The sequence below is a fragment of the Pan paniscus genome, chromosome 1, assembly GCF_029289425.2.
Source record: "Pan paniscus chromosome 1, NHGRI_mPanPan1-v2.0_pri, whole genome shotgun sequence".
Classification (NCBI taxonomy): Eukaryota; Metazoa; Chordata; class Mammalia; order Primates; family Hominidae; genus Pan; species Pan paniscus.
This window is the reverse complement of record NC_073249.2, coordinates 150225406-151124747: the sequence shown is the minus strand read 5'-3', so window position 1 is coordinate 151124747 and position 899342 is coordinate 150225406. Positions and strand designations below refer to the sequence as shown.

The 899342-nt window shown below is 38.4% G+C and overlaps 5 protein-coding genes and 3 non-coding genes across 17 annotated transcripts; 7 read left to right on the top strand and 1 right to left on the bottom strand.

Annotated features, from left to right (window-relative positions):
• Nucleotides 1–17804: 17804 nt before the first annotated feature.
• On the top strand, nt 17805–26768 carry RABGGTB (Rab geranylgeranyltransferase subunit beta). Of its 2 annotated transcripts, XM_008956027.4 has the most exons (9): nt 17806–17902; nt 19120–19227; nt 20784–20981; nt 21572–21677; nt 22908–22960; nt 23091–23201; nt 23835–23960; nt 25767–25916; nt 26192–26768. In XM_008956027.4, exons 1-9 carry the CDS (start codon nt 17900–17902, stop codon nt 26330–26332), a joined length of 996 nt encoding a protein of 331 aa, XP_008954275.1. In that variant the 5' UTR covers nt 17806–17899; the 3' UTR covers nt 26333–26768. The 2 variants fall into 2 exon arrangements, with proteins under 2 accessions (XP_008954278.1, XP_008954275.1); XM_008956030.4 differs by lacking the exon at nt 20784–20981 and having other exon boundaries at nt 17805–17902; nt 26192–26516.
• On the top strand, nt 18696–18774 carry LOC112438455 (small nucleolar RNA SNORD45). Its single transcript, XR_003026871.1, has one exon. It is a non-coding gene; the product is annotated as a small nucleolar RNA SNORD45 (small nucleolar RNA).
• On the top strand, nt 19515–19598 carry LOC112438453 (small nucleolar RNA SNORD45). Its single transcript, XR_003026869.1, has one exon. It is a non-coding gene; the product is annotated as a small nucleolar RNA SNORD45 (small nucleolar RNA).
• LOC112438454 (small nucleolar RNA SNORD45) lies at nt 21102–21173 on the top strand. The gene has a single exon (XR_003026870.1). It is a non-coding gene; the product is annotated as a small nucleolar RNA SNORD45 (small nucleolar RNA).
• A 1552-nt stretch (nt 26769–28320) lies between the features above and the next one.
• MSH4 (mutS homolog 4) lies at nt 28321–149910 on the top strand. Of its 4 annotated transcripts, none has more exons than XM_003830571.5 (20): nt 28321–28895; nt 34985–35167; nt 41543–41703; nt 45246–45356; nt 49482–49597; nt 50833–51006; nt 56870–57042; nt 82674–82741; nt 101970–102044; nt 111396–111460; nt 112585–112754; nt 113426–113562; nt 114485–114588; nt 115682–115806; nt 118054–118254; nt 121643–121761; nt 123085–123213; nt 130289–130463; nt 132000–132088; nt 145118–149910. In XM_003830571.5, the coding sequence occupies exons 1-20, from the start codon at nt 28652–28654 to the stop codon at nt 145307–145309; spliced, it is 2811 nt and encodes a 936-aa protein (XP_003830619.2). In that variant the 5' UTR covers nt 28321–28651; the 3' UTR covers nt 145310–149910. The 4 variants fall into 4 exon arrangements, with proteins under 4 accessions (XP_003830619.2, XP_054973114.1, XP_054973120.1 ...); XM_055117139.2 differs by having other exon boundaries at nt 114482–114588; XM_055117145.2 differs by lacking the exon at nt 132000–132088.
• Nucleotides 149911–150586: 676 nt separating this feature from the next.
• ASB17 (ankyrin repeat and SOCS box containing 17) lies at nt 150587–180913 on the bottom strand. Of its 3 annotated transcripts, XM_008956026.4 has the most exons (5): nt 180866–180913; nt 172112–172184; nt 164293–164710; nt 154489–154768; nt 151297–151579 (listed from the first exon to the last, which is right to left on the bottom strand). In XM_008956026.4, the coding sequence occupies exons 3-5, from the start codon at nt 164691–164693 to the stop codon at nt 151373–151375; spliced, it is 888 nt and encodes a 295-aa protein (XP_008954274.1). In that variant the 5' UTR covers nt 164694–164710; nt 172112–172184; nt 180866–180913; the 3' UTR covers nt 151297–151372. The 3 variants fall into 3 exon arrangements, with proteins under 3 accessions (XP_034823725.1, XP_054973109.1, XP_008954274.1); XM_055117134.1 differs by lacking the exons at nt 172112–172184; nt 180866–180913 and having other exon boundaries at nt 151296–151579; nt 164293–164382; nt 164527–164806; XM_034967834.3 differs by lacking the exons at nt 172112–172184; nt 180866–180913 and having other exon boundaries at nt 150587–151579; nt 164293–164843.
• Nucleotides 180914–252216: 71303 nt separating this feature from the next.
• On the top strand, nt 252217–298409 carry LOC129398687 (uncharacterized). Of its 2 annotated transcripts, XM_063607247.1 has the most exons (4): nt 252217–252350; nt 272510–272624; nt 273861–273974; nt 298158–298409. In XM_063607247.1, exons 2-4 carry the CDS (start codon nt 272543–272545, stop codon nt 298283–298285), a joined length of 324 nt encoding a protein of 107 aa, XP_063463317.1. In that variant the 5' UTR covers nt 252217–252350; nt 272510–272542; the 3' UTR covers nt 298286–298409. The 2 variants fall into 2 exon arrangements, with proteins under 2 accessions (XP_063463317.1, XP_063463316.1); XM_063607246.1 differs by lacking the exon at nt 252217–252350 and having other exon boundaries at nt 271090–272624; nt 298158–298403.
• An 8427-nt stretch (nt 298410–306836) lies between these two features.
• On the top strand, nt 306837–865524 carry ST6GALNAC3 (ST6 N-acetylgalactosaminide alpha-2,6-sialyltransferase 3). Of its 3 annotated transcripts, XM_003807792.5 has the most exons (5): nt 306837–307013; nt 544752–544946; nt 642967–643376; nt 858372–858479; nt 859541–865524. In XM_003807792.5, the coding sequence occupies exons 1-5, from the start codon at nt 306996–306998 to the stop codon at nt 859725–859727; spliced, it is 918 nt and encodes a 305-aa protein (XP_003807840.2). In that variant the 5' UTR covers nt 306837–306995; the 3' UTR covers nt 859728–865524. The 3 variants fall into 3 exon arrangements, with proteins under 3 accessions (XP_003807840.2, XP_034823750.1, XP_008958181.2); XM_034967859.3 differs by lacking the exon at nt 858372–858479 and having other exon boundaries at nt 865049–865524; XM_008959933.5 differs by lacking the exons at nt 858372–858479; nt 859541–865524 and adding an exon at nt 807752–808144.
• The last annotated feature ends 33818 nt before the right edge of the window (nt 865525–899342 follow it).

The window sequence follows — 899342 nt, the reverse complement described above, 5'->3', positions numbered from 1 at the left end:
AATTAGCTAGGTGTGGAGATGTACACCTGTGGTCCCAGTTACACAGGGGGCTGAGTCAGGAAGATCCCTTGGGCCTAGGAGGCTGAGGCTGCAATGATCCATGTTCAAACCACTACACTCCAGCCTGGGTGACAGAGCAAGACCCTGTTGCAAAAAAAAAGAAAGAAAATTTCAGTTTACAAAAGCGGAGTACACTAAATTGGAGTCAATAGCTTATGAAGAATTTTAAAGGGCTTCCTCATATACCATAAAAATAGAACACTACATCAACAATATTCCAATAAATAAATAACCATGATTAAATTTCTCTCATCAGTTCATTCAGTCCTGTGTAATTATGCTGCTGGAAATTGGGTTGGTGGACTGCTTTCATGAATCAGTCTGTTTCCAGAAGAGAGTCCTAGAAATGCAGACTCAGTTCACTGCTATGGCTTGAAAGTTGTCTAAGCTATGTCTGCTCAGAAGCCTGTACCCATGACTCTATTTTTTGAAGAATTTATCAGTAGTCCAAAGCACCTGGTTCTTTCCATGAGGCTCTAAGACTGCCCTTTCTTGAAAACACAAATTTGGCTTCTAGTTTATAGCAGAGCCCTTGAGCAGGCATCAGAGTAGCACAGAAACTCTGTGTACATGGCCAAAGCTAAATGGTGTTTGATAAGGTTTGGCTTTGTGTCCCCGCCCAAATCTCATCTTGAATTGTAATCCTGGGGGTGATTTCCCCCATGATAGTCTCATGATAGTGAGTTCTCACAAGATCTGACAGTTTTATAAGGGGCTCTTCCCCCTTCGCTTTCTCCTCTTTCCTGCCACCATGTGAAGAAGGTCTTGTTTCCCCTTCACCTTCCAGCATCATTGAAAGTCTCCTGAGGCCTCCCCAGCCATGGAACTGTGAGTCAATTAAGCCTCTTTCCTTTATAAATTACCCAGTCTCAGGTATTTCTTTATAGCTGTGTGAAAATGGACTAATACAGTGTTAATTTATTCAATATCAGAAAGAATACAATTCTTTGTTATAGCATAGCTGCTACATTTCTTTGAAGGGGGATCATTTTTATTTGAATAAATGTAATAGAATATTCAGTGAAAAGTAATCCTTTCTTAAAGGATTGGGTGGTAGACAGAATTTAAGAAAGGATTACTTTTCACTGAATACTTTTCTGTTAGGCAGCTGCTTTTTGAAATTCTATGCATTCACAGATATATATTTTTTCCTTTGTTTCCCACATAAATAGCATACTATATGGTTTGTTGCTTTCTTTTTATGTCTGTTTTCACTTGGTATACTTTTAAGACCTTTCCATATGTGTAGAGCTTCTTCATTCTCTTTAATAGCTGTATAATGAATATACCATAGTTTATTTAACCTTTTGATGGTCAATTAACTTTGTTTGTTTGTTTGTTTGATTTTTGAGATGCAGTCTTGCTCTGTCACCCAGGCTGAAGTGCAGTGGTGTGATCTCGGATCTCAGCTCACTGCAACCTCTGCCTCCTGAGTTCACGCTATTCTCCTGTCTCAGCCTCTTGAGTAGCCGGGATTATAAGCATGTACCACCATGCCCAGCTAATTTTTGTATTTTTTTAGTAGATACGGGGTTTCGCCATGTTGGTCAGACTGGTCTCAAACTCCTGACCTCAGGTGATCTGCCTGCCTCAGCCTCCCAAAGTGCTGGGATTACAGGCATGAGCCACTGGGCCCGACCAATTAAAATTTTTTAAATCTTTTGCTATTACAAAGACTGCTCCTGTGGTTATTCTTGCACATAAGTCACTTCACAACCAAGGGGTATATTCGTAGGATAAATACCTAGGAATAGAATTTTCAAATGTAGTTCAAGAATTGGGCTGGGGGCGGTGGCTCACATTTGTAATTCCAGCACTTTGGGAGGCTGAGGCGGGAGGATGGAGGATTACTTGGGCGCAGGAGTTTAAGACCAGCCTGGGCAACACAGGGAGACCCTGCTTCTTAAAAAAAAAAAAAAAATAGCTGGGCATGTTGAGGCACACCTTTGGTCCCAGCTACTCTGGAGACTGAGCTGAGAGGATGATCTCTTGAGCCCAGGAGGATGAGTCTGCAGTGAGTCCTGATCCCACTACTGCATTCCAGCCTGGAGAACAGAGTGAGACCCTGTCTCAAAAATAATAATAATAATAATTAAAAATGAATTGTTAGAATATATGCTTCCTACATATATTTCTATTTTGCTTACCACTGTACCCCCAGAACTTAGAATAATATTGGCGTATTCTAGGCATTCAATACATACTAGTTGAATGAATTTATACAGCAGGAAGTTAGGTTTGTTTTTCATTCCTTCGGCAGTTATTAACAATCTGAATAATGTTACTTTTTGGGTTTGATGCTTATATGATTCTTATTTCAAGCATTGCCTTTCCCAGGATATCAGATCAATCCCTGTCTCCCTCTGTTGTTCCCTCTACCACAACTGTCTCCCATCTGATTTACAGGCACCTTTTCCATAGCATACTAAGCTTGCCTTTGTCAGAGAATTTGTCACAGATTATTTACCAACTGTCTTTCCCACTAGGCTCCTTCAGGGCAGATGCATTTCTTAGAGGGCCAGCTACATAGCACATGCTTAATACTTACTGCTTATGTTTATGTAATGTAAATTCAGACGATTATCACTCTCTGGCTCTTGTCAGAGCAAATGCAAATGTTCTCCAGAGAAAAACACCTTCCAATTAGGCCCTAATATGAGCTGACAACCAAAAATCTTCAAAATAAATAAAGAACCAATCAGCATGAAAAAAAGTCAACTGAAAATTAAAAGTAACACATTTGGGACCTTGATATGGTTTGGATCTTTGTCCCTACCCAAATCTCATGTTCAACTGTAATCCCAGTGTTGGAGGTGGGGCCTGGTGGGAGGTGATTGGATCATGGGAATGGTTTCTAATGGTTTAACACCATCCCCCTGAACACTGTCCTTGTGATAATGAGTGAGTTTTCGCATGACATCTGGTTGTTTAAAATTGTGTGGTGCTTCCACCCCGCACCTTTTCCTCCTGCTCTGGCCATGTAAGACTTGCCTGCTTCCCCTTCACCTTCTGCCGTGATTGTAAGTTTTCTGAGGCCTCTCCAGCTGTGCTTCCTATATAGCTTGCCGAACCATGAGCCAATTAAACCTATTTTCTTTATCAGTTATCCAGTCTAAGGTATTTCTTTATATCAATGAGACAACAGACTAACACAGACCTCAAGACTCCAGATATTAGAATGATCAGATAAACAGAACAGTTGGCCATACTCTGTTTCCGTGGGTTCAGCATCTGTGGATTCAACCAACCTCAGATGAGAAATACTCAGGGGAAAAAAAAATTCCACAAAGTTCCAAAAAGCAAAACTTGAATTTGCCACATGCAAGTAGTACCTTGAATCCACACAAATAGAGTGATATGTAGGCATCTTATTAGATATTATAAGTAATCTAGAAATGATTTAAAGTATATGGGAGGATGTGCATAGGTTATACGCAAATACTATGCTGTTTTATACAAAGGACTTGAGCATCCTTGGAGTTTGGTATCTGCAGGGGTTCCTGGAACGAGTACCCCTGCAGATACCAAGAGAAAACTGTATACAGTAACTCAACGTGAAAGATGTAAAGAAATTCGAAAAATCACACAATGGAAAACAATAGGAATCTATAAAAACAAAAAGGTAGATCTGAAAAATAATCAAATGGAATCTGAAATAGTATTTCTCAAGTTTTAACATGCATAGGAATCCTTGGGGAGCTTACCAAAATGCAGAATGCGATTTGGTAGGTCTAGGATGTGACTCAGACTCTGCCTTTATAATAGCTCTCAGAGTGATTTTGATGCTGCTAGCCCATGGACTTTAAGTAGGAAAAGAATACTAGCTTATAGATAGGAATAAATTATCCAGGATGCATCACAGAAAGACAAAAAGGTGAAAAATACAAGAGGTTAAGAAATGAGAAGGATGCAACAACAAAGTGTAACATGTCAGTCAGGTTCAGTGGCTCACTCCTGTAATCCCGTCACTTTGGGAGGCTGAGGCAGGCAGATGACTTGAGGTCAGGAGTTCGAGACCAGCCTGGCCAAAATGGTGAAACCCTGTCTCTACTGAAAATACCAAAAAATTAGCCAGGCGTGGTGGTGCACGCCTGTAATCGCGGCTATTCAGGAGGCTGAGGCAGGAGAATCACTTGAACACATGAGGTGGAGGTTGCAGTGAGCCGAGATCGCACCACTGCACTCCAGCCTGGGCGACAGAGAGACACCATCTCAAAAAAAAAAAAAAAAAAAAAAAAAGGAAGTCTAACATGTCAACTAAAGTCCCAGAAAGGGAGAATGTTAAAAGAGAGAAGGCCCACTCTACATTTGCAGGACCTGGAGCAAACTCGCAAGTGCACACCCACATACCATATAAGATACATTTAACAGTTAAAAGTTAATACCCAAGCTAATCCACAGTTAAATAAAATATGCTCTGGGAGGGGCATGGTGGCTCACATCTGTAATCCCAACACTTTGGGAGGCCAAGGTGGGTGGATTGCTTGAGGATAGGAATTCGAAAACAGCCCGGGCAACATACTGAGACCCCCTGTCTCTACAAAACAAACACACACGCAAATTAGCCAGGCATGGTGGCACATACCTGTAGTCCTAGCTACTTGGGAGGCTGAGGTGGGAGGATCACTTGAGCCTGTGAGGTAGAGGCTGCAGTGAGCTGTGATTGCATCACTGCACTCCAGCTTGGGCAACAGAGTAAGACCCTGTTTAAAAAAAAAAAAAAAAAAGGGCTGGGTGCAGTGGCTCATGCCTGTAATCGCAGCAGGTTGGGAGGCCAAGGTGGGCATATCACAAGGTCAGGAGTTCGAGACCAACCTGGCCAATATGGTGAAACCCTGTCTCTACTAAAAATACAAAAATTAGCCAGGTGTGGTGGCAGGCACCTGTAGTCCCAGCTACTCAGGAGGCTGAGGCAGGAGAATCACTTGAACCTGGGAGGGGGAAGTTGCAGTGAGCCGAGATAGTGCCATTGCACTCCAGCCTGGGCAACAAGAGCAAGACTCTGTCTCAAAAAAAAAAAAAAAAAAGAAGAAGAAAAAAAATATTCTGGCAAGGCACAGTGACTCAGGCCTGTAATTCCAGCACTTTGGGAGGCCAAGAAGAGAGGATTGCTTGCATCTAGGAGTTCAAGATCAGCCTGGGCAACATAGTAAAACCCCATGTCTACAAAAAATAAAAAATTAGCTGGGCATGCTGGCATGCACCTGTATTCTCAGCTACTTAGGGGGCTGAGGTGGGAGGATCACTTGAGCCCAAAAGGTCCAGGCTGCATTGAGTGGTGATTGTGCCATTGTACTCAGCCTGGGGACAGAGTGAGACCCTGTCTCAAAAGTCTATCTATCTGTCTATCTATCTATCTCTATATTCTGTCCTCAGTTTTCATAATTATACCTTGATGACAACCCAGAATGCCAGGTTCAAATTTAGCCAGCTTGAACTTCTTAGAGTCATGTGCTAGAAAATTACAGATTAGGAAAAGATATCTCTTGGCCTGTTCCTTTCCTTATACCACTTCAGGGTCTTGCATCACAGTGCATTTTGTACCTATGCGTGTGGACATCCTAACCTAGACATCCAAGCTCCCTTCATACCCTGCTTACATCAATGCCTGGGCAACTCCTTGGGACATGTGGTGCACATACCAGCAAATGATCTGCCCTTTAAGGGAAGGACCCAGGGAAGATACCCAAGTCGAATTTGGAAGGGGTGTATGGGGCCATTTGGGTAGAAAAAGGCAGGGAGGGTGACCTGAAATATCATCTAATGGTGGCGAGGCTGATTCTGGGTGGGCATGTCCACTTGATTCCAGGGACTCCTTGCTGCATGTAAAGGTATGTGGCTATAGGAGGACCAGAGCAGGACCTGCCCTCTAAACATGGGCCACCAATCCACCTTACCTGTGTCTAGGAATGGTATTGTAACAGATCATGCTAGAAAATTTTTAGGAGTGATACATTCTCAAATACAGGAAGTTCATCAAATACCAGGTAAAAGAAGTAAAAGTAAATCCACAATTAGAGGCATCTTCATGAAACTGCACAAAACAGAAGACCAAGAAAAGATCTTAAAAGCAGCAAAAGAGAATTACCCACAAAGTAACTATTAGATTGACAAATTGACAGATATCTTCTCTTTTTCCTTTTTATGTGTGTCTTAAAAAATATATATATATATATATATATATATTTAACAGTCCTGTGTGTGGAGGGTTGACTTTCAGTAGATCACAGCGAGGGAGCTGCTCTGCTCCAGAAGCAGTTCCTCCAAGAATGGTTTAGCACCAGGGACCACACAAATGAGCATTGCCTTATGGGCAAGTGGGCTGTGATATGGTTGGCTTTCTGTCCCCACCCAAATCTCATCTTGAATTATAATATCCAGGTGTTCAGGGAGAGACCTGGTAGGAACTGATTGGATTAAAGAGGTGGTTTTCCTCATGTTGTTCTGATAGTGAGTTGTCACGATATCTGATGATTTTATAAGTGTTTGACATTTCCTCCTACACAACACTCTTCTCTTTCCTGCTGCCTCGTGAAGAAGATGCCTACCTCCCCTTCATCTTCTGCCATGATTGGAAGTTTCCTGAGGCCTCCTAGGCATGCAGAACTGTGAGTCAATTGAACTTATTTCCTTTATAAATTGCCCAGTCTCAGGTACTTTTTTTGTTTTTGTTTTAGTTTTGAGACAGAGTCTCACTGTGTCACCCAGGCTGGAGTGCAGTGGTGTGAGCTCAGATCACTGCAACCTCGACTTCCTGGTTTCAAGCGATTCGCCTGCCTCAGCCTCCCTGGTAGCTGGGATTACAGGCACCCGCCACCATGCCTGGCTAATTTTTGTATTTTTAGTAGAGACAAGGTTTCACCATGTTGGCCAGGCTGGTCTTGAACTCCTAACCTCAAGTGATCTGCCCTCCTTCCCAAAGTGGTGGGATTACAGGTTTGAGCCACCGTACCCAGTCTAGAATCTTTAACCCACAAAGTTCTTTGAAGAGTCATCTGTGTGAAATAAAGCCATTTTCAGATAAACAAACTAACAGTTTTCTACCAACAGAAAATCTAGTGAAGTAAAATCATTAAGGAAGAGAAGATCACTCCAGAAGGACAGTGTGCTATGCAAAAGGAAAGTGTGCTGTGCAAAAGGAAATAGTTAAATGAATTGTAACTATTGGGTAAAAAATTTGCCTATATTAGGCTGGGCGCAGTGGCTCATGCCTGTAATCCCAGCACCTTGGGAGGCCAACGCGGGCGGATCACAAGGTCAGGAGATCGAGACCATCCTGGCTAACACAGTGAAACCCCGTCTCTACTAAAAATACAAAAAATCATCTGGGCGTGGTGGTGGGCTCCTGTAGTCCCAGCTACTCTGGAGGCTGAGACAGGAGAATGGCATGAACCCAGGAGGTGGAGCTTGCAGTGAGCCGAGATCGCACCACTGCAATCCAGCCTGGGTGACAGAGCAAGACTCTGTCTCAAAACAAACAAACAAATAAAAATTGCCTATATTAGATGATGATAAGATAGTATTTATGAAGTTAACAAAAAAACATAACTAAAATACGAGAACAAGTCCAAGGAGGTTGAAACATTTGAAATGTCCTAAGGTTCTTGTACTGTTGGGAGAGAGGGTTAGGATATTAACTATACACATTTTTAATTATGCAAAGTAAATTTCAAAATAGCCACTAAATTATTGGAATTCGTAACTTCTAAACCAGAAGAAAAGAAAAAATAGAATAAGAAAAAATTAAGACACTTTTTTTTAAAGGCAAGAAAGGCCAAAACAATACAAAACCATAGGAAAAGTGGAACAGATAGGAAGAAAAAATTTGGATGATAGAAACAAGCCCAAAATAAACAAATAATTACATGTAAATGAACTGAGGTTACTGGTTAATGATAGACCAAAAAGTCAGCCATATTTCATTTACAAGACACACTAAAACATAAGAGCACAGAAAGGTTAAAGATAAAAAGTTGAAAAAAAACTCTTAGAGGTAACTATTAACTAAAATAAATCTGTGGAAATTAACATTTAACAAAGACTTTTCAAGATAAAATGCCTTATTAGGGCTAGATATGGTCATCATTTAATGATAAAAGGGTACGCCTTGGACAATAGCTGTCTGTTGCCTATAATCCCAGCACTTTGGGAGGCTGAGGTTGGAGGATCTCTTGAACCCAGGAGTTCAAGAGCAGCCTGGGCAATAAGCGAGACCTTGTGCTTATAAATAATTTAAAAATTAGCTGGGGGTGGTGGTGCACTCCTGTGGTCACAGCTACTTGGAGGCTGAGGTGGGAGAATCTCTTGAGCCCAGGCAGTTGAGCCTGCAGCTAGCGGAGATCCAGCCTGTGTGACAGAGCAAGACCCCATTAAAAAAAAAAAGAAATTGGCCAGGCATGGTGTTGCATCATGCTGTAGTCCCAGCTACTAAGGAGGCTGACATGGGAGAATCACTTGAGCCAGGAGTTCCAGGTTACAATGAGCTATCATCCGGCCACTGCTCGCTAGCCTGAGTGACAGAGCAAACCCTGTTTCCTTTCCCTTTTTTTTAATTCCCTACAAATGAACAATAACAAAACAAAAGGCTCAACTCAACAGAACTAGATAATTTTAAATTTACATGCAGGCCAGTGTGGTAATGGCCTGTAATCCCAACACTTTAGGAGGCCGAGGCAGGAGAATTGCTTGAGTCCAGGTGTTGGAGACCACCCTGGCCAACATAGCAAGACCCCATCTCTAAAAAAGAAAAAAGTAAAAACAAACAAACAAAAAAAAACTTAAACACATTTAATAAAGTATCCCAAACTATAAATGGGAAAAATGAACAGAATTACAGGAAGAAATGAAGAAATCCATCATCATAGTACATTTAATACTGTTTCTCCCTCTTAATTATTGATAGCCAACACATGTCAGTATGTCAGGAATACTTCTCCAAATCCTTACTTAAAGCAATCAATTTTAAGAGCATAAGGTGCCAATATTTTCTAATGAGTGTTCAAAAATGCTGGTGCAGTATGAAAGACAATGCACAAACCAAAACAGCTGTAGTACACACAGCATATCCTAATTCTGTGGAAAGCTAGTAAAAGGCACACAGGCATTTCTTTTTTGAAAGTAACTTCCAGCCGTTCCAAGACAGCCGAATAGGAATAGCTCTGGTCTGCATCTCCCAGTGTGATCCATGCAGAAGACGGGTGATTTCTGCATTTCCAACTGAGGTACATGGTTCATCTGACTGGGACTGCTTGGACAGTGGGTGCAGCCCATGGAGGGTGAGCTGAAGCAAGGTGGGTGGGGCATCGCCTCACCAAGGAAGCGCAAGGGGTTGGGGGATTTCCCTTTCCCAGCAAAGGGAAGCTGTGACAGACTGCACCTGGAAAAATGGGACACTCCCACCCAAATACCACGCTTTTCCAATGGTCTTAGCAAACAGCACATCAGGAGATTATATCCCGTGCCTGGCTTGGCAGGTCCCATGCCCATGGAGCCTTGCTCACTGCTAGTGCAGCAGCCTGAGATGAACCTGAGAGACAGCAGCCTGGCAGGGGAAAGGGCATCTGCCATTGCTGAGGCTTGAGTACGTAAACAAAGCGGCCTAAAAAGCTCGAACTGGACGGAGCCCACCGCAGCTCAGCAAGGCCTGCTGCCTTTGTAGACTCCACCTCTGAGGGCAGGGCAGAGCTGAACAAAAGGCAGCAGAAACTTCTGCAGACTTAAACATCCCTGTCTGACAGCTCTGAAGAGAGCAGTGGTTCTCACAGCACAGAGTTTGAGCTCTGAGAATGGACAGACTGCCTCCTCAAGCAGGTCCCTGACCCCCATGTAGCCTAACTGGGAGAGACCTCCCAGTAGGGGCTGACTGACACCTCATATAGGTGGGTATCCCTCTGGGATGAAGCTTCCACAGGAAGGATCAGGCAGTAATATTTGCTGTTCTGCAATATTTGCGGTTCTGCAGCCTCCGCTGGTGATACCCAGGAAAACAGAGTCTGGAGTGGACCTCCAGCAAACTCCAACAGACCTGCAGCTGAGGGACCTGACTGTTAGAAGGAAAACTAACAAACAGAAAGGAATAGCATCAACATCAACAAAAAGGACATACACACCAAAACCCCATCTGTAGGTCACCAACATCAAAGACCAAAGGTAGATAAAACCACAAAGATGGGGAGAAACCAGAGCAGAAAATCTGAAAATTCTAAAAATCAGAGCGTCTCTTTTCTGAAGGATCACAGCTCCTTGCCAGCAACAGAACAAAGTTGGATGGAGAATGACTTTCACAAGCTGACAGAAGTAGGCTTCAGAAGGTTGGGAATAACAAACTTCTCTGAACTAAAAGAGGATGTTTGAACCCATCAGAAGGAAGCTAAAAACCTTGAAAAAAGATTAGACGAATGACTAACTAAAATAAACAGTGTAGAGAAGACCTTAAATGACCTGATGGAGCTGAAAACCATGGCACGAGAACTATGTGAGGCATGCACAAACTTACATAGCCGATTCGATCAAGTGGAAGAAAGCGTATTAGTGATTGAAAATCAAATTAATGAAATAAAGCGAGAAAAGAAGTTTAGAGAAAAAAGAGTAAAAAGAAACAAACAAAGCCTCCAAGAAATATGGGACTATGTGAAAAGACCAAATCTACGTTTGATTAGTATACCTGAAAATCACGGGGAGAATGGAACCAAGTTGGAAAACACTCTTCAGGATATTATCCAGGAGAACTTCCCCAACCTAGCAAGGCAGGCCAACATTCAAATTCAGGAAATATAGAGAACACCAGAAGGATACTCCTCAAGAAGAGCAACTCCAAAACACATAATTGTCAGATTCACCAAGGTTGAAATGAAGGAAAAAATGTTAAGGGCAACCAGAGAGAAAGGTCAGGTTACCCACAAAGGGAAGCCCATCAGACTAACAGTGGATCTCCCAGCAGAAACTCTACAAGCCAGAAGAGAGTGGGGGCCAATATTCAACATTCTTAAAGAAAAGAATTTTCAACCCAGAATTTCATATCCAGCCAAACTAAGCTTCATAAGTGAAGGAGAAATAAAATCCTTTACAGACAAGCAAATGCTGAGAGATTCTGTCACCACAAGGCCTGCCTTACAAGAGCTCCTGAAGAAAGCACTAAACATGGAAAGGAACAACCAGTACCAACCACTGCAAAAACATGCCAAATTGTAAAGACCATCAATGCTAGGAAGAAACGGCATTAACTAACAGGCAAAATAAACAGCTAACATCATAATGACAGGATCAAATTCACACATAACAATATTAGCCTTAAACGTAAATAGGCTAAATGCCCCAATTAAAAGACACAGACTGATAAATTGGATAAAGAGTCAAAACCCATCAGTGTGCTGTATTCAGGAGACCCATCTCACACATAGGCTCAAAATAAAGCGATGGAGGAAGATCTACCAAGCAAATGGAAAGCAAAAAAAAGCATGCGTTACAATCCTAGTCACTGATAAAACAGACTTTAAACCAACAGACATCAAGAGAGACAAAGAAGGCCATTCAATGGTAAAGGGATCTATTCAATAAGAAGGGCTAACTATCCTAAATATATATGCACCCAACACAGGAGCACCCAGATTCATAAAGCAAGTCTTTAAAGAACTACAAAGAGACTTAGACTCCCACACAATAATAATGGGAGACTTTAACACCCCATTGTAAACATTTAGACAGATCAACGAGACAGAAGGTTAACAAGGATATCCAGGACTTGAACTCAGCTCTGCACCAAGCAGACCTAATAGACATCTACAGAACTCTCCACCCCAAATCAACAGAATATACATTCTTCGCTGGTACCACATCACACTTATTCCAAAACTGACCACATAGTTGGAAGTAAAGCACTTGTCAGCAAATGTGAATGAACAGAAATCACAACAAACTGCCTCTCAGACCATAGTGCAATCAAATTAGAACTCAGGATTAAGAAACTCACTCAAAACCACACAACTACGTGGAAACTGAACATCCTGCTCCTGAATGACTACTAGGAAAATAACGAAATGAAGGCAGAAATAAAGATGTTCTTTGAAACCAATGAGAACAAAGACACAATGTACCAAATTCTCTGGGAAACATTTAAAGCAGTGTGTAGAGGGAAATTTATAGCACTAAATGCCCACAGGAGGAAGCAGGAAAGATCTAAAATCGACACCCTAATGTCACAATTAAAAGAACTAGAGAAGCAAGAGCAAACACAGTCAAAAGCTAGCATAAGGCAAGAAATAACTAAGATCACAGCAGAACTGAAGGAGATAGAGACCCAAAACACCCTCCAAAAAAAATCGATGAATCCAGGAGCTGGTTTTTTGAAAACATCAACAAAATTGATAGACCACTAGCAAGACTAATAAAGAAGAAAAGAGAGAAGAATCAAATAGATGCAATTAAGAAAGATGAAGTGGATATCACCACCGATCCCACAAAAATACAAACTACCATCAGAGAATACTATAAACACCTCTACGCAAATAAATTAGAAAATCTAGAAGAAATGGATAAATTCCTGGACATATACAGCCTTCCAAGACTAAACCAGGAAGAAGTTGAATATCTGAATAGACCAATAACAGGCTCTGAAATTAAGGCAATAATTAACAGTCTACCAACCAAAAAAAGTCCAGGACCAGATGGATTCACAGCCGAATTCTACCAGAGGTACAAAGAGGAGCTGGTGCCATTCCTTCTGAAACTATTCCAAACAATAGAAAAAGAAGGAATCCTCAACTGATTTTATGAGGGCAGCATCATCCTGATACCAAAGCCTGGCAGACACACAACAAAAAGAGAATTTTAGACCAATTTCCTTGATGAACATGGATGAAAAATCCTCAATAAAATACTGGCAAACTGAATCGAGCAACACATCAAAAAGGTTATCCACCACGATCTAATAGGCTTTATCCCTGGGATGCAAGTCTTGAATCAATAAATGTAATCCATCACATAAACAGAACCAAGGACATAAACTCATGATTATCTCAATAGATGCAGAAAAGGCCTTCGGCAAAATTCAACAGCCCTTCATGCTAAAAACTCTCAATAAACTAGGTATTGATGGAATGTATCTCAAAATAATAAGAGCTATCTATGACAAACCCACAGCCAATATCATACTGAATGGGAAAAAACTGGAAGCATTCCCTTTGAGAACTGGCACAAGACAGGGATGCCATCACTCACCACTCCTATTTAACATAGTGATTGCCAGGGCAATCAGGCAGGAGAAGGAAATAAAGGGTATTCAATTAGGAAAAGAGGAAGTCAAATTGTCCCTGTTTGCAGATGACATGATTGTATATTTAGAAAACCCCATTGTCTCAGCCCAAAATCTCCTTAAGCTGATAAGCAACTTCAGCAAAGTCTCAGGATACAAAATCAATGTGCAAAAATCACAAGCATTCCTAAACACCAATAACAGACAAACAGAGAGCCAACTTATGAGTGAACTCCCATTCACAATTGCTTCAAAGAGAATAAAATACCTAGGAATCCAACTTACAAGGGATGTAAAGGACCTCTTCAAGGAGAACCACAAACCACTGCTCAATGAAATAAAAGAGGATACAAACAAATGGAAGAACATTCCATGCTCATGGGTAGGAAGAATCAATATCATGAAAATGGCCATACTGCCCAAGGTAATTTATAGACTCAATGCCATCCCCATCAAGCTACCAATGACTTTCTTCACAGAATTGGAAAAAACTACTTTAAAGTTCATACGGAACCAAAAAAGAGCCCACATTGCCAAGTCAATCCTGAGCCAAAAGAACAAAGCTGCAGGCATCATGCTACCCGACTTCAAACTAAACTACAAGGCTACAGTAACCAAAACAGCATGGTACTGGTACCAAAACAGAAATATAGACCAATGGAACAGAACAGAGCCTTCAGAAATAATGCCGTATATCTACAACTATCTGATCTTTGACAAACCTGACAAAAACAAGCAATGGGGAAAGGATTCCCTATTTAATAAATGGTGCTAGGAAAACTGGCTAGATATATGTAGAAAGCTGAAAGTGGATCCCTTCCTTATACCTTATACAAAAATGAATTCAAGATGGATTAAAGACTTAAATGTTAGACCTAAAACCATAAAAACCCTAGAAGAAAACCTAGGCAATACCATTCAGGACATAGGCATGGGCAAGGACTTCATGTCTAAAACACCAAAAGCAATGGCAACAAAAGCCAAAATTGACAAATGGGATCTAATGAAACTCAAGAGCTTCTGCACAGCAAAAGAAACTACCATCACAGTGAACAGGCAACCTACAGAATGGGACAAAATTTTTGCAATCTACTCATCTGACAAAGGGCTAATATCCAGAATCTACAATGAACTCAAACAAATTTACAAGAAAAAAACAACCCCATCAAAAAGTGGGCAAAGGATATGAACAGACACTTCTCAAAAGAAGACATTTATGCAGCCAAAAAACACATGAAAAAATGCTCATCATCACTGGCCATCAGAGAAATGCAAATCAAAACCATAACGAGATACCATCTCACACCAGTTAGAATGGCAATCATTAAAAAGTCAGGAAACAACAGGTGCTGGAGAGGATGTGGAGAAATAGGAACACTTTTACTGTTGGTGGGACTGTAAACTAGTTCAACCATTGTGGAAGTCAGTGTGGCAATTCCTCAGGGATCTAGAACTAGAAATACCATTTGACCCAGCCATCCTATTACTGGGTATATACACAAAGGATTATAAATCATGCTGCTATAAAGACACATGCACACGTATGTTTATTGCGGCACTATTCACAATAGCAAAGACTTGGAACCAACCCAAATGTCCAACGATGATAGACTGGATTAAGAAAATGTGGCACATATACACCATGGAATACTACGCAGCCATAAAAAAGGATGAGTTCATGTCCTTTGTAGGGACATGGATGAAGCTGGAAACCATCATTCTGAGCAAACTATCGCAAGGACAAAAAACCAAACACCCCATGTTCTCACTCATAGGTGGGAATTGAACAATGAGAACACAGGGACACACGAAGGGGAACATCACACACCGGGGACGGTTGTGGGGTCGGGGGAAGGGGGATGGATAGCATTAGGTGATATACCTAATGCTAAATGACGAGTTAATGGGTGCAGCACACCAACATGGCACATGTATACATATGTAACAAACCTGCACGTTGTGCACATGTACCATAAAACTTAAATAATAATAATAAAAATCAAAATAAAATAGAAGTTGAAGAAAAGGAAGAAAAACAAAGTCAGGAAACAACAGAAGCTGGATAAGATGTGGAGAAATAGGAACACTTTTACATTGTTGGTGGGAGTGTAAAGTAGTTCAACCACTGTGGAAGACAGTGTTGTGATTCCTCAAGGATCTAGAACTAGAAATAGCATTTGACCCAGTGATCCCATTACGGGGTATATACCCAAAGATTATAAAGACACATGCACACGTATGTTTACTGGGCACTATTCACAATAGCAAAGACTTGGATCCAACTCAAATGTCATCCACGATAGAGTGGATTAAGAAAATGTGGCACATAGACACCATGGAATACTATGCAACCATAAAAAAGGATGAGTTCATGTCCTTTGTGGGGTCATGGATGAAGCTGGAAACCATGAATCTGAGCAAAGTATCACAAGGATAGAAAACCAAACACCGCATATTCTCACTCATAGGTGGGAATTGAAGAATGAGAATACCTGGACACAGGGCAGGGAACATCACACACAGGGGCCTGTCATGGTGTGGGGGGAGGGGGGAAGGACAGCATTAGGAGAAATACCTAATTTAAATGATGAGTTAATGGGTGCAGCAATCCAACCTGGCACATGTATATCCATGTAACAAACCTGCACGTTGTATACATGTACCCTAGAACTTACAGTATAATTTTTTTAAAAAAAGTAACTTCCAATATTTTTACTATTAGCACTCTCCGAAGAAGTGTTTGTGGTGGCGGTGGTGGTGGTGGGGAAGGTGGCCTGTGTGTGTGGCGAGGAGAGGGGCCGGGTACAGGGCTGGACCTTAAGATAGATAAGGCAAACAGGAAGGAAATGTGAACATTTCATTAATATTCATTTAAAAAATATTCATTGAACACTTACTACGTGTAAGCAGGCACTCTACTAATTAACAGCCATTTCAGATTTTCAGAGTGCAAATGGCCTCAAGAACAAATGATTTATTTTTTTGAGACATGGTCTCGTTCTGTCTCACACCCTGCAGTGCAGTGGCATTATCACCGCTCACTGTAGCCTCCACCCCCTGCCCCACAGCTCAAGTAATTCTCTCACCTCAGCTTCCCCAGTAGCTGAAACCACAGGCTTGGGCAACCACGTCTGGCTCATATTTTTATTATTTGTAGAGACGGGGGTCTTGCAACATTGCCCAGGCTGGTCTGGATCTCCTGGAACCGCCTTTGCAAAATTATAACTGAGGAAATTATGGCAGTGAAAGAAATCAGACCTAACGGATTCCATCTTGCTTCTAACTTTTGTTATTGAGACTAGTCTCGCTCTGTCGCCCAGGGTGGAGTGCAGTGGCGTGATCTCTGCTCACTGCAAGCTCCGCCTCCCGGGTTTAAGCCATTCTCCTGCCTCAACTTCAGGAGTAGATGGGACTACAGGCGCCCACCCCCAGGCCCGGCTAATTTTTTGTATTTGTAGTGGAGACGGGGTTTTAGCCAGGATGGTCTCCATTCCCTGACCTCGTGATCCGCCCGCCTTGGCCTCCCAAAGTGCTGGGATTACAGGCGTGAGCCACCGGCCGCTTCTAACTTTTAAGCTGTCCTTCTTCATTCCTGAGCCTAGGCTGAACCAATTTAGGGAGGAATTCAGTTTATGGTTTGACTCTGAAACGAAATTGATAATATCCCTTTCCCAAAAAGACCGCTTTCTTGCCTGGGGACCAGTCTGCCTTTGCAGAACCAACAGATTAGCTACGAGATTAGAAATTACAGTTTAGAGGTCATGCAGCCTCTGGCTCCAAGTGTCTGAACCTCCCCAAATTGCTCCTGGGGATAACATCACTATTGTAAAACCTAAGATAAGTTCTTGAGATATTTTGCAGACCCTGCTCTCCATGGATCAGTTGAAACCACCCAGATTGGTAATTTGGCTCAACCAGTTCTGCCATCCTACCCAGGAACAGAAAACAGCAAGAAAAACTCACGTCTACCCACTATGAGTCCATCTCCAACCTGACCCATCAGCACTCCCTACTTCCCAAGCCCCTAATCGCCAAATTATCTTTAAAAACTCTGAATACTGCTTGGGGAGACTCTTCTAGTAAGAATAAAACTCCGGTCTCCCGCACAGCCGACTCTGCATGAATTACTCTTTCTCCATTGCAAGTCCCCTGTCTTGATAAATGGGCTATGGGTCAGCAGCAGGCAAAGTGAACCCCAATATTGGGTGGTTACACTCCTAGTATCAAGCAATCCTGCTGTCCGGCTTCCCAAAGTGCTGGGATTACAGGCGTAAGCCACCGCGTCCAGCTAGAACAAATGATTTCTTAAAAGCAACTCAGATATTTAAATATTATTTAAAACTGTTTCTAGACAAATCGGAGTGACTATGGGACAAGCATATGGTCGCAGGACTTTGGACGCAGGCAGTGAGGACACCTACGAGCTATCAGTGGGGTCCTACGGCAGCCGTGGAACTGCTCTGCCTTGCAGGCGAAAGTGTGGTCAGCTATATCGGAGCGCGATGGGGGCCTGAGAGGCGCATCTGCGCAGGCGCCCGGCTCCTAAGTCTACCCAGGAACTGAGCCTGCTCTCTCTTTTCCCTGTTAGACATGGTAAGTGTGACTTTAGCGCTGCTGTCCGGATGGGTTGGTGGCAGACAGGGTAGAGTAGGGTTAAGCACACTGGTCACCTTAGGATTGGTTTCCTGGTGCTGGAGAATGGTTAGGACACAGGCCTTGGAAGGTTTTTTGAGTGTGAAATATTACTCAGCGTTTTCTGCAGACCTCGCGGGCAATGCCGCTTCTAATTTTATCTAGGCCTTCTTCTGTAGGGAGGGCCTGTTAAGAGTTGAGCAGCCCGATTTCTGAACCCCTCTAAAAAGCTGTGGCTGATTGGTGGCTTTTTTTTTCTTGGAGAGGGGGTGTCAAAGATTTCTTTAAAATCGTTAGTGATGTGGTCTCGCTTTAAGATTTTTAATGGGATCAGAGGAAAATTCGGTACTTAATCACTTCCGGTAATCTTCGTGACCTGTTATAGTGACTGCAGTGTACTCTCAATGAGGAAGATAAAGATACGAAAAGAACTAGAGCCGCATCACATGGGGACTTCTGCAAATACAGAGACTCGGATTAAAGGTGGAGAAGATGGAGCTAATGGAACTGCTTATTTAATACATTTGAACAACTTTTGGGGTACTTAGGTGCTTTGAAACCTCCACTTGATTAAGCAAGAATTCGCTTGCAAGTTAAGGGTTAGATTTTTTTATTTTTTAAAAATATGGTTTCTGCCACATGTAAACCGTGAGTTGTCCTAAAATGATAAGCTTTGATATTCTATGGTGTTTATTTTTTACTTATCTTTTTGAATGAAAAGTGAACAACAAGAAATGCTGGTGGTAATTTTTTGGGTCAATGATGAGTTGGCATGTATTCTGAATCTAAAGTTGATTATTACTACTTTAGCTCTAGAATTACTCTGAGACCTGAAAATTACCTGAATCGTGACTAAGACGAAGCCTGAATGATTTAAGTTCTTTTTTGTTGGATACAATTTGTTGTTGTTGTTGTTGTTTTGGTTTTGTTTTTGAGTCGGTCTCCGGTCGCCCAGGATGGAGTGCAGTGACACAACTCAGTTCACTGCAGCCTTAATTTCCCTGGCTCAAGCGGTCTTCTACCTCAGCCTCCCTAGTTAGTTACAATTTTTAAATGGAACGTTTTCCTATTACAAGATGAAATCAAGTGAAAATTGAGATGTATGTTGAATCTAGGCTGTGGGGCAGAAGAACGTTGTAGAGGTAAACATTGATGAGATTACCACTTTATTTTGAAAGGGCACTCCACAGAAGGATGTTATTATCAAGTCAGATGCACCGGACACTTTGTTATTGGAGAAACATGCAGATTATATCGCATCCTATGGCTCAAAGAAAGATGATTATGTATGTATAATTTTTTTATGTTGGAAAGTTTATTTTAAAGAAGTGTGACAGTCATAAGCAGTGAGACAGTATATTTTATGTCTTAAAATGGCATCCAACTCCATGCAGAGAACTGAGGATGTGCTGTGCCTTTGAACTTCAGTTAAGTGTGCTTTGGACGTCTGAGGCTGTGGGCTTATTAGAATCGCAGTTTTTACCTATACTGAGAGGGCTTGCCAGACAAAGTAGATGAGGGTTTGAGGTACAAAACGGGTTTCTCTTTTTGTAGTTAGGGGTAATACTTTCAAGGTCAATGATGTGTTGGCATGTATTATCTGAATCTATTGCTGATGTGTAATAACACTTTAGCTCTAGAATTACTCTGAGACCTTGAAAAAGTTTTACCTTAAATTTTTAAATTTCGAGGAAAACTCTGGGACAATCTTAGCAAAAAGTAGTAAACAACTTAGTTAAGAGTAAATGTTTTTCCCTGTAGTATCCAAACTCAGTTGTCTTAGTCTACCGATTTGTGGGATATATGGTATGTATTAATTTTTTACTTAAGTGTTAGGTTCCCATAACCTTGAAAATACTCTAGTAGCAATCGTGGAGTTAAGGCCATATGGATGGGGCTGGACTCGTTTCTGCCTTTATCTGCTATCTATCTTTATGCCCTGAATTTGGGTTAGTAGCAAACTAAGATGCACCACCTGTTAAAAAACTTCTTTTTTTCCTTTTGAGAGCTATAACCTCACTTTGTTGCCCAGACTGGAGGACAGTGGTGCGATCTGGGCTCACTGCAGCCTCCATCTCCTGGGTTTAAGTGAGCCACCTGAATAGCTGGGATTACAGGCACATTCAACCATGCCCAGCTAGTTTTTGTATATTTCGTAGAGACTGAGTTTTGCTATGTTGGCCAGAGTGGTCTCAAACTCCTGACCTCAAGTGATCTGCCTGCCCCAGCTTTCCGAAGTGCTGGGATTACAGGCAGGAGCCACCACCCAGCCACAAAACTTCTTAAAATATAATGCATTGTTGAGTGTGGGAAAAATTTGTTTCTGGAATCCTAATACTAATTTTCATGTATCATTGATTAGCCACTGTTTTATCTGGGCTTAAACATCTTTGGCATGTTTAGGGCATTTTGATTTTTCATGTAGTTATATAATTTACTAATAGATAATAGGTTTTGTACAGAGTCCACATTAAAATAGATGTCTGATAAATATGGTATAGGTACTTGGAAAGAAATACTCTCCCTGAACTTCACTGATGAAAAAGGTAGATGTTTTTCTGTCTCTGGCTCATGGGAGAAACTAAAGCACTGTTTGTATTGTCAGCCATAGATTAACTAATCCTGTGCTTCTCAGATAATTGTTTTTTTCTGATAATAGTTGTGTCTGAAGATGGCTTCTAACATTGAGCAGCACAGATTTTAAACTCACTACTGATCAGTGCTGTTAAGGTCAGGAGAGGTAAAAATAGCAGCATGGCTAATGAGTTACCTTTGTGTTTAATCTCTTTATAACTTGTTACCAGTTCAAATGACAGATTTAAGAAATTGTGTATTATTTTAGGAATACTGTATGTCTGAGTATTTGAGAATGAGTGGCATCTATTGGGGTCTGACAGTAATGGATCTCATGGGACAACTTCATCGCATGAATAGAGAAGAGATTCTGGCATTTATTAAGTCTTGCCAACATGAATGTGGTGGAATAAGTGCTAGTATCGGACATGATCCTCATCTTTTATACACTCTTAGTGCTGTCCAGGTAAATACTAATCAAAATTGCAACGATCTTGATAGTATGTTCTCTTACTTCAGAGTTGGAAATTGAAACTGTGTCAGGATTTGGTCAAAAAGTTTTGTTACAAGTGAAGCTGTCCTACAAGGTCAATGATGTAATGGCATGTATTAGCTGAATCTAAAGTTGATGTGAGTTCTAAAATTACACTGAGACCTTGGAGGGTGAAATTTTTATCTTCAGTATGTGTAAATACTGTAAAATAGCTAAATGGAGCTATTTGATTTTGATATTAGTGAACATCTACCTGGTGGTTTAAAGTCTTTCTGGTACTGGGTGCTGAGATGGGAAGATCAGGACTTTGTGTGTATGTGAGTTAGTACACTTGAGTATCTTGGAATGCCAAGTTAAAATTTATATGTAGAAAATTATACTTTAAAGATTTGAGTTTTCTTGATACTATCTAATTTTATTCAATAACAGGAGAGTCTGCATATTTGAGAAAAGGTTATACACAGAGACAAAAGGATGTGCCTGACAACTTAAAAAGAGTTGAGCATAAGATCATTAGAATAAACCTGAAAGGGACATTTACCTAATACTTGTCTTTATTGCAGATTCTTACGCTGTATGACAGTATTAATGTTATTGACGTAAATAAAGTTGTGGAATATGTTAAAGGTCTACAGAAAGAAGATGGTTCTTTTGCTGGAGATATTTGGGGTAATGTCAGATTTAGTCCATTCTACCCAAAATACCAATATTAAAATGTAGTGGTTTTGCTAGTAACCAGTTTATAAGTTTTTCATCTTTTCAGGTCCCACTAAGCAGCTGGTCTAACTGGAGTTAATGGTCTGCTGGAACTTCCAGCATGCACTGTGGTAGTTATATCAGCATATACAGGAGCACTGGAACAGAGGGGGCCAGTCTAAAAGATAAGGTAGGTGGAATTTTTTTCCCCAATATTTGGTGGCTTTGTAAAGTTTTTTAAAAACTACTTGCTGGAAAGGGAAAAATATTAAAAAAAAAAACTTTACAAACTTGCTGAATATTTGAGTGGAGGGAGGGAATAGAATTTTATTTGATAAACGTAGATAATCTCTGCTTTAGGGATGAACACAGTGCAGGCCAGAGAGACCAGCTGCTTCATGGGATGTGAAAAATCTACTTTTATAAAGTAGGGTAAGTTTATTTCATTGTTAGAAATTGACTAATACTTTGGGTTCTATTAGTTTTCTTCTCTTTGGTTTTCTTCTCTTTCTGGGCTTTCTTTAAGCAGCTTAAGATAATTTGCTGTTACTTTTTTGTGGCAGGGTCTTGGCTCTGTCCAGGTTGGAGTGCAGTATTTTGGGAGACAGTTGCTGGGGCTGGAGAGCTCTGTTGCCCAGGCTGGAGTGCAGTGGTGCAATCTTGGCTCACTGCAACCTCCACCTCCCAAGTTCAAGCAATTCTCCTGCCTCAGCTTACAGAGTAGCTGAGATATGCACCACAACACCTGGCTGGTTTTTGTATTTTTAGTAGAGATGGGGTCCCCTGGCCTCATGTGATCCTCCTGCCTTGGCCACCAAAAGTGCTGGGATTTCAGGCCTGAGCCACAATGCCCAGCCAGCCCCACCTAATTTTTTTTTAAAAGTTTTTTGTAGAGATGGGGTCCCATTATGTTGCCTCGGCTAGTCTCAAACTCCTAGGCTCAAGTGATTCTCCCACCTCAGCCTCCCAAAATGTTGGAATTATAGGCAAGAGCTACTGTGCCTGGTCAATTTGCTATTATTTTTGACAAAAGAATTTTCTTGGGAAGTAAAGGCACTTCAGATTTAGCTTTCCTCCTGACTACCCTAAAGTAAAAGTTAAGCTTGAACTCAATTTAAAGTGGTAGTTGTGCAGTGTTTGTTTTTAGATGACTCATGTATGATTTGGTAACACCTGCCTTGATTTGATCTGTTTTTATTGTAGGAGAAATTGACACAAGATTCTCTTTTTGTGCGGTGGCAACTTTGGCTTTGTTGGTAAGCTTTGAATATTTGATTGAAATGATTAAAGTTCATGAATACTCTGGAATTTTTTTTTTTTTTTTTGAGTCTGATCTGCTGAATACTCTGGAATTTAACAGGCATTTTTTTTTTTTCCTGTTTGTAGGGGAAGCTTGATGCTATTAATGTGGAAAAGGCAATCGAATTTGTTTTATCCTGTATGAACTTTGACGGTGGATTTGGTTGCAGACCAGGTTCTGAATCTCATGCTGGGCAGGTAATTTATGAATACAGATGAAAATGTATTGTCATTTTGGAAGCCAGTGTAGTAAAATAAGAAAATTGGTTATTTCAGTGTTTGTCAAATACACATAAAGTTAATTCGACTGTAATAGGGCATCTTACATAAGAATTGCTTAATTGCTATCATTACTTTGCTTTATATACTATATACCTTTCTCTGTCGGTGGATTCGTCTGACCTAAGCAAACATAAGTGGGTTTATAAGTGGGTTTATAAGCACCAAAACACTTTTGTTTTCCATTAATTTTTCACTAACCATACAGATAAAAAAAAAAACACATTTTTCTTTCTTTCCTAAGATAAATTATGAACCTCTTTTCTTGTGCCAGAGAACACTGAATATGTGAATGGATGGCTGTGAAATACTAGCCATGAAGAAATTTTGACAATAATATTTCAGTGCAGACTAGTAATAGTATGCTTGTAATACTAGTAATAGTATGCTTGGATTTTTTCAGATATGTGGTATTAATACATGTTTGGAATTTTAAGTGTCAGATCAAGAAGAAAAACTTAAGATATAAAGTGGTGTTTTAATAATTTGAGTTTTATCACTTTTAATGTCAAGAAATTATTATACACATATACTTTATGTCTGTAATTTTAGATCTATTGTTGCACAGGATTTCTGGCTATTACAAGTCAGTTGCATCAAGTAAATTCTGATTTACTTGGCTGGTGGCTTTGTGAACGACAGTTACCCTCAGGCGGGCTCAATGGAAGGCCGGAGAAGGTATTGTTTGATAAGCCATATTCTGCTAGCTTTAGAACCTTGAGTGAATGCTGCTGCTTTGTCTTGCCTGTTTCTATATTGTAAATTGGCCATGAGCTTATTTATTACCTTTCCCTGTTGTGAATTTTCAGTAATACATCCTACTAAAAGACTCCCCTTGACAAAGTAGACCCCCATGAGTTGAAATACTCATTGATCCTAATGTCCATTTCCAGACAGTCTTGTACAGGAATCTCCATGTTTAAGGACAGTTGATTTTGGCAAATTGGATTTTTTAAAAATTAGACTACAGAATTTTTGTTTGCAATCTTCTTATTTAAGGAATACCCAGATAATTTGGTTTGGAGAGAAGATTATTAAATTTTCCTCCACATGATAGGTCTCTCTTATCAGGTCTGTAAGGGACAAATAGTGAATACTCATTTGCAACTATGTAATTGTCCTGTAGAGCAAGTGCAGCCATAAGTGGTAAGAAATGAATGAGTATGGCTGTGTTCCAATTACAATTATTATGGATGGATATACTCGTATTTCCTATGTCAGAACTTTTTTTGTTTTTTTTTGAGATGGAATCTTGCTCTGTTGCCCAGGCTGGAGTGCAGTGACTCTTGATTCACTGCAACCTCCGCCTCCCAGGTTCAGGCAGTTCAGCCTCAGCCTCCCAAGTAGCTGGGACTACAGGCGCACGGCTAATTTTTGTATTTTTATTAGAGACGGGGTTTCACCATATTGGCCAGGCTGGTCTCAAACTCCTGACCTCGTGATCTGCCTGCATCAACCTCCCAAAGTGCTGGGATTGTAGGCGTGAGCCACCGTGCCTGACCCAGGACTATATTTAAATGATTTATAAATGTAAAAACTATTCCTACACTATAGATTTGACTCAAGGATTGTAGCTTGCTGTGCCCCTGCCCTCTGAATGGGACGTGGTGGTACAGTAGCTGGGATTACAGTCATACACCACCACGCCCGTCCAATTTTGTATTTTTAGTAGAGATGGGGTATCACCATGTTCGTCAGGCTGATCTCGAACTCCTGACCTCAGGTGATCTACCCGCCTCAACCTCCCAAAGTGCTGGGATTACAGGCGTGAGCCACTGTGCTCGGCCTGTATTTTTATTTTTAAACCTTAGTATTTCTGAATAACAACAGGTAGAGAAACACCCGCAGTAGCTGTCTACAATAGAGTGAAATAAAAAGCCTGAGGAACTGTCAACAGAAAAATGGGTGGCCGTGGGGAGCGGGAGCACGGGGGCCTGCACTTGCACACAATCTAGGGCAGCTTCTAATGAGTCTATGAGTTACTCAGGGATCTCATTAAAATGAGATCAGCCTTGAGTGGGGTTTTCTTCTTTATAGACTTCTGTCACCATATTTTGAAGAGCAAGGGTTTAGTTGATTTTAAGCAGGTGTGTACCCCCCTGGACAGTGCTTGTAGAAAAACAGAACTATACCCATGGATTTCATGATTATACTGCTAGCTTCTTGGTTAAGGGGCTGAGTTAGGCATTCATTGCAGATAGAAACAAGGCAGATGCATGCTTATCAGTGAGTACTGAGATATTTAGCATGGTTACCTATGAATTGAAGTTTGGTCTCTTCTTACCCATTAATTGATTATCTTTCATTCTAAGCAAGTATTTCATACCGTGCATATCAGTATATCCCTGGATTTCGTCCTTCCACATGGTTTGACACTTTGAACATCAGATTACCTAAGAGTGAGACTTAACCCACTTTTTAAATTGTTCTCAAAATTAGGGAAATAAAAGAGAATGAAATTGTGGCAACTTTTTTCCCTCCTAGTTACCAGATGTATGCTACTCATGGTGGGTCCTGGCTTCCCTAAAAATAATTGGAAGACTTCATTGGATTGATAGAGAGAAACTGCGTAATTTCATTTTAGCATGTCAAGATGAAGAAACGGGGGGATTTGCAGACAGGCCAGGAGATATGGCAAGTAATATTTCTGACATATTTCTATAAATTATTTCAGTGTTGCATTACTTCATGGTTCCATGGATTTCCAGGGTGGCATTCCGAGTGTTGCTTTGAAAGCAGTTTTTTTTTCTATTTATTGTAGAGTGTATGAAGGATATAGAACAATCTTACAGAAATTTCTTGTCGCTTGTTGCTAACAAAATTAGTATATGGTAAAGGTCAGGTATTCATAATTTGAAGTTAAAGAAGTTTTCATTTTGTAATCTGCATATAAATTCTTTTTTAAATAGGTGGATCCTTTTCATACCTTATTTGGAATTGCTGGATTGTCACTTTTGGGAGAAGAACAGATTAAACCTGTTAATCCTGTCTTTTGCATGCCTGAAGAAGTGCTTCAGAGAGTGAATGTTCAGCCTGAGCTAGTGAGCTAGATTCATTGAATTGAAAGTTGCATAGTATAGTTTTGCCATTTTAACATTTCTGTATTTGAAGTGCTTATCGAATCTAAAAGTGACTACTGTTAATATTTTGTATATTGTGTTAAATTAATTTTAATAAATTATATAATTATACATATTGTAAAATAAAGACCGGTATTTTATTTTCTGCTTTTTATTCTGAAGTCCTGTTATTCTGACTACAGTTCTTTGTGTATACTTCTGTGTCTGTTATGTTCAATAACTGAGCTAACATAAAATAACTCTAGGTTTCTACTTGATTTTTCCCCCATGTATACCTTTCATCTGTTCTATAGCAAGTTGATGTAAAATGGTTTGTCAACAAGAATGTTAACTGATGAAAGTGGATAGAACCCATACATGAATTAAATGATGCACAAAATAAATGGCTGTTGAAATTTGGAAATGATTGATAGGTTTGAATATGGTTATTCTGAATTGGTCACAGACTTAGGTTAAATGGCAATCTACCGTCTTAAAATGGGGTTGTGATTCGGACTATACTTTTTTTTTTTAGCATTTTATATATCAGAATTACCCAAAGAAGGAGTTGTCTTCAAATAAGGAAACATTAACGGGTAAGTTGATGGTCACCACAGTATTTTTTTGCACCTGTCTTTTTCTTTAAAAGCTAAAACGGGTACAATCACTCTTTTTTATTTTTTTGTGACGGAATCTCTGTTGCCCAGGCTGGAGCGCAGCAGCATGATCTCAGCTTAACTGCAACCTCCGTCTGCCGGGTTTAAGCAATTCAGCCGCAGCCTCTCGAGTAGCTGGGACTACAGCCGCACACCACCGTGCCCGGCTAATTTTTTTGTTACTTTAGTACAGACAGGGTTTCACCATGCTGAGGAGCTGGAGACCAGCCTGACCTTGTGATCCACCCACCTCGGCCTCCCAAAGTGCTGGGATTACAGGCGTGAGCCACCACGCCTGGCCTAAAATGAGTACAATCACTCTAGGGGTTTACAGTTTTGGTGAAAGTGAGGTATTCTCTATTTTTAAATTTTATTTTTTAGAGACAGGGTCTTCCTTTCTTCCCCAGGCTGGGGCGTAGTAGTGCAATCACAACTCACTGTAACCTTAAACTCCTGGGCTCAAGCAGTCCTTCCACCTCAGCCTCCTGAGTACCAGGGTCTACAGGTACCTGCCACCATGCCCACTATGCCCAGCTGATTTCTTAATTTTGGGGACAGGCACTGTCTTCCCCAGGCTGGTCTCCGGAGGTGAAGTAATCCTCTGGCCTCAGTCTCCCAAAGTACTGGGATTACAGGCAGGAGCCATCGTGCCCGATCTGAAAATAAGGTTTTTTGATGGAAATTGAGATTTTTCTCAAGTGTGTTTGGAATGCCCTGTGCAATAATCATTCCAAGAACAGAGATGTTCTTAAGGACTGTTGTCACTGCATGTGGGTAAACCGCTGTGCATAACTGGTTTATTGAGATACTCAACAGTGGCAGGATTTCAGTAGTGGTGTAAATTAATGTCTTCTAATAGCTTCTGTATGGCAGTATCCAGATAATTTCGTCATGTTTAATCCATGGATCTCTGGTAAGTTGGTACTGTTGGCCTTATTTAAGGAATTTTCTAAAGGTCACCATTGCAAAGCTGGAGTTTGAACTTCTAGTGTGCCATTAACTGATTTATATGTTAGAAACCACAGTACTAGAAATTGGTAGATGGGGAATTGTTAACTGAGAGATGTTACCCAGTCAGTCTTTCCCTGTTTCCTACTCTACTATGCACACAGCCATGTGCATACTATCTTTTGATAATATAACTGTATCTTTCCTATATTTGGTCACAAGATCAACCTTAGGTGGGTTATGCTGTGTGAGCATTACACGTTCTCATTGTGTCAAAGGCACTGGGTGTACTGTGTTGGGTGGTTTCTACATTTAAAGATAAGCTAGTGTGCTTGGACGTGTGGGAAATGCATGTAACATTTGCAATAAGGGAGGTTGGGTGCTGTGAGAATAATGGGGCTAACAAATCGGGTGGTAATTGATGGGCCTTGCAGAGTTCTGGTCAGTCTGATACCTGCAGGCTGAGGATGTTCCAGTGAGGTTCATGTGGAAAGTGATGGGTTTGGGAATGGCTGGAAGCAGGGTCATAGACCTGAAGTACGTGAATCCATGTGGAAAGCTGAGCCTGCCTGCGCCTGCGCAGTGCAGCTTAGTGCGTCGGCGCGCAGTTCTCCCGCCCATTTCAGCGGCGCAGCTTCTGTAGTTGGGCTACTGGAGGGGTCGCTCAGAAACCTCATACTTCTCGGGTCAGGGAAGGTTTGGGAGGATGCTGAGGCCTGAGATCTCATCAACCTCGCCTTCTGCCCCGGCGGTTTCCCCGTCGTCGGGAGAAACCCGCTCACCTCAGGGTCCCCGCTACAATTTCGGACTCCAGGAGACTCCACAGAGCCGCCCTTCGGTCCAGGTGGTCTCTGCATCCACCCCTCCCGGAACGTCAGGAGCTGCGGGCGACCGGAGCAGCAGCAGCAGCAGCCTTCCCTGCCCCGCGCCAAACTCCCGGCCAGCTCAAGGCAAGGAGTGATTGGGTGGAGGAGTCTCCTTGAGGCTAGAGGCCGGCAGTTCATGGAGGCTCGGGGGCACGTGGGTGGTGGTTACCACAGTGAAGTTCAGTTGTGATTTGGTTGGGGCGTGAGATCTGAGTGCCCTGGGAATTTGGTGAGTCTGGGTGATTAGAAGCCTTGACTTTTCAAATTGGTTCTATTGCAAGACCTTGACTGTGGAGGGCTCAGTTCTGAGAAAGGCTGAAGTATCCCATATAACGTCCCTCACAGTGTCTGACAAATGACAGTTTGTGCGTGAGTTTGCTGATAGAAGTTGTGAGCTGATCTTTGGCTGCTGAATTTAATTCTCCAAATCCTGCTAAGGTGGGATAAAATAGATTAAACTGAACATTTCATCTAATTCAGGAAAATAATATGTTTAGTATTAAAAGATGTGGGCTGGGCGGTGGCTGACGCCTGTAATCCCAGCACTTTGGGAAACCAGGGTGGGCGGATCACTTGAGGCCGGGAGTTCCACACCAGCCTGGCCAACATGGTGAACCTCCCACCCCCATCCCCTATCTGTACTAAAAGTACAAAAATTATCTGGGTGTGGTGGCACGTGACTGTGGTCCCAGCTACTCAGGAGGTTGAGGTGGGAGGATGGCGAGTCCGGGAGGTCGAGGCTGCCGTGAGCTGAGATTGGGCCACTGCATTTCAGCCTGGGTGACACAGTGAGACCCTGACTCAAAACAAACAAAAACGATGCATATCTTTCAAATCATTTATTATTTTGTTAGTCTCTATTCATGACAAAGCATCACCATTTTTCACACACGATTGCAACACAATGGTAAAGTAACAAATACCAAATCCAATGGTCATTTTTCAGTTCATCTCATGTGACCTTTCTGCTGTATTTAATGTTCTTAATTTCTTTATTTTTAGAAACAGAGTCTCGCTATGCTGCCCAGGCTGGTCTCAAACTCCTGGTCTCAAGTGCTCCTGCCTCAGTCTGCCCAAGCATTGGGATTACAGGCATGAGCCACTGCTGCCTGGCCTATGTTTTATGTTCTTGACTGGTCTTCTCTTAAACTCTTTTAATTTGGCTTCCTTGATTCCACTTGCCCCTGTTTTTCTGCTACCTCCCAGAGAATTGCTGTGCTCACCTTTGTTCCCAAATTATGGGCATGTCATTAAAGCTTTTTTTCCTAGGCCACTTCTACCTAGATGTGACTATCTCCACAGCTCAGATCTCATCTACACTCCAGACTTATTTCAGACTGTCTTCTGAAGTTTTTATTGATGGACTAATGGATACCTCAGACTCACTATATGATTAATTAAATTCCTCTCTGCACTTTTTTTTATTTTTTTTGAGACAGAGTCTTGCTCTGTTGCCCAGGCTGGAGTGCAGTGGCATGATCATGACTCACTGCAGCCTCAAATTCCTGGGCTCAAGCGATCCTCCCACCTCAGCCTCCCGAGTAGCTGGGACCAAGGCATGTGCCCCTACATACAGATGGCTAATTTTTAAAATTTTTTTGTAGAGACAGTGTCTTCCTACGTTGCCCAGCCTGGTCTCGAACTTCTAGGCTCAAGTGATCCTCCTACCTCAGCCTCCCAAAATGCTGGGATTACAGGTGTGAGCCACTGCACCTAGCCCTCAAACTCTTAAGTGTTCTTCCATCCTTGTAGCTTACTTACTGTACCACCAGAGTTATGTGGAAAATGATCTTATCATGTCCCTTGCCACTTAAATCAGTAGACCTGTATCTGCAGGTAAAAGATCAAACTCTCTAGAGGATAGCCAAAGCAATTGGGATAGGTTTCTAATCATTACAGATTTATCCCCCATCATTTAATATTTACCCTGCTTTCGAACAAAACTGAGCTACTTGCAATTCCTCTAAAGCAACACGAATGTTCACATTGTCAGTCTAATCCCTCTCTTCATCAGATGCTTGGTCACCCACTTATTTATCAGTAATGATAACATTCACTAATTTATATGCACCTACTTTGTTCTGGCTTCTTACTAGGCAGACGGTATCTTTGATCCTCACAATAATTCTGCAGAGTAGATTTTTTTTTTGTTCCTGTTTTACAGATAGAACCAAGGCCCAAATAGGTGAACAAAGGTCCAAATTATGTTAGCAGCTGGGGATAATAATCTGCGCTCTCAAGGAACTTAAGGTTCAGTAGAGAAGACAGACTTAAAAATCAACAAATACACATTTAAGAGATAACTGTATTTGAGGTATTTATAATTTTTGAGGTATTTATAATTAAAGTATGGGGACAAAAGTGGGAAAAGACATTTCACAGAGTAAGTGCACCTTGAACTGGTCTTCAAGAATAAGTAGGAAGAAGAATGCCAGCCAAAGGGAAAGAGCTGGAGCGCATTCTTGAGAAAAACACGTGCAAAGGCACAGAAGAATCATGTAAAACTGCTAATAATTTTGCTTGGCTAGAGCAGGAGAGTGATCTAGGTAGATAAACTTGGATGTAGATATAGTTGTGAGAATTAGATCTGGGAGACAAATTTTGCCCAGAGACCCCCCCATGTTCAACACCAGGTCTCTGGTTTTGGTGACTGGATAGATGGTAGTAGTATTTTCTGATTCTGGGAATTTTGTAGGCAAAGCAAATTTTAGAGGGAAGATGATGAGCTCTGTTATGGACATGCTGAGTGTGAAAAGCCTGTGGGATATCCATATATTTATATTAAGATAATTGAATATAGGAAACTAGAGCTAAGAAGAGAGAAACTTGAGGGAAATATGGATTTGAAAGTTACCAGTATGTTGGGACCACAGCAGAGAATATGAAGATTATATAGCAAAATAGAGGTCAAGGAAGTAGGAGGAGAATTAAGACAAGTGAATGAGTTTCAAGAAAGGGTATATAGTCTAAAAGTAGTCTGAGAATAAGAAACAGCCCTCTCCATCTCCAGTTTCTGCATCTCCAGTTTCTGGCAACCACTCTCTTCCTTAGCTCCCTAAAGCCTAGGAATGCTAATGGAGCACATTTTATGCTGGTTCTACACACTTCTTTATGATAACACCCCTACACCCTGTCCACACCTTTGTAAATATTCTCTTTATCAAATTATCCCAATTTGAGTATATCATTGATTCCTGCTGGAACCCATATAATGAAGTTATATTTTACCCTATGGTGAGTATGGGGAGACACATAGGAATTGTAAGAAAGAGAGATACTGATCAGATTTGCTTTTCAGAAAGATTATTGGTGATGATTCGAAGAATAGATTAGAGAGGTGTAATACTGGAAGCAAGGAGAAGAAGAAGTAGGAAACTTGCACAAGGACCAAAGAAGATACAGGCTTAAAATGGGCTGGGAGGAGGAGAGAGGGATTTAAATTTTAGTGATGTTAAAAAAAAAGAATTCTAGCACTCAGTCACTGAGTGTTAGGGTTGATGAAGGAAGAATTGAGAATGTCTCCTAAGCTTATGACTTGAGTGACAAGGGACAAGCTGGTACAATTAACCATACTGGTAATAAAGAATTAATTTTGAGGGAAAGATAGAGTTCACTTTTGGACATTTAGAATGCTGTGAAGATGCCTAAAGGTTTATGCCCAAGAGATAGATATAGTGACCTGGAGCTACATTGTCTGATAGAATATTCTGTGATAATAGAAACGTTTCATACTTATGCTGTCCGATGTGGTAACTAGTAGCCGTATGTGGCTTTTGAGCATTTGAAAATGTTGCTAGTGTGACTGAGGAACAGAATTTAAATTGTATTTAATTTTGATTTAGTTAAATACATATGCTGTTTTATTGAACAATGCAGGTATAGAGCTGAGAACGGTTTTTGCACTTTTGAAGGATTAAAGAATCAAAAGAATATTTTGTGATATTAAAATTATATGAAATTTAGAATTCAATATGTAGAAATAAAGCCATTTTTAATCGAAACATAGCCATTCTCATTTATTTATGTATTATCTATGACTGCTTTTCTATGATAGTGTCAGAGCTGAGTAATTGTGACAGTGATTATATGGCCCACAAAAGCCTAAAATATTTGCCATCTGGTCCTTTATTTAAAAGTTTATGGGCTGGGCATGGTGGCTTATGCCTATAATCCCAGCACTTTGGGAGGCCGAGGTGGGCAGATCACCTGAGGCCAGGAGTTCATGACCAGTCTGGCCAACATGACAAAACCCTGTCTCTATTAAAAATACAAAAAAAAAAATAGCCAGCTGTGGTGGGCGTGCCTATAATGCCAGCTGCTTGGGAGGCTGAGGCAGGAGGATTGCTCGAACCTGGGAGGCAGAGGCTGCAGTGAGCTGAGATTGTGCCATTGCACTCTAGCCTGGGCAACAAGAGTGAAACTCCATCTCAAAAAAAAAAAAAGTTTATGCTGAGGCATGGTGGCTCATGCTTGTAATCTCAGTGCTTTGGGAGGCTGAAGTGGGAGGATTGCTTGAGGCCAGGAGTTCAAGGCTGCATTTAGCCAAGATCACACCACTGAATTCCAGCCTAAGCTACAGAACAAGAGTCTCACATACAGACAAAAAGGAAAAATTAAAAGTTTAGCAACCCCTGGTTTTCAGTTTAAGGAGTAGTTACAGCTATATACGAAGGCTTGAGAGTTGTCAGAAAATAGATGTTAATAGAAACAAAGAGGAGAGATGAGATGCCTGGAGACGCATAATGTTGATTTGTGAGGGAAAGCTTAAAAGTATGAAGCCCTGGAGGCCAACAGTTAAGAGGCAGAGGAAAAAGGAGACGGCAAAGGAAACTAAAAGTGGTTTAAAGGGAATTCAAGATAGAGAGTTGTGGAAATCAAAGAGAATAGGTGAACAGAGCCCAAACATTTTTAATTTTTTTTAGAACTTCTATGTGCCAAGAGGCTATGCTAGGTTGTTTAAGTACATTATTTAAAAATTTTATGACAATCCTGTAAAATAGGTAATAGCTTACATCAGTAGATAAGTACCTAAATAAGGAACTGAAGCCAATTGAGTCTAAAATGCCATTTGCATAGGGGAAAGAAATTCAATGAAGAAATTAACAGAAGAAGGTTAAAAGAGGTCTAATAATTATTATACAAATGAAACATATGTCTTAGTCTGTATTCTGTTGCTTTTAAAAGAATACTTGAAACTGGGTGATTATCAAGAAAGAAAACATATTTCTTGGAAGTCTGGAGGCTGGGAAGTCCAAGGTCAAAGGAGGCACATTTAGTGAGGGTCTTTGTGCTGGTGGAGTCTCTGTAGAGTCCTGTAGTGGTACAGGGCATCACATGGAGAGGGAGCTGAGCATGGTAGCTCAGGTCTCTCATCCTCTTCTTAGAAAACCACCAGTCCTACTCTCGTGATAACCCATTAACCTATTAAATCATGAATGGATTAATTCATTCATGAAGGCAGAGCCCTCACGCCCCATCACCTCTTAAAGGCCCCACCTCTGTCCTGCCACACTTCACTGGGGATTAAATTTCAATGTAAGTTTCGGAGGGGACAGATATTCATACCTTAGCAACACATCTGGTATATTTGAAGATTAAAGGGTAATTTATGATTTTAGCCAGAGTAGTTGCAGTGAACTTGTAGAGGCAAAAGCTATATTAGCATATTTTTGTATATTTATCAATAATGTCATTAATTTTGTTATAATCTGTTTATTTTCAAAAATCATTTTCACATGAAGTTTTATAGAAAGTGAACATAGTGGTTTGGTGCGGTGACTCAGGCCTCTAATCCCAGCACTTTGGGAGGCCGAGGCAGGCAGATCATGAGGTCAGGAATTCGAGACCAGCCCAGCCAACATGGTGAAACCCCATCTCTACTAAAAATACAAAAATTCACTGGGTGTGGTGGTGGGTGCCTGTAATCCCAGCTACTCTGGAGGCTGAGGCAGGAGGATCATTTGAACTTGGGAGGTGGACGTTGCAGTGAGCCGAGATCATGCCACTACGCTCCAGCCTGGGCGACAAGAGCAAGACTCTGTCTCAAAAAACAAAAAAAAAAGAAAAAGAAAAAAAGAAAAAAAGGAAAGTGAACATGGTATAAATTATAATGAGTAATACATCATTGCATAATTCAAATCTTTAAGAATTGACTGTTAATTTTTCAAATTTAGGTTCATACTTTGGAAACAAAAGAGCTTATGCAGAAAACACAGTTGCATCAAATTTTACTTTTGGTGCAAGCTCATCTTCTGCACGAGATACTAATTATCCTCAAACACTTAAAACTCCATTGTCTACTGGAAATCCTCAGAGATCAGGTTATAAGAGCTGGACACCACAAGTGGGATATTCAGGTAAAATAAGTGGAAGATTAACCTAGATGATCTTTTGAAACTTAAAAGTTTTATAAATTATAAATTAGGGTTATTAAGTTCATTTGAATGTATCTATAACTGATATGAATGAAAAATAAATACATTAGTTTACCTCTATCCATAATTTGAGTCTAGATTAATAAGGCAACATAGTTTCTGAAATTGTTTGTTAATAAATGTAAGTCTACATTATTTTAACCATTCTGACAAAAACCACACAAGAAAGAGAAACCTCTCCCTTTTATACATGATGTCATTTAAATCTAAAAGTTGACCCTGATATTACTAGTGAGTGGTTTTTTTATACTTAAATTTTAATTTTTATCTAAATCTATGAGATTTTCTTGAAGAGTAGATAGATAAAATAGGTTTTCATGTATAACAGTTTTCTAAGGTATATACAACAGAATTTCTTGGTTACAGGGTATGTTATGTAAATGCATATATTTATAAGATAATGACAAATTATTTTTTAAAGTAGTTCCACCAAAGTATAAATGGTAGTTAAGTTTATATTAGATCTACAGAAGTCAGTTTTAGCTCTGTAGTAGAATATGACCTTCCTATTTTTTTTTTTTTTTTAATTTTTTGAGACAGAATCTCACTGTGTCGCCCAGGCTGGAATGCAGTGGTGTGATCTCGGCTCACTGCAATGTCTGCTTCCTGGGTTCAAGTGATTCTTCTGCCTCAGCCTCCTGAGTAGCTGGGACTACAGGTGCTTGCTACCATGCCCGGCTAATTTTTGTATTTTTAGTAGAGATGGGGTTTCACCATACTGGCCAGGCTGGTCTCGAACTCCTGACCTCATGATCCACCCACCTTGGCCTCCCAAAGTGCTGGGATTACAGGCATGAGCCACTGTGCCTGGCTGACCTTTTTATTTACTTTTATTTTTATTTTTATTTGTTTGAGATGGAGCCTTGCTCTGTCGCCCAGGCTGGAATGCAGTGGCGCAACCTGGCTCACTGCAACCTCTGCCTCCCAGATTCAAGCAATTTTCCTGCCTCAGCCTCCCGAGTAGCTGAGATTACAGGCATGCACCACCACGCCTGGCTAATTTTGTATTTTTAGTAGAGACAGGGTTTTATCATATTGGCCAGGCTGGTCTTGAACTCCTAACCTCGTGATCCGCCCACCTTGGCCTCCTAAAGTGCTGGGATTACAGGTGTGAGCCACCGCGCCCAGCCCTGACCTGTTTATTTTTAAGTAGAAAATAAATACCAAGTTCCAGTGGAAATTCAATAGACATATAAAAGACATCTCTAAGGTTCTAAAAATACATTTATGCTGTTATCGCTCTGTTGTAAATAACATAATAATGAGCATCCTAATACGTAAAGCTTTTTTCTGAGTCTCTTATTATTTCCTTAAAACACACCCTTAGAAGTCAAATTACTGAAACATAGGGAAATTACCTTTTTTATTTTTTTAATTACCATTTTTTGGTTTTTTTTTTTTGTTTTTGAGACGAAGCCTCGTTCTATTGCCCAGGCTGGAGTGCAGTGGCACCATCTCAGCTCACTGCAACATCCACTTCCTGGGTTCAAGTGATTCTCCTGCCTCGGCCTCCCGAGTAGCTGGGATTACAGGCGTGCATCACCATGCTCGGCCAATTTTTGTTTTTTTAGTAGAGATGGGGTTTTGCCATGTTGGCCAGGCTGGTCTCGAACTCCTAGCCACAAGTGATCCTCCCACCTCAGCCTCCCAAAGTGCTAGGATTACAGTTGTGAGCCACTGCGCCTGGCCAAAATTACCATTTTTTAAGAATCTCAGATATATTACCAAATTTCTTTTGAGAACTGGACTAATTTTTAATTCCATCAATAGTGTATAAGGAAAGCCAGTCATACTCTATCCTCATCATTACTAACTTCTAAAATTTATTATGATTATTGGCTAATTTAATCATCATCATCATAATCATAAGATTATTATTAAATTAGCCAATAATCATTATCATAATAAATTTTATTGGTTATTATGGTATGCTCTTATTAACAATGTGTAAGAGTCCACTTCAACATTTGATATTGTTAGACTCAATATTTTCCAACCTAACAGTTGTAAAATACTACCTGAGTTTTTTATTTTCTGAGTTTTCATTTTCCTGATTACTAGTGAGATTATCTTTTTCTGTACTTTTGGGCTATAGATCTTTAATAATGGTCTGTGAAATTAATGTTCATGTCTTTTACTCATTTTTCTTTAGGCTTATTTTTCTGGATTTGTAGCAATACTTTATATATTCTGAATAATAAATATTTTGATGACTTTTCTGTTTGTTTGTTTGTTTGTTTGTTTGTTTTGAGAAGGAGTCTCGCTCTGTAGCCCAGGCTAGAGTGCAGTGGCGCGATCCCGGCTCACTGCAAGCTCCACCTCCCGGGTTCACGCCATTCTCCTGCCTCAGCCTCTCGAGTAGCTGGGACCACAGGCACCCGCCACCACGCCTGGCTAATTTTTTGTATTTTTAGTAGACATGGGGTTTCACCGTGTTAGCCAGGATGGTCTCGATTTCCTGGCCTTGTGATCCGCCCACCTCGGCCTCCCAAAGTGCTGGGATTACAGGCATGAGCCACCGCGCCCGGCCTTTTCTGTTAGTTTCTATGTTTCCAGTGCTTTTTTAACTCTGATGGGTCATTATGTCTAGCTGTGTGCCAATATCACACCATCTTTAGCTTTATAATAAGTCTTGATATTTTGTAGGACAGCCTTACCACCTGCACCCTCCACAAGCCACCTTACTCTTCTTTAGAGGAGTCTTGATTCTTCTTGGCCCTTTGCTCTTCCGTGTAAATTTTGGGCCAATTTTTCAAGCTCCACCAAAAAACATATTGAGGTTTTGATTGAAATTATAGTTGTACTGAACCAATAGATCCTTTAGGGAGAATTGAAATAAGAGGCTAACTGATATCTACAGATTGCATTATTTTGTCCTCTTGATTAAGAATTTCCTCTACAATGGATGTCCTTTGGTGGACATTCACATGGATTGCAAATATTTTAAATTTTATGTCCAATCTTAAAGGTCCATTCGTAGCCTCAAATGTTCTTGTCACCAGTCTTTCAATCATGTTTCTTCCAAGTCCCAGCCATCTAGGTAAACCATTAGCAACTGCTTATAAATGAATCTAAATCTGTATTTCTGGCCATCTCTCATTCTAGACATGGTAAACAACCAAATGTACTGCTGAAAATTCTGCCCAGATGAGAGATCAAAATGAACAGGCCGGACTTGGTGGCTCATGCCTATAATCCCAACACTGGGAAGCTAAGACGGGAGGACTGCTTGAAGGGAGTCCAGTGTGGGCAACAAAAGGAGACCTCGTCTCTACAAAAAAAATTAAAATTAGCCAGGCATGGTGGCATGACTGTGGTCCCAGCTACTCAGAAGGCTAAGGTGGGAAGATCACTTGACCTCGGGAGTTTGAGGCCACAGTGTGCCATGATTGCATGCCATTGCACTCCAGCCTGGGTGACAGACCCAGACCCTGTTTCAAAAAAAAAAAAAAAACAAAAAAACCTCAAAAAAGTTGTAAGAAAATAGTAATGAATATAGAATATCTCAAGGAAGGAGGAGTTTCTTAGCAGAAAAGCAATGAAAGAAATTATACAGAGAAAGATTGTCTATGCAGAAATAGAAATTTTTGAGATAGCAAAAGTATCAAGATTGGTAGCAACTGTAAATTACTGTCATTGATTTATACAATCCTCATAAAAAGATACTGAAAAACATTAAGACCTAGTAAACATTGTATAAAATGATGTAAACATTTCTAAAAAGGAAACAATATAGATAACAATGGATATATTAAATTATGTTCAATTTCAGTAGTACTTTTAAAAATACAGATTTAAGTGGCAGTCCATTGAATTAGCCAATAGTCATAGTCATAATAAATTCTAGAAGTTAGTAATGACGAGGATACAGTAAGATTGGCTTTCCTCGTACACTATTGATGGAATTAAAAATTAGTCCAGTTCTCAAAAGAAATTTGGCAATATATCTGAGATCCTTAAAAAAATGGTTTGTTTCAGTAATTTGAGTTCTAAGGGTACATTTTAAGGAAATAATAAGAAAACCAAAAAAAAGCTTTATGCTTCAGGATACTCATTATTATATTATTTACAACGGAGACATAACAGCATAAATGTACTTCTAAAACCTTCTAGGAAATGTCTTCTATGTGTACTGAATTTCCACTGGAACTTGGTATTTATTTTCTAATTAAAAATAGGAAGGTCATATTCTATTACAGAGCTTAAACTGACTTCTGTAGATTTAATATAAACTTAACCACCAATTATAACATTACGTTCATGGGGAAAAGGTTTCTGAGACCTGAACACGTAGATTTTTAAGTGAATCCTTAAGTTTACTGCTGACTCAGATAGCATAAATATTCTTTTTGTGGGCATTTTAATAGAAGAATGGAAGAAGAAATGAATCCAGGTCAGGGAGGGAAAAGAGGGAGGAAAAGGAGTTAATTAAAAGGTTGACAAGGGAACAAAAGACTAGTTTGCTTCTTTGAAAATAAAATTTTAGAAATTTTTAGTCTGGAAAAAAAAACAAAGAAAAAAATTTTTAGTCTGACTTTTTTCATATGCCCTATATTTGAGTAATTTTATATACTTTATAAAACACTTCTATATGATTGCATTAATTCTTATAATAATCTTGTGGAAAAGTTGGTATTTCTAGTTTATGGATGAAGAAATGGTAGCTTTAAAAGTTTAAAAAATTTACCTGAGCATTCATAGTTTGTAAGGCACAGATCTCAAAATCAGTAATGTATGTAATGGTTCATAGCACCAGCTGTGGAGCTAGACTGCCTGGGTGCAAATGCTGTCTCTACCAGTTACATTCATGCCTCAGTCTCCTTATAACTAAGTGGAGAAAAATAATGGTGTCTATTTGATAGGATTGTTGTAACAATTATGTGAGTTAAACTAATTAAAGAACTTAGAACATTCTTGACACTTAGTAAGCACTTAATAAATGTTGGATATTTTATTATAATTTTAATTTCCACATTACACAGATATCTCATAATTGGAATTCATAGTTATATAATGCTTAATCTTTTTTTTTTTTTTTGAGAAGTTCTTGCTCTGTCACCCAGGCTGGAGTGCAGTGGCGTGAACACAGCTCACTGCAAACTCAACCTTCTGGGCTCAAGCAAGCCTCCCATCTCAGCCTCCTCAGTAGCTGGGACCGTGGAGGTACACGCCACCACACCCAACTATTTTTCAGTTTCTTTTGTAGAGCTGACATCTTGTTATGTTGTCCAGGCTGGTCTCAAACTCCTGGGCTCAAGTAATCCTCCCACCTTGGCCTTCCCAAGTGCCAGGATTGCAGGTGGGCCGCCATGCCCAGCCCCAAATAGCTGTTATTTTATTTTTTTATTTTTTTGAGACGGAGTCTCACTCTGTCACCCAGGCTGGAGTGCAGTGGCACAATCTCGGCTCACTGCAACCTCCACCTCCCAGTTTCAAGCAATTCTCTTGCCTCAGCCCCCCCAGTAGCTGAGATTACAGGCGCAAGCCACCACACCTGGCTAATTTTTGTATTTTTAGTAGAGATGGGGTTTTGCCATGTTGGACAGACTGGTCTCAAACTCCTGACCTCAGGTGATCCACCCACCTCGGCCTCCCAAAGTACTGGGATTACAAGGTTGAGCCACCACGCTCAACCTCCAAATAGCTTTTAAATGATGGAATAAGGTAAATAATCTGTTTTCTGACCCCAAGTCCTTTTATGACTCCATTCCAATAAAATAGAAAATAAAACAATTTAAAATTTGTTATCTCTAATTGTGAAGTCAAGTTTTGGCAAAATACTCTGAGAATTAACATTTTTATTTGGTCTAGTAATGAAAAGTTATTTTTTGATGAGAAAAACATGGTTATTTCCTTGTCTGTTAATACAGTAGCCATGTCCTAGACTAGATATGCTTTAAGATCTTATGTGAAAGAATTAGAAATGATTATTATCAGGCTGGGTGTGGTGGCTCATGCCTGTATTCCCAGCACTTTGGGAAGCTGAGGTGGGTGGATTACCTGAGGTCAGAAGTTCGAGACCAGCCTGACTAACATGGCGAAACCCTGTCTCTACTAAAAATACAAAAATTAGCCGGGTATAGTGGCGCATGCCTGTAATCCCAGCCACTTGGGAGGCTGAGGCAGGAGAATCGCTTGAATCCAGGAGGCGTAGGTTGTGGTGAGCTGAGATCACGCCATTGCACTCCAGCCTAGGCAACAAGAGCAAAACTCCATCTCAAAACAAAAAAAAAATTAAAAAAAAAAGAAATGATTATTATCAATGTTTATATCTTTTCTTTATTTAAAAATTTACAGCTTCATCCTCATCTGCGATTTCTGCATACTCCCCATCAGTTATTGTAGCTGTTGTAGAAGGGAGAGGACTTGCCAGAGGTGAAATAGGAATGGCAAGTATTGATTTAAAAAACCCCCAAATTATACTATCCCAGTTTGCAGACAACACAACATATGCAAAGGTAAGTATTAATAATTCTAGAAAATGGTTGCTCTGTTAGGCAGTATCTAGAGTTTAAAGTCAGTGCCTTCCCAATTTGTTTACTTTTTGGTAGAATAAAGGTTATTCATTATTATGTCAATGTAAATACTCTGAATTAAAATAAAATTGTCTTATATCTGATTTTTATTTTTTAAATATATTTTGTCCAAAAAGAATGTGTTTTACTGTTATTTAAATAAGCTATTGTTAGTTTCTAAAATTAACATCTTCAAATTAATAATTTCTGGATTTATTCCAAAGGTAATATATGTGATAATGTGGTACTGATCATAATCCTTAAAGACACAATCCCAAATGCCATAATCCCGATGTTCAAATCTTGAAAGATCAAAATCCTTAATGTTGAAATCCTGAAAGCTTAATTCTAGGGAAGGGATTAATGCGTTTTTGGTTGTACACAAGATAGTTGCATCATGTTAGATGCATCATATTAGGCTGAACTAGTACCTTATTATTTTATTTGGAAATTAGGTATGGTTTAAGGAGATGCATGGGGTGCCAAATTGGCAAGGGATAGACTTGTGGATTTAAGTATAGGTGACAACTTGACTGTATTAAAAAAATACCTAGTAAAGCATTATTTGGGCTGTGTCTGTAAGGTTGCTTCCAGAGGAGATTAGTGTGTGAGTCTAAGTGGACTAGGTGGTGAAAATCTGCCCTTAGTGTTGGTGGGCACCTTGCAGTTGACCAGGGCCCAGAGAGAGCAAATACAGAAGTTGAATTTGTCTCTCTCTAAGAGCTGGGACAGACTCTTCTGCTGCTGCCTTGGACATCAGGAATTTGACTCCACAGAAGTTCATTATCACAACATTGACTGTGTGTAAGCATTGTGCGTATACATAAAAATGTTGAAATTTTTTTGATAAATGAGGACATGTCCTTTTTGTACATCATTTATTTGTGAAAGATAAAATTTATTTCTTGAAATCTCAGCTCTTCAGGCAACTGTGTATGTGGTGACCCATAGAAGTTTTTGATCTATCTCATCAAAAGACTTAGGTTGTCCCTGGTGGTATTTCAGATGACCATATTTATGAAGCTTGGTGCAGACAATTACCAACATAGTGATATGCATTTATACATTTTGCTTTTTGACTAATTTCTAATTTTTGATTAATTTTTTTGTGAATACAATTTGTCTGCTCATAACTGTTATTATACCTGTGTGACTGTCATTAGTACACTTAAGTGTTCATGCTTGCAAAAATGTTATTATTGCCTATTTTATTGTGTGAAGTGGCCTATGAAGTGTACTGTTCTGTTTTTATATGTTTCTCAAATAAATCCCCTTTTAAAAATGCAAATCAATGTCTTAAAATTGTTTTTGAAGTTATTTCTTCCAGAACTGTGTTTTTGGGATTTTGGTCTTTTGGTATTGGGGTTCTGGGGATTTTTAGACTTTAAGGATTTTGCTCTTTTGGGATTTTGACATTCAGGATTATGGCATTTGAGATTGTGTCTTTCAGGATTATGGCCCAAACCCATGATAACGCTAACTCCAGAGGGTTATTTCTACTGAACTGTATTTGAATTTTATTTTTTCAGAGGTAAAGAAAACTAGTATCTTAGATCAGTCAGAATTTAGCCACTTAATTTCTTGCCTTCACTTCTTATTTTGCCTTCATTTTATATCACTCATCATTCATTTGGGCCACTCGCCTATTGTCATGGGAATTTGCATGATCTATCAGGTAGAGATAGTTTACTCCTAATTTCTATGTTATTTAACTCAATTATTATTTTATTTTATTTTTAAAAGGTCTTGCTCTTTTGCCTAGGCTGAAGTGCAGTAGCATGATCATGACTCACTGCAGCCTCCCACCTCAGCCTCTTGAGTAGCAGGGACCACAGGCATGCACCACCACATAGAGCTGATTTTTAAATTTTTTTTGTATAGATGGGCTCTTGCTCTGTTACCCAAGCTAGTCTCAAATTCCTTAGACTCGAGTGATCCTGCCCCCTCAGAAGTTGAATTGCCTCTTGGGTTCCCAAAGTGCTAGAATTATAGGCATGAGCCATCGAGCCTAGTTAATTATTATTTTGAAGATGTGATCTAGTGTTTTATTTCTAGTGTTTCATTATTTTTTAATTCTCTTCCTTTAGTCCCTCTTTATGGTCCTCCAGTATGTAGACTTCCCTTTCCTAATAATTAATTTTTTATTATACCTAACAACCTTAATGATACTAGTATTGCATACTAACTTCATCTGTAGGTATTTTATACGTTTTTACAATTTCAAAAGAGTAGGAAAAAAGTTTTTTAAAAAAAGGAATGTTAGAGAAATTGAGAATTTCTGTGTTTAGAATAGTTCTAAGAAATACACCTTATTTTATGAAAAGCTAAGGCATAAGGCAGATGTTTCTCATCTGTGTTTATGTACTTTTCAACAGTTAATCTGTACCAGTGTGGCCATACTGATTGTATTGCCATAGTTACCCTTTTTTTTTTTTTTTTTTTTGGAGACAATGTCTCACTTTGTTGCCCAGGTTGGAGTGCAGTGGCACAATCTTGACTCACTGCGACCTCTGCCTTCCGGGTTCAAGCAATTCTCCTGCCTCAGCCTGCCTCAGCCTCCCAAGTAGCTGGGATTACATGTGCACACCACCAAGCCTGGCTAATTTTTGTATTTTTAGTAGAGACAGGGTTTCACCATGTTGGCCAAGCTGGTTGTGAACTCCTGACCTCAAGTGATGCAGTCACCTTGGCCTCCCAAAGTGCTGAGATTACAGGCGTGAGCCACCTCGCCTGGCCCATAGTTACCCTTATTGGATATATTTATATTTTTCACAGAGTATTTGGATAAAATACTAAGTATAAGAATTTATTTAAAAACAATTTTATTTTGGGAATATATATTTGATAAGTTCAAATTAATTTTTGAACTTAAGGCTGTTAGAAACTATTGTGAGTAAAATATAGCCTATTTTATGACAGCATTTTATGTTAGTAGTTATATAGGAGATATATGTTCAATATACTACCATTAGAAATATATATACATATATATTTTGTTGTTATTGGTGGTGGTGGTGGTGTTTGTTTGTCTGTTTGTTTTTGAGACAGATTTTCCCTCTGCCACCTAGACTGGCGTGCAAAGGTGCCTGGTGTGATCTCAGCTCACTGCAACCTTTGCCCCCTGGGCTCAAACTATTCTCATGCCTCAGCCTCCTGAGTAGCTGGGATTACAGGCATGCACCACCATGCTCGGGTAATTTTTGTATTTTTTTTTTTTTTTTAGTAGAGACAGGGTTTCACCATGTTGGCCAGGTGGGTCTTGAACTCCTGGCCTCAAGTGATCTGCCCACCTCAGCCTCCCAAAGTGCTGGGATTACAGGTGTGAACCCACCCGGCTAGAAACATATTTTAATTGAAATATATCATTAGGACAGTTATAATTTTGTGTATCTATGAATTAATTTTAAATACTTATCTCAGAAAAATATGAAACTTTTTTATTTCCTAAGCTTTATTTAAGAAATTGTTTATTCAAATGATTTCAGGTGATCACTAAACTTAAAATTTTATCACCTTTGGAAATAATAATGTCAAATACTGCTTGTGCTGTGGGGAATTCCACCAAGTTGTTCACTCTGATCACAGAAAATTTCAAGGTAAGTGGTGTTTACTGTTTGTAACATTCAAGATCTAATCACTTATTTATTTATTTGTTATTTATTATTTATTTTTTTGAGACAGAGTTTCACTCTGTCACCCAGGCTGGAGTGAAAGGGCGTGATCTCGGCTTACTGCAACCTCCAGCTCCCGAGTTCGAGTGATTCTCCTGCCTCAGCCTCCCAAGTAGCTGGGACTACAGGCGTGTGTTACCACACCCAGCTAATTTTTGTATTTTTAGTAGAGATGGGGTTTCACCATATTGGCCAGGCTAGTTTCAAACTCCTGACCTCAAGTGATCTGTCTGCCTTGGCCTCCCAAAGTGCTGGGATTACAGGCATGAGTGAGTCACTGTGCCCGGCCCTAATCACTTTATTTAAAATTTACTTAATAATATCATTATAAAGAACAATAATTTTAGTAACTTTATATTTAGTGTCCTAAAGTAGTCACTAAATACAAATCCTAATCTAAGGGACTGTTAATACAGATAATAAAAATGATAGGGAATTTACTTATTTGATTTGGCACCCTGATCTACTTCAAACAAAAGAAAAAATGTTTTAGGTAATAAGAAAGTTTCTCAGAGTATACAAGGGGCAGACCCATAGAGAAAGCATAGGTTTCCCTTACATGTATTTTCCTGGAAACTACTTATTGTGCTGTCAGACTGGTTGAAATTGAAGTTCTTAGGGGATTGCACCTATCAGCAAGTACCTTTTTCTATAGGGAATTTAATTTGTATTACAGAATTGTTTCAGCTTCCCCTGATAACATGTACTGCCTTCCAGTTAGCCTGCTACTCTAGTGTCTATCTGTAGGACTGTAGTGGGTAAGCACTGTGGAACCTTACCCAACAAGAATGGGGGCTGTGGCTCCAAACCAAGTAGACAGCATTGCAGTTGGAATAATTCCTTAGGAATGCAAATTATTTTCAGAATATACTATATTTTGTTATGTTTTTAGACTTATCTTTTACTTTAACACATTTGGAACCAAGCTGGGGTTTGGAGTCCAATGAGTTCCTTTCCTGTTCCTAATATATTCAGCATCTGCAGTCATATAAGATTTGTCATGGTGCTCTTGGATTTCCTGTATAGATGAGCTGCCTTTGACTCATTGCCAGAGATAGTCCCTATTCTAAATCTATTGTCTCTATTAGACGAATCACTTTATCTGTTCTTTTTCATTTATAACTTTATACTTCTTTTCATTATGCCTATTTATCCATACCTTTCCAACTTTCATGTTTTGTTGTTGTTGTTGTTGTTGTTGTTGTGATTAGGCCTTATAATTCTTTTGGTTATAAATAAGAGAAATCTAATGTAAACTACCTTATGCAAAAAAGGAAATGTATTGGCTTATGTAACTGGGAAGTCAATGGTTGAATAGATCCTGTTCCTACTGTCAAAGGTAAACAAAGCCAAACACTAGCTAAATATTTTAATCAGTAATATGCTGTTGCAACAGAGAAAAGAGTCCAGTGTGGACTGAATTGAACTTCGGTTTATACTGGGCATTTTAATGGGAGAATAAGGGAATAAGGAGGAGTAAGCACAAGCTCAGTAGAGTCAGGGAAGTGAAAAATTATTATAACAAAAAGTAAGACCAGGTGCGGTGGCTCATGCCTGTAATCCCAGCACTTTCAGAGGCCGAGGAGGGTGGATCACAAGGTCAGGAGATCGAGACCATCCTGGCTAACATGGTGAAACCCCATCTCTACTAAAAATACAAAAAAATTAGCCAGGCCTGGTGGCACGCGCCTGTAGTCCCAGCTACTCAAGAAGCTGAGGCAGGAGAATCGCTTGAACCTGGGAGGCGGAGGTTGCAGCGAGCCGAGATTGTGCCATTGCACTCCAGCCTGGGCAACAGAGCAAGACTCCATCTCAAAAGAACAACAACAAAAAATCTGGGTTTGCTAACTGGCACTTACCAAAGTTAGGCTCCTATTCTCCCACAGAGGATAGGAGACAGGGACCCTATTTTTAGGTGTTAAGTGGAATAAACAGTAAATTTTTTTTGGCAGCCTGAGTTTTCTTAGGCTGGCACTTTATGAGAGGCTAAGGTCATCCTAGGGATGTGGCTTTAAGCAGTTAGAAACAATGTTAGTGTTTCGTTCAAGTCTTTATAGGCCGGATGGAAGCTTAGTTGAGAAGAAGGCTCATAGTAGCCCAGGTAGAGTTTGGTCAAAGAGAGCATCTTTATCACTACTCTCATTCCCCATATCATCCTTTTTCTACTGCAGATAGTTTACTTCTGTGAGATTTAAGAAGATGATTGCTAATGGCTCAAGGCTGATGTCATCTCAGCTTAGCTAACCCAGAGGGAAAATAATTTCTTTATTCCAGTGTCCATGTGTGAATTCCAGGGAAGGATGCTGACTGATCCCGCTTTGTTCAGTTTCTCACACGTTAGAGTAATCACTATTTCTGGGGGTAGATACACTATAATTGACTAATCCTTTTGCTGTGGGACACAGAATACTATGATAGCTAGGCCTTCCAGAATCACATGGAATGGGGGATAAGTCCTCCAAAGGCAAAAACAACATAATTTCAGTACATTTGAATAGTAAGGCAGTATAGCGTAGTGCTTAAGAATAGAGAAGTCAGATTGTCCCGGTTTCAAATCTTGACTCTATGTGACCTAGTGCAAGACACTTAACTTCTTGGAGCTTCAGTTTTTTTCATCAGTAAATTAGGGACAATAGGAGATACCAACCTCCTAGAAAATTGATATTTTACATAGGGTAATCAGAGATGGCCTCATTGATAAGGTTACATTTGGGCAAAGTTCTGAATGGAGTGAGGGAGCAAGCCATGGAGGTATTTGAGGTAAAAGTATTCTAAGCAGAGGGAATATTCGATATTATTATTATCATTATTACTATTATGACTACACTTACCATAAGAAGACCTTCATTAGCCAGGTGTAGTGACATGTGCCTGTAGTCCCAGGTACTTGGGAGGCCAGGGTGGGAGGATCACTTGAGCCCAGTAGTTCAAATCTAGCTTGGGCAACATAGTGAGACCCCTCTCTTAAGAAAAAAAAAAGACCTGCATTAAATCAAAAGCAATATGAAGTATAAGGAAAATGGACTTCAAAGAAATCTAAATTTGAGTCTCAGCTTTGGCACAGATCAACTGTATAATATCAGAAAAGTTACTTGACTTTTCAGAATTTTATTTATATGAAAACTGGAGTTAATAAGATATGTCCCTACTTGGTCATGATATTTTTTCATTCTTAACAGCGCTTACATAGTCCATTGATATAATATTACCTTTTCTTAACCATTAGTTTTATTCAAAGGAGGTAAACCTTTTACTTAACAACTTGATGCTTTTTAAAAGTTCCATTATCAACCGGGTGCTGATGTCTCACACTGGTAATTCCAGCACTTTGGGAGGCCAATGCGGGAGAATCACTTGAGCCCAGGAGTTTGACACCAGCCTGGGCAGCATAGTGAGAACTTATCTCTGCTTAAAAAAAAAAAAAAAATTAGCCAAATGTAATGGTGTGTGCCTGTAGTCCCAGCTACTCAGGAGGATGAAGCAAACAGATTGCTTGTACCCTGGAGTTCAAATTTGTAGTGAGCTATGATCATGCCGCTGTATTCCAGCCTGGGCAACAGAGTGAGACCCTGTCTCAAAAAGATTATAATTTTCTCTTTGTTCTAAATAAATTCAATTCACTTTATATAAACAGTATATCATAGATAGGTAGAATTGGTGTTTTCATCTTTTCACCTGGGGCATATAAGAATCTACCCTTTCTCAATTATGATAGACTATGGAAAGATGAATATAAAACTGTGAAAGGTTATTTCTATACAAAAGATTACTAAAAGGCATAGACTGTCATGTTTATTTTTTATTATTGTATCTAACATATTCCATTAAATCTCATAAGAGTAAGGTCTAATAAGAGGTACAAACTGTACTATAATTCACTTAGCAAGGATAATCATTCTTTTTATAGAAATAACTAAGAAAAGTTCTTATTTAAATGTTGAAATTTTTATACAATATTTAAGCCACTTACCTAGCATGTGTTTAAGAAAGCAGTTTTGGGCAAGCGCATGGCACTTCAAACTTTATTTTGAAATTAAAACTTCTTTTCAGAATGTTAATTTCACTACTATCCAAAGGAAATACTTCAATGAAACAAAAGGATTAGAGTACATTGAACAGTTATGCATAGCAGAATTCAGCACTGTCCTAATGGAGGTTCAGTCCAAGTAAGTTATATATTTATTTATTTTTTTACTAGCCCACAGCTACCAATATCATATCAAGTAAGTTATAACTTAAGGAAAGTAAATAAATCTCCAGTGTGAGTTCCACAAGGGCAGGGACTTTTGTCTGTTTTGTTCTCTGCTGCATTCCTACCACCTGGAAAATTACCTGGTTCATAATACATAGTAATTATTGAAATAGTGAAATAGTTGACCAAAATTTATACACAAGGCATATATTGCTAACTTAATTTATATAGAATTTCTCCAAATTAGTCATAAGCTATTGACCTAATGGTTGCTACTCACTTTACTTTGGAGTGAAAAGCTCAAGTAGCTACAGTAAACTGGAAATGTGAGGGCATAGAAGTAAAACACAGGTAAAGCTGTGTTCCTGTTTCTTTCTGTCTTTACTCCCAAAAGATTCAGCATGAGACAGAGAATGGTATTTTTGGAACACATATTTCCTAGAACATACGAAATAGATACTTTCTTTGAGTCAGGTTGGATTACCTGTTTACTCAGTTAATAACAATCATTATTCTCACTGAGATCATAACATACTTCTCTGTACATTGAGATCTGATTCTACCGTTAAAGTACCGGATTTTTCCAGGCTGGGCACAGTGACTCATGCCTGAAATCCCAGCACTTCGGGAGGCCAAGGAGTTTGAGACCAGCCTCAGCAACATGGCAAAACCCCATCTCTACCAAAAATACAAAAATTACCTGGTTATGGTGGTGCATGACTGTCATCCTAGCTACTTGGGAGGCTGAGGCAGGAGTATTGCTTGAGCCTGGGAGGTGGAGGTTGCAGTGAGCCGAGATCACACCACTGTACCCCAGCCTGGTTGACAGAGCTAGACCCTGTCTCAAAATAAATAAATAAATAAAGTATCAGACTTTCCTAACATTATTTGAATACTTAGAATGGTACATCAAAAATTGATGCAAATTACCTTTGATTGAATGTTATCTCCTAACACAGATTTATCGGAATTTAAAGTCCCTTAAGTGTCAGACTTGAACTTGAAATTAATACTTGAAATTATTTATTTTCATTCATTTTTATGATTTAGAGGTTATTTACCTAGTTTTCAAAAATATGAAATACCTGGTGTACCTTTTCCTTTTGAGTTTAAGCAATGCTATGCAAATATTTATAATTTTTCTTAAGGGGAAATAGATAATTTTTTATATTAAAGACTTATAGTGATGTATTATTGGTCATCTTTTAGGTATTACTGCCTTGCAGCTGTTGCAGCTTTGTTAAAATATGTTGAATTTATTCAAAATTCAGTTTATGCACCAAAATCACTGAAGATTTGTTTCCAGGGTAGTGAACAGACAGCCATGATAGATTCATCATCAGCCCAAAACCTTGAATTGTTAATTAATAATCAAGACTGTAGGTAAGATCATCCATTTTATTCTTATAAAATATATCGGTATATATATTTTTTTCTATTAATGGTAACTTTAAAGTTCTTTTTTTTTTTTTTTAATTTTGAGATGGAGTTTTGCTCTTGTTGCCCAGGCTGGAGTGCAGTGGTGCGATCTCAGCTCACTGCAACCTCTGCCTCCCAGGTTCAAGCAATTCTTCTGTCTCAGCCTCCCAAGTAGCTGGCACTACAGGCATGTGCCACCATGCCTAGCTAATTTTTCTATTTTTAGTAGAGACAGGGTTTCACCATATTGGCCAGGCTGGTCTCAAATTCTGGATCTCAAATTATCCACCTGCCTCAGCCTCCCAAAGTGCTGGGATTACAGCTGTGAGCTACTGCTCTCAGCCTAAACTTCTTTGAATTATTTGATGGAGAATTTTATTTAAGAGGTAGGGTCTTGCTATTTTGTCCAGGCTGGTCTCAAACTCCTGGGCTCAAATGATTGTCCTGCCTCAGCCTCCCAAGTAGCTGAAACTATGGGCACAAACTGCCATGCCCAGCTAATGGTGGAGAAATATTAAGTAAGCATGTTTTAAATCATTGTACTGTTTTTGCTGAACTGGTCAGATGTTTCACCAAAATCAAGTTTTAAAAAGATATTTGTACTGAATAACAAAAAACAACCCAGTTCAGAGCTGGGTAAAGGAACTTAATAGACATTTTCACAAAGAAGGTAAACAAATGGCCAGTAAGTACCTGAAAAGATGCTCAACTTTACTAGTCACTAGGGAACTACAAATCAAAACCACAGTTAGATACCACTTCACATCCATTAGGTTATAGGTTAAAATTACTCTGTCTTTGACTTTCTATGATATCCTATGTTATCATGGCATAGAAAGTCAATGACCAAGCCTGGTAGTTATTACAAAGTATTTTATATTCAGTTTTACCTTGTCATGTTTCACACTTTATCATTGTCAAACATTGTTTGACTTCCTGCCATATATTAGGGATACAGATACTTAAATGATAGAATATCTGATCTCCAGGAGTTAGTATTATAGTTGAAAGGAACAATTGAAAAGTCTTTTCACAGACTTAAATGAAAGAAACCTCAGGTTAAAAGATGAATATTCTACGTACTGAACTATCTGAATAGCTCCAATGCTTCCATAGGCTTGCTGCCTGTTCAGTGCAGTATTACATCCATTGATTTCTATAACAAATGGGAGGTTTATGTGTGCCCCTTACCTCCTTTTAGAAATAAGTTCTCAAAAAAAAAAATGTACATGTGATAGGAGACGCACCCCCCCCCCACAGCCAGTTGATATGAGTAGTTCCCTACAAATTTGTTTAAATGGGTATGACAGAAATCTGGTAGAATGATGACTAAATCTTAAAAGTCATTCTTGTTTCCTCTCCTTTCACACCTCAGATTTGATCCATCAGAAAATCCTCTTGATCTAGCCTTCAGTGTATATACCAGTTCTGGATCACTTGTCACCATTTCTAAGGCTACTACCCTAACCCAAACCTCTATCATCTTTAGCATAGACTACTATAATAGCCTCCTAGCTTTTCTTTCTGCCCTCTTCTTACCTTCCTATAGTTTATTCTCAACATATTAATAGTAGTCATACTGTGATATCCTTTTAATCCAGAAATCAGATCTTGTAACTCTTCTGCTGAAAACCTTCGAGTGGCTCTCCTTACATTTACAATAGAATCCAGACTCTTTGGCCTATAAGGACTTCTGTGTCCTGGCCTCTATCAACTTCTTCATTCATCTCTCTCTATTCTTACCCCCACTTGCAAAGCTCCACTAACCTTGATCTACTTTTTGTTCTGGAGCCAGACTTCCTGGGCTTAAATTGCTGCTATGCTACTTGCTTGGAAATCTTGGACAAGTTACCTAATTTCCTTGTTCTTAAGTTACTTCTGTTGTAAAATGATGTGGCCAATAATAGTGCCTATCTCATAACATGGTTATTAGAATTAAACAAGTTAATACATTTAAAATGCTTAGAACAATTCTGGGTACATACTAAGTATCATTTTATGTTAGCTGTCCTCATTATTGTTGTCATGATTCCCATCCCATCGTCATCTTTGCATTGCTGCCTTCTTTTTTAATCATTCAGTTCTCAACTCTACTGTCAAATTCATGGGGAAGTCTTTCTTAACCTAACTAAAGCAACCACCCTGGTCCTTCTCTGTATATTCCGTTTTTTTTTTTTTTTTTTTTTGAGATGGAGTCTCACTCTGTTGCCCAGGCTGGAGTGCAGTGGTGCAATCTCGGCTCACTGCAAGCTCTGCCTCCAGGGTTCACGCCATTCTCCTGCCTCAGCCTCCCAAGTAGCTGGGACTACAGGCGCCCACCATCATGCCCAGCTAATTTTTTTTTTTGTATTTTTAGTAGGGACGGGGTCTCACTGTGTTAGCCAGGATGGTCTTGATCTCCTGACCTCATGATCCACCCGCCTCGGCCTCCTAAAGTGCTGGGATTACAGGTGTAAGCCACCGTGCCCGGCCTGTTTTTGGTTTTTTTAGCTGTTTCTGTACCTAAAATTATTTTCTTGATATGATTATGAGTTTATTGTTTTTATTGTTTATTTCCCCTTGCTCTTTGTCTTGTCTTCAGTCACGGCCAGTAAACTGACAAAAGTTATTGGCAATGGCTGAGTGCGGTGGCTCATGCCTGTAATCCCAGCACCCTGGGCAGGCCAACGTGGGTGGATCACTTGAGGCCAGGAGTTTGAGACCAGCCTGGTCGCCATGGTGAAACCCTGTCTTTACCAAAAATACAAAATTTAGCCAGCATAGTGGCACACCTGTAATCCCAGCTACTCAGGAGGCTGAGGCATGAGAATCACTTGAGCCCTGGAGGCAGAGGTAGCAGTGAGCCTAGATAGTGCTGCTGTACTCCAGCCTGTGCAACAGAGCAAGACTCTGTCTAAATAAATAAATAAATAAATAAATAAATAAATTAAAAGTTATTGGCAATCGCCATTAGGCTGTAAGGTCTGTGAAGACAGGAATCATGTCCGTCTTGTATGCCCAGTGTTTAGCATAGAGTTTTGAATACCATAAGGGCTCAAAAAGTATTTGTTAAATATTAAAATGAATCAGACTTTTTACATGTATTATATGAAGTTGTCTAATAAATAGTCCAACTAAATGCATTTTTTTGTTTCTTTGTTTTTGTTTGTTTTAGACAGAGTCTCACTTTGTAGCCCAGGCTGGAGTGCAGTGGCGCAGTCTCGGCTCACTGCAACCTCCGCCTCCCGGGTTCAAGTGATTCTTATGGCTCAGCCTCCTGAGAAGCTGGGATTACAGGTGCCTGCCACTATACCTGGCTAATTTTTGTATTTTTTTTTTTCAGTAGAGATGGGGTTTCACCATGTTGGCCAGGCTGGTCTTGAACTCCTAACCTCAAGTGATCCACATGCCTCTGCCTCCCAAAGTGCTGGGAATACAGGCATGCACCACCATGCCTGACCAGCATTCTTTAGAGTAGCTCATTTCTTTATAAATCACCTAGGAATTATGAAATTGTCTTGTACTTGTCATCAGAACAAGATCATTATAGTAAATATTTATTTTAACAATATAAAAGCCCCTCCACCCTTAAGGATATATTATTAATATCTTGCTATTATGGATGGAATAAATAGACTAGAAAACTTTATATTAGTGTGAATATTGTAACTGATCTATAAAAGAAGTCATAAAGTGCAAGGAGATTCTATTCATCCTTGTTAAAGTGTAGTTCATTGACCAATAGCATATATGGGAGCTTGTTCAAAATATATCCTCATAAAATGAGTTAGGGAGGATTCCCTCTTTTTCTGTTGATTGGAATAGTTTCAGAAGGAATGGTACCAGCTCCTCCTTGTACCTCTGGTAGAATTTGGCTGTGAATCCATCTGGTCCTGGACATTTTTTGGTTGGTAAGCTATTAATTATTGCCTCAATTTCAGAGCCTGTTATTGGTCTATTCAGAGATTCAACTTCTTCCTGGTTTAGTCTTGGGAGGGTGTATGCGTCCAGGAATTTATCCATTTCTTCTAGATTTTCTAGTTTATTTGCATAGAGGTGTTTATAGTATTCTCTGATGGTAGTTTGTATTTCTGTGGGATCGGTGGTGATATCCCCTTTATCATTTTTTATTGCATCTATTTGATTCTTCTCTCTTTTCTTCTTTATTAGTCTTGCTAGTGGTCTATCAATTTTGTTGATCTTTTCAAAAAACCAGCTCCTGAATTCACAACAAAGATCAAAAGAGACAAAGAAGGCCATTACATAATGGTAAAGGGATCAATTCAACAAGAAGTGCTAACTATCCTAAATATATATGCACCCAATACAGGAGCACCCAGATTCATAAAGCAAGTCCTTAGAGACCTACAAAGAGACTTATACTCCCACAGAATAATAATGGGAGACTTTAACACCCCACTGTCAACATTAGACAGATCAACGAGACAGAAAGTTAACAAGGATATCCAGGAACTGAACTCAGCTCTGCACCAAGCGGATGTAATAGACATCTACAGAACTCTCCACCCCAAATCAACAGAACATACATTCTTTTCAGCACCACACCACACCTATTCCAAAATTGACCACATAGTTGGAAGTAAAGCACTCTTCATCAAATGTAAAAGAACAGAAATTATAACCAACTGTCTCTCAGACCACAGTGCAATCAAACTGGAACTCAGGATTAAGAAACTTACTCAAAACTGCTCAACTACATAGAAACTGAACAACCTGCTCCTGAATGACTACTGGGTACATAACGAAATGAAGGCAGAAATAAAGATGTTCTTTGAAACCAACGAGAACAAAGACACAACATACCAGAATCTCTGGGACACATTCAAAGCAGTGTGTAGAGGGAAATTTATAGCACTAAATGCCCACAAGAGAAAGCAGGAAAGATCTAAAATTGACACCCTAACATCACAATTAAAAGAACTAGAGAAGCAAGAGCAAACATATTCAAAAGCTAGCGGACTGCAAAAAATAACTAAGATCAGAGGAGAACTGAAGGAAATAGAGACACAAAAATCCCTTCAAAAAATCAAAATATATCTAAAAACTTTTTTTGAGACAAGATCTCACTCTGTCTCCACACTGGAATACAGTGGTGCAAGTATGGTTCACTGCAGCCTTGACCTCCTGGGCTCAAGCAATCCTCCCATCTCAGCCTCCTGAGTAACTGGGACTAAAGGCCTGTGCCACCCTGTCCAGTTAATTTTTAGTTTTTTGTAGACACGGGGTCTCACTATGTTGTCCATGCTGGTCTTGAACTCCCGAGTTCAAGTATTCCTCCTGCCTTGGCCTCCCAGAGTGTCGTTGAGATTATAGGTGTGAGCAACGGTGCCTGGCCCAAAATGTAGAACCTCATGCTTTTTCTTAGACCTACTGAATTAGAAATTCATGTAATTGTATGCACAGTAAAGTTTAAGAATCATTGCTGGCCAGGCGTGGTGGCTCACGCCTGTAATCCCAGCACTTTGGGAGGCCAAGGCAGGCGGATCACAAGGTCAGGAGATGGAGACCATCCTGGCTAACAAGGTGAAACCCTGTCTCTACTAAAAATACAAAAAATTAGCTGGGCGTGGTGGCGGGCGCCTGTAGTCCCAGCTACTCGGGAAGCTGAGGCAGGAGAATGGCGTGAACCCTGGAGGCGGAGCTTACAGTGAGCTGAGATCGCGCCACTGTACTCCATACTGGGAGAGAGAGCGAGACTCCGTTTCAAAAAAGAAGAAAAAAAAAAGAATCATTGCTGTAGATTATAGGATTATTTAATTACAAAGTGAAATGAAATTTTCTTGCGTTTTTCTTTGTATTCTTACTGACATTTCTTGTGTTTTGAAAGGAATAATCACACTCTCTTTGGTGTTCTAAATTATACTAAGACTCCTGGAGGGAGTAGACGACTTCGTTCTAATATATTAGAGCCTCTAGTTGATATTGAAACCATTAACATGAGATTAGATTGTGTTCAAGAACTACTTCAAGATGAGGAACTATTTTTTGGACTTCAATCAGGTAAATCAATATTATTTAATGTTATAAATACGAATTATTGAAAAATACAATTGGCTTAGTTATTTTTCCATGTTTCTGAAAGACAAGTAGTGAAGGTGTTAATTCTTGTATTCTTTTATGAAAAATATTTTCCTGAAATTTTCTACTGAGTCCTGTGGTAAATAATTTCAGGGGTACATTATGTAATGTATTTTGATTTCCTGTATGCTTTTCTTTTCCATTTTTTTCTGTTTTTTGTTGTTGTTGTTTTTGTTGTTGTTGTTCATAGATGCTTTACATTCTTTTTCTCCATGGTAATCCTCAAAGATGGGAAGATTTGTCCAGACTACGTAATTATCAATGGATAGGATGTATTAGTTTCCTAGGCTGTTCTAAAAACTAGTACCTACTCCATGGTTTAAAACAACAGAAAGTTTTTGTCTTATAGTTCTGGAAGCTACAAACTCAAAATAAGGTGTCAGAAAAGCCATGCTCCCTCTGAAACCTATAGGGGAGAATCCTTTGCCCCTTTCTAGCTTTTGGTGGTCGCTGTCAGTCCATGATGGGCCTTGGCTCACAGGTTTGTCATTGCAATCTCTGCTTCTATTGTCATATGGTTTTCTCCCTGTGTGTCTTCACATTGTCGTCTTATAAAGACACTAGTCGTATTGTATTAAGACCTACCTTAATAACCTCACATTAGCTTGATTACATTTGCAAAGATGCAATTTCCAAATAAGGTCACACTAACAGATACCCAGAGTTAAGACTTCACAGTATCATTTGGGGGTCACAATTCAACCCATAACTTGGGATAAGAAAATTGCCCTTGCCTCAGGGTCTGTTTCTGGAGAACTCAACCTAACACAGTCACCAACAGGCATATTGCTAATTTTTTTTTCTTTACTTTAAGTTCTGGAATACATGTGCTGAAATGTGCTGAACATGCAGGTTTGTCACATAGGTATACGTGTGCCATGGTAGTTTGCTGCACCTATCAACCCATCATCTAGGTTTTAAGCCTTGCATGCATTGGGAATTTGTCCTAATGCTCTCCCTCCCCTTTCCCTCCACCCACTGACAGGCCCCAGTGTGTGATGTTCCCCTCCCTGTGCCCATGTGTTCTCATTGTTCAACTCCCACTTATGAGTGAAAACATGCAGTGTTTGGTTTTCTGTTCCTGCATTAGTTTGCTGAGGATGATGGTTCCCAGCTTCATCCATGTCCCTGCAGAGGTCATGAACTCATTCTTTTTAATGGCTGCATAGTATTCCATGGTGTATATGTGCCACATTTTCTTTATCCAATCTATCATTGATGGGCATTTGGGTTGGTTCCAAGCCTTTGCTATTGTAAGTAGTGCTGCAGTAAACATACACGTGCATGTGTCTTTATAGTAGAAAGATTTATAATTTTTTTGGTATATACTCAGTAATGGGATTGCTGGGTCGAATGATATTTCTGGTTCTAGATCCTTGAGGAATCGCCACACTGTCTTCCACAATGGTTGAACTAATTTAGACTCCCACCAACAGCGTAAAGTGTTCCTATTTCTCCACATCCTCTCCAGCATCTGTTGTTTCCTTACTTTTTAATGATCGACATTCTAACTGGTTTGAGCTGGTATCTCATTGTGGTTTTGATTTGCATTTCTCTAATGACCAGTGATGATGAGCTTTTTTTCATATGTTTGATGGCCGCACAAATGTCTTCTTTTGAGAAGTGTCTGTTCATATCCTCTGCCCACTTTTTGATGGGGTTGTTTTTTTCTTGTAAATTTCTTTAAGTTCCTTGTGGATTCTGGATTTTAGAGCTTTGTCAGATGGGTAGATTGTAAAAATTTTCTCCCATTCTGTAGGTTGCCTGTTCACTCTGATGATAGTTTCTTTTGCTGAGCAGAAGCGCTTTAGTTTAATTAGATCCCACTTGTCAATTTTGGCTTTTGTTGCCATTGCTTTTGGTGTTGTAGTCATGAAGTCTTTGCCTATGCCTGTGTCCTGAATGGTATTGCCTAGGTTTTCTTCTAGGGTTTGTATGGTTTTAGGTCTTACATTTAAGTCTTTAATCCATCTTGAGTTAATTTTTGTATAAGGTGTAAGGAAGGGATCCAGTTTCAGCTTTCTTCTTATGTCTAGCCAGTTTTCCTAGCACTATTTATTAAACAGGGAATCCTTTCCCCATTGCTTGCTTTTGTTAGGTTTGTCGAACATATGTGGTGTTATTTCTGAGGTCTCTGTTCTGTTCCATTGGTCTATATATCTGTTTTGGTACCAGTACCATACTGTTTTAGTTACTGTAGCCTTGTAGTAGTTTGAAGTCAGGTAGCATAATACCTTCAGCTTTGTTTTTTTTTTTTTGCTTAGGATTGTTTTGGCTATATGATCTCTTCTTTCATTCCATATGAAATTTAAAGTATTTTTTTTTCTAGTTCTGTGAAGAAAGTCAATGGTAGCTAAATGGGAATAACATTGAATCTATAAATTACTTTGGGCAGTATGGCCATTTTCACAATATTGATTCTTCCTATCTATGAGCATGGAATGTTTTTCCATTTGTTTGTGTCCTCTCTTATTTCCTTGAGTTCTTTTTGTAGTTCTCATTGAAGAGGTCCTTCACTTCCCTTGTAAGTTGTATTCCTAGGTGTTTTATTTTCTTCATAGCGGTTGTGAATGGGAGTTCACTCATGATTTGGCTCTCTGCTTGTCTATTATTGGTGTATAGGAATGCTTGTGATTTTTGCACATTAATTTTGTGTCCTGAGATTTTGCTGAAGTTGTTTATCAGCTTAAGGAGTTTTTGAGCTGAGACGATGGGGTTTTCTAAATATATAATCATGTCATCTGCAAACAGAGACAATTTGACTTTCTCTCTTCCTATCTGAATACCCTTTATTTCTTTCTCTTGCCTGATTGCCCTGGCCAGAACTTCCAATACTATGTTGAATAGGAGTGGTGAGAAAGGACATCCTTGTCTTGTGCCGGTTTTCAAAGGGAATGCTTCCAGTTTTTGCCCATTCAATATGATATTGGCTGTGGGTTTGTCATAAATAGCTCTTACTATTTTGAGATAGGTTCCATCAATACCTAGTTTATTGACAGTTTTTTAGTATGAAGGGTGTTGAATTTTATCGAAGGCCTTTTCTGCATGTATTGAGATAATCATGTGGTTTTTGTCATTGGTTCTGTTTATGTGACAGATTACATTTAGTGATTTGCATATGTTGAACTAGCTTTCCATCCCAGGGATAAAGCCAACTTGATTGTGGTGGATAAGCTTTTTGATGTGCTGCTGGATTCGGTTTGCCAGTATTTTATTGAGGATTTTCGCATCAATGTTCATCAAGGATATTGGCCTGAAATTTTCTTTTTTTGTTGTGTCTCTGCCAGGTTTTGGAATCAGGATGATACTGCCCTCATAAAATGAGTTAGGGAGGAGTCCCTCTTATTCTATTGTTTGGAACAGTTTCAAAAGGAATGGTACCAGCTCCTCCTTGTACCTCTGGTAGAATTCGGCTGTGAATCCGTCTGGTCCTGAGCTTTTTTTGGTTGGTGGGCTATTAATTACTCCCTCAATTTCAGAACTTGTTATTGGTCTAGTCACAGATTCAACTTCTTCCTGGTTTAGTCTTGGGAGGGTGTATGTGTCCAGGAATTTATCCATTTCTTCTAGATTTTCTAGTTTATTTGTGTAGAGGTGTTTATAGTATTCTCTGATGTTAGTTTGTATTTCTGTGGGATCGGTGGTGATATCACCTTTATCATTTTTTATTGTGTCTATTTGATTCTTTTCCCTTTTCTTCTTTATTAGTCTGCATAGTGGTCTATTTTGTTAATCTTTTCAAAAAACCAGCTTCTGGGTTCATGGAGTTTTCGAAGGGTTTTTCATGTCTCTGTCTCCTTCAGTTCTGCTCTGATCTTAGTTATTTCTTGTCTTCTGCTAGCTTTTGAATTTGTTTGCTGTTGCTTCTCTAATTCTTTTAATTGTGATGTTAGGGTGTCGATCTGAGATCTTTTCCACTCTCTGATGTGGGCATTTAGTGCTATAAATTTCCCTCTTAACCCTGGTTTAGCTCTGTCCCAGAGATTCTGGTACATTGTCTCTTTGTTTTCATTGGTTTCAAAGTACTTCTTTGTTTCTGACTTAATTTTGTTATTTACCCAGTAGTCATTCAGGAGGAGGTTGTTTACTTTCCATGCAGTTGTGCAGTTTTGAGTGAGTTTCTTAATCCTGAGTTCTAATTTGATTGCACTATGGTCTGAGAGACTGTTATGATTTCCATTCTGTTCCATTTGCTGAAGAGTGTTTTACTTCCAATTATGTGGTCGATTTTAGAATAAGTGCTATGTGGTGCTGAGAAGAATGTATAATCTGTTGATTTGGGGTAGAGAGTTCTATAGATGTCTATTAGGTCCACTTGGTTCAGAGCTGGGTTCAAGTCCTGAATATCCTTGTTAATTTTCTGTCTCATTATTGTCAGATTCGCCAAGGTTGAAACGAAAGAAAAAAATGTTAAGGGCAGCCAGAGAGAAAGGTCAGGTTATTTACAAAGGGAAGCCCATGAGACTAACAGCGGATCTCTGTGCAGAAACCCTACAAGCAAGAAGATAGTGGGGGCCAATATTCAATATTCTTCAAGAAAAGAATTTTTAACCCAGAATTTCATCCAGCCAAACTTAATTTCATAAGTGAAGGAGAAATAAAATCCTTTACAGACAAGCAAATGCTGAGGGATTTTGTCACCATCAGGCCTGCCTTGCAAGAACTCCTGAAGGAAGCATTAAATATGGAAAGGAAAAACCAGTACCAGGCACTGTAAAAATACACCATAATATAAACACCAACAACACAGTGAAGAAACTGCATCAACTAATGTGCAGAATAACCAGCTAGCATCATGATGATAGGATCAAATTCACACATAACAATATTAACCTTAAATGTAAATGGGCTAAATGCCCCAATTAAAAGACACAGACTGACAAATTGGATAATGAGTCAAGACCCATCAGTGTGCTGTATTCAGGAGACCCATCTCACATGCAAAGACACACATAGGCTCAAAATAAAGGGATGGAGGAATATTTACCAAGAAAATGGAAAGCAAAAAAAAAAAAAAAAAAAAAGTAAAGTAAAAAGCAGAGATTGCAATCCTAGTCTCTGATAAAATGGACTTTAAACCAACAAAGATCAAAAGAGACAAAGAAGGGCATTATATAATGGTAAAGGGATCAATACAACAAGAAGAGCTAACTATCCTAAATATACATGCACCCAATACAGGAGCACCCAGATTCATAAAAGAAGTTCTTAGAGACCTACAAGGAGACAGACTCCCACACAATAATAATAGGAGACTTTAACACCCACTGTCCATATTGTTAAATTTAATGGGCACATTAGTTCCCTTATTTGAATAAGAAAATTTCCCTGGGCAAAGTACATCAACAGATGCTTCTCAAAAGAAAGACATACAAGTGACCAATAAATATATGAAAAAATGCTCAATGTCACTAATCCTCAGAAAAGTACAAATCAAAACCACAATGAGATGCCATCTCACACCAGTTGGAATAGCTATTATTAAGAAGTCAAAAAATAACAGATGTTGGCAAGTCTGCAGAGAGAAGGAAATGCTCATACATTGTTCTTAGGATTGTAAATTAGTTCAGCCTCTGTGGAAAGCAGTTTGGAGGTTTCTCAGAGAACTAAAAATAGAATTACCATTCAACCCAGCAATCCCATTACTGGATATATACCCAAACATAAATAAATTGTTCTCCCAAAAAGACACCTGCACTCACATGTTTATTGCAACATTATTCACGGCAGCAAAGACATGGAATGAACCCAGGTGCCCATCAACAGTGGACTGGGTGAAGAAAAAATTTGGTACATATACACCTTGGAATACTATGCTGTTATAAAAAGAATGAAATCATGTTCTTTTTGGCAGCATGGATGTAGCTGGAGGCCATTATTCTAAGTGAATGAATGCAGAAACAGAAAACCAAATATTGCATGTTCTTACTTATATATGGGAGCTAAACATTGGGTACACATGGGGATATAAAGATGGGAACAATAGCTATTGGGGACTCCAAAAGGGGAGAGGAATGGGGCAAGGGTTCAAAACTATTGGGTAACATGTTTACTATCTGAGTGCTGGATTCAATCAAAGCCCAAACTTCAGCATCAAACAATGTATCTATGCAACAAACCTGCACATGTACCCTGTAAATCCAAAATAATTTTTTTTAAAAAGGAAAAGAGGGGAGGTTCCAAGATGGCCAAATAGGAACAGCTCCAGTCTGCAGCTCCCAGCATGAGCGACACAGAAGACGGGTGATTTCTGCATTTCCAACTGAGGTGCCGGGTTCATCTCTCTGGGGCTTGTCAGACAGTGGGTACAGCCCATGGAGCAGGGCGGGGCATTGCCTCACCTGGGAAGCACATGGGTTCAGGGAATTCCCTTTCCCAGCAAAGGGAAGCCATGACAGACGGTACCTGGAAAATTGGGACACTCCCACCCTAATACTGTGCTCTTCCAAAGGCCTTAGCAAACAGCACACCAGGAGATTATATCCCGCACGTGGCTTGGAGGGTCCCACGTCCATGGAGCCTCGCTCACTGCTAGCACAGCAGTCTGAGACCAAACTGCAAGGTGGCAGCGAGGCTGGGGGAGGGGCATCTGGCTTTGCTGAGGCTTGAGTAGGTAAACAAAGTGGCCAGGAAGCTCAAACTGGGTGGAGCCCACCGCAGCTCAAGGAGGCCTGCCTTGCCTCTGTAGACTCCACCTCTAGGGGCAGGGCATAGCGGAACAAAAGGCAGCAGAAACTTCTGCAGACTTAAACATCCCTGTCTGACAGCTTTGAAGAGAGTGGTGTTCTCCCAGCACGGAGTTTGAGATCTGAGAATGGACAGACTGCCTCCCCAAGTGGGGCCATGACCCCCAAGTAGCCTAACTGGGAGGCACCTCCCAGTAGGGGCCGACTGACACCTCATACAGCCGGATGCCCCTCTGAGACAAAGCTTCCAGAGGAAGAATCAGGCAGCAACATCTGCCGTTCTGCAATATTTGCTTTTCCGCAGCCTCTGCTGGTGATACCCAGGCAAACAGGGTCTGGATTGGACCTCCAGCAAACACCAACAGAACTGCAGCTGAGGGTCCTGACTGATAGAAGGAAAACTAACAAACAGAAAGGACATCCACGCCAAAACCCCATCTGTACACCACCATCATCAAAGACCAAAGGTAGACAAAGCCACAAAGATGGGGAGAAACCAGAGCAGAAAAGCTGAAAATTCTAAAAATCAGAGCGCCTTTTCTCCTCCACAGGAACGCAGCTCCTCGCCAGCAACGGAACAAAGCTGGAAGGAGAATGACATTGACGAGTTGAGAGAATAAGGCTTCAGACGATTGGTAATAGCAGACTTCTCCAAGCTAAAGGAGGATGGTGGAACCCATAACAAAGAAGCTAAAAACCTTGAAAAAAGATGAGACATATGGCTAACTAGAACAAACATTGTAGAGAAGTCTTTAAGTGACCTGATGGAGCTGAAAACCGTGGCACGAGAACTTCGTGACGCGTGCATAAGCTTCAGTAGCTGATTTGATCAAGTGGAAGAAAGGCTATCAGTGATTGAAGATCAAATGAATGAAATGAAGCAAAAAGACAAGTTTAGAGAAAAATGGGTAAAAAAAACTGAACAAAGCCTACAAGAAATGTGGCACTATGTGAAAAAACCAAATCTACATCTCATTGGTGTACCTGTAAGTGACGGGGAGAATGGAACCAAGTTGGAAAACACTCTTCAGGATATTATCTAGGAGAACTTCCCCAGCCTAGCAAGGCAGGCCAACAATTCAAATTCAGGAAATACAGAGAACGCCACAAAGATACTCCTCAAGAAGAGCAATTCCAAGACACATAATTGTCAGATTTACCAAAGTTGAAATGAAGGAAAAAATGTTAAGGGCAACCAGAGAGAAAGGTCAGGTTACCCACAAAGGGAAGCCCATCAGACTAACAGCGGATCTCCCAGCAGAAACTACAAGCCAGAAGAGAGTGGGGGCCAATATTCAACATTCTTAAAGAAAAGAATTTTCAACCCAGAATTTCATATCCAGCCAAACTAAGCTTCATAAGTGAAGGAGAAATAAAATCCTTTAAGACAAACAAATGCTGAGAGATTCTGTCACCACCAGGCCTGCCTTACAAGAGCTCCTGAAGAAAGCACTAAACATGGAAAGGAACAACCAGTACCAGCCACTGCAAAATCATGCCAAATTGTAAAGACCATCAATGCTAGGAAGAAACTTCACCAACTGAAGAGCAAAATCACCAGCTAACATCATAATGACAGGATCAAATTCACACATAACCATATTAACTTTAAATGTAAATGGGCTAAATGCCCCAATTAAAAGACACAGACTGGCAAGTTGGATAAAGAGTCAAGACCCATCAATGTGCTGTATTCAGGAGACCCATGTCACTTGCAGAGACACACATAGGCTCACAATAAAGGGATGGAGGAAGGTGTACCAAGCAAATGGAAAACAAAAAAAGCAGGGGTTGCAATCCTAGTCTCTGATAAAACAGATTTTAAACCAACAAAGATCAAAAGAGACAAAGAAGGCCATTACATAATGGTAAAGGGGTCAATTCAACAAGGAGAGCTAACTCTCCTAAATATATATGCACCCAAAACAGGAGCACCCAGATTCATAAAGCAAGTGCTTAGAGACCTACAAAGAGACTTAGACTCCCACACAATAATAATCAGAGACTTTAACACCCCACTGTCAACATTAGACAGATCGAGACACAAACTTAACAAGGATATCCAGGAATTAACTCAGCTCTGCACCAAGTGGACCTAATAGATATCTACAGAACTCTCCACCCCAAAGCAGCAGAATATACATTTTCTCAGCACCACATCACACTTATTCCAAAATTGGCCACATAGTTGGAAGTAAAGCACTCCTCAGCAAATGTAAAAGAACAGAAATTATAACAAACTGTCTCTCAGACCACAGTGCAATCAAACTAGAACTGAGGATTAAGAAACACACTCAAAACCGTGAAACTACATGGAAACTGAACAACCTGCTCCTGAATGACTACTGGGTACATAACGAAATGAAGGCAGAAATAAAGATGTTCTTTGAAACCAATGAGAACAAAGAGAAAACATACCAGAATCTCTGGCACACATTTAAAGCAGTGTGTAGAGGGAAGTTTATAGCACTAAATGCCCACAAGAGAAAGCAGGAAAGATCTAAAATTGACACCCTAACATCACAATTAAAAGAACTAGAGAAGCAGGAGCAAACCCATTCAAAAGCTAGCAGAAGATAAGAAATAACTAAGATCAGAGCAGAACTGAAGGACATAGAGACACAAAAAACCCTTCAAAAAATCAATGAATCAAGGAGCTGGTTTTTTGAAAAGATCAACAAAATTGATGGACCACTAGCAAGATTAATAAAGAAGAAAAGAGAGAAGAATCAAATAGATGCAATAAAAAATGATAAAGTGGATATTACCACCAATTCCACAGGAATGCAAACTACCATCAGAGAATACTATAAACACCTCTATGCAAATAAACTAGAAAATCTAGAAGAAATGGATAAATTCCTGGACACATACACCCTCCCAAGACTAAACCAGGAAGAAGTTGAATCTCTGAATAGACCAATAACAGGCTCTGAAATTAAGGCAATAAATAATAGCCTACCAACCAAAAAAGTCCAGGACCATATGGATTCACAGCCGAATTCTACCAGAGTTGCAAGGAGGAGCTGGTACCATTCCTTCTGAAATTATTCCGATCAATAGAAAAAGAGGGAATCCTCCCTAACTCATTTTATGAGGCCGGCAACATCCTGATACCAAAGCCTGGCAGAGACACAATAAAAAAAGAGAATTTTAGACCAATATCCCTGATGAACATCGATGCAAAAATCCTCAATAAAATACTGGCAAACTGAATCCAGCAGCACATCAAAAAGCTTATCCACCATGATCAAGTCGGCTTTCTCCCTGGGATGCAAGGGTGGTTCAACATACTTTGAAGCAATATATGTAATCCATCACATAAACAGAACCAAAGGCAAAAACTCATGATTATCTCAATAGATGCAGAAAAGGCCTTCAGCAAAATTCCACAGCCCTTCATGCTAAAAACTCTCAATAAACTAGATATTGATGGAACGTATCTCAAAATAATAAGAGCTATTTATGACACACCCACAGCCAATATCATACTGAATGGGCAAAAACTGGAAGCATTCCCTTGAAACCTGGCACAAGACAGGGATGCCCTCTCTCACCACTCCTATTCAACATAGTGTTGGCAGTTCTGGTCAGGGCAAGCAGGCAAAAGAAAGAAATAAAGGGTATTCAATTAGGAAAAGAGGAAGTCAAATTGTCCCTGTTTGCAGATGTCATGATTGTTTACTTAGAAAACCCCATCGTCTCAGCCCAAAATCTCCTTAAGCTGATAAGCAACTTCAGCAAAGTCTCTGGATACCAAATCAATGTGCAAAAATCAAGCATTCCTAAACACCAATAACAGACATACAGAGAGCCAACTCATGAGTGAACTCCCATTCACAATTGCTTCAAAGAGAATAAAATACCTAGGAATCCAACTTACAAGGGATGTGAAGGATGTCTTCCAGTAGAACTACAAACCACTGCTCAACGAAATAAAAGAGGACACAAACAAATGGAAGAACATTCCATGCTCATGGATAGGAAGAATCAATATTGTGAAAATTGCCATACTGCCCAAGGTATTTTATATATTCAGTGCCATCCCCTTCAAGCTACCAATGACTTTCTTCACAGAATTGGAAAAAACTACTTTAAAGTTCATATGGAACCAAAAAAGAGCTCGCATTAACCAGACAATCCTAAACCAAAAGAACAAAGATGGAGGCATCACACTACATGACTTCAAACTACACTACAAGCCTACAGTAACCAAAACAGCATGGCACTGGTACCAAAACAGATATATAGACCAATGGAACAGAATAGAGCCCTCAGAAATAATACCATACATCTACAACCATCTAATCTTTGACAAACCTGACAAAAACAAGAAATGAGGAAAGGATTCCCTATTTAATAAATGGTGCTGGGAAAACTGGCTAGCCATATGTAGAAAGCTGAAAGTGGATCCCTTCCTTACACCTTATACAAAAATTAATTCAACATGGATTAAAGACTCAAATGTTAGACCTAAAACCTTAAGAACCCTAGAAGAAAACCTAAGCAATACCATTCAGGACATAGGCATGGGCAAGGACTTCATGACTAAAACACCAAAAGCAATGGCAACAAAAGCCAAAATTGACAAATAGGATCTAATTAAACTAAAGAGATTCTGCTCAGCAAAAGAAACTATCATCAGAGTGAACAGGCAACCTACAGAATGGGAGAAAATTTTACAATCTACCCATCTGACAAAGCGCTAATATCCAGAATCTACAAAGAACTTAAACAAATGTACAAGAAAAAATCAAACAACCCCATCAAAAAGTGGGCAAAGGATATGAACAGACACTTTGCAAAAGAAGACATTTATGCATCCAACAGACACATGAAAAAATACTCCTTATCACTGGCCGTCAGAGAAATGCAAATCAAAACCACAATGAGATACCATCTCACATCAGTTAGAATGGCAATCATTAAAAAGTCAGGAAATAACAGGTGCTGGAGAGGATGTGGAGAAATAAGAATGCTTTTACACTGTTGGTGGGACTGTAAACTAGTTCAACCATTGTGGAAGACAGTGTGTTCCTCAAGGATCTAGAACTAGAAATACCATTCAACCCAGCCATCCCTTTACTGGGCATATACCCAAAGGACTGTAAATCATGCTGCTATAAAGACACATGCACACATATGTTTATTGTGGCACTATTCACAATAGCAAAGACTTGGAACCAACCCAGATGTCCAACAATGATAGACTGGATTAAGAAGATGTAGCACATATACACCATGGACTACTATGCAGCCATAAAAAAGGATGAGTTCATGTCCTTTGTAGGTACATGGATGAAGCTAGAAACCATCATTCAGAGCAAACTATTGCAAGGACAGAAAACCAAACACCGCATATTCTCACTCATAGGTGGGAAGTGAACAATGAGAACACTTGGACACAGGATAGGGAACCACACACCGGGGTCTGTCGTGGGGTCAGGGGATGGGGGAGGGATAGCATTAGGAGATATTTGTAAATGAGGAGTTAACGGGTGCAGCACACCAACATGGCACATGTATACATATGTAACAAACCTGCACGTTGTGCACATGTACCCTAGAACTTAAAGTATAATAATAATAACAAATGAAATGAAAAATAAAAAGGAAAAGAAAGTTGCCTTTGCAACCTGGCTGTTTGTCCACTGGCATGGTGGTGCAGTTTTATTCTTAAATCTGTAGTTGGAAGGATAGTTTATAAGTACTACTCTTTGTCCAGTATTTGGTTGCTTTCAGCTTGGTCTGTCTTCCATACCTCCACTTGCCTGACTACCCTAGCTTGTGTTCTGGTAGTCTAAATGAAAGTGGTGCATTCAAATCTAGAAGGCATTTACTACCTGAGTAGGTTTTCTTCAGTCCAATTCCAAATACCTTTAATTAGCATAATTCCTTCAAAATTCTGGTATTATATTGACTGTGACTCTGCCTGTCCAATGTTGTCCAGTATATTCGTTTTTAAATATGTATATTCCTGTGTATTTAGTATTGGGAAAGGCAGAAAGAGGCCATTTTTAACTATCCTTTTCTTGTTAATAGCAACATCTTGTTGGTCTACCTATACCTGCCATTTAGTGTAATACTTAAGTGCCAAGAATATGAAAAGTCATTTAATCATGTTACATTGGTCAAGCTCCAACCATTGATATCTTTTTAAACTTTCTGCTACCAAATATGCATTTATACTTATCTACTTTTCACTCCCTTTGTTTAAGCCAGAAGTGGTATTCTCTAGCTAATTCCTCCATCTGTTCCCTGGATCCCATCCTTGCACTTATCTCCTGTATCTTCATTACTTTTCTCTCCATGGCCTTCTTCTAAGAGGATTTAAACTTCCTCATGTCTCTCCTATCTTTGTAAAAACTCCCCCTGGACTTCATCTTTTCTAGCTACCACTATATCACTTCTCTATTCACAGCCAAACCTGTTGAAAAACAAATTTCCTATGCTCACTATCTTCTCTTCATCACTATGTCTCAATGTGCTGCAATCTTATTTCTGTGCCCAGTACTGTGCTGAGACTGCTCTTGTCAAGGTCACTGGAGCAGATCTTGTTGGTTCTCTGTACAGATTGTCTTGGATCCCTTTTACCTTTCAGTGTTCACCTTTTGCTGGTCTGTGTGCCTAATGGCCCACATCTGGACTCTTTTTCTATGCCTACCTTCAGGCTGTTAGAGCGCTTTGTTCTTAAACACAGAGTACCCAAAATGCCTGGTAGCCCTTAAATGAGTGTATGGTGTGAAGGTATGAAAGCCTAGCTCTTTCACATTGATTTGGCAAAAACCTGAATATAACTTAAACTCCAGAATTTCTTTGCACGATTAGTTGAAGTTACCTTCCACACAACTTTGCCTGAAATCACACTGTTGGTTGGCTTGGTTTCCCTTCTCTGTCCTTTTCTCACTGCTCTACTGGTTTCTTCTGGAAGCAGATTCTTTTTGTCTTTTTCTTTCTTTCTTTTCTTTTTTTTTTTTTTTGAGACAAGGTCTCATTCTGTTGCCTAGGCTGGAGTGTGGTGGTGCGATTTCGGCTCACTGCAACCTCTACCTCCTGGGTTCAAGCAATCCTCGCACCTCAGCCTCCCAAGTAGCTGATACTATAGGCCTCTGCCACCATACTTAGCTAATTTTTATGTTTTTGGTAGACACGGGGTTTCACTATGTTGCCCAGGCTTGGAAGCACATTCTTAATAAATTACTGGCACATGAGTCCTTGCCTCAGTGTCTGTTTCTGGAGAACCCAACCTAACACAGTCAACAACAGGCATATTGTTAAATGTAGTGGACACGTTAGTTCTCTTATTTGAATAAGAGAAATGTCCACAATTTATTTGATACTTCTGAATATCTGTCATTATTGAATTACTGCCTTTCTTTGCTTCTGTGATTACACAATCTCCTGATTTTCTTCCTATGTCTTTGTGGTTTCCTTCTGAGTCTTTTAAATATACTTCTCTTCCTTTTTTTATTTCCTAAATGCTATGGCTCTTCAAAGATATGTTCTGGGTTGTCCTTTTATCCTGAATTTCCTTATTGTATGACTTACCCAGTTTCATGGTTTTATGATTATTATTCACATATTCATGACTTCCAAATTTACATCTCATGCCTAAATATCTCTCCAGACCTTTGGACTCAAATATCTTATCGCCTTCTGAGCATTTGCTGTGATCTACATGTTGTGCTTCTCCAAAATTCATATGTTGAAGTCCTCACCTTCAAGGTGATAGTATTAGGACGTGGGGCCTTTAGGGGGTGGTTACACAAGGGCAGCCAGAGACCTCATGAATGGGATCAGTGCCCTTATAAGAGAAGCTCAAGGGAGACTCCTTGCCCCTTCTACCATGTGAAGATACAGCCAGAAGGTACCATCTATGAGTCAGAAAGTGGGCTCTTACCGGACACTGAATCTGCCCAGCAGAAAATAAATTTCTCTTGTTTATAAGCCTCTCAGCTTGTGGTAATTTTTTATAGCAGCTTGAATGGAATAAGAGCATTTGTTAGGTTTTCCTCAATCACCTGAAACTTAATGTACCCAAATTGTGCCTTTTTTTTTTTTTTTTTTTGAGACGGAGTCTTGCTGTCACCTACCCTGGAGTGCAATGGTGCAATCTCAGCTCACTACAACCTCTGCCTCCCAGGTTCAAGTGATTCTCTTGCCTCAGCCTCCCGAGTAGCTGAGAATATAGGCACCCACCACCACACCCGACTAATTTTTGTATTTTTAGTAGAGATGGGATTTTCTCCATGTTGGCCAGGCTGGTCTCAAACTCCTGACCTCAGGTGATCCACCAGCCTCGGCCTCCCAATGTGCTGGGATTACAGGCATGAACCACTGTGCCCGGCCGCCATCTTCTTTTCTAAATCAGTTCTTCCTGGTTTCAGTGAATAGCTCCACATCCACCCTCTATGTAAGCTAGATACATGAAAGTCATTCTTAACTCTTACCTTCCTTCCAATCAGTCATCAAATCTGCCATGTCTCCTTGCTGTATACCTCTTGGATGTATCTGCTTCTTCTATCCCCATGGCTGCCACTCCAGCCCAGGATACCTTAATTCTCTCATCTCATTTCTTATAAGAGCCTCCTATTTGGTCACCCTTCTCCAACCTTGCTGTTTCTAGCCTCTTCTCTACATTGTTGCCTGAGTGATCTTTTGAAAACATAAATCTGAGACTATCACTCTGTATTCATTTCTTAATGTTGATATAAAACATCACCACAAATTTAGGAGCTTAAAACAACACGAATGTATTATCTCACAGTTCTGGAGGTCTGAAATCAGTTTCACTGGGCTAAAATCAGTGTGTCAGCAGGTCTACATTTTTCCAAAGGCTCTGGAGGGGGAGTCCATTTCCTTGCTCTTTCTACTTTCTAGAGGCCGCCTACATTTCTTGGCTCTTAGCCCTTCCTCTATCTTTAAAGCCAGAAGTAGATCATTTTCCCTTCCTCTGACTTCTGCTTTTGTACTTACATCTTCTCTCTCTGACACTGATCCTCCTGCCACCCTCTTGTAAGGACTCTTAAGATTACACTGGGGCCAAGAGACAATCCAGGATAATCTCTCCATCTCAAGACCCTTAATTTAATCCCAACTAGAAACTTCCTTTTATCAGTTAACATATTCACAAATTCCAGGAATTAGGAAGCAGATCTCTTTGGGGGGCTGGGGGAGGGTGGTGGTTACTATACTCATCTGCATAAAATCCTTCAATCTTTTCTCTTTAGATTCTCTTCTCACAACTTTTAGATTAAAATGCAAACTCTTCTATATAGCTGTTTTCCTGTAATCTCCCACAGCATCTCTTGCTACTCTTCACTCTCCATTTTCTCTTCTAGTCTAAATGAACTTCTTTAAGTTACTTAAACATATCTGCTGTCATTTTCTGGCTTTGGAACGCTGTAATTTTTGCCTAGAATACCTCTTCCTCCTTCCCTGCAACCCCTTCTCCCAGGCTTCTCTAGCTAACTGCAGTTCATCTTTTACCATTCCAGTTTAGATGTGACTTTTGCTACAGGCCTTTCTGATTCCGCAAGTCAGTGTTAGGCATCTTTAATACATGTTTCCTGTAGTATCTTGTTATGATGACACTTATTTTTCTTTTTGTAAATGCATGTTTTGTTTGATAATTCTCATATAAGGCTAGGACATAACAGTTTAACATATTTGTTAAACTATTGATTTGTTGTTGACTCTGTTGAAATTGTATTCTGTTATTCCCAAGACAATACTGTTTGTATGATAAAATTTTGATGATAAACTTGGATTTTTTTAAACTTTAATTTTGATATATTTTAAGTTTTTAAATTCCTTATGACTGAAAATTTCAAACTGATATCTATAAATAAACATTTCTCTGTTTTCTATATCTTTTTCTTTTCTTTTTTTTGAGACAGAGTTTCACTCTGTCACCCAGGCTGGAGTGCAGTGGCACAATCTTGGCTCACTGCAACCTCTGCCTCCTGGGTTCAAGCAATTCTCCAGCCTCAGCCTCCCAAGTAGCTGGGATTACAGGCGCCCACCACCATGCCTGGCTAATTTTTGTATTTTTAATAGAGATGGCGTTTCACCATGTTGGCCAGGCTGGTCTCAAACTCCTGACCTCAAGTGATCCACCTGCCTTGACCTCCCAAAGTGTTGGGATTACAGGTGTGAGCCATGTTTTCTATGTCTTAATGGTTTGTAATTTATCTTAACACAAAATTAAATAGAGGAGCAGGGCATAGAGCAGAGTGGGAGGGTAATTTTTACAGTTTATTAAAATATAAGAATCTCATGTCTGAAACACCAAAAGCAATGGCAACAAAAGCCAAAATTGACAAATGGGATCTAATTAAACTAAAGAGCTTCTGCACAGCAAAGGAAACTACCATCAGAGTGAACAGGCAACCTACAAAATGGGAGAAAATTTTCGCAACCTACTCATCTGACAAAGGGCTAATATCCAGAATCTACAATGAACTCAAACAAATTTACAAGAAAAAAACAAACAACCCCATCGAAAAGTGGGCGAAGGACATGAACAGACACTTCTCAAAAGAAGACATTTATGCAGCCAAAAAACACATGAAAAAATGCTCACCATCACTGGCCATCAGAGAAATGCAAATCAAAACCACAATGAGATACCATCTCACACCAGGTAGAATGGCAATCATTAAAAAGTCAGGAAACAACAGGTGCTGGAGAGGATGTGGAGAAATAGGAACACTTTTACACTGTTGGTGGGACTGTAAACTAGTTCAACCCTTGCGGAAGTCAGTGTGGCGATTCCTCAGGGATCTAGAACTAGAAATACCATTTGACCCAGCCATCCCATTACTGGGTATATACCCAAAGGACTATAAATCATGCTGCTATAAAGACACATGTACACGTATGTTTATTGTGGCACTATTCACAATAGCAAAGACTTGGAACCAACCCAAATGTCCAACAATGATAGACTGGATTAAGAAAATGTGGCACATATACACCATGGAATACTATGCAGCCATAAAAAATGATGAGTTCATGTCCTTTGTAGGGACATGGATGAAATTGGAAATCATCATTCTCAGTAAACTATCACAAGAACAAAAAACCAAACACTGCATATTCTCACTCATAGGTGGGAATTGAACAATGAGAACACATGGACACAGGAAGGGGAACATCACACTCTGGGGATTGTTGTGGGGTGGGGGGAGGGGGGAGGAATAGCTTTAGGAGATATACCTAATGCTAAATGATGAGTTAATGGGTGCAGCACACCAGCATGGCACATGTATACATATGTAACTAACCTGCACAATGTGCACATGTACCCTAAAACTTAAAGTATAATAATAATAAAATAAAAAATAAAATAAAATATAAGAATCTAAACCTTTTAAGAAAAACCCATTACCTCCTTTATTATAGGCATTCTATAGGTGTTAGGGATAAAAAGATGAGGAACATTAAGCTATATCTGTCCTCAAGGACCTCACATCCATGTTCGGGCAACAGAACTCTAATTAAATAATTTTGATGCAATGTGATACATGCAATAACAATTGAGTAGTTCATGGGAACACAGAGAAGGGAGTTGGGATAAAGACAGAATCCAGATGGGATTTGCAGGAATAATATTTCAGCGTTGTCTTAAAAGAAGGAGTAGGATTTTAGCAACAGGAGAATCCTAGCAGTGATATTCGAGATGAAGGGAACATGCCTGTGCAAGGTATGTTGATGTCCATAGCAGTAATGCAGATGTTTTTTGGATATAGTGGTTAGGATAAGGATCTGGTATGCACGCCATTGGCTGTGATCTTGACCAGTCATTTCCTTCCCTCCCTCCCTCCCTCCCTCCCTCCCGCTTTCTCTTCTTTTTTTTTTGTTCTCTCTCTCTTTCTTTCACAGGGTCTCACTCTGTCACCCAGACTATAGTGCAGTGGCACTATCATATCTTACTATAACAAACCTTTGGGTTCAAGTGATCCTTTTGCTGCAGCCTCTTGAGAAGCTATGTCTACAGGCCTGCACCACCATGCCTGGCTAATTTTTACATTTTTTGTAGAGCCAGGGTCTTGCTCTGTTGCCCAGGCTGAACTTGAACTCCTGACTTCAAGCAATCTTCTCATCTCAACCTCCCAAAGTGCTGGGATTGCAGGCACAAGTCACTGTGCCTGGCTGTACTTAGGTTGATATAAAAGAGCTTGCTGTATTTAAGGATTGGCCAGTAGTTATTTATGACTTAAAGCCTTGGGGAATGGCAGGGAATGAGGATTGAGACTAGACTATGAAGGGCCTTTTTATAATGCTAAGGAGTTTAATTTTTTTCCTTCAGGCAATGTGGAGCTGACCATTCTGAACCTAGAGAGTACTGATCAAATCCTATTTTAGAAACATTCTGGTTGTAGTGATAGATTTGGGGAAAGGAAGAAGGAGGAGTCTGGAAAGAGAAAGAGCAATATAAATGAGGGCTAAAGGGAGTCTGACTAATAGAATCACATGTTAAATGTCATAATAGTATTGTGCCATATTGCACATAATGAAGAATATAACCACGATATATTCAGCCTATTCTAATTTTTTAAACTATTGGCGAAAAGAGCCAAACTCTAAAATATTTGAAGAGATTTATTTTGAGCCAAATATGAGTGACCATGGCCCATGAACACAGCCCTCAGGAGGTCCTGAGAACATGTGCCCAAGATAGTCAGAGTACAGCTTGGTTTTGTATATTTTAGGGAGGCATGAGACATCAATCAAATATATTTAAGAAGTACAATGGTTTGGTTCAGAAAGGCAGGACAACTCAAAGCAGGCGGTGAGACTTCCAGACTGTAGGTAAATTTAAACATTTTCTAGTTGACAATTGGTTGAGTTTATCTGAAGACCTGGGAATGTTCAGGTTAACATAAAGGATTATGGGGACCAAGTTTTATTGTGTAGAGGAATCTCTCAGATAGCAGACTTTGGAGAGATAGCAGGTTGTAAAATGTTTCTCAATGGACCTGAAAGGATGCCTGGCTCTTAGTTGATTATCTTCTGGATCTGGAAAGAAAGGAAGGAAAACTGTGGGCGGCAAGCCACCCAGGCCCCAAGGAAAGAGACCGAGGACAGGAGCTGTTCCAGTATAGTAAAATATAAAACAAGAATAGTTATACCAGATATAGGTCTTAGATGTGATTATATATGAATATCATTAATCATTAGTTTGTAGCAATTACTCTTTATTCCAATATTATAATAATCCTCACTCTATAATCATAACCTAGGAAAAACCAGGCCATACAGAGATAGGAGCTGAGGAGACACAGTGAGAAGTGACCAGAAGACAAGAGTGCGAGCCTTCTGTTATGCCCGGACAGGGCCACCAGAGGGCTCCTTGGTCTAGTGGTAATGCCAGCGTCTGGGAAGATGCCCGTTGCCAGGCGGACCGTGGTCTAGCGGTAGCATAAGTGTCAAGGGAAAACACCAGCTACTTAGCAGACCGGGAAAGGGAGTCTCCCTTTCCCTGGGGGAGTTTAGAGAAGACTCTACTCCTCCACCTCTTGTGGAGGGCCTGACATTAGTCAGGCTCGTCCACAGTTATCCGGAGGCCTAACCGTCTCACTGTGATGCTGTGCTTCAGTGGTCACACTCCTAGTCTGCCTTCATGTTCCATCCTGTACACCTGGCTCTGCCTTCTAGATAGCAGTAATAAATTAGTGAAAGTACTAAAAGTCTCTGATATGCAGAAATAATGGCATAAGCTGTCCTTCTCTTTGTCTCCTCTCTCTCTCTGCCTCGGCTGCCAGGCAGGGAAGGGCCCCCTGTCTGGTGGACACGTGACCCACGTGACCTTACCTATCATTGGAGATGACTCACACTCTTTACCCTGCCCCTTTTGCTTTGTATCCAATAAATAACAGCGCAGCCAGACATTCGGGGCCACTACCGGTCTCGGTGCATTGGTCATAGTGGTCCCCCGGCCCAGCTGCCTTTTCTTTTATCTCTTTGTCTTGTGTCTTTATTTCTACACTCTCTCGTCGCTGCACACGGGGAGAAACTCACCCACCCTGTGGGGCTGGACCCTACAGAAAACAAAGGGGTAAGGGGATTCTCTATAGAATGTGAATTATTCCCACAAGAGACTTTGCAGGGCAATTTCAAGGCATGGCAAGGACATATATTTTGGGGTTAAATATTGTATTCCTTGTTTCATAATGTTATGCCAGAGTCAGATTGAAAAGCAAATCACAATATACAGGGTCAAATAAAACCCATCTCATGAGAATCTATGGTTTGTAGGGCATAACTCCCTAGACCCCTTAGGTAGGAATTTGGGCCAGATAGAAAATCAGAGCTTAGGCCTCAAAACAGTTTTAACATAATGAATTACCATAGAAACAGAAAATTAGAAAGGGGACAGTTCTAGAGGTAGGCAAACTGAAAACTATCAAAAGACACCTGACAGTTTGAACAGGTAGCAGGTAAAATAAACATTTTCTTATTTTGTGGGTTTCTTTTTTTTTTGAGATGGAGTTTCACCCTTGCTGCCCAGGCTGGAATGCAATGGTGTGATCTCGGCTCACTGTAACCTCCGCCTCCCGGGTTCAAGCGATTCTCCTGCCTCAGCCTCCCGAGTAGCTGGGATTATAGGCATGCACCACTGTGCCCGGCTAATTTTGTAGTTTTAGTAGAGATGGGGTTTCTCCATGTTGGTCTGGCTGGTCTCGAACTCCTGACCTCAGGTGATCCACCTGCCTCGGCCTCCCAAAGTGCTGGGATTATAGGCGTAAGCCACCACGCCTGACTCTTATTTTGTGTTTTAAGGGATAACAGCATGACACCACTTTGAGAGTGTTAATAAGTCTACACAAAAACTTTTAATGTTATATATTACTATGATAATAACCATGAGTCATTAAGAAATAGTTATCATTGTTTACTGTATTTCAAGTATGGGGAAATAAGTACATTTTAAAACAATTTCTATGTTAAATGGTTAAAGTTTATTACTTATTTATATTTATTTTTATTAATTTTTTTGAGACAGAGTCTGACTTTGTTGCCCAGGCTGAAAAGCAGTGGCACAATCTTGGCTCACTGCAACTTCTATCTCCCTGGCTCAAGCCATCCTCCCACCTCAGCCTCCTGAGTAGCTGGGACTACAGGTGGGCACCATCCCACATGGCTGATTTTTGTATTTTTTGTAGAGACAGGGTCTCACTGTGTTGCCAAGGCTGGTCTCAAACTCCTAAGCTCAAGTGATCTCCTGCCTTGGCCTCCCAAAGTGCTGGGATTATAGGTGTAAGCCACCACACCTGGGCTGAAATGGTTAAAAGTTTTTAAAAAAAATACCTGGGGATATTTAAAAGGGATAGTTTACAATTTTCTATAAATTTATTTTTGTAGAACACTGTAAGCTGGAAAATAAATTGAGAAGAATAAAATAAGTTTTTGAGTGGTGGTACATGCAAGACACTTTACACATTGCCATAGTCTATTTGTGTTGCGGTAATAAAATACCTGAGACTAGGTAATTTATAAAGAACAGTGATTTATTTCTTACAGTTCTGAAGGCTGGGATCTGCAAGGTTAAGGGACCTGTATCTGGTGAGGGCCTTCTTGATGCATCATCCCACGCCAAAAGGCAGAAGGACAAGAGAGCACACATACAAGAGAGAGAGGAAGGGGAGCAAACTCATCCTTTTATCCAGAATTTACTTCCAGAACAAGTAACCCACTTCTGTGATAATGGCATTAATCCATTCATGAGGGCAGAGCCCTCTTCACCTAATCACCCTTTAAAGGTCCCACCTCTCAACAAGGTTGCATTGAGATTAAGTTTCTAATGCATGAACTTTGGGGACACATTCAAACCATAGCATTCTGCTCCTGGCTCCCTCAAATTCATGTCCTTCTCACATGCAAAATACATTCATTTCATCCCAATAGGCCTAAAGTCTTAACTCGTTTCAACACTTACTCAAAAGTCCAGAATCTCATCTGAATCAGATATGTGAGACTCAAGGCATGATTCCTCCTGAGGCAAATTCCCCACCAGCTATGAGCCTGTGAAATTAAAAAAGTTATCTACATCCAAAATGTTGGGACAGGCATAGGATGAACATTCCCATTACAAAAGGGAGAAATAGGCAATAAGAAAAGAGTAACAGGCCCAAGGAAATCAGTTCAAACCTCACAAGGAAAACAACAGTAAGTCTTAAGAAGAATAATCTTCTTTGACTCCATATCCCACATCAGGGGCACAGTGGGGAAGAAGTAGGGCTCTCAAGGCCTCAGGCAGCGTCAGGGCTTAGTCCACTCAGCAGCTCTCATGGTTTGCAGTCTCATGCCCATGGCTTTCTCAGATTGGAGTTACATGCTTGTGCCCCCTATAGTTCTGTGGTCTCAGGGTGGGGAGGTAGGGGGTGATTACCCACTCCCATGGCTTTACTAGGCATTGCCCTAGTGGGGACTCTGTGAATGATGGCCTCTATCCTATGGCTCCACCAGGCATAGTGGGGGCTCTCTGTGGTAGGTTCTCTGTGGTGGCTCTGCCGCATGATAAGTCTCTGCCTGGGCCCCAGGCTGTCCTCAACATCCTTTGAAATTTAGGCAGAAGCCACCATGGCTTCATACCTGTTGCATTCTGTGTGCCTGCAGAATTAGCACCATGTGGACACTGCCAAGATACACAGCTTATACCTTCTGGAGCAGTGGGTTGAGCTGCAGCTGGGCTCACTTGAGCTACAGTTGTGGTGGCTGAGAGGCGCTATGCCAGAATTAAGGGAGCAGAGTTCCAAGGTGCTGCAGGGCAGCAAATGCTGAGGTCTCACAAGCACCTTGCTGGAAACCTTGCCCTCAAGGTCCTAGCTTCCCTAGATCTCTGAAATGTTTTTGGGGTCATTCTCATTGTTTTCATGAATAGAACCTGGCTTCTTTCTATACTAACATTTTTAGCAATCACTTGACCACACCCTTAGTATTCTCCCCCAAACATACATTTTATGTGGCCAGGCTAAGAGTTTTCATAATTTGTTTATTCTGCTTCTTTTTAAATTATAAATGTCATCTTTAAAGTATTTCTCCCTTCTCTCATTTTACTGTAAGTGACTGAAAGAAGCTATGCAACATCTTGAATGCTTTACTGCCTAGGTAGCTCTTCTGCCAGATATCCTAGTTCATTCCTCTTAAGTTCTGCCTTCCACAGTATCCTAGGACATGGATACAGTTCTGCCAAGTTCTTTTCAACTGTAACAAGGATGGCCTTTACTCCAGTTTCCAAGATTTTGTTTTTCAGTTCCACCTGAGTCCTCATCAGAATGGCCTTTACTTTCCATATTTCTACCAATGTTCTGATCATGACCACTTAAGTAGTCTTTACAACATTCCAGACTTTCCTTACATTTCTTTCCTTTTTCTGAGCCTTCACTAGAATTGCCCTTAATGTTCTTCTGTTCATGGCAATCTGGGCTTTTTCTAACCTGCTCCTCCAAATTCTTCCAACCTCTACCCATTCCCATTACCCAATTCCTAACCTGCTTCCACATTTTCAGGTATTTGTTATAGCAACAACCCCAGTCTTGGTACCAATTTTCTATCTTAGTTTGTTTTGTGCTGCTATAACAGAATATCTGAGACTGAGTAATTTATAAAGGACAGAGATTTATTTCTTACAGTTCTGGAGGTGGGGAAGATCAAAGTCAAGTGGCTCACATCTGGTGAGGGCCTTCCTGCTGCATCATAACATGGTGGAAGGGCAAGAGAGCATGCATGCATATGAGAGGAAGGGAGCTGAACTCATCCTTTTATCAAGAACCCACTCTCATGATAATAGCACTAATTCACTCACAGAGGCAGAGCCCTCATGACCTAACCATCTCTTAAAGATCCTACCTCTCAAGACAGTTGCATTGGGGATCAAATTTCCAACACATGAACGTTGGGGATCATATTCAAACCGTAGCACAAGTATTACCTCACTTAATTCTCACAACACACCTGGGAGGTAGATGTTATCAGCATTTAAAAGATGAGAGCAGCTATTGTTTAGAGAAGTTAGGTAACTCTTGGGAAGTTATGTGGTTAGTGGTTGAACTATACTTTTAAACTAAGGATCTTTTAAGTATCATGAAGAAAAGTAGAGATCAAAAAGATGAGAAGAAAATTATGATAGACAATATCAAAACCAGAGAAGTAGAGTTTCAAGAATGAGGGTAAGTCTTGTTGCTATAATAGAATACCTGAGGCTGGGTAATTTACAAAGAAACGAGTTTATTTGGGTCACAATTCCAGTGACTGGAAAGTCCAAGAGTATGGCATTGGCATCTACTCAGCCTCTGGTCAGGGCTTTCATGATGCATCATAACATGGAGGATGGTCAAGGAGGAAATAGACATATGCTAAGAGCAAAATGAGGGGCATCCTCACTTTCTAACAACCTGTTCTTGTGTGGAAACTAGTCCCTTTCTGTGTAAACTAATCCAGTTTTATTAAGGGGTTAACTCACTCATCACGGTAGGAATGGCACTAAGCTGCCCATGAGAGTGGAGCCTCTGTGACCCAAATGTTTTCCACTAGACTCCACCTATTAAATGTTTTATCTCCCAACATCGCCACACTAGGAATTAAGGTTTCAACATGAGTTTTGGTGGGGACAGGCAAATCATAGCAGAAGGGATGGTTAGCAGCATTAAATTTTGAGGTGAGATTGAGTAATCAAAATTAACAAAAGAGCATTAGAATTTAGTTATATTCATTTTACATGTAAGATAGTTAAAGAAGACAAAAAGTAATATTTGTGGGTAGAACTGTTCTATTTTATTCTTTGAGGATAATATTTTACATAGTCAATATTTTCAACTGTACCATAAAGTTTAAATACTCACATTTGTTTGTTTGTTTCAGTTATATCAAGATTTCTTGATACAGAGCAGCTTCTTTCTGTTTTAGTCCAAATTCCAAAGCAAGACACGGTATGTTTTTGTATACATTTTGTATTATATTATTATACATTATTTGATGGAACTTGTCTTAATGTAATGTAACAATTGGAAAATATCAAAATGTTTTGGGAAAGTCCTTCATTATTGATATCTGGAGTATTTTATGCCACTGTAGAGGAAACTTTTTTCCTAATGTATTATCCTGTATGTTATAGTGAAATTTAAAATTTCAGCCCGGCATGGTGGCTCATGCCTATAATCCCAACACTTTGGGAGGTCAAGGAAGTTCAAGACAAGCCTGGGCAAGAAAGTGAGACCCCATCTCTACAAAAGATCAAAAAATTAGCTGGGCATGGTGTTGCACGCTTGTAGTCCCAGCTCCTGGGGAGGCTGAGGTGGGAGGATAACTTAAGCCTTGGGAGGTCAAGGCTGCAGTGAGCTGTGTTCGCATCACTGCACTCTAGCCTGGGTAACATAGTGAGGCCTTGTCACAAAAAAAATTGCTTTTTAGATAGTTGAGGAATTGGCCTATTTTCACTGATCAAATATTAAGGAGTTATATATAATTTTCAAAAGACTTAGACTATAATAATATTTGCCTAATAACTAACTAACTAAAACATATTAGAGCTAAAGATTCTTCTTAAAAGAGATCATTATGTGAAGTTTGATTAGTCTTCAAATATTATTATTATTATTTTTGAGATGGAGTCTCACTCTGTCACCAAGGCTGGAGTGCAGTGGCGCGATTTTGGCTCACTGCAACCTCTGTCTCTCAGGTTCAAGCGATTCTCTTGCCTCAGCCTCCCAAGTAGCTGGGATTACAGGCACGCACTACCATGCCTGGCTAATTTTTGTATTTTTAGTAGAGATGGGGTTTCACCATGTTGGCCAGGCTGATCTCGAACTCCTGACCTCAAGTGATCTGCCCACCTCGGCCTCCCAAAGTACTGGGATTGCAGGTGTGAACCACCATGCTTGGCCAAGTCTTTAAATATTCTTAACCTTTAAGAATGAAACAACACCTTTTCTGGATATTTTTCCAATTTAAATAGTGCTTATGGGTATATTCTGCAAAGAAAGTAATAATAGCTTTCATTCTTCCGTTTAAGATGAACTGAAGAATATTTACTATAATGAAATACAGGTATATTTTTGCCCATATGCATAAAAAGAAAAGTCTTGCACATCAATAAAATTTAATTTACAATTTGATGACATTTGTAAATCCATTGAAAGCTAATCTATATTTGGGAAGCCTTTTTGTATTATAAAGAAAATACTCTTAAGGTTCATTTATAATAAAATCATCACTAGATTGAAAAGCTTTAGCTGTTGGGCAGGCACAGAACTGAGTTTCCTTAAATAATTGAAGCTGCTTATACTTCAGTATATACAAATGGGAAGTAACCTAAAACAACTGATGTTTGGAATTAAATTAGCAGCCCTCATAAAATAAGTTTGGAAGTATCCCTTCCTCTTTAATTTTCTGGTAGAGTTTACATAGAACTGGTATTATTTCTTCCTTACATATTTGGTAGAATTTACAAATGAAGCCATTAAAGCCTGGAATTTTTTTGGTAGGAAGGTTTTTAACTATAAATTCCACTTATTAAATAGGCATAGTGCTCTTCAGGTTATCTGTTTCTTCTTGAACAAGCTTTGGTACCTTGTGTCTTTTAAATAATTTTTCATTTCACCCAACTTTTCAATGTATCAGCATAAACTATCTCATAATATCCTCCTTATATCTGTAAAATTGGCAGTGATACACTCTCTCATTCCTGATACTGATAACTTTAATATGTTCTCTGTTTTTCTTAATCAGCCTGGCTAGATGTTATCAATTTTATTGGTGTTCTCAAGGAACCAACTTTCTATTTCATTGGTTTCTCTTTTTTGCTCCTGTTCTCTATTTCACTGATTTCTGGTTTTATCATTCTTCTGCTTACTCTGTGCCTACTCTTCTTTTTTGAGGTTGTAAAGGAGGAAGCTGAGGTCATTGATTTGAGAACTTTTTTCCTTCTAATATAAGCATTTTAGTACTATAAATTTCTCTCTGAGTAATGCTTTAGCTGTATTCCACAATTTTAGATATGTTGTGATTTCTTTTTCTTTCAGAAACGTCAAAACACTTTCTAATTTCTTTTTAAACATTCTTTGATGTATGGGTTTTTAGAGGTATGTTATTTTATTTCCAGTATTTGGGGACTTTCCAAATATCTTTTTGTTATTGGTTTCTAATTTAATTCCCAATGATCAGAGACCATGTATTATATAATATAGATCCTTTTAGCTTTGTTGACTTTTTTTTATGGCCCAAAATAGAGTTAATCTTGGTAAATGTTCCATGTGAACTTGAAAACAATGTGTATTTTGCTGTTGTTGGTTGGAGCGTTCCATAAATGTCACTTTGTTCAAGTTGTGTGGTAGTGTTCTTCAAATCTCCTATATCCTTATGGTGTTTTACGTTTTTTTGTTTTGTTTTTCTATTTGTTCTATCAGTTATTAATAAAAGAGTGTCAAAATCTCCAAATGTAATTGTGGATTTGTCTATTTTTCCTTGCAGTTTTATCAGTTTTTATCTAATGTATTTGGAATCTTTGTTATTAGATTCATAAACATTTAAGATTGCTATATCCTCTATAAATTGAGCCTGTTGTCATTATGAAATGATGCTTTTTATCCCTAGTAGTATTTTTTGCTATGAAATCTACTGCATCTAATATTAATATAGCCACTCCAGCTTTCTTTTGGTTAGTGTTGCCATGGCATATCTTTACTATCCTTTTGCTTTTAACTTATTTTTGTCTTTATATTTAAAGAAGGTTTTTTGTAGGTGACATATAGTTAAGTCTTAACTTTTGCATACAATCAGAGAATACCTTTTAATTGAGGTATTTATTACATTTACACTTAATAAGATTATTGATATGTTTTTATTTAAATCTGCCATCTTTTTTTTTTCATTTTTCTCATCTGTTTGCTCCCTTTTTTCTTTTTTTCTGCCTTCTTTTGTATTTTTTTATGATTCCATCTCATTTCTTTTGTTGGCTTATTAGATATAACTCATTGCCTTCATTAGCTTAATTATTGACTTAGGGTTTATAGAATACATCTTTAGCTGAATTCAGTCCATTTTTGTTTATTTTTTATTTTATTTTTTGGGACAGAGTCTTGCTCTGTCACCCAGGCTGGAGTGCAGTGGCGCCATCTCGGCTCACTGCCACCTCTGTCTCCCAGCTTCAAGTGATTCTTGTGCCTCAGCCTCCCTAGTAGCTGGGACTACAGGCATGCCACCATGCCATGCTAACTTTGGTATTTTTAGTACAGATGGGGTTTTGCCATGTTGGCCAGGCTGGTCTCAAACTCCTAACCTCAAGCGATCCACCTGCCTAGGCCTTCCAAAATGTTGAGATTATAGGTGTGAACCATCGGACACAGCCTCAGACCACTTCAAATAATATTATAATACTTTATATATGATATAAGAGCCTTGCACTAGTATACCATCATTTCCCTCTTCCCTACCATTATGCTATTATTGTAACACATTTAACTTCTACATATATTTCACAATTCATTTTTAAAAACAAGACAGCTTTATTGAGATGTAATTACATAGATTACAATTCACACATTCAAAGCCTACAATTTAATTGTCTTTAATGCATTCACAGAGTTGTACAACCATCACCACAGTCAATTTTAGAACATTTTAATCATTCCCAGAAGCAATCCTGCAACCACTAGCAATAACTTCCCATTCCTTCTAACCCCCTTTCCCCAGCCTTAGACAACCAGTAATCTATTGTCTGTCTCTACAGATTTACCTATCCTGGACATTTTATATAAATGGAACATTTTAGTATGTACGGGTAGTCTTTTGTGACTGGATTTTTAACTTAGCATAACGTTTTCAAGTTTCATGTTGTAGCATTTATCAATACTTTATTCTTTTTATTGACAAATAATATTCCATTGTATGGATATAACACATTTGGTTTATCAGTTTATCAGTTGATGGCTATTTAGGTTGTTTTCACTTTTGACTATTATGAATAATGGTATGAATATTTGTGTGCAGGTTTTTCTAGGGACATACATTTTTCATTTGTCTTGATATATACCTAGGAATGCAATTGCTGGGTCATGTGATAACTCTATGTTTAATAATTTGAGGAACTGCTGGATTGTTTTGCGAAGTGACTTTATCATTTTAGGTATCCACCAGCAGTGTTTGAGGGTTCTGATTTCTCCACATCCTTGTCAAGACTTGTTATTATCTTAATTTTTGATTCTGGTGAGCCTGTCGGGTGTCTCATGGTTTTGGTATACATTTCCATGATGACTGACAATGTCGAGCATCTTTTTATATGCTTATTGGCCATTTGTTTCTTCCTTGGAGAAATATTTATTAATATTATTTGCCCATTTTAAATTGGGTTGTTTGTATTTTTATTACTGAGTTGTGAGAGTTCTTTATATATTTTGGATACCAATCCCTTATTGGATATATGATTTGCAGATATTTTCTCCCATTCTGTGGGTTGTCTTTTCACTTTCTTGATTATATGCATGTTAATCCCCGATCAGAAAAATGAATACTTAACTCTCTTTTCTTCCTTATCTCCCATAAACATGGATACTTACATCCCTGCTTTTCATCACCCAGTATGATTATAACAGTTTTAGTTAGATCAAAATTATTATGAAAATTATTACGTTATACAGAGCTGAGCCTGCGTGACTTTTTGTAGGCTTTTCCCCAGAAATTAGTAACTATTTTTCTTTGTTTGTTTGTTTGTCTTTGTTTTTGTTTTTTTTGAGACAGAGTTTCACTCTGTCACCCAGGCTGGAATGCAGTGGTGTAATCTCGGCTCACTGCAACCTCCACCTCCCAGGTTCAAGTGATTCTCCTACTTGAGCCTCCCAAGTAGCTGGGATTACAGGCACCCGCCACCATGCCCAGCTAATTTTTGTATTTTTAGTAGAAATGGGGTTTCACCATGTTGGTCAGGATGGCCTCAAACTCCTGACCTCAAATGATCTGCCTGCCTCAGCCTCCCAAAGTGCTGGGGTTACAGGCGTGAACCACCACACCCGGCCTGATTTTTTTTATTGTTAGATTCAGGTTACATAACATTGGCAGAAATACCACAGAAGTGATGATGCGTTCTTCTCATTGCATCTTCTTATATGGCACACAATTTTGATTTGTCTCATTATGATGATAAGTTTGTATACTTGGTTGAGATGGTGTAAAATTGCTGCACAATTATGATTTCCCCCATTTAATTAATAAGTGTTTTGTGGGGAGGTAGCTTGAAACCATGTAAATATTTTGCTCTTCTTTCAATTTATCCAACTTTCAATTTATGTATGTATGTATTTAATCCATATGGACTGATGATTTTATATTCAATTGGTTATAGTCTATTACTGTCAATATTTATTTTGATTCTCACTTTGTCTCAGATTTGACCTGTGCAAGCCTCTTCTAATTTGCTTCTATGCTCTTTGGAAATGCATCCACAATTCTTTGAGAACTTTATCATTTTCTGCCTCAAGAAAATGAGCCAGGCTTATCTTGTACTTTCCTTGGTAGCCTTTGAATCAACTATCTCTCCCAGGAGTCCTGGTTCATTTTAGTAAGGAATGGTATTAGAAATCAAGATTTGAGCACCAGGTGTACTTATTGCTATTGGGGTATCACCATTCTAAAACCCTCTCATGGCTAGGGAATAAGTGTATATATATATATATATATGCATAAATATATAGATATTGACCTCTATATTTATTTCTGTATTTATCTATACAATAGAAAATCATATGTTCATACCAATACTTCCAATTTCAATTTACAGTCACAGGGTTCATACTAGTTTTCTCTCTTTCCATATTAGTAACTCTCTTCTCTGTCAATGAAAAACCTGATGAAAAATCCTATTATCCAATGAGAAGTCCTCATTATTCTTAATATATTAATATATTTGATATATTCAGGAGGAATACCAATCTCCTACTACTGCTACTCCCTCCCCCATGCAGATACCATCTTCACTCTGCCTATGCTGTAGTACTCCCTGCTGAACTGTCTTCCTATGCAGAAATCCTTCTCACCTCTCTCAGGCTCAAGCTGCCCTTCTACACAGAGGAGGCTTTCTTCAGCCTACTTGGGATCCAAAACCTGTGTCAGGGTTTCCCTCTTCCCTTGCATGAATAACCTCCTGTTGTTCATATTCAGGCTCATATACCCTTGCTAGGTAGACCTTCAGTTTAAATGCCTTCCTTGTCCTCCTGTGCTATACCACCCCTCCGTCCTCTCCCTGCTCTGGCTTTGCCACCCCCACACCAACGATGCTCTCTTCTTCCTATTTGGGCCCTAACAACTGATACTACGTCACACTGTTCATATTAAAATAAAATGATTTTTCAATATATATGGAGGGTTCTTCACTTTATTTTTGAATATGTTGCTAGCCTAACCTTTTTTTCTTTGCATTTGTGTAACAGTGTTGTTGGAATCAGTAAATGTTTTAGGATTTTCAGAGACTTAAACATGAATAATCAATATAAATAAAAACAAAGTACCACAGTTAATGCTTATGATATTTTGCCAGATGTCACTGCTTTGGATGATATTTTTGAATGAAAAATATCTTAAATACTTAACAGTTTTTACTTATGAATAGCATATTTTACATAGAAAAATGCAATGCAGTTTAATAGAACAGGAAATGGCCACTTTATATAGATAATTAGTATTTGTATTAGTTTTTTTTTCTTTCTTTCTTTTCTGAGACAGAGTCTCACTCTGTTATCTAAGCTGGAGTGCAGTGGTGTGATCATAGTTTACTTTAGCCTTGACCTCCCTGGCTTATGCAATCTTCCTACCTCAGCCGCCTGAGTAGCCAAGACCACAGGCATGCGCTACCACACCCAACTAATTTTTAAGTTTTTTGTAGAGATGGGGAATTGCCTTTTTGCCCAGGCTTGTCTTGAACTCCTGGGCTCAAGCAATCCTCCCATCTTGGCCTCCTGAAGTGCTGAGTTTATGGGTGTGAGTCACTGTGGCTGGCCTGTATTAGTTTTCTAAGGCTGTGTAACAAAACACTATGAACTGCACATCCTAAAATAATAGAAATTTATTGTCTTACAGATTTAGAGGCTAATAATCTGAAATCAAGGTGTTTTAGGGCCATGCTCTCTCTGCGAAACCTGTAGGGGAATCCTTTCTTGCCTCTTCCTAGCTTTTGGTGATTTGTTTACAATTATTGCCATTTCTTGGCTTGAATCTTCATAATGCCAATCTGTTTCCTCGTCAAATGGTGGTGTCCCTGTGTTTCCACGTGTTCACAACGCCAATCTGTGTTTCCTCTTCAAATGGTGGTGTCCCTGTGTTTCCATGTGTTCACATGGCTGTCTTTGTATGACATCAATATTATTGGAGTAGGGGCCTACCCCACTCCAGTATTACATCATTGTAACAATTACTAACCTCTGGAATGACCCTATTTCCAAATAAGATCACATTTTGAGGTACTGAGGGTTAGAACTTCAACAGAATTTTTTTGGAGGGAAGACAATTCAACCTTTAACAGTGTATAAGTGAAGGCTATGTTTCTATTTTACTATAGGAAAGAATTAATCATCAGATTATACCTGACAGCAATCTCTTTATTGTCAGTTTATGTAACATATAGTATTATGCAATCACACAGTTTCATACAGTGTCACTAGTTATAGGAATTAGTAATAGACATCTTTTTGCACTAGACAATTTCTGGTTAAATTAGGAAAAAAATATCACTTTGACCAACTAGTTTTCTGAGAAATATCTGTGAATAGCTTGCCTGCTTCTATACTCAGTTTGACTATCAGATTTTAGAAAAGTCTTCTGGTCTAGGTTTAAGGTAATTCAGTAAGCTAAGAATCTGGAACCTTTTTTTCTGTTCAGAAAAAAAAAATTATAACTAGCGCCATAAGGTTTTAAAGGGTCAGTATTACTTCCCATCCTTTTTTCTTTCTTTCTTTCTTTTTTTATGTATATTTTAGGTTCTGGGTTACATGTGCAGAACGTGTAGTTTTGTTACATAGGTATACACGTGCCGTGGTGGTTTGCTGCACCTATCAACCCATCACCTACATTAGGTATTTTTCCTAATGTTATTGCTCCCCTAGCCCTCCACCCCACACAGGCCCCGGTGTGTGATGTTCCCCTCCCTGTGTCCATGTGTTCTCGTTGTTCAACTCCCACTTATGAGTGAGAACATGCGGTGTTTGGTTTTCTAATCTTGTGATACTTTGCTGAGAATAATGGTTTCCAGCTTCATCCATGTCCCTGCAAAGCACATGAGCTCATCCTTTTTTATGGCTGCACAGTATTCCATGGTGTATATGTGCCACATTTTCTTAATCCAGTCTATCACTGATGGACATTTGAGTTGGTTCCAAGTCTTTGCTATTGTGAATAGTGCTGCAATAAACATACATGTACATGTGTCTTTATCGTAGAATGATTTATAATCTTTTGGGTATATGCCCAGTAATGGGATTGCTGGGTCAAATGGTATTTCCAGTTCTAGATCCTTGAGGAATCACCACACTGTCTTCCACAATGGTTGATGAACTAATTTACACTCCCACCAACAGTGTAAAAGGGATCCTATTTGTCCACATCCTCTCCAGCATCTGTTGTTTCCTGACTTTTTAATGATCGCCATTCTAACTGGCATGTGATGGTATCTAGCTGTGGTTTTGATTTGCATTTCTCTAATGACCAGTGATGATAAGCATTTTTTCATATGTCTGTTGGCTGCATAAATGTCTTCTTTTGAGAATTGTCTGTTCATATCCTTTGCCCATTTTTTGATGGGGTTGTTTGCTTTTTTCTTGTAAATTTCTTTAAGTTATTTCTAGATTCCGGATGTTAGCCCTTTGTCGGATGGATAGATTGCAAAAATTTTCTCCCGTTCTGCAGGTTGCCTATTCACTCTGATGATAGTTTCTTTTGCTGTGCAGAAGCTCTTTAGTTTAATTAGGTCCCGCTTGTCAATTTTGGCTTTTGTTGCCATTGCTTTTGGTGTTTTAGACATGAAGTCTTTGCCCATGCCTATGTCCTGAATGGTATTGCCCAGGTTTTCTTCTAGGGTTTTTATGGTTTTAGGTCTAACATTTAAGTCTTTGATCCATCTTGAGTTTATTTTTGTATAAGGTGTAATGAAGGGGTCTAGTTTCAGTTTTCTGCATATGGCTAACCAGTTTTCCAAACACCATTTATTAAATAGGGAATCTTTTCCCCATTGCTTGTATGTCTCAGGTTTGTTAAAGATCAGATGGTCGTACATGTGTGGTGTTATTTCTGAGGCCTCCGTTCTGTTCTGTTGGTCTATATATCTGTTTTGGTACCAGTACCGTGCTGTTTTGGTTACTGTAGCCTTGTAGTACAGCTTGAAGTCAGGTACCGTGATGCTTTGTTTAATCTTGGCTATGTTGGCCCTTTTTTGGTTCCATATGAACTTTAAAATAATTTTTCCAATTCTGTGAAGAAAGTCAGTGGTAGCTTGATGGGGATAGCCTTGAATCTATAAATTATTTTGGGCAGTATGGCTTTTTTCATGATATTGATTCTTCTTATCCATGAGCATGGAATATTTTTCCATTTGTTTGTGTCCTGTCTTATTTCTTTGAGCAGTGGTTTGTAGTTCTCCTTGAAGAGGTCCTTCACATCCCTTGTAAGTTGGATTCCTAGGCATTTTATTCTCTTAGTAGTAATAGTGAATGGGAGTTCACTCATGATTTGGCTCTCTGTTTATCTCTTATTGGTGTATAGGCATGCTTGTGATTTTGCACATTGATTTTGTGTCCAGAGAATTTGCTGAAGTTGCTTATCAGCTTAAGAAGATTTTGAGCTGAGACAATGGGGTTTTCTAAATATACAATCATGTCATCTGCAAACAGAGACAATTTGACTTCCTCTCTTCCTATTTGAATACCCTTTATTTCTTTCTCTTGCCTGATTGCCCTGGCCAGAACTTCCAATACTATGTGGAATAGGAGTGGTGAGAAAGGGCATCCTTGTCTTGTGCCAGTTTTCAAAGGGAATGCTTCCAGTTTTTGCCCATTCAGTATGATATTGGCTGTAGATTTGTCATTAATAGCTCTTATTATGTTGAGATACATTCCACTGATACCCACTTTATTGAGAGTTTTTAGCATGAAATGCTGTTGAATTTTCTGAAGGCCTTTTCTGCATCTATTCAGATAATCATGTGGTTTTGGTCATTGGTTCTGTTTTTGTGATGGATTATGTTTATTGATTTTGTGTATGTTGAACCAGACTTGCATCCCAGGGATGAAGCCGACTTGATTGTGGTGGATAAGCTTTTTGATGTGTTGCTGGATTCGGTTTGCCAGTATTTTATTGTGGATTCTCGCATTGATGTTCATCAGGGATGTTAGCCTAAAATTCTCTTTTTTTCTTGTGTCTCTGCCAGAATTTGGTATCAGGATGATGCTGGCCTCATAAAATGAGTTAAAGAGAATTCCCTCTTTTTCTATTGATCAGAATATATCAGAAGGAATGGTCCCAGCTCCTCTTTGTACCTCTGGTAGAATTCGGCTATGAATCCATCTGGTCCTGGACTTTTTTGGTTGCTAGGCTATTAATTATTGCCTCAATTTCAGAACCTGTTATTGGTCTATTCAGAGATTTACCTTCTTCCTGGTTTAGTCTTAGAAGGGTGTATGTGTCCAGGAATTTATCCATTTCTTCTAGATTTTCTAGTTTATTTGCATAGAGGTGTTTATAGTATTCTCTATGGTAGTTTGAATTTCTGTGGGATCGATGGAGATATCCACTTTATCATTTTTTATTGCATCTATTTGATTCTTCTCTCTTTTATTCTTTATTAGTCTTGCTATTGGGCTATCTCTTTTGTTGATCTTTTAAAAAACCAGCTCCTGGATTCATTGATTTTTTGAAGGGTTTTTTGTGTCTCTATTTCCTTTAGTTCTGCTGTGATTTTAGTTATTTCTTGTCTTCTGCTACTTTTGAATTTGTTTGCTCTTGACTGTCTAATTCTTTTAATTGTGATGTTAGGGTGTCAATTTTAGATCTTCCCTGCTTTCTCTTGTGGGCATTTAGTGATATAAATTTCCCTTTACACACTGCTTTAAATGTGTCCCAGAGATTCTGGTACGTTGTGTCTTTGTTCTCACTGGTTTCGAAGAACATCTTTATTTCTCCCTTCATTTTGTTATTTACTTAGTAGTCATTCAGGAGCAGGTTGTTCAGTTTCCATGTAGTTGTGTGGTTTTGAGTGAGTCTCTTAAGCCTGACTTCTAATTTATTGCACTGTGGTCTGAGAGGCAGTTTGTTGTGATTTCTATTCTTATACATTTGCTGAGGAGTGTTTTACTTCCAATTATGTGGTTGATTTTAGAATTAGTGTGATATGGTGCTGAGAAGAATGTATATTCTGTTTATTTGGGGTGGAGAGTTCTGTAGATTTCTATTAGGTCCACTTGGTTCAGAGTTGAGTTGAAGTCCTAGATATCCTTGTTAATTTTCTGTCTCATTGATCTGTCTAATATGACAGTGGTGTGTTAAAGTCTCCCATTATTATTGTGCAGGAGTCTAAGTCTCTTTGTAGATCTCTAAGAACTTGCTTTATGAATCTGGGTGCTCCTGTATTGGGTGTGTATATATTTAGGACAGTTAGCTCTTCTTGTTGAATTGATCCCTTTACTAATATGTAATGGCCTTCTTTGTCTTTTTTGATCTTTGTTGGTTTCAAGTCTGCTTTATCAGAGACTAGGATTGCAAACCCTGCTTTTTTTTGCTTTCCATTTGCTTAGTAGATCTTCCTCCATCCCTTTATTTTGAGCCTCGTATGTCTTTGCATGTGTGATGGGTCTCCTGAATACAGCACGCTGATGGGTCTTCACTGTTTATCCGACTTGTCAGTATGTGTCTTTTAATTGGAGCATTTAGCCCATTTACATTTAAGGTTAATATTGTTATATCTGAATTTGATCCTGTCATTATGATGCTAGCTGGTCATTTCTCCCATTAATTTATGCAGTTTTTCCATAGCATTGATGGTCTTTACAATTTGGCATGTGTTTGCAGTGGTTAGGACTGGTTATTCCTATCCATGTTTAGTGCTTCCTGCAGGAGCTCTTGTAAGGCAGGCCTGGTGGTGACAAAAATCTCTCAGCATTTGCTTCTCGCTAAAGGATTTTATTTCTCCTTCACTTATGAATCTTAGTTTGGCTGGATATGAAATTCTGGGTTGAAAATTCTTTTCTTTAAGAATGTTGAATATTGGCCCCCACTGTCTTCTGGCTTGTAGGGTTTCTGCCGAGAGATCCGCTGTTAGTCTGATGGGCTTCCCTTTGTGGGAAATCTGACCTTTCTCTGGCTGCCCTTAACATTTTTTCCTTCATTTCAACCTTGGTGAATCGCCAATTATGTGTCTTGGGGTTGCTCTTCTTGAGGAGTATCTTTGTGGTGTTCTCTGTATTTCTTGAATTTGAATGTTGGCCTGTCTTGCTAGGTTGGGGAAGTTCTCCTGGATAATATCCTGAAGAGTGTTTTCTAACTTGGGGCCATTCTCCCAGTCACTTTCAGGTACACCAATCAAATGTAGATTTGGTCTTTTCACCTAGTCCCATATTTCTTGGAGGCTTTGTTTGTTTCTTTTCACTCTTTTTTCTCTAATCTTGTCTTCTCTCTTTATTTCATTAATCTGATCTTCAGTCACTGATATCCTTTCTTCACTTGATCGAATCAGCTATTGAAACTTGTGTATGCTTCAGGAAGTTCTCATACTGTGCTTTTCAACTCCATCAGGACATTTAAGCTCTTCTCTACATGGTTATTCTAGTTAGCCATTCATCTAACCTTTTTTCAAGGTTTTTAGCTTCCTTTTGATGGGTTAGAACCTGCTCCTTTAGCTTGGAGAAGTTTGTTATTACCGACCTTCTGAAGTCTACTTCTGTCAAGTCGTCAAACTCATTCTGCATCCAGTTTTGTTCCCTTGCTGGTGAGGAGTTGTGTTCCTTTGGAGGAGAAGACGTGTTCTGGTTTTTGGAATTTTCAGCCTTTCTGCTCTGGCTTCTCCCCATCTTCATGGTTTTATCTACCTTTGTCCTTTGATGTTGGTAACCTACGGATGGGGTTTTGTGTGGATATCCTTTTTGTTGATTTTGATGCCACTCCTTTCTGTTTGTTAGTTTTCTTTCTAAGAGACAGGCCACTCAGCTGCAGATCTGTTGGAGTTTGCTGGAAGTCCACTCCAGACCCTGTTTGCCTGGATATCACCAGCAGAGGCTGAAGAACAGCAAATATTGCTGCCTGATCCTTCCTCTGGAAGCTTCGTCCCAGAGGGGCAACCGCCTGTATGCAGTGTCTGTTGGCCCCTACTGGGAGGTAGGCTACACAGGGATCAGGGACCCACTTGAGGAGGCAGTCTCTCTGTTATTGGAGCTCGAACACCATGCTGGGAGAACCACTGCTCTCTTCAGAGCTGTTATGCAGGGACGTTTAAGTCTGGAGAAGCTGCCTGCTGCCTTTTTTTCAGATATGCCCTGCCCCCAGAGGTGGAATCTAGAGAGGCAGTAGGCCTTGCTGAGCTGCAGTGGGCTCCATCTAGCTCGAGCTTCCCTGCCACTTTGTTTACACTGTGTGTATAGAACCGCCTACTCAAGCCTCAGCAATGGCGGACGCCCCTCCCCCTGCCAAGCTCCCATGTCCCAGGTTGATCTCAGACTGCTGAGCTACCAGGGAGGAGGTCTCTGTGGGTGTGGAACCTGCTGAGCCAGGCACGGAAGGGGATCTCCTGGTCTGCCAGTTGTGAAGACCGTGGGAAAAGTGCAGTATTTGGGCAAGAGTGCTCCTCCAGGTACAGTCACTCACAACTTCCCTTGGCTAGGAAAGAGAAATCCCCCCACCCCTTGTGATTCCCGGGTGAGGTGATGCCCTGCCCTGTTTCGGCTCACCCTCCATGGGCTGTACCCACTGTCCAAGCAGTCCCAGTGAGATGAATCAGGTACCTCAGTTGGAAATGCAGTAATCACCCATCTTCTGCGTCAATCTCGCTGGAAGCTGTAGACTGGAGCTCTTCCTATTTGGCCGTCTTGGAAGCGTGGTCCACTTCCCATCCTTTAAACTAAGGAAAACTTTAGTTTTGGGAGAATCAGTCAGAATTGTAAATCTTTTTCTCACCATTGTGTTTCTGTCCTTTGTGGAGGCGTTTTGTTAAGACTGTACAGATCAGATTTAGTAACCTTTAGGGAAACTTAAGCAATATATTTAACTTTATGCATGATTCATGACTTTCATTATTTCTTATAATGTTTCTCAGTTATCATTTTTTTAACCATCTGAAAATTTGTTTTGAAAGGCTCTTTTCTCATTTAATATAAGCACAAATCTCTTAATTGAATACAGTATTTACTAAGTTCAGACTTGTGCTGGTTAAACTGAAAGATTTGCTAAAACTTGTGAATGAACTAAATGCTTTCAGAAAATTTTCAGTAAGAAATTGTTTGCCTAAGATGAGTTCTTATTCTTTCTTTTTAAGAATATTGATTCCTAGAAAATGCATGTTTCTGATCATAAGTGTTCACTAAAAATAAAGCTTAAATTTCTTATCTTAACACAATTTTCTTTCTATACAGTATCTATAACCATAGCACTTAATGTATTGCATTAAGAATATTTGTGTTTTCCGCTACAAATGCTTAAAATACTTTCCCCAACATTTGAAAAATTTATATTAAAGATATTTTTCTAATTTTTATCATGAGTTTTTTGCATCATTTTGAATAACTTTTTTTCAAATGATTTCAGACTGCCATATAGAGTATCTGAAGTATATGATTCCTTCTTTGATTTATTCTATGATTCATTTTAGTAAGTATTATGATAAGTGCTAAAATATAATAAGAATTACAGCTCTGATCCAAAAGAATTTATACTCCAATGTTATATTTGGGTAAAAATAAAATAAGCAATTACAGCATAGTATTATCTAGAACTGCAAGGGATCTGAGATTCTACCCTAGTTGCAAACTAACTAGTTAGCCTGCCATAGTTTCATAGATGCTGACAGAAGGCACAAGATGCTTGGGTCAAAGAGAAATATAAACATGCTATTATCGCTTCATTAAAAAAATATAAAATGGCTTTTTTTGCTTGTTTTTACTTCCCCCTCTACTTTTCTTCTGTTTCTCTGTAAAGCAATATTTTTTGGAAGGATTATCTGTAACTGATGTATCTAATTATGCTTCTTTTCTCTCCAAACCCATTCCAAACAAATCTTCGCCTCACCACTCCACTGGGAGGCTTATCTGTAATTTGTGTATCTAATTATGCTCCTTTTCTCAAAGCCACCAATGATTTCCATATTGCTATATCCAGTGGTTAATGGCAGTGCTCATCATGCTTGACCTAGCAGCAAAATTTGACTCAGATGAACACACTCGTTTCCCATTTTCTTCTTTTGCCTTCTGTAAGAGTATTCTTTTCTTTCTACCTTCCTATTTATTATTATTTTTAGCCTTTTCTTAAAGTAATGAGAAATAATATACAACACAGAAAACTGTACAAAATAAAAATGTAATGTTACATTGATTTATCACAAAGTGAACATTCATGTAACAACCACTCACGTAAAGAAATAGTTATCACCAATACCTCAAAAATTCCCCTTCTTCTCCTTCCCATCCATTATTTTCTACCTGTCTCCAAAAAGAAACCACTTTTAGTAATCATTTCCTTTTCTTTGTAATTTAGTTTGACTTGATCTATTAAAAACTTTATATATAAAGGGATTATTCAATGCATATTTTTTGTGCCTGACTTCTTCAAGTCAACATTTTATTTGTGAGATTTAACCATGTTGTTTCATTCAGCTTTAGCTCATTTATTTTCACTGCTATATGATATTCCACTGTATATTAATATGCTATTATTTATCCATTTCATTATTGCTGAACTTTTGAGTTGCTGACAGTTTTTGCAATCAGAAATAATACTGCTAAACAATCTTGTACCCATCTCTTAATGTAATTGTACATATGTTTTTATTTGGTATATAGTTAGGAGTGGAATTTCTGGGTCATGTGGTATGCATATATTCAACTTTGGTAGATAATGCCAAAATGTTTTTCAAAATGATTTATCCATTTATCCTCCCATCAGCATATGAGAACTCCAGTTTTTCTTCCCCAAACCTGATATTACTGGTTTTAAAATTTTAGCCATAGCATTTTAATAAATGTGGTTTTAATTTGTGTTTTCCTATTAATGAGGTTGAACATCCTTTCATATGTATATTGACCATTTGAATATCTTCTTTTGTGAAAGTCTTGCTTGAGATTCTTACTCATTTTTCTATTTGGTTTATCTGCTTTTGTGATTTGTATAGCTTCTTTTCACATATTAGATATAAGCCCTTTTTTGGTTATGTGTGTTACAAACATTTCTTCCCGTTTTGTAGTTTAATTTGCACTGAGAATTGTGGGATAGATGCTGTTGGTATGCTACCCACATTGCCTTGGTATTCACTTTTGTGCAGGAAGACTTCTTGCTTGAAGCAGCTGAGACTCTGCTTTCTGAAGAATTTCTCTGGCCATAAGAGAGGCTGGAGGGTATTAGGGAATTGATGCCCTGGCAACAGCTCTTAACCAACACTGTATAGGAGTTGATGAATAAATACCCCATTTTCCTTACCTCTGGAGATAGCTTCTGAAACTTACTCTATTCCATCTCTCAGATATCTCCATCTGAGAGATGGAGACAAATTGGTTACTTGATCATTAATGTCTCCTGTACAGGTATCCTTTCCTTCTCTGTCTTACTTCCCCACTCCCTTGCTTGTTTTTGCTGGAATTGCTTTTTAAAATAAATTATTTGCTCTCAAATTCTAGTTTCTCAGAGTTGGCTTTTGGAGAACCTATCTTGAGTTAGTAATATCTTTTGATAAATAGAAATTCATAATTTAAATGGATCTAGTTTATCAGTTTTTTTTCCCTTCATAGTTAGTGTTTGCTATGTCCTGTGTAAGAAGTCTTTACCTACTCTACTATCTTGATTGTACCCATGGAATTTTAATTTTAATTTGTGAAGATGATTGAATGATAACATGGAGACACTAATGCTATTGTTTATTACTTATAGTTCCCAAGAGGAGAGGGCATGTCAGGCAGGACCACCTGGGGAAGTACTAGGGTTGGTCGAGAGGCAGAAGGAGCAAGGAGAAACATGGGCAAAAATGCCAGGAAGTTGCTAGGTAGGGAAGTCACCTGTTGGGCAGGAAGTAAAACACAGATGTTGAAGTTTGTGATTGGAGGGTTCGTAATATGATTTTCACATGCCCTCAAAAGCCAGACTGCAAGGGAGACGTAAACAACTTTAGCTATTAGTTTCACCATGTGATTAATGGATGCCAAATCATCAATTACAAAATCTATAAAAGTTAATTAAAACACACAAGGCCATGAAGATATTCTTCTTTATTAATTCCAGATATTTTATTGTTTTACCTTTTATACTTAGATCTACAATCCATCTGGAATTAATTTTTGTGTGTAGGTTGAGGGAAGGGCCATGTTTCTTTTCTTCCCATATGGATTCATAATTCTACTGGTACTATTTATGGAAAAGACTCTCCTTTCCCCACTGTTCTGCAGTCAACCTTTGTCATAAATCGAGTGCCCATATATATGTTTAGGTCTATTTCTAGACTCTTTATTCTGTTCCATTGGACTCTGTTTTTATGTCAATACCATCATTTCTTAATTACTGTAATTTTATTAGAAGTTGACATTCATTCATTAGTTAGTCTTTCCATCTTCTTCTTCTTCAGTGGTGTGTTAGCTATTTTTGGAATTATCCCCCCGCCCTTTTTTGAGACAGGGTTTCACTTTGTCACCCAGGCTGGAGTGCAGTGGTGTGATCACTGCTTACTGCAGGCTCAACCTCCTGGGCTCAAGTGATCCTCCCACCTCAGCCTCTATGTAGCTGGACCACAGACATGTGCCACCACACCCAGCTAATTTCTTAACTTTTTTTTTGTAGAGGCAGGGTTTTGCCATGTTGCCCAGGCTGGTCTCAAACTCTTGAGCTCAAGTGATCCTCCTACCTCAGACTCCCAAAATGCTGGGATTACCGACATAAGCCATTGCACCTAGCATGAATTATTCTCCTTTAGTGATAGTGATGATAGTTGTTTTCTGTTTAGTGAATTTTATTTATTTTTAATCTTCCAGTTAGTTTCAGAGATCCATTGTAAGAGAACATGACATAACCCATTTGGGGCTAACAACATTTATTATGGCATTTTTTCTAAATTGATGCATATGGTCACAGAACAGTCCAGGTATTGTGCAGTGGGGCTATAGACCACGGTACCTCAAAAAGAAACATCTGGCTAGGCATGGTGGCTCATGCCTGTAATCCCAGAGCTTTGGGAGGCCGAGATGGCTGGATCATCTGAGGTCAGGAGTTCGAGACCAGCCTAGCCAACATGGTGAAACCCCATCTCTATTAAAAAAAAAAAGAAACATCTTCATATCAAGTACATTATGTCATAATTGTAGTCCTAAAACTCTACTTCATCTGTCAGTATTGGTAAATTAGTCCAGGCACAGGATCATTCCTCATTCCTCCAGGTTTGGTAACACTGCCCAATTCTAGAGTGCAATTTAATTTATATAAAATGTATTAATAAAATTTGGAATGTTGATATTGCTTTATTTTGGCAAACTATAATTCCTAGTGGAATTATGAAAAGTTTTACTTGAACAAACAGGAACCAATGAGGGAAATCAATGTTGTTCTATAACTATCTGGGAGGTTTGGATTCAGCCTTTTAAAATATCATCTATCTACAAATACTCTTTGTGCCTTTTTCAGTTAATCTTAGTCTCTTGGTGCTGCTCAGGATTGGACTGCATCTCCTTTTGCTATTCAGTTTAAATTGAACCCAAGAGATTGAAATAGAAATGAAAATTGGATACAATGAGATGAACTCTTCTCATTTCCAGACTTTTGGGAAACCGGTGTGCTAGGTTAATTATGGTGGGTCAATAATTTTGTATCATTCTTTAGGCTTGCATTGTGGCTAGGCTGATATATAAAAATATATGGGATATGGAAAGAGTAAGAATGTTCAAGAGGAAAACCCATTGTTCTATTAAATATTTATGGTGTCCATCCAAATTTGGGTTTTTATCTTAACAGGTCAATGCTGCTGAATCAAAGATAACAAATTTAATATACTTAAAACATACCTTGGAACTTGTGGATCCTTTAAAGGTAATTTATGTGTGTGTATCATACAAAACATGTCCAGCATTACTTTTTAACTTTTTGTTCGGAAAAAATTTCAAACTCAGGGAAAATTGCAAGAATAACATGGCGAATTTCCCATATTTTTTTCTTTGTACATACTTTACATACACATACACATTGTTAGCCTTATTATGCTTACTGAACCATTTAAGAATAAATTGCAGCACCTAAGTACTAAAGTACTACGTACTTAGAAGACTAAAGTCTCCCAACAAAAAGATGTTCTCTTATATAATCATAATATTATTATCAAATTCAGAATAATTAATACTGATGCAATACTATTTTATAATATGTATCCCATACTCAAATTTTTAAAATTGTTCTAATAATGTTCTTTATAGCATTTTTTTCCTGATATAGGGTCCAATCCAGGATCATATCTTATATTTAATGTCATGTTTTTAAAAACTCCTTTGAAGTGGAGAAGTTTCTCAGCCTTTGTTCATGATACTGACATTTTGAAGCATAAGGGTCAACTTTTTAAGTAGAATTTCCTCAATTTATGTGATTGCTTTCTCCTGATTAAATTCATCTATGCATATTTGGCATTAATACTCTATGATGTATCCTTTTTAGTACATCACATCAAGAGGCACATAATGCCATTTCCTCATTCTTGGTGATATTAACTGATCAATTTCTTCACCATAAATTCAAATTTTCTTTTGTAATTAATAAGTTATTAATCTATGGAGAGTTATTCTGAGAATGTGTAAATAACCCGATCCTCATCAAACTTCCACCCATTGATTATAGAATTAATTGATGGCTCTTACCTGAAGTAATTATTACTCTGATGGTTACAAGATGGTTATTTTCTCATTAACTTTTAAATACTACACTGTGTAAAACTTGTTTTTATTGAAGTGATAAAGGGAACTGCTTTTGAAAAAGAAATAATGAAAAATATGGAATAACTTTGTTATAGAGATTATTCTAATAAATATTAACATGGTTTGGCTGTGTCTCCACCCAAATCTCACCTTAAATTGTAAGAATCCCCACATTTCAAGGGCGGGGACTGGTGGAGATAATTGAATCATGGGGGTGGTTTCTCCCATACTGTTCTTTTGGTAGTGAATAAGTCTCACAAGGTCTGATGGTTTTATAAAGCAGAGTTCCCCTGCACAGATTCTTCTTGCCTACTGGCATGTAAGATGTAACTTTGCTCCTGATTTACCTTCTGCCATGATTGTGAGGCCTCCCCAGCCATGTGGAACTGTGAGTCAATTAAACCTTTTTCCTTTATAAATTTCCCAGTCTTGGGTATGTCTTTATTAGCAGCTGAGAACAGACTGATACAGTAAATTTTACCAGTAGAGTGGGGTGCTGCTGTAAAGGTACCTGAAAATATGGAAGTAACTTTGGAACTGGGTAACAGGCAGAGGCTGGAACAGTTTGGAGGGCTCAGAAGACAGGAAGTTGTAGGAAAGTCTGAAACTTCCTAGAGACTTGCTGAATGGCTTTGACCAAAATGCTGATAGTTATAGGGACAGTAAGGTCCAGGCTGAGGTGGTCTCAGATGGAGATGAGGGATTTTTGGGAACTGGAATAAAGGTCACTCTTGCTATGCAAAGAGACTGGCAGCATTTTCCCCTGCCCTGGAGATCTATGGAACTTTGAACTTGAGAGAGAGGGTATCCAGGGGGAAGAAATTCCTAAGCAGTGAAGCATTCAAGAGGAAGCAGAGTATAAAAGTTTGGAAAATTTGCAGCCTGAGGATACAATAGAAAAGAAAATCCCATTTTCTGGGGAGAAATTCAAACCAGCTGAAGAAATTCGCATAAGTAACAAGGAGGCAAAAGTTAATAATCACCAAGACAATGGGGAAAATGTCTCCAGGTCATGTCCGAGACCTTTATGGCAGCCCCTTCCATTACAGGCCCAGAGACCTAGGAGGAAAAAATGGTTTTCTGGCCCCGCTTGCTCTGTGCAGCCTAGGGACTTGGTGCTCTGCGTCGCAGTTGCTCCAGCTATGGCTAAAAGTGGCCAACACACAGCTCGGGCCATGGCTTCAGAGGGTGCAAGCCTCAAGCCTTGGCAGCCTCCATGTGGTGTTGAGCCTGCAGGTGCACAGAAGTCAAGAATAGTTTGGGAGCCTCCACCTAGATTTCAGAGGATGTACGGAAATGCCTGGATGTCCAGGCAGAAGTTTTCTTCAGGGACGGGACCCTCATGGAGAGCCTCTGTTAGGACAGTGCAGAAGGAAAATGGGCAAAAGCCCCCACACAGAGTCCCCACTTGGGCATTGCCTAGTGGATCTGTGAGAAGAGGGCCACTGTCCTTCAGACTCCAGAATGGTAGATCCACCGACAGATTGCACCATGCACCTGGAAAAGCCACAGTCACTCAACACCAGCCTTAAAAGCAGCTGCAGGGTTCAGGGGGCTGTACCCTGCAAAGGCACAAGGGTGGAGCTGCTCAAGGCTATGGGAGTTCACTTCTTGCATCAGTGTGACCTGTATGTGAGACATGGAGTTGAAGGAGATCATTTTGGAGCTTTAAGGTTTGACTGTCCCACTGGATTTTGGACTTGCATGGGGCCTGTAGCCCCTCCATTTTGGCCATTTTCTCCCATTTGGAATGGGTGTGTTTATCCAATGCCTGTACCCCAATTGTATCTAGGAAGTAACTAACTTGCTTTCCAGTTTTATAGGCTCATAGAGAGAAGGGACTTGCCTTGTCTCAGATGAGATTTGGACTGTGGACTTTTGAGTTAATGCTGAAATGAGTTAAGACTTTGGGAGACTCTTTGGAAGGAATGATTGGTTTTGAAATGTGAAGACATGAGATTTGGCAGGGGCTAGGGGCAGAATTATATGGTTTGGCTGTGTCCCTACCCAAAACTCACCTTGAGTTGTAATAATCCCCACATGTCAAAGGCAGGGCCAGGTGGAGGTAATTGAATCATAGGGCAGTTTCCCCCATGTTCTCCTGGTAGTGAATAAGTCTCACAAGATCTGATGGTTGTTTAAAGGGGAGTTCCTCTGCACATGTTCTTCTTGCCTGCTGCCATGTAAAACATGACTTTGCTCCTTATTCACCTTCTGCCATGATTGTGAGGCCTCCCCAGCCATGTGGAATTGTGAGTCAATTAAACCTTTTTCCTTTATAAATTACCCAGTCTTGGGTATGTCTTTCTTAGCAGCATGAGAAAGGACTAATACAAATATGTATAGTTAAAGTAATGTGGCAAAAGACTTCAAAAATGTTTTCACCTTTCTTGTAATGAAATAAATGGAATAAATCACCAGAAAAATATTGAGAGATTTCATGAAACACAAATTTTAAACTTTGGTATGTCAAAAGCAAAGTAAAAGGCAAAGGTAGGAAAAATTTATAACAAATGACAGTTTATTAGTCTGTTTTCATACTGCTATAAAGAACTACCAAAGACTGGGAAATTCATAAAGGAAACAGATTTAATTGACTCACAGTTCAGCATGGCTGGGTAGGCCTCAGGAAATGTACAATCATGGCAGAAGGAGAAGGGGAAACAAGGCACCTTTGTTACAAGGCAGCAGGAAAGAGAAGGAATGCAGGAGGAACTACCACACACTTACAAAACGATCAGATCTGTTGAGAACTCACTCACCATCATGAGAACAGCATGAGGGAAACTGCCCACATTATTCAATTACCTCCATCTGGTCTCTCCCTGGAAAAGTGAGGATTATGGGAATTCTAGGGATTATAATTTATGATGAGATTTGGGTGGGGAGACAAACCCTAACTGTATCAGACAGACAAAATACTAATTTCTGTCATCATAAAACTCATGTAATTTCATAGGAAAATATTGAAATGCCAATGGAAATATGGAAAATGACCCAAAGAAGGAAATCAAGGTGATTAATAAATGGTACCAAAAATGTTAACCTCATCATTAATCAAAGCAATACCAATTAAAACCATAGTTCTTATCTGTCAAAGAAGCAGACATTTTCATTTATCTTAAAGGATGTAACTCATTTCTAATTAGAGATCTATGAGACAGACAACTTATTAAACAGCTGGTAAAAATACAGATTTCACATACTTTACAGGGAATTGTGCTGGAAATGTTTGCAACATATATCTTTTGATCCTGTAACACTACTTCTACAGATTTGTCTGAAAGAACTTTTCAGAAACGTTGGCCAATATTTATGTCCAACAATGGTCATTACAGTATTATTTATTTATATCAGTGAGAAATTATAAGTAGAGTAGAACTGCAGTAATTACAGGAAGAGACTATTTGCTTTCCATAGACTGGAATATTATGAATTATTAAACATTTTTGCCTTGAAAAGTTTTTTATATGTATGATATAGTATCAGTTGAGCATCCCTAACCCAAAAGTTAAAAATTTTAGATGCTCCAGATTCAGAAACTTTTTAAATACCAATGTGATGTCACAAGTGGAAAATTTTACATCTTGACCTTATGTAATGGGTTGCAGTCAAAATGCAGGTAGTCAACACAGTTTATTCAGCATCCTAAAGGGAAAAAAGACCCTCCCAGCTATCTTCATCTGTAATATATCTTTCCTGTGCACTCCCAGATTCTTCTATGCAAACATTCCCACAAAGGGTAACACAATGACACAGCTACAGGTCAGATGTGCCAATGGCAAGTTTCCATGATGCTCCACATAGGGCCAAGACTGATGTGCATTACTGTTTTTTTGCTTATTGCCTGCTTTGTCTAGTGGTTAAGATAACAAAAACAAAAAAGAAAAAAAATAAAATGTCAGAAAGGCCTGCAGTAACAGTGATAAGAAAAAGAGGAATCACTTACGTTTATATGTAACACAGAAAGTCAAGCTATTGGAGAAACTGGATAATGGTGTAAGTGTCAAAGGTCTTAAAGAAGCGTGTGCTGTTAGAATGACTGCCAGATATGACCTAAAGAAACAAACGGATAAACTGTTGCAGTTCTATGCTGAAAGTGATGAACAGAAGCTAATGAAAAATAGAAAAACACTGCATAACATTTTTAAAAAAAGAAAGAAAGAATGGATCCATCTGCCTTGCAGTGAACACATGCCACTTAATGGTATACTGATCATGAAACAAGTGAAGATGTTATCACAATGAAATGAAAATTGAAGGGAACTGTCAATATTCAACAGGCTGGTTGCAGAAATTTAAGAAGAAAATAACATTAAATTTTTAAAGATTTATAGTGATTGAGCATCTGCTGATCATGAAGCATTGGAGAAATTCATTGATGAGTTTGCCAAGGTCATTGCTGATGAAAATCTGATGCCAGAACAAATCGATAATACTGATTAAACATCATTGTTTTGGCATTATTGCCTCAGAAAGACACTGACTACAGCTGATGAAGCAGCCCCTGTGGGAATTAAGGATGCCAAGGACAGAAAACAACTATGCTGGGCTGTGCTAGTGCAGCAGACACACGTAAGTGTAAACGTGCTGTGATAGGTAAAACCTTGGGTCTTTGCTGTTTTCAAGGAGTGAATTTCTTACCAGTTTATTATTATGCGAACAAAGAGGCCTGAATCACCAGGGACATTTTTTTTCCAATTGGTCTCACAAACATTTTACACCAGCAGCTCATGCTCACTGCAGGGAATCTGGATTGGATGATGATTGAAATATTTTGTTATGCCTTGACAACTCTTCTGTTAATCCTCCAGCTGCAATTTTCATCAAAAATAATGTTTATGCCATATATTTTCACCTAAATGTGACTTCATTAATTCAGCCATGTGACTGTGACAAGAGTATCCTTAGATCAATGAAGAGTAAATACAAAAACAGTTTTTAAAAATTTTTTAATTTTTATTTTAGTTTTGGGGGTACATGTGCATGTTTGTTATGTGGGTAAACTTGTGTCTTGGAGGTTTGTTGTACAGATTATTTCACCACCGAGGTACTAAGCCTAGTACCCAATAGTTATTTTTTCTCCTCCTCTTCCTCCTCCCAACCTCCACCCTCAAGCAAACGCCAGTATCTGTTGTTCCTATCTTTGTGTCCATGAGTTCTCATCGTTTAACTCCCACTTTTAAGTGAAAACATGGGGTATTTGATTTTCCGTTCCTGTGTTAATTTGCTAAGGATAATGGCCTCCAGCTCCATCCATGTCCCTGCAAAAGACATGATCTTGTTTTTATATATATATATATATAACTGCATAGTATTCCATGATGTATATAAACCACATTTTCTTTATCCAATCTGTCACTCACGGGTATTTGGTTGATTCCATGTCTTTGCTATATTGTGAACAGTGCTGCAGTGAACATTCATGTGCATTTGTCTTTATGGTAAAATGATTTATATTCCTCTGCATATATACCCAGTAATGGGATTGTTGGGTCGAATGGTATCTCTGTTTTCAGCTCTTTGAGGAATTGCCACACTGCTTTCCACAATGGTTGAGCTAATTTACATTCATACACCAACAGTGTATAAATGTTCTTCTTTCTCTACAAGCTCACCAGCGTCCGTTTTTTGACTTTTTAATAATAGCCATTCTGACTGGTGTGAGATGGTATCTCATTGTGGCTTTGATTCACATTTCTCTAATGATCAGTGATATTGAGCTGTTTTTTCATATGTTTGTTGTCCACATGTATGTCTTTAGAAAAGTGTCTGTTTTGCTTACTTTTTAATGAAGTTGTTTTATTCTTGTAAATTTAAAAACACTTTCTTGAACAGCGTGCTAGCAGCAGTGAACAGAAGCATAGATGTGGAAGTTTTTTTAGAGTTGCAGTCTTGCTCTGTGCCCAGGCTGGAGTACAGTGGCACAATCATGGCACACCGCACCCTTGAACTTCTAGGCTCAAGTAATCCTCCCACCTTTCCTGAGTAGCTGGGAGTACAGGCGTATGTCACTATGCCCAGCTAATTTTTTAAAATTTTATAGGCAGGGGTCTTGCTATGTTGCGCAGGCTGGTCTTGAACTCCTGGGCTCAAGCAATCCACCTGCCTCATCCTCCTGAGTCACTGGGATTACAGGTGTGAGTCACCACACCTGACAATGGAAGGTTTTTGAAAGGAGTTTAGTATGAAGAATGCCATATATGCTGTTGCCAGTGCTTGGAACATAGTTACTAAAGACGTGGTTGTGCATGCCTGGCACAACTTCTGGCCTGTGATGCTGTTCAAGGATGATGATAAAACAAGGTGGTGACTTTGTAGGATTCCATATGTCAAGTGAGAAAAAATTATGTCTGACCTCCTAAAATATGCAAAATGTATACTTTCAGAGTCTGTCAGTAAGCTGGAAGAACTGGGTGTTAAAGTTTGTATTTATTTATTTATTATTTGAGATGGGGTCTCACTCTGTCACCCAGGCTGGAGTGCAGTGGTGCAATCTCAGCTCACTGCAACGTTTGCCTCCCAGGCTCAAGCCATCCTCCCACCTCAGCCTCCTGATTAGCTGGGACCACAGGCACGCACCACCATGCCCAGCTAATTGTTTGTATTTTTGATAGAGACGGGGTTTCGCCATGTTGGCCACACTGGTATCGAACTCCTGAGCTCAAGCAATTTGTCCGCCTTAGCCCCTCGAAGTGGTGGGATTACAGGTGTGAGCCATGGCGCCAGGCCAATTGATATTTTTAACATCAATAATGAGGCCCCAGCTGTTCATTAATCAACGGATGATGAAATAGACAAAATGGTTCTGATTCAAGGTGATCATGACAGTAATGACGATGAAGATGATGTTGTAACACTGCAGAAAAAACGCCTACAGATATGGTAAAAATGTGTGATGGGCTTATTGAAGATCTACAGTTTTTGTTAAGCAAAATAAAATTCCTATTTTTACTGTATAAGAATGGAGCAGCACACATTCATAACAGAACAAGAAATCATGTCAATTGTAAAATCAAAGAGAAATTTCTATTACAAAAACCATTATTAATGAAGCAGATGACTCTAGAGGAAACATTTCTAAAAGCGGGCCAGCAAAATGCCTCTGTATCCTTAGAATACCCACTTCCTGGTCCCTTAACTGTTTCTGATGTTTCATCTCACTTAGAAAAATAAAATACAGCTTACAGTAACCTCTTAATCAAAATATAGCATTTTAGGTGGATACTGGAAATTATTAGTTGTTGCTGTCATTTAAGAGCTGATGCAGGTACTCTGGGGGTGCTACCGTGCTGTTAGCCTGAACACATTTTTTCACTATATTAATGGTATGTCATTTTTTTTTTTTACTGTTAAGTACTTATGGGTAAATAAGTGTTAAAAAATGATTGCTTATTGGTAGCATATAAATTCAGAGTTGGGAATGATAGTGATGCCAAACAATCACAAATTGTCCACCTAAGTGCCTGAAATAGTGACACCTTTGCTTTCTGGTGGTTCCATGTACATAGACTTCTATGTGCAAAATTATTTAAAGTGTTGTATAAAATTACCTCAGGCTATGTGTATAAGGTGTACATGAAACATAAATGAATTTCATGTTTAGACTCAGGTTTAATCTCCAGGATATCTCATTATGTACATATGCAAATATTCCAAAATCTGAAAAAAATCCAGAATCTGGAACTTCTGATCCCAAGCATTTTGGGTAAGAAATACTCAACCTGGATTAAGTCGGGGTTGGGGAAGGAGCATACAATGATATAAAATTATTTATTTTAGATACTGACAGGAAATATACTATAATATTTAGAATGTTTATCTTTGGACAATAGTAGATTTAATTTTTTTCTTTCAGTTTTGGTGAATTTTTTAGTTTTTATCTGTCTGTGCATATTATTTTCTGTTCATAAGCAAAAAAAGTTATCACCGTTGCTTCATATCAAACTAAAAAAAGGAGATACTGGCCAGGCTAAATATGCTTTCTCTTCTTCTTTTCTGTTTATTTAGTTAGTGACCCCCTCATAGTTTTCATTAAGCAAAATAAAATTCCTACTTTTACTATATAAGAATTGAGAAATTGCTCTATTTATGAATATACAAAGCACTTTTTTGGTCTAATGTATATCTAACCCAAATTTTGGAATTATATGTAGAGTACTCTAAATGTACAACAGTAGTTGTTTAAGTACCTATATATGTAAGTTGTCGGGTGTTAACAATTAGTAGAGAGGCAAGAAAAATAAAATTTATAATAAGCAGTGGATGGCACTAATTAGCCATGTACTCTTTATTTGGAAAAAGGGAAAGATACAGTCTATCCTCAGCTAAATAGCTAAAAATATATTTTATGAGTATATAAATGAGGAAATGAAGAAAGCACTTGGTAAACTATAAAGTATTAAACAACTGTAAAATGATATGTTTGAATGATCTTGTAATTGATTATCCTTAACTTTTTTATTTTATTCTTTAATAGATTGCTATGAAGAACTGTAACACACCTTTATTAAGAGCTTACTATGGTTCCTTGGAAGACAAGAGGTCTTTGTCACTCAACCGTTAATAAAAAATAAGATTATTCTCTTCTTCCTGATCATAACTGATTTTAAAGACTCTAATTGTATTCTATGGAACAACTACTTGAGTTTTGGTTAACAGAATCTTTAACCTATTCATCAAAATTCTAATTGTACTAGGGTAACAACACATTGATTATTTGTGTTAAAGGACAATTAGAATAGCATGAAAACTTGAAATCCAAGCACAATTTTAATATTTCTTTTTAAAGCCATTCTCCATGGAAAGACTTGCAAATAATAAAAATATATTTCTTTATTTTGTTAAATCATGAAGGGTCTAATGTAACAAAAAATAGTAGATATAAATATTGAATACAATCTAAATGCTGTTTAATTTTAACAGTATTGAATTATTAGCAGTAGTTGTGGACTGAAGAACTACTGGTTCAATCCAGACCTTGGTTCTGAACTGAAAAGATTTGTGATACTTAAGAACTATTATTCTATTAATTGAATATTTATCCCGTGTGAGGCCACACATTGAAGTTAATAATAAAACTGGCTTAATTACAAATAAAATATAGAATGGAATGAAGGAAAAGTTGAGGAAAATATGTGTTACCAGATTTCTGGTTTGCATAATCACTGAACTTTACCACTGGTAATTGTGAGGTTCCTGTTACGCTGTCTACATATGTGTTTAGTGTCTCTTGCCTCTACCGAAGGCAGGGATCATATGTTATTCTTCTCTGAATCTCTTCACCTAGCACAGTGCTTGATACATGGTGTACATTGATGTTTATTGAGTGAATGAGCATGAAGCCAGAATTTTTATAACAGTTCTTTAGAGATGTATTTTGTACCCACAGGCACATCAGTATATGTAATTTGTGAGCTCTATTAGTAGATGTAGAATTGTTTTTGGGGTCCTGATGCTGTTTTAGACTAGTCCTGACTGATGAAACAGTTTAAATATGAAATAGTCACAGCTCTAACTTAAGTAAATTTAAATATTTGTTGCTTAATTAGTTATTTCAAAATAACTTTCAACAAAAATTTGCTATCATCAATTGTGATTCAAATTATAAATTAAAATAACTCTTTGACTTATTGCCTATAATGTTTTTCTTTTGGCCTTAATATTAGGTTTGGAATCATACTTGAAAAGATTAAAACAGTAATTAATGATGATGCAAGATACATGAAAGGATGCCTAAACATGAGGACTCAGAAGTGCTATGCAGTGAGGTCTAACATAAATGAATTTCTTGACATAGCAAGAAGAACATACACAGAGATTGTAGATGACATAGCAGGTAATTTATTTATTAGATAATGTTTTTTGTAGGGATGAAACAGCCTTTTCAGGACATGCTGTCCTTTTTTGCTGCTGATGACTAGCCATACATATTTTAAATTTATTTTTCGTTACCAAAACATAAGGTTAGCATGTAGTGCCATTTAAGGAAACAGCATATGTGGCAGCCTTCATACTAAACTCCTTTTGAAAACCTTCCATTGCCAAGTGCAATAGCTCATGCCTATAATCCCAGCACTTTGGGAGGCCAAGGAAGGCTGATAGCTTGAGTCCAGGAGTTTGAGGCTAGCCTTGGCAACATAGCTAGTCTTTTGTAGAGACAAGACATTGTCTCTACAAAAACTGAGAAAATTTGCCAGGCATGGTGATGTATGCCTGTAGTCCCAGCTACTCCGGAGGCTGAGGTAGGAGGATCACTTGGATCACTTGAGCCCAGGAGGTCGAGACTGCAGTAAGTTATGATTGTGCCACTGTGCTCAGCCTGGGCGACAGAGTGAGATCTGTCTCGAAAAAAAAAAAATTATTAGAGTTTGAAAGAGCAACAAGACCTCCTATTTATGTATAAAATAAGAATTTAAAAACCATGTGACTCTTTAAAACAGAGTGATTTTTCTCATTAAAATTTATTCATTTTGTTTTGTTTTTGTTTTTCTTGTTTCTGGTCACCAGGAATGATATCACAACTTGGAGAAAAATATAGTCTTCCTTTAAGGACAAGTTTTAGCTCTGCTCGAGGATTTTTCATCCAGATGACTACAGATTGTATAGCCCTACCTACTGATCAACTTCCTTCAGAATTTATTAAGGTTCATTTTAGAGTGGTTAGGAAATTAGTGTTTCTGATTTTATAGAATTACGTCTACATATTTTTGGGACTTCTTGAGTTTTGCAAGCCAAATTTCTGAATGTTCTATATCTTCTCCTATTCCTACCCACCCACCTAACTAATGTACTAATCTAAGAGTGATTTAGACGCTTTTGCAGAAATACCAAACTCAGTGTTTTCCACAGTTCTGGGAGCTTGGTGTAAGAAAAAAAGGAAAATGAAGAAAGAACATCCAAAAGCTGTTTATGATAAAAGAAATTAGGAAAATACCACACCATTTGCCTGTTAAAGGTTTAAAAAGTCCTGAAGTAAATAAATCTACTTAACTTTTAAAAATCTAATATTTCCAAACCTTTGTACCACAGGAATAATTTTTCCTATATAGCTCCTTTACAATATACCAGTTTGGGAAAGTCTAACCCACTCTAATCTTTGTTCTATCTGCTTAGGGGGTACTTTTTGATAAGAACAAACCATTTAGCTTTCAGGCTTTTAGAGCTTGAGTAAGATTAGAGATTGACTTGAGGTTCAGATATAGGACAAGGGTTGCAACAGGGGTCAGAGATGGAGTGAGGATCACTGATGTCCATCATGCATGTTACTTGGTAATAAGATGTAGTGTTTTTAACATTTTAAGACCTATCAGAGTAGTCATCCCAGATGAACTAGGTCAAAATACCCTGCTTTTTAAAAATGAATGTATGGGTTAAAAAAATTTGGCTTTATCCTTTGAAGTGATCCACCTCTTACGTTTCACAAATATTATTTAGAACTTTCTTTGTGATACCATATCTCAAAGAGTAAAATGATTAACCTAAATACCCATATTTCTGTTGTTTAAAATCTTACATTTCATAGTAGTGTGCATTTATCTTGACATTTGTTTTTTAATCTCCCAGCAGATTTCTAAAGTGAAAAATTCTTACAGCTTTACATCAGCAGATTTAATTAAAATGAATGAAAGATGCCAAGAATCTTTGAGAGAAATCTATCACATGACTTATATGTAAGAGCATTTGAAGTATTTGAATATTGAATTAAATTGGTTTAATTTGAGAAACTGTTACAATTGTATTAGTTTAATTTTTATCTAATTACAGACAATTGTAGAATTATGCATGTTAGCAAAGGAAGTCTGTCTTTGTGATTAGAATCACTGAGCCTCACAGAAGCTTCGGGGAAGATCTAATTGCAAACAAATACTGTTATAATTGATATTTCTGTAATGTGCATTCTACCATGATGTAGAACTTGGCACATCAGGGGCTTACCTGGGCTTCATTCAGTTTATTATTTTCCTATGGTCTGTAAGTCCTCAGCTTCTTATACCTTGATATTAATAATTCAATAGCAATATCACAATAGTGTCAGTTCTTTTGCTGGTCATGAAATAGTAGCAATACAGCTAGAAAGAAGAAGTAGAAGATTTAGAACACTTATTAGGCTGAAGTAATAAAGAGAAAGGTTGGGCTTTCAAGACAATTTCAAGGCATGTACCACAAACATTTTAATATATAGTAAGTTTTGGGTACATATTTATCTTTGCAAGAGAAAAACTTTTTGCACTATATCACAGTATAACTCTGCCTTATAAAAACTTAAATAATTATATTATTCAGATATTGTGTCTGTGTGCATGTGTGTGAGTGAGAGAACAAGAACGAGAGAGAAAGAAAAAATGGATGGAGAGAAAATGCATATAGTTTTTGTGTTGAACTTAACATTTGCAAATTCACAAAGTGATTAGCAAATGGGATCTTTCCAAGTATAATGAGGGCTTGATTTGACCTATATCAAATATTCTTAATAATAAAAACTTATTTTATTAATATCATATAAAAGCAGTTATTTCAAAAATGTTATGTTAATACACCAGAAGATAGATTCTTTGCCACTAAGTAGCTGTGATCTTGAGCAAAAACTTCAATTTCCTCATCTCTAAAATGAGACAGATGAACAATAGGCTTTATCTATAGTGTATAACTCAGATGTGAATATTATTTTACTTCAGGCAATGAATTTAATATTATTTTACGATTACAATGTATGTCCCTTTTGAAAAAACATTATTACATGTCTTACCAAACATGTGTTTTCAGGATAGTGTGCAAACTGCTTAGTGAGATTTATGAACATATTCATTGCTTATATAAACTATCTGACACTGTGTCAATGCTGGATATGCTACTGTCATTTGCTCATGCCTGCACTCTTTCTGACTATGGTAAGTTGCTTTCTTTGGAATAAACATATTGCATAGTTAAATTTGTATTTGATTCAAACAATTTGATATAATAGTTATGACATTTAAAATTTTTAACTTGAAATAGAGTCTCTTGCCTCTGGTCCTAGACTAAGACACAAAATAAAGAAAGTGAGATTACCCTTAAAATTTTTTTTGAAGTAAAAATTATTCTCTCAGAAATTGGCAAACCAAAAAGAAAAAATTGCAAGAAACTAAAGATTCCCCAAATAAGAAAGTCTGCAAGAGCTGTCTCCTTGGTAAAAATGACAGTGATCTAAATTTATAAAGTTCAAATCTGAATACTTATTAGAAGCAGCGTGATAAACGTTAATAGAGAGAAATGCATCTCCAGAGTGAGCATTTTAATCCACTAGCTCTTTAGATGTGAACATACCAAAATTAGGAATTATGTAATTTATTTTTATATCCCAAGTCTATAAAAAGGCCATGAATATAAATGTTAAGTAATTTTCTCATGTTAAATGAATACTTCGAGTTAGTGCTTTGACATTTCTTATCTAACTTACCAGTAATAACCATACTCCAGTATGCAAATTTACTGGACTAGTATGTGATAATTATGGTTGAATAATTGTAGACTTCATTACATTAAAAACATTGAAATTCCTAATGTAAATCAGCAGTAAAATTTCTAAAATGTTATGTTAATTTACTTTTATGGGATGTATCTTAAGATTTTTTCATATTTCTTATGGAAATATTAACTTTTTCTATTGGTATTTTATAGGCCAAAACTTTTCAAACTTTTATATCTCCTTTGCGTCAAAACTCTACTTTAGGGGTCAGATATTCCAATGGTAGTTTTGTTTTTAAACTATTAAGAGATTTAGTCTTGCTTCATTTTAGTTTGAGAAGGATCATTCTGAAACTCCATATCTATAAATAATGAATTTTTGAAAATACTTAAAATTTTTTTTCTAACCTCACTTTTATGATGAATGTTTTCAAGTTTTTGCATTTTAGATAAAGGTATGGAACATTTTGGTTTTCACATATGCTTTCACCCTCTTCCTCCTCCCCCCACTTCAGGTGGTATCCATAGAGACCTGATCCTTATTCGTTTCTATAAATTAACAAGTTATTTGTGTTGATCTTCTCTATTCTCATTCTCTGAAATTTCCTTTTATATAAAATTTCTCCATGGGCTTAGAAAGAATTATTTTTATATTTGATTTTATTCTATAATCATACCTCAACTTATGAGCTAGGTGTTTGAAACCAGCCTGGGCAACATAGCTAGACCTCATTTCTAAAAATAAAAAATAAAAAAAAAATTGGTGAGAAGTGGTGGCAGGTGCCTGTACTCCCAGCTTCTTGAAAGGCTGAGGCAGGCAGGAGGATGGCTTGAGCCCAGGAGTTTGAGGCTGCAATAAGCTATGATTTTGCCACCGTATTCCAGCCTGGGTGATAGACCAAGACCCTGTCTCTAATAAATACATAAATAAATGCTAAGCGTACCAAATTTGAAATAATATTAAAGTAGGGAAGTAGTGTTTAAGGTAGAGTAAGTAAATGTGCAATTCTGTATTACCAGTAACCAACTATGATTTTTAAAGTACAATCAATGAGTACTTGGTTCTTTTTTATTTTTATGTTTATTTTTTTTTGAGACAGAGACTCACTTTGTCAGCCAGGCTGGAGTGCAGTGGTACAATCTCAGCTCACTGCAGTCTTCACCTCCCAGGCTCAAGAGATCCTCCTATCTCAACCCCACAAGTAGCTGGGACTACAGGCATGAGCCATTACACCTGGCTAATTTTTTTTTTTTTTTTTTTTTTTTGTAGAGATAGGGTTTGGCCATGTTGCCTAGGCTGGTCTTGAACTCCTGAGCTCAAGCAATCTGCCCTCCTCCGCCTCCCAAATGCTGGGATTACCAGCATGAGCCATCATGCCTGGTCTACTTGGTTCTTTTTAATCTACACAAAGCTGAAAATTTTATAAACTATTTTGGAGCTCAGGACAGTGGTAAAAAACTAAATTCTAGAGTTCTCTAGAAGTGAATAAAAGTTGTGATAGTGATTAGAGTGTGTCCATTATAATTTAGAAGAATTTGGGTGGGGATTTGGGATAATATAATACCTTAATGTTCTTATTCCAAATTGACCAGTGTGAAAATCACTAAGATATAGACAATACATACACACTACAAAATCTTTAGACACAAATATATTAATCTTTAAAAACCATTCTGTTTTTTTTCTTAAGTTCGACCAGAATTTACTGATACTTTAGCAATCAAACAGGGATGGCATCCTATTCTTGAAAAAATATCTGCGGAAAAACCTATTGCCAACAATACCTATATTACAGAAGGGAGTAATTTTTTGATCATAACTGGACCAAACATGAGTGGGAAATCCACATATTTAAAACAGATTGCTCTTTGTCAGATTATGGCCCAGATTGGTAAGTTATGGCTTTATTTATAATGACCAGTTTTACACTCTTTTCAGAATGCTTTGTGCCTAATTTTTTTAGGGCCATGTGCCTAATTAACCCAAGAACAATTTGGAGCAGATTCTGTTACCTAAAAGTATAACAGTGTGTCTGTTGTGTAAACTATAACTCTACTATTTGATATTTATTAAGCTCCATCCAATTTCAATTGCATTGCACTAAAATTTTTTTGGGATACTACAGAATTGGGAACATTCTTACTATAACTATTAAGGTTGCATCAAATATTACTAAATTGAATCATGCAATTATTTCTGGTTCAAACACAAAGTTTGTTGTGAGAAAAAGTGAAATGAGTAGGTTAAGCTGTTGCCTTTAATAATCCATGTGAGTTTTTTCCAAAATTATTAAATATAATATTGAGCAGAGAAACATTTCCCTTAACTTGAGGGGTACCAATAACTTGGCCATAGCAGTTGATATATTATACATACACATGTGCATACATGCATCTAAATGGCTGTCACTGACCCAACATTGTTACCTATTTCTTAATATGGAGGCCCAGCTTAACTCCTAATTCTGAAAACTGGGTTTCCTTGAGAACTATATGAATCAGAGATGAGATACTTGGCCAAAATGAAGTGGTTCTTAAGCAGGGGTGGTTTTGATCCCTTACCTCCCGACTCCCAGAATTTGGCAATATCTGGAAACATTTTTGGTTGTCACAGCTGAGGGGAGTGTAGAGTCCAGGAATGCTGTTAAACATCCTACAATGCACAGGACAGCTCTCCCTCTCCACGCTCCCCTGCTTTCCTCACCCCACCATACACACACACACATAAGAAAGATTTATTGAGCCCAAGATACTAGTAGTGTCATGGGTGAGAAACCTTGGTCTAATGTAATGAATTGTAAGGAGAACAAAGCAATAATAATATTGGTGATACAGTATAAATTCACCCTTAGTACTGGGACAGTCAGAGACGAATGAGTTAATGAAGAGTAAATATTTTATTGATTTTGTAGGTTTATTGGAATTAAAAGGACATTTTAGCTAATTTCCTTCGCCTTATAAGAATACTGTCTGGTTCATGTAAGACATAATACTTCGATTTGAATTAGCTATGAGGAGCTAATATATATGTATATATGTATATGTGTGTGTGTGTGTGTGTGTGTGTGTGTGTGTATGTGTGTGTGTATATATATATATATATATATATATATATATATATATATACCAGCCAGGAGGCTTCTGTAATAATCTAGATAAGAAAGGTTGAGAAACTTTTTGATGGAGGTTAAGAGAGCAGAGAAAATACAAACATATACCACATAATAATATATGCTATATGTATATATATAGGGTATATATATACCTTCTATATATAATATAAATATATATATTATATACATTATATATATAAAATATATATATAATACCGTATATATACTACCTAGTATATATATACTCACACTGGGTGTGTGTGTGTGTGTGTGTGTGTGTGTGTATATATATATATATATATAAAGGTATGTAACATTTTGGTTTTCATATATACTTTCACCCTTTTCCTCCACCTCCCACCTCAGGTGGTATCCTGAGTGTGTGTGTATATATATATATATATATATATATATATATATATATATATACACACATACACACACACACACAAACACTGGGTACATATATATATACGTATAACCTTCACATTTATTTCACATTTATATAATGAAGGTAATATATATGTATATGTAAAGTATTATATGTATTATATGTATATGTATTATATATTACATATGTATTATATACAATATATATACCTGATATATTTAAGGTATTATATATAATACCTTATATATTATATATATAATACCTTATAAGTTTGTTTATGTTTTTGTTTTTGTTTTTAGCCAGAAAGTTCTGATTCAAATTCTGGCTCTATCACTTCATTATTTATTTTCAGCAAACATTTATCATGAGATTATGTGTCAGAAGCCACTCTAGGTTCATAATTCATCCTTTTAGGAAAACAAGCAAAAAAATAGAGTAGAATGGAGGAGATACATCTTTCTAGTTTTGTGATCCTGAGCCTCCACTTTTTCATTTGTAAAATGAGAAAAATAATTCCCAATTTATTGGGTTATTTTGAAAATTAGGAAGAGTTGATATAAAATACCTAGTATGTCGAATGGTATAGGTGCAGTTATTATAATTACTACTGTTATGATTATTACTTTTATTTTCATTAATATTAGTCTGACTTTTGGTTTCTTTTCTTGCTACTCCTTATTCCTCAGAGTTAAGCCCTATTCTTTATCCTTTTTTTGTTTTTAATCTTGGAGTAATCTGGCTTTGGTTTTTTTGCTGCTATTATTTCACCATTTTACCTATACAGAATTCTGTATATGTGGTACGTTTCCCTTTCAACTATTTGTATATTTTATCTTCTTAAAATGTTAGAATGCATTTTAGATTTTATTCTATATTGAGACTGGTGCATTAATCAGATTGATTTGTTTTCAAAAAATGAATATTTTAGATGAGTTAGCACAAGAACTTCTTGGGCAGAAACAGTCTTGTGGGTGAAAATTCACCTTTTTTTTCTTTTTATTAAATGTTTTGCTTTTATTTTGCTTCTGAATGTTTCTCCATGTTTGTAATCACAGATATTTCTTTATATCTTTTTATAATGATTTTATTAACTTCAGCTTTATAGGCATTTTCTTCAGATTTTCATATTTCTTTTTTTAAATTTATTTTATTTTTGACATAATAATTGCACGCATTTAAGAGACACATAGTGATGTTTGAATACATACCATGTATAATGATTAGATCAGTGTAATTGGCATATTATATTCATAAGCTTTATAAGCATTCCCTTCACATTTTAATATTTTGAATGTTCTTTATCATTCAAGTAAGTTATTTAAAATTTTTATTGTGTTTATAACTGTCTGTTTGTTATGTACTTGAACATTTACTGCCTTATTTGAACTTCTGGATAACTTTGTACGGTAGGGCAACTTTTTTTGTTTTTTTTTTTTTTGAGACGGAGTCTCATTCTGTCGCCCAGGCTGGAATGCAGTGGCGCGATCTCGGCTCACTGCAGGCTCCGCCTCCCGGGTTCACGCCATTCTCCTGCCTCAGCCTCCCGAGTAGCTGGGACCACAGTTTCCCCCCAACACGCCCGGCTAGGACTGGGAAAGTTTAAGTGCTGTCTAAGCTTTTATAATAAGGGATAGAACTGGGGTCATGTCTTCTAATGCCATATCTAGTGTTCTTTCTACCATATAATCCTTGTAAATAATCTGAGAAGTACAAAATGTTATTAGTAATTATATTTTATAAACACATTTCAATTTATCTTCACCTTATATTTTACAGGATCATATGTTCCAGCAGAATATTCTTCCTTTAGAATTGCTAAACAGATTTTTACAAGAATTAGTACTGATGATGATATCGAAACAAATTCATCAACATTTATGAAAGAAATGAAAGAGGTACCCAAACAAAACTTTTCTTATGTTAAAAACATTAAATTATCTCACTAATGGCCAGTTGTCACATAAAATATTTTTATACTAAAATATGCAGATGTTGCTTATACCCTTTTCTAAGAGCCAGAGGGCAGTCAAAGACAGCCTCCTAATTTCTGTTTTATGTGGAAATGGAAGACAATGTTTAATTGAAAATATAATTTTAAGAGAAAGAGCTAGCATTATTAAGTAATAAAAGTGTGCCTAAATGTTTTTATAGGAAATACGTAAAAGACTTCAGAAAACGATAACTGGTTCAGTACCATTTTGCATAGTATTTATGGTTCTTCATAGGCTTGATTTTAAAACAAAAGATTACTGTGTTAGAAGGGTTTCAAAAATCATCCTCTTCTTTGTCCTCATAGAATTTTCACTCCCTGTACCAAAGTATCACCTATTTCTGATTGAGCAAACGTCAAGTAGGCTTTAGAACTGAAGGAATTAAGTGTAACTCTTGGGATATCTGTATTATGAATTTAGGATCACTGTTTAGTTGGAAAATTTTCTTCAAGTAGATAGGTGGTGACTAATCATTTGTCCCATGATTTATATAATTATTTATTGTGTATTGAATATCTATAATAGATCGTAGCAATATATTAGGCACTTAAGGCATATTTTTAAATGGTCCTAGCACTCAAAAAGCTTAGTCTCATAGAAAGGTAAAATGTCCATCAAAGTTACTATTGTGTCATAATATAATAAAGGTAAAATTCTATTTTTGAGAAAGAGGTTAATAATCTTCAGTGGAAAAGAGCACTTCTGTCAATTTAAGTCTTAGTCTCCATTAGTCATGGATTTAAATTTATTTGTTAAACCAAGAATCAAGACTTAGGTATTTTTTCTTAAATTTTTCTTTACTTCATCTTTACAGGGTATATAGTAATACTTAAATAAATTTGAGAGATGGTTTTGGATATTTTATAGCAGTAATTGATTAGTCATTTGTGGAGAAGAAAATGACCATCTTTGTGCTTAGTTTAAACATTTAATTTATTGCATTTTTTCACTGTATCTAAAGCATCAATATTTTAGATAATGGTTATTTACTCTGTTGTCTCATATACATATGCATATGTCTATTTATGTACACATCAGCTATTCTACTGGAATTATTAGTCATGAGATTTTTAGAAAAGAAAACAATATTATTTTCTGCTCAGCAGGATGTCTCTAAGAATACATTTCAGATGAACTTATAAAGAGACTGGGTTTCTCCTCATTTTTTCCTGTGATATTGACAGCTGTTTGGTTACAATGAATAAATATTAAAATTATATATTTCAGATAGCATATATTCTACATAATGCTAATGACAAATCGCTCATATTAATTGATGAACTTGGCAGAGGTACTAATACGGAAGAAGGTATTGGCATTTGTTATGCTGTTTGTGAATATCTACTGAGCTTAAAGGTATTCTTTTATTTTAAGTGTATTGATTTTGAGTCCTTCTTTATGTATCCTTTTATTATTATTGAATTTTATGGACACCCACAAATAGCTTTTAAAACAATTTAGATAGTAAACACATATCATCGCATTTATATTTTTGTTCCTTCATTTCCAGTGAAAGTGGGAATCATTAGTTTGATAGCCATGATATAGATAAGGAAAAGATGAAATCAAGAAATTCAAATAATGCAAAATTAGTCAGTTGGCTTTAATTTCATCAAATTCAGTAGCAAAATATGAAGGTCTTTCAGTAATTGCCTCCATGTGCAATGATGTTGACTATGATGTTACAACAGGAGGAAAGCACTAGGCAACTCAGGTAACTTTACAGAAAATCTGTTTTACCTAACTAAGTAAATTTTATTCCTTTAAAGAAAGTAGTTTTTCACAAATCAACTATGTAAAACATTGATTTTTGCTCTATTAAATTAATTTATAAAATATCTTTTTAAATGATCACTCACAATATATACAGATATGAACAAAACTGAGATAAAAATACTTTTTCTTATTTAAGATACCTTAAAATGTCCCTAAGATGAAGTGATTTACCTTAAATGAAAGTCCATAATGATTTATTTATTTTTATTATATTTATTTATTTTTTGAGACAGGGTCTTACTCTGTTGCCCATGCTGGAGTGCAGTGGCGCAATCTTGGCTCACTGCAACTTCCACCTTTCAGGCTCCAGCAATCCTCCTGCCGCAGCCTCCTGAGCAGCTGGGACTGCAGGCATGCACCATCATGCTTAGCTAATTTTTGTATTTTTAGCTGTGACGGGGTTTCACCATGTTACCCAGGCTGGTCTTGAACTCCTGGGATCAAGTGATCCACTCACTTCAGCCTCCCAAAGTGCTGTGATTGCAGGCTGAGCCGTCATGCCCAGCTCGTAATGATTTATTATATAGAATGAGAAAAATCTATTTTATGCTTAAAGGTATGTGATAAATCAAAAGTAATGGTAATAAATAATATTAGTCTTTGTAATTTTGAATGTGTCAGTTTCAATTTCTCATATAAATAAAGTGCATATATTACTTAAGATTAAAAGTTAATTAGTGCCTCTGATGGTTAATTTTACATGTCAGTTTGACCGGGCCACAGAGTGCCCAGACATTTGGTCAAACATTGTTCTGGATATGTCTGTGAGGGTGTTTCTGGATGAGATTAGAATTGGTAAACTGAGTAAAGCAGATTGCCCTCCCTAATGTGGGTGGGTCCCACTCAATAAATGCAAGCCTGAATAGAACAAAAAGCCTTCCAATGAGTAAGAGGAAACTCCTCCTTCCTGGCTGCCTTCAATATGGAAGATCTGTTCTTTACTACCTTCAGACTCAAACTGAAACATTGGCTTTTTCTGGGTCTGGAACCTGCCAGCTTTGGACTGGAGTTGTACCATTGGCTCTCCTGGACCTATAGCTAGCCCATTTTAGACCTTGGTACTTGTTAGCCTTCATAAATCACATGAGCCAGTTTCTTATGATGAATCTCTTCACACGCACACACACACACACACTCTCTCTCTCTCTCTCTTTCTCTCACTCCTGCCCCGCCCCCTCTCTATTGGTCCTCTTTCTCTGGAGAACCCTAATACAAATCTTGGTTCTGGTATGATCTGACAATAGTGGTAAGTAAAATATCACTATCGTATACTCTTAATCAACTGCTTGTAAGCAGCAGAGATCCAGGTGATTTTATATATGATACTTCCAAACATTTTTGGCAAACTAATGAATATAATGAAATTGGCTGGTTGCTCCTAGTGTCACTAGACAAAGTTGGGAAAGCAAAGGATGAACTCAAGGATTCAAATTGCCAGCTCAGGCCCCCACCCAAGGGACTTCCAGGCACTGCCCATCACATACTTGGTGAGGGCCTGCCTGTCACTACCAGGAAGAACCAGGCATCACATGTGTCCCTAGATCACAGCAGGGGGGCTGTAAGAAGGGTAGGGTTTCTTAACCTGGGATCCATGGATCCCCGGGCTGCATGAATCTGAAAACTTGAGTTCAGAAGCCTCAACTTAGATGGGAAAAAAGCCTCTTTATGGTCACTAACTTCTACTCGAAATTGAGCCTTTTCTTCCAGGTGAATGCAGGCAAACAAGCACACCAGGGTTAGCAGGAACTGTGCTTTCCCTAGCTAGAAACCACAAGTGTTTTCCAATTCTGCGACAGTGGCTGTAGACACCAGGAAATGTGCATCACTTCCTCACTGCTTCCAAAAGCAGGACTTAATTAGCCTTGCTGCTATTTAATGCATTATTTAATGTGTTAACTTAGAAGCATGTGTGTTACTTTTTAACTAAAAAATTTTAAATAACAAAAAAACACCAAATTGCCAGCTCATTGCTGCATAAATGACTTGAAAGCACCTAAATGTGCCCTGAAGGAAATCCTTATCTCCTATAGTCACAGGGTTGAGATTGCTGAAAATCAAACCCAGAATCTCATCCTATGCCAGAATTACAACACAAGTTGAACTCCCAGCTTTATAGGGTATCTCCTGTTAAAGTGAGGGCATTAGTTGGGAAGGAATGGGAGACTACCAGTTGGAATAGGAATGTGTAGGGAGACACTGATGAACCTGGGGACATTTAGGCCCTAAATTCTGATGAGTTGTCTTTGCCAGTAGAAGAGACCACTTAACTGCATCTGAGGGGATTAACCTAGCATTACCTGAGGAAACTGTAATGGCATCCCAGCCAATGCTGAGTCTCCTCAAGTCGCACTTCCACCACATTTCTTTGCTTCTAGACCTATAACTAGATCTCTAAAGGTGAGGTACAAAATGTGACTATAAGGAGATACATTGCACTCTGAAAGAACTACTTGAATTTTCTACTTTATACAGACAGAAATCCATGGAACATGCATGGGAATGTATTCTAAGGGTGTGGGATAAGGGTGGAAGGAACATAAAGTTGGATTAGGCTGAAGTTTTTGATATGGGCTTACTAAGCCAGGTGTGCATTTAATGTTGCAACTCAAAGAGTTAGAAAGCGATCTAACAGTTTGATTGACTGGCTGAAAAACAGACCAAAAGTTGGCCCACCATGAATGAGTTGCCTTGGTTTAATGCAGAGGAAGGGATTCAAAGCTTAGGGAGGTTGGAATGTTAGAGTGGGTTTGTCATTTAAGATCACTTACCCATCCTGGAAGAGTCCAAATGACATACCTTTTACCATGACTATGAGAAATAAATTTGTGAGAGGAGCCCTGGCAGCCTTGAAGAGCTCTGTTGTCACTCTTCTATGTAGGACAGACATTACGGCCCACTGTAAGGCCTTTACTGCAGGCACTGAATTGGAAAACCCAAATGCAATAGGAATAATTGGATCCCAGGGTGGTAGGGGCCAAGTTGTGGCACTCAGCCACCAAGGACAAGGTGGAAAAGTTACTGTAATGGGAAGCAGAGTTAAAGCAGCAATCAGAATAATCTGACCTACACAGACCAATGGCTTTGGATAGGAGGGCTACTAAATTCTGACTTGATCTGAATAAGCATAAAAGTTCTAGGTTGAGGTTTTATGCATGAGATCAGCAACAGGAGCCTGCAGTCACCAAGACTGACCTGGCTATAGCCATTACTGCATGCCCAGTCTGTCGGCAGCAGAGACCAACATTGAGTCCCCTTTATGGTACCATTCCCTGGTAGCAGATTACATTGTACCACCTCCATTATATTCATATTGGAACAGACACTTATTCTGGACATCAGTTTGCCTTCTGTATGTGTAATGCTTCTGCCAAAACTAACATCCATGGACTTAAAGAATATCTTATCTGCCATTATGGTATCCCACACAGCATTTCTTCTGATCAAGGAACTTACTTCACAGCAAATGCAGTGCTGCAAAGGGCCTCTGCTCATGGAATTCACTGTTTTGACTGTGTTTACCAACCATCTTGAAGTAGTTGGCTTGATAGACTGGTGGACTAGTCTTTTAAGGACTCAATTACAACACCAGCTAAGTGGCAATACCTTTCAGGACTAGGGAAAGATTTTCCAGAAGGCTGTATATGCTTTGAATCAGCTTCCAATATATGATGCTGTTTCTCCCATTGCCAGGATTCATGGGTCCAGGAATCAAGAAGTGGAAATGGAAGTGGCATCACTCACCATTACCCCTAGTAACTCAAGGGCAAAATATCTGCTTCCAGTTTCTGTAACCTTGCTCTGCTGACATAGAGGTCTTAATTCCAAAAGGAGTATGCTTCCACCAAGAGACATAGCAATAACTTTTTGACCTGGAAGTTGAGACTCCTGCCCAGCCACTTTGGCTGTCTTATGCCTCTGAATCAACAGGCAAAGAAGGGAGGTATTGTGTTGGCTGAAGTGATTGATCCTGATTAGCAAAGGGAAATTGGACTACTACTCCACAATGCAATAAAGAAAGAATATGTCTGGAATACAGAAGATTCCTTAGGGTATCTCCGTTCTGTCATGCTCTGTGTTAAAGGGCTGTGGAAAACTACAACCCAATCCAGGCAGGACTATGAATGGCCAAGACCTTTCAGGAATGAAGATTTGGTTCACCCCACTAGTTAAAGAGCTCTGACTAGCTAGGGCTTGCTGAAGCCACAGGAAATACAGAATAGGTAGTAAAAGGAAAAGGTAGTTGTAATTACCAACTACAACTCTCTTACCAGTTACAGAAATAAGGACTGTCTGTAATTGTCATGATTATTTCCACCTCATTTGGTATGATTTTTTTGGTGTGTATATATATACATATATTAAACAAATATTTTATTTCTTCTTATTCTCTTATAATGTAACATAAGATGTGTTGACTTCACATCATATTATTTAAGTATTGCCAATTTCACATTATAGTATTTAAGTTATGAGATATCAAGAAGAATGAACATCACTCAGTGACGTTACCTCCTTTTCTGGAAAAGGGGTTAGTGCTTTCTCAGTTGTGCTGAAGACAGTTGTATCATATTAGACGGAAGTATGACCTAATTATTGTCTTCATTTGTAGATTAAGTGTGGTATAAGGAGATGCCTATGGATGCCAAGTTTACAAGGGGTGGATTTGTGTTGAATAGTTTTATGTGTCAACTTGGCAAGGTCATGGGGTGCCCAGACATTTGGTCAAACATTCTGGGTTTATCTGTAAGGGCATTTCTGGGTGAGATTAGTAGACTGAATGAAGCATATTGCCTTCCCTAGGGTGGATGGGTCCCATCCAATAAATTGAAAGCCTGAATAGAAGAAAAAGGCCGATCCTTCTAAGAATAAGAGAGAACTTACTGCCTTCAATCTGAAATACTGAAATACTAAATTGCCTTCAGACTCAAACTGAAACATTGGCTCTTTCTAAGTCTACAGCTTGCAGACATTTGGACTGGAGTTATTCCATCAACTCTCTTGGGTCTCCAGCTTGCTGACTGCAGATTTTTGATCTTGCCAGCCTCCGTAATTGCATGGGCCAATTCCATATAATAAATCTCTTTACACACATACAACACACACACACACACACACACACACACACACACACACACACACACATCCTATTGGTCTCTTTCTCTGGAGAACCCCATCTAATACAGTATCTGTTTTCTTTTTTTTAATTTTTTTTTGAGATGGAGTTTTACTCTTGTTGCCCAGGCTGGAGTGCAGTGGCATGATCTCAGCTCACTGCAACTTCCACCTCACAGGTTCAAGCATACAGTATCTGTTTCCAAAGTATTCTACAATAGTTTAAAATAGTGTTTTTAGTATTACTTTACAATATTATTTTCTAGTATAAATAATTTAATAAAAATGTAATATTGCTACTTATTTTAAATTTAATTATTATTTTCTAACACAGTATCCTTAGTGCCTAGCACAATTCTTGCAATAGATAGGGTCTGAATAATTATTTGCTAAATTGAATTAACCTGAAATAGAGTTTACAAAGTTCCTCTAATAGATTGGTTTGGCATATAACTTTTAAGGACATTATTGTTATTGAATATAGTCTCTACCTTTTAAATAGCTTACTGTGTTCTAAATATTTCCTGTAGCTTTATAAATTTGGTTTTGTTTTATACTCCTTTTGATTTGTTGAGTAGGTATTTAAGAATTTTCATTTTTCTGTCATATACAAAATTATTCCTTCCCTTGCTTTTCACTTTCCATAGTTGATAGCCATTTTGCCAATCAATTATTTTTACTATCTTAATATTTAAATTTCCACTGAACACCTACCTAATTTGTCACTCATAGTGTCTTAAAACATAACTGGTTATTCAGATCTCTATCTGCCTTACTAAATTCTGGGCTGGAAATCTTGTGCTGGCTGTAAGTCACTTGAACCACTTTCATCAAAATCACCTAAAGTACTTACAGAAAATGCCATTTCCTGGGGCCCCACATTAGAACTATTGGTTGACAATTTTTCAGGGGATATGTACCAAGAATTTGCATGTTTAACAGGCTCTCTAAGGGATTACTAATGTTTGAGAGCCATTATCTTAATAAGTGTTCTCAATCTTTCTTTTTCCTCTACCAGTACCTAACCCAAACACAATGAAGTCTAAAAACTAAAAACTTTTCGAATTTGACATACCTAAGACAATCTCTTGATTCCACTGCCAAAACCTAGTTACAACTAGGGAGGCTACTTTTATAGTTAAGTTTTTTAAAAATTGAGGAAAATATTATTTTTTTTGCATGTGAGTTACCTTCCTAATAAATGATTACCTCAATTCATAGCTTTGTTTCTGGTAAACTTCATCTTTTCAATATCTTCAGATATATTTTTTAGGATTTTATTTTCAGTTTTGTTCTCTTTCCCATAATGTGGCATACACGTCTGTGCACAAACATAATAAACATATCTTCTTCATTTAATATAAAATCTCAAAACATTTTAAAATGGATTGATAATGTTAGCCTCCAAATTATTAGTTTTATTCCTACATCTCTGCCAAGCTACTTAGAAAATTAAACTAAAATTTTATGTTCACATAGTTAAAATAGAATTTTCTAGTTAATTTTTAAAGTACTAATATTCATTGTCTGTTATATATTCCAGGCATTTACACTGTTTGCTACACATTTCCTGGAACTATGCCATATTGATGCCCTGTATCCTAATGTAGAAAACATGCATTTTGAAGTTCAACATGTAAAGAATACCTCAAGAAATAAAGAAGCAATTTTGTATACCTACAAACTTTCTAAGGGACTCACAGAAGAGAAAAATTACGGTACTGCATATAGAAATTATACCTATACATTCAAATACTATATATTCTCCTAAGACAAACTTTCATCTCTTCTTTACTTGGCTGTTAATCTAAGGAAATTTTCTCATTCTTTTGAGTGCTTATATTCTCTTAGATTGTATTTTCTATGTCAAGCTCATTGTATCTATATCTAGATATAGATATATAAATCTTTTTAAATTTTTATAAGCCAGTAACTATGTAAAAATACAGTGACAACTGAAAACCCTAGAAGTATTAGTTTCCTTAGAAAATGTAATTTATCTTATATTTGCAAGTTATATAATGAATTGAAAATTATATATTTTCTACACAATCTTTCAGTAGCAGGGTCCTTCCTCTGTTTTTCTTCAGGTTCTGGGTACTTGAAAATTAAATCTAAAATCTTAAATCTTAAAAGAGAATGTATTACCAAACCATATGATTTTTTTTTTTTTTGAGACAAAGTCTCACTCTGTCGCCCAGGCTGCAATGCAGTGGCACTATCTCTGCTCACTGCAACCTCCACCTCCCGAGCTCAAGTGATTCTTCTGCCTCAGCCTCCCGAGTAGCTGGGACTACAGGCGTGCACCACCATGCCCAGCTAGATATTCTTCAACTTGATTAGATACTTTCTATTTAAATCATTAAGTCTCACAGATTCAGAGAATTTTCAATTGGTCTGTACATATAAGTTTCAAAAATTATTTTAGCTATGGATATGACCCTTGAGGGAAAAAAACCATCTTTGTTTTGCTATTCGAAATGGGAAATCAACTGGATTACTTATTTATATCAGATGTTTAAAATTTATGAGCCTCAATTTCATGATCTATGACATGGGAATAATTTTTTATATATGTAGAGTTGCAAAGATTCAATGAATTATCAAATGTGAGCTGTGTGGCACACTGCTTAGCAATTACTAATGTCTCAATAAATTTTGATGTTGCTTCTATTTCTAAAGCAATAAATACAGTAAGCTATTGGTGTACAGTAGAAAGCCATATGGCATTTATACAATAAAATTAAGCTCTAAAAACATGAGAATTATAATTGATACTTTGAATTTGCATATAGATTACTCACCAACTGTTATATCTTCTGAGAAATTCCTGTCTCATTGATTTAGGTGGGTGAATGTTTAGCTGTAGTGTTATCCCTGTGACTAGCTATTATCTTCCCCTGCAAAACTCATATGCCTTTTGACCTTCTGTTAACCAACTATATTTGCAAATGGAATTTCAATATTATTATTTTCTAACTATCTCTTTTGTTCCTGATATCTCAGAGCTATATTGAGAGGTAACTGATATTCTAATTTGCCCTATGTGTCTTGGATAAGTAATTAAATCTAATAATTGGCGAGTTGTCATCCAGAATTTTAGAAAGCTTAATTCTGAGAATTATTGAGTAGTTCAGAAGTGCCTCTAGAAGGGAAGTTTAAATCTGTGACTAAAAGATTAATACTAGTTAAAACAAGCATAAAAATGCCAGCAGTAACAATATTGAAGCCAAATTTAAAACAAATACTTCTAGGATTAAAAGCTGCAGAGGTGTCATCACTTCCACCATCAATTGTCTTGGATGCCAAGGAAATAACAACTCAAATTACGAGACAAATTTTGGTAAGAAACTTTGTTCTTATTTGTTCTTCAAATTAAAAAAAATACTTTTAGTGTAGATTTTTATTATGACCTTTGATCTAAATATATAATAATTAATATAATAATTAAAATATTTAAAATTAAAACCTAATTTCTAAACAAAGAAAATTAATTTTACTTCTTAAAACTCTTTTGGTTTGGTCTATTATAATCCTCGCAGCAAATCAGCTAACAAGCTAGGAGATAAAAATTAAACAGTTTAGTTTCTAAAATAATTATTGCTATACTAACTTTATGATGAGGAAATAAATCTATTTTAAGTGGACATTAAAAATGAAAATCACTATGCACAATATTTGTATAATTATATATTTTTTATAGTTTTCAAAGCTTTTCTACTCATCATATGTAAGCCTCATAACTCTTCATGAAGTAATTAGGTCTTTATAGTAAAAGATTAAAAAAGGATTACTTCTACTCTTAATTTTACAGGTTCACAGAGGTTAAGTGATTTGTTAGGAAGCAGTAGGTTCAACACTAAACTCACATCTGTTGACTCAAAATTTGGAAAATTTTGGTTGCTTTATATAAATGTTTTTGGTTTTGGGGTTTTGTTTGTTTGTTTGTTTGAGATGGAGTTTTGCTCTTGTCATCCAGGCTGGAGTGCAATGGCATGATCTCAGCTCACTGCAACCTCCGCCTCCTGGGTTTAAGCGATTCTCCTGTCTCAGTCTCCTGAGTAGCTGGGATTACAAGCGCCCACCACCACACCCGGCTAATTTTTTTTGTATTTTTCGTAGAGGTGGGGATTTCGCCATGTTGGCCAGGTTGATCTCGAACTCCTGACCTCAGGTGATCCACCAACCTCGGGCTCCCAAAGTGCTGGGATTACAGGTGTGAGCAACCGCTCCCAGCTGCTTTACAGTGTTTTAAAAATGCAATGTGTTCAGTAAACTGACCTAGGTGCAGTGTGATATTTTCTTCAATAACAATTTTCTGTGTCCATCACTCTTTCTTAACCTGTCTTCCATTTTTAATTCCTCTCTCCTTTAAGTTCCTCTACTGTCTCTGTGACTTCACTTGCCTAATTATCTATTTGAATCTCTTAGTCAGAAATTTTAACTGTTCTGTACTCTGAAGAAGCTCTTATTACCTAACTCTTTAGAGTTCATCTTACCACATTTCAATTATGGACCACCTCTCTACTAGCCTTCTAGTAGGCTTTGATTCTCCTAATGAAGTTTGAAAAATATTCGAAACAAGCTATTTTTATCCACTGCAAATTCATATATTCTGATTTTAGTTGAATATTTTACTGGATAATTGTGATTTTTTTCTTTTTTTAATTGATAATAGTTGTACATATTTTGGGGGTACATGTGATATTTTGATACTTGCATGCAATGTGTAATGATCAAATCAGGGTAGTTGGGATAGCCATCACCCCAAACATTTATCTTTACTTCATGTTGAAAACATTGCAATTCTTATCTTCTAGCTATTTTGAACTATACGACACATATTAACTATAGTCACCCTACTGAACTATCGTACACTAGACTATTTCTTCAATCTAACTGTATTTTTGTACGCATTAACCAACCTGTATTCATCTCCTTCCTCCTCCAAACCATTCCTAACCTCTAGTAACCATCAATGAGCTCTTCACCTCCATGAGATCAACTCTTTTAGCTCAGGCATATGAGTGAGAACATGTGGTATTTGTCTTTCTGTGCCTGGTTTATTTCATTTAGCATAGTGATTCTTTATCCATGTTGCTACAAATGCAAGGATTTCATTTCTTTCTTTTTTGGCTGAATAATATTCCATTGTGTATATTTACCACATTTTCTTTATCCATTCATCTGTTAATGGACACTTAGGTTGATCCATATCTTGGCTATTGTGAATAGTGCTGCAATAAACGTGGGAATATAGACATCTCTTTGATATACTTATTTTCTTTCTTTTGGATAGATGCCCAGCAGTAGGACTGCTGGATCATATGATAGTGCTATTTTTAGTCTTTTGAGAACCCTCCATACTATTTTTCATAGTGGCAATACTAATTTACATTCCCATCAACAGTGTATGCGCATTCCCCTTTCTCTATCCTCACCAGCATTTGTTAATTGTCTGTCCTTTGGATAAAAGCTATTTTAATTGGTGAGATGATATCTCATTGTGGTTTTGATATATATTTCCTTAATGACTGGTGATGTTGAACATTTTTTCATATACCTGTTGGCTATATGTTTGTTTGTTTTGTTTTTTAATCTTTTATTTCACTTATGTTGTTCCCTCTGCTAAGAATTTAATTCCTCTTCCTCCATCTACCTCATCCATATAATTTTTATTTAACATTTTTACCTAGCTCAGATGTGAACTTCCCCAAGAAACTTCCCTGAATTTTTTTCCAGTGGAGCAATGTACTCATTTCTTGTTCTTAAGGGCCCCTTTTCACAACAACTATGATGTAGTTGCAATAATATACCCACATTGCCTATTTTTTGTTTATTTTTATTTTACTTTATTTTAGATTGAGGGGGTACATGTGCTTGCTTGTTACATAGGTATATTGCATACTGCTGTGAGTTGGGCTCCTAGTGTACCCAATAGCCAGATAGTGAACATTGTAACCAATAGGTAATTTTTAACCCTTGCCACCTCCTACCTTTCCCCCTTTTGTCCCCAGTGACAGTTATTTCCATCTTTATGTCCATGTGTACCCATTGTTTAGCTCTCACTTATAAGTGAGAACATGCAGTATTTGGTTTTCTGTTTCTGAGTTAGTTCATTTAGGATAATGGCCTCCAACTCCATCTATGTTGTGTAAAGGACATGATTTCATTCTTGTTTATGGCTATATAGTATTCCATGGTTTTCTTTATGCAGTCAACTATTGGTGGGTGTTTAGGTTGGTTCTATGACTTTGCTATTGTGAATAGTGCTGTGATGAACTAGGTACAGGTGTTATATATGTGTATGTGTGTATATATATATATATATATATATATATATATATATATATATATAGTTCTTTTAGTTCTTTGAGAAATCTCCATAAGGTTGAACTAATTTACATTCCCACCACCTGTTGGCTATTTGTATGTCTTCTTTTGAGAAACATCTATTCAGATGTTTTGCCAATGTTTTAATTGGGTTTATTTGGTGGGATTTTTTTGCTATTGAGTTGAGTTACTTAGAAGTTTTGGTTATTATTTCTTTGTTATTATTTTGCTTAATTTGGTTGTCAGAAGGAGAGCTTGAAAATATTTCCTCCCCTTCTGTAGGCTGTCTCTTCACTTTGTTAATTTTTTTTGCTATGCAGAAGCTTTTTAACATAATGTAATTATATAAGTCTATTTTTGCTTTTATTGCCTGCACATTTGAGGTTTTACCCAAAAAGTCTTTGCCCACATTAATATCCTAAAGCATTTCCCAATGTTTTCTTCAAGTAATTTCATAGTTTCAGGTCTTACATTTAAGTCTTTAATTCATTTTGATTAGATTTTTATATATGGTAAGAAATATGAGTCTGGCTTCATTCTTCTGTATATAGTTATCTATTTTTCCCAGCACTATTTATTGAAGAGACTGTCTTCTTGGTATCTTGTTGAAAATGAGTTGGCTGTAAATGCTTGGACTTATTTCTGGGTTCTCTATTCTGTTCAATTTTTTGATGTGTCTGTGTTTATGCCAGGACTCTCTTGTTTTGGTTACTATGGCTTTGTAGTATATTTTAAAGTCAGATAGCATGATGTTTCCAGGTCTGTTCTTTTTGTTCAGGGTTGCTTTGACTATTTGAAGTATTTTGTGGTTCCATATAAATATTAGGATTTTTTTCCACTTCTGTGAAGAATGTCTGTGTTATTTTGATAGGGATTGTATTGAATCTATAGATTACTTTGAATAGTATTGACATTTTAGCAGTATTTATTCTTCCAATCCATGAACACATTTATAGAAATATTTATTCTTCCAGTCCATAAATGGGATTTCTTCTTGTATTTTTTTCAGTTTGTTCACTATTGACTTATACAAATGGCACTGATTTTTATATTTTTGGTGGAGTCTTTAGGGTTTTCTAAGTATAATATGTCATCTGCAAAAAGGATATTTTGACTTCTTCCTTTCCAGTTTGGATGCCCTTTGTTTCTTTCTCTTGCTTAATTGCTCTGGCTAGGACATCCAGTACTATGTTGAATAAAAGTGGTGAAAGTGGGTGTCCTTGTTTTGTTCCAGAAGTTAGAGGAAAGACTTTCCATTTTTACTCCCATAGTATTATTTAGTTGTGGGTTTGTAATGTATGTCCCTTATTGTTTTGAGGTGTGTTCCTTCTACACCCAGTTTGTTGAGAGGTTTTGTCATAAAGGAATGTTGAATTTTGTCAAATACTTTTTCGGCATCTATTGAAAAGATCACATGGTTTTTGTCCTTGATTCTGTTAATATGACATATCATATTTATTGATTTGCATATGTTATATCATTCTGGCATCCCTGGGATGAATTCCATGTAATCATGGTGAATGATCTTTTCAGTGTGTTGTTGTATTTGGTTTGCTAGTATTTGGTTGAGTTCTTAATTTATGTTTAACAGGAATATTGGCCTGTAGTTTTCTTTATTTGTTGTTTCATAGTCTGGTTTTGATATCAGGGTAATACTAGCCTCATAGAATGAGTTTGGAAGTGTTCCCTCCTCTGTAATTAATTGAAATAATTTGATTAGACTTGCTATTCATTCTTCTTTAAAAATATCTGGTATAATGCAGCAGTGAAGTCCTCTGGTACTGGCTTTTCTTCTTTTTCTTTTTCTTTCTTTTTTTTTTTTTTGACAGGATCTTGTTCTGTTGCCTGGACTGGAGTGTGGTGGCGCAATCCCAGCCCACTGCTTACTTGACCTCCTAGCTCAAGCAATCCTCTTACCTCAGCCTCCCAAATAGCTGAGACCACAGGTACACACCACCACATCTGGCTAATTTTTATTTATTTACTTTTTTGCAGAGATGGGGGTCTCCCTATACTGTGGGGTTTTCTTTGATGGGAGATTTTTTATTATTACTTCAATCTCATTATTCATTATAGGTCTATTCTTGTTTTCTATTTCTTCATGCTTCAATCTTGGTAAGTTGTATGTCTCCAGAAATTTCTTTCTTTCTTTTAAGTTTTCCAATTTGTTGGCATATAGTTGTTTACAATAGTCTCTAATGATCCTTTGTATTTCTGTGGTATCAATTGTTATGTCTCCTTTTTCATTTCTGATTTTATTTGGTTCTTCTCTCTTTTTAGTTGGTCTAGCTAAAGATTTGTTTGTCTTTTGTATTTATTTTGGTTTCAACTTCATTTATTTCTGCTTTGATCTCTATTATTTCTTTTCTTCTACCAATTTTAGGTTTGGCTTGTTGTTTTTGCTTTCCTAGCTTTGAGAAGTACCACGTTAGGTTGTTGTTGTTGTTTTTTTTAAAATGTTTCTACTTTTTTGTTGTAGGTGTTTATTGCTGTAAATGTTTCTCTTAGCAATATGTTGCTGTATGTCATAGATTTTAGTATGTCGTGTATTTTTTTCAAGAATTTTTAAATTTTTCTTTTTAATATCGTTATTGACCCATTGATTGTTCAGGGGCATGTTGTTTATTTTCCATGTATTTATATATATAGTTTCCAAAAGTTCATTCTGTTATTGATTTCTAGTTTTATTCCATTGTGGAATAAAATATATTTCATAGGATTTTGACATTTTTGAATTTATTGACACTTGTTTTGTGGCCTAATGTATTGTTTATCCTGGAGAATGTTTCATGTGATGATGAGAAGAATTTGTATTCTGCAGCAGTTGGATGAAATGTTCTGCAAATGTCAGTGAGGTCCAGGCAGTTTAGAGTGTAGTTTAACTTCAGTGTTTAATTGTTGATTTTCTGTTTGGATGATCTGGCCATTACTGAGAATGGAATGTTGAAGACCCCTACTAGTATTGTATTGCAGTCTATATTTCTCTTTATATCTATGAATTTTTGCTTTACATATTTGGATGGTCCACTGTTGGGTGAATATATATTTATAATTGTTATGTCCTCTTGCTGAATTGACCCCTTTATTATTATAGAATAACATTCTTTGTCTCTTTTTACAGTCTTTGACTTGAAGTCTATCTTATCTGATATAAACATAGCTACTCCTGCTCTTTTTTGGTTTTTATTTATCTGGAATATCTTCTTCCATCCCTTTACTTTTAGTCTAGTATGACTTTGTAGGTGAAGTGAGTTTCTAGTTAGCATCATACAGTTAGATCTTATTTTATTATTTTTATTTTTTTTGAGGCAGACTTTTGCTCTGTCACCCAGGCTGGAGTACAGTGGCTTGATCTCAGTTCACTGCAACCTCCACCTCCCAGGTTCAAGCGATTCTTCTGCCTCAGCCTTCCAAGTAGCTGGGATTACAGGCACCCGCCTGTACACCCAGCTAATTTTTGTATTTCTAATAGAGACAGGGTTTCATCATGTTGTCCATGCTGGTCTTGAACTCCTGTTTTTTTAAGTCTTGTTTTTTTAATCCATTTAGACACTCTTATGTCTTTTAATTGGAGAATTTAGGACATTTACATTCCATACTGTTACTGATAAAGACTTACTGCTACCATTTTGTTACTTGTTATCTGGTTGTTTTGTAAGTGCTCTCTTTCTTCCTTTTTGATTAAGTAATTTTTTCTGGTAGTATGTTTTAATTCATTGCTTTATATTTTTAATATATATAATATATATACAATATAATATATATTATATATACAATATTATATATATTATATATTATATATACAATATTATATATATTATATAATGTATATACAATATTATATATAATATATTATATATACAATATTATATATTATATATACAATATTATATATATTATATATAATATATTATATAAATTTAAATATATATATTTTAATTTATGATTATCATGAGGCTTATAAAATATTTTATAGCTATAACACTTTATTTTAAACAGATAACTACTTAGTTTTGACCATAGAGAGAAGAAAGTAACAAACAATGAAAAAACTGAAACACTCCGTACTTTAACTTCATTCCCCTGACATTTTGATTTTTTCTTGTCTCAATTTACACCTTCTTATATTGTCTATTTCTTTAAAGGTGTCTGTAGTTACTATTTTCATAAACGTGTCTTTTTTTTTTTCTTTTTTTTTTGAGATTGAGTCTGACTCTCTTGCCCAGGCTGCAGTGCAGTGGTGCAATCTCGGCTCACTGCAAGCTCCGCCTCCCGGGTTCGCACCATTCTCCTGCCTCAGCCTCCTGAGTAGCTGGGACTACAGGCGCCCACCACCACGCCCAGCTAATAAATGTGTCTTATAGTCTTTATGTTAGAGATATGAGTAGATTACACATCACATTTATAGTATTAGAGTATTCTGAATTTATATACTTACATTTAAACTTCAAGTTTGTTTCTTTCTTTGTCTTTTGCATGTTAGCATTCTTTCTTTCAGATTTAAGAGCTCCCTTTAACATTTCTTATAATATGGGTCTAGTAATGATGCATTTCCTCAGCTTTTGTTTGTCTGGAAAAGACTTTTTCTCTCCTTCATGTTTGAAGGAAAGTTTTGCTAGGTATAGTATTCTCAGTTTGCAGTTTTTTTCCCTTCAGCACTTTGAATCTGTTATTCCACTCCCTCCTGATCTATATGGTTTTTGTTGAGAAGTCTGTTGCCAGATGAATTGGAGCTGCTTTATATGTTATTTGCTTCTTTTCTCTTGCTGCTTTTAGGATTCTCTTTGTCCTTGACCTTTGAGAGTTTGATTATTATATCATTTGGCTTGTCTTATTTGGGATGAATATATTTGGTGTTCTGTGACCTCTTGTACCTAGATATTAACATATTTCTCTAGGTTTAGTAGGTTTTCCATTTTATTCCTTTAAATAGGCATTCTACTCTTTGCTCTTTCTCAATTCTCTCTTGAACACCAGTGAATCTTAGATTTGCTCTTCCACGGTGTATCTCTCTCTCTCTCTCTCTCTCTCTCTCTCTCTCTCTATATATATATATATATATATATCTTTCAGGCTCTCTTTATTCCTTTCATTCTGTTTTTTTCCCCTCTGACTATATCTTGGCTTACTGCAACCTCCGCTTCTTGGATTCAAGTATTTCTTGTGCCTCAGCTACCCAAGTAGCTGGAATTACAGGCATGTGCCACTGTGCCTGTCTAATTTTTTTAGTGAGATGGGGTTTCACCATGTTGGCCAGGCTGGTCTCTAACTCCTAGGCTGAAGTGATCTGCCTGCCTCAGTCTCCCAGAGTGCTGGTATTATAGGCATGAGCCACCGTGCCTGGCTAATCTCACTGATTCTTTCTTCTGCTTGATCTATTTCTTTTTTGGAGAGCCTCTGTAGTTTTTTTTAAGTTCAACAAATGTATTTCTCAGTTCCAGGGTTTCAAATCTGTTTGCCATTTGATTTTTTAAAACTTTCATCTGTTTTTTTTTTTTTTTTTTTTTTGAGACAGAGTCTGGCTCTGTCACCCAGGCTGGAGTGCAGTGGTGTGATCTCAGCTCACTGCAACCTCTGCCTCCTGGGTTCAAGCAATTCTGCTGCCTCAGCCTCCTGTGTAGCTGGGATTACAGGTGTGCACCATCATGCCTGGCTAATTTTTGTATTTTTAGTAGAAATGGAGTTTCACTGTGTTGGCCATGCTGGTCTCAAACTCCTGACCTCAAATGATCTGCCCACCTTGGCCTTCCAAAGTATTGGGATTACAGGCGTGAGCCAATGTGCCCGGCCAAACTTTAATCTCTTTATTAAATTTCTCTGATAAATTTATCAGTTGCTTTTTCTGTGCTGTTTTGGAGTTCATGAATTTTCTTAAAACTGCTATTTTGAATTCTTGATCTTAGAGCTCACGTATCACCATCTCACCACGATGTTGATCACCAGCTCCTTGCCTTTGTTCATTTGGGGAGGTCGTAGTTTCCTGTTCGCTCTTGTTCCTTGTGGATATATATCTTATGTTTTTGCAATGAAGGATCAGTTTATCTTCAGTGTCTCGCTTGTTGGACTTTCTAGGTTGTATGTTTGCTTAGAAGTTCTTTGCAATTGTCTGTGATTCCCCTTAATCCTAGATTGCTGCCTCATTTTCAGCACTAGATGGCACCTTAAGCCCAGAATTTCCTCAGCTCTGGCAAATGTTTGCAGTACTGCACATCTCAGATGGTAGGGTTCTTAGAGGGGATACCTCAGCTGTGTGGAAAGGCTGGCTAGGAGTTTATACCCAGATGACCTGTGGCATCTGCTTCCTCTAGCATGGTGCTGCTGTACAACCACACTGATTTGGTGTCTCCTTCGACTGAAATGAAGAGTAGTTTTACAGGCTGGAGTTTCTAATTCCACTCCCCTCTTTGTCTCTAGCTGCCCTCAGGCGGTTTTCTCCCTCCAGGCACTAGTGGTGCTTCCTGTGGGTTTAGGCAGGAATGATTTTTCTGCAAGGGAACCCAGGATGGTGGGGAAGCTGGCTATCACTTTTTCCAGAGTAGAACAAATGAGATTGGGAGGAATTTTCTGTGCATGATGCCTGGCAGATTGGGGCACGGACATTGCAGATAGAGAACTTTCTTTCTTTTTATAGTCTGCTCAGAGTTTTTCACTTCTCTGTCTCCCAACTATCATTTCAGCCTCAGATTTGGCTTCTAAAATGTTGCTGGTGTTAATCTGTGCTCCGGATATTTGCTTTTGGTTCTCTGTGGGGAGAGCAAAGGCAGACTGCTTCTACTCTGCCATTTTGTTGATATCCAGAATTGTATTTTTTTTTTTTAAGTATATACTTTAAGTTCTGGGATACACGTGCAGAACGTGCAGGTTTATTACATAGGTTTACATGTGCCATGGTGGTTTGCTGCACCCATCAACCCGTCATCTAGGTTTTAAGTCCCGCATGCATTAGATATTTGTCCTAATGCTATCCCTCCCTTTGCCTCCCACCCCCTCCCCCCGCTGACAGGCCATGGTATGTGATGAGAATTGTATTTTTTTCTTTTTATTTATTATTTAGCTTCTTTTACAATAACTCTTTTGAAACAGTTTCACTCTTCCTGTACTCTCAATCACTTCACTTTCTACAGATAATCTGCCTCCTACTTTTTAACAAATTTGAGGTCATCTTGATGAGTTCTTGAACCTCCCCTCCTTCAAAATTTTGTTTTGAATATTTCTGTTTTTCTTCCATCTCTCTTCCATCTTATCTCAGAGGAAGAGACTGACTTTCAGACAGAAGGTTAACTATTCTACCATTTAAAAAAACTCCACTAAGTTATTATTACTTCTCAGTTCCCTTTATTCTCTTTTGCATCTTTAATATTTTCGTCACAGGCTTTTCCTTTTTCTAAGAGTATGCTTAGATTTCTCCCCTAAAATTCTGCCTGTTTACTCTACTTTTCAAACTATTATTTCATTTTCTTTTTACTGCAAACTTATCAGAAGTAACCTATGCTTGCTTCTTTCATTTCTCATGTTTAAACTGAGTCTTATTGTCATCACTCTCCCCAAAGTTTTCTCTTAAATACCAACTAATTATAAAATCCTTTGTCCTTCTTTTCACTTCTGATCTTCCATGATCTCTCTATGGCACTTGACACTACCCTTGTTTTCTCTTTTCTTAATTCTGCCCTCTCTTGGCTATGTGGAATTATTCTCTCCTGGATATTTTCATTCTCCTACCTGTTTGATTATTTCTTCTGTCCCTTCTTCACTAGTACTTTTTCTTTTCTTTTTTTTTCTTTTTTTTGAAACAAGGTCTCACTATGTTGCCCAGCCTGGTTTTTAACAAATTCCTGGGCTCAAGCATTCCACCCGCCTCTTCCTCCCAAAGTGCTGGGATTACAGGCATGAACCACCGCACCCAGCCATCATCATTATTTTTTCTTATTCCACTTACTAAATATAAAAGTTTCTAAGATTTTTGCCCTTGTTTCTTTTCTTTCTAAAATCTGCACTTGGTGATCTCATCTTTTCTCACAGCGTCCATCATCATTTCTGTTCAACTCTGAATCTATATATTTTTCTCCATATTTCTCCTACATATCTTAATCTATGTTTAAAAGCCAAAGTTAAATTTATCATCTTCTAAAAAAAATCTCTTATCTCTTCACCTTTAAGTCTCCCAGTGACTCACCAAAGTCATATATGGATCATTCCTCTTAATCACCTGTCATTAGGACTATGCAGTAAGTTCTCTCTCTCTGTCAATCTATTTATATACACTTCTACCAGATTGTCTCCTAATGCATAGTTTTTATTATGTAGTTTGCCTACTCAGAAACTTTTAATGATTTATTACAAAGTAAAGTTGAACTCCTTTGTCTAGTGTAAAAAGTCCTCTGTAATTCTCAAAATATATTTTAGAATTACCTGCATTAGAATTGCCTGAGATACAGGGTACCATACTAGATTGTCAAGGATCTCCTGTGGCTCAGGGATTTGCTTTCTTAACCAGTCTTTACGTGATTGTAAAGCTTATTGGCTTCTGCTTCATGATTTTCCTTTGTTTTCTACACCACCCTTACATAATATCACTCGGTTTCACGTAATCTACATTTCTGCAATTTCAATCTTGTAAATTAAATTACTTGTCATTACTACATTGAATTACTTGCCATTTCATCATATTGACCTGATTGTGTACCATGCTTTCAAATGTACCTGCTCTAACTGTTTCCTCTGTGGAATACCCCCTCTTCTAGGCTCTTTTATCTATCAGGATTAATTTCAATACTCCATCCTATTCAAGCTTTTCTTGGCCTGAGCTGGAAGTGATTTTCCCTTCCTCTGAGTATTTTATGGCTGTTTTATGGGACTTTTCTTAATTATTATAATCAGTTGCTTACAACAAGCCTTTTGTTTTTTTAACCATTAAGACTGTAAGCTCCTTGAGTTCTGTTATCATGTGAGGTTTACATTTTTGTATCCCCCATAGATATATAAACGTAAGCTTAGAGGCCTGGAACATAGATGATAGTAGATATTCAATAACTTTTTAAAAATAATAGACTAATTGGTATTTGATCTGTGTACCAAATAGATAGATGGGTGAATATATGGTAATCTTATTCTACCTCATAAAATCTTACTCATTTTTCCTATAGTGAAAAGTAAAAAAAAATCTGGAGTTGCTTGCTATTATGAGTTGAAGGGATTATATTTCAGGGAAACTCACTAAGACTTTCCATAAAAAGTTAAGATTAAAAATGCTGATTTCTCTATCTAGTTCAGGCAAAGAGGTGAAATAAGAATTTTCTAGGTATATTTGCAGTCCTGAAGTTCTATTCAAGACCAAGCATCTAAAGGACTTCTACATTCCTGTTATACATATTATTTCTTGGGTATCCCAAAGTTTAGTTTATTAAAAATTAAGGCATGATTTTAAATAGCTATTCATATTATTTATTTTTAAAATGTAATTTACCCCTCAGGCAGTATTTTCTCTTAGGCTCCAGCAGTTTCTATATATGTACTCTCTTTAGGGGCAAGCAATTTTCTGATGACCCATTCTGTGTACCAGTTTATCTGTTGGGGAATTAAAGTAGGAGAGAGCAGAGTAGTACTCTTTGGCATCATTTAAAAGTATATTACCACATAGCAATGAACAATGCTGTTTTCCCATACCTTTTTAATGGGAAAGTGTTTGTAGAGTCTATCTCTGGTGGATTTTCTATTACTTTTCGGTATTATGTTGAGAAATCTGACCTATTTAGCATAATTTTTTTCATTGAAAAGTGATTTCAAGAACATAAGATCTGTGATAAAGTAGCAAATACTCAGAATAAATTATGTTCTTTCAAATACAATATTTCTTTTATTTCTTCTTGTATATTCTTTCCTTGTTGGAGGAAACTGATTTATTCAAAGGAATTAGTTAACCCTTGAGTTCCATATGTCTATGGAAGGAGATAGAATATTGCCAACATGTGGTTTAAATAAAAATTATAGTATTTGTGTGTATATATATATATATATATATATTTTTTTTTTTCAATGACAGCAAAACCAAAGGAGTACCCCTGAGATGGAAAGACAGAGAGCTGTGTACCATCTAGCCACTAGGCTTGTTCAAACTGCTCGAAACTCTCAATTGGATCCAGACAGTTTACGAATATATTTAAGTAACCTCAAGAAGAAGTACAAAGAAGATTTTCCCAGGACTGAACAAGTTCCAGAAAAGACTGAAGAATAATCACAATTCTAATGTAATAATATATCTTAATTCAAGGAACCTAGAATTTATTTTTCTCCTTAGAGATAAGGAAAATAACATTTGCCAAATTTCATATTTTAATTGAAAATTACATTATATTAACATCACAATTGTCATCTATATATTCTATATGAAAAATATTTATTATAACTTAACAAATGAGAACTACTTGAAGGAATGGTTTTTATGTTAGGAGAAAATGCAATACACCACTTTTTTCTCACAAAAATTCACATTATTAAGACCTAAGTTCATTTATACTTACAAGTTATGGTTTAAAATATTATTGTAAATACCCTAGTTTAATAAACACCTTTCTTTTTAGGTCTGGAAACTTTTTTGAGCTTTTCTTTTACATTCTATTCTGAAGTAATAATGCCCTATAACTCAACAATTTATTAATCAGTACCCCCACTTCCAACACTGGAGGGTTCTGAAGTTCATCAGAGTAATTTTGGAATCACGCTGCTAAGTGAGTAATCTCAGCATAAAGGCCTAACATAGACAAGTTATTCTTTTCTTGGGCAACTAAGTGTCTGGAATTCAAGCTATACATTTGAAACATTTATTTAGTAAGCTACAGTATTCATAATAATTTGACCCCCCAATATTATTCACAGACCACTTAGGGCCATATTTTATTCTATAACATTTAATATTAATGTTTGTTGACTTTATTAAACACTCAGCATTCTAAGTAAATATTAGTAGCCAAGTATATTGAAAAAGTTATAATTTAAATGACACACATTATTTTGGAAAAGTAAATATAAATTATTTTTTGTTTTACATTCAATTCAAAATATATTAAATGTCTTGTTAGATTACTTATATTCCTTATTGTCATGTTTTAGAAAAAATATCACAATATTTATATTTGACTATTAGCTATGTTTTAATTCACAGCCTCTGAAATGAATTCTATTTTGTGTGGTCATTTCTTTTTCTTTATATTTTTTCTTTTTGAGACAGAGTCTCGCTCTTGTTCCCCAGACTGGAGTGCAATGGCGTGATATCGACTCCCTGCAACCTCTACTTCCCAGCTTCAAGCGATTCTACTGCCTTAGCCTCCTGAGTCGCTGGGACTACAAGCGCCCACCACCACGCCTGGCTAATTTTTGTATTTTTGGTAGAGACGGGGTTTCATAATGTTGGCCAGGCTAGTCTCGAACTCCTGACCTCAGGTGATCCACCTGCCTCGGCCTCCCAAAGTGCTGGGATTACAGATGTGAGCCACTGTGCCTGGCCTTATGTGGTCATTTCTAAAGGCAGTTAGGTAATTTAGGCTTGTGGCAAATTTCAAGAAGACACTGAGGAGGAAAAGGGCATGGCAGATTGTTTGGGGTGGCAGGAAAAAGAGAGAGGAAGGCAATAAAAGGTAGAAAGGGAGTAGGCAGTGGGGAAAAAAACAGGCAAGCAGAGACGAGTGCAACATATCAAATATGCTGAATATCATTTCCTCAAATACATTAACTTCTTTTTAGATGTAACCTCAATGTTAGATTCCACCCGACTTTTAAGAAATTTTTCATCAATTAAAGCTTTTGATGCAAAAACCGCAGCCAAATGATTAATGTCTTTTATTTTAGAATTGAGATACTGATATAAAAACAGGTTTATATCTTCTTAAAATTAAATTACTTTTTCTTATACCATTTTGTGTGTAGCAGAAACATACAAAAAACCAAATCAAATAAAGATATAATTATTATGTCATGGTACTACAGAATGAAGGTGAATACTAGGGAGATAATCCATTTCTTAATTTTAAGATCTATTTGCTCTACTCTTTTGTTCCTCTTTGCCTTTGCCTTTTTCTAATATTATAGATCATTATCTCATAATCCAGTCTTTCAAGGTAAATGCCCATAATGTGTTAGCAAACTCCTTTAATTTCCACCACAAAGCCATTATTTTAGCCTGTTCCACCTTTCTCCTCACAGAATAAAATCCTACATAAGATAGTCTTTTTCAAGTTTAGGGGTAAAATATGGGGGGGTGGGGATGGAGAAGAAACACAGCTTATTCTCATGCCTAGGAAGTAATGCATTTATTTTTACATTTACATTCAATAAAATTAATTTTTTTGGTGTACAGTCCTATGAATTTTAGTACATTTATGGATTCACATAACCACCAGCAAAATCAGGATAGAGAACCCTCCCATCATTCCAGAAGACTTCCTTAGTGCTGTTCCTTTGTAGTCAAATCTTTCCCTGACCCTTAACTTTAACCCAGCAATCACAGGCCTGTTTTCTTTCCCTATAGTTTTATTTTTTCCCAGAATGTCCAACAAATGGAATCCATATAGCATGTAACCTTTTGAGACTGGCTTCTTTTGCATAATGCTTTTGAAATTTATACATGTTGCTGTGCCTTTTTATTGCTGACAAGTATTTCATTGTTTATATGTGCCAGAGTTTGTTGTCCTTTCATTCATTGAGGGACATTTGGGTTTTTAGTTCTTAACGATTATGAATAAAGCTACCATAAACCTTCCTATACAGGGTTTTTTGGGAGCATAAGTTTTCATTTATCTAGATTAAATAGGAGTAAAATAGCTGTGTCATATGTTAAGTGTATGTTTTATTTCATAAGAAGCTGCCAGACTTTTCCAGAGTGACTATATCACATTTCATTCTCATCAGCTATGTGTGAGTTCCAGTTGCTCCTCATGTTCACTAGTACTTAGTATTGTCAGCTTTCTTTTCTTTTTTCAGTTGAGCCATTTTAATAGGTGTGCAGTGAGTAATGCTTTTTAAACAAATTTTAAAGCTATTCTGATAATTTTTTTAACCAGAAGTGATGTTTTATTTCTTTTTTCTATTTTTAACTGCTTTTAGCCTCTCTGATAGCACATTTTAAAATCTGTTCCTTCAAGCAAAAGTTTTAGAGTAAGTATTACTTTTAGAAAGCTATAAAACAAATCTAATTCAGTAAATATTTTCTATGGACCAGGCAACATATTAGGTGTTAGAGGTACAAGAGATAGGGCATTTGACTTGAGAACCTTGGGTGTAATAAAGAGAAAAAAGCACATATATTAGGATTGGAGCATCATGTGATAAGTGCCATAATAGAGGAATGTTTAAGGCAATGGAACCAAGCGTATGTAACCTTTGTCGGTCAAAGGGAATTTAGAGGATAAAATATATTGGGTTTTAAGGAAGGAAAAGGCATTTTAGATAGATCAGCATATGTGTAAGTAAAGATATGTGAAACAGTAAGCAGCTTAGTTTAACTAGAGGATACAGTGCATATGAGAGAGTGAAGCTAGGTGCTTTCTATCAGTTTCTCCTATAAACCACTGTAGAGTTTTAAGGCATGTTTGCCCTTGGGGGATTGGCAAGGGATGGTGGTAGTAGTAATGGTGGTATAACATAATTAGATTTGCATCTTAATAAGATCATCTGGGTGTTAGCATGAATGATTTTGAAATGGGCAGTTGAAACCAGAGTCAAGGAGACCAAATAGTTTAAGAGACTATTTTAGTAGAGTTGATGAGGGTTAAAGGTAGAAATGATGGGAACAGGACAGATGCGTGTGGGAGGAGAGAAGAGTTGAGTGGGCAGAGTGGCTGATGAGGGAGAGAAGACATTGATTTGAAAGATATCATGTCTTTTGAGGGAATATAGTTGGAGCTGGAGGTCATTATCCTCAGCAAATTCATGCAGGAACAGAAAACCAAACACCGCATGTTCTCACTTACAGTGGGAGCTAAATGATGAGAACACATGGACACATGGAGGGGAACAACACACACCAGGGCCTGGCAGAGGGTGGAGATGGAACAGGGAGAGCATCAGGAAGAACAGCTAATGGATGCTGGTCTTAATACCTAGGTGATGGGATGACCTGTGCAGCAAACCACCATGGCACACATTTACCTGTGTAACAAACCTGCACATCTTGGACATGTACCCCTGAACTTAAAAAAAAAAGACAAAAAATGTTTTAAATGTGAAAACAACAAAAAAGATATGTTCGAGTGCTAACCCTCAGTACCTCAGAATGTGATGTTGTTTGGAAATAAGATTACTGCAAATGAAATCAGATAAGATATGACAGCTGTCTTTATAAGACCACATAAAGACAGAGGGGAACACCATATGAAGACAAAGGATTGAAGTAGTGCAGCTACAAGCCAAGGAAGGGAAACCACCAGAAGCTAGAATAAGGTAAGGAAGAATTCTTGTAAAAGCTTCAAAGAGAGGAGGGCCCTGGTGACACCTTGATTTTGGACTCATAGGATTCACAACTGTGAGATGAGAAAGTACGCAGTGTGTGGCACTTTGTTATGGCAACTCTAGGAAACTAATACAGAAGGGAAGAGTTCAGTAAGATTCTGGGTGGTGATGGATTTATCATGTTGAGAAATATGGAAGTAATCAGAATTCCAGTAGGAAGAAGTTCCTGAAACTTAGATGCTGCTTATTTCCCACCCTTTAGAATAAGTATGAGCCACAGTCAATAAAAGTGAAGACTAGACCAAATTTGTTAATCTTTCTTAGAGTTGAAGACATATGAAGAGAATGATGGAAGAAAAGGATGAAAATTAGAGAATAAATGTCAAAAGATTTGCGGAGGTATTTGGCCAGACAAATCACTTCATCTGGATCACCAATCTAGCGTTTCTTTATGTGCTACACTAAAGGTAGCTTTTAGGCTTTCTTTATATTAACTTATTTTTAACCAAAATATATAACTATTTACATGTTTCTAGTAAAGGAAATATTCATATGAATAGCCTGTCTATAATATATACTTCTATATTTATGAGCTTAAAATATGCTGAGTTATAATTAAACATTTCAATAAAGTGTATAAGTAAGCATTTCTATAATTCAATCCTATAATGTATTTTTACTTCACCTAAATGAAAGTAGAGGGAAAGAAAAAGCAAGTAATCTGGTTGTATTGCTCCATGTCTTTGCTACTTTACTATTTACATTCTGTTCTTTAGACACTGTAATAATAATATTCACACAGTTTATGTTAGTACAGAACCAGAGTGAACACTCTTTCTATAAATTGTCACACTTTGATAGTACTCAGACTGTGAGTGGACAGTGGAAACTGCTACTGTCTGCCATAATTTACTAAGACAGGCCCTAAAATATATAGTGATAAGGTGGGAACAGGTGCTCATTGTCAAAAACTGTGAAGAGTCTGACATTTTTACCCTAATTGCAAGCAAGCAGTTTAGCCTGCCATAGCTTCATGCTTACTGTCAGAAGACAAGAGACTCCTGGGTTAGAAACAAAGGACTTTATTACTAATGGCATTAGCAAGTAGCATAAGATTCATGCTTGTGTCGATTCCACTTAGATCCACCCTCCAAGATATGGAGTGGTCCAAGTAGATGTGGTCACAGTAGATTTGTGTCACAGCTGAGGAGCTCTGAGCTTGGGAAATTCCAATCTTTTATAATGAGTTTCAAGCAAACTTGCTCAACCTTTGCCTGAGAAAGACATTGCTTTTTTATACTAGACAATAAACAAACCTGCTCTCTGCTCCAAAGGAAGACACTATCTCTATCTCCCAAACTGCTCGCTATACAAACATTCTTGAAAAGCTAGCCCATAATAAATGGAAATTAGTGCCTCTGCTCCTGATAGGAAAAACACGAGAGAGATCCATAGAGAACTGTCTTCCAAGTCTCATGTTTGCATATAGTTATAGAGAAAAAAGTCTAGTACTTAGAAAATAGCCAAAAAATTGTCTGAGAAAACTCTACTTTTTAAGATAAGTTTCGTTGTGATGAAAGAACATGCAGATTGAACTGATATTTTCATTTTGATGTAATTTGGATGAAAATAGTTCATTTCACTTTGTGTAAAATGCATATAATTTATTCCATTGTATAGAAGGTAATGGGCAGAGTCATGTATTGATTAAAGTGATCCAATTAAGATGTTGTGTGAAAATATATTTTCTAAATGAATGTTTAATGCAATAAAAACTTACATGAAGTGAATTTTTATTAACTTCTAAGCCATACATTGGTAAGCATTGTTAAGGAACTTAGGACATTGACGTATGTTAGATTTCTAAATTCAGATAGTTTTGTAGACGAGCAGGAATTAGAAGTGAAAATATTCCATCTGGGAGCATATTGTTGGTTAATAGTTGATTCCTGATGGTTAGTCTGCAAAGATGTAATAGTTCACATGGATCTTTGTATCTTGTTGAAGGAATATAATCAAACCAATTTGAAATAATTGGATGTCTTCCTAAACTCAGCTGTGTCTGAAGAAAAGCAAAATATTTTACTTTTGTAATGTTTTGTAATTTGGATTAGTCCAAATTATTAAAACTTATTTTTAATTTAAATTTAGAAAATAGACCATAAATTTATAAAACCCTTATAACTTTTTTCCAAAGCATTTTTACTTGAGGCAAGTATTTTATTCCCATTTTTTCCCACAGGGATAAACTTAAAATAATCTATATGTCTAAGGACACAAGGCAACAGTTTTTTTATTATTATTATAGTTTAAGTTTTAGGGTACATGTGCACAATGTGCAGGTTAGTTACATATGTATACATGTGCCATGCTGGTGTGCTGCACCCATTAACTCGTCATTTAGCATTAGGGATATCTCCTAAAGCTATCCCTCCCCCCTCCCCCTACCCCACAACAGTACCCAGAGTGTGATGTTCCCCTTCCTGTGTCCATGTGTTCTCATTGTTCAGTTCCCACCTATGAGTGACAATATGTGGTGTTTGGTTTTTTGTTCTTGTGATAGTTTACTGAGAATGATGATTTCCAATTTCATCCATGTCCCTACAAAGGACATGAACTCATCATTTTTTATGGCTGCATAGTATTCCATGGTGTATATGTGCCACATTTTCTTAATCCAGTCTATCATTGTTGGACATTTGGGTTGGTTCCAAGTCTTTGCTATTGTGAATAGTGCTGCAATAAACATACGTGTGCATGTGTCTTTATAGCAGCATGATTTATAGTCCTTTGGGTATATACCCAGTAATGGGATGGCTGGGTCAAATGGTATTTCTAGTTCTAGATCCTAACAAGTTTTTAATTTTAGTTGGATTGTACTTTTATTTTATCAACTTCTTCCTGAAGAGTAGTAACGGTCAACTTAGCCATATAGAATTATCTGGGAGACTGTAAAAAATACCAGTGCTCAGGCCCTACTCCACAAATTCTGATTCAACTGGTCTGGGGTTGGACACAGACAACCTAAGTCCTAAAAGTTTCCCAGGTGATATCAACCATTGTAGAGTAAAGCTTCATACACAAGAAGGCCTGACACAGGCCTGTCCAAATGAAAAGATGTCTTTTAAAGGTCTAGAAAGGCATCTTTTAAAATATTTAATCTTACGGATCAAATGTTAATAGATTGACTTAGGAGGAAAAAACATTGCTGTATTACAGAAATATTCTCCACTAAAACATATACTCCACAGGCTACATGATACTATTGTTTATCTATTACATGTATAATGCATTCATTATTCAATTATTTAACTATTAAAGAGTATATGCTTAGCATTGTGATAGGTGCTTGGGATAATTTGCTAGGGTAGGTAAAATAGACACATCCTCTGTGCTTACAAGACTCACGGTGTAGAGGTAGAAATAGCTAAACATATATTTACAATAAAATATATGTGCTGCGATAGGGAAAACTACTGGGAAGTGTGGAAATGCAGAACAGAGGTATTTAAAGTGTTCTTTAAGCAGTTTTAATGCTATTCTTTATCTTCCTGCTCAATGCTATTTTACTTTATTAAACTGCAATTGATTGGAACCCAGCTATAAATTTTTGCCACTTAGGCAGATGATTTTGGTCAACTAACTCACTCTGTCCTAGTGCTTTTCTTTTCTTTTTTTTTTTGGAGACGGAGTCCCGCTCTTTCGCCCAGGCCGGAGTGCAGTGGTGCGATCTCTGCTCACTGCAAGCTCCGCCTCCTGGGTTCATGCCATTCTCCTGCCTCAGCCTCCCGAGTAGCTGGGACTACAGGCGCCCGCCACCATGCCCAGCTAAATTTTTGTATTTTTAGTAGAGACGGGGTTTCACTTTGTTAGCCAGGATGGTCTCGATCTCCTGACCTCGTGATCCGCCCGCCTCGGCCTCCCAAAGTGTTGGGATTACAGGCGTGAGCCACTGCGCCCGGCCTGTCCTAGTGCTTTTCTACTAGTGTTGTATCTCAGGAATAGCATTCATGGAACTGGTTGAGAATTGATATGTTCTGTAACAATTATGCAGAATTAATACTGGACCAAGGACAAGCAAGTTTCTGAAAATGCAAAAAAAATTTTTTGTTTTAAAAATGGGTTGCCAAAATAATTTGATAAATTTGCTTTGCTTACAGTTGGCTCAGACATTCATATTCACTGCTGAGGCATTGAAGAAAAAAAACCAGTAGAGTTATATCTCTTATGAGTTTATTTCTGAAGTCACACCCTTAAAGATTAGGGGAACTACTGGATTCCTTGTTAATTTGATTGGTTTAAATTTATAGGGGTAGCTTTCTCTCTATTAAATGGACTTCTTTCTTGCTACTAATGGGCATGATTCAATTTGATGATGACACTTGCAGTTCATTTTGACAGGGTACACTATATGCTGTTAATTGTTTTCTCTAAATTTGATTTATTCCAGAAACTTTATAAAGAAGGTCTCCACATTTCTGAGGGATAGATATTTTCACTTGAACAAATATTTTAAGCCTTTATTTATATTTTTATAATGCTTGACGTTGCTTTGAGAACTTGAATGGAAAAAATCTGTTTTTTGACATATGATTGTATTTGTGGGGAGAAATGTAACCCTTATTTTGAAATATTCTGTTGGAAAGGAAGTCTGTTAAATTTTTTGATTTTGTTTTTAAAGGACAGAGACATCTTAAACAGTTTTAAAAATATAATTAGGATATAATATATATCTACTTAATACTAAAATGAACTATACATATAACTTAAAATTCTTTCATATTTCTAAAAACATAAGAAGTAAAGGACTGTTTGAGATTTTCCCTATTATTTTTATTAATAGGCATATACTCAATGATCTGTCACTGGACATATTCTATAAATTAAAAATTAACTGTATTCTTTGCTTTACAGTTGAATCTTAAGATTCACTAATATTTGAGCCCATTTTTTTTAAAGTAGTTTTCTTACCTTTATTTCCTTGACTGAAATGACAGAAAGCACTCTGGAACATAGTACCAAACATGTTTTGGCATCTTCATGGATGTCAGCCAATTCACGATCAACCATTACTCTTACTCTCGAAGGGTAGAGTACTATTGTTAAGACAATGTTGATAGGGTTTTTTTCTCTTTCTAAGATTCCATATTGCAGTAGTATTTTGAAGATATTAGACTGTCTTGTCTGAGCTACATAAAAGAGAGGTGTGATGCCACTTAATGGGCTTGGACAGTATACTGGTGTGAAAGTTCTGTGAATTAAACAAAACAAAAACTCATTGGATATAGAATTAAGAAATGTGACAAACACTTTATCTTGCTAGTAATGGGAAAATAATAGTTTAAATGTTAAATGTCTTAAATGTAACTTTATCTTTATATGTTTCTTTTTTTTTTTTTTTTTTTTTGAGATGGAGTTTCCCTCTTGTTGCTCAGGCTGGAGTGCAATGGCACGATCTCTGCTCACTGCAACCTCTGCCTCCTGGGTTCAAGTGATTCTCCTGCCTCAGCCTCCCGAGTAGCTGGGATTACAGGCATGTGCCACCACACCTGGCTAATTTTGTATTTTTAGTAGAGAAGGGGTTTCTCCATGTTGGTCAGTCTAGTCTCAAACTCCCAACCTCAGGTGATCTACCTGCCTCAGCCTCCTAGAGTGCTGGGATTACAGGCGTGAGCCACTGCACCCAGCCTATATATTTCTTAAAAGGAGTTTTCCACTCTATGAATCTAGACTAAACTGAAGGTTAAAAGAAAACTCCTACCAAACACTTAAACCCCATTTACGTTGTAAAAATAAACAAAACCAATTTATAATATATGTAAATTGTTTACTTTTAGTCATAGCAATTCTAGTTGAGAAATCTATACTGCTTAGGACAGTATTACAAAACTGATGTAGCTCTGGAAAAAATAAAATGGAAAAGGAGGACAGAACTTTTTGATTTAACTTTATTAATAGAAAGAATTATGTGATCATTTGCATATCTTTTTGTTTTTGTTCTTCTTGATCATGTACCAGACATGAACTTGAATTGAGTTTGGAAATTAGGAAAGGAATAAATACAACTATCTTAATTCTATGTTTTTCACTTTAATAAAATTAGAGTTGGTTGGGCTTAGGAAATGTAAATTATAGTGAGAACCATATCAGGTCCTTCAAGGGCAGAATTTTTCTTCTTGAGTAAAATTTTGAAATCTAGGGAAATCTTGTTTTCCCTAGAGTGTCACATGATGGCTAGACTTAAAAATTTCTCTTCCCTTATGACAGAAATGAAAACTTTATTTTTTTAAATGGTATATACTTCTTGCAGTTGTTTCATTTAATAGACTTTTATGCTGTTATTTTGGTCAGAGTAAATATTGTTGTGGTGTCCTTGACCACAGGAGATTTTCTATTAGCAAGCCATAATTTTGCCAGGTAATATGGTTTTTAGGCTAATGAAAGAGAAATTTTATTAATGATTTTTGTCTGTGGAATTCTCTTGACTGTCCTAATAAAATACTGCAGGACAGCACACAAAGTATAAATACTGGTTTTAGGCAACTACTCAGAGCAAGGAAAGTCTTATGCAAAAAGGGGAACTTTAAGACTGCATATATAGTACTTAGGTAAAATGGGAGGCAGCATGGTATAAACAATAGAGACAAGTGTTCTAGGTTCTAAGTTTTAGATCTTTGAATTGGCTGTGTGATTTTGAGCAAGTTGGCCTCTTTACATCTGTTTCCACAAGCATTTATGTACTCATCTGCTTATTCCTTCATTACCTAATTTATTTAACACTTGCTTGCCTAGAGTGTACTGAGAAGTAGATACACAGAGATAAAAGATATAGTTCTTGACTATTATAATCTAGTAAGGAAAACACAAGAAATTGCATAAATACAATACAAGGTGATAATCACAATGATAGAAGCATGCTCAGGGTACTATAGAAGCACTGAGGAGGGGTACTTAACTCTATCTGAAATAGTCATTTCCTATAGGTTATCCAGAAACTACGATTTGAAAGATTAGTAGATGTTTTCCAATAAAAAGATTCGAAAGAATGTTTTAGGCACAAGCATAAACCAGCATTGGAGGATTGCTATAGCAGAACTAGCTATAGAAGATAAATGTTTTATAATAGATGAGCTTTTTTCAAACTATTTTTGAAGAATCTGACAAAACTAAGAAAAAAGAGTTTTTCTGGTTGATGTCCCAGAGCCCTTACCCCCTACTGGATCTTTGTTCAGGTCTCCAAAAAGTATAGTTGGAAAGTCACTGGACCAACTAGTTTATCTGCAAAGCTTCACCAAACTCTGACATGCCAGGATTTTGTAATTTAAAAAATAGTGAATTGTAGTGCAAAGTAGCATTTTAGAAATCAAGATGTAGTTTTTTGTCATAACTCTGTCACTGGCACTATACATACATATATGTATATATATACACACACATACACATATAGAAAGAGAAAGGATATATATGTATGTATATACATATGAATATGGATATGTATTATTTCCTGTATCTCTCATGGAATCATCTCCAGACCAATAATGTCCTGGGCATATTATCTTTTTTACAAATACTTCCAACGCATGGAGAACTTCTAAACTACATTTCTTTCTACATTACCTATCATTGGTATGCAGTTTCCCAAACCACCACTGCATCCAGGTCTTTCACATTTCTTTACTTTGTATATGTTCTTCTCCCCTGCCTTTTTTTTTCAATTCTGCAATAAGTCTAACTCATCTTTATGAGACCTTATCTAATAAACTGTTTTGTGAAGTCTTCTTTGATTACCCTGATATATCTCATACTCCTCAGGGCACTTTGTACCTACCTACATTAAATTTGTATCTTTTGGAAAACTTATTTAACACCTCTAAACTTTCATTTTCTCTTCTTCAAAATAAATAGATAAGCAAAACAATCTACCAAAGTGGAAGCCTCTAAAAGATAGTAATTTCATCTTAGTTCACTACTGCATATTTAAGTGCCTAGAACAATGTTTGGCCCATATTACGCACTCAAATATTTGTTAATTGAACTTTTTTTACTGAAAATTTTGACTATATATATGTCATAGTAAAAAATTCCCTGAGTTTATCCTGTAGCTTTCAGGCCTAACAAGATTTTTGTTGATGTGTAATCACTTAAACTTTTCAAAGGCAGTTTAACGTATTCATCTTGCTTGTTCTTAAGAAAATATTTGACTTAAGAACCTTATAAGTATGGGAATTCTGGAGACTCAGGGGGCAAAATATACCATAAGTGGTCATTATTAAGATTTAGAGATATTAGTTGATTCTAAGATATTAAGATTGACATTACCTTTAGAAGATAATGAATACTGAAAAATGTTGAAAACATGACTAAAACCCAAATAGGTTTAAAATGAGATTTAAAAGTCTAATCTGTACCCAAATGACATATGATTAATCCTCATGTTTAAAGAGTATGTTACTGTAAACCAGAATTTGCTTAATCTGTACTGACAGTTAATTATAGCAGTACTTATATGGATGAAGTGCAGCAAGCAAAGCAAGAATTAGTTTTTAAATGTGAGGTTAATGAACTGAACTCTTGGTATCTGAAAACCTGTCATAATGCTTATGAAATGGGGCATAATATTTCCATACAGACATGCAGAGAATGATTCAGTTTTTTAGCTATAATTATTTCTAATTTTTTTCCCTTCTCATTCTCCTTCAATTTCTAGCTGAAAAATTTGATAGATGCTTCTCCAGAATAATTTTACATGTGTGATATTTCACACAGTTGACTTTCTTAAAACTATGTTTTCCTTTTACTCAGTTGGGCTAGTCTCTCCAAGTTACCCATTCATCTCTTTGGCTATTTCTCCTCAACTGTCTTTCACTGGCTCCTCTTCCTCTGCCCTCAACATCTAAGTAAGTATGCATGGCCTTTAGACCAATTTTATTTGGCTATTCCCAGGCAATTTCATTTATGACCATAACTTCAATTCCTGTCCATTTATTTATTTCAACAAATACTGAATGCATACTATATGCCAGGAACTGTTTTAGGTGCTTGGGATATATCAGGAAACAAAATAAAGATCCCTACTATCTTGCTTATATTATAGTGAACGATTAACAACAATGTAGGATGAACACAGTAAACAAGCAAATTTTATGTTAGCAGGTGAGTGCTTGGAAAAAAGAATAAGCAGAGCACAATAAGAAGTATGGATATGCTGTGGGCTGGTACGGTCAGGGCATTTTTAAATATTAAATAAGATGATGGAAGAGTACATTATTGAAAGATGACATTTGAACAAAGACCAGAAGGAGGTGCGGAAGTTAACCATTTGGATATTTCAGGGCCCTATGGCGGGAGACTGTGCCTGGAGTGATGAAGGAAGAATAACGGAACCAGCGCGGCTGAAAAGAGGACAGAGGTAATGGGATGCCACATTATTTAGAGCCTTATGGATCACTGTAAGAACTTCACCTTTTACTCTAAACCAAAAGGACAAGCCATTGGAGGTTTTGAGTAGAAGAGTAGTGTGATCTGCCCTTTGTTGAGAATTTGTTATAGAAGGAAGGAAATCACTTAGCTTGGAACATAGTAGTGGAGACAGCCAGATGCTGTACATTATTTGCAGGTAGAACCAACAGATCCCAATATAGATGTGAGATGTAAGAGAAACATTAAGGATGGCACTGTTTATCTAGCCACGTATTGCACATCTCTACCTCGATATCCATTAGGAAGTGCAAACTCATATGTCTAAAACGGATTTTATAGGTTTTTTAAAATATTTTATCTCGATAAGCTTGTGGTATGACCATTTTGGTGGGCTGAATAATGGCCCCTCAGTATGGCAAATAGGATTTTGCAGATATGATTAAGATCTTGAGGTGGGAAATTAACTAGGTGTGCCCAGTGTAATTGCAAGAGTCCTTATAAGTGCAGAGAATGTTGGAAGCAGAGTCAATGAATAAGATATGATGATATTACAGTGCTAGCTTTGAAGATGAAGAGGCTATCAGCCAAGGAATGTAGATGGCCTCTGAAAGCTGGCAAAGGCAAGAAAACAGATTCTTCCCTAGAGCCTCCATAAGGCACTGGACCTACTAACAATTTGATTTAGCTCTATAAGGCTCATTTTGGACTTTTGAACTCCAGAACTATAAGAACTAAACTATAAATTTGTGTTGTTTTAAGCCACTAAGTTTGTGGTAATTTGTTGCAGCAGCAACAGGAAACTAATACAACTTTCAACCACTCTCAAAATTTAGAAATCTGAAGATTAACTCTTTCTTCTCTTAGATCCTCCAATTCTGATCACTTACCGTGTCTTGTAATTCTGTCTAAAAATCTCTCTCCTTTCTCCCACTGCTACTGTTTTAGTTTAAGTTCTCATAATTTGCCTGGACAGTTGTAGTATCAAAGGGTGACCAGAGGTTGGGAGGGATGTTGGTAGAGGAGAATTAGTTCTCCCCTCAAAACTATTATAAATACACATGTAAACTAAGTACATATACTGTGCATGCTATGCAAATTCAGCCTCAGGGACCTTCTCTAACCACCCCCCTTTAAAAAAATTAGATCACTTTCCCCCCAACTCTTCCCACATAGAACATTGTACTTGGAGTGCTTGAGTAGTCTACTAACTGGTTTCCCTGCCCTAGCTGCAGCCTGTTTTCCCAAAATCCAATCTTCAAATGGGGCTGATAAATCTTTTTAATTGTACAAGTTGATTGACCTTCACTGGCCAGGCATTACCCATGGTGTAAATTTCATGTTCCTCACTCTGGCCTACAAAGTCCTTCATTCTTTCAATTCCAGTCTTCATTTCTCTTACTGCATGATTCCTATCTCACTCTCTAGCTATTACTAAACTGCTTGTAGTCATTGGATACAACAATGTTGTTTGTATCTCCCTTAGTTTCAGTAATCCTCCTTCTATCTAGATTACATGTCTTCAAGGGAAAGAAAGAAGAAACTCTTTGTTATCTTTTAAAAATCAGTTTAAGACATCACCTATTCTATTGAGCCTTCTCAGATACCTACTCCTCCCTAATGGTGTTAACAATTTCCTTCTCTGCTCTCTCTACCTGTGCATGCTTCTATTTTTGTACCTAGAGTGTGGCTATAATTGCTGTTTAAATTTATGCCTCACTTACTAGTATATGAGCTCTCTAAAATCAGGAAATGTGTCTACTTTGTTTTTGTATCCCCAATAAATAACATAGTGTCTGGCACTTAAAAAATGCTTAATATTTATTATTGTTATTTGAATGGAATGACATCTCTCTTTAGCCACCTATAATCTGTCACACTGTGGCATTTAGATGTTTTTTGCAGATTTGTGGTGAAAATGAACAAACTTAAGTTTCTTCCCCTCGTTAATTCTATCTCCTCTCCTTCAGGGAGATATAATAGGGAAATTATCAAATTAGAGTCTAAACAAGGGAGGATGACCAAAGAATGATGTTGTCGAAGTAAAGAACAACAGATAATAGGAAATTTGGGGTATTCATTATGAGGACGTAATAGATGTGTTCAAATACTTGAGAAGTTTTCTTGTAGAAAAGAGAGTTAGCAGACTGATCTTTATAGCTACTTGGGCAGGGTTGGAGAAATGCAAGACTTCAGTGCAGTACAGGAAAGAAGAATCAAATAAAGCTGCTTCAAAATTCACTTACTCATTCAACAAAATCTTGATTGAGCAGTTGCTATGTATCTGACATAGTTCTACACACTCTATCCGTGAGGATAGATAGTGAGCAAACCAATGAAAAAGGAACAACAGTAAATAAACAGGTCAGTGATCAGCAGGTGCAGAGAATTAAAGTAAAATACTGTAATGACTGAGTGGCTTCTTTAGATTGTGTGAGTAGGAAAGGCCTCTTTGAGAAGATGATATTTATACTGTGACCTAGCTGATGAGGAGGAAGGTCCAATTGAATAAATTTTCAGGCAGAGGGAACAGTATTATGAGGCCTTATGGCAGGAATGAACTTGAAGATGTTCAAGAAACAGAAAGGTCTTTGTGGCTGGAATATAGTGTTCAAAAGGGAGAGTAATACAAGATGGGGTTTGGGAGAAATACAGAGGGACCTTTCATGTAGGGTTTTTATTTTTTTATTTTTATTTTTTTTTTATTTTTATTTTTTTTGAGACGGAGTCTCGCTCTGTCGCCCAGGTTGGAGTGCAGTGGCGCGACCTCAGCTCATTGCAAGCTCTGCCTTCCGGGTTCACGCCATTCTCCTGCCTCAGCCTCCCGAGTAGCTGGGACTACAGGCGCCCGCCACTGCGCCCAGCTAATTTTTTTTTTTTTGTATTTTTAGTAGAGACAGGGTTTCACCGTGGTCTCGATCTCCTGACCTCGTGATCCGCCCGCCTCAGCCTCCCAAAGTGCTGGGATTACAGGCGTGAGCCATCGTGCCCAGCTTCATGTAGGGTTTTTAAAAAAGGGGTATTGTTTGAATGTTATACCCCTTGTATAAAATCACTGTAGTGGAAAAACTGGAGGATTTTAACTATGGTTGATATAAGCCATTTTGTATTTTTAAAAGGTCACTCAGGCTTCTGAGTCAATAACAGATTATAGGAGTTGAGAGGGAAGAGTGGAAGCTGAATGACTCTTTAAGAGTCTATTGCAGTTTTCTATGCAAGAGGTGATGGTGAGTTCACCTAGATTTGAAACGAAAGAGATGAAAGGAGATGAAAAGGAAAAGAAATGATTGGGATATGTTTTGGAGATAACAGGACTTACTGATGTGTTGAAGCAAAGGAAAGAATCAAGAATAAATCCTAGATTTCTGCCTTTAGCCACATGGTAGAGAAACAGGTGCTGTTAATCGGGGGTTGGGGGGAATTCTGGGGAAGGAGAAGGTTGGCAGAGAGGGGGGGTGAGTTAGATCAGTATTCTGCTTTGTTTCTATTCAGTTTGAGATGCCATGTGGCAATGTCAATTAACTAAATATAGAAGGGAGTTCAGAGCTCAGAGGCAAAGTCAACACTGGGGATAAAGATTTTGAGAGTCATTGGCATATACATCATATTTAAAGTCATATGACTATATATTTATATATTATATATATTCAAATATTTAGCTATATATAACCAGTTGTATTTATTTAGTTATATAACTATTATATGACTAGTTATATTTATATATTTATATAACTAGTTATATTTATATTTAGTTATATATATAAAACATATATAACTATATATAACATGTATATATATAACTACATATAAATATAAATATATGTAAATATAAATATATATATATATAACACTAGGAAAAACAAGGACCCCAAGGCAAAGGAACGGTTTACCTAGGAAATAGTTAACTCACTACTTCTAGAATTGTTTAAGAAGAGACCAGTGAGCATCGACCAGTTGCTGTCCAGGGTAAAGGTCTGCTAATGAATTCTTAGGCTCCATACAAATATAAAATTCTATGATTCTGAGAGGTCTAAATGATGTTGCGATCAGTAGAACTGACCTGTAATGAGTTTTACCTTGTGGATGCATCTACGTTGAAATTTATTAATTTTAAACCTGTCTTAAGACAGTTGTTAATGGCACCCTATCATGTTCCACTGTGTTTCTCTTTGTTTCATTTTCTGTCCAGCTTTCTCCTCTCTGCTTCCATTTTTAATTTTTAAAAATTTATTCTCTCTCCCTCTGTTTGCCTCAATTTTTCTTTCCCGTGGACCTTCCAGGGCTGTAGACAGGCACTATTTAGCCCAGCTAGTCACAGTCAGCTTTAGAAGATTTGCTGATCTCTGCTGTAGTTACAAATATAATGGTTACTTAAAACACAAAATACCATTGGGTAGTTTTGTTTATTGTTGTTTCCAAACTACAGCTATCAGTTCATGTACTTTAGTAATCATTAAGTAATGAAATCCAGTGGTTCTCCAATACCATAGGATGCACAATCAAGAAAAAACTCTGCTTTAGGCAGAACCTAAATTGGTTTAGTCTTTAACTGATCTTGTCCATTTTGTTTTTCATTGCATACATGCATTTATATTGCACCTAGTACAGACTTGCATACATAGTAATGTGATTAATAAATATTTTGCTGAATGAATGAACACATGAATGTTTTATTCAGACGAATATCTAAAACGAAAGAATAAATTAAAGTTAGTGCAAACTAGGTAACTTTAAATTCTATATTATGGACTCTACAAAGAGGATACATTGGAGATTTGATTTTCATAAGATCCTCAGTAGTATGCATTAGGTAGATTGACATGTGAACACTATAAAAATTTGGTTCTATTATCGATAGCATCAGGTACTTGACCTTCATTGTGCTCAAATTTGGAGAATTTGGAGTCTAATTTATAAATGTTTAACACACAAATAGGGAACTATTGTGTTTAATAAGTATTACTATGTGAAGATGTGTGCATGTTCCCAATTGTACTTTGAAAGTCAGCTTATAAACATATATAAATATAAAACCATAGGATTCTCAGAAATAGGAGATCATAGTATTACACAACATAGTGTCTTTGTTTAGTTAGAGAAACATGTTGTTTAGCACTAACATGTAAGCTGTGTAGAGCAGAATCACTAATGATTTACTGGTACATAATAATTTACATATAAATAAAAATGGAATACATAATAAAAGAGTGAAGGAGTGAACACGTGGTCAAGCAATTAGGTGAGAATTCCTTACTTCACATATAGCCACTATACATGTGAATTTTAGAAAAAAGAAGCACTCTACTCTCCTAAAGATAAATTTTCTTGTTCTATAGTGAAAACATATGAAATTATTACCTCCATATCAGTGCCAGGTTACAACTTCTGTCTTGAACATAGTCTTTTGTCTTCTTGAGAAGCAATTCCACAAAGTCAGGATTACCTTTTCTGGCAAAAACCCAGTACAGAATTGTATTCACACATATTTCAGTGAAGTCGAGGTTAAAACTTACTTCAAAACGGTATCCTGATTTTTCCACAAATGCAATGTAATCTGTGAGTAGTGCGTCAAAACCATCCAAGTCCACATACCTCAGAATTTTTGCCAGTGATCTGTAAATCCTTGGTTCGTAACAGTGATATCCCCACTGACCCAAAAACTGTAGGGAGGGTCTTTTAACAATTTTGTCAAGGAGGTTGCAGAATATATTGCTTCTTGGACAAGAAGTCTTACGACATAATTTAGTAGATTTACTCATTGTTACTTATAGCAGCACTGTAGAAATAAAATCAGAGGTAAGCATACTGTAATCCTCCAGTTACATATTTTGACAATGTGGCAGGCTTTACTCCACAAACAGAAGTGCCCTTTAAACTGTAACCAGAAAAAATAAATATTACCATAAAGTACTGGATGACATCACAATAGGTGGAGATTCCTCCACAATAGGTAGAGGTCACCAGCATAGGTCAGAGGGGATATTGTATGTAACTGGTGACATTTGAAAGAGACATATTGGACAGAAATGACATACGTGAAAGCTAAGATACAATATATTTAATTTTCTAAGAATTCAGTTCAAGGTAGTCTGCCTGGTTTCTCAAGTTCTGCATGTTTCTTCAGTAGACTAAATAATGGTAATAAACACATTGATTATCCTTTGTAGGCTATTATGTAAGCAGACAATGATTGCTAGAGTGAATAAATTCAAGTGTTGTTCTCATGTTCTGCATGAATACTGTATGCTCTCACTTAATCCTCATTGATTATTTCCCCTATCTTGTAGTTGAGGAAATTGAGGCTTACACAGATAATTTTTTTGTTGTTTTTTGTTTTTTGAGACAGGGTCTTACCGTGTCACCCAGGCTGGAGTACAGTGGTACGATCATGACTCACTGCGGCCTTGACCTCCTGGGCTCAAGCTTTCTCTCACCTCAACTTCCCAAACAACTGGGACTACAGGCATGCACCGCCATGCCTGGCTAATTTTTGTATTTTTTATAGAAACAGAGTTATGCCATGTTGGCCAGGCTGGTCTTGAACTCCCGAGCTCAAGTGATCTCCCTGCCTCAGCCTCCCAAAGTGCTAGGATTACAGGCTTGAGGCACTGTGCCTGACTGAGGCTTACATAGGTTAAGTAACCTGCTAATATATTCATTCCCAAAGAGAAAGAATGTCATACAATATTAACCAAAATTTAAAGACTTTGTTTTAGATTTTTGTTGTTGAGACAGTGTCTCACTCTTTTGCCTTGGCTGGAGTGCAGTGGTGCGATCTTGGCTTACTACAACCTCCACCTCCCAGGTTCAAGCAATTCTCCTGCCTCAGCCTCCTGAGTAGCTGGGATTACAGGTGCACACCACCACGCCCGGATAATTTTTGTATTTTAGTAGAGACAGGGTTTCACCATGTTGGCCAGGCTGGCCTCGAACTCCTGACCTCATGATCCGCCTGCCTTGGCCTCCCAAAGTGTTGAGATTTCAGGCGTGAGCCACTACGTCTGACCTTTTTTTAGAATTTTAAATTTTACAGAAACTATTCCTCTATAAACCAGGCAGAATGTATACAATTTGAGCATTAAAGGTACTTCAAGCTTGATATGGTGTCCTTGCCCCACTACAATAAAGGGGAAAGATGTTATGGTTGTTTTTATCATTATTCTGTAGTTAATGTTTCAGCCACCTCTTTATACCATTCGCAGAGTGATCAGTCTTAACAACCTTGGGTGTATGTATTAGCATTTTAAAAGGTAATTAAATATATTCTTTTTCCTTTGGCATATTTTTATTTAAATCATGTGAATGATGTCTCTTTAGTAAGAAAAAATTATTACTTTAGATTTACTATAATATACATCTACTAATATTGCATTTTATTTTGTAAACTCTAAACTGTCTTTTCCCAGCTGGACAACCTGATTAAACTAACTACATATTGTCATCTTTCTGAAAACCAAGTTTTGTCATTTTCTTTCACTTTTTCTGTTTTACTTTTTTTGCCTCAAAAAATATTTTTTAAATTAAACTATTTTACTGATTTCTTAATACAATACATAAAACTTATAAAAAATTGAAACATTATAGAGCCAGCAACAATTCCTCCCTGAGATAATCATCTTAGCAGTTTTATGTATAGCCTTTCAAATGTTTTTGCTTATGTGTGTATAAAATTTTCTTTTTTTAAAAGAATACAGATACCTAATCTGAAAAAAATTTGTCATTCTTATACAAATAGGATACATTACACATATCTTGCTCTATCAGTTACTTTTTATTTCTATAACAACGTAGTATTATTACCTTTGTATGACCGTATATGGTCATACGTGCTAACTCTATGTCCTACTTGTTACATATCCAGTACTGTTTTAAGTGCTTTATATATTAACTCCTTTATTTCTTACTTCACAGATAAGGAAGCTGAGATGTAGAGCTGAAGTGTCTTGCCCAAGATCATTTGTCTAGTAAGTGATAAAGCTGGAATTTGAACCCAAAGAGAATAGGGCTAGAGGCTTTCTCTCTACTCTCCCCTGGTTCTCCAAAGTGAGCTACCTTTCCATTTCTATGGCTAGTTTATGAAATACAGTCATGAAACAAGAGCTCTACAATTATATGTCAAAAAGCAGAAGATAGATAGTAGGTTAATCCTGCTTTTGGAAAAAAGTGTTCAGAATATACGTTAAAGTAATACTAACGTAAATCTGTGGATATGAAAAACTGAGTGATTTTTTCTCATTTTTCTTTGTACTTTCTTGATAATTTGAATATCAGTGTGTATTTTTTGATTATGAGAAACAAGTCATGCTCACTTTGAAAATAATAACTACAACATAGTAAGTCAAAGCTGTTGCTGCATTAGTTCTTTAAAATTTTTAAAACATTGGCCGGGCACAGTGGCTCACGCCTGTAATCCTAGCATTTTGGGAGGCCAAGATGGGCCATGCTTTAATAAATGTCCTGACTTAAAGAAAGAAAAATGTTACATACATGTTTCTTACATTATATGCTAATAATTGAGAAATAATAAGTTTCAACTAAATATCTTACCTGTTCTTTTCAGTACTTAAGATTGCATAACCTAAACATAGATTGAATGTTGGCCTTTATGTGTTGTAAGTAGGCCAAAAGCTATATAGGTCCCAAATGCTGCCTGAAATTTCTACTCACTTATTCTTTTAGATTAGGGCATTTCAGACCTAGGTGTTATAGTTGAAATCATTATTACTAACTAATGCTTGAAGTAATTTGTTTTTATTGTATTCCTAAGCCTATGACCTGGCTCAACCCAGCTACAAGTTGTTAATAAGAGGGAAGCATATCAGGAAAATCTGAGTGCAATGGTTTAGGAATTGGGAAAGTATAAAAGGTGTAGCACAACAGCACTAGACAACTGAGGTAGTCACCTACCTAAGGAGAGATGCCAAGGACAAAGTTGGCCAGCTAAGCACTTTCTCCAGAAATGGGATTTATAGGTAAGTCATACATGAGTGAAATGTTTGCATAGTCTCAGCAAACTACAAAACAAATGTCAGTAGATAAGAATGACTTTGATGGATTCAGTAGTACAGTTGTTACATAATTATATAAAATTAAGCTTGTAAAAGTTCTATTCTATCTACTCTATAAAGTTTATACAGATTGAGCATCCCTAATCTGAAAATCCAAAATCCAAAATGCTCCAAGATTTGAAACTTTTGTGGCTCTGATATGACATCAAAAGTGGAAAATTCCACACCTGACATGTTTGCTTTCTGATGATTCAATGTACACAAACTTCGTTTCATGCATAAAATTATTTTAATATTGTATAAATTTATCTTTAGGCTATATATATAAAATGTATATGGAACATAAATGAATTTCATGTTTAAACTTGGATCTCATTCCCAAGATATCTCATTGTGTATATGTATGCAAAAATTCCAAAATTTGAAACAAATTCGAAATCTGAAACACTCTGGTCCCAAGCATTTTGGATCGGGATACTCAGCCTGTATTAGCCCTTTTACCAGGCTTTGCCATTCTCACTACCATTCATTTCTAGTATTGATTCGTGTATTTAAAAGAAAATACAAAGCAAAAATATATTTGAGAGAAGAGGAATTTCATGATTTTTGAAGTATGGGTAGGATCAGTGTGTATTTCCAAAGGCAGAGTGTCCATGTCCATGCCCATGTACATATTATACGATGCCTTGAATATATTTTAATACCTCAGTGTCAGCTTTACAAAATATCTTAAGATACATGGCAAATTGGATTTTTACTGTTCTATTCATGAATTGAGATAACCCTCAGGAAATACTTAGACTCATAATTTTGGTTCCCTTAGAACTTTGGCTTGCACAGAGCTACAATTGGTAGACTTGTCTCCACCTCACAATATATACTCAAATTTATAACACAATCTTTAAACTTAATTTTAACTCAGTTTTTGAGTTAGGCTATTTTAAGACATAGCCTTGTCCAACTTTTATGTGAGTTTTCCTTGGGACCATGTCTACCCCTCAGGCTAGTCAGTTGTGGCTAAAAAAGTCAGAAACCACAAAATATCTAGTATTACAGTTAAATTTTAAAAATAAACACACAGGTGACTCATAATGAGCATATTGGAAATACGATTACTTGCAGAAAATCCTAAGAACATATGTGAAATTTTAACCCTTTAAAAACAAAATCAAAGGTCTAATCTTTTTAATTTATACTTAAAAGTCTCACCATGCTAGATGTCCTAGGATTATGAATACCTAAAAGCTATTAACAGATTCTTTTATTGTTTGTCACTCTTCTATTGAGCTATGCAAGGTTCTTTGAGATAAACACATTTAAGGTAGAAAATATCATCAGAAGTACATTAAAATCCAGATTTCACTTTATGTGTGGAAATCATGTGGTATTTTACCCAAGTAAGAATGTAAAGTTCTTACCTTCTCTCTTCCTCAGGAGAATATCACCTCTGCCACGTAGGTGTCATTTTTCCCCTTATCTTGTATTGTGATCAAAGAAACACATAACATAAAATCTCCCCTCTTAACAAACTTTTAAGTGTAAGCAAATATCTAGAACTTTTTCATCTTTGCATAACAAAAACTGTATGCTTATTGATTAGAAACTCCCCATTCCTCCGTCCCCACAGTCCCTGGCAATCATCATTTTACTTTCTGCTTTGTTAAGTTTGACTGCTTTAGCTACCTCCCATAAGTGGAATCATGCAGCATTTCTTCTTCTCTGACTGGCTTATGTCACTTAGCATAATGTCCTCAAGGTTCTTTTATGTTGTGGCATATGGCAGGATTTACTTCTTTTATAAGGCTGAATAATATTCTGTTGTATGTATGTGGCACATTTTCTTTATCCATTCATCTGTAGGTGGATATTTAGGTTGTTTCCACCTCTTGACTATCGTAGATAATGCTGCCACAAACATGGGAGTGGAAATATCTCGTTGAGATCCTCTTTTCAATTCTTTTATATAAATACCCAGAAGTGGAACTGCTGGATCATATGGTACTACTCTTTTTAATTTTTTGAATCAATCATTTTAAATCAATCAATGATTTTAAGTGTTAAAATTACCCCTCTATTTGAATAATCATTTTACCATCCTGTTCTATTTTAATATATGAATCTTCAGTTTGAGTATTGCATCATATAGATAGAGATTTAGAATCTATTCAGTCAAAGGAAGCTTGTGATATAAATTTTAATTCTTTCATCAATCATCGCGCCCAGCCCTCCTTACTGTTTTCTGTGATGGCTGCACAATTTTACATTTCTACCAACAGTGCACAAAGGCTCCAGTTTCTTTACATCCTCAGCAACGTTTGTTGTTTCCTGTTTGTTTTTTGTGTTTTGTTTTGTTTTTTATATAATGGCCCATCATAACAGGTATGAGGTGATAGCTCATTGTGGTTTTGAGCCTCTTAACTGATTTCTGGATATCTAACAAAGATGAAGCATATAACATAGTAATCAGTATTTTAGGGAATTCAAGCATAAAACTATTAGAATCTAGCACTCAACCAGTGGTCAATTGACAGCTGACATTTGAGAGACAGAAAGATCTAAGGGACAAAATAATTATACATTTCTATAGCTTATCCTAACATTTCTGCACTCTTAGATTATCATGAATTAGTTTCCAGATATTTTGTTAAGCCACTGTCATGTGGCTCCTTTTAATAATGGACACTACCTGTATAGTCAATTTTTAAATGAGATATAATGTACATTCTATAAAATTCACTCTTTTAAAGTATAATGAGCAAAGTTTCAACCAGAGTTTTATAAAAATCTCCAATTTTTTTTTTCTTTTGCGATACAGTCTCGCTCTGTCACCCAGGCTGGAGTGCAGTGGCATGATCTTGGTTCACTGCAACCTTCGCCTCCCGGGTTCAAGAGATTCTCCTGTCTCAGCCTCCTGAGTAGCTGAGACTACAGGCGTGTGCCACCACGCCCAGTGAATTTTTGCACCATGTTGGCCAGATTGGTTTTCAACTCCTGACTTCAGGCGATCCACCCACCTCGGCCCCCTAAAATTCTGGGATTACAAGCATGAGCCATCATGCCCAGCCAAAAATCTCCAGACTTTTAAATTAACGTGTCTTCTATTATTTGATTCCCTTCCATCTCCTAGAAAAAAAGGGTTTGATATTTATTAATAATTCAATGAAGGCATTTCTGTAATCAGCTTAGACAACATTACCCAAGTACATATTTTGCAATAAAACTGAGTAACTTGAAAATATTGGCAGTTGTCAAGAATTACTTTGGCACTCAGAACATTTTTTATAGCCTCTATGCTCCTGTGTCAGTAACACAATTGATTTTAAGTGTTAAAATTATCCCTCTGCTTGAATAATCATTTTACCATCCTGTTCTATTTTAATGTATGAATCTTCAGTTTGAGCATTGCATCATATAGATAGAGATTTAGAATCTATTCAGTCAAAGGAAGCTTGTGATATGAATTTTAATTCTTTCATCCATCATCATTCTGCTTTAGGTTTTAAACTTTGTAAATTGGCTTTTACAATCAGTTTACATATATATGTGTGTGTGTATAGATGTACAGTCATGCATCGCTTAACAATGGGGACAGATTCTAAGAAATGCATTGTTAGGTTGTTTCATTGTTGTATGAATATCATACAGTGTACTTACAAAAACCTCAATGGTTTAGCCTACTATACACCTAAGCTATATGGTATAGCTTATTGCTCCAAGGCTACAAACCTGTACAGCATGCTAAATAGCGTGGGCAATTATAACACAATGGTAAATGTTTTTGTATCTAAACATAGAAAAGACACAGTAAAAACAGTATAAAAGGGCGAGGTGCAGTGGCTCATGCCTGTAATCCCAGCACTTTGGGAGGCTGAGGCGGGTGGATCATGAGGCCAGAAGATCGAGACCATCCTGACTAACATGGTGAAACCCCCTCTCTACTAAAACTACAAAAAGTTAGCCGGGTGTGGTGGTGGGCGCCTGTAGTCCTAGCTACTGGGGAGGCTGAGGCAGGAGAATGATGTGAACCCTGGAGGCAGAGCTTGCAGTGAGCCAACATTGCTCCACTGCACTCCAGCCTGGGCAACAGAGCGAGACTCCATCTCAAAAAAAACAAAAACAAAAAAAGTATAAACGATTTTTTTAAATGGTATACCTGTTAAGGCACTTACCATGAATGGAGCTTGCAGGACAGAAATTTGCTTTGGGTGGGACAATCAGTCAGTTGCGAGTGAATATGAAGACCTAGGACATAATTGTTCAATATTGCAGACTTTATAAACACTGTACAAATTAACTATACTAAATTTATTTAAAATTTTCTTTTCTTCAGTAATAAATTCATCTTAATATAACTTTAAAAAATAAAAGAAAATTTTGTGGATACATAGTAGGTGTATATATTTATGGGGTACCTAATATGTTTTGATACAGGCATGCAATGTGAAATAAGCACGTCATAGAGAATGATGCACAATGTGAAATAAGCACATCATGGAGTATTCATTCCCTCAAGCATTAATCTTTTGAGTTACAAACAATCCAATTACATTTTTAAGTTATTTAAAAATATACAATTATTATTGACTATAGTCACTTTATTCTACTATCAAATAGTAGGTCTTATTCATTCTTTCTATGGTTTTGCACCCATTAACCATACCCACCTCCCCACCAACCACCCCACTGCCATTCCCAGCTTCTGGTAACCATCCTTCCACTCTCTGTGTCCATGAGTTCAGTTGATTTGATTTTTTAGTTCTCACAAATAAGTGTGAACATGTGATGTTTGTCTTTCTTTGCCTGGCTTATTTCACATAACATGATGATCTCCAGTTCCATACGTGTTGCAAATAACTGGATCTCATTCTTTTTATGGCTGCATAGTACTCCATTGTGTATATGTGCAACATTTTCTTTATCCATTCACCTATTAATGGACACACCTGTTTCCAAATCTTAGCTATTGTAAACAGTGGTGCAATAAACCTGGGATTGCAGATATCTCTTTAGTATACTGATTTCCTTTCTTTTTTTTGTTATTAATATACTCTAAGTTCTAGGGTGCACGTGCACAATGTGCAGGTTTATTACATATGTATACACGTGCCATGTTGGTGTGCTGCACCCATTAACTCGTCATTTATGTTAGGTATATCTCCTAATGCTATCCCTCCCCCAGCCTCCCACCAAAGGACAGGCCCCAGTATGTGATGTTCCCCTTCCTTTGTCCAAGTGTTCTCATTGTTCATTTCCCACCTATGAGTGAGAACATGCAGTGTTTGGTTTTCTGTCCTTGCAATAGTTTGCTGAGAATGATGGTTTCCAGCTTCATCCATGTCCCTACAAAGGACATGAACTTATCCTTTTTTATGGCTGCATTATATTCCATGGTGTATATGTGCCACATTTTCTTAATCCAGTCTATCATTGATGGACATTTGGGTGGGTTCCAAGTCTTTGCTATTGTGAATAGTGCCGCAATAAACATACATGTGCATGTGTCTTTATAGCAGCATGTTTTATAATCCTTTGGGTATATACCCAGTAATGAGATGGCAGGGTCAAAAGGTGTTTAAAGTTCTAGATCCTTGAGGAATCGCCACACTATCTTCCACAATGGTCGAACTAGTTTACAGTCCCACCAACAGTGTAAAAGTGTTCCTATTTCTCCACATCTTCTCCAGCACCTGTTGTTTCCTGACTTTTTAATGATTGCCATTCTAACAGGTGTAAGATGGTATCTCATTGTGGTTTTGATTTGCATTTCTCTGATGGCCAGTGATGATGAGCATTTTTTCATGTGTCTGTTGGCTGTATAAATGTCTTCTTTTGAGAAGTGTCTGTTCATATCCTTTGCCCACTTTTTGCTGGGGTTGTTTGTTATTTTCTTGTAAATTTGTTTGAGTTCTTTGTAGATTCTGGATATTAGCCCTTTGTCAGATGAGTAGATTGCAAAAATTTTCTCCCATTCTGTAGATTGCCTGTTCACTGTGATGGTAGTTTCTTTTGCTGTGCAGAAGGTCTTTAGTTTAATTAGATCCCATTTGTCTATTTTGGCTTTTGTTGCCATTGCTTATGGTGTTTTAGACATGAAGTTCTTGCCCATGCATATGTCCTGAATGGCATTGCCTAGGTTTTCTTCTAGGGTTTTTATGGTTTTAGATCTAACATTTAAGTCTATAATACATCTTGAATTAATTTTTGTATAAGGTGTAAGGAAGGGATCCAGTTTCAGCTTTCTACATATGGCTAGCCAGTTTTCCCAGCACCGTTTATTAAATAGGGAATCCTTTCCCTATTTCTTGTTTTTGTCAGGTTTGTCAAAGATCAGATGGTTGTAGATGTGTGGTGTTATTTCTGAGGCCTCTATTCTGTTCCATTTGTCTATATCTCTGTTTTGCTACCAGTACCATGCTGTTTTGGTTACTATAGCCTTGTAGTATAGTTTGAAGTCAGGTAGCGTGATGCCTCCAGCTTTGTTCTTTTGGCTTAGGATTGACTTGGAAATGCAGGCCCTTTTTTGGTTCCATATGAACTTTAAAGTAGTCTTTTCCAATTCTGTGAAGAAAGTCATTGGTAGCTTGAAGGGGATGGCATTGAATCTATAAATTACCTTGGGCAGTGTGGCCATTTTCACAATACTGATTCTTCCTATCCATGAGCATAGAAGGTTCTTCCATTGTGTTTTCTTTTATTTCATTGAGCAGTGGTTTGTAGTTCTCCTTGAAGAGGTCCTTCACATCCTTTGTAAGTTGGATTCCTAGGTATTTTATTCTCTTTGAAGCAATTGTGAATGGGAGTTCACTCATGATTTGGCTCTCTGTTTGTCTGTTATTGGTGTATAAGAATGCTTGTGATTTTTGCACATTGATTTTGTATCCTGAGACCTTGCTGAAGTTGCTTATCAGCTTAAGGAAATTTTGGGCTGAGACAATGGGGTTTTCTAAATATACAGTCATGTCGTCTGCAAACAGGAACAATTTGACTTCCTCTTTTCCAAATTGTCTGATGCTAGGGCCAAAGGGCAGGCCACAGGCTGCAACTGCCTCCAGCAGTGAAGCCACTGTGCACTTTCACGTGCCCAGATAGAGTTTCCTGCCTATGGCTGTTACTGCTGTGGACTGCTGCATGTGGACTAAAGCATGTGTGGAACACAAGCTGCCACTACTGGAGATACAGTGCAAGTCAAGCATGGGCTGATGCTGTTAGGGCTGAAGTACGAGTGAAGCAGTTTCTCACTTTCCTGTGTACAGCTGATGCCACTGAAAGCAACCCTGGCCTCCTTAGTTTCAAGGCTGTAGTGCATCCCTGAGTACTCTGCCAGGGGCCTGGGGAATCACCCCACCCCTGCCCACCACAATCAGCGTCTGTACACACCATCGAGAGGCCTGAAGACAAGCCTGCCTTGCATAGCTTCACACCGTACCCCTCAGTGTTAGAGCACACAGTCCTGGGGCCTGGGAAATTATACAGCCTGGGCCACCACTGTTGGTACCTGAGTACTTCTCTAGAGGTGTTGAGGTTGGACCCACCCACCCTGCTGCTACCATCACAGCTGGAACTTATCTTCATGTGTCATTTGCGGGCCTGGAAACTTCCTGCCCAGCTCATTGCAGTCACCATTAAGACCAGTGTGCACCACTTGGGATGCAGAGGGTTTTCCTGCCACTGCTGCCACCATTGCTTGTTCCATGCCTGCTACCCAGAGACCTGAGAACCTATCCATTTGTTTGGCCCACTCCTGCCACCACTGGCATCTGAGCAAGAATCAGCCTGGCTGGACCTGCTATTACTGGTGCCAGCATACACCACACTGGGGCACCAAAGGCAGACATGCTCAACCCACTGCTGCCATCACTGGGACCTGAAGACTGGCCTACCTGGTATTCCCATTCCCAGCAAAACTTCATCACAGCCTCTACTAATAACCACACTCTAAGCCATCAAGGAAATCAGACTCAACTAATACTGTTTACAGTCAAAGAATCATACCAAGACTACAGTACTGCAGGCACCCAGAATTATAGCCAAAGTGCCCTACCCAGCACTACAGATACATCATCAGGAAAAGGTCCTCCCCTACAAAAGCAAATTCAAAAAATTGGAAGAAGCAACCATTAGACCAGTTGCACAGATATCAATATAAGGACACAGAAAACGTTAAAAAGCAAGTAAATGTGACACCTCCAAAGGAACGCAAGAATTCTCCAGCAACAAATTCCAGTCAAAAATAAATTTACAAACTCTCAGAAAAATTCAAAATATTTATTTTTAAGGAAGCTCAGTGGAATACAAGAGAATTCTGAAAAACAATAAGAAAAACAATTCAAGATATGAATAAGAAATTTATCAAAGAGATAGATATCATAAAAAAGAGCCAAACAGAAATTCTGTAAATAAAGGACTCATGAATGAAATACAAAATACATTTGAAAGCATCCACAATAGACTAGATCAAGCAAAAGAAAAATCTCAAACTTGAAGACAGGTGTTTTGAAATAACTCAGTCAAATAAAAATAAAGAAAAAAAAAAGAATGGCCAAAGACTTCCTGACATATGGAAGTCTGTAAAGTGGCCAGTTAGTCAAAATTTTGGAGTCCCAGAAGGCAAAGAGAAAAACAAAAGGGATAGAAAACCTATTTAAGCCAGGTGTGGTGGCTCACACCTGTAATCCCAGCACTTTGGGGGGCAAAGGTGGGTGGACTGCTTGAGCCCAGGAGTTTGAGACCAACCTGGGCAACATGGAAAAACCCTATCTCTAAAAAAAAAAGTTAGCTGGGCTTGGTGGCACACCTGTAGTCCCAGCTACTCAGAAGGCCAAGATGGGAGGATTGCTTGAGCCTAGGAGGTGTAGGTTGCAGTGAGTCAAGATCACATCACTGTACTGCAGCCTGGGTGACAGAGTGAGACCCTGTCTCAAAGAAAAAATAAATAAAAAAGAAAAAGAAAATGTATTTAATTAAGTAATAGATGAAAACTTCCCAAATGTAGCAAGGGATTTAGACATGCAGATACAGGTTGCTCTGAGATTCTCCACTGCACATTATAGCCAAAATGTCTAAAGTCAAAACAAAGAGAGAATGCTAAAACAGCAAGAGAAAAGCGTCTAGTCACCTATGAAGGAACCCCCATCAGACTAACAGTAGATTTCTCAGCAGAAATCTTACAGACCAGGAGAAAATAGAATCATATATTCAAAATACTGAAAAAAACTTCTGCCAGTCACAGATACTATACTCTGGCAAAGTCAGCCTTCATAAATGAAGGAGAAATAAAGTCTTCTCTAGACAAGCAAAAGCAGAGGGAATTCATCACCACTACACAAGAACTACAAGAAATGCCTAAGGAATCCTACACCTGGAAGTGAAAGCATAATATCTATCATCATGGAAGCACATGAAAATATAAAACCTACTCATAGAGCAAACACACAAACAGGGAAGAGAAAAGACTCAAATGTTGCCACTATATAAAACCACCAAACCACAACAATAAATAGTGAGAGAGAGAATATACAAAACAATCAGAAATCAATTAATAACATGGCAGAAATAAGCCACCACATATCAATAATAACCTTGAATGTAAACAGATTAAACTTTCCATTTAGAAAATATAGGCTGGCTGAGTGGATAATAAAACATGACCTGACTGTATGCTGCCTACAAGGAAATCATTTCACCTGTAAAAATACATAAAGACTGAAAGTAAAGGGATGGAAAAGATTTTCCATGCAAATGGAAACCAAAGCAAGCACAAGTAGCTATACTTATATCAGATAAAACAGACTATCAAAACAGTAAAAAGAGACAAAATGGGTCATTATATAATGATAAAGGGATTAATTCTACAAGAGGATATAATAATTATAAACATATATGCACCCAACACTGGGGCACCCAGACATATAAAGCAAATCTTATTAGATTTAAAGGGAGAGATAGACTTCAATAAAATAAAATTGGAGACTTCAACACCTGACTCTCAGCATTAGACAGATCATCTAGGCAGACAATTAACAAAGAAACATTAGATTTAAATTGCACATTAGACTAAATGGCCTGACAGACTTTTACAGAACATTTCATCCAGCAGCTACAGAACATACATTCTCCTCATCAGTACATCAAACATTCTCCAAGATAGAGCATATATTAGCACACAAAACGAGTCTCAACAAATTTTAAATGACTAAAATCATATTAACTATCTTCTTAGACCACATTGGAATAAAACTAGAAATCAATAACAAGACAAACAATGATGAAAGAAATCATAGAGAATGCAAACAAATGGAAAGACATCCCATGCTCATGGGTCAAAAGAACTAATATTAAAAGGACCATACTACTCAAAGCAATCTAAAAATTCAATGCAATCCCTATCAAAACACCAATTTCATTTTTCACATAATTAAAAAAACACTCCTAAAATTTGTATGAAACAACAACAAAAAAGCCCAGATAGCCAAAGCAATCCTGAACCAAAAGAACAAAGCTGGAGGCATCACACTACCTGCCTTCAAAATATATTACAAGGGTATGGTAACCAAAACAGCATGGCATTGGTATAAAAACAGACACATAGACGAATGGAACAGAATAGATAATCTAGAAATATATCCATATATTTATAGCCAGCTGATTTATCTTCCTTCCTTCCTTCCTTCGTTCCTTCCTTTTTCCACAGGGTCTCACTCTGTCACCTAGGCTGGAGTGCAGTGGTGTGATCTTGGCTCACTGCAACCTCCACCTCCTGGGTTCAAGTGATTCTCCCAGCTTAGCCTCCCAAGTAGCTGGAATTACAGGTGTGAGCCACCATGCCTGGCTAATGTTTTAGTATTTTTAGTAGAGATGGGGTTTTGCCATGTTACCCAGGCTGGTCTTGAACTTCTGGCCTCAAGTGATCCACCTGTCTTGGCCTCCCAATCAACTGATTTTAAATTAAAGCTATAAGAACATACATCAGGAAAAGGACTCCTTCTTCAATAAATGATGCTGGGGAAATTGGATATCCATATGCAGAAAAATGAAACCAGACTCCTATCTTTTGCTGTATACAAAAATAAACTCAAGATAGATGAAAGACTTAAATATAAGACCTGAAACTACAAAACTACTAGAAGAAAACATAGCGTAATCACTTCAGGACATTAGTATAGGCAAAGATCTCATGGCTAAAAGATCAAAAGTGCAGACAAAAAAACAAACAAACAAAAACCAAAACAAGAAAAACTGATAGAACTATATTAAGATATTAAGCTAAAAATCTTCTGCACAGCAAAGACAGTAAACAGAGTGAAGGGACAACCTGTTGATTGGGAGAAAATATTTTTAAACCATTCATTTGACAAGGAAGTTAATATCTGAATATACAAGAAACTCAAAACAACAATTAAAAAACGAATTCAATTAAAAAGTGGGAAAAGGATGCAAATGGACATTTCCCAAAAGAAGATATAAAAATGGCCAACAGCTGTATGTGGAAATTTTTAACATCACTAACCATCAGGGAAATGCAAATCAAAACCACAGTAAGATAGCATGTTATCCTAGTTGTAGAATGGCTACTATTAAAAAGATAAAACATTATTATGTTATAGATGCTGGCAAAGATGGAGAGAAAAGGGAACTCTCACATACTGCTGGTGGTATGTAAATTAGGACAGCCACTATGAAAAACATTATGGAAATTTATTTTAAAAGTCTAAAAATAAAACCCCCATTGATCAGCAATCTCACTATTGGATATTTATCCAAAGGAAAAGAAATCAGTATGTCAAAGTGATACCTGCACTCCCATGTTTATTGCAGCACTATTCACAATAGCAAAGATGTAATCAGACTAAGTGTCCATCAATGGATGAATGGTTAAAGAAAATGTGATATATATACATACTTGAATACTATTTGGCCATAAGAAATAATGAAATTATATCATTTGCAGCAATTTGTATGGAACTCAAGGTCATTAGGTCAAGTGAAATTAGCCAAGCACAAAAAGACAAATGTCACATGTTATCAATCATATATAGAAGCTAAAAAAGTTCAGCTATGGAGGCAGAGAATAGAATGATAGATACCAGAGGTGGGAAGGATGTGTGGGTGGAGTGGAGAGGGGATGAAGAGAGGTTAGTCAATCAGTACCAACGCAGTTAATAGAAGTTATAAATTCTAATGTTCGATTGCAGAGTAGGGTGACTATAGTTAGCAACAATGTATCAATAGTTAGAAAAGAGGATTTGAAATGTTCTCAGCACACAGACATGATAAATACTGAAGGTGATGGATACCCCAAATACCCTTACTTGATCATTTCACATTCCATGCATGTAACAGATACTCACATGTACCCCATATACATGTAAAATATTATTTATCAATTTAAAAAATCTTTTGATTCCCTTTTGAGAAGGGAAGGAGAAGGCCAGAGAGTGACCTTCCTAGCTTTTATGGCCTGTTTCAGGGAGAAGGGAATGGGGAAGGTGAGAGTAAGTAGTCTTCCTGCTTCTGCTGTTTTCTCAAATGCCTAAGTGCTATATTTCGGGAACACTATCAGTGCTAGAAAAATTTATGGTAAAAAGGTATTACTGGCCTAACCAGGAATGTTTTGTGGATCTTTAGCTGGATCAACCCAATATATGTTTTTCTTAATGTAAAAAGTAAAGTAGAGGTTCCTTTTCAAAGACTTTCCTCCCCATTTAATTAGGAATAAATAGTAACTTCTCTTAGAAGCAAAATTTATTCAAAGACCTGTGCTAACCTTCTTAAATATCTGCTAGCCATGATAAAGAAATCAATGTACTTTATGTTCTTAACTCCCACAATTTAGCCTAAATATTTGCCCTGGCATGCTTATACTGGTCCAAGCAAACATTAGGTCATATAGCCTGTTCCTCTTTCTTATCTGGAGGTGTTTTTACCTTTTTCAGCATTCCACAAGTTACTTCCTCCTTCCTTTGTTCTCCTCTGCCTTTGCCTCTTTTAAAAAGTTCCAAGTTGCTAGCCAATCGGGACAAATACAGAATATAAGGTCTTTTTCCAGCCAATGGAAACCGGACACAGCAGTAGGGTGGATGCGTCAGCTTATAAATGACCCTGTCTCCTTTGTTCGATGTACTCTCGTGGCAAAACTGCTGGCGAGTATACCCTTTCTGCAGGAAGTAAAAATGGCCTTGCTGAGTAAATTAAATTTATGTTCAAGTGCTATTTCTTTACAGCACCAGGGAACAAGCATTTCAAACACTTAATCTCCTCAAATTCCTTTTACCAGAGAGCTCCTTCTTTTAAAACTTTTTTTATGAGATAGCCTTACTTGCTTTCACAGATTTATACTTCTAGACTTTAAAAAACTGTTTTCTTGTCCTCATCAGATAATCATTAACTACAAATTTTCATTGTTGCCAACTAAAACAATTACTGAATTGTCTCTACATTTTTATCACATTAATTCATATATACACTGATATTATATCAAATTATATCACTTATTAGGTAGCTTTATAAGCTTTTTATTTTTTCAGAGAAAAGTTGGTATTATATAAGGGTAACATTAGTAGGCTGTTATGTATCCATGAACCATTATTCCCAATGTTAAATAATACTAAAATTATTTTCCTTTAGATGAAAAGGATGACTTCAGTGACTTTTATAATTCAGTGTGAAGCTAGCTTGAAGCTATCTTTAAATGCAACTCAATGTGATGTGCCTGCCTGAGGCAACTGACATTTCAGATTGTGATTCTTTTCACCCCCAAAGCAAGAAGGTCTGCTCTTTTCTGTAGTTAGAGCTATTTTAATGAAGTTAATTTAAGAGGTCAGAATCCAACTTGTGACTTCTCAGATTCTTTCATTTGCATTACAAATCATTTAAGGGAAAAAGGAGCAACTGACTCAAATATATTGGAGAAGGACTAGAGTAAAACATTATTAATGTGAACTGTTATTTTTGAAAATCTGATCATCTAGACAGAGGTAATGAAAGCCATCGACGAAATGCTTTACAATGGAAATCAGTAAGAGTTCATTGGGGAGATTAAACTATTCACTAGAACAGAATTTTTAATCACTCTCAGTATCTGAGAATACCAGTTACATAATGCCCAAATCACTTTATGAACAATGCCTTCCTGTTTTTCAGGCCAGGAGGAAAAAGAAGTGAGTCTTTATCATTTGGTTTTGTGCATCATTCTGTGGGTTAGCATAACTACGTGAATAGATGCTGGAAACCAAATACAGTAAGTCTTCATTTCATGTCCTTGATAAGGCTCTTGGAAACCTATGCAACTTTAGAAGAAACTACTTATAACAAAACCAATTTTACCATAGACTGATATATATATATATATACATATATATATGTGTATATATATATATGTGTGTATATATATATATATATATATATATATATAAAGACGTTTCTAAGACACATTTCTGATCACAAAAACATAAAATTTTTTTATGTTTTGATCTCCTGGGCTCAAGTGATCCTCCAAACTCAGCCTCCTAAGTAACCAAGATTACAGTTGTGCACCACCATGCCCAGCTAATTTTTAATTTTTTCTTTTTTGTAGAGATGGGGTCTCTCTCTGTTTTCCAGGCTAATCTCAAACTCCTGGCCTCCCAAAGTGCTGGGATTACAGGCATGGGCCAGCATATCGAGCCACTAAACTTTTAAATAAAGACACAAAACACTTTTAATATTAAGCATTGAAATACATGTGAACTATTCATACATTTAGGATTAATAAACACAAGCAAGATAATTATTTACCCAGTTTTTGGTGAATCAGTAAGTGATGGCAGTCATGGTTGTTAAATCAAGAAACATCTCCTACTATCATGCAGTTCAAAAACTAACTGACAAACAGGGTGGGTGCTCTGTGCACTTTCATAGCTCATCATTTATTGTCATATGTCGGTATGATTACCACCTACTTTATGAATTTTTATTTGACAATAATTTGTATTCATTTTTCAACTTGCTTATTAGAGTTCAGGGTCTTGGGTGGCCAGAGCCTATCCTGGCAGCTCAGGGCACAAGGTGGGAGCCAGTCCTGACAGGATGTCTTTCCATCACAGGGCGCACTTACCCCTACACTCATTCAGACTGACATCATTTAAATGCACCAATTCCACACACACGCACAGCTTTGGGATGTGGGAGGAAATTAGAGTGCCCAGAGAATACCCATGCAAACATGGGGAGAATGTGCAAACTTCACACAGACAGTGGCCCCAGCTTGGAATTGATTTTTTTTCTCATCAGTGTTATAACAAAATGATGTTGAATGAACCATTATTTAAAGGTCTGCCATACCAATATTTATTGACTATCTAGGCAGTGTCTTGCAGAGGATATAAAGTAAAATCAATGTGTGGTATACTTTCTTAAAGCTAATTTTAGATTAAAAATAAAATATTTTGTCAAATGAAAAGATTATTTTGTTGTGGAATATCACTGAATTTTGTCAGTTGTCATTTCAGTGCTTAAATGGGTATTGATCATGTATGTGAATTTCTAACAATTTTCTTGTAAACAAATGGAGGAACAAAAGCTTACTCTCTCTTGCCAAACAGCAAGTAAGCAAACAAAACCACAAGCCAATAACTAACAGACATGCATATCTGCAGCTCCTGTCAGCTCCCTGATAAGATGAAAAGGAGTGAGAGATTTTTAGTGGTAGAGGTTTTTTTGTTTTGTTTTGTTTTGTTTTTATCTACTTAAGTTTGGGTAAGTCTATAATACTATGGGTATGTATTCATGGACAAATGATCATTCTCTTGATATGAAAAGGACTGAATATCAGCTGTGGAGGGAAATAGAAAGACAACAATGGACCCAAGCCATGCAAGTTTTAAGTTTGTAAATACTGTACATCTCTTTTCTTGTTCCAGAATTTCATTACATTTGTATTTCTCTGGGAGGTGGCATACAATTTTATAATCAAGAGGGACAAGATAGAATCTTTTGTGCCTCCTGCTGTGGTTGCTCAATTGTGGTTTTAATTGTTGCACAAGCAGGAAAATAGATGGCTTTAATTCTAAAAGATTAAGAAGACTTGGGCAATATATGTATGCAGAAGATAGAGGCTGGTGCTCTTACTTAGGAAAACTAGTCAACCTTCACACACTCAGTAAGCAAGTTAATGAACTCCATTGGTAAAAGATAAACGAAAAGTGACATTTCTTTCCTTCTTTACTATATGGTTAGTTATTTTTATTTTCCTATATAATAGGCATGATTTATATAAATAGCATTTGTCTCTAATAGTGAAATGAGCATTGTATATAGAATGAGATGAACTGGGTTTAAACATAACACTATGGTTAATTAAACATAACACTATGGTTAATTAAACATATAATTGTATCCAAAATTACACATTTAAACTCCCTGGGTCTTTAGTTTTCTGTTTTGGAAAGTGAATATATTATAGCACATAATTTCTAAATTCGCCAGCTCATCTCTAAATTATCTAATATCTAATCCGGATTCAACTTTCCCCAAGTGTCCTAAGATGTGTCTTTAGAGTTTTTGTAAAAATATAAAACCAATAGAAATTCACAAGTTGCATTTAATTTTTTGTCTTTTTGGATTTTGAAACAGTTTTCAAACTCCTCTCATAATATTGACTCCATGATGATTATGGAATATCCTACATTCTGAATTTGTCTAATTGTTTCCTCATACTGAGCTTTAACTTCTTTCTTTATCTGTTATACTTTCTTCTTTCTTTTTTTATTTTGTTTTTTGAGACGGAGTCTCACTCTGTCGCCCAGGCTGCTATCACCCAGGCTGGAGTGCAGTGGCAGCAATTATGGCTCACTACAACCTCCGCCCCTCGGGTTCAAGTGATCCTCCTGTTCCCGGACCAAACTGAGGGTTGGGCTGCTATTTCTTGCGGCCCAATAACAAGATGCAGATGAACTGGGGAGGAAGAGAGTTTTTATTTCTGTAACCAGCTACAGGGAGAAGGCCTGGAAATTATCACCAGACCAACTCAAAATTACAAAGTTTTCCAGAGCTTATATACCTTATAAGCTATATGTCTACATGTAAGTGTGCATTAAATCTAAAGACATAAGTGATTAACTTCTTTTAATCTATCTATAACTAAGGTCTGGGTCCTGAAGACCTTCTTCTGGAGCCTCAGTAAGTTTAGTTTATCTAAATGGGTCTAGGTGCTGGGGTGATTACCTTTATCTTGTCTCTTGCTAAATCATAAAGGTTTGGGACATTCCTTTAGACCCCAATAAACTTGTTTGTGGAGGCCTGGCGAGTTTCTTCAGACCCCCAATAAAACTTCTTTAATCCTAAAAGGGTTCTGTCAGGAATTCCTTTGTTATCTTGTCATGCTTCAAGGCCCAGGAAAAGCCTAAGCAAAACTCTTGGCGGGCTCTTTGTTACATTCCAGTTTGTAAAAGGGCACTGGCTCAATCACCTTTTAATGTTTAACTTAGCTACTCAGTCAGTGCTGGGACAGTTGCAATGGAGGCCTGAATTAATGAGAACTGGCTTGCCACACTCCGTCCTCAGCCTCCCAGGTAGCTGGGACTACAGGCATGCATCACCACTCGTGGCTGCTGTTTGTATTTTTAGTAGAGATGGGGTTTCACAATGTTGGCCAGGCTGGTCTTGAACTCCTGACCTGAAGTGATCTGCCCGCCTCGGCGTCCCAAAGTGCTGGGATTACAGGCTGAGACACCATGCCTGGCATTATCTGTTATATTTTTTTGTAATCTAACTTCATTAAATTCAGTGTAGCATTTTTTTACAAGATTACTTCATAGGTTATATTGAAGTATATTTTGCATCATACCAGAAGTTACATGACATCATACTGTCCCAGCATTAGTGAAGCAAAGTTTGATCCTTCTTTAAGGTAGTGACTACCAGATCACTCCTTTTTTTTCCCTCCAACTCATATATTTTATACTTCCTTGACTTTCAACGTCATTTCAGGACATTTTATTACTGTACTCTTGGATTTCCTAAACATACATTCATCCTATCAGTAGCTGCCGGCTAAGTCTTCTAATCATTTTCATTATCTCCTTGGAGCAGGTATTCCCAGTTGCCTATTAGTATCTAAAATCCTTACCCTCTTGTGGTAGTCCCACAACACCTTATATTTTGTGGTCTCTTACCAAGCCCCTTTCTACTCCAACTAAATTAATTTGCTTTTTGTCTTCTCCACATGGTCTTTTCATTCTCACCTCTGCCTTCAATATCTGACTGCTTCCTCTGTAATCCCCCCTGCGACTGCCCCGGCTTGTTTATCACCTCCTTTATGATTTATCCCAAACCACTAAAATCATTCTCAATATTCAGTTTTTCCTAGTTGTCAAATATTCAGTTTATGGCATATACTTTTATAATTTTCAATAATGTTTCTTTCAACTGGAAGTAATAAGTTTTCAATATAAGGATTATATTGATTCAAAGTTATAGTAATTGAAAAAGTTGAAATAAGTTTAAAACATGTGATAAAATTGTTTAAAGAATAAGTTTTTTGTTTTTATCTCCATAGCCACCATCTCTTATGTAAGAATATGAGTCAGCATAATGATGATGAATGAAAGTACTGTTCTTTATAAAGTCAAGGAAGCCACCTTGTGAGACTAGGCTATCATTCAGCAGTGTTGTGAATTTTCCTTTCTAATTTCAGGTTAGGTGTGATTTTTATGTGGCCTGTATTTCTGGATTTGGGCAGTTTGTTCCAGATGGAACTTTTATGACTATGGTTTGCTAGGAAATACTGCTGGGCTTGCAGATCATTCATTCACTGATAAACTGAATTGACTTTCCCATGTACTTAAGTCAGTTTTTCAGTGTGATGTGAGAGAAAACTGGATTTGGAGTCAGGACAGGGGTTTAAGTACTGTCTCTGCTACTTACCTTATGTGTGACCTTGAGCAAATTCTTTAACCTATTGGAATTTTACCTTACTGCAAAACAAAAAACAGTATCTTACCATGACTACTTCATTATGTTGTTGCAAAACACAAATTAGGTATTGTGAAAAATCCCTTGTGATTTATCAAGTGCCATCAAAATACACATGGTGATTATTTATGTTTTTCAACTTAATAAGGTGATTAATAGCTTCTTTTTGGGAAAAATTTCTATTTCAAAATAATAAAATATTTGTTTTTGTAAAGTGGGAAAGATAGATTTAATTGGGATTTTTAAAAAGCAATATGGTTGAAAATAAAGAGAAAGAAGGTAATTCATTTTTATCTGAATTCCCTTTTGCCATATATTTCACTCATTTTCTCTGCTATCTTTATTCCTTCTACATTATAACATTGTGTGTTTTTGTTTGTTTTTTGTTTTGTTTTGGTTTTGAAAGTTATGCAGTAACATCTTGCTAATTTTTTAAAAATACTGATCTACCTCCTAGTTTTAGGGCTAGCTTTACCCAGTTGAACAAACTTCTCTACCCTTTACATCCTTTTTTTCTGACATTTTTGCTGTAAATCATGTTCAATCAGTTAATTACGTGATCAATATTTATGGCATACGTATTACTAAAAAGTCATTCTGTTATTAATGTAAAAATTTTAAAATGCATAATACCTTTCCTGGATTCCATTTATTTGGATAATCAACTGTACTAATCACCTACTATATTCGTGGTATATTCTCAAGAAGACTTCATGTGAGTCTGAGAGACAAATATAGAAAGATCTTAACAATAAAGTTATTGGTATGGAAATGAGAAATAAAGAAGAGTTTATAGAGAACAGATCATTTATAAGTTGTTCCAAGTGGAGAACCTATTCATTGTAAAGTGTGGTAACTTTCAGTTATACCAGGTGCTGATTTTTATTTAGAGAATATTTAGGAATCATATTGTGAGGCTATTTGGGAAGGGGATTCATGATCTATTGTTGTGTAACAAATTACCCTAAATATGTAGTGGAAGTCACACTCTCTCTCTCGCCACATTTTATTGATTAGGAGTCACTAAGTTCAGCCTACATACAAAGAAAAGAGAATTAAATAATTCATTAGTACATTTTATACTTTCCATGCAACTGCAGGTAATATTGTCACTAAACTTTCTGCCTCAACATAATGAGGAGCCCCTCTTCTCCAGTTTCCAATAATGTTTTTTCTTATTTTTCTTTAAGTCCTCACCAGTAGCCTCCTCAAAGTTCATTAGGATTCTGCTTACACTCTCCTCAAAGTCCTTCAGCTTCCTCTCAGTTCTTGGTTCTGAAACTTCTCCCACACTTTAGGTTTTTATTACAGCATAGTACCATTTTCTGTGCTAAAATCTTCATTGGTTATCTATTGCTGTATAACAAATTGCCCAAAATGTAGTAGGTTAAAACAATAACAAACATTTGTTATCTTCACAATTTCTGTGGGTTAGGAATCCAAGAGTGGCTTAGCTAGGCATTTCTGCCTTAGTGTTCCTCTTGAGGTTGCAGTGAAGATGTTGGCCAGACTTAAACTCATGTGAAGGTCTGATGGAGGTGGGAGAATCTGTTTTCAAGGTTTCTGCCGAGTATTGGTGGGAGGCTTCAGTTTCTTCCAACGTGGCTGCTTGAATGTCCTCAGGACATGATAGCTGACCTCCTCCAAAGCAGCCAATCCAAGAAAGCAAGGTGGAAGTGACAATGTCTTTTATGACCTAGTATTAGAAGTTACAAACCATCACTTCTGCCATATTCTATTCATTAGGAGAAAGTAATTAAGTCCAATGCACAAAGGGAGGGGAATTTGGCTTCTCTTTTTGAAATAAGAAGTGCCAGAGAATTTGCAGACACATTTTAAAACCACATAATCTAGATCCTGCTCTTGTCCAGTAACCCCTCCAAAAAGATCTCCAAGAGAATGTGCGCACGCACACACACACACACACACACACACACACACACACGAGGAAGCAAGACAAAGCTGGAATTTGACCCCAACCTCCAACAGCATATAACTCCAGGTCTACAGAGAATTATTTTACTGAAGCTAGATTGGTCTGAACCAACATAAAAGCAGGCCAGAAGGATCTTATGTGTTCTTCTTCTCCAAAGCTAACCATGCCAGGAGGGGAAAAGTGGAAGGAGCACCTGTGGGAGAAGACAAGAGAGCAGACATGCAGAGCACATTTTCTTTAATGCCTAGAGTTGCTTGCCTCAGGTTTCTCCAAATAGGGTAGTAGCTCCAGGGCTTCTTTTGTGGAAAGAAGGAAAAGGGGAAACATAGATGATGGAATTTTCTTAGGGCAGCTGTAGTGTTCTTATCACTCCAGGCCTATGAATGAAAAGAGAAGAGGAATGGCCCTACATATGCATTCTGTGATGTTTGATTAACAAAGAGACTCTACTCAGTAACACAGTGGTCAGTATCATGTCCTGAAAACTTACCAGATCATAGCAGCAGATGTCTTCTATTTCAAAGCACAATAACCTGGGAGCTAGGATTCGAATTACCTCAGTTTTTCATTTTTATCCTGTTAATCTAGTTGGCTTAACCGTAATAATAATGGTCAATTTATGGTGTGATTGTGGCTCTTGTGAGGAAAAGATCAGCAGCGCATTGAATAAGTCCCATTGATTCCATTTGTGGGAGTCCTTCAGAAATCTTTCCTACTACAGCAATTGAGATCTAATATAAGGGCAGTCCAGGCCTTGAGTCCCTTTATGTATGTCCCTTGATGTTGCCTCTAGAAGTTTCTGAAATAGATTAAGCCTGGAGACCAAGTTTATCCCATGATTACCATTCGCACTGTGCTCACTTCATTCTTCAAGGAAGCCTTTTATTCATTCCTGCCACCTAAATGATGTTCAACTGCATTGGCCAATAAAACAGGGTAATTAAAATGAATGTGATTCTAAAGCAAAGCCCAAAACACAGTTACACATCATAAAAATGCTCCAAATTTTTTGTCACCATATTCAATTTTAGAAATCTCTTCTCATAATCAATTACTATTCCCACATTCCAGAGTGATTCTCGAACTCTGAGTGATGGTTCTCCTAAGACTTCCAGCTCTTTCTAGGGTGACAGAGGGAGGCAGGTGGAAAATCATTGCCTTTCCTACACTCTCTTCCACCATCAGGAAATTGGTAAAATTGGATAAAAGACTAAGTGTCAAACTGTCTCTCCTTCTCTAACCCTCGTTTTTACTTCTTTTCTTTTCTAGCTCGTTCTAAACAGGTAAAGGGAGGGTTGTTATCAAATAGATTCTGCTGGAAGACCACAATGTAGCAAAGCATGTGATGGAAAATCTAGCACTGATAGACTCATTAACTCTGAAAGGTGAAGGAAATACCTTGTTCTTAGCAATGAAGTGTTACCACAGTACTTGACACAATCCTGTTGGATTAATACAAATGATTTATGTGACCCATCTAGATTCCTGTGCATGTCACTGAAGGTCTTCTTTAATACAAGCCCTATCTGCTACTGTGTTCCTCCCCTGACCTGTCCATTGCTTGGGTCATGAGAAGCCACTGTCTTTTCCCCACACATCCTGTCGTTTCTATGCTCTGGTTTGTTTTTATATGCTTTCCTGCTCCCTAGGATTGCTCTTCCTTCCCCTTCTTTTTCCCCATCGTCACGACCATGCTGTTCTTCACTCCATCCTTAACTTCCAGATTGAGCAGACCACTTCTTCCTTGCATCCTCATTAAACTCTGGACTCCACATTGAACAGTAACGCTAGATTGTGATCTCGTTGAGAGCAGAGAGTACCTCTGAGTCTCACTGACCTTTCTGTGTCTAGTACCAAGCACAGTGCCTGGCAAAAATAAGTGTACAATACATAGTGATCTGAATTGAGGTTCTGAAGGGAATTTACTGTATTCAATTTGTTCATCACTCTGTAAGGATCCCTAAATCTACTATTCTATTTTTACTTGGTGGATGCATTTTGGGAACAAATCATTGAAAACAACTTACATTATGTTTTCTCTGCATTCTCTGATTGCATGCCTTTTGTAAGAATATTTTATAGACAGTACTTCTCCTGTCACTCTTATGATGTGGGTTAACATCACTGTATTGAATGAATAGCTTATTTATTGAGCTGCTGGTTTTCTCATAGACTCTTTTTCTTTTAGAAAAATACAGCTTTGACGGATAAAGGACCTAGAATATCTATATAAAAGAAAAAAGAAAAGATATACTTGCCGTCTAAATTCCTGACACTGTAATAAGCCAACTTTGATAACATTGATTTCATAACTAACCCAAGATAGATCTTGAAATCACTCAATCTATAGTTTCTTTAAAGCAAATAATTCAGCCAACAAAGGCACGTGAAATGAATGATAAGCAAGGATCATCAATACTATGATATTTATTCCACGTCTTAAGTCCAAGAGAATAACGCTGGGATACTTTTATTCTATAAGGAAGGCAAAACAATTTATGTATTGTGACTATTATGAGAAAGGCAAATTGCATTGCAGTTTGTGCTACTATGTGCTAGGTGGTGTACTTGGTAAATATTTTATTACTTCATTTAGACCTTACTACACTATTGTATGAATCAGGCTTCTCCAGGGAAAAGGGACCAATAAGATGTATCTATCTACATATCTTATTATACATACATACATATATACACACATACATATACACATATATGAAGAGATTTACTAAAAGGAACTGATCCATATGATTATGGAGGCTGGCAAGTCTCAAGTCTGCAGGTGGTCAGTAGGCCTTAGACTCAAGACAACCAATGGTGTAGTTCCAGTCTAAAGGCTGGCAAACTTGAGACCCAGGAATAACCAATGTTTCAGTTCAAGACCAAAGCAGGGAAAAAGCCAATGTGCATGTCAAAGGCAGTCAGGCAAGAGAAATTCTATCTTACTTGGGGAATGGTCATCCTTTTTGTTCTATTCAGGCCTTCAACTGATTGAATGTGGTCCACCCACATTAGGGTGGGCAATCTCGTTTACTCAGTCTACCAATTTTAATTTTATCCAAATACATCCTCCAAGAAACACCCAGAATAATGTTTGACCAAATATCTGGGCACCCAAGGCCCAGTCAAGTTACCACATAAAATCAACCATCGTCACACCTTAGTATAAGTTCCACGACTATCCCTGCTTTTTAAATGAGAAACAGTGAGAGGTGCTGTAACTTCCTTGTCACATACAACTGGTAAATGGTAGAAACTTGTTGCGGGAAGTCAGGGACCCCAAATGGAGGGACCGGCTGAAGCCATGGTGGAAGAACATAAATTGTGAAGATTTCATGGACATTTATTAGATCTCCAAATTAATACTTTTATAATTTCTTACGCCTGTCTTTACTGTAATCTCTGAACATAAATTGTGAAGATTTCATGGACACTTATCACTTCCCCAGTCAATATGCTTGTGATTTCCTATGCCTGTCTTTACTTTAATCTCTTAATCCCACCATTTTCGTAAGCTGAGGAGGATGTATGTCGCCTCAGGACCCTGTGATGATTGCGTTAACTGCACAAATTGTTTGTAGAGCATGTGTGTTTGAACAATATGAAATCTGGGCACCTTGAAAAAAGAACAGGATAACAGCAACGTTCAGGGAAGAAGAGAGATAACCTTAAACTCTTACCGCCAGTGAGCTGGGTGGAACAGAGCCATATTTCTCTTCTTTCAAAAGCAAATGGGAGAAATATTGCTGAATTCTTTTTCTCAGCAAGGAACATCCCTGAGAAAGAGAATGCGTCCCTGAGGATAGGCCTCTAAAATGGCCCCCTTGGGTGTGGCCATCTTCTATGGTCAAAACTGTAGGGATGAAATAAGCCCCAGTCTCCCATATCGCTCCCAGGCTTATTAGGATGAGAAAATTCCCACCTAATAAATTTTGGTCAGACTGGTTGTCTGCTCTCAAACCCTGTCTCCTGATAAGATGTTATCAATGACAATGCGTGCCAAAACTTCATTAGCAATTTTAATTTCGCCCCAGTCCTGTGGTCCTGTGATCTCGCCCTACCCTCCATTTGCCTTGTGATATTCTATTACCTTGTGAAGCATGTGATCTCTGTGACCCACACCCTATTCGTACACTCCCTCCCCTTTGAAAATCACTAATAAAAACTTGCTGGTTTTGTGGCTTGTGGGGTGTCACGGGACCTACAGACATGTGATGTATCCCCCGGACACCCAGCTTTAAAATTTCTCTCTTTTGTACTCTGTCCCTTTATTTCTCAAACCGGCCGACGCTTAGGGAAAATACAAAAGAACCTACGTGAAATTGGGGGCAGGTTCCCCTGATAGAAACTCTGTTCCAACCCAGGTCTGACTGACCAAAGCACAGTGTTTAAAAAGAGCATTTAGACAGAACTGGGGTTTTTGTGAGAATTACATTTTTTAAAAAATGAACCACGAAAGAATGTATCATTGTGACTGGCACACAAGCTCATTATAGCTAATATTATTATTAGCATTAAAAGCATTATTATTAATTTGTTAATATTATATAAACCTTTGTATCCTTAGAATAGTTGATAGTGAGAATGCCAAAATGGACCATAAATGAAAATATATGTGACCAATATTTTGTTTGATCATTATTAATCTCTATTCTTTTTCTTGCTTTTGTGATATAAAGATAAAAAATTGTGAGTCACTGACAATTAATTCCTCCAACATATCTTCTTGTAAAGATAATATTACCTTTGGCAGAGATATATCTCATTCCTGCTGATGTCATTAGAAAATGACAAGGTCAACCAAAATGAGAAATTGACAGCATTCTTCTCTTTCCAGTTTTTAATAAGTATTGTCAAAAGAAATAATAATCAGATTGGAACTTGTTTGTCCTTGAAGTGCCTTTTTCTAAAGGCCTCCTAGGAAATCTGTTGTAAGATTAAAAGCAGTTGGGAAAAAGTAAAAATCACTATGTACACTTCCTTACTCTATTCTATGTGATAGAAATAAAATACTTATTCACTGTCAGTGACCTGGGCACTAGGATATTTGCATTCTTTTTTCCTAGAGTGTAAAAGAATGTTGGTAAAGGGAGCTCTGATACATTAATAAGCCATATGTTCTAATGTGTAAATAAAATACAGACTTTTAGGGAATAAATGGTGTTTTCAGACCTTCAGCCTCCTTTTTAGAGCAAGACTTCAGGCAAAATTGTAAAATTAGTTTTATATATATATATTTATATATATTTATATATTTTTTATATAAATATATATATATATATTTCTTCTTCTTCTTCTTCTGCTATTGAGTCTCCTATATTCCATCACCCTCAGGGACCAAAATCTTCATGTTCTTTCATCTTCACATTTTGTGTTCTCAGCAAAGGATGTGGTATCACCTTTGAGATACCATGACTTATAAGAATTATTGTACTCCTTCCACAAATCCCCTTTATAATTTAACAAGCTTTGTAATTTAAAAAGTCTTAATTTTAGGCATCAATGGGATTGAGGAGGCATTTGCTAAAATTAGAGAAAACTTCCTGGAGTTGCTGAAATCACAACGTATAGAAAACAGGCTCTTTCTCTGCCTTTCCTAGACATTAAGGCCAGCCTGCTTGTTTCTCATTTTCTATCTAACACAGGCTCTCCATTTTAGCCACATGGATCACAGTACTAATCACCCTTACCTGATTTATATTAGTGGTTTCTTTATCTAGAAACCACTAGTACTGAAGAAGCTAGTAGTACAGAAGAAACTAGTGGTTTATTCTGTATCAATGCTATTGTCTTCACTCAAAATGCCTTCCACTCCTCTCTAGGGCAATCCATGACCCTTACCTCATCTGAGCCCAATTTAATCCAAATTCTCCTCTCTCTAACACAAACAGTTTAATCAAGAAATGAACCATACTCCAAAGAAACAACTATAACAGAGTATAATGTAACATATACAACAGTAGCCATTTGTGCATGGGCTGGTGATAGATTCTTGTCCCAACCCCTAAAGAGCTTATCTTCTTATAAGGGATACAGAAAAAATAATATAGTGAGGAGGATTCAATAGGAGCAAATGGCCCAGGGTATAATAGGAACATAGAGGAGGGATACCCATGTGTGAGGGTGCATTGTTGTTGGTTGGGTAGCCCTTAGAAACTGCATTGTCTTGTTTCTCTAACTTTGCTAAGTAGCCAATGCATCATAGTTATAAAAGATAATATTTTATTCTAATAGGACCAATTAAAATATATGTCATAAACAATCTTTCCTGCAAAGGCAGTAGTGGTCAGATCCATGAGCTCCATTAGATCTTGTTATCTCTTACTCTCAGCATCTCACGCTTAATAACAAAGAGGCTGCTGGTTCATATGCATCCCAGCTTCCCTCTCCCTGGTGTGCAAAGGTGCTCACTGAAGTGAAGTCCTCACAGCCATACCAACAAGCAGTGTTTGACATGTGGTTGCCTGCAGAAGCAGCCAGATGAAGGGTATTTAAATTTCTAAGGCACTAGGAGATTATAGAGAGCAATGATTAAGAATTGGCTTGCTTACTGGGCGCAGTGGCTCACGCCTATAATCCCAGCCTGACCAACATGGAGAAACCCCATTTCTACTAAAAATACAAAATTAGCCAGGTGCGGTGGTGCATGCCTGTAATCCCAGCCACTCAGGAGGCTGAGGCAGGAGAATCACTTGAACCGGGAGGCAGAGGTTGTGGTGAGCTGAGATTGCGTCGTTGCACTCCAGCCTAGGCAATAAGAGTAAGACTCCATCTTAAAAAAAAAAAAAAAAAAAAAAGAAGTGGCCTGCTTAGTTTTGAGTTTATCACTTACCAACAGTTTGACATGGGAAAGAGGATTAAACTCTTCATGGCTTGATTTTCTTATCTATAAAATGGATAGTACTACCTGATAGGATTGATATGAGAAGGAAATGAGATAAAGTTCTTCACATTGCACCTAACTTAGCATATTAGTTTCCTAAGCCTGCCGTAAAAAATCAGCATAACTAGGTGGTTTAAAACAACAGAAATTTGCCGGGCATGGTGACTCATGCCTATAATCCCAGCACTTTGGGAGGCCGAGGTGGGTGGATCACTTGAGGTCAGGAATTCTAGAACAGCCTGGCCAACATGGTGAAACCCTGTCTCTACTAAAAGTACAAAAATTAGCCGGGCGTGGTGGCGCATGCATGTAATCCCAGGTACTTGGGAGACTGAGGAGAGAGGATCGCTTGAACCCAGGAAGCAGAGGTTACAGTGAGCTCAGATTACACCACTGCACTCCAGCCTGGCTGACAGAGTAAGAATCCATCTCAAATAAATAATAATAATTTTAAAAACCCAGAAATTCATTGTCTCACAGTTCTAGAGGCTAGAATTCAGAAATCAGGCTGTCAGCAGGGCCATGCTTCCTCTGAAGGCTCTAGTGAAGAGTCTTTCCTTGCCTCTGTCAGCATCTGGTGGTTGCTGGCATTCCTACATTTGTGGACACATCTCTCCAACTTCTGTCTCTGTCATTATGTGGCTCTCCTTGTGTGTCTGTCAGTGGCTTCACATGGTCTTCTTTTAAAAACACCAGTCATTGGATTTAGGGCCCACTTTAATCCAGTATGGTCTCATCTTAAGTTAATTAATTACAACTGCAAAGACCCTATTTCCAAAAGAAGTCACATTCACAGGTTCCAAGTGAACATGAATTTTGAGGGACACTATTCAGCTCAGTACATCTAATAGTCATGCAATAACTGTTAGTTAAAACACATTCACTTGTTTCACCACATTAAAAAAAAAACCCACAAAGCACAAGTTCACCCACTCACACAGGGGATTTTGGGAAGATAGTGACTTCAACATGGCCTTACTTTTCTTCATCCCCCACTCCACCTTATCCATTTCTGATTCTAGGAGCAGGTGGGGCTTCCAGAAGAAGGCTCTAAGGGTGGGAATGAGGTTGTTGGAGGGAGCAGATACAGGAACAACTTTTTTCTGGGTCACTCCCAGGGGAGAGTTGATATCAGAATACCTGGTTTCCCTGAATCTCAAGGAGCTTTGGAGTAGCTTAACAGGCAGGCTGAGTCCTTTCTTACCCAGAGAATGAGCAAATGGGAAGAAATTGGGTACAGAGATGATGGAAGGGGCCCGACAGCCTCATTGCTACTATAGTGCTTCTTCCCCAAAAAACAGAGACCAGGTGTGCCTTCTTCCATTTGCCTTTGGCCATTCAAGGTGCCCTAGAAGCTGCATCCGAACCCCAATAAGCAGACAAAGGAAAATAACAAAGCACCTCATGGGCCCAGGTAGAGACTAAAGAAAGGAGCATGCCTCTTGAAATAGACTCTTATTGAAATGCAGCTGCTTAGAGAAGACAAAGGATAACCTGGATAAAAAAACAAAAAGCACACTTAAGGATATACAAGGAAAGCACAAAACAGATTGTCTGGAATTGAAAACATAATTTACAAATGAAACATCAGTAGATAAAGAAAGAAGAACATAGTTCCTGTCTAGAGCTATGTACCGATCTGAGACATCAGATTTCTCAAGACACAGAGCAAATATTTACATTCAAAAAATGAAATCATGATGGAAAAGAGAACAGACTTAGAGTAAATATCTATGGAGCCTAAAATGGAAAAAATAGAAATTCCAATTAAAGAAAAAGCAACAGATGGATGAGAGAGCTGAAAAAAGGCCTGACTACTGTTTGAAAGTGCATACCACATTTTAGGAAAGACTGAAAGGAAAAGACTTAACTAGGCATATCCTGGTAAAATTCCTGAATTCCAGGATAAAGAGAAAACCTCACAAAATTCCAGGCAGAAAGAAAAAGTGGTTATGAAGGCAAAACAATCAGACTGTCTTTGAATTTCAGCAATACTTGAAGTGGTAGAATAACATCCACAGATGACTTAGAAAAAAGGACTAAAACCTATTATCCAATACAGAGGCAATATATAATTCATGGGTCATGCAAAAGGAAAAATGTTTTGGGCTCTGCTCTACCTAAGGAAAATATGTGAGAAAGGACACCAAGCAAAGAAGTTGGAAGAGAGACTTAAATATAAGGGAAGATGAAGAAGAGAGGAAACTATGTTTAGAAATAAGAAAGGAAGCTTAACTGAAGATATAAAAGAAGCCGTAGATACAATGATACAATATAGAGAATACTATGTGCAACTTTTTAACAATAAATTTGAATACCTAGAGGAAATAGATGTTTTCCTAGTAAAATGCAAATCAAAGTTGGCATAAGAAGAAATAGAGAACTTGATAGGTCAATTCATGTAGCAGACATTGAAAGTATAAAAAAGATCACTATTTAAGAAGGACAGCAGAATCAGAAAGTTTCTCAGCTGAATGTTATCTAACTTTTAAAAGAACAGTTAATTCTAGTGTTTTGTAAAACTATTTCATATATAGAAAAAGATGAGAAGTAGCCAGATTCATTTTATAAACCCAATTCATTTTATGAGTTCAGCATTAATATGTAAGGTTGACAAATAGTGAAAAAAAAAGGAAATTATAGCCAACTCCAATTATGAATATAGAGGTTGCCAATATGAGGGTCAGGAAGAGAAGGATAAGGAACTTTGAGAGTATGAAATCCTGAAAATAATAGTAGTTTCTTTGTGCTCTTCATCAATCAGAACTAGATTTGCTAGCGATATATGACAGAATAGCCAAAATTACAGTGGCTTAAATGTGACAATTTTAACTTTCCATTTCATAAAAAAAAAGTCAAGAGCCAGGTTGTCCATGGCTAATACACTGACTCTTCAAAGTTATCAGGAACCCAGGCATTGTCTAGCTCTTTTATCATCACTAGACTTCATTCTCCTAGTCCAAGGTGGCTGCTGGGGCTCCAACACTCACACCCATCTGCAGCAGCAGTATAGAGAAAGGGATACAGGAAAAAGTTACAAAAGGCACATACCAATTATATTTTAATGTGGGTTACCTGAAATTGCCAGTCAGCACTGCTGTTTATAGCTTACTGGTAAGAATTTTGTCTATTTGCTACATCTAGTTACAAAGAATTCTGGGAGTATGTGTTCGTTTGCTATTTTTAATCACCCTGGCCATATGCACCATTACAAATCAGAGATTCTGTGACATAGGAAGTGGGAGAGATCAGATATTGAAATCCAGAACTAGCTACCTCTGTTCCATGTTTCCTGGGACAAAAGCAACTCCCTGTCTGTAGGAGAGAAGTACCTTAAAGTAGGCAGTGTTGAAGAATGGCTTCCCTTCCATGTTGTTCCTTTAAGATGCCAATGCTCATAAAAAGGAGGTTGCCTCCCAACTCACTTCCTAAATAGCATAGTCCAGAGGGCAATCCATCTCCACATAGATGCCAAAAAGGCATTTCAAACTGACATTTATAAAATAGAGCACTTACCTCTATTGGCACCCCTGCCCAAACCTATTTCTTCTCCAGTATCAGCTCTCATACAATACCATCACCTGGCCAAGTGCTCAAACCAAAAACCTTGAAGTCATTTTTTATTCCACTCTTGTCTTCTCTACTCCCCTACCCCCTTACCTTCATTGCATTAGTTCTACCTCCAAAATCTAACCCAAGCCTACCCACTGCTCTCCATCACCACGAATTCCAACCGTCATCCAAGCAACCATCAACTCTTGTCTTGTTGCCGAAATATCCTACCTGGTCTCATTTCCAACCTCAGCAACTACTGATCTGTTCTCCACATTGGAGACTGAATGATATTTTTACAATCCTTTTTTATTTGATATTTAAAAATTAAAATGTTAATTTTATTTCATCAGATGAAACAACACAATCCAGATGTACATAAAGACAAATCTAGTCATCTTCCCTGTTACCCACACCCCTCTGAGGTCACTTATTAACCCCCTGGCTTGTCTTTTTCCTCATCAATCTCTTTTTACACATGAACTTATACACACAAACAGATACATGGATTTTACTTATGTTTTCTGAAAAACAGTGCTCATTGTTCATCTTATTAGCTTGTATTTTTATTTTTTATGTACATTGTATCATGTCTTGAGGAGGGGGGTCTCTTATTTTCAACAGGGAGAGTTAAGCCTCTTTTAACTTGTATTTGCCCAGTTGGTATAGTCTGAGCTAAGTAAGTGGCTGAACTAGGAATTAGAAACCACTGGGCTAGCAGTCTGCCACATCATCTCTTAAGCAAGCTATAGGTAAATAGGAAAATGTCAACCACATTCAAATAACTTTTCTGAACCCGAGGGACATCCTTTAGAAATGCCACTGTATTTAAGCAGCTAACTTGTGTGCATGCTCATGGTTGTCTAAGTGCCCACCCTAAAGGTTGTGCCAACTTACATTCCCATCAGTATTTTGTGTTGCCCTTTTCCTGCCATCCCTGTTAAGTTTGGGTGAAAGTGATCTATCCCTTTTAATAAATTACTCTTGTTTAAAAAGATAAGGAGCTGAGGACTGCCTACCTCATTAGCGGAGTGCAGAGGAAACAGTTGAAGAAATATTTTTAGACTGTCAGACTTCATCTTAGCAGTTTAATAAAACAACAACTGAAAAATCTACCTGCTGACATGACTTTCGTTCACAGTTGAGGTCGGGAAGCCATAACTGGTTTGAATAGATTTCTGTTTTATTTGAACAACTTGGTTATTCCATATTGGAGTTCACTGGTAGGTCATATGCTGATAAACCATTTTACAAACTTTAAAAATGATTGCTGATCTAGATTAGAAAAGAAGTAGATTTGGAAATGCTATGAAAACCATCAGTGAGAAATACTCTGTGTCAGCTTTCAGATAAGCATGACTGTCCATGAGCTCCCTGGTCATTTAGGGAAGCTGAGCTATTGCCTATGAAGGTTTCTGTGCAGGGTCTATGGCGAAGTGAGCTGAAAGCTCTATATGGTTGAATGAACTGAAGAGCAGAATGCCCATTGGCTACATGTCCCAGGATCATTTGCAATGTCTGGGTTTCCACTTGGCCACACAGAAAATGGGTTGCTTATAAATTATTGTTTTAGTGTCAGCAAATAAAGTTATCATGAGTCATACTTTCTTTCCTTTTATACTGGATAGAATTTCACTTTTTAAAAGATCTTTGCATAGTGTATTTCTTAGTTTTTTTTTTTTTTCAGTGAATGCTGGAAGCTTAGAATTGAAACAGACTCCCTCTATTTAGCCTTTTTTTTTTTAACGTTTCCAATTTCTTGCTGTATTTCATGAGAGTCCTAATATCCTCATCTAGTCACACTACAGTGGTTTTCATTTATAGGATAAAATTGCACCCACAGCATCAAATTAAACTTTTTAAATTAAATCAGTGGTTAAAAAATTAACCCTGTGAACAATAAATATGTATATTTTCTATATATATATAATATAACTAACATGTATTTTAAAAATTATAGTTTGCAATGCCTCTCTATGCATATTTTAATCAACCCTTATGCCAATTCTGTGAAGTTGGTGTTATTGTCCTCCCTATTTTGCAAATAAGATTGGGTTACAGGAAGAATAAGTGACTTGCCCAAGTCACACACCAATAACTGGTGGAAGTAGAACTCATACCCATTTTTTCAGATTCCAAGTCCTATAGCTTGTCTCCTCCTTAGAAGTAGCGGTATTGATTCATTCACTGTTTATTTACTCAAAGGTTTAACAAACTTAACAAAAACAGTGTTGGCACTGAGTTGGCTCTTAAAACACAGGAAATAATAGGACACAGTCCCTGCTTTGATGAGCTTGTAGTCAAATGGGGGAAGGCAGTCAAGTAAACAGGAAGTGACAACACAGGATGGTCCATGCTTTGTTAGGGAAACTACAGGGAATAATGGGAGCCGTAGAGAGGCACCTAACACAGTGGGGCAGAGGGAATGATGGGGTGGTCAGCAAAAGCTTTCTGGAAGAGGTGATGTCTAAGATGAGACCATAGATAAGAATTTGTGGTGCAAAATGGAGAAGAATATCTGGGCTGATTGAGCAGCATGTGCAAAAGCCCTGAGGCAGGACAAATCATGCTTTGGAAGGGAAGTGCTTAATAGGTCAGCATGACTCAAATGCCGAGTGAGGATGAGAGTCATAAGACAGTTAAGGGAAAGCTGAGCAAGCTGGGCCTTGAGACGATCTTAAGGAAAAGCCCTTGCAGATCTGCAAGCTGGAGAGTAATGTGTTGGCTATACTAACTTGTATTAGTCTGCTCAGGCTACCATGACAAAATACCATAGGCTGAGTGGCTTAAACAACAGAAGTTTATTTTCTCACAGTTCTGGAGTTTAGAAGTCTAAGATCAAAGTGCCATCAGGGTTGGGATCTGGTGTTGCAGCTCTTCCTAGCATGTATATTGCCACTGTCTCACTATCCTCACATGATCTTTTCTTTGTGTGTGTGCACAGAGAGATCTCTGAGAGCTCTTCCTTTTCTTATAAGGACCCCCGTCCTATCTGTTTATGGATCCAGCCTTATGTTCTCATTTAATCTTAATTACCTTCATGAAGGCCCTATTCTAAATACAGTCACATTGAGGGTTAGGACTTCAACAAATAAATTGTAGGGATCAAAATCCAGTGTATAGCACTACTTGAAGAAGGCTACTCTGGCATGAATTTGCAATGAATGGGAGAGGAAGTGAGACTAGAGTAAGGGAGGGCAGATAGGAGATGATAGTAATAAAAGAGGTGATGGATGACAGTGGCCTGTACTGATGCCCGGTAACTACATCTCATCACCCAAGTATCTGTGGCAATTTCATTTGGTGAACAAAAGGCAAACCTGCCTGAGCACTGTCTAGGGCTAGCAATGCGAAGAAAGGACTCCAGGCTCCTAAACTACCCCAACAACAACCACAGAGCCCCCAGTAATGCAAATTTTGCTCAGTTGGCTGCCAGGTAATTTGCCAAATCTTTGAATTGGTTTATAGTTTACCTTCTCCAGATACACAGAAACTTCTTCCTTGATGATATTTTTTCCCTGCTTAGTCAAAAGCATGCAACTGACATGCAGTAGACATCATAGCCATTCTGACTGGTATATGTGATAGAGTTGTAGTTATCTGAGAATTAGACAGATACTGATTCATGTCATGTTTCATGTATTAGATTCTCATCTAATCAAAACATTGCAAAAACATCATCTCCTAAATATGAAATTACTCAGTGAATAAATCATAACAGGAAGCTTTCAGGCAAGCCATATTTAGGAAATGAAATTTAAGTAGGAGAAATTACAAAAGGGAATGGGCAAACAATTGCAGTTCTGAAAATAATCATTTACACTCTCCTAGTACTTGGTGTTGGAGAAGCAATGTGGCTAATAGAAGAGAAATGCAAATTGAGAGGGTCTACTCAATTAAGCAGGATATCATCCCCTGCGATTTACAGAAAATAAAATCTAACCTCCTTAGCATGGCATACAAAGCCTTTCAGGGTCTTTCCTCACCAGGCTGTTCTGCCTTGTATTCTTTCCTCACATGTTTCCCCTTCCTGGAATATCCTTTCCTTGTTTGCCTATTGGTCAAATTCATGTTTACTTTACAAGTTTTTGCTTAAGCATGACTTCCTCTCTGACAGCTTTTCCATCTTCTGTGCTTTACCACCCACTACATTAAGTTCTCTTTCCCTGCATTTCTATTGTACCCTGTTACGCTTCCATTGCAGTACATTATGAATGCACATACAGTTAATCCTTATTATTCACAGATTCCATATTTGTGAATTTTCCTACTTGCTAAAATTTATTTGTAACCCCTAAATTGATACTTGCATCACTTTCCTAGTCATTTGTAGACACATGCATGCATAATGGCAAAAATTTTATGTCATCTGACACACATTCCCAGCTGAGATCAAATTAAGGGACACTCTGTTTTCTTCCTTTAGCTCTCATACTATGAACATATATCTCTTTTGTGGTCTGTTTGGCGCCATATTGTCACATTTTTGTGCTTTTCATTGGTGATTTCCCCATCTAGAATGGCCCCCAAGGATAGTGCTGAAGTGCTGGCTAGTGCGCCTAACCGCAAAAAGTCTCTGATGTGTCTTAAAAAGAACATGTGTGTTAGGTAAGCTTCACTTAGGCACGAAGTCTAATGCTGTTGGCTAGCATTGTATTCAATGTCAGTGAATCAAAAATATGTATTAAATAAGGTATCTTTAAACAGAATGCCACATAAAACAAGGTTACATACTGATCAGTGGACAAAACAAATTTTGTGACCAGAGGTTCACAGGAACTTAACCCCATGTTTCCCCTTGGAGCAGTGGTTCAATATTTGATAATTTAGCATTTGGAATGACTTTATAGAATATGATTCTCATGAATAATGAGAATAAACTATATTCATATATTTGTGTACATATAAAATTCCTTGAGAAATGAAACTATCACCTTTGTGTACCTAACACTAGCATTATGGTTAATATAAGCACATTGTTGGTGCTTGATATTCTTGACAATAATACCAAGGGATATTTCAAACACTGATTTCATTGGCCATTACAGGTTCTTCCTTGTGCCAGTACACCAAGAATACCTGCTTAAAGGCCAGGTAATTACAAGTCCCTTTTAAATATTAGCTTGGGCATAAGCTCCTAAGAAATTGTTAATGGTCTTAAACATTTATTGATTTAAAGGGATTGTGGCATTACTGAGTTGGGAGTTATGTAACTCTAGGAAAAGTCAAGACATTATCTAGTATACACAGACAGAAAGAGGCTACTTAAAACAGATTTGCTAAAGCAGTGGGTTTCAATGTTAGGGCCTAGGAATTTGTATTTTTAACAAGGACCCTAGTGATTCATATGTAAGATGTTAACAAAACACCATGAGAAACAGTGCTATCAGGTGTTTCTTACCTAGTTGTCTTCTTTGGGGATACCCAAAGCGATCTTTTTTTTTTTTTGAGATGGAGTCTCACTCTGTCGCCCAGGCTGGAGTGCAGTGGCTCGATCTCAGCTCACTGCAAGCTCCACCTCCCGGGTTCACACCATTTTCCTGTCTCAGCCTCCCGAGTAGCTGGGACTACAGGCACCCGCCACCGCACCTGGCTAATTTTTTGTATTTTTAATAGAGACGGGGTTTCACGGTGTTAGCCAGGATGGTCTCAATCTCCTGACCTCGTGATCCGCCTGCCTCGGCCTCCTAAAGTGCTGGGATTACAGGCGTGAGCCACTGTGTCTGGCCAGGGATCTTTAACTCTGGTAATTTTTCAGAGAACCAAAGCATTTTTGTGATTCCATAAATTTTAAATATTTTACCATCTCTGTGCATTTACAAATAACTCTACTGGGTCTATTTCATCTCTTTTTCACTAAGGAGCAAGTGGTAATCAGTTTGACTAAGAGTTCAGATTAATTCTACGATGTCTTTTAGTGTATTTCACTGCTCTTGGCCCATGCAGTCCACTCTGAGCTGGGATATTAGCTTCAAATTTGGGTGCTCTCTTAAGGCTAAGTTTTAGGGTAGCATCAGGATAGGCTAGGTTACACTGTGGTAACAAGCAACCCCCAAACTCTCTGTGTTTGAAAGATGAAAGTTTATTTTTTTCTAATACTACATGCTTAACTTGTGATGGCAGGGACAATGCTCATTAATGCTCATTCAGGCACCCAGGATGATGGAAGCATTATCATTTTACAACATTTCTATTTCAACACGAGGGTTCAGGGTTTGCTGTGACAGTGGAAATAAGCATGGAGGATAATGAGCTGGATCTTAAATGCACCTGCTCAGTAGTGGCACATAATTTCTGTTCTCATTCCATTGGCCAAAGCAAGCCACTGGCTATGCCTAATTCCAAGAGAACAGAGAATTATAATCCACAGTATTCCCAAAAGGAGAGAAGAGAAATATTGGGGAATATTTGTAATTCCTACCATAATCTAATAACTAAATACTAGATTCACCTTTTCCCCCACATCCAGAATACACTCCTTACCCTTGCTCCCTGCAAGAGAGAGAACTCCAAATCCCCATGAAACACTATGAACTAAAAAGAGGTACCTCTCCCTCTCTCCCTACCTTTCCTATAGACTAGGACAGGATAATGTCAATAAATGTTCACATTCTGTGAGAGGAAGAATGGTAGACACATAACAGTAACTGGTCTGGAGCAATTCTGAAAACTCACTAGGCATGTGTTGATTTCCTACATTGGAGGTAGAGAATATTCCCTGATTTAACTCCATTCAGATCTCTAGGAGAGTCTCCCAGTCCATTAATCCCCACAGCCCTTGGCTTGGTCCTCTAGGAGGTACTTTCTTCTCTATTATCATCCTTGGCCATGAAGTGTGCTTTGGGTGATGCTGCCATCTCAATATGGGTCTTCGGGCTTTGCTGTGTCAGGAGAAGTGAAGAATCATACTCTGAATTTTAAATGCTTCTGCAATAAAGTGTATTATGTCATTTTTTTGGCCAAAAACAGATGAAAACTAACTGAAATGCGTAGCGTCAGGTAATCCTCCCATGTGCTCAGGAGAGAAGAACTCAAATACATTGGTGAGCCTTGGTATTGTTTACCACACTTAGTTTCTGTTTATGCACTTACTTGCTTAAAGAGCAGAGTTCCAGCAGACAGACTAGGGCTCAGGGCTGGCTTGGCTATTTACTTTCCCTGAGAACTTAAATAAATTACTAACCTGTTAAATAAACCTCAGTTTCCTTATCTATAAAATAGAGATTATTAAGAGTACCTTCCTCCATGGGTGGCTCCAAGGATAAATGCATGTCAAGTATATAGCAAAGTGTGTGGCAAAGTAAATTCTCTCAAATGTTAGCTGTGGTGTTTACTACCCTCCTGATCATAACATTTTGTGCTGGAAAATTCTGGAAACTACATTCTTCTCACAGAATAGGTGTTTCTCTGCTGTGGGGTCTATAATCCACCACCTGCTCCCACTGGATTATTGTTGAGTGTGATGGAATACTGAAGAGGGATTTTCGTTGTTGTTGTTTGTTTGTTTGTTTGTTTTTCTAAGACAGAGTCTCACTTTGTAGCCCAGGCTGAAGTGCAGTGGTGTGATCCGGACTTATTGCAACCTCCACCTCCTTGGTTCAAGCAATCCTCCTGCCCCAGCCTCCTGAGAAGCTGGGATTACAGGTGCCCACCACTACACCTGGCTAATTTTTGTATTTTTAGTAGAGATGTGGTTTCACCATGTTGTTCAGGCTGGTCTCGAGCTCCTAACCTCAACTGATCTGCCAGCCTCAACCTCCCAAACTGCTGGGATTACAGGCATGATGAAGAGGGATTTTATGAGTCTTTTGTTTGGCAGGGCTTCTTTCTGCGAGCCCCCATTTTTGTAGCACCATGACACTTGCTGCACAGCATCGTTAATCATCTTCTGGCACAGTAGTTAGGGAAATTTTATTTATTCACTTCATGCCCAGCATGGGGAGGGCCAACGACTCCCTTTAAGACCATGCATTTCATTGCTTGAGTCATTGAACACAATAGGACAATATACAAAGATTTCTGAGAAAACTGAATTTCAGCAAATTCAGGATAAATTATAGGAAATCAATGAATGATAATACTGTGAGGTTAAAAAGTACTCTCTTAAAAACATGTCCTTTGAGCCTTCTGGGTACTACTAATGACATCTTTTTTTTACTATCTTGAAGCAAGATTTCATAATAAAGAATGTTGTCTAATTCCTCTGCACCAATGGAAAAACACCTAGCTGACTCCCACAAAACATTTGGGAAACCCATGATGTATAGGGCATTATAATTATCACTTGGAATATGAAAATGTGGGAGATTGCTTCTTGTCCTCAAGGAATTTCCAATCCAGTGGGAAGAATATAGATGGGTGAGCTGAAAATTCCATACAATGTGTTAAATACTCCAACCAAAGATTAAAAAACATGAAATGGATTCTCAAACAAAAAAACAACTTAGGTCTACCTAACTTAGGTTTACCTGCAGTGTTAAGATTTAGTTTAGTTGCCATGGCATGTGGGCTGAATTGATCATCAAAATGCAGTTGGTAATTTTGTACTGCGACGTATCTATACAGCTAAATCATGTTCACTTTATTATCTTGGGATAATAAACCAAACAGAGTTTTGGATCCTATGAGATCTTCCTTGGCCTTATTACATTTTATAACAGCAGGATAGCCTGTTACATTCATTTTGTTTGTTTATTTTTCTCCTGGCCTTGTTTGTAAAGAACTGTATATAAAATAAAATACTCCGTTGATTTACACATTGGCATCTGGCACTCCATAATCAAAGACTATTCATAACCTCACCTTTCTAGTGTCTCTTCCTCAGGAAACTCAGAGATAGATTGATGAATATTATCTATCAATTTGCCTTTCTTTTCATTGGAAATATAGAAATATATATTATTTTGGCATGCTGAATTTGACCTTTTCCACACCAGTGTTTTATCTGCCTGGGACAAAGGGCGTAAAAGTCAGTAAAAAGCAGGTCAGAGGGGAAGACTACCGATGAGAAAGAAAGCTTGATTCAGAAGGGCAGTAGTGGCATTCACAGTGTTTTTGAAGTACTTAAGATATTGTACTTTCTCAAGAGAAACTGTCTTCAGCAAGTAAAGAAGAATGTCAGGAAATTGTATGGCTCTTGGAAATAGCTCTCCATCAAAGAGTGATGAGAGAGCTTTCTGAAAGCATGAACCTTATGGAGTGGGGAGCCTAGGTAATACCTAGACTGTCATCTCACAGACTTTCTGAGAGTTTGGTCATTATCTCAAAATTGATAAAAGATCGTTAAATAAGGAATTAAACACAAATGTGGGCTACAGTCCAGCTGTCAAAAAGTAAGACAAATCTGACACCAGTATCTAGGTAGACAAATGCGTAAACTAGCCCGGCTAGCCTAGGCAGAGCAGCCACATAGGGCTGTGCGGGTTGTCAGGTGCACAGCAGCACCGCACTGAAGGGAATGTTATCCACATCACAGACCTGTGCATTTATTATTTTGGGGCAGATGGCAGTAAAGTGTCTTGCTCTAATAAATCCATATGCTAGAACAATGTCCTCACAGGTGTCTCATGGAGGGGACTCCTTTTCTAATTTGCACCGAGCAGTGTGTGGAGTAGCAGCACCCTGGCTCCTGCTCAAAAATAATGAGTTCAGACATTCCTCAGCATTTTTTAGTGTTTGAGTCCATTCTGGCAGGATCGGGTCACCAAAACTCATTCGTTCATTTGGCAAACAACTAATTGAACATCTGCCGCATGCCAGCTACTGTTGTGGGCACTTGGACACAAGGGAGAAGAAAACAGAGAAAACTTCCTGTCCTTAGAAATCTTTCCCTCCAAAGTGAACTTTGAACTGAGGAGTAGGAGTAACAGAGGACATGGAAAGAGTGGTGCAGAGGACCATGATCAGGCTTTTAGGACAAAAAGATCCTGCGTTTATTCCCAGCTCCAGAATGGTATGGCCTCGGTCAATTTGACTCTTAGACTATTTCTCTACAGAAAGGTTAATAATACTTTCCTCATTGGGCTTGTTGGAAAAGTTAAAGATAAGATTCCCGAAAAACTCTTTTTGTGTGGAGCTTATGATGCAGAAAGTATACAATTGATGGTAGTAATAGTTATTGTTGTAATTATTATCTAAGTGAGGATACTATCATGGACAATCCAATTCTGAAACTACTCCTGGACAGCAACATCTGCTAACTGAGGCTGCCCTGAAATGGAGGGAGGGTGTTAGAACTGGAAGTTTTATTTTATTCTGTGTAAAACTTGGTCTCTAAACCTCACTGAAGAAATCTAGGATAGCAAAAACAGGACAGACCTCATGACCTATGTGAGAAAAAAAGACTTAAAGAAATTTAAGACCCTAATAATCTCTATGGGAAATGAGTGTTGAAATGAGATTCATCTGAGATGGCAAGGCCATACTTAGTTATGTTTCTATGTGTTTCCAGAGGGCATGAGTTTGATAGGAAAGAGAGATTCAATCAGGAGGCTGTCGCAGGTCAGCTCCAGGAGGCCAACTCTGAGACAGGGATTTGCATGCAGGAGGATTGTTGAATGTGCTCCTAGGTTTAACAACTGTAGGAAGCAAGGAAAGCAGGATTGGGCAGAAGGGGAAATTAAACTGTGATGTATTGAAAGAGGCCTCACCTGAACTTATAGGAGCTCTGAAGCTGGTGGCTCTTCAGACTTAGCTAGAATTGGAAAGAGGGGGCCAGACTTTTACTCTCATTTGCCATCATTGAACTGTTAGTGCATGTAGTGTGTCCTTGAGGAGAGTGACCTTGAATGAAATGACTCTCTTCAGAGGAAGGCAAATCCCACTGAGGGACTCAGCTGAGAGCTGCCAGCTGCCAACACACCCAGCAGCAGGGAAACAAGTGCTGCAATCCTGGAGGGAAAGAGCTGAGCAGAGCATCTACACAGAGGTGAAGTCCACCTCCTGGGCAAACCCATCCATAAAGAATCCTGCAGACAGATGAGTTGGCGGCGCTTCCTAATCTTATCCTCATTGTGGCATATCAAAAATAATAATATGTGTATGGTGCATTGGGGTAAAAAAATTAGGCTGCTTGTGGTCAGAAGGGACAGGCTCAGGGACTTCAGCTGCCTGCCACATGGCAACCAGACAGCCCTGAGGACTGAGGGGATCAAGGTTTCAGCAAACTCATTTAAATAACTTGAGCCTATGCACACTGCTTGGGAGGTGGTGAATTAAGGTCTTAAGGACAGGTTTTAGTGGGTGCAAAGATTATAGGAATCTTTTGGGAAAGGCATGTGGTCACTAGTGTATAAGAAGTAGACATAATTCCTCCTGCCACATTTGTGTAAGGTTCACTCTTTGAGTACTTTAATTGTTACAAAATCAAAGGCTAGGCTCCAACTAATGATGTCTTCACTTTGAATCTCCTCACCCCCAACAAAGGGTTTGAGACCCATGAAACCTCCCTGGGTCCAGAGACATGGATTTAGTTTCTCTGGGGCTGCCAATTACTTTGGAACCCAGAATTCAGTTCATTATTATGTAGCCTAATTGAGGTGCCCCTAAAATACGTTATTGATTCTTTCCTCTTTTTTTTTTCCATCTGTGCTGCTCATTACAAAATGATGAAAGGTGGAGAGCTCTGCTATGTGCTATGGCTCATGGTCTCTGTCTGACTGCTGTTGTCCATCACATATATGCAAGCCAATGCCCTGTTGACAATTCTGTTATTAAGCAACATGTCACACATTACAGCCTAGGATTGAAAATGTGTTTTGTTTGGCCCTTGTATTAGGCCAATATTATGTTGCTATAAAGAAATACCTGAGGCTGGGTAATTTATAAAGAAAATAGGCTTAACTGGCTTGTAGTTCTTCAGGCTGTATGAGCACAGCACCAACATCTGCTTGGCTTCTAGTGAGGGCCTCAGGAAGCTTACAATCATGGCAGATAGTGAAGTGGGATCAAGCATGTCACATGGCAAGACTGGAAGCAAGAGAGAGGAGAGGTTCTACATACTTTTAAACAATCAGATCTTGCATGAACTCATCACCACGGGGATGGCACTAGCCATTTATGAAGGATCCACCCCCATGATCCAAACATCTCCTACCAGGCCCCACCTCCAACACTGGAGATTACATTTCAACATGAGATTTGGAGGAAACAAATATCCTAAGCATATCAGCCCTCATAGTGTTAGTTCATAACAGTATATATTTTTTAAATGTTAGTTTCCAGCTTAAAAAGAAATTGAGAGATTTATGAAACACTCAAAGGATCTGGAAAGGCTAGGCTCTGATTTGTTCCCATGTGACAAAAATTGATTCAAGCCAACTTATGGCTATACCTTTTTTTTTTTTTTTTTTTTTTTTTGAGAGGGAGTCTTGCTCTGTCACCCAAGCTGGAATGCAGCGGCACGACCTCAGCTCACCACAATCTCCACCTCCCGGGTGCAAGCAATTCTCCTGCCTCAGCCTCCCAAGTAGCTGGGATTACAGGTGCGTGCCATCACACCTGGCTAATTTTTGTATTTTTAAGAGAAACGAGGTTTCACCGTGTTGGCCAGGCTGGTCTCGAACTCCTGACCTAAGGCGATCCACCTGCCTTGGCCTCCCAAAGTGCTGGGATTACAGGTATGAGCCACCATGCCCTGCCAGTTATACCTTCTTGAGATGGGATTTGGACTCTCTGGTTTGTCTCAGTCTCCACCATGTCCTAATCTCTCCCTACCCAATTGCTTCAGTCATTTCTGTTATTTGCTGAACCCTATAAGAGTTTGATGTTTGATTTGTGTAAGTTTTTGGGGGGGTGCCTCGTGAGACTTCTAATAGGCATGAAGGAAAATGGTCAACATTAGTCTTGAGGACAAAATAGGTATTGTAATCGATTAGTATGACTTTGATTCATCAGGCTTGAAGTGCGGCCAAGGTCATGGGAGCCTATAGGTGGTATCCACCAGGAAAGAAGACAGCCAAGCAGCAGCTGCTGATGAGGAATGGCTGTGGAAATAGTGAGGTAGGGGAACCTTCCGGTGAAACTCAGCAGTAAAGACCCATAGTCAGAAATAGGTTAATAACAGGCAGCTACTGAAAAATACGGGTCAGAGAGTTCAGAGGATGAGTCAAAAAACGGGTTCCAGGAACCTAGAATAAGAGGAGGGAGTGAAACTGGAAAGATACCCGCTTGCCTATGGGGGCCAAGGGTTCCCCGACTTTGGTCTTTCCTCCTTTGTGTATCAGACTCTGCCTGTGATTTCTAAGGGTACATGGACTCAGCCTCTTGCACCTTGAGGGACTCATACAGCTGATAAACAGAAAAACACTTGACTGAAAACAAATATATTTGTTTCAGGTAGTATTCTGTTCCACTCCAGTCCAAAATACTAATATACTGACTGTTAATGACCAAAGTAATGTATTATTATTATTTTATTTATTTATTTATTTATTTCTGAGACGGAGTCTCGCTCTTTCACCCAGGCCGGAGTGCAGTGGCGCTATCTCGGCTCACTGCAAGCTCCGCCTCCCAGGTTCACGCCATTCTCCTGCCTCAGCCTCCCGAGTAGCTGGGACCACAGGCGCCCGCCACGACGCCCGGCTAAGTTTTTGTAATTTTAGTAGATACGGGGTTTCACTGTGTTAGCCAGGATGGTCTCCATCTCCTGACCTCGTGATCCGCCCTCCTCGGCCTCCCAAAGTGCTGGGATTACAGGCGTGAGCCACCGCGCCTGGCATATTATTTATGTAAACAGTATAGGCACAAGAACAATTAAAATTTAAAATCAGGTAATACATGTTATTGGGTAACCACTGTAGACCAGCTCCAGGTAAGATAATGGATCAAATCAGCCCTCTCCCAATAGATATTACATAGTATTTTTGGACTCCCCAGGAAACTTGCTGCTCTTTTTCTCCTTCTGTACAGCTCCATACCTTTCACAAGTGGGAGGAGTTTTAAGTCATGTATTAGGTACATGACTCACATGTCTTGTCTTTTGCATGAGATTTTTGAATACTCCTTGTATAACCATGGTTACACTGATCAAGCTCAGTCCCCTTCTCCGTCTCTTCTTCCCTTCCCTCTTGATCTCTCTCACTTGCCCGTCCTGCTATCTCCTTCTGCCAGCATCCACCTTATCTGCCCCTCTTACTTTTCTTGCATTTCTCTTCTTGTTGTTTTCCTGTTTCTCTGATTGACTGATAACTAGTTTCTGTTTGCTTGCTGGACTTTAGAGTTCCTTCACATCCTGTGTGTGTCTCTCTCTGTTTTTGTTTCTTTGACGAGAAAAGCAGACCCTTAAGTCTCCAAGGAATTGGAGCTATAGAGGTTAGAACTCTCACTTCGGCCTGAGGACAGCTTACCCTTTCATTCACCTTTTGTAGGGGATAGGGATCTCCCTCTTTCCTACGGTTTTGGTGGCCTTTGGCTGGAAGTTTGGAGAATTAGGCTACAGCTATCAAATTAGTTATGTTTTGAGCTGTTTTGGCTCATCATTCTTATGGGTGCACCAGCCCCAATGCCCTGTCAACAGGTGAAGAAGCCATGGAGTTAGTAAGAGACCAGGGTGTAGGTGTCTGAGAATTATTCCAACCAGCTGGGCCAATGAGACACACAGTTTGTATAAGAATAAACAAAAGAGACAAAAATAGCTTGAGAAAGACTAGGCAGAACTGTGAAGTTACTATAGCAAGAATCTATATAGAAAGAGAAAGGAATTTTACTTTGAAGATTTTGTGGCCATCTGAGCAGAAGCTGCTCACGTATTCCTTCCATTTGTGAACTAGAAGTGACCTTAATGACAGTTGATAGGAACAGCTCCTTATTCACAGGAATTAAATAAAGGGAAGCTGTAAGTGTTCCAAGTGCAAGCGTGTGGCTCAAATAAGCCCAGGTCTTAGCTGCCTGTGTGTTGAATGAGGTTGTATTAATATTAATTCCCAAATCTCAGTGGTTCCACACCATGCTGGATGCTTCCTCCTGCTCCTCTTCCCCTTGGACCTCAGACTCCAGATTCTTCAGCCTTTGGACTCTGGGACTTGCACCAATGGCTTGCTGGGGGCTCTTGGGCCTTTGGCCATGGACTGAAGGCTGCACTATCAACTTCCCTAGTTTTGAGTCTTTCTGACTTTCACTGAGCCACTACTGGCTTCTCTTCCCCAGCTTGCAGACAGCCTATCGTGGGACTTGACCTTGTGATTGTGTGAGCCAATTCTCCCTAATAAACTCCCTTCCATATATACATATATTTTATTAGTTTTGCCCCTCTGGAGAACCCTGACTAATACAATGAGAATCTCCCTGCCTGGGCAGAACATTGGGCAGGCTTTTTGGATGAGTGGAGCCACTGCTTACTTCCATGGTCAAGCAGGCCTGGTCACTACACTTCTCCAAAATGGGCAGAGGTGAGTATCATTGTGCCTGGACAGGGTAACTGGGGAGGTCTCTGAGGCTGGGTATGGAGACTAGCTGTCTAGTCACTCAAGCTAGATTAACTTCTTGTTATGCTTCTGAAGGTCACCAGTTCAGCTTTGCAGATAGGCTATGAAGTTGATTGATATCTCTGATTGGGCACCCCAGCTGGTAGGAACACAGAGGTATTACCAAGATCTGCATGCTAGTCACTATGACCTCTACTTCCTTTCTTTGTTCCTACTTAACCCTAGGTGGTCTAGCCATTATTGCTACCCACAGTGTATCCCATAAGGTGAGACCAGAATGAATTTCCTGGAATACATCTCAGAATGCTAGGAAAGCTGGATGACTGCCTCTAGTCCTCTTTTCTCCCTGTATAAACTGTGGGCCCAAGCCATCTTCTCAGTCTGGTGTTGTGCAGGAGGAGGGAAAGGGGTGTCATGCTCAATTTGAGGCCATTCTTTTTAAACTTTGATTTCAGTTTTCATGCAGTTATGTGAAACGTGGAATCTCAGGCTTGTATTCAAGTATTGGGGTTTTCAAAAAAGTATTCTGATCTGTCGGTAGTTGCTAGTTAAACATTGGGTGGGGAAGCAATGGAGCCTAAGACCTCCTATTCTGTTTCTTGCTGGTGTCACTAAGGAGACTTTAAATGACTTGCACTGACTATACCCTCTTCTCAGGATGTACATGAGAAAAGAATGTAATTATTTTCAAAGAATGACAAGAAAATTATATTTCTTATTTCCAATCTTTATTATTTCTTTTCCTACCATCAGCTTAGAAGTCCTTCCTTCATAAGAACAAAACAAACCAAAAAAAGAGCTTAACTTCAATCATGACATTTTTTGCAGCTGCAGCTCCTGTTCCACTTCCTTTCTTGTACTGCTGAACATCCAGATAGAGGCATTGACATGCATGGTTTCCAACTGATCACTTCCTACTCCCTTAAGGACCTCCTGTCAGGCAGGTATGGTGGTAATGAATTCCCTTAGCATTTGTTTTCCTTAAAAGGATTTTATTTCTCCTTCACTTATGAAGTTTAATTTGGCTGGATATGAAATTCTTGGTTGGAATTTATTTTCTTTAAAGATGCTGAATATAGGCCAGGCGTGGTGGCTCATGCCTGTAATCCCAGCACTTTAGGAGGCCGAGGCAGGCAGATCACGAGGTCAGGAGATGGAGACCATCCTAGCTAACACGGTGAAACCCCATCTCTACTAAAAATACAAAAAATTAGCCGGGCATGGTGGCAGGCACCTGTAGTCCCCAGCTACTCAGGAGGCTGAGGCAGGAGAATGGCATGAACACAGGAGGCAGAGCTTGCGGTGAGCCGAGATTGCGCAACTGCACTCCAGCCTGGGAGACAGAGTGAGACTCCGTCAAAAAAAAAAAGATGCTGAATATAGGCTTCCAATCTCTTCTGGCTTGTGGAATTTACTCTGAATAGTCAGCTGTCAGTCTGATGGAGCAGGTGACCTGCTCCTTCTCTTTAGCTGCCCTTAACATTTTTTTCTTTCATTTCCACCTTGGAGAATCTGATGACTTTGTGTCTTGTGGATGGCCATCTTGTTTAGTATTTCACAGGGATTCTCTGAGTTTCTTGGATTTGAATGTCAATCTCTCTAGTGAGGTTGCGGAAATTTTCATGGATAATACCTTCAAATATGCTTTCCAAGTTGCTTGTTCACTCTTCCTCTCTTTCAAGGGTACCAATTTGTAGATTTGTTCTCTTTAAATAATCCCATATTTCTCAGAGGTTTTGTTCATTCATTATTCCTTTTTCTTTATTTTTGTCTGACTGAGTTGATGTGAAAACTGATCTTTGAGCTCTCAGATTCTTTCTTCAGCTTGGTTTATTCTGCCATTAATACTTCTGATTGTATTATGAAAATCTTATAGTGAGTTTTTCAGCTCTATCAGATCAGTTTGGTACTTTCTTTAAAATGGCTCTTTCATCTTTTAGCTCTTGTAATGTTTTACTGGATTCCTTAGATTTCTTGGATTGGTTTTCACCTTTCTCCTGAATCTCATGATCTTCATTGCCATTCTGTATGGAATTCTATGTCTGTCATTTCAGCCATTTCAACCTGGTTAAGAACCATTCCTGGGGAGCTAGCATGGTTATTTGGAAGTAAGAAGACACTGTGGCTTTTAGAGTCACCAGAGCTCTTTATATTCTCTGATGCTCTTAAGGGTTTGACTGTGGTGTAAGTTGGATTCAGTTGATTGGCTTTATTTCTGGACAATTTCGGGGGGCCAAGACTCAGCTCAGGACTCCAGTGCTGCATGCGCTAACTTTGGGAAGTTGGGACCAGGCCCATGGCTTTGTTCTCTGGCCACTTGAGGTTAAGCACCTGCTCTGCTTGAGGGGCTGAGGTATTCCTGGTCCACTGCCAACAACAGTCCAATGGGCAGGGGTGGGGGGTGCTGGCAAAAGCACTTGATTGGGATGGCAAGGTCTGCTCATGTGCATGCACTGCTAAGGCAACTGGGGGAGGTTACAGATAGGTGCATGCCAGGGGTTGCGGGGGGCACTGTCTGCAGGAGCTCCCTGATGGTTTGTGGAGTCTACCAGTGAAGAAGCTATGGTAGTGGCTGCTGTGAAGTGTCCTGGTTGGGCATTTGACACTGTGTTGCAAGCAGGTATGGCCAGGCAGGGACCCAGGGAAATGCTGGCAGACAGGGGGATGCTCAGATCAGACTGATCCTATCCCAAGGGCAAGATAACTCTTTTCTGTCCAAGTCCAACAGTCAAAGAAGGCCAGAGCTATCTAGAGGAGTGTGGAAACCTTGGGGATAAGTGTCCCTGGCTGTGTTCCACTGTAGCCATTCCCATGCAAAACCCTCTGGACTTCACACGAGTTGCAGTTATGTCCCTGATAAATCTCCAAGCAGCGCTTCTTGACATCTCAAATGTCCATGGGTGTTGTGGAGTCTCCTGAAGCTAAGATTCTGGAGGTCCATGGCAAGACTGGGCCACTCCATACCTATTTAACTCACCTTTTCCTCTGGAGCCACTTGGGGCTAGAAGCAAGTATTGGTGCTAGGCCAAACTTCCTTCCTTTCTTTCTTTCTTTCTTTCTTTCTTTTTTTTTTTTTTTGAGAAAGAAAACAGTTTTATTTTTAAAATAAATATTAAACCAGAGTGGGATGTATATCACAAGCAATCCACTAAGAGCTTGCAAAGACAGAAAGGAATCTCCTTTTATAAAGCTAAATAGGTACAACCCATTACATTCATGTTTTCAAAATAAAATTGCTAACATTCTAGTATCTTTTTGAGTGGAAGTAGATTTTGCAATTTGAAATCAAGTGTGGGCTGACAAATTTCCACATTCCCCCAAGGGAGAATACTGTGCCCTCTGAGGTCCATACCTAGATGTGAAATTGGTGGGTTGAAGCATGAGCTCACTTTCAACTTTGTTAGAAATAGCAGTGACTCTCCAAGTGACCCTGCTGACTTACAGAACCACTCACAGTGCAGTCACGGTCCAGTTGCTCAATATCTGTTATGTGAGCGAGTGTTATTAGTCATTGGGTATTCTTTTCTAGTATTGTCTGTTAGTATTGTTTGCTTAGTTTCCATTTGAGTTGTTTATCTTTTTCTTTATCAATTTGTTCGAGACTTTTAATGTTATGATATTATGGGAACTACAGTTTTGTAGATATATGTGAGCAAAACATTTGTCTAATTTATCTTTTCATTTTTATGATATGTAATGAACTGAAAGTGCAAATTTTAATACCTTGAGTTTATTAATATTTTTCCTCATGGTTTTTGATTTTTGTGTTTTGTGTGAGAATCACAAAAACCTGTGGTCAATATATTCTAATTTTTAAAAGCTTGGGTTTTTACATTTAGGTTTTTAATCACCTGGGATTTATTTTGTTTGTAGTGTGAAGTAGGAGTATATTTTTATTTTTTCCACATTGAAAAAATTGATTATTTTAGTATGTTTTTTTTCACTTCACCAAGTCGTGATGGAATTAGCATGATTTTTTGAATACTTTATCCTTTACCCAATAACCTTTGATGCTGCATATGTCTTATATTAGGATTCTAGGTATGCATGGGTCAGTTTCTGGGATCCCCATTGTTCCATTGGTCTTTTGTCTATCTCTGGCAAATCTCACACTGTCTTAATTACTACAGATAGAAAATAATACTTATGTTAAATAGGACAAATAGGAAAATAATACTGATGTTAAGTAGGACAAATCCCTCAATCCTTATGATATGTAGTGAACTGAAAGTGCAAATTGTAATACCTTGGGTTTATTAATAGTTTTCCTTCTTTACAATTTTTATATTTGTTATTGGTCTTTTGTTCTCCCATATACATTTAAAAATCATATAGATAGATAGACAGATATATAGATAGATAGATACAGATATAGATATAATTTTTGAGATGGAGTCTTGCTCTGTCACCCAGGCTGGAATGCAGTGGCGCGATCTCTGCTCACTGCAAACTCTGCCTCCTGGGTTCACGCCGTTCTCCTGCCTCAGCCTCCCGAGTAGATGGGACTACAGGCACCTGCCACCATGCCCGGCTGATTTTTTGTATTTTTAGTAGAGACGGGGTTTCACCGTGTTAGCCAGGATGGTCTTGATCTCCTGACCTCCCACCTCAGCCTCCCAAAGTGCTGGGATTACAGGCTTGAGCCTCCGTGCCTGGCCAAAAATCATAGTATTAAATCCATGAAAACTTTTGGAATCTCAGTTGAAATTACATTGGATTAATGAATGAATTTTAGAAAAATTGACATTTTTATGATATTGCGTCTTTTTATTCATAAACATTGTGTATCTTTCCATTTGTTTGAGATATCTATAGTATCTTTTAATATTTACAAATTTTTCTCCATAATGGTCTTCTGCATCTTTGGTTTGAATTTATTTCTGGGTATCTTTTATATAGATATATTTGTTTCTATTATAACTGATATCTTTTAAAAATACATTTTTCTGTTGATGTTTAGAAATGCAGTTAAGTTTTATATATTCATCTTCCATTCACCAAATTTTCAGGGGAAATTATTATAAATTATTAATGATTTATCAACTGTAAGTAATTTATTAATTTTAAGTAATTTCTCTGTAGACCACATCATCTGATAATAAAGTATCTGATTTTAAAATTTTACTGTCCTTTTATTTCTCTTTGTCTTGCTGTATTGGTTTGAACATCCATTGCAATGTTGAATAGAAATATGATAGAGGGTGTTTTTTTTCTAGTTTCTGATTTTAAAAGAAAGACTTCTAATGTATAATGTATATCAGTGAGTATAAAGTTTGCCGTAGATTTTGGTATACATTCTTTATTGTTTTAAGAAATCTTTCTTCTATTCCTAGTTTGCTAAGTTTTTAAAAATGTAACTAACGAATGTTGAATTCTATCAAATGTTTTCTTCTGCATCCATTGAGATGGTCATTTTTAAGAATCATTTTAATTGGTAAAATCATATGAATAGACTTTTTCTATTGTTAAGCCATTCTTGAACTCAGGGAATAAATCTTAATTGATTACAATAGCCTATTTATTTATCTTTTTATACACACGGGTGCATTATTAAATAAGATTTACTTATACAGTAGGTCCCCAAATAATGTTGTTTCATTCAATGTCATTTCTTTATAACACTGATGAGAAGACAAAAAAGTTCTCTGGCTGGAGCCACTCTCTATGTGGAGTTTGCATGTTCTCCCCATGCCTGCACAGATATTCTCCCACACCCCAAAGCTGTGCACAGATTTTGTAGGTGCCCTAAATGAATTGGCGTGTCTGAATGGTTCTAGTCTGAGTGAATATGGAGGTGTGTGTGAGGGCACCTTGTGATGGAAGATTGTCTTGTCCAGGACTGGTTCCCAGAAGAAGATTCAGCCACCCATGACCCTGAACTGGAATAAGCAGGTTGGAAAATAAATGAATACACAAATATAATTTATTGTCAAATAAAAATTCATAAATGAGACCGAAATCATAAAGATAAATGACAATAAGCAATGTGGTTTAAAAACACTCAGCAAGCCTGCCCTATTTGCCATAGTTAGTTTTTAAACTGCATGGTAATAGGAGGTGCTCCTTACAATTTTTGCTTTGCAAACTTTTATCCTTGACTTAACCCATCACCATGACAGCTGCTAATACTCACTGATTCGCCAAATTTGGGTAAATAATGATCTTACTTGTTTTTATTACTCTTTCTTAATTGTACATGTAGCTCTCTTTTATTTCATTGTTTAATATTAGAAGTGTTTTGGGTCTTTATTTAGAAGTCTGGTAAGTTTTTGTTACCAGAAACGTGCCATGGGAACTTAACTCTTGTTTATAGCAATTAGCCTAAGATAATAATGAATGAAATAAGATAATAATGAAAACAATTATTGAAACAATTTATAATCGTTTTCATTATAAAACAAAAAACCAGTCCTGGACAAGACAACCTTCCATCACAAGGTGCCCTCACACACACCTCCACATTCACTCAGACTGGAACCATGATTTAAAGTCGCAGTTTCAAAGAACCTATTGACAACATTTAGTGAGGATTTGCTGTGTTATATATAGGGTTGTCTCGATCTATCTCTCTGTCTTTCTTTTTCTTTTTTCCATATTCCAAATTGAGATTGGCAGTGAAGGCATTTTGTCTTCCACTCTCAGAGCTCTCACCAGATGAATCTCAGATCATTATCTCCAGCCCGACATTTCTCCTGAGCTCTGGTCCACACATTTTTACCTGAGTACTTCATTTTCACATGCTCAAAAAATTGTCTTCCACCAATGGCTGCTCTTTTCTTTGACTTTTTTTAACCTAAAAATTGGCTTTGAGCTCTCTTCTTTGCTATATTTCATATCTAATTAATTTCCATGGTCTGTTAGTTCTGCTGTGTGACATATCTTTACTTTCTCTCTCTTCATTTCCATCCTTACTATCATAATCCAAGTCCTCATTACTATTTCCCTAGATTATTACAAGAACTATCTAACTAGTCTTTCTCGCTGCAGATTTGATTCTTAACCCCATTCTCCCATTCTAATCTGCAGATTCTGCCAGGTAATCTTTAAAAAGAGTCTCTTTCATTATGTCAGTCTTAAGAGCATGCTGTGGCTCTTAGTTGTTTATGTGATACTTAAGTGCTTCCTGGTTGACATGTCTCTCCAATCATAGTTTCCATCAGTTTCCTTCAGAACCTATCTTCCAGCCACACAAGTGATTGTTCCTCAATATGTCTTAGCATTTTCAACATGTAAACTTCTCCTACATTGCCCTTACAATGTCTCTGACTCAAAATCTTAAGCTATCATAGCTCATAGCTAGTGTTTACTGAGCACGTATAATATTCTGGGTAGTGAGCCAACTGCCTAACGTACATCCTTTTCAGTGATCACCATGCTCCTGTGATGGTAAAGATTGCTGCATTGACTGAGTGCTTACATGGTCCAGGCACTGTTCTAAGTACTATTTCACTAAATTCTCACAACAACTCCATAGACAGGTGCTGTTATTATCCTTAGTTTTCAAAGGAGGAAATGAGATACAGAGAGGTGAAGTAACTTTCACAGGACTATACAACCAGGAAGTTGCGGATCCAGGATTTGAATGCAAGTAGTCAGGTTCTAGAACCTCCATGCTTTACCATTATGTAGGAGGAAACTGATGCTTGGAGAAGTAGAAAAACTAGTCCATCTGTGCAGGACTTCAGGGGCATTGGTTAATGACCCTATCTCTGATTCTCTTATTTCCTTTTCTAGACATTTACTTCTCCAGATCCTCCCATGTTTACTGTAAAGTCTAATTACCATACTAAATCCTTTAATCCCCTAATACATGGCTCTGCTTTCCTAACTGAACCCTGACACACTCACAGTACTTTCCAGCTCACACATAACTTTCATAGACATGATCTCATTTATTCCAAAGCTTTCCTGGGATTCAAATTATTATTATTATTATTATTATTTATTTATTTATTTATTTATGAGTCTCCCTGAGCAAACCCTAAGCCTCTCAAGAGTGAAGACGGTAAAAGAAGAGAGAAATGCTCTTCCTGTAGTGCCCTCAAGTCTTAAGTGAGAAAATAGATACAAAATATAGGAGTCGCAGTTCATGCATTTGCCAAAGGAAAGTAATTCTGAACTTCCAGATGCTTTTGCATGAAGGTGGAGGTTTGCAAGTCTGGAGGACAGCTCCTGGAGATGAAAATAAATTCTACCACTTTACCGGAGAGTTTTATTTCCTCCATATGTTTGTACATTTTTCTTTCCTTATGTTTGTGATTCATCTCTGGCTCAAGAGATGTGTGGTGCCGGGGGATCGATGGCCGGGAGGGCTGCAGAAATGGTGTAGACAGTTACTGCAGTGATGTGATACAATTCTTGGCATTTGCACAAATATGGAGTGTTCAGACAGTCACAACGTGGTGGAAGTAGCTCTGAGAACCCTGACTTTTACTGGGAAATCACCTGATTTTAGGTGAGGCCAGGAGATCACAGAAAAGAAGATTGATAGCAAACTTTTATAACAACTTTGGGATAGCCTTAGTTATGAATAAACACTTTCACTACCAATCACAACATTGTTAGCTTTGATCAGGCCTTTGATGAGGCTTTGTGGTACTTACTGTTCTCTGTCTTCTGCCTTCATGCTCCCTGGAATTTTACTGTCTCCCTCATAGGCTAGTTGAGATGTGGATGAAATAATCTATGTAGAGCATTTGGCACATCCCCAGCTCCTCCCATGTTTGCTCGGCTCAGATACCTACTAAAGTGCCTGCTGCATAACAGACAATTTGCCGATTAATTGGAAAACCAGAATAATACCCAGGATGCCTGACTTCTATTCTGGTACCCCTTTTACATTAACTTTTTTTAAAATCAGTTATGTTACATATGCTTACTCATATATTGTCTTCATATCCCATGTGGCAAAGCAGATACATGTGTTGTAACACCTTATTGGTTAGAGACTGCCTTCCTGGTTCTACTCATTACATTCCAATCATGGCATATCCTCTAAACTTTCTTTTCCCTTCATAAATCCTCTTTCTTTTTTTCCCCCTCACAGTTTTCCTTAACAGGTTAACTATTAATTGTGTCTGCTTGATGTGGACACCAGGTGGCGCTGGACATCAGATTTGGAGAGGCAGTTGTCTAGGGAACCGGGCTCTGTGCCAGCGCAGGAGGCAGGCTGGCTCTCCTACTCCAGGGATGCTCATCCAGGAAGGAAAGGTTGTATGTTGGACACACTAACCTTGAAGAATTCTCCTGTCTCTCTCGTTATTTAGAAAGGAAGGAAATTGTTAATTTTTAAAAATAAGTCAAACTCGAATTTTACAAGAAAGTCCACCTCTAAACAAAGCCCTACCACACCCAGCTACGAAGTAATCCAAAATTGATAGTTTCTTAATGCTCACTGAGAACTGACTTTTCCATTTTCGTGGCAACAGAAAAAGGAAGCAGAACATAAGCTCTAATAAGAAAGGTAGTTACTCAGACAGGGGTAAAGAGACTCCAGGGGGAACTGAATTGAAGCCTGGAATGAGAAATATTACCATACTTCATAAATGCTAAGATGTCATTGATTTTAAGTCTCCCTGCTGCTTTATTTGCAGTAAGGAAGAAAATAGTCCTGCCAAATAAATTGAATTGTTGACTGTAAGGCCTAATCTGATTTCAGAGATATTTAAATGGGAATAAAACTTTCTGTCTTTGTATTAAATATGGTAACTCTGAGGAGAGTATTCAGTCAGTTGCCTTCTAGTTGTCTTAGCCTCCCCCTCAACCTGTCTCTACCCTGGAGCACCTAAGAGATGGCTTGAAAACAACCACGTTTACAGGACTTCCAGGAGAATGGTTCTTGTTCTTACTGAGAATAAATACAGACTGCTTCCTTCCACTTCTCCTTAGAGAGTTAAATGAACCCCTGTAGTCAAAGATGACTCACTGCAGCCACTAGAACAGAGGTTGGCCAACTATGGTCCTTGGGCCAAATCTGCTGCAACACCTGTTTTTATACACTCCAGAAGTTTAGAATGGTTTTCACAGGTGAACATTTGCAATTAATTTGATAATAGGGACCACTAACTATGACTCCAATTAAGAGAAATGTTATGCCGTCTAAAAGTGTTTAATTCTTGCCATTAGTAGACTTGTATTATAAGAAATTATACTCATTATTATTATTACATTTTCAATTTTGCCAATAATACATTTATGGAAATTTATTTTACCTCTTGTTACATATGTAGTTACATAATGTCATCAACTTTGCCACTTGGGCTGAAAAGCCTAAAATGTTTACTGTCTAGCCCTTTACAGAGAAAGTTTACAGACCCCTACTCTAGACCAAAATGGAAATTATGGGTTAGTCTGTTTCAATCATCAATAAGAGTGCCAAGATACCTGAACAGAAGTCGGGCTGAATAAATCAGCTTGCTGCAAATGGCCAGACCCAATCAATAGACGTGTAATAGGAATGTGGCTACTAAGTAATGAGATTTTTAAAAACACTAGATTTCCACATATAAAATTAAAATTATAAAATTAGTGCTATTCTACCCAAAGTAGACACCTAGAGAAATTCTATGGTTATTTTAAAACTCTCAGAATGGTCTTTAAAACTAGTTTATGAACCATGCAATGAAAATCTATTATCCATTTCTATTAGCATTTCTTGAGTATGTGCTAGGTAAAGTGAAAGATATGGATGGGGTAAAAGATGAATTACATATCATAGCTTGAATTTTATAATCATGTTTTGTTTTGACCTCAAATAATGTTTACCTGATTTCAATCACTAGATTTAACTTTAAATGACTTTGAAAAAACTTATAAAATATGCCCTCAATGTTTGAAGATGCAATTCCAACTAAAGATATTGGGCCAGACATAGTGGCTCATTCCTGTAATTTCAGCACTTTGGAAGGCTGAGGCAGGAGGATTGCTTTAGCTCAGGAGTTCAAGGTTGCAGTAAGCTATGATCACACCACTGCACTCCAGCCTGGGTGATGGAATGAGATCCTGTCTTTAAACAATAAAAATAAAATATATTGATATGCTGCAATCACAAGAGAGAATTGTAATAGAATTTTAAAAGTGTCCAGAGCAGTGGCACAATTGCACAGCCTCCCAATGTGATTGGGAAGAAATACTCTCTGGAAACTCTCTAGCATGCACAAGACTTAATGTTTTTGATAAAAAGTTCATTCTGATATTTTATGATCACACTTCATATATTCACATACCACACCAGGCTACGACTTGGCAAGGAAACAATTCCTTGTTTTAGTTGGAGGAAGGGCTATATATAAGGGAGTGGGAAAGTTGAAGCAAAACTTTAACTTCTCATAGGGGAATTCCTAGGTGCTCTCCACTTGAAAAATCATACTGCCTCAGAATTAATGGTCATGATAATTTTGAATCCCCTCTTCTTGAATCTTGGATTTACAGCTGATTTCCTTACTGAAATCTGTGTCTGATACTGCTTTCCAAGGATGCTGGACAAGTTAATTCTGTCTAATTCAGACTGAATTTCTGAAAACAGGGAGAGAGATTGAGAATGGAGAGAGGGAGTGAAGAACAGAGACACATACACAGAGAGAGCAAGAGACACAGAGACAGAGGAATTGAGAGATATCAAGAGAAATAAAACAATGTAAGACAGTCAGTGTGGTCTGCATCTGCTTAAGAGTTAGGAATTGGATTTAAAGTTGAACAAAGAAAAATGGGAGGGCCACTCAACCCTCCTATTTGTCTTATTTATGTAACAATGTAATCCTTGATATCTCTATTAATGTAACTTGACCTGACACACTCACTAGACTGATTTTATTTCTCTCAGTAATTTTCTGTTATTGGTTACTTTCAAAACTATGTCTCTGATTGGAACAAAAAGAATTGTACATCAGGGACCTCTGTAAATTCACTTTTATTTATTATCAGTTAGGATCTTATAGTCAGTGAATTTGGCTTATCGTGGCTTTAGCACAGATGGTAATGTACTTACTGGTCTCTGAAATTTCTGTTTTGGGGGCATGGAGGCAGGGATCTCTAGAAGATTTCCCCCAGAGCCACATCTATAAGAAATATTGCTATAGTTATATCAAAATGTACAACTTCCTTTAAGCAACTTTTAAATTACATTTTATTATTTATGTCCTTAAGGCTGTTTGTGCCAATCTTTCCTTTTCTTAAAAAAATCAGTTCATATTAAGTACATTCTTTTACTGTGAAGCTTATGTTAACAGATGAAAAAAGGTTTGGGGAAAGGAGAAGAGTTAGGATGTGGCATCTTTGAACTAAAGAGCGTTCCAGAAGGAGAGATGCAGTGCCAGCCAGTCTTCTAATGTTTTGGGGAACCATGATGAGATGGATTATTTTCAAGGCTGTCAAGTCTCAAGGCTTCCTTGGATTTTCAGTATGGTAGCGTAATCAAGATGGGGATATAACCTTGCTGAACCCTTGCTGTCTCTTCCACCAAAATGGCAAAAGATCACCTTCAGCTTGCTTATAAAAGACCCATGTTGAAATAACATTTGTAGTAAAGTCATGAACTCTTCTATACATTGGTCTTTCTTTTGTCTGAAGTGCATTCATGTGAATGTACAAAATCTCACCGGAAGCAGAATTCATGTCATATAGCCCCCTAAAAGAATTTTCTCCTGGGAGAGAATGCTGAGTGTTTTGTTTTGTTGTGTTTTTGACTTGTATTAAAAATATTCTGTGCATAGAGCTGTCTGGAACTGATTATTCACTGAAGACTGCTCTTTGTATGTTTTTAATGTTCATCCAGAAGATTCAGCTCTGGCTCAACAGATAAAGGATTTCATATATTTGTGCATTCAAAATATTTTAATTATTACAAAATGAACAGCGTTGAAATGTCTTTTTAAAATTCAGATGCCTGTCTGTTGTTTTTAAAGTCTTCGATACTTTGCTTTTTAACTTCTGCATAGGGTCTGCATGATGTGCCCTGTATCCACATGGTGCATATGATAGCAGCCCCTGTGAATGGATAGCAGTGAGCATAAATATAACTGGGATTACCCCTTGAAGCATTCCTCTGTAATAATGTAAAGAAATATGATTCTAATGGATCTGACACTTCTTAGATAAGGTATTTATACTTAAATCTGCACACACAAGCTTCAGGTGACACCTGCAAATGTTAACAGCTGTAAGAGAGATAGGGCTGGAAATAGAGTGGTGGTCATGATTGCCAACTTAGAATGTAAGATTACAATTTATTCTTTTGTAAACTTTCCATAACCTAGCCTATTTAAACCTTTTCCCTAGTATCACTGGGTACAAGAAAGAGCTTCATAGTGCTTTGGGTTTCTTCCTCACTCATATTCTATGGACTACAGAACAGCTTTCAATTCAATACCCAAAAACTATTGTTTGTGTGTGTGTATGTGTGTGTGTGTTATCTATCGACTACATAGAATCTGCAGACACTGTTCTAACTACTTTTGATGTATTAATTTTTAATCCCAACAACCCAATGAGGTGTATTATATATTTTTTTTCCAAAGGCATAGCTACTAAACACCTAGCTCTATACTAGCTAGTAATCATACTAATAGGTAATCATACTACCTATTGATTTATTTCCTCCAGGTTTCCTATTTTACCTTTAAACAAAAGTAATCTGGCAAGGAATCTTTGGTTTCACTAAGGGCTAGGAGGGGAGACAGGGCAGTGGTTATCCTGGCATCTCTGAAGTGTCATCCTCTTCCCAGTCTTATTAGTCATGCATACTGGCATGGTGGAGAGTTCCTGGAAGACTTTCACAGAGTCATGGGCCATAGCTAACATGCTTCGAGTCAAGCATAGCATTTTCTTGGTTTCTCAAGCATTTTTTGTCACACTGCCTATTATAGGGATAACACTAGATGAGGGAGATTATATTGTCTTATGAAATATGTTTTATAATATGTTTGTAATATGTTTTATTATTATTTGGATTAAAAAACAGTGGAAGTGCAAAGTGTTAGAATTTTTGGTGACATATTAACTATACATTTTATTGGGCTAGGATTAGAAGGCTGAAAGTAGTCTTAATGTAGGCCTCATCTCCATTCATGTTTATAAGGCAAAGTAATCTTATTCTTTGAGGTTCATTCGCAGATTTGAAAATCATATAGATTGGTCTAGAAATCAATTTGCAGTGTTATTGTTTGAATATGGCATATATTGGGTTTTTCAAAGGAAATATGAAATCTTCTTAAACTCATATCAACACCCTCAGTCTGCCAGATGAGACAAACTTGGTGAAAATCAAACAACTGCTAATTTAGCAAATTGGAAAGGTAAGAGTGGAGATGGAAAATCTATACTCAGAAGAACCTTTTCTCGGCAGATTTATATTTAAATAAGCCAATCAAATCGGTTGCCTTAAAGGCCACAGTCATAAGCATAATTAACCTCTCTGTGGTTGTTGGAAATTGAAAATGTTTAGTGTTCTGAAGAAATAACTGTCTTTTTCTTTTATAAGATAGTGAATTAAATTATATTTAAAGGAAAATTCTGAAAGTAAGCCTTTTGGTGATTACAAAAACCCTGTGGTTATTAATTCAGCCGAATACTTTTGAAGTCACTCTCCCTTTACATTTTGGACTTTTAGTTTTAATTCTTCCCTCCAAAATTTGCTTCTTCTCCTCTTGCCATTACCTTTGGGAAGGCAAATATTTGTCTCTTTCCAATATTAATGAGATCTTGCTTTCTCAATAACAAAGTAACTGCTGATGGATAAAACAATGAAAATATGCAATTTTTTTCCCTCAAGGTATTTAATTCACTTGCCTTTTCATCTTTGAGATTGTCAGTTCTGATAAAATTTTAGTGTAAATCAGCAAAACATTTGGCTTATTAAAAAGGGCCAAACTACAGAGAATGCTGGTCTACAGAACTTCAGAGAATCCCTGAGAGAATTCTAAGGTAGTGTTTTTGGTTACATTTTATAGGGTGAATGCTCTTGGAAATAGCTGTCAGGATGTTGATCTTTGGAGCTTTAATACCTTAATTTTCTTGTCATCTTATTTCCAACTTTCTTCTGCATTATTTTACCTGGACAAAATTCACCCTTCAGTCAAGACACATTTAGGATAATAGTTGTCAGGGAATCAACTTGTTTCCAGGAGATTTTTAAAGCATTTTGATTTCTTCAACTATTCTAAATTGACGTAAAATGGAGAGTTTTTCTCTCTAGCATGCAATTTATTAAAATACTATAAATTTGTCATTAAAAATGAGGAAGCCTTACCCTCTGTGGTTTTTCTTTTCTTTAATGATATCTGACCATTGCTGAAAAGCCCATTGTATTGTATGTATTTGTTCATTTCACTATCATTCTAATAGATTGTGAGCTACTCAAGGACAAGTGTTGTGTCTTAATCACCTTTGTATTCCCAGAGCTAGTGCAGGGCTTGGCACCCAGTGGATACTAAACACATGGAAACAAATGACTGCAGGTTAAGACAAGGTCCTGGGTCATGCTTCTAATTCCCATCAAGACTGAACCAAAGGCATCCAAAGGTGTAGTTGTAGCATATCTTATATTTTAAGAGTCTTTGAAGAAGTATGGTCAGCAAAATTGTATGCAACATGTAGCATATTTACACAGTACATTTCCCAAAGTACTTACATTATCACATCTATTCTAATAATTAAGTGATATGGTATTGATCCTGGTTGGATATTGCACATAGTAGACACTCAACAAATACCTGCTGAATGAGTGAAGGACTAAAACATTTAGCAAATAAGGGGTTTAAAACACAAATCAACTGTCACTGACTTAAGCAAGTTAACATAAGAATTTGAACTAAACTCTTAAGTTTCCTGAATTGGTAAATATATCATGTTGTCTCTTATTTCATCTCTGGCTTTACATAATAAAGTGAACACTTCCAGATACTTGTGTTTTAAAGCTTAGAACAGCTTAATTTGGGGGAAGGCCAATATGACGTAGTGTAAAATGAGAAGTATACAATATTTTTAAAAAATGAACTTTCACATCCTTCACTTGGTGATGTGGTTTGGATGTCTGTCCCCTCCACATCTCATGTTGAAGAGTCATCCTCAGTGTTGGAGGTGAGGCCTGGTGTGAGGTGTTTTTGTCATGGGGGTGGATCCCTCATGAGGCACCCTTCCTGCAGTAATGAACTCTCACTGTTAGGTCATGTGAGAGCTAGTGGTTTGAAAGAGACTGGCAGCTCTTTTGCTACCTCTCTTCCCATGTGGTATGCTGGCTCCCTCCTCACCTTCTGCCATGACTGTAAGCTTCCTAAGGTCCTCACCAGAAGCTGAGCAGATATTGGCACCATGTTTCGCATACAGCCCTCAGAACCAGGAGCCAAAATAAACCTCTTTTCCTTACAAATTACTCAGCCTCACATATTATTTTATAGCAATGCAAAATGGACTAACACACGTGGTTTCCAGGATATGACATTCTGTTGGTTTTTCTCCTACCTGAGTAGCTGAGCCTTCTCAGCCTCTTAAATACCATCTATATGCTGATGACTCCTACATTCATATCTCCAGCACAGTCCTCCCTCCGAGACTACAGACTTGAACAATAAATTGCATACTTGACACCTCTACTTCAATGACTCACAGACCTCTTAAATTCACTGCATTCAAAACAGAGCTCCTGACTACCCTCCCACAACTTGTGCCACCTACAGCCTTCCCTATTTCAAAGGATCTTCATTGTTTCAGTTACTCAGCCCAAACACTTGGAGACATCCTTGACTCCTCTCTGTATCTCAAACTTGGAGAGTCTATATAATTTACTTTGAAAACAAGGTACTTTCAGAATGAAAGGAACTGCTATAACCAATTATGACCAGACAGCAACTTAAACTGGGATTGTTCAGGGCAAAACAGATTCATGTCACCCTACTCCTAACCACATCCAAGCCATCAAGAAATGTTAGCTGAACCTTTAGAAATGATCCAAAATCCACCAACTTTTCACCACTGCCAACTATTATAATCTTGCCTCATGTCACTGTTATTGTCTCTCCTGGATTCTCCAATAACTTCCTATCTGGCCTTCCTATTTCCACCATTCTCTCATCCTGTCCAAACTCCATCCCAGGTTGGTCCTGTGTGCCTACACCTCTGTGGTAGGGCTTTTTCAATGTTTCTTCTTCCTCTCTTCTTTGCAACTATTTTAGAGTCTTTTGTGTAGGTATAACAATACCATGAACTGAGTAATTTATAAAGAAAAGAATTTTATTTCCTATAGTTCTGAAGGTGAGGGGCCTATATTTGGTGAGGGCCTCCTTCCTATGTCATCCCATAGCAGAAGGCAAATGGGCAAAAGAACATGTACATAAGAGAGAAGGAAGGGGACAAACTCATCCTTTATAAGGAACCCACTCCTGAAATAACTGAAATAACTGATCTACTCCTGCCATAATGGCAATATTCCATTCATAAGGACAGAGGCTTCATGACATAATCACTTCTTAAAAGTTTCACTTCTTGCTGGGCGCGGTGGCTCATGCCTGTAATCCCAGCACTTTGGGAGGCTGAGGCGGGTGGATCACGAGGTCAGGAGATCGAGACCATCCTGGCTAACACAGTGAAACCCCATCTCCACTAAAAATACAAAAAATTAGCTGGGTGTTGTGGCGGGCGCCTGTAGTCCCAGCTACTCAGGAGGCTGAGGCAGGAGAATGGCATGAACCCGGGAGGCGGAGCTTGCAGTGAGCTGAGATCGTGCCACTGCACTCCAGCCTGGGAGACAGCGAGACTCTCTCTCAAAAATAAAATAAAATAAAATTAAAAAATAAAAAATAAAACAAAAAAAAAGTTCCACTTCTCAATACTGTTGTATTGGGGATTATGTTTCCAACACATGAGCTTTGACACACACATTCAAACCATAGCATTTCACTTCTGGTCCTTCCCCTGATTTATGTTCTTCTTAGATGCAAAATGCATTAAGTCCATCCCAATAGTCCCTAAAGTCTTAACTTGTTCTAGCATCAATTCAAAAGTCCAAAGTACAGAGTCTCATAGGAATCAGGTATGGGTGAGACTCAAAGAACAATCCATCCTGAGGCAAATTATTCTCCATCTGTGAGCCTGTGAAATTAAACAATTATATACTTCCAAAATACAATGGTGGGAAAGGCATAGGCTAGACATTCCCTTTCCAAAAGGGAGTAACAGAAAAGAAGAAATGAGAAACATGTCCCAAGTAATTCCAAAAGCCAACAGGGCTAACAACACTACATTTTAAGACTTCAGAATAATCTTTGACTCCCTGGGCCAACTTCTGGACACACTGGGGTGGGGGTTAGGCATCCACGGCCTCAGGCAGCCCTGCTCCCACAACTTTGCTGGGCTCAGCCCACTCAGAACTCTCACAGGTTGGAGTCTTATGCCTGCAGCTCTTCTAGGCTGGCTTTACACACTGGTAGCTCTACAGTTCTGGGGTCTCAGGAGTGGCTCCATTCGGCCTAGTGGGGACTCTTGGCAGTGGCCCTCCTCCCATAGCTTCACTAGGCATTGCTTTAGTGGGGACTGTCTGTGGTGATTCCACCCCTGTAACGAGCTTTTGTTATAAGCCTTCAGGCTGTCCACTACATCCTTTGAAATCCAGAGGAAGCCATGCACCAACAATTCTTGCATTCTGCATATCTGTAGAATTAGCACATGGATGTCACCAAGGCTCACTGCTTGTGCCCTCCAGAGTGGAGGATTGAGATGCACTTGGGCCTGCTTGAGCCATGTTGGAGAGGCAGAGAGAATGTGGAGAGCAGAGACTGAGGGATCCCTGGGCAGTGAGCCCTAAGATACAGAGGGTACCTGATATGGTTTGGCTGTGTCCTCATCCAAATCTCATCTTGAATTCCCAGGTGTGTGGGAGGGACCCAGTGGGGGATGATTGAATCATGGGGTCAGGTCTTTCCTGTGCTGTTCTCAAGATCATGAATAAATCTCACAAGATCTGATGATTATATAAGGGGGAGTTTCCCTGCACAAGCTCTCTTTGCCTACTGCCATCCATTTAAGACGTGACTTGCTCCTCCTTGCCTTCCATCATGATGGTGAGGCTTCCCCAGCCACATGGGAACTGTAAGTCCAATTAAACCTCTTTCCTTTGTAAATTGCCCAGTCTTGGGTATGTCTTTTTCAGCAGCATGAAAACAGACTAATATAGTACCCTAGGCCTCTCTTTTGACCTATTTTGTTCTCTTAGGGCCTAGGCCTTTGCACTCTGAGCCATGGGCACTGGTAATTTTCAAACTGCCTTCCAGGTTATTCTTCCATTGTTCTGATGAATAGCCCCAGGCTTCATTCTCCCCATAATAATCTCTTTATCAAATCGTTGCTTGGCTGCATCTTTGATTTCCTCTTCTGAAAATGTCCTTAATTTCTTACCACACAGCCAGGCTGAGAAGCCTTCAAATCCCTAATCCTGTTTCTCTTTTAATTATAAATTTTGTCTTTAAATCATTTCTCTCTTCTATTTTACTGTATGCAGTTAAAAGAAGCCACACAACTCCTTTAATATTTTGCTTAGAAATTTCTTCCACTGGGTAACCTAGTTTATTGCTCTTAAAGTCCCTCTTCCATAAAGGCCTAGGACATGGGCACAATTCTGCTAAGTTCTTTGCAACTGTGTAATAAGGATGGCCTTTGCTCCAGTTTGTATTACCTTTTTCCTCAGTTCCATCTGAGACCTCATCAGAATGATCTTTGCTGTCTATAGTCTATATTTTTATCAACATTCTGTCAAGACCACTTAAGTAATATCTCAGAAGATGCAGGGTCTTGCTTCAACTCTTGTCTTCTGAGCCCTCACCAGAAGTTCCCTTAACACTTCATTCACACTTCATTCACAGCAATCTAGACATTCTCTAGCCTGCTCCTCCAAATTCTTCTAGCCTTGGCCTATTACCCAATTTCAGAGCCACTTCCACATTTGCAGGTATCTGCTATAACAACAGCCTCACTCTCAGTACCAATTTTCTATCTTAAAATATTCTCACATCTGCCAGGCATGGTGGGCCACACTTGTAATCCTAGTACTTCGGGAGACTGAGGTAAGAAGACCATTTGAGGCTGAGATTTCAAGACCAGCCAGGGCAACATTGTGAGACCCTATCTCTACAAAAAAATTTAAAAATGTTCTCACCTCTGGCAAGGAACTTCTTGATGCATTATTCCGTGGCAGACAGTGGAAGGGAAAGAGAGCACACATTGGGGCAGAGAGGAGAAACTCACCCTTTATTAGGTACACCAGTACTGCAACAATTAACCCACTCCTACAATAATGGCATTAATTCACTCATGAGGGAGAGGCCTTGTGACCTAATCATCTCTTAAAGTCCCCACCTTTCAACACTATTGCATTGAGAGTTAAGTTTCTAAAACGTGAACTCTTTGGGGGACACACTTAAACCATAGCAGCGGCCAAGCTGTCTTGTGTTTGTGGTGCATCTTGGGTGGAAGAAAATCCCTGCCCCTCCCCCAGTGGTAGGAGACCTCAGTGGTGTAGTTCTTCTATGTCTTCCCCACAGGTGAAGGGTTTTGTTTTTTTGGGTTTTTTTAACCATTTTTTTAGGGGTGGGGACAATGAATCTTTACATGTGCCTTGTTTAGGGGGTGGTGACAATAGGATTCACTGCTCTCCCCAGTGGTTTAAGACTTTTGCTCCATATGGGAGAAGGGACCTGGGAAGGAATTATACCCTCAGAGGGGGCTAATCCCACTCTGCACATCTGCACTACCAGGCTGGGTCCTCTCCAGGTTCCCATCTGTCCCTACTCTTCCTGTGGTGGTTTGGGGCCAAGAGCCTGCTGGAGTGCAAACTCCTCCGTGTCTAGGGCTCCCAGGGCTCTTTCCTGTCACAGTAGCCCACGCTTGGCCTTTAGCAGTGTATTAACATTTTATTTGATTTCGTCTTGCCTGGGTGCACAGTGGCTGGTGCCTCCTTTGCCTGCACTCTGCTATAGGTGTACCAGTCTGTGCATCCCACTCTTCTTGATGGGGCTTCTTTCTTCTTGGGATTTGGGTAACTTTGTAGTCTTGCCACTTCAGCTATCTCTGTTAGGGTGAAAAAAATGCTTTTTCCATCTTTTTCACACTCAGGCAGAAGCAGAACTTGGCTCTTATTTTAATGATGTACCTTTGACCCAAATTTTCTGAAACCTCTTTTTGAGAATTCTCTTCTACATTGAATATCCCTGGTTTGTAGCACATTTTTACTCTTTAAAAGTGAATTTGCTCTTTTAGGATAGCTTGAAGTAATTTTGAAATAAGTTTAATCAATAAATGTGTAAACCTGCTGAATACTGTCGCTTTTAATAACCATAGACTTACACAAGATGAGGCTATATAGTAGTAATGAGAAAGGACTATAAGAAAGTGTGACTTAGCCCATCCAGGTTTATTTCATCTTGGAATTGCTTTGATCTGATATTGAGACAGCTGCACTGGTCATTTTGAGGAACCATAGAGGCAGGAAAAAAAGGAAAGAAAAGGTGCTGGGTAAGCACTTTAGAGGGGGAAGCTCCACCCACCATCATCTACATCAACACTGCCAAACAGTCACTAAATAATTATAACAATCTGACTTTAAGTAATTGGGCACATGCCTAGCTCCCTCTCTAGAGGATGGTGTGATAGGAAAAATCAACTAAAATTTGAGGGTCATCTCTGTTACTTAAAGCTATGCAAATTCCAGCACGTCATTCAACCATCCTGAGTTTAATTTTCCCATCTAAGAAAAAAGATAAGCATAGCGCTATCCTGGGAGGGTGGCTGTGAGGCTCTATCAAAATAATGTATAGGAAGTGCTTTGTAAAGACCTAATCCAATGTTAGTTGTTAGTGATGAAGTTTTATTACTTTGTTTGTGAGAGATCTATCACTATCATAATTATTAACAATGATAAGTATTTATTATCTATTATATTACATTAAACTATGAGATTATTAAAATTATTTTAATGACTGCTTAATAAGTAGAAAAAATTTACATTTTTGAAAAAGATAGTATAAGCTTACTCTTCATTAGATAGATCTGGGTCGCTAAAAAAATTCCTCTTTAAAAAATATTTTCCTTTACTCCTATATTATTTGTTAATATATTCCCTCTGGCATATCAGCCTTAAGACCGACTTTTTATGTGGTTTTATGTTTTTCCTGCATTGGGATATCTTTTATGATCAATGTGTACATTACTTTACTACAAGTGATTTTAGAGAATGTGGTAGTTTTATTATATATATTTTATTACATATATTTTTATTATATATAATATATTCTTATAAAATTTATTTAGTTTTACTTAGCTCTTATTATATCTTGTTGGAATATATGTTTTATACTGATATAAGTTGTTGCATATATATTTATTCAGATTGATTTTAATTATCTTAAGCACTTTCCATATATAAATTAATTTAGTCCTCACGACAGCCCTCTGAGGTTGGTAGTAGTATTATTTCTACTTTACAGTTGAGGAAACTGAGGTATAGAGAGGTTAAATAATTTGCCCAGGTCCTATGGCTACAGAGTGGAGAAGCTGGGTTTCACAGCTTGCTCTAAACAATGTGCCTGTAACTAGTGTGTAAACTGCCCAGGGGCTTCCCTATAGACATGGACAAAATACCTTGCCTTACAGAGGAAGATGTGATGGATTACCCAGAATTTCTCTTGGGCTTCCAGTTATAGGCAGGTACCCTTTTTTCCTCTCCTGTTTTCAAAATAGAAGTTAACAACTGCCCTTATTCTATATGGATGCCTTCTACTTTTGTATCCATCACAGGCCTGTTAGTGGATGTTCAATAGAGGCTCAATACGTGAATAAAAAGAGACTTCCAGGTGAGGCCTTCCTAACCAAGCCAGGAGTAAAGTCAGATTTTGGCAATAAATTACTATCATTTTTCTCTTTGTCCCAATCACCAGGGCCCAGGTCCTTCCTGCTCCAGAATGGGTCTCTGTTCGAGCCAGAGATGAAGATGTGATGGGGTCAGAATGAGGTTCTCTCTTTTGATGTTAAATGAATGGGAAAATAGTGAGTTGGCTCCACTGACAAACTTAGAGGCAAATTTCAAGTCTTGACATTTTTATTATTGAGGGGTATTTCAGACTGACAGATAATAAGAGAAGGTAGGTTATGCTGACAAACAGTAACGAGATACCCATTTTTTTTTGTCGAGTTTCTAAGTCAGCTTGGAAAACTATTGGCTTATCTCCTTTCAAGGCAGCTTGGACATCTGTCACAGATAGAAGAAACATGCTGTGTAATGATGCTGAATGATGCTTCTCCCTTTGGAATGTACTGTCTCATCTTGGAAAATGTCACCAGCTCTTATGCATATGGCTTCTAATCCCCCTTTTGGCTACATTTTGCAAGTTGTAACTTCAGCTGATGGTGCCGAAACTTTGGTTATCTCATCTTTAACAAATTTGTTAGCAAACAGAATGATCCTGAATGACTGCCATGATCTTGGACAATGGCATTGACTTAAAAAAAATTTTCTGCAGCCCCTAATTATTAAATTATAATTTTAAAAAGTCCCAAGAAGGCATTTTTTTCTGTTTTTATTAATGAACTTTAAACTTGAAATAGGCAAGCAGCTACATTCTATGGAATTTGGCCAGTTATGTTTTATTAATGGAGGCTTGGATGACAAGCAAATGTTCCTTGACTTCTTTCCAATTATGGCTTTTTTGTAGTAGAAAGCTATCATTCAGGATCTTCCCCAAGGCTGCATCATGGTTCACCTGGGATCCTGTACTTTCAAATTGCTGTACGTGAGATTTCACAGACATGTTTACAGTGATGATTCACTTGATATTTAATAACATGGTCTGGTATCCAGTCACATGTTTACAGTGTCTTGAACAAATATTTGGATCAAGGAATGTCCAAAAAGCAATTCTCTAAAATCTGTATTGTGAAGACCTAACAGAACAAAATATCTATAAAGTGGAACTTTTTTTCATGATGAAGCCATGAGTAGGATATAAGTAAACATCTCCCTTTTTCTTGGTAAAAGAGGATGCTGGTAATGTGCAAGCTAAGAGATTCATTGAGTTTTAAACTAACTGTCCCTAGCATTAGAAAAAGAACAGCAGGAGAAGCAAACAACTTATATAAAATGCCTTGTTCATTTGAGGGTGAGTATTAGATTTGAAAGAATCATCATCCTTCTCCAAAAGGAGAGAGTTATAAAGGCCTAAGAGCATTCCAGCAGACATGGAGGAACTCCTCATTGTGACTGGAAGCCCCTTGGAAATCCTGTTAGATTCGTTGATTTCTGTTGCAAGCATCTGTGTGTACCCAAGCAATGCCCAAGTGTGCCTGGAGTGGGGGCCTTCTAAAGGAAATCTCTACTCATCAGATGATTCCCTTTGGGGTGCTTCCAGGCCATCTCAGTCCCCTAAGGAGATGCTCTTGTGTCCAGCTCTTCCTCAGCATCTCAGAGGCTTTAAAGTATTTGGATGAACCAAGTAGATCCACATGGCAAATATCTGCTGAAGTACACATCTATACTAATAGGATAACATGAATTATGAATTGCCATTTTAAACCATGCCTGTGATAGAAGAAAATGACTGCAGTTTCAGCATCAAAGTGACAACATGCATTAACCCCCTAGAGTCACTTCCTGACCCCTCCAGATGCACCAAGGTCAGTGAAGGTTCCCATGGTCAGGAGGATAAAGAATCAACACCACCACCTGTCATGGTCACTTCAGTAGCTGGTCAACTTTAGCACATTAATTAATGTGTTCTTTCATGCAGCGGTAGGGTTGAATGAAGATCCGGCCTCTCTTTTCTAAGACAAGAACTAGAGAATATATCTTCCCACTCAGTTATTCACAAGTAAAGAGGGCATTGGTGGAGAGCAATAGTGAATCCAGATAAACTGGTACAAATAAAACAAAGAAGCTGGGACTGTTTACAGATCAGCAGTAGGAAGGCTCATCAATCAAAAGTTGTTTTGCTGTGTGGCGCTGAAGAGAATTATAGTTATACAGCTAAGACTGTAAAAGAAGTTCTAATACTGCCCTAACCTGGTGTAAGACAACAGAATCTTTGTAGTGGACACCTTGATTGTCACCCCAATTTCACTCTCCCCATTGTACTCCAGCCATAAGGTTTGAGAGCTGACCCCCAGTCAGAGTAAGCCTATCCTCTTTTCCAAAACTAGAAGTTCAGGGCAATGAGACTCAAGGAAAGATTTGCTAGAGGCTTCTGGGAAAGAATATTATTACTCTTGAGAGTTTCTGGAAGTGACTTTCTCTCCTCACGGATGTGAACAAAACAGCTGTGGTACTGATTGCTACCAGCAGCACTCCTATGTTCATGAGGAGAACCAGCCTTAGGAGCAAGTGACCTATGTGGAAAGACGGTAGATACATGGAAAAAGAACCTGAGTTCTTAATGACATTGCTGCGCACCTGAGTAAACCAATGCTGAGGCACACTGTATTTCTGGACTTTTTAGTACATGGACCAATGCCTATCCTTGTTTTCAGTTTGAGTTTGATTAATGAATCTTGCTGCTAAAAGCATCCTTACATACACATTATTGTGGCAGACCTTTATGCAGGCACCAAGAGAAATTGTGGATCTCCCTGGTTAGGTCAACAATCAAGGGATGGCCACTCTGCCAAATTTCAATTGTAGTGTGTGAGATTTCAGAGAGGGCAGTAGTACACATGGATGAATCACCTAGTGTTTAAACATGATCTACTGTTCACTCATAAGAAATGTTTCATTGTAACTAATTTCTGTTGTGGTAGGATAGGTAGTCCAGAAACCAAACCCTACTAGATGGAATTGATGATGAAGAGAGTAGCAGAAGAAGTCTAATGAGATATTACTAGTTTTAAAATATCCTAACAGGCTTACTTTCAAACAGGACTTAGAGATAAAGATCAAGATTGTGACTAGCTTGGGGAGGTTTGTATGCAGTACAAGAAAATCTATACAAATTGGGGAAAAGGGCACCACTGAAATCTCTCCATTATGAAATACCACTGAGACATTAGACTTAGCTCACCTCTGTTCTGAGGCAAATAGTACCAAAATGTCATCTAATATTTAGCGATGACATGAATTTCTGTGGTATTTCAGGCTATTTATTGCAAAATTTTATATATTTATATTTTTTCCAAACACTGGGGAGTTTCAGTAAAGGCTTCATTCTCCGCCTTCCTCCCTCTCTCTTCCCACCCTCATTTCCTTTTTCTCTCACTCTGATTCTATGTCCTTCTCTTGTTAATCTTTCGAATCCTTGGTTCTTATTCCAGCAACAGCGTGGAGGTGGGCAATGTGCATTGACATACTTCATCTTCATTTCTTTTTATGTTCATGGGAATTTTCCTAGCACATGGATCTGATGCTTTCTATAAGTCTATTATAAAATGTTGATGGGATTTTGTGGGTCTTCCTGATACTAGACAGATCTTCTGAATTTAGTTATTCTTTTTTGGTTTGTTTACAAGATAAAAACCATCTGAGTGTCTGGGGCCCAAGGCCTAAAAACCTCAACATCAGGGAACTGTAGTAGTCACCGCTCACCATGTCCTTTTCTTCTTCTTGTCCTTGTTCTTATTTTTTCTTTTTTTCCAGCAAAAATTGGTTACTTTGCTTCTGTCGCCTATTGAAAGAACTGACTCTTGATAGCAGGAATGAACCAAAGCATCTTTTGATTGTTTTAAGACAAAAAACCTTGAATGATTACAGCTAAGACTACAACAAAGTGAAAAGATTTTGCAAAGCCCAGATAAGATAACATTGAAATCAATATCACTAAACATTTTCAGTAATTCCCTCTATCACAAAGCTTTCTGTGAACCTCTCCACTGAAATAAATCCTTTTATCTTTAGTACCTCTCTCACCTTACCTGTACCTCTCTTCTAAGACTGACTTCATTCTGGTTGACTGTATAGGCTTTGGGCTGTGTTTTATTCATCTCCATATTCTGGTACCTAGTATAGAGCTAAGAGGTACATAGCACATGTTAAGTTAGCACACGACTACAAAGTTTTAGGCCTTTAGCACATGTTAAGTTAGCACACGACTACAAAGTTTTAGGCATTTAGGCCTCACTTACACAATAAATATTTATTGAGTATCTACTCGGTACCAAGCACTGTTCTGGGCACTGGGATATACTGTGATAAGTAGGACTGTCAAAGTCTCTGCCCTCATGGAGCTTTCACTCTAGTGGGAGAGACTGATAATACACAAATAATATGGAATATAATGTCAGGCAGCGAAATGGCAATGGAGAAATAAGGATAAGAGGATAAAGAGGATGGGCGGGATGAAGGTAGAGCACTATTTTGTGAGAACTCAGAGATGACAAAGGGGTAAATGAAGCCATGAAAATATCTGAGGAAGGAGCACTCTAGGCAGAGGGAATAACATGAGTGGAAGAGCAAGAAGGCCAGTGTGACCAACAGGAATGCTCAGAGAGGAGGTTGAGACCAGCAGAACGGGATCATATGGGATCTTGTAGGTCATGCAATAGTATATTTTTAGTATGGTGGGAAACCAATGGAGGGTTTGGACAAGCAATGCACATGATAAGGAAGTTCATTTTAAAAAGGTTGTCCTGATTGCAATATTCAGAATGCATTATAGTGGGATACAAGTGGATGCAACAAAACAGATTTGGGGAAAGTAACTTCAGTCTAAGTAGATTAGAGTATAAGTGATTAGGGTGGTTAGCAGTGGTTAGATTCCCAATACAGTTTGGAGTTCAAATTATCAGGGCTTATTTTGACCTATTAAAATTCTCCTAGAAGGTATGCACTTTACAGAAGTTACACTGAAGTGAAGGCTGATACTTGACTGGTCAGGCTGTAATCTAACACTGTGGTTCTCAAATTTCTTGGTTCCAAGACTATACTCAAATATTATTGAAGATCCCAGAGAGTTTTTGTTTATGTGGATTAGATCTACTGATAAATATATATTTTTAACATATTGGTTGATTCATTTAAAACCAACAATAATAAACTTAATAAACCAATTATATGTTAACAGAAATAACGTAATTTTGTGAAAACTATTTTTTAAAACAAAAACATTAGTGAACATAATGGTATTGCTTTACAGTTTTGCTAACTTCTTTAATATCAGAAGACAGCTGGATTCTCATTTCTGCTTCTGCATTCAGTCTATTGTGATATAGCATATCATGTAACTTCTGAAAAACTTCACTGTACACAGGTAAGATAATTTTAAACAAGTTTAGACTAAAGCTGCCTCCTTATATATTTTAAGTTCAGCCTAAAGGTTTCTCTGTACGTCGTGGACTATCACCTAAATGGAATTGTAAACAGACTGTGGCCTACTGTTGTGCCAATCACTGAGTTTTGGCCAATCAAATGTGGCCAACTGTCCAAATGAGGCAAATGCTGAGTTGTAACCAACTCAGCTGTTTCTGCACCTCATGTCCGTTTTCTGTAGGTCACTTTCCTTTTTCCATCCATTCATCTTCCTCCATGTGGCTATGCTGGAGTCTCCGAGCCTACTCTAGGTTGGGACACTGCCTGATTCACGAATTGTTCTTTCTCAATTAAACTCTTTTAAATTTAACTTGGCTAAATTTTTTTTAAAACAAGAATGAGGGTAAAAAAGATCAATAACATATTAGTATTACTATTTTTAGATGCTGACCTCACAGACTCCCTGAAAGGATCTCCATGACCTCTATGGTTCCTTAGACTGCACTTTGAGAACTATTGACGTACAGGGAAAAATGCTCTTGGTGGTAAGATTACAACTCTATATAAAAGAGATAAAAGCATCAGTCCCATGAATTAGCATGATAAAACCATTATAAAATGTCCTTATCACTTGTAATCACCAATGCTCTATAGAAAACCCGACCACAATTTAAAGATTGTTTTACATTAGGGGTCCATAACTTTTTAATTCCGAAAACACTAAGGGGTAAGCATGAAACAGCAAAGATTCTGACATAGGAGAACAAAGCAAGGAAAAAAAAAAAAAAGAAACAGGCCGGGCAAGGTGGCTCTTGCCTGTAATCCCAGCACTTTGGGAGGTCAGGAGTTCGAGACCAGCCTGGCCAACATGATGAAACCCTGTCTCTACTAAAAATACAAAAATTAGCCAGGCATGATGGTGCATGTAATCCCAGCTACTCAGGAGGCTGAGGCAGGAGAATTGCTTGAACCTTGGAAGAGGAGGTTGCGGTGAGCCGAGATAGTACCACTGCACTCCAGCCTGGGTGACAGTCCAAGACTCTGTCTCAAAAAAAAAATTAATAAAAGAAACAGAAACAGACTTATAGACCAATGATAAAGAGGTGACAAAAGAGAAAGAGAAAGAATTTCTGTTGCGGGAGTGGGAGACTAATGATAAAAATTGCCTTTGTATGGCTCAGTGGTTCTCATGTTCATTAGCCATTCTGATCTAACAAGTCAGCTTTGCTCAGGCAGCCTGGTTCTGAACTGTGTGCCCTAAGGCCTTCCCCACAGAGGGGGGCCCAAGGAGGAGACACCATACATCTGAAGCCATATGTTGGTCTAACATTACTCCATAGGTTGCAAAAATAATCTCCACCTAAGCTTTTCCATCTCCAATGCCAACACTTCATTTCTCCAAGTGAAATTCTGGCTTTAATACTATATGTGTCATAAAATCCACCGCAGGTGAGTGTGACTGAATATAAAATAACCCAGTGCCCCATTTGCCTGGATCAGAAATCCAGGGAGTATACTCAGACAACCCCAGGAGTGAGGGAAAAGGGAGAAACTTTATCCTCTCCAAACTAAGCATCAAGCAAAACTCAGCTTGTCTTTCCAGAAAACACAATGGTTTGGTACATGACATTCAACAGCAAAACTCTACTAACACTCAACTTTTGCCAAAAGGAGCCACAGGAATCCACAACATCCTTACGTGGCCTTAAATATCAAAGTAATGTGTAAGATATCAGAATACGTCTTAATGAGCCAGGCACAAGTTTCCAAAGAAGTTCTGCTGAGTTTTACTCAGTCTTATAGAACACAAGCCCAGCTGCTGCTAAAAGTAAGGCAGCTTGAAATTTCTGTGCTGGGTGAAAGGTGGCCATAATGTCAGTGGTCTGCTTATTCCCCTTGTGGGAATGGGACTTGGTACTCTGCTATGCATCTGACACCATTGAGAAAGGTTATTTGAGCCCAGTGGGGCTGGTAGCAAAAGTCTAAATGTCTACCGGTTTACAGCTAGAACATATGTACCCCCATTGGATTGTCATAGTGTTGTGCACAATGTACCTGTTTTTTTAATCTCCAAAACTTCCTCTTTTTCTTTCTCTTTTTAAAAATGCAAATGAGAATGGCACTGGCATCTCAGGGTTTTAAAGAGCAGAGAGTGCCTATTGTGCAGTGATGTGTGACTGAATCCAGCAAGGAGGTTAGAGACACATTGTCAAGAGCTAGCTGCAAATCCATGGGCTTAAGAAGGCCATGACTTATTTACAACTTCTTATTTGCCACTGGTGTCATTTGAGTTTTTAAGGGTTTTAATAAAGAGTAATATACATATATTGTTCTCTTTTGGAAAACAATCATGTCTGAAATGTTCCTGAGATTCTTGTAACAGTTATCACTTTGTTTTTGCAGTTCCAGTTAAGCACAGAATACAATCTGGACTGTGTCAGTTTGTAAAGATCTTATGTCTACTTGGTCACCAGGTAAAATTCCTTTCTGTGTTGTGAAAAGAGGCAGACTGAAGTCATTAGTCACTGCCAATATTGTATCAGTTCTTGCTGATTTACTCTCATAGCACTGGAGACATTAATAAAATGGGCTGCCAAGGCCCCTTACAGGCAAACTTGTAAAGTAGGAAGCAATTCTCTTTGGTTGATTCCTTCTCAAAGGCAGTGGGTGTTGTAGCATCAGTGAAAAGAATTAAGATCATTGGCTTTGCAATCAGAGATATCTATGATTAGATTCCGTTTCTTCAGAATTGGTTCAACAAATATTTAGTAAGTGCCTACTAAGTTCTGGCCTCTTTTCCAGGCATTGAGATGCAATAGTGGGAAGAAAACAAACATGGGTGCCTGTCTGCTAGTTGGGGAGGCGCCACTAGCATCCCGGTGACAGGCTTGAGGCTCAGCCTTATGCTGATCAGTTTTTTACCTTTCAGCTGCAAACCTTCCTTTCTGTACAGTACTACATGGGACTAGGCTAGGACTCTTTCTCTTTTGCCCACTGGCTTCCTGTAAGGGTCTATGTATCAGTCTGTCTGCATGCTGCTGATAAAGATATACCCAAGACGGGGCAATTTACAAAAGAAAGAGGTTTATTGGACTTACTGTTCCACATGGCTGAGGAGGCCTAAAGGTCATGGCAGAAGGCAAGGAGGAGCAAGTCACATCTTACGTGGATGGCAGCAGGCAGAGAGCTTGTGCAGGGAAACTCCTGTTTCTAAAACCATCAGATCTTGTGAGACCCATTCACTATCACAAGAACAGCATGGAAAAGACCCAGCCCCGTGATTCAATCATCTCCCACAACAGGTGGGAATTATGGGAACTACAAGATGAAATTTGGGTGGGGACACAGAGCCAAACCACATCAGTCTGCAAATAGGGATGCTAGAGAGAGACTAGCATCTAGTGGGAGAAGGGGCTTTCTTCTTGTTTTTTTGTTGTTCCTCTCAGCATCATCCCAACAGTGACCTTGGCCTGACAGCAGCAGTTGGTTCCAGTCTCCAGCCTTTTTTGAAAACCTGAGAGCCAGCCTGTTGGTATGTTCTCAGAAGTAATGGCAACAGCTGGGTCATGCTCCTCTTCAGAGGTCTGAGCCCCAGCTCTTTCTCTGAGCTTCTGGGCTGTGATTATTCCAACCTCTTCCCTGAACAGCAGCTGCTCCTGCTGTTGTACATCAGAGTTACCCCGGCAAGCCCTGTTGTCTATTCAGCCCTCCACCATCTGGAAAACCAAGTCCCTATAGTAGATTTTATGTTAAAATGCTTCATGCGGTTTTTGTTTTCTTGACAGGATCCTGATATACTCATACCATACAAGCTTATCTTAAGATATTTGAGATTTGTAACAAGTATGCTGGGGAATAGTCAACTGGTTATGAAGCACATCATCTTGATACATTCACCATTTTCAATAACGAAAAAAGAGCAAGAGAGTACATGTATGTAGTTACGTATTTCGTATAATTTCAAAGAGAGGAAGGTAAAAATGTCCGTGCTTACTTTCAACAGATCAACATGACCTTTTTGTGAAAATGAAACATATCAGAGGTAGCTTTTCTTACACATTTGTTTAGACCTATAAAAGAAATAATTTCGTGACCTACCAAACCATAACTGGATAATATAAACCCATATTCTTCCAGTTTTGTTTATTGGGAACAAAGCTTCTGCTCACGGTCATTCTTCAACCTCTTTTCTGCAAATTCATTTTATTTCTATCATCTCCTTATATGATACAGATTAATTTAACCTGAATATGTGTGGATTCTATTGTAAATAATGCATTTAACAACAATCAATAATGCACTTATATCCACTTTTAAGCCCTGCCCTTACTACTTCTTGATGTTAATTTCTAAGTATAGAATACACTTTTCCCGAAATGCAATCTAGCATGTAATGTGCTGGATTATGGAGAGCCAACTTTATTTAAATAGGATCAGTGACTCCCTCTCAGATATTGATATGCAATTCCAATTCTGTCAGATTCATAATTATACACTTAATAATCTTCTACTATGAAATGAAAGTAGCAATCTGTATATCTGGCTAGCTATCTGCCTATTTAAATATAAAGCCTGTCTGTCTATCTATTTACCATGCCCTTTTAAAGTTGCTTTAATATGTTCTAATAGATGGAAGTCTAGTAAGAAGATATAGGTCTTTGTTCACAGACAATCGGAAAAAGCCTAAAATGTTTAAGTTCAGTTTCACTTAATTTTAAAGATGCACAAACAAGGTGCCTCTAAGTGAAAGACTAGAATGAGTTTAATTAAGAATTAAATATCCGCTGATGAGTCTTTGTACAGATTTTACAAGTTGCTATAGTTCCCAAGAACTAAAAAGTGAATCACTATAATGACTCAGTAACATACCCTTTTATAAGTCAGATTTTCCAATTTCTTGTTAGTTTTTGATTGAAGAGGACTTCTTTAAATTGTCAGATGAAAGATCATGAAAAAATAATCATTGATGATAGATCACTGTGTGATTTTTGGCATCTAACTCAGGAGATAAAAAACTGGTAACTTAGAACTCTTCATTTCCATCAGATGATTACTCAGCACTTATATGCATTAAAAGATGGTAATAACGATTGAACTGATGTTGAATCCTGTTTCGTTTCAGCATTAAATAATATTCATCCAAGATTACCTTAACTGAGAAAGAAATATATTGCATTCAGAAGTGGATTTCCAATAGCATTTTACTTTTTCTGTACAACAATTACATTTCAAAATTTGAAACATACTTATATTTATTTAATCAACCATGTACAACTAATAATTGTAACAATAACAGTACAGAAAAATAATTTAATACTTACAGCTTCATGTTTACAAAACAAAAAACTTTTTTCTTGTAATTTTCAGTTTCAAAATATATTTATAGCAGAGAAATATGGTAGGGCTATCAATAAAATATTTACAAGCATAACATCATATTACATTAGGGCAAAATTATGTGAAGGAGGTGAAATGAAAAAACTTCACAAAGAGGCAAAATATTGGGTAAAATGTCCAGTCATCAAAGAGCATGGTCATTGATACTGTTTGCCTCTGTGTCTCCACCCAAATCTCATCTCGAATTGTAATCTCCACATGTCAAGGGAGCTAGTGGTGATTGGATCATGGGGGCAGATTTCCCCCCTTATGGATCTTGAGATAGTGAGTGAGTTCGCACAAGATCTGGTTGTTTGATAAATGTCTGACACTTCCACCTTCTCTCTCTCTCTCTCCTGCCCCCTTTAAAGAAGGTGCTTGCTTCTCCTTTGCCTCCCACCATGACTGTAAGTTTCCTGAGGCCTCCCCAGCAATGCAGAACTGTGAGTCAATTAAACATCTTTTATTTATAAAGTACCCAGTCACAGGTAGTATCTTTATAGCAGTGTGAAAACGGACCAATATAGTCATGTATCTTTTAAATAGATGATGATGTGTATAAAAACACTATGGCATTTAGATTTCATTGCATTTATTTAAAATTGTAATGAAACACTTGATATTGCCGGACACGGTGGCTCACGCCTGTAATCCCAGCATTTTGGGAGGCCGAGGCGGGCAGATCACGAGGTCAGGAGTTCGAGACCAACCTGATCAACATGATGAAACCCCGTCTCTACTAAAAATACAAAAATTAGCCAGGTGTGTTGGCATGTGCCTGTGATTCCAGCTACTCAGGAGGCTGAGGCAGGAGAATCACTTGAACCTGGGAGGCAGAGGTTACAGTGAGCCGAGATCGTGCCACTGCACTTCAGCCTCGGTGACAGAGCAAGACTCTGTCTCAAAAAAAAAAAAAAGAAAGAAAGAATTGATATTTATAAGTATTTGTAATATGCTGAAATTATGTCTTTGCAACTACTTAAACTAATAGTGAAGTGTTTTAGGTAACAGCCTAAGGATATGTACAGGAGTATCTAGTCTTCCATACTTATTTTAGGGGACAGAAGTAAGAAAATTTGAAGACCTCTGGCATACAGAGACCAGCAAATAGCCAGTTTAGAATACGTAATTCAGGGTTTCTTAATGGTGAATGCCGTCTCTGCATCAGTGAAGAGATTCCGCGTTCAGCATCAGAGGATATTTTACAAGATTCTCTAGTGTTCTTGGACACAGGACACCATTTCTTAAAGATTGATCACTGCATAATAATAACAATTATAAAACTGCATTCAGCAGCCGGGTACAGTGGCTTATGTCCATAATCCCAGCACTTTGGGTGGCCATGGTGGGAGAATCACTTGAGACCAGAAGTTTGAGACTAGCCTGGGCCACAAAGCAAGATCCTATCTCTCTCAAAAGAAGAAAGAAAACCATTGCATTTAGTATCGTTCTTAAACATACATTGAGGAAAAGGTTTTAGAACTAAAATATTGGGATTCCGTTTTTAATATCAGACACTATTTTTTTCCTATGCACTGTAGTATCACATGGATTATCCTCTTAGTATACTATTTTAGTGTAAATCATTTGTATGTCTCTTACAGTTTGCTTAGCACATAGAAGACAACTAATAAATGTTGATTTTAATTAAAATTAAATAAGATAGAGGCCATTCGGTCCTTTATGGGTTTTGTTTTTTTTTTTTTTTTGAGACACGGTCTCGCTCTAATACCAAGCCTGAAGTACAGTAGTACAATCATGGCTCACTGCAGCCTCGACCTCCTAGGTTCAAGAGATCCTCCCACCTTGGCCTCCCAAAGTGCTGGGATTTCAGGTGTGAGTCACCATGCCCAGCTTAGTCCTTTATGTTTCAAAAAAGTACAGCTTCAACTTCAATAAACAAATTTAACTTTAGATAAGTAGAGAGAACTGGTGCTTCATTCCATAACTACCACAGCTTAGATAACATCTCCAACCCAGCCATGTTTCACTGGCCAATGGGGAAACACTGGTTACCTGTCACTTTTAATTATATGCTAGGACTGAAAGGTCACAGACACTTATTTTTGAATAGGACTTTTCAAGTCTGCAGAGGTTATTAGTTGCTGAACCCTATAACTTACAAACTCCTGACTCTGTAGGTTCCTGCCTGAATCTGTTGCCTCTAGACATAACTACAGATTGTAAAAACCATGATTATTCTGGGCAGATATAAAGCTCTTTGCATTGCACACAACAGCAGTGGAAAAAACAAAATTAATCTTGCAGATGTTATTGAAATGTAAATGTCAAATATTCTCAATTGGGTATGAGCATTCACAAACTTGTCTTCAGGCACCAGGGGTGCTCAGAGCACTTGAAAAGGAAAATCTCAACTTTGAAGACAAAAGCAAAGATGCAAGCGGTTTCCTCATGTTCTCTGTTTGCAAATGTGCTTAGCATGGGCTCTGTCAAATCCTTGTTCACAAAACCCAATTTGAGTCATTCTATTTAAATAAGCTGTTAGTGTCCTCTCTCTTACTTTCTACAAAAAAGCGACTATATCGACTATATCGTTGAAACTGCTGTTATGCAAGATTTTCTCCATTTCCTGCCTCCAGCCTCGCAAGCTTTTGCCCTAAAATTGATTCCAAAAGGCAGCCAGGAAACATACCCATGGAAAGGGTGTTCTGTGCCAATCCAGCCTTCCTGAAAAGCAAGCAGTCTCTTTGCTTCTGCAATTTCACATGATCATACCATAAATAGTCTGCGATCCATGCTAGTATGCTTTTCATTTACATTTTACAAGGTTGGCAAGGCTACTTTCAAAATAATTTCACTAACCAGGTGACATGTCAAGGTGTCTCTTAGTTGTATATCTAAAGTTAATTCTATATTTTCTTAAAACAGCCAAGAAGGGATTCTGAAGATAGAAGAGGAGGCATCAACACCGTGAACATCATGGCTGAGTTATTTTGTGAGAAGGATAAGCCTAAAGTAAAAACCTTGGATTTGCCTCTGTCCTTGAACATGCTATCTGGAAAGAGTTTTCTTAAAAGTATTGTTGCGAACACATCCATTTTCCCAGTATAGTTGAATGCAGGGTTTAATAAATGGAATGAATCTAGTTTTAGTTCCTGTACTGCTTGTGCTTTCAATAACCTCTATATTTGAATAACACATTTCAGTAGATATGTTTGTTAGCGTTGAACTTGTAAGTTGACGAAGAAAGGGTAGTACTACCAACCCTGAGAGGATAAAGAGAATTCTATGTGTTTTACAAACATATATTTATCATTTTGAATTTATATATAGTCAAGGATGCAACTCCTCCCTCAATTTATATAAGCTCTTGTTGGTTTCTACAGGCATCCCTCCCTGTAAATATTTTATTAGCGGAGTCAGAGCATTCACATACATTCTCAGTAAGAATGGATTTTAAAGTCAGAAGTTCAGAACCATTAGCAAGTCTTCTTGCAATGCTGCAAAGTAATGGAAATCCTTAGACTCAGCCAGTTTGGTCTTGTTTAGTGAGGGGATGCACTGAGTAACCCCATCTTCAGGTACCAGTAAGATAACAGTAAGATGTATTCCTGAGGGTCCCCATCGAAGTTGCACCCCGCCCCATCAGGAGAATCAATCATGACCACAGCCCCTTGACACTCACGATCTTGGCTACATCGAGGCTCCAGCAGCAAACAGTTTAAAAGCTGCTCATCTGCCATGATGAGTTTTGAGGTGCTTGGAACTTCTCAGAAAAGAGATATATTATGGGCATTGATCATTGCATCAGTGAAGAGCACGTGGCTGCAGAGGTCAGAACAGTTAATAGTCTGCTTTGTTAAGAGGGGAAGGGATAATAAATTAGAGAGCATTTAATATTGGCACCACTGAAGACAGTATGGGAATTGATAGGTCTGAGTGAGGGAAAATCTTGTGCCACTACTAACAAACCTCCTAAACCCTTAAGCTCCCTTCAGAGATTATTGCTTTCCTCTTAGGTCTTGCCTGAACCCTGGCTGCACCCCCAGTACAAGTCCATCCCTCAGACCTGTTGAGTGGAGCTATTATTCTTCCATAATGTGCACAGTACAGGTGGAAAGTTGGGGTGAGTGTTTATTAGTGTTCTCAGGTGCTCACTGTCACTTCACACAGGCCTGCATTTACCCTGTGTAAAACTCATACCTTTGGGAGGTTGATCCCACTAAGCTATACCATGGTATACTTGGTACACTGTTGCTTATGGAGCCCTAATGTCATTCTATTTCATGGAAGTCTCTAGCTTTCACTATCACTCTCCGTTCCAACTACTGCCATAATTGTAGGATATTTCAGGATCCTGGAGGATAGGGTGAGATTAGAAACCTCACGGTTTCCCTGGACTTTCTTAATTTATTGAATTTCAATCACCTAGGATGAGACCTATGGGTTCTCCTTTACCTCTTCCTCTCTATATTAAGCCCTACCTAATTCTTGATTCTAGAATCCATCCCTACCACCATGCCCTACTTCAGAATCTTGTGTCTCTCCACTTCCTGATATCCTCATCTAATCTCTTTTCTGCGTAACCACCAATGTGATATATTTTATTTAAACATAGCCATGTCAGCTGGGCATGGTGGCTCATGCCTGTAATCCCAGCACTTTGGGAAGCCAAAGTGGACAGATCACTTGAGGTCAGAAGTTCTGGACCAGCCTGGCCAACACGGTGAAACCCCGTATCTACTAAAAAATTACAAAAATTAGCTGGGCTTGGTTGTGCATGCCTGTAGTCCTAGCTACTGAGGACTGAGGCTGAGGGAGGAGAATTGCTTAAACCCAGGAGGCAGAGGCTGCAGTGAGCTGTGACTGTGCCACTACACTCCAGCCTGAATAAATATAGCCATGTCAATTCTTTATTTAAATACTTTACTTGCATTTTCTATCAATTTTGTACCAGGTGGTATTCAGGATACTTACCATGACATAGCTCCATGAGTTAACCCCATCAGCCACTTCCCGCTTATCTTTCCAGTTCATCTTTCCATGCTCACCACTCTCTGTCTTAGACTTTGTGGACAGCAAGATTGAATGGCTTGTAGCTCCCTGTACATACCATTCTATGCCTTGCTTCCATGCTTTTACTCACACTCTTCCCTGTACCTGGACTGCCCTTCCATTCTTCCCATTCTACCTTAATGTACCCCTTAGGACCTACTATGTGATAGTCAGTGGGAAGGCTTCTCACACCCCATGAGTTCAGTAATCTTCCTTCAAGCTCCCAAATTAATCTGGGCACCTTTCCAGCAGTGTACTCATTACTTTCTATCCACTCATTCATTGGAATCGTCTGCTTATGTTTATCTTTCCTTATCTAGACTTCAATTATAAGTTCCTTGAAGTCTTAGAAGGTATTTTATTCAAATTCCTATTTCAATACTTGGCACAAAGTGGTTATAAGTGAAAAATAATGATAAAAACAGACAAAATAATGAGATCCCCCTATGCACAAGGCATTTAATAGGCATTTACATATCATATATCATTTAATCCTCACCACAGCTAGAAAAGCTGTTTACTGTTATGCCCATTTACATCAAGGCAACTCAGATTCAGAGAGATGGAACACTTTGTCCAAGGTCACCTGGCCAGTGAATGTCAGAATTAGGATTTGAATCCCATTTACTTGACTTCAGATCACACATTCTGTTTACCACAACCACATGTGAAGGTCATCCTGAAAGGATGCTCTGCTTTCTGAATCATAATGAGTTGGAGAGGAATGAAAGTTGCTGATAAAGTTAGCACATTAAGTGTCTAGCTGGTCACCACACTCCAGGGCAATTGCAGTATTTCATCATTGCCTGCGTTTCTACATCCTTCACCCATGACAGTCCTGTGGTCATGGACATTCGAAGATATTTAATAGATAGACTTACTGGAAAATGTAACTGACTTATAGAGCAAAGAATGGCATAAAGAACACGCCATTCAGATTTTGGTTACATGAGTAAATTGAAGACATTACAGAAAAGGAGCACCCATAGACACTGTTTTACTTAGAGTTTTTTTTCCCAGTGCTTCATGGATTTACTTATGTGCAGAATTCTTAAATATGAAATTAAAGTTATCGACATAATTAACAAGTTTAGCATAGTTACAAACTTTATTTTGAAGAGAATATAAATATATGGAGTCAGAGATATTCCAGAAAATAGAGAAAATATAGGTGTTATATCTTAAGAACCACCACAGTGTAGTTACAGTAAGTATGCATAGATGAAAGCTATGCATATTTCAAAACAAAATTTCTGTGACTTAAATTAGCATCTGTCATTATGACAGCTGCAAACCATCCCCAAAGAGTCTCATCTTTATGTGGGGTTCAAGCCAGCCCATTAGTCAACATTAGATCAAAATCCCTCTCCATGATGCTGGTAAATGGATGTCATCTAATAGAAATGCAACAAATATTTATTGAAAACCTGTTGTAAGACCTGAGCTAGGCTTTGTGGAGGATATGAAGATAGCACATCTCTCCCTTAAGACTCTTACAAAACAGTCACAGATTAAAAGTTAAATCAGAATACAAGCTGTTACATTGAAAGTGGTCACACAGACAGTGGCTATTACCAGCTCCCCTTACCTTGGTTGATATTTCCTCATGGCACTGTTTCCTGAAGTTGTAATATATAAATATATTTGTAGATGTGTGTATACATACATTATCTGTTACTTAGTGATGGGGATGCATTCTGAGAAATATATCATTACCAATGTTGTCATTGTGGAAACATCGTAGAGTGGACTCACACAAATCTAGATGGCACCTAGGCTACACACCTAGGCTATATGGCATAGCCTATTGCTCTGCTCCTAGTGTACAAACCTGTACAGCATGTTACTGAGCTTAATGCCATAGGCAACTGTAACACAATGGTAAGTACTTATGTACCTAAACATATCTAAAAATAGAAAAATTAAAATACAGTATTATAATGTTATGTGACCACTGTCATATATGTGGTCCTTCATTAACCAAAATGTTATGTGTCGCATAACTGCACCTCTATCTATCTATCTATCTATCTATCTATCTATCTATCTATCTACCTATCATCTATCTACAAATCTGTATGTATCTATTGATCTCTAACTCTGTATCTACATCTATCTATATCTATATATAATTTTCGTTGTTGCCCTAGTCTTCCCCACTAGAATTTTAAGTTTAGTAAGGGCAGGGACTTTGTGTGTCTTGATCACCATTGTATTCATAGCAACTACAATTCCTGGCACATAGTAGATGTCCAGTAAATATTTGTTGAATGAATGAGTGAATTTGGAGAAGAGAGAAATTACTATAAACAGAACTAATTACAGAGCAGGGGGCATTTCATTTAGTTCTTGATAAATGAAGATTATCTGGATAAAGGCAGGGAGCTATTTCAGGATGGACATTTAACAAGAGCAAAGGTGAGCTGCAGATAGACCTTCTTAGCTGGAAAGTATGTTTTCTGTTGTACATTATTTAGCCATAGGATTGGTTGGACCAAGTAAGGAGTGTTCTCTAGAGTGTAGGCACTAGACCTGTCTGAGAGACTAAGTTACTCAGGTCAAAACAATTTCTGTTTCCCCAAGTTTGTGGCAGTCTGTCTGTGCTTGTAACTGTGGTTTCTTACCACTACCTAGGACTGCATGTTCATTGCCTTGCCTGTAGCAAAGGCCTGTAACAAGGCCTGTTTTGAGCAGGCTGTCAGCACTGATGGGCTAAAATGTCAGCTAACCTGAAAATGACACCTCTTCACCAGTGTGTTTTGCAGAAAAATTCTTCAGAGAAAGGGCACTGGCTCTTTCAGTGTGTTTTAATTTTTATAATTTCCCCCCATATGCTAGAAGTTTTATCTATCTTGATTTTGCTCTCAAAGCACCCACAAAGATTGATAATCAGCAACTGAAACCTCAAAACCCCATACATATCTTATCAATCCTCTAGATATGTCTGCATGAAGACTCAGATGTGTGCCGGGCTGGGTGACTTTGTCAGAGGTCATCCTCAGCAGGGATTAAGTTTGTATATCTCCACTTGAAATTCTAACTGGGTGATCCAAGTATTCTTATCTCAACTTGGAACACATGTAGAAGCTATAACATTATTAATTTGCTGAACTTTTAAACATTTCTCTTTGCTCTTGGAGTTTCATCAAATCTGCTTTGTGGCTCAAATTTTTGCTTCAAGTTTTAAAAATGAGCAGCAGGAAGCCTTTACATTTTACTTATAAAGATAACATTAAGATGGCCAACATATATTAGGGCTTTGGTTAATTTTTAAAATTAACCAAAATGTTGATTGTTTGAATGGACCCTGTTATTTGAATGGAATCTTCTAGGGATCCCCAGTATATGAAACAGATCAGAAGAGAATTGCTGTGGTTAGAGAAGGAGGCTCAGAGCACCCTGGGCTAGGTTTCTGCTTGTTTTCCTCCTACCCCACCCCCATAGCAGGCAACATTCTTGAACTCCACCGAACACAACTTTAGAACCAGGGAATTAAGATGACACAAAAGCCAGCACGGTGACTCATGCCTGTAATCCCAGCACTTTGGGAGGCCGAGGCAGGCAGATCACTTGAGGTCAGAAGTTGTAGACCAGCCTGGCCAACATGCGAAACCCCTGTCTTCTAAAAATACAAAAATTAGCCAGGCATGGTGGCGTGTGCCAGTAATCCCAGCTTCTCTGGAGGCTGAGGCAGGAGAATCACTTGAACCCAGGAGGCGGAGGTTGTAGTGAGTGGAGATCGCACCACTGCACTACAGCCTGGGTGACAGAGTGAAACTTTGTCTTAAAAAAAAAAAAACGACCCAAAAGAACTTTCAATTGTGTCACCATGAAGACCATAAAAATGGTCATTCATCCAGGGTTCGCTCTGTAGTGTCATTACCTCAACTGCACTCTTAACTCCTGACAAATTATGCTACCAATAGTACGTTTATTCTTCTGAAAAATTCTGACTCCATATGTGCTGGGAATTTAAGGTAGAAAAGTATAGCCTGTATCATATTCTAGATAAACATAAAGTATCCTGTCAACAATATAAATGATTCTTGTGAGAAATGGAAACTTTCACTTGAAATATTATTTGTTTTGCCTAAACTCTTAACATTTCAGTCATTTAGTGTAAATCCATAGTCAGTACACAGAACAGGTGACAGATCTGAGTTTGGAAATGTTAACATAGCACTTTGAATGCCACCAGGAGCTCAATGATTTATAACCTTTGTTAATCTTCAGGAGCCTCCCCCACAAACCCTGTTGGTTAATAATGCTATTGCTACTCCTGCCCAGATGGTGCAATGTGGCTATGGAACTTGTTATAGGGAGATATAGTAGGTGCTCAATACATATTCAACTTATCACAGGCATGGGATAGGTCAGAAATTAGGTTTGGCTCTCACCCTTTGATCCTCTTTAAGAGACATGCTCTTTTCATGCCACCTACAAATAAAAAGTAGCCAGTGTTGCCTGCCTGCTGTTAATTGGATTTATAATCATAAACTGTCATGTAAAAACATTTATTTAAAATAATTGTATAAGAATATACCAAGATATCATATAATTAATTAAATTTAGCAAAGAGTAACCTCTATGTTGTGAGGGGGGCCATAGGTTAAAAGGGTATACAAGGTTACCCACTAGATGAGAGAAGAAGATATTAGAACATATTTAACTTTTATAGCATCTTACAATTTTTCTATTTTTGTATCTTTCGTAATATACATGTTATTGTAGCATCACAAGTACATATTAATAACTTATGAGCCCATACATTTATGTTTGAAAGATTTTACTAATAGTCTATGAGAACCACTTCATGTGGCTCTCACTACACAAAAATGAGTTCCCCATTTTATTGCTCAGTAGTATAGATGAATACAGAGCCAAAGAGAGTGTCAGAGGGATAGAATGAAGACTGGCACCCAAGAGGCCTGTGTTTAAATCCTGGCTTGACCAGTTGCCACCCTGGTCATCTAGGACAAGTTTGCATCTCCGAATATCAATTTCCTCATCCATGAAAAAGGGATAAAAATGTCATTATTTTACATTGGGTAATTTATTTACAGTGTATACTAGAGTATTTGACACAATAAATAGTATCTATTATCATTTGTGAAATTCACTATTCAATTTGTCCTCCAATTTGTCACATTTTCAGTTGTCAGTAAAACACGGTTACGTTAAAAACATAAATAATGTCTAGTCCCTTGGGATGCAAAGAGGTCCAGATTTTCTCGTTCTTTTCAACTCCTTAGCTGTGAAGGCTACATCCTGCACTTATTAATCTGCGTATTGAGGGGGGAGGACCCTTGATTCTTGTCTTTGATAAGCTCTGCTCAGCCATGGCCGGATTAATGCATGTCCACATCCACATTACAGGATTCAGTAAGAAAAGAAAGTCAGCTCACACTATGTGGTTAAAGATAATGGAAATGTGCTTATTAGAAGTCTTCCAGAGAGAAAATTTCTTAATTACTTGCTTTTGATCAAAATGAGGGTAAACAGAAGCAATTCTGAAGCAAGACTCGTTATTGTGTTTTTCTGAACATAGTACGCAAGTCTGACAATTAGGAAGCAGTTTTCTGCAGTTCTTTCACATTTGTTTGAGTCTCACAGAGTTTGCAACCAAACTAATAAAGAAGGGAGCCATCTCACGTAGTTTTTAGAAGAAAGTGATATATAATTATGGAGTTTACCAAGAACAAATCTCATCAGAGCAGCTTAATTTTTTTAAAAAAATGAGTTACTTGTCCAGTTGGTCAATAGACTGCGATAGACACAATGTGTGTGATTTCAGAAAAGCATTTGCAGGATATATCACGACAATTTTATAGTCAACATGAGAAATGTGATCCTGACCTTGCCAGGATTGGGTAGGTAAGATTGTAACCCAGTCCATATAGGACATGGAGTGATTAGGTTAGTAACGCTTTGAATGATTGTTTGAGGGGGATGGTTAATGATGTAATTTTTTGTGTGTGCAACAGGGAAATCCTAGTGATCCTATGGTTTTAGTGTTTAAAATATTCCTCAAATAACTGCAGGTTTCAGAAAAACCTGGTTGCTTTAGAAAGAATGTAGCCATGGTAGAAAATGCAGTCAATCTACACAAAAATACCTCTAGACCTCCAGTTCCAAAATGGCTGCATAAAAGCAAACTAGCTTTACTCCCTGCAACAGAAAATTAAAAAGCAAATATACGGTGCTGAGATTATCACCAGCAGTATCCCAGAATGCATATATGAGAGGAGACAGTTCCTGGGACCATAGAGAAGTGAAACAACTTCCAGCACACAATAAGAGAATCAAACTTCCATATCTGAGACATTGCTCTCCACGATCTGTCTGGCACAGATTGTGAAAAATTTTCCCCAACTCACAGTTTCTACACTGGAAAGTGAGATTGAGGTTAACAACCAGCTTCCCTACCATCTTGGGTTTTCTGGAAAGAGACCTGTCCCTGCCTCAACCCACGGGAAACATCAGGAGTTCTTGAAAGGAGCAATATCCCCAAGGACAAAGGGGAAAGGCCAATATCCCCAGGAAATATCCCTGAGGACAAAGGCGGCAGAGGCCAAAGACAAAGGGGGAAGATAGGACTACCATCCCCAGCCCTGGAAACTCTGCTCTGTAACTCAGCCAAAGGAGAAGCCAAATCAGAGTGGCTGTTCAGCAGCACCACACCGTAGATGGCTTGTTTCCATACATCCCTTGGGCATGAACCCTAGCCAGCCTTCCCACACTACTGGGATATCCCCCCTGAGACACCCACCATTTGAGATGAGTGGCACTCTGATTGTTTACTACAATCAAGACAAACCTGGGCTTAAGGCAACATCTAGGGCTTAAGGCAACATCTAGTGCCAAGAAGGCAGTAACCTAGGGGAAAAGAAAGAAAGCCAACAGATAAATTACAAAGAATCTCTAAGCAAACATATCCAATAAAAACCTAAACAAGCCAGACAGAGGACTGAAATAAAGAACAAATTATTCAATAGAAAGACATATTTATGTACGTCCATAAGAAACAACAGCAAATGGGAAACTATGACCTCCTCATATGGAGAAAGCAAGGAACCAGTGACTGACCCCAATGAGACTGTGATATGTTAACTCTCTGACCAAGAATTCAAAATAGCAGTTTTAAGGAAACTCAGTGATCTCCAAGATAATGCAGAAAAGCAATTCAGAAATTTATCAGAGAGATTTAACATAGATTAAAATAATAAAAAAGATCTAAAATAAACAAACAGTGGTGCATCCAAACAATGGTGCTAAAACATGCTAAAAGGAAATGAACTATCAAGCCATGAAAAGGTAAGGAGGAAGTTTAAAATGCATATTACTAAGTGGAAGAAGTCATTTTGAAAAGGTTACATACTATATGATTCCAACTGTATGACATTCTGGAAAAGGCAAAATTGTAGAGACAGTAAAAAGATCAGTGGTTTCCAGGGATTAGGTAGGAGGGAGGGATGAGTAGGTGGGGGCACAGAGGATTTTTAGGACAGTGACGTTACTCTATGTGATGCTATAATGGTGGATACTTGTCATCGTACATTTATCCAAACTTTCAGAATGTACAACACCAAGAGTGAAGCCTCCTGTAAGCTACGGACTTTGGTTGATAAGGATGTGTCAATGTAGGTTCATTAACTGTAACAAATGTACCACTCTCGTAGAGGATGTTGGTAATGGGTGAGGCTATGCATATGGGGATAGGAAGTAGATGGGAACTTTCCATACCTTCTGTTCAATTTTGCCGTAAACCTAAAACTGCCCTAAAATTAAACTGTATTAAAAATCAAAATAAACAAAACAAGAGCTCCAAAGCTACATCATCACACAATCACTTTGTTTGTAAGTATAGCAGTGGGTCAGATTCTTCCATAGTAATCAATTGATTAAAAATGTTTACAATGGTCAAAGCATGAGCAAAGACTATTACCATGTTTCTAATTAGTAATGAAAGTCTTGAAGAGTGGTGGGTTGGTAAGTGTTTAACAACTAGCTCTTTAGGAAAAAAAAAACAATGTATGCATATAGATACCGTAGAAATAAATAACCTCAAGTACATAGATAATAAGATAAATAATAATAAAATAAATAGGAAATTATGAGTTTTTTTAAGAAAATTTCTAATTTTTAGAAAAAAATTAGAGTTTTTTTGCCTTTTTCAAAAATACTTTTAAGCTTTTAAAATGTTTTATTTTGAAATAATTTTAGATTTACAGAGAGTTACAAGATGGTACAGAGTGTTTTCATATAACCCTCACCACCCAACTTCCTCTAACGTTAACTTATTACATAACCATGGTTATTTGTTAAAACTAGGAAATGAACATGGGTATAATATTGTTAAGTAATGTAAATACTGCATTTAGATTTCACCATTGTTTCCATTACTATCTTTTTTCTATATTCCAGAATCCCATTCAGGATGCCATGTTGTGTTTACTTATCATGCCTCCTTAGTTTCCTTTGATCTATCAAAGTTTCTCAGGCTTTTCTTTTTTCATGACCTTAGTTTTTAGTATAACTTATTAATTTTATGTGTATTTCTGAGTTGTTGGCTTTATAGGTTTATAATTTATTAAAGCAGTTACCCAAAGAGTGTGGTTTCATGGATCGATGTCATATGGATAGAAGTTACTAGGGATAAGCCCACAAGAATCTGTCATTGGTCTTTTCTCCTCAACAGTTTTACTAATGACTTAGAAAAATCTATTGCTGTCATGAAAGTCATATTAGCAAGTGATACAGATGGGGAAGTGTAACAAATATGTTGGATAATACTTCAGAACTATGGGGACCACAACATGATAGGCAAATCTAACAGTGTAAAGTATTACAAGGATGAATGTATTACCCAACAACTGTGTGCCAAAAAGAACCCTCTATTGCTGAGCCTAGAAAGATGTGATTTAAATGAAGTGCATGCTAAAAACATGCTTAGGGTTTTAAGATTTTTCATGTTCCTTTTGGGGACAGAATGGCTACCCGAGGGACTGGTAAGAGGTAACTTGAATGTCTGGGTTCCATTCAGGTGCATGATCTCTCCTCCATATGAGGGAGATAAAAATATTTTCAGGGACATACTAGTCCAAAGTTAGGTAGCTAGTCTAAAATGGTATGTGATAAGAATGACCTAATTTTGAAGGGAGTGTCCAGAATCATAAATAGCTGTTGCCTAGGGAGGTGTGAAGAAGGACCTGGAAAGGTGAGTCCAGGTAGAACTCTCTGCCAATGATCAAGTAGCCACAGAGGCTTTGTATTAGGTTTCTGTAACCAAGGGCAAGGGTGTTCCTTGAGGTTAGAAGGTACCCTCTAGGTTAGGTAATGGGTAATTGCAAGTAGAATATGCACCCATGATGTCATTTTCCTGCCAAAAACCTATTTAGCTTGCTCTGCTTCCATAGAAATACAATGCCTATCCTAAAATACCTGATAGTTGTGTCTGTATTGATCAACTAAATTCAGAGTATTATGGTGAATAATTCTGGATACCAAAACCGCGGCCATTTTAAAGGGAGATAGGGTGAGTGATTAGAGACTGAAAACAATGCCATATGATAAGCATGTGAAAAATCGAAGAATGCTTAGCTTAGCAAAGAGAAGATATAGGGGAAGTAAGATGGCCATTTCTGAGTATATGAAAAGCTGTGTCATGTGGAAGCACAATTAGACTCGGATAAATGAGTAGAAACTACAGAAAAATAAATTTTAGCTCAAAATACAGAAGAGCTTTTAATTATTAGGGCTGTCCAAAAATGGATGAGGCTATCTCAGGCAGAAGTGTTCCAGTAGGAGAGAATAAACATTGGGTAGACATGCCATCTGGATGATTGATTTAGTTCTGCGATATCATGACATGTATTTCTAAATGTGACATAGTGCCTATCTAGCTGGCCGCTAGCGGAATAATATTAGTAAAACATAGAAGTTATGTTGGATCATTTTGGGCTCACATCAGCCCTTTAATCTTTTGCACTACTGAGCAGCCCTCACTGAATGTAACTTGCCCTCATGCTGCTGAAAACAGCCAGCCATATAGCACAATGCAGTATCCCATGTCTGTTCCGTCCAGGTTCATCTTAGCTTAGTTTGACCAGGTATTTTGACTTGGATGTGCTTGTGCAGTTTTTCCCAATATTTGTGGTTTTTAAAAACTCAGTACTTAACCTTTCTCACACTCTCGTCCATCAAACCAACTCCCCTCTTTCTTTCAAGGTTAAGTCTTATATTTACTATATCCATTTTTAAAGGCATTTAACCTTTTAAAAACCATGCTGGTATTTTTCTATTATCAGTGTTTTTGTTAACAGCCTTCTTACCAAGTTACATGTAGTTTCGGTAGTCTGTTTTTGTGTCTATTTTGCCCATTAGCCCAGGAAGTTTTAGTTTGTGATTTGGAAGAATAAATGATGACAGAACAGGATTGCCTGTATTGAATGAAGTGCTCGACTTAGAGCAATGGTTCCCAATTCTGATGACACATCATAATCACCAAGGGAACCTAAAAAACTTCAAACCTGTAGGGTCCACTTCAGGACATCCCAGGGGTGGGACCTGTAACATTGTGTTTTTAGCAAGTTCATTTGCAGCCAGCCTGTGAAGCTGTGATTTGGAATCACTAGACAGATGACCTCTAGCGTCACAATTTTAAGATGCTACCCACCTCCCCTGTCATCTATTACAATGAAACACACACTATCCTTGGAACAGTGAAGCAGCAAAACATGCATCTCAATGTCTACATGGACAGCTGCCCCCACTGCACTGAATTTTATATATCAAGCACAGTATGTTAAAACCACGGACATTATGCAAGATAAACATCTCCAGTAAAATAGCCTCCAAGTCACAAATGTCTTCATATCACTAAAATTTTAGCTCTCAAGAACATTGTGTTTATTGAGCAAATTTAAAAGGTGAGCCTGTCTTTCAGCTAGAATGCCAGAAATTTAAACAGATTAAGAATATTCTGAAGTCAGGATGCAAATCGGCAATAGGACTCTAATTTGTGACTATTTTCATCCCAACCAACACGAGACATTTTGATATCATTGGAAATCTTTACTTGCAAGAGCTGTTATTAGATTAGGAAGGGTGGGGTGGTCAGGATGGAGGTATGTTTACTCTGCAGCTGGTCATTAGCCTGGAACTTGCTCAAGTCGATTTTATGGCCATTAATTTCGATGCCCCCATTAGAAAATTTACTTCGAAGGCCATTTGCATGACATCTGCTCTCCTTTCAATCTTGTCTTCTCCCCTCAGTAAATGTAATTTCCACAGTGACTGCTTAACTGACAATTTTAAGCAGGCAAATCTTGAACTTTCCACATTAAATAGGAATCTAACTTTTTAGAAAGTTATCTATAGCGATGAAATGTTTTCTTAGTCTTGTGCTGAAGTATAAATAGGCAGCTGAGCTATGGGCCTACTGCTGTCGAATCTTGATAAGAGAAATGCCAAGAGGTTTGAAGAAGAAGAATAAGAAAAACCTGATATAAAGCTGTGCTTCAATACTTTCAGCAAATTATAGGATATTAATAACCCATCCCAGGTTGTCATGTGTGCAGGAGGCTTATTGCAGCAGAACAGAGATTATGCCCTCCCTGGCGTACCTTGGATGTTTGGCAAAACAAACTTAAAACAGGAAGCGTAACTCACAAATCAAAGATAAAAAATATTCCTCTTAACATTTCCTAGAACTTACTAGGTCTGTTCAGCAACTGCTTTCTCCTGCTAATGAGTTAAGATCTCATTAGAATGGTGAGTGATTCTGTAAGCCAGAAACCCTGCATTTTGCAGGCACTGGTCTCAAAATTGTCACCACTTGCCTTGACTTCTTGGCCTTCTATAGGTCTTTACAATAAAGAGTGAAACCAGAATCACATTTCTTCAGTCCCTTTGTACAATAATTTGACTACAAAATCATACTTCATTGGATAAATTTCTGTAGGTAAGCAGAAGATATTTGAAATATTAATAACACGGGAAAGGTAAAGGAGTGAAAGCAAGTCCTTTGTGGAAACTAGAATCCTTGCTACCCTCCATCCTAAGCAAGAGCATGAGATAAAAGTGAGAATATTTACTGAGCCCTAAATTCTCTTAAATGAGCAAGAGTGAATTGAAACTTTCAGTGGTCTCCAGGCTACTTGAATGAGAGGCCCTAATCCAGAACAAGAAGAGTTACCAAAAATATAAGCAAGAAATAAGAGGAGAGAAAGAATTAAGAAGGGAAAAGAGAGGAATAAAAGTAGACGAGGATGGAAAGAGAACAGAATACTTCATACCTCATATACTATGTTTGATACATTGTATACAGCAACATCTTAGAAATATCATTTGAAAATAACTGTTGATTTTCCCAGGAAATTAAATATTAAAATATCTTGTTGTTCATTTTGCAACTCTATTGTGAGTTCCCTCTATTGTGATTAATCTTCTTCCAGTACTACCATACACCTAGCACGTAGTAGACATTCAATAAACTGGAGGAGGGGGAGGAAGCAGGATAATGTTTGCTTTTTTATTTTTAAACTCATTTCATTTTTTGAATAAGTATTATATTCACATTGTTATGAACTGAATTTTGTTGTCCCCCCTCCCTCCAAAATACATATTTTGAATCCCTAATCCTCAATATGACTCTATTTGGAGATAGGGCTTCTGAGAAGGTAATTAAGGTTAAATGCGGTCATAAGAGTGGGGCCCTAATACAAAGAACCAGTGTCCTTATAAGAAGAGGAGACATGGGGAGTGCATGCATGCAGAGGAAAGATCATGTGAGGACACAGTGGGAAGGAGGCCATCTACAAGTCAGGAAGAGAGGCCTCACGAACCTAAGCCTGCTGTCACCTTTGTTTTGGACTTTCAGCCTCCAGAACTGTAAGAAGATAAATTTCTGTTAAGCCACTCAGTCTGTGGTATTTGGTTATGGCAGCCCAAGCTGACTAAACAACATGGCCCTAAGATTAAAAGGTAACAGTGAAAAGTCTTTCTCCTTGCCTCTTTCTCAAATGATTATATCCTTCCCTACCTTTTAAACAGTAGGCAGCATATTAATGAATGACTTTCTGGTGGACCATGACTAATGTGTCTATCAGTAATACAATGGAATCTAATAGGCTGTAGTAGAATGATGTCCTTATGACCAGGAGACATGCAGGGTTTTGAACTATTACCCTTTTTTATTCTCACACTGTGGTAACTTTCTATTTTTGAATTTTTAAAAATAGTTTTTAAGATTTTTTTCTCCATCAGTTATCAGCTATTACTGGGGCTATGAATGTGCTTCACACTAGCATCTGCCCCACTTATTGCTGATTACCAACTTTGTTAAAATTGTTTCTTTTTAAAAAATCTTTATTTTATTTTATTTTAAGTTCCAGGATACATGTTCAGGATGTGCAGGTTTGTTACATAGGTAAGCATGTGCCATGGCAGTTTGCTGCACCTACCAACCCATCACCTGGATATTAAGCCTCAAATTCGTTAGCTTTTTATCCTGATGCTCTCCCTCCCCCTTGCCCTGGGCCCCACAAAAGACCCTAGTGTGTGTTGTTCTCCTCTTTGTGTCCATTGTTCTCATTGTTCAGCTTCCACTTATAAGTGAGAGCATGTGGTGTTTGGTTTGCTGTTCTGCGTTAGTTTGCTGAGGATAATGGCTTCCAGCTCCATCCATGTCTTTGCAAAGGACATGATCTCATTCCTTTTTATGGCTGCATAGTATTCCATGGTATATATGTATCACTTTTCTTTATCCAGCCTATCACTGATGGGCATTTGGGTTGATTCCTAAAATTGCTTCTAAAGTAGAAGTCAGTAAGATCTAAGTGACAGCCAAGCTTTTCTGTATGAGGTAAGCACATGGGCTTGGATTTCTCTTTTACTGTTTCAGAAGTCATTTTTTTTATTGTTTTTTAGTTTCTGGCTATGTTCCGGTAGTTGAGATTGCCAGAGATGTGATTTGCAGTTAGCATTTTGTATTCATAACTGACTGTTCCTTCTCTATAATTTCACAGTCTAAAATGTCCTGGCTTTGCCAGAAGGTGGCATCAGTTTGCCTAGTATCTGACAGTTATGGACCTTGCATTGTTTGCCTTTGAGAGTTTCAAAAATGTCCACCTATTCTCAACCCATCAGTTTCATATATCTGCCCAGATGATTTGATATCCAAACAGAAAACTATTTGTAGCAATATACTTCAAATTAAACAAGAAGCCCCCTTACTTATATGTGAGCTTTTCCATTACACATGGATGTGATGCTCTCTGGAAAGGTGTACGGTGGGCAGTGCTCAGGCTGAGGACTAAACTGTGAGAGCCCTATGAGAGTGGTTACATGAACCACTGCTTGCTGAGCATCATCATATCATAGATTAAAACTAGGCAAATGAAGACCATTCTCCATTATTCTCTCCCGGTCCAGAAAAGGAGCAGCAGCTTTCTTGCTCCTTAGTCTAAACCATACAATAAAATATAACCATTTCCCCATATTTTTAGTCCATTTGGGAGAATCAGCCAGGCCTGGATGTACCTTTAGTTCTTTTACATGAGTCTGGAGTCTGACAGATGTGAGTTCAAATCTTGATTCCAGCACTTACTGGCCACATGACTGTATCGAAGTTTCTTAATGTCTCTACACCTTGCTTTTTTATATGTAAAATAGGAATATTCTTAGTATCTATCTCATAGGGCTGTTGTTAGGATTAAATGAGGTGATATATGTGAAGAATTTCTTGGAACCTTTTGGCATGAAGATCAATTTAGGATATATTAACTATTTATGGGCTACTTTAAAAATTGAGATTTGAAATATATTTAAGTCCCTTAGAAAGAATGTATATCCATACAAATTAAATTACCTACATTATTTAATAGAAGAATGTCAGTGAGAAAATGGCATGCTCATTATCCCCAGCAATTTTGCTATGAGGGCACAACTCTAATCTTTCATTGTGGAACTAGCTTGTGAGTCAAAAGGGATCCACAGATCATGGGATGCTCAATGTTGGAACACAACACTAATAGCTGATGGATAATTTGACTGATTAGAATGACCTATCACTTATCATCATCAATAAATCACAGCATGTGAAACCATACTGCATACCTTGAATATTATTGCTTCAACTCTCATTCTCCTCTCATAGCACAAAGCATTTTGCTTAACAACAGCCACATTCTTATTAAAGTGAGCCCACAGGAAATGTTTGAAAATGGTACCCTAAGACCAGAATCACATGAAGGTTTGTTAAAATGCAGATTTTTGAGGCTGGGCTGGCTCTGAGAGTAGGAATTATTAAGACTGCAAATGATGACAAATTTACAGAATTATTGCCCTGAAATGTACAGAGGTAGGCTTTTTAGCCTCTTTCTTGAGTTTTCTGGTTTTTTTCTTGTGCATATTCTCCAACAAGAAAGCAGTTAATCTAAAACAGTGATTTCAAACCCCAGCTCCCACCTGCTTTGTGATTGCACATTGGGAGTCTGATTTCAAAGGTGTGCAGTGAAGTTTGGATCATTCTAATATTTCTCCAGAAATCATGATTCTGACAATCCTGATTTTATCAAAGCTCTGTAAGTGCTAAATAGTTTTTCTGAATAGAAGACAAATATCTTTCCCTTGTTAATCCTTTTATTAAAAGATACATAACAGTATGTTTTATCCTACTCTAGCCTTACATGAAAACCTAACCCCAAGCCTGTATATGATATAGTATTTGACATTTTGAATAAATAATGGAACATCTGGAATCTTCAAAATCAACTTAGAAATTTCAGTTTTGCACAAATCTCTTAATACTCTAGGATCTGGATAAACAAATTACATTGCCTATGCTGAGTTAAATCAGATTAATGAAACATTATAAGTATCTCAGTGTAATACTCCAGATTTGATGTAATCTATGACCACCCCACCTCTCAGACATATAGCTTTAGAGAGGCACAGTCCCCTTTGCCTGAGAGAAGCCATCTTTTTCCCACACTGTCATCCTCTGTGGCTATCACAACTGGCTCACTTATTTTTTAAGTTAAATTATTTGTCTTCCATGTAGTTGGAGGAAGTCAATTATCTTAAAAACTTCAGTGGCTTCTTGTTGGTTTTCTTCAAATGTGACACCCACATGAGGACAAAGAAAGCTTCTCCAAAGGTCCTGATGAAGGTGGAGCAGTTTTAAAATTACCCAGGGCTCAGTACTCAACTTCTCAGTGGGAAGCAGATGTCCGTCCTATGAGAGGAAACTCCAATATTCAACAAGTGTTATGAGTCCAAAGTCCCGGGACTCAAAGAATACACTTAGCACTTTGCCTGAAGTCATGTATGGGAAACCGATCACTTACTTTAGTACATGCAACATTATAGGATAAAGGTCATACTAGCAGGTGATGAATATCATGCCTTAGGAACTCCAAGCAGACAACGATTTTCTGTACTTTGCTTTAGAGGTGAGAGCAGCATTGGAGGCTCAGGGAAAGTGACATACAGAAGACAACAGCTGCATTTTGGTTGGAGGTGATTTGAAGTTGTTTGTTATTTCATATGGCAGGGATGAGGAAAAATGGGTGGAGGGGAGGAAGGTCTACTTGTTTATTTTCCATCTCCTGTGGAGTATTTGACATCTGGAAGTTCCAGTTAGCATTTTTAAAGTTGTGTTTCAGATCACCCTTATGATTTTCAATTGGCATTAATCTGAGATGCCCCAGATGATCTTTTACACTTTCGTTAAACATTGTGATGATGCCTTTATAACTTCTTCAAATAGCTGAACCACTGGCCAAATTTTGAAAAGCAGATCATCAATCCAGAAAGTGTGACACTGTGTTCACACACAACCAAGGATTGCAAATGATGCAATTTTAGCACCATATTCTTCATCTAAGACAACTTACCAGAATCCTTTGCATAAATTAATAGTTAAGGTTCTTTTTATAATTCTCTAGTGATCCAATAGTGCACCTTCTCTAGTGACTGACTATGCGCAGACATCAGTATCTACATAGAGTCTAATCAAGTTGTCCAGTTGATATGCTGAGATCCCTGGAAAAAACCAGGAATCTTCAGAAAAGCATTAGTTACCTCTAGAAGTGCTATTTCTTCCACTTTCTTTCTCATGTTACCAAATAGTTTCGCATTAGCTCTAAAGGAGGTAATCTACTTACTCTATCAGGTCCCTTATCTGTATTATCTGTGGCAAAATAATTCTGCTGACTTTGCTCTGAATAATTACCAAGAGCTCACTTAACACGGCCATAATTCTTTCCCCATCTGACTGAGGAATGTTCTTAAACTCCCTCAATCATTCCAGCCCACATTCTTTCAGTATAGCAACAGCGTGTCTGTAACTTTTGTTTCCTTTAATTCAGGATCATCAGAGTGGGTATAAAACAATGACCACCTTTCATAGAATGAACTATACTTACAGTGTTTAATATATATTATCTCATTTGATCCTTAGGACAAAAAGTTATATACATATATGTGCATCTATAAATGTATGTATTTATCGCTTTTTATAGGTAGTATTGAAACCACAGTTCAAGGGCAGTAGCCCAAGATTACTCCACTAGTGAGCAATAAACTTGGGATTTTAAACACAGTCTTTGGTTTCAAAAGTCAATTTTGTTAAGGCTCATAAAATAATTCTTTGGCTTAGCAAAGCCCCTTGCTTATTTATATATACCACTTTAAACATATTAAGTATATTAGTTAGAAACATTTTGAATACTAGTGACAAAAAAAACTAACTCAAGCTAGTTTAGTAAAAAATGGAAACTTATCAGTTCAGTTGTCTGCAGGAGAAAGCAGAGGTGTGGCTGAGCACAGGCCCATGGAGCTAGGGACTCTTGTTCTCTCAGGCCTCTCTTTCTCTCCCTCTTTTTCTTTTCTTTTCTTTTGCACACCACCTCCCCATTCCCCGCTTTTTTTTCCAGACAAGCTTCTTTACATAATGAGAAGCAAAACCTTCAGCAACATCTCTAGCTGGTTTGGGTTAGATGCCCATCTCTGGACTCATCAATTGTGGCCAAAACAACGGGGCCCTATCGTGTAAAGCCCCCTTTAGAACCTCCGCATGTCTAGAATCAGGGAGAGACGAGATTCCCCATAAGGTTAACATTCCCATAAGGAGGGAATTATTCAACTTATGTTTTCATATGGATAGAAATGCATTTACCACACTCCTAATGTAAATCAGAATTTCTGATTTTCTGATGCTCTAACCACATTTCCTAATGCTACATTGCACCCAGCACAATGTCTGGCACCCAGAGATGTTCAACTGCTATTCTTGAAAGTATAAATACATTTCACCCATTTTTACTTTCATTCTACTGCTTCATTAAAAATATTTTGTATTTTCTTACATTCCATCTGGAAGTCTATAACTTAGTACCTGTGTAATAAGGGATTTGGCACTATCACCTCTCTAAAATAACATGTTAAAATGGTAAGCATTCTATGGTTTTCTTGGGGAGACTTTTTTTTTTCTTTTTTTTTTCCTTTGAGACGGAGTCTTGCTCGGTCGCCCAGGCTGGAGTGCAGTGGTACAATCTCGGCTCACTGCAACCTCCACTTCCCTGGTTCAAGCAATTCCCCTGCCTCAGCCTCCCGAGTAGCTGGATTACAGGCGCACGTCACCACACCCGGCTAATTTTTTTGTATTTTTAGTAGAGAAGGGCCCTCACCGTGTTGGCCACACATGAACTCCTGACCTCAGGCAATCCACCAGCCTCGGCCTCCCAAAGTGCTGGGATTACAGGCGTGAGCCTCCGCGCCCGGCCAGGGAGACATATTTATCTGTAAAAAGCAAATGTATCTTGTCATTGGATGCTCATCCACAACAGTCACAAACCCCATTCTAACACCAGCTTTGTGGTTTACTAAGTGATATCAATTTCCCAGCGTGGTAGATAACAATGTGTGTATGTAACTTGAATAAAAGCCAGGGCAAAGAGTTGAAACCAGCCTCATTGTCTGGGTATTACTGGAAGTTCTTGTTATCACGGCAGAGGAAATCAAGGATGCGGACACTCCAAAGGTGAGGTTAGAGCAGAAGTTTAATAAGCGAAAGGAAGAAAGCTCTCGGGAGCAGAGAGGGGTCCCAGAAAGATGGGTTGCCATTTTACAATGAAATGCAAGGGTTTTTATAGACAAGCTGGTGGGGAGGGTGTTTCATTTACATAAGGCTCAAATTTCTGACAGTTCCCACCTCACTTTTTCTAGTGCTCAAGCGGGCTCCTTAGTCTGAGTTACTCCATGTTGCCTATCTCTTCCCACTGCGCATGTGTGAAAAAGGCCAGGAGGCGGGACCCTCTACAGTGGACGCTCCTGGTCCAGGGTAACTCTTCTTATCAGTGCTGCTGCAGGCACTCCCTGCTGTGCAAGCCTCCTTGTCTGAGTATTTCCAAGAAGGGAGAGGACTGTGCTTACTGGGGCCCACTGTATGTCTGTATGTCACACAGGAGGCCCCTTTCTGTGTTAGAAGCTGCTTTTTTGTTAGAAGGGAATTCTACTTAGGACCCTTGCCCTATCTGCCTAGTTGATTTCTTTCTCTCTCCTCTCACAAAGTGTCACAGAAAGAACTCCAATCCATCAAGCAAAAGTAATTAACAGCAATTCAAATCTTTATTGGACTCTTAGAAAATAAACAAGGAGATCTAATTTGTAGCTCCCACATAGATTTTTGTCTCCACTCCTGTTGTTTTTAATTAATTCAATAATATTTACTAAATGTCTCCTATGTGTCAGACGTGCTTCCAGTGCCCATAGAGCCTGCATGTCTCCACTCCCCGAGTTCCCCTCTCCACTCCTTGGATTCAACTCACAACTTCAAACTGAGTTTTGAAGTCAGTCAGGAGTGGGGGAGGGCGGTTTTTTTTTTTTTTTTTTTTTTTTGAGACGGAGTTTTGCTCTTGACGCCCAGGCTTGAGTGCAATCACGCGATCTTGGCTCACTGCAACCTCCTCCTCCCGGGTTCAAGAAATTCTCCTGCCTCAGCCTCCCAAGTAGCCAGGATTACAGGCGCCTACCACTACTCCTGGGTTCACTTTTTTTTTTTTTTTTTTTGTAATTTTAGTAAGACGAGGTTTCGCCATGCTGGCCAGGCTGATCTTGAACTCCTGACCTTAGGTGATCCACCCGCCTCTGCCTCCCAAAGTGCTGGGAGTACAGGCGTGAGCCACTGCGCCTGGCCGGGAGGGTGGCTCTTGACGTACAGGGCCTCCTCTCCCCTCCAAGGTCTTCTTTAATTCTGCACATTATTTTAATTATTTCTAACAAGTACCTTGATCTTCATTTGTGAAATCTAGTGACCCAAAGGCAGCTCCCAACCTCCCTGGGAGTTGATAGGGGTGGGGTTGGGAAGAGAGGGGAGAGAGGAAGAGCTGCTCTTCCCAAGAAGGGTTTTTGTTTTGTTTTGTGTTTATTTGTTTTGGCTTTTGGTTTTTAGTAGATGGGGAATGTACACGTGGGAGGTGAGGGAGAGAGCAGACTGCAAACCCTGAAACTGATCCATGTATTATCTGTTCTTTTAACTGAGTAACATGCTTTTCAAAAGTGTTTTTCCATGTTTCAGAGACAGAAAAGGGGAGAAAAAGAAGAAGAAAAGGCAGAGGAAAAGGTAAAAGAAAAGAAGAGAATGAATTGAAGCTGAGGAAGTGGAAGAGCGAGAAGCGCTTCCAGATACCAGGTAACCTCTTTCTTTGACTCCTGATTTGCCACTCATCTCCCTAAATGCCTTAATGACCTGTCACACAGGTGACTCACATGAAGGCCACATGGTGTATGTTTCTCTTACCACTGTCTGCTATTGAAGACATAGGATTTAGTTTTGGGAAGATGTGTGCTGGAGAAATAAAAAGCAGACACAGTGGTTGAATGCAAAATGAATCATAGGAATTATCCAGTAAAATGGCTTAAAATCATATTCCAGGCTCTGAAGTCATGGAAAGTCTCTCTTAATGCATTGGAACCTAATCTAGTAATTTCACCTGGGTTCCCCATCCAGGCGTCTCTTTTCTAATTTGTTCAGAAGTAAACAAGGTAACAGCTTTTAAACAGCCAATTGCCATGGACATTGATAAAATCTACAGGTTTCATTACTTGATGTCCAAAGACATTTCGTCCTATTTACATCAAAAACACTTTGGAATTCTTAAAGACAGCAAGCCTTTATTTGAAAGAAATACACGTTGAAGTTCTTTAAGGATGAAAGCAGAACTGTCTTGGAGCTGATGCTAAAGCAGAGTGAGAAGACCATGTGTATTTTCAAATAAATTTTGAAAAACTCCTGAGACTTGGGAAAGGGTGTAATAGAACAGTGCCTATAACTGAGCCTTGCAGAAGCTTATCACAGCATAGAAGAAATTGATGGAAAACTCACATGGGCATCAGAAGTTTCCTTTTATTGGAAACTTTTGCAGTTTTGGAGACTCCTTATAAAGACCTGAGTTGTTAGCAGGCATCTAAATCTGGCACTAGAAACAATTGAGATGATTTTACAGTGTATCTGCCCAGATCCTCACTACTAGATTTTCTGGGTGTTTTCTTATTTTTGACACTTGCCTCAATCAAATTGAGGCAGTCTTTTAAATTTCTGTCTAAAATTAACTGGTATTTTCAGGTATATTGGCATCATTTTAAAATCCATTTATTTTTAAGAACATTTGAATGTGAAAAGAGATGTATATGCAAACTGTTGGATCAGGCAAGTTTCCTTCAGGCTGTCTGGATGTGTCTATCTATAGCATTTGGCACATACCTAGCTGTCACTCAAAAAAGATAGCTGATGTTCAAAGTTAATCTGAAGTACCTACTTGAAGTCTGCTTTATTTATTTTTTTAATTTGGCCAGTTCATTCTTGGGGAATGGAAAGGAAGGAAAATAGCCAGGCACAGTGGCTCATGCCTGTAATCCCAGCACTTTGAGAGGCCGAGATGGTCGGATCACTTGAGGTCAGGAGTTCAAGACCAGCCTGCAACATGGTGAAACCCCGTCTCTACTAAAAATACAAAAATTAGCCAGGTGTAGTGGCACACGCCTGTAATCCCAGCTACTGGGGAGACTGAGGCAGGAGAATCACTTGAATCTGGGAGGCAGAGGTTGCAGTGAGCCAAGATTGTACCATTGCACTCCAGCCTGGGTGACAGAGTGAGACTTTGTCTTTTATTTGTCTCAAATAAAAGAAAAAAAAGGGGGGGGGATGAAAGGAAGTATTTCCAGTTATTTGACTTAATTCCATATACTTTAAAATTTACATTGAACATTAGAGAGTTCTTCAAGTGAATGTCGAATATTAGTCTGTCATTTTACATTAGAAGCAATGGGCTTAAGTCCTCAAACCACATTATAGCTAGACAACACAAAATGTTCATCCTTAGTGTTAATTAACTCGAATACTCAGGTCAAAGGTCTTTATTTTGGCCTATGAATAACCAAATACTGATAATCCACTTTGGTAATTGAGATTGCACATCTACAGGTTTTGGGGGATTGAAGTAGGGTTGTTTTTTGGGGGTTGGATCTGGAGTTTGTAAAAATCTGTTATGGGGCTAAAACAACTGGAATTCACCTCTTTGTCTCTGAAATCTTAGAGATAAAGCCTATATCCTTAGTATATACCCTGGGGTTTGAAGAGAATTGATGCTGATGGACTCTTGGTTGCCTACCTGTATCCTTTCTTCTTTGTTTCTACCAGAACCTTGATTTTGTTTAGATATCTCCTCCTGTCCCACATAGTAATGCATCACAGGGGAAGCTGACCCCAATCCCACCTCTAGGTGTGGGCCTGATTGGCAGAAACATGACAATCTCATCCCCTTGCTCATGTTTAGTTCAGTGATAGTCATGGGGCACAGCTCTGGCCAGTGAAACTAGAGGCAAAGTTTGCTGGGTGGGGGCAGAAGAGGAGTTCCAAGGACCATTTCTGAGAGAGGATTATAAAGATATATTTCCCTTATTCCTCTGAATGTTGTTGTATTTGCATGTGATGCCTGGAACTGCTGCAGCTATGTTGCTACCAGCCTGAGGTTAATGCTGATATAAGGAAGGGAGAGCAGAGTAAAAAAGAATCTGGCTCTTCAATGACCATGATAAGCCACTGAATCAACTAACTACTTCTAGACTTCTTTCTTTGTGAGATAATAAATTTCCCTATTGTTAACACCATTGGGTTTCTTTTATTGCCAGACAAATGGACCATAACTGATAAAGCTGTCCTTGGGGATTTGGAGCCTTGGTCGATTCAGTTGCTGAAATAGCTTTCCTAGTGCCACAACTTACAATAATGTGGGCTTTAACTATTCTATCAAAAATGAAAGCTGTATGAGACAGCTCAGCTGAAGATATGCCATTTTAGAGCAAGAATCAAAGCTAGTCTGTGTGATTTGGGGTGATCCAACAAACTTCAGTGTCACTTATTAAATTGGGCTGAAAGTGCCTCTATTTCCCAGAAGTACTTTCAGGATAAATTCAATTATATAGTTTTAAAGTACTTTTAGAAGAAAGACATATGAATTTGAATAATGATAGCCTTTTCTGACGTGTCTTTATATCCATATAAGAACAAAGGCTTCTAGCATTTCCTCTCTCCTGAGTCTATGGAGTAATCAAGCATGTATGCTATTGTAATTTCAGTGGTAGCAAAGAAAAAAAAATAATTCATAGAGAAAATCACTATAGAGATGTACTTCTCAGATCCATTCCCATTATACTCGGACAAAATAGCCGCCCATAAGTGACACAGAAGTATACAGAATCTCAGAACTAGACTTTTGACACACCAGTGGAGTGCAGATTCTGTAACATCATGCAGAAATGAACAGAATGGTTTTGAGGCAAGTTTAAAGACAAAATTAATATACAGTTATTTTAAGAGGAGAAACATACTATGTTTGTGGGTAGACTGATTCAAGTTGAAACATGCTAAATTTTCATTAGCAAGACAATGAATGAATACAATTGAATATTATGTAGCAGTGAAAATTAACAGACAGGATGTACCTACATTTACATCAATGAACTGCACATGTATAACAATAAACAGAAAAAGTAAGACATAGAAGAATATATACAATATGTTCATATTAGTATAAAAAATAATACCATGTAAAGTGAGACTATTCTTTAGGGATATTACATTTATAGTAAGTATAAAGAAACTCATGATGGTGATAATCACTGCATTTAGAATACTTGCTACCTCTGAGCATTAGGAAAGGGAATGTGATCAGAGGGAAAAGCAAATGGGTATTTTACACTTTAAATTATATTGAAATATTTTATTCTTTAAATTGAATAGCAAATGCATGAATCTTCACTCTATTATTTTTATAGTTTTATTGTTTGTGTGAAATTTTATAAGATGTTTACAATAAAACAAAATAAGACTCTCAGTTTTATCCCTGATGGGAGACACACTGGTACTGAAAATTTTCTCAGCTGTGTGAGAATGACAGTCTCACTTTTGACGTAGAAGATTCTAGGTTCACTACTCACTGTGGTGTTTTTCTAACCATATAAAGAGGGAAGCTCCTTGATACTTATGTAAGAGAGCCAGACAAACATGTGAGTCTAAATAGAGTCTCTGGTTAGTTTATTATAATTGTTTTTCTTTTAATCCATGTCGAATATACTACACTGTACTCTAGCAGGCAGGGTTATACTGCTCAGATACTCTTCCCTTTGCAAGGTAATTGTCGTGGCTTTTTTTATGCGTCAATGTGACTGGCTCAGAAGATGCCCAGATATCTGATTAAAAATTGTTTGTAAGTGTGTCTATGAGAGTGATTCTAGAAGAGGTTAGGATTTGCATCGGTAGACTGAGTAAAGTAGATGGTTCTCCCCGTGTGAGAGGGCATTATCCGACCTGCTGAGGACTCAAATAGAACAAAAAGGTAGAGGAAGTTTCACTTTACTCTCAGCATCTGGCTGCCTAGGCTAAGACATCTGTCTTCTTCCTTCCTTACACTGGGACTTATACCATCAGAGTTCCTGGTTCTCAGGCCTTTGGATTCAAACCAGAGTTTACACCACTGGCTTTCCTGGGTCTCTACTTCGCAGCTTCTCCAATTATGTGATTCAATTTATATATATACATATGTGTGTGTGTATATATATATTTATTTGTAATTAATTAATATTTATTTTAATTATTTTCATTAATATAATTTATATATTTATTTTAACTAATTTTTATATTTTATATATATATAATCTTCTGTTACTTTGACCCATTGTCCCATTGTCATCTTGCAATAACTCTTCACCACACATCTCTCCTTCATGGCATTTAAGGCAGTTGTATTTATATTTATTTGTGTAATCAATTGATCAATGTCTGTTTTCCAGACAGACTGCAAACTCCAAAAAGGCAGACTATCCTGTTTTACTCACCATTATATTCCCAGAGCTTTAAAAAGTGTTCAGTGTATACTGGCTGAATTAATTGAATAAAATAAAATAGGATCCACATCGTTTTTTTTCTTCACCGTAGCCTACTGACATAAAGACTTTCTTAAATTTTTCCCAGTGACATACAAAAATGGGTTACTGTCTTCCTTCTCACCATATCTTTCTGTTTCATTTTTCTTGATTATTCTTAACACTACCTGTCTGTTTTATTTTCGGTTTCTCAAACCCGACTTGGGATAGGTGATACCAGGAAACATGAGGAAAGCAATGAGAAGAGTGAGGCAGTAGAGAAGACAAGCCAGGGAAGGAGACTGGAGCAAGATTCTGATCTGAGGGAAGAGGCACCACATGTCCACACCCTCAGAAGACTGACTGGTCTTCATTCTGTGGTATAACTAGAAGCGGGGAATTGATTGGGGAGCTGGAAATTATGCATCTTGGAGGAAGGGCCAGTCAAATTAGTTGGCCACGAACTCACTGCTTATGTAGATTCTGGGGACATAGTGTGGCATAGTGGTTGAGATGCAGGCTGCAGAGTTAGCCAGATGTGGTTCAGACTGAGGTAGGTTTGAGATCTCCTTCTGCCAGTGCACCTATTGGGGAGCTTTGGGCTGTAATCAACAGAAAACCTAACCCAGATGAGCTTAAACAATAAGAAATTTATTGACATAGCTGGAAATTCAAGTTTGGGTAACTTTCAGGGTCAGCTTGATCCAGTGGCTCTTATTCTTTTTTCTTCTTCTTCTTCTTATTTTTTGCCATACTTTCCTCCCTCAAAAAGTACATGTACTTTTCTCTGTCTGCTTTGTCCCCAGGCTGGTTCCTCCCTTGGTGATTCTGCATGCATGCCACCTTCCCAACATCAGCCTTTTTCCTCTTCTAGGAGATCCCAGATTTTTTTTTCTTACTGTAAAGACAATATAGGTTCATTTTAAGAATTTGGAAAATAAAGAGAATAATACATAAAAATTAAAATTATCACTAATACTTCTATTTTGAAAAATCTCTAATGAGCATATATATATATTTTACATATACTTGTGAATATCTTTAAGATACATCTGTGTGTATGCATGTGTGTATATATCTCATCATGTATGTTAAAACAGTTTGGCTTTCATTTATATTCTGTTTGCCAGATTTATTCTGTTTGCCAGATTTAATCTTCTCTTATTAGACATTTTGTTGGGTTTTAATAAACATGACATTACTTTTCCAAAGAGAAATTAATTTGAACTTTATATAGTTGTTTAAATCTAAATGACCAAGTTAAGCCTTTTATGCAAAGGTATTAAACCTAATTGCCTTGCAGCAGGGTTTCTGTTTAGTTGATAGTACTTGTTTTTACTTAGAACACTTAGCTGATCTGAAATTGAGTATTAGTCTTCTGGTTTTGCCTTGTGTTGTTTGATGTTGGATTTGAGAATAGTTTGCCTGGGGCCTTCTTAAACCTACATTGAAATAATTTCCTCGTCTGGTGATTTTTATGTCAGAAAAGTTCCGTGAACTTGTATCATATTTACTCCCTGGTGCAAGGTTACTGTGCTCTCTAGGGGAGCGCCTGTACACATACATTTATGAACATAAGGATGGTAAATTGATTGTGGAAAATTCCCTTTATACATGTAGAGGAAATGCTTTTTAACAATATATACATTCTGAGTCTAACACTGCCAAGAATATAAAACCCCAAATCCCTAACCTGTGTAATGTGTAATTATCTGTGAAACTAGATTTGTGTGTATGTGTTTGTGTGTGTGTGTTTTTATGGGTGTGTGTGTGTCAAGACACAGAGCTTGGTCCCCATCACCTGTGGGTAATTAGCTGGGATTGCGGAGTGCATCTGGCTATCCTTGTAGACATCAGTCTCTGTTATGCAGAACCAATAATGGTTTCTCATCCTGGAAGCAACCTCCTGCTAATCTTAGTGAAATAGCAGTAGCACTCACAGCAGCTCTGCTTTCATTAAAAATTAATGGTGATGTGGGCACTGGGAATTAATTATGAGCTGTGAAATCTATGTCTGATATGTTTAAGAAAAAAGAAAACTATGACTGCTCAAAATAGACTATTTTCAATGCATTTTGGCTGTTCCCTTTCTACCACAAAAAAGGTTTAATTGATTTCAAAACTCCTTTTTTTGCTCTTTTTATTAAAAAATACACAGTTCGAAGTGCTTCTTTTGCTCTTCAATGATTAAAAAAAAAACAAATTGTTCTTCCTTCCAAATAATTCTTTCTAATAAAACTGGTAATACATTCATAATTTTGCTGGCAATTTGGGTACTAGAATGTTTATATCTTATTGAAAGCTTAGAACAATAGTAATGAAATCAGAAGAGATTTATTATTTGCTGCTGTTACTTGTTTAGTATTTGTTTCTGTTAATTATTTGAATTACATGAAATATGTTTTGCATTAAATCTTTCAGTATGAAGGAACAGATGCTTGGGAAGATAGAAAAGAATCCTTTTGCCTTGGGAATGTTTTCTCCTGTTTTTTTATGATTTGGAATTTGGTGCTTTTCCAAGGTATTCTAGATGCTTAATGAGGTCTGGTAAGGATGATATGACAGGCTTATAGGAAGTGCTAATTTTTACAAATGAGTTCTTTCAGGATTTGCCCTCAGGATTTTACTACCCTACGTTTTGAAAGAAAAAGCTCAAAGTAAGGTACTTATGTCCTGAAATATCTGTGGGGCATGCTCTTTCCTTCCTTCTTCCCTCCCTCCCCCCTCCCCCGCCTTTTCTTCCTTCTCATTCATTTATTCATTCAATGATTTCTTCATCCCCCATTTTTGATTACCTTAGGTGTTCACTGCACTTGGTTCTCTCTGAGATGTGAAGATAAAACAAAGCCCTAATGAGCCTTTATTTAATCCTTACAGCAACCCTATGGGTTAAGGTTAAACTATCATTTCCATTTAAGAAATCAAGGCTTAGGAAGTTAAATCCTTGGTTGCTCAAGGTCGCTGAGTTAGTAAACGATAGGTCAGGGTCTTTTTTTTCTGTCTTTGCCTCCCTTGGAGCGAACTCTCTCCCTATTCTCCCTATGTGTCAGAGATGGCTCTGAACCCAGATCTGTGGGTTTCCAGAATGTAAGCTCATTACCCTACACCATTCTGCATTAACACATGAGATAGAAAAATGTGAGAACGATGAAGCATGATTTAAATAGACTCAACTAAAATGTAGATGAATCCGTGGATGATAAAATCTTCAGGAAGTTAATTTAAGAATGATACCATTTATTGTGCACTATTATGTCCAAGAAGTATTTACATTAGTTATCACTATTTTTTTTATTGTATGTGTGGTTTTTTAAAAAAAATTTTTAAATTATACTTTAAGTTCCAGGATACATGTGCAGAACGTGCAGGTTTATTACATAGGTATACACGTGCCATGGTGGTTGGCTGCACCCATCAACCCATCATCTACATTAGGTATTTCTCCTAATTCTATCCCTCCCCGCAAGCCCCCCACCCACCGACAGACCCTGGTGTGTGATGTTCCTCTCCCTGTGTCCATGTGTTCTCATTGTTCAACTCCCACTTATAAGTGAGAATATGCGGTGTTTGGTTTTCTGTTTCTGTGTTAGTTTGCTGAGAATGATGGTTTCCAGCTTCATCCATGTCCCTCCAAAGGACATGAACTCATCCTTTTTAATGGCTGCATAGTATTCCATGGTGTATATGTGCCACATTTTCTTAATCCAGTCTATCATTGATGGGCATTTGGGTTGGTTCCAAGTCTTAGCTATTGTGAGCAGTGCTGCAATAAACATATGTGTGCATGTGTCTTTATAGCAGCATGATTTATAATCCTTTGGTTATATATCCAGTAATGGGATTGCTGGGTCAAATGGTATTTCTGGTTCTAGATTCTTGAGGAATTGTCATACTTCTACAATGGTTGAACTAATTTACACTCCCACCAACAGTGTAAAAGTGCTTCTATTTCTCCACATCCTCTCCAGCACCTGTTGTTTCCTGACTTTTCAATGATTGCCGTTCTAACTGGCGTGAGATGGTATCTCATTGTGGTTTTGATTTGCATTTCTCTAATGACCAGTGATGATGAGTTTTTTTTCATATGTTTGTTGCCTGCATAAATGTCTTCTTTTGAGAAGTTTCTGTTCATGTCCTTTGCCCACATTTTGATGGGGTTGTTGGGTTTTTTTTTTTCTTGTAAACTTGTTTAAATTATTTGTAGATTCTGGATATTATCCCTTTGTCAGATGGATAGATTGCAAAAATTTTCTCCCATTCTGTAGGTTGCCTGTTCACTCTGATGATAGTTTCTTTTGCTGTGCAGGAGCTCTTTAGTTTAATTAGATCCCATTTGTGAATTTTGGCTTTTGTTGCCATTGCTTTTGGTGTTTTAGTCCTGAAGTCTTTGTGCATGTCCTGAATGGTATTGCTTAGGTTTTATTTAGGGTTCTTAGGTTTTAGGTCTTATGTTTAAGTCTTTAATCCATCTTGAGTTAATTTTTGTATAAGGTATAAGGAAGGGGTCCGGCTTCAGTTTTCTGCATATGGCTAGCCAGTTTTCCCAATACTATTTATTAAATAGGGAATCCTGTACCCATTGCTTGTTTTTGTCAGGTTTGTCAAAGATCAGATGGTTGTAGATGTGTGGTGTTATTTCTGAGGCCTCTATTCTGTTCCATCGGTCTATATAGCTGTTTTGGTTACTATAGCCTTGTAGTATGGTTTGAAGTCAGGTAGCATAATGCCTCCAGCTTTGTTCTTTTTGGTTAGGATTGTCTTGGCTGTACAGGCTCTTTTTTGGTACCATATGAAGTTTAAAGTAGTTTTTTCTAATTCTTTGAAGGAAGTCAGTGCCCAAAGTAACTTACTGATTCAATGCTATCCCTATCAAGCTACCATTGTTATCACTAACTCTTACTGAAATCCTATAAGGTTGTCCCATCTACAGATGGAAAACTGTGGCTTAGTTTAGAAAGATTATCTTGCTGAAGACCATAGATCTAGTAAAAGTTTGGAGATTTAAAGCCAGGTGTGTTTGATTTAGGTTCTTTTCATGACACCACATGATCTTTGGAGGATGATGTCATAGAGAGCCACTTGCTATGACAGAGAGGAATCAACTAGAAGTTTACATATTCTCTTATTGGGTGCTTAGCATATGCCAGGCTTTGTGCCAAACACCTAAGCTACAGCAATTGTGGACCAACAAATCTTTCCCTCAAAAACCTACTGTCTAGTCCTTCTGACACTGAAATCAAAGCTGCTTTTAGCCCACTGCCTATGAGAACATTTCTGACATATCTATTTATTTTGACTAAAAATGGTGCATAATCAGGCCATATTTCTGAAAATGTTAATTAGGAAAGCAATTTTCTGTTTTCATTAAGGACAAGTGTCTTGGGTGAGGAGAGGGAAGAATAAAAGTTAATATTTGGTGAAACACTGGGCCACACTAACCATCACATTAACCACGGGAAGAAAGTCAGCTTTGGGGTTTTAAGTGTTTAGAGGTCTCTTATTAAAAAAAAAAAAGTTTATTTGAAGTTGCTATGGTTACATTTTATTCATAAAGTTAAAACAACTGAAAAAGTGGCCTAGAGAAATAATAATAAAGTCATGAGCCAACATTTGCCAAGTGCTCGCTGCATGCTCGGCACCATAACCCATGCCTACATGTGTCATTTAATGTAATCCTCACGACAACCCCAGCAGATAGCCTTATAATTCTCATTTTACAGAGCAGAGTAAGGCACAGACAAGTACAGTTAACATGCCCAAGGTCCAACAGAAGAATGGGAATTTGAACCTAGGTAGTTTATGATCCAGGTTGATTAAATTCATTTAACAATTGCTCATTTGTCCCTTTATTTTGCTCATCTAAACACAGTATAGCACTCATTTCACTTAATTCAACAGAGAGTTTTGCTTCAAGCCTTCTAAAGTGTCATAATTACTCATTGTTATCACAAAACATGTATTTAGCACCAACCACATGCCAGGCCTCATACTAGCTGACCAATATACACAGTGTTTGGCAAAAGCTAAGGTAATGTTTATCTTTTAGGTTTGTGTTTTATGTAAGTCCCTACAATGTTATATCTTCTCATAATCTTTCTGCAGAAAATTACAAGCTGGCTGCAGAATAGCAATGAGTTATTCTTTTCTATTCTTTTGTGTAAGACATAATTCAGGTTATGGAAAGGTCTGATTTCATAAACCTATGATTAGGTGAGGTAACATACAAACATGTAGATTCATTCAGGGTCTAGTTTTTACAGCTTTCTGAAGTCCATATGAGAACTCCAGTGTGTCTTCCTTTAAAAAATATATACCTTGTTTTTGGAAGATGATCTAGGGGATAAGGTAAGATTGAGGTCACAGGAAACAAGGGTCCATGAAAATTCAGTGCAAGGCATTAGTTATTGTGGTTGTTAGCAGTCAGAGAGTGGTTAAGTGATGACTGTTGCAGCATCCTTCCTCTGGCAGCAGCAGGAGCTGGGTGATGCTGAGCTGCCTGTTTCCAGGCCACTCACTGTGGCTTTGATGTGCTGTGTCTGCACCTCATTCCCTAGTTCTGTTCTCCAGCATTTCATTGTCAGCCACGGCCAGGGTATCCCGCTGCCTCTCACTTCCATCACACAGCCCGCCCCAGGCAGACTGTTTTTAAAAACATAAGCCAGTCTTGCTTCTCTGCAGATGGAATGTTTTACGTGAGAAATAATCCAGCTGAGTGTTTGCTCCACAGTTTGAATAAGAATGAACTGGCCAGTGGCTTAGTAGGGATTCAGGTCAGGAATGTGTTCTGCTGTCAGAAGGGGAAGTTAATGGTGGAAATTTGTAAACTGCTGTTGTTGGGTTGACATAATATGTATGGTCTAGTAGGATTAGAAGTTGATTCTAGAGTTAGACACAGGTTGAAGTCCTGGTGTTGCTTTTCAGTAGCCACCCCTTGTGAGCCTCAGTTTTCCTTCCAAGAAACTGAGGAGAAACTTGATGCAAGAAGTGAAGAGAGAATGCAGGTACAGTGTTTAACATATTGCCCGACAAATGCTCAGTTAATGCTGTCTGTTTTTTTTTTTTTTTTTTTTTTTTGGTCATTTTGGTCTTTATTTTATGGTAAAGGGAAAGCAACCCACTGTTTTTAAATCTTCCGCAAAAGCATGGTTACCAACGGCCTAGAAAATGACAAATAGTGTTAACTCCTTCATATCAATACCCTTTCCACTAATATTGTTTCAAGTGGAGCCAGTATGATTATGCTTTGATTTGCTAGCATGATTAAGCATATAACAGTGTAAGAGTCAACTAACTGATGACTTTATCAGGGAAGCCTCCATTCTTATTTTAAATTTCCTATCTTCTTTTTTTATTTTTTTGAGACAATATCTCACTCTGTCACCCAGACTGGAGTGTAGTGGCTATCGTAGCTCACTGCAGCTTCAGCCTCCTGGGCTCAAGCATCCTCCCATCTCAGCCTCCCAAGTACCTGGTACTCAGGCATGCACCACCATGCCTGGCTAATTTTTAAAAAATTTCTTGTAGAGACAGGGTCTCACTATGTTTCCCAGGCTGGTCTCAAACTCCAGGGCTCAAGCAATCCTCTTGCCTCGACCTCCCAAAGTGCTGGGATGATAGGCATGAGCCACTGCACTTGGACTGTCTTTGTAATTTTATCAGATTTACTTTAAATGCTTTGTCATTTTAGTGTCAGAAACATGTGCATTCATGCTTATTTTACTCTCTTGGTGTAATTTTCTTATATACAGCCCCTCTTTAGCCCTAACAGTACTTTCTGATTAAGTTTTCTTTTGTCTGGAATTAATATTGAAGCGTCAGTTTTCTTTTCTGTGCAATGGAATAAACTAGTGATACACATAACATGGATGAATCTCAAAAAACATTAAGCAGAGTGAAGGAAGCCAGACACAAAGATTACATGCAGTCTAAAAGCATTTTTTAAAAGACTCTTGAAAAAATAAATCTAATTTATAGTGACAGAAAGCAGATCAGTGGTTACTTGGGGCCAAGGGTGGGGTGGGGAAATTGACTGGGGAAGGAATAAAGGAAACCTTTCGTGGTGACAGAAATGTTCTGTATCTTGATTGTGGTGGTAGTTACAAGAGTGCGATCAAACAGTGTTCTTAAAATGGCTATACTTTATTGTATATAAAGCATGTTGCAGTAAAGTTAAATAACAAAATTCTGATCGGATGGTTTCTGTCTTTTTTACAACATGGGTTTATTTAGCCTTAATTATTAACAACAGTTGCATACTCAAAGATTTCTAGATTGATAGCTATTTTCCCTCAACATTTAAAATACATTATTCTATTATCTACCTATTGTTGCTGAGAAGACAGTCAGTTCCATTGTTACCGTGTCTTATTTTCTTCTCCCCGGAGCTTTGTTTACTTCTTGTTTTGGATGTTGTGCATTTTCAGTAAGATGTGTCTTGTTGTGTATTTGTATTTTTATTTATTTTGCTTAAATTTTGCTATGATTTATTACTAAATATAATGACTTCTTTCTTTAATTGTGGAAAGCTTTCAGCCACTCTCTTTGGATATTGGTTCTCCAACCTCTCCATTCCTTCCTTTAGGAATTCCTATTAGATGTATGAATTAGACTCTTATTTTAACCTTTTAGTATCTTAATATCCCTTAGCTATTTCATGTTTTTAATATCTCTTTTATTTGTGCTGCACTTGTGCTAAAATAATTTCCCTAGGTCTATCTTACATTTCGTTAATTCTTTGTCACCTGTGTTGGGATTTCTATTTCAATGAGTATATTTTTTGTCACTATGATTTCAATTTCATACTTCTCAAGCATGCCTATGTGTTTTTTAATATTTTCTACCTTTAGCTCTTTGGACATGTTAATCATGTTTATGTCTAAATCTCTTTCATTTTCTTCCATTATTCCAGGTCATGGTGTGCCAGTTCTGCTCTCTGCTGTATTTGTGTCCTGTTTCCTTATGTCGTTTGTAATTTTTGATCACAAGCACATTTTCAACAAGGTTTGTTTACCATGGGACCCCCATGAGGCCTGAACTACAGAAGTGGTTTGGGGTTTGCCTCTGCCAGGTCCCTGGAGGTTTCATTGGCCCTAGATTAATTTTTATGTTAAACTTCTGTGGTAAATTGTGTTTCTGGAGAAGACCACGACAATAGACCCTCTCCCAATAGCTCTTTTGTAATGTGATCTTGCCACTCCTCCATCAAGAGGTGGAGTTTATGATCCCTTCCCCTGATTCTGAGCTGCCTGTGACTGACTTTGATTGACAGAATGTGGCAGAAATGACACTGCATCACTTCCAAGACTGGCCTTATGAGACTCCCAACTTTTGCTTTCACTACTTGGAGAGCTCCCTTTTGGAGGCCAGTCATCGTGTTAGAAGCATAACTAACTAGAGACCACTATGTGGTGGAGAAGCTCATGCTGTCTACATATAGAGGGAAATGGCATATCAATGAATTAAACATGAAAGTGAAGATTTCTTGGCCCTCTCCATCTTACTCAGCTCATTGGAGCCACCAGCTGAAAGCAAGGGAGTGAATGAGCCCAGTCCCGAGTGGAGCAGAAGGAGCCCAACCAGCGAAGCCCAGCCTGAATTCCTGACTAACAGGTGATGAGCAAGTAGTTTGAATCCACCACCTAGCCTTGAGATTCCGATTCTTGCAGTCGATCCTTTTCCACTCATTGTGTAGGCAGTTGGGAACATGTCTTCTCATTCCATTACTCTAGTGGGGGAAACTTTTCAAGTGTTTCACTGGGGCCCTTTCCAGTCAGATTAGTTTACTGCAATGACTAGAAATGCATCTTCACTCATGATGGCCCAGGTTAATTCTTGACCCCTCTGGCACAACTGTCTCTCATCATCATAAAGAAGCATAACATATATAACTATTCCCTCTCTTATGCCACCCCTCTCCTCACAAACATGTAGTGGTTTCCAATTTTCTATGAAATAAAACTCTTGTTTTTCAGTTCCAGATATTTTTATCTAATGAAAGGCCCAAATTTCTTATTTATGTATCTATTTATTTATTTATAAGAGATGGGATCTCACTATGTTGCCCATCTGGTCTTGAACTCTTGGCCTCCAGTGATCCTCCCACCTTGGCCTCCTAAAATGTTGGAATTATAGGTGTGAGCCATCGCATCCAACAAAATCCCCACTTTTCTTATCTCACTGGTCTACATATCTGTTTCTCAGTCAACCTGAACTATCTCTTCTTCCTCTATGTACCCCACTCCATATCCTGTCTCCATAATTTTACTCTCATTATTCTCTTTGCATGAGATACCCAAAACTCTGGTGTTCACATGTAGATAGATCTAACCTATCTTTCAAACTCCACTAAATCACCTCCTCCACTATAAAGCCTTTTTTGGTAACCCAAGCTGTAATGTCTCCCTCCTTTGAAGCCCAGTAATATTTTTTACCTGTCAATGTCTTATGATTTCTACCTTCTCAGATTTTTAAAGCATAGTAGTTTAGAATAGAAGTTGACAAATTACAGTCCAAATTACTGACCAAATCCAGCCCACTATCTGTTTAGGAGAAATAAAGTTTTATTGGAACACAGTCACGCTCATTCATTAAGATACTGTCTATGGTTACTTTTGCACTACAATGGCAGAGTTGATTCTTTGTAAGGGAGACCAGCAAAGCTTAAAATATTTGTTGTCTGGCCTTTTACAGAAAAAAGATTGCTGATCCTTGATTTAGAGCATGAAAATTGGATTTTGTATTACACCTTTATATATATATATATATATATATATATTTTTTTTTTTTTTTTTTTTACTGTAAGTTCTGGGATACATGTGCAGAATGTGCGGGTTTGTTACATAGGTATACATGTGCCATGGTGGTTTGCTGCATCTATCAACCCGTCATCCAGGTTTTAAGTTCTGCATGTATGTATTTGTCCTGATGCTCTCCCTCCCCTTGCTTCCCACCCTGCGACAGGCCCCAGTGTGTGATGTTCCCTTCCCTGTGTCCATGTGTTCTCGTTGTTCAACTCCCACTTATGAGTAAGAACATGCAGTGTTTGGTTTTCTGTTCCTGTGTTAGTTTGCTGAGAATGATGGCTTCCAGCTTCATCCGTGTCCCTGCAAAGGACATGAACTCATTGTTTTTTATGGCTGCATAGTATTCCACGGTGTATATGTGCCACATTTTCTTTATCCAGTCTAATATTGATGGGCATTTGGGTTGGTTCCAAGTCTTTGCTATTGTAAATAGTGCTGCAATTAACATATGTGTGCATGTGTCTTTATAGTAGAATGATTTATAATCCTTTGGGTATATACCCAGTAATGTTACCCCTTGATATGTACCAGCTGTATGATTCACAGCTTGCTGTGAAGGCCAAGTGACAGAATATGAATGCACTCTTTTGGAATCTATAAAGTATAAATGTAGAGTGTTACTATTGCTATTACTTTTGCCTAACTCAAAGTGTGTTATGGTTTGCCTCTAACTGAGTAAACAGTTCTTAAAAGGAAATGGAAAGAAAGTAGAAACAGGATGGTGTCAGTGAGATACCACCTTATTCCTGCAAGAATAACCATTATCAAAAAATAAAAATAATAATAGATGTTGGCAGGGATGTGATGAAAAGGAAATGCTTTTAGACTGCTGTGGGAACGTAAACTAGTACAACCACGGTGGAAAACAGTGTGGGGATTCCTTAAAGAACTACAAGTAAAACTACCATTTGATCCAGCAATCCCACTACTGGGTATCTACCCAGAGGAAAATAAGTTATTATACAAAAAAGATACTTGCATACGAATGTCTATAGCAGCACAATTTGCAATTGCAAAAATATGGAACCAGCCCAAATGCCCATCAATCAATGAGTGGATAAAGAAATTGTTTTATATATATATAAATATATATATATATGCACACACACGCACAAATACACACACCCACATATATATATACACACACACACACACCATAGAATACTACTCAGCCATAAAAAAAAAAATGGCATTCACAGCAACTTGGAATGGAACTGGAGACCATTATTCAAAGTGAAGTAACTCAAGGATGGAAAACCAAACATTATATGTTCTCACTCACAAGTGGGAGTTAAGCCATGAGGATGCAAAGGCATACAAATGATACAATGGGCTTTGGGGACTCGGAGAAAAGGGTGGGAGGGGGTAAGGATAAAAGACTACACACTGAGCACAGTATACACTGCTTGGGTGTTGGGTGCACCAAAATCTCAGAAATCACCACTAAGGAACTCATTCATGTGACCAAACACCACCTGTTCCCCAAAAAACCTATATAAATAAAAAAGAAAAAGAAACAGGGTGGTGCTATGTTGGGTATTATTGCATTCTTTCTATAACAGTGTATAGATATGTGTGCACAAGCAACGTGATCTAGATAGAAGCTTCAGTAAGCAGAGACCTATATTAAACTTAGAGAAACAGAAAAATTTTCCCTTGTAAGCTCTGATGTGGAACAATGTGGCCACAGTATAGACACAGGTTAGTGTGTACCAGCACATCTTTGGTACACATCTTTGCTGTGTAAAATGTCCACCTGAAGATGAGATTTCAAAAGTGAAGAAGTTGACATTGTCCTTTCTATCTTGAAATAATCTCTCAGCTTTTGTGTTTTTGTAGAGGCAGATTTTTGAACATGGAATGTCAAAGATGATTTCTCAGTGTGGATAAAATAAATGAGAGGCCATTGTTAAAAACAAAAAATGAGGCCAACTCCACACTGACAGCTCAGAGATGGTGGTTAAGAAAGCCCTGTTTCTAACCAAATCCCACAGCCAGTAGTAGTTTAAAAGAAGTAATGTATGTCCCATCAGGAAATTTTGCTTCTACATCTCTTCTGGGATGTTATTAAATTTTCTTCTAGGAAGGAGACCAGTAAGCTACAAATTGTTTTCTCTACTGTTTGTGCAGTGAAAGCAGCGGGTGGGAGGGGAGTGTTTAAGGAGTCTGGCATTCTGTGGGGCATCAGGGCCTCTTTAATTAGAGGAAAGCTGTCAGGGAAGATGGACAGTGTTCCCTTTGTTAGGGCAACACAGTGTCATTCAAAATCATATTTGTTTTTAAACTCGGTGTATTTGCACACAACCACAATGAGATACACAGTTTAGATGATGCATGAGAATTTTGATAGGAAATGTTTTCTTTCAAAAATAAAACAAATAGTGACAGGCTTTTGAAAACCAAGAGTTGCAATGAGAGTGCTGTAAAAAGTTCACTCTAACTTTGAAATTTGCTGGTAAATGGGTTATATCAGCTTGAGGGGAACTATAACACACATGGATACTTTGAATATGAAAATGGAATAAAAACTGTTCTGTCAGTAGAAGTAAATTTTACAACACTGAACCCTTTGTTGCTTTTTTTCTTTCTTAGGCATCTTCAACTCTAAGTAAATTCATACAACAATAAAATGATATAAATTGTTAAAACTTTTCAATTTCTAGGACTTTCGTTGACTTGGGTAAGATTAAGAGGAGAGGTTAGTGTCTGCATATCTTAGTGATGATATTCACATCATCCAGGAAATTTTATTTTCTAGAACAAATTGACTATTATGGCTAATCAATAGTGTACTGATACCTTAATGAAGCGTTTCCTTTAAGAGAAGTGACCTAGGGTGGAACCTGTTGTTGACATTTGTCCCAGGTCACTGGTATATAAAATGCCCTGTGTTGTGCTTACTTTTTTATGTTGTTTTATTATAAGCAATCCTGGATTGTCCAATAGGCAAGCTACACATTCCAAAAGTATCAATAAAATAGGAGCATGAAAAAAGAAACAACTAGGGTTGCTCAAGAAATTGATATATAAACATCAAAGTAATTTTCATGAAAGACAAAAATGAGACTCTATTGGACTTTGTTATAGCTGCTAGTCAGGCACCACATAATGATGTTTTGATCAATGATAGGCCACATATACAACAGTGGCTCCGTAAGATTATAATGGAGCTGCACTGTATAGGTGTATCATTTTTCCTTTATACCATATTTTTACTGTAGTTTTCTATGTTTAAATACCCAAATACTTACAATTGTATTACAACTGCTTACAGTATTCGATAGAGTAACATTCTGTAGGGGTTTGTGGCTAGGAGCAGTAAGCTGTATCATGAGCCTAGATGTGTAGTGGGCTATACCATCTATGTTTGTGCAAGTACACTTTATGATGTTTGCACAATCATGAAATTACCTAATGATGAATTTCTCAGAACATATCCCTGTCGGTAATGACTATATGAATTTTAGCAAGGTTTCTATGCTAAATCATACATTGGGGGAGGGAACACCACAAAATTTTCAATGCTTAGGCCTTTAAAAGTCATAATCAGGCCTGATTACATGTCACATCATAATTTTGTTGTATCATAGTAGGCTTTTTAGAGAAAATCAAAGAAAGAAAAGACACAGCCCCACAGACTCCACAAGGAGCCTACACAAGCATAAGAAATATACCCAGGAAACAATTAGAAACCTAATCAGTTTATAATTTAGTTATAATTGTGTTTGTTTGATGTTTTATTTGGTTTGACTATGTTGTTAACTCTCATGTTGACAGAGTACTTTATTAAATTGTCAAATACCCATTTGTTTGAAATATGGGTAATTTGCAGTTACTGATTACATGCTGTGAGACATGACCCACCACACTGCAGGTAGATGATCAGAGAGTATCTCTCCATAGTTGAAGTTTGCCCAGCTATAGCCCAATAGACTAATGACTGTGGAAGTGAGCTGCATGGAACTCAACTAACTGGAGCCTTCAAATAATTGGATTTTTTCCTCTTGTACTATTTTTTCTGTTTAAAAAAGAAGCAATGCCATGACAATAACCCAGATAAATTTTTTTAAAGTGGATTCCTAATTGTGGTTCTGGAGCAGTACATATTAAGCCCAATTTCCTGGCCCGCTTCCATCTACAGTTCTGCTTAGTGAAAACTATTATTGCTAAGGATGATGCTGGAAAACCCCAACTTTTAAAGAAGTATTACTTTTGTTTGCAATATTGAAATAAAGTAGACAAACAGATTCAGAAACATTTTTTAACCGTAAGAATTGAGGCAGAAATTTTCTATGTAACTCTAGTTCATTTTACTGAAACCACAGTTTTATTTATTTAGCTCTACTTCTATCATTGAGGTAATTAAGTTATAATTGTGCCTGGCCTGACATCTTTCTTAGAATATCCAAGGATGGCAGCATTTCGAAGTAGGCCTACCAAAGACATTCATCCACAAAGCCATGTACGTGCCCAAAAAGTGTTTTCCCGGGGGAAATCTCTATTCCCTCTTTGGAAAATTTCATTGAGTTGAAATAACCTTGAGGCCAAATTGCTGGTCTAAGGAAAAATTATAAAGTGTGTGGAGAGAGCCCAACATCTGGTGAGGACCTACTATTTGCCTATTGTTTTATCTACATTACTTCATTTAATTCTGTAAACCAAAAAGTATCCGAGACACATCTCAATCAATTTAAAAGTTTATTTTGCCAAGGCTAAGGACATGCCCATGACACAGCCTCGGGAGGTCCTGATGACATGTGCCCAGGGCGGTTGGGCTACAGCTTGATTTTACACATTTTAGGGAGACATAAGAAATCAATCAGTACATATAAGATGTAAATTGATTCAGTCCAGAAAGGTGGGACAACTCGAAAGACGGCGGTGGGCTCCAGGTCATAGATTGATTCGAAGATTTTCCAAATGCCAACTGATTAAAAGAGTTCATCTAAAGATCTGGAATCCATAGAAAGGAGTGTCTGGGTTAAGATAAGCGGTTGTGGAGACCTAGGTTTTTTTTTTTGTTGTTGTTTGTTTGTTTGTTTGAGATAGAGTCTCGCTCTGTCGCCCAGGCTGGAGTGCAGTGGCGCGATCTCGGCTCACTGCAAGCTCCGCCTCCCGGGTTCACGCCATTCTCCTGCCTCAGCCTCCCGAGTAGCTGGGACTACAGGTGCCCACCACCACGCTCCGCTAATTCTTTGTATTTTTAGTAGAGACGTGTTTCACCATGTTAGCCGGGATGGTCTTGATCTCCTGATCTTGTGATCCGCCCATCTCGGCCTCCCAAAGTGCTGGGATTACAGGCGTAAGCCACCACGCCTGGTGGACCTAGGTTCTTATTATATAGATAAAGCTTCCTGGTAGCAGGCTTCAGAGAGAATAGATTGTGTAAGTGTTTCTTATCAGACTTAAAAAGATGCCAGACTCAAGTAATTCTCTCCTGGATGGAGGAAAAGACCTGGAAAGGGAAAGGAGTTCTCTACAGAATGTAGACTTTCCCCATAACAGACAGCTTTGCAGGGCATTTCAAAACATGTCAAAGAGGCTGGGCACGGTGGCTCACGCCTGTAGTTCCAGCACTTTGGGAGGCTGAGGCGGGCAGATCAACTGAGGTCAGGAGTTCTAGACTGAGCAACATGGTGAAACCCTATCTCTACTAAAAATACAAAATTTAGCTGGGTGTGGTGGTGCATGCCTGTAGTCCCAGCTACTCAGGAGGCCGAGGCAGAAGAATCGCTTGAACCTGGGAGGTGGAGGTTGTAGTGAGCCTAGTTTGAGCCACTGCAATGCAGCCTGGGTGACAGAGCGAGACTCCATCTCAAGAACAAACAAACAAAATATGTCAAAGAAATATATTTTAGGATAAAATACTTGGACTTCTTTCAAGGCCTGCTATCTGTCATGTGATGCTATATTAAAGTCAGGCTGGAATTTACTGTCATTGCTACAAGACGTCTTAAGATCTCTGTTTTGGTGTTAATGCTGGTCAGCTATGCCTGGATCCCAAAGGGAGGAGGGTATAATGAGGCATGTCCAGCTCCCTCTTCCCATCATGGCCTGCACTAGTTTTTCAGGTTAATTAAGAAAGCCTTTGGCTAAGAGGAGGGGTGTATTCAATTGGTCGGTCGGGGGGGGGGCTTAGAATTTTATTTTAGGCTTACATTCCTCACAAAACTTCTAGGTATATTTGCATTCTTATTATCTTCATTTTTCCAGATAAGAAAGCTGCAGCTGTATTTTTCCAAAAATATTTAACCTGTGTCGAATCATGAATAAATAATCAGGCAAATCAAATTTGAGGAACATTCTGCAAAACAACTTTTCAAAACAACTGTTAAAAACAACTCTTCAACACTGTCAATGTCTTGAAAGACAAAATAGGAGAACTATTCTAGATTAAAAGAGATGAAAGACAAATGATAAATCAAAAGCAATACGTGATCCCTGTTGTCTTCCTGACTGAAATCAACAATCAGGAACATTGTTGGTACAAAAGGGAATTTTAAAACATGGTCTTAAATGTGATAATGATGTGTAGTTGTGTAAGAGAGTATTCTTGATATTATAAGCGACATGCTAAAGTCTTTAAAAGTGAAGTGTCTTAATGTCTGCAACTTACTATCAAATGTTGCAGGGGTGTGTGTGTATGCACACACATGGAGAGAGAGAGAAAGAGAGACAGAGGGGAAAAGCAAATGTGGCAAAATGTTAACAAATGTTGAATTAGCTAGGCACAGTGGTTTGAGCCTGTAGTCCCACCTACTCAGGAGGCTGAGGCGGGAGAATTTCCTGAGCCCAGGAGTTCAAGGCTACATGAACTATAATTGTGTCACTAAACTTCAGCCTGGGCAACATAGACAGACTATCTCTTAAAAAAATAAAAAAGGTAAAACAAATTGATGAATCTCTGTAACGTGTATATAGGGTGTTCTTTGTATTGTTCGATTTTTCTTCAGGCTTGAAATTTCTCCAAATAAAAAGTTGGGGAAATCCGAAAGGATGCTGAGTTGCAGAGAGGTAAAATAATGATAGCAAAGTTGAGATTCAAACCGAGGTGTTTCTGCTTTAGCTTTGGTTCCAACTCCCTGCACATAAGTTACCGCTCATCTGGCTGGGAAAATGAGAGGTCACTCTTGAAAAATTGGCTCACAATACAAAGAAGTATATCCCACCTCACAAATGAGTCAGAGGTACAGTAAAGACTGTAGGAGTTTGGAAGAGGAGTCGATGCTGCCATGCCCTAAGGCCAGGAACTGCATCTCTTTCTTCAGGGCTCTATGTCCAGGTTCTTGCAAACAGTAGGCACTCAAATAAATTTATTGAATAAGTACTTCTTGTTAGTATTGGCCATCCTATGGATTGTGACTTTTGAATTAGACACTTAAAGATGAGTTGGATTTTGATTACTGAAAAGAAGGGAAGACTATCCAGGTAAATAAATGGCATGCGAAAAACAATGCAGGGCAGGGAAGAAAAGTGGGGAGTGAGGGGTGGGGGAAAAGCTGGATAAACTGATAAAATTATTTAATAGCTTATCCTTAGGTCTCATCACTTGCACAGACTGGATGATGGTTTTAGAGATATATTATTTTGTGTTCTTTTTCTTCTTCTTCAACATATTGTTCTTACTGCTTCCCCTGCCCCACACCCATTTTGGATTAGGAGAAGGAATATTGCTTATTGCAAGGGTCAGCCTGGGTTTTAGCCTTAAAACGTCCCAAAGAAAAATATCTGGGCACATTCACTCTGAGGTGCAGAGCTAGAAGAAAGCTTTTCAGGATGCCAAGAGTATTTCATTTGACAGCACGTATTCGCTTTCATTCAAGATGAACCCTTAGCTAAATCTCGTTATTTTGCTATTTCTCATCCATGAAGAAGCCACTTGAGGTGCCCAAAGAACCCTAGCATGCCAACTGTTAGCATGGCTGGTGCGTGAGATCGCCAGCACTATGTACTCTGCAGAAATGTCATCTCAAATGCATCATTTTGCTAAGTAAGTGCCCCTGCTCAGTGCCAACACTAGTTTGTCTTCTGAATAGGCATGCTTCCTAGAAATTACCCTTTAGCTGACCCCACAGCACAACACACGTTACATGTTTAGTGATGTCACTCCCATTCCCTGGTTGCAGACAAGAGATGCCAGAGAAGAGGAGGAAGTTTAGCATTGAGGGAAATAGAAAGTCTCTCATCAGAGGCTCAATGCCAGACACACACATTTCAGGGCTCAGCACACTGAACATGCAGACATACATGGAATCCACGGTGAGAGTATGGAGAATCCAAGTGGAATGTGGGACCAGAAAGAGGCGGGAAGATCAGAGTTATGTGTAATAAAAGAGCTTTAATAAGTTGCAAGAAAAATTTCGGGTTTCACGTAAAGGAGGATTTTGAAAAGATTAGAACTATTGGAGCTGGGGAATTCCTATAGAATGTTGTGAAATTCCTTCTTTAACTACTATGGATTCCTTTCTGAGATGGATTGAGTTTGTACTGTCTTGTTTGAAACACATGGTTAATTCAGAAGTCTACTTAAGACACTATTAACATTTATGCAGTAGCCAGATATGTGTGACTGCTTCATATAATTAAAGAATAGAGTAGTTTTGCCAAAAAAAAAAGGTACCACTATATTAACTTTCTTTGGTTTTCCCTAGACTTAACAGGTGGATTTTTGGGTTTGCTGAAGAAGAAAAAGAAGGAGAAGGAGAAGGAGAAGAAGAAGAGAAGTGTGATTAACAAGAAAAAAACTTATTTGGGGTCTATGAACACCTTGAATATTTAACAGAATATCAGCTACTCATCTGTAACCATTCACTACATAGCTAAACTTTTAGTAATAATGTAGGTATTCTCTGGCCAAGAGAAAGATAGGATGTGTGTGTGTGTGTGTGTGTGTGTGTGTGTGTGTGTGTGTGTGTGTATGTGTATGTGTGTGTTTAACAGAAGAAAATGGAAAGAAAATAAAGGATATTTTGGAGTCAGTGAGTAAATATTTACTTTTAGAGTATAGCATGTTTTAATGGAATATGATGTGTAGGACTGGAGGAGAAATAACAAATATATTTACTTATAATTACTTATTATTTTTACAAACTCTACTTACTAAAAATTATTTGAGATGGCTCATATTTATCCAACAAACACTGCTGAACACCTCATATATCCTTTGCCTAAATTTGTTGAGAGTAGGTACAGAGCACCACATGAGTCAGAATTCATAATGGCATGTACAAGGAATGTGATCACTAGTAGGAGAAATTCTCTATGGACTTCCTAAGTTTCTGTATGTCTTGTGATAAGAGGTAGAGAATGCCTTTGTTATAGATTATCTTTTCAAGGATATTTGCATTATTGACTAGCCTTGGGGGAGAAAAAGGGAGAGACATAAAGACGGAAAGAATATTTCCCTCAAGAGCAATAGGCCAGCATGCTTACTGCCTATTATAAAGTATTTGAGTTCCCTAAGCTCAGGATTTTTTCCTTTTAAACAAAACCCACAGTGGCTTGGTTTCCTTCAAGTTACCATGTGGGAACTGGGGCTTGGGGAATGGGTGCAATTGCTGTAATAAGTAGTCCCATAACTGTAAGTAATAAATAGTTCTACATCTCTGGCCCAGGGGTCTTGTAGCTTCATCCAACAGCCGTAAAAATGTGTAAGTAATTTCTTAGTTTGTATGCGGGGTAAACTTCCAGACCCTTAACAAATTTTGTTATTTGCTTTGAGTATTTGCATTTTATTCCGACAAATACTTGAGCCAAACTTGTACTTTCTCAAGGAAAAATATACCCTATCATATTTAATTTTCTTGTTAAATTTAAACTCAAAAACCTCCCCAGGGGAAAATGAGTAAAGGATGTTGTAAAAGAAAGAAGAGTCAAAATGGAATGATGAGAGTACCAAAAATAGGCTGGGTTTAGTGGCTCATGCCTGTAATCTGAGCACTTTGGGAGACCACGGTGGAAGAGTCGCTTGAGGCCAGGAGTTCAAGACCAGCATAAGCAACATAGCAAGACCCCATCTCTATTAAAAAAAAAAAAAAAAGTAAACAAATAGACAAACAAAAAATACCAAAAATAATGAAAAACCAAAAAACCAGGTCAAGAAAAGAGTAGGGCATAGGCATTAAACTTTTAAAAATGTCTTTAGACAAATGTTGTTTAAAAATATTTTAAATTCATCCAATGGTTATGCTAATAGACATACTTTTGCTGAAAATATGGACAAGGGCTAGTTTATAGGGAGAGAGGTGGTTGACTATTCTTCACTAATTTTTAAATGGCAAAGTTTTATTACAGTTAAAGAATGGAAACAGACAGCTGTGGATAATTCATTTAAAATGTAAGCTGATGAAAGAAGGAGACAGACATTTTTCTAGTGTTCAAATTACGCGGTGCTTGTCCTAAATACTGCTGAATTCACCACTTGGAAGGGAAGACTAATCTTATTTGGAACGTGCCATTATTTAGTATGTAATTTCTTAATATCTCTTAATTACAAAGGTGTCAGTGAAAACCACAAACTCGGTTATTTAAATCTTTGATGCTTTTGAAAATACAGCTATCTTCATCTATTAGACAAAACAGATTTATTTATAAGATTCTATTAATTACATTTTAATAAAAATGAAGATGAAATAAAGTGGAACAAACTGAAAAAGAAATCATAGTGTTAGTGAATAATTTTTAACTACACTAAATATCAAATAAACACAATGCACCATGGCTGGTTAAAAAGTACTACATACAGTGATTTTTTAAAAATCATGATATAAAGAAGGTAGCTTCCACTTAGAAGAAAAGCATCACTGATTTCTCAATCAACTGAGAACACCCATAGGGATAATCACAGGCCACTCTTGTCATTAAACATGAACTCAAAATCCATCCAAATCAAGTAATCAGTCTGATGATTAAAAAGTAGAAAATGCCTTATAGAGAAATATAAAATGATCTGAGAATATCATATGTGATGAAGGAAGTAATAACACATCCAAAGTTTCTTACCCAAAACCTTTGAGCAGCATTCAGAATGGTAGGACAATCTGATTTTCAATTTCATACATTTATGGTTGCTAGCATCTTTCATCTGGAATTCTTAGTTATCTCTTCAGAGTTGAATGAATCAAATCAGATTAATCAGCATTAACTGAGCATGTAAGGTACTATATTTCCTTGCTAGGGGCACAAAAAGGTGAAGGCTGAAAAGAAAAAGAAGAAACCAGTAAGCTTCCAATCTATTAGGGAAGTAAGGCTAAAAATAATAATTAAAAAAGTAGATAACAGGTCAAGTGAACACTGGAAAAAACTTCCACCAGATAGGATGTGACTCATTGCCAAAAGAATTTTGCAAACAGTAATTGTTGGAATTCAAAGAGGAGAAACTACACTAGACTAGGGTGGTCTGAAAGGGCATCAAGAGCCAAATGGGATTTGATCTGGGATTGAAGGATGGTGAAATCTAGCTGAGTAAAGAATGCGAAGATCAAGACAGAGGTTGGCAAACTACTGCTTGTGGGCCAAATTGGGTCTGCAGATTGTTTTTCTATATCTGCAGAACCAAAAGTGGATTGTACATTTTTAAATAGTTAAAAAAACAAAGAATAATATTTCATAGCACTGAGAAGTACATGAAATATAAATTTTAGTGTCCATAAAAAAGTTTTATTGGAACACAGACACTGCCCATTGTTTATTTCTATGGCTGCTTTCATACTACAATGGCAGTGTTGAATAGTTGTGACAGAGACCAAATGGCTTGCAAAGCCTAATATTTACTTGGCTCTTTGCTGACAAAGCTTGCCAACTGTTGGTGTAAGAGAATAACGTGCAATGATTAAGGAGACAATGTTGGCAGGCCTATAAATGTATCAAGAGGCCACTGAAAGTTTTGACTATAGGAGGAAGCCCATTCACAAACTGTTTCTGCTTCCTATACACATCACCTGGGCTTGCAAATGTTTGTTAAACCAACAAATGAGCCAGGATTTTCAGATTCCTAAATCACTTGTTGCTTTATATCTGTTGCTCTTGAAAAGAATGAATGGCTTTTCCACAGGGGACATTCCCCTTTACGTTTGTCTGTTCCACCTTCACACAGGTGTGCTGGGAGCAGCTTGATACATATTGACATTGTTGGGCACAATAACAATACCTTGTGTTTCAGGGGTTGTGTGAGAATGTATTCAGGTGACTTCTTTTTGGACCTTTTTTCTTTGCATTGGATGATGTTTTTCTTCTACCTTTTCTACAATAGTTCAGAAATAGATACAAACAGGAGGGTTTGGGGAGATTCCTGGAAGGGGATGGTATTGACACGAAGAATTAGCAAAAATCATAGCTCTCTCCAGAGGGTTTGTGAGGGCTAGACCATTAGAGAAAAAAAATGGTTCAGGCAAAATAAACTGCAGCAGAACCCCAACTGTTAGGCCCTCTCCCCTGGGTGTTCCCATCAATCCTGCATGGATGCATTTCAAATACCAACTTTCCATTCTAATCTTTTAGGGCAGCATGTAACCAGGCCTCACTGAGAGGAGAAATCCAAGAAGAGTGTAGAGAAACACACATGAGAGGAACCTCACAATAAAAAGGAAACAAACTCTGGGAAACATGGTTAAGAAATATCAGACTCAATTAATAATGGAGGCTTCAACAGCCTTGGAGAGATCCAATACAAACTAAATTCAAACTATATGCCAGTGCTTCTAGCCATATTTACTTTTTGTTTTGTTTTGTTTTGAGAAGAAGTCTAGCTCTGTCACTCAGGCTGGAGTGCAGGGGCACAATGTTGGCTTACTGCAATCTCTGCCTCCCAGGTTCAAGCAATTCTCTTGCCTCAGCCTCCCAAGTAGCTGAGACTACAGGTGTGCGCCACCACACCCGGCTAATTTTTATATTTTTAGTAGAGACGGGGCTTCACCATGTTGGCCAGGCTGGTCTTGAACTCCTGACCTCAGGTGATATGCCTGCCTGGGCCTCCCAAAGTTCTGGGATTATAGACGTGAGACACAGTGCCCAGTCCATATTTACTTTTAATTGATTATGTGTTTTTTTTAAAAAAAAAACTTAGAGGAAAACTCTTTAAGAAAAACAAATCAGGCTAAAAACTACATTCTTCTAGGTAATGAAAAGTAGGTAAACAACATTAGTTTTGGATTTTTTAAAAATTAAAAACAGCTTTTTTTTATTGGTTCATTTGAAAGAAAATGGAAACTTCCAATAGGGAAAGGTAGAGCTGAGATGAAGTTAAGGGAGAACGTTACTGAATGGGAAAACATATAATATTTTAAAAATGCAATTTTAAATCATGCGTAACTTGTCTTGGAGTTCATCCCAGATAAGTATCAGTATAGTCAGGGATGATGACGAATTCTGGATTAGAACTGTGCAAAGGTTTGAAATAGCAGTAAGCTCAAGTCTTGGGAATGCAAACTGGATGACATTTTGGAATGTCCTACTATCGAAAAGGAGAGAAATGAAGCTTAACCCCATATGTCAGTGTATTCTCATAAACAGCTACCTAAAAGGGCATAGCCAAGATGCAGTTAAACGTAGCTACAGACACACGTGTGGACCTGGACACCTAGACGCCTGCTTTAGGATATGAAAAATTTCCTAGGTCACAATTATAACAGTGCAATGATTTCTAGAAAAAGAAGATCATTTCCTATCCTGGCTCAGAATGTTAAAAAAAATGACTTTCCCATAACATTTTCTAATGGATCTTCCAGTCACAGTCTCCTATGGAGGCATAATTTATGTAGTGGATGACAAAGAGTTTTATGATATCTGGAATTCATTTAAAATCTTTAGATTGGAAAAATTGAGATCCAATTAAAATCTTAATAAATGACTCTGTGTTGCATATAAATATATTAAATTAATATGTGTGCAGGCTGAAATTGGAAAAGTTATGAGAGTCAGCATGTTAATTCTATTTCTATCAGGGAACTAACTGTATGTTATAACTCTGAGAATTATTGGGTAATGGGGCTGTTTACAATGAGGCAAAACTGAATTTAAATAGCAAATTTTCACCCATGACTTGTCATAACTCATGAAGTCTCCACCTTAAGGCATGGTGAAATCTCACTAGTGAAAGTCCTCTGAGGAGAGGGAAGGTGGACCAGTTGGAGCCAAGAAGAGCGCTAGGGAGGCTGATGTAGTGAAAGGGCCAGGTCCAAGGATCTCTCCATGAAAGGAAGCAAAGGCTGGCAGGCTGCTCTGTGGCACCCCCACATAGTAGGTGAGATGCAGCAGTGAGAATCTTTGATTGGAAGTCATTCTCATGCACAGAAGGTGGTAACAGCTTGGTTGGTGAGAGTGAGGAGAAGTGCTGGGTCTTTGTTAAGGTATGACCCAAGGGCTGAGGGTTGAAAAATACAGGGTGAGTGTATGTATCCGGTACACTCAGATTGATAGAGTGTACCTATCCTCTGCATACTCACATATTTACCCTAGCTTTTGTATCCTAGTCTGTATCCCAGGGAGGATTCATACTTACCCTAAGTTTTCCTATGGCTACACTAAGACAACAGATGAAATGTGAAGAGTGACAAATGACAGAGATTGGGCTTCTAACATACTGGACAGCTGAATGTACCAGTTAAGATGGCAAACCCACAAGTCCCTAGATTCAAACCCCTGTTCCCCTAGTTACCAGCTGGGGATGATAACATCCATGTGGATGTTGTGAGGATCAAATGAGATACTTTATTTAATTGCAGGATGCTTCCATTTTGTTATTATTATTTTTGGAAATAGAAACTCTTGGCTTTAAGTCACATAATGTTAGAGCTGGAAAATTATGCTACACCTATGGATTTGACTAAGCTGTTCCTGTAGTTTGGCCAGTTTTAAAACAAAAAAATCCTGGCAACACACTCCTATCCTCCCAGCCCCAAGAAATCTGGCTATCTCCATTCCCTGGTAGGTTCAAAACCTGGTTTTATTTCCATCCAAAAGCTTCCCCCCCACCCCCAGACATCGAGTGGTCCATCTAAAACAGTGATTGTTAATACTGTTTTGTAAATCTTCCAGTCCAGATTTATTCTAGAACTTGAGTTTGTTTTTAGATTGTTATAAATGTGCCTTTATTTCTAGCTGTTCGACATAACTTTTGGATGTTAATAAAAAAATAACACCTTGGGAAGTATGGACATGGGTGGATAGAAATGTAATTGAGAAAGCCATACCCAAGTAGATTGAGGGAATTAGTAAAGGCCTCATCACAGCACACCCAAGTCATAACATGTTAAAAGTTTGCTCCGTTGGTGTTCATCCTCCTGAGACACCCAAGGCTGATGGCAATTATCCTATTCATCTTCTCCCACAAATCTATCTTTAGCGGAAGATTTTCTTCTTTACATAAAGAGCTATCATATAAAAAGTGCCCATAGTGCCAGAAATTGAGGTAAATGCAATTTGCAAACATTATTATCTCATTTAATTCTCTTGAGGATAGATACTATTAGATAAGGTAAGGATTAAAGAGAGGTTAAGAAACTTGATCAAGGACACCCAGCAGGGAAGTACTTAGCAGGGCTGTTCACTAGGGCCTGCTGTTTCTCTTTCCAGATGTACAGACTTTCTAGAGAGAACGATGTGCTCTGCCCACCCTCGCCCCTTTGCTGTGCTGTTCTGCCAGGGACATGCAGGAGACGGAGGCCTTCCTCTTATCTCAACCGCAAGAGGCCTTCCTTTTTTACTAATATTCCTCAGCACAGACCCTTTACGGGTGTCGGGCTGGGAGACGGTCAGGTGTTTCTCTTTCTCCTTCCTGAGATCTTTGCTTCCAATTTGGCTAAGGCCCTTTCCATGTTATAGTATCATGTATCTCTTATTCTTGTCTTTCTCACTTAACTGTGAGCCCACCTTGATGTTAGATATTCTGAAAGTCATTCTCCTATCCCTGAAAGGTCTTCAATAAAGATTTTTCCTCCACTTAGTGGAAGGTGAATAAAGTTTATTCTTCCATTTAGTAGTGGCTCAATAAAAAAGTTTGTGGAATCAATCAAGGGATGAGTGAATGAATGAAATACTGAATTTTCCTGGCCTATGAAGGACCATGAGCTAAAGCAGCGGTTTAAAGTATATAGTCCCGAACAAGGAATTCTTACTAAAAACACACCGGATCTGTAAGGCAGAGGAGGGAGGGGCGGGAAGAAGAAGTCGAAGAGCAGGGTGTGGTATTCCAGGGAGACTGAAGACAGGAGCTTCCCATGGGACAGGCAGTTCATCCACAGGCTCAGCTTCTGCAACCTCCTTCCTGTGGTTACTCCTGCTCTCTAAGAATTCTGCATGTTCTCATCAAGAAAATACCAAATTCCTTGAAAGCCTGGATTCTGCCTTGTGGTTTGTGAGCCAATCTCATGACACCACCAGCCCACAGTGCTTTTCCTGATTCCATGGAGGCAAACTAGACGGAGCTTCTAGCAAGTGAAACTTCTTTTGGGTAAATATTTGGGAGCCGCTTTTAAAATTGTTCTGACAGACCAAGTGGTAAAAATCTGTGTGTGTACACGGAATGCTCTCTCCCTTCTGCAATGCGTTTACTCTCCTTGTAGAAATAACTGCTTCTCTTAGCCGGCTCTTGCTTGGAGCAGGGAAGAGCAAAGTCCTATCATGTACACATACACAGTTTATAAACATATACTGTACAATCAACATGTACATATATAATACAATATACACATGTGTGCATCCTGTATCTGTATACTGTATATCATGCATATACAATTTCATAAACAAGCTTGTACCAGGAAAAGGCAATAATCTATATATTATCCACACATATATGTATATGTAAAATATGTACACACATACAAAATATACCATACAGAGTGTAAGGTTCATGACGTCTTTCTTTCGTTGATATTTGTGCTCACTTATTAGTGGTAAATTATTAATTTTAGATAAGCCCATCACAGAGTGAAGGCTCAATCCTTGAACAGCCCAGGGAGAACTTCGTTGCTACTTTTGAAAAGCCCTTTGATGTGCCCAAAGTCTCCAGAAGGGCGATGCCAAACCCACTCAACTTTGACAAAGTGTGAAACGTCTGTAAAAAGGAGTTCTCTGATGTGTGAGAGGAGACGGAACCGAGAAGAAAAGGCCGTACTCTGCCCCCCGCGGGACCCAGGTCCCCGCCTGCTGCAGAGCGCACTCTGCGCACGTCGAGCCGTGAAAAGTTCACAGAAGAAAACAAGAGAAAGAAGTAGCAGGCACTGAGGAGCCGCCGGCGCCGGCGCCCGGGACGGCACGTGACCCGGGGGCGGGGCCGCGCGGGCCGCGGGCCAGTGGATGGGGACGGGGGCGGGGCCGCGGCTCGGGGGGCGGGGTCTGTGGCGGCGCAGCTTACACCGCGGTCCCCTTATTTGGATCTGCGGGAATGTGGGCTGGAGAGGTCCTGCCGTGGTACCAGCCTCCAGCCTGCCCCCAGGACTGCCCCTGACCCAGGCGCGCCCGCTGCTCGGTGGCAGGAGGGCCGGCGGAGCGCCATGGCCTGCATCCTGAAGGTAACGACTTGGATCTGTGGCTCGGACGCGTGGTTGGCCAGCCCCTTGCTGCTCAGAGGCACGGAGTCAGCCGCGGTCCCACCGCATCCTCATCTCAGTTGTCTTTTCCTGGCATTGATTTTCTTTTTGTTCCTTTGGCAAATGCATATGGAGGGAGATTCTGAAACATGCAGCTGGCACAGCTTCTTTTCCCACCATTCCTGCCTCCTGCTCGCGCCTGCATTGAAGGAGCTGCAGACTGTTGGCTCCAGGGGAGAGCAGGGCTGTGTGCCGAATAATGGGGATGGTAGGGAGAGGAGGGGTGTTCCCGCGGGTCCCGCGGCTCTGTGGAGCCTGAGGCCTTTCAGGGGCCACGGGGAGGGGTGGAGTGGCTAGGCGTGAGTTGCTGGTGGTGAGGGGCATAGCGCTTTAAATGGAGGGAAGAGTGAGCGGAGGTGGGCTCTACTGTGCATTTGATCATGTGAAGACAGAAACTTCTGAGTTTACAGGTAGTCCCTTAGGAATGAGTTTTCTATGAGATCTGCTAGCTCTGTTTGCCCTTAGCTCTACTTTGGAAAAGTTCACACGAGGATGTATATGTTAGTAGAGAACCTCTCACTCTCTTTATGCTCATAAATTTGAATAGACAAAATGATTTTATGCTCTGCCAGAGTGCACTCAGCCATCCCTTCTTTGTTGAGTTTTCTTTCTCCAAGACCGGATTCTTAGCCTCACCTGAGCGTCTTTCTGGGTTCACAGACTTGTGGCCTCAGGTGGGAGAACTTGGTGTGAGGGCCTCACTTAAAAAGAACTTTCCATCTCACTGGTAGAGGTCTCCCCTGCCCTCGTTTTTTTTTGCACTACCTTTCTACAAGAACATAACCTGGATGCATGAATCAAAAACATGCGCAGCATGAAAGTTTCCTGGGCCTTGACTGGAGAATGCAGAGACCTAGTTGTCCAAGCCTGGGGGAACTGTGTGACGAAGGAAAATACCAGGAAACAATTCGTTGTTGTTGTGTTATTGTGAAGTAGCATTTATTTCTCTATAAGATGATATGAAGTCATCTACTGTGTTCTGGTTACCTGAATCGTCTTCTAACGTGCCTGGTGTCAATGATGAAAATAAGAGACTAACCTCGTAGAAGTTGTTTCCCCTTCTTTGCGTAAAGGAGATCAGAAGTTTCCTGTGAGCTTTCTGAACTTCCTCTTTTTGTTTCAGAACATTTTCCAGGACATGAGGAAATAATACATCAGTATTACAATATGGGGTATTTGACCTGGAGGCTCTTAGCACAAGGACTGAAATATGAATATGAGTCATCTTTACTATTCATTGTGTTATTTGCTGAAAGGGACATTGAGGAGCATGATATTTATTGCTGGCCATCTTTTTCTGTTTTGGTTTCTCCCCTGCCTTGTCCTATACATGTGGTAAACATCTTTAATGCACATCCCAAACTACACATGAATCTGGTCCAATCTTTCTCTTCTAGCACTTCACACTGCTCTCAGACATTTGGGACATATCTGTCCACCTTATCTTCCCTCCACTGAAACTAATGTGGGCTTTAGACTCAGAAAGATATGCTGGCTCTGCCCACTGCTACCTCTGTGATGTTGGACAAGTTACTTAAATGTCTCTGGGCCTTAGTTTCTTCAATATAAGATCAAACTAGTGGCACCTGCTTCACAAGGTTGCTGTGGGAATGAAATAAGATAGGGTATGAAAAATACTTTGTGGCACAGGCATTTAATATGTGCCATTTTTTCCTCTAACATATAATAATAAGTGCAGTTTGGTTGATCCTTACTATATCCTCAGTCTGTTTCTTATAACTATTATTTTTTATAAAATACAAAATGTTTTTTATTCTTTAATCTTTACATAAAACCCTGAAAGATAAGTATCATTGTTTTAAACCCCATTTTACAGATGAGAAAGTTGAGGCTCCCTAGTTTAAGAGATTTGCCCAAGGCCACACAGGGTTAATGACAGAGTGATCCTGGATCTAGACCCAGATATGTCAACCTTCCATATACTTTACTGCTGTTCCACTACTTTCCCAGGTGATGACTTTTAAGATGGCCTAATACCATTCAGTTCCGACCACCTTTGAGCGCCTTTGAGCAATCCCCTTCTCTGGTCATGGTCTAGACAGTCTGGGCGGGGTCTTTTTTCTTTGTTGTCTTTGAAAAGCTACAAATGGAGCAGTGCAGAATACAGGTTTCAGTCCAGAGACCTGAGTTCAGTGCAAGCTTGGCTTCTTGCATATGATTTTAGACAGCCGCTGCAACCTGGAGCCTCAGTTTTCCCATGTTGAAGTGTTCATAGAATCATAACCATTGCGTTACAGGGTTTTTATGAGGATAAAACTATGGACTTTTTTTTTTTAATGAAACATTTTCTGCCATTTGCTGACCCTGGACTTGGTGTTGGCATATGCAGAAAAGGAAAGATTTTCCTCTGCCCTCTTAGTTTCTGTGCCTGGTCCTGATAGCTAAACTGACAAAAGGCATATTAACAGAGGAAAAACATACACATTTTACTTGATGTTAATGTTTTTATGTGTACCACAGAGGGCTTCCTATATAAGAAATAAAGACCCGAAGAAGGGGAGAGGCCTGAGAGTTTATAAAGCATTTTAATAGAGAAGGATAAATTGTGGAAATGTGACAAGACAAAGGAAAAAGGGGGTTTGGGCTGGGGCAGTCGATTGTGAGAAAGTGGGAAATGTATGGGGAAAACTAATGGAAAATAGGTGAGTGTTTTTAGTAGAGATTTATTTTGGTGTTGACTCTCCATCTTTGATCATAAGAATGTTCTCCTCTTCCTGGCACAGGGAAGGGACATTTCTCATGGGAAATTTTATGCCTTGCTTTTAGGTAGAAATGGGGAGGTCAGAAAGCCCTTCCTGTATCTGCTTTTTCTCAATTGCCTTTAGCTCAAAATAATCAATATGCCAAAGTGATATATTTTGGGGTAGCCTGTTCTGATTCCTTTTACATCACAAGATGCATAAACCATTGACCCCATTCTCAAATGGCTTATGGTTTAGTAAGGATGATAGAAAAGTAAATGAGTGCTTAGGTTACAATGTGAAGAATAAAACTACATAGGTCCGTGGAGGGCATAATAGAAGCATGGAAGGAGAGAGCAATTACCCCTGTCATTGGGTAGTTCAGACAGGCTTCCCACTGATGATATTGGAGTTGTGTTTTGAAGACTAAATAGGATTTACTATGACGGAGCTCGTGTTTTAGAAAGATAAGTTTTGAGGCAGTGCCAACTTTGTTCTGTGGGCTAAGACTTTAATCTTCTCAACAAATTTTGCAGTAGATTTTGCTATCCATTTTTACAAATGAGAAAACTGAGATAGAGAGATATTGATTAAAGTATCATTATTGCCTACACAATAGTGACCCTCACTAAGAAGAGACTCCCATGCTGTGGCAGCTAATTTTGGTCTTTTAGGGGATATGGAACTATCCCCTCAAGGTGCTGTGCATGCTGAGGGCCCATTCTGACAATGCATAGGGCTAATTCTCATAACAGAACGATGATCACCTCATAATCATTTAATTTAGGAATTCAGACTTCACATTGCCTGGACTTTAAAGCCAGAAATATGTGAGTTTTAATTATGGCTCTACTCCTTATTAATTATAGAGCCATAGCAAGTTTCTTGATTTCACTACCTCAGTTTCCAAAATGGGAATCATCATGCATTCCTCAGTGGGTTATTCTAAAGGTTAAATGAGATAATCTGTATATTAGTTATATTGCAGGGGGAAAAAAGAAACTCTGAATCTTAGCAGGTTCATTTCTTGCCACGCTCCTGGTTAGGCAGCTCTCCTGTGTAGCTCTACCATTGAATAAAGAATCAACTCAAGGACCAGTCTCTTTATTATTATTTTTTTTTTTGAGACAGAGTCTCACTCTGTTGCCCAGGCTGGAGTGCAGTGGCGTGATCTTGGTTCGCTGCAACCTCTGCCTCCTGGATTCAAGCAATTCTTGTGCCTCAGCCTCCCAAATAGCTGGGACTACAGGTATGCACCCCTATGCCTGGCTAATTTTTTGTATTTTTAGTAGAGACGGGGTTTCACCATGTTGGCCAGGCTGGTATTGAACTCCTGGCCTCAAGTGATCTGTGTGCCTTGGCCTCCCAAAGTGCTGGGATTACAGGCATGAGCCATCGTGCCTGGCCTAGGACCAGTCTCTTTTCATTAAGCAGCTCTGATGTCTTCTTGGTCCCCAGAGCCCTTGTCAGATTCTCTGTTTTCAGCAGCTCCAGGAGACAGATTACAGGGAAGATCTCGTGGGGTTGTTTAAAAAGTCTCTCAAATTTGATAGACAGGAAAACTCTTTGCTTTAATTTGTATTTATTTGATCATTAGTGAAGTTAAGCTTTTAAATTTGTATTAGTCATTTGTCTTTCTTCTTTTATAAATTATAGATACTTTAAAATTTTATGCAAGAAAACCTATCCATATTTTCTTTTATGATTTCTACCTTTGGTCAGCAGGTACATTTTCAGCACAGTGTCTTGTACACTTTCATTTTTAAAAAATATAGGTGAATTGTATTAACTTTTATATTGGAAGTGGACATTGAGTGGACATGTAGACACAAGATCCTTGAGAATCATTTCTGCCTTCGAGAAGATTATGGTTTTGCCAGGTTGATGAGGCTTATGAACATGAAGCAGTTAGCTGATACGATAGATGCATGACTAAGCCACAATTACCTTCTCTCCAGTGACCTGTCCTCATATATTTATCTTGATTGATAGGTAATTAGATGAATGATGATACCAAGTTAGGAACTTGGCGTCTTCTCATTTCCTCTTCCTCCCCCTGCCCCAGATCTAATCCTTCTCCACAGTGCATCAGTTCTGTCTCAGGACAACCTCTCAACTCTGCCCCTTACTTTCCATCCTTACTCCCCCTGCCTTGTTCAACTCCCACTTTAGAGTCACATCTGTGGTCAGGCCATCCCCTGCCTCAGCAGGCTTCCTCTGTGCTCCTGTGGTCTTAGTTCTTGTCCCTGTAGTAGCAGGTATTACCATGTACTGTCAATAAACTGCTTTCATGCCCAGCTCTTCTTTGACTATCAAATGTTAGGGAGCCGCGGCCTTCCAGTGTTTACTGAGCATCTGTAATTGAGTTCTGTTCTTACCCTAAGTGAGATTATAGACTCAGTGAGAAGGCAAATAATTAAACTAGTAATTAAAAGTATGCGAGTAGTTTGAAAATTACACTTCATGGTATGGGAGTATATGGGTGGGGTGTTGACGGTTACTTAACTGAATGTAAAAGGCAGAAAAGGCTTTGTTTTATTCAACTTGGTATTTCTAAGAACTAGCTTGGCTCTCGGTAGGTGATCCTTAAGTGTTTGCCGAATGTATGAGTGGTGTTATTAATTTTTTTTTATGTCAGTTATAGACACAGGTCCAACCTGTCTTCTGAAAACAGCTGAGCATTTCAAGGATGTGGCATGGATTTTTTACTCTAATGTACAGCAGGCAGATTAGAGCTTGTCGATTAGTTTGCTCCTTAAATTTTTTCTTAGTATGTTTCTTGTAGGTAGGTCTGTTACCATTCCTCATATAAAATTTGGGGCCAATTTAAGATCTGGGGTTGGGGGGATGGGGAGATGAGAGAACTGGACTAGAAGGAGGGAAAAAGGGAAGTGTAGGCATGGTTTAACTTTTGTCATGATCATTTTGGTTCCCCAGATTCACAGAAACAGATAAACCAAAAAAAAAAAAAAAAACAATCAAAAACCAAACACCCACAACCAAACAATTGTGTGGTTCTCAAACGATGAGGTCTCCAAGCATTTGAAAACAGTATGGCTTCACTGAGACTGGAAAGCCACAGGGACTTCACAGGTACACAGATGATAAATCTGAAACCGTAGGATAACCCTGGCAAGTAGACAAGTCACTTCATTTAATAAATCTGCTATGACATTTCTTATTGCTGCCCAGGAAATGCTGAATTCTCAGCAGCTGCCTGGCCTAATTTCCAGTCTTACAGTGACTGAGCAGATGCTTTTGCTACGTATATCAGCACACTGGGGAACGAGTGGCTTGGGTAAAAGTAGTGCTCTTTGGATGGACTGATAACAACAGCAACAATAGGTGCCATTTATTGAACAGCCAGAGTGCTCAGGCTGGCTTCTGTGCTAAGTAAACTTTTATTACAAATGAAGACACTGAAGTTCAGAAAACCTAAGTAAATTGTCCGATGTCCTATGGTCAGTAAGTGATGGAGGTGGGGTTCGCCCTGACTTCGTGTGGTTATAAAGCAGGGGTGTTCAAACTTTTGGCTTCCTTGGGCCACATTGGAAGAAGAATTGCCTGGGCCACACATAAAATACACTAACACGAATGACAGCTGGTGAGCTAAAAAAAAAAAAAAAAAAAGCAAATCGCAAAAGAAATCTCATAATGTTTTAAGAATGTTTACAAATTTGTGTTGGGCCGCATTCGAAGCTGTCCTGGGCTGCGGGTTGGACAAGCTATAGAGCTTGTCTTTTACCTTCAGTGCCAATTTAGTAAATATTTATAGGGATTCTGAATTTATTTCACCATCTTCTACCCCAGGCAATATCCAGTCTAGACAACTTCCTAATCTGGTGGCCTGATGGGGACCACTTTTAGCTGTGTCGTTTTTATTTGTTCCTTTAAGTTTCCTTTGTGACAGAAGAACTAGAGGAACTAGAGGGGCTGCAAAGACTGAGGAGATAAGAAGGCTTTAATTCTGTTTAATTCTGAATAGATCTTTGACCCTGGGCAAGTTATGTGAACCTGTGTGTCCTTTTTGGGGGTGGGAGTGAGGGAGAGTTGGATTTACGCTGAACGCAAGCTTCAGGGCCCTTCCAAGGTTCTGGGAAGAGACACTAGCATTTTGGTATTTATAATTTTATATTCATTTTATCAAGGAATCCCACAAATCGTATACATTTCAGGCTCCCCAACATAGATCTGTCCCTTGGGTGGTGTTGGAGAACAAAAGAGATAATGCTTGTGAATGCACTTTGCAAAGCAGAGTGCACTGCATAGGCATGAAGTGGAAATGGCAAAAAACGTTATTAGTATTATTAGTACTGATAATAGCTGGAATCGAGGAAACCTTTGTTGAAGGACTAGTGGGAGAAAGAAGGGGTTTAGGTCTGAGGAAAACAGAGGAAGCCTATTAAGCTTTCTAGTAAACGACTGAGCGAAGTTATGAAAGCTTCTTCTCCCCAGGAGAAAAATTTCTGTTGGTGAGAATTTAACACACACTTATGCCTGAGGGCTGGGAGTTGAATGAGGTTCTTTTCTGTTTCCTGGCTTTAGGGAACAGTGGAGGAAGGCATTTTTCTAATTGGAGGGAGTAGATTTACAAGTGCTACCTGGATCCCATTACCAAAAGCTGCAGTTAGCTCCTGGTTATTAAAAGGCTCATTATTCAGTTTATGGATTATCCAGACCCCATTCGCCTCCAGCCATTCTGATGTACACTTTTTATGCCTTTTACTGCCAATTAGCGCCTTCACCTGAGCAGAGAAAAAAGGGGGTGCTAAACCCCAAATTTGTTAATTTCTCTCCTTGTTAGCAGCTCTGTAAAGGTTTGTCAGCAGGAGAGTGGGCCTAGGAAAAGGTTCAAATGAGGTGAAGGGATTATCTGCGCTTTCTCTATTGCTGTTTCTCTCAATTCAAAAATTGAGACTAGGCTCTGGTTCTGATTGTAAACTGATTTAAAGTCACTAAGTCAGAGACCTTGGCCTGGGATATTAAGAGACTTTAATAAACAGCAGCCCTAGGGTAGGTGACATTCTTTGAGAAGCCCCTTACCCCACACTCCATATCTCCAGGCCTGTCTTTCATTTCCTGTGTGATGTGGAGGGGTGGGGGCCAACAACATCTGGTACTTGAGAGAGTGAGGGAGAATTAACTCCTAAACAGATTTGTCGGAGGCCAGAAAAAGAGGATACTTGGGTCGTTTTCGTGTTTTTTGGTTTTTTTTTTAAAAGGTGTGTGTCTCTGTGCACACATAGTAAATATAAATATACATGCACATTCCTTCAATCTTATCTTAATATTTACTCAGATTTGAAAACTATCGCACGTAAAATCCTTTTCTGGAAGGGACTTCTCTCTGATTTCAAAGGCTATTTGGTTTCTTAGTGAATTTATTGGCTGTGCGTTTACTAGACACGAAGTAAAAACTTCTTTGGTCAGCTATGAAAACGATTTGCGTCTTGCTCTGAGAAGATCATGATCACAAGGGAATTGGAAGTAAAATGTGTATGTTCTGGGTTGGAAATGAGTCCTGATCTGGGATTAAAACCTGGTTGCAATACTCATCTTAGATTTTGAGAACTAGAATGAGCAAATGACTGTCGTGAGTTGATCCTTCTCCTTGGGACTAGTGGGATATGCACTTGCGGTGAGCAGGGCTGTGATTCCTGGTGCTGTTTGCTGCGTGGCTGGCCATGACAATGGGCTGGACTCGAAAGAAAGAGAAGTGAAAGTCTCTCTTTGTGAAGCGTTTGCCTTATCAGAGAAAGTGGTACCAGAGAAGAGACACGAGAACTGCTCTCTAGGGTGTGGGCAGTAAGAAGACTGTGGGGTGCAGAGGTCAGAGCTAGACCGACTCTGAGTCCCATTCTGGCTTTGTGATTAATATGAATAAAACAATAATACCCTTATTTCATGGTCTGTAGCAGTGCTGTCCAGCAGAAATATAATGTAGGCTTTTTATGCAATTGTACATTTCCTAAGAGCCATTATTTTAAAAAAGCAAAAAAGAAACATGTAGAATTTAATAATGTGTTTTATTTAACTTGGTATATCCAAAATACTTTCATTTCAAAATGTACTCAATATAAAAATTAATGAGATATTTATATCTTTTTTTTTACAAACAGTTCTTAAAACTCGGTGTACGTTTTACACTTATAGCATCTCTCAGTTTGAATTCTAAATTTTTCATCAGAAATATTTGATTTGTATTTTGATTTTACTAATTTAAAGTAAAAAAGTAGGTTCACTCGTCTAAGTTGAATTGTGCTTAGACCTTTTCCAATAGCTGAATGGAACATTATTTTTTAAAGGTAAATTAATTAAAATGAAATGAAATTTTAAAAATGTGGTTTGTTGGTTATGCCAGCCATGTTTCAATGCTCAAAAGCCACATGTGGCTAGTGGCTACTGTATTGGACAGCATGCTCCTTCAGGTATTCATCTTCACTATCAGAAGAGACCACTAGACTCAGAGACAATGAGAGTAGCGTAAGGGGCTGCAGAAAGGATTGGCCGCCGGGTCAGGTTCAGATGGGGAGGACACACCTGTTGGCTGGGCTCCTGGCAGCCAAAGGCTGGCGACTGATGAGCAAGTAATGAGTGCCTGACTCAGGGACACATGTGAGCCTTTGATGAGCCCTTGAAATTGTATCTGAAAATGCAGTCCTGGGTTTCACCATATCCTGAGCCTAATTTTACCCCAGATGTTGTGCAGCTGTGAGTTTTCCCAAGGGAGTGCTGCTTTGTGGTATGTGTGAGTTGGCTCTTTGGTCTCAGTGTGGTAGTGTGAACTCCTGGAGGCTTCGAGGGCAGACACAGACTTGATGCACTTTTATTTGAGTTGTTTCATTGCTCCAGGAGGGTATTACACATATGGGAGCAATTTAAATGTCCAGAACAGACCACATGTCTTCTTTTAAGTCCAGAGAGCAAGGTGATTGCAGTTTCTTTGTTCGGTTTGCTTATTTTTTACTGCTTATTTCTGTGTGCATAAATTCAGCGACATGCTAATAGACATATGGCCAATGGTGCTTAGAGAAAATCTGTTTGTAAACCTGAATCTCTGTTTTGCCTACACATTTGCATTGTATTCCTGCCCTGCTCCAACTCGTTGTCCTAGACCATCCAGTGTTAGCATTTTTTTCATGAGATGAACATTTCGTTATAATAATGACAGTAGCTGTCATTTTCTGAGGGCTTTCTGCATGTCAGGCAGCCTACTAGGTAGTTTATAGATATTTATTGTCTCACAACAACCTTCAGCATGGGCAGGATTGGTTTCATTTGACAGATGACAAAACTCTGGCTTGACAACTTTACCAGCATGAGAGTGCTAGACTAGGGTCAGCAAACTACCTCCTCTAGAACAAGCCCGGCTTGCTGCCTATTTATATGCAGCTCCTGAGTAAGAATGGCTTTTGTGTTTTTAAATGGTTGAAAAAGAAATCAAAAGAAGAATAAGAGTTGACAGGTGAAAATGATATGAAATTCAAATGTTTTGCCCATAAATAAAGTTTTATTGAAACACAGCCATGCTTATTCACCATATCTGCTTTCATGGCACAAAGGCAGATTTGAGAAGTTGAGATGGGTATTGTATGGCCTATAAGGCCCAAAATATTTACTACCCATCTCTTTACAGGTAAAGTTTGCCAACCCTTGTGCTAGGCTGTTGAGTTCTTTCAGTGGACTTTAAGAACCACAGTGAAGAGCAGTGTGGTTCTTTCATGTCTGGCCAGCACCAGGCCTCATGCCTCACACTCTGAATGGTGGGGATATTTACTGAGCATAGAGCTAAATACGGTATGTGGAAGAGGAGACTGAAGCTTAGAGAGGCCAAGTGACTGCCCAAAGTCTCATAGTGGGGCTGGAATTCAGACCCAAAGTCTGAACTCCTAACAGTTATGTTGACCTCAGTGCTGGAAAACTTGAATTACATCAGGACCACTGGAAGGGACGGTTGTACTAGAGTTTGCTAGGCCTTACCACTGTTTCTGATTCTTCCAGTCTGGGGTGTGACTCAAGAATTTGTATCTCTAACAAGCCACCAGGTGATACTAGCACTGCACATCTGGGAACCGCACTTTGATTAACCCTACCATATGACATCCAGCTCAATGAACAGTTGTTGAGTTATGGAAATTGCAGAGCATGGATTCAAACCCATGCATTCCCCAAAAGAAATTGACTAGAAATTTAAATCAATTTAGCAATTTAAGTGCAGTGTACTCCAGTCAACTTTCTTGGCATTGTAATAATTTGATTTCTGCCTTCATTGTTTTCATTAAACTCAAGATTTCTTCTGATGCTATGAGGCTCAGGCCACTATGCACATTGAAAAACTTTTGCCTTTGCACGAGCTAGGGGCTGGGACTAAAATTAACCCCTCACTGGTGGCACCACTTGTGTCTGGAAAAATCAGTTTGTGATTATTTCTAAACCAAGGAATTTTGTTCCTGCTGATTGCATATCAAATCCTTTCTCACACTTTGGACCCCCCACTTCTTTGCTGGCTAACAGGGAGAATTAGGGGTGCAGGAAACAGCTTTCACAGTTAGATTATGCTGGCTTTGGTTACAAAAGTTAATGCATTAGTGCTAGAGTTCACAATCTTAATTACTGGGTTAGTCTCATATTTAAAAAGTCATTATTTAAGGATTAGGAATGGGGAAATCGAAGACTGGTGAAAGATGATAGTTTTTTTTCGTGTTGATGATTCATAGCCTTGTTTTAGACTTTTATAAGTAATAAAAAGCACTGGATACTGCTGATTTAGTCTCTTCCTATAGGCTCATATTTGTGTAAAGAAGGAAATTACTCTGTAAGTTTTCCCTTTTGCTTTTTCCTGGCTCTCTATTTCTGTGCCTTTATCTATAGTGAAGCCTATTTTTCTGATGTTCCTTCTTCATCTCCAGCCTTCATGCCCCTTCCAATACAGGTGTTGCAGGGATCGTTAGCTAGAATGTCTAAGGAACCATACTATCAGCCCAAGAGAAGGGAAGCTTGGTGAACTCTTAAAACCAAGTAGATGAAACCCTCTTGCAGAGTCCCAGGATATAAGCCATTCCATTAGGAATCCTTCTCTGGGAAATATGAATCATTGCTATGCCTGATATAAAATCACTGGCATGGTGTTCATGACAGCTCACCATGTCATCCCTCACACCTTTGCCATGGCCTGGAGGCTGACTTCACTACTACTTGTGTTTGTTCTTTTATTGCTGACCTTGTCAACCAGGTCATTCTTTCTCTCTTCCTATTTCTAAGAGAAAATTCATTCCCCAGAACCAGCAAGTACCTGAACCATTGCCACTTTATGTGTGCTGCCTTATTTATTTTTCGTCTCATTCTTTGGCTGGGAGTAAAAGAACCTTTCTCTCCTACCCTGGTTTATGTTGCCTGATTATCTGTTTGTCGGCTGGTTTGATGTTTATTTAATTCTGCCATGCTGCTTAACCTTAGAAGCCTGGTTTTGTGGCTTGATTTGAGCCAAGATTTCTGCATGCGACTTCTAACTTGTGGGTAAATTAAGGTTTGTTTTTCTCTCACCCATCTTTGACCCATGATATTAAAACCTTATTTGAAGAAAGGACATCCAACCCATATACCACTCTAGATTTCTGTGTTAGAACTATTGAAATCCGCTATACATTATTTCAGATTTATGTAGGTTAAAGGGATCTGGGTTTGACCTTTTCCCCACTTATCTTCAGCAAATAGAGACATGTGAAGAGGAAGTTTATTTATCAAGCACTTATAGAGAATCTAAGTACTGTGGGTAAGAGGAGGGGTAGAGAGAATGGAGATAAAAGATTCACTGAAGATCTAATTTTTTTTCTAGGGCAATTTAGGGTGTGTATGAATAGTAATAATAATTGTAACAATAGCTTACATTTACTGAGTGCTTACCTGTACTGTGTTGGGGCTTTATATTTGTGGATTATCTCATTTTATCCCCACAGGCTCATGAGGTACGTCCACCTAGGTGAGGAAATGAAGGCTCGGAGAGGCTAAGTCACCTCTCAAAGGTCATACTACTAGTAAAAGAGGGGTTATACTTTGAATCCAGGTGTTTGGCTGAAGTAAAATACATTTCCTAGAATATATTACTCAGATCATACATAGATAAACCTATTTGTAACTTGCCCATGATAATAATAACTTTAATGATACAATAACATCAGCAAACATTTTCTGGACACTTACTATATGATAGACACTGTATTTAATCCATACACATGATTTATTTTAATGTTTAACAATCCTATTAGAAATCTATTTTATCTGAGGAAACTGAGGCTCGGAGAGAACTTAAGTTCTTTGTCTGAGGTCATGTGGCCAGTGAGTGGAACACCTGTGGGATCATATTATTTGTATAATTGTTATTGTTATTAGCTAACAGTTACTATGTGCAGTAAGGACTAGGCATTGTTCTCAGCACTTTACCTTTATTAATTCACTTAATCCTCATTTTACAGGTAAGGAAACTGAGGCACCTAGTGGTTAAAGTTACAAAACTATTCTGTGGCAGTGGTAAGATTTGAATCCAGGCAGTTTGACCCTGGCATCTATAACAGATGCGCCTATGACCACAGACTTTGTTTCCTTTGCCACTTTGGTGGTCTGTCTCCTAGAGCAGAGAATCACTAGTGCTATTACAAACCATTCCAGTAACAAATTAACCTACTTAAAAGGAGCTTGTGGAAATGAAAATATAACTTGAATTTTGACTTGAAATAAACTGAACTTTAAAAATCCTTTGAGGCTTTTTAAAAAATGTATTTGAAGAATTTCCAATCAGATCAACTTAGGAAGGCCCGCTTAGGTCAAATCAGACATGGAGGAATTAATTTCCTTGTGGAGCTGGTGTTGAGCCTAAGTCCATTGTGCTGCCTGGGTGGGGAATGCCAGGCAGCTTTCCTTCTTTGCTTTCGTTGTTCTCTCCTCAATCACTCATCTCTCTAGATAAGGCCACAGAACAGCCAGAGTGATCTTTTAAAAAGTAAATAAGATCATGGCAGCCTATTCGTTTGTTGATCTGTCAGTCAAAACACTAAAAGGATCACAAAAAAAACTAAAGAGATCACAACTTTTTTGCTTATCGCTGTTTATCTATCATCTAGCACAATGCAGTCAACAAAAGAATGATGAAATGAATTAATTTTAGGCAAAAAAATTAGCATGTGCAAAGATCCGGTGGCATGAAGGAACAGGACATTTTGGGAAACAGTGAAAAGTTGTGGATGGCTGGCATTGAGCTGGCTTTGGGAGCTGGATGAGATAATACAGTTGGGTCAGATCATAAGGATCATGTAGATTCTGTCAAGGAGTGTAGATTTTATCCTCTAGAAATGGGGAAACACTAAAGGATTTTGTTTTTTTTGAGATGGAGTCTCGCTCTGTCACCCAGGCTGGAGTGCAGTGGCACGATCTCAGTTCACTGCAAGCTCTGCCTCCCGGGTTCACACCATTCTCCTGCCTCAGCTTCCCAAGTAGCTGGGACTACAGGCATCTGCCACTATGCCCGGCTAATTTTTTTTTTTTTTTTTTGTATTTTTAGTAGAGTCGGGGTTTCACTGCATTAGCCAGGATGATCTCGATCTCCTGACCTCGTGATCTGCCCGCCTCGGCCTCCCAAAGTGCTGGGATTACAGGCATAAGCCACCGCACCCGGCCACACTGAAGGATTTTAAAACAGAGTCCTAGGGTTGGCTCTGGCCATTGTATTTTGTATTTGGAAATTATTTGTCTCAATGATGATTTTGCTACAATGATTGCACACGGGTAATTTCAAACAGAACTTTGAAAGTTAAACTATGCTAAAGATATAAGTGTGCTTGTTTATGACAGAGCTTGGAGTTGTATGTATCAAATGGGTCAAGTCAATGACAACATAACTAAACATTTTATGCAAATAAGTTATTAGTTGTACAGGTTGTTAAATTTTCCATTTGATGAAGGGAATCAAGTTTGAGCATTATCTCTTGGGTCATTTAGACGATACATTGTGGATTTATGGCTCCTTTTGGCAGAGTCAACTCTTGACATTCAGTTGACAGTATTGCCTTTAAGGAGGATGCTAGGTGGTCCTTCCCTCAGAGTCACTATGTAGCAGCTGTCTGTGAGTCCTGCCTTGGAAAGACAATATTATTCTTTCAGCAGCTATTATTTATTGAGCACCTACAATGTGGCAGATGAACTAATCATCTTACCTTATGTGAGTAAACTTTATAGCATCTCTTTGAGGTAGATGTGTCCCCATCTTATAAATGGAGACACCGGCTCAGAGGAGGTAAGAATAAGTTAGAGTGCACTTACATACACCTGGGTGTGCACTGAGAGTGTTTATATACACCTAGAAGTTAAGAATAACTTATCTGAGCCACAGTTTCTCCATTGTAAGTGCTAGTGGGGCCAGGGAATAAAATTCAGATCTGTCTGACCCAAAATACCTTGCTTTTAACCATCTGGCCTTCTACCTCTGTAGAGGAGAGAATGATTTAGGAAGGTGGCTATGGAAATAATTTTGATCTGAATTAAACTGATTATCTTTTAAAAGTCAAGGAGTTCTTAGAAGTTTTCTTTGATGTTAAGAACTTTTAAACTAGATTATACTTAAGAAGACAATTTATTTCACTTGCTTAATTCAGGTCAGACCTGGTGGAATTAGTCTCACTGATAAGCAGATACTTGAACAGAATCTTGATGAATAAGCATGAGCGTTAACTTCAGGCTAACTGGCCGGATGGCTGTGCCTCCTGGTCTACCCACCTACTGCTCTCCCTGCCACAAGTTCCTCTTCTTCATTTGTCACTCTTTTATCTGTTCTTGGCACAGCAACCAGAAGGAATTTTAAAAGATGCACGTAAGATGATCTCATTCCCTTTCTTATCTGGTCAGTGGCTTCCTTTTTCATTTGGAATACATTATGATATTTGAATCATGACTCCACAGGCCTACAGGATCCCTTTCCAGTCTCCTCCAAGGCACTCAGCCTCTTATTATTTTCTAGCTACTCTAGGGTCTTTTCAGGCCCTGAATCTGAAACATGACATTTGTGGAAAATGATGGGAAGTACTTTATGGCTAAAGCTTAGTCTGGACTTCGGGGGCTGGTGGGACATTAGGTAGACTAAGGGGTTTGGACTTGACCTTGTAGGTAATGGAACACTTTTGAGACATTTTTAGCACAAAACTAAACGTAATGGAGCCACTGAGCTGAGGAGTAGAATATTCTTCTATTGTCTTTTTAGAGTGCTCAGAGTCCCTGCATTGCCACTGGTCATTGCCCTTTGTACTTGGAAATGACTTGTTCCAATTATGACAGCCTTGCAATTGCACAGGCCGAATGTTTATCAGAAAACTGTAAGTTAAAACATGGCAATGACATCTCTCTCCTTGTGTGTCATATTTAAGGCACATGTTCTCTGAAATCAAGAAGCTGGGCTAGGATCTTGTACTGGCCCCAGACCATATTCTGTTGTGACCATGCTTCAGTGAGAATGTGTCACGTGTAAAATGAAGATAAGCAAGAATATCAGTCTGTTTGAAAGTGCTAATAAAAGCAAAATATTCTTGGCAAATAAAGCTATTAATGTAGGTGTTGAAATTTTCATTTAGTCAGAGCAGTCCTAAATTTAAATGTAACCTTTTGAGCCCTTAGATCATTGAGTTAAGACTCTTTCTCATGCGGATGAACAGTAAATGCTTGTTATCTGAAGATGTAAATTGGGAGGAGTAAGGGACTTCTGCCCCATTGTGCATTAATACCTACTGTTTGTTTCCCTGACTTAGAATGTGGCTCCATATTTTTGCCCTCAAGGCAGCTATTGATGGAGTCATCCTATGCTCCAAACCTTGAGCTAAGCACCACATATAGTCATGTGCCACATGACGATGTTTCAGTCCAGTCAATGGCAGACTGCCTATATGACAGTGGTCCCATAAGATGATAATATCACATTTTTACTGTATCTTTTCTGTGTTTAGATATGTTTAGATACACAGATACTTACCATTGTGTTACAGTTATTATACCTATAGTATATAGCACAATAATGTGCTGTATGGGTTTGTAGCCTAAGAGCAATTGGCTATACCATGTAGCCTAGGTATGTAGTAGGCTATACCATCTAGGTGTATGTAAGTGCACTCTATGATGCTCACACAACTACACTTACGGATGCGGTTCTCAGAACATATCCCTATCATTGAGCCATTCATAACTGTATGTATATGTCAGTTAAAGCTTATAACAACACTGTGAATCTGTTTTTTCATCCTGCTGTGAGTTTGGATTGTTTATGAGGAAATGCGGGCTTAGAGAATTTAATTGCTTAAAGTCAGAGAGTTAGGAGATCCTTCAGTTTTGACTGATGTCAACCTCCGTGCTCTTAACCCCAGCTCTGTCCAAGTCATAAGACCGTCCTATAGACAGGCCAGAATGGTACAAGTGGAAACACAGGAAGAGATCTCCTTTCCTATAGACCTTAAATAAAAATGTCTCTTGGATCATCTTGTCTGAAAGCCCATCTTTTTGGGTTTATTTCTCTGATTAGAGAGATACTTTGTTTTGCCTAATACATATTTTTAGAAAGTAGTACAGGCATCAGTCTTTTGTAAACTCTTTGAGATTTAAATAAGGAAGTTTGCTGTTTGAAGGACTTTGTGGCTAATCCCTTGGTAAAGAAGTATCTTATAATTGACTATGAATGCCTTAGTAGCTATTCTGTTTCATAACTTGACTTTCAAAAAATAATAATGGCAAAAGATGACATTTTTTGATAAGCACCAGGTGCTTTTAGAAGCAATTTTTATGGGAGTTTCTAATCTAATCATCACAGCAACCCTTCAAAATGGGTGCTATTATTGTGTCCATTTGACAGAGAAGTAAGCTGAGGTGACAGTGGCTAGATGCAGGGATGGCTTCGTGGCATGTGACCTGCATGATCACACAGGACCCCATGCTTAGAAGGGCCCCATGCTTGGTGTAATATTCTGCAATTATTGTCGTAAAAGACTTCATAATTTTGAACAAGGGCCCTGCATTTTTATTTTGCATGGGGCCTCATAAATTATGTGGTTGGTCCTGCCTAGCCAAATTGTCCAAGGCCATTCCATGGTGAGCAGCAGAGTTGAGGTTCAAACCCAGACTGCCTGGCGTCCAGCGTGACTGCCTGGCCTCCAGAGTGACTGCCTGGCCTCCAGAGTGACTGCCTGGCCTCCAGGGTGTGCTCTTTCATTGTGTCCTCCTGCTTCCCATATTCTCATGTTCTTAAGCACTGTCCTCTATCTTTTTTCTCTGGACGTGTCTTTAGAGGCAGAGGCAGGTGGTTTGACTCATGTCTGTTGAATTCTAAAGATTCAGAATTTATTTGTTGAACTGAATGTTTGATACATATAATTTCCTAATTAGGTTTGTGGGAGTGCAGTAGTAAAGATTTGAAGATATGGCAAGAATTGCATATCCTGGCTATAGTGAAAAATCATAGTCTAAAAATAAATGGGAATAAAGTGGAAACATTGTAACATGTTTGCTTTGTACAGCTTTAATGGAAAAAGGAAAGGAAAGAATACATATGAAAAGAAGGCAGTCCCTTGGCGCTGCCTGTCTCAATGCTGTGTGCTGTGGACTGGGGACACTTAATTACCACGTAGAATTTTAGGGACTGTTTATGAGAAGCTTCTTTTTAACTTTTCATGGATTGCAGTAAAGGAAAATATAGAAAGATAGAGGAGGATTTTCATCACGTTGGCAAAAACTGTTCCTCCATGATCTATGGCTAGAGCCTGAAACTGCCCAAGTTCCATCTCTCAGCATTTTCTGAGAACTTTCTGTGAAGAGAAGTTCAGAGGCCAGTAAAACAAGTGTGGTCACGAAAGGAATCAGAACATGACTCCCCCAAATCTGCCTCTTTGACATAAAATTATTTTTGAGCTGAAGGAAATTAAGAAGCAGTAAACAGGGGAAAAGCTCTCTCTATCCTCCCCATTTTCTGCCTGAAGACAGGATAGAAATCCTCCTCTACTGGAGACAACTCTAGACTCATCAGCTGAGAGACAACGCCAGAGGAATCTGCAAACTAACCTCACTTCATCAGTTTTCTCCTACATATTTACCTTCCCACAGTTTCCCATCCTTGGAAACCCAAAACCTCACTTCTTTGTCCTGTCTTTTCTTGACAACTTTATTGTTCTTTGTTGAACATGCCACATAAGCCAGATGCCACATAAGCCAGAGTTCTAAGCTGCTGCTGTGGGTTACCTTTCATTGAGATTTCTCCTGTGTGATGTACACTGTATGCATTCATAAGTTGTTTGTTTTACTTCTGTTAATCTGTCTTTTATTACGGGAGTTCATCCCAACTAAGAACTTCTGGGGCTTGGGGGAAAACTTATTTTTCCTCCCTGACAGTCACTGCAGGGCAACTGAAGTTCTGACAGAGGGAGGCATCTGCCACAGGAACACGAGGAAAGCAGCTGATAGAGTCAGGAGGAGTCTAGAAGGGTCAGGGGAATTGGCCACGTAGAGAAGAGGGACAGAGTGTTCATCTATGGAGGGAACAGTAAGGACAAAATCACGGAGGCGAGGGAGATCACGGTCAAGATGAACTGCAGTATTTGGCCCTGGGGGAAGTGTTAGAAAGGTAGGTGGGGACCAAATGCTATTGTGCTAAGTTAAGGAGTGTGGATTCATATATCCCAAGGCATTAGGGATGGTGATCATAATAGCTAGCATTTATTGAGAGCTTCCCAAGTGCTAGGCACGATTTAGTCCCATGATATCCTTATTCTCCAACACTCCTTTGGGGTTAGTTACTAATCTCATTTTACAAAGAAGAAAACTGAGGGACAGAGACTTTTAATAACTTACCTAAGGTCACACAACTAGTATGTTTCAGAGCCGGGATTGTGAACCGGGAAGGCTGGCTCCAGAACCTGTGTTCCTGATGGCAATTTTATACTGATTCCAGTGATGGAAGAATTTTAAGTAGAGGAAACGTGTATGTGATTTACATTTCCAAAGATTGTTCTAATGGAAGTGTGGCCTACTAGGTGCAGGGAGATGAGCATCTCTGGTTTTGCCACCACAGAAGCTATGAAGACATGTTCTTTAAAAATGACTTCTCCTCTCTTCCCTTGGTATATGGGTGCAATCAATTCTCGCTTTAAATACCTTCTCCCTGCTCTTTCTATCTCTGAACAGATTCCTCACCCCCACCCCCCACCGTTCCTTACTCACTGAGCTTTATGCTACTTGACCATCACTCAACATCACTCACCAACCTAGCCTTCTTTCTTCTTCCTCTTGGTACTGCTCTCTAGATTATAAACATCCATGTGATTTCCAGTCACCTGTATGTATACCTATTAGGTGATACGATATGTACACTCAGTGGTCATTATTAATACATGAAATGGCTGAGGACTCTAAAGGCATGAATGGAGTTAGAGTCCTTTCTGTGATATATATACCCCTGGGATCTGGGGGGCAGGCAGCAAACCTCTTTGGACCTTAGAGACAAACTGGGCATAGTAATCATATCTGCTGTACTGGTTGTTGTCAGAAACAAAATGAAATAAGATGATATACTTTGTATAAATAATGTTTATACAAAGTATAACATTATACTTTGTTATATGGCTACATTGTCTCTAGTGTAAGCAATTTTATTTACAATTTGTACTCTACTTGTTTTGATATCATTTATGGCAACTTTATGTATTATAGCATTTCAAACCTGGAGGGATCTAGGCAGACTGTGGTTGATTAGTTGATGTTTAGAAAGACTGGTTAATTCACTGCCAGAATGCAGATGGGGTGGTTGGGGAGGATAACTGTTTTCTCCAGGCAGTGGGTCAGACTGTTCCCAAAGTGTGATCTTACCCATATCACTTAACCTCTCTGGGCATCTGTTACCTCCTGGAAAATGAAGGCAAAGCTGCCTACTTGTAGGGCTGATCATGAAGAAGATTGAGATGTTTTCTGTAAAGTGCTTGGCACTTAGCAAGTGTTCTATAAATACTATTATTATTTTCATTCCTGAAAAGGAAGGAGTTAGTATTCTAGTGTTGAGTGTCAAAAGACTGGGGGAAGGAGTGTGGGAGGGGTTTATACACTTTCCTTCCCATCCTCTCAGTTGTCCTCCCTCATCTCCACTCCCTCCATCTCCAATCTTTTCTCCCCTCAAGGCTGAATGAAATTGAATGTCTTGTAAACGTGTGCAGCCTTTGCCACCGGGCCCTCGGACATGCCCTTTTAACATTCTGACATAATGGATGAAAACATGAACAGCTGACAGTCATTGGTTAAATCTCCAAACTTTTCATTCCCTCACCTGTGGGGATGGTGCCCTCTGCCTGGTGAACCCAGCCCAGGCAGAGATTGCAGGAGCTGGCTCTGCTGGTGGCGGGCCTGGTTACCTAGGCAACGTTTACCTGTGCTGATGACAAAGGGCCTGTCACTGCCTCCTGATGCATGCAGAAGAATATTAAGTTTGCGGGGAGATGGAAAGAAACAATTTTCTCTTGAAATGAGGTAGATGCAGGTGTTAATTTCTTTGGAGTGAATTTTCTGTTTTCAGAGAGGCAAGGGTAGAGCTTAAACACAAACTTCTGGCTGAAAATATTTAGTTTGCGAACCTGGCAAGCCTCTTAAGAAAAAAAACAATCCTGGTGCCGGGACTGTTAGGCTTCCTGTCTTTTCAGCAGCTTATTGCATTTGTTTTACTGCTTTGAAGGATTGGAAGTCTCTGAAGGCCATTTCTTTAATGACTTGGAATATTAATGTAAATACAGTGAATACTATGGCTTTGCCTCTAATTGGCTTTTCAGTCCTTCACGCTGTAAAGCCCCCTTCTTTTAAGACATTTTCTTTATTTTGAAATATAATATATTTTATATTTATAAATTTTATTTATAAAATATCTTTATTTTATAAATAAATTAATAATGAAGGAAAGTGCACCAAACAATTAAATAGCCCAGTGATTTATCATGAAGTGAATACATTGATGATTGCTGCCGTTAACAATGTGAGGACAGAACATCGTAGGTGTCCCAGAAACAGTCCTTCTCCCCACTTCCAACCCTTCCCGTCTCTCACTCTCCCAAAGGAGATTGCTGTCTTGGCTTTCCAAAGCAAATAAACGAAGTTCTTACTAGAGGTTTTGTTCCCTAAGTGTTCATTTCTAAACACTCTAGTTTAGTTTTGTTTCTTTTGAATTTCATGTAGAGGAAGTCATAGAGCATTTTTTTTTTTTTTTTTTTTTGAGACGGAGTCTCGCTTTGTTACCCAGGCTGGAGCGCAGTGGCGTGATCTCGGCTCACTGCAATCTCCGCCTCCCGGGTTCAAGCGATTCTCCTGTCTCAGCCTCCCAAGTAGCTAGGACTACAGGCATGTGCCACCACGCCCGGCTAATTTTTGTATTTTTAGTGGAGACACGGTTTCGCCATGTTGGCCAGGCTGGTCTTGAACTACTGACCTCAGGTGACCCACCCACCTTGGCCTCCCAAAGTGCTGGGATTACTGGCGTGAACCACTGCGCCCAGCCAGAGCATTGTTTTATGTATGGCTTCTGATATGGTTTGGCTGTGTCCTCACTCAAATCTTATCTTGAATTGAAGTTCCTATAATCCCCATGTGTCATAGGAGGGACCTGGTGGGAGGTGATTAAATCATGGGGGTGGTTACCTCCATGCTGTTCTCGTGATAGTGAGTGAGTTCTCATGAGATCTTGTGGTTTTATAAGGGGCTTTCCCCCTACTTTGCTCTGCACTTCTCTTCGCTGCTGCCATGTGAAGAAGGACATGCTTGCTCCCCCTTCTGCCATGATTGTAAATTTCCTGAGGCTTCCCCAGGCATACTGAACTGTAAGTCAATTAAGCCTCTTTCCTTTATAAATTACCCAGTCTTGGGTATGTCTTTATTAGTGCATGAGAACAGACTAATACGGCTTCTTTTTTTCAGCGTTATGTTTATGAAGTTCATCCATGTTGTGGTGTATAGCTGTAGTTCATTCATCTCACTTGCTATATTTCATTATAGGAATATTCCACTATTTATCTATCCATTTGGCCATTGATGCATATTTGAGATATTTCCAGTTTTTAGCTATAAATACTGATGTTGTGAACATTCCTGTACCTGTCTCTTGGGGCACATGTGCATGCATATCTGTTGGTTGTGTTCCTAGAAGTGGAATTGTTGGGGCATAAGATATATGTTATCTTTGGCCTTAGTAGTATAAAAAGGTTTTGTTTTTTTTTTTTTAACAAAAAGCAAAATAATTGCTCTCATACAAATACAAAATGAATGTGTGTGAATGATGTTATTTAACTCATTAATTAATGAGGGAACCAGTACATGTTAGCAGCTGGTTCAAAGGAGAATGGAAAGGTCCATGTATATGTAGGCAATAAGAGATGAGGAAATGAATTTATTAATAAAAGTGAAATGGGTCTATCCACATGGCAATAATTTGTTGCATTTCCACCATACATATTCACTTGCGTTTCTATGGACGGGAAGAATTTGTATCATTATCAGTTTTCTGCAACTTAAATAGTTGTAGAATAGCAGAAAGACATAGAAAGGCATAGTAACACAGTAGGGTGCATTAGACTGCACGATCACAATGCTTTTTTTTCTTCCCTATTCTAAATCTTTCACAATTTTTCCTGATGGTAGATATTACCAACCTGTTTTCCAAAATTAGTGTATCGAATTACTCTTCCACCAGAAGTATCACAGAAGTTCCTTTTGCTTCTGGACAACAATTGGTTTAAACTTTTGCCATTCTGTTAGGTATGCAGTGGTATCTCTTTGTGGTTTTAATTTGCATTTCCTTGATTAAGAATGAGGTTGAACACCTTTTAGATATTCATTGGCTATTTGAATATCTTCTTGTGTGAACTGCCTGTATTAGTCTTTTCCCCATTTAAAAAAATGGGTTGTCTTTTACCTTTTAGGGGGGTAGGAGTGTTTTATATATATTTTATGCATTAATATATATTTTCCAATCATATCTGTTGCAAATATCTTCTTCCACATTTTAGCTTTTCTTTTCATTCCTTTACTGGTGTCTTTTATGAACAAAACAATTATACTACAGCCCATTTTCTTAATTTTTTATTTTATAATTAATGATTGTTAAAATCCCTCCTTAAGAAGTCTTTCACTAGTTTGATTTCTTGAAAATATTTTAGCATATTAATGTCTAGAAACTACATTATTTTGCCTTTCAAATTTAGATTTAAAATCTATTTTGATTTTATTTTTCCGTATGATGTAAAATAGGGCATCATTTTTTACCCCAATATGGTATCCAATTTTCCTGGCATCTTTCATTGAAAAGACTGTGCTTTCGCTACTGCTTGGCAGAGACACCGAAATGTTCACATGTTTGAGTCTTTTTCTGGATATGTTGCTAAATTCTATTGATCCATTGATCTATTTGTTCATTTTAATACCAATGTCACACTGTAGTTTTCCAACCTAGGAATATGTTATATAGCTCCAAGTACTATTGCATTTCAATTCTCACATTAATATTCTTTTGTTTTTATGTAGAAATTTTTCATATTTTTCAAAGAAATATCCCCTTATTTTGAGGTATTGTTAAGTATTTATGATACAATGGAAATTAAAAAATTAAATTTAATTTTGTTTATAGCTGGTTTATAAACATGTAGTTAGTTAGTTTTTATTTACTGAAAATTATATCCAGCAATCTTGCTATATTGACTTATTAATTTTATCTGTAGATTCTTTGGATTTCTACATCCACAATCATATCATTTGCTAAAAATGGCACTTTTGCTTCTTCTTTTCTAGTTGTGTTATCTTTTATATCTTTTTTTACCTGATTGTACTGACTCCAAAAATTAATACGATGTTGATATCAAAGAGAAAGTTGTCAATATTTTATCACTGTGTGAGGTTTGCAGTAGTGTTTTTATAGATATATTTTAAAGGAATTTCCCTTCTATTCCTCCTTTGCTAAGAAGTTTTATTCATTAATGGATGTTGAATTTTATCAAAGCTAATCTTGCATCTATTAAAATTATTATATGTATTTTCTGCTTAATTCTGTTAATGTAATGAATATTTGTAAAATGTTGAACAACCATGCATTTCTGGAAGCAACCCAATTGGGTCAAGATAGATTAACATTTTTATATGATGTTATATTTAGTTTGCTAATAATTTGTTTAAGCTTTTTGCCTCTATGTTCATTAATGAATTAGACCTGAAATTTTCCGTTCTCATAAAGTCCATGTCAGGTTTTGGTTATCGAGGTTATGCTTAAAGTGAGTTAGGAAATGTGTTCTCTTATTGTTTGGAGGTATTTGAGTATGATCAGTATTGTTTCTTCTTTAAATTTCTGGTAGAATTATCTGGGGAAGTCATCAGAATCTGTTTTTTTTTTCCTTTGTGGGAAGTTTTAAAATTATGCATTAAAATTTTTTAATGGACATTTTTTTTAATGCCAGTTTTAGATTCACAACAAAATTGAGCAGAAGGTACAGAGATAACCCATATAACCCTTGCCCCATCCGTGCACAGCCTTCCCCGTGACCAAGATCCCCCATCAGGGTACTATATTTGTTACAATTGATGATCCTAAATTGACACATCATTATCACCCAAAGTCCACAGTTTATACTAGGATTCACTCTTGGTGTTGTACATCCTATGAGTTTTGGACAAATATATCCACCATTGTGTCACGCAGAATAGTGGTACTGCCCTAAAAACACTCTGTGCCTGCCTATCCATCCCTCCCTTCTACCGTAACCCCTGGAAACCACTGACCTTTCTTTCTGTCTCTATAGTTTTGCCTTTTCCAGAAGGTCATATAGTTGGAATCATAGAGTATGTAGCCTTTTCAGATTGGCTTCTTTCACTTACTAATATGCATTTAAGTTTCCTCCATGTCTTTTCACAGCTTGATAGCTCATTTCTTTTTAGCACTGAACAATATTTCATTTTCTAGGTGTACCAGAATTTGCTTATCCATTCCCCTACTGAAGGCCAGCTTGGTTGCTCCAAGTTTTGGCACTTATAAGTACAGTTTCTGTATTCATAAACACAGAATAAACACCTATATGAAGATTTTTGCATGCACATAAGTTTTCAACTCCTTTGGGTGAATGCCAAGGAGAGTGATTGCTAGACTGTGTGGTAAGAGTGTTTTCAACACTTCCTCATGTTGATCTTTTATATTGTATGCTTGTTTTCACTTCAGTCACGTCTGCTCTTTATCCATTTCCTTTCTTCTACTTTCTTTTGTTTAAATTGACTGATTTTAAAAAATGATTTCTTGAAGTGGTTAGTAGATTCTCAAATTTTGTCGTAATGTATTTACACAATAGGGTTCCCCTTAAGTACTGTTTTTGCTGTTTTAGATGAAATCATTTTATTATCATTCAGTTAAGAGCAGTTTCTAACTTCTACCAGGGATTTTCTAGCCATCTTTTCATTATTGATTTTTGGCTTCATTGCATTGTGAGGAAAGAACACGCTTTGAATGATTTCAGTGCTTGAAATGTGTTGAGATGTGTTTGATTTCATAACATCTGGCATATTTTTATACGTGTTTGCTATGTGCTTGAAAATAAAGTATATCCTCTATTTGTTGAGTGCAATGTTCTGTATGTTTATTTGGCCAATTTTGCTGTTTATGTTCTTCAGATTTTCTGCATCCTCACTGATTTCTTTTGTCTTTTTTTGTTTTATATGTTTCTGAGAGACATATGTTAAAATTCCATAATATGATTGTAGACTTGTCTTTTTCTCAATTACAAAGGATCTTCCATATACCTAGTAAGACTTTCTGCCTTACAGTCTATTTTATCTGATATTAATAAAACCACACCAGCTTTCTTTCAGTTAGTATTTGCCTGGTGTGTTTGTGTGTGTGTGTGTGTGCCTATTTGAATACTTTTAGCTCCTGCATTTCTACAGCATTATTTTTAGATGTGTCTCTTGTATACAGCATATGGTTGAGTTGGACAGAATTTGTCTTTTAATTGCAGCATTGAGTTTTCCTACTTTTAATGTAATAATACATGAGTGGGTTGAAATTTATTATTTTATTAATTTGCTATCTTTCTTTTAGTCCTGCTTGTTCCTTGTTCCAGTTTCTCCTCTTTTTCTCCCTTCTGTTGAATTGAGGATTTGTTGTTGTTGCTTTTAACCATTCCACTTTTTATTTGTCTATTACCTTGGGAGTTGTATATTCTTTTATTATTATTTTGGTGCTTACACTAGAGATTATAGTATGCATCTTGACTCAGGTCTTAGACCACTTTAATGGCATTTATCGCTCTCTTGACTTCTGTGTCATTGTTATGTATTTTACTTCTATACCTTTCAGATGCCCAAGACATTATTATTATTATTGCTTTATTCAGTCATAATCCATTTTGATTAATCATATATTTATTCTTTTCTTTGTTCTTCATTTTATTTTCTGGTATTATTTATCTTTCATCTGGGAGCACTCCCTTTTTGCCTGAAGAACATCATTCACTATTTCCTTTATTGTAGGTCTGTTGGTAACAAATTCTTTTGTTTTTTGTTTGAAGTGCTTTATTTTACTATCACTCTTAGGGATATTTCCTCTGGGCATAAAATTCTAGGCTATCTGTTATGTTCTTTCAATACTTAAAAGATATTTTATTTACTTCTGGCTTTCTTTATTTCTGTTGATAAGTTAGATAAAAATCCAATTTTTGTTTCTTTTTCACCCTTATGCTGATTTTTAGTTTTGTTTTTTTTTTCTTTGTGGTTTTAGCAGTTTTATTGTAATTGGCCTGGGTGAAGTTTTCTTTTTACATTTCCTGCTTGGGATTTCTTGGATTCTTTGTCTTGGCTCCTTCTAAGGCCTGATATCTTTCTTCAGTTTTGGAAAATTCTCAGGCATCATTCATCTTGTCAAATATTGCTTTTCCCCATTCAGTCTCTTCCATTTCCATGGGCTATAGTTACATATGTGTTATACCTCCTCACTGTATCCTGTAGTGTCTTATCCTGTATTTTCCATCCTTTTGTCTTTCTATACTTTATTCTAGTTATTTTCTTCTGGCTTCTAATTCCTGCTTCTGCTGTGTCTGTTCTTCATATATTAAGTTATTAATTTTAGTTAATGTATTTTTAGGCCTAAAATTTTCATTCGACTCTCTCTGTTTCTGAGTTTCTCATTTTTATGAGTTCCATAGGATGGCGTAGCAAATTACTAGAGACTGGGTAGCCTAGACAACAGAAATGTATTCTCTCACTGTTCAGGAGGCTGGAGGTCAAGGTGTCAGCAGCCACACTCCCTCCAAAGGCTCTAGGGAAGAATCCACCCCTTGCCTCTTTTAGTTTCTAGTGGCTGTTGGCCTTCCTTTGCTTGTAGCTATTTCTCTGTCTCTCCATTTCACATGGCCTTCTCCTCTCTATGTCTGTCTTAAAATTTCTTCTGCCAGTCTCTTATAAGAATACATGTGATTGCATTCAAGGTTCATCTTGATAATATAAGGTAAGTCCTCCTCTCAGCACCCTTAATTCAGTTACATCTTTTTCCATATAATGTATTATTTGCTCCTTTGCTACATAAGGTAATATTCACAAGTCTCAGAGATTAAAATGTGGACATATCTTTTTTGGGGCCACCTTTTAGCCTGCTATACCATTGTACGTTGAAATTCTCAACTTTATAATTTTCTCTTTCTATAAATAGGAAGACTTTTTACAAAAAGTCTGTTTCAGATAATTCTAGTTTCTGGAGGCTTGTGGGTGGGTTTCTATTTCTGTTATTTCTGCTGGTTTTGTTTATGTCTTCTTATCTCCTTATGTGCTTGGTTATTTTTAATTGTGTGTGAGACAGTATATTCGTACAATTTTTTACAGATATAATTTGAGGTCAAGATTGAGGTTTCTCAACCCCAGAAGGGATTTACATTTGCTTCTGCAAGCACTTGGGGCATTAGAATTCTGGAAGCATCTGATTTTAGTTTCAGATATTGAGATGGCTTGAAGATGATCCATAGTCCTCTGCAAGGGCCTCTTAGTTCTCTATTCTCCCTTCCTGCTAGGACACAGCTCTTTGAGGAGCCCAGTCCAAAACAAATGATACACCTGGTCAGTTCCCCCATCCTTAGCAGGACTTAAACACAAATCTTTATTTCCTTGGCTCCTCAATATGTCGTTAGGGGAAAAATAGGCCCAGAATGCCAGCTTCTTTTGTCCAGACTTCTTCCTTCCCTTGATCCTGGCCTGATGCTTTTTTTTTTAGCTTTGAGGTGTTTTAAAGCATTTAATAAATGCTTTTTCTCTCTTTTACTTGTCTTCAATGGGAAGGTGTATTAGTCTGTTTTCACACTGCTGATAAAGACATACCTGAGACTGGGCAATTTACAGAAGAAAAAGGTTTACAGTTCCACAGGGCTGGGGAGGCCTTACAATCGTGGTGGAAGGTGAAAGGCATGCCTCACCTGCGGCAGACAAGAGAAGAGAGCTTGGGCAAGCAAAGTCCCCTTTTTAAAACCATCAGATCTTGTGAGACTTATTCACTATCATGAAAACAACACGGGAAAGACCTACCTCCATGATTCAGTTACCTCCCACTGGGTCCCTCCCACAACACGTGGGAATTCAAGATGAGATTTGGGTGGGGAAACAGCCAAATCATATCAAAAGTTTTATCTGGCATATCTAGTGAGTCATTATCAGAAGCAGTAGTCTCTCTGAAGCTTTTCTCATCTATCCACCTTACATTTTTATGATTAAAAATTCCAAAAATTACAGAAGTGGAGAGAATAGTCCAAATATTCCCCCATCACTCAAATGCAACTGTTATCAAGATTTTGTCACATTTGCATGGAAATGTTCACAACCTATAAGAAGAGAAAGTTTTAAAGCAAGGCAATATCTCAACTCATAGCCATCCACTCACCTCTAATGGCCAGCATCAGAGACAAAGACTTCTGCCTTGGTTACTGCTGTCCTGAGCTTCTAGCAAAGGTGTGCCCCTAGCTGATTTCAGTGAACTATTGTTAAATGAATGTGAATTCACTGAAGAACCACAGACTGTGGGAGCTGGAGGAAGTCTTGGCTTGTCGTAATGAACCACAGATTACAGATGGAGATGCTGACATCCTGAGATTTGAGATGTGCTATAGGTCACAGAGGTGCATGGGAGAGTTAGGCCAAGGTCTCAACTCAGGGCTCTCTCCACTTTTCCACACTTCCTCCTCATTTTGCTAGCTCATTACCACTTTTTCTTCCTTTCTGGTAACACTGAAGTTTAAGAGCATTTCATTACAAGTGTGATGATACAATGTGGTATTAAGACATGACAAGGCAAGTTTTATTGGCCATTACTATTTGCCTCAAGTGAGTGGCAAAGCCTTTGACCACTCGAGGCATATATTAATAGCCGTATAAAATACATCCTGGATTGCTAGTGCTATTACCGTCTGGCTATTACATTTAAAAAATATTGTACAAATACCACTTCAAATAATTTTCTTACTCTTTTTTTTTAAACTGGAACGATTAGCTTTTTTTATGAGAGACAATTCTTCACATGATGGAGAAAATAGAATTGTCAGGTAACATGGAAAGAGTATAAGCTTTGGAGTCATACCAAACTGTGTGCAGGTATTTGCTCTGCTATTTATCATCACTGTGACATTAGGCACTTTTCTTAAACTCTCTGGGTCTATTTTCTTCTCTGTCAAATGACAACAAGAATGCTTGTCTTTTAGAATTCAAATGTATATGAAAATACCTGGCATAGGGCCTTGAACATAATGAGTGGTCAATAAATCTTATATTTTTGTTGTTGTTATTATTGTCATGATAATGAAATCCAATGGGAATTTTTTTCTTTTAATTAGTTGATTTATTTGTAAGACTAAAAATGTTGTTATAACAGATCCTTGTCTTGCAGGGCAGTCTTTCTTTGTTTCCTCTCTAGCCCTCATCCCTTGGAAAAATGAGCTGAACCATGTTGGTTGGTGCAAGAGGGGCTGACAGAAGAGAGTTTTGATAAATCCACAAGATAACTTTGGAAACTCTTTGCCATTTTCCCTCCTACTCAATGCTGCTGGGACTTTGAGCTCATTGAGGCAGTCTAAAGCTGTGCTTTGACTTCAGTGCTGTGCCTTGTGCTTGGGATAATTGTGTTTTCCATTTGATGGCCCCCAATGCTTTGTGTAGGAATTGGATGGTGCACCCATGCTCCTCAAATGCTGAAGCAGTCATGTCACTTGGTGGGGTGAGGTGGATCATCAGCAACAACATACTTTTCTTTTCTTTTTGAATTAAGCACACAGAAAAATCCATAATCTAAACATGAGGGACATTAAGTTTTGGATGGAAGAGAGTGAATTTTGCAACAATAACAACTAAAAACCCAGGACAGAGAACAATTATTGAAAACAACTTGCTGAAGTATATAAATAAATAAAAGTGTCATTTCTGAAGTATCTTTCCTTCCCTAGGCTCACTGCCATTGTCATGGGAAAAGTGTGCATGGCAGCATTTACTCTGAGGTAATAACATGGATACATTTCCCGTTGCTCAAGACTTGTACGTAGAGTCTGAAGACAAATTCTTCCTATCTTGCTGAGAAATTAACTTCTATTTTTCCATTCCTGTGAGCCAGAAGGGTAATTACCACATGCTGTTCAGTCATGAGTTTATGGAAAGAAACACAGGCTTCATTCAGGGTCTTCACCAACTGGGTGGGGTTGGGTTGGTCATGGAGAGAACTTACATTGTGGGTTTACAGCCGTACTGCAAACATTTCTTCAAGTCTGGAGCAAACTCAGCCCCTCTTTCCTGACTAACTTCTTCCCTGCCTAATCCAATGAAGACAATGGTTGATGAGAATAATAGCAGTTATTGCATATTAAGTATTAATCAGACATGTTATTCTTTAAACACACTTTTGCTTTTTTTTTTTTTATAATAATCAGGCATCCAATGAGATCTGTCCTCTTTTTATCCTCATTTCACTGAGAAGGAATGGTGGCTCTAAGAGTTAAATAACTTGCCTAAGCTCACAATTTTAGAAGGTATGGCCAAGACTCAAACCCAGATTGGTCTGATTGTCAAAGTTGTGTTCTATTCTTAACCAATTTTCTACTCTCTTTGGTACCATGATTATCTCCTTGCCTTATAAATATTCTTGTGTGTGGTATTATCTTTGTCTTATTATTCATGGTACACAGGGGCTTTTTTCTTCCTACTTGCATTTCCAGTTCCTTCCTTATTAATCAGTGTGAGCTTTTTGTGATTGAGCCCTCTTTTCTCTTGCCCCACCCGCCAGCCCACCTCCTGTTCAAATACAGCCCTGCGGGTGAACACTATGGGCAACCCATGTGTGTGGGCTCATAGGAAGATGCAATGTGGAGAAGAATAGAAGCTTCTATGGCAGATCTACATTCTTTTTTCTGTCCTCTCCTTCTCTCTACACCCAATGTACTTTATTTTTTGGCCCATTTTTGCTCCTATATGCCCTTTCATCATCCTCAGAACCTGTACCCTTGGCATTTTGTCTGTAGACATTTATATTTCCTGGCATTGAGGCTATAGATCTCTAATACTTGAATTGATTTTCAAAATTAGGGAAAAGAGCTGTGATTTTAGCTATATATTTGGGCTGTTTGAGTTGAAAATGATGAAGAGTAAAGTAATGTTTGGTGTAAGAGGTGGGAGGCAGGACTGTGACACGGTCAGCTGACTCTTAGATGTGTAATAATGGTCTGGCACCGCCAGTCTCTCACTGTCTTCTTGAAATCACCTCTAAAGAAGAGTTTGATCTGGAAGGTCAAGCCTAGCAGTGAGCTGAAGCTATTCTCCCTGAGTGCATTTATTCATTTATTCACAAAGCAGTTACTGGTCTATGTGCCTCAAGATTCCTAAATCTCATTGAGCCACCAACCCTTTTATTGAAAGCTACAGGCTCTTTTTTTCACAAAAATTCACAGAATACATAACATGGTTTTGCATGTAATTTGAAGGGATTCACAGATCCTTTGAAGCCCATCTGAGGACTGCCAGCCAGGACCCCTAGCTTGGTGCACTACCTTTCTTGTTTAATCACATTCTAATCTCCAAATCAAGGCCTCTTCCATTGTGAATAGAGATAGAAACTCAGCTCAGATTCTTTGATGGAACTGTGTTCAGCCAAGTTGTGTTTGCTCATCACTGAAGCTTTAAGAGATGGTTAAAGAAACGAGGTAACTGTGTGGAATTACTTATGATCACAAAGGCATCTGTAGCAAAGGATCAGTTTTCACAGGAGTTGTCTTCTGAGCCTGGGTGTGAAGGGTCTCTAAACTATTTTATGGGAAATTTAAATCCCTCGATTGAAACAAATTATCATAGGAGGGAAGAAAAAGTAAATCTCATTAATGGTTAGGTGTAGTGGGTTAAATATTTGCAAAAGTCTTGGTCATGTTGAAAATGGTAATACCAGTGCAATGAGTCTGCAATCTGTAGACATAGTGTGTGTGTGTGTGTGTGTGTTTCTGAAAAAAATAAAAATTTTCACATCTAAAATAAAGGCTCAGTTTCCTTTGGGGTTCCTTAGTTCACAGCAGTATGACAGCTAACCAGAAAGCTGCCATACTGTGATTCTGTTTTTATATTATTTAATTAGATGACTTAAAGATTCTCTAAAAATTCTGGTGCAGCCTTTGTGTTCCTGGGAGGAATCTTACATAACTTGGAGTCCTAGAATAGAGGAAGAGAACAGTGGTACCCAGGCCTCGTTTGCTGTTATGGTTTATGTCGCAGACTTGCTATGTATGACTTCCAACAACACAAACAGAAGGTGACAGGTTACAAAAGAGTAGATGAAATTTTTTGCTGACTTTTCTCCTGGCTACACTCTCCCTACTCCCTCCCCATTAAGAGTAACGGGAGCGTTCCTGAACTAAAGTTGCATTGTGTTTCCATGCAGAAAACCAAAGACTCCCCGTAAGCTGAACTGAGGTAGGCAAGGCATGAAACCGAAGGGCTGCAGGTTTGTCATTTGTTGTTAAGAGCTGTGGCATAATTGGCCAAAGGGGCTTATTGTCTACAGCCTTCTGTAAGTTATTCTGCAATATTCCATTCAAAGGAAAAGCAGCCAAGTTCTGTTTCCACCTTTCTAAAGGCTTTGGTGGTTCCTGTCCATTGGGTGTGTGTCCTGCCCTTTGCCTCACTGTCTCAATAAAGCATGTGAAGACCAGCTTCCTCTCCAGTCTGGCGGATCTGTTCTCAGGCTGCGCAGAGAGTGGCAAAGGCTGCATCTGCGTTGCTTGCTCTTGGCATTGCCTGCCTGCCAGGGCACCACACAGAGCTCGGGCTTACAGGCACACTTTGGGTGAAGTCGTTCTTCCCTGAAAACTGAGATGGGAAACTTATCCTGACATGTCAGAACTGACGAAGAAGGCTAAGCAATGGCTACCTGAGCATTAGTCTTGGGAGTGTGTTCTTTCAAGCACAGGTTTAGGTTCGCCCTTACTTCTATTGTTTCCTCTACTAACACATTATGAAGGTAGATTTCCACTGGAAAAAAAAAAGACCAGAATTTGAAAATGTAATAGAGTGCATATTCATTATTAAGATTATAAGAAAGCCTTTGAGAAGATCAGGCAGTGAGCTGAGAATTATCATTGAAGTTTAATTTGTTTGTTGGATATCTGGATGGAAACCAGCAGGACTGGCCATGCCCTGTTCCTCTTTCACAGCCCTGCTTCTGCCCAAAGGGCTCATTCAAATTCTTTTTCATTCTTTCAGCCCTCCACATATGTGGAGAACTCTTATATTCTCCACATCCCTTTCTTCTTTGGAATCCTGCTCTAAGGAAAGAAATAGGTCTTGGTCACCTATACCTTTTACACCTTACTGTGAATGTCAGGATAGTGTATAACCTGGATATTGATACTCCTGGGGCATTTGAGTATTATCGTTTACTGTGAGTTAGAAGACTTTGACTTCTTTAAAAAGGAAGTAGAAGCCATGCTTAAATGCTTTCAAAAACAAACCTGCATAGTTTGTGCTTTGCCCTATTTTTGAATCATTTGTATTAATGCTGTGACTTTGTGAGCACAGTGTGTGTGAGTCTTGGGAGAGGTGAGGACCTGCAAAGTTCTGGCTTGCCACTAACCTGCACTGTGGCTTTGGGAGTGTCAGCTCCCTGCATCACTATAAAATGAGTAGGTTGTATTAGGTGATCACCAGAGGCCCTTCTAGACCTGACAGTCCAAGGATAAAGTTGAGTGCTAAAGGAGCAGGCTGTGTAGACAGATTGCAAGTGTCCACCAGTGGATGGTCTTGGCACAACAAGGCTGCCTCCTCATGGTCTTTGGTCCCAACAAGTTCAATATAAAATGGAGGAAATGTTATAATTTTAAGCACTGATACCAGGGTTTCCTTAGGGGGAGAATTGCCTTTGTGTGGGAAAATACCGTGATAAGACATTTGGAGTAGATTGTGAAACACTGAAAACATTAGTATCTGGGAACCTAAGCCAAAAAAGAGATGATTAATCTTTTGTACACAAGAAAGTAAAAGGAATTTGTGCTTTGTTCAGCCTTATGCAGAGGTAGAAAAGAAAATAGAGGAGAAGAGACAAGAGAGGAAAGAGAAAGAAAATCTGGAAAGATGGCAGAAGACTGGATGCTGTGTGTCCTAAAAGCCTTAGTAAGAAAGGCTTAGAGATATTAGGAACTGTAATGTCTAATGTGAGATATTAATTTAGTTTACTGTGTGTTTTACTCTCTAGTTTCTGTGACTTACCAATCTCTAATAACTCAAAAATAGTTTTTGAGTGAATTATTTTGTGAAGACTAAGGAAGGCATTGAGGATTTTTTTTTGCCTAGATTAATGTGGAAACAGCTTGTATGGAAATAAAATATTACAGGCAGAGGTGACTAGAAAACATAGCCCCACCCAGAAAATTGTAGACGTCTTAGTGAGAGGTTTGCATCTCCACTGGACATGCAGTTTGGAGGTCTCTAGCCAATGTCATCTAGATCTTCCAGGGCTGGTCAGGTGGGAGGTTCCCAAATGGCATTGTTATGGGGTCTTATCTGCAAATGCAGAACTCCATTATGTTTTAATGATGGATGAGCCATTTTGACAAATTTGCAAGATTCTAGAAGAAAGAACAATCTGGAATGTGTTCTTACATACTTTTTTTTGGTTTATTTTGTTTTTCTGTTTTTTTTTTTTCCAAGATGGACACTCAGTGTGAATGTTATGTACTGTTGATTGTACCTCTAAGATGATGTAATGACCTCATCTTATCTAGCTGTCAACAATGGCCCCCTTTTGGCCAGAGGTTATTTGACTGCTTCAGAGAGATCTGGAAAACACAATTTCTTAGTTTTATCTGTGGCCAATTGTACCTCTGTAATGGCTGTTTTGTCCACCATTGTTTTCTGGGATTTCTGAGGAAAATTCTGAGACAAGTAACTCCTTTGTTTGTGGAAGTTAGTTTTGGAAATTACAAATGAAATATCTTTTTTTTTTGAGATGGAGTTTCGCTCTTGTCACCCAGCTGGAGTGCAATGGCATGATCTTGGCTCACTGCAACCCCACCTCCCGGGTTCAAGCAATTCTCCTGCCTCAACCTCCTGAGTAGCTGGGATTACAGGTGCCCGCCACCACGCCCGGCTAATTTTTTTTTTTTTTTTTTGGTATTTTTAGTAGAGACGGAGTTTTGCCATGTTGGCCAGGCTGGTCTTGAACTGCTGACTTCAGGTGATCCACCTGCCTTGGCCTCCCAACGTGCTGGGATTGCAGACATGAGTCACTGTGCCCAGCCGGACAAATGAAATTTCTATCCTAAAACAGTATGCATTACCTAATCCCAGGTGGTTAAAAAAATGTATATATATTTAATGGTTGCTCTGAAAAAATATAGACAGCATGGGTTCCAAAATATTAACTATAGTAAGGAGTCCCATCATGGTTTTCGTAGCATCCTATCCTGTACGTGTACTTGTATGTTGTTGCATTTATAAAGATTGAAATTCATTACTAATGTAGTTGGTTATCAGTTTCTTTCCTAGAACAGGGAGCACCTGTCCTGCACCAGGTCCAGGGTAGTGTAAATGACACCTCAGCAATAGAGTGATTTTTCTCTAGTTTTACAGTTTCTACAGTGAACATATTATTTTTCCTAATTACAAAATATAAATCTCTTTAAAATGAAGCATGCATAATTAGGTACTCAGTATTACTTTTAGGAAATTATATTTGTGCAACTGAAGAAAAGGCCTAAATGGAAAGAACTAGAATGGAAAGGAACAGGTTGAAGGATGTATATAAATGGTAGGTTTCTCACTTTGGGAGGCCAAGGTGAGTGAATCATTTGAGGTCAGGAGTTCGAGACCAGCCTGGCCAACGTGGTGAAACCCCAGCTGTACTAAAAATACAGAAATTAGCCAGGCATGGTGGCTTATGCCAGCACATGCCTGTGATCACAGCTACTTGGGAGGCTGAGGCGGGAGAATCGCTTGAACCGGGGAGGCAGAGGTTGCAGTGAGCTGAGATTGCACCACCAAACTCCAGCCTGGGCAAAGAGTGAGACCTTGTCTCAAAAAAAAAAAAAAAAAAAAAAAAAAAAAAGTAGGTTTCTGCTCTTGGATCTAAGTGCTCGATTGTAGAGAAGATATCATAAAGAGAGTCCAAAGTGTGAGTTCATACCCACAGTAGCCAGTAATTGACAGGGCAGCTTTGTTTTGCCTTCACTTAAAATACTGGCATGGTGTGTATTTTGTTGTCTGTCCTTCAGAATTGGATTTTGTTTTTTCAAGGAGAAAAATAGATGAGACTGCTACTATAGGATCCCTTGTTAGATATATTACATTTCAGGATATATTTCCAGGCACTTCATGGTGGAAATCTGGCTCTCGGAGCTTAGGCTTGGTTTTGGGATATGTTCTGCATGTCAGTATATTTCAGTATGCCTCTAAGTAAACCAAGTAGCTCCTCCTCCCCCTCAACACCTGGTATGATTCATGACTGATTTGGGTAGCTGTAATTTTTCTAATGTCAGTTAGAAGGGAAAGAATTTAAATTTACTACATGCCAATCATATTCCAAAGCCATACTTAGCATTAAAACCACAGAAGGAGTCATTTACGTTTAACAGGAGTTGTGGGTCTTAAGCAATGATCATTTGGTAATGTATGTTTTGATTTTAGGTTAAAAAGAACCTTGATGTTGTGGGATTTCTGGTTTTCAGATGAGTGGCTAATAGCCTGTTTTTAGAAAGACATTGGGGATGGGAACATGTATTTGGCTTCTTTGAGTACAGAAATTCTGCTTCTTGGTGGACCACAGTTTGACTTTGTTTTCGGGGTTACCTTGGTGTAACAAAGCATCCCTTATGCCTTCAGGGCTGTCCTTACCACCCATCACCTGCCAATTGGTTCCTGTCTATGTCAGTGTTTTGAATCAGAATATGAGGTGTGAAAAATACTTCATTCGATTTTAGACCACTCCTACCTTTTGGGTAGTATTACATTTGAAAGTTTAGGATTTGGCCTAGTTCACTTGTTTATTTTTTTACTCTAAAATAGGTGTTAAATATATTTTGAGCATTTACTGTTGCAGGGCACTGTACTAGGTACTATGTACTATGTACTAGGTACTAGGTACTAGGTACTATGGAATTACATACAAACTGGAGAGATAGGCTCTGCTCTCATTAAGCTTATCGTATGATAGGAAAGAAGGAAAACAACAATGAAAAAGCTACATAACCCTTTCATTGCAGAGTGGTCAGTGCTATGGTGTGGACAGAGTGTCCTGAGGGAGTCTAAGTGGAAGATAAGTTGAGGGAGAAGTGGATAGAGAGTGTGTGTGACCTTATGCAAAGGCATTGGAGTAAAAAGGTGCATCTGTCATTGAAGAGAATGAAAAAAAAAAATTCAGGGACAGGAGCTCAGTGAGGGAAGGTGAGTATGCCCAGACCATGAAGTCTCCTGGGCTGCAGTGAGGACTTTGGACTCTATGAGCTAGGAGTGTTCTGCCCACTTAAAAAAAGACATGTAGGGGACACACATTATTTTATTTGCCTGAAGCTTGACCACCTCTCCTTTAGCTCCCTTCCGCATTCTGGAAAATACTTCTCCATTTCTCTAGCTCCATGGTTACCGTGGAGGCAGCCATGTTGTTTTAAGTTACTCTGTGTCCCAACCACAGATGATTGATCCAGGGATTTTATTTGATTCCTTGGGGGTGTTGGAATTGGATTATAAAGTGAAGAGCTGTTGGAGGCCACGTTCTGTCAAGCAGCCTAAAGAGCAGAGATGGAAGAATGAAGCAAGACCACAGAGAGTATTTAAAGTAAAATCTGGCTGGGTGCGGTGGCTCACACCTGTAATCCCAGAACTTTGGGAGGCCAAGGTGGGAGGATTACGTGAGACCAGGAATTCCAGACCAGCCTTGCCAACATGGCAAAACCCCGTCTATACTAAAAAATACAAAAATTAGCTGAGCCTGGTGGCATGTGCCTGTAATCCCAGCTACTCAGGAGGCTGAGGCAGAATTGCTTGAACCTGGGAAGTGGAGGTTGCAGTGAGCCAAGATCTTGCCACTGCACTCCAGCCTGGGTGGCAAAGTGAGACTCTGTCTAAAAAAATAAATGAATAAAAATAAAATAAAGTAAAATCAAGCAGAGACAGGATATTCCTGGGCTCTCCACATGCTCCAGGCACTGGTTCCAGACCTTTCCAACATGAATCCTAGTCTTGGGTTCTATAATATAACAGTATTCCCCTAAAAAGTTTTCTTTCCCCACTTTCTGTTTATACTAGCCACAATTAGTTTCTGTCACTAATGTAAAATTATTTTCTCTATATGTGCAGGTATTTGTAGATATTTATAATAATTTTGCTTTAGGGCAATCTTCTGATTGTAAATGGGCCTTAAAGCTTCTTAATTCATGGAAAGTCAATTACCCTCTAGTTTAGTTTGAGGATACAAAGGGACAGGAGAAGTTAAGCTCATCTCCTATTTCCCAAGAATGTAAATGTGATGAAAGGGAACTTTGCAGTCTAAGCAAAAACACTTGGACAAGATAACTTACGGACTTGAGTGTAAAAACTTAAGAAGTGAACTTTCAGTTGTAGCGATTCTCTCTGATGTGAGTCTTTCTAGTCCACTCAGGTTTTATTTCTTTTTGAAGGTGATGCAAACAGCAATATTATTAGCTTAAACCTAAAATGTGGTTTATTTGATGTAACCGTGACCAACTGCATTTTCATAATTCTGTCTTTGCTGCATTATCAGCTGGCAGGGTTATTCACGCTGGACTAGCCTCTGAGCCTGCTAATTCAAATGAACAGTCCTTGCCAACCACTGCTGAGCTTTGAGAAGGTCTAGGCTAAAGATGGGCAAATTAAAGACAATTCCACACTGTGGTAAGATAATCAACTACTCTGATTACCTAGTAACTAAGCTAATTGGGAAGCAGTGTAGTATATGGGATAAGAGCAGGCTGTGTGGATTCAGACCTGTGTGGGAATTCCACCTCTGCTGTATAGTACATGCTAGATGACTTCAAGCAAGTTCCCTGATCTTTCTGAATCTCAGTTTTCCTGTTGATAAAATGAGGTAATAATAGTACCTACTTCGTGGGACTATTATGATTTGGTAAAATAATATTTATAAGACACAGTAAGTTCTTTTTTTAAATTATTACTTTAAGTTCTGGGATACATGTGCAGAACGTGCAGGTTTATTACATAGGTATACATGTGCCATGGTGGTTTGCTGCACCTATCAGCCCATCATCTAGGTTTTAAGCCCTGCATGCGTTAGGTATTTGTCCTAATGCTCTCCCTCCCCTTGCCCCCGACTCCCTGACAGGCCCCGGTGTGTGATGTTCCCCTCCCTGTGCCCATGTGTTCTCATTGTTCAACTCCCCCTTATGAATGAGAACATGCGGTGTTGGGTTTTCTGTTCCAAGACACAGTAAGTTCTTAAGTATTAGCATTATTATGGATATTATTTTGTAAAGCAGTTACCATAATGCCTAGAATTTGATAAATGCTATTTGCTCTTTTACCTTAAAAATGTACCTATCCATATCTTTGAAACTTGAGTAAGTAAATGTCTTCCCTGATTTACCTGCCTTTGGGCAGCAGGTTAAGAATCCCTGACATAAACTGACCTTCTCATTTTATAGACAGAAATTGCAATCCCAAAGAGTAGCAATTTTGCAGGGTCGGGCAGAGCTGGGTCTGGAGCTTAGGGGTCTGTCTCCTAATTCAGTGCTTTACCCACTACACTGCCTATTTCAAGTGCAGATGACCTAGGGCATTCTTTGGCTGCATCAATATGTATAAAGAGACACATGATGCTTGCAAAAGGTACAGTTAGAGACTTTTACGAACCCCCAAACTTGTGGATATGGAAATGCTTATATACTCCTTATTTTTCCCCAAATCATATTTCTATAAGGATTCTCATATCCTGTGCACATTCCTTTTTTATGTGAATACAGTTTTCCTGAAGTATCTTCCCTTGCTTGATGGCAATTTTTTCTTTTTGAGACGGAGTCTCACTCTGTCACCCAGGCCGGAGTGCAGTGGTACAATCTCGGCTCACTGCAACCTCTGTCTCCCGGGTTCAAGCAATTCTCTTGCCTCAGCCTCCTGAGTAGCTGGGATTACAGGCGCGCGCCACCATGCCCAGCTAATTTTTGTATTTTTAGTAGAGACAGGGTTTCACCATGTTGGTCAGGCTGGTCTCGATCTCTTGACCTTGTGATCCACCCGCCACGACCTCCCAAAGTGCTGGGATTACCAGCGTGAGCCACTGCACCTGGCCGATGGCAAATTTTTACAAGGAACCTGAGTTTGTAGTCACTTCACAGGCATTACAAGGACAAGGGAGGAATCTCCAAGTTTTATTGCCAGAAAGATGCTGGGCCCTTGGGACCTACATAGCTCTTCTAAACACTGGATACATCAACCACAGAATCCAAGTTTGCATCTCAGTGAAATTTCACACTAGAACATATTCTTTGGAATTCCTCGTGAATAATTGAAACAATGATTGTTAAGTCCTTTAATGCTAAATATTTACTTTATAATGGTCCCATTCTACTGGACATTGGTCAGACTGCCGTGTTCCATTGAGGGTCGTATTTAAGAGAGCTGTGGCCAAACCTAAGTTCACATAACAGCATGCAGTGAGGATGGGAAGGAGTTCTAGGAGTTGAGTTATGTGAGGGATGGTGTATTTGGCCTGCATGGGAGATGAAGAGGAGTAATAAAAGGCACCATCAAATATTTTAAGTCTGTCAGGGGAGGAGGGATTTTATTTACTCTATCATACTGGATATTTCAGGGAGTCATATTTTAGGCTGTTTATTTAAAAAAGTTAGGTGAAACTTGAACAACAATAGTAACTATAACAATTAAGCCTTCCAGTTATTGAGCATTTAGTGAGTACAGAGTCCTATGCTAGGTGCCCTCCAGGTATTGTAATCCCTGTTTTATAGATGATGAAACTGGGATTCAAATAGGTTTGGGAATTGGTCCTTAACTGGCAGGTCCGTAGGACTGTAAAGCCTCAGGAAGAGCAATTGCCTCCATCATAGAAAGCATAAGAGGTTGTAGGAAGAATAGATTCTGTGAGCACAGGCCTGCCTTGTATTCCACTCTACCCGGAGTGCCCAGCACTGGGCCTGGCCTCTGCCAGTGGTCAGCAAATGGATGTGCAATGGACACATGAACAGACTCTGCATTTGGTGGGAGCTTTGAATTCTCTGACTGGACTTGAAGGACCTTCCAAAGTCACTGACCATTTAGATGGAAATAAAATATACATCCCCATCACTTGGCTGTTAAATATAAGCTCGTCACAGTTAAAGTCTGGCAAGGCTGGACTGGGGGAACAGTGGCAGTTCCTGAGAGTGCTGAGGGTGGGATTTTCCTTACAGTTCTATTAATTGGATGTGTCCAGAGTGATCTCGTGTTTCCTTGAGAATTGTGGCCACATACTGCCCTAAGTTCTGCTCTCTGCATTTTGTGGCAGTTGATGGGATATGATGAGTTTGTGGGGACAAAAGACTTTAAAAGGTCTCTGTGAGAAATGACTCCTATTGCCTTTGGGTGAGAGGCCAATTTATCAGAATAGCAAATGCCTTATGTTAGTGGCATACTTTGAACACTTCCCATAGAATGTCTCCTTTGATCCTTGATAGATAAAGAAGATATAACCCCCATTTTGCAGAAGACACTGAAGCTCAGAGAAATTATAGGACTTTCTCAAGGTCACATGAAATTCCAATCTTTCTCTGAGCTCCAGGGTCAGTTATCACCTGCCTACTTGATAACTCCACTTGGATAGCTAATGGGCACCTCAAATCCAGCACGACCTAAACAGAGCTCCCAACTCCTGCTCTTTCTCTGAAGAGCACTGATGCTCTCTGTTTCAGTAAATGGCATCCCAGGGAACCCAGGTACATTAGTTTCCTATTGCTGCTGCAACAAATTACCACCGACATAAAAGCTGTACAAATTTATGATTTCACACTTCTGGAGGCCAGAAATCTAATGTGGGTCAGCTGGGCTGCAATGCTTCTGGAGTCTTCAGAGCAAACTGTTGTCTTGCCTTTTCCAGCTCCTAGAGGCTTCTGATATTCCTTGGCAAGTGGCTTGCATTACTCTGACCTCTGCTTTCATCATCACATCTCCTTCTCTGACTCTGGCCCTCCTTTCTGACTCTGCTTCCAGCTTTCCCTTATAGGGATCCCTGGAATTACAATGAGGTTCACCCAGATATTCCAGGACAATCCCCCCATCTCAAGATCTTCAATTTCATCACATCTGCAAAGTCCCTTTGGCATGGAAAGTAACATATTCACAGGTTTTGGAGATTAGGATGTTGGCATTTTGTGGGCCAATCTTCTGCTTACTACAAGGAATCACCCGTTGTTCTTTCATCCAGTCCATCAGCAAGCCCTGCTGGGATCTCCACCACCACCACCTTACCTGCCACCCTCACTCACCTGGGCTATTTAAGCCAAAACATCCCATCTCATCTCCCTGCTTCCAGCCTTGCCTCCCCACTGTCTGTTCTCTGTATAGCAGCACATTAAAAATGTGGGTCAGGCCAGGCATGGTGGCTCACGCCTGTAATCCCAGCACTTTGGGAGGCTGAGGCGGGCAGATCATGAGATCAGGAGATCAAGACCATCCTGGCTAACACGGTGAAACCCCATCTCTACTAAAAATACAAAAAATTAGCTGGGCATGGTGATGGGCGCCTGTAATCCCAGCTACTCTGGAGGCTGTGGCAGGAGAATGGCATGAACCTGGGAGGCGGAGCTAGCAGTGAGCCGAGATTGCGCCACTGTACTCCAGCCTGGGCAACAGAGCCAGACTCCATCTCAAAAAAAAAAAAAAATGTGGGTCAGATCACACCACTGCCCTGCACACAAACCCTCCAGGAGGTTTATATCATACTCAGAAAAAGTATACCTGTATTCCTTCTAATAGTTCTGGGCCTTACTGTCTGCCCTTACTGGCCTTACATTTCTGAGCTCCTCTCTTCCACTCTCCGCCTCACTCACACTGTTCCAGCCCTCTTGCTGTTTAACCATACCTGGAACATGCCTGGAATGTTCTTCCCTTAGACATCTGCATGGCTCCCTCCCTCCCTTCTTTCATGTCTCTGCCTAAATTTAGCTCTGCAGGGCTGTCTTCCATGTCACCCCGCCTGACCTGACACTGTTTTATTTTCCCATCCAAGCACTTGGCACGACTGACCATGTATTGTGTATACAGTGCTTGTAAGTGTATCATCTACCTTTCTCCCTCAGAGGGTAGTTCCATGAGGGCAGATAATTTGCATTTTCTCAGAACCTGGAATGATTACTTGTGCATAGTAAGAGCTCAATGAGTATATAGAGGAAACCTGAAGTTTAAATCTAGGTCTTCTGGTTCTGGGTAGAATGTGCCATGCGTTATCTTCATAGGTGGTTAAAGAAAAGTATGATTTTGTAATATCAGTGAAGTGTTTGTTTTCCTAACACCTTCCAAAATATCAGTCAGTACAGGTCGAACATGCCCCTATGTCTGCTCAGAGGCAGGCCGGTGAACAAGTGAACGGCTCTCTCTCTCTCAAGCCAATGAAGAGCTGTCCACTCTCTGGCAAAGCACTGAGCTATTTGCTGAGAGTTTCCCAAGGTGAACCGAAGACTCCTTGAAAGCCTCCTTCACTGGCTATGCACCACTTGTAATTATGTGCACACATTTTGTAACCCTTTCATGAGAGGTGGGATCGTGCATATCCCAGAATTGCTCCCTGACCAGCACAGCTTTTTGGGTAAGTTTAATATGGGGGTGATTATGCTTGAGAATGTTCACTGGACCACAAAGCACCTCCCATATTCTGGATGTGTGTGTGAGCTGCAAAAGGGGTACGTGAGCTCCAGGAACAGGTAGCATCATTTCCATCAGCTCAGCCAGACTCTGTTGTGCATATGCGGCATGCTGGGGACTGAGACAAGAGCTGCAGACGCAAAGCTCAAACAGCTCCAGTTGTTGCTCTGGAGGAGCTTGTAGTCTGCATCAGTGCTACTTAGAGTGGGGTCTGTGGACCAGCACTATCAGCATCACCTGGACATTTATTAGAAATGCAGAATCTCAGGACTCACCCCAGATCTCTTGAATCCAGATCTGCATTTTAACAAGATGTCCAGTGATTCCTCTGCACATTAATGTTTAAGAAGTTTTGCTGGCTGGGCACTGTGGCTCATGCCTGTAATCCCAGTACTTTGGAAGGCCGAGGCAGGTGGATCACCTGAGGTCAGGAGTTCGAGACCAGCCTGGCCAACAGGGTGAAACCCTGTCTCTACTAAAAATACAAAAATTAGCTGGGCATGGTGGCAGACGACTATAATCCCATCTACCAGCTACTCGGGAGGCTGAGACAGCAGAATCGCTTGGACCCGGGAGGCAGAGGTTGCAGTGAGCCGAGATTATGCCATTGCACTCCAGCCTGGGTGACAGAGCGAGGCTCCATCTCAAAAAAAAAAAAAAAAAAAAAAAAAAGCTTTGCTATAGGGAAAGTGACAAACACATGAGCAGATAATTACTGTGCACAATGAGATTGTGTTAAGAATGGGAAGAGTAGGAAGCACAGCTGCCCAGAGACGAGCTTCCACTCTAAGTGAGTGTGTGAGTGCATTTTTTGTGTGTGGCCAGTAAGGGGGTAGGTATAGTGCTTGGTCAGGAATAGCTGGCAGAATGAGGTCATAGCTGAGGTAATGTTTGAAGGAAGGAGTAAATATTTTAATAATAGTAATCATAGCTTTCACCTATCGAATACTGAATAATAGTGTAACAAATAATAGTAAACACAAGTAGTTCTTAGCATGCTCCAGGCCCAGGTCTACTCATTTTAATTTTTTTTTTTTTTTGAGACAGGGTCTCACTCTGTCACCCAGGCTGGAGTGCATGATCTCGGCTCACTGCAACCTCCACCTCCCAGGTTCAAGCAGTTCTCATGCCTCAGCCTCCCAAATAGCTGGGATTACAAGCACATACCATGACGCCTGGCTAATTTTTGTATTTTTTGGTAGTGATAGGTTTTCACCATGCTGGCCAGGCTGGTCTCCAACTCTTGACCTCAAGTGATCCGCCCACCTCAGCTTCCCAAAGTGTTGGGATTACAGGCATGAGCCACCATGCCTGGCCTCATTTTAATTTGGAATGCATTTGTTTTAAAACATTAACTCATTTTAATCTTTACATGTCTAAAAATGAAAAGAAAAGAAAAGGGGCACGCAGAATTTAGTGGAACTCCCGACTACGATTGCTGGAGTGCCAGGTGAGTCCCAGCTGGGCAATTCAATTCATCTCATGCCTGCCCTTCCTCTTTGGGGAGACTGCCTTGCTGCTGATGAGGTGGAGGTAGAGAGCTGTGAAGCTGAGTCCTGTTAGCATCCCTGTGATGAAGAAATCATGCGCATTCTTTCAAGGTGATGTGAAGAGATGACTAAAAGGTTTTGAAAAGTTCCAGATAGAAATCTTCTTAGATGGCATTGACTGGGCTGGGGAGGGGCCTGTTTCTGTGGGTGAATTGCAGTCCTCCCTACCTGACCTTGCGCAATGTAGTCTTTCCCTGGTTGGGGATGTGCCGCACTCCACCGACTGCGTATTAAAAAGCTGTATTGACTTATTCCTAACAGGGAACCGGCTCTGATTTCCATTTCACAGCAGCTGTCATCTGCTCTACTCTTCAGCAACAAACATGGGGTCAGCCTGGCCCCAACTTTTTTCCCTCTTGTGATAGTGTTAAAAAGCTCCCTAACTGTCCCAGTCTTTCTTTATGTGGATTTGATATTCTGTCGGCTACCTAGGCCTTTCAGAGACCTCCTTTTGATCATCTACTTCTTCGGGGGTTTTTATTGTTGAAATAAAATTTGGGGAACGGTAAAATATTTGTATACAACTATTAATCTTCATTGTCCAATATGGTAGCTACTAGCTGTATGTGGCTCTATTGAGAACTTGAAATGTGGAGCATCTGAACCAGATGTGCTACAAGAGTAAGATACACACCAGATTACAAAAGACTTGATTAAAAAATGCAAAATATCCCATTACTAACAAGAAGGTAAAATAGCTCATTAATAATTTTTATATTATCTAGTGAATATTTTGGATCTATTGGGTTAAGAAAATATATCAAATTTAATTTCACTTGTTTCTCTTTACTTTTTGTTAATGTAACTACTAGAAAATTTAAAGTTTCCTATGTGGCATGTGTTTGTAGCTTGCATTACATGTCTCTGGGGCAGCCTCTCTCTAAACCCATTTGACCAGGAGCAGCCAACAGGGTTTCCGTCTGCTGGAATCCATATTTAGAGTCAAAGGTCAGTCAGTTTAATTCCACACATGGGATTTTTCCCTCACCCCCTCCTCGTTATCAGATCTTGTTCAGGTTTTGGGCACTGCACCTATTGATTGATCCCTCAGTGGCTGCTGGTTGGCTCTTTGTCCCACCTTCACCATCATCTGGTCTTTCTGGGACTCCTCAGCAGGCTTCTCTGGGTGGGCTAGCCCTAAATGTGAGTGATCCTCACAGTTCTGACCCCTCCTCCACCTCTCTCCCCTCTGCTCCTCTTCCCTGGTTTGGGACTCAGATTCACATTGAACCTTTTTTAACTGGCAGGGAAGCCTCTGTGTTACATCTGGAAAGAACCATAAAGCATCCTTTGTCATCCTGTTTTAGTACCTAGAATACACTCTGAAGATCAGAAGCAGTCTCTCTGTACCAGACATGTGTTTCCCATCAGCAGACAGCAGACTCTTTTGTAGCTGGGTTCAAAATCTTTGTTGTTGACTGCTTCTGGCATCTTAGCTTTTGTGAATCTGGGGTGATGATACCTTTTGGTTTCTCTGCCTTTTCTTTAACACCAGATCTCCTTCATCCTGATGCATTTTTAAACGCCAGTCAGGATATGCCATTTATGTTCATGCTAAAGTCTTCACTGACACTCACCACACCAATCTACTTTTATTCCCAGTTACTATGTTAGAATCCTATTTAGATAGATGGAGCCAATTGAGCGGGCCCTGCAGAACGCCATATTCAGTTAGTGTAAATCTTCCTGCTGGTGTTGGAGACAGCAAGGTCCCCTGGGATTCTGTCTGGAAATCTTATTGGATTTTCAAGACTTAAGTTAATATAGAGACCCCCCAAGATAGTATAGGGCCTCATTTCTTTGCCTTGAAAGATGTTTTTAGAGGTCTGTCTCAAGAGTCTCGCTGATAAGGAAGTTACTTCAAATATTTCAAGAGAAACAACCACAAAGAGTCTTCTATTTTCTCAATATTTTTTCTCTCCCTGCCCGTCCATCTTTTTAGTATTTTTTAAATGCCTGCCCTCTATATTTATTTCCCTCTTTCTCTCATGCACTCATTAACCTTAGGCCCCTGTTTCAAATGGAATTAATTAGTAACCATAAAACTTGGTAAGTGATGGCCTTAAGGGAAAAGTCTTTCTTTCTTCTTTCTTTCTTTTCCCTCCCTCCCTCCTGCCTTTCCTTCCTTCCTTCCTTCCTTCCTTCCTTCCTTCCTTCCTTCCTCTCTCTCTGTCTCGCTCTCTTTCATGACGAATGAATATACCTTGTAGACATAAGTGAATACATTTCATGATACTGTACTTTTTTCTTTTCTTAATCAAGTGAACATTTTCCTTAGTGACATATAGGGTACTGTCCCCTGACTTTTGCTCTGAGATGCAGCACTCAGCAGAACAGAGTGTGGGCTTTGGATTCAGAGCCATAAGTTTGAGTCCCAGCTCTCCCTTTACGCTGGGTAAACAGTGTCGCTGTTCTGCAGTTCCATTCCCATGTTAGTAATATAGGCACGACCATATCTGCCTTGCCATATTGTGTTCAGAACTAAAGGTGATTGTGCATGTAAAGTGCCTCACTCCCAGTGGGCTTTCAGGCATCCCCAGGTGCTGCGATTTATTCAGTTAAAAAAGTCAAAGGAAGAGTCTAAACACCTCCCACCAGGGTCTTTGATAAATATCTTGTCTCAGCCTTCTTGAGTCCAGCAAGGATGTGAATGTCATACCTTCAGTAAACTAGATTTTGTACTTCTAGAAGACTTTTATTAGGCACATAAGAAAATGATGCTAACAAAGTTCAAAGTTGCTCCGTGTTGCAGTGATCTTTTAAAAGGGAAGTTTTGAGGTAGTTTTGAAGCAGATTTCTGGAATCATCTTCAGGACTTTTGTGAGCTCATTGTAATGTGTTATGTGAAATGCATGTCCTCAAAACATGGGTGGTTGTATAAATGAGGAAGCTGGCCTCATGGAGCCAAAGCAGCATGGAGAGGCCCAAATAACTTGCTATGGGGAAGACTGACTGCCTCTGGGGTTTTAAATCAGCATGAAAAACCACCCAGGGCCCCAAATCATTAGTAGTGTTCTAATTGGCAGCAGAGTAATACTGTGTCTACTTTGGCTTAAAGATATAAATTTCCTTCTCTCTCATAACAGATGGTGATGAGGTGCATGGTAGGAAGCATGGCAAGAACTGTGTTACTCAAGATGTAGACTTAATTGCAAATTTGAAATGGAAATAAAGTGAAGGTTCTGTCTTTATTTACAATAAATTTCATGTGTTAAATGGACTTGTCTATTCTTCTATTTTACCATGCGATTGAATAATAAACATTTATTATGTGCTTCTGGCATGCACTGTGTTAAATATTTTACATGGATTATGTCATGGATCCCTCGCCATGATCCTGAGGAAAGTATTATTGCTGCTTTTAGTAGCATCGAATGTTGGAATAAAGTCTGCAAGGGCAGCTGGTAATATGTCAGCAATGTCTGTCTTCTGAGATGAGACAGTGATAAAAGGGCTGACTGCCCACCTAGGGAGGCAGTCTCATCTCCCATTAGTGCCAGGAGCCATAGAATGTGAGCCTGGAGGCTCTCACCACCAGGTAGGTGACCCTGTGCACACCCTCCCATTGCTCTCATCACATTAGAATAGCATCTGCAGTCTTTACTCTCACCTTTAAGGCCCTGCATGACCCAGCTTCATCTTCTGCTATTCTCCCTATGTTCTTTTTCCTTCCTCTGCTTGATGTTCCTATGTAGCAGTTATTCCTACCTGAGATTATGTTATGTGTCAAACAGGAAGATCAGGCTGCCAATCCCAGGTGGGGATTATCAACCTGTGGAGAATGGCAAAGAGTATAACACCACCAATCACGAGAAGTCGGAGCCCATTGACCTTGGCCCCTGCATTGCCTATGGGCTTGGAATCCCCAAGGAGACCTCAGCACACAAGGTGCTTGTTGGAACAATGCTTTATTCACAGAAAGGAGAAAAGGCACAGCAAGATCAGCATCTGCAGCATGTGCCAGTCTCCCATGGTTAGCAGAACCCTCCAGATAAAGTGGAAGACTGTACCCAGGCTGCTCTACTGCAGGAGAACACCCCGTTCCCTCCTCAAGGGGAGCAGATATACAAGTGGACTGGCCAAATGCCATATGATGAATACACTTAAGCGGTAGCAGAAAGTTGTGTCTCAGAACAAGGAAAAACTTCTCCCAGTGAGGAAGAAGAATCTAGGAGCCAGTGGCAACTCCAGATGAGGGAAGTTTCCTGGTCCAGGCCACTGACTGGGCAATCCTGGGGAGGGATGACAGGCTGAGCAATGGCTGCTTCCCCGACAGCACATCCCCAGACCTTCATCAAGATGCCAGGACAAAAACCTCAGGCATGTCACACCCAACAGAACAAACAGCTCCCCCAAATATGGAGTGCTTCCATAGTCACCACCGAAGATGGAGGTGTTTTCAGCATGGTCCTAGAATGATTCTCATGGCTCCCTGCCCAACTGAGATAGCACTTTGTCAGGGCCACTAACAGGGCCAGTCCAAGGAAGATGATCAGGCCTCCCTGGTTCTCAGCCCTGAGCCCCAGGTGCTGGGATTTAGTCAGTTAAAAAAGTCAAAGGAAGAGTCTAGTGGATACACAGATTTACAGACAACAGCCACCCTGTTTGAAGGTAGATTGCTTTTCCTGAATACTTGATGTACACACAGCAAGATATGTTGGCAATAGCATGGACTCTGCCCTGGAGAGTCACCCAGGCCATCTATCCTAACCCAAGGGCTACCACCTCTGCAGGAACACATTGCTCTTGCTGTTTCCCCAAACCTCTCTGCCCTGATCGTCCAATCGAGGCAGTGAGGTTATGTCTTGTACAAATTTTGCGTGTCCTATAACATTACCCACCTCTACAGGGGAGTTGGGAGTTCCTGATGCTACCAGGGGGATTTTGGTATTGTGGTGTTTTATGACCCTCTCCTTTCCTGTGGGGTCCCAAGGAGGTGAGCAACCTGGGGCAGCATAACTTCCAAGTTAGAGTAAGGGATGGGCGTCCCTGTCAGGTACTACCACTGCAGGGACCACAGACCACTCCGGGCACAGTGTTCCAGAAGGAGAAACTAAAGGAGTGGTTGGGTACCCAGATTGGGATGCCTCAGTCACAGCCTAATCAGGTGACTGCCTGCTCCTCTACCCCTGCCAAACTCAGGATTCTCCAGTGTGGATTTCAGTGCCGTTTCCCTTTGGCTGGAGTGCAGTGTCAAGTGTCCAAATAGCCCCAGTGAGGTGAGGGTATCACCCTGTTAACAATCTTTCTTTACGTCCCTTCTTTAACTGTTGATTTAGTCTTCCATTCCACTGTTCCGTGGCTCTCTTAGCTTATGGGTGGTGTGAATGTAGGAGGTGCAGCATATGCCATGGGATCGTGTCCATTGTTTTGTGGCTTGTGCTATCAAAGAAGTGCCCTGATTTGATTGGAATTCAGTAGGGTACCCAAACTCATGGCAAAGATTTTTTTTCTGGGGCAACTATGGTGGTACCAGCATTCACATGCAGCACAGAGATGACAGTTCTAAACCTTAAGTAGGTGTCAGCTGCTGTGAGGCACCAGAAGAATCCATGGCTGGGTGTTAAAGATCCAGTGTGATCCATCTGCCAAACGAGCCTGCTGATGCCCCTCACGATAGGTCATCATTCTCGTCATACTGTTTGGGCTGATTGGTGGGAATTGCACCGCATTCTTGGCTTCTGTGTCTTCTCGGATTACACCCATGGATTTGGCCCATTCCTGCATTTGAGATGGGATTCCACGACTGGTTCATTAAGGCACCCAGCGTGTGGCCCTTCCAACTTGTTTTGGACAGGCTCTGATACCTTAGGAATTCCCCTTGTGTTCTTATTTAAGAGGCACTTTGCTGGGAGCATATACGTGAGTGATAAAGATTTGCCTATTTCATGCAGCAAACTTGCCATAGTCCCTGTTCCCACACAGATTTTTAATAGTTCAGTCATGTAGTTGCCAGTCTCCTGACGAAATGGCTAGACCACCACCCAGGAATTGGCAAAGATGTAGCAAGCTGTGTGGGGTAGGGTGGCTTGTACACCATTACCACCACATGAAATTCAGCCCTGTGGGCCAATTGTTCTCTTCCAGTTTCAGGTAAGAATGGCTCTCCATGGGGTGGGTGGCTGTGGGGGCACAGTGGACTCCATCAACTCATTTTGCAGAAGCCTGGGTAAACTAGGACATGCCTTCAGCTAGAACTTCTTCAACATGGCCCAGGTGACTAGGGAAGGGACCAGCACTGTGCTCCCTCTGGCAGGGTGGCCACCTGCTCATGTAGTTGACCCCTTGGGGTCCTGGCCTGGCTCAGTCTTAGATGTAACATTTCCATTTGATGATGGAACCCTCCTGGGCTTTTCCAGTTTTATTAGTGAGATTGGTGAGGACCCAAGTAAGGATGAGCACTTGAGGCCTCAGAACCACATAATGTGCTTTGGTACTGAGATGTTCAGTCTCCACCAGAGCCCAATAGCAAGCAAGAAGCTGCCTATAAAGGGTGTGTATTGGGCAGCAGCTTCAGGCAGCTTGTGTGTCCAGAATCGCAGAGGTTGCACCCCGCTCAGAGGTGGTTTTCTGCTGCTACTGACTCAGCATGTTGGGTGCTGTGGACATTTGAAGTTTCATGCAGGCTCCAAATATCCCACTCAGAGTCAGGGCCTGGGCCATGGCTTGCTGAATAGTTTTCACTGCTCATTGCTGAGAAGTGCCCCATTTGAAGGTTGCTGTCTTTTGTGCCACCTTGACAAGGGGGCCAGAAGGATACCCAGATGGGGTATGGGTATGTGTTGTCTCCAGTGTCTGAACAGATCCATCAGCTGCTGTGCTTCTATTTGATCAGTGGGAGAGCCAGGGGCTGTAACTTCTATTTAACCTTCTTCATAATACTCTGTTGATTTTATGCTCAGATGTCCCTGAGAAATTGTACTTGCTGGGTGGGTCCTTGAATCTTATCTGGATTTATGGCCCAACTGGTGTTAGTCCTCGCATTGGTGATCGAGCGAAAAGCCAAGGCCACTTGTTCTTCAGTGGGATCCACAAAGAAGATGCCATCTATTAAACCTGACTTGGGCTTGCTGTAAATCAAGCCCTACCCATTGCTGACAAATGGCAGGGTCATGAAGGGACCCCTGAGGGAAGACAGAAAAAGTGTATTACAAGCCGTTCCACAGGATGCACATTGATCCTGGTCTTCTTGCCCCTGGGAAATTGAGAAAAAGGCATTGGCCAAGTCCGTGACAGCATACCAGTCTCCAGAATGAGCTGCCACTGACTCAGAAAAACGGGATGATCGCCAGCACTCAGGGGCCAAGGCATTTGGCCTGCAATAGTCCAAGCCAGCCTCTGGGGCACGGAGGCTGATGTAGTCTCTCAGTCTCCCTGTGTTGGTGACCTTTTTGACCAGGATATTAAATTGTGACAAAGTTGTTTGATGCACTCCTGCTGGCACCAGGTAATTTATTCTTGTATTAAAAGAGTAATGTCTTTCTTTCCTCAATGGATAGGGGCTTGGGCAATTCTGGAAGGAGGAAGAGGAGGAGTGTATTTGGCCCACATGGCTTAAATATTGCTCTGGGTAGGTGCAGTGCATATTCCTGCAGGTGACCCTGGTTTTCAGTGTCATGGGCTACCAAAATGTCATTACCCGTAGCACATGATGCAAGGGGTACCATGATCATTGCTGCCGAAATGGTCTTGCCCATAAGTACATGTTTATTTGTTTTCTATGGGCTACCATGCCCTCCCCCAAAACACACAATGCCACCGTTCCACTCCTCCCTTGTGGGGGCTTGGTATAATAATCACTAAGCAACAGTGTCTAATAGCCCCATGCTTGTTTTCATACTCTCCCCCACTTCCATATTTCCCGTCCACCCCCACAGGGCACAGAGCTGCAGGTCACTGTGGGAGCGTGGAGCCTTTGGCCCTACCCCAATCATTCTTTTTAAAAGGAGTCAGAATATAGGTAGCACAGCTCCTCCTCTTTATCTGAGTCTAGCTCATAATTGGAACCATCATTTTCCTCACTAGCTGAGCTGGGTATTGGGAAACTCCAGCAGCAGCCTGCCTTCCCTCCAGTGGGGAGGAGGGGGGAGTATCTGAATCTTCAGGGGGGCAATCCAAGACTCAAAATCCTTCCAATCTGGTGAGCTCCCCTCTTCCTGTTCCTTAATGGTCTGCATGAGGTCCTTCATCTCTAATTTAGGGGGTTCTCTTTCCTCTTTATGTGTGGACAAAGGTCTTCAGTGGAGACTCTGTCTATCTGAGTCTTATCTATCCTTTGTTTAGAAGCCACAACCACATTGCACTGCACACGAGTCCTGCCCCTCTGATTGTCTCCCTTTTGGGCCCTTGGAGGACCACTTGTAGAGGTTTCTACTGCTCAGGTCTCATCCACAGCTACAGTGGCTTCCACCTTGCAGCTCCCTCCACCAGATGATGGGACATGGCAGAGATGCGTCTCCACCACCTCGCTCATTGTCATCCCAGGGACAGAAGAAGGGACAAGGAAGTCTTCCATTGTGGGGGATCCTGCCTCTTAAAGGCCTCTAGGGCTGTACAAGGTAGGACAGCTTCATCTACGTCCTGTCTGGGGGAGGGTCATACAGCCAGGTGTCAATGGCCTTTATCTTAATGGCCATAATGGTTTTCTGAACCATTTTCCAGGGAGCCTTGCTTCCAAGAAATTCCCCTACAGTGGCATCAGTTTTTCTTGGTCAGGTCCTGTTAGTTATTCTCTGTGATGTAGGTGAAAATATGCTATAGTAGGGGGATGGGTTGTCAACTTCCCCAAACTACATCTTTCTGCTGGAGACACTTGGGTCTGCAAGGCCCCCTCATCCATCAGGCACACCAACCAGGTAGCTTGGGACTCTCCTGGCCTCTGCCCACATCTATTCTTTAATTTCCTTATCTTGCTGCCAGAAATTGAGCACATTTCCATGGTTTCATCTTCAGGGACACCATTAGTCCTTTGACATTGTTGGAAAATGGATCTCATCTGCCTGTGGCTGCAGAGCCTCACTGGTTGGAGCTCTGTCCTAGGGGCCTTCAGTCTGCATTGGAGCTCCTAATTGTTGAGCCATCGGTGTATCAGCAGTAAGGTGGCCAGCAGTCAAGGGATAGTTTTCCTGCTCGTCTTATATCTCCGCCATGGGTTCCACCCCCTGTCTCTCCACCATATGACCCATTGGCCCAAGTCATCCCAGTCTAAGGGAAGATTTGGTAAATCTCATTTGTCCACCTATATCCAGAGGGTGGCCAAAATTTCTGCCAGCTGGTTACCCGCTGGAGAGCTGGGGACAGAAACATAAGCCCTTGCTTTTGGTGAGACCGCAGTAAGTATCTTTGGCAAACCTGCTGACTTCCAGAAACTGTGCAGCAGGAAGATCCAGCTGCTGATCTCAGGGGAGGATTCCATTCATGTGTAGGACAGCAGAGAGCATATATTGTTGACTTCCAGGAGGAGGATCCCACAGACTTTTGCTCACTACATCTTCTACAGGTTTGGAGTCACCAAGAAGGACTCCATGCACAAGGGCTGGTTGGAAAAACACTCTACTTACAGAATGACAAGAAGATGAGCCCCTCCCGATAACCAATGCAGGGTGATAGCCTGCATGCAGCCCTTTAGGTTACAGGCAACGACCCCAATCCCAGCACTCCATCTAGTCATATAGATAAGTGGAGCTGTCCAGGAGCCATTGACACACGTTTAAGCAGTACAAGGAAATTCACCGTATACCCAGAACAGAGAAATATTTATCCAAATAAGGAAGAAGACTCTGAGGCCAAGGAATAGCTGGACACCTGGCTTCTAAATTAGGGAATGTCCCAGGCCCAGGGCACTGATTAGGCAATCCTGTGGAATGGCAGACAGGTCACAAGATGGCTGCTTCCTCAGCATTATACACTGTATGTTTATTTCTTTTCTTCCCCTATACATTCTCCAGAAGGCAGGTGCTTTGCTCACAGCTGTATCCTTACTCATTGAAACTGAGTAATGTCTGGCTTATAGTTGGCACTTTCCATATAAATTGTTGATTGAATTGAGAATGAGTAAATGCCCTTCACCTTTTCCAGGCCTGAAGCTCCTAGTCTATGAGATGAGGGCACTGGACAGATGACACCTGAATTATCCTCCAGCTCTAACATTCTGTCACTGCCATGCTATGGAGGGGTGTCACACATCAGCCAGTGGTTTAACCATGGGTTAGGAGACAGGTCAGAGACAGGATTGGGCTTTTTCCTGCTCAGTTTTCAGATGTCCCTTTTCCCTCATCTTTTCTTCCCTGTGAGTCCCTTAGGTGTGAGCCCCTCTAGAGGTGGCCACTGCTTGTTTCCTGTTTGTGCCCTCCTGACAAAAGGTGCAGCACCTGAACTCCTGCATGGTTAGTGTTTTACCAGCTCTGGGGCAATGACTCTTGCCTTGTGTCTGTGTCATGAAAAGCACTGTCTTCAGACAGACTGTCTCTTTCAAGAACGCTCAGGCTAAGTAACTACCTGTTACTAAAACTATAACATTTTGCCATTATAAAAGTAATACTTTCTGGCCAGGTGCGGTGGCTCACGCCTGTAATCCCAACGCTTTGGGAGGCCGAGGCAGGCAGATCACCTGAGGTCAGGAGTTGGAGACCAGCCTGGCCAACATGGTAAAACCCTATCTCTACTAAAAATACAAAATTAGCCAGGCGTGGTGGCATGCACCTGTAATCCCAGCTACTTGGAAGGCTGAGGCAGGAGAATCACTTGAACCCAGGAGGCAAAGGTTGCAGTGAGCCAAGATCGCACCACTGAACTCTAGCCTGGGCAATAGAGCGAGACTCTGCTCAAAAAAAAAAAAAAAAAAAAAAGGAATACTTTCTTCTTAAAAGTAAATTTGGAAAATAATAAAAAACTTGCTAATATGCCCTCCATACAAATGTAGCATGGCTAAGATTTAGAGGATTTGTTCCTACTCTGTTTTATGTTTGTTTGCTTTATTGCACAAAGTAGTGTTTTGCATTTGTGTTAATCTATATTTTTTTAACTTAGTATGTAAGTATGTTCCATGTTGTTGTGTGACTTGCTTTAAAAATGAACCAAATATTGAACATCTACTGATATGATGGAAACTGAATTGGGTATTTTTACATAAATTAGCTCATTTACTGCAGCACTCTAGTGAGGTGGACATTATTATCCCTATTTTGCAGTTGAGGAAACTTAAGGCTCAGACTGTTTCACCTACTCAGATCAAATAGCTAATAAGGACCAAAGTCAAAATTCACTGGACATGGGGCTGACTTGAAAAGCCTGTGTTCTTTTGGGTATGCATTTTAATGGCTACCAAATATCCCATCTCTCATGCCATGTTGTGACGCAAATTGAACATCAGGTGAGGGGCCCCATAGTGGAGCTACCTGTCACCCAAGATAGGATTTCTCCTTTCAGGCAACTTCTTCAAAGCCTAATTCAGCACACAGACATCAGGTAGAAAGGTGATTATTTCCTGCCTGGATAGGTTTCCACCCATGCGGCTCTCCTATACTCTTAGGTGTACAGTATTGATTCCAGGAGTCATATGTGTCCCTATCTGTGTTGTGGGTAAGGAGCCCCACAGTCTTTTCTCTTGAAAGACTTGGCTCTGGCTCAGCTGTGCCTTGAATCTGTGATTCTGTCGCATACCCCAGGCTTTTCTGCTCAGGATGGGGCCCTTTTGAGACCAGGTCTTTGGTGCTTGCTCATGTGCAGTCTGGAATCAGCTGCACAGGGCTGGGAAGCTGCACCGCCCACCTCTAACAGGCTCACAGCAGAATTCTTAACACAGGTGCTTTGTTTTAGAAGTTTATACTCTTCATTGTAAATAGCTAATAAAAAGCGACAGCTACAGCCCATTTATAAATGCACTTCCAGAAACCAAATTCAAAGGGTTTACTAAATGGCAGGAACCTGGTCAACAGCTGTTTTAAATGCATTTATTTCTGTCGGGAGGCAAATGTTCTACAAAATAGCTTTGTTGTCAATAGTCTCTTTGTTCTTTGATGTACAGCTTACGAATAAATGCATTTATAGGACCTGCTAATGTGTGAGGGTTTTGATATTAGTGCTAAATTTGCAATCTATAATATATCATCTAGTCACCTTTGACAAACTCAATTTTAATCTAATTAAGTGGCGTCTTCTGTGATTCTGAGTAGAGATCCCTAAGGTAATTCTATCCTACTTGGTTTTCACAGGAGAAAAAAAAATCCCTAAGAGTACTGTTCAACAAAGTGTGTGTATGTGTGTGTGTGTGCATAAAATATTCCTTTTAGATGAGCAAAGCCAAGAAGATACCTAGTAATAAATAGCTTTCACAGTTGGTTAAATATCAGAACTGGGGAGGCATTTGACCCCGAAATCATATGGCATCTCTAGAGCATGGCAACTCTGGAAACTGATTGTTGCTTAAAGAAAGTTTAAAGTATTTGGGAAGTAATTTCTCTTTTATTTTTACTCCCTTAGGAAGATTTGGATTTGCAGCCTTTATCACTAACTTGGTGAGAATTTTTTTGTAAAGTCGTCAAATCTATAGGCCTCAGAAATGGCAGTTCTCATACAAATCCCAGTAACGATGCTAACATCATTCATCCAGTGTCAGTCAATCCTAGGTGCTTGAAAAACATCTCATTTAGTCTTTACAATAGCTTATGAAGTTGATACTTTTGTCTCAGTCTTTAAATAAGAAAGCCAAAACTCAGATTGGTTTAGTGATCTGGTCAATATTACAGAGCCAGGAAGTAAGAGGAAGAATTGAAAACAAGGTCTGCCCGCCTGGGAGTCTGTGCTGTTTTAAGTCACTTTACTGTCCCCTGCTCTGCCACACTGCCTGTGTTTTCAGAGAGGAGGCAACCACTAGGCTAAATGACTATCTGGCAAAAATCTATGTGGAGTTGGTTCTTCCTATTATATTGCATCTGTCTGGGACACCTGAGTGTTTGCAGAGATTCTTGCCCCGATTTTCAGCACCCTCAGCTGTTAGCTGTGCTATGGATGTGATGTTGGGGAATTTCTAAGATTGAAGTGGCCACTTGCATGTAGATGAGAAGACTTTCTTTAATTTGCCCTAAGTAGACATTCTGCACAGTCAGTGTGTTATAGAAACATATTTCTGGGAGGCAGGTGATCCAAGGGATGGTGGCCAAGATGCACAGAATATATAGAGATGGGATAGAAACAAATGCAATGAAAGATCAGGACATTTTGTTCAAAGTAGTAATTTCAAGTAGAGAATCTTCCTCCCACCTACCCTCATGAACTCCAAGGAGATTATGATTTAATAATCCTTGTCTTTATGTGTATTCTTCAGTCTATGAGTAAAACATGTTACTGGTTTCTCTTCTCTGTAAGTTGCAGTCATGTCCCTGCAAGGGAGCTAGTTTGTATGTATTGCTAGGGGCTTTAAGATGGTGATTCTCCAGGCTAGAAACCCTTCCAAGAGATTCTATCACTTACCCAAAGCCGAAACACTTGTCCAGTTTAGCAGGAAATATCTATATGAATTTGAATTTCTTGGTTTCGGCCATTTGTGGCTCTGAATTCACTGTTGCCCTGAGGAAGCCATCTCTGACCCAAACACTCCTTGTTAAACCACTGGCATAGCTCAAGTGACTTGGAAACCTCACTGTAACTACTATTGCATAACTTCAACAACAAACCTTCATTCTGTTGTGGTAAAACTTCGCTCTATATTCAGCCACACGTTAATTAGTACTTATGTTTTCTTAAATGTACACTGTGCATCATGACATGTCCTCAGGATATGGAGATAAAATACTTCATTTTTGCTCTCAAAGACCTAACAGTCTAGTGAAGAAGACTACATTCTGAAGTCTCTGAATGTCAAAAAGTGCTGGTTGAAAATATTTCATTTTTTTGATAAACATGAGAATAGGTAAAATCATTTTCAGAAGGGCTTATGGAGGGGAGACATCTGGTCCTTTACAAAGACAGGGTCACTGAACCCTTAGTGCTTTTGTGAGGTGACAGAACACAGTGTCCCCAGAGTGATATATTTCCTTGAAAGTTTTTTTTCTTTGAGAACATAGGGTGGGGTTCTTCCTGAGGAAAATATTGATATTGCCAGCCTGCTCCTGGTGAAATTGAGAAAAACCAGGAAATTTAAACAAAGGCATGATTCAAGACCAATATTTAGGAGGAAGCACTCACCACAGGACCAGAACTTGACCCATGGACCCTTGTACTCTGCATCGCTGCAGTTCCCATGCTCTTCCCAGCACCTCCCTAAAATGGGTCATTCTATGCAAATCCCAACAGCCTTCCAAATAGAATGTCACTGCCCTGATTAACAAGTATTTGTATACTTTTTCTCTAAAATGTCTACTTGACATATCATATCTTTTTGTATGTTTCTTCCAGCTTCTATTTGTTCTTTAGAACTTCAGTAGAGTGCCTTTTTACATTTACCAAACAATGCAAAGGACTTCCAGGTAAGTGGACCCCTAGTAAACTCTCCAGTGGGATAGATGCATAGCTTTGTAATGGCAGCCAAAACCAGTTTGTAAAGATCTCACTTTCCCCTTTTTTACCCCTGAGAATAAAAGGAGGAGTTTAAAAAAATCTATGCACTGGCCGGGCGCAGTGGCTCACACCTGTAATCCCAGCACTTTGGGAGGCCGAGGCGGGCGGATCACGAGGTCAGGAGATCGAGACCATCCTGGCTAACACGGTGAAACCCCGTCTCTACTAAAAATACAAAAAATTAGCTGGGCGTGGTGGCAGACGCCTGTAGTCCCAGCTACTAGGGAGGCTGAGGCAGGAGAATGGCGTGAACCCGGGAGGCGGAGCTTGCTGTGAGCCGAGATCGCACCACTGCACTCCAGCCTGGGCGACAGAGCGAGACTCCATCTGAAAGGAAAAAAAAAAAAAATCTATGCACCTACACATACATGCACAATCACACAAACATAAGCACACATATATGCACATTTAAGCACACAGATTCACACATACATTCACAACTCATACATATGTATATATATAGCACTCACATGCTCTTACAAATATACATATAAACATATACACATATAAACATACACACATAGAAACACACACACATATAAACACACACACAGTTGTACATGGACTGTTTCTTGGGAAGAAATGCTCATTCGGCAACAGTGGCTTCTTTTTCTCTCTTTGTGGATTTGCTCCTTGGCCTTTATCCCTATAGGAAGCCAAGCTGAAAGCTTTTAAACTGGTATAGCTTTTGTCCTGACACCTATGTCTGGGTGACATAGATTCTCAGAGAGAGGGAGAGATATTAAAGGAAAAAAGTCTCTGAGGAAATCGTAATCTTTCCCAAAGAAGTTCTTGCCTAGTGCCAGGTTTCTGGGCTCAGAGCAGATTAGCGAAACAAGCACTCAACTAAGAGTCCAGGGCCTGGTTTCTAGTTCTGGTTGTGACCCTAATCAGCCGGGCAAGTCACTTATGTTGTCTGAGCCTCAGATTTCTCGCCTGTGCGATGATGATCTTTCAGATTCTAACTCTAAAATTCTGTGCATGTCTCTTTTCCAGTGACTGAGGAAGTTCAAAGTAGAATAGGATGGGGATAACACATGAATAAGCTCTGAATCCTCACCTGTCTCGAGGAGGAATAAATTCAATCCTAATGCCAAAACGACAGAATCTCTTTACTTCCTCACTGCTTTGCCAAACGCTCATTTAGACGTATCTATCAATCACTGGTTTATTCATATGGTGCCTCTCACCATGAAATCTAGGTTCTGGAACAATATAATTGGCCTAATTTTGGTTTTCTGACTGCAGAAGTGGATGCTTCCTCTGCCTGTCTCTACTCTCAGCTCTTATTGATTTTGATGGTGAAAGAGATTAATCCAATGCTCTGTGGAAGTAGATATCAAGAACTCTTGAGCAGAGAGATGTTTTGCATTCTGCCTGTTTGACATTTACAAGGTATTTCATTAACACTGTGGGCGATTCAATCCCCTTTTATTTTTGGCTGCCCTTGCTGTGCCTCTGAAGGAAGGAAGGCCATTCTTTTGTCAGGTAAGGGGTAGGAAAATGTGTGACTCCAAAGCTACCTGGAGCCTGATGGGGGTTAGGTTGGTCCTTGCTGCCCCTGCTGGTCACATGGTCCCTGCTTACTCTGCTTGCCTTTTGTCTTCCTCTTTGTGGACTCCTATTGATCCTTGTACTTCCTCTGGCAGAGTGTTTATCAGATTATACTGAAATTGCCTGTTTACTTCTGCCTCTCCCACAGAACAGTAAAAACCTCAAAGACTGGGGCTCTTTCTTTCTTTCTTTCTTTCTTTCTTTTCTTTCTTTTTTTTTTTTTGACAGGTTCTCTCTCTGTTTTCCAAGCTGGAGTACAGTGGTGCAATCACAGCTCCTTGGACTCCTGGGTCAAGGGATCCTGCCACCCCAGCTTCCTGAGTGGCTGGGACTACAGGCATGTACCACCATGCCCAGCTAAATTTTAATTTTCTAATTTTTTTTTTTTGGTATAGAGGGTCTTGCTAAGTTGCCAGAGTGATCTCAAACTCCTGGCTTAAAGTAATCCTCCCACCCAGGCTTCCAAAGTGCTGGGATTATAGGCATGATCCACCGTGCCCAGGCTTGTTTTTTATTGTATACTTAGGGACGTGCCTATGGTAGGTACTCAGTAAATGTTTCTTGAAATAATTAATGACTTGGGTTGATTTGGATGAAAGACGGAATGGACGGAGGGCATTTTTTAGTAGCCTGGAGACTTGGTTTCCATGCACCATGCTGGGATATCCCTGGCAGCCCATCTACTGAGCTGGCACCAGGATGCTTACCAGTCTCCTTTGTGACAGGCCCAATGGATATTTTTATTAGCTAGCATGATTTATTTCATAATGCTGAGTTGCAGCACCCTTCATGGCTAGAGATTTTTGCTGTGGAGATAAGTTCTAAGAACTATCTCCATTTCCAGAAAAGAGAGGGTTTCTCTCGTCTGTTGCCCAGAAAAGAAGTCAGTTTACGTATGTATCTTCCCTGGGTCAGGCTAAGAAGTAGCCCCAGCACTGGCATGCTAGACTTGGAGAGTCTAATATTCTTCCAGCCAAACCCTGAAGCAAACCACACCTCCTAGGTCCTGCAAGTCCCCATTAAGTGTGCTTAAGTCATTTGAACTCCTAGAGAATCCATGTCAGAGGAGGAGAATCAGCATTCAACAAAAGATAGCATGTAGTTTTTTTTTAAAAAGTGAAAGACTAAAGCTTGCCTTTTCTATGGATCATCAACATGTTTACTTATAGCAAAAAAAGCATGTACAGATGGATTTTTGCCATTTAAAACATTCATTAAAACCCCTATTTTAAGCCAAGATTTATAACAAAGTTTTTGGGGAAATAACACATACATCTCCTCCCATCTGGAAATGAAAAGAACAAGCAAAATGGATCTAGCATCTTCATTATAATAGCACCTTAGCATGTAATTCAGTCTCCTCATGACAACCATTATGTAAGGATAAGGAGAGGCTCTGCAAGCCACCCATTTCTACACTGCCCTAGAGTTGAGATTCAACCAAGATCCCTGCTTCGGTTTAGGTTTCAATATACACGTGAAGACAGGGAGGAATATACTCACAAGACAAAGTCCTGTGCTCATTGGCACCTGATCAAGTGCTAAGGCTTCAGATGAAAAGGGCAACAGAATCTCCAGGGCAAAGGGATCAGTTAGTGGAGGATTCTTTAGAGAGGAGGGAAGAGACCCCCTGCTGGGCCTTGGGGGATGGAGCATTTAGTCAGGAAGATGACATCCCAGTAAGGGGAAGCTACCCCTAAAAGCAAAGGTATGGAGATGGGAGGGAATGCGGAGAGGGGTGGAGAAATTCCATCTTTGTTAGGACAGCAGTCAAGGATGAGTGAGTTAGCCTCTTAAGGAAGAGGCTAAGCTGTTAGAATAAAGAGGTTTACAACATCAGCGGCTTAAATCAAATAGAAGTGTGTTTCTCTTTCACATGACAGAGTAGATGTGGCCTGGCGTCTAGAAAGCATATTTGTCTCTGCTCCACTGTGTCTTCCAGGGACCCATTCTTCTCTTGTCTTCACGCTCCATCACTTCCTAGGGTGTTGTCTACACCTACATAGTCATAGCTAATTTTCCATTCTCAGCACCAACCAGGGGAAGAGGAGGAAAGGTAGCCTCCTTTTCATGATAGGTGTGAAGTTATGCAGGACACTCTCAGGGTGAATGGACCACATTGTGGCTCCTGACTGGGCAGGGAGGAAGAATCTGCTGCTAGAGAAAGAAGGGAAGACAGTCATCTTTGACATCATGAGTTGCATGAGATGGGAATAAAAACTGGAAAAGACCTTAATCACCATATTAGAAAACTCTAGCCATTCTAAAGACATTGAAGAATCCTGTTTGGACCTTTTCAGCAGTGAGGAGCGGCCAGCTGTGGTTATCTGGAGAGTGCAACAGGCAGAACTTGCTGGTAGAGGCCCCACTTCCCTGTCTTGAATGCCTGGCTTTTTTTTTTCTTTTAAATTTTGCATCTGCTTCTGGATCACATTGCTGTGAGCCACATTGGGTCAATTCACATGGAGGATTAGATCTGGGCACACCGTATCTTTTATGTCTTTTATTTCTTTGACTTTATTTTGCTGGAAAGTGTTGGCCCACAGCCAGAACCGGCAGAGGGCAAAGGAGGGATTACTTTCTTATCACAAGGAAATTAAATGCCTGAGACAGCAACATAGTGATTTTTTTAAAACAAATTTTTAGGAAAATTGAACTTACCCTGTTTACTTTCATAGAAGGCTTTTGGGCTGTGGGAAGGAACCTATTTTTGTACTTAATGAAATGGATCTTGGCAGTAAAGGGTTTAAAACTAACTTTGGATTTATTTAAAAAGTAATATCCTTGCCGCTAACTTGTCTTCTGTCTTTAAAGGAAAGAGAATTTTTACAGTGCCTATAGAACATACCATTCCTCACCAGTCATTTGGCAGTCCTATTAGCAAACTCATTTGTCAAAGCCTCATTAGGTGATTGCAAAAGTACTCTCCCAGGACCCACTTTGGACTTCTTACCAAGTCATGTGTGTGTGTGTGTGTGTGTGTGTGTCCATCTGTGTGTGCGTGTATTTGAAATGGAAGTGTGGGAACATGACAGTGTAGACAAGCTTACAGCCCACATTTTTCTTCGAGTGGCCCCCTCTGATAAAAGGTTATATCCTGGAAGAGGACTTAAAACCTTTGAAAAATCAAATTCTCTTGGAATATAATACCAAAGTGATGTTGTTGTTTTTCTTGCATCTACATGTTCCATGAATATTTTCCAAACAATTCAATACATTACTCTTCAGCCCACGCCCATGCTGACATCAAAAACTTTTGGGAAGAAAAATTGTTATCGAATAGCAGTGTCGCACCAAGCAGATGGGGTCACTGTCCCCCAGGATAAGGCATTTCTCATGTGCTTGAGAAGAAGACTGTGGATCTGAAAATATGACAGGGGCTGCGGCTTATTGAGGCCTCACTATTGAGAGGGGGCTTGGAGTTATGGTGAACAGTGGGCTCTAGTGCAGGACTGCTGGGGTCTTAAGCCCACTGGACCACTTCCTAGCTTGCCAGCCTTGGGCCAGTTTATAGCCTTTTGGGCCTCAGTCTTCTTATCTGTGAGAAATGTCACCTCCCATGTCACTGTGAGCAGTACATAAGTGGATATGTGTAAATAGCTTGGAGCATCATGTAGCATGTGGAAATGCTCAGTAAATGAACCAGGTCTCTCAAACTCTAGGGCCCATGTTTTCCCCTTCACCACTAAGAAACCTCATGAGCAGCATGGGCTCAGGAGTAGCAGGAGGCTTCTGGCACAGAATGAGAAGATGGGAAAGCGTGCTGCTTGGCCACAGTGGAAGGAGGAGAAAGGTCAAGGAGCTCGGTCAGTAATCCCCACTCTGAGGCCAAGGAAAGAGGATGGAGGAAAGGGCAACCAGAACATCAAATGCCACATAAGCAAGAAACCATAAGTTTCTTTCCAAACTAACAGTTAAGAAAACAGACCTAACCACTTCTACTCAGGGACTACATCTTATTTGTTTTTGTATCCATAGTGCCTGGCCTCTAGTTGAGCTTGACAAATATTGGAGTGTGTTGGCCTGTTTCTTGTTCACTCATTTGTTCAGTCATTCAACAAATATTTAAGTGCCTATCATGGAACAGCCACTGCTTTGAGAGCTTACAATCAATGCTGAAGAAAACAACATGGAAGGATTCCCCCTGCCTTGGCTTCACCTGGGAGGGGAGATGGGCAGTGAGCCCATGCTAGCTTCTAATGCACTCACCACTTCTTTTAATAAATACAATACTCTCCTCGCTTCCCCTAATGATTCTGTGAAGCAAACTAGTCTATAGTTCCTGGTATCTTCTTTTCTTGAAAAGTTGACATAGATGACAGTTGTGTCCTGAAGTCTGATAGCTTCTATGAATTTCTCAAACATTGGTTACCAGCTGGTTTGGGGATCACCTTGACAAACTGTGTAATTTAGAGGTGAGGGCCTCCTTTATTGGAGTCAGGAGACCTCCTGGATTTGTGTCTTCACTCTGTTAGGAGTTGAGTGGCCTCAGGCATCCTCTGAGTTTCTCATTCCTTTATTGAAAATAATAATGCTTATCTTAAAGTAGCTTGTTCAGAACTTGCCTTGTCTCAAGAATCAGCCAGACATTTATAAACAAATCCGAATCCTGAACATCAACCCAGGCTTGTCTAAGAATTCTCCTCTTTATAATTTTTAGCTGCTCAGAGTAGAGAGCCTGTCACCAACCCTCACACTGTTATTACAGTTTCCTGTTTCTCCTTAACATTTGTTCCACCACATTTTGCACATATGACTTTAGACCTTGAACTTTCAAGTCTTTCTAGACCAAAGGACAACAATGCTTTCCAGAGAGTCCAGCAGGAATCACACTGGGCAAGCTAAAAAAGCAACTCAGTCCTTTTCACCCAGTCTATTTCATCCAACCCCGCTGCCCCTCCTTGAATCCTGGAAGGATCATCTATTGCCTTTCAACTCAAAGTGTGGGACTTGTACTAGCAGCATGGGCATCACCAGGGAGCTTGTTGGACCCGTGGAGTCTCAGACTCCACCGTAGACCCACTGACTGAGAATCTGAATCTTGACAAGGTTCCTGTATATCATGCATGTTACTCTTTGAGAAGCACCAGCCTGTTGAATACCTCTGGGCCAAAATACTATTCAGATGTGTTGTTCTTTTTCAATTACGAAAATAATTAGTGACTTAAAACTCACTTCTGATTTAGGACTGCATGGCTGTTTAAGTCGATATGTCTGCATTAATGCTGTTGTAATGACATCACAGAATTGAGGCATTTATGAGCTAGAGAGTAAATTCTGTATGTGTTTAATAATTAGATAAATAAGAATTTACATGACAGTTTAATAGGGGCTTTAAAAATTTAACACGGATAAGTCATCTTCTGCTTTTTCAATGGATTTTCCTGAATAGTGGGATCACAAAAGAAATTTATGTGTTTTTCAAAGTTTCTTTTTCTTTTAATGTGGATTTACAAGTGATTAATTTAAAAATTTGCTCTCTGATTAGCAGGTAACATTTATAATCTGGACCTGTACCTAAGATAGCTTAGCAAATGAACACAAATGGCTTACTAGGTCTTTGCTTTTGAAAACGTATGGCCATCTAAAAGTAGTAAAGGCAATTTAATAAATACAGACAATCTGCTAAGCAGCCAAGGAAAAAAGGTGCCTGAATTATATATGTCTGCATGAGTGGACAAGACGTGCTTTTCAAGATTAATGATTTAAGCTGTTCTTTACGTTCCCAGACTGATTAAACAAGGCTTAATTCTAAACAACACTTTCTCCTTTTCTTGCTTCTTCAAAATTCACTGTCCTTCTCTATCCCTTCAGGATTGATTGTAGGGGTGATCCAGGATGGTGTCTGTCTAAAGCCTTAACTTCTCTCCCTTCATAAAGGGAAGATTATCCCTTTTTTAATTCCTTGTTTTCATTGATGTCAGATGAGAGGCATTCAGAAGGAGTGTTAGCATTCACTGCACTTTCCCTGAAAGTGGCTCAACTTTTGATTGAGATGTTCTTGAAGATTCTGTTAGTGGCATCTTGGCATGCTCCTGTCCTCTCTGACTTTGACGGCTCCTCCCCTCCTCCTCTTCTCCCTCACACTCCTGTCCACACTTCCAGTCAAGTGCTTGCCAGAGCCTGTCATTCAGTTTCTTTTCTTTCTCCCAAATCCATCGTCTTTTCCCAATTTGTAGGATTTTTTCTTTTTCCCTCTTGTTCAGCATTTCATAAAGTTAGTCCTGCCAGGTTTTAATAGGGGTTCCACCCCCCCACCTCTAAAAAAAAATTGGTCAGGACAAAGTATAAAATATTAATTTAGACAGTTAAATATCATTTTGTTTGTTGGTTTAGCCTCAGGACAAATTAGAACTTTTAATATGCTGCCAGGAGGGGGTTGGGTGGTTTTCTCATTTCTGAATTTATTTCCCTGTAGAACCTTCTTTGAAAGTATCTAGGAAGACCAGTGTTTGATGAAATGTACTTTCCGACCTCCTCCTTGACATCTCTCCTACATGCTTCTCTCCATCTCATGCTATGTCTAATGACTCCGTGTACTGCTCCACGTGTCACATCCTCAAATACATCCTAAATTAAACACTACCAACATTAGCTAACTTCTACTGATCACTCCCCCCACTTCTTTTTTTTGTTTGTTTTTTTTTGAGACTAGTCTCACTCTGTCTCCCAGGCTGGAGTACAATGGTGCCATCTTGGGCCCACTACGACTTCTGCCTCCTGGGTTCAAGTGATTCTCCTGCCTCAGCCTCCCAAGTAGCTGAGATTACAGGCACCTGCCACCATGCCCAGCTAATTTTTGTATTTTTAGTAGAGACAGGGTTTCACCATGTTGGCCAGGCTGGTCTCGAACTCCTGACCTCAGGTGATCCAACTGCCTCAGCCTCCCAAAGTGCTGGGATTACAGGCGTGAGCCGCTGTTCCTGGCCTGATCACTCACTTTTACTGCTAAGGCTTTTAAAAGCATTTTGCCTCTTTGATTGTCTATGAAATCAAGCACAGCTATCTTAACCTGAGATGCAAGACCATGTGTGTTCTTGGACCAACCAACTTGCAATCAATCTTCCCCCTTCCCCAGCATTTAACATTCTTCTCCATGCTTGATTTTTCTTTATGACAGTGAACTTTACCCCTCCCAATATACTATACCGTTTACTTACATATTTAGTTTGTCGTCTATTTTACCTCAACTAGAACGTAAGCTCCATGAGACTGGGATATTTGTTTGTTCATGCTGTGTCCGAAGCACCTACAACAGTGTCCAGCAAATGGCAGGTGCTCAGCACGTGTTTCCAATACAGGCGGAATGAATGAGGGAGCCTTCTCAGTTTCATCTCTGGCCTGTGCTTGGTCTTTATTCCCTACTCTTCTCTTGCCTTTTTTTCTCTCTCTTTTAGCCCTCAATCTTCATCTGTCATCATCTCTCTTCACCCCTCAGAGCCTAACTCTCTAAGTAGCATTTCTTCCAAGGAGCCTTCTGTATTCGTGACCCTTCTCTCTTTGTATGGATCCCTGTCTTTGGAATGTTGTTGTTTATACCTGTTTTACCAGTCAGTTACATTCTGCCTTGTAGTAGAGTTCCTTTTAAACTGAAAAAGGATAATGGGGTATTCATGTTTGCCTCTTACATCACTGTGGAATATGCTCAGTAAATTTATGATGAATAGAACAAACCCAACATTGTGCTTCCAGGAAAGTAACCCCCACGTGTGCCTCAGTCTGTACCATGGGGACTGCTTGACGCATCTGTTTCCTCAGTTGAGCCCTTAAGATGAGTGCTTGATATCCTCAAGAGGCTATTAACGAGAATTTTTATTTCCCCAAAGTTTCTTTTTCCCTAAAAGGCATTTCTTTGATATATAACAAAGCTCTGTTATAAAAATTTCAGCTGCTCATCCCAGTAGGAGAGAATGTTCTACGAATTCAGATATAGGAAGGTTTCAGGGGCTATATTTTCTTTTCTTTTTGGGTTTTCATGTTCACATTTCATCTAAATTTCCCCTCTTGGGCAAATAGGTTGCCCAATTTAGAGTAAATTTGTTTGGTTTTCCTTCCGATATCTTTATTTATTTTTCTTTATTATTTGCTTCCTCTCCCTTCCCTCCAAGAGAGTTCAGATACTTACCACAATGGATAAACTTATGCTGGGAAATTGCAATGCTTTTCTTTTTTGCAAAGTACAGACCTCATGTACATATGAAGGCTGCTGACACTAGCTTTCCATCTGGCCACAGGAAAGTGTGTCATCTCTTTCTTCCATGGCCTGTCTCCTGTCCCCAGGGGCCTCAGTGGAGGCCAGACAGTAATTTTTCTCTCTTTCAAAAACCCACCCAAATCCCCAGACCCTTTCTAATACAGCTTTTCCATGTATTCATGTATCACCACCTGAAACTTGTTCTGTTCTAAGTTAAGGATTAACTAAATGACTGAAAATTGTATTTATTTGGGAGACAGAAGTAGCAAAGGCTTAGAATCAGGCAGACTTGTGTTTCATCCTCAGATTCTCCTATTTACTCATTGTGTAACCATAGTTCAGTCAATTCCCGTTGCCGAGCCTTAGTTTCTTTGTCTGTCAAATGGGGATAACAATGCTTGCCTCATCATATTCTTGCAAATAAGGTCAGATAATTCATGTAAAGCTTGGAGCACAGTGTATGGCACCTGGTAATCGGTCTCTCTATGATGAAGATTTGCTGATGCTGCTGCTTACTTTTCTGGCTTATGGGGCTTAGGTTCTGAATCTTTATAATCTTTTGTGCCTGCTGCATATGGTCAAATCATGTTTGTTTGATAGACAGACATGCGGGGTTTTTCCTTAACAAGCCATTCAACCATGTATAGTGAAGAATTGCTCATGGTTGGTCTGTTTTCCATGTCTAGATATTAGAAGAGAAGGCTCAAACATGAGGTTACTCTCTGTAGTGCAGTGGGAAAGAGTATATTCCCAGGGAGCCTGGTATCCCCCATTAATCTATAAGCAGACCTATAAGCAAAGGAAGGGCTTTAGGATAACCCCCACTCCCCCGCCCCACCAGCTTTATTGAGGTATAACTGATGAATAAAAATTAGATGTATTTCTGGTGTACAACATGATATATATATGTATATGCATTATGAAATGATTACCACAATCAAAGCAATTAATGTATCTCTCAGCTCACATAGCTGTCCCTCCAGGTTCATCCATGTTGGTGCAAATGACAGGATTTCCTTCTTCTTTAAGGTTAAGTAATATTCCATTGTTCCATTGTGTATTTTTATCACATTGTGTATTCATATTTCTTTATTCATTCATTGTTCCATGGATATCTAGGTTGTTTCCATATCTTTGCTTTTGTGAAGAATGATGTGATGACCACAGGGCTGCAGATACCTCTTTGAGATACTGATTTCATTCCTTTGGATATGTACCCAGAGGTGGGATTGCTGGGTCATAATGCCATTCTAGGAGTTGTTTTGCACGTTGCTAGATGTTTCCTGAATGATATGAGAAGATTCTTAAATACAGGGAACCTCCCTAGAGCCAGAGCTCACCTGGTTGATTCCTCCTAGGAGGGACATGGTGGTGGAAAGAGCTCTGCTGGGGAGAATGGGGACTCAGCTCTTCTGCATGCTGCAGTGTGACTCAGGCAGACACTGCACATTTCTGGGCTGCGTTTCCTTCTCCTCAGGATGAGAAAGCAAACCTAGACTGTCTCTAATATCTTACAGCACTGCAGATCCTACCCCTGCCTTTTTTTTTCCAGCCTCCATCTGAGATCCTCTTTCTGTTTCTGGTAAGGGCATCTTCACCCGTCACCACCCTGGTGGGCTGGCTTTTACGTTGAGTGCTTTGGTGTGAAAGGAAGGCTTCGTTCAAGTTGACTTCAACTTTCCTCTTTAACCTTTTCTCGTGTGTTCTTGTTCACTCTCTTCCTTCGTGGTGTCAAGTAAAGCCAGTAGGGATGAATCAGGTTCACTGTTCTTTTGGAGATGTGAAATCCATGAATGGGGCTAGGTTTCATTATGTCTCCCTCTGGGTAGACCCAATTCCCTCCTAATTGCCTTTTTCCTGTTGATCATTCACATCTTCTGTCTTGGAATTTCTTTGAAGTTTTATCATGTTCTCCCTTCGTCATGTCCTTCCCTTTGTGACTTCAGATTTTCTGTGGGTAGCTGTAATTTCCTGCAGAACAGTGTCTACTAGATTCCCTCTGAGCATGGCTGGTGCAGTGGTAGGATTCTGTGAAACGTTGTCAGATGTGTGAGTGTGCAGATTGATAAAACAGTGTACACTCCCTGCTTCGTTCCCACCTCTGTTTTATGTGGATGATGACAATTACAGCACAGCACCTCATATCGGTGCAGAGATTTCTCCTGCTGTGATCTAATGGTGGCCTGTGTGCATGTGGACTGGGAACCAGAAGGTGGCTTTTTCTAGGAGATCTTGGCTGCAGGCAAGCCTATTTCTGCCAAGCTAGGGATTGTCCGGGTCTCGATAGAGCTGGCTGTTTTGTACCATTGTTAGTAGCCAGGCTGTAATTCTGACATTTCAACTACTTGGACTCTGAAAAGGTGTGGTCGGGCCCCAGATCATCAGCCAAGTCTTCCACTCAGCTTGCTTCATGACCTGACATGCTTAGCATTTGGGCCCCTTTCCAAGAGTGAAGTAACACACTGATGGGGAAACAAGAAAGTGAAATAGTGGCCCCTTGGTTCTCACGGGGAAGAGGGGAGATGTGTTTAGGCCTCCCCGCCCTCCGCCTTCATTGGTGGTTCCTAGGTGAGAATCACTGGGAATCAGGAGGATCTATCAGAAGTGGGAATCAGGAGGAACCTTCAGATGTTGTGGGCAAACAGGGGGGCAAGGGGTGATGTTAAAACCAGGCTTTGTCACTTTCAAAAGTCTGCATTACAGTCAGCCATGGAGGAAATGGCCTACTTTCTACATCACAGGCGTGGCTTAAAGATATAAGGCCAGGCCATTTGAAAAGGTTTAGTCCCCGGTAGAAAGGCATACAAATCACCCCTCCTAGTTTGGGTTCCCACAGAGGCAGGATTCCAGTGTACATAGTTTATGTGGGAGATGATCCCAGGAAACTTGGGAAGGGGAGTGGGGAATGAGAAGGGGAGGAAGGAAGCCAATAAAGGATGTGCTATCAAGCTCGCCATCACTGTGGACAGCTGCAGCTCAGTTCCACTGGGAACGTCTGGGAAAGAGTGCGGCACAGGTGCCTCTGAGTGATCACACCTGAGAGGGGAGGTTCTGCTGGCCAGAGAAGCTCTGGTAAGGAGGTGCAGGGGCTGGCAGTTGGTCAGGCCCGTGGGCACTGTTACAATGAAGGCTGAGGGAAAACAGGTGGGGCATCGATTGCTTTGCTGCAGGTCCTATCCCGGATTCACCTTCCGAGGGATGCTAGATGGGAGTCTAGACATTGTCTCTACAGAGGATGAATCTGGAATTCAGAAAGATGATGGAGGCCCACTGTGGAGGAGCCAGTTCTTGAGAGTTGGGTGAGAATCCAGGCTTCCTGACTCCTGCTGCAGTGCCCTTTCCACTTGGCTACTTAAGGCAGAAATTTAAATTTGTGATGACTTTTGAGGCATACTGTACCTGATTCATGGAACAATATTGTCCTTCCCACCATGGGCTCTTTAGTCTTTCTTGGAGTGAAAAATTGTCAAAAGATTAAATCCTATTTGGGAGCCAGAGAAAAAGCAAAAGAATGGCTGAGCGTGTAAATAAAGTCTCCTAGGAAGATCATATTTTTGAAGGCATTTATTATTCATATCTTTTTGTCATTGTCGTGTTGTAAGTGTTTACCTGGGCTTCTAGCTTTTTGCTTTTCCAAGGACACTGCTGATCCATCCTAGAAGAAGCTGACAGCTATCACCTTAACACTGGCTTATTGCTGTCCAGGTTATTTAAGATGCGGAGGAAATCTTATCACAGAGAAGCAGCTTCTAAACATGTCCTGCCAAGTGGGTGATGAGGTAAAGACTGCCCAGGCGGCCTTGTGCACACCACATAATTGTGGAGCCACTTTGATGAAAGGGTCTGGATTACTTGCAAAGTCTTGTGCTAGGTGAAGGTGGGCTCTTTCTTAAATTCTGAAATGCCCACGAGTCTTTGGTAATGTTCATAGTGAAGCATCTGAGCTGAGCCTGAGGCTTCCTAGGAGGCTGTGCCAAGGACAAAACACACTGAGGATGTTGACCATGGCCTCCTGACAGAATGAAAGGCCCCCACAGTTTCAATTTAAACCGTAAACATTTAAATAGAAAATAAAGTGCTGGTGTATGACTCTGAACTTGTGAGACTAGCTGAAAACACCATTTTGACCGTTGGGCAGAGATTTCCCATCATGGGATCAGCCATAGACCATATCCACTGGGAACATGGAGAAAAGGTTTAGAGGTTCCACCAACATTTTCCCTAATTCTTAGATGCCTTTTGGTGGTTGAATTCTGTCCTTATTTTCTTATTTACCTGAAGCCCAAAATATAAGCTCTATAATGTGGTCATTCATAAACCTTTAGGGATATTCATATTGGAAAATGTTGTGCAAGTCTTATTTTAGAGTTCCCAGAAGGGAATTACTGGACCTTAAGATATGCACGTTTTGAAGATATTGGATACAACTGGTCTCCAGAAGTGGGAAGACCATTTTTGCTCCTTTTAATAGTGGTGTCTGGTGTCTCTTTCCTCAGATATTCAGTAATGGATATGTCATGCTTTTTCATTTTGCCCTTCTGATAGGTGGAAAATGATGTAACATCCTTAATTTAAGTTACATTTTTTGAATGCCATTGTGAATTTTTTTTTCCCTATAGCTATTGCCTATTTGCATACTCTCTGAAGTTGCCCGTTCTTGAAGGACACTGATAATGTTCTCCTCCCCTGCCCTTTCCTTTTTGTTGCCAGAATAACCTAATCTAAACCTGACACTCCATCTCTTCTTCCCCAGGGCTCCTATAGACCCATAGGCGGCTAGAGTGTACCTGTGAGCCTCTGGGGAGATGTCTCACCGCCAGAGAGCTGTCCCCAGCTCAGGACCTCACCTGCCTGTGTGTGCGAAATTACACCTGAGATGGAGTGGCTGTGTCCAGCTAACAAAGCCATTTGGGGAGGGGATTTCAAGCATGGGTATTCCTTGTTCACTTTAATAAAACATGGCATGAATTCAGGCAAAGGGACTTACTCCTTACTCCCTCACCTCAGATTTTTCTGTGTTTTGCTGTTGGTATAACTTGTCCTGTGTTGCTAAGTTTTAAACATATCTATATTTTGTTTAAAACACTAACCATGGCTTTGTTTGAGTGACTTATTTTTATGTCCTAAGGAGTTGACCTAGACAGGGGACAGTTAGTCATATTCTGTATCAGGCCAATGCCTCTGAGCCCCTTCCCTTCTCGTTTTTCTCTGTCTGAAGTGATGCTCTTGGCTGGCCCCATTTTGCTGTTTGTCCAAACGGGCGCCCCTCAGCAATGGGCAACTTTCTCCATTTTGGTGTCTTATCTAAGACCTTGCCCACTGGCTTAAAGAGTTGGCTTGGGTTCCTTCACAGTGATGAGTTGCCTGTCCCGCGGTCTGTAGTCGGGAGGGCTTTTTCCGTGATGAGAATGAGCTGCAAACCCAGGCAAACACTGATCAGGAGAGACATGAAACCCAACCTGGCCCAGTCGGCTTAAAAATAGTCCAGTCATTTCACCCCGGGAATTTTCTCTTGCTTATGTGGGTGGACAATTCTCTTGGAACACCACCAAGATCATGAGGAGGAGAAAACAGAGCAGGCACCAACCACATGAATCCAACCCAGGCTGACCCCGTAGCCGGTGGTGCATTGGCCCTCACAGGTTTGCACCCTGCATGCAGGGCCCTTTCTCCCCCACGAGAGGGCGCTCTCGTCACTCTTAAAGCAATCGTACTGGGGAACACTCAGGTTGTTTCTTAGTGAAGTCCCCGAAGAGCACTGCATTTAAGCTGCTACTTTGTGTCTCAGCTTCTACTTTCAAGGTTTGTTATGAATGTAAAGACATTCTCCAACTCAAGCAAGTGTGGGCAATATTAGGGTCTGGAAACGCCTGTTGCAAATGAAGCACAGCCACTGCTTGTTTGTGTTTCGTTAGTGAAACGTGATTGTAACCCAGGGTTTTTGACGCTCACAGAAGCATCCGCCTTGGTAATGCTGTACATCCAGGCTGCTCTTCTTTGTCCCTAACCTGGTTGCAACGTGGCCGTAGCATGCTTGTGTTGACATCTGACAGGAGATGAGGACTTGACTTCCTGGGCTGATCTTGCTTATTTTGGGGAGAGCAGGAGTGCCCGTGGTTAGTGTGGATCAGCCTGACAGGAGATTTTCTATTGAGGGAGGATTTAAGACTGCATGCAGGCAAGGGAAATACAAGCCATATTTCACCAGCTCAATACACCAGGGAGCGCTACCATTTAACAAAAACCACCATTCTGACTTCCGGGTTTTTAAGTCATCTGGCAGCCACTGGGTGGGGTCAGTTTCTTGGCCCTTGATTAGAAGTTCCTTCTGATTACAAAACACCTCTTGATTGAAATCTTTGCATTTTCTTTGCATTTGCATTTCCACCAATCTTTTTATTTTTTATTTTTTTTTTGCCTTGGAGGATGTGTGTGTGTGAGGGTGACCTTCTCTTTATTTGTGGGAATCGGGGAGTGCCCTCCTCCCTACAAAGTCACTATAAAGCTACGGGCTGTGCTGCCCTTGGTACAGGGTCTAGAAGTGGTTGTTGGGTGGTGACCAGCACAGTGACAGTTTATTTCCTGGACCTTTGAACCTAAATTCCCACAGGAAGAACATAAAGGACTCAGCAAATCTTGCCCCCCGACCCCCGTCTCCTCCATGCGCCTACACTGGAGCCATGAGTACTACTGCTACCGTCACTACAGCCAAATTATTATAGAGAATTACTATGTGCCAGGCATGGGTAATTTTTGGTTGTTTTAATCAACTTTGTTTCAAACAGCTTTAGATTTGCAGAAAAACTATGAATATAGCAAGAGTTCCCCCACTTTCTCCTTTTTTTATTTATTTTATTTTATTTTTTTGAGACGGAGTCTCTCTCTGTCGTCCAGGCTAGAGTGCGGTGGCGCAATCTCGGCTCACTGCAAGCTCCGCCTCCCGGGTTCATGCCATTCTCCTGCCTCAGCCTCCCGAATAGCTGGGACGAGAGGCGCCCGCCACCACGCCTGGCTTTTTTTTTTTTTTTTTTAAATATTTTTAGTAGAGACAGGGTTTCACCGTGTTAGCTAGGATGGTCTCGATCTCCTGACCTCGTGATCCACCTGCCTTGGCCTCCCAAAGTGCTGGGATTACAGGTGTGAGCCACCGCGCCCGGCCTCCTATTTTTAACATATAGTTTCTCCTGTTGTTGTTGTTGTTTTAATCATATTAGCATAACACATTTGTTACAATTAGTGAAGGAATATTGATACATTATTATTAACTGAAGCCAATACTTTATTCGGATTTCCTTTATTTTGACCTAGTGTCCTTTTTCTGCTCCGGGAGCCTACCCAGGATACCGCCTTACCTTAGTTGTCATGTCTCCTTAAGATCCTGCTGGCGGTAGTGGTTTCTCAGACTTTAAACTTGTTTTTAATGACCTTGACAGTTTTGAGGAGTACTGCTCAGGAGTTTAGTAGAAGGTTCCTCTTTTGGAATTTGTCTAAGGTTTTCTAATAATTAGACTGGGGTTATGGGTTTTTGAGAGGAAGAAGGCAGAGATAAAATGCCATTCTTATCACATCATATTCAGCGTATGTATTATTAACATGACTTAACATTGTAGATGTTGAACGTCATCACCTCGCTGAGACGGTGTTTGTCGGGTTTCTTCTCTGTAAAGTTACTGTCCCCTCTCCCTTTTTTATACTGTACTATCACAAGAAAGTGACCACGTGTAGTCCACACTTAAGGAGGGGGAGTTATATTCCACCCTCAGAGAGCACAGTACCTATAAACATTTTTGAAATTTCTCTGCACAGAAAATTTCTCTCTTCTTCCCCATTTATTTACGTATTCAATTGTTTATTTCTATCAATATGGACTCATAGAGATTTATTCCATACTTTGAGTTATAATCAAATAGTATACTACTAGATTTTGTTTGTTTGTTTGTTTTGCCTCTGGGAGCTCTTTCACGTGACTCCTGTGTGCCTTTGACACACCCCCATCATTGCGGGTTTTTGTTTTTGAGCTGTTTCTTTCTTGCTTTCTTTGTGGCACTCACTACAAGATACTCCAGGATTATCTTGTACATCTTCCGCCCTAGTCCTTGAATCAGTCATTTCTCCAAAAAGCCCTGGCCTTTTTTTTGAGACGGAGTCTCGCTCTCTCGCCCAGGCTGGAGTACAGTGGCGCCATCTTGGCTCACTGCAAGCTCCGCCTCCCAGGTTCACGCCATTCTCCTGCCTCAGCCTCCCAAGTAGCTGGGATTACAGGCGCCCGCCACCACGCCCGGCTAATTTTTTGTTTTTTTAGTACAGATGGGGTTTCACCTTGTTAGCCAGGATGGTCTCAATCTCCTGACCTCGTGATCTGCCCGCCTCGGCCTCCCAAAGTGCTGGGATTACAGGTGTGAGCCACTGCCCCCAGCCAGCCCTGGCTCCTTTTATTGGAGGGTGGTATTAGAAGCTAGGGTCTGGGCTCCAGGTGTGCTGGTGCTTCTGGTTGCTGCTGCTTTATAAGCTCTCAGCTGACAGCAAGAAAACATGTGCATGTGAACCAATCTATAGATGCCTATCTACTGATCTACAAATATATCTGTATGTAACAATTGGTATCTGTATTATGCTAAACATGTGTTCACACTGATGTTTCCAGCTCTTAAGCTGTTACATGTCTCCAGCTCTAAGCCATTATCACGTGGATCATTCTAGTCTTCCCCCTTGCCTATCTGTAGCCTCCTACTCCAAAAATGATAAACTTGGCTCTCAGCATCTGTCATGCATTTATTTAGTTGTTCAATTCCAGTATACATATGTAGCATTATCAAAATTGTTAACTTATACCCCCATGGAAAATAGCCTCGTCAACTAGAGTACAGTGCTTGTGTACGGTTTATTTTGCCTTAGTTTTACAGACTGCATACATTTCCAAAGCCACTTAAATAGCACCTTTTTCTTCCATCCACTTTAGTGAGGGTTGTTCATATATGTACCACAGATTGCTTTGTCACATTCTGTATTTCATTCCGGGATTACCCTGACTGCCTAAATGATTTTTTTTAAGTTTATATATGTTAAGATTTGCCCTTTGTGCTGTAAATTTCAATGGGTTTTCACAAATGCATAATATTATGTGCCCACCATTACAGTAATGTACAGAATAACTATACCACCCTAAAAATTCATCTATTCACCTATTTAACTATCCTCCATACCCGGAAACCATGGATTTTAAAAAACTATCTACAGTTTTGCCTTTTCCAGAATGCCATATAATTGTAATAATATAGTATATAGCTTTTTCAGACTGGCTTCTTTCACTTAGCAATATGCATTTAAGATTTATCCGTGTGTTTTCATGGCTTGATAGATCATTTCCTTAGGTTGCTGAAAAATGTTCTATTGTATAGACATACCCCAGTTTGTTTAACCATTCACCTATTTAAGGACATCTTGGTTGTTTCCAGTTTTTAGCAATTGTGAATAAAGCTGCTGTAACATTCACATGCAGCTTTTTGTGTGGACATAGTTCTCAGATCACTTGGGTAAATGTCTAAGAGTGTGATTGCTGGAATGTATGGTAAGACTATATTTGGCTTTGTAAGAAACTACCAAACTATCTCCCAAAGCAGTTGTACCACTTTGCCTTCCCACCAGCAATGAATAAGAGTTCCCGTTGCTCCCCTTCTTTGCTAATAATTGGCATTCTCATTTTGGATTTTAACCATTATTATAGGTGTGTAGTGGTATCTTGTTTTAGTTTAAGTTCTCTAAGGAGAGATGATTCTCAGCATTTTTTCATATGCTTATTTGCCATTTATATATCTTTTTTGGTGAGGTCTCTGCTCAGATCTTTTGACCGTTTTTAATTGGAGTTTTGTTTTTTTATTGTTGAGTTTTAGGAGTTCTTTGCATTCAAGTCCTTTATCAGATATGTGTTTGCAAGAATTTTCTCCCAGTCTGTGGCTTGTCTTTTCATTTTGTGAACACTGCCTTTTGCAGCACATAAGCTTTTAATTTTAATAATGTCTAACTTAACAATTTTTTCTTTCATGGATCATGCTTTTATAATGTTGTATCTAAAAACTCATCTCTAAACCCAAGGTCACCTAGACTTTCTCCTTTGTTCTCCTCTAAAAGTTTTAGAGTTGCATTTTACATTTAGGTCTATGATCCAGTTTGAATTAATTTTTGTGAGAGATGTTAAGGTCTGTGTTTAGGTTCTTTTTCTGCATATGGGCATCCAGTTGTTCAAGCAACTTTTGTTGAAAAGACTATCCTTTCTGCATTGAATTGCTTTTACTCCATTGTCAAAAGTTAGTTGACTTTATCTGTGTGAATCTGTTCCTGGGCTCTGTTCCATTGATCTATGTGTCTATTCTTTTCCCAGTACAGTGCTGTTTTGATTACTATAGCTTCATTGTAAGTTTTGAAATCAGATAATGTTATTCTTTCAACTTCGTTCTTCTTCAGTATTATGTTGGTTGTTCTAGGTCTTTTACTTCAGGCATGGTTTAAGTCCTGTACATATATTAACTCCAAGAGGCCCAAAGAAGTAAAACCACCTGTTCAAATCACATGGGTAAGAAGTGAAGGAGGTAGGATTCAAATTCTGGCAGCATGGCTGCAGAGGCTGACTCACAACCACCCCACAGATGGCCTCCGAAGGTAATGAAAGAGGCATGTTTGTTAATTTTTGACAACCTAGTGAAAATATTTATCAGATGGCTTCCTGGACCCATTTCATTGGAAAATAGGCAGCATAGTGGGGAGTTTCAGAGTTCCTGTTTTAACATCAGAGACTTGGGTTGATGCTAGCATCACCAATTACAAGCCAAGAAACCGCGGGCAATCATGAGTTCTAAGGTCAGAGTCCTCAAGTGGCAAGTGGAGACATAATAGCATTTTAATTCTGTCTTTCCTGGCTTACTAAACAATTCTTCCTTTTTAGGAATATATGGGAGGAGGGATCTGTGCAATGCAGTTCTACACCCTGGACATAGCAACCGACTGAGTCAGGCCAATTAACTTCTCTAGCCTAGCAATTTGAAACCCAGAGCCGGGGCCCTCTGACATGAGGGCACCTTTATATCTTCAGTCTGTAGGGCAGGTCATAACACCTGCAGCCACAGTTCCTGGGGTGGCCCCAAGTCTGGATGCTTAGGGATTTATTAATTTTTTGAGCAACTCCAGTATCTTAAAAAGAATTCATCCTTCTCTTCCTTTTGTTGTTGTTGCTCTTCTTTTATTCTTATTTTTAAAATTTAAGCGAGGTAAAATCAGCCCCTCTTGGCTACAGGTACTTTAATTACTACAGGAGATCATAGTAGCTACCTCACTGGTCATAAGGGTTAAATAAGATAATGTATAAGGCAGTTAGCACAGGGAATGAGGGAATTGTCAGGGAATAAGTACCTGGTAATTAGTAGCTTTTACTATTATCTAATAATAGTTCTTGATATTTACTTAGTGCTTTGTAATGTGAACCATACACTCCTGTGTGCTTATCTCCTTGACAATTGGGTGGAAATGGCATCCACATTTTATGGATGAGCAAATGGCCATGGTTTGGGGTTTGCCCAGGGTCACAAAGCTGGCAAGGGACTGAGCCAGGATCCCCACTCAGGCCCTTCATCATGTCATGTATCCAGGGTTCTCTCCAATGTGCCAGGGTCGTGTGGTTTCCTGGGGGTGTGATGGAGAGGGAGGCAGCTTCCCTTTCCCATTTTAGGGACAAGAGTGGAGATGGGAAAGTACTTTCCTGGGGACAGAGGATGGAGGTGAAGGTGGTGGATTTCTTTAGTTATGGGGAGTTAAGTTGGGAATGTTAGGCCTCTAGTCCTTTCCTTTTCTCTTTTTTTTTTCTTTTTTTGAGACAGAGTCTTGCTCTGTCAGCCAGGCTGGAGTGCAGTGGCACGATCTTGGCTCACCACAATCTCTGCCTCCCAGGTTCAAGAGATTCTCATGCCTCAGCCTCCCAAGTAGCTGGAATTACAGGCATATGTCACTGGCTAATTTTTTGTATTTTTAGTAGAGACAGAGTTTCACCATGTTGACCAGGCTGGTCTCGAACTCCTAGCCTCAAGTGATCTGCCTGCCTCGGCTTTCCAAAGTGCTGTCGTTACAGGCATGAGCCACCGCACCCGGTCTGGGCCCTGAGTCAGTTTCTGACCTGCCTTATGAGCTCTGGATGGTGCCTGGGGTCAGCCTGCTTCTGGCTTCACCGCTCTCTGTTCTACTGCATTTATTGTGCAAACAGTTGATTGAATGCCTGTTTATGTGCCAAACACTGTGTTAGGGAAGATGAAAGGATAGATGAGACCCATTAAGGTCTGCCCTGTAAAAGCTTGTAATATGTTGGAGAAACCAGACATGAAAACAACTAAGTATAACACAACATAATGTCTGAAAGATAAAAACAAGTGTTTTCAGAACACAATAATTCACAGAATACCTACACATGCCATAAACTGTGCTAAGGGTTTTCCATGGATTAGCTAATTTAATTTCCCCATCAACCCTACAAAGGAATTACTGTGGTTGTTCTCATTTCACAGATGGGGAAACTAAGCACAGAGATGTTAAATCACTTGCTCAATGTTATAAAGATAGGAATTGTAGAGTTAAGTTCCAGAGCCTGCCCTGTTAATGATGGCACTAAACTGCCTTCCAGAGAAGGTCAGAATGCATAGCTCTTTGTAGGATTGTTGGTGAAACTTGCAGAGAGGGTATTTTCTGAACTGATATTCAAGGATGAGTAGGAATTTATAGGTGGATAGAAAAGGAATTGTATTCCAAGTAGAGGAAGCAATGTGAGTGGACACACAGATGGATGAAAATATATAATGTGTTCAGGGAATGGCTAGTAATCCCAGAGGTCAAGAGTGGCAGACAGTGGTTGGCTATTACACTTAAAAGGTTAAAGCTAATGTCATAAGCATTGGGGAGTTCTCAGAGGATTTTAAGAAGGGGAGTCTGTGTCTAGATACACTTCAAAAGGGTTCCTGTAGTAGCAGTGTGAAGGCTGGTTTGGGCATGTGTCAGAATCATTTGAAAGCCAGGAGGGCCTGCTGGAAGGCCTCGCAATAGTCTAGGTGAGATCATGCATCGGCTTTGGGATGTGGCAGTAGAAGTGCCGGCTTCTTGTGGTTTTGGGGGTTGGTGCTTCACAGAGTGAAGAAAGAGATGTCACAAGGGTCATTAAAATCCCACTGGTGTGCCTGTTGATATAGGAGGCACCCATCTTACTCTCTAACGGTGTTCTACAAACTAGCCAGGCTGTGAACTGTTCATTACTGTTTGGGCCAAAATAAGGGGCTTGCACCAGAATATAAATCAATGCATTGCTTCCATCACGGAGAAAATCTTGGTGCACACACACACACAGTCTACTGAAGCAAAAAGTGTGCTTAGTGACAAAGTTGATTTGGATTCTAGTGCAAGCTCTTATTTCCTTGCAGCCCACAAACAACATGTGGACTTTCACCAGTCCACAACCATAAATAGAGTAACGCTGCTGTATAATCAACGTATCTTACTTGCTCTATACTTCAAATATCTTCTTCTCTACAGCTGAATTTTGTAGATGAAAAAATTATTTTAAAGTTTCAACATTTTAAGAGGTTTCTTTTTACTCTACAGGCAAGCCACTTATGTCAAGGACCCATCTTTTAATTTTTGATTTTTGGAAACTTACATGAGTACTTAACCTTGATTAATAATTGATAACTCTTTCTGTAGAGATGGGCCAGTGACCTCTTCCTACTCTCCAGCATTGTTAAGTGCTATTGCCTTTCAGACTTCAGATTCTTTCCAACCTCTAACACTTGGGCCATTATTCCTTCTCCAAGGTTCTCAGAAGTGATAGAGCACTGGAGAGGCAATGAAATCAATGATTTCTCTATCACTTGAGTGTAAAGTGTAAACTAAATTATCACTTAGCAGCCATGTTATTAAAGGGATTCAAACATTGGTAAAGTGTCTGGCCTAACAGACTTTCAGGATTCTTTGCAACCCTGAGGTTATCGATTTGTCGGAGGTACAGAACTGGTAAGCGGCAGAGAGCGGCAGCACCTAGGTTTCCTGACCCTTGCTGCTTGCTTCCCTGCCGCTCCCCTCAGTCCTTCATCAAGAGCTGCAGAACAAGTTCCATGCTCCCTGGAGGATAGGTGCTGTGGGTCTTCATTTAATGGTGGGACCTCTGGAGATTTTTCTCTCTGCTAATCACCTAAGGATGCTTTACATACTCTACTGAGATCTAAATTTATATTGCAGATGGGCTGATGCTGATGTCTTAAAGTACGTGCTGGGAAGATAATACCCAGTCTCTGGAGAAAAGAGCTTTACATTTCTTTTTACTGAGGGCTGTTCTGTAATTTGGCTCTCCTAACTCTGGCTTGCCCCAGCAATGAGCTACGTAATTGGCCTTAAAGGGACACCCATTGATTTGGACAGGGTCTGTACATACACCAGTTAAACACAGTGCCTCATGCTGGGTCTGTGTATTTCTACTGGACTTTCTTTTCTAAATGTTATTTAATTCCAGGGTTTGCATTAGTGCTTCAGTCAAATATTGTCAGGCTTTGGTCAAAAACCCTTAACTGAAGATCAGGGTTGGTCATAAAAAGTTGGAAATCGACATTTGCCAATGCCAATTGGCAGACAGTTGGCACTCACATTGGGGAACAGGGCCAGGCAAAAAAAGGTCTTCAAAAATTGTGCTCCCAAATCCTCTAAAATCCACTGTGGTTGCATCATTGCCCAAACTTACAGCTTAATATGTTGGCTTTGCTGCTTAACAGCTGTGTGAATGGGCATGTTACTTAACCTCTGTATTTCTCCATCATAAAATAGACATAATAAATTTAAACCCATGGGTTATTGTGAGAATAAATAAGATAATCCATGTAAAAGATGCTCAGCCTAGTCCCTGGCATATGGCAGGTACTCAAGAAATGTTTAATTTGAATCTGTTGCATGCGCATTCTCCGTTGTAGCCAGATAAGTCTCTCTGCACCATGAAATGCCATTCTATCCCTGCCTTTACGCTTTTGTTTATGAGCAGAAGGAAAGTATGACCTAATGATTAATAACATGGCCTTTGCTGTCAGGCACACCTGGCTGAAGTTTTGTTTTTTCTGTTGCAGGACACGGGTGAGTTAATTAGCTTTTTAAAGCCCCAGTTTCTTCACCATATAATGGGGGAAATAATGGTACTGACCTTACAGTGTTGTAGTGAGGGTTTAAATGAGATAAAGTTTGTGGATGCCTGGTTAAGACAATCATGAGCCAGCTTATTGAGCTCCTATTATGAGTTGGTCCTGGAGGTAGAGTGGTGAGCACACCCAGCTGGGTCTAATGGATGTATAACCATAAACAGTTACAAGCCTTGAAGTAAATATTTACAAATAATTACAAAGGGGCAATGTATGTAAGTGCCAGGGGAGCAGTTAGCAAGGGGGCCCAGCTAGATCTAGGGGTCACATAAAACTTCTCAGTTACCTTGAATACCATACAGGATGTAGTATTAAAGGTTGACGTGAAGGACAAAGAGGAGGTGACCAGGCCCAGAGCTGGGGGAAGACTGTCCAAGGCAGGGGAATAGCATGTGTGTGGACTCAGAGACCGGAGAGCATGCGCTACGTTTTGAAGAGCTGAGAAAAGTCCTGCGTGGGTCTTGTAGGTGTTCAATCAATGGCAACTGTCATTATTCTAGATTCCCTCTCAGGGTGCTGAATCCTAAAGCAGCTTGAGTGCCTACCTTAAGTCTCTTTCTCTTTTTAATGAAGCTTCCTTTGACTAACTCAGAACTGATTCCAATCTACTCTAAAACTTTATAGTATTTTAGTCAGTGCTATATAGATCAACACTTAGTTATATGATTTTAAAAGTTGTTCTTGGAGTTTTATGTATCTTTCCTGAGTCATCAAATTGATTGAAAATTCACTGAAGAAAAGAGCCCCGATTTTGTATTATGAGTCTCCAGAGGGCTTAGCACAATGCTGAGTCCACAGTGATTAACAAATATGTAATGCTTGTTACAGAAATATATCTTCCACCTAAAATTCTGTAGTGTACCCTGGGCAGTGTTGGGAGGGTGTACACTTGGGACCCAGATTCGACAACTTAACCATTTTCTATGTGTATAATCTTGGGCAAGTCATTCTTTTTAAGCCTCAGTTACCTTGAATAAAAAATGAGGATAGTACCATAGTTCATTTACTGTAAGACTCATTTTCTTTTCTTCACATTTTAACATCTCTAAAACTTGAATGTGTCTTACAATAAATGGCATGTTATAGTTTAATTGGCAGTATTTTTTTTTCTGTGTTGGTGATTATAAAATAATGGTGTGTCTTAAATTCAGTGACATTTTAGGTTTGATGAAATAAATACAACTTTTACATTTTAGGATCGTTATGAAAATTCAAGCTAATTTACACAATTCATTTGTCCACAATTCATTTACCTGATGTTGCCATGACAGTGAAGAGGTAGCTGCAGACAATCAAAATCATTCCTGTGATCCAGTACAAGCTTTGCTAATTGCCAAAGTTAAAAACTGTTATGGCCGACATGCATGCCAGAACTCAAAGCCACCTACCTTTAGCCTCAATTCCTCCAAATGTATTTTGCTACTTTTACACATTGTTAAGGTTCATGGCATAATGCTTAAGATGTTGGATGTGTTGAGGAGTTCCCACCCTCCTACCCTAGTTCTAAGCCAATTGAGAAATAAGGTGAAAAACCAACAGATGAAGAATCAAAATGTCACTAAATTCTAGGTTGTAGTGTGTAGCTTATATCTATGGTTAAGTGGGCTCTGTGGTACTGAGCCCCAGAATTACCTATGCAATTAGGGATATGCTGATAGGCTGTTGCTGTGAGGGTGCAAAGGAGAATGAGGATTTCTGTGGGCAGCGCATTCCAAGGAGAGAGGGGAAGAGCTGGGAGCTAGACTATACATGTCACTCACAGATCATGTAAGTCAGTCTTCAGGCCATTAAAGAAACTCCAATAGGGCCCTGCCCAACTAAAGGGAACTTCTGGGGTGGGGCAGCACCTGGCATAGAGTAGGCTTTTAGTAGATGGTAGCTATTAGGGAAAATCATGGCAGCTTTTACGAAGAAAAAGAAGTTATCCCAACGTTCAAAAATACTCTGTTTTTACATTATGTACCCCTTAAGCAGATCTTTAAGGGCACATATGTTTGTCTAGGATTCCTAAGCATTATTTTCATTAAATATTGTTAGTCCAGTGATTACTTGGTTGGTTATGCAGTTCTCAAATCAGGTGGATTTTAAAACATTAATATCTCAGCAATCTTTAAATACACTATTCAAATTATGTACTTACAGTAAGTCCATAATAATAGGGTGTTGCAAACACAGGAATTGCTGTCATAATCTTAAAGATAAAAATAATTTGAGTAAATAAATTAGGAAGGAGAAAGGCTGATGTTAGTCAATACCAAAGCTGATTTTGTAGAGCCAGAATGAAAAAAAATATGTGATTGAAAAATATGGGCATCTATCTGCAAGACTTTCTAAAAAAATGCAGATAGTAGTAATAAACTGCATTGCTGGAGAGAGGGGACTAAAATGTGTGTGTGTGTTTTTAAGATTTAACTTTTAAGTTCAGGGGTACATGTGCATATTTGCTATATAGGTAAACTTGTCTCAAGGGGGTTTGTTGTACAGATTATTTCATCACCCAGGTATTAAGCCTAGTATTATATAGGTAAACTTGTGTCATGGGGTTTGTTGTACAGATTGTTTTGTTGACCAGGTATTAAGCCTAGTACCTGTTAGTTATTGTTCCTGATCCTCTCCCTCCTCTCACCTTCCTTCCTCTGATAGGCCCCAGTGTATGTTGTTCCCTTCTGTGTGTCTGTGTGTTCTCATCATTTAGCTCCTATTTGTAAGTGAGAGCTTGCAGTATTTCGTTTTCTATTACTGCCTTAGTTTGCTAAGGATAATGGCCTTCAGCTTCATTCATGTCCCTGTAAAAGATGTGATCTTGTTCTTTTTAATGGTTGCATAGTATTCCGTGGTATATATGTACCACGTTTTCTTTATCCAGTCTATCATTGATGAGCATTTAGGTTGATTCAATGTCTTTGCAAGTGTGAACAGTGCTGTAATTAACATACATGTGCATGTGTCTTTATAATAGAATGATTTGTATTTATGTGGATATATACCCAGTAATGAGATTACTAGGTCAAATGGTATTTCTGTTTTTAGGTCTTTGAGGAGTCACCAGTGTCTTCCACAGTGGTTGAACTAATTTACACTCCCACCAACAGTGTATAACCATTCCTTTTTCTCCACAACTTCACCAGCATCTGTTATTTTTGACTTTTTAATAATAGACATTCTGACTGGCGTGAGATGGCATCTCATTGTGGTTTTGATTTGCATTTCTCAAATAATCAGTGATGCTGAGTTTTTTTTCATATGATTATTGGCTGCATGTACATCTTCTTTTGAAAAGTGTCTGTTCATGTCCTTTGTCCACTTTCTAATGGGGTTTTTTTCTTGTACATTTGTTTGCGTTTCTTATAAATGCTAGATATTAGACCTTTGTCAGATGCATAGTTTGCACAAATTTCCTCCCATTCCGTAGGTTGCCTGTTCACTTTGTTGAGAGTTTCCTTTGCTGTGCAGAAGCTCTTTAGTTTAATTAGATCCTGTTTGTAAACTTTTGCTTTTCTTGTAATTGCTTTTGGTGTCTTCGTCATGAAATCTTTCCCTGTTTCTATGGCCAGAATGGTGTTGCCTAAGTTGGAGTTTTTCTAGTTTTGGGTTTTACATTTAAGTCCTTAATTCATCTTGAGTTAATTTGTATATGGCGGAAGGAATGGGTCCAGTTTAAGTATTCTGCTTGTGGCTAGCCAATTATCCCAGAACAACTTACTGCATAGGGAATCCTTTCCCCATTGCTTGTTTTTGTCATGTTGAAGATCAGATAGTTGTAGGTGTATGGCCTTATTTCTGGGTTCTCTAGTCTTTTCGATTGGTCTGTTTTCTCTTTTTGTACCAGTACTATGCTGTTTGGTTACTGTAGCCGTGTAGTACAGTTTGAAGTCCAGTAGCATGATGTGTCCAGCTTTGTTCATTTTGCTTAAGATTGCCTTGACTATTTGGGCTCATTTTTTGCTTCCATATGAATTTTAAAATTGTTTTCTCTAGTTCTGTGAAGAATGTCAATGCTAGTTTAACAGGAATAGCATTGAATCTATAAAATACTTTGGGCAGCATGGCCATTTTAACAACATCGATTCTTCCTATCCATGAGCATGGAATGTTTTTTGATTTATTTGTGTTATCTCTGGTTTCTTTGAGCAGTGTTTTGTAGTTCTCCTTGTAGAGATCTTTCACCTCCCTGGTTAGCTGAGTATTCCTAAGTATTTTATTATTTTTATGGCAATTGTGAGTAGGATTGCGTTGCCTATTTGGCTCTTGGCTTCACTGTTGTTGATGTACAGGAATGTTAGTGATTTTTGTGCATTTATTTTGTAACCTGAGACTTTGCTGAAGTTGTTTATCAGCTTAAGGAGCTTTTGGGCTGAGACTATTGGGTTTTATAGATATAGGATCATCTTGTCTGCAAACAGGGATAGTTTGACTTCCTCTCTTCCGATTTTGATGCCCTTTTCTTCTTTCTCTTGCCTGATTGATCTGGCCAGGACCCAATACTGTTGAATAAGAGTGGTGAGAGAGGGCATCCTTGTCTTGTGCTGGTTTTCAAGGGAAATGCTTCCAGCTTTTACCCATTCATTATGGTGTTGGCTGTGGGTTTGTCACAGATGGCTCTTATTATTTTGAGGTATATTCATTTAATACCTAGTTTATCCAGAGTTTTTAACATGAAGGGATGTTGAATTTTATGGAGAGCCTTTTCTGCATCTATTGAAATAATCATTTTTTTGTCTTTAGTTCTGTTTATATGATGGCTCACATTAATTGATTTGCATGTGTTGAACCAACCTTGCATCCCAGGGATAACAAGCCTATTTGATTGTGGTAGATAAACTTTTTGATGTGCTGCTGGATTTGGTTTGTCAGTATTTTGTTGTTGATATTCATCCAGGCTATTGGCCTGAAGATTCCTTTTGTTGTTGTTGTGTGTCTGCCAGGTTTTGGTATCAGCATGATGCTGGCCTCATAGAATGAGTAAGGGAGGAGTCACTCTACCTCAACTTTTGGGAACTGTTTCAGCAGGAATGGTACCAGCTCATCTATGAACATCTGGTGGAATTCAGCTGTGAATCCATCTGGCCCTGGGCTTTTATTGGTTGGTAGGCTATTTGTTGATTCAATTTCGAAGCTCATTATTGTCTGTTCAGGGATTCAGTTTCTTCCTGGTTCAGTCTTGGGAGGGTGTATATGTCTAGAAATGTATCAATTTCTTCTAGATTTTCTAGTTTATGTGCATAGAGGTGATCATAATATTCTCTGATGGTTGGTTGTATTTCTGTGGGGTCAGTGGTAATATTCCCCTTGCCATTTCTGATTGTGTTTATTGGAATCTTCTCTCTTTTCTTCTTTATTAGTTTAGCTAGTGGTATGTCTATTTTATTAATTTTTATCAAAAAACAGCTCCTGGATTCATTGGTCTTTTGAATGATTTTTCATGTCTCAATTTTCTTCTGCTCAGCTCTGATTTTGGTTATTTCTTGTCTTCTGCTAGCTTTGGGATTGTTTGCTCTAGATTCTCTAGTTCTTTAGTTGTGATGTTAGGTTGTTTACTTGAGATCTTTCTAATTTTTTGATGTGGTCATTTAGTGCTATAAATTTCCTTCTTAATACTGCCTTAGCTGTGTCTCAGGGATTATGCTACATTGTATCTTTGCTCTCATTAGTTTCAAAGAACTTCTTGATTTCTGCCTTAATTAATTTATTTACCTCAAAGCCATTTAGGAACAAGTTATTCAATTTTCATGTAATTGTATGGTTTTGAGTGAATTTCTTAGTCTTGATTTCTAATTTGATTGTGCTGTGGTCTGAGAGATTGTTATGATTTCAGTTCTTTTGCATTTGCTGAGGAGTGTTTTATTTCTGATTATGTGATCAATTTTAGAGGAAGTGCCATATGGCAATGAAAAGAATGTATATTCTGTTGTTTTTGTGTGGAGAGTTCTGTAGATGTCTATCAGATCCATTTGATCTAATGCTGAGTTCTGGTCCAGAATATCTTTGTTAATTTTCTCTCTCACTGGTCTGTCTAATATTGTCATTGGGTGTTAAAGTCTCCCACTATTATTGTGTGGGAGTCTAAGTCTCTTTGAAAGTCTCTAATAACTTGCTTTACGAATCTGAGTGTTCCTGTGTTGGGTGCATATCTATTCAGGATAGTTAGATCTTCTTGTTGAATTGAACCCTTTACCATATGTAATGCCCTTCTTTGTCTTTTTATCTTTGTTGGTTTAAAGTCTGTTTTGTCTGAAACTGAGATTGCAACTCTTGCTTTTTTCTGCTTGGTAGATTTTTCTCCATCCCTTTATTTTGAGCCTATGTGTGTCATTGCATAAGAGATGGTCTCTTGAGGACAGCATATCAATGAGTCTTGGTTTTCTAATCCAGCTTGCCACTCAGTGTCTTTTACCTGGGGCACTTAGCCCATTTACCTTTAAGGTTAATATTGATATGTGAGGATTTGACACTGTCATCATAATGTTAACTGGTTATTTTGCAGACTTGTTTATGTGATTGTTTTATAGTGTGACTGGTCTATGTACCTCAGTGTGTTTTTGTAGTGCTGGTAATGCTTTCCTTTCCATATTTAGTGTTTCCTTCATGAGCTGTTGTAAGGTAGGTCTGGTGGTAATGTATTCCCTCAGCATTTGCTTGTTTGTAAAAGATTATTTCTCCTTTGCTTATGAAGCTTAGTTAGGCTGGATATAAAATTCTGGGTTGGAATTTCTTTTCTTTAAGAATGTTGAATATTGACCCCCAATCTCTTTTGGCTTGTAGAGTTTCTGCTGAGAGGTCTGCTGTTAGTCTGATGGGCTTCCCTTTGTAGGTGGCCTGACCTTTCTCTCCAGCTACCTTTAACATTTTTCCTTTCATTTCAGCCTTGGAGAATCTGATGATTATGTGCTTGGGGATGATCTTTAGTATTAGTAAAAAGTATTTTACTGGGGTTCTCTGCATTTTCTGAATTTGAATGTTGCCCTCTCTAGCTAGGTTGAGGAAGTTCTCATGCATGATGTCCTGAAATATGTTTTCCAGGTTGGTTGCATTTTCCCCATCTCTTTCAGGGACATGAATATGTCGTAGATTTGGTCTCTTTACATAATCCCATATTTCTCAGACATTTTGTTCATTCATTTTCATTATTTTTCTCTATTCTTGTCTAACTGTCTTATTTCGGAAAGCCAGTCTTCAAGCTCTGAGATTATTTTCTTCACTTGGTCTATTCTGCTATTAATACTTGTGTTTGCATTATGAAATTCCTGTAGTGTGTTTTTCAGCTCTGTCAGGTTGGTTACTTTTTAAAATATATATATATATACTGGCTGTTTTGTCTGTCAGCTCCTGCATTATTTTATCATGATTTGGAGAGGTGATGCAGTCATTTGGAGGAATGAAAGCACACTGGCTTTTTGAATTTTCAGGGTTCTTGCACTGATTTCTTCTCATCTTTGTGGGCTTATCTACCTTCAATCTTTGAGGTTGCTGACCTTAAGATTTTTTTTTTTATCCTATTTGATTATCTTGAGGGCTTGATTTTGGTATAAGGTGGATCCAACTGACTAGCTTCATTTCTGGAAGATTTTAGAGGGCCAACATTCAGCTCCCAACTCCTGCACTGTGTCCTCTAACTCTGGGGGACTTCTATTGGGCCCCAGCTTTGTTCTTTGGCTCCCCAGGGTTAGGAATCCACTGCGGTGAAGGGGCCTGAGGTGTGGCAGCTGTGGCAGAGTGCTAGCAGGTGTCGGGGTGCCTGCCTCCATGTGGGTGTTCACCACAGTGGCAGAAACAATGCAGCTGTTGGGGGAGCTCCTGCTGGCAACTATATGTATGGTTGTCCTGGACATGGTGTTGGCTTGGGGGTGGGGTGCTGGCAGATGCAGGCCTGGGTGCCTTCTCTGTGCCCCATAAGCAGGAGTGATTGGTCAGCATGGGGGAGGACTGTTGTTCTCTGCAAAAATGTTTAAAAAAGAAATTGTTTCAAAAACCTATATAAAGCTTTGGATTCTGTAAATCCAAAATTCATTACTGGTTTATTACTTTACTGGCCAGGGATTATGGCACCAGAAGAGAGATCTGTGGTTCTGACAATAAGCCATGAATGTGGTTTGCCCAGTACATGGTTTAGCTTTGTTTCTGTATCAGACACGCTACTTTAATTTACAAATGGAGTTTTGATATACTCAGGACGGTGAATAAGTATTGGGGGGTGGTGTCTGGTGAAAGGCAGACAAACCACAGTAGCTCATTTCCTTTTATTGATCTGAGCACAAAGCATTGTTGTTGCATCTTAGAAATTAAAATCCTCATTTACAGAATAGTCTGGTGCAATCTGGAAAGATGTTGTTGTGGTCTCTCAGGAGTGAATAATATGAATTTTTAAACATTCTCCAAGAAAAATTTACATGATTTCAAACATTCTAAAGCATAAGGATGTACAGTATTTCTTACAGTAGAGGAAACTGCCAAATATTTTGGAAAAATATAAGAAAGGAACTGTACATTGGTAAGAATGCATTTTCAAAGACTATTTATTTTGTTTGTTTTTAACTGAACAGTTATTCATTGAGAGGTGTGTGTGTGTGTGTGTGTGTGTGTGCTGAAGATAGTATTATCCCAAATAATCATATTATATAGAGGCTACAACTCAGTCTTGCAAACTGCTCTTACTTGCAACTGACAGCTACCTCCCACACCCTCTTGGCATTTCTCTAGTGAAGCTATTGATGTAATTATTGCTTTTAGGGTTCTGTATTAAATTTAAAAAACAACTTCTTTTAATTTTGTGCTTAAAACAGAAATCCTAAAAAATCATAGAAAAACACAAAGGAAAAAAATCCAGCATTAACCACTAACTAAGTGGATAACTAAGATCAGAGAAGAAACTAAAACAAGTAACTAATAACTAAGATCAGGGAAGAATTGATGGTGATAGAGACGTGAAAAATCCTCCAAAAAATCAATGAATCCAGGAGCTGTTTTTTTTTTTTTAAATTAACGAATAGATAGACCATTAGCTAGACTAATAAGGAAGAAGAGGGAGAAGAATCAAATAGACACAATAAAAAATGATAAAGGGGATATCACCACTGACCCCACAGAAATACAAACTGCCATCAGAGAATACTATAAACAACTCGATGCAAATAAACTAGAAAATTTAGAAGAAATGGATAAATTCCTGGACACATACACCCTACCAAGACTAAACCAGGAAAAAGCCGAATCCCTGAATAGACCAATAACAAGCTCTGAAATTGAGGCAGTAATTAATAGCCTACCAAAACAAACAAACAAACAAACAAAAAAAAAAACAAAAAAAAACCAAGAAAAAAAACACAGAAAAACAAAACAGGACCAGACAGATTCACAGCTGAATTCTACCAGAAATACAAAGAGGAGCTAGTCCTATTCCTTCTGAAACTATTCCAAACAGTTGAAAAGGAGGGACTCCTCCCTAACTCATTTTATGAAGCCAGCGTTATCCTGATATCAAAACTGGGAAGAGACACAACAAAAAAAGAAAACTACAGGCCAATAAGCCAAATAAACATTGATACAAAAACCCTCCATAAAATACTGGCAAACCAAATCCAGCAGCACATAAAAAAAAACTTATCCACCACGATCAAGTTGGCTTTATCGCTGGGATGCAAGGCTGGTTGAACATACGTAAATCAATAAACGTAACCCATCACATAAACAGAACCAAAGACAAAAACCACATGATTATCTCAACAGATGCAGAAAAGACCTTTGATAAAATTCAACATTCTTCATGTTAAAAACTCTCAATAAACTGGGTGTTGATGGAATATATCTCAAAATAATAAGAGCTATTTATGACAAACCCACAGACAATATCATATTGAATGGGCAAAAGCTGGAAGCATTCCCTTTGAAAACCAGTACAAGACCAGGATGCCCTCTCTCACCACTCCTGTTCAACATAGTATTGGAAGTTCTGGCCAGAGCAATCAGGCAAGAGAAAGAAATAAAGGTATTCAAATCGGAAGAAAGGAAGTGAAATTGTCTCTATTTACAGATGACAAGATTTTATATTTAAAAACCCCATCACCTCAGCCCAAAAACTTCTTGAACTGAAAAGCAACTTCAGCAAAGTCTCAGGATACAAAATTAATGTGCAAAAATCACAAGTATTCCTTTACACCAACAATAGGCAAGCAGAGAGCCAAATCATGAATGAACTCCCATTTGCAATTGTTACAAAGAGAATAAAATACTTAGGAATACAACTAACAAGGGATGTGAAGACCTCTTCAAGGAGAACTACAAACCACTGCTCAACGAAATAAGAGAGGACACAAACGAATGGAAAAACATTCCATCCTCGTGGATAGGAAGAATTAATGTCATGAAAATGGCCATACTGCCCAAAGTAATTTACAGATTCAATGCTATTCCTATCAAACTACCATTGATATTCTTCACATAATTAGAAAAATCGATTTTAAATTTCATGTGGAATCAAAGAAGACCCCATATAGCCAAGACAATCCTAAGCAAAAAGAACAAAGCTGGAGGCTACATGCCACCTGACTTCAAACTATACTACAAGGCTACAGTAACCAAAACAGCATGGTACTGGTACCAAAACAGACATACTGACTAATGGAGCAGAGCAGAGACCTCAGAAATAACACCACACATCTACAACCATCTGATCTTCGACAAACCTGATAAAAATAAGCAATGGGAAAGAATCTCCTATTCAGTAAATGGTGCTGGGAAAACTGGCTAGCCATATGCAGAAAACTGAAGCTGGACCCCTTCCTTACACCTTATACAAAAATTAACTCAAGATGGATTAAACACTTAAATGTAAAACCCAAAACCATAAAAATCCTAGAAGAAAACCTAGGCAGTACTATTCAGGACATAGGCATGGGCAAAGACTTCATGACTAAAATGCCAAAAGCAATTGCAAGAAAAGCCAAAATTGACAAATGGAATCTAATTAAACTGAAGAGCTTCTGCACAGCAAAAGAAACTATCATCAGAGTGAACAGGCAACCTACAGAATGGTAGAACATTTTTGCAGTTTACCCATCTGACAAAGGTCTAATATCCAGAATCTACAAGGAACTTAAACATATTTACAAGAAAGAAACAAACAACTCCATCAAAAAGTAGGCAAAGGATATGAACAGACACTTTTCAAAAGAAGACATTTATGTGGCCAACAAACATACGAAGAAAAGCTCAACATCACTGATCATTAGAGAAATGCAAATCAAAACCACAATGAGATACCATCTTATGCCAGTCAGAATGGCGATTATTAAAAGGCCAGGAAACAATAGATGCTGGTGAGGCTGTGGAGAAATAGGAAGACTTTTACACTGTTGGTGGGAATGTAAATTAGTTCAACCATTGTGGAAGACAGTGTGGTGATTCCTCAATGATCTAGAACCAGAAATACCATTTGACCCAGCAATCCCATTACTGGGTATATACCCAGAGAAATATAAATCATTCTACTACAAAGATACATGCACACGTATGTTTCCTACAGCACTGTTTACAATAGCAAAGACATGGAACCAACCCAAATGCCCGTCAATGATAGAATGGATAAAGAAAATGTGGTACATATACACCATGGAATACTATGCAGCCATAAAAAGAAATGAGATTATGTCCTTTGCAGGAACATCATCCTCAACAAACTAACACAGGAACAGAAAATCAAATACCACATGTTCTCACTCATAAGTGGGAGCTGAACATTGTGAATACGTGGACACAGGGAGTGGAACAATGCGCACTAAGGCTTGTTGTGGGATGAGGGTGAGAGAAGGGAACTTACAGGATAGGTCAATAGTTGCAGCAAACTAGTATGGCACACGTATACCTAGGTAACAAACCTGCACATTCTGCATATGTATCTCATTGTTTTTTTTTTTTAGAAGAAATAAAAAAATTTCAGTGTTAATGACTGTTTACATTTTCATGAATTCTTTCCAATATTTGATATTTATACATATATAATAAAATTCTATCTACCTACCTGTCTATCTGTCTACCTATCTATCTGCTTTCTAATCTCCCTTTTTCTTTTACTTAGCTCAGATCATGAAGATTTTTTTCCATGTCAATAAATATATTTCTTTCTTCTCTTTTCTTTTTCTTTTCTTTTTTTTTTTTGAGATGGAGTCTCTCTCTGTTGCCCAGGCTGGAGTGCAGTGGTGCAGTCTCAGCTCACTGCAACCTCCACCTCCCGGGTTCAAGCGATTCTCCTGCCTCAGCCTCCCAAGTAGCTGGGATCACAGGTGCCCGCCACCATACCTGGCTAATTTTTTGTGTTTTTAGTAGATACAGGGTTTCTCCATGTTGGCCAGGCTAGTCTTGAACACCTGACCTCAAGTGATCCATTTGCCTCGGCCTTCCAAAGTGCTGGGATTACAGGCATGACCAACTGCACTCAGCCCAATAAATATATTCTATAATACACTACTTAATGATACCTATTACATTATATTGTATGGAAGTTCCATTACTTGCTTAATCTGTTCTTACTGGACATCTGATTTTTCTTTATTGTAAAATGTGACATCTTAAACATCTTTACATATTCATCTTCTTCCACGTCTTTGATTACATCCTTTGTATAGCTCTTAGTAGTGTTTTTCTGGGTCAATGTTTTTGTAAATAAAAAAAAAATGTTAAAGACTTTAGACATGTATAACCAAAGTGCCCCAGCAAGAGATTGTAATCCGCTTACACTGCCTCCAGGAGTTTTTTGGGAGTACTTGTTTTTTCCTACCCTCTCCCACCAGATAATATGATTCTTTTTACCGTTTTTAACCCATTGGATAGGAATATATTTTCATGTTTTTATTTGCATTTCTTTGGATTTTTGAGGCTACGTATTGCAAAGCTGTTATTTTAAGGCATACCAGAGAACATGAAATCTTATTTTATCCATATTTTGGTTTAATCCATTTGCTTTGAACCCCCTGAGTCAGCTGCCCTGATGGATAGTTTTTTTTTTTTTTGGTGTGGGCTTGGCCATGATGGGGAACTTGGTTGAAAGATGAGTGAAGTTAAGGCAGTTCAAGGATGTCATACTTTTTAGAAGTACCAGACAATCAGAAAAAAGTACAGAATAGGAGAAACAAAGAAATCAAATACTTAAAAAATATATTCCCCCAGGTCAATGCTTTGCCATGAAAAGGAGAAAGAACAGTTCTTTCTCTCTAAGCTGCAGTACCCCTTGGTCACTGTTCCAAAGCTTGGGGCAGACCATTTGTCCTATACTATGGCTACATGTGGATGAAGTCATTTTTGTGTGGTCTTTTAAGATTGAAAGTACTAATCACAATTTTAACATTGCTTCTCCAGAAAAATACTTTCTGAGTTACTAACTTTGGGGACACAAACCTATTGGTCATTTGGAGATCTAGTTACCCTTTTATTTTTCTAAATTAAACATTAAGCAAGACAATCTGATCTTTGCCTTTTTTTCTTTTGGATAACTTGATTTCCCAATTATAAATAATGATTATTTAATGTCTGTTAATTCTTTCACAGTTTAGGGTGAATTCTAATTAGCCATCTCCCTAAGATATGTGGTTTGTGGCTTGAAAGGTTTTCTAATGCCTTCCCTCCCTAGAACTAATGACTCAGAACTGAGAAAGACTGACACAGAGCTTCATCTTCTGCTGGGGCTGCAAATGCTCTGGAGATTGGCCACGCCCTCTTGCAGCCACTGCTAGATGAAGACGAAAGCCCACTGCCCAGACGGCATCAGTATTTCACCTGCTCAGTATTGCACAGAAAAGTCTTGGTTTGACTTACAGCATGCTCATTGCTGGAAGGTCACAGCACTGTTTTTTGATGGAGTTTTGAGTAGTCATTTTTCCTAGTGCTTTAAAGAGATTAAAATGTGGTTTTATGGGTAGTCATTTCCTAGATGCTTGTGAAAACAATTCTAATCCTAATTGATGGTAGAAACTGATTCGGAGACTCAGTAAAGAAAGATGTCTGTGACGTTTAGTTCAAAATAGATAATTATTGATTGATCACCCACCAGCATTAGCTTATAGATATACCTGAGGATTAAACATGACTTTCTGGAACAAAATAACTTTTTTTTTTCCTAAACATAATGTACAAGCTGAGCTTAAATGAGTGAAATTATAAAAGAAGATAATCTCAATTTTGCCCTATATAAGAATAAAATATCAGTCAAAATATCTAAAGAATAGAGATTTCTGTTTGGTGCAATTTTCTGGTTAAGAGGTTAATGGAGGGGAATGGAAAGTTATTGTTTTATGGATGCAGAATTTTAGTTTTATAAAAGAGTTCTGGAGGTAGATGGTGGTAATGATTGCATAACAATGTGAATATATTTAATGCCATTTAGCTGCACATTTAAAACTGGTTAATGCCTGGTGCAGTGGCTTGAGCCTGAAATCCCAGCTCCTCAGTAGGCTGTGGTGGGAGAATCACTTGAGCCCAGGAGTTCGAGACAACAGTGAGCTCTGATTGTGCTACTGAACTCTAGCTTAGGCAACAGAGTAAGACGTTGTCTATTAACAAAAAGTAAGAAGAAAAGAAGGTTAAGATAGTAATTTTTATGTTATGTGTATTTTACTACAATTTTTTTTTTAAAAAAAGAGTTAAATTGGAAACAAAAGTCTTTTAAGAGCCTTTTGGTCTGAGCTTTGACTTAATAAATACAATATTAAATGCAATTGTGCATTTACTAAATATTTGAGGGACATTATTCTGGAAGCCAGGTCTCATTTTCTAGGACTGGAGAAGACAGAATGTGTTTTGGACTCGGGATGTGTTTGTGAAAGAGCTTAAAATTTCTTTAGGTGATTGTGCATTCCTGTGATATGCATTTTCTCCAAAATGTACAGAAAGAAAAATAATTTGAACCCTAATTAATTGGGTTCTAATTGGCCTGTGTTTTAGGCTCTAAAGGATCTTAAAAGATCCTTTTGATCTTTATTAAATACTGGTAATTCAGTATTTAATTGTAACTGATTTTTATGCAACTGCGCAGGAGAAGAAGTGTTCAGATGCAGCTTTCTTCCCATCCGTGCCTTCCCTAGGCCATTGTGCTTTGTGTTCTTAAGACTCGGTGAATGTTTCTGAAGGTCAGCTAGAGTGCAGAGGAGAATTAATATTAAAATGCATTTAATAAGTAAGCTGTCAGATGATTCCCGAAGATACCATAAGCAGCAGAAAGTCTTCTTTCCTCTTTCATTCAGATCGCTGTGTACAGAGGGAATAATGGTTAATATAGTCTCTGTTGGCATCTCCTAACGGGCTTTGGTAATCATTTCTAGCCCAGCCGTGCTCCACTGATTTCATCACTCTTGAGTGACGGGGCCATTTTCTCACAGAATATGGCCCCTCCCTGAAAAAGAGGGAGCAGAAATAGTCATCTAGCAGTGTAACAGTTGGGGAATAGAAAGAAAATGACGGATTTTGCAGAGAAGGTCTGCAGAAACTGATCCAGCATCCCTGGCAGTTTGAGTAGAGAATGGGATTTTGGTCTTTACTTTGAATTGTCATAATTATTTAATGTCAAACCTATGGAGTGTTATGAGGCTGTAAGATTTTGAACTCTGTGCCCTTCAGAGGCTCTGCCTCAGGGCACAAACACAGGAAGATTAAACATTAATTAAAGTAACCACACAGGAGAATAAACAATGTAAAGAAGTAGAAAAAGACCTGGCTTCCCCACCAGGGTAAGCCATTTTAGAAAGAGAGATCTTGTATTGAACTTACGAGATGGATGAAATAGGCTTCACTAGACCCAAGGGCTTGGAGTAATTTCTCAGGAAAGTATTCTGCCATTGATTCCTGGAAGAAAAATTAGAAAAACTCAGTGGATGATGGACCAACCCAGAGGCCCTAATGGTACAGAGAGAAAGGAAACATGACCATGTTCAAGTTACAAGTTGTAGCTGACCTTGATGTTTATCGGCAGACCGTGGGAGGTTTTGGAATCTGACTGATGTCTTTCTTCCCTGTAGATTGTTATTCAGTGCCTCGGATGTGGGCCTAGGAACCTGTATTTTTAAAAGATTATCTGATGTACGGCCGGGTATGAAAACTTGATCAGTAGATCAAGATCAATAGTTTTAATTAAAGTCAGGGTGGAGGGAGTAGGAGGGAGGGAAAGACAGAGGGAGAATGAATGAGCTTTGGATTCCTTTATTCAAATATGATCATCTGAGAAAGAGAAATTCTGAACTGTCAGTCAGTTCAGAGCAGAGCTGTGCTGGCTGAATTGGAGGTGGGAGATTTTTCTTAGGTTCCCAGGGCCACAGAAAGGAAGCCCATGCTGAATAATCCAGATTTAAGCCTTACCCATCGGCCTTGGATGCTTATTTCTGTCTTTCTTGTCTACTACTGTCACTGTCAACCCCTTGTGGCTGTTCCATCCCCATGTGTCAGCTCTTTGTGGGCTGGTTTGCCCCCGGAACTATTGCTCTGAGTTTTTCTGTCCATTCCCTGCTCGGCTCAGTGGGCTCCTGAGTTAGCCTTTAGCATGTCACCTTTCTGGCATCTCCATGGTACCAGAACCTTTAGTTTTCACGTGGGCTCCAACCAGCAGCAGGCCCCCACTAGGAGTGTCCCAGCCTGGTGGAAAGGACTGGACACACAAGATGGGTCGGAATTGAATATTAAATGAATTTCAATACTTGGTGTACCTTTGTGAAGTAGCACATTGATTTTGAGAGAGCATTGACTTTAAATCTGATAGATTTTTTTGCAAGCTTCTTTTCAGCAAATGGCTTACTGTCCTTCCATTTGCTGGGTCAAACTCCTTGGAGTCATTCTTAATTCCTTTCTGTTTTTCATACCCCACGTTAAAATAGTGAATCCCTTAACACATGTAAAGAAGCCATCTCTTTCCCCCACCTCCATTGTCAACATCTGGGTCTGGGTCACCACCGTGTGTGGCCTGGATTATTGCCACAGTCTCCTAATTTGTCTACCAGTTTCTGCCCTTGTTCCTTGAGTCTTTTCCTAACATAGTCATGTAATGATCCTTTAAAGATATGACTCAGGTTCCTCCCTTTTACTCAGAACTCCTGTCTCTTAGAGTGAAAACCAAAGACTTTACAGTGTCCTACAAAACCCTCCATGACATGGTGTTTCCCATCAGGATCTACCTTGATCTTAGCCAAAAGCCCAAGAAGAGATCTCATCCTGATCTCACCTCATCTCCAACTTATTTGCCCTTCAGTCACTCTGCTCAATTTCCTCCTTTACTCACTTGGCCAAGCATGCTCCTGCCTCTGGGCCCCTCCCTCATTTCCTCTGGCTGAAAGATGTTTTTGTAAGTTAGGTATTTGTATGGTTCCCTCACTTTTCTTCAAGTCTGACCAATTTTGCCTTATTAGAGTCAGTTTCAAACCTGCCTATATTAAAATGGAACCTCTTTGTTAATTTCATATACTGTTTTCCCCTTACCCTGCTTTACTTTTCTTCACTGCACATTTTATCATCTGACATTCCACTAATTTATTTTATTGGTTTATTATTTATAAAGTGCAAACAAATACTTTAATCCAAACTCTATGGGGGCAGGGCCCACGTTTTTTTTTACTGCAGATCCCCAGTGTTTAAAAAGAACCTAGCACATACTAGGTGTTCAGAAAGTATTTCTTAAACAAATGTATTATTAGTAAATCTGAGTTTTAAATATAGTTTTCTCGCTTCTTAATTATGTGACACTCAGCAAGTTACTTCTCAGATTCAAGTTTTCTAATGTTAAAAATAAAGGTAACTTCCGTTTCATGGAGTTGTTTTTCAGAGTAGAACTAATGTTTAAGCTTCCCAACTAAAGTGTGAGATCAAATTTGCACTAAAAATATAATGTTATTATTATTGCTGTTGATGCCGACAGGAGACAGGGAAATACTGGGTGGAAGAGTGCGGTTACCTTACAAAGGCCCCACCCTCAAGCCGGGATATCCCTGTCCCCAAGTGAGAACAGACATTCCTATTTTCATGCCCAAAATGTTGCCTTTTAGCCCACCATGCCCCCTATCCTATACCCATATAAACCCTGAACCCCAGGCTCCAGAAGCAGATGAGGAGATGAACAGATGAGAAGACGAGCAGATGAGCAGACAAATGGCAGAATGTTGCAGCAGAGAAGGAGAGAAGAGAAAGAGCGCCTGAACGTCAGCAGGAGTTTGGCTGGAGATGGTAGAAAATCAGGTGCTGGATGGCCAAACTCCAGGGGAAGATCATCTTCCCATTCCATCTCCTGTCTAGCTCCCCATCCATCCTGCTCAGAGCCACCTCCACCACCCAGTAAAACCCCACATGTACCATCCTTCAAGTCTGTGTGTGACCGGATTCTTCCAGGATGCTGGACAAGAGCTCAGGATACGAAAGGTGTCACGCTGGCCCTCTGCCCTTGCAAAAAGGCAGAGGGTCCACTGAGCCAGTTAACACTTAAGCCATGCGTGGATGGCAAGGCTAAAAGAACACACTGTAACATACACCCAACTGGGCTCCGGGAGTCACAGGCTCCCATCCCTGGATGCTGCTGTGGGGCCAGAGCCCAGCATCCCAACTCCTGCACCTGTCTGTCTGCATGCTCCCACTCCTGTAAGCTGTTTGAGCAATGGTGGTGACTGAACAGACAAGCCAAACCCCTGTTGCAGGTCCTGTGAGAGTCAGGGAACCCCCCTGTTTCACCGTTGTTAATATTGATAGAGCTTTAAGACTGAATTTATTCAGACATGGATAGAATTTCAATGGAAGTGGAATCCAGGAACTGGCTTTAATCCTGTGTGACTTTTCTAGAAAGAAAGTCTTGATTGCCTCTATTTTACTTCTAAAAAAGCGTAGGCTACCTGCTAATGGCTCCCAGATTTCTACTTGAATGATCTTTGAATAAGTAAAGACGTTTTGGATGTAAATTTTCCCATTGTTCTTAAGCAAGTCATTAAAATTAAATATAACTATAGAATGGAGAGTGTTTTATTCTTCCAATTACATAGGGTTTGTGAAGAGTCACTCTTTGTCTACTTGTATTTAATCAACATGCAATATTTTATGTGCCTTATTACCATGTGTTAAGAAGGTAATATTCACGTTACCTAGCTATTTTTTACGTTAGCCAAAAAAATATGGTTATGTGCAAATATTGTGAAGAACATGCATGCAAGTAGTTTGCTTATTAACCAGGTTTGGTGTCAGCCACACACTTATAAAGCTAATAATTGCTAGCTATTAATATTATAACTTTAGTTCAAATATTACTGATGTCTGTTCTTCTAAGACTGAATGTTAAGATTAGAATTTAGAATTTAGTGCAAGTATGTATAAATCATTTCAACAGAAAAAAATGAATGCAAATCAGGAACCAGCTGGAGGCAGATTTGCATGATTATTTTAATGCTGTGACAGGACGTGAACACTCAGAAATTCGAATTAGGATGCTTATTTCTCATATCTACAATGAGCACTGAGTATCTCTTATGATGTGGCCAGCTATCACCCTGTGTTATCAGCAAACCCTACTAATAGAAATTTGAGAGTCTAATATCAAACTTACTCTTCCTATTTGTTTTCTCTGAGCCCTGGGTTAGAAGACTGATATGAAATAAGCGTTTTTACTGTACTGAGCTATACTTATCATTTACATTATTGGTGTTGCTTAGAAATTACTCCACAGCTTTTCAAAAGATAAATCATGCCATTTGATTATCAGCAACCATTTGTCCAATCAGCACCCAAATGCAGTGTACTCTTTGCACTGGGTAGCCACTCTTAAGAGAGATTTAAGAAGTAACAAGGCCATTTTTGTGGATAAGTCTAGACAATAGTCTTTTCTGTAGCATGAAACTAATATCTGGTCTTATTGCATGATCATTTTTCTTGCACATGCTAAATCCTTTAGTGCCATTCATAAAACTTTTCATAAGAATGACTTCATAGAAGTTTCTGTTCTTTTTAGAGATATGATTACCTGTCTGCTTTCAGTTTACACTATTGCACTTGTGTGTGTGTTGTGGGGGGTATCCTCTGGTCTTGTGCAATTATTTTCATTTTAGTTACTCAAATGAATTGCTGATTAAAAAATAAATTTTGATGGCCATGTAAATTGGAGATGATTCTGGCTTAAAGGGATAACTAGGCAGGTATTTTTGAAAATTAATAAGCAAGGTTATCACTCCACATAAACAAAGTGATTTTTTAAGGAACAGAACACTTGATATACTGGTTGATGCTTCAGTCTGGTGTGGTATTTGAAGAGCATAAAGTCGTAACATAGATTTTCATTTTAATGGGAGTGTTGTAATACCTTCATAATTCTTTTTTTACTTCTCATTAGTTTTTACAACCTACGAATTACCTAAAACAACTTTAGTCATTTGAATTTTGACTTGCCACTTATTTTACTATGTGCAAAATTGTCCCATTTGAGAAATGGAATCTGTATTTATGGTATTGGTGTCTATGGCTAGACATTAGGACTATTACAGAGTTTGCAGATGTCACTATGTCTAATGCAGTTCTAATGCAGATCTGTTTGGGGTTTTGTTTAATATATGGTTATGGAGAAGTCTAGAAAGGAATGACAATGAAGTAGTAGTTACTGTAAATCTTGTGGTCATGTAATGAAAATTTAGGAGACTTTTCTGTACACCACTTTAGCTCTGCTCTTTGTAGATTGACTCATCTAGAGGAGATTTTGTATAAATTTTTTTCAGCTAATTTCTCCAGTTCATTTGCTTACTGATATAGTATTACATTATTATTTAGTTAAGCAAATGGTCTACACCACATGACTTCAAGCCTCAATGTCTTCTTTTTTGTTGTTGATTTGTATACTAAATTTCAGAAATGGCTTTTTGTGGGGAAGGTTGGAGACAAATAATGACTATATACACATATATTTCACATATATACATTATTGAAACATATGAGTGTCATATATGTGTGAGTGGATGTAGACAAGTAATGAGTATATATACATATACGGTCATGTGTCAGTTAATAACAGGGATACATTCTGAAATGCATCATTAGGTGATTATGTTATTGTGGGAACATCACAAAGTGTACTTACATAACCCTAGGTAGTAGAGCCTACTACATCATACCTAGGCTATATGTTATAGCCTATGACCCCTAGGCTACAAACCTGTACAACATGCTACTGTACTGGATACTATAGGCAATTGTGACACAATGGTAAGTATTTGTGTATCTAAACATATTTGAACCTAGAACAGGTACAGTAAAATTATGGTATTATAGTCTTATGGGATCAGCATTGTATATGCATTCTGTTGTTGACCAAAATGTAGTACATGAATATATATGTATATATATGTTACTGAATATGTTATATATTTGTTATTGAAACCTACTTTTATTATTATATATATACATATACATAAATACATAGCCCCACTTCTGCAGTCATGTGAAGTTATGCCTACTGATACGTGTATTAATCTCTCTATCTTGTTTCTTCTTGCTACTTCTCTCTCTACTCTGAGCCCATTCACGTAACCCATTTTAACAACTACTTATAGATTATTTCATAATTTCCTTATTTTAGTTCATTTCTAATCATTAACTTTGTTATTGATTACCCCTTATGTGAACCAAAAACATCTCCATAGGGGCATTTCTTTGAGAGGATCAGTTCTGCTTTATTAAAGGTAAGTCAGCTTATCCAAGTCACCAGAACTGAGTTAAGAAACATATGGGGCTGGGTGCAGTGGCTCACGCCTGTAATCCCAGCACTTTTGGAGGCCAAAGCAGGAGGATCATTTGAGGTCAGGAGTTCGAGACCAGCCTGGCCAACATAGTGAAACCCTGTCTCTACTGAAAATACAAAAATTAGCCGGGTGTGGTGGCGCATGTCTGTAGTCACAGCCGCTTGGGAGGCCGAGGCAGGAGAATCACTTGAACCCAGGAGGTGGAGGTTGCAGTGAGCCAAGATCACACCACTGCATTCCCGCCTGGGCAACACACACACACACACACACACACACACACACGAAACATATAGGCAATCCGGGGGATTCTAGCTCTTCAGAGTTTGCCCGGGACTAAAAATGGCAGTACAAAATTGAGCATTGGCCCTTTGAGATCACTGGGAGAAAACCAACCAATGAGGACCACCCATGGGAACAGATGGAGTTCAGAACTGGACTTTAAATCGGGGCTCACTCTACAGAGGGTATTGTGGCTGGACAGAGGATGCTCATTGCATGAAAAGGAATCTGTTTGTCCGGGTCAGTGGGGAAGAGTTCTGGTGTGTCAGACTGTCTTATTTTGAGTTAAAAGTTTTACAGGTAAAGATTTGCTTTAATTTTCTACTCATGTTGTCCAGTTGAGTATGGCCATGTGTGCTTCTGTCTCTGATGAGAAATAATAATGATAAAGATCATGAGAGCAGCAGGTACCACTCTGACAACGAAGTGCCCTTCTCTGTCCTAGTTATTTTAAAGGTAGCACATTTTTTTTAATCCTCGCCACAACCCTGTGAATCCATATTGCTTTCTTCCTTTTACAGATAAGGAAACTGAGGATCAGAGAGGAAAACCAACTTGCTCAAGGCCACCAGGCTAGTTAGTGTTACACCTGAGACTCAAATCTAGGACTGCAGGACTTCCTATCCCAGGTCAACGTTATCTAGTGCTTCTCGACATTTTGAGATCAGTTTAAATACTCCTTATTGTGCTTTTCTTGTGGATCTGCAGGCACTGGGTCTGGCACTGAGGAATCAGCAATGACCAAGACTTGGTCCCTGCTTGGAGAGGTTCACAACACATGCACCATTTTATTGGAACATCACATTACATTATGTTTAATGTGACATAATACGAGCTCCAGATGAGGAGACCTTTTCTTTATTTTGTTCTTAAACAGTGCCTGGAACATAGTCAGCACTCAATGAACATCTGGAAAACATAAAATATGTCACGAAATCCTGTCATGGAGGGAAGCACTCTTTGCTTTGTCTGTGGTTTCATCTGTGCCTCACTCTGAATTTTACTCTGGGCTCCTCACCCCTGATGCATTTGCCCATGACCTCCTGGCATGCCTTGCTGCCCTTAGCATTCATTCTGCAGAAACTTTATGGAGCACATACTGTGTTCTGTGCATATACTGCCAGCATTGTGCTGGCATTAGGGACACAGAGATGGACAGACCAGACATGGTCCCTGCCCTCTTGGAGGAACACAATTGCTCTGTACCCATGGGTTCTGCATCCATGGATTCAACTAACCTTGGATCGAAAGTGCTCAGGGAAAAAAATATATGTCTGTACTGAATACATACAGACAATTTTTCCTTGTCATTAAGTCTGAAACAATACAGTATAACAAGTATTTAGCATTTATATTGTGTTAGGTATTATAAGTAATCTAGAGATGATTTAAAGTATACAGGAATATGTGTGTAGGTTATATGCAAATACTATGCCATTTTATAACAGGGACTTGAGCATCTGCAGATTTTTGTAGTTTTGGGAGGTCCTGGTACCAATCCTCCACAGATATGGAGGGACCACTGTTCTCTTATACCCAGTTCTCCTTCATGGTTCAGAATTTAGCTCAGCTCTTCACCCACACACATTACACTCTTCCACCCACTGCCCCATGTCATTAATAGGATTGATTCTTAAGTGTGTGAATGGCAGTCAGAGCCCATGCACCTCAACTCTGACTTGACCAGATGCCACACCCTGGAGTTTCTCCACAAAGACCTCCTGCTGTGGATTCTCATCCACTTCTTTGAGCATATGGAATGTCCGTTGTGGAAAGAAGCAGACAGGTCTAAATAAACCCATTGACTACTGAGAAAAGAATTAACGTGTATGAGACCCCCGACTATGTCTCAGGCAATATTCTAGGGCTTTTCCTCCTTCATTCCATTCTCATAATAATCCTGAGGGGAAAAAAAGCAGTATTTTCTTTGTTTTTCTGGATGAGGTCCACTGAGGTTAGTGGGGTGTCCAAGCTTGGAGAGCTAGGGAGTAGTAGACAGCCGAGATAAGGAATGCAGGTCGGTCTTTGTACAAACCTGCTTATCTCCATACAAACCTGCCATGTATTCTCAAGGTTATCAGAGAACCAGGGAGGGCTGGAGACTGAGCTGCCTGGTGGTGCCTATTTATATTCATGCTCTGGAAATTGTACATGTAACTCATTACTGTGGTCATCTGCTTTCTGCAGCCTCGTGAGGGGCCCTTCTCATGTTCCTCTGTAGATTTATGAGGTTGTACATGGCACCTCCATTCTACAGCAGTTTTTAGAGTTCCCTGAGGATTCTTATAACAATCACAATTATTTAGGTTCTAAATTACCCTTGTCCAGTGTTAAGCAGATGAGCAGTGTTTTCACCTTCTAAACAATGATTCCTGAGGCAACTGCTGCCATAATATCACATTTCGTTTCCAAGGAAACTGCATATCCATCCCTTCCTCCCACCCTTCCCACTTCCTTAAGCATGAGATTTTTTAAAACTCAAAATGTGCCATTTCAACCTCTTGTTACTGTGAAAGTTTTAGTTCCAGCATTGGTTCCTAGGAAATTACAGTTTTCCTTCTGATCTTCTTCTTAATGTTTTGGATGCTTTTCTGCAGAAAGCTGTGCATTCTAAATGGCATTGAAATAAATTACTGCCTTCATTATGACACACAATAGATGAATGTATTCTACTTCAGAGTCACAGCTTCTTTAGCCAAAATACCTTGGTTGTTTTCCATCCTGAAGTTCTATAATTGCTTACTTGATATTCCATTGTGAGATCTCAGAATAAAGTAAAGGTAGGCTTGGTATATATGTGTCTTTTACTCTCAGGCTGTACATGCATTCAAGTTAACTGACTGGATGGATTCAGATAAAGTAATTACTGAAACTAAGCATCCATTTTCTATAGATTATGTTACTAGTGACTAAAAAATATCTCCAGATATTGTATAAATCATGGAATTCAGGCAGCCATGTTTACTACAAGTGGCAGTGAAGCATTTACTTACTCCAGAGGAACTCTGGAGTACTTTGCAATCCTCCTGGAAGGCAGGGGAGATGTGGGTGGCCACACAGAGTCAGAGGATGTCAACATGCAGACATCTGTGTAGGCATTTGAGTTATGCTGATCGAAGACTCTCTTCTCACTCTTTAGTTTCCCCACTCCAAACACACACACACACACACACACACGCGCACACACACACACAAACACACACAACCTCAGAAAACAGTGGTGAGCAGCCCTGTGTCTACAGATGCCCACTCCTGGCAATGTCCATGCAGCTAACTTCCGGTCACCATGTCCGTCCCAGGATTGCCTTGAGCCTCTATACCTCCCTCCAGCCTCCAGGCTTTTGATATAGAGACCTAGACATTCAGATTTTGTTTTTGTTTTTTTCCAGAAAATCTCTCTGAGACTCAACGCTTAGGTAATGTGGAACTCAGAACCTGACTATTTTTTTTCAAAGAAAGGAGTAGTCATGAACAGCCTATGAATAGATATAAGTAGATGCAGAAATAATCTGTATGGGCCAGGCGCGGTGGCTTACGCCTGTAAGCCCAGCACTTTGGGAGGCCGAGGTGGGTGGATCACGAGGTCAGGAGTTCAAGACCAGCCTGGCTAACATGTTGAAACCCCATCTCTACTAAAAATACAAAAATTAGCTGGTTGTGGTGGCAGGTGCCTGTAATCCCAGCTACTCAGGAGGTTGAGGCAGGAGAATTGCTTGAACCCGGAAGGCAGAGGTTGCAGTGAGCCGAGATCACACCACTGCACTCCAGCTTGGATGACAGAGCAAGACTCCATCTCAAAAAAAAAAATCTGTATGTATTTAGTAGGTAAGAGTGAAAATGATTATTATAGTGTGTGTGGGAGTGGGAGGAAATTAGCCCATGTACTATTGGACTGGTGATGTTTCTAAGGGATTGTTGTATATGCGAAATTGATGTTCCATTTACCTACTCTTTTAAGCACTTGGGCCTGGTCAGTTGACCAGGTAAAGTTGACCCTTGAACAATATGGGAGTTAGGGGCACTGATCCCTATACAGTGGAAAATTTGTGTTTAACTTTTGACTCTCCCCCAAAACCTAACTATAATAGACTACTACTGACTGGAAGCTTTACCAGTAACATAAACAATTGATTAATACATAAAAATGTTATTAAGAAAACCATAAAGAAAATAAAATGAATTCGTTATTCATTAACTGCCAGTGGATCATCATAAAGGTCTTCATCCTCATTGTCTTCATGTAGAGGATGAGGAACCAGAAGAGGACAATTGGCCTTGCTGTCTCAGGGTTGTCAGAGGTGGAAGAAAATCCACATATTAGTGGGCCTGCACACTTCAATCCCATGCTGCTCAAGGGTCCAAAGGAACTCTGGAGTACTTTGTAATCCTGCTGGAAGGCATGGGAGATGTGGGTGGCCACACAGGGTCAGAGGATATCAACACGGAGACCCCTGCATAGGCATTTGAATTGTGCTGTACTAGCTTCTGGTGGGCAGCAGGCCTGGAGCCAGTCTCTCTGGTAGAGTTGGATGGGGCCAAGAGGGTATAAGTCTTACTCCTTCTTCCCATAGGAGAATGGAAAGGGAGCTTCCTTAAGGGATCCTGGCCCTGCAGGGCTGTATGGTCTTACAGGCAAGTGTGCCTATCTGCTGGGAGAAAATGCTTTGTGTGCTCATATTCATGCAAGTAAGTTCTTAGATTATTTTCTTACATAAAGTGATTTGTACCCTTTGCCTATGGTTACCACCACCACCCCTGTGATAAGTCCATAGCTTCCCAAACTCCAGGCACATAGAACCTTTCTGCCTCTTTTGGATCCACCTCTGTAGGCAGTGGCTCTGGGCTTCTTGGTGTCCCCACATTGGTCTGGGCTGAACCTGACAGGCCAATAGACAAGGGATTGAACTATGGACGTACTCAGGTTCATTAAGTCACACGTCATTGTGTTTAGTGAATGTTGCAATCTGAGACAAATACACCCTTTGATGAACAGAGAGTAGAATGACTAATAAGAGATCAGAAGCCAGCAAAGAGTAAATCCAATAACAACAACAAGAATGTAGAGTTTGAAATTTCTTAAGTTTAAATGAGAATGTTAGCTTATTTTGCAAATAGCTTTGTCTTTTTCTGACCCCTCCTCCCACCATGTGGAGGTATGGAGGAGAGAAAGGCTCTTGCAGAAAAGTATAAGCAGTGCAAGTGGAGAGTGCTGCAGAGATGGAGATGGAGGCCAGGTCTGCTGGTGAAGGGTCTTATAGTCCAGGCTAAGATGTTAAGCATTACCTTAGAGGCATGAAAGAATCTCTGAAGGCCATTAAGTGGGGACCGAAATTCTAAAAGCTCAATTCTTAGCCTGGTTGGGGGATCAATTTCTGGTTATTGGATCACAGTAGACTGAATTCTGAGAGCTCAGTGTGACAGATAAAGGAAAGTTTGTCAGATGGGTACTGTTTTCTTTATAAGAATCTTCTGACTTTTGGGGTAGAGTTTAACCCCTCATTTTAAAGCAACTCATTATGTCTCACTGGTATTTAATGAAACGAAAATAATGTAGTATGTGACACTCATGACATTTCACCTGTAAAGTAATTTATGGTAATTCGTCCTAGAGTGTTCTATCATAGGTTGATAGGATTCAAGGACTATATACTTGTTTTCTACCCTAATAGATTGGAGGGTGGAGTAGGATGAGAGGCAGGCTCAGAGATAGGAAGAAAGGATTTTTTCATAGCAATGCAAAACTGTTAGAAAAGTGCATGGTACTCCAACCTTTCAGCCTAGTGACTTCTTGCTGCCGTGGAGTGGCTGCAGTTTCCTTCTTTGCAAGTTTGGAGCATACACCCAGCTGCTGGAAGGATTTGGTTTACATTATATTGAAAAATAAAACAAGACAAGTCAAGTAAAACAAAACATTAGCAAATAAAACCCATAAGCAAACACAAATAAAATTATTTAGTGAGGTAATTTCTCACAAATTTCAGAATTTTCCACAATTGTACAGAAATGGTTCTTGCCTGTGGCTCACAAGGGCTTCAAGAATTTAATTTACCCGTGTTGATCAGATGTGTAAAATAATGGTTCCATCATTGGTTGCAAAAACTTCAGGTGTTGGATTTTGGAAGTATTTACTTACAGAGGTCTCATCATTGTAAGGTAAAGCTTTTTAGCCATCCAGGCCAAATGGTGGGATTGAGATTCCATCTGCCATTGTTCTTATGGACATCTAAAAAGAGCAAGAAAGGGGTTTTTATATTTATTTGATATTTATACTCCCATCCCCAGAAGCCCATTTAAAAATTGATACTGGTTCTGGTAGCAGAAAAAGTGGAAGTGCAATTAGAGTATAGAAACTTATTTCTCAAAGTGTGGTCTGCAGACTGGCCACATCAGCATCACTTGGGAGCTTGTTAAAAATTCAGAGTTGCTGGCCCCACACCATCTCACTGAACCAGAAACTGCATTTTACCATGATCCTCAGATAATCTGTCTGCACATTAATGTTTGAGAACCACTGAATGGGGAATACCTTTTTAGGAAGCATGGTCATGAAGAAAGTGGAGTGGTTGTGGAGAAGGTCCTAGCTAGAGATGGAGCATGAGGTCAGGGCATTTGTTTGTCTTAAAAAAATTTAGACAAGCCTTGAGCATGTTTATACTTGTGGAGAAGGAGACCTTTGAAGTAACCAGACACCAAAAGACAAATACCATATGATGTCACTCTTACGTGGATTCTAAAAAAAAAAAAGAATTGATATCATAGAAACAAACTGAGTAGAACCACAGTTACTAGGATACTAGGAATTGGGGAGGTATGGGAGGCGAGGAGGATGGGGAGAGGATGGTCAACAGGTACAAAGTTACAATTAGGAAGACTGCATTCCGGTGTTCTATTGTACAGAAGGGTGACAGTGGTTAACAGTTAAGATGTGGTATATTATAAAATAGCTAGAAGATAGGCTTTTGAGAATGTCCTCACCATGTATAAATGATAAATACATGAGGTGATGGTCATGCTAAATACCATGATTTGATCATTATACAACATATATATGTATCAAAACATCAATTGTACCCCATAAATATGTAAAATTACAATGTGTCAACTAAAAAATAAGAAAAGAAGTTGAAGAGAAAGAAGAGGTGGCTGAGGTCCCTGGCGAGCTAGAGGGCTGAGATGTGGTCATAGGAGGGAAAGTAGACTAAAGTGGATGAATGACACTTGTTCTCCTGAAATGAGAGGGAAGGAAGAGCGGGTAGGCTGCATGTAAATTAGCTTGTGTATTGAGGAAACTGGAAAATTGAGAGCAGTAAAAAATGGTGACTTATTTTTACCGATGATGGAGGTGGAGTCACTTTTTGAGCATAAAGGGGCAGACCTGGTCATGGGATTCCAGAAAAGTTCAGGGCCCCTTAGAAAAACACACTGATGGGTATGGGAAAGAACAGGTGGGGGTAAGGGGGCCTGAGTTATAGGTTGCTTTGGTCTCCCCCTTGTACAATTCAAAACACCTTTCAGATACGTAGAATGGAAGAAGTACCCAACATTGATGTTTATTAAATTCCAGCCCTGAACATCATATAATTAAAGAAACTAATATAATACTGATATAAAATGTGGGACTGTTTTGACTGTATTGGTACTTTCTTTTTCCCAAAAAGGCAGAGCTGCTTTTGCATATGAACTCATTTTCTTCAAAATCCATTATCCTCATGTGAGAGATGTAGAATTTTGGGCATAGAAAACATGACAAATTTTGCCTGTAGTCCTGAACTGAGATTGGTACCAGGCTCTGCTGGCTTCCAGCTATTTCATTTCATGATTTATCAAGAGCTGCTCTCTAGTCGACTCGGAAAAAGAGTTTTTGAAGAGTCCTGTTCTCACAGGACATCTGTGAGAATGCCGAAGGAGAAGGTAAAGAGAGGCACACTTCAATATTTTATTATCTCAACCCACAGCCTTAAAGGTCTCCTCGATTGTCTCTGCCTACAGGAAGGCTCAGCTGCTTTTTATCATTCCATTGGGGCCTTGTTTCAGGGGCTTGTGTTTTGGTAAGAAGATGTTTTGTTTCTGAGGACAGCTGGTTAAAATGCACTGCCTTAACTGGAATATTCACAGGTATGTTCTTCTCGGCACTGTGAATCATTTTTCAAAGCTTTTCATGGCTTCTGCTCTTTGATCAGGATAAATCATGCCACAGTGAGATTGGAATCTACTTTCATAGACTCCCAGGTGTCCTTGTTCTCACCCACTGGTCTTTACTTCTCTGAAGAGCCTGACCTTATGAATTAAATTCTTTCCGATTGTAACATTAGTCAGATGAATTGGGGAACTGGGGACTTTTGTTTATTGATCCTTTTATCTTCTGCTTTTTTGCCCAGAAAGGTCATTTTTCAATTTCCCCAGAAGGTAATTCTACTTCTCTTAGTAATTCTCAACAAACGCTAAGCTTAGGACATTTATATAAAAGCCAGAATAAACATTAAGTTTAGAAGTGTCATATAAAAACTAGAAACAAGCTTTTGTGCTTCTGAGTATAACTTAAATTAGGTAGAAAAAAATCTAATAATAAAAGTAGATTCTTCTACCCTGTGTAGGGTCCACAAAGGAAAAAATATGGCCTCTTCTTTTTAGGAGTCTAGATCCCACTTTCTCAAAGTGCCTTCCTTCATGTGTAGCCACCCCACTTCCAGTCTACATCGGGGACCCCCACCATTAGAAAATGTCTTTATTTATTTATTTTTAATTGTCAAAAGATTGTATGTATTTGTCACACACATGTTGTTTTGAAGTGTGTACATTGTGGAATGGCTAAATTGAGCTAATTACCATAAGTACCAACTCACATTAAGCCTCCCTTCTTTATCTTCTCTTAGCGTCCTTGATTTCCTCCACAACATTTAACATAACTACAGTATATTTATTTGAATAATTATTGGTTTAACCGCTTCCTCCCTGCCACCCCAGACTCTGAGTCCCATGATGGCAAAAGCCTTGGTAGCTGTAGTAGATACTACATATATCTTTGTGGAATGAATAATAATAATACTAGTGGAGAATATTTGTTGTGCTTATGATGCACCAGGGACTGGGCTAACTGTGTTACTCATCCTATCTTACTGATCCTCTGTCTTAGCCTGCTTAAGTTGCCATAACAAAATACCATAGACTAGGTGGCTTAAACAACAGAAATGTGTTTTCTTGCAGTTCTGGAGGCTAGAAGTTCAATATCAAGGGTCCAGTGATTTGATTTCTAGTGAGGGCTTTCTTCATGGCCTCCTTCTTACTGTATCCTCACGTGGTAGACAGAGAGTGAACAGGTTATCTGGTGTCTCTTCTTACAAGAACCTTAATCTTATAGGACCAGGTCCCCACACTTCTGACTTCATTTAATTTTAATTACTTTCTTACTCCTAATATAGCCACACTGGAGGTCAGGACTCCCATAGATACATTTTGAGGGAACACACAGCAATCCATAAAACCCACCTAACCACCCTAATGAAGTAGGCACTATGATCATCTCTGTTATACAGATGAGACCCTAAGGCTTAGAGCAGGGAGCTTTCTCAAGGTCACATGAGTAAGTGAACAAGCTGGGGCAAGGTTGTAGGTCTTGTTTACTCAAATCTGGGTTCATAAAGGTATAAAGATCTGAACTGGTTACATATACTTTCTCTTTGGAAGAAATGTAATCTGAGATATAGAGTACGAGCTTAAAGGACTATTATATATGCAAGGAAGAAAGTTTATAGGCTAAAAGAGTGGTTCTCAAACCTTGCGTTTTAGGACCCTTCTACATTCTTAAGAAAAGTATTAAGAATCTCAAAAAGCTTTTGTTTATGTAAGTTGTATCTGTTGATATTTATAGATAGCATTAGAAATTAAAACTAGAAATATTTTTAAATATTTATTTCAAAGTAATAATAATAAACCCATTACATGTTAATACAAATAATATATATTTATGAAAAATAATTATATTTCCCAAAATAAAAAATTTAAGACATTTAAGACATTTTTTGCAACTCTGTCTCAGGTCTGCCTGAAGAGAAGACATAGATATGGATTCTCACATCTGCTTCTGGATTTACTCTGTTGCAATATGTTGTATTGGTAAAAGTAGATGAAAATTCAGCCTCACACAAATGTTATTGGAAAAAGGAGGAGTATTTGATTAGCCTTTTCAGATAATTGTGGACATTCTGTTTTGTTACTACAGCAAAACTCCAATTGGTAGTTTTCTAAAGGTTAGTTGCGATGTGAAATCTGAAACGGAATCAATGAACTTTTCATATTCTGTTACTTTGAAATCCATTGGTCTAGCTTGCACTTTGAATGGATTTTTCACTCATGCATGATTTTGTAACATCTTGCATTGGTCATTTGAAAATATCAGTTCACTGAGTTAATACAGATCTTTGAGATGTTGACACATTTCATTATACAATATCCAAAAATCACATTCTTTAATATTACCACTCAAATATCTCATCAGAAAAGGCTTTATGTACTGGGAAGCTTTCAAGCCCATGATGGCAGATGTGAGTTTTACAAAATCCGAATTTTTGCTTGAAAACAAGGTTTTTATCATTGGCATCAATGACTATTAGTTGTTTTTCTTAAAGTGTTAAGATGATTTCATTCATTTTGAAGAAAACATCTGCCAACTGCCCACATATAAATAACTTTACTTGGTTAATTTTCCTTTCAGGAAAAAATTATGTTCATGAAAAAAGCAATTATTTGAGTTTGCAACTCAAACAATTGCACAAGTGCTTTTCCTTGTGACAACCACTGTATTTACGTGTGTAGTAGAAGTGCTTTATACATTTTCCCATTTCATCACACAGAATATTAAAAAGAATGTGTACTCAAGGTTTAATAAAATTAATAATTCTTACTTCTCCTTCAAGGACATTTTTAATTGAAACTAGTATTTGTTTTATTGAGAGTACCTGGCTGTGAAGAGTACATGGCTGTGAAGAACACATGGCTACTAGCACAGTTTGGAGCCACTGCCTTAATTTGTGCTAAGGCGCTAGCAATTTTACTGACCATTGCTTTTGTATATTTGGTGCAAATGTCAACATGGTTAAAAAAATAAAAGGCAAATACACTTTAGTATTCTCACAAAGACAGTTTTGACCTTGTGGTTCCCTAGTAAGGTCTTAGGGAGCTCCTAACATCCCCTACTCCCCAACATTCCTCCAGGATCAAGGGCTTCTTCCATGAGCATGAGTTCTATAAAGGAAGTCAGGAACAAGCATGTGCTTGGTTGGACTGTACAGTTCAAGAATTAGGGAATTTGAAGGAGTATGGGGTGAGGAATAGGGAAGCCATTAACTGAGGTTGGTAAGAAGGAGAAAGGTTTTTGCAAGGAGTCTTAGAGCTCAGAAGCTCAGATTATGAGGTGATTTCTCTTTAAGGAAAATCAGGAGTTTCTGTAATTTGTTGAGACAAAAATGACACTGTCCATGTGTTTCCTTATCTGTAAAGTGGGAATATAAGAGTATTATTATTGTGTGAATTAATGTATAAACAGCTTAGAACAGAGCTTGGCACACAGTAGGTCCTATATAAGTGTTATTATTGTGAAAATGGAGTTTTGCTCTAGTTATATGATGAATTCGAGCAGCTGTTCTTACACTTCAGTCAGCAGCAGAATGCCTTGGTGGGATTGTTAAAATACGGATTGCTGGGCCTTGCTTCTGGAATTTCTGACTAAGGAAGTCGGAGATGGGGCCATGATTTTGCATTTTTATCAGGTTCCTGGGTGATACTGATGCTGCTCCTCTGGGTAGCACACTATAAGAAACTGAATCACAGGAATTCACACAATGAATACTATAAATATCAATAGATACAACTCATATAAGCAAAAGCTGTTTGAGATTCTCAATACTTTTTTTTTTTTTTGAGACGGAGTTTCACTCTTGTCACCCAGGCTGGAGTGCAATGGCGCGATCTCGGCTCACTGCAGTCTCCTCCTCCCGGGTTCAAGCTATTCTCCCACGTCAGCCTCTCGAGTAGCTGGGACTACAGGCTTGTGCCACCATGCCCGGCTAATTTTTGTATTTTTAGTAGAGATGGTGTTTCACCATGTTTGCCAGGCTGGTCTCGAACTCCTGACCTTAGGTGATCCGCCCACCTCGGCCTCCCAGAGTGCTATTACAGGCGTGAGCCACTGTACCCGGCCTCTCAATACTTTTTTTAAAGAGTGTAAAGGGATTCTAAGATGCAAGGTTTGATGCCCTTTTCTTTCCTAGCTACTCAACAAGCCAATGCCTCTTATTCATATCCATGTATGGAAAGTGATGTCTACTTATTCTTTCACTTGTTTTCATTTAACTTTGCTCAAGAATTGAAGTTTACCCCGTGTTTTTATTTTTATCTGAACAATAAGCTGGGACTGTAACTGGTTCAGTGTTTATATTTTTTCTAGCGTGTCCTATTTTGCTGTGCCTAATTGCTATTAAAGCCAGATGGCTGGGTTCCAAAAACTTGTCTGATTTGCCAACAGTTTTACTCACCTGAGCAATTTTCACTGGCTCTAAGCTCCCTGATTTATGTCACAGGCCATCATTGCCACTTTTCTGAACTTGCCAGAGGTCTTGGAAATGTAGACCAGTTGTTAAGATTGCTGATGAAGATGTGCTAAATGAAGAGTGTTGGTAGTTTGATGATTACCAATGATGTTGATTTTAAATCCTACATTCATTTAACAAATATGTGTGTGCCAACTGTATGCAAGGCTTTGTGCTGAATGCTGGGAACCAAACCGAGGAAAAAATATGCATGGACTCTGATTGTCAGTCTGGCAGACACTAAGTCAACAGGCAATTATAAAACAGTACAATGTCACAATATCAAGGGAAGGGCAGGAAGATAATTGGGCTGAAGGGGGGATCTAATCCATGGGGGGCAGGGAAGGCTTTCTAGGGTAAGTGATGCCTGAGCTGAAAACTTAGAGGAGGCTTTGAATTCGTTAGGTAAGGAAAGCAGGCAAAAAGCATGACAGTATCACAGGCTAAAAGGGACAGAGTGTGGTAAGACCTAGAGGAGAAGCAGCACACACCACTGTCTTTGAGAAGAAGTTTAATTTGGCTGGTTCACTGAGTGTAGGTCAAGATGGGGATGTAGAAGGTAGGAAATGACAAGAGGATAGAAAGATTAGGCAGGACCCTCTAAGCCTTTGGGGTTTCTCAGCCTTAGCACTATCAACATTTTGGGCTGGATAATTCTTTGTTGATGTGGGGTGGGGGACTGTTCTATGCATTATAGGATGTTTAGTAGCATCTCTAGCCTTTGTCCTAAATACCAAGAGTGACTCCCATCCCTCCAGTTTTGACAACTAAAATGGTCTCCAGATATTTCCAAATGTACCTTGTGGAAGTAAAATTGCCCCTGGTTGAAAACAACTGTTACAGAGTTTTGCCTTTATTTATGTTTTTGTTGTTGCTGTTATTTGTTTGTTTGTTCTGAGACAGGTTCTCACTGTGTCACCTAGGCTGGAGTGCACTGGCACAATCAGGGCTCACTGCAGCCTTGACTTCCCAGGCTCAAGTGATCCTCCCACTTCAGCCCCCAAGTAGCTGGGACTATAGGCATGTGCCACCACACCCAGCTAATAAAAAAAAATTAGTAGATATGAAGTCTTGCTATGCTTCCCAGGCTGGTCTCAAACCCTTGAGCTCAAGTGATCCTCCTGCCTCTGTTTCCCAAAGTGCTGGGATTACAGGTGTGAGCCACCATACCTGACTTTGTCTTTATGTTGAGAACAGTGGTGGGCAATTATAAGATTTTATTCAGGGGATTGACCTAGCCAGATTTATACCTTTTGGACATTCATTTATAGTAACAGTATGGAAAATGAACAGAGGGTTGGCAGCATTTGAGGCAGGGAAACAGGATGTCACTGTTGCAGCTTGGATGTATCTAAAGAAGTGGCTGTAGGAATGGAGACAACTATGTACACTTAAGATATAATTAGGAGATAGATTTAACAGGGTTTGGTGGCTAATTGGACATGAATGGTGGAGGAGAGAGAGGAATCAAGTCTGCCTCAAGGTTTCTGGCCTTGGTCCTGAAGAAGATAGTGGTGCTATTCACTGATGAAGGGAGCACAGGAAGAGGGACATACTTACTTGGAAAGTCAGGAGAGGATTGCTGGTATTTTAGATATGTAGGATTTGAGGTGCCTTGTGACAGCCAAGTGGAGATTTTCATCTGTAGGTAGAGTTCGGTTTCTGGAACTTAGGAGACAGAACTGAGCCAATCAGCAACTAGAGGGTAGTTGAAACTCTGGGCAAGGCTAATTAAGAAAGGCTGCACTGAATGGGAAGGCCTGGGGACTAAGAGCTGGTCCTGGCTGACACCAGGTAGATCATGGCAAGAGGTGGAGGGGCTGGTGAAGAGGAGATTTCAGAGGAGGAACTCTAGGATGTGGCAGTGTCAGACAAGTTCAGAAGAGTTAACTCTGTGAAGAGAAGCAAACTTTCCATCCATGGCTCAAATTCTTCCCTTTCCTTCAATGAATTCAAATTTCATGTGGTTCTAGATGCTCATTAGGGTTCTTCTGAAGCGATTGGATCCTCCAAGACATAGAAGGTTATGACTGGTTATAAAAATTGCCACATTTACCTCTGGTACAACCCAAATAGAAGCTCTGCATCATAAAATTTAGAGTTGAAGACAGATGCTGTACCTTAAAAGAATTGATGCTGGGCCAGACTGCTGAATTATATAGAGGCTTTATAATGGAGACACATTTTCTAGGCAGATATCACTTGTCACTTCCATAAGGAAAATTCCCTTGAGTTGATGAGTAGTAGAGCTGTGCTTCTGCTTTATAAAATCCACTTTTGATGAAAAATTAACATTTTAATTTAGAGGAGTGTAGCTATCACCAAAGGGTTATGATGTCATGTAACTAAGTCTCAGATACCAACATTGTTCAATATTGTATAATTTTTTCCAGAGTGGTATGTGCTCCAGATAACTGACCTTTGAAGGTAGTAATGTATTATTTACATGAAACTAAAATCCAGTGCATTCTAAATGGCTGTGATTTATCATGACCATTTTGAAATTGGGTCCTGTGGCCATATGCTAATTTGACTCAAAGGAAATTCTGTGCTGTGTGCTTGGATTTCATGCTTAAAAAATTCAGCAATAGTTTCAATGCTCTGTTAATTAAAATAAGATGCTTTATAACATTTCCCACATGATGTGGAATGTACTCTGTAGCTCATATATGAATTAAAACCCTTAGAAGATTTACATTTTCTGGTCTGGCAACCTTCATTTTTCTAATTTATGTGTCCTGTTTGTCCTGAAGGAGTTGGGAAGTTGAAATTTACAGCCATCCCAAATGAGAGAGTTGAGATTCTTGATTAAATGAGAGCTTGTTTGTGTATTCAAATGGAAAAATGTGGGTGGACAAAATTAAATTTGTAGTGGGTTATCTCCTGAACAGTTTTCTCTTTCCTGGTAATTTCACACTGCCCAACTATGCACATGGTAAGTATGGGAAAAAACTTTTTTGTATAATAAAACTTTTTAGCAGTAACTGACTGGACCATGGTTGGGCTTCTATTCCAAGTTATTCTGATCAGCACCTGCATCTGAGACTTTGTAATTGGCTCTATCATATTCCCAGTATGCCTTTTGTGTGTGGCCATTTTCTGCTATGTAAATAGGAAAACTGAAAAATCAGGTCTGCAGAAATTGAAGAATGAATGGGGAGAAGCAAAGACAAGCAACAGAGAGAAAGAATTCCCAGTCATTCCTGGTGCGCTGCAGTCTCCAGTTTCTGTGAGTTTCCAAGACCCAGCTCATCCATGCCTTTGGGGTCTTTGAAAGATCCCTCTATCTTTCAGGGGTCTTTGAAAAACCCCTGTTTATTTCAGCCAGCTCAGATGGTTGCCTGCATGTGGGAGCAATGAAATAACCTATATTGCTTAGATTTCTATTTTCTTATTAGATGGTGGCTACCATGCTATGTGTATATTCTTAAAACAAGCCCTTGTACATAAATTAGATAATATTGGATGGTTTTGGTTGAGCTAGTCTTTGGCTTAAATGTTATTGACACTTTTCTGAAAAAATATAATAAATATAGGACATGTATAATCTCACACAAGTTTGAAACTATTTAATAGACTCTTAAAACAAAGGAAGGGTGTCTATGTAGATGTGCTGATTGGTTCCAGGTCTAGGAATCCAGGCCATTTGCAGTTTGATTTGTGGAGAAGGAAAAGAGACTACAATCTCTCAGTGGTGGTAAGGAGGCAGGATGGAGCGGGGACCAGAAACGCCTCTGAGATACAATGTCCCAAGGTCCAGTGTTTTTATGATTGGGAGGAAGACTGCTCTAAAATCTTTGACATTTGAAGATTATTAATAATAAATGTCCTCACTAAGTTCCTCTGTTCATAGGATAGTAATACAGAAAAATTGTACCCGAATGCAGCAGTGTGAAAAGAAAAAAGAAGGAAAAAAGGCCAAGATTATTAAATTCTTATGTTCAGACTGAGAACCAGAAAGCAAAAGAGGCCGGGCGCGGTGGCTCACGCCTGTAATCCCAGCACTTTGGGAGGCCGAGGCGGGCGGATCACGAGGTCAGGAGATCGAGACCATCCTGGCTAACATGGTGAAACCCCGTCTCTACTAAAAATACAAAAAATTAGCCGGGCGTGGTAGCGGGCACCTGTAGTCCCAGCTACTCGGGAGGCTGAGGCAGGAGAATGGCGTGAACCCGGGAGGCGGAGCTTGCAGTGAGCCGAGATCGCGCCACTGCACTCCAGCCTGGGCGACAGAGCGAGACTCCGTCTCAAAAAAAAAAAAAAAAAAAAAAAAGAAAGCAAAAGAGAGTTAATCATTGAGTTGTGTATTAGTCTGTTCTCTCACTGCTGATAAAGACATTCCTGAGACTGGGTAATTTATAAAGGAAAGAGGTTTCATTGACTCACAGTTCGACATGGCCGGCGAGGTCTCAATCATGGTGGAAGGCAAAGGAGGAGCAAAGTCATGTCTTACATGGTGGCAGGCAAGAGAGAGGGCATGTGCAGGGGAACTCCCCTTTATCAAACAATCACATTGTGTGAGACTTACTCACTATCAATGAGAACAGCATGGGAAAAATCCACCCCCATGATTCAATTACCTTCCACCGGGTTCCTCTCACAACACATGGGAATTATGGGAGCTACAATTCAAGATGAGATTTGGATGGGAACACAGCCAAACCATATCAGGTTGGAAACTGAATGTATAGGTGGTCCTATGGCTAGATGGCACTGATGACAACTGTTTGCAGTCTTCTGTGTCTGGAAAAAAAATAATAGCTTCCCTGCTCAGGAAGTCAGAATATAGGCGGTAGGGAGAAAAAACTGTTCAAAAAAAACTTCAAAGACTGGAATAAACTACATTTTTGTAGAGCTACTATATTAAAATATAAGAGGAAAAAGAAGTGGAAAAGCCGGGGAGTGGAAATCGCAGGCCTCTGCAGAAAGGAGATAAACAAGTGCCTTTGGGTGGGATCATTTGTGATTGTAGCAGAAAGACATACAAACAGACAAGACTATGTCCTTAGAAGCAGAGTGGCAACTTCAAGTTTATAATTACTAAGAACCTCTATGTACACAGCATTTGGCATATGCAAAATATATTGGCAGATGCATTAGTAAAATTTAACTATCGTAAAGCCTCTGGGAGCATTGACTTGGTAAAGTAACACAATCTCCATTAAAGCAAAAGTAATGAACTGACTCAGCACTCCTGAGTAAAGTGACCAGATGTCAGAGATACCCTGAAGGACACAGAGGGCAAATCAGGTGTATTTTCTGGCTACAATCGGAAGGGTGGCACACAGAGAAACAAAACCATGAATACATCTTTGACTTCAGGTTTAACTCAAAAGCAGTGACATTTACCTGGAGAGCAGCGGAAACCATTGATGCTTCCAAGCCAATTCTTTAAAGAGGTGTGGGTGGAGAGTGTGTGTGCATGCGTGTGTGTGTGTGTGTGTGTGTACGTACATACACACATACACAATTAGCTCCAAGGCTTTAAATAAATTCAACACAAGTATTTATTCAGACCTTTGTTGTGTAAGGCCTCCACCAGGTCCTGGGAGGGAATACATATGTGTGTGAAGTCCTAAGCTTTGTTTAAATAAAGCTAAGGGTCAAATAAGAGTGAAGAGCACCCCACCTCCACCCCAAGTTCTCTCCCCCAGCCTCTTCCAGTCATGGCTCTTGGGAAACCCTGCAGTAGGAACAGATGAATGTGTGTATAAGTAGTTGGAAAGGGAAGTAGAGATGATACTTAGACAACATAAATGAGAGAAGTGTGAAGTGTTTGCAGTCAGAGTACCTATTCCCAATAGCCTGCTTTTCATGCTGATAAAACCATTCAATCTTGGATGTTGAGTTCAATTTTTTGTCAGTGAAAAATCTGCCCAGAGTCTTAAAAAATGCAAGCAAGTCATCTGTATATAGCCTCAGAGTATTGCATTTTCAATGTACTGATTTGCTAGGTATATATTGAAGTGGCCTTTGGACCCTGAGTGTTAAATATGGAGATCTGAATGTTCTTCAGTTCATTTTAATTGTGACGAAATCAACTATTGAGGAAGAACACACTTCCTGATATAGTCTGCAGCCTTATAGAGAGCCAAGTATGTCACCTTTAACATATAATTCAAGTTCATTGTTTCTGATTAATTTGTGGGGAGTTGCAGGATTGGAATTTAGAATATTTTAAGTGAAATTGTTGGATTACGGATTAAAAAAATTACAAAAGTCAATTATGTTGACTTTTGTCAACAAAAAAGTTCTGGGCTAGGTCCTAGGGTACATGCCAAAGGAATGTGAGGATATTCCCAGTCTTCATTTCAGAGCAGAGTCACCTGGAGCATTTTAGAAAACTCTTGAGACTCAGGCAGCACTCAGATCAATGGAGGGGGCACTTAGCTCAAATAAATCAGAATCTGCACAGGGGGTGCCCATGCATTACTCAGTTGTAGAGCTCCCTCCTCACCGGGTGATTCCAAGTGCAGCCATGTGTGAGAACTAGATCAACAGTCTGGAAAGCTTATAAAACTACTTAACATCAATTTAAATATAACTCTCTGGGCATTAGTCTGCGGTTGGTAAGTTTTACAGGCTCTCCAGATGATTCTGTTGCATGTGGAAGATTTAGAATCAGTGGTATAGACCCTGCCCTACAGATGATTATGGTCAAATGAGGGAAAAGGTGACTTGTGTATTAATTTTTTTTGGAAAATTACAAGAAAGTTTATGTTTAAATGCCAAAAAATGAATAAAAGACAACAAGGAGTGATAAGAAAATGCAAGAGGTAAATATTTAGTGAATAAATTATTAATGATTTGTATTTAGCATGTTTATTCAGATGGAAATAGTATTTTTAAAGTGTATAAATTTTTAGAAATACATTTTTATTATGTATTTTCACTATGTATTCTACTATATAGATATAAAATTACATAATAGGTATACATATTTTCAGGGTACCTGTGATAATTTAATACACACATATAATTTGTAAAGATCAAATCAGTGTAATTGGGGTATCCGTCACCTTAAATATATGTCTTTTCTTCATGCTAGAAATATTCAATTTATTATCTTCTAGCTATTTTGAAATATATCATAGATTATTGTAAACTGTTGTCACCCTACTGATCTATCAAACACTAGCTTTTATTTTTTCTATCAAACAGGGTGTTTAATCAACTTTTATCAACCCTTTAATCAACCTTTGTTTATCCCCTCACCCCCACTACTCTTCGTGGCCTCTGCTAACCACCAATCTACTCTCTATCTTCATGAGATCCACTTTTTTTTTTAATTCCCACAGATTAGTGAGAACATGCAATTGTTGTCTTTCTGTGCTTGGCTTATTTTACCTAACATAATGAAGTCCACTTCCATCAATGTGGCTGCAAATGCCTTAGTTATGGCTGAATAATATTCCATTGTATATATATACCACACTTTCTTTACCCATTTATCCATTGATGGGCACTTAAGTTGATTCCATATTTTGGCTATTATAAATATTGTTGCCATAAATATGGGGGTAGAGATAGTAGATGAAAACTTAATCTTCTTATCTGAAGAATTACTTAAAATTCTAAAGTAGAAGAGTTGGAATTGAGAACTAGATAGATCATTTGGTCTCTGATGATCTGTCTGTTTGCAGAGGGGAGTTGGGTGGAACTGGGTGCTCTGGGAGTACTCTGATGGTAGAAAGAGTCCTTTTTATTCCACTGTGGAGGTGGGGGTATGTCCTTGGGTGTGGTTTTGAGCCTGGATATCCAGAAGCAGTGTTTCTCAAATGGCACTATTCTGTATATTCCTATTGCACGACGTGTATCTTCTTGCTAAAATCAGGCAGTATCACTATTTTTCTATGGGATGTGGGGAATATTTGATAGAAATGTTGGTAGAACTTTCTTATTTTAAGTTTTATTTCCATAATCTTCTCTTAGCCCTTTGGTAACTATTACTGGTAGTCTCAAGAAAATCGAGTGAGAGATAATATGGGAGATTTCTTTAGATTTTCATAGCACTTCATCTGAGTACCAATAGCCTTGGATTCTTATATTAATAACAGTACCCTACCTCTTAGGGTTCTTTCGCAGACTTAGATGAATTGATATATGCAAATGTGCTTAGGAAAATGCCATGCACATAGTGAGCCCTCAGTAAATGTCAGCAATTCTATAACTTCCCTTCCACTGCTATTATTCCCAACGTCATTTGCTTCCTGAACTGTGAGACCCTTGAGGACAGGCCAGATCCTTTATCTTTATATTCCGTGTCTCCTAGCACAAGGTTTGGTGCAGTATCAACACTCTTCAACATGTGCTGAATGAAGGATTGGCCAGCTTAGATCTGATTTAACCCTAAAGAACTTACGCAGTTATTTTAAGAGTATTGTATCAGTGTTTCAGTGATTTTCTCCCTGAGTGAAATGCTTCCAAATGCCCTACTATGTTAACAGTGCAGAGAATGGCTGCTTTAGAAGAAAGAGCCCCTGTACACTCAATAGTCCACAGCCTCCCCCTTTACCTTCCTGATGGTGGGCAGGTCACTACATCTCCCCATCTACCTCCCTGCTTGCTTAGGGTTCCCCGACACACAGTTCAGCCCTGATTCATCATTCCCTACAGAAGACTGACCTTGGGGCCAAAAGGCTGGTGGATATGATAGAGGGGATGAGGAGAGGAAATGGGTCAGTGACATTCCAGCTGGACACCTGAGTCCCTTTTCAAAAGAGCATCTTGTTTTGTCCCCTTAGGCATCCCCTAAGGGAAAGTTGGCATGCAGTTATGAATGAGACCCTCCCTGCTGTTTTGATGTTGTAAAGGAGGAGGGAAATCTACAATGGCATTGAGGAATAATGCAAGTGCATATATTTTTCCTCCCAAAGAACCCAAAAGCATTTCCACCTCTATGTTATCTGATGCTGCTGATTTTATGCTTCAAAGAATTGAGAATGAATACCTGGCAGTAAGTACTAAATCTATGTGTGGTGACTGACAGATTAAGCACTAGGGATGTTAAAGGAGATTAGACCATGGATCCCCACACAGTGAATGTCAGTGTTATTTTCCATCTTGAAATGGAATGAAGTTGCCTTCATGATTCTTACCACAGCCAGCACTGTTGTATCCTCCCAATTTGGTTCTTACATTACTTCACTCTTCAGAACATCATTCATTTATTTAAATGGTATTTCTTGAGCTCTTTTCATGTTATGGCTTGGTTCTAGCTACAGAGAAGGATATAACAAAATGTGAGACATGGTCTTTGGACCCAAGAAGCTTCTATTTCAAGAAATGGAAAAATAAAGCCGTAAAAGTCATGATTACATGCTTAAGTTCTATGATTCCATGGTGAAAGGATATTTTGAAGTACAGGGAACAGCATAGAAAATAATGCTACCTTTCAGGATAAGTCTAATTATACCTCTTTTGTTGTCAGCCTGTGAGAGCTGAGGGTTTGTGGCTTTTAATTCTCCTTTAGGCTGTGGAAGGCAGCGGGGGTGCAGAAGGAGTGTGACCATTAGAGTTAGTTCTGGATTCAAATCCCAACTCTGCTGCTTTCCACTTGTAGAGATTTAGGCAGTTGACAATATTTCCTAGCAGAACTAAATACATCCACATCTTTCAGAGATGTGAGGAATTGCACTAATGAGCACAGCTGGAAAAATGCTGTTGGAGTTGGGCGGATCATGAGGTCAGGAGATCAAGACCATCCTGGCCAACATGGTGAAACCCCATCTTTACTAAAAAATATAAAATTAGCCGGGCATGGTGGCGGGTGCCTGTAGTCCCAGCTACTCGGGAGGCTGAGGCAGGAGAATCGCTTCAGGAGAACCCGGGAGGCGGAGTTTGCAGTGAGCTGAGATCACGCCACTGCACTCCAGCCTGGCGATAGAGCGAGACTCTGTCTAAAAAAAAAAAAATGCTGTCGTTAGAAAGGCCTTCAATAGATGGTGATTGTTATAAACAATGAGCACTAATAGTAAAGATATTGCTTTTATGAGCTCATGCTTAAATGATAACTTCCAGCAAAACAAACAACTCCATTTAAGCTGTTTTCTTTGTACTACAGAATTAGCACTTTTCGTCCCTCTAAATAGACAGACAATATATCATGGAGAGGTGTTTCCTTCCCTTGAGGAAGCAATATGCTATTTTATTTTTCATTCATTGACATTTCTTAAGAATTCCCAAAGAAGGAAGTCTCAGCTGGCCTCCTTCCACATATTAAGAGAGAAATGTTACTCCATTATGTTGGACTTCTGATTCCTCTTTCTATAATTTTAATAGTCACTGTGTTGAGTAGTTTGCACTATTTTTCTCATTTAACTATCCTCAGAGTTCCACAAAGTAGGTGTTAACCCCATTTTACAAATTGGAGCCCAAATTGCCCAGCCAGCTAGCAAGTCATTAAGTGGGATTTGAGCTCTGGCAGTCTGGCTCCAGAGCCTGTGTTTCTCACTGTGATGCTAGGCTCGCCTGCCTGTGTGCCTGTCCCACCAAGCTCAGGGCTGCACTGCCTCCACAACTGCTCCTTCTGCTCCTGCCTATATAGGCTTTAGTGCCATTTGTGAGAATACACAGTAAAGGTAGTGTCTTCGTTAGCTTTCTGTGGCTATAACAACACAGATTGGGTAGTTTATCAAGACAAGAAGTTTACTTAGCTCACAATTCTGGAGACTTGGAGGTCTAAAAGCATGGCACTGGCATCTGGTGAGGTTCATCCCAAGACAGAAGACATCACGTGGCAAACCTGTGAGATAGAAATGGGACTGACCCCACTTTGTCGACAACTAACCCACACCGGTGATCATGGCATTAACTCATTTATGAGGTCTCTGGTCTCATGAGTTAATCACCTCTTAAAGTCCCCGTTACTTAGTAGCATTACTAAGGCAATTCAATTTTAACACGAGTTTTGGAGGGGGACATTCAAACCATACCAGGTGGTTACCCACAACCCCCATTCAAATTGATGGTAAATAATGAATGTTAAATTTATCTTCTCTTCAGTATTGATTCCCATAGTCCATATTCTTTACTGGCTGTTAGATTTTCACCTTACATGCTCCAGTGTGCCTAACATAAAATGACCTTAGAACCTACTTTGTGAAGATGCTGCACCATCCTGAGATGGCACAAGAGGAACCAGGCCCTGAGTTCTGCTGCTGTGCTTCAGGGGGGGCCTGCATTAGCCATCTCTGGCTGTTCCCACTCAAGAGTGCCCCCCCTCCCCAAAAAATAGTTCACCCAGAACCCATGCTAGTCCTTTCATGCCTCAGGGACTCAGGATCCTGTAACTCCCCACTTAAACATCACTTACCTCATCTCAGGGCCTACCAATACCTATGGCCTGGGCCTGTCCTGCTGAGGTCTGCCTGGCACCACCAGTGGGAGCACCCCTAGACCCCAGGGATATAGGGTAACTATTGGGATGATGCTATAACTTGCAGGCTGTCCTGATGATCATTAAAACAGTGATTCAGTATGAAAGTGCTTTGCAAATGATGAGGTGTCACACAAATTTAGCCACTATTTGGTCATTTTCACTTTATCTTTGAAAGCTCGTGTTTATAGCTAAACATTTGGTTAGAAGATTAAAGTCTATGAAAAGATTTGGATCCAGTAGGTCACAGCTTACTAGAAAGAGAATAGAGACTTAAACCATGTGCCTCTGTCTTCTGGAGTTGGACTTTACCATGAGGTTGCTTATCTGGATGAAATCTGAGGGCTTTACAGTCTAACTTTCTGAGGGAGTCATTCAGGGAACGTTTTAGTGTCAAGCCATTAAATCACACCTCAAAAGGTTGGAAGTGGCCCACATATGAGTCCATATAGGTGGGTCTGGAAAGGTGGGGCGAGTTGCTGTGACTGTCTCTGGACTCAAACTCAGCTGAGTGCCTTGTTGAGCAGAGCAGGAATCTCTTTCCATTATGATGATGGGGTTTCTAAAGTAATTATTGCTTTTTTAAAAAAAAAATCTGCCTCTGCCATTTTCCAGTCACACTGTTCTTGGAGCGAGATGCATCATCAATACTTTTCATACTAAACATTCTCTCCTATTGGATTTACCTGGATTCTAGGGGTATTTTTTTCACATTTCTCTGGAGACAAGTAGTGCTGATAAAGATTTTATAAGGTCTCTCTTGCTCTCAAGCTCGTTTTCCTTAACTTTTCTTGTCCCAGTTACCAGTTTATTTGGTCCCCAGAAACCTTCTAATCTTCATCTTTAATGATAAATTTATCTTTTGTAGTTCTCCTGTCAAAGCTTTTGTGTCTAGTGGCTCATTTTGCTTAATTGCTGGAGTTTTCTCTGGCCTTTTCTTATTTGGTCCTGCGTATTTTCAAAGATCTGTAGAATTTTCAGACTGTTACTCTGATGTTTACTTGGTAGATTGATTGCTAAGTTGCATTGTCTTCAGAGGAGGTTTTTGAGGTTGTGTCTATTATAATGTCTGCTTCTACCTGGAGTCCATTGCACTTGGAGTGCTTCTTGAAGCCCCTGAGCTTATGCTGTGATAAAAGCGTGAATGTTTTACTGTGTCAAAGCACTGTGGCTCATAAGGCTTCATAAGCTCTGGCTTTTATATCAGAACATCTCATATGGTTGTGCAGATTGCATCCTGGTCAAGCATGCCAGGATGAGGGGCCAAGGGTGTACTGAATGCCAGCCTGTGCTTCATTTGCCAAGCCTTGCATCTGATGTAGGACTGTATCCTCACAGGGGGCACCTTTTCCTAATACACACAAAGGTATCATGTGGGCTAGCAGCTGTTCTGCTATAACTTAGCTAGGTGTCTTTACAGGAGAAGGTAGTGGAAGAGGTGGTGGTATTTCTCCTCGGGAACTGAGATTAGCTTACTCGACGGGAATCTTGAAGTGTCCCATGATGAAGCCATTGGTGCCCCACTCCCCCCACAGTTGTTTAAAAGTTATTAAAGAACCAATTGACATTTGCTAGCATTTTAAATGCTCAGGATGACTTATGAGGCCATGTCAGTTATTCTTTACTCAGTAGGGGACTTGGAGCTACAGGTCTGATTTCAGCCTCTGTGCAGCCCCCGGGCCACCCTTCCTGCTGAATCTAAGCCCCACTCTCTCTAGAGGATTATCTTGGGGTTTATTTTGGCTCCTGGCTTTGAATCTGAATTGCTGCCCCTCAAGTTATATTCAAACAACTCTATTAAGATAACCTTGTCTCCAGGGGCTCCAACCAGCCAGTTTCATTTTCCAACTAGTTTGATTGGTCAGTGCCCATAACAGGTCCACTTGAAATTAGAGCTGCATTTTTTTTTCTTTTCTTTTTTTCTTTTTATTATTTTACTTTAAGTTCCAGAATACACGTGCAGGACATGCAGGTTTGCTACATAGGTATATGTGTGCCATTATGATTTGCTGCACCTATAAACCCATCACCTAGGTTTTAAGCCCCACATGCATTAGCTAATTGTCCTGATTAGAGCTGCATTTTCTAGAAGTCAACAACATAGTGTCTTGAAAGCCTTCTTTGTCATATTGCAGTTGTGTCTGAGACCTTTATGTACCTTAGTTTTTTTGGGTTTTCTTTCCCCATGTGAACCACAGTTACCCTTTCTCTGACTAGTATGCTGAAGTTATAGTACATTTCTATTTAGCAGGTGTTTCCTGTGGTTGCCTTTTGTTCTAAATCTATGACTTGAACCTTATCTATATTGAACCAAATCTAATATCTATTTGCCTGGACACCTGTACTAACATAATATGATTCTTTTTGTATCCACCCTTATATTAATCTGTTGGATTTCCATAACAAAATACTGCAGGCTGGGTGGCATAAACAACAGAAATATATTTCTTACAGTTCTGGAAGCTGGAAATCTCCAATCAAGGTGTTTGCATGTTTGCTTTCTCCTGAGGCCTCTCTCCTTGGCTTGCAGACAACTTCCTTCTCTATGTGTCCTCACATGGACATGGACTTTTCTCTGTGCATATATTCCTACTGTCTCTTCCTCTTATTTATTTTTTTGAGATAGGGTCTCGCTCTGTTGCCCAAGCTGCAGTCCAATGGCATGATCTCAGCTCACTGCAACCTCTGCCTCCCAGGTTCAAGGAATTCTCCTGTCTCAGCCTCCCAAGTAGCTGGGGTTACAGGCACCTGTCACCACACCTGGCTAATTTTTGTATTTTTAGTAGAGACAGGATCTCGAACTCCTGACCTCAAGTGATCCACCTGCCTTAGCTTCCCAGAATGCTGGGATTACAGGCATGAGCCATTGCACCCGGCCTCTCTTCCTCTTCTTATGGGGACACTGGTCCATTGGATTAGGACCCCATGCTTATGACCTCACTTACTCTTAATTACTTCTTTAAAGTCCCTATCTCCGAAGGATATGAACAGACACTTCTCAAAAGAAGACATTTATGCAGCCAAAAGACATATGAAAAAATGCTCATCATCACTGGCCATCAGAGAAATGCAAATCGAAACCACAATGAGATACCATCTCACACCAGTTAGAATGGCAATCATTAAAAAGTCAGGAAACAACAGGTGCTGGAGAGGATGTGGAGAAATAGGAACACTTTTACACTGTTGGTGGGACTGTAAACTAGTTCAACCATTGTGGAAGTCAGTGTGGCGATTCCTCAGGGATCTAGAACTAGAAATACCATTTGACCCAGCCATCCCATTACTGGGTATATACCCAAAGGATTATAAAACATGCTGCTATAAAGACACATGCACATGTATGTTTATTGCGGCACTATTCACAATAGCAAAGACTTGGACCCAAGTCAAATGTCCAACAATGATAGACTGGATTAAGAAACTGTGGCACATATACACCATGGAATACTATGCAGCCATAAAAAATGATGAATTCATGTCCTTTGTAGGGACATGGATGAAGCTGGAAACCATCATCCTCAGCAAACTATCGCAAGGACAAAAAACCAAACACTGCATGTTCTCATTCCTAGGTGGGAATTGAACAATGAGAACACATGGACACAGGAAGGGGAACATCATATACCGGGGCCTGTTGTGTGGTGGGGGGAGGGGGGAGGGATGGCATTAGGAGATATACCTAATGTAAATGATGAGTTAATGGGTGCAGCACACCAACATGGCACATGTATACATATATAACAAACCTGCACATTGTGCACATGTACCCTAAAACTTAAAGTATAATAAAGAATAAAAATAAAATAAAATAAAGTCCCCATCTCCAACATAGTCATACTGGGAATTAATGCTGCAACATATGAATTTTGGGGGGCATAATTCAGTTCATAACAATTTTCACTTGCCAGACTTTCTTATTTAAGCATATCCAGTGGATATTAGAACAAAAACAACTTTTCATTTATACCTTTTCTGTCCATTTGGGCTCATGGAGCTATGTTAAAGACTTCATTTCCATCCTCAGAAAAACATTCCATTTAGCAATAATTATACTTTGGATCTTGCCCCTTAGACAGCTTCCTAATTGTTACTTCCAAAAATCTAAGCCTCATTTTTGGAAACTGCTCCCCTATGTTAAATATAGTGAAACGCTTCCAGACAATCTCATTTTGTTAAAATTAAATTGGTGTTTTCTGGACCATGTTTGTCCCATAAGCAGCATTCTCAAAGGGCTCGGCAGGCTGGGGCCCCCAGCCTGTGCTTGTAGAAATCATGTTGATTTTTAATCAAAAGCCTTATTTTGGCAGCTTCCGTTTTTTTGATTCTTTGAAAAATACTTCCTGATGGCTTGGAGTTTAGATTCTCAGTTGTTGGATCCTGAAGAAGAGTTTGAAGCCTTAGTTTTTCAGGAAAAAGCACCTGACCTGTGTATCTTAAGCTGCTAAATATTTAGGAAGCATCAGGGCTTATTTCCACTTCTACCACACAATATTGAAGCAATTCAACAACTGGATTTTTTTTTTCCCCGCTAGAAAAGAGGGTTTTTCAGGCCACTTTGAAATTCAGGTGGTTGATTTAAAAATGCAAATTCTTTGGGAATTAATCATGAAATGTTTCAGGATTTTTATAAGGAAGCTCATCCGCTCAGTGAAATAAGGGATGCTTTCTTGATCATGAATTTTCTTTTTGTACCATTTTGTTAGTTACTCGGCGGGCTAGATAGTATTTTGGGGTGCCACTGGCAAGTCTAAAACACAGGAAGGGAGAAAGAAAACAGCTGAGACTTACAAAGTCTGACCCGTTCTGTGCTGGAAACATTTCGTAAATGGTTAAATTTACTGCATATGCTTGAAACGAATAGCTGAATTAATAAATGAATGACTTTATTAATTCAAGCTGTTCTATTTTTCAAATAATCCAAATTAGGGATAGTGGCAGAGACCATGTATGCTATGTGATCATTTTCCTCCTGGGCACATAATGGGAACTGTGCAACTCACTCTCAAGTGTTGTTGGGTAGGGCCATGGGGTTAGATTCTGGCCAATGGGATCTGTTAGGAATGACATGTGGTACTTCAAAACCTAAAAATCCTCCTGCATGATCCTCTGCATTTTCTGTCTTCCTTTATCTACTGACTGGAGGGTGCTAGGGGGTGGTGGAGGCATAAGATAGAAGCATGCTATGTCCTCGAAACACAACATGGAGCAGAGCCCCTATCAATGCACATGAAGCCACAATGTGATTGAGCAAGAAATAAACTTTTATTGTGTTTTAAGTCAAGGAAATTTGATTGTGGGTTGTTTGTTACAGTAGCTTGTGTTAATTTTTAAAAGTTTCATGATGGTGTAGTTTCTTAGTATCATTATGCTGAAAAATATTTGACCTGAAAGCAACAAATACTGCAACCAAAGTACCTATGCCAGTTTCTGTTCTATTAAAAACAAATTCCTCTTGCTCTATTTATTCCAACTAAAATCACAGAGATATGCTAATTTACAGGCCAGCAGAGTGCTTGTCACATGCACATTAAAATGGTGAACACGCAATCTTTTAGGGAGGTGAATAGTGGCAGGTGTCTATTCTTCCTCTAAATCCTGCCCAGGAGACTGCCTTGCCTGGGCATAACCCAGCAGATGAAGTCATCTACCTCTCCTGGCCACCATCATCTGATTAAGGGAATTCAGACTACATGCTTTAGATGGTGAACATCTCACAAAAGGGATATGTTATCAGAGATAAAGTGTATGAATTCCACGTATGACCACTGCATCATTTGTGAATGCTTACCGCATATGACGGTATGAATGGGCCACCTGCATCTCAGAATGTTTTTGGAAAAAGGGATTAAATATAATTGAAAGAAACCCAAGAAAGAGCAAAAAGCAAAGGCTATAAGGAATGAGTCTATAAGGTTTTATTTTTTTTCTTCCCCTTTGAGAGGTAGTCAATTCATAACCTAGATTCCTCCCTAGCCGCACAGCCCAATATGGCAGCCACTATTCATATGTGACTATTTAAATTTAAGTTAAAATTAAATAAAAAATTTATTTTCTCAGTCACACTAGCCACATTTCAAGAATACAACAGCCACATGAGTTAGTGGTTGCCATACTGGACAGCACAGATGTAGAACATTTCTGAAAGCTCTCTCAGTGCTGACCTAGAGCTAGCTTTGGTATTTTCATCTTTTCATGATGCAATACAATTGCCAAATTTCTTACTTCTCTTATACTCAAAGCAACCTCTTGAAAAAAAAATTTTTTTTGAGATGGAGTCTCACCTCTTGAAATGTTTTTAAGATTGTTACAGTATAAATTCTGGAAAAGGTTCTAGAACAAATTACAAAAGGTTGATTTCTGAGTACACATTAAGGGAAGCTGTGATAATTAGAAGCCACCAAGCATTCACTAAAATTAAGTTACTACACATTTACTTCAGTGACTGGAATAAAAATCTAAGCTTCAATGAAAGAAAGGAATTATTTGTTTTCATTGCCAAATATTTGCAGTTCTTGCACATAGTAGGTACTCAACAAATAACTTTTGAATGACTATTAGATAAATAAAATTGATATAGTCAGTTTCAGTTTTCATCAAGTTAAATTAGAAAAGTCCTTATGCTGTCATTGAAGAAATGGTTACTGGGTCGTAGGGCAGTTGGGTGAGTTGCCGATGAGTTAACCAGTCATGAGAAGTAGCTGACGAAGAGAGCATGAGACTTGAAATTAGATACAGACCTACCTTCAATTCTTGGCTTTCACTTAACCTGTGTAATCCCAGGCAGCCATTTCACTTTTCTGAATCACTGTTTCTTCATCCTCAAATTGGGCATAATAGGGTGCTCATATCAAATATGGTGATATTAAAAGCTAGCATGAACATAGCCTGGAAGGTTTCTAGTAGAATGTTATGGAGTGGTTCTTCACACTTAGCTAGCCAGTGCTTCTGTCTCTGACTTCAGTAAAGATATACTGATTAAATTTGTGGATGACCCAAGATGGAGTAAGAATCAGAATTCAGAGGGACCTTAGTAGACAAAAAGATAAGCTGAATACAATAAAAGTTTCATAAGGGTAAATAATAATTAAGAAAACTGCAACAGTAATTGACAGAGGACATGTAGTTTAACCTCATTGTGCAACAGACTTGGGGATTAAAAAATAATGTCATTCACTGTGTGATGTGGCTGCCAGAATTTAGATTTTAGCAATAGGAATAAGGTATGCAGAGTAGCACATCAGAACGCCTAGGAAGTTAAAAATGCCTATGGCTGGGTTATTGCCAGAGATTAATTAATTGATGTGGGATGCAGCTTTGGCATTGGGATATTTCATGCCCCTCCCCTGCCCCAGGTGATCCTAATTTGAGAACCACTGGTTTAGGCTGAGGGAGGTCTTGACGATTTCTGTTTGCTCCACATTTACATAGTCTATTAAGTTACTTGCATGGAAAAATGCATGCTGCATGTAGTTCCGAATGCCCCACCCAAAGCTTGGAGCGTATCAGGAAGAGTGTGGGGACAGTGAGTGGATGGCAATTATAAGAGACATGTTGAAGAAAACAAAAAGTTTGTCCTGAAGAAGAGTAGGAAGAGGTAACCGCCTTGAACATTGCCTGCTTGGTCTATTTTAGGAAGCTGGGTTCAGTTCTTCTCTCTGGTATTCCAGAGGATAGAAAGCAGTCCACTGGGTGGCAGCTTCAGGAGATGGATGTAGGGAAGCATTTGCTTACTACAGTGCTTTCTAGAGATAGTGGGCTTGCCAGGCGCTGGAGATTTACAAAGACCTCACAGATTTTGTTGAGAATTTAAAGGGACTTAAATATTTATTGGCAGATTCAACTTCCAGAAGGTTTCTTTTCATCCCTCTCCTCATCTCTTACTCTTTTGCTTTCATCCACTGCCTTGGCCACACTGGTCTCATAGATGTTATTTAAGCCCCCCCATGCACCATCTCAGGGTCTTTGCACTTGCTGTTCTTCTTGGTTGAAATACTTCACCTCCAGATATCTGGACAATTTCCTCTCATGTTTTTGCTCAGATTACAACCTTTCCCTGGACTCCTTGTCCTTCTTTCTTTTTAATGTTTCTCTATCCCCATCTCTCTTACACACACACACACACAGACACAGACTCACACACACAAATACGCATATATGTGTATGTTTTCCTCTAATAAAATATAAGCCCCACAAGGGCCAGGACTTTTGTCGGATGTGTTTGCCAATGGATCCCCAGGGCAAGTATAGTGCCAGGCTTTCAGAAATGCTCAAGCAATAATTTGTTGTTGAATAGATCTCTGGGATCTTCTGGTTCCTTGGAATTTCACCAGTGGTAGCTTGAATGTCCTATTCGGGCCTGGACAAACATCCTGTGACGAATGCCACCTAATTTGTATCTTTGAAGGATGAATCCAATAATATGTGGGTACAGTGACCACTTTCAAGCTTTTCTTCTTTCTTCTTTTCTCCCCCTGCATCAGACAGGAACAGCATCTTCTAAAAACAAAACTTTATTCATTGGTCAGCAGTTTCATGCAACCATTGAGTGAAATCCAATGTGGAAAGGAAATCCAAAACTTGACTGCAGTGTAATTTGTTTCTTCTGTGTTGCTTTGTGTACAGTAAAGGTCAATAATGCACAGGAAAGCTAGGTTTAATTTCTTTGATGTGTAAAAATTAGTGCTTTGTCATCAGTTACAGTGGCAGGAGGACAAATCACTGGCACATAAAGTTGTTCCTGCTACATAAATTACAAATCTTATTAGGAAAAAAAATACTCACATCATCTCTTGTTATTTTAAAAATGCCAACACTGATAAACAGTCAGCCTTGGACATGTATTAAAATCTTCAAATTGTACTAAAATAAATTTAGCCTTTTAAGATAACACCTCATTTTAATTTCATACATGATTAAATCCATCAATTCAAAGGTCTTTTAAGATGTAAGTTTTGAAATCATAATAGTACCCTCTAACTCCCTGCGAAAAACTTAAACCTCTTTCTACTTCATTAATAATGTTCTTGACAGACAAAATTTTTAAAGAAAATCCTCAGCTTTGTTTTGTGTTTTTGTGTGTTTTTCTTGAGAAGAGGAAATTAAATTATGATCATAAATCCCTTTCATTTTTAGAACTAGATTTTTCTTTTAATCATAATCCAGAGGAAGTGGAAAAAGCTTTGTGAATCAAGTTTTGTATTTCTAACATGATGACATAGTCTAAATTATTGTCCAATATTCAGCAAAATCTTTATTTCTATATGTGGCAGAACTGAATATTTTAATCTTAGCATAAATAGTACCTCCTCTTCCCTATCCAGGTTGATGACTGCTTCCTTGTGACTTTGCAAACACAACTTCTTCTTATTATTATTTCAATAGGATTTGGGAGAACCAGTGGTGTTTGGTTACATGAATATCTTCTTTAGTAGTGATTTCTGGGATTTTAGTGCACCCATCACCCAAGTAGTGAACACTGTACCCAATGTGTAGTCTTTTATCCCTCATCCCCATCCCACCCTTTCTCCTGAGTCCCCAAAGTCCATTGTATCATTCTTACGCCTTTGCGTCCTCATAGCTTAGCTCCCACGTATGAGTGAGAACATACAATGTTTGGTTTTCCATTCCTGAATTACTTCACTTAGAATAGTAGTCTCCAGTTCTATCCTGGTTGCTGTGAATGCCATTATGTTATTCCTTTTTATGGCTGAGTAGTATTCTATGGTATATATATATACCACGTTTTCTTTATCCGCTTGTTGGCGGATGGACATTTCGGTTGGTTTTATATTTTGGCAATTGCAAATTACGCTGCTATACACATGCGTGTGCAATTTTTTTTTTTGTATAATAACTTCTTTTCCTCTAGGTAGATACCCAGGAGTGGAATTGCTGGATCAAATGATAGTTCTACTTTTAGTTCTTTAAGGAATCTCCACACTGTTTTCCATAGTGGTTGTACTAGTTTACATTCCCACCAAGAGTGTAAAAGTGTTCCCTTTTCACCACATCCATGCCAATATTTATTATTTTTTGATTTTTTTGATTATGGCCATTCTGCAAACCCAACTTTGAATAGACTATCAAAGGATGGGGCTGGATATGGATCTGATTACTCACCCTGGCCCCGGAGGCCACCTTCAGGCAGAGCAGTCCTGCAGCCTTTCCAGAGGAGGCAGCCTCCTGCCCATGTCAAAGACCTTGGAGGCTAGAGTATTTGCCCTTCTGCTCTAATCAAGATCTCCTTGGAAAGAAAGCTCAATCAGCAAATCTTTATTGAGTACCTTCCATCAGATAGATTCTCCAGCCCCAAGCTGGTATGGTGAGGATAACTATATCTACTGTAAAATACCTGACCTAAAGAAACTATGCAACATGTGCATATACAATTTTAAAAGAAAAGCTGTTCACCATTTTCTGCAGGAAAAATTATATCTATAATGTATGTATTCACATGTTTATTTTTATATATCAACATTTATCTGCTTTTTCTTTCCATGCCTCCCCTCTTTCCATCCTTTCTTTTCCTCCTGGATACATCCATTCCTGCAGTTTAATTCTTATTAGCTAAGGGTTATATTGCAGATATATGAATTAAGAGCAAAGGCTTTAGAATCTGGCAGATCTATGTTTGAATCCCAGCTCTGCCACTTCACAAAAAGATTGTTCTATTTGCTATTGTTACTGGCACTTTTATTGCCATCATTTGTAGTATAGACAATAATTACTTGTGCTATTTATGTTTATTAGTTATTTACCATATCAGGCACTAAGGGATTTGCATGTATTTTGAATTTAATCCTTGTAACAGTTATATAGTATAGGTAGTATTATCCCCATTTTATGGCTAAGGAAACTGCCTTGAGATTTTAAGTAATATGTTGCCCAAGGTCACATAATAAGTATGTAAAGGAACTGAAACTAGCTTTGTGTTTTGAACCTACGGAGATTCGCTTTATCCTCTGTAAAATGGAGATACTGATTCCTGCCATGGTAGCTGGTTGGGATGATTCAATGAGATGGAATATTTCGCATTTGCAGTTTGGTTCCCTGCATATAACATATGCTCACACAGGATATGGCTGTTCCTGCTCTGCTTCTGCTACCTCCTTCAAGGTTGAATAATCTTTCTTTCTTCTCTCTTAGCTATTTCCCAGCCCCTCACTTAAGTTTATAACTATATTCTTTTCATCAACCTAGAAAACCAAATGAAGCCTGAAGTATTGAGAACTCAGGAAATGTTTTTGAGGTCCCATGTGATTCAGTGGCAAAGGCAGAGCAGGTGCAGATGCAAATCTCTGGGCTCTTAGATGTGAACCCTCTGCCTGGTGTTTTATCCTAGCTTGTCTCTGCAGCAAAGCAGGTGCTGGAGTCCGAGGGGGTCCTTGAGGCCAGCTTCCCCTGGGCACAGAAATGTGCTCTCCCTAGAACCATCACATGGCGATTTTCCTGGCGATCAGGGGCCCTAAATGGTGAAAGGGTTTTGGCCATACATCACTAAAAGTGTGTTAGTAAGAGGCATGAGGCACCTTGGGACTGGATGTGGTGGATGTGTCATATCACATATGAAGTGGCATGATTTGATAGTGTGCCATTTTCTGTCTGTAACTAAATCAAATTCTGTGGTTGAAAAGGACTCATACATAATCTTGGTGTCCTTTAACGCAGTCATAGTTCTTGTGTTAAATAAGTTAGGATTGGAGAGTTGCATTTCTAGACCCGAGGGGAGCGGTTCTGGATGTTGCTCTGGTTTCCTGAGTTGCTGCAGCATCCAACCCTGAGCAATTCCTGTGACTCGTGGTGGTTGTTATAGAGAGGGTACACAGTGGTGAATGAGAAGGAGGCTTATTATTGTTATCTGTAAGCACCACTTTTGCTTGAAAATGTGTAATGGCAAACTCAAAAGTAGAAATACTTATTCCCTATTAATTGTCTTTTTTGTCATAACTTTTTAAAATTTTTTGGGTTCTTTGATTCAAATTTCACAAGATCTCACCTAATATGCTGGTAAATTTCACCACAAGTATGAAGACAGAATAAACTTTCATGAATTTTCTTCCCTGCAATGTAACAGTCTGCTTCTAGATGACTTCTTGAAGAATTATCTACCTAATTTGTATTTTTTAGGAGACATCAGAGACAGAAAAAAATTCACATTAAGGAATATATGTGTATTATATAAGTAAATCCTCTTTGCTTACAGTTCTTTTTTAAAACAAGCATTTTATACAAAGTAAAATAACTTTAGCAGTTTGGTTCATTTTTAAAATATTTCATGCCTGCATGCACGATTAATTGAGACAATCATTCCATTTAACTAATATTTGAGGGCATACTATATGCCAGGAAATGGGGCTACTCAGGCCTTCACAGATCTTGTAATCTATCAACCAATACAAACAAATAATCAGGCCATTATAATTTAGAGGACAGTGTTTTGAGGGCATATGGCAGGGTGATCTAATGCTGACTTGGTGGAGGACGCAATGACTTCCTCCTGAATGAAGTAGGGTTTAAGCCAGGTCCTGAAGGAGCAGTGAGTGTTAACCTGGTGGAGCTGTTGGGGCAGGCTAGGGGCTTTGGACTAGGGAATAGCTCATGTAAATGCCTGGAGTGGGCAGCAAGCCATGGTGTTATTGTGTTCTTCTTCTTCTCAGAGATATTTACATGGGCAAGAACTTCAGATTATACTTGATTGTGACATTTGCACTTTCAAAAAACATTGCAAAAGCTGCCTGGAGAAAACCATCCCAGTCTTGACAGGTGCATAGTCTGATATTTCCAAAGGTAGCAGTTGTCACATAGGTGGTCCTGCCCTGTTGAGACACAAGCCCGTTAAGCAGTTTATTTTCACCCCATGGCCAGGTTGGCTTTGGAGCAATCAATGCAGCCTGGTGCAGCCTGGAGAAGAGATGCTACTGGATAAGGTGGGAAGCCTTTGTAAATCAAAGGTTCTAAGACTGCTCCTACTGGGAAGATAGAAGTGATGGGTGGAATGGATGGATAAGTATAAAGAAATTCTTTGGTTCTAGAACCCTCAATGTAAAAAACATTAGAGGCACACAGGTCATAATCATGTCGCATAATTTGATTAATTTCCTAAGAAACCTTAATACTACAAAGTCATATTGCATCATAAACTTACGTTTTATGGAGCAAAGAGCCCTGGGGTTGGGAAGGGTCCAAAGGGTCTGGGTTCTAGTTCCAACCACATGCCCTGGGGTCAATTATTTAATAACCTATAATGAAGCTGTCGTATTCTATCACCACGACATGGATCTGGTTGTGCCAAGGTAGACATTTGAGATTACATACCGTAAAATACCGTGGAAAATAACTGTGGCTCTCACCAGCTCTAGCCTCTTTCTGGGCTTCATAGCTCCCCTTCCCCAGTGCTCCCTGAGAATGTATCATTCAGACCATCTTCCGTCCTTCATTCATAGTCATAGTCCCATGCCTCAGTGATTCAAGAATCAGGCTCTCTTACCCTATTTTTGCTTACCCTTCTTTTTTCTTTCATTTCAGATGTTCAGTAACTGAAAACAAAAAAGGTTTAAGTATGATAATGAATTTTTTTCACACTCGAGAATGTAAACATTGAAAAGATTGGCCTCTTTATGCTCCCTACAATGAGTGACAGGTTCTCACTTAATTTAACTTAAATGTAGAGATTATTGGCATAAGAGTTATTAATATAAAAGTCATGACTCAAAAAATATCTCCACTATTAAATATCCCCTGCAAAACTTTATTATCCAGGTCTTAGCATGAGCTTTGATTGTGTTGAAAGAATGAACTTGTGTTTTTGGCCCTGTAATGTGAATGATGGACAGGGGAGTGATTTTTCTGTTACTGGGTGGTCATCCTCTTGAACAAGAGCATTCTGAAAGTTTCTTTTTATATATTTGTGTATGTGTTTTTTTTCTTTTTCCATTTTTGATTGTAGTGAAAGTTCTATCTCTAAGCATTAAAAATTAAACATTTAAAATGTGCTTTTGCAATGGGGAAAGGACTCCCTATTTAATAAATAGTGCTGGGATAACTGGCTAGCCATAAGCAGAATAGTGAAGCTGGACCCCTTCCTTAGAAAAATCAACTCAAGATGGATTAAAGACTTATATGCAAAACCTAAAACTGTAAAAACCTTGGAAGATAACCTAGGAAATACCATTCTGGACATAGGACCTGGCAAAGATTTCATGATGAAGATGCCAAAAACAATTGCAATAAAAACAAAAATTGACAAATGGGACCTAATTAAACTGAAGAGCTTCTGCACAGCAAAAGAAACTATCAACAGAGTAAAGAGACAATCTACAGAATGGGAGATAATATTTACAAACTAGGCATCTGACAAAGATCTAATATTCAGTATGTATAAGGAATTTTAAAAATTTACAAGCAATGCTTAATGACGAGTTAATGGGTACAGCACACCAGCATGGCACGTGTATAATATGTAACTAACCTGCACATTGTGCACATGTACCCTAAAACTTAAAGTATAATAATAAAAAAAAAAACAAAAAAATAATTTACAAGCAAAAAGCAAACAGCCCCTCTAGAAAGTGAGCAAAGGACATGAACAGACAGTTTTCAAAGGAAGACATGCAAACAGCTGACGATGGATATGAAAAAATGCTCAATATCATTAATCATTAGAGAATGCCAATCAAAACCACAATGAGATACCATCTCGTACCAGTCACAATGGCTATTACTAAAAAGCCAAAAAACTCAGATGCTGGCAAGGTTGTGGAGAAAAGGGAACACTTATACATTGTTTGTGGGAGGGTAAATTAGTTCAGCCATTGTGGAAAGCAGTGACGATTCCTCAAAGAACTTAAAACAGAATTACCATTTGCCCTAGGAATCCCATTGTATACCCAAAGAAATATAAATCATTCTACCATAAAGACACATGCATGCATATGTTTATTGTATCACTATTCAAAATAACAAAGACATGGGATCCACCTAAATGCCCATTGATGGTAGGGTGGATAAAGAAATGTGGTACATATACACCATGGAATACTATGCAGCCATAAAAAAGAACAAGATCATGTCCTTTGCAGCAACATGGATGGATCTGTAAGCCATTATCCTAAGAAAGCGAACTAATGAAGAAACAAAAACCCGAATACTGTATGTTCTCTCTTATAAGTGGGAGCTAAACAGTGAGAACACATAAATGCGAACACAAAGAGAAGAACAACAGATACTGGGGCTTATTTCAGAGTGGAAGGTGGGAGGAGAGAGAGGATCGAAAATCTACCTATCAGGTGCCATTACTGTGCTTATTACCTGGATGATGAAATAATCTGTACACCAAAACCCTGTGACACACAGTTTACCTATATACCAAACCTGCACATGTACCCCTGAACTTAAAATAAAAGTTAAAAGAAAAAATAAAATGTGCTTTTAGAAGTATCCAGACCAGGCCAGAGCTTGTATAAATCCATATTACTATCTTGCAGTTGGTCAAAGTAGTTAAGAACCTGTGTAACAGTGTTTTCTGCGATGTTGCAACAACTTTCTATCTTTATTGCAAGGGCTTTCTGTCTTCCTATCATACTAATTAATTCTTTCAGTCTTTCCTGATTATTGATGCCATGATGATTTTTTTTTTTTAGAATTTGATCCTGCAAACTTTTATGCCTAAAATCTGTCTAGCTTTACTATTGCCTCCAGCAGGAATTTTTAACCTAAGTTCATAAATTGCAGTCAGGAAATTGGTGAACTCTGAGTCTTTCTGCAAACTTCTGTGTGTAGAGGATCCAGAGTTTGAGTCAGACCCTGAAAGATATCCTTGATCAGATCTAGAATATCCTAACTCTTTAGTAAGAAATAAACCTGTCTAGCTTTACATGCAGCCACCAGCTGTGACAGGAGACTCACCCCACACTGACCTATTATTCAACATTTCCTGATGCTTCCATACTTCTCTGCCTTTGAACCTGATGATCATTCTACTTATAATGTCCTTTCCTCATCCTTAGCTTTGCCTGTTGAAACCTTCAAGATTTTACTCCAGAGCCACCTTGTCTGGAGAGATTTTATTTACTTTGTGAGGAACAAAATGCTGCTCTTTTATCTTTTTTCCTCCTTTATAACACTCATCACATCTCCCCACTAAGTTTGTGGACAAGGAATGTATTCTGTTTATCTATGCATTCCCAGCCCAGAGGAAGGTACTGGCCCAGAGTAAATGCTCATTAAATATTGTGAATAAATGGGCAAAAGGATAGAAGACACATTCTTTACTTAGATGGAGTTAAGATAAACTTAGAGAGTTAGTGCTAGAATCAACATTGCCTTCTTGCAGGCAAATGATTTACATAATCTGGACATCAAGTTGCCTGTCCCCTGGATGAGGTATCTCAGTCTCCTATGTTAAGTAATAGTAAATTGATTCTTTCTTCAACACAAACAGAGTATAACAAATACCTCTAAGTTTTATGAAACCAAAGATTTCTGGTGCTGGAGATTGATTTTGGTAGTTATAAGCTTCTAAGTATATCTCCAAAGAGACAAAGGGCCTAGGTGGATAGAAATATTTCCCTTAAATCAGCCTGATAAAAAGTTCTCCATGGTAAGGTAGCCTTTGTCTTGTATTAAAATGCAGTTTTCTCACCAAGTGACTTTGGCAGGTTGGTGAACCCTTTAACAAAAAGAGATCTGGTCTGGAGTTGTGGTCCCCTGGAGATTTAGTTGCTATTGTGATCATCTGATGACAGCAGAAAACCCAGGGGGATCAGCATGGTTTATTTCAGACTGCATGGATGTCAGCCTGGTATTATAGGAGTGGGAGCTACCTAGGCAGATGGCTGCTTCCTGATTTGTGGATTGGGAACACGAATTGAGCAGCAGCCATTGCAGTGACACTTGTAATACTCTTCTGAAGCCCTCTTTTTTTTTTCTGTCCACTGAGAAACAGTACCCACCTGCTAATCTACAAGGCAAAGCCATCCTTATTTCAAAGGGTATTTGATACAACAGAATTCTTTATGCTGAAAGGCTTTAAAAGGCCTCTAAATTTCTAGAAATGAGATTTAATCTGATATTTGAATCTTATGCCTTATATTCAAAGAACAGTCTCTCCCTAGTCCCCATTTCTATATATAGATGCAGAAATTTCATAATTGGAAACCTGTGACTTTAGCTTATGGCTTGGTCCCTTGTGAAGAATGTATTGTGCTTTTTAAGTGATGTGTGTATTTGTCTGAATTAGTCTATCAGAAGTTTCTTTTTGAGAATAGCCATTGATGAAGATGAGAAACAGAGCTGGTAGGGACATGAGGAGGAAAACAAACCCATTAAAGAGAGGAAAGAACTCCCTGCCCCCACCTCCACCAACCCAATAGCATTTAAGGCCACCAAAGGGAACGTTTTCTGTGTTACTGTTTATTCAGGAGCTGGCTTCTAACCTGCCATATGCTTCACTGTATTTAGAGAGCCTAGGTAATGTTCTCTCATTTTGTAAGGAGATAATATTACTTAACCTAAAAGCTAGTGCAAAAGTGGGGGAAATAGTTGGCTAATAAGTTACATGCATCCATGAGTTGCACAATAGAGATGAAATGATGACAAATTGAGATGAGAGGCAATGAGTGTTGTATGGGAACTACAGGATTTAAGATTTGAAAAGAGCCATTTTAAGAGCCCATTTTTTTGCTTTTTCTACTCAGCTTAAGACCCCAATTATTACTTACTAGCCTCATTTCACTGGACTTCACCAATTCACACACCTGTCACCCAAAATACTACTAAATATTTTCTTTAATGTTATTTTTGCATTTAATCCTCATGAAGGTTAATAAAGTCTTCTCTCTCTATGTGGTATGAAAGCATAACTGATGACTTTATTGGTGCAGATATATTATGGCTGCTTTTGACATTTATGTTTTCCGTCCAGATAGATGAATGATTCCAGTGAAAGTAAATCAATTGCACCCAGACTGTGGGTATAAAACACCACGCTCAGGGTTTTCCTTCTTGTCTGGCAGATAGTAGAGGGTGTGAAATACTGAAATTTGACTTAATGCTGTATGTTTCTTCTGAAAAAGAGAATTTCCTTTGACTATCTCCTAAGGTACATCTGTGATTGATATTTGCCCTGGCATTTAGTGCTAATCCACGGAGGGGATGCCCCTTTTGTGGGGCCTGTTTGCTCTCCAAGGGAGCCTTCATGGCTTCCTTTGGTCTAGTTGGAGTAACCTGTTTTTTCTTCTAGAGGATTGAATTCAATTAACAGGGCTTACAAATTCAGTTATTAGGAATTTATCAGTGATGGCAAATGGAATTTTACTGGTGTATTAGTCCATTCTTGCATTGCTATCAAGAAATGCCTGAGAGTGGGAAATTTATAAAGAAAAGAGGTTTAATTGGCTCACTATTCTGCAGGCTGTACGGGAAGCAGAGTGGCTTGTGGTTCTGGGGAGGCCTCAGGAAACTTCAAATCATGTTGGAAGGCAAAGGGGGAACAGGCATCTTACATCCCAGGAGCAGGAGGAAGAGAGAGAGTTGGGGGTGGGGTGCCACACCTTTAAACAACCAGATCTCACGAGAGAACTCACTCACTATCACAAGAACAGAACCAAGGGGATGGTACTAAACTATTCAGGGAGGATCCACCCCGCCTACACACACCCATTTCCAATCACCTCCTCACCTCCAACATTGGGGATTACAATTCGACATGAGATTTAGGTGGGGACACTGATTGAAACTTTATCAACTGGATTCCCAACAACTGGAAACATGAGAGAGTAATTTCAGTTTCTAGGATGGGTTTAACTGGCTTTCATGATAAAAAGATAAATATTTCTTGATCCACAAGAATACAGGTTTTTGTTGTTGTTGCTGCTGTTTTTTCCAAAAGTGATTTGAGTTCCTAGTGTAAATCAAAACCAGATGCAACTGTAATTGCTAATTGATGGTACAAATGGACAGGTAAATGCAAGAAGTGTATTTCAATTTTTAAAAAGTTCTGTACCCTGGAATTCCCTTCTTCAGCTTGCCTTCCACCTCTGCATTCAGGAGTGCTATGGCCCTGATCAATCAAAATGAACACTGGCTGTAAACAACCAGCATGGTGGTGGTGCTATGCCTGAATGTCAGCCTTTTCTGGTCCTTCGAGCAAGAATTAATTGCATTCTCATTAGAGGTCCTGGGAACTTCAGGATCAATCTTTCTTGTGGAATTGAGCACATTGTTTTAAAGCTATTTGTTTATTTGTCCAGTTCAATTTCCTTCTAGACAGTGAAGCACTTGAGGGCAGGGACTGTATTTATCTACCTTTGTATCTTTATCACCAACTTGGTGCCTAGCACAGAGACAGTTCTCAGTAAATCTTTGCAAAATAAATTAAAATTGTAGAGGATGTTTAGAATTTTTATTCTAAGATAAATGCAAATGTGTTATTGTGTCAAGCACTCATCTGTATTTAAATCCCACTTACTGGAATGTATTTTAACAATAGTTTAGTCTGTACCCTAACATTGACTGTGCGAATTTCTGACTTATAGTTTAAAAGTCTCTAGGGAAGAAAATTTCAAAACTTCCTCGTTGCTCTTTTTAGAAGTTCAATTACAGTAATAATCAGCACCTACTAACTCACTGGGATATTTCTAGTATTATTTGCTCTCATGTGACCATATAGCATGTATCTCAAGTGCTGCACAAGATTTGCAGCTGTGACTGTATGGAAAGCTTGGGAAATATTGTGCTGAGCTCCTTTTGTAAGGGATGTGGTTTCTAGATTCTGTGTTCAGGGAAAAAAAAGTCTAAAACCTGCAAGTACTCATTTGTGGAACATTTAATTTCATTACTTTGTTAGCAAAGTGTGTATCTGGAAGTAAACACCAATCAGCTACAATTAGCTTCAGGCCCAAGAGAATTGAGGTTAGGAGTCAAGACAGAAAGATGGCTATTGCAGCAAAATACGTTTGCTCTAGACTAGGATAAATTTTCCTATTGAAATATGAAATAGACCATTACACAGAAGTTTGCCTACCACTAAAAGTGTTCTAGAACATTATAGTTCAAGGGTGCCAAATTTTAAGCAAAGCCCTGTGGTTTCAGTGATACTATTATCAAATCATGATTCCTGTAAGAACAATCTCTGCCACTAAAGTGTAGCTTTCTCTCACACACTTATTCATATATTCTGGCTGTCCTCTATCTTCCACTAATCTGAGAAGTTTATGGCACAAATCTGATTCTTTTCCTTAAATACTTGTATTAACCAGGTTAATTCTTAGGTGGCCCAGTAACCTTGCGAAGAAAGATCAGTTTGGGGCAAACCATGTGAAGCCCCCTTTCAAATTCATTTCTGCCCTACTTTCTGTCTGCTTTAATCCACCACATTTCCTTGTCTACTTTGTACTCTAGGTCAAACCACAGCAGCACATTTTAAAACCCGGTAGGAAGCGGGTCTCAGAGCTCTAGAGGAACTATTATGCCAGTCTTACAAATTATTTTTTAATTATCAATTTCTCGGACAACTCACTTGATTTACTTCCAGGAAAAATGTTATCGCTGTAAATAAGTTGTACTTTCTTCTGTCAGAAAACATAAAGTGTGTAACCCCTTTTATTTTAGCTGACTGTAAATTTTTAGATTCAAATTGTTTGCCATGTATTTCTTAGTTTGTAAATTTGAAATGAAGCAACATAAACAATGGTTTCTGCCCGGAGAAGGTCATGCCAGTCAGGACCCTGCGCATTGATGGTCATCTTCAGGTGATTAACGTTGATGGATATCTGAGGAGAGAATAGTGCAGGTTGGAGAAGGAGCCATCCACAGACAGGGTTTAGCACATTCAGAGTAGACTCACCAGGCTAATGCTCATGGGCCCGCTCTGGTTTCATTTAGGGCTGAGAGACTGATTATATGAATGGACAATGGCCAGACCCTATATGAAAATAGAACCCTGACCCACAACCTGCAGCAACCCGCCCAGGAAACTGACTCCTTATTCTCAATAAAGAACCCAGAAAGCTAGCCTGCCATGAGTTAGACTTGTAACAAGTCAGATTGCAATCTCCAGTAACCATCTAGGAAGCTAAACAATAACTTCAACAATTGACCCCAAGTGGCCAGGACTTGATCAATAACTGGCAGCTTCCTTAATTTTTTGTCCCCATTTTTAACTTAGGATGAACGAGAGACAGCCAAATAACACACCCCTAACAAATCAGACAGGATGCCCCACTTCCTGTTAGACCACCTACAGCTTCCCTGCACCCATAACCTTTAATTAGGGCACATCTGAAACCTTCCTTTTTTTCAGGACAAAGCTTTCCCACTTCTCTTCCTGCCTTTGTGTCTCTGCCAAAATGCAAGTGACAGTGTGGCTGACTCCCTGCCTCTAGCAAGCTCAGAATAAATAGCCTTTGCTTGTTCTCATTTGGTTGGTCTTTGTTTATTTCCAGAGGGCCTAGTTGGGCAAGAAATGATATTGTCCAGGACCACGTTTTAATTTCATGGTCTCTGTAGGTAGGTGATTCCATGTAGCTATTGTTCCTTCGGGTACATTAGCATTTCCTAGCTTTAGGGTGGGGGCTGTGGCTGACCTGTGAGAGATGCAGCCTTGCTCCCACTTGCTGTTCCACGTGTGGAAAGGGCAGAGCAGTAAAGCACATTGCTAAATGTCAACGCATGCATTAGGTATTACCATCTCACGGTGAACCCCATTCACATGGCGCCCAGTAGGGAGGAGCAGAGGGGCCTCTTTGCAACAGAGATCAATGGCCAACAGCTTTTCTTTTTTTAAAATGTAAAACTATAAAGGAAAACCTTTTCAAACATTATCCTCAAAAGATTTGGAAATAGGAGATCTGAGATTAGTGGGTCACTGAAGGGCTAGCACTTGCTTATAGATGACTTAGCTTAGAAACTCCAACTTCCTCATACTTTTGTTTCTGCTGATAATAGAATGCAGTACAACAGGAGTGAAAAACAAAGCCAAGTTATTTCTTTATCTTTTTCTAATGAAAATTCAATGACATTTCAGCAGTGACCTCTTCCCAAACCTTAAGGAGTACATATAAGCGTTAAGATGAGAAGTTAGACCAATTGCCTAAGAACAGTTTGAAAGCATATCACACCTTATTTTGTTATTATATTTGGTTTCTACTACGTAGAGTTCATTATCTGTGTTCTCTCTGTTATTACTATATTTGAGAATTGTAATTATGGAGCTTTAATAGGATGAAAGAAAAGAAGGATGCAAAAAATACTTAAATACTGTTCATGATGAAAGATCTACATTATTTTCAAATTATCTTTTATTTTATTAGCTGAGTTTTTAGGGTCCTATGGCAATATACTAGAGTCCAAGTATTTTTTCAAAGTAATTTAATTCTATGTTGTTATGATTAGGTAAGTCTACTGAATTGAATCAATTTATAGGAAAAGTATGAGATTAGTATTATTAAATTTCATACTGTAGTCTTGTAGGTTTGCTTTAATATACCTATATATGTATGTGTGTGTGTATTTAAGACTTTAGTTGTGAAATATAGACTCCTGTTAGTAACTGATGCCTTTTCCTTTTCTCTTTGATTAGAAGAAATACATTAGAAAGGTATCAGAATCAACTCATTTGCCAGTTGGCAAACATTCCTGGAATTTTAAGAATTGTAACAACAATAAAACAATAACTGTTTATTAAGTGCTTACTATGTGCACTGTCCTTAGTGCTTTACTTCTGTTATTTTAAGTGTTAGATTATTTATAGAGATCACAGTAATAATCTTTCATTGTTTATGCATGCACATTTGCAATGTAAATTTGCTGTCTGCCCCACCTCCTTCTGTGAGGGAAGTCTATTTTCCCCTTCTCTGAATCTGGTCTGGCCCTTTGACTTTCTATGATGAATAAACTGTGGTGAAGGTGATATTTTGCAAGACAAGGCCTTGGGAGACACTGCTGCTTTCTCTCTCAGCTTCTTGGAACCCAGAGCTGGGATGAATGACCATGGAGGGAAGAGGCTCAGCCACAGAACTAGCACAACCCCCTGATGTGCAAGTGAGGCCATCTTGAACAACCCAGGTCCAGCTGAGCTAACAGATGGCTGCAGGCAAGACCCAAACCAAATGGTACCCCACAGAATTATAAACCAAGCAAATGTTTGTTTTTTAAAAAAATTTTAACTTTTTAATTTTATCGTTAATTGTAGTAAAATACACAGAACATAAAATTTACCTTGTTAACCCTTTTTAAGTGTACAATTCAGCAGTATTAAGTATATTCACATTGTTGTACGATTAATCTCCAAAACGTTTTCATCTTGTAGAACTGAAACTCTATACCCAGTAAACAACAACTTCTGTTTCTCCCTCCTGCCATTCCCTCACAATTACCATTTTACTTTCTGTTTCTGTGAGCTTGACTATTCTTGATACCTCCTCATACAAGTGAAATCATGCTATATCTTTATGTGACTGGCTTATTTCATTAAGGATAATGTCCCTCAAGTTTTATCCATGTTGTAGCATGTATCAGAATATCCACCTTTGTGAGGCTGAATAATATCCACTATAGGTGTATGTCACTTTTTGTTCATCCATTCATCTGTCAGTGGACACGTGTTGCCTTTATCCAAATGGCTGTTGTAAATAATGCTGCTAAAAACATGGGTGTGCAGATATCTCTTTGAGACCCTGCTTTAGATTCTTGTGGATATTCCCAGAAGTGGAATTGCCAGATTATATGGTAATTCTATTTTTTAACTTTTTGAAGTGGTGTTGTTTTAAGCCATTCATAACTGAGGTGATTTGTTCTGTGTGATAGCTGAAACACCTAACTGAATTTTGACAACAAGGCTTCGAGGTAGTTTCTACCATTCTCATTTTTCAAGGGAGAAACTTCACTTATCCAAGGTCATATGGCTTGGACAAACAGAGCCAGCCTTTGATACCATGAAGTCTGGTACCAGAACCTCACTCTGCGGCACACTGTACCACTTTACAGAAAGCATGTTCAGAATTGTTTTACCTATAGTGGTTGACACTGGACAGAAAGAAACATCAGTAACCAACAATATTGAAAAGATCCCTGTCTATGACTGATGTAGTTCAAGGAAGTATACTTTTCCAGAGTTTATAGTATTTATCCATTGTATGGTGGCCTCTGAGCTTATTTCTGTGTTGTCAGCTAGGCTTACCCTGGTGGTGTTGGAGGGAATAGTACTGGGTGATCTACAGGGAGGTCCACTCACCCCACTCCAGGGCTGCTGGGTCCAGATGGGCAAATTGGGTTCGAACAAAGGGCCTTGCCAGAGTGGGCTGGAATCCAGAGCCCATCTGGATTCCACTCAGGTGGGACCAAGCCTGTGCTCTGGCCATCTGGGAGTAAGGGGTCCTTTTTCTAATGGATCCTCCCCGGAAAGGCTCCTTTGTGCAATTCATCTGACCGGAGAAGGTCCTCTCCTTAAGTCCTTCCTCTTCCCTCAGATGGCGGGGCTGTTGTTGAACTGTATCACAGCTCCCTGTGCTCCCCATCACCAAGTCCCTGCCCCTTAGTGCTGGATGACTGTTGTTTCTCCTCCATCAGGGTAACCTGTGTTGTTGAAGAAGCCACCAGAAAAAGCTGTGGTTGAGCAATAATGAACTCTTGACTTGAGCGTTAAAGCAGGGCCCCAGTGGTTTGCAGGAGCCGGTCAAGTAGAGATAGACCGAGATGGAGATGAGCCACTGTCAGCTGAGTGTGTAATCCAGGAGGCTGTCTTTACACAGTCCTGGGCTTTGAAGTTGGAGCAACTCCTGGCTTTACCACCTAGGAACCATGTGACTTTGGACACTGTACTTAACCTCATCAAGTCTCTGAGACACAGGTACATGAGAAATGCCTGCCTTACAGGACTGCTATAGGCTCAAAAAACAGTCTCTAAAGGGACTGGAAGAGAATCTATTAAATAGTCAATGTTCGATACATGTTCATTGTTACCACACCCATTCTTCCTCATTACTTCCTTCCTTCACCTCCTCTGAAATTCTTCTACAGTAATAATAATATTAATATTACAACTATTACCATTAAAACCAGAGGCCAGTTTAGTTAGATTTGGTGGTATCTGATATGATTCACATTAAGAGAGTTATAATGAAGACCTGCTTGTGATTGCAAAGGTTCACTTGCAAAGGGATAGGATGAATGGGATGTGGATTAGCAGCAGCATTATAAAAAACTTTACAAGTTTCAGTTGAGAATAATCTAACATGCTTCGACCTAAACAAGCATACAAGTAAGCCCAAAAACAAGGAGTAGGGAAGGGCATCCACCAACCACAAGGCCAAGGGAAGGCCTAGGTATCTCTACAGGACAGTGAAGAATTGTGACCTATAGTTTAATCCACCACAAAGGGCATGCACTGGTATGGTTGGACAGTTTTTAAAGCATTTATCCAGCCTAAATGGGCAGTCCCAATGCTTGATTAGTAGTGCCAGTGTAATGCCTATTGTTAAGTATTTTGAGTAGCATCCCCGTTGCTAAGAACTTCATCTACAGTATATCATTTACTCTTTTTCTTTCTGCATTAGTCTTTATATTAGATACTTATCTATGTATTTATGTTTATTTAAATAAACTTAGGGGTACAAGTGCAATTTTGTTACATGGATATATTACAGTAGTGGTGAAGTCTGGGAGGAAATACCATTTACTTTTAACAACAACCATATACTTTTTGTATATATAAAGCACAGATACATGTGCAGTATACAAACAGATACACAGTATATCTGTGATATTAAAATTTTATGTGGGGGAGCAATTAGAAAAAATGTCTAAAAAGTGTCCTTAGAGGGACAATAATGAAAAAATCTAAGAATTACTGCCAATTGATATTTTTATTAAATAAATGTGAAAATATAGGTTGAGAGGTTAAATAATTAGTCCAAGAACATAAAATTATTAGGTGTGAGAGCGCTGACTTATACCCAGGTTTGTGCGATAATGAAGCGTGTGCTTTTATCCACCTTACCACCTTGCTTCCTTGCCCTTCATTCAGCTCTCTGAACCTCTGCTTCCCTCCAGGTGCTTTACTGCTTCCCATCCTCCCAAATTTCTCTGTACCCTCGCCCGGTAGTGGCCTAGATTCTCCTAAACTGCTCTGTCCCCCTTCTAGGATCTGAGATCCCACCTCTTTGGTTTCATTGTTAGTGAAGGAGTGCTTCAAGGGAAATTTCTGCTCTTGGGTTGGAGGAATGAGTGTTTGCATTTTAATGCCCATTCAGAGACATTTCTCAAAGGACTGGGTCTTTTCCAGTGGGACTTCAGGATCTCTCACATGCCAGTGGGAAGCAATTTGGAACTGTGTGCTTTGCAAACCCATGCAAGTCATAGCAGGAAGGCTGATGCCTATCTCTAGCTAAAGCCTTATGTGCTACATATCTTCATGTGACTATCTGGACAAGAATCCCTTGCTCTTATGCCATAACCTGGGCTCTACACCTGAATTTCTCCATGTAGCAATTCCAAGAAAATTCAATCTTCAAAACACATTTTTTAGTAAATAGAGGCAGCCATGAGAAACATTTTGTTGTTGCTCTGAAAAGTTGTTGTTTTATAAAATGGAATAGTCAATCTCAGCTTTCTAAACAGAGTTTCTAGGATCAATTTATCAGGAATGAGTGGATTCCTTTCTTTTCCTCCCAAAGGGTCTATGGAAGATGAAGAATACAAGAAATAATAGCAAATCAATCAAATTTACATTGCAAAGAGTCCTTCACAAAAGTACCTGAGAGGGCTCTACCTAGATAATCAGATGCTAACATTGCCTTTTTCCCAAATATAGTCCACCTCTGCAAAGAACCAAGGAGTGTGGGCTTCAGCTTCTCTACAGAGTCGCTGGTGGTTAAACTCAAAGTAGCAGGGCCTCACATTTGGGCATTGCTGTGTAGGAGGTGCCAAGAGTCAGTCACTCAGCTGATGGCCTCTGGTTTCCAAAGGAAAAACAAAAACTGTTCAGAGCTATTGTTCAAAAAGGAAAAAAGGATTACTCCCCAAATTTTAGCACCCAAAAGCACACATGTGAGTGTCAAGTGCTAACATTTGCCCAAGTCAGGTCTGGTGGCTCATGCCTGTAATCCCAGCACTTTGGGAGACTGAGACAGGAGGATCGCTTGAGCCCAAAAGTTCAAGTCTAGCCTGGGCAGTATGGTGAGAACCCATCTCTACAAAAAATTAAAAATAATACCCAGGCATGGTGGTGCCTGCCTGTAGTCCAAGCTACTTGGGCAGCTAAGGTGGGAGGATCACCTGAGCCTGAGAGATCGAGGCTGCAGTGATCCATGATGGTGCCACTGCACTCCAGCCTGGGCAACAGAGCAAGATCCTGTCTCAAAATAAATAAGTAAAATAAAATACAATAAAATTTGCCTACATTGAATGCCTACAAAAGCCAAGGTTATTTCTTAGGTTATTTCTCTCATTTGATATAATGGATAAATTCATTCAAATGCCTCAGTTTCCCTATCTTTAAAATGGGAATCATAGGAATACCCACCTGCAATAGTTTACTAGGGCTATGGTAACAAGGTACCACAAACTGGGTGACTTAAATGAGAAACTTACTGTGTCACAATTCTACAGACTAGGCATCCGAGATCGAAGTGTCACAGCACTGTTTTCTTTCTCAGGGCTCCTGGCTGTGTGCTGGGAATCTTTGGTGTTCCTGATCTCTGCCTTCATCTTCACATGGTGTTCTCCCCTGTGTATGCCTGTGTCCCGTTTCCCCTTTTAACAATGGTACCAGTCATGTTGGAACAGGTACCCATCCTACTCCACTATGACCTCATTTTGTTTTTTGTTTGTTTGTTTGTTTGTTTTTAGACAGAGTCCCACTCTGTTGCCCAGGCTGGAGTGCAAGGATGTGATCTCGGTTCACTGCAACCTCCGCCTCCCAGGCTGAAGCGATTCTCTTGCCTCAGCCTCCTGAGTAGCTGGGATTACAGACGCACACCACCATGCCTGGCTAATTTTTTGTGTATTTTTAATAGAGACAGGGTTTCGCTATGTTGGCCAGGCTAGTCCCGAACCCCTGACCTCAGGTGATCCGCCCGCCTCGGCCTCCCAAAGTGCTAGGATTACAAGCGTGAGCTACCGCACCCGGCCAACCTAATTTTAATATAACAAATTATATCTACAATGGCCCTACTTCTAAATAAGGTCAGACTCTGAGGTATTGGGGTTTAGGATTTCAACATACGAGTTTTGGAAGAATATAATTCAACCCATGACACCACCTCACATGGTTTGGTGTGGATTAAATGAGTACATAAATTGCTATGTGAGGGTTTGCTCTAATTATTATTAGTAAGTAGATGTCTTAAAGGATAACAACATAAGCAATGATTACTACTTGAGAACCTACTAAGTGTCAGACACTATATTGTCAAAAACTTCTAATCCTCGTAGAAACCTTCAAAGTGTGTTTTTTATCTCCAGTATCTTCAGTTTACAAATGGGTAATCTGAAACTTAGAGAGGTGAAAAGATTTTGATGTACCTGAGGCTTCACAACTTGTTTATGATTATAAACAAGACTATAATCTCTACTTGATGGTGAAACTCTTTGAATAATGGAAGAAGGTTTTAAAAATTCATACCTCCTTACTTTAGTTTTTGTGTGCAAATGCAGTCTTCCGTATAATGTATTGAGTTTGCATAATCAAGGTTCTAAAATAATTTTTTAGATAGGAAGCTTAGCTATGGATAAAAACTGCCAATTCAACAGATAAAAGATAGTCATTTTGATCTTGTCAATAATTACTTTAAGACAGTGGCAGGTACCTGATTTAGTTAACATTCAGTGAACAGAGTCCCTGAACCTGTGCTAGGAATCCCTGTCCAATAAAACCTTGCTCCTGCCTTCAAAGAGCTCACAGTTAGTTTAGAGAGTGTGCTAAGGGGATAGGCTACGGGGCCAGGCAAGATTCACGGGGCCACGGTGAGGAAGATTCAGGTTTATGATGCGGGTGTGAAATAACTTACTTGGGATCAATGAATCATTGAAGAATTCTGTTTTTTATATTCTCCCCACCCAGGCAAGAGTGCAGTGGCGCAATCTTTGCTCACTGCAACATCTGTCTCTTGGGTTCAAGGGATTCTCCTGCCTCAGCCTCCCAGGTGGCTGGGACTACAGATGCCCGCCACCACGCTGGGCTAATTTTTGTGTTTTTAGTAAAGGCAGTGTTTCACTGGGTTGGCCAGGCTGGTCTGAAACTCCTGACCTCAAGTGATTCACCCGCCTTGGCCTCAAAATGCTGGGATTACATACGCCTGGTGTGGAATTCTTTAATGCAGTGAGAGGAGATGAAGGCCACTTTAGCTAAGCCTTTAGGTTCATTGAAGAGGCCATTCAAAAAGATGAAAGGTTTGACATATACTTCCCTATATCAAGCCATGCCTGATTTTTCAGAAATAAGGTAGAAGTTTAATGGATGTCATAGTCTAAAAATCTGTAAGGTAATCACTGTAAATGGAGGGAAAAAAACCCAGTTATTTTCTCTTAGGGCCATTTCTCATGGGAATTCAGACTAGAATAAAAGGAAGTTATTTATAGGATGTTTAATACCCAGCCCCTCACCAGGATTCTAGATAGAAAAAAAATATTTCTGGAGATGGAAACGCTGGTTTCAGTGTCATGTGGAAAGTTTTGTTAAACACCTATCATGTGCAAAAAATGAATATCTTCTCGATTTAGAAGAGCATATAGTCTAGCAGAGGAAGATAGATACTTCAAACTCTCCACCTCACTTGCCTGGATATGAAATACTTCCTGCTTTTGAATGAATTACATTGATGTTGATTAATGATAATGGAATAACATTACTTTGCATTTGGAGGATGCTTTTAACATTTCAAAGTGCTTTCCGAATTATTTCTCCTGTCAAACTGTCCAACAAGCCTGGTGTGGATGGGGGCTGGGCTGACACTGGCACTGGCACAGGGCCCCCAGGAGCCTGTCCTAGCTGCTACTTTTCTGGCAATGCCTTTCCCTTGCAATTTCTTCCCAGCCCGCACCTTCTACCTTTTCTCTCTAGTTCCCACACTGTGCTTCCTTTGTTTTGGTCTTCCTGGCTATTGCCTTGGATTCTCTACATATCCTGCCGTGCTCTTTGAAGCAAAGCTATTACAGAAATGTAATAAATAATAAATTTCATCACTCAGACAGATCAATAAAATGCATGATAAGAAGAGGCCATTATGGAGAGTGAAAAATGCGCAAGAGGATGCCCACAGCATGAGTCAATCTTTAGCCAGGAGATGCCAAATACCAGGCAGGCCATTACGGGGTATTTTAAGCTTTTATTTGTTAGTACATCCACAGACATTTGTTGAGGGTATTTTTCCCGCTATGCCCAGGGCTAGGCACTGGACATACCGAGACATACTGTGTCCAGAAGCTCAACAATTTAGCTGAGGAGACGGATGATGCAGCCATAACTAATTGTAATGCAGTGCCATTGCCTCTGTAGACAATAGGCAGAGAGCAGTGAGAGTTCAGAGGGGGAAGGAACCAGCTTTGGAGAGGAGGGGAGAGGGGGCTTTTATTAAAGCGAGGAAATTGGACTTCAATTATACAGTATGAGCAGGATTTTTCTCAGGTGGAAGAGTTGAAGTAGGTGTGAGATAGATTATTTTCCTCGGGCAGGAAATATCACATGCAAATATGATGGATCCTACACTTACTGACAACGTCTAGGGATTTTTTTTGGTTCACAATTTTTATTCAGGTATTTAAAGTCTTTCTCAATCTGGGACAGTTTAGATAAGCAGCCTTACTTTTCCACTAAGCCTGTTTCCCACTAACCTTTTTTTTTTAACTGTTTAAAAAGATAAGGCCCAGTAAGATAGAAATGAGCACAAAAGCAAGGGGCTGCTGGGCTCCATTGGCATAGAATATAGGCAGAGTGGGCTTGGGCCATCAGCTGTCTCCTGGGGTTCTCAGGCCTGGAGTCCTGGGGGAGCCTCTTGTCCTTTTCACTTCTCTAGCCTCCTTGAAGGAAGCATCTGAAGGGAGTGATCCAGCCTTATTATCATCCTGGTCACATGGAGAGAAAAGATAGAAGGGTGATGCTCTTTCTTCTAGCACCCTAGTTTTTGAATATATGGCCCAAGTCAGCATCCTTGAACTTGACCAGTCAGTGACAATACTCCTCTTCCATGAAGGAAGGGGGAAGGATGTGGAGGGAGGATGTATTAATCCATTTTGCATTGCTATAAAGGAATACCTGAAGTTAAGTTATTTATAATAAAAAAAAAGTTTTATTTTGGCTCGTGATTTTGCAGAGTGTACAGGAAACAATGGTGCCAGTGTGTGCTTTTGGTCAGGACCTCAGGAAGATTTTACTCCTGGCAGAAGGCAAAGGGGGAGCAGGTGTGTCACATGGTGAGAGAGGGAGCAAGTGGGAAGGGAGAAGATGCCAGACTCTTTAAACAAACAGTCTTGCATGAACAAATAGAGCAGGAACTCACTCATTACTGCAAGGGAGGCACCAAGCCATTCACGAGAGATCTGCCCCTGTGACCCAGCACCTCCCACTAGGTCTACCTCCAACATCAGGGATCATATTTCAACATGAGATTTGGAGGGGACAAACATCCAAACTATATCAGAGGAGCACTGAATTATATGGTACGGAAACATCAACTTCCAACCACAACTTTGTTATGAAATTGGATGCAGGGCTGAGATAAGATGCAAAGAAGGCCCTAGGCTAATAGAAGTTTAGTCTGTTACCTCCTTAATCTTTTTCTTCTGAATTATTCTCATTCATTTACTCTTTATTCTCACCTCCCAGGCACAATGCTTTAGCCTCTTTTGCATTTCTGCCTTTTCCTATTAAGGTAGCCATTGATAAATTAATTCTGGAAAAGGAGTATGCACTTTGGAGTCAGAGGTGAGTTCAAATCCAAGAACTATTACTAACTTAGCCTCATGACCTTGAAAAAGTTGCTAGGAAAATTAAATAAGATAACATAGGTATAATACATAGTACAGTGTCTTGCTGTACAAGCATTCAATAAATGGCATATATACATATATTCACTGTTAGTTTTTCACTAGTGATGTGGTATGCTGGAAAGAATAAAATATGTAGTACGATGGTTTACATAGAACTGCTTAAAAATGCCTGTCTCTTCTCCTCTTTCAGGTCTCTATAAAGTTTCTAACTTGTTTTACTTTTTACCAGCAATTCTGTCTCACTTCCTGGCAGACTTATATTTAGTTCTCTAATGCTGAACACAAACTGCTAACTGTCCAGCCAAATCCATTCTCTTGTTCCCCTTTAGTCTGATCATGTCTTCTCCATTTCTCAGCCTTTTTATAGTTAAGTGTGGCCATCAGACTAAGTGTTCACGGGTATGGAATGTAAGTAGAAGTGATGTGTGCCATTTCCAGTCTTGGCCATTAACTTCCTACAAGCAATTCTCTGTGTTCTTATCTTCCTTCCAGACACCTGGGATGGGGATGCCCAGAGCAATCTTGGAAGCCAGTCAGCTGATCTGTCCCTCAGCTGAGTCCCTGAATGACTGTTGAGCCAATTGCCTCCCACAACATACAGATACATTTGTGAGCATGCACGTGCACACACACAGAAACAAAACATTTGGAAATAAACTATTGCCTTCAAGCCATTTAATTTGGGGTCATTTTGTTCTGTCAGTTTATCCTACCTTAATACCCATTTTTATCTATCTCCAAGTTTGACTGAGATCGCTGGAAAAACCCAAATTGTAAGGTACTTTTGAAAGAGCACTGAACCAAAAGCAGAACTAGGTTTAAGATACTTTTACACCTAACAGCTATATAATCTTTTTATTTACCTATTCAACCCTTCTCTTTCTTACTGAAAAAAAATTATAATAATCTCTGTGACTTAGTTGAGCTATTTAACTTCCTGCTTACCAGGTTACTCACTTGCAAAATGTGTCATGGAATTATCGTGCAAAATTATTAGGATAGTACATGTCATAATTTTAAATTTGTAGAGTCTTCTACAGCTTCACTGTCCAAAATAGTAGTCACTAGCCATATGTTGCTATTGAGTACCTTTCTTAGTCTGTTTTGTGTTGCTATAAAGGAATATATAAAATAGGTAATTTATACAGAAGAAAAGGTATCTTTGGCTCGCAATTCTGATATCTAGGAAAGTTCAAGGTTGGGCATCTGATGAGGCCCACAAACTGCTTCCACTCATGGTGGAAAGTGAAGCAGAACCAGTGTGTGCAGAGATCACATAGTGAGAGAGGAAGCAAGAGAGAAAGGTGGGAAGTGCTAAGCTCCCTTAAACAACCAGCTCTAGCAGGAATGAAAACAGTGAGAACTCAATCACCCTTTCCCTTCCCCAGGAATGGAATTAATCCATTCATGAGGGATTCTCCTCCATGACCCAAACACCTCCCATTAGTCCCCATCTCCAACACTGGAGATGAAATTTCAATAAGAGATTTGGATGGGACAAATATCCAAACTATAGCAGTACCTGAAATGTGGATAGTCTGAATTAAGATACTCTGTAAGTGTAAAATACAAACTGTATTTCACAGGTCTAGTATATAAAAAGAATATCAGATGGTTCATTAAAATTTAAAAATATTGATTACATGTTGAAATGATAATATCTTGAGTCTAGTGGGTTAATAAAATACGTTATTAAAATGAATTCCCTTTTTTTCACTTTTAGTGTGACTACCAGAAAATTTAAGATTATGTGTGTGACTCACATTACATTTCTATTGGACAGCCTGCTCTAGACATAAAGTATTGTAATTTTGTGCAGGCGGATATCCTGTAATACTTCTGAATGTGAGTCTTGAGTAGTAGGAGTTAGAAAGCAAGATTTCTCTAAATGGGATTGATCATCCTTACTTTGCAGGGCTGTAATTGGGATTAAAAATCGTATATGCATAGTGCCTGGTACATAGAAGTCACTCAGCAAATACTAGCTGTTGTTCTCCCACCTTTTCCTTTCATTCCAAAAGCAGCTTCCACAATCACAGGCTATATGGCTTTGGATTTTTCTCATTTAGGAAGAAATTATTTTGTTTCCTCTTTTCATTTTTTTTAAGGATTGGAAGAACATTTTTAATCACAAAAAAAGAGTAGACTGAGGAAAATGAGATAAAGGAAAACCCTGGGGGAGAGGAGTGCTTGTTCCTAGCTGGGATGAGCTAGAGTTGGGGGGAAGATCTTGGCGGTCACTGCATGCTGAGTGCATCACGTCTGTAACAGAGCTGGGAGCAAGTGTTAGGGTGATGTTGCCAGATGCCTTCTTTTTCTTTTCTTTTTTTAAAAAAAATTTTACTTTAAGTTCTGGGATACATTTGCAGAATGTGCAGGTTTGTTACACAGGTATACATGTGGCATGGTGGTTTGGTGCACCTATCAACCCGTCATCTAGGTATTAAGCCCTGCCTGCATTAGGTATTTGTCCTAATGCTCTCCCTCCCCTTTCCCCTCACCCTGCAACAGGCCCTGTTGTGTGACGTTCCCCTCCCTGTGTCCATGTGTTCTCCTTGTTCAACTCCCACTTATGAGTGAGAACATGTTGTGTTTGGTTTTTTGTTACTGTTTTAGGATGCTGAGAATGATGGTTTCCAGTTTCATCCAAGTCCCTGCAAAGGACATGATCTCATTCTTTTTTATGGCTGCATAGTATTCCATGGTGTGTATGTACCACATTTTCTTTATCCATTCCATCATCAATGGGCATTTGGGTTGGTTCCAAGAATTTGCTATTGTAATAGTGCTGCAATAAGCATACGTGTGCATATGTCTTTATAGTAGAATGATTTATAAATCTTTTAGTATATACCCAGTAATGGGATTGCTGGGTCAAATGGTATTTCTTGTTCTAGATCATTGAGGAATCATCACACTGCCTTGCACAATGGTTGAACTAATTTACACTCCCACCAACAGTGTAAAAGTGTTCATATTTCTCCACATCCTCTCCAGAATCTCTTGTTTCCTGACTTTTTAATGATCGCCATTCTGACTGGTGTGAGTTGGTATCTCATTGTGGTTTTGATTTGCATTTCTCTAATGACCATGATAATGAGCTTTTTTTCATATGTTTTTGACCACATACATGTCTTCTTTTGAAAAGTGTCTTTTCATATCCTTCGCCCACTTTTTGATGGGGTCGTTTGTTTTTTTCTTGTAAATTTGTTTAAGTTCCTTGTAGATTCTGGATATTAGCCCTTTGTCAGATGGGTAGATTGCAAAAATTTTCTCCCATTCTGTAGGTTGCCTGTTCACTCTGACATAGTTTGTTTTGCCAGGCAGAAGCTCTTTAGTTTAATTAGATCCCATTTGTCAATTTTGGCTTTTGTTGCCATTGCTTTTGATGATTTAGTCGTGAAGTCTTTGCCCATGCCTATGTCCTGAATGGTACTGCCTAGGTTTTCTTCTAGGGTTTTTATGGTTTGGGGTTTTACATTTAAGTCTTTAATTCACCTTGAGTTAATTTTTGTATAAGGTGTAAGGAAGGGGTCAAGTTTCTGTTTTCTGCATATGGCTAGCTAGTTTTCCCAGTACCATTTATTAAATAGGAAATCCTTTCCCCATTGCTTGTTTGTGTCAGGTTTGTTGAAGATCAGATGGTTGTAGATGTGTGGTGTTATTTCTGAGGTCTCTGTTCTATTCCTTTGGTCTATTCCATTTGGTACCAGTACCATGCTTTTTGGTTACTGTAGTCTTATAGTATAGTTTGAAGTCAGGTAGCATGATGCCTCCAGCTTTGCTCTTTTTGCTTAGGATTGTCTTGGCTGTACAGGCTCCTTTTTGTTCCATATGAAATTTAAAGTAGTTTTTTCTAATTCTGTGAAGAAAGTCAGTGGTAGCTTGATGGGGATGACATTGAATCTACAAATTACTTTGGGCAGTATGGCCATTTTCACAATATTGATTCTTCCTATCCATGAGCATGGATTTTTTTTTTCATTTGTTTGTGTCCTTTCTTATTTATTTGAGCAGTGGTTTGTAGTTCTCCTTGAAGAGGTCCTTCATGTTCCTTGTAAGTTATATTCCTAGATATTTTATTCTCTTTGTAGCAATTGTGAATGGGAGTTTATTCATGATTTGGTTCTCTGCTTGTTTATTGTTGGTATATAGGAATGCTCGTGATTTTTGCACATTGATTTTGTATCCTGAGACCTTGCCAAAGTTGCTTATCAGCGTAAGGAGTTTTTGGGGTGAGATGATGGAGTTTTCTAAATATACAATCATGTCATCTGCAAACAGAGACGATTTGTCTTCCTTTCTTCCTATTTGAATACACTTTATTTCTTTTTCTTGCCTGATTTCCCCGGCCAGAACTTCCAATACTATATTGAATAGGAATGATGAGAGAGGGCATTCTTGTCTTGTGCCCGTTTTGAAAGAGAATGCTTCCAGGTTTTGTCCATTCAATATGATATTGGTTATGGATTTGTTATAAATAGCTTTTATTGAGATACGTTCCGTCAATACCTAGTTTATTGAGAGTTTTTAACATGAAGTAATGTTGAATTTTATCAATGGCGTTTTCTGCATCTATTGAGATAATCATGTGGTTTTTGTCATTGGTTCTGTTTATGTGATGGAATACATTTATTGATTAGCGCATGTTGAACCATCCTTGTATTCCAGGGATGAAGCTGACTTCATCACGGTGGATAAGTTTTTTGACATGCTACTGGATTCGATTTGCCAGTATTTTACTGAGGATTTTCACATCGATGTTCTTCAGGCATATTGGCCTGAAATTTTCTTTTTTTGTTGTGTCTCTGCCAGACACAGGATGCTGGCCTCATAAAATGTATTAGGGAGGAGTCCCTCTTTTCCTATTGTTTGGAATAGCTTCAGAAGCAATGGTATCAGCTCCTCTTTGTACCTCTGATAGAATTTCTCTGTGAATCCATCTGGTCCTGGGCTTTTTTTGGCTGGTAGGCTATTAATTACTGCCTCAATTTCAGAACTTGTTATTGGTGTATTTAGAGATTTGACTTCTTCCTGGTTTAGTCTTGGGAGGGTGTATGTATCCAGGAATTTATCCACTTCTTCTAGATTTTCTAGTTTATTTGTATAGAGGCGTTTATAGTATTCTCTGATGGTAGTTTGCATTTCTGTGGGATCAGTGGGATATCCCCTTTATCATTTTTGATTGCGTCTTTTGATTCTTCTCTCTTTTCTTCTTTATTAGTCTAGCTAGTGGTCTATTTTTGTTAATCTTTTCATAAAAACAGGTCCTGGATTCATTGATTTTTTTGAAGGGTTTTTTGTAGGTCTATCTCCTTCAGTTCTGCTCTGATCTTAGTTATTTCCTGTCTTCTGCTAGGCTTTGAATTCATTTGCCCTTGCTTCTCTAGTTCTTTTAATTTTGATGTTAGGGTATAGCTTTGAGGCCTTTCCAGCTTTCCAATGTGGGCATTTAATGGTATAAATTTCCCTTTTAATACTACTTTACCTGTGTCCCAGAGATTCTGGTACATTGTTTCTTTGTTCTCATTGGCTTCAAAGAACTTCTTAATTTCTGCCTTAATTTTGTTATTTACCCAGGAGTCATTCAGAAGCAGGTTGTTCACTTTCCATGTAGTTGTGCAGTTTTGAGTTCTAATTTGATTGCATTGTAGTTGGAGAGACTGTTATGATTTCCATTCTTTTGCTTTTGCTTAGAAGAGTTTTATTTCAAATTATGTGGTCAATTTTAGAATAAGTGCCATGTGGTGCTGAGAAGAATTATATTCTGCTGATTTGGAGTGGAGAGTTCTATAGTTGTTTATTAGGTCCACTTGCTCCATAGCTGAGTTGAAGTCCTGAATATCGTTGTTAATTTTCTGTGTTGTTGATCTGTCTAATATTGACAGTGGGGTGTTAAAGTCTCTTACTATTATTGCATGGAAGTCTAAGTCTTTTCGTAAGTCTCTAAGAACTTGCTCTATGAATCTGGGTGCTCCTATGTTGGGTGCATGTGTATTTAGGATATAGCTTTTCTTGTTCCATTGATCCCTTTACCATCATGTAATGCCCTTCTTTGTCTTTTTTGATCTTTGTTGGCTTAAAGCCTGTTTCTTCATAGACTAGGATTGCAACTCCTGCTTTTTTTTGGGCTTTCCATTTGCTTGGTAAATATTCCTGCATCCCTTTATTTTGAGCCTATGTGTATCTTTGACATAAGATCGGTCTTCTGGATACAGAACACCAATGGGTCTTGAGTCTTTATCCAATTTGCCAGTCTGTATCTTTTAACTGGGGCACTTGGCTCATTTACTTTTAAGGTTAGTATTTTTATGCGTGAATTTGATCCTGTCATCTTGATGCTAGCTGGTCATTTTGCACATTAGTTGATGCAGTTTCTTTATAGTGTCATTGGTTTTTGTATTTTGATGTATTTTTGCAGTGGCTGGTACCGATTTTTCCTTTCCATATTTAGTGCTTCCTTTAGGAGCTCTTGATTTGGCTGTTGATACTTGTGTATGCTTCATGAAGTTCTCATGCTGTGTTTTTCAGCTCCATCAGGTCATTTATGCTCCTCTCAAAACTGGTTATTCTAGTTAACAGTTCCCGTAACCTTTTATCAAGGTGCTTAGCTTCCTTGCATTGGGTTCGAACATGCTCTTTTAGCTCAGAGGAGTTTGTTATTACCCACCTTCTGAAGCCTACTTCTGTCAAATCCATCTCATTCTTTGTCCAGTTTTGTACCCTTGCTGGAGAGGAGTTGTGAATATTTAGAGGAGAAGTGGAATTGTGGTTTTTGGAATTTTCAGCATTTTCGCACTGGTTTTTCCTCATCTTCATGGATTTATCTACCTTTGATCTTTGAGGCTGATGACCTTTGGATGGGGTTTTTGTGTGGGGGTCTTTTTTGTTGATGTTGTTGTTGCTTTCTGTTTGTTAGTTTTTCTTCTAACAGGCCTCTCTTCTGCCGGTCTGCTGCAGTTTGCTGGAGGTCCACTCCAGAACTTGTTCACCTAGGTTTTACCAGTGGAGGCTGCAGAACAGCAAAGATTGCTTCTTACTCCTTCCTCTGGAAGCTTTGTCCCAGAGGGGCACCAGGCTAATGCCAGCTGGATCTCTCCTGTATGAGGTTTCTATCGACCCCTGTCAGGAGGTCTCTCACAGTCAGGAGGCACAGGGGTCAGGCACCCACTTGAGGAGGCAGTCTGACCTTTAGCAGAGCTGGTGCACTTTGTTGGGAAAATCCTCCTTGTCAGGATCAGCTGTTCTCTTTAGAGCCAGCAGGCAGGAGAGATTAAGTCCACAGAAACTGCGGACTTAACCACAGCCACCCCTCCCCCTAAGTGCTCTGTCCCAGGAAGATGAGAGTTGTATCTGTAAGCCCCTGACTGGGGCTGCTGCATTTCCTTTGAAGATGTCTTGCCCAGTGAGGAGGAATCTAGAGAAGCAGTCTGGCCACAGCTGCTTTGCCATGCTGCGGTGAATTCAGCCCAGTCCAAACCTTCCAGTGTCCTTAGCACTGTCAGGGGAAGACAGCCCACTAAAGCCTCAGTAATGGCCGATGCCCCTCCCCCTAGCAAGCTCAATGGTCTCAGGTTGACTCTAGACTGCTGTGCTGGCAGTGAGAATTTCAAGCCAATGGTTCTTAGCTTGCTGAGCTCTGTGGGAGTGGGACCTGCTGAGTGAGAACACTTGGCTCCCTGGCTTCAGCCCCCTTTCCAGGGGAGTGGACGGTTCTCCTGTCTCGGTGGGTTTCCAGATGCCACTGGGATACGAAAAAACTCCTGCAGCTAGCTTGGTGTCTGCCCAAACAGCCGCCCAGTTTTGTGCATGAAACCCAGGGCCCTGGTGGTGTAGGCTCACGAGGGAATCTCCTGATCTGCGGATTGCAAAAATCTGTGGGAAAAGCATAGTACCCAGGGCAGGTAGCACAGTCCTTCATGGCTTCTCTTGGCTGGGCGAGGGAGGTCCTCTGGCTCCTTGCATTTCCTGGGTGAAGTGAAGCCCCACCCTGCTTCTGCTCACTCTCTGTGGGTTGCACCCACTGCCTAACCAGACCCATTGAGATGAACTGGGTACCTCAACTGGAAATGCAGGAATCACCCTCTTTCTGCACTGGTCTTGCTGGGAACTGCAGACCAGAGCTGTTCCTATTTGACCATCTTGGTCCCTCTCTCGCCAGATGCCCTCTTTTAAAAATTCTGAAATGTATTTGCAGTATCAAAGTTGAGACTATTTTTCTTCTCCTTTACAGCCTTTTCAATATCACCATCTCCCTAAGTATGCAGTTACAAGAGGTAACTTCTCTCTGTATCTTATCTAAGGAAACTGAGAGCAGTTAGCTTCTTTGGTATGAGGAAAATGGGTTCAAGTCTAGCAATTCCTATTTAAAGCCCTTTCCTTAGCTAATGCTTTTCTTTAATCAAATCACCGCCCCTTAGATTCTAAAGGAAACAACCATTATTCTAATTTCAGGAATGTTTTATTTTTCTTTGTTTTTGGCTGAAGATCCATAATTTTGACTGTCTAATATGAAGCAGGTATTTTCCAATACTTCTCTCTCAGAACCAAATACTTGTTTTTTCCTCGTATCTCCTCTTGTCTTCTCTCCTTTTCCTTCCCTTTTACCTCTTCCCTCTTCTCCCCCTTTCCTTCTTTCCCTTTTTCTTTCTCTCCCATTTCCTCTTTTCCTTCTTCTCTCTTTCTTTTCCTTTGTTTGTTCACATGACAGAGGTGGAAAGAGGATGACACATTAGGAAGACTGAGAAACTATCCCATTTGTGGCCGCCTAGAAACCAGAAGTTACTAAGATCTAGCACTAATAAATTTCTTCTCAAAGTACCGATTTACCTTGTATTAACATGGCTTTCAAGATACTCTTTAGACTAGTGTTCCCCTCTTACTTTCTGAATGAAGACTGTTTATGTTTTCACTTGTGGAGGTGACCCTGAGAGATTAGGGTATATAGTCATAAGTTACTTTTTTAAATTATAGCTTTATAGAGATAAAATTCACTTACTATAACATTCACCAGTTTGTAGTATACAGTTCAATGGGTTTTAGTATACTCAGCATTGTGCAAACGTCTCCACTCTTTAATTGCTTTATTTCTTCAACCTTCTACAAACTAAGTATCTATTAATAGACATTTTCCTTTGCTTTCTTCTCCCAGAAACTGCTAATCTACTTTCTGTCTTTATAAATTTACCTACTCCAGACATACATTTTCTATAAGTGGAATAATATAATTGTGACTTTTTATTTTTTATTTTAATTTTGTGATTTTGTGACTGGGCTTTTGTGACTGGCTTCTTTCACTTAGCAAAATATTTTGAGGTTCATTCATATTGTAGCTTGTATCAATACTTCATTCTTTTTATTGCCACATATATTCCATTCTATAAAGTTACCATGTCTTTTTTTTCTACTCATCAGTTATAGCCGCTTTTAGGATGTCATTAATAATGTTGCTATGAACATTTATGTACAGGTTTTGTGTATATATGTGTCTTTAATTCTCTTGGGTATATACTTAGGCTTAAAAGTGTTGCATCATATGGTATGTCTATGTTTAATTGCCAAACTGTTTTCATAAGTGGCTGAATCATTTTACAATCCTACCAGAAATGTATGAGGGAAAAAATTTCTCGACAGCCTTGTCAACACTTACTATTGTCCATCTTTTTTATTTTAGCGATGTCAGTAACTATAAAGTGTGTCTTGTGGTTTTGATTTGCATTTTTCTGTTGATTAATAATGTTTAACATCTTTTCATGTGTTTATTAGCCATTTGTATATCATCTTTGGATGAATGCATATTCAAATTCTTTGTTCATTTTTGAGTTGTTTGTCTTTTTTAATTGTTGAGTTGTAAGAGTGCTTTGTATATTCTGTAATATAAGTTCCTTATCAGATATATGATTTGCAAGCATTTTCTTCCATTTTATGTTTGTCTTTTCACTTCCTTGATGGTATCTTTTGAAGCATGAATTTTAATTTTGTTGAAGCCCACTTTATTTATTTATTTTTGTCACTTGTACTTTGGGTGACAGATCTAAGGAATCAGAGCCTAATCCTTAGAAGTTTCTCTCATGTCTTTAAAAACACATATACATAAAATAGGACGGTTTGCAATTTCTAAGCAGTTCTTGTCAGGCTTCAATGGCTTCCAGACAAAGTTTTGGCTGTGCTAGCAAAGAAGTGTTAAAATCTTATTTTCACAGCTAGCCGGTGGTGTGAGGAGGGCACAGCTGCTAGGCATTTGGACACTGCAGCAATTGCTTTAATTGGACATTCCTCACCCCTCTAGTCTGACTTGTTAATGGCTTTTTAAGTGAGACACACCAGCCAAGTGAATTAGACTATTTGGCAAGTCAATTCCTGCTCACTTGGAAGCGTTAATCCATGGAAAGTAAGCAGAGGCCTTCAGCCAGGAGGAAACCTGAATTTCATTTGCAGAGGTGAAAGAGAAAGAACTATTGTCTGCAGTCTCAGGAGTTTCCAAGTACACTTCCAAGGGCTGACTGGAAAAAAGGTCTTCTTATCTAACTGGCTCTCTCTCTCTCTCAACCCCACTTTTTCAATTCAGCACATATTTATTTTTCCCTTCAACATGGCTATGAAGCATACAAGTGAAGTCTGTCATGGTGCCTGCCCTGTGAAGCATCTATGCATGAGAAACAGGAGAAAAATACACATACAAAATAATTAGCAATAATTTGCTAATAATGTAATCTATTTTCTATTCACTCCTTGACTTAGCATATTCTGACTTAAGTCAACCACTCTACTTAAATTGTTCTCTTAAAAAACAATGACACTCACCAGTAACCTCTTAGGTATCAAACTTGATGATTTTCAAAATCTGCATTTGTAGCTTCTGCATTTGTACCTTTCTTCTGGGCTTCATCCTGAATTTCCCCTGCCTGTCACACATCTTTACATAGAAATCCCAGCAGCACATCTTTCACACATTGAAAGTCAAACTTCTCCTACCCTTTTTTTTATCGCCTTTTCCACCTTCAACAATGTATTCTCCTCCTCTGATCATGGCTAAACAACTACTTTAATTAGCAAATTCTCCCATTATCACCCGCATGTCACTAGTTTTAGTCCATTTACGTGACTTCCTTTCTATTCCCACTCCTTAGTGTAAACTTTCTCTTTCCTAAATAATACAAGTTAAGGCCTCTTCCACACCCAACTTCTCTAATCCTTTGTCTACATTTCGGCTGGAATCATTTTTCAAAACCACAAACTTTATCCTGCCAGTTCTTTTTTCACACATCTTCAGTTATTCTTCAGTGCCTGGAGAATAAGGTCGAAATCTTTGGGCCGCTTTTGTAGACCTGCTCATTCTTGCCTCAACCTCTCTTTCTAGCCTTGTCTCACATAGCACTAAACCCTTCACTGCTCTCTCCTCACATCATGGTCATCTGTACATCCACTCTCTTTCCTCTCCCTGAAATACCCTTTCTTTTGTCTGTTTGGTAAACTCTTAGTCATTCTATAAGTTCCCCAATCCAAAGTGAACTTGGAAAGTCTTCCTTGAGATCCACGGCAACTTGCGTAGACTTCTGTTATGATTCTTATCATACTTCTTTGGGCACAAATTTTTCTCTTGCTCCAATCCCTTACTCTTGTCTCCTCTGATGCATTTTTCAATCTCTTGCTCTTGTTTATTCCTCTCTCAAACTCCCTCTACACCATACTTCCATCTATAAACCGTTCTGCTCCTAGATAAGCGGGGATTGTCCTGCCTGTGCACCTTGCTTAGTGCCTCACTCAGAAGATACACTCCATAAAGGGCCTAAGGAAGGAATTTGCTGAACTAATTATGATTAAAACTATGATTAAATCTCACCCATCTAAAGGCAAACATGTTCAGGTTTCAAATTAGTCTAAAGTGTGGTTTAAGGGGCTTTTTAAATGTGACAGTTTTTGTTGTTGTTGTTGATAGATGGTGGGGAGCGTTGGTATGTTGGGAAAAAAACCAGAAAAACCAAATGTGAGGAATTTAGTGATGCAGAATTGCTGATGGAGGGCCAGAGGCCATCCCTGGAGTGGCTCATCTGACCCTGTATACGATGTTCATTTGGATGGGTGGCTGTATTGTAATAGTCACTTGGACGCCAGCTTTAGAAGTCAGAAGAGATTTGACTTAAGGCTTTTATAATATGTCTCATTCATGGTCATCTGCCTAACTTATCTGAACTTCAGAATCTACTACTGTTATATAAACGACCTCTCCCCAACCTTGAGGGTTTTGTGGGAATAAATAGGATAATGCTTATGTTGTGTTTAGTCAAGTTCTTTCATGTGGCAAGCACTTATCAAGTGGGAGCTATTTCATGTTTACTTTAAAAAAGTGTGTATCTATTATCTAACCAGCCTGGGAAAATACAGATGATATTTCTATTATATTTTACCAGTTCCCTTGAGGATGGCCCCCCTTTTTTTTTTAAATTTCTTGGGCTGGGGACCAAGCTCTCATTCCTGAATGCTATGAGTACTGAGAGAGATGTGCTGTCAAAGCCAATGAACAGCAGTTGTACACACTGACATTTTTTCAGAATTTGTCCTTGGGGGTATTTAAGCAGCAATGTCCAAGACTGTAAACACAGCTGAGAAATGCTGTTATTACATTTAAGAATCTCTTTTCTGTAATATTAAGACATCTTGATTTAATTGGTAAGCCGCTCTGTGACAGCATTCAATTTAAATGAGGTTTGTCGAGTGGAGAATCATAAGGCAATCTCTCATGGACCAAGGATTGCTGATGAGGTCTACCTTATTGCCATGTGTCAGAAATTAAATCACTGTCTATTATCATGAGCCAGTCAATCAGATTCTCTTTTTGATTAGAATGCACTAGTGGGGGAGGTAGAGAAGTGAGAATTTAAAAGAATTTTACCACTTCCATATTGTGTTGCTTACTTCATGGTATTAGAAATGCTGTTGGCTCACTATACTAGAATATTATCAACCAGTATTTTCATAGGAGACAAAAATATAGACATACACACATATATACACTAAAAGAATGGAAATCTGAAGGAAATAGAGAGGAAAATATAATTTTGTCTTTAAAAAATCCCGGAAGCCTTAGACTCCCATGATTAGAATTATATTCAACTTATACATTCTTCTGTGTCATTCTTCCTTCAGTAAATTAGGAACAACTAATATGCTCTGCCTCCTTTCTGAATAAGGAAGTATAAATGGATGTTACTGAATTCCCTCAAGTCCTGGGCAAATACACTATCATAATGTCTTTGGTTTGCATGAAGATGGAGGCGCTCATTTATAATGTGAAGGCTTTCACCATTAAAGCTTCACATGAACCCGAACTGACACAGAATCAAAGCTTTCATGAGAGCAAGATGGAAAGAGGTTATGTCAACACACCCCATCCCAAAATGTTGTAAAGTGTCAGACTTCTTAGGGTATTCCATGACACTGCTAGAATGTTTCTCATATTCGGTCACATAGATCATTCTTTTACTATTTGTTTTATTTTAGATGAGTTCAATTGGAGCCTGCCCTCTAAGGAAAATTATTGATGCAATTACATTAATCCTGATCACCATGGTGATGTATAGTTATAAAATTGGCTTACAATACTGTAAGGCAGGAAAACTAGGCAACCTTAACTCTTTTAGCACAGGTGGCCCTCTTTGCAGAGCATTCTGACTTTCTTAGTTTCCAATATTCTAGCAGATGGCATGGGTAGTTGGGCACAATCAATTTTCTTGCATTGCCTTGCATCTTCCAGTGAGATTCTGTGGAAGAATGGTGTGTGCACCACAGATCTTGGGATCATTCAAAGGATTCTCAAAGCTCCTCAATGGCCAATCAGCAGTGAAGAGGGAAATGGTGGTAAATGAGGTAGAAGCCCTCTGTGAATGAAGTAATGTTCTGGAAGGGGCTATGCATTTGGATTTTCATTCTGGTAATTTTCTCTATGACCTTGGAAAATGACTTTATTTCTTCGCTTTTGCAGATGGAAGGAATTATAAAAATGGTTCTGTGAAACCTTGAAACCATAAAATGCTATACAGATGCTAAATATACAGCATTTAGCATGCGATTTTCCTCTGTTCTTAGGACAGTTACTATTTCTAGATCCAAGTGGATCAGGGAAGAATAGTGCTCTAATGCTCTGAGAAGGAAACGAGTGTTAAGCTGGATACTGGTGTGCTTAGCTGCAATTAAGGAAGCTGCTGTGGAATTAGTGACTCACCCTTCATCAGGATGGAAAAACTGTCTCATGCCATGTTTTTGATTTCTCTCCCCTATTCAGTTTGTTTGAAGTCTCTTTTGTGATAGGAGAAAATGACAATTACTCTCCTCTTGTGTTTCCATTTTTGGTAAGCAGTGAGCAGAGTTTACATTGGATGAAATTTCAAAAGCTGTTTTTATGAAAAATCACTTCCTCTGAATAATGGGAAAATGGTGAGAGAGAGACGATAGTTGGCTTTTAGTCTACCAGGTTCAACCTCCTGCAAAAGCTAAATTCAAGACTGCCCTATAGGCATTGGGAATCTAGTTAATGCCACTATCTGCCTGTGAATTTCCTGCCTTAAACTGTCTCGGATTATACATTAAGCTGTTTTTTTTTCCCCTATAATGTGTCAGAAAACAAAAATTCAACAAACTGAGCTTACAGATCTAATTGGCTTTTATTAGTGATTCATGAATCCGTTCGCATCCCATCTGTGAAGCAACAAGGGCCTCTTCAGGGTGTGGCAGAAGAGTGGTTTTCATAAGGCAACTTGAGCAGGAACAATGAAACAGCAAGTGCAAAAAATGATTGGTTAACATCATATTACTTCAGGTTACTTTCCTTGTATAGGCTAAAGCACAGGAGGCTTCCTTATCATCCTGGTTCAGCCAGCCTTCTGCGTGGTTTCTGCAAATCTCTCTCTCTTTTTTTTTTTTTAAACTGGCCCATTTGTAAGTTCAGTTTGATTATGTGGCACCTAGCACAAGTGACACCATTCTGGTTTGGTCTGGTCTGTTAGAGCCAGGAGCCTAGTCCAAAACATTGGCATCCCATAAATTTTATTCAATGAATGTTTCCTATACCCCTGTGTCAATTTCATCTCCTACATGAATCCATCCCCCTCCCTTTCCCTGGCCCCTTATACTCACTGAGTTGTTTGCGCTTGGGAGGAATACAAAGTATTTTCAATACATGGTTAGCATGAACAAATTATAGTTAAATGATACATTTTGTAGAAAAAGCAATGCACACTGAGGTCATTTGCCTGCAGATGTTAAATTATCTGCTTTTTTGTGTTACTATATATGCTGTAGCACTTATCCACTGGTGTAAATAAGAAAGTCAATTGAACTCTCTCTGTCTGGAGAGAGATAAAATGAGATTGAGAATAAAGTCTTGCAGAGGTTGCAGATGGCCCTGCAAGGCTGAATTCAGCCCTTGTACATATTTTGTTCAGTTGGTACAAAGTTAAATTTAAATGCAGTTAAGTGGCTTTCAAATGCACTTTGCTACAGTCCCCACTGCTCCTTAGTGTCTTATGCCCTATAGGTTTCACTACTTCGTTGCCTACGTAGTTTCTGAATGAATTTGAGCTTGTAACCCCTCGTTTAAAGACTTGTTCCTATTATGAAACTGTGGGTGCTTATGCTAAGGACTTAATCTTTCTCTCTTGCGTGGGAGGAAAGGGTATCTATAACAGAACAATAATTGTAAACTAGAAGAGTAGAAAAAAGGATGAAAGGGCAATATAAAAGGCAGGAAAAGTAGGGGTATAAGAAAATAAAATAAAGATCAAATACATTTATTGCTATGAGAGCTTCTATGCGGGAAAAGGAAAAACAAAGTATAATAATACAAGGCAACCATATAATTAAATAATTTTTTCAAAAGACTGTCAGTGGTAACACACACACACACACACTTAGGAAAAGCTACAAAAGAGCCCCAAGTCTAACTTGGCAAAATTGAAAGTATGTGATAGTTTTAAAATAAAAATTAAAATACTTTAAACTAGTTTAAAAATATATCTCTACTTCATGTACATCTGCACTGTTTGACATGTTATAAGAAGTGTTAAATTATCTTAATAATTTAAGAAGAAAAGAAAAGTAATGGTCTTCCTTCTCTCTCTCCAATTCTAATTCCTTGGAATAGTCGTTTCTAAATAGATTGCAGATATGTTCACTTTTCAACATTGCTTATATAAGAGAAGGCAAGGTATTTAGAATTTTTCTTGATCATAACAAAAAGACACTGAAACTCAGAGGCAGCAAGAGGCCCCATTATGGGGGCAAAGAGTAGCAGTGGAAATGAAAGTGAGTTCCTGAACAAGTTGCTTCCAACAGGGTAGGTGTATTTTGAAGTGGCGTTGTAAGTGGCACCCTACTGCTTCCATGAGTTTAAATTGTATCAGCTGAATATAAAGTATAAGCCAATTTTAAAATGAGAATTTGTAGAATTCATGTGATTAGATTAGAGGTTTTTAAAAAGTAATATTTGAATTTTGCCAGGGGGGTGGGGTGGGGTATTTATTATGTGTTCACAGGATGACAGCAGGTATCTTCAAGGAAGTGGTTTGGAGTACATTAAGTTCTGAACACATAAAATTACTTTTTTTTTTTTTCCTTTTTGGTCTTCAGGAGACTTGAGAAAACAAGTGCTGTGTAAGTTACAAACAGGATGAATGGAATAGTGATTTCACAGGAGTTAGAAAAATACTCCAGTCACAAAAGTTAAAATTAGAGTAATCTGAGGCATTCTCAGTACTTTGGATACCCTGTCCACATTCAGGGCTACTGATTATATTTCTAAAGAAACTTATAAAACCAGATGTCTAGCTGGCAATTGGTTTTGATGAATCTCCAAATCTCAGCAATGAGAAAATTTGACAGTTGTCAGACAGCAGCTAGCTATTACGAATGAGCCAGGGAATTTTCTTATCTGTTACAAGTATAGAACCATTACAGGGAGATACGGCATCATAGTGTCATGTTTATGAAGAAGGCTTCAGAGCACATGGTTTAATCCCCAAATTTCTAAGAATGACAGTTCATTTTCTTGGATGTTGAAAGATGCTTTAATACCTATACAACATGAATATGGTTTTATTATCACCAATCAAAATGTCTTGGTATTTCTTAATTTAAACAAATTCATTTTATAGGAATTACATTGCTGAGAATTCACACCATGACACTGACGGGACTTATAATAGTGGTTCTAAAGCCTGCATGTGCATCAGAATAATTTGGGGATTTGAGGTGACTTGTTAAATGTACAGTCACTGGGTAGCCCCCTGTAAGATTCTGATTTAGTACATTTCGGGTGGAATCCAGGCATCTACATTTTTAAAAAGCACCATGGCCAATTCTGAATCATGGTCGGGTTTGAAAAGCACTAAGTTTGGGCAGGCCTGATTTATTTCAAAGAATTTTCAAGCATATTTAGTTGTGCTGTTCAGTAATAGTAGCTTCTCTTATTACTGTGTGTATCCCAGTAAATCTCTTCCCCATTTACTCTTTCATCGCCCCACTTTGGGTTCTTCTGCTCTGCCGCCATCCATTTGGCCTGTACCCACTGTTCACTAATGAAAGCCCGTAGCTTCTAAAATGGGCCAAGGTTCACAGTTGATATAAGCTGAGAAAGACTGACAAGTTATTCTGCTGAATGATACTGGAAAAAAGAATAGGATAGAGGGCTAATGATGTTATTTTATTTTTGTCCGGTATCTTTACACCCTTAGTTGCTTTTTCATTTGTCAAATGGAATCTCATGTAGAATCTCGCTCTATAAAGCAGATGAAAAAATGTGGAGCCAGTCTGGCTGCCAGTCCTGCCCACTTGGTTTCCCTCTGACTCAGACACTGGTGTCCCAGGCCCCTTTGTCTCATGTGCCCCTGAAAACTGCTGTGACATTTAAGCTTTTGTGTCTCACATAAAGGCAATAAGCATATTGCAAGGTTTTCTTTTCTTCAGGTTTCAATACTCTAACAGATATGTTCTCAAAGTAGAATTAGTCCTTGGTTAAAATGAGTCACATGTAATCTAAAGTGTTTTTCCTCATAAACCCATCTCCAGCTTTTATGGTGAAATTCAATTGTAAAATAAGATGAGGTGTTAAGTTTAATTTTTTTGAAGAAGACGTTCAGTCCGTAAATATTTATTAAGCACTCTCTAGTTATGACATAATTCAGTTTCTAACGTACAGTACACCTCTTACAAAATTGCATAATCTTTAAACTGAAAGGCCAAATATCTTCATCAAATACTGCTTCTTCAGATCTTTGCTTCCTCAGCTCTTTAAAGAAATGGGCACCTTTGGCATGGATGGGTTTATATCCAGATGATAATTCCAGAGCCATCAGGGTTTCAGGTTTTGCTGGCAAAGAAATCAATTTTATTGCTACTCGAAGGCTCCCCTGGGATGAAGCAATATTGGAGGAGGCAATGCATTCTAGAATGTCAACTTTCAGAGGTTTGGAGTTTGCTCAAAAAAATAAATGATCTCTGACTTGATTAAACTTCTTTTGAGTTCCTACTATATATAAGGGCCTGTGGAAGGGCTGGGTACCCCGGCATTGTAAGATGTGACTGCAGCCCTCAAGGGGTTTGCAGTCTAGCTGGAAAGAAGGATCTGGCAATAAGAAAGCACAGTGAGCCCAAATGAAGGGTTCAGATTCCACATACTACATACAGAATGCATCATGTAATTGAAGAAATAGAAATCACCAGGTTACATGGCAGACCTAAAAAAATTCAGCAAGTCTTTTTGAATGTACTTGTGACTGTCAACGTTTACATTGTCCAAAATTTTCTAGTCAGGTGAGGGCATCAAAGAACTCTTAAACGCTTTCAGATGTGGTGGGAGCATCTTGCTTCTGTGAGAAGATTTATATTCTCCCTACCTTCTCAATTCTGTTTCCCTATCTTATATGCTATAAACAAAACCTCGCTCAGGAAAATAAAAGATGAATGCATGTTCTGAAAGAATACAGAATCATGACAGCTGAAATGGTCATGGTTTCTTTTAGGAGATGAAAAAATTAAATACTCAGGTGAAAACATTAGAATGCAATTCTCTAGGTTACCATATGCTTACAAAAAATCAAAAGGAGCTGCAGAAATGGAAATTTCTAATGACAGAAGAAATCAAACAGCAGATACAGTAGAGACTTTAGAGATAAATGGGTGTCAATATAGTGGTAAGAACACAGGTTCAGAGGAGATCCAATGTTCCATCTAAATCCTGGTTCTGTCACTAAGTGGGAATGATTACTTGATCTTTCTGTGTCCTCGTTTCATGTGACAATATCTATCACATGCAATGTTGGGTAAAACACTTAGCATAATGCCTGGCACCCAGTCAATGTGCAATAAATGTTGGCTATTATCATCATCACCACCTCCATCATCATCATTCTCTAATAAAATTTAAGCCCTTCTCTCTGTTGAATACGCCCATCAGTTAATACCAGTGGCTCCTTTTAAATAGCTTAAAAGCAACCAACATTCTATAGATTTCAGTGGGGAAGATTGTAAGTGAAATGGGTGTTGTGACCTTTCTTGAAAATAACCGTTCTCTCTATTAGTATATAAATGCTAGTGCTGAGTACACATACTCTGAAGTTGAACTTAATTAATTTGGGGCAGTAGCATTTTCACTGTATTTATTCTTTTGGTTTACAAAGCAGCTGGTGTTGTCCAAAAATTTAGAAACCCCTTTCCAAAATTTAAATGACTCCCTTCATTCCCTTCATTTACACTGTTGTTCTAGAACCTGGGATGACACTCTGCAGGGTGAATGGAGACTGGTCCCTCTGTCTCCTTTTCCATCTCTCTTGCTTTAGTTTTGCTTTCTTTTTCTTCTTTTTCTTTTCTTTTTTTTTTTCTGACTGAAGCATGGAATAACTGGCTGGTGTTCATTGAGCTAATTTCCTTACCTGCTTCAGGGCCTTTGAACCCAAAGACCTGTGGGTGATCTGTGACTATGGCAAGCAGGAAGCCTTGGGGACCACGCTTCACATTTGGAGTAATCCTGGTTTGAAAATGTGTGAGGGAAGCCAGGCAGGCAGAGAGCACTATGTGGCTGCTGAGTTAGAAAATGCTGAAATGGAAAGATGCTGGAATAGAAAATCAAATGCCATTTATTCATTGGCCTACACTTTCACTAGTACCTTCCTGGCAGCCTTAAGCGTATTCTTTGTGGTGGTGGCCTTTTGAATGTCAATCTGTGGAAGGACTTCTGTTTTTAGCGAAGGCTGATCTTTAAGGCAATTAGGTAACAGTTAAAGTAATAGTCCCCAGTTATTGAACACTTGCTATGTACAGGGTACTGTGCTCAGCACTTTCCACTATTTCATTCAATCACAACAACAGCCCTATGCGATAGGGTATTATTATCATCAGTTTGTAGTTGAGGAAATTGAGGTTAAGGGATAAGTGACTTCCCCAAGGTCACAGGAAGTAAGTCGTGGAGATGAGATATGAACCTAGCCTTTCTGATTTCAAAGCTTGTGCTGTTAACCACTTTGCTATACTTCCTCATGTGTGTTTAATAGGGTCCAGTTTCTACTGAAAGGATATTTTAATTTTATGATAAATCAGGACAGGCCTAAAAAATTAGGTGCAGACTCTGAATAAATTTAATGTATCTACCCATCTCTCTTATTCCTCTTAAGCTCACTTTAAAAAATCTCTTTTTAAAAGGAGGTTTTCTTTTTAAACCTAACAATAAACCAAGGACATCCGTCCAAGTTAATAAATATGTGCCTTTTTTAAAAAATAAAAAAAAGTTTAATTGACAAGTAAAAATTGTATATATTTATAGTGTACAATGTGAGGTTTTGATACACACACACACACACACACGCTGTGAAATGGCCAAATCAAGCTAATTAACATATTATTAACTCAGGAGTTTATTCTTTATATTATATTCTTAAAATCTAATTGCTTTGCTATTTTTAAGTATATAGTGTTATTATTAACTATTATCTTCATGATGCACAGTAGGCCACTTGAATGTATTCTTCCTATCCAAATGAAGTTTAGCCCCCCTCCCCACTTTAAGTATCTGTCTTTTAATGGCTACATAATATAGTTTGGATACATTATATTCAATTAGCCTTTTGTTGATTTGGATATGCCATAATCTACTCAAGCATTCCTTTATTGATGGGCTTTCAAGTTACTTCCAGTTTGTTGTCAGTTAAGTAAATTGTTTACTTGAAAGCTTCCATTGTCTGCGTCTCTACCACTATGGGACCCATTTTGAGTGTTGGTGATGCTCACACAACAAGGAGACACAAGCCCGGAGTTGAGCTCCTAGGTGAGAGAGCCATCCGGTAGCCATTCTGGTCCAAGTCCTGGCCCTACCACTTACCTGCCACGTGCCTCTGCACAAGCCATCTGGCCTCTTTTAAGTCTCAGTTTCTTCATATGAAAAATGAGAAAAACAGTGCTGCTCTCAAAGAATGACCATGAGGACAAACAGAATAATGTGCATGCAGGGCTGAGTACAGAACCTGGCATGAAGCAGGTGCTAAACAGCAGAGCAACTGCATTGCTGGAACCCAGCGGAAACATCCTCTCACTGGAGCTTGGACGGGAGCTCTCTGAGGGCCCTAACTCCCCTCTTTTGGCCTAATGCATTATAGGGACTCCGTAAACATTTGTTAACCAAAAAATGTTTGGAAAACTACTACTGTTCTGAGCGGTATTTTTCTTTTCCTTTCTATATTTTTATTCTAACAGTCACTAAACCACATTTTGAGAGTATCTGGAATGGAGAACCTCCAGTGGTTTAAATAGTTTTACCAAGGAAATGTTTTTCACGTGGAAAGAAGACTGAGATGAAACTTATAGAGACCTTGCCTCACCCTTTCATTTGCCGAAACCATGTATTTTTGAATCTAGTGTCTGAGCTCTTAACCACTAAGTCATATTGCTTTAATAATGATGATGTGATAATAGGTACCATTTATTGAGCACTTACTGTGTCCCAGAAAAATGTGCTCAGCACACTTTACCAATGATCCCTTAATCATCACAGTAATCCTGAGAGAAATATACCCTCATTGTCTCCATATTCTATTTGGGGAAATGGAGGCTTAAAAAGATTTACCAAATTTTCCCAGGTTAGTGGAACCAGTACGCCAACCCAGCTCTGCCTGACACCAGTGCCACTGTGCTAATTCCATGGCAGGCTGTGGTGACTATGTATTTATTGGACTCTGTTCATATGGAAAGTTGTATGCATACAGAAATAGGAACATTTGCTGTAATACTTAAGGGAGTGAAAGAGGAATGTACAGAAGGATAAAAGAGGTGAGTATTGCTTTGTCAATTCTAATGTCTTTCTATGATGTTGATATTTGGATCATCTAAGTAAGTGCCATGATGAAAATAATATTCAAGAGGCTGGTCTGGCTGTCTATAGAATGAGGTAGATGTAGTGAAAGCTGGAATGGAGGAAAGCAGCTAAGAAGCTATTGTAGTCATTAGACATTGAAGTAAGGAAATGTGGAGGAGAAAGATGGCAGTGGAATTAGAGACAAATTGACAAACAAGCGGGTAGTAATTAGACCTTCATCCAGTCACTTGTGGGGAGTGGGGAGCATGGTTCATCATCCTTCAGGATGGATCTGTCCCTGGAGATTGGAAACATGCACGCACACGTTTCTTACTTCCACGTTCAAAACTATGGGGAGCATTCACAGCTGGTATTTCACAACCTCTTGGATTCATGTTTATTATATCCTGGATGAAGAAGCACTTCCTTTCATCTGAGGCTCACTGGGCCCAGGGTTGTGTGGTGACCTAAAGGCCGTATCTATGAGGATTTTGTCTAAGAGTACCTCAGGTAAGGGCTCTCAGGAACAGCTTCTTAGCTGAGCCACCATGCTCCAGATTTGATCTTTAATCTTATGACTATAGAGAATGAATATTTTCAGGTGAGTCAGTTCAGTCTCTACCTCATGAAAATTAAATTGAAAAAACAATATAGAGATTATAGTTCAAGTCCTCTGCTACTGTTTAACTGTGTAAACTTGGGTGAATGATTTAATCTCTGTCAGCTTCAGTTTCCTCATATTAGCATGGGATGGTCCTTGTAAGATACTATGTTGGTTAAATGGGCCCACGCATGCAAAGCACCTATAGTGCTTGGGACACTGCCAATACCTAATAAATATTATATGCTAATATTTTTATGATTGAACTATAAATCATAACTACCTTATGTAATATTCTTTTTATATGTGTATCAAGTCTAAAACCTCCATATCAAGAGCTTTCTGAGCCCTTTTTGTCACCTCATCTTTCCCCCACCCCAATTCTTGTGTTGAGGTTATTGGGAAACTGAACTGTTAATCAGAAGGTAGCTCAGTTAAGTGTGGACTCAACAAAGAAAAAAGATCATTGAGATGTGTAATATTGAAGACCTGGGAAAGTGACAAAATATTTATATCCTACAATAGCAGATACCTTTTTGTCAATGGAATTGATTTGGTTTCTCAGCTCCACTGTCTCATTCTTTTGGAGACTTCTGGGTAAACACATTTTGCTCCTCTGAACACTGTATTTCTCGAATGTTCCTCCCTGGCAGTCGCCATGTTCTTTCTGTGAATTTGTTAGAATCACTTATTAAACCAAAGTCAGGGTCACCCCTTGTGGGGCTTAGAAGTGCTTTTTTTTTTTAAGCCTTTTATCTGTTGATGAGCTTTCGTTTCTGAATATGAATGGTATTTGGTCAAGGTAGGAAGAGGTTTGAACTAGAACAGCAACTAAAAGGCACTGGATGGACAAATCATATTAAATGTAACGGCTGTAATCAGGGAATTTGAAATAGGGAGATAAGAGAGGTTATCCAAAGTTCTGTGTTGGTTGGATAAGACATTCGCCGTTATTATTTTGTACAATATACAGAAACAATTGTCTACTCATACAGCTGGAAGGAGCCATGGAGATTACCTCTATTCCCCACATTTTACAGATGAGGAAACTTCTCAGCGAGTAGATAATAGCCTGAAATTCTATTACTTAGAGCAAGCAGGGAAAGTGTTAGGAGGGAGTTGGGGTTAGCTCTAGGCAACCACATCAGCATAATAGTAGTGGCTTCAATTTTTCTTCATATTGCACTGAATTCATTTGTAGTAATGAACCTATCTGTCTATCTATATTATAGTCATCAAATTATCTTCAGTAACTATGTAGGTGTTATTAGTTTAAACCTTTAAGACCCATGAAAATACTTGGGTTCGCCAAGCACGTCTGCCATATGCACTTAAGGAGATTCTTCACTGAATAGTAATTGTAGTAACTGCTGCCCTGCTCTTGTAATATCTTCTATAAAAATAATAATTTACACTTCAAATGTCTCTTTCTGTGAGGTGCTCGGCATACCTTGCAGGAATCACTTACCTAAATCTATCCTTCAAGGTGGTGTATGGAATAGCTTCCAGTGGAGTAGCTCAGTAGGAGGAGGGAAGAGTGCTGAGAATTCCTAGAATGCAAACCTAAACCTGGGTTTGTTCAGACATAATCCTTAGTTATCACATTAGAATAACACCTTATATTTTCAAAGGTCTTTCATACTTATTGAATTAATAGAGCCATTAAACCTCTCTGAAATAGTAGTAGTGGATAGTGTGACAGGTGATTAAAACCAGATGGAGAAGTCTTTTTTGACCCTAACAACACCAAACTGATTAGTGATAAAGCCATACTTCAAGATGCTTGACTGTAACTCTAGTGCTCTTTTTTTTTTTTTTTAACTAGATTATATTAGCTAGAGATTTTTCTTGATAAGACAGTGGTACTTTTAAGGCCTTTATTCCTCTGGATTACAAAAAAGTAAGTTATCTATTCCTGATTATATGAAGCAAGTTAACTGTTTCAGGAACATCAACAGACCTTTACCACATCACAATAAAACTCAAGGTCATTTTGCTCCAGGAGTACTTATACAGGTGATATTTGACAGTAGTACATACCTTGAAGAGAAAAAAAGTCATTTTGGCTAGGGTAAGCACAGCTAAAGTTGGACATGGCAGCTTCCAATGAATCATGCCTCTTTTTATGGCACAATTAAGTTTTTTGAGACCAACTGTGATTGTATCAGCTATCCAGGTCATCTGTAGGTAGGTCATGATTGTTACATGGGGTGGTGATAATTGGTACAAGGTCATGCCCTAAGCATATTATAGACTAGTAGCCCAGCATTGCTAATCATTTTAAATCAAGACTACAAAATTCAACTGTAGCATTTCACTTCAGAGCAAAAACATTGCATTTGCTTGTTCATGTTGCTATTTCCCTTCCCCTCCATGTCTTTCTCTCCCCAATTCTCTCAATTTGATAGGCTGTAAGAAGCTTCGTACCCACCAAATGCAACCATATTTCCTCTCAGCTCTTTATTACAAACATGCACTTTAATCGAAAATTTTTTAAAAGACTGAAAATGAGACTCAGAATCTTTTATTTATCACAGGATGGACCCTGGCTCAGCTGCTTATTGACTGCGTAACCTTGTTTGAATCAGTTTCCGTACTTAGAAAATAAGGAAAGTAATACTTGCCTCATAGAGTAATTGTAAGGATTAAATGAATATATAAAATCTCAAGCTTAGGGTCTAGAACGTAGTATTTTTTCATAAATGTAAGTCTCTGTGTTTCTCAAATAGTTGTGTGCATAGGTATCACCTACATCGCTTGTGAAAGCTTCAGATTCTTGTGCTCATTCCCGCTCCCTGAGGATTTTGGTGCATAGGACTGGTTAGGACCTAGGAATCTGCAGCTGCACAGGTAGATGGTCTGAGGATTATAGTTAGAAATGCCATGCTGTAGGTTCAAAGCAAATGGGCTGTATAACACATTCTTCATAAATTTCTGGGTTATGGTCAAATTTCCTACATTTTTCAGAGAAAGAAATTATAGTGTTCAGGGGGCACTTAACTGGAAATAGGTAGCAACAGAAAACTGGATGTTGTTGAATTTATTTATTCATTCACCGTATGTTATTGGGCACCTTCTCTCTGGCAAACTTTCCCATAGCTGCAGGGAACACAGTGATAAACGAGGTAGAGATGGAGGCAGAGCACTAAGTGAGTAACTCCTTTTCCTGGGAGCCCAGGGCTCTATTACCCAGGGTATGCTGTCTTCAGCATAAGGATGACTCTATCAAGTAGGTCTGTAGATACTTCCAAGTCTTTACTGCTGAAACTCTCGCCCTTGCCCTAGAAAGGTGTTGGGTCTCAAAGGGAGTTGTCTCAGAGGAAGGGCAACCTGGAGCCTTTATTTTATTGGGACCAGACCCAGCATCCCTGGCTCAGATTCAGATTTACTGTTCTTATCATCAGATGTGGAATAAAGGCTTCTGGAACAGCAGATGTGGTTTTCTACCTATGAAAGTAACATTCTCTAAAGCCTAGAGGATGGAACTTGATCTCTAGGGATAAAAGAGCAACAGTTGCTCTTAGGATCTTGTCTAACAATTGGCTTAGTAGGTGCTAACTCCAATTCTCATCTACCTGCTCCATCTTGATTTTAGCCACCCATCTAAGCTTCCACTTGCCACCCTTTCTGTGATTATGCTAGCCACCGACTGTGCTCTCTTTGGTCCCTCTTGGGGCAGAGACAATCCAGAATGTTGGGAATTACCTGAACTCTCATCTCATTTGTCTCTCCAGCCATGTGTTAGGCTCTGTGGCCACCCACAATCTCAGGCCCAGCTGTTCTGTAAGACCAGCCCTAAGTGGCCCAGAGAAATATTTTCTTTGGGTTATATCCAATAAAAGGATATGCTCGGGTCTTGTTGAGAGGCAGCCTGGTAAATGGAGTGAAAACACTAGAAGCAGGCAATGCCAATGTGAAGTCCCTCTGCTCCAGCCAGCTTCCCAACCTTGGCCAAGTGCCCACTTTCTCAGGAGTATCCCACCTCCCTTCCAGACCAGAAATGCCGTAGGGCTTGACAGCCAATTTGCGCTCTCTTTCCTACATCCTGACCTCTTTGACTCAGGTCCCGGAACTTTTGATCCACAATTATGAATCTCAATATACAACCCCTTGATCATGACGCCTTGCCTCATGGAACTCTCTGTCTCCTCTGTCTAGCCCCTGCTAAGCTTCGTGGACTAATCTACTTCACCTATGGTCTTGCTAAGTTGCTTCCTCTGTCACCTCCCTTCCCAGCCCACTCGAGCTCTGTCCTGCCACTGTCCAAAGTCAAAAGAGGCAGAACTACCTTCCTTACTTTATTTTCTTTCTCTTCTACTTTGCTCTTTCTTTCTCTTTACCAGAGCAGAGCATCTGCAACCACTCTCACTACATTTTTTTTACCACCTTTTCTTCAGAGTCTACCTGAAAATGAAATACAGATTTTTTTGATAAATATATTTTCATACTGAGGTTGAATAAGAATCTGATCTTTATGATTCTTAGACTTGAAAAAATATATATTTTCTGAAGGAAGTAGACTGTTATCTTCATTATCACCTCCGTAAAATTGCAAATGGTCAAAACCATAAAAAATGGCTTTGCTCTATGTGTAATAGGCAAATGAAGGGAATTCATGGCAACTGAAACCCTTGCTTTAAAGTCAGCTCTTTGTAAATGGAAAGCAGCTGATATTCTGTAAATCCTCCCCAGATAGGGTTTCTTACAGAAATACTGGCAGACTCTCTAATGACTGTGACTGCTTTGATATGAGGATGTAGTCAGTATCTCAAGAAAAAGGACTGCAACTTTCTACCTTCTGCAGTATAGAGAAGAGAAAAGGAAGTATATGATGTTCTCACATCCATCTAACTGAACAACCAAAATGCTTTATAATTTTTTAATTGATTTGTCTGGAAAGAGTCCGTTCCCTATAGGACTCACAGATCTCCATTTATGTAGGGAAGAAAATTGTAGTCCTATCCCCATGGCTGCTTGAAATTCCATTATTGATGTGATGAGCTCTTTGTTCCTCATTTTGATACAGATAAGATATTGAACTGAAGAAAATGCACAAAATATATCTTTCTCCACTAATAAACCGAGAAGTGGTAGTGGTGCCGTTTGTTAATTTGGGATTTATTTTGCTTTGCCAAATGGATTTGCCATTAATTTCACTAAGGCCACACAAAACTCTACATCAGTGACATGCAGAAATAGAGGTGAGATTGTCCAGTAAGTAGTTGCCAGAATTTGTCTTGATGATGCTTGATGCAGATTTAAGAGAGATAAAGCAGAAGCAGTCTATTTCACTGGGCTGCCAGAGCCAGGGGGACTGAGACTGCCACAATGTGTGGGACCTTTCCTTTCTGAGCACAGCCTGGTGGCAGTCAGCCTTTCCCTCCAGCCCCCACACAAAACAAGTCGGTCAAGCCATGCACGAGTGATCTTGATTTGAAGAGAGAGAAAGAAATTGGATCCCCAAGTCTCAGAGCTGAGATACTTATGCACTGAACTCTAAGAGGCATTTCATTTCTAACTAGCTTAGAATTTCCCACAGTTTGACAGCAACCCAAATAAAGAAAATACTTGAGGAAGCAAAGTAGATGTGCTGGAAGTTGAGGGCATTACCTGATGGCTGAATGAATTTGACAGGCTTTTCTCCTGTTGTTTTGACACAATCGTGTTTTCCTCTACACCGCTGATGGAGTGCTCTGCCTAACCACGATGTACCCACCTTCTGTGGCTCAGCTGAGGGCCACTTTGTCAAATATCTCCATCTTACTCATTCCTCGCCGTGGCCCTCTCCCACCAGGGACCTCCCAGATCACTCTGTCACCCCCAAGACTACACATTTCGGCACTTTATGCTGCCTTGTCTTACCCTTTTTTTCATGTTTTATTGCTGCATGGCATTTAATGTTATTACTACAGCAAAACTGCATTTCCCTAGAGGGAGGGAATTTGACTTGTTCTGGTCTCAAACTCTAAACTCCGGTCAGTTGTGAAGAAGCCTGGAACCAAATTTGCAGCCCATCTCCAGGAAAGTGTATATAATTGTGTGGTGGATACTGTGGGTCATGACCCTACTCACGGCTCTATCTAATTGTTTCTTCTCCCTCTTCCCCCTTCCTCCTTGTTGTCAGTCTTTTCTAAGTTTCTTTCAATCCTTTTAGGGATTGTATGGAGTATAAATAACCTTCCATATGCTAAGCCAGAAGTTACCAACATGGGTGTTTCCTGATGCCAGGCAAGTAATGTAATATAATGACTCAGCCAAGGGAAGAGGGCAGGGCTTATCTCTGCACAGCTGCAGTCACTTGTGGCCATGCTGGAATGAGGGCCCTTTGTTGCCAAATTTTCAGATTTTTCAAGAGAAGTTAGAAATACAGAGTCTTAGGCAAACTTCACAATATTTAAACATAGACAGCTAAAGTATGGGAATATCCTTGGTGATTCCCCTAACCTGGAAAACATATTTGGGTGCCATATTCAGTTTGTGCACCACCGGTTTGCACAACCTGCTTTAAAGTTTCATTTGGTAGGTATCCAGTTATAATGGAACTGACTCTCCTACTGTGGCTTTCTTAGTATAAGGCCACATGCCATGTGCTGATCAGCAAACGCTGTTGAAGGATTTTGAAAAGACTGGAAAAAAGAAAACTGGTTGTCTAGTTATCTGAAGACCCTGGGCTGTGTCACATCCACTATGAATACACCCTCCAAAATCTGAGACCTTGTTAATGAGCCCTGTCTTCTCTCCCAGATTCTAACTGCTCTTCAGCGTTGTGACTTAGAGGGGATGCCGTAATGCATGTGTGCCTGGAACCCAGGGAGGCAGAGGTCCTCTTTTTCACCCTAATGTGAAGCATGAAGTTAGAATCATCTCTGTGCTCCCTAATAGAGCCTCATGCAGAGCTGTTATCATTCTGGATAAGGGATTCAGGGGCATTTGCATCCATACCCCCCAAATAGTGGTTCCTGAGAAAATTTCTCTGACATGCTGAGAAAAAATAAAGAATTCATAAAGTTGAAATTATTGAACTTATTTTGATATTAATGTACTTTTTTCCTCTGGTTGTCCCAAAATATCTCATTGGGTATATTTACTTGACAAAATGAAAAGTTGGCAACCGGCCAGGCACGGTGGCTCACATCTGTAATCCTAGCACTTTGGGAGGCCAAGGCCGGCGGATCCCCTGAGGTCAGGAGTTCAAGACCAGCTTGGCCAACATGGTGAAATCCCGACTCTGCTAAAAGTATAAAAATAAGCCAGGCATGGTGGCAGGTGCCTGTAATCCCAGCTACTCAGGATGCTGAGGCAGGAGAATTGCTTGAACCTGGGAGGCGGAGGTTGCAATGAGCCAAGATCGCACCACTGCACTCCAGCCTAGGCGACAAGAGTGAAACTCTGTCTCAAAAAAAAAAGTTGGCAACCTTAGAACGGTTCCTGTCATCTCTCTTTATTGTTTCATTTCTAAAAGAGTTTCATTTGGTTGCTACCCAGTTATAATGAAACTGAAATCCACAGTGGTCTGTGAAATCCAAGTCTGTGGCCAGATTTGAGCCACACCCTCAGTTAATGACAGGGCCGGGAGAGGGAGGGAAGGGTGGAAATGACCAGGAACACCAGGTACAGATAGGAAATGTCCATCCTCAGTAAGACGGGTCACCTCTGTGAGGGGTATGTGTCCTCATTCAATCCATACTCAAAAGAGATGTATCCAAAAGCTGTTGTAAGCAGCTCAGGTTTTGGGGGCAGGGGGCTGACCTTTTCTAGTCTTTGAAAGAGAATGTATTACTCTTGAGAAATGTAGGATTTTATTGTCAGTGTGCTTGAATTCAGCAAACAGAACCGGAGATGAACCCAAGGGACAACGGGCTGAAAGAACATAGATGATACCATGGAACTTTGACCTATTTCATATGAGCATCCCTGAGCCTGCATTTGGGACTGGCTGCCTTGTTTGTTTATAAATTGATCCTCATATTGATTCCTTACTTGATGGCTGTGGAAAAGAAGTCTCCTTCTTGTTTGAACTCATGTCTTTGTGAGCTGCCTTTATGCTTATTACGTAAAAGTCTCCCTGATTCTTGTTGATTTGGCAAGAGACTTCCTTGCTGAGAATTTTGCAGGCTGTGGTATGGGTGTAAAGTGGTTTGCTGTAATGGAACAGCTTCCAGAAGAGAATCCGGTCTCCGTTTTGAAATGCCACTTCTTGGAACCAGAAGAATTTATTCTAGGAGGCAGAAAAGAATTATTGATAAGTTCATAATTATTCACAATTATTTATTGAGTACCCACTCTATACCAGGTTGTATTTTAGACACTAGGGCTATAGTAACCACTAAGCAAAATGCACAAAAATGCTTGTCTTCAGTGGTCCTGTGCTTTATTGGGACAAAACAGATCAGAAACAAAATAAAACTCACAACATATAAGAACATTACATAGTATGTGAGAAGGAGACAATTCTATCTGGAAAGTCTAGCAGAGCAAGTGTGATCAAGAGTTTAGAAGAAGGGATTGCTATTTAAAACAGGGAAGTCAGATTAGGTGTCCTTGATTAAGTGATAGTTGAGTGACAGTGACAACTTTATTTATGCTTTAGAAAGACTACTCTGGCTGCTTTGGGAAAAGACTGCTGAAAAGCATGGAGACCTGTGAGGAACCCATTGCAAAAGTCCTGGCAGGCAGCTTGGAGCAGGGTGGTGGCAGTAGAGGTGGTGAGAAGAGGTTAGATTTGGAATGTATTTTAAAAGCAGAGCCAATGTGGATTTCCAATAAACTGGACCTTTTAATAAAGCTGAGAGAGACTTCACAGATCATTTAGACCCCTTCTGAGGCCAAGTAGGTAGCACAACGGAGTGAAATTAGCTGCATGACAATAGGGGCTCTTAGAAACAGGGTGCATTGTCTTATTACATCAAAAAAATTAAAGTCGGGTGCGGTGGCTCACGCCTGTAATCCCAGCACTTTGGGAGGGTGAGGTGGGTGGATCATGAGGTCAAGAGATTGAGATCATCCTGGCCAATATGGTGAAATCCCAACTCTACTAAAAATACAAAAATCAGCTGGGTGTGGTGGTGGGCGCCTGTAGTCCCAGCTACTTCGGAGGCTGAGGCAGGAGAATCGCTTGAACCCAGGTCGAGGTTGCAGTGAGCCGAGATCGCGCCACTGCATTTCAGCCTGGGTGACAGGGCAAGACTCTGTCTCGGAAAAAAAAAAAAAAAAATTAAAACACCATTCAAGCCAAATTATATCTGTAAAGTCAGCCTATGAACTTCTAAACTACATCCTGTAAGAATCAAACCCACTCTTTTTACAGATGAGTGATACGGGGTCTTACAAAGTTTATTGACTTCTCCAAGGTCATTAGAGGCAGAATCAGAATCGAAGCCTCAGGCTTCCTCATTTGTAGTTCAGAGTTCATTCATTCCATCTGTACTCAAACCATGAACAGCTTTTCCTCCTTGGTGCCGCTCTGAGTGGATGCCACCCACGTAGAATATTCTTTTATTTTCCCACTGGTGCAGCGTGATGGGTCCATTTTATTTTTCTCTTCATCTCTATCATCAGGTGTCATCTTTTAAAACTTGTGAGCCCTTGGCTGTCCCAGCCACCCCCAAAGAACACCCTTGGGATATACTGATTGGCTCACAACAGTAATTGTGAGCAATGAAAGAATAGGCTAACTTAGCCTCCTCCCTAGTTTGGTTGATCACAGCAGAGAGAGGAAGACTAACAAAGAAGGCCTACATAAAATGGGAACTGAGGGCTATCTTTTGCTTTTGGCATCTTGATGGATGCCTAAGGTGGATCAGTATTTGTGTAACATAACAGGGGTACTTACTTTACCTGTGGGGAGAGGAGTGACCACTGAAAACACTGTTCAAAGGGGTCATTCATAGTCGTGCATTTATAAATTTTTTAAAAAATAGCTTTCTTTTCCTATTATAAAAGACATATATCTTGGTATATAGAATAATTTGATATATTTGATAAAGAAGGTATTGCCTGGGAAAGGATGTTGAGATTAGCTATCCAGGGGAACATTAAGTTGTATTTTCATTTTACATTGTTGACAGAAATAAAAATCTTCATGGATTAAAATTTAAACAGAAAATACTTTTAAAAACTCTAAGGAAATTTAACCAATATTTATATAGAGAAAGCTTTTGAAACTTTAAAAGCAATGAAAAAAATAGGAAAAAAACAAGTAAGATTTATCACATGAAAATTAAAACACGAACCCAGAAAAATATTCACAATAAATATTGAATAAAAAGTTAACAACCTTAAAGTGCAAAATTATATTTTTCTTGGATAAAAATCCCATGGCATCAAATAGAGCTGAGAGGAAGAGCTCACAGTTCATGAAAGAGGAAATACAAATATGGCAAGTAAACTTCCAAGAAAAGGTAGAACTTCCTAGTAATCAAAGAAGACAAGTTAAACTAAAATGAAAACCATTGTTTTTTGTTTGTCAGATTGGTAAAGGTTAAATAAAATTTTTAATACGTAAAGTCAGCAAGTTAAGACAGACCTGTTTACATATGCCTGGTATTAACATAACATGGCATATCAGTCTGAAAAGCAATATGGCAACATGCACTGAGAACCTTAAGATGCTGATATTCATCAATCCATGAATCTCACTTTTGGTAACAATCTAAATATCCGCTCGTAAGATGTATAAGTAAATTTTGCTATAGTTATGTTATGGAATGATGTATCTGGAAGTTTATTTCCCTCCACACATACTCTGTGCCACTCCTGTGCTTTATGGGAGTCTATTGTTAAAAATCTCACTGCTTCATCTAGTGGTAACATGTTTTATGGCCCACAGGTGAGAGTCCCATTTATCATAGAAACTTTGGAGTATACATAAAACTAAAAGAGAGAAAAAGACCAGCCATAATCACAACATTCGAAGTCAGCATAGCTAATATTTTCATATTTTCCTTTCTAATCTTTGCAAAGTACATTCATAGTTCAAGAGAGTTTTGCTTAGGTGTCATCTCTCAATAATAAAAACTTCTCAAACTGTGGATCAATTATGCATATGTGCACCTGTGGGTACATTATACATTTATATATGATTATATATAAGCAAGTTTATGTCCTATTAGTCTCTGAACCTTTCCATCACATCTTAAATTTTTAAAGTTTTTATAAAAATTCTAATTTACCCTTTTAAATACATACCTGCTGTGTGACGGGATGTTAGAGAACCCAACTCTGTATCTATTTTAACAGCATGGTGGCTTATAGCAAGCATGGGCAATCTTTTATGACTTTGCCCCCAATCTCTCCCAATCTCCTGTAATTCAGGCATTTCACTTTGCTCAACCTTATCTCGGATCAGCCTCCTCACCCATTACTCATCATTTCACATCAGGAATCCACAAGTAAGCAATTCAAGAACCTTGAATGGAACATGAGTGAAAGCTATTTCTGCAGCCTAAACCCCTTCAATCAATACAAGAATGTCAGCAATTCTAGAGTCTAAACTTATTAAATTCTCATATTATTTTTAAAATGCTAGCCCCAGTCCTCTTTGTCTGATTTCTAATCTCTGAAAGAAACAGTAAATGCAAACATAGGTATTTTAAAGGGATGGGGGGGCGGTGCTTTTCCAGGGTACTCTCTTATCATTTTCCTGACAAACTTACGTGATTTAACAGTTACTGGTAAAACCTTTCACCAACAGTTTGTTACTGTGACAGCAGAAGCACTCAAATTCAGGGAATGTCAAACTTCATCTTGTGAATTCAGACCTGGCAGAAGACCATTTCTTCACTAGAAGTTGGAAAAATGTCACTCTCTGAGACTGCAATAAATGGAGCCCAGGGTTCTGCTTTGTGTACTGAGTGAGAGAATAATTGTGTGATGTCCCTGTAGACAGAGAAGCTGACTATGCTCTACGGAGACAGTGTTTTCCAAGATGTGTTAAGTGCAATTCCAGCTTCTCGGCTTTTGATAGATGTTCCTCTAGACATGTTCATTGCTCAAAGGCATTTAGGAAAAGATTCATTGCAGGACTTTCATATGCTAAGGTGCAATATGAATCAATAAGCACAAGTTGTAGCACACAACATTTAAACCTGTATGAGCATGAAACCCTTCTTCAAGGGAGACTAGTGTTTTCCAAGGCCTGCTTTGGGAAATTCTTCGTTGGGCACTTTGCTTATGTAGCAGATTTGAATCTTAGTCTGTAAACTCAGATATGCAAGAAATAGAACATTTCACATTTTTGAAATATTAAACTCTGATTTTAATGTCCCCATCCCTCCCAGGTGGCAGGAAGCTTAACTTTGGCCCTTCTTGGCGCTCTGCACTGACCTGTTAGTACCATGCCAAAATTCTGGTCATTGCTCATCTGTCACACTTGGTTAGTTGCCCCTTGACTCAGACAGGGCCCAGGATCCATCCTAAGGTCTTCCCTCAGGATGCTTCCTGGGCAATAATTGAGTCTCTACTGGTGGGGATGGGGTGTAATCTTTTTTTCTGTTTGCCTTCCTGATTCTCTCTCCCTGTACTCCAAAAGTCTTGCTGAGTATACCTAGCATTAGGTTTTACTGTTTTATTTTCTTAATTGATGGCTAGTATTTAAGAACATTATCTCCCTTCTGTATTATGTATTTTAAATAAGAGTATTTACTGTCTTGTATATACTTGTATTGTCTTGTATATACTTGTCTTGTAAGAGTATTTACTGTCTTGTATATCTGAATGGGTCACATGTAGTGCAAGCTTCAAGACTGGTTTGATTCAGCAGTTCAACAGTGTCATCAAAGTACTCGTTTCATTCTTCCTTAATGTTTTGTGACTGTGATATGACATTGAATCTGAGATCTATTCCTTTATGAAGGGGAAATAGCTAGCATTTCCAGGTTTTATATTTGCAACCCACATCTTCCAGTAGAGAGACACAATGGCTTTGGACAACTTTTCAGAATGTTAAACAATCCTTCTCTCGTAATAGCTTCCATCAAACCTCCACTAACATCTTATTGACCTTCATTGCATCACATAAGTTAAAATTATTCTGAAATATTTTATATATGTACTATATATATATAACATTTAAGATATATGAAGAAAAATATAATGCGATTTCATAGCCCCCTTTTAAACTTCCTTAGCAATGCCTCCTATATCCCCTGACAGGGGTAACGTTTCTTTGTGTTTATCAATATTTTGCTTTCCTGTATAATTTTACCCTTTATGTATACAATCCTAAACAATATATTTTTTAGTGTTGCATGATTTTAGATTTTGCGTTAATGATATCATCTATGTGTATTTCTTCTGCCACTTGCCTTTTTGATTCCACATGATTTGTGAGATTCATCCATGCTGGTGGATGAATCTATTTCTTAATTTGTACTGTGATATAGTATTCCATTGTGTGATTAAGCCACAGTTTACTTATCTATGTGTTGTTGATAAACTGTTAAGTCGGCTCTAGTTTGGGAGTGTTAGGAATAATGCTGCCAATCTTCTCTTATACATTGTTGTGCCTCATTGTTGTGCCTGCATGGAAGGGGTGCCCAAATGTACATACATATTTAAGAATGGCATTGCTGAATGAAACCACGAACAGTCTTTAATGTTACTATATAATGCAAAATTATTTTCCAAAATAGAATAATATTTTCAATATAAGTAGAATATAAGAACTCCTGTTTTTCCACATCTTTGCCAACACTTGGTTTTGTCAGCATTTTAAAAAGTTGTCAAATTGGTGTGTATGAATTTATACTTTACGGTTCAATTTACCTTTTTGGCAAATCAATTAGGCTGAGAATATTTGCATTTTTAATTGATATTTTTATATCATCTTTTGTGAAATGTCTGTTTATGATTTTTACCCATTTTGATTTTGTGTTGTTTTCATCTTCTTAATGGATTTGTAGAAGTTCTTGTATGTTCTGCTTACTAATCCAGGGTCAGTTATACATGTTGCAATATCTTCTCCCAATTTCCAATGTACATTTTCACTTTTTGAGATAAATTCTTTTAATAAACTAAAAAAATAAGGTGGTCAAATTATCAAACTATTCCTTATGGTTGATATTTTGTTGTCTTATTTTTAAAATTATTTTCTACTCCAACCTCATATATATTTGTGTATGCATATGTGTGTGGGTGTGTATTTACATATGGACTTATATATTTGGGCAATGTGGTACTGATATATTTGGGCAGTGTGGTACTGACACAAAGACAGACCAATGAGACACTATGGAAAGCCCAGAAATGAATCCATGCATATATGTAAATTTGGTAGATGACATTACAGATAACTGGGAAAAGATAAGTGGAAACAATTAATTTCTATATTCAAAAAATAGATGGAATAAGACCCCCTCCTTCATAACAGGCCAATTAAAGAAATATATGTATATGTTTATGTATATATATATATACACACACACATATTTCTGCATATGTAGCTGTATATACACGAATATGCACATATATGTCTTTAACTTAACATGAAGGAGGAGTCTTATTTCATCTGTGTTTTAATATGGCTAATAATTGTCTCAGCATCATTTACGTTTCCCAATAATCTGTAATGGTATCTCTGTCATCTACCAAATTTCCCCATATGCCTGGATTTATTTCTGGGCTGTCTGTGGTGTGCCTTTGGTCTGTTGTCTTTGAGTCAGTACCATATTGCCACTAGCTTCTATATGTTTACAATGAGCTTTAAGTCTGGTTACACAAGTCTCCTCCCACATTCTCACGCCTAGACCTTATTCTTCAGGAATATCTTGGTCATTCTTGGCCTTTTGCATTTCTACAGAAATTTTATAATAGTCTTGGAAATTTTTAATATTTTTATTAAATTTCATTAAATTTATAGTTTTGGGGAAGAGTTGGTATCTTTGTAACATTATAATGTTGAGTCTTTCTATCTATATTTCTATCCAAATCTACTTATTTAGATCTTCACTGTCTTTCGTCGCTATAATAAATGGTATCTTTCAGTATCATGTACTCTCATTATTGCTAGGCATTCTGTTTTTTTTTTTTTTTTTTTTTTTTTTGAGATGGAGTCTCGCTCTGTCATCCCAGGCTGGAGTGCAGTGGCGCGATCTCGGCTCACTGCAAGCTCCGCCTCCCGGGTTCACGCCATTCTCCTGCCTCAGCCTCCCGAGTAGCTGGGACTACAGGCGCCCGCCACCATGCCCAGCTAATTTTTTGTATTTTTAGTAGAGACGGGGTTTCACCGTGTTAGACAGGATGGTCTCAATCTCCTGACCTCGTGATCCGCCCATCTCGGCCTCCCAAAGTACTGGGATTATAGGCTGCTAGGCATTCTTTTTTTAAATGGATTTCAGTGTTTAAAGAATTTAAGAAGAGCCTTTGATATCTGGTTACCTCTACTTTTTGAGGAAACCAAATCCCTGATGCAGAGAATGAAAGAGTTTGTCTATCTGCTTGAACGGAGAAGAAAAGAAAAATAAACAGAAAATGTTGCAATTTGAAAGTAATTTTAGTAAATTTGCCTGCCACACCTACATAATCTTATTTAATCCTCACCACAACGTTCGAAGTTAGGTGTTATTTGTCCTATTTTCATGACAAGGGAAACCAAGGTTTAGGAAAGCCAAGTAATTTACTGAAAGTCACAGAGCGAAGGTGTTTATGGTAAAGCCAGGATTTAAAATGAGGTGGATTTCACACCAAAATAGTTCTGTTCATCGCGTAGTACTTTCCCTCGAGCAAGAAGAATGTTCAGAATTTTCTAAGCATTTGAGTACAATGACCAGAATGGATAATCCTTTCTGTAGACAATTATGTGGCTCTGTCTCCCCTCACTAAGTAAGGTCAGCAGACATTTGATACAACTTTATCCATCTCTTCTTGTCACTGTTGCTGGCTGAGGGGGCCACTTGGCTCCCAGGGAGGAGATTTTGCACACCTGAGGAAACAGACAGCAGACAGCACCAACATGCTTCCCCTAGACTGCATTTGGACACACACAGCCAGGCAGGGGAACTGAAATTGTAGAGCAGCAGTCTGTGTGGAGTCATTTTAATGTTTTCTTAAACAGTCAGTGATGGAAAACTTTGATAACAACTCAAGTGAAAGCTTATGGCTGCGAAAAGCCTCCTCTGTGGATCTGACTGGAAAGGACTCTCTGCTGAATATGGCTTAGATGCCTGAGCCCCGTGTTCTTTGGTAAGAAAATTACCGCAAGTCATTCGCCATCTGTGATCCTCAGGGGTGGAATCTTTTGCTGGAAGACACAGTTATTATCAATCAACCTGCGCTAGCCAACAGGCCTCCAGAGCTTCGCGGGTGGGGGGAATGTTGTTACAGAAGAAACGGGAAAGAGGAGCCTTTGTGGGAAAGGGTGGTTAGTATTCTTGATGGCTTGTCAGAGGCAGTAGTGGCCATAATCAAGTGAGTGCAGCACTTGAGCTGGTTCAGAGCTGCAGTGCCTGGAGTCGTGTCTGCCGGCAGCTGCCGGAGGCGGAAGTGGCGTCCAAGGTAGCCACTTCGTCAGGAGGGCTCCTCAGGTTTTAGAGCCAGAGCACAACTGTGACTCCTATACCAGGCACACTGGACCTCAGGAGCCTTACTGGAGTCTCCTCAGAATTCACAAAAGAAATATGAAGAATTAGGAAGAAAGTTTACAAAACTTAGTAGAGATCCTCTTTATAGATGCAACTTGAGAAACAGCGCACAGATATAGGTTACTCGACTGGAGGAGTTCTGTGTTTGTGTTTTCCTATTATAAAGAGTTCGGGAGAAAGTGGGGTGCTTGCTAACCATTGGTTCTCTCTCCTGTCTTCTCTTCCTTTTCTCTCATCTTGCCCTTTCTCTTTTGCCATTGCCCCTTTTCTCATTTTTCGTTCTCTTATTTGTTCTTTCCTTCTCTCTCCACTTCTCCTTCGCCTTTTCTCTCTTGCTTCTTTCTCTGCTTCACTTCATTCTCCCTGTTCTGTCCTCTCTTCCAGTCGCCCCTTTCTCCACCCCACCCTTTGCTATGTTCTGAATTAGTGATTGCCCAAGTGGAAAGTTGGAGACAGTTTCAGAAATCCTATTTATTTTAGTTCATCAGTTGTTACTGCTTACTTTTTGTTTGAATATATTTGGGGTATATTCTCAAAAATATGTTGATAATGGAGTACAGAAATTCTGGCGACTGTTACTCTCCAATGTCTCTCTTTTCTTCCTAGAACTAACTACTAGTCCTTTCCAGTTCGGGTAGATGGATTATATTTCTTGCATAGTACTTTCAGCATTTATCATTTTTGGTAAATGAATACCTAATGTGCCGCTAGGGAAGCTAAATTCATACCTATTTCAGCTGGGGTGAGCACTGTGACCTTCTGTTACACATACCTATTGCTGCCACCAGAGACAGAAGATTGAGTTGGATGCACTATGGGTAGAGACAAGGGCTGGTGCTACTTACTTATCAGAAAGGATTCTTGTAAGAATTAAATGAAATAATGGGCATAGAATTTAGAATTAAATAATGTTATATGCATGGTATGCTACAAAGATTTGGATTCAGACCTCTTTACAAATCTCAGATTCGTCATTTACTAGCATGCAAACTTGGGCAAGTCACTTTATTCTACTTGAACCTTTTCTTTTCTATAAAATGAGGTCAATAAATAATATTCATTTACAAATTGATCATTGAGGCAAATGAGATAATACATGAAATCTCCTAAAATAGGGTAGATGCTCACTGAATATCGCCTTACTTCCCTCCACCCAACTATGCATTTATTTATCTGTCAAACATTTATATTATGCTCACTTTATGCCCTGCACTGTTCTAAGAGCTTTATAAATTTAACTCTTTAATATCATCATAGTCCTTTGAGTACTTACTATTACTATCTCGTTTTGCAGATTGGTAAGCTGAAGCAAAGAGAGGTTTAATAACTTGTTTAATCCTCATGGATAGTAAGTAGCAGAGCCACTAACTGATATTTTTGTGCAGACACCTTAATTCAAGCTTTTTTCTCCTTTAACTGAAGATATTATTGCCCTGAGATATTACCTTGAAATCGATATAGATTTTTTTCTTGAGTTTGCAAATTTTCTCTCTTAGAGGCCTGAGGAAAAAATAGCATTAAACAAATGCACACTTAATTATGAGTTCATTTTCTGTGTTAATGTAGTAAAGAGGTGAATGAATGTCATAAAATGTACTCTCATTTGGTTCCACCCTGAGAGAGCCGTTGGATTGCAGCCCCAGTGCTTTTCAGCAGGGAAGCTGGCCAGAGACGCCTGCAGCCTGCTGGGGAGTGTGTGGGTAGCTCCTCCAGCAGTGTGCCTGCACTCCTCATCTGCACAGAGCATGCACAGTGTTCAAAGGCACACAGATGGGGACTCAAGTGGGGCCAAGATCACTGGGAAGAGTGTCGGAAAATGAAACCTGGCCAACAGACAGCACCCTTCTGTTTAATCAGAAGGCTGGAGCCAGGTCCAGAGAATAATGACTACAAACTGGCTGTGCCTTGGGCCTATTCAGCATCTTGTTCTCATTTTCAAGTGTTTGGTTCTTGGGAAGGTCTCAAACTTCACTTTGCTACTCCATTATGCTGCCTATTGAGGAATTTTCAAGGCAAAGTGAATTCATGTGACCTGGATTCATTATTATTTAAGATTATTAACACATTTTTAGACCGAATTGGCAGTAAGGAAAGGGAGGAAGGAAACATCTATTGAGGTCATACCAGGTGCTGGGTGCTGTAGTGGGCACTTCTATGCATGTTAGCTCAACTGACGATACCAGAGAAGTGGAAATTACTTCAGATTGTCATGAAAAAGACAAATGGAGAAGGTGGGATGCATGAAAAATAGACTTTTAAAATTCCTAAATCAATGCCCTCAAGTCATCTAAAATGATTAGAAACAGTCTATAATTGTCTTTTATGAGGAGACAAGAATTATATGTGTTCCTTGTTTTTTTCTCCTTCTGCTTGCTGAAGAGTTCTGGTTTCACTTGTCTAGTCCTTTTCCTTCCCTTTGTCCTGCCTTGAGAGACTGGTTATATTAAGCTTTTGTGAGGAATTTCAGGTGAGAGGGAATGGAGGAAGAAAAAAGAGACTTAGGGACACATATTCATACCCATGTGTGTATGTGTATTTATGTGATATATGTATAATTTTATATATGTGATAAATACATACACATTACAAATGCAATTATACTATACTTAATCTTTCATATGTTTTAAATCCTTCAAGTTTATTATGAACATCTCCCCATGTCAACACATTTAAAACCACAGTATCATTATTAATATTGCCTAAAACTCTATACTCAGTATATGTCAATACTTGATTATTGGATATTTAGGTAGTTTCCAGTTTTAGTTTTATCAATAGTGCAGCAGTGACATCTGAACAAAGTCATTTAAAATGGCACCAGTTACTGTTTCTCAGGGATCAGCTTTATTGTGATTTTTCTTAAATTAGAGGAATCGCCTATATGTTCAAACTAATTTTTTAGATTACTAGAAATATTCTTGTAACAATGTCTTATGGAGAACCCACTGTATGAAACCCATAGAAGTGTACTTCCCCAGCCAGATGCAGTGGCTCACACTTGTAATCCCAGCACTTTGGGAGGCCAAGGCAGGTGGATCACTTGAGGTCAGGAGTTCCAGACCAGCCTGGCCAACATGGTGACATCCCATCTCTACTAAAAAAAAAAAAAATTCAAAAATTAGTTGGGCCTGGTGGCACACACCTGTAATCCCAGCTACTTGGGAGGCTGAGGCAGAAGAATTGCTTGAGCCCGGGAGGTGGAGGTTGCAGTAAGCTGAGATCAAGATCACGCCACTGCACTCCAGCCTGGGCGACAGAGCTAGACTCTGTCTCAAAAAGAAAAAAAAAAAAGTGGTACTTTCCTCCATGGGTTGCCTCCTGCCCCTGAATGCCCCCATCCCTCAGTGACCTCTGAGCTTCCACAGTACCCAAGAGTGCTCCGGAACAATGGTAAGACCACTGAGCTAGGTACTAGCTTTGTTTTGTTTGTTTGTTTGTTTGTTTGTTTCTATATTATTATTTGTTGATGTTACAGAGTATAGAAAATTTGCTTTTTTTCTTTAAAAGAAGAAACTATGTTTTCTTTTTTTAAAACAACTCACATTGAGCTTTGCTATACTACTTTGTTACCTGAATTGGTAATGATTTTCTTTTTTTCTATGTTATAATAGAATCTTTATATTTAAATAAACTTAAACACTTTCAGGCGCTGTGGTCTAGAGCTCACTGAAAGTGTTATGTGTACATGAGCAGGACCCTCAAGAGCCAACCTGTGTTTTTTGTCTCATTAACTTGGAGGAAGGCATGAGGGGTCAGGGCCTACAATATCACTTGGAAATAAGGAATATAAAGAAAATCTGGCCTGTTTGGTAAAACTGTGCTTCTCCATGTCTTGCCTCTTTTGATCTCTTGCCTAAGTTTTGTTTTGAAAGGTTAACACTATTCATCTTGTCATGACTTTAAATAATCAGATTACTTTTCTATGCAACAATGCTCTGTTTTTCCTAAGTTTCCTATTTCTTCAGTGATTCTGGGGTGGGATGGAGAGTGAATAGAAATACAGGCATCAACCTTAGTGTTTTCATTGCAATTGTTTTATTTGTGCCCCTCAAGGTGAACCTCTCTGAATGAGTGTGATCATATATCTCACATACTTGGTGTTTTTTCTTCAGATGTTGGGATTCAAATTGTTTGGAAATTTCACATGTTGTAAACCTAACTTAGTGACATCATGTGACCATGTATAAGGGAACCTTTATCATTATGTTATTAGGAACCTGATCCCTTTGTCATTCATCTATTTTTTGCCCTGGCTTATTGGAAGATGAGAATCTTGGGATTGGATCAAACCAATGGAAATGCCGGAGAACTGAGTTAGAAATGCATAGGTTGTTAAAAGAACAGAAATTTATGCTTTAAAGTATTACTACTATTAGATTTGTAAGTTTAATTTTTTTCCTCTGGTGTTAAATAAATTGCTCAAAGATCTCTGACACCAGAAGGAAATTAGAAGGTAAATGTATGTTGATAACACAGAAGGATCAGAGAGGAAAATCCACTAGCAAATAAAAGAAAATAGGAAGAGTAAGTAATTACATCATTGTAAGCAAAAACTGACAAAAAGGAAAGTTTGAAGCCAGAAACAGTCAAAAAGTTCTTCTAAAAGTAAGAAAATGTTTATGAGGGGGCACATTGGACATATTTTCTATTCTATTGGGGTCTGGAGAGATAGGCAAGTATGAATGAACAGGTGGAATTTAGTTGTTTTCCAAAACTTGAACAAACAAGAAAGGGTATTTTGGGGTCCAATTAGCAACATTAAGATAAATTTTATGTACTGGCTTCCTGGGATTTGTGCCTTCAATTTACAAGTTTTGCTGATAAAGAAGAAAATCAATTTTATTTTATTCTATTTCCCAGGAAGATAGCAAAATGCTTGAGGATTTTTTTTTTGCAAGAGACTTTTTAATTAGGACTATTATAGAAATGAGTTAAACAGCCAAATATCAAACCTGAAACGATCTCCTGAGGCAAGAGTGTACATGATCATTAGGTTTGGAGGCAAACTATTGTTAAGGATTCTCATATAAGGTATCTTAGTCTCCACAAGCAAAGGTGATCAAATCCAGTTGAACTTGCTTCACACCATATGCCATTGTCCTTCAGTCCCCCAAGCAGACAAATCAAGCTTGATTACATATGAGATACCAAGGCATCCAGAGAAATGATAGTGGGTGTAAGTCACGCCACAGTAGGGTGTGGATAGGTGTTTCTGGATACGGAGATAGATGGCCACACAATCCTGCTGCCTTCACCCAGCCAGCTCTCAGCTTAAGAGAGGCAGGAAATGAGGCAAGGAAAGGAAGATCTGAGCCCTTCCTGGAGCTCAGCTGCATCCTGAGGCAGATGTTTAATGGACTAGAAATGATCACATAGAGAATTCCTTGTGTCTAACCTAGAACTAAAGCCTGTGAGAACACACTCTTAATTTATTTCCATACTGAAGCTCTAACCAGAAGCTTAGATCTTTGCATTCCAACATAAGAAAGAGACAGGGGTTACCAAACTAATCTGTGAGAAGTAAAAGAATGTGTGAAAAAATAACATGAGCCCCAGAGTCTAGAGCAGAAGTGGATAAGATGACCTTACCTATAGTCTTCTAAGCTGAGACAACAGGAGGCCAGGCCCCTGGTCGGGAGGATGGTGTGTGTGTGTGTGTGTGTGCGTGTGTGTGTAATGTGACTTACCCATTAGGCACCATAGGTGCGGTGCCTTGGGGCCATGGCAGTTTTAGGGCTCCACAAAAATGTTTTAATCTTTTTTAAAATCAAGAATAAAAAATGAATCTAATAAAAATAATGAATATTTATTAATGAATTCAGCATAGATTATATAAACTTGCCTTATGCCAATGTAGTCCTAAAATATGTTTTCATATTTTTTTTCTGTAGAGGAAGGTGCTCATGAGGGCAGAAGTGACTAGGGCCAAAAAAGTCATTGTGCAGCTCTGACAGATTGAATGACCATGAGAGAGACACAGAATGACAACCTCCTGATAGATAGATGCAGAGAGATTGGCAGAGAGGAACAGAGACAGAACAGCGAGAAACAGATACAGGAAGATACATGCAGAGTGAGAAACAGGGACAGAGAGACAGAGGGAGATGAAAACAGACACACATGCCCACACACAAAGAGGGAAACAGGCAGACACACACCCCCGCGCCCCCTCCCCCATCTGGACCCGCCCCACCAACATCCTGACAGATACAGGAAGGCAGAGAGAATGAGACGGATGGAGACACAGGAAAGACATGCAGAACTAGACTGACAGCCATAGGCTAAGATGTCACAGGGAACATTCTACTGGAAGGAGGCAGCCATCAGCTTGGTCTTACTTGTTTCAGCCTCCCAGGATCAAATATGTCTGAAGAGTAACAGGCCTTTCCATCCACTCTTTATTTTTAGCCACAGAGGAAACAGTAAGAGAGAAGAGGGCAGATGCTTCTGTTTACCAGGATTTTAATTGGCTACCTTTGGAGCCTGTGGGCCTAAGCTATGACTATTGTCTAGAAGCTTTGGGAGAAAGGTAAAACCACAGTGTAAAATCACAGTGGAAGCTTGGAGCTGAAATGATTATTGTATCTTCTCTAACCCTATACCCAGTAATGATGTGTTTGTAAGGCCAGTGGTCCAATTTTTTCTGCAGAGTGAACAAACCAGTGGCTCCCCCACTACCTCCATAGAGATGTTTTAACACAGACACATTCTAAACAGCAAACTACATCAGACGCCAGTCTCCTATAAATGCTAGAGAGTAGGCCTCCTCCTGGCCTTTATTTTTCCATGTTCCTGGATACATGAGAGTCTCAAGAGGGAGGTTTGATGCCAACCCCTGCCCTTGACCTTGGGCAACCTTCTTCCCCTTTGTGGGTGGAATGAGGTGCCATGACTTGTTGCTTTTATTCACAAAGTGCCTCACTTGTTGATATGAAGCCACCGGCCTCATGGCCATGCCTCAGCCAAACCAACTGGGAATTATGAAGATTGGTTTGAGGCAGGAAGTGTCCTGGCTCTAGACCTAGGACAGCTGCTTTGATTGTGAGTGCACCAGGAAAGTGGGACAATTGAAGCCTGAGGACCTTGTCATTTAATTGAAAGTCACAGAGTTCCTTTTCACCTGTATCATCTCTGGAAAACTGGAGAGAGATGATCTATACAAGACCCAGTAAGATACACACCATTTAAAATGCCCTACAAGAAGTCACAGTGAAATGAAATAATTTACACCAAAAGGTGTATGTTCTTCAATCTTCTCTGAATTCTGGACTTCTGATCTTGCCAGAGATAGTTGTTAGAAGAAATTGATAATAACTTTTTTAAAAAGAAACAAGTTTTAAAACTAGAACTAGCTCAGCCTTCCCTTCATTCAAGGTTGGATAAGCAGTAGTCAGTGAGAACTTGGGAAAATAGTCTTGAAGAGGAACTGTGTTCACATGTCCTTAGTCATGAAAATCATTTTTAGGTGAAGTGATTTCTCATTTTGCACAAATGATTATAGAGTGTGTCTGTTTGTGAACTTGGTCATAATTGCTGCCCAACATCATTATGGCGATAATTTGTTTAGCTAAGAGAATAAGAGCAGTTGAAGTTATTTTTAAGTTTGCATTTTGTCAGTTGTAGGTTTTCTTTTTTCTTTTCTTTTTTTTTTTTGCATTTGATGGCACCAGCTGAGTGTGGGATGGTGCACAAATCCCCTCAGAAATGGAGTTATTTGATCACAGTAAACTGAAGCCTCTCCCCAACCGCCAAGATAACAGCAATTACTTTGGATTCATTTTAGTAGGTGTGAAAAGCTCATCTGTTTAAAAGATGAGTACTCTGGTTTATATAGGATCCTCTGGTAGCAGCAGGTTAATTAAAGAATGATTCTATCATCTCTAGCCCAAATCGCAGGCATTATAAAAGCCAGCCTGCTTTATGACTGTCATGTGAGAAATGTGCACACTGATACCCCAGAATTTGAGCATTGTTAAAAGTTAGTCCATTGGGTGTGTTTGTCCTTCACATTATCCAGAGCATCTGCCAGTTTCTTCTTTCTTGATTATATGCACCTTTGCAAACAATAGTACAGTTAGCAATACTCTTCTAAGTGTGCCACATTTAATTTGGGGTGAGAATACAGCTTTAATTCCATTTTACAGATGAAGAAATGGAGGCACAAAGTTGTTAAGTACCTTTGTCCAAGGTCCTAGAGTTTGTGAGCAGCAGAAGGGGTTTAGCAATCAGCCTGCCTTGGGAGCCATGTGCTTATTACCTACAATTCACTGCCCAACTGAGAAGTAGCATGGGAGATCACCTCTCCCACTCATCTTTGAGATACTGATTCGTTATTTGACTAAGAGGCCAGACTCTTCTGCTTACCAGGATTTTAATTGGCTACCTTTGAAGCCTGTGGGCCTAAGGTATGACTGTTGTCTAGAAGCTTTGGGAGAAAGGTGAAATCACTGTAAAATCACAGAGGAAGCTTGGTGCTGAAATGATTATTGTATCTTCTCCAACCTTATACCCAGTAACGATGTGTTTGTAAGTCCAATTTTGTGTTTGTGGTCCAATTTTTTCCTGCAGAGTGAAAAAAATAATGGCTCCCCCACTACCTTGATATGGATGTTTTAACACTACACATTCTAGACAGCAGACTACATCAGAGACCAGTCTCCTCATCCCTGGAGGCATCACACTGTGTGCTGGGCCCTGGACAAAGTAACTAGAAGTATAAGTTCTAAGCAGTCCTCACCACCAAGGAACTTGTGGTATAAGAGAGGGAATGGCACACATAATTGTCAAGTCAACCCTTATTGCAAAGAAGTTCAGATGGGTGGTGCAAGCAGTAACTGCTGTGGAAGCTCAGATGAGGAAGAAAACAGGTCTGGCTGAATGGTATGGGTCTCCAAGAAGAGGGCAGGATGTGTGCTTGTCTGAGTTTGGGGATAAGATTCAATTTTATTCTAAAAAAAATTGCACTTGGATGAATAGAGAGAAGAACATGCCATGTGCAGAGATGTGAGCAGGACTCTGTGAATGTAAAACACGGGTGATGGTCAGAGTCAGATGGGAGAGCTCTATTTTGGGAGTCCTGGATGAGAGGCTGAAAAGATACCCACCGACCCATGCTCTATTATAGCGAGCAGAAAAATGAACACATTGTGCTTTGCTCATTTCATATATGAAAGTGTGGGGCTCAAAAATCTGATTACTGTGTATGTCACGTAGAACCACACTTCCCCCTCCAAAGTACGTCTCATGCCATTGTATATTCTCATCTTGTCTAAGAAGAAACTGTATCTCTAAGTGCCATAAACTCCAATAAAAGCAGGTTTGTTCTTTCCTCCCACTTGTGTTCCTGAAACCTATGTTTATAGGACCTTATGTTACTTACACTTTGGTGTGTTACCTTTAATCTCAACCTCTATTTGCTACAAACACCACTGAAAGGTGACAGTTTCATGTGGGATAAACTCTATTGATCTCTGTCTGTAAGGCAAGATGTTTTTCTCAAGCATTTTTGGGCACATTTTCTCTGAGAGGTAGCATAGGGCAGTGGTCATGAGCATAGATGGAAGTCAGACTGTCTGGGTTCTGATCCCAGCCCTGGCACTTATTGCTAGGCAACCTATGGTATGTACCTAACTTCTCTGTGCTTCCGATTACTCATGTTTTTAAAGATTAAATTCAGGCACCATGCTTTAAGAAGCACCTGGCACATAGTATGGAATAGTTAGCTTAAATCATGGGTTCCCAGCGGGGGTGATAGCACCCTTAAGGGGGCAAAAAGTTTAAATTCAGGAATGGTTTCATTAGGAAAAACATTTGCTTAGCGAGGCTTCTTGCGGGGCTGAGGGGTAAGAGGGATGGGTGGAGAGGAAAGAAGTGGTCCAGAAACCCTGGGTTGCACCAACCCCATTAAGTTGGACCCGATGAAGCATTGATAGAAGGAATCCCAAAAGAGGTTTACATGTTGTACTTGGAGGCCCATAACCAATAGAGGGTTTAATCAACAGGCTTTTACCTAGGGCCTGATGTAGGCTCCGCCTTAAGGCCATCACATTCACTGTTTGGTTATGTGCACAGGGAGGGAACCAGTGGAAGCCCAACCCCCCTTCCACAGGGTTCTTGAAGCTAGTCGTGAAGGGAACAGAGGGAGGAGGGAATGAGTTGCTTTGCCTGCCTTGCCTGAGGTGGAAATGGCTGTGATAGATGTGGTGTGACCTGGGCAGAGTGAATAGTAAAAGTTCACATCTACCCAGCATTTTCTGTTTTTCAGAGTACTTTCACACTCATTATCTCACGAGCACTCTTTCTCTTTTGAAATAGTTTTTAGTTACACATGTAGTAAAGAAATGCATTCCTTTATAAGAAATTGAAGTATTACTGATAAAAGTAAAAATGCCCCATTAGCCACATCTGGTTCCAGTTCCCTGCTCCCTCCACAGGATTAACCCCTGTTAGCACTGCGTGTGTCCAGCACTTGTTTCTATTCATTTATGCTCAGGTAAAACTATTTTAAAAAGTACACTATTGCTGTGTAGATCCTTTAACACTTAGGATATCAAACTATATGTAATTTTCTACTTCAAGCTTTTTTTTAAAATCATAATATGTCTTGGAGATGGTTCCATAATAAAACATTCAGATCTACCTCACTCCTTTCAATGACTGCATGCCCATGGAATGAATACCTCATTATTTATTTAGCCATCTTACTTTCTGGTAAATACTGATATTGTTTCTGTTTTGATTTTTTTAACCACAGCTACGAATGCCACCTCTTTGGGTATGTGGGAACGTGTCTACAGCTGCTCATTGAGGCCGATATTATCTTTACAGCAAAGGAGACTGAGGCCCAGAGAGGTGACACAGGCAGTGAATAGCATGTCCAGGACCAGAAGCCAGGTCTTTTTTGTTTCAAATCCAGGTTTGATGGATTTTCTTCCCTCATTCCACAGCTACCTCCCACCCTTATCTCATACTGGGACATTTGCATCTGGCAACTGATTTCCTAGCAGTAACATCCCTGGGGTGGCCCTACATGTTGCTGCTCCTTTTCTCACTGTAGATGATGGATCAGCTGCTGTGTGTCCCTGAAGGAAGGCAGCTTTCAGGAGGTGGACAGCTGTGTGTGAATAAAACAGGGGAGGAGGGGATCCACACATACCTGTCCTGACCTATTTACCGAGCGAGCTGTTGAGCCAAAGCAGCACCGTGTTATCTAACCACAGCTAAAATTTGAAAGGTCCAACTGAGAAATGTCAGGAGGAAGTAACCCTTGAATTATTAAGGAAGTAGGTACTAAAGGAGATGGAGAAGAATAACCTATGAGACCGGCTTGTTTTGAGCAGGAAAGGAGGAGATGGATGTTCTAAGTGACCGCCATAACTTTAAAATAAAGTGGTTCCTGAGGCCTACTAAATGTTTAAATTTCAGAGAATCCAAGCTTCTTTTTGATGAGCCTTCTTCAGTATTTTACAACGGCATATCGACAGGGTTTCTTAATTTAAAATCCCCAGCACGTTGGAGGGGCGGGCTGATTGAGGCTGCAGTGCCTACAGGCAGGGTGCCCACCTCCATCAGCCACGCCAGCCGAAGGGGCATCCTGCAGCTCCTCTGTCAGAGGGATTCCTGCCGGAGCACCTCCTGGCAGAGAGCATGAGGCCCGGCCAATTCAATGTGGCCTCACTGCCCCAGCCCAGCCGGGACACTCCCCAGGACCCAATTAGATTGGAAATCGCATCCAAGTATGTTACAATCACCAAGTTAAAGACGAATAACAGACATGAAAGAATCAAGTGGGAAAAGAACATTTTGGATCCCGAAAGAGCAGGCTGCTTGTCGGAGTTCTGACGAACCGAAACAAAATAAGTAGTAGCTCCTTAAGCCTCTTTTCTAACACTGCTGGGATTGGTTAGTGTAGAGAAAAGCATTGAAATTGCAAAAGAAAAAAATGCTTATTGTTCCTATGTTCAATTTGTTATTTAATATAACTTGTTTTTTAGGAATTTAATAAAAAAAGGGAGGGCATCATTAATTTTACATTCTGCAAGAAAATGAAAAATGATCTGCTGATTAGTGATGTGCAATTTGTTCCTTGAACATCTCCAGTAATGTGTGAATGTCACATTACATAACACTTATAATGATTAAACCAGAAGATGAAATAAGATAGGATAGATCTTGTGTTCTTTCCTTGACTGGTGGACAACTCATCTCATTAATCTCTCTTCGGCTTGCAGCCTTAAATTGAATAAGCCGTGTTACTGGGGGAGATTTATGGCCAAAAGACTTAGCAGCCTCACTGAGGAAATCTTATAGCACCATTTTGAGAGCTCTCCAAGATAATTCTTGGGATTTGTATTAATTGTAGCTTGTCATAAAACATTGCCCAAACCAGAAATGAGCAATGAACCTTCTCAGGAACTTAATATTACAGCAACATTGAAAATATGCACTTCTTGATGTTCCATCTCATGAAATGTTAAAACATTCTGAGTCCCAATTTAAAATTATTAGATTAGAAATGGTAGCTTCAGTAGAGTGGGAAATGATAGCTTCAGTAGAGTGGGAAATGATACACTGATATACCTGGGCACTGAGGAATGTTTGTAGAAAACCAGTGGGCTTTCAATATCATAAGGGCAGTCCTTCGCAGAGCAGTGAGCAGGATGTCCCTATGAAATGTTTGTAGAAAGAATGAACCAACTGGTAACCATGAGTCCTCTTTTTAAAATATAAGTTCTCTTTGTGGTTGAATTTCTGACACTTGGTGTATAAGTACCAGTAAGTAAGATTGGCTCACTTGTTGCCATTTTTAAAGGAAGTGCCTTGCCACAGCCAGAACCAGTAGCCTGGAACTAAAGTTGAAAAGAGGTTAGATTTAATAAGTCATCCAATATATACAAGATTTCCCTTTAGCAGTCATCAGTAAGCCTTGCTTGATGACTTATTCCATTTGGGGTGTTCACTTCCTCTCACCGTAGCATGTTTATTACTGGACTCTGGGCTCCTTGAATGCGATTCTGTGCCCTTTTCTGTAGCCCCACATGTCAGTTATGCACAGGACACACTAAATGCTCAACAAACACTTTCTGATATATAAAACCAAAATTATTGTTTATATGAAGTCAAAATCTACCTCCTTGAACTTCCATTTGGTGGACCTAGTTCTATCTTCTGCACAAAAATAAACATGTCAACTCCCTCTTCCATGTGAGTATTTTGAGGCTTAATCACTCCTCAAGTCTTCTCTGTGCCAGATTAATCCCTAGTTCCCTAAATTAATTATTTTCTTAAGCTGCCATGTCAATCATTTTGTGCTTCCTGGTCAACTAAAACCTCAGGTTTTTCTTAAGTAATATAAAGGAAACATTTCCCCTCATCTTTTATTGGAGTCATGTTTTCCTTTTAATCTTTTTAACTGAATCCTACTTACCATTTTCAATTTTAATGATACTGTTTAACCAATCTTTCTACCTTACTGAGAGTTTTTCAAATGCTGATTTTGCCAATAATGCTGTTACCATGGTGTTGTATCTTTTGCAGATTTGATCAACAGAACTGGCATCAGAAAAACACAGATGCTTTGGTAGATGTCATCAGGGTCCTCATCTCTCCCTATGCTGGCATTGATCTATCACCTTATGTGATCTTTAGCCCCATACAAATTCTCATATGGCATTAGAAGTAACTTTAGAAAATATTAAATCCATTTGTCCTCTCTATTGATACTATACATGAGGAAACTGAGTCCCAAAGAGCCCATGGCCACATTACTGGTTAATAGAAACACTCATATTAGAACTAAGGTCCAAGTGACACCAAAGGCAGGTGTCCTTTCCTGTTTATCATAGCTGCCAGTCTTTATATTATTCACAAGGTCAATGCAAGAAACATTTAAACATCTTGTTGGAATCCCAACATATTGTGATAGGTTTCCTATTACGTGAGGGTTATGTACCACTGTCAATTAGAAGATAAAACAAAGTGGTGGCCTTTTTTATCTCTTATTCTAAGATCTTCAGTAAAATTCCTTCTGTTTCTAAATATAAAGCTTTAAAACAGGCTATATTGATGTTGCGAAAGAACTGGTACATTATAAGTAGAAGTGTGTGTGTATGTGTGTGAGGGAGGGGTATATACATATGCATGTGCTTTATATCATAATTAAAGAGTGGAAGAAACAGGATTCTTTACTGGTCAATGAAAACTTTTCAGAGGAAGGCAAACTGGTCATTTATACAAAACCGTTTGTGGAGCATGTAGACTTCCTTTGCACTCACTAAGAAAGCACTCTTTTTAACGAGGGACTATACATTTGTTCAATGAAAAGAAAATAGCTCTTTGTAGCTTGCTAACGGAATTGCTAACTATTCTTCAGATAGGAGTCTCATTGTTCCCACTATTCAGTATTTAAATACACATAATGTCATGTCTTTACTGCCATTAGTCAGTATTTTCAACGAGCTCTTTTTATTAAATTTCTGAAACCCAGGACCAAAGAACACTTTCTCTTAGGTATATATTATTTGTTAGAATGGAAACAATCAATACATTTTCAGAGTCAAAAAGCACTGGGAAACAGTTTCTTTTTTGGTCTGAGCGTATTTTTTATTAAAAAAAAAACCTTTGAAATATTTTGTTTTATCAGAATTGTTTGTAGGGAAAATGTAAACCTCACTATTGTTTAACTGCAGTCCAAAGAGGACTATCATATTGCACTTCTAATCAAAAAATGAATTGAACATAGTGGTAGGCTTACAGAAAGAGAGAGAATTAGATTTGATTAGATTAGCTTTAACCTGCCCGGAATAAAACTGTCTGCCTTTCCTGTTATTTGTCAGTGTTTATAGCGGGTTTCGTCTACAATGCTTTCACTATTATTTCTGGGCGGTAAAAGGCAGTCAAGCAGAAAAGACACTCATAAATGTCAGAAAAGAGTAAGTTTTTTTTGCATTTCAAGGGCTTTGAAGGTCAAGTTCAACCCACTTAACGGAAGCAGAGTGATGGGTATGTGGTAGCATGTTGTTAGCTGCTGCGTTTAGGCATATAATTTATGTGAAGTTAATGCACTTGTCCATCACTCTAAGAAAGCAAAAGGTCCTGGGAAGATTCTATTTACTTTATTCATTTTGTTCAACTTTTAGAAGGTAAAATAATTCAAATTTCCATAATTTGTGATGGGAAAGTAACATGTTTAACTTGTTAACAGCTGAGCAGGGTAGAGCACTGTAATACTTCCCTGACTCTTCCTGTTGTAATTTGTTTCTTCTTCTGAGCAGCTGCCCCACTCCATGCTGGGCAAAGGAAGAGCTCTGTTAAGAATTTTTGCAAACCAGTGGGCATTTTTTTTTTCCTCTGGAAGCCTTTATTGAGATGTTTTCTTTTTCTTTTTCTCTATGAGGCTTTATTTTTTCCCACCAGGGAGCCTGAGCAATTATAGTTTAAAGCTACCGAAGATAGGTATGTTCTTTGATATCAAAGAGCTTCTTGAAGATTTTTCAAACTAAAGAGACCCAAAGGTTGTATTTTAAGGTGTTACTAGCATGGCCCTTTGTAGTTGAAAACTCTCAGAATGTCTACCAAGTGTATTATGCTTTGTTTGGAAATGTTGGACCTCGGTACTATTGCATTTGGTAAAAGGCAGGGTGTTAGAATCTGTGTGTATGTGTGTTCCTACTGCTGCTCAGTGGAGTCTCTGTAGTTGCAAATTGTTTCCCTAGTCATGTAGGATGACTAGAGAGAGAATAGGGAGTAAGGAATAAAATCGACATTTATTGAGCACTCACTATGTGCTAGAGGCATAATGTATGTAGGGGATAGAAAATCTTATCTCTATTCTTTTGGTTTTGTTCCCACCTTGAATTGAATTGACATAGACAGATCAATGGGAGAAAAATGTATTTAATACAAATTTTAGGTGGCACAGGATCCTTCATGAGGAAATGAAGACCCAAAGACACAGTTATTGTTGAAGACTTACATACTGAACTGGAAAAAGAATAGTGAGCTGTGAAAAAGAAAATAATTATGTGGAGAGACTAGAAGATAAGACTTATTTTAACAAGGTTAGTACAGAATTTTCTTAGTCTCAGCTTCCTGTCCGTGATGATAAGAATGTTGCTTTCTTTCTACTATAGGGAGGGGATCTTTCACATGAAATCCATAGGGGAATTTCACCTCCTGCTTTTGGGAAACAGATGGAGGGTCGGAGTGATCTTACACCTCCTATTTTTTAAGTGCTTTTAGCTCAAAATAATTATGCCAAAGTAGCATATGTGGGGGTGGTGTGTTCTGAACGTTTTTATGCATCTTATTTCTTTCAATCCTCATTTACTCTTAGAAATGGCAGGTTACTATCCTCATGTTCCTGATTAGAGAATCAGAAAGGGAAAGTTTACTTGCATTTGAGTCAAAACTGGTTTCTTTAACATCCATGGTTGCCTCACTAGAATAGTCTCCAGAGGGGAGGAAGTGGAGGAAAAAGAATGAAAACTAGGAAAGCAAAGCAAACTTCTTGGGAAGTGTGTGTGTCTGTGTGAAAATACATTTTTGTGCAATGAAATGGTTTGAGTACTGTAGCTCTGAGTTCTTTCGTAGCTTTGAGAACTTTTACCACTAAATGGTAGAAATTCAGTTGTTCTCTTTTCTTTCTAAGGAAATGTCTTTGGGTCACCCCGTTGAGGTGCTGGCTTGCTGCCTCTTTCCTGGACTTCTTTTCTCCCATCGACCCTTCTCTTCTTCTATTCGTCAATTCTCAATCTGCAAATTCCTGTTGCCTTTCATATGTAGAAAATTCAGTTCTCTCTTTGTTTTTACTGTCCATTTCCAGACCATGCTTTATCTTAGAAACCCCAAATGTCCATAGCAGTATTTTACTAAACGATGAACCATGAATGTGTATTTAACCAATGAGTGTTGAGTGCCACCTGTATATCAGATATTATACTGGGATGACATAGTGGCAACCAAAACAGACACAGTTCCAGCCCTTGTAGAATTTCAACTCTGATGAGAAAGAAAGGCATTGTGTTATTTTATAATAAATATATTCTAGTTTTTCCCCTTTATACTTTCTGCTGCCATCAACTTTATTATTTTGGGAGAAAAGATTAAATTTCAACCCTATATCTTGTATGGTGCAGTTGCCCCATAAATGTGTGTTGATTGGTGAAAAACATCAAATCTCTTTAGCCCTCATATTTTCTTGTCACAAAAGTATTAATAATATTTTGTATTAAATGGTCATTGAAGAAAATCATCATGTGTAGTTGAGCATCAGCATTGGTCAGCATCTGTATAGAACTTGAAAGCCTATAAAGGGAGGACTTTTATGGACTTTATCAGAAGTAAGCTTCATAAATCTGTGGAGAAGGGGCTCTTCTCTCCATTTTGCAGTTGAGAAATCAGTAGATAGGAACTAATTTGTCCAAGGTGGAGATGAGAATCTCATCTCTCCTGTCTCTAAATCATCTTTTCTTTTGACTATATGGTCTCTTGACAATAATTTAAAAGTATCTCAATATCCACAGCAATAATTATTTTTTGCCTGAAAATTACAGGAGCAGATTATTTCATTCATTTAATGTATTGATTCACCAACATCTCTTGCACATCTAATATGTGCCAAATAATAAGTTTCCAGAGCCAGGGGTATGTTGTCCTTTTCCTTAAGGCATTGTATTCTAACTTATTGGGGTAGACAGAAATATGACTAAATAAATACAGGATCCTTATTTAGGATATATAAGGACACATGACATAAGTATAGAATAAGATATCCTTGTGGTATAATGGAAAGATCATTAGCTTTTTAGGTGAGCCTGGTTTGAATCTTGACATCACCAGTTACTAGCTGTTAATTTGAGCAAATCATTCATCTTTTTAATGAACAGTTGTCTCAACTATGAAGTGGGGGATAAAGGTATTTACATACATTGTAGTTGTAAAGATCAGAGGTGATATGTGTACGAGACCTAGCATGATTTCAGAAACATAGTAGATGCTCAATTAATGGTACTGCAATTTTATCATGTCTATTATACAGATATATAATTTGTACTGTATCTGTTTGTTTTTTATCTACATATCTAAATTGTCTTCTCTATCTATCTGTCTATTCCTCAAGAATCAAGAGACTAACTTCCTGAAGAGACAGAAGAACAGCTAGGAGAAGTATCAGAGAAGTAAAGTTTTTAGGGTTGTACAAAAACTTAAGTTTTGTACAGAAAAAAAAACTATACTAATATATGTGGCAATTGAAAAGTATGGAATTTATCAAGAACCACAAAAAGCTTACCATGGTTAAAGTATAGGGTACAAGTTTGGGAGGCTGAGAGATGAGGCTGGAGGAACAGTCAGAGGTCAGATTATGAAAGGGCTTTTATAACATGTTAAGACACTTGGACTTTATCTTGCCATATAGACAACTCCCTCTCACCTAAGTAGGAAATGACAAGCTGGCAATTAAAGTGCTTCAAATAACGTATCTTAGTATGTGGAATCCTTAATTGTGTAGAAAGAGGAGAAAATCTATCTAAAAACTTACCCAAGAAACCAACACATGGTATATACTGAACAAGAATCCTTACGATTGATGGGCAAAGGAGAGGTGAGATTTCTAGTGAAATATAAAATTAGAAAGTATCATAAACCAAATCCCAGAAGCAGCATGCAGGGCTGAAATGTTATAGGCCAAAGCACCCTCGGGCAAATTTTGTCCGTTACATGGTAAGTTCTAAAGCAGCAAGGACAAGGCTCAGAGTAACTAAACCCGGATGGAACACCTGCAGTTTTTCCCTGAACGTCAGCATAAATATTTGACAATGTCTTCCTTTCTGTGAAGGGGCCCTGTCCCAGTGGGAGTGGTGTCTGGTATCCCTTAGCAGAAGTATTTGTTTTCTTAAGCTTTTCTTTATGTCCTAGAGGTGGATTCTAAAAGTCCCTAACGTATTTTGATTTTGAATTTTCACAAAAGTATTTTTTTCTTTCACAGTAATTCAGTATAAAAGGCAATAAAAGTGATGTATCCAGAAATATTCAGGACCTGCTATCAGCACCACATGGGAATAAACTATCTTGCCACTTGCACATCCCATGGGAAAAAAGAATCACAATCCACATATAGGAAATATTGCATGTGTTTGCCTCCGTTTTGCTTGTATTGTCTGCTCTGCTGAAAGGCGGATTTTTTGCAGATAAAAGCTGCCCTGCGTTGGTGAACTGCTCACCTATTTTACTCAGGAAGAAAAGGCTTTGTGAAAATCAGGAGCAAAGCCTGATTTGCAGAATACCATCTAAAAATAAAATGCATAAAAATGTCAAAATATGCTAAGAATACAGGGCCAGCTTCATGCTTTGAAAAATTACCTAGCAAATTCAGCAAATGCTGTTTTTAAGTGAATGTAAATTATGTGTTTTCGAAGTTTCATCTTGTGAATTGGTGGCTAGGTGCTGAAGGAGACATGAGGGTGTGGAGGCGGCCTTTCTCTTCTTGCTGCACTAGGGCAATAGATCTGTGGTTAAAGCAGATGAACTGGGAAGCTCTTGATCAGGCGTACGAAATACCCAGATTCTTGTATATTTTCTAGTTTGTGTGCATAAGGCTTCTGGCTTGGCTGCTCTTGCCAGTGGGGAAGCATTAGTGAACAAAACAGATACAGCTTCCAGTTTTCAAGAGCTCACAGTCTAGCAAGTCACTGCAACTTTAAAAAGGAGATGTACATGTGTGGTTTAAGGTATGGTGGGTAAAGCCTTTAGGGGTTGTAAAAGTTCAGTCACTGGGGCCTAATTCTGCAAAAGAGAAATTCTTCCCAAAGCTGGGATACATTGAGTGTCTTGGGCACCAGAGCAGAAGTTTTAGTTAAAATATTAAGATCCAGCACAAAGTTACCTCCCACCAGTTGAATCTGTTTTTGAAATTTGGAGAAATGGCCTCTGTTTCTCCACAACTATGTATTGGTAATTCTTCCCTGGGGACTAACTTCATATATATATTTTCACAATAATGCGTACTGAATAAATCTGAATATTTTGCTTATGGAATCAACAAATAATCTCCAGAGAAAGTTTCATTATGCAGTCATATATAAGATATGAAACAGATTTTTTCCCTTTATTTTAAGAAATATGCATAGCATAAAAATTCTCAGGCTCTCTTTGCTTTGTGTAGCACCATTTCTGATAAGATACCAGGTTTCAACAAACTAGCTCAGTGGACATTTAAAATTCCCATTGTGAGTGCCAGGGCTTAGTGGAAGATGTTTGACCATGTGCGCTAACCTATCAGTGTTCATCTACATATTGGGAGACTGAACCTGATCTATTCTGCACAACTGGACGGAAAAATATGGAGGTGGGTTCTCAGCCAAGGGTTAAAAAAGGAAGTAATCTCTTTTGCTGTAAACTTTTTCTCAGCAGGTGTAAAATAGCTGCAATCAGGTAGGCTTTGGTAAGTGGCAGCTGCTATCTGCCAAATTGAAAGATCAGAAATTCTCACCCTATTTCTGTTTCAATTATGTAGACAGTGGCTCCAATTTTCAAGTGTCTAAAGGCATGCCTAACTCTGTGATAAGAAATGGATGTGGGCCAGAGTGGGAGCCATGTGCAAAGCTGTGCTGCAAACCCTTTTTCTAGTGATACCAGCTCTAGACAATCAAGGTCCCTCGGTTATCATTATAGAGTCATTAAACTCAGGAGCCAGCAGTGATCACTAAAAAATGGATGTACAGATGAGGAAACTGAGGCCTAGAGAGGTTAATAATCTGACTTGTGGTCAGACAGCTTGTAGACTTATCTAGATATAGCCTCTGTCCTTAAGCTGCTGCCTAAGGACAGCTAAGTGCTAAGTTTATTGCTAAGTGGTAAACTGATTAGTATCACAACCACCTGCAACATTATGTTGAGAGGATTCTGAAGTTGCATCCTGATTCAGGCGGAAATAGTGCTATGATTGATTAGCAATGTCTGCCTGGGGAGAAGGTGGGATATGGTTTGCTGTGTATTTGCTGAATTTGGTTGAATGATGATGGCTGCTTTGTAATCACGATTGCTACAGGATGTGAAGTGTGCTTCAGTCAGAACAAAGTGCTCTGAATCTTCTTGGAGGGGCAGGACAGTTTCACAGAGGAGACAACATTTGAATTTGATCTTGAAGGACAAGTAGAAGTTTTCCTGAGAGAGAAAGAGGAAGGAAAGGAAAGAAGACATTGCATGAAGAAAGATTAGCTTATGTAGGCAACCTGATATGTGGATAAAAAAAGGAAATTGACGATCATTGATTGTCTGCTATGTAATGGGCACTAAGCTAGGCCTTTTCTGTGTTATCTAAGTATTTAATTTTCATAATGACCCTTTGGTTTTACAGATGAGGAATCAGAGAAAAAGAAAATTAAGATGTCTGAGGTCATTCAGCTATTAAGTAGAGCTAAGATTTTAATTCTTGGGGCTTCAAAGTAACTTTAGTGGCAGCAACTCAGAGGAACAGTATAGGTAAGGAAGAGTGGATCAGAGAGGCAGAGATCATTAGTTTGGATTTGGACTATTGAACTTGAGTTGCTTCTGGGACATCCAGATTGGGATGGCTAATACTGTTGGAAATCTGGCACAGAGTGATCTGGTGATAGTTTAAAAAAAAAAATCAAAGGCTCTTTGATAACAGACCTTGTGCATTTTACATCTAGGTTCCTGCCTAATAGTGGAGATGTTTCTGCCTTTGCTATTCTAGCAAGGGAAACTATACGTAATAAATGAATATGCTTTATATTGTTTCAGTGATTCAAATGACTGTCAATGCAATATTAAATTCAGAATTGATAGGAAAACTGTCCTACTTAGAAATTCAAAAGTTCTTGGCACAATACTATTTATTATCACCATGAGACCTGTGCTGTAGCAAAACTCTGCTTGTGTTTCAGTGAAAGACTGTTTAACATGCATGTTTCACTCTACCGAGGTTCAACTTTGACCTATAAGAGGACAGTGTATATTCCTTAGAGAGATGCTAGGAGGTACCACAATTGATATCTATGTATGAGAAGTGGGTGGGATATGCCTGCATGAGCAACATAATCTAAACCAAGTTCAAAAAAAGAAGTTTTTTTTTTTCCACAGGTGCAATCTTGACAAGAAGAAAAAACTCAAAAAGGCATTTTGCATTGGTAAATTCTGATGTCTTGGGCAGCTTCAGGACTGTTTGTCATGCTTTCCTTATGGACTTCTGGTTATGCCTCCTTAAGGATGTGGGCTGAGGGATAAGCATTTAAAATAGTCCAGGCACCATTTCTGATTCTTTGTTCCCTAGAATGATGATGGTGGTGGTGGTGGTGACCACAACGGTGACAACAATGATACCACCATATTTCATTGATTTTTAAAATGTTTTCCCACATTTTCAGCTATCTAAGAATACTTATACTCAGTACTTCCTTGCAGTCACTGTCAGCCTGCAACAAAGTTAAATTTGTCCACAGAGGATTGGCATTATTTCACATGGTCACCTGGGGTCACTACCAACCTGAGACCATTTAAAGTTATTTGCTGAGGTGTTTTGTTTGTTTGTTTTCACACTGTCAGTATGAACTTGTATCAGAAACCTGCATGAGTATCTGCTTGTGGTTCAAGTTCTCAGGGAAGATTATTTTTCCTCTTTCTCTTCTTGCTGTGCCTTTCTGAATGGAAGCTTTCTTTCTGGCATATTCTAGTGCTAAGGGAATAGCTGTTTGGTGTTTCAGCTTTTTGCAGAGGTCTCTTATTAGACTCCCATCTTACTTTTCTTTCTTATTCTATTTAGAGTAACAGTGTGACTAACAATCGATGGTCTCTTATAGCTGATGAACTACTGTAACAATAAAAGCTAACATTTACTTAGCACTTTCCTTTTACCAGGCAGTGCTCTAAGGGCTTTTTATATGCGATAACTCATTTAAACCTTCAATAATTATATTAGATGGGTACTCTTATTTTCCCCAATTTTAGGTAAGAAAACGTATGCTGTGTGCCCAGGGTTGCACATATTGACTCACTTAGTGTTACCAGTGGAGGGTGTCCAGGTTCTGGGCGTTTTGAACAAAGAATTGCACAAAACACACAAACAAAGCAAGGAAAGAATGAAGCAACAAAAGCAGAGACTTATTGAAAACGAAAGTACACTCCACAGGGTGGGAGTGGCCAGAGCATAAGGGGCTCAAGGGCCTGGATGCAGAATCTTCTCAGGTCCAAATACCCCCTAGAGGTTTCCCATTAGCCTCATGTAAATGAAGTGGTGTTCACCTCATGTAAATGAAGTGGTGGTCTGCAACCAGTCCGATTGGTTGCAGAAAGCAACCAATCAGAGGCTGAGTTACAAAGGTCACAGTCCTATGCAAGCTTTCTGCAACCAATCAGAGGCTAAAGTGATGTTACAAAGTTACATTTCTATGCAAACGAAGACTTGGCCCACAATCAGTCTGATTGGTTGCAGACAGCAGTTAATCAGAGGCTGAAGTGAAGTTTCATAGGTCACACTCCTATGCAAGCATCTGATTGGTTGCAAAAAGCAACCAATCAGAGATACTTTCCATTTTCAATCTGCCACCTAGAAAAAGTGGGGTTTTGCAAAGGGAGTGGTCTCTGGTCCTTTTGTTACCTAGCCAGTGGAAAGTTAGGGTTTTTCTTTCAATTTAGTCCTAGGAAGTCAGCGTGAAACGGCCTTAGGTTCCCTGCCTCCAGACCCTATTCTCTTGCCTCATTAGTGTAACTTGACCACCTGAGTCTACAGGTACACCCCCTGGTGAGAATCCACTTTTAGCTTTGTAAAGTACTTGGCATAATGCCTGATACTTGCTGAGTACATAGTGAGCTGTTGCAAGTCCCTTCCACTAAAAAATAGGCTATTGTCCTTATCAGAAGAATAGGATACTCTTTTGTTATCTATTTCTCATTCCATGATATAGGATTCTAGCTTTAAGTGTTGTCAATCTCAGACAAGAGTTGATTATCTAAAAAATATGGATTCTTGTAAGCCTTTTCATTATGTGCCATATAAAAAATGTTGCTCCAAGCAGGTTTACTAGTTTATCACCATTCAGATTTACAAGTTCTATCAGGAACTTCAAAGCAATTTCCTAGTAAATTTCCTAGTAAAAAGTCCAGTTTAACAAATGTTTAAATTTTTCTCACTTCTCTTTATATTTTAAATTTTTCTCACTTCTCTTTATATTTCACACCCTAACCCTCTCCCTCACCTTCCCATTCCCCACCACATTCACCTCAAATCTACACAGAAATCTTAAAGTGAGATGAATTAAGAAAAAAAAAGAAAATTGCCTTTTTTCTTTTATGAAAAAACATATTTTTATAATAATCTGAATCTGAAACTTTTGAAATAATTTAGGACTTATATTTAGAAAAAATCATTTAATCCCTCTGTCCTTCCTTCTTTCTCTCCTTCATTCTTTCATTTCTTCCACAAATATTTACTGAATATTTTCTGTTAAAGACGTTGTGCTTGATACTGCCTTATGAGATATATTTCTCAGATTTTGCTCATGTCCTGAAGAAATTTTCAAAGACAAAATTAAGGGGGAATCTTTCTCTCCTTCCCTCCCTTCCTTTCTCCCTCCACTCTCCTTCTTCCCTCTTTCCTCCATCTTCTTTCTCCATCCACCCCATCCCACCCCACCCTTATCCATGAACTAGAAGCCAAGGAGGAACAAATGCTTTATGGGGGAAACACTCTGAGCAAGTTATATTGGAACTTGCAGAGATGAGGATGGTAGAATACAGCAAGGGGGCCAGGAGGAGCAGCATGAACAAGGTCACAGTAACTGGATAGCAAAGGGGCTTTAGAGAAGGCTGAGAAGTCCAGCTTGAAACATGGAGGACAGGAAAGGGAGAGATGGGAGAGGAGACTTCCCTTCTCACTTCACTTGTTACAGAGAGATGCCTGTGAGGTGTGAGGATAGATGCCATTTAATATAAGGTCATGTAGATTCACAGAAAAATAAGAGATTCCAGCTGATGTCATTATCATCGTAGTCATTTTCATCATTGTCGGGATGCCTCTGGCAGGACTTCCTCCCTAATGACACCAGGACCACCAGAATTTACACTTATGCTCTGCTTCTGTGTCCTGAACACCTTGGAGGTACGAATGGATTCTAAGAGACAAACTCATCTCGTTTAGAGTGAAAAGATGACAAGCAGAGGTTCGCAGAAGCCACATACAACCAATGAAGCCTATAAGGTAGCTGAGAATTAAACAAAAGCACCTGTTCCGATTACCTTCATTGTTCCCGGTTAGTTAGCACCTCCCTTTCCTCAACAGAATGCCCGGCGCACAGGGGTGGGATCTGAGTGAGGGCAACAGGTGGATTGGAGAACATTTCTTCCCATAAGTAGTAGGATTTGATGGAAAAACAAGTAACTTCAGGGTAATAAAATGATGGAAAGTCCTGATGGGTCAGGTCCATATCTAATCTTAAGAAGGGCAGCCTTAGGCAGCATAGTGGGTGCTAGAATCATTGGTACCATCAAGAAAAGAGTAGTAATAGTAGTAATGTGAATTTCAAAGAAGATCACTTTGGGATAATGAACAGCATGACAGAATCCGGGAGCCTAATGAAGAAGATGTGATATAGTAAAAGAAATATATTGAGTGTAGGCTTTGAATAGGGCAGAAGGAGTGGAACTAGAGAGGCAAGAGGAGATGTGATTACGGAAGGTCTTGTATATCATACCAAGGGTCTGCACTTACACTGTAGAGCCCAGAGGGATCTAAATGTAGGATAGACAGGATCAGGTTTGATTTTGGAAAGCTCAGTCTGGAGGTGGTGTGGCCAATGTTTGGGAAGTGGTAAAGACTCTTTCGGGAAAGACAATATCAAGAGCAAACATGGACTACTTCATCAGGTATCACCAGCAGATATTAAATTATCAGTACAAAACCCAGCAATTATTACTTTCAGATCGGCCTTTTTTCTCTTACTAGGAGAATATAGTCCAGATAGAGTGTACGTGCATGAATAATCATCATAGTCTTAACAGAGGATGAAGTTTAATGAGTGTTATCAGTTAGAGAATTATTTATATAATCTCAATTTTCCAGACAAAGAAATAGAGGCATAGTGAGATGAAGTGACTGCCCAAAGTCATAGATCGAGAAAATGGTAAAGATGACTTGAACTCTGATATTCTGCCTCTAGAGCCTGTGTTCTAGTGTGTGAATTAACTAAGTTGTTAATTGTTATTCATACTAATGGGAACATTCTCATATAACTGGTTCAGAAATTTTAAAAACTGGTACCAGCCTTAGGTAGATTTTGTAATGCAGTTTGTCAGTAACCAAAATACCTAATTCATATGGAAAATTAAGAGGCTGGTGTGAAGCATGATAATTACATTTACTTTGAAATCAGCAATTTGTGGATAAATTTAATTCATTTTGCCCAACTCTGGCTTTATTCCCGGCATTAAAAAGACAACTACAGGGTGCACTTGGTTAGCACTCAGGTTTAAATAAAGCAATTATTTTTCCACTTCTGCTAGAGAACACTAGGTACCCTTTGTCAGTCAATTGTATAGACTCTTATTGTAGGCAGTTTGTAGGAACCAACCTGATGGAATGGGTATGTCTTCCTCTTTCACCTCCACAATCCAATGACCCTTTTGTTCAACAAAGACACAACTAAACAACAAAATGTTGGTAGTTAAAAAAAAGTTTAAAAGTAATAGGACGCCTTCAACATGGTAATCTACTTTAAGAATTTAGAGCACATGTCAGTATGTCACCTTCAGACATGGTTATAGTCCAGTAAGAATTACAAATCCAACAAACAAAAATCAAGGCAATAGAGTTTTCATGGGTACCACTGTAATAAATTCTTCTGTGCAAAAAGCCAGTCCTAGAGAAAAATTATAGGTAGCAACATTTCCTGAGGAACTTTTTTCCCAAAGGAGTTTTTTTTTGGGGGGGGGGTGCAGACATTATTGAGAAGTTCAAGTTAACATGAGCATTATGACTGTATCAGATGACATGATAAGAGGTTACATTGAACTTTCTAACACCTATTCTTAAATTATAATAAAAAAACTCATTGAGTTTTTAACATGCCTGTACATTTTCTCATTTTATTCAGGGAGTAGATTTAGGTTTTTCTGGCCTGACTGGATTTTTAAACTGCTACAAGATAACATAAAAATAATCATGGCTATATTCACTGAGTTTGTTTCATTTTGTAAAATTATGAAAAACAAGTTTATCTCATTCAGTCTCTTTAGAATATTGATTCAGTATATCTCCCTTTATAGAGAAGAAAGAAAGCAAGGATTTTCACAAGATAGAGCTGAAGACTGATATTGAGTACATAGAATGAAGAGCCCAGAAGGCAACGTCTCTCAGTGTGGCTGGACAGATAGACACAAATAAATTTCATCCAAAGGGTTAGTTCTGATTATGAGAACATGGGAGCCTCGGGCCTTCTTTACTTACCCATACCCCTAACAAATTAGTGGGGTTTTTCCTAGAGTTCACTATCGTTTAATAAGCGGGATACACCCAGATTTTTGATTCAACGATGAAATAAAATGAATGAAGGTTTTATTTATATACTCTGTGCTTTGCTACTTCAACTTTGTGCAAATAGAAAGAAGCTTTATTGCATTCAGAGAGAATTAGATTTGGAACTTGGTCAGTGGCACAAGATAGAACTATAACATATTGATGAGGCAACTTTTTATGTGGGAAAATAATTAGCATTTGATAAAATCACAAAGAAGCAATGGGTAGGGACTCATCAATGTGTGAAGTGACTGAGCACTGATACACATAACACAGTTGACATTGTCTTTAATATTTATTATTGAATAAATGACAGCATGTGAACAAAAGCGTATGCTTTTCACACTAGTGAATACTTGGTCATTAAACAATAGTTAAATAAAAAACACAACTTTATACCATTGGTTATAATTTAGGAAAAAGAAAACAAAAACATCTGGCAATAGACTGGATTAAAAGTTAAAGATTTTATTTTGTGGTTAAAGACTACTTCTACAGTAGAAAGAATAAAAACATATACATATTAATATAGATTGCAAATTTGCTAGGTCCGGATCTTTGCACTTGTGTTCTCTCCCAAAATAATGGATTTTCTGTGGATTTTATTTTGGAATAGGTATTTCTCCTGTGAAGTCTGATAAATGATATTCCCACTCTAAAGAGCAAGCAGCTAGAATGCCACGTTTTTGATGCATATTTTTGCAGCACAGAGGGGATTAAATTCTAAATGTCTCAGCTGTTAAAGGCCCCTTCAGACTTGCCCAAAATGAAGAACAAAGAAGGAGAAAGCTTTCCCTAAAGCAATTCTTCAGATCTATTTGGGCACAGTGACATTTTCTCAGAACTTATATGGATAAGTTACACTGAACAGTTCAAGGGTTTGCAGCTGCTTGGAATATTTAAGAAAAAAATATCTCTAGTTCTTATGCATTTCATATGGTCTGACCAGTGCTCAACACTGGCTAATGTTCACTGAGGCTGTAACAATCAGTAGTTATATCGTAATAGCTTTTGTTTCTCGAGAGCTCATTATGTGCCCGGTACTGTGTTCTGCATTTTCCACTCATTGTATCACTTAATATTTATGCTTCTGATCTTAGGGGAATGACTGTTTATATTGCATATATGCCATTTTTTTGCAGTATGAAAAATTTGTTGAGCCGAGTGTCATACATTATAAACTGACATGTACTTACTGTTGTTTAATCTAATTGGTGGTTGTTAAATCTAAAGGATGTTCTGACTTCTTCAATAAAGGCAGCAGCAATCACTTCCATGAATAAATCATTAGACGTAGAACACATGTGTAAACAGGTAGAGTCTTCTAATTTGCTAAGTGTTGATGGACTCAAAACAGTTACTAGAACAAGCCATAGATGGAATACATTTATTGATGGAATAAGTCAAACAACTTGAAACAAGGCATTGTGGTGTGTTAAATGGTAATTCAAATAAAATGAAGTGATTGATACATTTTTACTTGTTTGGAAAGTGGAGAATATTTTAGAATTGCAAAACATTGCACTTTTATATACATTTATCCTTTCATTATCCTAATGTAGGGTAGATAGGACAGTTGATTGCATCCAACTTCATTTATTTGGCTTATTATCTTTTGTTTTATGATTTTAACTCTGTCTAGCATCATCTCCTACCACTTAGAGTCTATGTATTCTTCTGACCAAATGACTTCAAGGTTTCTGACCAAATTATGGCCTTTCAAACTGTTAATCCCTCTGCCTGGAATGTCCTTCACATCTTCTCTTGGCGAGGCCCCCGCGGTCCTCAGGACTCTGTTGGAATATCACCACCCCAGACAAACATTCCCTGAACTGTTCCTCCTACACTCACCCTTCCTCTGGCCTCCCACAGCACCCTGTGTATACCCACATTAGCATCATTTGACACCTGGTATTATAGTGTTCTATTTACTGGCCAGCTGCACCAAGTTGTGACTCTTTGGAAGCATGGTGTGTCTTTTATGGTTTTATTTTGGTTTTTTCAGCACCTAGCCAAGTCTACACAGAGTATGGACTCAATGAGCGATTGTGGCTTGAAGATGTAAATTCTTTAGTATGTATTGCATGATATACATGTGACACATGCATGTATATCATGCATATTAGTACTTTGTTCACTTCCCCACCTCCCACATCCCTATGACACACACACATTCTCACTGCATTCAGCGATGTGTAGGCTTCTGTCTCATCCATGGTTTTCATTGTAGTCGCTGAAGCTTGAGGTCACGATCTGGTGGAAGTGACTACTAGAAGAAGGCACATGTGCATTGTATTCTGTTGTACTTGTCATCGGGAGCACACAGTGTACTTGAAGGTATGCCTTTTCTAGTGGAATTTCAGAGTGGTTTCATACTAGCACTATGAGAACACTTTCATGCTAAACAAGAAGGGCAAAGAATCAAACCCGGGCAATGTAACAGAAACTGAGCTGGGGGCCTGAGCTGCAGAAGGAACCTCTGTCCACCACAGAATACCACTCCCAGTGGCACACAGAGGAGAGGGTGTCTGGCTTCTGCTCTCTGGTTGCTCCCTTCACCCTCTCTGTGCTCATTACTTGGTTCCCTTTGATAGAACATGAGAGGCAGACATGGGTTGCCAGGGAGCAGGCTTTTACAACTGCTATTTCATCCTGTTTTGAAATTTCTCTCAAAATGGTTGACTTATTTTTCTCTCATGTATGCATACGTATGTGTTGCTGCACACAACAGTGGATTCAGAAAGGCTATCCACATCTTTGTCCCCAAACCCCCAGCCATGCAGTGCAATGTAGCAACCAAGAGAACCAGAGAGCCGTGCTGAGCTCTGAATAAACAAAAGCACAAGTCCCATCTGGGTCTCCTTCAAAGCAAGCTGCTATTTTGCAACAAGCTACCAAATGACGATTAAGAAAAAGGTTCTTACCTGTTTACTTAATGGGTGACTGGCCTCTTTGCTTTTATTTAGCCATCTGTTCTGGTCTATGTTCCTTTAAACTTGTAAGATCCATCACTTCATTAAACTGTTACCTTGACACATTGCAATGTTGTGGACATAATGATTCCACAGAGGAGCAAATTAAAACAGTTTTTCATGATTAGAAGGTTAAATGAGGTAAGGCTGTGGTAGTTAGTGGTGAGATAAGGGGTGTTGAGGAGGCAGAGCTCAAGGGACTTTCAGGCGATTGGAAGATTAGGCTGGCGAGATGGAGGGCTGGGGCTTTTCCAAATTATGGGAGGTGAGCAAGAAGCAAGACTGCCTTTGGGTATCGCTGACTCCTGGGGGACTGGTTCCACTGCCCATACAGAGGCTGTGACCCTGGCCCTGGGAGGATACAGGAACTGCCTTCAGGTTTCTTGACTTCCCTCGGAGAGTCTGCGAAGAGCAAAAAAACTAATTCCACCGGGTAGTGGTAAGCTGAAAATGCAACAACAATAAACATTTTGGTCTTTCTCAGACAGTTATGTGGCTTTCCTTAAGTTCGAAGAAGAATCAGGGGGCCCAGCCCAACTATATGAAAGAATATTTTATTGTGTCTTTACCCTGCACTTCATGGCTTCAGCAGTCCTCCTTCTTGCTCTAGACTTACCTTCCACCTGACTCCTTGACAGTTGGTGAAAACTAGAAAGTCAAGGGCTTTATCTTTTTACTATCTTATGTCAGTTCCTGCTCTGACAACTCTGGTTTCTCCTGATATGACCCATAATATTGCCATCACATGGACCCCAAATCTGAGGAATCTCTGAATTTTCCGTCAGCCGCTTCTGTCCTGTCAGTAGCCCAAGTTCTATTTCTCCCACCTAAATCAAGTTTCTCACATCTTTTTCCACCTTGTTATTTCTTCTTCTTCTGCCCTAGTTTTCATCCCTCATTACCTCTGTCCTAGGCAATTGGGATAGCCTCCTAACTAGTCACTGCCTACCTATACTCTCTCCCTGCTCCAAAGCATCTTAAACACTGATGTTTGATTATAACTCATAACTTCCCCCCACCCCGCCTTTTTTTTCTTTTTTAAAAAATTATACTTTAAGTTATGGGATACATGTGTAGAATGTACAGGTTTGTTACGTAGGTATACATGTGCCATGGTGGTTTGCTGCACCCATCAACTAGTCACCTACATAAGGTATTTGTCCTAATGCTCTCCCTCTCCTAGCCCCCCACTCCCTGACAGGACCTGGTGTGTGATGTTCCCCTCCCTGTGTCCATGTGTTCTCATTGTTCAACTCCCACTTATGAGTGAGAATATGTGGGGTTTGGTTTTTCGCTCCCATGTTAGTTTGCTGAGAATGATGGTTTCCAGCTTCATCCATGTCCCTGCAAAGGACATGAACTCATCCTTTTTTATGGCTGTGTAGTATTCCATAATGTGTATGTGCCACATTTTCTTTATCCAGTCTATCATTGATGGGCATTTGGGTTGGTTCCAAGTCTTTGCTATTGTGAATGGTGCTGCAATAAACATATGTGTGCATGTGTGTTTATAGCAGAATGATTTATAATCCTTTGGTTATATACCCAGTAATGGGATTGCTGGGTCAAATGGTATTTCTGGTTCTAGATTCTTGAGGAATCACCACACTGTCTTCCACAATGGTTGAACTAATTTACACTCCCACCAACAGTGTAAAAACGTTCCTACTTCTGCATGTCCTCTCCAGCATCTGTTGTTTCCTGACTTTTTAATGATTACCATTCTAACTGGTGTGAGATGGTATCTCACTGTGGTTTTGATTTGCACTTCTCTAATGAATAGTGATGGTGACCTTTTTTTCATATGTCTGTTGGCTTCAGCCAAAACAGATAAATAGACAAATGGAACAGAACAGAGGCCTCAGAAATAATGCCACACATCTACAACCATCTGACCTTTGACAAACCTGACAAAAACAAACAATGGGGAAAGGATTCCCTACTTAACAAATGGTGTTGGGAAAATTGGCTACCCATATGCAGAAAACTGAAACTGGACCCCTTCCTTATACCTTATACAAAAATTAAGATGGATTAAAGGCTTAAACATAAGACCTAAAACCATAAAAACCCTAGAAGAAAACCTAGGCAGTATCATTCAGGACATAGGCATGGGCAAAGACTTAATGACTAAAACACCAAAAGCAATGGCAACAAAAGCCAAAATAGACAAATGGGATATAATTAAACTAAAGAGCTTCTGCACAGCAAAAGAAACTACCATCAGAGTGAATAGGCAACCTACAGAATGGTAGAAAATTTTTGCAATCTATCCATTTGACAAAGGGCTAATATCCAGAATCTATGAAGAACTTAAACAAATTTACAAAAAAATAAAAAATAAAAAAATAAACAGCCCCATCAAAAAGTAGGCAAAGGATATGAACAGACACTTCTCAGAAGAAGACATTTATGTGGCCAACTGTCCCCTTTAACAAAACAAAATTTCTTTTGGCTTTCCATCACCTAGCAAACTCAGTATAGATGCATTAGCTTGATATCTGAGGCAATTCAGAATAAAGTTATCATTTGTGTTTCTAGCTTTTTCTCCTTCTTCGTGCTCCAGTAAGACAAACTACTGTATGCCTATGTGTAACTGTATGTATTCTTGTCTGCGTGCTGTTTCCTCTCTCTGGAAAGCTCTGTTCACACATATCTGTCAATTAAAACACATGCATTTTATCAAGCTCAATTTCAAAGACATCTTTGCTTTCTCTCTTCTCAATCAGATGCAGTTGTTCCTGTTTTTCTTCCATGGCAGTATGTTTAGAGGAATGTTCTGCTGCTTGGCATAATTTTATTTTCCTCTTGTTACTTTTTTGAATCTTACTTTTGCAAATCCTACAGCACAGGCAGAGTTTCCTACTCACACAGGGTGCTAGATACAGAAACAGAAGAATGAGTGATAATGATACTGTGTCTACAAGAATGTGAACATCCATTCATTCATTTATTTATTCATTCATTTGTTTCACTCAAATGTTCTTTGAATGCCTGTAGTATGTAAGGTACCATGTTAAAAGCCTGGGATACAGAGATCAAGATGACACAGTACATTCCAGTTCTCTAAGAACTCACAAATCCATGTAGGAAAATCACATAAATAATTACACAGTGAAAAAGTACAACAATAGAAGTGTCTTTAAATTATGGGAGTGATGGGACTTTACCTCTGTTAGAGTGGATACGTTGGGGGTCAAAGCATGGTGGTGAGGAGGGGATTGAGCAATTAGAAAAGGTTTCCTGTCATTGGAAATGTCTCATTGGGGTTTTGCAAACTGAATAGGAGTTTACAAGGAATATAGTGAGATAAGGAAGGGTGGAGATGCAATGGAAGAGTTCAAGAAAGCAGCTCTGCTTGCTCTCAGCAGCCCAGCACACTAGGACAATTTGGTCACCAAATAATTATTTTCCATTTCCAGGTAAAATATGCTGAATGACAGAATCCTTCGACCCCTATGAAAGAAAAAGAGAAGAATAAAGGAACCTCCTTCTGTGACTGCCTTTGGTTGAAAGTCATTCATTCTTCTTTTTGTTTTTTTAATGTTTTGTAGAGAAAGTCTGTGATTGCTGTGAGCTTCATAGCAGCGTTCCTTTTCCTGCTGGTTGTGCGTCTTGTAAATGAAGTGAATTTCCCATTGCTACTAAACTGCTTTGGACAACCTGGTACAAAGTGGATACCATTCTCCTACACATACAGGCGGCCCCTTCGAACTCACTATGGATACATAAATGTGAAGACACAAGAGGTAAGATCCCAGAGGGTTACCTAGCAGTTGGAGAGTATCCATGGTAACGGCTTTTCTTTGGGAGCCAGAGGGCTTCCAACTCACTGAACTTACTCTCTCTGCCCCGGAGAGCTTGCTTGGGTCCCTGACAACATCTTCTGTCTTATTATTCTTAGACATTTACTGACAAATGTCTAAATCTGCCACCCCTCCTACATTAAATCTTCTGATTCACTGGCTTCATATGGAGTCAAGGAAGCAATTACTTGTTTTCCTGGTGGTTTGTGGCACAACGTACATATCTCTCCATTTAGAAGCTCTGATCAGCAGTTACCAGCTGGAGAACTGGCTGGCTTGATTTCCTGTAGGTCAACTGGTTGGGGAGAGCTCTTTATAGAACTTCAAAAATGCATTTATACTCCTTAAAACTCTGTAATCCTTAGACCTGGAGCTAGAAAAGGCCAAGCTGATTTTAAAATTTGCAGTGGCTGCAGAGATAATGGGATTTAAAGAGTTTTCAAATTTAAAGGGGTTAAAATCGTGTAAATCCTATAATCACAGAACCTTTAAATCTTTGTAGCCAATTGGTAGTACAGGAGAGGATGGAGGTATATTGACAACTAGAAAGTGCACAGTATGCTAGCACTTTTGCAAGCGAGCATTTGTCTCATAAAGTAAAATAAAAATAATGAACCTCACAAAATATGTGATGTATATAGAAGTGCTTAATAAAATTGTTTTCACTATTCATTTCTATGGAGTTGGATGAATGTGAGTTTAATATTCAGAGAAACAAAGTCCAGGCCTGTTTGAAATTGTTGGTAACAAAGGTACAAGCTACCAGTGTGTCTACATTACTAGGGAGAGTCTTGGATCAGCTCCCATCGAAAGGTCATTTTGTAAAGATACTAGAGGGTAGAGTCATGCATGGAATGCTACTCCTGTCCTGAGAGTTATTCTCAGCATTCTGGGAGGATGCTAAGCTTGGTCTACCCCCTTTTGTAGGTAATCTCATATCTGAGTCATTGCTTCTGGTTAATTTGATTCTTCGAAAATTGTTTCTGTATCTGCAGGATTTACAGGCCTTTATTAGAATTTTATAGTTGAAAAAAGCACCATTAATAACACATAAATTCTTAGAATCTTTGATGTTTATCCTCTAATTGGTTTTAAATTAATTTTTTTAAGTGTCTATTGCTTGAATTTGTTGAGTGTCCTAATAAATTGATTACCTATATAAAAATGTATCTCTCTGAGGAGAGTTTGTCTCACCCTCATCTTTTGTTACTTTTATTTCTGGCTATCATTTAATATTCTATAACTCTACTGTATGGTGTTAATCAATTCACAAGTGCCTGTCACAGGCTGAAAATGAAACATGTGACTAAAATGTCTCACGAAGTATTCTCATATGGGAAATCCCGTCAAATATCAAAGACCCTTTCATTTCTTTAAATATTAATGAATTTGATTTCAGAGTGTGAAAGGAAAAACTGACCTATGGATGCAGTTATTTAATTAGTTCTATTAACTGGGCTATCTTTGAAATTATTTTGATGTAGTTTTTAATACAATGATTTTACAAAAGAATATTGAATATTATTTTGCTCCTGCAAAGGTTATTTCTTAGGAGAAAACATAGTTACTGGAAAGAATTTGGGCTTTGGAAGCACACAGGCATGGTTTGAGAGTCAGTTCTAACATTTAATGAACTTAAGCAGTATATTTGCTTTTGGGTAACTTCCTTAACCTCAGAGCCCCAATTTCCTTATTTGCAAAATAAAGATAACAACATCAGCCTAGCAAAATTATTTTGAGGATAAAATAAGTCGAAGTTTATGAGGTTCCCAGCTCCAAATTGCTATTCAATTAATGAATTGCTTTTGCTTTCTCTGTACTTTCCAGTATGGCATAAAGTGTTCAGTATGAATCACATCAAATTATCACAGTCCAGAGTACCAGAATTTATGTGTACATTTTAAAGATCCTGGACTTGGGGGAATAAACACATGTAGGGGTTCTCAATCTCATTAGTAATCATGGTTTTACAAATTAAAACCACAATGAGAAAAATATTTAAAAATCGCAAGGAGATACTAATATACATGAAATGCCAGATTGGCAAAAAATTAAGAAGTCTGACAATACGAAGTGTTGACGAGGATGTGGAACAACAGATACTATTGTATACTTGTAGTGGGAGTAAAAATTGTAATACCCACTTTGGAAAAAACAGCTCCACTGTTGTATTAAGCAAAGTTGAAGATTTACATGCTGCATGCCCAAGCATTTCTAGTCATGGATATCTACACTAGAGGTGCTCATGAACCCGTGCACTGGAAGGCATGGACAGAACATGTAGCAGCATTTTTCCTAGTAGCCAGAACCTAGAATATACCTAAATATTGATGAGTAGGAGAATGAATTAGAGTCGTGCCACATACACTGGAATACCATACAGCAATGACGATGAAGAAACTGCAAGTATATGTGACCACATGGAAGATAAAGCAAAGTACACAATGTGATTCCGTTTATGGGTCACAAGAAGAGACTAAACTAAATAATGTTGCTTAGGGACATATACAACGGTAAACTAAAAAAGGAAAAAAAAAAGCAAGGAAATTATTATTATGAAAGGGAGTCTAGTAGTTACCTCTGAGAGGAGTGGGCAGCTTGTGATCAGAATGGGTTTCTGGGGATTTAGCAATATACTATCTCTTGATCCTGTTGGAGGTTACACAGATGTTCACAGTCCACTTATTAAGTATAAATTTATGGTTTTTGGACTTGTATGTCTATTTTATTAAAAAATTCAAAATATATTCTGATCCCAGGAGGGATGTTTATTTACCATTTACCATGGGGAAGGAATCATACAAAACAATTCACCTAATTCAGCAGCAGGAAATAACTAAAAAGAAGCAATGGGATATTAAGCTATCTAAAGCAAACTAGGAATATTTGAAATAAGCAATTTGATTTTCTATGAAGACTAGCAGACACATAAGCAACTTATTTCTCTAGTTCTGGTCTATGCATGATAGACCCCGTATTGCTTTATGAATGCAGGTGATAGAGCAGAAAATTTTGCATGAAAGTTGAAAACATTAGAACACTCAAAGGGAATGACAGATTTTCTCCTAAATTCAAGTAGTTCTAGGCTAAATCGGGAGAAAATAAAAACTTTGTGACTTTTTACCACCCTTCTCATTGATTTCATCCTTTGTTCTGACAGTCCCACCCCTACCACCATGTCTGTGCCATGCTCTTACTCCCAAATGATTGTGCATTTGTTCTCACCGTAATGTCCTCAGGCGCAATCCGTTGCAGAAATGGTTACATTAAATAAGAGACACAGTATGATAAAGCTTTCAAGAGCCAAAGTAATATAGCTGAAATGATAGGTGGTGAGTTCAGTGTTCTAGGACAAATAGCTTAAATAGTGATCACAAAACCATGCTTCAGAGATTATCACACACTAAGTCCCTATTTATTCTATTCTAATTCTGAGAAGGTCAATAGGCTTAGCTGAACTGAGTCAGGTGATCACCAAGCTGATCTACTTATTTCAAGATCTTGGCCCTTAAAGTTTTCTCAGAAGACTTTCCCCTTAAATGCATACGGTTTATGGAAATTACTAAATTTCTTAGTACTTTTTAAAATATGCAGGCATGCCAGCAGTGATTTCCAGACCTAGAGCATCTGCAAACACCATGGCTGTTGATGATGGGTTTACTGCCTGATGCTTCAGCTTGGCCAGAAGTTGCTGTAACTAGTCATAGATTTTATGAGCTAAAATGATTACAAGAAAGAATGTCTCTTTACTACTGTCTAAAGAAAAGTGGAATGGGAGGCAGCAGAATTAGGTCAAACATCTAGTGGACACTGTGGAGTGTAGGGTTGCTTAGGAGCAAAATCTGATTCTTTAGTTATCTTTTAAAAATAGATGATTCTGGTCCCTTTGGATTGGCACAAGTGAAAATATAGCTGGTTTGTGAATCTATGACAGCCTGCCCTGAAGGCCCCACATATAGTAAATTATACCCAGTTTAAGCTCTGCTTCATTTTATCAATTAATCTGTTTTTTTTTAAATGATCTGTTCCCAGGGGAAATACAAAAATTAAAATAAAAGGAACACAGGAGAGATGTGGTTTTGCTTATATTTCAAGCTGTTTATTTTTTTCCCTGATGTAGATCCATAAAAAAGAGCATGTGAAAACTGTGATGACTATTATAAAGGGGTTAAATAGGAAGATCAAAATATTCCTCCGACTGTAATAATGATGATTTAAATATAACAGAGTTGGTGATTGGCTTTAACTCTTTACCCAGTCTCCCCTTCACTTTCTCAATGAGTGTAAGCTAAGGTTCTTTTCTGTGGGGGAGGGGAAGTCTTGAGAAGCAGGGAAGAAAAATGAGTGCCAACTAACTGGGTGAGTGCTGAAATTCTGAAAGTCTTCGCTGGCCACGGAGCCCCAAATTTCTCATCAACACATGTTTAAGCTGATAGCAACCATGATTTCAAACCAAAGCTTGGATCAGGAGTGATTTAGATTTTGCAACAGACCCTGCTCTCACCTCCCTGCTGTGTCATTACTGTGTCTATAATGCAATCCCCCATTTTAAAAATGACAATGTGGAGATTCCACCTATAGCATTATGGCAGAATTACTGTATTATCAACTGGCTTTGGGTATGGTAAAAAGTATATGTCACCCATGTATTTTTCCAGAAAAAAATTAAAAGCAGAAACATGCTTCACAATATCCTAAAACCCTATTTTCCCCTTAAAACAAATACTATTTATTTTAAATTATTAATTATAGTAGACAGAGGAGGTATAAAGGACTAAGGTAGTCCAGGGCTTGGTTCAAGGTAATCTTGCTTTCTCCTGTTGAGATCATGGCAGATTTTTGGGAAAAAGGAGAAAACGAACTTCAAGCTAAGTTCTATTTGTAGTTGCCTATGATGGACTCAGTCATTGTGTTGTCTTTTTTGTTGTGTGACCTGGTGTGAAGACATTGCTCAGAGCAAGCAGCCTGCAGTTTATTTGCATTTACTGCTAGATGAAAGGATCCAGCTTGGGTGATCAATAGGATGCCAAGGCCAGATCTTTCTGGTAATCAGTGAGGGTGACAGATGTCTTCCTTAGACCTGATAGGATCTTCCCCTTAAGATGCTGGGGCTACAGAGGATTTCTGGTATTTGGGGAAGAGTGCCCTTTCCCTGGGTGCCTGAAATGTGCCAAGTGGAGAGGTGCAAGATTGCCAGAACACAGGAAGCAAGTGCAGGGCTGCATACTGACTTACTCGACAATTTAATGAGGCTGAAGTATGCCTCTTTAAGAAATGAGAACGTTTTAAAACCTCAAGTAGACTAAATAGGAATATTTAGGATCAGTTGCTGTGACAGACAGGCCACACTAGCCTAATTAAAGATGTGCATAACATATTGATGTTGCAATAGAATTTCCCAAATTATGGTTATAGTAACAATTAAGGAAGAGAGCTGACTTTCTTGGCGATAAAAGCACACACTCCACACATTTAAATAAATGTACACATGTAACTAAAGCTGACATGAATAGGTTTTCTATATTTGGTAATAGAGGCTTTGGGTTTTACGTAAGTATATTGAGAGCAATTATATGCAAATGTATGTCCCAAAAGTTTAAAACTGATCCATTTAATTGTTAATTAAAATCCGAACATTCCCATTTATGTAATCGTAAAGCAAAATGAAATTTGAGTATTAAATGTTATAGAAAAGGAAACAGCTAAATTAACATATAATAAATCAAAACTTTGTGACTTTTTACCACCCTCCTCATTGATTTCATCCTTTGTTCTGACAGCCCCACCCCTACCACCATGTCTGTGCCATGCTCTTACTCCCAAATGAATTTGACATGTGCGTATTGGATTTGTCATTTTTAGGATAATTTATCATTTTTCTCAAGTATGAAAGGATATATTTTTTGAGTGGAGAAGAGATGACTATGTTTCTCAGTCTGGTTGTGAAATAGCAACTTTCAATCAATGACCATATCTCCAGACAATCTATGAGTGCCAGATGAGAAGGACAGATGCCACTGTGGGTTAGAATATTTCCAGGAAGCTTTTGTGGGAGAGGTGAGACATGTGCTTTGGAGAAAGATTTGGATGGGACAGAGGAAGAAGACAAAGCAGAGCTGGGTAAAAAAGCAAAGGTTCAGAATATGTATTGTGCATTTTCCTTCAGCCCCTATGACACCCAGTAGGCCAAGGACACTACATGGAAAGCTACAGTAAAGCCCTAATGTCTATGCTGGTAATCACCATTGCCTCACACTTGGTGGATCCATTTCATACCTTTCTCTGGATTCAATACCTTTAGTCCTAATCGTGTGGCTCTTCTTTTTGTTTGGCTGGTTATCTAGTCGTGTAGTGCTCTTACCTTGGCCCTACTGCCCTGCATACTATGTAGGGGGTCACTTCTAATAATGCTTCTCTCTGTGTACCCCTGACATGGACACAACTCCCCATTTCCAAGGGGCCCCTGAAGTACTTCCCAGGCCTCTGCAATCCTCTGACTTCCAGAGAAGGAAGTCAGGCACATGTACAGGTAATACATAGGTCAACCTGGCTGGAACTTACTCTGGAATATAGAAGAAGATAGAAAATGCATTCATTGGGTAATTATGATCTAGGAATGTGAGTGGGATTATGGAAAGACCACACTCCTATTTAGACATAGGAGTAATACATACATGCAATATATATATACATTCATAGTTATGAATCAGTATATACAAGTATATGGAAAATACATAAATGTATGCATGCATGCAACATATACATGCATACATGTTCACAGATCAAGTTCTAGCCGCTTAAATACAAACATACATAGAATATATACAACCTACTACATTATACATTAAAATGGTATGTAAAATGGTGTGTAAATGGTGTAAAATGGCATATATACACACACACACACCATTATATATATATATAGTCAGGTAGGTGTATATTGTGCCTCTTGTGGTTGTCTACTCTCCGCCTTCCCTTTATTAGAGAAGGTGGCCCTTCCTTTTGACCACAAGGGTGAGCAGAAAAGTCAGGCTAGTGATTGGTCAATCAAGTGATTGGTTGAGGGGTGGGCACATGGCCCAAGATGAGCCATTCTGAAGCCTTCTCAAATTTTATTATGTTTTTCTGGGACACACTGGCAGGAAAGGCCCCCTTTTCTCTGGTGGTAAAGCTGTTGGGATGTGATTCTCTGGATGTCAGTAGCTGTGTTCCCAAGAGAGAATGAGACAAAGACACTGAGAGAAGCAGAAACAAGTTGCAAGGCTAATGTGAAGACCCAGACAACACTTCAGGTCCTGAGCTCAATTCTTGAAGGCAGCCTCCCCTCCCATCCCCCATGGTTTGGGTGTATAAGCCAATATATTTGTCTTCTTTTTACTTTTGCTGGTTTGAACTGTTTTTGTCCCTTGCAACCAAAAAAGTCCTAGCTGATATATTGTAGTTATTTTACAGCCACCACCACCAAATGTTCAGTAACTCATCTTTAAACAAGGTGCCATCTGAAGGAGGAGAGGAGTAGTCTTTCCAAATCTGCACTCTCAAACCTGCTGGGGGGCCAAACACAAGTCACATCCATCAGTCAGTGCAGGTGTCTGCAAGGGGTGAACGCTGTCTATCTTTCTGCTTAGGTGCGTATTGCTTAGTAAACTAGCTTATCCTTTTGTGGTAGAAAAATGAAGGTCAATTTCCCAAGGTTATAATGCCAGAAAATGGCTGGACAAGACTGACTACTACCTGAATTGCTAGTCGTACTCAACTGATAAATCATATAGTTTTATTATAATTGTTAGATGAAAATTTCTCTATTGCTGTGAGGCATCAGCAGTCAAACTAGATTGATTTTCGCTTTACAAATCACATTTTTTATTGATGAAAAATCCATTATTATCATAGGTTTTAATGTAGTAATCGGTTCCTCAGGAAGATATACCGCAGTTTTATTTATTACAGAGCCTTAGGTAGAAAAGTCCCCATTTGCCAACTATCTTGTTAACGCACTTGAAAGGGGCCTATTAGAAATTCAACTATCAAATTACCTCATTTGTGACAAGCAAAGGAAAACAAAACAGTGTATCTATCACAAATACCTTGATTTGAGGGTTGAAAAAGATGATAGAACTCATGTCCTGATGTAGAGAGTTTTTCTATAGCTCTTCTCAAGCTGATGGCCTGGCAGAGTGACTAGTGCAAAAAGCTTTCATCAAATGGCAATTGGTATTAACCAAATACCAAATATTTTGAAAAGTGCTTATTCTGTTCCAGACATTGTGCTAAGGATCAGCAATGAACTGTAATTTAAAGAAGTGTTAAAATTGGGGTTCACCAAAGAAGAGAACAACATGAACCCAAGTTAGGAGTATCCTGGAACAATACCACCTAGAAGGTGTTTGCATTGCAGCCTGTAATGATGATGGCTGAGTAACCATCTTACACAAGAAATTCATTTCACTGTTCTTAAGAATAGTGAACATTCAAGTAATTTCAATTAAACAGTTATATTTAATGTCTAAAAGGTAATTTGTCACTAAGTAGATGGCATCAAATTGTGAGTTCTTATTTTTCAGAGTAGCCTTACAAAGGCTTATTCACAAAAGAAAGATAGCCATTACAGAATATTTCATTTCAAAAATAACTATATGCTTTTATATCAAATGTTATCCGCCACCGCCCCCCACCCCCCCGCAAGTTTGGGAAATAGTATGTCTGGTTAACTGAGTCATCTGACTAATAGGCATTTGCCAAGTATTTAATAAATAGATTCTTTATTTATTCATTTATTGAGATGGAGTCTCGCTCTGTCACTTAGGCTGGAGTTCAGTGGCACGATCTCGGCTCACTGCAACCTCCACCTCCTGGGCTCAAGCGATTCTCCTGCCTCAGCCTCCCGAGTAGCTGGGATTACAGGCACCTGCCACCATGCCCAAAAATTTTGTATTTTGTAAAAATACAAAAATTACCTCTAGAAATACCCTGCTGTGGTGTTTCATAATATGTGTATTTGTGTATTTGCTCTATTGTCTTCTTCAAATATGAACATTTACGAATCCCAAAGTATACCTGGTTCAAATGATTTTGGATAAGGGATTGCGGGCCTGTGTCAAACACAGACTGTAAAAATGATTAAGAATGAATAAAATACATGGGAAGCAAAGTTCTAGCAAAAATACAATATCTCTGAAAAATAATTGAATATAATGACTAGAAATAAATAAAATTGTAATACCTCAGTGGTTAGGTTAAATGACAGTCACTGTGTTAAGTATTTTATGTGCCATTTTCTCTTTTAGCTCTTACGGAGTGCATACTATTTTACTGATTTAACTAATTTTTCAAGGCCCCCAAAGTATTGATTCTATGCTAGTGTCTTTCATTGTCCTGTGTGGCAAAACAATAACCTAAGACTACCCTAGTCAACAAATTCCTTTAAATGGTTTCACAGAGTGTCTGCCAATTCATGAAGTCAGTAAGTTCATGGGATCCCATTTGTTGAATTTACTACATGCAACGCACTGTGCTAGGCTCTGAAATTGTAAAAAAGAAAACGCTTTTTGCCTAGGGATAAATGAAATTTTTTCATAATGTTAAAGGCTAATAAGGAAGGTAGAATAACATGTGAAAGATTATTTTAACTCTTTAAATGTAGTCATAGAAAGAAAGTTTGGAGATAATACTTCAAAATATTAACTGTGATGGTCTATATCTGGGTTGTAAATTTTAGAATTTTTTTAAAAAACGTGTTTTCCAAATTTTCTACAATGAGCACATATTGTATTTATTACTAGAATTTTTTTTTTTTTTGAGATGGAGTCTCATTCTGTAGCCCAAGCTGGAGTGCAGTGGTGTGATCTTGGCTGACTACGACCTCTACCTCCTAGGCTCAAGTGATTCTCGTGCCTCAGCCTCCCGAGTAGTTGGGACAACAGGTGTGCACCCCCATGCCTAGCTTAATTTTTGTGTTTTAGTAAAGACAGGGTTTCACCATGTTGCCCAAGGTGGTCTCGAACTCCTGAGCCTGATCCGCCCGCCTTGGCCTCCCAGAGTGCTGGGATTACAGGCGTGAGCCACCATGCCCGGTTGAAGAAGTATTTTCTAAGCAATGTATATCTGTGAAACACTCTAGAACTTTCACTATCATTTAAAGAATAGGATTTAAAATGTCTAGATAAATATATTGTTTGGAATACTTTAAAAAGTGAATATTCTCCCATTCCTTAAATGTGGGTTTCTCCTAGTGACTCCCTTAATAGGACTACAATATGGAAAGGAGAATAAATAGTAACTATGGTGGAAAGGCTGACAAACACTATCTCAGCTAAGTGATCAAGGTTAACATCAATAGTGACAAATGGTGTTGGTAGTATATACCCTTGGTATGACGTGATGAAACCGACACTTTACCACTGAGGCCATCTTCCCCAAATCCCATAAGCCTGTTTAATCATGAGATAAATATCAGACAAATAAATATTGGGGGCTGTTCTACAGAACACGTGATGACAACTCCTCTAAACTGTTCAGGTTATCAAAAACGAGGAAAGTCTGAGAAACCCCCACAGCCAAGAGTGTCCTAAGGAAACGTGACAACTAAATGCAATGTGGTATCCTGGATGGGCTCCTGAACAGAAAAAAAGACATTAGATCAAAACTAAGTATGAGTGAAGTATGGACTTGAGTTAATAATAATTAATTGTAACAAATGTATTATACTATACGAGATGTTGATAATGGAGAAACTGAGTGTGGGCTATATGGTAACTGTCTTCTCAATTTTTAAATAAATCTGAAACTATTCCAAAATATAAGGTTTGCTTTTTTTATTAATTATTGCGCTTTCATTTTTTAATTTTTCACATATGTATATATTTTTATTATACCTTAAGTTCTAGGGTACATGTGCACAACGTGCAGGTTTGTAACATATGTATACATGTGCCAAACACCGCATGTTCTCACTCATAGGTGGGAATTGAACAATGAGAACACTTGGATACAGGAAGGTTTGCTTTTAAAAAAGATATTTAGGTTTTTGACCTGTGCATCTGGAAGGTTGGAATTGTCATTGACTGAGATGGAGAAGACCATAGGAGAAGGTGAATTGAAAAAATTTGAAATATACTAGTCTAGCTCCATAGGGCAGGGATGTATAAGATACATGCATTGTGAATACATCACTGTTTTAATATTCTGTATTTAATACAATAAATATTTTGGCAGGGAAATAGTGAGTATCCTAGAAATAATTCCTGTCCTCTTTAAGAAGTACAAGTTCTTCAAAGATTCCCCGGGAACAGCTGTGCAAGTCAGTGTGGCTTTCTAATCTCTTTCATCTATACTTACACACTATAACAGTTTTTTCTATTGCAATGCAGCCCAAGTTTTTTGCAAGGTAAATTATTTGTGATATTCTTAGGAAGAAAAGGTAGAAAGTAAATAACTTTTTGGTGGCTTGGTATGGTGTTGTATTTTGCCAATAACTATTTATTTCCAATAGTGTTTAATGATATTTATTGGATTGAAGAAAGTTAGCTATCTTTCAGGTATCTTTCCTAGAGCTCACAGGACAATATTTCCAGCATGGCCCCGGAATGGTAGACATGCTGAAAATATTGTCCTGTGAGCTCCGACAATCTAGTACTTGTCACAAATAATTATTTTTACAATTATTATTACTATTATTATTATATTATTGCTACCATTGGTATACATACACACACACACACACACACATATATATATATATATATATATATATATATATATTTGGTCTTTTTGTGCTCTTTATTTTGTTTCATTGATCAACATTTTTTTGGTAAATGCTATTTTTATATAATTGTTGCTTGTAGTATTAGACCTACTTCTTTTTGCTCATCTTTTTTCAGAAATCTTTAATAAATTCACCTCTATATGAATTTCAACATCATTTTATTAAGTAGATGGGAAATCTTGGGTGTGTCAGAAAACTATTTGCATAATAATGCTGTGTAAGAAATCACCCAAACTCAGTGGCTTAAACAATTGTTTATTCTTGCTCATGTTTTTGTGGACCAGTTGCCATCCAGGCTGAGATCGGCTGTGCTTAGTTCCAAAGCTGCAAGTTGGGTCCTGGTCTGTTTCATGTGTCTCTCTTCACCAATGACCATTCAGCCACCTGGGGCATATTCTTCTCATGGTGGAAAAAGCACAAAAGACTAAGTTCAATCTTGAAAGCACATTGCAAGCTTCTGGTGGCCTCACATCTGTTAACATCCCATTGATCAAAGGGAGGCCCAGAATGAAGGGGGAGTAAAGTGCACTTCACCCACCATGAGGTCAAGTCAAGTTACATGGGCAAGTCCAACATCAATGGAGTGGGAAGTATACTCCTCCTATGAAGGTGAGAGTAGAGAGAGTGACTATTTGCCAAAAATAATTTCATTCACCATTCTGGTGGAATATTTATGGGAATTGCGTTAAATGTTAACTTGAAAACAGACACTATTAGAACAATTGCCTTTTCTACTAATATCTTATCTACACAAGTAATTGTTAAGTAATTTGCTAAAAAAGACTATGAATGTACATTTCAAGTAGACTTCCTGTGGTATCTAGTAGGAGCTTAAAAAATGTTTGCTAAACTGTTATTCATGGATATTTTGTATTTTTCTTATCTTGAGTGCCAGCTCTTAAAATGATATATGTAACTATTTTAGCATGCAAAAATACTATTAATTTTATATATGTTTTCCTGCATTTGGTTGCTATACTGAACTCTTCTAATTAAGTTCTGGAAGTTTTGGGGGTTTTTTTTTTTGCATTGTTTAGGTATGCAATCTCAATGTTTTTAAATAATCTTTTTCTCATTTCTTTTCAATATTGATTGCATTGACTAGAGCTTATCAAACAATAGTAAACAATACTGTAAGATTTTTAAAGACAGTACTTCTAATGTTTGCTCACTTAGTGTAAAGCTGACCTGACCTAGTTTTCTTTACCGTATTAAGGAAGAATTCAAATGTTTTTAAAATTATTTTTCTAAAATAATGCCTATGTGTGTTCAGTTTTTATCAGATGACTTCCTGGCATCTATTGAAATGACTGGATGATTTTTCTCTTGGAACTTCTCAAGGTTGTATTTTCTTATTTTGAACCACCACTGCCAATTAATTTCTTTTTTTTTTCATAGTGTGTATATTAGTCATGGTTCTCTAGAGAAAAAGGACCAACAGGATGTGTATGTATATATGCATATGTGTGTGTGTGTGTGTGTGTGTGTGTGTGTGTGTGTGTGTATGTGTGTATAGAGAGAGATATTGAGAAAGAGATATTTTAACGAATTGCCTCATGAGATCGTGGGAGTAAGCCAGTAGGCTGGAGACTCAGAAAGATTTGCAGTTTGACTCCAAAGGCGATCTGCTGGCAGAATTCCTCTTTGCTCAGGGACACCAGTCTTTGTTCTATTAAAGCCTTCAACTGATTGGATAAGGCCTATCCAGTTTATGAGGGATAATCTGATTTACTCTGAGTCTACTGACATAAATGTTAATCTCATCTACAAAATATCTTCACAGAGCATCCCATTTTGAGAAGCAGCCTCACTGTGTCGCCCGGGCGGGAGGGCAGTGGTGCAATCTCGGCTCACTGCAACCTCCACCTCCTGGGTTGAAGCAATTCTCCTGCATCAGCTTCCTAAGTAGCTGGGATTACAGGCACCTACCACCATGCCTGGCTAATTTTTGTATTTTTAGTAGAAACAGGGTTTCACCATGTTGGCCAAGCTGGTCTCAAACTCCTGACCTCAAGTGATCTGCACTCTTCAGCCTCTCAAAGTGTTGGGATTACAGGCGTGAACCCCCATGTCTGGCCCAGAATAATGTTTAACCAAATATTTGGGTACTATCATGCAGTCAAGTTGACACATAAAATAAACCATCACAATGTATAATTCTTTTAATGAATTGTTGAATTTGAATATTTCTCAGAAATATTCTTTGGGTTATACGAAATTATTATCCCATATAAAAGAAGAGGCAGTTGAGGCTAGGATAGGTAATACAACTCACCCAAAGTCACACATGCTCAAATTGGCAGGACTGATATTTGTCCCTGGCTCCAAAGCCCCAGGTTTTAGTCATATAATCAAGTACACAGAAAGGACATCCAATATGCTGATACATTATTCTTCAGACTGGCCTTACTTCCTTTGCTCAGGAGTCACCTGCCTATAACTCTCATATGTGATTTAATCTTGATTGTTTTTGTTGAATTGGGGAACTTCACGAATGAGAAGTAGAGGAGTTGAGATTTTTACTTTCTGGCATGAGCTGCCGTTAAACTGATTATCTCGCTGCAGTCCACATCTGGACCAAGTACAAAAGTGAAGCCTGACTTCTTACTCTGTGGTGCTGAAAGGAATAACAGCCACAACACCACCATTTTTGCCATCTTGCTGATGAATTGACCTCATATTTCTCTACCTACATTTTTCAAAATAGTGCTCTTTTATGAGTTACTCAAGCCCCATTTTAAAAGCAGTGTGGTTGATAAGTATGTTTCATACCTGCTTGTACTGAGCTTTTTTAACCTTGTGCTCTTGAAATAATATGAGCTTTTGGACACTATGTATTCAGTACAGACTTTCAGAGTGAAAATGTTGATTTTCCCAAATTAAAGAACTAGGGGATATGGTAATATATGCTCTCGATTTTGAATTAGTTGGAAATTGACATCATTTGTCAGAAATATACTGAGGATAAAAATGAGGTAAAGTTTTAGGTGCTGAGCTGTGTGCCAAATAGCCCTTGTGTTTCTTTCTTGAACACCTACTTCAAAGAAGCAGATTTGCCTTTGATATCCCTGGGAGCCACATGAATATGAACTGACTCCAATTGCCCTCATCATCTCCAGAATTTATTTTTTATTTTTTTAGGGCATGAGTCTGCGGTCAATTTGCTTATTTGCTTCTCCAAACCAGCATGATCATTATAATTCTCCTTTTCATGAAATAACCCACTCTCAGCCTGTTGTTAATCCTACCTAGAGGTTGGGAGTGGAGTCACCTAACATGAGGGCATTCATCTCTTCAGTAAGTGGTGTGCTTGTGTCAGAAATTTTTATGCAGACAAAAACACAGGAATCATCATGGCAACAGAATATTATTCACCACCTGAGCCACCTTGACATTTCTCAGCTAGTAGGAAGCTTTCTTTTTTCTTTTGTGCTTTTAACATAGAAGAATGCCTCCTAAGTTTTGCAGGCTACATAGTCATGCCCATGAGCCTCCTCTTTTCAATGCATCCTGCCCCCATAACCATTTTTCTCTGTAAGTGATGTTAACTATGCAGAAAGCCAATTAGGAGATTCTACTTAGAATTCCTTCTCTTAACTGTTTCTCAAAGCTTATGTGGTATAACTGCTAGAAAAAGAAGTTTGAAAAATAATAATATATTCTATATTGGCCATTCAATGTCTTACCTTCATGCCTTAGCTCAAACTGGCAAGCTTCTTTATGCCATCTCTACATGTAGAAAAAGTCTACCGATTCCTTAAAATCCCATCCAAAGGCCATTTCCTCTGTGGTGGTTTGCCTGTTTCACCTCCTTAGCAGTCACGGCTCTCTCTCATGAGTCCTTTTAACACTTTAATGATAACTAATAATTATAAAACATGGATCATTCTTTAGGTTTTACAAAGTTTGTTGACACATCATTTCATCTAACAAATAATCTTGTGGCTTTGATTATATTCTCCATTTTTATTCTCTTTCTCTCTCTTTTTTTTTTTTTTTTTTGAGATGGAGTCTTGCTCTGTCACTCAGGCTGGAGTACAGTGGTGCAATCTCTGCTCACTGCAACCTCCATCTCCCAGGTTCAGGTGATTCTCCTGCCTCAGCCTCCCAAGTAGCTGGGATTACATGCATGCACCACCATGCCCAGCTAATTTTTGTATTTTCATTAGAGACGTGATTTCACCATGTTGGTCAGGCTGGTCTCAAACTCCTGACCTCAGTTGATTCACCTGCCTCCCAAAGTGTTGGGATTACAAGCATAAGCCACCATGCCCAGCCTATATTCCCCAACAATGGAGAATATTAAACAAATAAACACAGGAGGGTTAAGTAATTTTTTTTTTCTTGAGACAGAGCCTCACTCTGTCGCCCAGGCTGGAGTGCAGTGGCGTGATCTCAGCTCACTGCAACCTCTGCCTCCTAGGTTCAAGTGATTCTCCTGCCTCAGCCTCCTGAGTAGCTAGGATTACAGGTGCACACCATCATGCCCGGCTAATTTTTGTATTTTTAATAGAGACGGGGTTTCACCATGTTGGTGAGGCTGGTGTCAAACTCCTCACCTCATGATCCGCCTACCTCAGCCTCCCAAAGTGCTGGGATTACAGGCGTGAGCCCGTGCCAGGCCAAGTAATTTGTTAAGTGACACACAGCTGTCCTCTGTCTTCTGACATCAAATGTCTTCCTGTGCTAGCTATATACTGTTGGTCTCAAATTATCATTATCTTAGCCAACCGTTCTGGAGCACATCTGTGTGCCAGGCATTCTTCTAAGTGGTTTATATGCAGCAGCAGTAATAGCCAACATCTTCTTGCCAGATATTCACTTAGTCTTCAAAGCAACCCTATGTAATAGACACTATTATTATTCCACCATTTAGAAATGAATAAGGGACAGGGAAGTTAAGTAACTTATTCAAGGTCAGATAACTACAGGAGGCTGCTGCAAGTGTCAGTCTTTCCATATCCAAAATCTGGTGTCTTAGTCAGTGAAAATGCTGCAAAACCTCAAAATTGACAGAGGCCACCCTTTAGACATAATTGCTACAGGAATATTGATCCCATCTCCTCTTGTATTTCAAATCTTCAGAGTGCAAAAGTGCCTCTTGGATACCAGAGGCAAAAGCCTGTGGTATCCAAGACCATAGAGGCAAGAATGTCTGGGAAATGTAGGTGTTAGATTACCAGCCTCTGCTGTGTAAGATGGCAGAAGAGCATAGAGGAAGGTAAAAATGAATACTGGGTACCAGTAGACAATATCTAGCATACTTGTGATAATGATGTAAGACTACTGCCATTTCTTTAGAATGCGATCCTGGTGAGATGGCCAATGAATGTTTAGTCACTCAGATATGCAGTGGTGTCCCCCTACCACTAGGGGGAGATGAACAACCGGCATAGTTTGATGTCTTAAGAAAGATTATTTGTTCGTGAGTAATGGAAAAAAATACTGAGAAAGAAGTGGTTGCTTTCTATGGCTTATGAGGAGAAGCTTATGCTGTCTTTAATGAAAAATTAATCAGATAAACAAATGTCCAGAGGAATATATCCAGATGTATTCCTATTTACAGTCAGTTAGTGGATGTGCCAGCATCCAAATGCTTCCTTAATCTTTCAACTAAGTAATGATTGAATAGAGCCTTTGCTCCACGTTTCCTGCTTAAATGCTACTTTATTAGCATTACTTCTTGTCCATAACCATCATTGCCTAAGTGCTCTGCAACTGACCTATTTAAGTACTGGATAGATTGTCATCAGTTCCTCATCTGACCAATCATTTGTTTCACCAATTACTTGCAGATTCTCATTCTCGTAATGGTCCTACCATGGAACTGTTCCATCTCCCTGTTTTCCTCACCACCTCCAGCTAATCAGGGTAGAGTTTGCTCTAATGAGCTTATGCCTCAGGAGGGCAGGTCTTTCTGTGAAAAATTGTCAAAACTCTTCTAATGGGAAACAAATATTAATGTAAATGTAGGCATTTATTTGCCAAAAGAGTAGTAGCTCAAGAATTGCCAGCAATAATTACCCTACTTGCCAGTCTATTGTGTCTTTTTTGATTATTCCTCTCTTTCTATGTAGAGACCTGCCTAAAATATCTCATGAATTTTTCTCCCTCAAGTGTGCATTTGTGAAGTTTCTCGAAAGATTGATTGGAACACAAGGGTTTCAGTTTGTGGCATCCTGTTAATCAGGTCAGATTTGTTAAAGTCATTAGTGTTAAAAATTTCTTTGTACTCACAATTCTCCTTACCCAGAGTTAGTTCTGTGGCAGTGTATTAGTGTGGGCAGGGTATCTTCCATCAACTTAGTGTTTTTAATGGAGCTTACCAGAGTTAATGACAGTGGCAGTCCCCCCAGGGAAAACAAGACAGTTGGCTCAGATGTCTTGTGGGAGCTGAACCTGCTAGAATGTTCTTCTGGGGGTTTCATCACTAATCTGCCAACAACTGGAGTCTGTATCCTATTAGTTTCTATTCACTGAAGTTGTGAGATGCCATGTACTTTCTTTTTCCAGTCATCTCATTTTTCTCATCTTCTAATTCGTGAAAGGGACACAGAAATATTTAGAAAAATTGGGATTCTGCAAATTGTGAGATTGATTTTCCTATGTTCATCTCATAGTGTTCAGATTGAGATAAGGTACTAACTTCACTAAGCTCTTAAGTTGTCCACTATAAGACAAAGTCAATACTACTTCCTTGGAAAGAAATAAGGCCATGATGAGTTAGGTTTTCACCATGTGTAGGTTATTCTAAGTGTTTCAGGGCTAATGGCATCCCCTGAGGTAGTAGGTAGATAAGCTGGTCATCAGGTTAGAGCCTGTATTGTGAATCAATTCATGTGTAGTCTTTACGACCATTCATTCTACAAATTCTGGTATCTGCCCACCTCTCAGGCCCCTCTCTCATTGCGCCCTGTACCCACAGTACTCATGCTTTGCCCATTCTGAATCATTTTGAATTCTAAATTATACAGTATACCTTATATTTAATACGTTTCTGATTTTTCAAGTGCCAGCTCCTCCCCTCATTTACCTGGTAAACTCCTCACCTTCTAGGTCTTTTCTGATTGTCTTCTTCTTGTTGGTGTGCTCAGGTTCCTAGTGTAGCTTATACCTGATTCAACCAGAACACCTATAGCAATTTATTGCCATCACTTTTGTGCAGAGCTCCTCTTATATAACCATAGGCCCCTGAAAGGTTGGACCCTCTTTGCATCTCAAGTCTCGTCTTCCATTCCCTGCCTGCCATTAGTGGTGTCTCCATGCCGGAAGAAGCATATCCAAAAATATTTTAAATTATGTAAATTTCAATAAATTATTTATTTCAACCCTCAGAGAAAATGAGATCAGATTTGTACAGAGATATGGTTCTCCTCAATTGTGGTAAGTTTAATGGGTGAGAATGCTGAGCAAGATTTGCATTGCATAAAAATCACAGGAATTAGGACCAGTGATTGGAAAGTTCAAAGGAAGATTTAAGCTCAGTATAAGTAATAACTTTCTGGGCATTAAGACTGTTCAAAAATGGAATGTGCTATCTTTTCAACTAGTGAGGTCTCAATGACTGGAAGTATTTGTACCAAGACTCATAAGGATGCTATCATATATGTTCTCATATTGGTTTGGAAGAGATGCTTGGCAGTATCTTTTCTAATCTTAAGATTCTATTTTTATTTCTGTTAATCAGTCCAAATATTAACTTCTTATAATTGCCAATTATGGCTTTTATATTCATCATTATTCATTTGATATTCATCATCAGTTAAAATTTTTCTATTAATCAGTCAATGAAAAAATTATCTTTTGCCTCACTCTTCAGTGAATCTGGCTGTCCTTGGTTGTCCATATTTCCTTTCACTTCTTTCTATATACACTATAAAATTAATGAGACTTTTAAAAATCTTTCAATTTTAGTCAATAAATATTTGAATATTGGGCCAGATGCAGTGGGAGGTACAAAGAAGATATAACATTGATTACAGTAGCTAGTGTTTATCAAGTAATTACTGGCATTTTACATATATGGACTCATTTGTTTCTCACAATAATGCTATATGGTAGGTACTATTTTCCCATTTTATAGATGAGAATCCTGAGGCACAGAAAGATTAATTAATTTTCCAAGATCATATTGCTCTTAGATGGAAGAACACAAGCAATCTAATCTAAAATCTGAAGGCGTAACCATTAAGCATTACTGCCTCTTGATGAATAAATTTAATAAGATACCATCTCTTGCCTTCAAAGATGATTCCACTTGGTAGAATTACATGTATTTATTATTCACTGGATAAGGCTGTTCTTAATTTTACTTGCTGTAAAAGTTCATTCTTTCAAACTTGTCTGCATTGTTATCACTTGATAGTGTTCTGGCACTGGCCAAACAAAAATTCATGTTTATCTAATTTACACCACTTATGATATTCTAAACTTGCTGTGTAACTGTATATCTCTAGTTTGAACTCAAGGCAATATGATTGTATCTCCATGATTATGTTAATTATCCTTCCCTGAGACTTCTCCATTTACCTTTTGCTTTTGTGGAAATCACAACAGCATACAATAATCCAATGACAAATAGACCTTTTGATTTGGATATAGCCATCGTTCCCACGTTATTAAATGCATACTACATGCAGAATGTCTAGGAGGAAGTAGAAGACATATACATCCAACAAAAGATACCATGTTAGAAGTACAAATAAAGCAATGTTGGACAAATGAAGTGAAATTAGTAGTCACAGAAATGAGATTCACCAATATGCCTTTCTGAGCATCTTCGTTGGTATTTGTTTTGGAGTGGTCATTATGTTGGTAATCTCACAGTAGGCAGGTAATAAGTTACAGTGATTCTTCCCAATCTTGCCTGAACAGACTCCTCCTGTAAACACAGCTGAAACCCTAGAAAGTATAATTTAGAAAAGCAATTTTTAAATTTTAATATGCATCAGATTAAACTGAAAGATGAGGTAAAACACCAATTGATGGGCCCCAGCCCCAGGGTTTCCGATTCAGTAGATGTGAGGTCAGTTTCAAGAGTTTGCATTCGCACTTTGAAAGAGCTGGAATAATACTAAGAATATGCATAACTGCTGGGTGTGCATTAGAATCACCTGTGATTCTGGTCACAAAAACAATCACCAAACTTCTAAATAAAGACCCAAAGCTCTTCTAATATTAAACCCTGAGATAAATATGAGCTGTATATATACTTAAAAAAGATGAATAAAATAAGTAAAGGAATCATTTACCCAATTTTTGATGAATACGTGAGTGGCAGCAGTTGCAGTGGTAAGTTAAATCAGGAATAAATGTTTGCAAAGTGAAAATTGTAAGAAGCATCTCCTCTTACCATGCAGTTTATAAACAATCACAAATAGGGCAGGCTTGCTGAGCTCCTTCATACCTGGCAGGTTATTGTCATGAATTTGTATGATTATTGTGTACTTTACAAATTTTTGTTTTACAATAATTTGTATTTATTCATTCATTCATTTTCCAACCCATTTATTCCAGCTCAGCCGTGAGGATGGCTGGAGCCTATCCCAGCTGCTTAGGGTCCAAGGTAGTAACCAGCCTGGGACAGGATGTGATCTCATCACAGGAAACACACACACACACACACACACACTCACACTCAGTCAGATTGGGACCATTTAGACACACCAGTGAACCTCACGTGCACAGCTTTGAGAGGGGGGAAGAAACTGGAGTTCCAGAGAAAACCCACACAGACATGGGGAGAACATGCAAACTCCACACAGACATTGGCCCTGGCAGGAAATTGATTTTTTTTCTTCATAAACATAATGAAATGCTGTTAAATAAAATGATGTCATTCAAGGACTTGCTGTAATTAATTGAGGCTTTTAGTATCTCCTTTTCCAATTATGTTTTCCAATTACCAAACATTGCTCATCACATAATAGATGCTCAAGTAATGTTTGTTAAACAAATGAATATCTCTTATGATAAAAAATATTGCACCAGGTGGGTTGACTGACCAGATATTTCTAACCATGCTGGAATGACTCATTTCTGACAAAAATTATTAATTTTATTGATCCAAAAGGAGCCATGTAAAATTGTTTTCCTCTTCTTGCTTGCTATTTTCAATTTTTCCAATTTGGGCTCAGCTAGCAGTGCCACAGCTGAACAAAGTGCATGGATTTTAATAAGGACTCCTATTGCTGAGAAGGATAATAAGTGAGTCTGGAGGGCAGGGTCATACTCTCAAAGCCTTTCTGATGGGAGCCAAGATTAAAATGCACGGCAGGCTGAGAGGGCTGGGAAGAAGCTATGATTTCTCACTGTGGATTTCCTCAGAGTGCCATTAGTGTACCAAGGAGAACACAGGGGAGATTGCATTTACATGAGGAAAGCAAGTTAGAGCTCAGTGATCTTGAATTTTTTGGCATTATTTCAATTATTTGTTGGAATAATTTAACTTTGGCCCAAAACATGTGTCTTAGTATTGTATAGATTTGCAGGGCACAGAATATTTCTGGTTTTCCCCTAATGATTGTCATGGAATGCCCGAAAATTTAATGAATAAGTGAATCCCAAGACAATGGTTTAGAGATCTCTAATTCCAAACAGTAATGTATTTTTGTGAAATAAACAAGGCTCAGTATTTCCATTCGATTCGGTGGCATTGATGGAATCTGAGCACATTGGGCGGTTCACAACACAGTCATATTCTTATTCAATCTTCATTAGAAATTCATGAGATAATCATTGTGCTATTAACCTCATTATATAGGTGAGGAAACTAAGTCACTAAAAGTTTAAATGACTGGTCCACATGAAAACAGCTGATGAGTGATGAGGGCTGTCAAGACATCTCAGGTTTTTTCTTCCCTGGCTCAATGCTGCTCTACCCAGCACCTCTGTGGACAGGAACTCCTTTTATCCCCCACTCATTTGATGAGAAGTATATGAGGCCAGGGAAAGGCAAGTGACATGGCCAAGGGCAAAGGGCAAGGCATTGTGAGAGTCTGTTCGGGAATCACATCTGAATCTAAGGAGAAATCCACATCGCCTGCCATCCTAAAGAGATTCCTTAGTTGCTCCCCCTCCTCATTGGGTCTGTGGTGTATTTGTGAACAACAGCTGCATTTGCAAGTAGCCAGGACTTCCTCCAGATGACATATTGCGCTGCCAGAGTGGAGACAAGCGGGGCTGACTTCACAGGCCAAAGAGGGCATCTGCATTTGCCACTCAGCCCCAATTATTCGAATCTGCTCATGGCAGGAGGAATGGTGGGTCCCTTAGGCACAGAGGCCAGCCTCTGATCTCCAGACTCTCTCATTTCTCCTAGATCCGCCCCCTCATGTTGCTTAAGCAAAAGCAGGGCTAACCCCCGCCCCTTGGACAAGGGGCACATCATTCCTGCATCCCCCAAGCACTCTGTGGCTGCTGTATCAGCAATTGGATGCTCGCCCAGGCTCTGCAGGACTCTAGAGTCTAGAGCCTGCTGGCCCAGAGGCAAGAGGAGTGCCAGATGTGCGAGCTAGCAAACCGCAGAAGCTACTGTGAGATTAGAGTGGCACAGAAATAGTCGGGAAATTACCCTTTCCACTGGGCTTGGAATCCAGGGTAACTGAGGCAGCAAACAAACTTCTGTGTGTGTGAGGTGTCCCAGTGTACCAGTGTCCTCCATTCGGGGGTGTCTTCTTCTTGGAAGGAGGACTTTTTCTTTTAACCCCTAAAGTGTCAGGGATCTAAAAGCTGGTTGGCAATACTTGATGCCTAAATTGTGGCCTGGGGGTCACGATCTCCTGGGTGCTAGTTAGAAATGGGGAATCCCCTGGCCCAGTCCAGACCTATGGAATCAAGATCTGCATTTTAACAAGATCCCAAGGTTTATTTGCATATTTGAGAAGGCCTGCCCTAAACAACACTCATGAGCCTGGGGAGAATCTTAAAGGCTTGTGAGACAACTTGAGGGTTGTGACACTTCCTAGGTACTTTTGTAGCCTACATTGGTCCTGTGTGATTGGGATCTACGTCTAGCACTGGGTCTGTGGCGATACTAACTTCCCTGTCTTTCCTGGCCCAGACTGACATTTCCAAAGGGCTGCGTGAGGTGGTACATACTCAGGCAAGGCATTAACACTCACACAGGCACTCCAGGGCGTTCTCCTGGCAGTGCTTGAGCCACGTGGCCCTCCATGGAGCACATACCTCTATCTTGGACCTTATAGTTAGAAAGCCAGCAGCTGCCCTGCGTGGGGGAACTGCACAGTATGCTAATGGAGGAGCAGCATACTAAAAATGATGTTGTGGCTATTAACATTTTTATGGGTGGACTGCTTTGCAAAGCATAGGGAAAGTATTACTCTTCTAGGATTAATATAGTTAACAAAAAGTCTGCCAGGAGAGGAGGTTTTTGCTGATAAATATAATTCTGCTGTTGATTTATTTAGTAATGGAGACTTGAAATTACAGGAATCAATGTGTATATGGAAGCCATTGTCATTTGGTTAATTATGTTTTGCCAGCAGGATGGGGAAGCACTTTATGCTCGATGCAGCCAAATGTATTTCAGCCAGAATCCTGTGTTATAAATGACGAACACATAAATGTAGATAAAGAGAAAGACTCCTATAATTCTAGATTCCTGGACACTTGATCCTCCAGAAGCTTGACATCCCTGGCCCCCTGCACTGGGGCTGTAGCATGTAGCATAAGTAGGTCTGCTTCCTCTATAGCAATACTCCTTAACGGGGCTTATTTTGCACCCATGGGATATTTATAGATGTCTGGAGACATTTTGGTTATCATAGCTGGGCAGGGAAGATGGGCAACAAGAGAGTAGAGGCCAAGGATGATGCTGATGCTAAGTAGACCTACAAAGCAAAAGATGACCCCCACCCCCCCCAACGAAGAATTATTTGGCTCAAAGTATCCATAGTTCTGAGGTTGAGAAGCCCTACTCTAGAGCATTCCTATTTGAGATTCTGATTCAAAGAAATGGGGTGAAGTCCATATTCTCTTTGTTGACAAATAAAGAAAATAAGGTGTGGGCATCACATCTGGTTATGTAGTATTATCTTCCAAGATATCCACCCAGGATGGAGTCAAGACGAGTGTATAGTAGGAGAGTCTGGAATAGCTCTCCAGCCACTGTCACTTATCTGAAGAGGTCTAACACTGTCAATTGGTCGCCCTCCTATTGTGAAGATCATCCCCAACCTTCCTTTCCCTACATTCTGATGAACCAGCTGTGGTTTGGAAGGCATAAACTTTGCTACAGTCACAGCTGTGCTATTTACTGAGTGATCCTGAGAGTGGTAGGCAGTGTAATGGCCCTCAAAGATGCTCACATCCTAATTCCTGGAAGCTGTGACCTTTCATGGCGAAGGGGACTTGCAGATATTACTTAGTCAAGGATCTTGAAAAGGGAAGATTCCCCTGGATTTTCTGAGGGGGTCCTTGTAAGTAGAAGATGAAGACAGGGGAGTCAGATTCAGAGATTTAAAGATGCGCTGCTGCTGATCTTGAAGATGGAGTGAAGCTGAAGGAAGGAGCCATGAGCCAGGCATGTGGGAAGTTCCTAGAAAAAAGAAAAGACAAATAATCAGATTCTTCCCTAGAGCATTCAGATGGAACACACTCCTGCTGATACCTTGATTTTAACCCCCAAAGACTCATTTTATACTCGTGATCTCCATAACTGTAAGATAAAAGATGTTAGTGGTAATTTATTACAGCAGCAATGGGAAACCAATGCATTAAGGAAGGCATTTTTCCTTTTGAATGTCCCACTATAAAATAGGGCTTTATCCACCATAAAATAGGTGTTGCTCATTTATTTGTTCCTTTATTCATTCAACAATCATTTATTGAGTGCCTACTATGTGTCCACCATTCTAGGCACTTGGGAGAGAGCTGTGGACCACAGAGACCAAGCAACTCCTCTAATCTAGTGACAGGAGACTGATAATAAACTTCCAAAAAATACAGAAATCTACAGTGATAAATGTTATGAATTCAAGTGAAGCAGGGTAAGGCAACCGGAGTCCACATCTATTTCTTACAAATCATTCAGAGCAGGTTCTGTGATACGGTGACATTTAGCAAAAACCTCAAGGAAGTGGGAGAGAAAGTCATACAGATATTCAAAGGAAGAATATTTTTAATAGAGGAAATGGCAAGAATACATTCCCTGAGCTAGGAGCTTGATTCTGAGATTCAAAGAACAAGGGAACCAGTGTTGATAATGATAATAATTACCTCACAAGGCTGGTATGAGAATTTTGGGCAACATACATGAAACCCCCTGGTGAATTTCAAAACACTATGCAAGTATTTAGTCATCATTGCATGGTCCCTCGGAGTGCATTTTGGGGGCTGCCAAGGGATGTGTAGGGTGACCTTTATTTGTGTCTATATAAAAGTGAAAGGGAAATAGCTATTGGCCTCAGGCCATAGAAATTATGCACAGAGGCCTAGAAATAGGAGTATTTTCCCAACATGGAGCTGATGATTGATGATGATTCTATGTGTGTCCTTCACAGTGGCAAACCTTCAAGGGGCAGGGACATCATTGCTGCTGTAGTCCTTAAACCCTGTGGTCCAGAAGGGTGCTCCCAAGGTGCCAAAGGGGGCCCAGAGCAGTCGGCTTTTCTGTCATGGGGGCATACAAAGAGAGAAATCATCAAGAAATTCAAAGACCTCAACTCCTGCCCGGCCAGGGCCCAGAGAGAAGCAGTTAGGATAGCCTCTGATACCCAGCCTTGCCAGCAACTAATCTGCCAGATGATGAAATTGAAATATTTGAAATATAATCCATACATTCTTTTTCCAAGACAGGTGGTGAAATGGTCTAGTTTTTACAAAAGGCTGAGAAAATTAAAATACTAAAATGTTGCACATCTTTGTGTTTGGGAGTAGGACTTCCCCTGGAAGCTGGGGTGGGGATTAGAGAAGACATCTCTCAGAATCTAGAGCTGGCCCATTAACACCTTAGGTTTAAGGAGCTTTCTCAGCCCATTTTGTATTTCTAATCTTAAAATGACCAAGGCAAGGTCACAGATAATATGTGTATTTCATCCTTCTTTATGCTGAAGAATCCATTTGTAACTGAAAGGTATTTTGTATATTAATTGGATTATCAGGTTAGATTCTTTTTCCTAAGTGAGTTTCTTTAGGCTGTTTCTGCTTGCTTTTAAAAAACTTTATTTTTAATTTTAGATTTAAATGGTACAGGTAGAGGTTTATTATATGGATACATTGCGCGATACGGAGATTTGGGCTTCTAATGATCCTGTTGCCCAAGTAGTGAATACAGAACCCTGTAGGTAGTTTTTCAAGCCTTGGCCCCCTTCCTCCCTCCTCTGTTTTGGTTGACAGAGTCTGCAGTGTCTAATGTCCCCATCTTTGTGTGTGTGTGGACCCAATGTTCAGCTCCTGCTTGTAAGTGAGAATATGCAGTATTTAGTTTTCCATTTCTGTATTAATTCACTTAGGATAATGGCCTACAGCTTCATCCATATTGTTGCAAAGAACCTTATTTCATTTTTTAAAATGGCTGCATGGTATTCCATGGTGTGTATGTGACACATTTTCTTTGTCTAATCCACTGTTGATGGGCACCTGGGTGGATTCCATGTCTTTGTGAATAATGCTGTGATGAACATACTAGTGCAGGTGTCTCTTGGTATATACTCAGTAATAGGATTGCCAGCTGAATGGTATTTCACTTTTAGTTCTTTCAGAAATCTCCAAACTGCTTTTCTTTCTTTCTCTTTCTTTCTTTCTTTCTTTCTTTCTTTCTTTCTTTCTTTCTTTCTTTCTTTCTTTCTTTCTTTCTTTCTTTCCTTCCTTCCTTCCTTCCTTCTTTCTTTCTTTCTTTCCTTCTTTCTTTCTTTTAATTATACTTTAAGTTCTGGGATACATGTACAGAACGTGCAGGTTTGTTACATAGGTATACACGGGCCATGATGGTTTGCTGCACCCATCAACCTGTCACCTACATTAGGTGTTTCTCCTAATAGTATCCCTCCCCTATCCCCCTGCTTCCTAACAGGCCCTAGTGTGTGATGTTCCCCTCCCTGTGTCCATGTGTTCTCATTGTTCAACTCCCATTTATGAGTGAGAACATGTGGTGTTTGGTTTTCCGTTCCTGTGTTAGTTTGCTGAGAATGATGGTTTCCAGCTTTATCCATGTCCCTGCAGAGGACATGAACTCATCCTTTTTAATGGCTGCATAGTATTCCATGGAGTATATGTGCCACATTTTCTTTATCCAGTCTATCATTGATGGGCGTTTGGGTTGGTTCCAGGTCTTTGCTATTGTGAATAGTGCTGCAATAAACATACGTGTGTATGTGTCTTTATAGTAGAATAATTTATAATCCTTTGGTAATATAACCAGTAATGGGATTGCTGGGTAAAATGGTATTTCTGGTTCTAGATTCTTGAGGAATCACCAAACTGTCTTCCACAATGGTTGAACTAATTTACACTCCCACCAACTGTGTAAAAGCATTTGTATTTCTCCACATCCTCTCCAGCATCTGTTGTTTCCTGACTTTTTAATGATCGCCATTCTAACGGCATGAGATGGTATCTCATTGTGGTTTTGATTTGCATTTTTCTAATGACCAGTGATCATGAGCTTTTTTTTCATATGTTTGTTGGCTGCATAAATGTCTTCTTTTGAGAAGTGTCTGTTCATATCCTTTGCCCACTTTTTGATGTTTTTTTTTTCTTGTAAATTTGTTTAAGTTTCTTGTAGATTCTGGATATTAGCCCTTTGTCAGATGGATAGATTGCAGAAATTTTCTCCCATTCTGTAGGTTGCCTGTTCACAGTGACTGAACTGATTTGCATTCCCACCAGCAATGTATAAGCTTTCCCTTTTCTCTGCAACCTCACTAATATCTGTTTTTTATAATTTTTTAATAGTAGCCATTCTGATTGGTATGAGATGGTGTCTCATTGTAGTTTTGATTTGCATCTCTGATGATTAGCAATGTTGAGCTTTTTTCATATATTTGTTGGCCACTTGTATGTCTTGTTTTGAGAAGTGTCTGTTCAGTTTCTTTGCCCACTTTTTAATGGGGTTATTTGTGGTTTTTTTCTTGTTGACTTAAGTTAATCTTATAGATTCTGGATATTAGCCCTTTGTCAGATGCATAGATGTAAATATTTTCTCCCATTTTGTAGGTCGTCAGATGCATAGATATAAATATTTTCTCCCATTTTGTAGGTCGTCTGTTTACTCTGTTGATCATTTCTTTTGCTGTGCAGAAGCCCGTCCATTTAATTCAGTCCCGTTTGTCTGTTTTTAATTTTGTTGCATTTGCTTTGGGGATCTTCATCATAACTTATTTGCCTAGTCCAATGTCTAGCAGAGTATTTATTAGGTTTTCTTCTAGTTGTTCTCTATTTTTTTGATAAAATAAATGCCTACATTTTGCAGAACTGAAATATTAATGTGTACGTGTTATTGTCTGAGTAAACTTTGTTTTTTTAGACTCATAGTAACAAAAGGAAAATGGACATCTTTAGCAACTCTTTCAGTAACAGAACATCTTTTGTATAACCTGAACTTTTATATCAGTTCAGGAATATAAGAGGAAAAGAAAGGAAGGCTTGGCAAGATAGGTAGCTCCCTATCAGGAGAAACGAAAATGAAAAGACCGTCGGATCAGTGTATACTCTGAGTTCTGTGGGAGCTGAGTCTGTATCCTAGAAAGCATGGAAAAGTAGTCTAGGGCAGAAATAAACCAGGCATGCTGCCAGGATGAACAACTAGAAAAACCCTTTGGAACCATGGTCTGTCAAATGCTGATGTGCAGGCAGCTTCCTCTGTCCCCAAGGTCAGAAGAAATTCCTATATCGCTACTTCTTTCTTCTCCTCAACATCTGAAGCAAAACCCTACAGAGTACAAAGGTAAAGTGAAGACAAAACAAGTCCTTCTAGCTTCAGAGTGCTTTGATATTCTTTGTCTTTTATTTTCATAAGACTTGATAGCATGTTAATGCCACAGAATAGCAGGATTCCCTTCCATTATATGATAAACATGCTAGTGAAAAAGAATTATAAAAAAAAGTTTTAACAGAGGAATTATGGCAACCTATGAGAATTGCTTCAAGTGGAATATATATTCATGTATTCATCAAAGAGTTGTGGTATCCACTAGATGTCAGGCATTAAGCAAAGGATTGGACAAGGGGCAAGTATGGGCAAGGCCCTATTCTGGGCTCCTGGAATTCATAATATAAATGGCGGCATAGACAAATATGCAAATGAACAAATATGCAGTGGAGTTACAAATTGTCAAAGGTGTTATGAAAGAAACAAACATGATATTCTGCTAGAGTTATGACTGACAGGTAAAGAGTGAGTACCCAGGAATGGCCTTGCTGAGATTTAATCTGAGAGCTGAATGATGAGAGGGAGCCAAGTATATTGTTATAGGTCAGAAACAGAAACAATTTTTACTCTGGCTCTTCTGGGAAGACATGAAAGCCTGTGTTTACAAAAGGAGATTTTGACTTGCCGAGCCACATGATCTAAAGAAACGCTTTTACTCTTATGCTTCTAAAGAGACATTTCCTGGTCCCCCACCCTCCTGACCACATTTCATATTCTTTTTCCCTGCATTATTTTTTTCTCCCCAGGTATTATAAATATCTGACATACTTTTTCATTTACTAATTTGCCTGGTTTAATGTCTGTCTCCACCACTAGAATGTAAACTCTATAAGGAACTGGTTTCATCCATTTTGTTCATGATGGCTGTCTCTACTGCTTAGAATAGTAACCGGCACGTAGTAGATACTCAATGAATATGATTCCTGCTATACTAAGCTATTTCTTTTTGCCCCTGGAGAGGGAGATATGGAATTTTGAAAACTGCCAGGTCTGGAAGAATATGCTATACTTTCCAAGGTTGTTAGATTTGAATGAGAAAAATATACACTAAAGTGAGTTCCATGCTGGTGTATAGTAAAGGCTGAGTAAATACCATTCTTGGGTACTTCCCTGTCTCTTTTTTCCTAAGCACACTCAGTGAGGTGGGAGCTGTGAAACGTTATGAGGTAGGAGAAGGTGATGTCTAATGTTTCTCTACTGCCCTGTTGGCGCCCCCCAACCAAGTCTCTCTCAGTGCCTTTGCCCAGCCTTCCTCTGCACACACTACAGCTAGCTCTACCATTTCCTCATGCCCCATCAAGTCCTACCTGTCTTCCCAGACCCTCAGGTTCCTTGGCTGTGGCTTACAAGGGACATCTGATTAATCTGTAACCAATTCATGTTGATCCCCTAGCTGATTGCCTCTTTGTCACCATGAGGCCAGCTCCTTACCATGTATGGGTGCAGCAAGCAGGTACACCATCACCCTGCTTGTGGGATCAGGCTCCTTCTCCCCCGGACAGTGATGAGGAGACACTGTCTTCATTTGCCTCTTTACCTTTCCCATTTTAAAGCCGTTGACTAACTTCAAAAAGAATCTTTTTGAATTCCTTTTACTCATAGAAAGCAGAACAATGGAAATAGTAAGGAAGAAAAGAGAAATCAAGGCTGCAGAAGAGAAGACAGAGGCACAGGGAGAGCACAGGGTAGAGAGGAAGGGGTAAGAGAAGAGAAGACAGGAGAAAAGAGAATGAATAAAAGAACAAGAGAGAAGAGAAGCAGTGGGTAAACAGCCTGTTAGATGGTGGCATAGCTTTTACCCACTGAAAAGATGTTCACAGCAAGGTCTATCAAAACCCTACCACAGTATAGCAGCTCTACCTTGAAATAGTATTTCTAATGATAAAAATAATAACACAATAAAGTTTAGTAAACAGTAGGCTAAGAGCTTTGCATATGTTTTCTCCTCCATGATCCTTTTGATTGAAGGCGAATTTTGTCATCCTATGCTCAAAATTCTTCAGTCACCTCTCATCTTACTCTGAGTAAAAGGATGGGGATCTGCTCCCCACCCTTTCCTCCAAGTAGGACCCATTCCTCAGCCCCAGCTCAGACAGTATGCCCCTCCCACTCTCTCTCTTGCTCCGTCCATTCCGCACTCACTGGTCTCCTTGCTATTTTTGATCAAACCAATTTTCCTTCCTCAGGGCCTTTGCACTGGCTATTGTTTTGCCTGGAAGAGTCTTCTCTTAGATGTCCTCCTGACTCTCTCCCTTACATCCTGTGGGGGACTTCTTCCTTTGCTTCTTAAGCAAAAGTCTCCCATGGCCACCCCCTATAAAATGTCAGCCCCCACTACCATCTCTTCCTCCTGCTAGCTACTCCCTCACTTTGCTTTAATTTTCTCCATACTACTTATCACCACCAGGGTTATAATATTATTTTATGTCAATTTTTTGTCTTTTGTCTCCAGATTATGAGTACAGGGATTATGTCAGCTTTCTTCTTGATTCATACATAGTCGGCACTTACCCCTCGAAGGTGGATACTGTTTTTCCTTCCGTAGTAGAGGGGAAAAAGTAAGCTCACACCAGATAAGTAAATTTTCCAAGGTCACAGACAGGAGGTGGTGAAGCCAGGTTTCCAACAGAGCTATGTCCATGTCCAAGGCCCATGCTTTCAACCACTGTGCTAGAGGATTCCCCAACGGCTTTCCACACCGTTAGGACACCTGTCCGAAAGGGTAGGTTGGCATTTCAGGAGATGCCTTTCTGTGCTCAGTCAAGATCAATGCAGATGTAATTGTGTAAAGCAAGACAGGACTATAAGGCAGATATAACTGCGTAAAGCAAAACATAGACTTATAAGGCAAGGTTGGTACAAATGCACATGGCTAAAGCTTGACCTGTACGATTTACTTTGGCTGCAATGCACAGCTACAGAGGCAGTGGGATATGGTGTGTGGTGGTTAAGGACGTACGTTTTGTGAGATAGATGTGGCTTCCAATTCCTACTGTGCCACTACTTAGTTTTGAGACCTTGGCCAAGTTACATAATGCTCCTGAGCACCTGGTTCCTTCTACATGAAATGGGGCTGGATAAATGGGAATAATGCCTACCCTTAGAGTTGACTTAAAAATTAAATAAGGGAATATATACACTGTTCTTAGCATAGTCCCTGGCTCATGTGAAGATTCAATAAACACTAAATAAATTACTATCATTATGATTATTATGACGTTTACTTAGTATATAGACGTAGAGAAAGTTTTAGTTGAAATTGTATCTGTTAATACATTATTATTTTCTTTTAAGAATGAACATCTACATTTGGAAATAGGACAAAAAAAGAGCTTACTGCATATCCTTTCACTGTCATGCCACAGCATTGTCTAATGAGCCGTCCTAAGGGTCATCTCACTCTGTCAGACAATGTAATTTTGTTTGGCTTAAAATTACCACTGATTACAGTCTAGCCTCTGCAAAGTTGATGTTAGCATGTAGAAAATTAATAAGATGCAAATCACTGCTGTCCAATAGAGAGGCAAATGATTTCTAACAATAGAGAATAAAACAGTAGAGAATAAAATGTTAGGATTTTATTGCCCTTTAGACTATTAAGCAGTTTTGGATATATGACTTAAAAACGTTATTCCAGCAGTCTTTTCCCCATCCATCCATTCATCCATCCACCCACTTACTTACCTACTTACCTATCTCAGTTTCTTGCATTCTCCTTGAATCCACTTTATTATTTTGTTGGTTCCTTTATTAATGATTTTAATATATCTTTGATACATCCCCCTATGTATTTGTATGAGAATAAGTTTATATATATATATATATATACCAAAATACAAGACAATACTTACATAATATAGATGTACTCCTAGAAAGCAATTGATGGTATCTAAGCTATTTAATCTTGGCAAACCCTATCAGATACCTAGTTTCTATGCTGCTACTCCTGATGATATTGACTCCTTATAAGTTTTACTGTACTTTTGCTTACTAAATATCAGAAAGGTATAACATAGTGTTTAAGATCAATGGCTCTGGAGTCAAACTTCCTGGGTTCAAGCTCTTGCTCTATCTATCACTAATTAGCTCTATGATCTTGGAAAGTTGCTTAACCTACCAACAAAATGAGGCCATATGAATACCTCTTATCTCAGAGAATATTTTGAGGAGTAAATGCAATAATGTATATTAAAGTGCTTAGCATGGTGCCTGGTCCATGGTGTTTAATAAGTATTGGTTATTATGATTTATGATTGATTTTCATTTTTGGAACTTAATAAAGAAAATGAAACTTTGCAATTCTATTGTGAATGTTTGATTTTAATACTTCCTCAGCAAACTCTGGTAGTAATTGCATAATATGACAACTGTTTTTCGTAGAAGCCTACCAACTAGAAGTTCTGAAAGCAAGTGTTTACCATGAAAGGTATTTAACTCTTAGAGAGCCCTACAAATTAAAATAGCCTACACAGAACGCAACTGAAAAATGGCCTCTACTGTTTATTTTCTAACTTTCTACACTATGGTACAGAGATAACTTATTGTTTAGTAGTGACTGATCTAGTCTGTTTTATTGACTTGTGCACTTTCTGACCCTGTCTAATTTAGTGTGAGAGATCACCTGTGATTTTTATATATTTCCGAATGTGTAAGTATCTTTCCCAGTAACTTGTACATTCTGATTTCCTTTGCACATGAGAATTGGTGTGGAAAAGGCAGCTGAGCAGAGGTTGGCAACCTTTCTGAAGTGCTATGCCAACTCCCCATTTATTCACTCTAATTTAAGGTTTTCCATGCCAGGGTGAACCTCCTATCATCCAAACCACTGGAGACTGAGAACTTCCAAGACAGAGCAAGGCTACAGAAATTGAAATTATCATTGTATGATAGATTTTCCAACTTTTTTTCTTTCCTGAAAACCAAGAACTTTGAAAATGCTGATGCCAATTTTATGCAACCCAGACAGAATGATCATATATGTAGGGAAGGGGTTGGTGAAGATTGCAGTTCCAAAACCTCCTGAAGCTTTTCATACAACATTTATTCATTCATGCATGCATGCCTATATATATATATATGCATTGTGCATTCATTTAGTAATTCATTCATTAAATCAATGTTGAGCGTCTAACAATGTGCCAGCCACTCTGGTTATATATTTACATATACAATACTTAACTTTTTTGACTAAGTGAGAGAACATACTTAATGCACGTAGCAGAGTGCCTGGCTCATAGTACATATTCAGTAATGAAAACCATTAGTTTTAATCTTCTGTTTAAAATTTTACAAAAGTAATAAATGTACATAGTAAAGAATCTAATAGTGCAGAAGAGTTGAAATAAAAAGCAGCAATTCCCCATGCTGCTTCTGTTTTCTCCCAATCATATTCTCCAGAGCCTTACTTTTAAAAAAATCAGTTCTTCTGATATTTACATATGTAGCATTAAATAATGCAAGTACCAGTGGTGTGTATCCTCCCCTAGACTCTCATAGGGAAATTCTCTGCTTGTTTAGCCTAGGTTCACCTTGGCCAGGGGTAGAGTTCCCTCTTATCATTTTTCTAATGAGATTCTTAAAAGTGTCCATGACTGTTGAACACCAGACTTGTCGTCCAGGGGAATAAATTGGCGTGGAGGAGACCACTCTGGAGGACAGCTCATCTTCTAAGTCCTTTTTGCATGCACCGCTTTCCAGACCTGTGTGGAAGGCAATATCCTTTTCCTCCCTTCAGAATTTCTTCTCTTTTCTTGTTGCCTCTTGCTTTTCTTACATATTTCTCTGTGTTCTGGGCTCTCCAAGAAAAAACACCCTGAAAGCCTCTTAGTCTGGCTTTTTGAATTTTTGTTTTCCCCCTTGGTAAGGACTGGGGGTGGTATGGCAAGAGGAAAATGACCCAAAAAATTTGGAGGGAAATGCGCAGAAAACAACTAGATTAATATTTCAAGATAGAACCCTCCTGGTATATTTTCTTATTTTACTATTCTTTGATTTATCAACTTCAGACATTATTTATTGACTCCTCTCTATAAAAAAGGAGGATTTAGCTCATGCTTCTTTCTATCTGCTCCTCTCCTTCCCAAAGTTGGATCATTATGTTAGCATTTTGGTTCTTCTGTTGTTTCTCTTTCTAGGTTTAAATAACAAACTTAGATCTCTCTTTTTGCATCACCTTGAGGCAGTGTCTCTTGTCTGTCCAGCAAGATGAGGGTATTTGCTCCCCTATGCTTTTCTCCCCTTTTTCATTGTCAAGGTTGCTAGTGTTCTATTCTATAGATGTATTTAAAGTTTCTAAGTTTTATGTATAGATAGCTTGACTATAAAAGTTGAAAAATGGTATACAAGATTTATTTTATAATGTTGCTTAGAAAAATTTGAAAATTGACTGTGTATTAGAAATTATTCACTCAAATGCATTATTCATGTAACATTTCTCTTGGTTTAAGTTTCTTTCAACATAAAAATTTCGAGAGAAAACCTAGCTCATTTCAAAATCCAGATTTTAAAAGGTTATTTTTTATTTTTATTTTTTAAAGCAACGGGGTCTCCCTATGTTGCCCAGGCTGGTCTTGAACTCCTGGGCTTGAGTGATCTTTCCTTCTGAGCCTCCTGAGTAGCTAAGATGACAGGCACACATCACTGTCCCTGGCACAAAATCCAAATTTTCAAACAAGTTTTAAATAGGTACACTTTATCATGGTTTTATCTCCCTCACAAGATTTACTAAGCATTGGGTTCAAAAAGAAATATTTAAGCTTTAATTTTTAAAGGAATAACTACTGACAGTTAATAATATTAAGAAAAAGAACATGAAAATGTCTTTTGAATGACACATTTTAAAAACATTAGTTTGAATCCGATTTCTTCAGTTCAAGTGCAATTAATAGTCTAATAAAAGAATCATCAATAAGATGGGTAAATGTGTGAATCATGTCTTAGATTTTTAAACTAAGACAAGTTGAAAATAAACACATTTTCTGGCTTCATAGATAAGCCTTCTGTTATATCAACTCTGTGACATAAATTAAAATTACAATAATGGATTAAAAGTATTATTTTATCTCATCTAAAACATGTAATATTAGTACTGTAATGTCTTTTAGTACTTACACTAATATATGGGCTGACAGTGGTGAAACAAATACTAGGTTCCTGAAGCTTTCCTAAGCATTATAATTCTGATATATGATCATATTATTTTCAACACCACATCTCAATTTTCTGACACATTTTTTACTTTTATAATTCTAGGATTTGCAGCATCACATTCTTCTCTAACTCCTTGCTTATGTGACTAAGAAAAGTGTTTAACTAAGTACAAAAGTTCAGAGTGTAACTTAGTGTTAAGAAGTAAGCCAGATTTTGTCCCAGATCTTACATACTAATCAGCTTTCACTGAGAGATTAATTTACTAGAATTTCTTTTGAGTGTGCGTGTCTACATTCATACAAAGATTCGGCTACATTTTTCTTTTTTGTGTATTAGCTTTGTCAAGTTTGGCATTAGGCTTATGCTGGTTTTATAAAATGAATAATTTTCTATCTTTTTGTTCAGCCTGGGAACAAATTATGTAGCATAGTCATTATATGGTTTTTGAAGATTTCAAAGAATGTTTTTCAAAGAAATGTATAGGCCTAAATATCCTTTTGGAAATATTTCATTTATAACATTTTCAAACATTTTCATAATTATCTATGTTGTTTTAAACTCCTTCCTGAGTCAGTTTTAAACACTTGCACACTCCCAGAAAATTCTCTTTTTATCTAAATTTTCAGTTTTTTTAGTATAAAGACTATATGGAGATCTGTGATATACTTTAAAACTACTATAACTTTTTTTATAACTTCTAACTTGTTTTGTGCTTTCTTTTTTTGTCTTTGTTAGTCTCCATGTTTGCCCATTTTGTTCGTCTTTCTGACAGCCTAGCTGTTGAATTTATTTGTCCACTTTAGAATTAAAATATTGCCAATTTTATTCTTATAATTAAAATTTTTTCAGAGTTTATGAGAAGTAGGATAATCACATATCCCAGTTGCCTGGCATATTCTGGTATATGCCTTCTATCCCAACGTAATTATTAGTAGTACTCTCTTTCCTCCCCAAAATACATCAGTTGGGTAATAAATTATGTGGCCACTCTAATGATAAGTGGAACATACATTTTCCTCTCAATACAATAGCAGGCTGTAATTACAATGCATAATTATAATTACAGATATTGTCTCATCCCCTGGGATGTGAAAATTCATGTTGAGGAGGTTGGGGTGGGGGAAGGGCAAAAGCCTTTTGATATTATAAATGTTTGTGGCCATCCAAAGGGCCATAGTACCTAAGTAGATAATGAGTTTAACTGCAGTATCAAATTTCATGTGGGAGGGGGTGTAAGTAGGATAAAATTGTCTTAACCAGGCTCCTTAGAGGGACAATAATGAAAAAAGAAAAGGTTGAGAAAAATGTTATAATGCTGTTTGAATACCACCATTGATTAGTTCATTTTATTTTTCTCCTTAATAGTCATTTGATGTTTTCTAATTTGTAAGTAAATATAGTTTCTGTTTAAACAATAAGTTATTGTTTCAACACTGAAATCCCCTTGTTGACATCATCAGTGGTCAACATTGTCAACACAATTGTTCTATGTTTTTGGCTGACTCTGCTTTTCAGTACCATCTGTCCAACTTGACTGTTTCCTCCTTTTTTTTAATTGAGAATATTATTGGGCTCATAGGATTAAATGAAATAAGATAGTAAGGCATTCAGAACTGTGCCTGTCCCTCCTGCTTTCCCTCTGTCTCACTGGTTATTTTCAAACTTTTTGGTTTCCTTTTTTTTTTTTTTTTTTTACCTCCGGCCAATCTCTAATTGCTGGAGTGCTAAAGAGCTTGAGCTCTTTTTCTTCTCTATCTGCATTTTATTCCTGAGTGACCTAATCTAATTACATTGCTTTAACTCCTTCTGTATAACTTTATACCTCCAGCCCTGACTCGTACCATAAGCCTCTGACTTGTATATTCCATTACCTGCTTGATATTTCCATGCGGATGTATAATAATTATCAGAATTAGGTACAAGCTCAAAATTGAATTTTTTTCTTCACATCTGTTCTACATCCCTCCTCGTTCCTGTAAATGGTACTGCCATTCACTCAGTTTCTTAAGTCAAAAACCTAAGATGCATTCTAGACATTTCTCTGTCTGCCTTCCTCCACATTCCATCTGCCATCATGCCAGCTGGTTATATCACCAAACCTGTCCACTTCTCTTGATTTTCCTTGTTACTCTAATCCAAGACACCATCTGCTGTCACCTACATTCTCCACTGGTCTCCTGCTTCCACTCTCATCTTCCAGCCCTCACCCTCATCATCCATTCTCCAAAGAGATCTCTTAAATATACAACTAGAATTACTCCACTCCCCTTCTTAAATTCTTTATTGGGCTTTCACTGCAGTCAGAATAAACACTGAACTCTGTATCATGGCCAGTAAAGAACCATGCTCCCATCTCCCCTCCAGCCACCCTGGCCTTCTATTCCCTTAACATGCCTAACCAGTTTCTGTCATGGGCTTGCTTGCTGTTTCCTCTCCCTGTACGTTCTTCGGGCCCACGCGTTTCTGTGGCTGGCCATTCTTGTCTGAGCAGTCTCAGCTCAGTTGCCACCCCTTCAGAGAGGCTTCCAACCTGGCACCATAACTAATGTCAGCTCCTTTCTACCAATGATTACTGAGTTGCCCTGTCCAACTTTTTTTTTTTTGTCAAATCATTGTTCGTTTGTTTTGAACTGGAGTGTTTATTGCAGAAATTTGGCCAAGGTTCCAATTGAGTGACTCCAGCTGAGGTTAGACTGGGGCCCCTTGCCCAGGGCTGGGCACCTGAGACAGGAAACAGTGAAGGGATCTGGGCCTTAGAGCTGTGAGATAGAACTGGGGACCAGGCTGCAGGTGAGGCCTGTACGGTCAGGTTCATGCAAGGCCTTCACCACACCATCCTCTATCACCAGGAAGAAACTCTCAAGCTCTCATCCTCAAAGAGTGGCAACAGCAAATCATCTAGTAACAAATCAGTCTCCTTCCCAGAGGCCCCAGGGCTGCCACCCATGAGCTGGCCTTGGCCTTCTGCACTGTGGCCTGTCCCCACTCACCAGTCACAAAGACACAAAGACAGTGGCACTTAAACATGGATCTGGCCCCCCTTTACCTTCAGAACCCCAGCCTACTCCCCAAACCCAAGCAGGTGGGTCTTCGACAGTTGGGGTGAAAGCCCCAGGGATTCTAAACAGCACACCCTTCTTTCCCTGGCATAGTTCTGTCAGGTCCACCTTGTTCCCAGGCTCCCTTTCAAACACCACTAATGCCAGGATAGCATCTCCCACCATGACAGGTGCCATGGCTGCAAAGGTACTGCTGAAATCGTGGGTCCCCAAGCATCCACTCTCCTTCTCTCTCTAGTAGTCATGCTGCTCCTGCTGCTGCTGCTGCTACCACTGCTCCTGCTGCTATGATTCTATCATAGCAGCCCCAGTGAGGACCAACCCAGTTCAATGTTTCAGGGCGCACAGTTATACCAGCTCCAGGCTGGGCCCTGTGGCTGCGACAGTCCTGTCTCTGTGGTTAGGCACCACCTATCCTATTCAGCCTTCTTAGGGTTATCTTAGTATTTGGTATAGCTCCTTCTTTTCTGTTGTCCTCCCAGCACTATCATGTCAGTTCCGTGAAAAAAGAGACCTGTTTCTTCATTCACAATGCACATGTTCTCAGTACCTGGAACAGCTCCTGTCCCACAGTAGGTATTTGTGTGTAGATTTTATGTAATAGATTTTTGGCTTAATTCTCATGGAGTCAAATGATGAATGTGAAATTCTTAAATGCTGAAGGTTTGCTGTATTTAGAAGTTTTTGTTGACTGATGGGTTGGTTGGTTGGCTTTAAAGTGAAGTAATCCATCAGGTTTTATGTATGTGAACTTTTATGGAATTTGGTGAAGTGTGTGCCTGTGTAGATGAGTATATAGGAGAGAAGTTTTTATTTCTTTTCAGATGATTAGTTATGCTTTGCCAGTATTTCCTCAGAACTTCTAAGAGTGTTGGTTTGGGGGGATGTATTCAGTATTGACAATTCCATGTTTATCTACATTCAGCTGTCAGGTTGGTTATTTAACCATTCCGAGGCTTTTCTTTTCTATTATGGTCACTTAAAACAAAGTAAAGCAAAATGAAACTAGACTGTTTTGGTAAGCTTTTATTGAAATAAGAGGGGAAAATGTAAGGGGTAAAAATTGCTAAATTATTTGAAATAATTTTTGGATGCAGAGGTTGACTTTATTGACTGAAACAGAATTTAAGTCCTTAGCGTCTTATCTGGATGTTAAGAATTGCCTATCTTTTGGTTGTTTCCAGAACAATCATGTAGGTTCCTTTTTGCTTAGACTGAAAATGATTTGGGATGAAGTAAAAAATTCACTCCCTCACGATGGATTAATTTTTTTTTCTCAGTGGAGATGCCATGCGGTCAGAATTTCTTGAAAATGACCTACAAGCTTATTACTAAGCAGCTTTGGGCCAATGAGCAGTCTTTTAAAGAAAACATTTTATTTATTTTTCTAATTGGAGAATAATATATGTTCATTGTAAAGAAATAAAATAGAAATTATGTATATTCCTACCAAAGACAATTTCCATTTTAGTGTATTTCCTTTCAGTTCTTTTTCTGATATACTATCTTTTCTCTTCTGCTTTGAGATGTGCATTGTGACTTCCCTTTGTGATAAAGAGGATAAATCTGCTGGCTCATTTCCTTTTATAGACTGCCACCTTCTCTACCAACCAAGAAAATGTGCATTTTGGATTTTGCTTGAGTTGAAACAATTTATGCTGGAACAATTATAAAAAGTAGCATCTGTAATGTGAATGTGGCCCACTCTGTATCAGAAAAAAAATAACTCCCACCATAGCCCGAGAGGAAACTTTAGGTATCTATCACCGATAGAGCCAATGCTTTTAATACATATTTCATGATCACAGCTGAGGCTTTTCCAAACTCAGAGTGCTGTATCATTCATTCACTCCTTTAAACTACAAGATTATTTTTGGCTCTTTGTGTTGGCACATAGGCCTTTCCATTGCTGATCTGCATGAACCATTTATCAAGTCAAGGGTTTAATCTATCAAAGTCAGAGTTTCTTTTTTCTGCCTGTCTCTGTCTCGCTTTCCCAGATGGTATTGTCTCATGTGTACACTGTTGGCTTAAAAAAGGCTATTTGGAATGCAAAGGTTTATCAAGTTTCTCCATTTTTTTTTCAAAATAATATATTATGGAGCAAAGTGATATTTTATAGGCAATAATAATTATAGTGTTGATCAGGTTCTAAAACATTACATTAACTATAATGTCCCAAACCTCCTTCTTGGCTAATATTCTGGTTCCGTTCTTGCCAGTAGCTCCTATTTTCTCTACTCACTCATTCTGAAAACTTGAATCATCTTTGATTTTCCTCTCTCCCCTTTCCAAACATTTATTGAATTGTCAAATTATTTGGATTGTATCTCCTGGATATTTCTTGAATCCATCCTCCATTGCCATTGTGTACTGGACTCATGATGTTGCCTGTTGTCTTCAAAGAAGCAGGCAATTCATTTTGAATGCTTTTGATCAGATCCAAATATAAAGGCCAAAACAAATTAAGTAATTTATTTAATAACACTGACTCCTTGCCGCATGCCAACCCCTGATCTAGACTCTGGTGATATAGCAATGAACAGTAGGGTAAAAAAAAAAAAAAAAAAAAAAAAAGCCTAATAGAATTTACATGCCAGTGCGGGAACAGGGGAGAAAGGGACAAAAATAACACTAGTAAGTAAATTATAGGATGTTGGATTTGTTAATGTTGTTATGAGGAAAAGTAAAGGGATGAAAGGCTGCAGTGAGACCTAGGATGGACAGGGAAGGGTTAGAGTTAAATCAGGTGGTAGGGATGATAATGAAAGTTAACTAAAACTTAAACAGGCATCATAAACAAAGAGAATACATCAAAAAGCATTCTAATTATGTCAGCTAGTGTCCTGAATCCCCTAGTCCTGATACCTAGGATACATAGATAATGCACAGGGATCTTCTATGCCTGAGCATAACACAATGAGAACTATTATAATAGCCACCAAGCTGTTCTCCCTCTCTTTGAGCCATTCCCTTCCCAGGTCAGCACTTTCAGCAAAACCGTTATTGTGGTCTAAACATAAGAATTGTGCTTAGGAGAAAGTGCTAAAGTTGATTCAAAGAGGCATGTCCACAATAGGTAACCCAAGGTATGCAAGAAGAAATTCCAGGGGCCACAGTAAGACTCAAATCAAAATCAAGAATAATATTTAGTGAATTCTTACTGTCAAATGAAAAAGTCTAAAGTCTTTAGCCTAATATTCATGGCTCTCCAGCCAATAGCTTAATGCTAGTTTTCTTTTTTCTTTTCTTTTTCTTTCTTTCTTTCTTTTTTTTTTTTTTCATTTTTGAGACTGAGTCTTACTCTGTTACCCAGGCTCGAGTACAGTGGCGTAATCTCAACTCGCTGCAACCTCAACCTCCTGGGTTCAGGTGATTCTCATAATTCAGCCTCCCAAGTATCTGGAATTACAGGCATACACCACCATGCCAAGCTACTTTTTTGTATTTTTAGTAGAGACAGGGTTTTGCCGTGTTGGCCAGGCTGGTCTCAAACCCCTGACCCCAGGTGATCAACCCGCCTTGGCCTCCAAAAGACCATGCTGGTTTTCCAACCTTATTTCCTAGCACTCATCTTCACATCCTTCCACATGTCTTCCAAATTCCTTCCTTGTTGTCTTTATTTGGATGGAAGATCTTCTACCACATTTTTAGGGTCCAAATTCTATCCTTCCAGTGGGACTCAGATCAGATGTTTCCTCTTGTATGAAAGCTTGACAGAAATCATCACCTCCTCTTTAGAATGTTAATAACAAACTCTTTTCTGGCATTTGGTATTATATTTACTGTATGTGTGTGCCTCAACATTTCTGTTAGACTAAAGCTCTTTGAGGGTAGCCATCTGGTCCGGCTGTTCTTTGATCCTTTCCCCTTGGCCCACACAGTGTTCAGCATAGATGAGGGAATGATTAACAAAGTGCTCAGTGGTATTTTCAATGGCCTATTTTTTCAATGGCAATTCAAAAATATTGTTGCACTGGAGTGCCTCCAGATGAAGGTCCTAGAAATGGTAAAATGTCATGAAATACCTAATCAGTCAAAGACAGGGAATGTTTAGCTTGGAGAAGAGAAAAGTAATAATAGGCAAATTTTTTCAGTATTCAGCCCCCTACCTGCCTCCCTGCCAACATACTACACCTTTTTCAGTATTTTTATTAACTGACCTTCTGGCTATATTCATCAGTGCTCACCACTTCTTTTTTTAAAAAACCATTTTCTCCCCTCAGTGCATATGGTATGTCTCGAATCTCTCCATCTCTTTTGCTGGCTTTTTTGCCCCTATCGAATCTTTAAATGTTAGAATCTAAGCTCAGTCTTAGATGCCCTATTCTCAGTTCTGATTAATCGATGCTTGTGGCTTCAATTTTAACCTACATGGTGGAGATTCACAAAAGCATACATTCAACCCAGGCAAGACCTCAGAACTTCCAACTACCAACTCAACATCTCTCTGAAAATGCTTCAGAGGACCCAACATGTACATATGGAACTCACGAAACCTTTCCACGCTTTCTAATTTTAATGTATGACTTTGCAGCCTTCCATGTATTAAGTCAAAATTCTGGAAGTCACCCTTGACAGCTTCTTCTCCCTTACTCCTTATAAACAATCCATTTCTAAGCCTCTAGTTTTTACCTCCTAATGTATCTAAAATCTACTTAGAGATAGATCATTTCCTCATATAGGACACCATTGTCCCTTGCTTACCTAGATTTCTGCAGAAACTAGGCTACCCCCATCCACATTTTCCTCCTCCACTCTGTTCTTCACTCCTCTACAGTTACCATGGTGATTTTTTGAAATGCGGATTTTATTGCCTTATTTCCCTGGGTAAGAGTCTCCGGGATTCTTCTGTGCCATCTCTAAACTCCTCTGAATATGGCCCACAGGTCTCTGCTTCATCTGGACCTCCCTGCCACTCCAACCTCATCTCATACCATGTTGCTCTTATCTTCCTTTGGTTCATCCTTCAAACATAGAGGACAAACTGCGTCTTCTGTCTGGGATGCTCTTCTCTTCTGTTTCCACCTATTTAGATCTTTTACCTCTTAGATCAATCATCATTCCCTTGAAGAAGCACCTTCTGATCTTCCTGAATACATCAAATCCACTATTAGAGTCTGTACTGGCATCAGGTTATTAAAATACATATTGCAATTGTAATTTTACATTTATTGCTGAGTATTTCTGAGAGTAGGGTGGGAAGAAGGAGAGCTGCAAGACATGAAACAAGAGAGGACCTAGGGACCAGAATATGAAGCACTTAGTAAACCATGTTAAGACATTTTGGATATTATCCTGAAGACAGTGGGGAACCATTTTAAGAGGAAATGACAGGATCCGATTAACATTTAAAAAATATAGTGGTTGAATTATGTCCCTCCATAATTTTTATGTTGAAGTATCAACCCTGTTACCTCAGGATGTGAACTTATTTGGAAATTAGGTTATTGCAGATGTAAGATGTAGTAGGATGAGTAAGATTAGTAAGATGAGGTCATACTGTAGCAGAGTGAGCCCCTAAACCAATAAGACTTGTGTCCTTATTTTTAAAAATATCATGTGGAAAGATAGAAATTCACACAGGAAGAATGCTATGTGAAGACTGGGGTTATGTTTCCACAGATCACGGAACTACCAGAAGTTAGCAGAGAGGCCTGGAATAGATTCTTCCCTAGTACCTTCAGAGGTAGCATAGTTCTGCCAACACATTGATCTCAAACTATAGATTCCAGAACTGGGAGACAATAGAATGCAGTTATTTAAGCCACTCAGTTTCTAATACTTTGTTACAGCAGCCCTAGAAAACTGATATAGTAAGGATAATTCTGGCTGCAGTGTAGAGAATGTTTTGGAAGTGGGTAAAACTGAATATGGTGAGACAATTTGAGGCTACTAATATAAGAGATGACAGCAGCTGTGGAAAAGATTAGAGAACTAATTTGCAAGTAGAATCAATGAAGATAGGTGAATGATTAGACTTACAGAGTGGAGAGAAGAATGGCTTGAGAAATGATGGAGGATTTTAAATCCCATTTATTGAGTGATGACTCCCAAACAAACATCTTTAGCTAAGACTTCTCTTCAGTCTTCCAGATTCTCATATCCAAATGCCAGTTAAGCTACACTTGGTTTTTCCACAGTCGCTTTGATGAATGTTTAAAGAAAGAAATTGGTAACTAATAGTTAATAAGAGCTACCATATAGATTACAAAGGAGAATTAATATATTATTTATCTGAATAACTGTATGTTAAAGGAAGATAAACTGTCATTCTACCTGGGAAAGAGCTTTTAATCAACCATAGCTCCCAGGAATAGAGAATAGAAAACCTACCCTTGTGAGGTAGATTTCTGTCTCTGATTACTTCATGCAGGGTCTAAATGTCCATAAGTCTACAACTTCAGCCTGTTTATCCTTCTTTTTTTCATTCATATGGTTCTTTGTTTACAGCTCTCATGTTGTTCTCTTTACATTCAGGTTATATAGAGGCCTGTGATAGTCCTCATATGATGGTAAGGTTTCTCACAGCAAAGACCAAGCTTTGTTAATTTTGTCAGCATATGGTGCCTAACACTAAGCTGTATACCTAACCAGTTAATAACTGCTGCTTTGTTGAGAATGAAAAAGTTTAGGCCCCAATTTCAAATATTTTCTACCCCAACTATGTTATGCAATATATTAATACTAAATATGCCAGTCTATTTTCTTGCTTAATAATAAAAATACAACGTGTTGAGATAAAATATTTCTGGTAGCTAATCAATATTCCAGTTCTCAATTATCCATGCTAGATTACATTATGCACTAATTTGATTGCATGCTCTGCAGTATATTGTGTATGTGTTGTGCAAAGGCATAATTGCTCATGTTCATACATAATAAGTAGGTTTGGGAATTTGTCTGGAGGTATATCTTAGTTATTAATAGTGATTGTCAAGTGCACATTTCAAGTTTAGAACCTCGTTGGCCTTCTGGGAGTCAGAGTCTCAATTTCAAGGAAAATTTAAATCTTTCCTTTCATGTATTCCTGTTCATTTAATCCTGTCAAAAGAGAAGATTTTGTGTCTAAGAAGAAAGAGCTAGAGGCTAATTAAAGGAGTGAAGGCCAGGGTTTCATGGACCTCTGATTTCTCTCCAAATGAGTGATGAATTAAATGTAAATAAGTCAGAAACATACCTTAGGTTTTTCTTTTTTCTTAATTGTTATAAAAAATTAATGTAAAATTTAGCATCTTAACCATTCTTAAGTGTACAGTTCAGTAGTATGAAGTATATTTGCATTGTTATAAAATAGATCTTCAGAAGTTTTTCCATCTTGCAGAACTAAAACTCTATACACATTAAACAACTCCCCATTCCGCTGTCCCCTCATTTCTCTCTTGGTAACTCCCATTCTCCTTTCTGTTTTCATGAAATTGACTACTTTAGATGCTGCACTACTGCATGGAATCATGCAGTACTGGTTTTTTTGGTGACTGGCTTATTTCATTTTATATAATGTTCTTAAGGATCATTCATGTTGTAGCATGTGACTTGATTTCCCTCCTATTTCCCGTATAATGTTCCATTGTACATATATACCACATTTTGTTTAACCATTCATCTGTCTATAAACATGTGGGTTGTTTCCACTTCTTGACTATTGTGAATTTCTTTTTTAACTAAATGTATTTGAAAATATGCAGTTTCTGTATCAGTTCCATTTTAAATTTTCTCTCTATGAAGATGAAGGAAGAATATTTTTATACACTTGAAAACTTAAAACTCTTTGTCACTTAAGCCTTCTGTATTAGTACATTCTCATACTGCTATAAAGAAATACCTGAGGGCCAGGCATGGTGGCTTATGCCTGTAATCCCAGCACTTTGGGATGCTGAAGCAGGTGGATCACCTGAGGTCAGGGGTTTGAGACCAGCCTGTCCAACTTGGTGAAATCCCATCTCTACTAAAAATACAAAAATTAGCCTGGCATGGTGGCACATGACTGTAATCCCAGCTACTCGGGAGGCTGAAGCAGGAGAATCACTTGAACCCAGGAGGTGAAGGTTGCAGTGTGCTGAGATCACGCCACTGCCCTCCAGCCTGGGCAACAGAGTGAGACTCTGTATCAAAAAAAAAAAAAAAAGAGAGAGAGAGAAAGAAAGATACCTGAGACTGGGTAATTTATAAAGAAAAGAGGTTTAATTGGCTCTGGGTTCCACAGGCTGTACAGGAAGCATGACACTGGCATCTGCTCTGCTTCTGAGAAGGCCCCAGGAACTTTACAATAATGATGGAAGGCAAAAAGGGGGATCCAGCACTTCACATGGCCAGAGCAGGAAGAAGAGAGGCGGAAGTGCTACACATGTTTAAACAACCGGATCTCTTGACAACTCACTCATTATCACCAAGACAATACCAAGGGGGATGGTGTTAAATTATTCAGGAGAAACTGCTCCCATGGTGCAATTACCTCCCACCAGACCCCATCTGCAATATCAGGGATTACAGTTCGACGTGAGATTTGGTAGGGACGTAGATCCAAACCATATCATTCCACCCCTGGCCTGCCAAATCTCATGTCCTTTTCACATTGAAAAATACAACCATCCTGTCTCAACAGTCCCCCAAAGTCTTAACTCATTTCAGCATTAACTCAACAGTCCAAAGTCCAAAGTCTCATCTGAGACGAGGCTCATACCTTCTGCCTATGAGCCTGTGAAATCAAAAACAAGTTACTTACTTCCAAGATACAATGGGGATATAGACATTGGGTAAATACTCCCATTACAAAAGGGATAAATTGGCCAAAACAAAAGGGCTGCAGGCCCCAGGCAAGTCCTAAACCCAACAGGGCAGTCATTAAATTTTAAAGCTTCAAAGTAATCTCCTTTGACTCCATGTCTCACATCTGGGACGCACTGATGCAAGGGGTGGGCCCCCAAGGCCTTGGGCAGCTCTGTCCATGTGGCTTTGCAGGGTTCAGCCCCCATGGCTGCTCTCTTGGGCCAGTGCTGAGTGCCTGCAGCTTTTCCAGGTGCAGGGTGCAAGCTGCCAGTAGATCTACCATTCTGGGGTCTGGAGGACAGTGGCTGTCTTCTCACAGCTCCTCTAGGCAGTGCCCCAGCGGGGACTCTGAACATGGGCTCCAACTCCACATCTCTTCTCCACATTGCCCTGGTAAAGGTTCTCCATGAGGGATCTGCTCCTGCAACAGGCTTCTTCCTAGACATCCAGGCTTTTCTTTTCTACCACATGGCCAGGCTGCAAATTTTCTAAACTTTTATGCTGTGCTTCCCTTTTAAATATAAGTTCCAGTTTTAGGTAATTTCTTTGCTCACACATTTGAGCATAGGTTGTTATTAACAGCTGGGCCACATATCGTACACTTTGCTGTTTAGAAATTTCTCCCACTAGATACTGTAAATCATCACTCTCATGTTCAAAGTTCCACAGATCCCTGGAGCAGGGGCACAATGCAGCCAGGTTCTTTGCTAAGGCATTGCAAAAATGACATTTACTCCAGTTCCCAATAAGTTCCTCATTTCCATCTGAGACCTTCTTGGCCTGGACATCATTGTTCACATCACTATCAGCACTTTGGGTGAAACCATTCAACAAGTCTATCGGAAGTTCCAAACATTCCCTCATCTTCCTTTCTTCTTCTGAACCCTCCAAACTGTTCCAATCTCTATCCATTACCCAGTTCTAAAGTTGTTTCATATTCAGGTATCTTTATAGCAATGCCCCATTCTGTATTAATTTTATGTATTAGTCAGTTCTTGTGCTACTATAAAGAAATACTCAAGACTGGGTAATTTATAAAGAAAATAGGTTTACTTGATCCACAGTTCTACAGGCTATGCAGGAAGCATGATGCTGGCATCTCCTCTGCTTCTGGGGAGGCCTCAGGAAACTTACAATCATGGCGGAAAGCAAAAAGGGAGAGTTGGCACTTCACATGGCTGAAGCAGGAAGAAGAGAGAGAGGAGAGAGGTGCTACACACTTTTAAACAACCAGATCTCCTTAGAACTCACTCATTTTCAAGAAAATACCAAGGGGGATGGCATTAAACTATTCATGATAATCTTCCCTCATGATTCAGTCACCTCCCACCAGGCCCCACCTCCCACATTAGGGATTACAATTCAACATGAGATTTATTGGAAATACAGACCCAAATCACCTTAGCTTCTTATTGTAGATTGTTGTTCTCTGATAAAAACTGGAACCAAATATTTTTAGACAGAATAATATTATGAAAGTCAGTACAAGGAACGTATAAAACTCTGAAAACAGATATTAGATTTGTTTGGCAGATTGGTGAATAGGCAATGGAAGTGAATGACTCTTTATCTCCTGAAGGACCAAGGAGGCTTTGAAGAGAATTACTAAGACACACTCATACCTTTTAAAAAGTAACTCTTGGTCAGGCGCGGTGGCTCATGCCTATAATCCCAGCACTTTGGGAGGCTGAGGTGGGTGGATCACCTGAAGTCAGGAGTTTGAGACTAGCCTGGCCAACATGGCAAAAACCCCATCTCTACTTTAAAAAATACAAAAGTTAGCAGGGTGTGGTGGCAGGTGCCTGTAATCCCAGCTACTCGAGAGGCTGAGGTAGAAGAGTCACTTGAACCCAGGAGGTGGAGGTTGCAGTGAGCCGAGATGGTGGCACTGCACTCCAGCCTGGGTGACAGAGCGAGACTCCACCTAAATAAAATAAAATAAATAAAATAAAAAATAATTCTTCAAAATTCAATATTTTCCAAACTTATTAGAATCTCCAAGGAACTCAACAAGAAAAAAAAACCTCATTAAAAAGCAGGCAAAAGACATGAACAGACATTTCTCAAAAGAAGACATACAAGTGGCCAAGAAACATATGAAAAAATGCTCAATATCACTAATTATGAGAGAAATGTAAACTAAAACCACAATGAAATATCATTTCATACCAGTCAGAATGACTGTTAAAAAGTCGGAAAATAACAAATGTTGGAAGATGTTGATTAAAAGATATGCTTATACACTATTGGTGGGAATGCAACTTAGTTCAGGCACTATGGAAAGCAATTTGGAGACTTCTCAAAGAACTAAAAATAGCACTACCATTTGACCCAGCAATCCCACTATTGGGTATACAGCCAAAAGAAAAGAAATTATATTTAAAAAACACCTGCATTCATATATTTATCACAGCACAATTCACAATAGCAAAGTCATGAAAACAACCTAAGTGTTCATCAATAGTGGATTGGATAAAGAAAATGTGGTACATTTATACCATGGAATACTACGCAGCCATAGACAAAAAATGACACCATGTACTTTGCAGTAACATGGATGGAGCTGGAGGCCATTATCCTAAGTGAAATAGTTCAGAAACTGAAAATCAAATACTGTGTATTCTTCCTTATAAGTGGGAGCTAAACAGTGGGTACCCATGGACATATAGAAGGAAATAATAGACACTGGGGACTCTAAAAGGTGGAAAGTGGTTGGGTGTGAGGGTTGAAAAACTACCTCTTGGGTACAGTGTTCACTATTTGAGTGATGGGTACACAAGAAACCCAAACTCCAACATTATGCAATATATCCATGTAACAAACCTGCACGTTTACTTCCTGAATCTAAAATAAAATAATATTTCAGATTTAACTTCTTTTCCACCTTTATTTAAGGTAAAGCTATTACTTTTGTTTTAACACTATAGTGAATAGAATTTTCTGTGTTGTTTTAAATAATTCCATGATCTAGGTATCTGATACAGAGATCTTTACCAATGAACATCAATGGTTTTTCCACAAAATTAAGATCTTTTCTAAGATGAATTTACAAGGGCTTTGAGTGTGTATGTAAAAATAAGTCCTAGAATTCTTTTACAATAATGACAAGCATGGCCTTTCAATTTTTCAACATTCTGAAAATTGATAAACAAAGTCATTTACCCTGTCTCTAATTTTCTGAAGATTAGATTCATTAGTTTAACTCATGGTTATAGTTTTTGTGTCAACCGTATTGATGTATACATCAATAAACACAATCTTTCACTTTCACTCACTCTTCTGTCTCCTCCATCTCCTTCCAGTTCCTACATTATTCAGAATCCTTGGCAATTCACATGTGTTAGGTGTGAAGATATGGAATTGTCAGCATCAGGAAAAGCTGTTACCTTGCTACTTCAGACTGAGTCTTTCTCTTTTCTTTGTTTACTTTAGATGATTTCTTTTTTTTAAAGACTGAGTTCTTGAATTCTTATTCTCTGACTTGCTTCATAATCCATTTCAGAATTTCTTGCTCCTACACTTTGTTTCTTTATTAATCAGTCTGTGCATGAGATATTCCATTTTTAACCCAGCTTAAATTTCTCCAATGTACCCTTGTTTTGCTTTCAAGACAGTTAGCAACTCTGAATTCAAGCCTATGATCTTCTTTTAGAAACCTGATCTGACTGACTCCTGCAAAATTCTACCTTTTTTCCTGGCTCTTAATTTAGCTTTGAAAATGAAGTACATACTATTTATCTGGTTATACATTTTAAAGTAGATTCTAAGTGCAAAAAATGTGCCTAGTCAATTCAAGTTGACTCCTGATTTTTTGAAAAAACATTAAGAATTGAATAACAAGAATAAGAATAAATATAAGGCTACTGACTGAAATGTGATCTTTCTCTTATTTTGAACATCTTATTTCACAAAGTTCTAAGTCCTTTTCTATTTGGCTTGACCGCTTCCATATGATCATGGATATAAAACGATTAAACAGAAAGTTCACATTCAGCAAATATCAAGGTGTTCTTAATATCATAACTTGAAATCAATGAAGAAGTCACATTTTCTGCTTTGTAAAAACTGCCTCACATGTCCCTGGTCTGGCAAAAAATACACACACAAGTACTGAAAACAGAAGATGATAACACCAGCTAAATAGCACCATTGCTAGGCATAAGATTTGAAAGCCAGCACTTTGCAGGGAAAATTTGAGTAAACAACCTCTGTGGAAATACAGTTAATTAAATCTCTATTCTATAAACTGTGAACCAAAGTTTATATAAAAGAGAGACTAAGAAGTCTTTGTTGTAAGTATTAAAAATTCTGACATAAGGAAGTGACCACTCTAGCCATATCAGTGTCAGAAAATGACAGTGTGGGGCTCCAAGGCTGAGAATCAGTGGGGCTGCAAAATCTGGACAAAGAAAGGCAGAACAAGACATAGACTACAGAAAAGAGAACATTATCTGAGCAATACCAGGCTAATCCTTTGGTGTGAAGAAAATAGGAGTTAATACCAAAAACATATGGCTCATTATTCATGTAATTATGCTTGCTAGCTATATAGTAAACTATATATGAAATTTTCATTGCATAGTATAAATTCAGTCATTAGTTTTTCCTTTTCATATATGCATTAAGTAAATATGTATTGAGGACCCTCAGATGTCTCAGGCATGGACCTATAATGGTGAAGGATTCAGCTTTGCCCTCAAGGATCTTACAGGAATGGGGCAGATGGCAAGGAAAGAAACAATACTGTGTGGTAAGCACAGGGCACTAGGGGAACAGGAAGTAGTGATATATTTATCTGGGTCCTTGTGGGCAGAGGAAATAAACATAACTAAGAACAATGAATGATAAGTTTACAGGAGGGTAGGGGAGAAGATTCCAAGTAGAAGCATTGTACTAAATTTTGAGTGGGGCAAAAGTTCAGTGAAACTTTTATTTTTATTATAAACCCACCAAAGTAAAAGTTCTCAGCTTACATATTATAGATAGCTCTCTGAACTGGATGAATGTCAACTGTGATTTCAATCAAGCACTGATGATATGGCCAGATGGAGTGTGCCACCTCCCTTCAGCATTTTGTCTTAAGAGGGTTTCTAATATGGCTTGTCAGACAGTATGTGTATTCCGTGTGTTGCTGGAAATTTGAAGCTACCACCTAGAAACAAAGGTCTTGGTCTCAGCAGCATGCAGTGAGTTGGTGCCTCCCCAGTACCTTGGATAAAAAAATGTATCCTATAAAGGGCTCCATGAAGCACAAATGTAAAAACATGCTACAAAAGCATCTCTTCTTTTCATTGTGCCACAGGGGCTATCACTGTGAGTCTGACTTGCAAAGTGCACAGCAAAGCGAACCTGTGGTCTCACTACTTTGCTTTATACTATTGCCCACTCCAGCACCTGCATAAGGCTGAAGGATATCCACCAAGAGAATGCTCATCACTTTGCCAACTGCCCTCTGTGCTCTAGCCCAGGGTGGGCATTTTTTTTTTCTGTGAAGACCAGCTGGCAAATATTCTAGGTTTCATGTTCCTTACAGTCTCTGTGACAGCTAATCAACTCTGCCATCGTAGAGAAAACCAGCACAAAACCATCTATAGGCAATAGACAAATGAATGAATGTGGCTGTGTTTCAATCAAACTAAATTTGCAGAAACATGCAGTGGTCCCAGGCCATAGTTTGCTGATCCCTGCTCTCAACAGTCCTTTAAGGTGTGGTATCTGGATCCTAGCATATGCTGTTTCTGTTTCATGAAACATTCCTCCTTCATCTCTCTGCCTAGCTAGATTTTAGTAATTCGTCAGCTATTAGCAGAGGTCATTTTTTGAGGGCAGATGCCTCACTGATGCCCCAAATCTGATGGTATGCCACTTCCTCTCCAGAGTACTGACTGATTTCTAGTTGTCTGGAGACTTGCTCTCTGCACTTCAGAGTATGAGCTTCCTAAGGGTAGAAATCTGCTTCCCTGTCTGCCTGCTGAATCCCTGGCACCTAACACACAATGCCTGGGACATAGAAGTGACTAAATACATATTTGTTTAATGCTTAACAAATGAAATTACTTACATCTTCCTTACTTTGTTAGGATCATAATTCTAGCAGGTGAAATTATTTATGGTCTTATAGTTTATGAGCCATGTCACCATGTTATCACATTGTAACAAAGCAAAGGTTTAACTATATCTCAGCTCCAGTGGCATTCAGAGGGCTGTGGAAATCAATAGTTTTAGCTTCATTTAGCTAAGTGGAGAATGCCATTTGGGCAGTCTGTGTCTACTAACAACTTGGTCCACACCCACTGCTCTGCTGTCTCGAGGTGGAGAATAACACCTCTCTGTCCCCATCAGTGTCTTCCACTCTTTTTAGAAGTACTGCCAGCACAATGCTGTCTATGCTCCAATGTTTAACAAAATTTTTAGTGAAATGTTGCTTACCTTTTTGATATATCTTATTATCATCCTAGAGCCCAGAGAAGTGCATTAGATTAACATGGAATCAGAATCCGATGTAACCAGAATAACTTCCCTCCACCAAGACTAATGCTTTGTTACTGGGTCTAAAATGTTGGGCTCAGTTCTTGGGAAGACTTACTTCCCAGGAAGCTCCTCTGTGTCTCTTAGGCTCACACTTCAAGGAGGCTGCTCATTAATTTTTCAACATGCTCAGGTATCACTTTGAATCCTAGCCAGAGCAAGCTGGGACCTTGACTACTCTTTTTTCCTCTTCCACTTGCAGGTAGAACAACAACTAATAACAAATGTATATATGTAGCTCACTATGTGCCAGGTATTCACCATCTGTAAGTGATTTGCCAGTAGTAACTTAATTGAACCTTGTGGTGATTCTATTGCATTATCTTTATTTCACCAGGGAAGAAGCTGAGGCACAGAGATGTTAGTTACATTGCCTAAAGTCACACAGCTAGTAATGATGGAGCTAGGAATATAACTCAGACACTCTGGTTCTGAGTAAATGCCCTAAACCCATGCTGCTGGTGCTGTGATAGCTGAGTCTCAGCCTCTTCCTTTCTCCTACCCCCAAAGAATATACAGTCTTCATTCTACCCACTTCTCTCTCAGAATCTCAGAAACTAGGAAAAAAGGAGGGGTAGAAAACACGGAACAGTGCATAACTTATGGTACAGACTGAGACTTGAAGGGAAATATTCAGAGACCACTTTAGATATTAGGCAATGCTAGCTCTATAATAAGTAGAAAATTCCAAATTCAAGTTATTCTGAGCCTTGAAAATCATGAGGGAAATAAAAATGCCCTTGAATGGCTATGCTGCTTTCTCTATTCAAAGAGCTAGCTTGGAACACTAAAAGGATGTTCTTATTCACTAAGTGTTTTTCACTGTTTGAGTCTGCAGTGGAGTTTTAGCCACAAATAAATGTTTTTCCTAAAATTGAAATCAATTTGTAAAATAATGTAGAAAATATAAAGCCTCTTGCTGTTTTTCTCAGTGATAAAGCAGCAGGACCGCAGCAGGAACCAACCATGAAAAATGTGGCCACCTCGTTGAGCTTTGCACTAGGAAGCTACTTCATTTCCACATACAAGGATTCTCCCTATTCCGTGTTGCAAATAAAAATTAGTAAATTAGTAGTACTAAGTTTAATGAACTCTACTGAACTCAGTGTGATGCAGGAACTGACAACTATGGGTCTGAAGATATTACATCCCTGTTGCTTTGTGAAAATTATCTTTACTCCAGACTTGATAGAATTAGCGTAAACAGATAACTCATCCATCTTTCAATTTAAAGACCTTCCTTTTCCTTCCATCTTTTTCCTTTTCATCTTCAATGGTTAATTCTCATTTGAAAGGATCATTCCCTTCATAGACATATCCCCGGACTAAAACATGCTCTTTCTAACCTAAAGAAATGGTTTCTTCATAAACTCATAGGCATTAACATATGTTTGTAAGGTCACCAAGAGTGACTTGCTCGGGGCACCTGAAAGTCAATATGGCGATAAACTGAAGAATCAGATTTTTCTTCCCGATTTTTCTAAGATTATTGTGGGTAAGATGAACCGTCACTTTTTGGGCCCTAGAAACTGATTTATATAGAGACTAGAAAATGTTTTACATAGAGAAACTAATTTATATGCAGATTAGAAAATGTTTTTGGAGTTTATTTTCCCACTAGTAAAGCCAATTTTTTTCTATGTAATGAATCCATTCACCTACCCATCTACCCATCAGTCTACCCATTCACATGTCCATCCATCCATCCATTCATCCACCCACCCAATCCAATCTATAATTCTAACCATCTTGACCCTTTTTATATTGCTTCTCTGCTTCATTTTTATCTTTGCCCTTGTCATCTTTTACTATTTGACACAAGTTTTTTATTTCATTTATTGTCTGCCTCACACTTTAGAATGTAAATTCCATTAAGTCAGAAATTCCAGTCCATTTTGTTCATGGTGTATCCCCAGCACCTAGAACAATACTTGACAATAAATGATAATAAATGTGAGAAATGTTGCAAGAATTTTTATTAAATATTTATTTAGCATTTACTACTTTTAAAGCACTGGATTGAGTGCCAAAAAGGATCTAAGATGAAGCAGATATGGGTCTCACTGTCAAGGAATTCCAGGCCAAGAAAGCTATCACCAAAATATATTATTTTAATGGCATCATTATATAGGGGGCAAAGTTGTTTTCATGAGAAAAATGAAGCATATGTGGTATTTATACTGTGCCTGAGTGAAAGGCTACCCCAAGGAAGTGACACATGACATTGAATAAGGGGAAGTATTTGAAAACCGAGAGTTGTAGTGGAAAGGCATCCTAGAAAAAAGTGACAACTGGAATTAACAAGTGGAAGTGGGAAATGCAGGATATGTTGGAGACAGAAAAGCAATTGGTTCAGTTTAGAGGAAGCCTAGAGGCCAGAAAGATAATAATGGAGAAGATCTATTTGGAAAGAGTGGTTGGGTCAGATTATGGAGGATTTTGATGTCACCTGTTGGCAGTAGCGAGTCCGAGATTCTCTCGTATCTGAACCTCTCTGTCTCCCCTATATTATAACTTTTGAATAACAATATTTTATGCTTCCTGTTCTGGTTTTCAAAGCAGCAATGTGGCCATCCCAGTTTGCTAGAGCCTGGAAGGATTCTTGTATGAAATGCAAATTTAGTCTTTGATCTACATTTTGTAGGTCAACAACCTCAGTTTCGTGGTGGTAATTACAGGGCTCACAAGGATGTTGTTCTTGAGTAATGAATCTAATATATTAGTCACAAACAGTAAGCATCTCACTTCCCCTACTCCTCCTTTTGGTTAAGGAGCACAAATTGTCCCCAGTTCTTTGAGATTTCTTCCGGGTTCATCTGGAGCATGGATTTCTACCTTTGCAAACATTTAACTTGCAGCCCTAGAGCTGTGTAATAACAGATAGTATTTTCTACTCCTAGCCTTATCTGGGGAGAACACACACAAAAAAGTGTTTTTTATTTTGGCATGTGAGACTATCGAGTGTGTCCTTGTTCCATAAGTGTACTTTGGCACCAGGAAGCAGAGACAGCAGCTTTCAAGTGATGGGAGAAACAGACTGATTAAGAGCTCTGCCTGGGCAGACGGTACTGAAACTGGGTGTGTAGTCCTTGCCTCATCATTTCAGTTTTTTTAATGTAAATTTTTATTTTTGATTGAAAAATAATAATGTATGTATTTATGGGGTACAATGTAATGTTTTATTATACACAGACATGCACACACACGCACACACACACACACATTGTATTGCAGTATTATTCACAATCGCCAAAACAGTTTGGAGGTTTTCATGAAAAAAATTCCAATTTTGGGTCTGTTAGTATATTTTATCATTTCCCCCATTCTCAATTCTTTTTCCTCTAAATTCCTTTCCCTCTCAGTTAATGACACCACTGTCCTATGTTTCCATATACCCAGAATTAAAAATTCATTGTCAATGGGAAAAACTGGTCATAACATCATCTATTTTAATTAAATTTAAGTAATTTATTTACTTAAAAAGTCAAGATGAAAATACCTAATTTAAATTACCACTGAAGGCTAGCATTCATTTCCATGGCATGGCCATTTATTTGTTCTTTGACTTCATCTTCTCCTATTATTTTCACTCCTATCCATTGAATAAATTCTGAAATGGGAATAGTATCAAATGGGAGTGTTACTTCCACACTTTGCTGGGTGGAGCAAACCTATCTCCTCACAAAAGGGATAGAAGTCAGTTTGCAGTGACTTCCCTGATCCTACCAGCCAGACATGCTCCTTGCCTCTCTTCTTGCCTCCTCCTTTAATATTTAAAATATTTTTTTTAATTTTATTTATTTATTTACTTTTTGTAGAGATAGGGTCTTGCTATGTTGGCCAGGCTGGTCTCTAAGTCCTGGGCTCAAGTGATCCTCCTGCTTCAGCCTCCCAAAGTGCTGGGATTATAGGCGTGAGCCACGGTGCCTGGCTTCTGCCTTTTTGTGATAACAGATGGTAACAGGAATGACACCACACTTATTTGTACCACTGTCATGGCTCTAATGATTATGGCTTTGAAGTAGCATCATTTGTTTAAAGAGCTCAGGTTGGTGGCCCAGCAAACTCGGGTTCAAATTATGCCTCTAGTGCTGACTTAATGACATGGGGCATGTCGCTTGACCTTGCTGGGCCTGTTTTCTCATCTGTAAGATGGAGATTACAAAAACTTTCAAGGTCCTTGTGGGAAGTAAACAAGTTAATATATGTAAGGCACATGCACATAGCCTGGGACCTGGTAAATAGGTGCCAAGGGTAGTTATTACTGTGGTTGTTATTGTTAGAGTTTTTGTTTTACTTGTGCTAAAAATAGAAGATTCCCAAGGACAGAAGCTTCATCTTCTGAAGGGTAGTGTTTTTAATAAGCAAAGGTGAGTGTGTGAGGTGTCAGGTATGAGCACTGAGCTGTGGAGGCTTTCTTGATCTTTTGGTTTGTATTTTAATAGATTTCTTTTTCCAGTATCCTGCCTCCTGGTAATGAGAAAGGGGATAAGGTAACTTACACATAAATTTGGTTCAGGTACATCATTTTTTGTCCCTAGATCATAGATATCTATTTGCAAGGATGCAATCTGTGATAGCTAAATGCTTGCTTTGTTTTATAAAATCAAGCTAAGAGAAATAAATGTTAGGTTTCACATAAAAAAAGTCCTTTTCAGAAAGAGGGTGCTGTAAGTATTTCCATTCTCTCAAAGCATTCTAGAGACAGAAAAAGTGTTTTCTAACCCCTTCCCACCCCCACCATTCTTTTCTTTTGGTGCCTGGTGAAGAGTACATTAAAATAGGAAGGAACATTCCAGAGTGCTCAATTGCCTCTGTTGAGGGTCCACAGCTGAATTTCTAAGTTCTTTCTCCTGTGGTTTATGCAGCCTATACTTTGACTACTTCTAGTTAGAGAGAAGGAAAGCTCACACATTTTGCAGTGAGCCAAGGTAAAAGACAACTCTTTTGTCAAAGTAATAATAACACTTAGCACTTATATAGGGCTTTTTATCTTCAAAAGGCCTTGCAAACATTAGCTAATTAAGAAGTCTGCTCAATGTGCAGCAGCTGTTGAAAAAATAAATGTGATGCTTGGGTGTATTAAAAAGAAGAACGAAAACATGAGGACATCCTATATCAAGCAGCTGTTGTACTCTGTCTAATTTGTTTGCTTCACCTGGTGGAATACATCAGACGCTAAAATAGTCCTGCCCCATAGAGTAATAATGGTTAGGGATGAGGCAGAGCTTGTACATAATGGAATATTGCAAGGGCTACTGGATATTTACCGGAAGAGGAAAAACCAAAGAAAAGCTGCATCGCCTAATTTTTATTACACTTTTATAATCATGGGCTCATGCAGCACTAATGAAACAGACATCTGACATGTCTAATGACATGAACATATCTTAGATTCTTTAAGAAGAACCTATTTGCAAGAGCAAGCATTCTCATTTATTCATTCAAATTTACTACCAAATATGCATTGAGTACTTACCAGACACTGGAGACATGCATTTAAAAATTACTTGGGGACAGTTTTGAAACAGCTGTGGCTCTATCATCGTACATGTTATTTACCTATTGTACCTTAATTTTACATTAATATTGACACACATCCACCCAGACCCATATTAAATTCAATCAACATTTTTATTCGTTGATTCTTTGGCAGAAATGAGCTAATACACCATTGCAAGAGCTGAGCTATTATTTTGGTGATGAAAACAAAATTTAGAAATAACCAAAAAATGTTTTTTTTGTGGTTTTCTGCAATGGGCATTTGGATATGGTCCTCTTTTCTTTTTCTTGGTTTTTATAACAACATTCATTGAGCTATACCTGCTGTTCTGTTTTAAATACCTGTTTCAAGAGGTTGCAAATTCCAAAAACTTGCAAATTTCAAGAGGTTCCAAATTCCAAAGGAGGTGGTACATGAAGAGAAAAAGGACAGAGATCATATAATGTCAAAATGTAAGTGCCTGCATCCCATTAGAGTATACCCCATGTTATTTATCAAAGTTTACACACATGCAAGGCATATTAGAATACCTTACTTCCATTGTACAGAAGGAGATGGGGGAATTATACTTTGGATTGAGTTGATTGTTAAAATGGGGTTGTAAGAAAAATTATTTCCTCATTCAAGGAGGACAAATTATAAAAGAGATAGCAAGGAAGTGAATAAAGAAGAGAAGGTGTTCTAGGTATTGGGAAAAAATTGAAACAGAAAATGTTCCTAGACAGGAGAAAAGTGTCTGAAGGAATTAGAAATAGGTTTATTTTTGCTAAGGAAAAGTTACAAGCCACCAAATAAAGTAAAGTAGCAAGGAGAAGCCAAGTCATGCAAAGCCAAGGCCATAGTTACAAAGATAAAAAAGCATCTACTTGTCATTTCCCAAGTTCAGAGGATGGAACAGTGTGAAGTGACTAGAAGCCCAGGACCAACGGTTGATTTTCAAAGGTAAATGGTTGGGGAGGGGTTGACTCGGTTAGAAAAAAAAGTCAATTTCAGTGATCACAGGCTCATCCTGGAGCATTGCTTACAGTAGGAAATATTTGGAAATAAATCAAATGTCTATTTTTTGTTCGATCATATTTTTCTGAGAAGAAAGGATTGATTAAATAAATCAGGATTTATTCATAAAATGGAATACTATGCAGCTATTAAAACAAGGAAGCTCTGTCACTACTCAAAGCTCAAATATAAGTTGATAAAGCAAGGTAGGGGAAAGTGTGCATAGTGTTAAAACTTGTGTGAAAAATATAGATCCAAATGTGTGAGTGCATTCATGCATATTTATATATGAAGAGACTATAGACTAACTCTGGAAGGACATGCATGAAAATACTACAGTGGTTACCCCTAGTGAAGGGAATGGAGAAATTGGAAGACTAGGTAGATGCTAGACTCTTACTTTTTAGTGTATATTTCCTCCTTCTCCCCTAAACCTTTTTTTTTTTAAAAAGAAAACATTTTATTATGAGATAATTATAGATTCACATGCAGTTGTAAGAAATAATACAAAGAGATCCCATATACCTTTCATCCAGTTTTCTCCAATGATAACATCTTATGTGAAGAGTTTAATGTCACAACTAGAAAGTTGACATTAATATAATCCACTGACCTTATTCATATTTCACCAATTTTACATGCCTTTGTGTATTTGCATGTGTGTGCATGTTTAATGCTATATAATTTTATCACATGTGTAAGTTAGTGTAACCAATACCACAGTCAAGATACAGAACAGTTCTATCACAAGGATATCTCATGCTACCCCTTTATGGCCACAGACAGCTCCCTCCTTCTCTCCCCTCCTTACTCCTGGCAACCACTAATCTGTTCTCCAAAGCCATAATTTTGCCATTTTAAGAACGTTGTATAAATGGAATCATGTAGTATGTAACCTTTTGAGATAGGATTTTTATATTCAACATAATTCCCTTGAGAGTTATCCAAGTTGTTGGGTGTATCAATTCTTATGAAGGGCATATTGTTGGATTGTTGTTTTTATCCACTCTGCACTCCACAAATCTGAATTTTAATTAGTGTATTTAGACCATTTATATGTGAAATAATTATTGATATGCTAGGGCTTAAATTTGCCATTTAATTGTTTGTTTTCTGTTTCTTTCCACCATTTCTCATGTTTCTGTTTGTCTTTTCTTATCTTCCTCAGGGTTACTTGAACATTTTTTGGATTTCATGTTTATATATTTACAGTGATTTTGAGTCTATCATTTTGAATGGTTCTCTTAGTGGTTACTCTAGGTATTATAATATACATATATAAAGTAGTAATATCTATGTGAATTATATTCCTTTTTTACCTTTTGGGCTACTTTGTCTTACCTACAAGTTAAATTTAAAAATAAATAAAACTAGCAAACCAAAACACTCCTACATGTATACCTACTTAAAACAAATAAAACTCACCTCGGTACAGAAAGATTGTAGACAAGAAAAGAAGTGAAAACCAAAGCACTTCAGAAGTCATGCAAAGAAATCTTGAATAAGAAGAAAGGATTAAACCAAAACTTTTAGGGCATGACTGAGAAATTGGAAACTGGGGGCTGTCCAGGACATTAGAAGCCTGGAGCAGAGAAAGCCATGTTATTGAGTATGTAGGTTTGTTCTCACATTGCTGTAAAGAACTACCTGAGACTGGGTAATTTATGAGGAAAGAAGGTTTAATTGACTAATGGTTCCACAGGCTCTACAGGAAGCATGGTTGGGAGACCTCAGGAAACTTACAACCGTGGTGGGGGGCAAAGGGGAAGCAAGCACATCTTCACAGGGCAAAGAGAGAGAGAGAGAGAGAGAGAAGGGGAAAGTGCTACATACTTCCAAATAATCAAATCTTGTGAGAACTGTACCATGAGAACAGCAAGGGGGAAGTTTGCCTCCAATAGTTAAATCAGCTCCCACCAGGTCCCCCCTCCAACCCTGGGAATTATAATTCAAAATGAGATTTGAGTGGGGACACAGAGCCAAACTATATCATTGAGTATCCAGGCCTTGTTTTTTTATGACCTACTGCTTACCACCTGGTAGACCTCATTTCATTTCTTAAACTCTCTAGGTTTCAAATATAAAAGGAAGTTAATAATGGAACCTACCTCGTAGAATTGTTGTGAAGATTCTCAACATGTATGTAAAGTTCTTAGTGTCATGTCTGACACATAGACAAACTCAAGTAATTGCAATCATATAACTGAACCTTTTCTTGAGTGTCTACTGGGGTCGCAGGGGTTGCAGGTTACAATGATATGGTGCCATTCCTCAGAATGAGAAGACATGTTTATAGACCCTTTGATACTTCCCTCGTTGGATGAAACCCTCTTCAGTTTCTTTCCACTAAGGATAGATTTCAGCATATCACTATGCTTGAAGTAAAAAGAGCTTACTCCAGGCCTCTTGGCTCTTGTCCCTACCTTAGACTGATGGCCTTGGTATTTGGTATGTGAAGTAGCAGTTTGGATATGGAGTACAAAGAGTGAAAAAAAGGTTGGATATGGATTTTTAGACTCTTACTTTGGGAGGATGAGAAAAAGTTCTCAGAATTGATAACATTGTCCCTAGTAGTAAGAAATATCATTTTTCCTGTCTTTCTAGGCATCCTTGTTGATAGATCTTTGGATAGAATTTTTTGCAGAGAATGGATGATGTTTACTTTTTTATATGTAAATGATTCTAAAAGTTGCTTTTTTAAGGCTGAGTGCGGTAGCTCACGCCTGGAATCCCAGCACTTTGGGAGGCCAAGGTGGGCAGATCACCTGAGGCCAGGAGTTTGAGACCAGCCTGACCGATATGAGGAAATGCCGTCTCTAATAAAAATACAAAAATTAGCTGAGCATGGTGGCATGCGCCTGTAATCCCAGCTACTCAGGAGGCTGAGACAGGAGAATTGCTTGAACCCAGGAGGCAGAGGTTGCAGTGAGCGGAGATCACACCACTGCACTCCAGCCAGGGCAAGAAGAACGAAATTCCTTCCCCCCCCCAAAAAAAAAATTAAAAATTTGCTTTTTTTAGTGTTTTTGTACAAAGGATCATCGTGGTCTGATGGCGCTTCACACATGCAGAATGGTCATCTTAGGCTATTGTAACCATGTAGAGAGCAATTCCTTAGGATGGTGTTTTTTTGTTGTTTTTTATTTCCCTCATTCCCAACTTTCATGGTGTAGAGCTCTGGCTCCATTTCAAATCAGCGGAAAAATTATCATCAGACCTAAGAATGTTTTCTTTTGAGATGGCGTCTCACTCTGTCGCCCAGGCTGGAGTGCAGTGGCGCGATCTTGGCTCACTGCAACCTCTGCCGCCCGAGCGGCAAGTGATTCTCCTGCCTCAGCCTCCCAAGTAGCTGGGACTACAGGTGCCTGCCACCACGGCCGGCTAATTTTTTGTATTTTTGTAAAGATGGGGCTTCACCGTGTTAGCCAGGATGGTCTCCATCTCCTGACCTCGTGATCCACCTGCCTCGGCCTCCCAAAGTGCTGGGATTACAGGCGTGAGCCACCGGGCTCGGCCAAGAATGTTTTATATTTCCTAGTTTCTCTTCCTTTTATGGGTCCTAATCTTTTGTTTAACAATTGATTTCTACTTCATTTTGACTATATATTTTCTTTTCAAGCCTTTTTCTCCCTGCATCTTGCCAATATCCCTAACCCCATTCACTCTCGGCAAACTCGCCTAAATCTCCCACCATGAATTTTAGTCCCAGGTTAGACTTTTAGCCTCATCTCCCATTGAACAAACTGCAAAAAATATTAATACAAAGGGCAGTTTAGAGTCAACAAAAATTGAGAACACTTGCAGCTGGTGGTACCATCTGTGCCTGTCAAACTCTGGCCAAGTAGTTTTCCATGGTGGAGAAAGGGAGAATCTCATGACGGCTTTTGGTTTGCGGTTATTGAGAACTGAGCCTGCACTGGAGGAAGACTAGAAGAGCTGGGAGGCAGCTCTTTCTCTTTGTGGTGTGTGGCTCATCTCCCAGAAAAACAGGCCTCTCCCAGAAAGTGGTCAAATTTGGCATCTGAGACCTGAGAGTGGCCTCCTGTGGGTCCTTTCTCTCCTAGCCCATCTGCGAAAATCAATCTGTGCCAGGTGCCCCACATGGCAGAGGGGAGTGGTGGAGTCATGAAAAAGAATTAAGCAAACAAACAAACAAGCCTCACAGAGCACACAAGAAATTTCTGAAGAGAAGTTTCCCAGGCTTTTGATGAGGCGAAACAGGAGGACCATAGAGCAGCAGAGGAAGAGGAAGGGGGAGGATATGGAGGTTACCTGATGGCCTAATTTGTTCCGACAATGCACTCCTTTGTTGGAGAGAATCTGAATCATGGAAGAAGCAAATAAATACAGAAAAACATATGGCAGCTAAGTCATATCAATCTACATTAAGAAAAATAAATGAGAGGATGTTAGGGAGAAGATCCTGAGAGGAGTAAGGCAGATGGGGACTCTTAGGAAGTATTCTTAAAATGGGCAGGAAATGTGAAAAGGGGCTTTAAAAAGAGGATTGTGGGATGAGCAATGAATAAGTAAAAGGGTACTTAACCTCATCACTCATCAGGGTAGTGCAAATTAAAACCACAATGAGATAAAAATACTACCAGAATAACTAAACAAAAAATGATGGATCAAACCAAGTGTTGGCCAGGATATGCAGGAATTGAACTGTATGACAGTGCCGGTGTGAGTGTAATTAGTGCAACCCCTGTGGTAAACTATTTATTGCTATTGTTAGAATTGAACATATGCATATCCTACATCATGGCAATGCTATTTCTAGGTGTATACCCAGGCACAGTGAGAACATATGACCACTGAGCATCATGTACATAAATGTTTATAGCAGCTTTATTCACAATAGCCATATTTGAAAATAATAAAAATGTCCACCAACAGTAGAATAGATAAATATATTGTATATGTCACGGAACACTATGTAGCCTGAAATGAATGAAATGAGAAAGAATGAAATGTGAATGAGTCTCACAAAGATAATAACAGAAAAAAATCAGATGACCTGGATGACAAAGAAGCATAGTGTTTGGGGTGTTACATGTATTTAGCACATTATGGAGAAAATAGAGTGATAACTTGAGTTCTAGTGAGCTCCAAAGGGATGGAATGATATGTAAAAATCACCAGAAATTTGTTTAAGCCGTACTGAACCTTTCTATAATGAGACCTAAATAGAATAAGGTACTGGGTAATGAATGTTTCCCAAATTATGGCATGAATGTTTAAGGACTATTTCATTTTAAGAGAGGCAGTGTCCAGAAATTGTCACCATGGTAGTAGTTTTTAAAATGTGTTCCTCAGAGCTGATTGGCTCCAGGAGTGTGTAACTCAGGAGTGTTTGTTATCTACCATCTGTTTATCTATCTAGTTAACTATCTATTGTAGAGAAGGTTGTGATGGAGTAAACCAAACAGGCAGCTTGGGATTCATTTGTTGGGGATCTGCACAAGATATTGTTAGAAAATAGTTTGGGCTGCTAAAAAAAAAAAAAAAGAAAAAAAAAGACCACTTCTTTAGAGAACTGTTAGTGTGATGATAAGAGATTATAGGGCACCAGGAAAATCTAGCAAATACAGCCATCTAACCAAAAGGCAATATTACCATCCTTGCTTTGCCAGGGGCAAGTGTTGATATAGACAACATTTGGAATTTGGAGTCTGGAGTGAGGACTCCTCGGAATATGACACTTAAAGAAGCCCCTGATAAAATCTAGCTAATAGGTAGCAATAATAATATTAGTAAACATTTATTGAGTATTTACTATTATTTAGTGATGTCTGCTATTTTTATACATCATTTAATCCTCACAAGAGCACAGACCTTGTAGTCATGATGAAGTAGCTGCTCTCAGGCTCACCCTCCCACCAAGAAGCTGAATAAATTACTGTTTGTAGGAATCAGAGTACACCAAAATGGGCTAGCATTTGAAAGATCAAGAATTCTCAAAGAAGGAAATGCATTGAGGTGAATGGGACCTCTGTGGGTTGTTTCCTGTGATGCATATGCAATACTTAGAAGAGGCATAGTAGCCTAGATCTTACAGGAATTGCAGTGGGACTGGTAGACGAAAATTCACGTTCAGGGATAATAAGACAGCCACAATATGAGGGACCAAGATTCTGGAGAGAAGGAACCACAGAGATCTCAGCCAGAATTCTGCACGTGACTTTCCCTGAGGAATTTGCAGATTTCTACACCACACTAGCAGTGAGATACTGAGAAGCCAAGAAGAATGCAGTAGTTTAAAAGGCCAAAAATCTAAGCAGAAATGTAAGCAATCCCAGAGAACTGAAGAGACAGAAATTGTAGTTCAGAGCCTCCCAAGCAAGAAGGATCTTTATAAACATGGCAGATTCTCAATTGAGAATCTGAAGAGCTAGATTCTAATAGTATGGGCAAACTGAACATAGACCATTCTCTAGTGGATCAAGATAATCTGTGTATGTTCTGTCTTCCAGAAAAAAGTGGAATCCTCTCTGTAGGATTTCAGGGTCTAAATAATTATTTTACTTACCATGTATGATAGGCAATAGAACATTACCAGGCATGTCAGGAAATGTAACCAAATAAATGAATTTCTTAGTGAAAACAAATGAACTGTAGGTTATTGATATATTGGGATTATCAGATGGATTTCAATACAACTATGATTAATATGTGTAAGAAAATAGATATCAGATTGATTATTTCACAACTGGAATCTGTAGACAAGAATACAGGGGAAATTCTAGAAGTGAAAAACTTAAGAATCTAAGAGATATGTTTAATAGCAGATTATGCATAGTAGAAGAGTTGATTAGTAAAGCTGAAAATGTTTATAAAAATAATGGATCAAAGCATCAAGATTAAAAAGGTGAAAGATAAAGACAAGAGCATAGCAGACACCCAGTGAAAAATGGTGCTTCTCAAAGTATGGTCCTGAGACCACTTCTGGTGCTGGTCCCTGACAACATAGAGTGTTCATAAATGTTTATACCAATTGATTTTGCCACAACATTTTAATAGCATATTTTATGACAAAATTAGACTCTAAGGGATTATAAATAAAAAGGAAAAATATTAATCACAACTAGTTTAAGAAACATTGGTATAACATAAGTATGTTGGAGTCCCAGAAATGGGGAAGAGAAAGAATAAGGCAGAAGTAACATTTGAATCTCTATTGGCTAAAAATCTTTCAAAACTGATAAAGCCTCAACACACAACTTCAAAAGCCTCCATGGACCCTAAGCAGCATAACTACAAATAAAAACTTACCTAGGTACATTAGAACGAAACTGCTGAAAACCTAAGAAGAAGAAAAGAAAATCTTAAAGTCTGTCAGAAAACGAAACCAAAAAAACCAATCTTCAAAGGAACTGTAGTTCCTGAAGCTGCTGCCTTTTCAATGGAAATGGTCTAGAATCCAGAAGTCGATGAAGTGGCATCTTCAAAGTACTGAAAGGAAGTAACCACCAACTTAATTCTATATCAACTGAAAATATCTTTCAAAATAAAAATAAAATATTTGTGGATAAACAAAAGCAGGTAATTTGTAAACAGCAAACCCACATTAAAATATTATTTATCTATTTATTTATTTTTTTTAAAGTTGTAGAGACAGAGTCTTGCTCTGTCACCCAGTCTAGAGTGCAGTGGTATGACCAAAGCTCACTGCAGCCTTGAATTCCTGGACTCGGGTGATCCTTCTACTTCAGACTCCTAAGTAGCTAGGATTACTGTTGCATGCCACTATGCCTGGCTAATTATTATTATTTTTTTTTGTAGAGGCAGGGTCTCTCTATATTGCCCAGGCTGGTCTTGACGGGCTCAAACAATCCTCTGACCTTAGCCTCCCAAAGTGCTGAGATTTACCGGCATTAGTCACTGCAATTGGCCCCCACACTAAAATATTGAAAGAAGCTGCTCAGGCAAAAGAACATGATCCCAGATGGAAGTACAGAAATGAAAGAAGCAATGAAGAGTAAGAGAAAGGTTTAATATAAAGGAGCATATAGATAAATGTTGTGCAAAACAAGTAATAATGTCTAGTAAGATTAAAATACTATGCATTAGTAGCCAAAAATGCAGGAGCAGGGTAAAGTATTAAAATGTTGTAAGGCTCTTGCAATGTTTCAGAACTTATGAAGGCATACATTATATTATATTCTAGTAAGCCAAGAATTAATAATGCAATTTTAGGGTGATTACTAAAAAGAATAACAAAAGAATTGAGATGTAACAAACTAAGAGATAATAAATGGGAAATTTTCTTAAGTACTTGATAAATTTTTTAAAAGCCAGGAGAAAAATATAGGACCAAAGAACAAATGAAATAGAGAACAACTGTGAATGTGTTAGATTTAAATTCAAATATGTCTGTATTTACATTAAATATAAATGGCCTAAATATTCTCATTAAATGACATATTGCTTAACTACGTAAAAAATAATTTTAGGCTACATAAAGAGACATACTCTTAAATATCAGGCACAGAAAGGTTAAAAATAAAATAATGGAAAAAGATATACTGTGCAAACACCAATGATAAAGAAGCTAATACAGCTGTACTGATATTAGGCATTATAGATTTTAAGGAAGGAAATCATGTTAAAAATAAAAGATGCCATAACATAGTGACAAAATGGGCAATTTGACAGGAATATTTAATAATCCGAAAAGATATGCATTTAATAGCACAAAATATTTAAAGCAAAAACTAACAAAACTAAGAAGAGAAGTAGATAATCTGACAATCATAGTTGGTGGTTTTAATACCCTTTTCCTTCTTTAACTATTAGCATTAGCCGACAAAACTATGAGTAAAGATATAGTAGATTTGAATAACACAATTAAGAAACTTGATCTAAATGACATATAGAACTCTACATCCAAAAGCTACAGAATGCATCTTTTTCAAGTAAACATAACACCTTTAACCAAATTAATCACATACTGGTCAATAATGCAAGTCTTTAAAAAATTCAATGAGTTGAAGTCACACAGGATATTTCCTCTGATCAGAGTGGAAATAAGCCATAAATTAACAACAAAAAGATAATGAGAACATACACTTAATGCTATGACCCAGTAATTCCATTCCTAGATACCTCACATTCATGGGTACATTTGGCATGAAAGGAAGTATACAATCATGTTCATGCAAATCAAAAATAACCCTGTGCTCATTAACAGTGGAATGAAAAAATGATATGTCAAAATGATACATCATATATTCATATAATGAAATAGTGAATGAGCTAGTGGTATGCACAGCATTCATGAATCTTGCAGATACAATGGTAAGCAAACAAAGCCAGATGCAGAGAATGCATACCATAATATTTCATTTATATAAGCCAAAACAGGTAAAATTAAGCGATAGTGATACAAGTTGGAATAGTGTTCTGTTTTCCTTGTGTACTTGTTATACTTCATTAACACATGTTTAAAAAAAAAACCCAAAAATATCTCAAGATAAAGAATGCGGAAGCATTTTCTGGGTAAAGAAAGATGGGCAAACATTACAAACAGAAGGAAATTTGGGGGGTTCAAATTCTGTATCAGTCATGAGTCTTCTTTCCTCCAAAAAACTTACTTTTGAACTTTTAAACTCTATCAACATTCTTATCTATTATTTATTATGGAACTAGATATACCCACTTATAGTAATTGTCTCAAATCTGATTTCTTTCCATCTAGATTACATGTAGGGTAGTACGATGTAGTGGTTAAGGACACAACTCTGGAGAGAGACTGAGGTTAAATCCCAGTTCAAACATTTGGGCAAGTCACTTAAACTCTCTGCATCTCAGTTTCTTCACTGTTATGTAGAAGTAATAGCAATATCTATGTCAGAGTGCTGTTTTGAGAATTAAATGAATCAATATAATTAGTTACAACAGTATCTGGCACAAAAGTAAGCACTCCATAAATATGTGTGATTGCTACTATAATTACCTTGGAGGATCGGATCATTCCTTGTATTTGTTTTAAATCCCTCGAATACCTAGAACTATACAAGCAATCAGGAAGATGGGCTTTCTGGACAGCGAGAAGGGAAGATATTTTGGAAACTGACTCTGTTTTCTCTCTGTGGGTGAGGATAAGCTTACATTGATGACAAGTTTGGCTTATGAATTAGGACCTTAAGTAGAGCTGCATAAATTAGTGTAAGTGTTATTAATAAGATGGGAAGAATTTCCTTTCTCAGTTCTGGCAGGAATTTATGACCTTGAGAGTCACTTTATGACCCTGAGTTTGCCATAATCAGCTTAGTGTTCTGATAGGAAACCAAATGGTAAATGCCAAGACGCTGGGGCATTGGTCTCTTGTCTGCATAGTCACCTTACTTTCACTAGGATATTTATTCATGTTCTTTATTTAAGTTGGGAACTTCTAGCAAGGTTATGTGTGTGTCGTCTACAGATATGTAAGCAACCTGGACTCTGAAAGCCTATATATTAAAAAAAAAAGTTTATGGATTGAATTGAATTGAATCATACTGACTTGAACTGGAGTGAATCTTGAGAGATGGCTAAGAACCAGGAAGGCTTAGTGGCTTAACTTGTAAAAGTTAGATGGCTATGAGTTTGATTCACTAGATATGTAAATTTTCACAAGACACTTAACTTTTCAGGCCCTTAGCTTACTCCTTTGTAATTTGTGGCTAATAATCATAGGAACCCCACAGGGTTGTTGTAAGAACTAAATGAAAAATGTGCCTGGTACATGTATTAAGCATTCAGTAAATTATAGCAATTGCTATTATTGTGGTTGCTATTTTTATTTCTCAGCCAAGAGGCTCAAGCCAGGGTGAACTGAATTGTGAAGCTGCAAGCTTTTCAAATGTGCTCCTTCCTTATTTTAAAATCCTTTTTGTTTTTATTCTCCTGACAACCCTGAGAGCTTGGACAGGGTAGGGGCTATTATCTACAGGTGGCATTTGAGATAATAACATAGAGAGATAAAGTGATTTGCCTAATGATCTCATAACTGTGGGTGTTAGAGTTAAACCTAGACCCCAACATTCCCTAGAGCCAGCCTTGAGATTTTTATTAATTCCTGCTCTATCTACCTGCTTATCTCCTGATAACCAGCAAGAGATTATTCTTCACCTCTGTGTAGAAGATTTCTGAAAGAGGAGTATTATCCAAATTACCAGCAAAAGAAAATCTTATCTTTTCAGATATGATAGATGGCTGACATAGATCAGTAGAGGTTTTTAAGAGTTCTAAGAAGTTTAACATGGAAGTTTTATTTTAGGGCCTGGCATCCTCACTTACCCATACTGGGACTCATTTTACCCTTAACCTCTCTCCAGCATGGTATTTCATCTTACTGCATTCTTCTTGCTTTATAGTGGGCTTTTTCCAGTTCTCTGCCTAACTTAATGAAGAAGATTATCTCAAAGTTCCCAAGATTGTTACTTCTCATTTCAAGCTACCAGGAGAGACTCAGCAATTAATTTTTATATTGGGGATTCAGTTTCCTTGAGAAATCTTTAAGTCAATAACCAAACCCTTTAAATTTCCTTAACAATGGTGACTGTAGGGCTGTGGGAGGTGTTCTTTTACCTTCCCTCTCGGCACTAAATGTAAGCTCCCTGAGGACAGGGACTTTGTCTATCTTCCTGCAAAATTCCTCAGGGGACAGTACAGTGCCTGGCACATAGTAAGTGCTCCTTACATATTTGCCAAATGAAGGGATGATGTCCCAACTCCAAAATTTGTTATATTTTAATTAATTTCATATCTTTGTTATCTTTTGCTATATGGATAGATTTTTAGCTTAGATTCTGTTTAGATGCTTTTTGGTTTGATTCTGGTTTTGGCAGCTTGAGAAGGCTGTAGAATTTTTTCGTGTTCTAGTTAGATTTTAAATTTCCTAGCTCCTCAGTAGAGTTTTCTGCCTCTCCCTTGGCCCAAGTATTTAAGTCCCCAAATTTACTTGCTTTTGAAGACTGGATTTTGAATGTAAATAAATGAAAAATAATTATTTTGTCCTAATAATAATAATTAAATTATAGCACTAAGTAATTTAGGAAATTTTAGATATAGGTAGGGTATTCTGTTGACTGAGGTCATAGGATATTCTTAAAATTGGTTTTTTGATCTGAGATACAGCATTCTATTCTTGCCAGGTCATATAAAATAGAATTTGCTACTATTACTTGTGTTTGATTTCCCCTGATAGGCTATTCAGCTAGGCCAGCCTTCTATGACTGAAAAAAAATCTTTAACAAACAAAGCTGACAAAACAAAGTAGTAAACTAGCCTGCTTTGGGTTTCAAGGTGAGTCTCCGGTGGACTCTGGAGCAGAAATCCTAAGTTTCTTCTGACTCCTTGGCCTGTCTGATGCCATAAGAGGGTGCAGGGGGAGATTTGCTCTGCTTCTCTTCTGTGTCAAGGCAGACTGAGACGCTTTTAATCCACTATATTTCAAACAGTTGCAAGTAAAAAAAAAATGTCATGGGAATACCCAGATGTGGGCAGATAACAACCCTACTTTTTACTCCCACTTATTAATCCATAAGAAGGAAGGGGGTGAGAAATAGTCTTTGGACAGTCAGCTATCCATGTACAGTAGTTGGATGCTGAGCCCTTTTCAAATGTACTCAGAATAAAAGTGAAACCCTACTACTTGTTTTGCCCATTAGATAGCATTATCTCCATGGAACGCCAATTCATATCTCTTTGTGCTGTGTGTGGTTCTCACATATGGGATTTTAATAACCTCCATGCTGTGCTATGAATTTATAAGCAGAGCTGATAGAGGAAAAGCACCACAGGACTTTATTTTTTCATTATTACTCTTTTGAAAAACAGGGTCTGCCTCATTTCTGTAAGGTTCTCATAGTACTGGCAATGTTGCAGCCAGAGGTATAGTTGTTACTATGGAAAGGACTAAGCTCTTTATTTATTTGCTATCTATTTTTTTCCAGACTCCCTTTCCCACTGCTGTCCTGCCTTTAGCCACCTCCGTAATATCCACTGGCATTGTACTTGAAGCTTCAGTGAACTGATTGCAAGGAAATAGGCCCCGTTTGTTCTCTAGCTCTGTGGTTTATCTTACATTCTGAATGTTTTTTCTGCCCATCCTTTTAAACGTGGTCACATTTCTCCTCTGTATAATTCTGCAGGTCCAAGTATCTTATTTAGTGCAGTGGCTAAGACAACAGGCTCTGTAGTCAACCAGTCATGGATGTGCATGCTGACATTGCTCTCTGATCCTTGAGAAATTATTTGAGTTTTGTAAATTCATCTATATGATGGTAATGATAAACCTTCCTCCTAAGGTTGGTGTGGTTGTTAGTTGGTATGGTGTGGTTGTTAGTTGGTATATTTCCTTTTTTTTTTTTTTTTTTTTTTTGAGACAGAGTCCCCCTCAGTAACCTAGGCTGGAGTGCAATGCCACGATCTTGGCTCACTGCAACCTGCATTCTGTAAAAGGGACTAAAGGGGAGGATTTACCCTAAGCTTGATTGAGTGTTCAGGAAAATACTTCTTTGAGAAGCTGAGCTCTGGGCTAGGTCCTGCATGATGAAAAGGTGTCTGCAAAATGGGAGGATGAGCAGAAGACAAAGAATTTCAGGAAAAAGACAGAATAGTCTCAGTCCTGAGGCTGAGACAAGAACATGGCATGGTTGAGAAATGTAAAGAAATTAAGTGTGGAGGCTGACCATGACTGAGATGGCCAGAGTCCAGGGCACCTGGAGCCACATGAAGAGTTTTGAAGTTTATTCAACATGGAACAGAAGCCTTGTTGATTTGGGGGTTAACACAAGTAGTGAAGCAGTTTCCTCCAGGTTTCTTCTACCAAGGAATGCCAGAGAGCAGTGTCTTGCTTTGTGTGATTAGTGTTTTGATTCATTACTTTTATGGGTTGATTTGTCTTGTGAGAATATGAGATGTGGATTCCAGAGCTTAAAATCTGCACGTTTATTTTGAATGCTAATTACCACAAATATGTTTTTAATTGATAACTGTGTTTCGACATACTTCATTACATTTGACCTTTAAGATCATTTTTAACTCATCCTCTTTAAAAAAGTTCCCTTTGAAGAAAATATAACACACATCAATGGCATTTTAATTATTTACCTTTGGAATATTTTTGTGTTGGACACAATTTATCCATCAAATAAAAAGTGAAAAAAGTCATATTTTGAGAAAATAACACAAAATAGGGCCAAGTGCCAAACATCCTAATATATTTGTTTTCTGCATGATTTATTATTACGCCTTTTTTGGTACCATTTACTAAGAATATGTATGACTTAATTTTTCATAATAGCCAGCAATTTAAGGCAGCAAAGTATTTGCTTTCTTCCACTGATCTAGTACCACCTATCATTGTATCATACTGACCTTTAATCCAGCTCTTACACACAAAGTCAGTTATCTGTATACTTATCGTTTTAATGGGTTTTGATAGATTTCCCCATGCTCATTTAGTTATATAAATGATTTATTATTTATGTTGGTTTTATGATAGTTTTTATGGGTTTTGTTTTGTTTTGGTGAAGCCATTTTGTAGTCTAACAAATATTTCTTAATTGGGTATGCATGAATTTTGGATAAGTTGCTCCATATAAATAAATGTTTTGATTACCTCTACCATTGCCTACAGCTGTTATCATCTTTAACCTCCAAGTTTTCTTTATTTTCAAAAGGAATTTATTGAATTTAATCTGAGCCAGTAAGACGGGCTTTGGTGTTAACTAATAGAGATTAGTTGCCCCTCTCTGATGTCTACATTACTGAAAAGTTATTAACTACCAAACTCCTGTGACACAGTATCCTTCAAATTCCAAAACTTAGCTACAGTTTACCTTACTAAAATCTCTGCTACTGGTAATCAGCCTTTTAGCCAATGCAGCATATATTCAGCTTTTGCCAGAAGATGGTTTGCTCCCAAGGGCTTTTGGCTCCAAAGACTAAGTGTTACTTGGTGGCTTTGGCAGGATTCAGAGGAGCCTGGCTGCTGGGAACTGACATGCTCAGAGCTTGCCAGCCCCAAACCATTGTGTACCTCACAGCTCTCAGTGCCAGGAGTTTGTGTGCCAAGAAAACAGAAACCTGTCTAGAAAATAAACTGTTTTCTCTTGCACATGTCCTCTAGGAAGACAAGAAGAGGTTGAACCTGTAAATTGTTTTGTGGTTAGAAATGTTTTAGGTTTTTACATGGGAAATATAATGCTATAACTTCATATGTAAAACAAAATGGCACATTATTTATGCTCCTCAAATCATTTTACCTCCAATTATTAAAATGCTTATATATATATATGTATTTTTTTTTTTTGAGATGGAGTCTTGCACTGTCGCCCAGGCTAGAGTGCAGTGGCACGATCTTGGCTCACTGCACGCTCCACCTCCCGGGATCACGCCATTCTCCTGCCTCAGCCTCCCGAGTAGCTGGGACTATGGGCGCCCACCACCACACAAGGCTAATGTTTTCGTATTTTTAGTAGAGATGGAGTTTCACCGTGTTAGCCAGGATGGTCTCGATCTCATGACCTCGTGATCCGCCCATCTTGGCCTCCCAAAGTGCTAGGATTACAGGCTTGAGCCACCTCGCCTGGCCCAAAATGCTTATTAATCTTTTAAATGATCAATATAGTTGTTATTATGATGACAGTCATTTCAGTTCTTTCACTGAGGCAGTTCCTGTGTGTGAAAAGCTTCTAATGTGAGTGTGTGCTGTGGATGTATGGAGATCATCCCAGTTGGATGGTTGTACATGAATGAATGTGGGTTATGTGGGCAGGTAATGCTGGAGAAGTCAGTGGAAGGTGAATTAGCCACCTAACAAAACATTTGGATAATTGAATGTTCTTTAGAAACAAATCGTAAGCCATTAGGAAAGACCTTCCTTCCTTCCTTCCTTCCTCCCACTTCCCTTTCACCTTCCCCTTCCCTTCCCTTCCCTTCCTTTTCTTTTCCTATAGCACATAACATTGGAATTGACTCTACTCACTTTCATCCAACTATCCCTACCTCTTCTTCCTACTTACCCTAGATTTTTATTTCTATTTCTCTACCAGTTCATATTTTCCTCCATCTAGTTTTCATCAGAGAAAATTTTCTGCTTCATCAAACACAAAACTGAGATATAAATGTGGGAGCATATAAAATTAGAGCTTGACCTACATTTAGTACAATTAGTATTATTCTAAGGAAGTAGACACTGGTGGAAAAATGAAACTTGGAACACAGAAAAGGTTAAATTCATGGCGCTTATGTAGCTTATTTTCATTAGGCCTGTTACCTAATTACTTATTAGAATTTCTTTCTATCTTTTAGACCTTAGTTTCTTAACCTTAGCACTATTGACATTTTGAGTAGGATAATGCTTCGTTGTGGATAGGGGGCTGTGCTGTTCTTTGCAGGATCTTTAGCAGCTTCTTGGCTTCCATTCACTAGATGACAGTAGTATCCCCCAACTGTAACAATTGAAAAATGTCTCCAGACATTGCCAAATGTTCCCTAGGGGACAAAATTGCTTCCTGGTGAGAGCTGCTTTTTTTTAGATCCAGGTGCTTAGACAAATGATGATATAAATCAGTACATTAAGTAGAGAAATTAAAAAAAAATCAGTTTCTAAAGACTAGATTTCTCAACAACTTATCACATTATTTCCAACAACATTCAAATTCAAAAGCTGATGCCCAATGCTAGCAAAGTATGAATAGATAGAAAGTAAACATCTTCCTTTGCATTAGATAAGATGTCCAGCAATGGAAATCCCTGGATTTAAAGACCTTGTTAAGATGTATTATGTCAGATGAAAAGTGCTATTTTAATAACTCATTGTTATTCTTAGCATGGATCTTTTATTTTAGAAAAATGGATAATTAGCATTTTGGCTTATCACTTTCCCTTAATGAATACAAATAATTTGATAGACAGACAACCAAGAGAGACTTCATTAAATAATGGGATTAATCAGCCTGGGACTGGAGTAAATTAGAGGTTAGACTTCCAGCCTGAGAGATGGAATTCAGGGTTTGGTGGCAATGTCATCCAATTCATGAAGGATATTTGTCTTGATTGACCTAATGTTGCAGTAAAAAACCAGAGCAAGGGTCAACTGGCCAAAAATAAAAGTCAAAACTCAGCTTGGGAAGTTATAGGCTACACTGCATTTAACTTGCAACTGGATAATTGCAAGAGCACATTCAAAGCGTCACTGCAAAGCCCTTGTTGTTTAGCCCTAGCTGCTTCAATTTCTAGATAATGGCCCATTATTAATGTAGAAGTATTAGAAAGTTTTCCAGGGAAAAATATCAGCCTGGAACCATTCCCCTTTGCATGCATTATACACTTCACTGCCATCTGGTTATCCATAATATCCACAAACCCCTACCAATTTTCCAAAAAGAACTACAAATAACGCTTTGTATTTTTAGAACAGTCTTCCTAACACCCAGAGAGGAAATCTATTGTGAAGTTAATTTTCTTTTTCAAATGTTTTAAAGTAAACTATTCTTTATTTCTAAGAAACAAAACCCAATGCTATGTTTAAGCAGTGATTTGGAGCTGTCTTAATGTCACTCAGAGAAGACAGGTTAGTGGAATCTTTAAGGCCGTGGCTGTCTTTTGAAGCTTATAGTGTAGTCTTTAGAAAGTCTTCAGAAAAGATCATGATTCTTATGAAAGGTTATTTCTGTGGGGCAGTGGGAGAACTTAGATCTGATAAATCATTCTCATCATGAGTTAGAGGAATGATTTTATTCACAATTCATACTCTTCATTCATTATCCAACCTACATAGAAGCCTTAGTTCTGTGTATCCTTAAGCTGCATTTGACATTTTACCTCCTGATATTTTTCTAAGTAGCATTTTTCTACCAACAGACTCAGGTGAAAAAAAAATGAAGGTATCAACTATATGATGTGTACACATTTAGCTTTATTACTAGCATCTTCTAAGAAAAATAGCAAAGAGCTAAAACGAAAACAGAATGATTCTGTAAGTCCTGAAGGGAATCCTTCTGTGATACAATACAAGCAATAGAAAGGCCTTATTTCTCCCTATAAAATGTGTGTAATTGTTCTTTTCCTTATTTAATCACATGATTTGTCTTTAATAAACCTCTACTGGTTCCCAAGAAGTGTGGATCCTGGTAACAAGAGTCTTTAGTGCGCTGAGGGAGTGATGGTTGTGAGGATACAAGAGTGGAGAAATGAGAAGAGATAAACTACTATACTTTACTAAGAAATGGAGAGAAACAAAGAGTCTAGGGTATGTGGTTTGGAAGAAATAAAGATTCAAGAGGGGAGGGTCTTCTTCCATTTCCATAGAGCATCTTAAACAAAGTTTATATTGTCCACTGATGCTCTGTGGGGTGGCTTTCCTTTTGTGGAGTATGAGTAGCAGTGTTGAATTTTACCTCAAGTTACTGTGGGATAGATAGAGAGGCTGCTCTTGGATAAGTAATAAATGCATTGCAGAAGTTAAGAAACAGATTCCAGAAGTAGAGAAATCTATGCAGAAGCATATAGCCAGAAAGTAGCAGAATGGTAATTGAACACAAATCTGATGACAGAGCCAATGCTTCCTTTTATTCTAGCATGCTGCTAGAAACTGGTTCTTTTATAATAGTCTTAAAATACCTTAAGTCTTTGAGATGAGATGAAAGTGAAATATGATGAAATGTTGAAGATTGTAATTGAAATTATACAATTACATATCTCTTTCATATTAAACTTTCAAAGTCCTGGTACTAATAGCTTGTATTTTAAATTATGTCTTTATTGTTTAATCCATATTGAAAATTTGGCTTATGCAAAATTATATGCCTTTGACACCAAAGAGATATAGAAAAGATATGGTCACTATATGATAAATTTGTTATCCTCTCTAATAAGAAATAAATATTTAGTCCCAGGTTTTGAGGTGTTATCTATACTTTTTCAAGCCTAAAACTTTACACTTGAAAATTAGTGATAAATAGTTATTATAGGTAATAGGTATGTATTGACAAGCACCTGTTTGTTTAGATATGATACTAAATGGTTATTTATTTATTTTTATGGTCAGGTTTCCCAATAATATATCCATTCATAATTCATTGGCTTATTAAATAAGTTCTATATTTCAGATATATGACTACAGATAGGAGCCCTGGTGTGAGGCAGGGGGGCTGTGATAATGACCTTTGTTTCAGCAGTGACTCAAGGACAAGACTCCAAGGCTCAGAATTTTGCTTTTATTTTCTCTGTATGAGTGTTTTTGTCTGTCAGTAAACCTGTTTCGTGAAATGAAACAAAAAAAGGTTTGTTTACATTTTGGATTGCCTTTGCATTAGCATTTTATGGCAATTGGTCTGGTTTGACTTAAAGTCCTCTTTTTTCATCTTTAAAGTGTGAGGTTGCTACAATATTCAGTGCTTAAGATATGCCACTACTGCTCTATCAAAATTATCCATGCAGGTCATAAATTCGAGTTCCAAAAAATGTAAAGGAGGTCATCCTTTTGGGCTGAGCTCCTTCACGAGGCCCCAGCATACCGGACCTAACCAGAATGGAGTCTCTCATGCTAAGTGCCATGTAATCAAACTGAACTTAGAAACTAGCCAGTTTCGAAAACAGGAGTTTCACAGCACCAAATCCAAAGGTGCCCTGTCAACCTGAGCTCTTATACACCGTTGGTAGAAATGCAAATTAGTATAGTCATTATGGAAAGAGTATGGAGATTTCTTCAAAAACTATACATAGAACTGCCATATGATCCAGCAATCCCACTACTGGGTACTTCTCAAAAAGAAAGCAAATCAGTATATCAAAAGGATACCTGCATCCTATGTTTATTGCACCACAATGCACAATAGCAATGACATGGATTCAATCTAAGTGTCATCAGTGGCTGAATGGTTAAAGAAAACGTTACACACACACACAGACACACACGCACACACAGAGGAATATTATTCAGCCTTAAAAAAGAGTGAGATCCTGCCATTTGCAGCATCGTGAATGGAACTGGGGGTGATTCTGTTAAGTGAAATAAGCCAGGCATAGAATGACAAATAGCACATGTTCCTACCCATATGTGGGTGCTAAAAAGTTTATGTCATGGAAGTAGAGAATAGAATGATAGTTACCAGAGTTTGGGAAGGGTGTGGGGATGGGGATGAAGAGAGGATGGTTAATGGGTACAAATACACCATTAGAAGGAATAAGTTCTAATGTTTGATAGCAGAGTAGGGTGAATATAGTTAAAAATAAGGTATTGTATTTTGCAAAATAGCTAGAAGAGAGGACATGAAATGTTCCCAACACATAGAAATGATAAATACTCAAGGTGATGGATACCTTAAATACTAACTTGGTCATTCCACATTCTATGCATGGAACAAAATATCACATGGATCCCATAACTATGCACAAATATTATGTATTAACAAAAATACTTAAAAAAGAAAAAATGTCCCCTCTGCTTTAACCCTATAAGGAAAGTAACTTTGAAATGAACAATTGGGCCAGGCATGGTGGCTCATGCCTATAGTTCCAGCATTTTGGAAGACCAAGGTGGGAGGATTGCATGAGTCCAGGAGTTCGAGACCAGCCTGGGCAACATGGCAAAACCTTGTCTCTACAAAAATTATAAAAATTATCCAGGCATGATGGCATGCGCCTGTAGTCCCAGCTACTTGGGAGGCTGAGGTGGAAGGATCACTTGAGCCCAGGAGGTAGAGGCTGCAGTGAGCCGAGATGGGGCCACTGCACTCCTACTTGGGCAACAGAGGTAGACGCTGTCTCAAGGAAAATAAATAAATAAATAACCAATCCACTTCTTATTCCTTGTTTCTTCTTTCTACAGCCCTTTTTTTCCCCTATAAAAGCCCACCTCTGTCTGCTTAGCTCATTGGAGCACCTTTCTATTTAGTAGATGGGATGTTGCTCAGTTTATGAATCGCTAATAAAAGCCAATTAGGTCTTTGAAACTAAATTTGTTGAAATTTGCTTTTTTGATGCCACTATATTCTTTATCAAAATGATCCCGTAGATAGTCTATAGTCTTTTCTTAGTGTGTTCTCCCAAATCTGTTGGGAAGATACTAAGAAAGTTCCGTAAGTCTGAAATCTGGTCCTAAAACTGTGTCCAGTAGGTACCATTGTATTCAATATAGCATTTTGGTTTAATCTTGATCTTCTAAAGTCTGAATATGTTCTTTAGTTTGCCTAGTTTCTGCAGTCTTGTGTACTAAAAGGGTAGTAATTTTCAGTTAGCTAATTACTATGCTTTACATAGTTATAGGGACGAAGCATTTTAGAATGGCACTTCATTAAAGCAGTAAAAATACTGTGGGCTCAGTAATCTCATTTACTGGGTCAATAGCCCATAATATCTGGAAGAAGATTTAAAGTAGTTTAAAAATAATTATTCAAACGAGAAAGGGATTTCAAACTATAATTACCATAGCAGTAAAGGAATGAATGACTCCAAAGCAAATATAAATATTATATTTAAATCTTAATATCTGATTGCTGTAACTCAAAGGGTTTAGCTCTTCCAATAGTAAAGATCACAAGATCTTAGACCTGAAATAAACTTCAGCAAGCAGCTAGTCTTTGTGTAGAAATTAAATTTTTTCCTGAAAAACCACTTGTAGTTAAATATCCAGACTGACAGGCTTTTTGCAGCTCATTCTTCTATAAGATGCTTTTTTTTTTTTTTTTTTTTTCTGAGATGGAGTTTCACACTTGTTGCCCAGGCTGGAGTGCAATGGCGATCTCAGCCCACTGCAACCTCCGCCTCCTTGGTTCAAGTTGTTCTCCTGCCTCAGCCTCCCGAGTAACTGGGATTACAGGTGCGCACCACCAGGCCCAGCTAATTGTTGTATTTTTTTTTTTTAGCAGAGATAGGGTTTCACCATTTTGGCCAGGCTGATCTCAAATTCCTAACCTCAGGTGATCTGCCCACCTCGGCCTCCCAAAGTGCTGGGATTACAGGCGTGAGCCACCATGCCCGGCCAAGGTGTTCATTTTTCTTAGAGCATTTGCATATCTCTTACTCAGTTTTTTCCCCATGTATTTGCATTTTTGTTGCTATTGCATGTTAGATTTCTTCTACTGTGGTCTGTTTTTGGTATTGTTTTGTTTTGTTTTGTTTTTGCTGATGTACTGTTGGTGATTTTCTGTATCCATGTTGTAGCTGGTTACCATTTTTAATTCTCCTATTAGTTCTAATAGTTTTTCTCTGGTTGCTGTGTTTGCAAGGAGAACTACTGTATCATCTGTAAATAATGATCTTTTTTCTTCTCTATTTCAGTATTAATACTTCCCTTCACCCTGCCTCTGGGTTTCTGTGATTACATGGAGTAGAGCTTCCAGAATAGTGTAAAATATATATTAGTGGACATTCTTATTTTGGTTCCAGTCCTAGTAAGAATATGTCTAGTTAAGAGCTTCTAGATTATTTTCCAAACCATTATTCCATGAGATGTTAATTGATGTCCTACAAAAAAAAAGAGAGTCTTCTAAATAATTTTCTTGAACTCTGAGTTAACCAAAATGAGACAAATCTCTTTAGTGAATGGGCTTTTATAACCTTTACTATTTAATATGCATTGACAATCTCCTAGAGATGGAGAAAGTATGTGACTTTTCCCAATATATTTGTCATAGAACACTGTTTTTGAAGAACATTTACTAACATCTTATAAAACGATACATCAGTGGTACCGTTCTGGTATTGTTCTGGTAGGGTACTGTTAATTGTGATGTTTGGGGGTTTTGGTTTCAAAATGATGTTCTTTACCGTGTTAAGAAAATATCCTACTTTTAGCTTACTTAGAGTGTTATATAAATCAAATCTTTTACTATACGCTTTACTCTATCTGGCTTTTGCTGAATATAATGTTTTTTATATTTACTGATGTTGTTTATTTGTTTTCAATGCTGGATAGTAGCCCTTACACAAGTATCATAAAAATTTGTGTGGTTTGCAATTTGAGGGAGTTTAAACAATGCTGCTCTAAGTGTTTGTGTACATGAAAATTGGTACACAAAAAGAATACATTTTTATAGGACATATAGCAGGAAGTAGAATTTCTGGGTCATAGAGCATATATACATTCAGGTATACAGTAGAATGCTACAGTTTTCAAAAGTGTTAATGAAAAGTTTACACTCCCATTTGTTGCCTGAGACTTCCAGTTGCAGTGCATTTTTTTTAAACACTTTAATTTTTAATTAACAAAATAACTCTTAATTTCAGGTAACCTGGTGTATATGCAGTAACATCTTGTTTTTAAAATTGGCATTTTCTGGATTATGAATGATAAGGACCTTTTCTTGTGTGTATTTGCCATTGGATTTCCTCTTTAATCAATAATTGCATCTTATGCCAATTTTTTATTGTTTGGGCTGATTTTATTATCTATATAAAGGAATTTGTTATGTATTTTGTATATTAACCCTTCCTATGATTGTGTTCTCCCTCTCCATAGCCTGCCTTTCACTTTTAATGTCTTTTGAAGGATAGTATAATTCATTTTATCAATCTTTTCTTCTACTGTGAGTGCTTTTCTATTTTGTTTAATAAAAATGTTTCCTACCTGATGGTATGAAAATTTTCTCCTGCACTTTCATCTTAAAGCATTACTCTATTGTATTTCTGATACAGGTTTTCAATTCACCTAGAACTGAAATTTGTGTATAAGTAAGGGTCTAGATTTACTTTTTCCATGAGGTTATTGAGTGTTTTTAAAAATGTCTAATTTCCTCTGCCCAGTACTCTGTTTGGCACTTTCATCACAAATACTTGGGGTCTTTATTATGTTGCATGGGTCTATGTGTTTGCCCTTGTGTCCATACCATCTTGTTCCTCTTCATCAAGGGCATTAGCTTTCTTGGCCCTTTGCATCTCTATAAAAATGTTAGGATCAGTTTGTAGAGTTCCATGGAAGAAATCTTGTGGTATTTGGGGATTTTGATTGAGATTATCTTGAACCTATAGATTCATTTGAGGATAATTTACTCTTTACACCATTGAATTTTCTATTCCATGTATATGTTATGTCTCTCCAAATATGTAGATCCTTTTTAATATTTCTCAATAAAATGGTGTTATTTTCTCCACAGAGGTCTTGCACATCATTTATTAGACTTATTCCTAGGTATTTAATATTTTGAGGCAGTAATGAATGGCATCTTTTCTTAAATTTTTAGCTATATTGAAATACAACATATTTGTATTCTGCTTTGTATCTAGCAATCCTAACTCTAATAAAAACTATAACAAATTATATATGAATTTTTAATACCACGATATAATCTGTAGATAATTATATTTTTGTTTCTTCTCCAATCTTCAAACTTTTTTTATTTTTTCATGACCTCAGTATAATATTAAATAGCAGTGGTGATAGTGGAAATTATTATTTTATTCCTCATTTTGAAGGGATAGCTTCCAAAAATTTAACATTAAGTATTAAGTACAATGTCTGCTATAGAATTTTTGTTTAGTAAAAACATTTTATCAGACTAAGTAAGTTCCTTGTTGTTTTCCTTAAATAACAGTTTTAAATTATTAGTCAACATTGAATTTCCTCAAATCCTTTTGCTGCATCTGTTGAGACAATCAAATGACTTTATTTTTGAGATGATCATTTGATTTTACTGTTAATATTGCAAATTACATTAATTTATTTTTCTCCCCAACTTTTTTTGTTGTGAAGAATTGCAAAGAGTTGTAAGTTTCTGAACACCATTTTTACTTGAAATATAACAGCCAACAGACAAACTATGAATATTTAGATTTTGGCATTTGGAAGACATTTTCTCAAAAATGAATGAAATGGGCCTGTCTCTTCAGGAAAATAACAATGATTTTTTAGAATATAAGTGAGATTGGGGACCAAAAGTTTGAAAACTTCTGTCCTCTTAGAAAGTGTGATGTTACGCTGGGCACAGTGGCTCACTCCTGAAATCCCAGCACTTTGGGAGGCTGAGGCAGGCAGATCACCTGAGGTCAGGAGTTTGAGACCAGCCTGGCCAACATGGTGAAACCTCGTCTCAAGCACAAATACAAAAATTAGCTGGGCATGGTGGTGGGCACCTACAATTCCAGCTACTCAGCTACTCGGGAGGCTGAGGCAGGAGAACTGCTTGAACCTGGGAGGCAGAGGCTGCAGTGAGCCAAGATCGCACCACTGCACTCCAGCCTGGGTGACAAGAGTGAAACTCTGTCTCAAAAAAGAAAAAAAAAAAAGAATGGAAGATACTTAAAACACTTCTAATTTTATACCTCCTCTCAAGTTGTATGCTATTTTATAATTTTCATTATAAAATTTCCTCTTTGTTTTTGTATGATGAAGCTTTATTGTTTACATGTGGATTTATTTTACTTGAGAGTAATTGAGCCTTTTGAATCACTGAATTCTCATAAATTCTGAAAATTTTTCACTGACTTGCCTTTATCCATTTTATCTCTTCTCTCCCTCTGAGATTTCAAATAAATGTATAGTAGTCCTTCTCATTGTATTCTGAGTCTCTTACCTTATTTTTTTAAATCTCATGTTTCATTCTGAGTACTTGCTTCTGTCTTCTCTTTCATTAATTCTTTCTTTAGCTTTATCTAATTTGCTGTTAAATTCATTTCTTGAGTTCTTTATTTCATGTATTATATTTATCAATTATCGAACTTCTAAGTAACTATTTTACATATCTGCTCCATCACTTTTTGTAGTTTTCATTTCCCTGCAAAATTTTTCACTAGACTCCTATCTCATTGAACATCGTAAACATTGTTTTAGTCTATATCCTGTAATTCCGTATGTGGAACTTTTATGTGAGTATTTTTGTTGGTTTTCTTTAGTGGTGGTTTGTTTCTTTTTATATCTGAAGTTTTTAATTGTGTATGGGGCATTGTGCTTAAAACTTTATTTGTAACAGTGATTTGAGACCTAGGATGATATTATCTTCCTCCAGAGGAGATTTTTCTTTTGTTGTTCTAGGTGTCTAAAGTCAATAGAAGTTCAGGAACACACAATAAAATTTTCAAAACTGAGGTTATCAGACACAACAAATTGACATAAAATAGGTTGACAGATTTTATAAGACTGATTTATTTTCAGTTCAGACTTAATCTTACAATAACTCTAGGAATCCTAGTTCAAAGTGAATGTTTGTTTACCCTTGGGCTCTGGATTCTGATTTCTATTCTTCTAGGCCCAACATGCTTCCAGAAACAGACCTCACCTATTCCTTCCAGAATTACTAATGCCTCTGGGGCAAAAGCAGATTTTAGTGTTAGTGAGCTCTAGTCTTCTCTAGGCTGGTAATTTCTTACCATCTTGTTAAGTCTTCGATGGTTTAGAGATGAATTTATATATTTTTTGGCAGCTAAGTTATTTTCCATAGAAGGGCAGTCTGAATTTTGAAAGTTAACATTGTTGAAGTCAAAGTTCTCATGATGGTACTTTTTAACAATAATGAAGTTGAATATCTTCTGTACTTTGGGTTTTCATTTTGAAACTAGAAGGCGTACTTATAGTACAGCTTTCCTGGAGCCTATCCCATTTGCAATCACAGACCTTTAACTCAAAGTTTATGCAAGCCACATTCTTCTCCTTATTCCTAAAATAAGCCTAGTCTTAGAATATACAATGTAAATATATCTCTCCTTGCCTCCAAGGAATGTACATAACCCCACTAAGACAGTCATGCTTCCCTATCTTTTCCATTTACTAATTTTGCCACCATTTCCTTCCACTTTCAGTGTGGGATCCAGTTGCTAGTGCCCATGACTATTTCTCAACTTCCAACTTTCAGCTTTCAGTACACTACGCACCATGATCTCCTGACTAGCTGCTTTCTTCATTCTTGCCTCTGTGTTCCAGAATATTATTTAGGCAGAATACATACCTTACAGTAGCTTCATCACATATCTATAGTTTGTAAATTCTAGCTGAAACATCATTTGCAATCATTTTTATTCTCAACTCTCTTACTCAAAATATTCTTTCTCAAAAGTTCATCCTATTTTAAAGTCTGTTAACTGTAACTCGAAGTACCCTATCTCTCATCAATTAACACTTGCTTCCTTTTAGAAATATAAGAGAACCTAGAGTGAATCTAGTTGAAGTCCTTTCTTATAAAGTAACCTGTTTCTTCTCTCATTCTTGATTCATTCTTCCTGTTTCCAAGAAAGATGTATTTCTGCCTTCCAAAGGGTACCAATCTAACTATACTGTTAAATTATTGAGTCTTATCTTCCATGTATTCTCACTCCATCAGTGGTCCTTCTCTTGTATTGTCAATCATTCCATCTTTACCAACCACCTCCTCTCAAACTATAAGCCCTTAAAATATCCTTCAGCCCAGAAAGCAAAACAAAATGAAAAAAAAAAAAATCTGTATTGAGTGAATGGCAATGACTGTTCCGTTTACCACTAGCTTTATATGCTGGCAGGAATCCCACATGAAAATTAAGAAAATTTATTAGGTAGTATGATTTTCCTTACCTCCAAAGAAAATTCTAGCCAGAGAATTGATAAAACCTCTAATGCTATATAATTAAAAATAACTCTGTAGGAAATAGAAGTTCTCATGCTTGGCACTACATGCAGACCTCCAGTATACTCTCCATTTGCTCTTCAAAATATCTGACTTCTAGGGCTGACTTCATGTGTAAGTCCCTCTTGTCAATCTGTTAGTATTTGAAGGATAACTAGAAGGATTTCCTACCCCAGCATCTTCCCTAAGGATTCAAATTTATTGTTTTGTTTTCATCCCTTTGATCAAACATTATGGTCTCCTCTCTTATCGTTTTTAATTCTTCTAGGAGAATGTTTCTCAAACCTAGGCATCTATTGGAATCACATGTGGGACTTGAAAAAAATTATGTGCAGGTGCCATCCTCAAAAATTGTCTGTCTTATTTGGTCAGGGGTGGACTCCTGCCATTGCCATTTTTAAAAGTTCTCCTGGTCATTGTAATGTATAGCCAGTTGAAAACTATATTCCTAGTTGAGTGACATGCAAGTACACTAATACCATATAGCAAGAATCAGTTTTCTTACCTTCTTTTTGTGACATTCCTGTGTGGCATTTTAGCAGCACGTCCTGAGATCATCCTCCTGAAAGGAGAAAAAAATAATCAAGAGGTAAGTTGGCTATAAAATTATCCAAGTTTTACTGTGACCTAATAGTAATAATAGAATATGAATTATTACCATAATTCACATCCATATGAGAAAACTCTTTCTTGGTTTGAGAAAACGTGTTTTTTGCCTCCCAGTCTAGAGAAAACATGTTGCGTTCCTCTGGCACATGTACATGTTTATGCAGATCCATTCCCTAGAGGAACTTCCAAATAAAGGGAGCATATTATATATGGCAACCGAGAAACATAGCTTTATGTTGCCTGTTGTAGAATTATTTCTTGACATTCACACTTTTATGCACCCCCATATTAAGTTTTATGCTTAGATTTAATGTCACCAGGTAGGAACCAAGGTAAATGCCACATCCCAAATCCACATAGAGTCAGAGCTAAACCATCAGTTATCAAATCTGTCTTTTTATGTGCTGTGAGATTTATACACATTGCTTTAGAAAGCTGCATTCACTGGAAGATGCTGGTTTGTGGAGGGGCAAGGAAGTACATTTACAGGTTAGCTTGGCTGAACTGTGTTGATTTCTCTGCAGAACAGTCTTCACAATTCTTTGCTCACAGTTAAAGGTCTGCTGAAAGTGACTCAGTGTAGATGAAAACAGCTTGCTTAATCATTCCTGAAACACGGGAAAAATTAAAATACATTTTTTTTGTCAAGCAATAAAAGCAATGCCAGATTGTTAATGCCTCTTTTGTACCTTTCACTTAAAAGACCTCAAAAAGAACATCAAGGAGAATAAAGGCAAAATCTATTCCCCAATGGCGTCATTATACATGTTGAAGCCTCTAAAACTAGAACTCTAAAGACATTCAGGAAGAGCAGGGGAATAAATGACAGCAAACTGAAGAGTGTCTCTGGATCTTTGTTCAACCTGCTTTGTTCAAATTCATTCAAATTGGATAATGAAAAGCAAAGATCTTTTTTGTTTCAACATTAAAGTAGTAAATTAGTGAGTGGTGAGTTGCTAATTGTTCTGTAAAGTATTTAAGGTGCCAGGAGTGTCCCATCTCCAATTTTTAAAATGGCATCCTTATGGTTGAAATGAAAGGAACCATTAGAGTAGTGTAAAACAATGTTTTTAATAATTTATGCTGGTTCAATTGAAATGATTTTCATTTAGAAATACTCATTGAAGTTCTTGTTTTTACTTGAGATAAGCAAGTTTTATTTTAGACTTCAAGATATCAAATAGAAATTCATTTTCTGGATGGTGCTAAAGTAGAAAGATAGATTAGAGCTATCCAATGTTGTGTTTCAAATCTGGCTGTTTCTACTTGCTTTGAGGGTATAGAATTAGCAGGTTTGGTTAAATTTTACTTGAATTTTGGGTGACCTTTTCTAATCCTGACTGTTTCATAATTTAATGTCTTGACCTTCGTTTTCCATAGAGCCACCTTAGTGATAAATGCAGAGATTTAATAACTAGAACTAGTTGACAGGTGACCTTTCATACATGGCTGTTCCTTTTTGCTGTAGAAACCACTGTTTTGCAAGTTTTATTTCACAAATTTTAATTATCTATTCTATTGTCTATTAGCTTATTCAGAGAGAAAAAAGTAAAGGTTAAATATTACATTATTCTTACTGATTAAAATGTAAAGTGCTTGGCAGTTGTCCCAATATATCACTCAGAAAGGATAGGGCAATTTGTCAGGTTCATACCCAAAGAAGAGAAAGGGATGGTTTTCCCAGGGTGGTTGGTAAGGATGAAACTGGCCTAGGAGAGTGAGCAATCACATCAGCTAAGTGAAGGTAACAGATGTGTGTGTGTGTGTATTTGTGTGTGTGTGTGTGGTGTGAATTTTGAATGGAGGAACAGAAGGGTTCTTTTACTGTATGTGTACCAATTTAAAGGGAAAAGTGACCCTGAGTCAACGAGAGGTGAAACTTGCCAGTCAGGGTGAATAACCTGTCAGTTTTGGCCATTTCTCTCTCTCCCTCTCTCTCTCACTCACTTTCTCTCTTAACCAGGAAAGAATTGGTTAAGCATATCATGGTAAATTGATTTCTGGAATCTATGTTAATAAAATATATTGTTTACAAACAAGGAAATAAGGCTGAGTAATTATAAAAATGCTAGAGACTTTTAGAAAGAGTTGAGAATATTTACACTTTCCCCCCACCCTACAGTATCAGAGAACACAGGACCTTCACAGGGAATCAATTCCTCTGTGCTTACATTCTTCAGTATTTTTAAAAACAGAATTCATTTGTATGCCTCTCAAATACTCATGCTTATAATAAAATAAAAATAAAAACAGGCATGGTATAAAAAGACCCATCGTGTGAACATAGTACCCCAGTCAGCCATTGTCCTGGATCCTCATAGAAGAGAAGAGCCATTCATGAGTTAGAGACCTCTTGACAGTCTTCAATGAACATTGATTCCCAAAGACTTGCAAATGGCCACTGTGAGTTTCTAAAGTGAATTTCTGAAGGAGGCTTTTGGGCAGTGGGGAGGTGTTATTCCCTTTAGTCCTGGAGACCAGTTTAGAAAATAATATCATCTGCCATGGTCTTTTTTGCCCGACATGGACAGTAATTATTTATTGCTTGAGAATCTTTCACTGCTGTTGTGAAAGAAACAGTTTGAAAAGCAAATTGAGTAAGCAGATGTGAAGGACCATTTAAAAGCTAATAAAATTGGTCATGATTAGTTTATCTTAGACTGAAATTTCAGCCATATTTCAAGCTGAAAATATCAACAAAAACATTTTCAACAATTTTTTATGTCATGCTAGCACTATTGCCAAAAAGGAATAGTGGTGAAGTTATTGATTACAAGCATGTTTAAAGCATTAATCTATGATTTAATTAAAATAATTTAAATATAATAGTGAGCAAGATTTGAGGTGTCTGCATATGTGTATATTAAGAATAGTGAAAATCAGTAATAATTATTTCTTTGATATTCCACATTTCCTAATGCTGCTGTGAGTGCATTTCCTGAAAGTTAACATATGCTCTTCTTTTTAACCTGAAAAATATCTAGTATCCTTTGGACATCATGTTTATCTCAACTTCCTCAACTCAGTAATGGAAAATAAATTAAGGTAACTTGAAAAATCTGCCATGAAAATTATGTGGAATAATGTAATAAAGTACTGAGAAATATGACTGACCTGTAATAGGCATTCAATCATGTGTATATCAAAAATTCTACTACACTATACTTATAGGTCTCTCTGGTGCTGTTTCTTCCCTTCCTCTCTCTCTCACCTTCTACCTGTGCCCCAGCCAATAATCAAGTCATTTTTTCCTGTAAGGTGGCAAAATGTCGAGATTCATTTTAGCAGAGAAATGACTTGTTTTACAAAGCCATTCCTTAGGCTTCTAAAACAGCATACGAATTGACTCTAGTTGATCATGAAACTCTCCCACACAGCTTAGCGCTGTGTACTGAGATTAAGTTCACACTGATTAGAATTTTAAAATGATTTTACTCTTCACAGTGCCTTGCACAGAATAGGTGCTAAATAAAAATTATGTGGTTATTCAATAGATGTCACCAAATTCTTAACTCCTCCCAAGCTGATTGTTTTGAAACCAGATGTGCTGGTATAGAGTTAGTATACTTTTGCAGAGGAAAAAAATAGCCAAAACAAATACAGTGCTGTTACCATAAAAGAAAATCAATATTTTAGACCTTAAATAAAAGGAAGTGTTTGACATTTGTGGCTTTCTTTAACAAGGACATAGGGACCCAGACAGGGTTGGCTGAATATTTGTGGTGCTCTCAGTTTATAGACACAGCTGAAGCCCAGTGAAAATATTTTGAATGTACAAGATGTTTTCGAAGATGTTTTGAGTGCACAAGAGACAAGATGAAGAAGACAAGTTTGTTTTTAATGAAAAAAAAAGCAAAAAATAGAGACAATTCAACTATAAAGGGAGAATTCAAAATTTAGATGTGGCTTGATAAAGTGGAACTAGATAAATCTTAACAAAGTTCTTGGAAAATCCAGGGCCTCAGTCTAGAAAGAAAGAGTAACTGCCTACCGAAGCAGAACTGAGTGAGTGAAGACATATGGAATAAATTTTCAAGCAAAGCCCCCAAATCAAATAATATAAATGAGTTGAAGAAATAGCAGTACACTTTAACAGAGAAAGTTGAGATCAAAAGACGTAGTAATAAAGCTAATAAGAAAAACTGAGATAACTAGATAAGAGCAGATTTTGGGTCAAATTGTCCATTTGTGCGTAGGTATTTCTTTCTTTTTGTCATGGCATACTGTAGTTTGAAGGTGCCTTCAGATGTATAAATGAGTCCCTTGGGCTTTGCAAGCAAGCTTTTTGTGCTACCTGAAGCTCCTGATTATGATTAGGAATGTTCCATTTGTCTGGCCCCCACACTCTTGTCATACTTTAAAAATGGTTCCTGCAAGTAAGTGGTAAAATAGAGCAATTATCATGTTCATCCATGTCTCCTGGTACCTTATTCAGGAAGGCAGATGGCTAGGCAAAACTATTACCCAGAAGTATAGACCAAGAAGTACAAACGTCTCTTAAGATGATGGCCATGGTGACAGTAGGGCCAAGTGAATAGTCAAACAAAAAAACAAAGTGGCAATTTTATAGATCACCATCTACCCTCAAAGCCGTTGCATTCATAATACTCTACCCAATGACATATTTGTCACATAAACAAGATGCTGTTGTTCCCAATGTTTGCCCTCAAGTTGTTAGTTAGCTGCTGACCTCATAATCTGCACAGCTGTGGCATCCCAATATGTTGTCATGAAACAGATTGTGATGTCTTAACTGATCACTTTCAGAGGTTACAATTGTCAAGTGAGACCAGTGTGCTGGTCTCACTTAATTCTGTATTAAGCCTTGTTACAGCAAAACTGGCTAATTCATTATAATGACTAGGAAATCCAATGTAATTTGCTGCATTTTATAGATTCGAACATATCCAAGACTTTCTCTTTTTCTTCTTTTTGATTGTTTAAATTTGTGGAGGCTATACCCCAACCATGCTTTTATTACACAACGAAGCAACTTCTTGGAATAGCAAATGGAATGTAACCCCCCGCACCATATGCATCTTGGTGATAAGTTGGAGTATGCCATATGACACACACAATTTAAATCAGGCATTGATTTGCATGACTGTAAGTGAATTGGAGGACTCAGCTAAGAGTAATGGATGTCAGGCTCTGCTGCAAGTCGTCTGGCAAGAAGAATATTATGTTCTTCTCTATTGTGTAAAAGAAGGTAGGCTCCTAAGAGGTTGAGGAAGGGTCTTAAATCAATGCGTGACCCCAAAGGGCACTTCCTTGTGCCTCCATTTTGGTCACTGGTGAAGTCTTCACTATGGCACTAACCTATAAAACTCTCTTTTCCAAGTGTCCTAATACACTCATTCACCTGGTATGGATCTATTCCCATCTGGTGCCTGGACCACCTGCTACTCACATTAGTTGAGAAACCTTACTGTGGCAGGGGTGATGAACAGTCCCTTTAATAACAGAGTTTTAAGACAACTCATAAATGGGCCTTTGTGCATTCTGCAAGTCAAGTTTTTTTCAAAAGTTTTATCTTTGACATTTCAAATAAACACATGCCTTTGTCGGTCTGGCACATTTTATAGGAGTACAAATAAAAATGAAATCAAAGAAACTAATTTAAGTTAATGTAATAACTGTTAGCATCCAAAATGCAGGAGGAAGAACAAGCATGTTTATCAAAGCACTTTTTTATAGTAGGAAAAAAAACAGATAATCGCTAAATGCCCAGCAGTAGGCAAATCGGTACATATGGTATATCCCTATAATGGAATCTTGTGCAGGCATAAAACTAGCTCTAATGGCTGACATGGGAAAGGCTGATGATTTTTGATTAATGGTTTCTCATTAAGTAAGAAACCAAGGTGGCCGAATAATATAAATGGCATTTCTCAGCCTGTCTAAAATAATATCTATAGAAAGGAAAAAAATATGACAAAAATCGGTGTAGTGTTATTGAGTGATGAGAATATGGAGAATTTTTAAAATCATTTTGTCCATTCTTTTTAGTTTTTGAGTTTCCCATATTACTTTACTAATTAGGGGGAAAAAGTTTTTAAAGCAGTTTGAGTAGTTTCAATTCAATAGGCTGTACCTTCAGAATATTTCCAGAACATAAGCAGCTTCTCTCCATCTCCTTTGCTACTCAACATGGTCCACATCACTATCCTCTCTTGCTGGGATTGTAGCAGCGGCCTAATCTCCTGCTTCCACCCTGGCCTCTTTTTTTTTATCAACTTTCCACACAGTTGCCAAAGCTGTTAAAATGTAACTCAGCTCAGTCATTCCTCTGTCCCGAGCCCTTCAATGGCACTTCATCTCACGCAAACTGAAAGACCCCAAGTGATTTCTCCCCTGCTATCTGTCTGGCCTCAGTACCTACTTGGCTCTCCCCACTGGCTCTGCCAGGCTACATTGCTCTTCCTATTATTCCTTTCCTGCCTCAGGGTATTTGCATTGGTTTTTGCATTTGCTCTGCAGGAAAGCTTTTTTCCTAAATATGCTCATGGCCAACTCTTTCACTTCCTTCAAGTCTTTCCTCAAAGATTATTTTCTCAGCAAGGTCTTTTTCTGATTACTCCACCAACTCTCTCTCTCACACACACTCACACACACACGTGCACACACATACCTCTTAACCTCCTTTCCTGCTTTAATTTTCTCAATTTAGTACTTAGCAAAATTTAACATATTATATGGGATGATAGTTTATTTATTGCCTTTCTCCTGCACCCAACTTGAATATAAGCTCTATGAGAACAGGAATTTTTGTTTATAGTTTTCACTGCTGAATTCTAACCCTTGGAACTGTGCCTGACACATCGCAGGTGCTCTATGACTGCTGTGAGTGCCTACCATTGATAGGAACAATGGTCTGTTACAGTTGTATGATGACTAACAGGTTAATTTTTATGCAGTATCTTACCTCTCAGTGTAGTTATTTTAATTCAATTGCTTTCACTTCCTAACTTAACCAATTGAGCCTTTAATGTATTCCAGGGACTGATGGGGGAATGGAGTTAAAATGAAGAAGGTAGGCATTGTTCTGACATAGTTTACTGTCTAGTGGACAGACATAATTAAACAATAAAGTCCAACACAATACATAAAACAAGGATAGTACCCAGTTGAGAGAGGCTACTCACCAACAGGCACAATAAAAATTCAAGATCGAATGTCAGATGCAAAATGTGGAATCTCATAGAAGGGAGATGAGAAAGATGTATATCAAAAAAGCACATTGCTTCTTTATTACTGTTTTAAAAGAAAGGGTGACTATGTGGGAGAGAAGCAGCAAAAGCAATCTATTTGGTTGTTTTAGGAGAACTGAAAGCAAGGAATAACGGAAAGGGCAGTGGGCTTACAGTTAGACGATCTAGATTTGAATCTAACACTGCAGCTTTATCATCTCCAAGTCCTGAAAGCTGATGCTTAACTTCCACGAGTCTCTATTACCTCCGTGGTTAAATAAAAAGGGAAAAAGGGACTTAGACTAACTATAGAGACTGTCTGTGTATATACCTTCCCATCTAAAAGGAGGCCTTTCCTTATCCATCTAGGATAAACATAAACACAGACGCCAATTAATATGATGACTTGAGGGAATCTCTGAAGGGTCTCTGTAATATTTCTGCTAGCCTGGGACTTACCTTAAGTAGTTACTGGTTCCGAAAATCTGTTTTATAACCTCATTGCTTGCTGAACTCTTCATATTTTTATCAATTGCTCATAACCATTCATGCATACAGGGAAAATACATAATTGATCCCTGGATATGTTTCTTTTGCATTTCCTTTATAGCCACCAACCTTATTACAAAGATCAAATCTTTTCATATTTTCGTATTTCACCTGAAATTACAGTTCTGAATAAAAATATTTATCATTTAGAGTGGCAAACAAATAACTATTTTTTGCCTATAATTTTAAACCAGGGCATGGGGATTATAGAAATTAAAATTATTTTTTGACGGTATACTTTTTCTTTTTTAATGGAAGCATGCTGTTAACTTGATAATCTGTGGCAGAGACTGTAGGTTTGGTATTTGTAGGTACTTCAGAGATATTTCCATATTTGGTAATTATACAATATCTGAACTTTTGTTTTCCCATAGGAACTTGTTTGACTAAGTGGAATTTACTAATTTACATGCCTTCTTTCTCTATTTTTCAGCCTTTGCAACTGGACTGCGACCTTTGTGCCATAGTGTCAAACTCAGGTCAGATGGTTGGCCAGAAGGTGGGAAATGAGATAGATCGATCCTCCTGCATTTGGAGAATGAATAATGCCCCCACCAAGGGTTATGAAGAAGATGTCGGCCGCATGACCATGATTCGAGTTGTGTCCCATACCAGCGTTCCTCTTTTGCTAAAAAACCCTGATTATTTTTTCAAGGAAGCGAATACTACTATTTATGTTATTTGGGGTCCTTTCCGCAATATGAGGAAAGATGGCAATGGCATCGTTTACAACATGTTGAAAAAGACAGTTGGTATCTATCCGAATGCCCAAATATATGTGACCACAGAGAAGCGCATGAGTTACTGTGATGGAGTTTTTAAGAAGGAAACTGGGAAAGACAGGTGAGCCCTCTCTGAAGCAGCTTTATTTTCTTTTATTATCTTTTATGCTAAATCTTCGCCAATTCCTTTTGCAGGATATAAAATGAACAGTTATTTATTTACGCTGATTGTTATATGTTTTGACTATTATGATTACTTGATAAGCCAGCCTGAGGTCTCATTTATTCCACCTATACTACCTCCTGTTCTTTCCATTCTGATTGGTTTGAGTCTCCAAGAAACACTGGATACTTCCCCAAGGTATCTTTTGATCTTTTCTTATTTTGTTCCATTTGCTATTGATTGAGTTGGATTTCAGCTGAAAGAGGAAGCCTAAACATTTCTGTTTCAAAACCTAGTAATGGTAAGGAACTTTAGGATTATGCATTAATCTAAACTCCTCTGGGAATTTTGCCAAAATTTTACCTGAGACCACAAACAGAACAGGCTATTGATTCTCCAATAAGATTGTGTAGCTTCTTGCATGCAAATAGGCACTGTGATCCTGAACATCATAACTTGGTATCTAACTTGTTTAGCAGAATACCATATTGAAATTATACGTCACTTAAAATCATTAGCAGTTGAATTATTTTAAAGAAATGAGGTATAAATACTATTCATTCAATTATCCAAAAACCAATTTGCATTTTTTATTACATCCATGTTTTTTCTGTAGCATTCTGTAAACTACACTTCGCACTTTTTTCCCTTGAAGCCTGCTTTCCCCTCCCCTTCCTTCTCCTATTTCCTCTGTTTGCTCCATTTCCAGCTCCCTCATCTCTTCTGTAACTGAATTGTGTGCCATGTTTTCTTTCTTTTTAGAAAGATAACTATTAAAACAGAGAAAACAGGAATTACAAATCAGACAATCTTAGTTCTTATATCTAGCAGTAATAAAGAACTGTTAAGGGAAGATATTGAAACCAATAGCTAAAGTTTTAAATTATCTATGAATTTTGCTTATTTGTGCAATATCATGGATAAATTGAGCATCTGCTATAGTTCCAATATTAGCATTCCAATTTCTTCAAAATGTATGTATTTCACTATTCAATATTATCAAATCTAAGCTTTTAACTATATTGAGCTATGCGCTCAGGGAGGTGCAGTTTCTGACATCTCTGGATGTAATTTGAATGCTGTTGATTATTTAAAAACCTTAGGTGGATCAACTCTCCTTTGGTAATGTGGGTTGATCTGAATTTAACATTTTCTACTTCTGAGCACCAAAAATACACAGCTTCATATGAAATACAAGACAGAAATAGCCATGAAATACTAGTTCCTCAGACTGTATGAGTTAGCAAGAAGAATCCCAAGGGTGAGATTTGAATCAATGTAGCATAAACTGTCTAAAATGACAGGCAGTAGAGATGAAAGGGATAGGTATGGTGCTTCAAAGAAAAATGGTCATATGTCACATTATTCTATATAAATATGAAGCCTATTCACAAAGGGCTTTGGAAATTTCTGGTCTCTCCTTAGCCCAGAGCAATGCAATTAATGAAATGTATTTGGTTTTTCATTAGTTAGAGTTAGCCCTCAGGGTATCACCCAGACATACCTATAAGCCCTAGAGTCATTTGCGGGGGCGGGGGGTTGGGTATCAGAGAAGAGCCTAGCATGCTGTTGGTTCATGTTTTTATGTGTTTATTTCACATCGACTTTTGCCGTGAGCTTTGAGGGAGACAACACCATCACATATGTGTAAATTGTAAAAGAATTGGGAGAGAATAGCTTTGGGAGATCATTTTCTTACTGGCCATGATGAAGAAAGCTGTATCGTAGGAAAATTACTAGGTAATTTTACTCACTTGATAAAGTTAATTTGCAGGGTATCATTCGATTGGTAGAGTTACCAAAATGAGAGTTAAAGAAACAGAAATATGGTTTCAGTTTATGGTGCATTCTTATCTTTTTCACTGAGTCTATTTCTGTCTGGTTGCTTCACTTAGTACTCCAACCAGACAAGAGAAGACAACTATGCTAGTGTTTTAGAAATGGACAGAATGGGTGATTTAAGTAGAGCCTGGTTGGATAATAAAATGTTGATCAAAATGACCTCAGAAGCTGCTGTTCCCAATCTATATCCTAACCCCATCTATATTAAAGACTTTTATTGTCTAAGAATTTCCCATGACAATCTGATATTCAATGTCAAATTTCAAACTAGAATATATTTTTCAACTTTTCATGAAGGAAAATGTCAAACTTATAGAGACACTAGTGGTGTAATGAGCCTCTGTATAACCATCACTTAGCTTGAATAATTATTAATTCATGACCAGTATGGTTTCATCTATACCCCATACACTTTCTCTCTCACCAAAGATTATGTTGAAAAAAACTCAGATATCATATAATTTTATTTATAAATATTTTGGTGTATACCTCTAAAAGATAAAAAGTCTTAAAATCAATACAATACCATTGCCCTACATAAAAATCAACAATTCTGCCATAATATCATTATATATTTAGTTTGCAAATTTCCCAATTGTCTCATTGATATATTTTTCATAGTTTGTTTTAATTAGGATTAGCATAAGGTTCATACATAGCAATTGATTGATATGTGTCTTATATTTCTCCTAACCTATATAGAAACTTCCCTGTCTCTCCTTCTCTCTTCTATCTCCCTCCCTACCTGTTGTTGAAGAAACCTAGGCATTAGTCATACAGAGTTTTCCACAATCTAGATTTGTTAATCGCATTCCCATGATCTTTCTTTTTCTGCTACACTGGTATTTATGTATTGAGGCTTGGTTGGATTCATGTCTTTTTTTTTTTTTTTTTTTTTTTTTTTTTGCCAAAACCATTAGGTGGTTCTTCTCTCAGAAGAAATACTCTCTAGTTTTCTCTTTTTTTAATGTTAGATGCCATCAATGATTATTTGCTAGATTATATAATGTATTAGGATTGCACAATGGTGCTATTTCATCATATCCTTTTTATTTATTAGCTGATATATTTTAAGAGTAATTTACCCTCTTATTCGTTTGGTTACCATGAGATAGAAACCAATACTGTTCTCCTCTTTATTTACCAGTTTTAATGTATTAGTTTCCTTGCATTCTCTGTAGGCGTCCACTATTATTAATATTTACATATTGACTTGCAGACTTAAACATACTTGAAGTATTTTAATTTATTAAAATTATATCCTTATGCTCAGATTGCCCTATTTTGGCCTATGGGAACCTCTTCAAATTGGCTTTGAGTCCTTTTGACATGCCCTTAGTAGTCTTTGATAGCTTCTTTGTTTCCTGGTATTATGGAATGTTTCAGGCTTTTTTTGTACATATTCCGAGGCAGACCTGGATTCAGACATTTCTCCAAAGAACGTCAGTTTCTTTTAGTAGTTAAGAGAGTATAATATTAGCACCATTGCTGCTCATTGCTACTGGATTGGTCTTTGTTTCTTGGGCTTTACAGAGGACAGAGGTAGTATGTAAACAATATATACTGTGTATATTGTTTAAAGATAAAATCGTTATGAGTTCAAACCGAAACTTTCAATTCAAATCCAGGGCTATCAGGTTTTAAGTTTATATCCTCTATCTTATATCTGTTCCTTCTTTTTACCATGCTGACAATCACAGGTCTCAGAGATATCAATGTAATTATTCATCTGCTTTATTCCACAACACACACACACACACACACACACACACACACACACACAAATAATCTTAGAATAAGAATAACAGCACAACAAGCAATATAATTATGGTAAACACTTTAAGGATATTTTGCATCAAAGAAAACATTTGAATGGCAAACATTTATGTGGATCTGTGCTCACAAAGTATATGTTGGTAATAGTCTCCAAAAAAGAACATTCTTCTCCTAAGTAAATAGGAGTGAATTAAGTGGTATACATCACTGAAGGCATGAGGAAATAGAGAATAAGGGGTGTCCATTTAATTTTGCTTTAACTGTAAAGCTATTTTGTTTGATTTGCCTGTAGTTATTAGAACTTTTTAGCAAGTAGTTATTTTCATCATCAAGTTTTTAACAGAGAGACAATGTCATCATTATTATGTATAATTTATAGAATTAAAAATATGTCACTAGTAGTTAAAGTGATTCATGATAGGAAAATGATTACATGGAGTTCCTCAAAGAAAAGTTTGCTTCTCAGCTTGCTTCTTAAAATTGTAAAATACTTTTAAAAAAATATAGCCCTTCCGTTTAAGGTAGGCATCTTTTCACTATTCCAAGTATTGTGGGGTTTTTTTTTTTTTTTTTTTTTGAGACAGAGTCTCACTCTGTCACCCAGGCTGGAGTGCAGTGGCATGATCTCTGTTCACTACAACCTCCGCCTCCCAGGTTCAAGCGATTCCTCTGCCTCAGCCTCCTGAGTAGCTGGGACTACAGGCATGCACCACCATGCCTGGCTAATTTTTGTATTTTTAGTAGAGATGGGGTTTCACCATATTGACCAGGCTAGTCTCGAACTCCTGACCCCATGAGCCATCTTCCTCAGGCTCCCAAAGTGCTGGGATTACAGGCGTGAGCCACCACGCCCGGCCAGCATTGTGTTTTTTTTCTTAAGGAATTCCTCACTGAGGAAACATGAAGCAGTAGAAGAAATATGTATATCATTTAAATGTCTTAGAATAAGTTTAGGCCAACTCACAAACATATTGGAATACCTTTTTGAAGCAAATGGAATTTAATTTGCTTTCTTTTTAGTTACTGTCTAAAATTATTTGGCTTGTCAATTAGACAGGGTGACCTTGTGGGAAAGGCTAAGAGAGCAGAAAGAGTAGGTTGCTTTCCCTTTCTGTCTTTATCTTCTGGGGCCCAGTTTTTTTTCTTTCTTTCTTTCTTTTTTTTAATTCTAGGTTCATTGGTTAGTGGTCACTTTTAGATTGTCACCTACCAAATATACTTCTGGAAAACAAGTATTGTGAATTCTACAGAACTTTCATTTCTTCCAGAAATCTTTGAAATTAAAGGTTTTATATTCAAAACAATCTGGACCAAAATACCTTTTCCCCTTTGAATGATTGGTATGCATAAATAATACTAGCCTGCTGACATTTACACATTTGCATTAATACATCTTAAGACTGAAATATGATGGAAAGGCTGTAGGGCTGATAGTGGCACATTGTGCCACACTTAACAATGAAGAATGTGATCATGTTCCTGGCACACACATATGCAAAAGGAATGTTAACTTTTCTAGAGAAGCAGTTGAGAGCCAATGTGAGATATTCTGCTTTCCTATGGGGAGGTGGGCAATTGCAGCTTGGATTTCACTTTAGAAATATGCTTGCAAATATAGGCACATTATTTAATTAAGTAATAATTGAGAAAGCGATAGTCCCCATTAAAAGAGCAAAGCTAATTCTGGGCTGTTAAAGGACTCTGAGCTGCCTTAAATAGGTCTTAATTAGCTGGTGCCAATGTGGCTCCACCTTCAGGGATGGATGAAATTAATGAAAGCTAGCAGCAAATAGAATCAATATTTCAAGATGTTCCTGCCTCAGGTGAAGAGGATGAAAAGAAAGGGAGTCATTTTCAAAGACTGTTTAGGAAACAATGCACATAAATCAATTTCTAAAAACATAAAATGGGACACTGATTTGTAAATACAGTATCAAGATCTCTACCTGGCTCATCTTTGCCAGCCTGTTCCATCCATTCCCACTCAATCTTAAGGAGAGAAAAAGAAATCAGCGATGTGTCATTCCTCACTATCTTTGGGGGTGACAGTTTTATAAGCTAGCAAGGGTTTTAAGGGCAGCCCAGGTTTTGCTATTTCAGCTTGGCCATTTTGAAAGTTTCTTGTGTCATTGCGTGGTCAAGTGTAGAGATGAAATTGGCTCTCATCCCTCAGGTTTACAAACCTTTAGTAATATCTAGAGTGGAAAGGGGTTTCAAGTCTTCTTCCCTGAAAATTTGGGAATCCTCTTGTAGGTCCCTCTGTCAACACACAAGGAAGCTGCCTTAACACACACAGTGTAGCTTGAAGGTGGAGGGCAAAAACCAAAACCAAAATAAAACAACTATGCTAGCCTTATCTTAGAGTCAGCCATGGGGTACAGAAATGTGCATAGTTTGCCCAAAGAAATGCCATACCTAGATTCCACAAACAAAGATGTCAGTTTATTCCTAACTCAGAATAAATACCTGCTAACCCCAGGAAAACTTCGACTAAGAGATAATAGGCAAAAGACAGTATTAAAAACAGTATTTTCCATTTTTTTTCATTTTGAAGATGGTCTTTGCAAATATAAGTATCTCAGCACTTTTTCAGGAGCAATGCTGACAAACCTCTGTTAGAATGAATTAATATCCCCATCCCAGGTGGTGTATTTGGCAGGAACAAAAAGTTCATGCAGCAGTCATGGGCAGATCCATAGGATTCCTTAGTCAAAAAGCATAATACTGCATTCAGGGTTGTGTTTTCACGCTAACAAGCATTATGAAACAGGGGAACTTCCTTTTTACCATTATTTATGATGGCATTCAGTGACCTACATTAGGCCTCCTCTGTAATACAAATGCGCTGGAAATTAAAAATTCAAAAAAAAAGGAACGATCTATTTTAATAATGGGAGGTAGGGAAGGGCATTTGTAATTTATAAAGATATCAGTACAAACCTTTCATGTGTTTAAAAACACCCTCATGTACACACACACACACACACACATACAAATGCACTGGGTGAAACTCTGATGTATTTGACAAGACAATTTAGGATTAAAACAAGAGCAACATCTCAAGTTCAGTGATCATATTTTAAAGCAAAAAGCTGTGCAGGACATCAGTGGTTGTGGAAATCAAGACTTCCAAGCAGTCTACTGAGTGAAATAAAGTTCTCTGGGCCAGAGGATGACTTGACAGAAGGCCAGATTCTCAGAAAAATTATACTGTATAGAAAAAAAATCCCAGTAGACATGTATGCTCAACAGTTCTCTAGATGTAGTGGCTTTTAAACCCCCAAAGGGTGTGAAACTCAAAGGCAAAAGTAGGCCTTAAATGGGAAGCTTCATTAAAATATATACAGACTTTTAAATTTTATACAGGCTTTAAAGGGTTTATTTATTTATGTATCATGGGATCTATCTCTGTAGTTGACTTACTTCTCTCTTACAATTATTTCTCCTCTCCTTAGATTTTTTTTATTGACCTATGCCTCCTTCTTCAAGTTTAGTTCAAAATTAAGACAAGTAAGGATAGTTACATTCTTGTCTTTAAAACATATGAGCCAGCAGCAATCTCTGTTTTTTCTCTATTCTTGGATGCTTGACTCTTTTTAAGACAGAGTTGGTTGTTTTGAAAATTTTCATCCTATACTACGCCCATCTGTACTACTAGATGTTTAATTGCTTGGGCAAATATTTCAAAATACCTTTCACTGTGTCTGGGATGTTATAAGAGCTCTACAGATGTTTGCTGAATTGAATTTTTGCTTCTCTGTAAACAGACTTCTTATTAGATATGGTATTACTGACCTACATGGACTCCTCTAGTTAGCTCTTTTTCTTTCTTTCTTTTGTTCTTGTTTGTTGTTTCTTTCCTTCTTTCTTTCTTTCTTTCTTTCTTTCTTTCTTTCTTTCTTTCTTTCTTTCTTTCTTTCTTTCTTTTTGTTTGTTTCAAGGAGTGTAAATTTTAGTAGGCAAGAAAGAAGGAAAAAGCTCCCCGTACAGAGACAGAGGGAGGGGTGCTCTGAGCGGAGAGAGAAAAACCCCATAGCTCCTTTTCTTAGTGAAGAGTAGGTCCTCTAGATCAGTACAGTGCTTTTCAAACTTTAATGTACATCAAGCCACCTGCTGACCCAAATGATTTGAGGCAGGGCCTGAGAATTTTCATTTCTAACAAGTTTCCAGGCCCGGCCATCCTGTTCATCTGCAGATGGCACTTTGAATTATGCTCTTAACAAAGTAAAAGACATTCATTTTTTCTTGAACCAAATAAATACATAAGTCGAGAATATCTGTTTCCCAAATAGCTTTGTAATCTGCTTGTAGTTGGATCCTAACTTTGTGATCCTGCCCTATTCCTTAGCAAATTAATAATGCGGCTCAGAGAAGTCCTTAAGAATTCAACTAGAGACTTGTGTATCTGAATTGTGTTTATGTGTTCATTTCTTTCATTGAACACAACACATTTCCTAAGGACAGGGACTACATCCATCTCCATTTTATTCTCAGATCTAGCATAGCGGTGGTTAGCCATAAAATACAGTACCAAAAGTGTATTATTTTCACTCTCTGTCTTTCAGTTAAAGGGGCCATGGATGTTTCAAGTGTCCTTAAATTGACCTCAGCAATAACTCCTTTTCTTTGTTCTATTATTATCACTACCACTGCTCTAGTTTAGGCCTTCTTTACCTCACACATACATGACTGCTTATCTAGTCCTACCTCTATGTTTTGGCAGAGATAGTTCCCTCTGCCTAAATTGCACTTCCCCCTGTCACCATGCACACACATGCAGGCCATACTTTATGAACAAGTCAAATGTTACCTTTTCATGAAGCCTCTTGTAATATCCCTACAGAATTCCTACTTCCCCTGAAAATCGTAGGGTTATGGACTTCCTTGTTACAGAAATAATCACTTTCTACCATGCGTTATTGTTATTTATGTTTAATCTCTTCAAGTGGTCCATAAACTATTTGAGGGAATACCAGCCTTGTTTCTCCAAGCACCTTGACATAATGCTTGACTTTAATAGGTATTCAGTAAAGATTTAATGGGTGAATGAATAAATAAATGGACGAGTAAAAGAAGAAATAACACTTAATATCTTTTTTAAGCTTAAAAGTCCCTTTGCCATTGTTGAAATACCAGTGAATTTCAAAATACTTTTTTTCAGCAAGAAGGGTCACAGCAATGCCAAAGAGGCAAGTTCTAGGATTGGATTTTGATAGAAAAGTTTCCACAGTTCTATTTAGAGAGACCACGTCTTGCTTTATTTTACCCAAAGGCTGGCAAATCTATTACCTTCTCTAGGGATTTTGTGATTGGGCACTGGGTTTTTAATAAGTAACTGGCAGAGCCATTCCTCAAATACAGGTTTCCATTTTAGTTTCACTTCAGTTGTGAAGCAAATTCCAAGGCTTCACTCACAATTCTGTTAGCTGTCAGTTGCCTGGTGAGAAAGCAAATCCTAGTACCCAAAGTCAAAGTTATACTCTTGGGCTTCAGGAGGCAAATATAAGCACCACCACAGAAGTCAGAAAACAAAATACCCAAGTAAAGGAGAACTGAAAACTCTCATAAAACAACCTGAGCTTCTCTACCAAACTTTAAATTGCCCTCCAGAAAATATTTTCTTCTTTGGTAACAAAGAAAATAAATTGCCTTACTTTTTAAATGCCTTCATGATGAACATAAAGAAAAGAAAAAATTGGTAGTTGTGTCTTTCAACCAACTGCATAAATGAAGAATAAATTTGTATATAGACTAAGAGGAAAATTAATGAAAGCATTTCTGGCATATTCAGATCATGTCACTCTCCTGCTCAAAATCCTGCAATAGTCCTCCATTTTCCTTAGAATAAAAACACGTGTTTACAGTGACTTCCAATCACTTCTGATGAGTCTACCATGATAGCATTTAAAATTGAAATCCTTACCTCACATACCCAGCATTCCCAATTTTCCTTACCTTGTTCTATTTTATTTTTTTCTCTTATAGCATTACCTTCTAACATTCTATATAATATACTTATTTATTTTAATTTTTAGTGTTTTCTATGTATTTCTCCTACTGGGATATGAGTTCTCTAAGGCCAAGGATCATTGTTTTGTTCACTAATATATCTCAAGCACCTAGAAGAATATATGTTGTGTAGTAGACACTCAATATTTGCTAAATAAATGACCTAGAGGTGGAAAAACAATTAAATAAAGGATTCAGGCAAACTTGCAAAAAGTTATCATGGGGGTCTTTAATCGCTTAAAGAAAAAAATGCATCCACTCAGAAACAGTGCAATTAAGTTACAAGTTTAAGGCTGTTTTTTCTGCTGTTGTTTTACAAAAAGGTGCTAGTATTGAAGCTGTCTTATCCAAGAGATCATCATTGCACTCAAGGAACTGGTCTGACTGATTTTTATTCTTCAGCACATGGACCAGTTGTTTAAACAGAATTGATTTCTGATTTCTTTGGTATCCAGGGGAAACAGCAAAAATGTCTCATTCTTATTTGGATTAGTAGAACAGCGGTTCTCAAACGTGAGCTTGCATCAGAATTACAAGGGGTGCTGATTAAAACACAGATTGCTGGGCTCATTCCTGGACTTTCTGGGTTGATATGCTTGGATTGAGGCCCAAGAGTTTGCATTTCTAACAGAATTCCAAGCAATGTTGCTGCTGGTCTGGGGATCACACTTCAAGAACTACCGTGATAAAGAATTCTAAGATATCAAGTCACATTCAATTATTTTGAACATTTGGTCCTATAATCTTTATTCTATTGGCATATTGTTGCACGAACATCTAGCACTATTTTTGTTATGATATTTTTCACGGCGAGGAGTTTTTTAACCTCCTGTGAAAGTCCTACTGCAACTCTGTCATTTTATTCTTCACTTTCTTAAGATCTTGCTCCTCTGTAATTATACCAGATGGTGCTGCTCATTAGCTTATAAGGGAGTGATGCTTCATCATTCTAGACAGAGAGACAAATCACTCTGTTCTCTGACTTTTGAATCAAGAATCAACATTTGGGTGTATGTTCAACCTGCTATTTGCTTTGCAATTTTGCTCATTAGGTATTTATTACCCTGACAGTGTATGAGTTAGTCATTTTCCTTCTGCCGTGTAGTTCAGATTAGCACTGTTTGACAACTGCCATCATCACAGCATTACGTCCAATAATATGTAATTTCTTTTTTGCCTATGTTATCTGGGTGAGGTAGTTATCTAGGAAGTATATCTACAAACGGAAGATCACAAACAGCATTCAGTTCTCTGACTTATCATGTTAGAAATGGATAACTAGGGCCATTTCCTTGGAGTTTCTAGCCCTGCGATTGGCATTGCTGAAAAGAAAGGAATATTATGACCAAAGCCAAGCGTTCTTTTTCATTTATTGTATGCTTTTTTTATGAAGAAGGTGGTATGAGGGAAGCATACAATTTAATGAGAAGCATTGAAAAAGAACAGAAACATTTATTAAGCTCTACTGGCAAAATGGATGGGCAACCCTTTACAGAAACATGGAAACCATGCAGAGCAGAGAACTGGTTAAAATTTAGAACGTGGAAAACAGTCTTATCTGAGATATTCAACAATTGGAGCAAAAACATATTTTCTTTTTCTTTATAATCTTCACTAAAAGGAGAACTAAAGTTATTACTAGATAACTCATGCAAAGGCACTATTACAGGCATGTAATAACATTCTTCTGATGTGAATAGATTGTTTATTCTCTCCTAAAATACTTCTCTACACAGTTTTAATATTAAACTTATGAAATTTTCTTGAACTTTTGTTGATTGGAGGGTAGTAGAGAGAGAAGGGGATATAGTTGGGAGCTTTTGGGAAGGATTGTCAATCTATCTTAATTCTTCTAGTTGATAGTAGATTTTTGACCATTAAATCTTTACTAACAAAGGTGTTAATATCCTCGTAATGAAATGAGTGTCCTACACTACATCAGCTGTATCATTGTGGAGGTACAAAAGCTCCGAAGGTAAATGCAAAACAAAGAATGGTTGCCATTCCAAGGTGACTTTTTCATGACATGTTCTATATTTCTGATATGTCTTCTAGTCTTAACCTGTGAGTTCATAGCAAACACAGTTGGTTTTATTTAGGAGTGCATTAAATTTTATTCCATTGAGCAAATTTCACTTTTGCTTCATAGTGATTGTAATTAATTTGCTCTTTATCTTCTCTTTATCTTTACTTCACTCATTACTCATCTGACAGCTCGCCATCCCATCTTAATTAGGAGAGAAGACCCTTCCAAAAGTGAACCATTGGCAGTTCTGTCATCTGGAAAGAGATACATAAAATGTGTTAAAAAACAGAAATGACTATATAACTGGTTCATCATATTTCCTTAGCAGGTGGATTCTTGGTGGGCAAAGATCATGTTTCTGGTGCTTTTGCTGCCAAGCACATTGTGGGTGTTCAATAAATATTAAATAATAAGAAGAGTTTCCTAATTAAGATGAACATTTTTCTCTATTAAGCAGATGGTGCTCAATAGGAGTAACCCATTATTTATAAGTATGACACAAGGTGCTGGCAATTGTTGAGGAAATGTGGCTCTCACTTCAGATGCTGATTATATGTTAAAGCAAACTTTTGTGACAAACAGCTTGGTCGATATTAGTTAATGTTTGTGATTAAAACTGTTACTAAAGATGGACTTGTGTATGTAGGTCTGTAATTCTGCTGTTTTGATTCTTAATATTGGCTTCACCTATTCAAGTATTTCTGGCTATTTGATGCAAGGCAAGTTTGGGCAAATCAGTGTATACCTGATTTTACCCCACAGGTTCACCATTTGATTTGAATTCTCATCCTTGTCTGATTTCTAAAGAGATTTTTGTTTTGAGTCCTTTGAGTCTCTTTGTGGTTGCTAAAGCTAGATGTGAACACCTCCATGATATTTGCAATGCTTATATTCGTAGCTGAAACCTCAGTGGAACTAAGGAGAGTTAATTAGGCATTCCCAAAAATACACATCGTTTTATGATTTTGCAGATCACCCCGATGAAAATAACAGTTTAATTTTGTCAAGTCATGTAAATTATAGTGAGAGGGATGATGAGAGTTCTCAGCTCTTTGGAGAAGTTAATTTTGTTGTCAGCACATCCACATTTCAAAAATCACAAACTAGAGGCGGAACTTTTCAGTGCCAGTGAGATTTGGTGATCAGATACTGTTTTCATTTCTAATGTCTGCCTTCTGTATAGCGCCTATGCAAATAGGGGCTTTCAAGGTTGCAAAAGTAGCAACTTCCCCTATTAGGAGCGTAACTAGCAGCTGCTGTGTTTCTCATAAAAGAGAAAACATCCTGTTTACTAACATACAACCATACGCCCTCACCCACGTACACTCACACCAAGCTCTTTTTTTTTAGGCAGAGCTTTTATTTTGGTTTGAGATAGGCAGCACAGAAATGCAGTCTTTTACAAACATTCCTTGAGCACATATCCCCTGGGTGCTAAGTAGGTGTCAGTCATTGTTCTAGATGTGGGGAATCCACTGATACTTGAAACACATTCTCTAATTTTACTGGGAACTCGTTGGAACTTCTGACATTCGTTGGCAAGTTCTTTGCATCTGGTCTCACCTCCTTATTTTTAATATTTATAAACCATGTTCATCAGGATGTCAGTAGAGAAGAAATGAAAGTAGCTGAGAAACGCTGCCGAGAGAGACCAAATCTCAAAGTGAACTAAAAATGTCTTGACCACAAGGATAGAAAGTGAACTAAGATATGTTCTTGAGGCAGCAAAAACAAGTATTGTGCCAAAATCCAGGCTTTACCTCAGTGTCAGATAATCAATGGACTAGAGATTTCACTGTGTTCCCCACAGCCCTGTTAAGAAATCAAGACCATGTGCTTTGTCTATAATCCTGGAGTCAGCCCAGAAGATGAGCTCATAAATATGTTAGCTTAAGTAAAGTTTATGATAATATAGACGATGAATCATCTTCCTGTTTTGAAAAGCATATATTCTATAACTCAGGATTTCTGGAGTCCCTCCAGAAATCTACATGACTTTTGCCCCATTTTCTTTAGGTCTTGATTCAAATGTCGCCTTATCAGAGAGCCCTTTTTTGACAACACTCCCCCACCCCCAACTCTCCCTTTTCTGCTTTTCAAACTCTATTTTCCTTTATGTTACTTGTTATGGCCTGATATGTGTTTGCTATTGTCTGTCTTCCCTTATTAGACTGTAAGCACCATGAGGGCATAACTTGTTGTTTACCTCTCTGCCCCCTCAAATAGCATCTGACACACATAGGTGACACTACCCAGTTGTTGAGTGGGTAACATGAGGTTGTTTGGGATTGTTAGTTCATTATCCTAGGCCTACACAGGGTCAGCATCACCAATATCACTGTCTTCCACCTTCACATCTTGTCTCACTGGAAGATCTTCAGAGACAACAACATGCATGGAGCTGTCATCTCCTATGATAGCAATGCCTTCTTCTGGAATACTGCCTGAAAGACCTGCCTGCAGCTGTTTTACAGATATATATATATATATCTGTACATATATATATAGAGAGAGAGAGAGAAAGAGAGAGAGAGAATGCCCTCTAAAATAATGATGAAAAATAAAGTAAATACATAAGCCTAGTAACATAGTTGTTTATTATCATTATCAAGTATTATATACTGTACATAATTGTATGTGTTATACTTTTATATGGCTGGACATGCAGTAGGTTTACCTAAACCAGCATCACCACAAACACATGAGTAATGCGTTGTACTATGATGCTATGACGGTTACGACATCAGTAGGCTATAGGAATTTTTCAGCTCCATTTATAATCCTATGAGACCATGGTCATATATGCGGCTCATCTCTGACTGAAATGTCGCTGTGTGGCACATGATTGTTTAACTTTCATGAGAGATTCTGATAACCAGGGGAACATTGAGGTGATATAATTTAATCCAAAAAAGTAGATGTTTCAAATATAATTTTGTATTGGGTAAATAAATGATTACTGTTTGGCTTTTCGGAATTTCATGCATAGCTCAAGAATCTCTGTTGCCAACTTCATGGTCTCCTTAGTGGTACAGAGATCTCAGCAAAGAAACTCAGAAGTGAGCACAACACACTTATTTAATGGGTAAGGAAACCTAAGACCAGGGCAAATCTAGTGACTTTCTCAAGTCCCACCTCTTGTAGTGAAACTTCATTCATGGGGTCTTATGAATCCTAGGCTAGTGTCATGTTTACTGGCTCACAAGGACTGCCACCATTGAAATGAGCACCAGGTTGAGTATTTCTCAAATGTGCTCTGGGGACCATCTGCTTCAGAATCTTCTGGAGGGTTCTGCTAGAAACATAGCCTCTCAGCCCTGTGGATTCAGAACCTCTGGGAATGGCTCTGCATTTAAACAGTTCCCCAAGTGTGTCTTACACATTCCTATGCCTGGAGAACCAATGACCCAATATGTGCAAGGATTCTTGATTCTCCTCCATGGAAAAATAAAAAAATTAATCGTATCTCCAAACTATATGAGTACATATCTATTGAGAACCTGGACCAACAGTTTTTCTTGGGGAGGGACACTGGTCCATATTAAAATTAGGTTAGTTTTACCATCAAGTTGGATAATATGAGCTACTTTGAACTTTTGGGCTTAAATCTATCTAGTTCATTAATTTCTGCCACAAAATTTTTACAGTGCACGTTGCCAGGAATTCAGAGATAACTGAGACAACCCCATTGCAGTTGGGGGAGACAGATATAGTTTCACAGGGCTACAGAAAAGCCCCAAAGGGCCTGTCTTGTCTCCATGTGAGACCTCAGAACCATGTAATGCAACCAACCTTAGTTGCATAGTAAGTAACCAACCAGGTGTGTATAGTAAGCTGCATTCCTAAATGTCTTTCTATAGTTCTGGACATCTCTCTAAGTCCACCAAATAGTCTCAGTCTTCACACAAAGAATAGTGAGGAGATCTGTTTATTCTCAGAGTTAGTGGACAAAAGCAAATACTCTATTAGATGTTATTAGTATTATTATTGTTATTATTTTCAGGACCTACACCCAGCCCCTTGTTGCCATAATCGCTATCCAATCACACTGCCCTTTTCCTTTGTTATAATAAATTTCTCCCACTCTTCATCATCTTTGAGGATGAATCATACAGTTCATCAGCATCTTACTTCCTGACATACAACCCTGAAATTGAACAATTCAAAAAATTTCCCAGAAATGACTTTGTGGGATTTTAATCTAATTCTCTGAATGGTGAAAACTCTTTAAGACATTTTTCAAAGGCCAGGTTTTTAAATATTTCATACCATGGAAACTGTCTTAGGAAAGAGTTGGGGACTTAAGGTCACAAAAAATGAGAAAAATTATACTTGAGAAAACCTTGTAAACTAGAACTTCTTGTAAGAATATTAATATGTTATTTTTATCCATCTTAAAATTTCCTCAGGCATGTGCTGAATGAGCCTACTTCATGGTTGTAGTTTTGTTGTTCTTTCCACGTTATTTTGCAGTTCTCCCTGTGGCCATCATATTGATTTTAACACTGTGGTCATCATTATAGGAAAATGGAGGCATTAATAACTTGGTCTCTGTGGACAGATTGTAATAGAAAACCTTATAAATAATTGCCCACTAATGGGAAAATTGAAAATATGCACTGTATTATAATGGTCATAATGTAATCATTAAAATTATAATTATGTGACAATGAAAGAACTCATTATGCATTAGTTTATCTTTACATAATGCTAATAGCTAATGAAAGTGTGACAATTAGATCTAATTAAGTTTAACAACATTTCTGCACTTCTCGTAAACAGGCTATGTTTTGCCAGAAATTGTATATGCGGAGACATTAGTGATGCCGAGGTCCATCTCATATAATATGAGTTTTGAAATGTAACCATCAGTCCTATGAAGAACCTTAACTTTATAATGCCTTTTTGTTAAATGAACTGGAAGTATGAGTCTTTACTAAGGGTAGCTTTATAAAAAAGTTTCTCAGATTGTGTCATGTTTTAGTTAAAAATAACAATTAGTCCTTCCTCTTCTACTAATCTGTGCATATATATTTGTGTGTGTGTATGTGTATGTATGTACTTGACTCATCTGTGTTTTGTTTTTAACAATAGAATTGTTATACTGAATTCTCAAGTTAGAGGTTTGATTGATTGATGATAATGAATAAAGTAGATGTTGGTTTCTTGTCATAGATTATAGCATATAACAGTCCACCCTGTCCTATCTGTATGATCTAGGTCAAGTGTAAACTCTCTGTGCTTCAGTTTTCTCATGTATAAAGTAGTGTCTATACTTTTGTTAGAATTAAACTAGAAATTTATAAATTTCTTAGCCTGGGCATAGCACATGGTGCTAGTATTTACTCTTATTAGTAGGAATTATTTTATATCTATATCATAATATCGAGAATAATTCCAGCTAGTATCACTTTTCCTCCACTGACATTTTATTGCATTGCACATTTAGATAATCATCCAGACTTTTATTTTTCCATCATTTAGAAAAATCATCACATACATCATATTGAAAACAGTATAGGGACCTTCAATATGTGCTCAACATATTCTTCAGAGTGGAGTTTTAAGACTCTTGAGCACTGGAAGACATTGGCCAAGTCACCAAGGTTTCCAACTGCTCAGGTTTCACTTACGGAATGATAGACTGTGAGCTCAACTATGAATGACTCTTGGCCGCTGTCATCAGTCTTGGATCATCAGGAAGCCTCAGAAAACAGAGACTGTTCAAGTAAATACAGGTAGAAATTGGCAAACTCAGTCACTTGCTACCATGCTTCCAAAAAGCCATGATACTGGTCTTTACTTTTCTACCATTCCTTTTATTAATATATGTTCAGTACAAATGAAACATTCTCTCCCCAAGAGGACTCATTCACTTCCATAATTCAACCATCACTGCTACGTCTTGTCTCCATCTCTGCTATCACTTCTAAACATTGGTCTCTAAAACTAGGTTGGCCTTTAGGCATTTTCTGTGTGAAATTCAATCTGTTTAAATTTGACTTATCTTTCCTAACCAAAATGTAATTGAGTTACCGAGTCCACAGTCACTTACTTCAAAATATTCTTTGATTATATGCTTTGTTTCTATCTCGAGGCTCTCATTGTCTCAGGTCTAGACTATGAAAATAGACTCCATCTATTCTCACTGCTTTCCATCTTTTGCCCTTCAATCTGCATTTTATACTTCCACTAGATTAATCTTCCTAAATCACTTTTACATTTCATTCACCTACCCACAAAACTTTGATGGTTCTTCATTGCCTTTAGTTTCTTTTATCTGGCATTCTTATCCCTCAAAGAATTTTGTCCAGCAATTTTTCTAAGTTTGTTGCCAACTAGTCCCTACAGTTGTTCTCTGGCCCAACCAAATGGGTCTGCTCATTATCTCCAGATACACATTCTAAGCTTTGCATCTTTGCTGACCCTGTTTCTCAGCTGAAATGCTGTTCCTTTTCTACTCTTGTCAAATAAATCATTTAAGGCATAGCTCAAGAGTTGACTTTTTCCATGCAGCTCTCTCTAACAGCCCCATTTATCCCTCCCTCCTATGAATTCCTCAAGCATTTATTTTTCTTGCCCTGTATCTTGCACTTGTACAGGCTAGTTTGGCTGCTTCTTATCTTTTATGTATAGTTCCAGCTGGCCAATGGGATTGGCAATATTGGAAGCCCCTCAAGGCTGTTTTTTCATCTCTCTGTGCAGAGTTCTCAGTGTATATTAGGTCCTTAACAAATATTTTTTTATGAAAGTGTCAATTTCGTAAGCACTTGAAGATAGTACTAAAAAGCCTTCTTGCCACTTGGTTCTGCCTGGAGCTGATTTCATACTTACAAAGTAATGTTTTCTGAGCCTTCTGCTTATAGAAATCTTGTAAAGCCTCTTGGTAGAATGAAGCATGATGCCCTCTACCCTGAACTCAAAGACCTTTTTGGGAAGGTATTATTTTAGCTGAGAGTTTAAGGGCGAGGACAGACAGATTCCTGTGATGCAGAGATCAGCATCACAGCCCTGGCAGCCCCCGCCTCTTGCTGAGAACAGCTGTTTCAAATGCCCATTTTGGAAGGGCCCTTAACTTTCCTTAGGGCTGCTAAGAGCAAGTTCTGGATCACCTGTAGCTGCGGCTGCTTAGATAACCCCAGAAACAAAAGCAGGTGAACACTGGGTATGCTTGCCTCAACTTTGCCACTAACTAGTTAAGCTTGGGAAGCCAGCTCACTTCCAACAGTCTCAAATGCTTTATCTCCTCTGCCCTAAAGTGGGTGAAGAGCTCCAGAATTAAAATTTGATAATTTTTATTTTATTTTTAAATCAAAGGTAGCTGAAAGTTGAATTTTGATTAAAAAAATAAAATTCAAGACAAATCTACCTGAATTTTGTAGCTCTTCATTTCATAGATGTAAATCTATCACAAATTATCATTCTGTCTTTCTTTCTGTCTCTCAGTTCCTCTCCCTTTCTGTCTCTCTCATACGCATGCACACGTATACACAAAATATTCCATAAAATCAGTTTTTACCAGAAATCTCTTTCATGCTGGTTCTCCTCTATGTAGAAAGAGCTACAAATGAAATGGAACATGGGAATAGAACATGAAGCTGATTCTCTTTTAAAATGCCTTATTTGTTTTTTATTTGGGAAGTCCGAATTTTTGAAGACTTAATACAACCCTGCTCCAATATACACTGTCTCTCCCATTATTAACATCCCCCCCCCGCCCAGAGTGGTACATTTGTTACAACTGATGAACCTGCAGTGACACATCATTATCCCCCAGAGTCCACAGCTTACATTAGGCATCACTCTTGGCATTGTACATACATTCTATGGGTTTATACAAATGTATAAGGACATGTATCCACCTTTATAATACAGAATAGTTTCACTGTCCTAAAAGTCTTCTCTGCTCTGTCTATTCATCCCTCTCTCTCCCCTAACCCCTGACAACCAATAATCTTTTTTACTTTCTAATTGTTTTGCCTTTTCTAGAATGTCATATACTTGGAATCATACAGTATGAATCCTTTTCAGACTAGATTCTGTTACTTAGTAATATTACACTCCTTTAAAGTTCTTACTTATTACACCCATTTAAAGTTCTTCCATGACATTTCATGGCTTGATAGCTCATTTGTTTTTAGTGCTGAATAATATTCCATTGTCTGAATTGTACCACAGTTTATTTATCCATTTATCTGCCGAAGGACATCTTGGTTGTTTCCAAGTTTTGTCAATTATGGATAGAGTTGCTATAAATATCTGTGTGCAGGTTTTTGTGTGCATGTAAATTTTCAACTTGTTTGGGCAAAAAAAATGTTTTTTGTTGTACGCTGAAAAATGCTGGCTGAAATATGTAGCTAAGTTGCCTTTATTGCCTTTTTTTTTTTTTTTTTTTTTTTTTTGAGACAGAATCTCACTCTGTTGCCCAGGCTGGAATGCAGTGGCACAAACATGGCTCGCTGAAGCCTTGACCTCCTGGGCTTAAGTGATCCTCCCTCCGTAGCCATCCAAATAGCTGGAAATACAGGCGTGTGCCACCATGCCTGGATAATTTTTAAATTTTTTTTGTAAAGACGGAGTCACTCCATGTTGCCTAGGCTGGTTTTGAACTTCTGGGCTTAAGTGACCCTCCCACCTTGACATCCCAGAGTGCTGGGATTACAGGCTTGAGCCACCATGCCAAGCCTACTTTTGTATTCTCTTATAATGTTGAGTGACTTACCTTTTGGGAGTTATGGATATTAGATATAACTTGAAGTCTTTTTCCTTCATTTGTACCATCAAAAGATGTTTTTGGTGTTCAACGAAAATTGTTTCAAAAGGAATTTGGCAGTCCCCAGGCTTCTACAGGCGGTTTTGAGGATGAAATGTGGGGGCATCTCCATTCTCATTATGTTGGTTTCTCCTTGTGACAAAAACCTTTTGCCATCCCGCCTGCTTCCCCTCTTGTGCTCTGTCTTTTCTCTCCTCTTTCTTTCTGCTACCTGCTCACTCTGTTTTCTCTGTATCTCTTTGTTCTTTCTCAGAGCTCTTGCCTCTGACACGCTTTTTAGTGCCATCGTTTTTTGAGACAGCCTGATTTGATCACTGTCTTTTCTCTCTCCCTTTGAAAGCTTTCTCTGTTCTGTGTATTTCCTAGATTACTGGTGATACTTGTCATTCTGGTTAGAGTTTGTTCCTGTTTTGATTTCATTTTTCCATAAGATTTCTGTTTGGTTGATTTTTTTTAACCTTAAGAAAAAAAGAGATATTTTTTACTTGCATTCCACTTTTCTTTCTGTTCTGCTCTGTAATGTGAGTGTGCAATATGCTCTAAAGTCCAAAAGGATAGTTAACACAGTGGGTGGTGGGGCTATGCATAATTTCTGCCGTCTTTCTTATAGCATTCTGTTTTCTGAAATTGTTTCATGGTGCGTATGTACACATAATAAGAAAGAAAAAGCAATGAAACGATTTCTATTTTGACAAGGAAAAAAATCTTAATGAGAGCCTGGCTTTGGGTCTTGCCTCTAGCTCTCCGTGAAACCTTTTTCTTATCTGTCTTCACCACCAAGCATAACCACAATGGCTGGCTGAGCTGGAGATGGACAGCAGTCTGTGGGGATTGTGTAAGTGATCCAATGGTTAGCTGGAACCTGCCAAACTGCAAGTCATGGGTCACTTCTGTTGATTCCCCAAGGCTAGGCTCTTACTGTCAATTGTTACTAAATGGAAAAAAATGCGGAGAAATAGCACTGACTGCCTTATGAAATCTAGTACCCTTTGTTCAATATGACAATTAGTTTTGAAAGCTGCTGATGATAGCAGACAGGGGTGACATGTGATAATGCTTATTCATTATGGTAGCATCACACTGTGATTGCAGCGTTTACTTTTTATCTATTTATTCATTCATTTATTTATTTTAGCATTCTTATTGATTGCTCTTATTGATTACTGCATGCTCATTTAAGTTGCGTGACAAATGCTGTTATTTGCTCACTCCTCACAGAAGGCTTCGAAAAGCAAACCATGGCAGGCCACCCAGAAACCAAGGTGGCAGGGCACTGAATAAAATGCAGCCCCCCAGATTTTCTTCCAAGTGGTGTAATCGTAAACATGGGTTAGCTCCTTTCTAAGGTGGCAGGAATCAAAGACAGAGGTAATAAACTTTGGCCAGAGAGGAGGCCCGTTTTTACATGCTTGTAAAGTTGTTTTTACATGCTTGTACAATGGAGTGTGTAAATTCACAGTCCATTGTGAACATAGGCATGGTATTTCATGACTATAAACTGTCATGTTTTAAGCACTTTGGTCTGTCAGGCTAACTAAATATAAGCCCCTGTCCTAAAGAATCAAGCTCACATAGTATGACAAATCAGCATTTTATTTATTTGTGCTAAAAGCATTTATTGAACAGCTGTGTACTAAAAATCCTGCAACAAGAAGTAACATTGAAATTTCCTTAAAGAGCTTCTTCTATTGAGGAATGTAGACATATTAACAAATAAATACAAAGTAGGATTATAAAAAAGTATTTTAGAAGAGGTAGCTATTTACAGGATAGAGTAAAGGGAGAGGTTAAAGTTAAAAAGTTAAATTAAACTATTTTTTATTGTCATATGAACAAAAGTATCTTCATGTTAAATTAACTACAATTAGCTGATATTTGTATGCAACTGCTTTTTATGAGCTGTCACTAGAAGATGACTTTTTACTGCCTTTTTTTTTCTCTGTTTTTTTTTTTTTTTTTTTTTTTTTTTTTGAGACAGGGTTTCACTCTGTCACCCAGGCTGGAATGCAGTGGCAAGATCTTGGCCCGCTGCAACCTCCGCCTCCCAGATTCAAGCAATTCTCCTGCCTCAGCCTCCTGAGTAGCTGGGACTACAGGCATGCATCACGAGGCCCAGTTAATTTTTGTATTTTTAGCAGAGACGGGGTTTCACCATGTTGGCCAGGCTGATCTCAGACTCTTGACCTCAGGTGATCCACCCACCTTGGCCTCCCAAAGTGCTGGGATTATAAGCCTGAGCCACCGTGCCTGGCCGCCATTTTATATTTTGATAATTCATATTTAGTACTCTCAGTCACTTAGTTACTCAACATCTGAGTTTCTTTATCTATAAAATTGACTTAAACGTCTATGTATTCAATATTCAAAAAGTATATTGGTTAGGAATATTTTAAAATGTACAACAAAGAGGTGACTATGGAATCAAATCAATTTGAGAATACATATAAAGTTAAAGGTATTATAATTCTTATTAGCTTATATGTGGGGAAAACAAATGATTAAATATAAGCATGTTATGAAAGAAAAATTTACAAAGTAAATATGTAGAAGCTGCAAATGGTGAGAATAATCCAGTGTCTCCTCTTTGAGAAATAAGGAATATTCTTTTTCATTTGCTAGAGCAAAGGTTAAAGAAAGTTTTAAAGACTTGATATTCCTGTATTTGGATAGATCATAGATAATCATTGTCCTGAATGCTGAGTAAACAATTGAATACATCTAAAAATGTGACATGCATTATGCTGAGACCCTGGTAGTACTCTCTCTGAATAATGTTATTTGGGCAGAGCTAAAATGACTTAACTGTAATTCCCCTAAAATTAATGTTTCTTTTTTCTTTCTGAAAAGGTAGTTTTCATAGGATTTAGACAATATTTCAGCATAACTTCAAAATAATAATAAGTTTGATGTGTTCATGGTTGCATTGGTAATTAGTTTCAGCTGATAAATATCTGTGGCTCATAGAGAATAGCAATCAACAACAGACCTATCCCCTTATGCTTCAATCTTTTCTTTTTTTATTTTTATTTTTTTAATGTTTTATTTCCATAGGTTATTGGGGAACAGGTGGTATTTGGTGACATGAGCAAGTTCTTTAGTGGTGATCTGTGAGCTTTTGGTGCACCCATCACCCAAACAATACACACTGCACCCAATTTGTAGTCTTTTATCCCTCACTCCCTTCCCACCGTTTCCCCCCGAGTTGCTTCACCCTTTTCTAAAACTCTTTAATATGGAGTAAAAGCCAAAATCACTTTTTTTCATTTTTAAAACACCTTTGAATAAAATTTGTAATCCAATCTCTTTTGTATTAAAGCATTCGAATGCAAAAAGTGTAAATTTTATCTGTGTGTGTCGGTTTGCAATTTCCTAAACTCACTTAAGCTCAAATTGCTAATAATTAAATGAGACTGAGTTCAAAGATAGATTAAAGGACAGCTGATTGAGGATGGCAGTAATTCCTAAAGGATCCAAAAGTTCATCAGAATATCACATTTAGGAAACTGCTGGTCATTAAGGTGTTAGATTGTGAATTTGAGCCTCAATGGATGCTGCTTTCTTTTAGAATGAATTACCAGGTGGTTATTGAGTTATACTGAGTCAGGATTTTTTAATTTAATGAGTGCTGTGTAACACTTAAGAAATCAAGGCCAACATTTTTATTTTTTACCTGTTTGTGGTGCATCAGCCATTATTTAATACATTAAACATTGGAAATAAGATCTTAACCAAAAATACAGATTTTAACCAAAAACATAAATGTTAGGGCTTTTTAAAGCATTTAATGAATCCTTAGTTTTGTACCAGGTACCGTGCCAATTATTTTTCTTACATTATATCATTTAATTCTTACAGTAATTTTTCCTTCATGAGGAAAAATATCCTCCCTCCCCTCACAAGGAATTGAGACATAGTGATGCTGTCTTGAATGCTGGGTAAATAACTGAATAAAGTCACATTAAGTAGAGTCCAAACTTAGCTTCATTTAGGATAATATTCAACACATTTGGGGAATTTTTTTAAGTTGTTCCCATTTTGAAAACTGACATAACTATAATGTCATCATCATTTTTAGGAAATGAACCTTGGCATATCCTAGGAATTTTGTTTTCAATCTCCAATCCAGGTGGCATTCTGGAAAGTGGACTGTTACTCTGACCAGACATTCAGCCTGGGTGAGCTTTGCTGTACACTCAGCTGACCTACTTGTTTAAGGGTTTTTAAAACTCCTGTGTTGACAATAGTAAGCGTGACTCCCCTCTGTGTACCTGTGATCAACTGAATGTACAATATTACAAAATAAGGGCTTCTTCTTGGTTTCTTTATGTTTTTTCCTTAAGTCTTCACATCCTTAAAGGAAATGTATTTTATAAAATTAAGTCTGAACGAGAAAGCAAAGCCCCATCTAGCAGAAGAGATCGTGTCCTTGGAAGGTGATTTCTTCATCTCAGCTTTCTCAGGTCTCTCGAGATATTTATTCATAGCCCTCCTATGGAAACACAGGATTCTCAATGTGAGCAGCTCTGTTAGGTTTCATGTCATTGCCTCTCAGCAGCCCTGTTCAGTAAGATTTTCAGTGTCTGATTGTTCTTATAATCAAATGTGCTTTTCCGATTTCCAAGGTAAATTTGCTTTCTAATAAATATAACATTCGTTGGTGCCCAATGAAGTCTTTCTTTTTTTAACTTGTCGAATTACTTAGTACAGAAAAATAGCTATAATTCTTTTCTTTCTTTCTTTTTTTTTTTTCTCTTTTTTTTTGAGACAGAGTCTCGCTCTGTCATCAGGCTGGAGTGCAGTGACGTGATCTCGGCTCACTGCAACCTCTGCCTCCCGAGTTCAAGCTATTCTCCTGCCTCAGCCTCCTGAGTAGCTGGGACTACAGGCACGCACCACTACGCCCAGCTAACTTTTTTATTTTTAGTAGAGTGGGTTTCACCATGTTGGCCAGGACGGTCTCGATCTCTTGACCTCATGATCCGCCCGCCTCGGCCTCCCAAATTTCTGAGATTATAGGCGTGAACCACCGTGCCTGGCCAAAATAGCTATAATTCTACATTAATAATAATATTAATCATTTTGTTTCATTTGGAACTTTTTTCAATTTTGCATTTTCTCAATTTCTTAAGGTCGATTCTAAGAATTTACTTGGTAAATCACAGGTTGTCAATAAGTATTTTGAAAATTAACGTCAAAATAAAAAGAACTGAACACTCCAGGTATAGAGAAGGGTTCATTTAAACTTATTTTCTCTAAGATGATCGATCTACATTTTTTAAATGAAATAAGATGCTATAAAACAACATATTCTGACTTTTTTTTTTTCAGTGAGACAGAGTCTCGCTCTGTCACCCAGGCTGGAGTGCAGTGGCGCGATCTCGGCTCACTGCAAGCTCCACCTCCCGGGTTCGCGCCATTCTCCTGCCTCAGCCTCCTGAGTAGCTGGGACTACAGGCGCCCGCCACCGTGCCCGGCTAATTTTTTGTATTTTTAGTAGAGACGGGGTTTCACCGTGGTCTCGATCTCCTGACCTTGTGATCCACCCGCCTCGGCCTCCCAAAGTGCTGGGATTACAGGCGTGAGCCACCCCGCCTGGCCCATATTCTGACTTTTTAATAGATTATTTAATTATATTTAATTCCTAGAAACCTCTTCAACATCCTTGTATGAGATTCACATCTGTAGGTTCTGCCTTTCTTATATAAGGTAGGATAAAATCTTTTTATTCTTTCTCTTCCATTCTTTCTTCTCTTTTTATATCTTTTAGCACCTTGTGCTCTAATATAAGAATATTTTAAGCTTCTCTTCTTGCCTTTATGCTCCTGAATACGTTTTCTTCTACCTATAATTCCAGTTCCCATCTCACCTCCTCAGTACCTCTCCACTGAGCCAAATCTGGTGTTTCCTTGATGCTCATAAATGGCACCTCCTCCACAAACCCTCCCTGCTATGCCCACGTCTAGGCAGAATATTTCCTTCTTTCCTCAGGGCTGTTACCTTTCTGGAGTACTGGACAGGATAGTTATTAAAACAAATGGTTTTTTAGTCAAATGGTTATTTGACCTCCTGACCAGCTAGAATGTGAGCTTTCTGAAGAGCAAGGGGCAGTTTTATTCTTTTTGTGTCTGCAACACTATGCTCAATAAATATTAATTTGGAAGTGAGAAAAGTGATGTTATGATTAGTTGAAGTTCTCATGGTTCACTTTTTCTTCTTTGAAATAAGGACTCAATTGTTCATTGCTGCATACCTTTCTTGAACCTGAAGTAGATGTTGAGATGCTGTCTTTGAAAATGTCTGAAGATTTTTCCATGATAATGTGGAGACTCTCTACCTAAACTGTTGTCCAGGATAAGTGATCTCCAAGGGAGGGCATGAAATGGCACATATCACTGGTTTCCCCGTGACAGCTGCAGGAGGAACACCCTGGAGTAATGGTGCAGTGGAGAGTCTTTGCCAAAGAGTTACTGTCAAAACTGAACTAAGCTGTTCCAAGAGGCTCTTAACTCTCCCTAATACGTATGGCTTAAAATAAAACGTGGTGTATACAAATGAAAAAAGGAAGTTTGTTTAAAAAGGTTCGGGGCTTTGAAAAGCTATGCTTTATGTTTTCAATTTAGGAGTGTATAAGGCCTTTGGTTATTGCTGCAGGTTGAAGAATGTGCTTTAACAAAAGTATACCAGCTCAGAAACCATTTCTGTCCTCTCATCTACCCACTTTCCTTTCCATTCAGGTGCCACTCAACCCATTTTGGCAACCAACTAAAGATACAATAGCATACACCCTGTTAGGAAAATCTGTAGAAAATGTAGCTACAGTTTTTTTTATTTGGGTTCATGCAGTTAGTAAACACTAGTTAAGCACAGACTAAATGTAAGGTACAGTGCTGGGCAGTGAGGACTGAAGGGCAAATGAGATAAGGAGCTTGTCACACACCAGACTGAACAAGTAGCAAATACAAGAGTCTACAGTAGAAAAGATGGCAGAATTAGTTCTGACTGATCAGAAGCAGCTTCCACTTACCATCAGTGTCACTTTGTACACATTAACCTCTATGTGCCTCACTTTTCTCTTTCATAAGTAGAGATGATAATACTACCTCATAGGATTGTAGTAAAGATTAAATTAGTTTATATGTTGTTATAAACGTGTTTACGTATGTTACATGTAGTAAAGATTAAATTATTTTCTATGTTCAAACAGACCCTGACATCTAGCATGTGCACAAGAGAATATAATTATATTTCGTTTTACAAAAGATATTGTGGACTTTTTACAAGGCAAATGGCAAAGAGCTTCCTAGGCAGAGGCCAATAACCTGAGTAAAGAGACGAAGCATGAAAGTATGAAGTGTGCTGAAGGAGTTCAGTGTTGCTAAAAATTTCTTTAATGGAAAAGAGTGGAGAGATGTCCTGGAAATAGACTTAGGTGCCAGATCAGAAAGGGCATATGTGTCAGATCAAGAATTTGTGACCCTAATGTTTATATTTTCAAAAAGTAAGCCTTGTGGCAAAAAATGGAGTTTTGTGAAAGAATGTAGCCATGGAGCTCAGTGACTAACTGCTTATTATAACAGCCCAAGTTGGAGATGATGGGGCCAGAATGGGGACATGCTGTCCATGTCGATGACAACATGAACTAGGATTTGAAAGCAGAGATTATGCCAAGGGCAAAATATCCACTGCAGGTGTATCCTTTCCCTTTTCTAGAAAATAGAACTGTATTTTGTAGAATCTTTTTGTTCTTCATCAAACTTTGTTTTTAGACTTTTACCTTCAAACCACCCAAGAACATTATAGCCTCATAAACTATAAATGATTAATTTTATGACTCACTATTTAAAGTAAATGGAAATTTTAAACTTGTTTTTATCGTGAGAGTCCCTGTCTGGCAATAATTGGGCAAAGAAGGCAAGATAAAAAACGGATTTTTCTTCAGGATCTGCTAAGTAGAAACAACAACATAGAGGCTGGGCGCAGTGACTCATGCCTGTAATCCCAGCATTTTGGGAGGCCAAGGTGTGTGGATCACCTGAGGTCAGGAGTTCGAGACCAGCCTGGCCAACATGGCAAAACCCAGTCTCTACTAAAAATACAAAAATTAGCTGGGCATGGTGGGGCGTGCCTGTAGTCCCAACCACTTGGGAGGCTGAAGCAGGAGAGTCACTTGAACTTGGGAGGTGGTGGTTGTGGTGAGCTGAGATCATGCCACTGCACTCCAGCCTGGGCGACAGAGTGAGACTATGTCTCCAAAAAAAAAAAAAAAAGAAGAGAAAGCAACATAGATGCTGAACTTTAAGGAAATGTGATATAATATGGACTTGCTCAACACAAACTATTGAAAAATGTGTGTAGTTATAATTATTATTGTAATGATCATAAATATCATTTACTGGGCCCTTACTATATGTCAAGCATATATTATATTACTTATGTAACGTGTAGTTTATTACCTACATTATCTCATTTTGTCATCTCAATAATCCTATGAGGCAGGTATAATTATTGTCTTCATTTTACAATAAGGCAAGTGAAGCTCAGAAAGATTATGAGACTTGCTTAAGCTAGCAGAGGAAGGAACTATAGGAAAAAAGTGTGGTCAAGGCAGAACTCCAACCCAGATCTGATTTTTTTTCATTTTTAATTTTTATGGAGAGATAGTAGATGTACATATTTATGGGGTACATGAGATGTTTTGATTCAGGCATGCAATGTAACGTAATTACAGCATGATGAATAGGGTATCCATCCCCTCAAGCATTTATTCCTTGTGTTACAAACAATCCAATTACACTCTTTTAGTTATTCTAATATGTATAATTAAATTATTGACTATAGTCACCCTTTATTCTATCAAATAGTAGGTCTTATTCATTATTTCTATTTTTTGTACCCATTAACCATTCCCACCTCCCCCCACCCTTCCACCAGATCTGATTTTAGAGTCCACACGCTTACCTGTCCTGCACTGAGAGCACCCAAAAACATTAGCATCAAATCTGGTTCTTTCTCTGGCCCAGCTCCCTGAGGACACATATTAAAAGGATAAGCTTCTTTGATGTCAGCCACAATCTTCAAAGTCTTTAAATTTCTCTAAACAATGAGTAGAAGGTCTCTCATGCAGGAATTTATCAGAGCCTTTGTGAGCTTATTTATGTTCATCCACTGTAATAAATACTAGTGTGCAGGTGCATGGGGCAAGTAGTGCAACTGAGTGAGAAAAGAACTCAGAAACATATGAGAGGCTGAGACCTTGAATTGTGTGTCCTGAGTCAGGTAAATTTATCTCAGTTGCAGTTTCCCCTTCCATAAAATGAGTTTATATCCATTTCCCTTTATAATTCAATGATTAGTCAACTCTAAATTTGCCACCTGAAGTGTATCTACAGAAATACTCCATTCCAGATTGATTCAGTCCTCTACCCAAATTGTCTCCCCCATCAGTTGATGTGTATGTAAGGACTACACACTAATTTTCACATTTCCACAAGCAAAACACAAAGGTAAACCTGATGCCTCCCAAGTAATGCTGTATCTGCTATCACCAAACATAAATGATTTTCTGATTTTCCACTCTTTTGGAATATCTGCATCACTGTTGGCTTTCATTAGCATGACAGTTCAGAGCTGATTATACTAAATTTTACTTTGTACACATCCTAGTGGCAATGTATTTGTGCTGTGATATAATTCATTTCATGATTTAGTGAGTCATGATGGAAAAAAGTATTAGGTACTTCTTTTTCTCAATCAACCAAGAACACATCCTACTTTTTCCATCTGTTCCCGGCAACAGATGTGTTATTTGACAAGAACCCACTGATTTGTACCCTGCCTGGCATATTAGACTCATACCACTGAACAACAAGGTACCTGGCTTAGTGGGCACCTTGGCATAGTCCCTTTAAGACCCCTGCTTTGGTTTTCATTAACAGAATGTTACTGCCAATCATAATATGTATTTTGTAATGGAATTTAAGATTCAGAGATTTGAGTAGAAACAACTTAGCTATTCCTCCTCCATCAGACTCCTGCTGGATACAGCCCTCATTTTCTCACACGTAGGACTGATAAGGAAGATCAAAATGGTCTCCTACTGTGTTTAAAATCTTTACTTTTCACTCTTTAAATTACTGGCTTTCTGTAACTTCCTTCTGTGTTTTCTGACATCTACAGTTTCACAATTATTATTCTTCAAGATTTGTCTTCCTTGAAGTCTCCATTTTTGAAGTCTGGGAGGAGCACCAAACTTGGTTTTATTCCATCACATTTAGTGATAGACTTCTTCTTCTGTTTTTTTGTTGTTGTTGTTTTGTTTTGTTTTTTAAAGACAGGGTCTCACTCTGTCACCCAAGCTGTAGTGCAGTTGTGGTGGATCATAGTTCACAGCAGCCTCAATCTCTTGAGCTTAAGCCACCCTTCTACCTAAGCCTCCCAAGTAGCTGGGAATACAGGCATGAGCCACCGTGTTATCTATGGATAAACTTTTCAATGAGAAGATCCAAGTATCTTGGCCAAACCAAAGCCAAAGGCAGACCTCTAATGAATTCAAACAGTTCTAGGGACAGCTTAAGATAAACAGTGTGATCCTACTCGGCCTTAAGAGTGAGGACGCTATCGGTTCATTCAGCCCAGAGCTAGGAGGAGTCTGCTTCCTGTCTGCAAGATGCTATTGCAGGGTCCAAGGCAGGATTTCTCAGAATTGTTGACTGGAGCAGGGAACTTGTGGCCCTTTGTAATTCCTAAGCATCTTCCTCCTTTTCTACCTTGCCCTCATCAAGAATCCTAAACCAAAAAGTATTTGGCTAAAGTGTGAAGGAGACTGTGATTCTGCTTTCTTGAAATTTTTCAAGTTCTTAAAGCACACAATATGAAGCTCTATAAAAATTATTTATGATTTCAAAAGAAAATAATTTTAAAATTAAGATATTATGATAGAAAGTAGCCTTCTAGTCTTGCCTTAGGCATGACAAAGAACTCAAGTTCCCACCTGAGAGAGATGGTGAGAATTGTACTTCACATAAATACTGTTTACTTTCACTCTCTAGGAAACTCTATAATGGGTGCCATTTGGCATTCTAATAACTGTTAGTGCAGAAAATAGTGTTTCCAATTATGTGTTCTCAACACACATTTTCATTAGAGTAGTTGGAAGCAAGGTTTCAGGTAACTGGAATTGACCTCTTACTTCTCACAGAATTAGAAGTCAAGAAGTTGGCACCTTTCTACAGATCAAGTTTTAATTTATGACAGACTTGGTCAACTACCTGGGTTTACTGTGCCTACACTCTGAGTTTCTCCTCTCCCAGTGAGAAAACTGATAGCTGCTGGCATGGCAGACGGTCTTCCACATTTATCTTTCTAAAAGTGCACCAAACTATAGAGCCTCAGAGTTAGATTAAGGGATACTAGAAAATCCTTTCTCAATTTTCTGAGGCTGGAGTAAAGAAATTTTTTTCTGTACTCTACATGTGTTCTCAAATTCTCCCAGATGGCTCCTATAACACTGGTCTAGACATTCACTTAACAATTTTCACTCAGTACCAATTCTGGACCTGACACTGTGCTAGCCACAGAGTACAGTAAACAACAGGCAAGTTCATGAAACACTGTAACAAAACTGGAGAACTCATTTTGGTTTTGTCCTTAAGAAGAAAATTAAAACGTGAAAAAGAATAAATGAGAAACTAACTGGCCAACTTGTAAGTAGAGATTACTTTTTCTGGTGCTTCCTTAACATCCTAAGTACCTAGGGATGTCCTTTGCATGTCAGACACCATTGAGTACCTAGGACAGTGTCTGGACTCTGGTAGGGAGCCACTGAGGTAAGCCCTTCTCCACTTTCCATAGTTGCTTCTTCTCTGGAGAAGGGAACAGAGGAACAGCTTCTAACAGTGAGAAGAGTAACATTAAGGAACCCTCTCTGCTCTCTTGTAGCCAGATTGCAACTGTATGTCCTCTCCTTGTTAGACTGAGCCAGGACTCCCTTGCAACGGCCCCAGGCTTACTCTGTACCCTCCCAGCCATCCCTAGCTTGGAAGATTTTGGTCATCAATCTACATTTCATATGCAATAACTTTCTCATTTGTCCATTTCCTTAATCAAAGACATATAAAAATGCCAAGCACAGCTGCTGATTTGTCTGAAATAACCAGTACTGACTAGAAAGTTCTAGTCTAAAGCAAGGAAACATTATGTTTGTGGTTAGTATGTGCAACCTCATAACTGGTAAATCAAGAATTTCCATTAACATTTGTCAGTAGTTTTATGACTTTGTGACAACTTCAGAGACTACTGAGAACCACTTACCATGCAACTTGGGAGTGTCTCTACTAAGAAGACTTCCCTGATTCCCATGCTGGGCCAAGTGTATCCAAACACTCTGTATATAACAATCTTAGTGCTCTTGGAAGTGTAGTCCCAGATCAGCAGTAGCAGCATCTAGCATCTCCTGGGTACATGATAGATACGCAAATCCTCAGGTCTCACCCCAAATCTGCTAAATCAGAAACTGGGATGCAGACCTACAATCTTTATTTAAATATGCCCTCACAGTGATTCTGATGCACACTCAAGTTTGAGAAACCCTGCATCCTATTAACAAATACATCATGTTAAAACTATTATGTGTATGTGTTGAATTAGAAGTTGTTTGAGAGCAGGGACCATGTATTCACAGTATAAATACACTGTGTATGGGTGTGCATTACACAAACAGAACGAAACAATATGTACTATTGTGACATGCTTTTATTTTCTTCCAGCAATATTTTGTGAAAATTCTTTATTTTGCATGCATATATTTTGTGATATGGTATCTGATGGCTGCGTAGTATCTTACTGTGCCAGTTACATCAAAATTTCTTTGATCTTCTAGTATAGGACACCATAAAGCTCTTTTTAAAACTAGCTTTTATTTTTTATGAAAATAATGCATGCATGTACTTAAAAATCTGTTTTAAGTAGCAGCCCACTTCACCCCTCGTCATGTCTTATTCTTACTTTTGGCAGCAATCACTTCTTGGTCCTTTAGCTGATACTATTTATGCCCATGGTTCTAAATGATATACATATACTTCTGTGCCGTTTCAATTTTAGACATTATCTATGAAATTCCTGTGATGCAGTTGGGAATTTATCTCTCTCATGTCTCTCAACACCTTCTTTTTCAGTCTTCCCAATATAGCTTTATCAAATTTTTGGTTAAAGCAAAAGTTCAGTGTTTATAACTGTATAAATATTATTCCTTGTACAGCCAACAATATGCTATGGTTACATTTATTTTGTTGAAAATATTTTTTTCAGATGATATTGTTCTTTTTTCTAAATAAGCTTCTTTTTTTAACAACAGTTTTAAGTTCACAGCAAAACTGAAAGGCAAGTACAGCATTATCCCATATACCCTTATCCCCACATGCATAGCCTCCCCCATTATCAACATCCATTACTAGAGTGGTATATTTGCTACAATTGATGAACCTACATTGATGCATCCTTATCACCCAGCATGCAAAGTGTATGTGAGCATGTACTCTTGGTGGTGTACTTCTTAAGGATCTGGACAAATGTGTGGTCACATGTATCAATATTATAGTATCATAAAGAGTAGTTTCATTGTCCTAAAAAGTCTCTGTTCTGCCTATTCAGCCCTCCCTCCTACTAACCTCTGGCAACCATGGATCTTGTTACTATCTCCTTAGCTTTGCCTTTTCCAGAATGTCATACAGTTAGTTAGAGTCTGATATGGTTTGACTGTGTCCCCACCCAAATCTCATCTTGAATTCCCACATGTTGTGGGAGGGACCCAGTGGGAGGTGATTGAATCATGGAAGCAGGTCTTTCCCATGCTGTTCTCATGATAGTAAATAAGTCTCATGAGATCTGATGGTTTTAAAAATGGAAGTTTCCCTGCCCAAGCTTTTCCTTTGCCTGCTGCCATCCCTGTAAGCCTTGATTTGCTCCTCCTTGCCTTCCACCATGATTGAGAGGCCTCCCTAGCCACGTGGAACTATAAGTCCATTAAACCCTTTTTCCTGTATAAATTACCCAGTCTTGGGTATGTCTTTATCAGCAATATGAAAATGAACTAATACAGTAAATTGGTACCAGTAGAGTGGGGCACTGCTGAAAAGATACCCAAAAACGTGGAAGCAACTTTGGAACAGGGTAACAGGAAGAGGTTGGAACAGTTTGGAGGGCTCAGAAGAAGACAGGAAAATGTCAGAAAATTTGGAACTTCCTAGAGACTTGTTGAATGGCTTTGACTAAAATGCTGATAAGTATATGGACAATTAAATCCAGGCTGAAGTGGTCTCAAATGGAGATGAGGAACTTGTTGGGAACTGGACTGAAACAAAGGTAACTCTTGTTACATTTTAGCAAAGAGACTGGTGGCATTTTGCCCCTGTCCTAGAAATTTGCGAAACTTTGAACTTGAGGGAGATGATTTAGGGCATCTGGCAGAAGAAATTTCTAAGCAGCAAAGCATTCAAGAGGTGACTTGGGTGCTGTTAAAAACATTCCATTTTTAAAAGGGAAACAGCACAAAAGTTTGGAAAATTTGCAGCCTGACAATGCTGAAAATTGTCAGAAAATGCCATTTTCTGAGGAGAAATTGAAGCCCTGCAGAAATTTGCATAAGTAACAAGGAGCTGAATGTTAATACCCAAGACAATGGGAAAATGTCTCCAGGGCTTGTCAGAGGTCTTCACAGCAGCCCCACCCATCACAGGCCCAGTACCCTAGGAGGAGGAGATGGTTTCGTGGGCCAGGCCCAGGTCACCCCCCCCTCCCCGTGTAGCCTAGGGACATGGTACCCTGTGTTCCAGCTGCTCCAGCATGGCTAAAAGGGGTCAATGTACGGCTTGGGCAGTTGCTTCAGAGAGTGGAAGCCGCAAGCCTTGGCAGCTTCCATGTGGTGTTGAGCCTGTGGGTGCACGGAACTCAAGAATTGAGGTTTGGGAACCTCCGCCTAGATTTCAGAGGATGTATGGAAACATCTGGATGCCCAGGCAGAAGTTTGCTGCAGGGGTAGAGAACCTGTGCTAGTGTAGTGTGAAAGGACAATGTGGGGTTGGAGCCCCCACAGAGAGTCCTTACTGGGGCATCACCTAGTGGAGCTGTGAGAAGAGTACCACCATCCTCCAGACCCCAGAATGGTAGATCCACCTACAGCTTGCACCATGTGCCTTGAAAAACCACAGACACTCAACGCCAGCCAGTGCAAGCAGAGAGGAGGGGGGCTATACCCCACAAAGTCACAGGGTGGAGCTACCCAAGACCATGGGAACCCACCTCTTGCATCAGCGTGACCTGGTAGATGTGAGACATGGAGTCAAAGGAGATCATTTTGGAGCTTTAAGATTTCACTGCCCTGCTGGGGACTTCCATGGGGCCTTTAGCACCTTGGTTTTGGCCAATTTCTCCTTTTGAATGGCTGTATTTACCCATTGCCTGTACCCCCTCTGTATCTAGGAAGTAACTAACTTGCTTTTGATTTTACAGGCTCATAGGCAGAAGGGACTTGTCTTGTCTCACATGAGATGTTGGACTATGGACTTTTGAGTTAATGCTGAAATGAGTTAAGACTTTGAAGGGACTGTTGGGAAGGCATGATTAGTTTTGAAATGTGAGGACATGAGATTTGGGAGGGGCCAGAGGTGAAATGATGTGGTTTGGCTCTGTGTCCCTACCCAAATCTCAACTTGAATTACCACATGTTGTGGGAGGGACCTGGTGGGAGGTAATTGAATCATGGGGTGCAGGTCTTTCCCTGCGGGAGCACAGTTTCCCATGCTGTTCTGGTGATAGTAAATAAGTCTCACAAGACCCAATGTTTTTAAAAAGGGGAGTTGCCCTGCAGAAGCTCTCTTTTTGCCTGCCACCATTCACGTAAGACTTGCTTCTCCTTGCCTTGCACCATGGTTATGAGGCCTCACCAGCCATGTGGAACTCTAAGTTCATTAAAAGCTTTTTCCTATATAAATTACCCAGTCTTGGGTATGTCTTTTTTTGTTTTATGGACTCTCACTCTGTTGCTCAGGTTGGAGTGCAGTGGTGCAATCTCAGCACCAAAACCTCCACCTCCTGGGTTCAAGGGATTCTCCTGCCTCAGCTTCCCATGTAGCTTGCGGCACCATGCTTGGCTAATTTTTGTATTTTTAGTAGAGACAGGGTTTCACTATGTTGGCCAGGCTGGTCTCAAACTCCTGACCTTGTGATCTGCCTTCCTCAGCCACCCAAAATGCTGGGATTATAGGCGTGAGCCACCACACCTGGCAGGTATGTCTTTATCTGCATTGTGAAAATGGACTAATGCAAACACACATAGTATGTTAAGTTTTTTCAGTTGGCTTATTTCACTTAGTAATATGCATTTATGGTTTATCCATGTCTTTTTATGCCTTGATTTATTGCTCATTTCTTTTTATCACTGAGCAGTGTTCTATTTTCTGAATATGCCAGTTTATTTATCCATCCACATACTGAAGGGCATCTTGGTTGCTTCCATGTTTTGGCAATTATGAATGCAGCTGCTACAAACATTCATGTGCAAAATTTTGTGTGGACATAGTTTTCAACTCATTTGGGTAAATACTAAAGAATACAATTGTGGAAGCATGTGTAGCTTTGTAAGAAACCATCAAACTGTCTTTCAACATAGCTGTATAAGTTTGCATCCCTACCAGCAATGAATGAGAGTTCCTCATGCTCCACGTCCTCACCAGCATTTGATGTTGTCAGTCTTCTGGATTTAAGCAATTTTGATAGGTATGTCATGATATTTCATTGTTACTTTAATTTGCAATCCCCTAATGCCATATGATATAGAACATCTTTTCATATGCTTATTTGTTATCTGTGTATCTTAATTGGGTTGTTAACTTTTTATCATTGAGTTTTAATAGTTCTTTATATATTTTGTGTAACAGTCTTTTGTCAGATTGCCTTATTTATTCATTTATTTTAATTAATTTATTTGTTTTGATTTCAATAGGTTTTAGGGGAACAGGTGGTGTTTGGTCACATATATAAGTTATTCAGTGGTGATATCTAAGATTTTGGTGCACCCATCACCCAAACAGTGTACACTGAACACAATGTGTAGTCTTTTATCTCTCACCTCCAATTATTGATTGATGGGCATTTGGGCAGGTTCCATATTTTTGCAATTGTGAATTGTGATGTTATAAACATGCATATGCAAGTATCTTTTTCGTATAATGACTTCTTTTCCTCTGGGTACATATCCAGCGGTGGGATTGCTGGATCAAATGGTAGTTCTACTTTTAGTTCTTTAAGGGATCTTCATACTGTTTTCTAGTGGCTGTACTAATTTACATTCCCACCAGCAGTGTAGAAGTGTTCCCTTTTCACCATATCCATGCCAACATCTACTATTTTTTGATTTTTTTATTATGGCCATTTTTGCAGGAGTAAGGTGGCATCACAAAACCACAATGTGGTTTTGATTTGTATTTCTCTGATCATTAGTGATTTTTTAAAATATGTTTGATGTCCATTTGCATATCTTCTTTTGAGAATTGTCTATTCTTGTCCTTAGCCCACTTTTTGATGAGATTGCTTTTTTCTTGCTGACTTGAGTTCCTTGTAGATGCTGGATATTATTCCTTTGTCAGATGTATAGATTGTGAAGATTTTCTCCCACTCTACAGGTTGTCTGTTTACTGATTGTTTCTTTTTCTGTGCCTTTTAGTTCAATTAAGTTGCATCTATTTATCTTTGTTTTGTTGCATTTACTTTGGGTTCTTGGTCATGAAGTCTGCCTAAGCCAATGTCTAGAAGGGTTATTCCAATGTTATCTTCTAGAATTTTTATGGTTTCAGGTCTTAGATATAAATGCTTGAGCCATCTTGAGTCGATTTTTGTAAAGTAAGAGATGAGGATCCAGTTTCATTCTTCTACATGTGGTTTGCCAATTATCCCAGCACCATTTGTTAAATAGGGGGTCCTTTTCCCACTTCATTTTTGTTTGCTTTGTCAAAGATCAGTTGGATGTAAGTATTTGGCTTTATTTCTGGGTTCTACATTCTGTCCATTGGTCTATATGCCTATCTTTATACCAGTAACATGCTGTTTTGGTGACTATGGCCTTATAGTATAGTTTGAAGTCAGGTAATGTGATGTCTTCAGATTTGTTCTTTTTGCTTAGTCTTGCTTTGGCTATGAAAGGCTCCTTTTGGGTTCCACATGAATTTTAGGATTGTTTTTTCTAGTTCTGTGAAGAATGATGGTTGTATTTTTGTGGGAATTGCATTGAATTTGCAGATTGCTTTTAGCGGTATGGTCATTTTCACAATATTGATTCTACCCATCTGTATTAGTCCATTCTCATGCTGCTAAGAAAGACATACCTGAGACTGGGTAATTTAGAAAGGAAAGAGGTTTAATGGATTCACAGTTTCACATGGCTGGCAAGCCCTCTCAATCATGGTGGTAGGTGAAGGAAGAGCAAAGGCATGTCTTACATGGCAGCAGATAAAAGAGTGTGTGCAAGGGAACTGCCCTTATAAAACCATCATTTCTCATGAGACTTACTCACTAACACAAGAACAGCATGGGAGAAACCTGCCCCTGTGATTCAGTTACCTCCCACTGGGTGTCTCCCAGGACACATGGGGATTATGGGCACTATAATTCAAGATAAGTTTTGGGTGGGGGCACATCCAAATCATATCACCATCCATCAGCATGGAATGTGTTTCCATTTGTTTGTGTCACCTATAATTTTTTTCAGCAATGTTTTGTAGTTTTCTTTGCACAGTTCTTTCACCTCCTTGGTTAGGTATATTCCTAAGTTTATTTATTTATTTGAAGCTATTGTAAAAAGGGTTGAGTTCTTGATTTGATTCTCAGCTTAGTCACTGTTTGTGTATAGCAGACCTACTGATTTGTGTACATTAATTTTGCATCCTGAAGCTTTGCTGAATTCATTTACCAGTTGCAGGAGCTTTTTGGATAAGTCTTTAGCGTTTTCTAGGTATACAATTATATCATAAGCAAACAGTGACAGTTTGACTTCCTCTTTGCCAATTTGGATGCCTTTTAATTCTTTCTCTTGTCTGATTGCCCTGGCTATGACTTCCAGTACTATGTTGAATAGAAGTGGTAAGACTGGACATCCTTGTCTTGTTACACTTTTCAAGGGAAATGCTTTCAACTTCTCCTTGTTAAGTATTGTGTTGGCTGTGGGTTTGTCATAGATGGTGATATGGTTTGGCTGTGTCCCCACTCAGATCTCATCTTGAATTTCCAAGTGTTGTGGGAGGGACATGATGGGAGGTAATTGAATCATGGGGGCAGGTCTTTTACATGCTGGTCTCATGATAGTGAATAAGTCTCACAAGATCTAATGGCTTTATAAGGTGGAGTTTCCCTGCACAAGCTCTCTCTTTGACTGCTGCCATCCACGTAAGATGTGACTTGCTCCTCCTTGCCTTCTGCCATGATTGTGAGGCCTCCCCAGTCATGCAAAACTGTAAGTTCATTAAATTCTTTTTCCAGTATAAATTACCCAGTCTCAGGTATGTCTTTATCAGCAGTGTGAAAACAAACAAATACAGATGGCTTTTATTGCATTAAGTTATGTCCCTTCTATGCTGATTTTGCTGAGGGTTTTAATTATAAAAGGATAGTGAATTTTGTGAAATGCTTTTTCTGCATCTATGGAGATGATCATGTGATTTTTGTTTTTAATTCTGTTTTTGTGGTGTATTACATTTACTAACTTGTGGATGTTAAACTATCCCTGCATCCCTGGTATGGAACCCACTTGATCATGGTGGATTATCTTTTTGATACACTGTTGGATTCAGTTAGCTAGTGTTTGGTTATGGATATTTGCACCTATGTTCATCAGAGATATTGGTCTGTGGTTTTCTTTTTTTTGTTATGTCATTTCCTGGTTTTGGTATTAGGGTGATACTGGCTTCATAGAATGACTTAGGGAGGATTCTCTCTTTCTCTATCTTATGGCATAGTGTCAGTAGGATTGGTACCAATTTTTCTTTGAATGTCTGATAGAATTCAGCTGTGAATCCATCTGGTCCTGGACTCTATTTTGTTGACAATTGTTTGATTACCATTTCAGTCTTGCTGCCTGTTATTCGTTCTTTCAGAGTTTCTATTTCTTCCTGCTTTAATCTAGAAGGCTTGTATCTTTCCAGGAATTTATCCATCTCCTCTAGGTTTTCTAGTTTATGCGCATAGAAATGTTCATAGTGGCCTTGAATTATCTTTCATATTTCTGTGTTGTCAGTTTTGATATCTTCCATTCCATTTCTAATTGAACTTATTTGGATTTTCTGTCTTCTTTTCTTGGTTAATCTTGCTAGTGGTCTATCAATTTTATTTATCTTTTCAAATAACCAGGTTTTGTCTCATTTATCTTTTGTATTTTTTTTGTTTCAATTTCATTTAGTTCTGTTTGGATCTTGGTTATTTCCTTTCTTCTGCTGGGTTTGGGTTTGGTTTGTTCTTGTTTCTCTAGTTCCTTGAGGTGTGACCTTATATTGTCTGTTTGTGCTCTTTCAGACTTTTTGATGTAGGCATTTAGGGCTATGAACTTTCCTCTTGGCACCGCCTTTGCTGTATCCCAGAGGTTTTGATAGGTTTTGGCACTATTATCATTCAATTCAATGAATTTTTAAATTTCCATCTTGATTTCATTGTTGACCCAAAAATCATTTGGGAGCAGGTTATTTAATTCCAATGTATTTGCATGGTTCTGAGGGTTCCTTTTCGAGTTGATTTCCAGTTTTATTCCACTGTGATCTGAGAGAGTGCTTGATATAATTTCAATTTTCTTAAATTTATTGAAACTTGTTTTGTGGCCTGTCATATGGTCTATCTTGGAGAATGTTCCATGTGCTGATAAACAGAATGTATATTCTGTAGTTCTTGGGTAGAATGTTCTGTAAATATCTGTTAAGTTCATTTGTTCTAGGGTGTAGTTTAAATCCATCGTTTCTTTGTTCATTTTCCGTCTTGATGACCTGTCTAGTGCTGTCAGTGGAGTATTGAAATCCCCCACTATTATTGTGTTGCTGTCTATCTCATTTCTTAGGTCTAGAAGTAACTGTTTTATAAATTTAGGAGCTCCAGTGTCAGATGCATATATTCTAGGGATTGTGATATTTTTCTGTTGGACAAGTCATTTGATCATTATATGATGCCTCTCTGTGTATTTTTAAACTGCTGTTGCTTTAATGTTTGTTTTGTCTGATGTAAGAGTAGCTCTTCCTGCTTGCTTTTGGTGTTCATTTGTTTGGAATATCTTTTTCCACCCCTTTACCTTAAGTTTAGATGAGTCCTTATGTGTCAGGTGAGTCTCTTGAAGACAGCAGATACTTGGTTAGTGAATTCTTATCCATTCTGCCACTCTTTACCTTTTATGTGGAACATTTAGGCCATTTATAGTCAATGTTAGTATTGTGATATGAGGTACTATTCTATTCATCCTGTTATTTGTTGTCTGAAATTTTGGTGTTTTTTAAATTGAGTTTTTGTTTTATAGGTCCTATGAGATTTGTACTTTAAGGAGGTTCTATTTTGGTGTGTTTTGAGGATTTGTTTCAAGATTTGGAGCTACCTTTAGCAGTTCTTATAGTGCTAGCTTGGTAGTACAAATTCTCTCAGCATTTCTTTGTCTGAAAAAGACTATATCTTTCCTTCATTTATGAAGCTTAGTTTCCCAGGATGCAAAATTCTTGGCTGATAGTTGTTTTGTTTAAGGAGACTGAAAATAGGGCCCAAATCCCTTCTAGCTTGTAAGGATTCTGTTGAGAAATCTGTTGTTAATCTGATAGGTTTTCCTTTATAGGTTACCTGGTGCTTTTGCCTCATGGCTTTTAAGATTCTTTCCTTCATCTTGACTTTAGATACCCTGATGACTATGTGCCTAGACAATGATCTTTTTGCAATAAATTTCTCAGGTCTTCTTTTAAACTGGCCTTTTTAAATGAATTGTGCTAGTCTTCAGTGAGCAGTTTGAATATGGAGTCTCGAATTCATTTTTAAGTTCTGGAAAGTTTTCTTGAATTATTTACTTGATAATTTTCTCCTATGTATTTTTTTTTCAGTTCTGTTTCTGTAACTACTGTTAGTTTTGTATTAAATAGGAATTTATTCTCTAGATTTCATTTTTACAAACATTCATCTCATTGTCCTTTTATTCCACTTTTTGGGAGATTTACTTAAATATATCTTCCAATTATTTGACTTTTTAATACTCATCTGTTAATTTTTTTATTTTCAACACTACTTTTGCATTTTCAGATTGTTTCTTTTTCATAACAACCTGTTCTTATTTTATGGCTACAATATCTTTTGTTATTTACATCTATCATTATTTTCTGTTTTCTGCATATATTATGCATGCATTTTTTTTCTATTTCCTTGTTTTCTGTTTCTTTTGACATTTGACTTTCATTTTGGAAGTTTCCCTCAATTTATGATCATCTTCTGCTGCTGATTCATATTTAAGAATAAAGCAAAAAATAAAGACAGATTTTGAAATGTGTTTGAGTGGAAGGTGTTATGTTCACTGTAGCTTGGTCTTGCTGAGCCAGCCCTTTTGGAGGATACCTGATTTAGTGTATATAGGTTTTTCTCTAGAGAGACATTGAATTTTTTCAGAAAACACCTCATACTCTTGCTTGGGAACATAACCCTTGCTTCCAGGAGGCTGAGGATCTCACCATTCTGTGTATGGATTTGGGGCTTTCAGCTACAAGTTGAAAACCAATTCTCCATTGTGTCTGTTGCTCTCTTTATTTCAAGTACTGAGGGAAAAAATTTTTTGCCTTCTCTCTGGGAGAGGACTACAGTTGCATGCCTATTCTCTAGGTATTGACTTTCAACCAGTACTCTGTTCCTCTTTTACCCCAGCATTTTGTTGTGCTTTTTAAGATATCCTGGACTCTTAGTCTGACTTACTACCTCTATAAATGAAAATTGCTTGAATTTTCAGAGCCTCTTTACCCTTATCTGTAGAATGTCCACCTTAGGAATTGAAAGAATTATTTATGTAAAAATACTTTATGGCTGGATGTGGTGGTTCACACCTGTAATCCAAGCACTTTGGGAGGCTGAGGCGGGCAGAATACTTGAGGTCAGGAGTTTGAGACCAGCCTGGCCAACATGGCAAAGCCCGACTCTACCAAAAATACAGAAGTTATTCTCCACCTGTAGTCCCAGCTACTCCAGAGGCTGAGGCAGGAGAATTGCTTGAACCCACGAGGGTGTGGTTGCAGTGAGTCAAGATCATGCCACTGCACTCCAGACTGGGCGACAGAGTGAAACTCTGTCCCAAAAAGAAAAACAAAAACAAAAACAAAAACTTTGTGAACTAACTGTAAACCACAGTACAATTCGGCTATATGACTGTGACTTGTTTCTATGCCATTAGATGAGAAACTCATATATGACAGCTACACTGCTACAGATTTATATGGTCTCTTTTTTCATTTTTCTTTTCTTTCTTTCTTATTTATTTATTTTTTTGAGTCGGAGTCTCACTCTGTTGCCCAAGTTGGAGTGCAGTGGTGCAATCTCGGCTCATTGTGACCTCCGCCTCCTGGGTTCAAGCAATTCTTCTGCCTCAGTGTCCTGAGTAGCTAGGATAACAAGCATGCTTCACCATGCCTGGCTAATAGATATTTCTTTTAAGTTTTATATAATCTTAAAAGTTCAGGCAAATCAATAAATGTAATCCAGCATATATACAGAACCAAAGAAAAAAACCACATGATTATCTCAATAGATGCAGAAAAGGCCTTTGACAAAATTTAACAACCCTTCATGCTAAAAACTCTCAATACATTAAGTATTGATGAGACGTATCTCAAAATAATGAGAGCTATCTATGACAAACCCACAGCCAATATCATACTGAATGGGCAAAAACTGGAAGCATTCCCTTTGAAAACTGGCACAAGACAGGGATGCCTTCTCTCACCACTCCTATTCAACATAGTGTTGGAGGTTCTGGCCAGGGCAATTAGGCAGGAGAAGGAAACAAAGAGTATTCAATTAGGAAAAGAGGAAGTCAAATTGTCCCTGTTTGCAGACAACATGATTGTATATCTAGAAAACCCCATTGTCTCAGCCCAAAATCTCCTTAAGCTGATAAGCAACTTCAGCAAAGTCTCAGGATACAAAATCAATGTGCAAAAATCACAAGCATTCTTATACACCAATAACAGACAAACAGAGAGCCAAATCATGAGTGAACTCCCATTCACAATTGCTTCAAAGAGAATAAAATACCTAGAAATCCAACTTACAAGGGATGCGAAGGACCTCTTCAAGGAGAGCTACAAACCACTGCTCAAGGAAATAAAAGAGGATACAAACAAATGGAAGAACATTCCATGCTCATGGATAGGAAGAATCAATATCGTGAAAATGGCCATACTGCCCAAGGTAATTTATAGATTCAATGCCATCCCCATCAAGCTACCAATGACTTTCTTCACGGAACTGGAAAAAACTACTTTAAAGTTCATATGGAACCAAAAAAGAGCCCGCATCGCCAAGTCAATCCTAAGCCAAAAGAACAAAGCTGGAGGCATCACACTACCTGACTTCCAACTATACTACAAGGCTATACTATACTACAAGTAACCAACTATACTACAAGTAACCAAAACAGCATGGTACTGGTACCAAAACAGAGATATAGATCAATGGAACAGAACAGAGCCCTCAGAAATAACGCCGCATATCTACAACTATCTGATCTTTGACAAACCTGAGAAAAACAAGCAATGGGGAAAGGATTCCCTATTTAATAAATGGTGCTTGGAAAACTGGCTAGCCATATGTAGAAAGCTGAAACTGGATCCCTTCCTTACACCTTATACAAAAATTAATTCAAGCTGGATTAAAGATTTAAATGTTAGACCTAAAACCATAAAAACCCTAGAAGAAAACCTAGGCATTACCATTCAGGACATAGGCATGGGCAAGGACTTCATGTCTAAAACACCAAAAGCAATGGCAACAAAACCCAAAATTGACAAATGGGATCTAATTAAACTAAAGAGCTTCTGCACAGCAAAAGAAACTACCATCAGAGTGAACAGGCAACCTACAAAATGGGAGAAAATTTTCGCAACCTGCTCATCTGACAAAGGGCTAATATCCAGAATCTACAATGAACTCCAACAAATTTACAAGAAAAAAACAAACAATCCCGTCAAAAAGTGGGCGAAGGACATGAACAGACACTTCTCAAAAGAAGATATTTATGCAGCCAAAAAACACATGAAAAAATGCTCACCATCACTGGCCATCAGAGAAATGCAAATCAAAACCACAATGAGATACCATCTCACACCAGTTAGAATGGCAATCATTAAAAAGTCAGGAAACAACAGGTGCTGGAGAGGATGTGGAGAAATAGGAACACTTTTACACTGTTAGTGGGACTGTAAACTAGTTCAACCATTGTGGAAGTCAGTGTGGCTATTCCTCAGGGATCTAGAACTAGAAATACCATTTGACCCAGCCATCCCATTACTGGGTATATACCCAAAGGACTATAAATCATGCTGCTGTAAAGACACATGCACACGTATGTTTATTGCGACATTATTCACAATAGCAAAGACTTGGAACCAACCCAAATGTCCAACAATGATAGACTGGATTAAGAAAATGTGGCACATATACACCATGGAATACTATGCAGCCATAAAAAATGATGAATTCATGTCCTTTGTAGGGACATGGATGAAATTGGAAATCATCATTCTCAGTAAACTATCGCAAGAACAAAAAACCAAACACCACATATTCTCACTCATAGGTGGGAATTGAACAATGAGAACCCATGGACACAGGAAGGGGAACATCACACTCTGGGGACTGTTGTGGGGTGGGGGGAGGGGGAGGGATAGCATTGGGAGATATACCTAATGCCAGATGATGAGTTAGTGAGTGCAGCGCACCAACAGGGCACATGTATACATATGTAACTAACCTGCACATTGTGCACATGTACCCTAAAACTTAAAGTATAACAATAATAAATTTAAAAAAAAAGAAAAAAGGAAATATAATCTTGTAAAAAAAAAAGTTCACATGAATCTTGCATCTTGCTCCATAATTTATCTGTTTTAATGTAAAAATAATGTTCTTCAATCTTTTATCATGGAGCCAAACTGACAATTCAGGAAGATATGTGTATTCCTTTTGGGATTTATGTGCCTCCCAGCATATTGGGAGATATCCTTAGCAGTTTATGTACCCCTGTTTAAGTTTTATAGAAATAATCTCTAAGCCATTAGTTCTGATAAATTTGGTTCCTTCCAATCCTTTGTTTTTAAACTTTGATTCAGGATGATCTGACAAATTAAATAGCACCCTTAAACAATAAGGCATCATGGCCCAGTATACAGAGAAATATGGAGATAGAATAGAATTGGCTTGGTGTCTCACGCCTGTAATCCCAGCACTTTGGGAGGCCAAGGCAGGTGGATCATGAGGTCAGGAGATCAAGACCATCCTGGCTAACACAGTGAAACCCCATCTCTACTAAAAATACAAAAAATTAGCCACGCGTGGTGGCGGGCACCTGTAGTCCCAGCTACTCGGGAGGCTGAGGTAGGAGAATGGCATGAACCCAGGAGGCAGAGCTTGCAGTGAGTGGAGATTGCTCCACTGCACTCCAGCCTGGGCGACAGAGCAAGACTCCATCTCAAAAAAAAAAAAAAAAGAATAGAATTGACTATGGGCTGTTGAGGGAGTAGCTTATTACAAATGTGTAAACCTACTTGTGCCTTGTTGTTGTACAGAACAGTGAAAATTGCCAGGGGAGTGGAGAAGAAAATTAGCAGTGTCTGCCTATTCTGGATATTTCACATCAATGGAATCATACAATAAGTGGACTTTGAGTCTAGATTCTTTCACTTAGCATGCATGATTTTTCAAAGTTTGTGTTTTAGCAAATATCAGTACTTCATTCATTTTTATGACTGAATAATATTCCATTGTATGGATATAACTCATTTTGTTTATTCAATCATCAGTTGATAGATGTTTGATGATTTCTCTTTTGGCTACTGTGAGTAGCGTTGTTATGCATATTCTTATACAGGTCTTTACTTGAATACCTGTTTTCAGTTCTTTTGGGAATACTTAGGAGTAGAATTGATGGATACAGTAAGTCTATGTTTAATTTATTGAAGATCTGTCAAATTGCTTTCTACAGTGATTGAATCATTTTATATTCCTACTAGCAACGTTGAAGGTTCAAATTTCTTCACATTCTTGCCAACCCTTTTTATTTTTCATTTTTTTAAATAGCCATACTAATCAGTGAGAGGTAGAATCTCATTGTGGTTTTTGTTTTCATTTTCCTAATGACTAATGACATTGAGCATTTTTTCAAGCGCTTGTTGACCATTTATATATCTTAAGAGATATGTCAAGTCTTTTGCCCATTTTTAAATTGGGTCGTTTGTCTTTGTGCCGTGGTGTTTCAAGCATAAATCTATAGACAAAATAAAAGCTACTGGTTGGCTGTTTTATTGGAAATCACACAACTTGGGAAAGTCTCAAGGATGAATTTTGCTAAATTCTTTGTCCACTATTCACTAAGAGGGTCCCTTCCCCTTTCTTTTCCTTTGATCATTGGTTATCTGGTTTCACCTGTCAAGAAACAAGCTGCCCTTTGATTGTGGATAATAGGTGAGACACCGCAGAATCAAGTTACACTGTTGCATCTGTAAAGTTTCATCACTGTGTGTTTCCAGGAGTCAGCATTTGCCATCAAAGTCAATTGCCGAATGACTCTGACTTCATTATTCTTTATTTGCATTAACAATTGCTCTAAGCAGTAACACGATTATAACCCAAAACAGCAGCCTGTTATCTATCATTTATTTGATTTAATACATAGAAATGCATGTCTTTCAAAGAGCATTAATTTTTTTCTTCACATTCTCTTCCAAAATCATTCTCAGTGGAAACATTTAGCCTTATAACATGGAGGAATTCCTTTGTAAATCCAGTGACTATGTGGGAGACTAAGAATTTCTGATTTTATTAAGTATTTTGGGTAAATGGGTAAAGAGAGGAATGGTGGCAGATTTTACAATGGTTGGTTTAGGCTTCTGTAGGCCTTGAGTAAGGTGAGTAGGAGTAATGCCTGTGGTCATTTCATTTGAATGGCCTATTTATTGAAGTAAATTCGTAGTTCAAAAAGATCCAACTTAGAAAAGCCTGAGGCAGAAATGGAATCCTGGGAGTGCAGATTGGTCATTGTTTTATTTAATCTGATTCCACTTTATTCTCCTCACGGTGAAATTGTTCTTTATGATACTCTGTATCTACTGGTAGTTCACATCCTTCACAGAATCCTCTAACTATGCAAAACACATAGTGATCAGTTATCATTTGAATCTTAGTACAACTTTAATAAGCTGTGTTTTATATTTAAGTAGTTTCTCCCCTGGTGATTGCCCGTGGCAGACTTTGGAGTTTGATAGCTCTTCACTCCCTATTTTATACATCTCTAAGTAATTATACCCTGTGCCCTTAAGCCTCAAAAGCATAAAATTATTTAAAAACACACAATTAAACACTTCAGATGACAGTGTTAAAACTTCAGAAGAAGACACTCACTTTGGAAGAATGGTGCTTCATGCTGGAGCCTTTATATCAGCTCCTTCTTCTCCAGAGACTTTGGGCTGAAGTTTCTGTCTCAGCATGGGCATCTGCCATGCTTGTTACAGGCTCAGGATGACCCAGCCTCAAAATTCTATTAACTTGGGATACCATTTTGCAAGGGAATTCTTGTCATCAGCTTTGAGGGAGGGGAAGCATAATGATATACCTGATGTTGACAGTAAGTGTTGTAGTGGCAGTGACCACGTGTTATACTCCTGATGGTATGCTAGGCTCCCTAGGTACATTGTTTTACTTAATCCTATTGAAACCCCACAAGGTGATTGTTATTACCCTCTCATTTTACAGATGGAAAGACTGGGGCTTAAGTAGTTGTTTGGTTAGTGAGATAGTAAAAAGCAGAATAAAGATCCAGACTTAGGTAAACTGACCACAGTTCTGAAAAAGCAAGCTGGGCAGGGTCTTGATGGTGCATAGCATGTCTTCAGCATGGTCTCCTCTGGGCAGTGTGTCTGACTTTCCTAGTCAGCCTGACCACATGGCCTCCTGTTTCCTTGGCACCCTGTATATGCTTCTTCTGCAGCTGTTGTCATCGATATGGCAACTCCCTCCAAACCTGTCCCCATCCCCCCAGCCTGTAAACTTCTTGAGAGCAATGATGCTGTGTTGTTTACCTCTGTATCTTCAAGACTCAACACAGAACAGGAGTTCAAAGTTTGTGGAATGAATAGTGGAATTAATGGTAAAAAAAAAAAATGTGTACATACGTGAATTAATAGGTTGTTTCCTGCTCTCTCCCCCAACTCTTAATATAAAATGGGCCCAGCCATTTTCCTAAGTCCCTGGGTAAATCATTCCATTATTTTTCCCTTTACTTTGTTCAGTCCCCATAATTCCTTTTTTAGACTGCCTTGTGCATTCTTATTTTCTACAGTTGGCACTTATCTATGATCCAAGCCACATACAGCCTTTTAAAAGTGTGAGATCTTACCCATTAGTAGGTCTTGAAATTAATTTTGAGGGTGGCAGCCAGCATTTTTTTTTTAAATGAAGAGACTAGAAAAGAATACAACTTCTCAGCATGCATGGCACATAGAAAGACACAGTATTTGTTTCAGATGGATAGATAAATAGAGGACATGTATGTATCACTAGCACTTGTTTGACCACAAGTCACACACTGGGACATCATTTAGGACAGTGAAAGACATTTAGGCACATAGACACAGTATTTGTTTAAGATGGATAGATAGAGAACATGTAAGTATCACTAGCACTGATTAAATATCATACGTGCAGCCATGTTTTAAGAAGGCCAAATGCTGCAGGGATGCTCATTAGGGGAGCGTATTGCAACAACCACTATCCACATTTAAAAACGACCACTATCCACATTTTAAAAAATTGTACATTGTGACCAATTACATATCTGCTGTGTACCGGATTGTACTCTGAAGTATATTCCTTATTGTTGGAAAAACACTGTCCTAAATGACGTCCCAGTGTGTGACTTGTGGTCAAACACCCCTTGCTCTGCTAAAGTAGTTCCTAAAGTCTTATATTTTGTAAAAGCTATTATAAAACTGTCACCAAAGTTTAGAAAATTTAATCCCAGTGCAATTATTTTAATGATGTTAAAGTATAAATGCTGCAGAGAATTTAATAGGAAAAACACATAGAAAGTTCTAAAAATTTTAATAGTGGGAGCTTAACTTTGAGGTTTGCAGAATTATTTTATTTTGTACTCGTCTTTAAATTTGCTTCTCCAAATGTTCACCTAAAAGTCCCGCTGCTTTAGGTAAATTGCGGGGGCTACATTTATATCAGTCAGTGGCATTCATGTAGGATTTCAACTTCAACTTGCTGTGAAGGAGCCAGACTTTGCTGTGGAATGCATTCATGTGCAGAGCTGCCTTGCACAGCTCATTGGAGATAAGACAGTTTTGACTTCACATGCCAAACTTTTGTCACTTTGTCTATTTTCGTATTTCTCTATGACTCTGCAGAGCCAAGCTTTTGATCGGTTGAGCAGCAAATTGAAAATGCTCTTCTTAAAAAATCTAATACTAAAGTGAATACCAAGCAATACTGCATTTCCTGAAATGAATATTTGTTGAGTGCTTACTCTGAGCTAGCCAATTGTTGTACCCTGGGGTTATAAAAAATGAATGAGATTCACTTTCTGCTCTGAAGAGTCTTCTGGTCGAGGAGCTTTCCTACCGCAGGGTTTGGATTCATCTTGCTTGGGTCTACGGGTAGACTGAAGATCCTTCGTTTGCCCTCCCAACTCATTCTGGGCCTTTCCCCACCTTTGCCCTGTGAGGCTGGTCAATATGGGCTGCAATCGAGGGCTCCCTTGCTGTCTGGCATCTGGTTAGGTTTAACCAGGGGGAGCACTAGCAGGAACTAGAGGGAAGGAGAATGGAGAGGTTAGCATATGTGTTCTCCCGGCTCCCTCCTTGCAAGGTCACCCAGGTTGGCTCTGTCTCTCTACTAAAAGTCACAGCTTCATTCAGGTGTCCTCTCCACACTGTTCTTTCTGTTTCCATGTTCTAGTGACTGCTCCCTCCCCTAGCTTGCCCTCCTTTCCCCTATAGGGTACTGTGCCATCCCTTGTGGTTTTGCTATACCCTCCCCACAAACTCCTAAATCACCCTTTTGACACTGACTTAGTACCTCACTGAACACGACTTTACGCTGAACTTTTTACTTTAGGTCCTTTCAGTGCTCTTGACTTATGCCTTAGCTAATTTTCTGCCATGATTTCAAAAGACTTACGTATTTGTACATGTTTCCAGGAAGCCATCTTATTAATCAATATGGAAAGTTATTTAAAACCACAACCTCTGGTTCTTACAAATATGTGTTAGCTCTATCAAATTGATACTTGGAAAGCTCAATAACTATTTATAATTGTGGGTGATGTTGATCATGACCCATCAATAGGTCAGAGCCTTCATTGTTAATTACCTAGTTCACTAGGCTTTGTTACAGGCTGGATGGAGGTAGGTATCCTGGGAGGAATAGTCTTACAGAATAGTAGGAGAACTTACCACTTTGCTGACAAGTTGACCACCAGTCCCCACTTTGTGAGTCCTATTTTAAGTGTTGCCATCTGTTCTCAGAAAAGAATGAAAAAGGATGAGATAATCATTTAAGCCCCTGTCAACAGCAATAGCTGAGTAAGTGGTCATTTATTCATTGCCTCTGTATATCAGGCATTCTACTTCACAAGCATCCTACTAGAATCTTTAAATTATCATTATATTTAACAATTACAATTACCCTACGAGGTCATTCTTAATTCCACTTTATAGACAGAGAAGCTGGGAGTAAAAGAATGTAGGTGACTTTCCCAGGGAAGCACAGCTGGTTATTTCCAGAGCTATTATTTGAACCCAGCTCCATCCAACTCAGAAGTATTCCTCCCACTATTTCATCTCCCCAAATCTCTTTCTTTTTGCCTTCAATGTTGCCAAAAGTCATGTTTGGCATCAGGTTTAAGATTATTAAAACTTCAAACTTTCTTTTTTCAAAATCAGGCGTTCTATAAATTAAAAACAAAATCTGATTGGGATTCATCTCCTTCTCTTCCAATAGAAACAGAGTAGAGGGCATGGAATTTGAGGGAAAAGGAGGAAGAATAAATGAACAGCATATGAGCAAAGGGCCTGGGGAACCCCCAAGTGACTAACAATCAAAAATAGAATTTTCTGCATGTCAGATATTGAGTCATTCGCTGCATGGCCCAATTAACCTTTCTTCTGATTCCAGATTTTGAACTTGTGTCCTTGGAGAACAAAATGCTTACCCATTGCCTTGGCTGAGTCACTTCTGTGCAGTTTTAGATGAACCCTGCTTGCACATTATTGCATTGGAAACAAGCATTTTCACACTAGGTTAAGGACTGGGACTAAAAGAAAAGAGAAAGCTAAGATGTCCATCTGAAAACTGTCAGTGTCGTCTCAATGGAAAGTTATGATGTTTTACTTCTCTGAAAAAGCTAAAGAAAGCAATCTGGCCAGTTATAAATTTAATTTATGAAAATAATACCACAGGCCTAAATCATCCAACACTATAGCTATTGATTCTTCTTTCTAGTTCCTTGGGGAACAGTTGCTGTATTTGAGAAGGTAGAACTACAATTGTCTTACTTTGTCATTTAAATGTCATATTAGCCAAACACTGAGCACAGCTGAAGGGTTGCAAACTGACTAGGAAAGAATGGGATAGTATTTTTCATTTTTTTTTAAATGTAATTGGTAGACAGATTTTCCTGTTGGTGAGGGCTGATTTTTTTTCCTCATTATTTCTCTCTCCTTTTATTTTCTCCACAATGTTGCATTTTCTTGGTTTTCTGTGAGGCATTAGGAAAGGATAAATCATGACGTTCTGGGTCTATGGTCTTTTTTAACCTCTCAGATTATTTTCTTTAACAGACTTGTTGGAAAGTTGGCTGTTACCTGACAGAAAATAAAACAACCAATTTTTCATCACAAGTTAAATAAACATTGAAAAATCAGCATTCTACAAGGACCATTAGCTTATGTATCACTGTAAAATGTTTTATGACTCTTGGTATAAAGGATGCTCATATAAAAATAAATTGTGTCATAACAAACATTTCTCCCAGTCATGGTTTGTAATAGCCTTAATCTCAAATAAATCTAGGTTGAACATTGTAGTCTCCAGAAAAACTGACCTTCAGTTTCAAATAGTTGGGTTAAATCATTGTGATGATGACATAGTCTCAGATATAAGGAGATATGAACTTGTATCAGCTCCCCAGATCATCTTTTATTTAGAAGAGGAGAGATGTCTCAATGAACTGAAATTGCTCTTGAGTGAACCATTTTATTTATATATCTTCTTATTCTGACTACCAGTTCACACACAGTGCCACAGAGAATCCTGCACATAGCTCCCTAGGGTTCCTGAGAGAGCAATCCATGGAAATGCATAGATTAAAAACCATGAGCAATTGCCATTTTACATCTGTCAAATTAGAAAACATTTTTAAAGTGCAATACTGCTGCTACAATGTTGGTGAAGTGACTGGACTCATATACTACTGGTAGCAATATAATTGCTTTGGAAAGTATTTTGGCAATACATCAAGTGTTAATATACTTTGATACTACAATTACACTTCTGAGAATTTTGTGTAAGGAGTAATTTAGAAGAATTCAGAAGGCTAAGATGTTCACTGCAGAATTTTTTATACTAGTGAACAGTTAGAAACAACTACATGCTCAACAATGGAGACTCTTAGTCAATTTTAAAAGTCTGTAATGGCTTATTTGCATGAAGTCTAATTGGCAACGTTTAAAATTTTGTGATATAGAGCTCAGTAAAAAGTACTAATTATAAGCATATAAAATTATTGCATATAGATAAGCAGACTTCGCTAAAATTGTTCAGATTTAGCTGTTAAATGATATTTTAGCTTTATAATTTTTGTATTAAACAATAATTAAGATCTAAAAACTACTTGACTGTGAAGATTAATATTAATGAAAAGATGTTTTTATTCGCACTTTCCTTAAGATGTTTTAGTTGTTCAAGTACGAACCTTTGAGACCTGAAAGTGTCAAGGATTTGGAGAGTTGGCATTTATATGATCGAATTTACAAAAAAAGAAAAGAAACCAAATAAATGAACAAAAGAGAGAGACATTCTCCCAGAATAATGAAACCTCCCATTCTTGTTCTTTTGGGGATTTTTAATGTTGGCACTTGGAGTAAGAAGATCTCATCAGATAATTTAGAGAGAAGTCATTCCTTTAACATGATGAAGCAGTGTAGCTTGTGGCCATGAACCATGAAATGTCCCGATATGAGGGGTGTAAATAGGCTTTTTGGAAGGGGCTCTATCCCAAAGAGCCATAGGACAGAAGAAAATGTGAATATAGGTGATCCATCCCTGCTATGCTTGAATCAGATCTATAAACATCGCATAGGGAAAAAAGAAAACTTTTGGAAATAACCTAAATGCCCAACAACTGGAGATTGGTTAAATAAAGCATGCTATAGTCAGATGATGACTTATTAAGTAGGCATTGAGAGTACAGTAGAAAAATATTAATATTAATATTAATCTGATTAAGTGTCTGCAGTAAAGTTATGTGAAAAAGGGAGATAAAAATTATGTATACAATATTAAAAAGTTGTAAACTTATCAATAGTGGTTATCTGGATGTTGGAATAATAGACAATTAATTCTCTATTCCTGTCCATATTCTTCAATTTTTTTTCTCCTATACTGTGCATTACTAAAATAATTAGGAGAAATTTTTTGCAATTATTTTTTCTTAAACTGTATGGGTACCCAAATACATAATGAATGAGCTATTGCCTGAAATAATTTTAAAAAGCGGCAGCATATAAATTGCAATAAAATGAAATACAATTTTCACTGTATAAATGGAATGAAAGTCTAAAGCAGTACTCAGGTAAGGACATTTCGTTTTAATGTAACGCCAGTGAGGAGCTTGCATTTAAGTGGCAGATATTGGTATTTATGTATATGAAAGCTCTTCTTTACTCTCTTATATTTTTTTTTTCTAAAATTTTTTTTGCTAAAATTAGGGTGTCATATATACCAGAATCAATCAATTCTTCCTTCTCTCCTTCTTTTCTTTCTTTCTTCCATCCCCCTACCTTTCAATTCTGCAAAGATAGGCAAGTGAGTGAGGGTGGGTCTAGCTTAGTGTTTGCCCATATGTAAAATGTTTTGAGTTCATAAAATCCTGAAAAAATTAAAGCAGCAGACAGAAAACAGAAAAGACCCCCACTTAGATACTGATTAGCAAATAGACACAAACATTTCCTCTAAATACTTCAGTGCCTGTGATTTAAGTAGCTACTTGGGACACATTGAAGAGTCTGTTGTTAGCTTTCTGCATTCAAATGATAAGAAACAAAGAATTCTTTAGGCTTGACCTTTGCAAATAGAAAATCCTGAAAACGAGAATGCTGTAATTTTTCTTTGTGAAGCTCAAGCATATATTGAAAGAGATTGGCCTCGAATCTGTCACCTTCTCATCACTAAATATGGCAGCCCTGAAGTTAATGAAATAATGCAAATGCTCAAGGCGGCCTTCACTCACTCCTTTCGATGCACTGATAAATGGAGGATTTTAGTTAGGGGTTTGTTCTTGTTCTTACTCATTTTTTTACCAAAAGATTTTGTCTTTGCTTGTAATACTTGAGGATCTACACTCCCATTATCTCAACTGAGGCTAAGGGACTAAGGGATTCCCTGTCCAGTGTGTGATGGGCCAGTGTAATCATTATAAGTGATTTCAAATCAATATAATTTGGCAATAGCAAAAACTATGAGAATTTCTCCTCAACTTTTTATTGGTTTTAGGTAAATACTTATGAAGCAGAGGAAAGAAGGTAGGACATGTGAATGGAAGGAAGGAGGGAAAGAGAAAAATACTCTGAAGTCATGCAGGAAAAAATAATTTCTTTCCTTGGCCACTGCACCTGTTGATGTGGACTCATTTGTTTTTTCTCCCTTGGTGGTTTAAAAGAGAAAGCCTCACCAAAGGGTAATCGATTGATTATTATAATATTATTAGCTGGATTAAAATAATGATATTTGTGCAGAAAACAATTCTTGCATATGTTTGTTTTAAATTCCTCTGATTATGTGTTGTAATGGCTTAGCCTAGGAGTTAGCCAAAAATCATGTTTTTCTAACACAAGACTGTTGTTGAAAGACTTCTTTTTCCCTAATTATTTATTGCGATCCTAACACAACACACACCCTCCTGTTTCCTCCTTCATGCCATCATCATTTACATTTTTGTTACCTCCTTGTGGATTTGAGGGACGATATCTAATAGTACAGAACATAGCATTGCTCCAGGACCTAGCACAATGTCTTGCCTAGTGTAGGTGTTTAGTAAATATTGAATGAATTAAATTCAGAACCCTGAGGGAGAAAAGTCACAAATTTATCAAGTAATTCACAAAGAGACATATCCCTGACAGCTAATCCAGTTAAATGTATTAAGGTAAGCTGAAACCAGAATATGTTTCAAATCATTTCTCTTCTTATAAGAGTTTTGTTACTGGCTGGAACAGTTGTTTCTCAGTATGCTGATCGAATGTGACTTGAGCCAGAAAGATTCACAATGAATAACACCAGGAGGCTTATGAATGATGTATAAAGCCAACCAGTCTAATGACAGGTAAGGCAGAGGTGAGCAGTTACTTTATTTCAGAGCAGCCAAAGTCTTGGCAATGTAATGCAACCACGGGAATAGTGAGTGGTTGTGACCAGTTTGTAGTAAACTTCTAGAATGAAACAAGCTTTAAATGTTCTGATGGATATTTGATCTTTTGTATTAATGGAGCCATTGCTTCAGATGAGCACAAATGAAAATGGCCCCTCTTGCTCCTCTAGTATTTGCCCAGTGGTTACAAGGATCGGCTAAGTGCTATGGAGGGTATTAATCACTTTTTACTTGCAGTGAAACTACATTTGTTTTTTGGTAACTAGCAATTCTAATACAGTAAAACTTTAACTACTAAATAAATATCATTAGTATTATGACTTTAATTGAAGACCAAGATGTCACCATCTTGAAGAAAATGGTGAAAGTTTACTTTCTGTTCCCTATTGATACACCAGGGCCAACACTGATGACCTGTTAACAATAATGATATAAATTTTTTTTAATTTTTCCTGAATTTTCTTTCTAAAATCTAGGTTCTGCAACAGAATAATCAAAGGATTTATTGCTTTGCCATTCTGTGCCTAGCACTGTGAATCTCTGTAACTGACTTGATAGAAACATAGATCATAATATTTTTGGGTGGAAATGAATCACAGCTTATGGTTGCAAAAGATTCCACATGAAGCTAATGGATTGTAGACATCTGGGAATGGGAAATGATATGGTAGATTGGCTAGCTGAAGACTGGGATCTACTCCCACTGCATGTGTTTCTGTATATAAAACCAATTGCTCATGCTTCTGTTTATTCATTAAATGAAACTCTTATTTTATCAGGTGGGTTCCTTTTCAGTGGCAAGTTAAAATAAATTAGAAGAACTAGAAAGTGATGTCACAAACATGAAATACATTTTCTCCTGTGTTGTCTCCCTGTTGAAAAAACCTTTTCAAACAGATTTTTCCCTCATGGTTCCCCAAATCCAATAGGGGGGAAAAATCAAGGGTTTCTTTTCCCCTGGAGTTTGGATAAAAACTCAAGGCTTGATCTCTTTAGTCCAAATGAGGTCACCTGTCCATTCCAAGAGGCCATCACTGAGGCCAAGAGAGTACCTGGGTCACAGACAGTTCTCTACTGGAAGTGGGATTAGCTCCACATAAACTGGGTTGAGCACAGGGCGGGAATTCTTATGCTGAGGTGATTTTACCAGAAGTAGAAATTGGATGTTGTAGGCACATGACAGATATTCACTGTGCTTACTGGTAGCCAGGTCCTTTACAGATTGTTGATACAAAGACAAACATGACTTGATCTCTTTCCCTCTCTGAATCTCACCACCTGATCTTTGTTAATAATACCCTGTGGTCAATTTTTCTTAAGTCATATTTCTAATCCTGTCCTACCCTTCTTCAAAAATGTTTCTGGTTCTTTATCATCTATTGATTAAAATATTAACTCCTTGGTTAACTTTCTTCAATCTACCTCTCAATCCTGGCAAAAGTGACTGATTACATATCCTTGGATTTTCCTGCCTCTGTGAGTGTCCTGGAATGTCTTCCTCCATGCTAATCACTGACCATCTGAATACCGTTAAGGTGTAGTTCAGATACTGTCTTCATAAAACACCCACTGATTTCCTTCATCTACTGTCTATAGCACTTAACATGAACCTATCTTAAAGCACTTACTGTTTGTTTAACAAGTAATGCCAAATGCTTACTATGTTCTTATTGTTTTTCTGAGTGCTTAAAAATATGTTTTCCTACTTTGTATCAGTGTTCTTGGTGCTCTTGTCTTTTATTCCCAGTAAGCGATAAGCTCAGTGAAGCCGGGATTCTTAAAGGCAATGAGTTACCTACCCATAGTGGGCAAACAACATATTTATACTGGATAAATACATGTTAATCCAATTTGCACATTTATTGAGCACTAGCACTTCAAACCTAAGAGAGTAGGGCCCTATTTTCTTTCAAATCTCTCTCTGCACATAGTGTGGTGACATATATGTGTTAGGCATTCAATAAACATTTGCTAGGCCTCTAAATGTGATGGAAATTTCAAATATCCAGATATCTGAGAATGAGCCATTTCCTTTTGTTTTACATTCTTCAGTCTTTAGGCATCATTTTTGAAACCTCTTGTCATTTTGCTCTTCCTAACAGTTTTTACAAGAATGTCTAAGTTCTACTTTCTAAGTTGAGCAGGATTTGGGTCCCCTTTTTTTTTTTTAACAACAGGGACATTTTCAGCAATTGCAAATGCCTATGCTATTGAGCCATTACTAAAATACTGGGTTTTATAAAGTGCTTCTAAGGGCCAAAGAGCTTTGCTGGCCCGTGGTCTGTGCAGGTGTTCATGAGTTAAAGCATTCAATGGCCCTAGCAAACATGACATTTAAGGAGGTAAGCATTGATTTGTAGAGTCACTTTCAAGTACAATAGAACATCTTGCCTTCATTTGTGAGTTTGTTATTTGAAATGGCCGACATTTTAGGTGTTTCCATGTAGAAATTTTGTCTAAAATATGTAAAGCATAAATGGGTAAAAGAAAAGATTCATTTACTTGATCTCATCCACGCTGGACAAGGACAAGGCTTCCATGCTGTCTTTCTATTCTGAACAAGAGATTGGAAGCCTTTCTCTCTTTTTTTTCTTTTCTGTTCTTTTCTTTTTCAGTTTTCCTCTTTTGTCGTTTCTCTTCATGAATAACTTTTCAACCAAGTTAGATGAATGCCAATAGGTGTCAATTGCCACTGACAACTAGAATGGCCTTGGTGATCTGTATGAGAACAACTTTAGGGAAGTGGTGAAGGCAGAAGCCAGATGACAGTGGATGAACAGTTGACTCAGTAGTCTGGTGAGTGAGATGTGAGCTCCGGAAAGGGACCACCCAAGCTAAAACCCAGACTCTGCTACTCACTAGCTGCTGACAATAGGCATGTTACCAAAGTGCTCTCTCTCCCTGCCTCAATCTTTTCCTCTGTAAAATGGGAATAAAAATAGAACTATCTCAAGGTTGTTATGAGTAGTAAATGAGTTCACGTGGATAAGATGCTTAGAACAATGCCAGTTTCATTATAAGTACTCGGTAAAAATTAGCTGTTGTTTTTGGTGCATGTGCGAAGACAGCAAGTTGAGACTACTTTTGAAGCTTAATTATGAAAATTGGAGAGAAAAACGAGGCCACAGGTAGATACAGGCCAGGAATTAGGTGAAAGGTGATTATTTTATATTCTGGGGGAAAAGAAGTGGCTCTCGGAGAGTGACAGATTACAAATGGGGGAAGAAGGATTAATTGATGGAGTAATAGTGCTGAAAGGCGAGTGAGGATGGAATTCAGAGAAGAGGTGAATAGATGGATGGATAAATCTTGGATAGAAGGGGATTCTTGTTCTCTAAGGCTGAGGCTAAAGTGGAGGTAATAAGGAGGAAAGGCTAAGAATGCATGTCTTTGTGGGTGGGGAGTAGAGAGTTGAAAGGATTCAACCCTAACAGCTTACTGTCTCTGTGAAATAGAAACAAGCTCATCTGATGGGAGACAAGAGGTTTCAGAGTGAGGAATAGAGTAGAACTCATAAATGAAGGAGAAGTTACACAGCAGTAACTCCTAGAGACCCGATGACACTAGCCAGAATGTATAGTCTAACAAAAGGATTGAGAAGTCAGGTATGATAAGAAATTGTGCTCACACAGTGAGACACTGGCATTTGCTTCCACAGGTGGGACATTTCTAGGTGGTGACAAATCTGAGATGAACCATTTGAAAATTTTTGTGGTCTGCAGTGTACAGCTTGAACTTAAAAAATATTTTTACCACAAATAAATGATTGATTATATTCATACCTTTCTTGAGTTATTAAATTATCTTCTGTTTCCTATACATTTGCAGTGCTATTGGGATGGTAGACTTTCAGAGTTGGATTATATCCTGCCTCTATTCCACCTAATGCATCCTTGAGAATAGTTATAGATGGGAAAGTCACATTTTATTGTGCTTATCATGTTATTCTTTAGTAGACATTCCATTAATGTAGAAACATACATGGTGTGATATGGATTTTATCTTGTGATGATCAGATGAAAAGCCCTCCTTTCCTGCATACTCTTTTGCAATGTTATTTCATCTCTCTTCCCATCAAGAGGTGGAGTCTACATTTCCTCCTATTGAATCTGAGCCAGGCTTGGAATTAGTTTAACCAGGATAAGGCAAAAGTAGCACAGTGTGACTTCTGTGCCTAAACTTTAAGATATATTGCACTTTTCATTTTTGCCATGTTAGAATCCTGAGCTAACAAGAAAAAAAAAAAGCTTTAATTTCCCTGGCCTGCCAGAGAGAAAGGCCAAGTAGACAGAGACTCAGGGGATGAAAAACCATAGAAAGAGATAGGGTGAGACAGTGAGACAGCAGCAACGAGTTCAATCACCCCAACAGAGACATTGGACATGTTAGTAGGGCCAGCTTGCCTCAGTCAACACATGTGGCACAGAGACAAACCATTGCCATAGAGCCTCCCCACAATGCAGAATTGTGAGCAAAAACATGGGGACTGTCACTTTAAGCAGAATAGTTTTGAGAGCTTTATTATGCTGCAATAGGGCATGAAAAGAAAGAGCCTCAAAGCAGAGAGACAAATTACAAGACCACTGGCATAATCCAGATGTCAGGCAATGAGCTGAAAAGTATAGAGAGAAAGGTAGAGGGAAATGTGGCAGAGCAGTAGGTGGCAAGGTTCAGTGGGACCTCATGATTGGATCTGGGGCAAAGGAGAAAGAGAAATAAAGATTACTATGACACTCTGTTTCTAGGAAAATAAGATTGTGAACAGCAATGTGGTCTAGATAAAGACCTGGATTTTGGGGGAAGATAAGTCCAATTGGCAGTTGTTATTTCTTGATGTGATACCACAACTTCTATGTAAAACACTCCTCAGCAGCTGGAGATACAGACCAGAAGCAAAGGATGGAGTCAGGAGATTAGAATAGCTATTAACTGGTTTTGTTTCAAACAAAAAGATGCAGTCAGCTCTACTTCCCTGTTGTTCCAGCCTAAAGGGTGTTTTCTAATTTCCTTCTAACTCCTATATTGAGTAGGAAAGGTAGAGATGTCAAGAGAAGGCGGAAGAGAGAAAGAGAGGAGAGGGAGAGGACTCTTGTGAAGAGAAAAAGCCAACTCGCATCCTGTGGGATTGCACCTTATTTTAGTTGCACCTCTTGGAAGCTTCACTGCTTATGTAAAAATAAGAAAAGCAACATACACGCTCAACTAAAATTATCATCATTCAAGAGTCCTCCCTTTAAATAGCACCAAATGAAAATAAGAAACCCTAACCTCAGCTTTTTAAATCACAATGGAAGGATAAGAGATGCTTTCCATTTATGGGATCTTAGAACCTTCAAAATGGTCCTACTTTTGTTCCGTGTCTGCATAGGGAGGAAGCTGGGAATGCTGAGGTGGCGAGGTTTCACCTGGCAGTCAGGATTGCTACTTCCCACTCACCAAGTTGTGCAGTATTTGCAAGAAGAGCAAAAAATAAAAGATAGTGTCTCTTTAAAGGGAGACAGTGTCGTTTAGAGAGGCTACAGTGTAGTGTAGCGGCTTATGCTCTGTGGTCAGCAAGAACTGAGTTTAGGTCTTTGTCCCATCACTTACTAACTGTGAGACCCTGGATACAATATCAACTCCTAAGAACCTCAGTCACTTCAGCTGTAAAATAGGGAGAATGCTGTATACTGGGGTTGTTTTGAAGAGTAAAGCAGAATATGTATGAAAAGCACTTAGTCTGGTAAGGGCACAAGTTACTAAGTGGTAACTATAGTCATTGGAATTAGTAATTTGGGACTTTCACATATTTGGCTTATCACTGAGACTATTTTCCAGGAATGTTTACAATAAGAAACTTGGGCTAACTGCATTTTAGTCAAGGATTAAAATGTAACAAATGTGTAATATTATATTATGTAACAGCAGATGATTTTAAAGTTTACAAGTGTCATTAAGATTTCTCTCCTAGGGTACAAATGTTGTTGTTTCACAGAATTTTTAAAAATTATTTTATTTATTTTTTATTCTACTTTTATCTCTGGGATACATGTGCAGAACTTGCAGACCTGCCACATAGGCATACACGTGGCATGGTGGTTTGCTGCACCCATCAACCCATCATCTACATTAGGTATTTCTCCTAATGCTGTCCCTCCCCTAGCCCCCAGGCCCTGACAGGCCCCGCAGTGTGATGTTCCCCTCACTGTGTCCTTCTGTTCTCATTGTTCAGCTCCCACTTATAGGTGAGAACATGCAGTGTTTGGTTTTCTGTTCTTGTGTTAGTTTGCTGAGAATGGTGATTTCCAGCTTCATCCATGTCCCTGCAAAGGAAATGAACTCATCCTTTTTTATGGCTGCATAGTATTTCATGGTGTCTATGTGCCACATTTTCCTTATCCAGTCTGTCATTGATGGGCATTTGGGTTGGAATTTTTATAAAACTTCAAGCAAACCAAAACTGGCATACTGGCTACTTGTTTTTTTTCTTCATAATTCTGGATGTCAGAAAATGAACAATGTTCTAATGCAGAAGGCAAACTTTCTATGAAGGACCAGACAGTAAATATTTTAGCTTTGCAGACCACATACGATCTGTATCACATACTTCTTTGTTATTTCTTACAACCCTTTTAAATGTGTAAAAACTATTCTTAGCTCATACAAAAACAGGCTATTGGTGGGATTTGCCTCATAGACTGTAGTTTTCTGACCCCTGCTCTAGTATAAATTTGTCTTGTTTATTACTAGAGTGCTTATGCCAGTAAGTATTTTTTAAAAGAGAGAGAAAATGCATTAAGTAAATAACATTTAAGTGATTCTTTTTCTGATTCAGACATTTTCTGGGATGAAATGAGACCATTGATCATTTTATTTGATGGAATACAACTGTTTTTCATTGCAATGCAATGAGGTTCGGTATGATTTTGAGGACTGGGGACCATTCAGCACATTAGTTCTGAACCATATCCTTGTGCTTTGCAGAATTTTTTTCTCTTCCTCAGAGGAGCAGTTTGGATACAGGGCTTTATGGCATCAGGCATAAGCTGCCATTAAAACCTTCAACTGAAAATTGTGCTGCCCTTTATGAAAATGAGCAGCTGGTCAGCCGGACCATCGCCCACCCTCAGCTCTACTCATGTTGTGTACAAGTAGCTTGAATAGCCCTTCATGAGCAGGGCTTTTACAGACATTTTCCTATCAGTGTTGGGAGGGAAATCCAGACCAGCAGCTAGTGTTTCTTTCAGCCTGTGTTGTGCCTTGGCATCCGACTCTCTGTGGACCCAGGAGTGAAATATCTTCCTGGAAGTGGTGATCCAGGTTAGTCTTGTCTCTCTGACTCATGTCCCAAGTTGGTTCCATAGAGATACCTGTGGCATCTTTTCCCCCTTTACTCTGTTTTCCTGATTTCCCTCTATTTTTCACTGACTACAAAGATAAAGAAAAAGAAGAAATAATTTTAAAACATATAAAGTACTTTGAAATATTTATCCTTGGATAACTGGAGACTAGATCACATTCTTATCTTTTCATCCAGCATTTTTTTTTGGTGAATACCATATTATGTGTTTAAAAAGACATATGGAGACCTGACTCACACTCTGAATCTTCCAATTTTGCCATTGACCACATTCTTAATGCCCTGAGAACACAAGGTCAAGCAAAGGAGCCTCTCAGCTGAGGTCCTGGCCCCAGGCCCTAAACAGGTCCTCTGTGAGCCAGGCCACAGAGTTCATTTTGGTTGGGGTCAGTCTTAACAGAATGTAGATCCTGGAGCAAATTTGGTCAAGCAGCTTCCTTTGCTCCCATCACCCTAAGCCTGCACTGGGGCCTGACTTCTGGCATCTTACCAATCCAGTCATGAGGGATGGCTGGCTCAGAAAGAGCACCTTGTCAAGGAAGAAGCAGCTCAAGATCACGAAAGCCCAAGCACATTTGTCCCTGTGCCCAGAACAGAGCTAGACTGATCTGCCTCTCCCTGCATTCTTGGGGCTCATCACTCTGTGTATTCTCAGGGCAAGGGTTGTACCAAGGGAGAGCACACTGTCCAGCCTCCTCTCACTGATTCATTCAGTCATTTACCCACTCAATATAGATTTAGTGAGTATCTGTCATATGCCAGACACAGTTCTAAGTACTGAAGACACAGAAGTCTTTGCTCATTTTACTCCATAACTTGCTCTGAAGAGGTGCCTCCAAGAATCTTACTCTTTCATGGGCTCTGTTCTTGATCACTTTTGCTCAGTATTGTGAAACCTATGGGCCTGTGATCAGAAAAAAAAAAAAATGTCTTTAAACCAGTCTAATCCATGGCAAGGTCCTCTTTGGAAGGGGAGTAGCAAGGACTGGTGAGAAGGGAGCTGTGAGTGCTTCTTGAATGTAGGACCTGCTCCTTACTGTGGAGAATAGCTCACTCATTCCTACCTTCCTCCAGGTCTCATGAACATGCACAGTCCTGTGTGTTGCATCTCCTAATCTCATCTGATTCTCTGCTGTTTGCCTGGTCTTGGACTAATTTCCCTTTAGCCCACATGATGATCTTTAAGTTAAGTCTCAGCCTATTTAGACTCAGGCTGCCTCACTCACCTTGCAGTTGCCATCTTTATTATATTATGGCAGTCAAAGGTTATTTTGTTTGGACAGAGAAGTTACTCTACTGTATGGTGGACTACCTGTCCTGAACGTTTGCAAACATATCCTTTTGTTTTCTGGAGTTCCTCCTGGTTTGTTTTCTGATGGATTTCTGTTGACTCCCAGATTGAACCAATGCTTATCCTGTGTTTGGTGTATCAGGCTTTTCTGTTCTGGTTGATTTCCTGTAGCTAATTTCTAGGGAGACTTCAATTCCTCACTGAAGTCAAGTTCCTTGTCATACAGGCCCAGTATTTCTAACTCCCATTCAGACAGAAAATTTGTTTTTATTACCCACAAGAGAAAATGATCTGGCTTTCCTGCTCTAAAGATACCCCTAGTACTACTATTTTTTCCAGTCTTGTGTTTTCAGATATTTTTCTTTAATTGACCTTCTCTATGGTCAGATTCGTGACTGTATTCCTTCCCCTAGTTTATTAATTCTTTTTTTTTTTTTTTTTGAGATGAAGTCTCACTCTCTCTCCCAGGCTGGAGTGCAGTGGCTTGATCTTGGCTCACTGTAAGCTCTGCCTCCCGGGTTCATGCCATTCTCCTGCCTCAGCCTCCTGAGTAGCTGGGACCACAGGTGCCCGCCACCACGCCCAGCTAATTTTTTTGTATTTTTAGTAGAGACGGGGTTTCACTGTGTTAGATAGGATGGTCTCGATCTCCTGACCTTGTGATCTGCCCGCCTTGGCCTCCCAAAGTGCTGGGATTACAGGCGTAAGCCACCGTGCCCTGCCTTATTAATTTCTAAGAGCCTTCCTAGAACACTGTAAGTATGCTTAACCTGGTATTATAGAGACATGTAACAGAACTAAATACTTTCCACTCCATAAAAGAAGAGGCTATTTTGAACTATATGTATCTTCACAGAGGTTACTCCAGTAAGTAACTTGTGGCAGGGAGGGTCATTGGAATATGGAAACACACAAAATAAAATCTGTTCCCTTTTCCCCAAACCTCACATAGCCTCATACAATTAAATGAGATCTTGGTTACCTCTCAGCCTGTAAAGATTCCCCTGAGTCTGTATGTGTTAACTCCTGTCTTGGTTCATTTTATGCTGCTATAACAGAATACTGACTGGGTAATTTATAATGAACAGGCTGCATGACTTATGATGAACAGAAATATATTTGGGTTATGGTTCTGGAGGCTGAGAAGTCCAAGAGCATGCTGGTGGTATCTTGTGAGGGCCTTCTTGCCATGTCATAACATGGCGGAAGCCATCAAACGGAGTAGAGAGAACATGCGCAAGGGTGGGATAGAAGGGGGCCAAACTCATCCTTTTATCAGAAACCCACTCCCATGATAATTCATTTCCCTAGCAACGTATTAATCCATTCATGAAAACAGAGCCCTTATGATTGTACTGCCCCTTAAAGGTCTCACCTCTCATCCCTCTTGCATTGAGGATTAAGTTTCCAACAGATGAACTTTGGGGGACATATTCAAATCATAGCAACTCCTTATTACCCAAATTTATCATTATACTGGTCAACCTACACATTAGAAATTTACATTTAAAAAAAGTAATTAAGATTTGCTAAACTTAAAAGATTTATAAGTTGTAAAAAAAATCAAAAACAAAAAAATAAAAAGCAAATAATCTTTAAAAAATATGTACGTTTTTTAAATACAATGTACTGACCTGAAAGTAGTCAAGTTATCTATAGCTACTGGTTGATAAAGGCAACAGAATTGACAGCTCCCACGTCTGTAATTAAATGTGTGAAACTAACAAATGGAAATAATAGAGAAAGATTATTTTTCTTTACTGGTCATGTTGTGACATCAATTTGTTTTAAATGATGAGAAGAGAACTTAAAGGATTTGCTTTTTATTATAGTGCAAATTAATATTCAACTACTGAACTGAAATAGATTTGCATAAGAGTTATCACTATCAATAATCATTTGAAATTCACTTTGCCCAGATAAATTAGAATCTCCAGTAATAACAAGCAAGAGTTATCTCCTGCATTTTTGAAAAAAGGTTAAAATAATAGCTATTTCCTATAACTGGATCTTGAGATTGGACATAAACCTTATACATGCAACTTTCCTTATCTGATTTTAAGTTTCCTTTAACTTAAACATGAGCTAATGCCACATGAAACTAGGAAAATAAGATGGAATTTGAAAATGATGTTAGATAGATAAAAGTAAGGAAATCCTAGATTTGAATGACATGGAAATGTCACCTAGTTCAGTCTCCTGTAGGGGTACATAGTGCCTCCAGCTGCTATCATCCTTAATGATCTCCAAGGAAGAAAGTAGATAAAGATCCTTTCATCATCAGTTGTAGGACTCCCCTCAACCCTGCCCCAAATATTAGACCTTCGAACTCTCTTTTAGCAGTAAATTTTATGTAGGTATTAATATATATCTTAAATAACATATATGACAGAGATGATAGAGGTAATAATAATAAGTAATCACTCTCCTTATTACTCTGAAAATATTGTATATAACAGTAGTATCAACCACAATCAAAATGCCATATATTGAGTATTTGAATGGGCTAGACTCTCCTCTGATCCTTTTTTTAAAAGCATCATTCCACTAGTTTCCATTGCTATTATCCATGAAGAAATAGAGACTTAGAGAAGATAAGTAATTGGCTCATTTCCACAGTTTGTAAGGGACAGAGTTGTAATTCAGGAGCAGACCACATACTTCAAACCCTTCTGACCCTGCATCATCATACAGTAACTGTGTATCTATTGAAAATCTCTAGTTAGGTCCCTTGTGAGCTTTCTGATCTTTGAATTAATTATTTTCCATTTCTAACATTTGGCCATAGTGTCATTTTCCAGCATTAGTCACTTACAAAGATGTAGGATGTGCTATTATTTTAAATCCACATTCATCAAGAAAATAGGCCTAATTGGAGGGAATTAAGGTAGCTGCAATTTCCTGATGATTAAGCAGTAGAATATGTTGCTAGGAGAAATTGGAGAATTTTCTTTTTTGAAAGTCTGAAAGAAAAGTACAAATAAGGTTTCAACAAACTCTAACTTGAACCCCAGTTTCCTGATTTGCTAAATGAATGGTTTAGAGTAGGTGATCTCCCTTGGGTCTCCCCAACACTAACAACCCACAAGTCTGTAACTTTAAGTAGCAATTGGATGTTATAACCTCTCAAGGTCATTTTTAGACTTCTATTTTTATGCTTCAATGATTCTTGACTCTCTTTGGTTCAGCTCCACATTCTTGAGTTTCTTTCAAATGGAGATCTCATAAGAGCTATTATTTAACAGTATCCCAAATGTGCAATGTACAGAATTAAATACAACCATGCATTTAAGACTTTAACAATCATAGTTCATCAGCACTATGTGTTCTTTCTCCTATTTGATTAAGGTTAAACAACAAGATGATGTTTCCTCATTGGGTAGCATTTTAAAGTGTATTGTGTATGTGACAGATGGGATCTTATAAATGCATTAGACATGCTTATTTTAATATCTAAGCATATGCAAAAGTTCTAGAAATATTTTAGATGCAAATGTCTGGGGCTCCACTAGGGCCCATAATAGAACTCCATACTCTGTGACTTCAAAGCCCTAGTCTCGACAACTAATCACTTGGCTATTTCCAAATCACATTTCTTCAAACAAATCAAAGGCATTTGTCCTACCCAAAAACCAAGTTCTGTGGCAAGTTTCACATTTCAAAATCAAGCTTCTTATTGAGATATTCATGCACTGAAAAAGGCACACAGAATTTCTTTTAAGAGATGAGACACACCTTTTTATGCTCCAATGAATTAGAAATTTCTCAACGAGAATTTTAACAAATTTTCTTTACACACACACACACACACACACACACACACACACGCACTTCATCTTAGCAGTAAAAGCCAAGATTCAGAATTTCAGCCCAAGAGATCTTTCATTTTCTGAAAGGTTATGAGCCCCTGAGATTTCATTCCTTTCAGACTCATAATTACTGTGTTGCTTCTGAGTTGTTAACAGTAACACTGATTAAAAGGAAGACAAAAAAAAGAAGAGATTGTTCACATACCCATATTAAGTGGCTTCACAAACTAGGAATATGTTTAACACCACAACATTTGTGGTAAGTACAACAAAGTGTGCAATTCACTGGGAAGCAGAACAGAAAAGATGGGAATGATAATGTCAAATAACTCACTTTACCCAGGGCTCCCTATGGGCAAGGCACTGTGCCAAGTCCTCCACAGGCATTGTTGCATTTAATACAACAATTTTTAACAATTTTTAATAAAAGCCTTCCAATGAGGCACTTTTACTATAGCATTTTTTACCCATGAGGAAACTGAGGTTCAGAGAAGTTGAATAACTTGACAAGAATCACCCAGACTCCCAAGCCTCTGTTCTTAATTGCTCAACTATGCTACTGCCTTTTCTTTTATTTTTATTATTATTAATATACTTTAAATTCTACGGTACATGTGCACAATGTGCAGGTTTGTTACATATGTATACATGTGCCATGTTGGTGTGCTGCACCCATTAACTCATCATTTACATTAGGTATATCTCCTAATGCTATCCCTCCCCCCTCCCCCCACCCCACCAGAGGCCCAGGTGTGTGATGTTCCCCTTCCTGTGTCCATCTGTTCTCATTGTTCAGTTCCCACCTATGAGTGAGAACATGCGGTGTTTGGTTTTTTGTCCTTGGGACAGTTTGCTGAGAATGATGGTTTCCAGCTTCATCCATGTCCCTACAAAGGACATGAACTTATCCTTTTTATGGCTGCATATTGTTCCATGGTGTATATGTGCCACATTTTCTTAATCTAGTCTATCACTGATGGACATTTGGGTTGGTTCCAAGTCTTTGCTGTTGTGAATAGTGCCGCAATAAACATACGTGTGCATGTGTCTTTATAGCAGCATGATTTGTAATCCTTCGGGTATATACCCAGTAATGGGATGGCTGGGTCAAATGGTATTTCTAGTTCTAGATCCCTGAGGAATCGCCACACTGTCTTCCACAATGGTTGAACTAGTTTACAGTCCCACTAACAGTGTAAAAGTGTTCCTATTTCTCCACATCCTCTCCAGCACTTGTTGTTTCCTGACTTTTTAATGATCGCCATTCTAACTGGTGTGAGATGGTATCTCATTGTGGCTTTGATTTACATTTCTCTGATGGCCAGTGATGATGAGCATTTTTTCATGTGTCTGTTGGCTGCATAAGTGTCTTCTTTTGAGAAGTGTCTGTTCATATCCTTTGCCCACTTTTCGATGGGGTTATTTGTTTTTTTCTTGTAAATTTGAGTTCTTTGTAGATTCTGGATATTAGCCCTTTTTCAGATGAGTAGATTGCAAAAATTTTCTTCCATTCTGTAGGTTGCCTGTTCACTCTGATGGTAGTTTCTTTTGCTGTGCAGAAGCTCTTTAGTTTAATTAGATCCTATTTGTCAGTTTTGGCTTTTGTTGCCATTGCTCTTTGTGTTTTAGACATGAAGTCCTTGCCCATGCCTATGGCCTGAATGGTATTGCCTAAGTTTTCTTCCAGGGTTTTTATGGTTTTAGGTCTAATATTTAAGTCTTCAATCCATCTTGAGTTAATTTTCGTATAAGGTGCAAGGAAAGCATCCAGTTTCAGCTTTCTACATACAGCTAGCCAGCTTTCCCAGCACCATTTATTAAATAGGGAATCCTTTCCCCATTTCTTGTTTTTGTCAGGTTTGTCAAAGATCAGATGGTTGTAAATCTGTGGTACTATTTCTGACGGCTCTCTTCTGTTCCATTGGTCTATATCTCTGTTTTGGTACCAGTACCATGCTGTTTTGGTTACTGTAGCCTTGTAGCAGAGTTTGAAGTCAGGTAGCATGATGCCTCCAGCTTTGTTCTTTTGGCTTAGGATTGACTTGGCAATGAGGGCTCTTTTTTGGTTCCATATGAACTTTAAAGTAGTTTTTTCCAATTCTGTGAAGAAAGTCATTGGTAGCTTAATGGGGATGGCATTGAATCTATAAATTACCTTGGGCAGTATGGCCATTTTCACAATATTGATTCTTCCTATCCATGAGCATGGAATGTTCTTCCATTTGTTTGTATCCTCTTTTATTTCGTTGAGCAGTGGTTTGTAGTTCTGCTTGAAGAGGTCCTTCACATCCCTTGTAAGTTGGATTTCTAGGTATTTTATTCTCTTTGAAGCAATTGTGAATGGGAGTTCACTCATGATTTGGCTCTCTGTTGGTCTGTTATTGGTGTATAAGAATGCTTGTGATTTTTGCACATTGATTTTGTATCCTGAGACTTTGCTGATGTTTCTTATCAGCTTAAGGAGATTTTGGGCTGAGACAATGGGGTTTTCTAAATATACAATCAAGTCATCTGCAAACAGGGACAATTTGACTTCCTTTTTTCCTAACTGAATACCCTTTCTTTCTTTCTCCTGCCTGAATGCCCTGGCCAGAACTTCCAACACTATACTGAATAGGAGTGGTGAGAGAGGCATCCCTGTCTTGTGCCAGTTTTCAAAGGGAATGCTTCCAGTTTTTGCCCATTCAGTATGATATTGGCTGTGGGTTTGTCATAAATAGCTCTTATTATTTTGAGATACGTCCCATCAATACCTAATTTATTGAGAGTTTTTAGCATGAAAGGCTGTTGAATTTTGTCAAAGGCCTTTTCTGCATCTATTGAGATAACCATGTGGTAGTTGTCTTTGGCTCTATTTATATGCTGGATTACGTTTATTGATTTGCATATGTCGAACCAGCCTTGCATCCCCGGGAAGAAGCCCACTTAATCATGGTGGATAAGCTTTTTGATGTGCTGCTGGATTCGGTTTGCCAGTATTTTACTGAGGATTTTTGCATCGATGTTCATCAGGGATATTGGTCTAAAATTCTCTTTTTTTGTTGTGTCTCTGCCAGGCTTTGGTATCAGGATGATGCTGGCCTCATAAAATGAGTTAGGGAGGATTCCCTCTTTTTCTATTGATTGGAATAGTTTCAGAAGGAATGGTACCAGCTCCTCCTTGTACCTCTGGTAGAATTAGGCTGTGAATCCATCTGGTCCTGGACTGTTTTTGGTTGGTAGGCTATTAATTATTGCCTCAATTTCAGAGCCTGTTTTTGTTCTATTCAGGGATTCAACTTCTTCCTGTTTTAGTCTTGGGAGGATGTATGTGTCCAGAAATTTATACATTTCTTCTAGATTTTCTAGTTTATTTGCATAGAGGTGTTTATAATATTCTCTGATGGTAGTTTGTATTTCTGTGGGATCAGTGGTGATGTCCCGTTTATCATTTTTTATTGTGTCTATTTGATTCTTCTCTGTTTTCTTCTTTATTAGTCTTGCTAGTGGTCTATGAATTTTGTTGATCCTTTCAAAAAACTAGCTCCTGGATTCATTGATTTTTTGAAGGGTTTTTTTGTGTCTCTATCTCCTTCAGTTCTTCTCTGATCTCAGTTATTTCTTGCCTTCTGCTAGCTTTTGAATGTGTTTGCTCTTGCTTCTCTAGTTCTTTTAATTGTGATGTTAGGGTGTCCATTTTAGATCTTTCCTGCTTTCTCTTGTGGACATTTAGTACTATAAATTTCCCTCTACACACTGCTTTGAATGTGTCCCAGAGATTCTGGTATGTTGTGTCTTTGTTCTCATTGGTTTCAAAGAACATCTTTATTTCTGCCTTCATTTTGTTATGCACCCAGTAGTCATTCAGGAGCAGGTTGTTCAGTTTCCATGTAGTTGAGCAGTTTTGAGTGAGTTTCTTAATCCTGAGTTCTAGTTTGATTGCACTGTGATCTGAGAGACAGTTTGTTATAATTTCTTTTCTTTTACATTTGCTAAGGAGTGCTTTACTTCCAACTATGTTGTCAATTTTGGAATAAGTGCAATGTGGTGATGAGAAGAATGTATATTTTGTTGATTTGGGGTGGAGAGTTCTGTAGATGTCTATTAGGTCTGCTTGGTGCAGAGCTGAGTTCAATTCCTGGATATCCTTGTTAACCTTCTGTCTCATTGATCTGTCTAATGTTGACAGTGGGGTGTTAAAGTCTCCCATTATTATTGTGTGGGAGTCTAAGTCTCTTTGTAGGTCTCTAAGGACTTGCTTTATGAATCTGGGTGCTCCTGTATTGGGTTTATATATGTTTAGGATAGTTAGCTCTTCTTGTTGAATTGATCCCTTTACCATTATGTAATGGCCTTATTTGTCTCTTTTGATCTTTGTTGGTTTAAAGTCTGTTTTATCAGAGACTAGGATTGCAACCCTTGCCTTTTTTTGTTTTCCCTTTGGTTGATAGATCTTCTGCCATCCCTTTATTTTGAGCCTATGTGTGTCTCTGCACGTGAGATGGGTCTCCTGAATACAGCACACTGATGAGTCTTGACTCTTTATCCAATTTGCCAGTCTGTGTCTTTTAATTGGAGCATTTAGCCCATTTACATTTAAGGTTAATATAGTTATGTGTGAATTTGATCCTGTCATTATGATGTTAGCTGGTTATTTTGCTCGTTAGTTGATGCAGTTTCTTCCTAGCCTCGATGGTCTTTACAATTTGGCATGTTTCTGCAGTGGCTGGTACCGGTTGTTCCTTTCCATGTTTAGTGCTTCCTTCAGGAGCTCTTTTAGGGCAGGCCTGGTGGTGACAAAATCTCTCCGCATTTGCTTGTCTGTAAAGGATTTTATTTCTCCTTCATTTATGAAGCTTAGTTTGGCTGGATATGAAATTCTGGGTTGAAAATTCTTTTCTTTAAGAATGTTGAATATTGGCCCCTACTCTCTTCTGGCTTGTAGAGTTTCTGCCAAGAGATCAGCTGTTAGTCTGATAGGATTCCCTTTGTGGGTAACCTGACCTTTCTCTCTGGCTGCCCTTAATATTTTTTCCTTCATTTTAACTTTGGTGAAACTGACAATTATGTGTCTTGGAGTTTCTCTTCTAAAGGAGTATCTTTGTGGTGTTTTCTGCATTTCCTGAATTTGAATGTTGGCCTGCCTCGCTAGGTTGGGGAAGTTCTCCTAGATAATATCCTGAAGAGTGTTTTCCAACTTGGTTCCATTCTCCCCGTCACTTTCAGGTACACCAATCAGACATAGATTTGGTCTTTTCACATAGTCCCATATTTCTTGGAGGCTTTGTTCATTTCTTTTTACTCTCTTCTCTCTAAACTTCTCTTCTTGCTTCATTTCATTCATTTGATCTTCAATCACTGATACCCTTTCTTCCAGTTGATTGAATCGGCTACTGAAGCTTGTGCATTCATCGCGTAGTTCTTGTGCCATGGTTTTCAGCTCCATCAGGTCATTTAAGGACTTCTCTACATTGCTTATTCTAGTTAGCCATTCGTCTAACCTTTTTTTAAGGTCTTTAGCTTTTTTTGCGATGGGTTCGAACTTCCTCCTTTAGCTCAGAGAAGTTTGATCATATGAAGCCTTCTTCTCTCTACTTGTCAAAGTCATTCTCCATCCAGCTTTGTTCCGTTGGCTGGTGAGGAGCTGCGTTACTTTGGAGGGGGAGAGGCACTCTGATTTTCAGAATTTTCAGCTTTTCTGCTCTGTTTTTTCCCCATCTTTGTGGTTTTGTCTACCTTGGTCTTTGATGATGGTGATGTACAGATGGGGTTTTGGTGTGGATGTCCTTTCTGTTTGTTAGTTTTCCTTCTAACAGTCAGGACCCTCAGCTGCAGGTCTGTTGGAGTTTGCTGGAGGTCAACTCCAGACCCTGTTTGCCTGGGTATCAGCAGCGGAGGCTGCAGAACAGAGAAGAATAAAACCAGAAGTCCTGGGAAGAAGAGTGATATAGTCTGGATGTTTGTCCCTGCCCAAATCTCATGCTGAAATATAATCCCCCATGTTGGAGCTAGGGCCTGGTGGAAGGTGTTTGGATGATAAAGACTGATCCTTCATGAATGGCTTGGGACATCCCCTTTGTGGTAAGTGAGATCTTGCTGAGTTCACATGAGATCTGGTCATTTAAAAGTGTGTGGCACCTCCACCCCCACTCTTTCTCACTTGCTCCTGCTTTTCTCATGTGATGTGCTGGCTACCCCTTCACCTTCTGTGTTGATTGTAAGTTTCCTGAGGCCTCCCTAGAAGCCAACCAGGTGCTAGCACCATGCTTCCTGTAAAGCCCACAAAACCATGAGCCGATTAAAACACTTCTCTTTATAAATTACCCAATCTCAGGTATTTCTTTATAGCAATGCAAAAACAGCCAATGCAAAGCGGTAACTAACAACATGAAAACCAGGGTAAGCTTAGATCCATGCTGTATTTATACAGGCTGGCCCAGAGCCAACACTTAATACATATTTGTTGAATAAATAAATTCATGGGTGAATTCAAGACAATGTAAAATAATTTATGGGGCATACTGGCCCTTTGACCCCCACTAGTCATCCAGTCCATTCCAGCATCTGTCAGTTGTCCATGAGTCTGTAATGGAACCTGGCTTCCACTCCCAGAGCCAGCTCTGCACAAATTTGTGAAGAACAAAATGCCTACCTGGCAGCCTCCACCTTCTCTTGTTCTTTGCTGGGACTGCTATTTTCCAAGCCTGTGTTCTCTTTCATGCTGGCTGTTGACTGTCCAGAACTGGCCGTTGACTGTCCAGCAGGCCCAGGGCAAGCTTCACTCATAGAAATTTTGTAATCATCTTTCTTCTTCCTTCCTTTTCTCTATCCCAGTCAGAATTTCAGCATTTCTGGAAGCAATTGCTTGTTTGCTTATCTGCCTTCTTCTTCACACAGTAAGATATGTGAAGACAAGAGCTGCATCATTATTATATCTCCAGTGCCTGGCATCATACCTGGAAAAAAGTAGTTGTTTAGTCAACATTTATTACTTAAATTAATGAATGAATGAATGGATGGATGAGTGCTCTCCATTGCAAACATTGCTTATCAAGATTGCAGGTATTTGAGTACTATTACTATTAATTGTTATGGTAATATTGAACTTATTTGGAAGTATTACTGTTGGAGGAAACATAATTTGCAGGTGTGTGTGTGTGTGTGTGTAAAACTATTATGTTCCTCATTTATTCAACAAATATTTATTGAGTATGTACTATGTGACAGGCACTAGGGTATATTATGATGTTGTTGTTGACCATTATCTTCCACCATCCCTTTAAATATTTTAGGAGAGTTCTCTCTCTCTCTCTCTCTTGCTCTCGCTCTTGCTCTCGCTCTTGCTCTCTGTCTCTCTCTTCCCCTCTTTCTCTTTTTGCATGTGGATGAAAATTCCAAAAGGCTCTATAATTTTCTGCATAATAGATATCCTGAAATGCCTTGAAGTCAGAAACACAGTCTCAATTCAGGAAATATGATTTGCAGTTCCATGGAATAATCAAAACTCTGAACTTGAGTAAATATTAAGCCTTCTCCACTTCCAAAGATGGAGCCCTGCTTCAAGGAGGGGTCACGGGACTTAGGTGCGTTCTCCGCCCTCTCCATGCTGACCTCTTTTCTCACCTGATCTGCCCAGCTCAGGGCTGGACAAGAGGTGGGAGGGAAGAAAAGTGGATAGGACCTTAGTCTCACTAGTTCTTACTCGCTGTTAGTTCTCTGAGCCTGGCATATACTTCCAGTTGTACCTGGTTGAAGAAGCTTTTATGTCCTCTTCAGAGATCCCCCAACAGGCCATTTCTGGTGATTCTTCCCTAAGCCCCAGGTAGCTGGAGGGCACATACCCTCGGTGTAAATCTTCCAGACAGACTTTCAGGTATGATGTAAGAAAATCCCACACTTGCTGTCTTACTCACATGGCCCTCATATGCTTCATGGGAAACATTTACATCCCTGCCCCGACAGCCTCTGGGAGTTAGGGCTCAGTTAGGCATCAGTCCTCTCTATCTCCTGACCCGAAAATAGCCCACAGACCTTTCGATGACCCTCTTGCATATCCCCTCTCCAGACCTGAGGTAGAAATAGGAAGGTGGAGATGGCTAGAGAGGCGAGAGTTTTCTAATGAGATTCCTCTCCTGACTCTCCTGCTCACCACACTCTAGGCCTACTTGGATTCTCAAAGCAGATAGTAAGTTCTAGGATCCAGAGACTTAAAAAAAAAATCTGCATTTGGTAGGTTGGCCTTGGAAATTTCCATTTTATTTTGTAGTCTCCTTAGACACTTCAATTTTGGGCACATTATTGTATATAGTATATGATATATACTTATATGTCATATATTATATATAAGTTATATGAGATATATATTTATATATCAATATATTGTATAGATAGTGTGTGTGTTTCTATGTATCTCAAGTGTTTTGAACACAACTTGTGGAATGCAATAAAATTATTTTGCCACCTCTCCCTTTAAAATATATTCAGTTCTTTCTCTGCTCCTGGATGAATACTCCACTTGGGCATTCTCAGAGCTTTTCTAATATCTCTTGGAGAATAGAAAGTATTCTGGTCACTTAAAGAATAAAATACTGCCACAATTTGATATTTTAAGTGTCCAGTTCCACATAATAGTCAAACCTCCCATCTTCATTCAAAGTTACACCTACTCTCCGTCTTCCCAGTGGGCCTGCAGTCTGGGAATATGATGCATTTAGTTTCTTTTTTTTCTTTCTTTCTTTCTTTCTTTTTTTTTTTTTTTTTTTTTTGAGACAGAGTTTGACTCTTGTTGCCCAGGCTGGAGTGCAATGGCATGATCTCGGCTCACCATAACATCCACCTCCTGGGTTCAATTGATTCTCCTTCCTCAGCCTCCCAAGTAGCTGGGATTACAGACATGTGCCACCACGCCCGGCTAATTTTTTATTTTTAGTAGAGATGGGGTTTCTCCAAGTTGGTCAGGCTGGTCTCGAACTCCCAACCTCAGGTGATCCACCCACCTCGGCCTTCCAAAGTGCTGGGATTACAGGCGTGAGCCACCGCACCTGGCCAATTTCTTTTCTTTTTCTTGCTTCTCACCGCCCTAGCTAGCTGCTATTTATAGACCATTTGGAGTTGAAGCAAGAGGGTTGGAGGAGAGGCAAGATCTTACATCAACAGTTTTGCTGTAAGCTGGCCTCATATTTTCTGGGTCTGGCCAATATTAAAACTGTTTGTCTCATGGGATACTTTCAGAGGTTCTTTGAAATGCCCATCCCACCACTGTGCTGGGAAACTTTCAGCAGCACAGTTCTCTTGATACAGATCATGTATTTTCCTGACTTGTTTCCTACTTCTTCCATCTCTAGGAATTGGGAGGTGGTGTTCACCCCTGGCTTCTGCATGCTGAGTTTTCAGTCTCCCATCTCAAAGGCCCCATTGAGCAGGATGGAGTAAGCACAATCTCATTCTGAGTGCCTTGTTTGTAGGCCTGTGTTTAATCTAAGGGAAACATAAAACCTCTACTCCTAGAAACTCTAGGAGACACATCTGCCATTGTTACCACTGGAAGTGAGATGCCAGTTCACTATATCTCCCCAGCTACAGGGCATAGATACCAAATTTCCAAGAGATTTTGTCAGAATCTCTTTCACTAGTAGAAGTGAAGGGGCAAGCACTCCTTTGGAAGAGGGACCTCAAAGTCTACAGTTCTTGCTAAAGAAATTCCCCCTCAAATTCTTTCTTCTCTCAAACCTTTTATATCCTCAGTGTGCCTGAATTGTCTACAAGCCATGTAATTAGTTTTTGTTATCTCTTTTTCAAGTCCTACAGGCTGGCCTGTTGCATAGATCATTTTCATCTCTGATAACCGTGAAAGCTGAGTGTTCAGCCAAAATTTCCAATTAAACATCCTGATATGTACATAATTAGATATACACAACTGTCCTGTGGCATCAGCAGCATATATTGTTATTCCTGTTTGATGTATGAGTAACCTAAAGTACAGACAAGTGAAGTAACCTGCACCATGACTAGTTGGGTTTTCTCACTCCATGTCTTCACTCTTTCCCTGACTGAGTTAACACATTGTCCTTTTAAGAACGGACTGAAGGTCCAGCGAGTAGATGAACAGAAGTAACCTTATTGGTGTTGCACAGGCCTACAAAATTACTAAGAAGTCCTTACAACAAATAAATATAACACATATTTCATGGGAAGTAAAATAAAATAGTAGATTTAATGATGGTTTAGAATAAGTAGTATTAAGTAAGGAAAATAGACTGACATAAAAAAGAAACAAAAAAAGACTGAAAAATATAGGTATAGTAAAAATTAAAAGAAAAACATTATCTATTATTGAAAATTAAGTATCTGATTATGTGATAATAAAAGCTTAACGTAGTTTGCCCAGGTTTGAAAGAAAACTGATTGACAGTCGCTTATCAACAATAATGAACCCCACCTGTGCCATGGAAAGTGTCTTGGGACACCAAACCACCCGCCAACCCCCATGTTGTAACATCACAGTAATACAAGGATGTAGATGCACAAACCTAATTTGAATGTGAAGTAGTCCGTGGTATAGGACAGCGTACGTACAAGCCCACCCTGAGGGAAATACTGAGCAAGAACCTAGGTGGGCTGAAAATAAGAGAATGAATAAAGGAAGGAGAACAGGGTTAAATAAATATGTGAGATGAAGCATATGGTTTGAGAAGTTTTGGGGTCCCACAGATCTATTGCAGGGTACTACTGGTAATGACACTCATGAACCATGTACCTTCACCTGTTCTACTAACTAGCTGATTTTCTTGAGTAAAGAGGTCATCTTCTGGTGCCTTGGGATTGGGACTGCTTAAGTCATTTCTAACCCTACATTCTTACTTCCCTTTAGGGTTAGGCCTAGAAGGAGAAAGAGGAAGGACATGAAACAACGAGTTGACACCTTCTTTTTTTTTTTTTTTTTTCTTATTTTAAAGGTACCATCAGACCTCTCTTATACTTCATTTTACTTCCCATCACATTCAATTTCAGATTTTTTGTTCAATTGCTTATATCATTTAGCAACCATTCAAAATTGAATGCTGCCTTTGGAAATAAAGAACATCTGCTCTAAATCTTGTTGTGCTGGAGATTTTGCAAGAAGCTAGAGAGGCAGATGCTGCCATATAGAGTTGGCAAAGTCCAAAAGACATGACTTACAGGCACACCAAGCCTAGAGAAACTGATAAGAAGTAGTGCTGCAAAATAACCCTTAGAGGAGGACTTGTAAAGCAAAGGAATTTAGAGGATACTAGAAGTAGAAATGTGATCCAAGTATGAAATAAAAACACAATAGCTACAGCTATAATACCTTCGCCTCTAGTCTCTTTTCTCAAGCCTAGTCTTCACTCCTGATTTTGCACTGTGATCTCAAAGTACTAATTCCTGATTTTGATTGACCATTTCTCAAATTTCCCCTATTAATTTGGAATCTTCTAGTTTTCTACATATGGGCCTTCCTGGACCACACACAGAGAATGCCTCTTTCTCTGTTTTAAATGGGATAACAGATATAGATGTTATCTCCCCAGAATAAAAGAGAGTACAAATGTTGGGTCTGACTTCTGTCTTATTATTATTCAGTTTGGTCTGATTTCAGGATCTGTTTAACATGTATTGATTTATCTGTTAGGCCCACTTTGTCATTTTAACATGCATATTAAAAAAAGAAGAGGTATTGAATTCAGCCATTCAGATCTTTTTCAAATTGGAAGCAACTTCAGAAATCTCCACAATCTGAAAATGTTCCTGTGTGTAGGGCCATTTCCTCAGGGGATATGAACAGTTTCATGAAGATGTCCCACACCTCCAGATTTGTCCTCTTTTTCATCAGAGCTCCTTTCTTATCTTTGCCTGGGCCCTTAGGAGGGCTTTCTGCCATGTCAGTATCCTGTCAATTTCTACAACTCTATGAAGTTTTTCACATAGTAGAATATATTGTCAAAATGTCTTGATGTCTTATTACAACCTTTACCCAATCTCGGCAGCAGGATTTCTGAACACACTCCTGGTGCCTTTTTCCTGATACATTTATTATCTATTGTGAGAGTTAAATGGTATCTCGACCACATCCTGTTCTTCCTAGAATCCATATCACCTTAAACATCTAGTAGTCTCATTTCTGACATTCTGGTGGGGAAACCTATTTTTAGGTAAAGTTGCTTATTTTTGTTGGAGGAACGTTTGATTTTACAAAGTCTCTTAAGTTTCTTGAATTAGGTTTTCTAATCTATTTGTTCATTCACAAATATTTATTGAGTGTATATTAGAGTTCTCCAGGGGAATAGGACTAATAGGATGTGTGCATGTATATATATATATATATATATATATATATATATATATATATACACACACACATACACTTTCCCTACTTTCTTCCACTTATTACCCTTGGCTGAAGCATGAAAATATATTTCATGTGTATAAACACACACATACACACACACACACACACACACTTTCCCTACTTTCTTCCACTTATTACCCTTGGCTGAAGCATAAAAATATATTTCATGTGTATGCACACACACACACACACACACACACTTTCCCTTTCTTCCACTTATTACCCTTGGCCGAAGCATGAAAATATATTTCATGTGTATGCACACACACACACACACATATATGTAGGAAGAGATTTATTGTGAACTGGCTCATGTGATTATGGAAATTGACAAGTTCTAAGATTTGAAGTCAGCAAGTAGGAAACCCCAAAGAGCCAATGGTATAGTTCCCATTTGAAGGCTGGCAGGCTTGAGACTCTGAAAAAGCCGATGTTTCAGTTTGAGTCTGAAGGCTGAAAAACATGATGTCCCAGCTCAAGGCAGTCAGGCAGGAGGAAATTCCCTCTTACTCATGAGAAGGTCAGCCTTTTTGTTCTATTCAGGTCTTCAGCAGATTGGATGAGGCATCCCCCACATTAGGAAGGGCAATCTGCTTTACTCAGTCTACTGATTCAAATGTTAATCTCCTCCCAAAACACCCTCACAGACATGCCCAGGATAATGTTTGACCAAATACCTGGGTACTCCATGAGCCAGTCAGGTTGACACATAAATTAACCATAACATGTACATACTGTGTGTATGCCAGGTACTTACTTAACAGACCCTTTTTTACTGTTAATTTTATTATTATAAGTGTGGCTGAGAAAACAGTATACTCTTCGTAATATTGTTGCAAATGAATTAGGCAGATATTTAAGGGTAGGATTTCTTGTTCTGTTGGGAAGATACGTATGACTGCCTTTGTCATCTCAAACAAAGGTGCAAAAAGTGTCATGACTTAGGGTAACTAATGGTAAGTACCATGGTAATCAATCTCTAAATTTTCTAGTTTAATTTAAAAAAAAATATTATTTCTAACTAACTTCACTGTCTGATGAAGGCCAGGAAACTCTCCTAGGTAACTTACCTCCAAGTTGTAGAATTCAGGCCCCTTTCATGTGTTTAAATATAACCTTTTTTTCTTCCCCTCCAACTCCCCTTCCTAAAGATAAACTTTTAAATCAATAGGTATCTCACAGTACTTTGTGAAGGAAGGTAAAATAAAGTCAACTCAAAAATTGTATATTTAATTGATTACTGACCTCTATAATTTAAAAGCTGCTTGATCTTGGACAAATAATTCTTTTTCATTGATGATTTTGGAACCCAGTGGGAAAGAACTACAGAACGGAATGGTAAATTAAATATGGAAGATGTTTTGTTACTTGAGGAATCTTCTGTTAGGTTGGTATAGTGGAGGAAACCTTCCAATTGAGTTTTGAGTTTAAGTAACAAGTTTTGCTCATCAAGCTGGGCCATCTGGGCAAACCAATTAACCACTCTGGGCTTTGGTTTCCTCATTTGAAACTTAGCATGTTAGCCACACTGATTTTGCTAAGATCACTTCCAAATCAAAATTGCAATTATTCTAGTGGACCATCTCTTTAGATCTGGATTAAGGATGAGGTCTACTTGGAGGTGAAGGAATCAAGTAGAAAGATGTGAAATGGTCCCACCCTCCATATGGAAAAATCTGCCTGAGATTTAGACAGACACTATTCAAAACTGTAAGTCCATTGAGCCCCAGCACCAACTGCGGTACAAAAAGTTAAGTTCCCAGGTCTCATTTACAGAGTAGTAGCTGCTTGTTAGTTATAACACACCAGTGATTCAGCTGGAGAAGCTAAGGCAGAAGGCAATTATGTAACCATCACAAAAGGGTATGGGGGAAGCACTTGAACCCATACCAGGCATTCTGGCTTCTGGTCAGATGCGAGGGATGGATTCAATGTCATTTTAATCTTTATTCATTGTTTCAATCTGTTAGAACTGTTATAGTTTGGAGCTCCATACAGAATGCAGATTTGCTCAAATGACTTCCCAAGAACTTGTAGCAAGAGCACTTGGAGCCATCCTGGACAGACCCATGCTGTGCCTCACACATGCACAGCATCTTCAAGGGGTCATACAGAAACTGCCTCCAAACCTCCCCACCCACTTCCACTTTGCCACAACCCCAAGAGAGGCCACCCATCTCAAAAAGGTTTGCTTTCCTGTGGAGTAAGAGGTATCATTAAATTGTGTCCCAGCAGTGAAGGTTCCTTAATGATAATGAGCCAAAACTAATTGTATTGATTTGTTTATCACCGGCTTAGGAGGCCCATCAAACAAATGGACTGAGACTATTTCCATATTCTTATCTGTTAGGTAAATGAGAAACAAATGACCTCTCCATATGTCTGCATCCTGAAGTCACTGCCCTCTAAGGCTGAGTGCTCTATGGCTTCGGGTGGGAGCTTTGTCCAAAGCTGGGGCCATTCTGCCCTCTGGCTTCTTCAAATAGGTGAAGAAAGTTGAAAATCTTGGTATTCATTCTTCTATTTTTCATTTATGTAGAAGGATTTGTTTTTAACAGTTACAATTTGGATCCTTGCCAAAGGTGCCAGATGGCCTGCTTTCTTCGGGAGAGCTGGTCATGAGTATTAATAACCCTAATTTGGAATTCTCTGTGGAAGGGGTAGCCACAAGATTTGGAGTGGGAGGAAATGTAGAATCATTGATATCAAGTGAATTCAGAGAAAAAGACTCTGGAATCTTGGTCAGGAGTGAGGCATAACGGTAGGCAGGCAGCTTTGGGGGGCCACAGGAGAAGCCTGATGTACCTGCACCTACCCCTCTTAGTCTTGGGGAGCCTTCCCAATCTACTGCTCCACAAATTAAGAGAAATAGAGAGAATTAAAAGAGAGCTCTGGAAGAGCCATAGCAAAGTCCAGAGTTAGGTTATTGAGCTCAAGTGGAAAGGGATAAAATAAATGGCTTCCAGAATGTGAAGAAATTAGCTGCAAGAATGTGAAACTAAACAGTGGATCTGTGACTATTCACTTTCACTGAGATGAAGGAGCAAAGCTCAACCTAGTCTTTAGAAAAGATTTAGGGGGACATAGAAAGAAAACCAACATCTATTGAGTTCGTGTTCTGCTCCCGTTACTTGGCTAAAGAGTGGTTAGGAGTGAGCCTGACATATATTGTTTCTTTAATTCTTTTGCCTAGCCCAGCAGGTAGGTATACATATCCCATTTTGGAGAGGAGGCAGCTGTGTGTCCAGTTAATGTTGGTAAATTTAAAGCCACTATCATCTGCATCAAAGCCCATACTCTCAACGGCTGAAGACTGATATCTCACTCTCCTTCCTCATCTTTCCAATAGAAAGCAAGGAGTTCCATTCAGCACCTCTATGTGGGCAGTATTGAAGAGCATGAGCCTTTCTTCCTGTCTCACTTGCCCTTACGTTCTTCAAAGGGAGGGCCTCATCTGAAAAGGGAGATAGCCTGAAGCCCTTTGACTGCATTGATCAGGGACAGGACCATGATATTGATACATACCTAGGTCACCCTATGGCTGAGCTCTCTCTCATGCCCTTTATACCAATCTGTGTCCTGCTCCAAGGGCCTTGCCCCTGTGACTCTTACACAGTAAACAGGCCACACAGCTGCTTCTGGTAGCCCAGGCAGAACTCTGAGCAGAACCCTGGTCTCTGTTTCAGTTTGCACCTGGTGGCCAAGTCAGAGTTGTAAAGTCCCAAGATTTAAGTTTAGAGAAGGTTGTCAGAGATCCTTTCATATTCCCCAATTCCTTTTATCATAAATACAGCTGATGCTCTATTTTCATCACCAGTTTGCTCTTTCTTTTTATCCTCAATTGATTAGATTCCCTAGGAAAAGAGGAGTGAGTACATAGGTAATTTTTCTAAACACCAATCTCTACTACTGATGAGACAAATGGGGAGCTTTCCAAATGTGAGGGTCATTCAGGTGACCTGATGGCTTATGGTGACTGGGATGGTTTAAAGAGAATTTTAATTAACAGGAGAAAGAGTTTTTTAGGAAACCTCTAAACTTGCTTGAGGCTGATTTAGTTGATCCTGCAAAGCTGCGCTATTTTTCACCTAATTCGAGAGTTTATTTTAGAGGTATTCATCTTCTAAAAATATTTTACCTTTAACCACCATTTTCAGATATAAACTACTTTATCATTTATGTAGACTTTGAGGAGTTAAAAGCTTTTGGTAAATCTTGCCTCATTTGATTCGCAACAAAGCAGAAAAAAAAACGCAGAAGAAAAAATTTCCTCTTTGTAAAGGAAAAAATTTATTTAATTTTAAATGACTTGTCCAAGGTCACTTGGCTGGAAAGTGTCTGGGAAGAGACTCTGCTTTTCTGTGTTCTGAGTTGGCCTTAAATTATTGCAATACTTCACATACAAAAATAAAAAAGAAAGATAAATTTGATTATATAAGAATGTAAGTCTCCTGCACAGCCATAAATATTAATTAAACAATATAAGATAAATAACAAATAGGGGAGTAATTTACCCCACTAGACAACAGGGTTAATTTTCTTAATATATAACAATCTCCTTGAATAGCAATAAAATATATAAACAACCAAATACAAAATAGGCAAAGAAGGAAACATGCAATTAGTCAATGACCATGAAAAGATGCTTAAACTTATATAGTTAAAGAAATGCCACTGACTTATCATTTTTCACTAACTGGCATAATTTAAAAGCTTGATGTAATGTTGGTAAGAATATGGGGAAAAACTGTTGGTGGGAGTATAATTTGAGACAGCTTTTCCGGAAGGGAATTGGCAGTATTTATTGTAACCTATTAGTAATGTCTGCAATATCTGGTAGGGTGTGAACATTGAGTTCCGTTAGCAGAAATAAAGTATTCCTGGAGTTACAGGATAAAGCACTTATCAAACCACACAGAGTCCAAATCATGCAAATCAGAAAGCTTCCTCTCTAATCACCTTATTAATCCCCTCTCTTAGCTTCCTCCACAGCTGGTCTTTTTATCTTTCAGGTCTTTCCCAGGTTTGCAGCTTCCGGGTTCTCGGTTCTACTCAGTTCTCCTTTGGTAGGAGCCTGTTTTGTTCTTTGGACCTCGGGCTTTAGTGGAGGGGAGGGGTCCTTAGGACCTTCACAGTGAAAATGTACTCAGTAATAAAACATTTCCCTTGCTGATTTTGACTACTACTTATAATTCAAATGTGCTATGCTAATAGAACCTCCCTCTTAGTGTGCAAGAGAGAAAATGAAGGAGGAATGAAAAATTATAATCAATTACAATATAAAGTGGCCCAGAATTGACAGATGGAGGAATCTATTCCATGGATGTACTTGCAACAGTATCTGAAGATACATCTGAGAAAGTAATTGAAACTTTGTAATTGCAGAACATAAAATGTAAATAGCCATAAATAGACAACCGACAAAATAAAGCATGGTGCATTTCTAACTGGAATACTATGCGATCCTTAAGAATGGGGCAGATCTTCCATTATGCTCTAATAGAAAGTTACCTAGAATACAAAAGAATCTCATCTTCTTCAATGTGGAGATTTAAAAAAAAAAAGCCTTTGGCCAACTTAAATATACGTGCTTTTAGAATCATAAATGAAATTATTGAATGTTTACTTATATTTAATTTATTAATCTAGTTACACATTCACATTTAAGATTGCATATCATATAACCTATTACTTCAGAAATATTTCTACTTTTTGCATTTCTTGAATCAGTATTATATGAATACTTCACATACATTTTTGACATTAGTCTTTTACAAGCTGGAGCTGCTTTCTGAGTCATCTGATACATATTTTTTCAGAGTACATTTTCCTTATTTCCATCTGTTACTTGAGATACAGCATTTGTTGACCCACATATGATGCTATCACTGGAAATTTTATCACAAACTACAAGTACCCATTCATAGAACATCAGTAAAACTGTTTTATTAAGATTCATTCTGTAGGGCTATATGTTGGATCTCACAACACAACTACTTATTCTGTTGCTTTGTAAATAATCTTTGAAAGGCTTGTTTTTACAATTTTAAGCTTGAAGCTTTTTGTCTTACTCCAAGAAATAAAGACTAATCTGTGATAAATTTCTTTGCTCCTTTTAATCAATGTCACAGGTGACCACAATAGGTATACAAACTCATGTTGACCGAGATTGTTTCAGGCTAATGTGTCTTTCCCAAACAATAATCTTTAGTTCAAAATTAAGTAATAAAGAAAACTTCTCATAATCTCAGAGACTTTGCAAAGACCTGGTGATAATTATCTTTCTTTTCTGAAAGATAATTTTAGCAGAGTAACCTCATCATTTACTCAGGCATTTGTGGAATGTATATAGATGTACACTCAAGTATTCAAGATATATTCTGAAGTAAAAGAACAGATTGTAGAATAGTATTTACAGTGAACCCATTTGTAGAAAATTAAAAGGCTACACCAGTAAATGTTATCTATAATTATATGTAACTACATATTCATAAACCCTTCCTGGAATAATACATTGTGATTAATCCTAAGGTAGTGGGGGAAGACCCCAGGAGGAGGGGGAAGACTGGAATGTTTTCTCTTTTTACCCTTGTTCCAATGTTGGCAGTGATGTGTTAAATGAAAATTGGTTTTAAAATACATGCCTTTCCTTTTACTTCTTCCCCTCTCCCTCCCCCTACAAGCTATTTCTCATTTGGAGTTTTGCTTGCTATTATCTTGAGCCAAATTAAACCAGCGATCTCCTGATGGAAAAGGCCAGAGCCTGTTCAATGACTCCAGCCCCTTTCCCGTCCATTCTCCTCTGGAGCCATCACCAAAGCCCTGGTCACACTCTGTAATTTGTAAATCCTGAAATTGTGGTTTGCAAGGCAAATGATTCAGAGCAAGGGCTTTATCCCAGGATCTTATCCTCCTAGTTGCACAAAAACAAACACCAGGGACAAGAAAATTCCTTCCTTCCTTCTTTCTTTTTTCTTCTTCTCTTTTTATTCTGGGTAAAGGGAGCTAAAAAGCAGGAGAGGAGGTCAGTTTGTGGAAAATGAACTGAAGGAAGTGAATTGTAAGAGATGAGTCAAAGAAAGAAAAAAAACCACGCCTGATAAGGAAGCTAACTGCAGTTTTTCCAAATAAATTCAACCAAAGATAGAGAGGCAGGCTATTAAGGCAGCCTAAATAAGGACACCTCAAAAGGAAGAACGAGGAACAAAGCTTCAGAAGCTTCAACATGAGAACAAAGAGGAAAAGGAAGAGGAAGCGGTGTTTAATGAGTGCACAGTACGAAGCCGGAGGCTGACTGCTTTGGTTTGCTGTTAGAATCTCCAGCTAACAGTGCCTAAACAATAGAAGTTTATTTTTTCTTAAGACAAGCAGTCTGGATATAGGCAGTCACTGGAATTGATTCAACAAATCAATGAAATCAGAGCTCCTGATCAGTTCAGCAATTTCTGTGATACTTTTCTCCTCTTCAATGTTCCCACGTTCTGAGACGGCTGCAGCAGCATCAAGCATCACATATTCCCACAATCCACTTCAAAGCCTTGAGACAAAGGGCAACACAGGCCAGTGTTGCTCCTCCTGTGCGCCTCTTATCAGGAAAAAAAATATCTTTCTCAGAGCCCCACAGCAGCCTCCCTTTATATTTCATGGGCCATAGCTCTGTCACAAGCTCACCCTGTTCCAGGGATTGCCTCTACCTATTTGAGATCAAGGGATCTCTTCCTGTTACCTAAAGAAAAATTAGAGCACTGTTAATTAGCAAGAAAAGGTGATGTCTTGGAAAAAGCAGCCAACAACTTCTGCCACATTAAATAATCTCCATAAACCACCTTTTGAGGTAACTATTATTATTGCCATTTGAATTAGTTTGCTAGGGTTGCCAAAGAAAAAGACCACAAACTGGGTGCCTGAAACATCAGAACTTTATTGTCTCATAGTTCTGAAGACTAGAAGTCCAAAATCTGGATGTCAGCAGAGTTGGTTCTTTCTGAGGGCTGTGAGGGGCAGATTTGTTCTAGACCTCTCTCTTTGGCTTGTTAATGAGTCTTTTCACTATATCTCTTCACATAATCTTCCTTCTCTGCATGTCTGTGTCCAGATTTCCTCTTTTTATAGAGAGAGCAGTCAGATTGGATTAAGGCCCATCCTAACAACCAAGTAAGTTAACCATTTCAACTTAATTACCTCTATAAAGACCCTATCTCCACTTTCTGAAGTTGGGGGGTAAGTATTTAGACGTATAAATTTTAAAAGGGCACAATTCAACCTGTAACACCATTGTACAGAAGAAACCGAGTAGTAGAGATTAGATAACTTGCCCAAGACCACAGTAGCTCCAAACGTACACCTGCCTTACAACAAACTTGTGTTCTTTCCACCATAACACAAGAAAACAAAAGTTAATAAGTGAGAAATAGAGTGAATGAACAATATTAAAATATTTCTAATGCATATGACAGAGGTGTAGGACTATTATAAGGATGTGTGGGCAAAAATACAGATTTTCAGCTAAAACATTTTAATTCGTATCTCAGTGTTGATAAGGTTGAAATTAAGAGTTGTACACTAAATAACCTGAAACGGAACTTACAAGTTGGGTGCTTTAAGCTCTATACACCAAAATCAATGAAGCCAAGAAAAGAATATAAGGAAGGGGGCAGAGAGGATAACTGGCTGGCCAGCACTGTCAGCAAGCAGGATTTGCCAAAGAGAAAGTCATCCAATGGCAACACCTCTCTCAGAGCTCACTCTCTTGCCTTCACGTCTTTGTTCTGAATGTGTGTCCCACTGATTCTCGCATTCCTACAAACTTGCATCCTGACTGCCCAACTCCCCTCCATTTGGCTTAGCTCTGCCCCAGTCAGGCAGGAAGAACGCCCACTGGGGCCTGCTCATTTGCTTTTACAGTTTTACACCACTGCAACTCGCTATGCCTCTCTTTCCCACATCTAAGGCACCCTTTAGATAGGAATGCTGGGTTCATTCCTGCTGAGGTGTTACTGACTGGTAATAGCAAAATCTGTTCCTGTCTTGCAGGATGAATGTGCACTTTTACAGAGAATACAGTCTCAATTCAAAGAATTCTTAATATTTTTTTCCCACAAAGTGGGTAGTCTAATAAGATGTAGAGGAGAAGGAGCTTTGAGAAAGCTGGAGAAGTCTTGAAATCTGGACAAGTGTGCTAGACACTGTTAGTGACTGCCTGCTCTAAACATTCTGTTCATTGCAGTAGCAATAGTAGTAGTAGTAATCAGCTGAAATGTGTGTTTGGTCCTAATCAGGACTGAATAATCTGGAAAGTCTTTACAAACTCGGCTCAACCATCCCTTCCTCCAGAAGGCTTCCCTGACTACCTCTTGTTCACTTTCTGGGTTGGTTGTCCTCTATGGCATCCTCACAGTTCCCTATCCATTCTAATGCATTGTCACTGTTGGTTTATTGGACATTCTTCCCCAGGCAACCACAAACTTTTCAGAGGAAGGAACTGGGTTTTTTATCTCTGTATGGCAAGTACCAAGCCCAGAACCTGGCACGTTGCTGATATTTGTATTAGGTTCCTAGGCTGCCATAGAAAATTCGGTGGCTTAAAACAACAGAAATTTATTCTGTCACAGTTCTGGAGACCAGAATTCAGAAATCAAGGTGTCAGCAATGTTGGTTTCTTCTGGAGGCTCTGAGAAGCAATGTGTCCCATGCCTTTCTCCTAAATTCTATGGCTGCTGACTACACCTGGCATTCCTTGACATAAAGCAGTGTAGCTCCCATCTCTGCCTCCTTCTTCACATGGAATTTCCCTGTGTCTTTGTATCTGTTTCTTCTTCTCTTATAAGAACTTGTGATTGGATTTAAGGCCCACCCTAATCCAGGGTTATATCATCTAATAATGATCCTTACCTTAATTACATCTGCAAAGGCCTTTATTCCATATAAGACGACATTCTGAGGTTCTGGGTGGACATAGTTTTGGGGAGCCACCATTCAACCTGATACAATATTGAATAAGTATCTGGGGAGTAAATAAATGAACAGTCAACATGGCTCCAATATCTAGTGTGAAGAATTATACTTTCATACCACATGAAAGTAATCTGTATTTAAAGTATACAAGAAACCCAACTGATGCTCGAGGAACCTTTATATGCTTATGTTAAATGGTAAGACTAAGTTACTTTGGGCTTTCACCGTATAGAGTCTTAGATTTGAAAGAACCTAATGTGTTCTTTGGCCCTGGAATGTGACAGATCATATTAAAGTGAGGTTTTAATATTGTAAGATTTATATGATTTGCTATTTGAGCTTTTCTAAACTATTAAGTAGTATTATCTGTTAGTGTCAATACTAGGTATTCAGTTATTTTAATAAGAAGCATATTAATAGGATCACATCCACAGTCATTTTTTTCTATCGTACTTCAGATGTGGCCTCATTCAAGGATAGAGCAGTCAGAGGCTTCCAGTATTTCTCTCTCATACGGTAATTTCACACTTGAAACTCAGCATACACAATGAGGAAATAGATATCTTTCCATCATAGTCCTGCTAAACAGAAAACAATTCTCTATTAGTTAATGTGGCCAAATATTTTCTGGTACCTAGTAGAAGCATTATTTTTAGTAGTGATAGAAGCAGGAAATGGGAAGCCAAAGCTTTTTTTTTTTTTTTTCAGACAGAGTCTCGCTCTGTCACCCAGGCTGGAGTGCAGAGGCGCGGTCTCAGCTCACTGCAACCTCTGCCTCCCGGGTTCAAGCAATTTCCTGCCTCAGTCTCCCGAGTAGCTGGGACTACAGGTGCGTGCCACCATGCCCAGCTAATTTTCTGTATTTTTACTAGAGATGGGGTTTCACCATGTTGGCCAGGATGGTCTCGATCTCCTGACCTAGTGATCCACCCACCTTGGCTTCCCAAAGTGCTGGGATTACAGGCATGAGCCACTGCGCCTGGCCACCAAAACTATTTTTAAAATTTGGGTATATGTCAAATAGCATTTAGACATTAATCAAACTACAGCTTGTCCTATATCATCAATTATTGACACCACAGGGAATGATTGTCATTCACTTATACATAGGTCCAAGCAAAACCTAGACAGGGCCCAGAATGGCAAGACTCAGTCTAACTTTAGAATTTTATTTCCAAAGAAGCAAAGATCTCAATAAGTTTGGAAGTAGAATCACCTCAACATCCCTGGAAAAGCAGATCTAGTCCCTCTGGCTGTGCATTGCTTGAAATGCAGTGTTGTATCATATATTAAAACACTGAAAATGGAGTTCAGCATGGAGGGCCCTAGGCTACACTATCATGAATCTTTCACCTTTGCTAATCTTAAAAGTCAGAAATAATTTTAAAATAGATGCATGGAGCAACGTGTGCATGGGGAAAGTGGGTGCAGCTTAAATTTCAGTGCCAGGAACAGTGTCGATTTGGCCATTCATACCTGTCAATAGCTGCTGAGGGTAACCTTCTTATTTAACTGCAGAGAAAAAAAAAGATGAAATATGTTCATCTCCTACCTTGAGACATAATCATTATTTAATAAGGCACTATATATGAAACATGGGCTTTATTTGACACATGATATGCTAATAAGCTCCAGAATATTGCTAGGCTCTTTGAAATGGAGGCTGTGAGATCATGATAGTCAGTTGCTTGTTTACAATACATGTAGAACGCTTTACTCTGGTGAATCTTGAGGCCCTTGCAAATTTGTATTAGCTGATGTCTATGTGGTGCAGGGAAAGCAACCATTTCTGGTACTACTGACATATAACAGAAGTGATATTGCATTAAAATGGAAAAGAAAGAGAAGACTCATATCCCAGGAAGGAAGGAATCTGGGCCTGTCTCAGGCAAAACTGTGAAATAAATGAAAGATCTCTAAAACTTCATATCTTGGCCTAATGGTCACTTTCTTTCTTTCAGTGGTCTGCTTAAGCAGATTTTAATTGCCCTGAGGCTTTCTTTCCCTGGCTGTGTGCATCTTCCCAGTCACCTTTGCTGAGGTTATCAACATAGCAAAACCCTCCCTAGGTTGTGCCACATGCTCCAGACCTTCCCAACCCATTTCTCAAAAATATCAAGTAATTACTGCGTTTGGTTCCATATTGGTGGATTTATCTAGGAATATATCGACATGCTTTTCTTTCCAAGACACATTTATACTTGAAGGTAGACTGCGAAGTTTTATTCCAAAGGAGACACCAATAAAGGGCGTTTCAGGTTCCAGGCAGGTGCCTTGGCTAGTGAAAAGAGGCAGACCGCGGTAGACAATATGTCTAAAGAAGCTTGGATCAGATGACAACACTCAAATCATGTCACAAAGGCAATCAGCTGTCACCTCTCCATGTAGGGAAGGCCGTGGAGAAATGACTGGAAGTCAATAGAAGTAAATATATATGAATGTTGACATAGTGGAGTGGAGCCTTGGAGCATGAGTGAAAGAGCAGAAATAAATATTTAAAGTGAACATTTCTTTGGGAATAATGAAAAGTGACATGCAGTTGGGCTCTGGCAGAAGTTTTCAGGAAGAAGCAAGCAGGATCAAACACATGCCTCTGCTGTTCATTATTTCACAAACAGACAAAACTCAAATTCTGACCAGTCCAGAGCTATATCGCTCAGGAGCTGCTGCTAGCTTCAATCCTGTTGGTCCTAAGTATAAGGTAGGTGAACTTGGAGGGAGAGGTCGCTGGAGGAGATAATATGGTCAAGTAACCAGTGACACAGCTCAAGAAATCATCTTTGTTGGACATATTTATTCTTTTCACTTCTTTTTTTCTTTTCTTTTTTAAAATAAAACAGCTTTATTAGGATATAATTCACATGCTATATAATTTACCCATTTAAAGTGTATAATTCAATGGCTTTTAGTATATTCAGAGTTGTGCAATCATTCTCACAATCAATTTTAGGACAGTTTCACCACTCCAAAATTAAGCCGCATACCTCTTAGCCAACACCTCTCAGGCCCCCCAACACTTGCTGGGCCCTTGAAACCACCAATCTACTTTCTGTCTCTATAGGTTTGCCTATTCTGGCTATTCCATATAAATGCACTGATAAATATGTGGTCTGTTGTGAGTGACGTAATGTTTTCAAGGTTCGTCTATATTGTAGCATGTATCTGTACTTCATTCATTTTTATGGCTAAGTTATACTCTGTTATATTATGGAAATACCACAGTTCATTTATCCACTCATCCTCTGACAGACATTTGGGTTATTTCTACTTTTTGGCTATTATTATCATGTGGTTATGAACATTCCTTTACAAGTCTTTGTGTGGGCACAGGTTTTCCTTTCTCTTGGGTAAATACCTAGAATTGGAATTGTTAGGTCATATGAGAATTTTATGTGTAGGCTTTCGTGGAAGTGCTAGACTGTTTTTCAAAGCAGCTGTACCCTTGTACATTCTCACCAGCAGTGTACAAGGGTTCCAATTTCTCCACATTCTAACCAATATTTGCTATTACCTGTCTTTTTTATTATAGCCATCCTAGTGGATGTGAAGTAGCACCTCACTGTGGTTTTGATTTGGACTTTCCTGTTGGCTAATAATGTTGAGCGTCTTTTCATGTGCTTTTCATTGGCTCCTTTCACTTCTTTACCTTGACTAGTAGACTTGCCTTAGATCAGCGGTTTCCAACCTTTTTGGCACCAGGGACTGGTTTCATGGAAGAAAAATTTTCCATGAGGTGTGGATGTGGGGGATAGCGTTAGATTCTCATAAGGAGTGCACAACCTAGATCCCTCGCATGCAGAGTTCACAATAGGATTCATGCTCCTGTGAGAATCTAATGCTGCTGCTGATCTGACAGGAGATGGAACTCAGGCAGTAATGCTTGCTCGCCCACCGCTCACCTACTGCTGTGTTGCCCAGTTCCTAACAGGCCAGGGACAGGTACCGGTCTGTGGCCCTAGGGTTAGGGACTCCTGCCTTAGAGGAATTTGGCCCACTACTATAGTTATATAATGACAGGAAAATTTCAACATTCTAATCTCTGTGGACAGGACAGCTCCCAGAGTCTGCACAGAAAGACCTAGGAAGGCGGCATCGTGTTTGAAGTTCGGCACCTGGGACCCAGTATTGCTGAAGCATAACCCCCCGGAGTCTACCCCTACAGCCCCAGTGTTGCTGAGGAAGGCATCCAAAGAGACTTCGGGAAGGGTAGTCAGAGAATGCAGAGAGCTTCACAGCAAGCACCAGCCAGGGGCTTAGCTGGACCCCAGGTTTCTAGGTGATCATCAGGTAGCATATACTCTGTGATCTTCTTTCATCCTCCCCATTTATTCTCTACAGTTTTACAGCTACCGGAACACACTGTCACTTTTACATTATGGAAAAGTTGAAAATATTCAGCTGATTTCTGAGAAACTGGGCATATTTCTCATTGAAGAACCAATAAGAAAATTTTTTGTCACATCAAAGTAGACATAAATTTCCAGGATAAACCAGATGGTGAGTTTAGAGTGTCAACTTAGTAAGGACAATATGCATTTAGAATAAATACTTTACCAAGTAGGACAGAATAGGCTAGGTCTGGGATGCTTCTAATATGAGTCTAAGAGTTGAACAGCTTGTCATTTTTCAACTCGTCGATAAATGGGAATGGAATTATTTATTCTGGAAACACCAACAGAGTTGTTCTTCAATTGTTGATGTAGTGTAAAATGATTTTAATGCTTGTGGTCTAAGAAAGTATCTCTATCACTCAGTGCAGTCTAGGACAAATAAACAGGCAAACAAACAGGAAAACACAAATTGGAAGATAAATAAAAGGGGCAGCAGGCAGTGAGTAGTTGTTACCTAATTTGCATTCAAAGAATGGTTTAAAGAATATTGGCAGGAATCCAGTAAACTAGCTTGAGTCAGATGAACTTCATATTAAGAATGGGTGGAAATTTATAATATTGGGATTTGGCTGATACTACAGGATTTTCTTGGTCAGAATCATAAAACGATAGAGAAGCCATGCTAATTCTGACACTTTGAAATGTAAGAGCAGTTCTTGAGGTATTGAATCTACATGAAAGGGATGGAATAAACTGGAAATGATTTATACCAACGAGATTTGAGTTAGGAGAATGTGTTAGTTTTCTATTGCTGCTGTAACAAATTATCACCAACTTTGTGGTTTAAAACAACACAAAGTTATTTTATACAGTTCGAAGTTAGAAGTCTAAAATGGGTTGTTAGGGCTGCATTCCTTCTGGAAGATCCAAGGGAGAATCTATTTCTTTTTCCAGCAAAAAATGCAAGACTGCCTACATCCTTGGCTCATGGCCCCACTCCACCAATTTCTGCTTCCATTCTCACATATCTTTTCCTCACATTGCTGTTTCTCTATTTCTCTTTTAAGGACCCCCATGGTTACATTGGGCCAGAATAATCCTTCAAATTCAAGATCCTTAATTTAATTGCACCTATGAAGTCCTTTTTGGCATGTAAAGCAACATATTCACAGGTTTCAAGTATTAGAGTGGGGATATCTTTAGGGAGCTATTATTCTATCTAACACAGGGAAAAAAAGGATTTTCTCAGTCCTTTAAGTATCAGCCTGACGGTGACAGAAAGTAAGTGTTTGTTTTCTGGGGGCTGAGACTGATCCTGTAGGGCACAGTTAAAACATAGTGGTTCTGCCCTGAAGTGTCATCTGCTGCTGATGAAATCAAAGGCTTGGATGGCATAGCTTTTCCCTGTTAGAGTAAGTAATCACAGCATTAATAGGTAGGACATGATTTAACCCACAGCATACTAGGAGCTCTGGCCAACAACTTTAAAATGGGTCTTCACCATTTGGAGGCACGATTATGAGCTAAAAATACTACGTGTAAGATATTGTGGCCTTTGATTTCTACCCTTCACCAAAAATATCTTGAGGACTTTGTGCCAGGTGGGTGCTAGGAAAAAAAAAATGAGACACAGGCTTTGCAGTCTAGAAGCCAGCAGCCAGTTATTACACATAAAACACAAGAACATATTATATAGGAACAATAGAGTGAGGTATGGAACCAGAGAGACGGAACCTAGAAGGATGGTCCAAGAAGTAGAAAGTGAAGACAGAGTATAGTGGACCCAAGAATAATAATAACGGCAGACAGTTATGTGGTGTTTCCTCTAGGCTACGCACTATCTCAGATCTGTACACAGATGCTCCTTGACTTATGATGGGGTTATATTTGGATAAACCCATTGGAAGTTGAAAATAGTGGAAGTCAAAAATGCATTCAATACTGTACACCTAAATTACCAAACATCATAGCTAAACCTGGCTTACCGGAAACATGCTCAGAACACTTAAATTAGCCTATGGTTGGACAAAAATCATTAAGCACAATGTGCATTTTATGATGAAGTGATGAATATCTCATGTAATTTGTTAAATACTGTACAGGAAGTGAAAACCAGAATGGTTGTATGAGTGCTCAAAGTACAGTTTCTACTGAATGCATGTTGCTTTTGCATAATCATAAAATTAAAAAAACTGTAGGTCAAACCGTCATAAATTGGGGATTATCTGTACGTATTAACTCATTTAATCCTCATAACCCAAGCCTGGTAAATTGGCTTCCCAGATGGGGTTTCTCAAACACATCTCTATTTTCCCTCCCAGCTGTTACCACTGTAGTTCAGGACATCAGGGTCTTTTGCCAAAGCTTCCTATCTAGTGTCCCTGCCCTCTACGCTTATCCTACACCAAAGTGATCCATTTATAAAGTAAATCTAACTGTGTGACTTAAAACCCTTCAAATCTTGCTCAGAAGAGAGCTGACATTCTTTAACTCTCATTTGAAGCCCTCAAGTGTCTGACCTCGGTCCTCCTCTCTGACCTCACCTCCACCTTCTCTTTTCCACCCACTCTCATCAGTTACAATCCAGAAAGAGTGGATTCCGCCTCCTGGCAGGCAGCTGTGCTGTTTCAGGCCCATAGACCTGCCTCCACCTTTTACCTTCCCCCACTCACTAACGCCTGCTGCTGCTCACATCCCTAGCCTGTGTGCGGTGCCCCTCCCCTTTCCTCCCACAGTGACCTGAACACAGCTCAGGTACTTATGCCTCTGTTCTCCCCGGTAGGTTTAAAGATTCTTTAGAGCAAAGATACAGAATTTTCATCTTCCCTTTTCCAGCCCTTGTGCAGTACCTGGCACATAAAAGCCATTCAGCCAATGTTTGTTAAATTCAGCTAAACTGAGCAGGAAACGTCTCCCTTGTGTGTGGCTGTGCCTTTTTGCCATTCAGAGAGAGGCAGTACAATCATGGTGATTTGAGGACACTTAAAAATGGAAAGGGCTCCACATCGAAGGCCTCTTGAATATAGTGAAAATGAATATCAAAATCAATATGCCGTTCAGTTTAGGGATATGAATAAATGATTTCAAATGAATTCAATTTTCCTCTCAACATTAAGTGGTGAAGGAAAATAAATTATTGGATAATGTATTTGAAGTAATAGCTCTCTTCTAACTGTTCCTACAATTTGTTGTTACTTGTCTTTGGACCTCTGTGTGTCATGTGATACTGTGTGTCATGGCGATCTGAGAAATATTTATCTCTGCTCACCTTCTAAAGGTCAGAGACTGTATCTTAGGATCCAAGTTTGGAATTATTTCCTGACATTAATCTCTTCTTCCTCTGTGCTCCCATAACATAATTTCTTCTTTTTAAATGGTTGTTTTAAATAGAAAAATGTCATACTTGAATATTTTGATTTTTATGGGGGAAAAATTTACTACTATGAAAAAAATAGAATAAAACTATGTGAAAGAACGCCTCCATTTCTCCTTCAAACCCACACTGCTGTCCACAGGTAATCCCTAATAAGAGTCTGTTCCTTTTTCTATGCATGTATGCATCCATGCATACACCATGTATTTATGTGTTGTTTTTTGTTGCTTCTTGTTAGTAGATAAAATTAAAATTATACTCTCAGTATTATTCTACCACTTGAGTTTTTTTAAGATGATACTTCTAAAACTTTTTTATTGACACATTTTATAATTACACATATTTATGGTGTACAATTTGATATTTTGATACACATATGTTGTATAATGATCAAATTAAGGTGTTTAGTGTATCCATCACTTCACAGTGGTGGAATATTCAAAAGCTTCTCTTCTAGATATTTGGTAATACACAATACCATCCTATTAACAATTGTCACCTACTGTGCAATAGAACACCAGGACTTATTCCTCCTGTCTAATTGTAACTTTGTACCCGTTGACCAGCCTCTCTCTATCCTCCCTTCTTGCTCCTCTCCCTAATCTCTGGTAACCACTGTTTTACTCTCTGCTTCTATTATATCAACTCTTTATTTATATACACACAAACACACACACTTTTTTTCTTTTCGATAACAGCCATTCTAAATGGAGCAAGGTGATGATATCGCATTGTGGTTTTGATTTGCATTTCCCTGATTATTAATGCTGTCAAGCATTTTTTCATGTGCCTATTGGCCATTTGTGTGTCTCACTTTTTCTTTTGAAAAATATCTATTTAGGTATATTGGGTTTTTTTTCTTTTGTTTAAGTCCCTAATATATTCTGGATATTAACTCCTTGTCGAATGTATAGTTTACAAATATTTTCTCCCATTCTATAGGTTGTCTCTTCTCTTTGTTAATTGTTTTTCTTGCTGTGCAAAACCTTTTAAGTTTGACATAATTCTATTTGTCTATTTTTGCTTTTGTGTCCTATGCTTTTGAGGTCTTATTTTTAAAATCCCTGCCATGCCCAATGTTGTAAAGCATTCCCCCTATGTTTTCTTCTAGTAGTTTCATAGTTATAGACTTTACAATTAGCCTTTAATCCATTTAGTTGAATTTTGCATGTGGTAAGAAGTAAGGGTCTAGACTCATTCTTCTGCTCGTGGATATCCTATTTTTCCAGCACTGTTTATTTAAAACACTGTCTTTTCTATAATGTGTATTCTTGGCACCTCTGTTGAAAATAAGTTGAATGTAGCTAGGTGAATTTATTTCTGGGCTCTCTATTGTGTTCCATTGATCTGTGTGTCTGCTTATATGTTAGTACCATAATGTCTTGGTACTTACAGCTTTGTAATCTATTTTAAAGTCAGGTAGTGTGATGCCCCCAGCTTTGTTCTTTTTGTTCAGGATTGCTTTAGCTATGTCGGGCCTTTTGTGGTTCCATATAGATGTTAGGATTTTCTTTTTCTATTTCTGTATTTTGATAAGAATTTGGTATTTTGGTATTTGGTATTTTGATAAGAATTGCATTACATCTGTGGATAACTTCGGATAGTATGGACATTTTAACAATATCAATTCTTCTAATCTATGAATATGTGATATCTTTCCATTTACTTGTGTCTTCCTCTATTTCTTTCCTCAGCGTTTTATAGTTTTCAGATAGAGATCTATCACTTCCTTAGTTAAGTTTATTCCTAGATATCTTAATTTTTGGAAACTATTGTAAATGGAATTGTTTTCCTGAATTCTTTTTCTGATAGTTGGCTTCTAGCATACAGAAATGCTACTGATTTTTTTGTATGTTGATTTAGTGTGCTGTGACTTCACTGAATTCATTTATTAGTTTTAACAGTTTTGTTGTGGAATCTTTAGGGTTTTCTATACATAAAATCATGTCATTTGTAAATGGGAATAGTTTGACTTTCTGCTTTCCAAATTGCATGCCTTTTATTTCTTCCTCTTGACTAGTTGCTCTGGCAAGCACATTCAGTATTGTGTTGTGGGTTTGTCATATGTGGCCTTTCCTGTGTTGAGGTACATACCTTTTATACTTAATTTGTGGAGAGTTTTTATCATGAAGGGTGTTGAATATTGTCAGAAGCTTTTTCTCCATTTATTTAAATGATCATATGGTTTTTTTCCTCTTACTTTTTGTTAACGTGGTTGTATGGTTTGGATATGGTTTGTTTGTCCCTACCAAAGGTCATGTTGAAATTGGATCCCCAGTGTGGCAGCACTGGAAAGTGGGGCCTAGTGGTAGGGGTGTTTTGGTTATGGGACAGATCTCTCATGAATGACTTGGTTCTATTCTCAGTGAGTTCTCACTCCCTCAGGACTGGACTGGTTCTTGCAGAAATGGATAAGTTCCAGGGAGAGTGGGTTGTCATAATGCCAGGATGCCCCTCAGGATTCCCTCTCTTTACACGCATATGCTCTTCCTTTGACTTTCCCTGCCATGTTGTGACACAGCAAAAGCCCTTGCAAAAGCCAAGCATGCTTTTGAACTTCTCAGCTTGCAGAACTATGAGCTAAATAAACCTTTTTTCTTTATAAATTACCCAGTCTCTGGTATTCTCTTATTACAACACCAAATAAACTAAGACAGTGGTGTATCACATTTGTTGATTTGCATATGTTGAACCATTCTTGCATCTCTGGGATAAATTCCACTTGAACACAGTAATTGATCTTTTTAATATGCTACTATATTCTGTTTGCTAGTTTCATGTTGAGAATTTTTATGTCTATGTTTATCAGGAATATTGGACTTTAGTTTTCTTTTTTTGTTGTGTCCTTGTGTGGCTTTGGAATCAGGGTAATGCTGCCTCATAAAATTAGTTTGGAAGTATTTCCTAGTCTTCTATTTTCTAGAATAGTGTGACAAGCATCAGTATTGTTCTTTAAATGTTTGATAGAATTCAGCAGTGAAGCCATCAGGCTGGGCTTTTAATTTTATTTTTTGATGGAGGGTATTTTATTACTGATTCAATTTCCTCACTCATCATTGATCTGTCCAAATTTTCAGTTTCTTCATAATTTAATCTTACAATCCTTCGTATTTCTGTGATGTCAGTTGTAGTGTCACCTTGTTCATCTCTGACTTGAAGTTTTGGGATCTTATCGTATTTTTTCATAGACTAGCTAAATGTTTGTTTATTTTATCTTTTAAAAACCCAACTCTCTTGTTGTTTTTTTAAATTTTTTAGTCTCTATTTTGTTTATTTCTGCTCTGAGCTTTATTATTTCCTTTCTTCTACCAATTCTGGCTTAGTTTCTTCTTGTTTATCTATTTTCTTGAGGTGTTTGGTTAAGTTATTTATCAGGAATCTTCCTTATTTTTTGATGTAGGCATTTATTGCTATGAACTTTCCTCTTAGAACTGTTTTTGCTGTGTTCCATAAGTTTTGGTATGATGTGTTTCCATTCTCATTTGTCTCAAGGAATTTTTAAATTTCCCTTTTGTCTACTTACCCAGTTGGTTACTTTGGAGCATGTTATTTAATTTCCATGTATTTGTAAGATTTCCAAAGTTTTTCTCGTTGTTGATTTCTAGGTTTGTACCATTATGGTCTGAAAAGATACTTGATATGATCTCTATGTTCTTAAATTTTTAAGTCTTGTTTTGTAGACTGCAGTATCATTTATCCTGGATGTTCTATGTGCAGTTGAGAAGAATGTGCATTCTGTAGCTGTTGGATGGAATGTTTTGTAAATACCTGTTAGGTTCATTTAGTCTGTAGTGTAGTTTAATATGATGTTTCTTTGTTGATTTTCTGTCTGTATGATCTGTTCATTGTTGACAGTGGAGTGTTAAAGTCCGATACTATTATTGTATTGCTGTCTATCTCTCCCTTTAGAACTAATAATACGTACTTTATATATCTGAGTGCTCCAAGCTGGCTGTGCAACCATGGATGGGCATGCATATGCTGGAAAGCTGCACAGTGCCTCTCTCCAGTAATGCAGGGCTGACTTCAAGCCAGCTGTTGTGCTGGAAATGGTTATGTGTAGGCCAAGAGGCCTTTCTGATGTCAAATTCTTTGAGTTATTTTTTTAAAATGTTACAATATGTCTTGGAGATTATAGATATACATACATACATGTATGTGTGTATACATATATTATACATTTCCTTCTTTTTTCTATTGTTTGCTTTTGATGAGCATATGGTTTTCCTGTTTGCTTTTGTTTGGTTTGGCTTAAACTTTTTAAAATAGGTTTCTATAATTGGCAATTAAAAATATACTTTTTTGCTATTAATGAGTATATATGTCTTTTGTATAAATGCAAGCTTTTTTACACAAAAGATTTCTAGAAGTGAGCTTGCTATGTCAGAGGATATTTGCATTTTATATTTTGATAGCTACACTCTGACAGATAGCTTCAAAAAGAACTGTGCTTAGATAACATCTGAGCTTGCTCTTTTCACCACATTTTCAAAAATAGTATCAACCTTTTTCTTATATTCTCAATCTAATGAGCAAAAAGTTACTGTCTTCTTATTTTAATTTTTATTCCCTCTGCTAGTGAGTTAACAAACAAACACAGCATATGTCTCTTAGTTCGCGTATATTTTCTCTTGTAAATGGTCCTTTGTTCAGATTTCTATTAGCTTGTCTTTATATTTTTTTGAAAGAGCTCTGTATAAAATGAATATTAAACCTTTGTATATTATAGATGTTATGACTGTTTCCTCCTAGTTATCTTTTAACTTTGTTCACTGTAGCTTTTTCCACATGGAAATTAAAATATATGTATAGTAAAATCTTTCAGTCTTATAAACATTTTTTCTAAGTCCTTTTATCATTTTCTTTTTAAATTTGATATCTGGTGAGACAGATTCCAATTAATTATGGCATAATTTAAAAATTTCTTTGGGATTCTTGCCTATTTTATTGTTCCATATAAACCAACAAATTATCTGTTTAAATTGATTAATAATCATTAGGATTTTGATTGAAATTTTATCTATAGATTTATATAGAATCAACACATTAAAATATGGACTCTCCCCACCCAAGAACACAATATATTGTTTTATATGTTCAAGGCTTTTTGAATGTCTTATCATACAATTTTTTCATTTTTAATATAGATCTTACACATTTTTGGTACCTCTATGTTTATGTGTTTTAATGTCTTATTGTTCTAGTCAATATGACTTTTTAAGTATGATTTTAATGTTTTATTTTTGTCATATAGTCAAGCTGATTTTTAAAATTTTATCTAACTTTTATATAGTTTTTCATAAACTTGTCAATTTTTTATAGATTTTATTTATTCTTGCAGAGTCGCCTTTTGCTGTGATTAATCAAGCCAACCTTGATTAATTAAACCTTTTAAATTTAAACCTTTTAAAGGCTTACTGTAAATTATTGCTGTGTTTATTTTCCACCCTTATTAATTCTTTCCTTCAACTTTGTTTTACTTTCTTTGTTGTTTATTAAGTTGATTATTTAATTATTTTCAACATTTTTGCTATTAATTGGTACATTTTTAAGGCTACTTATTTTTCCTTTGAGTTTATCTTTGCAGTAGCCTATTTTAGTATATATTCACAGCGACTCACTTCTAAACAGATTATGATTTTAATTTTGAATTCCTCTTACAGTCAAGATTTATTAAAATTGGGATTTTAAATGTATGCAATTGGAGAGTTTTCTTGTCGTTCTTTGTTTTTGCAGGAAGGAGGTGTTCATTTTTACTATTTATTTATTTAGCCAGAAAGTGTGGACCATAATTTCTACTGTTACAAATGTGTAAAATTATTTTGTGGCCTTATGTAGTCAATCTTTTAAAATATTCTGTAACTATTAAAAATAAGTCATTTTTGTTTGTTGGATATAACTTTTAATATTGAATAATCTATATTGCTGTTTATTTCTGACTACTTCATATCATTGATTTATAATTTGTGTCCAAATACAACAGTGAATTTGTTTATTTCTCCTTATAAAATTTTAATAAGTTGACCTTATATTTTTGATGCATGTTGCTAAGTACCTATGATGTATTATCTTAATATTTTTTAATTATTTTCATCTTATACTCAAGTATATTTATGATTGATAGGACCAGTCTTGATTTATTAGTGAATCTTCATGTTCTACCATTCTATGTCATTTTCATGTAACTATGATTCTAGTAAAGAGAATGTAGCTAAAATTATTATGTATATCTGACATGGCTTCTATTTTTAATGAGGAGTTTTACTTAATTCACATTTATTGTAATGATCGAAATATTTAATCATATATAACCTGCTTGTTTATTTTTCTTCTTCTTTTGTATTAAGCTTATTTTATTAGGGTATTTTTTCTTCTTTCTTTAGTAATTCTGCATTCCATTTTTCTCACATCGTGTATGTTTAAATACAGTATGTAAACTTACAATTTCCAATTCTATGTTGACATTAAGTATGTCCTAAAATTGCTCTTTCTGAATTAGATTCTCAGTAATTTTTCATTTTCTTTCTACTTCCCTGCCCCTTCCTGTGTTTTGTTAAAATGATCATCAACATATATATTCAGCTTATTTGTTCTTTAAAGCCATTTTCTTAGGAATTATTTCCTGGAAATTGCCCTTTAAAGTGTCATTTAGTGGGGGCGCGGTGGCTCATGCCTGTAATCCCAGCACTTTGGGAGGCCAAGGCGGGCGGATTACTGGAGGTCAGAAGTTCGAGACCAGCCTGACCAACATGGGGAAACCCTGTCTCTACTAAAAATACAAAAAAATTAGCCAAGCATTGTGATGCACGCCTATAGCCTAGCTACTCAGGAGGCTAAGGCAGGAGAATCACTTGAACCCGGAAGGCAGAGGTTGCAGTGAGCCAAGATCGTGCCACGAAACTCTGTCTGGAAAAAAATAAAATAAAATGTATCACTTAGCTTTATTATCAATAATTTTTAGACTTAAAAACATGCATTCTGGTTAAATTGTTGACCGTCTTTCCTTGTATCTCACAGTGTCATCTTTTTTTAGATTTTTTTTGTTTTTCCTCAAATATATCCTCAAATATTTTCTTCAAAAGAATCCTATTAGATAAAGCTTCCTGAGACCCTGTGACTGAAAATGTTACCTCAGCCTTCACACATTAAAGATAATTTCAATGTAAAATTCTAGGTTAAAAATTATGTTTTCTCAGAATTTTGAAGACATGCTTCTACAGTCTCTTTGCATCCACATTTTCTGATGAAGATAATGGTATCAATCAGTTCCTTGTTTCTTTGCAAGGAATTATTCACTGCACTGTCCAAAACACAGCCACCTAGCACATATGTCTCTTGAACCTTTCTTTGAAATATGAGTAGTAGACTGACGAACTGAATTTTAAAATTTCTTAAATTTTAATTAATTTAAACTTAAATGTAAATAGCCATGTGTAGCTAGTGATTAGTGCAGCTCTACATCACGAAGATACGTATAGTTGGTTCATTAATCTTTATGGATATGCAGTATGGGCATTCTCCATGAGTTAATTCATTTTTCATACTTTTCAACCCTTTGTCATCTGTACTCTTTTCTAGGAGAATCCCTCATTTTAATCTTCTATTTTATTATTCTAGTTTCAACTATTCTGCTGATTTATTAAGTTTATGGTAATTGTGCTTTTAATTTCCAAGGATTCTGCCCATTAATTTTTTATAGCAGCCAGTTGCTTTTATCATAAATATTTATGAAAATTTTAAAAAGTGTATAAATATATATAAATATATACATGCATGCATGCACACACACACTGTATGTATATTTTCATATATATTTATACACTTTAAAAATTATATATTTTTACACTTATATACACTGAAGTGTATATATTTTTAAATATACACTTTAAAAAATTAAATACATGTTTCCATTTTATTTCTGTTTCCTCTATATTAACTCTCATTTTCTTAGTGGTTACCTTTTTGCTTGTTGAGTCAGTGACTCTTTTTTCATACTGTGATTCTATCAAATGTTTAGTAATTGATTATGTCTTGATGGAAAAGTATTGATAGTGTCATCTTATTTACTCAGCACAAATGATAAGTAATGGTAAATACAGGTACTAGTAACAGGAGCCTTCATTCTATGTACTAGACAAGGGAAGAGAGACATATGAAGGGCCCCTCTATAAGGATAGGTCATAGCCTCTTGTATTGGCACAGGAGACCATAAGTTATCAGAGGTACTTCTCAGAATTCCCATTTTATAAAGCTGTATTTACAGCATAATCCTAGAAGCAAACATTGAGGTCAGCTGCTCTGAGGACAGGGAATTGGCATAGTATACACACACATACCATACACACACATACACACATACACACACACACAATAATAAACATACTGGTCCAACCACCCATAGTTTTCTACTTCTAGCCTTCACTACTACTTCTGATCTTGTGCTTAGTTGTGGTTCATCTGGAAAAAATTACTTACTTTGGAGGCTCTTTTATCTGCATGGCTTATAGATTTCAGAGACCTGCTAAGTTTTTTTTTTTAATTGGTTGCATTGAGATTTAGAATTGGTATATATCGTCCTGGTGGACGGACACCTTATCACTGTGATATGACCTTGTTTATTCCAAGTAATGCTTTCTGTTTGACTAATATCAATATAGCCATACCAGTTTTATTTGGTTTGCAACTACATGGTACACAGTACCACTCTACTGTTGTACGCACATATAAATTTTAAAAATCTAGCTTGAAAATATTAATCTTGTACTTGAATTATTTTGTTTGTTAATGTACTTATTGATGTATTTGGATTTATATCCACCTTATTGTTATTTAGCCTTCCTGATCTTTTTTAAATGCCTTTGGTTTTTCTTTCCTTTAGATTAATCAGGTGACTTGTCATTCAATAGTTTATTATCTTATTATTTTTACATTTTAAACAATTCTTTTAATGCTTAAGAGATCAAAATATGTACCCATGTCTTATTACAGCTTAATTCAAATGATTGCTTTCACCTCTTCCACAATAAGGATACAACCTTATAACACTTTAACTTCATTTATCCCTTTGGTGTTATTGTCATGTATTTAAATTTTATATATATTTTAATTCCCCAAACATAAACATTGTTATTTTGTGCCATATATATGCAGACATATATATATATACACACACACACACGCGTACATACATGCATATACACACACACACACACACAGAGAGGAAAAGAAGGTGGGAGAAAGGGAGGGAGATTGACAGAGAGCCTCACTATGTTGCTAAGTGGGCAACTGAGCTTATCTCAAAACTTCTGGGCTCAAGCAAACCCCCTGCCTTAGCCTCTTGAATAGCTGGGATTACAGTTGTGAGCCATGGCACCTGGCTTATATTCACTTATGTTTACCCAAGTATTTATCTTTGTATTGCTTTTCATTTTTTCCTTTATTTCTGCATTTTCCTTTATGATTGATTATGTTATTTATGAAGAAGTTGACTTAATATTTCCTTTAGTACGGTCCTACCGAGAGGAATTGTTTTGATTTTTGTTTTTCTGGAAATATTAGTATTTCATATTTATTTTTGAGGTATATTTTCATTGAGTGTACAATGCTAGTTGACATTTATTTTTAGCATTTAAAAAAATATTCCAGGCCAGGCGTGGTGGCTCACGCCTGTAATCCTAGCGCTTTGGGAGGCCGAGGCGGGTGGATTGCCTGAGCTCAGGAGTTCGAGACCAGCCTGGGCAACACGGTGAAACCCCGTCTCTACTAAAATACAAAAAATTAGCTGGATGTGGTGGCATGCACCTGTAGTCCCAGCTACTTGGGAGGCTGAGGCAAGAGAATTGCTTGAACTCAGGAACTCAGGGGGTGGAGGTTGCAGTGAGCTGGGATCCCACCACTGCACTCCAGCCTGGGTGCCTGGGTGACAGAATGAGACTCCATTTCTAAAAAAAAAAAAAAAAACCACCATTCTAATTTCTTCTGGCTTATATCATTTCTACTGAGAAGTCAGCTGTAATCTTATTTCTGCTCCTTCAAAGATACTGTGTATTTTTTCCTTTTGCTTCTTTTATGATTTATGTTACTTCTGTATTTTTTAAAAATCAGTTTTTCTATGATATTCCTTAATGGTTTAAAAAGTGTTTATTATGCTTTTAGTTTGCTGATTTTTTTGAATTTATTGATTGATACTTTTCTTCAATTTGGAAATTTTTTTTGCCATTATCTCTTCAAATGTAGTTTCTTTCCAATTCTTTTCTCTCTTTCTGATATACAAGTTACACATATGTGATGCAATTTCTCTTTCTCTCTATTCTTGCCTCCTCCCTTTCTTTTTCTATCTGTGTTTCCACTTGGGTCTTTTCTATTGACTGTCTTTGAGTTCATTAATCTTGTCCTCAACTCTGTCCAGCTTGGTACTGTATGTATCCATTTAGTTCTTATTTTAAGACATAACACTTTTTATTTCTAGAAATCCCATCTCATTATTTTGTATAGATTCTATGGTGGCTTTATATTATGCCAATTAGGTTAGGCTGATCTACATTTCTCACAGTTCTTTTTCTTCCATGTTTCCAATTGAAGTGGGTCATGAAAGACATTTCATGTGAAATTCGGAAGGTGGAATTAAAGTGGTGATCATATTAATTTACACCTGGAAAGTCATGAACAGACTCAAATGCTGTTGCAGCTCACACATGCTGTCATTGATCTGTTGGTTCACATCATTGGTGTTGAGCAGCAGACAGGCCTTCAGCTACCCCTCTTTCAGCTTCTTGGAATCGTTAGCCAAAGGTGTGCCAACTGTATGACGAAGGCTTTTAACTTCTGGTGCACAACAATTCCCACTGATGGTAGAAGTAGTGAGAAACTGGAAGGAGCCTAGGTCCATCCCCATGTGTTCCAGTTTATTCCTGTGGATTCTAGTTTATTCTCACTGACCCAACCTTGATATCTGTTCTTTTTCCTCAAATGTTTAACCTTGAGACATGAACCTCCAGTATCAGATACAAAGGCGTCAACCTTAATGTGACTTCTAACCAACAAGATAGAACATGACTGGTTCAGATTTTAATTATCTGATAAAATTCTCCAACATTTTATCTTTTTGCTATATAATTTATCTATTTTTCTTATTCATGTTATTCAGTTTTTTTATAATGTTTGTCTTAATATCTACATCATGTGTGGATTTGTTTCTGTTGCCTATTTCTTTTTCTGTTGGGTTTTGGACCCATGGCCCTGCCTCTTGCCATGTCCAAAAGGATTTTAATAAATGCAGAACACTGAGAATAAAGACTACAGAGGCTCCAGATGTTGTGATCTTGCATTAGAAAAGGGTTACCCTTTCTTCTGCTAGGCAGATAGAGAGGCTATCACCTTAATTTATCCAGGAATAGGCTGACTTTAGACATGCTAGAAGTTTTGATTAAGATTCAGTCTATCTTTGGTTTCCTTTGTCTGTAGTCTGGAGATCTCTGTGGCTTGCAATTAAGACACTACTTCATTCACTAGCTCGTTCATCCTAGCAAGTTTTTGTATTCTCAGCACTGGGAGAGTACAAAATGTCCCACTCCACCACTCAGGGTTTGTAGCTTAGCTCTTTAGCTCCACCCTGCACACCTTCAATATTTGGCAAATATTTTGAGGGGAGAATCAGTTGTGTCTTGAGCCTCTTCAATTCTCCAATTTTGTGACTCCAATCCTTGTAAATGCCAAAATGTCTAATGGTTTCTGTGTCCCCAACGGTGCCCCCTTGCCATTTGAAAGCCTACTTTCCCAGTCTACCCATGTCAAGAATCAGCACCATCTTCCAGAAAAAAATGCAGCTGAAGATCATTATTACACCTGTCCAATAGCCTTCCTTTCCAATGATTTTAGCCTCTCTAATACTTATTATCTACAACTATCTATTGCATACCTTTAAACAGATGATTTTTGTGTTTGTTTTGTTTTAAAAAAATCAACAGGTAAATCAATCTACTTAAAACTAATCTTCATGCAACAAAAAGCCTGCCAATCTGTTCTTATTTATATCAAACTGAAATTTCTATTAGTATACTGCTCTGTTCTTAGGATAACCAGTTCCCTAGTCTTACCATGGCTTTTACAATCATATTATAATGTCTTGTCAGTAGTAATTTGAGAGGGAAGATAGGTGAACATGTCCCTTCAATAAGCCATCTTGAACTAGAATCCCCAGGGCATTTTGAACCTTCTGCCTGTATTACAGTTATCTGATTATATTTGTCTCTACTGCTATGTTATACATTTCTTAAAGGTAAAGACTATATATGTTATAGTTATATGATTATATCTGTCTCTACTACTATGTTATACATTTCTTAAAGGTAAAGACTTTATGTTATTCATATTCATGCTTACCATAATACTTAGCATATGTAATCATATATAGTAGGTGTTCATCATTTATTTATTAAAGAATTTGTGAATAGATAACTGCATGAAGTTCAGAGTCAGTGGCTTTCTTGGTATCTTTCACATGATGAATAGTATTGCTTTTAACAATCCAAATATTGTGTATAATATTATAGAAATAGAGGCAAATATTTGTTTTTTTGTTTTTTTTTTTTTACAGAACGTGGTATATTCTATGCCCCTAACAAAACTCAGGCAATGTTAAAAAAAATTTGCCTCTAGCTTCTGGGTTTTTTGAGAGAATTCTTTAAAAATGAAGGACTTTAATCATCTGGTCCCTCTAGATTTTATAGTAGTTGAAGAAATATATAAAAAAATTTTGTGATATATATTTTGGTTATCTCCTAACATTTATATTTCCCTTTAGAAAAGAAAAAAATCCCACATGAAAAGGGAAATTGAAGAGAAATATTACCTACCACATAAAAAGTCATACTTTTGTAAGATTATATTTCCATTTCTACATAATATTCTCTCATTATGAAATCATCAGTGCATTTTTTAGTCATAAACAAGACAGTGAAAAGAAAATGAATAACAATATAAATGACTTTCTGGAAAATGAGGTCTATTCAAATTTCAGGAAAAAAGTTAACTCTGAAATATTAATCGATCATAATGAGGAGGCCAAACTTCAGATACACAGAGGAGCCATGGAACATTTCCCATAGGCCTGCAGCTTGTGAAGACGTCTAGGAACACTGACATGAAGTTAAATTTAAAAGTAAATAAAAATAGCTAAGACTATCAGACTGTCAACTTGAAGAACTTCAACAAGGAATGCTATGCTCTGGCTTTTTGCAATTCAAATATACAGTAGGAAGAAACATAATCCCACTAAAAAATACAATTGCCGTCATTCTTGGCCACTAGAAAGAAATTTCAAAAAGGTCAGCCTCTGCTCCTTTCTTCCCTAAGAAGTGAATCGATGATATAGATTATCTCATGAGCCCATGAACAGATGCCCAGTTGTTTTGGCAGAATTTCAACCCTCGGGAGAGAATCTTAATCTAGTATCTTTCTCACTACTGGTACAAGAGGCACCACCACTTTCTACAAACTTCCCAACCCTGTTTAATCTTCACATTCTGGTCTTCTCCTTTGACATTCCACCTGAATATTACATTTTTCATTAAACAACTATATATGTGTGTGTATATGTATATATATATGTGTATATGTGTGTGTGTGTGTGTATATATATATATATATATATGTATATGACCGTTTTGCAGGGACTAAGACAACTCATTCAGTACAGCTCCTCCAAACACCAAATTTTTATTACCAAATGCTTCAGATGGACACCTCTTTAATATGTACCTGTCTTAAAAATGGAAGCAGACTCTCAAGTTCCAAACTTAAGAGCAAATACCAAAAACAATGACAAACTCAGTAGCTGTGCAATACACTGACCATTCAGAAAGAGAGGCTTGACCTTTCTTCATCTTACATTGTCTTCTGAATTCAATACCATTAGATTTTGGAAGAGCATAAATTTAGAAGAATGAAGACTCACCTTCCCTACTTCCTTTGCCTATCTCTCCAGGACGACGATAGAATTTTCCCTTCTCTCTGACACTTACCCTGACTTAATATGCAACACTCCCAGATCTTCTCAATGGATCAGTGACCACATAACTTCCATTCCTAGCACCATTTATCAAACAGTGACCTATGGAATCAAAGTTTAGCAAAATTTTTTAGAACCTGGCTTAAGAAAACCAAATCCCTTGTGGTTACAACTTCAAGTTGTTTCATGCCCAGAGAATGAGCTACAGTCCTTTCCAGATATTCATGCCTGAAGCTCATTAATAATTTTCTTCTCTCAGTAAGTGAAGACGAATCCTTTAATTTGAAGTGGCCTTCACACTAATGAGTCATGTCATTACTCTGGAATCCTTTAAGTTGATTTTTTATCTTGTTGACTCAGTGAGGTAGAAATTAAGGACAGCTCCCATTAGCTTTATGTATTTCTTGAAGCATCTGCTCATGATGGCAAACTGATCCATCCTAAATATTTATTTGCCTATAAATGCCATGGAGTCAACACTTCGCTTTCAACTAGTTTCTTTCTTTCTTTTCTAACCCAAACATAAAATTTCTTTAAAAGTTCTGTCAATAACATCACTTGCAATTTAAACGCTTTAAAAATATGATCCTTTTTGCTGTGTTTTTGAATACTTCCTTCATATTTAATTGCTGTAGACACTTTAGTTTCTAATTAAACTCTATTGTTTATGATGTTCGGTCATTAATAGACATGATAACAAAAAAAGCCAGTTTTAGAAAATTCTCTGATTGTTAATTCCAGTCTGAATACTTTCCATAGCCAGTGAACTCATGGGGTTGAGAGGAGAATGGGTGGAAAATGAGATACAAAGCAAATACATAGTTCATGTTTTTGAGGATTTACTAGATGTTCTGGAAGACAAGCTTGAATTAGACTTGAATTGAATTGAACTCTATGATTTGTAGGGGAGATTAGCTTAGAAATAGTATCTCAAACACTTGCAAGATAAATATCCTCCTTTGTCAAGTCTCTTTCCAGCACATCCCCAGGTTTCGCGTTGGTGACAGAGAGGAGCATATATTGCACACAGAAAGCTTGCTTCATCCTCAGAGCCCTAAAATACTTTTATTGTGAGAGAATGGAGACACTTGATGAATCTGATGGGTTCTGGTCATGGAAAGATTTGCTATGAACCATTGCATCAAAGTTGAAATGCCCAAGAGGCTGACAAGCTTATTGTCCATTTCAAAGATTAAATAGTTTTGGAAAAATTTTCTCCCCTGGCAGTTGTAATTGTGTCCATGAAATAAGTGTTCATTCTGCTTGAGCACTGTGGTTTGAATGCTTCCTTCTATATTTCCCTCCAGTGGATTGATTCAAAAAAAGATTTACTTTTTTAGACAATGCAAATTAACCCTGTGAACCTGATAACACCTCCCCCAAGTCCTAACATCCTTGCTGTGTCCCATGCTAATAGGCAATCAGAGACAGTGTGTCGAGTCTCTTTATCATGGATAATCTTTGTATCTGTTTGAAGGGAGGGAAAGGAACTGAAAAATCATTCTTCTAGGTTAATAATGTGGTTCTAGGAAATGGACAAAAGCTGCCATTAATAACCTTGAGAGCCTTGTGCTGCCAGAATAGCACTCATGAGTTGGTAAAGTGGCCATTTAGTTGTGGGACTTCCAAGACACCTGAAAAGGCCTTGATTGTCCCACATAAACTATAGGGAGGATAACGTCTCCAAAAGAAGGAAGAGGGCATCAGCAGAAAAATACAGGCTCATCATAAAGCAATCACCTGTTCCCTGACTTTGCCCAGGGTCAACATTACATATTAGTATGCTACCTGCTGACAAATGTTTGACCTTTTGAGTGACTTACAGCATTTCTGTTTCTAACCTGGTTAGATAAAGATCATTATGTGTTAACACAGACCACAACATATTCCTACTTCACAGGTAATTATATCTAGAATTCTTAAGTTTATCATTTTACAATAGCCTCAATATCATGCCTTAAAACTGAATGTGAGAATATCAAAGAAACCTGGGGACAGTTAATGGTATTTACTTCTGAGCATTCACTATGTCCCTGGCACTGGGCTAAGCCTGTGAGTAATTATTTTGTGTAATCCTGTAACAATTCTATGAGGTAGGCTCTGGGGCTATCCTGTAGAAACTGACACTGACACTCAGAGAGATTGAGACGCTTGCCTAAGGTCACACAGTAATTCACTGAATCAGTTTGAACCCAGGTCTTCTTCGGGATCCTGGAATTGGAGCTCATTCATAAGTATTGTCCTGTACTACCTTCCTGTACTATCTCAATCCTCAGTGTCCTGAGATAGAAGGATAAGCTAATGCTAGAAAGAAGATTCTTTACTAACCAGACGCATACATAGTATGTCGACTCTTGTTGGATATGATTTTTGTGTCATTCTATTATTAATAGGAATAGCTTCTAACTATTTTTGAAAATGTCGTTTGTGGCTCGAAAGCATGTTAGGATAGTGTTTGTTGCCCTTGTTCAGGTACTGTTCTCTCTCCACATTTTTGGGTCTTCAGAATGATCAGCATCCATGCCTGAAGTGAGGCAATGGTGGTCCACATATACGAGTGAGAAAACAACGAGCAAGAATATCTTTGTTCAGGTGGCTGGCAAAATCAGCTCACCATAGTTCTCTAGAAACTATGAGCCAAATAACAAGGCAACATTAAGGAAGCTATTAATATATTGAACATGACTGAAGCCATACTAGATATTAGCATCAAGCAGATTCTTTTCTGTGAAAAGTAGAAATAGCAGTGGGAAACAGGACTTGGAATATAAGTATGCCAATATCATGAACACTGACAACTAGAAGCACTTTTTAATTAATGGAAATGACCATTGCTGATATCCCAAGTGATCTGTGTGCAGGCATCACCTGTTGAAGATGAAGATGAAGGCTGATTGGTGTTTTCTTACATTTCCACCAGTCAGAAGTGAATAATAATTGTTATACGAATATTGTATGCTGAAATTCATGTGTTGAAGACAAACCTCCGCAGAGCCAAAGGATTTTCTTTCACCTTCACTGCCCGCAAGTCTCTGTCATTCTTGGCTGCACGTGTTTCCTTGCTTGATTTATCTAATTATTTTCTGCCTTCTTTAGTCGACCAAGTATTTAGATACCAGATGGTAGGGAGATCAGAGGCAGGAACCTTTTCTGTCTCACATGGATGTTGTAGGGATTAATGAACTAACATATTCTAAAATGATTTTAAAAGGTGAAGTGCTATATAAGTGTCAAGCATGATTAACTAGCAGCCAAGTTATTAGGCACCTGAATATTATGCATCTTTTCTGAATTTCAGAAAAATGGAGGTACATATTAATTTTCAACAGCACTGTTATTTGAATGATATTCATACACTCAAATAAAAGTTTAGCCCAATCCCAATTATCTCTACTTTTCTCATACCAGTCATGTAGGCCTTAAGGATGGAATATGTATGCAACTTTGAGTAATACAGACACAATTACCAATCTTGTGGCGTTTTTAGTGCCTCAAGGAAAAGATACACAGTAAAATGCAAAATATTACAGGAAGATTGAGGGACAGCAATGAGTATGAACTGTAGCTCAGACCCTCTGGTTCCAAACCCTGGTTTAACCACTAGTTCTGTGACTTTGGGCAAATTGTTTTACCTCTCTTTGCATTAGTTATTTATGCAAACATTGGGGCGGATGATAGTACCTACTTCATAGTTCATACATATAAAATGCTCACAAAAGCAGTTCCTCACATGCAGTGATTGCTCCTTAAATATTAACTATTATCATTATAATTGTCACTAACACTGGCCTTGGCTGGTTTCACCCTCTGAGAGCGTTAATAAATAAGATGTGTAGTTATTTGGCTAGGATTCATGTATAACTTTTAGTAGTTTACAAAGCCCAGTTACTTATGATCCTAACCTATGATTATTCAACACTTGCTTGTGCCAGAATCCACAAACCTTGGTGAAATAGGTTAGTAAAATGGTAGCTTTTATTTTTGCCTTATTTGCTCAGCAAGGTTTTTATTTCCCTTCTTCTGGTAATACACTCTAACCACTACCTTTTATCCCAGGTACAGGGGTGGACAAAACTTCATACCTGATTAATCATAGTACTTCTTAACCTAAGGCAAACATGTAAACCAGCAGGGCTGACCTGAGGCCCCCTCTGACATACTAAGTAAGGATTTGATTTGAAATAAATAAAAATAGCCTTGCCTAGGGGTTCATTATACTTGAAAAATGTGAGATTGGGGCTAAAACTGACCACGTTCATTGCCACATGAAGAAAGTCCAGCTATAGTAAAAAAGAATGAAGCCAAACAGAGCTGAGCTGAGCTGAGAGATGGAAAAGGGAGAGAGTTCCCTTAGCTTTGAGTTTTGATGCCAGCAATTGAGACCTTGATCCCTATCCTTTGATTTGGTCAGATAGCACAGTATCCCTTCCAGCCATGTGAGCCAATAAATGTTTTCTTTTTGTTTACTTTAAAATAGTTTGAACTGGGTTTCTGTCTCTTGAAACTTAAAGGATCCTTACAAAACAAATGCTATAATTCACCCATTTCGTGGATAAGGGAATTGAGGCTTAGAGAGATTAAGTGACTTGCTCATGGTAACATAACCAGTGATTTTTCAGAGCCAGAACTTCATACCCTATTTAATGACTCCAAATGCTATATTCTAGTCAAGGCAACAAGGCCAGGGAGCTGGGAGATGGAGCTGGTCATTAATGAAAGGGGCACAGAAGTTATAGGGCACCATCAAATTGTGACTATCCTCATAGCTAATTCATGCACTGGTTCATCACATATTCGTTCTAAATATGTGATGCACAAAGAAAAAAAAATCTAAGGCAAGTTGTTTAGATAGAGAAAGTGAGTGATCTGCAGGTACCCTCAACCCTCAAGGGTGGCTGTCTGCTGTCAGCTGCTGTTACCCAGCAAGGGGTGAGAAGCCACAGAGCCAGCCTACTTGTGTCTCCAAGTTGCTATTCCAGTGAATGCAATGTATGCAGAACATGTCAAACTCTTGGGCCGCTCAGAAAATTGATTATGGAGCTTGCCCCTTCCTTAAAAAGCAAGCTTTTGTTTTTATTAGCATGTGTAAATATGGAATAATTTCTAAATGCAAATATGGATGACATTTTATTTTTCTGACATGTTTGGAAGCAGCCTGGGGCAAGGTGGCAGTGAATCAGTAAACATCACGGGAACTACACTGGAAATTTATCAACTGTGCATACTATTAATGGGTTTATGCCATATGTTCCATAATAACATGTTTGCTAACATGAGATTGGACTGCCTGGTTGTATGACAAAGCTGCCACGTCAGTTTTTTGATGTATAGAAACAGAGTCTGTTAGCCAGATATAGAAATCTAGCAAGGTCATTTTAGGAGTAATTTCCATTTTGTGTGCTTTTTTTCCCCCTCATTGACTGTAAGAGAATGTGATTTGCCTCATTACAATACAATTCCAGGTACAAAATACAATAATGACCTTTATGCCAAAGACTGAAGTTCATGTAATTGATAAAATAGACTCAATTCTGCAGTGTTGGAAACCATTAGCTGGAGGCAGGAACCGTGTTAACTTCATGACGTGGGAGGTCAAAGGTCAAGGTAAAGGCCCAGGCTGCACCACTTCTGGACTCAGAAAGAGGAAAACAGGGCTGCCCAGCAACATTGGAGTTTGCGGCGCTCCCTAGGTGTGTCAGAGTCATCCTGGGGCATGTGGAAAGTGAAGGAAAGGCCTGCTTTTAAGGTGAGGGTCAAAAAGAAACCAGCCAAACACAGCTGCACAGTAACAGACTGGAACAATGGGCCCTATGAAGCAGGGATACTGGGATAGCTGTCGCTCCATTTGTCTTTTCTTTACTGACTTCATCTGCTTCATATCTGACCCCAAATTATACTGCCTATTTGGAGGCATTGCTTCTTTTTCCTCTCCTGGATTCTTGATTGTTGGTGCTCTGGTGAGAAACCAGAAATGTGTTATGAAATCTTTAAAGCTACGTAGGAAACTTGAGCCTGCCATTTTCACCCACCCAGGGAAGGTATTTGCCTCCCGAAACCATAGGGTGGCCTGACATCTGCTTTTTGTTGAAAGTAGCCAAACAAATCACATCCACCATGTGGTGATTATGACAAGTGTATTGATTGACATTTTATGAAACATGCATTTACAAATGGCATCTGAATACCGAATGCCACTATGGACCTTAGGACTCTTCCTCAGGCAGCTTGGTCGGAGTCAGTTATTGCCAGCATTCATTCTCCCCTTCACTCTGATTCCACTCTGATTGAGAGTGCATTGTTTAATATCCCCTACGAACGACAACAACCCAAACGTAACATAGAAATCGGGAGCGAAAAGGGACTGTGAAGAGTCACATACTATATGAAACTTGCAGCTTATAAAGAGAGAATTAAGAAAGAACCAGAAATGTATATATTTGGTCAGAAGGAAAGAGAAGTGTGAACTTAAGGGTATAAAGCAGAGGAAACTGCCTAAAATGATAAATAAAATGGCTAGTTCAGTTGTTTCTTTACATCCCTGGAGTTATAAGTATCTCCATCTGACCATGAGTTAATGGTATTGTGTATATTTACTGTTGTATGATTTTCAGAGCTTCTAGCCCAAAACTGGAGACAAAAGCTCTATGTTCTACCAATGCTCACAGATGAATAATGCTTTTTTAAAAATATCACCAATTCTGCTGTCATTTCAGACCTCAGAGACTCTGCTTATTAGGATAGGAGGCAAGCAAAGAAATGAGGTGGGCATAGAGGTGGCAGGGGTTAATTTCATATTTATCATGAGATCTTGCATGATTTCCCTAAAAGATATTTAATTTCCACTGGGCATAATAACTTGCAGCTGCCAGAATGTGCTGTGTACCAGTGGCGAGTTCTTGTCTTTGGAGACTTATGCAAGTCATTATTTAAAAATAGAGATCCGGGAGTTACAGCTGGCTAATTAATCTACCACTAAGGAAAGCTAAGCGAGTGACCCACTTAACTGCTTTCAGGAACCATGGCTATTCTGAAGCAAACTTTTGAAAAAGTCCTGTACAAAGAACCAAACTGATACATCCTCATGGCACTGTCGTGGTCTTCTCAGGGAACATGTTCCTTCTCCATCTGCTCCTCATTCCCACAAACACCACTAATTCATACACATGTGAACGTCCACAGTGTGGGTTCCCAGATACTTTGCCTTTTGGGTCTTTCTTTCTGAGGTTGCTGCCAGTCTCTTATTCTTCTCTTTTTTCCTACATCACCCGCCTGCTCAGGAACCCCGCTTCAGTCCATGTTCCCTATTACTTCCACTCTGAGGCTTCTGCCTGTCTTCTGAGGATTCCCCTAAGAGCCCCACACCACGTAGTTACCCATATTTCTTCCATTCCCTCCACTGCACCTTTCCCTCCAGGCAGAACAGGTCTCTGCCCTCTCATCCTGTCCCCTTACCCAGACCACCTTTCCCATTCCTCTCTCAGCCTGAATATGGTCTGTACATCCTGCAAAGCTCTACTGTATCTATCCCAGGATATTTTTCCTTGGACTTGATAGCAGATGGTTGACATAATCAAATCATGACACATTTTCATCATTGGTCTGTGAGGACCCTAACCTTATTCTTCAGTAAGTCTATTGATATATTTATTATTTTTCTTCCTACTCCTTTCCCCCTCCCTGCAGAGGCAGGCATTCTATTATATTTTATATACACCTTTTTTATTGCACACGCCCTTGTCAAAAAATTATTGTCATACGTATATGTATTTTAATTTCCATAAATGACGTGTTAAATTTCATCTGTTTTTTACTTTATTTACCCAGTCCTATACCTTTTTTTTTTTTTTTTTTTTTTTGAGACAGAGTCTCACTCTGTTGCCCAGGCTGGAGTGCAGTGCCGTGATCTTGACTCACTGCAACCTCCACCTCCTGGGTTCGAGTGATCCTCCTGCCTCAGCCTCCTGAGTAGCTGGGACTACAGGCACCCACCACCACTGCCGGCTAAGTTTTGTATTTTTAGTAGAGACAGGGTTTTACCACGTTGGCCAGACTGGTCTCAAACTCCTGACTTCAGGTGATCCAACCACCTCAACCTCCCAAAGTGCTGGGATAACAGGCTTGAACCACCATGCCTGGCCCAGTCCTATACCTTTAAAGTCCATCCATGTCTCTAATACTCCATGGTAGGCAACCACCACCTTTAACTCTTCGCTGTCTTCACAATGTACACATTGAGATCCCTCTCACCCCCTTTAACTCCCCTTCTCTAAAATCCCCTGGCCTTCATTTACTATAAACTAGACTCTTAATTATATGCTGTTTTGTATTTTCCTAGGAAGGGTTTATGTTTCTCCCTTGTCTCTCATGTAATTCCTTTGAGATCAGAGACCACCTCCTATACTCTTTCCTTTCCTACTCCACCCAACACTACTTCTGTAGATGTTCTTTGGAGCTCTGTGCATAATTGATATTCAATAAATCATTGTTTATTCAGTGAACTGAATAGTGTGACTCCACGAAGGTAGGTATTTTTCTTTGTTCATAACCATATCTCCAGTGTCTAAATTGTACATGGCATGTCATAGGTGATCAGGTAATAGGCTTGAAGAAAATGATTGTCTCACCTTTCACATAAGAAAGGGTTATGGAGTAATAGATTATACAGGGGTCAGGATACCTATGTTCTAGTTTCTAGTTTGCTGCCAACTAGATTGTGTGACACTGAGCACATCAGGTATCTTCTCTGGATCTTGGTTTGACTGAATTATTTCTCATATCCTTTTCCAATCTAACTTGCTAAGACTGATTTTATTAACAATTTTTCAACATGAAATAAAATAATCTTCAATATAAAATCATCTCTAGAGATAGAATAATCATACTCAAGGCAGTAGGGCATGGGATACGTAGTGTTAGGGAAAGAGATGAGAAAACATCCTATGGTTCCAATCTTTCGCTTTCAGAATGATTGGTACAACAAAATGAACTACTACCTGTAAAGAGCTTAGAAAAGTTCCTGGCACACAGTAAGTCCTAAATAGTGTCTACTATTATTTTTATAAACTTAAGAAATTCTACTAGCCTTTATGATAATATTTTACCTGGCATTTGGAAGTTATCACAGTTATAAACCAAACAATACCAGGAATTCTAGTATCACTACTGAAATTAATAGGTTTCTTTGATGGGACAGTAATCACAAGACACATTCTGATTTCTTTAAGTATAAATATTTTTTTCCCCAGGTAATGGACAAGTTCTAATTCTCATGGTTTTTATAAAGTGAAGTAAAGGAATATTGTCCTTCAAGATCAGTTAGCAGCCAAGAATGATATTTGGGCCAGAATCCTGAGTTCTATATTTGCAATCTATTTTAAAAAATGACTATTTCTACTATAGAGCAGTCACTTAAAAATGGAAACAGAATAGAGCTGTGAATTTATTAATATCATATGAGGATGCTATTTTTCCCTTTGGTAAGGAAGTAGTAACTAAATAACCTAATCTAGTTTCTCTTATCCTCAGGGAAGTGAATCCAAGTATTGGATAAACCATTATTAAAATTCTAAACAGCATTTAAAGCATGAGCTTGTTTGTTGCTATAAGGCTATTTTTTTTTCTCTAGGTCGAGAGGTAAAGTTATTTGTCTTAAAGAAAAAATCATTAAATGGTATTGGTAATGGGCTGCAGGTTTTATAACTTAACTATATTTGCTTCACGAGCAAAAATAGCATTTGATGACTATTTTATTCTACTCTTCTTGGGCAAAAGAAATCTTAATCAAACATCATTTCAGTTTAATGCTTTTACATGCAAAATTCAATTTGTGAATTTATCTGCTATCTAAATGTTAAGATAAAATAAGATAGAAATACAAAATAAGGACCGGAGACTCCATATAAGCTAGAAATTTTTGGACAAAGGAAGGATTACAACTTCTACTCAAAGGGTTTGAGAAACAGGTAGATAAAATATTTAGTTACCAATAACGACCTAGGAAAATGATCGCAATTCAGTTGTTTTAGAGCTCACAAACACTGGAGTAAATTATAATACTTACATGATGTCTTAGTCTGTTCTCACACTGCTATGAAGAAATACCTGAGGCTGGGTAATTTATAAAGCAAAGAGATTTAATTGACTCACAGTTCAGCATGGCTGGGGAGGCCTCAGGAAACTTACAATCATGGTGGAAGGGGAAGCAAACATATCCTTCACATGGTGTCAAGAAGGAGAAGTGCAAAGCAAAAGCTCCATATAAAACCATCAGATCTCATAAGAACTCACTCAACATCATGAGAACAGCCTGTTGGAAACCTCCCCCATGATTCAATCATCTCCACATTGTCCCTCCCCCAACATGTGGTGACCACAGTTCATATTACAATTCAAGATGAGATTTGGGTGGGGACACAGAGCCAGACCATATCACATGGTGAAATGGAAAGAAAAAAAAAAAAAGCAGGGGTTGCAATCCTAGTCTCTGACAAAACTGACTTTAAACCAACAAAGATCAAAAAAGACAAAGAACAGCATTACATAAAAGGGAACAATTCAACAAGAAGAGTTAACTATTCTAAATATATATGCACCCAATAGAGGAGCATCCAGATTCATAAAACAAGTTCTTGGAGACCTACAAAGAGACTTAGACTCCCACACACTAAATAGTGGGAGACTTTTACACCCCACTGTCAATATTAGACAGATCAATGAGACAGAAAATTAACAAGGATATTGAGGACTCGAACTCAGCTCTGGATCAAGTGGACCCAATAGATATCTACAGAACTCTCCACGCCAAATTAACAGACTATACATTCTTCTCAGTGCCACATGGCACTTGTTCTAAAATCAACCACATAATTGGAAGTAAAACACTCTGCAACAAATGCAAAAAAACTGAAATTGTAACAAACAGTCTCTCAGACCACAGTGCAATCAAATTAGAACTCAAGAATAAGAAACTCACTCAAAACCACAAAATTACATGGAAATTTGAATGACTCCTGATTAAATAAGGAAATTAAGACAGAGATAAATAATTTCTTTAAAACCAATAAAAACAAAGAGACAATGTACCAGAATCTCTGTGACATAGCTAAAGCAGTGTTAAGCGGGAAATTTATAGTACTAAATGCCCACATCAGAAAGCTAAAAATATCTCAAATTGACACCCTAACATCACAATTAAAAGAGCTAGAGAGGTAAGAGCAAACTAACCCTAGCAGAAAACAAGAAGTAACTAAGATCAGAGCAGAATTGAATGAGATAGAGACATGAAAAACCCTCCAAAAATCAATGAATCCAGGAGCTGCTTTTTTGAAAAAATGAACAAAATAGACCATTAGATAAACTAATAAAGAAGAAAAGAGAGAAGAATCAAATAAATAATGATACAATATTGTGTACCATCATTTTACATTTCCATATAAAAGCGTTAAACACAATAAGAAATGATAAAGAGGATGTCACCACTGATCCCACAGAAATGCAAACTACCATCAGAGGATACTATAAATACCTCTGTGCAAATTAACTAGAAAATACAGTAGAAAAGGCTAAATTCCTGGACACATACACCCTCCCAAGACTAAACCAGGAGGAAGTCAAATCTCTGAATAGACCAATTACAAGTTCTGAAATTGGGGCAGTAATTAATAGCCTACCAACCAAAAAAAAGACCATGACCAGATGGATTCACAGCCGAATTCTACCAGAAGTACAAAGAGGAGCTGGTACCAGTCCTTCTGAAACTATCTTAAACAATTGAAAAGGAGGGACTCCTCCCTAATTCATTTTATGAAGCCAGCATCATCCTGATACCAAGACAGGGAAGAAGCACAACAAAAAGAGAAAATTTCAGGCCAATATCCGTGATGAACATCGATGCAAAAATCCTCAATAAAATACTGGCAAACCGAATCCAGCAGTACATCAGAAAATTGATCTGCTATGATCAAGTCAGCTTCATCCCTGGGATGCAAGTCTGGTTCAACATACACAAATCGATAAACGTAATCCATCACATAAACAGAATCAAAGACAAAAACCACATTATTATCTCAATAGATGGAGAAAAGGTATTTGATAAAATTCAACATGACTTCATGTTAAAAACTCTCAATAAACTAGGTATTGATGGAACATATCTCAAAATAATAAGAGCTATTCATGACAAACCCACAGCCAATATCATATTGAATGGGCAAAAACTGGAAGCATTCCCTTTGCAAACCAGTACAAGACAAGGATGCCCTCTCTCACCACTCCTATTCAACATAGTACTGGAAGTTCTGGCCAGGGCAATCAGGCAACAGAAGGAAATAAATCATATTCAAATAGGAAGAGAGGAAATCAAATTATCTCTGTTTGCAGACGACATGATTTTATATTTAGAACATCTCATCATATCAGCCCCAAAACTCTTTAAACTGATAAGCAATTTCAGCAGTCTAAGGATACAAAATCAATGTGCAAAAATCACATGCATTCCTTACACCAACAATAGACAACCAGAGTGCCAAATCATGAATGAACTCCCATTCACAATCACTTCAAAGAGAGTACAATACCTAGGAATATAGCTAACACGGTATGTGAAGGACCTCATCAAGGAGAACTACAAACCACTGCTCAAGGAAATAAGAGAGGACACAAACAAATGGAAAAACATTCCCTCCTCATGGGTAGAAAGAATCGGTATCACAAAAAGGCCATACTGCCCAAAGTAATTTATAGATTCAATGCTATTCCCATTAAATTACCATTGATGTTCTTCATCGAATGAGAAAATACTACTTTAAATTTCCTGTGGAATCAAAGAAGACCCTATATAGCCAAGACAATTTCAAGCAAAAAGAACAAAGCTGGAGGCATCATGCTACCTGACCTCAAACTATACTACAAGGCTACCATAACCAAAACAGCATGGTACTAGACCAAAACAGACGTATAGACCAATGGAACAGAACAGAGACCTCAGAAATAACACCACACATCTACAACCATCTGATCTTTGACAAACCTGACAAAAACAAGCAATGGGGAAATGATCTCCTATTCAATAAGTGGTGCTGGGAAAACTGGCTAGCCATATGCAGAAAACTGAAACTGGACTCCTTCGTTACACTTTATACAAAAATTAACTCAAGATGGATTAAAGACTTAAATGTAAAACCCCAAACCATAAAAACCTTAGAAGAAAAACCTAGGCAATACCATTCAGGACATAGGCATGGGCAAAGACTTCATGATAAAAATGCCAAAAGCAATGGTAACAAAAGCCAAAATTGACAAATGGGATCTAATTAAACTAAAGAGCTTCTGCACAGCAAAAGAAACTATTGTCAGCGTGAACAGGCAACCTGCACCATGGGAGAAAATTTTTGCAGTCTACCCATCTGACAAAGGTCTAATATCCAGAATTTACTAGGAACTTAAATTTGCAAGAAAAAAAAACCCATCAAAAAGTGGGCAAAGGATATGAACAGACACTTCTCAAAAGAAGACATTTACGCAGCCAACAAACAGGAAAAAAATCTCCACATCAATCATCATCAGAGAAATGCAAATCAAAACCACAATGAGATACCATCTCACATCTGTCAGAATGGTGATTATTAAAAAGTCAAGAAACAATAGATGTTGGTGAGGCTGAGGAGAAATAAGAATGCTTTTACACTGTTGGTGGGAATGCAAATTAGTTCAACCACTGTGGAAGACAGTATGGTGATTCCTCAAGGATCTAGAACCAGAAATACCATTTGACCTAACAATACCATTACTGCGTATGTATCCAAAGGAATATAAATTATTCTGCTATAAAGATGCATGCACATATATGTTTATTGCAGCACTATTTATAATAGCAAAGACATGGAACCAACCCAAATGTCCATCAGTGATAGACTGGATAGAGAAAATGTGGTACATATACACCATGGAATACTATGCAGCCATAAAAAATACTGAGATCATTTCCTTTGCAGGGACATGGATGAAGCTGGAAGCCTTCATCTCCAGCAAACTAACACAGGAACAGAAAACCAAACACCACATGTTCTCACTCATAAGTGGGAGTTGAACAATGAGAACATATGGACACAAAGAGGGGAACAACACACACTAGGGCCTGTTGGGGAGTGGGGGGTGAGGGGAGGGAACTTAGAGGACGGATCAATAGGGTCAGCAAACCATCATGACACACTATACCTATGTAACAAGCCTGCATCTTCTGCACATGTATCCCATTTTTATTAAAAGAAATAAAAACATTAAAAATGGAAATTTGTTTTTAATCATAAATTTAATTTTGGGGAGTACCATAGTCTTCTATTAAGATAAAAATGGGCTATATTCTAATAATGTTATTCTGTGTTGTGGGGCTATATTATCACAATAGTTCTTAGCTGAAGCTGCCGTTTTTTCTTATATGGTATAAATTGTGATAAAATAAGCATTTTGAACACCCATGGAGTGTTGCCATTAATTAAAGAAGATGATATTTAGAAAGGCAATTTGAAAAATCTCAAGTCCTATACACATTTGCTTCTGTTATTATTTTATTCAATACAAATCACAAAAGTGCCTATTGTGTACCAGAAACTGCTTTAGGCACTTGAACATTTATGGAGAAATAATAATACTGACCTTTGCCTTTAAGGATTTCATAATGTTGGGGAAACCAATATGTAAACAGAGAATGCCAATGTAATGTGGTAAGTGTGATGATAGATACATGCCAAGGTGCTTGGGAGCATAGAAAGGGACCCCTAAGTAAGTTTTTAGAGTCAGAGAGTTCAGAGGAGGTTAGAGAAAATACAGGAAGGGAGTTTCAGAGGAGGAGGTGGCAAGAATGTAGCCTTCAGGTGAAAAATAGCATAGTATATTCTGAGCAGTAAAGAGATCAGCATTCCTAGAGCTTAAAATATTGAGCAGAGAAAGCAGAAGATGAGTCTCTAGAAGTCGGATTACAGAAGGTCTGTCTATTATGTTAAAGGTTCAGATTTATCTGCTTGGTGATGAAAAGTAAGGAAACAATGGGGTCCCTCCAGGGGAGTATGGAACGTGGATCCAAGGGTCAGAGAGAACAGTGAAGAGGGTATTGCTGAAGTCTAGGGGAAAGAGCCTTCAGTTATTCATGTTTCCATGCTGTTTCTTAGAGGCTCAGCCCAAGTATCTGATCTTTCCCACATCTATGCATAAGTTTTCTCAAGCAGTGCTGGTGATCTCCACACCCCATCTTCCTCCTAAAATATTTACTGATTATCTGCATTCAAGTATGTTATAAACTATTTTAATTTGAGATATAAATATTAGTCATGCAGCTAACTGCACCCACCTTTCCAGGAGCATCTGCTTTTTGTGACAGACACTGTGGCTTTCAAGGGCCTTGCCTTATTACTTATTACTTATTGCACCCCACTATTCAACCTGTCTTCCTACTGCACTAATATGCACCCTGTGCTGCAGTCATGCAGAAGTCTTCACTGTTCTAGAAAATGAAGCACATGCTGTGTGTATCACATGGCTGGAGTAATCATTTGGACAGTGAAGATTTTCTGAGGTGTCCCCATCATCTCGTCACACCTGTTGCAGAATGCCACAGGCAGCTCTGTGAGGCACGTGCTGCTGCTTCTGAAATGATGCATTCCCACTCAATTACCTCATTCATTACAAGTTTTCAGCTACAGATTAGGAGTACTATTCACCCCTTCTGTCTTAGCAGAATGTTAGGAACATTTGAATCAGTGGTACTTTTTTAAAAAAATTAGATTTTACTGCTGTTTGCTGTTTACTATTACAATCACAGAATTAAAGGCTAAGCCATTTTCTTCTTTAAAAAATAGTGTTTTCCAATATGTTCAAACAATCTCCAAATGAATAGAAGAAAAAAATGCCCACAGAAGTTTCTTAGACTCACTGTCATATCTGGATACTTTAATCTCAGATGTTCTGGCTCTTCCCAGGCTGATAGGATGGCTGGGCTAATAATACAAATACCTTAAGGGCTCTGTTCTCTACGGAGTCTGGACCTAGAATGTGCAGCTTTAGGATTAGGGGTACTAGTTTTAGAGTCAAACTGATTCCCTTCCTGATTACCACTTACAAACTGTCAGATGTCTTTAGGGTGGTTGGAGGGATTAAATGTGATCATCTGCACTGCTAGTATATAGTAAGGGCTCAAAAAATGAAGCCTGCTATGGAATTATGACTATTAATAATTCATGCTCTAATTTAAGAAATTGCCTGGTTTAACTAGCCTCAGGCAGAGGCTGGGACTGCTTTCTCATCAGGCCTCAGCTACATGGCTACAATATAGAGAGGTTCCTTTTCAGATATGCACACACACTTGCTTCTCTCATCACTGATGATGCTTGCTCTCTCTAGTCAATTAATATGATCCACCTCTTAGGGTAATCATTTCCCTAAGGACCAAATGTGCTTACATTCAGTTGCACCCATTGTAATGCAATTAATTTTTCCAATAATATCCATCTAATAGATAGGTACATTATAAAGGAGAGCCATAATAATAAGCTACCTCCTGTTTGCTCATTTTGAAGAGACTCATTAGGGACAGTGGTCCTCAATGTTAATGAAGTGACACAATCCAATTAGAAGATTGCAGTTACACATGGTAGTGGTAGAATGAGAGGAATTGCTACCTAACAGGTAATGTCACTGTTTGTGCCTTGTTTTTGCCCTCTGTGGGGTTGTTTCTGCTTTGGTCCAGATCTCACTCTGTCCTTGGGCCTACTTTGGGATTCTGCCATCTTCTGAATGCTGGTAAATGCCTAAGCTGTAAACAGCTTGCTTTTCTGCAGAACAGCTCATGCCTGAAAAAGTTGATAATGATTTCAAAATTTCTTTTAATTGAGTTTTTAATTACAACACACATAGCAAATATCCCTATCACATGTAATTTTGACAAAGATAACAAGCAATTTCATATTCTTTGGAGAATGACAGTGTGGGAGCCTACAGTTAAGTACCGACTGCCTTGTTTTTAGACAGGAATATCTGACAACCACTCACTCAGGGAAGGTCGGGAACTGGAACATCTGGATCTCAATAAATTGTTCAATATAACAATCAAGTGCTATAACACAAGCTGCTACTGGGAATGTAAATCTGACTGGCTGGTTTAGGATCTTGTCTTTCTAATTAATAGACCACGTATTATGAATTGGGATACTGTAGAGCCAATTGGTGTATGGGCATGCCTCCACCTTAAATAAATTTTTTTATCTTCAGATCTTATCACATCTGAAAAAAATATGCAGATAAATTATTCCAAAATGCAAAGCTTAAATTTGATATGGGTGCCGTGTTTCTTCATTACTTTTCTTTTATTGGCATTTACTTAAGAGTTCTAGAGCCATGCTCAGAGTTCCAGAACTCCAGAGCTAAAATTAGACAAAGAAACTTCTCCATCTCAGAGAGCAGAGAATTCACCCACATTAGCTGATCTACTGGCACCTCCCACAGACTCACAAAGGCCATTTGCATAACTCCCATGCCTCCTAGTAACATCCGAAGGCTGAAGCTGATGTATCTTTTTCAACCACAGAGCAGTAATTATCAGACTTTTGCATTTCAAAAACCTGGAAAACAAAAATTCTTCTTAATTCAAGTCCTACAGAGTGGTCAACTTCTTATTTTGCTAAGTAAAGATCATTAATTTTTTTCCTTTTCACTCATTTGTTAATTCAGTGAATATTTATTGAGCACATACTATCTGCAGCTACTAAAGTATGTCTGGGAATGCAATGAAAATCAAAGCTAGATATAGCCCATGACCTCAAGCATCATATAGTCTAGTGGGGGAGATAGTCATCATTAATTAATTACATTTATATATATATATATGAAATTTAAATTGAGCTACGTACTCTACAGGAAATAGACATGGTTCTCTGCAAGCATGTAATATCATATATTAATTTTATATGGAAAGAGAGTATCAGGGAAATATTCCCCTTAAAATTAATGCTTCCACTGAACAAATCTCAGACTATGCAGGCCATGGTAAGGATTTTGAGCTTTATGTTAAGAGTAATAAAAAGTAACTAAGGAATTTTAAGCAGGATTGATGTTTTTAAAGAATTCCTCTGGATGCTATAGGAAGAAAAGCAAGAGTGGAAGGAGTGAGATCAATTGAAATGACATTTCAGTGGCCTAGATATGACCTGTGTGATGGCCATGGCACAAGTAACTAGTTGGATCTAAAACATATCTTGAAACTAGAATTTTTGAGACTCTGACAAATGAAGAGAGAAGAGAGAAAGAGAGAAGTATCAAGGATGATTCTCATATTCCTGGCAAGAGCAACTTGCCATTTAATACACCATTTACTGAGCTCTAAAGACCAAGAAAGGAGCAGGAAAGGAGAGGAAGGGGGAATCAGAGGTTCCTTTTGGGGCGTGTTAAATTTAAGGTGCCTATGAGATATCCAAGGCAGGAAGATACAGGTGTCAGAAGATTAGAGGAGGATTTTGACACTAGATATACATTTAGGAGTTATCAGCATATCGATGGTATTTAAAGCTATGGGAGTCAATAACATTTCACAGGAATAAGCATGATGGAAGTTATAATATTTTGAGGCCTGATACAGAAGGAGAAATCTTCAGAGCATCTTTCTATGAAAGGGATCACATTTTAACACCCACAAAGTAGAAAGAACATAATATCAGTTCTTTAAGGACATTTAGCTGCATGAAATCCTCTCTCCATTGTCCTTATCTTTCTCATTTTGCTGCAGATCAGTGAGAACTTTGTTATAAAACAGCAGTGGCAAACCACTACCATAGCGTTTCTGCAACTGCCTTAGGCAGGAATGACCTCATTTTGGTAGCAGGAAGTCTTGTCCACATCCAGCCTCGCCTGACCTCTTAGATCTTCCAAGCTTAAAACACATCTGGAGATTCTGAATCAATTTAGGAAGGACTAAAAGTCACAAAGTAGCACAGATCCTACATTATGACGTCCGTTCTCTCCTATCCTACATTGCAAAATCTGTGTCTATGCATTTTGTAGCATTCCTAAGTCAGGGGACTACACTGCAAATTGTAATATTGTTAGTCATATATAGGGTCAAAAACACACTTGCATAAATATCGCCTCTTCCTGCCAGTCACAGTACTGTCATTCATCGTAGTATTCTTTCCTACTGAACCTAATATAAGTTTCCAGATCCTCCTGTTACAGTATCCAAGACAGTCCTAATCAACCAGGTTGAATATGGGAGGTAACAGTAATAATAAAAATAATTGTATTATACTTATAGCTGTTATAATTAATAACATTTTTTGTACTTTGTCTCATGCACTGCACTAAGTGTTGTCTATGCCTCACCTTATGTAAACATTAACTGCAACTTAGAAGATTGCTAAGAGATGAAGAAACTTTTTTTTTTTTTCTGAGACGGAGTTTCACTCTTGTTGCCCAGGCTGGAGTGCAATGGCGCCCTTTCTCCTCACCACAGCCTCTGCCTCTCAGGTTCAAGTGATTCTCCTGCCTCAGCCTCCCGAGTAGCTGGGATTACAGGCATGCCCCACCATGTCCAGCTAATTTTTTTGTATTTTTAGTAGAGACAGGGTTTCTCCATGTTGGTCAGGCTGGTCGCAAACTCCTGACCTCAGGTGATCCACCCGCCTCAGCCTTCCAAAGTGCTGGGATTACTGGCGTGAGCCACCGCGCTTGGCAGAAGAAACATTTTACACATGAAAAAACTGAGGTTGAACAATGAGCATCCCAGGTGTACATTTCATTATTGTTTCTACATTGTGTTGTAATTACATGAAAAGTACAGATTGAGACTCTGTACTTTCCAATTTGGAATCTTAACACCTAACAGTGCTTGGCACATTTAAGGCACGTATTAAATGTTGAATTATGGAAGGCCTTATGTACGCTATAGTGATAGAAGCTTTTCAAATGGAAGTGGTTATGTCCTGTGTGATTTGGACCCTCTTACAGCACCTAGCATAATACTCAATAAGTATTTGGAAGGTTGAGTATATGGATTTAAAATTGGCTGGAAAAATTCCAGTAAACTCAGAGGTTTTGGAGTGATGGTGCTAGTAGTGGGATCACTACTGAAGAAGGATTAAGAAGATGAACCTCCTAATATGCTCTTGCCACAACTGTGGGTCTGACTCTTATTTAAACATTCTTATTCCTGACCTGGATGGAAAAAAAGGAAGAAGCTGCTCATTTTTAGAATTCCCTAATGATTCTAATTTGGAAAGTATCTTGAGCAGCTCGGGTAACAGAAATAAAATGCAAATGACCTTTGAGACATGAGGTATGTAGGCTGGGAATAATAACTTTGTGAGCATTTGAAAAAGGCAAGGCAGTGAATACACCTGGGGAAAGAGAATCCAAACACAGAGCTGTTCTGGGAAGCAGACGCCAGATCTCAGTGATGCCAAAGTAGGCCCAGGAGGCACAGTGGTTTGCAAATTAAATTCAGGCCAGCCATGCAGTCTGGCAGGATGAAAGAGAAGTCCAGGTTGAGGCTGCCTGTGCAGAAGGGCACGGAATAACAGTTCCTCTGTGGACAGTTGTAGCTGAGCAGCACCTGGCACCACACGTTGTGTTCCCACCACTTCATTACTAGGGAAGCTCAGGCAATTTGGAAGTGCAGAGAATAGCAATAAGAGTGAATGAATTCAAGAGCCCGAGGAAGGATGCGGATGAAAGATTAAAAGGATTAGATAGGTGTAGTTTAGCTACAGAAAGCTAAGGGAAGAGAAAGGAGAGGCCTGGAAACTAATAATAAATATCCAAGTCTGTTCTAAAATAGCCAAGTGGAAACTTGCAGAGTAACCATTAAATTAAGATTTTTCAATTGAAAATGGACATTTTCTTCCAAGCCATAGGCTTCTTGCCTAAACCAGCACTCTGCCTACGCAGGTGCTTAGTAAATACTATCTTATAGAATAACTTTTGTTTGCCAAAAGAGTATATGATCTGGGAACTAGACCAACCGAAAGCACATTAAAAAATCAGCCAACTCATTCCTTAGTGCCCCGTGAGGACAGGATTAAAGGAACTGGATTTTTGTTGTGTTGTTCAAGTCATACTCTTCAACAATGAAGTTACCTCTTCCCATTCAGACAAATAAAGAACAAAATAGAAACCTTTGTAGCACAGGGAATGCCTAAGACACGGTTGACTAGGCTCTGGTTAAATCCCAGTATTGCAATTTACTTTATGTCAAAGGCAACAAGCAAAATGCTAATGCCTACCCTCTCAGACAAACCTTCCTAGGCAATGGAGGGGGTGTAGAAAAGGGTGTACTTTCTGGACTAATGGTGTACTTGGTGGACTTCACTTTTAAATGATCAACCACTTGGGAGGTGGAGGGGAGTGGATCACAAGGTCAGGAATTTGAGACCAGCCTGGCCAACATAGTGAAACCCCGTCTCTACTAAAAATACAAAAAAGTAGCTGGGTGCGGGGCAGGTGCCTGTATTCTCAGCTACTTGGGAGGCTGAGGCAGGAGAATCACTTGAACCTGGGAGGAGGCGGAGGTTGCAGTGAGCCAAGATCGCGCCACTGCACTGCACTCCAGCCCCAGCGACAATGCGAGATTCTGTCTCAAAAAAAAAAAAAAAAAAAATCAACCACAAATATCCAAGTAGATAAGTTAGAGGTAATTTCTTGTTTTATAGAAAGGAGTCTCTATAAAACAGCCAGCTCCCCTTGCTTTGAGCCATTCTTTGTTTACAGATCATTAACCACACCTTTCTTAACTTAGTGCCTGGGTAAGAAAATAAAGTATTCAGCTTCCCAGCCAATTGCAAAGCCTTCATAGTGCCATTATTAAGCTCCAGGCTCAGAGGGCTTCCTCAAACAAGCCAGACCTTTGAAACATACTGCTCCTCCCTCTGCTGGTCTTGTTTATCCTCCCACTTCTCTGCCCCATTCTTGCTTTCTTCCTGGCTGGCTCCCTCTCATTCTTTTCCTCTCAACTTAAATGTCCCCTCTTCTAAAAGGCCACCCTATGTGTGTTTATCTGCTTGGGATGATTTTGGCTGCAAATAAGAGGAAACTGTATCGATAGTGGCCCAGGCCAGTAGATATTAATTCGCTTGCTTGAAGTCCATAAGCACATAGTTCAGCTCTGGTACCATGGCTCAGCAATGCAGTCAAGGACCAGGCAGCCTTCTAGCTCTCTGCTTCATCTCATACCATTGGCTTCCATCTTTATTATTTCAATATATCTGCTTCACCCCAGCATCACTTCCATGCCCCAGGCAGGATGACATAGCAGGAGTTAAGGGAGCATAAAGTCTTTCTTACATGAGGCGTTGTTGCTTTTTTCAGGAAGGAGAATAGTCCCCAGAGACTCCTAACTATCTCTCATTGATTAGAACTGTGTCACATGCAAGATAGTCTGAAATATCATGATTAGCTTTCCAACCTCTATAGTAAAGGAAGGCAAGGGCCAGGGGTCTGTGGATATCTTTTAGGCAGCCAAACTTCAGTGTCTGCCATGGTATATGCCTCTCCCTCTCCTACCCCCCATTTACCCTCGGTCATGGTTCCATATTTTTTTCTCTTCATGGCATTTACTATGATTTGTAGTTGCACATTTTAATCCCACTGGGATAGATATCTTCCATAGCTGGTTCTGCCACCACTGTATCCCCAGCCCTTAGTGCCCTGTGCCTGATGAAGAGCAGGTACTTAATAAACATGGTTTGATTTGTAGCTTAGCTGGCTGCTAGATGAATAGAGAAGAGAAATTATTTCTGAAGTTATCACACAATCACAACATCCTGGAAAAACAGGATTCTGGTTGTCAAAATTTGATTTACACATACATCCTTTGTATTTATTATACCATGTTTCAAATATAAAGAGATGTATATATGAAATAAAATAATGAACACTCAAATTCCCACCATTCAGCTCTATCAAATTTACAGATTTTGCCATAGGCCCTTGAGGTCTGTTGATACTGTTATATTTTAAGAAACAAAACATCTCAAATCCAATTGATGTCCCTGTGTCCCTTCCCTGTCCGTGCTCCTGTCTTTCTGTCTCCAGAAATAACCATTACCCTGAATTTGAGTTTACCAGTCTAGTATGCATTTTTATACTATGACTATATATGTACATATTCATAGCAATTACAGGGCATTATTTTGCAGGTTTTCAAGCTGTTATATAAATATTATATTTTGTATAAAATTATATAGATTATATAAATACTAAAAATATTATTACCTTTTTGGTCTATTTGTTTAACTACATTTTTGCATGTAGCTATGTAGTGTTTTGTTGTATAAATATACCACAATTTATTTTTCCATTTTTCTGTTGATAAACATTTTGATTGTTTACAGTCTTCCCCTATAATAGGTAATGCCACATACAATTAACATTCTTTTACATATTTTTTTTGTCACACATGTGAGGGTTTCTTAGTCTAAGATATATACCTAGAAGTAAATTTACAGGGGGAAGGAGGTAGGATTGCTCTGATTTTCTTTAATTTGGCCAAAGTGTTCTACAAAACAGTTGTGCCAACTGATGCTTCCACAAGCAGTGGTTGAAAGAAGCTGTTTCAGGTTTCAGCAGTTGGTATCATCAGACAGATCTGTATCAATCTTTTAGTGTGAAATGGCATCACATCATTTTATTTTGTGTTTCCCTGACAATGAGGAAGGTTGAAGATCTTTAAATAGGTATCTTGGCCAATCAAGTTTTGTTTTATAAAAATTTGTGTCCATTTCCCTTTTAGAGGGAATGGGTTTTGTTTTCTTATTGATTTATACAGTACTTTATATATTCTGGATAGCAATTCTTTGTTGTTAACATGCATTGCAAATGTCTTTTTCCACACTGTTGCTAGGCTTTTCATGTTGTTTATGATGTTGCTTTATTAATAGCAGTATTCAATTTTAATATCATACAATTTATCAACCTATTACTTTGTGGTTTGGGCTTTTTATGTCTCATATAAGAAATCCTTCTTGATCTCCAAAATTCTAAAGATTCTACCATATTTACTTATCAAAGCTTTACAGTTTGGCTTTCTACAAGTAGTCCAGCTGGAATCATTGTTATATAATATAATGGGCTCTAATTTTATTTTATTTTTTGCTGCATAGATAACTAGTCATCTCAGCAGCATTATTGAATGCTTCATTTTTTGGTCACTGATTGATTGATACCAAGTTTGCATGTATGTGTGGGTCTCTTTTTGGATTCTGTATTATGCTTCAGTGTTCTATTTTTTTCCCCATGACAGTACTACTCCTTGATTATTCCTGTAGCTTTAGAGATGTTATTGCATAGGGTTAGGTGTAGGGGCTTAGTAGCCACGCTCCTTGAGTTTGAATCCTAACAATGCCACTGCCTAGCCATGGGATCTTGAAAGAGTTCCATAATCTCTTTGTGTACCAGTTTCTTTTTTATCTGTAAAATGGTGACAATAATCATATCTAACTTATAATGGATAAAAAGCTTTTGCCTCTTTTTTGTTTTGTTTTGTTTTTTGAGACAGAGTTTTGCTCTTGTCACCCAGGCTGGAATGCAATGGAGCGATCTCAGTTCTGTTCACTGCAACCTCTGCCTCCCGGGTTCAAGCGATTTTCCTGCCACAGCCTCCCGAGTAGCTGGGATTACAGCACCTGCCACCACACCCAGCTAATTTAATTTTTGTAGTTTTAGTAAAGACAGGGTTTCACCACATTTGCCAGTCTGGTCTTGAGCTCCTGATCTCAGGTGATCTGCACCCCCACCCTGCCTGCACCGGCTTGCCAAAGTGCTAGGATTACAGGTGTGAGCCACTGTGCCTGGCCTTGCCTGGTATTTTAATAAACCTTTAAAGTTAGCAGTTTTAGTCATAGTGTGAGTATCAGTATTATTATTACTAATTGTGATATCTGATAGGTCAGGTCACTTCTACCCTTTCTTCTTCTCCAAAATGGTCTTAAACATTGTTGACCTTTTGCTCTTTCACATGAATTTCAAGATCAGCTTATAATGCTTCATGACAAAGTTGATTGAAAACACAAATGTCATTGCATTGACATATGGATTAATTTGATTCTCCTTATCCGTAAACTTGACATAACTTTGTTTATTCAGCTCTTTTATGCCAATTAGAAAGTAATTTTGTAATTTATTCCGCAGAGGCCCACACATGTTTCTTAGAATTATTTTTAGCTGCATTGCAGTTTGTTGTTGCTATTGTGAATAAGATTTTTTTCATCTTATTAATTATTATTTTTACAGCTTGGATTCTGGTGTCAATGCCATGTTCTTTTTTATTGATACATAATATTTGCACATATTTATTCAGTCCATGTGATATTTTGTTGCATTCATAGCATGTGCAATTATTAACTCAGGGTATTTGGAGTATCCATCACCTAGAATTTTTACTATTTCTGTGTGTTGGGAACATTTCAAGTCCTTTCTTCTAGGTGTTTTGAAATTTACGATACATTTTTGTAAACTATAGTCATCATACTCTGCTGTCATATATTAGAGCTTATTTCTTCTATTTCACTGTATGCTTGTATTCATTAACCAACCTCCCTTCATACCCCTCCCAACCCCCACCACACACACACTTCACAGCCTCTGGTAACTATCATTCCACTCTGTACCTCCATGAGGTCAACATTTTCAGTTGCATGTCAGCTCCACTGTTGGGGGCAGTGGGGTCACTGCCAATGGTTCATGCTTTGGCCCTGGTGACAGCAGCCAGGAGCAGCAGCTGCTGCAGGTGGGGGATGTCAATGGGTTTCCAAGGATGTGGATATGCAGAGACTGTTGCACGCTAGGGCAAGATGCAGTGTGGCGGAGGCTGGGCTCTAAAAATGGCACCTTGCTGTAGCTCGTTAGGACTTGGGGTATGTGTGGGACCCAATGTGAGCTCCCTCTCTGGAGCAATGCTGTCGTGTGGATTCCAGGCAGCTCCCTATGTTAGTCTCAGGGCCCACAAGGGTCAAGGGACTCTCTCACGGCTAGGATTGCTGGAGTCTGTGGTGGGAATGTGGACCACTGAGGGTCTCTCACTTACCCTTTCCCCCACATTGGAGAGCTTTTGCAGGCTCTGAGCTGCTCCCTACTGAATTGGATGCCTCACTTCCCTCTTCCTTTGCTTTCCTTTCACTTTTCTGCTGAATTCCTGTGTCCTCTCTTAGATGACTTACTTGAAGTGTGATTATCTGTTCACTCTTTTGGCTCCTCTTTGTGGAGGAGGTGAGTACCAGATACCTCTAGTCAGCCATCTTGAAGCCCCTCAGCGTTATTATTCTTGAATGAGTTGTTACTGCTCTGTAGAAATTCCGTTGTTACCTTTATGTTGATCCTGTATCTGGCCACCTTGCTGAACACTGACTAATGTTTATGGTCTGTAGATTCCCATGAATTATTTATGTAAACAAATGATTTATGCTTTAATATAGTTTTGTTTCTGTCTTTCTAATATGTGCCTCATATTTATTTTTATTTTTATTTTCTTAAAATGTTGACTAAGAACTCCTAACAGCATTAAAGAGGAGTATTGATAGCAGGCATCCTTATCTTATTCTAACTCTAATGGTAACTTTATGTTGCATTATTAGGTTTGATTCTTGCTATCGGTTTTTGGTAGATAATATTTATCAAGTTTAGAAAGTTACCTTTTGTTTCTAGTTTACAAAGATTTTTAGACATAAAAGAATGTTAAATTTCATGAAATATTTTTTGGAGTCTCTTGAGTTTATCATGGATTATCTATTTTTAATTTGTTAATATTTGGTAGTACTTTAATAGATTTTCTAATGTTGAAACATCTTTTTATCCTAGGATAATAATACACATTGGTAATCAATAGTGTTTCAAAGAAATACTTGGGTCTTTTCCCAAAGGACAAAAAACCTGAAGGTTTCAAGCAATTACTTTGATTTGATTTTACATAAGTTGTTTTTAGATCTTTGTAGGTACCATTCCTTTATCTCTGTCATCTTTTGGCATTTATTTATTTTTTAATATGGAGCATGTAAAACGTGTATAATAGTAACAAAAGATATGAACAGTGGGAGATGAGGAAGGTGGAAATGTTAGCTCTACTTATTTTGGACCACAAAATGAAGGGTTGCTAGAATCTCCTCTGAAGTACTGGATTTGAAAATCGATCAGCCAAGAATTTCTGGAGTCACTCAGGCCAGTGCCATAATTACATTATTTGCTGAGGAGGTTAATCAGGCTGGCCATTTGTCTAAAGACCTGGTGACACCTATATCCAAAATTATTTTCAAAACGAGCCCTTAACTGCCCCACATAACTGGGTCCTGCTTGTGAACTGCAAGGGCTTGACTTCTTAGGAGTTGTCCTGTGTGGCATTGATGATACCTGGTGATGGAAAATGTGTCTGCTCTTATTCCCTTAGAGCCACTTTGTTTTCTCTCTATTTTTATTCGTCTTTAGTAATTACATGATTTTTGAGACTAACATACATGTAAAACCTTTTGTAGATCTGATGCTAAGCAAAGAAACGATGTTCTGCTCAATAAGTAGAGTTTCCATCTTACAAAATTATTTCAATGTAATTGCTTTTAGTGGTAAAATGCCAAGCATTGTATAAATATGATTTTGATGATGGTTGAGCAGTACTGTTTCTGTCTAATTAGACTCACATATTCATATAATTACTGTGAAATTACTGTACCAAAAGGAGTATATACACATAGTAATAATAATGCAATGTTCTGATTGGCTGGCTTTTTAAAAGATTTCAGAAATGATTAAAACATTTAATGGTTCTTCTTTCAAGTATTTGTGAACCAAATTTCTTATTCGAATTGAAAATATGTTACAAAGAGAATATTCATTTCTCCTTCCCCCTTCATCATGTAGAACATAGGGAGAAAGATACAGAACTCCTGGGAGTTATCTCCTTGATTAACTATGAAGTAATAAACAGAAGAAAACAGCAACAATTCATGTAGTTGGGTACTAAATCTACACCTTTATGGCCTGCATTTGCCAACTGTCTCCATATTTGACAGATAAAGTGCATCTGTGAATTTTAAGTCTCTCGGGTTATAGTTAAGATATGTAATTAGAGTTCCAGATATACATCTTACCTAAAAACTTCTGCTATGGGGAGGGGAGAAACCAATTAAGTCAGTTTTACTCAGCTTCAAAAAAAACCCTTCAACCTGAAAACTGATGAAATAACTAATGAGGACACTTCATGTGGGGCATGTTATTTCTTGATAGAGCAAGTGTGTTCTGGGACAGAGGCTCTTCTTTCCCTGAAGGCTGGAGTCAGGAGGTTTACTTGGTTAATAAAACCACCTCCTTGAGACATGTGACTTGATGTGTGTGTGGTGGAGGGGGTAGAAACTAGTATTTTTGAACATTTGTTATATATAGTTTCCTAAGCATTTATACTTATCAGAAGAAAGTTAGCTATCTGAGAAACTCTATTAACTTAAACAGGCCAATGAAGAGCTGCTTCAATGCACTGAAGCACAAATGCATTACAATCCCTGGGCTGCTGAGGACTAATTCCAGACTAGAAACACTTCTAATAATTATAATGACTATAATGACAAAAAGTAACTAATATTTCCTGAGCAGATAGTACATGCAAGACTTACTAAATGTTAAGTAAGTGTTAACTTATTTAATATTCAAGAAAAACACATAGTAGGTAATAGGTCATTAATAGTTAGAAACTGAGGTTCAAAACAGTTAACTAATTTGCCCAAGGTACTATAAATATCTCCTTTGATAGGTTAAATCATTTTTCTTCCGTAAAATGGAAACAGACCAGTTGATTATTGCCATTTATAAAATAGCCTTAATGCCCTTAAAAATAAAAACTCCCTTGAATAATATATGAAGAGAAGGCAGGAAGATGCTAGAAATGTCAGCTTATTAGAGTAAGTATGTATTATATTATTAACAGCCACCAAAAATTCACATAGAAAGAAGTTACTAGAGATCTTCAGGAAGATTACAATCTAATCAGACAGATAAAACACACACACAAGAAATTACTTGAAATAATTAAATAATAAAATGTCAACAAATGCAAAGTAGATACATAATTGGAATTGAATTCTAGTTTCTGTGGAATTAATATCATTAAATCAGATACAAAATGATGGGACAGGGAGAGAGTGGGTGACTCCTTCTCTTAAAGGATTCTTCCTGCTTTCAACATAAGCTGGTGATTCCAATGAGTGCATGAGGACAAATCAATGTGAAGGGCCCAGGAAATGCTGACTGATCCAAACAAAGTGAACCTGGTCATTAATGTTCTCCTAAAGGTGAGATTTGAGATTCAAAGAAGGTGAGACCCATTGATCAGTTCAGAGGAGCCAAGGGATATTCTGATTTGAGGATAAGGTGGAGAGAGCAGATTAGGCTATTGATAGACTGAAGAAAGAGTGAAAAAGTAGCAGGTGTAAAGGAGGGAGGCAGGAATGAGAGATGCAATAAATTTTTCTAAAGTAGCTGGGTCAGGAAAATTTGAAGAGCTAGATAAAGATTACAGTAGAATTCCCAGGGTTCTATATTTTTAGAGGGATTCTGGGTACCAGGAAAATTCAATAAGAAATTCTGGGGTTAGGACATAATTTTTATAAAAGATTTATTAAATATATTATTCATATACCATACAACTCACCCATTTAAGGCATATGATCCTGTGTTTTTTAGTGTATTCAGAGTTGTGCAACCATCACTGCAACCAATTTTAGAACATTTTTATCACTTCAAAAGGGAACTATACCCATTAGCAGTCTACTCCCCCGTCCTCCTAATAATCCCAGCTGTAAGCAGCCACTAATCTGCTGTCTCTATAGATTTGCCTATTCCGGATACTCCATACAAATGGAATCATACAGTACGTGGCCTTTTGTGTCCAGCTTCTTTCATTAAGCATAATATTTTCCAGTTTCATCCATGCCATAGTATGTATCTGTACTTCATGATTTTTATGGCTGAATAATATTTTATTCTATGGACATATACACATACATTTTATTAATTAATTTATCAGTTCATGGACATTTGGGTTGTCACTTTTTGGCCATTATGAATAATGCTGCTATCAACATTCATGTACAAGTTTTGGTGTGAAAATAAGTTTTTTTTTTTTTGGATAAATACCTGCCTGTGAGTGGAATTGCTGGTGCTTATACTAACTCTATGTTCAACATTTTCAGGAACTACCAGACTATTTTTTAGAGTAGTTGTACCAGTTTACATTTCTACCAACAGTTTATGAGGGTTCTGTTTCTCCATATCTTAGCCAACTCTTGTTATTATCTATCATTCTGATAGTAGCCATGATAATGGGTATACCTCATTATGGCTTTGGTTGCATTTCCTAGTTGGCTAATAATGTTGAGCATCTTTTCCTGTACTTATTGACTATATATCTTCTTTGGAGAAATGTTTCTTCAAATCGTTTGACCATTTTTAATTGGGCTATTTATCTTTTTCTTATTGAGCTTTAAAAATTCTTTATATATTCTACATGCACATCCTTAATTATATGTATGATGTGCAAATATTTTCTCTCACCTTGTGGGCTATCTTTTCACTTTCTTGCCAGTGTGCTTTGAACACGAATGTTTTTAATTTTGATAAATCCAATTTATCTGTTTTTTTCTTTTGTCACTTATGCTTTTAGTGTCATATTTAAAAAGGCTTGCCTAATCCAAAGTAAGGAGTATTTACTCCTACATTTTCTTTTGAGAGTAGTAGAATTTTAGCTCTTATGCTTAAGTCTATTATCTATTTTGAGTTTAATTTTGTGAATGGTGTGAGGAAGGTGTCTAACTTCACTTTTTTGCATGTGAATATACAGTTATCTCAGAACCAGATGTTGAAAAAATTACCCCCTCCCCGACCCTCACCATTGGATTGTCTTAGCACTCTTGTAAAAAATGATCATAGATATATATTCTTATTTTGGGACTCTTAAGTTTATTCCATTGATCTTCTTCCACTGCATGCAGTTTTGATTACCATAACTTTGTAGCAAATTTTGAAATCAGAAAGTGTGAATCCTCCAACTTTTTTATCCTTTCATAGGATTTCTTCTGGCTATGCTGGGTCCCTTGAATTTCCATGTGAATTTTAGGATTAACTCATCAATGGGAAATTGGGATGTGGGCTTCTCCAAACTCTCCAGGCAAAGCTAATGTTCCATCAGGATTGTAAACCACAGGTAAAGATCTGAGAGGAGGCAAATAACATTTACTGATTACCTACCATGCATCTAAATTCTGCAGTGGTGAATTTATATGTCTTATTGTTTAATCCCCATGGTAGCCTTATGGAACAAATACTCCAATTTTCAGGTAATAAATATGAGTCTAAGAAAGGTTGTCTTGCCATAGTTTATAAATAGTGATGTCAAGATTTATCTTAGGTTTCCACATTAGTTATTCTACCTCTCTCCCCAAAGAAAAGTAGAGTAGATAGGCTGGAAACTAACCCTTCCACTCCTATGAATAGCCTTTGCATCCCATTAGGGATGCAATATAACATTTATGTTGTATTAGACTTTATACGTATATTTCTCCCATTTGTAGAATGGGAATGGGTGGAGTCATTCTAGCCAAAAGCAGAAGAACAAAAGAAAATAAATCATACATTTTCAATATGGCTGCATCATAAAGTTATATAAGAGGAAGAATACAAAAGATGAAACATGTTAGTAAGAGGGAGCTATGGTGGTTCCCAAATGACAAACTATGATAAATATTTCCCCAAAAACAAAACTACAATGAGACACCCCCTCACAAAAGTCAGAATGGCTATTACTACAAAAACAAAAAGTAGCCAACATTGGAGAAGTTGTGGAGAAAAGGGAACACTTATACACTGTTAGAAGGAATGTAAATTAGTTCAGCCACTGTGGAAAGCAGTTTGGAGATTTCTGAAAGAATTTTTAAAACAGAATTACCTTTCAACTCAGCAATCCTATTACTAGTTATATACCCAAAGGAAAATAAATTGTTCTACCAAATGACACCTGCACTCATACGTTCATCACAGCACTATTCACAATAGCAAAGACAGGGAATTAACCTAGATGCCTATCAACAGTGGGCTGGATAAAGAAAATGTACATATACACCATGGAATACTAAGCAGCCATAAAAAATAATGAAATATTGCCCTTTGCAGCAACATGGATGCAGCTGGAGCCCATAATCCTAATCAATTTAACTCAGGAACAGAAAACCAAATGCCACATGTTCTCACTTATAAGTGGGAGCTAAACATTGAGTACACATGGACATATCAATAGACACTGGGCGCTGGGGACCCCTAGAGTAGGGAGAATGGGAGGGGAGGAAGGGCTGAAAAACTACCTACTGGGTACTATGCTAACTACCTGAATAACAGGATTATTTGTACACCAAAGTTTAGTGCTGCAATTTACCCATGTAACAAACCTGCACATGTACCCGTAAACCTAAAATAAAAGTTGAAAATAAAGTAAAATGGCATAAAATGTTATAGATACATTTACCTATGCCAATGTTCTGAATTTGATATTTTACTATAGTTACACAGGTATAGCTCTTGGGGAAAATTGGGTAAAGAGTATGTGGGACCATTCTGTATTATATTTTCAACTTCCTATAAATACACAACTATTTAATAATAAATTTTTAAAAAAGAAAAAAGAGGTAATGTGCTGAGTTTTCAGTAAAGCTAAAATTACTTAAATACTTGACTTCTGAAATTATTTTCCTTCCTGGTGTGTGACTATATTTGAAAAATATCTTATTAAATAATAGAGAAAATGCATAGATAATATATCTTTTTCCTTTTTCTCTCTTTACTTGGAATAATAAAAAGTTTGTAACCCTTGGTAAGTCTTCCAAAATTGTTAATTTTACTTTGCTGGTTCAAGAAGGCCAAATCTAGAAACCACTACCATAGATGAAGGGAAGCTACTGAAGAATTCTGAATATTAAGTGGAATGAATCTTTAGACTTATGTGTAAGACAAATCACCCTTCCAACAAATGACGTTAGGACAACTGCACATGCAAATGCAAAAGAATGAAGATGAACCCATACCTCACACAACCCTCCAAAATTAACAAAGTAAATTATAGACTTAAATGGAGGATATAAAACTCCTGCAGGAAAACAGAAGAGTAAATTTCCATGATCATGGAGTAGCCAATTACTTTTTAAATTTGAAATCAGAAGCATAAGCAACAACAATAAAGAACGATAGATACGTTAAATTTTATCAAAATTAAAAACCTTTGTCCTTCAAAGGGTACCATCAAGAAAATGAAAAATCAGGACTTGGGGTGGAGCAAGGTGGAGTAGGAGTCTCCACTGATCATCCCTCACACAAGGAGATTAATTTAACAACTATGTACACAGAATAAAACACCTTCATAAGAACCAAAACTCAGGTGAGCATTCACAGTAGACAGTACGTGGTTTTAACTTCATATCAATGCAAGAGGCACTAAAGAGGCAGGAAAAACAGCCTTGAATTGCTGATGCCACCTCTCTCCCATCCCCCAGCAGTGACAGCATGGTGGAGAATGCTACTGTGTGCTGGCAAGAGGGAAATCACAGCAACTGTGACACATTTAATAATGTCTCAGGGCATTTAATAATTAAACTCCCAAAGGTCAAGGATAGCATAAAGATCATCCTAAAAGCAGCAAGGGAAAAGAAGCAAATGACATTGGAGCTCCAATAAAGCATAGAGAACCCAGAAACAAATCCATGCACCTAAAGTGAACTCATTTTTGACAGAGGAGAACCAAGATCATGCACTGGGGAAAAGACCATCTCTTCAATAAATGATGCTGGGAAAACTAGATATCCATATGCAGAAGAATAAAACTAGACCCCCTATCTCTCACCATATACAAAAATCAAATCAAAATGGATTTAAGACTTAAGTCTGAGACCTCAAACTATAAAACCACTACAAGGAAACATTGGAGAAACTCTTCAGGACGTTGATTTGGGCAAAATTTTATTGAGATACCCCAAAAGTAGAGGCCACCAAAGCAAAAATGGACAAATGGGATCACCTCAAGTTAAAAAGCTCTGCACAGCAAAAGAAATAATTAATGAAGTGAAGCGACAACCCACAGAATGGGAGAAAATACTTGCAAACTACCCATCTGACAAGAGATTAACAACCAGAATATATAAGGAGCTGAAACAACTCCATAGGAAAAAAATCTAATAATCCAATTAAAAAATGAGCAAAATATTTGAATAGATATTTCTCAAAAGAAGACATACAAATGGCAAACAGGCATATGAAGTAGTGCTCAACATCGCTGATCATCAGAAAAGTGAAAATCAAAACTACAATGAGATATCATGTCGCCCCACTTAAAATGGCTTGTATCCAAAAGACAGGCAATTGCAAACACTGGTGAAGATGTGGAGGAAAGGAAACCCTTGCACACTGTTGGTGGGAGTGTAAATTAGTACAATCACTGTGGAGAACAGTTTGAATGTTCCTTGAAAAACTAAATATAGAGTTACTGTATGATCCAGCAATCCCACTGCTGGGTATATAACCAAAAGAAAGGAAATCAGTAAATCAAAGAGATATCTGCATTCCCATGTTTGTTGCAGCAAGAACTTGGAAGCCAAAATTTGGAAGCCAAAACTTGGAAGCAACCTAAGTGTCCATCAATAGATGAATGGATAAAGAAAATGTGGTACTTATACACAATAGAGTACTGTTTAGCCATTTAAAAACATGAGATCCTGTCATTTGCAGCAACACGGATGGAACTGGAGGTCATTATGCTAAGTAAAATAACTCAAGCACAGAAAGACAAATATTGCCTGTTCTCTCACTCATTTGTGGGATCTAGAAACCAAAGGAATAGAATTCATGGAGATAGAGAGTAGAACGATGGTTACCAGAGGCTAGGAAGGATAGTGGGAGGGTTGTGGGGAAGTGGGGATATTTAACGGGTACAGAAAAAATAGAAAGAATGAATAAGAAATGGTGTTTGATAGCCCAATAGGGTACAATAGTCAGTAATAGTTTAGTTGTGAATGTTTTAAAAAGACAATGAAAAATCTACTCACAGAATGGGAGAATATATTTGCAAATTATATATCAGATAAAGGACTCATATCTAGAATATATAAATAATTATTACAATGTAATTTAAAAATTTGTCTAATGATTTTAGTAGCCATCTCCCGAAAGAAGATATATAAATGGCCAATAAATACATGAAAAGATGCTCACCGCCATTAGAAATGTGAAAAATGCAAATCAAACCACAATGAGATACCACTTCACACCCACCTGATGGCTACCGTCAAAATGATAGATAATAAAAATGGTTGGCAAAGATGGAGAAACTGGAATCCTCACACACTGCTGATAGGGAATCAAAATGGCACAACAGTTTTGAAACATAGTCTAGCGGTTCCTTAAAATGTTGGACATAGAGGCCACACATGATTCAGTAATTTCACTCTGAGAAAAATAAAAACACATCCACACAAAAACTTTTACATGCATTTTCAAAGCAGCATTATTTTTACAGTCAAAGAGTGGAAGGAACCTACATGTCTGTCAACTGATTAATGGATTAAAAAATGTATGAGATCCATACAATCTAATATTATTCAGCAATTAAAAATACAGATACATGGTACAACATGTATGAATCTTGGAAACATTCTAAGTGAAGCAAGCTAGTCACAAAAGACCAAATATTATATAATTCTATTTATATGAAATGTCCAGAATAGGCACATCTATGGAGATAGTAGTTTAGTTGTTTCCTAGGGCTGGGACAAGGGAGTAGGAGCAGGAATAAGAAATGACCATAAATGGGGACAGTGTTTCTCCTTGGGCTGATGAAAATGTTCTAAAATTAGATTGTGGTGATAAATGCACAATGCAGTGAATATAACAAAATGCACTGAACTCACTTTAAATGAGTGAATTATATGGTATGTGAGTTTTATCAAAATAAAACTCTTAAAAAAGTCGGGGGAGGATCACTAAGTGTCACAGTGGAGGACAGGATGTAAGAAGCTGAGATGATAGACAAGGATATAAGCAAAGACGATGTTTACATAGTTCAGGAAAATTAAAAGCAGGGCTTGAACTACCATAGTGGCAATGGGAATGATATAGTGGGAACAAATGCAGGATGATGTGGTGGTAACTAGGCACACTTTCTCTCTACATCATCAACACCCACTTGATAGCCACTTTCACCCACTTGAGCGCTACTGTCTCTGATGGGTAGAAACCTCACTTTATTTGAAAACACCCAGAGCCAAATGTCTGTCCACCATCTCCTGAGTTGGCCTGCCTATGTGGAGAATCATTTAAATTATTTTTACTATTTGAGGCAAAATGTGCTTGTCTGTAACATCTACCCATTGTCTTTCATTGTGCCTTGTAAAAGTAAATATATTACTATGATAATGTTTGAAAACGTTTGTTTAATAGATGATCCAGATCTGCTGGAGATTATAGACTATCAATATTTGTACAATAAAGGTCAGAGAGACAATTCTCAAGTTAGAATTTTTGAAAATCTAAACTGTTCATCAGATAGGTAGATGAAGAGACCAAGCCCTCATGTGGTGTCAGACCAGCTTTCTCATCCCAAATATTAATACATTTTGGTTGCACATAGAAGGAAGGCATAGGAACCCCATTGCTATGTGGGGCTTTTACTGATGGCATCTTTCTGGAATCCTGAGAAGGTACTATCCACACTCCTGTCATTCAGTTTAATTGAAATGTGACCCTTTCAGGCAACCTAACAATATGTTTACATTACACAGAATTTTTCACTTAAGATTCCACTAAATATTTAACTAACACCACTAAAGAATAATGCGACCGGCACTATAGCTGTATCAGAATGGGAAATCAATCAGTTTTCAATCTTGTTTGGCAACCCTCTCACTAACCCAGGCAGACAGAGACCCGGGGAATGGGAGAAAGGGATGTTAGACGTTGAGCCAGAGGTGAAATTAAATCTGCGTTGTATCTATTTTGAAATCTGCCTCACTTTCCAAGTGCTAACAAAGGGACAAACTGGGAGAGGCAGGTGCCTGATGTGTCTTCTATCTGGAAAATCGGGAGGTATCCCAAGAAGTCACGCTCATTGCTTCTGACACTTTCTTTAAAATGTTGCTCTTTTCACGCATACAATTTTTGTCAGTAATCCTCAAAGGAAGATAATACTTGGAATTTCAAATCAGCAGCACCTTGATGGCAAAGTCAGGTATTTAGAACCCAATTTAACTCTTATGCTCCCAAACAGTAGAAATAAAAACAACAATAACAATAATAAAGTTATTTTACATTAAATTATCATGGTACAGTTACAAAGTACTTCACATATATTGTCTTAATTTACCCAGCAGAGAAAACTGTGTTGTTTAGCTATTCAATATATGTTTTGTTTGATTTTATTATGAAAATATATGAAGCAAAAAGTCTTTCTCCATAGAAAAATCAAGTAAAGCCCATAGAATAGTTATTAGCCTAGCATATATGAGAGTGCTCAGTGTAGGTTCTTTCTCCCTTCTGCCCCTCTAAAGCTACTTTGGCTAATAGGCAGTAAATGTTTCTAATACCTTCAGCAGTAGAGATTAGTCATCATTTCCCCCATTATGTACAAGAAGGATCCATTAAGCATCCCAAGTCCAGGGAAGGGAAAGGGATGCCAAGAAGTAGACAAGAGGTACGAGAGTACCACATCCCCCTTTCTCCCACAAAGACAATCATGCCAAGATAGTAGGCTGTGTTCTTCCGACGTACTAGTTTGCTCCTAGTTAGACTGTAGACTTAATCTTGCAGCATTGGTTCTTGTGGAAAACAGAATGATCTGTTGGAATAAACTGAGTACCTGAGATACAACACAAAGCAGGTGAAGCTTGTGTCAGCGCCTCTCCCTTGCATGGACCCAGTGGGAGATAAAGAGATTATAGAAGAAAAGAAACTGAATTACCAGGTCTTCAATAATTTGTTGTGATCTATTTTTTCATTCTATTTACTTTTAAACCTACTTTGTATTTGTAATTTTATTTTTTCTTAAAGATTCTCACTTCCTTCAGTAATATAGGCCACACAAGCTAGATCCACCCTTGAAGAGAACTTAATTCAAAAGAATCCCACAGCAAATGACTGCAACCTTCACAGCCAGGCCAGATTCAGGATTCAATGCTAAATTAGTGGTGGATTCACTGGTGATGCCAAATTGGTGATATCAAAAGACAACAAACCAGGCTCAAATATGCAAGTTGAATGCAGCATTTTTTTTTTTTTTTGAGATGGAGTCTAGCTCTGTTGCCCAGGCTGGAGTGCAGTGGCTCTATCTCGGCTCACTGCAAGCTCCGCCTCCCGGGTTCATGCCATTCTCCTGCCTCAGCCTCCCAAGTAGCTGGGACTATAGGCGCCCACCACCACGCCTGGCTAATTTTTTGTATTTTTAGTAGAGACAGGGTTTCACCGTTAGCCAGGATGGTCTCAATCTCCTGACCTCAAGATCCGCCTGCTTTGGCCTCCCAAAGTGCTGGGATTACAGGCTTGGCAGCATTTTTATTATTCTGAAACGGATCTAATTTTGATGAATTTTTACCTTCCTCCTAGGTGGCAGAAAAAGTTCAACTTGTTAGTTCTGTTTCTTATTTTTGATTCCACTTAAAATGCTCCCCTGCAAGAAAATTCTTGCCCTTTTCAGAACTCTTCCCTTCCCCATTTCCGTTTCCAAAGATGATTGCTGGGTACAAGGGTGGGAGGATGTCTCTCAGTCCGGTGTCCAACGGGAGGGGCCCCTCTGATCTCATGGAGGGTGCCTGTGCCTTTTGCTGGGCTCCCATTGGGTCAGCATTAAGGGGGCTGCCTATGCTGACAACAACTGAGGACACACCCCTTTAAAGCTCACCAAACACTGTCCTCCTGCTATTGACGTCTAGAATGCAGAGGAAGCTCCTGGATACCTTCTACACCACACAGGCGTTAAAGATTTTGGAGAGCTAACCTCAGGGCATGTTACTTTGGTGGAGCTACCACTGTGATCTCCTGCCAGAGCACAGTTGTCCCCCTCCCCCAGGAGGCATCAGGATGTGTCTTCTCTCTCCCCTAGGAAAATTCCATGTCTTCATTTCTCCCCACAGGAAAATTCCTCTGGAAAATAGCAGGTCCTTCCGTTTTCTCTTCCTCTCTTGAACGGGCTTCCTCGAAGTCATCTCCTTCTTACTGGGTCACTAAGCCTCCCAGCTCGGTAGACATGGAAGAAAAGGTGTCCTTCCTGCATTATAGAAAAAGCACAGATATGCCAGATGTGTGTTTCGGGCCTGGTTATTGATGTGTTAATTGAGGCTAACAGGTTTTAGATGATTCGTTTCATTTCTAACAGAACCAGTTGTTCAAAACTATTGTCTTGTTTCCAGTGCCAAAGCTGTGGATATTCAATGATGTTTATCAACTCTCCCCCTGCCGCTGCAGTCCTACCCTGCACTGCTAATCCTCCCTCAGCAAACAGATGCCCCTGGAACAATATAGGGGTGAGCACAAAGAAATTCAGGAGAAGAAAGTACATTCATGTAATTCAAAATTGTTATCTCTATCATAAGATTAGTAAAAAGCCTTTGTTCAGATTTTTTATTGTGAGCAGTGTTGTATTTTTTGTTATTGTTTCAAGGGATAGGTTGATATTTTGATATCACTTAGAACCGAGTCGGTAAACTACATATTTATCTTTGATTAACTAAGATTCTGTTTTTAAAGAAAAGAGGACATCTTTGGCTAGTAATGATTAGGTAACAGTGAATGGCAGGTGCCATATGGATCCTTGGAGCACAGACGGACATCAACCAGCAAGTATTTCTCAGATTCTACCCTAAAATAGTGACAGTATGTCAGGTGTGGGCTAATATATATAATAGCTTTCAAAAGGAACTGAACAACTAGCAAGTAAAGAGTAATTTATATTAAAAGATCCCAATAATAGATGGACTATGGCAAGAACCTCTGAACTAGTCTCTCTGCTTCTACTCTTCCTCTTTACAGTGTATTATCTACACTGCAATCAAAATCTTCCTTCCAAATGTAAGTAACTGTTCAATGGCTTCCCATGGGACTCGGAATAAAAGCTCACACTCTTTACAATGGCCCTGCAGGTTCCTCATCTCCTACCTCCAGCATCTTCACTGTCCCTCTGCTCCAACCACACTGCCTCCTTCTTATTCCTCCAGACCTCCCAACACAGCCCTGCCCCCAAGGCCCTTCCAATGACTCTGATCCTCTTCCCTGCGCTCCCCAGTGTCTCACTCCATCGATTCCTCCACATCCTGCCAAATGTCACCTAACCAGAAAGGCTTTGTTGAACCACCCCAGATAAAATAAAGTCCCCTGCCTTTACCCATCACTCTCTCTTGCCCGGTTTAATTCTTTCTAGCACTTACATTGTGATAATTTCTTTTCTGCCTCCTGCCTCTTTTCATTGGAAAATATATTACATGAGAGGAGGTTTACTTTATTCATTACTGAATGTTCAGCACCTAGAATAATACCTGGCACAAAATAGGTCCTCAATTATTATACCCAATTCCTCCCAGTTCTCTTGGAAATTTCTCCATTTTGCCATTGAAAATTCCACATCCTTGTGATTCACTTTGTCCCAGTGAATTCCAAACAGTTGGCCATCCTACCCTTAATAGATAGTTGTTGAATGAAGGAAAGGAATGAAGAAAAAAGAATGAGGACAGGGAAGGAGGGAGGAAGCTAGGACAGAAAAGAAGGGAGAGAGGAAAAAAAGGATGTTAATATTTTCCTGTTCTATATGTAGAAAGCAAAAGAGTATTTTTGTAATCTTTTTTCAGCAAATGCCTGGATCAAATTCAATATGATTTTAAAGCCATGAGACCCTCTTATTCTTGGTTTTGATGTTGCACGGTATCATAATACATCTGATTGGAATTTCAATATCAGGTTTAATATACTATGCAAGCTGGTATAGGCTCTGAAATTATGCATATTCATGAGAGCAATCACACCCTTACTTTTGATATAACTGGCAAAGTAAGGTACCACAAGAGAACAATAATCAAAGAAAAAGGGAGGACTACCAGTTGTTATTTACTTATGACATTTTACTGGAAAAACTCAAGCAACATGAAAGACTATTTCTAAATGAAGTACTAAAACTAACAAGACAATGTTATAAAGTGTCATATTTTCTTTCCTTTTATACTATAAAACATTGAAAAGCTCCACCACTATGCAGCCACTTCACCAGATGCAATAATATCCAAATGTGAAAGTAGTTAATAATATTGTAGTTTTAATTCCCTTGGTATTTCAGAGATATCCTTTGAACAGCCTAAATCAAATCATACTGGTACTTATGAGAAATAGATATCTCTTATGAGTCCTTATATTGTGCTTCCCAAGAACCTACAGTGCATTTCAGTTATTTACCTTGAAAATTCTTCAGCCCATCCAGAGTGGGTTTGGAAATTTGTAATCATTTTGTAGAATGTGATAAGGGAGGACCTGTCTTCCTAAATTCTCAAGCTTGGAATTTTCAAGTCAGTGTCAGGACCATAGGCTGTCTAATGCATATATATTTGCCCTGAGCAAATAATTGTTTATCTCTGTGCTTCGGTAGTTGCATCTGTATGTTAAAAATAAGATTATTGCTATGTTGATTTCTTTTGACATGAGAGAAGAGGCTTTAAAAATTAAAGAAAAGAAGAAAACACTTTAAACTTAAGATGGGAATCATATCTTATTCTTTCATATTCCCAGCGCCTAGCAGAATGCCCGGTTAACTCACCGGGGGCATTAGCCAGTTCCTTGTCTACTACATCATTCCATCTTGTATCATTCCACGCTTTGAAGCAGGTACTATTACACCCTATTTGTAAGGCTTAGAGAGATCTAGTGGCTTGCCCAAGAACAGACCACAAGTACACAGCAGAGGCATGATTAGAACCCTGCCCTTCTAACTGCAGTCTGGTGCTCTTTCCTGGACACCTGCACATCTCTTCCAGTAATTGAACTGACCTGCATGTTAAGCATTTCACATTGCTCTAACACACCAAAGCCTATCTACAGAAATGTTCAGAAAGATTTGTTCCCAAGCCCTCTTCCATGTCATGTATGCACTTTGTTCCTGGCACTCTTTGCAGACCATCTCTCTCCCAGCATGAAAGTTGTCTATAAACCCTGTGTAGTCGAATTGCAATTTGGAATCTCTACAGTAGCCCAACTACATTAAACCAACGCATGGATTAACACCTACTTCAACACACACAACCATTCTCCACGTACCTGGGCAGTTTTTACCCAACCAAACAATAACAGACAGGTTCTACTCATAGAGAGGAGGCATTGAAAGGCACAGTAGAAACACAGACACGCAGTACAGTGCTTCGTGTCCAGGTGCATTAATGAGCTGTGGCCTCAAATCCCAGGTTCACCAAGAGTGTTTCTGCTCATGTATCAAAGCAAAGTCATCCTGGGTGTGAGTGGAAATGCTAGTTGCATTCATGTCAGCACTAGACATTTCCTGGAACCCATTAAACAAGATTCATTTTCCAAATGGATTTTGTTAATTTAATTTATTTTTTTTCCTTTTGTAGTTAGAAACCTAGGGGAAAATTGAGAAGAATAAATGTGGTTAAACTGCCCCAGGGGATGGCTTGTCTGTAGAAGCATCCCAGGCATACCGAATGGCTACAAAACAGACCTTAATGAGTACTGCTTGTCAAAGGATCTGATATGCATTTTGCAGAATAAACATAACTCCTTTTTCAGCAGTTGATCCACTATTCTCTAGGGAAATGAATGAAGGGCCACATACTGCTGTCTTTGCTGCCCAAACATACACTTGTTTGAAGGGAAAGGAACAAAAACAAAACAAAACAAAAAGCCCTGCTGGTTTCTCTATTTTCTAATTACGTTTTCTTTCCAAGACATATTTTGTTGTATTGGTACAAAATACGTTCAGTAAATTCAAGGAGGAGAAAACATTCCAGTCTGAAATGGATTTCAGCTTGGCAAAAATGAATTAATAGAGGCATGGCAGGTCACTTATTTAACTAAGTACAGGGGCTGCCATATTAACCTTGAGTGAGCTGAGAGAACTAAAGAAAATTCTTTGTTTGTCTTACTGCAAAATTGGCCAAGGCAAATCAAAACAAGACGCCTAGGCAAATCAAAGTGACACGATCAAAATAAAATCATGTTAATACTGGTTGCAAATGAAACTTTATTAGCAAGTCAACTTTAGTAGAAGTCCTGTCTGAATGTCAAAAATCTGACTGCTTGAAAATAACACGCTCCCAGTAATTAACTCTCCTAATAGGACTACAATTAAGATCTTGTAGGACAGCATTTAGGGAATTTCTTCCTGCTTATTCTCACCATATATATTTCTTATGGCTGCAATTAGTTTATATCTCCAAATATCATATTTCTCACTAGAAATAGCACTGAGTAATTGGGTGCTGCAGGGCTTACTGTTCAATACTGAGTCATTTTGATTAGACCCATATTTTATCACTTGTGCCATTAGCATCAGACATTTTTTTAAGCCATGAAACTCCTATGTTCTTGGATTTGATGTTCATAAAATTAAGGAAATCAGTTTCTACCATCTATTTGTCTCTTCAAAAATCAAATTACGTGACATCTCATCCATGTCAAGGCAGTCTAAATCACTGATCATTTTCCATCTGAGGCTAGGTGTGAAGCTAATCCATTTTCTGTAATGAAGCAGCAAAGCTAAAGAAGGGCTGAGCTATACTCTGAACTATGGAAATAATGGATCTAATTTAGATAGTTAATCCAGCCATTTCTGAATAGTGTGCACTCATGTTTGTTGAGCTAATAATGTCCATCTTAAATCAAGAAGACATTTAAACCTTTATGGAATATCTTTATAAAATATCAACCTTTATGGAATGTTATTAAAAATGTATGTATGGTAATGGACAATTCTTCACCAGTGCTTTGGATATTCTGCCCTCAGACCAAAGATGCTTATTTTTCTTCCTTCCCTCTCTTCTTCCTTTTCTCTCTCCCTCTCCTCTTTCCTTTCTTTCTCTTAGATCTTCAGTAATTTCTCTGTACTCCATGCAGCATGTGCAGTTGCTTAATTCAATCCATCTTTTCTTTTTAAAAATTTTTCCAATCTCATACCTTCCTCTATTTACTATGATAAAACTCTTCTATACTTGATAGGAAACTACTTAAAAGAAGTATGTACCTTCAATGTCTTTCTCCCTAAATTTTCACTTACTTCTAACTCAAACAGTTGATTCTTTATACTACCACATGAATAAACTTGCCAGTGACATCTTATGTTGCTGAGGCTTATGCGTGCTTTTATTGTGTTTGTTTTTACTCATTTTTCTAGAGCATCTGACATATCTCCTTGTCAAAGTGTTCTCTTCTCTTGCCGTGGGGGACACCACTCTGGTTGTTCTTTCTTCATTTCCTTTCTTGGATCTCCTTTTTCACCCAGAAATATCGTTCTCTCCAAGGACTTTTTTCTTGGTACTCTCCTTTAATCGCTCAATGATTTCATACAGGCCCATGTCCTTAGGTGCCGCTTCTTTGTTCATATTCCCAGCCTGCTGAGACTCAAATACCAGTGCTCTTCTAGATGTCTCTACTTCAGTACCCTTTTAGACAACTAAAACCTCAAACTGTCCAAAATTAGCCCCTCCTTTCCTCTCTCGAAATTGCTCTTTGACTTATTTTCCTAATGTTGCTAATGGATGAGGCTTCTATCCAGGCCTAAAACTAGAATCTCAGTTATCCAAGTGTCTTTTGCATTTAATTTTACACCAGATGTTATCTATTCTATCTCCTATCTGTGTATGTCTTCCCATTCATAATGCCTTTTAATTGTCATTTCTTCAGTGAATTACAAAGATATCTTCTGAAATATTATCCCTTCTTCTGGTATGGCTTCCTGCAATATTCAATTCCAATGTCATGTTCTTGATTAAAATCTCTCAGTGGTCCCTCACTGTTTCTAGACCTTAGCTAGAACTCTTGGACCAAAAGATGTGAGCTACCTCTGTATCCACCTACTTTTTTTAAAAAGGAAACTTCTGCACTTATAAGGGACAGTAATCCTTGTGCCAGTTGAAATATTTTCACAGCCATGATTTTATCACAGACTGTAGGAGACAGATTCTCTTGCTTCTAGAAAGCATGTTTTGTTAGGGAACTGTGTTGAATTCTTCACCTCAATTAACCTTTATTTTAAACCTTCTGAGCACCAGAAGTATTTACTATCTTATATTATAAATGCAAATACTTTTTCCTGGATCAAATAATTGAAGAATAACTAGGATTATGAATGGGAAAGAAAGGTTCCCTATGCCTGAGTGAGTTGAGTTGCTGTTCTTTGCTTATCATATATAAAGAGTGATTGAATTTATTATCATCCTGGTATGTACATGTTAACTCAAAATTATTGTGGTACTCACTGTACTTTGTACTATATGGTTCCAATGGTTTGTGAGCTAGTGATTTATGCACATAAATCCTTAATTCTTAACTAAGAAAATTTAGAAATTTTAAAATTTAATACCCTATTAAGAAAAAAGGGTGAATTTTCCTGTGCTCTCTTATAGCAATCATCTTATCAAAAATTATTGCCCTTTTGAGAAAAATACATCATGATAACATCACTTTGTATCTTCTAGCTTTCTCTGATGTTAGGCATTTTTTCTTAAGTTAAATATTCCTCATGGAAAAATAATTAGCCAATTCCTTAAATTTGACAAAAACATCATTCAGAATTGTTGCTATCATTCCTTTTTTTCCCTCTTTTTTTGGATATTTTATGTCCAGGCAAATGGGGGAATGATTGGCTTTATATTCTTTACATGAACTGTCTTTTTTCCTGCCTATCCTAGTAATATCACAGCATCTAATTTATTTTCTTAACCACATAACATATCCTTTCCTCTGTTCTAATAAGAGAATATAGTTAACTTAGGCAAATGAAGCAGTGCCTGTCCCATATTAAGTGCTATTAAATGCTCAATAAATGTTGCATGACTGAATAAACTCAAGGCCAGGTAAACATAAGAATAGAGAAAAAATAAGAGTGAAGCTGTGATTGGTAGTTTTTTGTTTGTTTCATATCTATAACCTCTTGGCAGCTTCCCCAAGAATAGTTAATTGTCCATGTGACCAGGACTTTATATCCTTATGTCACCTACTTCTGCTTCCTTCCCCCACCAGTTTCTGGGAAGAATTTTGCCAGATCACCAGATGCACACAGTTAGCTACTAAAGAATCTCTTGTCTGTCTCTTTAGCTTCTCCATAAATACACACATTTCTTCATTTGTTTTTAAGGCAATGCTGTATGTGTAATCATGTGTGAATCTTTATTGAACACTTATGGAATAAGCCACCTGTTCTTACAAATTAGCTGAGTTCTCAAGAAGGCCCAAATTAGTGAATTAGTTGATGAAGGAAATTTGTTGCGGAGACAGCAGGCAGCTAAGAAATTTTTCAGCTTGTCAGAGGTATTGTTAGTCTCACAGCTTGGCAAGGAGACAAGAAGATACCATTTTGAAGAATTTTAGGTAGTGTCTTAATACCTTACACTCACTAAGGACAAAAATGAAATTGCTTGTCTTATCAGTTAAAGAGAAGCTTTGCTGATGTCAGACCATAGCCCAGAAAGTTAACTAAAAGTTTCGTAGAAGTAGATAATCTTTTCCTGGTGATCGATGTGGTGAGATTGGAAGTGAGTTGCCAGGGGAGTCATGGGGAAATAGGCTTAATCATTTTATTTGTATTTGTGCTGAAGGCAGTGCTGAACAAACCTCTGAAGTCACTTAGCCATGTCTTTTCCAGGGGGCATGCAAGGCGACTGCTGATTTCTACAGACACTTTTTAAGCAATTACCAGTGCTGGCAAGTGGAACTACCTTTCGGGTCCTCTTACAAGCATCCGGTCACTTGCTGAAATGTCATAAGCGATATAAACCTGCTGACAGGCCAGGATCATTGCATCTCCTGCCTCCTCCTTCCACGTAACAAATCTCATTGTTGATTGGCATATGGCAGCAAGCATCCCAACACCCAGAGTGGTGTTCTTATTTCTGAGGGAGCAGGGTCTGTGTGTGAATTGCACACACAGGGAGCAATCCCCTGCCCTGATACAGGGAACCTGAGTGCTTAGTTCCTTCTCTGCTCAGAACTTAGTGTGACTATGTGGCCTACCTCACATTGTTTGTGTTACACCTACACAGGAAAAAGGAAAAATGTCCTTTTGATTCCATGCTTATAGAGATGTTCATCCAATTTGAATGAACATGTAGCCAAGGTAGTGTCTTCCCCCTTTCTTCTCCTTTTTTTTTTGTCTCATAGGTGTAATAACATTTCATTTTAAAAATAAATATGAAAAATGGAAAAGCATAAATAAAAAATAAACACATTTGTGAGTTTTTTATGCAGATATAAATACTGTTAATATTTTAATTTTTATCCTCTGGCCTTGTACTTCTAGGAAGTAATGAATGGTCTGGTTCTTTGAGTCCTTGGAGCCAGTGTGGGTAGGAGTGGGGTTGGCAGGGACAGTAGAGAAGGATGCAAGGAAAATATTTGCTCTGGATAGATAATTTTGTCTTTTTCATCCAATCTTATGGGTAAGAAAATGTTCAAAATTCAATAAATATTCATTGAACACCTACTATGTGCTAAGGACTATTTAGATAGTAGAAACACTGCAATGAATAATGCAAAATGCCTTTGTGAAAGTTATAATCTATGGAAAATGGAAGAGAGAGAGTAGAAATACCCAGTATGAAACTTGACAATTCAATACAAAGTAGCCAAATTATTTAAATAAACACTGTGAGGACCTGGTATATGGCACAGTTTTGAATGATGATGTGTTAAATTCAAAATCAGGAATTTTTATCTAAACTGTGTATCTACAATAATGGATTATATAAAATGAGACAGTCTTATAAGCCTTATTTCTAGATATTTTATAGCCTTTTGACAATTATTTAAGTCTGCACGTAGAATTTATCACCACTTAAGTAGAATCTATTAGGACCGTAGAATCTCAGAGATGAATTTAAACGGTCTACCTTCTCTATTTCTATTATCTATACTACACTCCTGCTCCCATGGCTGAATCCTCTCCCTGATACATTAAGCAGTAATTACCAGCCTCTTTTTGAAATCTTCAGGCACAAAAACCTCTCTACTTCCTGAAGCAGCCCATTCCACCAACCAGTAGCTCCAATTTTCAAAATGATCTTCCTTATATTAATCTGAAATTCAAGGGCCCATAGTTTCTTCTGCTGAAAGTATGTGCAAGTCTCTGGGAACTATCTCAGGCAGTTGAAGCCTGGGGTTATTTCTTTTCCAAGTTTCAAAGTTCAAACTGCCAGAAAGAGCCCTGGAAGGGTCTAAGATGTTAAAGGTGTCCATAAAACTGATGAAGAAAATAATAGCTTGTATCAAAGAGCACCAGTAGCATGTGGAAGAACGGGTTGTTAGGGGATATGGCTTTGATCTGCCACTCGTTTGTCAGCAGAGTTGATTCACTCACTTGGCTAGTTGAGAAGGTGGCCCTTCCTCCATGTGTGGTCTTCCTCAAGCCCCATGCTAAGGCAAAGAAGTTGACCTAAGCTCTGTCTTCCATAGGTCAAAGGTACCTGAATAGTTGAGTTATTTTAGTAGAAACTCTGAATATGGAATTGCAGTTTGAAGCAGCCAAAATATTCATTTTTATAGCTGAGAAGAGACTCTAACATGCAGAACATGTTGTCTTGGAGAAGCCAGTGATGAAATGTGTTGGTTTGAGCCATAGCAACAGTTCACCTTTATATGCAGAGGAAATGGAAATCCATTTTAATCATCAATGAAAAGATAATCATTCTTAAGTTCCTTTCCAACATCTATCACAAACATACTAAGTTTCCTTCTGAAAATAAAACAACTGAGTTTTCCCTCCATCTTGTGATTTCCAATGGAACCTGAAAGCTGGTGCCCTATCCTCTTATGCCCTTAGTGGCCAGTCAAAAGAGAACAGGTTTTATTCATTAATTACATCATTGATTTATTCACCAAACATGCATTGAGCACTCACGCTGTATCAGACACAATCGTTAGTACTAAATGTAAGAAATCCTGAGATCCTCAAATAAAATAGCAGAGTGTGGGTGGATTGGAGTAGACTGGTTTAGAAGATATTGAGGAAGGTGATTTGATGGTAACTAAATATGAGAGTAGTGAATGCATCACGATTAACTCTCAAGTTTCTTATATGAGGAGTTGGGGAGATGGTGGTAAGTCCACAAACTTGGGTAAGGCACCCAATTTTACAGGAGCAACATACTAAACGAAATCCGTAGGGAAAAGGTGAAATGGTGTATTTACCAATGATGGTATTTGGGCATCAGGGTCTGGAAGCTCTTCTTCAGATATGGAAGCCCAGGCTTGGTAGTGTAGTGGACTTTATGGTAGAGAAGTAGCATCTTTTCTATAAAGAACCAGATTTTCTTTTTTTTTAAATAAGAGTTCCTGGTTAAAAGCTGTGTGTCAGATCCCATATGGGGGCTCTAAGATCTAATTTTACTTAAGGGCCCCAAGGCACAGAGGCTAGCCAAGATTCTGAGAAGATATCAAATAAAAATCTTGGAACCAATAGAAAGCAATTTTCATAATTAGGAGGAACACGGCACCCCATATATCATCATTAGTCTGAGACAAGGAACAGAAGGTTGGGGAGGGAAAGATGGTTTCTCTAAACAGGGAACAGGTGGCCAGTGCAGTCAGGGCCAGCTAGGGAAACCTTAGGCAACTCTGCTCGAAAATTTCTCTGTTCCTCCCCTAGAGACTCTCAGATACAGAGGAAAACAGGATGATTAGTTATTGGCAATTAGTTATTAGTTATTGGCAATGGGTGTTTACCTCCATGATAGTGTTTTTATTCTTAACAGAGACACAGAGAAAGGCCAAAGGATAGAATTTAATGGCACCCGTAGACACTGTGGAAAATGAAGTGTTTTTGTATGTCCTGATAAACTGAAGTTTTGATGTTACAAAATGTCCAAAATGCAATTTGGCTTTCATTTGAATTGCTTCCTGCAAAGTTAATTGTTTGCTCCCAATCCATAATTGATGATAGCTTTTCCCCTGTTGCAGTTAGACCAAGGAATCTTGGCAGTCTAGTGCTATAGAAGCCAGACACATGCAGGTAATAACACCCCAAGAAGAGCTGAAATATTAGCCTTCGGAGACACAGGCTGTGCACATTTCTCTGGCTTACAAAAGAGACATCAGTTACACCTTAGAGCCTGTATTGTAGACTTAGTTTCATAAAAGTTGTATAATAATTTTGGAAAGTACAGATGACATGTCAGAAGAAATACCAGAGGAAAAGCTCTGGGGAGCCTGATTAATCAGTTTCACAGTAGGTATAAGGAATGAGGGGGTTCTCGTAGCTAAAGTACTGATTTGCATGTCTAACTAATTTTCTTCTGCCATTTCTTCTCCATTCCCATGACATCCAGTACAGAGTGACCATGCAGTGTTGACTGATCGAACAGCAACCACCACATACATGTCCTGCCCCACCACAAAAGGAAGGAAGGAATAAAAGAAAGAAAGAAAGAAACAAACAAACAAACAAACAAAACTAAGCAAGACAAAACAAATACCCATGTCAGTGGTTCAAAGATTAAGATTGTGGCTTTATGTAAAGTTCTTTCCCTTTGTAGACTTGCTGCATAATTATTCAGGTATGATGGTTACAGTTTTTAAAAAGGAAGGGAAATTGTGGTATGTGGTATGTAAATATTTTTAAATGTTGTCTCTCTGTTTTGATCAGTTTTTGTTTTATTCAATTTGTCTTTATTAAATTTTATCAAAGCAAAACTTGTTCTTCCCATTTCTCTGTTTTGATTACAGGACTACTGAATGGAGAGCTTTCTGATTTCTCCAAGGGAATTGTTTTGTAGAAAAGGCCATGCTAGATTTCCCTTGCCACTGCCTCTTTCTGCTTGGAAGGTAACCTTTACCAAGAGCTATAGCCTCTTAATCTTTTAGTGGAAATTGCTCTTGTGAAAACGAGCCCTGATAGTATCTTGGCTCACTAATTCATGCCATGTGGCTCAAAATTAAAGCATTAAAATTTCATAGATATAATACCATTTATAAATCATGTCATAAAAACATTCATTTTCTTATAGACCTTGAAAACTGGGCATGTATTCTTCCTCCAGCTGTTGCTTAAAGTTCATTACAGCACACCAGTATTTGTCAAAAACAAAGCCCTGGTAAAGTGGGGAGATATTTAGGAGCAACACCCTCAGAGCATCAAGGCACTGTCCTCCCAGCATTGTGCACATGTTGCTCCCATTAGTGGTCATGGAAACTGCAAGCCCACCTCTGTGTAATCAGAGATTCCCGGCAGAATTGTATTAATGGAGCAAGTGGTTCTGGGAGGGTAGCTTTATCATTCTTTATGTCCTTATTCTGTTCACTTGGAGAAAGAGACTATTTACCATTTTCCCTAAATTCATCTCCTATAAAATTTCAATATGTTTAGTGGATGAAGGCAACAGACTAATAAGTAGACGGTCAACATTTGCCACATTTCAAAAAATGACAATGACAAACGATTCTTTTTGCCATTTATCCTTAGGCAGCAGATGGGGACTTGATAATTGTTTAAGCAGCAGAAATAACTTGCCCTAATTTACTATCTAGTTTTTTGTTTGTTTGTCTTTGATTATGCCTGAATAAAAACCTTTTGTCCATTTGAAGTGGTGGAAATTAGAATATCCATTTTGAGGTGTTTCTGGGATGTTCATGCCACATATTTGGCTTGCAGATGCTAACGGATATCTAATCACATTTGCCAACCATAAAATCCCTATTGGTAAAACACTTTCATCTGCAATAATCTGCCACTTTCTTGAAACATGCTAATTTTCTTAAATAATGTAGAGGCCTATAAGGACTTCTATTTTATGTAAACAACTAGATGTAGTAAACAATCAGTTGCAAGAGGTCATTATATCATAATCTGGACTTTGTTACTTTTCAGAAGTTTGGGGTTTTTGTTTGTTGGCTTGTGTTGTCTTGTTTTAATTTCATCGGGCTAGCATTTCATAGTAGAGTATTAAGATGGATTCTTTGACCTTTGATATGAAAAGTAGCTGAACCATCTTTTTATTGCTTGATTTGTTGGATTGGAGAATATTTTATCTATTCAGTATTAAAGATTAGCCCTAGGAAACTGGGAGCTGCTCTAAAATATGGAATTTCTAAGTCAAGTGCATTTTCTCCAGGCTAAAATAAACCTAGACACAGATATTTGATAGTGTAGAATTCCCTTAATCTTCTAGGCACAGCATCTGTATGCTCATTCACATGGACTCGTTTTACATACACTACCTACCCATGCCACCAGGATCATTTATTTGGTATGTAAAATCTGATACGTGTTTTTGTGCTAATTGAAATATTGGTTTGTTTGTTGTCAGCCTCAGATGCCTTCTCCAACAAGGCTAAAAACAATTTCAAGCAGAATATAAATAAGACGCATCTGAGGATATACCTATGCATACACAAATTTGTGTGTGGGTGGACATACATATATTCTACACAAATGCACTGAGGGAGAGAGCAAGAGTGAGTTTCTATTTTCATTCTATCGTGCTTACATATATTCATATGATTTCACGTTGGGTATAGCTTTGGATCTGAGAAAACCGGACTATTATATGTCTGGTAACTTCACTGGAAAATCTGAAAGAATCTAAATTAGCCAGTCCTGCTGATCTTTTGGATACATGAATTCATATGTCCACTAATTTGTTTTCTTTTTGCTTTTGATTGTGGAGAGGGGAGAAATCCAAACATACACAAATATAAACAGAATAATATAAAAGAAACCTCTATGCATCGATTACCAGCTCCAGAAAATACCAACTCATTGGTCTCTGCAGCCCCATCTTCATCATCAGTCACATCTTCCCAACCCTTCTCCCACCTGTTTTTTTTGAGGCAAATCCAATAGCATATTATTTCATTTCAAAATATTTTATTATGTACTTTCCTAAGATAAAAACATAGTTTTTATATATGAGTAGAATACCAATCCCACACTAAAAAAATTCACCATAAGTCTTAATGTCATCAGATCTCCAGTCAATGCAATTATCTAATGCATCATACATTTTTTAAGAAATCATAATTCAAATAAAATACATACATTGCTTGTCCATAGATTGATTTATCTTGAGACTTTTTAAAACATATGGTACTCCTCTCCTTTTCTTTTTTTCTTCTTGCAGTTCATTTGTCAAACTGCAAGGGAAAAAATGATTGTTTGTCCTGTAGCTTCTCACAGTCTAGTTTTTGCTGATTGCATCCCCATGATATAGCTTAATATGTTCTTTGGTCTCTTATTTACTGTACTTAGTAGTTAGATCTAGAAGTTTTATTATATTAGATTTTTGTGGGGTTTTCTTTGATAAGACATTTACATATGTGGTCTTTTCTACTTAATAAAAAGCACACTATATGCTTTATCTCTTTTTGAAGTGCTAGCCATTAATGTTCAATGCCTAAATCCATTAGTTTATTAGAGATTACAAAATACTGGTATTCTTATTTTCTCATACCTTCATCATTTATTAGATGTGATATTTTTATAATAAAAATTTCCTCCTTTTTATTCTTTGGTGACCAGTAGTACAACTAGTGTAGCCAAGGGAGGATAAACTCTTGATTCTTTTATTTACAGTTTTCAAAATTATCATTAGTTCCCTACAGTATCCCTCGGTACTCAATAATTTTTTACTATCATGAAGAACACATGGATTTAAAATTTGTTGAAGTATTTCAATCTATTGCATTTACATCATCCCTGTTGATGCTCAAATTGTCCCATCTTTGGCCTGTAAGAGGCTCTTACAGGTTGTTCTACATTCTTTTGACAGATTCACGTCCACTCTTCACTCTGTAGGGGATATGGAATCCCAGGGATTTTGGAAATTGCTGCTACCCTCTCCCTTTCACTAGGCCTACGCTTTCTGTTTCTTGCTCTTTCCGGATGTTCTGTCACATGACTTTAACTTGGAGATAGCTCCTGAAGGAGCCAGTGTTTATATGTAAATTATTGAGAAACACAAAAGTGCCAGAACACATTAGTTTTCAACAACCTGTTTTATTCTTCTCACATTTTTATGTTATCTTAGGGAACCAGATTCACCTGGTGTTTGGAATTCTAACTTTTTGGTAGCCCCTTAGCCCCAGGTAGCAAATTGCTGTACTCTTTTTGTGTCTTCATCACTGCGTGGCTTGTGGTAGTCACTTGAATACTTGTTGAATGTATCAGTGACTGAAAGAACAAATAAACAAATAAGCTCATGATCTCTCTTTAATTTAAGGCATAAATCTATTTTAGATATGGTGCCATGAAACAGAACAATCTTAGCTGATAAGAGAGAGTTGATATTGCATATGCAGGGTGAGAGTACATTTCTGAGTCATTTGGGAGAGGGGCTTCAATAGGAAACTGTCCCTTGAATGGAAAAGCATTCCCTGTACAGTCTTTCAGACACTAATTTTGACAAGCACCAAAGCAAGACACATGCTTTGGAGTGTTATGGGATTTTATGCCAAGAGGTTGAAATAATTTAATGGATCTGGAGGGGGTGGAGGTAGCATAGAATTATGGTTGCTTTATCCATTTTTTTTCTGATCTGTTTAGGTGATTTATCTATTCTGATTTCCCTGAATTGTTTAGTGCTGAGACTTCATGGAAATAGGTGTTCTAAAAACCACTAAATATTGTTTTTTAATTACCTCACGGCCTCAAAGGAACAAGTAATCCTCATCTTCTTTTTATTGGCACTAAAATTCTCTATAACCACCAGCTCCCATAAAGATCATTCTTTTTAAAGCCTTGTTTTTTTACTAAGGAATGTTGATTTTCTAGATACATCACTGCAGGATGGAGTCAGGCAAAGAATAATTATTGTCATTCAAGTCAGGGTTTCATAATCTATCTGGGTGCTAAGAGCCACCCCAATTGGGAAGAGTGCATGTGTTATAATAAAATTATCTATTCACCAGGCAAGGAAAGCAATAACTTTGTAACATGTCATATGTCTGTGTTCACATATATACACAGCTGGGGAGCAATGGTAAACAGTTTCCTAAACACTCACTAAATTCATGCTTATCAAGTGTCTTATTCCTTAAACCAATAGTCTACACAGACATTTTTACTGTACTCACTCCAAAGTAAATAATTTTTGAGCATTTAACCTCAGCAAATTAGGTTGAACCATATGAAATTGACAATTTGTGGGTCAAAAATACTTGAACATTGGCAATTTCATATTTTTCAACCTTCCAATTTTATTTATTAGTTACAAATATGTACATATGTACCATCATCATTAATTAATATAACAAGCACAATAACTCTGGGTAAGGATCAATAATATATTGGGTGTAAATCTGCATTTCCAGTAGTCTCTTGGGTAATTTCTAAATCATTGAGTTGGTTCTGATGAGATCAAATCATCACGGTTTTTACTCTGATACTGTGGCTAGCTAGAAACTTGCCCTAGGAGATGTGTCAGCTCTGACAGTTTCTTCTTGTGTCTATGTGCTTGCCTTGTTACTATTTTTAGTCAATCTATGTTTTCTTTGCAGAAATCTTTTTACGCCACTTGTCCATTTTGAGAGGGCTGATTGATAAGTTGAAACTAAATAATATAATACATATATAAACCAGTTTGACTAGACCATTTAATTCAGAATATGTTGCACAGTACTCAAAGAGAAGATTTCACATGTTGACTCTGACGTGCAGATGAATGATGGTGCCGTAGACAATTAGGATATTAGATTTTAGTAGAACTTAATTTATTTCTAATTTTTCCAGTGACACAATGGATATAAATGAAAGTTCAAACCTAGTTTGAGTTGTGCCTCCCACAAGCAGTCTTTCCATGTGGCTTGGATTTATAACAACTTGGTGGCTGGGTTCTGAGACAGAGCATCTGAAAAGCAAGCATTCCAAGAAATCAGGCGGACATCGGATAGACTTTCATGACCCAGCCTTGGAAATCACATAGTGTCACTTCCTCATCCTTAATTAATTAAAGCAATTACAATCCCATGTAGATTTAAGAGGAGGGTACATAGATATCTCTATAGAAGGAATGTCAAAGAGTTTGTGGCCACTGTTTATAAACCACCACACTACTCAATGCATAAATCCCTTAACAAATGGTCATCCACATTTACTACCTCTACTGACAAGGAGTTCGTTATCACAGAATGTAAACTATTCCTTTTTTGGGACAGTATTAAGTATTAAAAATATTTTCTCAAGCGGAACAAAAATATGCTTTCTTATTACCCAGTTTTTATTCTCCCTTCTGCTCTCTGGAACACAGCAAGTCAGCTTTCCTTTTTGCTTGGAAGTAGTTTTCAAGTGAATTGTCTTTTCTTTTGGATGTTCACACTCCTAGTTGCTTTGACTCTTTCCTGTTTCTCTCATCATGTGGTTATCTTCTAAGCAGACAATACTTTATTTCTATTTCTCTTAAAGTACTACTAAATTTGAACCCATGTACCATTTAATACTGCCCCTGCAGACTGGGTTGTTAAAATACTATTTGCATATGTAATAGTTTCTCAAAAGAATTATCTATAGAACAATTTATTAGTGCAAACTGTTAATATATAATTTTTCAGATACTCAGAGTGCCAGCATACTCTGAGCCAATGAGAGCTGATTTGGGAGACTATACCGGATGCTGTCAGGCAGCAAACGTTTGTGCCCCATATGGCAAATGTTCTCAGCCAGTGAATACTCTACGGTACCATACTCAGTTGAAAGTCTTCAGCAATGTTTGTTATGTACCCCTCAGGAGCCTTTCTTTCTGCCATATATTTTTGTGTTCTAGTGAACTGTTTGAAACCATAATGGCCGACAAAATGTATGCAAGTGATAGTGCTGGGACTGAGGCAAAGAAACCCAGGAAGAATATTCCACTGGGTATTGACATGCAGGGCTTCCAGCAGCTTGAGAAGCCTTTGATGAAAAGGTCAAAGTAACAGATGGTAAAGATCAGCAGGAAATTAGGGATTGGTATAAGTCCTTTTGACATTCTGAAGGGCATTATAAAACATCCCTGTAGGATTGCCCAACAGTTGTTTGAAAAATTCCTAGAAGAAACTAAGGTTGAAATATGTCATGACTTCTAGTGATTTAACAAAAATGAAAGAGTGCCTGCCTCTGTATAATGATTTAACAAAAATGAAAGAGTGCCTGCTGCTGTATAATGCCAGGAACTCATCTTTACAGGAACTATGTGCTTAGGACGCTGTGTGATGCAGATATACTAGCTACTCTTTCTTTTTCAGAAATGAGTGTCCCACACCACAATCATATTTCCATATTCTAGGTAAATTTTGATCAGAGAAGACTGAAGTAGAATTAATTTTCCTACAATATGACATTTTTCATCAACTACTTAAGGTGGCTGTAGCTTTTTAAACAGCTACATAACAATGTTGACCCATCTTAAGCTTCTTCAACAAAGATCTCCATATTTTTTTCAGGTAAAAGTCTACAAAGCCCAATTCTGTTCCTCACCACCACTCTAATATGTAATCTGATCATGGTGGTAATGAGGACCATGACTAATGTTTATTGGGCACTTGCTTAGCTCCAGGCACAATTAAGTGCTTTTCACTATTTCAGGAAATCCTCACCACAAACCTATGAGGTAGTTGCTTTTATTATCCCTATCTTTTGCATGGGGAGTATTATAGAAGTTGGGTAACTTGCCCAAGGTCTTATAGTTAGTAAATGGTGGAGCTGGGATCAGTGGAGCAGTTGGGATGATGTCAGATGTTGAACATGTCATTTATAATGTCAAATATCTATCCCAGGTTGGATTGTATTTGTAAACTACATGACAGCAGGATTTGATCTGAAACAGTGCTTGCTTGGTTCAGAATAAACGCTGAATGAATGAATATGTTGTAAGCCTGTTGATCCATGAATTCACTAATAAGCATCTGTGATGCAAAGCCCAATTCCTCCTGCTGCAAATCATGTCTGTCAATCTTAATGTGTACAGAAAATGTTTTTTAAAGCCATGATTTCATAATTGTAGGGTTCCAGGAAAACATCCTCTTGGGAGAGTCAGCAGCATTAAGGCATAGCGATATTTTTGTTCAGGACGCATTAGGTATCTCTGATTTTCCAATATCTTAAATGCTAGTAGCAGCTTCAGATATGAAATTACTTAGTAAGCAATTCTAATAGGAGAAACAAGATCTAAAAGAGAAACATATAAGGAATCCTACTTCTGGCTCTCAATGGAAACTGGCATGAGTCATGCTAGCTCTAAAGAAATATGGTATCCACCACTGAAATCATGCAACAAAAGAAACTTAGCTGAAATGGTTGAATTGAGCTTTCTCAAAGGCCAATTGACCTATTTTGTCCGATGGTATGTGGAAAGAAATGATATACGCTACTTCCCAGCAGAAAATTTCAGAGGCCTTATGTAATATATTGCCACATGGGGCTTTTTCTCTGTCACGAGGCCAGCAATATCCCAAATATGAGTGTTAGCCTGGGTCCCAGAGTGAAGAAGACATCTACCCAGCCCATTATGATAAAGCAGTACTAGCAAGAAATAAGCTAAGTCCTTGAGGACTTGGGATTGTTACCACAGCATGTGTAACCTAAGCTGACTAAAAAATTATAAATATGCTTGGCCGGACACAGTGGCTCACGCCTGTATTCCCAGCAATTTTGGAGGCCGAGGCAGGCGGATCACCTGAGGTCAGGAGTTGGAGACCATCCTGGCCAACATGGTGAAACCCCATCTCTACTAAGAATACAAAAAATTAGCCGGGCATGGTAGCACGCACCTGTCATCCCAGCTATTTGGGGGGCTGAGACAGGAGAATCTCTTGAACTTGGGCAGTGGAGGTTGCAGTGAGCTAAGATCATGCCACTGCACTCCAGTCTGGGTGACAGAGTGAGACTCCTTCTCAAAAAAGAAAAAAAAAACTATGAACATTCTTAAGGAAATCAGGGCTGAGGGTGGAGAAACATGTTAGGCATAAGAGGAAGAACAACACCTTGCAGTCCCAGGCGCTTCCAGAGAGGCGAGAGCCTAAGTGCAGACACCACCTCCAAGGCATAGTTGGACACACTGGGTGGAAGGGCAAACACAGAGTAGATGCACAGTTCATGCTGGAACCAGATCCACAGTTGAGGGCCCAGGAATAATATGAAAGAAAACAGTATCTTCATGTGGCAGAAAGTGAATAACATTTATTTTAGCATTCATTTCATCTAATCTTATTGCTCTTCCCTATCATAACCAACCCATTCCATAAGCCCTTCCTTAGAAATACATAGCTCTCTACCATCTGTCAGTACCTTAAAATCAATCAAATACCCAGTGGATTTTTATTTTACTTATTTATTGCTTAAAAGAATAGCTTTAGATTATGCATCTCAAAGTCTGTGGCATTGAGAAGTCACTGGCCTGGAATACCCTGCCACCTGCAAAAATCAACTAACCTATCTCACTTCAATCCATTTCAAATATTTAGTTTCTAATTAGATTTCATTTGTGAAAAGGGTTCTACAACCAAAAATGCTTAAAATCACTGCTTCTGACGAGGCCACGGGCTCATTTCAACTACTTTGAAATGATTATCATCAAATTCTGTGGACTCTGTTTTGGTCTGTCCTAATCTCAACCCTTCTTTTCAGAGCATGTGGCAGAAGCAGCTTCACTACAGAGATAAATATTCATGTGCATTGCATTTTGCTCACAGGCACTGTATAAACTATATTTAGAACTCTGAATGTTGAGATGTACTGTGTCAACATTGAAATTTAATTACTGTGATGGACTTTAAATCCATGTACCTTCTTGCACTGCAGAGTGAATATTACCTCTTGTGTTTCTTCATTCTCCTTTACATTCCTATAGAAGAGGATTGCAATCTGTTTAACCAGAACACCCACCTGCCCTTCTCCTCCCAGTGAATGAAATGAACTCTCAGTTTTACGACTGTTTTATCTTTGTATTGTGAAAAAGAAATATTGTCTTGCTAAACTCTTTGGACGCTTCCCAATATGCACTATCTCTCTGCTACTCCTATTATTACTCATTCTGGTAATAAATGATAATGTTCATTGCTAGGATTTGTAAAGCACTGTCAAGTTAGCCCATTATTTTAAACTCAGGTTAAAGTAAGGATTTTAGATTTATGTAAGCCTGGTGCAGTTTCATTAAGAACCAAAGGCATTTTAATTTTTCTCCCTCTACCCAAGGGACTTTACACTTCTTAATGTGACATTAATCAGTGTTTTAATATTTCTTCAAAATGTATCTATTCTCTGCATGCTATTTACCGTCTTTGTCAAAGTCAGTGAACATGAATAAAAAGTAACTACATGATATAGAAACTACGGTCTTCTTGGCCCTTGTGTAATAGCCAAGTGGATGCTGTTAAAAGTGAATCTATCCATGGTGCCTTTCCTATTTCTGTACAGGATTTTGATTTCATTTTAAATGAATGTCATAAACCCCAGGTCTGAAAACTAATAGAATTTTTGCATTTACCTACTGATCCATAACCTTTAAGTTAGACTGTGTGTCCATTTGCAGTCAGTTCGTTGGATGATGCAATGCTTTAACACTGAATGAAAAGATTTCTGCTATATTCCAGACACCAGATATGAAGGCCAGTTTGGGTGGATTATTCTTAGAATGACTTTATATTGGTCCTGATGGGTAGTACAGAATAAGCTGTAGGAGCTAGCTACAGTCCCTTAAATGAGAGGAGACAAGGAAAAAGACGCGTTTGATTACATGACACCGACTCACTTTGGGAGATGGAAGGCTAATTAGGAGTCCAGGGATTGGCAGAACATATTGTCTGAGTCCTGGTCAGTACACAGTGAGTGTGTACACTGTTGCTGACTGGCTGGTCCCCATGGAGACATTACTGCTCGATCAGTTCTCCTCAGCGCCTGTGTGTCCAGAGCTGTGACTGTGGCTTTGAGATGCCTGGCTAACGGGCAAAGTTCTCTAGATGCTGAGAGTCCGGCGAACATGTGGAGGAGGCTGCATTCTGCTGCCCGTCCTGGCCCTGGGCAGTGTGATGCAGCATATGCTTGCACACAACGAATCAGGTCCAAATCCCACTTCTAGGCTTACTTGTTGAGTGACCTTGGGAAAATTATTTAATCTCTAAATTGGTCTCTTCATCTGTAACCTGATGTTGGTGTGAGGATTAAACATGATAATCCAGGAAAAGCATCCCGTCAAGTTCTGGGCACATAACGGCTCTTGATAAATGGAATTTAAAAGGACAGCCTGTCCCTCAGGCAGTTCAAATCTGGTCTAATGACTTCCAAAGGATCAAGAGACGTGGCATGTGGGTGGAAAAGCCTGAAGGCTGGGATTTGTGAGTGGGACGCTCAGGTTACCAACAGGTGTAGACAGGTCCTGCTACTGGCTGTGGCAGCACCAGTTCTCCATAAACATCCATCGGTTAGGATCCACCAGGCCTTGAGGAGAGTAAAGAGGGCACTAGGGGACCTATCCCTGGGAGACCTGGCATAAACCCAAAGGAGAGGAAGGTGGGAAACAGGGGTGATGAACATACAGAGCACATGTTTCTTCTTTTCCATTTTTACCGGCAGCCAGTCTGCTCCTGACCAGACCAGATCTCAGCCTAGATCCCATTCCTCTTTTTACTGCATATTCCCCTAAAGACATCCTAAAAGAGAATGATAGACCCAGTGAATGCTTAGTAGCCACAGGTAGTTTTTTGTTTGTTTGTTTGTTTAAATAGGGCCTGTCCAAAGAAATATAACTTAAAAAAAATAAAGCATTCTACCTAGTTTTTTTTTTAATGTAGCCATATCCAAATAAAGTGTATGATCCCTTCCCCACCTATCTCCTCCCTTTCATGTTTTCTTGGTTTCTGCTTTTCTACCACAGAAAAACTCCAGTGTCTTTGTGCTACATAGAACACAAGGGATGGGTCAATCAAAGTTGCTCAGAAATATAAGCTAAGGAAACGAAGAAGTGAATTGAACTTCAAAACTAATAGCATAAAAGTAATGCACTTGATATTTGCCATGGACAGGATACTGTAAGTCAGTGCGTGTGCTAATTGGCCATTTGCCTGTGTATCCTTAAATCCATTTCCCTCCCTTCCTCTACTTTGCTGTCAATCACAGGAAACACCATTTGGAGGCTCCCTTGACAACCAGCTTCTAGTAGTTTTGACAATCACGGGTACTAGCAGAAAACTGTAGGATGAGGAAAGGGGAGAAGTCACCGTATTTCTCCCTCTGCCTTGGGGAGGCATTTCCAGCAGGAAGAAGCTGTGTCTTCTGTGGCTCCACTCCCACTAGACATCCCTTTCCTTCATGGTCCCAGCTTCTGCCAGGCAGCCACTAGGCTCCACTTGTTCCAGCCTGAGTAACTGGTTTCTGGAAATACCACATCCTAGAAGCAGTGGCTTCCTGTTCTTATATATCTTTGAATTGCCTCCTCTGTCCCTGATTAGCTTTTCAGGTCATTTATCATCTATGTAACCAATTCCAAGTATTAAATTTTCTCTGTTTAAAGCACTTAGAGTAGTTTCTATTTCCTGTGTAGATCCTGACTGATACACTGGTGATTTGAATCTATTCTGCTCAATGAATTAGTAGAATGGGAAAGTTAATGTATTTAAACAGCTATGTCTCTATGCAGCTCTGAATAAAAACAAAAATGCATAAATAATGTACTAAGACATTTCATCACAGCAAAACACTGCTTTGGTTTCTGATATTTCATGCCATTTGCAAATATCTCCTTATTTGTTATTCTGGGGAGTTTTCATTAGGGCTAAACTATTTCACATGACAAGTACTTTTACAGCAGTTTGCAAAAATCATGCACTTTCCCAGGTTAAAAAGAATAACCCTGAACTAAATTTTACCCTTACCTTGTGCTTCCTGACATAAGTCTCATTTCTAACCAACAGATCTTCCCAGCGCCCTGGTGTAAAGGAATCTACCTGGCCCACAGGACAAATGTGCCCTGACCAGCTTTCCACGATCCCCTTCTGAGCTGAAAAAAATTGTATTAAGTGGTTAAAGAATAAAACTTGGTAATTCTTATAAGAATTCAGACAATGAATGGCTTATAAAATGGGCCGTTAAAATAATTCATGTCTGAAATTCAGCATTAATATGATGCAACATGTCAGGTGGGGGAACTGACTCCTCAGAGCTCTACTCCTAACTGCTTGGCTGCTTGAGTAACATTAAGAGAATCCATCTGAAAGAAAGGGAATAGAAATACTGACTTGTTCTAAGGGTAGCTTAAATAAGCTTTGCAAATAGCAAGATCCCACTACAAGCAGATGAACTGGGCATTCAGATACCTAATGAGTTAGAAAGCAATTCTTCCTTGATACCCAGCACCCCTTCATGCATCTAGTTTTTGTCCATACCAAACTTGGGAAGTAGGGAGCAACAATCATCCTTACATTCTCCCTGAGAGGTGGGAGGAGGGCTCCAGTTCTGCTCTTGTAATCCATTTTTTATTCAGCGTCACCTTCTCTTTCAATGGGCTAAGTATCCTACAAACTGGGGATCCATCTTAATTAATTCTGGCCAGGTTCAATGGCATTTAAGAGCAGGATTGGCAAGTGGCCTTGGAAAATGTGCTCAGTATAGCCAAGTTGTACCCTTGAGGACCTCTATACTTAAGATGTACCTGTGTTTCTGCTCCCCATCAACTGGGATCCATAGATCTCTCTTTGTAATCAAGACCCCTGCTTTACTGAGGTTCTGAGCAGCTGCTCAACGTGACCACATTTCATCTGCCATTACTTTTTAGTGTCTTTTAATATGAAGGAATGCATTCATTCTGTAAGAAAAATAGGATTAGGATTTTAGGAAGGCTCTCAAATAATGCAACAATAAATTCTTCAATACCCAGTTGTCAGATGTTTCAGTAAATTGCAAATATCAGATTACTTTTTTAAATTATTTCAAACACACACTGGGAATTAAACAAGAACCATATATTAGAAAAGGAAATAAGCTTACCTTTTCTATTGTAAGACTCCAAGCACCCACATGGATCTTCATGGTGGAGATTTTAACAACACTGCTAATACTGACTTACTTCCAATCAGAGCTGAGAGATCAAACAAAGACAAACTCTCTATGGATGTACTCATTTTTTTAAACCCATATTTAAAATTAATAATTTTCTTAGGCATTCAATGTGAATAATAAAGCTGAACTCATTTATTTAAAGTTGGAAAGTTTTAAAATCGCTCTAAATTAGTTCTCTGTGATACAGGAAACCAGCATGCAGAAAGCCAGTAACTGTCTCACTGTTTCATCCCTAACTGTGGGATCTTGGGCAAGTTACTTAATTGTACTTGTGTCCATTTTCTCTGGAAAGTGCATATGATAACAGGGCTCACCTTGGTTGGTTATTATGAATATTAAAGTAGATGATTCATTTGATTATTATTCAATAAATATACATTGAGAGTCTCCTGTGTAACATACATGGAGCTTGCCCTGTTGAACTTATGGTTTGGAAAAAGAAATAGAAATTAATCAAAGAATAATATAAATAAGTGTAATTATAGCTAGATAAAAGCTACTAAAGGAAGATATTTGATGCTCTAAGAATACATGACAGGAGACTGCACTTAATCTGTGATGATAAAGGTTAGGAAAGGTTCCCTAAATAAATACAAATGAGATATGAAAGATTGGTAAGAGTTAACCAGGCTGTGTGCGTATGTGTGTGTGTGTGTGTGTGTGTGTGTGCGTATGTGTGTGTAGGGGCTGGAGTGGACATTTCAGGCAAAGGGAATAGCTGGCATATATACCCAGGTTTCCTCTGGAAATTCACCACCCTGAGGCAACCACTGTTAACCTCCCTTCCAGTTATGTTTATCTTTTATTTTCAGCTAAAGAAATTTTATTTTGATTCAAAAGTCTGGGGAATTACTTTGACATTAGGTGTGTGTGTGGTGGAGGGTCCTCTGATGATGTGCCTGTATTTTTTCCAGAGAGCCCAGGGCAAGTGTGTATGATGCGGATTTATCCTGGACATACATCATGGGCACATATTATCATTCATTCAGAAAATATTTATATATTTATCAGGCACCTGCTTCATGCCTTGCATTACCCTGAACACTGAGGATAAAGATGAATAAGACACAGGCTCTGTCTAGGACTTTAACCCTCAGTTGAGTGAGGGAAAGAGATAAGGAGACACATATTTGTATTGTGCCACATCAGAGTTGTGTATGTGAGGTAATAAATTCTTGTAGCATGGAAAATGGCCTGGCTGCCTCTACCTGGGAGGGCCATGAAGACTACACAGAGGAGGTCATATGTGAGCAGAATTTAAAGGAAGCCTAAGAAGGACGTTCCAGAAGAACATGTACTAGGGCACCTCATCTATGTCCCTAGGACCTAGAAGAAGAGTGCCTGGCATGTCATACCTCAATAATAAATATCTATCTAATTTACAATTGGCATGGAAAGAAGTTCTGTGAGTTATTCTGAGTGGATCAAACATAGCATGCAAGTAAAGGGTCAACCTGCAGAGAAGTGGCCAGAAATGTAAAGAGAGATAAAATTGTGAAGATGTTCTTATGTAAGGTGAAGAATCCCAGATTTGATTCCCTAGTTTAAATGATGGAAAGCAACTGAAGCCTTTTAATCAAGGAGAATGACACAATCAGCTTTGCTTTATAGAAAACTCACTGTGTCAGCAGTTTAGGGGATGGAAAAGTGGGAGAAAAGACTTAAGCCAGAGAGATCGTCAAGAAGAGATTATACTTGTCCAGAACAGAGATGATGAGGTTTGGAGTGAAGGAAGATGGAAAGAATGCATTTCAGAAACATTTTGAAGTAAAATCCATCAAGAATACATGGGATTAAGGAAGAACAAAGAGACGGGGTGATGAAGAAATGTTTCTGGCCTACATGACTGCTGACACCATTCATTGAGATGGGAATACAGAAATGAGAAAAGGGTTGAGAAAATGCAAGATCACTTTGGGGCATGGTATGGATAAGGTGCATGGGTGTATGCATGAGGGAAATGTCCTGATGGAGAGACCACTGGGCATCTTATACAGATTTGGGAATCATAAAATTGCTTCCCAGGAGAAAACAGAGAAGAGAAGGCACCCAGAAAGCATTTGGAGCCCCTGACCCTGGCTCTATAACCGCCCACTCCTCTTCACCTCAGACTTCCTGGTCACTCCTTCCTACTCACTGAGGGCCCTGTGGACTGGCTCACATTTCCCCACTGCCCAAATTCCTGCTCTTGCTCAGCCATTCTCCCTTGACAAATTAGCTATCATATCAGGTATTGACCTTTTCAGGACAAGAAAACCAGAATAAATGCCAAGAGACATCTTGCCTTCTCTAGCATAGCATTTGGGGACACAGAGGAGAGGATGTGTGCCTTACATAACTTGGAATGGTGGGGAGTGAAAAATCTTACAGAGAAGCCAAAGACTATTTTATACAAATCCACTTTTAAAAGGGGAATTCTTTTCCACATACAAAGAACCAAAAATACTCATTTTGTCCTCCTTTTTTTTTGTTTAATGTATATGCACTCAAAGTTGCTAAGAATTAATACTGAAAACATGATTTTTTCTAAAAAACTCCTTGAGAAGGCACTTAAAGCCTCCATTTGTTATCCAAATGTAACATGAGGACAAGAACAGAAGAATTATTTCATAAAGAAAATAATCAATGAATCATTTATCAGTTTTCCTACCCTTTGTATAACAAATTGTAATTAGTATGATGTCTTTGTTGGCAAGTGCTTATCAGACAAAATGCAGTATAGAAGCAAAGGAAGATTCTGTAAAGAACTGTGTTGTTTTGAAGACCTAATTGTGATGTTATCTCTGGAATTTTCTGTGATTACATTGTTAATTTTTAATCTGGTATCCTTAATAGCAACAAGGTTATTAGCACCTACCTAGAGTTCTGAATGCCCACATTAGATAACACAATCTTGGCATGGTGAACATTTGGAAATAAACATTTGCCTAAGATAGAAAAGAGATTCAGAAAGCTCTGATGGCCTTGGACAGGGCATAATTTTGAGAAATTGAATGTGGCAGAATAAAAAGAGGTTTTATCAAGCATCTTTCTAAAGTGGTTTCATAAATTTTCTCTTTGGTAAAGAATGTACCACACCCGATCAAGAGTGTTAGAATTGCCTCTCAGACACTTTATCTGAGATTCTTTATTCTACTTTCCCCAAAGTTTGTTTTCACTCCAATAATTAATTTTTGAGTGCCTACTCCTTGTGATACTTGTTGGAAAAACAAAGATAAATGGGACCCAGTCTCTGCTTTCAAAGCACTCAAACTGGCGTCTAGTGGGAACACAGGCCTGTAAACAAATGGTTTCAGTATGATGTAAGAAGCATACTGATGTGGCGATCATAGGAACAGGGATGGCAGAGGAGGGAGACCTACTCATTTGAAATAAGCCACCTACTCATTAATGGAATCTCTGAGGATTACTAAGATTCCCACAGAGCCCATCACAAGTAGCATGAGAAAGACCCCAGGGTGGAAGGGGTCCCTCGTGCTGCCCCTTCTCCCCTTATTTAGTCAGCATGGAGCCCCTGGACTGGCTTTGAACATGGCTCTGAACAGGGCTTAGGGGATAACTTTCAGTGACTGCTGAAATCCAGTCATATGACTATGTGATTTTAGTCATGGCTCGTGGAAATAAGTATGCTTTTTTTAGGAGTATAAACATAAAAAATACTAACAAAAAATGAAGCTATTTCTACATATCCAGAACTATTTTTTTTAGAGAGATAGCAGTCTCATCAGTCAATATTACAAATATGACATTCCTTTATTTCCATCTGCAAAATTGTTCATGAATAAACAGAAAAGAAGAATACACCTCATCTACCCAACCCTTTAAAGGTTATAGCCTGCTCTTAGAAACATGTTTGTCCCGTATCTCAATACCTATATTGACTTTCAATACCTTCTAAAGAACCAAAGGTCTCTAATACCCTCTTGTTCCTCTGTTTTCAGAGGATGTGTGTTACCAAATTTAACTGTGTAATAAGTTATTCTTAATTACATTCGGATATTTTCTCCTCCTAAAGGAAAACTAAATAACAATAGATAAATAGATGGATGGATGGATGGATGCATAGATTAGCTAGCTAGCTAGCTAGGTGATAGAATAGATAGATGTAGATAGATAAATACATAGACAATAGATAAAGCTGCTCCTTTGGGCTCTTTAACCTCTTTGATCATCTTTCAATAAACTATGTTACCACTTAATTAGCCTGAATGAGTACCTATTGCAATGCTGATTCTTGATTTTATTTATGTGACCACTCAACAGATATGTCTAGATATATAAGAGAATATAATACACCATTCCTCATCTGTCTACAGCCTTTCCAAGGAGGTAATTGATCATAGTATAGATAGTGTTGCACTGTATCCCACATCCTGTTTTCCCTATTATTAGCATTTTACATTAATATTTTTCATTTGTCACATTGATACATTACATTATTATTAACCAAAGTTCAAACTTTATTGAAATTGTCTTAGTTTTTCAAAAAAAGGAGAGCTGTTTTGCCAGGTATGTCCTGCAGACCCTGGCCGAGCAATGGATGAAAGGGGTACTCAGACACAGGTATACAGTGTAAGAGCAGCTAGGGGACTGCTGAAGAGTGAACAGTCTCGATAAGCTGGGGCTCCTTGCTTTTATTTAGTACAGACATAATGCCAAAAGCCTGAAGCCAACACAATCTGTGGGTAATTAACATTATTGTTCCTCCTTTCAGGGAGCAGTCTTGTGCTGGCATGATCAAAGGTCAGTTCCTGGTTAACATAAGTAAACAAGCCTGTTTATGCTAAATTCCCCTACACTTGCTTGTACCTACTCCTTGCCCTCTGCCTCAGGGTAAGAGAACAGCTGCCCTCAGCTTATTCTCCCCCAAAGCTATGCAGAGCCTTCTGACCTTTCAGAAGGTTTGCACCCTTTCCCTGTAATTTCTCCCACCACTCTGACTGATCTCCTGCAATGTTTAACTGGTGTTATATTCTAAGCTTAATCCATTGCACACTTAAAATGTTCAGAAAACACTCAGGATAGTGGACAAGAATCATTTCAAGTCCCTGAAACCTCAAAGTCTTTAGCATATACTAACCTTCAGGTCTACATACTGATGTGTAATTTTCAATGCACTGTCAATAACTATCAATAACATCATACACACACACACACACACACACACACGGCCATTTTGGATTTGATTTTTACATTGCAGTTACATATATAAAAGTGAAGTTATAGATTTTAAACATTTGCATATTTCTTAAACTTTCTTTTTAAGGATATATAGATTTGATCTCTCTTTTACCCTCCCCACCAAATAATGGCCCACTTGACTTAGGGCAATGGGGGTGTCCTGTAGTTGTTTATTATGAAAAAGTTGTTCTCAGGCCTGGAGACATGATTAGAACCAGCTGGGGAAATTGCTTTTGAGTAGCAGTGACTGAGTTTTACTCAGGGGATGCAGCTTTAATTGATCTGTGCAGTCCCCTCATCCCATCTTTTTATAAGCTCCCCAGGTGACTGTAATGCGCGGCCAAGGCTGGGAACCACTGCATTGGAAAATGCAGAATTTATCTCTTTAATTCAGACAAACATATGAAATGTGGACCTTGTGTATTAACATGAAGCCTGGAAGACTGCTAGAAAACTCTTCCAGGACCTCCTGCTTTAGCTTTGTTTCCCCTTTGCACTCAAGCAGAATTAATTACTTCCTACCTAATAACGTAGTCATGCCTCTTTTATTTTACTTATCATGTAGAATTATAATTATTTTTTCAGTGCCTGTCTCTCCAGTTAGACAGTTGGTTTCCGAGGCCGAGATCATGTCTTGTTTATGTGAAATAGCCTCAGCTTTTAACACAATTCTGGCACATAGTAGTTGCTCAATAGGTATCCTAGAAAGGGAAGGTGAGCATAAATCAGAAAAAAGATATAAAGTGTAGTTTAGTATTAACTGAAAATAATTTCTTCTTGGATAAGCACTCACTTCTAACTACAGGAAATGTAGACAAATTTGTATTTTCTTGTATTCTGATCTTCATCAAAAATAATGGCAGCTATCAATTTTTTTATTTAAAGAATTTAACCCAGCATCTCATTTCAGGAAATAAAGCAACATATATTGAGGTAGGGATTGCTAACAAGTGAATGGCTAGTTCTGTTAAGCCATAATTGAAATAATATCAGCCTGGGACTTTTCTCTACATTTCCTATGTCAGAACATTTGCAGTAACTGTTGCTATCAATGGATCATACTCTTGACCAGCTGGGATTGTCTGAGTTTCCACACACAAAGAGATGGATGGGATGCTATTAGTTAGTCTCTTTAGACCTGAATTCAATTTTGATTGAACATGTTTATACTTGTGAGCTTATAATTATCCTTGAGTTCATTTTAAGAGATGGTTTTAAAGATTTCTTTTTTCCCTTCTCACTAACTACTGCTGTGTTTTCAGAGAGATTTACTAGCATAAAAGATTTCTGGGGACATTCATAAAAGGGAAGAAAATCCATAGTTTAGTCTGAGTCTAAAAGCATAAACCAGAGGGGATGCCAGGCATCTTTCTACTGAGTAGCTTCCCCGTTGATCAATGTTAGGAAGCTTGCTAATGACACTCTCATCCAGAACTTTTGGAGAGTAGGGAGAAACTAACAAAATAACAGAGAGCCGAGGAATTCCACTTTTACTAATCATTCATTTTGAATAATCTCACTTATTTACTCAGTAAATATATGTTGCTTGCTTACCATATATTTATTTCAGTAAGTATATGTCGCTTGCTGGGTCCTGGTAATGACAGTGGTGAGTTTCCTTCCCTTGTTAGTGGGATCTACAGCCACCTATAACTTAAGATTCTCCCCCACACAGCCCAGACATACACACAACGCTAAGATCTGAATGCCTGTGCCCCCAAAAATTCATAAGTTGAAATCCTAACCCCCAAGGTGATGTGAAAAATGTACCAAACCCTGTCCAGAATTTTGGAATCGCCTCCCAGATACTTTATCTAGAGACTCTTTGTTCTACTTCCCCACAAGTTTTTCATTCCAGTATTTAATCATTGAGTGTTTCTGCTTGTGATACTTGTTGCAAAGTCAATGATAGTCAAAGAAGTTCAAAAATTGGTTACTTTGGACTTAACAAGCAAATGCACTTCTAGGTGGCTTTTGAAAACCAAAAGTACACCTAAGTAGAGGGCTTCTGTTTTTTATAGTGATTATATGAAGAGTAATGGGTGAAAAGCATCAAAGCTGGAATTGGAGCTCTGGGGTCTACAGCGTTTCCAATGAATCATTCCTAATGTGATGCTTTCATCCATGCTCTTGGCTCTGTCTGAGATGTCTCCTCTCCGCCAGGCCCTGATTTCAGTCATCCAGGCCGAGTTTAATTATGTATAACTGTCTTCGTTTATTTGGGGCACTAAAACAAAAATAACAAAAATACTATAGACTGGGTGTCTTAAACACCAAAAGTTTATTACTCACAGTTCTGCAGGCCGGGAATACCAAGATTAGGTTATCTGCAGATTCTCTGGTGAGGACCTGCTTCTTAGTTCACAGACAGCATCTTCTTGCTGTGCCCTTCCATGGTATAAGGGGTAAGAGAGCTCCCTGGGATCTCTTTTAGAAGGGCACTAATCCTATTCATGAGGGCTCCACTCTCACAGCCTAATGACCTCCCAAAGGGCCCAGCTCCAAACACCATCACGACAACATATGAATTTGTGGGAGATATAAACATTCAGCCTATAGCCATAACCAGATGTTTTTGCAACCAAGATGGTGAATTATTCCTGAGCACGTGCCAGTCAGACTCCAGGAGAGCAGGGATCCCATGCACTTATGTACTTCCATCCATCTCACAGCCTCCATCGCTTTCAGAAGCTTGAGCTGCCCCCAGGTACCAAAGCAAGGACTGGAATATAGCTGACAGATAGAAATGTTTTGCAAAATGTTGCTTACAAATTCAGAACTTAAACTGATTTCGATCTCTTGGGAAAGAAATATGAATTCTAATCTGATTTCAATCTCTCTGGAACAAAAAACCTTTTGTATCTATCTTTCTTCAATGATGGGAAAAAGTAAAATACCTTCCAAGCCTCCACTAATCCTTCTACTGATGTCTTCTATATTCGTGATTCAGATGTGCCTTGTAGACAAGCACAGATCTTCACTGCTCACTTCTGCCATAAATGCTTCACAAATTAAAAAAAAAAAATGGTAAGCCTCCGTTAGACAGAAAGAAAATGATTCTTTTCACTGTGTTTAAGAGGACTGATTAGGGCATTTCTTCAGTAGTACCAATGTCTACCATATGCTTCTTCCTAAACTTATATAAAAATAAATTTCTGACAAAAATATGTAAAATCTAAACCTGTCTAACTAATTCTCACTGCATTTCTATGCTTTTCATGGAAAGAGAAAATAACGATGAAACTTGAGTATTGAAATATTTATTTTTCAAAAGTAATCTACTTTATTAATATTATTTGCTTCTTTTTTCATGGTTGTAGGTTCATTGCATTGCTTTTTTCTTACAGACATTTTGATAATTGTTGATTTTCATAAGTTTGATAGAAGAATGCCATTAATACTTCTCATTTATTTTTCATTATCTGTTCACATTAAAATAAATTCTCTCGTAATTTTCTTATGCATACAAATAATTGGAATATTTATGTAAGATTTTGTGTTTTTTTTTTTTAGTTTTAGAGTATGAGGTTATTATAAGGGAACTGTTGTAGATTAAACTTTTTAAATTATACTTTAAGTTCTGGGATACATATGCAGAACGTGCAGGTTTGTTACCTAAGTATACATGCACCCATCCACCCATTATCTAGGTTTTAAGCCCCACATGCATTAGGTATTTGTCCCAATGCTCTCCCTCCCCTTGCCCCCCACCCTCCGACAGGCCCCAGTGTGTGATGTTCCCCCTGTGTCCATGTGTTCTTATTGTTCAACTCCCCCTTATGAGTGAGAACGTGCGGTGTTTGGTTTTCTGTTCCTGTGAGATTAAATATTTCATGATGAAAGGAGCAAAGTGCTGTGTCTACATGTGAAAAATCAAGTTTAATTCAATCTAGATGGATGAAATACCTGGAATATCCAAGTAATTCTAGTAAAATTCGTTGTTTGATTATTTTATTCCTCCCACTACCGTATCTTGTGTGTGTGTGTGTGTGTGTGTGTGTGTGTGTGTGTGTGTGTGTAATGTTGCTCAGAAAATATAGATAAATACTTCCATTCTCCATCACAATTTATTGTTTTGGGTGATGCATATCAATGAAGTTATGATTATTCACACACAATTTTCAGAATATACAATTTTATATCCTATGTGCTGTGTTTGTTCTCTGCAGCTGGGAAACTGACCTGGTGAGAAGAAAAATAGGTAGCCCTTAAAATCTATTTTACAACAAAAGTTATTTTAAGATAGATGTTACGGACTGAATGTTTGTATACCCTTAACATTCTTATATTAAAATCTTGCCTCCCTACTGTGGTAGTATCAGGAAGTGAGGCCTTTGGGAGGTAATTAGAATTGGAAGAGTTCATGAGTGTGGGGTCCTCACGATTGGGATTAGTGCCTCTAGAGTCATGAGAGAGCTTGCTTCCCCTCTCTGCTCTCCACCATGTGAGGATACAATAAGAGTCACAGTCTGTACACAGAAGAGGGCTCTCACCAGGACTCAACCATGTAGGCACCGTCATCTCAGACTTCCAGCCTCCAGAACTGTGGAAAATGAGTTTCTGTTGTTTCTAAGTCACCCAGTTTATGGTATTTTATTATAGCAACCCAAATTGACTAAGAAAGTTAGACTAGTCTGGAAATGGGACCGCCTTCACCTTTCCCAAGTGAAAAGTCAAATTTCAACCCCACCCCTATTATTCACTCCATCCAGCCTTCACTGAGTACTTACATTGTGCTGGGGACTAGGGACACAAGAACTGATAAGATAGCTCCCTGCTCATTGTCCTCTGCTCATTCCCCTCCAGAAAAGTCTAGGATCTGAACGCATGCCAGTCTCCACCTCATCCAGTGTATAAATCTATTCCAACCCTGTGGTTATGTCACTGTGCTGAGAGTGCATTGTGCTATGTCTTGAAGACGTCTGTCTTGTACATTTTAAAACATGTCAAGGTTATTATAAAATAAATGCATCAAAGCAATACTTTTGCCAGCTTTCAACTTATGAATATGGATTGGCTTTAATAACAAGATTAGGACACTACTTCAGAAGCCATTTATCTAATGTATTTTTCCAAATGTTATTTCATCAAAAAATTTCCTGGAAATGAACAAGATATATTGAGGCCAAGATGCCACCTAAAAAATATTCCCTTTTGGTGGGGCATGGTGACTCACGCCTGTAATCCCAACAGTTTGGGAGGCTGAGGTGGGTGGATGGCTTTAGCCCAGAGTTTGAGACTAGCCTGGGCAACATGGTGAGGTAAAACTCCATCTCTACAAAAATAAATAAATAAATACAAAAATTAGCCAGGCATGGTGGTGCTTGCCTGTAGTCCCAGATACTCAGGAGGCTAAGGTGAAAGGATCATTTGACCCGGGAAATGGAGGTTTACAGTGAGCTGAGATCATGCCACTGCACTCCAGTCAGGGCTATAGAGCAAGATTCTGTCAAAAACAAAGAAGGAAGGAAGGAAGGAAGGAAGCAAGAAAGAAAGGAAGGATGGAAGGGAGGAAGGAAGGAAGGAAGGAAGGAAGGAAGGAAGGAAGGAAGGAAGGAAGGAAGGAAGGAAGGAAGGAAAGTATTCTATTTCAGGAAAATAGCAAACTAAAGTTCACTAATTTTTGTTATTTTTGCTCTTTATTTTCTAGTATTTTTTGGAATGTAACTGGATAAGTTAAATGAAATGAGTAATGTAATTTGATGGAAGTATGTAGTTATTTTCAGATGAATAAAGGAATTAGGACTTGGGTCTTGGTTTCCAAAAAGAGAAAATTAAAGGGTAAAACTACATAAATCATTAGCTCCGGAAGTAAAGGAATTTATTTTTCAAAGTTGAAAGAGAGGATTAAAGAAGAGGAAATTAAATTGAAGGATAAAGAAAGAAAATTTAAACCTATAGAACTCCTACCAAGTGCTGGCCTGAAGCTAAATTCCAAGTTCTATGCTGTATTTCATTAACCCTCACAACAACCTAATGAGGTAGGGATAATAATTCGCATTTACAAGGAGTAAACAACCAGTCAGTGGCCAAGCCAGGGTTCAAAGGTAGATTTCCTGAAGGAAACTATTTGGAATCAGCGATCTAGAGACTAAGAAGGGGGAAGAAGCCTTTTGCACTGGAATGAGTAAGGAATGGGAAAGGAGATAAAGAGACTAGCACAGGCAGTGCTGAACATGACCAGCTGAGAGCAAGGAAAGGAGAGATTTCAAAGCAGTTAAGAGGAAGTCCTGCTAGAAGTAGACAGAGCAAAATCCAATACTGGGTCCTGGATGGCGAGGAAGGTATCCTTCTAACCAAATGAATGAAAACGTAGCAAATGCAGACAAGTTCAAGGAAGGAGGGGAAGACTGGGAGGAAGACATTTAGAGACTCTGAAATAGTCTCTAATTGCTTTGCAAAGTAAGGGATGAGATCACCATGTGAGTGAGGGAGGATGTTAATGGGACTTCAAGAATAAAGAAAAAGAGTTGACAAAACTGAGAGGCCTAACTACAGACAGCTTGGTTAAGGATTGCATGTACACATAGGAATGAGTTTCAGTGTGCAAGTCTGACAGGGTAGGTTCACCTGAGTTACGAATGGGGAATGTGTCAGTGGGGAGGCAGAACTGGTGATGTGGAGAGAGGAGAAAAGGGTCAAGAACGTGTGTTCATGCGCGCACGTGTGTGTGTGCGTGTGCATGTGCGTGTGCCTGTGCATGTAGAAGAAGATCATAAGTGAGTGTGGGTGGGTGAAAAAAGTGTTTAAGTGGATCAGTCTAAGGAGGGACCAGGAAGGGGAATGGGGAATAGGAGCAGGAAAGGCAGAAAAGTAAGCTTGAGAACTCCCAAACTGTTTTGTTTGTAATTTGTTAGTACAGTATAATAATACTAAATAATAGATTTGTAATTCTAAGTTGTAAGACAAAGAAAATATGCTCGTTAAAAAAAAATCTTAAATTTGATAGCAAGTTAGGGATTGATTTCTGAAAAACAGCCCCCAAAGCACAAACAGTAAGAGAAAAGATGGATGCATTTGATTACTTTTATTAATTTATTTTTAATTTTATTAATTAATAAATTAATGTATTGGTTTTTTAAATTTAACCAATTTGATTAATTGATTAATTTTAAGTTAAAGTGCAATGTTTCTGAGATAAAAATTAAACACACAAGCCACAGTAGGAGGAAATAATTATAACACATACAAACAAGAGTAGCATAAAGCACACCTAAAAAAAAAAATTAAAGAAAAGACAAACGATCCATTGCAAAAAATATGCAATAACCTGAAGAGGCATTTCACAGAAGAAGAAACATGAATAGCTGATAAACATGTGAAAAGATTATCAACCTCATTAGTAATCAGAGCAATGCAAATTCAAAGCAAAATTAAATATCATTTTACACTCACCAGATTGGCAAAAATTTTAGTCTGAAAATATAAGTACTACTGAAGACGAAGAGCAGCAGGAGCTCTTATATGCTGTCGATAGGAGTATAAATTGGTCCCAATCCCTTGGAAAACAATTTGGAATTACCTTGTAGTTGAACATTTGCTTACCTTTCTACCTAACAAGTCTACTCCTAGATATTTCCCTAGAGAAGCACTAGTACAGGTGTGTGAATGTTTAGAGAGGTAATGTTTGCAAAAGGAAAAGGAAAACTGGAATCATCTCAAATATCCATCGACAGAAGGGTCGCTAAATAAATTGTTATGAATGCATAAATGGATTTTACTATGGTAGTAAAAAAATGAATGAACTGCAGCCATAAGCATTAACAGAGATGGATCTCACAAACAAAATATTGAATGAAAAAGACAAATCACAGGAATACATACAAAATGATGCCGTTTATGTAAAGGTGAAAAACTCACAAAACCAAATAATATTTTGTTCATGGACACATACATGCACAGTAAAATGACATTGAAAAAAGATTGAATAATCCAAAAACTAAAATAACAGTTACTCCTGCCAGGGAGAGAGAGGATTGGAATGTGTCTGAATGGACAATGCTCTGTCTCTTTTATTTACTCATTTTTAAATTTTTTTAGAGATGAAGTCTCTGTCACCCAGACTAGAGTGCAGTGGCACAATCACAGCTCACTACAGCCTGGAACTCCTGAGCTCAGGCAGTCCTTCCACCTCAGTCCCCTGATTAGCTGGGACTACCGGCACAGCTAATGCTCTATTTCTTAAGCTTGGTGGTTTATTATTCTATGGGCCTATGAACACATTACCTATAGTCCTTCATATATATGAAATATTTCATAATAAATGCAAATCAAGGCAAAAATTAAAAGGGGAATGAAAAGCCAAGTATATAGAAGAAAATTTGGTGTTGGTCTAAAACATAACACATTTAGTTTAAATATATAAATCTTGTGACCTTCACTCTGAACTACATACAGAATTGGCTGGGCCTTGCAAAGTCGCAGTCCTTTGAAAGAAAGGTTGAATATTTGAAAAATGGGAAAAAAATAAAGTTAGTGTTTCATTTTTAATAGGTAAGAAGTACTTTATTATAATGAATCTGTCAGTTTAACCTCTGTACATAAAGAACACAAGATTACCAAAACAATGCAGTTATCTCTAGAATATGTTCTGTGAAACACCAGACGTTAAAGGTTCTGTAATCAAATGTGTTCAGGAATGCAAGATACTATACCCACTCTTAGAAATTCATAAGTAAGCACCTAATATGGCTGCTAGATTATTTTTTCCACCTTGAAAATTCAAATATTAATGAAAACTTAAGTATTCTCTATGAGAGATGTAGAGAATCTATAAATGAAATCTCTTGCAAGGTCTAAGAAAATCCTGCCTCAAATGACATCTCTGACAATGTTCATCTCATTCTTTGGCTCTTTTCCCTCTGCTCACACCTCAAATGTTAGTGTTCCTTAGGCTCATTCCTGTTCCTCTTCTCAATCTCTTTGGCTCCTCTGCAATCTATAATCTGATCATTTCAAGATCTCTCTATTCAGACCTCACTTTTCCAGACTCATACTCTAAATTCATATTGGAATTTCTCAAGCTATGATCCCACAGACATTTCAGATTTAACACATCCAAACCAGACTCTGTTACTTCACATCCTAAAATAACTTGGTCTCTGGATTCTCCATTTTCATCATGGTGTCACCATCCCGTCTTGTTTTCAAATTAGAAATCACTTTAATTGGACTCTTGCATCTTCTTGCATTTATTTTGCCATTTTTCAGGAGTGTTCCTTGGCTTGAGGATTAGAGATCTTTATTTTCTCTAATCCTTTGTCACATCTTAGTCTCCAGCTTTATTGTGTCTTAATTGGGTCATTCTGTCACCAATATTTCCCATATGCAGTTCATAATTCACATAGTATTAACATAAGCATCTAATCATGTTATTTCTTGCTAACATGAAATAACATGTTCTGTTATTTTTCCTGTATGGAGAGCCTCCAGAGACTCTATACAGGTGATAGACAGCCTGTTAAGGTGATAGACAGTACAATGTGTTAGGTTATACATGGAGGGCCAACAGATTTTTGGTAGTTTAGAAAAGGAAGTGACCATCAGATGTTGATAGAAGATGATATTTCTGGGTATTAACGTTATGAGTAGGAGTTTGCTTGTTGGATGAAGAGGGACAGAGACAGCTACGGAGTCTTGACAATTTCTCTTTGTCTCTGCTTCTGAACTAGTGGTGCATTGACTACAGAAAGTCTTGATTATCATGAGGGCCAGTACTATCATAACCCTAAACTTTGTGTACAATAGAAAAAGATGATTCTGCAAAAGAAACTATCATCAGAGCAAACAGACAACCTACAAAATGGGAGAAATTTTTTGCAATCTTTCTATCTGACAAAGGTCTAATATCCAGAGTCTACAAGGAACTTAAACAAATTTACAAGAAAAAAAACAAACAACCCCATTAAAAAGTGAGCAAAGGGCTGGGCACAGTGGCTCGCTCCTGTAATCTCAGCACTTTCAGAGGCCAAGGCGGGTGGATCACCTGAGGTCAGGAGTTCAAGACCAGCCTGGCCAACATGGCGAAACCCCGTTACTACTAAAAATACAAAAGTTAGCTGGGCGTGGTGATGGACGCCTGTAATTCCAGCTACTTAGGAGGCTGAGGCAGGAGAATCGCTTGAACCCAAGTGGCAGAGGTTGCAGTGAGCCCAGATTGTGCCACTGTACTCCATCCTGGGTAATAGAGGGAGACTCCATAAAAAAAAAAAAAAAAAAAAAAAAGGGTGGGCAAAGGACATGAACAGACATTTCTCAAAAGAAGACTTTTATGTGGCCAAAAACCATGTAAAAAACAGTTCAACATCACTGATCATTAAGAGAAATGCAAATTAAAACCACAATGAGATACCACTATCTCATGCCAGTCAGAGTGGCAATTATTAAAACATCAAGAAACAACAGATGCTAGTGAGGCTGTGGAGAAATAGGAACGCTTTTACACTCTTGTTGGGAATGTAACTTAGTTCAACCATTGTGGAAGACAGCGGGGTGTTTCCTCAAAGACCTAGAACCAGAAAAGCCATTTGACCCAGCAATCCCATTACTGGGTATATACCCAAATAAATATAAATTATTCTTTATAAAGATAGAGGCATGCATATGTTCATTGCAGCACCATTCACAATAGCAAAGACATGAAGTCAACTCAAATGCCCATCAATGACAGACTGGATAAAGAATATATGGTACATATACAACATGGAATAGTATGAAGCCATAACAAGGAATGAGATCATGTCCCTTGCAGGGACATGAATGGAGCTGGAAGCCATTATCCTCAGCAAACTAATGCAGGAACAGAAAAGCAAATACCACATGTTCTCACTTATAAGTGGGAGCTGAACAATGAGGACATGGACACAGGGAGGGAAACAACCCATATTGGGTCCTGTCAGAGGGTGGAGGGGGAGGAGGGAGAGCATCAGCAGAAATAGCTAACACATGCTGGGCTTAATACCTAGGTGATGGGTTAGTAGGTATAGTAAACCCCCATGGCACACATTTACCTATGTAACAAACCTGCATGTCCTACACATGTACCCCAGAGCTTAAAATAAAATAAAAAGAGTGAAAAAAAAAGAAAAAAAGAAAAGGAGGTCCTTCTAGGTGAGGTATTACTAAAAGGCAACTGAAAGAAAAAAAATGTTTCTCTATACTTAACAACAATTCTGGACACCAAATGTGTGGGTTTTTTTTTTTTTTCATGCCAACCGATTCTCCAACACCAGCTGGGTCTCCTACAACCCAACACAGTTCTGACACTAACTACCCAGAGTTAGCATAGACCACACAGGTAAAGGCCCCAGCCCCACAAGACTGCCCTACACTTCAAATGCCAGTTGCAGACCTGGGCCTCTCATAATTTCTGACCAACCAACAATAAATCAGGGGTGCTTACTACTTCCTCCTTGGGTTGGATAATTTGCTAGAATGGCTCACAGCACTTAGGAAAGCAGTTTATTCACCATTGCTGGTTTACTATAAAGGATACAACTCAGGAACAGCCAAATGGAAGAGATCCAAGGGCAAAGGATGTGAGAAGGGGAGCTGTATGCCCTCTGCGGGTCCACCACCCTTCCAGAACTTTCACATGTTCACCAACCCAGAAGTTCTTGGAACACCATTGTTTAGAGGTTTTATGGTGGTTCCATTATGTAGGTAGAATTTATTAAATTAATGGCCATTGATGGTTGAGCTCAATCTTGAGCTTCTCTCCTATCCCCTTACATTGGGGGATGAGGCTGAAAAGTTCCAATACTGTAATCATATAATTGGTTCCCCTGGCAACTAGCCCTATCCTGAAGCTGTCTAGGGAGCCCACCCACTAGGCATTCATATTACTCTGGAGATTCCAAGGGTCTTCGAAGTGCTTGTATCAGAAACTAGGGACTAAGGCCAAATATTGTAACAAAAGATGTTCCTATCGTCCCTATCACTCAGGAAATTACAAGAATTTTAGGACCTCTGTGCCGGGGATTTGGGACAAAGATGAAATGTTTATTTCTTAGTACATCACAATATCATAGTATTTCTTCCTCTGGGTTGATGGAGACAGAACCAAAGTGCAAGTCTTATACAAACAGGATTTCAGGCCACACACACTTCCAGTCTCTACCCACCCCCTAGCCCAGTACCTGTGTGTAGGGGACACGCTACACAGCCATAACCTGCAGCTCTGATTCTGACTCAGCAGTCCTGTACATTATATGGCCCCATGATTGCCCCAACCAAATGTAGCATTTGCAGCTCTTATCTTTTGCAGCTATACCATCTTTGGCAGCCAGCCTGCTGCTAGGTGACAGTTTCTTTTAAACTACTGAGATGAGCCAATCAGTCCACACAAATGGGAGTTTTCATAGGCCTGTGACAGACTCCAACTAAAATGTGGTTTTCTACCCAAAGCTTTAGTGTCCTGCTTTATATGAAGTACAATTTCATTACAAAATAGCAAGTGCTTCCCAAGCCAATGAGGTATCTCTAAGTACATGGACCTGAGGCATGAACATGCTGATGTGAATGTAAACAACAGTCACACATAAAATAAATTAGTCAGTGTGCAATGAATTTAGAAAATACTTCAAATAAATAGAGGAGACTAAATGGTATTTATTCATTTAATCAACAAATATTTATTGAGCCTCTATTATATGACAAGTATTACCCTAGATACTGGGAAAACAGAGATTCACCAAATAAAAACACTCATGAAATTTGCAGTCTAACGGGAGGAGAAAGACAACAAATTAAAAAATCTCTACTATGTTGAGTGGTGATAAATGTTGTGGATAAAAGTAAAGTTGGATGAGAAGACTAGGGAATGCCCTGGTGAGGCATGAGGGCATTTGATACTTGATATAGGATCATCAAGAGAGAACCCTCTCAGAAGGAGCTGTTGTCAGGGGAAGATCAAAAGCCCTGAGCTGGAAATGTGTGTGTGTGTGTGTGTGTGTATGTGTGTGTGTACCTGGCCCACTTCTTTTTCCTTCAGTGTTTGTCCTTTTATAACCTGTTTAAAAGAGCAATTTTTATATTAAAAAATTAACCCTTCGAATTCCATTTATGTTACCAACGTTTTCCCCTCACTTCGTCAGTGTATTTCTCTTTTGTGATTTTTTTGCACCAGTGGAATTTTTATCAGAATTGCACTCAAATATATTAATTATTTGGGAAGAATTTACATGTCTGCAGCCTTCAGTCCTCCCATTTAGTAAAACCGGTAGTCCAGTCTTAAAAGTACCACAAATTTTTATTAAGATGATTCTTTGGTTTTTAAAACTATTTTTGCTGTTATTATGAATGTAGGATTATTTTGGTCCATTGTACTTTCTAACTGTTGTTTCTGGTTATAAGAGAAAATTACTAGTTTTTGGAGCACAGCGGCTCACACCTGTAATCCCAGCACTTGAGAAAACTATTTGTTTTTAAATGTGTATGTTTTTGTCTTCAGCCATTTTCTCAAACTCCCTTATTCGAATAGTTTTTAGTTTCTTTCCACTATTTATAAACAATTATTTCATCTAGGTATAATATTTCTGTTTCTTCTCATCATTAAGATTTTATGTCTTAATTCTACTCACTAAAATTTCCAGGACCTTAATGAAAAAAAGATAACAGTATACTCACTTTTCTTGTTCTTGATTTTAATAACATATATCGCTAGTATTTTTACAATTACTTGTGATGCCAGCCTTTAGTTTAACAGAGATGTTTTTTATTAGGTGTTAAAGAAATATCCCTTTAGTCATAGATTTAAACATTCTTATTTGGAGTGGATATTGCATTTTGTCAAATTCTTTTTGGTATCTGTCAAAGAAATGATAAGTTGTTTCTTCTTTAAATGGCTAATACCATAAATTAATGTAATATAGGGTCTATTAAAATGTTTTTTAGAGAACACTTTTTCCACAGGCTGGTCCATGAAAAAAATTGGGGGTGGGGAGATTATTGTCTGATCAAATCATTTGGAGGAAATGCTACATAGTATATTTTCTTCTTAAAGATTAATTAGCTCATTAGCATATTAAAGATACTGAGAAGTCCAGTAGTGAAGAATTCCATTAACTTTGTTAAACCTTTCATTTCCAAATATTACCTGTCCCCCCTCCTTCATATAGCATTAATTAGCATCCCCTTGACTTGGGTTCAATCTAACACACTTGAGAAGTGTTATATTAATAGCTTTCCTTGTATTAAATCTTCCTTGCACTCCTGGAATAGAAACGCCTTGGCCATAGAGTGTGGCTTTTTAATCTAGTGCTAAGAGTGCTAAGTTGGTTAGGTTTTAATTGAGGATTTTTGAGTCTGTAATTATAAATGGGATGTACTGTCATTTTTTTGTCTCTGCCTTCTTTTGGCTGTTTCTCTTATTTTAGTATCAGTGTGATTCTGGATTGGTGATATGTATTGGGAAATGATCCACATTTTTCTGGGCTCTGGAACAATTTATGCTGCATGGGGAATTATCATAGGATTTTATTTTCTTAATTTGAAATATTTTCTACAAAATAGCCAAAAGAGAAATGAACCCAAACACAGTGCTAACTGGTTGTCAGTGAGCTTGTAATTAAATCCCCTGTTAGCTTTATTTTCTTTACTGATGAGGCTTCAAATGTCTTCATTTTTCCTCTTTGTGGGTAAACATGATTGCTCTTTGCCCCAAACGGTTGACGGTTCAGACAGCCTACCCTGCTTAGAAGCAATCATTCCTTGCTCTTGTCACTCCAGTTCACTGCAGAACAGGGAAGCATCAAAGTTAGGTCAGGGAAGCAGGAAATGATAGAATCCCAGGCAGGAGAACCAAACTTCTCCATGAGCATGTTGTCCCTGAGGCTGGGAACAAAGTGGGGTGACAAGTATGAAGGCCTGGAGGGAGGGAGGCAACAGAGGCAGGTGAATTGTGAGGTCTAGAATCCCAAGAAGAGGTGAAAGAGTATTGATCCTGTTTTAAAAACACTTTCTTTGAGGCCGTGTTGAGAGAATGTTGGACATTTACAGTCTGTAAGTGGGGACAGGGAGTGCTAAGTCCACTTCTGAGGCCAGTTCCTCCCCAAGTCACAGAACTCTTTATTCAGAGAGATGCCATATTATTATAGTCAAAATACTTCACACAATTAAGGGTTTAGGCATGAAAACACATAAAAATGGATATATACCTTCTTTCCTGGTATGGGGATTACTCCACATTAAAAAGCGAAATACCTTAGCCATGCATTCCAGCCTCATAGCAGGCGCCCAGCTACGTGCTAGGTATTTGTGACTAAGTACCTGGTGTTTGTTCAATAAAGATGTGTGTTGTCTTTCCTTGTTTTTATGCAATAGATGTGTTTCTAAAAGGTGGGGCATACATTAAAATTAGAGAATTAATCTTTTTTTCCAGGTGAGGTATATATATATACACACACACATATATCCTTAGGCACTAAATGTGTCTGCTTTTTAATCCATCTTTAGTTGGTGTTTCTGAGCATGGGAACATTTTCACCTCTCCTTATCCTGGTACTCTTAAGGTATAATAATGGTCTCAGATACTTCAATATATTAAATTTTAAAAATTATTATATTAATATTCAAAATAATTTTTTTCTAAATAAGTTGATAAGTTGCCAGTGTTCTCTATTTGTTTTTTCATATGCTGGGTAGCTTGCACCTCCATCTAAAATACAAATTGCACATAATACAGTTCTTTAACCAAATATCAGTTGTGTTTCTTTTGAGACAAAAAAAGAAACTGCTAAGATTACATGTCTCTGAGTTATTCTCTGTAATGTGATGAATGCCAAAAACAAGAAACATGTATAGTAGAGGAAAATAGTGGTGATCAACAGCAAAGTGGTTCCCTCCACTCTTCTCCATACCCCTCTCCTCCCTTCAGAGAAGCACATTCATCTAAGTGAATTGTTGGGAAAAACTTATAGTCCATTCCTCCATCCAAGGATCCCTCTACGTTGCAGGCATATGTTTAACATGCTTATTAAATGCTATTTTTTCTCTAGTAATGTACAGCAAAAAATAATAATAATCAAAGGAAAATTTTGGTGGTCTGTTGCAATATGAAATCAGGATTTGAATGCCTGTAATATTATAACCAACACTGAGTTCTTTGAAGTTCCTTGATTCTCACAAAGCTAAAAATCATTCCTTACCCTTGATTAGAGAAAAATCTGATTTTCCTGTTGCATTGCCTTCTTGAAAGAGATGACATGAGAAAGTGCCACGATGAATTGTTGAGGTTAAATCAGACGATATTGATTTTGTGTCTAACCCAGCTGTACTTTCTCAGTTCCAACACCTCACAGGGAAATACATACAGGCCATTCCACAGTAAAGACACCTGCGACTTGATAAAATTATTGGGTAAGGACATGGGAAAACATATTTTTCTCCATAGCCATGCTTGCATGTTTTTCTTTTTCTTTTTTTTTATTTTACCCCTTTCCCTGCCTCCCCTTTTTGTGATTGTATAGAATATGCCAACATTTTGAAGGGACATCTTGGGAGGTGAGGCCGGTTCCCTGGGACCAGATTCTCTGTTATCGTGAGCCAGGTCACCATTTCATTCCCCTCTGTTAACAGTGACTGTAGAGTCCGCAGATGTTCCACAGTGGGTGGAGGTACTAATCTGAGGCCTGTACCCAAGCCACCTTGTGGCCCAGGTTTTAAAGTTGTGTGGGAAGCAAAGAAACAGATGCAAAAGACAACATGCAGAAAGAGTGAACACAACTCAGTGACTAATGGGGCATGCAGGATCAGGAAGAGCTAAAAGTCAAATGACATTCATATCCTGGAGAATGAGGTGCCCCCATCAAGTTAATCCATTAATTAATCAAACATTCAGGACCTGGAGCCATTCACTCTCTAACATATTCTTTGGCTGTATTAATATGGCCATTAATTCCTGAACAACAAGCAGAAGGAAACAGTACTTAAAACCATGGTTGAGAGCACTTAGTTTTTCTTCTCTGACGATGTGCAAATCGGCAGTTGCACTTTTAAAAAAAGCCTTTCACATAAATCTGGGCACCATCCTGAATGCATCAGTCCTATTAACAGCATGCTAGCTTTGGAGAATTGCTACAAACCCAGCCTGAGGTGAATGGCAGCTGCTCTTCTCTGGTCAGGGCTACTTAAAGAAGTGGCAAGTCCAAAGCCATTTAGAAACTGAAAAGTGGCCTTCTGATAAATAAAACGACACTTCTGAAGCTGAACATCATTGAAAGAACTTTGTGCTGACGGAGAACTACAGAAGCTTTCCTATGGGAGGCTGGCATGCAGATGTCACCGTGGGGCTTTGTTGATTATGAAACTGGAAGCCATAGCAGTAAGTGGGTGCATGGGGGCAACCAAAAGCAGGAGGATGGCCTTGCCTGTGTCTGTAAGACGACTTGAGACAGTAGCTGCCAACAGAGTCCCTTAGGTGTGTGCTTTATAACTGCAGGATGGTACAAATGACACTCTTAATTTTCTGAGAGTTTGCTTTGCAGTGAAGATTTAAGACACTGAGATTAATTTAGTTAAATTGATATTTCCCCTCGTGATTTCAGGGATTAAACAGTGAATAAGCCTCTTGATGTTGATCTATCTCCTGGGGGGTCCAATAAATTACAGAAACACTTCTTGCCATTTTTTGGAGCTTCCTCTTCATTTATTCTCCTTTCTGTGGCATACTGTGTATGGCCAGGCCTTTGCTACAATTCGTTATTTATAAAAAGTACAGAGCACATTTCAATCCTACCAGATAAAGTCAGAATTCTAACTGAGCTATGGGTCAACTAACTAGAAAAAGGAGTTTAAGACCCAACTCTGGATGTAAATGATGACATGGCTGTCTGTGAGGGATACGGTTTGGATTTGTATCCCTGCCCAAATCTCATGTCAAATTGTAATCCCCAGTGTTGGAGGAGGGGCCTGGTGGGAGGTGACCGGATCATGGGGACAGACATCCCTCTTGCTGTTCTCGGGACAGTGAGTGAGTTCTCACAAGACCTGGTTGTTTAAAAGTGTGTAGCACCTCTTCCTTTTCTCTCTTCTTCCTGCTCTGGCCACGTAAGACATGCCTCCTTCCTCTTTGACTTCCGTCATGATTGTGGGTTTCCTGAGGCCTCTCCAGCAATGCTTCCTGGGTAGCCCATGGAACCATGAGCCAACTAAACCTCTTTTCTTTGTGGATTGGCCAGTCTCAAGTAGTTCTTTGTAGCAATGTGAGAATGGACTAATACAGTAAGGCTTATGGAACTTCAAGTGGTGATTTGGGTTGGATTCCTGACATCTCCTTGGTATATCCTTAGACACATCATGGAGTCTCTCTGTTACATCATCGTTGAGAAAACATCAGCAAAATGCTTAAAATGTTTTGGGAAAAAATATGTTGGCAGAGTCTTACTTAGGAACAGGCTGCATTCCAAAATTATTCAACTAATTTGGACAAATTGAGTGTCTACTATGTGCCAGACATAGTTGACTTAGATAGATGGGGCACCTTTGCCAAAAAGTAGCCTTTACTGGCAAGTTTCCAGTTAGTTTGCAAGTCAGCTGTGTATAAATTGGGATACATTTTCCTAAAGAGACAAATTTTGAAACAGTGGTTAGATTCTCAGGCCAATTCTCAGAAGCTAAGTTGATTCATAATGAAGTGGAACTCAACTTCTAATGGAATTCTCAAACCTAACTACCATTTACACAGTGATTTTTAACCCTTTGCTGCATACCACATTATAACGACCTAGGAATTCTTTAAAAATTTAATAAATACCAGCCAGGTGCGGTGGCTCACGCCTGTAATCCCAGCACTTTGGGAGGCCGAGGCGGGCAGATCACGAGGTCAGGAGATGGAGAACATCCTGGCTAACACAGTGAAACCCCGCCTCTACTAACAATACAAAAAATTAGCCGGGCGTGGTGGCGAGCGCCTGTAGTCCCAGCTACTCGGCAGGCTGAGGCAGGAGAATGGTGTGAACCCGGGAGACGGAGCTTGCAGTGAGCAGAGATGGCGCCACTGCGCTCCAGCCTGGGTGACAGAGCGAGACTCCATCTCAAAAAAAAAAAAAAAAAAAAAAAATTAATAAATACCAATACCCAAACTATGCCCACAGGACAATAAAATCAGAATCTATTACCGGTAGCAATGGTGGAAAATGGACCTTAGGAAAGAATAGAGAGGAATGGGAAGCAATGCCTCTAGGGAGATCAGGGCTGTGACCGGGGGCTAGGGGCTAGGGTTCCAGGGGGTGCAGGGTGTGGTCTGGGGTATTGTGGCATTGGTGGCTAGAATAACAAGAGAAGATGCTTCTGGAAATAGTAGTAAGACTGTGGGCTTGTACCCTATAGGAGATTTTTGTCTTTTGACAGTAAATCATTTTTCAGGAGTAAGAAGATGATGCAGGGGGCTAGAATATTCAGCTCCAGAAGCACAAGGATTGGTGCTTCAATGATAAGGAGGGAGCTGATAAGAACCTAAGTGGTCAACATCACTCATCAGTTTCCTTTTGTCCAGTTCATGAGGAATGAAAGAAGCTACCTTCAATCCACCTTCTTATTTTGGGGTGAAGCTTTCACAAAATGCCATGCCTCATGTTTCTCCTCTGAATATGTAGTTCTTTTTATCATCTTGGCCTGATTACAGGCCCTTAAGACTCAGCAGAGCTAAGGGGAAGGGAAGGGAATTAAGGGAACCACCAAGACAGCTCCAAAAGCAAGAGTTGGCAGGTAATTCTGTTCATCTACGCCTGCTCTGTAACAGCTTTCAGAGTTCAGCTCTTACTTTCAGTCACTTCCTTGCAACCCTTGCAGTCAGAATTTCAGGGTTCAGAAACATAGGCCTAAAGTGTTATCACCAAGTGGTGAAAGCAAGTTTGCTGGGTGGAGGATCTCCTCGGCTATTTTGCCAAGTTCTTCTCATTTTTATAGCTGGGCATGAAGATTTCCTTTTTTGACATTCTGTGACTGTTACAATGTAGGAAAATCTGTGGAGATACAACATTTTCATATTTCAAGTAGCTGCTCTCAAACAAGGGACATTTTCTAAGTTCTACTGTTTATTTTTCCCTGGAATTTTCTAGGATATATTGCTTTAGCTCTGTTTTCTAGTTTTCTCTTTATGACATTTTGGCTTCTCCCGGTCAATAAAAATACTGCACTGGAAGAATTCCAGAGACATGTGAAAGTTATCTGTCCTGCTTGAGGGAAAGAAATTACTACTGTTTTCTTCCCTCTGAGAGAGATGGCCCTTAAAAGTGTTGGAATGTATCTCTTTTCTTGACATTTTCTGATGTTCCTGATTCTGTTTTCCTGGTGAGGGCAAAATAAATTATTGTGAAAAAAAGGAGGTGAGGCCCTGGTTCTACAGGTTTCTAGAGGTTCTGGTATGGGGAGGGTGTGCACAGAAGAACTTCTTCCAGGTACTGATTTACTGTAAGCAACAAACAAACAGATCTTTTTTCTCATAGATTGCCAGCCGAACTGTGTAGCAACACTATGGAAAAGACCCCAACCACTTCCACAAAAGAAATTCTTCCCTTCACTAAGCGAGGAGTTTAACTCAGTTAGAAAATCTGGATGGACCTCAAAGGAAGAATTTTCTCCTTTCAAACTCAACCCATTTCAATAATAGAGAGAAAAACAGATTTTTTTAGAACTGAAATTCCTTAGCAAAATTTAATTGGAATAGCATTCTACCTTAATGGGCAATCAGCTTATTTAGTAGGTGAGACTCCATTAATTTTGACTGTTCAAGGAGATTTCATAACCAAGTCACTTAACTTCAAGTATTCTGATGGAGCAGATAGCTCCCCATTTAGGAATTTTCTTGTGCTGGAGTAGGAAAATGAGAGCAGCGCCTGCCTTGATATTTTGATGATACCCTTTTATTTGGCAAAGGTATTATTCATAAGGTAGTCAATTAATGTCAGCCTATTGGAAAAATGACAGGCTTTAAAACTTCCTCTTTAGATTAGAGACTCTAAAATTCTAAATGCCTGCAGATCCATATGTCAGTTGTTGCTTCTGACCTTTCCTAATTGAATTAGCCTCCTTCTAGTGAGCCTGATTTTAAAAAAAATTAATAGATGGGATTGCTGGGGGTATCACTTAGATTTTCCTATTGAAAATAAATATTCCCCTCCAAGTAGTTTATTTCCGGAAGTATTAAGCCAAAGTCAGAAAAGTGGCAATAGCTTCAAATAGACAGGAAGTGGCTGTAAAATTAGCCTTTCTTAATGAGAAGGTCAGAGCTGCTTTATATTTTTTTAAATTTCACTTTTATGTGTGGCTCATTGCTTAGGCTCTGGCTGAGGCTCATTTAACAATGATCCCAGCAGTACTGGAGCCCTAAGCAACAAGACTTGGAGACCTATCCTCCTTCCCTGGGGTGAAATCACCTCAAATCATTCTTAAATACTTGTTAAAATTTTCAGTTGCTTAAAAGTTATTTTAAATGTAAATTTTCATTTTGAAAGCAAACAGGGACTCAGAAATGATTTTTGTCAGAATAAGTTTGGGTCTGATTCTCTCCTATAACCATTTCTAAAGGAAAAGCTTGGTTTAATTCAATCTCCAGTTAAGTCAAAAACCTAAAGAAAAGTGAGTCATTTCATTTCTCCTCTAAAAACTAAAGTGTCAGGAAAAGTTCTTTTATCTGTTTCAATATATTCCAACCTGTTACAATCTTTTTTTTTTAAGTCATAGGAAAGTATACGCAGAAGGAATGGCTGATAGGTGAACTAAAAGAGAAAGCCAAAATCTTTAATTACCTTTATCAGGTTAGCAGGGAAACAGGCACCTATGCCTTAGGTAGAGAAAGGTGATTAGCATTCAGAATACTGAAGCCCACATCAATTCAGAAAGGGCATGATTTTAAGATAAGTTGAAGGGTAAGTTAGGAAGAAGCAACTTTTTAAAGCTTAAGTATAAAACTAGGATGAGATCAAAGATGGATTGTTAATAAGAGTCAAGGATTAGTTGGAAGTAAAGTCCCTAATCATACCCAGAGTATTTAATAGACTCAATTGTGTTAAAGAAGATCTTAGAGGTCATCCAATCCAACTTCGATCTTTGGTTGCAAGGAACAGATGTCTCCTCCAGCTGACACTAGCCAAAGATGGGAATTTATTTAAAAGTTATATAAACTAAGCACTGAAAGAAAGCCAGGCCTAAAGAATGAAGGAGATTCCAGAATTTGATCTTTATTTCAGGACCTATCTCTTTATTTCTTTGAAAATTAATGCATATATCCTCATCAGCAGCATAAAGCTATTGTTTGTACATGACTATGGCTGAAGTTCTAAAATGTGTTTTGAATTGTGAAATTACAAGCACAGATCTACAAAATGGTGATAGTGTCTCTATACTAAAAATACAACTGCACATTTTCAATTTCTCTAAAATGAACTATGTTACTATGTAATTGCAATTACAGAACTGCTGTTAATGATGAAAGACCCTAAGCCTACCTAGACCAATCCTCTTATTCTACCATTAGAGAAACTGTAGCCTGGGAAGAAGTGATATGTTCATAATTTCCCAGAGGTTTAATAGTAGAGCCAGTAGAAGAATGGAGATCCTTTGATGGCTGCTGTATCAGACATGATGCTTTGTGCCACACTGGGAGCAGTGGCCAAGAAAGAACTTAGTTAAGAACCTGAGTTCTCTAGTGTCAGATTGTCCTCTGGCAAGTACTTTATACCTTTCTGAGCCTTCATCTGTGTAATATGGATATTAGTACTCCCCTTAGGATGGGGTTGTTGTGAGGATTAAATGAGACAACAAATGCACAGTTATTAACACAATGTCTAGTACATATAAATGCTCTAAAAACAATACAATTCTCAATAGAAAAATATTAGCTTTTTGCTGCATAACAAACAACCCTGAAACTGAATGATTTGCAAAAATATTTTTAATTCCTACTTATAAATCTGTGATCAGCTATAACTCTGCTAAGCTTAGCTGGCCGTGGCTCCAGTTTTGGGCTCATGTTGATCCCATAAGTTTCCTCATCCCAGATCCAGGCTGAAGGAACAACCCCTACCTTGGATGTGTTGTTCTCATGATAAAGAGGAATATAAGAAATGGGAACTATGTGATGCTTCTTAAAACCTCTACTGGACACCATCACAATGTTGACTCTTCGCATATTCTACCAATCACAGCAAGTCATTTGGCCAAGCCCAAATTCAATGAGGCAGAAAAGTTAATTGCAACCACAGGCAAGCTATGTTCTAGGATGGAATGAACAATATAATCTAGCACAGAAAGGTTGCGAGAAAATCTGTGGTCACTGACACAAGAAGCTTGAATAATCTGAAACTATAAACTGCATAGGCCATCTGTAGTAGCTCAAGTCTTCAAAATTATGGACTGTTAAGAAAAAATCAGAGATCTAGGGAAGGCAACAAAGTTATTTTGGGTACAGACAGGATAAGAGGGTATATAATACCATTCCTTCTCCCAGAAGCTTCAATAGGTAGAGGATATACTGATTTAGAGGTCATTTATTTCAGTGTTTCCAAACCTGAAAGGTATTTCAAAGGGTTCATATTCTTAAAGCAGCAGTGGTATGTGTTTGCATTTCCACTAATTTTTTAAAAACTCAATACATTTAACGTTTATGTAAAAACTGTTTCCATTATAAATGGAACACATCGAGAACCCCCAGGTGTATATGGAGGAAGCCTACTTGGTGGTAAGTGGAGATTAGATGACTTTGCTCGTGATTTGTAACTTAGTTTATAACACAGATGAGCACTACTAGGTGCATCCTTTATCATCATACATTTTTAATTGTTTTATTCTTAGTCATATGTTGTTTACATTTCATTCTCAACTCTGAATTAATGAGGAATTTAATGAAGAAGAAAAACATAATTCTGTCAATTTTCTTCTGGATACTTTTCCCCAGATCCATAAATTTCTTTCATCTGAGAAAATAACTATATGAAACATCAAGATATCTCTAATATTTCAAAACATAATGTAAAAAAGAAAAATAAATTGGTGCTATTTATGCATCCTGTCTGTAACCAACAATCTATTGCAGAAATAAACACTGATGATGCTTTGAGGTCTGTACCAGGTTAGGGGATAGATCAGAATGACTGTGTTCCTATTATTTTTACACCTCAGTACAACATCACAGGCCATTCCTTCTGCCTGAAAAGCCCTCCTTCTTCTCCCTCCTCTGCCTAATGTTCCACTCAGCCTTAATCCACAGCTCAGCTCTTACCTCCCGTTGGAGAAGAAATTATCCTCTTCAATTCCCTCAGCTATATTTGTTGCTCTTTCCCCAGTATTCCCATAGCACATGCAGGGGAATTACCTCCTGAATAGCCTTGGTTTTGAAAATAGTCACTGAGTCTGTGTTTCTGACTTAACCCTGAGTTGAGATTGGGGCAATTTGGTTTTCCAGTGCCCAGCAACATGCCTCACACCTAGAAAGTACTCATCACATCTTTCTTGAGTGGATGAGAGTAAACAGAATTGCAGCTTGATAGATAAGATTGAAAACTGGAGAGGACATTGAAGAGAGCATTTCAGGAAGAAGAAAAGCACACAGAAGTAAGGAGTAAGAAGACAGAGGCTGAGATGCGCAAGTTTAAGGAGCAATAAATGAGCCCATGTGACTAGACCAAAGAGTTTAAGAAAAGAAGTCCTGGAAAAAGCAGTGGGGAGTTTAGGTGTGTTGAGGAGGGTCTCAGGGGACACACATTGTCTTGGTCTGCCCTGGCCATCATATGTCAAAATATCACATAGCTTAAACAGCAGAAGTTTATTTTCTCACAGTTTTGGGAGCTTGAAGTCTAAGATCAGGGTACCAGCATTACAGGTTTCTGGTGAAGGCTCTCTTCCTGTCTTGTAGATGGCTGCCCTCTGGCTGTGTTTTCACATGGTGGGAAGAGGGAGCACTCTGGTGTCTCTTGCCTTTCTTATAAGGAAACTAATCTCATCCCCGTAATCTCATCATATGACAACTCACCCTGCTAATCTCATGTAAAGCTAATTATCTCCCAAAGGCCCCATCACCAAATACAAAATACCACCAGACTGGGGACTACGGCCTCAACATATGAATTTGGGGGAACAAAATTCAGCCCATAGCATCCACGCATATTGAGTGGTTAAGGAACTGGCCACTGATAAATGAAGTGGACCCTAAAGATTGCCATCATCCTTCTGCCATTATTGGGGTTCCATTGTTCAGTTAAGAAAGTGAATGAAATCTAGAAAATCAGCATTTCCAATTAAAAAGGCGTTAAAGCCTAAGGACATGAAGAAAATAACATTTTAATTTCTGAGATGAATGAACAAAGAAATTTTTGTAAGTGGTATCTTCTATTTCTATAGCAGCCATAAATCATACCATTGGGAGCTGTACCATTTTACTTTTAAATGTACGTTTTTGAAAAGAACACAGTCGTTTCTTATTATTCTCCTTTTGTACAATTTCATTGCATTCATAACCAGTCAAAGGGTCCTGTTGATTCTCCGGCAGAAAAACTATTTGTTATATTCACAGTCCAAGTGCCTACTGATTAGCACAGGTATTTTGCATTAGCTGATTGGGATAGAAGTACAGTCTTCCTCTAAGCTTTACTGCTTTCTCCATTTTCCATTTTTTGTTATTTTTCAGGCCTGGATTCCTTTCACTTGGTTCATTCTCTTAAGAATTACCAGCCACAGAATGATGTTTTTATTTATTTGAAAAGTTTATGTCCATTTGCAAATGATTCAAGACAAGACTGAGAATTCCACTGCCTGATTTGCAGAAAGTTGTTGCTGCCTGAAAATGTGCTGGGCATGTCCTGTTGATAGATAGTACAAATATACAGTGTTAATACAATGGGCAAACTCCAGAGCATTTCCATAGCTCCCGACTATTGAATGATATACAAAAATATATGACTTGGGGACAGCTGAAATTGTTTCCACACTTTGAGCTCTGCTTCCATTAGACTGGTTCACAATATTAGATTGAATCCCAAGGTGCTACTGATAATCATCAGCTGCTTTTCTTGCCAAGAATCTTTGTTTAAATGTATTCTTTCATTATCCATGTGCTTTTGAAAAAAATGAGGGAAAGGATGCTTTTAATTGAATAATCTGTATTCTGTCAGGTATTTCTTCTCTGTAGGAAGGTATCTGAAAACTTACTTTGCTGTTTTTATTTATCCTGCCAGTGTAGTATATTGATGAGAGAACTGAGGTCCAATAGTGTTAAAACAAGACATGAAATATTGATTAATTCTTCTTTTAAATTCTCTTTTTACCCCTGAGTATAACAGATTTCAGAAGCTGCTGCCAATACCGTGCTCTCCAATAAACCTCCATTATTGGAAGGGGGGTCTTGATACCCTTCAGGCTTTGATAAATGATTATTATGCTTTTGAAATGTTAGCTTTGAGTGCCTGAGGCTTGACTTTCATCAGTTCAAGAAAGAAACAGTAGAACTGAAGCTGCAAAGTTTGAGCCAAAGGCCCCCAAAGGAACCATTTCATGAAAGGAGTTAACCATAGATACTGTGGCTTCTGAACTCGTTGTCCTTGTCCCACCTGATACTTTTTCTGCATTCCTAATTGTACATTCCCCCGTTGCAGGCTAAGACTTGCCCTTTGGGTCTAGGCCTACTGAGTTTGCTGATTTCTAAGGTTAAAAAGTAAGATAATGGGTTTAGATGGACTTGTAAAGAAGGGAGAAGGAAGTACGATGCTTGGTTGGGTGAAGAAAATCAGGGGACAGTGAATGAGCAGAGTAGGAACTGGAGATTACAGGAATCTGGCTGTTTAGGGTCAAGGACACCCTCAGAGCAATCACCCTAAGGCAAGAATAGGCCCTGGGGAGTCAAGAAATCCACTGCCCTCTTAGGACCCAGATGAGCTTGGAACAGAGGGGAATCTGATAAAATGTATAAGAGAACTGCACAGGACAGCCACTGCACAACAAAGAGTTATCTTGTCCAAAATGTTAATAGTGCTGAGATTGATAAACTCTAATCTAGAGAAAGTGCTACAATTTTTTGCCATCAAAGTATGAGTTTCTTGAGTTCAGAACCCAACTCATTGAGCTATTGGTATTCAATAATTAGCAGAGCATCCTGTGAATAGATAATAAATCCAACATAATCCAGTTATCTTTTGAAAAGTAGCCATTTCCATTTCCTCAGTTCCTCCCCTGAAATTATCTGAAAGGGAAATGTCACTCAGTTAGAAGGCTCCAGCTTGCCAGATAATGGGAGGAAAGTGCTTCACAATATCTTTCCAGAAATGAGAAGAGGACAGAGTGTGCTCAGAAACAGAGGTACAGGCAAATGAAGGTTGCTGACAGCCAAAAACACTGAGACTGGTAAACATCATGATAGCTGAACAGACAAGGAATCCCTGTATCCATGTGATGGCCTTTCGACATGAAGGAATAGGGGTAAACATCAAGGGTAAAGTAGCTTATATTTTATTGAAATAAACTAGATGAAAGGTCGTATCTTAAACGATATGTCTTCAAGCATGTGCTACATCAAGGTCTTGACAGCATCATTTTCCCAAGAGATATGCCAGTAAATTTAAGTAGTTTCCAAGTTGTAAGTATCTTGATTACCAAGGAGCAGCGGGGTGCAGAGCCTGACTGGTAAAATCAAAGGATTGATGGCTTCCTCTTCACACGCCTGCCTTTATTTTCCCCTGCATGGCTCATTATTCTGCTGCATTAATTTAAGCTTTCCTATTGCACAGAATTAGGGGCTTAAATTCTCTTATCATCCCTGTGGGAATCTTGATTGTTTATTTGTGGATGAGAATAATTGTTTTTATTGATCCCCAAATGTGGAAGGTAAAAAAAAATGCTATGGTTGATGGCCAGCTGATACGTAGTTAGTGCTGCGTGCATGAGTGACAAATTATGAGACAGTATTTGGCCCCAGAGCATACCCTTTAAGAATTTTTAAGGCATTTGATAGTTATCACTTTAAGGCATTTGATAGTTATCACTAAGTCTTTCCAAGCTGGAAATCATAAACAATTTCACATACATCAGGTAAAGTCTTTTTGTTGTAGTTTTCATTGAAACTTAAAGGTCCGGTTGTGTATAATTTATAATTTCTCATTTCCAGTATGCTCACACAGCAACCCGATAGAGTTTGGAAATGGTACAGCTACAAGACATTCCGGAGCCAGTGCCATCAGGCCAGTGAGTTCCTCTAGGGACCCAGATTACTAGGCATTTATTTGGAAGAATTCCTGGATTCATCCAGAAGTTGTCATTATTCCACTGCAAGCATCATTGTACGGACATTAGCTCCAAATAGTTAGAGAAAAGAACTACTTTGCTAGCCCTAGCTTGTACTGTGGGTAGGAAACCCCATGCCATTTAACATCCCAAATATATCAGAGGCATCAGGGAAAGGAACTGCAACTGTCTAATTAAGTGCTGTTTGTAGGACAGGGCACTTGGGCAGTATGAGCCTCCCCCATCTGAATCAAATGCAATACATCTTGTTTAAAGAGCTATTGAGCTAATTAGCATGGCATGTCTACACAGAAATAAAACAAATCAGGTTAGGTCCTAAAGGAATCAAGTATCAGAAATGTGGTAAAGTTTCCTTATTAGGTGGTAAGATGGCAAGATCCTTGACCAGATGCCAAACCCTGAAATTCTTGATCTTCTTTTCCTGTGCTAAAGAGAACATAGATATATAGAGAAGCCACTAATGACCATTGTATCTTCTTTATTCTTTGACGGCTGTGTTCTGGAAGCTTACTGTTGAACCTTCAGAAACGACTGTGTGGGCTAGACCAGAATGAGTCAGGAGAGCTTGCTTGTTTCGCAGAATAAGTGTCCATATGTCACAAAGAGGATCTTCCTCTTTTTCCTGGGGATATCATATTATTTTTGTCTTTGATAATTAGCACCTCTATGAAGGGACCACATCAAAGGGAGGATGATTTTTCCTAATTATGATTATTTTTTTCTCACTCAAATTCACCTTTACCCTTAGCATTATGGTTCAGTTATGGCCTTGGCCTTCATCAGCCGTTGCAACACCTTCCATGAGTGGCAGTGTAAAGGAGGGAATCATGGAGTTCTCCCCACAAAAGTTTTGTGACTATTGTCACTACCATTGCAAGGTAAAAACTTTATACCCAGCTTATATTTTTATGTATACCCCATACATTTAGTGTCATGCCCATCACACAAGGGAGCATGAAATGTGATCTGACCTATTCACATGTTTGCTCATTACAACATCCAATATGCATAGAGCATGGTACCGCACAGTGGTTAAAACTTAATTACAGACTGTTGAGGGTGATGATCACAGAATCATAGTTCAACCATCTCATTTTAGACACAAAGAAAATAAGACCCAGAGAGGCTAAATAAGTGGCCAAAGCCTCATGTTCGAGTAGCAGCAGAGCTGCAATATGAAACCAGATATCCTCACTCCAATTCTAACTGCACTCTGTGTTGACTCTGAAACACACGGCTGTGCTTTGTTGCACTGTATTGTGATCAATTGTTTTAACATGTGTGCCTCCCTCACTAGACCATGTACTCTTAAGAAAATATTCATCACCAGCTTCCTAGCACAGTCAGTGGCACATAATAGGATCCCAATAAATGTTGGTTGAAAAAGTGAATAAATGAGTAAATACATGAGACCTGATTTTTTCCTCATCATGTAGAAACAAACAAATGCCATAACTTCTAGTGATCTCTATGAGTGCTTGGTCAGCCTGATAATGAAGAATAGACAAGATAGGGAGTGAAAGGTAGAAAAAATAGTATGAGAAACAAGAGAAAAAAAAGAATACACAATTCCATAGGAATAATAACCAGACAAATTCAGTACATAGACAAAATATTTAGATTCAATTTGGGAGCATTTTGTCAAGACTCTTGCCTCTTCTGATCTCTTCTCATTTTCAAATAAGGGCTTTTTAAGCAGATGGTGCTTTAAGCAATTCCCATCATTGCTGCTCCTCCTCAAACCCCAGAATGCAGGATTGACTGCAGGTTAAGTTGTCTAAAAGGCAAAGTTGTTCGTTACTGTAGCTCGCTTCCCTGAGATACGTCTTCCCATTCATTTTGCATCTATTGCTGCCCCATGTTGCTGCTACTGTCACAGAGGAAAGTGCATGTAACTCACTGTGATCTGGTTTCTGGGATATTTTCCATACACCAGAAGATGCGAAGGAATGGCTACTTAGGTAGTAACATTTCAGACTCGGTGACAAGTATGCAGAGAGGATGTATATGGGCTGAGTTTGTGTATCCTTGTAAGTCACCCAAAGTCAATGCAAGTAAAGGCTAAAATATCCAATCATCAACCCCTACTGTGAGTTTGTGTTTTTCCTGAAACGCTGGCACATTGTAAGTAATTTGACACTAAGTAGTGCCTGTTAAAAAGAAGCAGCAGCAGCAGCAGCAGCAAAGGATTCAAGGCTCCTAATTATAGCACACTGATGGCTTGGTACTGGGATGTGCATCAACAATATTGAGCATCAGTAGGGAGCAAGTACTGGCTGGAGGGCTGTATCCAGAGAGCAGTTATCAGTATCTAAGTGTCAGTTTGAACTGGCTGTGCTCCTGTAGGCCAAGAAGTCTATATGGAAGATAGACCATTTAATCTTTTTCAGAGGTGTTGCTACACAGCTGTCAAACAAATTGGGGTGCTCCAAATGCCCCTGTGGAGAGTTTTAAGGAGATGGACAGTCATCTGTTTTGAATGGATTGAGTCACACTGGCTAAAGACAAATATGGAGATCCAGCTTTTCATTTAACATTCCTTTGAACCATTTGGAACTTGGCAGATGCCCAATCAGCACTTCATCTAAGTACATCACCGCCTTCCCCCTCAGTTCCTGCATTTCCCAGCTCTTCTTTGAACATGCCAACCATACTTCCATATTTGTGATTTTGTCCTTGCCCTTCCCTCTTCCTGAAATACCTTTTCCTCATGTGGTCCAAGTGGCTTCTTCCTCCTTGACCCTCCCCTCTGTCTTTTTCAGATCTTTGTTCCCATGATCAAAGAAGGCTTTCCTAGCCAAACTTTATAATATAGCTACCTCCAAATCCAACCCACTGGCCTTCACAAAGACAGAAGTTTTGGTTGTTTTGATCGTTATTGTATCCCCAGCCTCCATAACAGTGATTACCATGTAGCTTGTTCAATGGAAATACAATGAAGAAATTGGTAACATAGGTCTTAAAAAGGAAAAGTCTTGTCTTATAATGCCTGGAAAGCAGTTAAGAAATCTTTTCAGATGCTTTCATTTCAAGTTATTCACATACACTGCATGTAAGTTACACTTAGAAACCCAAGCAGCCTTCAAGAAAGTAGCAATATGTCCAGTTAAGCAAGATAGCACTATTATCATTCAGTTCCCATCCGGGCTCCAAGCAACTTTAAGAGAATCTTTCCTCTGATAGACAGGACTAATTTGTGTCTTATGGAAAATTAAATAAATTATTTTTCACCTGAAGGGAGAGGATTATTTGACTTCAGATATTTGCTATATGGCTTCTCTTCCACACAACGTAGCTTTGAGGCTTAAGGTAGTAAGAGCAAGAGCATTCCTATAAATTATTCAGAGATAATTCAAAATAAGTGTGCATCTTTGCATATTGTCAAATTTCTCAATGCTTTTTCCTGATAACAAGTGCTATGTTTTTGATGAAATGTTGCTCGTTTCTCACACACCTTATTGTTCTGTGTGTGTGTTCTGTGTTTTGTTCTGTTTGTTATTGTTTGTTTTCATTTCCCTCAGAGTCCAGTCTGGCTCATATCTCAGCACAGGGTGGTTTACCTTCATTCTGGCCATGGACGCCTGTTATGGCATTCACGTCTACGGGATGATAAATGACACCTACTGCAAGTAAGATCACAAGAAATTATTTTTATGCAGCTCCAATTTGGAGATCTTGTCAAAATATCACAATTCATTTTAATACCATAAATCTGAGAAACAGATAAAGCAACAATTATTTCCCAGTGTTCTTTGCTGACATGACATTTTATTGTCAGTGCATCAAGTTGTGACTTCTAGGGGTGAGAAAAAGAAAAATATTTACCAGTCTAATGTCAAATGTCAGGAGGAACACTTTTCCCTTAATCAGTGGCATAGCAGGGACTTTTGGCTTGAAAATACAGAAGAAGTTTAGTGGTTGTGTAATTTGCAAAAGCAAGTTTGTCATTTCTGCTGCTCTGATGGCTTGATGGATAGCTATCTACTCAATGGTTAGTTAGATTTGATCATGAAGGACAAAATGTCCTGCAGCCTCAGAGAAACTGACAGCTTAACAAGAATTCCTGGAAATTATACTTCACTAGTAAGTGAGTAATCTGCCAGATCCTTATTTAAAATGAGTGTGTTTACCCACAGTATATCCTCGCTGGTGGGATAGTTTCTAATTAGATAATAAAACAAACCCTCCATGCTTCATCAGGATAATGGAATCTATTTCCCTACCAACAATTGGCACAATATAATTCACAGACTGTTTTAATCATAATGTCAAAATGGTAACTCTCAGCCACAGTCTTCATGAACAAATATTTCTTCCCTAACTATAAGCATAATGGAGCTCAGATGAGCCAATATCTTACTGTGAAAAATCACAGTTTCTTCAAGTTCTGCAAGAGGCTATCTAAAGTTTCTTCAATTATACACCATTTCCTTTTTCAAAAGATAGCCATATGTTTGAATGTAATTGGCATGATATATAAATTTTATTTGATCTATTAAACCACTAAAAACTTGGTACATCTTCCTAAAAGCTTTCATACATATAATGGCTTTTAACTGAGTTCATGGACAAGAATCATGTATGGGTTTGTGAGTAAATGCATTTACTGGGCACATAATGGATTCTTGTAAATGAGTGCTCCATTCTTCATCTCAGTCTTTCTCTCTTTTTCTTTCTTTTTCTTTTCTAGGACAGAAGGGTATAGAAAAGTCCCCTACCATTATTATGAACAAGGAAGAGATGAGTGTGATGAATATTTTCTTCATGAACATGCCCCATATGGGGGTCATAGGTTTATCACTGAAAAGAAAGTGTTTGCTAAATGGGCCAAGAAGCACAGGATAATATTTACACATCCAAACTGGACATTGTCTTGATAATGGTTTTCCTAATCTTGCCGCATCACTTAATGTGATCCCCATACTGCAACTGTGATGCTGATGATGCTAATGGAGATGATGGTAATGATAAAGACAACAACAATGATTATCAAGTTCCTGTACACTCTCAGATGTGGATGGTGACTCTGCTAGTAATTTAAACTTGGCATTTCATGGAGGATGGTTGTGCTCATGATGTTCTTTCTGGAGGTTCAACACTACATACCGCACTTTATAATTTAACTGGAATTGAGATGAAGGCCAGTGACATGACAACTGTGACCTAAGAAATGGGAAGATTATCTTTCAAGATAGCTGCCTAGAATTGTTCAACAGTGAGTAACTTCCAAAAGCCAAAAGAGTTTGGCTTCATGAGGCAAGGTGATTGACTCAATGGCTTGTTGAATCTCAGCAGTTCCGCCATCTTGAAGAATGATTGATTGTCAAACACTGACCCAAGAACTGCTATCAGGGTGCAAGTATCTTACTAGTTAGCCTAAGGATGGGAAAATATCTCTTCCTAATATACCATCTTTCTACAGTATTTCCTACAGCTAAAGCCTCAGGCCATTGCCTAATTAACAATGAAGATTTCATGGACATCCTACACTTCAGGATTACTTGACTATCTCAAACACATAAATCAAAATGGGCCAAGTAGCAAATCTTGATGAATTTCCACTCTTACCATCCATTCTTACTACCAACAGTATAACTGAACATGTGATTAGAATGATCTATATTAATGTTTAGTTATTTTTGGTTGAGTGCTAAATATTTCAGAAGGCTACTTAACATGTAAGATACCAACTTCAACACTGTAATAACATATACTGTGAAAACATTCCTAAAAAATAACCAAAGGGTTTGCTAACTCTGCTTCAACATCCAACAACACAAAACTATATGATTTTTAAAATCATGAAATAGAGACAGCAAAGCATATTTTTACATCAATTTGTATCCTATCATACTTCATAATATATATTTGTATATTCAAATTTCTATTTTATAGGCCCAAGCTGTGTTTCTCCAAACATTACATTCTCATCGCCAAGTGCCAGCTGTTACACATGGAGAGGAAATGATTCCTTATATTAAACATGACCAGAGCTTTTTGCCTTCTAGGGATTTATTTTTCCCATAGTGTATCAGTTGTTATGCCACAATAACAACAATAATAATGATCTTAATGTCCAAAGTGCTTTGTCATTTAGAGTCCTTTAACATCTGTTATACCACGTGATGCCCTTGAACACCCCATTGGGCTATTGTCTGTGTATTCTGCTCTCTTTAGCAGATGATCTGTAATTTGGTCATTGTTCTGTTATATTCCAGATTGCTCTACTTGCTAATATTTGTATAGAATAGAATTTATGTAAACTAGTAACCAGTTGATCTCTGTGCCAAATACATTATATCAGGATTACACAAAAAGTATCACAAAGGATGGTCTTGGCCATATGCTAGGACCCCTGTGAAAATAAGTAGTTTTGAGAAGTTTTTCTATATACGTATATATACACATGTGGTTCTATTTAGGTGAGGAAAAGATGAAAAAGCAGGGACAACAGGAGGAAATGAAAGCAGAGAAATATAGTTTCCTGTCCTAGGGTTGAGACAATTCTATTTTTCATATACTCGTTGCTCATTAAATAGTAAAGGATGATTTGCTGCAAGAGTAGCTGAGAATTCAAAAACATCCTTGCAGAATGATTCAAAAGACAAAAGCCAGGCTCAAGTTATAGAATGTTTTGGAAACTGGAAGTAATGATACATTTCACTTCAGAAGCACTTGTAGGTCTTTACTAGTGCTAAGTATTATGGTGAGCTATCATTAAAATGTGCCATCTTGGATAAAGGCCTTTTGCCTGCTCTCTTCTGCAATTTTGATACCTCAATATTCACACCCATAAACATTACTAAGCCCCAGCTCTATCGTTGGAAGGAGTTGTTATTCTTTTGTTGTTCCCTTATGCAATTTTTAATTCTATGAATGTTAAGTTTTTTTGAGCTAATGATACATAGAAATGCCCACTCAAAGAAAAATAAACAGAGACAAATGTTAAAATTGCCATACAGACTGTTTTTTCCCCTGATGTTTCACTTTAAAATAAAAAGAAATCCTTGATTAATCAGAATGCCTTGGGACATGAACATAATTTATTTAGTTTTCTAATAAATGAAGGGCCAACTCTTATTTGTTCTAGCCCCTACTGATGAGAAACATTTGAAAACTTGCTTGCTCTCCTGCCTCGTTGTAGCTTTCTCTGATGAAGACTTCTGCAGTATATTGTATCCCTCACTCTATAGCAGGAGGTGTGTGTGGAATATGTAGACTCCAGTGTTTTCTTAGGAGGGGTGGGAAAGGGCTTTCTTTCCTCTCCTCTCCTCTCCTCTCGTCTCCTCTTTCTTTCCTTTCTTTTTGCAACTAAACTGCTACTCTACACTTTTTATTGTTGTTTTCTTTGTCTTTTTCTTTCTACAAACAGGAAACAAAAAAAAAAAAACAAGTTTTTCTCAATTTGGAGACTCAATTGAATAATTTCCAGTATAATCAGCATTTTGATAGAATCTCACAACTTATTTTTCTCTGCTTTTATTTCCTGTTTTTCTTTGTTCCATCTTTCTAATTCTAGTGAAAATGCAAAGTCTAATTTCTCCCATGTTGAGAATAAATTTTTCATCTATGATTTGCTGATAGAGAAGAGCTTGGTAAGGGAGCAATTCAAGGAGACTATTTTGCCATGCACATTTCTGATCAATTCCCACAGATTCTGGTCAAATGAAGGATATTCTATCCAACATTTAAACATTGAAAAATTTTACTGAACTTACTTATCACTGATGTGTATTTATCCCAGAAATTAATTAATATCTGTGAAAAATAAAAATATTTCAGTACTATCCATGGTTCTTGGAAAATGAACTATAAAAAAGGGTCACAATTTTTCTGAAATTGGCATGAAAACATTCAAGATAAAAATAATAGACTAAATATTATTTTCTGTTATGCAAAGTTCTATGAAAAAGCAAGGTAATTTAAAGAGTTTTAAAATGAGTGTTTGAATCTTTTCCAATTTAACCAAGTGAGAAGTAGCAATGATTTACATTATTATGATGATAATGTGAATAAGAAACCTTTTAGAGTATATGATTTTACATTGCTATCAAACCTATCAAAGAAAAGGCAATTGGAATTTGGAGGAATGTTTGTATATATGCACATAGAGTCTATTTGTGTTTGTGTGAACGCACATATATATACATCTATATACTTATAACTATATATAAAGGCATATATATAATCCTCTATTCTTCACTGGTGCATGTGAATCACAGAAAGCCCTATTTTAGACTTCATCTGAAATTCGTTGTGTTACATTTTGAATCCTGATGAAAAAAGCAAAAATCCAAATTAAATGGACTGATTGCTAAGAGTACGTAAAATCATATTCAAAAGCTGGCCAGAAGAATAAAGCTAGAGAAGCTGCTAAATCTAGAAAACACAATCAGATGCCACAGTTGTCACAAATCAGACTTGTAAGTATAGCAATCTGTATTGTAGGTTCTGCCGATTGCAGGCTTAGCTAAAGTCACATTGAAAAACATTGCATCAAGCTTCATTCACACTGAAGTAAATGAACATTGGTCCTCCTATTCAAATAAGCCAGTCTTTAGCATAAGCAAAATCCAGATTTGCATGATTTTTATTATATAGCTACAGAACTGTGACCACTGTGAAAAAGGAAAATTATACAAGGAGATTGCTCTTGGAGGATTTGGTATGAATCAGCTGAGGTAGGAACAAGAGTCTGAATTGGGGACCTGCTGACCTTCCAAGAAGTAGAAGGCCATCAGAAGAAAATCACTGTTACTTAGAGAAGAGACAACACTAAAGTACTTCACCTGGTAGTGTTAATTGGATGTTAATTATGAGCTCGGTTTAATTTCAATAAGCAAGAAAATATAATCAGATGACTGATTAAAAAAAAAAAACAAACAATGTGCCCATCTAGCCTTTAATGTGACATGTCAAATGCAAATAATAAATTATGTTATTCAGTGTCAGTTGTTTGCATGTCTTAGCACAACAAAGGATTTACAGTCTGAGGGCCAAGAGAGAAAAAATGCTTTTTTCTTAAAACAGCATATTTAAAAGACAAGACCTCATCAGTTCAATAGTGTACATAGATTAGTGACTGAAGGAGCCAGTGCTAGCCTTTGTAAGTAGTTCAGGCTTTTAGAGCTGAAAGAGATTTTAAAGACCAGCCAATTCAACTCCTACACCTTGGAGCTGAGGAAACAGACAGAGGTGAAGTGACTTGCCTGTAGTTATAAACTGGACTAATGGTAGTACTGAGACTCAAATTCTTGTCTCATGTTTTCTTCTCTAGTGCTTTTTCCACTACACTTTTTAGACAGAAGAGTAGCTGGAAAAAGAATGCCTAACTGATTTACTAAAGAGTCTATTCATGGAATCCAAAGGCTCCAAATTGTGCTAATTCTGCTCAGGATGAAACAAATCCCCACGCTGAAGTGGAGAAATATTTTCATAATTGAAGGAACATATCCCATTGATTGTCTACACTTTCTTCTCTCTGTTTGTTGCTATTGGTAAGGCTAGGCTATGTTCTGTTATCACAAAATTCTAGGACTTGTTTAAAGAACTTAAAGGTGAGTTTCTTAGTTTCTCTTTGTGATTGAGGATGAGCAAGCCATTGATACACCAAGAGCTGCTGAGTGTTGGAGGTTGCCTCGTGAAACTGGCAGGCCCTGTTGTTGACATTTCCCCAGAGCTAAAATGTCCTCATACTCAAACCAACTGTGCTGCCCAAGTTAGTGAAATTATCCATCAGCACTAACACCACCCTTTGGGTTCATGCTCATCCCTGCACTACATGTGATCTTTGAGCCCAGATACCCTTCTAGAAGGTGAATGAAAGCCCCACATGTCCCGCAAGACTTAGTCTGCATAAAAGATTTAAAAGGATTTTTTTTTCTCTACAGTCCATTTATATGATACTGTTAGAAGTGAAGAATTTTAAAACTACATACACTGGCCTCTGAAAATGGTTCTTGTGGCTCAGAAATAGTATATTGTTCTGTTGCTTGTTTTTGCTGAACTGTAGAGAAAACACCAGAGTAAAATTCCATGTAAATTGCTAAGGCATCGAATCAGAACTGTCCTTGGGCATTGTAACAGTGCAGAAAATCTCATTTAGTTTTTTTCTTTTTTTTTTCAGTTAACTACTTGTTTGTTTCTTTTCAGAATAGGCACTTTTTTTGTGAGTAGAAAACCTCTTCTTTCTCCACAGATACATCTCTTTTTGTTCACGCCTTGAAGACTTCAGAAAAATAGAAGCTCACTTCCTTCCATAAAGGTGAAGAACATCTTGATGAATAAACAGTCAACTACCAAGTTCACATATTTGCCTATGAAGTGAGAGCTATTTCTAAGAAACTTCAAAAAGATCAAAACGAGGCAATTTTATAGCTTTTTGTTACCTAATCTACAAAGTACTAATTTCCTTGTGTTTAGCTTTGTTGTCACTGTTACTGAGTAACTACCCATTTCTGTTACATATGGTACATTTTTTGCTTCACTTATTTTCCTGAGTTCCCATGATTTTTTTTCTGTAGTTTCTCATTCATTTTAAAACCCATAATCTTCATCTATTTTTAGAAGACAGTGTAAATGCACAGTTGTACATTTGTTGAGAGTTTTTATGGCATTATGGTGCTTTATTTATAAGCATTGTGTCTTAGAATAAAGCTTACAAAATGGCAAAGAGCTATTGGCATATTTCAGTTTGTTTTACAACAGGACAAGCAAGGATATGTTAATAAAGCCAGAGGGAAAAGGCGGTATGGGATTTTTAATATACTTGATATCCAAGTCAGAAACATATCCAGAATACTACTATAAACAATAACAAGAGAAAATGTTGGTCTGCCTCTGGAATTTGTTTTGTCCATATTAACTATCTGATGCTGACATATATTTCTTTTTTTGCTGTGTCAGACATATTAACAAAGTTGGGTTAGCACATAAGCTGCATAGAACAAAGAAGTCTTCCTTCTTTCCTCCTTTCCTTCCTTATTCCTTACTTTCCTCTCTCCTCTTATTTTCTTTCTGCAAAACTCAACACTCTTGCAGTTGAATGTCAAATTTGGATAATTTTTCTTTTAACAAATCAGCTTATAGTTATCTATCCAACTCTATAAGAGATCCATATTTGGAAATGATCTCAAAATGAGAGTCATCTTTGGAAATAATAACTTCTACTTATATGCCAGGCTTATTAAAGGGCTGTGTATCTCATTCAGTTCCCCCAATACTTTATGAGGTACATAATGTTACTATCACCATCTCATATATAAGGAAATTGAAGCACTAGAGAGATTAAATAGCTTACCCATGGTCACACAGCTTTTGATGAAATGAGATTGGAACCAAGGCAGTTTGGCCCAGAGTCCATACCTATTTGGGGAAGGCAAATAAATGTAACCAATAACCCCCCAAATTTCAGTAGCTTAAGAGAATAAGATTTGTTTCTCCCTCAAACATAAATTCTACATAGATGCTCCTCTCCAACCAGCTTGTTTCCAAGGGTGACTCAGATACAAAGACACCTTCCATCATGTGGCTTTGCCCTCCTCGAGGTCTTTTGAGTCCTCTCTATTCAGCCTGCTAAAAGGGAAAGAGCAAAAAGGATCTTGTGCTGGAAGGTTTTATGGGCAAGCCTGGAAGTGATGTATATCACTCCACCCACATTCTATTGGCCAGCCTCACTCGCGTGCCTTGGTATGGGCAATGCTGTCTAAATGTGTAGGAAAAGAATTTGATGAACATGTAGCTCTTTCTGCCCTGATATTCTTAGTCATGATGACATAATAGCTGAAAAAGAAAACACTGAGTTTTGTGCAACTCTATGGGTGAGTTGTTTGTTTTGATAATCCTTGTTCAAGCACTAGAAACTTTCAGAAAAAAATTTTTGTGTATGGATATCAGTGCCCACATCAGAACCAGAATAAACTAAGGAACAATATATTGCTCTAGGTCATATTATACCAAGAGAGAATATGGTTTCTTTTGCCCAAGGAAGCAAGAGAGAAACTGGCACACAAGAAACACTTCTAAGTGACTGAACTCTACCCACAATAGAAGTAACGTGACTTTTAATGTCTTAATGATCTGTGGTTAAAGTAGGATAGATGTGCCCTCACCTCTGATCAACCCCTTGTTTTTGTGCCTATTTCCCTTTCAAGATGTCACAGAGATTAGCCTTTTTTTTTTCAGCTCTCCTTTGGTATTCAGGTCTATGCAGTACTGTGATATTTTTACTGCATAAAATATAATTGCTATTTCTTGAATCTTAAATTTAGGAATTTCTCTCATCCATCTTTTTTATTTAACATTGGCATATGAACTTAATAAAAGTACTAATATGCCTTAAAAAGACTAGACACACCACAACATCACAGGGCATATTTCTATAAAGAGAGGACCTTATATGCATTCTCTCCCTCACTCTTCTTTATTTCCCGAGACTTTCTACTCTTTGACTTCATTTTCTTTAAGCTATCTAGGAATCCTTTTCCCTTAACACTAATAGAATTTTGCATCCTAGAGGTTTTTTTTCACCTAATACGAAACTATTTGCTATCTTGGGGAAAGTACTTCGCATGTTAGCATATAAATTTTCTTAGTTTGTCCATTGAGAAAGATTAGCTGGGACTCTAAAAGCAATATAATTAGAGAAGAGAATCTGCCAATGTTTACCTTCTTTCAGAATAATGTGAAATTTCTTTTAAGGACAAGAAACTTTAGTGTCTAGTTGGTAAATGACATAGGTTTGAATCTCTTTCTAAGAGTTTTAATTGATGATAAGAATATTCTGTGGTGCTTTACAGGGATAAATTGTTTAGTTTAATCAGAGTGGTGGCTCTCACTATCCATAAGTCCATGGGCAAAAGTCTTGACTAATATGATCATACAGTGTATACCAGCCACCTTACACCATGCATTGTTGAGAGTTCTTGCTCTATATTTGATAACACTTTTCAAATATGCCATTTTCTGTGATTATAAAATTGCTTAAATATCTATATAATCTTTCAAAATAATTTTCCTACAAATGTCTAAATTTCTCTAGAAGTACAACATATACAATCAGATTTACTTGGAATGGTCTTCCTTAGTCAGTCGTGTTTTCCTGCAAATTAAAATGGTTTGGACAACACATCTTTTGGTGATGCTGGTTATGATGAGTTTCCTTCCTAGTAAAAAAAATTAAAAAAGGGGGTGGGGGGAAATACTCCACAATCTTTGATGGATAAAAGGGCATTCATGTTGGATGAGGACAACAATATCAGGCAAATGTATCAGTGAAATACGCAGAACTGTGCCTGGCCGTTCAATAAGGAACAACAGAAAAAAATTCAAACTTTCAACAGCACAACATATGGACTCAATAAAACGAAATGAAATTTGATAGGAACTAATGTAAAGCCAAACAAAAAGGCTTTTAGCTTCAGAAAATACAGGAGCATGACTTAATAACAGTAGTCACAGAAAATATTTGGAGGTCATAGGACACTGTAATAGAAGATATAGCAATGAAAAGGTCACTATGACCCTGATACATACACAAAGAGTCTAAGAACAAAACAGCAAGGTTCAGGACTGATCAGAAAACTTCTGGAAGTGTTTTTAAACCTTGTTTTTTGTTTTTGTTTTTGTTTTTGAGATGAAGTCTCATTCTGTGGCCCAGGCTGGAGTGCAGTGGCACAATCTCAGCTCACTGCAACCTCTGCCTCCTGGGTTCAAGTGATTCTCCTGCCTCAGCCTCCCGTCTAGCTGGAATTACAGGTGTACCCCACCATGCCCGGCTAAGTTTTGTATTTTTTGTAGAAATGGGGTTTTGCCATGTTGGCCAGACTGCTCTTGAACTCTTGTCCTCAAGTGATCCATCCACCTCACCCTCCCAAAATGTTGGGATTACAGGCGTGAGCCACCGCACCCAGCAAAACTTTTTATTCAATGTCTGATTGGACAGATAATATATTTTCATTGTCAGAAACATTGAAGACGGAAAGGTATGATACCTATTATTGCACTTCCCAGGGTTCATTCGGTGTTTTTCTATAGATATTATTGATAAAAATACATATATAATGTTGTTTTATAGCCTGCTGTGTCTTCTTAATAAGGAATGACAAGCATTTTCTCAGTCATTAAATTATCCTAATATTCAGTAGCTACATTGTGCCCTAAGCTATTTAATGATTTCTCCCAGTCACTTTTCTTATATGCTAAACAGTTTTGTTAATGAATTTTTGAACATTTCTCTGATTATTTTTTTCTTTTATTGCATCAGCATACAGTAGTGCCTGCTTCCCTGAACCCTTGCCAAAAATGATGGGGTTCTTCAACCTTGCCGACTTCATGTATGAAAAACAAGGTTATCTTCTTTTAATTAGCATTTAATTGATTACTATGGAAATTTAAAATTTTGCATATTTATAGGAAACTAACATCTCTTCTTACACGAATAAGCTCTTCCTATACTTTGCCCATTTTTCTATTGCAGTAGAAGTCACCACAATATAAAGAAACAGACAATTGAGAATTCTTTCAAAAAAGAGGAAACAGGTTGAGAGCAACCAGGATCATGTGGAAACTAGAAATTATATCACACCAGGAGTTGGAAACACTTAGCCAGATTAATAGAATGTTTTAGAGAGAACAAAATTCAAATACTTAAAAGGCATTAATGCAGGTGCAAAATTAGTTTTAAACTCTATGATTCTATTCGACATAATAGAGCCAATGAATAAGATTTCAGATTTTATCTCAGGAGAGCATTTAGAAGAGTCTAAAATTAGAGTGTGGATTTTTAGGATGAATGAAATTGTGTTAAGTATTTGCAGATAGATCACCCCACTTTTCACTAATTCATGTGTTTATGTATCTAGTCGAACTCAATGACCAATTAGGTCCCTTTCAAAGTACACGTTCTGTGAAATAGGATGCAACTTTTATGCACAAAGGCCAGGTTTCACACTGAAGCTCTGAAAAAAAAATACACTAAAATGTTTACCCTTGTCTTGGCAGCAACATATTCAGAAGCCATATCTTAAAAAGGTTATTTCTGATGATGGCAGATTTCACCTAGTTCATATTCAGAACTGGTCCCCAAGTTCTGGAAGTGCATTCAATTAACAGTAGGTATACACACACACACACACATACACTCCTTCTCTCCTTGACAACCTCCCCGCACCAGCCCCCAGCTCTACTACTGCCAATCATGATTTCATTCTCATAATACCTCACAAAAAGGTGTAAGTTCCTTTGCTTCTCAGTGCAAAAAATTCATTCACATTTTATACATCCATATTTTTATATACTTGCTATGCGATATGTATTTGAAATGTAATGACTCAAGAAAATTACATTTAGTATTATAGCATTTCTCATGTTGGTAATTTATGATAATGGTTGTCACTGTAGATTTAGGAGTCATTTATATTGTCCACCTTTTCCTATTTCTGCTAGATTAAATAAATTCTTCATATCGAGTTTTGTTGCATTTTTCAGTTTTCTTGTCTGTACCATTCCCTTTCAGTATATTTATAACCCTTTTATCTGGTCTTTGTAGTTTCAAAATGATGCCTTGGGTATTTTAAGTTTAGAGCAATCAGTCTTTTTCAAATTGCCCTCTTAAGATTTTTGTAAAATAATATTCTCCATAATACAACTTTAAATTACCTACCTTTTCCTTTACTAGACTTAATCCAAGAAGGCTAATTGAACATTAAGCATTTTAATCATCCCACACTGTCAAACCTGTCTTCTCATTACTGAGAATTGGATAGTTCATGAGCTTAATTGTGTTCCTGGCAACGTAACTAGAATGAAAGGTTGATAATATGATTTGTATATATCTAAGGAATTAGTCCTGGTCTTTATTGATAGCTAGGCAAAAATATCATCTCAACAAATATACATTAAATATAATCAAATTAATGGTACTTCATTAAAGCTTTGGAGAATACAGAGATGAGTAGAATGCAGTATTCATACTTATGCAGTTTACTGAAGAATTTTTTTAAAAAAACAAAACTTCCAAATAACCACAAGATGACTCGGAACAAGGTAATGGCCACAAAAGTGATGCAAACAGACAATGTTACATGTAATACAGAAGCAGACGTATAAGGACACAATGATTCAGATATTAAAATTGTCATTGCATTATATGCACAAGTAGTGTTCAAATGTACCTATAGGGTGACTTAGACTCTCAGGATGGCACAGTACATGCTGGATTTCAGGAAGTTCATTTTGAACTGCTATTAGCAATGCCTTATAGAAATGGTTAATACAGAAGACAGTGCCAAGACATAAAGACGCTTTTATCTAACACTACATGAGGATCCCATGACAGCAGTGTCTTGTAGAAGAGCAATATTTGTTTGAAAATATAGGGCTTATTTTTGACAAATGAAATGAGAACTTTCATAGCATAGTAAAATGCTGAGAATTCTCCTATCTTGTCTGGAATCTGCTAGGGGGCTACAGGGTTCAGACAAGGCTCTAGTACTATTTTTAAATGTATTCATTGAACAAATAGCACCTTTCAAAGACATTTTAAAGTGAGCTGTGAATTCAAATAGCATATGACGTGAAACCAATGTAGGTGTAAATATGGATCCATTTTATCCTTTTATCCATGTAAATCAATTAGTCCTGTATTATTATTCTTGATATGCATTCACTCTCAGCTTTAGGAGTTACCATGAATGTGAATTATGCTGATTATGCTTTTTCTTATGACAGTTTCATGTATACTTATCTAGAGTGCTTGAATGAAAATTTTCTAATGTAATGATAGCTATATGCATCTAATTGGAGACTTCAGCAGGGCCAAGAAACAGACTGTGAAAGCAAAAATCATAATATGCACCTGTCTCAACTTTTACCTGTTGTCCAAAGAAAATGTAACATAGGAACCACACTCTTTTATTTTATTACATAGATTGCATGTTCTAAATAATCTAGTCATGTCTTCCTGGAAGTTATCTATTAAGTCCCAGAAAAAAAAATTATTGTCTTACATAGTAGGTGATTTACTCTAGGTAGGCAAGAAGAGTAAAGGAAAGAAAAGATGGCTAGTTGCAAGATCATAAAGCAGTACCCTTCCATGTCTCTTTTCAATTTCTGCTGAAGTCTACTATTCTTTCCTAATGAGTCTCTTTCTTTATATATTAGCTGAATTTCTCACCTAGGTGATCTCCTCATGAGCTCTGGTCACTTCTGTAACCTACAGTCCAGAAATAGATCCACATTTGATTGATTTTTACTTTAACTGATTTTTTATAGCAATAACAAAATAATTCAATGAGAAATAGTCTTTTGACATGTGTTGCTGAAAAAACTGGAATCTGTATGAAAAGAAAAATGAAAAATTAATATGAAATGGATAATTTACCTAAACAGAAAAGATGAACCTATAAGAAAACAAAGGATAAAATCTTCATGATTTGGGTTAGGCAAAGAATTCCTAGGACACAAAAAGCAAAAATCATGAAAGAAAAATATTAACAAATGAGAGTTTATCAAATTTTTAAAATCCTTTTTGAAAGAGACTATTAAGAAAATGATAAGGCCCAGCCACAGACTGGAAAAAATTTGCAATACACATAGGAGATGAAGGGTTCATATCAGATAGATAGATGATACATAGATAGATAGATAATAGATAGATAAACAGATAGATAGATATTAAAACTCAACAATTAGAAGACAAACACCTCAATTAAAAGTGCACAAAAAATTTGAACAGGCACTTCACAAGACAAGATGCACGAACAGCTAATAAGCACATGAAAAGATACTCAACAGCAGAGTGAACAGGAAGTACAAATTAGAACTGAACATTCTTCTAGGTATAAGGGATTCACTGCCAAAAATTCCAACATAGTTCCTGCTTTTGTGGAGTTTACAGTGTAATGAGAGATACAATTAAATAGGCATTTCTAAACAATGGAATAAGTGCTGGGATGGGAGAAATACAAGTGTTTGGGGGATACTGTCTGATGGAGAAAGTCTTAACATAGACAAGAGGTTGAGTAGTCAGGCAACCCAACATCGTTGGGTAGGCACACAACTCGAGATTGCTAAAATAGGCTTCCTTGGCAAAGTTAATTTAAACTGAGATCAGCATAATGAGTGGAAATGAATAGAGCAAAAGGGATGTGAAAAAGGCCAAGCATGGACTATGAATGGAATAATACAGGGAGTTATAATAAAGAAAGAAGGCATGACAAGTTCCAGAATTTGAAAGTTTAGTATGACTGGTTGGAGGATGATATAGTTTGGATGGCCCCTCCAGATCTCATGATGAAATATGTTGGTGTTGGAGGTGGGGACTGGTGGGAGAAGTTTGGGACCTGGGGGAAGATCCCTCATGGCCTGGTGCTGCCCTCACAATAGAGACTGAGTCCTCATGAGATCCGGCTGTTTAATTGTGTGGCACCTTCCCCTCTCCCACCATCTCTCTCTCTCTTGCTCTTACTCTGGCCATGTGACATGTGTGCTCCTGCTTCACCTTCCACCAGGAGTAAAAGCTCCCTGAGGCCTCCACTGGAGCTGAGCAGATGCTGTCACCATGCTTCCTGTACAGCCTGCAGAACTGTGAGCCAATTAAACCTCTTTTCTTCATAAATTACCCAGTCTCAGGTAATTTTATGGCAATGCAAAAATGGGCTAACACAGAGGAAAACCACCGAGGTGAGAGGTGGAAGGTGGGGTGGTTAGAGATAAATAAGCAATTTAAAATCGAGATCAGATCACCCAAGTCTTACAGGCTGTAATATGGAGTTTTAACTTTATTATAAGAGCAGTGCAGCAGAAGTATGGAAAGGTTTTAAACAAAGGAGTATTATATTTGATAGGCTGCTTCGAAGGATCGTAGAAAAGGGAAAGAAACTAAGGACAATTCATATGTTTTTGGCTTGAATTGCTGGGCAGACATTGCTACTACTATCTGATAGAGAAAACATAGTAGAAGAAACAGTTGGAGATGAGCTAATTTTTAGACATGGTCAACTTGAGACACTTATAGGACATTGATTTACTTATAAAGCTCAAAAGATAGGTTTATCTTAAACATTTAAACTTGGGAGTCATCTACATAATGGAGAATAGGATATGAGAAGTGGTATGATAGAAATATGTACAGAAATGCCATAAAACCACAAAAGAAAAAGTAGCCATCTTTATTAGTTATCTATTGCTGTGTAATAAACTATCACAAATTTAGCAGCTTAAAATTATGTAATCATTCTACCACAGTTTCTACAAGTCATGGAATACAGACATGGTTTATATGGGTTCTCTTCTTTGGGGTCTCTCACAAAGTTGCAAAGTGTCAACCCGGACTGACATTTCATCTGAAAGCTCCACCATGGAAGGAATCACTTTCGAGCACATGTGCTTTCAGCCATATTCAGTTCCTTGGTGGCTGTTAGCTGGAGGCTGTGATTAGTTCTTTGCTATGTGGGCCTCTCTGTTGGGACGGCTTACAATATGGCATCTGGCTTTATCAAAGTCACCAAAGGAGAGGATACTCTAGCAAGATAAAAATTACAACCTCTCATAATCTAATCATGGACATGACATCCCTTCAATATTGATTTATTTTATGAGTCAGAGCCAAGTTCTTCAAGGAGAGAGAATTACACAAGGCCAGAAGTCAAGATAGTTAGAGAGGGGGGATATCTTATAAGCTACCTCCCTCTCTTTGTCTGTTTTCTTTTTTTTTATTATTATTATACTTTAAGTTTTAGGGTACATGTGCACAATGTGCAGGTTTGTTACATATGTATACATGTGCCATGTTGGTGTGCTGCACCCATTAACTCGTCATTTAGCATTAGGTATCTCTCCTAATGCAATTCCTCTCCCCTCTTAGTCTGTTTTCTCTTGCTATAACAGAATACACAAGATTGGGTAGTTTATAAAGAATAGAAGTTTATTTCGCTCATAGTTTTGGAGGCTGGGAAATCCAAGAGCGTGACCTAGGCCTCTGGTCAGAGTCATCCCATGGCAGAAGGCAGAAGCAGGAAGTGGGCATGCTAGAGAGAAAGCACGAGGAGCTGGCTCCCTTTTAAAACAACCCTTTCTCTCTGTGACTAACCTACTCCCTTAGAGATGACATTAATCTTCATGAAGGCTCTGTTCTCATGACCCAGTTACCACCTATTAGGCCTCACCTCCCAGCATTGTTGCATTGGGGATTAAGTTTCCAACACGTGAATTTGTGAGACACATAAAAATAGAATACTTCCCGGCACCCAAAATTTATGTCCTTTGCATAATGCAAAATACGTTCATTCTCCAATAGCCCTCAAATCTTAACTCATTCGGTTTCAACTCAAAAGTCTAAAGACTCGTTCAAATCAGATATGGGTGAAACTAAAAGCATGATTCACCTTGAAGCAAGGGCTCTCCAGCTGTGAACGTATAGAATCAAAACAAGTTATCTACTTCCAAAATACAATAGTGAGACAGACACAGGACACACATTTCCATTCCAAAAGGGAGAAATGGGCCGGAAAAGAGGGATACTTGGTTCCCAAGTAAGTCTGAAACACAACAGGGAAAACTATGTTAAATCTTAAAGCTGAAGAATAATCTCTTTCGATTCCATGTCTCACATCCTGGACACACTGGGGAGTTGGGGATTGGGCACCCAAAACCTCAGACAGCCTCGCCCTAAGGCTTCACTGGGCTCAGTCCACTCAGTAGCTCTCATCAGTTAGAGTTGCATGGTGGTGGCCCTACAGTTCTGTGGTTTTGGCAGTGGTGCTGACCCTACAGAACCTCTGGGCATTGCCCTAGTTGGGGACTCCTTGTGTCTGCTTTGCCCCTGTAGCATGTCTCTGCCTAGGTCCCCAGGTTATCTGCAACATTATTTGCAATCCAGATGGAAGAAGCTATGCCTACAGAATTAGTATCCTATGAACCCTGCCAAGGTTTACAGCTTGTATCTTCTTGAGCAGCAGGTTGAGCCACACCTAAGCCTGCTTGAGATGCAGATAGAACAGCCAAAGAATGCTTCATCAGAATGTGGGGAGCAAAGTCTTGAGGTATCCCTGGCCAGCAAGCTCTTGAAGGTCTTCCTGGACCCATTTTCCAAAAGCACTCTGCCCTTTTAGAGATCTGAGCCTATAATAGGAGGGCAGCCTGGAAGATCTTAGAAATGCCTTCAGGATCTTTCTCCCCTTGTCTTTACAAATAGCACCTGACTTCCTTCTATCCATATTAATCTCTTTAACAAAAGGTCACTTGGTCATACAAAAGTTTTCCAAACTTTTCTATTCTGCTTCTTTTTTAATTAAAAATTTTACCTTTATTTTTTTCTCTTGCATGTCACTGTATGTGGTCAAAAGTAACAAGGCAGCAGCCAGAGTGCTTGACTGATCAGGTATCTTTTCCACTAGATAGTCTAGCTCATCATATTCCAGCTCTTAAGTTCTGTATTTCATAAAGTCCTAGGACACAGACACAATTCAGCCAAGTTCCTTGCTACTTTATAACAAGATGGCCTTTTATCTAGTTTCCAACACCTTGTTCCTCATTTCTGTCTGAGGCTTCATCAGAAAGACCTTTACTGTCCATAATAGTCTACCAACATTCTGGTCATAACCACTTAAATCATCTATAAGTAGATTCAGGCTCTCTCTAGTTCTATTGTCTTCTGAGCCCTCAACAGAATTGCCTTTAACACTTTATTCACTGCAGTATGGGTGTTTTTCTAGCTTGTTCCTCCAAATTCTTTCAGCCTCTACCCATTATCCAGTTCCAAAGCCACTTAACATTCTCAGGTATTTGTTAGAGTAACAACCCACTTCTAGATACCAAATGTTTTGTTTTAGTCTGTTTTCTGTTCTATAACAGAATAACTGAGACAGGATAGTTTATAAAGAACAGACATTTATTTGGCTCATGGTTTTGGAGGCTGGGAAGTCCAAGAGCATCTAGCAAGGGTCATCCATGGTGGAAGGACTGAAGGTGGAAGTGAGCATGCAAAAGAGAAAGCACGGGCAGATCTCTTTTTATAACAACCCACTCATTTTATAACTAGCCCACTACTTCAGTAACAATGTTAATCCACTCATGAGGACTCCACCCTCCTGACACAATCACCTCTTGTTAGTCTCCACCTTCCAATAATGTTACATTGTAAATCAAACTTCCAAACCATGAATTTAGGGGACACATTCAAGCTGTAGCACCATCTCTACCTAGAAGACGTAAAAAAACCTTCTCAATAAGACACTTAAATCTGAGAAAACATATGTGAATTCTATATACTCAGTAAAAAGGAGATAGAATACTGATGACTTCACTTTCCATCTTGATGTTTATTAGCAAATCCATATTTACCTTATGTCAAGATTGATCAAGTACCAAAATAACTAAAATATACAAAGTTGTAATAAATCAAGTATATAGTCCGAACAGAATGAACCCAGTTAGAAATAACCTTAGGTAGTTGACTTTGCAAGGAAAACCGAAATCATTAGGGGGAAAAGGGGACTTTGAAATGTTACCTGTTTAAAAGCACGCAAATAACCTGTAAAAATAATACAGGTTAAGTATCCCTAATATGAAAATCTGAAATCTGAAATGCTCCAAAATCAGAAACGTTTTGAAAGTTGACATGATGCTTAAAGAACATGCTCATTGGAGCATTTTGATTTCAGATATTCACATTAGGAGTGCTCCACCAGTAAGTAAAATGCAAATATTCAAAAATCTAAACTTTTAAACATTTTTGATCCCAAACATTTTGGATAGGGGATATTCAAATTGATTACACTTTTACAGTGGAGGTCACGGTGGTGAAAGGAAGTAAAGAAGAATGACAAAGTATGAATAAAAGTGTATTAATTCAATCTTTATTGACAGTTAAAGAATTAAAATCTGTTGCTAAACATGAGTTGTTTGTAATTTGGCTTCCCAAACAGGAACAAACACATTGTGAATTGAGAATCCCAGACACATTGGCACTGGATAGGTGCTGAGATGATGGAAAGACAGAAGTAATGAGAAATGCTTCAAGTTTTAAAAATTGATATGATGTCAGTAATACTGTTTCCAGAAATGCATAAGTCACAGGCTGGAAAAAAAGAAGAAAAAGCTGAAATGACATTTTAAACTTAGGTTGAAGCATGTACACCAATGTGTATAGAGAGGAAATTATAAGATCTCAAAAAAGACAAAATGTCTTTTTGATATTTGATATTCTGAATCAATAATATTTATTAGGCACCAAACATTCATTTACACATTTAGCAATTTACTAAATGACAGTTGAAAGTTTAAGCAAAAAATAGTTTGGGACTTTTTTTCAACATAGGAAATCATATTTCAAATCAGTACTCAAGTCCGGTGCTAGGTTATCTATATCACAGCTGGAATGTGGCTAAGGGATAGAGAAAAAAAAATAAAATAGCTTCAGATCTCCACCACCTATGGCTAAAATAAAGTTGAGATTTCCTTTCTGGCTTTAATGATAGAAAGTATTCCTGACTTATGGATACAAAGTGACAATTTAGAAGTCTTGACAGAAAGAAGAAAGTTAACTTTAGAATACATTATAAGTAACAATTTCAGAAACTTCTCTCGTGACCTCTATCAAATGAAAAACTTGATGGAAAATATAGGTATGAAACTGAGTAAAAAATAAGAGACCTGACCAAAAGAAAAGATAGGAAAATAACCTTAAGTGAATTATTTCTCATTGCACGTATTAATGTTGGGTAGCTGTTAGTTTACTTTCTCCATCCAACATACATTCTTTTCTTTTCTTCTTTTTTTTTTTTTTTTTTTTTTTTGAGACCAAGTCTCACTCTTGTCGCCCAGGTTGGAGTGCAATGACATGATCTCGGCTCACTGCAACCTCTGTCTCCTGGGATCAAGCGATTTTCCTGCCTCAGCCTCCTGAGTAGCTGGGATTACAGGCACCTGCCACCACGCCGAGCTAATTTTGTATTTTTAGTAGAGACGTAGTTTCACCATGATGGCCAGGCTGGTCTCAAACTCCTGACCTCAGGCGATTTCCCCCACCCCTGACCTCCCAAAGTGACATTCTTTTCTTTCTCTCTTCATCTAGTAACAAAATATGGTCATAAAAGTGGTTCTATAATCCAGGATGGGTTAAACTTACCATATCATATTGACCATGGGGATCGGTTGGAATAGGCTTCTATCCCAAGCGTGGACAATCAGATCTCTTCCCTGTGATGGATGTATAGATTCTTGGAGGAAGAACTGGCTCTTCCCAGTGATATTACTAGGAATATATGTTAACAGTCTATCTGACCAACAGCTATCTTACTGTAAATGGGAAAAATGCCTATGCTGCAAAGAAGTAAAAAGACAAAAGCTAGCTGGTGATCTTTTGAAACTCCCCCAACAAAAAAATTGTGACTGATGTTTATTTAAGAATGTTATTCCCAATTATATGAGCCAATAAATGTCCCTTTTCTTTTTTGTTTCAAACTGTCTAAGAACTAAATTGGATTTTTATTATTTGGCTGTTTACTGCCAAAAGAATCTAGACTAAGAGAGTCTACCAATAATATGACACTCCATATTTTGAAAGATGTTGTCTACTATATTGCACTTATTAAGAAACAAGTAATTTGTTTTCCACTTCTTATAACTGAGCAATTTTACATCTATTCTAAACTTCTAATCAGAATGAGAAAATTAGAATTACTAATGGAATTAACAGAATTCCAGCCAAAAGGAAAGAAGTACAATGCTTTATTTACTTTTAGAATCCAATCAAAGGTAAAGCATATGACATTTGTTAAGTTTCTCAAAATATTACAATAGTTTTAGGACCTGCATGACTTCCCTTAAAGCATCCTAGGTTCCAGAGACCCCATTGTAGAAACTATGCTCATAAGAACAAATCTCTCACATAGCACTTACAATATAACAATATAACAGATTATTTACATGTCTATCTTCTATATTCGACCTTGCAATTTTTGAAGGTAAGGATAGTGGTGCTAGCCATTCCCTAATATCTATTTTTTCCATTCTTCCATATGGCCAGAGCCTCTACTTTTTGGCTGAACATATGGTTATGCACCTGGCAAGTGGGTATGGTCCTATTATTAAGATCTGGTCAAGGAAGTGTAAGCATGAGTGTTGTGTAAGCATGAAGCTGGAACCTCGCTAAGGGATAGCTGGCAGGCTGGGTGCAGTGGCTCACACCTGTAATCCCAGCACTTTGGGAGGCTGAAGCAGGTGGATTGCCTGAGGTCAGGAGTTCAAGACCAGTCTGGCCAACATGGTGAAACCCCATCTCTACTAAAAATACAAAAAAAAAAATAGCCGGCATGGTGGCAAGTGCCTGTAATCCCAGCTACTTGGGAGGCTGAGGCAGGAGAATTGCTTGAACCAAGGAGGTGGAAGTTTCAGTGAGCCGAGATCACACCACTGCACTCCAGCCTGGGCAACAGAGCAAGACTCTGTCTCAAAAAAAAAAAAAGTGATAGAGGTTCCATTTAAGAAGTTGGCACAATCCATCCTATCTCCTACTGATTACAGCAAAAATTCCTAGAAAAAAAATTAAAGGAACTATTTGATAACTGAAAAATAAATAATGACAGTTAGACTGGGGATGGAAACAAAAACTTGAAGAACATCCCATCTAGCAATAAATTCCTAATTTTTGCTTTATGTGTGTGTGTGTGTTTCTCATCTCTCCTGGATTACACTCTAGTGTGGCCAAAATCCCAGAATAGTACAACATTCATGGTCAGATAAGTCTCTAATAAAAATTCTTTCTTTCTCCAATTAGAGGACCAGAAGAGCAGGCCCCTGCAGGATGGAGCTACCGTAATGAAGCTGCATCTCTACACTTGTGGTGGCAGTGGCAGCAGTGGCACTGAAGGTTCTTTTCTCTGAATCCTCCACTTCGAGGTAGACCCAATTGAGGGAAGTGCAATGCAACTCAGGGAGGCCAACCGCCTGAATGTCTGGACAGAATACCAGAAAAAGGTACCTCTGAGAGCCAGAGTGTATGACAGAAATCACAGAGATGAAGAAAGTAGAGAAAGGGATTATTCAAATCTGTATGAAAAATGGCATCCCTAAAAACTGACAATCTAATGTTACATTGAACGGGGAAAGGCCGGATGCTTTTCTTCTACATTTTGTAACAAGGAAAGGATGACTTCTTTCATCAATACTACTTATTACTTTGTCAGAAGTTCTAGCCAATGCAATAAGACAAGAAAAAGAAATAAAAGGCATAATATGGGAACAAAGGAATACAACTCTCTCTACTCCTAGATTACTAGATTGTTTATGTAGAAAATCCCAATAAATCTACAAAAAAAAGAAATTCTAGAAGTAATTATGAACATTAGGAATGTTGCAGGGAAGAAAATTGGCACACAAAAGCCATTTGTGTGTGTGTGTGTATATATATATACATATACACATATATGGACAATGAACAATTAAAAACTAAAGAAAAGAAAGATCATTTACAACAGCTTCAAAAACAAAAAAGAAATACTTAGGGATAAATTTTTGGGAGACAATTCTTCATGAGTATATCACATTATTTTATGTCTTGCAAGCAAGACACTGGCTACTACTTTTTCCAAAGTATCCTTTTAAGCACATTTATATATTTAAGAAATATAAATAATATTTCCAGCAGGATTTTATTGTACATATAGACAAGCTGATTCTTAAACCTTATGGAAAGGCAAAGGAACTACACTAGACAAAAATCATTTTGAAAAAGAACAGAGAAGAATTACATTACCCAATTTAAAACTTACTATAAAGCTATAGTAAACAAAATAGTATGGTATTGATGAAAGGATAGATATAATAGATCAATAGAACAGAATTGGGACTCTAGAAATAAACCCATACACATCAGTTGAATTGAGTTTTGTCAGAGGTACGAAGACAATTTAATAAAGAATGGATAGTATTTTCAACAAATGTGCTGTAACAATTTTACATTGTATTAGTCATGGTTATCTAAAGGGAGAGAACTAATAGGATAGATGAACTTATGAAGGGGAATTTATTAGGAGAATTTACTTAGACGATCACAAGGTGAAGCCCCAAAACAGACCATCTGCAAGCTGAGGAGCCAGGAAGTCAGTCCGAGTTCCAAAACCTCAAAAGTAGGGAAGCTGATAGTGCAGCCTTCAGTCTGTTGCTGGAGGCCTGAGAGCCCCTGCCAAATCACTGGTGTCAGTCCAGAGCCCAAAAGCTGAAGAACTTGGAGTATGATGTTTGAGGGCAGAAAGCAACAAGCATGGGAGAAAGATGGAGGCCAGAAGATCAACCAGTCTGCTCTTTTCATACCTGCTTTTATGCTGGCACCTGATTAGATTGAGGGTGTGTCTGCCTTTCCAAATTGAGGGTGTGTCTGCCTTTCCACTGACTCAAATGTTAATCTCCTTTGGCAACATGCTCAGACACACCAGGAACAATACTTTGCAGCCTTCAATCCAATCAAGTTGACACTCAATGTTAACCATCACATATATAACATACATTGTAGAAAAGAATACAAAATGGTACAGCCACATGGGAAACAATTTGGCCATTTCTTATAATATTAGATGGATACTTACCCTATGGCCTGGCAATCTTACTCCTATGCCCTTAAGAAAATAATTTATGTTCATAACAAAAACCTGTACATGAATATTCATATCAACATTATTTGTAATCAACCCAAACTGGAAAGAAAAAAGAAATATCCTTCAATAGGTGGGTGAATTAGTTGTGAACAGCCACACAATGAAATATTACTCTTCAGTAAAAAGAAATGAACTATCATTCACACAACAGCATGGATAAATCTCAAATGCATTATGCTACAGGAAAGAATCCAGTATTATATAATTCCATTTATATAATATTATTGAAAAGGCAAAATTATGGGGATGGAGAATAGGTCAATTTTAGCTAGGAGTTGGGTGGGTTAGGGAGTGACTCCAAAGGAGCGGCACGAAGGAATTTGGTGGATTATGGGATTGTTCTGAATCCTATTTATGGTGGTGGTTGCAAAATCTACATATGTATTAAAACTCAAAACTAAACACAAAAGTGAACTTTATTGTATGTAACTAAAACAACCATAACAAAAAGTAAAAACTGGACAGCTGACACCCCTCCTTTGCCCTTTTACTTTGTCCTAGGAACGTGAATGCCAACTTGGACCACGGTGACATAGACGGTGGAAATTACCTGGAAATAGGCAATATGCTGGCTTATTCTTTTAGGGTTTTCAATTCCTAGCAGTCAAAACTATTGTAAATAATAGAATCTTTCATTTATGAGTCCCCAATAAGCTCATAAAAGCAGTAGACACATTGTGTGTACTCAATTAATACAAGACAAAGAAGGATTAATTTAATGAAATGCTTTCTCTTCATTATCAAAACATTATATTCCTCAGTTTGGACAGTAAAAATATTGTTGGAATGATTTCATCAGTGAGTTGAAAGAGAAGTGCTGGCCGGGTGTGTTAGCACACACCTGCAATCCCAACACTTTGGGAGGCCAAGGTGGGTGGATCACCTGAGGTCAGGAGTTCAAGACCAGCCTGACCAACATGGTGAAACCCCGTCTCTACAAAAATACAAAAATTAGCTATGATGGCAGGTGCCTGTAATCCCAGCTACTCGGGAGGCTGAGGCGGGAGAATTGCTTGAACCCAGGAGGTGGAGGTTGCAGAGAGCCGAGATTGTGCCACTGCACTCCAGCCTGGGTGACAAAGCAAGACTCTGTCTCAAAATAAATAAATAAATAAATAAGAAAGAAGTGCTTACCACCATCATTCTTCTTCCCTGGTAAAATAAAAGATTTAATTGAGCCCATCCTGAATAAGTCATGCATTATATCCACGGACCAACCACATCAAATAATCCATTCAACTGTTGTAAAACCATTCAATCTAAGGCAGTAAGACTCTCTCCTGGATCAGATTTCTAGGACTGACTGGTTAACTATGGGCTGAAGTGTGGAGCTTTCTCTTCTGAACCTGGTTGCAGTCTCATAATCCCCAGAAAGAGTTCCCTACCCATATTTTCCTGGACTGACCACCTTAGATTAAAACTGCTGTTTTAGAAACTGTGAGTTCCCAAATCTTCCTGTCTGTTGGAATCTTAAAATCTCTTTCTGCATTGACAAGAATAGGCATAAATTTAGAGTTGTTTTTGTTTAGAAATAACCTTTGGCCAAATCCTGTAAGCCTAACTTATCATCTTCTTGTGACTTCAGTTGAAAGCAACTCAGACCTAAGCACTTTCTGCAGCAATCAGAAACTGCACTCCACCAATTTTCTTGAAATCCATTTCTTCATTCAATAATCATATATATTCCACAGCAAGGCTTCAATCTGGAATTTGGAAGCTGGCTCTGGTTTCCTTATGTCTAAGCTGTTTACTACTGTCTTCATCATATATATTATCTCTCTCTCTCTCTCACTCTCTAACACATACACACACACACACACACACACACACACACACGCAAACACTCCTGAGAGAGAGACAGAGAGAGAGAGATGGAAACAAGGGTTTGTTTTGGAAACAAGGGTTGTATTGAATACTTTTTTATATCCCTCTTTGCATCTACTCAGCCCTAGTATTTGCCTGGTAGTTAGTCTGTAATAAACACTAAAAATATTTCTTAAATAACAATTAAAAAATTGTTATTAAAAAGACTAGAAAAAAGAAATAAATATCATTATGCCAAGTAATAAAAGAAAAGGAAGAAGGAAGTAGCCAAACATTTGCAGCCGTGCATTTATCAGTTGTTTACCCCTCACTGGGCCTTTGGTCTATGCACAATGATTCCTCTGGCTCCATGGCTACCACTGTACTCTAGAGATCAGGCCTCTTTTCTAAAACAGATCAAAACCTGATTATAGTTTTGGATAAAAAATCAGAGGAGCACTTTGAGGCCTTAAGGCTTCTGAACTCTGACAACATGAGGATGTTGGATCAAAGTGTCACCAGGAGAACACCTATTTCATGTAGAATGAATTAATCCTGGGGAGTTAAAGGTTTTCAGAATTTCTGTATCTGACTCTCCTGACATTATTTAAAACTTTGATGTAGTTTAGCTGGTTCACTTTTCTGAGTCTATATTCATTTATCACAATGGTTCTTCAATAGCATTTTATGTTAGAAATTTTAACTTCTGAAAAAATTGAGTTTAGCCTTATTTCTTTTAATGGAAGACATCCAATAAAAATGTATTAATTCAGTCAGTAAATATATGTATATATTGTATGTAAGGCAAGGTGTTGCAAATAAAAAGTACATATACCTACCATCTAGGAATTTACCACCTATTAGTAAAGATAGGATATATACATCAAAAGTTACAATTTGAAAAGCACAATAAGAGTTTCTGATCCCAGTGATGGCATATTAACTTGTATAAGACTAACCTTTACTGCCAAGAACAGCTGACAAGGCTGGATAAAATATGAACCAAAAAAAAAATCTGTTGGAAAACACCAGGGAGCCATCAAGAAACAAGGATATTAGGCACCAAAGTTCTCAGAGGGAAGTGCGAGGAGGTGGGCCTGACATTTAGTTCTGCGTTTCCCTTCAAAGCACTTGCTGATTTGTAGGCAGCCTCTAGAGCCTGGAAAGCTAACCAACGTTTTTAGCAGTCTCATAAGGATTGGGAGCAAAATGTTCAAGTTCAAGCCCAACAAAGAAAAGAGGCTCTGGGAAACATTCATAGCTTTTGGTTAAGACCCTTGAAGGACTACTCAATAGAAGAAAGGCTAACAAGATATAAACTAGCCCACATGAATCAACATTCTAATCATCTCAATCTGAAATTGACCTGCCCCCAGCCTAACTGCCTGCCAAGAAAAATTAAACCCTCTCTGAAAGAAAATAATATCAGCCAGAACCAAATTATTTCTGTATTTTTTCATATATGAAAAAAACACAAAATCTAAAAAATAAATACATAAAAATCAACTACACAAACTAGTAGAAGAAACAAAGTAAATAGCAGACAATCAGACAATGAACATGAAGCTATGAGAAATATAAATATTGGAGTTATCATATATAAAACAAAAATTACTGTGTCTAGTATACTCAAGAAAAAAATACAGTATGATAAAAATTCATCAGATAACTAAAAAATTAAATAGGAATTCTATAATTGAAAACTTCAAAAATTGAAAAAAAAGAACTCAATATAAGAGTTTCATAGCCAGCTAGACATAGCTAAAGAGAGGACTAAAGGGTAAACTAAAAGGTAGGTCAGTAGTGAATATCTAGGCTGAAGTACAAAAAAAGACTAACATACTTGTTATTGAAGTCTTAGATGAAGTAGACAGTAAGAATATTTATATATGGCCAAGAAATTTTCTAAAACAAGAAAGACATCAATCCATGGATTCAAGAAGTACTTTAAATTCTAAGAAGGAAAAATATAAAGAAAACAACACTTAGGCACTTCATACTACAACTGGAAAAAAAAAAACAAGTGCAAAGAGAAAATTTCAAAAGCAACTAGAGGAAAAAAGATACATTAATTTCAAAGAAACAACTATTTTACAGACAGCTGGTTTCTCAACAGAAATGATTAAATCAGAAGATAATGTAACACTATCTCCAAAGTTCTCAACCTTGAATTTTATAACTAGCAATGATATTCTATAAATATGAAGTCAACACAAAGAAATTTTCACAGAAATTAATTTTTCACCAGTAAACCTGGGTTGAAATAAATGTCACATAAGATCTTAAGGCATAAGGTAACATGTCACACACAACTGGAAACAATGAAATGTAAGAAGCAGTAAAGAGTAATTGAAAGGATATATATGTAAGTAAATATTAATGGCATAAAACAATAGAAATGATAAATTGGTAGAATTTTAAATATATGTTCAACAGAAATATGACATAATAACTAGTAGGCATGAGTAGGGTAAACCAAGTTAAAGTTTTCCAAATTCCTTATACCATCCAGGAAATGGTAAAAGTACAAATTTATACTATATTTTAAAGTCAAACATTAATTGTAATAATGAGGTAACCACTAAAAAAATAAATAAAAGATTAAACACCTAACAAGCTATCCAAAATGGTAAAATGTAATAATAGGTAGTAATACTTAATCCAAAAGTAATATTTAATCCAACGAAGTATAGATGAAGAAACATACAGTAAAAGGTACAAATACAATTGAAACAGTAAGATGACAGGTTCAAATATATATCAATATATCAAGGAAATAAATGAAATAGGCTACATGACAAATAACGACATACACAAAATATTCTTTTTATAAGAGATACACCTTAAAGATAAATACACAGAATAGTTGAACATAGAAAAAAAACAGATACACCATGCAAACACCAGTCAAGAGACAGCTGATATATCTGGACCAATATCAAAGTAGACTTGAAGGCAAAAAAAAAGAATTACTTTTTCATGATAAAATGGCCAATCTATCAAACAGATATAACAGTTTTAAATGTGTATTCACCTAATAACAGACCCTCAAAATAAATATACAGAGTGAAAACTGACAGGAATAAAATGAGAAGTGAACAAGTTCACAATCCTACTGAGAGATTTTAACAAACTATGCTCAGTAACATAGAAAAAGCAATTGAAAAATCAATGTAGCCAAAAGTTGGTTATTTTGAAAAAACAAATATCAATAGGCTGTTTTGATTCGTGAGTCTTATCAAGGAACAGAAGATACAAATTGCCAGCATCAAAGATTAAAAGGGGATAACACTGCAGATCTTAGAGATAGTAAAAAGTTACTTAAAGAATATTATGAGCAGATTAATTCCTATATATTAAACATTTAAGATGAAATGGACACATTTCCACCAAATGATAATTTATCAGGGATCTTGAGCCCCCTCACCCCAGAAAGACAATATAAAAGAGCATTTAGAGGGTGAAGAGAGAATTTGGAGGAAAAATTGTGAAGAAATTTCTTTGATGAAAGCTATTGCCCTGTTTGAGTTCTACCTTCTAATTCTAACCCCAGTAAGAAACATCTTAGGAAAGCTTCAAAATTGATTTCCTGATGTGGAGAAAAATGGAGAACTGGTGCCTGACCCCTATAGTGTGGATATTTGTCCCCACCCAAATCTCATGTTGAAATGTAGTCCCCATTGGAGCTTGGGGCTAGTGGGAGGTGTTTGGATCATGGGGACAGATCCCTCATGAATTGCTTGGGCCATATCCTTGGTGATAAGTGAGCTCTCTGAGTTCCCAGGAGATCTGGTTGTTTAAAAGTGTGTGGCACCTCCCCTCCCCCAACCCCCTCTCTCTCTGTTGCTCCTGCTCTGGCCATGTGATGATGTGCCTGCTCTCCTTCACCTTCTTTCATAAGTAAAAGTTCCTTGGGGCCTCCCGAGAAGCAGATGCCAGTGCTATGCTTCCTGTACAGCCTGCAAAACTGTAAGCCAATTACACCTCTTTCCTTATAAGTTACTCAGTCTCAGGTATTTCTTTATAGCAATACAAGAACAGCCTTTACACTGACACACCCAAGACAAAAGGGTGTGGACTAGAGTCTGATTCCTAGTGGAAAGATCTGGAGGATGAAGAAAGACTCCCTGCCTTCTTTGGTGGCAGGGCCATGAAAGCAAATCTCTACAGTGATATGGCTCCACTCCCACAGCTTCTCAGAGCAAGGGGTCCACACAGAATATAGATCCATCAGCCAAGTTTGGCGAACTGCAGGAGAAAGGGATTGTCTTAATCTGCTCTCATGCTGCTTATAAAAACCTACCTAAGACTGGATAATTTATAAAGAGGTTTAATTGACTCACAGTTCAGCATGGCTGGGGAGGCCTCAGGAAACTTAAAATCATGGTGGAAGGGACAGCAAACAGGTCCTTCTTCACATAGCAGCAGCAAGGAGAAGTGCCCAGCAAAAGGGGAAAAAGAACCTTATAAAACCATCAGATCTCATGAGAGTTCACTCACTCTCGTGAGAACAGCATGAGGGTAAACACCCCATAATGAAATTACCTCCTACTGGGTCCCTCCCACAACATGTGGGGATTATGGGAACTTCATTTCAAGATGAGATTTGGGTGAAAATCCATATCAGAGATTCTGTAGAGAACGTTTGAAGAGCTCCATAAGAAGGAGGGCCAGCTGGTTCACATCTCTGAAGCCAACACACACAGAAGCCATATAGTCAAATAAGAACAGGTTTATTCCCTTACACTTTCTCCCTTCACACAGCCAACCCCAAGACCCCACTGGGAGTCAAATGGCAAGGAAAATGGGAGAGGAGGTTAGCAGAAGAACAGTAGAGAGTAGAAGGATCTAACCTGAAGCCGGGAAGAAGATCTGGGGAATCAGAGGAGATGTGACTGCTAAATAATATTTAGATCATTGAGTGTTACATGAGACAAAACATTTTAATTTCTGAATTGAAGCTTATTTTTGACATAGGTGACCACATTATATTACCTGAAAATGAACAGAAAAGTTGGTGCCTGTCAAAGTCTTTATCTTAAGACAGATGGAAAATCACCTCCATTTAATAAAGTTTAAAGGGATTGTAGGAGACACAAGTGTGTGCTGATCATAATTTTAAATTGCTTGTTCAATATAATAGTCACAGAGGATGATGATGACAGCTAAGATGGAAGAAAATGTAGAAACCTCAATGATCTGTGTATGGTGAGTTACCTATAACAAATAGGTAACAAAAATTAGAAGTAGTCAGGGATAGTCAAATGACATGAACTTCATAGAAAGAATAAATTTTGCCAAAGTGTTGAAGAATAGTAGACTGGTCCCATATGAAGGCCAGCTCCACCTCACAGTCAAAAGTTAAGTGGAGAACAGTGGCAGGGGCACATAGAAAGAAGAGAGAGAATGAGCAGCATCTGGCAGCCCATGGCTATACTTACCAATCCAACCCTCTCTGTGGTTTTCAAAAGACCTTGACCTTTAATCTAAAATTGGTATCTGTGCTGGAATCCTGTGTGGGAAATTGGTAAGCTGAGAACCTACATGGGTTCCAGGTCTGAACTTTTCAATCAGCCCCAACCTCTGTGGTCAATCTGTTGGCCTGGCTTCAGGCCAAGGCCTCTGATTCCCACCCACTCATCCTGGGATTAGGTCCCTGTCCTGAAATGCTGCCCAATTATAAATTCCCCTCAAGACATTACCGTGGCACTACTGTCAGCAATCTTTATTTTCTTTGGAAGAACCCTCTGAAGCACAACTCAGATATCACCAGACACTAAGAGCCAGTACAGCCAGAAATCTTCACTACCAGGTTCTGAGTTCTTCACAGATGGAACTCCTTAGAAAATAATATGGCCCCAGATTGGATTAGACTTGGCTTGGGACCACGTGATTTGTGATCTTCCCTAAGGAAGGCTCTCTTGGATTGCTCAGTTTTCCTTATCCTTCCCCTATGTCACCCTTAGCTCATATTCCCCACTCCTTCCCCATGGGAATTGTTGGCATGCAAATAAATACCATGACTTCCCCTCAGAAAACCACAAGAAAATCTTTGTGGACAGGAGGAAGTGACCCTGTGGTTAATGTAAAAAATTGACAGGAACTCTTTAAGGAAAGATGATGGATGAGTATAGGAGGTTCTCAAGCACAAGTCCCCAGGGGTGTTAAACAGATGTTTAATTTATAATTTATTAAACTTTACATTTATGTGCCCTGCACTTTTTGTATGGGTATTGTATTTAACAAAAAAATACAGTTTTTAAGAAAGAGTGCGGAAAAATTTCTTGATAATAACCTGACATGGTGGAAAGGAAGATCAAGAGAAGAACAGTTGGTGAAAGTAAGGGATGGGAAAGATAAGTGATGAGTTTAGGGGAGGAGAAGGTGCTATTAGTAAGTAAAACAAATAAAAAGAGCAAGAACTTTAAAAGTGTCTATTATTTCAAGTATAAAGATTTCTGGGTCCTCTATTTTAATCCTCATGTTAAGTGCTATCACTACCCATTTACAAATGAAGAAATGAGGTTCAAAGAGGTTAAGTATGTTGCCCAAGGACACAATGCTAATAAGCAACTAAATACAATTGTATTCCAGGCTGACCCCAAAGGCTGAGCTCTTTTCAAGTTATCAGAAAGCATAAGGTCTTCAGGTAGAAGTAAGAAGGCAGTTGGAGGAGCATAAGAAAATCAAGCTAGAACTTTGACACAAACTTGTTTCAACAGCCCAGTCTAACACAGCCAGAGTCCAGAGTATCCTGTAGGCTTCTGATTTTCTCAGATGCTGGTTCTCCTGCTTCAAATGCTCAGACTTGCCAGAGTCTGAGAGCTATTACCACCGTATGATCACAAGAAGACTTGCAATATGTAAAAGATGAGTGAAGCGGCAAAGGGAATGGGAATTGCTGATGACCTGAGAATAATGTTCAATAGGTAAGCAAAGCAGAGGGTCAAGAGGCAGGGACTAATACTTAGGTATAAATCTAACAAAACATGTTCAAGATCTATATGATGAAAACTGCACAACTCTGATGAAAGAAATGAAAGACTAAATAAATGGAGAAATTATTCCATGTTCACAGATAGGATGACCCAGTAGTGTCAAGATGTCTGTTCTTGTCAACTTGATATATAGATTCAATGAAATCTCCCCAATTGATATTTTGTGGATATCAACAAAATAATTCCAAAGTTTATATGGAAGCAAAAGACCTAGAATAGTCACCATGATATTGAGTTAAAGGAATAAATTTGAAGCACTGACATTACCCAACTTCGATACTTACTATAAGACTACAGTAATCAAGATTGTGTAGTATTGGTAAAAATAAACAAAGAGAAGAATGGAATAGAATAGAGTCCAGAAATAGGCCCACATGAATATATTCAACTGATCTTTGACAAAGGAACAAAGGCAACACAAAGAAGGAAAGAAAGTCCTTTCAACAAATGGTTCTGGAACAACTGGACATTTACATGCAAAAAAATCAATCTAGACACAAGCCTTACACCCTTCACATAAAATAACTCAGAATGAATCACAAACCTGAATGTGGAATGAAAAACTATAAAACTCCTAGAACATGAGATAGGGGAGAATCTAGATGACCTTGGATTTGGCAATGACCTTTTTGATATAACACCAAAGGCACACTTCATGAAAGGAAGAATGAATAAGATGGACTTTATTAGAGTTAAAATTTCTGCTCTGTGAAAGGCACTGTCAAAAGAATAAAAAGACAAGGCACTGATTAGGAGAAAATATTTGTAAAAGACACATCTTCTAAAGGATTGTTATCTAAAATACACAAAGAACTTTTAGAAGTCCACAATAAGGAAACAAAAAACAGATGAAAAAATGAACCAAAGCCCTTAATGGATACCTTGCCAAAGAAGATATGCAGATGGTAAATAAGCATATGAAAATATGTTCCACATCTTATGTCGTCAGGGAAATGCAAATCAAAACAACAAGACACCACTCATAGTGGTATACTTAGTAGAATGGTCAAAATTCAGAAGACTGACACTAAATTCTGGGAAGGATTTTGAGCAACAGGAACTCTCATTCATTGCTGGTTGGAATGCAAAATAGTATAGCCACTTTGGAAGACAGTTTAGTGGTTTCTTACAAACGTAATATACTTTTATCACACAATCCAGCAATCATGCTTCTTGGCATTTACCCAGGTTGAAAACTATGCCCACATAAAAACTCACACATGGAGTTTTATAGCAACTTTATTTATAATTGTCAAAACTTGGAAGAAGCCAAGACATCCTAGGTGAGTGGGATAAATAAACTGTGGTACATTCATACAATGGAATTTTATTCAGCACTAAAAAGACATGAGTTATCAAGCCATGAAAAGGCATGGAAGGACCTTAAATGCAAATTATTAAGTGAAAGAAACCAATCTGAAAAGTCTACATGACGTGTGATTCCAAATGTATGACGTTCTGGAAAAGGCAAAACTATGAAGACAGTAAAAACATGAGTGGTTGCCGAGGGTTAAGGGGAAAGAGGGACAAGTAAGTGGAGCACAGAGGACTTTTAGGGCAGTGAAGCTACTGTGCGTGATACTATAATAGTGAAGACATATCATGGTACATTAGTCCAAATCCACACAATGTACAACACCAAGAGTGAATCCTAATGTAACTTATGGACTCTGGGTGATAATGATGTTAACAAATGTACCATTCTGGTAGGGAATTTTGATAATGGGAGAGGTCGTGCATTAGTAGGAGCAACGGGTATATGGGAAATCTCTATACCTTCCACTCAATTTTGCTGTGAACCTAAAACAGCACTAGAAAATAAAGTATATTTTAGAAGCAAAACCAGCAGGTGTTATTAGGCCAACGAGATAAATGGGAGGGAAGGCTCAGGTAATTCCTCAAGTAGACCCCATCACCCATTACCAGCTTTTGTGTGCATGATGAGTGAGCTGGTTGTGATGAAAGGGACAGTGTTAGAGCACGACTGCCACACTCACTGCTGTTCTGTTACTGCTACTGCATTTCTTTTTTCTCTCTGACTTCTTGGCTTGATGCTTTTTTTTTTTTTTCAGATTTGTGTATCTTTTATTTCCCTTTATTTTTCCTGTGATCCTTGAAGTCACCAGGACACTTTAAGGAACCTCATTCATGAATGGCAAAGTCCGTGAACTTTCTGGTCACATCTCTCTTCTTGGTCTCGCCGACCATATTAGTTACTCGCTAAACTGATTAGTTAGTAGACATGGAAGACTACATGCAATATTCTGGTCATTACCTGCTTCCAATTTGACTGATATCCACAGGAATTTCTGATGGCACCCCTTGCATTCCTCTTTGGTTGGCAAGTCTGCTGGTCTGCTCTTAGCATACCATCTTGTCTCAGGTTTGGGGTTGCCAGAAAAATCTAGTGAGCTATTTATAAAGAAGCCTGCCCTTCTGGAAACAACATATTCTCTCTTCTACATTCTATTTTGCTTTTGTCTCTTAAACGTTACTATTTGTCAGATCTTTCTGCCAGGGATTAAAGCCATGCCTCTAATCACACCAAAGCCCGCACAAAGTATATTATAACACTTTTAAAATTACAGGCAGGAGAGTAGTAATTTAAAATCGAGGCTCCATAATCAGAAGACATGGATTTCAAATCCTGGCTCCCATTTACTGTGTGACCTTGTACAAAACACTGATGATAGTAAAAGTTGTGCTTGTCTGTGGTGTGATGGGTGCTTACTCTGTGCTAGGCATTGTAGCTAAAAAAAAATCAAGTTATTTCATAGAGCAGCAATAAAAATCAGAGGAAACTCAGTAAACACCCACATTTTTGGATGAGAAATCTGAGGCTTTTCAGATTCAGTATTTATAAAATGTATGACTTTGGGCAAGTTACTTAATCTTTCTAAGCCTCATCTACAAATTAAAATATCTCATTTCTGTAGCTACATGATTAAAGGACTTGATTCCTGGAAAGAACTTAGTCCAAAATGAGCCAATATGTTTTATCTGCTAAAACTACTGTTATTACTTTTCAATCATCTTCCATATGTGAATTACTTATATCTGATATACAAAAAAAAAAAAAAATACCTGGCCAATTAGATCCAAAAGGAACAACCAAATTGAACTGTTCAGACCAAAGTATTCATTTTGGAGATAGTCAACAATATGCATTTCAATTTGCAGTATGAAAGCAGAATCCAACCAAGGCATAAGAATAGGTGTCAGGTTGGAAATAAGCAAACAACCTGGAATCACTTTAAAAATACTGGAAATGGCCAGGCGTGACGGCTCACGCCTGTAATCCCAGCATTTTGGGAGGCCAAGATGGGTGGATCACGAGGTTAAGAGATCGAGACCATCCTGGCTGACATGGTGAAACCCTGTCTCTACTAAGAATACAAAACTTAGCTGGGCATGGTGGTGCACACCTGTAGTCCCAGATACTCGGGAGGCTGAGGCAGGAGAATTGCTTGAACCCAGGAGGCGGAGGTTGCAGTGAGCCAAGATCGTGCCACTGCATTCCAGACTGGCACAGAGTGAGACTCCATCTCAAAAAAAAAAAAAATACTAGAAATGTCCCTGGGTCACTTAGTGATAGATAATTAGGCAGACAGATGTTCTTTCCCACTTGCTTCCTCATTCTTACTTCTACACTCAACTATCTGAGGAAATTCCAGGTGCCATAGCCCTTAACCCAGTTCATAGTCTCTACTATGGTACATCAAGCCACCCACGTTCAGCTTCCCCATTGAGGACCACATATATGTAGTCACTCTTGCTTAGTTGAGTGTTTTGTTTATCAACCCAGTTTCACAGTTTCAGAGGAAAGAATCAATGTAGTAATAATTTATTGAATGCCAGACATTGTGGACTTCATTCATTGGAGTATTATACATATTTGTAGGTCTATTAAATATTTTTGATCTTCAAAAAGTGTGCGAAGGACATGAACAGACACTTCTCAAAAGAAGACATTTATGCAGCCAAAAAACACATGAAAAAATGCTCATCATCACTGGCCATCAGAGAAATGCAAATCAAAACCACAATGAGATACCATCTCACACCAGTTAGAATGGCGATCATTAAAAAGTCAGGAAACAACAGGTGCTGGAGAAGATGTAGAGAAATAGGAACACTTTTACACTGTTGGTGGGACTGTAAACTAGTTCAACCATTGTGGAAGACAGTGTGGCGATTCCTCAAGGATCTAGAACTTTAAATACCTTTTGACCCAGACATCCCATTACTGGGTATATACCCAAAGGATTATAAATCCTGCTGCTATAAAGACACATGCACACGTATGTTTACTGCGGCACTATTCACAATAGCAAAGACTTGGAACCAACCCAAATGTCCAACAATGATAGACTGGATTAAGAAAATGGTGGCACATATACACCATGGAATACTATACAACCATAAAAAATGATGAGTTCATGTCCTTTGTAGGGACATGGATGAAATTGGAAATCATCATTCTCAGTAAACTATCGCAAGAACAAAAAACCAAACACCGCATATTCTCACTCATAGGTGGGAATTGAACAATGAGAACACACGGACACAGGAAGGGGAACATCACACACCGGGGCCTGTTGTGGGGTGAGGGGAGAGGGGAGGGATAGCATTAGGAGATATACCTAATGTTAAATGACGAGTTGATGGGTGCAGCACACTAACATGGCACATGTATACATATGTAACTAACCTGCACATTGTGCACATGTACCCTAAAACTTAAAGTATAATTTAAAAAAACAGAAAAAAAAGAAAGTATTAGTAACTGAAAAAAATAACGTCTTTTCTATAGTGGACATCATAAATCTTACTGTGGCTCTCTCACACAATTATGAATATCTAATGTGTTTTCCAAATTAAGTTTCATAAGAATTCTGTATAGTTTTTTAAAAATTGAATTTTGATTGTTTTTTGGAAACCATTTCATCTGAGATAATTTTTGGCTACTTACATTAATCTAAACATACTTTATATATCATATTTTTCTATTATTCCCTTAATTGATATTATTAATTTCCTGGGGTCAAATAAGTTTGGAAATGCTAAACTAATAATGTAAAAGTATTTTGAAACCTGTAAAATGCTTTGTAAATGAAAGATTCTATTATTGTAAAAAAAAAAAAAAAAAAAAAGAACTCCTAGGATGCAAAGCAGCAAGAAAATGCGAAGAAAAATCAATTAAAACTGACCTGGAGTTGACACAGATGTTAAAATTAGTGGATACAGAGATTATAACTATTGTTAGAAGTATTTTCCACATGTTCAAAAGCCAAGTAAAGACATCAAAGATAGTTTAAAAGACCCATATCATATTTCTAGAGATGAAAACTGCAATATATGAGATTTAAAATACACTGGATAGAATTAACAATAGATTAGACTAATTGCAGAAGAAAAAATCTAGTGAGCTTGAAGATTTGAAGGAGGCAGAGACGTAGGCATATGGATATCTGAAGGAAGAATGTCCTAGGCATTACTAGAAATTATAAGTGGATAGATAATGATTTTAATGTACTTAACATAGTATTTAGCATTTAACCAGCACTCAAAAGACAAAAGTTTATATGTATGTATAATACCCATATATATGTGTATATATGTATATGTATGTATGTATATGTACGTATATTATATATACATATATGCATATATATGTATATATAATACCCATATATATATATAAAACCTCCTGTAATCTTCACAAGAACCCTGTAAGTTAGATAACCTCATTTTATTATTAAGAGAGCAGAGGTTCTAAGGAGTTGAAATATATATTAATGCAAGGTCATCCAGAGACCAAAATAGACACACATTTTGACCTCAGACTAATCCCAGCCCTCAAGTCTGAAGTTCAGCTGATCTACACTGGGCGTGGCTCCAACCTCAGGGCTGGGATCAGGTCAGCTCTATTCATATTCCTTGGATTAGCAGCTTCCTGGAACATGCTCTTCTCATGGTGAATGGCAGAAACGTAAGAGAATGAGCACAAACACATGATACCTCAAAAGCCTTGGCATTGAACTGGCCCACTTTCACTTCAGCCAACATTTTGTTTGCAGAAACAAGTTGTATAGCTAAGTCCCACATTAATGGAGCACAGAATCAGACTCTGGAACTCTTGGGATATGTATTCACAAAACTCACATGCCAAAAGGTATGATTGTAAAATTATAACATATGGAGAGGTAAAGAATTAAGAATAAGAATCTAATCTACCATACAGAAATAGAGATATACAGTTTTACAGAATTGGAAAAGCCTGCATCCTAATTTTAATTCTTCCAAACACTATAAATTATTAAGAAATGTAGAAAGATATGAGGAGGAATAACATTTCCAACTTCTTTTACTTTTGGTAAAAGTTTTAAAGTTTTTTCATTTGCTATTTTGCAGTTGTAAGTTTCCCCAGGTGAATTAGTCCATTCTCACACCGCTATAAAGAACTACCTGAGACTGGGTAATTTATGAAGAAAAGAGGTTTAATTGATTCACAGTTCTGCAGGCTATACAAGAGGCATGACTAGGGAAGCCTCAGGAAACTTACAATAATGGCAGAAGGTGAAGGGAAGCCAGCATTGTTCTCAACATGGTGGAGCAGGAGAGAGGGAGAGAGAGTGAGAGGGAGGAGATGCCGCACACTTTCGAACAATGAGATCTTATGAGAACTCTGTCATGAGACAGCACAGGGGGAATGGTGCTAAACCATTAAATACCATGCCCGTGATCCAGTCACCTCCCTGCAGGCCACTCCTCCAATACTAGGGATCACAATTCAACATGAGATTTGGGTGGGGACACAGAGCCAAACCATATCACCAAGGATCAACAAAAATAATTATGAACCTAAATTAACTGTACTACAGGAAACCTAGGCAGCAAATAAGGAACACTATGAAGGAGTGACTTTAACTTTCCAGAATACACAAAGATATATTATTAATTATTCTGAGAGAAATAATTTCCAAACTCCCCTGTTAACAAAAGATAATGAAATCTTCAGACAAAAAGGGAGAGCTTTATTTTTACACACAAATGCACACAAACACACATGCGCGCTCACACACACACACATCTGCAGACTAGGGGGGCATAGCTTTTGGTGAAAGTAAAAGTGTGCTCTCTAAAGAATAAATGGAGGATCTGGCTTAAAGTTCTCACCCCAGTTGGAAGTTTGGTCCTTTTTGCAAATGAAGGATTCGAACTTGTTCTGCTCTGATTTGTCAAAATAGTCAAGCTTTGACTGAGTGGCTTCCAAGCCCCAAACCAGAAGTCTTTGTCAGATGTTTCTTTCAAATGTCCGTTGCGGGTAGTGGGGAGGGCTTCTAGCCACAGTTTATCTTGGCACTGACAACAGAAACTAGTTTAGCTTGATTGTAGAAAGCGAGGTCCTGTGACACTTTTACAACATCCTTCTGAGAATACAGAGCGCATGACTGCTCCCTCACCCATCCATGACCAATTGGTTCTGTTTTAACTTCGAGCCTCTCACTTAGCCACAGGGAGTCCATTTTGTCTGTCAGCCAGGGGCACACTTTAACAGACCCCAGAATAGATGGACCATGTAGAGAAAATGGCCTATATTCTCAAGAGATTCTAAAGCAACCCCAAATGAAAAGACTGAGCCTAACAACAACAACAACAACAACAAAAAGAATCAAGAAGGAGGTAAAAAACATGACTTTTTCTGCTTAAGAGGGAGACTTTTATAAAATGCTTCCATTTGCCCAAGGTCAAAAACAAAACAAAAGAGAATTTTAGATCTATTATATTCAGGCCAACCAAGAGCTTCTTCAAGCCTGAAATATGTATTTCCAACCTAGATTATCAGACAGCAAGAGTTAGAAATATAAATCTTGTGTCTTCAGATAGCCATGTTCCTATTAAAATGCAATATAAAGTATTGATAAAATGAAATTCCAGTTTGGGAACTGCTAGGTGCCTAACCTTTGCCCTGAAGAGTATTTTTGGGAATAGTATCAATTTATAATAGTGATGGTATAAACCCTTTATCTTCTAA

What these genes read in the sequence shown, in the direction of transcription:
- RABGGTB (XM_008956027.4), top strand. An exon ending in GCTCAAAGAAAGATGATTAT is followed by an intron (nt 19,228 to 20,783) that starts GTATGTATAATT and finishes GTATTATTTTAG; the next exon opens with GAATACTGTATGTCTGAGTA. An exon ending in CAGACAGGCCAGGAGATATG is followed by an intron (nt 25,917 to 26,191) that starts GCAAGTAATATT and finishes TTTTTTAAATAG; the next exon opens with GTGGATCCTTTTCATACCTT.
- MSH4 (XM_055117139.2), top strand. Translation starts at nt 28,652, where the DNA reads ATGCTGAGGCCTGAGATCTCATCAACCTCGCCTTCTGCCCCGGCGGTT. An exon ending in AAATTCCAAAGCAAGACACG is followed by an intron (nt 82,742 to 101,969) that starts GTATGTTTTTGT and finishes TTATCTTAACAG; the next exon opens with GTCAATGCTGCTGAATCAAA. An exon ending in AAATTACGAGACAAATTTTG is followed by an intron (nt 132,089 to 145,117) that starts GTAAGAAACTTT and finishes TTTCAATGACAG; the next exon opens with CAAAACCAAAGGAGTACCCC.
- ASB17 (XM_008956026.4), bottom strand. Translation starts at nt 164,693, where the DNA reads ATGAGTAAATCTACTAAATTATGTCGTAAGACTTCTTGTCCAAGAAGC. An exon ending in AACCTGGCACTGATATGGAG is followed by an intron (nt 154,769 to 164,292) that starts GTAATAATTTCA and finishes TTTAATTCACAG; the next exon opens with AACTTTCACACCAGTATACT. An exon ending in TTTCAGTCAAGGAAATAAAG is followed by an intron (nt 151,580 to 154,488) that starts GTAAGAAAACTA and finishes GCTTTTCTTCAG; the next exon opens with ACACAGCTGAGTTTAGGAAG.
- LOC129398687 (XM_063607247.1), top strand. Translation starts at nt 272,543, where the DNA reads ATGTTGCCTATCTCTTCCCACTGCGCATGTGTGAAAAAGGCCAGGAGG. An exon ending in GTGGACGCTCCTGGTCCAGG is followed by an intron (nt 272,625 to 273,860) that starts GTAACTCTTCTT and finishes TCCATGTTTCAG; the next exon opens with AGACAGAAAAGGGGAGAAAA. An exon ending in GAAGCGCTTCCAGATACCAG is followed by an intron (nt 273,975 to 298,157) that starts GTAACCTCTTTC and finishes GGTTTTCCCTAG; the next exon opens with ACTTAACAGGTGGATTTTTG.
- ST6GALNAC3 (XM_003807792.5), top strand. An exon ending in TAAATGTGAAGACACAAGAG is followed by an intron (nt 544,947 to 642,966) that starts GTAAGATCCCAG and finishes TCTATTTTTCAG; the next exon opens with CCTTTGCAACTGGACTGCGA. An exon ending in AAGGAAACTGGGAAAGACAG is followed by an intron (nt 643,377 to 858,371) that starts GTGAGCCCTCTC and finishes CATTTCCCTCAG; the next exon opens with AGTCCAGTCTGGCTCATATC.